At 47.4% G+C, this 1,153,433-nt stretch overlaps 1 protein-coding gene across 3 annotated transcripts; it reads right to left on the bottom strand.

Moving 5' to 3' along the window:
* Positions 1 to 280,471: 280,471 nt before the first annotated feature.
* On the bottom strand, positions 280,472 to 1,152,605 carry MGA (MAX dimerization protein MGA). Of its 3 annotated transcripts, none has more exons than XM_069638800.1 (25): positions 1,152,470 to 1,152,605; positions 1,031,798 to 1,032,960; positions 944,002 to 945,169; positions 913,035 to 913,125; positions 882,642 to 882,737; positions 859,212 to 859,328; positions 829,539 to 829,643; positions 824,008 to 824,657; positions 788,455 to 788,809; positions 772,623 to 772,822; positions 763,351 to 763,503; positions 756,591 to 756,660; positions 731,420 to 731,931; positions 730,700 to 730,970; positions 696,915 to 697,595; positions 688,401 to 688,703; positions 667,947 to 669,580; positions 644,353 to 644,480; positions 617,060 to 617,123; positions 532,615 to 532,794; positions 453,721 to 453,832; positions 422,799 to 423,038; positions 384,303 to 384,482; positions 347,031 to 347,183; positions 280,472 to 283,065 (listed from the first exon to the last, which is right to left on the bottom strand). In XM_069638800.1, exons 2-25 carry the CDS (start codon positions 1,032,910 to 1,032,912, stop codon positions 281,843 to 281,845), a joined length of 9,801 nt encoding a protein of 3,266 aa, XP_069494901.1. In that variant the 5' UTR covers positions 1,032,913 to 1,032,960; positions 1,152,470 to 1,152,605; the 3' UTR covers positions 280,472 to 281,842. The 3 variants fall into 3 exon arrangements, with proteins under 3 accessions (XP_069494901.1, XP_069494899.1, XP_069494900.1); XM_069638798.1 differs by lacking the exon at positions 1,152,470 to 1,152,605 and adding an exon at positions 1,036,193 to 1,036,727; XM_069638799.1 differs by lacking the exon at positions 1,152,470 to 1,152,605 and adding an exon at positions 1,036,226 to 1,036,727.
* Between the last annotated feature and the right edge of the window lie 828 nt (positions 1,152,606 to 1,153,433).

Genomic DNA, 1,153,433 nt, shown 5'->3' with positions numbered 1-1,153,433 from the left:
CTTGCTCTGATCCGATTAGGGCATTTCTAAAACAGTCTTGGAGTTGATACTTGTCTTTGAGTTGCTTGTAGCCCACTATAAAGTGTATGAGTTCTTACCTGTGAATTGCTGAATGTCATTCTGAAAAGTATAATAGGTTCCTTACTTACCTTGAAATACAATGTAGCTTTCTTAAAGTGTATAATTGATATGATATGCTATTTTATTTATATCGCGCTCATACACAAGTGTTTCAGAGTGCGACAAGGCAAGGGAGGGGAACAGGGGACAAGAAAACAACAATCTTACTAGGCCCAGTGACATTGAGAATGTGCAAGGGCATGGGAAAGGAGAAAGGGCAAACGGCAAAGGAGAAGTGGACAGTGCAGAACAGAGGAGAAACATATAAATAATAATAAATGAAATAAATATATAAATAAAGCGATAAAAGGTGTTAGTGCAGCCAGCAAGTGTTGGGTTTAGCCAACCGGGTATAACTGATAAATGCAGAAGAAAAGCAGGGTGGGGGACTGTATGGTTACAGATACAGACCCTAGTGCAAGGGGTGGCCTGGAGGCAGTGCAGGAGGGTGGCAGGGTGAGCAGGTACCTGGGCCCAGGGGACAGAGGGTGGCAAGGTGTACAGTGCCAAGAGAGAAAACAGATCAGCACGGGAGAATGGGGCAAAGTGGAAGGTCTTGAGGTGCTTGGGTTTTTCTTTCCCCGAACTGCTATAGAGCATTTCTAAAATAGTCGTAAAGATGTTACTTACCTTAAAAACTGTATTATACACTTCTGAAAAGTATACTGGGTACAACTAACTATTAGGTAGCGGATAGTTATGTACTAACAGGTTCATTACTTACCTGGAAATACATTGTGTCTTTCTTAAACTGTAATTGGGTTTTGCTTTCCCAGAATTGCTTAGTGTCTTCTAAAATAGTTATTGAGTGTTCATACTTATCATTGAGTAGCCTAAGGCCCCTCTAGAAAGTATATGAGTTACTTTACTAACTCTGAACTGTGTTCTTAAAAGTAATATTGGGGGTGCAACTTTATCCATTCAGGAAAAAAGAAAGTCATACATGTTGCAAGATAGAATTGTAGCAGGGTTGGTTTATTAAGTGATCCTGTAATTGAATAACACTGTATGATCTGACCAAAAGGGCCTGCTACCCTTGAATTACCTATTGTAATCTAAACATAACTAACCTGGTTGTATTCCCAAGAAAAGCAGATTGCTAGATTTGACTCACGTTGACTTGCTTAATGCGCCACTAAATAAGTTTATACATTGGTTTGTATACCATAGGTATTTTGTTGGTTTTTATCTGTGTGTTTATATGATATGTAAATAGTACTTACTTCCCCAACCATTATTTGTACAATACTTAGTGTGTCATTGTTTTTTTTTAACCATATGTATGCTACAATTTCTTTGTACCTACCTACAGCCCTCTCTCCCTCCTAAAATGAGCCTGGCTGATCTGCCCATGCTACCCCCATCTCAGGTGGTACAGCCTTATACTAAGAGTTGGAGATTATGTATTGCCTAAGTTGTATGGTTTTATGAAGTTGGACTTTAGAAAAACTGTCCGAACAGCAGCGCTTCACAAAAGGTGGGGGGCAGCATTGATTTTGGCATTTTACACAGTACTTTTATTTGTTGGGCAGGTATTGTTGAAAGAGCCATGTTTTACTGTTTTGCAAAACTGGAGGATGGTGGGGGCATTTCAAGCATCTGTCGGGATTGAGTTCCAAATGGTTGGGGCATGGCAGGTGAGGGACTGCTTGAGAGTCTTCTCTTTATAGGTTACTTTACATTTTGATAGTTTTGCTATGTGAGGATTGATATTCTACAGGGATGTGAAGTCCAGCCACCAAATATGTTGGTGTTCTGTTCAAAACTGCTTTGTACGTGATACATTCAGTTTTTAATATAATCCTGGCTGGGCAGCAGACAGGGACGTCATTTCACCAAAATGCTAGGGGTAGCGGAAGTGTCATCACATGACCTTTGACCTCTGATGACATCACAGGAAGTGCTGTCCTTTGACCCCCCACCCCGAAGTGACAACACAGGAAGCAATAGAACACGACCTTTCACCCCTTGACAAAACAGGACGTGGCATCACATAGCATTGTGTACACTACGAAACATGGTTACGATATAACTATAATGTTATATACATTTCATGCAAGAATGAATCACCATATGTATTGTTAATATCAGTTTGTATAGGCCCATATGACCAAATTACTGTGAATGCAAGCAGATGTCCAAGGACAAATGATAATGATGTGTTATCACATAACACATACGCTTAAGTGCTTTATATAGCACAAATATACATACACTATCACCCAACCTGTGTGGGTACTCATTTATCGACCTCAGAAGGATGAAAGGCTGAGTTGAGGTGTTTAAGAAAAGACTAAATCGGTGACTCACCCCCTGCAGTGTGCCTGAAATAAACCTTTAATGAGTGTAGCAATTATTGTTTAGAATTCCAGAAAGACAAATTATTTGTTATTCCTATTCTTTCCACATGATTCTGTCATGCCCAGGAGCTTACATTTAAAAGAAAAAAACATATTTTTTTAGGGGTAGCAAGGGAGACCACAGGGGTAGCAAGGGAGACCTCAGAGGTCATAGCAGCAACCCCCAAATTACATCCCTGGTGGCGCAGCCGGCCAAGCTCACGCAGCGTTGGAGAGGTATGGAGGACATTGCGGACACTTGCAGTGAGGCAAACTGTGGCGTAGTGGGCTGCCTTTAGGGGAGCCAGGTGCATGGCTGGAAGCCCAGTAAGGAGGGCATTTCCACTGTCGATGGGTGTGATCATGAGGGCTTGGACCACTGTGCGGAAGTCATGCAGAGGGATGAAGGGTGTGATTTTGCAGAGTGCGATTGTCAGAGTGGCACTACTGCTGCTGGTCCTTTAGAAATCAACTGAGCTGCGTCAGTGGCGATCCCGCAGCGTTCCTAGATGGCAGGAATTGGTTTGCTGTGGAACGAAGAAAACAGACGAGAGGGAGAGCAGGAGTTTGTTTCCAAGGGTGCCACAGACCATGGTCAGACAGCAGTACCATTGCCGGACCCTCCACCACTCCCAGTCAGATTCTGTGAGCTGTTCCCAACACACATACACCGGAAGAAAGAAATCAAAAGGCGGATCGGTCTGCGCGTCGCAACTAACCAAGTGCAAACACGTGGGGCTTCACCGCCCCACTCCATAATGCTCTGCCGGACCCAGGGGCAGGAGGTTGGGGAGGGGACGAGAGATGTGTATGTGCAGGAGGAGGTATGGAAAGATCTAATGGTGCAGGGAAGTGAAGGAGGGGAAAAGAGTAGATAAGGGTAGGAGTAGAAAGATCTGGCAAACATGAGCTGGAGGAGTGGAAGAGAAAGCTGAGGAGGAGTGGGGAGGATTGAAGGAGTAAGGGAAGAGGAAGTGTGGCGATGAGTGAAGGAGGAGTATGTGTGGAGAGATCTGAAGGTGTGTAGAGTGTGGTGGAGGTGCAGAAAGAACTAAGCGATTCGGGGGAGATGGAGGACTGACAAGACTGGAGCGGTCAAATGGAGGCTGACTGTCTAAATGAGCTGAGGCGGCAGGAGAGGAGAGTGAGGATGGTCAAGGAGGAGGAAGAGACACTGACAATGAAGGAGTAGTACAACAAGGACAGGAGAAAGGTTGGAGGAAAGAAGGAGGATCGAAAACAGAAAGGGGATGGAGAATCCGTTGAGGGTAAAATGGCAAACCGAGCCAAACAGTGGTTCAATGTTCAACTACTGTTTGTCTCGGGGGATTGAGAGGAGGAACGAGTGGAAAACGGCAAGGAGTAAGCCCGCACAGCAGCTCAACGAGACAAAGCTAAGGGTTTTAGGCAGGTCCCCAGGTATGAGTGAGCGGAAAGTCAGCGAGGAAGAGAGTAAATTGGGCTTGGGTGATCAGACTCCAGAGACAGGGAGAGCTGTAGCACAAAGACCACCATCGAAAAACCCCTCAGCCTTACTCACCTCTGGGAGATGCTTTGAGGCCCACTGAGACAAAACTGGGAACTTCAACAAGAGTGCAGGTTACACCTAAAGAATGTCTACAGGAGAAAACATGCCAGCAGCCATAGACAGGTGGCAACCACAATGAGCTATAAAAGACTGAGTGGTGCTGATGAAAGGCCCAGGGAGATTTTTCTTTGAGACACATCTTCTGCAAGAAGACTTTCTTTCTTTTTTGTGCTATCCAGGTCCCCGGTTTGAGTTGCTCATCTTCTCAAATGAACCTAACTTATGAGTAGTTGCGTCCTCTGCTGTATAAATGATTGTGATTGCAAGGGGCGGGTGGTTCAAAGTTCTACTCTTTATCATAGTGACCAGAACGCCATAGTGCATGAACGGGACCCCATGGCCCATGTCACATGCACTCATTGGCTTCCTAGTTCTGTAGAGGAAGTGAAAGGTCTCAGCCCCTCCACCCGAGGGGAAGAAGGGTTTAGATCCATCTATGTAGCACTGACATTCTTTTTACATTTTTAAATGGCTGCTCTTTTGCTGATTCATAATGAGCTTAGTCTTATTGTGACCTTAAGGCATTATGTATGTCTGATCATGGCTTGCTTGAATATTGCACACGAGATGAATTGTTTGATGATATTGTTGTTTTATGTATGTATGTTTATGTCAAGTTCTTAATTGAACTAATCACAATAAAGAATTATTATTATACAGCTCTGAAATTCTGGATCTTGGAGCAACCACTGCCCTCTAGATGTCTAGATGAGTCTGAACCCCCCCATAGTACAGAACCACCAGATAATTTCACCCTTCATTTGAGTCCCAACATTGCAGCAGTCTAGAGGCATGACCCCTCCATTTGGTCCACCTTTGAAGATGTAATTCCCGAGATAGAGAGCCATCAAAAGTCAGACCCCCTACTTTGTTGAATATTGAGAGCTTCATCAGGTGGAGAATAACCCTACTGGGATGGGGTAAACGCGTTACCAACTACTAGTTCCACCTCCCTTTAGAAAGGCAGCCCTGAATCTGGCCCACTCCCACCTGATAGTAGGACACCAGGAGTGCTTCATTTGTAAAGAAATAAGTGGCAGGCCCAAATATTTCAAGCACTCCTGTTGCACATCCAGGCGGGCAGTTCCCAGTCCACTGTGGCAACCACCCACGGCTGCTCCCCATGGTGTCAGCCTGTTTGGAGTCAAAGCCGCAACTATGTCAGGTGATGAATGCAGTAGCAAAGGGATGTGCGCCATTTACAGACTCCAATCAACATGACATAACATGAAATAGCAGAACGTACTAGTTGCGTCTTGAAATAAGAAACATATTTAAGTGCTTCTTTAAACACATCATCTTTACCATTTGGCTCTGATTCTATAGTTAGGAAGTAGAACATTTTGACCATGTTTCAACAGAAAACAGCGCAACATGCTTACCCCCTGTAGTAAATAGATTGAACAATTCAGTAAAAACCATTACTGAACTGGTTAACTTTCCTATCAAGAAGTGCAGCAAGACTTTTTTGCATCAATGCATCAATGAAGACGCCCAAGAGTGGACGAATTGGTACTGTGGGCTCTCTTCTCCATGTGGAAAACACCCCAAGATTCTCCAGGATTCGCCCCATTTTATCTGATATGCGGGCGGGAATCATGGGACATCTTGCTCATTCTGCAGGAGGATTGGGAGACCAACAAGACTTTTGGACATAGCGGTCTTGCTTCGTACAGGACCTGCAAACTCGCGGAACTCTAGAGCAAGACAACACTTGCAAGAAAGCCAGAAGCAGCAGAAGAGAATTTGCGAGCGACATAGGCAGCAGTGTCAAGTGGGAGACAAAGGGGGTCATTACGAGTTTGGAGGTAGCCATGGTGCTATTAGCGCCATGGCTGCCTCCAAAGTCGTGTCCAGGTGCGGGTTCCTTGAATGGGGACTTACCGGGTCATTCCAACCTTGGAGGACCCAGTAAGTCCCCATTCAAAATACCCATCCCCATTCCCATTCAAACCCCCATAGGGCTCAATGGGAATGGGGAGGCAGCTAATAACGGGCACGTTAATAACGGGCCCGTTATTAGCTCCCTGGTCCCTTAGTGGCTCCCGCTAAGGACGGCTGGTTTTACCAGCCGGCCTTAGTGGGACCCGCTAAGGCACCTCGTAATACGGCGGTAAGGGGTAACGGCACCGGCATCCTTACCGGCGCCGTTAACCCCTTACCGCCAGCCTCGTAATGAGGCCCTAAGTCTTGCTCCTACTGGTTACAACTGAAATCAAGCTACTGGCTAAGTGGCATCAACCATACACAATTGAAAGCGTACTTGTAGAGCTCAATTATCAACTTGGACCAAACGACAGCCAAAACTCTACTCGGGTCTATCAAATAAGCTGGTTCAATGTTGTCGTAGACTTTAAAAAGCCTGCCGCAACCCATCTACTTTATTTGTATTTTATTTTTTCATTTGTTATACGCCCAAACCCTAAGGTATCACGGCGTAGGTTACACGATGCTTAAGTATCTGGTTACAGAGAGAACGTCAATACAGATAATACAGCAGACAGTCTAGGCCTACTTACATAGTTACATAAGAGATTCTCAGGTTACAGCGGAGAATCCGAAAATACTAGAGTTGCCTTCAGAAATCCGACAGCCACATACACCTTTCACTCTCACCAGGGGTCATCAGCACAGTGTAAAGGACATCTTTGTGGTTTAAGCCACATACACCTTTCACTCTCACCAGGGGTCATCAGCACAGTGTAAAGGACATCTTTGTGGTTTAAGCCACATACACCTTTCACTCTCACCAGGGGTCATCAGCACAGTGTAAAGGACATCTTTGTGGTTTAAGCCACATACACCTTTCACTCTCACCAGGGGTCATCAGCACAGTGTAAAGGACATCTTTGTGGTTTAAGCCACATACACCTTTCACTCTCACCAGGGGTCATCAGCACAGTGTAAAGGACATCTTTGTGGTTTAAGCCACATACACCTTTCACTCTCACCAGGGGTCATCAGCACAGTGTAAAGGACTTCTTTGTGGTTTAAGCCACATACACCTTTCACTCTCACCAGGGGTCATCAGCACAGTGTAAAGGACATCTTTGTGGTTTAAGCCACATACACCTTTCACTCTCACCAGGGGTCATCAGCACAGTGTAAAGGACATCTTTGTGGTTTAAGCCACATAGACCTTTCACTCTCACCAGGGGTCATCAGCACAGTGTAAAGGACATCTTTGTGGTTTAAGCCACATACACCTTTCACTCTCACCAGGGGTCATCAGCACAGTGTAAAGGACATCTTTGTGGTTTAAGCCACATACACCTTTCACTCTCACCAGGGGTCATCAGCACAGTGTAAAGGACTTCTTTGTGGTTTAAGCCACATACACCTTTCACTCTCACCAGGGGTCATCAGCACAGTGTAAAGGACATCTTTGTGGTTTAAGCCACATACACCTTTCACTCTCACCAGGGGTCATCAGCACAGTGTAAAGGACATCTTTGTGGTTTAAGCCACATACACCTTTCACTCTCACCAGGGGTCATCAGCACAGTGTAAAGGACTTCTTTGTGGTTTAAGCCACATAGACCTTTCACTCTCACCAGGGGTCATCAGCACAGTGTAAAGGACATCTTTGTGGTTTAAGCCACATACACCTTTCACTCTCACCAGGGGTCATCAGCACAGTGTAAAGGACATCTTTGTGGTTTAAGCCACATACACCTTTCACTCTCACCAGGGGTCATCAGCACAGTGTAAAGGACATCTTTGTGGTTTAAGCCACATAGACCTTTCACTCTCACCAGGGGTCATCAGCACAGTGTAAAGGACATCTTTGTGGTTTAAGCCACATACACCTTTCACTCTCACCAGGGGTCATCAGCACAGTGTAAAGGACATCTTTGTGGTTTAAGCCACATACACCTTTCACTCTCACCAGGGGTCATCAGCACAGTGTAAAGGACATCTTTGTGGTTTAAGCCACATACACCTGTCACTCTCACCAGGGGTCATCAGCACAGTGTAAAGGACATCTTTGTGGTTTAAGCCACATAGACCTTTCACTCTCACCAGGGGTCATCAGCACAGTGTAAAGGACATCTTTGTGGTTTAAGCCACATACACCTGTCACTCTCACCAGGGGTCATCAGCACAGTGTAAAGGACATCTTTGTGGTTTAAGCATAGACAAAGGCAATGTTCTGGAGGACTAAGCATGATTTTAATGATCATTTGCATACCGGCATTGCTCAGGGGCTCTGGACTAGAGCGATTGATTCAAGGCATGTGTGACTTTGCAGAATTTGCCTTGCATGGTTTGCCATCTGGATCTTTATTACATCTGATCAGTTGCATCCTCTGTGGACTCCACTTGGCTTTGTGACACTTTCAGACTTATTTCTCCGGCCACTCCACTGAACACCTCTTTCCTCCCAAGAGAACGCTGGAAGCAGCCTCCCCTGCAGTGTCGGAATACATGTGCACATTTCACATCTCCTTCTCCTTTGGCAACCAAATGCACACTCCATTGTATCCTTTTAAAAACGTTCCCACATTTTGAGGTCTTCCCGGACCCTGGCCGCGATCCTCAGCGGGTGATGTGGCACGATTGCCCCTTTCATTGTAAACGCTCTGTTCTCTGAAACTCGCTTTCCGGAGCCACCAATTAGAATGCAGCATTGAGATGTCCCAGCAAACGCTTTATCGAGTTCACCTTATGTGTTTCCAACATCTCTTGGATCACTGCCCCGTGCCCACTGTTTTGTCCAATGGTAGTCTTCACTTCATGGCCCCTGGGTCCAGTTCAGTCCCTAGAAAAATTGAACAAATTATGAGACCCTCAGACTTTTGGGAGGTAGCAGCGCACTAAACTCTTCTGTCATCCTTACATGGCCATGCTAATCCACATGGCTGTTTCCACACACTCCCTTACCCTCCCCACCCAAAACACATCTCCCTGGCATCCCTTGGAGCTGGCTTTATCAAGCCTTACCATCAAACTTTGTGCTTGAAGTGCCTTCCAGTGTTTTTTCAAAGCAGTCTTCTGAGAGATATTGACTTAATTTGAGCTGTAAATGTGCTACAGGTGTATACAAAATGCCTTTACTGGGTCTAGCTTTAGGCGCTTGATTAATAAGCACTGTGTGTCCTTCACTGAAGTTCTGTTAAAAACAAGCATTGGCAAAACCAACAGTTGTGGCTTGTGTATAAGTATTAGGCATTTGCCAGGCATTGCTACTAGATGCCCAGGTACTCGCACCATTTTTCAGCTGCTACCATCGATGGCCAGTTAATACCACTACGGCAGTGGCTGGCAAGTGCCTTTCCCATGCCTACAGACAAGCTAAACCTGTTAGCATTGCCAATGCGTGTTTGTACTGTATTGCAGATCAATGTGATGGCATCCTTTCATTACTTTCTGAGGAAGAAATAAAGGTAAATGTCCCCATGAACTGGAAATTAATGATTTTTTTTTTACTGAAACTAGGTTTTTGCAACTTAAAAGATTAATCTATTATTGTTGTAGCGAATCTAACGGAGATACTTTGAAGATGGTGAGCTCTTTACAACAACTTCCCATCGACGAAGTAGGTAACAATACCATTAAGTGATTGACCTCTGCAAACATTGCTTTATATACAAAAGGCTGGGTTCAAAATTGCTGGCAACTATTTAGCTCTTGCTTCTATTCTAAGAGAGTTTGGTTAGCTAAAAACGAACAGCTGCCAGGGGCTACTTTTGGCTCCCCTGCCCAACCGGTGCCCTTCAAACATGCACTTGTGACATTAACTTTGAGTGTTTGAGAATGTGCATAAAGAAGAATTAGGACACATCTAGGACACACATGTAAAGTTAGAATTGCAGGGCACTATGTACTCGCCCCTGGCTCGCCCGGCGTTCGCTCCTGCCTACTGGGTGACGTCTGACACCGAGGCTCTAGTTTTAGCTCCTGCTCCTCGAATCTTAATTATGAACCCCGAAAAGGATAGGGGGGTCATGTTTAGTTTTGGCCTGTTTTTCAGAATGTCTTCATATCCTTGTTGCCCTAAGGACGACGCGGCTGGCGATTACATTTAGACCAGTTACTCATTGAAACTAGTATACCTCTAACATAAAAAATATTTACTCAACTTGTGACAACGATAAATAAGTGTTGCACCCACCGCTCAATTGATGTTACAACTAATGTGCTTAAGTTGTATCAATTGAGTAGCACACGTGTATGTCATTTAGTGTATGCTAGTCCTGCATCAATTGAGTGGCAACATTCATGTGAGTTAATGGATGCTAGTTGGCACTGTGATTGCACTTTTGGCACTGTGATTGCATTTCTTTGCACTCACTGTACTGTCTATGTTATCCAGCACTGTTAAAACACTTTGCTTGTGTTGCAAATTGTTTTATTTTGACCGAGTATGGTATTTGTCCATGTTCTAACATGTTGACATTGGTACATAATGTGATGTGTTTGTATTGTATAAATTAGTCCTTTTAACATATGTTCTCATTTGTGTAATTGGGGTTGTCTAGTCAAATGGTCGACAGACAAATGGTCGACAGAAAAATGGTCGACACAATTTGGTCGACAGGTCAAATGGTCAATTGTTTTTAAAATGTATATATATATATATATATATATATATATATATATATATATATATATATATATATATATATATATATATTTTTTTTTTTTTTTTTTTTTTTTTTTAGGTTTTCGTTTAGGGAAAAAAATGGGTTTTTAGCAATAAAAAGGGGATTGGAGGGGTACCACCCCAGAAAAAATGTGAAAAAACAAAAAAAAAAAATTCGACCATTTGACCTGTCGACCTTTTGGTGTCGACCATTTGTCCTGTCGACCATTTATATTCGACCAAATGACCTAGAACCGTAATTGGGATGATGCATTTGCACTTTATGGGTCAGTTTTCATTAAACGCGATTAAAAGATACACATGATTATTTTCCAATGGGTGTAATTGGGGATAGCCCCCTCCAAGCTTTTTTCTGTGCATGTTTGCAGATTAAGATGTTTGACTCAGTTAATAGGGGAAGTACTGGAGAAACTTAATTGCTGTGTGGTGAACTTCCAATAGAGGACTTCACAGCTTAAATAAAAGAAGCCACTTCACAGCTTAAAGACAGGGAAGATCCCAGACCCAGTTGGTTTGCAGGTAACATTTTATAAATTGATGCCCGAGAGTGTCTACTCACTAATGTTGCACATGTATAGAATATCCCTTAGATCAGGTTTTCTTCCTGCAGCTACTCGCCATGCACATATATCGGCCGGTCATGCTGAGGAAGGACAAGGATCCTTATCTACCAGTTTACTATAGACCCATCAGCCTGATAAATACGGATGGTAGGTTGAAAAGTTTATTTCGGAAATACACAACATGCCCTTAAAAACATCAACAATAAAAACATAATTACAGATCAGTACATATAAATGAGTTCCAACAGCATGACAACCATAAAAACCTTAAAAAATAAAAAATCAACATTTCAAACAGTTTTCAATAAATGTTTTCTAACAGCTAACGCATTCTTTAAAAATGACAATTGAGCCCTTCCCATACATAGGGCAGGTTCATAGTGAAGAAATCCATGGGCCCGCAGAAGTGGTTTAAGTGTACGATCCCTAATAGGCGAGAAGGCTGGGAAATATAATGCAAAATGGGCCATGTCCTCCATGGGTGCATCACAGAAAATACACGATTTGTTCTCATCCCCGTTAGACCAGGCCGCCACCACTGCTCTCAAAGGAATGCAATTAAATACGGATGGTAAGGTGCTGGCCCAGCTGCTAGCCCGACACTTGGAGACCATCCTTCTTAGATTCATCAACCCAAACCAAACTGGTTTTGGGAAGGACAGGAACTCTTCAATCAATATGAGACGGATATTATTAACTTTACAAGAAAGAGCCAAGTTGAGAACCAATCTGGTGGCCCTCTCTTTGGACGCAGAGAAGGCATTTGATTGGATTGATTGGATCAACCTCATTGAAGCATTGCGCAGGTTTGGTATGGGTGATACATTCATTGGCTGGGTTAAACTGTTATCCAATAAAGCGGTAGTGATTACCAGTGGTTATGTCTCAGATTCCTTTGTGATGAACAGATGGAATGGACAAGGTTGTCCTCTGTCACCCCTTCTTTTTGTTCTGGCAATGGAACCCCTTGTCACAGCCTTAAGAGAAGAACGAAGTATCAAAAGCATTAACTATGGTGAGACTGTACAGAAAGTATGGCTGTATGCGGATGATCTGCTATTGGTGGTGCAAGACATTCCTGCCTCGCTTCCGACAGTCGCAGATGCATCCGACCGATTTTGGAAGGCATCAGTATGTAAGGTGAATTGGAAGAAATCTGAGGCCTTACCGATTACATCACTCTGTTTCAGTACATGCTTATTTGAAGAAGGTCTCTAATGGTGCCCGACTAAAATGAAGTACTTGGGAATTCGGATCACAAAAGATGTAGATAGTATAATGTGTGTGAACATGTCATGGGCACAGGAACATTTGGAAGGAGATGTGGTAAGATGATCGGAGCTTGATTTGAGTCTCTGCAGGAAGGTGAATGCAATCAAAATGACTGCAGCTCCAAGGATCAATTATATCTTTGAATTGCTCCAGCTCCATGTTAACAAAAGGCATTTGGACTAGAGTGGATAGGATTTTGCAGAGCTACCTTTGGGGGAATAATCCTAGGATGAAATTGTGGAAATTGCAGCTAACGCTGAAAAAGGGTGGCATGAATGTACCCAACTTTGCAGTTTATCAGCCTGCATTTGCAGCGCGACATATGGTGTCCTTCTTGGAAAGGGAACCTGATGATTGGACTAGATCCGAAGCAAGTATGGTGGGCCCGCTGGAATTAATAGCTGTCCTGACCCCCAAAACACACCTTCAGATGTCTGCTTCAACGCTTACAGACTTCCTCTCGTTGGTTTTAGTTTTCTAGCATTTTAGGACTGAATACACTGCATATATCAAGTGCTTCGATCTGGTTGAACCTCAGGGTGACACTTAATGAGGGAACTCCATTTTGGCCGACATGGTTTTTGGGCGGTGAGCGATGGTTGGGGGACCTAATGGAGGATGGGGAATGGATTACTTTGTTGAAACTGAAGGCAAACTATAACTTGGTCAGTGTTCTGACTGGGGATTACCACAAACTAAGGCAGGTGCTAGGTGCTGCCAGTTGTATTACTGAGAGCAACCTTTGCGACACGATTGGAGAACTAGACAGACAGGAACAAGTGTCTTCTTTGGTCTATAATCTTTAACTGCAGGCCAGAGAAGGGGACTCCAAATTGACCAGGATGTGGTCCCAAAATCTTGTCGCTGGTGTGGATGTCACTAAGTGGGAGAGGATATGCAGTAATGTTCCTCTTGTATTGCTGAATGGAGGAGAGCGTGCAAGACAAATTAAGATCCTAAATAGAATATACTGGTTGCCTGCTCGAATGTGTGACTTGGGTATGTTTGATTCAAAGCTCTGTTGGGGATGTGGAAACGTCAATGGGACATTGGAGTATATGATTTGGGACTGCATTAGAGTGAAGACCTTTTGGGGTGAGGTGTGCAGGATATTGAGCCTGGTGCTGAGGCAGGATTGGGTGTTTGACATCGAAACCCTGGTATGGGGGCGATGATACTCTTTTGGAGGATCTGACCAATCCACAGAAGAAATGGCTGTTTAGGGCTGCAATTGCAGCAAAAATGCAGATTCCAAAGGGTTGGAAATCTATGCAACCTCTGGTGTTGGATGTTTGGATTAATGAACTGTACAGGCTATCTATAATTGAAAAGGTTTTGTATTCTTGCCAAAAAAGATAACATCTGTATGAGAAGATCTGGGACAGATTTATGGATCTCTAAACAGGGAATTTAGTGTAAACTATTAAATAGACAAGGACATTTCTCTCTATCATTGTTTCTTTCCAATTTGTATCGATTTACAAATCATACTGTTCACACTGTCTGTTGATGTATACTGTAAATAGCTGTAAATATACAAAACAAAAAATAGATAGTTGTATTATTACTTGAGCAGGTGTGGTCACTCTCAGTGCACACAAAGAAATGTGTGTTGTTTAGTTAGAGTCTCTTGAACATTGTATATGAGAGTGAGCAGCTCATCAGCATTGCATTGTCCACAGAAACCTAACATTCAAATTGTATATCTAGCAAATAGAAATTTGAAAGGTGTACCACCAGAAGTCAAAAAACCAATATGAAATCACACTTGTCCACCTCTTCACCTTTTACAAGCTTTTCTTTAAATCAGTATTGTCATTTTGGAGTAAATTCCACTGCACTTCCCCATGCCAACAGAATCATTCGCTGATTTTCTTTCTGGCCAATATTACCCTGGTTCAATTTTCTGGGACAATATCTAATTGGGCTATCAAAAGTCTTTCAAAAGAGGCCACTCAAAAAAGGCCAGCAATTTGACTACCCAAATTCTCCTTTACATGGCTTCATATCATTGCCTCTGGTCTATTCTTAACCGCAGCCAAATTCTCTGTCCAGAAAAGACATTTGCTGTCACCAGTAATGTCTTTCTGTCTTGGATCTCTATAGCAAAGGCTACATCTCACCTAATTTAACCGATGGAGGTGATTTTTCCAATAGGTCAATTTGTTCCACTAATTTTCTTTGTCTGTTCACTACTACTTGCTTTTCTTTCTTGCCCATAGTACAGTAGCACTGGGTGCTTGCCGAAACTTACAAATTTGCCTTGTGTTCAATCCCTTATTGTAGGAGAATCTAGCCCCAAAATCCTGCATTTGAGTTCTAAACCATGGCCCCACCTCGTCCTGGTTAGGACAGCATTAAAGGTGGCAAAAGGCATTGGGTAATGTGGCGGGTCAGAAGAAGGACACAGACTCTGATTTTCCATCTCACTGATAATTAATTATTAACTAAAAGAAACAAATGCCTATATGTCCCTACGCTAAAGACTTCCCAACCTAACAAAACAAACTAAGGTGCTTGTCAGTTGTCAGTGAGAGTCTAAATCAGGATCAGTCCACTGTCCAAACTAACCTACTCTAACCTTGCCACTATTATAACAACAAAAGCCAGGAGAATTACTCTTTTCCTGTGAGTTAGTTGTTTAACAAGTTCTATTCAATAGAGTATTTATAGGTAGTTCCTGGTAACTACTTTTATTAAGTCACAACAGTTAGAACTTAAATCTTCACTTTGAGTCCTTGATCTTTATTTCACAGTCTTTGGGTTTGCCTTGGCCTTGACCCTTGTTTTATATTTCAACCTTTTTGTTCGAGTTGTCTCTCTCACAGTTCCTCCTATTTGGTACTATGTCAGGTTGTCTCCTTGATGTCCAGGATTATAAACCTTCCAGTAAGGATTATAATTCCACATTAGTGTCTTAACTTGACTGGGGCGAGTATGAGTGCTCCAGTAATAATTCCCTTTTCCCTCTTTCACTCTTGGTGCTTTGTCCTGACTGAGACGAGCATGAACGTTACAGTAATGATTCTCTTTCTCTTCCTGTAATATCAATATCTGATCTTGACTGGGATGAGTATGAGTGGGTCAGTAATGATTCTCCTCCTCTTCACTCAATCTCAATATCTGATCTGGACTGGGACGAGTTTGAGCGTGCCACAAATGATTCTCTTTCTCTTCACTCAGTGCGAATATCTTATCTTGACTAGGACGAGTATGAGTGTACCAGTAAATGTTCTTTTTCTGTCCACTCAATATCCTGACTGGGATAAGCATGAGCATGCCGGTAATGATTCCCTTGAGTCCCCCTCCGGTTCTCCCTTTTTCCTGTTACCTCTTGTGCTCAAGGACGTCATCACCAGAACTTTCGATGGGTTGTGACTTTCTTCTGCATTTGTCAGGTTGGCCTCTTGTAGTTCTTGCAGTGTCACACATGGTCTCTGCGTTCTCTGATTCACGTTTTGTTTCTTCCTCCATTAAACAAAGTGGTGTTGGCCGTGTTCACGGATCTGCAGGTCCACCTCTGCTCAACTCCCGCAAACAGCACCACTTAACTCTTATTCTGTGCTAGGACGCCTCACCTTCACTTCAGCTTTTCTCTTCCTTTCTCTTTTCCAAAGCCACTTGTTGGAGACTTCAGCTGTTATCCACATTTGCACAGTACACCGCACCTGCAGCTTTCCTTCAGGATACTTCTCAGCACAAGTTTGCAACTCGTAGGTTCTCTCACTCTATTCCCAGTCTCTGCCTACTTCCTTCATTACTTCATCCACCCCCTCCTCTGGCTGACTCACCATGACACAGTCCTCTCCACGCTCCACTCTTCTATATCTGATACTCTTGATATCCTTGCCCCTGTCATGAGAATCCGCCTGAAGCCCAAAGCCAAATGTAACTCCTGGTATGACTCAGACCTTGTCACCCTAAAACGCAGGTGTAGGGTGGCCGAGAGGAAATGGTGTGCTTCAAGTTCATCCTCTGACAAACTGCTGCAAAGGCAATACCGGCTCTCTGTCCTCACCAAGAAGAGAGCTCATATCCAAGCCTGTGTCTCTGCGGCATCTAACAACTCGGCTGAACTCTTTAAAATCTGCAAGGAACTGGCCAATCCTGCTGCAGTCTCTACCTCTCCTGTCCCTTCCCAGGCCCTCTGCACGGCACTGGCTTCTCACTTCACTTCTAAAACTCAGGACATCCTGTCCTCACTCTCCTCCTTTCGCCCCCCCCCCTATCCTTGCTCTTCCTCTGGCCCTTCCTCAGCCACCCCTCCTCCCTCCTTCTCTGCCTTTCCCCTTTTCTCTGCAGACAAGGTTTCTAGACAAGTCCAATCTATGAAAGTCTTGTCGAAACAGGTTCACCCCTGCTCCTCCAAAACTATCAAGGACCACATCGACTCCCTGGCTCCTGGCCTGGCTGATTTCTGCAACCACTGCTTCGCCACTGGAGTCTTCCCTTCCCCCCTGAAGCACTCCCTTGTGCACCCTCTTCTAATAAACCTCTGCAGACCCCTCCTGCCCGGCTAACTATCGCCCAATCTCCATCACTCCCTTCCTGGGCAAGCTCCTGGAGAAACTGGCCATCTCCCAGCTTAATCTCCACACTGAATCTGTTGGTTGTCTTCATGACTATCAGTCCGGCTTCAGAGCTGCCAGAAGCACGGAAACTGCTCTCCTGTACATCCGTGAAGACCTGCTCACCAACCTCAACTCTAATACCCTGTGCGTTCTCATCTTGCTTGACCTCTCCTCTGCCTTTGACACTGTCAACCACGCCATCCTGCTCAACCGTCTCCATGAGAACCTGGGTATCACTGGTCAGGCTCTGGCATGGCTGACTTCTTTCCTCCTCTCCAACCGACCCTCCCAGGTCCAACTGGGGTCCTTCCTCTCCGACATCTTTTTCTCTACCTGTGGTGTCCCCCAGGGATCTAACCTCTCTCCCTGGCTTTTCAATCAATACCTGGCACTCCTGGCCCACCGCATCGCCACTCTCTGTCCCAACTTTCAGTGCTATGCGGATGATACCCAGCTCATTTTCAGGCTACCCTCGGCCTCCTCCTCTCCTTCCCTCATCTCTGACTGTCTGTCTGCCATCCAGGAGTGGTGTGCCACCAACGACCTCTGCCTTAACAGCAGTAAGACTGAGATTCTACTCATCGGCACACCCACTCCCTCCTTCCCTGCTGCTCTCTGGCCGGCCTCCCTTGGCCCTCTTCCTACTCCCACCTGCAAGGCTAAAAACCTCAGGGTCATCTTTGACTCTGCTCTCTCCTTCTCCCCTCACATCTCCGACGTCTCTAAGAAGTCACACTACCAGCTGCACCTCCTTAGAGGTATTCTTCCTTTCCTCTCCTTCCCCCAGAAGCTCACTGTCTCCAGAGCCCTGGTCCTCTCTAAACTGGACTATCGTAACAGCCTCTATCTAAATCTGCCTGCCTCTACTCTCCGCCCTCTTCAACTTATCCAGAACAGGACTGCGAGTCTTGTCCTTGGCCTCAAGCCCAGGGATCGTATCTCTCCAGGACTGAAAGCTAACTGGCTCCCAGTGGCTGCGAGGATTAAGTTCAAAACCCTCTGCATTGTACACAAGGCCTTCTGGGGTCTGGGGCCACAATCTCTCTTCCTGAATATCTTCCTTCTCGAGCTCTTCGCTCATCCGCCTCCAACTCCCTCAGTGTCAGTCGCTGCTCTAAGCGACGAGTTGGTGGCAGACTACTCTCTTCGGCTGGGGCCTCTCTCTGGAACAGCCTTCCTGCCTCCCTGAAACTCGAGGAGAACCATCTCCGGTTGGTTCCGGAAGCACCTCAAAACCTTCCTCTTTGCCTGATTTTCCTGACTGAAACTGCTCGGGTTACCCGGCCACCCTTTTTGATCGCTGGCCCAGGCCCCATCAATAGCTCACCTGCACTGCCTCCCTGGCAATCCCTGCACCTGGGGACCGTTGTTCTGTATCCCTACAGTCCCCTTACCAGCACTTGTCTGCACTTCCTTGCACTTGCCACCAGCTGGCCATTTATTTATTTTCTTATTTATTCCACTTTTTCCAATGTCCTGCACTTTCCCCTTCCCCTGCGCACTTTTCCTATCTCCCCCTTCCCATGCACTTGCGCGATCTGAATGACACTTGGCCTAGTAGGAGCGTTGTCTGTCCTCTTTTGGTTCCCCCACCCTTGCCTCGTCGCGCCTTGAAACACTTGTATATAGGCGCATTATAAATGCCATATCATATCATTACACTTTCCTGGACCTTCCCCAGCGTAATGTCACAGTCCTTTTTCTCTGTTTGCTGTATTATCTTTATTCCTCAACAGGTATTTTCCCTCGTCTCAGTATCATGTAGTTTTTTCCCTAAGAGAAATAATCAATGTATCCTGATGGCAATAACAGATTTTGGTATGTTCTTTATACCTTTCTGCACTGGATGTTTTCAGAGGTATGTTGATGGTGTGTTTCTTAGGGAGTTCCTCATCAGAACGGGAGTCCTTGTCCACAAAGGGGGAGTCTCTCCCTGTGAGGTCCCATGTGGAGGGCCAGTTATCAATGTCTGTAGGCACCCGGGCCTTTGCACCATTCGGGTGCCTTATTTCTTTATGCTGTAGCTTACATATATCAATACATTTTGCCTTTCACACTCAGCATCAGGTGTGCCCCTAGTGGCTTTATGATCCCAATATGGGATAGATATTTTAGCCATTTCCCACTAACATCCTTCTTTCTAGTCTGTCCCCCACACCAAGCCCTCTAGATAAGGGGTGTGTCTCCTACTTTTAATCCCTACAAATAGTCAAATACTTCCCAAAAAAGAAAAATAGGGAGCACAAAGTAGGAAACAAACACAATGGGGTTCATTCTAAGTTTGGTGGTATCCCTCCGGTAAATCCGGTGGCATACCACCAAACGGTAATACCGTTCTCGCCACTTGGTCTGCTGGAATTACCGGCAGATTACAGGTGCCAGCAAGGGCAGATTAATTTCCAGTATTACCAGCACCAGTAAAACCGGTGGCGGTAACACCAGCTGTTTTTTGCTAGTGGGGTGTCTGACTTACCTCCAGCTCTTTGCCGGAGGTAAATCAGGCCAGTGGAGTAAGCCGGTCCAGAAACATGACGGTAAACTGAATTACTGGCATGTTAATTTCAGACCAGCGTACTCATAATGACCCCCAATGTGCGTGTACCCCTGCTTTCACCCACAGAGCTCCATGCATATGAAACTACTATTTCTACCGCCTACTTTCAAGAGGTAAAAACATATCTTAATGTGCATGATTAACTATTTGCAACAAAATATTAATTAGAAAAACATTTATTTTATAAAGTTAAACATATGTTCCCTTGCTTATGAAATACTACCATTAGGAATAGGGCTTACGTTGTGGCTTCCTAAACAATTATTTTACTCCCAACTTTAAAAAACAGGGCGTAAAATACTCCCACTTTAAAATCTTATCTGGAGCACTGCCACGCCCTTCCTCAGTTATTTTGTCTGGTGCGTCTGTGGCCACCACAGTCAATGGCCCTCGTTACAAGTTTCCCTGAACGATGCTGGTGATACCGTCAAGCCAGTAGCACTGTTTCCGGCTACCGTAGTGACAAAATCACGGGCACATTCCGACTGTGCAGGCGCGCGCTCCCTGCCATTCTGGAAACGCTGTTAGCGGTTTTACGCTAACACTGGCAAAAATGGGAAAGGCCAGTGCTACCAGGAGAAAACATGCCGGTAACAGCGGTTACGGCTCCTATGTGACAGAAACACTGGTAGCGCGAAACAGCGGCAACATGAACACCGGCGCCGGAAGCAGCATCATCGCAAGAACTGGAAGTTTGCCAGCTGCCATTTTGGAAAACTCAATCCATTTAAAATCTAGCATTTCCTGTTGCCATCCATCTATGGTAACACCGGCAAGATGTCCGTAAGGTCCAAATCGAGGCTGCCTGAAGTCCGGCTCTGCAAGCCTTTGCTTCTCAGAGGCAGAATTTACCGCCCTAACAGACCACATTGTGGTGAATGTGGAAGCACTGTTTGGCCAGTACAACCGTTGCACAAGCCAACGCCGCAAGTCAGCCATATGGGAGGAGATGGCCTGCAAAGTTACTCTAGTGGGGCCCGTACCCCAAAAGACTGCTACAAAAGGTGAGACGGCCTTCGCCTGCAAGTGTGCAAACTATTGGTAGCCCACCGTCATGAATCCATGGCCACAGGAGGTGGGACGGTCTCTCCCCTAAATCTGATGCCTAGGAAGAACGATGCAGTTCAATCAAGCTTCTGGAGGGGATCGAGGCGTCGGAGCAGCTGAGGCCAGAGAAGGTTCCCAAGGGGACGGCCGTGAGTACAACAAGCAACACCTGAATGCACAGCATCATACACATTGTGAACAAACACAGCAGATCAGGGAAATGTGTCAAAGGAAAGGGCTACTAAGTCTGACATCAACATCAAAAGTCACTGTGCACACATAGATGACAGGGGACAGGATCAAGGTAAGCCATGCAAATGCATCGCTCACCAAAAGCATCCATGCACATGAGCAGTGGCCATGTGCACAATGGCATGACTGGACAAATAGCACATCCCCAATGCACAGACAACAACACGCCACTGTGCCATAAGTTACACGGAAATGGACTCAAACCACACACATATGCATGCACGCATCAGTGCACAAATCACCCCAGACATCTTGTCCAGGCCAGGGAACATACAATGTGATATTTGTGTAATGCAAGTGCATCCATGTGACACACTGGCATCTAACCGCTTCCTCATCTCACCCTAACATGCACATCCACAGACAGCGACAGTGCTGGACCATTCACAGCCCATGCAAGACCTGGCAGGACTGCCTAATGGCCCACCAGTGCCTGCTCCACCAACACAGGCAGCAGCCCCGGCTGAACAGCCAACACCTACAACCCACGCAGTGGCACTGCCAAGGCGTGAATACAATGCGCCCCTGATACATCAGCCCTCCCCCATCACAGCACCACCTCTGATGAGGCTGAGGCAGCGGATGGTATTTATTTATTTATTTAACATTTATAAAGCGCTCACACAGCCCACAGGCATCGAGGCGCTGTTACAGGAATTGTTTGTTTTTCTTAGTTGTGTAATTGTGTTTTTTTTTTTTTGTCTTAGTTACGTATTTATAATAAGCGCGGACCCGGGGATCGAACCTGTTGTTGCTTCGTGTCGCACGCTGCCACTGAGCTATGCCTCACCAGACCGCACCACATATCCCTCCCCACTTCAGTCCCTCAACCCTCCATAGCCCTCCACAACCTCCAATGCCCAGTATACCGGAAACTGACAAACGGATCTGTTTGATGGAGCCTGTCATGATGAAATGGCGGATATAGTACGTCAGCAACTGGCTGAATCCCAGCTGATGCAGGAGTGTGTCCAAGCAAGCAGCTGACGCTGTGCCCGTGCCCTGGGCCACACAACATCAGCCCTCATGCTCCTCGCACAGAGGGTCCAGGAGAGCAACAAGGGGGTCTCTGCTCTTGCAGAGTCGGTTGCTTTCTCCATGCAGGCCAACCAGGAGTGCATGGGAACTCAGGAATAGCCCCCCCTCCAGTGCCAACACCCCTGCTAGCTCGGTCCAGAGCAGTCCTAGGTGCCGCTCACAGCGACTAACGGGCACACCTTCCCATGGCAAGGGCCGTGTCATGAAAAGGCACAGGGAGTGACATTGCGGGCAAACACATAAAACACTTCAGTGTTGGGGTTTGGGGAGGGGGTGGTGGGTGTGTGGGGAGGGGGTGGTGCGTGTGTGGGGAGGGGGAGGTGTTTGTGTGAGGAGTGGGAGGTGGGCACGGGGTGTTATCTGTAGTCTGTAGTTAATTTCTATACATTTCATTTGGCACTTACAACAATGAGTGGGCAGGATTCATTAATGTGTTTGAATTTATTGAGTGAGCACTTCGAATGCAGTGGTGTAGCATGGGTAGTGCACAGTGTGGCGGCCTCTGAAAAAGTTGTCTATGAGTTCTTGTCTGACAATACGCCCATCCCTGGAGTCCCTGTGGACGTGCCTGTGCTTGGCTGGTGTTGCCTCGCCATCATCATCTCCGTCCTCTGGTAGTTGCATGTCCAGGTTTGAGGGAGGGGGTATGTTTTGTCTTATGCAGATGTTATGCAGCATTGGACAGGCCAGGACTATCTGCCCCACCATATCTGGCCTGCACATAGGTGCACCCCCTTACTGGTGTAGGCATCTGAAACGTGCCTTCAACAGTCCAAACGTCTGCTCAATGGTTGCACTGGGTTGCACATGGGCACGATTGTATGTCACCCCCTCCGGCGTCTGCAGATCCCTCAGTGGGGTCATTAGCCAGGGCAGTAGCCGATGTCCGGAATTACCTGCAAGGTGGGGACACAAGATGAGCCATGGCATGCATGTTCCAGGACTGTCGTAGTAATAGCATGTGCTTCATCATGCATCTTGGACCACAGTATGTGTGTCATGCACTGTGCTGCACCCTGTAATGGCCGATGTGTTTCATCCATACTGTGCCTTGTTGTACTCCCTGGGATGGATTGCTGTGGGTGGGACTACACTAGCCACCGACAGGCCCTTCATTCATATCCCGATGGTGTGGTGTGGTAATCGCCATGCCACCGCCCCAACAGTGTCTGCTCACACTACATGGCGCCCGAACTGCGTTCTGGACATTCAATGACATGCATCAACGCAGCATGACGGCTTACATGCACAGTAGGTCAGAATACGTATGACATGTTTGGCATCACAGTAGCTGGCAACGGCACTACATGGACGTTTTGTCCATCTCCCATTCAATCTCACTGACTTACCACCCCTATGCTGGTCAGATTTCAGTCACACTTGAGCACCGAGGATTCACGCAAGTGGCAATAATGCACTTCATGGGGCCCTTTGACGTTCGCATTGACTATGGACATGCATGGCTGATGGTTCATGACACTAGTGTTGCCTGTGACTGAGGGTTCTACACAGTCAGTGTATGCATGCATACATGCACCTCGCAACAGCATGCCCTTATGGGCCTGCGTGGAACAGTTTACTGCTGGACTTCATTTGGTGGAGTGGCAGTATTGCATTCTAGTACCTGTAGTGTGTTGCCTGTTTTCATCTTCATGGTTTAGGTGTGTAATTGCCACCGACTGGCACTACAACAGTCTGGTGATACACCTGTGTATTGTGGACTGACAATTGGGCAAGGGCTGGTTGTTCACGCCAATGCATGATGGTTGTGGGACATCCATTTGTGTCATTCCCCCTCCCTTTGGACTGTGACCCATGTAGCAATGTGTGTGTACTTGGCCAGGTACCCAACATCCAGGTCCTTTGTCCTCTGTGCCGCACCATGTATGCTGGCAGGGTGCTGTTCCGCAGAGCCATGGAGTCCTGGGTTGACCATGGGAACCGGGCGCAGCAGTGCATGATGGTCAGGTTGGCGTTAAAGGTCACTTGTTCATTGAGTGAATGGTACTGCTTCTGGTTCCTGTACACCTCCTCTGTGGTGTGGGAGGGCACCAGCTCAACATGTGTGCAGTCGAATGCACCAAGCATGTTTGGCATGCCTGCAAGCATGTAAAAGAAGGCTTTGGTGGCATTTACCTGTGCCAGGGCAGGTGGGAGGGCAATGTGCTGGCCCACATGGCAGCGGAGGGCCTCCAGTACCTGCACCAGCACTCTGGTGAAGGCAGGCTGCAATATGCCATGCAGCTGGCCGACAGAGTGCTGAAACGTGCCTGTGGGGATGAAGTGCAGAACCGACACCAGCTTCAACAGCTGTAGTATGGCTGTCCGGATGCCGATCCTGCTCCTTATCCCACCCTGGATTAGGTTCAGTAGTTCATGTATTGTCTCCCTGTTTATCTGGTACAATGTATGGATCTGGCCGTCTGTCAGGGCCCAGGGTGTGGGCCTTGTGCACAGCATGACAGCCCGCCTCGGCCTCGCCACTTGCAGCCATCATCCTCCTTCCCTCCTCCTCCTCTCCCTGGCCTCCTGTCACCATTGGTGCTGCACCAGCTCATTCAGCTGCACTGTAGCGTGCAGCGCCTCCATGTCCATTGCTATTACTGAGAGACGTAGCATGGTTGTGTTGGGGAGTGTTCTGGGTGTGGGCCTTTCTACTGTTCCTGATTGTATTGGGTACACCTCGGGGGAATTGGTGCACCTGTGGCCTCATTAGCCCCAACTGGGAACATTTACCAGCTGGTCCGTGGTGCCAGGGTTCCCGGCATGGATCTACGGTACTACCAGCATTTTTCTGCCGATATTACTGGAATATCCATGCTTGTAATATGCCTGTGGTCCCATTATGACAGTGATACTAGCAGGTGTCTGGGGGTGCTGCTACTACCGGTGTCTGTGTTACCGGCACCGGTGGCACAAAGAGTAGTGTTACCGGTGCCAGTGTTTCCGCCACCATGGCTCTGAAATGGCCAGTCCGGTAATAGTGCCGCTACACAGTGCTACCAGCACTTTATTACCGGACCAGAAAAATTGTTATGAGGGCCATATTTACCAACTTGTTCCCTTGTTGCCAGATCAATAATTCTAGCCCACCCTGTAGAGTAAGCTGCCCATACCCATGGATGTCCATTCTCTATTCAAGGACATGCATCCCCTTCCTTTTTCTACTCTGCCCCCTCCGCCCCCCCTCTCCCGGGGTTTCCTACCTACTTGGATTGAAGCCATTCCACCAGCTTCCCCTGTTCAATCCTAACTTCTCCCAGCCTGTCCCTCGCCTTTCTTTCCTTTCCACGTTTTACCCTCTGTCCTTTCTGGGCCTGTCCGTGCATGCTGCCATTGCAGCTGCCACTTCTAGTGAAGCTGCCCATCTTTTAGGACTTCTTTATCCCACCTCCCCCACTGCCGTCTCCACAGCTCCCTTCATTTCTTCTACACATGTTAAGCATGTAAGTTCTCTTCTCCCCAACTCGGGTGGTAACCTAAAGCCTCACTGCCCCATCCCCTCCCATTGCCATATTTGCACCACTTACCACACATCTCCTCTTCCAGCAGCCCTTGTCAGGGCTACCCCTGCCCCCGCTGCACTTCATAAAGTGGCCACCAGGCGCCCTGTGTGCGTCCTAAATCCAGATCTCAAGCTTTCATGGTGTACACCTCGCCCATAATTCACAGTTTAAGAATTGCCTGGCTCGCCTTGTTGTAAGTGGAAAAAGGACAGAGACCCTTTAGGAGGGAAGCCCATGGTGACACCTGCTGCCAATTACAGCCCGGCTGCCTGCATGCGCATAGCCCTCTTCAAACCACTGCCCACGAAGGCCCCGTGGGAGGAGGTGTACCGCCCCTTACCCGGGGCCACTTTCTAGAGAAGAGCAGTGGGAGGCCCCAGAACCCCCCTACCTCAGAGCTGATGCAAGAACTAGGAAACTGGGTGGCTCCCTATGGAGCTGGTTAGCAGGCGATGCCAACAGGGGTGTTACTAGGTCTGGAAAAGATCTGGGGCTATGCTAATGTCGGGACAGTCGGGACAGTCGGGACAGTCGGGACTGTCGGGACTGTCGGGACGTGGGCTAGCTCGCCTTTTGGTTGTAGCTCCTGAGCTTCTATCCAGTGCTACAACCAAAAGACCCGGGGATATAGTCCTCCAAATGCCCCCCACCCCCTGGAGCAACGCCAGAGGGTGCCAAACAGGATTCTCCCAGATTATTGATTTATTTGAATTTTTCTAACGCACCACACACCCACAGGTCTCCAGGCGCACAGTCATGAATTACAAAAGCGGAGTAAACTATTCTGAGCTAAAATGGCTGCCTGAAGCCCTCCTGCAAGCTACAGTGCTCACAGATCTAGAAGTCGCTATCTTGGCAGTGGCTACCTCCTACTCACACTTGTCTCGGGGCTGCATGGCCACATGGTGTGGCTCAAAGGTTAAAAGGTGGACGCCCAGCAGGAAGAAGTCTTGATAGAACAACATGATCAGAACCAGGTGCCTCAGGCCAGGCACTGGCGTAAAGGGGGCCCCGCAGCCCCTGCGGAGCGGGGGGCCCCGCCAGTGCATGTTCTGGGAGGGGGGCCCCACTTGGAGAAAAAAAATCAAAAATATTATTTTTTCAACAAAAAAAGAAAACATTTGTTTTTCTATTTCACTTTGCATTCATAAAGAAATTATTTCTATAACAGAAATAATGTCTTTATGAAGGCAGAGTGACTACAAAAAGAAACTTTCTTTTTGAAGTCTGAGGGATCCCCTCACCCCATGCAATGGAAGACCTTAGGATGGAGGCCTCCATGTCATGGGGTGGGGAAGCCCTATGACTTCAAAAACAAACAGTGGGCCTCATTATGAGTTTGCCGGTCTGGAAACAACAGTACCAGTAACCTTGCCGGTACCGTTGTTTCTGGACCGGCAAACTATGAGTTCTGCGAGCGAGTGCCTTTCAGCCCGTCAGGTCTGACCTAGCGGGCAGAGCGGCACCGGTGCGCAGAACTCTACGGCTGCACCTGCACCATTCATGAATGGTGCCGGCGCATCCAGCCTCCAATGGGACTCAAGTGGGAATGGGGAGTAATATTTTCCTGCGCCCGGGATGGGCAATTAACAGGTCCGCCAAGGCTGTAATGCACTGGTAATTGCCCATTCCCGGGCACCGGAAAATTCATGACTCCGGTGGCAGCCGTGCCGGTATTTACCGGCACGGCTGCCGCCCGGGTCCTATTGACCCCCAGTATCTTTTTTAAGTCAGTCTGCATTAATAAAGAAATTATTTCCGTTATGGTTCAGTCCTAAAAGGAAATCATTTCTTTATGAAGTAATAGGGCTCCCCTTAACCCCATGACAGGTGCGTGTGTGAGTGTGTGGTGAAAGGGTGCACACTTAAATGTATAGGTGGCTGACTGTGCGAGTGTATGGTGAAGGCGTGCACACTTAAATGTATTGGTGGGTGCCTGAGTGTGTGTGCCTGTATGGTGAAAGGATGCACACTTAAATGTACGGGTGGCTGCCTGGGTGTGTCTGTATGGTGAAAGAGTGCACACTTAAATGTATGTATGGCTGGGCGTGCATGTGTGTATATGGTGAATGGTGGGTGTGCTTGTGTTCAGGGGTACAACAGAACCTACATTTCGGGGGAGCTAAGCCTTCAAATGTTAGGAGAGGCGCTAACTTCACAGGCGGTAGGGGAGAGGCAAACTTATTTGTGTGGGGGCATCCGATTTCTTTACACATTTTAATGAGACTATTCTAGTGCAGCTTCAATGTTACAAGCAGTTAACTCTCTCTCCTTTCAGGTTTAAAGCTCCTACATATGGACTGCTGTGAGAATTGAGTGGTCTCCTGTTCCCTCTCTACCCTTCCAATCCATCCGCTGGCATGCAAGTACTAAACCCACATCACAATTTCAATTAGCTAAAACATTTGGCATTTGAATGCAGGTACTAACAGTGAAATGCTTAATGTTATTAATTGCTGGGCTCTTTTTAACAGCAAAACCCTGGTGCCTCTTAGCATTTTTGTCCTGTTCTGTCTGGCAACTGCTCTGAAGGTCAGCCAGGTCGCGTCAACATAGCCCAACATTTCGGGGGGGGAGGAGTGCTGAATCCCAGTCAACTCAATGGTGTTGCACCACTACTTGTGTTTAATGCCTTGATTATTTATTGGTAATTTTCATTACTCCTACCTAGCCCTATTCTTCCTCGCCCCACTACTTGTGTATGAGGCACTCTGTCTCATAAACAAGTACTGGGATGTGGTAGAGGTACATGGAGGTAATGCCTGACTTAGCTACCAGGAATCTTCATTACTCCAAGTCCCACTCTTCCTCTTCCCAGTACATACCTATGAGTGAAGGAGCCTCATATGTAAGCTCTGGGAAAAGGAAGATGGACGTGGAGGTAATTCTGGGCCAGGGAGCTGATTTTGGAGGTTGGGGTAGGGGGTGGGAGAGTGAGGGAATGTTTGTGGTGGGGGGGTGGGATTGTGTGACAAATCATAATGGTTGTCCATGCCAGTCTAAGCAGGCATGATATGTAGTATTAGTGGCTAGAGAGGCATTTTGGTGCACCCAGTTTAGTCATTCCTCAGTTTGGTATGAATCTTTTTTTTTATAACTGGGCATTTCTGATAAAGCAGTCCTGCTAAATGTAATTACCTGGCTAGACTGGCATTTCAGTGCTGCCAGACTAGTCGTTTCTTACTGGGGCATTGTATATTTTTCTTGGAATCTGTGATAAAATTATATGATATAAGTCATTCATAACGTGCCTGTACACAAGTGTTTCTAGGTGTGACAAGACACAGGAGGGAAGATAGAGGGAGGACAAAACAAACAATCTTACTAGGCCTTGTATCATTCAGATCGAGCAGGTGTGAGAACGAGAAGTGCAAGGGGAAAGGGAGGGGGGAAGTGCAAGGGAGAGGGGAATGAAAAACAGGGCAGCAATTCTCTGAGTAAGTGCAGCCAGGGCAGTGCAGCTCTGGGTAGTACAAGGAGAACAAGGGACTGTAGGGTTACAGTTACAGCCCCTAAGTGCGTGGCAGGCCCAGAGACAGTGATGGGGTGACTGATCAAGAAAGAATCTGGACATAGTGAGACTCTGAGCGTAGCCCAGCAACCAGTCAGTACAGCAGACAGGTAGGTCAGGTAGGCCAGGAGGGGAGGGAGAGGGAAAAAGCAGAGGAGAAGATGAACATTTTGAGCTGCTTCCGGATCTTCAGAAGGTCCGGCTCAAGTTTGAGAGGGGCAGGGAGGCCTTTCCAGAGGGAGGTCCCTGCACAGGAGAGAGAGCTATATATATATATATATATATATATATATATATATATATATATATATATATATATATTGTCTAAAGAAAACACAATACAGATCACTGTGTCTTTTCTTGAACATTATTAAAACATTGTAACCCTTAAGACTTGCATTGTACTTATTTAAGAAAAAGCGCAAACCGAGGACATAATTTCTTTCTGCCCCCTCCACTCTCTGTCTGGGGAAGTGTCTAACCCTTAGAGAGTTGGAGGTAGCTGAGCGAAGGTCTTGAGAAGGAAGGTATTTTGGAAGAGAGCGATAGATGTAGTGTGGGCCTGGGCCCAGAAAGCTTTGTGGACAATGCAAAGGGTCTTGAACTTGATCCTTGCAGCAACCGGGCGCCAGTGGAGATTTTTCAGGGTTGGAGAGATATGATCCCTGGGCTTGAGGCCAAGAATAAGTCTTGCTGTCCTGTTCTGGATTAGTTGCAGAGGGCAGAGACTAGAGGAAGGCAGGTTGAGAAAGAGGATGTTGGAGTAGTCCAGCCTAGAGAGAACTAGGGCTCTTGAGACAGTGAGTTTCAGGGGGAAAGTGAGAAAGGGAAGAGTCCCTTTGAGGAGGAGCAGCTGGTAGTGGGGCTTCTTGGCGATGTCCGAGATGTGAGGAGAGAAAGAGAGAGTGGAGTCAAAGATGACAACCAAGTTTTTTGCCTCGAAAGAAGGCGAAAGAAGAGGGCCCAAGGTGGGCGGAGAGAGTGCGAGAGGGAAAGCAGGGGCAGGGGTTCCAATGAGAAAGATTTCCATCTTACTGGCATTAAGGGAGAGATTGGTGGATGCGCTCCAATCCTGAATCGCGGATAGACAGTCAGGAATGCGAGAGAGAGGAGAGGAGTCTGAGGGGAGCCTGATGGAAATCTGAGTGTCATCTGCATAAGAGGAGAAGGTAGAGGTCAGGTGGACCAAAGAGGCCAAGAAGAAGTTGAAAAACCAGGGTGAGAGGATGGAGTCCTGGGGAATGCCACAGGTATAGAGAGATGTGGCAGAGAGAAAGGTACCAAGGTGCACCTGGGAGGGGCAGTCCAAGTGGAAGGAGGTCAGCCACTCAAGGGCCTGATCCGTGATGCCCAGGTTCTCATGGAGTCGATTAATCAGGATGGTGTGGTTGACCCTGTCAAAAGCAGAGGAAATATCAAGGAGGATGAGAACAGAAGGGATTCTGTAATCAAGGTTAGAGAGCAGATCTTCAAAGGTGTTCAGGAGAACAGTTTCCATGCCTCAGGCAGCTCTGAAGCCAGACTGATGGTCATGGAGACAACCAACAGATTCAGTGAGGAGAGTAAGCTGGAAGATGGCCAGTTTTCTTCCAACAGTTTGCCCAGGAAAGGATTGATGGATATTGGGTGATAGTTTTCCAGGCAGGCAGGAAAGGCAGATGGCTTCTTGAGGAGTGGGTGCACAAGAGAGTGCTTAAGGGGAGAGGGGATTCCAGTGGTGAAAGAGTGATTACAGAAATCAGCCAAGGCTGGAGCGAGGGTGTCAATATGGTCCTTGATGGTTCTACAGGAGCAGGGGAGCACCTGTTTGGACAACACTTTCAAAGATCGGACTTGTCTATAAACCTCATCAGGTATTGTCAGAGAGAAAGAGGAGAAAGGAGGAAGAGAAGTAGAGCTGGCCAAGAGAGGAAGAGGGAGAGGAAGAGAAGATGGGGGACTGGATGTCCTGAGTTTTAGCAGAGAAGTGAGATAACAGAGCCATACAGAGGGCCTGGGAGGGAACAGGAGAGGTAAGTGTGAAGGACCGGAGAGGGGTGTCTGTACTTCTGCTCTCTATATGGTAGAAGAGAGGCACAGAGGACCCCAGCCAAGATTCTCTATTATTGGTACGTGGTCGAGCAATCAAGGCCTAGCTTCTCAGGAGGTGATGCAGGCTGGTTCTTAAGTACAGTGTAGTCCACAAGCACCTACAAAGGAATGTCCGCACACTGTATCAGTTAAAACACAGTCTTTATATAATTAATATCAAGGTTATGTACAATATCACAATAACTCACTTTGTACTCGGTTATCTACAATGGCAAATACATACAGTTCTACGTGGTACCACAATTACTATTAGATCTCTTTAAAGTGCATCAACTGTACGGTTAAATGGCACACAAATCAATTCGTAATGGAAACCAGCAATAGAGGTAAGAGGAAAGCAGTTGATAAGAACAACTGGCAGAAATACTGGTCACTACCGTTAAACACAGTTCAGTGTGGCGATCCCCCCACCTGGGCTACCTGTAGAATAAAGATACAAGCCCAGTCCATATATTGTTCACAAGAGACTTCCCAATAGTTCTGCCACCCCAAAGTACCTGGCGTTGTAGGGTTCCTCGTCGGGGAATCGACGGCCCTTCTTGAGGGTCCTCCCTTTCAGGCAGGAGTCGTGGGTCGTCGAACGTCCGACGGAGAACAGGGTGAACTATGGCGGCAAAGTGGCAGCTTTGTTCCTAGCTGTGCTCGTTGACGGGGAAGCGCAAACGTCCTGCAAGGAAGAGTCGTGCGGGGCACCTCGATGTTGATAGTTCTGGACCGCAAAGAGTTTGAAGAACTGTGGCACAGCAAGGGCGCCGAGTCGTCGGCGTCTCTGTGGTCTTTGGGTGGTGGGAAACCCACCGGCGGATGCTCCTCGGCGCGTCGACGGTCAGGCCTTCTCCAGCCGGATACAGCGGCGACGATGCGGACGAGAGCGTCCTTGGATCAAATGAAGTTCTTACGCAACGGGAGCACAGCGGCTCCAGTTGGTGACGGCGGTCAGCGACGGTGGCGGACAACAGTCCGGCCGCTTCTCCTTGGGATTCCGCGGCAGTCCCCGTCTCCCCTGGGTCTTAAAGTCTGCCGCATTCTCAGCGTCTCCACAAGGAGCGGGGCAGGCTACCTAAGGCAGGCACATCCGCTTGTGGCTCCAGCCCCTGCTCCTGCAACACTATAAATGAGGAAATTACTCACCTGACAAGGATCGAAACTCTATATCAGTCAATAGGAGCACACCCAATATAATGGAGCTTCAATTCAATACTTCAATCTCTGTATAATATATATTCCGGGTGCTGGGGAGGAATACAAGCCCTGACACAGAGCTTGTGCAAAACATGAGACAAGAAAAAGTGTCTAATTCTAAAGACACTCCCATCCCCTGCACACCATTCAAGCTGATAAACAATCAGTCAAAACAATATTTAAATTTTCAAAGGCGTATAATTAGTTTAAGGCAATAAAACAGAGGTAAATTCATCCAGTAGTTTCTGGTTAACAGTTCATTATGAACACATAATAACAAAATTCCAAAACGGCCATCATGAACAAACAAAAAGACACAATATTCTTGTGATGACACGAAATTTCAAGCTCTATGCGTTTCGGGGATACACCCCTTCTTCAGGAGCAAGGTAATCTGTAATCACACATATATAAGGAAATCCATCAACTTGTTGTTCGACATAAATGAAATCCATACGTAAATCATTGAGAACATTTTCATAAGACAAACGTCAAAGGGATCACTAATCTTGTTAGGTGCCTATTTAATACATATGTTCACTTTCTCCACCTTCATAGTATAACCTGGTTTACATATGGTGTGACTCCAAAAAGTAGAACTAAAAGAGAAACAAGGGTAGCTAATTAGTGAGATGTACCTGTATATAAAATGAGTTCAATACAATGTGGGTTGTCTGTTTTGCAGAATGTGGAAACAGTGCACCGGCTGTAGATTCAAGGTTTATACGTACACACACCGGAGAAAATTCCATAGATTGTGGCTATTCAATGTAACTCACGTCTGATTGAGTCAAAATATGATCTATGACGAATGATGAATATAATCAGTGTTAGAGGTAATATTCTATATCTTCATTCAAGTTGGTGCAGCCAGGTGGAAAAAAGCTTACCCGGTTTACGTGTGGATACCCAACACGCAGATTAATGTTGCATTCCCTCATGAACCGTAATAGAAAAGGGTCAATAACTGCGCTTGCACACTGTCAATGCTGGTAGAGCACCATGAGTCCACGTCACTATAGCCGAAGTATCTGTTATCAAAACCTATAGAGATTTATGCATGCCACTAATGTGCAAAGTGTAGTATCAACCAAGCACAGACCTTGGAATGCTAAAGGCTTTTGGAAAAAATTACACAGAAAAAACAATTAGTGCCGGCAGTGGCCAAAACTGACAACGGTGTTGCAATCAGTGACCTAACACACGTTATTTACCTAATCAGTTACCAAAGGAGCTCAATCCTCCTTCATCCAATCCAGGTACACCCACGTTGGTGTCCCACTTGCTCTCATGTAGGCACCTATGTATGCACACCGCTGCTGTGCAAAGTGTAATAACCACTCAGTTCTGACTTCAGCGTGCTTAGAAACTTAAAAAAAACACAGCGAAAAGAATTGCATTAGTGCCGGTCACACGTACCCGACCGATATGTCAATGAAACTCAGAAGCTTAATAAAAAAATGATTACCTAGTCTGAGCACTCAGACATTCAGTCCTGTCAGTTCCGCTCGGGAACATCTGTGCCAGTGTCAGATTAACGTGAGTTCAGCGCCCCAGCTAAGGAGACCATCTCAGCTGGGACCAACAGGTGACCAAGTCACATGACGGGAAGACGTTCCCACATTCAACCGAGTGGCACATCTAGACCGTTATTCCGCGGTCTACAATGCGTGTACTATGTGTAGAGATCCAATTAATGGCTACAAAAATGAAAAATAAAAGAAAAATGGGAGGGTATAAACCCAAAGGTGGGCTAATGTAGGACATTCAATACTAATGGAAAAAACCTATAGACACTTACAGATATGTTGATGTTACAATATTACAGATATTGTAGACCGCGGAGTAACGGTCTAGATGTGCCACTCTAACACTGATATATTCATCATTCCTCATTGATCATATTTTGATTCAATCAGACGTGAGTTACATTGAATAGCCGCAATCTATGGAATTTTCTCCGGTGTGTGCACGCATAAACCTTGAATCTACAGCCAGTGTGCTGTTTCCACATTCTGCAAAACAGACAACCCACATTGTGTGGAACTCATTTTATATACAGGTACATCTCACTAATTAGCTATCCTTGTTTCACTTTTAGTTTTACTTTTTGGAGTCACACCATATGTAAACCAGGTTATACTATGAAGGTGGAGAAAGTGCACATATGTATTAAATAGGCACCTAACAAGATTAGTGATCCCTTTGACGTTTGTCTTATGAAAATGTTCTCAATGATTTACGTATGGATTTCATTTATGTTGAACAACAAGTTGAAGGATTTCCTTATATACGTGTGATTACAGATTACCTTGCTCCTGAAGAAGGGGTGTATCGCCGAAACGTGTAGCGCTTGAAATTTCATCTCATCACAAGAATATTGTGTCTTTTTGTATTTTCATGACTGCTGTTTTTGAATTTTGTTATTATGTGTTCATAATTAACTGTTAACAAGAAACTACTGGATGAACTTACCTCTGTTTTATTGCCTTCCACTAATTATACGCCTTTGAAAATTTAAATATTGTTTTGACTGATTGTTTATAAGTTTGAATGGTGTGCAGCGGACGGGAGTGTCTTTAGAATTAGACACTTTTTCTGGATCCAAGATGGCCGCCGGTAGTGGAGGTCACGTCTAGATCGCGCTCCCGCAGGGCCTAAACAAAAAAGCACTTCAAACAAGCTTTTCCGACGATTCCCGCACTGGAATCAGAGCCGCAACACCCAAGAGACAGGGGACACAGTGGCGATCGGAGACAGCCCCGGCAACACAGCCCCCGGTGATCTCGCCGCCGAAAGAAGCAACCGCCCCTCCCCCACCGAGGGAGTTCTCGGCAGCCTAGCGGAGGAGGCCGCGCAGCGGCGGACCCGTGAAAGTACAGAGTCCCGGGGAGAGGGCCGCCTACTATCCCGACACAGAGAAAAGAGGAACGGGACCCGGCCCGGCACCAAGAAGAATCCCTGCACCACCGCCGGGAAGCCTTCCGCATGAGGTGCGGTGGGCTGCACGGCGCAGAAGGGGGGAGAAGAGCACAAGCAGCCGGATCGGCAGCAGCGAGGCACACAGGCACACAGGGATCGACACTCCGGCGGCGAAGAACGAGAGGAGGAGGAGGTACCATCCGGGCACTCACAGACACGGCACGGCGGGCATTGCTGGCATAAGAGAGGAGATCGAGAAACAGAGGTGAGCGCGCCCGCACAAGCGCCCTCCCACCCCTTATACTATCCCCGGCACATAAGGCCACGATCAGGCGGGGGCACATACACAAGACGCCGGCCGGGCCGCGGAGGAGTGCCCCGCCCCATAACAACACTAGAGGGGCAATAAGACCCCAATATAAATCAGGGCACCCCCACACTCAAGGAGGACATAGGGGAGGCGGCAACAATCCCCCCGATAAGAAAACTCCAGCAGCCCTGTGGGGGACCACACCGCCACCAGTCACCCCCTTACAATCAAGGAGGATGTCACGAGCAAAGGGGAAATGGGCCCCCTCTCAACCCACATCGCAATCTCACAAACAGGACACAAGTCTGCTACAAATGTGGTCCTCAGACGCCCAGGCAGTCCTAAGAGACAGGTCAGGAGAAGAACTCCCTTCCGACACGTATCTCCCAAACCAGAGCGCTCTCCCCCCGACAAAGGATGATATGAAGGCCTGGTTTGCGGAGCTCCAGGACAAGTTTATGTCCACAGTCCAGGACCAATTTGCCTCCATGAAAAACGAGATGAAGCAGGCGGTACAGGACTTGAAAATAGAAGTGGCCAAGCTGGAGGAAAGGACAGACACAGTAGAGAGAATCGTACAAAATATAGAAGAGGAAACGAAACAGAACAGCGAAACACAAGAACACTTGATCCGGCTGACCCATAACCTGGAAATCCAGTGTGAAGACCTGGAGAACCGTTCCCGCAGATCCAACATCCGTATAAAGAATGTGCCCAAATCGGTGACGGACAAAGACCTTAAAACAGCGATACAAGAGGTGTTCAGAGATATAATCGAAGAACAAGAATCAGAGAACATTGGGATAGACAGAGTCCACAGGGTGGGTCCGAGAAGAACTGGCGCCCCAGGGGAGAGACCCAGGGACGTATTAGCAGCACTCACTTCTTACCCACAAAAGGAACTGATCCTAAGGAAAGCGAGGCAGCTTGACCACATTAGGATGAATGGAGTGGAAATACAGTTGTACCAAGATCTCGCCTCAGCTACACTCCTAAAAAGAAGGGAAATGGCCCCATTGGTGAAGGAATTGGTGGCGAAAGAAATCAGATACAAATGGACGTTCCCATTCAGCCTAGTATTCGAGTGGGAGGGCAGGCAGAGAAGGGTGACTACTTGCGAGGAGGGGCTCAATATAATGGACAAGCAGATGGAAGAGACGGACACAGGGGATAGCAGGACGAAAAGGGAGACCCACAAAAGGTTGAGAGGATGGGAGGTGGTGAGACAAAAGAAGAAACCAAATGGCTGGGGGAAAACAGGGAAACCAGCAGGAGACCACTAGAGATGATCAAACAGGGCCACCGGCTCGTCCCCCCTTGAAGGGAGAGGGCGGAAGAAGACTAACTAGAAAAACCTTGGATTACCAAGTAGAAGAGGCCCGGCAGGGGAATGGGAGGGAAGTACCCTAGGTAGAGGATGAAGCGGGGTTTAGGACCCCCCGCACAGTTAATCCCGAGCTATGAGAGGGCAGGGAGCGATAGGCGCAACGCACTAGCAACCATAGGTGCCTGGGCCCTCCTCGGGATCGAAGTTGAATTCATGTTAATAGTTGGGGGGGAGTTGGGAAGTTGGGGGGGGAGCAGGGTGGGGGACAATCCGGAAGAGGGAAGGGATCACAGTATACGGGAACAATAATTGTACCAGCAGAGTAGAAGAGATGGGGAAGCTCAGAATTTTCTCACAAAAAGTAAGGGGGCTGAACTCACCGGTGAAAAGGAAAAAAATGGAGGCCCTGCTGAGAAGGGAAAAGGTGGACATTTTGCTCCTCCAGGAGACACACATTAAGGCACAGGACAAAAAGAAAGTACACCTCAGAGGATATACGATCTGGGCGCAGGCGAATGCTGGGGAAAAAAGAGCAGGAGTACTGATTGCTGCGAAAGGGGGTCTGACGGCAAACCTCATAGACACTCGAGTAGACAGGGAAGGGAGGTTCGCATTTGTTAATATCTCCTTAGAAGGATATAGACTCACCCTAGCGGCAATATACTCTCCGAACACTGGGCAGGATGGATTTCTCCGGGATACTCTAGGGAAACTGGAGGAATTTGGGAAGGGAGAGATAATCCTGGGAGGAGACTTGAACTTGGCCTGGCAACCACACATAGATAGGAGTGCGGGCGGAACGCAGGCACATGGGACCCCTTCCAAACGATTAAAGCAAAGGATGGAACAGATGGCACTACGAGACGCTTGGAGGGAAATAAGGGGGCAAGATGCAGGATTCACCTACTACTCGCACGTGCACAACACGATGTCGAGGATTGACTATTTCTGGGTGTCGGTGGGACTGATGGGTAGGATCCAGGATATCGAAAAGGGAGCGATAGCGTTGTCAGATCACGCCCCGCTATGGCTCGATGTACAGGCCCCCGGAAGGGGAAGAGGTCTCTGGAGATGGAGAATGCCGCCCGACATTCTAACGGACCAGGTGCAGGGAGAGGATCTAATGGACAAAATCAGGGAATACTTTGACCTAAACGACAATGGAGAAGTTCCACTGGGAACAGTAAGAGAAGCCTTTAAGGCAGTAATCCTGGGACATGTCATAGCACAAAAGGCAGCCAAAGACAAACAACATCAAGAATGGGAAAAAACGCTCGAAAAGAAACTAACAGACCTACAGGAGGAGCTAACACTCCATCCCACAAGAACTCTCAAGGAAGCAATGAAACACGTGCATGGTCAACTAGAGATGCTCCGCAACCAAAATGCAGAGCGTTCCCTACTATATTTAAAACAACGACACTACATCAAGGCCAACAAAGCGGACAAATATCTAGCAAGACAACTTAGAGAAAATCAGAAAGCAATGACGATCTTGAACATCAAGGATGCGCAAGGCATACCTCATACAAACTCAAAGGACATAGGGGGGGCCTTTAAGGCGTTCTACCAAGATCTATATGCAACGGAACAACCGGACGAAAATAAACAAGACAAGTTCCTGCAATCTATTCCCATTCAGACAATACCAGAAGAAGACAAACAGGCTTTAGAATCAAGGATTACAGAGGAAGAGGTCCACAGGGCAATAGCGGGCCTCCCCATGTCAAAGGCACCAGGCCCGGATGGCTTCACGGCCCAATTTTACAAAAAATATGCGGACACTTTAGTTCCATTCCTGACGAGGCTTCTAAACACATTCAAGGACAGTGGGAATGTCACTTTCTCCATGAATGAGGCAAAACTCCTTGTGTTCCACAAAAAAGGTAAAGATCCCACTCTCCCGGCCTCATACCGCCCGATAGCCCTAATAAACCTAGATGCCAAAATCTACACTAGAGTACTGGCTGCCAGACTATCACCACTCCTCCCGACCCTAATAAACACAGATCAATCAGGCTTCATCCCAGGTAGGCAAACACACGACAATCTAAGAAGAGTCATCCACCTTATAGAAAAAATAGGCATCACCCACACACCAGCAATCCTACTTTCACTAGACGCCGAGAAGGCCTTTGACCGGGTTGAATGGTCCTTCCTCCTTAAAACGTTGAAGCATATGGGGTCTGGAGAGCAGTTTATAAATATGGTTAAGGTCAACTACAACTCCCCATAGATAAGAATAGCAATAAACGGAGAGGTCACTGGGAGGGTTGAGATCACGAGGGGTACGAAACAGGGATGCCCCCTATCACCTCTGCTATATGCCATATTTTTGGAGCCTCTCCTAATCAAGATAAGGGAAACGGTGGGGGTAAGAGGGATCGAGATGGCGGGCAGGCAACATAAAGTTATTGCATACGCAGACGACATGCTATTGGCCCTGGAAGACCCTGTGAACTCCCTGACAAGATCCATAGAAATATTGGAGGAATTTGGGGTAATCTCAGGCCTGAAGATTAACAAGAATAAATCAGAGATTATGCTCCTTGCCGGAGACAAGGAGACAACAGAAACAGTTGCAGGCATGCTAAGTCTAAAAATAGTGGAAGAGGGTATCAAATACCTGGGGGTGACGCTAACACACAGAGTAGACATGATTTATAAGAACAACTACACACATCTCCTGGCTAAAGTCAGGCACGATCTAGAAAGATAGTCCCCGCTTAGGATTTCATGGTGGGGCAGAATTCAAGCAGTAAAAATGAATATACTCCCCAGGGTGCTCTACCACTTCCATGCCCTCCCAGTGACAGTCCCTAACTCCTTCTTCAAAGCACTCTCCAAAGCCATATCCCAATACGTGTGGAATAGGAAACCCCCGAGGATCTCCAGAGCCATTCTCACGGCACCTACCAAGGCAGGCGGAATGTCCCTCCCCCACTTCAAAAAATAGTATCAGGCAGCCCAACTCTGGATCCTCAAGGAATGGTTGGGGGGGGACCAACAGACGATCTGGGCGACACAAGACAGGGCAGTGGCCAGGACCCCCCTGGAGGACCTACTATGGAAACATAAACAACACAGACACCAGAACCTCAGAGTTAGTGAGGTCATGAAAGCCACCCTCATCGCATGGGAGGACCAAACCAGGAAGGGAATCATGACCACCCCACTGGCCCCCTTCACGCCAATCTCCCGAAACCCTCAGTTCCCCCCAGGACAGGAATTCGGCGCCTTTGAGAAATGGGAAACAGCTGGATGCAGGAAAATAGGTGAAATGATCCAGGATAATGAAATACGATCGTTCGAGGAATGCAAAAACATGTGGAAACTAACAGAGACCGACCGCTATAGATACGAGCAATTAAAACACTGGCTAAGTACACCAGAGATCTTCCAGGCGGCCACAAGGGACCTTACACCATTTGAAAAGTACATAATTTCCAACCCAGGAGACAAAAAACTGGTGTCAACCCTATATACCCACATTAACACACAAGGAGAGGAAATAAAATGGGCATACACGAGGAGATGAGAAGCCACGCTGGGGGAAGAAATAACCAGGCAGCAATGGGAAGAACTCTGGGCGGGCATCCCAAAACTCACCAGGGCAGTCTAAACCAGAGAAATGTGGTTGAAAATAACCACACAAGGGCACTACACCCCAGAGAGGCTCAAATCAATGTACCCGGCAACGTCGGATCGCTGCTGGAGGGGGTGCCCGGACGCAGGAACTTGGAGGCATATCTGGTGGGACTGCCAGGGAGTACAGGGCTTCTGGAAGGAAGTGCGACTGGAAATCCAGAAAGTGTTCCCAGAGGCAGACCAAATGGGGGAAAGAGTGTGGTTGTGCGGATTTAAAGACCCACAGGCCAAGAGACTCCACAAAGCACAATGGAGGAGCTTCATGGGTTTAGTCATTGCGGCTTGGGCAACGATAGCCCAAAGTTGGAAGAAAGGAGACCCGCCGCTGGTATTCACCTGGCTGCAAAAGGTGTGGTCCCAAATGACCATGGAAAAGATTACGCACCATCTCCAGGACCAAAACAACACGTTCATGAAGGAATGGGGACAAGTCCTAGAATATTTGAAATCAGACTACATGGATCAATGGTTGTAACGCTCACCTGATTCCCGCAGAGGCGCCGGTCTTGACTGGGTGAATGCCGTATCTTCAAAGGTGATGTGTAACACACGGTTGGCTCTTTGGACTGGACCTCTGTGCACTGTATGTCTGACTCGAAGAGTAAGATGTCTGCAGATAGAAAATATGGGATTAATGAACTGGGGTTATTGGGTGCCTCGCTCCTCTTCCCTTTCTCTTCTCCTGTAGAACGCCAAAGGTTAATGCCCTCACCTTAGGTAAGTGAATGCCGAGCTCTCCATCTGCCTCGGGGCAGGGTGCCGTAACCAGTTTCTTCACTGGATAAGGGTGCAGGCCTCTTGACCTCAGAAGACTGCTGTCCGTCGTTAACTGCACGAACGGTAAGTTCTGGGCACTTCAAATGTCTTAAAAGTCTTTTGTAATGATATCTCTTGTTTTGCAGGGTTCCGGCGATGGCTGATGGTGGGCTGATGAGAGTTGAGGATCGAACCCGCGTGAGGAATAGAAGCGCCTGGAAGCACGTAAGTAAGCACTTGTAGCCTGCTTCACGATGCGCACTAACTGTCCCTTTTATCTTGCAGGTACAAGTTCGGAGCTTTAGAGAAGCTGAAGGGTGCTGGAATACCCACTGGATTCGGCGTGGGAAGGAGTAATGGCACGTGAGTAATAAAGTTGCCCAATGTCTTTAAACGCACCTTCTTTTGTCTTTCAGATGCGGGATGCAGCGCCGAAGGCCTCCGGAGCGTGCGAAGAGCTGGTAAGCTTTTGTCTTTCAGATGCCGGAATGCAGTGCCAAGACCTCCGGAGCATGCGAAGAGTAGGTAAGCCTTTGTCTTTCAGATGCCGGAATGCAGCGCGAGGCGTTGGTGACAGCCGATGGACCAGGTAAGAGATGCGCTGCCACTGAAGACCGTAGTGCTAACCTGTTCTTTCTTTGTCTTTACAGGTGCTGCTGAAGACTGGATTCCAGGATGGTAAGCCTTTGTTCCCTTAGGCCCAGGATCAGAAGCAGAAGACACGATGAGCGTTCTGCTGCAGAGAATGCAGAATAACGCAAAGCAAGATTCATCCATCGGGTGTGGTTTAAATAGCCTCCTGTAGTGCTTAGGTGTCTCCTTCCACAGCCTCGCCTAGGTAAGAAAAGAGTTCCTGCTTTCCAGAAGAGTTCCAGTGTTCTGAACCTAGGGAGTGGCTCCTGCCCCACCCAACAGGAAAAGTAGTCCCAAACAGAAGAGGATCAGGGGCTCAACTGGCAGGTAAGTAAGCAGCATGGTCTGCTGCAGGTAAGTCCACCCAAGCATTATGAGCCCGGCGCTTCCAGCGCTGGGACTGGGCATCTTTATGAGCCTGGTGCCACTGGCGCCAGGACAGGGTCCAAAAGGTCCCAATTGGGACTGGCTGGCACTCGGAACCGGGGTTATAGGTCTGCTTCCAAGGGAGTTGGGCAAGTCCTGATCTTTTGGAAGCAGAGATCATGACAGCACCCCCCCTCAAGGCCCCTCCCAAACCGGGCTTCTTCGGGGGTTTTGGCTTGTTAGGAAATGTTCGATGAAATCTTTTGATTAGACGAGGCGCGTGGACATATTCTGCAGGTTCCCAGGATCTTTCTTGGGGACCGTAGCCTTTCCAGTCAATCAGGTAAAATAGTTTAGATTTGGAGATCTTGGAATCCAGGATGCTTTTGACTTCAAACTCGAGTTCTCCATCAACTAGAATAGGTTTTGGAGATTTAGTTAGTCGGGTTTGAGGTTGCACGGGTTTTAATAGAGAGACGTGGAAGACCGGATGTATCTTCATGTAAGGGGGCAAGTCCAACTTGACCGCTACTGGATTTACTATGGTAGTGATAGAATAGGGACCAAGGTATCTTGGGTTGAATGTGCGTGGTCCTTTTAGAGGTAGATATTTGGTGGATAACCAGACTTGATCTCCTACTTGATATTGGGGGGCTTCCTTCCGATGTTGGTCTGCTCCTTTCTTGTATTGTTCTTTAGCCCTTTGAAGGTGAGAAATGGCTTCCTTAAAGGCTTGGGTGATTGTAGAATGCAGGTGGTCTACTGCTGGTGTTCCAAGATCTTGGAGTGGATCCAACTCTGAGGTTCGAGGGTGACTACCGTATAAAAGAAAAAACGGGGTCTTCCCAGTTCCCGAGTGGACAGAGTTATTGTAGGCATATTCGGCTATCCAAAGGATATCTTTCCAAGTTTTTTCAGTTTGTTGTAGCATGCAGCGCAAATACTGTTCCAGAGTTTGATTGGTACTCTCGGTTTGTCCGTCGGTTTTAGGGTGGTGGCTGGTCGAAAGTCTCACATCAATTTGAGCCGACCGACAGCAACTTCGCCAAAAATGAGAAATAAATTGACTACCTCGATCCGAAATTAGAACTGAAGGAAAACCATGCAGTCGGACGATGTTTTCGAGAAATTCTCGGGCCAGAGTTGCTGCTGTTGGTAAGCCTTTGAGTGGAATGAAATGCGCCATCTTGGAGAATAGGTCCACGATTACTAGGATCGTATTGTATCCGGAGCATGGAGGTAGATCGGTGATGAAGTCCATAGAAAGTGTATGTCAAGGGCGAGGTGGGATGTCAATAGGGCGTAAGAGGCTGGCTGGTTTTTCCTTTTGACTCTTGTTTTGGGCGCATACTCCACAGGCCATTATAAAGTCTCTGATATCTTTTTTCCAAGACGGCCACCAGAAGTAGCGCTTGATCTTTTCCGAGGTTTTGGCCATACCGGGATGTCCTTCCATTAAAGAATCATGATAACAAGAGATTACCTTTTTCTGTAAATCTGTGCTGGGCAGGTATAACCGTTCTTGGAAATATAATAGGTTGTCCTTCATCGTAAAGTCCTTTCCCTGCAGATGCCAATTCTGTATGTCTGCTGGAGTTACCAGTAGCCTGGCTTTATCCTTAATTTCCTCTATGGATTGTGTGGCGATTACACCCAGAATTCTTTGTTCGGGAATGATAGGTACAGGTTTAGGATTGATCAAATGATCTTCCACTCCCATCCGAGAAAGGGCATCAGCTTTACCGTTTTTTGTACCAGGTCGATAGGTAATTATGAAGTCAAACTAGGCAAAGAATAGTGCCCAACAGAGTTGCCTAGAGGATTGAGCTTTTGCGGTTTTCAAATATTGCAGGTTTCGGTGATCTGTAATCACAGTAACGGTGTGTCGGGCCCCCAGAAGATAATGCCGCCAAGCCTTAAAGGCGGACTTGATAGCTAGAAGTTCCTTATCAGTAATAGTGTAATTGATTTCAGGAGGCGAGAATTTGCGGGACCAAAATGCCATGGGATGCAACTGATTGGTTACTGGGTCCTTTTGTGATAGAACTGCCCCCATGGCAAGGCTCGAAGCATCAGTTTCAACGATGTAGGGGAGTTCTGGGCGAGGATGTTTTAAGATCGGTGCAGAGATAAAACTAGTCTTCAAATTCTGGAAAGCTTGTTCCGCCTCGGTAGACCATTCAAAACGTTTGTTTTTCTTTAACAACGCGGTGATGGGCTGGACTATTCGAGAGAATTCGGGGATAAACCTGCGGTAAAAGTTAGCGAAGCCTAACATGCTTTGGACACCTTTTACGGTGGATGGCGATGGCCATTTGAGAATTGCATCGACCTTCTTTGAATCCATACGCACTCCGCTAGGTGATAATATGAATCCCAAGAATTTAACTTCAGTCACGTTGAAAACACATTTTTCCAACTTAGCGAAAAGTTTGTGTTGACGCAATCTCTCGAGGACCATTTTCACGTGTTTCCGATGTTCAGTTTCCAATGAAGAATAAACGAGGATGTCGTCAATGTAAACAACAACACACACATCTATGAGCTCTCTGAGGACATTGTTCATAAAATATTGAAAGGCGGCCGGAGCATTGCAAAGTCCGAAGGGCATGACCTGATATTCAAATAGCCCATACTTAGTGCGGAAGGCCGTCTTCCATTCATCGCCCTCTTTTACTCGTACCAAGTGGTAGGCTCCTCTAAGATCCAGCTTTGTATATATGCATGCTTTTCTGACTTGGTCCAGGAGTTCAGGGATCAAAGGTAACGGATATCTATTCTTAACGGTGATCTGGTTCAGGGCGCGATAATCTATACAAGTTCTAAGGATCCCTTCTTTGTTTGGAACGAAGAACAAAGCTGAGGAAGCAGGGGACTTGGAAGGACGAATAAACCCATTCGCTAGGTATTGATCCAGGTATTGTCGGAGGTGAAGATTCTCAGGCTCTGTGAGGGCATAAATTCTACTACAAGGAGGAGTAGATCCAGGTATCAGGTCTATCTGGCAGTCATAAGACCTATGAGGAGGTAGAGAGTTAGCCTGATCCTTCCGGAAAACATCTTGGAATTCTAGGTATTCGGGAGGTAACTGGGGAGCCTCCGAAGAAATTGCTGCCAGTGCAACAACAGGTCGAGGGTGACAAGTAGAGACACATTCTGGAAACTGAACCGTTCTTGCTCGCCAATCGATCTGAGGATTGTGCTTCTCTAACCAAGGAATTCCTAGAATAATCTGGAACTGAGGGGCCTTGATTACATCGAACACGATCTTCTCATGGTGTCCATCTTGACTTACTAGCGTCACTTCTTGGGTGGTATGCGTTACTGGTCCGGAGGCTATCTCCGTACCATCCACCGTAGTAATGACGTCCTTTACAGCCTTCGGACAAAGAGTCAGATTCATCCTCAAAACCATTTCATGATCCACATAATTGCCGATGGCACCGCTGTCGACGTAAGCTTCAATCGCATGTAATCAATCCGGATGTTCAGGGCTAATGAGGACCATAGGTATCACGAAATGCGAGGTCACAGAACTGGTTTTAACGCTCGGCAAGAGGACCTCTATTCTTGTCGGGCGAGGTCGTTTCCCTGCTCAGAGTTTGTGACCCTGGTAACTTCAGCTCCTACTGCCTTCTTGGCTGGTTTCACCGGGCAGTCTCGAAGAAAGTGCCCCGAGTTTCCGCAATAAAGGCATAATTGCAGCTGTTTTCTCCTTTCCCGCTCCTTTTGTGTTAGTGGTCCTTTCAGGTCCCCTATTTGCATGGGTTCCCCAGAGTCTACTCCTTTGGTAGGAGTTGGTGGTTTGGAAAATACTCGAGCATCAAACTTGGAACGATCGGCCTTCCTGTTCTGCAGTCTGTGGTCTATTTGAACGACTAAGTCAATATAGTCCGAACAGTCTTGCAGGGGATTCACTACTTGGGCTAACACATCTTTGAGCTCTCCACGTAGACCTCTATAAAACAGCGTAATCCTTTTGTCCTCAGGCCATCGAGTTTCCACTATAAGTCTGTTGAAAGACGCAATAAAAGCCAAAAGGTCTTGATTACCCTGTCGCAATGAAAGGAGCTCATTGTCCAAGGCCTGCCCCTGTGAATGTCTTGCAAACAGTTTTTCCATACTGAACTGAAAAGCTTGAAAATCATGGAGAACCGGATCATCTTGATTAACTAGAGGGATCGACCAGTCTGCCGCATTGCCACTAAGGTACGAAAGCACGAAAGCTACCTTAGCTTGATCAGTTGGAAAGGCTGCTGGCCGGCATAAGAAGTGCAACCGGCACTGATTAATAAATACTGCAAACCTCTTTGGGTCACCAGAAAATCGTTCGGGCGGAGCCAGAGGTACATTCCCAGGTAGGTTGATCTGTACTGGGTTCGTAGAGGATGTTGAAGGAAGATTTGCCCCTGATGCGGGTAACGGAGTTTGTCCGGCTTGTGACTGTAGCAATTGTCTAGCGAGATCGTCTGTTCGCTCCTTGGAAATAATCAGTTCCCTTCTTAGAGCATTCGTTTCCTGACGGGCTGCATGCACTTCTGCTCTTAGTTCCCCAAGTAACTGGGCTAGCTGGTCGGTATCCGAGGTTTCCATAGCGCCTGGGTGGGAGTTTTGCGGTTGGCTTTGCGTTCTGTAACGCTCACCTGATTCCCGTAGAGGCGCCGGTCTTGACTGGGTGAATGCCGTATCTTCAAAGGTGATGTGTAACACACGGTTGGCTCTTTGGACTGGACCTCTGTGCACTGTATGTCTGACTCGAAGAGTAAGATGTCTGAAGATAGAAAATATGGGATTAATGAACTGGGGTTATTGGGTGCCTCTCTCCTCTTCCCTTTCTCTTCTCCTGTAGAACCCCAAAGGTTAACGCCCTCACCTTAGGTAAGTGAATGCCGAGCTCTCCATCTGCCTCGGGGAAGGGTGCCGTAACCAGTTTCTTCACTGGATAAGGGTGCAGGCCTCTTGACCTCAGAGGACTGCTGTCCGTCGTTAACTGCACGAACGGTAAGTTCTGGGCACTTCAAATGTCTTAAAAGTCTTTTGTAATGATATCTCTTGTTTTGCAGGGTTCCGGCGATGGCGGATGGCGGGCTGATGAGAGTTGAGGATCGAACCCGCGTGAGGAATAGAAGCGCCTGGAAGCACGTAAGTAAGCGCTTGTAGCCTGCTTCACGATGCGCACTAACTGTCCCTTTTATCTTGCAGGTACAAGTTCGGAGCTTTAGAGAAGCTGAAGGGTGCTGGAATACCCACTGGATTCGGCGTGGGAAGGAGTAATGGCACGTGAGTAATAAAGTTGCCCAATGTCTTTAAACGCACCTTCTTTTGTCTTTCAGATGCGGGATGCAGCGCCGAAGGCCTCCGGAGCGTGCGAAGAGCTGGTAAGCTTTTGTCTTTCAGATGCCGGAATGCAGTGCGAAGACCTCCGGAGCATGCGAAGAGTAGGTAAGCCTTTGTCTTTCAGATGCCGGAATGCAGCGCGAGGCGTTGGTGACAGCCGATGGACCAGGTAAGAGATGCGCTGCCACTGAAGACCGTAGTGCTAACCTGTTCTTTCTTTGTCTTTACAGGTGCTGCTGAAGACTGGATTCCAGGATGGTAAGCCTTTGTTCCCTTAGGCCCAGGATCAGAAGCAGAAGACACGATGAGCGTTCTGCTGCAGAGAATGCAGAATAACGCAAAGCAAGATTCATCCATCGGGTGTGGTTTAAATAGCCTCCTGTAGTGCTTAGGTGTCTCCTTCCACAGCCTCGCCTAGGTAAGAAAAGAGTTCCTGCTTTCCAGAAGAGTTCCAGTGTTCTGAACCTAGGGAGTGGCTCCTGCCCCAACCAACAGGAAAAGTAGTCCCAAACAGAAGAGGATCAGGGGCTCAACTGGCAGGTAAGTAAGCAGCATGGTCTGCTGCAGGTAAGTCCACCCAAGCATTATGAGCCCGGCGCTTCCAGCGCTGGGACTGGGCATCTTTATGAGCCTGGTGCCACTGGCGCCAGGACAGGGTCCAAAAGGTCCCAATTGGGACTGGCTGGCACTCGGAACCGGGGTTATGGGTCTGCTTCGAAGGGATTTGGCAAGTCCTGATCTTTTGGAAGCAGAGATCATGACAATGGTGTCCACATAACATTAAAATATCAGACATGTTCAGTACGTAAATGTTCCAGAACTGAAAACTGATGAGGACCCACTCTTCCGGGGAGAGGGGGAGGGAAGCTGGGAGAAATAATTGTGTTAATGTTTTTTTTTGCATCAGAAAACAATAAAAATATGTTTAAAAATAAAAAATTTTAAAAAAGAATTAGACACTTTTTCTTGTCTCAAGGATCGAAACTCTAACTGCGCACAAACTATTTATACCTCACGAATGCGGCTGCGCGGCCAAACGACTCGGTGAGGTGAGAACTGTCCTAATAGATTACTAGCCGCACTATATATAGAGCGTAATAGGCGCAATATGTATGAGCATTTGCAATGAATATCCAAGTACACAAAGAAACTTATATAACATATAAGAGACAGGTACTTATCTCAAAATGGCAGCAGAAAGAAAGAGGAAGAAGACTAACATGGAGGGTTCTTATACTAAGACCTGCTCTCGGATAGGTGGATCAGGAGAGGTCAGGACTACTAAGCCCCAGAGGGGGGTTGTAGTGCTTCAGGGACAGTGACTGTTGAACTTTAAAACCTCTCATATTTGGTATTTCTTTGCATAAATGAAGAAAAAAAGAGCAAATGTTACGGTTTTAAATATTTTGTTGAAATTGCTGATATGGCAGTATTAAAGAAAGTAAAGCTTAATGCCAGCCTCATGTCTTGTCATAGAATGAGAGATAATAATGGCTTAATCAATTTCAGCTGGTGGTCTATAGATTTGACGGTCTGATTAACATACAAATTGCCGTCCAAACTGGACTGCCAGATGCAGCCAGGATTCTTTACTTTATTAGAGAACTATGTGGGTGTGCCAAATAGAAGTGGGCAAGGAGTGGTTTGGAGCATGTTTGCCACTTTCCGTTTTGTGCCAAAAACATTAACTTCAGTTTTCGATGGGTTCAGCTGGAGTTTGCTATCCAGCATCCAGGTTTTCAATTTTTCTGCACACAGTAGAACTTGATCCAGAGCCATGCTGATTTGAAGGGAAAGCTTGCAGCCACCCTGTACGTGCTGCATTTGTGTGTGAGGAAAGCTTCCACTGGCCTTGGTATGAGAGAAGCGTTCACTAGCTATATCCATAATGTACCTTTTTTTCAGGCAGTGGCCCTGTCTACGCAGGGCTGCTGCAATTATTCTGTTTGTGAGAGAAGACTGTGTTGTTCTTGTCCATGAAGTGACTGTATGGGTGCCTGCAAGGACAGCTGCCGCTGCTAGCCATGCTGTGCCTGCTTGGGTTGCCATGGTAGTTAGCAGAGCTGCTATCCAGGATGCACCTATCCAGTGTGTGATGTCAATGCCGCTTGCTGTGCTGTGCATCTTCTTTGTGTGGGCATCCCATGCACCGATGCTACTCATTTTCCACATTGCCTGTGTGTCAGGCACATTTGAACGTCTGCTGTATGTGTTATGTTTTCTGCGTGTGAATAAAGTGAGCACTATTTATGCCAGGGCTGTGCATTATTAGTGAGTTAAGGAAGCCACTGCATGACTCACATTCATGAAACACAATCCACAACTTTATACAACAAACTGAGTAGTAACAGGGAGTCTTGTTTGAGCACAGTCTGTGGGACATTGTACATTTTAAGAACATCGGGCTAGTGGAATTGGTTAAGACTGTACACTGGAGTCTCTGTTAGGAAGACCTAATGGAAGCAGAGCTTCGCCTTGTCTCTGCTCCACCTTCTTACAGCCAGGTTGGGAAGCAGAGTAATTGCCCCGTTTTCACACCTGGCACCAACAGCAGCTGATTGGTGGTAATCAGTCTGGCAGATGAACTCACCTGCACTGCCACATGATGCTTTGGGTAGCATACCACCTGCTGAGGGCTGGCAGCGGCAGTCGCTCTCCTAACCTCTGCCCAGGCATCTGAGCTAGCAAAGAAAATTCCCTCCGCTCCGCCGGGAAGGCACAGCAGAGGGAAGAGGATTTCGTTGCCATCCACGAGGCCTGGAAGGACGGTGCAAGCAGGAACGTCAATTCACCAAAATGACTGTGGTAGCGGAAGTGACATCACACACCCAATGACATCACAGGAAATGATGTCACATAACCTTTGCCCTCAAGGACATCATATGAAATACCAGCAGATGACGTTTAACCCCAATGGCATCACCTGAAATGACTGACAGGTGCAAACACGTACAAAAGCTTGCATTTAATTAAATACCAAACCGGTGCTCAGCAGTCACGAAGACAGGCGAGCACCCTGAAATGAGGGCGTGCCCGTCGCCTGAAAGGCTGTTAACAGATTATAGAGTGGCAGAGTATAGTACATTCCTTTCCTGTACCACATGCTGTTATACAGCACCACAATGCAGGATTCAGACCTGTCATCTTTTTCCAGATTACAAACATCTCCGCAGCAGGTGCATTTACTGAGCTATGTCTGGGGTTTGAACTTGTGACCTGCAGGTTCACACAAATAACCTGCGCAAACTATTGAACCACACTGGCTTCCTACTATTTGACCCTGTGATGTGCAGTATCCCACTGAGCTGCAATAGCATCAGTATACAAACATGACAGCTACGATAAGAGATAAACTACTTTTTATTTCTACATTGACCTAGGAGAGAAAACATTATCTGATTGGGCAGGCAAACTATGTTTTTTAATGTGGTTATTCATTGGCCTGCAAATGATATGATATGATATGGCATTTATAACGCGCCTATACACAAGTGTTTCAAGGCGCGACAAGACAAGGGAGGGGGAACACAGGGAGGACAGGACAACGATCCTACTAGGCCAGGTGTCATTCAGATTGTGCAAGTGCATGGGAAGGGGGCAGGGACAGTGCAGTACATGGTAAAAGATAACAAGTAAAGTAATGGCCAGCATGTGGCAAGTGCATGGTTAAGTGCGGACAACAGGTGTCGAGGGCTGGTAAGGGGACTGTCGGGATACAGAAACAGTCCCCAAGTGCAGGTGTGTGTCGCTGGCGGGGGAGGACCTGGGCCGAGATCGGAGGGTGTCCAGGTAGCCAGTGCAGTTCCGGTTACAGCCAGGAGGTCAGCAGAGGAGAGGAGGAGAAAAAGCAGAAGCAAAGAGAAAGAAATCACTCCAAATTAAAAGAACAGATCATCGGGTGCGTCCCTGGCTTGTTAGAAGCTGTTCAACAGTAAATTAGTTTGCTGCAAATTACTTTTCTTACTCAAAGAGAGTAGCACACCCATTGTCCAGCAGAGAAGTTGATGGCAATTCATCCATGGAAAAAAACAGCGCCCTTCTCAGCGGATAGGGGGCGACGTGGAGACTAAAGCAAACTGCATCCTGCCCCCCAACTCCCCGTAGATATAAGACTGAATGTGTACATCACCAAAGACGTGTTTAACGTTTCGCCATTTGTTTTACAACCACAACGACAGAGTGACTACAATAATACATTATTTCTTGTTGATGTCCATGCCAAAAGTCACAGGGCTTGAAGGGTCCTACTTTACTTCGGGTTGACACTACTTCTGCGATCCCTGGTCCAGGGGTTGCAGAGGCAGTGCCCAATGTCGAAAGGGAGTCACAGGGTTGCAGCTGCGACCTCTGGCGACCGCCAAATTACGTCCCTGGGTGCAATAGTGAAAAACAGTACCCCCTAAGCTAGTGGTGGCATTAGTCAATATAGCCAGACACCATTATGATATGATATGGTATGTCATTTATAACGCGCCTGTACACAGGTGCTTCTAGGCGCGACAATACAAGGGAGGGAAGTCGCAGGGAGGACAAGACAAACGATCTTACTAGGCCTAGTGCGACAGCACAAAAATGTAGGGGGAAGGGAGTGGGGGAAGTGCTAGGGAAGGAGGAAGTGCAATCAGGGCAGCGCGGCTCTGTGTAAGCGCAAGGAGCCAGGGTACTGTAGGGGGTTACAGTTACATCTCCTAAGTGCGTGGTAGGCCCGGCGGCAGTGCAGGGCGGATGTATCATGGAGAAGCCTGGTACCCAGTGAGACTCTGAGAGTAGCCAAACAACAAATCGGTGCAGCAAACGGTAGGTCAGCAGGGAAGAAGGAGAGAGAGAAAGGTTTTGAGCTGCTTCCGGAACTTCAGGTGGTCCGGCTCAAATTTGAGAGAGGCAGGTAGGCCATTCCAGAGGGAGGCACCTGCAGAGGAGAGAGATCTACCCCCACTCTCTGCCTGGAGAAGCTTCTGATCCTCTGAGAGTTGGAAATGGCCGAGTGAAAGGCTTGAGAAGGAAGGTATTTTGAAAGAGAGAGTTGGATGTAGTGTGGGCCCAGGCCCCCAGAGAGCCTTGTGGACGATGCAGAGTGTCTTCAACTTGATTTTTGCAGCCACCGGGACCCACTGGAGAGATTTCAGGGCTGGAGAGATACAGTCCCTGGACTTCAGGCCAAGGATAAGTCTTGCAGTCCTGTTCTAGATAAGTTGCAGAGGGCGGAGAGTAGAGGAAGGCATATTGAGAAGAGGGTGTTGCAGTAGTCCAGCCTAGAGAGAAGCAGGGCTCTGGAAACAGAGAGCTTCTGGAGGAAAGTGAGAAGAGGAAGAATACCTCTGTGGAGGTGCAGCTATTAGTCGGCCTTCTTTGCAAGGTCTGTGATGTGTGGAGAGAAGGAGAGAGAGTGGATTCAAAGATGATACCAAGGTTTTTTGCCTCGCAGGAAAGACAATGAAGAGGGCCCAAGGAGGGTGGCCAGAGTGAGAGAGGAAAAGCTGGAGCTGGGGTCCCAAAGAGAAGGATCTCTGTCTTAATGGCATTAAGGCAGTGATCGTTGGAGGTGCACCAATCCTGAATCGCGGATAGACAGTCAGAAATAAGCGAGAGAGGAGAGGAGCCTAAGGTGAGCCTGAAAGAGAGCAGAGTCTCATTCGCATAACACTGAAAGTTAGAGGGGAAGGTAAAGATCAGGTGGGCCAAAGGGGCCAAGTAGACATTGAAGAACCAGGGTGAGAGGATAGAGCCCTGGGAAACACCACATGTGGAGAGAGAGAGGTGGTGGAGAGAAAGGACCCAAGTTGGTTATTGGAGGGTCGTTCCAGGAGGAAAGAGGTCAACCACTCCACGGCCTGATCTGTGATGCCCATGTTCTCAAAGAGTCGATTGATCAGGGTGGCATGATTGGCCGTGTCAAAAGCAGAGGAAAGCTCAAGGAGCATGAGGACCGTAGGAAGGCTGGAGTCAAGATTAGAGAGCAGATCTTCACTGGTGTTCAGGAGAACAGTTTCTGTGCCTCTGGCTTCTCTGATGCCAGACTGATGGTCATGGAGGCAACCAACAGATTCAGTGTGGAGAGTAATCTGTGAGATGGCCAGCTTTTCCAAGAGTTTGCCCAGGAAAGGAGTGATAGAGATTGGGCAATAGTTTGCCAGACAGGTAGGATCGGCAGAAGGCTTTTTAAGGAGGGGGTGCCCAAGGGAGTGCCCAAGGGAGTGCATGAGGAGAGAGGGGAAAGATCCAGTGGCAAAAGAGTGATTGCAGAAATCGGCCAAGGCTGGTGTGAGGGTGTCAATGTGGTCCTTGATGGTTCTGAATGAGCAGGGGAGCACCTGTTTGGACGACACTTTCATAGATTGGTCTTTTCTAGAAACATCATCAGCTGAGGGAAGTAGAGGGGGAGCAAGAGGAGAGCGACTACAGGATGTCCTGAGTTTTGGTGGTGAAGTGAGAAGCCAGAGCCGTGCAGAGGGCCTGGGAGGCAACAGGAGAGGTGGATAGTGCAGAAGTATTGGCCAGCTCCTTGCAGATTTTAAAGAGTTTGGCCGTGTTGCTAGAGGCTGCAGAGACGTGGGCTTGGATGTTGACTCTCTTCTTGGACATGACAGAGAGTCTGTATTGCCTTTGAAGGAGGCGGAAGGCCAGTTTGTCAGAGGATGCGCCCAAACTCCTTCACTTCCTCTCTACCACCCTGCAGTTGCGTTTCAGGGTGGCAAGGCCGGAGTCATGACAGGGGCAAGGATGTCCTGAGGGTTGGAGATATAAAGATGCAAGTTAGAGAGGGCTGTGTCAGAGTGTGAGTCAGCCACAGGAGTAGAAGCGGCAGAGAAAGTAGAGGCAAAGTCATCCAATGACACACGGTTCATGGACCGAATGACCGAGAAGGTAGGTGGCAGTGCTGTGGTGGGCTTTGCCTGAGAGACAGAGAGTTTCAAGTGAAAGGAAAGCAGAACGTGGTCAGTCCAAGAGAGAGGAGTAGTTGGTGAGAGGTTTAGAGAGGGGGAAATTCCCACACTGAGCGAAGGGAGGGTTCCTGTACCCATCCGCAGGTCGGCACAACATATTTTACAGCACAATTTGCGCAGGAATGATAAAAACCCATAGGTTTTACAGGAAGGGCTAAGCATCTAACATCTTAGCGACATTCGCCTATCCTGCTGAGCTGTCTTTGCAGCATTCTGCTTTGGGATTTCTCCCTCAACTTTTAAAGAATGTACCTCCTTAAGAGGATCCCTTAAACTGCTAATATCCTTGCATTATAATGTATATGATTTAAAAGCCAACGGCGATCCATTCACATCAACCTTGATCCTGCCCACAGTCTCAAATAGGATGAACAGTTGGATACAACTGACAACTGTTAACATCTCTACAGGGCAAAGTGAGGTTTCAGCCCCCATTGCTAAAGAAGTAAGCAGGCACTTCCCCCGCTGCCCCTGTATACTTGCCACCTATGATGCCAGCGGTTCCCGATTCCTTATGAGCGCTTCTGAAACAAATTAGAAAAGGGCAACACTTGTCAGGTAGGGGGCCTGTTTAGGCACAACGAGCATCCCACTCCTGCCACACTTTTGGCCTGTCCCTCGGGTGGTCCATTGATGACCAGGAGACAGCTGGGGGTTGAGGGGGAGGGGCATGGCGGCCTTGCACTTTGAAGTGAGCTGCGCGTGCTAATTTTGCAAGGTGGTTGCTCACTTCAGGCAGGAGAGGAGCCAGAAGCACTGCTGCGCCCATTGATTTTGAAGAGCAAGGCACTGAACTCGGATATTTTTTTGTTGTATTTGTTTTTTTGTCTCCCGGTACAAATGCTTGCAGAATCGCCACAGGAGCAAACGCTGACCCTCCTGCTCCCGGTGTTCAAGGAGGACAGAGGCAACTGCCCCTTCTTCTGCCCCATGTACTTGGTGCCTATTGAAGGACATGCATGTGAAAAAGTGAAGACCCACTAGGAGGAGGGGATGCGACAGTTTGGGCACCTTGGTTGGTAGTAGGGGTGGCAAAAATATCTTCCGCCTAGAGTAGCACCCGCCCCCTGCCCTAACCCCTTTCTGCCCTTCACCAAACCAGGGAAACCAAAGCAGCATACACTCATTGCAGTGCATTGCAATGCCTTCGCCTAGATGCCTTCGGGCTCGGAGCGCTATATAAAGTACTAAATAAATAAATAAATTCAGGAGTTTAGGGCTTATGACTGTGAGTTGTTTATTGGGAGCGCAACTCCTGTTATTTTTTCTAATAACACCTTGAAAATGCTCTGCAATGCTAACTCTGACAATATCTGTGAGAAGATCCTTAATTTGTACAAACATTTTAAGTTATAGGTTGACCAAGACAAACGGTACCCAGTGATTTCATAGCTGAAAAAAACATCGAGGTGCACTCGATATTTCTCTTAATCCAACACTTTCCCCAAATATTCTAGGACTGGAGTTTGTTTAGATAATTGCACCAGTCCTAAAATATATTGGGATGGGGGTTTAGTGGGTTTTAAAAAAATATCGATTACCCCTCAATGTTTTCTCTCAGCGATTAAATCACATATAGCCAGAAAAACAGATACATTCAGTTGAAATTCGAAATGGTTCTAGATTAGGTTCTATGTCATTTCATCGATGGGTGCAATTTCGATGGATTTTTTTATGAATATGTTTTACCGAAAAAACTCATCGAAATTGATTTATTTTTATTTTTGGGGGGTTCCTCCCCAGACCCCCAACCCTAATCGTTTTTGTTTTTTACCTATTCCCGACCGCCCCCCCCACCCCTTATATATACTTTTCCAACCCCCCTATATATTTTGATGAGTTTTTCGGTAAAATGTACTTGCAAAAAAAAACATCAAAAATGCACCCGTCGATGAATGAACGTTATACCCTAGATTAACTAAGGGTTTTAGTGCTACAGTTTTTTTTTCTGTGTATGTCGAATGTCAAAGCTTAAAATAGATTTATTGGATTGTACGCAATATTTATTTCACTTTAGGGCAGTCAAGATGTCTTTTTGTTTCTTGTGCTGTTCTGTGCTTGGTTACATTTTTAACTAAAGTTTGGGACGTTTTTTGTCAACAGGAATAATTGCACAATTAAATAAAATGTAATCAAATAATACCAATAGCAATTCGCAAGAAAAGAAGCTATAGCTGAGAAGAGAGCAAATTTACATGGAAATTGCGCTAAGAACTTTTGCTAGCGGAATGACCGGTTTTAGACTCAGCATTAAACGTGAGCTATCTAATAATTCAATGACAGGGGCAATGCACGAGAAATAAGTTCAAATGCTAGAGCACACGGAGTCATGTGAAAAAATCAACCCATCTACACAAGTATGTTGTATATATCAATAGTTACCTACACACAGATTTCTAAATTTCCCAAAATAGGTCTTGACCGTGATGCTCTTTAGCACATCAACGGTCGAAGCATATCACATGTTCAATTTCCATCTCGCTCTTTAACCACTTAACCTTTATCTGCCCCTGAGTTACTTAAACATGTCCGAAATGCACACCATGTATCTTTAGACCCTGCTCGAGGAGTAGTGATAGCCCGGAATGTCGCTATCATTTCATTAATGCAGACACTGTTCCTAAGTTCTTCCCCATATGTCGGTGGTGGACATTCCAATGTCACTTATTCCATGTGTCTCCGGGCTAGCAATGTAGCAAATACTGTCAATTTCAAACAAACCTTTTTTTTCAGGTACATTCTGTGACAGGACGCCATTAGTGATGGTGAGATAGCCTACGCTTTTTTGATGTTTAATATTAAAATAATGCAGGTAATGTTTCTTAAAGTAAGATCTACTAATCAGACCCCACTTTCATAATGGTCCATACCAAAAAGCATAATACGCCCATGTGCCCTCCTGTGCCTGTCTTCTGACATCCCCAGCAGCTGCCCTACACGGGAAGCAGAGGCGATTCAAGGTCGCAAGTGCCTTCATTATGGGAAAATGTTCAGGTCAAAATTACACCTTTGTGAATGTGACATATTGAAATGAATACAACATGCAATGAAATGAATAAGGCATACATTGAGGTGACTGTATTATGTATCGAAATGAGTATAACGTGTACTGAAATGAGTATGACATGTATTGAAATGACTATGACATTCATTGAAATTCAATGAATAACACATGCATTGAAATGAATATGACACCCATTGAAATGAATATGAGACCAATTGAAAGGTGTAATATTGACCTCAACGGCTTCCCATACTTCATGAACACAGCTGCTGTAACCCAAAGTTCCAACAGACAGATGCACCTCTAGTTCAAATATCATAATAACTACAGTAACCTGGTAGCAGTTGATAAACAATTCAATATAAGCCATGTCTGAGACTAGACAATTATACACCAACAAGCATTTGATGTCATTTTGTAGTCAGCTTGGTGAACAGTGACTCATTCCTGAAAGGGCCTGGTGTGTATTAAGCTTTGTGGGTTGGTTGATCCCACAGGAACCATGTGGGTCCCACCCAAGCCACCTTCACTTTGATCACCCTGAGAAGCCTTGTTGCATCCACCAGAGAACAGGAACACTCTCTAAGGGTTCATCTGGGAACTGGTACTTGAAAGGCAGCCCTATCATTAGAATGGCCACCTCTCACCTGGGTGCGGATTACTTGAGTCCTTTTGATGTAGGCAGACAGAGGAAGGGGTGGAATTCGAGTAGCGTAGGAGAGGGCTTCAGCAAAGAGCGGGGTGTTGCCATCTTGGATTTTGCTAGTGCTCCCAAATGTCCTGTCCCCCTCCTCACTTCCTGCAGACAAAGCTTGCTATTGACTAATTTGCAGTGACAATTTGCCTATATAAGGGGGGGCCTCCAGTTAGATAATTAATCTTTGGATACTGTTTGAAGAAGGATTCACTTCATCTTGATTGGGAGAACAGTCTACCCGAAAGTCCTCTGTTAGATAGGTGAAGACCAGGAGCTTTACGGAAAAGGAAAGCCAATCTAACCATCCCAGGATCCTAATTGGGAGGGCCAGCTGGTTAGACAATGCCCACCTCAAACGAGACACTGGTACCCAGGACCTGCTCCAGGAGTTGACAGAACCCTGTAGGTGCTCTCACAATATGTTGTGGTTGGAAAGGGCAAAATAAAGAACTCAACATGCCCTTAAGACTCTGGTCTGGGTCTTTCAACAACTGTAAAACCCAGAAAGCAGTCCAGAGCCGTCTACGGCCTTGAGATGCTTTTCGAGCTGGTTCGACCTAGCTTAGCTCACTTTGTGCCGCTACAGGACCTGCAGTGCTGCCTTTGACACTCCAAGTCCGTCAAATACACGTACGTGTCTCTGGTGTCACTTCAACTTTGACTCAACCAAATTGAGGCATTGTCCTGTCTCGACTTCACCGCTGGCTCAACTTTATGAAAGCAACTGGCTTGCCACTTCTCGACTGATGACTCAATTCAACACAAGCATCATCTCGATCGGCTGACAGCTCTGTCTCAAACTGTTCTCAATACCAACTCACCATTTAGACAACAGAATCGGCCGTCTCAGCACTTGCTCAACTGCAGAAAAATGATATACAGCGTTTATATCGAATCCTTTATATTGAATGCCCATATATCGAAATATTTTATAACAAAAACCTTTATAGTGAATGCATTCAGGGGTGGGGTAAAGGGTTAAATATTTTTGGGAAACGGTTGGGGTGGGTTTTTATGGGTGGGACATGGGGGTTTAGGAGACCCCCTCCCCCAAAAAAAGGGCATTCACTATAACATTTTTCGTTATATAATATTCGATATCTGGGCATTCAATATAAAAGTTTTCGGTATAAAGACGTGTAACCCAGACAAATATCTAGAGGCCGTGCTCGATGCTGTTGAGCCCGAAATACTAGGAATAAAAAGTATTTGAAGAGGGCTTGTCCCCCTGGTTTGCCTTGAAGGACACTAGTGACTTGTAAGCCCCCCATTTCTACCTTTTGAGACATACTCAATAACTTTGACATTTTGCTACTGTAATCCTTGCCTGAGCAGCCCTGTCTCACAGCCCTCCTGATGAGTACAGCCTGCCCTCGGCCTGATATGAAGCAGGGCACACTTGCTGGCCTGTGCCTGTTTCACTGCTGGTTTTGGAGTAGTGTAGGAGTTTGCATTCGCTACTCATCCCTGCAGAGCAGCAGTCATTTTGTCCCACATCCTTAAAAAGACCCAAGAGATATGGCAGGCGAGTGAGTGCAATTGTCTGCCCTACTGCAACACACCTAACGTATCTATGCCCTGCCCTATGATATAGGTCTCCTAAGATGTCCTAGCTACTAAGGTTGCCAAGCTGGTGAAAGAGTGGAAAGGGCCGTACAAATGTAATAGAAAGTGGTTGTTGGCAAATCGTTTCCCTTTTCAGTGTTCCCATTCCTCATGGGTCCCCAGCTTATCTGCAGACAGGTTGCGTGACCCTGGACTGATTTTCAGGAGTCAGGCTGTTTTACAAGCTCACTCTCTGGCCTCACTCGCTTTATTTGGGGGCACCCGTGAGTCCTTATGGCTAACAGTGCAGGTGGGCAAAAAAATGTGCGGAGAGGCGGGCACTGCTTAGTTAATTCAATTTGTATATGTTGATCGATTATCCTTAGAAAAGTTGAGGCGTCATCCAATAAATGTGGGGTACACAACGTCACATGGAATCCGCAAAAACAAAATATGCTCAGTGGGACTCCGACTGAGCTTTGGAGGCGCCCTTAGTGTAGTAAATACCACTGCAAAATTAGAAGTACATTGTTTTAAATTCTCAACATTTGTTGTGAGTTCAGTCGGTGAAGGCTGTCAAAGATTTCAGTATTTCTTCAGTTTTTATGCAGTTGTGCTGGAAGGTAACCCATACTTGAATAATCGAACATATGGTGTATGATATGATAAGTACAGTATGATAGAAAACAAATTTCCCAGAAATGTATCAGGTCGGACGGTTGTAATTTGAGCCCAGGGTCTGAGATGCGATTTAGAATGGCCTCTGCCTCCTGAGATGAAAATCCTAGAGTTTCAGCATGTTTGGTTGTAATATTAGCAATATCATTGAATGACATGTTCAGGGCGCGCAGGTGGACCTCTATCGCCCATTGAAATCCCTTTGGTGCTGCGGTAGTAACTCCCGCATAGAGAATACTGCAGCTTTACATTGCTACACTTTCCAGTGAAACACAGGCAGACTGCTGGCAGTGGTGACCTCATTAAAACATGCTGGGTTTCCTCCCATGCCCCATACATTTTTGCCATAAGGTTTTCCATGTTACCACAACAGTAGCTGAACCTGGTGTTTAAAGCCCTGCCTTTGCTGAGCTGTCCTTCTTGGCCTTCTTCCTCCCAGCCCGAGCCAGAAAGGGCCATATATGGTTGTGCATTTTTGCGGGATCCTTGCACGCGGTCTGGGAAATGCACGGTGTAAGGGAAGTAGCTGCATCCGGGTAGGGGGGCTGTCTGGCGCCAGTACACATGGCAGATGGCAGGATGTCACGGCTGCTGGGCAGTTGATGAGAGAGCCAACTGCCCAGGCGTGAACAGCCACCCCCTGTCTGAATGTTGCACGTTGTCTATTGGTGGGCTGGGGTCCGGTAGTTCACATATTAGGGGAAGTCAGTCAACAGTCGACCACTGGGTCCAGGATTCTGAAGAAGAGGCTGATGGGCGACTGCTGCTGGACTGGACTGCTGCGTCGGCCGAGCCATCTACCGTGAAGGCAAACATCTTCTCTTCATGGACAGGGGAGACCTGTCCCAGCAGCCCTCCCACCCTATCCCCCTTTAACCAGCTCAAATCCTTCCTCTGCTGTTTTATGGTGCTTGGCACTGCGCATGTGCCGGATTTGCATCATCAGGACCGGGGATTTTTACATCCATGGACATGTCTTGTTCTGGGGCTGGAAGTTTCACAGGCATCCTAGCTGTTGGGCTGGGGTCTTGCCACCTTGCTGTTGCTGCTCCTCGTCAAGGAGAGTGGCCTTCCTGGAGTCTGATTCTGTGTGTTCTGCTGCCTCAGTTTGGGGGCCGCGTCAGCTGCATTTCCTGTCTGCTGCACCTTCAAGCCCCTGCCACATCGTGGAGGCTGACGCAGAAAGGCTTCCTCGTTGGAATCCAGAAGTCCAGCCTGGTGTTCTACCTAAGGATCTGTGAACCGTAGATTGGCGCCATCACTTAACTCGAAACCAAAAGTATCCCCAGCAGCCTTGACCAACCCAATGGTGAGAACAGATGTCCCAAGCAGCCCACACTTACCTGGGCTCCTGGGGACAACTGTTTCATGATTTAGAGTGTGTTACAGTGTATTGTTTGAAGTGACACTTGAAAAGTGGGGGGGGGGTGTGTGTATATATATATATATATATATATATATGTGTTGCTAAATAAATATAAGAGTTGTGGATCTTAACTGCGAGGACAATACATTGCTTGTCGGGCTCTTGTGTTTGTTAGTTGCACTTTATACTAAATCTCCAAATCTCCTATGTCTCCGCCTATCTGCTTGACTGTGTTACCATGAGGGGGTTAAACCTTCTTTGTAGGCCCACTAAGTTTGGCTTCCCAGAACCCTACACTGGTATTGGTTCTGAAAATCATCTTAACATTGGTGCACAGAGAGCGGGTGCCAGGCAGACCTCTCATTTATTCTAAGCAGAGTTCTACGTGGCATTACGGTGACGGGCATCTCTGCCAAAGTTAATGGGAAAGCAGCAATTAAGAACTTTCTTCCAATTATCACCACTGCCAGAACCTGGCAGTCAAGTCACATCTGGAAGAATCCGTTCATAGACTGTCTGGAGCCGTCGCTCAGGTCCAACATCGTGGAGCCAGATTACTACCAACCTCGAGTCTAGAGTCTAGACATGATGCCTCGGAATGATCCTAAATGATATGGTTTAAACGAGCCCGGGAAGGTCACCATCGTCTTCCAAATAAGGGGCCTCGGCACCATGTGCTTCGTGTATCATTCAGGGTCCACGTCAATCCTAAACTATCCCTAGATCCCTTGTGAACAGCTTTCCCTTTTGGAATCAGGTGCACCCAGGCCTAGGTCCTCCATATGCATCCTCCAGCTGCATGTCCCACCTTCGTGCTGTGCAAAGGCTGCTCTGGGTTTACTCAAGATGTACCAACTTGCCACCCTATAACTTATTTTGCCATAGCAGAGCAGAAGCAGAAGCCTGATTTGCAGAACATTTCAGCTTACATTAATTCTGGCAAATTCTGAAACAGATTCATAAAATCGTCAAATGTATTTGGTGATTCAGCCCGGCATTACGTCCTGTAAAGGTGGGCAGGCGCCAGGCGGCCATTCTTGCATGGCCCTAGACGATGGCCCAATCAACTGAAGAAGCCTGGCCAGGCCCCCCACAGAGGAGCGCTGGATGATTTCTAGCAGAAATGTTTTCTAGCCATAATCCAAAGGTATTTTTCCATGCTGCTGCCAATATCCTGTATTATTTATTCTCAAAAGACCAGGCTGCCGATGGTGGAACCACAACAGGACAGAACCACTTGACACAGAATCTGTCATAGCTCGCCGATGGTAATTGTGGAACTGCTGGAGACGGATCCACGTCTTTGATCCTCTACGTTCCATCAGGGAGATCGAGTAGCGGTCTAGTCGTCTTCCAAGATGGCGTCTGCGTCTTCTACTAAGTTCCTCGAGCCGCGCAGCTCTGGTGATTTGCAACCCTCGCTTCTTTCCAGGTATGACGCTTGTGTACCCTCTTGCTGCGGTTTCTAACCACTATATTGGAATGTATCTATTCCTCTTGTTAACCTCACAGATATTCAAGAACCCTTATCCAGCACTGTTTCTATTGCGGGGTTGTGCCGGACGTGGCTTTTCCCCCTGAGGGTCTTTTCCCTCTGGCATCCGCTCTGTCTAGCCAGTATCCCTTCGGCTGGCATTGTGGCTACGGATAAAAAGAGACCCTATCTCTTCGAAAGTCAATCCATGAGATGACAGAATAAAGGTCAAGTATGCACAAAGGAATTAACAGAAGAGACATTACTGCCCCAAAGGTGAGAAAACAACTGCTAACCTTGAGAGTCTGCAACGCCCAGTACATCCGGTGAAGATGGAACAGATCCAAGAATTGATACAAGTCGTACAGGAACTCACCTTGGAGGTGCAACATTTAAAGGCACAAAATGCCACTTCAGGGAAATACAACGGGTATCACAAACACCTACGTGAATTCCTGGATGTGTGCACTGTTTATTTCACATTTTGAACTACACCTTATATGCTACGGATAGAGCCAAGGTTGGATTCATGGTGTCAAATATGATTGGAAATGCTTTGGCTTGGGTTGCTCCACTAGTAACGTCAGCAAGGCCCATTCTATCTGATTACACAGCTTTTGTTCAAGCTATGAAGGACATGTTCGAGAGACCAGAATTAACATATACCGCCTGTGAATCTATCTTGGATATACAGCAGGGAACCTCTGAAGTCGTTGCATACGTATCCGCCTTTAAGAGAAGGGCTGCAGAAGCCGGTTGCCAGGAAGCAGACCAATACAGTATCTTTCGGAGCGAGCTTAATGAGGACATTAAGGATGAGCTAGCCCGTGTTCTCCATCCCACATCTTTCGCTGATCTGATATCCATGATCCTGCAGTTTGAGTACAGTTTAGCTGAACACAGAAGTGAGAAGAAGACAAACAGAGGGGCTAGCTCTGGCTTTCGCAGCATTCCACCACTATTGATAGAAACCCCAACTACTGAAGAACCTATGCAGATAGGAGCTGCTTGTGGTCCTTTGTCGGCTGCAGAGAAGAAGAAGAGATCACCCCCATTGTCTGTATTGCGGATCGAAAAGCCATTTTCTTAAATTATTCCTTTGCACCTAGTTATTTATACACATTAAAAAAGATACGTGTTTACTTCTTTCAATCAGGCAGCAATAATAGTAGTTTCTTCCTGTGTTAATATGTGCATTACTGGTCCAAACATATCCGTGGAGCTGCGTGGATAAAAGCAGGAGCAGAAGGTTACATGTCTGTTTCCGATTTTTTGTTGGGAGTATTTTTACTCCCTATTTTTACTCATTGGGAGTATTGCCTTTTTTGTGAGTAAATGTGTCCGATACACCTTTATCTGTCAGGCTGTTCTTAGAGACTGCCCTGAGGTTCCACCTAGAAGCAGGGAAATGACAGACCCCTATTCTAGAAGGGATGGTGATTCAGGGTTGCATTTCCAGTTCCACCTCCTTTACTCTACCATTCTCTGAGCCATTCTGTTTCCATCCTACGTTACTTCGTGTACGGCTCAGGATTGAGGACAGACCACTGATTGAAGTATTGGCCCTTCTGGACTGCGGTGCTGCTGGCATTTTTATGGACACTCTTTGGGCATATAAAGAAAACATTCCCAAGAAAGAGAGAAATAATGCTCAACCTGTTGAAGGAGTTGATTGCAGATCGCTTAGTTCATGACCTATTACTCAACAGACTGTCCGATTGTCTATGGCCATAAATAAACATCATGAAATCCTGACTTTTGATTTGATACGTGCTGCACATTTTCCCATTATATAATTTAGTGCAATTCACCTCAAAACATTGTGATACTCATTGCTTCAAAGGTCGATTTATGCAAGAGCTGAATGTGGCTCTTGTTCAGGAGCTATCTCTTTTATCGGCATCAACTGCATAACTTCAGAGTATCAATATTTTTGGGATATTTTTGAGGATAAGAATCCTAAAAACTTGCCTGCTCATCGACCTGAAGATTGTTATATCAATCTTATACAAGACAGCATAGTTCCATTTTGAAGGATGTACATGATATCTATACCTGAGAAACAGGCTCTCAAGGAATACTTGGATAACAATCTTCAGAATTGACTTGTTAAAGAATATAAGTCTCCTGTAGGGGCTTTGCTCTTTTTTTGTACCTAAGATGGACACAAAGGAACTCTTACCATGCATTGACATCAGGGGACTTAACAGAATAACTATAAGGGATAGGTACCCCATGCCTTTGATAATCGACATTCTGGAGCGGTCCAAGGTGCCACCATATTTACTAAACTGCACCTTCACGAAGCGTACCATCTTCTTCGGATCTGTGAAAGTGATGAATGGAAGACCACATCTAGGACACCTTATGGGCATTTTGAATATCAGGTGATGCCTTTTGGTTTGGTTAATGCTCCTGCAGTCTTCCAAAGATTCATAGACAGGATATTCTCTGATATTCTCTTCCATTCTGTGATCAGGCCATGTGGGCGGGACAAAGACTGATATGCAAATGGATATTTCCCATCTGTGAAAGGTACAGTGAGCAAAAAGCGTGTGCTGCAAACTCTGATCTCAGAACAGGTTATCATGCCATGTTCTTTCTGGAGAGGAGGGCCTGCTACCTTTTATGAAATATTTGGATGATATTTTGGTATATACCGCCAACAGAGCACTCTACCAACAACATCTCAGAGAGGTCCTTCTTTGTTTGCATCAGAACAAGCTCTTAGTTAAGCCAGAAAATTTGGTTTTGAGGTTCAGTCTGTTCCCGATCTTGGTTTCATCCTGTCTAATCAAGACATTGAGATTGATCCGTGTAGGACAGCGGCCATACTCCAGTGGTCTTCTCCTTCCTCAGTTAAGGAAGTGCAGCAATTTCTTAGTAAATTTTGACTGTAGGTTCATTGCACATTTTTCAGAGATCGCCCTACCCATAACCACCTTGCTGAAGAAAGAAGTTTGATTCAAATGGGGCACCGAGGCATAGCAGACTTTTCAAACACTGAGGACAGCCTTCTGCTCTGCACCTGTTTTAGTACAACCTGACCAGAGTTCTCCCTTCATTGTAGAGATGGATGCATCACACAGTGCCATTAGAGCCGTAATGAAACAAGTAGGCAAAAATGGACAAGAACATCCGGTGGCGTACTACTCCAGAACTATGACCGTGAGTGAAACCAACTATTCAGTAAATGAAAACGAGTTGTTGACGATCGGTCAGGTTTGTAGTGAATGGCGGCATCTTCTGTTAGGAGCTGTCCACTCCTTTGAAGTCTGAACCGACCATAAGAATCTCAAGGTTCTTCAACAGATGGAGTTTAATAACAGACGTCAGGCCCAATGGGCCTACTTTTTTCCAGTTTGATTTTACTATTACATAAATACCAGGCAAAGCAAAAACAAAGAGGTGATGGCTAGAAGGTTTAGAATGAATCTTAACCTCTGGCATTGCTCTGAGCAAACGTCCAGACCATTGTTCTTTGCCTGCCAAGCCATTACAGAAGGGGAAAGACCATATGCAAATCAGGCTTGGTCCAACCCGAAAAGGGCAGTCAAAATATAATTGCTGATAGTCTGTCTCAAAGTTTTGATAAGTGTACCACCCTCACCCCGATAGCTATCAGGATCCTTTTGGATAAGAAGTTTGTGTATACATTGAATCCCTGCTTAGAGGATGTCCAGAAGGCATCTCTGGATTATACAGTAACTTCAATGAAGCCCTTTGAAAAGGAACTCAAGAACATCAATGTATTATTGTTATTTGGAATTTGCTGGTTATCCCTGATCCCCTGTTACAAAGATGGATGCTATCCTGGTACCATGATTCCAAGGCTGGTGGTCACAAGGGTATGTCTGCTACTCTTGACCTTCTCTATCGATCTTTCTGGTGGCCTACCACCCGAAAGGTTCAGAAGTATGTGTCTTGCTGTCCTGTTTGCTCTTGGAGTAAATATTCAACATCTAAACCTCTAGGTGCTCTTCAACAGGGTCCTACTCCTACGGGTCCCTGGATGCACATATCTACTGACTTTATTGTGGATCTTCCACCATCTCAAGGGTGTACAGCCATCATGGTAACGTTTGACTCATTCGGTAAGATGGCTCATTTTATACCTTTGCCCAGAGTTCCTTCAGCTCCTCAAATGACAAACAACTTCCTGAAGTAGATTTTCCAGTTACACTGACTACCTATGACGATAGTGTCCAACAGGGGTTCACTCTATACCTCAAGATTCTGGACAGTCGTGTATAAGCTGTTACACATCGAGAGAGCACTTTCTTCAGGATACCATCCGCACTCTAATGGGCAGACAGAGAGAGTCAACCATACCATGGAACAGTACCTACAATGCTTTTCATCTGCCACTCAAGAAAACTGGGTTGATCTCTTGTGAACTGCTGAGGTTGCCTAAAATAACCCCATTCAGTCAGCTACTATGATGAGACCTTTCTTTTGAACTAAAGGGGTTCATCCCAGACATCTCCCGTTCTCTACATATCCTCCTTCCATCTTGCCAGCGGTGGACTCCTTTCTGGATTCTAGAGACCGTACTCATCAGTCTTCCTATGACAACTAGAGCAGAGCAAGAAGACTAACAAGGAACAAGCAAACAAACACAGAAGAAGCAATCCAACATGGGATGTCAGGTCCCAAGGTCTTGCTTTCTACAAAGTATTTACCTTGTTTGGTTCATCCTTCCAAATTGTCACCCACTATGTGTGTCCTTTTGTGATCACCTCCAAAATCAATCCAGTAGTTGGAGTTGGAAACGTATTCATCTAGTTTTCCATTCTTCTCTCCTGAAGGTTACCTTCCAGATAAGTATTCCTGAATAGGAGGAAGACATAAGGCACCTTCCTCTGATCAACCTGAGAAATTTGGGGTCTCCAGAATATGTGACTCTCGTTATCATTGTGGTGCTCTGCAGTACCTTGTACACTGAAAAGGTTATTTTCTTGTGGAATTATCTTTGGTGCATTTGTCACAAATATGTGCTGACAACTCGAAAGCTAGAGAAACATGCATGCAACACAAGAATACCCACAATGATATAACAAGTTCTGGTAATGATGGATCCATTGGACATTTAGAGGGAAAGTGCCCTACAAAACGTGTGGAGAATGTGATTGCTATAGATACAGCATGGCACTCAAGCAAACCCGTAATGCGGAAACAAGATGTGATCGAGCAAGGAGTGTGTAACAAACAGGTAAGAGGAACGCCTGCTAGATTAAGTGACAATTTCAGAGAAGCAGATGCGAATGGATTATTATTCAACCTAATCCAATCTAAGGACCAGAAAAACTAACGGGGCATTATTATTATATATTTCCGCGTACAAAAACAAACAAGAGCCCTGGTCAGCTGAATAATAAATTACTGAAACGACCCAGGACGAGAGACCATTGAATTTTGAAAGCTGCAATTGAAAGAACACAAAAACACATGGTGAGCCACGATTGAACTGAATAACAATATTCAAGTAGTCTAGTGTTACATTTGTGTAACCAATCTAAGAGCAAACAACCTGAATAAAGAGATGCCTAGTATTCTAATTCTGTCATTTTTCTCTTAACATAGAGAGAAGACAAGAAATAAATAGACTGATCTCACAACAGCTTGTTTTGAAAACGCTGTATAAACAAACTGAATAAGGAAGTGCAACAATAGACTGCACATGTGGCTGACAAGGCAACAAAATTTAGCTAAAATTTGATGAATGTGAGTAATGATGGATTTTCACAGAAAGCATTTGACAATACGATAATTAATCTCCAGCTGTCAAACAATAAGAGTTGTTGATGCAATTCAAATATAAAAAAGCCCAGTGTAAATTTAAACCAAACTAAATTGTAGTTTCGGGTGATCACAATATTGACGAAACAGATCATAAAATAAAGAACTGTTAGACAATAGAAGCAAAGAAGAGAAAATGAATACAAGAACCCTATAAATTGTTAGAAAATAATAACAAATGTTGAGAGATTAAGGATTTACGGTGGAGTGCATACCCCTGATGAATTTCTGATACAAAGAGTCTGAATAAGTGAAGAGGAATGAAACATGTTGGGCTGAATGGAGTGAATGATGAAAATAGAGACTGTGGGCCTCATTACGAGGTTGGAGGTAGTCATGGTGCTATTAGCGCCATGACTACCTCCAATACCGGTACCGTGTCTGGTCCCGTTCAATGGGGACTTACCGGTCTATTCCGACCTTTGCGGGACCGGTAAGTCCCCATTGAAAAAGCCATTCCCCATTCCCATTTCAGCCCCCATAGGGCTCAATGGGAAAGGGGAAGGTGCTAATAACGGTACGGCAAATTGCGGTACCGTTATTAGCTCTGAAGTCCTTGATGGGTCCCTTCCATAATGCCTGGTAAAACCAGGCATTAAGGAAGGGACCCGCTAAGGGAGCTCGTAGTAGGGCGGTAAGGGATTACCGGCACCGGTGCCCTTGTGCCCTTACCGGTGCCGGTAATCCCTTACCGCCCACCTTGTAATGAGGCCCTGTATGTTTGAACAACTGTTAATTCAATACAAAAAAGTTCTTTATGATGTAATGTTTTTTCAATTAGATGTTTTTATGCAGAAGTTGAGAGGAATTTTTTACTGCAAATGCATTTTAAACCAATAATCAATCTAATCTCGAAAACATAATGTACTAAAATCTATGTATGTTTCTTTAAAATTAAATAAAATATATATTTTTCTACAAAAAAACTAAATTGTGTGGGAGAAAAAAACAAGGTTGCACATGAGTTGTAATGGTTGATACATCTACCCAAACAGATGTTTGTTAACCAATGTAAAGGCTTCTGAGTTTTAGTCAATAAGTGTTAACTCGAAACGACATAGGACCACCCAAACACACTTTTGTTGTACCATAACATATAAACGCTCCACATCTTCTTTGTCTTTTCCTTTCAAGATATCCCAAATATGCCTGGAAACCCGGACCACCACCCCCCGGAGAAGACGGGTGCATACTATCATCGCTCACCGACGGTAATTGTGGAACTGTTGGATATGGGTCCACTTCTGTGATCCACTGCCTTCCATCAAGAAGAGTGTGTAGCGATTTAGGGGATAATTCATAGAAATTCGGGCACAAGTGGCGCACGTGGCTGGCGCACAGTGTGCGCGTGCAAATCTCTGCGCCAGCCGTGTGCGCTAAAATCCATTTCCGCGCACCGTATTCATGGATTTTAGCTACCAAAACCAGCCGTGGTGCACAGTGGCGCAGCGACCCTGCAGCAGCACCAGTTACGCCCCCAAGAACGCCCCTCGCGCAGGGAAAAGCCATCAAAATCCCCAATCCAGCGCAAAAGGCTGTGCTAACCCTGTACCAGCGCGGCAAGCGGGGAACGTGTATTACTGGGGTTTGCGGGAAGTTTCACACGTGATAGGCCCTGTGCAAGTGGGGTACGTGTATTACTGGGGTTCGCGGGAAGTTTCACATGCGATTGGAGCAGGGTACGTGTATTTCGGGGGTGCGCGGGAAGTTTCACACGTGATTGGCCCTGTGCGAGTGGGGTACATGTATTACTGTGGTTCGCGGGAAGTTTCACACGCGATTGGCCCTGTGGGAGTGGGGTACGTGTATTACTGGGGTTCGCGGGAAGTTTCACACGCGATTGGCCCTGTGCGAGTGGGGTACGTTTATTACTGGGGTTCGCGGGAAGTTTCACACGTGAAAGGGCCTGTGCGAGTGGGGTACGTGTATTTCGGGGGTTCGTGGGAAGTCTCACACGCGATTGAAGCCGGGTACGTGTATTCCTGGGGTATGCGGGAAGTTTCACACGCGATTTTGCTGTCAGAGCGGGGTACGTGTATTTTGGGGGTGCACGGGATGTTTCACACGCGATTGGCCCTGTGCGAGTGGGGTACGTTTATTACTGGGGTTCGCGGGAAGTCTCACACGCAATTGGAGCAGGGTACGTGTATTTCGGGGGTGCGCAGGAAGTTTCACATGCGATTGGCCCTGTGCGAGTGGGGTACGTGTATTAATGGGGTTCGCGGGAAGTTTCACATGCGATTGGAGCAGGGTACGTGTATTTCGGGGGGGTGCGGGAAGTTTTACACACAATTGGCCCTGTGCGAGTGTGGTACATGTATAACTGGGGTTCGTGGGAAGTCTCACATGCGATTGGAGCCGGGTAAGTGTATTCCTGGGGTGCGCGGGAAGTTTCACACGCAATTTTGCTGACAGAGCGGGGTATGTGAATTTCGGGGGTGCGCGGGGAGTCTTACACGTGAATTGGCAGTGTGGGTCCTCCCAGGTGTTCACTCTTCACCCTCCACGGCCCCTGCAGGCAGCCCACACCACAGGGGACTACCCTGCACCCCAGGTCATGTCCCGCAGGCAGCCCATCCACCATGGGCATGCCCCCCAGCCAAGCCACATGTCACCTTGCACAACTGATCACCAACTCATGTCCCCTTGGACCCCCACCCCCCAGCACTGAGGGGCACCTGCCAGCAGGCCCCCACTCATGTCCCACTCATGTCCCCCTGCACCCCCACCCCCCAGCACTGAGGGGCACCTGCTAGCAGGCCCCCACTCATGTCCCCCTGTATCCCCACCCCCCAGCACTGAGGGGCACCTACCAGCAGGCCCCCACTCATGTCCCCCTGCACTCCCACCCCCAGCACTGTGGGGCACCTGCCAGCAGGCCCCCACTCATGTCCCCCTGCACCCCTACCCCCCAGCAGTGAAATGCCGATCTCATGACACAGACCAAAAGTCAACTATGTACATCAACACATGTCTGTCACACACATACACTGGTTGGCATTGCTTGTGTAAACCCACTTTTTCACATGCATCAACCCAATGAGCGAATCACACTCTTGCTGGCTCTTGCTGCCTGCACATCCTCCTCCGGCTGGGGTGCAGTTGTTGAGGTGGCCACCCCTGCTGGACATCCGACTCCCGACTGTGGCAGAGATGTGTCCTCCACCAGCCTGGCCGCAGGGTCAGAGGCAGCTCCACAGGGTACCCAGGTGATACATGGGTGGGAAGATGGCATGGAGGATGACTGGCGCGTAGGGGGTTCAGGTGAGGAGGGGGTCGCAAGGAGGTCCAGCACACAGAGGAATCCAGCACTGGTGACCCGTCCCAGCAGGTCAACGCGGTCAAAGAGGCACCCGAGATGACGTGCAGTCTCTTCACGAAAAAACTGCACATCACCTCGCATGCCCCGTTGACGCAACGCTATCCCGGCCAGGACAGGCTCAACACGGTCCCGGATAGCCACGTCCACAGGGAGAGGAAGGCCAGTTGCTGTGCGCTCATCCCCTCCCTGAAAACGGGTCTGGACGTAGGCATCCCTGCTGGTGCCAGATGATGCAGCGACAGGATCAGGGACAGGATTGCACACAGACACCTCCGCGGCGGCCTGTGCTGCCTCCTGTCCCTGGTCCTGCACTGCACCACTAGCACCAGTGGAATCCCCAACTCCAGACCCCGTGTGTGTCCCTTCCACAGCCTCCTCCTCCACCAAACCCCCCACCAACCTGGATGACTCCATGTCATCTTCCTCTGTCGGACCCTGTGGGGTCTCAGCTGCCCCTTCTGCCGCCGAGGAGTCCACCTCCAACCTCTGCCTCTTGGACCTACCCTCGGCAGCTGCGGCCTGGGACGCGGCACCAGACTCCTCACTCCCCGACGAGATGACAATCTGTGGGGGAGCCAGGCCTTGCGTCTCTGGCTTCTTCAGTTGACGCTGCAGACAATGAGAGATAAAACACAGGCATCAGGGTACTGTACAATGGACTGATACACACATGACAGTTGCACATGAGTGGCAATGTTTAACTTCAGACATGGCATCAAACTCCATGACACACATGTCATTTTAACTCACACACATGAACATTCAACAGCAATATTGCACCAGGCAGCACCATCCATACACATACAACAGCATGAACAGCCAAAGGTGAGCCTGACATCACATGAAACACAAGGAGTGCACTAGACATGCACACATGCCACCACACTTACATGCATGTCTACATCTCCTCCAACTGTTGCAGTGATGAGATCGCCATTCATGTCACATCTGCCATTCATTCTTCTACATATCAGTGTCACGTGCATCCATGTTGCATCACAGTTGCGCACTTGTCAGATACACATACATGCACATGTACACAGTGCAGATACATGCATTAGGAACCACCATCCATGCCACAACCATGCCAATGTACATACACAGAAATTCAAACATGTGTGCTCCCACACCTGCATTGCCCAGCATGCTTACCAACATATACACCATCAATGTGTCTCACAACTGAGAGGACTCACATGTGGCAGCCTCACGCCCATGTTCATACACATCCCTACATGGCCCTACATAAACACATGTGCAACCTGCACACTACTGGCACACCACGACACGCACAGCGTACTATCAACATGCATGTACACTTACCGCTCGACTCCAGACGGGTCTGCCTCTCCTGGATCTGGACGTAGAGCGCTGGGCATATGCATTCCAGGACCCTCATTTGATGGTTCGACAGCTGGCCCCTTGTTGAGGGTCCTGGACCTGAAGTCCTCCCAGCGCTTCTTGACATGATGTAAGTCGCGGACTGCCACCCCCTCCGCGTTGATGGCAGTCACAATGTCCATCCAGATCCTGGTCCGTCCTTCATTGTCGGCGCGCGAACTTCCAAAGAGGGCATCCTACTGCCTCAGGACTTGCTCCACCAGGACACCAACTTCGGTGGCAGTGAAGCTGGTGGCCCTCTGCCTCTCTGGCTGGGGGTTGCCAGTGCTGCCAGATGGTGTTGTGCTGGACATGGCAACCCCAGAGGCAGGAGTGGGTGGGCAACTGTGTCCTGGGGCTGGGCTGTGGAGCGATGGAATCCCAGTCGGGAGTCTTCGGTTCCAGCAGGGGTGGTCACAGCAACTACACCACTGGCTGACGTGCAGGCAGCAAATGGCAGAGCACGTGGGCAGCAGGCAGTCAGGCAGCAGCAGATGGCAGGTGGGAGCGTGCTCGGGGCTCTGGGGGGCAGTAATTCAGCCTTCTGGGCAGGAGCGTGGTCTTCCGTGTGTTTTCGCGTGGCCAGCTTGATACGGAGTGATTTGGCACGTGAAAAAATTGCACGTCAGCGTGTAATTCAAGGAAAGGGCCTTAGCGCGTAAGCGCGTCAGCACATGCACGCGATTTCATTGTACCAAAGGCCCTTAGCGCGTAAGCGCGTAAGTTACATTACGCGCACGGGCGTTTCCCTCATAGCACGTGATGACAGAGCACACGTGGAAAAACTGCACGTCTGAGTGTCATCACGTGTAATTGGAGGAAAGCACCCGTATACACGCGTATCTGATGTGTATGTGTGGGCTGGTTTAAAAACTAGAGAAAGAAAGGGTTTGCTCTCAAACTGCGCACACACATAGAATAATAAGCAATTGCAAATTAAATGAGTGGTTTTAATCAGAATTGGTGCAGCCTGACACGTGTTTCGAGCTTCCCGCTCTTCTACTGAGGCTGCTTGTGCAAAATTATAAAACATTGATGTACAACGACAACATTTGTTAAGCATGATTCAATAGCAAAACAAACCAGTCCCCAGACCCAGGGCAAGGAGGCAGTTAGGGTTTGCCAAACCAACACATTGAGTATATGGTTTAAAGTAACAGACAGTTGCAACGAATGCACATATCAAATCAACCCAATTCAAAGAAAGAAAATGAAAACACAAAAAGTGCGTAATTCGGTGGAAAAAACATAACACATTATAAAACAATGAAAAGAGGGAGGAGAGAGAAAAAAGACAAAAGAACAACAAAATTATTCAGTGAGAGAAGATGCTCATGGTAATCAGCCAGAAATACATGTATAAGGCCACTGACTGTTAAAATTGTACCTTAATCTTGGCTAGTGTGTATTTTGAATACTAGAGAAAAATGCAAAATTAAAAAATGTTTTATCAAGTGGCAACTTAATGAATCGAATACGATAAAAAGAGGGGTTGCAAATATGTTGCGTCATAGAAAATTGTTTTAATATTATATATATAGTTTTATCCCACTTACCAAAGGTAGAAGTTGAGTAATCTGACAAAGTTAGGCGTGGGCTCCCTATAAAGCAAAAGACGGGATGGCTATTTATGTAGGAATCTGACTGACTAGATTTCCACCTAGCAGTCATTTGAAAATAAAGAAATGACATACCATTATTTTGCAGTTGCACGAATGAATTTTCAGTAAATTATTATCTTGTTGCAGCACGGGCAGGAAACGAAGAATGCAGGTGCGGCAAGAGCCAAAGAAAACAAAGCAACAAGAGGTCAATTAGCTAATTGAGTGGTTTATCTCTGTGGACATCTGAAGCAGCAAGAATTCTTGCTGGAAGGGTCCGTGTACAAATTGTCAACGTTGACTCACCAGTACTTTCACTGCTATGTGGGGAACTGGAGCCAAACGGGAACCCTCTGTGTGCCGAGTATAACTCGGAGATGTGAGGGAAGCAACAGTGAAAACGCCCGTGCACAGGCGAGTCACCACAGAGTTAATGGGAAAACAAGAGCGCCATGATGGACTAGTGTAGATATCATGTAAAGGAAATCATTAAGGCTACTCCATATAGACAAGGATATGTTTGAGGTGTGCGTATGCCGGAAATAAATTGCGCATGGTAAATGCACAAGTAGAATTGGAATTACAAAAAAATAAATAAAAAATAAATAAATAAATAAATAAATAAATAAAAAAATTTTAAAAAAAAAATTGCGAGACAGAAGGACATAGATCCGGAAGACATTAGTTAATTAATTGGAGTATGAAGTCACTTGAGCTGTCCACGGATGGCAGTAGTGTATTTTAAAACACCTGTGCCTGCATCTATAATAAAGAGTGTTGCATGTGCTGAAAAAGATGCTAAATAAAGGAAGTGCGCCTCGACCTGACTGGATATGCAAGGATTGTGTTAAAACGGTTGCGCCCATGCTAGCAAGTGTATTCATTAAAAAAAAAAAAAAAAAAAAGGGGGGGGGGCGCTGCACCCGGGTAGATAGCATGATAGTTGAGTAATGACATGTAGATAGCGGCTGATTACCATTGACATCCATACAAATAATCGGTACCTATTGGCATGACATGTGCGAAGACCTTAAAAAACACACGTGTACCATAGCTTTTAAACAACATGTAATCACAAAAAGACAGATAGTTCATGGTCTGTGTTCAGGCCAAACTCTACAGTACTACGTGTAGGACGCCATTTCCTTGTACGTGCTTTTCGTGGAGAGCGAGTGGGTGAAATCTGTACTTCTTGTCAGCTCACACGAGATTACTTCACAGCGTTTCTAGTTCGTACTCCCTGTTACCTCTGACAGCTCTTTTCTGAATTTTTGTTGGGCCTGTTTCCTCAAACAGAGTTCACTTCTCCTTTTGTCCTGTCTCCTCAAACAGCGTAAAATTCTTCTTTTGGCGGGGGTGTTGCCAACGCGCACACCCGTGTATTTTTCACGTTCTTTTTCCAGGCAGACGGTGAGTTCCGCACGTACTTAGCAACTGTGCTTGCCCCTTGTGTCGCGTTCCCCTTCAGAGGTCATTGTAGGCTGCGTGTATTACGCGTACGCTTATTTTTGTGTTTCTGGGTGCCACAGCGTAGTGCAGGTTCATTTTTTCACGCACGTGGTCTACGAGGGTTTGCATGCACGTTCGTTTTTGATTTTGGTCTGCCTGTACATTGCGTGACCCGTCATCCTCCCCCAGGGGTCACAAACAGCCTTGTTAGAGCACTAGGGTACGAATTCCATCTAGTATCCTACCCCTTTGACCCCCAATTGCCCAGGACAATATTTTACTGCAACTCCCATACGCACAACAACATCAGTGCCATGGTTGGGAGGTGACCAAGCGGTAAGGGAGGCAAAGGTGGCTGACCTTCAAATGGTGGGTGTGGTGGGCGCGGTAGGGGACGTGGCTGGGATTTGCAGGGTGCCCCTATACCCCCATGTGTGGAGGAACAATCAGGGACACCAATGCCCCCCCATGGTTGAGGGAAACGTGGCTAACACCATCCCAGCTCAGCCCCTGTTGGACCAGCTCATTGTGGCCCCTGACCTGGCACAGGATGACTCCCTGGCTGACTTCCAGGTCAGCAAGTCTAGGCCACGTGTGGCGGTGCAAGTTGTTGTCACCAAGCCATGTGGATCTGTGGCAGCTATGTCATCTGCTGCCCTAAGTATGCAGGGTGGGGAGGCTGCAGGGGCAGCTGCAGATCCATCCGCCCCAGCTCTGACTCTCCCAGCCAGGACAGTGTCAGTCCAGGTCCATCAAACTGACGTTCCCCCTGCCAACATTACCCTGCAACCAATGCCTGCATCAAGACCTATGGTCATTCCCACACTCCTACTACCCAGTCCAGTGGTGATTCTGCCCCTACTGACCAGAGCGGCGTAAGCCACTCTGGCTCTGCTCCACCTTTAAAGAAGAGGAAGAAGGGTGCTCTGGCACGACAGGCTGAGACCCCAGACACGGCTACACACTCCGGGACCTCAAGGAAGCCTTGCTTTAATGAGGCGGAACTTGATGCACTTGTGTCCTATGTGTCGGCACATAGCCACGAAATGCTGATGACTGCAGGGTCCAAGACCACAACTGGTCAACGTAGGGCACACTGGCAGATCATCGTTGACCGCATAAGTGCCCTTGGATTTGTGAGGCGCACAGCTGATGATTGTTACAAGCGGTGGAATGACCTGAAACGCAGAGCAAAGAACAAGCTGGCCTCAAATCATGCCGCTACTCTGGTGACTGGCGGTGGGTCTCCACAAGAGGACAACGAGCTCACTGAACATGAGTCTGTTGCTGGGGCCTTCGTCACAGAGGAACAGATCCCAGGTGTGGGAGAACTACCTGATTATGATGCATTGTCCAGTGAGAGCCCATGCATGTGTGTGTAATGCATGTGTATGTTGTTTGGGTGATGGGTTCTGATTGAGTGCCAGGTGAGGCTGTGTGTGTCTGAGTGGTATGGGTCACCCATGTGCTTCATCCAAAACATTCAGCGGCTTTGGATTTGGCTATGACAGTATCCCTTCTGCCCACAGTAGTAATTTAGCGCAACATTACGGCAGTTGCCCTTGAAGTGGTATCTTGCAACAACATTGTTTGTATTTTTCAGTGTTCGTTCAGGCTGATTGTTTCAATTCGCCCACTTTTGCTACGCATTCCTCAGCCCTATTGTCACATTTGTGACATGCTTCTGTCATTGATGAACCCCACATTGGCCCACATGTGTTACCTTGTTAGGTGAATGATTTGACCATTCAGGCTGATTGAGTATTGGCCTGATCACAAACATTTTTGGGGACTGTTTGAATGTGGAACATGATAGTTGTTTCCTGTCATGTTGAAGTGCACAACCATTGATGTGTACATCGGCCTGCAATCACTGTATTTTTGTACACTGGATGTTTATTTTGCAGTGTTTGGCACATGCCTATTTTGTCACACTATGTAGCATTTTTCATCTCATCATGTCCATCTCACATGGATGGCTGACAGTATTCATTCACTGACATATGGATGTACTTGTGGAATGTACCATGGCTATGGTACATGCCATCTGTGTGATGGCATATGTCATGTATGTGTATTGGACATGCCACTCACAGGCCAATGTGTGATGGCAGTGCTACCCAGCATGCAGTAAATGTGTTGCTCTTCCATCTTGGTGTCATCAGTGTCTGCCTTTTGCCTCCCCTTCCAACTCAGTGACAGTGCATGCATTGGAGGGTTATAGTCATATGGGACATGTGTAAATCATGTACTGGTTCTGTAGCTTGTCCGGCCTATTTGTGTGCTATGGTGCTAATGCCTGTTTCCATTTTTTGTCTTTCATGTTTTTGCAGGGGATGGCACACTTGATGCTGTTGAGGTTGAGGAGATGGTGCAGACCCAGGAGGGATCTCAGGTATGACCGGGCACCAGTGGGGGACGTGGTGTGGTGGTGGGTGACAACCCAATCTTGCTGCAGACCATTCTGTCCAGGGGTGTCTCTGGGTGCACCTCCCCAGACCTCTATTCAGGTGCTGATTCTGATGATGAGACCTATGTGCCGTCGCAGGTAAGTGTTTCTGGCAGGGATTCTGTTCTGTCCAACCCACCTGCACCAGGGGTAGAACCCTCTATGGGGATGTCAGTGTTGGTAAGTCCGCCTTTGGCGGTTACGAATGCAGGGTCACACTCCACAACATCTGATCCTGTTCCTGTGCCAGCAGATCAGAGGGGGAATGCAGTCCTGCAGCCTCAGGCAGTGCCGGCACAGCAAGGCGCAGATCGCCTTGCCCCAAACAGGTGTGGTGCCCGCCAACGCAGTGCCGTACGCCATCCATGTTCAGTATGGCAACCCAACAGGCAGCATCAGTTGAGATGATGGCTCAAGCAATGAAGAGGGTGGCCACTTCCATTGTCCCCCCTGAAAGGCAGATGGAGCAACTACATCAGGCAACAGACTCCATTTGCCAATCACACAGGGAGGACATGTTGGCGTCCAACAGGGACAGACGGGCGGCACTGGAGACTCTACGCCAATCGATATCAATAGAGTCCCAGGGCCACAGGGAAGCCCTGAGGGTAGAACTCCATCACCTCAGGGAGACTCTTGTTGACCTTGAGGCTTCCACTAACTTGAGGACAGAACAGCAGCTGGAGCGGCTCACACGTTCGCTCTCAGCTGAGATGCAGGCAACTCGGGAGGAGATCCCGGCATCACGTCAGGTGGTGCATGGGGATCTCTGCACTATAATCCTCCAGAACAAGACCTTCCACACCCGCATGCTTGCTGCCATGGAGGACCATACCAGGGCTTTGCATGGCCTGCCTCCCATAACACCACCACCTCCTGTGGCAGCAGCAGAGGGTGATGAGAGCGACAGCAGCAGTTCTCCCACATTGGCATAGCCGTGCAGGCCATGAGCTCATGGAGGTGTTTTTTTTTCCCAACATCCACACAGGTGGCTGTTGGTGCGCACCCTGTCCTCGGACCTCCTGGGTGGCCTCCCCCCCTGGCCCCCACATGGCCATTTTTGTTTTTTTTTAACAGTGTGTTGCCTTGTGTGGCTCCCGTGGGCATCCACTGTATTTCGGCTGGGCACATGCAGGCTTGTCTTGAGTTTGGGTTAGATGCTTGGGTTCATGAGACACACACCCCTCCTGCTTCCCGTTTCCATGGGCTTGCAAAGGGTGTGCCCAAGTGACAGTGACTTACACAGTGACGTTGGACTCCCATGAGCTGTGTGGGCAGTCTGTAGTCAATACTGTGTATACATTCCTAGTGGATATTGTTGTTGTATTGTACACTGCATGGTGTATTGATATGTGCTTGTGCATCCATGTCTTCCTCCTAATTTGCAGGTTCATTCCTCATGTCTTCACAAGGCCGTCTACTTTGGAGATGGAGTTCATGTTGTAAGCAGTGCACTTACACATTTGCGTGGCAGCAGCACTGTACAGTTGGAAGTGGTCGATGTGCTGGCATAATCAGATTGTAAGACTACCACTTCTTTAACTTAGTACTGTCATGTTTATGCTATGTTTGAGGGTGTGTAGCTGCATTGTATTGTTGGTAAGTATTTGGTCATGTGTGCTGTTAGTTCTACATTACTGGGAGCATATTGTGTGTGGCCAGTTTCCATTAGGGGCACTGTACTTTGTGACACTTGTGTCATGTTTTGGGGGTTGCTTTGTTTGTTCTCACATAGCATGACATGCCATGGTGTGTTGGGTGGCGGTGCTGGGGAGGGGTTGGGTGACATGGCACTTTTGTCATGTTGTATTTTGCAAGGGGGTAATGAATTTAGCAGCATAGAAGTGTGTCTTTTGATGACACAGCATTGGTGGTGTTTGTCTAGGTAGGGATGCACACAATGTAACACTTCCAGGTGACCAATCTCAGGCTGGTATGGTTGTGACAGTTGACTGTCCCTTATGTCATCATCATTGATTGTCAGATGGTATGTGCCAGGGCTGTGTGCACTCCACAGGTGTGTGATTTTAGGTGAAGTAATTAGCCACCAGCTGCGTACGGGTTGCCTCACCCCGTGCCCTTTCCCCTCCCATGCGCAGCAGCCGTGCATGTGGTTGGGGATGTGGGGGCACCACCATGTCCACGGGCAGGCCCCGGCGTGTTGCAACGTTGTGCAGGACACATGCTGCCACTATGATCCTGCACACTACTGGTGGAGCGTATAACAGCTGCCCCCCATAACGGTCAAGGGAGCGAAAGCGTGACTTGAGCACTCTGAATGTGCGCTCCTCTATGCCCCGGGTTGCAATGTGGGCTGTGTTGTATCTTACCTTGGGTGGCGTGGTGGGGTTCCAAATTGGCGTCATCATGTGGGTGCTCAGAGGGTAGGCACTGTCCCCTGGGGAGATGGTGATGGGTATCATTAGTGGGGTTGTGACATTACTCAGTATCTGACATGCATGCATGTGTTGTGGCATTTATACTCACAGAGCAGCCATGTATCGCCATGCCGCCCAGCTTCTAGGTCCCGATTTAGGGTTGACATTCTGTAAATAAAACTGTCGTGGGTGGACCCTGGATAGTTGGCATATACTGAGGTGATTATTCCCTCGGCATCACATACTACCTGGACGTTGATGGAATGCCAGTGCTTGCGGTTTCTATAGATGTACTCTGATGCCCTGGGGGACGTAGTGCCACATGGGTGCAATCAATGGCACCTAGGACTTTGGGGAATTGGGCCACCCCGTAGAAATCCTGGACAGCAGCCTGCCTTTCTGCAGGTGTTCTGGGCAGGTATATGCGCCTGCGGACTGATGGGCGTGCAGTCATGATGGCCAAGACCTGGTGTAGGCAGCGTGACTGCGTGGCCTTTGACACTATAGCACTTGTCCGCTGAAATGATCCAGTGGCCAAGAAGTGCAGTAGATTGAGGACCTTCTCCAGGGGGCTGAGTGCTTGGGAGCACAGGGTGGGTGATGTGAGGTCATCCTCCCACTCACTCACCAGGTCGTGTATTAAGTGAGGTGGAAACCTGTACCTCCCATACACCTGGTCATCAGGCATCCCAAAAAGGCTGGTTATGGGTGTGAAAATTCTGGGCCTGACTATCCTCTTCCTCCTGCAGTATCCCACGACCACTGCTACTAGGAACGGTATATTCATCCTGGCGTCTGAGCTTGTTTGTTGTTTGCGTGCACTTTTATGCTGCGCAGGTCCACGTAAGCCTACTTCCTGCTGGCGTACGTGTTTCGGGATTAGTGCGTCTTTTTTGGCGCACGCGTTAGCCCCGTTCGAATCCACGAATATGTGTTTTGAACGTGCGTGTGGGCATTCCGCGCATTTGCCTCCTGTACTTCCCCCGTGATGCCCACATTTTCGTGCGTTGTTCCCCATTCCGCATGTCACGCCCTCTGTTCCTCCTACTTTTGTTGTGTGCGCCGTGCTATGTACGATTTCGCTGTGTGCGTAGCGCACGCTGTTTGGAGACGTGTGCGCCAGCGTGCGCCACGCAGAATTTTGGTGCACATCCTGGGATTTACACGCGCATGGACTTCCATGAATCACTGTGCACGGGTTTCGCTGCGATGTTCGCACTGGCACTGCGATTCGCACGCTTTTGCATGCTTTCCCACGCTTGCGCTGAAAATTTCAGCGCACTTTAATTCCATGAATCGGCCTGCTAGTCTTCTTCCAAGATGGTGCCCGCCTCATCTACTAGGTTCCCTGAGCTGCGCAGCTCCAATGCATTGCAAGCCTTGCTACTTCTTTCTGGGTAAAATGCTTGTGTACCCTCTTGCTGTCCTAGGATTCTGCCTTTTGCCATCCTTGAGTTATTTTGGCTTCCCTGTCTGCTCCTTTCGCTTGGCTCGTCTCTGCTCTTTCATTTTTCTGCTTCTACGTTGCCTTCTTCTCTTGGTGGATTCACCAGTCTGCCTTTCTGTTGGTGCTGTATCCTGCTCCTATAATGTTACCAGAGGTGGTTTACTTTGTAACCACTATATTGGAGTTTATCTATTACACGGATATTCAAGAATCCTTATCTAGCATCATTTCTATTGGGGGTTTTGTGCCGGATGTGGCTTTTCCCATTGGGGGTCTTTTCCTTCTGGTGTCCACTTTGTCTAGCCAATATTCCTCCGGCGGCATTGTGGCTACAGACAGGAATAGACCCTATCTATTTGAAGGGCGTAAATCCATGAGATGATGGTAGGAAGGTCACGTACGGACTAAGAAATCAAAAGAGCTGACATTACGTCCCAAAGGTGAGAAAACAACTGCTAACCTTGAGAGAATCCCACCAGACCATTACCATATTCTCCTATAGCTGCCAAATCGATATATAGATGGTTGCATGCTCCATGTGAACTGTGTTGCTTTAGATCACTTAGACTCAATGACAGCTCTATGTTCAAATACAGTCAAAAAAGCATGCTCTGCCATACCAGTGATGTCACTCATGATGCCATAAGTGATGTCATATGTGATATCATCAGTGGTGTCATTTGTGATATCATGAGAGTGCTTATGGGCTGCGCAATGTGGGCCTCATGGTTAAGTTGACGTAGCTTTCAGCATCTGCCAAATAATAGGGGTTTTGTGGCATTAAACGAGCAGCTTACTGTCACTTAACTAAGGTTTTTTCACTCCATTGCAAGGGTTTTCTTGCATCAAATTGGACTGAACTCTCGCAAAAAAATCTTCCTAATCATTTTGTGTTCAGAAGATCTCTGAAGACTTATTGTTTTAGATTGGAGCCTGCCAGCTGATTTCCTCCCTTTCAGCGCCATGATGCCCTCGGGTGACCATGCGCTTTATAAATTATCTTACCATAACTTATTTACCTTAACTGTCTCGTAACTAAGGTTTTTGCACTGAATTTCAAGGGTTTTGTAATACTATACCTCAAAGAACCTGTAATTCTGTCTTTTCTTCTGATAACATACTTGCTGTAATATGATTGTTCATCAATATCTGTTCTTGAGCCACGCAACATTGGGTTCATCACGTTTTTCTTCTTTTTTATGTCCACTAGATAAGCAGGGATCAGTAATGGTGTACTGTGACGAGCAAGAGCGAGTTGGGGTTAGTGAGTCACTGGGATGAGGAAGAGTGAGGTGGGGTAGTTGGGGACTGTGGCGAGGAAGGGTGAGGTGGGGTAGTGAGAGACTGTGACAAGAAAGAATGAGTTGATGGTAGTATGGTACTGCCATGAGGAAGGGTGAGTTGGTGGTACTGGTGTGACTGCAACGAGAAAGAGTGATGTGGTAGTGGGCAGGCTGTGGTGAAGAAGAGTGAGATTGTGGCAGTGTGGAAGAGGAAGAGTAAGGAGGTGGTAGTGTAGTGAGAGACAGTGAAGAGTGACAGTGTAGGGCTGTGAAGAGGAAGTGCATGGTGGGGTTAGTGGGACACTGTGATGAGGAAACCTAAAGTTGTGTAGTTGGAGGACCGTGACCTGGAAGAGTGAGGTGGGGCAGTTTGGAAATGTGACAGTGAACAGTGAGGAGGTGGTAGTTGGTACTGGGACGATGAAGATGAGGTAGTTGGGGACAGTGAGTTGGTGGTAGATGGGGTCTGTAACGAGGAAGAGTGAGGTGGGGTAGTTGGGAACTGTGATGAGGAAGAGTGAGATGGTGGTATTGTGTCATGAGAAATCACTGCCGCACCCTGGCCTGGCAACTGCAAGCGTCCATGTCTCTATGGAGACAGTATATGGGACAACGGCCCATTGCAAGATGGTGGCCATGTCCTGTTCGTTACAAGATTGTGACGTCACAGAGTCAAGATGGCACTGCACAGCCCGAGATCACTACAACAAGGAAGAACACACGGCAAGCGGCGCGTCACAACCTTGCTTGTTTCTCCAGATTGCACAGTGCTTGATAGCAGTCTCTCCTAGCCCTTGTTTTCCTGCTTACTTCCTTATGTCTCCTCTTTTGATCTCATTGTTCATTTCTACCATCTAGGCTCGAGTCTGATCTAGCTTCCCTGTTCCCTATCTTATGGTCAGCTTCCTGGTCTCCTTCCTATTTCTAGTAGCGCTACTTGCTACTGACCTTTTCCTGGTATCATATTGTCACCCTGGATTGTGTCACCACATCCTTGGTCTATTCCTGTCTCCTTGAACTACCTCTATGCAATCCAGCCACAGCATCCATCTTCGGGAGATTTTTTCCCAGCAAAGTTTTTTCCCTCCATAACTGAGACTGCCATCCTTTCAAGTAGCCTCCATACCAATCTATATAGTAATATCAGGCAGCGGCGTGGCTACCAGGGAGACAGGCCTTACCTATACGACCAAAGCCCCACAAACCCTTGAAGGTAAGGCCTGTCACTGACAAATTGCAACACCAAAAACCAGCACAAGAAATGGATCAGTTACAAGCGCTAGTGGCTGCTCCTACCCTGGAGGTACAAAACTTAAAGACAGAGAATGTTGTGTTAAGTAAAGCAGTGGCCCAACAAGACAATTCTCTAGAGTCTTCTCAATATCGAGGTACTTTATTGGAGAAATATCATGGAGACACAAAAAGATAACGTGAGTTTGTGGATGCATGTATGGTGACTTTTGCCTTCCGTCAAAACTTATTTCCTATGGATAGAAGCAAGGTGGGATATACAATCTCCCACCTGATTGGCAGTGGCCTTTCTTGGGCTACACCACTGGTGGTGGCTAATAATCCCATTCTGGACAATTATCAAGGGTTTCTGTCAGCCTTTTTGGGAATGTTCGACAGGCTGGAACTGCCTTATACCAAACAAGACACATTCTTGGACTTAGTCCAAAGAAAGTCAGATCTCTTGTCATACGTCACAAAATGTAAGCATTTGGCTCAGCAGACGGTGTGACCAGAAGAAGCTTGTTTTGCACTTTTTCGCAGGGGCTTAACAGACAACTTAAAGGACGAACTGGCTTGGGTTCCCAGACCTCCTTCATTTGACGAACTAATCCAGATAGTAATACAAATCAATTACTGCTTACAAGAACGTAGGTTGGAAGGCCATCGTGGTTGACCTACTACTTCTAGAACACTGATGCCTACACCTAGTGTTCCTCAAGTAGAGCAAGTGAACCTATGCAAATCTGAGCAACCACAGGACCATTGTCGGAGTAAGAAAGACGCAGCAGAGTCAAGAGACTTTGGGCCTCATCACGAGCTGGGCTGTAGCCCTTAAATGCGGCGGTAACTCTATTACCGCCGCATTTAAGGGTCTGCCAAATCACAGGCTTGGCGGATTTACGCCCAGCTCTGAGCTGGGGGTAAATCCACTGCCATTTTGCTGATTTTCAGTGCTATTAACGCCGACGGTAATAGCGCCAGCGGTAATAGCGTCAGCAGTAATAGCGCTGAACATTCCCCATTGGGCCCAATGGGTAATGGGAAATTCCCGAATGGGCCCAATGGGGACTTACCATTTCACCAAACCCGTGATCCGGCGCCAATAGCACTGGGGGGGTTGGTGGTAGGGCTAATAGCCCCAACGATAACACCGCAGTGGTTAGTGCCCAACTCATGATGAGGCCCTTTGTATGTATTGTGGCTCTTCAAATTATCTGGTTAGGGCATGTCCCTGGGCCCCTACCTGTAAAGTGGGAAAAACACCCGCTTCCGGTCTTAGAAGGGACCCTTGTACGGGAGAGCACTTCTGGTCCTTGCATTTCTAGTACCATGAAAGAGGCATCGAAGGAGCTTCTGTCCCTTTGTCTGGAACATCTTCAGAAGGTAATCCCTTATCCGTGTCCAATTTGGTTCTGTCCAGATACCATGCCTTTATGGACCTCTTTGCTGAGGAATGGGAGAAACAACTCCCACCACATCGTGCTGATGATTGTGCCATAGAACTTGTAGCCGGCTCAACCGTTTCCTTCAGTAGGATGTTTATATTATCACAAACTGAAAAGAAAGCTCTATGAGAATACCTAGATGTGAATCTAAAAAACGGATTTATTAACGAATCCAAATATTCGGGAGGGGCATCTTTATTTTTTATTCTCAAGTAGGACACAACAGAACTAAGACCCTGCATTGATTATAGTGGTCTAAACTGAGTCACAGTACCAGACGAATACCCTCTTCCACCCTTTATTCAGGACTCTCAAACCTAGGTGGGATTTCACCTGTTTTCAAAAGCACTGTCACCGTATTTAAAAAATTGCTCTGTGAAACCTAGGCCTGTCCCCCTCTATTCAGGACTCTCAAACCTAGGTGGGATTTCACCTGTTTTCAAAAGCACTGTCACCATATTTAAAAAAATTGCTCTGTGAAACCTAGGCCTTTCTTCCTCTATTCAGGACTCTCAAACCTAGGTGGGATTTCACCTGTTTTTAAAAAGCACTGTCACCGTATTTAAAAAATTGCTCTGTGAAACCTAGGCCTGTCCCCCTCTATTCAGGACTCTCAAACCTAGGTGGGATTTCACCTGTTTTTAAAAAGCATGGTCACCGTATTTTTTTTAAAAAATTGCTCTGTGAAACCTAGGCCTTTCTCCCTCTATTCAGGACTCTCAAACCTAGGTGGGATTTCACCTGTTTTTAAAAAGCACTGTCACCATATTTAAAAATAAATTGCTCTGTGAAACCTAGGCCTTTCTCCTTCTATTCAGGACTCTCAAACCTAGGTGGGATTTCACCTGTCTTTAGCTACATAAGTCTGAGTGCTGTCATACTGGCACACTGCTCAATGCCCTGCCTCTCACTCCCGGCTTGCCGACTCTAGTGTCCCCTACAATACCTCCACCTCTCTCCTTCCCACCCACTCTATGGTGCTCTCTGTTTCTTCCTTTCTTCTCTAACTGCTTCTCTATTGACTATCCTGCCCTCCTCACCAAATCTGGTAGGAAGAAGTTTAAAAAGGACATCCTGGTCTCCAACCCAGGCCTCCCTATCGCCGACACCTAGACCAGTGCCTCCTCTAAGGAAACTCTCACCGACATCCTCTTTGTCGTTCCTTCGCCAGAACAATGGACCCTTCATATGGTCTCTGTGCTCTCCCCTTTCTCCTCTTCTCCCATTAATGGTGGCACCCGTTGGGACGCCCTTCTGGCCCGCTTCCATTCCTCTAAGGTCATCATTAATGTTTATTTGAATGGGACCGTCTTGGTCCAAGGCCCTCAGGCCAACCTTCACTTCATTGATCGAAGCTTTCCGCGCCTCATCAATTTCCTTTCTTCTCCTGCTGTCCCCTCCTCCCTTTCTGTGGCTACCTCGCCTCCCTCTTCTGCCTCCAGCTTTGCTACCTTGCCTTCACCTTCTCTCTCTGCCCCCTCTCGGGCTCCTTCTACACCTCCGAAGGACGTACCTCTGAGCTGTACCCCTCCTCGGAAGTCCTTCAAAGATGGCAACCTTCTCCATATTGCCACTCTAAACTCTCGCTCTGCTGTCAAACACTCCTCTGATATCTGCGACCTCCTGGAAGAACTTGACCTTGATGTCCTCGATCTCACCGAGACATGGTTTACGGCCAGTTCTGTCACTAGCTTTGACATGCTCCTACCTCATGACTACAAGATCCTCCCTGCGCCTAGGCCCAACCGCCCTGGAGGGGGTGTAGCCCTGATCTTCCCCGAGTGGATTCCTGCCTCTGCACTCCCACGCAGGTCTATTCCTCCTTTGAATGCCTCGTCTGCAGGCTCTCTCTCTCCCCTAGCCATTCCCTTACTGTGGCTACTATCTATCGGCCACCTGGTCAGATCTCCTCCTTCCTCTCTGAGTGGGCGGACCTCTCCTCCTCACTCCTGGCCTCAACCACTCAACTCCTCCCTCCTGTCCACCCTCTGGACTCTTTGGCGACCTTTGCGACTCTCTCTCACTCACTATTCTCCCCTCTGGCCCAACTCATTCTGCAGGACACACTCTGGATGTCCTGATCTCAGACCTTCCCCTCTCTGTCCCTCTCTCCACTCCTCTCTCCTGGATTGATCACTTTCTCCTCTGCTCTCACCTCACCCTCCCTACCCTCCAGGCCAAGCCACCTCCAGCACTGCCACCCACCTTCTCGGTCATCCGACCCATGAAGCGCGTGTCAGTTGAGGCTTTTGCCGCCACCTTCTCACCTCCTCCTCCTCCTTTGGCTGACTCTCACCCTGACACAGCCCTCTCCATGCTCCACTCTGCTATATCTGATACTCTTGATATCCTTGCCCCTGTCATGAGAATCCGCCTGTCCAAAGCCAAGTGCACCTCATGGTACGACTCAGACCTCGTCACCCTAAAACGCAAGTGCAGGGTGGCCGGCAGGAAATGGCGTGCTTCGTGTACATCCTCTGACAAAATGGCCTGTCGCCTGCTCCAAAGACAATACCGGCTCTCTGTCCTAACCAAGAAGAGAGCCCATATCCAAGCCCGCGTCTCTGTGGCATCAAACAACTCGGCCGAACTCTTTAAAATCTGCAAGGAACTGGCCAATCCTGCCGCAGTCTCTACCTCCCCTGTCCCCTCCCAGGCCCTCTGTACGGCACTGGCTTCTCACTTCATCTCTAAAACTCAGGACATCCTGTCCTCTCTCTCCTCCTATCCCCCGCCTCCCCCCACTCTCTGCTCGTCCCCTGGCCTCTCTGCAGCCACCTCACCTCCCTCCTTCTCTGCCTTTCCCCTGTTCTCCGTAGACGAGGTTTCTAGACAAGTCCGATCTATGAAAGTGTCATTGAAACAGGTTCACCCCTGTTCCTCCAAAACTATCAAGGACCACATTGACTCCCTGGCTCCTGCCCTGGCTGATTTCTACAATCACTCCTTCACCACTGGAGTCTTCCCATCCCCCCTGAAGCACTCCCTTGTGCACCCTCTTCTTAAGAAACCCTCTGCCGACCCCTCCTGCCCGGCTAACTATCGCCCAATCTCCATCACCCCCTTCCTGGGGAAGCTCCTGGAGAAACTGGCCATCTCCCAGCTCAATCTCCACACTGAATCTGTTGGTTGTCTTCATGACCATCAGTCTGGCTTCAGAGCTGCCAGAAGCAGGGAAACTGCTCTCCTGAACATCTGTGAAGACCTGCTCTCCAACCTTGACTCTAACACCCCTTGTGTTCTCATATTACTTGATCTCTTCTCTGCCTTTGACACGGTCAACCATCCCATCCTGCTCAACTGTCTACGTGATAACCTGGGTATCACTGGTCAGGCTCTGGCATGGCTGACTTCCTTCCTCTCCGACCGACCCTCCCAGGTCCAACTTGGGCCTTTCCTCTCTGATATCTTTGTCTCTACCTGTGGTGTCCCCCAGGGATCTAACCTCTCTCCCTGGTTGTTCAACCAATACCTGGCACTCCTTGCCCACCGCATTGCCGCTCTCTGCCCCAACTTTCAGTGCTATGCGGACGATACTCAGCTCATTTTCAGGCTACCCTCGGCCTCCGCCTCTCCTTCCCTCATCTCTAACTGTCTGTCTGCCATCCAGGAGTGGTTTGCCTCCAATGACCTCTGCTTTAATGCCAGTAAGACTGAGATTCTGCTCATCGGCACACCCACTCCCTCCTTCCCTGCAGCTCTCTGGCCGGCCTCTCTTGGCCCTATTCCCGCTCCCACCTGCATGGCTAAAAACCTCGGGGTCATCTTTGATTCCACACTCTCCTTCTCTCCTCACATCTCTGATGTCTCTAAGAAGTCACATTACCAGCTGCACCTCCTCAGAGGTATTCTTCCTTTCCTCTCCTTCCCCCAGAAGCTCACTGTCTTCAGAGCCCTGGTTCTCTCTAAGCTGGACTATTGTAACAGCCTCTATCTAAATCTGCCTGCCTCTACTCTCGCCCTCTGCAACTTATCCCGAACAGGACTGCAAGACTTGTCCTCGGCCTCAAGCCCAGGGATCGTATCTCTCCAGGACTGAAATCTCTGCACTGGCTCCCAGTGGCTGCGAGGATTAAGTTCAAAACCCTCTGCATTGTCCACAAGGCCTTCTGTGGCCTGGGGCCGAAATACCTTCAACTCTCTCTTCCTAAATATCTTCCTTCTCGACCTCTCCGCTCTTCCTGCTTCAACTCCCTTAGGGTCAGTCGCTTCTCCAAGCAACGAGTTGGTGGTAGATCTCTCTCTTTGGCAGGGGCCTCCCTCTGGAACAGCCTTCCTGCCTCCCTGAAACTTGAGGAGAACCATCTCCGGTTCCGGAAGCACCTCAAAACCTTCCTCTTTGCTTCTGCTTTCACTCCCCCTCTCCCCTGTTGATTTTCCTGACAGATACTGCACTGGAGACCTGGCCTTCCTTCTGATCTTGGGCCCAGGACTGCCAGTTGCCCACCTGCACTGCCTCCCTGGCAACCCCTGCACTTGGGGACTGTTTTTCTGTATCCTTACAGCCCCCCTATCAGCACTTATGTTCTGCACTTACCATACACTGCCACCTGCTGGCCATTTTATTTATCTTATTTTATTGTACTATCACTTGTACTGCACTTTCCACCTCTACCTCCACCCCCCGCACTTTTCCCTTTCCCCTTCCCATGAACTTGCGCGATCTGAATGTCACCTGGCCTAGTAGGATCGCTGTCTGTCTTCCCTTCGTTCCCCCTCCCTTGCCTCGTCGCGCCTGGAAACACTTGTGTATAGGCGCGTTATAAATACCATATCATATCATATCATATCCCGCAGTTCAATCAGTCCAGATATTCACAAAGCTCGACCTACGAGGTGCGCACCATCTGGTGAGAATAAGAGCTGGGGATGAGTGAAAAACCGCTTTCAGGACTCTTTTTGGTCATTTCCAATAAAGGGTAATGCCCTTCAGATTGGCAAATGCCCCAGCTGTGTTTCAGCCTTTTATGAACCACCTTATTTTTATCTCTTTTTTCACAGTGTGATTGTTTATTTGGACGACTTATTGATATACTCCAAGACACCTAAGGAACACAGCCAGCATGCGAGTCAAGCAAAGTCCTGCAAAGTTTACAACACCATAAACTTAAAGCTAAACCCGAAAAATGCATCTTCGATGCAGTCACTGTTCCTTATTAGGGATTCATCATTTCTAACCATGGTATAACCATGGACCCTCGGAAAGCCAAGGCCATCGTTCAGATGAAACCACCCAGAAATGTAAAGAAACTACAACGGTTCCTTGGGATGTCTAATTTTTATCGCAAATTCATACCTGGATTTTCTACAATTGTGTTACCATTGACAAGTCTTCTAAAGTAGAACGTTATTTTAGAGTTCTTGCTCGGAAATGGTGTTTAACGCCTTTAAGACATCATTCACCATGGCACCCTTGTTAAGGCAACCTATTTACAACCATACATTCATTTTGGAACCAGATGCCTCAGATTTTACAATTGGAGCTGTGTTGAAGAAACAACCACCACAGGAACAAGAAGAACAGCCCATGGCTTATTATTCATGGACTTTATCATCTGCATAGAGGAATTGCTCCATTTTAGAGAAGGAACTGTTGGCTATAAGACTTGCTTGCCAAGAATGGCGACATCTCCTACTAGGTTATTTCCAACTAGTGGAAATAAGAACAGACCACCGAAATGTACTATTGTTGCAAAACTGTGGGCCTTATTACAAGTTTGGCAGTAGCCTTGCCGGTAAAACCGGCAGGCTGCTGCCAAACTTGCGCAATTTTTCAGCACCCGCGAATGGGCAATTACCGGGTCATTACAGCCCTGCCAGACCCGGTAATTGCCCATTCGCGGGTGCCGGAATGAAATGCTCCCCATTCCCCTTTGAGCCCCATAGGGCTCAATGGGAATAGGGAGGTCGGAGGCACCGGCACCATTCAGAATGGTGCCGGTGCATCCGACATGCTCTGCTCGTGGGTTCGCTACGCCCCCCAGGTCAGACATGGTGGGCAGGAAGGAACCCGCAAGCAGAACTCGTAGTTTGCCGGTCCGGTAACTACGATACCAGCAGCTTACCAGTACCGTAGTTACCGGACCGGCAAACTTATAATGAGACCCTATGACTGTCGAAACAGACAAGCTTGGTGGGTGCATTTCTTCTCGCATTACCAATTTCAGATTACTTATATACCCGGGACTAAGAACCTCATCGCTGACACTCTCTTTCGGAATGGTTTCACCCAAGATACAGAACCAACCCTGCCCGGCAAAATGTTGCCTCAAGCGATGTTCGTGCATACAATAGATACGTGAATCCAACAACTTAGAAAAGACACTGAAGAAAACCCACCTGTGGTGTCACGTGCCGGAAGAATCCCGGTTACATGTGAGGGGCGGGGAAAGGAAAATAAAGGAATCACCGGAACTGGCGTGCGAGCGCCAGTCCGGGTTTATGCAGCTCACAGAGTGGACGTGTGTTATTGATGCGCAGCGAAGCGATGCGCCATCAGGCCTTGTCAGGCCCACATCCTGTGCTGGGCCTCCGCAAACACGGAGGGCCCGATATCACACTGGCGACGAGGAAGCGCAAACCCTGCGCTCCCAAACGTTGAACTCCAGCCCATGTGCAGATGCCTCGCGCAGAGGAGAGAGCTTTGCTTTCAGGCCCCCAACACTCTGGAAGGCCTGCCGGAGTTCCATCCAAATTGCATATGAATAAACGCGGAAGCGGGAGCCTCGTTCCGGCACCCCCAATGTTCCCTGGGATTCCCCATGAACAAACGAGGAAGCAGAGCCTCGTTTTCGTGCCCCCAACATTCCATGGGGTTTACCCACACACCGGATACCAGCGCACACAGAGGTTTCTAACGCTCCGCACGGGCAGACATCAACACTCATGCCCTGACATCACCATTCACCCTCATGCCCTGACATCACCATTCACCAATCTCCAACGCCCAGAAGACAACAGACTACAAGCAGGTCAAGCATCCAAGGTCAACAACCATAAGACACCAGTGAGTGACGTCCCAGGGACAGAGACAGGGCCTGGACACTATAGTGACTCTCTCACCCAGGGAGAATAGCCACCCCTGCAACCACCCGTGTAACACCTTCAGGAGCACGCGGTTGCACCTGCATTAGGGTGGAAACCCATTTCCCTCGCATGACCTGCGGCCTGCCCCACAGCGTCAACCATGTCCAGTGCCAACACAAGCCCCTCGAGGGCAAGCGCAAGCCCGTCGGCAAGGAGGAGCGCCAATCCGGAACACCCTGACCCAGCACTCACCACCCTCATGCCGCCTTTTGACCCCTTCACCACAGGAGCATCCATTCGCTGGGAGATCTGGCTGCAACAATTCAAAATGCATCTCGATGCAAGGGAGATCACAGCAGCGAGAATGAAATGCACTTTCCTCCTGCTTTACATTGGAGCAGCGGCGCTACGCCTATTCAACGCCATCCCAGACAACGGAGACGCAGACGACGATGCCGCCAAGAACGCACTCACTAATAACTTCAGGCCTGACCTCAATCCTGACTATGAGCGATTCCATTTCTGCATGGCCAAGCAACGAGAGAGTGAGACGGTGGACAAATTCCATGCCCGCTTACGCGAAATGGCGGTCGGCTGCAAGTTCCCCAACAAAAAGTTTGCCATCCGTCTCCAGATACTAAACGGGATCTCATCAGAAAAACTGAGGAGGGCCATCCTATCGGAGAAGAACATACGATTGGCCCACATTCTTGAAATGGGGCGCCTTCGTGAATGCACAGATGACCAGGTAGCAGTAATTGAAGCCGCAATCCAACGACTTCCACTCGACAACCCCAAAAAAACAGAAGACATTGCAGCCATATCGAGACACCAAAACACCCGAGAACACGGTGAACGAAGAGTGAACCCCTCCAAACCCCACATGCCTCAGGGAAGGGAGAACGCATGCAAATGGTGTGGTGGCCCATGGCACAGAGGGGAAACATGCCCTGCATGGGGGTCAACCTGCCGCAAGTGCAACCGCCTCAACCACTATGAGGCTGTCTGCCTAAATCCACCTAACAGAAACGACCGAGAACAACCACTGCGGCGGACACAAGAACACCGGAAGAAGTTTGCTCCTTGAGAAACCTCTCATTAACCAAGCAGGAAAGGGTGGGCGAGAGCCTTAGATCACACCCAGAGGTGACCAGACACGAATGAAAGCGAAGAAAGTGAAGACAGCGCATCCCCCAACAGACAGGACAAGGAGAGGCGGAGGAAAGCCAGCAAAAGAATACACTGTGTACACCTCATCTCAGCAGTAGAGCCTAAAAGGTCCAAACAATGGAAAAGACCATCATGCACCGTCATTTCCGATGGAAAACCATTAAGAGTGGTCATCGACACAGGCGCAACTGTCAATGTTATGCCAGTAACAACATTAGACAAGGTCCACCCAAGATCAAGACTCCAAGATAGGAAAGTTCGACTGTACGCATAGGGCTGCAAGAAACCCCTGCCAGTGCAAGAGTCACACCAACAATAGACGAGCTTATTGTCAACCTGACGGGGCGACAATTTTCAGCAAGCTCAACCTCAGGTCCGGATACCACCAACTCAAACTGGCCAAGGAGTCGAGATACATCACCACCTTCTCCTCCCACCGCCGACTGAGAAGATACAAGCGTCTAAACTTTGGAATATCATCGGCAGCTGAAGTGTTTCAGCACGAGATCCAGAAGGTCCTCACTGGCCTGGAAGGGACAACAAACATCAGTGACGACATCATTGTGTATGCAACAAACGAAAAAGAACACCTTAAGCGCCTCGCTGCGGTCCTATGCAGACTGGAAGAAGCTGGACTAACCCTGAACATCGAGAAGTGTGAATTTGGGTACATCTTTAACGCAAGAGGAGTGTCGCAAGATCCACCAAAGTTAACGATATCAAAAGCACCAAGGCCCCACAATCCGCCACAGAAGTAAGGAGCTTCATGGGAATGGCAACGTACTGGCAAGATTTATCCCAGATCTCGCCACCATCGCAAGCCCCCTCCGTGAACTAACAAAAAAGGACCACTCACCAACAAGCATTCCAAATAATCAAAGACACACTGTCCGCCTCCACAACAATGGCATTCTTCGACATTGAGAGGCACACTGAACTCCTAGTTGACACCGGCCCGGTCGGCTTAGGGGCCGTGCTCACCCAAACAGACAAGGAAGGGAACATACACCCCATCGCTTTTGCCAGTCGTGCGCTAACCCAAACTGAACAAAATTACGGGCATATAGAGAAAGAAGCCCTCGCAATCCTGTGGGGATGCAGACATTTCAAGGTCTATCTACTAGGCAAACAAGCGAAGGTATTCTCCGACCACAAGCCCCTCATCCTGATATTTAAAGGCTCAGCACCACAACCCCCAGCACGTATCGAGAATTGGATGCTACAACTCTAGCCCTACAACATAGAAGTGGAGTACCGAGCGGGAGCGGATAACCCAGCCGACTACCTGTCCCGCCACCCGCGGCCTGCCACCGATCAGGACGAACGTCACGCGACTGAGATGGACAAACACGTGTGCCACCTGGTGGCATGTGCCCGACCACGGGCTCTGACCCTGCAGGAGATAGCCGACGAGACTGAGGCAGACGCCATCCTGACCCACACCACTCTCGCCATCTAATCTGGAAACTGGAAGAACTTCCTAACCTCCATGGCCCAGCGTACAACATCCGCCCAAGAGAAACTGCAAACACTGTTCGGGATCCACCACAAACTTATCATAGCCCCCGAAGGAGTGATACTCAAAGGACACTGAATCGTGTTACCCACAACACTGGAAGAAAGGGCCCTCAAACTAGCCCACAGCGGGCACCAAGGAATTGTAAAAACCACAGCATACTTGAAGTCCAGGATGTGGATGCCCCACAAGCAACAGCGAGTTATGGATCTTGTGGGGTCCTGTGCAGCCTGCCAAGCCACCAGGAGAGCTGAGAACCCAGAACCCATCATCAGCACCCCGAGGAGCAGCAAACGGTGGGAAGCTGTCAGCATCGATTACTGCAACATCGCAGGAGAAGGCTACCTACTCGTCCTAGTCAATGTATTCAGCCGATATCCTGAAGTCGAGCATGTGGCATCCACCAACGCAGAGTCCATGACTCTAGCCTTACAGAAGATATTCGCAATACATGGAATTCCGTCAAAAATCAAAAGTGACAACGAGCCGCCTTTCATCCAGCCAAGAATTACGCCAATTCTTTCAAGACCTCAGCATACGACACAAGCGGATCACCCCAGGATAGCCACAGGCAAACGGCGACGCCGAACGATTCATGGGCTCGCTCAACAAAGTCATCTGCATCGCAAAAGAACGAGGACACTCCTGGCTGAAGGCAGTATATCGCTTCCTGAGGATCCACCGGCAGACCCCACACTCCTCGACAGGGATCAGCCCCACGGCACTCATGTTCAGGGTACCCATACAAGCTAAACTCCCCATACACCCGAGGTGGGTTGCACCTGACCCTGACATCCCGGCCACAGAAGCAAGGAGAGCCAAACGGAACAAACAAGAGAGCCTCACTCGACGGGCCTGCCACCGGGAACTGATACCAGGGGACACTGTACTGGTCAAGAACCGGGCCAAGACCAAGAAAATGTCCCTGAATTTTGAGTTCCAGCCCTGGACAGTCAGTGCAGCGAATCACAGTATGATCACGGCCACCAGAGGGAGTGAGACAGTGAACATATCGCACTTCTGGAGAGTACCGATGGAATTGTGGGAAGAAAGCCAAAGAACCCCAAGAGAAGAACCCAGATCGCTCCGTTGGCCAAATGACCAGGAGACACCCAGAGCCTACAACATACCCCAAGAGTCAAGGACACCCAACCTGCACGAAGATGAAACCAGGCCAGAAAGCCCTCCAGCGGACGAATCCGAGAGGGGTCATCCCCAAAATCACCAGTGGGAAAAGCCGAGACCATCCTCCCGCCTCCAAGGGTACGTCATAAATGGAATCTACCAGCGTGCGAGCCTGCCAAGGCAAGCTCAGAGAGACTAGAGTAGACTACACCTGTTTTGATATGTTACTGTTGATTATTGAGAAAAGCATTCCAAGTTTGGGAGGAATGTGGTGTCACGTGCCGGAAGAATCCCGGTCACGTGTGAGGGGCGGGGAAAGGAAAATAAAGGAATCACTGGAACTGGCGTGCGAGCGCCAGTCCGGGTTTATGCAGCTCACAGAGTGGACGTGTGTTATTGACGCGCAGCGAAGCGCCGCACCATCAGGCCTTGTCAGGCCCACATCCTGTGCCGGGCCTCCGCAACCACGGAGGGCTCGACATCACACCACCTATAGCCTCTCTGAGCAGAAGAATGGAACGCAAGGATGGATTATACTTGTTCAACAAAAAGATTTACATACCAACAGAGGTGTTGCACAAAAGGGTTTTGTGTCTATGTCACGATTCTGTATTAGCAGGTAACCGTGGAATTGGCATCACTGTGGAATTACTCATGAGATATTTATGGTGGCCCAAATGAACAAAGATGTTAATTAGTATGTCGACGAATGTGCCATCCTCTTCCTCTTTCTTTGCTGGTAGAGCAGCAGATAAGTGATATGTATTATTCTTTGAATTGGCGTGTGTGTGAGTAATGATTGCACTTAGAGTTCGCTGCATTATTAATTTGATAAGAGCAAAGCGTGGTGGAACTTTATCTGCGTTTCCCCAGTTACTGCGGAAGCGCGACAGAGCCTGATGGGTAGGGGGCACAGGCTCCATGGAAGTCCGCAGGCAAGGCGATGAGACCCGCTGTTCCGGCGCTTGCCAGCGCACTTCTGCACACCTTCATGTCTTCACAGGCAACGTTGCCTCTATCCTCCCGCTCTATTGAGATCCTGCAGCGGGACCGCGGAGCACAACGAGCCGTTGTCCCTTGGTAACTGCAGCGAGAGCAGCTGTCGCCTTCAACGATGACACGGCTAGCGCCAGCGCCACCTGGAGGCCAATTTAATAATTGCCGAGCACTGCAGAAACCCAGCCTGCCTCAGCCCCTAACAAGCCTCAGGGCTGGGCTCATTCTGGAGGAGTCCCAGGAACAAACCGTGCAGCTGCCCAGACCTACTGTTCAGGATACGTGTGCATTACTACCCTTATTGTTGTAACATCTTTGACGGTGCAGGCCCAAGTTACTTGTGATGCCCCTTCCCCATTGCTTTCCACAGCACAATGAGCCGGGGAGAGCATACCTCATTTGAGGAGTAGGCTGAGGAGCCGCAGGCTGCACCCCTACACGAGGTGCATTGAGCAGAAGGCCGTTTCAACCGGCTTGTGGCCGCTTGTCAGGAAGCTGAGGATGGGGGAGGACTTTTTAGCCTTTTCACAAGGCATTCAAGAGCTTAAGGACTTGCAGCGTGGGGCACCAGTCAGTAAGCATGGTTGAAGACTGAAAGCCTGCACGCTCTGACAGATGAACCTGTTGCCTCCAGACTCAACAGGCAGCTCCAGCGTTTTAACAGCTGGAGGCCGGATCCGGAAGCCGTAGCGACAGACACCTTCCTGCAAGCGTGGGGTCCGGGCATGGAGTATGCATTTCTGTCGTTTGCAAAGTGAGGAGGCAAAGAGCGAAGCCAGTGCTTGTCACTCCAGATTGGAGAGGGTAAGCCTGGTTTCCCAGCCTGTTAGAGTTGTCATGTCAGTATCCCATTCTGCTGCTGCGGGATCTTGCACGCTGTTGCCTTTTGTACACCAGGGTCCTCGCAATCATCAGGAAGGACAGAAAGGTGCAATTCCTGTGCAAATGCCATTGCTGTCGAAAGACGTCTGTGGCCGCCATCTCCGGATCTGCCCTCCAGCTGAAGAAACGTTCGATCTGGTGGTTCAATCTGGATGCAAAAATGTCCATCTCGCTAGGACCCGTTCTCTGCATCAGCTCACAGAAATTGAGCTGTTCAACTTCTAGTGGCTGGAATGCCTGAGGTCTCTCGAGTTCCAGTCCACCACCTGATTGGTCACTCTTGAAAGATACTCACTGCTGTGACGCTCAGGCCCTTCTCCACTCAGAAAACGCCCAAATCCTTGGGTAATTCCACTAACCACTTGGACTTCATCCCTCCTAGATGGTTGATGTACCGCACTGCCGCGATGTTGTATAATTCAGCAAAAAATAGCATTGCACCTTGTCTTGTGTTAGACACTTGATTGCAATGGAGCCTGCAAGCAGTTCCAGGCAGTTGATGTGAAGCCTGGATTCCTCCATGAACCATTGTCCTCCGGTCGTCAGCTCTCCGCAGCGGGCTACCCAGCTCCTGCAACTGGCATCCAACTCTATCACTAGGCCCGGAGCGGATCCAAACAGGGCCCTTCCGTTCGATGCTTACATGTGCCGGAGCCAACAGGCCAGCTCCGTTCTCACCTCGGGTGACATCGGAACTGTGTGCTCGTAAGACATCCCCTGTCTGAGATACTGGATCTTGAGGCATTGGAGAGCACGGTAATGTAGGGGTCCGGAAAAGATTGCATGCCTAGAGGAGGCCAAGCACCCCACTATCCTTGGAAATTCTCTGAGGGAGATTTGATTTTTGGCCAAAGCTGATCTGATCTCCTTCTTTATATCGTTCACTTGCTTCAGGGGCAGACTTAGCGTTCCAAGCTCAGAGTCTATGATAAACCCCAGGAACTCCATTCTCTGCTGCGGACTGGTCTCGGATTTCTCCCAATTTATGAGAAACCCCAGTCCCTCTAGAAGACCCATCATCACGGCCACCTGCCCTTGCAGTCAACTCAGGTCCTGCACCATGAGACACAAGTCGTCGAGGTGTATGATCAGTCTCACTCCTCCTTCACCCAAACGTACCACTATCAGTCTGAGTAGCTTGGTGAAACACCAAAGTGCCGAAGCTAGGCCGAAGGGGAGGCACGTAAACTGCCACCTCTGGCCTAGTCAGAGGAATTGTAAGAATCGCTGATGCGTCTCGTGAATATGCACTGCCAGGTAGGCGTTTCTCAAATCTATGCGTGCTAGCCAGTCCCCTTTCTGCAAAATATCTCTCAAAAGATGGATCCCCTCCATCTTGAAGTGTCGGAACATGAGGAAGGCATTTCATTGTCTGAGATGGATCACTGGGCTGACCTTTTGCTTCAGTTTCACTAGGAAGGCACTGCTTAGGAAGCCTTGTGCCACCTGCTTGGCCAGCCTTATCACCCTTTTCTTTAGAATCTCTCCTATATTCTTGTCCAAGAGGCCTTGTTCTTCTTACGACATTGCAAACAGCTGTGGTGGTCTCACTTGTATGGGTTCCTGATCAAATTCCAGACAAAACCCCTGCACAGTCTCTAAGAACCAAGAGTCTGTAGTAACCTCCTATCGCAGGGATTTCGTCGCTTGCCGCTGTGCTGAGCAAGTGTGACTGTGCTCTCACCTGTGTTAGTGACTTGCGCCTTGTTGATCGCCTTGCCAACCCTGGTCTCTGACCCTTCCATGGGATGGGAAGAAAGGATTCAGCCTTTAGGGGAAGAAAGGATTCATCCTTCTGTCTTCCTGCTGTCATCAGTTGTCTCTTCCGTAGGGCCTCTGACCTCCTCCATGGCTGGCTGAGTGGCCCTGCCTCTGCCGGCCCTGGCAAAAACCCAGGGCATGCCGACTTTTCTTAAAGATGTCTGTGCTTAGTCCAGAGTGTTAAAGGTACTGACAAATCTGGACATATCTTTGACAAAAGCTTTGCCAAACAAAAGTCCTTTTGCTGCAGCTGCGGCCTCAGAGGGTGCCAACTCAGAGTTTGGGATCGATCTTCACTAAAATAGTTCATCTGCACTCCAGATTGCACAACTGGCGTTGCCTATCAGACAAACTTCCCTTTGTGCCCAACCCACTAAAATCGCCAGATCAATGGGCGTGCCTTCTTTGGCTTCTTCCCCCATTTGAAGTATTTTGATTAAGGGACCCAAGGAGTCCCAGAGCATGTCCTGGCAAGCTTTCCATGAGTGATCAATGCCCTTTTTCAGATCTTTTGTGTATTTCGCCATGAACGTTAGCATGCAGGGGTCCACTTCTGGAGTCTCTGCCACTCTATCCGGCAGAGACGGTCTAGGACATCCTGCTCTCAATTTATTTCTGGCCTCTTTATTTAAGGGTGAGCTCAGGCGCTTGCTCAAGTAACGTGCGACCTTCACAGGGGGCTCCCACTCCCAGGATCTTGGCTGGAAAAGCAAATCAGACTCGATTGTGTCATCCAGAGAAATTTCCCAGCATTTCTTATCGCTTTCCTTGCACTTCTTGCGCAGTTCGATATCATGGGGAGAGTCAGAACTCACAGAGACGTGTAAACTGTCGTCGTAGCTGGATTCCAATTGACCATGGGAGTCTATGCCCTCCTGGTCTTCCTCTGGGCTAGAGGGTATGTCACCTTTCCGCCATTTCCACGTCTTTCCCTTCACACGTTTGCTTTTTGCGTGCACTTTACGCGGTACAGACATCAGTTCGATACAGGCCTTCTGCTCCTCCTGCCACAGTGTCTGTCTTGCGTGACCTGGGCCTAACAGCTATGTGACCTTGTGCAAAGGTAACCCAGTCGTGGAGAAAATACATTTTATGAGATAAAGGCCCTAAGTCGCTATCTGATGTTTCTACTCCCGCGAAGTCCATACTGATTACGTGCAGGAGATGACCCAGGTCTATGCCGTGGAAGGTGACTCCCACGCTTACTTGGGCCCTCTACCCGTACAGTATAGATTTTCTTGGGCTCTCACCCGTAATGCTCTTGCAGGCACGCAATGAGCTTTTGCCCGTGTAGTCGAAGCAGGATTCCCTGGGACTTCCCCGTTATGTGCAGCGAATCTCTCGCTGGAATGACTCTCCTTATCAGAGAAGAAACGATTCCTACTTAAACTTAGGCGTTGCTTATCACGGTCCCTGTACTGTAGTCAGCACTGCCGGCACGATAGTACTTTGCCGCCAACAGGTGGCGTCTCCTCAGTATTAGTGGTGTGCTCTCTGCCTTGGCTCTCTCGCCGAAAGCTCACGCATACGGTCAGCACTTAGTACCGTATTGCTCTTATGAGATGTCATTTGAAGATGAGTGCGGGAAGACGAACTGCGACACCCGGAACTGAACCTAGACAGTTCCGCTAGAATCACTGTTTCGCTTCCCTGCTTGCCGCCACTACACAGCCATGCGCTGCCTTCTGATAAGAGAAAAACTTTCACCATAACGACCATTGCTAATAAAGCCTTACTATGCCAACTATCTCATGCCCCTAGCCAAAGACTCAGATAAGAAATTGCGCTAGTTAATTGAAAGGTACTTATCTGCTGCTCAAGCAGCAAAGAAAGAGGAAGTGGAAAGGAGGACTCATGAGGCGATAGGATCGTGGCGCCATGATTGGTGGACTGAAGCACATGACATGCCTAATAGAGTTATCAAACTGCAAACATTGTAGTTTCCTTGAGTTGTGTTCAATGTTTTTTCTTTGTTTATATTGGTGCTCGAGTTTTAGTAAAGAGGGACTAAACATAATACGAGCCTCCGGTCTTGGCATAGAATTCTGATTTAGGTTAGACTTGTGCCTGAGTCACCCTTTCTCTCCTGCTATAAAGCACCAGTGACTAATTCTAGTAAAACATGTTTGCATTCCAACAGAAAAATAGAGAACCTTCTGTCTACACAGCCACTGTATCTAGAGATGGGGACCTTTATGAGCAGTTAATTAGCCCTGATACTCCCATAACATGCTAAGGTTTGCCAGCATATGCCTGGTGTGGTTTTGCCCCTTTAAGGGCACAAGCACGCAGTGGAGTGACGTTGCACTCCGCCGCGTGCACTATAAATAAAGTAGGCGTTCCCAGCCGTGTCAGTGCGACCGGGGAACCCGAATCAGCAGGACGTGTGTCCGTCTACGGTGGGAGGGGCTCACAGTACTCCATGAGCGGAGACATCTAACAGTGGCAATGAGGCAGGCATCTGTCACCCGGCCCGTATGGTGAGAACGGGGAGGTTATTTTTCTTTGTTTGATGATCGGATTTAACCTCAACATTCCGAATTCCGCAGAGAGGGGGAGAGCCACGGGGTTTGGCCGCCATATGCAAAGCTTGTGATGGTCGCAGCTCTTTATTAAAGTGCCTGTGCCCCATATGGGCTTAATTTTTGGACATCCTATTGCAGGAACAGCTATTTATGCAGATCTGGTGCATTTGAAGTCATTTTCTTCAACATTTACGTCGAGTTTGAGGTGAGGAGCTGGAGGAGGCCTGCAAGTTCCTTTGTTTGTTCCCTTGGCCTTACTATACTCAATTTTTGGAGCCCCTGTAGTGGCTTGTTGGTCTCTCGGCAGCAACATCTGGCCACCCTGCGCACTTGTGTCTATAGTGCATGCCTGGTGCCCCAATTGTTCTTCTTTTTGGACGTTTTGGGGACATTGCCATAGACATAGGCCTGCTGGTTGCTTGGTGGTGGAAGGAGTCATCAGAAGATCACAGGAGCAGGGGTACATCATCGGTGTCACACTCATCCTGTGTGTGCCACATCATCACTGCCTGGCGGACATCGTCACACTCATCCTCTGGGTGCTACGTGGTGAGTTGTGAACCCATCTGATCTGGATGGAGAGCCTGTGCGCTCGCCACCATGCAGGCTGACCAAGCAGCGGCGGTACCTCTGGTGTCCCGGGCTCCGGTGCCAGTGGCACCACCTGGGATGAGACAACAAAGGGCACTATAGTCAATGCCTAAATTCGACATCTCAGGCGCTCCATCCAGTCTGGGGGCCACGCTGGAGGATGTGGATTGACCAGCTGGATATGTACTTTAGGGCCACAAAGGAGACTGATGATGACAGCAAGGTGGCGACGCTGCTATATTCGGCTGGACTTGCGGTGCATGAGGTGTTCCCGTCCCTGCAACCTCTCAATGCTTCCTATGAAGCCACGAAGGCCGCTCTGCAGGAGCACTTTTTGCCACTGGTGAACACAGACTATGAGCGCTTCGTAATGCGCTCTACTCGCCAGAGGGATGATGAGACTTTGGACACCTTCTATGGTAGGCTGCGCCGGTTGGCCCTGCCTTGCGCGTGGGACAATCCAGATGCAATGATCCGGAACCAACTAATCCAGGAGTGTGCGTTAGGCAAGCTGCGCAGTCAAGTGTTGCGTGAGCCAGGCATCACGCTGCCTCGCATTTTGGAGCTAAGAAGGTGTCAAGAAATGTCGGAGATGAGAGCGTCCAGAATGTAGGCGGGTGCACGTTCAGGGAGGTCAGAAGAGGTGTGTGCAGTGGGCCGTGGCCAGGGTGGCAGACGTGCAAGGCATCCCAGTGGGAACCAACGTGACCGGGGCACCAGAACAATGGACTCATGTATGAAATGCGGATATGATATCCCGCACCCCGCAGAGTGCCCTGCGCAAGGGAAATCGTGTGGCCGATGTGGAGCATCGGACCATTACGCTCATATGTGCTAGGCTCCATTCCCGTCGTCCCAAGAGGGCCAGTCAGGGCGGGATTCTTTCGGCAACAACGCGCACCCAACGTTGCCCAAGTTGACCAAGGGGAGGAAGGTGCCCCTGAGGAGGACGATGACGAGGAAGAGGAGGAGAATGTGTTCTTCGTATCAAGCGTGGGCGTGTTACGATCCAATACCAGGAGGCAACCAAGATGCTTGGTGAAGGTGTATGGGTCATATGTTCCAGTGCTGGTAGACACAGGTGCCTCAGTGAACGCCATGGCGTGGGAACATTATGATGCCATGGAATACCCGCAGAGGGTATTGACTCCCAAAGCTCGCGTCTTCACATTTGGTGGGGCACAACCCATCCCACTGGATGGGGCATTCATAGCCAACATGGAACATGGCGAAGCATCGATCAGAATCCGTTTCTATGTGACGGCTGGCAGCAGCAACACCTTGCTGAGCTGAGCTGCGCTGCGGCGGAAGCACTAGGCATTGTCAGCTTTGCCTACTCTGTGTACATGGAGGATGTGCAGGAGCTACTGGCGAAATAGAGCCGCCTGTTCGAGGGCATCGGGCACATGGTGGGTGACCCAGTGAGGCTCCACATCAACGAGTCCATTTAACCCATTGCCCTGAAACATCGCCGAGTCCCATTCCATCTGCGGCACTTGGTTGACAAGGAGTTGGACAATCTTGTCACTTTGGACATCATTGAGAGGGTGGAGGGCCCAACACCATGGGTCTAACCCATTGTCATTGCCCAGAAGCCGAAACAACCTGACTCTGTACGGATATGTGTGGACATGAAGCTTCCAAACAAAGCCATTAAAACGGAACATCATCTGACCCCAACCATAGATGACATCATCACCAAACTGCAAGGAGCCAAGTTCTTCTCCAAACTGGACGTGAGAGCTGGGTACCATCAGGTGGTGCTGCACCCTGAGTCGCGGTACATCACAACGTTCACCACCCACCGGGGCCTCTATCGCTATAAGCATCTAAGTTTTGGCGTATCATCGGCAGCTGAGGTCTTCCAGAACATCATCCGCGGTGCCCTTGCTGACCTGGTCGGGGTACTGAATATTAGTGATGACATCTTAGTGTTCGCCCGGTCGGAGGCGGAGCATCTGGGCAGGCTGGCGAAGACCTTCGAGCGGCTCTAGGCACTTGGTCTGACACTACATAGGGACAAGTGCGAGTTCCTGAAAACGAAAATCGAATTCTTCGGGTTCGTTTTCAAAGAACGGGGTGTGTCACCGGACCCTAGGAAGGTGAAGGACATCATGGAGGTACGTCCTCTGGAGAACATATCTGAAGTTCAAAGCTTTCTGGGAATGGTCACTTACTGCAGCTGGTTCAGCAAGAACCTGCGTCCCGGTCGGAGCTGCTGCGAGCCCTGACCAAGAAAGATATTGCCTGGCAGTGGGGGCAGCTAGAGCAGGCCGCCATTGAGGACATTAAAGGGGCTGAGGACAGCCTGGCCTTCTTTGATCCGTCTCTTCAGTCCAAGATTGTAGTGGACGCCCGTCCGTTTGGTCTGGGTGCTGCCCTCACCCAGATCGATGACAACTTGGAGGTCTGGCCGGTTGCGTATGCCAGCAAGGCACTAACAGAGACTGAGAAGAGGTACTCGCAGATCGAGAGAGAGAAGCCCTTGTGGTCCTGTGGGGCTGTCGCCATTTCCGACTGTATGTCTTGGGGAGGCCCGGGACAGTGGTCACTGATCACAAGCCCCTGTTGCCCAAAATGGTGGGGTCATCCTCGAAACCGCCTGCGAGGATCGAGCGGTGGATGTTGGCCCTGCTGGAATACAGTGTGTCCCTCGTGTACAGGTCCGGCAACAACAATGCGGCCGACTACCTATCCAGGCACCCGAGAGGGGTACCGGTAGAGCTGCCGAATATCAGTGAGGAGGAAGGTGAAGAGCATGTGTGGCTGGTGGTGGAGGTGGCTACGCCAAACTCAGTGCCGATTGGTGAACTGGAACAGGCGGCAGCAGAGGATGAGTGCATCATCCTGAAAGCAGCCCTGCAACAAGGCTTGTGGAGTTCGGTCGTTGACACGCTGGCACTAAAGAAGCAAAGGCGGCGTTGGAACAGCTGTGTAGGGTCAGAAATGAGTTGGCATTCTCCGAGACCGTCAACAAAGGTTGGACCAACGGAACAGGGAATAGCCTCTCAATACATTTATTTATTCATAAATACCAATAAAAGTTCAATTGTCAATTTCTACAAAAACTTTTATTTACATATCAAATTCATATAAAATATTAAAACATTTAAACAAACAAATATCTACAAGTTCCACTCATACTGATTCACTCCTACCATTCATTCTACTTTTTGCGTTTTTGTATCAAATTATTGACATATATATTTTGCCTCATATATGAACGGCCTCCAACTCTATTTACACATTGAACAAAACTCCTCCATCCAATCATCTGATGGTTCCGTCTGTGTGTTCCTAATCACACTGACATTCGTCTACACGTGTTTTGGTTGTCTTTTTTCGGGACGTGAACATTCATCGACCCTTAGTTCATACAACCTTCTTCAGGACAAAATTTAGGGGAGTTTCCTTATTCCCATAAGCATCGAGTAGGGTGAGTATCACCACCTAAAATACAATATACAATATCAGAACACACTAAAATAACTCAATTTAATACATTGGGCCTCATTACAAGTACTCCGGTCCGGAATTAACACTGCCGGTAAAACCATACCGGCACCGTTTGCATGTCCGCGCAATCATGACCCGCGGCCCCGGTAATAGCACCACCCTAAACCGCCACCGCGGAAATAGGGTTCCCCTTAATTCCGCCTGCACGGAAACCCCTCCGTTACCGGCAACACGAAACACCGTGAGCATCACAACTAGCGCGGACACGGAAATACCGGGAAAAAAATGGCGGAAATACCGTGATCACGGTGGCGGAACCGCCGCCACCGCGAACATGGCGTTATACACTGCCGGCTGAACTGAATCAGGGCACAGGTGCACCAAATCAGCCCAGCTGGACCTAGCAGGCCACTGGGAGCCAACAAAAGGGCCACACCCAGCCCAACACAACACAGAACCATGCAGGCAGCAGGGCTAGTAGCACTGGGACTGGGCCTACTCAACCAACAGGCAGTACTGCACATGGTGGCAGCAATGGCGCACAGGAGGAGGCGTAGGCGGAGGAGGCGCAGGCGGCAACCAGCCAACCCTGCAGCTATGGCAAACCCCATTGCCCAGCCAGCCCGACCCCGCCGCCAGCCACCAATACCACGCATCAGGGCCTCACCCTGGAACCTCACCCCAGGACAGATCCACACCCTATACCGGCTGGACCGTGCAACAATCATGCACATCACCGCCATGATTGAGGACAACATCAGCAGCCTAATTGACACCCCCACCGCCATCCCCCCCCTCTTGAAGGTTGTCTCAGTTCTGCATTTCCTTGGCACTGGCACCTATCAACACACGGTTGGTGAGCTGCACGGCATATCACAACCGTGTTTCTCAAAAGTCCTGGTACAGGTACTGGATGCCATGTTGCGCCATGTGTCGGAACACATAGCCCTACCCCGCACCCTCCCCGGGGTCATTGCCACCAAGTTGGCCTTCCATGCCATAGCAGGCATGCCAAATTGCATAGGCGCAGTTGACTGCACCCACGTCGAGCTGACAGTACCACATGCAATTGAGGCGGTGTTCCGCAATAGGAAACAGTATCACTCTTTGAATGTCCAGATGGTTTGTGATGCCATGCAACTGATTACACACTGCTGCGCACGTTTCCCAGGCTCATCACATGACTCAATGGTACTGCGGAATTCCACGTTGCCACGGTACATGGAACGCTATGCCGGACAAAGCACGTGGCTATTGGGTGAGTACAGCTGACGATGCTACAACCCTGTCGGAGTGGTGTGTGTGTGTCCAGGCAATGAGCATTGTGAGTGTGCCGCTGTGACCGCACATGCATCACCCCCCTTCCATCTACCAAATACACAGCGGATGCCAAACATCATGAAGGAAGACATGACAGGGCACCACAATGTGCCCGTGCACACGCTGCCACAGCCAATCCCGTCACTGTCCCATGAACCCTGTGCCACTGCAGACACCCACCCTCAATTGAAACACTGCCCCAAAAAGCACGAGAGGCGTGTAAATGATACGACGAGTATTTACTACTTCCGTACAGTGGAGTCACTCTGCCATGTGTGGACAGCACTGCACCATGACATGCACACAATCAAATGTCACCCGCAGGGCACAGCAAACATGCAAGTTAATGTGTAGGCCCATATGCAGTCAGCGACATTCCTCGTGATGGCCAAAACATACCTCCAGACACTGCATGGTTCATATGCATGAATGAATGATGATACAAGAATGCACAGCAGCAGATGAGGACATGATGCCACAAACACTGACATGTTCCCCCATCTACATCCCATGTAGGTGATGCGGGATATGCACTCACGCCATGGTTGATGACACCTGTACGGAGACCAAGGAACAGGCATGAAGAGGCATACAATAGGGCACATATCCGCACACGTGGAATGATTGAGAGGACATTTGGACTGCTGAAGGCCCGTTTCCGCTGTCTGAGCAGATCTGGCGGATCACTGCTGTACAGCCCAGTGAAGACGGGCAAAATCACGCTGGTATGTGCCATGCTGCACAATATATGCCTGCGCAGGAACATCCCAATGCCACCAGACGCAGATGAGGAAGATGGGGATGGGGATGGAGATGGGGATGGGGATGGGGATGGGCATGGAGATGGGGATGGAGATGGAGATGGGGATGGGATGGCACCGCCTCCCCCTGGGGGTGCACATGATGGCCAGAGAGCACGGGATGCCCTGATTCGCATTTACTTTTGAGTCACAGCACATTCACAGTAATGCACAAACATGGTGACGACAATGAATTAATAGTTGCACTGCAAAATAAATGATCAATGTCCACACATGTATGTCTTGATTTGAAATGGTGATGTATTGATGTAATAACAACAGGGAAGAAGGTGCATTGGTTAGGGAAGCTGTACACCCGGGGCCACCCACCACCCAAACGTGCCCACCCCCACCCAGAGCCCATTGTCCAAACCCCCAAAACTACCTACCCCACCACCCAAACGTGACCACCCCTCTCACACCCTTGTAGTCCACATGTGTCCTGCACTGCCCCACACACATGCCATCACTTCCGTGTGCGCTTCTGTGCAACCTTGCCCAAGGGACCCGTTAGCCTACTCGAGCGCCTCCTTGGACTGGCAGTAGTGGAGCTGGATGGGGTGGTAGTGTTTGATTGGCCAGAATCAGGGATTGAGGGCATCCGTGCCAGATTTGCCTGTTGGCCAACCAACATGGCCTCCACAAGCCTGGAGGTGTGGTCATTGCCCTCCCGCACATGGCGTGCAAGGGTCACTATGGTGCTCGCAAAGCGTCCAATGGACCTCGACAGGCGACGCACTGAGGCGCTGTAGCTCTCCCTCTGCAGCCTGGATTCCTCTAGCTGCCTCTCCACCAGCTGGGTGAGGGTAGCCTGCTGGTCCTCCATCCGCTGCATGCGGGCATTCAGTTCGGCCATGGATGGGGTGGGCGACCTCATGGGACTCCCCAGTGAAGTGGGGCTGAACCCCAGCTCATGGAAGGAGCCCAGGTCTTCCAATGTGGGCATCTCCCCCTGTGGCCCCGTTTTCGAGTGCTCTTGCGGGGCACTGTTATCACTGCAGGCCGCCCCCTCTGCAGTGCTGCTGCCTTCGGTGTTTTGTTGGGTGGCCATGATAGGTTCCTGTGGCACCTGTCTGGACTCAGCCAGTGTGGAGATGGTGGGGATGTTGGTGGTGGTGGTGGTGTGCTGCACATCTGTAGTGGCTGGTAATGTGGCCAGAGGTGCAGAACTGCCGGCAGCATCCTCCTGTGTGGTGGCGGTGGCTAGTGTACTTGCCAATGCTGATTGGCTGGCCTGTTGTGCAGTATCACTGTCACTTGAAACGGCTGTGGGGACACAAAGGGCATGCAATTAGTGTTGTTGTGGTGGCAGATGGGTGCATCACATGCGTCATTAAGATTGTACATTGAATAGTGTTAGTCACATGCATCTGATTGCTGGTGTCTGCATTCAGTGACATTGGTTGCCATACGGATCATAATGGGTCCTTTGGCCCACACATGCACTGCCTGGGGGGGGGGTTGTTAATGGGTCCTTTGGCCCACACATGCACTGCCTGGGGGGGGGGGGTTGTTAATGGGTCCTTTGGCCCAGTACTCACAACTGCATATTTACATGTGGCATTCATGTTTGGGCACTTACCGCCATCTGCAGGTGGGCTCACTCCTGCCTCAGCCTGCCCAATCCCATGGATTCCCTCTAGGTGGAGGACGCTGCTGCAACGCTCCTCCCATGCTTGCAGCCTCAGTGGGGAAGGGGGTCCTCCGCCTGTCCCACTGCTGCGTTGGCGGTGCGTGGAAATGAGGTTGCGTACCCTCAGCCTCAGGTCGTCCCAACGCTTGTGGCAGTCCTTCACGCTCCTCACTGCCACGCCCACAGCGGTGCACTTGCGTGCAGCTTCGGCCCACACCTCCTTCCTCCGCTGCTGTGTGGCACGCCGTTGGTCGGCGCTGAACAGCATCTCAGCATTGTCCACAATGTGCTCCACGAAGACGGTTAGCTCCGCCTCGCTGAAGCGCTGTTTGCGCTGCCTCTGAGCAGGAATCCTGGCAGACATGCTGGTGGTCCCTTTTGGCTTCTCAGAGTCAGGATTGTGCTTGTGCTGGCTCTGGATGGCAATGGATTGTGCTTTTATATGATGGCCGCCTCTCTGTTTCCTGTTTTGGCGATCATGGTATTTCCGGTTCCGTGTCCGTGGCGGCGGAGGCGGAAACGGGTTTTGCGCCACTTGTGGCTTCGTTATTTCCATTTCCGTGGGGTATTCCGTGACGGCGGTAACAACGTTTCCGAGTCCGTGTGGTGCGCGCGACCGACAGCGTGTAATCGTGCGGTTTTTCCGCACCCTTGCGGACACGGAAACGTTTTTACCGCCATCACGGATTTTGCACGGTCCCGGACTGGCAGGTTGTAATGAGGCCCATTGTCTATTACCATAGGCTATTCCCTCTCATTTTTAGCACATTTAATGTGAAGATATGATTCTGAATAGTAATCATTACATCAATGTCTATGAGCAGTAAATTTTAACACCCATTTCCATTGTTAGCTGGATTAATCCTGTCTACATCCCAATGTAGTGGCCACCTCCATCTGCCCACATCCAAGATGCAAACTAACATGTTAAATCACTGTTTTTAGAGCATTATACTTACTCAAATCAATTCTATCTCAATGTTCAATTTTATTGCAGAACGTTCAGACTCTTTCTTCAAGAGGGGTTCTTCACAACTCAATCTCGAGGAACCTGTTGATTCCAAATAGCTCCTAAAAGGAAAAGGTGCACCTTCAATACAGTTGTAAATGCAGGGGAGTCTCTTTTTATATGGACGAGCCGACAAAATACTTACAAACTGCTCAGATTAAATTCTACAGTCTTTTCTTAGTTCCAGAAAAGCCGCCAACAATTGCGGCCGTGATGTTAGTTCTGAATCTCTAGGCCAATAAGGGGACAGAATAAGATCTAACCCTCTAAGTTTGTGTCATTTTACATCAAACTAATCGTTATAACTTTCATTAGATTGCTGTCTCCCTACACGTTCTTCCGTTTTACTTCTGTCTCTTATGTCTGCTCCGCTATTCTTCATATTTAGTGGCCACCCTTCTAGTATATACCCCCTCCTGTGCCTTAGTTCTGGTTACAATCCATTCCATCTAGTAAAAGGCATATTCTCTAATCCGTGCCCATTCCCTTCCCTCTGTTATCTTACAGACAACTGTCCGCATTCACCTGCCATTCAATTCCCTCTGTTATCTTACAAACATCTGTCCCCACTATCCCGCTTACCTTGTTTTTTCTATCCAGAACCCAACTGCATGCCGTCTCGCATTTCGTCTTCCGGCGCTGTTTACATCAACGCAGCGCATGTCTATTTATGCTCACGTATTAGTCGTGGTAGAAAGAGGACTGCTTCAAATATTCCGTTCGTGAACTTAGTGAAAGGACTACTTAACTAGTTTCCCGCATTCCTCAAAAACAGATGAGGACAGAAGCTGCATCTAAGCTTTCATTTATAAAAACAAAGAAAGGACTACTCACCTTGGTGGTTCCTAGTGTTTCTTGATCACACAAATTTGCCCGTGGGCACACCAAGAATGTTTATGTATACTCACAGAGCACTCTCCATTAGTCAAAAGTTTAAGCGAAAAAAATGTATATTAATGACTACAAAATCAAATACTGAAAGTACTCAATCCTCTTGACTCACACAAAGCCGGTGGGTTCGATGTGCATCTGAAATCACCACTATTTTACCTTGTGGGTATGCTAAGAGCACCAGTTTTCCTATCCGCACATACAGAGTGAGAAGGAATTAGTCCCAGTTGCGCTTCACAATCTTTTTAATGTCATTGCTTACCGGATTAAAAGTAGTTACACACACTAGTCTGTCTTGTTTCTTTTTTTCTTTGGGTACAAGGCATTCATCTCTATTCCTTTTCAGTGCCCTTTTTAGATTGTTATTTACCAGTTTTTGAGGATACCCTCTATCTAGTAGCCTTCCTTTCAGATCCTCTGCATGTTTTTTGTATTCATCCTTTTCGGTACAGTTTCTCCATATCCTTAAAAACTGACCATAGGGTAAATTCTGGCGAAGGCCCACAGGGTGAAAACTGGAATAGTGTAGTAGTGTGTTTTTATCGGTTGTCTTGCGAAAAAGGGTAGTGACCAACTGCTGATGCGACTTCTTAATAAGAAGATCTGAAAAGCTTACCTGGTTTTTATGCCATTCCATCGTAAATTTGATATTATTGTCACATGTGTTCAACCACTGATGGAATTGGTTCAGAGTTTCACTAGTTCCCCTCCATATCATAAACACATCGTCGATGTATCTGTACCAGGCCCGAAGGCCTTGACACAGATCACCTTGTTGTTTCAGATGGCTATGTTCGCCTAGGCTATATTTCTCTTCGTATTCGGCCGTGAACAAATTCACCACATCTGGCTCAAATGTTGCCCCTGTGCTGACTCCCTTTCTTTGCTTAAAAAGGGTTTGTTTGAATAGGAAGAAGTTCTTCTTCTCGGAAGAAGTGGACCACTTCAGTCTGAAACAACATAAGGACACTGACCTAAGATGGTTCGTGCTACAGACTATTAAACTATCTAAAGGAATGGGGACATATCTACTATGCTCCACAAGGTAAAATAGTGGTGATTTCAGATGCACATCGAACCCACCGGCTTTGTGTGAGTCAAGAGGATTGAGTACTTTCAGTATTTGATTTTGTAGTCATTAATATACATTTTTTTCGCTTAAACTTTTGACTAATGGAGAGTGCTCTGTGAGTATACATAAACATTCTTGGTGTGCCCACGGGCAAATTTGTGTGATCAAGAAACACTAGGAACCACCAAGGTGAGTAGTCCTTTCTTTGTTTTTATAAATGAAAGCTTAGATGCAGCTTCTGTCCTCATCTGTTTTTGAGGAATGCGGGAAACTAGTTAAGTAGTCCTTTCACTAAGTTCACGAACGGAATATTTGAAGCAGTCCTCTTTCTACCACGACTAATACGTGAGCATAAATAGACATGCGCTGCGTTGATGTAAACAGCGCCGGAAGACGAAATGCGAGACGGCATGCAGTTGGGTTCTGGATAGAAAAAACAAGGTAAGCGGGATAGTGGGGACAGATGTTTGTAAGATAACAGAGGGAATTGAATGGCAGGTGAATGCAGACAGTTGTCTGTAAGATAACAGAGGGAAGGGAATGGGCATGGATTAGAGAATATGCCTTTTACTAGATGTAATGGATTGTAACCAGAACTAAGGCACAGGAGGGGGCATATACTAGAAGGGCGGCCACTAAATATGAAGAATAGCGGAGCAGACATAAGAGACAGAAGTAAAACGGAAGAACGTGTAGGACGACAGCAATCTAATGAAAGTTATAATGATTAGTTTGATATAAAATGACACGAACTTAGAGGGTTAGATCTTATTCTGTCCCCTTATTGGCCTAGAGATTCAGAACTAACATCACGGCCGCAATTGTTGGCGGCTTTTCTGGAACTAAGAAAAGACTGTAGAATTTAATCGGAGCTGTTTGTAAGTATTTTGTTGGCTCGTCCATATAAAAAGAGACTCCCCTGCATTTACACCTGTATTGAAGGTGCACCTTTTCCTTTTAGGAGCTATTTCGAATCAACAGGTTCCCCGAGATAGAGTTGTGAAGAACCCCTCTTGAAGAAAGAGTCTGGAGGTTCTGCAATAAAAATTGAATATTGAGATAGAACTGATTTGAGTAAGTATAATGCTCTAAAAACATTGATTTAACATGTTAGTTTGCATCTTGGATGTGGGCAGATGGAGGTGGCCACTACATTGGGATGTAGACAGGATAAATCCAGCTAACAATGGAAATGGGTGTTAAAATGTATCGCTCATAGACATTGATGTAATGATTACTATTCAGAATCATATCTTCACATTAAATGTGATAAAAATGAGAGGGAATAGCCTATGGTAATAGACAATGGGCCTCATTACGACCCTGGCGGAGTGGGTTTACGCCAGCGTTATTCGCGGCGGACCCGTCCGCCCTACTACGAGATTCCGTAGCGCCATGGAGCGTTTTCCGCCTGGTTTTTCCGGGCGGAGAAATCCATGGCGCTACGGGACCTTGTCGTTAATTACGCCACCGTATTTTGAGGTGGCGTAATTAACGCCTTCCCCACTCCCATTATACCCTATGGGGCGAAAATGGGAATGGGGAAGGGTAAAATGGGGAATGGGGATTTACCGCCCCGCCAAGGTCGGCATGGGGCGGAAAATTCGCCAAGCTCCATGGCGCTATCGGCAGCTTTCCGCCGTGCTCCGCGGTGCTTTTAGCACCGCGATTTCCGCCAGGGTCGTAATGAGGGCCAATGTATTAAATTGAGTTATTTTAGTGTGTTCTGATATTGTATATTGTATTTTAGGTGGTGATACTCACCCTACTCGATGCTTATGGGAATAAGGAAACTCCCCTAAATTTTGTCCCGAAGAAGGTTGTATGAACTAAGGGTCGACGAATGTTGACGTCCCGAAAAAAGACAACCGAAACACGTCTAGACGAATGTCGGTGTGATTAGGAACACACAGACGGAACCATCAGATGATTGGATGGAGGACTTTTGTTAAATGTGTAAATAGAGTTGGAGGCCGTTCATATATGAGGCAAAATATATATGTCAATAATTTGATACAAAAAAGCAAAAAGTAGAATGAATGGTAGGAGTGAATCAGTATGAGTGGAACTTGTAGATATTTGTTTGTTTAAATGTTTTAGTATTTTATATGAATTTGATATGTAAATAAACGTTTTTGTAGAAATTGACAATTGAACATTTACTGGTATTTATGAATAAATAAATGTATTGAGAGGCTATTCCCTGTTCCGTTGGTCCAACCTTTGTTGACTATTATATGACGACTGAAGGACCAGGGACTGTAATCAGGCACCCCTTTGTTTTATAAAATTCTCCGAGACCGGACTGCTGCTTAGGGGTGATCGGATTGTGATCCCGCAAGCGAAGATCGTGAAAGTGATTGAGCTGGCGCACCAAGGACATCAGGGCGCCGCCAAGACGAAGACCCGCCTCTGCCAGAAGGTGTGGTTCCCAGACCTCGAGAGAAGGGTGGATGAGTTTGTGGCATCATGTGTGTGGTACCAGGCGACGTCCCCAGCCCAGAGGGAGCCCGTCATAGAGACCATGCAGCGAGGCACCAAGCCATGGGAAGTGGTTCACGCAGACCTTGGGTCAACAGGTCGGGACACTAATTTTCTTGTCATTGTGGATGAGTGGTCCAGATATCCAGAGGTGGAGTTTGTGGTGTACATGGCTTTTGAAAACGTGGCTGTCGCCGTCGAGAAGATCTTCGCCACCCACAGACTGCCTCAAGTATTGTGCTCGGACAATGGCCCGCCCTTCCAAGGGGAGAGTTTTGCCCACATGATGGAGGAATACGGGGTCCACCACTGAAAGACCATGCCGCTGTGGCACAGGGCGAATGGGGATGCGGAACGTATGATGAGGACCCTGAATAAAATAAGGGTTTTCGCATTGCTCAGGGCCAGGTGCAGAGTCTGTAGAGGGTCCTTTATAAGTTCCTGCGATAGTACCGGGCCACCACACACACATCCACGGGTGTGGCGCCGGCTGAAGCAATGTTCACGGGGTGCTTGATAGGCCTCATTCCGGAAGTGGGTGAACGTGAGCCAACGGTCATAGACAATGAGCAAGTAGAAAGGGAGAGGAAAGTAAGGACTGAGCAGGAGAACATCCGAAGAGGACTTCGCCCTCAGCAGTTGGTCCCGGGCGATGAGGTGCTGGTCAGGAATCGCCATCCACAAGGGAAGCTGTCACTGACCTATGAACCTGGTCCCTTGGACGTGGTTGCCGTGCATGGATCGATGGTAACAGCGTCGGATGAGACTACTTCTGTGACTCATAACGCCAGTTTCTTCAAGAGACTGGAGGAGCCCAGGCCGAAAGCAGCGCAGAGAAGGGACATGACAGAGGTTCCGGATGAGGGCGGTGGCCTGGCATGTCAGCCAAGCTCCCCGGCTCGGGGAGCACAGGTGAGGAGGGCCCGATCCGGAAGGCAGGCAGGAGGTATCCCCAAAGGATCGCGAGGGGGAAGCCTGCCCACCTGAATGACTATATTTTGGACACCTGAACTGGCGGGAACACCCAGTGGACTGGAATTTAAACCCGGGACGGGGTTGGCTTTGATTAAAGGGGTCCGTTGTTGAAGTGTGTTTTGATGTTTTGTAGGTAGCCATCCTTTATTCTGTGTTTTTTATGAAAAAGGAGGAGTGTGGTGCTGCCCCTTTAAGGGCACAAGCACGCGGCAGAGTGACGTTGCACTCTGCCGCGTGCACTATAAATAAAGTAGGCATTCCGGGGAGCAGGACATGTGTCCGTGTGTATCTATCTGCGGTGTGAGGGGCTCACGGTACTCCGTGAGTGGAGGCATCTAACACCTGGGGTACCTGTAGCATCGCTCCATTCTCCCTGATGTGCGCATCCTCTGCCCACCAGTGCACCGCGAGATGACGCAACACAGAGGGAGGGGCGGAGTCACGTCTCTGAGAGATCCAAGAACATACTGAGTGTCAGTGTAAGAAAATATTAACTTAAACTATTTGTAGAATGAAACCGTTATTAGAATAAAGAAGTTCCCTCTGTACTCTACCTATGAACCTCTTTTAATAAGCCTCAGAGTACCCAAGATGTATGCTGTTGTGACTTGAGCCATGCTGGCACGTGCCCAGTCACGTCACAGGGGAAGAAATGATCACAGCATGTCACCCACGTTGACGGCTGTGATCACGTATAACGTGTTAATAAAAGGCGTGCACAGTCGCCCGTGCACCAGACGAATACCATCTGACCCTGCCTCTGTGAGTCTTCCTGCAGTGCTGCGCCAGTACCATACCATCCACCCGCCTGTAAAAGAGTGGGCTGGCATCGGGCACCACTTAACAACTGGCAATGAGGTACTGTTAAGAGGATCTCTGTGTGACCCGGCCACCCCGGAGAGCACTTCCTCAGTCAGAAACATCTCGTTGGTCATACAGACAAGGTCCCGGCCTAGGCGGACACATGCCCTGTAGGTCCACAGGGGTGTGCCAGAAAGAAAAGAGAGGAGTGTAATGCACATGCCCCTGCCTGGGGGAGCAGCAGTGCGGCCAGGACCCCACTGCATCATTACGGCATACATGCCAACCCTCCCGATTTAGGCAGGAGACTCACGATTTTTCAGTGAAAAATTGTACCATCCAGGCTTTCCCAGCCTGACGATAAGCCCACATGGCCTCTCACGTGTACAGCACGCAATAAGAGCCGGACACCAGGAGTATGGATAAAGCACGTCTTTATTCTCCCAAATCTGACCTGGAACTGCCCTCTCCCGCCGCCCGCCCCTCCCCTTCCCGTTGCTCCCACTCCCTCCCCACGTGACATGGGAGGTTTGCTTAAAGTAACAAGAGCACAAAAACATTGCTAGTTTTCACGTTCTCCCACCTAAAATAATTCTCCAAAGCATTCCGATAGGAAAATTGTTTCCTCACGATTTCTCTGATGAATTCTCCCTGCCAGGTGCATCGGAATGTTGGCATGTATGCTGCGCAGTTGAACTCCTGCCGGGTGGAGAAAAGGCCACAGCCATGGGAGGGCCTCACTGCTTCTGTCTGGTGGAGAGAGGCGCGAAGAAAACTGCTGTCACAGTAAGTCAACGCATACTGCCTCATCATGAGTTTGGCGGTAAACCTTAAATGCGGCAGTAACGCTGTTACCGCCGCATTTAAGGGTCCACCAAATCACGGGTTTGGCAGGATTTACCTCCGCTATGAACTAGGGGTAAATCAGCTGCCAATTTGCCGATTTTTGGCACTATTACCGCACGCTAATAACGCTGGTGGTAGTAGCGCCGAGAATTCCACATAAGGCTCAATGGGGAATGGGAAATTCCCGAATGGGCCCAATGGAGAATTACCATTCCACCAAACCCGTGAGGCGGTGCTAATAGCGCAAAGGGGTTTGGCAGTAACGCTAATAGCCCCAGCGGTATCCCAGTGGTATTACTGCTGTGATACTGCCCAACTCGTGATGAGGCTCATAGTGAGCGCCTGTCTATGAGATAAGAAGGACACGGTTCCTATACTTTTATTTAAAAAAAAAAAGTTCCGCAATGGTTTCGTTTTAAAATAAAAGTGTAGGAAGATGTTGAAACTTGCACTTCAGTGCACTGCACTGAACATTCCCCAAAATAGCAGGTGTTTGTTTGGGGGTTTGAATTGCACCTGGGAGGGTGTGCGGTGATGGGTTTTGTGGTGACAGGGGGCCGGTCAGCAGGTTCCATTACTTCTTTTCCTACACTTCGACCACTGTGCAGAGAACCACATTGGACTACTTATCCCAGAATGCAATGAGGCTCACCTTGTGGCCTATATTCCAGCTGACATCCCTCAATAAAGGACTACACTTAACAATACGCACTTTGCCTCACCCAGTTCAATATCCTCCTCCCACCACATACAGGACTACATGTCTAGGAATGTACATTACGCTCCCCTGAATGGAAGTGCCTACAAATGGACTCTCCCTCACACAGTACAGCTACCTCATAAGGACTACCTGCCCCAGAAAGCACATTCTATCACTAGGAACAAATACTCCAAAAGAGAATTCCTTTACAAAAAATACGCTGTCTACCTCCGTTCAGACCTCTCCCCAAAAGAGAATTGAGACATATTGAAAAGTGTTCTGCCTCACTTAGAGCAGGTGCCCCGACAAAACTAGATACAAAAGACCTCCCTGATTTAGAGAACAGAAGGTGTCCATCCAACAGGGCTACTTGTGCCCGGAGGCACACTGCCCAAAAGTTAGGAGTCCCGCCCATGCAGAACAATTCCTCTTAACATTTGAATGACTATCCTACGGGGAACCTTGATTACTATACATCAAGCAAAGTTACCGCTAGAAATTACCATTCATGGAATAGCCATTGGCTTAAAGATCCCCCAGCTGTAGGACTGGACCACAGCTCAATCGTGCAAAGGAATCCACTCCCAAAACCTAAGAAGTCAAAAAAAAAAACGAACCCCGCCACCACCACCACCTCTTCACTCCCATCCCATCCCTACTAACTTCTATCAACTAAAATCCTGCAACCTTATACTCTGCTCACTTCCATGATACGGCCCACCAGGTCTAGAGCACTTAAAAGATTTCTACCTTATCCACCCGCTATCAAAAACCACGTCAATCAATGCCTCCGAAAATGGAGCCGCGCTTACGGGAAACCACCCCCCATCAAAGAACACAGCGCTTTCATATTGACCTGCAGGTAACAGGTGCTTCCAATCTGCACCCAGTGCAGGGGAAACAAGGCTCACACATCAATTTTGTCTGATGACAAACAGATACAGCTTTATTGTTGTCTTGCAAGACAAGAAAACCAGTACCCTATGCCTATCGGCAACTGACTTCTCTAACCTGACCCACGCCTGACCCTCGCCGCCTCCACCGTTATCCACTCAGCTAATTTGACAAACACTCCTTGTAAACCTTCATCCTGCACACATACTCTGGTCCTTTTTATCAGGCTCCCTGACCCATCCGGCTCCTGGCTTCTTTAGGAGCCGCATTATATTCACAATGAACCTCGTATACCTGTTCACGAGGCTAATAACCCAGATTTTCATTTTTAGTACTAGGGGAAAAAATCATCCTTCCACCTAGCATTTAAAGGGAAATGTTTCTAGCTGATTTTGGCAGTATGAGCTCTCAACTTCTACTCCACTGCTCAAAGGTGATCATCCTAGGTTACACAAATGTTTGGTTTGAAACAGTTAGTGGTCATGCAAAATCTATAATAGAGCTCCTGGATAACATTGGACCCGTTGCCGGTGATACACTGGTTTGTATATTTTCTACTTTTTTGGAAGTGGTAGTCTCAAGTCCTCTTCCTCTTCCCTGGTCTGACCAAGTATTAATTACATTTGATATTGTGTTATCCTCCCTGATAGTGAGCAATGATGTAATCTATTTTGATAAATTAGTACGCAAATGGGATAATGTAGTACTGTTTGAATTCCGCTGTGTGTATTCTGTGAGGCAGATGCAAGTCCATATCTGTGGGCATTTCAGGCACCCTGGGAGCTGAAAGCTTTGATGCTGCAACGCTCATAGTCGTGCATTGATGAGGCCGTTGCGCAGTGTGTGACCACATGGTTAGGTGCTTTCCTTTAACCCCTTAGCTGCCATGGGTTTTCCCCACCCAGTGCCAAGGCCTATTTTGGTTATTTCGGTAACTCGCCATTCAATCCCTTGTACATTTTTTGCTACAGAAGATATCTCGGCCAAATTTGGCCCCTTTTTTCCCCACATGTAGGTGGTCGTAACGCCACCAAGGAATTTTAGTTTGCTGCAGGGGGGTGAGAGAAAATAACCAGGAAGAAAATGTTGGGTTTTTTCGGAAAATGCCAATAAAATGATGTACAAAGAAGCCTGTGTTTTTTTCCTTGTAAGTGCTGGGAACAAATGGATTGCTGTTCTGAATTCCCCATTTTCCAGGCTTTCAAGAACAGGTTGAGTGGAAACCAAAACAACATATTTTTATATGCTAACCAGCCATTTTGTGAGAGGTAGGCGATTTTGGCCTTTTTTTCCAATAGGACATGCGTGGACGGAATGGAAGAGAAGGGTAGGAAAGCTGAATGAGAAGACAGAAAGGCATACATTTTTAAAAAGTGGACAAAATTCCAAGTTTAGGAAGGGGTGATTTGCGCAGGTCAGGGAACAACTATGTAGGGAAAAATTCCATTGTTTCTGGAAAAATCGGGAAAATTACAGAAAAAAAGGTATGTGGTGGACATTGTTGGCCTAGTAAGGCAATGGCTTCTGTGAATTTTGAGAAAAACAATGCTCCACTACATTCCCCCGACTCCTCCAGTTAGGAAATCATACATTTTTCGTAATGTTTCACAAAACAAGCAGTACAACAAGCCAAAAACTGAGCCATGGTACACAGGATTTTTATGCTTACGGCCTAAACAGACATACTTGGCATGTGTAAATAAGGAAAACAAATGTGGTGAGGAAAGGCAAGCATACATTTTTTGAGAGAGGACAGGCATACCTTTTGAAGGGTAGGTGACTTGTGCAGGTTACAAAAGTGTATAGTGCCTAAAGCAGCGGGGAAATGAAAGGGTTGTGTGACAAAGTGTTGCAGCAAATGGGTCGAAACGTTATGAAAACCACGCAAACACAACAAATGTCGTACCTTCCCACGATCCCACCAGTGTCCCGATGAAAACGGTACCTCACATGTGTGGGTGCACCTACCTGGGCGCAAAAGACCAAGGCTAAACCACTGGTAACCCCAAGACTTTCGGCAGAGAACATTTTGAGGAATTTTACTCTTGTGGACAACCTACAGATTTGGGCCTGGAGTGTTGCATCCACCAAGGAAAACAGGGAACCCCATGCATTTCCAAAAAGAGACACCCGTGGGAATCAACAGAGTTCTGACTTGCGCGAATTGCCCCAGAAATCATTACCACAATCTCCAACAAAGTCCAAAATGTGGAGAAAAAAAACACAATTTTCAGACATTTCACTCTACCCACCCACCAAAACACGTCACCATTACCACATGCCCTACCTTGCCGCGTTTCCACAGGTGTCCCGACAAAAACGGTACCTCACATGTGTGGGTGCCCCTACCTGGGCGCAAAGGAAAAAGGATAAACCACTGGTAACCCCAAGTCTTTCGGCAGAGCCGATTTTGAGGAATTTACTCTTGTGGACAACCTACAGATTTGGGTCTGGGGTGTCGCAGCCACCAAGGAAAACAGGGAACCCCATGAATTTCCGAAAAGAGAACACCCGGGGGAATCCACAGAGGTCTGACTTGCACGTATCGCCCCAAAATGTATTACCCACAATCCCTGGCAAAGTCCAAAATGTGGCGAAAAACCCAACAATGTTCCAGACATTTCACTCTACCCACCGACCAAAACACGCCACCAACACCACATGTCCTACCTTCCCACGTTCCCACAGGTGTCCCGACTAAAACGGTACCTTGCATGTGTGGGTGCATCTAACTGGGCACAAAGGGAAAAAGGCTAAACCACTGCTATCCCCAAAGGGCTTGGGGAGCCAACCTACAGATTTCGGCCTGGGGTGTCGCAACCACCAAGGAAAACAGGGAACCCTATGCATTCCCTAAAAGAGGACACCCGTGGGAATCCACAGAGGTCTGACTTGCACGTATCGCCCCAAAATGTATTACCCACAATCCCTGGCAAAGTCCAATATGTGGCAAAAAAACCCACAATTTCCAGACATTTCACTCTGCCCACCTACCAAAACACACCACCAACACCACATGTCCTACCTTCCCACGTTCCCACAGGTGTCCCGACTAAAACGGTACCTTGCATGTGTGGGTGCATCTAACTGGGCACAAAGGGAAAAAGGCTAAACCACTGCTATCCCCAAAGGGTTTGGGGAGCCAACCTACAGATTTCGGCCTGGGGTGTCGCAACCACCAAGGAAAACAGGGAACCCTATGCATTCCCTAAAAGAGGACACCCGTGGGAATCCACAGAGGTCTGACTTGCGCGAATCGCCCCAGACTTTATTTACCACAAGCCCCGGCAAAGACCCACATGGGAGACGGTGCCCAAGGCCATGGACCTTACCCCTGACTTTCCTGGACCTCTGGCTGGCCTGTGTTACAGATTTTCCCTCTGGGAAAGGACAGGGACCCTGCCGGGGCTCCCTGCAACTGTCGCTGGGCTTGGGGACGGTCAACCCACTTGGGAGACAGCCGCCCAAGTCCGGGGACATAACCCCCAACCATCCTGAAGCACTGGCTGGGATATGTTACAGAATTTCCCTCGGAGGAGAGAAGGGGACCCTGGTGGGGCTCCCCGCAACTGGCGCAGGACTTGGGGACGGTTGACTCACATAGGAGACAAGGCTCCCAAGGCCGGAGGCATCACCTCTGACCATCCTGGAGTTCTGACTGGCCTGCATTTTAGCTTTTCCCTCTGGGAAAGGACAGGAACCCTGCCGGGGCTCCCTGGAACTGTCGGTGGGCTTCGGGACAGTCAACCCACATATGAGATAGCTGGCCAAGTCTGGGGTTATAGCCCTCGACCATCCTGAAGCGATGGCTGGGCTGCGTTACAGAATTTCTCTCTGGGAAAGTTCGGAGACCCTGCCGGGGCTCCCTGGAACCGCTGCTGGGCTTGGGGACGGTCAAACCACATGGGAGAAAGCCGCCCAAGGCCAGGGACATCACCCCGACCATCCTGGAGCGCTGGCTGGGCTGCGTTACAGAATTTCCCTCGTTGGAGGGAAGGGGACCCTGCCAGGGCTCCCAGGAGCTGGCGTTGTGCGCGTGGACGGTACACCCACATGGGAAATGGATGTCGAAGGCCAGAGGTGGGTCTACAGTCCTCAAGTACAGCAGCCGCCCAGGGAGCCCCAGCAGGGTCCCCTTCCCTCCCTCGAGGGATATTCTGTAATGCAGCCCAGCCAGCGCTCCAGGATGGTCGCAGGTGATGTCCCTGGCCTTGGGCAACTGTCACTCATGTGGTTTGACCATCCTAAGCCCAGCAGCGGTTCCAGGGAGCCCCGGCAGGGTCCCCAACCTTTCCCAGAGGGAAATTCTGTAAACGCAGCCGAGCCACAGTTCTAGGATTTGTCGGGGGTAATGTCCCTGGCCTTGGGCGGCCATCTCCCATGTGGGTGTACCGTCCCGAATCACAACGGTAGTTCCAGAGAGCCCCGACAGAGTCCCCATCTTTCCCAGAGGGGGAAGCTGTTCCGCGGCCCGCCAGATCTCCAGGATAGTGGGGGGGTTTTGTCCCCGGACTTAGGCAACAGTCTTCCATGTGGGTTAAACATCCCCAAGCCCAGCAACAGTTTCAGGGAGCCTCGGAAGTGTCCCTGTCCTTTCCCAGAGGGAAAAGCTGTAACGCAGGCCAGCCAGAACTCCAGGATGGTCGGAGGTGTTGCCTCCGGCCTTCGGTGCCTTCTCTCCCATGTGGGTCAACCGTGCCCATGTCCTGCGGCAGTTGCAGGGAGCCCCGGCAGGGTTCCCTTCCCTCCCCCGCGGGAAATTCTGTAACGCAGCCCAGCCAGCGCTTCAGGATGGTCGGGGTGATGTCCCTGGCCTGGGGCAGCTGTCTCCCATGTGGCCATTCCGGGGAGCCCTGGCAGGATCCCCATTCCTCCCCAGAGGTTACATCTGTAACGCAGCACAGCCAGAGGTGCAGCCTGGGCTTGCGGACAGTCAACCCACATGGGAGACAGCCGCTCCCAGGGAAACACCAATGTTATCCTGGCATGTGGGGCAATTTGTGCCCTGATCCTGCAATCGTGTCCCAGCCCACCAAAATACCTCCCCAGACAGCCCACTCCCACCCACACCACCAACAATGCAGGCCCAGACCCACCCACTTCACTGACAATGGGCCCTAACCATAGAATAATAAAAAACAGTACTCATATAAAGTTGCAACTGCTTGCGTAGAAAAAGCTGTAAACGAAACAAAAAACAATTGTTTTATATAGTCACTGCAGCAAAAACAAATCATAATTACTACTCTCTGATCATGGCACCCCTTTCAAGCCATCTCTGGTGGTCTACTGACCCTCACCCCAGTAAAATCGCATTTGCCCCTCCATGGGGGCAGATTTCTGCTCCAATGTGGCCCCATGGAGGGCTACATGAGAGCCCCCCATCCACCACCATCCATATCTTTTTTTGTTTGTTTTGTGTTTACCTTCCCCCTGAGGGCAGATGGGCAACCATCTGCCCCCGTGGGGCCCAAAACATGTGGCCCCATGCTATGAGGGCTGGGGGGAAGAGGGCCATTACATAGTAAGCAGTCCCTTTCCCCCCCACTTCCGAAATAGATCCCTGGTGGTCTAGGGGGCATTGCTGGGCACAGATCGAGCGCTCTGAGCCCCATCCGCGCCCGGCAATGCTTCAAAAAGACTCCCCTTTCCAACGCCACTTCCCTCGATCTGAACGGCACAATAGTGCCTCAGATCGAGGGAGAAAGCGAAGGAAACTTACCTGCTGTTTTCACTGCGGCAGCAATTTACTTTCAGTTTCACGTCAGCACTCATTACGCGTGCAGATGTGAAACTGAAGGAAATCCAACCCCCGAGCTGCGAGGAGGATCGCACAAAACAGAATGTCAAAAAGGACGAGCTATCTCGTCCTTGGCACTGCAAATGTAATGTCAAGGACAAGATAGCTCTTCCTTGGCATTTAAGAGGTTACCCGCATGGTAGTGTCCTGCATTGCCGGCACAGCCAGGTTAATTCATTCATAAGGAAGCAATAAAACAAGGAGCAACGTTCTTGAAAAGGTCTTGCTTGCTGGCCATCTGGACTTCAGGTTAATTTGAGTTTCAGGTATTTATGTATTAGAGTTAGGTTTCTTACAAGGTCTACTGCCAATATTTCCAGTTCTGGTTTAGGATATCAGGTTCAATGTGGGCAGCGGCTATATCCCAGGTATTACTTCCTTAAGCATTTTTCTTTACGTTGTCAAGACTCTGTTCCTTTACTTAATATTATTTTGCTTTGTCCCTTCTACAGTTTATGTCCTTCAAGTTACCAGAGGGTGTGTCCAATAGCACTGCCACTGTAAGGGAACTTCCCCACAGCATTGCTCCTATCAGTATATGGGTTATTTCCTTTAGGATAGAGGGGAGTATCGTCTTCTTTACTTCCAAGGGTTCCAACGTTCACTCTGAAATCCAGGTTCCGACATATTGCAAGAACCCGTTTCCACCCCGAGTCATGCAGCAATACTAAGGGATTTAGGTTCTGCAGTGCAGAAATTGCAGGTAGAGGTGGCCACATCCCACCAGGAAAATTGTTAGGGAGAATTCTCTCTTTAGGCTGAATTTCCTAACCTATTGAGTCCCCCAGCAGCTTTGCTGGATTTCTGGAGTTTGTTTTTTTCCTCCTGCCAAGAGTGAGACTTTTTTCCTCCCACTCTTGGACATGATTAATGGTATTCCTTTGACTGGTAATGTGTTTTATGGGCTATGGGGTCCTTTACTCCATAGGGTCTCATGTGTTTTTCCTATGTGTGTGTTACACAGCACCCTCCGTGCAGTAACACTGGGGTGTCATAGTGACACCCCACCATAGACTCCATACCCTGGGACTGACTACTGTCTCCCAGGGCATGTAAAGTCACCATTGGCTTTACTAGTCCCAAATTATTAACAGAAACCAGTACAAACCATCATATTGTGGACGTACTGGTCGGGGCAATTCGATTGTTCGAGGCTACCAACTTTAATTATTTAATTCTCATAGCCTCGAACACACCGCCGGTTTATTTAATTAATATTAATTCTCCAGTTGGTATTTTTTGCCAAGACTCGATTCTAAAATGGCGTTTGTATTCTCTTCTGTGACTCCCACCCAAGTCGAGCCCTTTGTTCCACTTTTTTGGCGGGCTTCTCCACAGAAGCCTCCAAAAGCAGTGCCACTCTGTCTGGGTACCACAGGGGGTGTGGGAGGGGGTTTAGGCACCCTGGACCAAGTTACCTTGGTAACTCAGGTCGCACTCTTGTGTGATTTGCCCAAGTGGTGAGCCGGCCGGCTCACCACTTAGCATGTTTGAGTGACAGCTAGGCTGAGTGAATGGGAGTTTTCTGCATAAAAGCAGGGCTTTGGGGACTGGAACTTCAGAAATCGCCACAGGACCTTAGAATCCGAAGAGGGAGAAGCTGAGCCTACCTACCACGACGACACCACCGGTGGAGCCCTGCAGAACCGACTCACCACTTCCCGACGACAGAGAAGATCTCCCGGCTGGAGAGGCTTCTTCCCCTGACTGGTGGGCACAACCAGTTTTCCTTTCTTTCTTCGCACCCAAGCCCGGTTTGTGGTCGAACTGCCCGTGCCAAGCACCCCGGCGGCCGGATAGCCACTCACCACTGAACCGCGAATCACCGGACCGATCCTTGTACCTGAGAAACTCTGCGGCTGGTTTCTTCCCTGGCAGTGCAACGGACCCCTGTCTTCCTCCACGACGAGATCCTCTCTTCCTCCGGATGAAGCACTGACTTGCAACCGCTGCCAGGAACAACTGCCCCCGCTGGAGCGTTCTCACCACTTAAAGGTACCATGTCCGCCAGGCCTCCCTTTCTAAAGATTGCTACAAGGTAATAATAACTCCTTAACCTTCTGGACTGGGCTGGCCGCCTTGACCCTCTAACTGGTCCCTTTCTGTGGTCCAACTCCTTTTTGAACCCGTACAAGACTTTTGTGCACTGCAACCGTGTGACCTTGGACACATTTCGTTTGGATCCTCTTAAAGCGGATCCGGCCTACTAACTCTGAATTCACGGTTTTACTTTGCCTTCCTCTCTTGCTGTGTTCTTGTAAAAGCGTTGGGATCTGTTTCAATTTGTTCTCTGCTTTTCTCTCCCTTTTTAAAAACGAACTATTAGAGTGCCATCTACGTTAAGCGCTCACCGCTGTCTGAAAATAAGTGGGGCTTGACTTAAGACTAATATTCCTTTAAGGGAGTGTATATCTTTTAGTGACGAGTTTTTGAATTGCTTACTATTAGTGCCTGTGTGTTCTTCTAGATGTGCTTTAAAATAAATAATTATATCTCTTTTACACCAAGCCCTGGTCAGTGTTTACTTGTTCCATTGTGTGCTCTTGACCTATTGTGAATACTCTGTATACTGCCTAACTCTTCTTGAGGGAAGTCCGACTGCTCAGCCACAGCTACCAAGTGAATCTGTGTGGTACAGACTGCTACCAAGTGGGTTTACTGCCAAACACCTGTAGTCCTAAATCTTTTGCAGTGGTCCCAGAGGGAACTGCACAGGTTTCTGCCTAACAAAAATGCAGTACTGTTTCAGTCTATGTCTTCCCTACAAGGAACCATAGAGCAAATAGTCAAGAAATAATTTCCTACTAGTAATCCCTGGGGTACTGGGTTGGATCAGGGATCCTCCTTTGGTATTGGTGGTAATGCATCTCGTACGAATGCCCGATCTATCCTTAATCCAGCTACACTATCCAGCCCGGGTGTTCTTTCAATAACCCAAACCCACCCATGACACCAAGTATGATGGAGACCCTAAAGATTTCAAATCTTTTATGATGCGATGTCGCATACACTATATAAACAAACCTCAACTATGCTTCCAATCAGGCCAAGGTATCTCTCTTGGGCAACCCCTCTCAATAACAGTAATAGTCCACTACTGTCCAATTATGACAGATTCCTGGAATTGATGAACAATATGCCGCACTATCAATAAGGAATTCGTTGTTGCAAATTCGACAAGGGAATCGGGATCTGCTTACTGATATAGCACATTTACTGGGATTGGTTTCTGAAACTGATTGTCCCGAGGATGCACAACTATTTTCTATAAAGGTTTAAAAGAAGACATCAAGGATGCCTTATGCCAAGTTGTAGTACCACCAGAAACTCTTACGGAGTATATTTCCCTTGTAGTAAGACTCTATTAACGGTCTAATGATACAAAGAAAGAAAGAAGACAATGTGATCCTCTATGACATGGGAAAAAGAATCCCTAACTACCAGCGATTCAGAACCAGGCAGTTGGGAAGTACCTGAGGTCCTGTTTCTATGGAGGAAAGAGAAAGGACGACGAAACTGAACCTCTGATTTTATTGTGGTGAAACTGGATATTCTGTTCATACTTGCCCAAGAAGACCCTCCCTAAATATGGAAAACAAGACCACTCGTCCTCAATAAGAATCCCCGGAAGAGTGTGAACACAAGGTATTCCCAAAACAGAGTAAGTCAGATTACACCCAGTCATTCTACTCATTTATTCATCTCTGTGGATTTATACTGGGGACATCAGAAATAGATGGGAGTAATCTCTCTGATAAACTGTGGAGTCATATGGATTTTCATAGACATATCTTTTGCACATCAATGACAAATACCGCTCAAGCCTATGGCCAAGAGCAAACCTATCATGTCAGTAGATGGGTCCCCGCGTATCTCTGGTCCCCTCTCATTACAAACCAATGACTGATGATATGTGCTACATACCATCAGGAATACCAGACATTTGACACTTTTACAGCACCCCATTTCCAGGTAATACTAGGCATTCATTGGTTGAAACACCATAACCCTTTGATAGATTGGAAGATGAAAAACTCACCTTCCAAGGGGGTCAATGCCCTTCCTCATGTTCCCAGGTTTTGAGTACTTTAGAACCACAGTTTCAAAACCCACCTCACATCAAAAACCAATAAAGACCATGTCCACAGGCTTTAGTCACACAAGGACAGCTCCCTCCAGAATATCAAGAATATGTTGAAGTATTTGACCCTAGAGAGGCAGATATACTAGTCCCTCACAGAGATTACAACTGCCTTATTGAACCGTACATGGACTCCAAGGTGCCCTACTGTAGGACATATGCTCTTTCTGAAAAAGAGATGCAAGAATGTACTTACCTGTAACTCATGTTCTCCAGCATAGGTATCTTTCATGGATTAAAATGCTCATGAATATTCCCCGTCAGGCTTGGAATCCTTGGTAATATTAAAGCAGTTTAGCTTTAACACCTAAACAACTGCTTGACACTTATATAGCCTATTGCTGCAACATTGGGTTATACTGGCCCAGCCATAGCATTAGCCTTCCCTAACTCCACCCCTGGTGGCCATCTTCAGATTTGGAACACGTAATGTAGCAGTAGGAACCAAGAAGAGCCATAGAGGTGTAGGCGGGAGGCCCAAGAAAGAGGCCCATGCTGGAGAACAGGAGTTACAGGTAAGTGACTTGTTCCTTCTCCAGCATGGGCTCTTTCATGGATTCACATGCTCATGAACACGAATACACAGCAGTCTATGGGCCTCATTACAAGGAAGGCATTAAGGGGTTAACGGGGGACTGTCGGCCCCATTAACCCCCTACCGCCTCATTATGAGGTCCGCTCGCGGGACCCGCTAAGGACGCCTGGTTTTACCAGACGTCCTTAGCAGGTCCCGCGAGCGGTCCAGCATGCTAACAACGGGCCCGTTGTTAGCATGCTCCCCATTCCCATTGAGCCCTATGTGGGCTCAAATGGGAATGGGGATGGACCGGGTCTGGGTTCCTTGAATAGGGAAATACCGGGCCCTCCAAGGTCAGAATGGCCCGGTATTTCCCCATTCAGGGAACCCGGACCCGGTACCCGGAATGGGTGTAGCCATGCCCCAAAAAGCGGCATGGTTACCTCCAGGGTCGTAATGAGGCCCTATATATCACAACCAATCGGAGGTGTTAGAGCTCTACAGAAGCAATGGAATCCAACACTGGAACATCCATCTTAGGTAAATAGGTTGCGAAGCACTGCTTGTCCAACACGGGACTCCTCCCTGGAATCCCTGTCAATGCAGTAGAATCTTGTGAAGGTGTGGGTAGACCTCCACGTAGCAGCAATGAAGATGTCGAGCAAGGGAACACCAGACAGGAACGCTGTAGTAGAGGCCATGGCCCTGGTAGAATGTGCCTTAGATCTAAATTGGCAAAGCTTGTTTGCAAGCAGCTGATGATAATGGGAAATGCAGCCAGATATCCACCTGAAAATGGAAGCCTTCGACAGGGCCTTCCCTTCATCAACAGGTCCAAAAGCCACAAAAAGTAGCAAAGTCTTGCGAAAGTCCTTTGAGCATTCGATATAGAACTTCAATACACGGGCAACGTCCAGTGAATGCAATGCCATCTCTGCCGAATGGGGTGGGAGAGCCAAAGAACACAGGTAGGATCAGAGGTTCGTTGAGATGAAAAGCTGATGGTACCTTTGGCATAAATGAGGGCCACCCTGGATTGATGGAACGTAAAATATGGTGGCTTGCAGCAGAGAGCTTGTAACTCTCCGACACGTCTGGCAGAAGTAATAGCCACTAGAAAGGCAGTCTTCCATGAAAGAAACGTCAGAGGAGCCTGGTGCAGAGGCTCAAAGGCGGGCCCATTAATCTATGTGGAAGGACCACATTCAGCTCCCAAACTGGGGCAGGCCCTTTTACTGGAAAGAAAGTCCAAAACAGGTCCATGAGAAATTCTTTAACCAGTCGATGAGACCAGACAGAAAGCCTGCCCGTTGTGCGAGTGTAACGGGGGATAGCAGCCAGGTGGACGTTTATGGATGCATGTGCTAAGCCTGCCTTTGCTAATGATAGCAGCTATGGCTGAATCTGAAAAGGCTTGATTCAAAGAGGGTCCAGCTGTTACTAATGACACCACATAGCAAAATGCTTCCACTTGTGATTGTAGCATGATAGGGTGGATCGCGCTCTAGCCTTCGCCAGGATGGCACGACATTCCAAAGGAAATTCGAAATGTCCAAACTCTAGGGCTGCAGGAGCAAAGCCATCAATTTGAGTGATGCTGGGTTGTGGTGGAGCACGGATCCTCCTTCTTTGGAGACCAGAGGCCTCATTACGACCCAGGCGTTAAACCAAGGTTGGTGGGGTGGTAATTCCCCATTCACCATTGGCCCTTCCCCATTCCCATTTTTGCCCCTATAGGGCTCAATGGAAATGGGGAAGGCGGTAATTACGGTACCGCAAATTGCGGTACCGTAATTACCTCCAAGGTCCCTTTGCGGGTCCCTTCCTTAACGGCTGGAAAAACCAACCGTTATGGTAGGAACCCGCAAAGGGACCTCGTAATTGGGCGGTAAGGGATTACCGGCACCAGTGCCCTTACCGGTACCGGTAATCCCTTACCGCCCGGGTCGTAATGAGGCCCCAGGTCTGGAAAAGGAGACAGTCGGATGGAAGGTGTTACCGAGAGATGAAGACAGTCTGAGTACCAATTTGGCGTGGCCACGCCAAAGCAATGAGCACCATCTTGCATTGGCTCAGTTTTGAGTGTCCTGATGCCTCATAGAAGGAGCGGGATTGGAAAGAATGTGTAGACAAGCAGACCCTGTCTTGAATTGGAGAAGGCGTCCCCCAGACTCCTCCTTTCAGGATGCCTGCTGGAAAACTGGATGCACTTTGAGTTGGCCGCTTTGGCAAATAGGTCACATCGGAGCAGCTGGCCCCATGTTGAAAAAAGACAGTGAACCTGGTCTTGATGGAGTTCCCATTCATGGCAGAATTGCAGTTCCCTGCTGAGGGGATCCGCAGTGGTGTTGTGGATTCCGGCCAGATGAAACGGAATGAGGAACATATTGTGCGAGATCACCCAGTTCCAAAGCATTTGCAATTCCTTGGAGCGAATGGCAGAGCAGGTCCATCCTTGCTTCTGGATGTAGAACATGGTGGTTGTGTTGTCTGTGCAGATGCAAACCACCTTGACTTGTAGCTGGGGTCTGAATGACTTGAGGACCCAGAACACTGGTAGGGGCCCCAACCCATTGATGTGAAGCAACTTGCCCTCCAAGTGCCAGAGGCCTCTGGTGTGGAATTTTCCTGTGTCCGCTCCCCAACCTTCCAGGGAGGCATCAGTTGTCACTGTGGCCTGATGTGCCAGTAGGTGAAAGGGAGCGCCCTGTGTGAGGTGTTGTCAATGGCCCCACCAATGTAGAGTTTGACAGAACGCCAAGTGAGCTTGATTTTGTCGTACCAGGAGCCTGACACCTGTTTCCACCTGGCGTCTAGGAACTTCTGAAGAGATCTGATATGCAACCTGCAGTGAGGAACCAGAGGAATGCAGGAAGACATCATCCCCAGTAGCGACTTGATGGATCGAACTGTTGTCAGCTGGAGAGAGGACAGCTGCTAGACCTTGTGGAGAATGGCTTGGACTCTTTCCTCTGAGGGGGTCGCTAGACATTGCAGTGTGTCCAGGCATGAGCTGAGAAACAGAGAGTTCTGAGACTGCGATATGCATGACTTTGGAAAGTTGATGGAGAATCCCAGAGAAGTCAGGCATTGGATGATCTCTTCAGTGTGCTGCAGGGCTAGTGGCTTTGAGGGTGCACATATTAGCCAGTCGTCTAGCCAGGGGTAGACATAAATGCCTGTGCATCGGAGATGGGCAGCCACCGGAGCTAGGCATTTTGTGAAGACTCTTGGAGCTGATCTTAGGCAGAACGGTAGAGCTTTGAACTGGTAATGCTTGCCATGCACCATGAAATGAAGGAAGCGTCTGGGCTTGCGATGTATATGAATGTGGAAGTAGACATCCTCCAAGTCCAGAGAGGAGAGGAAGTTTCCCTGTTCCAGCTGCTTGAAAATGTATTGTAGCGTGATCATGCATAACCTTTTCGATTTTAGCAACTTGTTGAGTTGCCTGAGGTAGAGGATGGGTCTCCACCCACCAGACCTTTTTCTCACCAGGAAGTACCTGGAGTACACATCGGAGCCCCAGATGACCGAACCTCTTGTAAAAGGAGGAGCAGATGTTTTTCCTTTTTCTTTAATGGTAGAATGAAAGGGCATTTTCCTAGAAACTAGAGGGTGTGCCCAGTTGAACCTGTAGAGGAGCAGGTAGGCGCTAACCTGCCAGTCCCGTTCCCTCACCACCGTCAAATTGGAACAGTCGGAGAAAAGCTATAGATGGGAACCCCTATATCATTCCGATACCGCATCGAGCGTATGAGAGAAGTTATGCACTCAGACAGCCATACAGAATGTACCCTCGCACTGAAAGTGTGGAAGGATATTGCATGGAAGAAAATTACATGGAAGGATGTTGTTTGCCAAGATGTCAGAATGGTGAATATCGTGGATGGACTTTAAATGAAATCTGACAAGGACAAAGTGATGTCATGAAGAAGATACATGAACCTATGATGAAACGATATGAAAATACTAAGTAATGAAGTAACTGAAGCACTAAGAGTAACATGAACGTGAAGCTAAAGTGATCATGAATTAATCCAAAAGAAGATGAAGTAACTTACTGACCAATAACTGAAAATATGCAGTAACGCAAGGTAGAAAGACAACATATAGAAGCCTGCTATAGAGGAATATAAAATGGCCATATCAGGAAAATGGCCGACGGTTCACATGAATGTAACCAAGCTACCTCAGAAATAGCCTGAGACTATAAGAATCAGGAGATGTGGAAAAACAGCTGCCGTGAGCAGACATGACGATGAGTCAAGGTTGGCCCACAATGAAGATGCTATTTTGAGGGAAAAGCACAGAGAACCAAGGGAGTACGTGGGTAAACTCTGAATGTGATACATTCTTCTTAGATGAAGGAAGAAAAAAACATGAGTGAGATCCAAACTGCTAGTCAATTGAAAGCATACAAAGTTCATATAAGATCGAGTGAGCAAGTCTGTAGAGGCCAGAGGGAGCAACGTCACCCTGTGTAATTAAATCAAATGGCAGTAAAGGGAAGGCTGAAATGGATGAATTTGTGGTCCGCTGACATGTGACTCAGAAGTCAAAAAAACAAAGACTATTCATTAGAGCCTCAAGTTAATATAGTGGTGTGCTCACACTCCCTTGAATGTTCCAGGACATTGAGCAACAACAAGGTCAAACTACAAACGAGACTTTGGCTTGTGACCTACCAATGAGAGATGATGAACTAATTGGGAAAATGGGGCGTAGTCTGATGGAATTCAAACACCTAAGTTTTGTTTCACGTACCTGCTGCTAAGGAGCCGAAAGTCCAAGGTTGGGATAGTATGGCAACCAATCAGTCAAGTTGGGGGACAACCTAACACATAACGTTGCAAGGGCCAATCCCCTGATGTTTTGTCCACTATAATCGGTACTGCATGCATTTAGAGGTAGTTCAAGGTGTGCCCTACAGACAAGAGGTAGCCTATGAAGCACTAATCCATGTATATTTTATAAGTAGACATGTTCCCTTAACCAATCCCTCCCCTCGATAGATTTTATATTTTGCCACGTAAGAAGACGTCATAGATGATGTACATTGGGGTATAAGACTTCCCCAAATCAAACCTAGACGCGACTGTGCATGCATCAGTCCAATATTTGTCAGGTGTCCCTGCTTTATTAAACTGATAAAGTAGTAATTTGCCATATTCCTTGAGTCTGTCCGTTTATTGGATTTGTGACCATTATTGTAATTCCATCTAGTGCAAAATACGCTCGACGGTGCTACAGCACAAACCACTGGACTCTTCTGCAGCCTCTGTGACTTTCTTTCCCTCAGCGGTTCATCCCTCCGGTCCGATGCACTCAGCCGGACATAGCTTGGATGCTCTCATCTCAGCAGACATCCCCATCGCCAACCCTCTCACTACACCTCTCTCCTGGACTGACCATGGTCTCCTGTCCTCTCACCTAGATCTCTTTGGTCCCCTGGTTAAGCCTCTGCCTGCACTGCCAGTCTCCTTCTCCGTCATGCGACCGATGAAGCGAGTTCCAGTTGCTGCTTTTGCCACCACTTTCATTCCACCTTCCACTCCTGCCACAGACTCCCACACTGACTCTGTCTTTGGTAATCTTCACCTCTCTATCACCAACACCCTGGACATCCTTGCCCCCGTCATGAGGATCCGCATGAAGCCTGCCTGCAAGCCTCTGTGAAACGGAAGTGCAGAGCTGCTGAGCAGAAGTGGCGGGCATCAGGTACATCCTCTGACAGACTGGCCTGCCGTCTGCTGCAAAGGCAATACAGACTCTCCATCCACTCGAAGAGAGGGCCCATATCCAATCCCACATCTGTGGGGCCACTGACAATGCGGGTGAACTGTTTCAAATATGTAAGGAACTCCCCAATCCTACTTCAGACTCCACTTCTCCCATGCCATCCCCGACTCTCCGTACTTCACTGGCCTCCCAATTCTTAACCAAAACTCAGAACATCCTGTCCTCAATCTTCTCTACTCCCCTCCCCCGTCCTCCCTCACCAGCTCCCAGGCCTCCCTTGCCCCCCCTCTCCTCTTCTCTCCTACTCTCCTCTTCCTCACCCATAGCACCGGATGAGGATTCTAGACAAGTCCTCTCTATGAAAGTCTCCTCCAAACAGGTGCCCCCCTGCTCCTTCAGAACTATCAAAGACAACATTGCCTCCTTTGTGCCAGCCTTGGACGATTTCTGTAATCACTCCTTTACCACTGGCCCCTTCCTGCTACCCCTCACACACTCCCTTGTGCATCCTCTCCTCAAAAAGCCCTCTGCCGACACCTCCTGCCCAGCTAACTAACACCCTATCTCCGTTACCCCCTTCATGGGCAAACTCCTGGAGAAGCTGGTCATCTCCCAACTGATCCAAAACATTGAATCTGTTGGTTGTCTCCACGACCACCAGTCTGGCTTCAGAGCAGCCAGAGGCACAGAAACTGCTCTACTGAACACCCATGAAGACCTGCTCTCAAATCTTGATTCCAACCCTCCATTCCTTCTTGTCCTTCTGGATCTTTCCTCTGCCTTCGACACGGTCAATCATGTCAGCTTGACATATCAACTCTGTTACACCCTTGCCATCATGGGCCTGGAACTGCACTGGTTGACCTAATTCCTCTCCGACCAATCTTCCAAGTTCAACTTGTCACTTTTCTATCCACTATCACACTCCCCACCTGTGGTGTCCCTCAAGGCTCTATGCTCTCACTGTGGCTCTTCAACACCTACCTTGCCCCTCTGGCCAACCTGATCTCCTCCTTTTCACCTCACTTCCAGTGTTATGCAGACGACACGCAGCTCTCCTTCAAGCTTCCCTCCACTGCCTCCTCTTCCTCCTCTCTCATCCCTGATTGACTGACTGCTATTCAGTGTGCTGCCAATGATCTGTGCCTTAATGCCAGTAAGACTGAGATCCTTCTCATTGGGACCCCAGCTCCCTCCTTCCCTCTGGCCACCCTCCATGGGTCCCCTCCCCTCTCCCTCTTGTGAGGCAAAAACATTGGAGTCATCTTTCACTCCCCTCTCTCCTTCTCTCCTCACATCGCAGATCTTGCCAAGAAGGCCCACTATCAGCTGCACCTCCTCAGAGGCATTCTACCTTTCCTCACCTTCCCCCAGAAACTCAAGGTCTCCAGAGCTCTGGTCCTGTCTAGGCTAGAGAGGCTAGACTGCAACAGCCTCTTCCTCAATCTTCCTTTATCCTCCCTTCGCCCCCATCAACTAATCCAGAATAGGACTGTGGGACGTATCCTTGGCCTCAAGCCCAGGGACCGCATCTCCCCAGCCCTAAAATCTCTCCACTGGCTCCTAGTTGCTGCTAGGATCAAGTTAAAGACCCTCTGCATCATCCACAGGGCTTTCTGGGGCCCGCTACATCCAACTCTCTCTTCATAAATACCTCCCGGCTAGAGCACTTCCTCTTCTAGCTCCAACTCTCTGCAGATCAGATGCTTCTCTAAGCAGAGAGTGGGGAGTAGATCTCTCTCCTCCGCAGGAGCCTCCCTCTGGAATGGTCTCCCTTCCCCTCTCAGGCTTGAGCCAGCTATCTTTAAATTCCAGGAGCTCCTCAAGACCCTTCTTTTCTCTTTTTCCTTCCCTCTTTTCCTGCCCTGCTAACACCTTTCTGCCGCAGTGACGGCTGCCTGGTTCCCTCTGAGTTCTACAGTGCACCAGACCCCGTGCGCAGTCCACCCCCTCCTTGCACTTAGCATGTGGACCTGCACCCCATGCAATCCCTGGCACTTGCCCACCTGGCTTCCCCTTAGCACTCACCTAGCCCCTGTGGCCCTCATCCCCCTCCTCCACCCCTCCCTTTGACTTGCACTCTCTCCTCTTTAGTCTGCACTTCTGGCCCCACCCTAGCATTTCGCCCTTCGCCCTACTGTCACTCCCTCACATCTCCTTCGCACTTCTTGTTACTGCACTTGCACAATACAAATGTCACAAGGCCTAGTAGGACCATTATTGTTATCTTTCACCCTTGTTCCCCCCCTCCTTAGTCTTGTGGCGCCTTGAAACACCATTTCTTATAAATATCCAATGAAATAAATAAAAGAAAAAATAGTGTTGCACACCCACTTGTCGCTGGAGATGTTGCACCACTGATCGACAAACTTCGACAACCAGCCTCCTACTGGGCTGCTGAAGTGGGGGCCCAGGTGCAGGCTTGTTTAGGAGTTTGCATGTGGGAAGAGGATCTGTGTCATCGTTGTGTACCTCTGTATGCTTGTGACCTCCCCCAGTACGCCTCCTGCGAGGTGTGCAAGATGGTTGGAGATATAACGGCCGATAATCCCTGGAGGTTCTGGGAAATCTGCCCTTTGCAGATTGAAAGGGCTGCCTCTGCTGCTGCAGGGTGCCCAGAGAGCGGACAGTGGCATTGTCGGTCTTGATTGCTCCCCGCCGGAATGTGTTTGCGCCGGCAAATAGGGTTTACACGTACTTGGTTCGTGACAGGAGGCAGCCATGGTGGGTCCTGCAGAGACCCCAGGACACTGATAGATGATCCCGGAGACATGTGGAGCCCAGGAGAAGTTGGGCCTTTGGAAGTCCTCCAGTATGGGAGCCTTTGTGGTCCGGGAAACGCAGCTGGAGCTGCGAGCAAGGAAAAAGAAAGTGAACCACTGACAGCATCCGCGGAAGCAGAGTGGAGCTGCCGGCGATCTCAGAGAGTTATCGAAAGTGCAAGCGGGGCTCGCAATCAAAGGCAAGCCGGCAGGCATGCCCATTACATAACACATTAAATTACATTCACATGCTGTGAATATTCCACGTCGTCAGGCTGTAACATAGAGCATTTTAAACTTAAACTGAAAAATGTCAGTCACTTTTGTGCTCAATCATAGTCATTTTGGGGCATACTGCTCATAGCCAATAGGAACACTACCCTTGACTCCTTCCCTGTCGGCCCTCTTCAAATTTGGCAGGGCACGTGAGTGGCAGTAAGAGCCAGAAGACGAGCTATGCGGGGTAGGTCGGAGGGTCGCATGTGAATCTATGAAAGATAGCAATGCTAGAGAACCCGAGTTACAGGTACGTGACTTATTCCTTCTCCAGCATGGGATCTTTCATAAACTCACATGCTATGAATAGATTACAAAGCAGTATTACAACAATACCCATGAGCGGAGGCAAGCTCCCAGCATAATTTCCCACCGGAGACTTACTCAACTCACGCAATAAGTTTCCACAGAACCGACTGCCTGACTCTAGACTGTTCTGCGGAATGTCTGTCGACATAGTAGAACCTGGTGAACGTATGCACCGATCTCCAGGTAGCTGCAGGGCAGATGTCAGGCAGCGGAAATTCCAGATAGGAAAGTAGTGGTTGCAGCTACTGCTCTGGTAGAGCGAGCTCGGGTCCTGCCGGGAAGTGGTCTGCAGGCTTGCTGATGGCAGAATGAGATGCAGGCAGCAATCCATCTTGCAATGGAGGATTATGAAAGGGGCCTTCACAGTGCCAGAAGGTCCAAATGAAACGAACAATTGATCTGTTGTAGGGAATGACTTAGTACGTGCCACATAGTACTTGAGAGCACGCACCACATCCAGCGTGTGCAGAGTTCGCTCTGCTGGAGACTTTGGTGTGCCAAAGAATACAATCAGAACCACCTGCTGATTTAGATGGAAAGGAGATGGCACCTTCGGCACAAATGTCGGGTTGGTACGTAGAACAAACTTGTCCTTGTGAAACGTCAAATAGGGCGGTTTTACGGGAAACGCCTGGATTTCCCCCACTCACATGGCCAAACTTATGGCCACCAAATACGCTATTTTCCAGAAAAGATGTCTAATAGATTCTTGGTGCATGGGCTTAAAGGGTGGCTTCATGAGTCTTGCGAGTAGCACATTGAGCTCTATGCTGGCGGTGGGCGACGGACAGTTGGAAAAGACTGGAACAGCCCACTCAAAAACTTCTTCACTAGCCGGTGAGACCACAGAGATGGCACCCCTGCAGTGCGCTTGAACCTGGAGATCGCTGCTAGTTGCACCTTAATGAAAGAATGCGTTAAACCAGGCTGAGCCAGGGACAACAAATATGGCAATAGATCCTGCGATCGGATGGTCTGAGGTCGCAGCCATTGGTTCTTGCACCATACTTGAAAACGTTTCCACTTGCTCTTGTAGCATTTCAAAGTGGATGGAGCTCTAGCCCTGCCCAGGATCACCTGGCAATCTTGTGCAAGGGACAGAGCCCCGAACTCTAGGAACACAGGAGCCAGACCGTCAGGTTGAGAGAGGCTGGGTCGTGGTGCAGTCCGCACCCTGTTTCCTGGACAGGACCGAATGATATGGGTGCAGCTTGATCAGTATTGCAAGAAGGTCTGAGTACCAAAACTGTCTTGGCCACGCAGGGGCCACTAATATCAGTTTGCACCGATACAGTCTGAAGGTGTATAGGACCTGAGGCACCAGAGGAATCGGGGGTAAATGCATAAAGAAACTTCCCTTCCCATGAAAACGCAATGGGCATCCCTCAAGCTCTCTGGATGGGGAAAGCGGTTGGGAAAGGTCTTGCAGCGACTGTTGTCGTGGGGGGCAAAGAGGTCTATCTCCGTGGTGCCCCACATTTGAAACAACAAGTGAAGCTGGTCGTTGTGCAGTTCCCACTCATGGCAAGAGCAGAACTCACTGCTGAGGGAGTCCACCAGAGTGTTCTGAATCACATGTAGATGAAGGGGAATGAGAAGCATGCCCTGCTGTAGAGGCCAATGCCATAGGGCTTGGGCCTCCCTGGAAAGCTGTGGGGACCTTGTTCCTCCTTGCTTGCAGACATAAAACATCGACATTATGTTGTTGGTGTAAATCCGTACCAAGGAAAGACTTCAGGGCCCAAAACACTGCTTGTAGCTCTAGCAGGTTGATGTGCTGGCTCTTTTCCCCCTCTGACCAAAGGCCCCTAGTGTGTTGGTCTTGACAGTGGGCACCCAAGCCCTCCAGTGAAGCATCCGTCATGATGGTGGTCTGATGGTCCGGCAGCCTGAAGGGGGCACTCTGCACCAGATGTTCCCTCACTGACCACCAGCGAAGGCTCAGTTTGAAAACCGGTGTAAGAGCAATGCAGTCGACCCAGGACCCTGAGGCTTGGATCCAGTGGGCATCCAGGTATTCTTGCACCGGTCTCATGTGCAACTGGCAGTTGGAGATCAATGGGATGCAAGATGACAACATCCCCAGCAGGAATTTGTAGTTGCAGATCGGCGTAACTTCGGCGCCATTGAGACAGCGCACTGTGTGTAGAAGAGCTGCTACCATTTCATCTGAGGGTCTGGCAGTGCAGGTTTGTGTGTTCAGCCTAGGTCCGAGATAGAGTGCTTGCTGAGATGGAACCAGGAACGACTTTGGGAAGTTGATGGAGAAACCCAGTTGCTGTAGACACTGGATGGTGGTGGCAGCGGTGGTGGTTTCTGCCAGTGGATAAGAGGGGGCTCTTACTAACCAGTCGTCTAGATAAGGGTACACCCAAATGCCCCTCCGCCACATGTGAGCCACCACTGGCGCAAGGCATTTGGTGAACACCCGTGGAGCAGACCGCAGGCCGAATGGAAGGGCCTTGAACTGATAATGTACTCCTGCCACCACAATGCGTAGGCAGTGTCGGTGTAAGAGGTGAATAGGGATGTGAAAGTCGGCATCCTCAAGGTCAAGGGATGCCAAGAAATCTCCTAGTTGCAGCTGGGACAACACCTGCTGTAGCATGACCATGTGGAATATTTGTGCCTTTAGGAACCTGTTGAGTACCCACAGATCTAATATGGGCCTCCAACCCCCTGATTTGTTGTGCAGTGACTTTTTACTTACCAGGAAGTAGCGTGAGTATACTCCTATGCCCAACTCGTCCTTGGGAACCTTCTCCACTGCGCCCTACTGCTGCAGAGCTCGCCCTTCCAGAAGTAAGAGGTGCTGCAACTTCTCTGGTTTGTGCGCGTGAGAAATGTCCAGTGGATAGTCCACAAACTCCATTGAGTGGCCCTGCTGGAGGAGGGATAGCATCCCTTTGTCGGTCGTGATGTGTGTCCATTCTTTGATGAACCTTGACAGTCGTCTTCCTACTGGTGTGCTGAAGTGGGAGGACCTGGCCCTGGGCTGGTCATGCTCGTTTGCCAGACTGGCCCGTAGATTAGGATGAGCCATGGTGTCGCTGCGAACTCCTGCAGGACTTGGTCCTTTTCCTGTACTAGTCCCCTCATGAGTATGGGGTCTTGTAGGAGGAGGAAGACTGGTACGTGGTGTGGTTATCCCGCAAACTCCTGCCATAGCACCCTTTACCGGAACTGGCGCCTTTGCTGTAGTGTGCCCAAGGAGCAAGCAGTTTCCGTGTCCATTTTTATGGACTGCAGGCATCATCCACCTTCTTCCCAAAAATGGCAGATCCATCAAAGGGCATATGCACGACCCTGGACTAAACATCAGGTCAAAAATATGTGGCCTTGAACCAAACCTGCCTACGTAGGACTGCCCCATTCCCAAGCTGGCAAAAGCTAGTGTCGGCGATGTCCACAGAGACCGTAATGGCATGGTCTGATGCACACAGACAGAAGTTTTCGGCACTGAGTAATCGCTCGCTAACGCAACAGATGCGCTTAAACCTAATGACAACCTCGTGCAAGGATTCAAGCCCCGCGAACACAATGAATCACAATGATTCCTACACGCCTCCTTCTAACCTTCCTACCAAGATACCCCTAACCCAGCCTTGATAAAGACCTGTTTTATGGTCGAAACACGTATCCGCACTCTCTCGAATTGTTAAACCTTCAATAAATCACAAACAAAATGCAAAAGAAAAATGTGTGGACCACACCTACTATGCACAACTAAGTGAATGAAATGAACATCTTCAACCCAATGCACTAGCGCCACATGAGTAGAAAACCAACAAAGCAACATTTACTGTAATTGCATGGTCTGATGCCAGTGGCCTTCATGGAAGATGTTCAAGGCCTCTTGCTTCTTGTCATCCAGCAGGAACTCCAGCAAGGGACCCACCTTGTACGACAGCTCGCGATCGAAACGTACAAGTATGGCCATTGCATTAGCCACCCTGATAGTCGTGGCTGCAGTGGTAACGATCTTCTTACCGAAGGCATCAAGGCGTTTGCCTTCCTTGTCTGAGGGGACAGAGCAGGTGACGATGGGTTAGCCAACCTTTTTCTGGCAGCCGCCGAAACAACTGAGTCTGGTGTGGATTGGGTGCAGAGGCAGTTGGCAGTGCTCTCTGGTGCTCCGTGCTTTTTGTCAAATGAGTCTTTTTTAACCAGGGCAGTTGCGGGATGCGTCAAGGTGAGCAGGCCATCCTCCCAGACGTCTTCCAGCAGCAGGATAGACATGACATTTCCTGTGCTGCTCTCTGCGCTGGTACAGTACACTCTCCTTCCGTTGCTCCTCCGGCGCAAGGCCGAACATCGTGGCCACCCTGGACATAACCGTGTGAAGGCCCCTACTTCGCAGGGGGGTGAGTCACTGAGTGGAACGTCATCTGGTTCTTCATCAGCTGTGATGAAATCGTCAAATTCATCAGTGTGGGTTGTGTGTGTGGAGACCCTGTTTTCAGAATCTGTGTCTGTCCCAGTATTCGACAGCCTCTGTGATACTGACTGGTGCTTACCCCTTCTGGGGGGACAAGGGATGTCATCCATTTCCCTGGAAGGCCCGGGGACATCTGTGCAAATATAAAGTATGTTACATATAGTTCTAAAAGTACTGTGAAGAAGAAAATTACCGGGAGTCTGAGGATCACTCTAATGAACCAGAGTGAGCGGTCCAGCTTCTCATGGTATGTGATTGGCCCAAAGCAATACAACAATCCAGCGTGAGAGTTGAAAGGCAGTTCAGCTGAGACACTAAAGGAGAGCTGTCCTCTGAGGAGGAGCTGCGGGAGCCGTGCACCAGGCAAGCGGAGGAGAGCTGAAAGGGAATCTGTGAACGGAGGAGAAGGAGCACTTGAATGTGGTCCAACACGGAAGGACTACACAGGCTGCTGCCAAGTCAAACCTCTGCACAACCCAGACACCGTTCAAACGCCTGAGAGAGAGGATGCGCAGCCAGGAAGAGTCAGACGTCTGCAGAGCCGCTGAAAACCCCACCAGTTATCCGAACGCTATCGGAGCCTCGAGAAGGGATGCAGCTGCTTGGGAAATGCTGGTACCTGCACGAAAGAGACAGACAGGTATGCAGGTTATTGGAGAGGTGCTAGAGGTCAGGGGAAGCAACGGGGTGAAAGCAGAAGCTGGAATGAGAGGGTCTTGGTCCTCGAGCAGAGATTGCAAGTCTGGGACCCGTACCCTTATGAAAGTCAAAGAGCATCTGGGTTCCTGAGAATTACCAAGATAGAGAAAGAAAAATCGTATGTTTGGCAGTAGAGTGAACCAAGCACATACGATAATGAATTGTGAGTTTAGGACCCGCATCCATATGAGAAGCCGAGAATAAGAAGGTCTTGGATCTTGATTGTAAAAGAAACAAACAAGGAAGAGTTGTATGCTTGGCAGGGAAATAAACCAAGCAGATACAACGCTACATTGCAAGTCAGGGACCAGCATCCATATGAAAATCATTATCTCTGGGATAAATTGTCCAAATGCGGGCACCCACTTGATATCTTGGAAGCCATTAAAGATCTATATACAGACACAAAGCTGCAGATAAAGGTGGATCACAGGGGTCCACTATCACACTCGATAGTAATACCAAGAGGTCTAAAAAAGTCTGTCTGTTGGCTTTGGCTTTATTTAACTTGTTTTTATCAGACTTACCAGACGCCTTGAGAAAAGTCAGGCGCTTCACCCCCAATATTGGAGTGCCGCTTGACCATTTACTGTACCTGGACGATTTGGTCTTAATTGACCAAACATCTGTGGGCTTACATCGTCAGCTGAACACATTAAACACCTACATACAAGACTATGGTCTAAAAGTTAATGTAGAGAAATCAAGGATTTTATTCCTACTGTCAGCAAAGTGGAGGAAATCGGGCAAAAAAGTGTGATACTTAGATAATCAAAGGCTGATGGGAGTGAATTCAATCATCTATGTAGGGATTTGTATAGACATAGCCTTGAGGGATATCCCTCGGGAAGTTATGTTGAGGAACAAAATAAAAAACATTTGCTACTCAAGGAAGACTGGTCTAAAGAAACAATGGCAAATTCTCCATTGTCCCCGTGAGGACCTTCTATAAAATGAATGTAGTTCCGACAGTGACATTTGGGGCTGAAGCTTTTTTCGGCCTCCCAACAAAAATCTGGGACATTCTGGAAAGTCTGTTTTGGGAAAAGGGGTTGAATCTCCCAAACTGTGTTCCAATCTCAGTGCTGAGACCAGAGCTGGGCCTAATTTATTTGTATGCGCAGGTCACATGGAAAAATATAGCACTGTTTCGAAAGTGCTCATCATCAAAGGCCCCAGCAAGAGGTTCTGGCATATTGAAAGGAGCACTTCACGTCTTGGAAAGTCTAGACATGATAGAAGAACAGTTAATAACTAATCCAGAATCAGTAAAGGTCAAGATTTGGAAACAACGGATTTCGACCCAAGAAAAATCCAGTCAGTTTAAACTTTGCTCACAAGGAGTCCCAGTATGTTGGCCTTACAGCGTACTTCCCAGATATCTGTCAAGGTGTACACGTAGCATCATCAGAATTAAATATATGAGATTCCACCTGAACCTGTACCCTACACTAGAGGTTTTGTCAACAAGGACTAAAGACAGTGAAAGGAGTTTTAGCTGCAGGCTGTGTGAAGTGAAGTCCGAGAAAGAAACCCTCAAACATCTGGTTTTGTTCTGTAAGGTGGTGATGTCACATAGAACTCAGTTATTGGGGGCTTTCTTTGGAAAGATTAAGACAATTACTCCTGATGAATGGTGGATCATTCTTATACAAGGGGAAAGGATATCCTTAATCATCGCTCTTGTCGCTTACCTGGAGAAAGTGTTTGAATGTATTGATGAAGTTTAGGTAACGACAGTGAAAAGTGGAAAGGTCAGTAAAGAAAAGGAAATGTTTTTTCTCTTTTTTTCCTTTTTTCTTTCTTTCTTTCCTCTCTTTTTGTATTAATATGGAAGGTGAAAGACTTAATCCAAGCTAAACCACCTAATAAATAATAAAAAAACAAATATGAAAAACAAAAGCCTAAAGTAACAAAGAATAAGGGGGCCTGGGACCCTGTGTGAGAAAGAGAGGTAGTCCATGAGAGGTGTAAGGAACTCATGGTGGCAACAGTAAAGACAGACACAAGTTATCACAGTTCAAGGGTGTTTATTGAACTTTATAATGGGTGAGATAAATGCCTAATCTAAACCTAAATCTAAGATGGAAGCAAGCTACGACCATCAAATAATAATAAGGCAGTCCTAGTGGCGTCTTGTCAAATAAAAAGGACCTATACTAAAATAAACCTATTGCCATCCTTACTACTAAATTACAAAAAGAGTGTGGGATAATTTTCACCAGAAAAGAAAGAAGTGTTCACAAAATGATATGTCAGGATGGTAAGGCTGGATCTCCCCCACGTTTGAAGCATGGGACAAGGCGAGACTCTCGAGAACAGCACACTCCTTGGCCTTGTCAGCACGAGGTTCACAGTTCAGTTCAACGATATCAAAAACCTTCAGAGACTAAGTCTCCTTCTTACAAATGTATCTTGCCTTAAAAGGCTGGCTGATTCAAAGAATAAAAACGGATAAGCAAAAAGTTACTTAAGTACCTCTCGTACCTTGGGCGATTGCTCTTCGCCCCTTGGATCTACCTCTGCTGGGCACAGACCCTTCCTGCAACTTGGGCCTCCCTCTGTCGGGTTCACTACCGCCTTTCAAATGTTGCCTGTATGAGTCAAATGTCCTTTTAAACAATTCCCCATTGCAGACAACGCTTGACCGGTTTTATTCTTGTCGACACAATGTTCACAGGTGTATGACTCTTGATGTAAAATAATACAATTTTAAAAAGTTCTTTCAGTGATCTTGCACCTTGGGTGATTACCTCTCGGGCTCGGATCCTCTTTGCTTTTTCTCCTAGGATCTCCCTCCGCCGGGCTCGCATCCTGCTTGCAGTTTGGGCCTCCCTCCGTCGGGTACACTACGGCCTTTCTTTAACACAGTTAATGTATTTTAACACAGTTCATGCATTGCTCATTTTCATCAGAAAGCGTGGCTTCTTTCTATTTAACTTTCTTTCGGCATCCCCTCTTCGGGTTCACACTTGCTAATTATCACAGTTCACAATCGTAGTGGAAAGCAGGGTTCCCTTCCCCTAGCTTTCCTTTGGCAACGGATCAGAGACTTTCGATTGTATAAGGGTTTTGGTGTAACCCTCATAGGATCACTGACGCCTTACACCACCCTTTCCTAGGGCCTTCTGGTTGCTGTAGTTTTCAAACAAAACAGGTCCTGGTCACAGCCTTTCGAATGAATGCCCACGTGGCGCCAGACCCCTCTGCACCTGGACCTCAACTGTGCATTATTTAAAGTTCAAACATATATACAAGTTCTTTCTTCTTGCTTTCAAAATGTTGCTACTTGCAACCTTAGGTTTAGAACAGTTCAGTTTGATATCAGCTTCCTCCGACTCACCGGCTGTGCTGAACCCATTGACTTCTTTGTTCTCTGGCGTCAAGGATAGTTCGACGGTAGCCAGCTTGCCTCTCCGCCTGCCTTATCAAAGCGGGAGGCCCCCGTGTACCGTTGACCTCTGTTTCTCCGCACGCCAGCTGTAACTCCTGGTCACTAAATATAAATGCCAAAAACTTAGGGTGCACATATAAGTAAGCGCCATCTTTGTAGCTATGATAGAAACATTCAGCCCTGCATAGCTGCGTGATAAACACAGACCCAACCTAGAAACCTGAATAGACCCACGCTGCTAGCCCTCATAGAAACTTTCCTTTGTTCCATAACTGTTGCTAATGCGTGTTATCCCAAGAAGGAATGTGCCCTGCAAGGCCGCGAGACAGTACCAGGCGCCTCACAGTGCATGTTTATCGCAGCCAGGCCGAAAGCAGACCTCCACCTCCACCCATCCCACCATGAGTTATGACAACCACAACTGTCCCAGTCCAAGACCCCTGAATTACATGATAGTATGTGACCCCAGACCACCAATCATAAAAGCTCTAAAAAGAACACAACCATTCCACATTATTTCATAATGACAAACTTTGTAATACGTATGTACCGGGTGGAATAAATTATAATCCAAACCGAGGGTGGACGCCTTGGGTGCAGATAATGCGATACTGAGTGAGTGAAGAATGTGTGGGTCAGCTCGATCTTAAGCCTCCCCCTGTGCCTGTCCCAGAGCCTCCCAGGCGCACGCCATAATGATAAAGTAGCCTTGTCTCACATAGTAACTATTTGCGAACTCAACCTTGGTTCCCTGGAGATGATGAGCCCAGCAGATCTCACTTGATGGAAGATGGACGGACAGGGCTGGGACCAATAGCAGTGTGATATCCCCTATGGAGCAGGCCAACCATGTATAGGGGCTCACCAACCAGCCACGCGGGTTCTAACTGTATATGTGTGCGTCGTTGATGACCATTTTTTTCCTTGTCACATTCTGCTTGTACAATTTTTCGGCAGAACGTTCTTGAGCAGCAGATTTCTTTGCTGGCATACTTATTTTTGTGTGATTAAAACATGTTATCCTTGTAAGAACCTCTTGGCCTTTTTTCCTTAGTGGGTTGTATTTTTTCTGGCGTGAGCGTTTGTGTGCGTGCCTTAATATGGTGAACCCAACGTGATACCAGGACCCTCCGTACCTGTGCAGGTGCCTCTCTGAAGGGGCCACGGCCACTTACAGCGACCAGTCCCAAAACCACGTATTTCCCAATGGCCATACAGGAGCCGTCTTTGCAGAATTCCTGTCTCCTCTTTGGAGCAGGTCGCAGCTCTGAGGAGAAGTGCAGGCCGGTGTTGTTGGAACCCTGTGATGGAGGACTTCGGGTGAGCATGGGCACATGAGTATAGCCTTGCAAGGGATAACAAAGTAAGGGATAGATGTATGGGAGAATGTGAACACGCGGATATTGAAATTGTAGTTGTGACATGTAGGTGGATTGTTTTGTTTTTTGGTATTATTAATTTTTTTTTGGAGAATATTAAGAAAAGGAAAATGGAATGGTAGGGATCCTCCCCGAGTGAGGGGAGAAGGTGATGCCACTCTTACTGTATAACGCAGGAAAAGGAAATATATTGGAGCCCCGTACAATTAGAGGGCTCAGGAATAGTAGTTGTTATTTTAGCTTGTTATATTGGTATTTTTATTGTGTAGGGTGGGGGTCCAGGTGTGGCATGGTGTGATTTGTGGTATGTTTTGGGTGTGTGGTGTGTGTCTGAGTAACAGTGTGCAGAGACAGAAGGGGGGAGGGGAGGACACTTTCTGAATTTTTTGACCGAAGGGAGGGGGCAAAAAGTGATTGTGTTTTTTGACAAACTATAACATTGTGTGCTGCGCACCAGTACAAACGTAAGGGCAATAAGGGCGCAACCACCACCACGGGAGGAGAAACCTCAATAGTGTATATGTGTAAGGCCCTACCGCTATATTGAGACAGACTATAGAAGTATCATCATAAGCAATTGGTGACAGAGACAAGAGGGGGGGGGTATGCCCCGCTCATGGCCAGAGCAGGACTCCCACAATAAGGGTGTGTTAGAAAATATGACCACATTTCTAACAGCCAAATATAAGGGAAACCAGTTACAAAGAGGGAAAGAGATCTTAGACCTTTGGAAGATGTTCGAGGACACAGAAGAGTGTAAGGGGAAGGACAGACAGGATGGTAGTAAGGGCGATTGCCCAGGACGAGAGGGCAGGGCCGTGACAAAGTGTGGAGGGATATACCTATTGATTGCCCACCCGCAGTAGGTTCTACTTAACCTACTACCCTACATAAGTGTCCACAGCAGCAACAGCCCCACCGCCCCCATATGTGTCCCCTCTGGACGCCCCAGGTCAAGCCGATGTCAACAAAAGAAACTTAGAGGTGACATTAGCATCGGCAAGAACAGAATTAAATGGATTGCGAACAGCACAAAACTAAGTGAAAACTGACAGACAGATAGAGCAGGCATCAGATGGATGGAAATCAGGAGATTTTCTGTTCAGGGTATATAATACACCCATAAAAAACATGCATGTGGAAAAGGAGGTAGAGGGAACTGAACGGGCGAACATCCTAGGATATGACAATGCTGACGGGTGGAGCACATTTGATGAGTTTGAGGATGACAAGGATGAGGAGGCAGAACAGGTACCTGAACGAACCCCTAGGGTCGAATGTTTATGGGATGGGAGGTTAAGGGGAAGACTCGGCTGGATGGCTATAGCAAGGAAGAAGGGAAATGGGAAGAAGACAGAGGGGAACAAAGCTCAACTACAAATGCCCCTCATACATATGGGGACCAGTAGGCCTCATTATGTGCCATGGGCACAGATGGACCAAAACCATCTAATAAAAGTACCTCTGGCCCTTACGGCCAGTGCACAGAAATGGATCTATGCATTTGAAAAAGAGACAGCTGGAGTGCCCCTAGCATTATGAGACATCAAAAGCCTATTGGTAGCTACTATTGGAGATCAGGCTGCGACGTGTGGATAAAACCGGGGTACCGGGGAGTAACTTTGGGAAACGACACACATGACGGAGCGTCCTTTAATAAGATTTGAGCGCAAATATGGCATGCACTGCAACAAGCATTTTGTGACACACCCAACTTGCAGTTGATCATGTAGTGCACTATGTACGACGATGAAGACGCTGCTCAATTCATTCTTAAAGTTCAGGAGAGGTGGGGAGCAGAAACGTGTAATGCACAGGCTCAATCAATACCTTTTTTATAGAAGATACTAGACAAAATTGTGGCGTTGGAAGCAAAGGGCTGGCCTGAAATACAGAGCATAATACTACACCATTGCAGGAGAATAAAGGAGCGTGACAAGGAAACGACTCAGAGGAGACAAGCAGAGGAAGCAAAACTAGTGCAAAATAAATTAGCTATAGTCGCTGTAGAGGCATCAGTATCAACGCCTGCATAGGCAGACATGGCAGGATACCCTCCGAATTCCACGAACACGAGGATAGCAGCAGTGTGGTCAGAAGGAGGACAAGGCCAGTGGGGCATGTCCACACAATACTACTGCCCGCATTGGCAAGGAGGGCAACAGCGAGGAAGAGATGGTTTCCGTCGATCAATGGGAGGGCGATTTGGAGGAGGGTTTGGAGGAATGGGGCCCAGAGGGGGAGGAATTGGGCCATCACAATGTTGGAACGGTGGAAAATGGGGACATTTTTCAAGAGAGTGTAGAAGCAAACCGGGAATTAAATATAGTTACGGCCAACAAAATGATGGCGCACCTGCCCAATGTCAGAGAATTCTTTCTGGGGTGACTCACGGGTCACCCCGGATCCCCCTCAGCCAGGCTCAGATCCCTTTCTTTTGCTCAATTAGTCTCCCTCAGCCGGGCTCAGACCAATTGTGATGTATCTTATATTATCAAAGACTTTTGAATGTGCACAGGGTTTAGCTTGACCCTTTGCATGACCACTTCGATCTCAATATTCCTTTTTCTCACACTTAGCATCAGTTGGATACCTAACAGAGACTTTCGAATGAGCGGCCACGTGGCGCCAGGCCACTCTGTCTATGGTATCTCTCTTGGCCTCCCAAAGTTCAGTCACTCCGATTCACCGGCTGTGCTGTCTTTACTGGTGCCGCTTTATTCAGTAACGTTTTTGGTCAGGCGCAGCTCACCTCCTTTCAAGCTCACAAGGTTCACAATGAAGGCTTCCATTAGCCGGGCTCGAGAGCCCGGTCTCTCATGCAGCACAGTTCACATTGAAAGCTTCCCTCAGCCAGCCTCAAGCCTCCTTTAAAAATTCTCAATTCACATAAAAAATTTCTTGGGACTCTTAGTCCCAGAATGCACTGGGCTAATTTCACTCCCACTTCACAGCTCAGCAAAATTGCATTTTCTGGCATTGGGAGCTGCAGGAGCTAAAAGGGGATGTTGATCTGAGGTCAGGGTCTCTCCACCTGACCCTCAGAGACCTGGGTTTGGCTGCCTGGACCAGGGGAGGAGTCTTGCTGTGGGTACCGCCAGGCAACCCCAGCTGCCCCATGTCTGGCCTTCTGGAGGTACAGCTCCCTCTCCACAGTGCAGGCTCCTCTGAACTCACAGGGCCAGTGTCAGGGCAGTTTTCTAATCCTTCAGGTCTCCCAGGGTCTTTGCAGCTCTTTTGGTTTTCCTCTGGCTTCTTGCACCTTCCAGCATCTCCAACTAGCTCAAAGTGTGCTTTCCTGCTCCGTCTTTTATGCTGCCTGGGAGAGTCTAGTGAAGTCCAGTGTGAGTAATTACAATTAAGTGCCTGACCCTGCCTGGTCTCATTAGCGGTAAAACATGAGGATGGTTGGTGGTAGTCTTTTCTCTGTGTCGTGAGGTGTTTTATACAGGTAATCTTTACTACTTCCAGTAAGAAGGCCAGGGGACAAGGCCTGCACTCCTCTTTGCAGCTCTGCTGCGATTGCCTCAGTCAGATCAGCTTCAACAGCTGATCTCTCAGGATAGCATTTCCTTCGGTGCCTAAACCGCATCGTGCTTCACGCACACGGCAGAGCCCCTCACCATGGAGGGGCTAGCTGCTGCAAGGATCTCCAGCATCAACCCAGCATTTTTGAATCTTCCCGCCGAAATCACCAGCCTTCCCGCGCTCTATGAGCCCGACAGCCCTGCCGGCTCCTCCCCTCCCACTTTAAAGGGAGAGGGAGTGAGCCGCCAGGCAAAGCCGTGAGGAGAAGGCCAGAGGTCAAAAGGCCTGCACTCCTCTTTGCAGCTCCGCTGCGAGTGCCTCAGTCCGATCAGCTTCAACAGCTGATCTCTCAGGATAGCATTTCCTTCGGTGCCCCAGCCGCATCGTGCTTCACGCACACGGCAGAGCCCCTCACCATGGAGGGGCCAGCTGCTGCAAGGATCTCCAGCATCAGCCCAGCATTTTTTAATATTCCTGCCGAAATCACCAGCCTTCCCGCGCTCTATGAGCCCGACAGCCCTGCCGGCTCCTACTCCCCCGCTTTAAAGGGAGAGGGAGTGAGCCGCCAGGTGAAACCGCGAGGAGAAGGCCAGAGGACAAGGCCTGCACTCCTCTTTGCAGCTCTTCACTGCTCGTTTGCCGTTTGCCACAAAGCTATGCCACATCCTGGAGGTAAGGAGCCCGACTATTGCCAACTCAATTCACACCCAGGCCTTGCCACCAGGAGCCTCAGACTATGTGCCCGCACTCTAGAGGCCACCATCAGCTCTCAGCCCCTCCCCATGAGCATCCGCAATGCACGGCTATGCTCCCGTACCATGCAACCCACTTTACGTGCTAACATGGCCAGACTCACCTACCCAACTACAAAGCCCATAGCCATTATAACTACTTCCAATATAGCCAATGATGCACTTTACCCCACCGCCAATTGTACTGCCTCTATACTAAATGTGATTCCACTTGTGCCCACCACTACTGAAAATGAGCCCCCCCAGTGCAAAATCTGTGATGTGCAATTCTTCTACCCCTATTTCGAATGATATTGTGCCAAATGTGATCCGACCTGTGTCCGCCACCACTGAAAATGAGCCCCCCAGTGCAAAATCTGTGATGTGCAATTCTTCTACCCCTATTTTTCGAATGCTATTGTTCCAAATGTGATCTCACCTGTGCCCACCACCAGTGAAAATGAGCCCCCCAGTGCAAAATCTGTGATGTGCAATTCTTAAACCACTATTTTGAATGCTATTGTGCCAAATTTGATCCCACCTGTGTCCACCACCACTGAAACTGAGCCCCCCAGTGCAAAATCTGTGATGTGCAATTCCTCTACCGCCCCCAGCGCGACACCGCCCATGCCCACCACCTCACCCACTCTCCCCATGGACCCCTCCCCAGCCGTTACAGAACCCCACCTCAAATGCACCATGATCCACGCTAGGTCCATCAATTCCCACGCTCTGGATATCCACGACCTCATAACCACCCATGACCTCGATCTGCTCATGATCTCAGAAACCTGGTTACATGAGGCCTCCAGCCCTTCGCTCTCCCTTGCACTGCGCCTTGGCTACTCCATCACTAGACAAGATCGCCTCTCTAAAGGTGGAGGTGTAGCAATCATTGCCAAAGACTGCCTCTCCATTAGAAAGGTAGAGAAATCCTTACACAACAACGACGACTACCTCCAAGTCAAAATCAACCTCTCTCCCCAGTGTACCATTGCTGTTCACATTGTCTATCGCCCTCCAGGCCCAACAGGAGACTTCCAAGCCTCCCTCATCCACCTCCTCTCTGACAACCTTAAAAAACACTCGAAAGCCATTCTCCTTGGGGACGTCAACCTAGGCCTCCTGGACAGCAAAGACCCAGCTACCAAATCCCTTGATTCAGCCCTGAAGGCACTAGGCTACAAGAACACCATCTTTAGCCCAACTCACACCCAGGGCAGGACTCTCGACTGGATCGCACAGCATAACTGTCCACTCATCATCACTGGAAACACTCCCACCCCATGGTCTAACCACCATATCATCACCTTTAGCATCTTCACCACCAACTCCTCAACTCCGTCACCCCAACCCCTACCACTCTGCCTCGCAAGAAGCTCCCGTTAGCTCACTAAGGAAAGATTACTGCCCTTCTTCCAAGGCCCAGCCTTCAGACCACCTTTCTCCACAGACCCAGAAACTCTTGCATCAACTTACGATGTTGCCATCAAAGCAGCTATCAAATCCATTGCCCCACTTAAGCCCCTTAAATCCAAACCCACCACCCACTCCAACTCCTGGTTCGTCCCGGACCTTCCCACACTCCGCAACCAAAAAAAGGCTGCACTCACACAGTGGCAAACGTCCCACTCTGACAAAGACAAGCTGATCTTTAAAGCCCGCTCTACTGATTACAAAAAGGCAATCACCCAAGCAAAGGCCAAATCTTTTGAATCCAGAATCTCGGAAGCCCAATCTAGCACAAAATAAATCTTCGCCATTTTCAGGGAGCTAGAGACTTCCACTCCCGCCCCCCAGAATTTCACCAAAGACAAAGCCTGGTGCGGTGAAATTCAACCGGCAATTGCAAACCAAATTGAGCCTTCTTCAAAACAAAATATTAGCTACTAAACAAGCCCTGCCTAATACGCATATACCTGTCCCACCACTAGCCTTGGACCCCCCCAACCCTTTTCCTTCAAATCCATACAGGAAAAAGAATCATCAATATATTGAGGAATATCAAACCATCTAACTGTAAAGGTGTTACCTGCCCAGCCACTATTATCAAGGACTGTACTGAAGCGCTAGCTCCTTTCTTGACAGCCTTTGTCAATGCCTCCTTTGCCACAGGGAAAGACCCTGCCTCCCTCAAGGAAGCTTGCGTCCGCCCCTCTTACAGAAACCAACTCTCGATCCCACCTCCCCTAACAACTATAGACCCATCACCACTGTCCCATTCCTCCTCAAAACACTGGACAAAGCAGCCTACCTGCAGGTTCAGCACTTCATTGAAGAGAACACACTCCTGGGACTCCGTCCATCTCTCTTCTGCCCCAGACACAGGACTGAAACCGCCCTTCTTGACCTGAAAAACCAGATGGACAATGCCAGAGACATGGGCAAACCAGCACTTCTCCTACTTCTTGACCTATCTGCGGTGTTCGACCTCGTAGATCATGACATCCTATGCCATCACCTCTCCTCCACTGCCAAGTTCTCCCCTGACGCCACAGCATGGATCACCTCCTTCCTACAAGACAGAACCATGCAAGTTTTCTCTGATTTAGCCTCCGCCTCACCCACCATCATACTCTGTGGTGTGCCCAAAGGCTCCTGCCTCTCCCCCACCCTCTACAACATCTTCACACAACCCCTCTTCCTCATCCTCAACGATATGGGTATTTCCTACACCAACTACGCGGACGTTACCATATCCTCCTCACCCTCACTCGCAACTATGACATTGACTTCTTAACCCTTAACAACCTCTACAGCACCATCCAAGCCTGGATGGCAGACAATGGACTATGCCTCAACTCTGACAAGACTGAACTCCTACTGGTAGGTTCCCCCGACACGCTAAAAAATCTAGACTCCCAATTTAATCACTTCACCATCGACACCATCAAAATACCTCAGACTCAGTCAAAACTCTTGGAGTCTATTTGGATTCCAACCTATCCATGGACAGACAAGTCAACGCTATTGCCTCCTCAGTCGCATATCATGCTAAACCGATCAACGCAGTCAGGCCCTTTCTCTCCAAAGAGAACTGCACAAACATAGCCAGAGCCATCACTGGCTCCAGGTTAGACTACTGCAATGTACTCTTTCTAGGAACATCCAATAAAAACCTGGAGAGGCTACAAGTCATCCAGAATAGTGCTCTCCGTGCAGCCCAAGACATTGCCAAAAGGGAACACATCTCGGAGGCCAGAAAACTAGCCCACTGGCTCCCAATAAAGGAAAGAATCGTCTTCAAAGCTCTGACATTGACCCGCAAGTGCATCCACCTCACTGCTCCTGATTACCTTTCACAAAGGATCCACCCGTCTCCGCTACAAGACCAACCAGATCACCATATACCAACATGCTCTGTGTGCCACTAGTAAAAAGAGCCAGAGCGGGCGAAATCAGCTTCCCATATCTCGCACCCACTCACTGGAATGCCCTACCTCCCACTATCCGAGGTGAGGCCTCCCTCTTCGCTTTCCGTAAAGCAATGAAAACCATCTCTTCTCATAAGGTCCCTCATATCAGCATGAATACTAAACATATGACCCACTGGATAAGCTGTAAAGACCAATTGCATAAGCTGTAATGATAACTATGTCTGCATTGATTTATAATGTGCCAACGACTGCTACCACCCCTGTACCTCTGCAACTAAGCTCTTGCAAGTAACAGCGCCTCAATGCCCCTGGGCTGTTTGCGTGCTATATAAATATAAATGAATAAATAATCGCTTCTTCTTCACAGTACTATGTGAAGATGGGAAGGGGAAGATTTTATGTGTTGGAAATGTCCAAAAACGATAGAGCGGTTGTGCGATTGTGGGTAACTGCAAGAAGGGGGATACTGCGTCTCACCATCAGGTGTCTCTGGCCCACTCCTCGAGGACCTCTCACCGAGGTGATCCTCCCGCACTTGTCCACCCCCAGGGTTTGGATCAAAAGGCGATGGCCATGCCCTGGCCACCTGAGCAAAGGATTCCCAGGGTTTGGGCAGTGAAACACCTTCTGTTTTTTCACAAAGGTCTAAGTCTACCCTAACCACACAAAGAGCATCGGCATATGAGATTATCATCTCAAGCCCAGATATTCATGTTGTGCGATGCAAAACAGTAAATCCCACCACGTTCTTAATAGAAGTGTGCACGAACGAGGACCAGCAATGGCACGACTGTGCCACGTATGAAGGGGAGGAAGATGACATCCCCAAAGCAAAAGACAGCCCATTACAAGAAGGGGAAGTCATTTTTGTTGAAGGTTCAGCGACAACTAACCATGACACAGGGCAAAGACATAGGGGCGGGGCAGTGGTGCGCTTTGTGTGTGGAGAATATGAGACACTAGTGATGAAGAGATTGCCCATGCACTTTTCAGCACAGGCAGCAGAGGTTGTGGCGCTTATCGAGGTGCTACATGCATCACAAGGATGCCAGGTGACCATTTATTCTGACTCAGCATACGTCACTACAACAGTGCATGCCGGGTTGTCGGAATGGAAAAGGAGAGGGTTCTGTAGAGCAGACAGTTCCCCAGTGCAACACGCTGCACTACTAGATACACTGATTTCTGCACTGTCACAACCCTCTGTGGTATCGGTCGTTAAATGCAGCGCCCACACCGGCAACACTGCTGAAATTTCATTAGGGAACACCGTGGCTGACGCTGCGGCCAAAATGGCGGCCTATCTCCCAGTAATTTCAGAGTACGTTGCAACTACATCATCACATTATCAACACAATGCACCATACACAGCGTTGCCCATTACACAGCTCATCGAGCTGCAGAGCAAGGCACCAAATGAGGAGAAAGAATAAGGGTCAAAAAGAGGTTGTACAAAGTCCCCTACAGACTTACAGGCCGATTCATGGAATAATTAGCGCGGCGCAAGTGGGCAAAAACGTGCGAATCGCAGTGGTATAGCGAAAATCGCAGTGCAAGTGCGAAAATCGCACGAAAAGCAGCGCACATCGATTCATGGAAGTCCGTGCGCGAGAAAACCAGCGGATGTGCGATAAAAAAGTGCGCGGCGCACGTTGGCGCACAGGCCATCTAACAGCGTGCGCCAGGTCACAGCGAAAATCGCACAGGCCACAGCGAAATTCGCGCATAGCGCGGCGCACGCAACAAAAGTAGGCGGAACACGGGCGTAACACTCGGAATGGGGAACAACTTGCCAATTACGCGGAACGCCCACACGCTCGCCTACAACACGTATTCATGGAATAGAATAGGGCAAAAAAGCGCACGCTCAAACCAGCGCACAGGCACAAACACGACCGCCACAAGAAAGCAGGCGGTAGCGTCTCTGCGGCTGTAAGAAATGTGCACCAAAAGGTGCGCCAACAAATAGCACCTATATACTGCCATGATGAATGTCCTATACTGTGGCCCTCCAGGACAAATGACGTGCAAAGGGGTACCCACAAACACGGACACCCGCTGACAAAAAATACGTGTGCGTGTATACCGGGGTGCGCGGGAAGTCTCACACGCGATTTGGCCGGGTACGTGGATTTCAGGGGTGCGCGGGAAGTTCCACACGCGATTTCAGCAGGGTACGTGTATTTCAGGGGTGCGTGGGAAGTTCCACACGCGATTTCATCAGGGTACGTGTATTTCAGGGGTGCGCGGGAAGTTCCACACGCGATTTCAGCAAGGTATGTGTATTTCAGGGGTGCGCGGGAAGTTCCACACGCGATGGCCCAGTGCGAGCAGGGTACGTGTATTTCAGGGGTGCGCGGGAAGTTCCACACGCGATTTCAGAAAGGTATGTGTATTTCAGGGGTGCGCGGGAAGTTCCACACGCGATTTCAGCAGGGTACGTGTATTTCAGGGGTGCGCGGGAAGTTCCACACGCGATTGGCCCAGTGCGAGCAAGGTATGTGTATTTCAGGGGTGCGCGGGAAGTTCCACACGCGATTTCATCAGGGTACGTGTATTGCAGGGGTGCGCGGGAAGTTCCACACGCGATTGGCCCAGTGCGAGCAAGGTATGTGTATTTCAGGGGTGCGCGGGAAGTTCCACACGCGATTTCATCAGGGTACGTGTATTGCAGGGGTGCGCGGGAAGTTCCACACGCGATTGGCCCAGTGCGAGCAGGGTACGTGTATTTCAGGGGTGCGCGAGAAAGTTCCACACCCGATTTCAGCAAGGTATGTGTATTTCAGGGGTGCGCGGGAAGTTCCACACGCAATTTCAGCAGGGTATGTGTATTTCAGGGGTTCTGGGGAGTACCACACGTGAATTGGCCGTGTGGGCCCTCCCAGGTGTACGCTCCACAACCTCCACGGACCCTGCAGGCAGCCCACACCACGGGGGACTACCCTGCACCCATGCTCATGTCCCGCAGGCAGCCCATCCACCATGGGCATGCCCCCCAGCCAACCCACATGTCACCTTGCACTACTGATCAACAATGCATGTCTACCACCACCCCCACCCCCCTGCCACCATGGGCATCCTCCACCAGGCCCCCCACTCATGTCTACCACCACCGCCACCCCCCTGCCACCATGGGCAGCCTCCACCAGGCCCCCACTCATGTCTAACACCACCCCCACCCCCCAGCATCCAGGGTCACCCTCCACCAGGCCCCCACTCATGTCTCCCACCACCCCCACCCCCCAGCAGTGCAGGGGCAGCCTCCACCAGGCCCCTACTCATGTCTCCCACCACCCCCACCCCCCAGCCACCAGGGGCAGCCTCCACCAGGCCCCCACTCATGTCTCCCACCACCCCCACCCCCCAGCCACCAGGGGCAGCCTCCACCAGGTCCCCACTCATGTCTCCCACCACCCCCACCCCCCAGCAGTGCAGGGGCAGCCTCCACCAGGCCCCCACTCATGTCTACCACCACCCCCACCCCCAGCATCCAGGGTCACCCTCCACCAGGCCCCCACTCATGTCTACCACCACCCCCACCCCTCTGCCACCATGGGCAGCCTCCACCAGGCCCCCACTCATGTCTCCCACCACCCCCACCCCCCTGCCACCATGGGCAGCCTCCACCAGGCCCCCACTCATGTCTCCCACCACCCCCACCCCCCAGCAGTGCAGGGTCACCCTCCACCAGGCCCCCACTCATGTCTCCCACCCTCCCCACCCCCCAGCAGTGCAGGGGCAGCCTCCACCAGGCCCCCACTCATGTCCCCCACCACCCCCACCCCCCAGCAGTGCAGGGGAAGCCTCCACCATGCCCCCACTCATGTCTACCACCACCCACACCCCCCTGCCACCATGGCCACCCTCCACCAGGCCCCCACTCATGTCCCCCTGCACCCCCACCCCCCAGCATCCAGGGTCACCCTCCACCAGGCCCCCACTCATGTCTCCCACCACCCCCACCCCCCAGCATCCAGGGTCACCCTCCACCAGGCCCCCACTCATGTCTCCCACCACCCCACCCCCAGCCACCAGGGGCAGCCTCCACCAGGCCCCCACCCATGTCTCCCACTACCCCCACCCCCCAGCAGTGCAGGGGCAGCCTCCACCAGGCCCCCACTCATGTCTACCACCACCCCCACCCCCCAGCATCCAGGGTCACCCTCCACCAGGCCCCCACTCATGTCTACCACCACCCCCACCCCCCTGCCACCAGGGGCAGCCTCCACCAGGCCCCCACCCATGTCTCCCACCCCCCCAGCCCCCAGCAGTGCAGGGGCAGCCTCCACCAGGCCCCCACTCATGTCTCCCACCACCCCCACCCCCCAGCAGTGCAGGGTCACCCTCCACCAGGCCCCCACTCATGTCTCCCACCACCCGCACCCCCCAGCAGTGCAGGGGCAGCCTCCACCAGGCCCCCACTCATGTCTCCCACCACCCCCTCCCCCCAGCAGTGCAGGGGCAGCCTCCACCAGGCCCCCACTCATGTCTACCACCACCCCCACCCCCCTGCCACCATGGCCACCCTCCACCAGGCCCCCACTCATGTCCCCCTGCACCCCCACCCCCCAGCATCCAGGGCCACCCTCCACCAGGCCCCCACTCATGTCTCCCACCACCCCCACCCCCCAGCATCCAGGGTCACCCTCCACCAGGCCCCCACTCATGTCGACCACCACCCCACCCCCCAGCCACCAGGGGCAGCCTCCACCAGGTCCCCACCCATGTCTCCCACCACCCCCACCCCCCAGCAGTGCAGGGGCAGCCTCCACCAGGCCCCCACTCATGTCTCCCACCACCCCCACCCCCCAGCATCCAGGGTCACCCTCCACCAGGCCCCCACTCATGTCTCCCACCACCCCCACCCCCCAGCAGTGCAGGGGCAGCCTCCACCAGGCCCCCACTCATGTCTCCCACCACCCCCACCCCCAGCATCCAGGGTCACCCTCCACCAGGCACCCACTCATGTCTCCCACCACCCCCACCCCCCAGCCACCAGGGTCAGCCTCCACCAGGCCCCCACCCATGTCTCCCACCCCCCCAGCCCCCAGCAGTGCAGGGGCAGCCTCCACCAGGCCCCCACTCATGTCTCCCACCACCCCCACCCCCCTGCCACCAGGGGCAGCCTCCACCAGGCCCCCACCCATGTCTCCCACCACCCCCACCCCCCTGCCACCAGGGGCACCCTCCACCAGGCCCCCACTCATGTCTCCCACCACCCCCACCCCCCAGCAGTGCAGGGGCAGCCTCCACCAGGCACCCACTCATGTCTCCCACCACCCCCACCCCCCAGCCACCAGGGGCAGCCTCCACCAGGCCCCCACCCATGTCTCCCACCACCCCCACCCCCCAGCAGTGCAGGGGCAGCCTCCACCAGGCCCCCACTCATGTCTCCCACCACCCCCACCCCCCTGCCACCAGGGGCAGCCTCCACCAGGCCCCCACCCATGTCTCCCACCACCCCCACCCCCCTGCCACCAGGGGCACCCTCCACCAGGCCCCCACTCATGTCTCCCACCACCCCCACCCCCCAGCAGTGCAGGGGCAGCCTCCACCAGGCCCCCACTCATGTCTCCCACCACCCCCACCCCCCAGCATCCAGGGTCACCCTCCACCAGGCCCCCACTCATGTCTCCCACCACCCCCACCCCCCAGCAGTGCAGGGGCAGCCTCCACCAGGAACCCACTCATGTCTCCCACCACCCCCACCCCCCAGCCACAAGGGGCAGCCTCCAGCAGGCCCCCACTCATGTCCCCCTGCACCCCCACCCCCCAGCATCCAGGGTCACCCTCCACCAGGCCCCCACTCATGTCTCCCACCACCCCCACCCCCCAGCAGTGCAGGGGCAGCCTCCACCAGGCCCCCACCCATGTCTCCCACCACCCCCACCCCCCAGCCACCAGGGGCAGCCCCCACCAGGCCCCCACCCATGTCTCCCACCACCCCCACCCCCCAGCAGTGCAGGGGCAGCCTCCACCAGGCCCCCACTCATGTCTCCCACCACCCCCACCCCCCAGCATCCAGGGTCACCCTCCACCAGGCCCCCACTCATGTCTCCCACCACTCCCACCCCCCAGCAGTGCAGGGGCAGCCTCCACCAGGCCCCCACTCATGTCTCCCACCACCCCCACCCCCCAGCATCCAGGGTCACCCTCCACCAGGCCCCCACTCATGTCTCCCACCACCCCCACCCCCCAGCAGTGCAGGGTCACCCTCCACCAGGCCCCCACTCATGTCTCCCACCACCCTCACCCCCCTGCCACCATGGACACCCTCCACCAGGCCCCCACTCATGTCTCCCACCACCCCCACCCCCCAGCAGTGCAGGGTCACCCTCCACCAGGCCTCCACTCATGTCTCCCACCACCCCCACCCCCCTGCCACCATGGGCAGCCCCCACCAGGTCCTCACAATCCCCAATCATGTGCGTAATGGTCAGCCTCCACAGCCAAAAAGCCCTACCAAGTAACCCATTCAGCCACATGGAAATGGAAATCACATGTTACACCCCCAATGTTCATGAAGCTAATGAACCCATGTCCGTCACACACAATGGTTGCAATTGAATGGGAAAACACACAACATGACATGCATGAAACCAATGAGATGATACCACACAGTGAAGTATGGAAACAAAATTGTATTGAAAAAAATAAAGAATGCTAAAGAAAGAAAACAAACTACAATGTGAATGAGAAAAAAAAAGCTGCATGTCCGTATAAAAACACAAAACTGCAAATCAGAATCCAAAAAATATTTTGTCCAAAGTCAAATGTAAAAAAATCTCCATGCAATAAAGAACTATGTACAAAACTACCAAGGGTCCATGAGCCCAACTGAACAAAGGAAACCTACTAAAAAACCTACCTAAAAATCAACTATATACAAAAAGTGGAGCAGTGTCCGTCGACTCCAAATCATAATAAGAAAGAAAGGAAACCTAAAACTAAAGAACTATATACAAAGGCGGCGGGCAAGTCCAGCGGCTCACTCTGTGGTGTCCCGGGCCAGGGCATCATCGAACTCCTGTTCGATGTCCCGGAGGCGGTCCAGTTCCATGGCCCCGAGGGTCCGCAGGGACGACGCCGTGTCCTCCTCCAACCCCCTGCGGATTGCCTCGAGGCACTCGGCCCGCCTCAGGGCCCTCCGCATGGAGTTCTCCGCCCTGACCATTGTGAGCCGCGCCTCTTCCGCCTGCCGCCGCTCCGCACCTATGGCGTGGCCCAACCGCTGCCACACGGAAGACACTCTCTGTCCTGGGTCCCCCTGCCCTCCGGCCGATGCCTGCCCCTCCGATGTCGAAAGCCCCGAGCCTTCATGTCTCCCACCATGTTGCTGCTGCTGCTGCTCTGCCTCTGCCCGTGCACTGCCTCCTGCTGCCTGCACATCCTCCGCCGGCTGGGGTGCAGTTGTTGATGTGGCCACCCCTGCTGGACCTCCGACTCCCGACTGTGGCAGGGATGCCTCCTCCACCAGCCTGGCCGCACCGTCAGAGGCAGCTCCACAGGGCACCCAGGTGACTGATGGGTGGGAAGATGGCACAGAGGACGACTGGCGCGTAGGGGGTCCAGTTGAGGAGGGGGTCGGAGCAAGCCCCATCAGACGGAGGAATCCGGCCTGGGTGACCTGTCCCAGCAGGCTGACGTGGTCAACGAGCCATTCGAGATGACGTGCAGTCTCTCCATGAAAAGACTGCAGGTCACCTCGCATGGCCCGTTGACGCAACGCCACACCAGCCAGGACAGGCTCAACCCGGACCTCGATGGCCACGTCCGCAGGCAGAGGAAGGCCAGTTGACGTCAGCTCATCCCCTGCCTGAAAACGGGTCTGGACGTAGGCATCCCTGCTGGTGCAAGATGATGCAGGGACAGGATCGGGGACAGGATTGCACACAGGCACCTCCGCGGCCGCCTGTGCTGCCTCCTGTCCCTGGTCCTGCACTGCACCACTAGCACCAGTGGGATCCCCACCTCCAGACCCCGTCTCTGGTGCTTGCACGGCCTCCTCCTCCACCAAACCCCCCACCAACCTGGATGACTCCGTGCCATCTTCCCCTGTTGGGCCCTGTGGGGTCCCAGCTGCCCCTTCTGCTGCCGAGGAGTCCAACTGCAACCTCCGCCTCTTGGACCTCCCCCCGGCAGCTGCGGCCTGGGACGCGGCACCGGACTCCTCACTCCCCGACGAGATGACAACACGGGAGGGGAGCCGGGCCTTGCGTCTCCGGCTGGCGGTCGGATCCCCGCCGCTGTGCTCCACAGCACCTTCTCCGCCCTCTTCATCAGTTGACGCTGCAGACAGGGAGAAACAAAACACAGGCATCAGGGCACTGTACAATGGACACATACACGCATGACAGTTGCACATGAGTGGCATTGGCAAACCTCAGACATGTCATCACAATCCCCAACACACATGTCACTGCAACTCGCACACATGAGCCATACCACAGCCATATTGCAACTGCCACCACCATCCATACACATACAACAGCATGAGCAGCCAAAGGGGAGCCAGACATCACATGCAACACAGGAAGTGCACCACACATGTACACACACCACCACACTTGCATGCATGTCTACACCTCTGCCAAGTGTCGCACTGTTCAGACGGGCATCCATGTCACATCTGCCAATCAGGCTTCCACATACCGCTGTCACATGCATCCATGTTGCATCACTGTTGCACCCTTGTCAAATACACACACATGCACATGTACACAGTGCTCATACATGCAGCCGAAAACAACATACATGCCTGACATGACGGACATGTCTACTTACATACACATTCATCCAAACATGTGTGCACGCACAACTGCATTTGCCATGCAAGCCCACACACACAAGCACCATCCATGTCTCACACATTACAGCCCTCGCATGTGTCAGCCCCACGGCCCTGTACACCCCCACCCATACTCGACCCCATACAAACAGATGTGCAACCGGCACAATGCCGAATAATCACCACACGCACTGCTCACAATCAGGATGCATGTACACTCACCGCTCGACTCCAGACGGGTCTGCTTCTCTAGGACCTGGACGTGGAGCGCTGGGGATATGCGTTCCAGGACCCCCATCTGTTCTTCCGACAAGTGGCCCCGGCGCCCCTTGGCATCCGCTGCCACCCCCTACGCGTTGATGGCAGTCACGATGTCAGTCCAGATCAGAGTCCGTCCTTCCTTGTCGGCGCGGGAACTTCCGAAGAGGGCATCATACTGCCCCAGGACTTGCTCCACCAGGACACCAACTTCGGTGGCACTGAAGCTGGTGCCCCTCTGCCTCTCTGGCCGGGGGTTGTCAGTGGTCACAGATGGTGTTTGCCCCGACATGACAACCCCAGAGGCAGGAGTGGGTGGGCAACTGGGTCCTGGGGCTGGGCTGTGGAGCGATGGAATTCCAGTCGGGAGTCTTCGGTTCCAGCAGGGGTGGTCACAGCAACAGCACCCCTGGCTGATGTGCAGGCAGCAAATGGCAGTGCACGTGGGCAGCAGGCAGTCAGGCAGCAGCAGATGGCAGGTGGGAGCGTGCTCGGGGCTCTGGGGGGCAGTAGTTCGGCCTTCTGGGCAGGAGCGTGGTCTTCCGTGTGCTTACGCGTGGCCAGCTTGGTACGGAGTGATTTGGCACGTGAAAATCCTGCACGTCAGCGTGAAAACCGAGGAAAGGCCCTTAGCGCGTAAGCGCGTCAGCACGCATACGCGATTCTATTGGACCAAAGGCCCCCAGCGCGTAAGCGCGTCTGTGACGTGACCCGCACGCGTGTTTCCCACACAGCACGTGATGACAGAGCACACGTGGAAAGACTGCACGTCAGAGTGTCATCGCGTGTAATTGGACAGCACGTCAGAGTCTCATCGCGTGTAATTGGACAGCACGTCAGGGTGTCATCGCGTGTAATTGGACAAAAGTGCGTGTACACGCGATTGGCCTATGTACGTGTATATCAGGTGTGCGCGGACACTTACACACGCAAGTACGTCAGCGCACCTGTATCCCGGTGTGCGCGGGAATTTCCACACGCTATTGGACTGGGTACTGGATTTCAGGGGTGCGCGGGTCACACGCTCGCCTACAACACGCGCAACGCATTAATTTGCGCGCTAACAAAATAACAAGCTCAGACCCAGGATGAACATACCGTTCCTAGCAGCAGTGGGCGTGGCCTACCAAAGGAGGAGGAGGAGGAGGATAGTCAGGGCCAGAATATTCACACCCAGAACCAGCCTTTTCGGGATGCCTGATGACCAGGTGCATGGGAGGTACAGGTTTCCACCACACATCATAATGGACCTGGTGAGTGAGTGGGAGGATGACCTCACATCACCCACCCTGTGCTCCCAAGCACTCAGCCACCTGGAGAAGGTCCTCAATGTACTGCACTTCTTAGCCACTGGATCATTTCAGCGGACAAGTGCCATTGTGGGTGGTGTATCACAGGCCACCCAGTCACGCTGCCTACACCAGGTCTTGAACATCATCACTGCACGCCCATCAGTCCGCAGGCACATATACCTGCCCAGAACCCCTGCAGAAAGGCATGCTGCCGCCCTGGATTTCTACGCTGTGGCACGATTCCCCAAAGTGCTAGGTGCCATCGACTGCACCCATGTGGCTCTACGTCCCCCCAGGGCATCTGAGCACATCTATAGGAACCGCAAGCACTGGCATTCCATCAACGTGCAGGTAGTATGTAATGCCAAGGGAATCATCACCTCAGTATATGCCAACTATCCCGGGTCAACCCACGACAGCTTCATTTACCGAATGTCCACCCTAAGCCGGGACCTAGAAGCTGGGCGGCATGGCGATACATGGCTGCTTGGTGAGTAGGAATGCCACTGCACATGCATGCATGTCAGATACTGAGCAAGGTCACAACCCCACCAATGATACCAATCACCACCTCCACAGGGGACAGTGCCTACCCTCTCAGCCCCCACATGATGACGCCAATTCGGAACCCCACCACGCCACCCCAGGTAAGATATAACGCAGCCCACATTACAACCCGGGGCATAGTGGAGCGCACATTCGGAGTGCTGAAGTCACGCTTTCGCTCCCTTGACCGTTCTGGCGGGCAGCTGTTGTACGCTCCCCCAGTAGTGTGCAGGATCATAGTGGCAGCATGTGTCCTGCACAACGTTGCAACACGCCGGGGCCTGGCCGTGGACATGGTGGTGCCCCCCATCCCCAACCACATGCACAGCCGCTGCGCATGGGAGGGGAAAGGGCACGGGGGGAGGCAGCCCGTACACAGCTAGTGGCTAATTACTTCACATAGAAATCACACCCCTGTGGAGTGCACACTGCCCTGGCACATTCCATCTGACAATCAATGATGACTCAACCTGACACTGATCCTGAATGTCTGGAGAAAGAACCGTGAAAACCATATCAGCCTGAGATTGTTCACCTGGAAGTGTCACAATGTGTGCTTCCCTACCCACACAGACACCACCAATGCAGTTTTGTGAAGTTACACATTCAAGCAGCTAAAATGAATACCCACTTGCAAAATGCAACAAGAGGACAGTGCCATGTCAGCCAACCCAACCCCAGCACCGCCACACGACACACCGTGCCATGTCATGCTATTTGCAGGTAAACAAAGTAATCCCCACAACATGACACTAGTGTCACAATGTACAGTGTCCCTATCAGAAACTTGCAACACCTGAAATGCTCACAGTAATGCCGGACCAACAACAAACTTGAGCACGTACTACCATTAACATGACATCACTAATGTTAAATATTAGTAGTCTCACCACCTGGAAATGCCTGCACTCCCACCACTACCAACTGTGCAGTGTTGGCGCCATGTAGAGTTGTAGGTGCACTGCTGCCAACATGGACCACATCTCCAGACTAGAGGTCCTTGTGTAGACATGAGGAAGGGACCCGCAAATTGGGAGGTAGACACAGAAGATGAGTTACACATCAATGCAACATGCAGTGTACAACACAACAGCAATATGCACTAGGAATGTATACACAGTATTGACTACAGACTGCCCACACAGCTCATGGGAGTCCAACGTCACTGTGTAATTCACTGTCACTTGGGCACACCCTTTGCAAGCCCATGGAAACGGGAAGCAGGAGGGGTGTGTGTGACTCAAACCCAAGCATCTGAACCAAATACATTACAAGCCTGCATGTGCCCAGCCACAATGCAGCGTATGCCCACAGGAACCACGGAAGCCAACAAATCGTCCCAAAAAAATTGGGAATAAAATAAATAATAATAAAAATAAAAATAAATAAAAATCAAAAATGGCCATTGAAGGGCCCAGGGGGGTTGGGGAGGCCACCCAGGAGGTCCGAGGACAGGATGCACACCAGAACCCACCTGCGTGGATCCTGGGAAAATAAAACACCTCCATGGGCTCATGGCCCACACGGCTACCCTATTGTGGGAGTATCACTGCTGTCGATATTATCACCCTGTGCAGCTGCATCCGGAGGTGGTTGCACTATGGGAGGCAGCCCACGCAAGGCCCTAGTCTGCTCCTCCATGGCTGCAAGCATGCGGGTGTGGTAGGTCTGGTTCTGGAGGATGAGTGTGCGGAGGTCCCCATGCAACAACTCACGGGATGCCCGGACCTCCGCCCTCGTTGCCTGCATCTCAGCTGAGAGCGTACGGGTGAGACACTCCAGCTGCTGTTCTGTCCTTTGGTATGTTGAAGCCTCAAGCTCAACAAGAGTCGTCCTGAGGTGAAGGAGCTCCTGCCTCAGGGCTTCCCTGTGGCCCTGGGACTCAATGGAGATGGCCTCCTGCAGAGTCGCCAGTGCCGCCCGCCTGTCCCTGTTGGACCCCAACATGTCCTCCCTGTGTGACTGGCAGATGGAGTCGGTTGCCTGCTCTAGTCGCTCCATCAGCCTTTCAGGGGGGACAATGGAAGTGGCCACCCTATCCATGGCCTGAGCCATCATCTCGGATGATGCTGCCTGTTGGGTTGCCATACCGTAAATGGATTGCTCCCATGCGGTATTGCCAGGTGGCGTACGGCCACCACGTCGGCGGGCACCACACCTGTCTGGGGCAAGGCGAACTGCGCCTTGCTGTGCCGGCACTGCCTGAGGCTGCAGGACTGCATTCCCCCCCTGATCTGCTGGCCCAGGAACAGGATCAGATGTCGCGGAGTGTGACCCTGCATCCGTAACCACCAAAGGCGTAGCTGCCAACACTGACATCCCCATTGAGGGTTCTGACCCTGGTGCAGGTGGGTGAGACAGAACAGAATCCCTCCCTGGAACACTCACCTGCGACGGCACGTAGGTCTCATCCGAATCAACACCTGAGTACAGCTCGGGGGAGGTGCAGCCAGAGACACCCCTTGAGAGCACGACCTGCAGCACTTGTGGGTTCTCACCCACCACCACACCACGTCCCTCACTGGTGGTTGGTCGGCCCTCGGACCCCTCCTGGGTCTGCACCATCTCCACAACCCCAGCAGTATCAGGTGCGTCTTCCCCTGCAAAGACATAAAAACAAAGAAATGGAAACAGGCATTAGCACCATGGCACACAATGAGGGCTGAGAAGCAAGAGAACCAGTACTTGTTTGACACATGTCGCACATGACTAAAACCCTCCCATGCATGCACCCTCACTGCGTATGAAGGGCAGGCAAATGGCACACACTGATGACACCAAGATGGAAGATGAACACATTTTCTGCATGCTGCCTGGCAGTGGCATCACACATTGGCCTGTGATTGGCAGGTGAAACACACATGCCATCACACAGATGGCATGTACCATTGCTATTGAGTGAAGATGGAGAGGAGGGCAGCACCTATTCATTCAGTCCAGTTCCCGCATGTATTAGCTTTTCTAATTCAAACAGGTCAGATTCTTCACCTGGAGCTGCCAGTCCGAAATGGTGCAATTGCACAGGGACATGTCTGAACAAATGATATCCAGGTAACAAAGTCACTCCACTTTACCATAGCCATGTCAGACATGTGACTAGAGGACTGCGGCATGCCTAGTAAAAGTGGTGGAATGCAAACAATCTGACTAAATGAACAGTGAAAAATTAAGCAACAATGTTGTGGCAAGGTGACACTTCAAGGGCAACTGGCGTGCAGTTGGGCTAGATGTCTACTGTTGGCAGAAGGGATACTGCTATGGCCAAATGCAGCTGCGCAGGATGTATTGCATGAAGCACATGGCTGACCCATACGACTCAGGCGCACACACTCTCACCTGGCACACAAACAGAAGCCCTCACACACACCATGCACATGGATGACACACACATGCATGTGCACTCACCGGACAATGCCTCGTAATCAGCCAAATCTCCCACGCCTTGGATCTGTTCCTCCGTGACGTAGGTCCCAGCGACTGACTCATGTGGAGTGAGTTCCATGTCTACTACTGGAGACCCACCTCCAGTCACTAGAGTTGCGGCATGACTTGAGGCCAGCTTACTCTTTGCCCTGCGCTTTAGGTCATTCCAGCGCTTATAGCAATCATTGGCTGTGCGCCTCACGATTCCTGGGGCGCTTACGATGTCCGCAACCGTCTGCCAGTGTGCCTGGCGTTGTGCAGGTGTGGTCTTGGAACCTGCAACAATGACCATCTCGTTGTCATGTGCGGACACATACTCGACAAGTGCATTCAGTTCGTCATCCGTGAAGCTGGGCTTCCTGGATGGGCCGGACTGTGTAGCCGTGTCTGGGGCATCAGCCTGTGCCGGACGAGCACTCTTCCTCTTCCGCTTGGAAGGTGGTGGTGATCCTGAGTGTCCTGCGCCGCTCTGGACACTAGGGGCAGGAGCCCTGGTGGACTCTGTATCAGGAGTGTGGGATTGCACACTCAGCATGGGAGTTGGTGCAGGCATTGGCTCTAGTGTGATGGTGTCAGGGGGAATGTCAGCAGCATGGACTAGGACCGACACTGTCCGGGCTGGGTGTGTGAGGGCTGGGGTGGATGGAGCCGCAGCTGCCCCTGCAGCCTCTCCGCCCTGCCTACTTGGTGCAGCAGATGACCTTGCTGCCCCAGATGCACGTGGCATGGTGACATCAACGTGCACCAGCGCACGTGTCATAGGCCTGCTGACCTGGAAGTCAGCCATGGAGTCAGCCAGGTCTGGTGCCACAATGGGCTGGTCCAACAAGGGCTGAGCATGGATGGTGTCAGCCACATCAGCCTCAACGGGGGGGGTGGGGGGATTATGGGTGCCCTTGACTGGTCCTCCACACATGGGGGGACAGGCTCACCTTGCAAGTAACGACCACGTCCCCTACCGGATCCACCACGGCCACCACTTGTGGCTCTTCCACCTTTGCCACCCTTACGGAATCCTCGCCTCCCAGCCATGGCACTGATGTTAATGTGCGTATGGGAGTGGCTGTAAAATATTGTCCTGGGCAATTGGGGGTCAAAGGGGTTGGGTACCAGATGGTAATTGTACCCTAGTGCTCTTGCAAGGCTGATTGTAACCCCTGGGGAAAGATGACGGGTTACGCTACGCACAGGAGCCCCAAAAAAGGGAGATGACGTGCACGCAACCCCTCCTAGACCACGTGTGCAGAAAGAAAAACCTGCACTACGCTGTGGCACCCAGTAACACAAGAATGAACGTATGCGTGTCACACGCAGCCTAGAATGACCTCTGAAGGGGTAGGCTACACACGGGGCAAGCACAGATGTTAGATACGTGCGTGACTCACCGTCTGCCAGGTAAAAGAGCGTGAAAAAGGAGCGCGTTTGGTTGGCAACACCCCCGCCAAAAGAAGATTTGTACGCTGTCTGAGGAGACAGGACAACAGTAGAAGGGAACACTGTTTGAGGGAACACGCCCAGGTAAACCAGTAAAAGTGAAAAAAGAGAAAAAGCTGTCAGAGGTAACAGGGAATACGAACTTGAAACGGCGTGAAGTAAATCGCGTGTGAAACGACAAGAAGTACAGAATTCACCCACTCGCTCTCCACGAAAAGCACGTACAAGGAAATGGTGTTCTACGCGTACCTTTTATACAGGCCCACACGTCCAGCGTCACTTACGCGGCGTGTACGCGCTAGGGCCATTTCCACCAATTACACGCTTTGTCACTTATGCGTGTAGGGCCATTTCCACCAATTACACGCTTTGTCACTTATGCGTGTAGGGCCATTTCACCCAATTACACGCTTTGTCACTTCTGTGTGTAGGGCCATTTCCACCAATCACACGCGATGACACTCTGACGTGCAGTCTTTCCACGTGTGCTCTGTCATCACGTGCTGTGTGGGAAACACCCGTGCGGGTCATGTCACAGGCGCGCTTACACGCTGAGGGCCTTTGGTCCAATAGAATCGCGTATGCGTGCTGACGCTCTTACGCGCTAAGGGCCTTTCCTCGGTTTTCACGCTGACGTGCAGGATTTTCACGTGCCAAATCACTCCGTACCAAGCTGGCCACGCGTAAGCACACGGAAGACCACGCTCCTGCCCAGAAGGCCGAACTACTGCCCCCCAGAGCCCCGAGCACGCTCCCACCTGCCATCTGCTGCTGCCTGACTGCCTGCTGCCCACGTGCACTGCCATTTGCTGCCTGCACATCAGCCAGGGGTGCTGTTGCTGTGACCACCCCTGCTGGAACCGAAGACTCCCGACTGGAATTCCATCGCTCCACAGCCCAGCCCCAGGACCCAGTTGCCCACCCACTCCTGCCTCTGGGGTTGTCATGTCGGGGCAAACACCATCTGTGACCACTGACAACCCCCGGCCAGAGAGGCAGAGGGGCACCAGCTTCAGTGCCACCGAAGTTGGTGTCCTGGTGGGGCAAGTCCTGGGGCAGTATGATGCCCTCTTCGGAAGTTCCCGCGCCGACAAGGAAGGACGGACTCGGATCTGGACTGACATCGTGACTGCCATCAACGCGGAGGGGGTGGCAGTTCGGGACTTACAACATGTCAGGAAGCGCTGGGAGGACTTCAGGTCCAGGACCCTGAACAAGGCCCGGCGCCTCTTGAAGGCAGCGGATGCCAAGGGGCGCCGGGGCCACTTGTCGGAAGAACAGATGGGGGTCCTGGAACGCATATCCCCAGCGCTCCACGTCCAGGTCCTAGAGAAGCAGACCCGTCTGGAGTCGAGCGGTGAGTGTACATGCATCCTGATTGTGAGCAGTGCGTGTGGTGATTATTCGGCATTGTGCCGGTTGCACATCTGTTTGTATGGGGTCGAGTATGGGTGGGGGTGTACAGGGCCGTGGGGCTGACACATGCGAGGGCTGTAATGTGTGAGACATGGATGGTGCTTGTGTGTGTGGGCTTGCATGGCAAATGCAGTTGTGCGTGCACACATGTTTGGATGAATGTGTATGTAAGTAGACATGTCCGTCATGTCAGGCATGTATGTTGTTTTCGGCTGCATGTATGAGCACTGTGTACATGTGCATGTGTGTGTATTTGACAAGGGTGCAACAGTGATGAAACATGGATGCATGTGACAGCGGTATGTGGAAGCCTGATTGGCAGATGTGACATGGATGCCCGTCTGAACAGTGCGACACTTGGCAGAGGTGTAGACATGCATGCAAGTGTGGTGGTGTGTGTACATGTGTGGTGCACTTCCTGTGTTGCATGTGATGTCTGGCTCCCCTTTGGCTGCTCATGCTGTTGTATGTGTATGGATGGTGGTGGCAGTTGCAATATGGCTGTGGTATGGCTCATGTGTGCGAGTTGCAGTGACATGTGTGTTGGGGATTGTGATGACATGTCTGAAGTTTGCCAATGCCACTCATGTGCAACTGTCATGCGTGTATGTGTCCATTGTACAGTGCCCTGATGCCTGTGTTTTGTTTCTCCCTGTCTGCAGCGTCAACTGATGAAGAGGGCGGAGAAGGTGCTGTGGAGCACAGCGGCGGGGATCCGACCGCCAGCCGGAGACGCAAGGCCCGGCTCCCCTCCCGTGTTGTCATCTCGTCGGGGAGTGAGGAGTCCGGTGCCGCGTCCCAAGCCGCAGCTGCCGGGGGGAGGTCCAAGAGGCGGAGGTTGCAGTTGGACTCCTCGGCAGCAGAAGGGGCAGCTGGGACCCCACAGGGCCCAACAGGGGAAGATGGCACGGAGTCATCCAGGTTGGTGGGGGGTTTGGTGGAGGAGGAGGCCGTGCAAGCACCAGAGACGGGGTCTGGAGGTGGGGATCCCACTGGTGCTAGTGGTGCAGTGCAGGACCAGGTACAGGAGGCAGCACAGGCGGCCGCGGAGGTGCCTGTGTGCAATCCTGTCCCCGATCCTGTCCCTGCATCATCTTGCACCAGCAGGGATGCCTACGTCCAGACCCGTTTTCAGGCAGGGGATGAGCTGACGTCAACTGGCCTTCCTCTGCCTGCGGACGTGGCCATCCAGGTCCGGGTTGAGCCTGTCCTGGCTGGTGTGGCGTTGCGTCAACGGGCCATGCGAGGTGACCTGCAGTCTTTTCATGGAGAGACTGCATGTCATCTCGAATGGCTCGTTGACCACGTCAGCCTGCTGGGACAGGTCACCCAGGCCGGATTCCTCCGTCTGATGGGGCTTGCTCCGACCCCCTCCTCAACTGGACCCCCTACGCGCCAGTCGTCCTCTGTGCCATCTTCCCACCCATCAGTCACCTGGGTGCCCTGTGGAGCTGCCTCTGACGGTGCGGCCAGGCTGGTGGAGGAGGCATCCCTGCCACAGTCGGGAGTCGGAGGTCCAGCAGGGGTGGCCACATCAACAACTGCACCCCAGCCAGCGGAGGATGTGCAGGCAGCAGGAGGCAGTGCACGGGCAGAGGCAGAGCAGCAGCAGCAGCAGCAACATGGTGGGAGACATGAAGGCTCGGGGCTTTCGACATCGGAGGGGCAGGCATCGGCCGGAGGGCAGGGGGACCCAGGACAGAGAGTGTCTTCCGTGTGGCAGCGGTTGGGCCACGCCATAGGTGCGGAGCGGCGGCGGGTGGAAGAGGTGCGGCTCACAATGGTCAGGGCGGAGAACTCCATGCGGAGGGCCCTGAGGCGGGCCGAGTGCCTCGAGGCAATCCGCAGGGGGTTGGAGGAGGACACGGCGTCGTCCCTGCGGACCCTCGGGGCCATGGAACTGGACCGCCTCCGGGACATCGAACAGGAGTTCGATGATGCCCTGGCACGGGACACCACGGAGTGAGCCGCTGAACTTGCCCGCCGCCTTTGTATATAGTTCTTTAGTTTTAGGTTTCCTTTCTTTCTTATTATGATTTGGAGTCGACGGACACTGCTCCACCTTTTGTATATAGTTGATTTTTAGGTAGGTTTTGTAGTAGGTTTCCTTTGTTCAGTTGGGCTCATGGACCCTTGGTAGTTTTGTACATAGTTCTTTATTGCATGGAGATTTTTTTACATTTGACTTTGGACAAAATTTTTTTGGATTCTGATTTGCAGTTTTGTGTTTTTATACGGACATGCAGCTTTTTTTTTCTCATTCACATTGTAGTTTGTTTTCTTTCTTTAGCATTCTTTATTTTTTTCAATACAATTTTGTTTCCATACTTCACTGTGTGGTATCATCTCATTGGTTTCATGCATGTCATGTTGTGTGTTTTCCCATTCAATTGCAACCATTGTGTGTGACGGACATGGGTTCATTAGCTTCATGAACATTGGGGGTGTAACATGTGATTTCCATTTCCATGTGGCTGAATGGGTTACTTGGTAGGGCTTTTTGGCTGTGGAGGCTGACCATTACGCACATGATTGGGGATTGTGAGGACCTGGTGGGGGCTGCCCATGGTGGCAGAGGGGTGGGGGTGGTGGGAGACATGAGTGGGGGCCTGGTGGAGGGTGACCCTGCACTGCTGGGGGGCGGGGGTGGTGGGAGACATGAGTGGGGGCCTGGTGGAGGCTGCCCCTGCACTGCTGGGGGGTGGGGGTGGTGGGAGACATGGGTGGGGGCCTGGTGGAGGCTGCCCCTGCACTGCTGGGGGGTGGTGGTGGTGGGAGACATGAGTGGGGGCCTGGTGGAGGGTGACGCTGGATGCTGGGGGGTGGGGGTGGTGGGAGACATGAGTGGGGGCCTGGTGGAGGGTGACCCTGGATGCTGGGGGGTGGGGGTGGTGGGAGACATGAGTGGGTGCCTGGTGGAGGGTGACCCTGGATGCTGGGGGGTGGGGGTGGTGGGAGACATGAGTGGGGGCCTGGTGGAGGCTGCCCCTGCACTGCTGGGGGGTGGGGGTGGTGGGAGACATGAGTGGGGGCCTGGTGGAGGCTGCCCCTGCACTGCTGGGGGGTGGGGGTGGTGGGAGACATGAGTGGGGGCCTGCTGGAGGCTGCCCCTGGTGGCTGGGGGGTGGGGGTGGTGGGAGACATGAGTGGGTGCCTGGTGGAGGCTGCCCCTGCACTGCTGGGGGGTGGGGGTGGTGGGAGACATGAGTGGGGGCCTGGTGGAGGCTGCCCCTGCACTGCTGGGGGGTGGGGGTGGTGGGAGACATGGGTGGGGGCCTGGTGGAGGCTTCCCCTGCACTGCTGGGGGGTGGGGGTGGTGGGAGACATGAGTGGGGGCCTGGTGGAGGCTGCCCCTGCACTGCTGGGGGGTGGGGGTGGTGGGAGACATGAGTGGGGGCCTGGTGGAGGGTGACCCTGCACTGCTGGGGGGTGGGGGTGGTGGGAGACATGAGTGGGGGCCTGGTGGAGTCTGCCCATGGTGGCAGGGGGGTGGGGGTGGTGGGAGACATGAGTGGGGGCCTGGTGGAGGCTGCCCCTGCACTACTGGGGGGTGGGGGTGGTGGGAGACATGGGTGGGGGCCTGGTGGAGGCTGCCCCTGGTGGCTGGGGGTTGGGGGTGGTGGGAGACATGAGTGGGTGCCTGGTGGAGGGTGCCCCTGGATGCTGGGGGGTGGGGGTGGTGGGAGACATGAGTGGGGGCCTGGTGGAGGCTGCCCCTGGTGGCTGGGGGGTGGGGGTGGTTGGAGACATGGGTGGGGGCCTGCTGGCAGGTGCCCCACAGTGCTGGGGGGTGGGGGTGGTGGTAGACATGCATTGTTGATCAGTAGTGCAAGGTGACATGTGGGTTGGCTGGGGGGCATGCCCATGGTGGATGGGCTGCCTGCGGGACATGAGCAGGGGTGCAGGGTAGTCCCCCGTGGTGTGGGCTGCCTGCAGGGGCCGTGGAGGTTGTGGAGCGTACACCTGGGAGGACCCACACGGCCAATTCACGTGTACTACTCCCCAGAACCCCTGAAATACACGTACCCTGATGAAATCGCGTGTGGAACTTCCCGCGCACCCATGGAATACACGTACCCTGATGAAATCGCGTGTGGAACTTCCCGGGCACCCATGGAATACACGTACCCTGCTCGCACTGGCCCATTCGCGTGTGTAACTTCCCGCGCACCCCTGAAATACACGTATCCTGCTGAAATCGCGTGTGGAACTTCCCGCGCACCCATGTAATACACGTACCCTGCTCGCACTGGCCCATTCGCGTGTGGAACTTCCCGCGCACCCCTGAAATGCACGTACCCTGCAGAAATCGCGTGTGGAACTTGCCGCGCACCCCTGAAATACACGTACCCTGCTGAATTCGCGTGTGGAACTTCCCGCGCACCCATGTAATACACGTACCCTGCTCGCACTGGCCCATTCGCGTGTGGAACTTCCCGCGCACCCCTGAAATGCACGTACCCTGCAGAAATCGCGTGTGGAACTTGCCGCGCACCCCTGAAATACACGTACCCTGCTGAAATCGCGTGTGCAACTTCCCGCGCACCCCTGAAATTCACGTACCCTGCTTGCACGGGGCCAGTCGCGTGTGGAACTTCCCGCGCACCCCTGCAATACACGTTCCCCGCTTGGCGTTTGCTGTTTGCCAGCCCGGTGAACTGGTCCAGGGTTAGCGCAGCCCTTTGCGATGATTTAGCGATTTTGATGGCTTTTCCTTGCGCGAGGGCGTTCTTGGGGGCGTTACTGGCGCTGCTGCAGGGTCGCTGCGATTCTCTGCGCCACGGCTGGTTTGGAAGCCTGAAATCCATGAATACGCTGTGCGCGGAAATCGGTTTTAGCGCACGTGCCTGGCGCAGTCAATCGCACGCGGACACTCTGCGCCAGCCGCTTGCGACACTTTTCTGCGAAATTCTATGAATTACCCTGTTACTGTGGAGACAAGAATGCAGCAGACATACATGAAGATTGGTTTATACCAAACCTTCAAGATCACCTCACAAACATGATCATACACTGCATCCCCTGCCAAACTTTCAGCACTGGCATGATGCTCCAAACCATATGAGGAACTATACCTCACCTAATTGGGCAAGCCCATGAGCTACACATAAGGCCTCATTACGGGTTCAGCGGTAACCATGCTGGTGATACCGGCGGGTTGCCGCTGGACCCTTAATGATTTACCAGCACCTGACTTCCAGATAACACCGGGGGATTACAACCCCGGTAGACCAGAAAGTCAGGCGCCAGTAAATTGTAAGTCCCATTCTCATAGAGTCCCATAGGACTCTATGTGTGTGGGGACCATGGAAGCACCGGCACCATTAATAACGGTGCAGGTGCTTCCGTCAAAACACTGCGGGCGAGTGCTGTTCCACCCAGCAGGTCTGACCTGCCAGGCGGGATGGCACCCGCAGAGTTGTAGTGTGCCGGTCCGGTACCAGCACTGTTTCCGGACCGGCACACTTAGAATGAGGCCCATAGAATACGCAGACATGGGAGAAAGATTCAATGGTTACTGATATTTAATAGTTGTAGTATGCCCTTTTTCATGATGGGTTGAAGCTGCACTTTGTGCACATCCGGATGCCAAATGTGCTGCTAAATTTTGAGTGCACAAGGTTTTCCCTCGGTGGTGTGTGTGCAATGTACTAAAATCCGACAAGGGCACCCATTTCTTCAATGAACTCTTCAAAGAGATCACAGCACTACTTGGCATTAAATACCGGATGTGCTCAATTTACCACCCCCAACAAACAGCATTGTTGAGAGGATCAACGGCCTCTTTAAACGCAAACTCTCCAAGCTCTGCACCACCTTAAAAAAGAACTGGGTGCATTGCTTGCCCCTGGCTCTGTTCAGCTTACACAGTCAACCAAGTAGTGATTGATAGGTTATTTATAACACGCTTAATAGACAGAGGTTACTAAGCGCAGACCCGGGGATCGAACCTGTGGTCCTGCGTTTCGTCTTGCTTCCAAGGTGAGCATGTTGCCCCTGAGCTACCATCACCTTTCACTCCATGATATAGTAACTAGTAGACGCATGCCTACTCCAATCTCCCCAATAAGGAGGGCATCAGATGCCCATAGGACTGCAGCGGTTCTGGGTGAAGAATTCAAAGATTACTTAACAAACATAACACATGTGATTAAATATGTCTCCCAACAGATTGCACCACCGCGCCTAGACGATACACAGAGCACTGCAGAGCAACCTGCCACAAACATCATGCCCACCCAACCGCTGCTGCCAGGAGAACTAATATACGTCAAAAGCTGTGTGTCTAAGTGGAACAACCCTAGGTTCCATAGTCCCTATGAACTAGTGTTCTCCACCCCTCTCGCAGTAAAAGTGAAGGGGCTTTGGTACTGGATACACCTCTCTGATGTTCATAGGGCACCCCTAAATACCTCACCAGAACCCTAAGGAAACTACCAATATACCTCAAGATAACTACCTCAAATATAATAACATGACTACATGCCCAGGATAATAAACCTGCATTGCTGCTAAAAGCATACGCACTTTCTAAAAAGCAATCTCTCTCTCTCCTTCCTTCAACCCCCGAACCCTATTTCTGTTTCCTCTACAGGAACGGACGAAATGGAACACTCAACGTCAAATGATTCATTTTATGTTAAGAAAGTAGATGAATGTAATGTAAATTCAAGATGGTTGTATTCCTACACCTATGGCCTACACTTTAGTGCTCTCCTGTTCACTATATTGATGTTTATGTTCGGAATTTACTGGGGTACATCTTTTATCTGGGCAAGCCATCTAAAAGAGGGGTGAAGGGGAACATACAGGGAAATGTACTGCTAAACAGAACCAGAAACACCACAGTACATATGTATAATATTTCCCAGACAAACAATAACCATGTCAATACACAAGTAAATATATTGGCCGAAGGAGTGTGAGCATGAGCAAACTGTTAGAAAACATATTCCCTACCATTTTTAGATTTCTTTTTTGAAACACAAATATTAGTAGCAATGTTAGCAGTAATATACTAACGAAGAGATATATATCACGGCATGATAGAACGAGAAGGCAAGTGCATAGGCCCAAATATGATGCATACCATGCACTAGGCCTGGGAGCTATCGAAGGTATTAGACATCCCGAGCACTCCAACAGCTGGTATACAGACAAGACATGAGTGCGGTGGGCAGACAAACAACCAACGGCAGCTGCTATGTATGCTGATTAATACTGCACGCATCGGGGGCACCCAAGGTTTTAGTACCACAGGAAGTTTCAATTATAGAGTCACAATGCGTGGTTCATCTTGTACCATGTAGGATAAAAGGCATCTTCCAGGCACACAGTGTGTGACTACAGCTTGTGGATCCAGATGCCCTGCAGTACAACAACAACCCAAAAAACCTCAATTGCTTACAACAACCATATTTAGTGATTGATGGACTGAAGTACGTAACAACTCTCAGCTGCCTAGCTGAAGGTCTCCTGGGGTACGAAGAAGAGGTGGTGGTGTTAGTGGAGAGAACCTGTGCATAAATATGGACAGAGCACATCACAAAATTGACATGGATTGCAGCAATGGAAAAGCCAGTGAAGGTGCACCGCGAGGAGAGTTATGAACTAAGCTTCCACAGGGAAGGAACTGTCTTTATCGGCACCAGCGAACGATGAAACAGAACATTATTGATTCCAGATTTTAAAAGGGGGACAGCAGCAGTGATGGATTACTACTAGGTCTGTGGCCAACAAGCGCACTTGCACCTCCCACCATCATGGAGGGGCTACTGTTTGCTGGCCACGCTGCACTCAGTGTTATTAGTAATCCCAGAAGAACACCTGAAAGGGGGGCCGATTACAAATACCGCCCCAACATTCGAAGAACAAAATCCATTATCATCACCAGAATTCTGCATCCTACTTGGAAGGGGGCAGTACAAAAAACTGAAAACAAGAAAGAGGTTGAACTACTTATCAAAAGACTCATCGGCAATGCTCGCCGAAATTCCAGATGAATACCGACTTTTCAGTTCAGCTGAAACATTTTTTGCTTCACTACTGCTACCCGGTGTACATGCAGAAACCAATGCCAAGTGTGTCATGATGCCTACGCCCGGAGCACCAGGCCAGGCCCAGCACCCCCGGGAGCAGGCATCACGCCCCCGGGTAAAAGCCCAGCGGCCCTTTATAGGGGCTCTGTGGACTCTGTCCTGGCGCCGTTGGCGCCAGGCTCATGTTGGACATCAGTCCTGGCGCCATAGGCGCCAGGCTCATAAAGGGAAGTGTTTGGTGCACTTACCTGAAGCAGACCATGGTGCACACTCACCTGATGCAGACCATGCTGCATGAAGAACCAAGCCAAATGAGGCTTAGGAGGGACTATTTTTCTGAAGGAACTATTTTGTTACTTGGGTGGGGCTGTGGAAGAATACTCACCTGGAACTTCTTCCAAGGCTATTTAAGCCACACCCGGACAGCCACACGTGCTTCGCGTTGTTCTGCATCCCAGCAGCTGAACGCTCACCGTGTCTGCTCCTGCACCTGGACTCCAGCCACGCCCGCCTCGAACCTGGAACACCTGTAAGGGAATAAGAGAAGAGAAAGGTGAAAACCAAGAACTATTTCAACCTTCTTACCTGCATCCGGAATCTTCACGCCAGCATTCCTGAAGGAAGACTTCCATTTAAAAGCACTGCGTTGCTCGCTGCAGCGCCGCGCTTCACTCACCTGTTCCCGAGACGCCGCCCGGCTCCATCGCGGCTCTCAGTGCCGGTCGCCACTTCTCTGCACCGCACCTAAGGAGAGAAGAAGAGACAAAAGGTGAGCAAGGGAACACAAGAGGAAAGCCGGATTTTCAGCCATATTACTTACCGGCTATTCCTGGTGAGCCATTCCACATCTCGGGTCGGCGCCACATCTCTGGCAGGTACCGCACTCCGGCCCCTATGGGGAAAGGACAAAAGACATTACTGGGGAATTATAAAGACATTTAGAGGGGTCGCCCTCATCACTGACTCACCTGATTTTACCCCGGCAATTTAACCCTTCAACGCATCGCCTTTGTTCTGCACCTGAAATAAAGGGCAGAAAAAGACAACATAAAAGGAGGCTCACACTTGAACTTTTGCATCTTCATACTTACGGCGTATCGCTCAGTAAAGTCAAGTGGATTTGCCAGCGCCATTCTGAAAACCAGTGAAGTAACTGGACGAACGTGCGCCCCTGCACCAGAAGCAGGATGGAGAGTTCATCCTTCCAAACCATAAGGTGAGCTTAAACCGGGGGTTTTGGAGGAAGTCAGAGGAGAACGAAGGGGGAAAGGGGGGAGCAAGCACATTATTCAGCAGACAGTTAATCCCCTTTCTCATCTGCAGAAGGATATTCCTACGGGCCAGACAAGCAAGATTTGGGGGTCCTGTTCAATCGGTGGTCCGAATTCTGCGCATCACGCTTGAAGAGGCCACAGCAACCCAGACCAGACCAGCGCCTCCGTGGGAGCCAGGTGAGCGTTACAAAGTGGTTGCAAATTGTGTGCTGCGAACTGGTCCAGCTGGCAAATGATAATGAACACTGATTCAACGTCATAAAGGTCGAGCTAAGAACACTATGACTGATGACGATGCAGAACCGCTATGTGCTCGACATTTTGACAGCGATGGAAGGAGGCGTTTGCTGCAAAAATGGGGATTCCTGCTGCACATTCGTACCCGCAGAAGATGCAGAGAACGGGCCACTGGCTCATATCATCGCAGCAGTACATGGACTAGGAGTCTGCATGAAAAAAGGAGGAGGAATACAAGGGGAGGCGGGGGAACTAGTTCGACCTGGCCTTCAACTGGGCCCCTTCCTGGCTAGGAGCAATCGTGAAGACACTGGTACCCGTTATCGTGTTCATCCTGGTAATCTTCTGCACATGCCAAATGGGACTGCGATGTTGTGCCAAAATATGGTCTAATAGCGCAATGATGATGCTTTCAATTGGTGTTTCAAAAGTACCTCATAATACAAAAGAAACTGAAGTACAAACCGATCATGCCATTCCCCAAATGCTCCCTATTTACTATGGAGATTAAGTAGATTGCCTATACCACACCATTATTGTCCCATCCCCTGACCCTGAACATTATAATGAAGTTTGGGTACATTTAGCTGGGGTTGGGGGATGTATTATAGGACGTGCACACCCAAAGAGAATGCACAAGCAGGAGAAAGTTTGCGATCAGTATGCAGAGCTTGGATGCCAATAAAAGGAACTCCACCTTATGAGGCCGCAGAGTGAAGAGAAAATTTGCACAAGTATGCAGAGGAATTTGTTACTGTAGAAGTAACGAAAGGGGGAATGTTGGGAAGGAAATTAACCTCTCCCACCCCCCAGGTGCTTAAGAGTAAGGGGAATCCCATGACTACACTTGCGATGTACCAGGTGGCAGGGGGGCGTGCTAAGAGGCCCTGCACAAACAAAATGCGACCGTCAAAATAAATTGTAAACAAAATATTACACAAAATATAAATGCTTAAGACTTAGGGTGCGCATATAAGTAAGCGCCATCTTTGGAGTTATGATAGAAACATTCAGCCCTGCATGGCTGCGCGATAAACACAGACCCAATGTAGAAAGCTGAATAGGCCCAAGCGCTGATGATAGAGACCCCAACGCTGCTAGCTCCCATAGAAACTTTCCTTTGTTCCGTAACTGTTGCTAATACGTGTTATCCCAAGAAGGAATGTGCCCTTCAAGGCCGTGAGACAGTACCAGGTGCCTCACAGTCCACGTTTATCACAGCCAGGCCGAAAGCAGACCTCCAACCCCGACCCAGCCCACCATGAGTTATGACACCGACAACTGTCCCAGTCCAAGACCCCTGAGTTGCGCAATAGTATTTGCCCCCAGACCCCCAACCATAAACACAATGGTCAGAAAAGATCTACGACCATTCCACCTTATTTCATAATGACAAACTTTGTAATATGAGGTACAGGGTGGAATAAATTATAGTCCAAAGGGAGGGTGGAAGCCATGGGTGAAGATAGTGCAACACTGAGTGAGTGACGAATGTGTGGGTCAGCTCGATCTTAAGCCTCCTCCTGTGCCAGTCCCCAAGCCTCCCAGGTGCACGCCATAATGATGGATTAGCATTGCAAACTCGTCCTTGGTTCCCTGGAGATGAGCCCAGTAGACCCCACGTGATGGAAGACGGAGGGACGGTGCTGGGACCAATAGCAACCTGGTATCCCCTATGGATCAGGCCACCCATGTATAGGGTCTCACCAACCAGCCATGCAGGTTCTTACTGTGTATGTGTGCGCCATTGATGATGATGTTTTTCCTTTTAACATTCTACTTACATTCTACCTATTTTTATGTGATTGAAACTTGCTATCCTTGCAAGAATCTTTTGGCCTTTTTTCCCTAGTGGGTTGTATTTTTTCTGGTGTGAGCGTTTGTGGGCGTGCCTTCATTGGGTATGGTTTGGCAGGCGCGGCTCCAGTCGCTTTTAGCTGTCAGAGGAGCTATTATGCTCTGGGAATGTGGTGGTGCACGGGGATCTGGGGATTGGTTTGTATGACAGTGCTTGGCATCGCCTGGAGCGATAGTGATGTGCTTCCGTATGGGAAGATAATGATTAAGCTCAGTTATGAGTGATGTTGAGCTCTAATTTCCAGGTTGATATATACAGACAGACATCTTCTGGTCGTAGAGTGTGGGGCATGTCTGGTTGGGTGGCAGAGAGCTGGCCTGGTCATAGTATACAATTATAGTGAAGTCAAGTCTTAGGTTTGGAGTCGTGGGCAATGAGATTTGGTACACTTGGGTGGGGGGGCATGGCCATTAGAGGCAAGCCGGGTTGCAGAGAACCCGCAGCTGCCTAGCCCAGAGCCTGCTGGTCTCTTGAGCTGGGTTCCGTGCCACAACTGTTCCTACTTTTCCATGACAATGCCTCATTATCCAGCTTCGATGGCCCAACTGTTCCTACTTTTTGAGATAGTGCCATTCTAAATGATTCTAGCTGAAATCTGGTGTTTGGTGGAGGGCTTGGTGGCCCTAGGTGGTCTGTTTCATAGATTAGGGAAAAGCTAGGTTTTCAATGCTTTACGGAAGGACATGTAGTCTTGGTTGTGTCGAATGTGGGGAGGCAGTGAATTCCACAATGTTGGTGCCAAGGTAGAGTAGGCAGACCATCCAAACCTGGCTGAATTGGAGGCCGGAATCACAAGCAGGAGGGCCGTGCTTGACCTTAGGGTGGGTGTTGGGAGGTAGCGCGTAATTTTCTCTTGAAGGTATGCCAGGTCGGCCTTATGTACTGCTCGGTGGGTGATGCATAGAAATTTTAAAGTGACCCTTCGTTCAATAGGGAGCCAGTGAATGGTGTGGAGAGCAGGCGAGATGTGATACCTTCATCCCAGTGCAAGAAGGAGTCTGGCGGCTGCATTTTGGACTCTTTGGAGTTTGTTAAGGTGGTAGGCTGGTGCACCCAAGTAGATGGAGTTCACAAAGTCCAGACTGGACATGACAATGGACATAGCAGCAGCCAGTCTGTTGGGGTAGGTGCATCACAGAAGCCTGAGAGGGTAGTGGCAGGATTTGGATACATTATTGATCTGGTGGGACAGTGTTAGGCCTGGGTCCACTGTGCAGCCAAGGTTATTGACTGTGTTGGAGGTAGGGGGGAGCACCGAGGGAAAGGGGGCCATGGGAGTGGTTGCAGGAGTAGAGCTGTGTTGCCACGCACCATGATCTCTGTTTTCCCTTGGTTAAGACGGAGTTGGTTTCTTTCATCCATATGTCTATATCTCTGAGGCAAGCTGCTAGGTCGGGTTGTGGATCGGAGCACATTTTGGGGATTCTCAGGACAATTTTGGATATTATCAGCGTAGTTAAAGCAGATGAGGTTGTGCAAGCAGATTATCCCTGGCAGAGGGGTCATGTAGAGTTTGAAAAGGAGAGGTCAGAGGCAAGCATCTTTGAGTACTCTGGTGTTCACAGAGAGAGCAGTGGAGAGAAAAGGGGGGATGCAAGTGATTTGTTTCCTGTTGTTGAGGAATGAGGCAATCCAGTTGAGTGGTGAGTCTCAGATTCCTAGGGAGTGGAGTCGGTCAAGGAGGATTGAGTGGTTAATGGTGTCAAAAGCTGCTGAGAGATCAAGGAGAATCAGAGCAGCGCATCCTCCAGAGTTTGCAGAGACTTTGAGGTCATCCCAGATTGAGATCAGTGTGGTTTCTGTTCCGTGGCGCGGCCTGAAGCCTGATTGGGGGGGTCTAGTAGGTTGTTTGATTCTGCGAAAAGGTTGAGCTGAGAGTAAGCAGAGCAGTCGATGAGTTACACCAAGAATCAGGTGTTGGAGCTGGGCCTGTAATTGATTGGCTGTAGGGGGTTGAGGGGTTTGACATGCGCTACTTTGAAGGGTTCTGGGAAGATGCCAGAGGTGAGGGAGTCATTGAGTATGGACCTCACCTGTTCTCCTGCACAGTTGGACATGAAGATTTCTTTGATAAGAGAGGTGGGACAGGGGTCAAGGGAGGACCCGGCGGGTCTGCTGCTGGACAGTGGTTTGAGGAACTCCTCGCTCGAGATGGGTTTGAAAGATGGTGCTACGGGGCAGGGATGGTGGAATCTCCAGGCACAGTTGTGTTGGGCAGGGGGTGGCCATCCTGTCCAGTGCTGTATTGTGGAAGTGTTGGGAGAGGGAGTTGCAGAGCGTTTGCGAGGAGGTTGTTCTGGCAATGGTACAGAAGGGCTTCACGAATTCCGGGATGATCCTGAGGAGCTCTTTGCTGCTGCAGCAGTAGTTCAGGATTCTTCTACTGTAGTAGGCTTTTTTGGCCTTTCGGATCTCAGATTTGTAGTTACGGTGATGGTGGGCAAACACAGACTTGCTATGAGGGGTTTTGGATGCTTGCCATTTGTGCTTGAGGGAGCAATTATGGGTTTTCGAATTCGTCATGTGGGGAGTGAACCATTTTGGGGTAGATCCTTTGTGGGTGGCAATGGGGCCAGAGAGGGTGCGTGCGAGGAGCGAGTCGTTAAGTCAGGAGTCAAAGGATTCCATAGGTAGGGGTCTACCTGAGGTTGGTAGTGTCCATAGCAGGGCTTCAGCCAGGTCAGATAGTACCTTGACTATGTTCCAGCATTTGTGATCCTGTGGGGGAACAGGGGGCAGGCCATGGGTAGTGGGGGCGGTGTGCGGACAGAGAAAGTTATGGCTGAATGGTCTGTCCAGATAAGGGGTTTGGGAATGGACACAGAAACGAGGTTGGAAGAGCTGAAGATGGCATCAAGGGTTTGTCCTCCAGTGTGGGTGGGGCCTGTGGTATGCCGAGAAAGGTTGAGTGCCTCTAGACTGTCGACGAGGGGTTGGGTCATGGAGTTGTTGGGCACATCAAACCAGATATAAAAGTCCCCCAGTAGTGTGAGTGCTGGGTGGTTGACCAGAGGGGTAGCTAGTGTGTCGCAGAGACTGTTGGCAAAATGTCTGTCATATTCCGGAGACCTGTAGATGTAGATGAGTTGTGTGAGAGAGTGGGCAACAGGGAGAGTCTGACTAGGAGGGATTCGCAGTTAGCTGTACATGGCTACGTTTCGGTGAGTGTGATGGAGATGTGAGGTTTGTGGAGGAGGGCTACTCCGCCATCTCTGGAAGGTTGGTTGTGGGAAATGAGCGAGTAGTCATGTGGGAAAGCCTTGTGCATGACATGTTTGAAATTGCCTGCGAACCATGTTTCAGTGATGAAGATGAGATCTGGATTGTCAGAGGATAGGAGGTCAAAGATGCTGTGTCTGTTTTTGGGACGGGGTGGTTTTCCTGGTGCTTGTGGCCAGATGGACTCGGCAAGACTGAGTGGTTGGTGGGGAGATGTCGGTCACAAGGGTGTTTGGCAGACAGTAGGGCCAGGATTCGGTAGGACTGAGTGACCGGTGGGGAGGTGTCAGTCGCAGGTGGGTGGGTGGTAGTGCCAGCACAGTCCAAGTGACTGAACCCGACTGAGGGGTGGTGGTGCTTCGGATCCAGGATACTGTTTGCAGGGGCAGTGAGTGGGTGAGGTAGGTCGTGAGTGGGTAGTGGCTAGTTTGTGTGAGATGGAAGGAGGTGAATCAGGGGTAGGGAGGTGGGCAGCAAGTGGTGCTGGTGTGGTGTGTGGGTTCTGGCTAGCTGTTGAATGGGGTACGAGTCCAAAGGGAGGTGTAGATGTTGTAGGCAAGAGGTTGTGTTCAAAGAGGGAGTGGCAGGGAGTGGCTAGCACTGAGGTCCTGACAGCTGGGCTGGGATGGTGGGGAGGGAGGACTGATACAGGTGAGGTGAGGCAAGAAGAGTCAAGGGTGAGGGCTGGTCTCTGTTCCCGAGTTTTGTGCGTTTGGCTGCAAGAGGTGTGTCTGAGAGGGTAGGGGGTAAGAGGTGAAAAGGGATGAAGCCATAGTTTTTGAAAGAGCAAGGCATGCCATGCTGAGAGGGGAAAGGGGTGGAAGGGGAATGTCTGGAGATGGCAGGTAAGGGTATGCCGAGGAGGGGCGGCAGGGGCATGTAGTTGGGGAGTGGTCATAGCAGGTGATGAGGACGGGGGGGGGCCTGACTGGGTGGAGTACAGGGTGGATGTGGTGTGAGAGGGGTAAGGGATGCCGGGTGTGATGCTGGAAATACTATTAGGAGGGACAGGGCCCCCAGTCCTTGTCCTACCATTTCTCTGTGTGTGTTTTCTCCAGCCTTGACCTTTGGCAGTGCAGCCCTTCAAGTTTTCCTTTTGGTGAACACCACCAATGGGATACCCTTATGGCACCCATGGGTGGGGGTACACCCTTGTACCCCTTATGTGTGCGTTTTTCCACCTGTGTGCTGCCCACAGAGCAGAGTGGGCTGGTGGCAGCTACATGATGACTCGGCAGTGGCTCCGAGTGTCCTCCATTTTTGGGACACCAAGGCCCTGCCATAGGAATCAGCGGATTCCTGACAGAAGGCAAGATGGCCCCTGTGGTCTCTTGGTTTCTATTGGCTTGCCTTCTATTGCCTTTTACCTTGTTTCCCTTAAGTCCTGTGGAGCCCTGCCTCTGTTCCTTCCCCCTGACTGACTGTTGGGTGTAAATACCACGTATGGTACTGGGACTGCCGGAATGGAACCTTTCCAAGGGCTGTTCGTTGTGGGTGCACTCTAGGGGTGGGACCTTGGTGAATGGAGTATGAAGTGAACTCACATTCTGTGTTATGGGCGTCTGGTTTCTATGTGTGACACAATGACTGAGACAGACCTGACAGAACCTGACATGAATGCAGTGTAGTGTGCTGAAAGGTAGGGTACTTACCCCAATCCCCATTCTTTGTTATGGGTGTCTGGGTGGAGTGAATGGTCTGAATGCCTGTGAGCCTGATTGGCTGCCTGCCTGCATGAATGCCCTTCTGCGTGATTGGCAGACTGAGCCTGGCTCAGCCAGAGTGAATGGGGAACACATGTGTATATCTGGGGAAAGCTCACTTACCAATTGGTTCAGAAGCTGAAGTCGAAGCTGAAGCAAGAAGAAGCTGTTCCCTGAAGCCCAGCTGGAGGAGAAGTCTGCTGCTGCGGTTTCTTCGTGTAATCCATAAGCTGCTATGTTCTTCCAAGGATTGATCCAGAGAGGACCTGCAAAGGAGACGTGTCCCCAAGTTACAAGGGACCATTGTGCAACTTGCTACTCTTCTTCGAAGTATCCTAGAAGACAGTCCTGTGGGCTTGCTGTCTGGAGAAGGGGTCTTTGTGAGTCCTGAAGAGGAGTTCCCGGACATCTCGAGTCAAAGAAGTCCATTGGTGTCACCCAAGGTCCGGAGGCGTGTTTCGTGACTGCTGGAAGCCGTTGATGTCTACAAGCCAGAAGAGGGGGCCTGGCATAGTGCTGCTGGACACCCAGCGAGCTGCGAAAGTTCAAAACTACCTGAGAACATTTGAAAGGACTTCCTTGCCATCATCAATGACCACTTTTTCCCATCGGAGAGAGTCCAGAGTCGCTGGGTGCAGAGAAAGGTCCGCTGGTGGGTTTCCTGCAACCAGAAACGAATGAAGACATCCCGAGGGTCCAGACTTGGTGAGGATCTGGGGTCCTCTCCAGTGGTCGAGTCCATGTTGCCAGAGGTATGTGCTGCTGCTGAAAAGTCAGAAAACAATGATATTCTGACACCCGACACAAAAGTGACCTATGCACCTGTTGCCACCAGAATTAATCGAAGGGTCCCAGGGGTCTTACTCTCATCTGACAAGCCTTTAAGGAGTCCACTGAAAGTTTCATTTTCACAGCACCTCTACAGTCAGAGATATTGTCGATGAGTAAAACTGCTGCACTTCAGAAAGACTTTGGTTCAATTTTTCTCATGGACTCAGCATCCCAGTGGGTCCTTCTTCCAAGAAAGGTCAATCCTCAGAGGGAATAGTAGAGGCAAAGCGAGAAACTCTGCCACTTCGCCTGCCAAGGCACCAAAGGAATTGTGATGAGGAAGAGCATCTTCTAGCCTGAGGAGTCATCCGGGGGTCCTAGATTCATCTTGAATCCTGTTCTCCGGTGGCCTCTCAGGTCCGTTGAAGTGGTAGAACCTTTTAAAAGAAACTATAAGGTTATTGAACATTATTGGACGGGGCTGTAAAAAACAAGATAAGTTACTCCCTTACTTTTCCATTACAGGTTGCTTAGGTGGGGGCGCAGTGGGGGGATCCTCACACAGAATTGTGTATCCAGTCTAAAGAAAGCATTATGCCACTGTTCATAAATAACCTGCCTTTCTTCCCTACTCTATGCTGATACACCACACTCAAGAATCCACATGCCTGTTTAAAACTGTCTGCAGTTAGTGCATCTATTACTGAATTTAAGTATTAAGTTGTGTATATATTTGCCATTCCTTGAATAAGTATTTCCTAGAACAAAGTGTTATTATTTCAATCTATATATATTACTGAACCTTATTTTATATAAAGAAGCTGTGTTATCACCTAACATAATGTGTGAACATTCCTTTGTGGGGCTTGGGGACTGACTCACTGTACTTAAGAACCAGCCTGCATCACCTGCTGAAAGCTTACACCTTGATGGCTCGTCCATTGATACTTATTGCGAGTATTGGCTGGGGTGTTCTGTGCCTTTACCCAACCATATAGAGGGCAGAAGTACAGATACCTCCTCCAGTCTTTACACCAGGTTTTTGTGCGAAGGGGACTGGGGGTGACTTGGGGTGGGTCACAGAGGAAGGGAGGGTATGCATATTGGCGGAGGGACGGGATTAGTGGTGCGACGCGGAGCACCCTACGTATGAGCTTCATATGGTGTGATGTGTGGGCGGGGGCCTTGGGGTTCTGGCTAAGGTGGGGGAGGAATGAGGACAGTGGGCCTGATCTGGGAGGGGAATTTCTGCAAGGTGGTGCAGATGTTATGGTACTGGCGGTGAGGGTGTGTTGTTTGGCGCACCAGAGCGCTCATCTGGCTTGAGAGTTGTATGTTGCGCAGTGTCTAGAAGAGGGGGGTGAGGGTAATTCTCAACAGATGGCCGGGTGGAGAGGGTGGGTGTGAGGGGAGGAAGTGCAGAAGTGTACAAAAGCGGGGCGGGGTAGGGTGATTATTGGTGTGCCAGATAGCTCCTGTGGTCAGAGTTGGAAGGGTGTGGTGAGAGGGGGAAGGGTGTAAAGGGTCAGGGTATAAGAAGATGCTGGTGTCGGGTTTGGCTATAGAGAGGTGTTGTGGCGTGTAGCCGGAGTTCATGAGTGGAGGTGCTACATTGGCAGTGGTGGGCTGGGTGGGGTGCTTATTGGCTTCCCAGAGGGTTTCTTTTGTTTCTGGGTTGGGATGCGTGTGATGAGTGGATGTGTGCGGGAGTGATGCTCTGGGTGAGTGTGGTGTGGATGCATCAGAGTTGTGGGGGTGGAGAGGTGGTCTCTGTTGTCGCTGTGTTCCTGTCGGATTGGGATTGCCACTCATGGTTTTGTGAGGGAGCACTGGGGCAGATGAGATGGGAGATAAAGCCCAAATTTGAGACAGTGGCTGCAGAGGATAAGAAGCTAGGTGTAAGCCGCTTGAAAACGCAGAAAATGTGGCACAACAGTCAATGCAACAGCACCTAGATTTGGGATACCCAAATAGAGCGCAAGAGCACCCAAAACGGTGGCACAACAGCAGATGCAACACCACCTAGACTTGGGATACTCGGAAGAGGAAGAAAACGTGCCCAAAATGGGGTCATAACAGTAAATGCAGTAACACCTAGATTCAGGATACTTGGAAGAGGGAGAAAAGTTCCCGAAATGGGGGGACATCGGTAAATGCAATAACACCTAGATTTGAGACACCTCGATAGAGGGGAAAAGACGCCTAGAATGAGGACCCAACAGTAAATGCAATAGCACCCAGATTTGGGACACTTGGATAGAGGGAGAATGGTCTAGAATGGGGGTACAAGAGTAAATGCACAGCAGTGAATATAGTAACACCTAGATTTGGGACACCTGAGTAGAGGGAGAATGGCCTAAAATGGAGTACAACCGTATAAGCAGTAACACTTAAAAGCTATGGTTTACCAAAGCCATGAGGCTAAAAGCAAGTGTTTCCTAACTAACACAATAACGCTAAATGCGAAACATGGCAAACTAACACAATCAGGCTAAATGCGAGATATGGTTAACTAACACAATCAGGCTAAATGCAAGATATGGCAAACTAACACAATCAGGCTAAATGCGAGATATGCTTAACTAACACAATCAGGCTAAATGCAAGATATGGCTAACTAACACAATCAGGCTAAATGCAAGATATAGATAACTAACACAATCAGGCTAAATGCGAGATATGGCTAACTAACACAATCAGGCTAAATGCGAGATATGGCAAACTAACACATTCAGGCTAAACGTGAGAGAAGAATAATATACAAGCTGAGGGCTGTAAGCATCAGACTATATGCTAAATTGAGACTAAAATGAGATAAGTTTAGTGGGGTAATGGCTGCACCCCCTGCCTGAACCGTGCTTACCTTGTCGATAACTGCTGGTTGATGGCTGCAGACATCACAGGCTAACATGGTTGGAACTACAATGAACACTTTACTTTGGGAAGAGATCACCCTTGCACAGTTGATTTAAGTTATTAGTGTTAAGGACAGAAGTAGGTTTTTGAGACACAACACTGACAGACTTTTTAGTTTTGGACATCCTGACAATTTCAAAAACTTTCTTTAAGGTAGGGAACCCCTTCTTATCTTTAGGGACAGAGAGACCCCCCACCCCCCTTTCTTTATCAATACAAGTTTCTACCCAAAAATATGCCACCATTGTGTCTGAGCCTCACTTCTGCATATGGTGGGATTGGAAATAGTTGATACAAGCTGGGGGACCCAAAGAAATGTCAACTTGGGCCGAACAACCTCAAACCCCGATTTGTACTCTTATACAAAGTCATTGATTCAAAGCCTCTTCTCTATCAGTGAAACGAATGTGCTGAAAAACAAAATTAATTATAGACTATTGCTGGGTGAAGTTAACCCTCCATCAGGAAGTTTGTAGAAACCCTGAGTTTCCATCACCCACAAAGTCTGACACAAACTACAATACGACTTGCCTTCCATCGTTAAACGCCTCAGGCCTTTATTCCTACCCGCAGAGGTGTAGAATGGAATTGTTACCAACGCCTATGCCCTCACAAGCATTGGATCCTGGGAAGAGGTAATAGTCTCCCTGAGCCTTCACATAATTACAACAAAACATTCTATCACATATATAACCCCACCTACAAGAGCTCAGTTGAAGAAGGGTTTAAGAATCCTACCTCTTTTCCCCTGTTGAAATGAAGATCATCATCCTGACTTACACCTCCAGTGATATCTCTATGTAGAGAGGGGATTGGGTTGGTAATTTGGTTTACAAACTCCTCCAGGATAGACAGGCACCATGGGAAACCGGGGACCTGAACCCAGAATGGATTAAGAAAACACCCATTAAGGAAACACCCGGGACATTTATTTGGACCTTCTCCAGAGAAAAGAGGAAATCATCTCCTCAAGACCCCCTGGGCCACTCCCTCTTACCCAAATGCTCCAATACTTCTTTGAGACAAATCTCCTCCTCGGAGCCAGCCTATTGAAATTCACCCTGAAGAGACTGCAGACCAGACCATCGTAGAAACATTAAGGGAGAGGACAGGGACGCCTAGTACTCCAACATCACCTCCCTGAATTGGGAGTTATGAAAGCTCGACACTCCTCAAGTCCTGGTCTCTTCTACCTTATCTCAGAACAAGGACCCTGCAGAACCTGAATTAGGTAGGGGATGCAAATCCCAGAAAAATTTAAAAAGTTTAAAAAACCCCACCTTTCCCAGCCACTCAGCCATTCAACAAGATGGAACCCTGAGAAGATTGAAAGAGGTGGGGAAGCACAAGATACCGTATTGGACCCCAGTGACTCTGAGTTGTCCAATCAGGAAAAGAAAGTAGGAGACCCTTTTCTCCTTGAATCCTCAGACAGACAGAAGATACACCTACCCATGAGAAGAGCGTAGAGGAAAACCCAGAGAAGGGTTCGCAGAGAAACTCTCTTACTATCCTCTGTGCCCAAATAGCACCAATAAAAGATTAGTACTTTGAAGAGAATGAGATAACCTGTTGGGTTTCTCCATGGCAAGGGAAGGTAATGATAACGCAAACCTGACAAAGAGAACCTGGGGAAGAAATCCTTGAGACTAGCATGCATGGGCATTGGGATGACCCAGAAGACCCTTTTTATGTGTGTCCCAAACCCTCTTGGGATGATTATGTTTGTAAAATTTCCAAAGAGGAAAAAGATCCTGATTCTAGGTCTTCCCCTCCTGGTAAACACGAGATCCTCAAGACCCCTCCTTCAGAGATCTGACACCAAGATTGTAGTCAGGGAGAATTGGAAGAGGGAGACCCATCCCCTCCAGAAGCAGTCCTCTGTGATTTACAGGATTTGGGGAATCCGAAAGACCACATTTTCCCTCTGACTAACACGTCTACCCAGATGCAGTTCCACAGGTCACTGGAGAAAGCTTCTGACCTATCTGACAATCAATAGACAGGAGACCCGCCACGACACTTCACATAAAACCTCATCTAGATCTCAGTTCCTAGTGGTACAGAAAGAAACAGAAACCACTCAACAGGTCTCTCTCTCCCATAAGAGACGAACCAGACCCCTCATGCAAAGAATTTGGATTCCCTTTAGGGTGTTGCCTTTTCAAAGACCCAGTCCATATATCTTCCCACTGCAATAATAACCACATAACATCCAAAAGGGCACATGCTAAAGTGTCAGAGTCCTCAGTCCCGTCTGGTAACACAGGGACCCTTGAGGTCGCTATTACAGAGGTCTCAAACCAAGAAACCCAGAATCACCCAATAATTGTCATGTAATGTGCCCAGAGAGCCTCCTTAAAGCCAAAACTAGAAGGCGAGAGAGTACAGATGACTTCAACTCAGGAAACAAAGGTAAAAAGAACAAAGGTCAAAATCAATACTGTTGAGCAGGAAATAACACCCCATATTGAGTCCCCGCCATCCTTCTAGGTAAGCAAATACGGCCCAATCTGGATAGTGGGAGTAAGCAATGAGCCATAAAATCAGAGCTACTTCCACAGGGTTGGAAAAAGTTAAAAGGAGAAGAGTAGGTTGTATTCATGGCCATATAGAAAAACACCCACAGACCCAGATTCCTATTATTATCATATGATAGGTTATGATATGATATGGGATTTATAACGCGCCTATACACAAGTATTTTATGGGAGAAGAAATATGGTTGAAAGTAGCAGTAATTACCCAACCTACCAACACAATTGGTCATAGGCAGTAACGTCCCACACTTTCAACAGTGGATGACCGGAAGCACCAAGATAAAAAAGGGAAGTGGTATCACCCCGACTAGACTAGAGCATTTCCCTGGGAAACATCAAAGATCCCGACATTCCCTTTAGATGGGGAAGCAATCATCATAAGGGAAAAGGGTATGTGATGAATCTGAGTATGTTGTCCTTTCGCCCTTAGGGGGAGACCTTTCTCATGGGGCCAGGGTGATGCATCCACAGTACAATAGTGCACCTGGGGGTGGTGCACTGAGGGAGAATCACATGGGGAAGGAAGCCCCTTATGGGATTGGGGACAACCATTCTCAGAGAACTCAGTATACACCCTCTTCAATACATCCAACCCCTTCTCCAATGCCAAATCCACCTTCCCCCTCTTTAGATAGAGTCAGGGTGTTGATATTTCCAAGTCAGTCAACCTAATATACTTTACAGGACTAAAACAGCAGAGAATAAAAAGTATGTTACATATGGTTCTAAAAGTACTGTGAAGAGGATGATGACCAGGAGCCAGAGGATCACTCTAAAGAACCAGAGTGAGTGGTCAAACTTTTCATAGTATGTGATTGGCCAAAGCAATACAACAATCCAGCATGGGAGTTTAAAGGCAGCTCATCTGAGACGCTAAGGGATAGCTGTCCTCCGAGGACGAGAGCCGAAAGGGAAGCCGTGAATGGAGGAGGAGAACCCGAACATGGTCCAGGATGGAAGGACTACTTAGGCTGCTGCTGAGTCAAACCTCTGGGCAACCCAGGCCCCAGCAAAGTGCCTGAGTGAGTGGACACACAGCTAGGAAGAGCCAGACGTCTGCAGAGCCGCTGCAGACCCGCCAGTTACCCAAATGCTACCCGAGCCTCGAGAAGGGACGCAGCTGATCGGGAAATGCAGGTACCTGCATAAAAGAGACAAACAGGTAAGCGGGTTACCGAGAGGTACTAGTGGTCCAGGGAAGCAAGGGGGATAAGGCAGAAGCTGGAATGAGAGGGTCTGGGACCCTGAGAAGAGATTGCGAGTCTGGGACCCACACCCGTATTAAAGTCAAAGTCTAAGAGGCTCTGGGATCCCAAGAATACTCAGGATAGAGAAAGAAGAATCTTTTTTTTTTTTTTTATTTATTATTGAATATAGTTGAAGTTATATCAACTTTTTCAATTTAAAAAAAATAGAAAAATCCATAAACATCAAATCCAAGTAACACAAGTATTCATTAAGGTTTAAAAGATGCTAAAATATCAACAAGTAAAGAACTCTTAATTTCATTCCATGTTTAGGGCTTTTAAAAAGTTGATGGTTGCAATTCTTATACTCATACATTCAGTGGCTACCATGGCGATCCATCTATTTCTTGGGTCAATTTGTGCAAAGTACGCAAAGTGGTTAGCAAAGTGCAGTTTTCTCAAGGTACATAGCGCAGGACAGTTCAGTAATAAATGTTGTAGAGTTTCAACGATCGTTATATTTTTGCAAAACCTACACCAGTTCAGGTCAGAGGGAATTTGCTTTCTTTTTGTTTTAACCTCCCGAGTGGGCCAGATGTTAAGCCGCAACCGCAGAATGGCCATTCTAGTAGCAGCAGATGGTGCCAAACGTAAATACGCAGCTATATCCTTATAACGCTTGGGACCAAAAATTGCAGGATCAAAGTCTTTGTAGGTTAAGCACTGAGTTCTTGTATCAATCCAGTCTATCATGTATACCTTTTTCTTGGCTTGCTCTGGGTGAAGTACCAGAAGTTCAAGTGATATGTCAGCGTTCACCATAATAGATAATATTTTAGAAGACCAATGTCTCGGAAATTTTTCTGCAGAGCTAAGCAAATAGCTAGAAATAGAAGATAACGTAGAGTTATCACATGGGGCTAATATACATTTACGAAATAGGGCACATAGACGCCAGTTATATATGGCAGTTAGAGAGGTTAATCCCAATTCATAGCGTATCAGCACTCCAGGAATACACTGTGGAAGATGTAAAATTGCACGCCAAAACTTGGCTTCTAATACATTGAGAAAGCCTGAGGGAACAATTAATGTCTCTAAACCATATAGGATAGTTGCCACAACATTCTGATTCCAGTATGTAATGGCAGCTTTGATAGAAAATTTGCCATATTTAGAAACAATTATTCGAGTTTGACAGATTGCCGTGACTAGCTTATGTTTAATTTTATTCAAATGTGAGTCTAGCGTTGGACAACCATCAAAAATTAGGCCCAAGTACACGTAATTTGGTACTATCATTATGGGTATTCCCTCAATTTGCCATTCTAACAAGTGTTTACGTAACCACTTCGGGACGTATGTAACAATTTGTGTTTTTCCAGTGTTTACTACTAATTCATTTTCTTTAAAATATGAGCATAGTGCTGCCAAAAGGTTACGTAAACCACTGGGAGTTTTAGACACTAAAACCAGATCATCTGCATACCATAAGGCACAAATTTTTACACCATTCAGTTTGGGAGCATCAGTTGTTATTTTGCTAAAGATCCAACGTACGTCGTTAATGAAAAAATTAAACAGGGCGGATGCTAAAATGCACCCCTGTTTCAATCCTCTAGATGTTGGAATTGGGGATGAAAGCAAGCCCTCAAAATTCAATCTCACATAGACTTTAGTGTGTGAATGAAGGGCAAAGATAATATCAATAAGAGTTGGAGGACACTCCGCTTTGCGTAATTTATCTATGAGTTTTGGTCTTGAGACCGAGTCAAAAGCGGAGTGAAGATCTATGAACGCAAAATATCTGGCTTGTCTCTTATTAACTGCTTGTTGTCTTATAGCATTTAAAGTAATTAAATTAATGCCAGTACCTAATCCTGCAACAAAACCAGTTTGTGCTGGGTCACGTTGATATGCTTTATTTGACCAAGCATTAAAATCTCTTAATACCAACCTAGAGAATATTTTGCCTGGAACATCCAATAACGTTATTGGACGATAGCTCTTCGGGTCCATGCGATCACCCTTTTTATAGATCGGAATGATCACAGAAGAGCGCCATGAGTCAGGAATATTTTTGGTTTGTATGATGTGATGGAAGGTATTGTTCAAGATTAGTGCCCATTCTGTTATATTTTGTTTGAGCATTAAATTAGTAAGGCCATCCAGACCCGCAGCTCTAGATGAGGAAGATGATTTGATAAAATCTTGAATAATAGATCTTGTGCAGTACAGGGCCCACCCGTTCCCAGAGCTACTGTTGTACCTATAACCATTCATCTTATAATCATCATATAGAGCAGCAAAATGTGTGACCCACACCGATTCAGATACTCCATTGAGTTGTGTATGCCCTTGAGGTGATGTATTACATTTGTTCAACAAATCCCAAACTAGTGCAGAATTTTTGTTACGACAGGCTACCAAGAAGTGTTCGCTGTCTATTTGATACATAGTTGCTCGCCTCAAACGCACCCAATTTCTATATCTCGATGTAGCAACTTTAACTGCCTTAATTTGATCAATCATGGGGAGTTTGCGACATTTCCTGATCTCTCTTCTGTAAGCCTTTTTTCTTTCGCAGAGAGCTATATCAAACCTGTGCACATGACTTTTAGGAGAATTACTATGAGTGGGATAGAGATTCGCAAAGGTGCTTAACATGTCTATATAGGAGCCAGTCTTATGTAGACGGTGGTTGTCTAGTATAGCACCATTCAGGGCTAGTAATTTATTAACCGACCATTTGAAGCGGTTTTTACCTCTATTAACAGATACAGATTGATTATAATAAGATGCAGTTTTTAAATGATTTTCAATTTTGATCGCCCAAAATAGTGCTAAAAGATGGTGATCACTGGATGGCTGTTTTACTATGATAAATTTGGTGGTATTCATGAAAATGCTATTTGACATACAGATGTAGTCAATTATAGATTTTGAGTTGCCTCTCTCCCAGGTGTTCATTGGGGGTATATCACCTATAATTGCACCATTTGCCATCTTTAAATCGTGATCTTCCATATAGGAGATCCATCTTGCACCCTCATGATTCAACTTTCTAGTGTGCGAATCAAAACAAGAAAGGGTCAGATCACCCATAAGTAGGATTCCAGAGATATTTTTTTGTGCGGAAATATACTCGAAGAAAAGGGAAAGCGTATCATAGAAACAGTCATCATTAATTTCTGCCGGATTCCTGTAAAGGTTAATAAGTGCGTATGTGTGTGATTTAAGAGAGATTTTAACCAATTGCATAAATTTGTTTGGAGCTTTCCAAGGAGATATCTTTAAACCTCTACTCACTTTCACCGCAACCAAAAGTCCAGCTGTAGGTCTACCTTTATCAGCTTGAACTGCTGGTAGCAGAATAATCTCATGGTCATCCCATATAGGGGGATTTACTAGCCACGTTTCTTGTAATGCCACTATATCATAAGTGTTTAATTCATTGTTTATAGTCCACTGCAAATGAGAATGGCCTCTAGTATTCCAGCTAGCAAGCGAAAGATCAGTAGTGGGCGTGACTGCTCGTGGTTATGAAGGATAATTACAAGATGCTCTGGGGTCTGATGAAGAGTCTTTAGTGCAGAAATTGCAGACACAAGGTGGTGCAAGGCTGGTACCTACGACAGATTTGTTATCACCAATCTCCTCAGATTGTTTACGTGCAGGATCAAGGGCTAATAAAAAGCCAAGATTGAATAGATCCATTCTGGCGTTCCACAAGGTATTACGGACAAGTCCAGACTTTATCCATAATCTAACAATGGAGAGATTTTTGTCACACAGAAACTCAACTTGATCCACATCAGTGGAAGAGATGGCATCTAACCCCTCAATATCTCCAAATATATTTAGAACACTAGCACGACATAAGTCGTATTTCGGAAAGGAGCCATCACGACACTTCAAAATAAGAGTGTGGAATTGATTAAGTTTCTTTGAAAATGCAATATTCTCTTCATTTATGTAAGGTTTAGTATCATCATTACATACATCAGAGTATCTCTTAATGCTTTGTTTTGCACAAACTTGAGGCCAATTCCTTTTACAATGAGCAGATTTAGAATTCATGCAGGTATCTGATCTACTTAAGAGTAGTGAAGCTTCGGTTTGGATAATTTGAGGGGGGTTATATATTTGAGAGGGTTGATCAGTGGTATGTGAAGCTTCGGGCAACACCTCTGAGATTTTTTTTAGGAGATAGGAGTCTACCGCAGCTCTTAAGGAGCTTAAACGGTCTTCAACTCCCACTGTAGAAGCAACAGAGGGAGGTAACCTTAAACGGTCTTCATCTCCCACTGTAGAAACAACAGAGGGAAGTAACCTACTAGCAGCTGTATTAATGACATTACAATGAGTAGGTAATGATGTTTGTGCAGCAGGAAGGGATTCTTTTATTTGTGTGTTATCAGGCTTAAATGTTAACAGATGTACCAACTCATTCAAGGGATCATACATAGGGGGTGACCTTGAAACTTTCTTTAAAGCAGATTGAGATGTTGGACAATTGTCTAACATAGCTTTAGCAACAGGAAGATTTTCGGCTGTAGTGGCTACTTCGCTATTCGTAACTACATCGCGACTATCCATAGGGGCAGTAACACTGTGAACAGCAGTTTCCTTCACCGCCAAGATTTTTTTATTTCTTTGTGTGGCTTTGAATGAGACAGAATTTGTCTTTTTGTTGTTCACTAGTGAAGACCCAATTTTTCGTAGGTTTTGATTAGCGCCACCCTTTTGTTTACCGGCGGCAAATTGAGCATCACTCTTCACAGGAGAATCCACACTAATCCAAGACTCATTATTTTTTGAGGACACAATTTCCTCCACGCATTCAATTGGGCGGATAATTTTAGAAAATGTTGGCAAAGCTGGGGGAATGGTCAAAGGGTTTTGAATTAAATTTTCTAGATGTGAGAGAAGTTGTGTAATGGGTACCCCAGAGTATTCATTTGAACCTTGATGGGATAATATATGTGATTCTAGATGAAATACTCTTTGTTCCAGGTTTCCTAATGAAAGACTTTTAGCACATTTAAGTGAGGTGTCCTTCATCCAATCACTTATATGGTCTAGTTTAACAGATTGAACAGCTATCTTCTGATCTAAAGAGTTGAAAAGCTTAAATAACGTGGACATAGTAGTGTTAATGGCCCCCAAGGTAATTTCTAATAAGGCAGGATTAGTCGTTGTGGCATAAGATTGTTGATTTCTGTCATATGCCTGACAGCGGCGGGGGGTCGGATGCAAAAAGGACACCTCCTCGTCGAGTCTTATTGAGTCCGTGGCGCCTGGTTGTGCACAATCAGTCATTATAGAAGCTCTTGAGCTTTCTAAATCCCTGCAATCAGGAGAATTTTGACAGGGAGAAGGTGTGGTTTTGTTTGGGCTGGCATATCCCACGTCTTCAATAATTACTGAGGGCAGCGAGACATTCCTGGACAGGATATCACATGCTACATTATGGCTTTCAATTGTCGTGTCTTCTATATGAGAAGTCGACTCTTCTACTACAGTAGCAATGGATTGAACAGCTCTGATAGATTTAATAGGAAAATGAGGAACAGTTAGTATAGTTTGATCCGAAATAGTAGAACTCAACGGGCAAATAGAAGCCTCGTTGTTAATGGAGGGATATTGATTTGGAGGTTCATTACCTGGACAACAATTCAGAGGCTGTGGATTCGTAGCAATCTTAACCAGAGATGCCAAATTAATCGGATCAGACATTGCTATACCACCTGACTTTAAGTCATAGAACTTGCGAATGTCAGGTTGAGTGGGAGTTTTATTAATAGGGGTTAAAACAATATTTTTCTTAGAAATACGAGTTCGACTTTTGGACTTTTCCTGTGATTTTGGGATATTTTGGTTGACTGGAGTCTTGGAAAGCAAGGCTAGATCCGATGAACTAGGCATAGAGCTTGGGGAAGTAACCATAGGATCTCTGGTTATCTCCGATGGCATGCCTGTTTTTAAGGTATACATGTAATGATTTATTACAAAAGCGTTAAAAGCGATGTGATTTTCTCAATTACATGTAAAATAAAACAAGGCACCAACTCAATTAAAAATAAATGCTGATAAGATTCAACCGTACAGCTATTTGGGAAATAACCGATTAATGTAAGTAGGTGCAGCGGCAATACACAGTACCTGGGGCAGGATGGTGTTAAGCCACCATCCGCCAAACAGCCGCACAACAGCTGATGGCCTTTTCACCGTCGGGCTTAACGCTGCAAGGGTGGGTTGGGCGTAGTTTTCTGCTCGCGGCCAGTCACGTGATCACACACGTGGTCCGGGTGACTCCGCCCCGTCCAGGAAGCAGTCCGGGCCAGGCAAGAGTAGCACTCGCAGTGCCTGGATCCTGGCAGATAAAATGCAGATTCAAATGCAGTACTTCGCTGCTCACACGCTCCTTGATCCAACAGAAAGAAGAATCATATGTTTGGCAGGAGAGTTAACCAAGCAGATATGATAATGAATTGCGAGTCTAGGACCCACACCCATATTTGAGCCTCGAGAACGGACGCAGCTGATTGGGAAATGCAGGTACCTGCATAAAAGAGACAAACAGGTAAGCGGGTTACCGAGAGGTACTAGTGGTCCAGGGAAGCAAGGGGGATAAGGCAGAAGCTGGAATGAGAGGGTCTGGGACCCTGAGAAGAGATTGCGAGTCTGGGACCCACACCCAAATTAAAGTCAAAGTCTAAGAGGCTCTGGGATCCCAAGAATACTCAGGATAGAGAAAGAAGAATCATATGTTTGGCAGGAGAGTGAACCAAGCAGATATGATAATGAATTGCGAGTCTAGGACCCACACCCATATTAGAAGCCGAGAATAAGAGGGTCTGGGACTCTGATTGGAAAAGAAACAAACAAGGAACAGTTGTATGCTTGGCAGGGAGTAAACCAAGCAGATACAATGCTACATTGAGAGCCTGGGACCCGCACCCATATGAAAAACAAAAGCCTAAAGTAACAAAGAATAAGAGTCTGGGACCCTGTGAGAGAGAGACAATCCATGAGAGGACAGTTGCTGGGCAGGAGAATAAACCAAGCCGTTCAGAATATAGCGAGTCTGGAAACTGTGCCAAGTTGGTAGGATAAAGATTTTTGAATCTGAGAAGCATACCATTGTGATTAACCCAGTAACATGTACCTAAAATGATGCAGGTTTCAGGAGCCCAAAAGGAAGGAAAGAAGAATCAGAACGAGTCTAGGAAAAAGGAGCACGACCCTAGCCTTGGAGTGTTACATTTGTGAACATTCTTTTTTTCCTCAGTTTTGATAACCCGAGAGACTGGGAACTTTTCTGTTGTTTGGAAATACAATGAACACTTCACTTTGGGAATAGATCATCCTTGCACAGTTGATTATTATTAGTGTTTGGGACAGAGGTAGGCTTTTGAGAGAGGTGTGATGAATCAGAGATGATTCTCCCAGAAAACCTGGCCTGGGACCTTCTCATGTTGCCAGCGAAAGGCAGACACTTCCTGATCCTGGTGGTGTTCTGCGGGAGGATCACATGAGAGTGGAATCAGCTCAAGAGAACTCCTTTAATAACTTCCATAGAGACCCTACAGTTGTAATGGTGTATTGTAGAATTGAAACTTTTAAAGAAAAGGAAATTCAGAACATTGGGTACTTAAAGTCCCACAATGCACAAAGTACTGGGACGAGGAAGAGGGACTCAGAGGCGCTAAACTGCAAGGTGCAGTCTAGTGGTTCTAATGACCCACACCTGAGCGGTTCTTTTGAATATATAGGGCATCCTCAGGTGCAGGCCATTAGAAGCAGAGGGTGGAGTTGCAAAAACCACCTGTCGCAGTTGCAGTGGAAGAAAGAAAACTGAGCCGCCGGAGCTGCTGCTATCTTTGGTTTTGGGAACGGTCCCGAAAGGGTCTCCAATAATGATGGCCTTCATTGCAGAGGATTGCTCAGCAGAAAGCGATGTAGTAGCATGCTTTACCCCTGGAGAGAGAGGCTCTCCTTATTGCATGCAGTGTCCCGGTGGCAGGCGAGCACCGGAGTACACTAGGAGCGAGGAAAACTCCTTTCTCGAATGACACGGGCCGCGTTACCCAAACCAAAGCAGTTTGTCATGCAGGAGACGGCAGCAGAAGCAGAACTAACAGTGGCAGCGGATCGAGCAGACACGTGCTGAAACCAGTGAGTTTACCATTGTCAGGTAATTCCGGTATGCTCCATAATTGACCGCTGGCTACTGATTCTAATTTTGAATACCAAACTGGTAGAAAGAAGTTAAATTGGCTTAAAACAAACTTTGTAAATCTAGAAGAACAGAAGGGTAATCATTATTGCTATGAAGGCAAACACAATTGCCAAAATCAAAAGAGGGCAATACTGAAACAAAATACTCCTAACCACCATTGCCAAAGCCAAGAGAGAGTATTACAGAAACAAGGTAATTATAACCATTATTGCCAGAGTAAGGAAGAGGCAATAGTTGAGGAGAATATGAACAAGGATTGCCTAAACCAGAGAGGGGCAAGATTAATACAGAAACATTGTCAGCGGATGTATGATGTAAAAGTGGGAAAACATAAGTAGCAGGGGAGAAGCCCTCCTGGTAGTAATTATCAAGGAGAGAAGAGCAACCTGCATTGGCTGTGGCAACTACAACAGTGGAACAAAGAGCACCACTGTTACACCTTTCCAACGATGGCAGTCTAGACGGCATTGGTCGTTATACAGATCCGCACTTCGCGGGAATTCCAAGATGGCGGGGAATCGCCGGCACGAGAGGATTAACAGTCTAGTTGCTGCACGTCTTTCATTCATGCGATCAAACGATCACGTGACTGCTTTAAAAGACCAGAAACCTTCCCTTCAGTGCGTCGCTTCTGCTCAGTACGACGCTTCGTAAGTTCGCTATTTGCTTTTCTAAAAGATTCCTGATTATATCCATCGATATTACCTTAATTTCTTTTCTACTTTCATCCTAGTCAGTATTCCAGCGCCTCGCGTCCTTCCCGCAAGAACCCCTTTCCTGAACTTCCGGTCTCAGCATTCTCTTCCCATTCAGGTTTCGCCTTCCCGTGCAGAATCCCTCCTGGGCCAGCCTTCTTTTTTAAGACAGTGAGTTACCTTATCTATAGAACCAGGACTCGTCTATTTCCCCTTCATTTCTATCTATCACTTACCTTTTGCTTCATCCGTAATCTCCAGGTCTTTTCGGAGCCCACTCTCCCGACACCATCTCCCACCTAAAGAATAGATCAGTGAAAAGGTTACACCAGTAAGTGGGGACTACTTCCAATAGAATACAATCCCACTTTATCCACTCTCACACTCACCTTCTCTCCTTTCTTCTGTAGAGAACTCCGCTTCTGCTGCTACAAACCTTGCGCCAAAGAAGAGATCGCTACCCAGAAGCACTCGTCAAGACCACCCAGGGTTTTCTTCCCCAGAGGGTTTCCCTGGGGCTCCTGTCTCTCCCTCTCTGGTATTCAAATTCCCCGAGATTTGGGGAAGGCAGGAGTCTCCGGTGGATTCTCCCTAGCTGCTCCAGGAGTTTGCCATCAGAACAGGTTAGTGACCATATTTGATTGACTGCCTTTAATTTGTGACAACCAATGTGTTTCATGCTTTCTCAGAAGGAGTTGTGAATTTGATGTTGTTGATAGTCAAAGACTTTTCTAAAGGTTTGAAGCAAACCTCACCACCAAGTACTTGTAGTGCAAGGAGCTTTTGTCTTGGCAGGCAAGTATACCAGGATAGGGACCTTTTAGTGGTAGTATGGTAGTTCTGGCAGGCTAGTCGACCACGAAGAAATCATTAAAGTACTGAATTGTGGTGGAATCCTCCTGACAAAACATTGTTGTTGATACAGAATAATAGTTAAGCGTTTCTTTTGTTTCTTAAGAAGAAGAGAAGTGACAAGATCACTAAAGTGTTTCATGAGTTGTGATGAAATCACCCTGTCAAAACATTGTTGAAACAGAAGAATTGTGAATTGTTTCTTTTGTTTCTTAACAAGAAGAAGTTATGTTGAACTCTTTTCAAGACTTGTCGTTTGGTAGAACCGTTGGTTAAAATCCAAGTGGAAGACGTTTGGATTGAGAAGAACTTTATAATCAGACCTTTGTTACAAAACAGAACTTTCTTATTTAAACCTTTGAATGAAAAGCCTGCTTTTAATCTATGGAAGGGGATCCAACCCAGGTTACAAGGATATACAGTTATTAGGTTTTTGTTGAATATAGTTGTTATTTCTGTTATATTTGAATTGCCATATATTATCTTTTGAGTTTGATGTATGTATAAGTGTGAGGGACAGATTCCTTTTACTATAGAGTTTTCCTTTGGTTTATTTTGATAGGCAGGGAAATCCTCTTTAGGTTATGGATAGTGAGGCATTTGTCAAACCCTTATGATTAATAAAATGACTTCTTGGGAAAAACCTTCATCAAGTTGTCCGCCTCACATTTCTGACCCCTCATATATGGTGTCAGTAATGGGATTGGAGTCAATCGATACAAATTGGAGTACCCTTACATTTGAGAAACTTAGTAAAAGAGCCTCTACTCCTACTATTGCTACTGAACAATCTATAAGAATTGAGGTCTATAGTAGCAGAGAAGAATTAATTCAATCTGGAGACAGAGCATTGATTTCCACTGATTTAATCCTTATTCCCCCCAATGGACCTATATCACTCTCGCCTCTAAGTCAGGCCTAGCAGGGCACAATGGCTTAGAAGTATTGGCAGGAGTGATTGATCCTGTCTATAGGGGCAATATCAAAATATAAATATAAAATCATGGGAAGAATGCATATCAAGTTAAAGCTGGAGAAAGAATAGTTTAAGGAATATTGGAAAAGGCTCTGTTTTCAAAACCAAGAGTAGTTAATTATAGTGATCAAACAGAGAGAGGTACTTAGGATTTTGGTAAAGGAGATATAGAGCCTCTGTAGACCCCATAATGAAACCCAATGTTGATGTAGAGGAATAATTATTCCCAATTTGTCTTTTGCTCAAAGAAATGATCCCTTATTAGCAGAACCCTTTTTTCCGGTGATATCCGAGGATGAAGGAAGAGAAAAGACAGGACCCTTTTTTTTCTCTAAAATCCAGACTCTTATATAGAGGAGATGTGGGACCAGCGGGTACACCCAAGTCACAAATTGTAATTCCCAAAAGCTATATAAATATTGTTTTGGAAATGGCTCATTCACATTTAACAGGAGGTTATTTAGTTACTGCAAAAACTCAAGCCAAAATTGTGAATAGATTCTACTGGGCAGGAATTCATGCTGCTATACGGAATTTCGTGAGTACATGTGTTCTATGTCAGAAAACCAGTACTCACATTTCCCCCAGTCCCATTACAACCCTTACCCATTATAGACATTCTCTTTTCAAGGATAGTAGGTCCCTTGGAAACCTCAAAGTTAGGTAACAAATATATATTAGTTATTTTGGATCATGCAACCCGGTAACCTGAGGCCTTTCCGTTAAGAAATAATACATCACAATAGATTTTGCAACAGTTTCTCCCATTCTTTTCTAGAATAGGGGTTCAGAAAGACATTTTCACAGATGAAGGGTCTACCTTTATGAGTAAGCTTATGACGAATTATTATATGAGAGAGAGCCTAGAGGTGTATTGGATATGCTACGTGAAATATGGGAAGAAAGAGAGAGGGCTACTATACCATTATCCCAAACTGCAGAAAGATTGAAAGAACATATGAAGCAGTTTGAAATATAATTCAAACTAATATGGCATGAACGCAAGATCAAAAGGAATATTATAACAAGAAAGCAGTGATGAGATCTTTTTCTGTAAATCAGGAGCTATTGGTTCTCCTTCCCTCCTCTGAAAATAAAATGCTTTCTAGATGGCATGGGCCTTATGAAATCTTAGAACAGATGGGATCTTACAATTATAAAGTCTCTCAACCAGACAGAAACATAAAAACTAAGTTTTAGCATATTAATTTACTTAAAGAATGGAAAGACGACCCTATTAACATACTTCAGTCATATTACCAAGCTTATTGTGTGAAGAAAATGATACCAATACATGAATGTCTCCTGATTTACCAAAAATAAAAAACAAGATCTGATAGACCTCCTACAAAAGTTCTCTGATGTGTTTAGAGCTGAACCAGGGAGAGTAAAAGGGGAACGCCATCATATTAATACTATTGAGCCTTTGAATGAAAAACCTGCTATGAATCTGGGGAAGGGGATCCAACCCAGGTTACAAGGATTGTGAGAAACCTGAAGGTGTCTCCCCCGCTAGTACCCGGAGATCTTTCCTCCAGGTGGCTAGGACACAGCCATCGCTGTTGGATTCAGTTCCAGGGGGTGGACCAGTGGGGAAAGATCACCTGGGTGAGGGGTCTTCGGGGAGTGGAAGTGGGATACCAAGGTTTGAAACACTGTATCCCTTTCTACCCAGTAGGACATATAGAAGCTTCTCCCCCCCTGCCCCTTTTCCTGCACAAACACGTTCTTACACTGTAACAGACAACGGACTGACACCAGAGTTGTTTACCTGACATCTCCCAACACACGGGTCAGGCAGAGTCAGGCAACTGATAATAATCACACACCTGATGGCCCCTTACCATCCTCAGAGGGATAAAAGGCAGAGCACGAAAGCACACTTCGAGCAAGGCCGAACGCACAAGGAGACAGCTACACCAAACCGGCAGTTCAAATGGAGAAGAAAGGCGGTGAGACCTGTAAGGGCGAAGAAGGGGAATTGCCCTTGCCCTTTTCAACTCATGTCCACAAAACCTCCAAAAGGGAAAGCATAAGACGGGGAGTTAGAGCTGGAGTGTGGAGCAGCAGATGTCAATAGTTCATGGGGGCCTCCTGCATTGATAACGCAGGCGGAGAGACAAGCTGGCTACCGTGGTACTATCCTTGACTCCAGAGATCAAGGAAGCCAACGGGTTCAGCACAACTGATGAGTTGAAAGAGACTGATAACAAATTGAACTGTGTTGAGCCCAAGGTTGCAAGTAGAGACATTTTTGAATGCCAGGAATCCATAAGACAAAGAACTTGTGTGTGTGTTGAACTTTAAAGAAAGCTCAGTTAAGGTCCAGGTGCAGAGGGGTCCAGCGCCATGTGGGCGCTCATTCGAAAGGCTCTGATTGGGACCTGTTTTGAAACTACAAGAACCAGAAGGCCCTAGGAAAGGGTGGCGTAAGGCATCAGAGTGGTCCTGGAAGGGTTACGTCAAATCCCTTGTACAATCGAAAGTCTCTCCTTTGTTGCCAAAGGAAAGCTAGGGGAAGGGAACACCACTTTCCAATAAGATTGTGAACTGTGGAATGTGGCAAGTGTGAACCCGACAGAGGGATGTCAAAAGAAAGCTAGGAGAAGAAAAACCTTGCTTTCTGATTCAAATGGCCAATGCATGAACTGTGGTAAAAATACATGAACTGTGTTAAAGAAAGACTGTGGTGAGGCCCAAACTGCGAGGAGGATCTGAGCCCGACGAAGGGAGATCCTGGGGGCGAAGAGCAATCACCCAAGGTGCAAGATCACCAAGAGAACGTTTTGTTTGCTTGTCACTGTGAAACACCACATGCTTTCTAAGGCAAGAGACTTTTGCAAGAAGGAGACTTAGCCTCCAAAGGTTTTTTATATCGTTAAACTGAACTGTGAACCTTGTGCTGACGAGGCCAAGGAGTGTGCTGTGCTCGAGAGTCCCACCTTGTCCCGTGCTTCAAACGTGGGGAAGGGAGACCCAGCCATACCATTCTGACTTATCATTTTGTGAACACTTCTTTCTTTTCTGGTGAACATTATCCCATACTCTAATTGTAATTTAGTAGTAAGAATTGGCAATAGGTTTATTTTAGTATAGGAACTTTTTATTTGACAAGACGTCACTAGAACTGCCTTATTATTATTTGATGGTCGTAGCTTGCTCCCATCTTAGATTTAGGTTTTGATTCTGCGTTTATCTCACCCATTATAAAGTTCATTAGTACCCGGTGAGAGTCAAACAGAATGCAAAACGCATTCTGATTGGCTCTCACCGGGTCGTTACCCAGCCGAGAATCCCTCGATTCTCAGCCGGGATTCCAGCCGCCTTGTCCTTGGCAGGGGACGTGGCAGCCCTTCAGCCAATGAGGAGGCACAAAGTGGGGCCAACCCTGCTCCGAGCCTCCGACGGCTCAGAGGCTGCCTTTGCCCCCCGCTGGGGACTCGGGTAAGGCTTTTTTTTCCTTTTTTTCCCTTTCCTCCCTCCTCCCTGCCCTTCCCACCCCATTTACCTTCTTGCTCCTTCGTCGCCGGTGGGGGACGATGGCAGCCTCCAGTCGTGTAGAGACTCAGACTTTTTTTTAAAAAACTTTTTCTCTTCCACTCCCGCCCCCCCAACCCCACTTACCTTATGCTCCTTTTTTTCGGGAGAGGACGCGCTGGTAACACTTCTGTTCCCAGCACGTCCGCTCCCGATGGCCGCCGTGGAAAGGGAAAACGGACTCCGTTTTCCCTTTCCCGGCGGCCATTTTCTTGGTCGTTTCATTTTTTTTGTTTTCCCGAAACGCTGCAGCGTTTCAGGACAGAAAAAACTGCTTTTAGTGCCCCGGTCACGCATATATTGCGGGCCGGGGTACTAATAGCAATATGACCCTCGCGGCGAGGGCATTACCGTTAACTATGGGTCCGGGGGCATTACCTGAGTCGGTAATGCCCCCGCCGCTCAGGTCATATTGCTTAAATATACACCCTTGAACTGTGATCACTTGTGTCTGTCTCTAATGTTGCCACTATGATTTCCTGACAGGATATACAGTTGTTAGGTTTCTGTTGAATATAACTGTTATTTCTGTTACATTTGAATTTCCATATGTTCCCTTTTTGAGTTTGATGTATGTACACGTGTGATGGACAGATTCCTTTTTATTAGAGTGTTTTCCTTTAGTTTATTTTAGTAGGCAGGGAAATCCTCTTTAGGGTAGGGATAGTGAGGCGTTTATCAAACCCTTATGATTAGCAAAATAGCTTCTTGTGAAAAACCTTTACCAAATTGTCCGCCTCACATTTTTGACCCCTCACACATGATACTGACAGACTTTTTAGTTTTTGACATCCTGACAATTTCACTAGTTATCTTTGAGGCAGGGAAACATCTCTTAGCTTTAGGGACAAAGGCATGTTTCCAACCCTTTCTTGATCAATAAAAGTTTGTACCCAAAAATATGTCACCATTGTGTCCGAGCCATACTTCTGAACCCTTACAGCAGGAATATTTCACTTTGAATCCAGAATGGACTCTGAATCTCTTCACTTCTTCCATCATAATAGGTTGGAAATTGGTGTCTAGCTACATATGTACAGTAGTGCATTGTCTGCATACAGTGAGATCATCTCTGGAGATCCTGACAGTCTTAGGCCTCTTATACCTTGGTTATTAGGCCGCAAGTGGCTCTACACCAGACGATTAGAAGTGGAGAAAGTTGACCACCTTGCTGAGTACCATGGCCTAATGGGATTGGTGAGTACTATGGCCATAGGGACAGTGTACAACAGTATCAAGCATCTCCTGAAGTAGGGTCTGAATTTAAAACATTAAAGCATTGTATGTGTGAAATTCCAAGACACTGGCTAATATGCTCTTTCAGTATCTAAGGTGGTCACCACTGCCTGGGATTTGTGGTCAATTTAAGATAGAATGCAATATAGTCTGCATAGGGTTAATGCAGTTGATCTTTGCAGAATTAACCCAGACTGGTCCAGTTGCACTGTTGTTGGCATGAATGGAAGAAGTCTGGTTGCAATAATTTTTTTTTATTTTTATTTTTTTTATTGATATAGCTGACATTTATCGACTTTTCAATATTGAATTACAAAATTAAATAGAATACAAAACAATACAATATGAAACAATACAAGGCTAAGAGACAGTAATGATGAGCCATAAAAAAGTAAGGAAAAAAGAAAAATGAAGAAAATAGAAAAGAGGAATAAAGGGTGAATATAAAACACAGTACATAAAAAAGATACTTCAGTTTACCAACAGGAACAATTTCTACATTGGTCAGACTTTAATCTAATTCATCATTAATTATATTTCTGATTGTCTGATTAGCGAAGTGTAAATTCTTAGAACGATTTCATTGCCTCATAACATTGTAATCATACAACAAGCTTGGGTTCATCTAGTTTTAACTCATGTAAAAAAGCAATGGCTCTTATAGATACAGGTGTAGAGATACCAGAATAGATTGTTCCCCATAATATGTCGGATGTAGTGACACCAAATGGTTCCAATGTACTTTTGAAATATTTCACTCGATGGATGAGGAGTGCATCACAATCAGTGAACAGATATTTTAGCGTCTCTACTTCCTCTTGTTGGTTGCAAAATTGACAGTTCTTTTGCTCTCGATTAATGAGTCTTCGACGAGCCATCACTTGTCTTGTTGGCCAAACTTTAAATCAGAGTCGGAGCAAATCATTCCGGTATTGCATGGATGGAGACCTGACCAAGTATCGTTCTGGATAGGTGTGATTTTTCACTGTGATCATATCTGGATCAAAGTCACAATAATGTGAGCATTTTACTCTGGTATTTTCCCAGTCCATGGCAAATATTCTAGTTTTTATCTGCATTGGGTTTCGAAAGAGTTTTATTAAAGTTTCTTCTATCGACGCCAGAATATGGATGACTCGATTCCGCCATTTATATATAAATTTGTCTTTAGATGCAAAAATGTAGCCAGCCAAAGTTCCCAACACTGTATCAGAATTCCAGGCTAATAAGCATTTTCTAAACATTGCCACAACCAACCATGTATACCTCATATTGAGGGAAATCAACCCCAGCTCGTAACGAATGAGGGATAACGGGGTAGATGCTGGAAGATGGAGAACTCCCCGCCAATATTTCCCCTCAAGATGGTTCCAAAAGGTCTGTTTCTGAGGAGTATAACAGGACAGCTGATAACTTTTGGTAATAGAATGTTAAAGTTGGTACCAGTGTGAACTTCCCATATTTTCTTTCAATTATTTCGGTTTGATGGATAAAAATGGTTACTTTATCCTGTTGCCTTTGTTTAAATGCAAGGTTTTATTTTTGTGTTAATATTTGGGCTCCCAAATATGTATAGTGTTGTACCACTTGTAAATTCTGGCCTATGAGATTCCACATATAAGATTTTTTTAGTATCTTTTGGGTGACATGGAACATCATGATCTTCATCTTATCAAGATTTATACTCAAATAGTTGCTATTTGGGTAGGCTACCACCGCATCAAGCACCTTTTGTAGGCCCATGGGAGTTTTTGACATGATGACTAGATCGTCAGCATACATTAGGAATGGAATGCCCTTATTTAATAATTTCGGCGGGTCTGTACAGATATTTTTAAACACTTTACCCACGTCTGAAATGAAAAAATTAAATAATGCTGTACAGCCCTGTCTCAATCCCCTAAATGTCTTGACAGATTGAGTCAAATTGTTAATCTTATCTGTACGCTATTATCTGTGTGTAAATCATTAATAAGATGTACAATATATTTCGGCAACCTTGTTGTGTTCGTTTTTTTATCAGTAAATCCCGTGATACAGAGTCAAACGCCGCTCACAGGTCTATATAGGTCATATATAGCAGCTGCTTGATGGCCTTATGATGTTCAATTACCGTTGTTAATGTCAGGAGATTGACACAGGTCACCATCCCGGAGACAAACCCAGTTTGAAGCGGGTCTCTGGCTCCTGATCGTAAAGTCCATTGTGTAAAGTCCCCGAGTATAAATCTCGAAAACAGCTTTCCTGCTAAATCAAGCAATGAAATAGGTCTGTAGTTGCAAGGCAGATTTTTGTCGCCTTTTTTAAATATCGGGATAATTATCGCCGACTTCTGCATAGCTGGTATTGTATTATGTTAGTGGTTATGACCTGCTTGAATATAAGAGTAAGAATCCTGGCCCATTGGACTGGATTTTGTCTAAACACAAAATTACTCATACCACCGAGACCCAGTGTTCGTGAATTGCAGAGTTTGTTTATAAAACATAGCACGTCCTCCTCTTCAACTTTAAGTCCTTCATAATTTGAACAATCTGTAGGCAATGTGATCAACTGGGAGTCTTCCTTCTGGTACATTTTCCTAAAGTATGTAACCCATTCCTTTTCATTGACCCCATTGAGTTGTACTGCTTTTTGAGTGACTTGGTTGCTAATATTAATCAATGCCCATATCTGTCCCATATTTTTATTGAGACTGCATCTCAACATGGACTCACCATCTTTTTGTAGCATGTACATACGATGAGCTCTTAGCCAGTTTTTATATTGGCAGTTTAGTGATTTTAATCTCTTTTATTCGGACAATTTGCCTGCAGAATCAATCTTCTGTTTGTCCTTAATAGTGTTTTTTTTTCTTGTACCAGCTCGTCATATTCATGACATGGTTTAGAAAAATCGAAATTACGCTCCCTGTATGACACCCGATAAAGATGGAGAAAAGATGTATAGTCAGTTGTCTTTTGACCATCATGCATACTGGATTCTATGTTTTTATGGAAGTCAAACAAAGTGTGCATATTCCACTTAAGTCTCGTTCGGGCATTATTTGCTATGAGGGAATGTGAGAAAGTTTCACTCTTTTCTTGGACTACCATATCTGCCAACTGCCATTTCAGGTTCAACATGTTGTGATCACTGTATGGTTGTGGAGAAATGTGTAAGTTCACTGCTCTGTTAAATGTGTCAAGATCAAGGAAGACAATCAATTATTGAAGTGGATGCCCCTCTTGCCCAGGTTGTGTTTGGGGTGATGTCTCCCGGTAGGGAACCATTACACATCACCAATTTCCGATCTTTAACTAGACGCATCCACCTAAAACAGGTTAGATTGAATCTCTTATTATGAGCTGGTAAGAGTTGCAAGTTTATGTCCCCCGCCATGATCACTGTCGTAATCTCCTGCGATTCCATAATAGTATTTGAGCAACTCTAAATCTAGAAAAAAGGCATCATCAGGGATTCCTTTAGGGTTTCTGTATAGATTTAGTATAGCCATTGTACCCCATGGAAATTCCAACTTAACCAGCTGTAAAAAAGGATTAGAAGATAACCAAGGAGAAAGATGCCACCTCTTATGATTTTTGATTGCCACCATTAATCCAGATGATGGTCTACCCCGATTAGCTGATATTGCTGGATTCAGCAGAATAGTGTGATCCTCCCATATTAAACTTTTTAATAGCCAAGTTTCTTGGAGTATTATGATGTTGTGGGAGCCTAAGATTTTTGCACTGGAACCCAACAGATGGGAATGGCCACAGGTGTTCCAGCTAATCAAAGAGATGGCATTTTTCTCTCGTTCCAAGAGTGGATATGACCTAGGGACCCATTCTCTTTCTTGATTCTGTGTATGTAAATGTGTGTGTCCAACAGAATTTCCGCTTGTATTAGCATTGTATTCCAGTCCCTGTTTATCAAAATAACTGTCCTTATTTTCCAACATGATATTTCCTTCTGAGTCCATACACATAGGATCTCTGGCCAGTATGAATCCTAAAGTAGATATCTCCATTCTGGCTTGCCATAAAGTGTTTCTGGTTAAGTTGGATTGGATCCAAAGCCTTACTATGGAGTGATCGTTTTCTTTGAAAAATTCTACCTGCTCAATATCAGTGGTAGATATGTCTTGTAAGGTATCCACTTCCTCACAAATTGCCAATACACTTGTTCGATTCAGTACGTACTCTGGAAACGGTGCTGGGCGACATTTCAAGATTAGTCTATGGTACATATTCCATTTTTTTTTCAGGTTGTTACCGATGGTATTGCCTTGTACAAGCCCTTTGCATTACTCTTAGGTTTTTTGTCTTTGTCTTGTAGTATAGTAGAGATATTTGGCCTATTTTGCTGGAGTTGTACTAGGCCATGATCCACATTTGGATTGTATTTATTCGGTGAAAATAACTTGTTCATGTTGAGTTTAAAATAGTTCTTAATGGCTCTGGCAATTTGATCTTCATTTTCACCAGATTTTGGCTGTTGAGATGTTATGTGCAGAGCACTCTCTTTCTCTTTAGTTTGTTGTTGATTACTGGCACCTCTTAACATTTCAGTATGGTCAAACTTCTCATGGTATGTTTGACTATTGATAATGTTTTGTCTTGATTGCGTGTTCTGTTCATATTTTTTAGATGTATGCGGCTGGTTTTTCTGCAATCGTTGCACTTCCTGATCATACAGTGCTACCTGATCCTTGTTTTTATTTTGAGCTAATATTTTTCGTGTTGCACTTTCTTCATTGTTAGATTGCATTTGTGGAGCTATCGCCAATTCTACAGCAGTGTTTCGATTATGGAGATGGCTTTGAAGTGGCGCTTTAGCAAGTTGTTGGAATTCAAGGTACTTCTTTATTGAATTCTCAATTTGGATTCTTACATCTGCCAATATCCAAAATTCTTCATCGTTTTGTTTCTGCACTTGCTTCTCCATATTGTTACCACTGAGAGTAACTGACTGGTCCACTGATTTTTCCAATAGCTTATTTACATCACTACTGGATTTCACCATTTGTGTCCCCACTGTGTTCGAGCTGCTTGTGTGCAGCCTCTCCCTGCCGTATCTTCATTTGGTCATTAGTGGAGCAAGTTAGTCTGGGCACTACCAGACTCGTATTATTGATTGGGGCTTTTGCTACATCAATTGTCGCAATCAGATCATTTAATGGTGGATAATCATCAACAATTGGTTTGTCGATCTTAGATGCTGTTGTAGACATTTATTTTCCCCTTTTAGTTGTTTTCTTTTGCATTAGACATGGTTTGTTGACGCCTTTTAGTTAAGGCATCAGTCGTTTTATTAAGTGTTTGATATTAGCCCTTGATCGTACAGGAAGGGCCTCTTGATTCTTAGACTTTTTCTTTATTCTATCAGTCGATTTATTCTCTTTGTTCTTGGCTTTTGCCTGGTGAAATAAGTCATACATGATTGGTTTGTCAACAGATTGACCCGCCACCTCCTTTGCCTTGGTCTGCGCCTTGTCCACCTTATCCGGTGTATTCATATCTGCATTTGTATCCAATTCATGTTGTGATATGTGAATAACGTCCAAAGACTCAGATTGATTTCTTGGCACCCTGTCATCAGTGTTTTGCACAGACTTATCAACATCATTAGCGAGAGGGGTGTCCTCAATCACATGACTTATTTCTGGTAAATTCGGATATTCTCTCTCCATCATACAACCTTTAACTGATGCCCTTCCATTGCAATAGTTAATAGAACCTTTCGTTGATGACAATTGATTCATCCATTCCACTATCTGATCAAGTTGTTTTGCCTGTAAAGTTATTTTATGATCTAGTTTCTCAAACAGTTTTGTTAAGGTGACCACAGTCATATGCATAGAGTTCAATGTGATTTCCAGTAATTTGCATTGTGACTGGGTATTTTCCGCTAAGTCTGAGTTCGGGATTGGTACATCACTTTGTCTACGTGACGATTGACCTACCGTCACTAAGCCCGCCAATGACATATGTACAGTGTGGGCAGAATTGCCAAAAAGACTCGGTGATTGATACAAACTGTTGTCCCTTGATGAGATCATAGAGAAAGACGCTATGAACGATAGCTTTTCTAAGTTTATATTTGATCCCTCAATTCGAAGCTCTACATCATGGGTGCACAACATACGGCCCGCGGGCCAGTTGCGGCCCGCCATGCTCTTTTGTCCGGCACGCGAGGCACAAAGACTTTCCTAATGGAGGGCGGCCCGCAAGCAGCATCTGCCGCTCTCCATTAGGAAAGTCTTTGTTGTCTTTCGGGCCGGACAAAACACTGGCCCTCATTGGCTCAGCACACACGCACCACGTCGCTCCTACGAGCCACGTAGTGCGTGTGTGCTGCACCAATGGAGGGCCAGCACTACATCTGGCGTGGTCCATAAGGCTTGATGCCGGAAGGCATTTCAGCCTTGGACCACGCCAGCCGTAGCACGATTCCAGTTACCTCGCCAGCGTTCCAGCTTACCTGCCTTCCAGCACGTCTCTGGTAAGTGGTCTGTTTGTGTTTGTGTGTCGGGGCTGTTTCTCTGTATGTTTGTGTTATGTATGTTGGGGTCGGGGGGTGTCGGGTGTGTATGAATGTTTGGTTTTGAATGTGTTTTTGTGTATGTTGAGATGCGGGGGTGGGGAGGGTGTCGGATTTGTATGAATGTTTGGTTTTGAATGTGTTTTTGTGTATGTTGAGATGCGAGGGTGGGGAGGGTGTCGGATGTGTATGAATGTTTGGTTTTTAATGTTTTTTTTGTGTATGTTGAGATGCGGGGGTGGAGGGTGTCGGATGTGTATGAATGTTTGGTTTTGAATGTGTTTTTGTGTATGTTGAGATGCGGGGGTGGGGCGGTGTCGGATGTGTATGAATGTTTGGTTTTGAATGTTTTTTTTGTGCATGTTGAGATGCGGGGGTGGGGGGGTGTCGGATGTGTATGAATGGTTGGTTTTGAATGTTTGTGTTGTGTATGTTGAGATGTGGGGGTCGAGGGGTGTCGAATGTGTATGAATGTTTCGTTTTGAATGTTTTTTTGTGTATATTGAGATGCGGGGGTGGGGGGGTGTCGGATGTGTATGAATGTTTGGTTTTGAATGTTTGTGTTGTGTATGTTGAGATGCGGGGGTGGGGGGGTGTCTGATGTGTATGAATGTTTGGTTTTGAATGTTTTTTTTGTGCATGTTGAGATGCGGGGGTGGGGGGGTGTCGGATGTGTATGAATGGTTGGTTTTGAATGTTTGTGTTGTGTATGTTGAGATGCGGGGGTCGAGGGGTGTCGAATGTGTATGAATGTTTGGTTTTGAATGTTTTTTTGTGTATATTGAGATGCAGGGGTGGGGGGGTGTCGGATGTGTATGAATGTTTGGTTTTGAATGTTTGTGTTGTGTATGTTGAGATGCGGGGGTGGGGGGGTGTCTGATGTGTATGTTTGGTTTTGAATGTTTTTTTGTGTATGTTGAAATGCGGGGGTGGGGGTGTCAGATTTGTATGAATGTTTGGATGTTCGTGTTGTGTATGTTGAGATGCGGGGGTGGGGTGTCAGATGTGTATGAATGTTTGGTTTTGAATGTTTTTGGGTCTGTATGTTTGCATGTTTGAGAGTGTGCTGATTTGGGAGGTGGGGGTTCGGGTCTGCATGGGTGCATGTTTGAGAGTGTGCTGATTTGGGGGTTGGGGGTTCGGGTTTGTATGGGTGCATGTTTGTGTGTGTGCTGAGTTGGGGGGTGGGGGGTTTGGAGTTGGGGAGGTGGGGGGTTCGGGTCTGTATGGGTGCATGTTTGAGAGTGTGCTGATTTGGGGGGTTGGGGGTTCGGGTCTGTATGGGTGCTTGTTTGAGAGTGTGCTGATTTGGGGGGTGGGGGTTCGGAGTTGGGGGTGGGGGGTTTGGGTCTGTATGGGTGCATGTTTGTGTGTTTGCTGAGTTGGGGGTAGGGGGTTCGGGTCTGTATGGGTGCTTGTTTGAGAGTGTGCTGATTTGGGGGGTGGGGGGTTCGGAGTTGGGGGGTGGGGGGTTTGGGTCTCTATGGGTGCTTGTTTGAGAGTGTGCTGATTTGGGGGGTTCGGGTCTGTATGGGGGCTTGTTTGAGAGTGTGCTGAGTTGGGGGTGGGGGGTTCGGGTCTGTATGGGTGCATGCTTGAGTGTGTGTGCCGAGTTGGGGGGTGGGGGGTTCGGGTCTGTATGGGTGCATGCTTGAGTGTGTGTGCTGAGTTGGGGGGTGGGGGGTTCGGGTCTGTATGGGTGCATGTTTGTGTGTGTGCTGAGTTGGGGGGTTCGGGTCTGTATGGGTGCTTGTTTGTGTGTGTGCTGATTTGGGGGGTGGGGGGTTTGGAGTTGGGGGTGGGGGGTTTGGGTCTGTATGGGTGCTTGTTTGTGTGTGTGCTGATTTGGGGGGTGGGGGGTTTGGAGTTGGGGGTGGGGGGTTTGGGTCTGTATGGGTGCATGTGTGTGTGTGTGCTGAGTTGGGGGGTGGGTGGTTCGGGTCTGTATGGGTGCTTGTTTGAGAGTGTGCTGATTTGGTGGGGGGTTCAGAGTTGGGGGTGGGGGGTTTGGGTCTGTATGGGTGCATGTTTGTGTGTGTGCTGAGTTGGGGGGTGAGGGGTTCAGGTCTGTATGGGTGCTTGTTTGAGAGTGTGCTGATTTGGGGGGTTCGGGTCTGTATGGGTGCTTGTTTGAGAGTGTGCTGAGTTGGGGGTGGGGGGTTCGGGTCTGTATGGGTGCATGCTTGAGTGTGTGTGCTGAGTTGGGGGGTGGGGAGTTCGGGTCTGTATGGGTGCATGTTTGTGTGTGTGCCGAGTTGGGGCATGGGGGGTTCGGGTCTGTATGGGTGCTTGTTTGAGAGACATGGGGCATAGTGTTTGGTTGGGGGTGAGGGGGACATGGGTCATAGTGTTTGGTTGGGGGTGAGGGGCATGGGGCATAGTGTTTGGTTTGGAGCCATGTGGCATAGTGTTTGGTGGGGGTTGGGAGACATGGGGCATAGTGTTTGGTTGGGGGTGAGGAGGCCCTGGGGCATAGTGTTTAGTTGGGGGTGAGGGGGACATGGGGCATAGTGTTTGGTTGGGGGTGAGGGGGCCATGGGGCATAGTATTCGGTTGGGCGTGAGGGGGCCATGGGGCATCGTGTTTGGTTGGGGGTGAGGGACATGGGGCATAGTGTTTGGTTGGAGGTAAGGGGCCCTGGGGCATAGTGTTTGGTTGGGGGTGAGGGGGACATGGGGCATAGTGTTTGGTTGGGGGTGAGGGGGACATGGGGCATAGTGTTTGGTTTGGGGTGAGGGACATGAGGCATAGTGTTTGGTTGGGGGTGAGGGACATGGGGCATAGTGTTTGGTTGGGGGTGTGAGCCATGGGGCATAGTGTTTGGTTGGGGGTAAGGGGACCTGGGGCATAGTGTTTGGTTGGGGGTGCGGGGGACATGGGTCATAGTGTTTGGTTGGGGTGAGGGGGACATGGGTCATAGTGTTTGGTTGGGGGTTAGGGACATGGGGCATAGTGTTTGGATGGGGGTGGGAGCCAGGGGGCATAGTGTTTGGTTGGGGGTGAGGGGGACATTGGGCATAGTGTTTGGTTGTGGGTGAGGGGGCCATGGGGCATAGTGTTTGGTTGGGGGTGGAAGCCATGGGGCATAGTGTTTGGTTGGGGGTTAGGTGGACATGGGGCATAGTGTTTGGTTGGGGTTGAGGGGGCCATGGGGCATAGTGTTTGGTTGGGGTGAGGGGGCCATGGGGCATAGTGTTTGGTTGGGGGTGAGGGGGCCAAGGGGCATAGTGTTTGGTTGGGGGTGAGGGGGACATGGGGCATATTGTTTAGTTGGGGTGAGGGGGCCATGGGGCATAGTGTTTGGTTGGGGGTGAGGGGGCCAAGGGGCATAGTGTTTGGTTGGGGGTGAGGGACATGGGGTATATTGTTTGGTTGGGGGTGGGAGCCATGGGGCATAGTGTTGCACTCCAAGTGTGAACCCAATAATAAAGCTAAAACAGGCACAGTTAGGAGATGTACATCCTTTGCTTTTTGAGGAAACCAGACTCAACAAAGGCCATACTCCTCTTGGGCAACCCAAACAGCAAACTATAGCAGTCCAAAATAACGGAATGTCCAATCTAAGGTCAATAAAATGTATATAATTTAATTAAACAGACGAGATACAATAACTAAATGTAAATAAATGATAACAATGGAAAATGTGAAGTACAAAATGTAAGTTTGAAATGCAAATAAAAATCGTTACCCCTTAAAAACATTCTTTTTCCATGTGTTTAATACAAATTGGGGGTTGAAAAAGCCTCCTACCGCCCCGCCCACATTTACTTTTCAGCCCACTATAGCCCTCATGTAAGGTACTTTCGGCCCTCTGTCAAAATCAGTTGTGCACCCCTGCTCTAGATTAATAGTTACAGAGGAAGACGGTATGTCGTGTACTTCACCAGCAGATTGTTTTAATGCCAGTTCATACTTCGAATCTCCAGCTGGTAAAGTTTGTTCTTTTTCCACATTTTCTAAATTTGTTGTTTCCGCAATTTTTGGACTTGATTGCACCTCTGTTAAGGTTAAGACCTTAGGTTGGGCTTCTGCATTTGTGGCACTGTTCGACTTAGACTGGTTATCAGCTGACAGCAGCTGGGTGTCCGTTATTGAGGTGTTTGTTCCAACAGTTGCACCAGTTGAGGCAACTGTGTCATTCTCTGTACTTTTGACTGTCAGGCCATTGCTAGAAGGCTTTGCTTTGCAAAATTCGCGTATGTCTCCTTCACAAGTCTTTTTGCCGCAATAATCAAGAGATTGATTCAGTATCTTTCTTTTCAGAGTGGAGACTAAGGGAGTTCTAATGGGCGTTGATTTTAATGTCAGTGATGTGCTGGAGGTTTTCAGATTTTTTGCCATCTTTGATCTTAAATAATATCCTCTGTGTAGCATGAATAACACTTTTCACAGTGCGTGTTGTCAGTACCTTCAATAAACTGCTCAGCGGGCTGGTCTCCGCAGTCGAAGCTAACTCAGGTAGGTTATGTTTGGTGTAATACCTCAAGCTGCTCAAAGGGCTTAGCCCCGCAGTCGCAGCTAACTCAGGTGGGTTATATTTGATGTAATTCCTAAAGCTGCTCAAAGGGCTTAGCCCCGCAGTCGCAGCTACCTCAGATGGGTTATATTTGATGTAATTCCTCAAGCTGCTCAAAGGGCTTGGCCCCGCAGTCGCAGCTACCTCAGATGGGTTATATTTGATGTAATTCCTCAAGCTGCTCAAGGGGCTTGGCCCCGCAGTTGCAGCCTCAGCACACACAAAAGTAAAGTCCCTCTCAATCAATATGCAATACCAATATATGGAAATTCATAATGTCACGGCAGCTTGGGACCTTTTCAAAGAAAAACGAAAAGTTGCCAGCTTACTTTAGGATAACATTTGTTTTTTCCCCAATTATTAGATGTCTTTTACACTGCTAGCACATCACGCTGGTTTCTTTGTACTAGTTTGGAGTTCCCAGATATCACCGTTTCATAGTAATTTTTAGCAGGAAGAGAGTTACCGTCAATAGAGGTTCTTCCTATGGGCAGCGTATAAAGAGTATCAGGGACGCACACGCTCCTCCTTCGGCAGCCGCTGAAGATTTCCGCCACGAGACGAAGGACAGTGATTTATGGGATTCACAATGAAATTCAAGTGTCCTTTGAGTCAACCACAGCCAAACAGCGGCTCAACAGCGTAAGAAAAAGTCACTAAGCACTGACCTTGACTCCGCACTCGGGCTTAACCAGGGTTTTAATTTGAAAGGTTGACATGTTTTATGACCAGCCTGCATTGAGGGCCTTTAATTGATCTCCCGATTATGCCCTTTTACCGCTGTCAATTATTCGTTTCTACGTTTATTAGTCAGAGGGGTGGTATGCACTACACATTGTAGGATTTATTTGGTATGAGGATCACCGTGAATTTTGCCTCCAGCAGAGAAACAGGCAATATACCAGATTCCAGTGATTCTTGACATAGTTTAAGGAGGTGTGGAGCTAAAGTTTCTTTGTTATCCTGAAATAATTCTACAGTGAGTCTATCAGGACCTGGTGCTATACCTACAGAGAGGCCATCTATGGCTGCTATTATCTCATCAGTGATAGATTGGGCCACTAGAGCTGTATAGTTTTCCACATTTAGCGTTTGCAATAACGAATTGTAAATGTATGTGGTGTGTTTTTTATTGATGTAACCTTATGATTGGCATATAGGGTGGAGAAGTAGTTAAAGAAAACCATATTTATATCTTTAGAGAGGTGGGCGAGTGACCCATCAGGCATTTGTACCAATTTACTATTTGTTCGGCCCTACTCTCTTCTCAGCAGTGAGGCTAGCTGTCAGCCTCGCCACATTTACACGGTTAGGTGGGTTTGGACAGTAAGCTTACCTTTTATGTTGCCAGCTTTTGGAATTCTTGTAGTTTCCTATTAAAATCACCTTGTATCGCTTGGATGGAGTCAGTATTGTATTGCTGTTGTAATGCACAGGTCTCCCTCTCAACTAAGTTTTACTTTCCCTAATCAATTTGATGGATCGTATGTGGTTGGCAGAACTACACCTCGTATATAGCATTTAAACATTTCCCATATATTTGTGGATGAAGCTTCTACCTCAATACTTATAACATGGGTTTGTAGGCAAATCTCCATAATCCTTTAGTTCTAGAGATCTCTTGGACATTCAGATTGAGGATTATCAGGAATGGTTAGAGTAGAGTTCTGGAAGAATGTCTCAGCGGACCATTTTGTCTCAGTGTGCCACCAACATTAGCTACAGGTCTATGCGGGAGGACATATTGTGCAGAGTAATAGGTGAAGTATTTTTCACTGGGGTTTAGAGTCCTCCAAACATCTGTCATCTCCATAGTTTTCAAAAGTTGGTTAATGATCTTGGCTGCTTGTGAGATCATACGAGCTGTTGTCCCATTGTGGCCAGCAGCAAGGTCTAATGTTGTGTAAAAGTCTTTGCCCCAGAATATGTATTCATTCGCAGTCTTTTGTATGGGTCGGGCTACTGTTCGGTAAAATAAAGAGTTGTCAACTTTCAGCCCCTATGTATTAACACGGCCCAGCCTTTGATCATTCAGTATATAGTCCATTAGCACATATCTACTAAGGGGATCATCAACAGATAGGACAGCTGGACATCAATAGATTGGTGCCTTAAAATCATAACTCATCTGCGTTGCGAGAAATAACTAGTATAGTTCTGTTCTGGACCCCAGATTTTGGAAAAGGATTCTTGCATTAAGACAATTTGGATTGAGTGGCGTTCAAGGTACGTACTAGGTTTTCTAGCTTTGTGTGGATTATTGAAGCCTCTGTTATTCCAGCTGATTAGGCACAAGTCTCTAGCCCCTAAGGTGCCCCAGCACACATAAGGGATTGCATTGTCGTATTGTATTAGTATAGTATGTTGCCATATCAGTGTCTACAGTGCATCTTTAAACCCAGTCAAGCTATTTTGATTCAACATCCCCCCACTCTCCCTGCCCCAGCCTCATTGCCATCCCTAACATCACAGTGAAAAACCTGTAAAAAAAAAAAACACTTGGCATAGTGTGCCGGGAGGAACCTGTGATGTTAGCAACTTCTGAAAACTGTAACTGACCAAAGAACTTTGGGGTCATATTTTATGTCATGGTGAAGGAAAAGCTATGGCCATCTCCTACAAAGTCCATTGGTCACTTATCTTTTTATGTCATGTGGGCTTCAGTGCAAACTCAGGAGCAGGATTTGTTGAAGAATGTTTATTCTTCTTCATATGTTTGTTCTGATGGGACCGTTGGAGAACCAGGCTGCCTAGGCCGCTTGTGGTCTTGCTTCTTGGGGAGGTTGGCTTTGATATATTCATCATCAAAGTTTATTCGGATAAAATCCATACACCGACATTAAAAACAATACTTTGGTACATCAATAAGAATCAACAAACCAAATAATATCACAGTATAAACAAGTTTTAAAAAATAATAGAGAAAACGGTTCAGGTTAAAATACAAATTAAAACTTGCCCTCGAGCATCTTTTTCCTTCAATACCAGGATTTTCTCAAAAGTCCAGGCAGCCCCATGCAACTGGTATTGTTTCTGCACAGAAAAATCAAAGCGGGTTGGGCTTGGGAGAAGCTTGTGGTTTTAAGCAATAGTCCTCTTTCTAATATCATAATAAAGTGGGCAGAATAAAACAAAGTGCAGATTATCTTCTTTTGGAGCGATGCACCCCGGACCGACTATAGAGTGTTCATGGCACAACCCGTTTTTAGTTGTCGCGCTAAGCCATAATAGATTAAAACGAGCCCTAGTCAATGCCCAGCAGTCTATTACTTTGTTGCTGTGGAAAAGATATAGTTGAATGCTGTCTAGGCCTGAAATAAGCAGGTGCTTCCTATTTGATTCCATCATAAGCCCAGTTGATTCCCTATTGTCCACAACAATAGAAAGACACTTCAGCAAAGGTTAAAAGGACAGAGGTACACTGCAGACTTGGGGCATTCAATTGTAGTAGACACTGGGAAATACAATTCAGCCAGGGTATTTTGCGCCAGGATAAACTCTGCATCAAGGTTTTCATAATCAAGTGCGTTAGGTTAGCTCTTGGACTTGGCCAAAGCGCCAACCAATGCAAGAGTGGGGTCATGTATCAATCATCGCCTATATGCGGAATTCCCAGTTCATTGTGTACACCGTGATTCTTTGATGTCTTCCAGACTTGTGAAGAATAAATGTCAATCTTTGTGCTGTATTCATTGCTTAGCCGCGAACATCATTGCATTTGGAATTTGTCTTCGGTGAATGTTTTCTGGACTGTATGGAAAGCAATTGAGAAATCTGGATACAGATATATTCTAGATGATTTGTATCTCAGTTTGCCACATTCACGTGATCGTCTGAGAACCAGTTTCTATTTTTGTAGTTCATGAGTCTGCCGATGACAGGGCATGAAGGGACCCCTATTTTAGGCCTCTGGGCCAATGAGCTCTCTCGACAGTGTACTAAAGCGAGAATGGTGGATACTGCAGTATTTCCTTCAGGAGAGTCTATGAATATTTCTGCGTTGCCTTTGAATGCATTTTCTGGAAGTCCCACCATTCTAATATTGTTGCGGAGGAATTCTAATGTGAGGTCGCTGCATCTGTATAGATCAAAATCATTTCTTGGTGTAGCGCTGCAGTTGCAGAGGTTACTGTAGTAAGATCATCCTCACGTTTGCCTATTGCTGTCTAAGCCTTCATACTTCTGGCAATTTCCCGGTCTAATTTAGCTTTTAGCGAGTGGACTGTTGCTTTCAGGTAATCGAGTTTGATTCTGACTGATGTAAATCCTTCACATACCTCTCAGGACCGGTTTTAGCTGTGACTCCACAACTCATTAGTGTTTGTGCTGATTTTGGGCAGGGGGTTAATAGAGCCTCTCGCTGGTGTTAATGTGTAGTTATCCATCAGCTTCTGCGTCCGTATTTCCTGTGTCATATCAGACACAAGAGCTATGTCCTTTTTATTGCGTATGCTATTATTGCACTGGGTCAACTTTTCGATTCTGGATGTTTCCTGCTTTTTACAGTTGCCCCTATGTCTGTTACCTGCTATCAGATAGGGCTTCTTGGAGTGTACTTGTGGTGAGCACAAGATCTTTAAATGTAATCAGTCTTGTAACTACTGCCAACAGCATGAACGGCTCAGAGATCACTCAACTCAGACAAGGCTGCCACTGCCTTCACAATCAGCACTACACAAATATCCCCGCAAAACGGGGGCGGGCCGTGGAGTAAACCCGAAGGCAAGAAATGTCATCCCCCAAAGGTAAACTGAAAACTGTGACCATGGACTCCTTTACCACAGTCAGGGCCAAACAACAACAGGGAGCAGAGGCAGCAGACGACCCGACGGCCAAAGAGGATGATCCTACAAATATGCAAGTGTTACAAGCAATAGAGGCGCTACGAACGTCCATCGAAACCAGAATTGATGAAATCAAGTCGGACATGCAGCTGATGAGACAGGACGCCCGTAACCTTACTGAAAGGGTGACTACAGCGGAGGCAACACTGCAGGACAATGTCAACAACACAACAGAACTCAAATCTAAGGTCCAAGAACTTGAATTGCAAGTAGCGCGGCTAGAAGCGCGATCAGAAGACGCAGAAGGGTGCGCCCGCCGCGGCAACATTCAAATCCTGGGGGTACCAGAAGATATGGAGGGTCCGGACCCAACTGAATTTGTAGAAATGATGCTACTGCAAGAAATTGGAGCCGGCAAACTGACCCAGGGCTTTTCGATGGAGCGGGCCCACAGGTCACTACAGAAAAGACCTCCCCTGGGCTCCCGACCACGTCCAATAATTGCAAAAGTCTTAAATTTCCGCGACAGAGAGACAATATTGAGATTCTCGAGAGAAGGAGGGAAAATCGAGACACATGGTGCCAAAATAGTCATCTACCCAGACTATACTCCCGCGGTCCAACGGGCACCGAACTCATTTGTACCGGTGAAAGCAAGGCTACGCAAACTTAACCTCAAGTACATGCTAATGTACCCGTCCCACCTCAAGGTACTATACAAAGGGAAAGCTATCTTCCTTGAGACCCCAGCGGCGGCAAATATGTGGCTTGAAGACAACAACCTTGCAGATGATAAGGAAAGAACGACGAAGGAAGTCACAGGCCACTGAATGCAGCAAGCAACAGGAAAGAATCGAGGTTCGCACAACTACCGAATGAACACCGGACCCCTTGAGATTTACAACACCACGATAGCCACAACAGGCAGGAGAGCACCGACCCATGAGTGCAATGACGAAGCCGACACACCCCCCTGGAACACGTGTAGGCCGACTGCCGACACACCACCTGCACCAGGAGGCCTGGAAAGGCCCGGAAGGTTCGGGTGCCCCCGAGCACTGCAAGTTTGAGGTAACTGCTGGGGGCAGTTCTGTGTTGGAAGGTTTGTTGTCTTCATTCACTAGAATGAAGATTGTTAGAGTTAATAAGTCTCCAAGTGATACCGATGGGGGAGGAGGAAGGGAAGGAGGAAAGGAGGTGGTTCGCGCCCCAACCCAAACGCAGGCCGACCCCTGGATAGTAGATCCAAGCCCGGGGGCGGCTGGGGTGGGGAGGCGGGTTGGACAACAAAACCGCTATTGAACCGCTATGGCTGCGACCACCATAAAAATAATGACATGGAATGTAAGGGGTTTGAGGACTTACCTCTGCAGAAACAGAATTAAAACCTACCTGCACAGAAAAGGGGTGATGATAGCATTGTTGCAGGAGACCCACTGTACGGCAGACTCTGTGACCAAACTTCAAACGCAATGGGGAGGGCAGGGATTTGGCACCACTTACTCTAAATACGCAAGGGGGTCTACACCTGCATCCACCCACAGCTCCCGTTCCGGTTGGTCAAATCAGAGATAGACCCGGAAGGTAGGTTTGTCATAATTTGGGGATTTATTGAACAGGAAGCTGAATGCATCATGAACTCCTATCTCCCTAATAATAATATACCGACATACCTGAACACACTGTACCCCCGAGTTGCATAGTATAGGAATGACCTTTTTATTTGGGGGGAGATAAACAGCTGAGAGGCCCATCGACTGCTACGGCAGCTCTGATCGCCATGTTGGGGAGGCTGGACATGGCGGATGTGTGGTGAGAAAAGCCCCCTGAAGCACGCGGACTCATACTACTCATCTCTGCATAAGTTATACACGAGACTAGATTATATACTCATAGACAGGGAACACTTGCCCCGGGTGGAGGGAGCACAATACTTGGGAAGGACCATCTCTGATCACTCCCCACTCCTGGTTACATGGAATCACAAAGGGCCTAGACCCCCGATCCCCATGTGGAAAATGCCTACGGACGCCCTGAAGGACCCAGCCTTCCGGGAGGAATTACGAGACTCTATTGATGCCTACCTAGAGGTTAACATTGGTAGTGTAGCGCACATTAGTACAGTGTGGGAGGCTCTAAAAGTAGTGACCAGGGGGGAAATCATCGCAAAGGCGGGAGGCATCAAGAGGCTGCTCAGGAAAGAACTAGACCAAGTGGAGTGGGAAATTGAGGGGCTGGAAGCTACCCCCGTAGATACCCAACAGAGGGGGGAGGAGCTTGAGAAGCTAAGAGAGAGGAACATAACTGCGTGGAACAGGCTAGAAAAGTTCGACTATACTGCCAGGATGAACAGTGCACATGTTGAGGCGGACAAACCGGGCAGGTTACTGGCCTGGCTCTGTCGAAAGGAACACCGCAAACACTCCACCACTTCACTACAGGATGAAGGAGGGAACACACACTACACACAGCAGGGTATAAATGATACTTTGACACGTTTTTACACACACCTATACTCGCACGAAGAACTGGTCCACCATGAACAGTTGGTAGAAACATTGGAGGAGATAGGGCTCCCTAGGTTGTCCCCTGAACAAGCCGACTCCTTTGAAGCAGAAATCACATCCGAAGATATTACCGAAGCTATTAGATCCTTGGTCACATGTAAGGCACCTGGCACTGATGGGTTACCCACAGAGTTTTATAAAACATACAAGTCCTCCCTGACCCCCCTGCTATACGCTGTATACCAAGAGGCATACGAAGAAGGGATACTACCCGAAAGCATGAGGGAGACGCTTGTGGTCCCGACCCTTAAGCCCAACAAACCGGCAGACCAATGTGACTCATATTGCCCGATTGCAATGCTAAACTATGATATTAAAATCCTGACCACGATTATGGCAAAGCGGCTGTCTATAATAATAAGGGATATAGTACACCCTGATCAGTGCGGCTTCGTATCGGGCCGCAATACCTCCATGAACGTACACAGGCTGCAACATATTATAGCACAAACTGATAAGGGCAAGGACTCATACGCACTGCTGTCTCTGGATGCAGTTAAAGCGTTTGATTCCATCTATTGGGAGTGGCTTGTGGCGGTGCTCAGGGAGTTCGGCTTTGGTCTTGGGTTTAATAGGTGGATTAACATATTGTATGCTAAGCCTAAGGCAAGGGTGAAATCTGGAAAGCACGTGTTGGAGGCATGGGATATATGCAGGGTGACTAGACAAGGCTGTCCACTATCCCCAATGCTTTACATATTGGGACTGGAAACCATAGCTGTTTACTTTAGGAAGCAGTTCTTCGATGCAGGCATAAGTCTGGGGGACATGGACCATGTCATCTCACTCTATGCGGACGATGTTCTTATATACGTCAGGGACCCACAGCTCAATGTGCCAACCATGCTAGAAGTGTTGGACAATTATTCCACGGTCTCTGGGATACGCTTTAGCAAGTTGAAGTCCTGCATGTTCCCCCTGGCGGCCCTGAAAGATGTGGAGTTGGAGGCACTCCCTGCGGTGGGGATCAGGTGGCAGAATACGTCATTCCGCTACCTTGGAGTGCACATACTGCATACCCCCGCGTTAACGCACAAGCGCAACACAAAGGCAGCACTCGCAGCTCTGCGCAAATCAATGACGTTATGGGCGAAACTCCCCCTTTCGGTGATGGGTAGAGCTTCAATAATCAAAATGATCGTCCTCCCACGATTCCTTTATGGGTTCCAAAATGTACACTACTATATACACAAACCCTTCTTCCGACTGCTTGAGACCATAGTGCAAGAGTTCTTATGGGGGAAAGGTAGGCACAGGATAGCGTTGCAGTTGCTGGCCCTACCTTATAGACAAGGCGGAATTCAACTTCAGAATCTAGAAAGATACTATCTAGCAGCACAGCTTAGTTTTGTGACCAAATGGCTAGATGAACCCACATCAGAAACGCCACTGCTGCAGGCCATGTTGCCCCTGTTCCATCTGAGGGGGCTGGTCTGGGCGCCGTCCAAACTGCTGGGAACTTTACCCTTTTTGGCCGACCTAGGGAGGAAAATTTGGCGCAGGGTGAAAACGCTCACCAACTCACGGAACCACTATGCCCCAGAAGTACCATTGATCACAGACGTATGCACGGTACCTTCAGACTTGAAACACATCAGACTATGGGAGAGGGAAGGGGTCTACACCTGGGGAGATTTGTATAATGAGAGCACTTTTAGGGAGTTCACCTCGCTACAGGAGATGGAAGGCATACATACCGGCCAATTTCTATGGTATCAAAGAATCCGTGCTGTGGCCCGACACAAATGGGGCTCATGGCCTGAAGAACCAGTTACGGACCCATTCCTCACTCTGATGTACAACGTAGGAGAGGGCTGTAGACCCATATCTTAAATATATGGCCAACTGATCGGCATGCCTAATCCCCGGAGCATGGAAATGAAAAACCAATGGGAGGTGGACATAGGCCGAGAAATGACTGAGGAGGAATGGAACAGAGCTCTTACATTCCCCAAAGAGGTATCCAGGAATCATAGATTCAGACAGATTCAGCTAAATATACTGCATAGAACTTACCTGACCCCGTGTCGAATAGCTAAATTCAATCACCAGGCACAATCAACCTGCAGCTGGTGCATGGGGGAAAAAGCCGATTTGATCCATATGCTATGGGAATGCCCCAGAACAAGGTCGCTGTGGGATAAAGTACAACAAACCTGTGAAAAAGCTGGCCTGAGCAAATATAACTGGACACCCGATGAGTGCCTCTTAGGGACCTACCCCAGACCAGCCAAGCTCAAACATGCGATAAGACTCATGGACATATTGTGCATACTGGCCAAAAGAACTATCGCAATGGCTTGGAAGAAACCTGCGGGCCCACAGTTCAAGCTATGGTACAAAGAGACTGAACAATGGGTGCTAGCTGAGACCATGGCATGGGAGGATTGTGTTGCCAGATCCACAGATGACTCCAGTATGACACTCGAAGCATGGAAGGAACTTACCAGACACAAGTTTCACCCTTCGGATGACAAGCCCCCCTGAATTAGAACTCAAGCTACGCCCTTTAGTGGCTTACTATAAAGCCAGCTAAAGTTAAAGAGCTGCAGATGATGGAGGCCTTCCGGAAGTCCTCCCCCTCTGAAGTTACCAGATGGTTCCCCTTCGCTCCTACCCTCCCCCGTAGCAGATGACGCTATATGATACAAACTGAACATGGAGACAGTTATGGTTGTTTTGTATTTGTATATTCTTGATGTTAAGTTAAACACATTGGTATTGCTATTTGAGTAAGGCATAACTGCACATAATTTGTTTGATACTAATGAAAATGCCAATAAACAAACTTGAAAAGAAAAATAAACAGCAAGTTTCTGACTTCTTGGCACTGTTGGTCCAACTGGTGTAATCTTTGCATTGCCTAATACGAGCGTTCAGCAGTGGTCTTCAAATTCTTGATGTTTGGGCCCTCTGAGTAAGGGTGTTTGTTGGGTTTTATTTGTTAGACTTTACTACAGGTGCTGGAGAGTACGCCAATAAATATTTCTTGAGTTGTGTAAGGGGAGTACCACAAGTGTAAAACAATGATGAATTATTCATTAATGCTATGTACCTATTGTTAAATTTAACGTTGATGTTAAAAAACTGTAATGAAGACAAATTACCGTGATGACCAACGTTACTGTATTGTAAAAGATGTTAATCAAGCCATTTACAACAATACTGACAAAAATGAATTTGCGTTTTTGTATATATATAAATAAATAAAAAACTTTTTTTAGAAGTACCTGAAGACGATTATTTGAATGTTTACTCAGTGTGAGTTGAAATGTGCCCTTGTTTGCCTCCCGTTGATCATGGGGGACCATTCCTGTTTAGTAAATGACATATTTACCAGTTCAGGTTGGCCATGTTTCTTATCAGTAGTGAGCTTTGTTGTTGGTTGCTGTAGTTGGGCAGTTTGGAACACCTACTGTGTGGCTGCTAATGTGACCGTTAAGGAGTCAGAGTTGAAGACCTGCCTGGTCAAGGGCGCTCCTCCCGATAATGGCCACCACCTTGCTGTCAGGGGACGCAAATCCAGGAGAAAGTCCCTCGGCTAGCTAGATGTCCAGGATGCCCACTCCTGCACTCTGGTAGACAAATCAAGTCAGAGCCACCAAACAAGGAGGCCAGCAGGCACATGGAATATAGACTAGGAGCCCAGGGCTTTGTCAGCGGTTCAAGCGGTGCTGCAACAAAGATATCAAGCAGGCAAGTACCTCTCTCGCCGCCTTCATCTCCTGCCCTGTGTGCACACCAAGGCCTCAGCTCTGACAATAGGAAGTGGAGCAGATGATGCTCCAGGAGTATCCCGGCCAGCAGGCAGTCCAAGGAGCTCAGCTCCATGCTCCTGATAGCAGAGCTGGCGTGAGCTGCTAAGCACAGGGGTCAGCAATTTTGTGGAAGGGGAAGAGGAGCTCACCGTCCGTCTGCGGAAATACCAACTTCCTGTTACTGTGTCACATGATGAGTCCTCCTTGAATGTGTACCACCGAGGAGCGTTCGTACCACTCCAATCATTTTGTCATTTGCGCTTTCTGAGTGACCCTTTGTCCGTACTGGACCTAGCCCGTTAATAGTCACGTAGGCATAAAAGTGCTTCGCTGGAGTTTCTGTAAAACAGCACTTTTCCAGCCCTTCTTTATACACATGCTCTGGAGTCAACAAGAGAGACAGGCAAAGGCCATACCAACCATAATAAAACTTGGAGCATTACAAAGTCTGCTAGAAGTAAAGAAATGTCATAAGGGCTTAACTGATGCAATGTCACTGGGATGTGTACCAAAATTGTGTTTCTTTATGTATTCAACGCTATCCCACACTCATCAACCCGCCCCTTCTCCCTCCGCCGCCCTTTTGCATTACAGTGCAACACACTATAATCATAGGAAAACATCAGCACTTTATTTGAGGTTTGAACTAGTGCCTTGTCCTGTAACAATAGTGCAGGTGTCATGGGAACCAGGGTTATGCCGACCGCCCTTCAATTCTCCCCTAAATTACAATCCAAATTTCAATGCTCATCATGGCATCAATCTTTTTTTATTGCATCTTGTTCATTAAGTACATCATTAAACCGTATGTCAGAATAGAACAATTGATTATCTGCAACTTGTGGGGGTCTGGAGGCTATCAATTTTTGGTCGTCCCCACTATTTCTACACTTGAAGCAATGTAACAAAATACCTGCCAAAAGAACATAGAACACTATCAAACTCAAGACAGTGGTGACTATGACACTTTCTGTGAAAATGCATTATATGTTTGAGGGGGTGCACAAGGTGTCATACAGGTGTGCTATCTGAAATGCGTGTTTCTCTTCATCAGATACAACCTCTAATACATGCAATTCCTTTTTCACCTCTTCAATTTTCTTTACCTCTGGTAGCAATTCTAGAATGTTCTCAAACCTATGTGGATTCAGAATGTAAGTTTTCCATTTGAGTCCTTTTGACTGGCTAGAAGACATTATTGGGCCTCATTATAAGTTTGCCGGTCCGGAAACAAGGGTGCCGGTAAGCTCACTGGCACCCTTGTTTCCAGATCGGCAAACTACGAGTCTACCTGCCGTGGCCGCTGTGCCCGACAGGTCTATCCCTGCCGAGGCGCAGCAGCAATGGTAGGCAGACTCTTCACGGGAGCACCGGCACCATAAATTGCTAATAGTGCCGGTCGCCCCGTGTCCCCACTACCATAGGACTGAATGGGAATGGGGATTGACAAATATACCGGCGGCTGACCTCCAGGCTGCTGGACTCGTATTGAGCTGGTGGCACCGGGAAGTCAGGCGCCGGTAAATTATTACAGGTCCGGCGGCAATGCTCCGGTAGCAACGGCATGGTTACCCCCAGACCCGTAATGAGGCCCATTGTGTGTCCTGGTGCTGGTTTGGGGTAGGAAATGATCAACTGAGTACAATACAACCATTTGTATGCAGCTATGAATTCCCTGCAACAAAACTATCCCTCTGCAAATCCCTCCAAACAATTTTGATTTCCCACTATCGGAACCTGACCTCTAGCTAACCTGCTAATACATTTCAGCTGTGGAGGCAGATGGGGGGCCATAATAACCAATTAGTGCCTAATCATAGCCACACATCAGGCGTTTGTTCCTGGGGTAGGAGCCAGATATGGAGTGAGACCTCCGCAGAGTTTCACCTCCCATACTTCACGAGTCAGTCCCAGTCTGCTCATGTATCTTGTCCAATCTGTCTTGTTGGGTCACACAAGCAATCAATTGGACCCTCGGCCTAAAAATGCACAGCAGTCCTCTGAATGTCCTGCTGCTACACTTCCACATCTTCCTCCATGGTCAAATAACTGCTGGATGCCAGAATCATTGCCAACTTTCCATAGCCAGGTTTGATGCTGCATATCTTCCTTTGATGCTTATCGTTTAACTGTTTGGAAAGCCATCTACCTCGACAAAGGCAAAGTCCATCCAATCGTAGCGCACTTCCTGAAGCTGTGATGTTCGAAACAAGCAGTTTCAGAACTTCTCTAGTAATTGAGCTGAGGGTGGAAATTATGCAGAGGTCACCTAACTTTGCATCTGTTTGTGAGTTGAGCCTCAGTTATAAACTGCGTGGCTTATAAGGAACAAGTTACTTACCTGTAACTGTTGTTCTCCAGCATGGGTCTGGCATGGATTCACATGCTCATGAATATTCCCCGTCAGGCCGGGAATCCTCAGTACTGAAAAAAATCAGTATCAGTTTCGTTTCTGATCTGTCTTTCTTAGTAGTAACCAATCACTGGTCTCTGGTTCATACTGCCCCCAGCCAATGACTGCCCTCTCCCTAAGCCCCGCCTCTGGCAGCCATCCTCAGATTTGGTAGCACGTAAAGTGGCAGTATGACCAAGTGAAGAGCCGCAGAGGGGTAGGCGGAAGGGTTCGCATGTGAATCCATGGCAGACCCATGCTGGAGAACAACAGTTACAGGTAAGTAACTTATTCATTCTCCAGCATGGGGTCTGGCATGGATTCACATGCTCATGAATAAGAGAATACATAGCAGTATACACATGCACAACCACGGGAGGTGGCAACAGCCCCAACATTAAGCAATACAACAACTCAACATTAAGCATCTCTTACCTCCTCACCAGGCTCACCTTAAGCAAACAGGTTGCGCAGCACTGCTTGGCCGACCCTGGAGTCCCGATCGACGCAGTAGAATCTTGTGAAGGTGTGCGTCGACCTCCATGTCGCAGCCCTGCAGATGTCCAGCAGGGGCACACCAGACAGGAACGCCGTGGTAGCAGCGATCGCTCTGGTCGAATTGGCTCTCGGACGGCCGGGCAGCGGTCGGTTTGCCAACCGGTGACAGTGCATGATGCAGCCGGAGAGCCATCTGGAAATGGAAGTCTTCGAGAGAGCCTTCCCTTGATTCACAGTCCCAAAGTTCACAAACAGCTGTGATGTCTTCCGAAAACTCTTCGTGCGGTCCACGTAGAACTTCAGCGCTCTAGCTACGTCCAGCGAGTGCAGAGTCCTTCCAGCCGGCGATGAAGGAGACGGGAAGAAAACTGGCAACACCAAGGGTTCGTTGAGGTGGAAGTCCGATGGCACCTTGGGCATGAAGGAGGGGTGCGTCCTCAGCACCACCCTTGTGTCCTGAAACGTCAAGTATGGCGGCTTGCAAGATAGGGCCTGGATCTCTCCCACTCGTCGTGCGGAGGTGATGGCCACGACAGAAACTTCAACAGTGCCGAATGCATAGGCTCAAATGGGGGCCCCATGAGCCTGGTCAGCACCACGTTGAGCTCCCATGCCGGGGCAGGGGCCTTCACCGGCGGGAATGATTTGAACAATCCTTTCATAAATTCCTTCACCAGTCGATGAGACCACAAGGACGCCCGTCCCGTAGTTCTGGTGTATCGTGAGATGGCGGCCAGATGTATCTTGATGGAAGCGTGAGCTAGTCCAGCCTTGGCCAATGACAGTAGGTACGGCAATACTTGGGAGGCCGTAATCCGCAGAGGGTTAATCTTCTGTGCACAGCACCAGACAGAGAACCTCTTCCATTTATGTCCGTAGCACTTAAGAGTTGAGGACGCCCTGGCCTTTGCAAGAACCTCTCTGCAGTCGGCCGGGATGTCGTACCCTCCAAACTCTAGTGCTGCAGGAGCCAGGCCTGCAAGTTCAGCGACTCCGGTTTGTGGTGAAGAATGGCGCCTCCTTCTCTGGAGAGAAGGTCTGCGTCCGTCGGCAGCTTGACTGGTGTGGACGCTGACAAGTCCAGAAGGTCCGGGAACCAGATCTGTCTCGGCCACGCCGGTGCAACGAGGATCATCCTGCACCGGGACCTCTTGAGCTGGTTGATGAGCCGGAGCAGCAACGGCAGCGGAGGGAACGCATAAAGAAATAGGCCGTCCCAGGGGAACGAGAAAGCATCGCCCATGCTCCTCGGCTGGGGGAACCTGCTGGCGAACCTCCGGCACTTGGAATTCGTCGCCGTCGCGAAGAGATTGATTTGGGGTTCGCCCCATCGACGGAAGAGTCGATCCACTTGATCCTGGCGTAGTTCCCACTCGTGGCACGAGCGCAGCTCTCTGCTGAGTGAGTCGGCGATTGTGTTTTTTATTCCTGCCAGATGAAGAGGCACCAGAAACATCCCTTGGGAGACGGCCCAATGCCACAGATCCTGGGCTTCCTTGGATAGGGCCGGGGATCTGGTTCTGCCCTGCTTCCGGATGTAGAACATTGTGGTGGTGTTGTCGGTGAAGATCCTCACCACCATACCCTTGAGGGACGGAAGAAAGGACCTGAGGGCCCAGAACACTGCGCGGAGCTCCAAGATGTTGATGTGGAGTGACTTCTCCTCCGGGAGCCAAAAGCCTCACGCATGAAGATCTCCAGAGTTCGCTCCCCAACCTTACAGGGAGGCGTCCGTCGTCACCGTCACCTGGTGAGCTGGGGTCTGAAAGTCCGTGCCCGCCGACAGATGAGAGCGGGTACCCCACCACCGGATCGCCTGACGGAACGTCTTGTTGAGAGGGATCCTGTCCTCGAAGCTGCCTGTCGACTGGACCCAGTGGGCGTCGAGGAACTCTTGTAAGGGGTGCATCCGAAGCCTGCAAAGGCGCACCAGATAAATGCAGGAGGACATCATCCCGAGGAGGGACTTGATAAATTGTACCCTGGCCATGTCCATGGCCAGCAGACGCTGCACCTTGCCCAGAATGGTCCTTGTCCTTTCCTCCGACGGCGAGGCCAGCCACGCCACTGTGTTGAGCTTGGCTCCCAGAAACAGGGCGACTTGCGACGGAACCAGGTGGGATTTTGGAAAGTTGATGGAGAATCCCAGGTCCGTGAGCAGCTGGATGGTCTTCGCAGTGTGCTCCACGGCGAGCTCCCTTGTCCTTGCCCGGATGAGCCAGTCATCCAGGCAGGGGTAGACGTGGATCCCCTGTAGGCGCAGCCGCGCCGCCACCGGTGCGAGGCACTTGGTGAACACCCTGGGTGCCGACTTCAATCCAAATGGGAGGGCCTTGAACTGGTAGTGCCGCCCTTGGACCACGAACCTGAGGAACTTTCGGTGTCTTTTTAGAATGGCGATGTGGAAGTACGCATCCTCCAAGTCCAACGACGACAGGAAATCGCCCTCCTCCAGCTGTCCCAGCACGTACTGGAGGGTGACCATCCGGAAATTCTGTGCCTTGATGTACTTGTTCAGTCGTCGCAGGTCCAGGGTGGGGCGCCATCCTCCTGTCTTCTTTTTCATGAGGAAGTACCTCGAGTAAACTCCGGAGCCCCGAAGCCTCTTTGGGACGAGCTCGATGGCACCCTTCTTGAGCATCGCCCTTACTTCCAACAGTAGTTGAGGGACGTGATTTTCCTTCGTGGCCACGGGTGGAACGCGAGGGCACTTCTTCTGAAACTTGAGGGCGTGCCCTTGGGCCAGGGCGTCCAGCACCCAACGGTCGGTGGAGATGGACTCCCACACGTTGACGAACCTCGCCAGCCGGCCTCCCACCGGGGTGCTTCGGCGGGGGCCCGACCCCACAGTCGGTTCAATCTTGTTTGGAGGCCGCCTTGCCTCCTTGACCTCCCTGTCGACGACGACGGACACCACCTGACTTGCCGCGTCCCCTGTAGGCTTCCTGGGAAGAAGATCTTGCCTCTTGGCGGTACGTAGAGGAGCCACTGCCGGATCCCTTGGAGGCACCTTGTCTGCCTCTGGAGCTCCGAAAGGACGGCCGTCGTTGTTGGAGCACTCCCAGTGCCCGGGCAGTCTCTGTGTCTGTCTTGATGGCCTGAAGTGACTCATCAACCGCCTTCCCAAACAGGTTGTTGCCGTTGAAGGGCATGTCCAAAACCTTGGTTTGTACGTCCTGGCGGAAATCCGTCGCCTTGAGCCATCCTCGTCGTCTCAGGCAAACGCTGTTGCCCAACTGACGGAAACCGGTGTCGGCGATGTCCGTTGCCACTGTGATGCCGTGGTCCGAAGCAATCTCACCTTCCTGTAGGATTTCAAGGGCCTCAGCCCTTTTGGCGTCCGGAAGGAAGTCCAACAGAGGGGCGATTTTGAACCACAACTCCCTGTCATAGCGGGCTACGATAGCTAGGGCGTTGGCCGCCTTGATAGTCGTCGCTGCGGATGAGATGACCTGTCGTCCCATCGTGTCCAGCTTCCTGCCCTCGCTGTCCGGCGGGGAAGTTGATGTCGAGGCCGATGCCCCCCCAGCTTTCTTCTTTGCCGCCGCCGAGACGACCGAATCTGGGGTAGGTTGCGCCCGAAGGCACAAGGGGGCAGCGTCAGGGACCCGGCACTTCTTCTCGTATCGGTCCCTCTTTGCCAGCGCCATGGCAGGGTTCTTGAGGAGGGCGAGCCCCTCATCCCAGATGTCATCAAGAAGTGGTACGGCGAGGACCGTCTTCCTTTTAGCCTCGCGCCGTTGGTAAAGGAACCCTTCTTTCTTCTTCTCTTCTGGGCAGAGCTGGAAGAGCTCGGATGCCCTGGAAATCATGGTATGAAAGGATCCAATCTCGTCGGGCGGGGACGCCCGAGCAGGGGGCGACGGGGGACACGTCCCGTCGTCATCTGTACCTGTCGTAGCCGTGTCCGTGCCTGTATCATCCCCGTGGGTAGTAGACTGGGGGGAAGACAGAGCAGGCCGCAGAGGAGGGAGAGGTGGCGTAGGATGCGTCCTCCTCTTATGCGGTGGACTTTCCGAAGGTCCTGGCTCCGGTTCCCCCATCGGGTCTGGCTCAGGTACCTCCGTCGGGGGAGGGGCAACCTTGTCCTTATCTCCGAGCATAAGGACTGAATCGCTGACAAAATGGCCACCGAAGTGTCCGGCGGCGCCGGAAACGACGGGCGCGAGGGCTCTTGAGGAGCCTCATCGGCGACACCGTCGCTCTCATCGTCGCCCTCGTCAGGATCCCTCCCGATGGGCGGGCCTCTTCCACGACTTCGATGAGCTCTTCTTCAGAGGTCGTGTCCGTATCCACAATGGCCACCTGCCCCTTCCCCACCTTTTCCAACGAGGACTTCGTGGGGGTCTTCTCAATGGGCCTGAAAGACGACTCCCTCCGCGGTGGCAGGGAGACTCTGGGTCCTGAGGTCGCCTACACTGGCGTAGCCTCCACAGGCTGCGCCAGGGCCGCTGCGACATCCTCAATCGAGGTCTTAGCAGGGTGAATTAAGGCCATCGTCACCTTCTGTACGCCTGGGGCCTTCACCTTGGGGGGAGGGTCCGAGCCTCGCTCCCCCTCTGCTGGAATCTTCGAGATCGACCAGGGCCTCTCCAGAAGCTTTGCTGGGTTCTCGGACTGCCTCTTACCCGAGCCAGAGCGTTGGCTCGTGGTTGATGGCACAGGGGAGGATGCGCCCTGCCTGGCAGCCAAGGAGTCCGACCGTTCGGCGCTCCCGGTGCCCGCCGACTCGCAGTGCTTGGCCTTTTGTTGGGCCCCCGTCGCCGGGGCGCCCTCACAGGACTTAGAAGACTGCTCTGACATCATTTTCTTCTTCTCGCCTGACAGGCTCTTCCCTTCCAGCCAGTTGGCGAGACGGAGGTAGTGATCCTTCATGGTCCGCTCCGACATGTTCCCACAAAACGCACAGTCCTTTTCCGTGTGCGTCTTGTCCTCATGGAGACAGTAGAGGCATTGAAAACATTCTGAAGCTGGCATCCAGGGCAGGTCCTGAACAGCTTCCCGGGCGTCGAGCTTCCTTTCTCCTGGGCCATGTCCGGGGTAGGCCTTGGAACTTCTGGAATCCTCCAAAAGCTTAACTCGACGAAATCTTCACCCTTGAGGGGCGTAGAAAACTCCGAAACGGATCCCCGTTGATCGAATGTAGAAACAGTGGAGCTTGAGGCTCTAATTAACCGAAAAATGAGAAAAATCTCCTAAAAAAGCGCGAAAACGCAGCAAAAGCTCGAGAGCTACAGCACGAGGACTCCCAACACTTGAACGTGCGGTAAAAATCTGAGGATGGCTGCCAGAGGTGGGGCTTAGGGAGAGGGCAGTCATTGGCTGAGGGCAGTATGACCCAGAGACCAGTGATTGGTTACTACTAAGAAAGACAGATCAGAAACGAAACCGATACTGATTTTTTTCTATACCGAGGATTCCCGGCCTGACGACGGGGAATATTCATGAGCATGTGAATCCATGCTAGACCCCATGCTGGAGAACTGAGGCTGCTGCGCTAATCGGATCGCTGCTCCTCTTGAGCGGTTTGGCAACTGGGGTGTCACTTGGAAGGCAGACAGAGGAATTGAGATGGTAACAGAACCCAACAATACATTTACAGTGGTATACTTATACCCTGACCTATCTTACTAACCCTATTGTAGCAGATGGGTTGAGAAGTTATTCTAATCACACTTTGAAATTCAGACACATGCATTATGTGGGATATTGATGACTGGACAATAGAACAGGTGTAAACTCCCTTACCAACTGAATGAAGACATAGTCAAAAGGACTCATGTCAGGACCCATCTGCGGCGCGGTCCTGCTCCTGGTGGGGGTTGGAGGCTGCTGTGGCGCCTGGTGCAGAGGGTAGCCCAGGCCCACCATCCTCGTGGTGTCCCCATTTCTCCCATGTCAGTGTCGCGCTTCTGATGCACCAGCGCCATCCCATTCACTCTTTGCCCTCTTGGCTGTGTTATTTGTCATGTGACAGGGGTGTTTCTATGACGTACTAAGTCATGTGGACTTCTCTCCTATTTTAACTGTTCCTCAACTGTGTTACTGCTTGCCGTTAGAAGTGCTGTGATTCCTGTTTTATTCGCCAGTTCTTCTGACCTCGGCTCTGTGTTTTTTGGCTTGGTGTTTTTTATGTTTTTTTGGGGAGGATTCCCTGTATTGAACTCCATACTCATCACTGGATTGCTTTGTGGATTTCCCTGCCTACTGGGACACCTTGGAACTCGTATTTCATTTGGACTCGGTTCTGGTTGTGGTTTTTTTTTTTATTGACCATGGATTTATTGGAACTGTGCTATATTTGGTAGCTGAATGACATTGGCCCTTGGAGCCTCGAGTTCATTTCTTCATTTAAATTTCCTGGATTTTGTTTTCCTTTCCCTTAGTTGCCATCCTCGTGCCCTTCGTTGGGTGTGCATCTATGACCTATGGACATTACAGCTGGCAGGAACTCTTCATAGCTGTATCCACCTGTTGACATCTATAATCAGGTAGGGGTTGTACAAGGGGAGGCGGAAGTAGTAGATTAACCTCAGGGTTTGCATTCAGGAAGGTACCATAACCAATGTCCTTGTTTTCTCTTTTCCTTGTAGCGACTGCTGGTTCCTGATCTATTCCTGCCTTTTCACCTGAGCCCCCGGCCTTGCATTATTATTATATCCTTCCAGGCGGTGTTCTCAGGAGAAAGGTTCCCCCAAGTTGGGGACCATTGCTTTGTATTGTCTGGTGAGAAAGGGCAAAGGTGCTTGCTGAGGTGCTGTAAGGCGTGACAACTCATTTGCACAGTAGGTTCATTAGCATCATGTTCTTGCAATTAATATAGGTTACCAAGAATAATTGTCATTAAAGTAGTTTTCCCACCAGCTTCTATCTCTTGCCTGCCTGCCAGCCTTAATTGCAAATTCCAGTTGCCGTCACCATGTCCATCCCCTCTGGGAAATCTACCCTTCAACAGGTCATTCGGCTTCCTGATCAGTGTGACATCATGTCCCACACATATACTTGCACCATGCCATTTGTGAACCAAGACAGTTCTCTTTACCAATGCCGAACATCGACAAAATACACATTAGACCGCAGAAGAGCAAATTAGCAGGTTTGAAGGTTTAGGACATGTCTCCTCATTCAGCGTGGTCGGGACAGATATAGTGAGTCACTGTTTTGATTTGGGCAGCAGGGACTGGGGTCAGTGGCTGTTCATTGTCCGTTAGTGGTCTTGCATAATCCACGTCACGTTGGGGAGGGAGTGACAAGGAAAGACAAAATACCTGGTTGACATTGAGCTGGTATTGGTGGGAGAATGATGATCCTCCAAGTTTTTTTCTTGTGTATGGTTTTGGTTCAAGGCAGATGTCATTGCTTGATCTGAGAGTTCTTGTCGGTAGGTAGATGGTTGTTTTCTTTTGTAGGAATTGTGCCCCTTCCCCATGAATTGCTCTGTGCGTAATGCACATCGTTTTGAATGTAATTTGCTGTTTGATTGGCAGCCACTGCAACATTTTTAGAGCTGGGGTGATATGGTCCCTTTGTGATAGTTTTAGGAGAAGTGAAACTGCTGCATTATGGATACGTTGCCGTTTCTTCAGCAGGTGTTCCGGCATTTCGAGCTAAAGGCTGTTGGCATGGTCTATTCTGGACATGAGTGCGATGGTCAGTGTTTAATGGGTTAAGGAGAGGAATGGTGGGATTATTTTTATCGTGTAAAGGAGGAAGAAGCATTTCTTGATTATTGCGTTAAGAAGGCTCCTTACGCCGAAACGTCACGGGACACCACACCTTCTGGGCAAGCCACCCCTGTCCCCCCACACCATCTGATCTACATCTAGACGTAGACCAAAGACTTGGTTACCTCCCAAATATCCAGCACACCTTGGAAACAACTACTAGGATGTATTTGTGAAGACTAGCTCCGGTTCACTGTTTACATTTTCGCTCTTTAAGTGTTATGTGACCATAATTGTTGGTGAATTGCCCTGCACTTATGTACATGTATTGGCAAACCTATAGCCATGTGTGAATAATCAAAATTGAGTCTTTTGTTTGCCTTTCTGTTCTTTTATTTCTCAATCTGTCTGCCAAATATTAGGCATGTGTTGTTCAAAAAAACAAAAAACTATTAAATATCATAGGAAACTGAACCTATGCCTTTTTGACATCAGCTAAATAAATAAGTCACTACTGACACTCTTTTGCATACTTTCGTTAAATATAAGTATACAGTTTCTTTGATACTTGGCATGTTAAACGACATAATCTTTGCAGTAAATGCAAATGCAGAGGAATATTCATTTGAATTTTTGTGGCAGGACGCCATCTCTGTGTTCCAATAGTTTGTAGCTCTAAAGTCCTTCCACACCTTTTGAGCAGTCACTTCTGTTACATAGTCCATCTGCCCTATGGCAGACGATCTCCACAAAGGTAGTTGAATTACCTCCATCTAAAGGCTGTACTGCTATTATGCTATCGATTCTTTTCACTACACTGGCCCATTTCTCTCAGCTACCTTCAGTTCATATGGCCCCTGGGGTGGCAAAAGTGTTTTGAGGGATAAAGTCCAACTACATGGACTCATCTCAATGATTATTTTGGATAGAGGCTTCCAATATACCTCCAGGTTCTGGTCTACACTTTGTAAACATTTCAACATACACAGAACGCCTAAATCAATCTATGGAGGACTATCTAAGATGCTTTAACATCAACAACACAAGATGATTGGATGGATTTGCTTTCGACAGCTGAATTCACCTGCAATACCTTACACACTTCTACTTAGATGAGTCCTTTCCTTTCGGATTCTCCCTTGCATCCTACAGATATCTATACCCCACACAGAAAAGCATGCCCTCGGTTGACACCTTGCTTGAATCCACACAGCATGGAAAGAACGACGACTCAGAAGTCATGACCACGAACACCAAGAAACTCCTGGAACAGCCACAGTTGCCCCTATAGGCGATACTTTGACATAGCAGCAAGCCTACATGCAATGAACAGCTGTGACGAGTTCCAGAAGGGCTTGGTTCACTCCACAAAATCAAGTGAGCAGAAAACGGGTTCAGTAGGCATGACTCTGGTGGAATGGGCGTTCTCGCCGGCCTGGAAGAGGTCTGTTGACCTTGCACCCTGATTGAGGTGTAGGCTCGGCCAGCCTTGGCCAGCAAAAGCAGGTACAGAGGTAGCTGCGGAGCTGCAATCCGCAGAGGCATGATGTTCTGAGTCCTGCCCCACACTGAAGCGCTTGCATTTGTGGCTGTAACAAGACAGCATAGATGAAGCTCTGGCCAGGATCTTCTTGCATTCCAATGGCAGGGAATAATGCCCAAACTGTAGGGCTGCAGGAGACAGGCCATGAGGCTCAGCGACGCTGGGTCGTGGTATAGGACTGTTCCGTGTTCTCTGGCGAGAAGGCCGGAAAGTGGGGGCAGCCGGATGGATGGAGCAGGTCCGGGTACCAGATCTGTCATGGCCACGCCTGAGCAATGAGGATCACCCTTCAATTGTACTGTCTCAGTGTGTTGATCACACGTAGCAGGAGCGGAATTGTCCCATGGTAACGAGAAAACATCGCCCAGGCTCCTCAGTTGAAGATACCTGCTGGCGAACCTCTGGTACTTGGAGATGGCAGCTGTCGTGAAGAGGTCGATCTGGGGTTGACCCCACTTGCAGAAGAGAAGGGATACTTGCGCCTGCAGAAGTTCCCACTCGTGGCAGGACCACAGCTCCCTGCTAAGCAAGTCTGCAATGGTGTTCTTGTCACCTGCCAGTTGAAAAAGGCAGAGGAACATGTCTTGAAGAATGGCCCAGCGCCACAGGGACTGAGCTTTCAGGGAGAGCATGGGAGCGTGTCCCGTCCTGCTTCCAGATGTAGAACATGATGGTGGTATTGTCTGTGAATACCCGCACCACCTTCCCCCGTAGCTGAGGTTGGAAGACTTGAGAGTCCAGAAGACTGCCTGGAGCTCTAGAATGTTGATGTGGAGATCCTTCTCCTCTGGGAGCCAGAGACTGTCCTGTGTGGGCCCCCCAACCTTCCACCAGGAAGGCACCTGTGGTGACAATGGCCTGGTACAGAGGGGTTAGAAAGGGAGCTCCTTGAATAAGATGTGGGCACATTCCCCACCATTGCAGAGCTTGCCGGAACCCCTGGGTGCCATGATCCCAGTGAGAACACAAGGCACATTCATAAGGAGACAAGGCACACCCTCATCTGTTAGCATAGGAAGAGACTGGACGTGCAGGATGGTTGGCTGGCTTAGGCATTTATTAGGAGCTGATCTGACCCACACCAACATGGCCGCCAAGATAGGACCTGCTGTGGAACTCAAGATGGCCCCCGGCAGACCCAAAGGGCTGCCATTCCTGGTGGTCCAGTGTTACAGGGTGCAGCCCAAGGCTATAAAAGTATGCTCCGGGCCACCCCCTGTGCTTAGCGTTTCTTTTGTTACCTGCAAGAGCAGTGTGATGCTTACCGTTCCTGTTTCCAAGTGCACAGACTTTAACTTACCGGTGCTCACCCGAGCTCATCTGTGTTTGTAATCTGCGTTTGTATCCATACTTACCTGAAGATTTCACCACCCGAGCTCCGTAGTAGCCTCAGTTCTTGATACTTACTTGTAATCTTCACCGATCGGGTCCCGCAGCAACTGCAGCTACTGCAACAGAGAAACTACAGTAAGAGTCTGAAGTTTAATGACAATGTCCACCCGAATTCCCCATTGAGAATGTACTTAACAGAACAAGCGGTCAGCTGGCTGGAATCTTACTTGGTTGACGCTCCAATCATTCTTTGTGCAGCGGCCCGATCCAGAACAGCTTTTCACGAGATCCAAACCTGCAGAAAGAAAAAGAGAAAGACTTGTTAAAGCGCACCGTGCCACCAGACAAGAACGAACAATACAAAACAAGCGGCGCTTCGCACTGCAAGCTGCCAAACCTCTAGAAAGAACACAAAGCAGCGCTATACAAAGACTTATCTCAGCATCCTCAGCATCTTGTGTGTCGTCGCTGGCCTGGACCACTACCCCTAGTGAAGCAACTGGAGTCAGATGCTTTCCTGGCACCTTCAGCCTTCCTTCTTCTTTTAAACATGGTAAGCACAACCACCTGCGCGCCAGCCATCATACCTAAGGGATACATAAGAGGGAGGTGGGGGGAAAGGTTGAGACACATATACCGAATACCTGTACTTACTTGTCCTTGGGTCTCCATCCAGATCCCCTTGCACAATTTACAAGAGGCTCATAATCCTACCGGGCCCCTCCAAACCACACTGTTCACTGGGTTACAACTCTTCAGTGGGTCAGTGGGGGAAGGAGTGGTCTGGGTTCCCATCATAACCAGTCTATCGAGTGGGGGCAACGCTTTGGAACAGTCCAGACCAGGCACTCCTGCAGGGCACCAGAGGTAAGCGTTACAGAACGCTAAACCCACGTTTCAAGCCCTGCCCGAGTGTCATGGAGTGCCCTGCCCGAGTGTCAAGGAGATGGAGGTAGATCATTTGGCAGCACCTTTGGGGGAATTGCGAGCAGAGGTTCACGCAGCCCACTCTGAGACTAATGCCATGAGAAAAGAATTAATGGCGAACCGGGAAAGGAGGACCTCGCAAAACGCCTAACCATAACATAAGCAGTCGGATTCCTTTGCCTGGCCCACCAGAGGGTGCTGTAGCAGGGCCACCCCAACATCCAGGTAACAACCCCTGTCACAGTTTGCCTGGCTTTTCCTGAATGATTTTTAGGGGATCCACAGAGGTATGCCATCTTCATGAATCAGTGCAGGTTACAATTTTTGTGTCAGCCTGGGGCCTTCCCTACTGATTAGACCAAGCTCGCCTTTGTGTTATCATATTTGGGGGGTGAGGGGGATCATGCAGCCAGTTGGCCAGTTGACTAATGGTACTGACCATCTTATATAATTTTGCTGGCTTTCAGCGCAAACTGGATAAGCTCTTCGCACGCCGGGATCAGGGATAGGCTTTGGACGGAGAGTTATTGGCCCTCCGGCAGGGTTCACAGGACCTGTTGGTGTACATCACTGCCTTTAATCGACTTGTAGCTGAGATGAATTGGCCTGAGGAAAAGAGGACTACCCTGTGTTACTGAGGCCTTCGTAACCAATTTAAGGATGTTCTAGGTCAAGTGGTCAACCCGCCTGAATGCTGCTCGGAATACATAGATCTGGTGGTGCAACTAGACCATCGATTACAGGAAAGGAATATGGATCGATACCGTTCAGAAGGGCAGACCTTAAGTATGCCCACGAGAGGCACAGTTGCGCTTCTTGGAGACTGCCAGAACCAATGCAGCTGGGTAGTGTGAGTGGTGTTGACCAAGGAGGAAAGGGAGAGGCGCCTTCAACAACAGCTTTGCCTGTATTGCAGCAAGACAGGCCAATTCCTGAAGGACTATCCCAGTAAGTCATCTAGAAAGCCCTTAGGAGTAGTCAATGTTAATTCAATGGATCCAAAGCAGCTTTCGGAAAACTTCATGACTCGACAAGAATAGGGATCGGCTTGTCGAGGAAGGAGAAGACACCAACGGCCTCACACCTTACAATACCAGTAATCCTCATCAACCCAGGGCAACCACAGAGGATGTACGCCATGGAAGCCTATATTGACTGTGGAGCAATCGGAAACGACATGGACCAGACAGTGGCCCAGCGGATTGGCGTACCTGTACAAAAGAGGGACAAGGTAGACAACATAGTCTCGGTGGAAAGTTTGCGGTTATCATCTGAACCCGTAACTCAGTGTACTGAAGAGGTTGTACCGGAAGCGCATAGTATTTAACCTGATTAATGCACCCCAGTTCCAGCTCATACTTGGCATGCCTTGGTTGGAGTACCACAATCCGGTCATGAACTGCCAAACACACACAATGGTCTTCCCTTTCGGAGTGCCTTCCCATCGGTTACCCATTTTCGCCTCCCATGGTCGAGTTGCCGACGTCACGTACTTCGAATCAGGGAAAAGCCGTGCTGCTTGGCCTGCTTGGCCTGACCAGACAGTTCACTGCAGTGTATGAAGACTATCAAGATGTGTTCCAGAAGGAGCAGGCTAATACCTTACCCTCACATAGACCATACGAATGCCAGATAGACTCAATAAAGGGATCTCAGGTTCCATGCAGCCGCATTTATGCTCTCACCGAGAAAGAAAATCAACATTTATGTGAATACCTGGACCAATACTTAGCGAATGGGCTCATCCGACCCTCAAAGTCCCCAGCCTCCTTAGCTCTCTTCTTCGTGCCGAAGAAGGAAGGGGACCTCACGACCTGCATTGATTATAGAGGGCTCAACAAAATCACCATAAAGAACAGGTACCCCCTAGCGTTGATTCCAGTACTTCTGGACCAAGTGAAGGATGCGAAAATATACACCAAATTAGATCTCCGCGGGGCATACCACTTTGTACGCGTAAAAGAAGGCGACGAGTGGAAAACAGCCTTCTGCACCAAGTTTGGGTTATTCGAGTATACCATCATGCCCTTTGGCCTGTGTAATGCACCAGCGGCCTTCCAGTTCTTTGTGAACAACGTCCTGCGAGAACTCTTGGATGTCTGCGCTATGGTCTCCATAGATATGATATTTTATTTATATTGCGCTCATACGAAAGTGCTTCAGAGTGCAACCAAGCGAAGGGAGGGATACAAGGGAGAAACAAAATAAACAACCATTTTACTAGGCCCAGTGACATTAAGTACGCGCAAGTGCATGGAAAAGGGGGGAAAGTGCGTGGAAGGGGGAGAAGTGGAAAGTGCGGAATAGACGAGAGAACAGAAAAAATAATAAGTGCAGTATATAAATAAAGGCAGTGAAAAGTGGTAGTGCAGCCAGCAAGTGGCAAGTGCATGATTAGTCAGATAGTGTATATCTGATAAGTGCAGAAGAAGAGTGGGGGACCGTATGGGTACAGATGCAGATCCCAGTGCAAGGGGTGGCCGGAGGCAGTGCTGGAGGTAGGCAGGGTGAGCAAGTACATGAGCCCGAAGGACAGAGGGTGTCCAGGTGCACGGTGCAGAGAGAGAAAATCAGATCAGCAGGGGAGAAGAGGGGCAAAGGCAGAAGCGAAGAGGAAGGTCTTGAGGTGCTTCTGGAAGCGGAGATGGTTTTCCTCAAGTTTCAGGGTGGCCGGGAGGCTGTTCCAAAGGGAGGCCCCAGCCGAAGACAGAGATCTTCCCCCAGCTAGTTTCTTTGAAAAACGACTGACCCTGAGGTAGTTAGAATAAGAGCGAAGGTCTTGAGAGGGGAGGTATTTGCAGAGGGATAGTTGAAGGTATTTTGAAAACAGGCCCCAGAATGCCTTGTGGACAATGCAGAGGGTTTTAAATGTAATCCTTGCATTTTAGAGCTGGAGAGATACGATCCCAGGGCTTGGGGCCAAGGACAAGCCTTGCAGTCCTGTTCTGGATTAGTTGTAGAGGGCAGAGAGTGGAGGCAGGTAGATTTAGAAAGAGGCTATTACAGTAGTCTAGCCTAGAGAGAAGCAGAGCTTGGGAGACCGTGAGCTTCCGAGGGAAGGAGAAGAAAGGCAGAGTACCTCTAAGGATGTGCAGTAAGAAGTTTGACTTTTTAGAGACGTCAGAGACGTGTGCAGAGAAGGAAAGTGTGGAGTCAAGGATGACCCTGAGATTCTTAGCCTCGCAGGTAGGGGTAGGAGGAGGGCCAAGGGAGGCCGGCCGGCCAGAGAGTGAGGGGAAAGGATGGTGAAGGTGTACCAATGAGGAGGATATCGGTCTTGTTGGAATTTAGACAGATCGTTGGTGGCACACCAATTTTGGATGGTTTTTAGGCAATCAGAGATGAGGGAAGGTGAGGATGTGGCTGAAGGAAGCCTGAAAATTAATTGGGTGTCGTCGGCATAGCACTGGAAGTTTGAGCAGAAGATGGAAATGCAATAGGCGAGAGCTGCCAGGTATTGGTTGAAAAGCCAGGGCGACAGGTTAGACCCCTGAGGAACACCAAAGGTGGAGAGGGAGATAGAGGATAGGAAGGACCCAAGTGATGACATTTTGATCTACTCAACTACTCTGGAAGAACATGTACGCCACGTAAGGGCTGTCTTGGACAAGTTACAACACCGGTTATATACGAAGTTGGAGAAATGTTACTTTCATGTGACCAAAGTGGAATTCTTGGGCTTTATCTTGACCAGCAAGGAATCCAAATGGACAACCGAAAGGTGGAAGCAATCCTGCAATGGCCCTCACCTACATCCGTGAAAGCAGTACAGAGTTTCCTGGGGTTCGCAAATTTTTACAGACGATTCATACCAAACATCACACATCCGGGTACCTCACTGCTCAGGAAAAAGAAGACCTTCCCGTGGACCGCAGAAGCTGAACAGGCATTCAACCAGCTTAAGAGTGGGTTTACCTCTGCACCAGTACTAAAGCACCCGGACCCCAATCTCGCGTTCCTGGTAGAAACCGACGTATCTAGTGTGGAAATGGGTGCTGTGCTGTCCCAACGAGACCCTGTAACCAACCAATGGCATCCAGTTGCATTCTGGTCTAAGAAATGTTCTCCGGCTGAGCTGATCTACGCAATAACAGATAAAGAGCTACTCACCATCAAAGCCGCTTTTAAGGAGTGGCGTCAACACCTTCTGGGGGCACATAACACCATCACAGTATACATGGACCATCACAAACTACAATACTTACGGACGGCCCAAGTGCAATCGCTGCGCCAACTAAGGTTGGCCCAATTCTTCACAGAATATGACTTTACGTTAACATTCCGCCCACGAGTAAAAAAACGGAAAAGCTGACGCTTTGTCCCGCATAGGATGGGACGTAGAAGGGAAAGATGTGTATGCAGCCCCAGAACCAATAATACCCAAGGACAAACTGCTGGGATTGACAAGTTCCACCCAACCACAGTTAGACCAATTATGGAACGAAGTCAGACAATCCTTGAAACCAGAACATTTGCAGGCCTGGGTATACCAGGATCCCCAACAAACCGAAGAGCACGGCTTACCCCACTATCAAAAACGTTTGTATTTATCAGATTTGCTTATGCAGCGCAAGTCCTGCACACCAACCATGATACAATGACAGCTGGCCACCCGGGGATCATCAAAACTATGGCAAACGTCTGACAGCACTTCTGGTGACCTACTTGGCGAACAGACGTTGTGCAATACATAAAGACCTGTGATGTGTGCGCCCGTAATAAGGTACCAAAATCGAAACCACCGGTACTACTTCCCCCGTTGTCCATACAACCCTGCCCCAAGGCATACAATATCCTTGGATTTTATCACAGAGTTTCCTCCCTGTAATGGGTACAATTCCATTCTGGTAGTTGACCTTTTAACGAAGATGGCACACTTTATCGCCCTAAAAGGCTTACCAAACGCAGGAGCTCTCGCCAAACATCCTTGACGAACATCGTACGACTACATGGATTACCATCAGTAATCATCTCGGACCGAGGAAGCCAGTTTGTATCCAAGTTCTGGAAGAGTTGCTGTGATAAAGCCCAAATCGAAATCAGGTTATCCACCAGTCACCATCCACAGACCGACGGCCAGACCGAAAGGACCAACCAAACCCTAGAGCAATACCTGTGTTGCATGTTTGTACAGGCAGACAGCTGGGTCGACCGCTTTTGGGCAGCAGGATATGCTTATAACAACAGTGTCCGCAGTTCCACAGGTTCCTTGCCCTTCTTTTTCTTACATGGGTGGGATCCATGTACGACAGCCCTACATCCACCTATGCCATTGGAAATGTCTGCTATAACAATGCTGCACACCAGCATCCAAGAAACCCTAAAGAATGCTATCAAAACTTTGCAAGACACCAAAACCGCTCACAAGCGCTTATCTGATAAGAGAAGAAGTTACGCACCCGCATATCAAGTAGTGGAAAAGGTCTGGTTATCAACAAAGCACATCCAATTGAAGGGTCCAAAAAGGTTCCATCCAAAATACATTGGCCCTTATCCTGTTGTTTCCATTATTAATCCTGTGGCAATTAAGTTAGGACTGCCCACATCTCTAAAAGGTACACCCTGTTTTCTGCTTAGCTGTAATAAAACCCGGGCACAGGAAACTCCATTCACGAACCTCTTCCAGTAGAAACTGTAGATGGGGAGAAAGAATATGGGGTGCGAAACATCCTAGATTCCAAAATCATTAGGAAGAGGTTACATTATCTTGGTGATTAGAAGGGCTACAGCGTGTTGGATAGGACATGGGAACCAGCAGAAAACATCCATGCACCGCGCCTACTAGCTCGTTATCACCACAATCACCCAACCCGGCCAGGACAAGGATTGGCTATCATTAGGGGGGAGGGGGCTTTCGAGGGGAATGCTGTCATGATCGTAGTGAGAACACAAGGCACATTCATAAGGACAAAAGGCACACCCTCATCTGTTAGTGTAGGAAGAGATTGGACGTGTAGGATGTCTGGCTGCCGCAGGCGTTTATTAGGATCTGCTCTGACCCACACCAACATGGCTGCCAATATAGGACCTGCTGTGGAACTCAAGATGGCCCCCGTCAGACCCGAAGGCCTGACATCCCTGGTGGTCTAGTGTTACAGGGTGCGGCCCGAGGCTATAAAACCACACCTCGGGCCACACCCTGTGCTTAGCGTTTCTTCTGCTACCTGCAAGAGCAGTGTGATGCTTACTGCTCCTGTTTCCACATGCAAAGAGACTTTAACTTACCGATGCTCATCTGTGTTTGGAATCTGTCTTGGTATCCATACTTACCTGAAGACTTCACCGCCTGAGCTCCGTAGTACCCTCAGTTCTTGATACTTACTTGGAATCTTCACTGATCGGGCCCCGCAGCAACTGCAGCTCCTGAAACAGAGTCTTATGTTTAATGACAATGCCCACCCGAATTCCCCAATGTACTTACCAGAACAAGCTGTCAGCCAGCTGGAATTCTGTTTGGTTTGGTTGCTGCTCCAATAATTCTTCGGGCAGCGGCCCGATCTGGAACAGCAAGGGAAAGAGACTTGTTAAACGCACCGCGCCACCAGACAAGAACAAACAATACAAAACAAGCAGCGCTTCGTGCCGCAAGCTGCCAGAACTCTAGACAGAACACAAAGCAGTGCTATACAAAGACTTACCTCAGCATCTTGTGTGTCGCAGCTGGCCTGGACCACTACTCCTAGTGAAGCAACTGGAGTTGGATGCTTACCTGGCACCTTCAGCCTTCCTCCTTCTTTTAAACACGGTCAGCACAACGACCTGTGTGCCAGCCAGCATTCCTAAGGGATACATAAGGGGAGATGGGGGGAAAGACGAGAGACACATACTGAATACCTGCACTTACTTGTCCTTAGGTCTCCAACCAGATCTCCTCACCCATTTTACAAGAGGCTCAGAATCCTACCTGGCCCCTCCCAACCACACTGTTCACTGGGCTACAGCTCTTCAGTGGGGGAAGGTGTGGTCTGGGTTCCCATCATAACCTGTCTATCCAGTGGGGGCAACGCTTCGGAACAGTCCGGACCAGGCACTCCTGCAGGGCACCAGAGGTAAGCGTTGCACTGGGTGAGGGCAATCTTGTTTGTCCAAGCGCTTGGACCTGCAGCCACCCGCATCAAGAAACTCCTGGGGAGGCCTCATCTGGAGCCTGCAAAAGGGATGGATGGATGTAAGAAGACATCATGCCCAATGGCGACTTGATGGAGCTTACTGGTGCGATGGGCACTGCTGACAGCCAATGAACCGTCCCCAGGATGGCCTTCACCCTCTCCTCTGAGGGGATTGCTAGGCATGCAACGGTGTTGAGGCAGGCACCCAGGAAGAGAGCATTCTGTGATGGCACGACGCAGGATTTCGGATAATTGATGGAGAATCTGGGAGCCATCAGAAGGCGCATGGTCTCTGTTGTGTGCTGATTCGCCAGGGCACGCATCAGGGTGTGAATGAGCACGTCATCCTGATAAGGGTATACCTGGATGCCCTTTGCAGTGTAGTTGCACATCCACCAGGACCAAGCACTTCGTGAACACTCTTGGAGCCGATTTCAGGCCAAAGGACAGATCCCTGAACTGCTAGTGCCTACCCTGGAGCACAAACCACAGGAACTTCCGATGTATTTGGTGAATGGGGATGTGAAAGTATGCGTCCTCCATGTCCAAAGTCACCAGAAAACTCCCTTCCTCCAGCTGATCGAGCACGTGCTGCAACGTGACCATCCTGAACGTACTTGTTGAGGCGTCTTAAGTCTAGGATTGGCTGCCACCCTCTCGAATTCTTCAGAGCCAGAAAGTATCTGGAGTACACACTCCAGAGCCCTGGAGTTGCTGAGGGACAGGATGGTCTTCCTGCAACAGTTGAGCCATGTGCAATTCTTGACGCGCCACAGGAGGAATGCGAGGGCACCCATGTTGAAACTATAAGGCGTGCCCTTGCTGAAGAACATCCAGCACCCATTTGTCTGTGGTGATGTTTTTCCACTGTTCGACAGAGTTCGATTGCCGGCCTCCCAATGGGGTGAGAAAGTGGATGCACGAATCCGTGGCAGGTTGAGGCCTGCTTTGGCATCTGCATCCTGGCCTGTGGGCGATGGTGACGCTGGCCTCCACCGCCATAGTCCTTGGAGCGGCCCCTCCAGGCTTCTTGGGTGGTGGAGCAGGAGGGCTGATGATAGGGAGTGGGGGGGAAAAGAGTACCCCTTGGAGGACCTTCCCTCAAGGAACGAAAGGACAACCTCCTCTACTGCAGGGTCCCTAGAGAGCATGCGGTCTCTGTATCAGTCTTGATAGCCTCGAGCATCTCATCTACTGCCTTCCCGAACCAGTTGTCCCCATCAAAAGGCATGTTCACCACATTGGACTGGACATCTGCCTGAAAATGTGTGGCCTTCAGCCAACCCTGGTGTCGAAGGGCCACACGGTTGCCCATCTGGGAGAACCCGGAGTCTGCAATGTCAAGCGCCACTGTGATCACAGGCCACCTCGCCCTCCTGAAACAGGGCTAGGGCTTCGGCCTTCTCGTCATCCGGCAGGAAATTCAATATCGGCCCAAGCTTGTACCAAAGCTCCCTGTCGTAACGCAACAGGACGGCGAGGGCATTGGCGGCCTTGACAGTGGAAGCATGGTGTAAATGATGTGTTTGCCCACCACTCCCAGCTTCATGCTCTCGTGGTCCAGTGGCACCATGGAAGAGGACAAAGGATTGGATGAGCGTTCTTGGTGGTGGCTGACACCACAGAGTCTGGTGAGTGCTGCAACCTCAGGCACCTGGGAGCCGTGTCCGGGGCCCTGTGCTTCTTCAGGCGGTCCATCTTGAAGGAAGTAGTACTTTGTGTCTTCATAAGGGCCAATCCTTCCTCCCAGACATCGTCCAACAATGGGTCGACATGACGGTCTTTCTCAGGGACTTGCAGCTTTGGAAGAGAAATCCCTCCTCCTCCGGCACCAGACTGAAAAGTTTGGACGCCTGTGAGACCATGGCATGAAAGGCAGGCTTGTTGGTACCGAATTGCTCCCAGTCAGCAGGGACATAATCAAACTTGTCTGTATGAGTGGCTGTGGTATCCGTGTCTGCACGTGGTGGTTCCTCCTCCTCCACTGGTGTCAAGGCCCTATGGGGCAGTGTCGGCTGACGCTTTGGCCCGTGAGGGGTTGGTATACACTGTGGCCTGGGAGGACATGGCCTGGATGGACTCCTGGGGAGACTGCAGGCTGGAGCCATAGGACAGCCTCCCTTGAATTTTAGCCGTTAAAGTGTGCAGGGCGGTGAGAATGTCCAGCGACATGTCCCTGGGTGCTGATCTGGGTGCAAACAGCGCAACTGTGAATGGATCAGGGCTGAAACCTCTTGAAGGAGCAAAAGGCAGTTAGGGATCCTTGTGTGGAGAACCTTCCTGGGATATGAGCCCTTGGCCCCCCCTTATGGTCTGCGTAAAAAGAGAGAGGAACAGTTTGGGGGATAGAACAAGGAGAGGAACAACAGTGTGTGGCAGGTGTGACGAATCAGAGGATGTCATCCCTTCTTCTCTAGGGGGAGACTTTTCCCATGAGTCCAGGGAAGTGTGTCCACAGTGCAACAGTCCCTCTGGGATAGGATCACATGAGAAAGGAAGACCCTTATGGGACTAGGGACGACAATTCTCACAGAACACGATATACTCCTGCTTCAATACACCCAACCTCATCTCCAATACCAAATCCTCCCCCTCCCTCTTTAGATAGGGCCAATGTGTTCTATTGTCAAGTCACTCAACCTAATATACTTGATAGGACTAAAACATCAGAGAATACAAAGTATGTAGCATATGATTCTAAAAGTACTGTGAAGAAGATGATGACTGGGAGTCCGAGGATCACTCTAAAGAACCAGAGGGAGCGGTCTAGCTTCTCACAGTGATTGGCCGAAAGCAATACAACAGTCCAGCAGGGGAGTTTAAAGGCAGCTCAGCTGAGATGCTAGGGAAGAGCTGTCCTCCGAGGAGGAACTGCGGGAGTCGTGGATCAGAGAGCCGAAAGGGAAGCCGTGAAAAGAGGAGAACCCGAACGTGGTCCAGGACGGAAGGACTACTCGGGCTGCTGCCGAGTAAACCTCTGGGCAACCCAGTCCCCAGCAAAGCGCCTGAGAGGACATGCAGCCGGGACGAGTCAGATGTCTGCAGAGCCACTGCAGACCCCACCGGTTACCCGAATGCTACCGGAGCCTCGAGAAGGGATGCAGCTGCTCGGGAAACGCAGGTACCTGCCCGAAAGAGACAAACAGGTGCGCGGTTGCCCAGGAATAAAGTGGGTGAAGGCAGAAGCTGGAATGAGAGAGTCTGGCACCCTGAGAAGAGATTGCGAGTCTGGAACCTGCACCCATATGGAAGTCAAAGTATAAGAGGGTCTGGGATCCTGAGAATAACCAAGATAGAGAAAGAAGAATCGTATGATTGGCAGGAGAGTTAACCAAGCAGATACAACGCTACATTACGAGTCTGGGACCCACACCCATAAAAAAACAAAAGCCTAAAGTAGGGAAGAATAATAGGGTCAAGGACCCTGGAAGTGAAAATGACTAAATAGAAGGAATCCTATGCTTGGTAGGGTAGTGTGCCAAGTTGGTGGGATAAAGAACTGTGAATCTGAGACGCATATCTGTGTGAATTACCGAGTGACATTTATCTTAAACAATACAGGGCGCAGAAAACCAAAAGAAATGAAAGTAGAACAAGGAGTCTAGGGGAAAGGAGCACAACGGTAGCCTTGGCGATTTACATTTGTGAACATTGTTTATTTCATCAGTTTTGATAATCCGAGAGACTGGGAACTGTTCTGTAGGTTGGAACTACAATGAACACTTTACTTTGGGAAGAGATCCTCTTTGCACAGTTGATTTAAATGATTTTAAATTCCATCTTGGGTAATCTTAGAGCGGGGGGCTTTCAGATTGTTCCCAGAGGGATTCTAGATAGAAATTCTGTTAGCCTTAAAGCCATCACCTGGAGGCTGGTAGGGGTTACCGATCTCTAGTGACCTTCCCAGGGTTCAAGAAGGCCTGGTTTAGAGAGGGAACACCAATCTTTAGTGATGGATATCAGAGAGCCCCTTGATCACGACAATAAAAATCCTTGAACTGTCTTTGAGAGTTAGTGTGTTGTTGAGTCCATCTGTGACAGGACATAAGTCAACCGGAGTTAAAAGACCAGTTGGAACAGCAGAGCAAGCACTTGTGATGCTTAGGGACAAGATGCAAAAATGGCATGGATTATATAGGGAGGTAAAAAATCCACTCCAGCTGCAGTGTCCAACAGCACTCCTAAAGCGGAGAATAATTTATCGAGTTTGACTGACAGGCCTAGTAAACAAATCAACTCCAGGGTCATTTAAAGACGTCAGGAAAGGAAGCCATCACTGGATTCAATATCAGTATGAGCCAGCTATTAAGGTACAGGTAAAGGTGGACCCGCTCTGGGAGCAGAGTGAATGCCAAAGGGTAACTACTGGCTCATCGTGGTGAACCTTAGGAATTCTCAATGGGATGGCCAAAATGGTATATGCATACGTACGTTATGCCAATTTATTGCAAATAAACATCTCCCTCCTTGAAGATCTGAGTCCAATTGATATTTTTAAATCCCTCTATATGCATGACAAACCCCCACTTTTCACCCTTCAGAATCACCAAGAATTAATACATTACTCAGAGTAATTTGTCTGAAGGACGGCTTCATTTGTGTTCAATTGAAGCAGTCTGGATATTGCCACATTCAAATTTGTTAGGTGAATGAGGAGGAAGGCGGAAGTGGGAGCCCAAAGCCCCTTCCAAATATCAAGAGGGTGCAAGGGTTGGGGGTTATAAGCTTTGCAGCAGGTAAATGTAAAGATATCCTGTCTGCCCCATAAAGTGGTGCTTTCCTGCGACTTGAGATTGCCATTTGTTAGACTACTACAGAGGATGTTATGGTGCAGTGGTAAAAAAGCCTTTTGTGGCACTTTGTTGTATTTTGGGGTGCAAGCTCACTGGCTCATGACAATTTCTCCTCTTCTGTGCTTTTGAGTGAAGCAAGGCCATCAAAGGGCAGCTTCTGAAACTCCAAAATGCCCTTCGTGCTCTTCTGCCATGCTGGCGCCGGATGTCTAGACTGGAGCTCATACCTTTACCCAGTGTATCAACATGACATGCGCAACTTGTTTGTTATCAGAAATCTCTGCCAAGAACTGCCTTTTTTGATCTGTTGTACGATCTAGGGCAAAGCCTGCTATCCATTTATAGAAGCAAACTACATACCACCAATATCATATCCTGCTGCCACATAGCCGAGTATCCATGAGAGGTAAGCATCAGAAAATGGGGCTAAAGCAAGTGTAGGTTCATTTGAATAAATTAAGCTGCGCCCAACTAAATAAAGTAAAACAAAAACAAGCAGGATGGCTTCTCTGTAGGTTCCTATAATGTACATTCTATGGGAGCAATAAATGTAAGTCTCTCAGCCCTAGTTTCCCTTAGCGACAGTAGTTGGCAATTCTCAATTACTCTCTGTCTGGGAGTTTGTGCCCTCACACTTCATGATTCTGAGTGCATTTTGCTTCTTCTGCAACGATTGGGGTCTTGGGTGCACACCAATGGTTCTTATGAGACGAATTATGAGAAATACACATATTAATACTCTATTAATAGAGGTTGGAGGTGCAGGGGAGGAAAAAAGGCCTGGTATTTTGCTTCTTGTCCTTGACTTGTGGAGTCCTCTTTCATTAGTTTCTCTAGCTGTTGCGCTTACAGGCAGCAGCAAAAAGTATGTTAGGAGCCACCAAGGCAGGAGTTTCCATATGGGGTAAGGTCACTAGGATTGGTCAGCAGACTGGTTGGAGTGTTGTGCTCTCATTCTCAGAGACCCAACATTGGTTTTCAAAACACAAGGTACCCTCCTACTCTTACCACTTAGTTCTTCACATGGCTCTCCTGATGCCTCTTTCACATACCTTCTTCTCCCTTTGCGATCTGTTTTTTTTCAGATATTCCGTTCTTTCTTTTATGAGCCCTGCTTGGCTGCCTCCAATCTCTACCTTTTCTCTCCTGAGGTCTCCCTCTACTTCCTTCACTTTATCATCCTCTCCCATTCTTTTCCACTCCCTGGTCCATCACCAGCTCTTGGTCTTTCCTCCCCCTCCTTAAGGTTCACCTATGCCTTATCCTCCTCCTTCTCAGTTACTTTCTATTGAAGAACACCACCTCCTGAATTTCATCAATCATCTCTGGTCTCAAATTTCACCACTTCCATTTTCCAGCATTCCTCTCTAATCTTCTTCTGCTCCTCCACTCCCCGCACTCCCGAACCTCTCCAAACATTATGGCTTCTTATATAAATGTCTGGACACACCTGCAGGCAAAGCCCTCCTTCCACTATGTTAAGGTGTGGGAACATTTTGGTTTTGTAATTGCATTGACTAAATGTTTTCCAGATTGCGGCTTTCAAGTTCTCTTCTGTGGACCAAGCCTTTATGAAGACTGGCTGTTATCTTCACAACACACGTGCACAGCAAAGTACTACAGCAGTGGAGCTGAAAGTTCTATACCTCTACCATTTGTAGAATCCAACAAATCAAATCATCTCTGTGCACGGAGGCTCATACATATTTGCCCTCACTCTGCCTTTTTGCTCTTAGGCATCTATGCATAATAGAGTTCCCAAAACACATCACAACTTTTATCAAGAGTTAACATCCTTTCGGTACTCTGCACTCCTATCACCTGATGGCTGATTTGGGGAGCACCTTCCCAAAAGAAGTTGGAATATTTAGCAGAAACATTCTAGACAAGATGTCCCCGTCAAAGGGAAATGGACAGGGATGTGTGTTCACCCTTGGCGATGAGCTTGTGCCATGCAGTCAGGGTGTGATGGGATGAACCAGGGGAATTCTCCCAACACAGGCACACTGACCCAGCATCACCCCAAGAGACAGCCTGGGAATCCCGTCACCCTGTACTGCCCTATGTGAGAAACCTGAAGTTGTCTCACCCACTAGTTCCCTGTGGATCTGTCATCCAGGTGGCCAGGACACGGCCATCGCTATTGGATCCAGTTCCTAGGGGTGGACCAGTGGGGGAGCATCACCTGGATAGGGGGGTCCTCGGGGAGTGGCGTTGGGACACCGAAGGGTGAGACGCGGTATCCTTTCTTTTTGCACATTTTCCTTATCCTGTCCAGTAGGATACTTAGAAACTCTACGACCCCCCCCCCTTCTGACACAAACACTTTCTCACAACGTGAACCACAATGGACCAATACCCGAGCCGTTTACCCGACATGTCCCAACACAAGGGTCAGGCAGAGACGTGCAATTACCAACAACTACACACACCCGACTACCCTTTCCCTTCTCCATCGGCATAAGAGGCGGGGCACACTCCGAGCATGGGCGAAGCAGCGGCTATTCCAGGACAGCAGTTCAAACGCAAGACAAAGGCGGCGGGACCTGAAAGGACGTCAAGGAGGGAGTTGCCCATCCCCTTTTCAACCCAGACCTGTGAAGCCTTCGATGAAAGAAACTTGCGGGAAACGTGAACCTGACTGAGGGACGATTGCTAATTGGAGTAAATAGTGAGATACCAGTAAATATTGCGATGACAAGCATGAACCCAACTGAGGGATGTCCCCAGTGAAGTGATGGTCTGAACCCGATCGAGGGAGGCTATCGTAAAAGAAAGGATCAGAACCCGGCTGAGGAGGATCCAAGGGTGAAGAGCAATCGTCCATCGTAAAGAGGAATCAAAGGAATGTTTGTCATTTTGGCGTATCAGGCCCTCTGAAGCAAGAGACTTTACATGAGAAGAGACTTAAGCACAGAAGGCCCCGATACTGGAAAAGGAACTGTAAGCTTGTGCCAGAGAAGCCCAGGAGTGTGCTGTGCTCAAGACTCCTGCCTTGTCACATGCTAAAAACGTTGGCAAAGGAGACCCCGACCATAACATATGGACTTATTATTTTGTGAACACTTCTTTCTTTTCTTGTGAACATTATCCCACACTATTTTATAACATAGCGGTAAGGATTGTCAATAGATTTCTTAGCATAGGCTCTTTTTAGTTGACTAGACTCCACTTGGACAGTATTATATGATGGTCGTAGCTTGCTCCCATCTTAGATTTAGGCTTAGATTAGGCGTTTATCTCACCCATTTTGCAGTTTAATAAACACCCTTGAACTGTGATCACTTGTGTCTGACTTGCTTTGATACCATGCCTTCCTTACACCTAGTAGAGGTGGGTCACACTGTAAAAGTTTACTTTGCCACTGCAGCATTTATAGCCTTTTCCTGCGCGGCCTGATGGAGCCAGCAATGATTGATGATTGAAAGGATTCTGAAGAGGAAGGCCAAATCATCAGCAACCATTGTGAACTGAGGTGGCGGTCTGTGGCTAGAAATTTTATCTTCATATAAGGAACCAACAGTTGGTTTGGGTACAGAACGTGAGGTATCCCAGATCATCTATATTGCCTGATGCAATCAGGTTCCAATAGGATTACAGTTTTGTTTGATTCCTTATGAGAACTTAAGCTGACACGCCTACCTCGGCTGTGGGAGCTATCAGGATCACACACTAGGGTTTCCATTTATGTAATTTATGAAGGATAAATTACACAGTGGGACCAACATAATAAAAAGGACTTGTGTCAAAAGGGGGAATTGTTCCAGTAGTCCTGCAATCTTTTAAGTGGCGTAACTAAATATTCCACAGACTCTGGTTTGACCCTCAGTATTAGGCCTAGGTAGGGGCTTGCAGGCTGCCCCAAACCCCATTTTCATGTTGCAGGCCCGCTGGGAAAACTGTTCCAGTAAAGGGTGTGGTTACCATTTCTCTACCCTTCAGGGTTGGCTAGGACTCGCCCCATCCGATAGTCCTTCTGTCAAACCGGATATTAAATTATGCCTCTTATTACAAACGATTTGTATCTACATTGGCCTACGCCAAGTTGCTTGAAAAATTGTGCGCGAATAACTCTCTGCGGCAAGGTCTTGACCTTAGAAATTGATGTAAATCGCCATCTTGAATCAAGTCTCCATTTTAGGTTAGAAACCGCCATTTTGGGGTTTTATACAAAGTCACCCTGTAATCTAAAATGGATGTTTCGTGCGTCCTTGTTCTTGCCTTAACCTCTCCAACCTTTGTAGGGAAGTTAATGTCCAACCTGCCTTCAGGCTACATGTTAGGGTCATGTAGACCTTGTCCTTTGTTGACCTTGGAGCAGAGGATTACTTGAATTAGCAATGTTAAACTACAATTATATAAGAACAGTAATGCTATCCGAATATAATATGCAAAACATTGTTTGGTCTGTATTAAAGCAATATATAAAGAGTGTAAATGTTAAATTGAAGAATAATGGAGTGTGTTAGTAAATGTATCAAAAAGTAAACTGCATGGCCAAGATATGTAAATTATGAAAGTGAACCTGGCGCGACCCTAGCCCAGTGCATGATTAACCTGTAAGGGGGCTGGACATCATTTTACAAATTGTATAAAAGCACCGATGTCCAGCTAGGAAATTCCCTCACTGCTCATATTGGACCTGCTGGTGGTCTCTGTGATGTATTGACGGCCAAATATCTATTTGTGTACTTCGTTGAATACTGTTCAGTTTCGTAATAAAGATTCTGGGAATCTTTATAAGCCTGTGTCGGTGTATTTTCCTTTGCTCGGTGTAACAGCCATAAAATTGTATTTTTTTATGATTCCATAGATGGCGCCCGAATAGGGACCCTCAAGATTGACTTCGTCTCGTTGAAGGTTGGCTCAGCTATCGGACCGGGATCGGACGGTGTCAACAGAACCGGCCACTCTAAGACGAGAAGCGAATTCCTCAACGAAACTGCACGATCCGATCCCTGGACGGTGAGCTATAGCCCGAGACGACGTCTTGACGAGGGTCCATATATTTGAGGTGGGTAAATTTGCCGAAAATCACCAGACACGTGGGTCCTTTGCATTGTCCTTAGTAACCCGATCGGGCCTCCCAGTCCTTTGGTCAGGTGAATCGTGTCCCGATTCTTAATTTAACCCTGACAAATTTGAATTTGGAGCATTGTACTCGCGAGCACAATTATTTAACCAGGTAACACCAGAACTTTGATATGCCTGGGAAATTGTCTGCCTGCTTTAGGGCATTTTTTCACAGTGACAGACAATCGTTGGAAGATAACCGTCCCGCACCACAGGAGGGGTCGCCGGCATGTACTATGTACTGTAAGAAAGGCTTTGGTAGTATAGCATTTAATGACATTTGGCACAGACAAACCAGACATAATTCTAATCTTCGGTGGCCGACCAATAGTAGTTTTGAAATCCCTCGTATAGAATATTTAGCGTCTGTATTAGTAAAGAAGAAGGCTAGGCCTGCAGCATTCGACGCGTTGCATAGTTGGAAAATAGAAGCTTTGCAGCAACAAAAGAGTAGAGAGAAACATATGCGTCGACATATGACAAGTGTCGAAAAGGCACGGCTATATGATCAAAATAAGCAAGTCAGTTAGAAACACGGACAGGGCATTTCAATTAGGCATTCAGAAAATCTACCCTTCAAAAGATTTTCATACGTCAGACGAATTGATTAATAAACTTTTGCATGAACGAAGGCCTGATTAGGGACTCATTTAAGTATAATGTGGAATAGACTAGATGATGTAGATTTCCCACAAGGGTTACGGGATTCGAACGCCTTAGCGTTGTCCAGAGATACTGCGGAGAAGGTATATGAGCATGTTGAGAGGATTTTTGAGTATAGGAAGGAGTTGGAAGAGTTACAGAACGAGGAAGTAGATGGTGATAGTTTAGGTATTATGTACTTACAGAAACGGTTTTCTCCTCGTCGAGAATTAAAAGGTGAGGAAGTACGAATTTGTACAAAGGACGCGATAAGATGGATTTCAGATGTTGATAACTCCAGAAGAAGAATATGACACGTACAGTCAATATACGTTAGAAATGCAAAAGAAAGTGATACAGGTGATGGTAGAGCACCTGCAGAATGAGTGTGTAAGAAGAAAGATTTGTTGTCCCGCAGAATTGCTGAGTGTTTATAAGAGCTTTTTCGATTGATACTTCTTCGACTGCCTTAGCGCTTGACTTGGCTCTGTTGCTTAGTAAGCGTTCAGAGCTGCCTACTTCTCAGTTGCCTATGAGAGGGGTCCCTCCGACATTTGTCCCAAAAGTTGAGATTGCAGCTGATGCTGCACGAGGTATATTAGCCAGAGAAATTCCTGCACATTACATTTCACAGTTTGTTCCCGTCCCGTTTTCAAGACAGGAAGTGAACACCATAAAGCAATCTATTCCCGATATACGAAAAAATCCGACCGGATTCTATAAAGAAATAGAGTCGGTCTTACAGTCGTCGGTATTCACTTTAAGTGATATTGACCTATTATTTCCTGTACTCCTGCCAGTGGATTTGTGGAAGCAGATTAGGACTATAGATGACATACCTGGCTTGGGAGATACATGGGATAACATGACTATGGCGAACGACCACCTCAAGTGATATTAACCTTGCCTGATTGAATTATTGTAAAATTGAAAACTATGGTCCCAGAAAAAAGAATCATATGGGACAAGCTTACGGCCTGTTTCCAAGGAAGGTCTGAGGGTGCTACCGATTTTTTCAATCGGTTCGAGCAGGTATTCTCGGATTTCAGTGGACAAGATTTGGGCACAGAGTCAGGGAAAAGGTTGTTTGTCGACAAATTTGTACGTGGATTGCTGCCTGACATCCAGTTACAGATTATGTCCTCCGAAAGCGCTTGGCAGGCGAAGTCCCAATCAGAAGTATTGCATATGGCTCAGTATTATGAAAATCGTGTAAACATTGAAAAAGAGAAGCTTGAGAAGAAAAAGGGTAACTTGAAAACTAAAGTTTTATTGCAGCAGATCGTTAGAAACTCTAGAGGGGGTAATCAATTTAGAGGTCAGTACATCCCACAGGGAAGTGCGCCCTTGGCTCCGGTAACCATTAACCAGCAGGAAGTAATGCCCAACCTTACAGCAAAGGTCATATGGGAACATGGGTAGAGGATCCAGAGGTCGCCCAGGTGCAGGGGGCCCTGGCAGAGGTCAGTTTGCACCAGAATCACAGCAATCTCCTTCACAAGATAAGCAAGTTTCGAATGTGGATAACAGAAACATTTTTTATCACACTTCTGCCGCGTATCTCTCTGAAGTACTTCCTTTTGATAATATTTTGTTCCGCTAGGATTGCCCGAAGCAGGATTTGGAACCTACACCTATTCCCGTTCATCAGAAAGGCCCCTACATTGAGATGACGGTGGGAAATAGGAAGCATCTATTTTTAGTAGATACGGGAGCACAGAAATGTTACATTGACCATTCACGGGTTCCAAATATTCCCCTGTCAGGGCAATCCAACGTTTCCATAAGGTTTTCAGGCACACCTGTAGTTTGTCCAGTCTCTTTGCCGGTACCGATAACACTGGGTCCCTTCACGGAACAGTGTCCATTTTTACTTACCACAAACTGTGGGGAGAACTTGCTGGGGCTAAATTTGTTGAAAGCATTGCATGCAGTAATTCATTGTTCTCCGGATGGGATTCGGCTAACAATTTCACCCCAGCAATCACTCGCCTCTCAGTTTTTGACTCGACCTTTACCGCCAGAATTTGGTAATGTTCCAGAATGCTTATGGGCAATCGATGATAATGATGTGGGCATCCTCCAAATTGAACCTGTTAAAATGATTTTGAAACATGGAGTAAAATTGCCTCGCATCCCGCAATGTAAGATCTCAGTTGAAGGCGAACAGGCTTTGAAATGTTTAGTTTCTGATTTTGTACATCGTGGAGTAATTGAGGAGATTACGGGTAGCATATGTAACAGCCCATTTTGCCAGTATACAAAAAGGGTGATAATGCGATTCCCTTTCGTTTTATAATTGATTTACGCGCTATTAACAAAATTGTGGCTCCTCAATTTCCCATTGTACCTGATGTTACAACGATATTAACCATGATTCCGGCTTCTGCCGCTCACTTTAGCGTTGTTGATCTTAAAAATGCGTTTTTCAGTATTCCTATACACAAGGATAGTAGGTATTTGTTTGTGTTTACCCTAGGTGGACGCTCGTTTACATTCACTCGTGCACCACAAGGGTACACTGAGAGTCCAAGTATTTATAGTAGGGCATTGAAAGGGCAGCTTGATACCCTTGAGTTGCCTACTACTTGCACGTTACTACAGTACGTAGATGACCTCCTCTCTTGGCCGCTGATTCTGAGAGTGCCTGTAAAGAAGGCACCGTGTTGTTGCTTTGTCATCTAGCAAAACATGGCCACAAAGCTTCACTTAAGAAATTCCAATATTGTTGCCAGGAGGTCGCCTATTTAGGCTATCTCCTGTCAAAGGAGGGAAGACAGTTGACACCTGAACGAATAAAGACCATTTCTGGTATGTCTGTCCCAAATACGCAAAAGGAAGTTAGAGCCTTGATAGGTATGGCTTCTTATTGTAGATTGTGGATCCTGAATTTTTCGTTAACGATGAAACCAATGTTGGCTTTGACAAAGAAGGGCATTTCTTTGCCATTACCATGGACTTTGGAACACCAGACAGCATTCGATTTGCTCAAATCCGCGCTGTGTTCGGCGCCGGTTTTAGGAACTCTGAATTATGATAAGGCCTTTGTATTGTTTGTGCATAAACGTGATGGATGTGCTTTGGCTGTGTTAACCCAGGAACATGGAGGGAAAAATAGGCCGTGCGGCTACTATTCCTCCGCCCTTGATCCTGTAGCATGCGCTTTGCCAAGATGTTTGTGAGCTGTTGCTGCTGCGTCTGTAAAACAGAGTGAGGGAATGGTCCTGGGTCATGCGTTAACCCTAATGGTACCTCACTCTGTAGATATTCTATTGAATAGAACTCAAACGCAACACCTCACTTCTGCACAATTGATAAGATATGAACTGATCTTGTTTGCTCCCCACATTCAAATTCAGAGGTGTTGCGTATTAAATCCGGCTGAACTTTTACCTGTCTTACAAAATATTGTTGATGATGACGATACGTCACACGATTGCCTTTATATGACAGAACAAGAGACTAAAGCAGAATCGATTTGAAAGACACACCTTTGAATAGCCCTCAAGGAGAGCTATTTTGTGATGGCTCTTGTTTTAAACTTCCAGACGGTACATCCACGGCTGCTTATGCTGTCACTACTTTAAGCACGGTTGTGGAAACCAAAAGAATTATGCATAACTCTGCGCAGGCCGCAGAAATTATAGCGTTAACTCGGGCTTGTGAGCTTTCTGAAGGGCGTACAGTGAATATATATACTGACAGTCAGTGTGCCTTTGGGGTGGCCCACAATTTCGGTAGACTTTGGAAAGAACGAGGTTTCTTGACCTCGCACGGAACGAAAATCCAGCACGGCACTTTAATAGTGGTATTGCTTTCAGCACTTGCACTCCCTGTTTAGTTAGCTATCATAAAATGTTCAGCACATCAAAAAGTTACAGATGATGTAGGAAAAGGGAATGCCTTCGCCGATCGGATAGCTAAACAGACTACCACTGATTTCAGTACAGGAATGTACGCTGTAAAAGAAGTTGTAAATGTTTGCACTTTGGGAGAAAGTATTGATGTTGTAAAAGATATTCAAGCAGATGCTACTATAGAGGAAACTAAGAGATGGATTGAGGGTGCAGGAAGATTGGATGATGATGGGTGTTGGGTAGTCAATGTTGAAGGGAAATGGTTACTCCCTGACGCCTACATTACAATGATGGTTATTATGGCTCATGGTCCGACATGTGTATGCGAGGAAACTAACGAAAATGCTGCACAGTGTATGGGCCAATGATAAGATTTTCAAAATTGCGGAGCGTTTTGTCCAGAACTGCATGGTTTGCTTGCAGCACAATGTAGGGAAAGGTACCTCGACTCCTAGAGGAAGTTTCGCTCCACCTTCTTTCCCGTTTGAGGTTATTAACTTTGATTTTATTGAAATGGAACGGTGTAACAATCTTAAATATGTATTGGTTGTTATTTGCGCATTTAGTAAGTGGGTTGAAGCCTACCCGGTTAAAGATGCAACGGCCATAACCACGGCAAAAACTCTGTTGAAAGAGTTTTTTCCTAGGTTCGGGCTGCCGAGAGTCATCTGGTCTGATAATGGGCCACACTTTATTGCCACTGTAGTCCTGCAAATTTGCAAAGGACTACAGATTGACAAACGGTTCCATTCAGCTAGACATGCCCACAGTGCCGGATTAGTGGAAAGGCACAATGGCAATATAAAGAACAAACTCGCTAAGACGTGTGCTGGCACCAAGCTAAAATGGCCAGATGCCTTACCGATCGTGTTACTATCGATGAGAACGACCCCTCAAACTAAGACTGGGCTCTCTCCCTTTGAGGTGGTAATGGGGAGACCTGCTAATATTTGTCGTATGCCAAAAAGTCGCTCACTACGGGATATGGAAAATGTGCTTCTTTCAGACTACTGTAACCAGTTGACTAAAAATCTGTTTTCAATTTATCACCAGGTGCGGGAGGCATTACCTGTACACTACGAGGGCCCTGGTCACAGTCTACGACCGGGGGACTGGATCCTCACGAAGGTTTGTGAGAGATCGTCTTGCCTTGCACCTCGGTGGAGGGGTCCCTACCGAGTCCTGCTAGTCACCCAGACTGCCGTGCGGGTAGCGGGTCGAAAACACTGGATCCATGCGACGCACACCACACGGATCCCACAGCCCGTGCCATACGATACAGAAGACACAGAATCTCTTCCCACTGCTGTAACTCGCGTGCCTGAAACAGCAACAACCAACAAGGGAGAATCGGAGACCGCTTCAGAATCCGCAAGGCCGGACAAAATGGCCATCTTGTCTCCGCACTCCCCAACAGTGGAACTTCCGGATCAATCCTTTCTGGATGCCATTTCCGTCCGTTCACCACTTCCAGGAGGAAGTGACACTTTGTTCTCACCAGAAACGGCAAAATATAATTTGCGCCCAAGGAAATAAATGTATAGCAGGGTCTGACACTGCGACTGGAAAAAAAAATCATTTGAGGGCTTGTCTTTTTGGCCCAATTGTACAGAAAGATTCCGTCGGCTAAGGGTTGTGGGAAAGACATTAAGAAGACGCGCAACTGGAGTCGCCAGCAAATGAACAATTGGTGTTTTTTCGATTGAAGACTATGATGCCTGCACCCGCTTCCGCTCGTACTGAACTTTTAGATAAAAATATGACAAGCAGAGACAATGATCAAGTATGTAAGGGGACCCCCAAAGTGTATTGTTGCCTTCTCGTACTAATTACTGGATTTGTAATGACTTTTGGGTTTGGGTTATGGTATCTGGAAGAAGCATATCCGTTAGAGGTCTTTTTACCTATTGAGAATGTATCTGTGATTCCCACTCCTGTGCAATTACATACTTTGTCGCCTAGAGATTATTTGCATAGACGGAATTATCAGAATACCCTTTTATTAATCATGAATGCCACTCATGCAATTTTTAATAAGACCAATTGCTGGATCTGTACACATTTACCGCAACATGGGGATAAAGGGCTTGGTTGGTACATTTACCCTTTGCCTCTGACAACTGCCTGTTATGCTTCCCTTAGAGCACTATTTTTTGGTCGATGGAATGACAGCATTTCAGGGAACTTTGATGGTAAAAATTTAAATAGTTTTGAAAAGAATGTTTTGATGCCCCTGGGATGCTCGATTATTGCAAATAGAAGCAAGCCAAACTTTGCTTCTGTTAGGCCCTCTGATAGATTGTCCCATCCTTTTCAGTCTTTAATCTCGTTCAAAATGGCTCCTATAGGCAATAAGGATACCTCGCCTCCATCTTATTCTGTTAATCACAGCCCCGATTCAGTATCCTTCTGCATACAGAGGAATGGAACACGGTCAATGGGTAATTTTAGAAAGTGCGCCAACGTTGCGAATTCGACTAGTGAAAACAGACCTCTGTACGTAGGCGAACCTGTCTATTTTGTTTGCGGTAATGTGGCATTTCCGTGGTTGCCCAGGGATTGGCAAGGAACCTGTTATTTGGGGATTCTATTACCTGGGGTATTTATTGCCAGTACTACAGAAAGTTCAAAGATTCGTCCACGACGAGGTGTAAAAGGGGATACTCCGGCGCAAACTTTAGGAGATATTATGAAATCTTTTGTACCATTTTTTTGGGCAAATTACGAATTCAGAAGATATTAGGGGACTAGCGAGAGTATTGGAGAGAACCATCAATCGGACCACTGACATACTCTATAATATGACGCTAAAGCAGAGAGCGATAAGATTAGTGGCTCTTCAGAACCGGATGGCATTAGATGTCATCCTGGAAGAGCGAGGAGGAGTATGTAAATTAGTGGGGTCCGCTTGCTGCGTTTACGTTCCAGACTCCTCTCCAACGATCTTTAGGGCGATCCAAAATCTACATGTCCTTAGTTCAGAGGTACATGTTCCGGAGGGAAATTGGGAACTTGGTACATGGTTTTGGGACCTCCTACGGTCATGGGGATGGAAGTTGTTCTCGGCCCTACTGATTATCTTGGGAGGTTTTCTGTTTCTTTGTTGTTGTATACAGTGTCTCCCTGGTATATGCTCAGTATTAGGGGGATGTTGTGCGCAAGCAACATGCGTATTGGGGAATAAAATATACGCCCCAAAGGAGCTCTCCAAAGAGTATGTGTTGAAGGAAACTCTGGTATTAGACCTAATGGCAATAGATATGTCCGACAATGATTCGGGGTGTCTGGACGATGACGCATGGAGTTACTTGCAATCAAATCGGAAATAGTATTAGCACTTGGCATAGGCCAAAAGGAGGGTTTGTGAAACCGGATATTAAATTATGCCTCTTATTACAAACGATTTGTATGTACATTGGCCTACGCCAAGTTGCTTGAAAAATTGTACGCGAATAACTCTGCAGCAAGGTCTTGACCTTAGAAATTGATGTAAGCCGCCATCTTGAATCCAGCCTCCATTTTAGGTTAGAAACCGCCATTTTGGGGTTTTATACAAAGTCACCCTGTAATCTAAAATGGCCGTTTCGGGTGTCCTTGTTGTTGCCTTAACCTCTCCAACCTTTGTAGGGAAGTTAATGTCCAACCTGCCTTCAGGCTACATGTTAGGGTCATGTAGACCTTGTCCTTTGTTGACCTCGGAGCAGGGGATTACTTGAATTAGCAATGTTAAACTACAAGTATATAAGAACAGTAATGCTATCCGAATATAATATGCGAAACATTGTTTGGTCTGTATTAAAGCAATATATAAAGAGTGTAAATGTTAAATTGAAGAATAATGGAGTGTGTTAGTAAATGTATCAAAAAGTAAACCGCATGGCCAAGATATGTAAATTAGGAAAGTGAACCTGGCGCGACCCTAGCCCAGTGCATGATTAACCTGTAAGGGGGCTGGACATCATTTTACAAATCGTATAAAAGCACCGATGTCCAGCTAGGAAATTCCCTCACTGCTCATATTGGACCTGCTGGTGGTCTCTGTGATGTATTGACGGCCAAATATCTATTTGTGTACTTCGTTGAATACTGTTCAGTTTTGTAATAAAGATTCTGGGAACCTTTATAAGCCTGTGTCGGTGTATTTTCCTTTGCTCGGTGTAACAGCCGTAATATTGTATTTTTTTATATTCCACACTTCCTTCGCCGGAATGGTCATTGCAAGTCTCAGCTGGTAGAGGTCTCTGGTTCAGCAGAGTGCAGGTAGGGTGGCTACCAGGCACAACTCAAAGAATCCTGCCCCAAATAACTAGGCACTAGCCTTCCCTCTCATCACCAGGTCACAGGTTTGTACCTTGTACCACTGTGGGTCCAACCCCTTCCAATTAGGGTGTTATGACTGTTTCTACTTTTCAAGTATCTCTTTAGCACACCTCCATCTGCCTCCTGTCAATTAACCTCCTGATCTTGTCTCTCTTCCTGCTTACTCAGTCTCCTTGCTTAACTACACCTCCTACTTCTTGATGCTCCCTTAACTTCATCACATTCTTCCAGCTTCTCACCACCCTCCTCCAACAATCTTACTAATATTTCCAAACTCTTCGAACAACATGCTCAGCTACTCAAGCTCGGATATCCTCCAACAATCATCCACCTTAACTTTACTGATCCCTCCCTCCAACAACTCTCCAGGCTACCCTTTAACTATCTTCCAATAACTCTTCACCAACCTCCTCAAACTCCACCTGGCATACAGTTCCAAGCTCACTTTTAGGGATGCCAAACTTACTCGCCTCCTCCCCCTCCAAAATCACACCAACACTCTGACTCACCATGTTCCTCCACTATTCCACTCCTTCTCCCTAGCCCTCTTCAAATACCATTGAGTCCACGTGTTTGCTCTTCTCGAAATAAGCAGGGCTCTGGCTCTTTTTACAGTGTTTTAATCCTCCCCCTGGGCTGGCTCTCAGGTAATGAGTTGCAGCTATGGATCCAGGGGAGGCCTACACTGGGATGGGCTGAAACCACATCTTTTCTGCAAGTCCCCTGTGGGTGGGCCCGAGAGAAGCTATGAGAGGGAAAACAGCCGTTTTGGATTTCATTAGTGTACCCATGTCTCTGTGCTGCTCCCACTCCCTAGCTGTTGGTGGAAGGTTCTCTCCCATGGATGCTATATTTGGTGTTTTCCTGTTCTTCACAGGTTAGTGTAAAAAATATCAGCTCCTTGGGATATGGAGAGATGCTGGAATTTCTCCTCTGCTTTGTGAAGAAGGGGAGGTGATGCAATGTCCCCTCCAATATGGGTAAGGGTTGTGGGATCCACTGGGGTTTGAAAAGTCTATGTGGTTTGGCCCATCCTTCCGTCCAGTTTGCCTGGACCTAAAATGGTGAATGAACCACTGCCAGTGCTCTGCAAAAACCTTAGAAGTCTTGTTTGGATGGGCTCACCTGGTGCTCTATTGGCTTCTTGGGGCTTATTTGGGCATTGACCAATTTGGTCTCTCTGTGGCATCCTTACCTGCCTCATCTGGATCTAGTTCAGATTTTGAATTGGATCCAATGAGGAATTCTGGGAGTGGAAGTGTTTTCTAACATTCTTTCACTACTGACCTGGCTAATTTGGAATGGGGTTCTCCCATGTCAAGCTGTGGCTATACCGAGACCCATGCAACTGTCCTCTGCTATGAAGCCAGGGTGCTGTGGAGGGGACACAGAAGGTTTTAGGGTCACCCCTGAATCCAAGCTGGAGACCTTGCCACATAGGTTCTGAAATTTGTAAAAGTAAAATATTAGATCTTCTATTGGAAGGTTTGAAGAGCTAGCAGACGTTTATTGTACTGGTTCAGAAGTATTCCAAGGAGTGCCCATTATATACAAGGGTACTTAATTCCTGTGGGCTGCAGCGCAGCTTCTGCATCCACTTGTGAGGGTGGAGGAGATGGCAGTTTCGGCAGAGAAGATGCTCTCGATGCAGATTGGGTATGCTCTCATTGCAGGCATGATCAGGAAACAGTGGAACATGCTGAATAGATAGTCCTCCTGCCCAGCATCATGGTGGTGAGAAGGCTGGCCGGGAGGGTAACCCACACCGACAGGACAGTACCCGAAAGAAGTGCCTGAATATATACCGGCCATCCTGGTCTGGTCTTTGCCAGGTAGTATTCTGGAAGCCAGTACAGAAAGCTGAAACAGCTACTGAAGAGGAAGAGTTGGTCAAATGTGGTTTGAAACCATGGATGCATTGGCAGTAGGAAACAAGAACTGCCCTTGCCCTGGACATTCCTGGAAGAAAGATAATCATAGGATGCTCCGTGACAGAGTCGGCTGTCTTATTAGTCGTATTATCCAACAGTGCAAAGAAAGAAGTATAGCTTGCTACCTGTCCAGGTGCTGAAAGCTGGGTGCCCGTCCCCTAGCTGTGGCTCTGAAGACGTTTTCCAGAACCTGGGATTCAAGGGTTTTTTCTTGTGTGGTTGCACGATCTCACAAGCATAATATGACAGTTTCGAGGTGCAGTGCACACTGCAGGCCGCAAGGGGTGACCCACTGATTAATATAATTTTACTAAGGAAGTTTTTGTCACCAGCCGCCCTCCCTGGGGAGCCTAATGAGCCTGTAACGCCTTGAGATTGCTGCCCGGCAAGGATGTAGAGGGTTTATATATAGGCTCTGGAAGACATATGCAGTACCCTGGCCTTGCAGCCAGTATTAGTACATCAATACTTTACCTCAGGGTGAGTTCTGGTGTAAGGTCTTGATGCCAGATCACTGTAAGCAACAGTGTGGGGTCCCTGACGAACCTTGAGTGAGATCAAGTGATGAGCTGAGTGAGGTTCAGTGAAGAGCGGAAAAGAGCCTTTCCTGACTAAGTAACTTATGGTGATCTAGTCACCTGGCTGGGGTGGTAGTGGAAAAATTGATTTGTCCTCACCTTTGTATGAGTGAGGAAATTCCAAAAGTTGGCAGTTTCAGGTACATGACAGATGTTCATCCCACCATCTCTGGCGCATCAGGAAAGGAAACATCACAATTCTTATAGGAAAATGTGTCTTTGGCACCGAAAATGCATATCAGTGCTAAAATAAAGCCTGCCACAGGAGCAACAGTGGCAGCACCCAGAATTACATGAGGCACAGAGAGAATACTGAAAAAAAAAACCACAGGAATTGCAGATGCAATGCTTTTTCCCGTCTTGCACAGATAAAAGGTCTGGAGGATGGAGTCAGGAACATGAGCGAGGGAAGTCCCATGAAGGGGCTTGGTCAAGCTTCAACACTATTTAAATCAAATGCTGTTGCGCAACATGCTCCAGTCCTGTTCTCTTCCTGGTGATGACATTCCATTATCATGCAGAAAAAGAGGACGGTCTACATTGGTATTAGGATATATAGAAACCATTGTGTCAAACCAGTGTCCAAAGTTTTATAAGGATCAGTAAAGAGAAGCACATTGAGATAGGTTTCTGTAAAATACATTTTATTCAAGTTTGTCAGAGTGAGATTGTGATTTTAATTAAGAACAAGGAGGTTCCTCGTGCAAACAAAACTAAAAATATTAGAAAAATTATTAGTTTCGATCAGAAGACCTGTACCATGTTCAAAGCAGCAATTTACACCTGCTGGGAGAATCTGAGAAGTAAATTCAAAACACCGATGTAAGGTAGGAAAAGTATAATTTACACAATCACTTTACTCTTCCCATGATGTTGAAACCCAACATTAAAGGATATTACGAAAATGAAATCTGTGTACAAAAGGATTGAAAAAATATAAATATCTTTACAGTCTGTCAGCATTTTCTTCAAACATGGTTAGTGTGAGAAGTATATACAAGCTGATAAATAAAGTTGTTTGGGAAGTAGTAAAAAATACATCTTGGGATGAGGCTTTCATCTCTTGCTGCATGTTTGGTACAAACAAAGTCCTGCAAAAAGCCAGAATGCTTTTACACAGGTGATCCAATCATGCTTTCTGATGATGTGAGGCTACATATTTTCCTAAATGTATATATACAAATGATACCATTTTATTTCAGATTGCAACCTTACCTGGAAATGCCACATTTACAATATGAACTGTACAACACTTGCCATCATAGAGACAAGCATGACAAAAATGGTGTAAGCTTTACTAATTAGAAAAACGTTCCTTCCATTATTTGAACCACCTGTAAACTGTTCTGTTATCACAGGTGTTTCTCACCCTTAGAATTCATTAGGATGATTTTTTTCTGGGGTGAAAAATCAATGCAGTGCACCAATCACTCAAACACACCCAGTGCACATTTCACGTCCAGGCTCTCCAATAGATCGTTTACTTCCCCATCCTTATATCAGATTACAGTGTATATAGAAGAATGCTGGTCTCCTTTTCACACGATCCTTTGACTGCATTCAGTGCACAATACAGAAAAACAGGACGTACGTGTTCCCGTTGCTGCATAGATTCAGTTCATAAAGTTACTGTGTAAGCAATTGCATCATCTCTACAAGATGGGAGTATCACAGACAAATGATTAGGGGAGGGCGGACGGGATCAACACATCTTACAAGATTAAGTAGTGCTCATCACATGATCCCCTAAATCACAGAATACTGATTGGTCTGAAACTTAGTCCCAAAGTAGCAAACTGTTCTTAGGAGGTGCAAAAAGACAACATGATTCCATATTTCCATTGATTTTACTCCAGTTTACCCTCCGTTTGGAAGTCCACCGAACAACACTTTCACGCCACAAAATTCCTAGTGCACAGACTTGGACCTGCAGCCGCTATTCACCAATCCATAAGTATAGCTTCAACGCATCAAGTACCACAGGCTTAGAATGTTCACTGGTCTGTAGTTCTTGTGGGCAAGGCATTATCACTGTTCTGTTTTGCAACAACTGACAACAGTGTTGGCATAGCCTTATTAACCTGTCCTTGTTCAGTTGCCGGTACTGCAGCTTTTATCCAAAGTGGTCCCAATTTTGTAGTTACAGGCGCCAAAGGAGGCATCACCTTGTTGCCCTGTCCTTCCTGATCTGCAGACAAGTGAGAGACCTTTAATCCAAGAGGTGCTAGTTTTGGCATAGGTCTCCACAAAGCATCTGTGCTGCCCGATTCTTGTTTCGTATTCTTTTGCAGTGTGGGTGGTGGAGATACACTTGCGGTATTTGTTTCAAACCCTGACAAATTATTATTTTCATTGCTATTCAGCTGCAAAGAATCTTTTGGACTGACCACATTTGATGTGCATTGTTCCGTGTGAAGATCCCCTTGCTCCAGATGGAGTAAAAGTGGGCTTATAGGACGTTTATTCTCACTTACTTCAAACAATTCATTAAAGCTACCAAACCTAACAGAAGATGCAACCCTAGCAGGTACTTCATCTCCCCTATGAGATTCAGAGTCTCCCACAGATAACTCTGGGGTAACTGATGAATTAGGAGTATCATTATTTAATTGTTGGTTAAGAAAGGCAATTTCATTTAGAAGTGACGTAAGAGTTTCGTCTGTCTCATCATGTTCAATGCTGCTCATTAACTCACTCTGGTTTAGAACACCTTCCCCCACAGTAGAGGCCACTTGCTTCAGCTCCATAACCATCTTTGAGTCTTTTATATCCTTGCTGAGCAGTTTGAGAAATGAAGCATCTTTTACTTTTAACTGTACACTTTCCGCATTATTTTCCTTCCGGTGTCCTTCAAAGATTCCAAGATTATTTCTTTCGAGAAAGCTATGCTCTTCAGCATTCTTTGAATAGTCAACATTCAGCATTTGAGCAGAACTGGGTTTTCGGCTATTCATAGAAACCTGCGTTTGTTGTATTTCAGTGGTGAAACTTCCATTTCCTATGTGTTCCGCCACACTTCTTCCTGACACAGGAACTGCTTTTCCAAGTACGTTATTTTCACCAATTTTAGCTTCACTCCTCAGGGGTTTGTCAGGAGCCTTGATAAAAGCGCTTGTAGTCAAAGATGGTTTTGCCACTCTCGGATTTACACTCATTCCAGGGTCACTAGCTAGAGAAGTCACGTTCACAATCTTCGGCATCAAAAACGTCTCATTTTCTGTAACAAAAACAAAAATGCAAGGTTGTCAGTTACTAGCCAAAGCATCTTAGAATAAACAAAAACTTCACTGTTGCTGAGATTACCATGATTGAGAACAATTTTGGGACACACTGAGTGAAAAACATTTAGTTACATTTATTGTTTAGAACCATGCAGGTTCATTGACAGTAAATAAAGGTTAAAAGCAAGCTGGAAGGAGCGGATTAAGCTTCACGACTCGTTTTACCACTGGTATCCTCAGGTCTCTCTGCTCTACGTCCAAATATAATATTGGGCTGGAGGAGATGAGGGAGATCATAGACTATTTGAGTGCCACATTTCCCCCAGGTTAGGGTTAAAATCGAAATATTTACCTATCTGTAACAGAATTATTGCAGCTTGCATTTGTCCCCATCATATTGTTGGCCCAGAGAATTACACTTGGCTTACTAAAACTTTAATTTAGGCATCAACAAGGCAGATCTGTAATGGGATGCATTTAGGATATGTAGGCGCCACCCACAATGCTCCCTCTAATTGACACCCTCTTTGAGAATGCATGTTTTGGCCCATTTATAAAATCTTAACTCAAAGTAGAACTGAGTGTATATAATAATCTGAACTGAAATCTAGTTATACATTTCATTCTTTAACTCAACAAAGAGATGCTTCACTTCAAATAAGGTAAACGTTACTAACCAATAATTGTCTTCCAGGTCTGTTTATCAGTTTTAGAGTCACTTGCATAAGTCTCATCTACAAATTGGTCTGCAATAGTATAACTTGTTTATGGAAACGGGGCGTTCCGCTACCATTATCCCTATATTATCTGTAAATACTACCCACAAGGCTCCCATAAGTGACAGCCTCAGACTGTTTATTTTTCATGTCTGTGAAGTGTCAGATAAGGTGTGTTTATATGAGTGTCTAAATAATCCACAACTACAACGCTACAATACTGCAAAGCACACAAAAAACATCAAAATCATAATTGACAGCTAAAAGCACCAAACAGACTGCCACTGGTAAGTTAAATGTGTCTTCTGTGGCTACAATCTGTTTTCGATTCACATGCTATGCAGAGATTAGCAAGCAGTGTCAAAGTACAGTATTCAATACATTTCTCAGTACTGCTTTTTCCACTTGCAAGTTGGTTCTTTACTGTGCATCTATGCATCAGTGTTTTGTGAAATTGCGTCCTAACCTCTATGCTGTAACCTTCCATATGCTGTATTTGGGTACATTAGTAAGAAAGGTGAGAAACCCCTGTTTCCATTGTTGAATGAGCTTTTGGCTTCGAAAGTAGTTGCCTGCTGGCAAGCTTATGGGTTTCTTAGATGCACTGTACTATCCATCTTACAACCTTTGCCCAGCTGATAAGGCATCTCCTATGTACAACCCCATAATCCCAGAAGCATCAATTTACCCTTCTATTGAGTTCTGTTTTATCCATGTAGAACATGACCACTTCACAAAAAAGTTATTTTCCGTTTTGGATTGTGGATCTCTCAAGACCACTGGTAATACAATTGTCTAGTTTACATGAAGGAATTGTCTAGTTCACATGAAGGTTATATATGAACATAGGTGAGAACCCTGCATTTGTTCTAAAGATTCTTTATTATATTGCTATGAAAGGTTCTTTCATTAGCAGGGCCGGCAACTCACAAACTCTCCATACGGAACTGAGTGGTACGAAGACAAAAACAGTCCAGTGGAGCAGAAAATATTTCTTCATACGCCTCTTGAGTGTTTTTATATAACAGGGAGCGCATAAGAGTCTATGGCCACTGCTACATCCATGGAAGTGGCCCCATGGTTAGAACTAATCATTCCACTGTAAAGCAAATAGTTGTGATACAGAATTCCTATATCTAACAATTTAGATGTAAAAGTCAAAATTTCACAGAAAATGCTTCCGTCCTGTCATGACTTTGTGTCAGGTTTTCCAACCAGATGGCTTCTTTTGGGTGAGGATGACCTTTCATCCAGGCTATGATGACACATCTACAGGCTAGCAGGAAAATGAGACCAGCTAGCCACCTGGAGTGGTCCAAGGTATCTTCAGTAGTAAAACCCAGCATCCCAAATTAAAAAGATCAGGCAGCTGCATTGAGAAAGAGGAATTAAAAAACATTACTAATCCTAAAGTAAGGCGAAATGTCCAAAGCAGATGTGCCGCCAAACCAGTTATACCTACTTAAGGAGAAGAAACAGTTCGCAAGAGAATAGCTCTGTGAACACTTACAGATGGAACATTTCCATAGTTTTGACAAAAAGCCCCTCAATAGGTTATTTTTAAACAATTTTTATTTTGTTGCTCACTTCAATAACTTACAAACATTACAGTATGAATTACATGATATTACAGCATACAACGTATCTGTTTTTCCCCCTTCCTCCCAACTCCCCGCCCTTACCCCAGCCTACATTGCACCGCTCACTTCTACAATCCCCTGTTTACTCTCCCCCTCCCGCATTGATCACTGCTCCTAGTTATACGGGGCTACCTTCCAAATCTCGTTTGTCCAATGTGGACGTGGTCAGCTCCGTGATCAACTGTCTCCAGGCCACCCCCCCTAGTTCGAGTTCCTGCTTATTGCTTCTTGCCATACCACTGTTTCAGCATTGGCCCATTTCAGCAGGTCTTTCCACCATATCTGCACCAGAGGTCTTGATTGTGCCTTCCATCTCATCGCTATCCTGCATTTCGCTAGATCCCTTAATTTACTCACATGTTTAGCTCTTTTGGGCTTTGTAAAGCCCCCAGTAAACAGGCCATTGGGGATCAGATTGCCAAGGTAATATCTGCCTTTGCTAGTGTTTGAGCCACCTCCTCCCAGAATCTGCCAATTTCCCTGCAGGCCCAGAACATATGGACCAGGTTTGCTTCAACCTCCCGGCACTTCGGACACAATTGTATCACTGTTTGACAAAGCCCCTCAATTGTTATGTCAATTCAAGCACTACTAGTGAGAGGCATTAGAGAGGGGAAAAACGAGTCAAAACCAGGACGCCAATATTTTCCATGCTATGCACGGATTGGCTACATTTATCACTTCCTTCGCACAAGAAATTCCATGTAACACGACTGTGCTAAATAGGAAGGTGCAGCAATCACCCTCCCCACACCGACATGCTGCTTATCTCATTGAAGAGTAGGCCAGCAGGATAATAATGGGGTCTGAACCACTAAATAATATTCTTCCAAATCTGGCACGGTAAGGCCACCTGACACAAAGGATGCTATCAAAGTCTGAAATCCTATTCTTGCATGCCTACCAGCCAAAATAAATTCCAGTAAAAGCCTTGTAATTGAATAAAAAGATTTAAACAAGTAAAGCAGTGCATTCTCAAACCGTTATAGAAGTTCAGGCAAAATAACCGTTTTAATTAAGGCGATTGCCATTTGACGATTTGTGCCCTTAGTTGTTCCATACCTATCCAAAAATGGAGAGTAAAAAAAAAAAAAAAAAAAGTTGGAGCGATCTTTCATAATGTATAAAACACGTAGCCATTTAAAAACAGCCAGCCCCCCCCCCCCTAATCTCTGGCTGAGGTTATAATTGGGAAAGGCTCAGATTGTTTGTGGTTCATCTTTAAGCCTGAAAAAGCACCACATCGGTAGACACAAGATATGGGGGCGATTTTCATGTGGGTATTTGTCATACAGCATCATATCATCCGTGTATTGGGAAAGGACCAATTTATTAAACTAGAGCAACAACCCTTGGTGTATGTGTTTTTCACAAACAAGGGTAAAGTGTGTTGTATTCATAGTAGAATTAATGGAAAGACCCACACTTGCCTAACGAAAAGCTCGAACGGCCCACAAATTCGACCAAATGTCCCACTCACTGTCATTATAGTGAACAAGCAGAGCGGGGGCTGCAGGGGTGTCCCCCGCACCCTTGTTCACAATAATGTAAGCGAAGGTTGCAGGGGTGTCTCCCGCACCCAGTTGCATAAAGTAAAAAAAAAATTGTTTTAAAAAATACAAATAAAAAATAAAGAAAGAAAAAAGGACCCTGCGGCGCCAGTTCCCGAACACGGAAGCAAATGGGAACAGGCATTGCAGGGATATGGCAGCAAACATTGGAGTTTGCTGCTGACGGGTAAGTAAGGGGGTGGGTGGGATCAGGTCATCCAAAATGGTTGCAGGAGGAAATACAAAATGTTATTTTCGCACAAATAACGGTCAGTTCGGATACAACCAAGTCACCCAAGTTCGAATTAACTGTTACAAGATGGTGCTTTGCTTACCGAAGATAAAAACTTCCAGTTTGGGACACAAAGAAACAAACATGTAAAAAGGACAAGGACTAAGGAATATCGCCAAGCAAGGCTTGTATTGCAGACGGCTTGTTTAAGTGTTCGTCACACGCTGGCGCCCATCCACATGGCCCCTTCTTTCCCTCAGTTTGTGGGTCTTCTCTTGGTCAGGGACACAACTCTGGCGCCTACCTGGTCTCCACTCTTAAAACACCTTGCTCTGCCTCCCTCGCTATCTAAAGCCAGTTTCATCCGATCACTAGTACCAGGACCTGCGCTCCCATCAGCAAACTCCCAGGTCACACTGCGGTCCTGCCCTAGCACGGAATGGCTGTTGGGGTAGGAGGCTCTTGGAACCCACAGGATTTGTGTCAGGGCCAACACGGTTTGCCAGTTGGTATAGCTGTGATATGCCATACTGCCAAGGTATAAAGAAGGGGGGCGGGGGGGAGGGGGCAACCCCGGCAGGTACCACGTTCAATCGAGTTTTAATCAGAAAGTCTGCTGTTGACCCATTCAGGCAGTGGAGACGTTACATATAGGTGTTTAATCATACAGACAAATCTAAAACCATATCCCCAACCCACCAGGTGCAGTAAATAGAAAAGGTCAGTCAATCGAATCCAACACTTTTTCTGCATCCATCATGATTGCAATGGCCAATAGCTCCGATTTGATGGGAGGAAGTTGATCAAAGACATCAGAGATTATAAGACAACCACCTAGGAAGACGTCCTGACTGATCATAAAAGACACTTTGGCATTAATGGGAGAAGCTGCTTTGCAAGGACCATGGCAAGAATCATGTTGTACACTTTTGAGAGGAAAAAAAGACAATACAGTGCAGATTGTAGCATTCTTATTGAATTTCAGCTTAGGTACAATCAGGGCTTCTGTAATAGTTTTGTGAAGTTACTCTTCAAACAAGTGCTTCCTCATAAACTTTCAATAAACGTGGGGCCAGCAAGGTAGAAAAGGCTTTGTAGAAATCAGCAGGGAGGCCACTGGGCCCAGGAGCCATTTCACAAGTCATGCTGCCAATGGCTTTTCAAATGTCTGCCTCTGTGAACTCATTAAGAGCCTGTCTGAAATGATGGTCCTCAAAAACAAAAAAACAAAAAAAGACTCACCTGGTTTAAAAAGGTATTAGTTTGGGCCTCAGTTTTCTCAAGATTGGACGCATATAAATTAGTGCAAAATAGAAAAATAGGTCTGCCACCATAAAGTATTAGAGCAGTTATTAATGATCTGGGTAATGTCCAAATTCTGCCTCTTGCCTGAAACAACCAGGGCAGAGTTCTACAAATCCACTGTCCTTCCCCCATATCGTCTGACAATGGTCCATCCATTCAAAAAGAGAGCTTTGCCCCATCTTCAGCTTCACAAAATGAGACTGGCAATTTTGAATTTCTGCCAATTTAGCTTAGTCTGTGTTTACTTGATACATGGTTTCAAACTCCCCAAGTTTCTCCATAAGTTTGTGTAGATCTGCCTTTATGGTTTATGACAACCCAAATTCATTGAACATACACATCCCATTTAAATGATTTGCGCTAATTTCATAAGAGTCCAATGTTTGTATAAAAAATATAAATTGCACGATGTATAGCTAATTAATTATGGCTTGTACTTCAAGCCACGAGCTATAACTAGCCTTAAAGTACTAAATACTTAGCCAAAGTGATCCAAAGACATTTGTGGTAGGGGCATACATTACTGTAACCAATGAGAATCCTGTCTGTGCACAAGGGAATAATCGATGCAGGACGCAGCATCAGATGAGTAAAAATGTATATTGTCTGGTGTTATATGGAACCTCAACAAATGTCAATAAGCCCAACTTTACAAAGTATTGCTCTGGCTAATTTGGAATAAATCACATGCCTCTGCGCTAGTCCACTCCATGTTGATATTCAAAAGTGTTAAAATCCCATCCCCTCCCATTAATTTGGAGTCCAGAGACCCCAACAAGCCATTATCAGTACCTTCATAAAATTCTGGCTAATGTGTTGGGAGCCTAAATATTTCCTAAGGAAATCAATCATTCTTGACACGGAATCGAGGCTCTAAGGACATTGGGGGTCATTCCGAGTATGGTGGTAGCCATGGAGCAATTGGCTCCATGGCTGCCTCCCATACCAACTCCGGTGTTGTTCAATGGGAACTTACCGGTCCATTCCGGCCCTGGAGAGACCGGTAAATCCCCATTGAACAAACCATTCCCCATTCCCATTTGAGCCCCCATAGGGCTCAATGGGAATGGGGAGGGCGCAAATAACGGACTCGCAAATGGCAAGCCCGTTATTTGCACACTGGTCCCTTAGCGGGACCCGTAAAGGACGTGTGGTAAAGTATAGAAAAAGTAATTTGCTTCTTCTGCAGAGTAAGGAACAAGTTACTTACCTGTAACTGTTGTTCTCCAGCATGGGTCTGGCATGGATTCACATGCTCATGAATATTCCCCGTCGTCAGGCTGGGAATCCTCGGTAAAGAAAAAAACCAGCATCAGTTTCGTTTCTGATCTGTCTTTCGTAGTAATAACCAATCACTGGTCTCTGCGTCATACTGACCACAGCCAATGACTGCCCTCTACCTAAGCACCGCCTCTGGCAGCCATCTTCAGATTTGGAAGCACGTGAAGTGGCAGTATGACCAAGTGAAGAGCCGCAGAGGGGTAGGCGGGAGGGTTCGCATGTGAATCCATGCCAGACCCATGCTGGAGAACAACAGTTACAGGTAAGTAACTTGTTCCTTCTCCAGCATGGGGTCTGGCATGGATTCACATGCTCATGAATAAAGAATACATAGCAGTAACACACATGCACAACCACGGGAGGTGGCAAAGGCTCAACATTAAGCAGTACATCAAACTCAACATTAAGCATCTTACCTCCTCACCAGGCTCACCTCAGGCGAACAGGTTGCGCAGCACTGCTTGGCCGACCCTGGACTCCTCCCTGGAATCCCGATCGACGCAGTAGAATTTCGTGAAGGTGTGCGTCGACCTCCACGTAGCAGCCCTGCATATGTCCAGCAGGGGCACACCAGAAAGGAACGCCGTGGTAGCTGCGATCGCTCTGGTGGAATGGGCTCTCGGACGGCCAGGCAGCGGTTGGTTTGCCAACCGATGACAGTACATGATACAGCCGGAGAGCCATCTGGAAATGGAAGCCTTCGAGAGAGCCTTCCCCTGATTGACAGGTCCAAAGTTCACAAAGAGTTGTGACGTCTTCCGAAAACACTTCGTGCGGTCCACGTAGAACTTCAGCGCTCTAGCCACATCCAGCGAGTGCAAAGTCCTCTCAGCCGGCGACGAAGGCGACGGGAAGAACACAGGCAACACCAAGGGTTCGTTGAGATGGAAGTCCGACGGTACCTTGGGCATGAAGGAGGGGTGCGTCCTGAGCACTACCCTCGTGTCGTGAAAAGTCAAGTACGGGGCCTTGCAGGAAAGGGCCTGGATCTCTCCCACCCGTCGTGCGGAGGTGATGGCCACAAGAAACGCTGTTTTCCACGACAGAAACTTCAACGGGGCCGAGTGCAGAGGCTCGAACGGAGGTCCCATGAGCTTGGTCAGCACCACGTTGAGCTCCCACGCCGGGGCCGGAGCCTTCACCGGCGGGAACGATCTGAACAGTCCCTTCATGAACTCTTTCACCAGACGATGAGACCACAAGGACGTCCGGCCCGTGGTTCTGGTGTATCGGGAGATCGCAGCAAGATGAATCTTGATGGACGCGTGTGCCAGTCCAGCTTTGGCCAGCGTCAGCAGGTACGGCAGTACCTGGGGAGCCGTAATCCGTAGAGGGTTAATCTTCTGTGCGTGACACCAGACAGAGAACCTCTTCCATTTGTGTCCGTAGCATTTAAGAGTCGAGGACGCCCTGGCCTTTGCAAGAACCTCTCTGCAGTCGGCCGGTATGTCGTATCCTCCAAACTCTAGCGCTGCAGGAGCCAGGCCTGCAAGTTCAGCGATTTCGGGTCGTGGTGGAGGATGGCGCCTCCTTCCCTGGAGAGTAGATCCGCGTCCACCGGCAGCTTGATTGGCGGGGACGCTGACAAGTCCAGAAGGTCCGGCAACCATATCTGCCTCGGCCACACAGGTGCGACGAGGATCATCCTGCACCGTGACCTCTTGAGCTGGTTGACGAGCCGGATTAGCAGTGGCAAAGGAGGGAACGCATAGAGGAACAGGCCCTCCCAGGGGAACGAGAAAGCATCGCCCATGCTCCTCGCCTGGGGAAACCTGCTGGCGAACCTCCGGCACTTGGAGTTCGTCGCCGTCGCGAACAGGTCGATCTGGGGTGTGCCCCACCGTCGGAAGAGGCGATCCACTAGATCCTGCCGTAGTTCCCACTCGTGGCACGAGCGCAGCTCCCTGTTGAGTGAGTCAGCGATGGTGTTTTTTATCCCTGCCAGATGAAACGGCACCAGAAACATCCTTTGGGCGACGGCCCAATGCCACAGGTCCTGCGCCTCCTTGGACAGTGCTGGGGACCTGGTTCCGCCCTGTTTCCTGATGTAAAACATGGTGGTGGTGTTGTCGGTGAAGATCCTCACCACCTTGCCCTTGAGGGACGGAAGGAAGGACCTGAGGGCCCAGAACACTGCACGGAGCTCCAGGACGTTGATATGGAGGGACTTCTCCGTCGGGAGCCAAAGGCCTCTCGCGTGCAGATTTTCGGTGTGCGCTCCCCACCCTTCCAGGGAGGCATCCGTGGTCACTGTCTCCTGGTGGTCTGGGCTCTGGAAGTCCATGCCCGCCGTCAGATGCGCGCGGTTGCCCCACCACCGGACCGCTTGGCGGAAACTCTCGTCGAGTGTGATCCTCTCCTCGAAGCCGCCCGTCGTTTGGATCCAGCGCGCATCCAGGAACTCCTGCAACGGGCGCATCCGGAGCCTGCACATGGGAATGAGGTAGATGCAAGAAGACATCATTCCGAGGAGGGACTTGATGGACCTCACCTTGGCCGCGTCGGAACCCAACATCCGCTGTACCTTGCCCAGGATGGACCTGGTCCTTTCCTCCGAAGGGGAGGCCAGAAGGGACACTGTGTCGAGCTTCGCTCCCAGAAACAGTGCGTTTTGCGCGGGTACCAGGTGGGACTTGGCGTAGTTCACGGAGAATCCCAGGTCCGTGAGAAGTTGGACGGTCCTTGCCGTGTGCTCCACGGCGAGCTCCCTCGTCTTGGCTCGGATGAGCCAGTCGTCAAGGTAGGGGTAGACGTGGATCCCCTCGCGGCGCAGCAGCGCCGCCACCGGTGCAAGGCACTTGGTGAATACCCTGGGTGCCGACCGTAGTCCGAAGGGGAGGGCTTTGAACTGGTAGTGACGCCCTTGGACCACAAACCTGAGGAATTTTCGGTGCCCCTTTAGGATGGGAATATGGAAGTAGGCATCCTCCAAATCCAACGACGACAGGAAGTCTCCTTCCTCCAGCTGACCCAGGACGTGCTGGTGGGTGACCATCCGGAACTTCTGCGCCTTGATGAACTTGTTCAGACGTCGCAGGTCTAGGATGGGGCGCCATCCTCCCGTCTTCTTCTTCATGAGGAAGTATCTCGAGTAAACTCCGGAGCCCCGAAGCCTCTTTGGGACGAGTTCGATGGCGCCCTTCCTGAGCATCGCCTTTACCTCCAGGAGAAGCTGAGGGACGTGAAGCTCTTTCCTGGCCACGGGGGAGACGCGCGGGCACCTTCTTTGAAACTCGAGCGCGTGGCCCCGGGCTAAGGCGTCCAGCACCCAACGGTCGGTGGAGATGGACTCCCACACGCTGACGAAGCTCGCCAGCCGGCCTCCCACCGGGGTGCTTCGGTGGGGGCCCGACCCCACGGCCGGTTCAATCCTGTTTCGACGAGGCTTTGCCGCCTTGACCTCCTTGGCGACGACTGCGGGGTCCGCCAGACTTGCCTCGTCCTCTGTAGGCCTCCTGAGACGACGAGCGGGCCGCTTGACGGTAGGTGGAGAAACCGCCGCCGGAACCTTTGGAGGCGCCCTTGCCTCTGCTGCTCCGAAAGGGCGTCCGTCGTTGCTGCAGAACCCCAAGGGCCCGGGCCGTCTCAGTGTCCGCTTTAATAGCCTGAAGGGAATCGTCCACTGTTTTCCCAAACAGGTTGTTCCCATCGAACGGCATGTCCAGGACTCTGGTCTGTACGTCTTGACGGAAGTCCGTAGCCTTGAGCCATCCACGCCGCCTAAGGCACACGCCGTTGCCCAACTGGCGAAACCCAGTGTCGGCGATGTCCGTCGCAATAGTGATGGCGTGGTCCGACGCCACCTAACCTTCCTGTAGGATCTCCAGGGCATCCGCCCTCTTGTCGTCCGGTAGGAAGTCCAGCAGGGGAGCCAGTTTGTACCATAGTTCCCTGTCGTAGCGGGCCACGATAGCCAAGGCGTTGGCCGCTTTAATCGTCGTCGCTGCAGACGAGATGACCCTGCGTCCCATAGCGTCCAATTTCTTTCCCTCGCCGTCCGGTGGGGAAGTCGATGTGTAGGCCGCACCCCCCCCCCCGCTTTCTTCTTCTCGTACCGGTCTCTTCTAGCTGGCGTCGTGGAAGGGTTCTTGAGGAGGGCGAGGCCCTCATCCCAAATGTCGTCCAGTAGAGGCACCGCGAGGACCGTCTTCCTCTTGGCCTCGCGCCGTTGATAAAGGAATCCTTCCTTTTTCTTCTCCTCAGGGCAGAGTTGGAAAAGCTCGGATGCCCTGGCGATCATGGAGTGGAACGATCCAATCTCGTCGGGCGGAGAAGCCCTGGTGGGAGGTGAAGACGGTAGATCCTCGTCGTATACCTCGTCGTCCGTACCCGTTGCTGCCGTGTCAGTCCCCGTATCATCCCCTCGGGTGGACGGGGAGGAGGGCTGGACGGGGCGCGACGGATGAAAAGGAGGTGGAGGGTGAATCCTTCTTTTCTTGGGCGGGGGAACACCAGAAGGTCCCGGTTCAGGATCCCCCGACGGGAGAGGTTCCTCCGTCGGCAACGGTAGTCTCGTCCTTATCTCTGAACATAAGGACTGTATAGCCAACAAAATGGCGCTGGCAGAGGGGAATCCGACGGGCGATCAGGGGCCCCGTCGGCACCCTCGACGATGTCGTCACCTGCGCCGGGATCCATCCCGACGGGCCGGTCTTCTTCCACGCCAAGGCCGTGGCTTAAGACCTCAATCAGCTCTTCCTCCGAAGTTGAGGCCGAATCTACGACGACGCCCTGCCCCCCCTTTTTCTTCCCCGCCGGGGATTTCACGGGGGTCCTATCGATGGGCACAAAAGAGGACTCCCTCCGAGGTGGCAGGGAGACTCTGAGCCCCGAGGTCGCCACCACTGGTGTAGCCTCCACAGGCTGAGCCAGGGCCGCCGCGACAGTATCGATAGAGGGCTTGGCCGGATGGATTAAGGCCTTCACCACCTTAGGTGCGCTCACTGCCTTATCCTTGAGGGGGGGGGACACTGCCTCCTTCGAGCTCGACCGGGGCCTCTCCAGGACCTTCGCCGGGTGCTCGCCCTGCCTGGCGCCCGTAGAGCCCGACCGTTCGGCGCTCCCGGTGCCAACGGACTCGCGGTGCTTGGCCTTGTGTTGGACCCCCGTCGCCGGGGCGTCCTCAAAGGTCTTAGAAGACCGCTCGGATTTCTTCCTCTTCTTCTCGCCTGACGGGCTCTTCCCTTCCAGCCAGTTGGCGAGACGTTGATGGCGGTCCTTCATGGTCCGCTCCGACATATTGCCGCAAAACGCACAGTCCTTCTCCACGTGCGTCTTGTCCTCATGTAAGCAGTAGAGACAAAAGGAGTGTTCGTCCTCCTTAAAGACGTTCTGCAGCTGGCATCCAGGGCAGATCCTGAACAGCTTTCCGGGCGTCGAGCTTCCCTTCTCCTGGGCCATGTCCGGGCCTGAGAAGCTTCTAGAGTCCTCCAAAAGCGTAGTTTGACGAAATCTTCACCCTTGAGGGACGCAGACGAATCCGACACGGGTCCCCGTTGATCGGATGGAGAGTCGGTGGAGCTTGAGGCTCTTTTGACTGAAAAAACGTGAAAAAAATAGCACTAACGCTCGAGAGCAATAGCACGAGGATCCCAACACATGAACGTGCGGTAAAAATCTGAAGATGGCTGCCAGAGGCGGTGCTTAGGTAGAGGGCAGTCATTGGCTGTGGTCAGTATGACGCAGAGACCAGTGATTGGTTATTACTACGAAAGACAGATCAGAAACGAAACTGATACTGTTTTTTTTCTTTACTGAGGATTCCCAGCCTGACGACGGGGAATATTCATGAGCATGTGAATCCATGCCAGACCCCATGCTGGAGAAATAAAGAGTCTTGCCGTCATGAGCAACACAAAGCTTAACTGGATAGAGCACTGTAGGGGAGGAATGGGACGACACTGACACAATAGGTACAATTTGTAAAATATTTATTGAGGTTTCTGGGGCTGGAAAAAACTCCTGCTTTGCACTACAACTAAGAAGGGAGTAGTCTGGACCATCAAACAAAACAAAACAGTCCTAGTGGAGTCCTTCAAATCAAAATGGTCTATGCTAACAAAACCTAATGCCTGCCCTATTTCTTGTACAATAAAGTAGAAATGTATGTAAAGGAAAAATCAGTGTTCAAATGAAAACATTTAGCTGAATCAGCTCCCCCCTCCGCCCCCCAATCATACAACATGGAGTAAGGCGGTCCCTGTAGGCAGGAAGACACTCTGGCTCGGCTTTTCAACACAATAAACCAGTCCAGAACATGGGTCGAGGCCCGCCTGGCCCTCCAAGTTAAAGTCTCTCTTTCCAGACTTCCAAATAATGTTTCAACAAAAAGTTAATGTAGGCCCCCCTTTGTCGGGATCAGACCTTTTACAACAAGGTTCCCATAGGTCCCCCTCTGTCGGCTCGGACCTCACCAGAACACAGTTCAACAAGATTTGCAAGGGGTTCCCTTCCCCAAGCTTATTACACTTCAGGTCTCCCTTAATTGGGCTCAGACCGCTTCCGGATGTCGAAGACTTTTGCATGTGCGTGGCTTTCTTTACAGAACTCCGCAGGACCACTTCGACTAAAAGTTCAAGATTAAACTTTCACTCTCCCATTCTCTAGGAGTTCATTTGCCTTACTTTTCTTTTGCAGTTCATTTGCTGTATCGTTACAAAACAATGCACCTTTTACTGAGACCTTCGACTGGGCTACTTCCTTTCGCAGGACCACTCTGTTAGTCAGTATCCAGTATCGCTGATTTCACCGCTGTCCTTACTTCAAAGTTCATTCACAGGTCTGCCCTTTTCACGTCTCATCCACACGTTGCAGCCTTCACTTGCGATATAATGTTGCCACTTTTTCGGAAAACGCTGTTCGACAAGGGCTGTCAGTGGCTGCACCTCCGACTTTGTGGGACTTTCAGGATTCAGCGAGCGATTTCCGGTTCCATTGGATTCACGAGGAAAGACTGCTGGACCCGCCCCCTCTTACCCAAAAAGCACTATAAACTTTGCAGGACTCGCGCTTTTGCGCACGCGCTTTTTCGGAAAGCGCTGTTCGACAAGGGCTGTCAGTGGCTGCACCTCCGACTTTGCGGGACTTTCAGGATTCAGCGAGCGATTTCCGGTTCCATTGGATTCACGGTATGCATCCTGCCCCAAGCTTTGAAAAGCGAACTTGAGAAAAGACTGTCAAAACTTTTGCAATCTTTTGCAGTCCTGACGGACTTTTGTCTCCCTTTTTCCCAATTATTAGAGGAAAGACTGCTGGACCCGCCCCCTCTTACCCACAAAGCACTATAAACTTTGCAGGACTCGCGCTTTTGCGCGCGCGCTTTTTCGGAAAGCGCTGTTCGACAAGGGCTTTCAGTGGTCTGCTGGTGTAGAGGGGTGAAAGCAAACTTGCATGTGATAACTCCCTATAATTTTTAAGCCATAAGTACAGAAGCCTAATCGATATCACCGAGTGAGAGAGGGTACAATTTTATCATCATTCTTTGCATTTTGTCCAAATCAAGTGTCTTGTTTGTATTTAGATTATTTATCCATATTAACTTATTTTGTTTAATTATACTATTGAAGTGATTGATTGCTATTGTTCCACGCCTTGTACAGCTACATTTAGAATGTACAGCTACATTTAGAAAAAAAACATGACATCAAAAAAGTTTACACTTAAATTTGGCATGCCAGGGACGGCGACTGTCGCGCTGCTGCAGTACAAACCACAACTTACTACAATGAAGCGCTCCCAGGCAAAGTCTGCACTGCCAAGAGCGGGGGCGGGGAGTTCCCTTCTCCGCCGTACACACTCGCTATCTGCGGACATTCGCTCCTTTTACGATATGGAAATCCAAACTGGAACATGTATGGGCCACGAGACAAACAGAATCAAAAATCCAATAGAAACACTTATGACGGAGCAACAACTAGAGGAAACAACCTCACAAGTAAAGAGCCGAGATAGGAAGGATGAGAACCCTCAAAGCAACGGACAACTAGCGCCTGAACACGCCAGTAACAAATTATTTAATCCATCATTAGTTGATCATTCTAATTACAATTTGCAATTACCAGTCATCTTGCCAATCTCATCTAAGACAATGTCCAGTCAGATTGCCGTTGAATTTAACGAACCAGTAACTCTGCAAGACTTACCGAATGTCAACACTGAAGTGATTGCACCTGAAAATGAATCATCCATTGACAAAATGGAGCATGAGGCAATAGCGCAAAAAGAAAAAGACTTTCGGTGAACAAGAAAGATTACAATCCTTGTCCTACCAGGCATCCAACCAGGACTATCAAAATGAGTTCACGGACACAACACTAGAACTGGCAGTAACATCAGGAGATCTTATGAAAGAAACACACAAGTATTGCACCTACAGAAGAAATAACAAAAGAGTGTGCATTCAAAGAAGCAAAACAAAGCGAGATGGCTACTAATAAGCCAATGCCGACACCTCTCCAACCAATGGAGCCTATTATATGCTCAATCGAAGCCCAAGTGAAATTGCGCAAGGCATATTGAGCACTTAACCTTGACGGGGGAAATTGATCAGGACGTGCTCGATTTCATGAATGCCTCTTTGAGTTCGGACAACCCGGAAGCCGATGTTCTATACATCTGCTCAAACACTGGAGATCTCATACAGCTCCAAGAGAGTCACACACGGAGCTTGTTCGACAAACCAGATATATCAACGACTAACCCACAGGGGTGTGCTTCCAATGCCATTGATGATGCTCATTCTCCTCAGCCTAACACCTCACCTGTCATGCCTTCGGGTCGTTCCTCCGGCCGTGTCCCGTCACCCAGTCTTGTAACCTGTCCCTCCCATTCACCTGTCTCCCGGGGCTCACGCAGGCAACCCAGTTTGGCTCGCGCGCTAGCAAGACAAACGCCATACACCCTGCGGTTGCGGCCGTTTCTCCATTGGCAGTTGCCATGGAGATTAGGCCACCGCTCGAGCAGTAACACACTCGCTCGCATCGTTGTGGCCCGATCACGTGACTCGAGGAGACGGTCACGTGCCCCAGGTTCGCGGTCACGTGACTCCGTTTAGTGTCATGTGACCAGGAAGTAGACGGTATTTAAGCAGTGCAGTGCCGGTACACCACGCTTCACAGCTGGTTTACCTGGAAACTCTGTTTGGCTTACTTACCCATGTTGCTTACCTGGCTTCCTTGGACCTGGCTTTTGTTTTCTGGACTCCTTGTGGATCACGCTGGGCTATTGCTACATCGGCTCTTCTGCTCATTACGGCTCCTGACCTCGGACTGAACTACGGACTTCCTCTGGATCACGTTTTTGTTCTTCCATTTGGTTCGGACGGCTCTTCCTGGCTTCAGACCTTTTTCTGCAACGGACCTCTCTTGGGCCTCCCTGATTGCACCTCTGCACGGGTAATCTCACTTTCCAGTTGGTGGCTGCCATCTGATTACCTGGGGCCCTTCTACAGTACAGACACTCTCCAGGTGGAGACTGGCGAAAACCATCCAGACCTATCCCGTAGGGTGGGTCCTTTGCCTACGTGAGTCCCGGAACCATCCTCCCGTTCAGGTGCACCATCCTTTTTATCAGATCCCCGGTAAGACTCTGATTGTCTTCTGGCTAATGCATGTAGTATCCTGTCTGCTTGGTATGTAATCATTGCCTTTTTTCACAGCTGCCTTGGGGTTCCTAATACTTCGGTTCCGGCTCCGGATTTTCTCCACCTGTGGCCTCAAAGGTTGCACAGGGAGTGAATAAGTGATTCTCCCTGTGCGGCACTTGGGGACGGAGGTCTCCTATATCTTCACGACTCTCAACACAAGACATCACCTCAATCAGATGCTCAAATGGTAAATGAATCTCCTTCATTCATTGCTCCCACTCCAAGGCGGACAAGATTCCTTGATGAACCACGGGAATCTGATTATTTCATTCAAAATGCGCACACAAAACGTTTTTCATTCCCGGAGGCTCCGGCGCTTAACAACACGCTTAGCGCAATGAACACGGCTCTTCTGGCGATAGCGAAATTGTATGAAACGCTAGATAGTAAAATGACAAATGAAACGTCCTTACTCGAAAAACTGCTAAAAAAGAGTGTCATCACTGAATCAAGTCCGGAGAAATTAAGAAACTCAGGAGCATTACGAAATCATGCAGAAAAACCATTGGATACTAAGAGAAAACCAGAGTGTTTACCTCTTGCATGCAATTATGGGCCTTTGAAAGAATTAGGAACGGCTGAAAACAATTTATTATTACTGAAAGATTCAGAAAAATCGATAGTAGAAATCATCGAACCTTCGATATTACAAGTCGAAACAAACTTGCGAGAACTGGATGTTCAACCACACCCGAATCAACATACTGGGAAAGAACCAATTGCAGTCGTAAATTCCTTATTGGAAGCAAGCAGTCAACCGCAATCAAGTAAAAATATATTCGATGTATTTGAATCGAGTAACAAAGGCCAAATAATCCACGCCAGTAGGCATAAGCCGACTGAGTCTGGAAATCAAATACAGGATTAAGCCAATCCTCAAGCTGGCTCTAAAAAGACGACAATGAAGATGCGCAAGTATGTAAGATTACAACACAAAAACCCGAAGCAAATGAAGCTTCCACAGACAACAATTGCATCAGTACAAAGAACAGTGCCGTATGAACCTCTAGACTCATTAGTGGCTCTAAACAAGCAATTAACTCAAGCAAGCGGAGAGATAGCCTTTCGAGATATAAATAAGTTAATCACTCCTGCAATAAATACAACTATGTTCAAAGAAAAGATTCCAGCAATAGTGATGGAATCATGTCCTATCGCTAGTGCCAATGAGCTGCACCGGCTCACGACGATTGAAGCTTTAAGAGAGGAAATCAGAGAATCTATTAAAGCATATCAGAATCATCAAACTGAGAACACCCAGAAGAGTGACCCTTTCGTAACTCAGGTAGCTAAATCCAATAATGTACCCATACTTACAAAAGCTCCTGACTTTCTGAAGACCACAGCATATTTTGTTCAGAATCCAGAAGGATTGAGAGAGCAAGCACGGGGACACATTGGAAAAGTACTGGAGAACTCGAGCTTAGCAGTTAATTCACAGTGCCAAACACAAGCCAATCTTGACGTTTGCAAAATTCAACCAACTACTGTAAACAATCTTTTGCCTAACATCTCATCCCAGCAAGATCTTCGTGAGTTGATCAAAGCGTCTATTGAATCATACATAAGTGACACAGGCCATCATATATCCATGTCATCGAAGCAGTCTAATGGAGCCTTTCCAGAAGTTGGGCAGTTACTACAAGGCCCGGGGCAGATCCAATGAGCAAGAACTAAGTGTGCCTTCAAAATCACTTACTCAGACCCAGCTATCCTTACAAGCGTTGGCGAACCCAAACTGGCAAAATCCGAACAAAAGGCGAGAGGTCCGCTGCCTGAACTTGAAATGTCGAGAACATCCCTTTCAAACATATGTGCTTAATCGCACAAGCATATTAAATATATGCACGGAAGTTGAAATTTTGAAAGAATTAACATCGTCTGATCTCGACTTGATTGAATTTGTCAGTCAAGATAACACATCCGAAGCCAACTTCTATATTAAATCCGCCCTAATATACAATCTAATATGGCAGGCCAGAATGGACTTATTTGATATGGGATTTGCGCTAACACAAGTAAACTGTGCTTCTAATGATCTGGCAGTTAAACCACATGTAAATATCTATCAACCAAGCAATGACAGACGAAACCCGGCAATGCTACCAGTGAATAATGGAAAGAGATCATAACAACTCATCGCTCAAACTTCCATCAAATTAATATCATGGAACACAAGAGGCAATAGACATTTCATAAATTCTAAATTAAGTACGCTTGAAGACTATGATGTCATAGCATTGCAAGAAACGTGGTTAATGGAATCTCCAGCGTGGGAAACTCATATCATCTTTAACACTTCAGCGCTCAAAAAGTCAAAAGGTAGGCCATCAGGAGGTCTTTTACTAGCAATCAAAAAGTCATGTGGTTTCATCGGGAAAATGCACCATCCCCGTACTTCAAGTTGTTAGTCTCTCTGCGACAAATTTTAATCTAACCATCATGAATATATACTGGAGTAAATTGAATCTTACGCCAGACATTTTTTTTACCACCCTCTTGTGGCATCTTGATAATATTGCAGCAGATGCGAATTCTGGGGTAGTCTTCGTAATGGGAGATTTAAATCTGCACTTACTATCAACTCAAAAGACCCTATGGACGAGCAATGAAAATATGTGGAATAAAATTATGAAGGAAAGAGGTCTAATTATGCTCAACAATGCCTGTAACGGAAACAACTCTCCGTGTAACACATGGCAAAGGGGCACCGTCGGTGCTATTCTGGATTACATCTATGTAAGCAAAGAATTCCTGCCACAAATTCAATCAATGGTTGTTGTGCCAGCGACTGAAAGTGACCACAACAAATTAGCCTGAACTTTTTCGACCCCAGTTCCATGGTATATGGAGGAGATCAACGAAAAAGTTGCGGGTATTGCTATTAACAATCAAGGCAATCGTCTTAGATGGAATCCTCAAAATCTCTGGCACTTTGAGAAAACACTTCATGAGATGTACAATGACAATCTAACTAATACCCAGAATTGCTATGTGACCAAAATGCAATTGTTCAAACAATCTAGTTCCTCGAAATCTATAACCAGGATTGGCCATCGACATCCATTTAACATGCAAATCCAACAAGCCAAAATCAATCTAAAAAGAGACATAAGAGCTTTAATACACCATCCAGTTAATTTAAGAAATGTGATGCGAAATCAACTTAAGAAAGCCTATGCCCAATGGCTGAAGGGGCTGAAAATTCAGCGGTATCAGCAGAATAGTGAGCAAATGCTCATCCAACTGGTAAAGAAATCGACCAGTGGCATTTGGGCGTGCATGAACAGTGTATCTACAAGCCCACAAATAGCGCATCTGAGTAATTCAGTACAGAAAGAAGATTGGAAAAGGCACTTTGAATATCTTTATCAATCACCCTTTAAGAATTTAGACAAAGAGTTTCATCTGCATTCCATACCATGCACTTTCCAAATTAGACCGAGTGACATCTTAACATGCATCAAAGGCTTGAGCAACTCCAGAGCCAGTGGACCTGATGGTCTACATAATGGCATGTTTAAAGCGTATCCGTATGAATGGGCCTGCATTCTTATGCAAATATTTCAAAATACACTAACCATGCAAATACCACCTACCTGGAAACAATCCGTAATAGTGGCAATATTCAAAAAAGGCAATAGAGCGGATCCGAAAGCCTATAGGCCCATAGTTCTCTTAGATTGTCCTGGTAAAATCTTTGGAATATTAGTTCTTACTAAATTTAATAAATGGCTGGATAGCGGTTACTTGCGTGATACCTTCCAAACAGGTTTTATACCGGAAGTAGGTACAGGAATAAACATGATCACCTTAAATAGTATCATTTATCGAGCACAAGAGAAGAAGGAACCGCTATATATCGCCTTTATTGACTTTCGAACGGCGTTTGACACTGTCCCCCGAGAACTGCTGTATTTAAAACTAATGAATAAAGGTTGCCCATGGTCAATCCTTAAATGGATAATTGAATTTCACACAAACACCTCAATTCAAATCAGATTGAACAGTACAGGTGACTTATCAGAGCCAATTAAGACCATTCGTGGATTGAAACAAGGATGCCTTCTAGCATCGGCTTTGTTTAATTTTTTCATTGCAGATATTAAAGCACAATTTGATTTGATCGTGACAGATTCTCCGAAAATAGATAATGTTCATGTTAAGCACTTATTGTATGCAGATGATATGGTGTTGCTCTCTAAAACACCGAATAGTTTACGTGTTTTATTAAATGCCTTGGGGATTTATTGTGAACAAAACCATATTTCTATAAATGTTTCAAAGACCAAAGTTATTCAATTTGGCACTCCCAGACAGAGACTTGATCATCATCAATGGCCTTTACAATCAGAAAAATTAGAGTCAGTAGATGCTTATGTCTATCTGGGAACACTAATTACCCACCATCCGAGTCCCCTGAGTTATGAAGACCATATAAAGAAAAAAGCAATCATGACCCTATCCCAGGCACGAGTAATTAAGGCTAAGTTTTGTAAGTATTCTCTGAAACCTATCATAATATATTACAAGCAAAAATTTGTGCCGGTTGTCACATATGGCAGTGAATTGTCTAAGATTAAAACCTATGAGTACTGGACCACCTTGGAGAGTACCTTTTGGAAACGTATTTTGAATCTGCCAATGTCGATTCCTATAGTGTTATTAAGACATGAACTAGGACTATTGTCATTATATGCAATTTACAAATGGAAACTGCGCAATGTACAGAAAATGTTTGATAGCAAGTGCTCGAACATATAAAGGATTGATGTACATCGTAGCGAATTACTTGCTAAAATCAAAAGATAGTTTCCCTATATTATGGCGGACGAAAGCACTGACAACTCTAAAACAACTAAACATCTCTGACGCTACGTTAATTAAGAGGCCCAATGCGGTCAAAAAACAATTATTGTTGAAAAAATCAAGTATTTTTATACTTGATTAAAACAACAATAAAGAAATAAAAAAATAAAATAATTTTGCCACTTCAAACTTTAACACGCACCGGTCTCAGGTTGCTTGCCAACTCACCGGCTGTGTGCGTTTCTTTCTTGGTTTTACGATTTATAATTCACAAGTTAAGGTTAATACCACAGGCTTAGCCTCGCCTCCCCAACTCTGCCGTTCACCCGGGAGGGTCGCTGGCGTCCTTGGAACACAATGCAGCCTTCTGATGTGGGATCTGGCCTTCTCCACGTGTCTTTCACAGCCTGTCAGAGGCAACAACCTCCAGTGGCGAACTCTTGGGGTTTTCGACCAGCTTCCTTCGTCCCTTGGTCCGTCACTCTGCAGCAGTAGGTTTGCCTTCACCCCGGACGTGCTGCTCATACTCGTGTTCCACCTTGCTCAGAGTGCATCTATAGGCTCTGCCTTTTATCCGTGTGAGGAAAGCTAATTGGTATCAGGTGTATGCAGTTAAAGTTAAGTGCCTGACCCGATTAACTGGACATGTCCAGTATGATGTATGAGAGCTAGTCTTGTTACTCTCAGTCACCCTCTCTCCCCAGTGTTTGTGTAAAAAGGGGGATGGGGGAGTTGGGACCTCAGAGAATCCTAAAAAATAGGAAGGGTTAGATTAACAAAAAAGGGGGGAATACCGCACCTCACCATTGGCTGCCTCACTCCCACTCCCCGAAGACCCCTCACCCAGGTGATCCTCCTGCACTGGTCCATCCCCAGGAACTGGATCCAAAAGCGATGGCCGTGTCCTGTCCCCCTGGATGACAAGTCCCCGAGGACTAGCGGGTAAGAAACCCTTTGGTTTCACACAGTACTGATAGATTCTCGGCTTACTCTTGAGCACCACAAATATCTGCTTAGAAGACTGCACTGCTGTAGAAAAATCAGGACCCATTTGTGATCTTTAAAGTGAAGTACCCACCACCCCCATTTCCTTTGATAGTCGCTAGTATCCCGGTCCCTGAAATTGATGAGACTGGCATCGCAACGGCAGAGCAGAGCCCTGAATATAGGCTTAGGGCCAAGGAATCTATGTGTACATTCAACCATAAGCATGTATGAGAGTTTGGTGGCATCAAACAAATATTTCAGAATAAAAGTCTTTGTGGAATCCACATTGTTCGACTCATTCACACGTGTAATCCTGATGTTCCTGCTGGAATGAAACTCTAAACCCTCAGATTTCCCGGCTCAAAATAGCCTACATGTCCTTAATGTCTGCAGCCAATGCAAAAAAAAAAAAAAAAAACACGGCAAATGAAATCCGCTTTGTCACTGAATCCAGTTGATTGCCATGTTTGACCAAAAATGCCTGTAGGTGGTCTGCTTTGATGGTGAAAGTTGCATCTAATGAGGTGATTTAAGCTTGAGAAAAACAGATTTGACATCCAAATCCACACCCATATTTGTAATTCTCTTGGGTAGATGTCCATCAGTCTTGCCCATGGCGGCACACAATGTCCATCAAAACACAGAAGGGAGTTTAATCCAGCTAGGAGCGACTTTTCAGGCCATAGTCATGCATCAAGAATCAAACCCAACACTGCTGGCTGTAATTAGAAGCCGATAAGAACCTCTTGTGTCCTCTAGGCGATGCACGGTGGGGCCCACTGAAACACACTCACCATCAAAGCATTGCAGAATGATTGGCTGCAGATTCTTCATGCTAGGACAGCTGTAACCAACTCTGCTGTTAAGGTGAGCTCCACAACTGCACAGGGCACTTCTGCAGGGATATGGTATGCCCGTTCAGACCTCAGTAAGGAGTGCCGTAGCCCAATAGGGGTCTACACATCCTTCAGCACTCAACAATGCCCCCTCCGAACTGCCATAAGGGCCAAGCTGTCATTCCTCGTATCTCTGCATCTCCACCAGTGTAGCCCGTGAATAGCACTGGGCTGTACCACATGGGGAGATCAGAGGAATTGTCAGCCAATCCCGAACTGTGCAACAGCTCTGTACAATGGCTCCACCTCCCCTGGGGATCCCGCCACTGCCAAAATTACTTTGCTATTGTTAAAAGATGCCAGCCCAAATTCCGGCTACCTGCATTCTGTACATCGCTCCGCTGCTCTCAGCCTAGGTTCGCGATTTAAACAATAAAATAAAGATTAGGGTCAAATCAGCATGATAGTGTTGGGGAGTGTTACACAAGAACTTAGAAAAGCCCACCTTAGAAGTACAGGGTCTAAGGGTGTCCCTAATTACGCTCACACCAGAATCAATACACCCCTCTAGGGAAATAAGTCAAAAAGGCGATATTTTAAGTATAACAAGTTTAATCTTACAAATGCAGATGGTAGCAAAGGACTCTGCTGCCTGGACGGTCTTCTCCGGTCCCTCTTCCCATTCCATCCTGCCAAAGCGGTTTAAAGCAGGGGTTTATATAGGTCCTGGCATGTCATGATGATGTCACTGCAGCTGGATCATGACTTCAGGCAAATCTGTCCTTTTTCCATAATAGGGATGCTCCAAAGCCTTCTTTCTTCGTTGTCAGCGGTTTTGTCAGGGCATGCTGTTATACATTTTGCTAGCTATGCAAAAACACACTGCAGCTCTGCAGACTTTTACAAACCTTGAGGCCAAGCCCAAAGAAAACTAAACATCGTTATCTATTTACAAACATTTTTTCATTAATTCTACCCATATTTCATTCATCCTGCTCATGTTATCTGGGTCCTGTAGTTTCCTCCACAATTTAGACTTATGTTTATCTCTAAATGCACTGTGCCACACAAAACATGCAAGTCCTATTTTTAAGATGCATGGACCCTTGACGGACAGTGGACACCCGGTAAGTTAGTTTGTGTTGGCCATAGTGATGAACACCGCACACTAAGCCCATGGTCTATTTAGATCCCACCCGCCGCATTCCTTCTGGGAAGGAGTGGGAGTTAAACTCCTCTACAGCACTAACTAAGCTTTTACAATGCTTAGGATCTGACATTGCACATCTATCCAATTGTTAATTGTGCCTTATATTAGACCAGAACTACCTCCTTCAGTGCTCGTCTATGTGTATGTGATTTATGCTTGCATGAGAGAGCCTTCCCAGTGCCCCTCCTCCTCTCCCCCAAAGTCCATTATAGTGCCTTAAAGATGCCTTGCCCAACTCTAAAGTGCTTGGGGGCTCAGGAGGACCCTGGTTCCTTCCCAACAAAGGTTCCAGCTCCTAGGTTTCGCCTGAACCACACAAAGTTTTGGTGGAATGGCTGAGCACCCATGCTTTAGTCTAGGAGGGGCAGAGGGCTGTAGGAAGGTAAAAAGAACTCTGAGCATACACTTATTGAAGAAAACACTAATACACTTAGTTATATAAAAATAGTGATTTAATATATACAATAAAGCACCACACTGTTAAACATTTGCAAGGTAATTAAGTACTAGAATACAGTAACACATTCAGAACACAATTGCAAGTTCCTTAAGTAATAGACCATAGGTATAGTAACTTAAAGCATATCTTGTGCATGGCCTTGACTCCGCCCACTGGCGACACTCCTCAGTCCCCATTGACACGTCGACAATTATAGGCATGGTCTAATGACACCAGTATTATTAGGGGGGAGGATGGTGGGACGTATGGACGATTACAACTGAGTGTAGCCCCAGGGTGGAGAGGAGACCCTGCTTAAGAAAACAGGTTTCTTAGAACCGCCTGCCAGAATGCCCAGTCTGACCTAGAGGCAGCGTCCAAACAGTAGTGTTTACAGAAAGCCGAAGGGGTGGCCCAGGTAGCCGCCCTGCTGATGACCTGCCACGGCACATGTCGTTGGAATGCGATGGCCGTGGCCTTGGCTCTGACCGCATGGGCATGTAAGTTAACTGCACTGGTTTGTGCTGCCCCTCATAGGCCTCCTTAATGGCCGCAACCATCCACCTTGCTATGTTAATATTAATGTTAAAGGACATTTGTACTGCACACTATCACCACCGGAGTGGTCCCCTGGCGGCTCTGAAAGAGGTGGGGGAGGTTGGGTTAGTGGGAGGAAGCAGGAAAAGTGCAAGAGAGCAGTGATGTCCTGTTGGCAGCCTTAGCCCGGTGGGTCCGTTGGCTGGGCCTGGGGTGTTTGCGGCCGGTAGTCGCCGTGTACTGTTGTGCGAGTCTATGTGCATTTTTGTTTTTTTGTGTTGTTGCAGTGTAGTGAAGTTTGTGCGGTTTGTTATGCTGTAGGTTTTGGTTGTGTTGGTTTGGAACGTGAGAGGTGTATGCAGAGGGGTAATTGTTAGTGGAGTTGGTTAGTTAGCATCTCTATCCTGAATTGAGGCGCTGGGCTTGTGTGTCTCCCTTGATGCGCCTGTCCTGATTTGGGTCCCTCTGAGTCTCAAGGTTCCTTACTCCTCTTGTCCCCGCCTCTATCAGGCTCTCTCATAGCCCCATCTGTCCTCCCTTCATACTCCTGTGGCCAGTGCACCTGTCAATGTCAATAAGTCAGGTTGTGTGCTAATTTGCCAATGTCTCAGCAATTCCACAACACTGTGGTACCTGGTGGTAATTAAGGGACGGATAGGGTAGTTGACTCGGTCTCCGTGCGTGTCGCCTGAGTTCCAGTCTATCCGGTGTCACCCGTCCAGGTGCAGTGGGAGCTTCCCCGTTATTTCTGGGGATGTCCGTGTCCTTTTCAGTTTAGTCATCCTTTTCTCCGTTTCGGTTTTCAGCTTGGGTCAGTGGTGTTGAAGAGCCAGGTTTTAAGTGATTTTCTGAATTTTAGGTGATCTTCTGTGTTTCTTATTTCTTTTGGGATGTTGTTCCAAGTTTTTGCGGCTAAGCGGTAGAAGGAGGTGCCTCCAAGTTTTTTCTTAAGGTATGGTTCGATTTCCAGGCAGACTCGTTGCTTGATCGGAGGGTTCTTGTCGGTTTGTAGATTGTTATTTTCTTTTGTAGGAATTCTGCTCCTTGTCCACTGATTGCCCTGTGCGTTATGCACAAGGTGATGCGATGTTTAACTGGGATCCAGTGTAGTGTTTTTAGGGCTGGGGGTGTGGTCTCTTCTGGATAGTTTGAGGAATTGTCTTGCTGCTGCATTTTGGATCCGTTGCAGTTTCTTCAAGAGGTGTTAAGGTATTCCGAGGTAGAGGCTGTTTGCATAGTCGATTGACATGATTAGGGCGACGATAGTGAGTGTTTTGTGCATGAAGGAGAGGAAAGGTAGAATTCTTCTTGCCGTGTGGAGGAGGAAAAAACATTTCTTCACTGTTGCATTTATTTGTGATTCTAAGGTTAGGGTGTTGTCCATTAGGACTCCCAGATTTTTTACTACCTTCGATGGTGTTGGTGCATTTCCCATTTCCGTAGGCCACGGGATGGTGGTTTTGTTTTCTTGGTCTTTGGATACGATCATGATTTCTGACTTTCCTGGGTTGATTTTCCGGTTTTTGGCATTCATCCAAATGAAGACTTCTTTCAGGCAGTCGATTAGGGTTGAATGATCGGCATCAGTGTCTGATTTTGTAGATGATTTGAGTATCATCTGCGTAGTTGTAGCATGTAATGTTGTATTTTTTGAAGATTCTGATGACCGGAGTCTGGTAGATGTTGAAATATAGTGGAGATAGTGAGGATCCTTGTGGCACGCCACAGTCGTTAACTCGTGGAGTGGATTTGAATGGTTTAATCCATACGGTTTCTGTTCTTTCTGCTAGGAATGATTTGGTCCCGAGTAAGGCTGTGTCTGTTAAGCCTATGTCTTCTAGTCCTTTAGTCATGGTGTCGTGGCTAACTGTGTCAAAGGCTGCGGAGAGGTCGAGCAGAATAAGGGCTGAGGTAGTGTTTGAGTCTGCGTTAGTTTTGAGGTCGTCCCAGATGGATAGTAGTGCTGTTTCCGTTCCTCTTGCTGGTCTGAAACCGACTTGAGCTTGGTCTAGCCGGTGGTGTTTTTCTACGTGTTCTTGGGTTAGTTTATATACGTAGGTTTCTAGAAGTTTTGCCGGGTGTTGGATGTTAGATATCGGCCTGTAGTTGGAGAGGTCGTCTACGTCGCCACTTGTGTTTTTCAGGAGTGGCTTGATATATGCTGATTTGAAGATCCTCAGTACAGTCCCTGTTGCTAGTGATGGATTTAGAAGGTTTCTGTAGTGTTCTGCTGGCGTTCCTTGTGCGAGGATTGATTTGTAGATGTCTGGGGGACATGGGTCCATGGGCGATCCAGCTTTCTTGCTTCGTTTTACCAGCATAGTGAATGCCTCTGCTGATATTTCAGGAAAGCTTTGTGATGTGGTTCCGTGTTAGGTTCGTTAGGTTGTATGTTGTGGCTGGTTGGTCTCTTTTGTATGGTTTGTCGGATGTCATCGATTTTTTTTGTTTAAGTGGTCTGCCAGGTCGTTGCATAGTTTTTCTGAGGGGATTGGGGTGTTATCGTAGCCTGGTGGGTTTCTCATTTCTTTAATGATGCTAAACATTTCTTTTTGTGTGTTGGCGGCATTGGTGATTCTGTCATCGTAATGTCTTCTCTTGGCCTTTTGAATTTCCTTCTTGTATGCGCAGATTTGTTTCTGGAACAGTGTTTTTTTTTGGGGTTATATTCTTTCCTCCATTCCAGTTCCATCTTTTGGTTTTCCTTTTTCATGGCGCTTAATAGTGGGGTGAACCATTTTGCCATTGCTCTTTTCTTTGATGGAGTCCTCGGAGGCCTGATAACTGGGCCTTGACCAACCGGAATTGACAAACAAGGAGTCCGACTTGCGGAAGTCCTTGGTTCTGCCCAGATAGTATTTCAGCACGCGTCTAACATCCAGACGATGCAAGACCCTCTGAGGCTCGTCCTTGGGGTTGGCGTTGAAAGTGGGTAAGACTATTTCCTCGTTGAGATGGAAGGAGGTCACCTTGGGTAGGAAAGCAGGGTGCGTCCGCAGGACGACCATGTCCCTGTGAAAAGTAATTACCAGGTTACTCACCGTAGTGACCACCTTACTCCTAGTCCATAGTCCCCTTTCCTCCATACTTATGGGACATCTCTCCGTCCTGTGGGACGGGACCGGAGCACTTTGTAAAAAGCATCCACATTTTTTTCAAAAATGTGTCCATCCTCTCTTTTCTGCGCGGGGCCCGGCACGCGGCCGTAACCCCGCCCACCTTGGCTCCGCCCCGCGCATCGCCCATCAGTCCTTTTCTATCGCAGGGTCAAGACCCATTAGCAATAACAGAGGAACCTTGTTAGAGGGGACGGCGGGCGGGCGTATGGAGGAAAGGGGACTATGGACTAGGAGTAAGGTGGTCACTACGGTGAGTAACCTGGTAATACTCCTACGTCCTGTCCCCTTTCCTCCATACTTATTGGAGATTCCCAAGCACTCCTTACAGGAACTATGGGTGGATGGAAATACCCCTTACTGAAACAGGTTCTTCAGCACAGCCTGGCCGAACTGAGCGTCAGCTCTAGAGCTCATGTCGAGGCAGTAATGCTTACAGAAAGCAGATGGGGAGGCCCAAGTAGCCGCTTTAGCAATGGACTCCCAGGGAACATACTTCTGAAAAGCAACCGCGGCTGCCTTGCCTCGCACCTGATGTGCATGGATACCTTTAGGAGGTTTCAGCTTTTGGACGGTGAGAGATTCCGTGATACAGGCAGCAATCCATCTGGAAATGGATGCCTTAGACGCCGGCCTGCCCTGGGGTTTACCGAAGGTCACAAACAGTTGGGAAGAGCTCCGAAGCTCAGAAGTACTGTCCAGGTCGAACTTAAGAGCTCTTCGGACATCCAGGAAGTGTAGAACCCTTTCCGCCTACGAGGCAGGGTTCGGAAAAAAGACCAGAAGGGAAATCGACTGATTCATATGGAATTCGGTCACTAGCTTTGGTAGGAAAGCTGGGTTCGTCCGAAGGACTACCTTGTCCTTGTGAAAGACCAAGAAAGGATGCTCCACCGACAATGCTTGGAGCTCACTCACTCTCCTCGCTGACGTAACGGCTACCAGAAAGGACACGTACTTGAGGTCAACCGTAGCCATTGGCTCAAAGGGCTTATGGCACAGCGCCTTCAGGACTACATTTAGGTCCCAAGGCGGGTGCAGACTACAAACCGGAGGGTAGATGCGTGTCAAGCCAGCAAAATGTCTCTTCACCACCGGGTTAGTTAACAAATAAGAACACCGGTCTGTAGAGAGGTAGGCGGAAATCGCCGAGAGATAAATCCTGCAGGAAGAGACATGAACCCCTGACTCTGCTAGGGAGGATACGAAGGACAGCACTGTGTCAATCGTTGCCACCCTCGGGTCCAATTCTTTCTCCAAACACCAATGACAGAACCTGAGCCATTTACTCTTGTATTGGGATCTGGTCGAGGGTTTCCTTGCTGCCTGGATAATGCGCATGTTATCCGCAGACAAACCCAAATGCTCTAGAGCCGTGAACTCAGACACCATGCCTCCAAGTTGAGCGATTGTGGGGATGGGTGCCACATCTGCTATTCCCCTTGGTGAAGAAGATCGGGAGTTACTGGTAACCTGATCGACGGAAACACCGACAGGTGTTGAAGTTCTGAGAACCAAAACCTGGCCGGCCACCACAGAGCTATCAGTAGAAGAGAACAGTTCACAGAGTTCTTCAACTTCCAAATTGCTCGATGAACTAGGGGAAGAGGCGGGAAGGCTTAAGCTCTCATGTTGTGCCATGGGATCTCAAGTGCGTCCCCCAGAGAGGAGGCTCCCAGCCCCCCTCTCGAGGCGTACTGAGGAAGCTTACTGTTTACCGCCACGGCGAAGAGGTCCACCTCCGGTGTGCCCCAACGCGAGAAAATCCATGAGAGGATCTCCGCCTTCAACTCCCACTCGTAGCTGACCACTGTCTGCCGGCTGAGGGCATCCGCGGTGACATTCAGCCGGCCCGGGATGTGCACTGCAAGCAGCCAGACCCCATGAAGCACGGCCCACTCCCAAATCTGGATGGACAGATCCACGAGAGGGGGAGACTTCGTTCCCCCTTGCTTGTTTATGTAGTACATTGACACCGCATTGTCCGTTCTTATGCGGACCACCTTGTTGACAATGAGAGGTCTGAACGCCTTGAGCGCCAGAAAAATCGCCAGAAGCTCCAATTGGTTTATGTGCAGGAGCTTGTCCTGAGGTGACCAGAGGTCCGAGACCTGAAGAAAATCTAACGTTGCACCCCACCCGAAAAGGGAGGAGTCTGTCGTGATCGTCACCATGGGGGCTGGGTCCTGGAACCCAGCGCCCAGTGACAGGTTGCTGAGAGATGACCACCAGTCCAGGTCCACTCTCATGGAATCCGGAATCATTATCCGCTTGGAATCCGGGTCTACAGCCTGACGCCAGGAACTCCGAAGAGCCATCTGGGTCTGTCATTTTGAGACGAGCAAGAGGAAGAACCAGTGCACATCACGTGGCCAACAGATCCGCCATTCTGTCCCCGGTCAGATACACTCGGCAGTCTATCGTGTTCCAACGAAAACCCAGGAAAGTCCTGTGAGACAGTCATGGAGGATTTCCGCCAGTTCACTGACAGCCCAAGATGGAACAGGAGCTGAAGGAGAGACTGGAGGTTGCCCGCTGCTGCCAACGGACAAGGGCTGCATAGGAGCAAGTCGTCCACATAGGGATACACATGGATACCCTGGAGACGAAGAAAGGCCGCAATCACCGACATCTTCATGAAGACACGTGGCGCCGAACTGAGGCCAAAAGGAAGCACCCGAAACTGGAAGTGCTCCTCTCCAAAAGAGAAACGGAGGTATCTCCTGTGTGGATTCCAAATCAGGATATGCATGTACGCATCCTCAAGATCCACCACGCTGAGCCAACCCCCCGTCTGCAACGAGGAGAAAATCTGGCCGGGCGTGATCATCTTGAATTTCTCTTGGGGTAGGGAAAGATTGGAATGGGAAAGGTCTAGGATGGTGCGCAGGCCAGCCTGGTTGGGTTTGGGCACTGTAAACAGCCGGGAGTAGAAGCCCTCCCCTCGCTCCCAAAGGGGAACGGGTTCCACAGCTCTGAGGAGCAGAAGTTTCAGAGCCTCGGCCTTGAGGGAGGGTGAGCCCGACAGCTGAAAAGGAGGGTTGAGGGGTGGGGTAGGGGGTAAAGGTAAGCGGAAGCCCGCTCGAGCGACTGACAAGACCCATCCGTCTCGTGCGAGCGCAGAAAACCCTCATTTGGCAGGTTTATCGGTGGCGGTGCCACCTGAACCTGATGAGGAGGCTGAGGAGCGGGAGAAATACCGCATACGCTGTTGTCTACGGCGGTTATTCCCTGCAGGAGTATCCACTCTGCGAGATTTGCGGTCGAGGAAGCCCCTAAAACCAGAGGAAGGTTGACCTTGCGACAACGGCCTTTGAGCCTTGAAGGGAACTTTAACCAGAACAGACAATGATTTGGCCGTCTGAGTGCTGTCTTTGGTTTTGGTGAGCTCTACATCAGTAGAAGAGTGAAAAAGCTCCTTACCATCAAATGGAAGGTCCAGAACCTGGTCTTGCACCTCCTTCGAGAACTTAGTGGCATGTAGCCACGCTTGCCGCGAGGTATCAACCCCAAGCATCAGACCCCGAGCCGAGGTGTCTACGTGATGAGCCGCAACCTCCAGGAGATCCTGGGCCAAGACCCTGGCATCGGAAAGGCCTCCTCTGAAATCCTCCAACTTCTCGACCGGAATGTGCTCCTCAAACTCCAACAGACCTCTCCACATCCGCATGTTAGCTCCCGCCAAAATCAATTTTGCATTGGCCTGCCTGAGCTGCAAGGCCGAATTGGCAAAGATTTTCATCCCTAGGGAGTCCAGGAGCTTGTCCTCCTTTCCCAAGACCTGAGTAGCCGTCTCGGAGGAGGATGCTGCAGGTCTGGATTGCAACGTAGCCGCAGCCACCACTGTGGAGGAGGGAGGCGGACAAGGCCACTTCTTCCAAAGAATGTAGCCTGTACCTCGTGTCAATCTTTTTATTGACAAAAAGTCCCGAGTGTGGCTTTTCCCAAACTCTTCGGACCTCGGCCAGAACGTCCTTCTGCAAGAACAGGCCGGTACGCTCCAAAGGAGACAAGGTGAACGCCCCAGAAAGCACGCCCTCCTGCGGAGCAGGTGCCTCGGGCACCGGAACATCTAAGAAACTCATCATGTCCAGTACCCTGTCATGGAAAGCTCTGATAGAGCGGGGAAGGTCCTCGTTGTCCTGATCGCCTTGAGGGTCATCTGACAGGTCAGGATCCTGCTGAGCCGTGTCAGGCACTGCCTTGTCCACTGGGGACAATGGTGGCACAGGCGGAAGCGCAGGGGGAGGCACCACGGGCAAGGGAGGCGCCGGCAGAACCACCGTCGGAACGGGTGGAGCCGGAGGCGCGGGTGGACATATCTCCTTGAAAAGCCCTTTGAAATATTCCCTCATGGGGTTGGTACGCATAAGCGCTTGAAATTTACCGAAAAAGGCGTCCTCAGGAGATTGTTTCGGAACCTGAGGAGGCCTCTCATGAGGTGGACAAATCCAGGGACGTAACGGGGAAGGGTGCCACACCGGCCCCTCCGCCGACATATCCACATAAATCAAAGGAGCCGCCCCCGCGGGCAACGAAACATTGTGCGGAAGAGGCATCCGGGCGTTCCAATCAAACCGGCCGGTAAGGATGCGCACAAGGGACCTTAGGTTCACCCGAAGGACCGAACCCTACACCAGGGGCGGTTGGTGTAGTTGTAGGGGTAGTACCTAAAATGGCCGCCGTGGTCGTGGCGGGAACGGCCGCCATTTTGTCCTCATCTGAGGGGAACTGCGGCACGTGAGGAAGTGAGGCAGGGGTCTCCGTCGATGGGTCAGGGGGTCTTAATTTTAGCCTTAACGTAAGGAACCTTGACAGCGCCGGTACTATGAGGCCTGGAATGTTTCTGCGACATACCAACCGCCAACAGAGCCTTCGAAGGAAGAGCCTCGGCACTGCAGGTAAAAGAAGAAACTTTCTTCTTTGCCCCCTCAACAGTTCTGGTGTCACCACAAGAGCAGGAACGGTGCGCTGTCACCGACAGGGCCTTGCCCGGCCCCTCAGAACTGTTGGTATCCTTAGCCTCTGTACGAGGGACCTCGTACCTAGGACCGGTAGAAGCCTTATCGGCACGGGCCTCGAACATCCGTTCGGTAACCTCAAGCCCAGTCAAGACCTCGGGCGCACCCCGGTTTTGTTTTTGAGGGAAGCCGAAAGAGCGGCCTCAGAGCAAGCTCTGGTACCCCACGACTCAGTAGAACTGGGTCTACAAACAGCCCCCACAGGAGGGGCCTCTGAGCGTACTCCGGTGTTCACAGGCCCCTTACGGAGACCCTCAGAGAAAACTCCAGTAGAATTATTAGGCCCGACAGGCACCTCAGGGAGAACCCCGGTAACAGAGCGATCCACGCCCCTCCCGGCTCGAGAGGAACCCGGGAAGGTATCCCCCGGCCGGGGTGCTCTGAAAATTAAAGAACTTACCAGGCATTTTTTCTTCTCGTCGATGAACGCCTGAAAATGCGAAGGAGGAGTCCCACCGCTCCAACCGACGTTGAAGACCTCGGACCGAAAGGGAGTCACAGTAAAAACAGGAGACCCAACGGTGTTCCGGACCCAAACACTCTAAACAAAGAGGATGGGGATCCGCCCTCGCGAAGCGACGGTGACACGATGAACAGTCTGGAAAATCTAGTTTAAAAGACAGACAGACTAGTAAACGAACGCTAGCGAGAGCCAGAGAGGGGAAAAAGGGAAGAAAATCTTCTGAGGATGCAAGTGCGTCCGGCCCCGATCGTGCAGAGAAAAGGACTGATGGGCGATGTGCGGGGCGGAGCCAAGGTGGGCGAGGTTACGGCCGCGTGCCACGAACCGCGCAGGAAAAAGGAGGGACACATTTATGAAAAAAATGTGGATGCTTTTTACAAAGTGCTCCGGTCCCGCCCCACAGGACGGAGAGATGTCCCATAAGTATGGAGGAAAGGGGACGGGACGTAGGAGTATGTAGGTTTCTGTTGCCACCAGAGCCTGGATCTCGCTGACTCTGCGAGCTGAGGCCCACGAGCAGAGCTGTCTTTATGGTGACCAGCCTGATGTCCGCGGCCATAGGCTCAAAAGGTTTGTGCGCCAAGGCGCCCAACACACCACTAAGGTCCCACACTGGGTGTAGCTTCTTTATAGGCGGGTAAAGCCTATGGAGGCCTGCTAGATGTCGCTTGACCACCAGGTTGGAGGAGAAGAGGCCCTCCTCTGAGCTCTGTAAGCCTCTATGGCTGCCAGATAGGTGCGGCATGTAGCCACCTGTACACCGGAGTGGGCGAGGTGTGCTGAAAAGGAGAGCATGTCGTCCAAGGTGCACTTGAGGGTCAATCTCCCTAGAGTCGGCCCAATGACAGAATCTAGACCATTTACTCTTATATTGCTTCCTAGTAGCCTTGCCACTAGCGCCCTGGATGATCTTTAGGTTAGCCTGATAGGCTTAACTGTTTCAGCGTGATACAATTAGGACTACAGGTGTAAGCAAAACCAACCTTTGGTATAAGTTTGTACTACACAGTTTTTGGTAGCGAGCTGAGCAGTCAGGCTTATCTCAAGAGGGAATGTGAGCAGTAAAAGATGTTACACAGAGGTTTTACAATAACAGTGGTTCAAGTAGACACTAACACTCAAGGTTTCTTGGTAAAACTCATTAATTTATTACACAGTCATTTAGAAAACATTCACTAGAAGGAGGCAACTTAATACCATACACAAACACACTTCAATACCAAACCAATAAGTTTGAGTAAATTAGGCTTCCCTGAAATTGGAGCAAAATGGCATTTCAGTCACTTTAAATAGGGTTACAAAGGTACAAGTTACTAAAATAGATCACAAATACTTTCTCAGGCAGTGAAAATAGTTTTAGTTCACGAGGACTCAATTCAGTTCAATATTCCTAGGCCAAAGTCAATGGGCTAGTGTCTTGGATAGGAAAGAGCAGTTCTTGTAGTAAACGGTAAGGTCTTTGCCAAAGTTCTCAGAAGTAGTTTGTACGAAAAAGAATCATATGTTGGGTCAAAAGCTGATTAGACCTGCAAGTTGGGAATGTTTCACGAACTTTCACTGCGAGAGGCAAGTTCTCTCAATCGGGTTGGTACAGTACCTTAATATGAAGAAAAGATGCAGCTGAAGACGTTGGTTGCTGGCAGTTCTTGCAGATCTCACTGTTCCTGAGCCTCAGTCGTGGGGACAAGAGAGAGGACGTCGAGGCACTGCATCGGGACTGGTCAAACAAGCTGGCAAATGGAAGTTCTTCGGTTCGAGTAGCTGTAGTCAAGCACACAAGCTGGTGTCCTTCTCCCTGGTTAAACCTAACCACCTCCGAGAATGGTATCCAGGTGGCTTACAAGTTGATTGGTCCCACCAACTCAAAGGAAGAAGTCGTCCTTGAAGGGGCTTCTCTGTCGAGATGAACTTGACAATTCGGACCTGAAACAGGGCTTCACTCGGCAAACCAACGGTCCAGGAGTTGCAGCAGCCGTCCTCTTCCAGCTCGTCTTCGGTTCTTTCGTTCCATTGGTCGACTCTGCCTTCCAAGCCAAGAGACTTGCGCCTTTTAAACAGTTTTCTCCCTTTCATTGCAGCCTAGCTGTCACTCACCCAGCATGGTGGCTGTCCTTGCCGGACAGTCAGCCAGCCAGTCACGGAAGAGTGCATTTGGGTCTCCTAGGAGACGAAGCCCAGGGAGTTTCGGGCACCTCCCTCACTTCCTGCCCACCCCAGACACTCAGGCGCCAGAGGCAGTCTTCAGCCCTGAAGCCCACCAAAGGCGTAAGAACAAAGGGACAAAACCTGGTTTGGCACGCAGAGACAAACTCTAGAAGGACCTTTCCAAAAAAGAAATGACGAAAAAATAAGACAGGGACAGGTTTAAAGAAAGGTGCTTAAGACGCCATCTTGAAAAACATGGCTCCCGCGATTTTTAGCTACCGGTGTTCGCAATCGGGAAAAATCATGGTAGTTGGTTGTAAAACCACTGCCAGGAGCCATTTCGATAGGAAAGGGTAGCATTTGACTGCTACATGAGTTTCTAAAGACAGGGGATACTAGGTAACCCCTACAGCACTCTATAGGAGGATAGTGTGTGCTGGGTGTAGGAATTTAAAAAGACTAGTAAAGTCAATTTAACTTTACATTCTCTGGGACACAGTAGTTGATCCCAGAGAAGGTATTTAAAGTTTTTGGATGTCTAAAAAGACATCCCTGTGTCACTGCAATGTGGGTGCTGTGTAACACACATGAAAAGATGATGCCTACGGAGTTATCTAAAACTCCATAATCAAAGAACACAAGAGTAAAACATACATAAAAATACACGACAGAGTGGGAAAAAAAGCTCACACTCTTTCCAGGTAAAAAAATCAAGTCCTCAAAATCCAGCAAAGTTGCTGGGGGTCTCTAGGGTGAAGGGAATTAGCACATATATGAGAATTCTCCCTAAAACTGCTCAGGAACCACGTTGCAAGGGCTAGCTTGTGAGGAGCAGGGTGGAGTACCCTGCCCCCAGACTGGGCCAGGAGAGGAGGTGGGCGCAGCGGTAGGTGAATAGGTGGTTTGTCTGAAAGGCTGAGGAGCTCGGAGAACCACGGTCTGGCCGGCCACCAAGGAGCTATCAAAATGATGCTGAGGTGCCGGGATTCCTCTTGCAGATCACCCTGTGGACTAGGGGTGTGGGCGGGAAGGCATATGCCGTCATGTCGTTCCATTGGATCTGGAATACGTCGCCCAGGGAGCCAGAGCCCTGCCCCGAGGCGAACTGTTGCAATTCCTGTTGTCCGGGGAGGCAAAAAAATCCACCTGGTGATGCCCCCACCTGACGAAGATCTCCTTCAGTACCAAGTCGTTCAATTGCCACTCGTAATTGTCCACCCCCAATCTGCTGAGCTTGTCCGCTTCCAGGTTGGATTCCCCCAGGAGGTGGACAGCCATATGGTAAATGTCGTTCTCCAGAGCCCATTTCCACATGCCGACTGCTAGGTTGCACAGCAGAGGGGATCTGGTTCTTGTTGACATAGTACATGCTGGTGGAGTTGTCTGTCTGGATAAGAACTGTCTTGCCCTTGATAAGGGGGAAAAAGGCCTTGAGAGCCAACCATATGGCCTTCAATTCCAGACAATTGATGTGGGACTCCTGCCGAGTCCAGAGTCCATGGATGCTGTGGCTGTCCAGGGTGGCTCCCCAGCCCTCTATGGAAGAGTACGTAGTAACTGAACTGAGGGGCCGGCTGCCGGAAGAGCTTGCCCTGCCTCAGGTTGAAGTCTGCGGACCACCAGTGGAGTTCCGAGAGGAGAAAGGGAGGAATGTTGACTGGCTCCTCTTGGGAGCCCTTCTCCTGATTCCATGAGGCTGCCTAGTGCAGCTGTAATCTCTGCATCCTGAGTCTTGTGTGGGGCATACCCAAAGGACCACTGCCAAAAGCCGCAGTAGGTGTTGGTACCACCAGGCCTGGAGAGGAAGTGAGCAGTAGCTCGGTTGATGGCTGCAATGTTTATCAGTGCGGAGGCAGTAAACTGAACCGCTTCTCTGAGAAGGGCTGCCACTGCATTCATCAACCTGGTAAATACCCTGGGAGCCGGGTTGAGGCCGAAGGGTAGCCCCTTGTATTGGAAATGGAAGCCCATGATCCTGAAGGGCAGTAAGGAACGATGCGGCTGCCAAATTGGGACGTGTAGGTAAGCGTCCTTCAGATCCAGGGAGCACATGCAGTCTCCCCTGTCCAGTGTTTCTGCAATAAGAGCTGGCGTAACCATCTTGAATTTTTGCAGAGGGAGGGAGAGATTGAGGATGGAAAGGTCCAACACGACTCTCAGGCCAGAATGGTTCTTCTTCTGTATGATGAAAATCCTGGAAAAAAAGCCCAAGCCTCGCTGGGAGGTTGGGACTTCTTCTACGGCCTGGCTCTCGACGAGCGGCAGGATCTACGCCAGCAGAGTTGCTGTCCCAATCTGTGGGAGACGAGGGGAGGAGGGAGGAGAGGAAGGTACCGGTAGGCGGTACCCCGTGGAGACTACAGAGAGTATCCAGGGATCCAAAACATTCTGGTGCCAAAATTGCATGTGAAAGGCAAGCCTGCCCCCCACCGGAGACACGTGGACCCGAAGGGGCATATCATGCCTTTTTTCCCTCTGAGGCTTTTGGGGATGACAGGGATTGGAAATACCCCTTGCCCCTCACACCCCTTTTTGTTGTTTCCTCCGATGCTGACTCGGAGAACGGTCCGGTTGTCTGGACCTCTGTTCTTGGAAGTCTCGGAACCCGCCAAACGCCCACCCCTTGTCGGAGTATTGCTGCAACTGGGTGTAGGCCTTGGGTGTGTGTTAGGAGTGTGCATCTTGTTTTATATCAGCTTTATTGTTACTAAGTAATGGAATGCCTGTATGTCATCAAACCACTGTTGCTATGTGTATCTTAGATCATAGCTTGGGGCTTCCAGAACATGAGAGGGTCCAGGGTTCCAGGCCTGCGCACAGTTGGAGCTGTTACCTGGCAGGGGGTTTCAGCCCTTATATCTTAATAAAGAACCTGTGCCTGTGATACTAAGATTGTCTTACTCCTTCTTCTTAACATTGGCGACGAGGAGTCACATTGGACAACCCCCGGCGGCGCTTCAGTGGTCTAAGGAGCGTAAGAGTGGAGGAAGGGGACGGCGCGCATCGCTTCTGGCAGCGACGAAATTGGCTGGAGGCAGAGCGAAGGAGGTGGAGACAGTACCAAATTGGATATTCAACGAGATATTTATGTTAAGCTGTTGATCACATCTTCGGTATATCGAGTTTGTTATGAGGCGGCATTTCGGTGAGTGAAAGGAACAAAGTGGAACTATTGAGCACTGTTTAGCCAGCGATTTTTCACCCAGATGAATTGTGTGCATCGTGGATTGTTAACAATGTACTTGGTGAGCAACATTGTCAGAGGTACAAATACAATAGTGATTTTTTAGCGGGCCTCACCAGGGCTCTGCTCAGTGACTGGAGTGGTGAGCAAGTTTGGGTGGTGGACTCTGGGGTGTGTGCCGGAACACAGAGTTAATTGGGTAGGTGCCATGGCAAACATACCGGCCCCAGTATTTCTTTTTTTGTGAATGTTGGGGAGGTCAGAGTGAGGTGGGCGGAATGGAAGGAAGGTTTCATCAAGTATGCTCTTGTCATGTTTGGTGCCAACTACTCCAACGAAAGAAAAGAAGCTTTGCTCTTTCACCGTCTAGGCCCTGCGGGTCAAGATGTTTTGAGGAAGTTGCCTGACCCTACAGACTTGAGGGAGGTTGGTCCCTATGAGAGGACTTTGGCTAAACTGGATAGACACTACCAAGTTGAAGAGAATATCATCTTGGAGAGATATAAATTTGCCACCCGGAACAAAAAAGCAGGCAAGAGTATTGAAGATTTTGTTACATCTCTCAGAGGTCTTGCTGTTAAGTGCAGGTTTAAGTACTGTCAGGGACCAGCTCATGATAAAAAATGTTCTAACGACAACATTAGAAAAGAACTGTGGAAGGAGCGCAATCCCACGCTAGACAGAGCAAGAGAGATAGCCAAGACTGTGGAACATACAGAAAGGTGCATCAAAACGCTTCAGGTCAACAAGTCGAGTGAACAGCATTTAGACAAAGTGAGGTTAGAAGAAGGGACAATTCATAAGGTGGCCAAGGCTCCGTACAGACAGTCGTCAAGTGGGCCAATGAAAAGGTCTGACAAAAGGTCGGATGATCACAATGACAACAGTTTTTGTTATCAAGGGGGCGGGCCGACAGTGGACTCTGTTGAAGGATGTCAGGCCTCCTCAGAGAGACTTTGGATCCATGAGAGACAATCGTGGGTCACATGTCCGAAGATGCTACAGTTGTGGGAGTTCATCACATCTAGCTTTTGATAAGGACTGTTTGGCCATTCATGTTGTGTGCAGAGAGTGTGGTAGGAAGGGACATCTTGCGAGGTGTTGCAGCAATTTTGGTGGTGTTGGGTCACAGGCTAATGAAGTCAGTGCCAGTTATAATTACAATGACTATCGTGAGGTTGAGAGGGAGGTTGTGAATTCGGTATATATTGCTGTGGCTGGGAAGAGAAAGAAAGCGAAACCGTATGCACAGATTTTAATTAAAGGGATTCCTGTGTCAATGCTAATTGATAGTGGAGCGGATTATACATTGATTAGTGTGCGGCCATGGAAGGAAAAATGTCAATGCTGCACTTTGAGAGAGGATGATGTTAGAGCAAATGCATATGGGAATGTGCCCATAGACATTTTGGGAGGTTTTGAAGGTTAGTTACAATGTAAAGGTAGGAAGTCCATGGGTAGCATATATGTGGCAAATAGGGGAGGGGAACTGCTCTCCTGGGATGACCAGGCTGCATTGAAAATCAGATTGGAGGCAGGTCATCCCGATCAAGTATAGGCTGTGCAGAAGGTTGAAGCTACGGTGAATGACAAGCTTGGGTGCCTGAAAGGTTTTGTGCATAAAATTCATTTGAAGAAAGGCTTTGAACCCAAGATAGCGAAGTTACGTACAGTGCCTTTGGCTTTAAGGAAGGAGGTGGAAAGTGAGTTGTTGAAGATGGAGAGTGATGGGGTAATTGAGAGGATACAAGCTTCAGAGTGGGTTAGTCCCATCGTGATTGTTAGGAAGCCTAATGGTAAGATTAGGTTATGTACTGATTTGCAGCATCTCAATAGCATGATTATAGCAGAAACATTTCTGCTGCCTCGAATAGATTTGCTAGCTGGGGTGGCGGGCACCAAGGTGTTCTCCATTTTAGATTTAAAGTCAGCATATCATCAAATTGAATTACATGAAGAGTCAAAGGATCTTACAGCTTTTATCACACCCATTGGATTGTTTCGCTGCAGGAGGATGCCTTTTGGGTTGGTGTCCGCCGCAAGTGTGTTTCAAAGTATCATGCATAAGTTGTTGGGTGGAGAGAGTGGTTTGATGTTTTATCAGGACCATATTCTGGTGTGTGGACGCACCGAATGTGAGCATGATGAGAGGTTGAAGAGGGTAATGATGATTTTGCGTGAGTCAGGTTTGACTGTAGCAATGGCGAACTGTACATTTAAAGCAGACAGTACATTTAAATTCAACTAAAACAACACGCCACTTGTCTGTCAGAAAACGTTATTTACGCAATCAAATGCAAATGTGCTAAGTATTAAGTCGGGGAGACTGCACAGAAAATACGTGTACGCATTAATGAAAACAAATCCTGCATCAGAATGAATAACCAAACATCAGTATTGGCAAGACACTTCTATCAAAATGGTCACACAGTGGCACAACTACGATTTGCAATGCTGGAAGTGATTTCCACCAAGGGACAGAGCATGAACATGAAAATATTGAGAGCCCAAAAAGAAGCGCTATGGATTGAAAGAATAGGGTCCATAGCACCTGAAGGGATGAATGAAGAATTCGATTTAAGTTGCTTCTTATGAAAGATTCATATGATTTGTATATTTTGTTTTTGATTGAATTTTTTTACCATATATTTTTTTTGGTTTTGTTTACTAGAATTGCATGTTTTGTTTACAGATTCATTTTTCATCACCCATTTCACTATACGTTTTTTAACAGGCCAAGATAGATGATTCAGGTCTACCCACATTACGGCGCACGCTTGGCCACGTATGCATTTCGGTTCCCTAGGCAACCATCAACAATTTAGCAAGCTTAACACCGCACGCGAGTTTCTGCAGCGTTCGGCTGCTTCTCGGAGCAGCTCGATTTTCACATAGGTAAGAGGCTTTTTCTACATGGCCACTGTCTCGCCAGTTCTTCTATGACAGCAACACATGACACCGTACAATTTATTTTACAGATTTGAGATAATGATTACACGACTAGACACGGACACGATTGTCTCAGTTTCACGAGGCTTTAAATTGAGTTTCATACATGCGATCAGCAGGTCAGTATCCTGACCCTCTCTCCTTTGCCATATGATCAAGAATTGTTTAATATTGTTGGTAATCAACATTCTCATACCTGAACACACGTTTATTATTTTTTTCATTTATCAAATTTTTCCTTTTCTTCTGAATTACCTTAATCGATGAATCTCTTGATGATGACCTGCTCAATTATCACTCTCATGACATGCAATTGGTAACGTATATATGATTTTCATTCATGCCAAATTGTCCATGCACATAGTTTGATGATTTCCTTTCCTGCATACTATGAATGGTATTTTATTGCTTTACTGTGGAAACTGTTTTTTCTTGTTAATTGCTGAAAATACATTACCAATGCAAACAGATTTGACCATAAGGCAGATTGAATATACATGTTCACAGGCCCTGGGGAAGGGTTCTTAAACCCGAAATGCATAGGCCTCTAATGTGACATTTCAGCCGCACAATTTGAATACCCCCAGAGGGATTATAGTCTATGAAACTAATAGCAAAAAATAAAGCATATTTGTTTTATAACTACAACAAACACTTGTTGAATCATTAGCGCCACAAAGTGTCACTGGAGTTTCTCCATTTGAGGTTTTGCGAGGCAGGAGGCCGAATTCTCATCTTTGTCCTGGGTGGATGGGGAAATCCAGAATGGTGGAGGTGGATGTTGGAGGTATGAGAGAGAAGGCGAGAAAAAGAGGTATCAAAGCTAAGGAACGTTATGACAAGTATTGCTGTAGAGACTTTTGGGTAAGAGAAGGTGATTGGGTATAAGTGAGGTTGCCCACTAGGGTACGTAAAGGTTCTTTAGTGTATTCTGAGGCCAAAGAGGTGGTGAAAGATTTAGGGTCTTCTATTTTGGTCAAGGGTGCTGGTGTGTGGAATAAGGAGAGAGTTGCTGTGCTTCAGTCCGGTGCGTCACACTTTAGTGTGGGGTCAGCCGGTTACGGGAATCTCTTGTTCATTTGTCTTTAAGCCACACATATATTTTTATTTTTTATTTGTTCTTTTTTTTTGCCTTGTTTTTTGTTGAGGGCAAGAGGGAAGGGAGGTGTTCAGTGTGTGCATCTTGTTTTATATCAGCTTTATTGTTAATAAGTAATGGAATGCCTGTATGTCATCAAATCACTGTTGCCATGTGTATCTTATATCATAGCTTGCGGCTTCCAGAACGTGAGAGGGTCCAGGGTTCCAGGCCTGAGCCCAGTTGGAGCTGTTCCCTGGCCGGGGGTTGTCAGCCCTTATATCTTAATAAAGAACCTGTGTTTGTGATACTGAGATTGCCTTACTCCTTCATAACAGTGTGGCCTTTGTAAGAATAGATAAAGACTTTGTGGTTTGCAAGCTGTTTTTCTTTTTATCCAATTCCTCATCCGTGGTGGAGTGGAAGAGGTCACTGCCCTCGAAGGGAAGGTCCAATATGCGTTAGTAGCCCGGAACCAGGCCGTCCTTCTCATGTCCGTGGCAATGCAGATGGCCCTAGCAGCTTCGAGGACAAGGTTGCCGAGGACGACCGAGGCTTGGAATAGAGTGACGCCGCAGCTATCACAGAAGAGTGCAGTTGAGGATGCCCTGAAAGCAAAAGTGTGTCCCACTCCATCTGCCTGTACTTGGCGTTGAGACGCCGATTGACAGGCTGGGCCGAGTGCAGATTGAGCCACCCCTTCTTGGCCAGGGCAATTACGTCTTTCTGCATCGGGATCCCCGTTTTGGTAGATGTTGGGGTGAGGACTTCTACTAAGACCCCATCCTCGGGCTGCTCTACCTCAGGCTGAGGAAGGCCCAAATACTCTGCCAAATCTGGAAGGCGTTTGTGGAAGTCCCTGGCTCAAGATGGCGTGTCGGGGTTCTCCTCCTCGTCCGTGTCCGCCAGGCTCGGGGGGTCTGGAGCTGGTGAAGGAGTGCTGGGCGCCGTGGGCTGCGGAGTGGAGACCAGAACCGGTGGCTGCTGCGGAGGCTGGTGTGGAATGGCGTGTACTGTGGAAGGCAGGGAAGCCGGAATAGGAGGAGCCGGCTGGGGCAGCAGCGTCTGCGCTGGGGCCTCTGGCACCAGAGCCATCGGAGGAATTACTATGAGTGCCGGTGGGGTGGGTGACCTGAGGGAGCATGTCACTGATGGCATCCCAGTGGATGGCACCCATCTGGGGAGTTCGCATAAGCCCTAGGAAACTTTTGAAGAACCTGTCTTCGGAGGCTGTAGAGGTGGCAGGTGATATTCACAGAGTGGCCAAGGGCAGCTGGGGCCGGGGCACACTGCCTGGGGTGCAGGGGAAACCTGCCCTGCGCTGCGCTGCGCTGCTGATGGATAAACTGTAGGCCACGCACCTGGTTGACACCAGTCCCACCTTGTGACTATTTCCTCCACCTGCACCACAAGCAGGGGTATTGAATCAGCGGCCATCTTGTCTGGTGCGGTGGCCATTTTGTCGTGGTGCCTGGCTCGCTGCAACCAGCACCGCCCAAGATGTTTGGTGTTGGAACGAAAGGCCTATCCCGCACCACAGGCCGTGACCTGGAAGGTGTATAGCCCTCAGCAGAGCTGCCGGTAGTGCTGTATGAAAGCGCCCCCTCTGATATGATGCTGGTACTAGGGTGTTGCCCCTCTGGAGTAACCCCGGTAAAATAACCTTCCGGTCTTTCAGCACTGACACCGGAAGGATCCGGAGACCCCTCGGCTGTGAGGCCGGTAGCTGGATTAGCCTTGGTACAGGTGTTGGTACTAGAACCCAACAGGTTCCTCCCGGTCGGGCGCTTTCTTGGGAAGACGTCACCCTTACGAGGTGCGATAGTGAATAGAGGCCTTTCCTTTGGCCTCGAGCGATGTTTGACGAAGCCCTTTAGGTCCTCCAGAGTAACTACTGGAAGAGCTCCCTCCACCTAGCTAGCCTGTTCTTCAGTATCCGTGGAGTCAATGCGTTGCACGCCTAACAACCTTCCCAGCCGTGGTCGGGACCAAGGCAGCGGAGGCAAAGGGCATGGGGGTCAGTTGTAGGGAAGAGCCCCTCACAGGCTGGACACCTGCTGAAGCCCGCTGAAGTCGACATGCGCCAGGGAGGAGCGTGGCATCGGAGGACCATGTACCTATTGAAAAGAAAAAGACAAAGATAGAATATCCGGGGAAAAGCATGTGGCATTACATGGCCGAAGCCAAACCCAGGAGTGTTGGTGAATTCGGCCGTTCCAGCCGACGCGGAAAAGGCATCTTAGGAGTGGAGCCGGTGGGCAGAATCTTGCGAGCGCATGCTCCCAGGGATGCACCCAGAGCGCCTCTAAATTTAAAGGGGAAGAAGATCTTTTTCTGGTGAAAAAGGTTCCGTCTCCCGTCCTTCACGAGGGACGCCCATACAGTATGGAGGAAAGGGGACGGGACGTAAGAGTAAGACTGATACCAAGAGGTGGGGATCTACAACCTAATGGGATAGTTTGATAAAGTCTACCTCCAAAGTGGTCTTTACGAGAAAAAAAAAGTAACACGGTTTAACAGTATCAGTTCTTGCAGTTGTCTCCAAGCTTCTCTCAGAGTATTCACCAACGTAACACAATCCTTCCTTCTTTCTCTGAGGGTGATTACTCTCACGGCTTCTTTCAGCTACCACACTTTGTTCACACTTAGACGAATTACTGAGACAAGGGCAATTACTCCTGATGACTTGCCCAATGTTCTTGCTCTTAGAGCAAGTACTGAGATGAGGGCGATTACTCCAGAGTGTTTCTTCTCTTTTGACTTCTCTTATTGCTACTACTGTGACGAGGGAGATTACTCCAGAGAGTGCCTTCATTTAGGATTACCACTTTGACGAGGGAGACTACTACTGTACTTCTTGTGAGTTTCAAAGGGGTCACGACTGTGACGAGGGTGTGCAACCTTGATTTGTTTATATCCTGGCCCCCTCCTGGGTCTCCCGCTATGCCCGTTACCATCCGTCTTGAGGGCAAGCATCACTGGGTCTTCCTTTGGGGTACTGGGACGCTTCTCTACTTCTGCGGCTCGGTCGACGCCTTCCCTAAAGGAAATGGAGTCCTTATCCAGCGGAAGGGAGCGTCTCCCTATGAGGTCCTCCTGCTTATTAACACCCCGAGAGGGACTATTGGGTAGCGGCCTCACCTCCCTAGCCTCATAGGTAAGGGATCTCCACTGGGGAGAAGTGACGAGAACCTGTGAATCGTCACAGTGGTCGAGGCTATTCTCAGGAGAGTGCGAGTGGGGTCATGGGACCACAATGAGTCCACACAGTGAAGCACACAATAATTCAATTTAGACAGAAAGTAGAAAAATACTGTCTTTATTATATGTCCAAAACACACACTAAGAAATGAAGTAAGCAGGTGATAATATCTATGGTGACAAAGAATGAGGCGTCTGACCAGGTAGATTGAGCTTGTGGCTATAGACTTTTTTTTTTAAAGTTCTGTCACAATCCTATCTTTCCCTATCACTAGAGGTGGGATCTCTACCTCAACAATAGATAACTTGCATCCGTCAGCAAGTCAGTCAGTAGAAACCAAAAATACTCTGTCCTGGTCGACTACTATTCTTTCACTATCACTAGAACATAACAAATAAACTAAAAGTGCTCTGGAGGTGTGGCTGTTGGGCTGGGTGGACTGCATCTCCTGCTTCGTGTGGAATTCGTGCTGAATTCGCGTGTCCTTTGCTTTCTGACACAGCGTCGGCAAGGTGAAGCCGCTACTGCCGTTCATTTGCACGTAACGCGCTGACTCCGGACTGCCTCCTAACAAGCCTTGTGTCACTCACTCCAGCCCTGCCGTCCCTCCTCCGCCTCCCACCTGCTCCCCACCAACAGCCTCTTCCTTATCAGCACTGGTGCACGCGCATCCGAAGTGCTCCGGAAGTGTGGCTGTTGGGCTAGGTGGACTGTGTCTCCTGCTTCCTGTGCAATTCGTGCTGAATTTGCGTGTCCTTTGCTTTCTGACAAGGCGTCGGCAAGGTGAAGCCGCTACTGCCGTTCATTTGCGCGTAACGCGCTGACTCCGGACTCTGGACTGCCTCCTAACAAGCCTTGTGTCACTCACTCCAGGTGAACTCTTGACTTGTCTTGCGCCTCTTGCCGCATACTTAGTTTCCCTGTTGGGCGGAGAGTTCAACTCACTCTCTGATTCTTTCTTGCAGCCCCGCCCTCCCTGCTCGGCCTCCCGCCTGCTCCCCACCCACAGCCTCTTCCTTATCAGCACTGGTGCACGCGCATCCCGCGCGCGCATCCGAAGTGCTCCGGAAGTGTGGCTGTTGGGCTGGCGGTGGTCGGGGGTTGAGTTACTAAACATTATGTGGTATTGACATTGCTATTGTTTTTGTGCCCTTTGAGCAAATATACCTTTATTTCTATTTACTACGCTGTTCTTTTTCACATCTACAAGATGAGGAAAAACAAAATGTTGGGCATGAAAAATGATGTTAGAGCTGATTTTTTTGCTGCTGTCAGCACTCGACGAGCGAGTTTAGCCCGAGCTGCTGCCCTCCCTCTATCTGATATTAACGATGATGAGGAAGCACTATTGCAATGTGCCCAAGACTGCTCTATTGTAGGTAAAAATACAGAGGATTTAATAGACCCATCCCAACCCCTCTTTTTGGAACCTGAGTCTCCTGATGATACCCAATTTACAAAGAAACTGGCTCTGCACAAAGATAAGGTTACTAGTGTAAAGGACCCATGTATAGCTAGCGATTTTGATTATGATCATTTCAATGAACCCCCATCCTCTTTTCCCTTAGGAACAGAGGATTTTGTTGCCCCTGGTACGGGGAATTTTGCTACTGTGGGTATGGGGGAGTTGGTTGAATCTAGTCACTCTGCTAACACGGATTTTATGGCAATGATGGGTATTTTCAATCGTCTGATATTGTCTGAACTTAGAAAACAGACAGCTGTCATAACCAATCTGGCATCCGAAATAGGAAACTTACCCAAGAATCTGGGCGAGTCCCTTGCTACGGTACTTCCGCCTATTTTGGGGAAGGAGCTGAGGGAGGTTTCTGGTGCCAAAATTCCTAATGTTAAGACCATTTCTTTACCTGCAGACGAAATAATTATACTACCTCCCACCCAGGAAGAAGGTAGTGTCGACCTGCCCTAGGGCAAAGGGACTAAAGGTAATAAGTCCTCGACTGAAAAAGAATTATCCGATTCAGTTGAGGACTTTGAAGTAAAAATATCCAAACGGCAAGGGAAAAAACTGGCCAAAATTAAGAAAAAAAACTGCAACGAAGCCCTCAAAAAATCTTCTTGCAAATTTATGAGGGCGCCCGAACTCAAACATGCCCTACTTGATGATGTGGATGTAATTTCTGTCCCCGAGAAAAAATGCGAAAATCAAAACAAAAACTTAAAACATACAACGCAACCACGAAGTCGTACCAGTAGAGAATGCCCATGGTTCTCAAGGCTTTTTTTCAGAGGGGGATTTGGCTCTGTGATGCTTTAAAAAAGAAAAGGGAAGCCATGTATGAGATCTTTAAAGCGACTCCTTCTCTTGAAAATCTTACTGAGCGTTCGAACCATAATCTGGCCTGGGGTCAGAATGTTCAAGCTGATCCGATTGGTAACAATGTCACGCTAGACATGAAATATGATGGTCATGTCACCAATTCTGGATTGATGACAAAATCAGGAAAGAAGTGTGTTACCACTGAAAACACTGGTACGACCACCAATGGTTTGACTGTACCTACAGTTCCTACTCAACCAATCTTGTCTAGTGAACATAATCCTGTCAATATTGTGCGTGTTACCCATGAGCCAACAATGACTCCCAATGCTGTGGGGAAAGGGCCTGTGGGGTCCACCTACAACAAAAAGGAGGATGAAATTCAACATATCATTTTGAAGATACTTGGAGACAATATGTTACTCCAACCAGAGTCCAAATTGCCCGTTCCTATTGCTCCAATTAAGACCATAGAATCTTTATGTGTTAGCAACATAGGGAATGATCCTGGTAGGACTAGGGGCTTTGAAGAGCAATGGTATCCGAATGAACCCATGGAAGAATATGAACACACCCTATCTTCTGTTGTGCTACTTGACCCCGATTTAAGACAACCAGCTTGGCCCGAACTCCCTGGCTTAATCCTTAAAACGCTTTTTAAGGACAATGGTAATGTCCCTTTAAATAGACCATACATTTTATCTTTGCTGCCATACCTGAACTCAATCTCATATCATCCATGGATATCTATTTGGTTGACTTTATACACAAATACAGGTATGTTTATGTTCTTTTGATTATCCCCTCACCCCTGGTGAGATCGCTTCTCTTGAAGGAGGCGGAACAACTGCAATCCAGAGGTTTCGATATATACGAACATAAGGTCACCTTACTTAAGGGCCCCAATTTGCCACCTAAGCAAGTGAAACATGAAATTGGCCATCTACGGCCAAACCTAGATAGGGTGAACTCTAAACCCAATTCGGAATTAGACAAGCAAGAGTGGAGGTGGTTAGTCCTGTCCCTGCGTGAGTCGATTGACTCGCTAAAGCGGCTGGGAAAACCACTCTAGCTCTGAACGTGCTCTAAATTTTGTGAGTTGGAATACGAGAGGTAGTTTCAACCTCTTGCAGAATGAGGACCTCATGTGTTCCCTTGCCAATTTTGATTTTATCCTACTTCAAGAAACCTGGCGTAGAACTGAATTATGCTGGGATGATTTTATGGTGATTTCTAACTGTGCTCATCGCGGGAATAAGGGCCGTCCCAAAGGGGGACTCATTATAGCAGCCAAGATAACTACCGACATAGTAAAAACTGGGGAATGGCGTTGTTCACCTCACTTTCGCGTTGTGTCCTTTTTGCTGGGGGCAACCCAGGATTGTTTAGCCATTCTTATGGTTAGTGTGTACTGGAACCCAAACAAACTATCTGACTTGCAACTTGCCAATGAACTCACCAAGTTGGGATCCATCATTGAACAGTGGCTGGTCAACAATAAAGGGGGTCAACTGGTTATTGCTGGGATCTTAATGCCGACTGTTATAGTGAATGCATGTCTGGTGATATCATTTTAGCCAACACTTGTGATTCAGTCAAAATAGGTTGTAATCCTAAGCTGAGGGGTAGGATGTGGACTCACTTTGCGGAACTGTGGGCTGTGGATATACTGTACAATGACCACTTTACATGGAAAGCTCGGGGTTTTACCTCTATTATTGACTATATCTTTCTTTCCAGCGACTTGTCAACTGGTATGAGTAAATTCGAGGTCAGTGAAACTAGCTGTAGTGACCATTGTTTCTTGATGTTTGAAACTACTGTAAATTGCCATAGTACGAGTGTATTTGAGTACAAACATGAGTTATCCTCCAGTCCAAAAGGCAATAGAATTAAGTGGACCTTTAGGAAAAATGCAAAATTCACCTCGACTATGGTGACTGATTTTGAGGGCATGCTTCTGCATCAACGGGTGGACTGCTATTCTGCGGTCAATTTCAGTGCATACATTTATTATACCATCAATAACTTAGAGAAACAATCACTGAAAAATCCTAAAGTAAAAAAAAACAACATAAGCACTGCACTGATAGCAAAATTCACGAACGTAGAATTCTCTATAGGAAACAATTAAGATGTCTACGTAAATCCGATCTTACTCAACCTGATGTTGTGCATAAGATAAAGTTAATCAAACAAAGTTACAAAAATTGGTTGATCCATCATAAAGGCCAACTTTTGCAACAGGATGGTGAAGCCATGCTACGAGCCTTAAGAGGCACCAATTGTTCCAACTTTTGGTCTCTAATTAATGAATCTGAAAGACCCCAAAAGTTAGCTAACATGCACTCTATTAGCGAAGACTCTTGGTTGGGTCATTTTGCAAATCTGTACCCTCCGACCAACTGCACTGAATCGATAGAGCTAATTCGGAGTCCGAATTGGACTCTAGAATTTACTTAAAGAAGACATCTCGAACCTTATAGTTAAATCTAAGAATTCGGGTGCTCCTGGTCCTAACAATCTTACCAACAAATTGCTTAAAGTTGATTCAGATCATTGGGCCCTTATTCTGCTATTGCTGTTTGAAAATGTTTTAAGAAGCAAACACATTCCTGTATCTTGGGAGGGACTCTATTGTAATTCCGGTATTTAAAAAGGGCTCTAGGCTGGATCCCGCCAGTTACAGACCGATAGCAATAGCTGACCCGGAATCCAAGCTTTTTGCCTCGTCGGTCTTATGGGATCTGGAAAAAAGGATCACAGATAACCATATTCTTGATCCCAAACAGATTGGCTTAAAAAAAAATATTGGCACCGACTGTGGAGGTTTAATACTCAAATCCCTCACGTCTAGATCCACAAAGGCTGCCAAACCATCTATCTTTGTGGCATCTATGGATCTAAGCTCTGCTTTCGATCTTGTAGATAGGAAAATATTATGGCAAATACTAAAAGATCTTGACATTCCTAGCCATCTGCTCGCAATTATTATGGCTCTCTATTCTGACACTAGGATTAGAGTAAGACTTAATTCGGAAGGTCTACTTTCTAAGGAACAGATTATCCCCAACGGCCTTCGACAAGACTGCATGCTAGCCCCCACTATTTTTAATCTTTATGTTAGTGGTGCCAATAAAGCTTTGGATAACAAGGGTTTGGTCTGTCCCAAATTGAATAATACTTCCTTGGTGTGGATGGCATACACCGATGACTTTCTTCTTATTGATTCCACAAAGGTTGGCATGCAGCGACTGCTTAAGGCCTTTGAGAGGTTCATTTTGGACCTACGGCTTAAAATCAATCCATCTAAGACTGTTATTGTGCGCTTTGGCAGACCCAATAAAAAGGAAAACGCTTTCACCTGGCTTTGTGGTAATAAAATCATCAAGGCCCAACCAGCCTTTAAATATTTGGGCTTTTATTTCTCCGGAACGGGGACGAATAATCTAATCAAAAGCCAGTTGAAACTAAAAGCCGAGATTGCAATCAGGCAACTGCGGGCAATCAAAACAAAATTTGGGAAGTTTTCGCGACTCCGCTTAGAGAGTTCTATATTAAAAAAGTCATACCTCGTCTCACTTATGGCCTGGACCTGTTTTAGAAGACCTACATGCATATTTGACATACATTGAAGGCTATATTTGGAGGCCTGTACTTTTCTTCCTACCTAAATGTTTGCCATTGGCATTGATCAAATATGAATTTGGTTTAACATCTCTAGCCACAATTGTTACTTGGAAACGTATGCGTAAATGCCACAGATCAGGGGAGGATACACTATATGCTTGTGCTGCTAGGGATCCTGCAAATCCTTTTTTCAATATACTACATAATGAGACGATGCAATGTCTAGTTAGAATCGGTATGTCTGCAGTCTCACTTCGCAATAAACCCAAGAAAGTTAAAATGAGTCTCAAGGGTTTTGACTAGCAAACAACCAAAAGAACAAGTTACTTTCTTACCTGGTAACGTTCTTTCGATGGGATGGTCCGACGACGTATTCCATATCTATGACAGGTAATCACCACAGCTGTGCTGCTTCGGAAACTTTTTTCGGCGTCTGCGTCGATGCGCCGCCGCCGAGGACCTCCTCCGACGTCATCCGATGTGATAAGTAGGACCCACGATGCCCGTAGCCTCAGTTGTAGTTTTTCCCCCCAGAACGTGTGACATTAGTCTACTGCCAGTCAGACACAAAGCCTTGCGGAACGTAAGCTGCAATCGCATAAGAAATTCTGCAGCGGGGAAGGTAGGGAGGGAGCGATATGGAATACGTCGTCGGACCATCCCATCGAAAGAACGTTACCAGGTAAGAAAGTAACTTGTTCTTCGAGGGGATTGGGTCCTCCGACGTATTCCATATCTATGACAGACTCCCAAAGCAGTACCAGAGCAAGAAGGAGGGAAAGAATTTAGAATTAAAATTTAGAATTGCCAATCAAATATCAGAGCAAAGGACCGCCTTGCCAAAGGCCAGATCCTGTCCTCGGATGGAATCGAGGGAATAGTGACGTACAAATGTATGTACTGAAGCCCAGGTGGCTGCATCACAGATGTTGCGAATAGGAACACCCCTCTGCAGGGCAGTAGATGCAGCCATACCCCTGGTAGAATGGGCCCGCAAGCCAGCCGATGGGTCCTTACCCGCCAAGCGGTAACACTCCGAGATGGCCAAAATAATCCAGCGAGACAAAGTCTGTTTCGTCACAGCTTGTCCCAAACGCTTTTCAGCGTAACCAATAAAGAGTTGATCGTCCACTCTGACCCTGGACATGCGTGAAACATAAAAGCTTAAAGCTCTCCTAGGTTCAAGCCTATGGACCCTCTCCTCTTCCTTACCAGGATGCGGAGGAGAATAGAATGCCGGAAGAACAACCTTCTGGGCCAAATGAAATTCCGAAACACCTTTGGAAGAAAAGAAGGACGAACTCTAAGGACAACCCTGTCCTTGTGAAATACAGTGAAGGGTGGCTTAACTGAAAGTGCCTGTAACTCACTTACTCTGCGAGCGGAAGTAACCGCAACTAAAAAACACAGTTTTCAGAGTTAACAGCCTCAAAGGGCAAGAATGTAAAGGCTCAAACGGAGCACCCATAAGAAACGTAAGAACAAGGTTTAAATCCCAACCGGGCACCAGGAAAGGTGACGGAGGGAACACATTAGTGAGCCCTTTCAGAAACTGTGAAATTAAAGGGATTTTAAAGTAGGAACACTCTTCAGACGAGCGCTTAAAGATGGACAGCGCCGCCAGGTAACCTTTAATGGTACCCACTTGCAAGCCCCTGTGGGCCAAAGAAAGTAAAAAGGACAGAACCATGGGGATGTCACATGCAAAAGGATCCACATTCTGAACTCTGCACCAGTCGCAGAACTTACGCCAACGGTACAGAGACTTTGTCGCTGGCCGTCGGGCCGAGAGCAACACCTCCATCACGTCTTCAGGGAGGTCCCAATCCTTATACCTCAACCTTTCAGAAGCCAAGCGTGAAGGTTGAGGGATCTGAACTCTGGATGGAGAACCTGACCCCCCCTCCCGTGAGAGCAGATCGTCTCGGTAGGGAAGACGACGTGGAGGGCAGATGGACGAGTCAAGAAGGTCCGGGTACCACGTCCTCCGAGCCCACGCCGGAGCAATGAGGATGATCCGGGAACCGAACTTCCGTAACCTCCGCAGCACTTGCGGGATGACGGGGACTGGAGGAAACGCGTACAGCAGCGGGAATGACCACTCCACCACAAACGCGTCTCCTAAGGCTCCTTTTGGAGGAAATTCCCGCGAGCAGAACCTCTCGCACTTCCGGTTGACACTGGAGGCGAAGAGATCCACTTGAGGGGTCCCCCAAAGGGCGAAGATCTCCAGGAGAATCTCCTGAGCCAACTCCCACTCGTGAGAGATCGTGCTCTGCCTGCTCAGAGCGTCCGCCGTCACGTTTTCATCTCCGGCCAGATGAACTGCCGAGATCAAAACTTCCTGCTGGATGGCCCAGAACGCGAGCTGCATCGCCTCCCTGCACAGAGGAAGTGACCCTGCCCCCCCCCCTTTTTGTTGAGGTAGTGCATGGCCACTGTATTGTCCGTCAGAATCAGGACATTCTTTCCTCGCACAGTCGGCAGAAAAGCCTTTAGGGCTAGCCTGATGGCCCTCAGCTCCAAAAGATTGATATGGAGTGTGGACTCCGACAGAGACCAACGACCGCTGACTGTCAACTCGTTGGCATGAGCTCCCCATCCCGCGAGGGATGCATCCGTCACGATCGTCACCTCCGGCCAGGGAAGCCAAAATGGAGCCCCCTTCATCAAGTTGCCTTCGACGGCCCACCATAGAAGGTCCCGGGCGACCGAGGGCGGCACCTGAACCAGGTCCGACATCCTGCCGGAGGACTGCGACCATTGCATCTTGAGTGCCCACTGCAAAGATCTCATCCGCAGGCGAGCCTCTGGCACCAGAAGAATGCAGGATGCCATGAGGCCGAACAACCTCAAGAACTCGAACGCTGGGAGCGTCTGGGCATGCTGAAACTTGTGCACCATCTGCTGAATGTGAAGAGCCCTCACCTGGGGAGGAAAACACTGCCCCAGGGAAGTGTTGAGCACTGCTCCGATGTACTGGAGCCGCTGTGTTGGCGTCAAATGGGACTTCATTAAATTGAGGGAGAAGCCCAGCCTGTGAAGGGAGTGGCAGGTGACGGACAGATGATCCAGGACTTGCTCGGGAGAGCTCCCCCTGATCAACCAATCGTCCAGGTAGGGGTAGACGTGAATCCCCACTTGCCTGAAATGCACTGCCACCACCACCATGAGCTTGGTGAAAACCCTCGGGGCGGAGGTCAATCCGAACGGCAGGACCCGAAACTGAAAGTGCGAGTCGCCAACCGCGAACCTCAGGTACTTCTTGTGCTTGGGATGGATCGGCATATGGAAGTAAGCATCCTTGAGGTCGAGAGACACCAACCAGTCCTGAAGCTGAAGGGCCTGGAGGACTTGAGAGAGAGTAACCATCTTGAACTTGTCCTTCCTGAGGAGTTTGTTCAAACCGCGCAAGTCCATGATGGGTCTTAATCCCCCGTCTTTCTTTGAAACCAAAAAATAAGGGGAATACCATCCCTTGTTCCTCTCCGCTACAGGCACCAGTTCTATGGCGCCTTTCTCCAGCAGGGCTTGAATTTCCTGCGCAAGGAGCGGATCCGGACTCTGCAAAAAGAGGTTCCCCGGTGGACTGTCGTGAGGCCTCTGCCGAAAGGGAAGACAGTAGCCATGGGTTATGATCTCCAGAACCCACACATCTGAAGTAATGGCACGCCACTCTACAAGATGCTGCGCCAGCCTTCCCCCAACCGGCGAACCATGGGACATGGCCTCATGACAGAGGTAGCGGCTGCGGCGTTACCTGAGGGCAAAGAGGCAACTGCCCGAGCGGCCTTGGCACCACGGGTACCCTGTCGTCCACCTCTGGTACCCCTGAGTTGGCCTCTTTGACTGCCAGCTCCTCTCGCTTTACTGAAGGACGAGTAATAGCGAAAGGAACCACCCCTCCATTGCTGTCCCCTAGGACGAAAAGGCGGAGGTTGGCGAACTGCAGCGCCCAACGACTTCGCTGCAGCTTTGGAGGTCTGCAACCTCTCAAGGCTCTCGTCAGCCTTGCTGCCAAAAAGGTGTTCACCGTCAAAGGGCATGTTGAGGAGCCGGGACTGCACATCAGGAGCAAACCCCGACTTCCGCAACCACGCAAACCTGCGCATCACGGTGCTCGCCGCCATGGACCTGCTGACGCATTCAGCCATGTCGAAACCCGACTGAACGGACTCACACATGGCATCCTTACCATCCTGGACCATAGTAAGGAAACCATCCCGTTCGTCCCCTTCGGGAATATGTTCAGCCGCTAACGCAACACAGTTCCACAGAGTGTGTGTGAAACGAGACAATGCACAAATGGAGTTGGCCGCCTGAAGCGCCATACCACCTGAAGAAAACACTTTCTTCGCCCAGCCATCAAAACGTTTGTCGTCCCCATCAGGAGGGATGGTAGGGTACGACGCCTGCTTTGCCGGGGCCGTGGGGTGCCTGGTCAAGTAGCAGGGGTCGCTACTGGCTGGACGGTATTTTCGCGACAAGGACCTGCCCACCGCATGGAGACTCTCCGGAGCAGTCCAAGCCGCCGCCACCCTTCTCTGTAGAGCCATATGAAACGGCAGTACCGGGTCAGTTGGGGGATCAACATCAAGGATGTCCGTGAGATCATCCTGCACAAACTCCCCTGGGGGAGCAGACCATCCCAAGTACTCAGAGACCCTAGCCTTAAGGCGCCGGTACGAGGAATCGGCATGAGAGCCAGACTCAGGCCTACAAAAGTCTACCTCCGGAGAGGTGTCCAGTCCACTGGCATCATGCAGTGACTGCCTCAAATCGTCAAATTGGCTATGGCCCGAGACCATCTCATCTGGAACCTGACCAGGAACCAGGCCATCAGAATCCTCATCCACATCCGAAATATATTCCAGGTGGTGAAAAGAAGGCACCCGAGAGTGCTTGCTCTTAACCAGAGCCTTCCTAGGGGGTTCCCCCGTGCCACGGGGTACCTCTGTCACCCCGGCCTCGAAAGGCGGCGAGGGCGTCGAGTGAATCGGTGCCGGCGTCGAGAGAACAGGCATCGAGTAAATCGGCGTCGACGTCAGATGCAGCGCCGCCAGCATCGACGGCGTCGACACAGTCCTCGAAGCCGGAGCTCCGAGCGTGTCCTTCGACGACCTGAGCGTCAACGGCTTCGACGACTTCCTCGGAGCCGGAGCCTCGAGAAAGCCGGTCAACGCCCTCGACGCCTCAGGCGTCGATGTCTTCCTCGAAGACATCACAGGTGCACACGGCCTCGAACGTGTCGAGGACCGGGACCTGGAACGGGTACGTCGAGAACAAGTCCCCTTGTTCGAACGGGACCTCTCCTGTGACTCGTGCCGACCACTCTTGCGAGAGGTCGAGAGACACCGCTCGCGGCCGACCCCACTCAGGGGCGCGGACGGCTTAGTACCCTGCGACTCGAGAATCGCCAGCATTTTCTTCCCGAAGGAAGCCCATTCCTCCGGCGTCGCACGGCTGGTGGGGTAAGCGACGTGCCGGGCAGAGTCCTCAGAAGAGGACCTGGAAGACGACCGCTGTCGGCGCTTCCGAGAATGCCTCGAAGAGGCCGAGGAGTGGCGAGACCGAGTCCTAGAAGGAGAACCACGAAACTTCCGACGACGACGTGGAGAGTTACCTCTCGAATCATCCGTCGAAAGCCCCGCAGACTTCGACTTCCGGAGCTTGGACACCCGACCTACCGACAACTTCTTCTTACGTTCCCGTAAGGCTTTGGACATGAGCGACTGGCAGTCGATACAGTCATCCGTGTCGTGGGCCTCCCCGAGGCACCAGAGGCAGGCGTCGTGCGAGTCCGTCACCGACATCTTGGACCCACACTCCCCGCACTTCTTGAAGCCCGGACGCGGGGTCGAAGACGAAGTAGAAGACATCTTCACACGAAGGATTTTCTCACAAAAACGAACAGGTTCGAAGAACCGAGAAGAACCGAACTCCATAGAGTCGAGGCGTAACCGAGATTCACGAAGCAACACGTTTGCGGAAAAAACTGAACTGAGGCTACGGGCGTCGTGCGTCCTATTTATCACATCAGATGACGTCGGTGGAGGTCCTCGGCGACGGCGCATCGACGCAAAAAAAAGTTTCCGAAGCAGCACAGCTGTGGTGATTACCTGTCATAGATATGGAATACGTCGGAGGACCCAATCCCCTCCAAGTAAAATTACCGAAACCAAACTGTACAAACATGCATGTTCCATCTGGAAATGGGTCCTGGCTATGGAATGCTATCTTAAGAAATACCCAAGCAAACAAATGCGGAATGACTTCATGCGCTTCAGATTCAATGTCATTCAAACTAATCAAATTAATTGTATTAGAAACTGTATATTTGGGGACTGGAAATGGTGTCGTTTTTGTAATAAGGAAGGAGTGGTAGAAACACTACAACATATTTTGTTGGTGTGTCCCGGACTCTTATCTTACAGGAAACTTTACTTTTCACAATTTGTACATTCAACCCATGAGGTAAACAGAGAATTCATATGGCACAGAATGCTACATGAGAACTTACCAACTCTGAACATTCGGGTCACTTCCTTTTTGAGAAATGTATGTGAACTTTGCTAGTCGGATGCAAAATTTGTTGTCTTTCCTTATTCTCTGACGGAAAGCACTTTGATGCTAAGGAATACATTCCTTTTGTAACCTCTAACCATTACTGTGGTGTTTCTTCATCCTCCCTACTGATTTTATTCATAATGAATGTCCTTTTTTTAGGTAAACAAATTATTGTCTTATTGTTTGCTTTTTTAAATTTTGTTTCTCTCTTTTCTACTTTTAAATAGAATCAATTATGTACTTAATGTATTGTTTTGGATTTTCTTATTTCCTATATTCTGTAAAAAATTTGTAACCAACCGATTCTGTAACTCTGTAATTCCGTTCATTGATTCTTGCTTTTTTCTTAACTTTTTGTAAAGGTTTATTATAAACCAAAACAAATAAAAAAAAACTAGAAGGAAAACAAAAAGGCTCTTCTTGAGACCCAGAAGAATGACCACCTTCTCCTGGGTGCGAGTCCTTCCACTGCCATGCGTCTATTTGGGGGGTGGGGGATATTTGGGTATGCAAAGCACAGTTCGCTTTAAGCCAGATTATTCCTCAAACAAAAAGCAAATAATGTCTCTGGAATAGGAGAATGCCTCCCGCCTCCTATTCGAAGCCACTCCTGTATACAACGTTAGGGTTTCTATATGAAAGTTTTCCCCCTTTTTGTTACAAAGAAATCTCTTTGCTTTACAAAGGAAGCAAGGGGGTGGAATGGATTCTTGGCTGATCCGGTGTCAACAGGAAAATTACCAGGACTAATCCCCAGGGGGTGTTGGTTTTCCATACTCTGGGGTTCCCCATGGTAATTTCTTTTGAAGGGAGTGTTCCTTTGTGGCTTCACAAACTTCCAAAGGATGCTGCTCTCTGCTTAAGGGGGGGTGGGGTCATTTTCCCACTTCGTCTGAATTATTTGCAGTCAGGTTTGTCCCGCTTTATTGGTGTGGACTGAAGTGTCCCTCGAGTAACGACTTTCCTACATTGCCACGATTCTTGACGGATTTGGTTTGAGCACTTCTGCAGGGGAGATCTCTCCTGGTAATTCATTAACTTTTATAAAGGTCTTTTAAAGCTTCCAGGACCCCCTCAGGTTTGACACGGAGCGGGTTACATGTGTTCTGGGATTGTATTTTAAGTTCCCTTTGGAGCCATGGCTTCACTTCTTTATCAACATCAATATTGTGCTCGAGTCGAGTCTGCTTGCTCTTATAGCGACTTGTTGCTGGCAGTTTGGGTGCAAGTTTCAGGTCACACGATCCACCCGTCACAGCTTTGGCCACCACCACTGTCTGATTCACTGGCTGCATGTTTGTTTACGCGGCAGGCTCTGCTTGGCGGTCACTGTGTAGTTGTCGGACGCACAGTCCACCCACTACAGGTCACCCAACCACCACACTGGTTCCACCTCTTCTCTGCGTTGGCTTCTGGCCGGCATGTGAGATTCTATGCACCTCTCGGTTTCTCTTTCTCCTCTAAAACTGCCTCGATGTGGCCTTGCACTGTCCAATTTCGGATTCCCGGACGGGTCTGGCTTTTGACCGATTTTTCCTTCTCTCAATCGTCCCACCAACCTCCATTTTACTGTTTTGTCTTCTGCGACTAGTTTGGTCCTCTTCTCCTGCTTTCTCTCCGCTACTTCTCCAACTCTCAGATCTGACGCCCTCTAGCCAATAAGACCTTCCAGTACAATCGTCTTAGCTACACCTTCCTTCGTCTTCGGATACTGAGATCTTTCTACCTTCTCTGGATATCGAGTTCACTGTCCTTCCTTGCGCAGAGTCAGTTACCATTGGCCACAGTTGGTCGGACATTCCTCATGCTTGACCACAGTGTTCTTGGATTCTTCTTCGTCCCAGTACTTGTTAAAGAAAGACTGTCTGACACACTACTGTAACACATAGTCTCATACTTTATCATCGGCAACTAAGTCTTGGGTGCTGTTATTACCCTGTGGGGTTGGGAGTTATAGGGGCTGTGTCTCAGACTCATGTCCTTGTCCCCAGGAGGGGAGTTCCTCTCCATGAGATCCTCCTGCATGTTACCACCCCTAGGGGGACTATCGGTTAGCGGCCCCACCACCCTAGCCTCATAGAAAGAGGCTCCCCCTCTGGGGATTAGTGACGCCATCTGGGGAATTGTCACATATCACACAACATTCAGTTATAAAACATATTTAAAGTCACCTTTAGGTTCCTAGAAATTAAATCAATAACATTGACAACGAAATAAAAGTAAATAGTGATGAAGTAGAATATAACCAACGCACAAGAATGATACCCTAACTTTAGAAGTCCAGTCCCTATGATGTATGGGGCCTTGTGTCCAAACCTCACAGAGCTTCTTAGGAGAATGGGCTGGTGAAAGAAGAGTGCTTGTAGTGGTGAAATGTTCCAGAAGAAATTCAACAATATTGCAGGCAGGTGCAATTATATTGCTCTCTTTCAGATACAAGCTTTTAGATCCGATTAAAAAGCGATGGAATAACCAAAGTTTATTTTAAGTTTTTTTTTCTAAGGATAACAGGGGGAGGTGAATGAGTTTCAGTTACTTACACCCCCAGTCTGATTTTCCCAGATAACTAGGTCGGTCGGTGGATGTAGGTTTTCCCCGCTGTTTGTTCTGGTGCAGGATATCTGTGGGCTAGAAAATTGCTGGTCGTGCAGGATGCAACCCCTGGCGAAGAAGGCAAGCAGGATTCACTGATGCATGACTCCTCTTGTTGACACAACACAGGACACAGCAAGCGACTTCCACTGAAGGTCACCACACAGTGACGATTGCAGGCATCTCTCTCTGGAGTCGTGATCGAAGAAGACCATCTACAGGAGGGTTCTTTGAAGCTGGGAGGCTGAAACTCAGGAGGAAGGTGATTTGTGGGACGAGCTGGCGACCACTGAAGTTCTGGCGACGAACACAGATATACGATGATTGTACCGAGATAGCCCCCCCAGAGAGCTGGTTCGTCCACTGGGTTGTCCAGGGACACTTTCTAAGGCTCAGGATGGCTGGATCTGCGTGAATTCATCAAGACTGCTTTGTCACACCAATCCAAGGGTTGAAGCACCATTGAGGGCTTTCGCAGATCTTTTATTCCAGCAGGGCTTCACCGGGCTATACGCAGGAAGGGGATGCCGGGCCACTTCAAAAGTCATCCACTGATCTTCAGTCAGCTTCTCTTATGCACAGGATACCTGGCTCCAAAGTTGATCTGAAGAAATGGCTGCAGCATTCTTATCTTAAAAGTTGGCTGGAAGCAAGTCCAAGCCCACCAACGGAAAGGCTCTGCACCATTCAAACAGCCAGCAGTGGTCCAAACAGGGACCACTGTGGGTTTCACTCATGCCCCACACCTAGACTTCCAGGTGCCCCAGATATGTAGTGGGACCAGACAGTCCTGCCCACATCATAGGTCCACACACACCAGGCCATTGCATTCACCAGGAAAGCATCAGCTTTCCTGGTGAATGCATGACCATATGTTATGTTATATTGCACTTGTATATAAGGGATTTCCTGACCCCGCAATGGCAGGAAGAATGGCAAACAATATGGCCAAAGCAAGAAAAAATCTCATGGCACGGCCATTTTAGGGCACCAAACATGTGTAGTTGCCAGACGCGGTAAACGCAAAGGTTGCACAATAAAAATAATACAGCAATGGTAAAAATGCATCTGCTACCACTAGCTTGTCTTTAGGCACATATAAAAGTAATCAAAAATCCAAAGTATAAAAGACTACAGTGATACAAAAGTATGCCCACTGCACTGCATTATAAGATGCTGTGTGCACTGTCAAAAAGTTACCAAAAAGACAAAAGGACAAAAGGGAAAAATAGTTTCCCAGTACTGATGGACCCTTTTTTTTTTTTTTTTTTTAACTGATAGCCTGAAGGACTGATCATTTTCCATATAACAAAATGAGCAAAAAGGCCACAGGAGGGAAGCTGGAGGCTTCAGTTCCCTGTAAAAAGTCAGGACAGGTTAAAATAAAAAATATCAAAGCAAAAGGTTTGGAGGTCTACAGAAGATGGTGGGAATGTTGCTAAAATAGAAATCTTTTCCTAACCACACCCATGAACCATAAGCCATTTCTGCCGCAAACACTTCCTCTAGTATGAGTACCCAGGTCCTTGGACCGCAATCTAGATGCTGGTCTGTACTCCTGAGGCCCCTGGCTCCAGATTCATAGTGGTGGTCTTGATGCCCCCCTGGACCACGGCTGTATAAAGGTTGTGGACTTCAGGCTTATACAGCATCCCCCCTCCCACCTTCAGGGACACCAACTGTGGCTGGAACTCTTCTGGGGGGCACCTCAAGATACACAGCAGTATGGTTGCAGTTTATCCAGCAACTATAGGTGGTAAATACAAAATACCTACCTTTATCCTATACCTGTGGAAGAACTATTTGGTATTGGGTGTGTCCAACTGTTTCCCGAAAGAACTTAGGCAACTTTGCTTAAGGGACCAAAACTGGTACTTAGTGAACTCTGCCACTTTCCTTGGTCTCCTTTGATTTGATTCCATGGAATTCCATGTACAATAGTTATATTTTTACAGTGTACCAGTGATTTGATATCCTTTTTAGAAGCATACATCACTGCTTTCAAACAGTACTGAAGTTTCTTCACTTACTTACCAGGGTGGTGTCTCTTTCTGCCTTTCCCAATTGCTGAACCCCTTTTCCCCCTTCTGTGTTAGCCTATGGAGTGGGTAGCACTTCGCTGTTTAGGTGTCTTTTTCATTAGGGTTAGAGGTAATGGGGAACACAAACACTGTTTTTGTATGCTTACTGTGTTTATTAGTGTATTATATTATAGTACTTATTTGAAAGTGGATTTTAACTTCATCAAATACATACATAGTTTGTATATGTAGGTATTCTGTATGCTGTTTGATGTGCTTTTGAGTTGTACCTGCTTATTGTGATATGGTTTAAAAATAGTATATTTTAATATTTCTATGTGAAACTATTACTTGACTATCTTCAAGTGTGGTGAACTGCAATTACACCCCCCAAAGTCTGCCTTGCTGCTCTGCCTACAAAGTGCAGAGAAGCGTGTTCACCAATGAGGCTAGACTCTGGCTGCCACATGGCTGGTTCTGAAAATCCATTGTAACAGCAAGGGAGAGACAAATACAGCAACACGTACCAGTTGAGTGTTGTGCAGCTGCTGCCATGGATGGTTCAATGGTAGATTTGGCAGATGTAGACAGTGTTAGCGGAACAGAGGAGCTGCTGAGGAGACCCTTCACTTGGATGGGCACAGAAGATCCCGGAAGCTGGATCATCATGGAAGTGATGCCTTCAGAAAAGAAAAGGGAGAAAAAGTGACAATAACAGGAATTTGCAGGACTTAAGCATAATCAACTATAAAAGCCTTCACAGTAGGGGCATATACAGGAAGGAAATATGTCTGTTTTAATGCTTAACTTTTCATCTCTGTTAAAAAATAATTCATTTGGAATTCAAAATAAGAACACCAAATGTGCCACAGCAGATATTTTTCAAATTCTGCTTTATATGTCACATTAACACTCATTAGGTTCCCTCATTGGGAAGGACATTTTTAACACGTTTGGAAAAGGTTTACTTACTTGTAACAATTGCCCTTCATCATGCATATCTTCATTAAATCAATAAACACTGAATAGCTTCAACCCTGGGTAGTGTTAGGTAAGATTTTAACTTTAGTGCTAAATCTAGCTCCCTTGTGAGAACCCCAGAATTTTAATGCTGAACTGGTAGATTATTTTTCCCTAAATCTCAGTGAGTAGGAACCCTTTTCCACACTCACAGATCGGTTTACTCTTTGTATGGGTGTCCTTTTAAGACTCTCCGTAGTGTCCTTTTAATTTTATCCTCTTTGGTATATACCTTTTTATTGTTACAGGGTTGCCCTTTGGGCTCCCCTTTCACTTCCTCTGGCTAACCTTGTGAGAACTACAGTTCCCAAGGGTAGAAGGGATATTTCTATCCCTTCTACATAGTGTTAGGTGAAACCAGCACACCACACCTTATGTGGAGTGCTGCAGAGATACAATGTATCCCCTTTCTCACTAGCACTGTAAAGATTCCGTTACAGGGTAAGCTTACCTTAAATGGCTGGTGACAGTGAACCTTTTTACAAATTCGTAGCACCTTTACTGTGGGCTGTTTTCACAGCAGTGGTAAAAGGCCCATTTTACCAAAATGGCCTGTCTTATTTTCTTGCCTTTTTTTTACGCTTTTTATCCGTTCTTGGTCCTTTGTGCGATTTCCATCTTCGGCGGGAGTCCTCGGTCAAGCCCGCCCAGACGCCAGAGTGTCTTTGAAGGCAGGAAGCGAGGAAGGAGTTCAAAACTCTGCAGCCCCTTGACTTCCAGCCTGCTTGCGATAATCAAGTTCAAACTGGGAGGCTGGCTGTCCTAAAAGGACGCCCAACCCTCCAGGTTTGAATGTTGAACGCCTGTTTGATTGGCTGGGTTCCTGCATTAAAGTCTGATCCTGGAAGCTGAAGAGATAGTCAACCACTGGAACCAAATCCGAAGAGAAAGATGAATAAAACGCGGCTGAGACAATTTACAATGACCGGAGAGCCCGCTCTGTAACCAGAGCCTGCTGTTACCCTTCCTTCCAAGTGTCCTGGGGACTCCGAAAACGATAACCCTGACCCAGAGCCTGGTGAGATCCACTAGACTCGAGAAGAGCTGCATTTTGAGGCATCCCATGTCATGCTGCGACCTTGCAGGGCTGCAATACCCCAATACCCTGAGACCTCGAGCCAATGTGCTGTGTACGGTCTTCCGAATTTGAGTTGAAACTTGGTGGCATCCTGCTGCACCTCCAGAGGTGTGATTCCAGTTCTTGAAGTACCCTCACCAGAGTGCTGGACCAGATTAGCGACGCAAATCCAACCTGCGATATTAAGTCTTCTTCTGGCTCCTGAAAAAGGGTGCCAAAACCACAGGGCCGCATCCAGCCACAAAGATACTCTTGCCTGGAGCCTTCCCCATTGATCTTCGCTTCAAAATCCCTTCCGGAGTCCTGTCTTCCGTTTTTCTGACAAAGGAATCCATCAACTGGGTTTTTGGCTGCAGATACTGAAGTTTTCTTGCTGAAACTCTTCTTCCGTGCTAAGGTACTGTGTTGGCTGGGGTATTTACTGACCTTAAGCCTTTGTGATTTCTGTAAAGATTTGGGGTGTTGCAATTGGGAGTCTTCTCATCCAGTTCACCCAGGCCCACTGCTGGAATCCTCCAAGGGTGTCTTCTCAGAAGTCCCTGGACCCCAAACTAACTCTAAAGTGAAATACTTACTTGTTTGACCAGTCTTCCTTAGGAACTCTGACTTTTGCTACTTCTGTGCCTTCCTGAACAATCTGTCGGATCTAGTGCCCCACTTCTGCCATTGAGAATACTCATGCTCCAAGAATAAGGGAAATACTTTCTATGGATAGGGCCTGTTGTCTAGAAAAGAGAACAAGTGTTAAGTTTACTTACTTGTACATGAGTTAGTTGGTAACTAAGAGTGGACAGTTACAAAGGTTCTTACACACCTTGAATGTGTGTTGTACCATTCTTAAAAGTATATAGAAGGTTAATCTACTCGCCTGTGCGCCTTCCCCATAGGTAGTAGGATATAAATGAATGAGTGCCCCAATTGGGTCTTGCTTCCCCTGACTTGCTGTTAGCATGTCTAGAATAAGTCTGTTTTAGGTTATACTTACCTTTTAAGTTGCTGATAGCTCCTTTAAAAATGATATAGTTTTTACTTACCTTGAGTTAGCTGTGTGCCATCCTAAAATAAGTGAAAGCGTTACTGCTTATCTCAGTCTGTGTTCCACTGATCTGAAAACCAACTGTAATAGTGTATTACAACATTAGGTGTATCATTCTTGATAAGTGTTCTTTAGGTGTAGGCGACCTTGGTCTGCCTGGTGCACCCTAAATTAGTGTAAAGAGTTCTTGCTTATCTTAGCCTGTGTTCCACTGAGCTGAAAAGAAACAAATGTATATTACACCAACAGGTCTTACCTATTATACTGTTATCATAACTGTAGTTATAGGTATATACTGTTCCTTGAATCTGTGTTCCACTATTCAGAAAAGTATCCTGCTAACAGGATTGGTTGATTATGTGATTTCTTTGCTGAGTGTCACTGCATAACTGACACGGTCTACTACCCTTGAATTACAGAAAGTCATCTAAAAATAACTAATGATTTTAATTCCCCATGAATAGGTGTGGCCTATACTAAATGTGTATAATACGGTCTGACTTCCCTAGAATTACTGTTGGGTATTCTGAAGGTTTTATACTTCGGTCTGTGTACCTTCAAGCATTGTGGTGTGTTTTTATAAACGCGTTCATGACTCTATGACCAGTATTTACCCCAAGACTTAACTTGGTCTACTCTTATTTATAATAAACCTTTATTTTTTTCATAATACATTTGGCTGTAAGTGTTTCGATTGACTCCTTGGTATACTACAGGTTCTATGTACTTTCCTAAGATGAGCATGGCTGCTCTGTCTACGCTACCATATACTCAGGTGGTACAGCCTTATACTAAGAATGGAGTCTTATGCTGTCTCAGTTGAATGGGTTTACTAAGCTCTTAGTTGGACTTCAGAAAAATTGTCCTAAAACACAGAAGGGCCACCATTTTTCTAAAATGGTGGGCTCCTTTATGGTGGGCTCCTTTTTTCTCCATTTCTTGTTTGCTTGTGGTTTCGGAGGTCTTCCCCTACGATTCTAGGCAGGGACGAACTCAGTGGGAGTTTGTCTTTGGCGGGAATCCTTTGTATTCCATGCCCAGGCTCCAGAGTGTCTGAGAAGGCAGGAAGCAAGGGAGGAGTCTGAAACTCTGCAGCCCTTTTTCTTCCACTGTGCCTGAAAGGAACAGTCTAAATGGGGTCTGGCTATCCTGATTGGACAGCTAGACCGCCCCTTTCTGTAAACTGCAGGGAGAGATTGCAGAAGTTGTGCTGTAGCTCGAGATAAATACTCTCAACCTGGAAGCTGACAAGTCGACCACTGGAGATGAAACCAAAGAGGAAGATGAAGACAAGACGGCTGTAACGATTTCCAGCAACCGGAGAGCCTGCTGCGTAACCAGAGCCTGTTGTCATCCTACCTTCCATTCGACCTGGGAGTCGCAAACATGACTCCTTCCCAGAGGCTGGTGAGATCCACTAGTCTTAAAAAGACCTGCATTTTGAGCCATCCTATGACGTGATGCAACGTTGTTGGGCTGCAATACCGCAATACCCTGGGACCTCGAACCATTGTGCGGTGCATGGCCTTCCGAATTCCAAATCCATCTGAAACTTTGGTGGCCTCCTTCTGGCTCTCCAGAGCCACGATTCAAATCCCTGAAGTCCCCTCAACAGAGTGCAGGCCCGAGAGAGTGAAGAGAATCCGACCGGCGATATTCGTTCATCTGGCTGCTGTAAAAAAGGTGCCAAAACCACAGAGCCGTGAGAATCCGTGAAGTATCCATTGCTGGAGGCCTCCTCTGACGACCTCAAGTTCCCATCCAGTGTCCAGTTCTTTTGTCACCAGACCAAGAATCCAGGGACCAGGATCCTGTGCTGTTGCACCTTGAAGGTTCCCACTCTGAAGCTCTCGTTTTCTCCTAATGTACTATGTGGGCTTGTGTAGTACTTACCTTAAGTCTGGTGTGCATCCTGAGAGGCTGAGTGGGTTATTCGTGTGGTTTGGGTTTTGCCCAGGCCTATTGCTGGAACACATGGAACAAGTTACTTACCTGTAACTGTTCTCCAGCATGGGTCTGGCATGGATTCACATGCTCATGAATATTCCCAGTCGTCAGGCCGGGAATCCTCGGTAAAAGAAAAAACAGTTTCACTTTCATTTATAAACTGTCTTGCTCCTCTAAACCAATCACAGAGCTCAGGGTAATATTTCCCCCGGCCAATGACTGCCCTCTCCCTAAGCCCCTTCTCTGGCAGCCATCTTTAGATTTGGTAGCACGTAAAGTAGCAGTATGACCAAGAAGAGCCAGGAGGGAGGGTTTGCATGTGAATCCATGCCAGACCCATGCTGGAAAACAGCAGTTACATTAACAGTAACTCCAGCATGGGGTCTGGCATGGATGGATTCACATGCTCATGAATAAAGAATACATAGCACTACATACATACACAACCACAGGAGGTGGCAAGGCTCAACAGAAGCAATTACTCTTACTTCCTCACCAGGCTCGCCTTCAAGTGAACAGGTTGCGCAGCACTGCTTGGCCGACCCTGGCCTCCTCTTTGGAACCCCTGTCGATGCAGTAGAATCTCGTGAAGGTGTGCGTAGACCTCCATGTAGCAGGCCTGCAGATATCCAACAAGGGCACACCAGACAGGAATGCCATCGTTGCTGCGATCACTCTGGTCGAATGGGCTCTCGGACAGCCAGGCAGCGGTACATAGAACTTTAGAGCATGCACCACATCCAGCGAGTGCAGAGACCTTTCAGGCGGCGACGAAGGCATCGGGAAAAAAAACAGGCAACACCAAAGGTTCGTTGAGATGGAATTCCGACGGGACCTTCAGCATGAAGGAGGGGTGCGTCCACAGCACCACCCTCGTATCGTGAAAGTCAAATAAGGCTGCTTGCAGGTTAAGGCCTGGATCTCACCTACCCTGCTGGCAGAGGTGATAGCCATGAGGAAAGCCGTCTTCCACGATAGGTACTAGAGAGGGGGGCTTGATGCATAGGCTCGAAGGCCCCCCCCCCCCATGAGCCGTGTCAGGCCAACATTGATTCCCATGCCAGGGCGGGTGCCTTCACCGGCGGTGACTGACGGAACAGTCCTTTAAGGAACTCCTTTACCAGATGGTGAGGCCTAAGTGTAGACCGTCTCGGAGACCTGGTGTAGCGGGAAATAGCCGCCAGATGCACTTTGATGGAGGTGTGAGCCAATCCTACCTTGGCCAAGGACAAGAAGTATGGAAGGACCTGCAGGGCTGTGACCCTCAAAGGGTTGATCTTTTGTGTCCGGCACCGCGCTGTGAAGCGCTTCCACTTGTGCCCGTAGCACTGAAGATTTGACGACGATCTGGCCCTGGCAAGGACCTCTGCAGTCCACAGGAAGCGTGCACCCACCGAACTCTAATGCTGTAGGAGCCAAGCCTTCAGGTTCAGCGAGCCTGTGTCGTGATGTAGGATTGCGCCTCCTTCTCTGGTGAGCAGGTCCGCAACCACTGGCAGCTTGACTGGTGGTGACGGCGACAGGCTGAGAAGGTCCGGGTATCAAATCTGCCTCAGCCACGATGGGGCGACGAGGATCATCTTGCACCTGCACCGCTTGAGTCGATTGACGACTTGCAGCAGCAGGGACAACGGAGGAAATGCATACAGGAACAGGCCTTCTCACGGAAAGGAGAACGCGTCCCCCATGCTGGGGTCTGCCCCACTTGAGGAAGACACTGTCCACTTGATCCTGCCGAAGCTCCCATTCGTGACAAGAGCGTAGTTCCCTGCTGAGGGAGTCGGCGATGGTGTTCTTGACACCCGCCTGGCTGAAAGGGATGAGGAACATCCCCTGGGCGACGGCCCAGTGCCACAAATCCTGCACCTCTTTGGAGAGCGCTGGGGACTTGGTGCCCCCCGGCTTCCAGATGTAGAGCATTGTGGTAGTATTGTCTGTGAAGACCCTCACCACCTTGCCCTTGAGGGACGGGAGGAACAACTTGAGGGCCCAGGATACTGCCCACAGCTCCAGGACATTGATGTGGAGGTCCCTCTCCTCTGGCAGCCCCAGGCTTCTTGCATGGAGACTACCAGTGTGAGCTGCAAAGCCCTCCAGGGAAGCGTCCGTGGTGATCGTCTCCTTGTAAGGGGGGACCAAGAGGGGGGGGGTAGGTTTGGAAGTTCGTGCCTTCTGTGGTATTAAAGCGCACGCCCCACCACCTTATCTCTCGACGGAACTTCCCGTCGAGGTCAATCTTGACAGCAAAGCTTCCGGACACCTGAATCCAACAAGCGTCCAGGAACTCCTGAAGGGGCCGCATCCGCAACATACAGAGTCTGATCGGGTAGATACATGACGACATGCCGAGCAGCAACTTGATGGTCCTCACCGTGGCGATCTTCAGTGCCAAAAGCCGTCGCACCTTGCTCAGAATGGATGCTATCCTGCCTTCCGAGTGAGCTGCCAGGAAGGAGACTGCTGAGCCTGGATCCCAGGAACAGAGCGTCTTGCGATGCAATCACGCAGGACCCCAGATCCGTTAGCAGCCGGACGGTCCTCTCTGTGTGATCGACGGCGGTCTCCCTTGACTCGAGGTATGGGTACACATGTATTCCTTGCTGGCACAGATGTGCTGCCACTGGTACCAGGCACTTCGTAAAGACTCTGGGCGCCAACTTCAGTCCGAAGAGCAGGGGCCTTGAACTGCCCCAGCAAGCCACACAGGGTCGAGGCCTTGGCGTTGAGCCACGCAACCAGTCTGATGTGCCGTTCCTTGATGGAGCGCTTGGTAAAGCCACGACAGATCTTGCAATTCTGCTCTTTGTGCCTCGGGTGAAGACAAAAGCACTGGGAATGCTTGTCCTCCACGAACACATTCCTTAAACCGCAGCTGGTGCACAGCTTGAAGAGGGAACCCCCATCCTTCTCCGACGTTGTCTGGCGTAGGCCCGATGGCCTTCTGGAATCGGCAAGAAAATAAAAAACCTCAATTATTCTGTCCTCCATAGAGCACACGGGCTCGTTCAAACAAAAATAGGAATTTTCTAGCAAAAAAGCACAAAAATGCAGAAAAGCTCTAAGAGCGAAACACGAGGACTCCCAACTCTTGCACGTGCAGTAAAAATCGGAAGATGGCTGCCAGAGGAGGGACTTAGGGAGAGGGCAGTCATTGGCTGGGGGCAGTATGGCCCAGAGCTCTGTGATTGGTTTAGAGGAGAAAGACAGTTTATAAGTGAAAGTGAAACTGTTTTCTTTTACCGAGGATTCCCGGCCTGACTACAGGGAATATTCATGAGCATGTGAATCCATGCCAGACCCCATGCTGGAGAATATCGCTTGTCAAAATGTGCATCGATGGTCAGCCGAAAGACGCGAGAAAGTTAACAATTAACTTAATTAACAATATTAAAGCAACAAAAGCTACAGACTCCGAAGAGTGACCAACCAAAACTGAGGAAAAAACTATCAGAGGACCTCGACGTGTGAAGGATGGGTACAGTACACATCACACTAGGGATAGTATTACAAACACGCACAGTTGACGTCCACTTTCAAACTTCAAAACCAAGTCATGCAATACTCTGCACCTACTTTAGCATTTATTGCAAATGTTCCTTTAGACACAATTTGCGAGGCAGCTACTTGGAGCACCATACATTTACTCAGCATGACTGCATGGACACACACACTCTAAAGCAGATTCACAGGTGGTGCAAGCGGTGCTAAAACATCCATTTGCCGCTGTACCTTCTAACAACCCACCTCCTTCTCAAGGTACTGCTAGCTAATCTATGCATAGCATGCGGTCTAAGCCTTGGAAGGCATTCATTACTCACCGTAATCATATTTCTGATGCTTGTATCGGCTTAGATTAACATGTGCCCCCCTTCCGCCCATCCAAGAGTCAAAGGTGCATAGATGTTTCTCTATGTACCTTTCTGCGTACCTATTGCTGTACTCACGCTACACTTCATGCAACCTCAGGTCAGAAACAAAAATCTGAGGGACCTCAACGTGTGAAGGACCATGGATACAGTACACGTCACACTAGGGATAATATTACAAACACGCCCAGTCGATGTCCCTTTTCGAACTTCGAAAACAAGTCATGCAATACTGGCCTAAGCAAAGCATGTGATTCTAAGCAGATCCACAAGCCTCAGAAAACGTGTGTTATATGGTTGTGTGTGTTAGGGAGAATTCTCATTTTTGTGCTAATTCCCTTTAACCTTAGAGACCACCAGCTATTTTGCTGTACTTCAGGACTTTTTAAATTTTAAACCTGGAGCGAGGGAGACTCTTTCTCACTCATGTATTTTTTTATTTGATTTGGACTCTGTTTCTTTGTTTCTCGAGTCTGACAAACTCCATAGGCATCTACTTTTTGTATGGTGACGCACACAGCACCTTCAGTGCAGTGTCAGAGAAATACTTAAGATTTCTCTTAATGTTTAAATACCTTCTCTTGGGTAAACTACTTTTCTCAGGAGTAACGTGAAATCGACTTTACTTTACCTTTTCCTTTGTAGGACCAGCACACACAATCTTATGTGGAGTGCTGGGGGGGAGGGAGTACTTAGTATCTTGCTTGTGAGGTCTTTCTTGGGTTTTACTCTGCGCGCAAAACCAGGTTTAACCCTTTTATTTGTTTTGCCTTTGGTGAGCTTCAGTACTGAAACCCGCCTCTGGCTCCAGTGGGTCTGGCAGGGCAGGAAGTGAGGGAGGTGCCCGAAACTCCTTGTCCTTAGTCTCCTTTGCTACCTGAATGCACCCAGTGCTGATTGGCTGGCTGGCTGTCTGTCCTTGCAGGACGGCCACTCTGCTGTGTGAGTGACAGCTAGGCTGTGCAGGAATGGGAGAAACCTGCATAAAAGGCGAGGTTTCTAAGACTGAAGGCAGAGTCGACCACTGGAAACATCCAAAGGAATCTTGAAGAGAAGCTTGCTGCACCCCTCCTGGACTGTTGGAACTGCCTGGTGAAGCCCTGCTGCATTACTGAAGCTCCAATTCCGAAATCAACTAGAGAAGTCCGGAACAGACGACTTCTTCCCTAGCTAACCCCAAGATGAACTTTACGGGAAGACCATCCCCAACTGGCTGTACTTCTTTGCTGCTGCTGGAACCGAGTGCCAGGGGTTGAGAAATCCATAGTTGAGTGCATCATCTTTAAGCCAGACCAGAGATCCAAGAAGATCCTGAGGACCATCCTGAAACAGGACGACCCAAACCCGAGTCACCTCACCAGAGTGCTGGACTCCAGAAGGAAGGGAAGCCCATCAAGTGTCCAAGATCTGCAGTGGTACTATTTGCCAGTAGCTGAAACTGCAAGTGCCGCTGACGTGAAAAGAGCCCGTAGCTGCCGCCGACCTTCAAACCACAGTGCAGGAGTCCTCCAGACGTCCTCCCTCTTTCCTGTCCGCACGACTGAGGCCCAAGAACAGAGGATCTGCACGACTGAAACCAGAACAGAAGCCAGCTGAATAAGTGCCTCAGCTCCATAGACACTGCTCAAATAAATTGACCTTTGGCTGTCCTGGCCCTCTGCATACTCTTCTGACCCATTCACTTTGATTCTAACTGTCCCTCATAGGTGGTGCATATGTTTAACTTGCATTGCTGGGAAAGACCTAATTTAGACTTCATTGGGAGATTGAAAATTATTCACATGCTCAGAGAACCTGTTAAGCTTTTTCCTTCCCTAAGCATTTCCTTTTTCACAACCTCAGAAGTTTACCAAGTACATAAAGTGATATATAAATGCCAATAATGTCCTCACAATTGAAGTCACCTCAGGGTGTAGGAAGTGTGTATAAAGCATCTCTAACTAATACCCACTTGCTTATCTTGATTCTAAGAAAGTGTTATGAAGTGTATTTTTATCGTTGCATATTGCCCTTTTTAAAGAAGGCGTATGTAAAACTGACTGTTAAATAAATAAATCATGATTTTACTAGAAAACCTTGAGTGTAAGTCTTATTTGTATACTTGTATTTGTGGATTTCAATGCTAAAGCTCCACAGCTCACATTTACCCCTCTTGAGATAAGTCTGGCTGCTCAGTCACTCTACCAACTTGTGTAGTACAGACCTATACCAATAGGTGGGTTACCTAATACTAAGTGGACAAGACTGGTACTGCATACAATCTTGCCTAACAGTGTGTGAATAATGTTCTCCTCGTGTTGCTCAGATTCTGAGAGGCACTTCTTCCTTTAAGGGCATCTAAAAAAGCACCCTGAGCCCTCAATGTGGCTAGCCTTATGATGTGTTCTCTGTGTTCCTTTTTTGATCAGCGCTGAAAAGGACAGTTTTGTGACCTGGGCTGATTTTGGAACTTGCGACGAGTGCAAGTCACTCAAGGCCGAGTGCTTTGGTTCCGATTTTTGTTTTGGGCAGGTGCCGGAACGGGCATAATTTTGCTTGAGTCACTTTGCTTAATTTTACTCAGCATCGATAACAACCGCTGATTTCGACTGGCCCTCATGTAGGTGTTTTAGAAGTACATCCTTTTTGTCGACAGGCACAGTCTCCATAGCTGGGCCGGACGCCTGCCTTTCAGAGCTGGAGAACGGCCTCTGAGAATTGCCATGTTCCCAACAGTGTTCTCCTCGGTTTCACTTTCGAAACTGACACTGTCCTGGTCGCCCTCATTATTTTAAGCAACTGCAGAAGGCTCAACGGATTCCGCAGCCTGCATCGCGTAGGGCTCCCAGCGCTTCAGCTGTCTATCTTAGAGCGGCTTTGTTTTAAACAGGTTACAGGCTCAACACCACTCCTGATGATCCCATGGTAGGCAGTAACTGCACACTGTCTACCGTTCTAGGGAAACTTTTGAAGGGCAAACAGGAAGGGCAAAATTAAAATGGAGTATTTTCTATTGTCGAAGGCGGAGCGCTGGGAGATTATTTTAAATAGAGGGAAAATATAAGAAGACACTTTACAATAGTGTAGAATGGATTTCCTGACTCTCCCTACTAATACCTAAATAGGTCTGGAGACGTCAACAGTCGGCCGCCAAACTCCCAAATTCAAGAGACCGGATGCCTGAGAAATCTTGCCGGGCGTAGATACTTCGCGGAGCGTTCTTTGGCGTTGGGAATATAATAATAGAAAACAATACCAATCTTACTCGATCTCAAGCACAACAATAATAACTTTACAAGAATTCCGCTTCATGAGACAAACCCAATGGTGGAGATAAAAAACAGGATCTCCACGATGGATTATGGGTACTGTGCATGTAACAGCAGGGATATATTTACGGGAACATCCTGTTGACGGCCTGTTTTGGACTTCGAAAAGAAATAATGTGATACTCTGCACCAACCACTAGATATCGGCCTATGCAAAGCATGTGATTCTAAGCAGATCCACAAGCCTCAAATATAAATATTTAATTAAAGAAAAGGAGAAGAGGTTAATTCCCAGTGTTTTTTGTGTAGACGGTGTTATTGAAGCAAAGCCGTAACTAGGCAGATAATAATTTTAGATCCTATCATTTAAAATGGAACCAAAAAAAAATATGACAATGCATTACTTACCGTAAAAGCATTTCTGATGGTTGTATCTGCTTAGATTCACATGCTGTGCATAGGTCCGACATCCAGTGGTCACTGCGGAGTATTGCATTTTGTTTTTCGTAGTCGAAAAGGGGACGTCGACAAGGCGTGTCTGTAACACTATCCCTATAGTGACGTGCGTTGTACCCACAATCCCTCACGCGTCGAGGTCCCTCTGTTTGTATTTTTCTGCCCTGAGGGAGCCTTTTAGCCGTGAGTGAGTACAGAAAAGAGAGAAATATATATAAAAGGATGTCTATGTTCCTTTCATCCGAGCGGGGAGGAAGGGTGGGCGCATGTGAATCTAAGCAGATACAACCATCAGAAATGCTTTTACGGTAAGTAATGCATTGTCTTCTGATGTTTGTTAATCTGCTTAGAATCACATGCTGTGCATAGACTAGCGAGCAGTACCCGGAGTTGGCGGTGGGTTATGAGAAGAAACAGTAGAGAAAAGATGTCTTAATACTGCCTGCCCAACCTGGGAATCAGATCTAGAGTGTGCATCTAGACAGTAGTGTTTTGTAAATGTGTGCACAGAACTCCAGGTTGCCGCTTTGCAGATGGACTCAAGGGGAACATTTGCAATGAATGCTATGGAAGCCCCCGTGCCTCGAGTGGAATGTGCTCTTGGCTTGAAGGGTAGTTCTCTCTTAGCAAGAGTGTAACAGAGAGTGATGCATTGAACAATCCATCTAGATATAGTGGATTTTGAGACCGCATCTCCTTCTCTTCCTGCTGCCACCGAGACAAAGAACTGATTAGTCTTTCTCAGTGGTCTGGTTCTTTCCATGTAGAACATGACAGCTCTGCGTACATCTAGTGTATGCAGACTTTTTTCTCCCGAGTTGGAAGGGTTTTGAAAGAACGTTGGTAGTTCTATAGTTTGGTTTACATGAAATTTCGAGATGAATTTAGGTGCAAACCTTGGGTGTGTGCGTAGAACCACCTTATCTTTGTGAACTGTTACGAAGGGGTCTAGTACAGAAAGAGCCTGTAGTTCACTTACTCTCCTAATGGAGGTGATAGCTATTAGGAAAGCAGTCTTAAGGGTGATATCTTTAAGAGTTGCCTTGTGCATGGGTTCGAAGGGAGGGCCCATGAGTCTGGAAAGTACCACATTTAAGTCCCATCCGGGAGCTGGGTTAGCTATCGGAGGGTGTATCCTCTTTACCCCCTCCATGAAGGCTTTGATAACTGGTATCTTCCACCACGACACTTTAAGTTGGGAAGTGGTGTATGCAGAAAGTGCCGCTAGGTGGACTTTAATGGAATTGAACACTAAACCTGAATCCAGTAAATGGGTCAAGTATAGAATAATGTCAGTAGGAGAGCAGTCAACTGGGTTGATGCTAGTACCTCTACACCAGATAACGAATCTTTTCCATTTGCTAGAATAGCAGTGTCTAGTATTAGGTTTTCTGGCTTCCCTGAGGATGTCCATACATCTCTGTGGGAGTTGTAAATGTCCAAATTCTATGATCTCAGGAGCCAGGCTGCTAAGTTCATGGTCTGAGGGCATGGATGCAGTGTTCTGCCCTTGTCTTGTGACAGCATGTTGTACGGGCAGGGAAGTTTCACTGGGGGAGATAGGGACATCTCCATCAAGTGAGCGAACCATGGCTGCCGGGCCCACATTGGGGCCACTAGTATCATTGTAACCTGCTCCTGATGCATCTTGTGCACCACTTTGTTGAGAAGGGGAGTCGGGGGAAAGGCGTAAACAAATTTCCCTGACCATAGAATCGACAGACCGTTCCCCTTGGACTGGTTCTGGGGGTACCTGGAGGCGTAACTTTGGCATTGTGAGTTTTCCAGAGTTGCGAACAGGTCCATTTCCGGGAAACCCCATTGAGTGAAGACGTCTAAGACGATGTCTTTGTGTAATTGCCATTCGTACTCTCCGGGCAGGGGGAAGTCTCTGCTGAGTTTGTCTGCTAGAAGATTGAGTTCCCCTGGTACATGTTGTGACAGTAGGAACATGTTGTGTCTGAGAGCCCACTTCCATATATTCTGGGACAGTTTGGACAGTCCTGGAGAGTGAGTGCCTCCTTGCTTGTTGAGGTAGTACATGGCTGTGGTGCTGTCTGTGAGGACCATCACTGTCTTTTCTTGTAGCTGTTTTTGAAAGGCTTTCAGTGCTTTGAACACCGCTAGTAGTTCCAGCAGGTTTATATGCTTGGATGCTAAGCTCGGAGTCCAAACTCCGTGGGCCGTCTGATGGGATAGGTGAGCCCCCCATCCTGTAAGGGATGCGTCTGTGGTTAGAGTGGCTTCCACTGCGGGTGTGGCAAATGTTTTCCCTAATAACAGGTTTTCTTTTGTCCACCACCATAGCGAGAGAACCAAGGCCTGCGAGACCACCACTAGATCGTCCCATTGTCCGCTGGCCTGACACCACTGGCTGTAGAGCCACTCTTGCATTGGGCGCATGCGCAGACGCGCGTGAGGTACCAAATAAATACATGACGCCATCATCCCTAGCAAGCGCATTGCTTTGCGTACCGTCACCTCTCGGCCTGCTACATAATGGGGAATTTGAAACAGCATGTTTTGGACCCTCTCGTTGGAGGGGAATACGAGGCCGTCCTTTGTTCGAATTAGAGCCCCTAGGAATTGTTTGGTTTGGCTGGGGTCTAAGCTGGACTTCTTTTCGATGGAGAAGCCCAGTTGGGACAAAAGGTCTACGGTCTTTTGGGTATTGGAGAAGCATGTTTCGTAAGAATCCCGTGTTATGAGCCAGTCGTCGAGGTAAGGGTATACCGGGATGGATAATCTGCGCAAGTGGGCCGCTGCCACTGCCAGTACTTTCGTGAATACCCTTGGTGCAGATGCTATCCCGAAGGGTAGTACTCTGAACTGGTAGTGTTTGTCCTCTATTTTGAACCTGAGGTATTTTCTGTGCGATGTCAACATTAAAATATGAAAGTATGCATCTTTCATGTCCAGTGTTGTCATGTAATCCCCTTGTGATAACAGTGGGATTACCTCCTGTAAGGTCACCATACAAAACTTTTGGGGTTTGACAAATATGTTCGCTGGGCGCAGATCTAATACAGGGCGCATGGTTAAGTCCTTTTTGGGTACAAGGAAGTACACTGAATAAATACCTTCTGTTACCTGTGATAGGGGGACGGGCTCTATAGCTTCTTTCTTCAGTAGTTCTTCCACCTCTTGAAGAAGAATGGAGAGGTGTTGCGGTGTCATGCGTCGGTTCCGTGGGGGTTTGTACTTCGGGGAACCGTTGAACTCGATGCAGTATCCGTGGGCTATGGTGGATAATACCCAACGGTCTGACGTGATTCCCTCCCATGCTGAAAGGAACGATGTTAGCCGGCCCCCGACCGGTGATGCATGGGAGGGGACCCGAATTTTCGGGTCATTTGCTGGTATTGGGCGTGGAACCTCTGGGGCTGGAGCCACGACCTCTTCCTTTGCCACGGCGTTGGCCTCTTTGACTGAACTGGGTGTTACCCTGGTTAGTGGGCCAGTTGGAGCCAGAGTAATATTGTTGTTGTTGGTTCTGCTGCTGTCTTTGGCCACGAAAGGAGCATTTATTACCATAGCCTCGCCTGTTAGGGGGCCTAGAAATTTGATCAAGAGTCTTGATGGTATCAAACTCTTTTTTAGCATGTTCTAGGGCCTCATCTACTGCTTTCCCAAACAGATGCGTCTGTTCAATGGGTTTATTTATGAGGGAGGCTTGGGTTTCGGGCTTAAAACCTGAATTGCGTAGCCAAACGTGGCGCTTGAAAAGTATCCCCTGCACTAGGGAGCGGCCAGCCGTCTCAGCGGCATCTAGGGAGTTTTTAACGATGCCCTGGTTTACCAGTGTGCCCTCTGATATTATAGCTAGCAGGCGAGAACGCAGAGGTTCAGGTGCTTCCTCTGCTTCGCTGCGCAGCTTGTTCCACTGTGCATCTGCGTAGCTAGCTAAAAGTGAGTTGTTATTAGCAATTCTAGTAGAGAAGGCGGCAGAGGTCGTGATTCTCTTCCCCAGTGCGTAGAGTTTTTTGCCTTCTTTGTCTGGAGGTGCTTCACTAGTGGATAGTGGCACCCCTGCTCTTTTTCTTGTGTTGGTAACCACAAGGGAGTCCGGAATAGAGTGTCCTCTGATGTATAAAGGGTCAGAGGATGAAGGGCTGAAGAGCTTTTCTATTCTAGGGTTGACCCCTCTTACTAAAGCTGGGTTAGTAAGGGAAGGAGAAATTCTTCTTTTAATAGAAGCCAGAAGTGGAATAGATTGGCTAACAGGGGCTTTTTCTTTGATGACTTTTTCTACAAAGTCAATGTCTGGAAGAGTTTCCCCTGTATCAATCTCAAAATGCGCTGCTGCCTTGCGCAATAGTGCATTGAGGGAAGGTTGGTCATCTATGGGAGAGGAGTTCCCATGTGAATCCTTGAGAGGAGAAGGGAGAAAGGCATCAGGGTCTGAATGTACTGATGGGGATTGCCAAGGCTGCACTGACGGTGAATGCCAGGGCTGCGAGGTAGCTGTATCCTCTTCAAACCCTGTAGCAGTGGTGTAAGGATCTTCTTCGAACCCCTCTTCCTCAAGTTCTACCTCTTCTTCTCCACCCAAACACTCCTCATCTTCTTGGAGGTATTGCTCCTCCTCAGTGAGGTCAACCAGCCTAGGAATCTTGACTCTAGGGTCATCCTGTGGCCATTCTCTTTGTCTTTTGTGAGTGGGTGGGTCTTGGTTTCCTAGAAACCTTTCCATTTTCTCCATGCAAGAATGGAGTCTTTCAAGGGTCTCATGGGGTACACCTGAATAGTCTAGAGGGGGGAAATTAGTGTTTTCGCCTTCGAATCGTTTCGAACGCTCCCACAACGTCGACGAGAGGTTCCCGTCTCCTTCTGAAAAGCCTTCAGGTAGTTCGGAAGCGTCCTTTGGAGAAAGGGGGAGTTCCTGGCTACTTTTATGTTTTTTCGACGCGGTATTCGACGTTTGTTTCGTCGTCCGCGTACGTTTGTCTTCGGCGACAATTCTCGCTAGGCTCTCGCCCACGATTTTGTCCGTCGAGGGCTCTGGTGTCGACGTTGTGTGCGTTGCGCGTTGTACCTCGACGGTCGCTCTATGGAGCGTTGCGTCGGATGTTTTTGGGGTAGCGCCCGTGTTAGATGGAAGCCCAATCGCTGGTCGCGGTTGCGGGTGGGGCTTGTGACCTTTACGGTCTGCGGTAGACGCCGGAGTGCCCTGCGTCCCCTTCGGCGCTGATGGATACTTCGTTCTCGACGAAGAAGAGCCGTGGGTAGTGTGTTTAGCCTTATGAGGTTTGTGTGCGTCCTTGTCGCCGGGGTGTTCATCCCCATAAGCAGGGCGTGAGCCGAGCCCGTCGGGGCCGGGGACGGACGACGAGGAGCGGGAGCGCTCCTTCTGGGGGTTCATGACTTCCGTAACGGACGTCGAGTTATCGCACTCCTCGTCACTTTCAGTAACAGCGGCAGCGGGTGAGGAAACTGACTTCGACATCGCGTAGTCCGCCCACCTCTTAACCCTACGTTCTTTAAGAGTCCTGGGTTTTAAGAGCTTGCAGGCTGCGCAGCTGTTCTCTATGTGATCGAGGGGTAAGCAACGATTACAGAGCTTGTGCTTATCTTTCCAAGTATATTTGCCCCTGCAGCGTGGGCAAAACTTAAATGGTGTCCTCTCCATAGCTGAGGCAATAATAGCTGGCGATAACAACCCCAAGGGAAAGAAAGGGGAGAAAGAAAGACATCCTCAAAGAGAAGAGACAAAGTTTTAACCCCCACTCTCCCTACTGTAAGTTGGCCGTCGAGGCCAGGCCACGTGTTCGGCAGCGCCGAAGGATCTCCTCCGCTCTTCCTCTCCGTCGAAAATCAGTTCGGCGGAGAAACAGCTTTACAGCTAACGTCGAGGGGGAGGGATCGTTATCGTATATTAAGTTATGACAAAAGGACCGAGGTCCGTGGCAAGTATAGCAATGTCTCTCTAGGAGCTCCGCGAAAGGCGACCAGAAACTGGGCGGAAAAAAACAATCTGAGGGACCTCGACGCGTGAGGGATTGTGGGTACAACGCACGTCACTATAGGGATAGTGTTACAGACACGCCTTGTCGACGTCCCCTTTTCGACTACGAAAAACAAAATGCAATACTCCGCAGTGACCACTGGATGTCGGACCTATGCACAGCATGTGATTCTAAGCAGATTAACAAACATCAGAAATATGGTTTTGGGAAAGGCAAAAACACCTATTTGTGGAAACTAAACCGTGCGAAAATTGAGGTAGTTGATGCCTATTTCTACTTGGGATTGTTTGCACAAAAAAAAAAAAAAACAGGCAATGGTTAAAACAAAGAAATATGGTAGCAGAGAAGAACAAATTACCAAATTACTTACCTATCTGTAATGTTTTTTCTGATGATGTTCCAGGCACGGATTCCTCATCTATGATATCAATAACTTCGCACAGCTGTTCTCCGGAAACCTTTTAGCAGCAAGGGTACGACGTGCGGCTCTGCATCAGGTCCATCAGACACTCCTATGCACCAGCAATGACATCAGGGCCAGTATAAGTAGCAGCGTCATGCCCCATGACCTCAGTTCTACCATTTTGCTTTAGCACTCAGGGCAGGTAGGGAGGGCGATGAGGAATCCGTAGCTGGAACATCCAGCAGAAGACATGCATTACTTACCGCAATAGCATTTCTGATGATTGTATCTGCTTAGATTCACATGCTGTGCATATGGTCCAACATCCAGTGGTAAGCGCGGAGTATTGCATCTTGTCTTTCGGGGACCGAAAGGGGACGTCAGCATAGTAATGCATGTCTTCTGATGCTTGTTAATCTGCTTAGAATCACATGCTGTGCATAGACTAGCGAGCAGTACCCGGAGTTGGAGGTGGGTTGTGAGAACAAACAGTAGAGAAAAGATGTCTTAGTACTGCTTATCCCACCTGAGAATCAGACCTAGAATGAGTGTCTAGGCAATAGTGTTTTGTAAAGGTGTGTACAGAACTCCAGGTTGCCGCTTTGCAAATGGACTAGAGGAACATTTGCAATGAATGCTATGGATGCCCCAGTGCCTCGAGTAGAATGTGTTCTAGGTTTGAAGGGCAGTTCTCTCTTCGCAAGAGTATAACATAGTGTGATGCATTTGACAATCCACCTTGAGATACCCGATTTAGAGACAGGGACCCCTTGTCTACCAGCTGCCACTGAAACGAAGAATTGTTTAGTCTTTCTTAGTGGTTTAGTTTTCTCCAGGTAAAACATGACTGCCCTGCGCACGTCTAGTGTGTGAAGGCTTCTTTCAGCCATGTTAGTAGGGTTCTTGAAGAAAGTGGGTAGTTCGATTGACTGGTTCACATGGAACTTCGAGATAAATTTAGGCGCAAACCTGGGATGTGTGCGCAGAACTACCTTATCTTTGTGGACTGTAACAAAGGGGTCTAAAACAGAAAGAGCCTGTAGTTCGCTAACCCTTCTGATAGAAGTGATAGCCAAAAGGGAGGCTGTCTTAGAAGTCAGCTCTTTCAGACTTGCTTTATGCATAGGCTCAAAGGGAGCTCCCATAAGGCTGGTTAAAACCACATTCAGATCCCATCCAGGGGCTGGGTGAGAGATGGGAGGATAAATCCTCTCAACTCCTTCCATGAAGGCTTTAATCACCTGTATCTTCCACCATGATACCTTTTGCTGTGATGTGGTGTAGGCTGACAAAGCAGCCAGATGAACCTTTAGGGAATTAAAGACTAAACTAGAGTCCAACAGGTGGGTTAGATACAACACATTGTGTGAGGGTGAGCAATCGATAGGATTGACACCCTTGGAATTGCACCAGATGACGAAACGTTTCCACTTGCTAGCATAGCAATAACGTGTATTAGGTTTCCTCGCTTCCCTGAGTATGTCCATGCACCTCTGAGGGAGTTGCAAGTGTCCAAACTCTATGATCTCAGGTGCCAGGCAGCTAAGTTCATGGTTTGGGGGCACGGGTGTAGGGTTCCCCCCTGTCCTGAGACAACATGATGTACGGGTAGGGCAGCTTGACTGGTGTGGAGAGGGACATTTCCATCAGGTGAGCGAACCAGGGTTGGCGGGCCCACAAGTATCATGGTAACTGGTTCCTGGTGCATCTTGTGCACTATCTTGTTGAGAAGGGGAGTTGGGGGGGGGGGGGGGGGGTGAGGGGGAGGAAAGCGTAGACAAATTTCCCGACCAAGTTATCCAGAGACCGTTTCCCTTGGACCGGTTCTGGGGTACCTGGAGGAGTAGTCTTGGGATTGGGCGTTCTCCTGAGTAGCGAACAGGACGATTTCTGGGAACCCCCATTCTGCGAAGACGCTGGATACATTGTCTTCGTGCAGTCGCCATTCGCATTCTTCTGGCAGAGGAAAATCTCTGCCGAGTACATCTACTAGAAGATTGAGTTCCCCTGGAACATGTTGGGTCAACAAAAACATCTTGTGTTTGAGAGCCCATATCCAAATGTTTTGGGACAGCTTGGATAGCCCTGGAGAGTGAGTGTCCCCCTGTTTGTTCAGGTAATACATTGCTGTAGTGCTGTCTGTTAAGATCAGCACTGTCTTCCCTTCCCATTGTACCTGAAAGGCTTTCAATGCTTTGAACACTGCTAATCGCTCCAGTAAGTTTATATGATTGGACGCTACTTGAGGGGACCACACTCTGTGTGCTGTCTGCTGAAGCAGGTGAGCCCCTCACCCCGTGAGAGATGCGTCTGTCGGGAGAGTGGTTTCCACTGGGGGTGGTGAAGGTTTTCCCCTTCAGGAGGTTTTCCCTCGACCACCACAGCGGAGAGAGAACGAGGGCTGGCGAGACAACTACCAGATCCTCCCATTGTCCGCTGGCCTGACACCACTGGCTGTTGAGCCACTCTTGCATGAGACACATGCGCAGCCGCGCGTGGCGAACCAAGTATATACATGGCGCCATCATCCCTAGCAACCGCATGGCTTTGCGTACCGTCACCTCTCGACTGGCTACATATTGAGGAATCTGATAGAGCATGTTCTGAACCCTCTCGCTGGAGGGAAAGACAAGACCGTCTTCCGTCCAAATTAGTGCCCCCAGAATTTGTTTTACTTGGCTGGGGACTAGGCTGGACTTCTTTTCGTTGATTGAAAAGCCCTGGCTGAAGAGGAGATCTACTGTTCTTTGGGTGTTCGAAAAACAAGCGTCAAACGAGTACCCCGTAATGAGCCAGTCGTTGAGGTAAGGGTAAACTGGGACTGATGGTCTGTGCAGGTGTGCTGCCGCCACTGCCAGGACTTTAGTAAACACCCTTGGCGCAGAGGCTTTGAACTGGTAGTGTTTGTCCTGGATCATGAACCTTAGGTATTTTCGGTGCGCTGGCAACATTGAAATATGAAAGTATGCATCTTTCATATCCAATGTTGCCATGAAGTCCCCCCGTTTCAGCAATGGGATCACTTCTTGTAGTGTTACCATGCGAAACTTCTGGGGTTTTATGAACTTGTACCCTGGGCGCAGATCTAGAACAGGACACATGCTGAGATCCTTTTTGGGTACAAGGAAGTACACTGAATAAATACCCTTGTTATCTGAAGAATATGGACGGCTTCTATGGTGTCCTTTCCCAGCAGTGCTTCCACCTCTTGAATCAGGATGTTTAGATGGTCCGGTGAAAGGCACCATGAGCGTGGCGGTCAGAACTGTGGAGGTCGGGAGAATTCCACGCAATAACCGTGGGCGACTGTCTTTAAGACCCACTGGTTGGAAGTTATCGCCTCCCATGCCTTGAGGAAAGATGTTAATCACCCCCCGACCGGGGAGGCATGGGAGGGGACCTGGACTCGGTGGTCATTTCTGACCCCAGGCCGTGGCTCCTCTGGGATTGGGTCCTCTGCCTCTACCCTTGCCACGTTTCTGACCCCTTGAGGGATAGTAAGCGGGGCTTCCAGATGTTTGGTTACTGTTGAAGCTGCCCGTGCCGTAGTTGTTTTGACCGGCACAAGCTTGTCCTCGAAAGGACCGCCGAGGGTTATTACCCCTCTGGGTTATTACCCCTCTTGTGTAATTTGTTGCTGAGACTTTAAGGTCTCATGCTGCTTCTTGGCTGTTTCCAACGCTTCATCAACTGCTTTCCCCAAAGAGGTTAGACTCTTCGATGGGCATATTAATGACAGAGGCCTGAGTTTCAGGTCTAAACCCCGATGTACGCAGCCATGCGTGTCTCTTCAGAGGAGTCCCTTGGACAATGGATCTGTCAGATGTTTCCGCAGTATCCAGGATGTTTTTAACCACATTCTGGTTAACCAGGTTTCCTTCCGCAACAATGGCGAGAAGCTTGGTTCTGGCCGGTTCCGGGACCTCCTGAAGGCCTTCTTGGAGCAGGTTCCATTGGGCATCGGCATACCTTGCTAATAGCGTAGTATTATTAGCAACCCGAATGGTATATGCAGCTGCTGACATGACACGTTTGCCTAGGGCATACAATCTTTTAGACTCCTTGTCCGGAGGTGATTTTCCAGTGGCAAGGGGTACCCCTGCCCTCTTACGAGTAGTGGTCACCACCAGTGAGTCTGGGATGGCATGCCCCTTGATATATAGAGGGTCGGAAGGAGAAGGCCGAAATAATTTTTCGACTCTCGGGTTCACAGCCCTTGTCTGGGCAGGTGTGACGAAAGATGGAGCTATCCGCCTCTTAACAGATTTAAGGAGGGGAAGGGATTGACTTGCCGGAGGTTTTTCCTTAATAATATCCTCCACAAAATCCTGCTCAGGCAAAGCCTCTTGAGTGGCAATTTTGAAGAATTCTGCTGCTTTTTTCAACATGGCTTTGAAAGCCATTTGGTCATCCACAGGGGAGGCCTGGCGAGCCGGAGTGGAAGGAGGAGAATTGATGCACAAAATATCAGAGTCCTGATCTTGATGTGACCAAGGGTCCTGTCCTTCTTGCTGGGTTTCCTCCCAGTTCTCCGTCATCTCTTGTTGATCTTCTCCATAATTTTCAAGAAAAGAAGATTCCTCTTCTTCAGTATAGATGTCCCTGTATGTGTCCATGTAGGCCACGTCTTCCTGTTGGAAAACCTGAGGCTGAACATCTTGTGTTTGAAGGTTAGGGTCTACCCGAGCCTTTTTCGGCGGAGGCTGGTCAGCAGAACGGATAATCTGCTCCAGCCGATCCATACATCCCTCAAACTTTTCAGTAGTCCATTTCGAGACCTAAAAGGGCCTAGGTGGGGAGAAACAACTTTCTCCGCCATTTGGCGTCAAGAGGAACTTCTCAGGGTTTCTGAGAGAGGCTCTTGGCTATCCACGTAAGAGTCATCAGAATCGCGGGTCAAGTCCGTCGAAAATTTTTTCCGCGGTCTGTCCCATAACTTTCTGCAGGACCGGGATAAGGCCCACCGCTGCTGCGATCCTACCGATGCTCTTCCGGATAGTAACCGAATCGTCGTGAGAAAAAACCTGTGATGATGTAGCGGTAACCGAAAAGCCATCCGCGGCACCAGAAGGCCCAGCGGTCGGAGTGCCGGGTAGAGGCCTAGTCGTAACTTTCGGGCCTATTGAGGCCTTGGTAATCGTCGAAGTTTCGGACTCCAAAACTTCGACGCGTGCAGATTGGGGAGTAGCGCCCTTATTAATTTCCGTTTGCCTAGTCGTCATGCGCTGTTGCGGAAGCGGGGAAGGCTTTGGATCTACACGATCCGAGGGAACCGTCGAAATTTTCGACTGACCCATTGGCGCTTTCGCCTTTTTCGATGAAGGCGTCGAAGATGGCGTAGGGGTTGTGTGTTTAGTGCAATGTTTATGTACGCCCTTGTCGCCGGGTGTAGTCCCTGTAGCAAGACCCGAGTCGAGCCTGGAAGGGTCGGGGACGGGCGTGGTGGACCTAGAAGTGTCCACCTCAAGGTCTATAACATCCGCATTGGACGTTTGGTCATCCGAATGAACCCCCGTCACTTTCAGCTGGTGTTGCAGTAGGGGAGGGAGGCTCCACGCGTGACATACCATACGCGGCCCACCGCTTTACACGGCGATCCTTAAGGGTTTTTGGCTTAAGGAACTTGCACGCCGAACACCGCTTTTCGCCGTGCTCTAGGGGGAGACAGACGTTACACGTCCTGTGCTCGTCCTTCCAAGGATATCTGACCCTACACTTAGGGCAGAATCTAAAAGGAGTCCTTTCCATAGCAAAAGGGAAGGATGACCAGACCGAAAGGGAAAGAAGTGGAAAGGAGGAAAGACATAATAACAATATGGCCACCCCGAACCCACTCTCCCTACTGTATAGGTCGGCCAGATGGCCCGACCATGTGGAAATCCGGCCGCCGGATCTTAGGCGCTAAGACCACAACTGTAGACGATTCCTCCGTAGTCTTCGTCGAAGATGTTCTTATTAGGCGAAGTGACTTAACGGGGCATTAAACCGAAATTCAGTAAAGATAAACAATGTCTCTAGTAAGAGCTCCGCTGTAGGGCGACCAGTTATCTGGGCGGAAAAAAACTATCTGAGGGACCTCGGTGCGAAAGGGATTTTGGGTACTACACACGTCATGATAGGGATAGTGTTACAGACACACCTATGCTGACGTCCCCTTTTGTTCCCCGAAAGACAAGATGCAATATCTGCGGTTACCACTGGATGTCGGACCATATGCACAGCATGTGATTCTAAGCAGATTAACAAGCATCAGAAGACAATGCATTACTTACCGTAAAAGCATTTCTGATGGTTGTATCTGCTTAGATTCACATGCTGTGCATAGGTCCGACATCCAGTGGTCACTGCGGAGTATTGCATTTTGTTTTTCGTAGTCGAAAAGGGACGTCGACAAGGCGTGTCTGAAATACTATCCCTATAGTGACGTGCGTTGTACCCACAATCCCTCATGCGTCGAGGTCCCTCTGTTTGTATTTTTCTGCCCTGAGGGAGCCTTCTAGACGTGAGTGAGTACAGAAAAGAGAGCTATAAAAGGAAGTCTATGTTCCTTCCATCCGAGCGGGGAGGAAGGGTGGGCGCATGTGAATCTAAGCAGATACAACCATTAGAAATGCTTTTACGGTAAGTAATGCATTGTCTTCTGATGTTTGTTAATCTGCTTAGAATCACATGCTGTGCATAGACTAGCGAGCAGTACCCGGAGTTGGCGGTGGGTTATGAGAAGGAACAGTAGAGAAAAGATGTCTTAATACTGCCTGTCCCACCTGGGAGTCCGATCTCGAGTGTGCATCTAGACAGTAGTGTTTTGTAAAGGTGTGCACAGAACTCCAGGTAGCCGCTTTGCAGATGGACTCAAGGGGAACATTTGCAATGAATGCTATGGACGCCCCCGTGCCTCGAGTAGAGTGTGCTCTTGGCTTAAAGGGCAGTTCTCTCTTAGCAAGAGTATAGCAGAGAGTGATGCATTGAACAATCCATCTAGAAAAAGTGGACTTTGAAACTGCATCCCCTTCTCTTCCTGCTGCCACCGAGACGAAGAACTGATTAGTCTTCCTCAGTGGTCTGGTTCTTTCCATGTAGAACATGACCGCTCTGCGCACATCTAGTGTGTGCAGAGTTTTTTCTCCCAAGTTGGAAGGATTTTGAAAGAACGTTGGCAGTTCTATAGACTGGTTTACATGGAATTTCGAGATGAATTTCGGAGCAAACCTTGGGTGCGTGCATAGAACCACCTTATCTCTATGAACTGTAACGAAGGGGTCTAGAACAGAAAGAGCGTGTAGTTCACTTACTCTCCTGATGGAGGTGATAGCTATTAGAAAAGCAGTCTTAAGAGTGAGGTGTTTAAGAGATGCTTTGTGCATGGGTTCGAATGGTGAGCCCATGAGTCTGGTAAGTACCACGTTAAGGTCCCATCCGGGAGCTGGGTCAGCTATCGGGGGGTGTATTCTCTTTACTCCCTCCATGAAGGCCTTTATAACAGGGATCTTCCACCACGACACTTTGAGTTGGGAAGTGGTGTATGCAGAAAGTGCCGCTAGGTGGACTTTAATGGAATTGAACACTAGACCTGAATCCAATAAGTGGGTCAGGTATAGAACAATATGTGTGGGAGAGCAGTCAATCGGGTTGATGCTTTTTCCTCTGCACCAGATGACAAATCTCTTCCACTTGCTAGAATAGCAGTGGCGAGTGTTAGGTTTTCTGGCTTCCCTGAGGATGTCCATGTATCTCTGCGGGAGCTGTAGATGTCCGAATTCTATGATCTCAGGAGCCAAGCTGCTAAATTCATGTTCTGGGGCATGGATGCAGAGTCCTGCCCTTGTCTTGTGACAGCATGTTGTACGGGCAGGGGAGTTTCACTGGGGGAGATAGAGACATCTCCATCAAGTGAGCGAACCATGGCTATCGGGCCCACATTGGGGCCACCAGTATCGTGGTCACTTGTTCCTGGTGCATCTTGTGCACCACCTTGTTGAGAAGGGGAGTCGGGGGGGAAAAGTGTAAACAAATTTCCCTGACCATTGCATCGACAGACCGTTCCCCTTGGATTGGTTTCGGGGGTACCTGGAGGCGTAACTTTGGCATTGTGAGTTCTCCAGGGTTGCGAACAGGTCTTTTTCTGGGAATCCCCATTGTGTGAAGACGTCGAAGACAATGTCTTCGTGCAGTCGCCATTCGTACTCTTCGGGCAGGGGGAAATCTCTGCTGAGTTTGTCTGCCAGCAGATTGAGTTCCCCTGGTACATGTTGTGACAGTAGGAACATGTTTTGTTTGAGAGCCCACTTCCATATATTTTGGGCCAGTTTGGACAGTCCTGGAGAGTGGGTGCCCCCCTGCTTGTTGATGTAGTACATGGCTGTGGTGCTGTCTGTAAGGACCAACACAGTCTTGCCTTGTAGGTGTTCCTGGAAGGCTTTTAGCGCCTTGAACATAGCTAGTAGCTCCAGTAGATTTATGTGTTTGGATGCTACGTTCGGAGTCCACACTCCGTGAGCAGTCTGATGGGATAGGTGAGCCCCCCATCCTGTGAGGGATGCGTCTGTGGTTAGAGTGGCTTCCGCCGCGGGTGTGGCAAAGGGTTTCCCTCTTTCCAGGTTTTCCTTTGTTCACCACCGTAGCGAGAGAACCAAGGCCTGCGAGACCACCACTAGATCGTCCCATAGTCCGCTGGCCTGACACCACTGGCTGTTGAGCCACTCTTGCATAGGGCGCATGCGCGCGTGAGGTACCAAATAAATACACGACGCCATCATGCCTAGCAAGCGCATTGCTTTGCGTACCGTCACCTCTCGACCGGTCACATATTGAGGGATCTGAAACAGCATGTTTTGGACCCTCTCGTTGGAGGGGAAGACGAGGCCGTCCTTTGTTTGAATTAGAGCCCCTAGGAATTGTTTGATTTGGCTGGGGTCTAGGCTGGACTTCTTTTCGTTGATGGAGAAGCCCAACTGGAACAAAAGGTCTACAGTCTTTTGGGTATTGGAGAAGCATGTTTCGTAAGAATCCCCTGTTATGAGCCAGTCGTCGAGGTAAGGGTAAACTGGGATGGGCAACCTGCGCAGGTGGGCCGCTGCCACTGCCAGTACTTTCGTGAATACCCTTGGTGCCGATGCTATGCCGAAGGGTAGCACTCTGAACCGGTAGTGTTTGCCCTCTATCATGAACCTGAGGTATCTTCTGTGCGCTGGCAACATTAAAATATGAAAGTATGCATCTTTCATGTCCAATGTTGTCATGTAATCTCCCTGTGATAGCAGTAGGATCACTTCCTGTAAGGTCACCATACGAAACTTCTGGGGTTTGATAAACTTGTTCGCTGGGCGCAGATCTAATACAGGGCGCATGGTTAGATCCTTTTTGGGTACAAGGAAGTACACTGAATAAATACCTTCCATTACCTGAGATAGATGCACGACCTCTATGGCTCCTTTTTCCAGCAGTTGTTGTACTTCTTGGAGAAGGATGGCAAGGTGTTCTGGTGTCATGCGTCGTCCCCTCGGGGGTCTGTATGTTGGGGAACCGTTGAATTCGATGCAGTATCCGTGGGCTACGGTGGAAAGTACCCAGCGTTCTGACGTTATTCCCTCCCATGCTGGAAGAAAGGATGTTATCCGGCCCCCGACCGGTGTTGCATGGGAGGGGACGCGAATCTTCGCGTCACTTGGTGTTGTTGGGGGCTTGGGAGCCTCTGGGGGTGGACCCCAGACCTCTCCCTTTGCCACAGCGCTGGCCTCTTTGGCTGTACTGCCCACTATTGGTCTGGTAATTGGTGGCAGGGTACTGTTGCTGCTGATTCTGCTGTTGGCGTTGGCCACGAAAAAAGCGTTTGTTGCCATAGCCGCGTCTGGTAGTGGGTTTAGAGATCTGGTCAAGAGTTTTGATAGTATCGAACTCTTTTTTAGCCATCTCCAGAGCCTCATCCACCGCTTTCCCGAAGAGGTTTGAGTCTTCAACAGGTTTATTTATTAAAGACGCCTGTGTCTCCGGTTTGAACCCTGAGTTGCGCAGCCATACATGGCGTTTTAGGAGTATTCCCTGAACCAGGGAACGTCCCGCTGTCTCTGCAGCATCCAGAGAGTTCTTTACAATACTCTGGTTGACCTGGGTTCCTTCGCCAATAGTTGATAGCAGGCGTGTACGTAGTGGTTCCGGCGCTTCTTCGGCGTCTTTGCGCAGTTTGGCCCACTGCGCGTCCACATAGCTAGCTAGCAAAGAATTGTTGTTCGCAATTCTTGCCGAAAAGGCAGCCGAGGATGTGACTCTCTTTGCAAGGGCATATAACCTCTTGCCCTCCTTGTCAGGTGGTGCCTCGCTGGTGGACAGCGGCACCCCTGCCCTCTTCCTTGTATTAGTTACTACAAGGGAATCCGGAATGGAATGTCCCCTGATGTACAGCGGGTCTGAGAGTGAAGGAGTGAAAAGTTTTTCAATTCTTGGATTCACTCCTCTGATTAGTGCAGGTGTGGATAGCGAAGGGATGATTCTTCTCTTCACTGGAGCGAGGAGGGGAATGGTCTGGCTGACCGGGGGTTTCTCCTTAATTACTCTTTCCACAAAGTCTATTTCAGGAGAGATCTCCCCAGTGTCCAGTTCGAAATGTGCTGCTGCTCTGCGCAACAGGGCATTGAATGTGGGCTGATCGTCAATGGGAGACGTGTTTCTAACAGGTGAATTGTCAGGAGGATTTAGGTTCAGGACATCAGTGTCCAAATATACTGATGGAGATTGCCAGGGATGAGAAGGTCCTTCTGGATTTTCTCCGAAGCCTTCTCCTACCATGTCTGGGCTGTCTTCCAGACCTTCCCCCTGGTTCTGTCCCTCTTCATCGTCCACAAATTCATCCTCCTCTTCCAAGTATTGTTCCTCACCAGTGAGGTCATACACATTATGGAAATCTGAGGCTGTGTCCTGCTGGGGATTGAATAGTCTCGGATATTTGGCCCTGGGGTCCTCCTGAGGCCCTTCTCTTGTTCTCTTGGGAGTGGGAGGGTTCTGGGTCTTCATAAACCTCTCCATTCTCTCCATGCAGAGACGGAGCCTTTCCATGGTTTCATGGGGTACCCCTGAGCGGTCTAGCGGGGGAAAATTAGTATCATCTAGCTGAAAACGACTCGACTTCTCCCATAACGTCGAGGAAAGTGTCCCGTCGCCTTCCGAAAAGCCTTCCGGTGTGCTGGGGGTCCCCCCGACTGAAGGGGGTAGTCCCTGTCTTTCTTCGGGCTTTTTCGGCGTGTCTTTCGACCTTTGCGTAGCGCTTAACGTGTCTTTCGGCGTATGCTTCTGGGCGTCGGCTACAACGATCCTCGCCAAGCTCTCTGCGACTCGTTTGTCAGCGCAGGGATGTGGTTTCGGCGTTACGGGTGTCGATCGTTCTACGGCGGCGTGCGCTCTCTGCTGGTGCGCGCCGGCCGATGGTTTGGGGGCGGCGCCCTTATTTGCCGAAAGCCCAGTCGCTGGTCGCAGCTGCGAGAGGGGCTTCGAACCTGAACGGTCCGAGGAGGCCGCCGGTGGAACCTGCGTCTCCTTGGGCGCTGATGCTTTCTTCGTCTTCGACAAAGAGCCATGGATTGTGTGCTTATGTGTGGTATCGTGTGCGTCAGTGTCGCCGGGGTGTTCATCCCCATAAGCAGGGCGTGAGCCGAGCCCGTCGGGGCCGGGGACAGACGACGAAGAGCGCGAGCGCTCTTTAGAGGGGTCTACGACTTCCGTAGCGGAGGTCATGTTATCACGTTCCTCGTCACTGTCGGCGGTAGCAGCGGCGGGTGAAGAATCGGCCTTCGACATAGCGTAGGCCGCCCACCTCTTGACCCTACGGTCTTTTAGAGTCTTTGGCTTAAGAAGCCGACAAGCCGTGCAACCCTCCTTTTTGTGATCGAGGGGCAAGCAGCGGTTACACCGTGAATGCTTGTCCTTCCAGTAAACTTGCCCTTGCAACGCGGGCAAAACCTAAAGGGTGTCCTCTCCATAGCCGAGGCAATAAATTGTGATAACGACCCCAAGGGAAAGGAAGGGGAAAAGGAAAGGCATTCTCAGAAAAGAACCAGAGATGTCCCACGACCCCACTCTCCCTACTGTATTTGGCCTGCGAGGCCAGGCCACGTGTTCGGCAACGCCGAAGGATCTCCTCCGCTCGTCCCCTCCGTCAAAGATCTTGCTCGGCGGAGACAGCTTCACAACTGCGTCGAGGGAGGGATCGATGTGTTATATATTAACATAGGAAAACGACCAAAGGTCGAGGAGATGAAATCTGCAATGTTTCTCGAGGAGCTCCGCGTAAAGGCGACCAGTAGCTGGGCGGAAAAAAACAATCTGAGGGACCTCGACGCGTGAGGGATTGTGGGTACAACGCACGTCACTATAGGGACAGTATTTCAGACACGCCTTGACGACGTCCCTTTTCGACTACGAAAAACAAAATGCAATACTCTGCAGTGACCACTGGATGTCGGACCTATGCACAGCATGTGATTCTAAGCAGATTAACAAACATCAGAAATAATATTACTGAGAGGTAAGTAATTTGTTCTTCTAATGTATTCCTTTCTGCACAGATTCCTCATCCATGATAGACTCCCAAAGCAGTAGGTAATCTGGAGGAAGGAGGAAAGCAAGGACATCACCTAAATGAGAAAACTCTGATGGATTGTCCTACCAAAATGGGTATCCTAGCCCGCAGGGGAATCCAAGCAGTAATGCTTAGCGAACATGTGCAGAGATGCCCACGTTGCCATCTGGCAAATGTCCAGGACAGGGACCCCCCACCCACCTCTCTGCAGGTGGCAGCCACTCTGTTGGGGGAGTTTTCCTGAAATCCTACTTGGAGGTATGACTTTAATAAGCTTTCGCAGTGGTTTGTAGATCCCCCAACTCTTAGTATAAGTCTGTACTAAGAGACCTTGGTAGAGTGGCAGAGCAGTTAGACATATATTAAGAGGAAGATGTGAGCTGTAGTTAAGTACACTGAACCTAGCTAGTCATGCACATCAAAGAAACACTTGCACACACATTTATATTAAAATAAAGATTTATTACATTTACACAAGAGTCACTGTTGAATACTTACGCATATAATTGTTAATGGAGTTTGACAGGTCTACCGTACTATCAGTAATAATGTGCACCCACAAAGTATGATAGTAATTGCATTTAGGCAGCATACACATATAAGAGTGATTTTTGGGAAGGAAAACAGTTGGTTAGTGTTATGCTAGCAGAGCTTCAGGTTCTAGAGGCAGTTTCCCTGCACAGCAAGTCTTTTGAAGTCCAAAACGACAACCATAGCTAAAAGGCAGTTTGGAGAGGCTTAAAGTCTTGAAGAGCTGCTGAAGTTCCAGTGGATACGTTCTAGTCTCTAGGAAAGAAGATACAAGAAGACTGAACCAACGTTGGAGACCCTCTTAAAGGACTTGCTAAAGGGACACAAGCAGCCGCTTGAGTCAGAGGTAAGAGGGGGTTGCCCTGGAAACCTCTATGTGCACTCCAACGCTCTGGAGCGACTTGCTGGAATAAGGTAAGCAATACCTTTATCCCCACAGTACCTTAGGTTTGAAGAAATCGTTTGTGGTGAATGCTCTGTGATGTTGCAGCTCTAGACCCGACCGCCGGATTCCTTGGTCTGATGCCGAAAGGCAGGACAATGGACGTGATCTCTGAGCAGCAGTCTCGAGAGAGGACCTCTGGCATGGCTTTCATCGACTTCTTTGTTAACTGTGGTTTTGGCACCTTTTCTGCAGCACCAACAAAGGACTGTCATGCCTGCCGGACATACATCTGGACCAGGAACAACTTCTCCATACAAGATGAGTTAGGCCCATAGAACCAGTAGACCTTTTTACTCAAAATGGAGGTTGCTCGATACATTGCCCGGAAAACGACGTCTGCATTTTTCACGTCGTTAATTTCCACGTGACTTAGGTTTGTCACGTGTATTACGGCAGTGCGTACATAAGCAGCGTGGAAACTCCATTCGCTGCTTCTGATTAAGTCAATTTTGGCGTTTGTAGCTGAACTCCAGACCTGCGATCTCGCATTCCTTTCAGCAAACTTCTTTGGCCTAATTTGAGCTTGTTTTCCTCCACACGCTAATTCCTAGGTTGCGTGTATCCTGTTCGCGTGCCAAATCTCCACGCGGACACTGTCTGCAAGCGCGGCTGTCCTGAGCCGCGTTAATCCAGTTCGCGTGCCAAATCTCCACGCGGACGCTGTCTGCTAGCGCGGCTGTCCTGAGCTGCGTGAATCCAGTTCGCGTGCCAAATCTCCACGCGGACGCTGTCTGCAAGCGCGGCTGTCCTGAGCTGCGTGAATCCTGTTTGCGTGCCAAATCTCCACGCGGACGCTGTCTGCAAGCGCGGCTGTCCTGAGCTGCGTGAATCCAGTTCGCGTGCCAAATCTCCACGCGGACGCTGTCTGCTAGCGCAGCTGTCCTGAGCTGCGTGAATCCAGTTCGCGTGCCAAATCTCCACGCGGGCGCTGTCTGCAAGCGCGGCTGTCCAGGGCTGCGTGAATCCTGTTCGCGTGTCTTTATCTTCACGCGGAAACGCTGTCTACAAGCGATGCTGGCTTGGCTGCGTGTATGCTGTCGCGTGCAATCCTGCACGTGTTTTTCTGAACTACTTCGAACTTTTGGTACCTGTGACAGTCAACGGGTGAGATTCTTATTTTGTTCTTTGTGGGAAAGGAAGTATTTCAAGAACTATTGGAAGGTGAATGTGCACAGTACATTGGACGCTAATCTGTGGTGCACCAACCCGGTATCTAGCGAGAGCCTCATGCCGTTCGGGATAAGTCTCCCTTACTAATCTTCCCTTCCTTTGTCGTTTGTTCAACTCTTGGGACTCTTCAAGAAACTGCCCTGGAATTCTTCAGTTTAGCCTTAAGGTCAGTGTCTGAATTTATCCCAATTCTGTGTTTCTTAGTATTTAACTTAGGACAGTGTCTTATGATACTTATCTATTCTAGGCATACTTCCTGTACAATTCCCACGCCCTTTCCAGTGATCCAACTCTCTGCCTGTTTTATTCAGTCAGAGAGTTGTATCATTTGGAAGGTCTAATTTGACCTGCCTACAATCAAGTCGTGTGAAGATAGGATCCGGAAAAGCCCTACCAAATTGTATCCTTTTTGGTTACTGTATCCTTTTCAGTTGATACTTTGGTGATTTATGACAAGGACGCACTTTGCTGGGCAATCTTAATCGGTTCCTGCAGTCCCATGCTCTGATGAGGGGGTCTGGACGAGTTGGATTGTGCCTCTGGAGTGTTCTTGAGGGCTCAGCAAAGACTTGGATGAATTTGGACTTTCAACGACTATGCACTCGAAATGGGCAGCATGCATCCTGACAATGGGGTTCCTTCGCTCTGGAAACTCACAGGACCTCGGAAGTTGGCTCAAATCAAAGTTAGTCTTGGGACTGGTTGTACCCACCAGTAAAAGGGAAGGAGGAGTCCTCTTCAGAGTTCCTCTGTCACACAGAAAATGAGGTCAGGACAGCAGCGGTTGCTTCCCAGTGTTGCAAAGGGTCTGCAGGCGTCCCTGGTCGTCTTCTTCAGTTTCCAGTGGTCGACCTGCCTTTCACCTCACCTTATATACAGTTCCAGCACACACTCCTCTGCAATCTCTCTCAGCAATTTACAGCCAGGGGCAGGTGGCTGTTTAATTAGGACAGCCAGACAAAGGGCAGGGGAGTGCAGGCAGGCAGGCAGGCAGGCAGGCAGGCAGGCAGGCAGGCAGGCAGGCAGGCAGGCAGGCAGGCAGGCAGGCAGGCAGGCAGGCAGGCAGGCAGGCAGGCAGGCAGGCAGGCAGGCAGGCAGGCAGGCAGGCAGGCAGGCACACACACACACACACACACACACACACACACACACACACACACACACACACACACACACCTCCCCCTCCCCTGATGGTAGAAGGGCTGACAAATAATCACGCTAGTAATGGCAAAAAAAGAAAGGAGCCACCAAGTAAACACTTGGGTGACCCTATTGTGTATAGCCAGGGCTATGGACATAGCCTGCGATAGAACATTCACACAACAGTTGGTAGAGCACATCCACTGCCAACAGCCATAAGTAGGAGGTTGTCTATGTGGCATAAAAGTCACAGGAGCAGAGAGAGGGGGATACTAAGTATCCCCTTGGCACTCCACAGAAGGTGGTGTGTGCCAATCTTTGAGACTATAAAGTTTTAGGGGAGATAATAAACATATATAAGAACTGTCGTTCCTCCAGGATCTAAAAAAGAATCTCAAAAGGAGGACCCAAGGGTCCCCAGCAACACTGCCCATAAGGAGGTGTGTGCTGCAATAGTAAAATAGACATGCCTTAAAAAGAGATTTGGAGGAAAGTAGACTACATAGGATAGTAAAACAAAAAAGAACAGAGTTCCAAAAGACAACAGTCCATAGGAATGAGTGGGAAAAGGCTCCACTCATTCAGGATTAAAGAAAAAGGTCCAGAAGTCCAGCAAAAAGTGCTGGGGTCTCACTAGGAGAGGGGATGAAGCATACAAACGATAAACCTCCCTAACAGGGACATCAAAGCTAAAGCTGAATGGCATTCCTTTGCGGCCGAAAAGGCTTCCGTTTACCAGGAAGAAAACATTCAAGACGAGGAATTCGTGGGAGGACACAATCCATTTGAAATTGACATTTTTGGTCCAGAGCTTACTGGACTCCTTGAGGGCCCAGGAACAATTTCCAGGGGCAGATACGAACCTGGGAGTCAATTTCAGGAGAGTTTCAGAGTAAGTTCACAGTTCCTTAGGAATTATGAGAAAAGCTAAAAGGGCCATTCACTTCTACTCCATGTGACCGGCAACCCCGAGAAGGCCAAAGGAGACCCCAAGGTTGTGTTCGAGGACGGCAGATGGACCATGAACCCCAGCAGAAAAAGAAATTGCAGAACAGGACTCCTCCAAGCCCCCAACAGGAGTCTATGGGAATTGGGGTAAATATTGACCTCCATGTAATGCCTACCACAGACAAGTGGGACACTTGAGATGGAGTATCCCGAATAATCGTCCACCACAGGACACCAACATAAGTACTCACATTAGTGGATTGGTGAAAACAGCTCCAGGAATGCAAATAAACACAGTGAATAAAGGGCTCTTTTCAACGCCAAGTTACAGGTACAAGAAAGCAAGAGTGCAACATTGGCAGGACAAAATCCAAATACCCAGGCACAAAGGGGCTGGCCAAAGGTCAGTCCACCAATAACTAAAAGGACCTGGGCACAAAGGGTCAGATGGCCAGTCATATTAGTTGGTTAGTGGAATGGCCACTAAGCCTTAGCTACCCCCACAGGAAGTGAGATGATCCAGGGGCCTATAATGTTCTAAACCAGACAACCAATACAGAGGCTGGCATGATGGGTTCACAAAGAACGCACATTGTCTAAACAGCCATTTTAGGTCTACCCCATGGTCAACTAGACAAAGGAAAGCCCTGAAACACAAAATGGCTGACGGCAGAATTAAAAAGAAAATATACATATATGTATCCCAATAGCTACCAAAAAGGTACATTGGGCTACCAATGCAGTAAAATGGCTTACAACCCTTGTGAACCCAAAACTAAAGTAGAACTACCGTCACCCTACTCAATCAAACCTGTGCAGTGTTATGAAATCAAAGAAGACTGGGTTTGATCTCACACTGCGCACACAATATCAAATAGAAAGCACAATTTGCTGATTATATTGAGTGATTTTAATCAACAACGTTGCAGCCTGACACGTGTTTCGAGCTTCATGCTCTTCTACTGAGGCTTAATCTTGGCCAATCTGCAAATCTCGTGCAGGTATTGAACCTTAAATAGAATTGAAAAGTAATACGTGGGCTCCCAATAACTTGCAGTTGCACGGAGAACGTATTAGGTCAATCAGAGCAATGCAGCGCGTCCGCTGCTAAATGAAATGAATGGGCTCCATTTCAGTGTGAGAGCAAACCCAGTCTTCTTTTATCTTTTACTCTGTGGGTAATTTGGCAGGTTCCCACTATCGCTCTCATCCGCAGCCCACCAGCAAGCACCCAAACTTGCCATCCATGCGCTGCACCCTTTAGGGTCCTTTCTCTGCCAATTTTCTTGTGTTATAAAATCAACTTATGGTGAAAATGGGGCGCCTGAGAGGCACACCTGGTACTGAGCACCTTAGGGGCGACCCAATACCATATACCTTAAGTAAGGTATAAAGGGTGGTAATGGCAGGGGGACCTCAGGATAAGTCCCACTAGCTACCAAAAAGAGATTAAGGAACCAAAAAAGACATGGAGAAAAAAGCAAAAAGTTGAGTGGCCCCAAAAAGAGGTCATAGAAACCCAAAGTAGTAATCCTGGCATATCAGTGCTTTGTCTCCTACCTTCCCCAAAATTACCTATACACCCAATATTGAACAACAAAAAGAGCTAATAGCAGCAAACAGCTCTAGGTTAACTGAGATGCCATAAATATGCTTTTGTCAAATGATAATTGCAATTTCTTTCTTCAAGTATAAGGTATTACTCTAATGCCAAGATATTATTTCGAATTATTACGGTTTCATCTCAAACACATATCTAAATATGCTCACATCATTATTTAGACGTGACTTGGACAAGCACAGACTTTTGGGGGTTTATTTCAAACACTACAATAAAAGGTTTCACTTTTGCACACCAGTGCTCATTCATGAATGAATTAGTTTCCCCTTCCCTTCGAATTAAAAGATATGTTTATGCAGGCTGAACAATATAGTTTTCTTAATCCGATTAATATAATAATCAACAGATTATATTACCTTGTTGTGTTTTTAATGGTTTGCAGGTAGCTTGGGAACTCATATCCGCTTGGAAAATGGTGGAGGGAACAGAGGTTACATGCGCAGGCATGTGCGAGTTCTTTAGGGAGAAAACCTGTCCCTGAGGGGTTACCATCACACTCGCAGCATTTAAATTGATTCTGGATGTCGCAGGTTCCTCTGTATGACAAAGGAAATCAACACATTATTTTAATCAAATCATTCTTCTCCATGATCAATTAAAAAATGTTTTTATTGAGTTCATAAGAACAAAGATGCTTTATCACGGTCTACATATTTTCATGTTTCAGATTGCACAACTAACACAAGTACTAAGGAGTGGTGTGTGTATTGTAATTACTACTGGGGGGAAAAAGATCTCACAACAGTAAAAGTAACACTTGCCTACTAAATTGTAATAGGAGCTCCACAAAGAAGCACTTATCCAGTAAGTAGAGGGCCTTTGTGGTCTGTGTTTTCTTATGGGCCCCTAGGACTCCAGCCAAGTCCTATGGTGCTCTAAATCCTGTTTGGTGCACTTTAATTGATTTGTTGATTTTCTTTCCTGAGCTCTGAAACACACTGCAGTGCCTCAAAGCTCTAGGAAGTGAATGCAAGGCAGCACGTTAGCCATGAATATAACACACATCCAAGAACAACAAAGAAAGAACAAAATAAATACAATAAGAAACTATGTATGCTATGCACCAGTTGTTTCAGAGAATGAGCCACCACTGTCTCACCAAAAAGAACCCAAATGTTCCTTCCTCTGGCCAGGCGAGATAACGCGTCTTAATTAAAGGAATACCTGCAGCTCTTGATGAAAGGAAACAGTTATTTGCCCCAGGGCAGAGTGAAAGATGGGTGGAGTCACCCTGCCGTTCAGACCCAGCACCTTGGCCTACATAAGAGCATGCAGTCAACCCAAAGTGCAGCAGCTGCATACTTCAAATCCAGAAATGGTTAGTCTGGGGCAGGAAGGATTAGGAGTCCTTCTGCCTTGCGAATCATGACATTCCCACAAAAGGAAATATAAAAATATTAGGAGTGATATTTGATCAGACATTAAGCATGTCTGCTCAATTCAACAGTCTTGTCTCAGCATCGTCTTATTATATTTGGCTTCTCTCACATATTCGCCCATTTCTGTCCCAAAAGGGATGTGAAACGATTGCCCGAGCCATCATCTCATCGAAAATTGATTATTGTGGCTCTCTTCTCGCAGGGGTGAGAAAAACAGAACTCGCTAAACTTCAAGTTATAGAAAATAGCACTATTAGAGCGATCATGGGGATGTGAAAGTATGCACATGTGTCAGAGGTGCTTAGAAGACTGCACTAGCTACCCGTTGCCGAGAGGATAGATTTTAGGATTCTTACCATTAGCTACAAATCTCTGACACAGCTTTTCCATGCCTACATTGCCTGCAGATTTAAAAACAAACCGGTAGTACGCTCCCTTCGCTCAAACAGTGCGAAATTGCTGCAAATACTGAAAGCTTCACTTCAATTGGTAAGAAAGGGGGCTTTCTGGGTGGCTGCACCTGCTAAATGAAACACACTGCCAATTGAGTTAAGAAACTGCCAGTCTTTGGAGGGATTTAAGAAACAACTTAAAAAGCATCTGTTTAGATAATCTGTGGTGGCAAGTACCTCAGCCCTCCCCCAGATCTTTTCTACCTTCTACTTTCGGCGCCCGTATGCCTCCGGGCCACTTTGGTAGCACCCTACAAATAATTTAAAAGTAAAAAAAAGGAATAAGTTATTTACCTGTAACTATTGTTCTACAGCATTGGGTCTGGCATGGATTCACATGCTCATGGAAATTCCCCGTCATCAGCCTGGGAATCCTCAGTAACAGAAAAAAACAGTTTCAGTTTGTTTACAAACTGTTTCTCTCCTACTGTCTTTCTCCTATAAACCAATCACTGAGCTCTGGGTCATACTGCCCCAGCCAATGACTGCCCTCTACCTCTACCTAAGCCCATCTCTGACAGTCATCTTCAGATTTGCTATCACGTAAAGTGGCAGTAAGACCAAGAGAAGAGCCGCAGAGGGGCAGGCAGGAGGGTTCGCATGTGAATCCATGCCAGACCCATGCTGGAGAAAAACAGTTAAAAGTAAGTAACTTGTTCCTTCTCCAGCATGGGATCTGGCATGGATTCACATGCTCATGAATAAAGAATAAATAGCAGTACACACATGCACAACCACGGGAGGCGGCAAGGCTCGACAGAAGCAATTTCTTACCTCCTTACCAGGCTCACCTTCAAGCGAACAGGTTGCGCAGCACTGCTTGGCCGACTCTGGACTCCTCCCTGGAATCCCTGTCGACGCAGTAGAATCTCGTGAAGGTGTGAGTCGACCTCCACGTAGCAGCCATGCAGATGTCCAGCAGGGGCACACCAGACAGGAACGCCGTTGTAGCAGCGATCGCTCCGCTAGAATGGGCTCACAGACGGCCAGGCAGTGGTCGGTTTGCCAACCAGTGACAGTGAGTGATACAGCCGGAGAGCCACCTGGAAATGGAAGCCTTGGAGAGGGTCTTCACTTGGTTCACAGGGCCAAAGTTCACAAACAGTTGTGACGTGTTCCGAAAACTGTTTGTGCGGCACACGTAGAACTTCAGCGCTCTTGCACATCCAGCGAGTGCAAAGTCCTCGCAGCCGGCGACAAAGGCGTCAGGAAGAATACAGGTAACACCAAGGGCTCGTTTAGATGAAAGTCCGACGGCACCTTGGGCATGAAGGAGGGGTGCATCCGTAGCACCACCCTCGTCTTGTGGAATGTAAGTAAGGTGGCTTACAAGAGGGCCTGGATCTCTCCCACTCATCGTGCGGAGGTGATGGCCATAGGAAACGCTGTTTTCCACGACAATTGCAGTGGCGCAGAAAGCATAGGCTCGAAAGGTGGACTCATGGGCCTAGTCAGCAGCACATTGAGCTCCCATGCCAGGGCCGGAGCCTTCACCGGCGGGAACAAACAGAAAAGTCCTTTGACAAACTCCTTGACCAGGCGGTGTGACAATAGCGATGACTGTCCCTGAGTTCTGGTTTAACGGGAGATAGCCGCCAGATGAACCTTGATGGAAGCATGCGCCAGCCCCGCTTCGGCCAGCGACAGCAAATACGGCAGCACCTGTGGAGCCGAAATCTGTAGAGGGTCGATCTTCTGTGCACGGCACCAGACTGCGAACCTCTGCCACTTATGTCCGTAGCATTTCAGTGTAGACGAAGCCCCGGACTTGGCAAGCACCCCCTTGCAGTCCGCCGGGATATCGTATCCTCCAAACTCCAGCACTGCAGGAGCCAAGCCTGCAAGTTCAGCGACCCTGGGTCGTGATGCAGGATCGCGCCTCTTTCTCTGGCAAGAAGATCTGCAACCACCGGAAGCTTGATCGGAGGGGACGCTGACAAGTCAAGAAGGCCCGTGAACCATATCTGTCTCGGCCACGCCGGTGCGACGAGGATCATCCTGCACTGGGACCGTCTGAGTTGATTGACTAGTCGCAGAAGCAATGGCAACGGAGGGAACGCATACAGAAACAGGCCGTCGCAGGGGAATGAGAATGCGTCCCCAATGCTCCCGGGCTGGGGAAACCTGCTGGTGAACCTCCGGCACTTGGTGTTCGTCGCCGTTGCAAACAGATCGATGTGGGGATTGCCCCATCGTTGGAACAGAATATCCATTTGGTCCTGCCAAAGCTCCCACTCGTGGCAAGAGCGCAGCTACCTGCTGAGGGAATCGGCGATGGTGTTCTTCACTCCTGCCAGATGAAACGGGACGAGAAACATCCCCAGAGCAACGGCCCAGTGCCATAGCTCCTGCGCCTCTCTGGAGAGTGCTGGGGATCTGGTGCCCCCCTGCTTCCGGATGTAGAACATTGTGGTGGTGTTGTCTGTAAAGACCCGTATGACCTTGCCCTTGAGGGATGGAAGGAAAGACTTGAGGGCCCAAAACACTGCCCGCAGTTCCAGCACTTTGATATGACATGCATTACTTACCGTAAAAGCATTTCTGATGGTTGTATCTGCTTAGATTCACATGCTGTGCATAGTCCGACATCCAGTGGTCACTGCGGAGTATTGCATTTTGTTTTTCATAGTCGAAAAGGGGACGTCGACATAGGCGTGTTTGTAATACTATCCCTATAGTGACGTGTAGTGTACCCACAATCCCTCACGCGTCGAGGTCCCTCTGTATTATTTCTGCCCTTAGGGAGCCTTGTTAGTACGCGAGTACAGAAAAGAGAAAGTAATAAGACGTCTATGTTCCTTCCATCCGAGCAGGGAGGAAGGGTGGGCACATGTGAATCTAAGCAGATACAACCATCAAAAAAGCTTTTACGGTAAGTAATGCATGTCTTCTGATGTTTGTTAATCTGCTTAGAATCACATGCTGTGCATAGACTAGCGAGCAGTACCCGGAGTTGGAGGTGGGTTGTGAGAAGGAACAGTAGAGAAAAGATGTCTTAGTACTGCTTGTCCCACCTGGGAATCAGATCTAGAATGGGCATCTAGACAGTAGTGTTTTGTAAAGGTGTGTACAGAACTCCAGTTTGCCGCTTTGCAAATGAACTCAAGGGGAACATTTGCAATGAAATTTATGGAAGCCCCAGTGCCTCGAGTAGAGTGTGCTCTTGGCTTGAAGGGCAGTTCTCTCTTAGCAAGAGTATAACAGAGAGTGATGCACTGGACAATCCATCTAGATATAGTGGGTTTGGAAACGGCATCTCCTTCTCTTCCTGCCGCCACCGAGACAAAGAATTGATTAGTCTTTCTCAGTGGTCTAGTTCTTTCTATATAAAACATGATCGCTCTGCGCACATCAGTGTGTGCAGGCTCTTTTCTCCCAAGTTTGATGGGTTTTGAAAGAACGTTGGTAGTTCTATAGACTGGTTGACATGGAATTTAGAAATGAATTTCGGTGCAAACCTAGGGTGCGTGCGTAGAACCACCTTATTTTTGTGAACTGTTACAAAGGGATCTAGTATAGAGAGCGCTTGTAGTTCACTCACTCTCCTAATGGAGGTGATAGCTATTAAGAATGCAGTTTTAAGAGTGAGATTCTTAAGGGTTGCTTTGTGCATGGGTTCGAAGGGGGAGCCCATTAGCCTGGTTAGTACAACATTCAGGTCCCATCCGGGAGCTGGGTTAGATATAGGAGGGTGAATTCTCTTCACTCCCTCCATGAAGGCTTTAATAACTGCAACTTTCCACCATGACACTTTATTTTGAGACGAGGTGTATGCGGGAGTGCAGCTAGGTGAACTTTAATAGAATTAAAGACTAATCCTGAGTCTAACAAGTGAGTAAGTTCTAGAACAATTTGTGTGGGAGAGCAGTCAACGGGGTTGATGCTTTTAGCCCTAGACCAGATGACGAACCATTTCCACTTCCTAGAATAGCAGTAACGAGTGTTTGGTTTTCTGGCCTCCCTAAGAATGTCCATGCATCTCTAAGGGAGCTGCAAATGTCCAAATTCTATGACATCAGGAGCCAAGCTGCTAAGTTCACGGTCTGTGGGCATGGATTTAGTGTTCTGCCCCTGTCCTGTGATAGCATGCTGTACGGGCGGGGTAGTTTCACCGGTGGAGACAGTGACATCTCCATTAGGTGAGTGAACCAGGGTTGCCGGGCCCACATTGGGGCCAATAGTATCATGGTAACTGGTTCCTGGTGCATCTTGTGCACTATCATGTTGAGAAGGGGAGTTGGGGGAAAAGAGTAAACAAATTTCCCTGACCATGTCATCCAGAGACCGTTCCCCTTGGAGCGGTTCTGGGGGTACCCGGAGGCGTAATCTTGGAATTGGGTGTTCTCCGGAGTTGCGAACAGATCTATTTATGGGAATCTCCATTCTGCAAAAACGTTGGAGACGATGTCTTCTTGTAATCGGCATTCGTACTCTGCGGGCAGAGTGAAGTCTCTGCTGAGTTCTGCCAGAAGATTGAGTTCCCCTGGTACATGTTGAGATAACAGGAACATGTTGTGTCTGAGAGCCCACTTCCAAATGTTCTGGGGTTCTGGGACAGCTTGGACAGTCCTGGAGAGTGAGTGCCCCCTTGCTTGTTCAGGTAGTACATTGCTGTGGTGCTGTCTGTGAGGACCAGCACTGTCTTCCCTTGAAGATCTGTCTGGAAAGCCTTCAGTGCCTTGAAGACGGCCAGTAGTTCCAGCAAGTTTATGTGTTTGGACGCTACCGCCGGAGTCCAAACTGTGTGCAGTCTGATGGGATAGGTAAGCGCCCCATCCTGTGAGGGATGCGTCTGTGGTTAGAGTGGCTTCCACTGCGGGGGTGGCGAATGGTTTCCCTATTTACAAGGTTTTCCTTTGACCACCACCGCAGCGAGAGAACCAGGGCCTGCAAGACCACCACTAGATCGTCCCATTGTCCGCTGGCCTGACACCACTGGCTGTTGAGCCACTCTTGCATTGGACGCATGCGCAGCCGCGCGTGAGGTACCAAATAAATACATGACGCCATCATTCCTAGCAATCACATGGCTTTGCGTACCGTCACCTCTCGACCGGCTACATATTGAGGGATCTGAAACAGCATATTTTGGACCCTCTCGCTGGAAAGAAAGACAAGACTGTCCTTTGTTCGAATTAGAGGCCCTAGGAATTGCTTGACTTGACTGGGGTCTAGGCTGGACTTCTTCTCGTTGATGGAGAAGCCCAGCTGGAACAAAAGGTCCACAGTCTTTTGGGTATTTGAGAAGCATGTCTCGTAAGAATCCCCTATTATGAGCCAATCGTCAAGATAAGGGTATACTGGAACAGACAACCTGCGCAGGTGGCCCGCTGCCACTACTTTCGTGAAAACCCTCGGCGCTGACGCTATGCCGAAGGGTAACACTTAGAACTGGTAGTGTTTGCCCTCTATCATAAACCTGAGGTATTTTCTGTGCGCTGGCAACATTGAAATATGAAAGTATGCATCTTTCATGTCCAGTGTTGCCATGCAATCCCCCTGTGAGAGCAGGGGAATTACTTCCTGTAATTTTTGAGGTTTTACAAATTTGTTCGATGGGCGAAGATCTAGTACAGGGCGCATGGTTAAATCCTTTTTGGGTACAAGGAAGTACACTGAATAAATACCCTCCTTTACCTGTGATAGAGGCACAACCTCTATTGCTCCTTTTTCTAGTAGCAGTTCGACTTCTTGAAGAAGGATGGCGAGGTGCTCCGGGTATATGAGTCCTCCCCTCGGGGGCCTGAATGTAGGGGACCGATTGAACTCGATGCAGTATCCGTGGGCTATGGATGACAGTACCCAGCGGTCTGTGGTTATTCCCTCCCATGCTGGTAGAAATGATGTTAACCGGCCCCCGACCGGAGATGCATGGGAGGGGACCCGAATCTTCGGGTCATTTGGTGTTGGTAGCTGGGGAGCCTCTAGGAGTGGGGCCGCAACCTCTTGCCACAACGTTGTCCTCTCTGAGCATATTGTCCCCTGGTTCCTTGAGTGGAGGACCGGTTGCCTGCTGAGGAGTACTGTTGTTGGTGGTTTTGTCGTTGGCCACGAAAAAAGCGTCTGTTGCAGTAAGCTGGCTTATTAGGAGGTCTTGTGATTTGATCTAGAGCTTTTAGGGTATCATATTCCTTCTTAGCTGTCTCCAGTGCGTCGTCCACCGCCTTGCCAAAGAGGTTTGAGTCCTCAATTGATTTGTTGATGAGGGACGCCTGGGTCTCTGGCTTAAAACCAGAGTTTCTGAGCCAGATATGACGCTTGAGAAGTATTCCCTGGACTAAAGACCGGCCAGCTGTCTCTGCAGCATGTAGCGTGTTTTTGATGATGTTCTGGTTTACCAGAGTACCTTCTGTCACAGTGGCTAACAAACAGGTTTGTAAGGGTTCAGGGTCTTCTTCGAGGCCTTCGCGTAACTTTCTCCATTGGGCATCCGTGTAGCTTGCCAGTAAGGAATTGTTATTGGTAATTCTGGTGGAGAAAGCTGCTGAGGATGTAATCCTTTTTCCCAAGAGGTAAAGCTTCTTTCCCTCCTTGTCTGGGGGTGCCTCGCTAGTAGATAGCGGAACCCCTGCCCTCCTCCTTGTGGTGGTTACTGCCAAGGAGTCAGGTATTGAGTGACCCCTAATATATAAAGGGTCTGACGGTGAGGGACTGAAAAGTTTCTGAATCCTTGGGTTGACCCCTCTAACCAAAGCAGGTGTTGAAAAAAAAGATGGAAGAGCCGTCTTTTGACTGAGGCGAGAAGGGGAATGGCCTGACTAGTAAGAGGTTTCTCCTTAATTATTTTCTGCACAAAGTCTATCTCTGGAGAAATTTCCCCTGTATCAATTTCAAAATGTGCTGCTGCCTTACGTAGCAGTGCATTAAAAGTGGGCTGTCCATCTACTGGTGAAGGGTTTCTGACCGGTGTAGTTTGAGGAGAGTTCAGATCCAGGACGTCAGGGTCTGTTGACGCCCCTGGGGACTGCCAAGGCTGTGAGCCACTTATGTCAGGGTCTTCTTCGAAGTCCTTTCCCCCCATGTCTGGGTATTCTTCAAAGCCCTCTACAGGGTCTTGTAGTTCCTCATTATTTATAAACTCATCATCCTCTTGAAACTGAGAGTCCTCTTCAGTGAGGTCATATGCATGAATATCCTCTTGAAGTGGGTCAAAGAGTCTAGGATATTTGGCCCTAGGGTCTTCATGAAGTATCTCCCTTGGCCTCTTGTGTGTAACGTGTTCAGGAGTGGACATGAACCCATTTAGTTTGTCGATACACGATTGGAATCTTTCTAAAGTCCACTGGGGTAACCCAGAACGGTCTGGAGTCGGAAAGGGGTGCTCTTCCGCCTGTAGCCGTCGAGATCTCTCCCACAGCGTGGAGGAAATACTCCCGTCGCCCTCTGAGAACCCTTCTCGTGGGTGCGACACTGGGGGTGTATCTCTAGGTTTTTCTTTCGACTGAGAGGTGCGTTCCGGCATACCTTCTGTCTGTTTTCGGCGTCTCCCTGGCCTTGTGAACGGGATTCAGCGATTCCTTCGCCCGTCTTTGAGCGTCAGTGGAGACTATTCTAGCTAGGATTTCGACGACTAAACTGTCCGTCAAGGGCTGATCATGCACGGATTTCGACGATGCCGGAACACTTTCACCGACGGTCGCTCTCTTACGAGGCGTGTCGTCTGGCATTTTGGTGGTAGCGCCCTTATTTGTGGAGGGCCCAGTCGGTAGTTGCACATGCGGCTGCGGGGAGGGCTTGCGACCCTTAGGGTCGGCGGAGGCTGCCGGTAGACCCGGCGTCTCTGTTGGCGCTAGGGCTTTCTTCGACTTAGTCAAAGGAGGGCAATGGGTTGTGTGTTTAGTCTTATGTTTTCCATGTGCGTTGGCGGGGTATACATCCCCATAAGTAGGGCATGAGCCGAACCGGTCGGGGCCGGGGACAGACGCAGAGGAGCGGAACGCTCCTTAGAGAGGTCATCAACCTCCGATACAGAGGTAGTGTTATCACTGTCCCCCTCGTCACATTCAGCGGCGGCGGGTGAGGAATCAGCCTTAGACATAGGAAGGCTGTCCACCTCTTAACCCTGTGGTCCTTTAAAGTTTTTGGGCGAAGGAGTTTACAGGCCGCACAGCCGTCCTCGTTGTGGTCGAGAGGTAAGCAGCGGTTACACCACTTATGCTTATCCTTCCACGTGAATTTGCTGTCACAACGAGGGCAAAATCTAAAAGGAGTCCTTTCCATAGCTGAGGATACAAGAGTAAGTGATAACGACCCCGAAGGAAAGGGGGGTGAAAGAGAAAGGCATTCTAAAAGGAAACAGAAATATCCACACAACCCCCGCTCTCCCTACTGTGTAGGCCAGCGAGGCCGGGCCACGTGTTCAGCAGCGCCGAAAGGATCGCCTCCTCGAAACCACCTCCAAAGATCTTGACTCAGCGGGGAAGTAGCTTAGCCGTCGAAGGAGGGCTGGGGGCGTACGTATTTAGCGATAACGGACAAAAAAACGACCAAGGGTCGAATAATGGTAATGGCAATGTCTCTTACGAGCTGCGCATAAGGCAACCAGTATTCTGGGCAGAAAAAAACAATCTGAGAGACCTCGACAAGTGAGGGATTGTGGGTACACTACACGTCACTATAGGGATAGTATTACAAACACGCCTATGTCGACGTCCCCTTTTCGACTACGAAAAACAAAATGCAATACTCTGCAGTGACCACTGGATGTTGGACTATGCACAGCATGTGATTCTGAGCAGATTAACAAACATCAGAAGCAATGACTTCTCCTCTGGTAGCCACATGCCTCTTGCGTGGAGACTTCTGGTGTGCCTACCCCATCCTTCCAGGGAGGCGTGCGTCCTGACCGTCTCCTGATGAGGTGGGGTCTAGAAATCTGCGTCCGTCGACAGATGCACGCGGACTCCCCACCACAGTATCGCTCGACGTAAACCCCTCATCGAAAGATATCTTGTCCTCGAAGCTTCCCGACACCTGAATCCAAGGGCGTCGCATAGTTCGAGAATCCCATCTCAGTCAGCAGCTGGACGGTTTCCGCTGTGTGTGCGACGGCGATCTACCTCGATTTTGCTCGGATGAGCCAGTCGTCCAGGTAGGGGTAAACGTGGACCCCTCGTAGACACAGCCGCAAAGCCACTGGCGCCAGGAACTTGGTTGAAACCCTTGGCGCAGACTTCAATTCAAAGGGAAGGGCCTTGAACCACGAAGCGCAGAAACTGTGTCCCTTTTGAATGGGGATGTGAAAGTAGGCAGCCTCCAAGTCCAGCGACGACAAGAAGTCCCCTTCTTCCAGCTGTCCTAGCAAGTGCTGAAGGGTGACCATCCGAAACTTCTGGGATCTGTTATACTTGTTCAGGTGGCGGAGGTCCAGGATGGGCCTCCAACCGCCCGTCTTCTTCTTGGAGAGGGAGTACCGAGAGTAAACTCCAGAGCCTCTTTGGGACGAGCTCTATTGCGCCCTTCTTCAGCATAGCCCACACCTCCAGCAGAAGCTGAGGGACATGGTTTTCCTCCCTGGCCACAGGTGGTATGCAAGGACACTTTTGTTGGAATTCCAGAGTGTGTCCGTGGGACAGAGCGGCCAGCACCCAACGGTCGGTGGAGATGGACTTCCACACGGGGTGCACGGGGGGGGCCCCCCGACGTCACGGCGCGGAGGCGCTGCCTGGGGACCTTGGCGATGACGGCGACCTCCTCTGGACTTGCTGCGGCCCCTGTAGGCCTCCTGGGCCAAAGTGCGGGACGGTTGACGGTAGGACGATGAGCTTCCGCCAAAGCCCTTGAAGGTACCTTGGGATTTGCCTCTGGAAGTCCGAAAGGATGGCCGCCGCTGTTGTAGCGTGCCCAAGGCACGAGCCGTCTCGGTATCCGCCTTGATGCCCAGAAAGGACTCGTCCACGGTCTTTCCGAACAAATTATCCCTGTCGAAGGGCATGCCCAATACCCTCGACTGCACCTCCTGGCGTAAATTGGTGGCCTTCCACCATCCTCGCTGACGAAGGTAAACGCTGTTGCCCATTTGGCGTAATCCAGTGTCGGCAATGTCCGTAGCCACTGGAACGTCATGATCCGATGTGACCTAGCCCTCCTACAGGATCTCCAACGCTTCTGCTATCTTGTCATCGGGAAGGAAGTCTAGGAGGGGAGCGATCTTAAACCAAAGATCTCCCTGTCGTAGCGCACCACGATGGCGAGGGTGTTGGCCGCCTTGATGGTCGTCGCTGCTGACGTGATGACCCGTCATCCCATGGCGTCTAGCTTCTTCCCCTCGCTGTCCGGTGAGGGGGAGGTCGTTGACATGGAAGAGCCAGAAGATTTCTTCCTCGCTGCAGCCGAGAACACCAAATCTGGGGAAGGCTGGGACCTCAAGCACTTGGGTGCAGAGTCCGGCACCCTGTACTTCTTTTCGTACCGGTCCTGCTTCGCTGGGGCTGAGGACGGGTTCTTCATGAGGGACAGTCCCTCGTCCCGGATGTCGTCCAACAGAGGGATTGACAGCACGGTTCCTCGCCGCCTCGCGGCGCTGGCACAAGAAACCCTCTTTCTCATTTTCCTCTGGAGTCAGTTGAGAGATCTGAGGCCCTCGAGATCATGGCATGGAACGAGCCTATGGTGTTGGGCGGTGAGGCTCTGGGTGGCGGAGATGGGGTGTCCCCTAATCCACCGTCGTCGTCGTACCCGTCGTCGCTGTGTTTGGCTCTGTATCCTCCCTCGGTGGAGGGTAAGGGGGGGGGGGTGAAAAGTCGTTGGAGGATGAACTCTCCTCTTCTTGGTAGGGGGCGCGCTTGATGGCCCTGGTGCCGCGGGATCCTCCGGTGCCACGGGGTCTTCCGTTGCAGAGGGTACTGCTTACAAACGTTGCCTAACAGGCAGATGAGAGAAAAACTCGAGAGGGAAGATATTTAGGAAGAGAGAGTTGAATATTGAGGTCCCAGGCCGCAGAAGGCCTTGTGGACAATGCAGAGGGTTTTGAACTTGATCCTCGCCGCTACTGGGAGCCAGTGCAGAGATTTCAGTCCCGGAAAGATACGATCCCTGGGCTTGAGGCCAAGGACAAGTCTCGCAGTCCTGTTTAGGATGAGTTGCAGAGGGTGGAGAGTAGAGGCAGGCAGATTTAGAAAGAGGCTGTTGCAGTAGTCCAGCCTAGAGAAAACCAGAGCTCTGCAGACAGTGAGCTTCGGGGGGAAGGAAAGGAAGAATACCTCGGAGGAGGTGCAGCTGGTAGTGACTTCTTCTTAGAGACGTCAGAGATGGAACAAGTTACTTACCTGTAACTGTTGTTCTCCGGCATGGGTCTGGCATGGATTCACATGCTCATGAATATTCCCCGTCGTCAGGCTGGGAATCCTCGGTAAAGAAAAAACCAGTATCAGTTTCGTTTCTGATCTGTCTTTCGTAGTAATAACCAATCACTGGTCTCTGCGTCATACTGACCACAGCCAATGACTGCCCTCTACCTAAGCACCGCCTCTGGCAGCCATCTTCAGATTTGGAAGCACGTGAAGTGGCAGTATGACCAAGTGAAGAGCCGCAGAGGGGTAGGCGGGAGGGTTCGCATGTGAATCCATGCCAGACCCATGCCGGAGAACAACAGTTACAGGTAAGTAACTTGTTCCTTCTCCAGCATGGGGTCTGGCATGGATTCACATGCTCATGAATAAAGAATACATAGCAGTACCCACATGCACAACCACGGGAGGTGGCAACGGCTCAACATTAAGCAGTACATCAAACTCAACATTAAGCATCTTACCTCCTCACCAGGCTCACCTCAGGCGAACAGGTTGCGCAGCACTGCTTGGCCGACCCTGGACTCCTCCATGGAATCCCGATCGACGCAGTAGAATTTCGTGAAGGTGTGCGTCGACCTCCACGTAGCAGCCCTGCATATGTCCAGCAGGGGCACACCAGAAAGGAACGCCGTGGTAGCTGCGATCGCTCTGGTGGAATGGGCTCTCGGACGGCCAGGCAGCGGTCGGTTTGCCAACCGATGACAGTACATGATACAGCCGGAGAGCCATCTGGAAATGGAAGCCTTCGAGAGAGCCTTCCCCTGATTGACAGGTCCAAAGTTCACAAAGAGTTGTGACGTCTTCCGAAAACACTTCGTGCGGTCCACGTAGAACTTCAGCGCTCTAGCCACATCCTGCGAGTGCAAAGTCCTCTCAGCCGGCGACAAAGGCGACGGGAAGAACACAGGCAACACCAAGGGTTCGTTGAGATGGAAGTCCGACGGTACCTTGGGTATGAAGGAGGGGTGCGTCCTGAGCACTACCCTCGTGTCGTGAAAAGTCAAGTACGGGACCTTGCATGAAAGGGCCTGGATCTCTCCCACCCATCGTGCGGAGGTGATGGCCACAAGAAACGCTGTTTTCCACGACAGAAACTTCAACGGGGCCGAGTGCAGAGGCTCGAACGGAGGTCCCATGAGCTTGGTCAGCACCACGTTGAGCTCCCACGCCGGGGCCGGAGCCTTCACCGGCGGGAACGATCTGAACAGTCCCTTCATGAACTCTTTCACCAGACGATGAGACCACAAGGACGTCCGGCCCGTGGTTCTGGTGTATCGGGAGATCGCAGCAAGATGAATCTTGATGGACGCGTGTGCCAGTCCAGCTTTGGCCAGCGTCAGCGGGTACGGCAGTACCTGGGGAGCCGTAATCCGTAGAGGGTTAATCTTCTGTGCGTGGCACCAGACAGAGAACCTCTTCCATTTGTGTCCGTAGCATTTAAGAGTCGAGGACGCCCTGGCCTTTGCAAGAACCTCTCTGCAGTCGGCCGGTATGTCGTATCCTCCAAACTCTAGCGCTGCAGGAGCCAGGCCTGCAAGTTCAGCGATTTCGGGTCGTGGTGGAGGATGGCGCCTCCTTCCCTGGAGAGTAGATCCGCGTCCACCGGCAGCTTGATTGGCGGGGACGCTGACAAGTCCAGAAGGTCCGGGAACCATATCTGCCTCGGCCACGCAGGTGCGACGAGGATCATCCTGCACCGTGACCTCTTGAGCTGGTTGACGAGCCGGATTAGCAGTGGCAAAGGAGGGAACGCGTAGAGGAACAGGCCCTCCCAGGGGAACGAGAAGGCATCGCCCATGCTCCTCGCCTGGGGAAACCTGCTGGCGAACCTCCGGCACTTGGAGTTCGTCGCCGTCGCGAACAGGTCGATCTGGGGTGTGCCCCGCCGTCGGAAGAGGCGATCCACTAGATCCTGCCGTAGATCCCACTCGTGGCACGAGCGCAGCTCCCTGCTGAGTGAGTCGGCGATGGTGTTTTTTATCCCTGCCAGATGAAACGGCACCAGAAACATCCTTTGGGCAACGGCCCAATGCCACAGGTCCTGCGCCTCCTTGGACAGTGCTGGGGACCTGGTTCCGCCCTGTTTCCTGATGTAAAACATGGTGGTGGTGTTGTCGGTGAAGATCCTCACCACCTTGCCCTTGAGGGACGGGAGGAAGGACCTGAGGGCCCAGAACACTGCACGGAGCTCCAGGACGTTGATATGGAGGGACTTCTCCGTCGGGAGCCAAAGGCCTCTCGCGTGCAGATTTTCGGTGTGCGCTCCCCACCCTTCCAGGGAGGCATCGGTGGTCACCGTCTCCTGGTGGTCTGGGGTCTGGAAGTCCATGCCCGCCGTCAGATGCGTGCGGTTGCCCCACCACCGGACCGCTTGGCGGAAACTCTAGTCGAGTGTGATCCTCTCCTCGAAGCTGCCCGTCGTTTGGATCCAGCGCGCGTCCAGGAACTCCTGCAACGGGCGCATCCGGAGCCTGCACATGGGAATGAGGTAGATGCAGGAAGACATCATTCCGAGGAGGGACTTGATGGACCTCACCTTGGTCGCGTCGGAAACCAACATCCGCTGTACCTTGCCCAGGATGGACCTGGTCCTTTCCTCCGACGGGGAGGCCAGAAGAGACACTGTGTCGAGCTTCGCTCCCAGAAACAGTGCGTTTTGCGCAGGTACCAGGTGAGACTTGGCGTAGTTCACGGAGAATCCCAGGTCCGTGAGAAGTCGGACGGTCCTTGCCGTGTGATCCACGGCGAGCTCCCTCGTCTTGGCTCGGATGAGCCAGTCGTCCAGGTAGGGGTAGACGTGGATCCCCTCGCGGCGCAGCTGCGCCGCCACCGGTGCAAGGCACTTGGTGAATACCCTGGGTGCCGACCGTAGTCCGAAGGGAGGGCTTTGAACTGGTAGTGACGCCCTTGGACCACAAACCTGAGGAATTTTCAGTGCCCCTTTAGGATGGGAATATGGAAGTAGGCATCCTCCAAATCCAACGACGACAGGAAGTCTCCTTCCTCCAGCTGACCCAGGACGTGCTGGTGGGTGACCATCCGGAACTTCTGCGCCTTGATGAACTTGTTCAGACGTCGCAGGTCCAGGATGGGGCGCCATCCCCCCGTCTTCTTCTTCACGAGGAAGTATCTCGAGTAAACTCCGGAGCCCTGAAGCCTCTTTGGGACGAGTTAGATGGCGCCCTTCCTGAGCATCGCCTTTACCTCCAGGAGAAGTTGAGGGACGTGAAGTTCTTTCCTGGCCACGGGGGGGACGCGCGGACACCTTCTTTGAAACTCGAGCGCGTGGCCCCGGGCCAAGGCGTCCAGCACCCAACGGTCGGTGGAGATGGACTCCCACACGCTGACGAAGCTCGCCAGCCGGCCTCCCACCGGGGTGCTTCGGTGGGGGCCCGACCCCACGGTCGGTTCAATCCTGCTTCGACGAGGCTTTGCCGCCTTGACCTCCTTGGCGACGACGGCGGGGTCCGCCAGACTTGCCTCGTCCTCTGTGGGCCTCCTGAGCCGACGAGCGGGCCGCTTGACGGTAGGTGGAGAAACCGCCGCCGGAACTTTTGGAGGCGCCCTTGCCTCCGCTGCTCCGAAAGGGCGTCCGTCGTTGTTGCAGAACTCCAAGGGCCCGGGCCGTCTCGGTGTCCGCTTTAATGGCCTGAAGGGAATCGTCCACTGTTTTCCCAAACAGGTTGTTCCCATCGAAGGGCATGTCCAGGACTCTGGTCTGAACGTCTTGACGGAAGTCCGTAGCCTTGAGCCATCCACGCCGCCTAAGGCAAACGCCGTTGCCCAACTGGCGGAACCCAGTGTCGGCGATGTCCGTCGCAACGGTAATGGCGTGGTCCGAAGCCACCTCACCTTCCTGCAGGATCTCCAGGGCCTCTGCCCTCTTGTCGTCCGGCAAGAAGTCCAGTAGGGGAGCCAGTTTGTGCCAGAGCTCCCTGTCGTAGCGGGCCACGATAGCCAAGGCGTTGGCCGCTTTAATCGTCGTCGCCGCAGACGAGATGACTCTGCGTCCCTGTGAGGAGGTGAGGGTGGACGGGGAGGAGCGGGACGCACGGCTGAGGGAGCCCGCTATGCCGCGGGCGTGTGCGACGCTGGGGGCGGCCGCCGGGGAGGCGTCCCTGTTGAAGGGAGAGCCTTGTGGGCGGCCCGCGACAGTGCCGGCGTGGCGGCCGCGGCGCCGCGGGTCCCCGCAGCCGCAGCGCCGCGTGTGTCCACGAGGACCTGGTACACTGGCGCTGCGGCTGGGAGACCCGCGAACCCGACAGGACTCGGCGGCCTCCGGCGGCGAGGCTCGGGAATTGGAGAGCCCGGCGTGTGCCGACCGCTCGGCGTCGGAGGTGCGCCAGACAGCTGGACAGGAGCACAACAAGGGGAACAGAATAGAGCCCCCTCCTTACCTCAAGCAGGGCAGACCCCTAACAGCAACCTGGGGCCTCGAACAGTACGGGCCTCCGGGAGGCATGCCTCAGGGGAGACGCCATGGGGAGGGGGCGGGGCCAAAGGAGAGGGCGTGGCTGACAAAGGGGAGGGGGAGCCGGAACCAGGCAGCCAGAGTAAGGGAGGAGGAGGAGAGGAGGAGGCAGCTCTATTTATAGAGGGTGGGTGCCTAGAGTCCCCACCAATCGGAAAGGGGGGGGAGGGCAGTTGTCCCTGATTGGCCCTTTTTCCCTCCAAGCACCAGGTATAAAAGGGACTGGCCTAATGGCGTTTTGGTTGCTTTTTGCAGGGAGAAGGAGAGGAGAGTGAGAGCAACTGGTGGGCCTATCCGGGTCCGGGAAAATAGGAGACACTACCAGAGAAGAGGAACTCCTGGTGCCTTTTACTCACAGTGAAGTAATTGTGGGGTCAATCCTGGAGTTCAACTACCGTGGTTAAGACATTACATTTAACCAGTGTGTAATAAAGGTCTACAAAACTCCACATCGGCTACTGTCCTGATTTCTACAACTGGCGTAGTCGGCAGGGTTAAGAGAACGCAATGGAGAAAATAATACAGACATTGTCCGAGGGGCAACAACAGTTACAGCAGCTCTTCCAACTTCAGGCCCAGCAGGCGGCCGCTGATCGCCAAGCCTTTCAGCAGGCAATACAATTACAGGGTAACCTGCAGTCCACCTCTCAGGACCAACTTCAAGAGACGATAAAACACCTGACGGATGCTGTCACCGGCACCCGGAACCAGCCCATGGTCCCTTCCGCAGTGTTGCAGAAGTTCAAGGAAGGCGAAGACCCGGCTTTCTTTTTTACCACATTCGAGAGGATCGCCCGAAACGCTCAGTGGCCGGTGGACCGCTGGGGGCAGTATGTTGCTCCCCTTTTGTCTGGCATCATGCAAGGTGCCTACCAGGCCGTTAACCCAAACGGAACCACGCCTTACGCTGAAATCAAAAAGGCTGTATTGGACCGGTTGGGACTTGATGAAGAGGCCTACAGAATGAGGCTGCGCGACACTAAACTCAGACCAGGGGAGAACCCACGACAACTCTTCTACCGGGTTAAGGACCTCACCGAGAAGTGGTTACAAGTACCGGGAACAGGCCTCCCAGAAGTCTTAGAAAAGGTCACCCTCGAGCAATTCATTGAGGCCCTACCGCCTCCGATGCAAAGATGGGTCCGACAACATCACAGGCCCACCTTATCTGAGGCTGTCGACATCGCGTCAGCCTACCAAAAGGCAGGGGGAACTGGTAAAACTTTTGGAGTCGGATCTCCCATTCGCAACCCGATACCACCATTGGAACCCCTCACAACCAAGAGCCTGCGAGTAGGGCCTTCCAAATGGAGAGCCATGGAAGGACGCCCTTCTGGATCCGAGGAGAAGAGGAGCGGACCCGACCCACGGTCCACCCCGTTGTCCACAGGGTACCGGCAACCGCAATGTTATGACTGTGGTGAGTGGGGCCATATAGCCCGGTTCTGTCCCCGGAAGAGAGGCACCGAGCCGATGGAGATCGGATTTATGCGGACCGAGCAAGGACCACGATGCCAAGGTCTCTACGAGATGGACGTCCGGGTAGACGGGAACCAAGACAGGGCCCTACTCGACAGTGGAAGCAGGCAAACAGCGGTGCTACCAACCGTAAGTGATTCTCCTTATCTCACCAATGTTAGTATCCCAATTCGATGTATACACGGGGATGTGAGAACCTACCCCATGAAATCCATAACAGTAGAGGTGGGCCCTAACATTACAGAGATGAGAGCTGCCGTCCTCCCCTCCTTACCCGCCCCAGTGGTGATTGGGACCGATCTGCCCCACTTCCACCAGACCATCAAAGCCCTAGACCAGGGATGGTGGGAAGAAGCACCCTTTGCCAGGGAGCCCATCCCCCCGAACACCCAGAGACGAGAGAAACCCGCCAGAAAAAGAAGGGAAGCTCGCCTTGCTCAATGCGCCTCCATGTATGCCACCCAACGGATAGCCTGGAACCCGGAGGACCATGAGGATTCCATCCGGGGAGAAACCTTGACGGACCCTACCTTAACATTGGCCCGCGAAAGAGCCATCACAAATGGGGACCCCGACCTGACCAAGGGAGCTGGTTTTACATCTAGACAGGGCCTGCTCTATCGGGTCTACCAAGAGGAGGGAGGAGCACGGAGGGAACAACTACTCCTCCCCAAAACACACAGGGGCATCGTCCTCCAGTTGGCACATAACCACCCGTGTGGCGGCCACATGGCCTCCCTAAAGACACAGCAAAACATTCTAAAACGTTTCTACTGGCCAGGGGTCTATGGGGAGGTGGCGAAATTCTGTAAGGAATGCAAAATCTGTCAGTTGACGAGTGGGGAAAAGCCAGCCAAGGCGCCTCTTCAGCGGATGCCCTTGATCACCATACCCTTTCAAAGGATAGGTATAGACCTGGTAGGCCCGCTCGAGCCAGTCAGTCGTGGATATCGATACCTGCTAGTCATTGTGGATTATGCCACCCGGTACCCCGAGGCCTTTCCCCTAAAGGGGACGTCGGCTAACCAAATATGTGACCAACTCATCCCCTACTTCGCACGGGTAGGCCTACCCACCGAAATCCTCACCGATCAGGGTACAAACTTCATGTCGGCGGTTATGCGACAAGTCTGTGAAAGACTACAAATCAGACGGCTGCGTACCTCCGTCTACCACCCCCAAACGGATGGGTTGGTGGAGAGGTACAACCAAACGATAAAGAAAATGATGAAGAGGGTAACAGGTCCGGAGGGGAAGGACTGGGACCGAGTCATACCCCTGATCCTGATGGTATTAAGGGACACCCCCCAGTCAACGACAGGATTCTCCCCATTCGAGCTGCTGTTTGGAAGACAGCCCAGAACAATCCTAGATCTGGTTAAGGAGGACTGGGAAAACACTAAGGAAACGTCTCTCACCGAGTACGCTGAGGACCTTAAGAACCATCTGTCTACTTTGAGGGGACTAGCAGAATCCCATCTAAATATAGCCCAAGACCGTCAGGAGAAGACATACAACAAGGGCTGTCGCCTAAGAAAACTAGAAACCGGGGATAAGGTACTGGTGTTACTACCCACCAGTACGAACAAAATGTTGGCTCGGTGGAGAGGTCCTTATGTAGTGAAGGACGTGGTGGGGCCAGTGAATTACCGGATACACCAACCTGACCGGAGCCCATCACATAAGGTCTACCACATAAACCTGCTGAAGAAATGGACTGAGCCTGCCCCGGTCGATATTCTAGCCACCCAGGATACGGGGTTGATCCACGCAACCGGCCAATTGGATGCGGTACAATGGGGTGAAACGCTCACTGAACACATGAAGAACGAGATCCTGGAGACCCTCAAACCACATAGCAACACCTTTTCCCATTTACCTGGAAGGACCGGCCTAATGGAGCATCGTATCGAAACCCTAAACGGACAGACAGTCCGGCTGAGACCCTACAGGATCCCAGAGGCCCGAAGGTCGATCATTAAGAAGGAGATCGAAGAAATGATTAGGTTGGATATTATTGAACCATCAACCAGTGCGTGGTGTTCTCCGATCGTACTCGTACCCAAGCCAGACGGGGCTGTACGATTTTGTATGGACTTTAGGCAGCTCAACATGATATCCCACTACGAAGCCTATCCCATGGCCAGGATGGATGAACTACTGGAAAGGCTGGGTGCTGCCCGGTACCTCAGTACCTTGGACCTCACCAAGGGATACTGGCAGATCCCCCTACGGGAAGCTGACAAAGAAAAAACCGCATTTGCTACACCCCAGGGGCTCTTTCAGTATAAAGTACTACCATTCGGGTTGCATGGGGCTCCGGCCACCTTTCAGAGGCTGATGGACGTCCTCCTACAGCCCCACGACCAGTAAGCTGCAGCCTACCTGGACGACATCGTGATATACAGCGCATCATGGAATGACCACCTGACCCATCTACGCGAGGTGGTCGGCACCCTGACCCGGGCCGGACTCCACATCAACCCCGTGAAATCGGTGCTAGGGACCCAGGAAACCAAGTACCTCGGTCATATAGTCGGTGGCGGCGTGATTCGGCCACAGGTGTCCAAAATCGATGCTATTCAGGGGATCCCAGTACCAACTAACAGAAAACAAATCAGGGCCTTCTTGGGGTTTATAGGGTACTATAGGCGCTTTATTCCTGGTTTTTCTTCCCTGGCTGCGCCACTGACCGAGGCATTGAAAATCGGGGGTTCCCCGGACCTGTCAACCAATCACGCAGCCATACTGGCCGTCGAAGGGTTGAAGCGCAGTATATCGTCCCACCCGGTGTTGGTATGCCCGGACTTCCGGAAGCACTTCTTCCTGCAGACGGATGCCTCTGGCATGGGGTTGGGGGGGTCCTGACGCAGGAGGTAGACGGGTTCCTAAGACCGATCTGTTTTGTGAGTCGGAAGCTCCTTCCACATGAGTTAGCGTATTCCACTATTGAAAAGGAATGTCTCGCCATTAAATGGGCGGTGGACTCTTTGCGATACTACCTACTGGGGAGGAAGTTTACGTTGTATACCGACCATGCACCACTGCAATGGTTGGCGAGACACAAGGACTCCAACCAACGAGTTCTGCGATGGTTCCTGTCCCTCCAGCCCTTCGACTTCGTTACCTTGCATAGACCTGCCAGCTTCCAGCTGGTGGCGGATTACTTATCCAGGAGTTCGATCCGGCCCGACCGGCCTGGATCCGTGGTGGGGGTATGTGAGGAGGTGAGGGTGGACGGGGAGGAGCGGGATGCACGGCTGAGGGAGCCCGCTATGCCGCGGGCGTGTGCGACGCTGGGGGCGGCCGCCGGGGAGGCGTCCCTGTTGAAGGGAGAGCCTTGTGGGCGGCCCGCGACAGTGCCGGCGTGGCGGCCGCGGCGCCGCGGGTCCCCGCAGCCGCAGCGCCGCGTGTGTCCACGAGGACCTGGTACACTGGCGCTGCGGCTGGGAGACCCGCGAACCCGACAGGACTCGGCGGCCTCCGGCGGCGAGGCTCGGGAATTGGAGAGCCCGGCGTGTGCCGACCGCTCGGCGTCGGAGGTGCGCCAGACAGCTGGACAGGAGCACAACAAGGGGAACAGAATAGAGCCCCCTCCTTACCTCAAGCAGGGCAGACCCCTAACAGCAACCTGGGGCCTCGAACAGTACGGGCCTCCGGGAGGCATGCCTCAGGGGAGACGCCATGGGGAGGGGGCGGGGCCAAAGGAGAGGGCGTGGCTGACAAAGGGGAGGGGGAGCCGGAACCAGGCAGCCAGAGTAAGGGAGGAGGAGGAGAGGAGGAGGAGGCAGCTCTATTTATAGAGGGTGGGTGCCTAGAGTCCCCACCAATCGGAAAGGGGGGGAGGGCAGTTGTCCCTGATTGGCCCTTTTTCCCTCCAAGCACCAGGTATAAAGGGGACTGGCCTAATGGCGTTTTGGTTGCTTTTTGCAGGGAGAAGGAGAGGAGAGTGAGAGCAACTGGTGGGCCTATCCGGGTCCGGGAAAATAGGAGACACTACCAGAGAAGAGGAACTCCTGGTGCCTTTTACTCACAGTGAAGTAAATGTGGGGTCAATCCTGGAGTTCAACTACCGTGGTTAAGACATTACATTTAACCAGTGTGTAATAAAGGTCTACAAAACACCACATCGCCTACTGTCCTGATTTCTACAGTCCCATAGCGTCCAATTTCTTTCCCTCGCCGTCCGGTGGGGAAGTCGTTGTGGAGGCCGCACCCCCCCCGCTTTTTTCCTGGCTGCCGCGGAGACGACGGAGTCCGGGGTAGGCTGCGCCCGGAGGCACAGGGGGGCCGTGTCCGGGACCCGGTACTTCTTCTCGTACCGGTCTCTTCTAGCTGGCGTCGTGGAAGGGTTCTTGAGGAGGGTGAGGCCCTCATCCCAAATGTCGTCCAATAGAGGCACTGAGAGGACCGTCTTCCTCTTGGCCTCGCGCCGCTGATAAAGGAAACCTTCCTTCTTCTTCTCCTCAGGGCAGAGTTGGAAAAGCTCGGATGCCCTGGTGATCATGGAGTGGAACGATCCAATCTCGTCGGGCGGAGAAGCCCTGGTGGGAGGCGACGACGGTACATCCTCGTCATATACCTCGTCGTCCGTACCCGTCGCTGCCGTGTCAGTCCCCGTATCATCCCCTCGGGTGGACGGGGAGGAGGGCTGGAAGAGGCGCGACGGCTGAAAAGGAGGCGGAGGGTGGATCCTTCTTTTCTTGGTAGGGGGAACACCAGAAGGTCCCGGTTCTGGGTCCCCCGACGGGAGAGGTTCCGTCGGCAACGGTAGTCTCGTCCTTATCTCTGAGCATAAGGACTGTATAGCCAACAAAATGGCCGCCGAGTTGTCTCGCGGCGCTGGCAGAGGGGAATCCGACGGGCGATCAGGGGCCCCGTCGGTACCCTCGACGATGTCGTCGTCACCTGCGTCGGGATCCATCCCGACGGGCCGGTCTTCTTCCACGCCGAGGCCGTGGCTTAAGACTTCGACCAGCTCCTCCTCCGAGGTTGAGGCCGAATCTACGACGACGCCCTGCCCCCCCTTTTTCTTCCCCACGGGGGATTTCACGGGGGTCCTATCGATGGGCACAAAAGAGGACTCCCTCCGAGGTGGCAGGGAGACTCTGAGCCCCGAGGTCGCCACCACTGGTGTAGCCTCCACAGGCTGAGCCAGGGCCGCCGCGACAGTTTCGATAGAGGGCTTCGCTGGATGGATTAAGGCCTTCACCACCCTAGGTGCGCTCACCGCCTTATCCTTGTGGGGGGGGGACACTGCCTCGCTCCCCCTCCGCCTTCGAGCTCAACCGGGGCCTCTCCAGGAGCTTTGCCGGGTGCTCGGCCTTCCTCTTACCCGACCCAGAGCGTTGGCTCGTGGTTGATGGTGCCGGGGAGGGTGCGCCCTGCCTGGCGCCCGTAGAGCCCGACCGTTCGGCGCTCCCGGTGCCAGCGGACTCGCGGTGCTTGGCCTTATGTTGGACCCCCGTCGCCGGGGCGTCCTCAAAGGTCTTAGAAGACCGCTCGGCTTTCTTCCTCTTCTTCTCGCCGGACGGGCTCTTCCCTTCCAGCCAGTTGGCGAGACGTTGATGGCTGTCCTTCATGGTCCGCTCCGACATGTTGCCGCAACACGCACAGTCCTTCTCCACGTGCGTCTTGTCCTCATGTAGGCAGTAAAGACAAAAAGAGTGTTCGTCCTCCTTGAAGACGTTCTGCAGCTGACATCCAGGGCAGACCCTGAACAGCTTTCCGGGCGTCGAGCTCCCCTTCTCCTGGGCCATGACCGGGCCTGAGAAACTTCTGGAGTCCTCCAAAAGCGTAGCTCGACGAAATCTTCACCCTTGAGGGGCGCAGGCGAATCCGACACGGGTCCCCGTTGATCGGATGGAGAATCGGTGGAGCTTGAGGCTCTTCTGACCGAAAAAACGAAGTTTTTGAGAAAAAACGTGAAAAAATAGCACTAACGCTCGAGAGCAATAGCACGAGGATCCCAACACATGAACGTGCGGTAAAAATCTGAAGATGGCTGCCAGAGGCGGTGCTTAGGTAGAGGGCAGTCATTGGCTGTGGTCAGTATGACGCAGAGACCAGTGATTGGTTATTACTACGAAAGACAGATCAGAAACGAAACTGATACTGGTTTTTTCTTTACCGAGGATTCCCAGCCTGACGACGGGGAATATTCATGAGCATGTGAATCCATGCCAGACCCCATGCTGGAGAAGTGAGGAGAGAAGGTAAGTGTGGAGTCGAAGAGGACACCAAGGTTTTTAGCCTTGCAGGTGGGAACAGGAAGAGGGCCAAGAGAGGCTGGCCAGAGAGTGACAGGAAAGGAGGGAGCAGGTGTGCCGATGAGGAGAATCTCAGTCTTACTGGCATTAAGGCAGAGATCATTGGCCTCACACCACTCCTGGATGGCGGACAGTCAGAGATGAGAGAAGGAGAAGAGGTGGCTGTAGGGAGCCTGAAAATGAGCAGAGTGTCACACGCATAGCACTGAAAGTTGGGGCAGAGAGCTGCAATGCGGTGGGCGGGAAGTGCCAGGTATTGGTTGAACAGCCAGGGAGAGATTCGACCCCTGGGGAACACCACAGGTAGAGATAGAGGATGGACCCAAGTTGGACACGGGAGGGTCGATCAGAGAGGAAGGAGGTCAGCCAAGCCAGGGCCTGATCAGCGATACCCAGGTTATCACAGAGATGGATGAGCGGGATGGCATGGTTGACTGTGTCAAAGGCAGAAGAGAGATCAAGTAAGAGGAGGACATAGGGGGTGTTGGAATCAAGTTTGGAGAGCAGGTCTTCACGGATGTTCAAGAGAGCAGTTTCCGTGCTTCTGGCAGCTCTGAAGCCAGATTGATGGTCATGGAGACAACCAACAGATTCTGAGTGAAGATTAAGCTGGGAGATGGCCAGCTTTTCCAGGTGTTTGCTCAGGAAAGGAGTGATGGAGAGTGGACGAGAGTAAGCCGGGCATGAAGGGTCAGCAGAGGGTTTCTTAAGAAGAGTGTGCACAAGGGAATGCTTCAGGGGCAAGGGGACTCCAGTGGTGAAGGAGGGGTTGCAGAAATCAGCCAGAGCAGGAGCCAGGGTGTCAATGTGGTCCTTGATGGTTTTGAAGGAACAGGGGTGAACCTGTTTTGACGAGACATTCATAGATCGTACTTGTCTAGAAACCTTGCCTGGGGAGAACAGGGGAAAGGCAGAGAAGGAGGGAGGAGAGGTAGCCGAAGAAGGGCAAAAGCAGGGAGTAGAGGGAGAGGAAGAGAAAGAGAGGGGACAGGATGTCTGGAGTTTTTGAGCTGAAATGCGAAGCCAGGGCTGTGCAGAGGGCCTGGGAGGGGACTGGAGAGGAAGAGACTGCGGCAGGATTGGCCAGCTCCTTGCAGATTTTAAAGAGTTCGGCCGAGTTGGTCGATGCCGCAGAGAAGCATGCTTGGATGTGGGGTCTCTTCTTGGTGCGGACAGAGAGCCAGTATTGCCTTTGGAGCAGGCGGCAGGCCAGTCTGTCAGAGGATGTACCGGAAGCCACTATTAATGGGAGAGGAAGAGGAGGGAGAGAGCACAGAGACCATACGTAGAGTCAAAAGGCCCTACAAGGAAGCTGCAGAGAGTGATGAAACCCACACAAGGACAGCTAGAAATGATCTGCACAAAGCGCGCTGAAAAAGCCCTCTTTTTCACCAAATAGCTTTACTATGTTGAAGCTAATTAAGCGGAGAAGCTATTGGCCAGACAATTGAAAGAAAAACTCTGAAACCAGACAATCCTGAAGTTAGCAAATAATACAGGGGAGCACGAGACCATCAATGAGTGGATCATGGGGACATTCCAGGACTTCTTTGCACATTTGTATGCCTCCGACGATCCAGCGGTAGATTAAGAGGGGGTGTGACAAATGTGATTTGATCGCTACCCAGTAACAAGGCGCCGGGTCCCGACAAATACACTGCACATTTTTATAAACAATTCCAGGACACCCTGGCGCCATGCCTCACTAGGCTCTTTAACTCCTTTAGGTCAAAGGGATAGATATACTCAATGAACAAGGCCAAAATAGTAGTCTTTACCAAAGCGGCAAAGGACCCGCAGCTCCCTGTATAATATAGACCTATAGCGCTGATAAATACAGACGCTAAACTGTACGACATGCATTGCTTACCGTAATAGCATTTCTGATGATTGTATCCGCTTAGATTCACATGCTGTGCATATGGTCCGACGTCCAGTGGTAACCGCGGAGTATTGCATCTTGTCTTTCGGGGACCGAAAGGGGACGTCGACATAGGCATGTCTGTAACACTACCCCTATCGTGACGTTTAGTGTACCCGAAATCCCTCATGCGCCGAGGTCCCTCCGATTGTATTTTTTCTGCCATGAGGGAGCACAATGCTATTGTGAGTGAGTACATGATGAAGAGAGAAGTAGTAAGACGTCTATGTTCCTTCCACCCCGAGCGGGGAGTTAGGGAGGGCGCATGTGAATCTAAGCTGATACAATCATCAAAAATGCTTTTACGGTAAGTAATGCATGTCTTCTGATGCTTGTTAATCTGCTTAGAATCACATGCTGTGCATAGACTAGCGAGCAGTACCCAGAGTTGGAGGTGGGTTGTGAGAAGGAACAGTAGAGTAAAGATGTCTTAGTACTGCTTGTCCCACATGAGAATCAGACCTAGAATGAGTGTCTAGGCAGTAGTGTTTTGTAAAGGTGTGTACAGAACTCCAGGTTGCCGCTTTGCAAAAGGACTCAAGGGGAACATTTGCAATTAATACTATGGATGCCCCAGTGCCACGAGTAGAATGTGCTCTAAGCTTGAAGGGCAGTTCTCTCTTAGAAAGAGAGAAACATAATGTGATGCATTTGACAATCCACCTTGAGATAGCTGATTTAGAGACAGGATCGCCTTCTCTACCAGCAGCCACTGAAATGAAAAATTGGTTTGTTTTCCTCAGCGGTTTAGTTCTTTCCAGGTAGAACATGACTGCCCTGCGCTCTAGTGTGTGTAGGCTTCTTTCGGCTATGCTAGTGGGATTCTGGAAAAAGGAAGGTAGATCAATCGATTGGTTCACATGGAACTTCGAGATGAATTTAGGTGCGAATCTGGGATGCATTCGCAGAACTACCTTATCCCTGTGGACTGTAACAAAGGGGTCTAGAACCGAAAGGGCCTGTGGTTCACTAACCCTTCTGATAGAAGTGAAAGCCACTAGGAAGGCCGTTTTATAAGTAAGGTCTTTTAGACGTGCTTTATGCATTGGCTCAAAGGGAGATCCCATGAGCCTGGTTAAAACCACATTTAGGTCCCATCCAGGAGCTGGGTGAGAAATGCGAGGATAAATCCTCTTAACTACTTCCATAAAGGCCTTAATCACTGGCATCTTCCACCACAACACCTTTTGTTGTGATGTGGTGTAGGCTGAAAGAGCAGCCAGATGAACCTTTAGGGAATTGAAGACCAACCCAGTGTCTAACAGATGGGTTAGGTACAGCACAATGTGTGTGCGTGAGCAATCGATGGGATTGAAGCCCTTAGAATTACACCAGATGACAAAACGTTTCCATTTGCTGGCATAGCAATAATGTGTGTTAGGTTTCCTAGTTTCCCCGAGTATGTCCATGCACCTCTGAGGGGGCTGCAGGTGTCCAAACTCTATGACCTCAGGAGGCAAGCTGCAAAGTTCCGAGTTTGTGGGCATGGGTGTAGGGTCTCCCCCATGTCCGGAGACAACATGTTGTACGGGCAGGGTAGTTTTACTAGAGGGGAGAGGGACATTTCCATTAGATGAGCGAACCAGGTTTGGCGGGCCCACATGGGGGCCACCAGTATCATGGTAACTGGTTTCTGGTGCATCTTGTGTATTATCTTGTTGAGAAGGGGAGTCGGGGGGGGGGGGGGGGGGGGGGGAAGCGTAGACAAATTTCCCTGACCGTGTTATCCAGAGACTATTCCCCTTTGAGCGGTTCTGGGCGTACCTGGAGGCATAGTCTTGGCATTGGGCGTTCTCCTGAGTTGCGAACAGGTCGATCTCTGGGAAGCCCCATTCTGTGCAGATGTTGGACACGATGTCTTCATGCAGACGCCATTCGTATTCTTCGGGCAGAGGAAAATCTCTGCTGAGCACGTCTGCCAGAAGATGGAGTTCCCCTGGAACATGTTGGGACAACAGAAACATCTTGTGTCTTAGAGTCCATATCCAAATGTTTTGGGACAGCTTGGACAGCCCTGGAGATTGAGTGCCCCCCCTGCTTGTTCAGGTAATACATGGCTGTAGTGCTGTCAGAATTAGCAATGTCTTCCCTTGTAGTTGCATCTAAAAGGCCTTGAACACTGCTAATAGCTCCAGTAAATTTATGTGGTTGGACGCTACTTGAGGGGACCACACATGTGCTGTCTGCTGAAGCAGGTGAGCCCCCCACCTTGTGAGAGATGCGTCTGTTGTGAGAGTGGCTTCCACTGCAGGGGTGGTGAAGGTCTTCCCCTTCAAGAGGTTCTCTTGACCACCACTGCAGAGAGAGAACGAGGGCTGGCGAGACAACTACCAGATCTTCCCATTGTCCGCTGGCCCGACAACACTGGCTGTTGAGCCACTCTTGCATGGGACGCATGCGCAGCCGCGGGTGGGGAACCAAGTATATGCACAACGCCATCATTCCTAGCAAACGCATGGCTTTGCGCACAGTCACCTCCCGACTGGCTACATATTGAGGGATCTGAAAAAGTATGTTCTGAACCCTCTTGTTGGAGGGGAAGAAGAGGCGTCTTTCGTCCGGATTAGAGCTCCCAGAAATTATTTTATTTGACTGGGGACTAGACTGCATTTCTTCTTGTTGATAGAGAACCCCAGACTGAACAGAAGTTCTGTGGTCTTTTGGGTGTTCAAAAAAACATGTGTCGTCCGAATCCCCCGTTATGAGCCTGTCGTCGAGGTAAGGGTAAAGGGACGGAGAACCTGCGCAGGTGTGCTGCAGCTACTTCCAGGACCTTCGTAAACACCCTTGGCGCGGAGGCGATGCCGAAGGGGAGTACCGTGAATTGGTAATGCCTGTCCTCTATCATGAACCTTAGATATTACCTGTGCGCTGGCAACATTGAAATATGAAAGTATGCATCTTTCATGTCCAATGTTGCTATGTAGCCCCCCTGTATCAACAGTGGGATCACTTCCTGTAGGGTTACCATGTGAAACTTCTGAGGTTTTATGAACTTGTTCGCTGGGCGCAGGTCTAGAACAGGGCACATGGTGAGGTCCTTTTTGGGTACAAGGAAGTACACTGAATAAATTCCCTTGTTTACCTGAAGAATAGGGACGGCGTCTATGGCGTCCTTTCCCAGCAGCGCTTCCACCTCTTGATTCAGGATCTCCAGATGGTCTGGTGAAAGGCGCTGTGAGCGCGGTGGTCTGAAATGTGGAGGTCAGACGAATTCCACGCAGTACCCGTGGGCGACCGTCTTTATGACTCCACTGGTCTGAAGTTATCCCCTCCCATGCCGTGAGGAAAGATGTTAAGCGCCCCCGACCGGGGTGACATGGAAGGGGACCTGGATCTGATGATCATTTCTGACCGGAGGCTGCGGCTCCTCTAGCATTGGGGTCTCTACCTCTGGCTTTGCCACGTCGCTGACCCCTTGGTGGGTAGTATGCGGGGCTTCCTGATGTTTGTCCAGTATTAAAGTTTCCCATGCCATAGTTGTTCTGACTTGCACGGGTCTGCCCTCGAAAGGACCGTCGAGAATTACTTCCTCTCTGGGGGGAAGGTCTTTGAGTGATTTGCTGCAGGGATTTAAGAGTCTCATGCTCTTTTTTGGCTGTTTCTAGGGCCTCATCGACTGCCTTTCCGAAGTGGTTAGCTTCTTTTATTTGTTTATTGATGAAAGAGGCCTGTGCTTCAGGCTTAAACCCTGAGTTACGAAGCCAAGCGTGCCTTTTAAGTAAGGTTCCTTGGGCCAGAGACCTGCCTGCTGTTTCAGCCGTGTTCAGAGTGTTCTTTATTACATTCTGGTTCACTTGCCTGCCTTTGGCCACAATAGTGAGAAGCTTGGACCTGATGGGCTCTGGGACCTCTTGGAGACCTTACTGTACTAAGTTCCATTGAGCGTCAGCATAACTCACCAGTAGCGTAGTGTTATTCACTATGCGCGTGGTATATGCGGCAGCCGAGGTAACCCGTTTACCTAGGGCAAACAACCTCTTGGATTCTCTATTTGGAGGTGCCTCCCCTGTAGCAGGGGGTACTCCGGCCCGTTTCCGGGTGGTAGTCACAACAAGGGAATCAGGGGTGGCGTGCCCTTTAATGTATTGAGGGTCCGAAGGAGCTGGCCGAAATAAATGTTCAACTCTCGGGTTCACTGCCCGGGTTTGAGCTGGTGCCACCATGGAGGGAGCCAATCTTCTCTTAACAGAATTAAGGAGTGGAATGTCCTGGCTAGAGGGAGGCTTTCCCTTAAGAATATCTTCTACAAAGTCCTGCTCAGGCATGTCTCTTGAGTAGATATTTGAAAATGCTGAGCTGCCTGTTTTAGCATGGTATTGAAGGCCATTTTGTTGTCTACAGGCGAGGCCTGGCGAGCCGGGGTGGACGGAGGGGAATCCAGGCACAATACATCAGTGTCCTGATCTTGATGGGGAAGCGTCCATGGGTCCGTCCCCACTTGCTGGGGTTCTTCCCAATTGTCCGTGGCATCCGCCTGGTCCTCATCGCAATTCTGTAGGAAGGAAGGTTCTTCATCTTCACTGTAAATGTCCCGATAAGTATCCATCTGGACGAGGTCTTCATGATAGATGGGGACAGAAGGCTTATCTTCTTGGAAATGTGAAGCAGATTGAAGATTAGGCTCTCCACAAGATCTTTTTGGGGAAGGATGCTCAGAAAAACTGATAATTCTTTCAAGACGGTCCATACATCCTTCAAATTTCTCTCTAGTCCATTTAGAGGACCCAGAAGGGCCTACGGGTGGAAAAGCGTCGTCTTCCGCCCTTTGGCGCCAGAAATTGTCTCTCAGGGTGTTGGAAAGAGGCTCTTGACTGTCCTCATAGGTATCGTGAGAATCGGGGCACCAGGGCGCATCTAAAAATGTGTCCGCGGCCTGCCCCATGTTTTTCGGCGGAACAGGAATAAGCCCAACCACCGAAGTAATTCTCGTGATGCTGTGTTCGATTACCGCCGAATCGGCGCGAGTTAGTGGGTTCGAAAGTCTATTGGTAGACTTACTGGCTTCCGCAGCGTTAGAGGGCCTAGCGGTCGGTTTTTCGCCTTGAGGCCCAGTCGTGATTTTTGGGCCTACCCCGGCCTTCGGGACCGTCGTAGCATCGGATTTCCGCGCTTTGACGTGTAAACCTGATTTAGGGGTAGCGCCCTTGTTTGTTTTGGATTGCCCAGTCGCAAGACGCTGCTGTGGATGCAGGAAAGGCTTTGGATCTGAACGATCTGAGGAATCCGCCGAAATGTTCCACGGCCCTGCTGGCACTTTCACCTTTTTCAACGTACCCGTCAAAATAGGTATAGGGGTTTGTGTTTAATGTAATGCGCTTGTATGCCCATGTCGCTGGGTGTTGTCCCTGAAGCGAGACCAGAGTCAGGCCTTAAAGGGTCGGGGACGTGCATGGCGGACCTAGAAGTGTCCGCCTCGAGGTCTATCACATCCGCAACGGATGTTTGGTCATCGGAGGTGTCCCCATCACTTTCGGCGGGTGTGGCGGTGGGGGTTCCACCCGCAACATGCTGCCCGCTGCTTTACACAGCGCTCCTTAAGGGTCTTAGGCCGAAGGAGTTTACAAGCCGCACACCGCTTCTCGTTGTGATATAAGGGGAGACAGGAGTTGCACGTCCTGTGTTCGTTCTTCCACGGGTATCTGACCCTACACTTACGGCAGAACCTAAAAGGAGTGCTTTCCATAGCAAAAGGGGAAGATGACCAGACCTAGAGGGTAAAGAGGGGGAAAGAGGAAAGACATACCGGAAATATGGCCACCCCGATCCCACTCTCCCTACTGTAAAGGCCAGCCAGAAGGCCCGTCCACGTGGATGCCTCAGCCGCCGGATCGTAGGTGCCCGAAATCCACTGCTGTAGACAAGTCCCCTGCAGTCTTCGTCAAAGTTGTTCTTGGCGTCAAAATGACTTAAGGGGGGAAAAACCGACAAGTCGGTTTAGGATAAACAATGGGCCTCATTACGAGGCTGGCGGCTGCAGAATGAATGGTGCCGGTAAGGGACTGGGCCGCCACATTATGAGGTCTGCAGCATGTCCCGCTCTGGAAGCCTGGCCAGACCAGACGTGCAGATCGGGACCCGCTAGCAGTACAGGATGCTATCGGGGCTCAAATGGGAATGGGGACGTACCGGGTACTGCGAAAAGGAATTACCAGGCCCTCCAAGGTCGGAATGGCCCGGTAAGCCCCTTTTGCGGTACCCGGACCAGAGTTTAGGGGAAGCCATGCCGCTAAAAACGGCATTGCTACCTCCAAACTCGTAATGAGGCCCAATGTCTCTTATGTTAGAGCTTCGCTATAGGGTGACCAGTTATCTGGGCGGAAACAAACAATCTGAGGGACCTCGGCGCGTGAGGGATTTTGGGTACACTACACGTCACGATAGGGATAGTGTTACAGACATGCCTGTGCCGACGTCCCCTTTCGGTCCCCGAAAGACAAGATGCAATACTGCGGTTACCACTGCATGTCAGACTATATGCACAGCATGTGATTCTAAGCAGATTAACAAGCATCAGAAAAAAATATTTTGGAAAATCGACTCTCAGATCAGTCAGCGTTTATCCCTCAGAGACAGACTCATAATAATCTACGAATGGACTGTCACCTATTGGAGATGACGACCATAACGCAAACGCTGGTGCTCCTGGTCTCGTTGGACGCAGAGAAGGCGTTCAACAGAGTCAAGTGGTCTTTTCTGTTTCGGACGATGGAACAGATGGGGCAGGGTACAGGGTTTGTCCCGATGGTTCGGGCCAATTATAAATGCCCCACGGTTAGGTTGGCAATCAACAGGACACTATCCAGCAGAATATCCATGAACCGATGCACCAAACATGGTTGCCCCCTATCCTCCCTATTGTATGCCATTTATCTAGAAAAACCTTGCTGGCATGTTTTCAGGAATCAGACCAGATTAAAGCTATAGGCATGGCTGGTATAGAACATACAGCAATAGCGTTCGCGGACGACATGCAGACAATTTTGGGGCAGTTTCAGAGTTAAAAATCAATATATCAAAATTGAAAATGTTGAACCTATCGGTAGACCCCCTACTCAATTGACAATGGTCAATTTAATTAAGGGCATTAAATATTTAGGAGTTGTCATAACAAAGTCCCCAGAACAGCTCTATGGAGCGAACTTTCCTCAATTACTCACTAAGGTGAAAGCAGATCTGCACACATGGAATCCCTTAGCGACTTCTTGGCTGGGAAGGATGACAATAGTAAAAATGGTGATTTTACCTAGGATCCTTTACTACTTTCAAGCATTTCCACACAGCATACCTAAATACTTTTTTTTAGCAACTTTAACAAATTGAAAGAAAGCTGTGATTCTCCCTAGGATAGAAGTTCTGTTTGAAATTCTGGACAGGCCTATGGGTGGAGTTAATATTTCAAACATGTTCAATTAATAATTATAAGTTACTCACCGTAGTTACTAACGTAGTCCATAGTCCCCTTTCCTCCATACTGTATGGGAGTCCCTTCCAAGGGATGGGAGACGGAAGCTTTTTCACCAGAAAAACCTTCTTCCCCCTTTAACTGTAGACGCGTGCAGGGGCGCGGCCCAAAGAGCATGCGCTGCCCTAACTCCGCCCTCCGGCGCCACACCTCAGTCCCCATTGACGCATCGACAATAGATTTAACAATTCCTAATGACTTCAGTATTATTAGGGGGGTGGTTGGTGGGACGTATGGAGGAAAGGGGACTATGGACTAAGAGTATGTTAGTCACTACAGTGAGTAACTTATTACTCTTACGTCCCGTCCCCTTTCCTCCATACAGTATGGGCGATTACAACTGATTGTAGCCTGAGGGTGGAGAGGAGACCCTCCTTAAGCAAATAGGTTCCTGAGAACCGCCTGTCCGAAAAGCGGCATCAGATCTAGAGCCGGCGTCCAAACAGTAATGCTGGCAGAAAGCAGAGGTAGAGGCCCAAATGGCCGCCCTGCTTATGACTTGCCAAGGAACATGGCGTTGGAATGCGATGGCTGTTGCCTTGGCCCCGACTGTGTGGGCATGCATGTTGGTCGGGAGCGGCTTGTGCTGACCCTCATACGCCTCCTTGTTGGCCGAGACCATCCAGTGGGATATGGAAGCCTTCGAGGCCGGATAGCCTGGCATCGACCCGCCAAACCTGATGAACAGGGCGTCTGACTTGCGGAAGCCCTTGGTCCTGTCCAAGTAGAATTTTAGGGCACGCCCGACAAGATCTTCTCTTCCTTGCCTAGCAGCACCACAGACCACTGAGGCTTGGAGTAAAGTGATGCTGCAGCGATCACTGAGGAGTGTGGCTGAGGATGGGTCAAGAGCAAGAGTGTGTCTCCCTCCATCTGCCTGTACTTGGCGTCCAGGCATCGGTTGACCGGCTGGATTGAGTGGGGCTTGAGCCAACCCTTCTTGGCCAAGGAGACTACATCGGTTTGCAGTGGAATCCCTGTGTTGGCTGAGGGGCGCCTTGTGAGGACTTCAGCCAAACCCCCTCTGCCGGCTGTTCAACCTTGGGCTGAGGGAGGCCCAGGTACTCCGCCAAGCCAGCAAGAGGTTCATGGAAGGCCCTAGCTGAGGATGGCGTGTCCGGATCTTCCTCCTCGTCCGTGTCCTGCGGATCCGGAGGATCTTGTGGAGGAGGAAGGGTAGATGGAGCCAGAGGCTGGGGTACCGTGACCGCAGCCGGAGGCTGAGGATGCGGCAGAGTTGGCTGTGGAGCCAGAGGAGGCAGCTGCACCGGGGTCAGCGAGCCCGATGGAGGAGACTGTGGTGCCGTTAGCATGGCGGGGAGGACTTCCATGACTGCATCCTTGATGATAGCCCCCATCTGCAAAGACCTCATGAGGCCGAGGAATTTGTCGAAAAGCACCTCCTCACTGGCTGAAGAGGTGGTAGGGGGTACTGACAGGGTAGCGGGGGACTGCTGGAGCCGCTGTGTACCCAGTCTGTATGGACGCATGGGAAAGTTGCCCTGCGCATATGAAGAGAAAGTGTAGGCCACGTACCTGGTTGCGACCAGTCCCACCTGGACACTCGTTCTTCGCTGAATTTGTGGAATGGCGTCGGACGGGTGTTCCTGTTTGGCGCAGAGGCCATTTTGTCGAGCTGCCTGCCACGTGCCTGCGACGTGATGTACAGCCCGCTGGGTCTGGCCTCGTCCAAGACTCTTGCGTGTAGATCACTGGGCCTAACCTGCTCCTCGGGTCTCGGCCCGGTAGGTGTGACACCCTCGACCCGGGGGTCGGTAGAGCTACGTTTAGGCACCCCCTTGGATGTATTGTCAGTATTAGGGCATAACCCCTCACATGTGTTGCCGATGTTAGGACGTAGGTGTAAGCCTGCAACAAGAACCTTCCGGTCGCTCGACACTGCGTCGGCGAGGACCCCTCGACCTGAGGGCCGGTAGCTGTAGCAGCCTCGGTGCACGTGCCGGTGGAAGGACCTGGCCGGTCCCTAACACGCAGGAGAGTCCCTGGGAAGGAGTGCACTGGAAAATATCCAGCCCTACCTTGGACCTGGGACGATGCTTCACAAAGTACTTGAGATCCTGTGGAGGCGACATCTGGAAGAGCTCCCTCCACCTGGCTAGTCTGTTCTTCAGTGCCTTCGAGGACAGCGAGTCACACGCCGAACATGATTGCCATCCGTGGTCTGGGCCAAGGCAACGAAGGCAGAGGGCTTGGGGGTCTGAAGTTGGGAAGTGCCCGTTGCAGGATAGACATCTGCTGAATCCTGTAGAAGTCGACATGCGCAGGGGAGGAGCATGACGCCCGAGGACCGAGTACCTGAATGATAGAGAAGACAAAGAAGAAGTATCTGCACGTGGAATGACATGGCTGAAGCCAAACCCAGGAGCGCTGGTGAATTTGGTGTAAGGCTCACCTGATTCTCGCAGAGGCGCCGGTCTTGACTGGGCGACTACCGTATCTTCAAAGGTGATGTGTAGCACCCGGTTGGCTCTTTGGGCTGGACCTCTGTGCACTGTATGCCTGACGTGTAGAGTAAGATGTCTTAGGTAAGTGAATGCCGAGCTCTCCATCTGCCTCGGGGCAGGGTGCTGTAACCAGTTTCTTCACTGGATAGGTGGCGCAGACCTCTTGACTTCAGAGGACTGCTGTCCGTCGTTTACTGCACGAACGGTAAGTTTCGAGTCATTCAAATGTCTTTAAAGTCTTTAGTAATGATGTCTCTTGTTTTGCAGGGTTCCGGCGATGGCGGATGACGGGCTGAAGTGAGTTGAAGATGGAGCCCGTGTGATGAATAGAAGCGCCTGGAAGCACGTAAGTAAGCGCTTGTTGCCTGCTTCACTATGCGCTCTGTCTTTTTATTTTGCAGGTACGAGTTCGGAGCGGCTGCAGGGTGCCGGAATACCCACTGGATTAGATGTGGAAAGGAGTAATGGCACGTGAGTATTAAAGTTCCCCAATGTCTTTAAACGCACCTTGTTTTGTCTTTCAGATGCGGGATGCAGCGCCGAAGGTCTCCGGAGCGTGCGAAGAGTTGGTAAACTTTTGTCTTTCAGATGCCGGAATGCAGTGTGAAGACCTCCGGAGCGCACGAAGAGTAGGTAAGCCTTTGCCTTTCAGATGCCGGAATGCTAACCTGTTCTTTCTTGTCTTTATAGGTGTTGCTGAAGACTGGATTCAGGATGGTAAGCCTTTGCCTTTCAGATGCCGGAAAGCTAACCTGTTCTTTCTTGTCTTTATAGGTGTTGCTGAAGACTGGATTCAGGATGGTAAGCCTTTTTCCTTAGGCCCAGGACCGGATGCAGAAGACACGATGAGCGTTCTGCTGCAGAGGTTGCAGAATAACGCAAAGCAAGATTCATCCACCGGGTGTGGTTTAAATAGCCTCCTGTAGTGCTTAGGTGTCTCCTTCCACAGCCACGCCTAAGTAAGAAAAGAGTTCCTGGTAAGAAAAGAGTTCCTGCCTTCCAGAAGAGTTCCAGTGTTCTGAATCTAGGGAGTGGCTCCAGCCCCACCCAACAGGAAAAGTAGTTCCAAACAGAAGAGGATCAGAGGCTCAACTGGCAGGCAAGTAAGCAGCATGGTCTGCTGAAGGTAAGTCCACCCAAGCATTATGAGCCCGGCGCTTCCAGCGCTGGGACTGGGCATATTTATGAGCCTGGTGCCACTGGCGCCAGGACTGGGTCCAAAAGGTCCCAATTGGGACTGGTTGGCACTCGGAACCTGGGTTATGGATCTGCTTCCAAGGGAGTTGGGAAAACCCTGACCTTTTGGAAGCAGAGATCATGACATTTGGCCTGTTCCCGTCGACGCGGAAAAGGGGACTGGGGTGTGGCGCCGCAGGGCGGAGTCAGGGCAGCGCATGCTCCATGGGCCACGCCCCGTCCGCCTCTAAATTTAAAGGGGAAGGTTTTTCTGGTGAAAAAGGTTCCGTCTCCCGTCCCTTCGAAGGGACGCCCTTACAGTATGCAGGAAAGGGGACGGGACATAAGAGTATGCTCTTCAACACCAGTGAACATTTCTGGCACATGTTTGAACCAAAACAAGGCAATAACATCAATTTTATTTGGTTCGCTGGAATGCCAATTTCAACTTTCAGAAAATAATTGTCCCAAACCACACACTTACCCGCATGCATGGGTTTTCTGCTAAGTATCAAAGGTTTCCCTGGCTTGTGGCTGGCCAAAGTCAACTGCTCCACGTGTCTAAAGGTCTCCAATGAAATGTCCTGCTTAAGCAACCTGCTTGGCCTCAACTGCTGAGCAAGCTCTTCCTCTCCCAACTGTCTTTTCTTCCTTTCGGCATCCAACGCCTTTTGTTTAGCATAAATATATTCCAGCTTCTTTAAGATTACCTCTTCAGTTTTCCCTGCATGAGCAAAAAAAAAAATGTAAGCCACAAATATCTTGTAGCAATCACACTGACATAATAAGTAAACAAGAAAACATTTTTCAGTGAGGGGAATTAAGTATGAACAATATTACATTAATTCAGACCTGTTGTCAAGTCAAGACTTGTGATGTAGCTAAGCGGGCTATAGTTGGGTCCACAAAACTATCCACCTGCATGCAAAGCTAAAATAAAGCAATTATTTAGGCATAGCCTAAATTCCATTAAGCAAAGTAAAACATTTCTTGGCAAAAAATAAATAAGAAAAATTAAATGAATAGTATACAACTACATCAGCAAGACCAATGTAAATTGGAGGTTGCACTTTAGTTATAGAAACTTTAAAACTTTGCAAACATTTTAGGGTGCTATTCAGATGAATTTCTAAAATCTAAGCTGGTGGGCAGATTTCAGGAGGCCACCCTAGTTATAGTGAACAGGGGAACTGTCTGAGGATAGCCAAACCCAATCAAGAAAAGCGTGGAGGGTAGTCAAGGCTTACTTTCAGTAGTGAGTGTGGTTAGGGGTCAACAAGGAGTCCATACAGTGAAGCAAACAATAATTCCACTTAGACAGTTAAGTTAAAAAATATTCTATTATAGGGCCTAAACAGACTAGAAAAATGGAACAAGCAAGTAGTATTATCACAAAACACTCGGTTATCAAACATATATACAGTCATCTTTGGTTTGTAGAAATACATATAATAACGTATACACCTGAAAGGAAGGTAAGTAATGATGCCTAAAGGAAAGCCAGTTCACAAGAATAATAACCTAACTTTTTAAGTCCAATCCTTATGTTGCCCACAAGTCAAAAAGCTTCTTCTACGAGAGGGGACATATGTAGGAAGAGATCTTGTGGTGGTGAAAAATGTTCCAGAAAATTTGTCAACAATATTACAGGTTAGTAACATTATATTCCTATCCCCTAGAACAGCTTTTGGAACAAACGTTCGAAAAGCGATGGAATGGAATAAACCAAAGTTTATTCTAAGGTTTATTTTAGGGGAGACGGAGGAGGCTGTTTGTATTGCATTTTCCCAAGTGACTAGGCAGGTTGACTGGGAGTCTGTTGGAAAGGAGCTAGCGCCTTCCTTCATTTCCAAGCGCTTTAGAATTAGGCAAGACTTTGGTAAATTGGTTTTGGGCAAGTTATTTAAATAAAAGATGCATTCGCTGAATGAATTTGTAAATGTAAAAAATTCTGCAGTTCTTAGCACAAGTCAAAAAATACTCCTGCTCCCTTCCCGAAAAAGAATGCAGCCTGTGCTCAAAATAGACTACAGGCATTGCTGTGGTGCACCGCTAGTGCTGGCAGGCCAGCACGTACCTTGGCAGGTGTTTTGTGTCCATCAAACAACACAGGCAGGCTGGGGCTCAAACACAATGCAGAATTATGTTAAAACAAAGTTTTAAGGGGGATTACTGGACCAGATACAATATGACATGCATTACTTACCGTAAAAGTATTTCTGATGATTCTATCTGCTTAGATTCACATGCTGTGCAAAAAGTCCGACATCCAGTGGTCACCTCAGAGTATTTCATCTTGTCTTTGGGGGACCAAAAGGGGACGTCGGCATAGGCGTGTATGTAACACTCTCCCTATAGTGACATGCAGTGTACCCAAAATCCCTCACGCGCCGAGGTCCCTCCGATTGTATTTTCTCTGCCATGAGGGAGCCTTATGACTAACGTGAGTGAGTACAGAAAAGAGAAAAGTAATAGGACGTCTATGTTCCTTCAATCCGAGCGAGGAGGAAGGGTGGGCTCATGTTAATCTAAGCAAATACAATCATCAGAAATGCTTTTACGGTAAGTAATGCATGTCTTCTGATGTTTGTTAATCTGCTTAGAATCACATGCTGTGCATAGACTAGCAAGCAGTACCCAGAGTTGGAGGTGGGTTGTGAGAAGGAACAGTAGAAAAAAGATGTCTTAGTACTGCTTGTCCCACCTGGGAATCCGACCTAGAATGAGTGTCTAGGCAATAGTGTTTTGTAAAGGTGTGTACAGAACTCCGTTAGGGGAGACGGAGGAGGCTGTTTGTATTGCATTTTCCCAAGTGACTAGGCAGGTTGACTGGGAGTCTGTTGGAAAGGAGCTAGCGCCTTCCTTCATTTCCAAGCGCTTTAGAATTAGGCAAGACTTTGGTAAATTGGTTTTGGGCAAAACCTCTGCTACCATTTCTAGGCACCACAAAAGACCAGGGGGTGCGGCAAGGGGCATTAATAGAAGGAAGTTATTTAAATAAAAGGTGCATTTGCTGAATGAATTTGTAAATGTAAAAAATTCTGCAGTTCCTAGCACGAGTCAAAAAATACTCCCGCTCCCTTCCCGAAAAAGAATGCAGCCTGTGCCCATTGCAGCTTGTGTCCATTTGCAAAGGTTGGCGCTTTGCAAATGGACTCAAGGGGAACATTTGCAATGAATGCTATGGATGCCCCGGTGCCTCGAGTAGAATGTGCTCTAGGCTTGAAGGGCAGTTCTCTTAGCAAGAGTGTAACAGAGAGTGATGCACTGGACAATCCACCTAGATATAGTGGACTTGGAAACTGCATCTCCTTCTCTTCCTGCCGCCACTGAGACAAAGAACTGATTAGTCTTTCTTAGTGGTCGAGTTCTTTCCATATAAAACATGACCGCCCTGCGCACATCAAGTGTGTGCAGGCTCTTCTGTCCCAAGTTTGATGGGTTTTGAAAGAACGTTGGTAGTTCTATTGACTGGTTGACATGGAACTTTGAAATTAATTTAGGTGCAAACCTAGCGTGTGTGCGTAGAACCACCTTATCTTTGTGAACTGTTACAAAGGGGTCCAGGTGGGAGGGGAAGCGTAGACACATTTTCCTGACCATGTTATCCAGAGTCCGTTTCCCTGGGAGCAGTTCTGGGGGTACCTGGAGGCATAATCTTGGCATTGGGCGTTCTCCAGAGTTGCAAACAAGTCGATCTCTGGGAAGCCCCATTCTGCGAAAAAGTTGGAGACGATGTCTTTGTGTAATTGCCATTCATACTCTGCAGGTAGAGAGAAGTATCTGCTGAGTCCGTCTGCCAGCATATTGAGTTCCCCTGGTACATGTTGTGATAACAGGAACATGTGTTTGAGAGCCCACTTCCAGATTTTCTGTGACAGCTTGGACAGACCTGGAGAGCGAGTGCTCCCCCCCTCCCCCTGCTTGTTCAGGTAATACATGGCCGTGGTGCTGTCCGTGAGGATCAGCACTGGCTTTCCTTGTAGATGTGTCTGGAAGGCCTTCAGTGCTTTGAAGACCGCCAACAATTCCAGAAGGTTTATATGGTTGGGCGCCACACTTGAAGTCCAAACTCCGTGCGCAGTCTGATGGGAAAGGTGAGTCCCCCATCCTGTGAGGGATGCATCTGTGGTTAGAGTGGCTTCCACTGCGGGGGTGGTGAAGGAGTTGCCCTTCACGAGGTTCTCCCTCGACCACCACCGCAGCGAGAGAATCAGGGCTTGCGAGACAACCACTAGATCGTTCCATTGTCCGCTGGCCTGACGCCACTGGCTGTTGAGCCACTCTTGCATTGGGCGCATGAGGAGGCATGCGTGAGGAACCAAGAAAATACATGACACCATCATTCCCAGCAATCACATGGCTTTGCGTACCGCCACCTCTCGACCGGCAACATATGGAGGGATCTAAAACAGCACGCTTTGGACCCTCTCGTTCGAGAAGATGAGGCCGTCCTTTGTTCAAATTAGAGCCCTTAGTAATTGCTTGACCTGGCTGGGATCTAGAAAGGACTTCTTCTCGTTGATGGAGAAGCCCAGGTGGACCAAGAGGTCTATGGTCTTTTGGGTATTCGAGAAGCATGTTTCGAAAGAATCCCCTGTAATGAGCCAGTCGTTGAGGTAAGGATAAACCGGAATGGACAACCTGCGCAGATGAGCCGCTGCCACTGCCAGTACTTTCGTGAATACCTTTGGCGCTGAGGCTATGCCGAAGGGTAGCACCCTGAAATGATAGTGTCTGCCTTCTATCATGAACCTGAGGTATTTCCTGTGCGCTGGCAACATTGAAATATGAAAGTATGCATCTTTCATGTCCAGTGTTGCCATGTAATCCTCCTGTGTGAGCAGGGGGATAACTTCCTGCAGAGTCACCATACGAAATTTTTGAGGTTTTACAAATTTGCTGGGCGCAGATCTAATACAGGGCGCACGGCTAGGTCCTTTTTGGGTACAAGGAAGTACACTGAATTAATACCCTCCTTTACCTGTGACAGAGGCACGACCTCTATGGCTCCTTTTTCCAGCAGCGATTTTACTTCCTGAAGAAGGATGAGAAGGTGTTCTGGTGTGAGACGTCTTCCCTTTGGAGGTCTGAATGTCGGGGACCGGCTGAACTCGATACAGTAGCCGTGGGCTATTGTTGACAGTACCCAATGGTCTGTGGTAATTCCCTCCCATGCCTGGAGAAAGGATGTTACCCGGCCCCCGACTGGGGAGGCATGGGAAGGGACCCAGATCTTCAGGTCATTTAGTGGCGGCGGCCTGGGATCCTCTGGGAGTAGGGCTCCGACCCCTTCCTTTGCCACGATGTTGGCCTCTCTGGGCATACTGCGTGTTGTAGTGACTGGTTCCTTGAGGGGAGGACCAGTTGCTGCCTGAGGCATACTGCTGCTGAGGTTGGCGTTGCCCACGAAAAAGGCGTCTATTGCCAGGTCCGCGCCTGTTGGAGGGCTTAGTGATCTGGTCCAAAGTCTTTAAGGTCTCATGTTCCTTCTTTGCTGTTTCCAGGGCGTCATCCACTGCCTTCCCAAACAAGCTGGAGTCCTCCGGGGGTTTATTGATGAGGGACGCCTGAGTCTCTGGCTTGAAACCGGAGTTTCTAAGCCATGCATGTCTTCTGAGGAGTACTCCTTGGACTAATGAACGCCCAGCCGTTTCCGCAGCATCTAAGGTGTTCTTAATGATGCTTTGGTTCACTAGGGTGTCTTCGGCAATTGTGGCCAAAAGACAGGTGCAAAGTGGTTCAGGAACTTCCTGTAGGCCTACGTGTAACAGGGCCCACTGGGCATCAGCGTAACTGGCCAACAAGGTTGTATTGTTGGCAATACGCGTAGCGAAAGCCGCCGAGGCCGTAACCCTCTTCCCAAGTGCATAGAGCCTCTTCCCTTCCTTATCAGGGTGTGCTTCTCTGGTGGATAGAGGAACCCCCACCCTCTTCCTCGTTGTGGTCACCACCAGAGAGTCTGGGATGGAGTGACCTCTAATATATAGAGGATCAGAGGGGGAGGGGCTGAAGAGTTTCGCAATCCATGGATTAACACCCCTGACCAAGGCTGGTGTAGACAAAGAGGGCATGAGGCGCCTTTTGATGGAGGAGAGGAATGGCCTGGCTAGTTGGTGGCTTTTCTTTAATGATTTTTTCCCCCCAAAATCGATCTCGGGGGTAGTCTCCCCCGTATCGATCTCAAAATGTGTTGCAGCCTTGCGTAGTATGGCATTAAAAGTGGGTTGGTCGTCCACAGGCGAAGGCTCCCTAACAGGAGTAGTCTGTGGGGAGGCCAAATCCACAGTATTAAGGTCAGGTGACAGAGGAGACTGCCATGGCTGTGGTTCACATGCATCGGGGTCTACCCCCCCCCCCACAGCCCGCAACAGGATCTTGCAAGTTGCCAGGGTCCATGAATTTGTCTTCCTGGGTTTCCACATAATGGTCATCTTCAGTGAGGTCATATGTGTAGATGTCCTCATCCTGGGGGTCGAAAAGTCTTGGGAACTTGGCTTGAGGGCCCTGAGGATCTTCATCCCTTGGCCTTCTAGGTGTGGTCAGGTCAGAACAGGACACAAGGAACAAGTTACTTACCTGTAACTGTTGTTCTCCAGCATGAATCTGGCATGGATTCACATGCTCATGAATATTCCCAGTCGTCATGCTGGGAATCCTCGGTAAAGAAAAAAAATCAGTTTCAGTTTCGTTTCTGAACTGTTTTTCTCCTAATAACCAATCACTGGTCTCTGTGTCATACTGCCCCCAGCCAAGGACTGCCCTTTACCTAAGCCCCTCCTCGGGCAGCCATCTTTAGATTTGGTAGCACGTAAAGTGGCAGTAGGACCAAGAGAAGAGACGCAGAGGGGTAGGAGGGAGGGTTCACATGTGAATCCATGCCAGACCCATGTTGGAGAACAACAGTTACAGGTAAGTAACTTGTTCCTTCTCCAGGATGGGGTCTGGCATGGATTCACATGCTCATGAATACAAGAATACATAGTACACACATGCACAACCACGGAAGGTGGCAAGGCTCAACATTAAGCATTACATCAACTCAACATTAAGCATCTCTTACCTCCTCACCAGGCCCACCTTCAGGCGAACAGGTTGGGCAACACTGCCTGGCCAACGCTGGACTCCTCCATGGAAAACCGGTCGATGCAGTAGATCTCGTGAAGGTGTGCGTAGACCTCCACGTAGCAGCCCTGCAGATGTCCAGCAAGGACACACCAGACTAGAACCGTGTGGTAACAGCGATCGCTCTAGTTGAATGGGCTATCGGATGGCCGGGCAACGGTCGGTTTGCTAACCGGTGACAGTGCATGATGCAGCCGGAGAGCCATCTGGAAATGGAAGCCTTCAAGAGGGCCTTCCCTTGGTTCACAGGTCCAAAGTTCATAAACAGCTGACACGTCTCCCGAAGGGTCTTCATGCGGTCCACATAGAACTTCAGCGCTCTAGCTACATCCAGCGAGTGCAAAGTCCTCTCTGCCGGCGACGAAGGCGACAGAAAGAAAACAGGTAACACCAAGGGCTCGTTGAGATGCAAGTCCGACGGCACCTTGGGCATGAAGGAGGGGTGCGTCCTCAGCACTACCCTCATCTTGTGGAACGTCAGGTCTGGAGGTTTACAGGAGAGGGCCTGGATCTCTCCCACTCGTCGTGCGGAGGTGATGGCCACAAGAAACATGGTCTTCCACAATAGGAACTTCAACAGTGCCGAGTGTAACAGCTCGAGTGGCGGCCCCATGAGCCTGCTCAGCACCACGTTGAGTTCCCACGCTGGGGCTGGAGCCTTCACCGGCGGGAATGACCGGAACAGTCCTTTCATGAATTCCTTCACCAGGCGGTGGGACCATAGAGATAATCACCTGGAGTTCTGGTGTTGCGGGAAATTGCTGCTAGATGGATCTTGATGGTGGCATGAGCTAGCCCCGCCTTGGCCAGCGACAATAGGTATGGCAGCACTTGAGGGGCTGTAATCTGCAGAGGGTTAATCTTCTGTGCACGGCACCAGAGAACCTCGTCCATTTGTGTCCATAACACTTGACAGTCGAGGACGCACTGGCCTTTGCAAGCACCTCCTTGCAGTCCGCCGGAATATCGCACCCTCCAAACTCTAGCGGTGCAGGAGCCAGACATGCAAGTTCAGCGACCCCGGGTCGTGGAGGAGGGTGGCGCCCCCTTCTCTGGCGAGAAGATCCACGTCCGTGGGCAGTTTGATTGGGGGGGATGCTGACATGTCCAGAAGGTCTGGGAACCAGATCTGCCTCGGCCACGCCGGTGCAACTAGGATCATCCTGCACCGGGAAAGTCTGAGCCGATTGATGAGTCGCAGCAGCAATGGCAACGGTGGGAACGCATACAGGAACAGGCCGTCCCAGGGGAATGAGAAAGATTCGCCCATGCTCCCCAGCTGGGGAAACCTGCTGGCGAACCTCCGGCACTTGGTGTCCGTCGCAAATAGGTCGAACTGGGGATTGCCCCATCGTCGTAATAGGAGATCCACTTGATCCTGCCGCAGTTCTCACTCGTGGCATGAGCGCAGCTCCTTGCTGAGTGAGTCGGTGATGGTGTTCTTTATTCCTGCCAGATGGAAGGGTACCAGAAACATCCCCTGGGCGACGGCCCAGTGCCACAGATCCTGGGCCTCCTTGGATAGGCCTGGGGATCTGGTGCCTCCCCCGTTTCCGGATGTAGAACATCGTGGTGGTGTTGTCGGTTAAGATCCTTACCACCTTGCCCCTGAGGGACGGAAGGAACGACCTGAGTGTCCAGAACACGGCTCGGAGCTCCAGGACATTGATGTGCCGTGACTTCTCCTCTAGGAGCCAAAGGCCTCTTGCGTGGAGATATCCGGTGTGCGCTCCCCATCCCTCCAGGGAGGCGTCCGTCGTCACCGTCTCCTGATGCACCGGGGTCTGGAAGTCCATGCCCGCCGCCAGATGCGCGCGGGTGCCCCACCACCGGATCGCTTGGAACTTTCGATGTCCTTTTAGAATGGGGATGTGAAAGTATGCATCCTCCAAGTCCAGCGACGATAGGAATTCGCCTTCCTCCAGCTGTCCCAGCACGTGCTGGAGGGTGACCATCCAGAACTTCTGGGACTTGATGTACTTGTTTAGACGACGAAGGTCCAGGATGGGTCGCCATCCGCCGGTCTTTTTCCTTATGAGACAGTAGTGTGAATATATTCTGGAGCCCCGGAGCCTCTTTGGGAGGAGTTCGATGGCTCCCTTTTTTTTTTTTTTAGCATCGCTCGTACCTCCAGTAGCAGTTTAGGGACGTGGTTTTCCTTCCTTGCCACAGGTGGAATACGGGGGCACTTCCTTAGAAATTCCAGAGTGTGCCCGCAGGCCAGGGCATCCAGCACCCAACGGTCGGTGGAGATGGACTCCCACACGCTGACGAATCTCACCAGCCGGCCTCCCACCGGGGTGCTCAGGTGGGGGCCTGATGCTAAGGCCGGTTCAGTCTTGCTTGGCCGCGGCCTTGCCGCCGAGATCCTCCTGTCTTGCCGCGTCCTCTGTAGGCTCCTGTGACGAGGAGCGGGCCGCCTGGTGGTACGACGAGGAGCCGCCGCCCAATCCTTTGGAGGCATCTTGCTTGCCTCCGGTGCTCCGAAAGGACGGCCGTCGGTGTTGAAGGACACCCAAGGCCCGAGCAGTCTCCGTGTCTGCCTTGATGGCCTGCAGTGAATCATCCACTGTCTTGCCGAACAGGTTGTTCCCCGTCGAAGGGCATGTCCAGAACCCTGGTCTGAACGTCCTAATGGAAATCAGTCGCCTTGAGCCAGCCGCGCCGACGGAGGCAAACGCTGTTGCCCATCTAGCGAAAACTAGTGTCAGCAATGTCCGTGGCCACCGTAATGGCGTGGTCCGAGGCCACTTCACCTTCCTGTAGGATCTCAAGGGCCTCAGCCCTCTTGTCGTCAGGGAGGAAGTCCAGCAGGGGAGCGATCTTAAACCACAGCTCCCTGTCGTAGCGTGCCACAATCGCGAGGGCGTTGGACGCTTTAATCATCGTCGCCACAGACTAGATGACCCGCTGTCCCATGGGGTCCATTTTCTTGCCCTCGCCGTCTGGCGGGGAAGTCGAAGTTGAAGCCGTCGCCCCCGCCGCTTTCTTCTTGGCTGCCGCCGAGACGACCAAATCTGGGGACGGCTGAGCCCTAAGGCACGTGGGGGCGGAATCCGGGACCTGGTACTTCTTCTCGTACGGGTCTCCCTTAGCAGGAGCCGTGGATGGGTTCTTCAGGAGCGTCAGCCCCTCGTCCCAGATGTCGTCCAGTAATGGAACAGAGAGGACCGTCTTCCTCTTGGCCTCACGCCGTTGGTAGAGGAACCCTTCTTTCTTCTGCTCTTCGGGGCAGAGCTGGAAAAGCTCGGATGCCCTGGCGATCATGGCGTGGAAGGAGCCAATTTTGTCGGGTGGGGAGGCCCGAGGGGGTGGTGAAGGAAGGTCCATTCCGTCGTCACCACCGTCGTCAACAGTCCCCACCGTCGCAGTCTCCGTTCCTGTCTCATCCCTCGGAACAGGGGAAGGAGATGCAGGCTGTGAAGGCCGGGAGGGAGAGGGGGATGAATTCTCCTCTGCTTGCTTGGTGGACTTTCCGACGGTCCAGGCTCCGCTGCATCGTCCGTCGGGGGTAAGGGCAAACTTGTCCTTATCTCCGTACACAAGGCCTGAATCGCCATCAAGATCGCCCCCGAATTGTCTTGTGGCATAGGTACCGGCTGCGACGGGAGCGACGGCTGGGGAGCAGGTTCCGTCCCCTCCATGGCTCTCGGTTCCTCGTCGGCACCGCCGTCGCTTTCTTCGTTCGCTTCATCAGGATCCCTCCCGTATGACCGGGCCTCATCGAACTTCTTGTTCAGGATCTCTGCGACGCCTGCAAGCTCCTCATCAGAGGCTGAATCTGTGTCCGTAATGGCCACTGCCCCCCCCACCCCTATTTTTGCGCCTGGGGTTTCACGGGGGTCTTGTCGATGGGCTGAAAAGAGGATTCACTCTGTGGTGGCAGAGAAACTCTAATCTCCAAGGTCGCCTCCACTGGGGTAGCCTCTGCAGGCTTCACCAGGGCTGCCGCGACTCCCTCGATTGAGGCCTTGACCGGGTGAATCAGGTCCTTCACGACCTTAGGCGCGCCTGAGGCCTTCAACTTGGGGGCAGGGTCACCGCCTCGCTCCCCCTCGGTTGTCTCGTCGGGATCGACCGGGACTTCTCCCAAAGCTTACCCGGGTTATCCGACTTTCTCTTGCCCGAGCCAGAGCGTTGGCTCGTGGTAGATGGCGTCAGTGATAATGCGCCCTGCCTGGCAGCCGAGGAGCCTGACCGATCGGCGCTCCCGGTGCCCGCGGACTCGCAGTGCTTTGCCTTCTGTTGGGCCCCCATCGCCAGGGCGGCCTCAGGTTTTAGAAGACTGCTCTGACTTCTTCTCACCTGCTGCTGGGCTTATCCCCTCCAGCCAGTTGGTGAGGCGGGGACGACGATCCCTCATAGTCCGTTCGGACATGTTCTTGCAAAACGCATAGTCCTATTCCACGTGCGTTTTGTCTTCGTGAAGGCAGTAGAGACATCGGGAATGCTCATCCTCCTTGAAGACATTCTGTAATCCGCATCCAGGGCAGCTTCTGAACAGCTTGGATCCGGGCATCGTGTTTCCTTTATCCTGGGCCATGTCCACGCGGGGTCGGCCTCAAAGATCTTCCAGAAGCCTTCAAGAAGTAAAACTCAACGAAAATTTCACCCTTGAGGGGTGTAGAAAATTCCAAAACGGGACCCCGTTGATCGGAAGTAGAAACGGTGGAGCTTGAGGCTCGATTTACCGAAAAAATTAAAAAATAAATAAATAAATTTTAAAAAAAATCGCTAAAACGCAGTAAAAGCCGAAGAGCTATAGCACGAGGACTCCCAACACTTGAACGTGTGGTAAAAATCTGAAGATGGCTGCCAGAGGAGGGGCTTAGGTAGAGGGCAGTCATTGGCTGGGGGCAGTATGACCCAGAGACCAGTGATTGGTTATTAGGAGAAAGACAGTTCAGAAACAAAACTGAATTTTTCTTTACCGAGGATTCCCAGCCTGACGACGGGGAATATTCATGAGCATGTGAATCCATGCCAGACCCCATGCTGGAGAAACCCATCTATCCTGTCCATACAGGTCTCAAATCTCTCCCTGGTCCAATGGGAGGACCCAGAAGGGTCTAGGGGTGGAAAAACGTGTTCTTCCTCCTCTAAACGTCGAGATTTCTCCCACAAAGTGGAGGAAATTCCCCCGTCGCCCTCCAAGAAACCATCTTGTGGGCCTAACAGTGGAGGAGTGTTTCTGAGTTTCTCCTTCGACCTAGGGGAGGGTTACGATGCTCCTGTCGCACCTTAGCAAGTTTTCGGCATCTCCCTGTCCTTCTCAGTAGGCTTCAGAGAGTCCTTCGCCCGCCGTTTGAGTGTCATCGGAGACGATTCTCGCTTTGCTCTCGACGACCAGCCTCCCAGCCGGGAGTTGATCGTGTGGAGTCTTCGGCGGAGGCGGAACCTTACCGTCGACGGATGCCTTCTTTCGATGCGTCTCCCCGGCGCCTGATACTTTGGGGGTAGCGCCCTTACTGGTTATAGGCCCCGTCGTTAGGCTGGGCCGGTGTCCCCGTTGGCGCAGAGGCCTTCTTCGACTTCGTCGAGGAATGGCCGGGGGTTGTGCATTTTGTGACGTGTAATTGTCCGTCAGCATCGCCGGGGTGTACATCCCCCAAAGCAGGGCCAGAGCCGTGCCTATCGGGGCCGGGGACAGATGCCGCGGAGAGAGAGCGCTCCGTCGAGAGGTCTACAACCTCCATTGCGGAGGTTGTGTCGTCACTGTCACCCTCGTCACACTCAGCGGTCGCAGCGGCGGGCGAGGGATCAGCCTTCGACATCGCGTAGGCTGCCCACCTTTTGACCTTGCGCGCCTTCAGAGTTTTCGGGCGGAGGAACTTGCAGGCCGCGCAACCAACCTCGTCGTGCTCAAGCGATAAGCAGCGGTTCCACCGCTTATGTCTATCTTTCCGTGGGAACTTGCCTTTACAACCCAGGCAACATTTAAATGAGTCCTCTCCATAGCTGAGGACGTTACCAGTGACGACGACCGAAAAGGAAAGTTAGGGGAAAGGCATTCTCAGTATGAGACAGAAATGTCCACCCGACCCCACTCTCCCTACTGTGTAGCCCTCGAAGGCCTGGCCACGTGGTCGGCAGCGCCGATGGGATCACCGGCCGTCGAAAGTCTTGTCTCGCCGGAGGTCTGGAACGGCTGTCGAAGAGAGGGCCGGTAGGAGGTTTTATAAGACAATATTTAAACAAATCGACCAAGGGTCGAAGGGACAAAGGCAATGTCCCTTTACGAGCTCCGCTTAAGGCGACCAGTATTCTGGGCTGGAAAAAAAAAAACAATCTGAGGGACTTCGGCACGTGATGGATTTTGGGTACACTGCACGTCACTACAGGGATAGTGTTACAGACACGGCTATGCCGACGTCCCCTTTCGGTCCCCGAAAGACGAGATGCAATACTCTGCGGTGACCACTGGATGTCAGACTATATGCACAGCATGTGATTCTAAGGAGATTAACAAATATCAGAAACTTATGTTGAGTGGAGTGTGGAGTGTGGAGAGTATGGCTGCAGCATCGCTTGTAAGGAAGAAAGACAGTGTTGGATGAGCAATGCAAGTATCCAAGTTGAACAGTATATATATGCCAGTATTCACGTTGAACAGTATATAAAGGCGCCTGCTTGGCATCAGTCTGAAGGAGCCAGTCACGGAAGACAGAATACTGGTCGGGGAGCAGAGTCCTTTGCCCCCCACCCCCATCCTCATCTTTGTACAGCTTAAAGTTTGTTATCCTTGCAAAATGACTCTTGGCCTTAATTCCACAGAGGGGTGAATTATTAATCTGGTGTGAGCGGGACTAGGGGTACCTGTATATTTAAGGGGGTACCCCTGTAAATTGGGGTGCCTTTCAAGTCGCTGGAGGCGCTTTTCCCGCCGTTGGATGCAGTAGAAGATGCCCAGGAGCTGCAGGTGCAGAGGTAATTCTGGTTGGGTTGAAGAGCTGATGCAGGCCTCTTCAAAACACTACGAGACGGAGGAAAGCTGGTTCCAGCAAGAGTCACCACACACGGGTGACAGCTGGCATCTCTACAGTTGCAGTTGAAGAAGACCTTCCAGCACAAGGGCCTTTGTGCTGGGAAACTAAAGCTTTGCAGGAAGGCGACTTGTGGCACAAGCTGGCGACTACCAAAGTTATGGGCAAAAACGCAGAACAGCAACGCTTCTGTCGAGGTAGTACACTGGAGAGCTGGTCGGTCGACCAGGTGGTCCAAGGACAATTCCGAGGACACAGAACGGCTGGAACTCGAGAAGGCGAAGAGATTGGTTGGTTCCACCAGTCCAAGGGTTGAACCACTGCAGACGGCCTTCACAGATCAGGTAGTCCAGCAGGGCTTCAACAGGCCAAACACAGGAAGGGATGCCAGGCCCCTTCAGGTGTAGTCCACGGATCTTCAGTCGTCTGCTCTTCTACACAGGATACTTGGCTCTAACGCTGATCTGAAGAAATGGCTGCAGGTTTCTTATCCTAAATCCTGGCTGGAAGCAAGTCCAAGCTGTGAGGAAACCATGGTATCACAAGTAAGGAAACAATACAAAGATGCAAGTTTCAAGGGTGTTTATTGAACTTCAAATAAGTTGGTTGAACGATTAAACCTAAATCTAAGGATGAGAGCAATCTACGACCATAAAATAATGTATAACTCATGTCAAAATAAAAGGGCCTATATAGTAATAAACCTATTGCCAATCCTTACTTCTAAATACAAATGGTGTGGGATAACAAAGTATGCAAAAAGTAAGTGTTCAAGAAAGAATATGTCAGGATGGTTGAGAAGTTGGTTTCCCTTCACCACGCTTTCAGCACGGGACAAGGCTGCACGGGTAAGCTTTGCACACACTCTGGCTCCGACCACTGATCCCCCTTGTTCAGGCTCAGATCCCTTGATATCAGAATTTAAGCCTTTCAAATGTGCAATGGGTTTTGCTTGAACCGTATCAGGACCACTTCGATTCACTTCATACAATTGTTCTCATCAATCTTCTACTTTCATTTCTCTTGGCAGGATACCTTACAGGGACTTTTGATTGAGCACATTCAGGGTGCCGGGCCAGTCGGTCAGTTTCCTTCTAAAGTTCAAACATTCATCAGCAGTTTAGCTCAGGCTTCCCATCACATCTCCCCTTTTTTGGGAGTCTCCCTTCACATTTATCAGACTTTCGATAAGGCTACTTTATCTTCGCCAGACCACTCTGTTACTTCATAACACTTCATACACTGGATTCTTTCTCCGTCACCGTTTCCTAGAACTAGAGGTTCCACAATGCAACAGTCACTTGTTACGATAACTGCTTTAAATGTCCCAAACCGGGCTCTCCCCCATTGTACATGAGAACTCCCCGGTTGTCTTGACCTTCCTGCTTATCAATCTTTGCCTTTGCTTTATGCCGTGGTCTCCAGGCCCGGCCTTGCTCCTCCCCAACTCCGCCGTTCAACCGTGAGAGCTCTGGGCAGCCTACAGTTCAATGTAGGAGATAGGGAGGGGCTTCACACTCAGCCTCCACATCTTCTGGGAGCTCCTGCTCTGCTCCACACCCGTCCCTCCACCAGTCAGTCCTGGGCTGAAAAGGATCTGGGGTTCTGCTCTCTGCGCCTTCTCCTAGCTCGCAAACTGTCAACACAGTTTGTGTGAGTGTCTTTCCCTGCTTCCCGTCGGTGGAGGTTGTGCCTTCTAGCATCCGCGCACTCCACTTAACCTCCCGACTCCTTGCTTCTACATGGACCCAGAAAACATGCAAAGATGGCTGCCGCTGCGTGGCTACTCATTGCCTGGACCTTCCCTGACTGACTGGAGGCACTGCAATGTCTGCCGCACTCTCATTGACTGAGGCCCATAACAAATGGCAGGCCTGCTTGAAGCCAGCAGGCGGAGCCGGCCTTCGTCCCAAGGCCTGCGTCTCAAGGCACAGGGTCTGTCTTTCCCTGCTTCCCGGGATGCGGATGCCGTCCCAGTCCCCTGGTCCCGATGCCACCTACCCCGAACTACAATACGTATTACTAGGCTGACCATGCCACAGGTATCGTGAGGTTAACCTAATCGGAATTTACCAACACGCAGCTCTAACATAGACGGCTGTTATGTCAATGTTTCACAACTCCTTAATGTTGCTGCATTAAGATGTACGCCCTCTGCTAATCCATAATGATGCATCATAACGTACAGAGATGCCCGTATGCCTGTCTTGCCTCCACCCGCCCCCTTGGTCGCCAGTATGTGTGTGTACTCTCCCCCACCCACTTGGTCGCCAGCATGTGTGTGTACTCTTCCCCCATCCCCTTGGTCGCCCGTATGCCTGTCTTGCCTCCCACACCCGCTTGGTCGCCAGTATGTGCGTGTAGTCTCCCCTAAACCCCTTGGTCGCCAGTATGTGTGTGTAGTCTCCCCCCCAACTCTTTGGTCGCCAGTATGTGTGTGTACTCTCCCCACAGCCCCTTGGTCGTCTGTATGCCTGTCTTGCCTCCCCGCGTTAGGGAGAATTCTCATAAATGTGCTAATTCCCTTCACCTTAGAGACCCCCAGCAACTTTGCTGGATTTTGAGGACTTGTTTTTTTACCTGGAAAGAGTGAGTGCCTTTTTTCCCCACTCCTTCATGTATTTTGATGTGGGTTTTACTCATGTGTTCTTTGGATTATGGAGTTTAAGATAACTCCACAGGCATCATCTTTTCATGTGTGTTACACAGCACCTTCAGTGCAGTGACACAGATGTCTTTTTGACTTCCCAAAGGTTTAAATACCTTCTCTGGGATAAACTACTGTTTCCCAGAGAATGCAAGGTTAAAATTGACTTTACTAGTCTTTTTAAAATTCCTAGACCCAGCACACACTATCTCCGTATAGAGTACTGTAGGGGTTACCTAGTATCCCCTTTGTCTAGAAACTCATGTAGCAGTCAAATGCTACCCTTTTCTATCAAAATAGCTGGTGGCAGTGGTTTTACAATGAACTAGCATGATTTTTCCCGACCGCAAACACCGGTAGCTAAAAATCACAGGAGCCATGTTTTTCAAGATGGCGCCTTAAGCCCCTTTGTTTAAACGGGTCCAGGTCTTCTTTTTTCACCATTTCTTTTTGGAAAGGTCCTTCTAGTGTTTCTCTCTATGCGCCCTTTGTTTGTATGCCTTTGAAGGGCTTCAGGACTGAAGACCGCCTCTGGCGCCTGAGTGTCTGGGGTGGGCACGAAGTGAGGGAGGTGCCCGAAACTCCCTGTGCTTAATCTCCTAAGAGACCCAAATGCACTCTGACGTGATTGGTTGGCTGACTGTCCGGCAAGGACAGCCACCCTGCTGGGTGAGTGGCAGCTAGGCTGGAATGAAAGGGAGAAAACTGTTTAAAAGGCGAGTCTCGTGGACTGGAAAGCAGAGTCGACCACTGGAACGAAAGAACCGAAGACGAGCTGGAACAGGACGGCTGCTCCAACCACTGGACTGTTGGTTTGCCTGGTGAAGCCCGGCTGCAGGTCCGAATTGCCAAGTTCATCTCGACTGAGAAGCCCCTTCAAGGACGACTTCTTCCTTGGAGTTGGTGGGACCAATCAACTCGTAAGCCACCTGGATACCATTTCTCAAGGCTGGTTAGGATTAACCAGGGTCAGAGACACCAGATTGTGTGCTTGAATTACAGCTACTGGAACTGAAGTGACTCCATTTTGTCAGCGTTTTCCGACAATCCCGTGCAGTGCAGGAGTCCGACGTCCTCCCTCTTGTCCCCACGACTGAGGCGTAGGAGCAGTGAGATCTGCAAGAACTGCCAGGAACCAACGTCTTCAGCTGCATCTTGTTCTTCATTTTAAGGTACTGTGCCAACCCGATTGGGAGAACTTGCAGGCCTAATCAGCTTGTAACCCATCAAATGATTCTATTTCGTACAAACTACTTCTGAGAACTTTGGCAAAGACTTTACCGTTTACTACAAGAACTACTCTTTCCTATCCAAGACACTAGCCCATTGACTTTGGCCTAAGCCTATTGAGTCATCTAGTGAACTGAAACTATTTGCACTGCCTAAGAAAGTATTTGTGATCTAGTCTATTAACTTGTGCCTTTGCCTTCCCATTCAAAGCGACTGAAATGCTCTTTGGCTCCTATTTCAGGGGAGCTTAAATTGGACAGAAACTTACTGTTTTTGTATTGAAGTATATTTGTGTGTAATATTAAGTTGCCTACCTCTAGTGAATGTTTTCTAAACAATTGTGTAATAAATGTATAAGTGTTTTACCAAGAAACCTTGAGTATAAGTGTCTACTTGAACCACTATGATTGTAAGAACTCTGTGTAACTTGATTTACTGCTCACATTCCCTCTTGAGATAAGCTTGGCTGCTCAGCTCGCTACCACAAACTGTGTAATACAGACTTATACCAAAGGTTGGGTTTGCTTACACCTGCAGTCCAATTGTATGTAGTAGTCCCAGAGGGTACTGCATGCAATTCTGCCTAACATCCCCCCTACCCCCTTGGTCGCCAGTATGCGTGTGTAGTCTCTCCCCACCACCTGGTCGCCAGTATGTGTGTGTAGTCTCCCCACACCCCCTTAGTCGCCAGTATGTGTTTAGTCTCCCCCCACCCACCTGGTCGCCAGTATGCGTGTGTAGTCTCTCCCCACCCCCTTGGTCAGCAGTATGTGTGTGTAGTCTCCCTCTCACCCCCTTGGTCACCAGTATGCATGGTGTAGTCTCTCCCAACCCCCTGGTCGCCCGTATGATGCACCAGCTCGCCACCTACACTGCGCTCTCCCACTGCTCCTCCCCCTTCCTATCCCTTCCTAGCCACACTCGTCTAAAATGTCTCAATGCTTACCTGAACTCTGCATTTATATTCTGCTGCCACCCCACAAGAAGGGTTAGGCAACTTGTCTTTGCCTCCGATTCTGACCTTGCGTTTGCATGCTGCTGCCGCCGCCATGCAACATGGGGGTGGCAACATGTCTATGCCACCTAATCGCACTTTAGCATTTGCATGCTGCTGCTGCTGACCTGCAAAATGGGTTACGCAAACTGTATGTTTTTGCAAGCACTATGTAACGAAATAAGCCGCACCCTGTTACATGAGGCTATGTAACATGTATGTATGGATGTCTTCACAAGCACCTATGTAACCAAGTAAGTCTTCTTGAATAGCGCTGCGATGTCTGAGGGCAGTTGTGTGCTCTATAAATGCAAATAAATAAAATAAACACTTAGGGATCCCCTACTGGTCTCAGCCATGCAGCCTACCAGTGCTGGGTCTTGTCCACTGCTTTCTCCGAGTGCTTGGGCTTCAGGAACGGATCCTCTGCCAGGCTCAGCCTTGCAGCCTCCCTCCTGGTGTCCCAATAGCAACTGACTCTTCTTAATCAGCATCCTTCCTTTATACACCTAAGAGATGTTAATAGGCTGCATGTGTAGGGTCTGCCTGACCTTGCCCGACTCCATTAGTGGGACAATTTACTGTTAGGGTGTGATAGTCTGTTTTCTGTTTCCCAAGGGGTTAATCCTCATACTCTTAGCTCCTCTTCCTCATCTCAGTCATTGGGTATTTCAATAGGGGAATGGGATTATGGGAGTTGTAGTTTCCTATAGAAGAGGAATAAATAGGGTGTAGACTTCAGAAGAGGGGGTATGAATGTAAGGTCACTGAAAAAAGGGTTTTAAGGAAGGGGCGATAAAGACTGCACTGGTGTTTAGAGATTGCCTTAGTCTTCTTTTCTGTAAGGGAAAGGTGACAGGACTGAGGACAATATCCCGCACATATAGAGGGGATGTCAAGTAGGGATGTGTTGAAAGGAAGAGTAAACCAAGGGTGAACCATGTCTCGACCGAGGGCGTCCTCCCCTTCCCCCGCAATACACAAGGACCCCTGCCCAGGGGATCCTCCCTCACTTGTCCGCCCCCATGGTTGGGGATCCAAGTGTGATGGCCCTTCGCTGGCCACCTGAACAAAGGATCCCAGGGACTTTCTAGTGAGAACACCCTTGAGTTTCTCACAAAGCCCACCAATGGTAAGGATCTGCACCATTCAAACATTCAGCAGTGGCCCAATCATGGACCACTGTGGGTTTCCCTCATGCACCCCCCCACACTCTCGAGCATCACAGATGTGAAGTGGGACCAGACAGTCCCACCCACTTCCTGGGTCCCTCCCCAAATGGCAAGCACCAGCCCACTAAAAAACAGCAGCTTTCCCGGTAGAATGCATGACCATATCAGGGATTTCCTGACCTGAGAAGGCATGAAGGGCAAGCAACAATATGGCCAAAGGACAAGCAGAAAATCTTATGGCACAGCCATTTTAGGGAACTAGCCACCTTTAGTAGTCACGACACGGTAAACGCAAATATGCACACAAAAAATACTGCCAAAATGGTAAAAAGTTAATTGCTGCCCCAGATAGTCCATAAGCACATATAAAAGTAACCAAAATTCCCCAGTGTAAAAGATTAGGGCGATACAAAAGTATCCCCACTGCACTGTATTATAAGATGCTGTGTGCACTGTGAAAAAGCTACCCAAACAGGTAAAAAGTAAAAGAGAAAAGGGAAATAATTTCCCAGTACTGATAGTCTGAAGGACTGATCAGTTGTAACGCTCACCTGATTCTCGCAGAGGCGCCGGTCTTGACTGGGCGACTACCGTATCTTCAAAGGTGATGTGTAGCACCCGGTTGGCTCTTTGGGCTGGACCTCTGTGCACTGTATGCCTGACTTCAAGAGTAAGATGTCTGCAGACAGAAAATATGGGATTAATGAACTGGGGTTATTGGGGTGTCCCTATCTTTTCCCTTTTTTGCTCTCCTGTAGACCCCCAAAGGTTAACGCTCTCACCTTAGGTAAGTGAATGCCGAGCTCTCCATCTGCCTCGGGGCAGGGTGCTGTAACCAGTTTCTTCACTGGATCGGTAGCGCAGGCCTCTTGACTTCAGAGGACTGCTGTCCGTCGTTTACTGCACGAACGGTAAGTTTCGAGTAATTCTATTGTCTTTAAAGTCTTTAGCAATGATGTCTCTTGTTTTGCAGGTTCCGGCGATGGCGGATGACGGGCTGAAGTGAGTTGAAGATGGAGTCCGTGTGATGAATAGAAGCGCTTGGAAGCACGTAAGTAAGCGCTTGTTGCCTGCTTCACGATGGGCTGTAACTGTCTTTTATTTTGCAGGTACGAGTTCGGAGCGGCTGCAGGGGGCCGGAATACCCACTGGGGTTGATGTGGAAAGGAGTAATGGCACGTGAGTATCAAAGTTCCCCAATGTCTTTAAACGCACCTTGTTTTGTCTTTCAGATGCAGGATGCAGCGCCGAAGGCCTCCGGAGCGTGCGAAGAGTCGGTAAGCTTTTGTCTTTCAGATGCCGGAATGCAGTGTGAAGACCTCCGGAGCGCACGAAGAGTAGGTAAGCCTTTGTCTTTCAGATGCCGGAATGCTAACCTGTTCTTTCTTGTCTTTATAGGTGTTGCTGAAGACTGGATTCAGGATGGTAGGCCTTTTTCCTTAGGCCCAGGATCCGATGCAGAAGACACGATGAGCGTTCTGCTGCAGAGGATGCAGAATAACGCAAAGCAAGATTCATCCACCGGGTGTGGTTTAAATAGCCTCCTGTAGTGCTTAGGTGTCTCCTTCCACAGCCACGCCTAGGTAAGAAAAGAGTTCCTGCTTTCCAGAAGAGTTCCAGTGTTCTGAATCTAGGGAGTGGCTCCTGCCCCACCCAACAGGAAAAGTAGTTCCAAACAGAAGAGGATCAGAGGCTCAGCTGGCAGGCAAGTAAGCAGCATGGTCTGCTGCAGGTAAGTCCACCCAAGCATCATGAGCCCGGCGCTTCCAGCGCTGGGACTGGGCACATTTATGAGCCTGGTGCCACTGGCGCCAGGACTGGGTCCAAAAGGTCCCAATTGGGACTGGTTGGCCCTCGGAACCTGGGTTATGGATCTGCTTCCAAGGGAGTTGGGAAAACCCTGACCTTTTGGAAGCAGAGATCATGACATCAGTTTACCGTTGACAAATGAGCAAAAGGAAAGGGAAGTAAAGCTGAAGGCTTCACTTCTCTGTATAAAGTCAGGACAGGCTAAAAAACAAAAGCAAAAAGTTTGGGGATTCATAGAATATAGAGGGAAAGTTGCCTAAAAAAGAATTCTTTCCTAACGGGCGCTCCCGTCACACCCTATGTGACATGGTCAAATGAGCATCAATGCAGGTGTAGAGGAGCAGGTGGATGCGATTTCCCTAGCTCCTGCCCCCTCACTTGCTTCCTTCTTGGAGGTCCTGGCCTTCCCTCACTGGCGGAAGATGTAAGGCCGACTGTACCTTCAGCCAAGGTACAATGCAGAGTTCTTCTTTCCTGCTTCTGGTGAAGCCTTCAGATGATCTGCTCAAAAGAGGGGCTCATCCCTCTTTTAAAGCCAAAAGGAGCACAGGGAATGGTGTAGGCTAAGCATACCTTAATGTACCAATCATAGGTCCCCACCAACCCCACTTGGATATAAGTTTGTTAAGCTATCCCAGTGGTTTGTAGATCCCCAACTCTTGGTATCAGTCTGCACAAGTCAGGACCTTGGTAGTGTGGCAGAGCAGTCGGGCTTATCTTGAGAGGAAGATGTGAGCTGTATATAAGTACACTGAACCTAGTTAGTAAAACACATCAATGAAACACTTACACATACATTTATATTAAAATATACATTATATTTACACAAGAGTCACTGTTAAATACTAAACCAACACGCATAGATATAATTTTCAATACTTTCAAAAGGCCACTTAGTTGGTAGTTGCTGAGCGCTTACAATTGTTACAGAAGTTCGACAGGTCTACCGTATTATCAGTAAAAATGCGCACCCACAAAGTAATATGGTAATTGCATTAAGTCAGCATACACATATAAGAGTGATTTATAGGAAGGAAAACAGTTTGTTAGTGTTATCCTAGTAGAGCTTCAGGTTCTAGAAACAGTTTCTATGCACACCAAGTGTTAGGGAGAATTCTCAGAAATGTGCTAATTCCTTTCCACGTTAGAGACCCCAGTTCTTTTGCTGGACTTTAGGACTTTTAATTGTTACCCTGACGAGAGTAAGACCTTTTTTTCACTCTCTCGTGTTTTTCTTTAATTTGAACACCGTTTCTTTTGGTTTTGGAGTCTGACAAACTCCATAGGCATCATCTTTTTACAATGTGACACATAGCACCTTCAGTGCAGTGGCACAAGGAAGTCATTCAGATTTCCCAAAGGTTTAAATACCTTCTCTTGGTTAAACTGACTGTTTCCAAGAGAAGTGTAGTGAAATTGACTTTAGTTACATTTGTAACTATCTAGACCAGCACACACTATCTTACAATTGGGTGCTGGAGGGCTTACTTCATATCCCTGTCTAGTTGCTCATGAAACATTTTTTTGTTACCCTTTCTACAATTAATGGCTAGTGGCAGTGGTTTACTTTTTCCTACCATTGAGTATTTTTACCACTGGCTGCAATTGCAGCTGCAGTAAAGCACTCATGGGTGCCCATTTTGTCAAAATGGTCCTGTACTACTTTTTTCACCATTTCTTGTTGGAAAGGTCCTTCTTGAAATTTACTCTGCGTGCCAAACCAGGTTTGGTCCCTTTGTTTGTTTTGTCTTTGGCGGGATTCACTGGTGAAGCCAGCCTCTGGCTCCAGCGTGTCTGGCAGGGCAGGAAGCGAGGGAGGTTCCCGAAACTCCCTGTGCTTAGTCTCCTTGGTTGCAGGAATGCACCCAAAAGGTGGTTGGCTGGCTGGCTGTCCTTTGAGGACAGCCGCCCTGCTGTGTGATTGACAGCTAGGCTGCGAATGAATGGGAGAAAACTGCATAAAAGATGAGGTCTTTTAGACAGAAGGCAGAGTAGACCACTGGAGGAAGGAATCCAAAGAAGAACTTGGAAGAGAAGTTTTCTGGAACTCCTGGAACATTGGTTTGCCCAGTGAAGCCCTGCTGCAGTCCTGAAGCTCCAGATTCGCCTCGACTAGAGAACCCTGCAAAGGACAACTTCTCCCCTTGGGTTGGTGGGACCAATCGACCCCAAGACGAACTCATCTGGAAATCCTCTCGAAGCAGGAAGCAGGACTTATCGAGCCTGAGCCCCCTCAACAGAGTGCGGGACCCGAGAAGCAAGGAAAGTCCATCTCGACAGCCAGAAACTGCAGTGTTGCTATTTGCGGTAGTCGCAAGGAGCTGAAACCCAGAAGTGCCACTTGTTGGAAAGATTGCCGGTTGCGAGTGGTGACCGTCCCATTGCAGTGCAGGAGACCCCAGAAATCCTCTCTCTTGTCCCCACGACTGAGGCCCAATAACAGTGTGATCTGCAGAGCTGCACAGGAACAGAAGTCATCTGCTGCACTTTTTCTTCAATACAAAAGGTACTGTAAAGTCTGAGAGAGCTTACCTCTCATTGTACAGTTGCTTGCCTCTTCTACTACTCACAAGCCTAAACAGCTTGCGGCCCTACTTTGATTCTTCTTTTCCTCAAAGACTTCTAAAACATTGTGCAAAGACTTTTCTTACTTACCTACCAGAAGTGCTTTAGCCCATATAAGACTTTTGCCCATTGACTTTAGCTTAACCTGTTATACTGAATAACTCTGCTTAGGGGATCCAAAAAGTATTTGCCTGCTTAATAATATTTGTGATCTCTTGTTTGTTCTAATAACCTTTTCCTTTGACCAAGTTCTAAGAGTGTTCTAAATGCAACAGTAAGATATTAATGCACCCAGCACCCAAGCTATTGATGTTACCTGCGGGTGTAGGTTGTGACTGTTGGCCATCACAAAAGGGTCTTTACTGATTTAGAAACTTAGAGGGTGTAGTTTTGGAGCGTATTTGTGCGTTGCTTTTATATTGCTCCCTTCTGAAGAAGGCTTATTCTAGCTGGCTGTTAGGGAGAATTCTCAGAAATGTGCTAATTCCCTTCATCTTAGAGACCCCCAGCAACTTTGCTGGATTTTGAGGACTTGTTTTTTTTTACCTGGAGAGAGTGTGACACTTTTTCTCACTCTCTCATGTATTTTGATGTGCGTTTTACTCTTGTGTTTCCTTTGGTTATGGAGTCTAACCGACTCCATAAAGGCATCATCTTTTCATTTGTGTCACACAGCACCCTCAGTGCAGTGGCACAGTGAAGCCTTTCAGGCTTTCCCAAGGTTTAAATACCTTCTGTGGGATAAACTACTGTTTCCCAGAGTAAGTAAAGTGAAATTGACATTATTAGTCTTTTAAATTCCTAGACCCAGCACACCCTATAGAGTGCTGGAGGGGTTACTTAGTATCTCCTGCGTCTAGATACTCATGTAGCAGTCAAATGCTACCCTTTCCTCTTAGGATGGCTGGTGGCAGTGGTTTTACAACAAACTACCATGATTTTTCCTGACCGCAAACTATTTGTAGCTCCGGTAATGTTAAATCGCGAGAGCCATGTTTAAGATGGCGTCTGATTCCCCTCTGTTTAAACAGGTCCCGGTCTTCTTTTTTCGCCATTTCTTTTTGGAAAGGTTCTTCGAGTGTTTGCATGCCAAACCAGGTTTGATCTCTTTGTTTGCCTTTGGCGGGCTTCAGGAGTGAAGACCGCCTCTGGCGCCCGAGTGTCTGGGGTGGGCAGGAAGTGAGGGAGGTGCCCGAAACTCCCTGTGCTCAGTCTCCTAGGAGACCCAAATGCACTCTATGTGATTGGCTGGCTGTCTGTCAGGCAAGGACAGCCACCCAGCTGGGTGAGTGACAGCTAGGCTGGAATGAATGGGAGAGAACTGTCTCTCGGCTTGGAAGGCAGAGTCGACCACTGGACGAAGGAATCAAAGAAAAGCTTGAAGAGGATGCCTGCTGCAACTCCTCGACCGTTGGTTTGCCCGGTGAAGCCCTGCTGCAGGTCCTTCTCACCAAGTTCTAATCGACAGAGAAGCCCCTGCAAGGACGACGTCTCCCTTTGAGTTGCTGGGACCAATCAACTCAACAGTAAGCCACCTGGACACCTATCTCGGAGCTGGTTGAATTTCCTCAGAGTGCTGCAGGAAACTGTATAACCAGGGAGAGGGACACCAGTTTGCGTGCTTTGCTTACAGCCACTGAAATCGAAGTTTGCCAGTTGCGAGCCTTTGATGACTGTCCCAGTGTAGGAGTCCCTCGACGTCCTCCCTCTTGTCCCCACGACTAGGCCCAGGAACCGCGAGATCTGCAGGAACAGAAGTCATCAGCTGCCTCTTTTTCTTAATTTGTAAGGTACTGTAACACAAGACAGAGTACTCGCCTCTCGCGGTGAAAGTACTTGAAACTTTCGCAACTCACAGGCCTAATCAGCTTGTGACCCAACATGATTCTTCTTGCTACAAACTACTTCTAAGAACTTTGGCAAAGAGTTTTCCGTTTACTTACCAGAACTGCTTTATCCTATCCAAGAATTTAGCCCATTGACTTTGGCCTAGCCTATTGAATTGAATTGACTCTTCTGGTGAACTCAAAATATTTGCACTGTCTAAGAATAATTATAACCTTTCTTGTTCTACTAACCTTTGCCCTTTACTCCACTGGAAAAGTATTCTAAATGCTTCAGTAAGATATCCATGTCCCCTGCACCCTCATTACTAAAAGTTACCTGTGATTGTAGGTTGCGTTTGTGGGCCATTGCAATGGGGTCTTATCTGATTCAGAAACTTAGAGTGTACAGTATTGAAGTATATTTGTGTGTGTTATTTCCTCCTATTGAATGTTTTATGACTGACTGGTTAATAAATTAATAAGTGTTTAACCAAGAAACCTTGAGTGTAAGAGTTTATTTGAACACCTGTAATTGTAGACCTCTGTGTAAAATCGTTACAGCTCACATTCCCTCTTGAGATAAGCTTGGCTGCTCAACACGCTACCAAAATTGTGTAGTATAGACTTCTACCAAAGGTTGGTTTTGCTTACACCGGTAGTCATAGTTGGTTGTAGTGTTCCCAGTGAGTTCTGCATTCAAACTTTGCCTAACACTGACTGATAAATTAATAACGGTTTATTCAAGAAACCTTGTGTGTAAGTGTTTATTTGAATACTTGTCACTGTGAATCTCTGTGTAACTCCCCTACAGCTCACATTGACCCCTCTTGAGATAAGCCTGGCTGATCAACATGCTACCAACCTGTGTAGTACAAGCTTATACCAAAGGTTGGGTTCCTATTGCCAGGAGGTCAGGGTTGTTGTAGTGCACCCAAAGGGTACTGGATACAATTGTGCCTAACACTGGGCACGAATTCAGTGAATAATACCTACACCTCTTGATGGTGCAAACACGTGTGGCGTTCGGTGATGCACACCAGCCCTTGCATCCAAAGAGATAGGTTTATTTTTGTTGAAGTGGAGCTGTGATGAGACTGCTATGTGGGTTGCTTTTCTTCAGTGCTCCTTTATGATTCATGAGAAGGGCTTGCTGCAGACAATAAAATGGCAGTAGTAAGGTTTTCTATGGAGAAACTCCCTCTGCTCTATGCTCTTTGATGTTCTTTATACCCAGGTGATAAACTATTAGAGGGCTTACCAGATTCACCTCTGTAGGTGCAAGCAACCAATTCAAAAGGAGTAGGAGGTTGCAATAAGGTCCCTTTGTTCACTTCTGTATTATCTGTAAAGGACAATTCTGGTCATTTTTTTCTCTTGGCATATCCAGAATATAGTCTGGTTATAAGGTTTTGATACATTAGACAGTTTTTTACTGTGTTGATCCATATCTCTGTGATTTTAAAACAAGTATTTTCTTTCTTTACAGGCTTGGAATGGAAGATGTAGGATGAGGACTCAAGAAACCAACCAGGTAAGTATACCAAATATTACTAGTGTCTTAGCTTCACGGAGTGATTGCTTGTGTAGTTTCATTAACGAGTGGTGCTGCTGCGCAAGGCAAGTAATCCGTTGGTTTCACAGAATACCTTTGATTAAAGACATCACTCGGCAACATGTTAGCTCCACAGGACGCTTGCTGTGCACGGCTTTAATGCGCTGAGTAAAAGAAGACCCGTTAACTTCACGATATCAGCGAGCGTATTAAGCCCTGTGCGCTCCTTCTGTATGTTTCTTATTTAGTGTTCACAGTCTTTCGGATCATAAAGTACCATGCGCTCCTTGCGTGTGCTTTCAATTTTATATTTACAGCTCTTTTAAGTCACAATACAAGCTCCGAATACCGAGTCTGAGTTAGGAAGGAAATTAAGTCCTTTGATTTTATGCAGGTTGACAACAAGGACGCAAGAGCACCAATAGTTTAATGGTGTCGTCTTTCGTTTTTTTCCACAGATACAGACAGGAGGATAACAGGGAACCGAAGATCTGGACAGACTTCAAAGGTCACGTAATCGCTGTGACAAACTGTTGAAAACTTACAGGAAACGCTAAGCACGGCTCCTTGTTGGGTGGGGTTTTCATAGGCTAAAATTATGCAACACTGCACTGCTCTCCGTGCCTTGCAGTCAATGGTCTAAACAGTGGCCCTCTTAGTAGCCTTCTTGCTGATAGTCCGGCGGCAATCTTAGAGTGATCCTCATGACCTAGATTTGCCCATGTTGTCAGTTGTTTGGGCAACAGAATACTATTTGGTGTTTGCAAAAGTGTCTTAGACAATGGACTCCTGATACCACTACTAATCTCCCCACTACTACTTCACTACAACCTATCACTATCTGCCCCAACTCTACATCACTTATACTCACTGTGACACCCTCTTTTAAATCCCCTACACTTTCCCCCCTTTCTATTACACAACTTTTGCACTCCTACCACTCTTCTACACACAATACCTTACCTGCACACTCTTAACACTGCCAACAACAGTCCACTCCACCGTCTGCCCTCCACCTGATCTCTTGATACAACACCACTCCACCTGATCAAACCCGCTTTTATAGCCCCTCCCTTCTCCCATTAATCAAATACTCCCCCTGGCCAATCTCTGGCTAAGCAAAGTTTCAAAAAGGCATTTAGCTCTGCCCCTTTTTCGATCTCCATTTGCAGGGTAGCAGCTATGTGCTCAGTGCATTGTGGTTTTCTTCATGTGCTGCTGAGTTTGGCTTTCAATTTGTTTTGGCAAGGACTTCTGTGTCTTTCCGGGTTCACTGCAGTCACTTCTCACTGTTAGTTCACTTTATGTTGCCTCACCATTACCCTGAGGTCATTCTGAGGCTAGTAGGCGGAGTGTTGGGTGTTTCATTTCTGTTTAATAGGAGAAATACCAGTCTATTCCATTTCTGTTCTCGATTCCATTCCCTTGGTTCTAATTTTTGTTTTCTTGATTGCACCCAGGTGCATTTTGTGAGTTGCAGTCCTGAAAAACACTTTCTGGCCAGAAAAGATGCTGACCGGCCTTGTTAAGGGGACAGTGGTACCAACTGACATACACAATGCACATTCAGGGGAAGGGACTGCCCCCCTGCCCCCAATCTCCCTGACCCCTCTTCTGGGAGTGGTCCCTGTTCCTCCTGGGTCCGGACCCTAACCTTGTCACTCCGTCCTGGACACATCATGCAATTAACAGAATTTGTCTTAAAACAAAAGCTAAGGGGATGCAACGTATCTCTACCACACCTCACTTTAAGGTGATGTGTGCAGCTTAAAACAACGAAGGAATTGTATATGGGAAACAGTCCCCAGGCACTCTACAGATGAGCTCAGCATGTACGTAAAGCAAAAAAGGCTTTACTTACCTTCAAAAGTCGCAATTTCAAACAGAAAAAGACGGGGGTTCCATAGATGTCCAAGGAGGGAAAGCAGCAAAAGGAAAGTCTTTGCTAACCTACCCCTTCCATTAAATGTTTGACCACTGGTACATCCCTCCAACACATCTTGTGTTACAAGATAGTGTATATTCCAAGGCTGCCAAATGCACCTTATATACAAACCCTAAATCCAAAAGGAATAGGAGATATGTAATAATGTTTGCTGCACAACAATTCATTAGATTGATCACTTTCTTTGTGCACCATAATGTCAATAGCTTCCTGTTATTGAAACAGCAGTGTCCTGTAGCATGGCCCTTCATCATCCGAGTCAGTTTGCAATGATCAAACTCAGACCTCAGAACCTCGGCATCAAAGTTCATAGTTACTAGATTGGGGTGGTTTATTTGCTGATTTTGTTTGGTCAACAGGTTGTGTACCGGGTGAAATTTGATTGGTGGTTGAAGCGACAAGTGTACAAGGTGAGGATAACACACTTGTCATGCCGAAGTTGGAGAAATTAGGGTTTTGGCCAAACTCTCCTTGAGTAATTTGTGAATTACTTCTCGTGGGAGGGGGAATAGGGGGAAATGTAAGCACATTTCCCAGATCAATTTATCCATAGTCTGTTGCAGAGCTATCTTGATTGTGGCTATGAGGGCTCGAAAAACTAGGCATTTTGTTTTTGTACTTGTCACAAATCGTTCTCTCTGCAAGTACATTCATTAGAAATTGTACTCATGTCATGAATTAGTGGACATAATAAAAGGTTCATCAGGGTCTCATATTCTCCACAAATGCATTAGCAGTCTGGTCCCCCCCACATCACCATTGGACCATTTCTGGATTACTGCCCTATGTGGGAGTGTATTAAACCTGGCCTTAGAAAAAGGGATAAATGTAGGTGTGGGCACCTGCAATAAATATGCTGCAGTGGAATGTGGGAGCATATTAAACCTGGCCTTAGAAGGGATCAATGTAGGTGTGGGCACCTGCAATAAATATGCTGCAGTGGAGCTAGACACTATTCTGGTTTTCTTTAAGTGATTGCCAGATTAGGGTTGAGCACTTTTTCAAAAGATCAAAATCCATCAGCTGCATCTTCCAATGTTTGATAAGTATTTTATTAGCTTCTTAAATATCATACTGAATTGATAAATCAAGACTTTATTATTTTGATCTATCTTTATTCATTTTTGGTTGTTCATTATTGCAATATTTTGACTTTTGTTATTTTATTCTAAGTCATTCCTATTTGAAATGGCAATCTGTTCTTCAATAAATACAAAAACTTCAACACTTCTCAAATAATTTTCTGTTGACTTCGTTGCTATACTGATATCGTTCGAAGGTGTACTGATTTGGAGAGAATGCCTTGTTTCCCAGATGTTTCGATTCACTTTTAAACATGTTTATTTCATTTTTCATTTGTCCCAAATGCATTGAATAAGCTGCTAGCTGGCAAGGGATGACAAAACCCAACCTTCAGGGCACTTGATTCTGAAACAGCAGTTCCAGTATCAAAATTGGGTTTTCTGAATATCTTCCACTGAAATTAACAAACACACACAGTCTTAAGCCACCTTTCAAAAATATCCTCAGACTTCTTCCTCTCTTCCCGGAATCTTACCTGAGAGGGCAGACACCTTACGAATCAAAAGCTCTTGTTTGCGAGTTAGCAGAGTCTTCTGGCCAATTAGCTTGTCTGCCTGGTCGGTTAAACCCTGAATCTCTTCATAAGCCTAGAGTAGAGGAAAAGTAAAAGTCACAACTCCAACCAAATAGTTTTAACCACAAACGCATAAATGTTCTGTTAGCGCTTGACATCCATTTGATCAGTCGATTACAAACAAACAATTGACTGTTCCGCTGTGCTGACATGAGCTAGAACACACCAGGAGCCCATAGTTTAATTAGCCCTTTGTGATGACGAAAAAAGTTAACAATGCAATTTGACAAGCATATTTCAAAATGTTCTAGACAGTGGTGACCTTCATCACAATTCTTTTTACTTAATGCCAAAATGTTAGGCTTAACCCAAAAAACACTCAAATTAGATCAATGTTACTTAACAGTAATATTCTTTTTTTTATAGCTTGTATCTGTTTTAGCATCACATTCTACGCATAGTCCTTCATCTAGTCACTGGTCTGGAGTATTACAACTTGTTTATAAAATAAAGTTAGTCAGAGAAGTGTGTTCCTGTAACAGTGCGTCACTTGTATATGCAACTAGCATTGTTTCAGCCAATCGACTCCCTCTGCAGATTGATATGCGTTAGACTGAATTTCTAAACGCTGGCCTCGTGGACAGATGTTTAGAAGGCCACCCTAGTTGTAGTGAACAGGGAAACTCTGGGAGCTGTGGCCAAACCAATCAAGGTAGCATGGAGTGGTCAAGGCTAAGTCCCAGGAGAAAGTGAGTGGGGTCAGTGGTCCACAATTAGTCAACACAATGAGAAATCAAGGATTACACTTCGACAAGCAAGTATAAAAATACTATAGCATTGATATATGGACAAGAACACACTATGACAATGAATAAGAACAGGTAATATCACCCAACACTAATGAAATGTAATTGTCATTTGTATAGTGCCTTTTCCCATTGGTAGGATCTCAAAGTACTGTAGGGAACACCTTTGGGCACGGAAGTCCAGGTATGGTAAATTTGTCAGAGGAGTCTGGAATGTGTGTGTGCATTTTAGCCAATACGAAGGTGGGTAGCGGTGGCCAAGTCCCTGCTAGCAACCCATGTCAAGCATGTGGATGGGTGCTGTGAGGTAGTCATGAGAGTATGCGAGCGCAGGAGACCAGCTAGACCAACATTTTGTCATGGGTGATAGCACCTCTGCCATAAGAATACAGCTATGTGATGTTAATTAGAGTAGTGTATGATAGCAGATGGGAGTGTGATATGTACCCGTGTGTACTGGACGGTTTCTGGGTTTCGTAGATATAAAGACTGGAGGTGGGTATCTGTACTTCTGCCCCCTATATGGTAGGGTAAATACACAGAATACCCGAGCCAGGGTTCTCCAAGTGGTAGCTATGGACGAGCAAACAAGGCTTAAGCACTCAGGAGGTGATGCAGACAGGTTCTTAGGTAGAATGAGTCCCCAAGCCCCACAAAGGAATGTCCACACACTATGTTAGGTGATAACACAGCTTCTTTATATAAAAGAAGGTTGCTACCAATATATACACATAAATAATACACTTTGTACTCTGCCAAGACTATTCAAAGATTGGCAAATATATACTCTATGTGGTCCAACAAAATACTTAAAATTCAGTAATAAATGATATGATATGATATGGCATTTGTAACGCGCCTATACACAAGTGTTTCAAATGCACCAACTGCAGAAAGTTTTAAATAGGCATGTGAATTCTTCAGTGAAGTGTTAACCGCATAGATTGGGGAAGAAAGGCAGGTTAGGCATGAACTGTGGCAGAATTCTTTCTTTAGACTAGATCAATAATTCTGTGCTAGAATCAACCACCCCCCTCCCCCCTCCCCCCCACCAGGGCAACCTGTAATGAAAACGTTAGGGAGTAACTTATCTTGTCTTTTACAGCCCAGTCCAAAAATTATCAATAACCCTCTACTTTCTTCTTAAAGGTTCTACCACCCCATAGTACATGAGAGGCTACAGGAGAACAGGATCCAAGACGAATCTGGGACCCGTCACAGTACCTTTGGTGCCTTGGCTGTCGAAGTGGCAGAGTTTCTCGGTTTCAGTCGACGATTCCCCTGGAGGATGGACTCCCTTGGAAGAAGGAGCCACTTGGATGCTGAGTCCACAAAGAAAAATGGAACCAAAGTCCTTCTTAAGTGCAGCAGTTTTGCTCTTCGCAGGGCTCTCTGTTGGTCAACGATTTCTCTGACTGTAGAAGTCCTGGGAAGATTAAACTTGCTGTGGGCTCATTAAAGGCTTGGCAGATGAGAATAAAATGCATGGGACACTCAACTTCTGGCTGCAACAGGTGCCTAGGTAATTTTTGGAGTCAGGTTTCAGAATATTGCAGTTTTCCACCTCTCGGTTCTTCGGTGCTGCAGCACAGACCTTTGGACGGCTTCTGGCGACCTGGACTCGGCCACTGGTGTGGACCACAGACCCTCACCAGGTCTGGACCCTCGGGACGTCTTTGTTGGATTCTGGTGGCGGAAACCCACCGGCGGACCTTCCTCTGCACTCGGCGACCCTGGACCTTCTCCAGCTGGAAAAAGTGGCCAGTGATGATGGCAAGGATGTCCCTTGAAGTATTCTTAGGCAGTTTGAAACCTTCACAGCTCTGGGTGTTCAGCAGCACTATGCCAGTGTGCCACCTCTCTGGGCGGTAGATCGTAACAGGCTTCCAGCAGTCACGAACGATCCTCCGGACCCTGGGTGATACCAATGGATTTTGACTCAAGATATCCAGGCATTCCTCTTTAGGACTCACGAAGACCTCTTCTCTGGACGGCAGGCACACAGGAGTGGCTTCTAGGGCTTTTCAGATGAAGAGTAGCAGGTTGCACAATGGTCCCTCGTAGCTCAGGGAGAGGTCTCCTAAACAGGTCCTCTCTGGATCAGTCCTTGGAAGACAGCCGCTTTTGGATTACATGAAGAAAATGCAGCAGCAGACTTCTCCTCCAGCTGGGCTTCAAGGAACAGCTTCTTGCTTCAGAGAGGTCCCCGGTTATACAAATTTGGTCCCCATTCACTCAGGCTGAGCCGGGTTCAGTCAACCAATCACGCAGAAGGGCATTCATGCAGGCAAGTAGCCAATCAGGCTCACAGGCATTCAGGCCCTTCACTCCACCCAGGCACCCATAACAAAGAATGTGGATTGGGGTAAGCACTCAGCCTTTCAGCACACTACGCTACATACATGTCAGTTTCAGTCAGGGCTGTCTCAGGCATTGTGTAACACACAGAGCACACACCCATAACACAGAATGTGAGTTCACTTCAGACTCCATTCACACTGGTGCCACCCCAAGGGTGTACCCACAACGCACAGCCCCTGGGAAGGCTCCCATCAGTCTGACAGGAGGGAGCCCCAGAGCCATATTTGATATTTCCACCCAAAAGCCAGTTAGGAGGAAGGGACAGAGTGAGGGCTTCCCAGGACTTCGGGAAACAAGGTCAAAGGCAATAGAAACCAAGTGGCCATCTTGCCTTCCTGCAGGAATCCATTGATTCCTATGGCAGGGCCTCTGTGCCCCAAAAGTGGAGGACACTCATAGCCACTAACAAGTCAGCATGTAGCTGCCACCAGCCCATACCCTGCTCTGTGGACAACACACAGGTGCCCAAAACACTCAAGGGGTACAGGGGTGTACTCCCACCCATGGGTGCCATAAGGGTAACCCATGGGTGTTCACCAAAAGGAAAACATGAAGAGCTGCACTGCCAGAGGTCCAGGCTGGACCTCAGTGGCAGAAAACATAGAAAAAACACACAAGGACTAGGAAACAGATCTCCCACAAGATTGTTTCCCTCATCCAAACAGTCAACATACCTTCTGACCTTCTAGCTAGAAAGGCCATCTGCATTGTCAGGACTCTTCCCTGGCCTATGAACAATGAAGTCTAGCCCTTGCAGGCTAATGGACCACCTGAACAGTTTGGGGGTTTCACCCTTCGTCTGCATAAGTCACCTTAAGGGCTTATTCTCAGTTTAGACCTTAAAGGCAGACCCTATAAAGTAAGGTCTAAAATGCGTAAGTGCCCAAATTATACTAAAACACCCCTTTTCAAGAGTGGCCCACCTAAATTCCCTACCCTCGAGTTGCCTACTGATGACAATTATGGGGGGTTATCTCCCTTTGTCGCCTGAGACAAGACAGCTCCAATTCCAGTGTCACAGGCATCAGTTTGCACAATAAAGAATTTGCTGTAGTCAGGGGCACACAACACAGGTTCCCTGCACAGACTCTCTTTCAAACCTTCAAAGGTCCTTTGACAGTCAAACCGTCTTAGGCTGTTTGGGTGATGTCAGAGCTGTCAGAGGTGCAGCTATGGTGCCATAGTCCGGCATGAGTTTTATGTAATACCCAGTGAAGCCCAGAAAATCTGACCTGGGTTCGAGTGGAGGGAGTCTACCAGTCCTGTACAGCTTGTACTTTACTAGGGAGAGGTTGGATTTGATCCCCTCCTACCTCATGACCAAGGTAGGGAACCTTCCCCTGTGCTATCTGGTACTTGGTTGCCTGGATAGTGAGGTTGTCCCTTTTCATGGCTTGCAACACCGTATCCAAGTGTGTCAAATGCCGTCCCAGGTAGAACTGTAGACAGCAATGTTGTCCAGGTAGGCCACACAAAAGGCCTCCAGTCCATTGAGAGCATGATTGACTAACCTTTCGGAGGTGGCAGGAGCATTCTTCAACCCAAAAGGCATAACCCTAAACTAGTAAAGTCCTTCTGGTGTTGAGAAAGTCTTTTTCTCCCTGGCCGGTCAGTGTTAGGACTTATTTTCTATACTGTGGCCTGGTGGACAGATGTATAGAAGGCCAACCTATATTGTAACCGGGACGACTCTGGGAATTGTAGCTAAACCAGTTCAAGGTAGTAAGGCGGGTGGTCTAGGCTAAGTCTCCAGAGGTGGTGAGCTTGTATGGGGTCCACAATGAGCACACACAGTGAAGCAGTCAAGGAACACACTTAGACAAACAGGTATAAAAATACTTCTTTACTTATGGCCAAATAACAGTGAGAAATGCCTACTAACAGCTAATATTATCACTCGATACTAAAAATTAGATACATATGACATGCATTACTCACCGTAATAGCATTTCTGATGATTGTATCTGCTTAGATTCACATGCTGTGCATATAGTCCGACACCGAGTGGTAATCGCGGAGTACTGCATCTTTCATTCGACGTCGACATGGGCGTGACTAACACTATCCCTAACGTGATGTGTAGTGTACCAAAAATCCCTCATGCGTCAACGTCCCACTGGTTGTGTTTTTTCTGCCGTGAGGGAGCATTATAGTCAGCGTGAGTACAGAAGAGAGAAGATGTAAGATATACATGTTCTTTCTACTCCACGAGGGAAGAAGGGTGGGCGCATGTGACTCTAAGCAGCTACAGTAATCAGAAATGCTATTATGGTGAGTAATGCATGTCTCCTGATGCTTGTGAATCTGCTTAGAATCGCATGCTGTGCATAGACTAGCAAGCCATACCCTGAGATGGTGGTGCGATGTGTGAAGGAACAGTAGCAAAGAGATGGCTTAACACAGCTTGTTCCACCTGAGAATCAGACCTAGAATGAGCGTCTAGGCAATAGTGTTTTGTAAAGGTGTGTACAGAACTCCAGGTTGCCGCTTTGCAAATGGATTCTAGGGGAACATTTGCAATAAATGCTATGGAAGCCCTAGTGTCTAGAGCAGAATGTGCTGTAGGCTTGAAGGGCAGTTCTCTCTTACCAAAAGAGAAACAGGGTGTGATCCAATTGGCAATCCACCTTGAGTTGGTGGATTTAGAGAAAGGGTCCCTGCCACTGAAACAAAGAACTGGTTTGTTTTTCTTAGTGGCTTTGTCTTTTCTAGATAATAGATAACTGCTCTTCAAACATCTAGTGTGTGGAGGCTTCCTTCTGCCAAGTTAGTGGGGTTCTGGAAGAGGGTGGGCCAGTTCTAAGGATTGTTTACATGGAACTTTGAGATAAATGTAGGCGCAAAGCGTGGGTGAGTGCGCAGGACCACCTGAACTTTGTGAATCATATCAAATGGGTCCTGAACTGAAAGGGCCTGCAGTTCACGAATTCTCCTTATTGAGGTGATCGCCACCACGAAGGCGGTCTTGTAGTTGAGTGCTTTATGACTAGCCTTGTGCATTGGTTCAAAGAGAGGCCCCGGTTATTTAGTCTGGTATGTACAACATTCAGGTTCCACCCGGGAGCTGGGTTGGAAATAGGGAATGAAGCCTTTTTACCCCTCCCATAAATGCTTTAATTACTGGAATCTTCCATCACGAAACCTTGTTTTGGGGCATTGTGTATGCTGAAAGCGCAGCTAAGTGGACCTTTAGAGAATTGAAAACCAGACCTGAATCTAACAGGTGAGCTAGGTACAGGACAATATGTCTTGGTGTGCATTCAGTAGGATTGATGCCCTTGCCATTACACCAGATGACAAAGCGCTTGCATTTGCTGGAGTAGCAATGCCTGGTGTTAAGTTTCTGTGCTTCTCTTGAGTATGTCCATACATCTTTAAGGGAGTTGGAGGTGCCCAAACTCTATGACTTCAGGAGCCAGGATGAGATTTTGGGTGCATGGATGTATTGTCTCCGTCTGGTCTTGAGACAGCATGTTGTAAGGGCATGGCAGCTTCCTGGGAGGAAGAACCAAGGTTGACGGGCCTACATTGGGGCCACCAGAATCATCCCGACTGGCTCTTGATGCATCTTGTGCACTATGTTATCCAGAGACCATTCCCCCTGGAGCAGTTCTGAGGGTGCCCAGAAGCGTAATCTGGGCATTGTGCGTTCTCCAGAGTTGTGAACAAGTTGACCTCTGGGAAGCCCCAATCTGCGAAGACGTTTAGTACAAGGTCCTCATGCAGTTGCCACGGGTGCTCTACGTGTAGAGGGAAGTCTCTGCGGAGTTAGTTCGTGAAAAGATTGAGTACCACTGGAACATGTTGTGATAGGAGAAACATCTTGTGTTTGAGAGCCCATTTCCATATGTTCTGGGACAGTTTGGACAGCCCTAGAGAGCGAGTGCCCCCTTGTTTGTTTAAATAATACATGGCCGTAAAACTGTACGTGAGGACTAGCACTGTCTTCCCCTGGAGGTGTGTTTGGAATGCCTTCAGAGCCTTGAACACCGCTAGCAGTTCCAACAAGTTTATGTGATTGGATGCTACGGCTGGGGACCACACGCCGTGCACCGTCTGATGGAGGTGAGACCCCACCCCGTCAGAGATGCGTCTGTGGTGAAAGTGGCTTCTACTGCGGGGGGGGGGGGGGGGGTGAAAGTTTTCCCTTGACCACTACTGGAGAGCCTGAATGAGGGCTGCCGATAAAACCACTAGATCTTCCCATTGTCCGCTGGCCTGACACCATTGGCTCGAGAGACACTCTTGCACTGGGCGCATGCACAGGCGAGCATGTGGAACTAGGTAGATGCAGGAGGCCATCATTCCCAACAGTCGCATTGCTTTGCGTACAGTCACCTCGTAACTGGCTACACAGTGAGGGATCTGGAACAGCATGTCTTAGACCCTCTCGGAGGCAAAGATGAGGTTGTCTTTGGTCCGAACTAGAGCCCCCAGAAACGGTTTGACTTGGCTGGGGTTTAGACTGGACTTTTTCTCTTTGATCAAGAACCCTAGGCTGAAGAGGAGATCTACCATCTTCTGGGTATTTGTTAGGCATGTTCCGTACGAATCCCCTGTTATGAGCCATTCCTCGAGGTAAGGATAGACTGGAATGGACAGCCTGCGGAGGTGAGCAGCTACTACTGCTAGTACCTTTGTGAACACCTGTGGAGCTGAAGCAATGTCGAGGGAATAACCTTGAACAGATAGTAGCAACAGTTGGATTATCTCTTGCAGTGTTGTCATTCTGAATTTTTGCGGTTTGACATTTGTTCGCTGGCCGCAGGTCTAGCACAGGGCGCATGGTGAGATCCTTTTTGGGTACAAGGAAGTACACTGAATAAATACCCTTGTTTAACTGGTGAATTGGCGCGACTTCTGCAGTGCCATTTTCCAGAAGGATCTGCACCTCTTCCAGCAGGATGTATAGGTGTGCTAGCAATAGGTGTCTACTCTTCGGTGGGTGGTATCGAGGTGGCCGGTGAAACTCGAAGTAGCCGTGGGTAACGGTCTTTAACACCCACTGGTCTGAAGTGATCCCCTCCCAGGCGTGAGTGAATGAATGAATGATGACAAACGACCCCTGACCGGGGAGGCTTGGGAGAGGACCCAAACCGGCAAGTCATTGAGGTGGAGGCAGGGAAGCCTCTTGGAATAGAGTTCCTGCCTCTACGATGACCTCTCTGCTGATACTGGCTGTTACCAGATGAGCCTTGGCCGGAGGACCAGGGGGTACCTCCAGAGCCATGTTGTCCATGGGGAGACCGGGAGAAAGATTGTCCACGAAAGGAACAGCGAGAGTTTGAGCCTCCCCGCTGTTGGAAGGTGTAGAGGAGGTCCCAAATAAAGCCTGCACTCCAGTCGCCCATTTTGAAGTACCAGGAACGTTCACACCGAGATATACGACGTATGATGAGCAAATAAACCAGCAGAGAGCCACAGTGGGGCTCTGCCCACTACCTATCAGTACAGCAACGCCTATTGATACCCAGAAACCATGTACAGTAAGGTATCCATTATGAAAAGCCTACCAGCAAATGAGACGAAATGAAGATTGCCCAAGTACAGTCCCGGAAGAAACCAAAAAGGTCTTAATGGAAGACGAATGGTGACATCACGAGCACTTGGACGGATTCACAGAAAAGAAATGACGACCCGAGAATGACACAGAGACGAAACGCCTACCTCAAACGAAGCACAGTATTATAAGTGCAATTCCACTTTGCAAACGAAGCAGAACCAACCCAGGTTACTAAAGGCCGAATGATCAGAGATTCATATTCTAGCAAAACGAGAAGAGATGGCTGAATCGAAACTCGGCAGATGTAACTCGTGCCAGGAGAGCCAAGGTCATACCAATATAAGGAACGAACAGTAGCTGCATATAATTGAAACTTAAGAACAGAATATCCTTTCTCTGAAAGGTCGAGATAAGGAGGCGCAGGCAGGTGGCAAGCTAAATAAGAATCAAATGCACAAATTGAGAGAAACTAGACAAATTCACGGTGTAGGAAACACATGATCACCCGAGCGAGAAGAAACACCGGTTCACACCTAAGCTTGGCATCCGCCCAGGCAAAGATATAATAACTTTTCCAGACAGATGATGCAGTTTCGAGGCCAACCACGGTAAAATAATTGACACATAGTTGCTGAAGCGATGATTGATTGTAACCTTTATTGGAGAAAGGCCGGGTAGCTGAGGGGCACCCTGCACCTGGCTGACCGTGCTGCTAAGCAAAGTGGAAATGTGTGCATGGGGTTGGTGCCAACCTAATTACAAAGGACCAAATAATCTAGGGTCCTATGGTTAGTAGAACCAATGGGACGTCGTACTTTTAGTGACGTCTACAGTAGTCATTTTTGAAGGAAGGGCTTATACGGCCACCTGACAGTGTTTACCCAATCCCCTCACTCCATTACATATACAGATATAGTACCTATATTAAAGTTACCTTTTCCTAACTAATAGAATTGCATATTAACTTTTGAGTGTTACACGTCAGCTATGATGAGTTTTCAGTATAAATGCTATGATTTTTATGACGTTCGGTGGAGTTGAAGTGAGGAGGATGATCGCATCACTGCTGATTTCCACGACTCCCTGTTTTTTGTACTCGTCATTAAACGGACTCCCTTTGCCAAACCATTGAGTTGTCCTTATTGATTGGTGTTGGAGTAATAAATCTGCACCCCCATCCATCTCAAGGGTGCAGCTATCTCATCTTAAAGTACTTCGGAGCAAACCTCGGCTCTATGGGCTGGCCGGGGGTCTCCGGAGTACACTTGGTAGCAGAGGATGGTTTATCGATTATCGATTAGAATAAAACACCCATTGACCGTCGACATAAAGTAACTCTAGGTCTTTGGCAATATCACAAGTCCTTTGACATTCGGCTGAGTAGACCGTGAAGCTCCCCATAGACAGAGGTAGTTTAAGAAAACTGCAGACCAGGGCCTGAAGAGACCCGTGTTCCCAACGCTATACCTTCCCATTCCTATGGGCAGCTGAGTGGGCGAAAAGCTGAAGAAGGCGGTAACAAAGGCGGTGATCCAGAGGGTCCAGAGAAGAAATATGAGAACGATGAGTAAAAAAGATTTAATGTTTTGGCAAAAGTGCATGCCTTAGAACAAGTAAAGGGAAAAGGTAACGGAGGGAGGTGGAAAAACAAAATATAGTTAGAAGTAGAGAAGAATGTGTATATATATATATATATATATATATATATATATATATATATATATATAATACATTACTCACCGTAATCGTATTTCTGATGCTTGTATCTGTTTAGATTCACATGCTGTGCATAGGCCGACATCTAGTGGAAGCTGCGGAGTATTACAGTTTATTTTTCGAAACTCGAAAATGGGCGTCGACACAGGGCGTGACAGTAATACTATCCCTAGTGTGACGTCCACTGTACCCAAGATCCCTCACGCGTCTAGGATCCTCAGATTATATTTTTTCTGACATGAGGTAGCATGAGGAGTAGCATGAGTACAGATAATCCAAGCAGATAGATAGAAAGGTAAGACTACAAGCAACCATGCGCCTTCTCTCAGAGGGGAGGAAGGGTGGGTCGCATGTGAATCTAAGCAGATACAAGCATCAGAAATACGATTACGGTGAGTAATGTATCCCTTCTGAGGCTTGTGGAATCTGCTTAGATCACATGCTGTGCATAGATTAGCGAGCAGTACCTGAAGGAGGTGGGATGTGAGAAGGGTCATGAGCAAATTAAGTGTCTTAGAACCACTTGTCCCACTTGTGTATCTGCTTTGGAATGGGCGTCAATGCAGTAATGCTGAGTAAAAGTGTGAATAGAGCTCCAAGTAGCTGCTTTGCAAATGGTGTCAAGGGGTACATTTGCAATGAAAGCCAGAGTGGCCCCAATGCCTCTAGTAGAGTGGGCTCTTGGCGTGAAAGGCAGAGTTCTTTCAGAGAGTGAGTAACACAGCTGGATACAGTTAATAATCCACTTCGAGATGGCACCTTTAGAGACGCGATCCCCCTCTCTGCCTGTAGCTACGGAGACAAACAGTTGATCTGTTTTCCTTAGCGGTCTGGTTTTTTTTACATAGTAGAAGACCGCCCTACGCACATCTAGGGTGTGTAGTTTCACCTCAGCCGAGCTTTGAGGGTCCTGGAAGAAAGCCGGAAGCTCGATGGACTGGTTTACGTGGAATTTAGATATAAATTTAGGTGAAAACCTAGTGTGTGTGCGTAAAACCAGTTTGTCTTTATGGACAGTAAAGAAGGGATCCTGCACTGACAGACCTGAATTTCACTGACCCTTCTTATAGAAGTAATAGCTACTAGGAAGGCTGTCTTCTAAGTCAGGTGTTTGAGACTGCTTTTATGCATGGGTTCGAATGGGGGGCCCATGAGTTTAGACAGCACCACATTAAGGTCCCACCCTGGTGGTGGGTTCGAAATAGGAGGGTAAAGTCTCTTTACTCCTTCCATGAAGGCTTTAACTACTGGTACTTTCCACCACGAGACCTTGTTATGGGAAGTGGTGTATGCCGACAGGGCTGCCAGGTGTACTTTCAGTGAGTTAAAAACCAATCCTGCATCTAGCAGGTGGAGCATGTATGTAACAATAGTGGAAGGAGTGCAATCAACTGGGTTGATTTGTCTACTCTGGCACCAGATACCGAATCTCTTCCACTTGTCAAAGTAACAGAGCCTTGTGTTTGGTTTCCTAGATTCCTTTAGGATGTCCATACACCTCTGTGGTAAATTGAGATGTCCAAACTCTATGACCTCAGGGGCCATGCTGCCAGGTTCATTGAGTTGGGTTGGTGATGCACTGTTTGACCTCGGTGCTGGGACAGTAGGTTGTACCAGGCTGGAAGTTTGATGGGCTCGCACACCGCCATCCTGCGTAGGTGTGGGAACCATGGTTGTCTTGCCCACATGGAGCAACTAGGACGAGCGTCATCGACTCTCTGTTCATCTTGTTCACCACCTTCCTGATGAGTTGGTGGAAAAGCATACACAAACATCCCTGACCAGTTCATCCACAGGGCGTTCCCCTGGGAGTCTGGTTGGGGGAACCTGGATGCAAATCCTGGGCATTGTCTGTTTTCGCTTGTGGCTAATAAGTCTATAGTGGGGAAACCCCACTGAGAGAAGATATCTTCTACGACCTCTCTGTGTAGAACCCATTCGTGTTCCTCTGGGAGGGAGTCTCTGCTCAGAGCATCCGCTAGGGAATTGAGCTCCCCTGGAACATGTTGTGATGAGTGCCCATATCCAGATTTTCTGGGCAAGCTTGGACAGATTTGGCGAACGAGTCCCTCCTTGCTTGTTCAGGTAGAACATGGCTGTTGTGCTGTCCGTCCGGATTTGCACTGACAGGTTTAGTAGGTGGGGCTCGAACGCTTGAAGCGCTCTGAATACTGCCAGAAGCTCTAGCAGGTTGATGTGGTTCTTGGCCACTGAGGGAGACCAGAGACCCTGAGCTGTGTGGTGGAGATGGTGAGCTCCCCACCCCGTCAGAAATGCATCGGTAGAGACTACTGCCTGTACTTCGGGATCGTAAAAGGGTTTTCCCTGTGCAAGATTCTCGCTTGTCCACCAGTGAATGCTTTGTACTAGTTTTGGCGAAACGACCACTAGATCGTCCCACTGACCACTTGCCTGAGACCACTGTTTCGCCAACCATTCCTGCATGGGACGCATGCGCAGGCGCGCGTGGGGGACCAGGTAAATACATGACGCCATCATGCCCAGTAAACGCATTGCTTTGCGTACCGTTATTTGGTGACCGGACTGATATTGCGGAATTTGCAGTAGTATATTCCGAATTCTTTCCTATGAAGGAAAGGTCAACCCCTCTTGAGTATCTAGGATTGCTCCTAGGAACTATTTGGAGGTGTTCGGCACCAGGCTGGACTTATTCTCGTTGATTGAGAAGCCTAATTCGTGGAGGAGGTCGATAGTCCTTTGAATGTTTGTCCTGCAAATTACTGGGGTTTCCCCCGTTATGAGCCAGTCGTCCAGATAAGGGTAGACCGGGATTGCCTCCCTGCGTAGGTGTGCAGCCGCCACCGCCAGTACCTTGGTGAATACCCTTGGTGCCGAAGCTATCCCGAAGGGCAGTACCTTGAATTGGTAGTGCCGACTGTCCACCTTGAAGCGCAAGTACCTTCTGTGCGCTGGGAACATGGAAATATGAAAATAGGCATCTTTCATATCCAAGGTTGCCATGTAATCCTCCTTTTTTAGGAGGGGGATTACCTCTTGTAGCGTAGTCATACGAAACTTTTGGGGCTTGACATACTTGTTGGCAGGCCGTAAGTCCAATACTGGGCGCATTGTCAAGTCTTTCTTTGGCACAAGGAAGTAAGTTGAATAAATACCCTTGTTTACCTGGTGTCCCGGGACGAGTTCTATCGCGTCCTTTGCTAGCAGAATGGCGATCTCCTCGAGGAGAATCTTCTGATGTTCTAAAGACTGTACTCTTTGTCGTGGAGGATGGTTCCGGGGACGCTGCAGTAGTTCTATACAGTACCCTGTGGATACTGTTGACAGCACCCATCTGTCTGATGTGATCCCTTCCCAAGCCTGGGTGAAGTTGGAAATGCGTCCCCCTACTGGGGGGTTGCGTGAGAAGGGACCCTGAACTGAGCGTCACAGCTTTGGTGGAGGCGTGCCGCCTCCTTTGCTGGGGCTGCCTCTGCCTTTACCACATCCTCTCCTATTACCCCTGCCGTAACCCTGGGTAGACTGTTGGCTGTTGTTCCACTGTGTACCCTGCCCCTGGGAATAGTTAGATCCTCTCTGGGAATTTTGGCTGCGTGGGCGACGGAAATTACTATTCCCTCTCTGGTTAGGGGATTTATTGGTTAACTGGCCAAGGGACTGGAGTGTCTCGTATTCGTCCTTGGCATTCTTCAGTGCGTCCTCGACCGCCTTACGAAACAACAGATCGGCTTCCACCGGTTTGTCCAACAATGATGCCTGGGTTTCTGCCTTAAAACCAGACTGCCGTAACCACGCATGTCTCTTGATAACAGTACCTTCTGCTATCAATCTGCCTGCGTTGTCCGCAGCGTCAAAGGTTGCTTTTAAAATGCAACCAGACACGGCTCTACCCTCTGCGGCAATCCGTGCTAACTGGCCCTTTAAGGGTTCTGGTGCAGAGGCTATGAGTGCCGCAACTTCTTCCCACTGATGGCAGTTGTAGCTGGCCAACAGGGTGGTGGAGTTTGCAATCCTTGCCTGATAGGCGGACGTTGAGGCTACTTTCCTGCCGAAACCATATCGTTTTTTGCTCTCCTTGTCTGGCGGAGCTTCGGACGATGACAAGGGTGTTCCAGCCCTCTTACGAGTGTTAGTGACAACTAGAGAGTCTGGCTTCAGATGTCCTCTTATATAGAGAGGGTCAGACTGGGCTGCCCTGAAAAGTTTTTCAACTCTGGGATTGACTGCTCTGGTGAGGTTCGGGTTCACCAGGGACGGGTCTATTCTTCGCTGAATAGATTTAAGGATAGGGATGGTCTGGGCAACATGCCTCCTTTCTCCCACTAACTCCTCGGCAAAGTCCCTCTCCTCCTGGACACCGTGGGTGTCGATATGGAAATGTTCTGCTGCACGTGCGAGAACCTCGTTTAGGAGGGGTTGGTTATCGAAAGGGGAGTCGGTAACTGGGGCATCCTTTTCTACCGGGGAATCTACTCTGTAGGTTTCAGGGTCTTCCTCTTCCTGGTCCTCATCGTCCCCATAGTATCCCGTCCCGGTTTGCTCTTCTACCATGCCAAAATCTTGGTCCTCACCAAAGGAAGTCTCTCCTTGATACAGTGAGTATGGCCGCGAGTATGGTTGTACCTCGAAGGGGTCTGTAGACCTCATCGGTGTCTCAAACCGGGGCTTCTTACTCGGGGGGATAGGATCACTAGAGCCTGAGGGTGTACCCCCTTGTGGATCATATTAAAGGAAATGGTCTGGATTTTTATCGTAAAAGTCTGCCAAAGAAGACATCCCTGACATAACCCTATCTAAGTCATAACTGGACCATTTATTTGGAACTGGGAATGACTCTCTCAGAAAGTCTTGGAGATTTATCTTGAGTAGATTTGCTGGTTTTTGAAATATCAGCAGACCTGGTCTTGTCTGCCTGTTTAGGAGGAGTGGAGTGTTTCACAGGTGTAGAAGAGTGCAGAGGCTGCTTCTTCTGCTATTTCCCCCCTCCCCGTGAGTGGAAAAGTGTTTTCCCTGTCCCTTTGTGGCTCCGGAGGTTTTCGACGCCTGGCGTCGAGGATCGGGGGTAGAGTCCCTGTCCTTCGAACGTGGGGCCGCGCTGATCTTGTCTGCGGGCTCCGACTCCTGGAGTGCAGCCTGGGGGTGGAAGTCGTCTTCGTCTTCCGACGATGGAACTTCTGTTAGCCTAGGGAGCGAGGCTCTCTTGGCAAGAGTGGATGATTGCCTGGAGTCATGCGGCGATCTCGAACGCCCAGAGGACACCGATTCGGAACGTTCTGTTTGTGCCTCTTTCCGAGCTCTCAACGTCGTCGAGTCTCGGTTGGACTTCGTGTGTTTAGTGTGGGTGGTGTGTGAAGTGCCTGTGTCGCCGGGGGTCTACTGGCAGGGCCGAGGCCAGAGGCCTTCCAAGGCCCGGGCCGAGGCCAGAGGCCTTCCAAGGCCCAAATCCGTCTTGCAGCAGCCGACGGTCGATTTCTTCTCCAGCCGGCGTCGAGTGTCAAAGTTCGATGTTGGGATGGGGAAGGATGTCAATGAATCAATATTTTAGAAAAAGTATGGCTAAGGCCAAGGGACTCCGCAGAATGCTTCCGACCAGTATGGCGGAAAAAAACAATCTGAGGATCCTAGACGCGTGAGGGATCTTGGGTACAGTGGACGTCACACTAGGGATAGTATTACTGGCACGCCCTGTGTCGACGCCCATTTTCAAGTTTCGAAAAACAAACTGTAATACTCCCCAGCTTCCACTAGATGTCGGCCTATGCACAGCATGTGATCTAAGCAGATTCCACAAGCCTCAGAAATATATATATGGATAATGACTCGATAATAATTAAGTAAATAATGGTTACCGGGGAGGACACCAGCGAAGAGAGAGGGTACCGGGGAAGACACCCGAGAAGTGAGAGGATTCGCCTTATTCCTACGCTTTTAATGCAAGCGGCTAGAAGAAACGTGTACCCAGAGTCCCAGCTAAAGGGGGAAAGATCAGACTACCACGGCGATCAAAGACGTCGTGAAAGGGGGACATTTAAACTCCATGAAGGGGTAATGATTAGAGGCAGAGATACCTGTGACCAGCTGGTGTTCGTCTAGTCTGTCAAGCGTCTGTCTTACATGTTTTTTGTTGTGACGTCATACATCGACAAATTTCTTGGAGAAAACTGATTTAAATTTTACGCGATTGAATAGCTGAGATAATATTGCATACGAATTGATGTTTTTTTGAGTAAAATAGAAGGTATAACATTTTGTGACAATTCGGGATTGGAGCTTGTAGTGTTTGGTGCTCGCTCATATTGTTGGAACTGTTTAAGCCACACAAAAGTGTTGGCAAGTGTTATATAAGAGGAAAGGGAACATATTTGAGCATGGAGGACATAATTCCATTGACACACTTATGCAAACAGTTGCCGAAACACGCACCCAAACTGAATAAATACAGTAGAGTGGGTTAAAGGAACCGCCCACAAAATGTTCATGCCATGGCCACAGGGTGGGTCCTTATCTAAAGCCGTCTTGCAACATATGATGACATATTTGCATGCCACATACACATGCACATGCAAAAAGCTAGACAAGGAACAAGTTACCTACCTGTAACTGTTGTTCTCCAGCATGGGTCTGGCACGGATTCACATGCTCATGAATATTCCCCGTCGTCAGGCTGGGAATCCTCGGTATAGAAAAAAATCAGTATCAGTTTCGTTTCTGATCTGTCTTTCTTAGTAGTAACCAATCACTGGTCTCTGGGTCATACTGCCCCCAGCCAATGACTGCCCTCTCCCTAAGCCCCGCCTCCGGCAGCCATCCTCAGATTAAAGTGGCAGTATGACCAAGTGAAGAGCAGCAGAGGGGTAGGCGGGAGGGTTCGCATGTGAATCCATGCCAGACCCATGCTGGAGAACAACAGTTACAGGTAAGTAACTTGTTTCTTCTCCAGCATGGGGTCTGGCATGGATTCACATGCTCATGAATAAGAGAATACATAGCAGTACACACATGCACAACCACAGGAGGTGGCAACAGGCTCAACATTAATCAATACAACAACTCAACATTAAGCAACTCTTACCTCCTCACCAGGCTCACCTTAGGCTAACAAGTTGCGCAGCACTGCTTGGCCGACCCTGGACTCCTCCCTGGAGTCCCGATCGACGCAGTAGAATCTTGTGAAGGTGTGCGTCGACCTCCACGTCGCAGCCCTGCAGATGTCCAGCAGGGGCACACCAGACAGGAACACCGTGGTAGCAGCGATCGCTCTGGTCGAATGGGCTCTCGGACGGCCGGGCAGCTGTCGGTTTGCCAACCGGTGACAGTGCATGATGCAGCCGGAGAGCCATCTGGAAATGGAAGTCTTCGAGAGAGCCTTTCCTTGATTCACAGTCCCAAAGTTCACAAACAGTTGTGACGTCTTCCGAAAACTCTTCGTGCGGTCCACGTAGAACTTCAGCGCTCTAGCTACATCCAGCGAGTGCAAAGTCTTCTCAGCCGGCGACGAAGGCGACGGGAAGAAAACTGGCAACACCAAGGGCTTGTTGAGGTGAAAGTCCGACGGCACCTTGGGCATAAAGGATGGGTGTGTCCTCAGCACCACCCTCGTCTCATGAAAAGTCAAGTATGGAGGCTTGTAAAATAGGGCCTGGATCTCTCCCACTCGTCGTGCGGAGGTGATGGCCACGAGGAAAGCCGTCTTCCATGACAGGAACTTCAAAGGCGCCGAATGCATAGGCTCGAATGGGGCCCCCATGAGCTTGGTCAGCACCACATTAAGCTCCCACGCCGGGGCAGGAGCCTTCACCGGCGGTAAAGATCGGAATAGTCCCTTCATGAATTCTTTCACCAGGCGATGAGACCACAAGGACGCCCGTCCCGTCGTCCTGGTATATTGGGAGATTGCAGCCAGATGTATTTTGATGGAGGCGTGAGCCAGTACAGCTTTGGTCAGCGACAGTAGATACGGCAGTACTTGAGGGGCCGTAATCCGCAGAGGGTTAATCTTCTGTGGACGGCACCAGACAGAGAACCTCATCCATTTATGTCCGTAGCACTTGAGAGTTGAGGACGCCCTGTCCTTTGCAAGAATCTCTCTGCAGTCGGCCGGGATGTCGTACCCTCCAAACTCTAGTGCTGCAGGAGCCAGGCCTGCAAGTTCAGAGACTCCGGGTCGTGGTGAAGAATGGCGCCTCCTTCTCTGGAGAGAAGGTCGGCGTCCGTCGGCAGCTTGACTGGTGGGGACGTTGATAAGTCCAAAAGGTCTGGGAACCAGATCTGCCTCAGCCACGCCGGTGCGACGAGGATCATCCTGCACCGGGACCTCTTGAGCTGGTTGATGAGCCGGAGCAGCAACGGCAGCGGAGGGAACGCATAAAGAAATAGGCCGTCCCAGGGGAACGAGAAAGCATCGCCCATGCTCCTCGGCTGGGGGAACCTGCTGGCGAACCTCCGGCACTTGGAATTCGTCGCCGTCGCGAAGAGATCGGTTTGGGGTTCGCCCCATCATCGGAAGAGTCGATCCACTTGATCCTGGCGTAGTTCCCACTCGTGGCACGAGCGCAGCTCCCTGCTGAGTGAGTCGGCGATCGTGTTTTTTATTCCTGCCAGATGAAGAGGCACCAGAAACATCCCTTGGGCGACGGCCCAATGCCACAGATCCTGGGCTTCCTTGGACTTGGTTCCTCCCTGCTTCCGGATGTAGAACATCGTGGTGGTGTTGTCGGTGAAGATCCTCACCACCTTGACCTTGAGGGACGGAAGAAAGGACCTGAGGGCCCAGAACACCGCGCGGAGCTCCAAGATGTTGATGTGGAGAGACTTCTCCTCCGGGAGCCAAAGGCCTCTCGCGTGAAGGTCTCCGGAGTGTGCTCCCCAACCTTCCAGGGAGGCGTCCGTCGTCACCGTCACCTGGTGAGCTGGGGTCTGAAATTCCGTGCCCGCCGACATATGGGAGCGGGTACCCCACCACCGGATCGCCTGACGGAACGTCTCGTTGAGAGGGATCCTGTCCTCGAAGCTGCCCGTCGACTGGATCCAGCGGGTGTCGAGGAACTCCTGTAACGGTCTCATCCGAAGCCTGCAAAGGCGCACCAGATAAATGCAGGAGGACATCATCCCGAGGAGGGACTTGATAGATCTTACCCTGGCCATGTCCGTGGCCAGCAGACGCTGCACCTTTCCCAGAATGGTCCTGGTCCTTTCCTCCGACGGCGAGGCCAGCCGCGCCACTGTGTCGAGCTTGGCTCCCAGAAACAGGGCGACTTGCGACGGAACCAGGTGGGATTTTGGAAAGTTGATGGAGAATCCCAGGTCCGTGAGCAGCTGGACGGTCTTCGCAGTGTGCTCCACGGCGAACTCCCTTGTCCTTGCCCGGATGAGCCAGTCATCCAGGTAGGGGTAGACGTGGATCCCCTGTAGGCGCAGTCGCGCCGCCACCGGTGCGAGGCACTTGGTGAACACCCTGGGTGCCGACTTCAATCCGAATGGGAGGGCCTTGAACTGGTAGTGCCGCCCTTGGACCACGAACCTGAGGAACATTCGGTGTCTTTTTAGAATGGGGATGTGGGAGTACGCATCCTCCAAGTCCAACGACGACAGGAAATCGCCCTCCTCCAGCTGTCCCAGCACATGCTGGATGGTGACCATACGGAACTTCTGTGCCTTGATGTACTTGTTCAGTCGTCCTAGGTCCAGGATGGGGCGCCATCCTCCTGTCTCCTTTTTTACGAGGAAGTACCTTGAGTAAACTCCGGAGCCCCAAAGCCTCTTTAGGACGAGCTCGATGGCACCCTTCTTGAGCATCGCCCTTACTTCCAACAGTAGTTGAGGGACGTGATTTTCCTTCCTGGCCACGGGTGGAACGCGAGGGCACTTCTTCTGAAACTCGAGGGCGTGCCCTTGGGCCAGGGCATCCAGCACCCAAAGGTCGGTGGAGATGGACTCCCACACGCTGACGAACCTCGCCAGCTGGCCTCCCACCGGGGTGCTTCAGCGGGGGCCCGACCCCACGGTCGGTTCAATCTTGTTTGGAGGCCGCCTTGCCTCCTTGACCTCCTTGTCGATGACGGGCACCACCTGACTTGCCGCGTCCCCTGTAGGCTTCCTGGGACGAAGATCTTGCCGATTGGCGGTAAGTAGAGGAGCCACTGCCGGATCCTTTGGAGGCACCTTGTCTGCCTCCGGAGCGCCGAAAAGGACGGCCGTCGTCGTTGGAGCACTCCGAGTGCCTGGGCAGTATCTGTGTCTGTCTTGATGGCCTGAAGGGACTCATCGACCGCCTTTCCAAACAGGTTGTTCCCGTCAAAGGGCATGTCCAAAACCTTGGTTTGTACGTCCTGGCGGAAGTCCGTGGCCTTGAGCCATCCTCGTCGTCTCAAGCAAACGCCGTTGCCCAACTGACGGAAACCGGTGTCGGCGATGTCCGTTGCCACCGTGATGGCGTGGTCCGAAGCAATCTCCCCCTCCTGTAGGATTTCAAGGGCCTCAGCCCTTTTGGCGTCCGGAAGGAAGTCTAACAGAGGGGCCATTTTGAACCACAACTCCCTGTCGTAGCGGGCTACGATAGGAAGGGCGTTGGCCGCCTTGATAGTCATCGCTGCGGATGAGATGATCCGTCGTCCCATCGTGTCCAACTTCCTGCCCTCGCCGTCCGGCGGGGAAGTTGATGTCGAGGCCGATGTCCCCCCCAGCTTTCTTCTTTGCCGCCGCCGAGACGACCGAATCCGGGGTAGGTTGTGCCCGAAGGCACAAGGGGGCAGCGTCGGGGACCCGGTACTACTTCTCGTACCGGTCCCTCTTTGCCGGCGCCGTGGCAGGGTTCTTATGGAGGGCGAGCCCCTCATCCCAGATGTCATCAAGAAGCGGTACGGCGAGGACCGTCTTCCTTTTAGCCTTGCGCCGTTGGTAAAGGAACCCTTCTTTCTTCTTTTCTTCTGGGCAGAGCTGAAAAAGCTCGGATGCCCTGGAAATCATGGCATGAAAGGATCCAATCTCGTCAGGCGGGGACGCCCGAGCAGGGGGCGACGGGGGACACGTCCCGCCGTCGCCTCCGTCGTCATCTGTACCTGTCGTAGCCGTGTCCGTGCCTGTATCATCCCCGTGGGTAGTAAACCGGGGGGGAAGGCAGAGCAGGCCGCAGAGGTGGGAGAGGTGGCGTAGGATGCGTCCTCCTCCTCTTATGCAGTGGACTCTCCGAAGGTCCTGGCTCCAGTTCCCCCGTCGGGTCTGGCTCAGGTACCTCCGTCGGGGGAAGGGGCAACCTTGTCCTTATCTCCGAGCATAAGGACTGAATCCCTGACAAAATGGCAACCGAGGTGTCCTGCGGCGCCGGAAACGACGGGCGCGAGGGCTCTTGAGGAGCCTTGTCGGCGACACCGTCGGTCTCGTCGTCGCCCTCGTCGGGATCCCTCCCGATGGGCTGGGCCTCTTCCACGACTTCGATGAGCTCTTCTTCAGAGGTCGTGTCCGCATCCACGATGGCCACCAGCCCCTCCCCCACCTTTTTCAACGCGGACTTCGTGGGGGTCTTCTCAATGGGCCTGAAAGACGACTCCCTCTGCGGTGGCAGGGAGAATCTGGGTCCTGAGGGTGCCTCCACTGGTGTAGCCTCCACAGGCTGAGCCAGGGCTGCGGCGACATCCTCAATTGAGGTCTTAGCAGGGTGAATTAAGGCCATCGTCACCTTCTGGACGCCTGGGGTCTTCACCTTGGGGGGAGGGTCCGTGCCTCGCTCCCCCTCTGCCGGAATCTTCGAGATCGACCGGGGCCTCTCCAGAAGCTTCGCTGGGTTCTCGGACTTCCTCTTACCCGAGCCAGAGCGTTGGCTCGTGGTCGATGGCGCCGGGGAGGATGCACCCTGCCTGGCAGCCAAGGAGCCCGACCGTTCGGCGCTCCCGTTGCCCGCGGACTCGCGGTGCTTAGCCTTTTGTTGGGCCCCCGTCGTCGGGGCACCCTCACAGGACTTAGAAGACCGCTCTGACTTCTTTTTCTTCTTCTCGCCTGACGGGCTCTTCCCTTCCAGCCAGTTGGCGAGACGGAGGTGGCGATCCTTCATGGTCCGCTCCGACATGTTCCCACAAAACGCACAGTCCTTCTCCTTGTGCGTCTTGTCCTCATGGAGACAGTAGAGGCATAACAAATGCTCGTCCTCCTTGAAAACATTCTGAAGCTAGCATCCAGGGCAGGTCCTGAACAGCTTCCCGGGCGTCGAGCTGCCTTTCTCCTGGGCCATGTCCGGGGTAGGCCTCAGAACTTCTGGAATCCTCCAAAAGCGTAACTCGACGAAATCTTCACCCTTGAGGGGCATAGAAAACTCTGAAACGGATCCCCGTTGATCGGATGTAGAAACGGTGGAGCTTGAGGCTCTATTTAACCGAAAAATTAGAAAAATCTCCTGAAAAAGCACGAAAACGCAGCAAAAGCTCGAGAGCTACAGCACGAGGACTCCCAACACTTGAACGTGCGGTAAAAATCTGAGGATGGCTGCCGGAGGCGGGGCTTAGGGAGAGGGCAGTCATTGGCTGGGGGCAGTATGACCCAGAGACCAGTGATTGGTTACTACCAAGAAAGACAGATCAGAAACAAAACTGATACTGATTTTTTTCTATACCGAGGATTCCCGGCCTGACGACGGGGAATATTCATGAGCATGTGAATCCATGCCAAACCCCATGCTGGAGAAACTAACTATTTTAGAACTTTGGAAAATGTATGAACAAGAGACGGGAGAGGAGTCGCCAATAGATTGGATACTTAATATATGCTCAGAGGGGGGTGAGACGCCTATCGCGCCACCCACCCCCATCCAAAACAAAGGGTGAAGAAAGTAAGGACGGGGGATTATACCCGCTGAGAGAGCTTACAGCAGCTCCGGGGTACAGCAACTCGGCATCCGAGTCACCTACGCATAGAAGTGACAAAAATCAAGGGAATAAATAAGGATAAGGATACCACCTCCACAGTCCCGAGGGACAAGGAGAGACGCAATGACGAAAGAAGGGATCAGGCACAGACAAGTGCATCTCTCGACAAAGAGAGAGAAGGGAAGAGATGGAAGGGAAACGAAGATGGAACTGATGAGATAGCATTCACAAAAATCGAATGGATGGGTGGACACATTTTATTGAAACTTGATGGTGTTAGGGAGAATTCTCATTTATGGCTAATTTCCCTCACCTAGTGAGTCCCTCAGCAGCTTTGCTGGATTTCTGGGGTTTATTTTTTTCCACCTGGTAAGATTGTGAGCCTTTTTCACACTTGTACATGTGTTTTGCCATGTGTATTTCTACTTTGTGTGCTCTTGGGCTCTGGAGCCACACCACTCCATGAGCCCCACTTTTTTGTGTGTTACACAGCACCTTCAGTGCAGTGACACTGGGTTGTCTTTTGAGACTTCCCATAGACTAAATTTTTCTGAGGCTGACTACTGTCCCCAAGAAACCTGCAAAGTTGCAATTAACTTTATGTAGTCTCTTCAAAAACTACAGACGCAGTACACCCCATCTTACATGGAGAATTGGAAAGGGTTAATTCCAACCCCTTTTTGTCTGTGCCTCTTGGAGCTTTGTTTCGCTCTCTTAACATTAAGACTTGGCTGTTGGCAGTGGTACCTACCCTAACTTTTCTACTGCGATTATAGTATATAAACGTGGTACTGTTTTTGGCTATTATATAAGCCTCAAACAAAAACCTGCTTGACCAAATACTTTTTATTTTGGCTCTGCTCGGATTTAGTCGCCATTTCTTTTTGTTTAAGGTCTTCTTGCGTTTTACTTTTCGCGCCAAACCAGGTTTGCCTTCTTTGTTTGCCGACCTTTGGCAGGCTTCTGTCCAGAAGCCTTCCTTTGCCATCTGGGTGTCTAGGTGGGCTGAATGTGAGGGAGGGGTTTAGTCACCCCCTGCACAGGGTCTCCTTGGAGACCCAAGTCGCACTTTGTGTCGATTGGCCGGACAAACCCCATGCTGAGTGATTGACAGCCAGGCTGTGTGAAAGGGGTATTTTGGCATAAAAGGCAGGACTTTTGGGCTGGAAGTCTGAGTCGCTAGTGGAACTGCAAGAAACAAAGAGAAGCGGAGAAGAAGACAGCTGCTGCAACTCCCGAGTCCCAGTGAAGCCCTGCTGCAGTCCTGAGCCATCTACCCTAACGACAGAGAAGATCCAGTCCGGAGTCTTCTTCCCTTGAGCCTGGTGGGATCAACCAGCTGTTACGCTCACCAAGTATCCACAGGGACGCCACCCAGCCCTGGTTGGACGATTTGCACTCTCAAACCCTCTCCCGGTCCCTTGGTAAGGCCTCTGGTTAAAGATGGGTCTGCAATATAGGAGAGCTGGATTCAAAACCAGATGGTCTTTGTTTTCCCACCTCCCTTGGCCTCAACTCCTTCCTCCCCCTTGGGCCTGCTCCTCACCTTAATATTGTAAAAGGTGGATTCTCTGTCCTGCTCCTCGTGGCAGGGGCGCGTAGATGTGGGGGGATGGAGGGGGAGGCAAGCAGCAACCAAGTTACTTCACTGGTGGGAATCCAGGCCTGCTGCGACTCTGTAGGTGTGCTGCTTTACAGTCTTTATATGCAGTTCTTATGTTCCTCTTAGTTCGAATAATAATGTCTTGCTTCTTTCCTTTTAGGTATGGAAAGGTATTTTGGTGTTGTCATGCAGTTTGAAGATGAGCATGGGCCGGTAGGTGAAAGCGTGGTGTGCGCAATGCTGTCCGGTGAATAATGCGCGATGCGCGGCGCTATTTCGCCTTTTATTTTGCTAACCTGTGTCTTTTCTCTCCTTGCAGGTTGCGATGTTCCTCGCCGAGCGCCGTAGTGTTCCAGCAATGATACTGACCAGGAGATGACTAACCAGGTAAGAACTGTGTGGCTTTCTTCATTCGGGAGAAAACGTGAGTAAACACTTGTTAATGCTGTCTTTCTTTCTCCTCTTTCCAGCTTATGGTATTCCAGGATGTATGCGGTGCCGGATGATTGAGTTTGTACCTTCAGGTGAGTGGAACTGAAGTCGGCGATGGATTGAAGCCAGGATACTGTTCCAGGTAAGTTTCATAGTGTTCTTTCTCTCATTGCAGGTCCTTGGTTTCAGGTAAGCTGGCATCAAAGAACTGGACACGGTGATCGTTACGCTGCCCACAGCAAAATAACGCAAAGCATGTTCTGCTGTTTGGGTGCGGTTTAAATAGTCGCAGGTAAAGTAGTCCAGGTAAAATAGTCCCAGGCCTGCCACACCCAAAGTAGTCCAGGTAAAGTAGTCCCAGGCCTGCCACACCCAAAAGACTAGACCGCATAGCTCAGTTCCTTGTAACTGGGCTATGTGTGTGCCTCCATGTTGGCTGAACCCCCCCCCCCCCCCCCAAGTTAAATAATCCCAAGTAAATAGTCCCATTCTAATGTTGGTCTTCATGATGGTTATGAGCCTGGCGCCAAAGGTCTGACTCCTAGAGAATCTTGGATGAGGTTTTAAGGCCTTTGACCTGGCCCTAACTGGATGGCTGACTTGCCAGTGAGGGCCAGGGGCAAGGGTCATGACACCAGCTCACCTTCCACAGCCAGAGGATCCTTTTCTTGGTCGAAATCGCTGCACACAGCTGTAGTGGTCCGGATAGCCATCTGAAGAGCCTCTCCTGTTTTAAAGGAGCACACCTTTTATTCACCGTTGCTTCGCTGCTGCTGGCCTCATCCCTGGGTAGTGCAGATCGCTCCAGACGCCTTCCTTCTTGTCCCCACGACTGAAGCTCTAGGAACTGTGAGTCTGCAGGAACTACCAGGAGCAAGTGCTGTGGCACTAGCTTGCTTCAATCGAATAAGGTACTGTGTCCGACTTCGAGGAATTAGGGTGAACCCTTCTTCCTCACCAAAGGCTTGTCCTTTTCTTCCTTCCCTCTTGTAACATTTGCTTCCCTTTTGACAATATCTAAGAGTTCCTGGCAATCTCGAATCGTGAACTGTTCTAACCGTGTGATCCTCGACAACAGGACTCCTGTTCCATTTGACACTGGCGCAGGCCTATTGACTTTTATCTACTTTTTAGAAAGTGTACTCTGATTCTATCTGCCTTGACAAAAGTATTGCCTATGATTTTTATCCCCTATTCTCTTGTGTTAATTCATGTGCTAAGTGTGTTTGACTTCGGTTACATTTCTTCCCGCGGGTACGCTTTTCTTTCGTAAGACCGAACTGTCATTACTGTCAAAAAGTGATCACGTATTAACCCACGGTAACGTCTTTTGTTTCACAACACCCGTTTGTCAAAACCCAATGTACTTACCTTGAATTGACCTGCATAAAGGGAATTGGTTATGTGTAGTATACTTGGAGTGTGGTTTTATTTAAATAGAAGTGAAGTGTTTTGTGAACAGATTGTTTAAAAATAAATGTACTTATTTTTTAACCAGAAACCTTGAGTCAGTGTTTGCTTGAGTCACAGTAATTGTAGTCCTTTGTGTAATCTCTAATACTGCTCATTTGCTCTTGAGATAAGTCTGGCTGCTCAGCCATTGCTACCACTCATTCTGTGTAGTACAGGCTTGTACCAAAGGTGAAATTGTATTACCACTTGTAGTCTTAATTGTGTGCAGTGGTCCCTAATGGTACTGCATATGATTCTGCCTAACAGTTGGCAAAGGCATTGATGAAGCGAAACAAAAGGAAAGGAAAGAGTATGTACAGAGAAAGGGAAAAGAGAAGGCGTTGAGAGACGAAAGAATAAGAAAGAAAGACAGACAAAGGCGAGAACAGTTATATCGCGAAGAGCAAGAAAGACTGCTCGATCGCAAACAAAGATCAGCAAATGATCATGACAGACAGGAACAGCAAAGGTCAGAGGAAGAACAAAGTACGACAGAAAAGAATAAAGAGACAAAGAGATGAGGAAATACAAAGGACAGATGAACGTAGAAATGAAAAGAAAAAGGAAGAAGAAAGAGTAAGAGAAGAGGTGAGGAAGCACAGAGAATTCGATGATGACATAGAAAGTAAGCGGAGACAGAGAGCACACAATCTTGAATATCAGGAGAGAGAGGTTAGAAAACCAGCTCAAGTAGTAGATTGGGAAGACATAGAAGAATTCTTTCCTGCATACGATTCATTACCAAGCACATATAGGGCAAATATAGAAGATGACTTCGACACCAGAAGCATCAGAGAAACAATCGATAAAATATATGATGAAATGGGGCTGCAACAAACACCCCAAGGGGAGGGGGAAGACGAGTGCTTGGAGAGCACCCAGCTCTACGACACTAAGGATGTCACCCGAAGTAGTGGGAATAGGTAACTATCCCTGGATAGATTAGCAATCAGTAGAAACAATGAAGATACAAGAAGTTGCATGAATTGGGGACAGACAATGTCCGACTCGGAAAGGGAGGAGCACAAGGAAAATGAGGAAGGGAGACGAAGAGAAAGACTCCCCCCAAGAGAAAAAGGAATAAGATGGTTAGACACTAGTGAGTCTGTACCAAGGGCATCAGAATCAGCCACACAGTTAGACCGGCATGAAGAACTATCACACGGTCAGAGGGGGGTGTCTTCACCGCCCTATGTGAACACTTAGGTCCCTACCAGGCAGGCGACGATGCAGGAATATTACCCCTGCTATAGATAGAAGAACCATGAGGAAAGAGAGAGAGAGAGAGCTATACATCACAATTTCCGTTGCTCGAGAAAGGGGGAGTAAGACCACAATATATTCCATGGCCACACATGGATCGAGAAAATTTGAAAAACAAGCTTCCAATGCTGACATCGGGAGCCGGAAAGGGGATACATCAGTTAGAAAAAGTGACAGGAGGGAACATGTTAGCTATAGGGGATATCAAAGGTCTCTTAATCGCCATACTTGGTGAGCGAGCAGACGAAGTGTGGGCACAAGCAGGCTACCCTGGTGTAACTACAATTAATACCTTGCATGACGGAGCTCCATTTAACAATTGTAGAGCCGCAGTATAGAAAGCGCTACTAGTGCTATACTCAGATACTTCCGATATGGGAGCTATAACGACACGAAAAATGAATGAGTCTGAGAATCTGTTAATTTATACACAGAATTTTCAAGACGCATGGGTGCTCGAGACTCATGAATCTTGGACGAAATCTATACCTGTGTCCTACCATATATTGTGCCAAGGGTTGCCAGAGCCGGTGCAGAAACAGCTCAAGAAATCGGTGGGACTTGAGGCCAAGCCTTGGGCTGAAATACAGCTGACCATCGCACACTATTGCAAACTGCTGCAAGAAAAGAATCACAAGAAGGAAGCTGCACGTAAGGGTGAGGAAGCGAAATTGGTGCAGAAGAAATGGTCAAAATATGCTCTTGGGGGAGCCATGATAACTAGCACAGCTGAATCAAGCATGCAACAGGTGACTAATCCACAGCAGAATAATCAGGTCAAAACGGGGTTTTACCGCAGGGGAAGAGGATGGCAGAGTAATCGGGGGGGTTTCCAAAATAATCAAGGTGGTTTTCAAAATATGCAAAATGGTACTCAAGCTATGTCAAACGGGCAAATGATCCGACCACCACCAGTATGTTGGTTGTGTGGAATGAGAGGGCACTTAGCTCGCACATGCAGAAACCAAGGCATGATGCAGAACCGCAAAGGGACAGGAGCAGGCATGGCGAATCCACCTGCAGTTTTACAGCAGGGTATTGCACAGAATCACACGGTGCAACAAGCGCCAGGAGCGCAACAAGGCGTGCAACCTCAGAACATGGGGAATTTTCCACAAGGACAATTCCAACAGGCACCGTTGCAACTATCGCAGACTATTACCACAGGGCAGACCACGAACCCTGGAATGGGAAGTAACAATGGGAATGGGGGAAATCCACTAGCACGCAGTGGGACAAATTTGTATATGACTAGGACAGCTCACTGGGAGCCCTGATGTGTTCTATCCTATCAGTGACACCAGACCCGCTCAGGGAACCTAGGGTGAATGTCGTTATAGGGGATAAAGAATATTCCTTCCTAGTTGACATGGGTGCAACACGCTCGTGCATACGTGAAGGCAAGTTTTCCTTGTCTGGCAAGGCCATCGATACTCAGAGGTTTACAGGAGCTACAAGTCATGTTCCCTTCACAAAAACACTTCCAGTCTCCATAGGAGAATATGAAATTAATGTGTCTTTACTATACTCACGTCAAACCCCAGTAAACATTTTGGGTCGAGATTTAATGACAAAGTTAAACATGACAATCTCGTTCACGGAGGAGGGCATAATATGTTTAACTCCAGGAATGCACCATTCAAATGTATGCGAAATGATCAGAGCATACGCAGGTCACACAGCCATGAGGGCTATACCATTAGAGCCAGAAATATTTGCATATGGTATGCCTGTGCTTATGGCAGGATTGCCAGGCCTTGCAGACAGAATCATGAGAACCCCTGATGAATTCCTGTTCAGGCTAAGAATACCGATGCAGGAGGAAAAGGGACAAGTATTTCCCTTGATGATACACACAGCTGCATTGCGAGGGAGGATGCCCTTGATTGACGGTTATGATGACGAGGGCCGACAATGGTGCAAACTAATTGCCACTGAACAAGGATATCGATTGACGTCACCGATGACAATATGTTTGAAGAACAAGCAGATATGGGAGAGACAATGGAAGTGAGTCCCACCTTTTGGGTAAAAATGATCAAAAGAGAAGTACCTCAGAGAATGATGTTGGCACGAAACCGTCCTGAATATTTTGATGACGATGTGGCCCAAGTGCCTGTCTCAGTATGGACTACAGGACCCTATGACGTAGGCCTCTTGAAGGGGGTTAAAGAAGTGAAGATGAAGATTAAACTCAAACCAGGAGCAATTCTACCAAAAGCCCGACAATATCCCATGTCCAGAGAGGCAGATGAGGGGATTTTTAAGACAATTTCTGCAATGATGTAACAGGGCATTTTAGTGACGTCAGAGTCGTCATGCAATACTGCGATTTATCTGACCAAAAAATCAAAGGGAGGGGCTAATTCAAGATCTAAGGCCAATAAATGATATTGTTGAGGCCGAGTTCCCTCTAGTCCCTAACCCGTCTACAATTCTATGTAATATAACCGTTGAGGCAAAATATTTCACAGTGATTGACTTGAAAAATGCATTTTTCTCAATCCCGTTGCATCGTGACTCACAAGATCTGACGTCATTCACTTTCAGACAGATGCGTCTGAAAAGCACAAGACTACCCGACGGGTATTGTGAATCTCCGTCTATTTTTAACAGAAGGACTTGAGCAATACTGCACTAAAAAGTGTCGTCCTGCAATACGTGGATGACATTTTAATTTGCAGCACAACAAAATAGCAATGCAGGTACGATTCTGTTAAGCTATTGACTATAGGATTTAAGGTTGACAAGGAAAAGCTACAATATTGTCAACAAGAAGTGCTGTACATAGGCCAGCTGATCTCACATGAAGGAAAGAGGGTGACCCCAGAAAGGGCTGAAGCCATACTGAACACGCCTAAACCACACACGATAAAACAGATGCAGAGCTTTCTAGGCCTATGCAACTATGTTAGGGCATGGGTCTTCAACTACAGCTCTTACACTAAGCCTTTACTTCAGGCCCTAAAGAAGGCCCAAGTGACGAAAGAAAAGATTGAATGGTCTGAGACCATGGAGAAAGGATTTACTGAACTCAAAAAGAGCCATTTGCACAGCACCAGTTCTAGGGATCCCCAATTATGCAGAGGAATTTTACCTGTTTTCACACACTAATGGCAGCATTATGACGGCATTACTCACACAGAGAACCACGTTGGGGTACAAGCCCCTGGCATACTACAGTGGGAATTTGGACCCAGTAATGAGAGGTCATTTTCCTTGCGAACAAAGTTTAGTTGCCACAGTGTTCGCCATAGAGAAGGCTACAACCATTGTGATGAGATGCTCCATGACGTTGTACGTCGAGCACTCATTATTTGCCATTCTAGAGAAACCAAAGGGCACACTTATATCTCAGAGAGCTTCTGCTTATGAAGTGATCATATCAAAACCATCAATTAAAGTACTCTGATGTAAGATAGTGAACCCAGCTGGGTTTATAGCAAAGCCAGTCACTGAGGGAGAACCAATACATGACTGTGCAAATTATGAAGAATATTATGATGAATTCCCAGGGTGAAAGAAAATGCCTTGGCAGAAGGAGAGATCATCTTCATTGACGGGTCTTCGAGGATCGATCTAAGTGACGGACAAAGATATACTGGCATATCAGCAAATGGAGAATTTTGAGTTTTTGAGTACTTATTAGTGCGCAAATACCATATCATTACTCAGCACAGGCTGCAGAATTATTGGCGTCGATACTAGCCATTGAGAATCACGCAGACCAGGAAGTAATGGTGTACAGTGACTCCGCCTATGTGACGTCAACAGTGCACGCAGGTTTAGCGCGCTGGAAAAGGAGGGGCTAACTCCGAGCGGACGGCACGTCAGTGCAGCACGCAGCCTTAATGGACAGACTCATTAAGGCACTAAAGCTCCCAGTGGGCATAGCGGTCGTGAAATGCGCCTACCACATGAAGGGGACAGATTTTATCTCACGCGGAAATCAAGTAGCAGACACGAAAGCCAAGCGTATGGCCTCCAAAAGTGAAACGATCATGGAAGTGGAAGTTATCCATGCCAACGAGCGAATGATGGTTACACAAACTGCACCTGAAAGTTACAGTAATTTGGAAACCTCAAGGGTGTTCTTTAAAACCCCCTGACAGCTTGTGGCGACAAGACAGCACTGGTAAACCAGTGCTACTGTATGACTGTAGCCCTATTAAAAATAGCGCTGGAGCAGTTACATTAACCGGCACATATGACAAAAGAGAATCTAGCAGCAACACTCACAGAAGACTGGTTCATACTGAATTTAACCAAGCACGTTGCATTCTGTATAGTGAACTGTATAATATGCCAGCAATTCACGGCTGGGCACACATTAAAAGTAATGAGGAGTCATCCCAAGGCCAAATGGGCCTTTTCAGTACTTGCATGTCGATTACGTCGACATGATTCAAGTATGTAACGGGTACAGATACTTAATTTTTGTGGTATGTCCATTCTCTAGATGGATTGAGGCAGGTCCATGTACACACCCAGACTCTACCTGTGCGGTCACATTTTTAGTGATGGAGGTGTTACCCAGGTAGGGGGTGTGTGAAGGAACAAGTTACTTACCTGTAACTGTTGTTCTCCAGCATGGGTCTGGCATGGATTCACATGCTCATGAATATTCCCCGTCGTCAGGCTGGGAATCCTCGGTAAAGAAAAAACCAGTATCAGTTTCGTTTCTGATCTGTCTTTCGTAGTAATAACCAATCACTGGTCTCTGCGTCATACTGACCACAGCCAATGACTGCCCTCTACCTAAGCACCGCCTCTGGCAGCCATCTTCAGATTTGGAAGCACGTGAAGTGGCAGTATGACCAAGTGAAGAGCCGCAGAGGGGTAGGCGGGAGGGTTCGCATGTGAATCCATGCCAGACCCATGCTGGAGAACAACAGTTACAGGTAAGTAACTTGTTCCTTCTCCAGCATGGGGTCTGGCATGGATTCACATGCTCATGAATAAAGAATACATAGCAGTACACACATGCACAACCACGGGAGGTGGCAAAGGCTCAACATTAAGCATCACATCAACTCAACATTAAGCATCTTACCTCCTCACCAGGCTCACCTCAGGCGAACAGGTTGCGCAGCACTGCTTGGCCGACCCTGGACTCCTCCCTGGAATCCCGGTCGACGCAGTAGAATTTCGTGAAGGTGTGCGTCGACCTCCACGTAGCAGCCCTGCATATGTCCAGCAGGGGCACACCAGATAGGAACGCCGTGGTAGCTGCGATCGCTCTGGTGGAATGGGCTCTCGGACGGCCAGGCAGCGGTCGGTTTGCCAACCGGTGACAGTACATGATACAGCCGGAGAGCCATCTGGAGATGGAAGCCTTCGAGAGAGCCTTCCCCTGATTGACAGGTCCAAAGTTCACAAAGAGTTGTGATGTCTTCCGAAAACCTTTCGTGCGGTCCACGTAGAACTTCAGCGCTCTAGCTACATCCAGCGAGTGCAAAGTCCTCTCAGCCGGCGACGAAGGCGACGGGAAGAACACAGGTAACACCAAGGGTTCGTTGAGATGAAAGTCCGACGGTACCTTGGGCATGAAGGAGGGGTGCGTCTTGAGCACTACCCTCGTGTCGTGGAAAGTCAAGTACGGGGCCTTGCAGGAAAGGGCCTGGATCTCTCCCACTCGTCGTGCGGAGGTGATGGCCACGAGAAAAGCTGTTTTCCACGATAGAAACTTCAACGGGGCCGAGTGCAGAGGCTCGAACGGAGGTCCCATGAGTTTGGTCAGCACCACGTTGAGCTCCCACGCCGGGGCCGGAGCCTTCACCGGCGGGAACGATCTGAACAGTCCCTTCATGAACTCTTTCACCAGACGATGAGACCACAAGGACGTCCGGCCCGTGGTTCTGGTGTATCGGGAGATCGCAGCAAGATGAATCTTGATGGACGCGTGTGCCAGACCAGCTTTGGCCAGCGTCAGCAGGTACGGCAGCACTTGGGGAGCCGTAATCCGTAGAGGGTTAATCTTCTGTGCGTAGCACCAGACAGAGAACCTCTTCCATTTGTGTCCGTAGCATTTAAGAGTCGAGGACGCCCTGGCCTTTGCAAGAACCTCTCTGCAATCGGCCGGTATGTCGTATCCTCCAAACTCTAGCGCTGCAGGAGCCAGGCCTGCAAGTTCAGCGACTTCGGGTCGTGGTGGAGGATGGCGCCTCCTTCCCTGGAGAGTAGATCCGCGTCCGCCGGCAGCTTGATTGGCGGGGACGCCAACAAGTCCAGAAGGTCCGGGAACCATATCTGCCTCGGCCACGCAGGTGCGACGAGGATCATCCTGCACCGTGACCTCTTGAGCTGGTTGACGAGCCGGATTAGCAGAGGCAAGGGAGGGAACGCGTAGAGGAACAGGCCCTCCCAGGGGAACGAGAAAGCATCGCCCATGCTCCTCGTCTGGGGAAACCTGCTGGCGAACCTCCGGCACTTGGTGTTCGTCGCCGTCGCGAACAGGTCGATCTGGGGTGTGCCCCACCGTCGGAAGAGGCGATCCACCAGATCCTGCCGTAGTTCCCACTCGTGGCACGAGCGCAGCTCCCTGCTGAGTGAGTCGGCGATGGTGTTTTTTATCCCTGCCAGATGAAACGGCACCAGAAGAATCCCTTGGGCGACGGCCCAATGCCACAGGTCCTGCGCCTCCTTGGACAGCGCTGGGGACCTGGTTCCGCCCTGTTTCCTGATGTAAAACATGGTGGTGGTGTTGTCGGTGAAGATCCTCACCACCTTGCCCTTGAGGGACGGAAGGAAGGACCTGAGGGCCCAAAACACTGCACGGAGCTCCAGGACGTTGATATGCAGGGACTTCTCCGTCGGGAGCCAGAGTCCCCTTGCGTGCAGATTTTCGGTGTGCGCTCCCCACCCTTCTAGGGAGGCATCCGTGGTCACAGTCACCTGGTGGGCTGGGGTCTGGAAGTCCATGCCCGCCGTCAGATGCGCGCGGGTGCCCCACCACCGTATCGCTCGTCGGAAACTCTCGTCGAGCTTGATCCTTTCCTCGAAGCTGCCCGTCGTCTGGATCCAGCGCGCATCCAGGAACTCTTGCAACGGGCGCATCCGGAGCCTGCACATGGGAATGAGGTAGATGCAGGAAGACATCATCCCGAGGAGGGACTTGATGGACCTCACCTTGGCCGCGTCGGCCACCAACATCCGTTGCACCTTGCCCAAGATGGTCCTGGTCCTCTCCTCCGACGGGGAGGCCAGAAGGGACACTGTGTCGAGCCTCGCTCCCAGAAACAGTGCGACTTGCGCGGGCACCAGGTGGGATTTGGCAGAGTTCACGGAGAATCCCAGGTCCGTGAGGAGTTGGACGGTCCTTGCCGTGTGGACCACGGCGAGCTCCCTCGTCTTGGCGCGGATGAGCCAGTCGTCCAGGTAGGGGTAGACGTGAATCCCCTCGCGGCGCAGCTGCGCCGCCACCGGTGCGAGGCACTTGGTGAAAACCCTGGGTGCCGACCGCAGTCCGAAGGGAAGGGCTTTGAACTGGTAATGACGCCCTTGGACCACGAATCTGAGGAATTTTCGGTGCCCCTTTAGGATGGGAATGTGGAAGTAGGCATCCTCCAAATCCAACGACGATAGGAAGTCTCCTTCCTCCAGCTGACCCAGGACGTGCTGGAGGGTGACCATCCGGAACTTCTGCGCCTTGATGAACTTGTTCAGGCGTCGCAGGTCCAGGATGGGGCGCCATCCTCCCGTCTTCTTCTTCACGAGGAAGTAACGCGAGTAGACTCCGGAGCCCCGAAGCCTCTTTGGGACGAGTTCGATGGCGCCCTTTCTGAGCATCGCCTTTACCTCCAGGAGAAGTTGAGGGACGTGAAGTTCTTTCCTGGCCACGGGGGGGACGCGCGGGCACCTTCTTTGAAACTCGAGCGCGTGGCCCCGGGCTAGGGCGTCCAGCACCCAACGGTCGGTGGAGATGGACTCCCACACGCTGACGAAGCCCGCCAGCCGGCCTCCCACCGGGGTGCTTCGGTGGGGGCCCGACCCCACGGCCGGTTCAATCCTGCTTGGACGCGGCCTTGCCGCCTTGGCCTCCTTGGCGACGACGGCGGGGGCCGCCAGACTTGCCTCGTCCTCTGTAGGCCTCTTGCGACGACGAGCGGGCCGCTTGACGGTAGGAAGCGAAACCGCCGCCGGAACCTTTGGAGGCGCCCTTGCCTCCGCCGCTCCGAAAGGGCGTCCGCCGTTGCTGCAGTACTCCAAGGGCCCGGGCCGTCTCAGTATCCGCCTTGATGGCCTGAAGGGAATCGTCCACTGTCTTCCCAAACAGGTTGTTCCCGTCGAAGGGCATGTCCAGGACCCTGGTCTGGACGTCCTGCCGAAAGTCCGTAGCCTTGAGCCATCCGCGACGTCGAAGGCAAACGCCGTTGCCCATCTGGCGGAACCCAGTGTCGGCGATGTCCGTCGCCACGGTGATGGCGTGGTCCGAGGCCACCTCACCTTCCTGCAGGATCTCAAGGGCCTCCGCCCTCTTGTCGTCCGGCAGAAAATCCAGCAGGGGAGCTATCTTGTACCAGAGTTCCCTGTCGTAGCGGGCCACGATAGCCAAGGCGTTGGCCGCTTTAATCGTCGTCGCCGCCGACGAGATGACTCTGCGTCCCATGGCATCCAATTTCTTTCCCTCGCCGTCCGGCGGGGAAGTCGACGTGGAGGCCGCACCCCCCCCCGCTTTCTTCCTGGCTGCCGCAGAGACGACGGAGTCCGGGGTAGGCTGCGCCCGGAGGCATAGGGGGGCCGAGTCCGGGACCCGGTACTTTTTCTCGTACCGGTCTCTTTTCGCTGGCGTCGTGGAAGGGTTCTTGAGGAGGGAAAGGCCCTCATCCCAAATGTCGTCCAACAGAGGCACTGCGAGGACCGTCTTCCTCTTGGTCTCGCGCCGTTGGTAAAGGAAGCCTTCCTTTTTCTTCTCCTCAGGGCAGAGTTGGAAAAGCTCGGATGCCCTGGCGATCATTGAGTGGAACGATCCAATCTCGTCGGGCGGAGAAGCCCTGGTGGGAGGCGACGACGGAAAATCCTCGTCGTATGCCTCGTCGTCCGTACCCGTCGCTGCCGTGTCAGTCCCCGTATCATCCCCTCGGGTGGACGGGGAGGAGGGCTGGACGGGGCGCGACGGTTGAAAAGGAGGCGGTGGATGGATCCTTCTTTTCTTGGTAGGGGGAACACCAGAAGGTCCCGGTTCTGGATCCCCCGACGGGAGAGGTTCCTCCGTCGGTAACGGTAGTCTCGTCCTTATCTCGGAGCATAAGGACTGTATAGCCAACAAAATGGCCGCTGAGTTGTCTTGCGGCGCTGGCAGAGGGGAATCCGACGGGCGAGCAGGGGCCCCGTCGGTATCCTCGACGATGTCGTCGTCGTCACCTGCGTCGGGGCCCATTCCGACGGGCTGGTCTTGTTCCACGCCTAGGCCGTGGCTTAAGACCTCGATCAGTTCCTCTTCTGAGGTTGAGGCCGAATCTACGACGACGCCCTGCCCCCCCTTCTTCCCCACGGAGGGTTTCACGGGGGTCCTATCGATGGGCACGAAAGAAGACTCCCTCCGAGGAGGCAGGGAGATTCTGGGCCCCGAGGCCGCCACCACTGGTGCAGCCTCCACAGGCTGGGCCAGGGCCGCCGCGACCGTTTCGATAGAGGGCTTGGTCGAATGGATCAAGGCCTTCACCACCTTAGGTGCGCTCACCGCCTTATCCTTGAGGGAGGGGGCACTGCCACGCTCCTCCTCTGCCTTAGAGCTCGACCGGGGTCTCTCCAGGAGCTTCGCCGGGTGCTCGGCCTTCCTCTTACCCGACCCAGAGCGTTGGCTCGTGGTTGATGGTGCCGGGGAGGGTGCGCCCTGCCTGGCGCCCGTAGAGCCCGACCGTTCGGCGCTCCCGGTGCCAGCGGACTCGCGGTGCTTGGCCTTATGTTGGGCCCCCGTCGCCGGGGCGCCCTCAAAGGTCTTAGAAGACCGCTCAGATTTCTTCTTCTTCTCGCCAGACGGGCTCTTACCCTCCAGCCAGCTGGCGAGACGTTGATGGCGGTCCTTCATGGTCCGTTCCGACATGTTGCCGCAAAACGCACAGTCCTTCTCCACGTGCGTCTTGTCCCCATGAAGGCAGTAAAGGCAGAAAGAGTGTTCGTCCTCCTTGAAGACGTTCTGCAGCTGGCATCCAGGGCAGGCCCTGAACAGCTTTCCGGGCGTCGAGCTTCCCTTCTCCTGGGCCATCTCCGAGACCGGGCCTGAGAAGCTTCTGGAGTCCTCCGAAGTGTAGCTCGACGAAATCTTCACCCTTGAGGGGCACAGATGAATCCGACACGGGTCCCCGTTGATCGGATGTAGGATCGGTGGAGCTTGAGGCTCTTTTGACCGAAAGAATCGAAGTTTTTGTGAAAAAGCGCGAAAAAATAGCACTAACGCTCGAGAGCAATAGCACGAGGATCCCAACACATGAACGTGCGGTAAAAATCTGAAGATGGCTGCCAGAGGCGGTGCTTAGGTAGAGGGCAGTCATTGGCTGTGGTCAGTATGACGCAGAGACCAGTGATTGGTTATTACTACGAAAGACAGATCAGAAACGAAACTGATACTGGTTTTTTCTTTACCGAGGATTCCCAGCCTGACGACGGGGAATATTCATGAGCATGTGAATCCATGCCAGACCCCATGCTGGAGAAGTCATGAGATCAGATAACGAAGCTCATTTTGTAAACGAGACATTGAACAGATTAGCTTGCTGCTTTGTATGAAGCACAAGTTCTCATCGGGGTAGTATCCGCAAAGTAACGGTGTCTGTGAGAAGCTCAACGGCTTGTTAAAGGAAAGGCTAGCCAAGTTGAAGCTGCCTAAGAAAAGGATGGTTGCACTGCCTTCCTTTGGCCCTGTATGCACTTCGGAACCAACCTGTTTCTGACCATCATGTTACGCCACACGAGATAGCCACAGTAAGAAGAATGAGAACTCCCTTGACACCCCAAGATAGAGCTAGATGTGATGCCCAGTCAAAAGGAGAAATTTTAGGGTCTGAAATGCAAAACTATCTGAACTGCATGACATCTTGCCTTACTGTAATTTCAGACCAGCTGCAGCAACGACAAAAAGGGTGCAGGGCAGCACAGAACACAGAAGGAGATACTACAACAGACCAAGTTCAGGGTTTACGTGTTCCATAAGTCTTCCCTGGAGACACCGCCCTTGTGAGAAACCATACAAGGAAAAAGTGGAACGAGCCAAGATTTAACGGTCCCTTCACAGTGGAGGACTGCACTCCATCCACAGTGAAACTACAAGGCAGGAGAGCTTGGATTTTTCTCGGTGATATTAAACCCTACATCGGAGAAGGCCCCCTGCCTACACCCCAACGAGAGGAATCGACGAGCGACAGGGAAGAACCACAGCACATTCAGACGAGATCCATGACGAGGAAGAAGGGCGCATGACCAGCCAGACAAAGACAAAGAACTTTTTGCAAGTTGTGGCTTAAATTGGACACTTCCTCTAAGCAAAAAAGGGGATAAGGACATAAAAAATGGACACTCTGTGCATCCTAGTTGCACAGTGAAGAAAAATTGCACATATAAGCCACAACACGGAATGTTGACTTTGAACTTTGGCTGAGGCACACTTAAGCCTTGATGAGATAAGAATATGCCAAATTCTGACCGAGGACACTTATACATTGGAAGCAAATACAGTATCCCGACTCAATCCACACCGAGACCCTATTCGGAATCACTACTGGTGTCCTGCAGTAGCGACGTCGCCAAGGATGTGGTCACCTATTTTGATCTAGTGGTAATATCATACCCGTCATTGGTAGGGAGGCTCACCAATGTCACTGACTCTTCAAGATCCTGAAAATGAAGACAATAAGAAGACTGCTTACTGTCATTGCCGAACAATTTCTCCTACTCCCCTAGTACAGCGAGAAAGAACCAAATGTGCCAAACACAGACGGAAATAAATGAGCCTATCAACACATTGTTCTTTTGCATAATCGAAGATTGTCCAACTCCTGTCAGAAGAACAACAGGCACACTCACGTTTCTTCGAGATCCAGCAAATACAGAACATTTAAGCCAACTTTTAAATAAAACTGTGATCTTAGTCGCACTACACGCGACCGGACTGTGCAGACATTGTTTACATTAAGGAGTTAACATATAATCCTGAACCTCAGCAAGACAGGACTGATGTCCCTGTCACCAGAAGACGGTAGGTTGGCCCACAACGTTCTCTTTCGTCTAGCCACTAACTTTTCAGAGCTAGTGGGGAGACCTATCGATGTTGACGTCCTCACCTTCATCAGAGATCCAGCTAACGTTGCACAGATGGGCATGCTCTTGCACGGAATTTTGCTCCAAGTGGAACTCTCTAACTATCAGCAGAGCTATATGAGGAGATTCTAAAAGCCTTCCGCCGAGGGACAGATCAAGGAAGCAGTGTCAAGGACTTCACTTATTGTGTTTGTTGTTATTTTTCCCCTATTTCTTCATACTGATCAGCATACAATATGTCCTCAGGACTGAAGCAAATCTGAGGCGTGGACTGGGAGCTTGCTTACTTCGAACATGCATAGTAAAAGGACTTCCTGAAGTGTTATTTAATTTGATTTTTCCTATAGTCTAGCAAAGGAACTGTATCCTGGGATAAGAGACTATTTGTCACCCGCAAGAGGGGGGACACTTGTGGAACACCTGAAACCCTTAACCACTGAGTCTGAAAGACAATATTGTGTAAAGGAAAACAATAAAACATTGACATTTGGTGAATGATCGAGATGGGGATTCAGAACAGCAATCTGGTCCTCCCGCAGGAGGAGAGACAGCCATGCTTCTCTGGAAGTAAATGCTGCCGCCTGACATACAGGGGCATAATGTATTTGTGTATCATATTCATCATTGTTTTACTGTCATTAACGATCAGAACTGCATTTTTTTGGTGCACAAGGCATTCCAATTCCAGTGCACCCACCTAATGACGCACGCATGAAACCCACAAAAGCACTCAGAGCTTACATAGTCATTCCAGTCCCTAGAGATCTGATGGATGAATGAACTTGAAATGGATGTGATTAGCAATGACACACACACACACACTTGTGGTAACAAACAAACAGAAAAGCCGAAGACAGGGTCGGCACGTAATGAATGAAGAAAGGTCACTGACAACTACACGCATGCAAACACTGAATGTACACAGAACACGTCTAGTGTCAATGACTGCAGAACCACAAACCAAAACAGTAGAGACGAAAAGACTGCCTGCCATAAGAAACTCCACAGCAGATGTGAAAAAACAAGCAGAGTTAGGAAGAAAGCCAACAGAAGCAGTCCATATCAGAAATCAAGAGCCAACTCAGAGAAACTCTCTGCACGAACACAACTGATTGTACACTCATTATGGCCGTTCGTAGCCATAGCAAGGAAAAGACAAGATCTGAAGAATAAAAACACAGACTGTAATGCCAAGCACATATGTTCCAACACAGGGGACAAGTACCAGTTCTACAGTACAGCCATACACCGGACCAATGTCGGGGTGGTTGAAATGGATATTTATAATCAACAGGAAAAAGATGCATGAAGACCAGGAACGAGCTGCCAGACTCTTGTTCACTCAAATGGCGCAGATGAGGAGATCTGCACCATGGACCGGGATAGCTGAGAATCCTCCAGCAATTAGGAGCCACACAGATGCATTCAGGGATGTAGTCATAGCAAATTACATGAAAACCTTAAGAACCAAAATAAGCGTGCATGGAGATGACAATGAACTTAACGACTACCTGGACAGCACAGCACATCTGGGAAACAACATTTGGTACCAGCACATGAAGGAAGTTGGAAGACGAAATTCAGAAGGGGAATGCTTTGTTTGTGCCCTCCTACCATATAGCATGGGGAAATCCAAGATCTTCGTAGATGTATAAATTGATGTCCAGACAGCACACTGTCTTTCACACGTAGCCATGTGCAAAACTAGAGGCCAGTTTATGGGAAGTGACGCTTCCCTAATATGGGCAACTGAAACAGCCTATCCCGGTGAAGATGATGGAGTCCAAGACTTAAAGACAAGAAATAGAGCTCAAACTAGAAATCTTGTGATAAGGTACGAGAAGCCTGGAGTTAAAGGAGCAGAAAGAAGAAGAGAAGCAAATCAGAATCTAAATATCCAAGGAAAAACTCCAGAAGAGGCTTGAAATAAGAAGAACAGAGGGCAAATGCAAATCTGGGTAACAGTGCTTTCACCAGATGAATGGGAGAAAGGAGTAGTGATCTGCAGAGCATGGATGGTCGCTGGAGCCTGCAAGGAGGCAGTTGAAAATTCACAAAGGATATGCAAGCCATTATGGCCAAAACTTGCAAAACTACTGACATGGGTCGAAGACAGAGGAGGACACTTACAGATAGTGCCACTAGAAAGCCCAAAACTATGTTTCAGAACTAACGGCACAAGAAAGATGGGAGAGAATCAGAACTGTGGATGAGTTTTTGATGCTCCAGGATTGGTTCATGGAACTGCAGTAATTATAGATCATTATTAGGCATGCGGATCCAAAGCATACATCAAACTGCCGAAAAACTGGGGAGGCATATGCACAATAGTGAACGTCCACGTTCCACCATTAGTGATCCTGAAAAGTGACCTGAATATTGACAGTTTCCCAAAAGCAGATGCTCACCTGAGGAAGAAGAGATCTGTGGAACTGCTGAATCGAATGAAGAGAGAAAATTATTTCTCTGCTAAATCAGAAGCAGCATTTCATGCAATCCCATATGAACATAGGCTGTTCAGCCTCACCTCATCAGTGTTCAGAATGATTTTTATGCCAAGAATCCAAGTTGGAGTAAATACTAAACGGTTGCAGATAACCAGATGGGAGTTACTGCAGACGATCAACACAACCATAAAAGGATTCAATCAATCAAGGAAGAGCTAAGAGCCATCCGACTGATGACTCTTCAGAACAGATATGTCCTTGACATGATCACAGCCATGGATGGAGGAGTTTGTGCAAAAATCGGAGAATCATGTTGCACATTTATACCATCTCACGATGAGGAGAATGGAACGTTAACAGAGGCCATAGGTATGCTGACAAACCTGCAGAACCAGATGATCAATGAAACTGACGAAGTTGATGATGACAGCTGATTTGGATCACTGTTCTCATGGGTTCCACAATGGATGACAGATACATTCAAGTTTTTGGGAGCCCTGTTAGTGATGATATTGCTAGGATTCTGCATTATCAAGATAATAATCTCTCAGTGCCAGAAGACTGCGAAGAAAGGCATAGGGATGAAGATCATGATTGATGTCAAGCCAGGATGGAAGCCCAAAGATCTGATGAAGAAATAAGAGACTTTGTGAAGACCAGTATTCATGCACCAGAAGGAACAAAGTTTCTCTATCCCAGGATGCACAGAAATTATGTGGGAAGATGGGTTTACTGTAGCCCAAATGGACAATGTCAACTAATGACATAGAATAAAGACGAACATGTAAGGACAGCAGGAAGCCTCAAAGGAGTAATAAAAATATGGACTCCAAAGAGACACTTCTACAAACCATCATGTATAGACCCAGAAGATGAAGACGGAATGAACCCAGGTGATGGAGTGAAGATAAATATAGAAGAATCGAGTGAAATGAATCCAAAGACGGAGGTGATGGTCGATGAATCGCCCAGAGGGGAGAGTGTAGAGGAGGACCCAAATAAAGCCTGCCCTCCAGTCGTCCATTTTGAAGTTCCAGGAACGTTCACACCAAGATATGGGACGTACGATGAGCAAATAAACCAGCAGAGAGCCGCAGTGGGCCTCTGCCCAGTACCTATCAGTAGAGCAACGCCTATTGAATTACTGATACCCAAAAAACCATGGACAGTATGGTATCCACTAAAAAAACCCTACCAGCAAATGAGACGAAATGAAGATTGCCTAAGTACAGTCCCGGAAGAAACCAAAAAGGTCTTAATGGAAGACGAATGGTGACGTCACGAGGACCCGGACGGATTCACAGATAGAAGAAATGACGACCCGAGAATGACACAGACGAAACACCATGAGAAAAGAGATTGTGAACCTAAAGTGAAAGAATGCTATCAAAAATACAAGCGAGTTAAGCTGTAAGCAAAATGAATACAGTCGATCAGTTTACACCTGTACATATGCTTGGAACCGCAAGAAAGCTAAGAAAACAGTACGGCTTGCAATGCTAAGTAGAAGAATAGTGCGGCAAGCGCCATTATACATACATCTACCTCAAACGAAGCACAGTATTATAAGTGCAATTCCATTTTGCAAACAAAGCAGAATCAACCCAGGTTACTAAAGGCCGAATGATCAGAGATTCATAATCTAGCAAAACGAGAAGAGACGGCTGAATCGAAACTCGGCAGATGTAACTCGTGCCAGGAGAGCCAAGGTCTTACCAATAGAAGGAACGAACAGTAGCTACATATAATTGAAGCTTAAGAACAGAATATCCTGTCTCTGAAAGGTCGAGATAAGGAGGCATAGGCAGGTGGCAAGCTAAATAAGAATGAAATGCACAAATTGAGAGAAACTAGACAAATTCACGATGTGGTAAGTACGTGACCAGCCGAGCGAGAAGCAGCAAGGGTTCACACCTAAGCTTGGCATCCGCACAGGCAGAGATATCAGAACCTTTCCAGACAGAAGATGCAGTTTCGAGGCCAACCACAGTAAAATAATGGACACATTGGCCCTCATTCCGAGGTTGGTGGTAGTCATTGCGCTATTTGCGCCATGACTGCCACCAATAACGGGTCCGGCACCGGTACAATTCAATGGGGACTTACCCGTGTAGTCCGACCTTTGCGGGATCGGTAAGTCCCCATTGAAAATGCCACTCCCCAATCCCATTTGAGGCCCCACAGGGCTGAATGGGGAGGGCGCAAATAACGGGCTCATGAATGTCAAGCCCGTTATTTGCACCCTGGTCCCTTAACGGGTCCCGTCCATAACAGCTGGTCAGACCAACCGTTACTGGCAGGACCCGCTAAGGGACCTTGTAGTAGGGCGGTAAGGGGCTATCGGCACCGGTCTCCTTACCGGTGCCTGGTATCCCTTACCGGCCACCTTGGAATGACCCCCATAGTTGCTGAAGCGATGATTGATTGTAACCTTAATTGGAGAAAGGCTGGGTAGCTGAGGGGCACCCTGCACCTGGCTGACCGCTCTGCGTGCTGCTAAGCAAAGTGGAAATTTATGCATGGGGTTGGTGACAATCCAATCACAATGGACCAAATAATCTAGGGTCCTATATTTAGTAGAATCAATGCAACGTCATACTTTTAGTGACGCCTACAGTAGTAATTTTTGAAGGAAGGGCGTAGACGCCCACCTGACAGTGTTTACCGAATCCCCTCACTCCGTTACCATATACAGAAATAGTACCTATATTAAAGTTACCTTTTCCTAACCAATAGAATTGCATATTAACTTTTGAGTGTTATACGTCAACTATGACAAGTTTTCAGTACAAATGCGATGATTTTTATGAAGTTCGTTGGAGTTGAAGCAAGGAGGACGATCGCATCACTGCTGATTTCCAAGACTCTCCGTTTTTTGTACTCGTCATTAAACTGACTCCCTTTGCCAAACCATTGAGTTGTCCTTATTGATTGGTGTTGGATTAATACATTTCCACCCCCATCCATCTCGAGGGTGCAGCTATCTCGTCTTAAAGTACTTCGGAGCAAACCTCGGCTCTATAAGCCGGCCGGGGGTCTCCGGAGTACAAAAGGCTTGGCTGTGATCTGGCTGAGTGATTTGAGAGTTTTGTCCTTCTCTTTGGCAGTCTCCAGGGCATCCTCGACTGTTTTACTAAAGAGGTTGAAGTCTTCAACTGGTTTATTAATAAAAGAGGCCTGAGTTTCTGGTTTACGACCGGAGTTCTTCAGTCAGGCGTGTCTCTTTTAGAGTCCTGGGCTAGAGTGTATCCAGCAGTCTCAGCAGCATCCAGAGTGTTTTTTTATATATTGTGGGTCACCTGTCTGCCCTCAGTCACAACCACCAGCTTGCGTGATTGCATGGGCTCTGGGACCTCTTGAAGGCCTTCCTGGAGTAGGCCCCATTGGATGTCGCTGTAGCTAGCCACCAGAGGCTTATTGTTAGCGATCCTGGTTGAATAGGCCGCAGAGTTAATAATATGTTTCCCGAAGGCTGAACGTTTCTTGCCATCATTATCCGGAGGGGCATCTGCCGTGGACAGTGGAACCCCCGCCCATTTTCTAGTGGTTGTAACAACTAGGGAGTATATACATTTTGTCAGATGGAGAGGGGCGGAATAATTTTTCAAATCGAGGGTTGACTGCGCTTGTGAGGGACGGTGACAATAAAGAAGGTACTAGGCGTTTCTTTATTGAATTGAGTATTGGGATAGCCCGACTAGTGGGAGGCTTTGCTTTGAGAAAATTTTCAACAAAGTCAGAGCCAGGTACTGCCTCATGAGTAGCAATCTCGAAATGATCGTCCGCTCTCTTTAGAATGGCGTTAAATAACATTTGGTCATCCACAGGTGACGACTGCCTTTGTTGAGGTGAAGGTGGATATAGACAAATGATGTCCAAGTCAGGGGAGTGTGTGGGTGAAAGCCAAAGCCCCTGATTTGCTAACTGATCCTGATCCCAGTATGATTCCTGGTCAGCTGTGTCCTGATCAAATGGATTTTCCTCATATGTAGCCTCCTCTTTTGAGAAATCGAAGACCTCCTCTTGGTGGACTGGTCTAGAAAATTCTAAGTTACTCACTGTAGTGACTAACGTGTCCTTAGTCCCCTTGTCTCTATACTGCATGGGCGTCCCTTCCTAGGGACGGGAGACAGAAACCTTTTTCACCAGAAAAAACCTTCCCCGGAATAGAGGTGAGCGGGTGTGCGGCCCTGGGTGCATGCGCTGCCGACTCCGCCCTCTGGCGCCACACCTTAGTCCCCATAGACGCACCGACAATAGATTAACATAGCCTAATGACACCAGTTTTATTAGGGGGGAGGCTGGTGGGACGTATGGAGGAAAGGGGACCCGTTAGTCACTACGGTGAGTAACTTATAATTACACTTACGTCTGTCGCCTTTCCTCCATACTTCATGGGTGATTCCAACTGAGTGTAGCCCCAGGGTAGAGAGGAGACCCTCCTTAAGCAAACAGGTTTCTAAGACGCACCTGTCCGAAGGTCACGTGTGATCTAGAGCCGGTGTCCACACAGTAATGCTTGCAGAAAGCCGAAGGAGTGGCCCATGTGGACGCCCTGCTTATAACCTGCCTGGGGACATGCCGCTGGAAAGCGATGGCCCGTTGTCTTGGCTCTGACCGCGTGGGCGTACATGTTGGCCGGTGTTAGGCAAAGTTTGCATGCAGTACCCTTTGGGACCACTACACAGAACTATGACTACAGGTATAAGCAAAACCAACCTTTGGTAGAAGTCTGAACTACACAGTTTTTGGTAGCGGAGCTGAGCAGCTAGGCTTATCTCAAGAGGGAATGTGAGCTGGTAATGGTGTTACACAGAGGTCTACAATCACAAGTATTCAAATAGACTCTTACTCTCAAGGTTTCTTGGCAAAACACTTACTAATTTATTTTACAGTCAGTTATAAAGAATTCAATAGACAGAGGCAATATATATCACACAAAAATATACTTCAGTACTTTACACTACCAGTTTCTGAGGCATTTAGACTACTTTGAAGGAGGAGCAAAATGGCATTCAGAATACTTTGAAGTAGGAGCAAAAAGGCATAGGTTAATAAAAAGAAGATTACAGTTCTTAGACAGTGCAGATACGTTGAGTTCACCAGAAGAGTCAATACAATTCAATAGGCTTGGCCAAAGTCAATGGGCTAAAGTCATGGATAGGTAAAAACGGTTCTGGCAAGTAAACGGTAAAGTCTCTGTTAAAGTTCTCAGAAGTAGTTTGTAAATGAAAGAATCATGTGTTGGGTCACAAGCTGATTATGCCTGCAAGTTGGGACATTTTCAAGCACTTTCACAGCGAGAGGCAAGTACTCTCAGTCTTGTTTCAAAGTAACTTGCAAATGAAGAAAAAGATGCAGCTGCAGACTTCTGTTCCTGCAGATGTCGCTGTTCCTGTGACTCAGTCGTGGGGACAAAAGGGAGGATGTCGGGGGACTCCTGCACTGCACGGGGACTGTTCAAAAAGCCGACACTGGCAAATCTTCAAATCCATTAGCTGTAGTAACTGGTGTCCCTCTCCCTGGTTATTCGGTTTCCTGCAGCACTCTGAGGAAAATACAACCAGCTCCGAGAATGGTATCCAGGTGGCCTAGTGTCGAGTTGATTGGTCCCACCAACTCAAAGGGAGAAGTCGTCCTTGCAGAGCTTCTCTGCTGAGATGAACTTAGCGATTCGAACCTGCAGCAGGGCTTAACCGGAAAATCAATGGTCCAGGAGTTGCAGCAGCCGTCCTCTTCAAGCTCGTCTTCGGTTCTTTTGCTCCAGTGGTCGACTCTGCCTTCCAAGACAAGAGACTTGCCTTTTATCCAGTTTCCTCCCATTCATTCCAGCCGAGCTGCCACACACCCAGCAGGGTGGCTGTCCTTGCCGGACAGTCAGCCAGCCAATCACGCCAGAGTGCATTTGGGTCTCCTAGGAAACTAAGCACAGGGAGTTTCGGGCACCTCCCTCACTTCCTGCCGACCCCAGACACTCGGGCGCCAGAGGCGGTCTTCAGTCCTGAAGCCCGCCAAAGGCGATGCAACAAAGGGACCAAACCTGGTTTGGCGTGCAGAGACAAACTCTAGAAGGACCTTTCCAAAAAGAAATGGCGAAAAAAGAAGACCGGGACCTGTTTAAACAAAGGGGGCTTAGACGCCATCTTGAAAAACATGGCTCCCGCGATTTAACGCTACCGGTGTTCGCTGTCGGGAAAAGTCATGGTAGTTCGTTGTAAAACCACGGCCACCAGCCATTTCGAGAGGAAAGGGTAGCATTTGACTGCTACATGAGTATCTAGACATAAGGGATAATAGGTAAGCCCTCCAGCACTCTATTGTAAGATAGAGTGTGTTGGATCTAGGAAGTTAAAAAGACTAGTAAAGTCAATTTCACTTTACTTTCTCTGGGAAACAGTAGTTTATCCCAGAGAAGGTATTTAAACCTTGGGACAGCCTGAAAGGCTTCCCTGTGCCTCTGCACTGAGGGTGCTGTGTGACACACATTAAAAGATTATGCCTATGGAGTTATCTAAAACTCCATAATCAAAGAACACAAGAGTAAAACACATCAAAATACATGAGAGAGTGGGAAAAAAAGTTTCTCCAGGTAAAGAAATCAAGTCCTCAAAATCCAGCAAAGTTCCTGGGGGTCTCAAAGGTGAAGGGAATTAGCACATTTTTGAGAATTCTCCCTAACAGCTGGCAGTGGCTTATGCTGTCCCTCTTAAGTTTCTTTGATGGCTGAGACCATCCAACAGGCTATGGAGACCTTGGAGGCCCGATACCCGGTCTTAATCCGTGAGGTAGATTTAGTTCTATAGGGCCCATTCCCACATGCTGACTGCCAGTCTGCACAGTGGGGGTGCGGGGGAATCTGATACCTCCCTGCTTCTTGACATAGAACATGCTGGTCGAGTTGTCCATCTGAATGAGGACGACCTTGCCCACGATAACCGGAAGATGGCCTTCAGTTCCAGCCAACTGATGTGGTACTCCTGTTCCTGCCGGGTCCAGGTGCTATCGACGCAATGGTAGTCCAGGGTGGCCCCCCAACCCTCGAGAGAGGAGTCAGTGGTGATGGTGACCTGTGGGGTAGGTTGCCAGAAAAGTTTGGCCGTCTGCAGGTTGCACTCCCTAGACAACCATGAGAGGTCCGGGTGAAGTGACACAGGAATGTTCATAATCTCTAAATGGGAACCTCGCTCCTGGTTCCAAGATGCCGCAAAGTGTAGCTATATCCTCCTCACCCTGAGCCTTGTGTGGGGGACGACTAAAAGGACTGCTGCCATGAGACCCAGTAGGTGTTGGTACCAGACAGAATCTTCCTTTGCTACATTCAAGAGACTACTAAACCCGCAACTGCCCCCGCCTTGGTACGATATCGGGCGGATGTCAGAAATATCTGGCATAGTGGCCATTTTGTTGAGCTGCCTTCCATGTGCCTGTGTCGTGTTGCTCGGCTCTCTGGGCCCTGCCTCGTCCAGGACTCTTGAGTGTGGATCATGGGGCCTACCCTGTTCCTCAGGCCGAGGTCTGATAAGCGATTCTCCCACGGCAGATATGCCGGTAGAACTGCATATAGGCACCCCCTCTCACATGTTGCCCAGTAAAAGAACCTTCCGGTCCCTCAGCACTGTCACCAGGAGGATCCACAGACCCCTTGGCCTGTAGCTGATGTAGCCCCAGTACGCATGCTGGCATGAGGACCTGAGCACTTCCTCCCGCGCAGGCGAGTGCTTGGAAAGGAGTCTCCCTGGTGGGGTGCGCTGGAAAAGAGCAGCCCTATCTTGGGCTTGGATCGATGACAGACAAAGACCTTTAGGTCCTTTGGATGCGATCTCTGGAAGAGCTCCCTCCAACTGGCTAGTCTGTTCTTCAGAGACCTCGAGGAGAGCGCGTCACACGTGGTACAAGCTTGCCAGCCGTGGTCTGGGCCAAGGCAACTTAGGCAGAGGGCATGGGGGTCTTTAGTTGGAAAGAGCCCGTTGCAGGATGGACAGCTGCTGAACCCTGTAGAAGTAGACATGCGCCGGGGAGGAGCGTGACGCCTTAGGACCGAGTACCTGAATGATAAAAAGACAACACAGACAGAAGAGAATAAGTCAAACCCAGGAACGCTGGTGAATTCGGCCCGTTCCCGTCAACGCAGAAAAGGGGTCTGAGGTGTGGCACCAGACGGCGGAGTCACGGCAGTGCATGCTCCCAGAGCCGCACCCCACGCGCCTCCAAATTTAAAGGCAAAGAATGTTTTTTTCTGGTGAAAAAGGGTTCTATCTCCCGTCCCTAGGAAGGGATGCCCATGCAGTATGGAGAGAAGCGGACAGGAGTATGGGAAGCTTCCGTAATTTTTGTGGAATGGGGCAGGAGTCCGCTTCCCTAGGTCTCTTGGGAGTGATATATTTATCTGAGAAATCTATAAATTGACCCATTTTGTCCATACAATTCTCAAATCTCTGCCTAGTCCACAGGGAAGATGAATGGTCTGGAGGTGGAAAAGATTGGTCAGAAGGGGAAGATGCTCCTGATAGTGATTTCGAGAGAGGCTGGAGGGGAATGGGGGGGGTTCAGAATACTACACTCGATGAGAGGGGGTGGCCCTGTGTTCTCCTGTTGCTGAAATAGCTGCATGACTCTTGTATTTTCGGCGGCTGAATGCTAGGTCTCGATGCGCCTGCTGGCGCCGTTGACGACTCCACCAAAGCCTTAGGTGCTTGCGCCCCCTTAGGCAGAGTGTCAGCGACTGTGTGCCTTTTTGGGGGAACGCCCTTGGTAGAGGAAAGCCCAGATGCATGCTGAGTAGACAGTTGCATGGAGGGTGCCGAACCGTGAAGTACGGAAGGTGCTGACAAAGTTTTTGGCGGGCCTGTTGGAGTTACGCGCTTCTTCGACGTCTCCGTCAAGGAGGTCTTAGGGGTTGTGTGTTTGGGCTTTAGTGGTGCGTGTGTGCTTTTGTCGCCGGGGTGTGAACTTCCCGTAACAGAGCTGGTGGCTTGTCTGTCGGGACGGGGTTCTGGGAACCTGAGGGTTCCACTGAAAGGTCGATGGCTTCCAGTTCGGAGACATGGCTGCCGATGGATTCCTCGTCATCCGAAGTGGCAGTGCCAACGGGGGAATTACTTTCGGCCTGCTCTGCATAGGTCGGCCACCGTTTAGTCTGCCTGTCCTTTAATGTCAGGATTTACAAGAACGCTTGTCATGGTCTCGAGGTAGACACTGATTGCGACGGCAATGGGTGTCTTTCCAAGGGAATTTGCTGTTTCACGACGGACAACATTTAAAGGGCATCCTCTCCATAGCAGAGGGTGATGGCAGCCAGACAAGATGGGGAAAGAGAAGGGAAAAAGAATAAACCCAGGGCCTCACTCTCCATACTGTAAGGGCCTGGCCAGAGAGCCGAGGCCATGTGGTCGACAGAGCAGTTGGATGTGCTTTGGCGGCAGGAAGCCCACAAGGCTGTCGTCGAAAAAAAGTAGTCGGGAGACTAGACGACCGCAGATCGTGGGACAAAGCAATCGATATTAAGCAATATTAACCCTTGCGAGCTCTGCATAAGGCGACCAACTAGCTGGGTGGAAAAAAACAATCTGAGGGACCTCGACGCGTGAGGGATTCTGGGTAAGCTACACGTCACGTTGGGGATAGTATCACAGTCACGCCCATGTCGACGTGCCCTTTCGATCTTCGAAAGAAAGATGCAATACTCTGCGATTACCACTCGATGTCAGACTATATCCACAGCATAAGATGCTAAGCAGATTCACAAGCATTAGAAATGCAATTGCTGGTGTAGGGCAAAATACATATCAAACCCTTGGAAAAAAACATACAGATGAGTATTTGCACTAATAGTCCACAGAGATTCAATACTAACTTCCGAAGTCCAGCCCTAAGATGTATGGGGCCTTGTGCCCAAAAGTTCAACAAAGTTTCATACAGTTTGTGAAGCTGGAAAAATGAAGGTAGGGTCTCTGGGGTCCAGTGAACGGTTGCAAGTGGCAGGGGACCAATTAAACTAGCTAACAAACCCCAACATTTGGAGTGCTTGTGTGAACAAGCAATGGCAAAGTCAAAGTAATCTACAAGTTACCAAACTTTTAAAAAGTTATCGGAGCAGTCCCCCTTTCTCATTATGCCACCCCGGAGGGACTGTTTTTCCATCAAAGGTCACCTCTGGAACTCACTCCTTACTGAGTTACGAACATTCCTTGCCTTGCGGTCTTCCATTCTAAGCTGAAAATGTTCCTCCTCAAATTAATTGGGAATCCAGTGATTACATTTTAAAAGTGGGCCAGCAGAATAACATCTGCGCCTAGATGCAGGATCTCTGCTTGGTTTCGGAAGAATCAATTAAGTAAGTAAGTATCGCTATAACTATAACCACAACAAGGACCATCCTGGAGATCTGGTGTAGCGGGAGATAGCCGCTAGATGAACCTTGATGGAGGCGTGAGCCAGCCCGCTTTGGCCAAAAACAGCCAATATGGCAGTACGTGACTCTCAGAGGGTCGATCTTCTGTGAACTGCACCAAATTGGAAATCTCTTCCATTTGTGTCCGTAGCATTTTAAAGTAGACGATGCCCTGGCCTTGGCAAACACCTCCTTGCAGTCCCGCGGGAGATCGTAACACCCAAACCTTAGTACTGTAGGAGCCAGGCCTTCAGGATCAGCGATCCTGGGTCGTGGTGCAGTATTGCGCCTCCTTCCCTGGGGAGAAGATCCGCGACCACTGGCAGCTTGACTGGTGGTGCCGCTGACATGCTGAGAAGGTCTGGGTACCAGATCTGCCTCGGCGACGCTGGTGCGACGAGGATCATCCTGCACCGGCACTGTCTTGAGTTGATTGATGACTCGAAGAAGCAACGGCAACGGAGAGAACGCATACAGAAACAGGCTGTCCAAGGGGAATGAGAATGCGTCCCCCATGCTCCCCGGCTGGAGAAACCTGCTGGCGAACCTCGGGCACTTGGTGTTCGTCGCTGTCGCAAATAGATCGATTTGGGGATTGCCCCATCTGCAGAACAGGTGGTCCACTTGGTCCTGCCTAAGCTCCCAAGAGTGTAGCTCCCTGCTGAGAGAGTCGGCAACAGTGTTCTTTACTCCTGTCAGATTAAACGGAATGAGGAACATCCCCTGGGCGACGGCCCAGTGCTTTAAGTCCTGCGCTTCTTTAGAAAGCACTGGGGATCTGGTGCCCCCGTTTCCGGATGTAAAACAATGTGGGACAATTGTCCATGAAGACCCGCACCACCTTGCCCTTGAGGGACATCAGGAACGACTTGAGGGACCAAAACACCGCCCCTAAATCCAGAACATTGATTTGCAACGTCTTCTCCTCCAGCAGCCACAGGCCTCTGGCGTGAAGACTTCCGGTGTGGGCTCCCCATCCTTCCAGGGAGGCGTCCTTTGTGACCGTCTCCTGGTGCAGCGGGGCCTGGAAATCCACGCCTCCGGACAGATGAGACCGCACGCCCCACCACCTTATCGCTCGACGGAAACACTTCTCGAGTGCGATCCTGTCTTGGAAACTTCTAGACACTTGGATCGAATGGGCGTCGAGGAACACCTGCATCGGACGCATCCGCAACCGGCAGAGTCGGATGTGGTAAATGCATGACAACATCATGCCGAGCAGAGACTTGATGGCCTTCACCGTGGCGACTTCAGTGCTAGCAGCCGCTGCACCTTGCCCAGGATGGCCGTTATCCTCTCTTCCGACGGTGACACCAGGAATGACACTGTTGAGTCGGGATCCCAGGAACAGGACGTCCTGTGATGGAGTCAAGCAGGACTTTGCATAGTTCACTGAGAACCCCAGATCTGTCAGAAGGCAAACAGTCCTCACTGTGTGGTCGACAGCAACTTCTCATGATCTGGCCCGGATGAGCCAATCGTCCAATTAAGGGCAGACATGAATCCCTTGCAGTCGTAGATGGGACGCCACCAGCGCCAGGCACTTGAAGACTAGGGGTGCCGACTTCACTACAAAGGGAAGGGTCTTGAACTGGTAATGCTTCCCCTGAATGCTGAACGGCGAAGTGTAGAAACATGCGGTGTCCTCTGTGAATGGGGATGTGGAAGGATGCATCTTCCAGATCCAACAACGGGAGGACGTGTTGAGTGACCATTCAGAACCTCTGGGACTTTATGTATTTGTTCAGTCGTCCCAAGTCAGGGATGGTCTTCTTTTGCACAAGGAAGTACCTTGACTAAACTCCAGAGCTGGTTTGGGGCCAGCTCTATCACCCCTTTCTTTAACATGGCCCGAACTTCCAGCAGCAGCTGAGGGACATGGTTTTCCTGCCAGCCACCGCTGGTATTAGGGGACACTTTTGATGGAACTCTAGAGTGTGTCCGTGGGTGAGAGAGTCCAGCACCCAACTGTCGGTGGAGATGGTCTTCCACACGCTGACTAAGTTCGCCAGCCGACCTGTGTTAGGGAGAATTCTCATAAATGTGCCAATTCCCTTCACCGTAGAGACCCCCAGCAACTTTGCTGGATTTTTGAGGACTTGATTGTTTACCTGGAGAGAGTGTGACCCTTTTTTCCCCACTCTCATGTATTTTTATGTGTGTTTTACTCTTGTGTTATTTGATTATAGGGTTTTAAGATAACTCCATAGGCATCATCTTTTCATCTGTGTCACAGAGCACCCTCGGTGCAGTGACACAGCAAAGCCTTTTAGGCTGTCCCAAGGTTTAAATACCTTCTCTGGAATAAATTACTGTTTTCTAGAGAAAGTAAAGTTGAATTGACTCTAGAAGTCTTTTTAAATTCCTAGACCCAGTACACACTATTTTGCAATAGAGTGCTAAAGGGGTTCCTTAGTATCCCCTCTGTCTAGAAACTCATGTAGCAGTCAAATGCTACCCTTTCCTCTCGAAATGGCTGGTGGCAGTGGTTTTACAACAAACTACCATGCTTTTACCCGGCCATGAACACCGGTAGCGTTAAATCAAGATGGCGCTGAGCCTTCTTTGTTTAAACGGGTCCCGGTTTTCTTTTTTCGCCATTTCGTTTTGGAAAGGTCCTTCTAGAGTTTGTCTATGCGCGCCAAAGTAGGTTTGGTCCCTTTGTTCCTACGCCTTTGGCGGGCTTCAGGAATGAAAACCGCCTCTGGCGCTCGAGTGTCTGGGGTGGGCAGGAAGTGAGGGAGGTGCCCGAAACTCCCTGTGCTTAGTCTCCTAGGAGACCCAAATGCACTCTGGTGTTATTGGCTGGCTGACTGTCCGGCAAGGACAGACACTCTGATGGGTGAGTGGCAGCTAGGCTGAAATTAATGGGAGAAAACGAAATAAAAGGCAAGTCTCCTGGCTTGGAAGAAGAGTCGACCACTGTAACAAAAGAACCGTAGACGAGCTGGAAGAGGACAGCTGCGGCAACTCCTGGTCCGTTGGTTTGTCCGGTGAAACTCTGCTGCAGGTCCGAATCGCCAAGTTAATCTCGACAGAGAAGCCCTGCAAGGACGACTTCTCCTTTGAGTTGGTGGGACCAATCAACTTGTAAGCCACCTGGACACCATTCTCAGAGCTGGTTGTATTTTCCTCAGAGTGCTGCAAAAAACCGAATAACCAGGGAGAAGGACACCAGTTTGTGTGCTTGACTACAGCTACCGGAATCGAAGATTTGCCAGCTTGCCAGCTTTGTGACCAGTCCCTGTGCAGTGCAGGAGTCCCCCAACGTCCTCCATCTTGTCCTGACGACTAAGGATCAGGAACAGCGAGATCTGCAGGAACTGCCAGGAACAGAATCTTCAGCTGCATCTTTTTCTTCAATATAAGATACTGTGAAAACCCACCCCCTTATCTGCCAAAGCTCGAGGAGGCCAATCCACTTGTGAGGCCTTAAGGGCATGCCAGTACTTGTTCATTTCTTGGCTTGCCCTAAGGTTGCTTTTGCCTTGCACATCATCTGTGCCATCCTCCTTCTGAGGCTTAACACAGACCCCCACTTGCTTGGCAGGACCTGGAGGGGTGGATTATCGTACTAAAGAAAGGGGCTCCTCACTGGATGTTCAACGAGGAGCTCAAAGGGGCTGAAACCAACACTGTTGAGGCACCCCTCTATAGGCAAATAGCAGGCATGGTAGGACGAGATCCCATTTCCTCCTTTGGGGCTCTCCTAAAGCACCCAACTTGCCCTTGGGCATCTTGTTAAATCTCTTAACCCAGACCATTGGTCTGAGAATGGTAGGACGTCACACCACATTCCTTCCACATAGCGTGTATGTAACTAGACATGAAGTTGGTTCCTGTCAGATATCACCTCTTTAGGGAATGCCCAGGAGAGCTCTTATGATCCCAAAGAGGGTGTAGCCTCAGGGTACCTAATGGCATGATCTGCTAGGATCAGAATGAACCTGTGGCCACCTGACGGAGGGTCTATGGGACCAACAATGTTGATGCCCACCCTCTCAAATGGTGTGCCAACCAGTGGCAAAGGCTGCAGTGGGGCAATGACACTGCCTCCAGTCTTGCCAAACAACTGACAAGTGGAACAGGTCTTTCAGCGAACTTCCACTTATATTCCCATCCTAGGTCAATAGAAGTGAGCCGAGAGCCTTTGCTTGGTCTTCTTAGTGCCAAGGTGACCAGCTAAGGGTACCTCATGTGCCAAATGCAAAAGGAAAGGCCTTTATACCTTGGGTACAACCAACCTTTGACTGCACCAGGTTCAGGATGAGTGGGCTCACTGTAAAGGAGCTCACCCTTCCAACAAATCTTAAAAGATCTAGGCACTTCGCCTAGTGCTTTGGCCTGTTTTCTTATACCCTCAAGAGAGTAGCACTCTCGCTGACCCTTACAGAAAACCACCCTAGAGGGCCCACCTTCAGCCAACAAGCACTGGAGATCTGGGTGATCCTCAGATGAGTACCTCTCCCTGAGGAGGTACCTCTGGCACATCTCCCTCAGGAGTTGAGTCTAGGGTCCCCAGTGAAATGAGTCCCTCAGGAGCTGGGATCAAAGTGGGTGCTACTGAAACAGCTGGAAGAGAAGGAGCCCCCTTCACAGGTGTAGTCTTCTACGCTTCCTCTTAGCAGGGGGTTTGCCCTTTGGCTTGGGTAACTGTCAGTCAGACCCTGTGGGACCTGTGACCTAGTGACTGCAGCAGCAGTCAGGGGTAACCCATCAGAAATTAACACCATCTCCAGTAAGTTATTCCCCAACAAAATGGTGGCAGGTACATTGTCCTGAACCAGGACAGGAAGCTTTGCTGTCTTGTCATCAACCTGACTAGTGACTGGGGCTACAGCAGAAAATTTGGGAGGCCCACCCGCTAACCTGGTGGTTCCCAGAGGAGCACCTACATAGTCCTCTAGCCTGAGCAGGGTCCTGTCCACTAGTCATGCTAGCCCCAGTGTCTCTCAAACCAGTGGAAGGCTGACTATTTATGAGGACACTTCTCAAAAGTCTACGTGTATTCTGTGGGACAGTAGACAGTACTTCGGAGTACTGGTCACAGACACTAAGGAAATCTCTAAAGGGACACCGAATGTTATTCCTCAAGAGGAGGGAGGACAGTGGCCTCCACCTCAGACAGAGGGTAAGGGTAGGTCAGGCTGACAGCCTGGACACCAAGTGCCTTACTTTACACTTGGGGTCACCCTTTCGGTTGTACAAGGCCCCACAGTCCCAACAGGTGCCAGCAATGCGAGGGACTGAACTGGATCCACTGCGAGTCTGCTTTGCAGCAGGAGTACCACTACCCTTACTCCCTCCCCCATGAGACTGATCCCCACTAGATCGTTGGACCTTAGAGGGAGAATGTTTAGGTTTATTCGGATGTGGCTGCTTCTTGGACTCCTCAGCCTTCTGAGGGGTTCCTTTTTCTTTGTCCTTGTCCTTCACACTGGGATGCTTAGGGGATACCCTGTGGGAGACCCACTTGTCAGACAAAATAAATGAAAAGGAATGTTGCTAAGATAGCGCTGTGACCCCTGATAGGTTATCTAGCACAACTAATTTTAGTCCATGAATAATTTGAATAGTATCATAAACAAGAATTGTTCTTTATATCTTGATTTATTCTCAAGATCAACACAGACACAGCCGACACGTGTTTCGACCTGGCCGTCATCCTCAAGGCAAATTCTTCCAATTCACGAGATTCCTGGCAGAATATAGTCTGTGGGAGTCCCCAGAAAAGATAGTTCTAGCATCAAGAAACCCAAAATCCTGTGGTTAAAAAGATTCTCCTGATGCGGTAAGTATGTAACTGGGAAAGGTCCCAGTTAGTGGTTCTATAATACGCAATGAATCTATGCGGTAAGGCAGCAAATGTCTTCTTAAATTGTTATGTTGGCCCCAACGTCATTAATAGGCAAGATGCAGCGATCGCAAAATTGCGACTTTATATCCTGGTACAAATAAATGTTACAATTGTCATAAATGCGAGTTAGATCCCGCAGTGTCTGCTCTGGCGTGTCTGCAACGCCTGCAAAACATTCCATGACATTACAGATGCACATACACAGACAGACCATAGGGAAGGAAAGCAGGATACAACGCACCTCCTTTCTTTATCAACACAGATGATGACATCTACACAAAGCAAGCAGGTAAGAACACAGGGAGGAACACAATACAGCACACAATACAACACCCCTTCTTTCCTTTGACAAAACACAAAGCAGATACAATCCATGCCAGGCAACACCCGTTCTTTCCATAAAAGACCAAAGATGATAACAGGCACAACACAAACTTCCGCTCTTTTCTCAGAGTCGCAAAAGCATCCAGCTGCTATGTGCATGGAACACAAAACAAAACGCTGGTAAATGACATACTAGGGCACATTATAAGTTTGCTGGTCCGGAAGTAACGGTGCCAGTAAGCTACCAGCGCCGTTACTACCGGACCAGCAAACTACGAGTTGTGCGCGTGGGTGCCTTTCTGCCCACCAGGTCTCACCTGGCGGGCAGAGCAGCACCCTCGAGCACAACTCGTCGGATGCACTGGCACCATTCATAAATGGTGCCGGTGCATCCAACTTCCCCATTCCCATTGAGATCTATGGGGCTCAAATGGGGAGTAATGAATACCAGCACCCGGCAATGAGGACGGACAGGGTCCGCCGGGGTCGGAATGCCCCCGTACGTCCCCATTGCCGGGTGCCAGTAATTTCACGAGTGTGGCAAATCCGTAATGAGGCTTACTGTCTGTATGTGAACCTGTAATGTCATGGAATGTATTGCAGGGCTGATGCACGAGCCCAGAATTTTGTGGTTTGGATTCCGCCCAAGACAGTTAATTGAGAGATGTAGCCTGGGCAGTGGGAGCCAGTGGGCTCTTCAGGTGTTATCCATGATCCTGTCATCTATCTCCTGTACTTGATGTCTTAAATGTATCCTGTAAGCGTGCAACGTAATAAAGAAACCTAAGGGCTTACCATGATGCCTCCTGAACTTTCTTTCTAACACTGGCGACAAGTTGGTCTTCATGCGAACCCAGGAGTAGATCAGGTACCTGTCATTAGAAACTGAGAGGTAGAGGCGACTGCTGCTGGGGGGTGCAGTGTGCAGGATTAAGCAACAGAGGAGAGGGAGACACACTGCCCCCGCAAGGAGACGATCCTACCACCCAGGGTGTTCCCCCCAGGAGAAGGAAAATCTGTCTGGATTAGGAGTGAATGAAATGGGAAATGGAGGATCCTTCCTCTATAAACTGAAGTGTTTGAGATGTGGGATGCCTCCCTGGAGAAGTAAGGAAAGGAAGAATATTGACTTACTGGCCACAGCATGAGAAATCATCTGCCATGTCAGCAGACCGTATGGTATGATTAAAGCTCTCTTTTGTCAAAGTAAAGCTGCCCACTTGCCAGCTAGAGAGCAAGGAGCACAGTGAGGTCCTAGTGTGCATAAAAGCTTAAGAAAAGGAGACAGAGTTCCTGTCAAGTGCTACGGGGAGCATGGCAGAAGTGAAAAGTACTTTATTGTTCTTATCGGCATGTGAGGAGGTAACACTGGAGCCGGTTTCTGTTCTTGCATGTTGCTCTGGATTGGTGCCTTGAGCAGGAGAACACGGCTGGCCTTTGCGGCGGTTGTACCAGGAGAGCTCTCATCCGCACTGTTTCTTGCTGGAAATGGTGACATCACATGACCTTGTGTAGGGGATGGTGATCAAGTAGAACTTGGAACTGTGATGGCACCGAGGCTCGGCGCAGGGCACGGTCAGTTGATCTATGAAGATGCCAGAGGTTTTGAATAAAGGACCCCTTGCGTTTATAACAATGTAATGTGGTCACGTTGTTCCTCACTTGTCTCTTTGAAGAGACACTGGGGAAGGAGCAGTAGAAGATGCGGAATGGATGGAATAACTGGACGGCTTGGATTCACCAGAGGGCTCTCCAGGTGTTAACCATGATCCTGTCATCTATCTCCTGTACCTGATGTCCTAGATGTATCCTGTAAGTGTGCAACATGATAAAGAAACCTAACGACTTACCATGATGCCTCCTGAACCTTCTTTGTAACAGGCATCTGCGTTTTGCTTGGTGACACCCAACACCCTCTGTGCAGTATCACTGAGGAGTCCCTTGGAATTCTCTTTATGTTTAAATACATTCTCTTGTGTGAACTACAGTTCCCAAGAGTAGTAAGATAACGTATCTTACTTACCATTTCTTTTGTAGGTCCAGCATACACCACCTTATGTGGGGTGCTGGTGGGTTACCTTGTAATTCCTTTTCCCACACATGTAACTTTTTGTTGTTACACTGACTAAACCTAAATGGCTGGTGGGTAATTTGTACTGCCTTTTGTGCAGATTACTAGCAAGACAGTTATCAGCTGCAGTACAGCACCCATGGGTGACAATTGGCATCAGCCTTCTTTCTTCACCATTTTTAGTTTGTTAGCTCCTTTTGGGCTTTTATTCTATTAATCCATGTAGATTTGAGTCCTTTGTGAGTTTTGCCTTTGGCGATCTTCAACCCTGAAGCCTGCCAATGCTCCAGTGTGTCTGGGAAGGTAGGAAGTGAGGGAAGGTCCCGAAACCTCACTGTCCCTTGTCTGTAGATGTGCCTGTCTGAAACTAGTTCTAACTGGGTGGTTGGCTGTCCTGCAGAGAGAAGTTCTGATATTGACCTCACTCTCTGTGCTGTATATGTAAAGCATAGGAAAAGTTACTCAACTGCATTCTTGTTCCTTCTATAATTTGATTCCATTTCTAATTCAATGTTATTGTTAGTTGCTGCATTTTAGATTTGCTGTGTGCCTTGTGTACATATAAATACATGTTAATATAACGTTAAGTGAGTAAGTGTTTTCTTGGGTCCTTCTATGAACGGATTTCTTTGTACTGCTCTACAGCTCCCTCCTAAAATAAGCCTAGCTGCTCAGTCACACTACCAACTTGTGTAGGACAGGCCTATATTAAGAGTTTGGTCCCTATGGGGAGTGTTAGGGAGAATTCTCAGAAATGTGCTAATTACACTCTACCTTAGAGACCCCCAGCTCTTCTGCACTCTTTTTGGACTCTAGAACTTTCATATTTTGCCTGGACAAAGTGAGACCCTTTTTCCCCCCTTCTCTAATGTATTTTAATGTGATTTTGAACTCTGTTTCTCTTTTGGTTATGGAGCCTGACAAACTCCATAGGCATCATCTTATTACACTGTGCCACACAGCACCTTCAGTGCAGTGGCCCAGAGAAGTCTTAGATTTCCCAAGGTTTAAATACCTTCTCTTGGATAAACTACTGTTTTCAAGAGCAGTGACATGAAATTGATTTTACTTACATTGTAAGCTTACTAGAGCCAGCACACACTATCTTACAATAGGGTGCTGGAGGGGTTACTTAGTATCCCTTTTGTCTAGCTTCTCATGTAACATTTCTATGTTACCCTTTCCTTGAAGAATGGCTTGTGGCAGTGGTTTACTTTTAACTACTGTGGTGTGCATTTACCGCGGGCTACATTCGCAGCTGCAGTAAAGCACCCAAGGCTGCTATTTTTGTCAAAATGGCCCGGTCTTCTTTATTCACCATTTCTTTGTGGAAAGGTCCTTCTTGAGATTTACTCTGTGCGCCAAACCAGGTTTGGTCCCTTTGTTCGTTTTGCCTTTGGCGGCCTTCATGGGCTGCCTCTGGCTCCAGGGTGTCTGGCGGGGGCAGGAAGCAAGGGAGGTGCTCCAAACTCCCTGTGCTTAGTCTCATAGGAGACAGAAATGCACTCTTAGGGGATTGGCCGGCTGGCTGTCCGGCAAGGACAGCCACCCTGCTAGGTGACTGACAGCTAGCCTGGAATGAATGGGAGAAACCTGCATAAAAGGCAAGGCTTTTTGGCTTGGAAGGTAGAGTCGACCACTGGACGAAAGAATCCGTAGAAGAACTTGAAGAGGACGTCTGCTGCAACTCCTAGACCGCTGGTTTGCCCAGTGAAGCCCTGCTGCTGTGCTTAAACTCCAATTTCGTTTCAACTAGAGAAGCCCTGCAAGGGCGACTTCTCTTGAGTTGGTGGGACTAATCAACTCCAAAGTAAGCCACCTGGACATCCTCTCAGAGCTGGTTGAAATTCCACTACAGTTGCTGCTGGAACCGAATAGCCAGGGAGAGGAACACCAGATTGTGTGCGTTGCTTTTAAGCTTGCCAAGAGCTCCAGGAAGATCCTCCAGACTCCCAGGAAGCAGGACTGACCGAGCCTGAGCCACCTGTTAGGTAAGATTTTCACAGAACTGGTAAATCTTCCTGACCTGGGTCAACCCCAGAATTTTGTTGCTTTACTAGTGGGATTTTTCCTTAATATCTCAGTGAGTGGGAACCTTTTCCTTTTAATGGGTGTCATTTTTAAGACTCCCCATAGTATCTTTTTAAAGTTATCCTCTTTAACAACTCATTGGCAATAAGTGCCTGTTGTTGCTGGATTGCCCTAGGGGCTGCCCTTTTAACTTTCTCTTGCTAACCTTGGGTGAACGTTCCAAAGGGTAGAAAGGCTCTTTGGATTACTTTTACATTTTATTCTGTGAAACCAGCACACTCCACCTTATGTGGAGTGCTGGGGAGATGCAATGTATCCCCTTTCACATTAAAACTGTAACAATTCTGTTACAGTGACAAGCTTACATTTCAAAGAAGGTAGCAGGCGCTCCTTTTCCAGAAAGAACCTGGCATGATAACCTATTCTGAGATGAGAGTTTGCAGCACACGCTTTTCCCTCACTGTACCTTTCACAGATGGGAAATATCCATTTGCATATCAGTCTTTGTCCCGCCCACATGGGCAGTCCAGCACCGAAATGCTATGGCAATTCCTCTCTGAACAAGAGTACCAAAAGCAACCCCATACACGTGTTTCAGCCTTGTTGGGCCTCATCAGTGAGGTGAAGCTTTGTCTCTCTGAGCACAGTGAGCAGGGAGTCCACGTCTGGTTGCCCCCGGGTAACTCAGGGTGACCAACCCCAAGTTCCTTGCAAACATTTCAAAGAAGGTAGCAGGCGCTCCTCTCCAGAAAGAACCTGGCATGATAACCTGTTCTGAGATGAGAGTTTGCAGCACAGTGACAAGCTTACCTTCAATGGCTGGTGGCAGTGATACCTTGTATTAATTTGGTGCACTTTTACCGCGGGCTGTGTTCACAGCTGCAGTAAAGGCACCCAAGAGTGCTCATTTTACCAAAATGGCCTTGGTCTTCTTTTTTCACCATTATAGTGTTTCTTGTTCCTTCCCCTGACATCCAGGGCGGGAAATTCCTTTGTGTGATTTTTATTTTCGGTGGGAGTCCCCTGGACTCCACGCCCAGGCTCCGGTCTGTCGTGAGGGCAGGAAGTGAGGGAGGAGTCCAAAACTCCCCAGCCCTTTGTCTTATGCCTTGCTTGAATGGGGACAAATCCCAGTGGAGGGTTGGCTGTCCTGATTGGACAACCAGACCTCCCCTTCTTGTAAAATGCAGGGAGAGAATGCAGAGGTTGTGCTGTAGTTCCTGATAAATACTGCAAACCTGGGAGCTGAAGAAAAATCAACTACTGTAACCGCAACCCAAGAGGTTGATGGAGAAGCAGCTGAAACGATTTACAGCGACCGGAGAGCCTGCTGTGTAACCGGAGCCTGCTGTAGTCCTTCCTTCCAATCGACCTGGGGACTCCGAAAATGACGACCACAAACCAGACCCTGGTGAGGCCCACTAGACCCAAGAAGACCTGCATTTTGAGCCATCCCATGCATTGCTGTGACCTTGAGTTGCCGCAATACCTCAATACACTGGGACCTTGAGCCACTGTGCAGTGCACGGTCTTCCGAATTCTGAACCTCGCTGAAACTTCGTGGGCATCCTGTTGGATCTCCAGAGACACGAATCGAGTCTGAAAAGTCCTCTTACCAGAGTGCTGGACCTTTAAAACGACGAGAATGCACCCAGTCCCACTGCTAGAATCCTGCTAGGGTGTCTTCTGCGAAGCCCCTGGACCCTCTTCTAACTCTGAAGTGAAGTACTCACCTATTTGCCCAGTTTTCCTAAGGTACTCTGACTTGTGCTACTAAAGAACCTATTCTGACACTGCCTGTTGGTCACTCGTCCTAGTGACCCCCCCACCCTTCTGCCACTGAGAACACTCATGCTCAAAGAATAACGGAAAGACTTTTATTGGAATGGGCCTTTTCCCTAGAAAAGAAAATAAGTGTTTAAAAGTTACTTACTTGTAAAGAGTTGGTTGGTAACCGTAACTTTTAGAGTGAACAGTTACAAAAGTTCTTACTTATCTTGAATGTGTGATGCGCTATTCTCAAAAATATGGTTAACATCTTTTCTTCCTTAGAACCTGTTTTGCCATTCTAATAGAAAGTAGATGGGAAGGTATTTTACTCTCCCGTGATTAGGTTGTGCCTCTTCCCAAAAGTAAAGTGTTGGTTTTACCAGATTATTCCTGCAGGGTAATTGTATGAGTGTCCTCCAACTGTTGGTATCACCAGATTAGTCCTTTGAAGATAATTGTATGAGTGTTCCCCAACTGGGTCTTGCTTCCCCTGACTTGCTGCTAGCCTGTCCAGAATAAGTCTGTATTAGGTTGTTGCCTGGTTAGAATAACTTTGAGTCATTCAGTAAAGTATAACATTGGGTTTTACTTTCCCCTTCATTGTGTGGTTAAACAAAGTTGTGTGGGTTTTACTTACCTTGAGTTAGCTGTGTACCTTCCCAACGATAGGTTACAAGAGTTATTGCTAAGCTCTATCTGTGGTTCACTGATCTCAAAAGCACCAGTAACCAATGGTTACTTTCACAATTACACTCAGTAATGCAAGGGCAGCAGACCCTACCTGTTATACACTGACTCTTAGTACAAACCACTTAATCAGTCAACTGGACTATATACTTTTTGTGAACAGTGGAACACTTATTCCAGGTGCCGTAAAAACCTTTAACTACTTTTGTGATAACGCACAGTTATACTAGGTGGGTAAAACCTAAGTATGTAATATACAATGTTTACTCCACAATAATAGGCTCGACATATACTGAATGTGTATGAAAAGGTTTTGACTTCCCTAGAACTACTGTCAGGGGTTGCAAATAAGGTTTATACTTGGTTCTGTGTACGTTCAAGTATAGTGTTGTGTTTTTATATTGTGATTTCATATAATGTGTTAGTGCTTACTTACCCCTAGATTTATCTGGGCCTACCTGTATTTAACTAAATCCTTTATTTTTACAATACAAAGTGTTTCTTTGGACCATTTATATTATAATTTGATTTGTAATGATTCTACAGCACTCTCTCTCTTGAGATACACCTGGCTGCTGTGTCTACGGTACCATGAACTCAGGTGGTAGAGCTTTATACTAAGAGTGGAGTCTTGTACTGCCTCAGTTGAATGGTTTTACTAAGCCCTTAGCTGAACTTCAGAAAAACTGTCCTCATACCACCTCAACCGAGTGCTGGACCCCAGATGCAAGGAAAGCCAGGAACCACGGTGTTGCTATTTGCAGTAGACGCGAGGAGCAGAAACACCGAAGTGCCACTTGTTTGGAGATTGTCGGTTGCGGTCGGTGACGTCCCATTGCAGTGCAGGAGTCCCCAGACGTCCTCCCTCAGGTCCCCATAACTGAGGCCCAGGAACACCAGGATCTGCAGAGCTGCACAGGAATAGATGCCATCTGCTGCACTTTTCTTCAACCTAAAGGTACTGTACAGTCTTAAGAAAACTTACCTCTTGTTGTGTAACTGCAATTGTTCTCGGTTGGTGAGACTTGTTGTGGTTGCTCTGTAAAGTTGCTGGTAGCTTCTTTACTTGCTTTGAATTCTTCTTTTTTACAAATACTTCTAAAAAATTGTGCAAGACTTTTACTAACCTGCATGAAGTGCTTCAGCTCACCTAGACTTTTGCCCAATTGACATCGGCCTAGCCTGGCTCCCTGAATAACTTCTTCCCTCTGATATTGTGTTTTGTCTTCCTTGCAGGAAGGGGTTAACTAACTTTGCATTGTGGGTTATCAAAAGTACTTACCTGCTTCAGAATATTTGTGTGATCTCTCGTTCTGTTTTAATAACCTTTTTCCTTTGACTCAATCCTAGTTCTGATTCTAAATGCAAACAGTGGTAGATTAATGTCCACAGTGTCCAAGTTACTAAAGTCACCTGAGGCTGTAGGAAGTGTCTTTGTGCCATCCCAAAAGGTTTACTACTTATTTAGAAATATTAAGAGTGTGGATTTTGGAGTGCATTTGCGTGTTACTATTATATTGTCTCCTTCTGAAGGAGGCTTACACTGACTTAAATAAAGGCATGACTCAAAGGCACACACACAAAAGAAAAATCCTGATAATGCAGGAAATAGAAGGCCTGTAGAATTGAGAACAGTGGGGGCACGAGGGAGTAAAAGATCAGTCCACTCAGCCATACCAACCTCCGAAAAGGCGAGACAGCCACAAGTGGGAGACTGAATAACTTGTTGTCGATAATGACCTGGAATATACGGGGCCTCACCAATCAGAAGAAATCCAGGTTAATTGCAAACTACAGCAGGAACCATAAGGTAAATATATTATACATACAGGAAACACATCTAGCCTGTGATGCCCCCCATTCCCAGTCTGCCTGGATTGGGCATACACAGGTATGGCTCCTCCTCCTATACTACACACTCCAGAGGTGTGGCAACTTGTATTCACAGTTCCCTGGAGTTCAGATCACATGAGAGAATAGGGGACGAAGATGGGAGATAAGTGATCCTAGCTGGGCAGATGCAAGGGTCAAAATTACTAATAATGAACATCTACGCACCAAATAACGACTGTTTTTCCATACATGTGCCAAACATATTGAAAGGTTTTCAGGTTACGATGTCATTTGGGTCGAGGACTTTAATATGGCCCTCACTCTCGATCTAGACAGGTCCACATCGGCACAGAATTCCTTACCACGAGCCGCCCAGGCGTGGTCAGGGATAGCAGAATATTGCGACCTACATGACGCATGGTGGGGTATATATCCGTAGAACAGGGAGTACACCTTCTTTTCAAGTGTCCATGGCAGCTCGTCCCGAATCGACTATATTATGACAAACTCCACCATGGCTAGAAGTAAAGTCGAAGCAGAGATTCTCCCTTGTACCCCCTCAGACCACTCACCGTTCCTGGCCCGCTTCTCTGGCCCGGCAGCCAACCCCCCCCCGCCCCCCAAGACAATTGCGCTTGAGGTTTAGAGCCACTGCCTTAGAGTACAGACCTTTCAGAGAAGAAATTAGCCAAGACATTCAGACTTACTTCACCACTAACAGACTCCGGCCCGACCCAAGTATAATCTGGGAGGCCTTCAAAGTATATATAAGGGGATGCTGTATGTCCAAAGAAGGAGGGGTACTGAAATCCCTACGTAGAACCATGAGCAAGCTGGAAAACGCCATTAAAGTTTTGGAAAATAAACAAGGAGCTGGGGACACTGAAGACACACAAGGAACACTAAGCAAACTGAGAGAAGACCTTCGACAATTGGCACTCAGAGGAAAGATTCAAGGGGACCCATATAGCTGCAGCACGGTACGGGGAGGGAGACCCTCCCAGTAAAACATTAGCATGGGCCATAAAACAAGAGCGACAACTTACCCCCATATTGGCGGTCGATGATCAATCTGGACAGCTTGTCAAAGATCTGGAAGGGATTAATGGGATTTTCCGGGAATATTACGAGCTATTATACTCGTCCTGTGTTAGTGCGGGACAAGACACAATGAGGCAATGTCTCGACAAAGTGGCCCTGGGTTGGTTAGACCTGGAGCAAGCAGGTGAACTAAACGCTTGCATAACGGATGAGGAAATTCGAAAGGTTATCCTCTCCCTTCCGAATGGCAAGGCCCCAGGAATTGACGCCATAGTAGCGGAATTTTATAAAACCTACCTAGACCTCATAATATCCAACCTACGAGATGTACAAAAACGCATTAAGTACTGGAATCCTTGAGAACTGCACTAGTCACTGTGCTCCTCAAGCCAGAGAAAACACCCCAAAATGCACATAATATCGGTCATTATCATTAGTTAATATTGATAAAATCTTCGCAGAAAATCAGAAAGACTACTCCCTCATATGACTACAACGGTCCTCCCGGACCAGACCAGACATAGACCAGACCACAACTCTGCTAACCAAAGTAATTCCAACCACCCTTGACCAGAACCTAGATAACATCTAATGTATTTCTCTAATTCTTGGTTCACTCTCTCAGTTTGACCGTTACCCTCAGGATGATAACTGGTTGTTAAATTGACCTCAATCTTCAACTCTTTGCAAAATGCCTGCCAAAATTTCGAGACAAATTGCGAACCTCGATCTGAAATTACATGACTAGGTAACCCATGTAATTTGACTATATTTTGCAAAAATGCCTGAGCCAAAGAAGTTGCTGTAGCTGCTCCTTTGATGGGAATAAAATGTGCTGCTTTGGATCTACCACCACCAGAATAGTTTTATAACCTTCATCAGGTGGGAAATCTACTATATAATCCATAGACACTGTATGCCACGGACGAGGTGGAATAGGGAGTGGAACCAACAACCCTGCCGCCTTTTGATGATCTGATTTGGAACGAATGCAAACTTCACAGGTTTAACATACTCCTCACATCCTCAGTATCTTCTCGCATTCTTTCCCACGAAAACTCTCTTTGCAATAAGTCAAATGTTTTCTTGATTCCAGGATGCCCAGCCAAAGGTGAATCGTGACAATCTTTCAATGCTTTCATCCTCAATTCTTCAGATGGTAAATACAACCGTGTCCCTACAAAAGGTAAACCTTCTTTTATCTGACGTTCTGAATCTTCTGACACCCATTTCAAAACTTCTTCTTCCGTCCATAATGACAGAATAGATTCACGAAAATCTTGAATTTTCTCAGTTCCTGCAATAACAAAATTTTTCTCTGAAAGTAAAGACGTTGGTGCACAAGGGTCATTCTTCAAACTACCTGGAATACATCGCGATAGAGCATCTGCTTTCCAATTTTGACATCCAGGTTTAAATAAGATGACAAAATCATATTCAGCAAAAAACAATGAGCAACGTAATTGTCTTGGAGTTAGAGTTCTTGCAGAGCGAAGAAATGTTAAATTCCTGTGGTCCGTCAAAACAGTAACTCGATGTCTGGCACCCAAGAGATAGTGTCTCCACTCTATAAAAGCAGCCTTAATCGCCAACAGTTCTCGATCAGAAATTGTATAATTTCTTTCAGCATAAGAAAAACTTTTAGAAAAAAATGCTACAGGATGAAGTTGTCCAGTTACTCGATGTCGTTGTGATAACACAGCCCCTATAGCACAATCTGAGGCGTCCGCTTCCAGAAAAAATGGTTGCTCCACATCAGGGTGTAATAGGATTAGACCTGTCACAAACTTGTCTTTTAGGAATTGAAACGCCTCTTCAGCTTCTATAGTCCATTCAAACTTTACTCCTTTTTTTAGTAATCTAGTTATCGGGGAAATAATTTGAGAAAAATCTTGTATGAATCTGCGATAAAAATTTGCAAATCCGATAAAACTTTGTAAATCTTTCACTGAGTTAGGCTGAGGCCAATCTCTAACAGCTTTTACCTTAGCAGAATCCATTTCCAATCCTTCAGGAGATAAAACAAATCCTAAAAATTCTACTCTTTCAGTGGGAAATTGACTTTTCTCTAGTTTTGCGAACAATTGATTTTCTCTTAATTTAATTAATACTTTACTAACATGTTCTTTGTGTTCCTTTAAGTCTTTGGAAAATATCAGAATATCATCTATGTATACCACTACAAACACATCTAGAAACTCTCGAAGAACTTGATTGATAAAGAATTGAAATGCAGCAGGAGCATTACAAAGACCAAATGGCATGACTTGATACTCAAATAGACCGTAACGGGTTCTAAATGCTGTTTTCCATTCATCCCCTTCTCTTATTCTTACTAAGTGATATGCTCCTCTAAGATCCAATTTAGTAAAGATTTTTGCACCTTGAATCCTATCCAGCATCACTGAGCTCAATAGTAAGGGATATCTATTTTTAATAGTGATCTTATTTAGCGCTCTATAATCAATGCATGCCCTTAAGGTTTTGTCTTTTTTAGGAACAAAAAATAATGGTGATGCAGCTGGGGACTGAGAATGTCTAATAAAACCTTTGGCTAAATTCTCATCCAAATATTCTTTCAAATATTCATTCTCTCTCTCCGTCAATGCATAAACACGTCCACACGGAATGGGCGCACCATCTTCTAAATCAATCTTACAATCAAATGAACGATGTGGTGGTAATTCACTAGCTACTTGTGCATCAAAAACATCTTTGAACTCCTGATAACAATCTGGTAAATTTCCTGAAACAGCGCCTATCAAATGTTCCTGCACTACACCTGCAGCTAAACAAATTCCCTGAACCATTGATTTTTCCTCTTGAATCTGATCCTGAAATATCAAACATTGTTCTCTACAAAATTCGGACTTAAATTCAACTGTTCTTCTTCCCCAATCAATATTTGGATTGTGTAATGTTAACCAGGGCATACCTAAGATTATTTGTAACTGTGGTGCATCAATTAATTCAAATACTATGTCCTCATCATGTTTCTCACCAATTTTCATTCTTATAATATCTGTCATTTGTGTAATCAAACCAGATGTTAATTGAGTACTTGTTCAGGAATTCCTTTAGAAACTAGAGGCACTCCTAATCTTTTTGCTAAAGCCAAATCCATGAATTTCCCAGTGGCCCCACAGTCAATCACACACGGACCGCCACACCTTATCTTACCTTCCCAAAATAAGGATACATTTAAAGTGATATGTGGAACTGCTGATTGGATGGTATTCGCCACGACTTGTCCTTTTCCTGTGTTGGTTGAAAAATGTTTTGGAGCGCGTGGACATCTTCCTACAAAATGTGTTCCATCTCCACAATATAAACACAATTTCTCCCTACGTCGTCTCTCCTTTTCTTCTTAAGTTAAAGGACCTCTGACCTTATTTTCAATTACCTGTCCTTTAACTTCCTTTCCTGAATTCTGTTCTATCTTGAGACGATCACTTCTATTCCAAACTCTACCTTCAGAATTCTTTTTTTCGTTTTTCAGATCGCCTCTCAAATAACCTTTGGTCTAATTGAATCACTAAAGAAATTAAATCCTCACAAACTTTTGGTCTCTCTACTATTGTAGTCAACGCATCCTTTAATTCTTCTCTTAGACCTCTATAAAAAATGGAAGCCCTTTTCTCTTCTGGCCACTCACTCTCCTGTACAAGTGATCTAAATTGAGTTATATAAGTTACCAATTCTCTGTTACCCTGTCGTAACTCCAATAACTCACTATCAACACACAAGGATGAGGTTCTTCTATCGAACATTTTGCTGAATTCTTCCTTAAACATTTTCCAATCACTTATTTCACTAGCTCCTTTTTCTACTAAAGGCACTGACCAAGCTGAAGCCTCCCCAGTCAAATAAGAAATTAAGAAAGCCACCTTAGCTGTTCCAGTAGGAAAAGCTTCTGGTCTACACAAAAAGTGTAGCTCGCATTGCATTAAAAACGTTTTCAACTTTCTATGATCTCCACCAAATCTTTCTGGGGGTGCTAATGGAGTAGAAACCAATGAAATTCCGGGAGTTAAATGTATATTTTTTCTCTCTTCTCTGTCAACTATTTGCATTTTTTCTTCTAACTAAGGATACAGGACTGGGGGTTCTCGATCTATGTTCTGGCTAATCTTTGATGGTCCTGGCATTTCTGATCTATGCACCAAACTACTTAATTCTTCCATTCTAAGACCCAAGGTTAAGGTCTCACTTTTGGCTAACTTTAAGTCTTCGTTGATTTCCATTAACATCTTTCCTATTGCTCCCAAACTAAACTGACTCAGTGGCCATCACCACTCAGGCAGGATTTAATTACGTGGGCCTTTCATTCTGTCAGGTCCAATCTCGAATCTTCCTGCAGGAATGATGCTGGCCCACCAGACCCCCCCAAGTATGCCTGCCCAATAGTCTCTAAGAAGATAAAACTACCAAGCTGGCAAACCCAAGGGGAAAGGGGAATTGGAGAACAAAACAAAGACAGATCTTCACTGGATGACACTGATGTCTGATGCTCTCTGGTACTGGATTATTCTCTCTTCAGTGTCTGTGAAATCTAAGGGAAAAAACAATAGCATATATATATAGATTATGTATAACTGATCAATAATTCTATCTCTCTCTCTCTCTCTCTCTCTCTCTCTCTCTCTCTCTCTCTCTCTCTATTATTTACTTTTTTATGAAATACCTGTTGCCTATGCTTGTGTGCTTATAGGCATTCTTTTCTGAAGATGTTGAAACAATTCTGTTTTTCTTGGAATGTCATTAAGTGTAAACTTTCTTGGATTTCCTAAACTTCAGACAAATCTTCTTTTTAATAGTATCAATAGAATGTCATTACTGCTAAACTCTCTCTCTCAAATATTTTTTCTGAGAACAGTCTTTATCATTGGAGAATTTGTAACTTTAGCATTGCGCAAAAATAAATGTTGTTTAATTTAATGCTTCAGAAGATACTGCGCATCTCTCCGACATCTGCAATGTTTAACGAACCGCGCATCCATCCTACGCCAAACGAACCGCGCATGCAACCGACGCCAAACGAACCACGCACTTACCGACGCTTCGTTACCTTGACAAAGAGCTACACAGGAACCGACACTAAGTTCTTGAAGTACGAGCCGCTCCGAGTTCAAGTTTCCGGAGTTGAGATGACGCGTACACGTAGTACGTAAAAAACGTAAGGTTCTTATCTCTAACCTTAATACTAACGATGAGCGCGAGGCAAAAGATACGCTCGCGCTCGTGGCTAAAATAACTAGAGTTGGATAAAAAATATTACTCAACTCTATAAATATATTAAATAGTTCTAGAACAAACCGCGCGTTAGTAATTAGATAAGCATCGCACGTAAATCAAAACTAACAAAAAATAACTTGCGATTGCAGAATATAACAGCAGGTTGTAACGAATAACTTCTTAATAAATACAGTTCTTTCTTGACTATGAACATTGTTTTTTTCTTTTAAAAAGACAACGAATTTTCACTCCATGTAATATATCTTCAATATTTGAATAACTTAGCGTGCTTCTTCTGTAACTTCTTGTCTTCTAAGAATCCTTGAATATAAGTCTTTCTTTTCTGAAGTCTGGAACTGATAATTCTTTTAAATATAAGTAAATTATAGATTTTTCTTAAATCTTCTCTCAGAGCTAAAGAGACTGCAACCTGCCACAAAGGCAACTAAAATGAAAGGCAGTTTAGAACTCTGTTCAAAATTCCAAACTACCTCATCAATGTTTTCCTCCAATCACTGTTGCTGTACTAACCCTCCATCTTGCCTTGGGGAAAGAAGTGATTCCTGAAAACTTATTAAGGAAGTTTTTGTACAATTCTTTTAATTAATAATAAAAAATAACTTGATCATACTTCTAAATTGAATTACATCCAACATTTTTATTGTTAAATGATGATTTCTAAATCAAGTATGTAAGTAATTGATGTCTATGAGATTGGTATGATAACAGTGTGTCTTTTAAGATTGTGAACCTTCGAAACTCTAGAAATATACCATGGAATCCTGACAGGCTTCATCGCCGGCAGATACACACAACACAACCTAAGATGATTATTCAAACTCATGCATAACGTAGATCCCGAAATCCCCATAGCGACAGCCACATTAGACGCTGAAAAGGCCTTCGACTCCGTTGAGTGACCCTTCCTATTCGGGGTGCTCCGCCGATCAGGGCTAGGTCTAAAGTTTATAAGTTGGATCTGTCTCTTATAAACGGCACCCAAGGCCGTGGTGTACACAAACAGGATTGCGTCAGATATCTGAGTGTTAGGGAGAATTCTCTCTTTAGGCTGAATTTCCTAACCTAGTGAGTCCCCCAGCAGCTTTGCTGGATTTCTGGAGTTTGTTTTTTTTCTCCTGACAAGAGTGAGACTCTTTTTCTCCCACTCTTGGACATGATTTATGGTGTTCCTTTGACTGTTAATGTGTTTTATGGGCTATGGGGTCCTTTACTCCATAGGGTCTCATGTGTTTTTACTATGTGTGTTACACAGTACCCTCCGTGCAGTAACACAGGGCTGTCATAGTGACACCCCACCATAAACTCCATACCCAGGGACTGACTACTGTCTCCCAGGGCATGTAAAGTCACCATTGGCTTTACTAGTCCCAAATTATTAACAGAAACCAGTACAAACCATCATCTTGTGGACGTACTGGTTGGGGCAATTCGACTGCCCCGGGGTCTGTTAGTCGAGGGGGCACGTCTCCGTCCCCCCTGATCGAGTTTGCCTGGTGGCAGTGGAAACTATTTTTTATATTCGACCGCGAATATTTCCCCATGGGATTTTCCCATTGTTCGAGGCTACCAACTTTAATTATTTAATTCTCATAGCCTCGAACATACCGCAGGTTTATTTAATTAATATTAATTCGCCGTTTGGTAATTTTTGCCAGGACTCTATTCTAAAATGGCGTTTGTGTTCTCTTCTGTGACTCCAACCCAAGTCGAGCCCTTTGTTCCACTTTTTGGCGGGCTTCTCCACAGAAGCCTCCAAAAGTGGTGCCACTCTGTCTGGGTACCACGGGGTGCGGGAGGGGGTTTAGGCACCCTGGACTGAGTTACCTTGGTAACTCAAGTCACACTCTTGTGCGATTGGCCCAAGTGGTGAGCCGGCCGGCTCACCACTTAGCATGTTTGATTGACGGCTAGGCTGAGTGAATGGGGGTATGCTGCATAAAAGCAGGGCTTTGGGGACTGGAACTTCAGAAGTCGCCACAGGACCTGAGAATCCGACGAGGGAGAAGCTGAGCCGACCTACCACGATGACACCACCGGTGGAGCCCTGCAGAACCGACTCACCACTTCCCGACGACAGAGAAGATCTCCCGGCTGGAGAGGCTTCTTCCCCTGACTGGTGGGCACAACCAGTTTACCTTCTCCTCTTCGCACCCCAGACCGGCTTGTGGTCGAATTGCCCGTGCCAAGCACCCCGACAACCGGATAACCACTTACCAATGGACCGCGAATTACAGGACCGCTCCTTTTACCTGAGAAACTCTGCGGCTGGTTTCTTCCCTGGCAGTGCAACGGACTCCTGTCTTCCTCCCCGACGAGATCTTCTCTTCCCCCGGACGAAGCACCGACTTGCATCCGCTGCCAGGAACAACTACCCCCGCTGGAGTATTCTCACCACTTTAAGGTATCGTTTCCCCCAGGCCTCCCTTTCTAAAGATTGCAACAAGGTAATAACCCCTTAACCTTCTGGACTAGGCAGGCCGCCTTGACCCTCTAACTGGTCCCTTTCTTTGGTCCAACTCCTTTTTGAACCGTTACAAGACTTTTGTGCACTGCAACCGTGTGACCTTGGACACCTTTCGTTTTGATCCTCTTAAAGTGGATCCAGCCTATTGAACTCTAACTTCTCGGTTTTACTTTGCCTTCCTCTCTTGTTGTGTTCTTGTAAAAGTGTTGGGACCTGTTTCAATTTATTCTGTTTTACTCTCCCTTTTAAAAACGAATTATTAGAGTGCCATCTACGTTAAGCGCTCACCGCTGTCTGAAAATAAGTGGGGCTTTACTTAAGACTTGTCTAAAATTCTTTTAAGGGAGTGTATATCTTTTAGTGACCGTGTTTGTGAATTGCTTACTATTAGTGCCTGTGTGTTTTTCTCGATGTGGTTTTAAATAAATAATTATATCTCTTTTACACCAAGCCCTGGTCAGTGTTTACTTGTTCTATTGTGTTCTCTTGACCTACTGTGAATACTCTGTATACTGCCTAACTCTTCTTGAGGGAAGTCTGACTGCTCAGCCACAGCTACCAAGTGAATCTGTGTGGTACAGACTGCTACCAAGTGGGTTTACTGCCAAACACCTGTAGTCCTAAAACTTTTGCAGTGGTCCCAGAGGGAACTGCACAGGTTTCTGCCTAACACTATCCAACGAGGGGCATGTGGCAGGGATGCCCATTCTCACTGATTTTGTTCGCTCTAGAGATTGAACCGCTGGCCTGTCACATCAGAGAAATGCAAAGTAGGAATACAGTCATACCTTAACATCATTTAATTATACGCGGACAACAACTGCTCTATGTCAAACATCCTAGAGAAAACCTTCCCCCTCTGACTCAGAAGAGAGGCAAATCCGGGGAACTCTCAGGATTACAAATTAACTGGAGTAAATCCAAAGTCCTCCCATTGACCCCTATAGTACAACCGTCTGACATTTTCAAACAAAATGACAAATTCAACCCTCCTGGAGTAGATCGAGGAAGCTATGTCCGTGATGTTGTCGACAAAATAGGATTATTCACAAAAGCTATGGTTCTTAGCGCTGGCCGTTGAGGGTCCACAAGGAGAAAGGAAGCTACTGGGGATGGCTTCAACTACAGCAAGATATCTTCTGGCTAGATCATGGGCGAAGCGCACTGCTCCAGTGTTTACAAGTTGGCTGGAGTTCATGAACACATGTGAATCAAAGAGAGAACAGATATGCACAGTCCCTGCCTGCCAGCAGCCATCCAATCGATACTGGCCACCTTTCTGACAATATTACTCAGATTGGACAAGAGGTACCATGGCAGCTGGGGAAGGCTCACCATAAACAGGTCCTGAAATGGGGGAGGAGGTGCTCCCTCACCGAATAAGTATGGGCACGACACGCAAAGGGTTGAAGGAGTCTGCGTGAACCCACCGGGTCCGAGTCCATTTTGCTATGCAGTGTGCTTGTGCGGCGGACCAGAACAAATACGATGTCCCTCGGAGGCCTTGCAAAATGTAACGAAGTAGATGAATATGATAATATCCAGATTATACAATATGTGTACTGTGCCAATGTGCTGGGGTGTGTTGGGAGGGATAGGGGTGGGGGATATAGGCTGGGGCATGTTGTGTGATATCTATTGTTGCACTGTTATTAAAACCAGTAAAGAAAGTTTAAAAAAAAAAAAAAGAAAAAAAAAAGTTTGGTCCCTAATACCAGGAGCTAAGTCTTATGAAGTCTAACTCCAGTTGGACTTAAGAAAAACTTACCCAAAACACACCACTGTCACAATTCATTATTTTAAAGTCTTTATACCCTACTGGTTTTAGTTTAAAATGTCTTCGAGCCAATCACAAACATTTGTCACAGTCCCTTGGCAAACACACATAAAAAGATTCCATCCAAGTGAAGCAGTGATAAAATGGAGTGCTACGAATTAAAAACTGCCTAAAAGATTTACAGTCATTGCCATAATACCGGTCCATTGCCTACGGTTGGTAAAAACGAGCCAGGTTTTTGTTGTCTTCAACAAGTCTTTCAAACCAAAATCAATGCGCTCCAATGACAGTTGTCACTACGTGTCACTTATGGAGTCATAACATTTGTTTTCTTCTGCATGCCTCTTTCTGTGACCAACCATGGTGGTGGGAAAAGGACTGTAAGGAGTGTTGGGGGAGGTTGGTCAGGGTCAGAGCCATTCGATTAAAGATCAGCCTGTGTAAATGCCCATTTTTAAACCAAATGAAAAAAACAAGTGAAATACCTAGAGCCAGTCACTAGATAGCAGCAAATGCACAACACATTCACCTAGAGCTAGATCTGCAATGTAAAAAATATTAGATACAAAAAAGGTATAGCTACCACACATTTCGTGCCAGAAAGGGTTAAATCACTAACGTGGATGGCAACTTCAGTTAATGCTACTTGCTCAGAACCAATGGGAGAAAGAAGTACTGACCTGGCCTAGAATAAAGCACTTGGAGACCTTTGGAAGATTGAGCCCAAGAATCTTCTGGAGGTTTTCAAAGAGCGTCCTCATCTCATGACGTCTTCGTCTCTCATTTGCAGTATGCGACTCCCGATAACCTGCAAACGGAACTGCTTCAATTCGAGGCTTTTTCTTCCAGTTGGAAAGTTTCTGTTAAATTAAGCACATAACCAAGATTAACTTTATTCCCAATAAGGTTTCTTTTTTCAGAACTACTTTAAATTTTAATAAATGTTGTGCTCTGTATATCTATAGAATTGAGTTGGTGAGTGACTATTTTATGGCTGGTGTGTGGGAGCGAGGGGCCAATGGGCACCTCTCTACCATCACTTCTCAGTACAAAACTTGGACCAAGTGCCTCTAGTGGTGGGTACGCCCCTCGCCCTTATGCGATACTAAATTGTGGTTATATTTGCATAGATGGGACCATCGAGCAGGACACAGGGCATCCATTTTTTGTACCCCCTTTCGACTCCAGCTTGGTAACCAGGCTTCACTGCGGTAGTACAAAACGCATCTCTCCCTTTTGCCCGCCACTGTAGCTCGGAGCACATGGCCCCCACCCTCGTCCCCACTCCCAACTGGAAAACTCTGCAGCTCCATTCTCACGCTGAGGCCGGAGCTGCTTGCAACAAATGATAAATGTAACACATCCCTTTTCCTCTGAGATCATTGTCCCGCATGTGAACCAACATGAGCCAAGCACATAGCTCGTTCATCTCCACGAAAGTGTCCTTGCCCTCTTAGCCTCACCAGTTGAAACTTATTGCCATTCTAACCCTGTGTCCTTGCGAGGCATCCCTTTCATGTGCCAGACTGCCAACCATACTATGAAACCCACCCAGCAGACCCCCAACTAACATTAGATCCCTGTGCAGTATATCGTGCCCAATACCAACAAGTTTGCAAAGGTAGCGGGCGCCCCTCTCTCGACAGAACAAGGCCTGATAACCTGTTCAGTGGTTACTAACCACTTGTGAGTTCGCAGCCACTGCTTTTACTCACTGTGCCTTTCACAGATGGGAAATATCCATTTGCATATCAGTCTTTGTCCTGCCCAGGGGCAGTCCAGCACCGAAATGCAATGGCAATTCCAACCTGAACGAGAGTACCACCAGCAACCCCATCCACGTGTTTCACCCTTGTTGGGGATCATCAGTGAGGTGAAGCTGATGCCTCTCTTGGATTGGTAACCCTAGGTCTCCTGGGGGCAACCAGACGTGGTCTCCCTCTCACTGTGCTTAGAGAGGCATCAGCTTCACCTCACTGATGAACCCCAACAAGGGTGAAACACGTGTATGGGGTTGCTGGTGGTACTCTCGTTCAGGTTGGAATTGCCATTGCATTTCGGTGCTGGACTGCCCCTGGGCAGGACAAAGACTGATATGCAAATGGATATTTCCCACCTGTGAAAGGCACAGTGAGTAAAAGCAGTGGCTGCGAACTCTCAAGTGGTTAATAACCACTGAACAGGTTATCAGGCCTTGTTCTGTCGAGAGAGGGGCGCCCGCTACCTTTGCAAACTAAATTTCAAGGAACCTGGGATTGGTAACCCTAGGTCTCCTGGGGGCAACCAGACGTGGTCTCCCTCTCACTGTGCTTAGAGAGGCATCAGCTTCACCTCACTGATGATCCCCAACAAGGGTGAAACACGTGTATGGGGTTGCTGGTGGTACTCTCGTTCAGGTTGGAATTGCCATTGCATTTCGGTGCTGGACTGCCCCTGGGCAGGACAAAGACTGATATGCAAATGGATATTTCCCATCTGTGAAAGGCACAGTGAGTAAAAGCAGTGGCTGCGAACTCTCAAGAGGTTAATAACCACTGAACAGGTTATCAGGCCTTGTTCTGTCGAGAGAGGGGCGCCCGCTACCTTTGCAAACTAAATTTCAAGGAACCTGGGATTGGTAACCCTAGGTCTCCTGGGGGCAACCAGACGTGGTCTTCCTCTCACTGTGATATGATATGATATGATATGGTATTTGTAACGCGCCTATACACAGGTGTTTCAAGGCGCGACGAGGCAGGGAGGGGAGGGACAAGGGGAGACAGACAACGATCCTACTAGGCCAGGTGTCATTCAGATCGCGCAAGTGCAGGGGTGGGGGAGGGGGAAAAGTGCAAGGGGAAGGGGAGAAGTGCAGTACAAGGTAAGTGGCGTAAAGTAATAAATAAATAAATAGAGCCAGCTGGTGGCAAGTGCGAGGTAAGTGCAGAGCAAGTGCTGGGGAAAGGGGGGGGGGGCTGTAGGGATACAGAGACAGTCCCGCAGTGCAAGGGGGTTCCAGGGCATCAGTGCAAGAGGAGAGTGGCTGGGCCCAGGACCGAGGCCGTTTAGAGTGGTCCAGTTGCAGGATAAGTGCAGTTTCAGTGAAGAATTAATTAGCTGTTCAGCAGGGGAGAGGGAGAGAGAAAGCAGAAGCAAAGAGGAAGGTTTTGAGGTGCTTAGAGAGGCATCAGCTTCACCTCACTGATGATCCCCAACAAGGGTGAAACACGTGTATGGGGTTGCTGGTGGTACTCTCGTTCAGGTTGGAATTGCCATTGCATTTCGGTGCTGGACTGCCCCTGGGCAGGACAAAGACTGATATGCAAATGGATATTTCCCATCTGTGAAAGGCACAGTGAGTAAAAGCAGTGGCTGCGAACTCTCAAGTGGTTAATAACCACTGAACAGGTTATCAGGCCTTGTTCTGTCGAGAGAGGGGCGCCCGCTACCTTTGCAAACCAATACCAACAAGTGCCACATACTTGAGATTCTTGTGAGACTAACCCTATAGTTCAATGACAGTATTATAGTGGTCAAGGCCCTTAAACCTGTGACCTGTATAAGCCAAATGTGTAGATGGTATAAACCCTTGAGTGATTTGTATAACAACATGATACACTACTAAGAGTCCTTTGATCAGCTATTATTTAGTGCATGCATTACTCAGAATGTATTTTCTTAGCTTAGATAGTGACCACCGTGTTTCACAGCGACCTGACCTTCACCCATCCGGAGCACAGATGTCTGACGTCAATCCTCCCACCAACCAAGCAACCAACCCGGAGGAAGAGATGATGCCCACACCTAAGTCGCCACCATGGCTGACCAATCCTGGTCCAACGTAGCATCATATGTTAAAAATGTAGATGTACTATATAAATGTGTTGTAACCTTGATGTAGTCAGAGCGCTCTCAGAGATCTAGATAAACTTTTCCTTGAAACTCTCGCAGGCTGCTCTTTTGTGCCTTATTCCCTGTCCAGGGAGTGTTTGTTTTATTCATTTCACACGTGTGAGTCAGGGTGGGCACAAACACTGGTTAGTAGCTTGCAACTTGAAATGTTTGCCCTCTGATAAAAGCAATATTAAATTAAGTGCATTCTATGTTCTCAATATTCAAGTGGGCTTTTAACCGCAGTCAGTTATAAAATACAGTAATTTATTTTAGGCCTTTAGAACACACAAAAAATGAACTAGCAGGTAGTAATATCATACAATACAAATATATATAATCACTGTTATTTGCTGTATATTAAGTGAACCTAACAATCAAGCAATGCAGGTAAGTAATGCAGATGATGCAAGAACGTGATGGGAACCAATCACAAGAACTATATACTAACTTGTTAAGTCCAAACCCTAAGATGAATGAGGTCTTGTGGTCAAAAGTCACAGGGTCCATGTTAGGCAGAATTGCAGGCAGTACCCTTTGGGACCACTACACACAATTATGACTACAGGTGTTAGCCAAACCAACCTTTGGTATAAAAGTCTGTACTACAGTTTTTGGTAGCGAGCTGAGCAGCCAGGCGTATCTCAAGAGTGAATGTGAGCAGTACAAGTAGTTACACAGAGGACTTTCAATCACAGTGGTTCAACTAGACACTTATATTAAAGGTTACTTGGTAGAAACACTTGGTAATTCATAACACAATCATTTAGAAAAGATTTCACTAGAAGAAGGCAACTTAATATTATATACCAACACTTCAATACAAAACTGCAAGCTTTTGAGACAGTTTGAGCTCTGCTGAAATAGGAGCCAAATGGCAGTTCAGTTACTTAGCAGTGAGCAAAAAGGACAAAAGTAAGTAGGCAGTGCAAATAGTTTCAGTTCACCAGAAGAGTTAAATTCCAAGTCAATAGGCCAGGCCAAAGTCAATGGGCTAGTGTTCTCGATAGCAAAGAGCAGTTCTGGTATCAAACGGTAAAGTCTTTGCAAATGTTCTCAGAAGTAGTTTAGACGAAAAAGGATCATTTGTCAGGTCACAATCTGATTAGGCCCACAAGTTGGGAAAGTTTCATGAACTTTGACTGCAAGAGTGGCATTCTCTCAATTAGGTTGGCACAGTACCTTTCTATGAAGAAACAAATGTTCCCGAACTCATGGTTCCTGGCAGGTCCTGCAGATCTTGCTGTTCCTGAGCCTCAGTCGTGGGGACAAGAGGGAGGACGTCAGGGGAATCCTGCAATGCACAGGATCGTTGAAGAAAGCAAACAAGATCGAGTCACTTCAGTTCCAGTAGCTGTAGATTCAAAAACACAAACTGGTGTCCCTCTCCCTGGTTTAACCTAACCAGCCTTGAGAATGGTGTCCAGGTGTTTTATGAGTTGATTGGTCCCACCAACTCAAAGGAAGAAGCCGTCCTTGAAGGAGCTTCTCTGTTGAATGGAGTTTGGACCTGCAGCAGCCGTCCTCTTTCAGCTCGTCTTCGGTTCTTTCGTTCCAGTGGTCGACTCTGCTTTCCAGTCCAAGAGACTTAATTTTCAAAAGTTTTCTCCCTTTCATTCCAGCCTAGCTGTCACTCACTCAGCAGGGTGGCTGCCCTTGCCGGACAGTCAGCCAGCCAATCACAGCAAAGTGCATTTGGGTCTCCTAGGAGACTAAGCACAGGGAGTTTTGGGCACCTCCCCCACTTCCTGCCCACCTCAGACACTCGGACGCGGTCTTAAGTCCTGAAGCCCGCCAAAGGCACACGAACAAAGGTACCAAACCTGGTTTGGCGCACAGAGACAAAGACTAGAACGACCTTTTCAAAAAGAAATGGCAAAAAAAGACCAGGACCCGTTTAAACGAAGGGGGTTAAGGCGCCATCTTGAAAAATATGGCTCCCCAGATTTTTAGCTACTGGTGTTCGCGGTCGGGAAAAATCATGGTAGTTTGTTGTAAAACCACTACCACCAACCAGCCTTTTCAAAAGGAAAGGGTAGCATTTGACGAGTGTTTAGACAGGGGATACTAGGTAACCCCTCCAGCACTCCATTGTAAGATGGTGTGTGCTGGGTCTATGAATTTGGAAAGACTAGTAAAGTCAATTTCACTTTACATTCTCTGGGATAAACTACTGTTTCCCAGAGTAGGTATTTAAACCTTTGGGAAGTCTAAAAAAACATCCTGGTGTCACTGCACTGAAGGTGCTGTGTAACACATGAAAAGATGATGCCTATGGAGTGATCAAAAACCCCATAATCAAAGAACACAAATGTAAAACACACATCAAAATACACGAAAGAGTGGGGAAAAAAGGCTCACACTCTTTCCAGGTAAAAAATTCAAGTCCTCAAAATCCAGCAAAGTTGCTGGGGGTCTCTAAGGTGAAGGGAATTAGCACTTTTATGAGAATTCTCCTTAACAGTCCAACACAATGTTTCTCACAGGTATTAGCTCTCTATAAAAAAGGATGCAACGGGAGACCACCAGGGAGCGCAGACAAAATGGCTGCTTAGGCTTTTCGTCTTCCTCGCCGAGGAGAGACAATGGAGGCTTTACACGCATAATCAGCGACGTCTGCCCGCAGCAAGCATTAGTGTCGGAAGCTCTCCAGCATGCAGGGTTCCAGGTAGGAGCCTGCCCGCAGCCGCAATCTCTCAGAAAACCCGAACGAGATAGGGCCCTGCCGGCCGTTGTAAAACAAGAGGACGCCGTGGAGGCAACGCTGGTAAAACCCGGCCCACACAAGGTTGAGTTGGCAGCAAAGTGCCGGGGCTCCCTGCCGCCTGGAAACAAGACTCACGCCAGAGGCAACAGCGCATCTGGACCCGTAGCGTCTATTGCAGCGAGCAGGGCTGTGTCAATCGAAACGCGGCATAGACACTGAGTAGATGGAGGCCGGGTGTGCTAGAGCCGCGGAACGAAGTGGGGTCCCGCTATAATACCGGCACTGATCCCAAGAAGAGTCACAGGCATCGCAGGGCCAGGGCGGTGAGTGGCAGTGCGCAGGGCAGGCAGCGGGAGTGTCGGCCCATGTGGACACACAGCACAGACGGCACTGCGTTAAAGGCCTCCCACACCTGCGTACTACATCAGACAAAGACAAACAAAAACGCTATGGCCCAGCATAACTTCCCTCCAAGTAGCAGGCCTGGGGAAGCAACTGAGCCTCAGAAAGGTGACGTTGAGGGGAACCCGGGGAAAACCCGGCAACCGGATGACATCAGTGTTGGGGAGAATTCTCATTTCTGTGCTTATTCCCTTCTACCTTAGAGACCCCCAGCTCCTTTGCTTTACTTTAGGACATTTTTCATTTTTATCTTCAGTGAGTGAGACCATTTTCTCACTCTCTCAAGTATTTCTATTTGATTTGAACTCTGTTTCTTTTGGTTTTGGAGTCTGACAAACTCCATAGGCATAATTTGTTTGTTTTAGGACACACAGCACCTTCAGTGCAGTGTCACAGAGAAGTCCTTTGGATTTCTCTTAAGGTTTAAATACCTTCTCTTGGATAAACTACTGTTTCCAAGAGTAGTGAAGTGATATTGACTTTACTTACCTTTTTCTCCTTGTAGACACAGCACTCACCATCTTACATGGAGTGCTGCGGCAATACTTAGTATGCCCTTTTGTCTAGTTTCTCATGTAACATTTTTATGTTACCCTTAGTACAATTAATGGCTGGTGGCAGTGGTTTAATTTTTCCTACCATTGTGCGCTTTTACCGCAGGCTGCATACGTAGGTGCAGTGTTGAACCCATGGGTGCCCATTTAGTCAAAATGGTCCCATTTAGTCAAAATGGTCCCGGTCTTCTTTTTTCACCATATTTTGTTTGTAAAGTACTTCTTAAGATTTACTTTGTGCGCCAAACCAGGATTGGTCCCTTTGTCCGTTTTGTCTTTGGTGGGATTCAAGGGTGAAGCCCACCTGTGGCTCGAGCGTGTCTGCCAGGGCAGGCAGCAAGGGAGGTCCCCGAAACTCCCTGTGCTTAGTCTCCTTGGTTACAGGAATGCACCCAAAGGTGATTGGCCTTGGAGGACAGCAATCCTGCTGTGTGAGTGACAGCTAGGCTGCGAATGAATGGGAACGACTTGCATAAAAGGCGAGGTCTTTTGCAAGGAAGGCAGAGTCGACCACTGGACGAAGAAACCAAAGAAGAAACTGGAAGAGAAGCTTGCTGCACCCTGCTGGACCGTTGGTTTGCCTGGTGAAGCCCTGCTGCAGTGCTGAAGCTCCATATTTCGAATCGACGGAACGCCCGGAAAGGACGACTTCTTCCCTTGGGTTGGTGGGACCAACTGACCCCAAGACGAATTTGACTCGAACCCCTCTCCTGCTGGTTGTACTTCTTCGCTGCTGCTGGAACAGAGTGCCAGGGGACAGGAACACCAGAATCGAGTATCGTTTTTAAGCCGGACCCGAGCTCCAGGAAGATCCTCCGGACTCCCTCGAAAGCAGGACTAAGTGTGAGCCACAACAGAGTGCTGGATCCCAAAAGCAAGGAAAGTCCACAAGGTGTCCGAGAACCACGGTGGTGCTATTTACGAGTAATTGAAACTGAAGTGCTACTGATCTGAATTGTGCTCCTTGCTGCCGCCGACCTTCAAACCGTAGTGCAGAAGTCCGCAGACGTCCCTCCCTCTTGTCCCCACGTCTGTGGCCCAGGAACAACAGGATCTGCAGGACTACAACAGGAACAGAGGCCAGTTGGAACCTTTTCTTCAGACTCAAGGTACTGTGCAACTAGGGGTACGTACCCCTTGTTGTGTGTAGCTTGCTTGCTCTCACTGGAGACTTGCATTTGCTGCCCTTTGCAGAGTTGCTTGCATCTATGCTTTTCACAAGCCTCCCAGCTCTTAGCCAAACAGTGATTCTTTTACTACAAAAGCTCTCTAACATTGTGCAAGACTTTTGTGCCACCTTCAAGAAGTGCCTCAGCTCCCCTAGACTTTGCTCAATTGACATTGGGTGTCCTGGCTCCCTGGAGACTATTCTTAACCTTTGTCTTTGTGTTTACCTGTCCCTCCAAAAGTCATACATACCTTACTTGTATAGCTGGGAAAGGGTTAACCTATAAAGTCATTGGGGGGACTGTGAAGTACCTACCTGCTTGGAGAAACTTGTTAACCTTTGTTTCCGTCCCTAACCTTTGCACCATAACTTCAGTAGTGCATTTTAAGTGTAAAAAGTGATATATTGATGTCCACAGTGTCCTAGCAATTGAAGTCACCTCAGGGTGTAGGAAGTGTGCGTGTGACATCCCAAAAGGGTATCTACTCACTTAACTAAAGGAGTGTACTTTTGAAATATATTTAAGTGTTGCATATTGCCCACTTCTAAAGAAGGCTTATTTTAAAACTGACTGTTAAATGAATAAATCATTATTTTAATCAATAAACCTTGAGTATACGTGTTATTTGAATACCTGTAACTGTGAATCTCTATGTTACAACCCTACAGCTCATATTGACCCCTATTGCGATAAGCCTGGCTTCTCAGTCACTCTACCAACTTGTGTAGTACAGGCCTGTACCAAAGGTTAATTTACCTATTGCCAAGAGGACAAGGCTGGTGTAGCCTCCCACAGGTTACTACATACAATCTTGCCTAACACAGAGTAACAGCCTGGGCTGGAAGGTGAGTTGGTGTACCCTCACAGCTGTGGGCAGCCATTCCAACATTAGATCTAGTGCCAAGCACAATCCACCAAGCACCTTCTTTGTGGAGCAGCTATTAGAAAATCCAATCAGTGAGTGACGTGGGACCGCCAAGGTCTTATTATATTATAATTGTTTTTTTACAACACACTTAATACCGAAGAGGTTTCTAAGCACGGACCCAGGATTAGAACCTTTGTTGCTGTGCATCGTCTTGCTTCCAAGACAAGCACATTGCCACTGAGCTATGCTACCCTTAGCCTGCATACAATCTGCGGGGCACCAAAAAGATTTTAGGCAGGCACCCAAAGTGCCCAACCAAGCTGAGCGACAGCCCTCAAGCGCGAGTACTTTCGCAAACCATAAACAGGGGCAGTGGAACCCCCCCCCGGTTATTTGTTAGCCAAGCAGGGAAGTGCTCACTGAGGGAGGACCGCGCTGATCCATTGTAACTGTCACCACACACCTCTTCCCATACTGGACCTGCACCCAAGAGCCAGGTTGCATAGCTTTCGCCATACACGATGGAGCAGGAGAACACCACCACAGCATCAGAAATACCGGGAGCTGACCATGATAGCTCATCCAAGGCGGACATTTGTTTGCTATTGGGAGAAACCAGATCCATCAAGTCCAGCGAAAAAAGTAACAGTGACTGACAAGCAAGAATCGTCAAGGTGGAGGACAAGGTGGAAGCACTAGTAAATTACCAGCTGTCAGGCTACCTCAATGCAATAAACGGAAAGCCGATTTTAGGACATGGAGCAAAAAGAAACATATGTACAAATGACTCGGAGTCAGAGGCTTCCTTATCCTGTGTTCAAGCAAAGAGAAACATACCTGGCTCGGAAAATGTGACTATCTGGAAAACTGCGAGAGGCGGGCGAACATCCGCATAATGGGTCTGAAAGAGGAACTTGAAGAAACTTCGCCCTCTCTGGAAAAGCAAGTCAAAGCACTAATTGGGTAACTTTTTGATACGTCTGTGGCAACCGACATTGAATTCGACAGGATCCACAAAGCGGGTGGCCCACCAAACGGCCAGAGGTCTGTAATGGCCAAGTGTCATTAGCTCAGGCAAAAAATTGACACTTCAAAAGGTGGGAACAGAGGTGTCCATTGAATTTGAGGGGTCACACGTCAGATAATTTCAAGATCTGTCAGCAATGACTCTCCAAGCGGAAAAGCTGTCGCCCGCTCACAACCTGGCTGCAGGAACAAGATATCCGGTTTCAGCTGGGGTTGCCCTACTCTCTGAATTTTGAACACCAAGGAGAAGCCAATGGGCCCTTGGAGAACCTACAATCAGGAACCCGTGGTGACGGCCTGGAGGGATTGCAGGTCCCTCAGGGAGGTCGAAGTCCTCGGCACCTCGAAGAGGCCACGCTCAAGGTTCTTCAGAAGTTAAAGTGTTTAACACACAGTGAGGATGCAGACATTGGAAGATGATTTTTGGCAAGATTATTTCTGGTGTACATTTTGAGGCATGGGGAGGCCGAGTACTGTGCACTCGAAGGACACTCGCCGGGTAGCCTGAGATATAGTTTTATTCGGCCCGGACTCCAGGCTGGGGAATTTCTAGGTGTTCACTCTTCCCCGCTTGTAAGTCTCCAGACCAGCAAACTGGTGCACTACCAGGGAAGTGGGGGTGAATTCAGTTCTTCAGCTTTGATGCGTGTACAGTTTGTATGTTTAGATATGCTTCAGCGAGGGGCCTCATCAGAGTGGCACTATACTGCTCTTTTGGGGCGTCTCCATTAAAGGGGGCGATACAAGTTTTTTTTTTTGCTGGCAGAAAGGCTTGGATCTAGGGGCGGGGGGGAAGGGATTTTTTTCAAATCCACAACACGTTGCAACCTTGTAAACTGCCTGCTGCACGGAAGGAAGGAGGGTGAGTATACACTTTGTGTCCCAAGTGCAATTGTTAGGCAGAGTTTGCATGCAGTACCCTCTGGGACCACTACACACAACTATGACTACAAGTGTAAGCAAAACCAACCTTTGGTATACCACACACTTTTTGGTAGCGAGGCGAGCAGCCAGGCTTATCTCAAGAGGGAATGTGAGCTTGTAATGAGGTTACACAGAGGTCTACAATTACGAGTATTCAAATAGACTCTCACACTCAAGGTTTCTTGGTAACCACTTATTAATTTATTACACAGTCAATTAGAAAACATTCACTAAAAGGAGGCCATCAATATCACACATAAATATACTACAATACTTCACACTAACCGGTTCTGAGACATTTAAACTACTTTGAAGGAGGGAAATGGCATTCAGACCATTTGAAGTAGGAGCAAAAAAGGCATAAGTTAACAAAACGAATAGTCGAGTTAATCTTAAACAGTGCAAATAGTTTGAGTTCACCAGAGGAGTTGGTCCAATGCAATAGGTAGGCCAAAGTCAATGGGCTAGAGTCTTGTATAGGTAAAAACGGTTCTGGTAGTTAAACGGAAAAGTCTTTGCCACGGTTCTCAGAAGTAGTTCATAGAAAAAAGATTCCCATGTCGGGTCACAAGCTGACTAGGCCTGTAAATTGCCAGAGTTTCATGCACTTTCGCAGTGAGAGGTAAGTTCTCTCGGTCGGATTTTCACAGTACCTTATATTGAAGAAAAAGATGCAGCTGAAGACTTCTGTTCCTGGCAGTTCCTGCAGATCTCGCTGTTCCTGAGTCGTGGGGAAAAGAGGGAGGACGTCGGGGGACTCCTGCACTGCACGTGGGCTGGTCACAAAGCTGGCAAACTGGCAATTCTTCGATTCCAGTAGCGGTCTTCAAGTACACTGGTGTCCTTCTCCCTGGTTATTCGGTTTTCTGCAGCACTCTGAGGAAAATACAACCCGCAGCACTCTGAGGAAAATACAACCCGCTCTGAGAATGGTGTCCAGGTGGCTTACGAGTTGATTGGTCCCACCAACTCAAAGGGAGAAGTCGTCCTTGAAGGGCTTCTCTGTCGAGATGATCTTGGCGATTCGGACCTGCAGCAGGGCTTCACCGGGCAAACCAACGGTCCAGGAGTTGCAGCAGCCGACCTCTTCCAGCTCGTCTTCGGGTTCTTTCGTTCCAGTGGTCGACTCTGCCTTCCAAGCCAAGAGACTCACCTTTTAAAAACAGTTTTCTCCCATTCATTCCAGCCTAGCTCCCACTCACCCATCAGGGTGGCTGTCCTTCCTGGACAGTGAGCCAGCCAGCCAATCACGCCAGAGTGCATTTGGGTCTCCTAGGAGACAAAGCACATGGAGTTTCGGGCACCTCCCTCATTTCCTGCCCACCCCAGACACTCGGGCGCCAGAGGCAGTCTTCAGTCCTGAAGCCCACCAAAGGCATAGGAACAAAGGGACCAAACCTAGTTTGGCACGCAGAGACAAACTCTAGAAGGACCTTTCCAAAAAGAAATATTGAAAAAAGAAGACCGGGTCCTGTTTTTACAGAGGAGGCTTGGACGCCATCTTGAAAAACATGGCTCCTGCGATTTAACGCTACCGTTGTTGGGAGTTGGGAAAAATCATGGTAGTTCGTTATAAAACCATTTGGATAGGAAAGGGTAGCATTTGACTGCTATATGAGTTTCTAGACACAGGGGATACTAGGTAACCCCTCCAGCACTCTATTGTAAGATAAATTGTAAGATAGTGTGTGCTGGGTCTAGGAATTAAATTTACTTTCTCTGGGAAACAGTAGTTTATCCCAGAGAAGGTAAACCTTGGGACAGCCTAAAAGGCTTCCCTGTGCCACTGCACTGAGGGTGCTGTGTGACAACCATGAAAAGATGATGCCTATGGAGTTATCTAAAACCCCATAATCAGAACACAAGAGTAAAACACACATCAAAATACATGCGAGCGTGGGGAAAAAAGGCTCACACTCTATCAAGGTAAAAGAATTAAGCCCTCAAAATCCAGCAAAGTTGCTGGGGGTCTCTAAGGTGAAGGGAATTACTGCTTTTATGAGAATTCTCCCTAACAGCAATAATGGCTCCATGTCTTAAAGACATGCATGGACAGGCCACCCAGGGCCATACTGAAATCGAAAATAAACCATCATGACACAGGTTGAAGCTATACAGTTTGGGTTACTAAATGTAAAATCCTTAAATTCACCACAGAAGCGTTCCATGTAAATGAGAGAATTTAAGCTTGCTGGGTGAGACGTGCTGTTCCTCCAGGAATGGAAATTTAAGAAGGGTTCTGAACTTCGGCTGTTAGGAAGAGGATTTGGGGGTATGATCTGGGCATCGGGCAAACATAAAAAGTCGGGAGTAAGCATATTATACAGGGCCTCCCCAGGGTTGCAAATTACACACACAAACACGAATGAGAAAGGTAGGTTCATAGCAGTCAGGGGCATTATCCGGTCGCAAGAAGTTACCCTTTTCTCTGCTTATGCCCCCATTCAGAATCAACTCACCTTCGGCGCAGAGCTTTTCATGTTCTTGGACGGCTGGAAGACAGGCACTTTAATATGTGGGGTGGACTTTAATGTCATCTCAGATCCCACATTAGACTGGGATTCCATGAGGCAAGACACGCTCCCGCCACAATGCTCAGAAGGTGATAATTATCCACGCTCTTAATAACATATTACCCGACAGACACATGGAGGACCTCACACGCGCAAAGCTGCGCATTCACCTTCTACCCCCCTCCACACTTAACTTGCACCTGAATTGATTATATGCTCATAGATGCTGCACAGGAACATGCAATTCTTGAAGCAGGGATCAATGTGGTAGAGTGGTCAGATCACAATATGTGTTTATTGGAATTATACATGAGCTCGCCCATCCCGATAGATCACAGGTGGATAAGCAACAACACCCTTTATAAGGATGTGTTGCTCTTGAGCACCTTGCGCAGGGGAATTAAAAACGTTTTTGTGAATAACACAGGGGAAAGTTCTGAACACGGTTTGGGAAGCCGCCAAGGTCACAATTTGCAGAGTGCTAATTGCTGAGGGAGGCTTTAGAAAAAGAACCCGGCTATTAAAAGAATCGTAGACATTAGTTAACTGCAGGAGCCATCTTTTTCAAAATGGTGTCCAGCCATTCTTGCTAAAATGGTCCCCGGTTTTTGTTTTTCACCATGTCTTTGTGGAAAGGTCCTTTTAGAGTTTTTCTCTGCCTGCCAAACCAGATTTGGTCTCTTTGTTCATTCGCCTTTGGCGGGCTTCAGGAGTGAAACCTGCTTCTGGCTCCAGAGTGTCTGGGGTAGGCAGGAAGTGGGGGAGGTGCCTGAAACTCCCCGTGTTTAGTCTTCTAGGAGACCCAAATGCACTCTGTGGTGATTGGCTGGCTGACTGTCTGGCAAGGACAACCACCCTGCTGGGTGAGTGACAGCTAGGCTGGAATGGATGGGAGAGAACTGAATAAAAGGCGAGTCTTTTGATTTGGAAGGCAGAGTTGACCACTGGACAAAGGAACCAAAAAAGAGCTTGAAGAGGACGCCTGCTGCAACTCCTGGAACGTTGATTTGCCCGGTGAAGCCCTGCTGCAGTGACTACTTGCCAAGTTCTCATCGACAGAGTAGCCCCTGCAAGGACGACTTCTCCCTTTGAGTTGGGGGGACCAATCAACTCCAAAGTAAGCCACCTGAACACCCATCTCGGAGCTGGTTGAATTTCCTCAGAGTTGCTGCAGGAACCAAATGGCCAGGGAGATGGACACCAGATTGTGTGTGTGTTACTTTTAAGCTGGCCTAAAGCTTTTGGAAGATCCTCTGGACTCCCACGAAGCAGGACTGACCAAGCCTGAGCCCCATCAGCAGAGTGAGGGACTCCAGAAGTGAGGACAGTCCACTTTGACAGCCAGGAACCGCGCTTATTGCTATTTGCTGTACCGCAAGGAGCTGAAACGTGAAACAGCCACTGAAAGTAAAGTTTGCCGGTTGGCAGTTTTGACCGTGCCAGAACAGTGCAGGAGTCCCCTGACGTCCTCCCGCGTATCCCCACGACCGAGGCCCAGGAACAGTGAGATCTGCAGAGCTGCACAGTGACAGAAGTCATCAGCTGCATCTTTTCTTCTTTACCAAGGGACTGTAAAACAAGTCAAAGAGAACTTACCTCTTACTGTAGAAGTGCTTGTAACTTCCACAACTCACAAGTCTAATCAGCTTGTGGCCCTACATTTGATTCTTCTTTTCTTCAAAGACTCTTAAGAACTAGTGCATAGACTTTTCCATTAATTACCAGAAGTGCTTTATCCTATCCAAGACTTTTGCCCATTGACTTTGGTTTAGCCTATTGAAGTGAATGACTCTTCTAGTGAACTCTAAAAATATCTGCACTGCTTAGGAATATTTGTGGTCTCTTGTGTTCTAATAACCTTTGTCTTTTACCAACTTTTAAAGAGTATTCTGAATGCCAACAGTAAGGTATTAATGTCCCCAGCACCCTATTTACTGAAGTCACCTGTGGGTGTAAAATGTGTCTGTGGGCCACCCCAAAAGGGCCTTGTCTGATTCAGAAACTCAAAGTGTACAGTATTGTAGAATATTTGCGTGTTACTATTTTATTGCTCCCTTCTGAAGAAGGCTTTATAACTGACTGATGAATAAATTAATTGTTTATGCAAGAAACCTTGAGTGTAAGAGTTTATTTGAATACCTGTAACTGTGAATCTTTGTGTAACTCCACTACAGCTCACATTTCCCCTCTTGAGATAAGCCTGGCTGCTCAACACGCTATCAAAACTGTGTAGTACAAGCTTATACCAAAGGTTGGGTTGCCTATACCTGTAGTCATAGTTGTTTGTAGTGTTCCCAGAGGGTACTGCATTCAAACTTTGCCTAACACTCCTACCGGCTCATCTCACTAATAAACATTGACCCAAAAGTCTATGCGAGCGTCTTAGCCGGTAGGCTGTCCAAAGTACTCCTGCAACTTGTCCACTCGGAACAGGTTGGATATGTGAAGGACAGGCAGGGGGCAGACGATATCCTCAAGACCCTGGATCTGAGAGCCGCGGTCAACGACCAAGATGACAATCCAACCCTAGTTTCGATCGACACAGAAAAAGCGCTCGACAGGGTGGAGTGGCCATTCTTGGGTGCAGTGATAAAATGGGCCTGGTTGGGAGCACACTGGATGACTGGTGCCCAAGCATTATACCAGAACACGAGGTCAAAGGTGGTAGTAAATGGTATGGCACCCAGAACTTTCTCCCTGACTCAAGGCACTTGCCAAGTGTTCCCCCTGTCACCACTTTTATTCGCTCTTGTTCTGGAGCCCGTTGCACAGATGATACACGCTAGGGCCCACATACATGGTCTTGTGATGTTTGGGCAGGGGTACAAATTGGCCCTGTTCACCGATGATATCCTAGCGTACATTACCCAGCACGCCTTATCCATTCCGACTCTCTTCACTACCATCACAGAATATGGCTCCTAGTCAGGGTTTCTGGTGAACCTGAAAAAACAGTTCCACTCTCACTGAAGCATAAGTAACAAGTTACTTACCTGTAACTGTTGTTCTCCAGCATGGGTCTGGCATGCTCATGAATATTCCCCGTTGTCAGGCTGGGAACCCTCTGTAAAAGAAACAATCTGTTTCATTTCTGAACTGTCTTTTTCCTAACAACCAATCACTGAGCTCTGGGTCATACTTCCCCCAGCCAATGACTGCCTTCTACCTAACATCTTCTGGCAGCCATCTTCAGTTTTGGTAGCACGTAAAGTGGCAGTAGGACCAAGAGAAGAGCCGCAGAGGGGTAGGCGGGAGGGTTCGCCTGTGAATCCATGCCAGACCCATGCTGGAGAACAACAGTTATAGGTAAGTAACTTGTTCCTTCTCCAGCATGGGGTCTGGCATAGATTCACATGCTCATGTATAAAGAATACATAGCAGTACACGCATGCACAACCACAGGAGGTGGCAAGGCCCAATATAAGCATCTCTTACCTCCTCACCAAGCTCACCTTCAAGCGAACAGGTTGCGCAGCACTGCTTGGCCGACTCTAAACTCCTCCTTACGACAAGTACTCGTAAGTACTGTCGGCTGATCAGCGGGTCCTGCTGCTCCTCCTGCCTTCGCCCTGCTCACTGGATTGGCCTTACTGGACTTACTTTGGGTACAAATATATACCCCCAACTTATACCAACTGGACCTATGTGGACCTATATGGACTTATAATATGCTTACATTGCGTCTAATAACTAATTTCCCTTTATTTTTCTGTGTTTAGCTATAGCCACGCCCCCTGCCTGACGTGCCTTCAAATTCAAGCCGCCGCGCGCACGCACCACCGCAAGTACTCTTAAGTACTGTCCCTTGTCCGCTGTGCCGCAGTTTGCTGTGGCACTCTGCTCTTCTTTTTCACTTGTAACTCCCCTGTGTGTCGTTATATTTACTCAGTCACTGGTGACTCCCTGGCAACGTGCTGACCCTATTGTTGTGGTGACATTCACCTTACAACTTTCCGGCTCCTTGCTCTGCCCCCTCCCCCTGCGCTCTGGAGCATTGCGCCTCATTATCCTGCGGCTTTCTCGTCGCTCTGAAACCGCTTTGATGCCGTTTGGCTGCTCGTATCACATCGAGCCCTTTGACTTCCTGATCTACTGGCTCATTGCTGATCCTTCTCTCTCTCGGGGCAGGAGTCGCGAGCCTTGCGGTGCCGCGGCTCTCTGCTGATCTAAAGTGACCTGTTGTACCAACAAAAACTTTTTTCCCCCTTAAATAAAGAGGCTCATCATAACTTGTGTTTCTTTCCTGCAAAAGCTTAGCTGATAACTCTGTATCCCGCGAACGGTTGCTAAACAATGTAAACAAATTGAACATGCTCTTATTCATCTATCTGCACTCACTATTACAAATATCTTCAGGTTAACCTCGGGAATGCCTCATCCCCTCCTTGCTATGCCCCCCGTTTTCCTGTACACATACGCCCTGGCTTCCAAATTTCTACAATTGCTGGATGTCCTCTGGTCCAGGGTCTAGCAAACACAAGTCTCTGTCCTACATCCTTGACCCCTCTCATTCAAGAGACTACAAATGTAAACACTACTCACTTGCAAAAAGCAGTCGAGAATCCTTCTGCGAACTGCCTGTCTGACAGAACTATGCAAGACTGTTATGAGATCCAACCCTCCCCTTTTGATGAACGAGCTTTTCATACTCCATGCTTTGTTCCCGAGTCATCACTTAAACCATAACATGAACCAAAATCACTACCTCATCTACCTCTTTATTCAGAGGTTCTAAATGGGTTAAATAGCGGATTTCTAACCTCTGCCTTTTATAATACTGAGTCAGCTGAACAAAATAAAAGGAAGGACAAAAACCAAAAAAAATGGATAAAATAACTCCTAGTCCCTCTTCTAATTTTCCAATTGCTCAATCAATGTTAAATCCCCCCTCTGTAAATTGTGTTGCTTCTTTCCCGCTAGCAAAAAAAGTCACAGTTAATGAACTCGCTGAATCGAGGCTGTCTAACTCACCTGAAATGTTTCAGACTGATTGCCCCAATTACATCATTTCCTCCCCGGATTCTGCACTATCAACCAACTCAGAAGTTCCATCATTTGTCAAACCTACCCCTTGTCCTTTTGGTTTTCCTACATTCCCTAACCTTGCTGTGGAATCTGCCCTTAAAGCCATAAACACTTTGATATTTTCACTTACCAAACATTTTGAACTCCTAGATTCCCGTGCTTGCTCCCAGGAACTATTACTAAACAACTTAATTAGCAAAATTGATTGGCTGGCAATACATTTTCCGGCATTTTTGAAAGCTGAACTCAGCACTAAAAGTGTTTTTCTTTCCCCCGCGAGTGACATCACGCCTGAAGTTCCGGCACCTGAAAATGAGACTCAAATCCCAATCCCTTTGATCTCTAGTTCCCCTGAGACACTACCTGCCCCGGAGATGGAAATATCTCCTGAACCTCAACCAATGCTCACACCTCCCCCAGAAAATAGTCCAGTGTATGAGATCTTTAATCGCCCTTCACAGAACAAGAGACGAAAACGCAAAAAACATGTCGAAATTATCCCAAACTTCGAATACTATTGCAGATCCGTTATCGGAGCATCTGCAACCAAAAAAAACAAAGAATCAAGCTCTGACAAAAAAAATAAACTAGCTGCCTCTAAAGCTAAAAGGTTTGTAGATATTATCTCCTTACCTCCTCAGCAAATTGTTCCTTCTATTGTCCCTTCAGTACAAGAGATCTCTGCTCATTCTTCGAAAGATCTCATTCTCATTCTTCGAAAGATCTCATTCCGGGCCCTGAGCTGCCATCGGCAGGCGTGATGTCTCTCAAAGATAAGAAGCTTGTTTCAATATCACCTTGCATTGAGCCTGTATTACCTTTAAGTGCTGTTGAAATTACAAAATGATATACCAAGTGACGATATGAATTTATCGGTTTATTCGAACAACATCATAACTGTCTTGGAAACGGTTCATCAAAGACTCCACCAAGATCGTGCAAGGACAACATCCCGAAATCCAACGTTCTGCATTGTACTAGATCATGACTCAAATCCGTTCATGACCCTTCAACAAAAAAGAAAAAACTGGTGAAGAGAGCTCCTTTTCCTAAAGACTCTCCCATGAGAGCCCAGGACCCTACAGTTCCTAATAAATCCTTCCCTTTACTACCCTCCTCAGAAATTGTAAATTCTGAAGTTCCCCCCAACCTACCACCTCCTTGTGGCATGTCTGATTCCACTTCCCCAGATGAAGAAGTCTTACAAGAGGAAGAATGGCTTCCTAAAGTTCTATCAAATGAAATATTGAGGCTCACTATGATCGACAGAGGATATTGTGCCAGAGGATATTCATGGTGTTTCCTATCCTATCCCAGCCCATCAAGATATTGTTGACGTTAAAATACCATCTCTAATCGTAAAAAATTATGTCTGGGATCAACGACAGTTATTTGAAAAGGGTATTTTACTTGAACCTATATCCCCCGATCCCTAATCCTGACCATCATCAATTTCCAGGATCAAAAAACCAATTGCCTTCTCAGTCTTTTCCGAATGCCTCATGTACCAACTGTAATCCAGGCACCAAAATCCAACCGCCTCTGCAACAATCTAAATGGGCGTGGGTATCCAGTGCTAGATCCCTTCAAAAGGAAAATAGCTAGCAAAATAAGGCACCTCAACAACAATGCATGCTCATTTCTTGGAATACTCGTGGGTTCTCCCATCTACTTAATACTAAATCACTCTTACTTAATAATGATGATGTCATTTTGTTAAAAGAAACATGGATGCCCAGCCCCCCTCTTTGGCCTGATCATCAACTTGTAGCAATTAATGCTTCCAGACCAGCAAAGGGCAGACCAGCAGCTGGCCTCCTTATAGCAGTAAGAACTGACTCTCAGCTATCTATTACCATATGGGAAAGCCCAGACTCTGGTATCCAACCAGTCTTAATTAGGACTGCCAACAAAGATCATCCTTTTTTCCCCTAAGACTGCAATCATAAATATATATTGGAACCCACCATCTGTGACTTCTCCCAAATTCGCTGACAATATTGAGTCAATTCTTGATCAGATTCTTCTTGAACCAGATATAACCAACACAGTAATTGCCAGCGATTTTAACATGAATCTGATACAGTCTTCTGAAAAATCAAGACACAGTAATTGGTTATCCCTAATGAAAACCAGAAATTTACAATATTAAAAATGGTACTTTCCCCAACGATGTACCCCCAAGACCAACTTGGTCAAGAAGTAATCTTCAGTCTATTCTAGACTATGTTTTTATCTCTAATAATTCAATTAAAACAATAATGAACTTCCAAATTATCCAAACTACATTGAGTGATCACAATTTGGTGGTAACATCTTGGAGACCACATTCTAAACCAAATTCTGAATATTACAAGGTCCCAATTGAAATACACAACGCAAGGACACCCTTTCGTATAAACTATTTATGACAACTCTTGCATCAAAAACAAGAGGAGATGGACAATATACATTATAATGATCTAATTCAGATCATTGTTCAATCAAGTACACAATATGGCAAACCGAGTTTTGCTCACAAACATAGATGGAACCCAGATATAGCCAAACTCGGAGCAAAATTAAGGCGCGATTTAAGACTACTACCTTTATACAATTATAAAATTCTAAAACAAAAAATAAAAAATATAGAAATCAAATTAAGCAAATAATAGCGACAACAAAACAAAACAATGCTGAATCAATGCTAAAAACCCTTCTCTCCCAAAAAGCGGGAGAAATATGGAAAATAATAAATAGATCAGAAACAGCTGAAAAATCGATTTTATTAAATTGCATTGACCAACTGACATGGGCAACACACTATGAGAATCTTTTATTTAAACCGCAAGAAGCTCTTGTCGCTAAGAATCAAAGTGGTCTTGACACCAAATCGTTAGAGTTTGACGCCCTGGATATAATTATCATAATCAAGAAATTGAACAATTTGCGTGCGCCTGGTCCTGACATGATAACAAATGCCATTTTAAAGGAATAACCCGGAAGCCTGGGCTGATGTTTTATACTTGATTTTTAAAAATTTGATAAATCAAAATAAATTTCCTCCATCATGGCAGGAGGCAATTATAATCCCCATTTAAAATTTGGAGATAGATCTTCCCGAACTAACTATCGCCCTATATCGCTTTTAGACGTGCCAGGAAAAATCTTAGCAAGACTTGTGGTTCGAGACTTCACAAAATGGCTCCATGAGCAGGATTTAATGGATCCCTATCAATCTGGTTTTGTGCCAGGTATAGCTACATCATTAAATCTAATTATTATTGCCATACTCAAAGCCCAAGCCATTCGAATGAAACCACCAATCTACCTTGCCCTAGTCGATTTCAAACAAGTGTCGGACTATCTCTCGCTCCTTGCTATGGGAAAAACTTTTAAATGCCAATTGCCCTGCTTATATTTTTAACCTGATTTTATTGTTTTACTCAAGCACGAGTATAAGAGTTAAACTTACAACCGACGGTCTCCTGTCAAACACAATAAGAATAAATACTGGGTTAAAACAGGGATGTCCGTTCGCCTCAATTCTTTTAAACTTTTAAATTAGTGACTTTTTTTAAAGAATTGACGGTAGTGCAGTCTTTCTCGCCACGTCTAGGATCCCTAACTATACCTTATCTATTATATGCAGATGATATGGTTCTTTTTGATAAAACTCCTATAGGTCTCCAAAGGAAATTGGGTGCGTTATCGCAATATGCAGAACTAAACAAACTCGAAATCAACATCAAAAAAACAAAAATTTTAATCGTTCAGCCCTCGCAAAAAAAATAAACAAAATCAGATTTAACTGGTTTGTTACCAACTATCCACTTGACATAATACATCAGTATAAATACCTTGGAATCAACATCAATTCGACTATAGCGGACATCTCTTACAAAGACGAAATCACCAATAGAATGAAACTTTTATCAATTGAAGCAAAAGCCCTACAAAGGAAGTATGGTCGGTTTTCTTTAATACCTGCACGCATGTTCTATTTACAGAAAGCTGTTCCCATAATAACATATGGAAGTCATACCAAAATTATGAACAAACAAGTAAACTGGGATTACATTGAAGGATTATATTGGAAAGCAATACTGCCGGTCCCTCTAAGTTACCCAATAGCCATAATTCGCTATGAACTTGGGTTGTCTTCTTTATCCGTGGTGGTCACTTGGGCAATGTTAGCATTATATCGGAAAACCCTTCTTACTACAGATAATGCTAAAAATGTATTTCCGGGTGTAAGAGACATGATGAAATCCACAAGTAAAAATCCAATTTGCTCTTGGGTCGAAGAGTGTAAAAAGGCTCTTTTGGAGGCAGATATCTCTAATGATCTCGCTCAATTTCCAGACAAAGCCAAACTCAAGTTGTTTAGATATGACTGGATTGTTACAAGGGAAAAATGTCTCCAATATTCAGCCTTTAAAGTGGGTCCTTTTATTGTGAAAGCACTGAATGACATTCCGAAATATATCTCAGCATTCCCAGACAGATCGTATGCGGACATCTTTTTACGTTTTAGGCTAAATCTATTGCCAACCAATATCAAACTTGCACAATATGCTAAAGACCCAACGCTAAGTCTTCCCTGTAGATTCTGTAAAATATCTGTGAATGAAGAATCCATCTTTCATTTAATCTCGGAATGTCCTTCTCTGCTCGAATTAAGGACAAAACATTTTTTTAAGTTTTTCCAATATGGAGTATTACTTAGCAAAGAACAAGTATGGTATGAGATATTCAACACATCAAAAGTTTCACTAATTATAGCTACTGTTCACTATCTTAATGAACTGAATCTAGCGAAAAATGAATACGGTCATAATTCAAACTGAAATGAAGATCTCTTAATCTAGGCACTTTTAATTTTCTTTCATCAAATTAGGGTTTTATGATGATTTATGAGGTTTTAAATCTAAATGTGTTGAATCTACGAAAATGTGTTATAATAAAAATGTATGTTTTAATGTACTTGATAAAGTAAAAAATAAAATGTAACTTTGATGTGAGAGATTGAAAAAGTTGAATGTCAACTAAACCAATTTCAATTAAAAAAAAAATAATAAAAAAAAGGAATCCCTGTTGACCTCCACATAGCAGCCCTGCAGATGTCCAGCAGAGGCACACCAGACGGGAACGCCGTAGTTGCAGCGATTGCTCTGGTCGGATGGGCCCCTGGTCAGCCAGGCAACGGTCTGTTTGCCAACCGGTGACTATGGGTGATGCAGCCGGAGAGCCACCTGGAAATGGAAGCCTTGGAGAAGGCCTTCCCATGGTTCACAGGACCCAAGTTCACAAAAAGTTGCGACGTCTTTCGGAATCTCTTTGTGCGGTCCACGTAGAACTTAAGAGCTCTAGCGACATCTAGCAAGTGCAAAGTCCTCTCAGCCAGCGACGAAGGCGTCGGAAAAAATATAGGCAACACCATGAGCTTGTTTAGATCAAAGTCCGACGGCACCTTGAAGGAGGGGTGTGTCCTCAGCACCACCCTTGTGTCGTGAAAAGTCAAATAAGGTGGCTTACAGGACAGGGCCTGCATCTCACCCACTTGTCGTGCAGAGGTGCTGGCCACGAGGAACACGGTCTTCCACGACAAGAACTTCAATTGCACTGTCTGCATATGTTCGAAAGGAGGCCCCATGAGCCTAGTCAGTACCAGATTGAATTCCCAGGCCATGGCTGGAGCCTTCACCGGCAGGAACGAACGGAACAGTCCTTTGACAAACTCCTTGACCAGACGGTGTGACCGTAAAGATGACCGTCCCAGAGATCTGGTGTAGCAGGAGATAGCCGCCAGATGAACTTTGATGGAGGAATGGGCCAGTCCTGCTTTGGCCAACGACAGCAAATACGGTAGCACCTGCGGAGCCGTGACTCTATCTTCTGTGTACGGCACCAAACAGCAAACCTCTTCCATTTATGTCCGTAGCATTTAAGAGTAGACGATGCTCTAACCTTGGCAGGTACCGATTTGCAGTCCGCTGGGAGATCATAACCCCCCAAACTCTAATGCTGCAGGACCCACGCCTTCAGGTTCAGCGATCCTGGTTCGTGCTGCAGAATTGCGCCCCCTTCCCTGGCGAGAAGATCTGCGACCACCGGAAGCTTGACTGGAGGGGACGCTGACATGTCGAGAAGGTCCAGGTACCACATCTGCCTCGGCCACGCTGGTGCGACGAGGATCATGCTGCACTGGGACCGTCTGAGTTGGACTATTCAAATAAGCAATGGAGGAAACGCATACAGAAACAGGCCTTTCAGGGGAATGAGAATGTGTCCCCCATGCTCCCTGGCTGGGGAAACCTGCTGGCGAACCTCCGGCACTTGGTGTTCGTCGCTGTCGCAAATAGATTGATGTGGGGATTGCCCCATCTTCGGAACAGGTGATTCACTTGGTCCTGCCGAAGAGTCCCACTCGTGGCAAGAGCGCAGCTCCCTGCTGAGAGAGTCGGCGATGGTGTTCTTCACTCCTGCCAGATGAAACGGGATGAGGAACATCCCCTGGATGATGGCCCAGTGCCATAGGTCCTGCGCTTCCGTGGAGAGCGCCGGGGATCTGGTGCCCCATTGCTTCCTGATGTAAAACATTGTTGTGGTGTTGTTGAAGACCCGCACCACCTTGCCCTTGAGGGACAGAAGGAAAGACTTGAGGGCCCAAAACACAGCTCACAGCTCCAACACGATGTGCAGCGATTTCTCCTCTGGCAGCCACAGGCCTCTTGTGTGAAGACTTCCTGTGTGGGCTCCCCATCCCTCCAGGGAGGCGTCCGTCGTGACCGTTTCCTGGTGCGGTGGGGTCTGGAAATTCACGTCTCCGGACAGATGTGCACGCACTCCCCACCACTGTATCGCTCAACGGAAGCTCTCATCAAGAGTGATCTTGTTGTAGACGCTTCCCGACACTTGTATCCAGCGGGCGTCGAGGAACTCCTGCAGTGGGCTCATCCGTAGCCTGTATAGTCGGATGCGGTGGATGCATGACGGCATCATGCCGAGCAGTGACTTGATGGACCTCACCGTGGAGACCCTCCAGGGCCAACAGCCGTTGTACCTTGCCCAAGATGGCCACTATCCTTTCCTCCGACGGAGACGCCAGGCACGACACTGTGTTGAGTCGCGATCCCAGAAACAGCGCGTCCTGAGATGGAGTCAAGCAGGACTTTGCATAGTTCACCAAGAACCCCAGATTTGTTAGTAGGCGAATGGTACTCGCCGTGTGGTCGACAGCGATGTCCTTCGAACGGGCCCGGATGAGCCAGTCGTCCAGATAAGGGTAGACGTGGATCCCCCGCAGACGCAGCTGCACCGCTACTAGAGCCAGACACTTGGTGAAAACCCTTGGCGCCGACTTCAATCCGAAGGGAAGGGCCTGGAATTGGCAGTGTTTCCTTTGAACCACGAAGCGCAGAAACATGCAATGTCCCTTGTGAATGGGGATGTGGAAGTATGCATCCTCCAAGTCCAGCGACGACAGGAAGCCCCACCTCTTCCAGCTGTCCGAGCACGTGTTGAAGCGTGACCATCCGTAATTTTTGGGACTTGATGTATTTGTTTAGTCCACGGAGATCGAGGATGGGCCTCCAACCCCGGTCTTCTTTTTCATGAGGAAGTACCTTGAGTACACTCTGGAGCCCCGGAGCCTCTTTGGGGCGAGCTCTATTGCGCCTTTTCTTAACAAGGCCCGCACCTCCAGCAGCAGCTGAGGGATGTGGTTTTCCTGCCGGGCCACCAGTGGTATCCGGGGACACTTCTGTTGAAATTCCAGGGTGTGTCCGTGGGCGAGAGCCCCCAGCACCCAACGGTCAGTGGAGATGGTCTCCCACATGCCGACGAGATTTGCCAGCCGGCCTCCCACCGGGGTTCACAGGTGAGAGGCCAGCTGTCGGTTCAATCCTGCTTGGACATCGAGGGGATGCCTTGGGGACCCTGGCGACTACGACGTCCTCCTATGAAGGCCTTGGAACGGCCCCTGTTGGTTTCCTGTGCCGAAGAGAGGGAGGGTTGGCGGCAACTCGAGGAACCCCCACCGAAACCCTTGGAGGAGTCATAGGACTTGCTGCCTGAGGGCAGAAAGGAAGGTCTCTGTTGCTGAAGGGTGCCCAAGGCCTGCTCCGTCTCCGTGTCCATCTTGATGGCTTGTAGAGACTCATCTACAGCCTTCACGAACAAATTGTCCCAGTCGAAGGGCATGTCCAACACCTTTGACTGAAAGTCCTGACGAAAGTTGGTGGCCTTGAGCCAGCCACGATGACGAAGGCAAACGCTGTTGCCCATTTAGCGGAATCCTGCATCGCAATGTCCGTGGCCACCGTGATGGTGTGGTCCGATGCCACCTTCCTGCAGAATTTCCAGCGCTTCCGACCTCTTGTCGGGGAGAAAGTCCAGGATGGGAGAGATCTTGAACCACAGCTCCTGGTCGTATCGCGCCATGATGGTGAGGGTGGCCTTGATGGTCGTCACCTCAGAATTGAGGACCCATCGTCCCATGGCATCTAACTGCTTGCCCTTGCTGTCCGGAGGGTGGAGGCTGCCGAGGAAGCAGCACCCAAGGACTTCTTCTTGGCCGCAGAGTCCGGCACCCTGTACTTCCTCTCAAGGTGATCCTTCTTCGCTGGGGCCATAGAAGGGTTTTTCATGAGGGACAAGCCTTCGTCCCAGTTGTCATCCAGGAGCGGGACCGAGGATGGTCTTTCTCTTTGCCTCGCTGATATAAGAAGCCCTCCTCTTCTGGAGCGAGTTGGAAAAGTTCAAACGCTCTGGAGATCATCGATTGGAACAAGCCTATCTCGTCCGGCGGGGAAGATCTAGGGGGCAGAGACAGGAGGTCCCCTAACCCGCCGTCATCATCCGTGCCCGCCGTGTCCGGTTCAGTCTCATCCCTCGGGTGGGGCGGAGAGGGGGGCGACAGGGGTGAAGGTTGGCAAGGAGGTGGAGGGTGAACTCTTCTTGGCGGAGGTTCCCCTGTAGCCAGGGGGTCGGCCGTTGCTGTGGGTGGGGCGTCAGGCACAATAGGCATCCTTGTCTGTATTTCAGAGACCAGCGTATGCAGTGCTGACAGAATGTCCACAGAGGTCTCTATGGGGTAGCTGAGGTGTAGTCGGAATAGGCTGCTGGGGCACAGGCTGGGAGCCCGGGCCCTCGTCGCCTTGCTGCTCTTCCTCAACGGTGTCCTCGCCGTTGTCACCTTCATCAGCGTGCTCTTCGTAGGGCCTGCTTCCCACTTTTTCCTCCTCGATTGTTTGCAGGCCCGTGAGCTCCTCCTCAGAGGAGATATCCGTGCCCTGGAGGGCCACTGCCCCCCCGCCATTCTTCACCTCCAGAGGGGAAGATCTCGGGGAGATGACAGGCATCTTCTCCAGGGTTTTCTCTATGGGCCGCAACGCAGCATCCCTCCTGGGAGTAAGCGCCACCCTCGTTTTCAGGGTTGCGCTTTGAAAAGCTGACTCAGCGGCCATTGCAAACAACAGTGTCACACCCTCGATGGAAGGCTCAGCCTTGGCCGGGTGTACCTGGGCCTTCACGGTCAGGGCCGGAGCCTTGTCCTGGTGGGCCTTCTCCTTAGGGGGAGGGTCCACGCCCCTTTCTCCCTTGGCTTTCTCCGGCAGAACAGACTTGGGTTTCTCCTTGAGCTTGCCAGGATGATCCGACTTCCTCTTGGCTGATTAGGCCGGAGACGTTGATCGCGCCCTGGCCGCCGAGGAGCCTGTCGCAATGGCGCTCCCGGTGGCAGTGGACTTGCGGTGCTTAGCCTTTTGTTGGAACCCCACATTAGGGGCGCCCTCAAAAGGTCTTAGAAGCCTGCTCAGATTTCTTGGAGCTGGGAGAGGCATGCTGCTGGGACCCACCCAGGGCAGGTGCCTTGGCCTGTAGCCACTTTTTCAGCCGCATGTGCTGATCCTTCATCGTGCGAAGGGCCATCTCCTGGCAAAACGCACAATTCTCCTCCGTGTGCATGGGGTACAGGCAGTAAAGACACTCTAATGCTTTTCGTCCGAGAAGAAATTCCGTGAGCCGCAGCTGCAGCACATCCTGAACATGGGAGTCAATTCCTTCTTCTCCGACATGGTCCATGCGCCGTAGGCCTGAAGAATCTTCTGGAAGCCTCCACAAAGAGAATTGACATAATTGGCCCTTGAGGGGCGCTGAAGAAGCCGAAAACGGATCCCCGTTAATCGGAAGGTTGATCAATGGAGCACAAGGCTCAATTGACCGAAAAATAGAGTCAAAACTCTTCCAAAAAGCGCAAAACACAATAAAAGATCGAGAGCTAAACACAAGGACTCCCAACACTTGAACGTGCAGTAAAAATCTGAAGATGGCTGCAAGAAGAGGGGCTTAGGTAGAGGGCAGTCATTGGCTGGGGACAGTATGACCCAGAGATCAGTGATTGGTTGTTAGGAGAAGACAGTTCAGAAATGAAACAAACAGATTTTTCTTTTACCAAGGACTCCCAGCCCGACGATGGGGAATATTCATGAGCATGTGAATCCATGCCAGACCCCATGCTGGAGAAACAGAGGGCATCACATGGTTGGGGGTAGTTGTGTTGAGGAATATAATGGACGTGTACCGTCTAAATTATTTCCCCTTATGGAGCAGAATCAAAATAGACCTGCAGAGGTGGGCTAAGATTGCACTCGTGGGCCGCAAGGTTTACAGCAATCAAGATAAATATATTGCTGAGGCTATTTTTCTTCTTTCATTCCCTTCCCATTGAGGTGCTCAATACCTTCTTTAATAGGAAAGCGAAGTGAGCGCTTTTAGCCTTTCCCTGGGCAGATAAAAGACCATGGGTAGCATACAGAACGATACTGCCCAAACGTGAGGGGCCCTAAGTTATCCAGACCTCTGATTACTACAGGGCGTCACAACTGAACATACTCCCGGACCACCTGAGAAACAATAATGACAAACAGTGGGTGGGCCTAAGAAAACTGCCTCTTCGCCCCGGTAACTCTCTCCCAGGCAGGATCTGCACGCATCTTGTGCTGGTAGTCTTGTTGTCCATTTGGCGGTCATCACCCGACATGAAAGGCGTTACATTGTGGCCTTTGCCACCTTGTTGTATCTGGGCTCCTCCAAAAAGACCTTCTGGTAGACCCTATCTGCTTTCAATCCCATTATGAGAGCGGCCCAATTAGAGGGGCAGTTGCGGAACGAGGGGATTTTTCTAAAAAAAAAATTAAAAAAATAAAAAAACGAACTGGCACTGCAAAATACTATACAGCCACTGCAGTATATGCAGCTACAGAGCGCAATGACAGATTTCCGTTGGGGTGATTCCCTGCGACGCCCACCTCCTCTTTTAAGCACATTTTAAATGAGCAGCAAGGATCGAAGGGGGCGCGGTGGCGGCATTGTACGCTTCCTTAATAGGTAGGGGCCACTTGGCAACACCACACACAATCCAGGTGATTACAAATGTATTTGAGCTTAGCAGGCGACAAGGGGGTATGGGCAAATATTTACAGGGCGGTATGGTCCTCATCAAAGCAGTACAAGTTGCATCTCCAGAGGTTTGCAAAAATGTACCGGGGGGTAAGCACACACTCCTGGAGGGGTTGCTCAGAAACAAGGGATTATTGGCAACAATGGTGGGGCTGCCCAAGAGTTCAGGCTTATTGGAAAGATTTTAGGCTAGATACATCTCATCAATGGGCTACACATAGGGATTTGACCCCCCCCCTCCCCGTAAGTGTTGTTTGGGGTTGAAGCAACTTCAGAGGGAATTATACAGTGTGGGCACATATGCCCATAAATGTGCTGTTAGCAGCCAGTCTGCCTCACAATGTTACGTGTTAGGCAAGATTGTATGTAGTAACCCTGTGGGAGATTACACCAGCCATGTCCTCTTGACAATAGGTAACCCGACCTTTGGTATAAGTCTGTAATACACAAGTTGGTAGAGTGACTGAGCAGCCAGGCTTATCTAAAGAGGGGTCAATGTGAGCTGTAGGGTTGTAACACAGAGATTCAGAGTGACATGTATTCAAATAACACTTATACTCAAGGTTTCTCGATTAAATAATTATTTATTAATTTAACAGTCAGTTTTAAAATAAGCCTTCTTTAGAAGGGAGCAATATGCAACAATAAAAATACACTTCAAAATACACGTCTCCAGTTCAGTAAAGTAAGCAGATACCCTTTTAATATATCACTTATTACCCTTAACTGTTATACTGAAGTTGTGGCAAAAAGGAAAAGGTTAGGGTGTTTGGGAGAATTCTCTGTAAGGCTAATTTCCCAAACCTAGTGAGTCCCCCAGCAGCTTTGCTGGATTTTTTGGGGTTATTTTTTTCTCTCCTGCTAAGAGTGAGATTCTTTTGCTCCCACTCTTAGACGTGATTTGAGGTGTTCCTTTAACTTTCCATGTGTTTTATGGGCTATGGGGTCTTTTACTCCATAGGGTCTCGTGTTTTTTTTGAGGTGGGTTAAACAGCACCCTCCGTGCCGTAACCCAACCCAGGGGTGTTGTAGCGACCCCCCAACATAGACTCCATACCCTGGGACTAACTACTGTCTCCCAGGGCATGTAAAGTCACCATTGGCTTTGCTAGTCCCAAATTATGAACAGAAAACCAGGACAAACCATCATATTGTGGATGTACTGGTCGGGGCAATTCAATTGCCCCGGGGTCTGTTGTTCGAGGGGGCACGTCTCCGTCCCCCTTGATCGAGTTTTGGCTGGTGGCAGTGGATACTACTTTTTATAATCGACCGCGAATATATCTCTATGGGATTTTCCCATTGTTCGAGGCCACCAACTTTAATTATTTAATTCTTATAGCCTCGAACATACCGCCGGTTTATTTATTTAATATTAATTTGCCGGTTGGTATTTTTTTGCCAGAACTCGATTCTACAATGGCGTTTGTGTTCTCTTCTGTGACTCCAACCCAAGTCGAGCCCTTTGTTCCACTTTTTGGCGGGCTTCTCCACAGAAGCCTCCAAAAGTGGTGCCACTCTGTCTGGGTACCTTGGTAACTCAAGTCGCACTCTTGTGTGATTGGCCCAAGTGGTGAGCCAGCCGGCTCACCACTTAGCATGTTTGATTGACAGCTAGGCTGAGTGAATGGGGGTGTGCGGCATAAAAGCAGGACTTTGGGGACTGGAACTTCAGAAGTCGCCACAGGACCTAAGAATCCGAGGAGGGAGAAGCTGAGCCGGCCTGCAACGACGACACCACCGGTGGAGCCCTGCTGAACCGTCTCACCACTTTTCCCAACGACAGAGGAGATCTCCAGCCCGGAGAGTCTTCTTCCTTCGACTGGTGGGGATAACCAGTCTACCTTCTTTTCGCCTTCCTGGAGCATCTATCTCGTGGCCGCCTTGCCTGTGCCAAGCACCCTGGCAACCGGGATACCACTTTTTCACCACTACCGCGAACCGAAGAGTAGTACCTTTGTACCGGAGAACTCAGCGGCTGGTTTCTTCCCTGGCAGTGCAAAGACCTTCATCCTTCCTCCACGACGAGATCTTCCCTTCCTCTGGACGACGCTGCGACGTGCACCCGCTGCCAGGAACAACTGCCCCCGCTGGAGGATCCTCTCCATTTAAGGTACTGTGTTCCGCCTGGCTTCCCTTGCAACCGTTTGAATGGGGTGTATTAAATCCTCATCTCTCGAACATGGGTTAGCCTGGGACACCTTAGCTAACTTTCCTGCACTGAACTAAACCTTTTTCGAACTACCTCCACAAACTTTGAAGACTCTGTGTAACTGTCTGATCTTGGGCATCTTCCGCCTGGCTCCCTTGAAAGTGGGCCTGGTACCTAAACTTCCTTGCTCACCAGTAGACTGCGCCTTCCTAACTGGCTGTGGTTCTTTAAAAAAGTGTTTAGTGTGTATGCTTCCATAATTCTGCTTTTCCCTCCCTTTTTATTTAACTTGTTGGAGTGCCATCGAACATTAAGCGCTCATCTCTGTCTGGAAATAAGTGGTGTTAACTAAGACTTGTCCAACAAGTAATCAGGGATGTACATATGATAATAGTGATTGTGTTTTGAACTTATCTTACCAATTTAGTGCTAGTGTGTTTTATAAGTGTGTGTTAAATAAATAATGATATACTTTTACACCCAAGCTCTGGTCAGCGTTTGCTTGTACTACTGTATTTCTGTACCTAGTTTGTATGCTCTGTATACTGCCTAACTCTTCTTGAGGGAAGTCTGACTGCTCAGCCACAGCTTCCAAGTGAATCTGTGTGTTACAGACTGCTACCAAGTGGGTTTACTGCCAAACACCTGTAGTCTTAAATCTTTTGCAGTGGTCCCTAAGGGAACTGCACATGTTTCTGCCTAACATAGGGAAGGAAACAATGGTTGACAAGTTTCTCCAACAGGTAAGCACGTTTGAACCCCTCAATGCAATGTAGGTTAACCCTTTCCCAGCTATACAAGTAAGGTATGCATGACTTTTTGGAGGGCTAGTTAAAACACAAAGTCAGAGGTTAGAAGAGTCTTCAGGACAAGCCAATGTCAATTGAGCAAAGTCTAGGGGAGTTGAGGCACTTCTTGAAGGTAGGTAAAAGTCTTGCACAATGTTAAAAGTGTTTGTTGTAAAAGTCATCACTGTTGGGCCACAAGCTGGGAGGCTTGTGAAAGGGCAAATATGCAAGCAACTCTACACAGGGCAGCCAATGCAGGTCTCAACTGAGAGCAAGCAAGCTACACAGACAAGAGGTAAGCACCCCTTAGTTCACAGTACCTTAGGTCTGAAGAAATAGTTCCAGCTGGTTTCTGTTCCTGTTGTAGGTCCTGCAGATCCTGTGTTCATGGGCCTCAGTCGTAGGGAGGACGTCTGGGGACTTGTGCACTACGATTTGAAGGTCGGCGGAAGCAATGGGCACAAATCAGATCAGCAGCACTTTGCTGTTTCAGCTTCTTGCGAATAGCACCATCGCGGTTCTTGGACACCTTATGGACTTTCCTTGCTTCTGGGGTCCAGCACTCTGTTGAGGTTGCTCAGGCTTGGTTAGTCCTGCTTCGAGGGGGTCCGGAGGATCTTCCTGGAGCTTGGGTCCGACTTAAAAACTATACTCTATTCTGGGGTTCCTGTCCCCTGGCACTCGGTTCCTGCAGCAGCAATGGAAGTAGAGCCAGCAGAGAGAGGGGTTCCAGTCGAGTTTGTCTTGGGGTCGATTGGTCCCACCAAACCAAGGGGAAAAGTCGTCCATGCAGTGCTTCTCTAACCGAGGCGAATTCAGAGCTTCAGCACTGCTGCAGGGCTTCACCGGGAAAACCAAGGGTCCAGGACTTGCAGCAAGCTTCTCTTCCAAGTTCTTCTTCGGATTCCTTCATCCAGTGGACGACTCAGCCTTCCTTGCAAAAGACCTCGCCTTTTATACAATTCTCTCCCATTCATTCGGCGGCCGAGCTGTCACTCACACAGCAGGGTGGCTGTCTTCTAAGGACAGCCAGCCAGTCAATCACCTTTGGGTGCATTCCTGTGACCAAGGGAATTAAGCACAGGGAGTTTCGGGCACCTCCCTCACTTCCTGCCCCTGCCAATCACATTGGAGCCAGAGGCGGGATTCACTCGTGAATCCCGCCAAAGACAAAACTAACAAAGGGACCAAACCTGGTTTGGCGCAGAGAGTTAATCTCAAGAAGGACCTTTCCAACAAGAAATGGCGAGAAAAAAAAAGAAAAGAAGATACACAAAGGAGATACTAAGCAACCTCTCCAGCACCCGATTGGAAGATAGTGTGTGCTGGGTCTATAAAGATCAAAATGTAAGTAAAGTCAATTTCACTTTACTACTCTTGGAAACAGTTATCCAAGAGAAGGTATTTAAACCTTGGTTGAAATCCAAAGGACTTCTCTGTGACACTGCACGGAGGGTGCTGTGTATCGCAATGTAAAAAGATGATGCCTATGGAGTTTGTCAGACTCCAAAACCAAAAGTAACAGTGCTCAAGAGAGTGAGAAACAGGTTTTACTCTCTCCAGAATAAAAATTAAAAGTCCCTTAGTCCAGAAAAAGAGCTTGGGGTCTCTAATGTAGAAGGGATTTCGCATATTTCTGAGAATTCTCCCCAACACTACGCACGAAACAGGAAGTTCATGAGATCTACACAATGGAGAGCCACACAGCAGCCATACTGGAAACACACTCGCACATAAGACACGATATGGCTCCCCTTCCTGGAGTTCTATGCTAATGTTCGGTAAGAATTGGTGCAGTCACACTGTGTGAGACTACACAACACTTATCTGCTTGGTATTAGGTAACCCACCTTTTGGTATAGGTCTGTACTACACAAGTTGGTAGTGTGACTGAGCAGCCAGGTCCATCCAAGAGGGGTAAATGTGAGCTGTACAAATGAAATCCGTAAATACAAGTAGCCAAGTAACATTTACACTCAAGGTTTCAGTTATAAATAGTTATTCATTTAAAGTCAGTTTTAAATGAGCATACTTTAAAAAGCTAAAAGGTTGAAACCATGCTAATAAACTTTGAAATTACTTTTCAGAATCAAACAAGCCAGTGAATAATCTTTGTATATGCTTCATAAACTTCTCCTACACCCGGAGGTGACTTCAATCACAAGGATAGTATTTGCATTTATATATTACAATGTTATACTTTGCAGATTCAGAGTTACAGAAAGGAAAAGTTAAAGGAAGTAAAAAGGTTAGAACAGATTCTCGGAATGTGTGAGGACAACTAAATCCTCCAATGAGGTCTAGATAAGGCCTTTGCCCAGAAATAACAGTATTAACAAGCTACAACCTATGCAGGGACAAGCAGTATCAAAGTCAGTGTATTAAGAGGAACGCCTTCAGGGAGCCAGGACAGCCAAAGTCATTTGGACACAGTCTAAGGATCTGCTGCACTTCTTGGATAAAACGTCTTGCACAAAGTTAGAGTTCAGGAAAGACGCTGTTAAACTTGTGAGAAAGGAGATTACATCAACTCGAAAAGGTAAGCCAATGCAATTCCCAAGTGAGAAGAGTGCGGCTAAAGGCAATAAGGTAAGTAGCCTAAACAGTATCTCTGGTTAGAAGAGGAGTGGTCCAGCTGGATTCTGTCTTGCTACAGCAGTGCAAACCTTGGTTCCTGAGCCTCAGTCGTGGGCACAAGAGGGAGGATGTCTGGAGGGCTCCTGCGGCGGTACTTGGGAGGTGGTCAGCAGCTACGGGCTCTTTTCGGTTCAGCGGCACTTTGCGGTTTTAGCGCTTAGCAAACAGCACCGATGCGGAATTCTGACACCAGTTGGACTTTTTGCTCCCTCGGTCCTGCACTCTGTTGAGGGGGCTCTGGATCTGGAGGGCCTTAGGAGTCTTCTGGAGCTTCTAGCTAGATTCGTTCCACAGCAGACGCTGCAATGAACTACGGACACTCAACCCCCAGCATTGGACTCTCGCAGCAACAGAGAAGCACAGCAACTCAGGGATGGTGGTCCAGTGGAGCTAGTCTCAGGATTAGTTGGTCCCACTAACCCAAGGGGAGAAGTCCTTCAGTCCGGAGCTTCTCTGTCAAAGTGAAAAAGGAGGTCAGCACAGCAGCAGGGCTTCACCGGGCCATTGAAAGGTCCAAGAGGTTGCAGCAAGCTTTGTTAATGGTTTCTTCGTTGGGTGTTTCTCCTAGTGGTCAACTCTGCCTGTAGTCCTAAAACCCTCGCCTTTTACGCAGACTTCTCCATTCATACACAGCCTAGGCTGTCAATCACACAGCAGGTTGGCCACCCTGAAAGCACAGCCAGCCAGTTAATCAGGACTAGTTGCATTCAGGCATTCCTAGAGACAAAGGACAGGGCAGTTTCGGGACCCTTCCTCACATCCTGTCCTTCCAGACACACTTGAGCGCCAAAGGAAAGACAAAGAAAGGGCTCAAACCTGTCTCAACGCACAAAGTAAAAGCCAAGAAAGACCACACAAACAGAAAATGGAAATAAAAGAAGACGGGCCATTTTGTCAAAATGGTCACCCCTGGGTGCTGTACTGCAGCTGAGGGTTCAGCCTGCAGTAGAAAAGCACAAAGGTAGGGAAAAGTAAACCATTGCCATCAGGCATTTAAAGTAGTGAGGGTAACAAACATGTTACATGCGAAAGTAGGATAATGGGCTACTAAGTAACCCCCAAGCACTCCACATAAGACAGTGTGTGCTGAACCTACAAAGAGAAAAGGTAATTAAAGTCAATTTCACTTCACGATTCCTGGGAACTTTAGTTCACACAAGAAAAGGTATTTAAACCTTATGAGAAATCTAAAGGATTTCTCTGTATCACTGCACAGATGTCAATGGAGTTTGTCAGACTCCAAAAACAGTGAAAACACAAAATCCAAAATCAGGTAAAAGCACATGGTAAAGTGAAAAAAAAGTCTCACTCACTCAAGGGTTAAAATTAAAAAGTCTCAAATCCAGCAAAAAAGCTAGGGGCCTCTAAGGTGGGAGGATTTTTGCACAGCAAAGAAAATTCTCCCCAACAGCTGAACAGAGAGATTCTACTCCACACTTGTTGACCTGAACCGGACTGCGCAGCCTGGCAATACGATGCGAGTTTGTCAATAGATGGTAATACAATGCCCTGAGTGGGAACTATACCACTCAATGGTTTTCATGTGGTGGTGCAGAGCCTTAGAGCGGGGACTAACAGACAATGTACTCCTGACCTAGTGGCAAATCGGACTAGGAATGTACAGTGTGAAAGCAATGTTCAGCCTTGTGGTGGTATTCATGGATGGGGAGGGATGGGTGGGAGGCGGGTCCCTTTGTTAATTCGCTTTTACTTTTTCTGTTGTTCGGAGGAATGCTCAGTTGTGTCCCCTTACCAATCGCTGCTTTAAAGGAATGGGGGCTGTTCAGATTCTGATTCAGTAGCAAGGGCCATTCTGGTAGACTCTTGATCCCACGTTGTATTGTCTAATTTGTATTACCTTATGGCTATATATAATGCTTTATTATTTGTTTTAAGCTTTGATAAAAACTTTTATTTTTTTAAAAGGATGTAATGGGCTTGTGGTGGTGATTAGTTTCTAATGAAAAGTTCTACAACAATTTACCCAAGCATAGGTAAATTCTCTCCTTTCTTCCAGAGCCATGAAGACAGGACTATGGAAAGGATTTGTATCAATGGGGAAGGCTCAGGCAAGAGTTTCTTCACGGCTGGATGCGGCTCTGTGGTTTTGGCGCTCCTTTCAGGAGGCAGAAGATGACAGAATGTCGCTGATAGGATTTGCATTGTTAATCTTCTCCAGAACTCTGGTGAGGGGACTTCAAGGACTGGAATCACATCTCTAGAGGTCTAACAGGATGCCACCCAAGTTTCAGCTCCATTCAGAATACTATGACGGCACAACGGTTTGAGGTATTGGGGTATTGCAGCCCCGCAAGGTTTTAGCACGACATGGGGTGGCTCAAAATGCAGGTCCTCCTGAGTTTAGTGGATCTCACCTGGCTCTGGGCCGGGGCCATTGTTTTCAGAGTCCCAAGGTCACTTGTATGGGTGGGAACCGCAGGCTCCAGTTACAGAGCAGGATCGCGTGTGGCTGGAAATCGTCTCAGCTGCGTTTTCTTCATCTTCCTCTTCGGATTCAGGTCCAGTGGTCCACTACTTTTTCAGCTTCCAGCATCCGATTTTATGCAAGAACCCAGCCAATCAAGCAGATGTGCAACATTCAAACCTGGAGGGGGGTTGGGGGGGGGGGGGGGTTGGGGGTTGGGTTGGTAGTCCTTTCTGGACAGCCAGATGCCTAGTTTGAACTGGAATCTCGGAGGCAGGCGGTAAGACAAGGCTGCAGAATTTTGGACTCCTCCCTCACTTCCTGCCTTCACAAACACTCTGGTGCCTGGGCAGGCTTGACCAAGGTCTCCCGCCGAAGATAAAAATCACACAAAGGACTTTTCCGTCCTGGAGGGCAGGGAAAAGACCAAGAAGGGACAACCAGCGCGAACATAGCAAAAAAGAAGACAGGGCCACTTTGGTAAAATGGGCACCCATGGGTGCCTTTACTGCAGCCTCGAAAACAGGCCACTGTAACAGTGCACCACATTTGTAGAAAGGTTCACTGCCACCAGCCACGTAAGGTAAGCTTGTCCCTGTAACAGAATTGTTACAGTGCTAGTGAGAAAAGGGATGACATGCATTACCAACCGTAATAGCATTTCTGATGATTGTATCCGCTTAGATTCACATGCTGTGCATATAGTCCGATATCCAGTGGTAACCGCGGAGTACTGCATCTTGTCTTTCGAGGATCGAAAGGGGACGTCGACATGGGCGTGCCATTAACACTATCCCTAACGTGATGTGTAGCGTACCCAAAATCCCTCACACGATGTCCCTCCGATTGTATTTTTTCTGCCATGAGGGAGCCTAATGACTATCGTGAATGAGTACATAAAAGAGAAAGCAGTAAAACATCTATGTTCCTTCCACCCGAGCGGGAAGGAAGAGTGGGCGCATGTGAATCTAAGCAGATACAATCATCAGAAATGCTATAACAGGGAGTAATGCATGTCTTCTGATGCTTGTTAATCTGCTTAGAATCACATGCTGTGCATAGACTAGCGAGCAATACCCGAGTTGGAGGTGGGTTGTGAGAAGGAACAGTAGTGAAAAGATGTCTTAGTACTGCTTGTCCCACCTGAGAATCAGACCTAGAATGAATGTCTAGGCAATAGTGTTTTGTAAAGGTGTGTACAGAACTCCAGGTTGCCGCTTTGCAAATGGATTCTAGGGGGATCATTTGCAATAAATCCTATGGAAGCCTCAGTGCCTCGTGTAGAATGTGCTCTAGGCTTGAAGGGCAGTTCTCTATTAGCAAGAGTAACAGAGTGTGATGAAATTGACAATCCACCTTGAGTTGGCAGATTTAGAGACCGGATCCCCTTCTCTACCAGCTGCCACTGAAACAAAAAATTGATTTGTTTTTCTCAGTGGTCTAGTTCTTTCCAGGTAAAACATGACCGCCCTGCGCGCATCTAATGTGTGTAGGCTTCTTTCGGCCATGTTAGTGAGGTTTTGGAAGAAAGTAGGCAGCTCTATCGATTGGTTCACATGGAACTTGGAAATAAATGTAGGTGCAAATCGAGGATGAGTGCGCAGAACCACCTTAGCTCTGTGGACTGTAATGAAAGGGTCTAAGACTGAAAGGACCTGTAGTGTATTAACTCTTCTTATAAGAAGTGATAGCCACTAGGAAGGCTGTCTTATATGTAAGATCCTTGAGACTTGCTTTATGCATAGGCTCAAAGGGAGACCGCCCCCCCCCCCCCCCCCCCCAAGTCTAGTCAATACCACATTTAGGTCCCATCCGGGAGCCGGGTTAGAAATGGGGGAATTCATTCTTTTAACCCCTTCCATGAAAGCCTTAATAACTGGTACTTTCCACCACAACACCTTCTGTTGTGATGTGGTGTAGGCCGAGAGGGCAGCCAGATGAACTTTCAGGGAATTAAAAACTAGACCTGAGTCTAGTGAGTGAGACAAGCAAAACACCACGTGTAGGAGAGCAGTCAATGGGATTGATGCCCTTGGAGTTGCAACAGATGAAGCGCTTCCATTTACTGGAGTAGCAATATCGGGTGTTAGGTTTCCTCACCTCCGTAAGTATGTCCATGCATTTTTGAGGTAGTTGTAGGTGCCCGAACTCTGTGACCTCAGGAGCCAGGCCGCTAAATAAAGGGTTTGCGGGCATGGGTGAAGTGTTTCTTCCTTATCCTGAGCTAACATGTTGTACGGACAAGGCAGTTTCATTGGAGGAGATAGGTACATCTCCATCAGATGAGAGAACCATGGTTGGCGCGCCCACATAGGGGCCGCCAATATCATGGTGACTGGTTCCTGGTGCATCTTGTGCATGATCTTGTTGAGTAGGGGAGTCGGGGGTTGGGGGGGAGCGTAAACAAATTTCCCTGACCATGCAATCCAGAGACCATTCCCCTTGGATCGGTTCTGGGGGTACCTGGAGGCGTAATCTTGGCATTGAGCATTCTCCAGAGTTGTGAACAAGTCGATCTCTGGGAAGCCCCATAGCGCAAAAACGTTGGAGACAATCGAATCACATTCGTACTCTACGGGCAGTGGGAAGTCTCTGCTGAGCACGTCCGACAGAAGATTGAGCTCCCCTGGAACGTGTTGAGACAACAGGAACATCCTGTGTTTGATAGCCCATTTCCAAATGTTTTGCGACAGCTTGGACAGCTCTTGAGAGTGTGTGCCCCCTTGCTTGTTCAGGTAGTACATGGCCGTGGTTCTGTCTGTCAGGATCAGGACTGTCTTCTGCTGTAACTGTCTGAAAGGCTTTCAGTGCTTTGAATACAGCTAATAGCTCCAACAGATTTATGTGGTTGGATGCTACTTCTGGGGACCACACACTGTGCGCCGTCTGTTGAAGCAGGTGAGCTCCCCACCACAAGAGAGATGCGGATGTCGTGAGAGTAGCTTCTACTGCAGAGGTGGTGAAGGCTTTCCCCTTCAAGAGGTTTTTCCATGACAACCACTGCAGAGAGAACGAGGGCTGGCGAGACAACTACCAAATCTTCCCAATGTCCACTGGCCTGACACCACTGGCTGTTGAGCCACTCTTGCATGGGACGCATGCGCAGACACGCGTGAGGAACTAAGTAAATGAAGGACACCATCATTACTAACAGTCGCATGGCCTTGCGTACCGTCACCTCTCCTCTGGCTACATACTGAGGGATCTGAAACAGCATGTTCTGAACCCTCTCGGAGGGGAAGTCGAGGCCATCTTCTGTCCGAATTAGAGCCCCGAGAAACTTTTTGAATTGACTGCGGTCTAGGCTGGATTTCTTCTCGATGGAGAATCCCAGGCTGAATAAGTAGTCTATCGTCTTTTTTGAGTGTTCAACAGGCATGTTCCCTAGGACTCCCCTGTTATGAGCCAGTCGTCGAGGTAAGGGTAAACCGGGGCGTATTCTCTGTGCAGGTGGGCTGCTGCCACTGCCAGTACCATCGCAAACACCCTTGGTGCTGAGGCAATGCCGAAGGGGAGTACTTTGAACTGATAGTGCTTGTCCTCGATCGTGAACCTTAGGTATTTTCTGTGGCCTGCAACATTGAAATCTGAAAGTATTCATCTTTCATATCCAATGTTGCCATGTAATCCCCGTGTCAGCAGCAGGATTACTTCCTGTAATGTGACCATATAAAACTTTTGAGGTTTGACAAATTTGTTCACTGGGCACAAGTCTAGCACAGGGCGCATGGTGAGATCCTTTTTGGGTACAAGGAAGTACACTGAATAAATACCTTGTTTACCTGTAGAATAGGGACGACTTCTATGGCACCCTTTCCTGCAAGATCTCGACCTCTTGCAGTGGGACGTGTAGGTGTTCTGGCATCAAGCGTCTTGATTTTGGCGGTCTGAATTGAGGTGGTCGTCAAAATTCTATCCAGTACCCATGGGCGACCGTCTTGAGTACCCACTGGTCTGTTATCCCCTCCCATGCATGAAGGATTGATGTCAAGACACCCCCCGACTGGGGTGGCATGGGAGGGCACCCTGATCTGAGGGTTATACCTGAGGCCGGGGAGCCTCTGGGGGTGGAACTCCGGCCTTTACCCTTTCCACGCTGCTGGCCTCTAGGTGGATACATGGTGGTGGGGTGGTGTTAGATCCTTGTCCCGAATTCCAGTTGTTTCCCGAACCATACTGGTTTTGAGGGGAGCGAGATTGCCCACAAAAGGAACGAGAGCCGCCCCCTCTCTGTTAAGGCTTCGGGGTAATCTGTTGCAGGGACCTGAGTCTCATGTTCTTTTTTGGCTGTCTCAAGTGATTCGTCCAATGCCTTGCTGAACAAGTTGGTTTCCTCAACGGGCTTGTTTATCAAGGCTGTCTAGGTCTCCGGCTTAAACCCGGAGTTCCTCAGCCAGGTGTGTCGCTTAAGTAAGGTACCCTGTGCAAAGGTACTTACCGCTGTTTCAGCAGTCTAAAGTGCTCTTTAGCACATTCTGATTCACTTGCTTGCCTTCCGATACAATTGCGAGCAACTTAGCCTGCATTGGTTCAGGTACCACCTGAAGGCCTCCTTGGAGCAGATTCCACTGGATGTCTGCATAGCTAGCCAACAGAGTGTGTTATTGGCTATTTGGGTGGAGAACGCAGCAGCAGTCGTGACCCTCTTCCCCAGTGCATACAACCTCTTGGATTCTTTATCAGGTGGTGCTTCACCTGTAGACAGGGGTACACCTGCCCTTTTTCTAGTGGTGGTAACTACCAGTGAATCCGGAGTGGCATGGCCCTTGATGTAAGCAGGGTTGGTAGGAGAAGGGCGAAACGATTTCTAAGCCCTGGTCTGAGCCAGGTCTGAGTTGGTGTCAACAATGAAGGAGTCAGTCTCCTCTTGATAGAATTCAACCAAGGAATGGCCTGGCTGGCAGGAGGCTTTTCTTTCAGCATGTCCTCTACAAAATCCGAAGCCGGCAAAGCCTCCTGTGCGACGATCTGAAAATGCTCAGCTGCCTTTTTCAAGATAGTGTTAGACGCCATCTGAACATCCACAGGTGAGGCTTGGCGGACTGGAGGGGCTGGGGGGGATGGGGTGGGGGGTTGGTGGGAGGTTCCATACCCAGGGCGTTAGGGTCCGGGGTAGGAGGAGGGGACACCCAAGGTTGACAATCAACCCGATGGCTGTCTTCCCAATTCTCCCGTGGATAAGCAGGATCATCAATATTGTCCCCAAAGGGGGCATCATCTTGTACATATCTTCATCAGTGTGGTCATAATTATATTCCTCATGATGATCATCAAAGGTACTCTGAAACTTGGCCATAGGTGTAAAAGGAAGGTCCTCACGAGACCTTTTGGGAGCAAACCTCTCAGAAAAAGACACATTTCTCTAGTCTGTCCATACAGCCTCCAAACTTCTCCCTGGTCCATGAAGATGAACCAGAGGAGTCCTGGGGAGGAAAGGGATCATTTCCACCCACTTCTTATGTAGTGCGTCGGGATTTGTCTCCTAAAGCACTGGACAAAGGCAACGGCCTCTCGGAGTAGTCCTTTCGAGGTTCCGGATGTTGTGACATGTCTCTTGGTGCGCCTCAAGGCCGTTCCTTTTGTTTTGCCATCTCTTTCGACCGTTCCTTATGTTTAACTGCCGAGGCGATCCTTGGGATACTATCACTGATGCTTGGGGTAGTAGGGAGAAGTGCCGGTTAAACCGGTGGCTGTGCGGTGGATTTCGGCAACACCAGGCTAATATGCAGTGTTGGCACTATCTTCTGTAGTGTCTCGACGGCCACGTGTGTTTTGGTGCTAGCGCCATTTACTTTAGATTGCCCAGACGCATTCCACTGCTGCGGTTGCAGGGAAAGCTGCCGATCATGAAGATCAGTGGATCCGGTTGAAGTACCCGACTAGCCTGTTGGCACTTTGGAAAGCTTCGACTGTACTGCCGAAGCAGAACCTTGGGTTGTGTGTTTAGTGTGGGAATCTTGTGCGTCCCTGTCGCTGGGTGTTTTCCCCATAGCATGACTCGTGGAGTGTCTATCAGGGTCGGGGACGGACGCTGCGGAACGAGAACTGTCCACCGTCAGATCAATGGCCTCCGAAACAAAGCCTTGGTCATCGTTAGTCCCTTCATCACACTCAGCGGCTGTGACGGCGGGGGTAATTACCTTTGGCCTGCAACATACTGTAGGCGCTCCTTAAGCGTCTTTGGAAGCAGGAGTTTACAGAGCGCCTCATTGTGGTTGAGGGGGGAGACAAATATTACACCGACAGTGCTAGTCTTTCCACGGATATTTGGCCTTACACGAAGGACAAAATCTAAATGGAGTCCTGTCCATAGCTAAGGATTGATATAGCAACGACAAAACCTAGGGAACAAAGAGAGGGGAAAAGGAAAGGCATTCTTGAAAGAATATGAACACCCATACCCACTCTCCGTGTTGTACAGGCCAGCCAGAAGGCTCGGCCACGTGGTCGGCAGCTTGTTCCTACTTACATACCATCTATTGTCTTTTATGTCTCCTGTAGCTACAGTAAATAAAATGCTCTGCAGTTGGAGGATTTTACCAGTGGAGGTTAATCACACTACCTGAATCACCATTCTCGATCTTTTCTGCACCTTGAGTTTGGAATACACTGCCTTTGTTGGTAATTAGACTTTTCCATAACTATCCCTCACTGTCCTTATTGTGGGCTATATGGATCTTTAGGACAGACACACTTACCTTGAAACTCTTCTACTCACTGGGTGTTCATGTTGCTTGTCTGTCATATCGTTGTCTTGAGCGAATCCCCATTGTGGACATAAATAGATTAACGCTATAAAATTTAACCAGCACCACTTAACCTTGAATCATGAGTCAATGTGCCCACCCCGTACAGGGTAAACTAAATTGATGTTCTTTTGTCTAATATATGACATACAAAAATGACAGATATGTTAACTGATGACACTTGAATGTACAGCACATGCATTATAGTCTATGTTAAGGTAACAATGACAATTTTGTACAAATGTCCCTTTTTTTCTTTTTGCATTAAGAATTCAATGTTGGCCTTCTGGAGAAGAGGAAAGTATCCTCGAAACGCGTCCCCACTTGAATTGGATTTGTAAGGATATTTGGCGTGTTCCAGTACACAGTACAGCAATACTGCACAAGTAGCACAATTTTTTTTGCAGCACCACCACCACTAGGGTGCGGTGCATTGCTATATGGGTTAGCAGATTAACAAGGAAAGACAGGCTATTCAGTCAAAAACGATTTTAACATATAAGATGCAAAGCTATTTTTACAGTTAAAAGCACACGTGTTCATTTAAAAATGCACACTATTTTTCACCTGAAATGCCTATATTGCTAGAGACACATTTGAAAATTAACAGCTAACCTATTAACCATTAACCTGACTAATAAAACCTTATTTTAATATAACCCACTAATAAAATGTGTTCTCTACTGTAGAATTAGGCATACTCTGAAAACCATTTAAATGAGTGTGCAGATTTTTTTTTCTTCTCTTCTCTGCCTGATTATCCGTGTTGTTGTGCACAGTAACTGCAGGAAGGAGGAAGTCAGATTTGCAACAATTGCAAATGTATAAGCGAAGCTATTGTTGAAGAGTAGGAGGATGAGAGATGATGAATTTCATTGGGACACGTCATAAAGAGGGCTGAGAGGAAAGTTTTAGTGGGCAGTAGCAGGGAAAAAGACAGGCAGACATCTTTCTGCACTACTGGGGAGAAGACCTGGCTGTGGGGTCCTGACTGAATGCAAATTCCGGTGTCCTGCTGCAGTCGAGACTGGGGAAAGCTGAAAGAAAAACCTTTCCACTGGCAGAGGCATTCCTATCTGAAAAAGCTGAGAATTCCAGGCAATGACCCCGGCTTGAGAAGGCAAGCGTTCCTTTTTGCTGGAGTTAATCCAAGAGAGCCACATTCACAAAGAGAACAACTAAAGAGATAAGGTAATGAGAAGTGTGGGAGCTGAGTGTGTACGGTGATATGCAGTCAGTGTAGGATTCCTGTGCGTGTCTTAATCAAATACCAATGTTGCAAGTTGAATTCTGTTCTCCGCCACGCTCTTTGCAGTGTGTCATAGAAAATGCTTTTACTGTACCATTTTATTTATTTCTGTAAAGAATGAGATCATGTCTAAATGCAACTTTTATAATACAGAAAATATTTGAAAACAGACGGGTGGTTTATTTTCTATTTACCATTACAATGCCAATGATGTGGGGAGATTTTTAAACAGTGCAATGGTCATTTTAAGACAGATGTGTGCATGTCAGAATCAGTATGAATAATTGTGAGTGACTGTAGTATAACTTGTTGGAGGTACATGAGCCAACGGGAAGAGAGACTCTCTGAACATAGCTCCCTACCGTATATAAGGTAGTGGAAATTACCACAAAACTACCACATATAGCTCTCTGTCGTAAATAAGTCAGTGAGTTTGCCCATGGTGGCGCACCAACACTATCACTGGAAAATGTGGTATCCCTAGAATGCAGGTCTGAGGTCTCTCTAGTGATCACACGAAAAATCTAAGCGAAGATAAGGGATTCTGGACATTGGGGCCACAAATAAAACAAGGGAATTATGCTCACCAAAATACCACCAACCACGTATACCAAATATGCAGGTCTGGGTGCTGAAATAATGCATGTCCATTGTATTATTGTTGCACATGGCCAAATCTGAATACAAAGAGTGATTATTGCTAAGTTATTTTTCGGCGGTAATAAAATACCGTCAGGCCCCAAATCTCCACAAAATACCCTACATATTTATGGTGCGTTGCAGGCCGGGAAAGTGATCATAGAGTACCTACTGGGCGTGGCAAGCGTGTCTCACACTGCCATTTGCACATTAAAGGGAACCCATTTTATAATAGCAGTGTGCCACTAAAAACGAATTTCAGAATGTCACAAAGGGAAACCACATTCTCAGATCTAGTGCAATATTTAGAGGCAAAGTTATTTGCACATGGGAATTGGTCTTCGAACAGTACCTTAGAATGGAGTAACCGCATTCAGGGTGAGGTGCAGAAAGAAAAACTAGACAATATTTTTGCAGAAGGCAGCATAATTCAGGTCTGCCTTACAAGATTATTGAATGCAGCCGATAAAAGTGCAGAGAAAGACTGTTTAATACGGCTATGCGGCAAAATATGGTTTATTTTAAACAAGTCACTGCGAATGCAAGAGAATGATACTCAGCTAATTAACAGGTTAAAGACTGAATTAGATGGGGCAAGTAAAAATCAGGAAATGTTGAGAGCAGAATTGGATGTATGCCAAAAAGACATGCAATTAAAATGCAGAGACTTTGATACTCAGTTATCCAAAAGCAAGAAACAATTTGAAGATAGTGAGCAAGAATTGACACACTTAAAAGCCTTAGTGGATCACATTAGGCAGGATAAAGATGAGATTGTTTCAGAAATGCAGATTTTACAAAAAGAACATTGCGAAAAAGAAGGTGATCTCCAGGGTGTAGAACAAGAAATGATTAAAATGATTCAAGAAAGAGACAAAAGAAATAAAGAGTTCAATGAATGCCAAATGCAAATGTGTGACATGCAGGAGGCGATTAATAAAATGAGCGATGAAAATAATTATTTACAGAATGAAGCAACCAGACTCCTTAAAAAGTGTAAGGACTTAGAACAGCAAATGTGCATTCCCAGGTCCCAGGAGAGGCGGCAGGGTACCACATTCAATGGAGTGGAGGTGAATTCTAGCTCTGCCCAAAGAGCTAGTGCCCCAGTGACTGGGCCGGTGACTGAACTTGGTTGCAGCGCCTTTGGGGGATTTGATACTCCCATTGGGGGCAGCCACCAATCTCATACACCTGAAAACAGGATTGAATCACAAAATAGTGCAATTCCATGCATTGCAACAAGTAGCCCCATAAAAATAATGAAATCCATTAAAGCCCTGATCAAACCATTTAAAAAGGGAGGTGAATGCTGCATTGAGGATCACTTAGAAGCGGTGCATGACATTTTTAAAGCACTCCAGATACCTAAGGAACAGTACAGACAATATTTTCATTTAACTTTAGATGCCCCGACGGCCAGCATCATTAGGGGATTAAATGAACAGCAGAATATGACATGGCTGGAGTTTGAAAAAGAAATTAGGCGTCATTTTTCTCCTTTTCAGTCATTGCAGGAGGCAAAGAAAGTCGCGTACACTATTACTGCTGGACCTAATACATCCCCTCGCCAATTTTTACAAGACTTAAAAAGAGCATTCTCTCGCTTTGATGTATCTTTTGACTCAAATTCCAATGAGTTTAAAACCGCATACTTCTATGGGCTACAGAAAGACATCATATCCCAATTGGTCCGTGAATTTGACCGTGACAAGTCCCTTGAATGGATTGTACATCAAAGCACAAAGCTATATGAGGTACTCTATTGTCAGGGTAGAGAAAGTGATAAAATGAAAGATACTAGGCCTAAATCTAAAGAACCCTCAGCCACAGTAATGGAAATCAGGTCAGCCAAAATGTCCCTTGAGTCTGCTCAAAGCCAAGGTAAAAATAATGTGACACCTGAACAAAGGGGTAATCAACAAAGATCGCCATTTCCTGTACCAATGTTCCAATCACATGATCCTAGTAATAGAGAGAGCTACATCAGCCCTAGATATTTAGGAGATAGACCCCGGGTAAGATACCGGTCTGATATGGCAGGTATGAACAATAACCAGAGACAAAATCAAGATCAAAGAAACGATGGTCCCTACCAGTCATTGGGGACACAGAGTAGGTTTGATCCCAACACCATGATATTTGGTAATCAGGATAGGCCCCGATATGTGGATCGATTTACTGATAATGGAAATCAACATAGGGGCCAGTACCCACAATCTGAGAGACAGGACATGAGGCAAAACGTGAACTACAGTCCACGCCAGTACAATGATTCCCCACCAAGGGACTATAATCAAAGGATGGGTGCAACCCGCTCCCCTCCACAAATGAATCAAGAGTTCAGAAACCATCCCAACCGGTATCAATCACCTGAGAGGTATCAGAATAGATCCAATCAGGGGGAAAACAACCAATATCGACCTAGGCCACAGAAAGAGGATCCTAGAGAGGTGGAAAGGTTCCAATGCCTTGAGGCCCAAGTGAAAATGTTAGCTGAGCAAATAGGAAAGCTCTATACAGCGCAAAAACAACCTTCCAAAGAGGGGGCTGATGGCCATAGCAATGACCGGGGGGCTTCCGAAAAGTGACTAAGTACTCATGATAACTGCAGTGCCAAAATGACAGATTGCTCTGATATAACTTTGCATAACGACTCTGAGATGACTAATGGATTAAAAATGAAAGTACCAGTAAATGAAATTGTGATGGAAAGTGTAAATACTTCTAAAAAAGAGGTACGGTTTAACTTAGAGCTAAATAAAACAGTAAAGATTTGCACAAATGAAAAAGAAACATTAGGAATTCCAAAAGAACAAAGGGACAGATTTAAGAAAAATGACTCATGCATGGGGAATACCAGTGAACAGGGAGTAAGTGGGGATGCCATAGCTCCTTCCCTGGGCAAGCAAAACAATGACCAAACACAGACAGAAAAAGGAAATACTCACAAGGAGGGTACAAGTCAATCACCTGAAAAATTCTTTGAGCCACATATTTTTGAAGAGGCTGAAAGGGCTGGTATTACACTAAATGATCACAAATGCACAGAATTAAAAAATGACAAATTGCTGAATGATGTTGTTACACATGTTCAGTTGGGAGGTTGTAATGTGGTCTCTGATGTTACCCAGATGGATGGGCGAACAGTGGCCACACTCCAAAAAACCTCTGAACATGGAGAAATGAATAAAATATCTCGCACAGAAATGGGTAAAAAGGAGGGAAAAATGTCTTTTCATTTACCAATGTGCTTAGCCAAAAGTGAAAAAGACCTGAGAAAGGTGAGCCCTGAAATCAGTAAGAATTCACATTTCTTATGTGTATTAGAGGAAGTTGAGGACAGATATTATGCACCCATCACTGTAGAAGAAAAATGCCACACCTTCGCTATGATTGACACTGGCGCACAGGCCACAATTATGTCCAAGGAGCTGGTAAAGAGTATCAATGAAGGGAGGCCTCCACAGAGTCAGATCACAGTGAAGGCAAATCGAGGCCCAGTGCATAACTTTAATGGGGAGGAGGTGCCCATCATAGGTGTAACTGAGGTTGACATAAAAATAGGAAAGCACAGAATGAAACAAGAGGTATTGGTCACATCTATTTGTGAAATTCCATTTCTGATGGGGACAGATTGCCTGAAAAGATTGTCTCCTCTCATAGATGGGGTGAATGGAGTGCTGTGGTCCTTAACAAAAAAACCATTGAGGCCTAAGAAACTAAAATCACAAAACAGCAATATAAAAGAATGTCACACCGTTGCCAAAACAAATGATGCTGTGGAGGTATATCTCCAGAATAGCTGCATACCTAGTGTCACTGTTATATTAATGTGTCAAGACAAAGATCAGAGCGACAATGAAAAACTACCTGTACAAATATACTTGGACCCAAGGAAAGATTGGCAGACTGCTATAGATGAGCACACATTACGTTTTTACTTAAAAGAGAATACATGCAAACAGAATATTGTTCCTAAAACAGATTCAGAGAAACGCATTACCACTCTGGCAGAGATACACATAGAAGATGAGCAACCATGGGTTCACGTTGGTATAAATGATTATCTTAAAACAATAAAAGCCACTTTAGCGCTTGAACATGAAAGGAGTTTCATTAATGAGAAATTGTTGCAAAAAATTATGGAGGGGGAAGAAATCCCGAAATTTAGGATTAAAAATCAATATGTTTCTGGGTTGGACAGTCCAGACTTTGAAAACCGAATTACAGGCAGATGCATGCTTAAAATTAGCATTGGGCAGAAAACAATTTACCATAATGTATGGATAGTGAGTGGAGCACAAAATGAATTTTACATGGGCAATGACATCATGCACAGAATGTGTATGGTGTTAGATTTCCTTAATCAAAAAATATGGTCACGCCTAGGTGGGCCGGCGCCTGAATTTGAAGACAAAAGAAGGGCTTATCATTGTGCACAACTAGTTCCTTATGCAGTCGAATTACAGATGAGGAAAAATACTATTGTTCCTGCATTTACAAAACAGTTTGCAATAACACTGAAATGCAAAAATGGACAGCAGATGAAAGGCTCTGATGCATTTGTATGCCTGAATGAATCCATAAAACAGCAAGGCCTGGATTATGAATACATTCCATTGGTAGATATTGGTGAAGGATCTGTAAAAATCATGGTAAATAATAAAGGTTGTCAGGACATTCATTTAGAGGAAAACTCCCCATTAGGAATGGCCATACAAAAATCACATTATACGGCAGATTTAAATAACATGGTGATTGGGAATATTCCTGAAAAATATGTAGATGCCAAGGGTGAGTTGCCAGAACACCTGGACTCTCAGCCCAAAGGAATATTTAAAATTCATTCTGTGTATCCTTATGATTCAAATGAGACAGTGTGCTGCCATCAAGAGGATTGCATAATATTTAATTTAAATGAAAATGAAACAGGAAATCAGCCCATTGAAGTGGAAGCTGATCTGCCGAAATATTTGAAAGTGGCAGCTCTACAAAAAGACACAGCCACACAGTTAGAGGAAAGCGCTGAGATTCCTTTACCAGAAGAGTTTCCAGAATTTTCCAGAATGGTAGAAGAGCAGATCTCCTTAGCGGATGCATGTGACAGCGATGAGGATCGACGCAATCTGAGGGAAATATTTATGGAGTTTAAGGATGTATTTGCAAAAGATGCTTATGATTGTGGTTTAACTGATTTACATGTGGCCACACTACCAGAAGGTTGTAGCAGAAATCCAGTGTTTGTACGCCAGTATAGACTACCGCTGGCATGTTTAGAATCATTGGCAGAGATTATTAAAAATTTGGAATCACGGGGAATAATTAGGCCCATTCATAGCACATCCAATACGCCTATTTTAGGTGTGTTAAAGCCAAATGGTCAATGGCGGCTGTGTGCAGACTTAAGAGAGTTAAATAAAAGAGTACCAGTATCTAGATGGCCACTACCATTCATTGATCAGGGCCTAGCTCAGATACATGGTTCAAATGTATTTACCACGTTAGATCTCACATCTGGATATTGGTGTGTGCCATTGGCAGAGGAGATACAACACCTATTTTCCTTTACATTTGACAGGACTCAATATGCCTGGCTTAGAGCTCCGTTCGGGTACATCAATAGTGGGAGTGAATTTGGCATATTTTTGAAAAAGGCCATGCCAGATGCAGCGGAAAGAGGAACAATAGTTTATGTGGATGATGTCTTGATAAAAAATGAAAACCTTAAAAGCCATTTTGATGAAATAAGACATGTGCTTGGCCAATTGCAGAAAGCAGGCGCCAAAGTATCTTTGCAAAAAGCACAATGGTGCAAGAAAAAAGTGAACTTTCTAGGGCATGAAGTGACTGAACATGGGCTAAATCCACAAAGGAAGAAAATAGAGGCCATACAAAGATTAAAAGATCCTAAAAATGTGAAAGGAGTAAAAAGTTTATTAGGGATGACAGGCTATAACAGAAAGTTCATTGAGAATTATGCAGAAATCACTCAACCATTGACTAAACTGCTTAAACTAAATACTCCCTGGAGATGGGAAAGAGAGCAGTCTGATGCAATGGCTAGATTGAAGGAATGTCTTGTAAAGGCACCATGTTTAGCATACCCCATAAAGGACAGGGATTTCTTTATAGAAATAGGCTTTTCTGAACATTGTATGTCAGCAGTGTTATCACAAAAACACGATTTGAATCACAAAACCATTGCATATGCAAGTAAGGCATTTTCCCAAGTTGAAATGAAATTTAATGAATGTGAGAAGGCCCTATTAACCACTGTGTGGGCGCTACAACATTTTCGCCCCATTGTTCAGGGAGAAAAGGTGATTATTGAAACAAATCATCAACCTTTGCAATTTTTAGAGAGTAAAAGAATTAGATCAGGCAATCTAGCGCAATCCAGAATCACTTCATGGACGCTGGCATTACAAGGTTTTCCCGTAGAAGTAAGATATGGACAAAATAAAAAGAGCCCAATTGCTCAAGGGTTAGCTGACTTACATGACTGCGCAGCTGAACAAATAACAAATGAAATGGATGTGGAAGCTAGTTTACAGGAATTTGAACAATCACCACACAAAGCTTTTGATGAAAAAACATGCAAGGATTTGCCAACTGTATATGTGGATGGTTGTGCTTTTCACATTGAAAATGACAGTAATAAACAATTAGTGGCAGGAATAGGAAATGTCTGGTTGAAATGTGAAGGCGTTCCTAGTATAGGGATGAGGATTGGAGATAAGAGCAGTCAGGTGGCGGAATTGGCAGCCATCTATAAAGCAATTGCTACTGCAGTTGATAAAAAGTTCAGTGAAATTGTCCTGGTGACTGATTCTGACTATGCACGGAATAGCTTTGTGGAGTATTTGCCTGGTTGGAAAGCAAGAGGCATGGTTACATACAACAAAAAGCCACTTAAATATGGAAAAATGATACAAGCCATAGACAAATTGGTGTCAGAAAATAATTTAACAATATACTGGAGAAAAATTCGTGGGCATTTAAAAACACCAGGAGAGGATAAGGAGGGAAATGATAAGGCAGACCATCTGGCTAAGATTGGGGCTGTGATGGGAGAATTGCTACCTATTGATTATTTAATGGGTGAAATACAAATTAATGCAGTCACACGTTCTAAAGCACCAAAGGAGGTAGATCAACCGGTGGTGCAGTGGAGTCATGACACGCCAGACCAAGATTTGATTGAGGCACAAAAGAATGATCAAATTTTGGGAATCTATTATAATCATTTGATAGATCCTGAACAAAATCTGTTAACAGAAAATGATTGCATGGGAAAAGAAGAATTGAGGGTGTTATTAAAGAACAAAACACGAATTAGATTACAGGATGGACTCATGATTAGAGAGTCCATAACAGGGCAAATACAGTGGGTAGTACCCCTTTCATTCAGAGGACTAATGCTACACCATGCACATGATGCCATAACGGCAGGCCATAGAGGTTCACAAAAGACATTAGAAATACTAAAAGATTATGCTTACTGGCCACATATGTCCCAAGATGTGGAATTATATACTAGAGGATGTCTAGTATGCGCCCAATTTAAACCTGCTTCACCAATGCATAGAGCACCATTGATGAAAAGAGGCCTAACTCTCCCATGGTCAGATTTGCAAATAGACTATGTAGGTCCTTTAAAAAGGTCGAGCAGGGGACACCGCTATATTTTGAGTGTGGTATGTTTGATGTCAAAGTGGATTGAGTGCATTCCCGCACCAGATTGTAGTGCGCAAACCCCAGCCACATTGCTGGTGAACCATGTGTTCTCAAGGTTTGGGTTGCCACAAAGAATTGAGTCAGACAGAGGAAGTCATTTCACAAGTACTCTAATGAGTAAGGTATGGCAAATACTAGGTGTGAAAAGGAAACTACATATCGCATATCGGGCGGCGTCTTCAGGTACAGTTGAAAGAAGCAATAGGTCTGTTGTGGATATTTTAAAGAAATTTGTGGCAGAAGCAGGTTCCAGCTGGGATTTACGTTTACCGTTGGTTCTGATGGCAATCAGGTCGACTCCTGCCAAAGCAACAGGTGTTAGCCCCCATGAGGTCTTAACAGGTAGGAAAATGGTGTTACCACAACACCTACTATACAGAACACATGAGCAAACTCTAGTGAGTGCATCCACAGTTCATGAATATATTGATGAACTGAGGAGGCATTTGCAACATGCATTTGCTTTTGTGCAGAGAAATCTGGAAAGAGCTGCTGACAGTGCTAAGTCATATTATGACAAAAAGACATCAGTAAAGGAATACAATGTAGGGGATCAGGTGTACAAGTTTCATTTTGGAAAAAGTAAACAGAAAAATTCTAAATTTCTGGCAGCCTGGCAGGGGCCATTTCGAATTATAGATAAAGTCTCTCCTGTAGTGTATAAAATTTTGAAAAATGAAGGTGAAACAGCAATAGAGCAGTTTGTCCATGTAAATCAAATCAAACCATGCCATCCCAGACATGAGATCAGGCAGCTTGAGCATGTGGAAACGGATAGAGTCCCTTGAGAAAATAAATGGGTGTGATCAGGAGGCAGTGACAAAGAAGTTAAAAAAAAGTTGATTGTTATGATGGCACATAAACACTGTAATATATGTGAAAATATATAATATAAATAAATAAATAAATAAATAAATAAATAAATGCACATATAACGGAAGCTCGTGGTTGGTGTGCAGAGAGAAAGTGTGTTAAATATTGAATGCTGTTTTATATGTGTTTGTTTTCTTTTAACTTGTGTTTAATTTCAGAAAAAAGAAAAAAAAAAACGAAGTATTTTTACCAAGCATGTTTTATTTTTGGCAAAAGGATGAAGTTAGTATTGTGCTATGTACTTAATCTGTTTATTTTCTATTTTGATTTAGACAATTAACATTATTTGGTCGGAGGTTCCGGGATCAGAGGCCACGGGAGACGATGGAGTCCTGGAGTCCCCTGGATGAAGACCAAAAGATGCCTGCCTCCAGGTGGAGGTGAAGACAAAATAACCGGAATGCCAAAAGAGATGAATACTGTGGATTCAAGATTGCCAAGATGAAAGAGTACTCGAATGAACCGAATAACATCGCTGGTCGGGACATACCAAAAGAGACAAAGCAAAAGTTCCGGCATATGAAGTTCCACGTATTTATTATTTTAATTATTTATTTTAACTTGTTATATTACTTATTTGTTTTAGTTAGTTGTTTTATTTCATTGTTTTTAATTGACTTGGAAAATTTAAACTTAAAGTAATGCCACTTCCACTGAGAAGGCAAATGTAGAACATTTTATGAACTGATGGACTCAGGTGAAATGTTGATTGCAAATTTTCATTGATGCACATGAATATTCATTTTGTTGGATTGCTATATTGTAAAAAAAAAAAATAGAACAAGTTGTTTTTAGGAATTGGCTTGGATTATAGCCAAGTTCTAAAAACAAAAGGAGGGTATATGTAAGGATATTTGGCGTGTTACAGTACACAGTACAGCAATACTGCACAAGTAGCACAATTTTTTTTGCAGCACCACCACCACAAGGGTGCGGTGCATTGCTATATGGGTTAGCAGATTAACAAGGAAAGACAGGCTATTCAGTCAAAAACGATTTTAACATATAAGATGCAAAGCTATTTTTACAGTTAAAAGCACACGTGTTCATTTAAAAATGCACACTATTTTTCACCTGAAATGCCTATATTGCTAGAGACACATTTGAAAATTAACAGCTAACCTATTAACCATTAACCTGACTAATAAAACCTTATTTTAATATAACCCACTAATAAAATGTGTTCTCTACTGTAGAATTAGGCATACTCTGAAAACCATTTAAATGAGTGTGCAGATTTTTTTTTCTTCTCTTCTCTGCCTGATTATCCGTGTTGTTGTGCACAGTAACTGCAGGAAGGAGGAAGTCAGATTTGCAACAATTGCAAATGTATAAGCGAAGCTATTGTTGAAGAGTAGGAGGATGAGAGATGATGAATTTCATTGGGACACGTCATAAAGAGGGCTGAGAGGAAAGTTTTAGTGGGCAGTAGCAGGGAAAAAGACAGGCAGACATCTTTCTGCACTACTGGGGAGAAGACCTGGCTGTGGGGTCCTGACTGAATGCAAATTCCGGTGTCCTGCTGCAGTCGAGACTGGGGAAAGCTGAAAGAAAAACCTTTCCACTGGCAGAGGCATTCCTATCTGAAAAAGCTGAGAATTCCAGGCAATGACCCCGGCTTGAGAAGGCAAGCGTTCCTTTTTGCTGGAGTTAATCCAAGAGAGCCACATTCACAAAGAGAACAACTAAAGAGATAAGGTAATGAGAAGTGTGGGAGCTGAGTGTGTACGGTGATATGCAGTCAGTGTAGGATTCCTGTGCGTGTCTTAATCAAATACCAATGTTGCAAGTTGAATTCTGTTCTCCGCCACGCTCTTTGCAGTGTGTCATAGAAAATGCTTTTACTGTACCATTTTATTTATTTCTGTAAAGAATGAGATCATGTCTAAATGCAACTTTTATAATACAGAAAATATTTGAAAACAGACGGGTGGTTTATTTTCTATTTACCATTACAATGCCAATGATGTGGGGAGATTTTTAAACAGTGCAATGGTCATTTTAAGACAGATGTGTGCATGTCAGAATCAGTATGAATAATTGTGAGTGACTGTAGTATAACTTGTTGGAGGTACATGAGCCAACGGGAAGAGAGACTCTCTGAACATAGCTCCCTACCGTATATAAGGTAGTGGAAATTACCACAAAACTACCACATATAGCTCTCTGTCGTAAATAAGTCAGTGAGTTTGCCCATGGTGGCGCACCAACACTATCACTGGAAAATGTGGTATCCCTAGAATGCAGGTCTGAGGTCTCTCTAGTGATCACACGAAAAATCTAAGCGAAGATAAGGGATTCTGGACATTGGGGCCACAAATAAAACAAGGGAATTATGCTCACCAAAATACCACCAACCACGTATACCAAATATGCAGGTCTGGGTGCTGAAATAATGCATGTCCATTGTATTATTGTTGCACATGGCCAAATCTGAATACAAAGAGTGATTATTGCTAAGTTATTTTTCGGCGGTAATAAAATACCGTCAGGCCCCAAATCTCCACAAAATACCCTACATATTCCACCATTTCTTCAAATTTGCTGTGACCTACTGATGCACTTTGCTTCTTTACTTTATGTTTCTTTGTGAATGAACATTGACTATATATTTATGATATAAATTCTCACTTTATCTTACAGAACTGGATCCTCTGGTTTATATTCTTTCTTGATATTAATACCTAAATTTAGTAGTGGACCCAGTCCACACATTTGAAAGTGTGCAGGGGACAGCAGGGTTCCTAGACTGAATCCTCTGCTTTTTTGCCTTTTAATGTTGGGGTTTTGTGCCATGGCCCCAGTTCCTCCCCCGCACTTAAAACAATTTTCAAATTATATTATAATCTTCATTGAATTTGAGGTGTGCACCCGTAATCAACCTTTTCGCAAAGAGGATAAAATTAAAAGGACACTATAGAGAGTCTTAAAAATGACACCCATAAAAGGAGTAAAAAGATCTGAGTGTGGAAAAAGATTCCAACTCACTGAGGTAAACAGAAAAATAATCTGCCAGTCCATCAAAATGTATAAGTGAGGTACATTTAGCACTAAAGTTAAAATCTTACCCAACATCGGGCCCACAGGGGTGCCATGAGGATCATTTTAACTGGTTCCTGGTGCATCTTGTGCACTATCCGGTTGAGAAGGGGAATCGAGGCAAAAGCGTAGGCAAATCTCCCGGACCATGTTATCCGGAGACCGTTCCCTTTGGAGCACTACTGAGGGCACCTGGAGGCAGAATCTGGGCATTGGGCATTCACCACAGTAGCAAACAGGTCGATATCTGGAAAACCCCACTCTGCAAAGACGTTGAGTAGAATGTGCTCTTGCAAGCACCACTCGTGCTCTACGGGTAGGTTGAAGTCTCCGCTGAGCAAGTCTGCCAGAATATTGTGTTCCCCTGGAACATGTTGCGATATAAGGAACATGTCGTGTTTGAGTGCCCTTTTCCAGATGTTCTGGGATAGCTTGGAAAGCCCTAGAGAATGAGTGCCCCCCTGTTTGTTCAGGTAGTACATGGCTGTGATGCTGTCTGTAAGGACGAGAACGGTTTTCCCCTGAAGGTGAGCCTTGAAGGCTATCAGTGCTTTGAACACTGCAATCAGTTCCAACAGTGATGTGATTGAAAGCCACTGATGGGACCATACGCAGTGTGCTGTCTGTTGAAGGAGCCCCCGCCCACCCTGACAGAGATTCGTATGTGGTGAGAGTGGCCTCTACTGTGGGGGTAGTGAAGACTTTCCCCTGCAGTAGTTTTCCCTTGACCACCACTGCAGAGACTGAACAAAGGCTGCCGAGACAACCACTAGATTGTGCCGCTGGCCTGACACCATTGGCTCAAGAGCGACTCCTACATGGGGCGCGTGCGCAAATGGGTGTAAGGAACTAGGAAGATGCAGGAAGCCATCATCCCCAGTAGCCGCATGGCCTTGTGAACGGTTATAAAGTGACTGGCTACATAATGAGGGATCTGGAACAGCATGTTTTGAACCTTCTCGTCAGAGGGGAAGACAAGCCTGTATTCTGTCTGAATCAAGACCCCCAGAAACTGTTTGACTTGGCTGGGGACCAGACTTGACTTCTCGTTGATAGAGAATCCTAGCTTGAATAGGTGATCTACTGTCTTCTGGGTATTTCCCAGGCGAGTTCCGTACAAGTCACTGGTTATGAGCCAGCCGTCGAGGTAAGGGTACACAGGGATGGACTGCCTGCGCAGGTGAGCCGCTGCTACCACTAGTACCTCGGTAAACACCCTTGGGGCTGAGGCAATGCTGAAGAGAACCTTGAACTGATAGGGTGTATCCTCTATCCTGAACCAGCTGTGCTTTCTTTGCACTGGCAACATTGAAATATGAAAGTATGCATCGTTCATGTCCAATGTGGCCATGTAATCCCCCTGCTGTAGCAACAGGATTACTTCCTGAAGAGATACCAACCTGAATTTGAGGTTTGACATAACTTGTTCGCAGGACGTAGATCTCAAACAGGGCGCATGGTTAGCTCCTTTTGGGTACCTTGGTTTACCTGGAGATGAGGGACGATTTTGAATGCGCCCTTTTCCAGCAGGACCTGGACCTTGTCCAACAGGATGGCAGATGGTCTGATGACCGCTGTCTGCTCACGGGTGGATGGTAGCGCGGTGGATGGAGGAATTCAATGTAGTACCCATGGGCGACGGTCTTAAGTACTGAATCTAAGGAACAAGTTACTTACCTGTAACTGTTGTTCTCCAGCATGGGTCTGGCATGGATTCACATGCTCATGAATATTCCCCGTCAGGCTGGGAATCCTCGGTAAAGAAAAAATCAGTTTCAGTTTCGTTTCTGAACTGTCTTTTCACTAATAACCAATCACTGGTCTCTGGGTCATGCTGCCCCAGCCAATGACTGCCCTCTACCTAAGCCCCTCCTCTGGCAGCCATCTTCAGATTTGGTAGTACGTAAAGTGGCCGTATGACCAAGTGAAGAGCCGCAGAGGGTTAGGAGGGAGGGTTCGCATGTGAATCCATGCCAGACCCATGCTGGAGAACAACAGTTACAGGTAAGTAACTTGTTCCTTCTCCAGCATGGGGTCTGGAATGGATTCACATGCTCATGAATGACAATGCATTACTTACCGTAAAAGCATTTCTGATGGTTGTATCTGCTTAGATTCACATGCTGTGCATAGGTCCGACATCCAGTGGTCACTGCGGAGTATTGCATTTTGTTTTTCGTAGTCGAAAAAGGGACGTCGACAAGGCGTGTCTGTAACACTATCCCTATAGTGACGTGCGTTGTACCCACAATCCCTCACGCGTCGAGGTCCCTCTGTTTGTATTTTTCTGCCCTGAGGGAGCCTTATAGACGTGAGTGAGTACAGAAAAGAGAGATATAAAGGAAGTCTATGTTCCTTCCATCCGAGCGGGGAGGAAGGGTGGGCGCATGTGAATCTAAGCAGATACAACCATCAGAAATGCTTTTACGGTAAGTAATGCATTGTCTTCTGATGTTTGTTAATCTGCTTAGAATCACATGCTGTGCATAGACTAGCGAGCAGTACCCGGAGTTGGCGGTGGGTTATGAGAAGGAACAGTAGAGAAAAGATGTCTTAATACTGCCTGTCCCACCTGGGAGTCAGATCTAGAGTGTGCATCTAGACAGTAGTGTTTTGTAAAGGTGTGCACAGAACTCCAGGTAGCCGCTTTGCAGATGGACTCAAGGGGAACATTTGCAATGAATGCTATGGAAGCCCCAGTGCCTCGAGTGGAATGTGCTCTTGGCTTGAAGGGTAGTTCTCTCTTAGCAAGAGTGTAACAGAGAGTGATGCATTGAACAATCCATCTAGATATAGTGGATTTTGAGACCGCATCTCCTTCTCTTCCTGCTGCCACCGAGACAAAGAACTGATTAGTCTTTCTCAGTGGTCTGGTTCTTTCCATGTAGAACATGACAGCTCTGCGTACATCTAGTGTATGCAGACTTTTTTCTCCCGAGCTGGAAGGGTTTTGAAAGAACGTTGGTAGTTCTATAGTTTGGTTTACATGAAATTTCGAGATGAATTTAGGTGCAAACCTTGGGTGTGTGCGTAGAACCACTTTATTTTTGTGAACTGTTACGAAGGGGTCTAGTACAGAAAGAGCCTGTAGTTCACTTACTCTCCTAATGGAGGTGATAGCTATTAGGAAAGCAGTCTTAAGGGTGATATCTTTAAGAGTTGCCTTGTGCATGGGTTCGAAGGGAGGGCCCATGAGTCTGGAAAGTACCACATTTAAGTCCCATCCGGGAGCTGGGTTAGCTATCGGAGGGTGTATCCTCTTTACCCCCTCCATGAAGGCTTTGATAACTGGTATCTTCCACCACGACACTTTAAGTTGGGAAGTGGTGTATGCAGAAAGTGCCGCTAGGTGGACTTTAATGGAATTGAACACTAAACCTGAATCCAGTAAATGGGTCAAGTATAGAATAATGTCAGTAGGAGAGCAGTCAACTGGGTTGATGCTAGTACCTCTACACCAGATAACGAATCTTTTCCATTTGCTAGAATAGCAGTGTCGAGTATTAGGTTTTCTGGCTTCCCTGAGGATGTCCATACATCTCTGTGGGAGTTGTAAATGTCCAAATTCTATGATCTCAGGAGCCAGGCTGCTAAGTTCATGGTCTGAGGGCATGGATGCAGTGTCCTGCCCTTGTCTTGTGACAGCATGTTGTACGGGCAGGGAAGTTTCACTGGGGGAGATAGGGACATCTCCATCAAGTGAGCGAACCAAGGTTGCCGTGCCCACATTGGGGCCACTAGTATCATGGTAACCTGCTCCTGGTGCATCTTGTGCACCACTTTGTTGAGAAGGGGAGTCGGGGGAAAGGCGTAAACAAATTTCCCTGACCATTGAATCGACAGACCGTTCCCCTTGGACTGGTTCTGGGGGTACCTGGAGGCGTAACTTTGGCATTGTGAGTTCTCCAGGGTTGCGAACAGGTCTATATCCGGGAATCCCCATTGCGTGAAGATGTCTAAGACGATGTCTTCGTGCAATTGCCATTCGTACTCTTCGGGCAGGGGGAAGTCTCTGCTGAGTTTGTCTGCTAGCAGATTGAGTTCCCCTGGTACATGTTGTGCTAGTAGGAACATGTTGTGTTTGAGAGCCCACTTCCATATATTCTGGGACAGCTTGGACAGTCCTGGAGAGTGAGTGCCCCCTTGCTTGTTGAGGTAGTACATGGCTGTGGTGCTGTCTGTGAGGACCATCACTGTCTTTCCTTGTAAGTGTTCCTGAAAGGCTTTCAGTGCTTTGAACACCGCTAGTAGTTCCAGCAGGTTTATATGCTTGGATGCTAAACTCGGAGTCCACACTCCGTGTGCCGTTTGATGGGATAGGTGAGCCCCCCCATCCTGTAAGGGATGAGTCTGTGGTTAGAGTGGCTTCCACTGCGGGTGTGGCAAAAGTTTTCCCTAATAACAGGTTTTCTTTTGTCCACCACCGTAGCGAGAGAACCAAGGCCTGCGAGACCACCACTAGATCGTCCCATTGTCCGCTGGCCTGACACCACTGGCTGTAGAGCCACTCTTGCATTGGGCGCATGCGCAGGCGCGCGTGAGGTACCAAATAAATACATGACGCCATCATCCCTAGCAAGCGCATTGCTTTGCGTACCGTCACCTCTCGGCCTGCTACATAATGGGGAATTTGAAACAGCATGTTTTGGACCCTCTCGTTGGAGGGGAATACGAGGCCGTCCCTTGTTCGAATTAGAGCCCCTAGGAATTGTTTGGTTTGGCTGGGGTCTAAGCTGGACTTCTTTTCGTTGATGGAGAAGCCCAGTTGGGACAAAAGGTCTACGGTCTTTTGGGTATTGGAGAAGCATGTTTCGTAAGAATCCCCTGTTATGAGCCAGTCGTCGAGGTAAGGGTATACCGGGATGGATAATCTGCGCAGGTGGGCCGCTGCCACTGCCAGTACTTTCGTGAATACCCTTGGTGCAGATGCTATCCCGAAGGGTAGTACTCTGAACTGGTAGTGTTTGTCCTCTATTTTGAACCTGAGGTATTTTCTGTGCGATGTCAACATTAAAATATGAAAGTATGCATCTTTCATGTCCAGTGTTGTCATGTAATCCCCTTGTGATAACAGTGGGATTACCTCCTGTAAGGTCACCATACGAAACTTTTGGGGTTTGACAAAAATGTTCGCTGGGCGCAGATCTAATACAGGGCGCATGGTTAAGTCCTTTTTGGGTACAAGGAAGTACACTGAATAAATACCTTCTGTTACCTGTGATAGGGGGACGGGCTCTATAGCTTCTTTCTTCAGTAGTTCTTCCACCTCTTGAAGAAGAATGGAGAGGTGTTGCGGTGTCTTGCGCCGGTTCCGTGGGGGTTTGTACTTCGGGGAACCGTTGAACTCGATGCAGTATCCGTGGGCTATGGTGGATAATACCCAACGGTCTGACGTGATTCCCTCCCATGCTGAAAGGAACGATGTTAGCCGGCCCCCGACCGGTGATGCATGGGAGGGGACCCGAATTTTCGGGTCATTTGCTGGTATTGGGCGTGGAACCTCTGGGGCTGGAGCCACGACCTCTTCCTTTGCCACGGCGTTGGCCTCTTTGACTGAACTGGGTGTTACCCTGGTTGGTGGGCCAGTTGGAGCCAGAGTAATATTGTTGTTGTTGGTTCTGCTGCTGTCTTTGGCCACGAAAGGAGCGTTTATTACCATAGCCTCGCCTGTTAGGGGGCCTAGAAATTTGATCAAGAGTCTTGATGGTATCAAACTCTTTTTTAGCATGTTCTAGGGCCTCATCTACTGCTTTTCCAAACAGATGCGTCTGTTCAATAGGTTTATTTATGAGGGAGGCTTGGGTTTCGGGCTTAAAACCTGAATTGCGTAGCCAAACGTGGCGCTTGAGAAGTATTCCCTGCACTAGGGAGCGGCCAGCCGTCTCAGCGGCATCTAGGGAGTTTTTAACGATGCCCTGGTTTACCAGTGTGCCCTCTGATATTATAGCTAGCAGGCGAGAACGCAGAGGTTCAGGTGCTTCCTCTGCTTCGCTGCGCAGCTTGTTCCACTGTGCATCTGCGTAGCTAGCTAAAAGTGAGTTGTTATTAGCAATTCTAGTAGAGAAGGCGGCGGAGGTCGTGATTCTCTTCCCCAGTGCGTAGAGTTTTTTGCCTTCTTTGTCTGGAGGTGCTTCACTAGTGGATAGTGGCACCCCTGCTCTTTTTCTTGTGTTGGTAACCACAAGGGAGTCCGGAATAGAGTGTCCTCTGATGTATAAAGGGTCAGAGGATGAAGGGCTGAAGAGCTTTTCTATTCTAGGGTTGACCCCTCTTACTAAAGCTGGGTTAGTAAGGGAAGGAGAAATTCTTCTTTTAATAGAAGCCAGGAGTGGAATAGATTGGCTAACAGGGGCTTTTTCTTTGATGACTTTTTCTACAAAGTCAATGTCTGGAAGAGTTTCCCCTGTATCAATCTCAAAATGCGCTGCTGCCTTGCGCAATAGTGCATTGAGGGAAGGTTGGTCATCTATGGGAGAGGAGTTCCCATGTGAATCCTTGAGAGGAGAAGGGAGAAAGGCATCAGGGTCTGACTGTACTGATGGGGATTGCCAAGGCTGCACTGACGGTGAATGCCAGGGCTGCGAGGTAGCTGTATCATCTTCAAACCCTGTAGGAGTGGTGTAAGGATCTTCTTCGAACCCCTCTTCCTCAAGTTCTACCTCTTCTTCTCCACCCAAACACTCCTCATCTTCTTGGAGGTATTGCTCCTCCTCAGTGAGGTCAACCAGCCTAGGAATCTTGACTCTAGGGTCATCCTGTGGCCATTCTCTTTGTCTTTTGTGAGTGGGTGGGTCTTGGTTTCCTAGAAACCTTTCCATTTTCTCCATGCAAGAATGGAGTCTTTCAAGGGTCTCATGGGGTACCCCTGAATAGTCTAGAGGGGGGAAGGAACAAGTTACTTACCTGTAACTGTTGTTCTCCAGCATGGGTCTGGCATGGATTCACATGCTCATGAATATTCCCCGTCGTCAGGCTGGGAATCCTCGGTAAAGAAAAAACCAGTATCAGTTTCGTTTCTGATCTGTCTTTCGTAGTAATAACCAATCACTGGTCTCTGCGTCATACTGACCACAGCCAATGACTGCCCTCTACCTAAGCACCGCCTCTGGCAGCCATCTTCAGATTTGGAAGCACGTGAAGTGGCAGTATGACCAAGTGAAGAGCCGCAGAGGGGTAGGCGGGAGGGTTCGCATGTGAATCCATGCCAGACCCATGCTGGAGAACAACAGTTACAGGTAAGTAACTTGTTCCTTCTCCAGCATGGGGTCTGGCATGGATTCACATGCTCATGAATAAAGAATACATAGCAGTACACACATGCACAACCACGGGAGGTGGCAAAGGCTCAACATTAAGCATCACATCAACTCAACATTAAGCATCTTACCTCCTCACCAGGCTCACCTCAGGCGAACAGGTTGCGCAGCACTGCTTGGCCGACCCTGGACTCCTCCCTGGAATCCCGGTCGACGCAGTAGAATTTCGTGAAGGTGTGCGTCGACCTCCACGTAGCAGCCCTGCATATGTCCAGCAGGGGCACACCAGATAGGAACGCCGTGGTAGCTGCGATCGCTCTGGTGGAATGGGCTCTCGGACGGCCAGGCAGCGGTCGGTTTGCCAACCGGTGACAGTACATGATACAGCCGGAGAGCCATCTGGAGATGGAAGCCTTCGAGAGAGCCTTCCCCTGATTGACAGGTCCAAAGTTCACAAAGAGTTGTGACGTCTTCCGAAAACCTTTCGTGCGGTCCACGTAGAACTTCAGCGCTCTAGCTACATCCAGCGAGTGCAAAGTCCTCTCAGCCGGCGACGAAGGCGACGGGAAGAACACAGGTAACACCAAGGGTTCGTTGAGATGAAAGTCCGACGGTACCTTGGGCATGAAGGAGGGGTGCGTCCTGAGCACTACCCTCGTGTCGTGGAAAGTCAAGTACGGGGCCTTGCAGGAAAGGGCCTGGATCTCTCCCACTCGTCGTGCGGAGGTGATGGCCACGAGAAAAGCTGTTTTCCACGATAGAAACTTCAACGGGGCCGAGTGCAGAGGCTCGAACGGAGGTCCCATGAGTTTGGTCAGCACCACGTTGAGCTCCCACGCCGGGGCCGGAGCCTTCACCGGCGGGAACGATCTGAACAGCCCCTTCATGAACTCTTTCACCAGACGATGAGACCACAAGGACGTCCGGCCCGTGGTTCTGGTGTATCGGGAGATCGCAGCAAGATGAATCTTGATGGACGCGTGTGCCAGACCAGCTTTGGCCAGCGTCAGCAGGTACGGCAGCACTTGGGGAGCCGTAATCCGTAGAGGGTTAATCTTCTGTGCGTAGCACCAGACAGAGAACCTCTTCCATTTGTGTCCGTAGCATTTAAGAGTCGAGGACGCCCTGGCCTTTGCAAGAACCTCTCTGCAATCGGCCGGTATGTCGTATCCTCCAAACTCTAGCGCTGCAGGAGCCAGGCCTGCAAGTTCAGCGACTTCGGGTCGTGGTGGAGGATGGCGCCTCCTTCCCTGGAGAGTAGATCCGCGTCCGCCGGCAGCTTGATTGGCGGGGACGCCGACAAGTCCAGAAGGTCCGGGAACCATATCTGCCTCGGCCACGCAGGTGCGACGAGGATCATCCTGCACCGTGACCTCTTGAGCTGGTTGACGAGCCGGATTAGCAGAGGCAAGGGAGGGAACGCGTAGAGGAACAGGCCCTCCCAGGGGAACGAGAAAGCATCGCCCATGCTCCTCGTCTGGGGAAACCTGCTGGCGAACCTCCGGCACTTGGTGTTCGTCGCCGTCGCGAACAGGTCGATCTGGGGTGTGCCCCACCGTCGGAAGAGGCGATCCACCAGATCCTGCCGTAGTTCCCACTCGTGGCACGAGCGCAGCTCCCTGCTGAGTGAGTCGGCGATGGTGTTTTTTATCCCTGCCAGATGAAACGGCACCAGAAGAATCCCTTGGGCGACGGCCCAATGCCACAGGTCCTGCGCCTCCTTGGACAGCGCTGGGGACCTGGTTCCGCCCTGTTTCCTGATGTAAAACATGGTGGTGGTGTTGTCGGTGAAGATCCTCACCACCTTGCCCTTGAGGGACGGAAGGAAGGACCTGAGGGCCCAAAACACTGCACGGAGCTCCAGGACGTTGATATGCAGGGACTTCTCCGTCGGGAGCCAGAGTCCCCTTGCGTGCAGATTTTCGGTGTGCGCTCCCCACCCTTCTAGGGAGGCATCCGTGGTCACAGTCACCTGGTGGGCTGGGGTCTGGAAGTCCATGCCCGCCGTCAGATGCGCGCGGGTGCCCCACCACCGTATCGCTCGTCGGAAACTCTCGTCGAGCTTGATCCTTTCCTCGAAGCTGCCCGTCGTCTGGATCCAGCGCGCATCCAGGAACTCTTGCAACGGGCGCATCCGGAGCCTGCACATGGGAATGAGGTAGATGCAGGAAGACATCATCCCGAGGAGGGACTTGATGGACCTCACCTTGGCCGCGTCGGCCACCAACATCCGTTGCACCTTGCCCAAGATGGTCCTGGTCCTCTCCTCCGACGGGGAGGCCAGAAGGGACACTGTGTCGAGCCTCGCTCCCAGAAACAGTGCGACTTGCGCGGGCACCAGGTGGGATTTGGCAGAGTTCACGGAGAATCCCAGGTCCGTGAGGAGTTGGACGGTCCTTGCCGTGTGGACCACGGCGAGCTCCCTCGTCTTGGCGCGGATGAGCCAGTCGTCCAGGTAGGGGTAGACGTGAATCCCCTCGCGGCGCAGCTGCGCCGCCACCGGTGCGAGGCACTTGGTGAAAACCCTGGGTGCCGACCGCAGTCCGAAGGGAAGGGCTTTGAACTGGTAATGACGCCCTTGGACCACGAATCTGAGGAATTTTCGGTGCCCCTTTAGGATGGGAATGTGGAAGTAGGCATCCTCCAAATCCAACGACGATAGGAAGTCTCCTTCCTCCAGCTGACCCAGGACGTGCTGGAGGGTGACCATCCGGAACTTCTGCGCCTTGATGAACTTGTTCAGGCGTCGCAGGTCCAGGATGGGGCGCCATCCTCCCGTCTTCTTCTTCACGAGGAAGTAACGCGAGTAGACTCCGGAGCCCCGAAGCCTCTTTGGGACGAGTTCGATGGCGCCCTTTCTGAGCATCGCCTTTACCTCCAGGAGAAGTTGAGGGACGTGAAGTTCTTTCCTGGCCACGGGGGGGACGCGCGGGCACCTTCTTTGAAACTCGAGCGCGTGGCCCCGGGCTAGGGCGTCCAGCACCCAACGGTCGGTGGAGATGGACTCCCACACGCTGACGAAGCCCGCCAGCCGGCCTCCCACCGGGGTGCTTCGGTGGGGGCCCGACCCCACGGCCGGTTCAATCCTGCTTGGACGCGGCCTTGCCGCCTTGGCCTCCTTGGCGACGACGGCGGGGGCCGCCAGACTTGCCTCGTCCTCTGTAGGCCTCTTGCGACGACGAGCGGGCCGCTTGACGGTAGGAAGCGAAACCGCCGCCGGAACCTTTGGAGGCGCCCTTGCCTCCGCCGCTCCGAAAGGGCGTCCGCCGTTGCTGCAGTACTCCAAGGGCCCGGGCCGTCTCAGTATCCGCCTTGATGGCCTGAAGGGAATCGTCCACTGTCTTCCCAAACAGGTTGTTCCCGTCGAAGGGCATGTCCAGGACCCTGGTCTGGACGTCCTGCCGAAAGTCCGTAGCCTTGAGCCATCCGCGACGTCGAAGGCAAACGCCGTTGCCCATCTGGCGGAACCCAGTGTCGGCGATGTCCGTCGCCACGGTGATGGCGTGGTCCGAGGCCACCTCACCTTCCTGCAGGATCTCAAGGGCCTCCGCCCTCTTGTCGTCCGGCAGAAAATCCAGCAGGGGAGCTATCTTGTACCAGAGTTCCCTGTCGTAGCGGGCCACGATAGCCAAGGCGTTGGCCGCTTTAATCGTCGTCGCCGCCGACGAGATGACTCTGCGTCCCATGGCATCCAATTTCTTTCCCTCGCCGTCCGGCGGGGAAGTCGACGTGGAGGCCGCACCCCCCCCCGCTTTCTTCCTGGCTGCCGCAGAGACGACGGAGTCCGGGGTAGGCTGCGCCCGGAGGCATAGGGGGGCCGAGTCCGGGACCCGGTACTTTTTCTCGTACCGGTCTCTTTTCGCTGGCGTCGTGGAAGGGTTCTTGAGGAGGGAAAGGCCCTCATCCCAAATGTCGTCCAACAGAGGCACTGCGAGGACCGTCTTCCTCTTGGTCTCGCGCCGTTGGTAAAGGAAGCCTTCCTTTTTCTTCTCCTCAGGGCAGAGTTGGAAAAGCTCGGATGCCCTGGCGATCATTGAGTGGAACGATCCAATCTCGTCGGGCGGAGAAGCCCTGGTGGGAGGCGACGACGGAAAATCCTCGTCGTATGCCTCGTCGTCCGTACCCGTCGCTGCCGTGTCAGTCCCCGTATCATCCCCTCGGGTGGACGGGGAGGAGGGCTGGACGGGGCGCGACGGTTGAAAAGGAGGCGGTGGATGGATCCTTCTTTTCTTGGTAGGGGGAACACCAGAAGGTCCCGGTTCTGGATCCCCCGACGGGAGAGGTTCCTCCGTCGGTAACGGTAGTCTCGTCCTTATCTCGGAGCATAAGGACTGTATAGCCAACAAAATGGCCGCTGAGTTGTCTTGCGGCGCTGGCAGAGGGGAATCCGACGGGCGAGCAGGGGCCCCGTCGGTATCCTCGACGATGTCGTCGTCGTCACCTGCGTCGGGGCCCATTCCGACGGGCTGGTCTTGTTCCACGCCTAGGCCGTGGCTTAAGACCTCGATCAGTTCCTCTTCTGAGGTTGAGGCCGAATCTACGACGACGCCCTGCCCCCCCTTCTTCCCCACGGAGGGTTTCACGGGGGTCCTATCGATGGGCACGAAAGAAGACTCCCTCCGAGGAGGCAGGGAGATTCTGGGCCCCGAGGCCGCCACCACTGGTGCAGCCTCCACAGGCTGGGCCAGGGCCGCCGCGACCGTTTCGATAGAGGGCTTGGTCGAATGGATCAAGGCCTTCACCACCTTAGGTGCGCTCACCGCCTTATCCTTGAGGGAGGGGGCACTGCCACGCTCCTCCTCTGCCTTAGAGCTCGACCGGGGTCTCTCCAGGAGCTTCGCCGGGTGCTCGGCCTTCCTCTTACCCGACCCAGAGCGTTGGCTCGTGGTTGATGGTGCCGGGGAGGGTGCGCCCTGCCTGGCGCCCGTAGAGCCCGACCGTTCGGCGCTCCCGGTGCCAGCGGACTCGCGGTGCTTGGCCTTATGTTGGGCCCCCGTCGCCGGGGCGCCCTCAAAGGTCTTAGAAGACCGCTCAGATTTCTTCTTCTTCTCGCCAGACGGGCTCTTACCCTCCAGCCAGCTGGCGAGACGTTGATGGCGGTCCTTCATGGTCCGTTCCGACATGTTGCCGCAAAACGCACAGTCCTTCTCCACGTGCGTCTTGTCCCCATGAAGGCAGTAAAGGCAGAAAGAGTGTTCGTCCTCCTTGAAGACGTTCTGCAGCTGGCATCCAGGGCAGGCCCTGAACAGCTTTCCGGGCGTCGAGCTTCCCTTCTCCTGGGCCATCTCCGAGACCGGGCCTGAGAAGCTTCTGGAGTCCTCCGAAGTGTAGCTCGACGAAATCTTCACCCTTGAGGGGCACAGATGAATCCGACACGGGTCCCCGTTGATCGGATGTAGGATCGGTGGAGCTTGAGGCTCTTTTGACCGAAAGAATCGAAGTTTTTGTGAAAAAGCGCGAAAAAATAGCACTAACGCTCGAGAGCAATAGCACGAGGATCCCAACACATGAACGTGCGGTAAAAATCTGAAGATGGCTGCCAGAGGCGGTGCTTAGGTAGAGGGCAGTCATTGGCTGTGGTCAGTATGACGCAGAGACCAGTGATTGGTTATTACTACGAAAGACAGATCAGAAACGAAACTGATACTGGTTTTTTCTTTACCGAGGATTCCCAGCCTGACGACGGGGAATATTCATGAGCATGTGAATCCATGCCAGACCCCATGCTGGAGAAATTAGTGTTTTCGCCTTCGAATCGTTTCGAACGCTCCCACAACGTCGACGAGAGGTTCCCGTCTCCTTCTGAAAAGCCTTCAGGTAGTTCGGAAGCGTCCTTTGGAGAAAGGGGCAGATCCTGGCTACTTTTGTGTTTTTTCGACGCGGTATTCGACGTTTGTTTCGTCGTCCGCGTACGTTCGTCTTCGGCGACAATTCTCGCTAGGCTCTCGGCCACGATTTTGTCCGTCGAGGGCTTTGGTGTCGACGTTGTGTGCGTTGCGCGTTGTACCTCGACGGTCGCTCTATGGAGCGTTGCGTCGGATGTTTTTGGGGTAGCGCCCGTGTTAGATGGAAGCCCAATCGCTGGTCGCGGCTGCGTTTGCGGGTGGGGCTTGTGACCTTTACGGTCTGCGGTAGACGCCGGAGTGCCCTGCGTCCCCTTCGGCGCTGATGGATCCTTCGTTCTCGACGAAGAAGAGCCATGGGTAGTGTGTTTAGCCTTATGGGGTTTGTGTGCGTCCTTGTCGCCGGGGTGTTCATCCCCATAAGCAGGGCGTGAGCCGAGCCCGTCGGGGCCGGGGACGGACGACGAGGAGCGTGAGCGCTCCTTCTGGGGGTTCATGACTTCCGTAACGGACGTCGAGTTATCGCACTCCTCGTCACTTTCAGTAACAGCGGCAGCGGGTGAGAAAACTGACTTCGACATCGCGTAGTCCGCCCACCTCTTAACCCTACGTTCTTTAAGAGTCCTGGGTTTTAAGAGCTTGCAGGCTGCGCAGCTGTTCTCTATGTGATCGAGGGGTAAGCAACGATTACAGAGCTTGTGCTTATCTTTCCAAGTATATTTGCCCCTGCAGCGTGGGCAAAACTTAAATGGTGTCCTCTCCATAGCTGAGGCAATAATAGCTGGCGATAACAACCCCAAGGGAAAGAAAAAGGGAGAAAGAAAGACATTCTCAAAGAGAAGAGACAAAGTTCTAACCCCCACTCTCCCTACTGTAAGTTGGCCGTCGAGGCCAGGCCACGTGTTCGGCAGCGCCGAAGGATCTCCTCCGCTCTTCCTCTCCGTCGAAAATAGTTTGGCGGAGAAACAGCTTCACAGCTAACGTCGAGGGGGAGGGATCGTTACCAGTATATTAAGTTATGACAAAAGGACCGAGGTCCGTGGTAAGTATAGCAATGTCTCTCTAGGAGCTCCGCGAAAGGCGACCAGAAACTGGGTGGAAAAAAACAATCTGAGGGACCTCGACGCGTGAGGGATTGTGGGTACAACGCACGTCACTATAGGGATAGTGTTACAGACACGCCTTGTCGACGTCCCCTTTTCGACTACGAAAAACAAAATGCAATACTCCGCAGTGACCACTGGATGTCGGACCTATGCACAGCATGTGATTCTAAGCAGATTAACAAACATCAGAAATAAGAATACATAGCAGTACACACATGCACAACAACGTGAGGTGGCAAAAGGCTCAACATTAAGCATTACATAAACTCAACATTAAGCAACTCTTACCTCCTCACCAGGCCCACCTTCAAGCAAACAGGTTGCGCAGCACTGCTTGGCCGACTCTGGACTCCTCCCTGGAATCCCGGTCGACGCAGTAGAATCTCGTGAACGTGTGCGTCGACCTCCACGTAGCAGCCCTGCAGAAGTCCAGCAGGAGCACACCATACAAGAACGCTGTAGTAGCAGCAATCGCTCTGGTCGAATGGGCTCTCGGACGGCAGGGCAACGGTCGGTTGGCCAACCGATGACAGTGCATGATGCAGCCGGAGAGCCATCTGGAAATGGAAGCCTTCGAGAGAGCCTTCCCTTGGTTCACAGGTCGAAAGTTCACAAACAGCTGTGATGTCTTCCGAAAACTCTTCGTTCGGTCCACGTACAACTTAAGCGCTCTAGCTACATCCAGCAAGTGCAAAGTCCTCTCGGCCGGCGACGAAGGCGACGGAAAGAAAACTGGCAACACCAAGGGCTTGTTAAGATCGAAGTCCGACGGCACCTTGGGCATGAAAGAGGGGTGCGTCCTCAGCACCACCCTCATATCGTGAAAAGTCAAGTATGGAGGCTTGCAGGATAGGGCCCCGAATCTCTCCCACGCGTCGTGCGGAGGTGATGGCCACAAGGAACGCTGTCTTCCACGACAGGAACTTCAACGGAACCGAATGCAAGGGCTCGAATGGCGGTCCCATGAGCCTGGTTAGCACCACGTTGAGCTCCCACGCCGGGGCTGGAGCATTCATCGGCGGGAACGACGGAACAGTCCCTTCATTAATTACTTCACCAGTCGATGAGACCACAAGGACGGTCGTCCTGTAGTTCTGGTGTATCGGGAGATCACTGCCAGATGTATCTTGATGGAAGCATGAGCTAGTCCAGCTTTGGCCAGCGACGGTAGGTACGGTAGCACTTGAGGTTCCCGTAATCCGTAGAGGGTTGATCTTCTGTGCACGGCACCAGACAGAGATCCACTTATGTCCGTAGCACTTGAGAGTTGAGGACGCCCGGGCCTTTGCAAGAACCTCTCTGCAGTCAGCCGGGAAATCGTACCCTCCAAACTCTAGTGCTGCAGGAGCCAGGCCTGCAAGTTCAGCGACTCCGGGTCGTGATGAAGAAAGGCGCCTCCCTCTCTGGAGAGAAGATCCGCGTCCGTCGATAGCTTGACTGGTGGGGACGCTAAGAGGTCCAGAAGGTCCGAGAACCATATCGGTCTCGGCCACGCCACGCCGGTGCGATGAGGATCCTCCTGCACTGGGACCTCTTGAGCTGGCTGATGAGTCGAAACAGCAGCGGCAACGGAGGAAACGTATACTGGCCCATGCCGTCCCAGGGGAACGAGAAAGCGTCGCCCATGCTCCTCGGCTGAGGAAACCTGCTGGCGAACCTCTGGCACTTGGAGTTCGTCGCCGTCGCGAACAGGTCGATCTGGGGTTTGCCCCATCGTTGGAAGAGCCGATCCACTTGATCCTGGCGTAGTTCCCACTCGTGACACAAGTGCAGCTCCCTGCTGAGTGAGTCGCCGATGGTGTTTTTTTATTCCTGCCAGATGGAAGGGAACCAGAAACATCCCCTGGGCGACGGCCCAGTGCCACAGATCCTGGGCCTCCTTGGATAGGGCTGGGGATCTGGTGCAACCCTGCTTCCGGATGTAGAACATCGTGGTGGTGTTGTCGGTGAAGATCCTCACGACCTTGCCATTAGAGCGCGAGGAACGACTTGAGCGCCCAGAACACGGCACAGAGCTCCAAGATGTTGATGTGGAGAGACCTCTCTTCCGGGAGCCAAAGGCCTCTTGCGTGGAGATCTCCGGTGTGCGCACCCCATCCCTCCAGGTATGAGTTTGTCGTCACCGTATCCTGATGTGCAGGGGTCTGGAAGTCCGTGCCCGCCGTGAGGTGCGCACGGGTGCCCCACCACTGAATCGCCCAACGGAAAACCTTGTTGAGCGGAATCTTGTCTTCGAAGCTGCCCGCTGCTTGCATCCAGCGGGTGTCGACGAACTCCTGTAGAGGACGCATCCGTAGCCTGCACAGGCGCACTAGGTAGATGCATGAGGACATCATTCCAAGGAGGGACTTGATGGATCTCACCCTGGCCACGTCCGTGGCTAGCAGGCGCTGCACTTTGCCTAAGATGGCCTTCGTCCTTTCCTCCGACGGAGACGCCAATCGTTCCACTGCATCGAGCTTCGCTCCCAGAAACAGTGCCGCCTGCGATGGAACCAGATGGGATTTCGGGTGGTTGATGGAGAAACCGAGCTCCGTGAGTAAGCGGATGGTTTTCGCCGTGTGCTCGACGGCGATTTCTCTTGTCCTTGCACGGATGAGCCAGTCGTCCAGGTAGGGGTGGACGTGGATCCCCTGCAGGCGCAGCCACACCGCCACTGGTGCTAGGCACTTGGTGAACACCCTGGGTGCCAACTTCAATCCGAATGGCAGAGCTCTGAATTGGTAGTGACGTCCTTGAACTACGAATCTGAGGAACTTTCGGTGCCCTTTTAGGATGGGGATGTGGAAGTAAGCATCCTCCAAGTCCAACGACGATAGGAAGTCGCCCTCCTCCAGCGGTCCCAGAACGTGCTGGAGAGTGACCATCCTGAACTTCTGTGCCTTGATGTATTTGTTCAACTGACGTAGGTCCAGGATGGGGCGCCAACCGCCTGACTACTTTCTGATGAGGAAGTATCTTGAGTGAGCCTCTTGGGGACGAGCTCAATGGCGCCTTTCTTGAGCATCGCTGTTACCTCCAACAGCAGTTGAGGGACGTGAATTTCCTTCCTGGCCACGGGAAGTATGCGGGAACACTTCTTTTGGAATTCGAGAGTGTGCCTGTGGGCCAGGGCATCCAGCACCCAACTGTCGGTGGAGATGGACTCCCACACGCTGACGAACTTCGCCAGCCGGCCTCCCACCGGAGTGCTTGGGTGGGGGCCCGACGCTACGGTCGGTTCAATCTTGCTTGGAGGCGGCCATGGCGCCTTGGCCTCCTTGGTGACTTCGACGAGATCCATCTTGTTTGCCGCGACCTCTGTAGGCCTCCTGGGACGAGGAGCGGGCCGCCTGGCGGTACATAGAGTAACCACCGCCTGATCATTTGGAGGCCCCCAGTCTGCCTCCGGCTTTTCGAACGGGCCGTCGTTGCTGAAGGACTCCCAGGGCTCGGGCCATCATCTCTGTGTCGGCCTTGATGGCCTGCAGCGACTCATCCACCGTTTTCTCAAACAGGTTGTTGCCGTCGAACGGCATGTCCAACACCCTGGTCTGCACGTCCTGACGGAAGTCTGTCGCCTTGAGCCAGCCTCGTCGTCGAAGGCAAACACTGTTGCCTAACTGGCGAAACCCGGTGTCGGCGATATCCTTTGCCCCCGTTATGGCGTGGTCTGACGCCACCTCACCTTCCTGCAGAATCTCTAGGGCCTTCGCCCTCTTGTAGGAAGTCCAGTAGGGGAGCTATCTTATACCATAGCTCACTGTCGTAACGGGCCACAATTGCTAAGGCGTTGGCCGCTTTAATTGTCGTCGCCGCCGATGAGATGACCCGTCGCCCCATGGCGTCCAATTTCTTTCCCTCGCCGTCAGGTGGGGAAGTGGAGGTTGAAGCTGTCGCCCCCGCCGCCTTCTTGGCCGCCGCTGAGATGACCGAATCCGGCGTCGGCTGAGCCCTGAGGCACAAGGGGGCGGCGTCCAGGACCCGATGCTTCTTCTCGTACGGTTCCCTCTTGGCATGCATCGTGGACGGGTTCTTCAGGACCGCAAGTCCCTCATCCCAGATATCGTCGAGTAACGGTACAGCGAGGACCGTCTTTCTCTTGGCCTCTCGCCGTTGATAGAGGAAACCTTCCTTCTTCTATTCATCGGGGCAGAGCTGGAAGAGCTCGGACGTCCTGGTGATCATGGCGTGAAAGGAGCCAATTTCATCGGGCGGGGAAGACCGAGGGGGTGGTGATGGAAGGTCCATCCCGTCGTCACCACCGTCGTCATCTGTCCCTGTCGTCGTGTCCGTCGCCGTGTCATTCCTGGGATCTGGAGAGGGGGGGGGGGAGGGATGAAGGCTCCACGGGCCGCGAGGGCATGAAGGGCGGGGGGGATGAACTCTCCTTCGCTTGTTCGGAGGGCTTCCAGACGGGCCCGGTTCTGGATCGTCCGCTGGGGTTCGTGGTAATCTCATCCTCATCTCCGTGCATAAGGTTTGGATCGCCATCAAAATGGCCGCCGAGTTGTCCTGAGGCTCGGGCAATGGCTGCGACGGGAGGGCTGGCCGCTCCTCCACAGGGGCCTCGTCGGCGCCACCGTCGCTATCATCGACCACCTCTTTGGGATCTCTCCTGTGGGATCGTACCTTCTCAAACCTCTTGTTGAGGCTCTTTACGGCCTCCACCAGGTCTTCCTCAGAGGCTGAATCTGTGTCTGTAATGGCCACCGCCCCGCCCCACCCTCTTTTACTAGTAGAGTCTTCACGGGGGTCTTGTCGATGAGCTGGAAAGAGGATTCCCTCCGCGGTGGCAGGGAAACTCTGGGCCCCGAGGTTGCCTCCACTGGTGTAGCCTCCACAGGCTTCGCCAGGGTCGCCGCGACTCCCTCGATAGAGGCCTTAGCCGGGTGAATCAAGGCCTTCACCACCTTGGCCGCGCTTGAAGCCTTCACCTTGGGGTGAGGGTCACTGCCTCGCTCCCCCTCAGCTGAATCCTTCAAGATCGACCGGGGCCTCTCCAGAAGCTTACCCGGTTTCTCGGATTTCCTCTTCCCCGAAGCAGAGCGTTGGCTCGTGGTTGATGGCGCTGGGGAAGGTGCGCCCTGCCTGGCAGGCGAAGAGCCCGACCGTGAGACGCTCCCGGTGCCCACAGACTCGCGGTGCTTAGCCTTCTGTTGGGCCCCCGTCGTCCCACAGGTGTCCCGACGAAAAAGGTACCTCACATGTGTGGGTGCAACTACCGGGGGCGCAAAAGGAAAAGGGTAACCCGCTGGTAACTTCAAGCCTTTTGCCACAGCACAATTTGTTCATGTGGGCAACCTACAGATTTGGGCCTGGAGTATCGAAGCCAGCAAGGAAAACAGGGAACCCCATGCATTTCCCAAAAGAGGACACCCGTGCGAATGCACAGAGGTCTGACTTGCGCGAAGCGGTCCAGAATTTATTACCCAGAACCCCAGACAAAGTGAACATTGTGTTTTTCCCCACCAAATATCACACTTTGTCGGGGATTGTGGCTAATAAAAACTGAGGCAATTTGTGCAAGGCAGACCTCTGTGGATTTCCACGGGTGTCCTCTTTTGGAAAATGCATGGGGGTCCCTGTTTCCTTGCTGGCTTCGACACCCTAGGCCCGAATCTGTAGGTTGCCCACATGAACAAAATGGGCAGTGGTGAAAGGCTTGGGGTTACGAGTGGGTTACCCTTTTCCTTTTGCGCCCCCGGTAGGTGCACCCACACTTGAGGTACCGTTTTCACCGGGACACCTGTGGGAACGCGGGACGTTAGGCCATGTGTTGTTGGGGGCGTGTTTTTCGATGGGTGAGCCGAGCGAAATGTGCGGAAATGCATTTTTTTCCCCACATTTCGGACTTTGCGGGGGTGTCTGGGTAATAAATTCTGGGGCGATGTGCCTAAATCATACCTCTGCGGATTCCCACGGGTGTCCTCTTTTCGGAAATGCATGGGGTACCCCGTTTTCCTTGGTGGCTTGGACACCCGAGGCCCATATCTGTATGTTGTGCAGGTCGGCAGAGCGTCTGAAATTCCGGTCTGAAAACAGACTTGGGGTTACTTGTGTTTTAGGCTTTCCACTTGGCAGCCATGTAGGTGCACCCACACATGTGAGGTACCGTTTTCATCGGTACACCTGTGGGAACGCGGGACGGTAGGCCAAGTGTTGTTGGGGGCGTGTTTCGATGGGTGAGCCGAGCGAAATGTGCGGAAAATGCATTTTTTTCCCCACATTTCAGACTTTGCGGGGGTGTCTGGGTAATAAATTCTGGGGCAATGTGGGCAAATCATACCTCTGCGGATTCCTACGGGTGTCCTCTTTTCGGAAATGCATGGGGTTCCCTGTTTTCCCTGGTGGCTTGGAGACCCGAGGCCCATATCTGTATGTTGTGCCGGTCGGCAGAGCGTCTGAAATTCCGGTCTGAAAACAGACTTGGGGTTACTTGTGTTTTAGGCTTTCCCCTTGGCGGCCAGGTAGGTGCACCCACACATGCGAGGTACTGTTTTCATCGGGACACCTGTGGGAACGCGGGACGGTAGGCCATGTGTTGTGTGGTTTTCATAACGTTTTGACCCATTTGCTGGTGCCCTTTGTCACAAAACCCTTTCATTTCCCAAATGTGACCTACATTTAGTCGCTGCTTTAGGCACCATACTCTTTTGTAACCTGCACAAGTCACCTACCCTTGAAAAGGTCCGTCTGTGCTCTTTCAAAAAATGTATGCTTGCCGTTCCTCACCACACTGTTTTTCCGATTTACACATGCTAAGTGCGTCTGTTCAGGCCGTGAGCGTAAAACTCCTGTGTACCATGGCTCAGTGTTTGGCTTGTGGTATTGCTTGTTTTGTAAAACACTACAAAAAATGTGTGCTCTCCTAACTGCAAGGGAGGCGGGGGAACGTAGCAGAGCATTGCTTTTCTCAAAATTCATAGAAGCCATTGCCGTACCAAGCCAACCACGTCCAACACAACTTTTTTTTTTGGTCATTTTCCCAGCTTTTCCCCCAATCTATGGCAGTTTCCCCTACCTAGTGGTTGCCTGACCTACGCAAATCACCCCTTCCTAAACTTGGAATTTTGTCTACTTTTCAGAAATATATGCCTTTCCGTCCTCCAAATAGGCTTTCCTACCCTTTTCTTCCATTCCGTCCATGCATGTCCAATTGGCAAAAATGGCCAAAATCGCCTGCCTCTCACAAAACGGTTAATAGCCACATCAAAATAATTTCTTTCCGTTTCCACTCAACCTGTTCTTGAAAGCCAGGAAATTGGGGAATTCAGCACAGCAAACCATTTGTTCCTAGCTCTTACAAGGAAATAATCACAGGCTACTTTGTGCATCAGTTTATTGCCATTTTTTGAAAAAACCCAAAATGTTCCCCCTTTTTGGTTATTTTCTCTCACCCCCCTACAGCAACCTAGGATTCCTACATGTGGGAATAAAAGAGCCAAATTTGGCCGGGATAGCTCATGTAACAAAAAAGTTACAAGCCATTGAATGGCCACATACCGAAATCACCAAAAAAGGCCCTGGCACTGGGGAGAAATACCCATGGCACTTAAAGGGTTAAAGTTCTACAATTCTCTCCAGTCAAAGTGAATAACTATACAATGTAGGCAATTTTGGTAACTGGGACACAATTTTTCCTGAGAGTCAATTGCATTGGTTAAGTGTTGCTTAAGTCTATTCTGAGTTGTGGAGGCATTGTGTGTATTGTGTGTATTGTATTTGGTCATTTATATAGCGCTCTTTCCCCATTTGTATGGCCTCAATTCGCTTTGTGGTTGGAAAACCCTTGGTGACCCCAGTGAATGTGCTGGAAAATTCTAAGGAGTTTAGATTAGGAAATGCATGAGTGCATTTTCGCCGGTCTAGGACTTGGGTGGTTGGCAAGGCTTATCTAAGCAGCCCAAAAGAGGTCAGGCACCTGCATGGGCGCTGTTGGTGGTTTGCAATTAAGTGCTATTGTTGGGAGAGTCGACATGTGGTCAGCTACACCGAATTCCTTTTGTTGGTAGTCGCTGTATGGTAGTGATAGCAGTGTGGAGGTACGTCCGGTATTTTCGTGTGGACGGCTAAGTGTGCTGCTAGACCAGAAAGCATAGCCATAGCTGCATTATACGGTGCATGGATGGTTGGCCGTGACTGCGGCCTGTGTCCACAAATGTGGTGTAAGGTATACGTACTGTAGTCTTCGGAGTTATTCGGCTGGAGCGATCTTTGTCCAGTGTGGATGGCGTGGTCTCATTGTTCAAGGTCTCTCTAGTGTGGGGGTCTGAGAAGGTGGTGAGCGTGGGTGAGATAGTTGTGTGCCTCTGCAAGGGCTTGCTGGCTTCCATGGTCTATTTGTCTCATTATTCGTGGTCTCTCTTGTTCGAGGGTCTGGGGGGCGGTACGTGCAGCTAGGTTTATTGTGGTGTGCCACAGAAAAGTTTTCTGGCTTCAATGGTGTGTTTGTCAGGTAGGAATGTTGTTGTGCATGGGATGCAAGTGTGTCGGGTGAGCCGCTGCGAAAGCTACGGGCCACTGTGTTGTAGTTGGTGTAAGGGGATGTTGGGTTCGGCAATATAGTTTCGAGGAGCGAGGATTTAGGGGGATATTTTGGGAATGTCAGTTTTTCTTTTTTCCTTTTTATTTTTGTGCCTTCCAAGTTTGATGGTTTTTCAGTGTTGCGAAAGCATGGGGATATGAAGTGCCAGATTATTGGCGCTCCGTCAGATAAGGTCTCACAGGTTCGAGGGCATGAGCGTGGGTGGGAGGGGGAGTTTATTATTGTGTGCTCCAGCGAAGGCTGCTGGCTTCCCTGGTGTATTTGTTAGGTAATCCATGTTGTTGTGTAAGGGGGACAGTATGGCAGGTGAGCCGCTGCGAATGCTGCTGGCCTCCGTGTTGTAATTGGTGTAAGGGTGTCCAGTCGAAATCGGCAGGTCTGACTGGGTTCGGCGTTGTGGTTTCGAGGGAGGGGGCGGGGGGGGTGGTATTATGGGAAGAGCCAGGATTTTAGGGCCTTTCTGAATTTCAGATGGTTTTCAGTGTTACAAATGTGTAGGGGTAGGGAGTTCCAGATGATTGGCGCTTGGACAGAGAAGGAGGATCCGCCCAGCCTCGAGGAGTTGCGAGTTGGGACAACTAGGTGAAATGCTGTGCGAAATTGAGATTCCTTGAGGGCTGGTAGGGTATGAATTGGTCTCGAAAGAAATGCTGTCTGGACTTGAGGACGGCTCGGTGGGTGATGCACATGGCTTTAAAGGCAGTGCGTCGACCAATTGGGAGCCAGTGGAGGACCTTTAGTGTGGGGCTGATGTGTAATTTGGCTGTTAGGTTAATGAGCAAGCATGCTGCCATGTTTTGGATTCTTTGGAGTTTCCTTAGTTGAGATGTCGGGGCGCTTCAGTAGAGGCTGTGTGTAGAAATTGTTTTCCATCCTCTAGCATTCGTATTAATTATCAAATGCACATTTGTATTATTCAGATACTACAACCTAGAGGGGCAGAATTAACGTGGCGTGTTGGTTTTGTACTTCAAGACTTTTCTGCTGGTTAAAATGTCTGGTTCTCCTTTCGGCCTACACCTTGTCTATACGCGTTGGGTGTGGACCACCTGCTCTAGGACATGCCATATACAACAGCAGTGGGTTTTTTCTTCAGGACGGTGTGTTTAAATGTGCAGTCCCATAGGGGATTGTACCTGATTTGCTAGGTTGTGTGGTTCCCCTGTTCTCCCCTCTCTGTTCTTTTAAGCTTGGTGTTTATCTTAGATAGTGGGTCCAGATAAAAGTATTGGGATGTGGAGATTCATTAAGATTTACTGTTTGTATAGGTTAAGTTACTGTGCATTCTTTTATGCTATGTATCATGTCCTAAGTACATATTTGACCCGATAGAGGTCTATTTGTGTAACTTAATAAAAGTATACACTTCCTGAAGGTATTGCTCCTCCTCAGTGAGGTCATATACATCTGTGGAAGGGGGAACCAGCCTAGGAATCTTGACTCTAGGGTCATCCTGGGGCCATTCTCTTTGTCTTTTGTGAGTGGGTGGGTCTTGGTTTCCTAGAAACCTTTCCATTTTCTCCATGCAAGAATGGAGTCTTTCAAGGGTCTCATGGGGTACCCCTGAATAGTCTAGAGGGGGGAAATCTGTGTTTTCACCTTCGAACTGATTCGAACGCTCCCACAACGTCGACGAGAGGTTACCGTCTCCTTCTGAAAAGCCCTCCGGTAGTTCAGAAGCGTCCTTAGATGAAAGGGGCAGTTCTTGGCTACCTTTGTGCTTTTTCGTCGCGGTATTCGACGTTTGTTTCGTCGTCCGCGCACGTTTGTCTTCGGAGACAATTCTCGCTAGGCTCTCGACAACGAGTTTGTCAGTCGAGGGCTCTGGTGTCGACGTTGTGTGCGTTGCGCGTTGTACCTCGACGGCCGCTCTATGGAGCGTTACGTCGGATGTTTTTGGGGTAGCGCCCGTGTTAGATGAAAGCCCAATCGCTGGTCGCGGCTGCGTTTGCGGGTGGGGCTTGAGACCTTTACGGTCTGCGGTAGACGCCGGAGTGCCCTGCGTCCCCTTCGGCGCTGATGGATCCTTCGTTCATCGACGAAGAAGAGCCGTGGGTTGTATGTTTAGCCTTATGGGGTTTATGTGCGTCCTTGTCGCCGGGGTGTTCATCCCCATAAGCAGGGCGTGAGCCGAGCCCGTCGGGGCCGGGGACGGACGTCGAGGAGCGGGAACGCTCCTTCTGGGGGTTCATGACTTCCGTAACGGACGTCGAGTTATCGCCCTCCTCGTCACTTTCAGTAACAGCGGCAGCGGGTGAGGAAACTGACTTCGACATCGCGTAGTCCGCCCACCTTTTAACTTTTCGTTCCTTAAGGTTCTAGGTTTCAAGAGCTTGCAGGCTGCGCAGCTGTCCTCTTTGTGATCGAGGGGCAAGCAACGATTACAGAGCTTGTGCTTATCCTTCCAAGTATATTTGCCCCTGCAGCGTGGGCAGAACTTAAAAGGTGTCCTCTCCATAGCTGAGGCAATAATAGCTGGCGATAACAACCCCAAGGGAAAGAAAGGGGAGAAAGAAAGACATTCTCAAAGAGAAGATAAAAGTTCGAACCCCCACTCTCCCTACTGTATGTTGGCCGTCGAGGCCAGGCCACGTGTTCGGCAGCGCCGAAGGATCTCCTCCGCTCTTCCTCTCCGTCGAAAATCTGTTCGGCGGAGAAACAGCTTCACAGCTAACGTCGAGGGGAGGGATCGTTAATAATATATTAAGTATAACAAAGGACCGAGGTCCGTGGCAAGTATTAGCAATGTCTCTCTAGGAGCTCCGCGAAAGGCGACCAGAAACTGGGCGGAAAAAAACAATCTGAGGGACCTCGACGCATGAGGGATTGTGGGTACAATGCACGTCACTATAGGGATAGTGTTTACAGACACGCCTTGTCGACGTCCCCTTTTCGACTACGAAAAACAAAATGCAATACTCCGCAGTGACCACTGGATGTCGGACCTATGCACAGCATGTGATTCTAAGCAGATTAACAAACATCAGAAACATATTTTCTAGTATGTAAGTGTGGTGTATTTTCTAGAAATAAGTGTCTGGACTAATTGTACCTTTGTGCCAGCCTGCTTATCCCTACCTGAGAGTTAAGCTCAGTCACTATCAACATTACCTACCTTTAAGAGACGTTTGGCTTCCCTTTCTTGTCAGCCACCATTAAGTTAAGTGGTTGTATATCCTTGAGTGGGTTGTACAAAAGCTGCCTTAACGACCCCCAAAAGGCATGTCGCCATTTCACAAACAGGTATTGCATAGCACCTAGAAAATGAAGGCGTCAGCTGGGCACTGCGCACACAAACACAACTGCATCTTTCATCCCTCAATCCATATAAAATAATGACCCCTTAAAAGGCATTAAACCATTTCACAAGGCACTGCATAGTGTCTAGAAAATGGGGGAATAGATCCAGTATGCTATGTAACAGGACAGGTGTCTTTCATCACTCAATCAATTTAAAGCTATTATCCATTCAAAAGTGTATGCCACCATTTTCCGTAGTGCCTAAAAAATGTAGGAGTCAAACAGCATGTGCATCAGAACACACGTTCCTAACTGCACAGAAGATGGTTTCAATAATTCAAACAGGAGCACAAGTAAAAGCTCACCTTGTCATCTTTTTCGGCATCTTTTTCGGCAACTTTTTCTATAGGTGGAATATGAATGTTGCATCTGAAAGAAAAAGGAAGACGTAAATAGTGGTTCTACTTAGCCACAGTTAATATCAGAAGTTCCATTTCCAGCCATTAAACACAAAACTCTCAGCCTGCAATCTACACTTAAGCTTTTCAATTATTGAAGAATGTTTTCCTGTTGGTCCATTTAATATTAGAAAGCTGAAGTGGCAGGCATCACTTACTTGCTTGCCTGACTCCATTAATAGGTAAGCTAATCTCAAGCAACAGGATGCCAAGAATTGTGAGTTGTGAGCTGTGTGCAAACAACCAACAGGGTTATTCATAAGGCATGCCTAGCATCGTATTAAGAATCTCAAAAATAAAGGAAAGGAACTGCAATTAATAAAATGATAACATCAGATATGTTGACCAAAACGTTTGGTCCGACTAAAAGTTGGGGAACATGTTGGCGGGAAGTTCAACTGTCCCTTTGGAAGTGGAGTTCCTAATTAGGCAGTCATCAGGTCACTGGATGAAGTTGTCCCCTTGGACCTCAAGGCTGAAGAAACTGAAGTATTCACATTGTATAAAATAGGAGGACAAAACCTTTTAATGCTAAATAACTTCCCATATGATGTATCTCATGGATTATATGGAAATTGCATGCTTGAGACTGACGGCACAGATATAGTCCTTTTTTCTGCAGAATGAGGACTATGTGCCCGAGAGACACCATCTCAAAGTACTCCGGTTCCAGAAGAGTAGGATGAAATGATGTGGATGCAAAAACAGATTATTCTCACAAAGTCATGTGTCCTTTTAAACGAAATGCATTACACATTTCTTTGAATGAGGTCATGTTAGCCCCATTATACGTCCCCATCCCCAGCCACCCCCCCCCCCCCCCCCGGTGTAGCATTTTGTTTTGTTTAAAATGGACCCAAAGTCGTACATAAAATAAACATCGAAATACCATATAAGGAACAAGTTCCTTACCTGTAACTCCTGTGCTCGAGCACAGGTCTGGCAAGCATTCATATGCTCATGAAAATTCCCCGTCAGGCTGGGAATCCTCAGTAAAAAGTAAAGCAGTTTCACGTTAGCCTGAAAAGGAACAAGTTACTTACCTGTAACTGTTGTTCTCCAGCATGAATATTCACTCATCGTCTGGCTGATAATCCTCGGTAAAGAAAAGATCAGTCTCAGTTTCGTTTCTGAACTGTCTTTCTACTAATAACCAATTACTGGTCTTTGGGTCATACTGCCCCCAGCCAATGACTGCCCGCTACCTAATCCCCTCCTCTGGCAGCCATCTTCAGATTTGGTAGCACGTAAAGTGGCAGTAGGACCAAGAGAAGAGCCGCAGAGGGTTAGGAGGGAGGGTTCGCATGTGAATCCATGCCAGACCCATGCTGGAGAACAACAGTTACAGGTAAGTAACTTGTTCCTTCTCCAGCATGGGGTCTGGCATGGATTCACATGCTCATGAATATAAGAATACATAGCAGTACACACATGCACAACCACGTGAGGTGGCAAAAGGCTCAACATTAAGCATTACATAAACTCAACATTAAGCAACTCTTACCTCCTCACCAGGCCCACCTTCAAGCAAACAGGTTGCACAGCACTGCTTGGCCGACTCTGGACTCCTCCCTGGAATCCTGGTCGACGCAGTAAATCTCGTGAACGTGTGCGTCGACCTCCACGTAGCAGCCCTGCAGATGTCCAGCAGGGGCACACCAGACAGGAACGCCGTGGTAGCAGCGATCGCTCTGGTCGAATGGGCTCTCGGACAGCCGGGCAAGGGTCGGTTTGCCAACCGGTGAGTGCATAATGCAGCCGGAGAGCCATCTGGAAATGGAAGCCTTCGAGAGGGCCTTCCCTTGATTCACATGTCCAAAGTTCACAAACAGCTGTGATGTCTTCTGCAGGCTCTTCGTGCGGTCCACGCAGAACTTAAGCGCTCTAGCCACATCTAGAGTGTGCAAAGTCCTCTCAGCCGGCGACGAAGGCAAGAAAACAGGGTAACACCAAGGGCTCGTTGAGATGCAAGTCCGACGGCACCTTGGGCATGAAGGAGGGGTGCGTCCTCAGCACCACCCTCGTCTCGTGGAATGGCAGGTATGAAGGTTTACAGGAAAGGGCCTGGATCTCTCCTACTCGTCATGCAGAGGTGATGGCCACAAGAAACGCTGTCTTCCACGACAGGAACTTCAACGGTGCCGAATGCAGCGGCTCAAATGGCGGCCCCATGAGCCTGGTCAGCACCACATTGAATTCCCACGCCGGGGCCGTCACCGGCAGGAATTATCGAAACAGTCCTTTCATGAACTCCTTCACCAGGTGATGGGACCACAGAGATGATCGCCACGGAGTTCTGGTGTAGTGGGAGATAGCCGCCAGATGGATCTTGATGGAGGCATGAGCCAGCCCCGCCTTGGCCAGCGATAGCAGTATGGCAGCACTTGAGGGGCCGTAATCAGCAAAGGGTTAATCTTGTGTGCACGGCACCAAAGAACCTCTTCCATTTGTGTCCATAGCACGAGAGTCGAGGACGCCCTGGCCTTTGCAAGCACCTCCTTGCAGTCCGCCGGGATATCGTACCCTCCAAACTCTAGTGCTGCAGGAGCCAGGCCTGCAGGTTCAGCGACCCCAGGTCGTGGTGGAGGATGGCACCTCCTTCTCTGGCGAGAAGATCCGCGTCAGTCGCCAGTTTGACTAGGGGGGGGCAGGCGGGGTTGACATGTCCAGAAGGTACGGGAACCATATCTGCCTTGGCCACGCCGGTGCGACGACGATCATCCTGCACCGGGACCGTCTGAGTTGACTGATGAGTCACAGTAGCAACGGCAACGGTGGGAACACATACAGGAACAGGCCGTCCCAGGGGAATGAGAAGGCATCGCCCATGCTCCCCGGCTGGGGGTACCTGCTGGCGAACCTCGGGCACTTCGCGTTTGTCGCCGTTGCGAATAGGTCGATCTGGGGATTGCCCCATCGTCGGAATAGGAGATCCACTTGATCCTGCCGCAGCTCCCACTCGTGGCAAGAGCGCAGCTCCCTGCTGAGTGAGTCGGCAATGGTGTTCTTTATTCCTGCCAGATGGAAGGATACCAGAAACATCCCTTGGACGATGGCCCACTGCCACAGATCCTGCGCTTCCTTGGATAGGGCTGGGGATCTGGTGCCCCCCTGCTTCCGGATGTAGAACATCCTGGTGGTGTTGTTGGTGAAGACCCTCACCACCTTGCACTTGAGGGACGGAAGGAACAACCCGAGGGCCCAGAACACGGCTCGGTGCTCCAGGACATTGATGTGTAGTGACCTCTCCTCTGGGAGCCAAAGGCCTCTTGCGTGGAGATCTCTGGTGTGCGCTCCCCATCCCTCCAGGGAGGTGTCCGTCGTCACCGTTTCCTGATGTGCCGGAGTCTGGAAGTCCATACACGCCGCAAGATGCACGCGGGTGCCCCACCACCGGATCGCTTGGTGGAAAGTCTCATTGAGTGAGATACTGTCTTCGAAGCTGCCCGCCGCTTGCATCCAACAGCCGTCGAGGAACTCTTGCAGTGGTCGCATCCGCAGCCTGCATAGGCGCACGAGGTAGATGCACGAGGACATCATGCCGAGTAGGAACTTGATGGACTTCACCCTAGCCGCGTCGATGGTCAACAGCCATTGTACCTTGCCCAGGATGGTCTTCGTCCTTTCCTCCGACGGTGAAGCCAATCGCGCCACTGTGTCGAGTCTGGCTCCCAGCAACAGGGCGACTTGTGACGGTACTAAGTGGGATTTCGCAAAGTGGATCGAGAATCCCAGATCCGTGAGCAGTTGGACGGTCTTCGCTGTGTGATCGACGGCGAGTTCCCTTGACTTTGCTCGGATGAGCCAATCGTCCAGCTAGGGGTAGACATGGATCCCCTGCAGGCGCAGCCGTGCCACCACAGGTGCCAGGCACTTGGTGAACACCCTGGGCGCCGACTTCAATCCGAAGGGAAGGGCCTTGGACTGATAGTGCCGCCCATGGACCACGAATAAAAGGAATTTGCGATGTCCCTTTAGAATGGGGATGTGGAAGTAGGCATCCTCCAAGTCCAGCGACGATAGGAAATCGCCTTCCTCCAGCTATCTCAGCACGTGCTGGAGGGTGACCATCCTGAATTTTGGAGACTTGATGTACTTGTTTAGAAGACGAAGGTCCAGGATGGGTCACCAACCGCCGGTCTTCTTCCGGACGAGGAAGTACTGCGAGTACACTCCGGAGCCCCTGAGCCTTTTTGGGACGAGTTCTATGGCTTCCTTTCTTAGCATCGCTTGTACCTCCAGAATGAGTTATGGGATGTGATTTTCCTTCCTGGCCACGGGTGGTATACGGGGGCACCTTCTCTGAAATTCCAGAGTGTGCCGCAGGCCAGGGCGTCCAGCACCCAACGGTCGGTGAAGATGGACTGCCACACGCTGATGAATTTCGCCAGCCGGCCTCCCACCGGGGTGCTCGGGTGGGGGCCCGACGCCACAGCGGTTCAGTCCTGTTTCGTCACAGCCTAGGCGCCTTGGCCTCCTTGGCGACGACGACGCGATCCTCCGGTCTTGCCGCGTCCTATGTAGGCTTCCTGTGACGAGGAGCGAGCCGGTTGGCGGTATGACGAGGAACCGCCGCCGAATCCTTAGTAGGCACCTTGCTTGACTCCGGATTTCCAAAAGGACGGCCGTCGTTGTTGAAGAAAACCCAAGGCCCGAGCCACCTCGGTGTCCGCCTTGATGACCTGCAGTGACTCGTCCACTGTCTTGCCAAACAGGTGTCGAAGGGCATGTCCAGAACCCTGGTCTGCACGTCCTGGCAGAAGTCAGTGGCCAACCGCACCGGCAAACGCTGTGTCCCATCCGACGAAAGCCGGTGTCAGTGATGTCAGTGGCCACCGTAATGGCGTGGTCCGAAGACACCTCACCTTCCTGTAGGATTTCCAGGGCCTCAGCCCTCTTGTCATCCGGGAGGAAGTCCAGCAGGGGAGCGATCTTGAACCACAGCTCCCTGTCATAGCGTGCCACGATCGCAAGGGCGTTGGCCACTTTAATAGTCATCGCCACCGACGAGATGACCCGTCGTCCCATGGCGTCCAGCTTCTTCCCCTCACCGTCCGGCGGGGATGTTGAAGTTGAAGCCGTCGCCCCCGCCGCTTTCTTCTTGGCCGCCGCAGAGACCACTGAATCCGGGTACGGCACATAGGGGCGGAGTCCGGGACCTGGTACTTCTTCTCGTACCGGTCTCTTAGCAGGAGCCTTGGACGGGTTCTTCAGGAGTACTAGGCCCTCGTCCCAGATGTCAGCCAGTAACGGGACTGCGACGACAGTCTACCTCTTGGCCTCCCACCGTTGGTATAGGAAGCCCACCTTCTGTTCTTCGGGGCAGAGCTCGAAGAGCTCAGATGCCCTGACGATCATGGCATGGAAGGAGCCAATTTCGTCGGGGGGGGGTTGGGGCCGAGCGGGAGGTGATGGGAGGTCCATTTCGTCGTCACCACCATCGTCGTCTCCGTCTCATCCCTCGGTGGAGGTGAAGGCTGAGAAGGTTGTGAAGGCTGGAAAGGAGGAAGGGGATTGATTCGCCTCCGCTTGCTCGGTGGGCTTCCCGACGGTCCAGGCTCTGCTAGATCGTCCGCTGGGGGTAAGGGCATCCTTGTCCTTATCTTTGTACACAAGGCCTGAATAGCCATCAAGATCGCTCCTGAGTTGTCTTGTGGCACAGGCAGCCGTTGCGACGGGAGCGACGGTTGGGGAGTAAGATCCTCCGTCTCCTCCACGGCCTGCGGCTCCTCGTCGGCACCACCGTCACTTTCTTCGACTGCCTCGTCGGGATCCCTCCCGTAGGACCGGTCCTCCTCAAACTTCTTGTCCAGGATCTTTGCGATGCCAGCCAGCTCATCTTCAGAGGTGGTATCTGTGTCCGTAATGGCTACCGGCCCCCCCCCTCTTTCTCCGCCCGGGGTTTCACAGGGGTTTTATCGATAGGCTGAAAAGAGAATTCCCTCCGTGGTGGCTGGGAAACTCTAGGCCCGGAGGTCGCCTTCACTGGGATAGCCCCCGCAGGCTTCGACAGGGCCGCTGCGACTCCCTCGCTTGAGGCCTTAGCCGGGAGAATCAGGGCCTTCACGACCTTGGGCGCCCTGGGGCCTTCACCTTGGGGGGAGGGTCGCTGCCTCGCTACCCCTCGGCTGCCGCCGTGGGGATCGACCGGGATTTCTCCCGAAGCTTACCCGGTTTCTCCGACTTCTTTTCCCCCCGAGCCAGAGCGTTGGCTCATGGTTGATGGCGTCAGTGACATCGCGCCCTGCCTGGCAGCCAAAGAGCCCAACCCATGGGTGCTCCCGGTGCACGCGGACTCGCAGTGCTTTGCCTTCTGTTGGGCCCCCGTCGCCGGAGCGCCCTCAAAGGTCTTAGAAGACCGCTCGGACTTCTTCTTCTCACCTGCTGCTGGGCTCTTCCCCTCCAGGCAGTTGGCGAGTCGAGTACGATGATCCTTCATTGTCCGTTCCGACATATTCTTACAAAACGCACAGTCCTTCGCCACGTGCGTTTTGTCAACATGAAGGCAGTAGAGACACCGAGAGTGCTCATCTTCCTTGAAGACATTTGTAATCCGTATCCAGGGCAGCTCCTGAAAAGCTTGGATCCGGACGTCGCGTTTCCTTTGTCCTGGGCTATGTCCACGCGGGGTAGGCCTCAAAGATCTTCCGGAATCCTCCAAGAAGCGAAACTCGAGGAAAACTAGCCCTTGAGGGGCGCAGAAAATTCCCAACGGGTCCCCGTTGATCGGAAGTAGAATCGGTGCAGCTTGAGGCTCGATTGACTGAAAAATAGGAGTAAACTCTTTGTAAAATCGCAAAACGCAGTAAAAGCTCGAGAGCTATAGCACAAGGACTCCCAACACTTGAACGTGCAGTAAAAATCTGAAGATGGCTGCCAGAGGAGGGGCATAGGTAGAGGGCAGTCATTGGCTGTGGGCAGTATGACCCAGAGACCAGTGATTGGTTATTAGGAAAAACACAATTCAGAAACAAAACTGAAACTGATTTTTTCTTTACCGAGGATTCCCAGACGGACGACGGGGGATATTCATGAGCATGTGAATCCATGCCAGACCCCATGCTGGAGAACTAGCTGTGCTACGCAGCAGTAAACGCCAAGCTCTAGCCAAGTGGCAATCCACGCCTAATCAATCCTCTCTAAATTCAAAGAGATCTCATCCTCGTATAAAAAAGCCATAATCCTAGCTAAATCTGAATCATTCAACCACAGAATTTCTAAAGCGAACTCAAAATCAAGGGAAATGTTCTCAATCTTCAAAGATCTCATCACCCCGCCACTAGTCTTGACGAAATCAAGGACGGAGCCTGGTGTTCCACCATTCAGGCTGCTCTAATCAACAAAGTCAAGATGCCCCAAGAGAAAATTATGGCACAGCGCAAAGCCCTTCCCAATCAAGACCGTTCACCCCTGCCCTCCCCACCTAATCCTCTCAGTCAAACACCTCTCTTCGTCTTCAGAGACGGAAGTTACTGACCTCCTCAAACACATCAAACCCTCCACATGTAAAGGGGACATCTGTCTCCCGACCATCATCAAAGAATGCACAGACTCACTGATCCCCATCATCACAGCATTCATTAATGCCTCATTATCCTCTGGAATTGTACCTCAAGAAGCCTGGGTTGGCCCACTCTTAAAAAATAAAACACCCTAGACCCCGCCTGCCCCAACAACTACTGCCACATCACCAATGTCCCCCTTCTCCTTAAAATTCTAGACAAAGCCGCCCACAACCAAATCCAACATTACCTGGAATCTAATGCCATCCTAGGCAGAAGACATCAGGATTCCTCAAAGGCCATGGCACAGAAACCGCCCTCTTAGATTTAAAGAACAAAGTCACCAAAATAATGGATAATGGCAAACCTGCACTCCTGCTCCTCCTTGATCTCTCAGCCGCGTTTGATCTTGTTGACCATGACATCGTCACCTCCCATCTTTCAAACGCAGCCCACTTCTCTAATAAAGCCACCAAGTGGATAACCTCTTTCCTAGAAGGAAGGGCTATGAAGGTGTACTCTGACCAGGCCAATGCAGCCCCCACCATCATCAACTGTGGAGTCGCCCAGGGATCTTGTACTGCACCTACCCTCTACAACCTGTTCACCAAACCACTTTTTTGACATGTTAGACACGCTCGGCATAGCATACACGAACTATGCCGACGATACCAAAGTCCTCCTCCCCCTCACTGGAGATTATGACCAAGACGCAAAGGGTCTCCTCTAGATTTATGCCACCATCCAAACCTGGATGGCAATCAATGGTCTCTGCCTAAATGGGGATAAAACTGAGATCATCATCTTGGGCCCCAAGAAAATCCTATCCAAACTCAATCAAAAATACACCCATTCACCATCGACAACACTAACATATCAGTCTCCACTTCAGTAAAAACCCTGCGGTTCTACTTAGAACCTACACTCTCAATGACAACACAGGGTAGCGCCATCTCCTCTGCCCTCACCACCCTTTCCAACCACTCAAAACTGTCTATCCATCGCCAGAGTTACAACAGGAGCTAAACTTGATTACTGCAATGCCCTTCTTGCAGGCACTTCAACACAAAACATCAACAGGCTCCAAACAGTACAAAATAACATGCTCCGCGCCGCCTTACACATTCCCAAAAGCGACCATATATCTCAGGCCAGACGTGACGCCAACTGGCTCCCAGTCAAAGAAAGGATCAACTTCAAAATCCTCACCGTTACACACACATGTATCAATCTCTCTGCCCCATCCTACCAATCGGAAACCATATCCAAAAACATCTCTGCCCGCCCCAAAAGGAGCCACCATGCTAACCAACTCTGCGTACCACCCATAATAAGAGCCAACGTCAGCAGCATTGGCTTCCTCTACAAAGCACCCACACTCTGGAATGCCCTTCCCAATGCCCTCAGAGCAGAACCCTCACAGACCTCCTTTCGCAAATCCCTCAAAACCACACTATTCACATAGCCACACACAACACCTTCGGCCTCCTAACTCTCCACGTCCTCGAAACAAGCTGAATTGAAAAATGCAATCTCGATGTAACCATAAGATGAACCCTAAATGCAAATTTCTGTGTAACTACTAAACCTTCCTCCCTATGTAACCAGAAATATATCTAACAGCGACACGATGCCCACGGGCTGATGTGCGCTTTAAAAAAACAAATAAATAAATAAGGTCCGGGTACCAGATCTGCCTTGGCCATGCTGGTGCGAGGATAATCCTGCACTGGTACTGTCTGAGTTCACTGATGACTCGTAGTAGCAGCCGCAAAGGAGGGAACGCGTACAAGAACAGGCCATCCCAAGGGAAGGAGAATGAGCCCCCCCATGCTCCCTGGCTGGGGGAACCTGCTGGCGAACCTCCGGCACTTGGTGTTCATCACCGTCGCAAACGGATAGATCTGGGGATTGCCCCACTTTAGGAACAAGCTGTCCACTTGATCCTGCCAAAGCTCCCACTCGTGGCAAGAGCGTAGCTTCCTGCTGAGAGAGTCGACAACAATGTTCTTTACTCCCGCCAGGTGGAACTTGCAATGCTTTGCGTGTTTGGGGACATGGAAGTAAGCGTCCTCCAGATCCAATGACGACAAAGTCTCCCTGCTCCAGCTGGCCGAGCACGTGCTGTAGAGGGACCATCAGGAACCTCTGGGACTTGATGTGTTGAATCGCCGTAGGTCAAGAATGGGCCTCCAGCCCCCAGTCTTCTTTATTACAAAAAAGTATGTGGAGTAAAATCCAGAGCCCCGGGGTCACCATGGGACCAGCTCGATCGCCCCTTTCTGTAACATGGCCCGGACTGCCGGGCCAACAGTGGTATCCGAGGACACTCATTGAAATTCCAGAGTGTGTCCGTGGGCAAGAGCATCCAGCACCCAATGGTCAGTGGAGATGGTCTCCCACATGCCGCTGAAGTTCGCCAGCCGACCTCCCAATGCATGGGTGGGGGCCCGACGTCCCGGCCGGTTCAGTCTTGCTTGGAGGTCGAAAGCCCGCCTAGTGGACCTTGAGGACGATGGCGTCTGCCCCCGAAGGCCTTGGAGCGACCCCTTTTGACTTTTTGGGTCGAGGAACGGGAGGGTTGGAGGTAAGAGGATGAGACCCTGACAAAATCCTTTGAAGACCTAAAAGACTTCCCTCCTGAGGAACCAAAGGACAGTCGACGTTGCTGCAGGGTACCTGTTAGGGATTATCATTCTATGGCTAATTTCCCTTACCTATAGAGTCCCCCAGCAGCTTTGCTGGATTTGAAGGGTTTGTTTCTTTTTTCCTGCTAAGAGTGAGACTCTTTTTCCCACTCTTAGGCACTTTTGCTATGTGTGTTCTAGACTATTTTTGTGTTTAATGTCTATGGGATTTTCTCAACCCCATAGGAACCATCTTTATTCACATGTGCAGTGACACAGGGGTGTCGTAGCGACCCCCAAACAGACTCCATACCCTGGGACTGACTACTGTCTCCCAGGGCATGCAAAGTCCCAATTGACTTTACTAGTCAATTTCTATGAACTAAACCAGTACAACCCATCTCAGTATGGAGGTACTGGAAAGGGTTAATAGGTTTTCATTTTAAGTATTGCCTATACTGATGCACTGTCTTGCTGAACTGGTTCACAAACTGATGGGAAGTGTTGCTAGGGTGTATAAGAAACTATTTCTAAATAACTTGTGCTTTCCAACCCTTGTGAGGAATTGTTAGAGGATTCCATCTGTGTAGTTGTCACTGTGCCGTTTTGCTCAGTTTTCACTCTGGTTCACTTGGTCTACAATGGAACTTGGGAGTGTGTATATTTTTCCTTTGACTTAATTTAACTTGCTTGGGGACTGTGATACATGTGTTTTATTAGAAGTATATAAAATAAATATATAACTACTTTTTAATACAAAGCTTTGGTCAGCGTTTCCTTGTGCCATAGTACTGTAGGCCTATTGTGTAAACCCTGAATACTGCTCATCTCCCTCTTGAGAAGCCTGACTGCTCAGCCACAGCTACCAACTAAATCTTTGTGGTGCAGACTGATATCAAAGGGGATTTATTGCTCTCACCCGTAGTCTTAATCTTCTGTAGTGCTCCCTAAGGGAACTGCACAGGATTCTGCCTAACAATACCCAGGGCACGTGCCATCTCGGTGTCCGTCTTGATGGCCTGGGGGTCTCCCATTCCACCGTTGTCGCGGTGTCCGCCTCCACCTCCCTCTGGGGAGAGGGTGGCGATGGGTGGCATGGAGTGGGGTTTGCCTCCTCCTCTTCTTGGTCGGCAGTTCCCCCGGTGTCAATGGGGTGGCCGCAGCCAGTGCCGCGGGTGGAGGGCCAGTCGACATCCTCCTCTGCATCTCCGACATAAGCGTGTGGAGGGTCGAAAGGATGTTCAGTGAAAGATCCTTTGGGGGCACCTCTGGTGCAGGCGTGCTGGGTCCAGGGGCCCGTCGTCTCGAAGAATAGGGACGGCGGGATCAGGGGCATCGTCGTCGTCTCCATGGACGGTATCCGCATCGTCGCCTCCGGAGGGCGATTCCCTGACGTTCCCTTCATCAGCCTTGTCACTACGGACAGTATGGATGGAAGTGATCTCATCCTCGTCAGGCGAAGAAATGTCTGTTCCTAGGAGACCTTCACGGCTCCCGCCCCCTACCCTTTTTTGGGTCACGAGGGGGCGGTCTTGGGCTGAGGGCCGGCATCCTCTTCTCCGGAGTCTTCTCAACAGGCTTGCTCGAAGCCACCCTCTGGGGAGGAAGAGCCACCCTGGCCGTCGCCGGGGGGTTCCCTGGGCCGGGGGACGCCCCTATGGCCTTAGAGAGTGACGCCACCACCTCGATGAAGGACGATAATTTGGCCTGGTGTACCTGGGCCTTCACGGAGAGGCTGGCTCCCTTTTCCCTGACCTTCTCCTTCGGGGCCTGATCGGACCCCTTGTCTGGCCTACCCTTCTCCTTCGCAGGTAGGCCGGACACCGTACCCTGCTTGGCCTTCTCTGGAGTCTCTCAAAGTTTCCCCGGGGTAGCTGACTTCCTCTTGGACAAAGAGCCAGAGTGATGGCTGGAGACCGATGCAGACGGTGATGATGATCGCTCCCTGACCGTCGCAGGACCCGCACCAGCGGCGACCCCGACGGAAGCGGACTTGCAGTGCTTGGTATTGTATTGGGCCCCCATGGGTGGGGTGCCCGCAAAGGACTTAGAAGCCCACTCAGGTTTACTGGATCCAGGCGAGGCCTGTCCCTGGGGGGTAGAGGCCTTGGCCTTCAGCCATGTCTCCAACCTTCGGTGCTGATCCATCATCGTGCGCTTATTGAAGCCACAGCAAATCACGCAATTCTCTTCCTTGTGCGTGGGGTGGAGACAATACAGGCACTGGGAATGCTTGTCGTCCGAGAACACATTCCGCAAACTGCAGCCAGAGCAAAGCTTGAAGAGGAAAGCGCCATCCTCCTCCTCACCCGACATGATCCACGCGGTATAGGCCTGAAGAACTTCTGGAAGCTTCCAAGAACACTCGCAAAATCCACCCTTCAGGGGCGCTGAAAAAAACTGAAAACGGGTCCTCGTTAACCGGTAGGATATTAGATGGAGCACACAGGCTGCCAGAGGAGGGGCTTAGGTGGGGGGCAGTCATTGGCTGGGGGCAGTATGACCCAGAGCTCAGCAATGGGTTTATGGGAGAAATTAATAGTTACTCACCGTAGTGATTAACGTACTCTTAGTCCATAGTCCCCTTTCCTCCATACTGTATGGGCGTCCCTTGCTCTGGACACCAGAAAAATCTTATTCCCTTTAAATTTAGAGGCACGCGGGAGCGTGGCTCTGGGAGCATGCACTCATTCGAGTCTGCCCACCGGCGCCACTCCTCAGTCCCCATTGACGCGTCGACAATATTTAGCATTGGCTAATGGCACCAGTATTATTAGGGGGGAGGATGGTGGGACGTATGGAGGAAAGGAGACTATGAGTACGTTAGTCAAAAAAATATTAATTACGCTTACGTCCCGTCCCCTTTCCTCCATACTGTATGGGAGATTACAACTGAATGTAGCCCCAGGGTGGAGAGAGACCCTCCTTAAGCAAACAGGATTCTTAGAACCGCCTGCCCAAACGCTGCGTCTGATCTGGTGGCGGCGTCCAAGCAGTAGTGCTTACAGAAAGCCAAAGGAGTGGCCCAGGTAGCCACCCAGCTGATGACCTGCATGGCACATGCTGTTGAAACGCGATGGCCATGGCCTTGGTTCTGACCGCATGGGCATGCAAATTGGCCGGCACTGGTTTGTGCTGCCCCTCATGCCTCCTCGATGGCCGTGACCATCCACCTTGCTATGGAGGCCTTTGAAACCTGATAACCGGGCCTTGAACCGCCAAAGGTGATAAAGAGGGCCTCCGACTTGCAGAAGTCCTTGGTCCTGTCAAGGTAGTATTTTAGCATGAGTCTGACATCCAGACAGTCCAAGACCCTCTAAAGCTCATCCTTTGGGTCGGCGAAGGTGGGTAAGAATATTTCGGCGTTCAGATGGAAGGAGGAGGTCACCTTGGGTAGGAACGCAGGGTGCGTCCAGAGGACCACCTTGTCCTTGTGAAAGATAGTGTAGGGCTCTGATGCCACGAGAGCCTGGATTTCGCGGACTCTACGAGCAGAGGTGAGGCCTACGAGCAGCTCTGTCTTTAGGGTGACCAGCCTGATGTCCGAGGATGCCATTGGCTGGAAGGTTTTGTGTGCCAAGGCCCCTAGGACAACACTAAGATCCCACACAGGGTGTGGCTCCTTTATAGGCGGGTAGAGCCTGCGGAGGCCCGCCAGATGCCATTTGACCACCGGGTTAGCGGAGGAGAAGAGGCCCTCCTCCGAATTTCTGTAGGCTCCTATGGCTGCCAGATAGGTGTGGCATAGATCCACCTGAAATCTGGAGTGGGCGAGGTGTGCCGAGAAGGAGAGTATGTCGTCCAATGTGCACTTAAGGGGGTCGATCTCCTTAGGGTCACCCCAATGACAGAAACTGGACCATTTGCTCTTATATTGGCTCTTGGTAGCTTTGCTTCCGGCACCTTGGATGATCTCCAGGTTAGCCTGAGATAGGCTCAACTGTTTCAGTGTGACCTGCTCAGGAACCACGCTGCAAGGGCTAGCTTGTGAGGAGCGGGCTGCAGTACCCTGCCCCCCTGCAGGGTCAGGAGAGGAGCTGGACCCAGCGGTAGGTGAATGGGGTGCCAGTCCGATAGGCTGAGCAACTCCGAGAAACAGTCTCGCCAGCCACCAGGGAGCTATAAGAATGATGCTGAGATGACAAGATTACTTTATCCTGCTGATCACCCTGTGTACCAGGGGTGTGGGAGGGAAGGTGTATGCCGTCATGTAGTTCCACTGTATATGGAATGCATCGACCAGGGAGCCCGAGCTCTATCCTGCCAAGAGGCGAACTGCTGGCATTTCCTGTTGTACCGGGAGACAAACAGATCCACTTGAGGTTCCCTCCACCTGAGGAAGATCTCCTTCAGGACCAGGTTGTTCAATTGCCACTCGTAATTGCCTGCCCCCAGTCTGCTGAGCCTGTCCGCCTGCAGGTTGGACTCCCCCGGGAGGTGGACAGCGGTGAGGTAGATGTTGTTCTCCAGAGCCCATTCCCAAATGGTGACAGCTAGGTTGCACAGCGGAGGGGATCTGGTAACCCCCTGCTCGTGCGAGTACATGCTGGTTGAGGTGTCCGTCTGGAAAGGTACTGTCTTGCCCTCTATCAGAGGGAGAAAGGCCTTGAGGGCCAGCCATATGGCCTTCAATTCTAGCCAGTTGATGTGGGACTCCTGTTCCTGCCGAGGCCAGACTGCATGGATGCTGTGACTGCCCAGCGTGGCTCCCCACCCTTCTAGGGAGGAGTCCGTAGTGGCGGTGACCTGCGGTAGAGGGTGCCGGAAGGGCTTGCCGCAGGTTGCAATCCACAGACAATCGCGTGAGGTCAGAGTGGAAAGATAAAGGAATGTCGACAGGCTCCGCTTGGGAGCACCTCTTCCGATTCCATGAGGCTGCGAAGTGCAGCTGTAATCTCCTCATCTTGAGTCTTGTGTGGGGTACGGCCAACAGGACCACCGCCATAATACCCTGCACCTGCAAGGTCACTGTCCTGGAGAAGAAGGGATTAGTGGCTCTCTTGATAGCCGTGATCTTGTCCTCCGAGGGAAAGACTCTCTCGGAGCCGGTGTCCCAGATGAGGCCCAGGAAGGTCAGGCTCTGCTTGGGTTGCAGATGGGACTTCTTGAGATTGATCGTAAACCCCAGGTCGTGGAGTGTGCTCATAAGTGCGGAGGAGGGGTGGAGAACGCCCTCCTGAGTTTAAGCCTGGACGAGCCAGTTGTCCAGGTATGGGTACACGTGGTGGCCCTGAGGAGGGCTGCCACTGCATTGATTAACCTGGTAAATACCCTGGGGGCCGAGTTGAGACCAAAGGGTAGCACCTTGTATTGGAAATGGCAGCCCATGATCCTGAACCATAGAAAGGACCGATGTGGCTGCCAATTCGGGAAGTGTAGATACGCGTCCTTCAGATATAGGGAGCACATCCAGTCTCCCCTGTTCAGTGTCTCTGCAATGAGTGCTGGCTTAACCATCTTGAATTTTTGTAGAGGAAGGGGGAGGTTGCGGGTGTAAAGGTCCAACACAACACTCAGCCAGCCTGGTTCTTCTTCTGTATAGTGAAAATCCTGGAATGGAAGCCCAAACCTCGTTGGGATGCTGGGACTTTCTCCACTGCCTAGCTCTCGACGAGCAGGAGGGAATCTCCACCAATAGAGTTGCTGTCCCAATCTGAGGGAGGAGAGGAAGTGACCGGCAGGCGGTAGCCCGTGGATACTACCGAGAGGATCCAGGGGTCTGAAAACTTTTGGTGCCAAAATTGCACGTGCAAGGCAAGCCTGTCCCCCACTGGAGACACGTGGACCCGAAGGGGCGTGTCATGCCTTCTTTCCCTCTGAGGCTGTTGCAGGGGAGGGGTATTGGAAAAAGCCCTTGTACCCCCCCCCCCCACCCGACCTCCTTTGTTGTTCCCTCCGGTGCTGACTCAGGGAACGGTCAGGTTGTCTGGACCTCCGTTCTTGGAAGCCCCGGAACTCTCCAGTCAACGCCCCTTGTCGGAGCGTTGATGTGACTGGGTGTACACCTTAGGCATGGCCTTCGTAAGAACAGATAAAGACTTTGCGAGCTGTTCTTTTTATCTAATTCTTCATTGGAGGAGTGGAAGAGGTCACTACCCTCGAATGGAAGGTCCAATATGCGTTCCTGGACGTCGGGGTTAAACTTAGTAGCCCAGAGCCAGGCCGTCCTCATGTCCGTGGCGATGCAGATGGCCCGGCCAGAGGTGTCGATATGGGCCACTGTGGACTCCATAATGTCCTGCGCTACCAGCCTGGCTTCTCCTAATCCCGCCTTAAAGCGAGCTTGGCTCTGTGCCGGATGTTCTGGGAGGAAGTCCGCAATTTCCCGCCAGAGCCTTTGGTTAACGCCCGCCAGCATGGCATCAGCATTGGCTTGGAGGCGTAAGGAGGCGTTGGAGTACAGCTTTTTCCTGTACGCCTCCAAGGTCTTCTCCTTCTTGCCTAGCAGTGTTGAGGACAAGGAAACCGACGACTGAGGCTTAGAGTAGAGCGACGCCGCAGAAATCACTAAAGAGTGTGGTTGCGCCGAAAGCAAGAGTGCATCCCTTCAATCTGCCTGTACTTGGTGTCAAGGAGCCGATTGACAGGCTGGGCCGAGTGCGGCTTGAGCCACCCCTTTTTGGCCAGGGCAACTACGTCCTTCTGCATCGCAATCCTGTCTTGGTTAGAGGTCTCAGGGTGAGGACTTCTGCCAAGACCCCCTCCTCGGGCTGTTTGACCTCGGGCTGAGGAAGGCAAAAATACTATGCCAGCGCTGCCAGACGTTCGTGGAAGGCTTTGGCTGAAGATGGCGTGTCGGGGGTCCTCCTAATCTGTGTCCACCTGAGTGTTTGGAAGATCCGGATCAGGCGGAGGGGTACTGGGCGCCGTGGGCTGCGGTGTGGAGACCGCAGCTGTTGGCTGCTGCAGGGGCTGTTGTGGAACTGCCTGCGGAGGTGCCGGAATCGGAGGAGCTGGCAAGGGTAGCACAGGGCATGAGGCACCATAGCCAATGTAGGAATGACTATGGGTGCCGGTGTGAGGGCCGGAGGGAGCATGTCCCTGATAGTATCCCGAAGGATGGCCCCCATCTGGTGGGTTTGCATCAGCGCTAGGAGCCTTTCGAAGAATAGGTCTTCGGAGGCTGAAGAGGTGGCAGGTGATCTTGACGGAATGGCTGCGGGCTGCTAGAGCCGGGGCACGCTCTGTCTAGGGTGCAGGGGAAACCTGCCCTGCGCTGCTGCTGGATAAACTGTAGGCCACATACCTGGTTGACACCAGTCCCACCTTGTGACTTGTTCTTCCACCCGCTCTGCTAGAGGAGGTATCAGACAAGCGGCCATCTTGTCTGGAGTGGCAGCCATGTTGTCGAGCTGCGTGCCGAAGTCGTGGTGCCTTGCTCATCGGACCCAGCCCCGTCCAAGACGCTTGATGTTGGAACATAAGGCCTATCCCGCACCTCAGGTCTAGAATTGGAAGGCGTGTTGCCGTGGGCAGAACCACCGGTAGTGCTACGGGAAGGCGCCCCCTAGGACTTGATGCCGGTAATAGGGTGTTGTCCCTCGGGAGTAACCCCGATAAAAGAACCTTGCGGTCCCTCAGCTCTGGTACTGGAAGGATCCCGAGACCCCTAGGCTGTAATCCTGGTAGCTGGACTAGCTTTGGTACGTGTGCTGGTAAGAAAACCCGAGAGGTAACTTACAGGGTGCAATGGTAAATAGAGGCCTTGCCTTTGGCCTCGAGCAGTGTTTGACGAAGTCCTTCAGGTACTCTGGACGGGATTTCTGGAAGAGCTCCGTCCACCTAGCTAGCCTGTTCTTCAGTGCACGTGGAGTCAGTGTGTCACACGCGGAACAACCTTCCCAGCCGTAGTCGGGCCAGGGCAGCGGAGGCAAAGGGGCGTGGGGGTCAGACGTGGTAGAGGCCCTTGTAGGCTGGTCACCTGCTGAAGCCCTCTAAAGTCGATATGCTCTGGGGAGGAGCGTGGCATCGGAGGAACAAGTACCTATTGAAAAGAAAAAGACAAAGATAGAAGAATATCTGGGGAAGAGCGCGTGGTATTACATGGCCGAAGCCAAACCCAGGAGCGCTGGTGAATTCGGCCCGTTCCCGTCGACGCAGAAAAGGGGACTGAGGAGTGGTGCTGGTGGGCTGAGTCAGGCGAGCACATGCTCCCAGGGCTGTGCCGCCGCACGCCTCTAAATTTAAAGGGGAAGAAGATTTTTCTAGTGAAAAAGGTTCCGTCTCCCGTCCCTCGCAATGGACGCCCATACAGTATGGAGGAAAGGGGACGGGACATAAGAGTAAGACAGTTCAGAAAGGAAACAAACCGATTTTTGTTTTACCGAGGATTCCCAGCCTGACAGGGAATATTCATGAGAATCCATGCCAGACCCCATGCTGGAGAACTGCATTTCTCCTCTAAACAAATCAATGTCCTTTGGATCATACTGCAACCATCAAATGACAGTTGTCTCCCTAAGTTCCCTTAACATGGCTTGAACATCCTGCAGCATCCGTGCCATGTGAAGCTCTTGACGAGCCACAGGAGGAATTCGAGGACACTTGTGATGGAATTCCAAGGTGTGCCGCTGACGGAGAACGTCCAGCACCCATTTGTCCGTGGTGATGGTCTTCCACTTGCTTACAAAATTTGCTAGTTGGCCCGCACTTGAGCACCCCAGTGAGAGGCCCAGGTCCACGGTCGGTACAGGCGTACTTGGGCATCCACGTCCTGGCCTGCTGGCAACGATGCTGCCCTCCGCTGCTATAGGTCTGCGAGCGGCCTCTGTAGGACTCCTGAGTCGGGGAACAGGAGGGTTGATGATAGGGTGTGTTATACCTCTTAGAGGATATGCTGGATTTCCCACTCGAGGAATGAAAGGACGAAGACCTTCGCTGTTGCAATGTTCCCAGCGAGCGTGACCTATGCCTTGACCTGGACGGGCTCCTCAGTGGTCTTGAGGGACTGCAGGCCGGAGCCGGGGCAGGTGTAGCCGGCAGTCTTTGCTGTATCTCTGATACCAGCATGTGCAGTGTTATAGAGGTGTCCAACTACATGTCCCTGGGAGCCGGCTGAGGAGTAGGGGGAACAGTCAGCAATGGCACTGCACTGACACGCCTTCTTAGGCTAGATGGAGGTCTGGGTTCATCCCGTGGAGATCCCTCTATGGACACAGTTAGGGAGAATTCTCAGAAATGTGCCAATTCCCTCCACCTTAGAGACACCCAGCAACTTTGCTGCATTTTGAGGACTTGATTTTTTTTTTAACCTGGAGAGAGTGAGACCCTTTTGTGTTTCTTTTGGTTATGTAGCCTGAAACTCAACAGGCATCATCTTTACATTGTGTCACACAGCACCTTCAGTGCAGTGGCACAGGGAAGTCTTTCAGATTTCCCAAAGGTCTAAATACCTTCTATGGGATAAACTACTGTTTCCCCAGAGCAGTAAAGTGAAATTGACTTTACTTACATTTCTAACTTTCTAGACCAAGCACACACCATCTTACAATAGGGTGCTGGACAAGTTACCTGGTATCCCCTTTTGTCTAACTTCTCATGTAACATTTTTATGTTACCCTTTCCTCACTGAATGGCTGGTGGCAGTGGTTTTGTTTTAACTACAGTGATGTGCATTTACTGTGGGCTGCGTTCGCAGCTGCAATGAAGCACCCAAGGGTGCCATTTTTGTCAAAATGGCCCCGGTCTTTTTTTTTTTTTCGCCATTTCTTTGTGGAAAGGTCCTTCTTGAGATTTACTCTGTGCGCCAAACCAGGTTTGGTCCGTTTGTTCGCTTTTGGCGGGATTCACAAGTGAAACCCGCCTCTGGCTCCAGGGTGTCTGGGGTGGGCAGGAAGTGAAGGAGGTGCCTGAAACTACCTGTGCCTAGTCTCCTAGGAGACCCAAATGCACTCTTTGGTGATTAGCAGGCGACTTCCCGGCAAGGACAGCCACCCTGCTGGGTGACTAACAGCTAGGCTGGAATGAATGGGAGAGAACTGAATAACAGGTTCGGCTTTTGGCTTGGAAAGCAGAGTCGACCACTGGACGAAGGAACCGAAGAAGAACTTGAAGAGTATGCCTGCTGCAACTCCTGGACCGTTGGTTTGCCCGGTGAAGCCCTGCTGCTGTGCTGAAACTCCAAATTCCGATCGACAGAGTAGCCCCTGCAAGAACGACTTCTGCCCTTGAGTTGGTGGGACCAATCAACTCCAAAGTAAGCCACCTGAACATCCTTCTCGGAGCTGTTTGCTTTTCCACAGAGTTGCTGCTGGAAACCGAATAGCCAGGGAGAGGAACACCAGATTGTGTGCGTTGCTTTTAAGTTGGCCAAGAGCTCCAAGAAGATCCTCCAGACTCGCAGGAAGCAGGACTGACCGAGCCTGAGCCCCCTCAACAGAGCGCAGGACCCCAGAAGAAAAAAAAGTCCATCTTGAAAGCCAGGAACCACGGTGTTGCTATTTGCGGTAGTTGCGGGGAGCTGAAACACTGAAGTGCCACTTGTTGGAAAGATTGCTGGTTGCGAGCGGTGACCGTCCCATTGCAGTGCAGGAATCCCCAGATGTCCTCCCTCTTGGCCCCACAACTGAGGCTCAGGAACAGAGAGATCGGCAGAGCTGCACAGGAACAGAAGTGAAGTGATCTGCTGCACTTTCTTCAATACAAAGGTACTGTAAAGTCTGAGAGAACTTACCTCTTATTGTAGAGTTTCTTGCATCTTCTACTACTCACAAGTCTAATCAGCTTGTGGCCCCACATTTGATTCTTCTTTCCTTCAAAGACTTCTAAAACATTGTGCGAAGACTTTTCTACTCACCTACCAGAGGTGCTTCATCCTATATATGATTTTCTCCCATTTACTTTAGCCTTGCCTGTTCTACTGAATGACTCTGATTAGGGGATCCAAAGGTATTTGCCTGCTTAAGAGTACTTGTGGTCTCTTGTTCTAATAACATTTTTCCTTTTACCAACTTCTGACAGTATTCTAAATGCAAACAGTAAGATAGTAATGTCCCCAGCACCCTAGCTATTGCAGTCTCCTGAGGGAGTAGGTTGTGTCTGTGGGCCATCCCAAAAGTGTCTTCACTGATTTTAGAATATTGAGTGTGGGTTTTGAAGTGTATTTGAGTGTTACTTTTATGTTGCTCCCTTCTGAAGAAGGCTTGCTCTAACTGACTGATATATAAATTAATTATTGTTTATTCAAGAAACCTTGTGTGTAAGTGTTTATTTGAATACTTGTCACTGTGACTCTCTCTGTAACTCTCCTACAGCTCACACTGACCCCTCTTGAGATAAGCGTAGCTGCTCAACACGCTACCAAACTGTGTAGTACAAGTTTATACCAAAGGTTGGGTTTCCCATTACCTGTAGTCACAGTTGTTGGTGGGCTTGCCGCCATTGTGACCGTAGAGACCACCTTTGTGTCTCCAGGCCCCCTTTTAACGAAGTCGTAATGGTCGAAGTGGATGCCGCAGCTTTCGTCGAGTGGATCATGACTGTTCACAAGGTCATGGTCTTTGACAAAGTGGATGTTTTTGATGTCAAAGCGGTCGTCGACAAAGTCCTTGTCTTAGCCGCCGATGATATTGTCGACGGGGCACAGAAGAGCCACCCGAGGACCTCTCCTTTGCAGTCTTACCCAGAGAAAGACAAAGCTTCGTAGAGGTCAAAGACTTCCTCTAGGAGGGAGTGCCCTTCACTGGCAGGCTCGCCATGGATGTAGACAGCAACGGTGATCGTGTCCTTCCCGAACTGGGACCCGCAGTTGAGGTGAGCCCATTGGGATACACAGCGTGGAGCTTCGCCTTCTTTTGGACCCCCGTGGACGAGGTGTCCTCAAATGACCTCAACCTGTTCTCAGAGGGAGTTCGCTCATTGGACTTGCAGGTCCTGGATGAGGCCTGACCGTGCACGGAGGCAGCGTGAGGCCTTCCCCAACTTGAGCCACGCTGCCAACCTGCTGTACTGGTCCTTTTTCGTCTTCTTTGAAAATCCCCATCGCATCTCACATCTGTTCTCATCGTGGTCTGGATGCAGGAAATACAAACATTTATGATGCGTATCTTCCACATGCACATTTTTCAGTCCACATTTCGTGCATAATTTGAAGAGGCTCCTCTTCTCTTCAGACATGTTGGAGTAGGCCCAAGCCTGGGCCTATCGAAACTTCAAAGAGAAGATCAGTGATGAAAGATGATCATCGCCGGCTGCAAGTAGCCGACCTGCAGGTGAACGATGGTAGAAAATTGGTTAAAAAAAACACTATTTTAATTGAAAAAACATTATCAAAAAGGGTTGAAGAGCAAGAAGAGAGGACTCCCAACAATGAAACGTGCAGTCAAAATCTGAAGATGGCCACCAGGGGTGGAGATTAGGGAGACGACGGTCATTGGATGGGGGGAAGTATCAACCAAAAGACAGTGATTGGTTTAGAGGAGAAAGGCAGTTTTTAGGCTAAAGAGAGACTGCTTTTCTTTTTACTGAGGATTCCCAGCCTGACGACTGGGACTATTCATGAGCATGCAAATCCATGCCAGATCGCATGCTGGAGAAATAAATGTACGGGAAGAGGAAGGAACGAGGAAATTAACATACAAAAATAAATGTTAGTTGAAAACTTTGTAATGTTATGGAAAAAAAATCATTGTAAATTGTAAGCACTGTCATGTTAAAAATCAAATCTATAAAAGATATTTTAAGAAAACTGAAGTACAATCATCACAGGAGAGAAGAGCCGACTAAAACATATGGCAAAGGATACTGTGAGGGAGACAGTCATTACTGCACCTCTAGGGAAGGGACTTGGTCACCTTTTCTTTAAGGACTTTCTTACTCCACGTTTACCCCAGGTGAGGCTATATATGACACATCAACAAGGATGTAAAGTCTGTAAAGATGTGGCCCTGACCCTTTGGCGACTTGGGGAGGTTATGCTAGGCAGAATTGCATGCAGTACCCTCTGGGACCACCACATACAATTAGGACTACAGGTGTAAGCAAAAACCAACCTTCGGTATAAGTCTGTACTACACAGTTTGTGGTAGCGAGCTCAGCAGCCAGGCTCATCTCAAGAGGGAATGTGAGCAGTACAAAGATGTTACACAGAGGTATTACAATCACAGTGGTTCAAGTAGACACTTACACTCAAATGTATTACCCAATCATTTAGAAAACATTCACTAGAAGGAGGCAACTTAATACTATACACAAACCCACTTCAATACCAAACCAATACGTTTCTGAACAAATTAGGCTCCCCTGAAATAGGAGTAAAACGGCATTTTAGTTACTTTCAATGGGAGGAAAAAGGCACAAGTTAGCAGAATAGAACACACATAATTTCTTAGGCAGTGGAAATGGTTTTAGTTCACCAAAGGACTCGATTCAGTTCAATAGGCCTAGGCCAACGTCAATGGACTAGTGTCTTGGATAGGAAAGAGCAGTTCTTGAAGAAAACAGTAAAGTCTTTGCCAACGTTCTCAGAAGTAGTTTGTACGAAAAAAAAGAATCATATGTTGGGTCACAAGCAGATTAGGCCTGCAAGTTGGGAAAGTTCTGCAAACTTTCACTGCAAGAGTAAGTTCTCTCAATCGGGTTGGCACAGTACCTTAATATGAAGAACAAGATACAGCAGAAGACTTTGGTTCTTGGCAGTTCCTGCAGATCTCACTGTTTCTGAGCCTCAGTCGTGGGGACCATAGGGATGACGCCGGGGGACTCCTGCACTGCACGGGATCGTCGAAAAAACGCGGACAAAATTGAATCACTTCAGTTCGAGAAGCTGTAATGCAAGCACACAAACTGGTGTCCTTCTCCCTGGTTAATCCTAACCAGCTCTGAGAATGGTATCCAGGTGGCTTACGAGTTGATTGGTCCCACCAACTCAAAGGAACAAGTTGTCCTTGAAGGGGCTTCTGTCGAGATGAACTTCGCAATTCGAACCTGCAGCAGGGCTTCACCGTGCAAACCAATGGTCCAGGAGTTGCAGCAGCCGCCCTCTTCCAGTTCTTCTTCGGTTCTTTCGTTCCAGTGGTCGACTCTGCTTTCCAGTCCAAGAGACTCGCCTTTTAAACAGTTTTCTCCTTTTCATTCCAGCTTAGCTGCCACTCACCCAGCAGGGTGGCTGTCCTTGCCGGACAGTCAGCCAGCTAATCACGCCAGAGTGCATTTGTGTCTCCTAGGAGACAAAGCACAGGGAGTTGCGGGCAACTCCCTAACTTCCTGCCCACCCCAGACACTCAGGCGCCAGAGGCAATCTTCAACACTGAAGCCTGCCAAAAGTCACAGAAACAAAGGGACCAAACCTGGTTTGGCGCGCAGAGACAAACACTAGAAAGACCTTTCCAAAAAGAAATGGCGAAACAAGAAGACCGGGACTTGTTTAAACAAATGGGCTTAAGACGCCATCTTGAAAAACATGGCTCCCGCGATTTTAAGCTAACAGTGTTCGCGGGAAAAATCATGGTAGTTTGTTCTAAAACCACTGCCACCACCCATTTCGATAGAAAAGGGTAGCATTTGACTGCTACATGAGTTTCTAGACACAGGGGATACTAGGTAACCCCTCCAGCACTCTATATGAGATAGTTTGTGCTGGGTCAAGGAATTTAAAAAGACTAGTAAAGTCAATTTAACCTTACATTCTCTGTGACACAGTAGTTTATTCCAGAGAAGGTAGTTAAATCTTTGGGAAGTGTAAAAAGACATCCCTGTGTCACTGCACTGAGGGTGCTGTGTAACACACATGAAAATATGCATATGGAGTTATCTTAAAACTCCACAATCAAAGAACACGAGTAAAATACACATCAAAATACATGAAAGAGTGGGAAAATAGGCTCACACTCTTTCCAGGTTAAAAAAACCAAGTCCTCAAAATCCAGCAAAGTTGCTGGGGATCTCTAAGGTGAAGGGAATTAGCACATGTATGAGAATTCTCCCTAAGAGGTTACACCTAATACCATGATCTAGTTCAGTGTGGCTAGTGTCAAACTACTTTGTTTTTAAGTGCATGCATGTTTGAGGGCAGACGTTTGGGGGACAGGTTGCAACCCTTCTGCTTTCAATAAAGTCTTTAAACAAAAACATGGCAAACTTGTGTCCTGGTTTCATTCGTGACTCTTCACAGTACTGACTGGAAGGATCATTATGATTAGCACCTTGTTGGGGAAAGTTTTGCACAACCCTCTGGTGAGGACTGTGTAATCATCTAACCTAATGGTGGAGCAGTGTGTCACCCAAAAGGAAAGACCAGTCTCTCCAATGTTCGCTGTAGCTGGGCAGTCCGGCTTAACTTTGAAAGGTTGGCAGGGAGGAACAATTAGTCACAAGAAAAACTAAACAAGAACTGCCCACACTGGTATACTGTACTAAAATACACTTATTATAAAGTCACATATAAAATATTTATGATGGGAGAAAATCCTTGGGCTACTGTGGTGAATCCTGCAGAGTCCTCACAGAATCCCTGCCTAAGGTCTCCTCCCGGGGGGCCAGGGAAACGTAGGCGCTTTCTCATCCTAACACTTGGTGTGGTGTTAGCCAGGTGGATCACCTGTGAGAAGGCCCCCAAGGGAGGGCTCCGCAAGGAGACACACAGTATTCATCCTCTTTCGAGGGTGACACTTCCAGAGTGCCAGAATACTTGATGGTATGCTGTCAAAGTCCCCTTTCTAAAAACACCAAACATTTTAAGGAAAATCCTTGTTGTCAATCCAGAAATTGAATATATCAGGATCAGACCTTCAATACAACTGATATATATGATCCCCCCTTTTATGAACTCTGAAATTAAGAATCAAACAATTACTTTAAGGCCCTTTTCTATAAACACATTCCATAAACAAAGTGAGTTTGATAAGGTTGAAACTAGGATCTTTAAAAGAAGTCCAAACATTAGGGACTTCAAGTCAGATAATACCCTAGGTACTGGGACGAGGAAAAGGGGTTTGGAGACACAGAACTGCAATGTGGAAGTGGGGTGGCCTGCCGAGGGCCAGAAACTAGTCTAAACCAGTTCAAACTACTATGGATGCTACCATATTGGGCAAACAAAGAGCCCATGTGGCAAAATGGCCATTTTAAGGCCTGGCTCGTGGTTACCCTGAACAAAGGAAGCTCCCTAAACAAAATGGCAGAGAGTAGGACTAAAAACAAAACATTAGTACCACATTGGCGAACATAAAGGAACAATGGCTACTAATGCAGTAATTAGGCTTGTACCCCTAGTGAAGCCAAAACTAAATATGAGCCGGCACCATCCTATGCCCTAAAACCAATGTAGGGTGACAAAATACCCCTAGGGCAGAGAAACGGGGTGCCTAAGAGGCACCCATGGGACTAGGCACCTTATGGGCTACCCAATACCATATACCTCAAGTATAGAAAAAAGGGATGTTGTGGCAGGGGCGACTTCAGCAGAAGTCCCTCCGACCACCAAAATAAATTAAAAACCTCAAAGAATATAGGGATGGGGGGAGTAAAAAGAGTAGAGGTCCCATAAAAGGAGACTGCAGAACCCCAAAAATTGAATTCTGCCCTAACACACAAATCAAGTAATGCCCTAGTCAATGTCTACATTTTTCTCCAGTTGGGAGGAGAAGTTGTTACACTCCACACCAACGACTCAATTGCCTAGTGTGTGAATCTAAAACAGAAAGACGAACCGCAAAATGTATATTTCTATAGCTTGTCGAGACATCTTTACATAGAAGACTAGTGCGTCACATTCACAATTGTAGACATGGGCAACCATTTCTTTCATTAAACTGAATTAGAAAAAAATACTTCGATTACGATGTAGGTGCTCCGTGATCTATGTGACCTAATGGAATTAACCATTCCTTTTTACAAAAAACACCCATCCTTTCAGAATATTTATGCCATTTCAATAACATTTGGTAAAGTGTTTTGTTCATGAACATGGTTCTACTTGAGGGTAAACTGGGGGCTGCATGCACCCAAACAGAGCATGAACCATAGCCGACCGGATATAATGAATAATCACTTGCACCTTTCACCCCATATTGTTTATCAAGGTTGTTTTTTCACTATTTTAGAGCTTTGCACACAGTATGAAACAGATTCTTACCGATGCTTGAAAGTGCTGATATGAGTAGCTGTTGCCTTGAGACGTGCAATATTAATTTTATCAGAAAGTTCCTCCACTGTTTCAATGTCCACCTGTTCCTCATCATCCTTACTGATTAACTGTTCATCCTGAAGCAAAAATAGAAACCACAAAAATATATCAGAAGAGGTCATGAAACTTCACATCGTTAATTAAGTCTGGAGACAACAAAGTGATTAAAGTTTTATATTGATTTTATATTTATTATAGTTTTAGATAAAGCACGAATATGGGACTAACACAGAATAAAATGTAAAAAATAGGAAGCAATGTATATTATTTAGCAAGTATTCCAGCAATCGCCCTAAAAATTGACAGCTACTGTGAATCTGTCTCTACTTGTGTAGCTACACAATTGTGCCGTGTGAAGGAAGACAGAGGTTAGCCAAACCCAGTCAGGGTGAAGTAGCAGACCTGCAAGGCTTAGCCTCAGTAAGGGTGTGAAAAGTGCTCTAAGGATACGATGAGTACACAAAGAGCAACACCATGTATCCAAGTTGGACAGCAAGTATGGGATACATTACTCACCGTAATCGTATTTCTGATGCATGTATCTGCTTAGATTCACATGCTGTGCATAGGCTGATATCTAGTGGAAGCTGCATAGTATTACAGTTGTTATTTTGGAAACTCGAAAAGGGATGTCAAATAGGGCGTACCAGTAATACTATCCCTAGTGTGACGCCCCCTCAACCCATGATCTCTCACACGTGTAGGTCCCTAATATTGTTTTTTTCCACCATACTAGTCGGACGCATGTGTGGGGAGTTCCTTTCGGCATAAAGCCTTATCTATATTTCAATTACCGCTAGAACTCTTCCTATCCTTTGTTCACTGGACTCCGAATAACGATGCCGATTAGCCTTCAGTTTACACACTAGGCAGATCAGAGGTAAATATTGTCAAACCCTTACAAAATATGAGATACATTACTCACCGTAATCATATTACTGATGCTTGTAGCTGCTTAGATTCACATGCTGTGCACAGGCCGACATCTAGTGGAAGTTGCGGAGTATAACAGTTTGTTTTTCGAAACTCGAAAATGGGCGTCGACACAGGGCGTGCCAGTAATACTATCCCTAGTGTGACGTCCACTGTACCCATGATCCCTCACGCGTCTAGGACCCTCAGATTGTGTTTTTCTTTGTGACATGAGGTAGCATGAGGAGTAGCGCGAGTACAGATAATCCAAGCAGATAGATAGAAGATAAGACTACAAGCATCCATGCTCCTTCTCTCAGAGGGGAGGAAGGGTGGGTCGCATGTGAATCTAAGCAGATACATTACTCACCGTAATCATATTTCTGATGCTTGTATCTCTTCTGAGGCTTGTGGAATCTGCTTAGATCACATGCTGTGCATAGATTAGCGAGCAGTGTTAGAATAAGGAGGTGGGATATGAGGAGGCTCATGAGCAAATAAATGTCTTAGAACCCCGCTTGTCCCACTTGAGTATCTGTCTTGGAATGGGTGTCAATGCAGTAGTGCTGAGTAAAAGTGTGAATAGAGCTCCAAGTAGCTGCTTTGCAAATGGTGTCTAGGGGACATTTGCAATGAAAGCCAGAGAGGCCCTGATGCCTCTTGTATGGGCTCTTGGCGTGAAATGCAGAGTTTTCTCAGAAAGGGAGTAACACAGCTGGATACAGTTAACAATCCACTTAGAGATGGCACTTTTAGAGACGCGATCCCCCTCTCTGCCTGTAGCTACGGAGACAAACAGCTGGTCTGTTTTCCTTAGCGGTCTGGTCTTGTTTACATAGTAGAGGACCACCCTACGCACATCTAGGGTGTGTAGTTTCACCTCAGCCGAGCTTTGTGGGTTTTGGAAGAAAGCCGGAAGCTCGATGGACTGGTTCACGTGGAATTTGGAAATAAACTTAGGTGAGAACCTAGGGTGTGTACGCAAAACCAGTTTATCCTTGTGGACTGCAAAGAAAGGATCCTGCACTGACTGACAGAGCCTGACTATCACTAAGCCTTCTTATGGATGTAATAGCTACTAGGAAGGCTGTCTTCTAAGTCTGGTGTTTGAGACTGCTTTTATGCATGGGTTCGAATGGGGGGCCCATGAGTTTAGACAGCACCACATTAAGGTCCCACCCTGGTGGTGGGTTTGAAATAGGAGGGTGAAGTCTCTTTACTCCTTCCATGAAGGCTTTAACCACTGGAACTTTCCACCACAACACCTTGTTATGGGAGGTGGTGTATGCTGACAGAGCTGCCAGATGCACCTTCAGTGAGTTAAAAACCAGTCCTGCATCCAGCAGGTGGAGCATGTATGTAACAATAGTTGAAGGAGTGCAATCAACTGGGTTGATTTGTCTATTCTGGCACCAGATAACGAATCTCTTCCACTTGTCAAAAGTAGCAGTGCCTCGTGTTAGGCTTCCTAGATTCTTTTAGGATGTCCATACATCTTTGAGGTAAATTGAGATGTCCAAACTCTATGACCTCAGGAGCCATGCTGCTAGGTTCATTGAGTTGGGTAGAGGATGTACTGTTTGACCTTGATGCTGGGACAGTAGGTTGTACCAGCCAGGGAGTTTGATGGGTTCGCACATCGCTAGTCTGCGTAAGTGTGGGAACCACGGTTGTCTCGCCCACATGGGAGCAACTAGGACGAGCGTCATCGATTCCCTGTTCATCTTGTTCACCACCTTCCTGATGAGGAGTTGGTGGAAAAGCGTATGCAAACATTCCTGACCAGTTCATCCACAGGGCGTTCCCCTGGGAGCCTGGTTGTGGGAATCTGGACGCAAATCTTGGGCATTGTCTGTTTTCGCTTGTGACGAATAGGTCTATGGTGGGGGAACCCCACTGAGAGAAGAGATCTTCTACGATTTCTCTGTGTAGACACCATTCGTGCTCCTCTGGGAGGGGATCTCTGCTTAGTGCATCTGCTAGAGAATTGAGATCCCCTGGAATATGTTGCGATGTGTAGGGGAGGAGTGGTCCAAAAGACCCCCCCTTGCCTGCACCTCCACCCCAGGTGAGGGCCATGGCTCATCGGGCGTCCCCTCCTTACCACCAGGGCCCAGGTGGTGGATGGCTCACCTGCTGTAGACATTGCCCGCACGTATTGAATTTAGTTAGGCCTCAGAAACCATTTTCGCAACTAAAGATGGTGTGAGCTCAGCGCACTGTAGCGCGGCCCCCACCTTCGGGAAGTTTGTTATCCCTGTGGTCGCGGCACCCTGGCAGATCCGCTGCGAGCCCGTTCCCACGAACAAGACGGACATGAGCTAGCGTAATACACTAATATTGTAACAGTTCACCTTCCGCAGTGTATCATCGGTCCCAGCATGACCCGGCCAGCAGGCCTGGGCAATGAAAATAACAGTAAAATGGTCCTCAGATGGCAGAAAGTCTCTACATATTAGTGCCAAGACCACTTGCAAAGTATGCTTTTCTCCACAAAATCTTATATTACAAAAGCCCGTAAAATGTATGAACATAAGAAAACATGCTTCCATGATATAAGCAATGGCGAGCCCACATCACTGCAGTTGGGTGCTAATAACAAAGGAGCGTTCCAGGGATCTATTTGTTACGTGTATCACTGGGAAACCTACACTCCATGGTTTTGCGCCATAACCAAACTAATGCTGCTAGAGTACACGAGAAGACGAATGTAACCATACTGTGGACTCATGTGAAGGATGCGCGAGAATGCACTTGTCATATGTGTATGTCTAAGCCCCTTATGTGCCACCACCGTCACGTACAGTGGCGGGTCATTTTCTATGTACTCCACCAACCCGACTACTACCTCACTTACTGCAAATGTATATGCATGTAACTAAATACTGTAGTTGTTAAAACATAGTGTACGAATACGGTGCTCAGACTGGGTATAATCAAGACACATCCAGCAAAGTTTAAATGCATGTTCTAAAGTGATTTGAATAAGTATTATAGAGTGTTCAAATGTTTGTGATGTTTTTACCTAAAATCGGCAACACACGAGGGAGATACCTTTGTGAATACGTGCAAGGCTATTCCCCCTCCCACCCTGCGAATGCTGCCAAGACATGAGAGCAGAGGCCCGCGCTGCGCTTCCCCACCTCCCCCAACCAGACTGGAGCCGCTTCAAAGATTTGTAGCCCCCTCTGCAGCACCCAAGGCCGCGGCCCGCCACCTGCATTATTTACAGCACAGCAGTAAACCTCCGCCTGAACACACACTTCCAAAGGCGCCCCCTCGTAAACCCCACAACCCACCGGATCATCTTAGACTTATGGCCCTGTGCAATCAGGACACCCAATACTTTGACAACACACAGCGGCACATCCATAACAACTTCTAACAAGGCAGGAAGACCTGTACCGCCCGTCCCAGGCCCTGAAGCTTAGCACCTCGACCTATGGCCCCGGTCAACAGGACACTGGTAACCATGTCCTGACGTATTACCATCAGACCCTTCATAAGGTGCATTCCTCCTGTGTTGCATTAACCTGTAGAATAACCTATTGGAAGATTTACTAAAGGAGATAATATTGCAATGACTGAATGACTGCGGTGTGCATGGCCTAGGGCAAATAAGTCAGGAAAAGACATTCATCTCTGACACTGGCCGCGATGGCACAACGACACCGCCCGGATGAACTCAGCCAACCCGCCAGGCTGACCAGTGACGTCGTCCAGCCAAGGCCAACCACCTCGCAGCAGCACCTATAGCTAGTCATCGCCACCCAATCCCATTGAACTTGTGCCCCCTATAGTATGTAGGTTCTTATGACGAATTTTGTAAATATATACGCCTGTCTTTGCTATTGTCAGACAGAGCGCTCTCGGAGTTTGCAGAGTTCTTTGCATGCCCTATTCTGATTGATAAACTCCCATTTAAGCTCACCCGCACTCTGTCTTGGCTTTATTCCCGACTTGGGAGAGTCCTTTACTGTCTCTCATTGCAGGGAGGATCGTGCTGGTTGGGGACGCTTGCCTTCAGATGACAGGAAGATGTTCCGTTTGAGTGCCCATATCCAAATTCTCGGGGCAAGTTTGGACAGATTTGGCGAACAAGTCCCTCCCTGCTTATTTATGTAAAACATGGCTGTAGTGCTGTCCGTCCGGATTTGCACTCAAAGATTCAGCAGGTAGGGCTCGAACGCTTGAAGTGCTCTGAATACTGCCAGAAGCTCTAGCAGGTTGATGTGATTCTTTGCCACTGAGTGAGACCAGAGACCCTGAGCTGTGTGGTGGAGGAGGTGAGCTCCTCACCCTGTCAGGCATGCATCGGTTGTGACTACCGCCTGTATCTCGGGATCATAAAAGGGTTTCCCCTTGGACAAATTTTCTCTTGTCCACCAGTGAAGGCTTTGTACCAGTGTTGGCGAAACGACCACTAGATCATCCCACTGACCACTTGCCTGAGACCATTGTTTCGCCAACCATTCCTGCATGGGACGCAGGCGCGCGTGGGGGACCAGGTAAATGCATGACGCCATCATGCCTAGCAAACGCGTTGCTTTGCATACCGTTATCGGACGACCGGCCTGATAGAGGAATTTGCAGTAGTATATTCCGAATTCTCTCCTCCGAGGGAAAGGTCAACCCCTCTTGTGTGTCTAGGATAGCTCCTAGGAACTGTTTGGAGGTGCTTGGCACCAGACTTGACTTTTTCTCGTTTATTGAGAAACCCAATTCAAAGAGGTCGATTGTTCTTTGAATTTTTGTTCTGCAAATCGCTGGGGTTTCCCCCGTGATGAGCCAGTCGTCTAGGTAAGGGTACACCGGGATTGCCTCCCTGCGTAGGTGTGCTGCCGCCACAGCAGGTACCTTGGTGAATACCCTTGGAGCTGAAGCTATCCCGAAGGGCAGTACTTTGAACTGGTAGTGTATACTGTCCACCTTGAACCTCAAGTACTTTCTGTGCGCTGGGAACATGGAAATATGAAACTAGGCATCTTTCATGTCCAATGTTGCCATGTAGTCCCCCTTTTTTAGGAGGGGGATTACATCTTGGAGAGTTGTCATGCAAAACTTTTGGGGCTTGACATATTTGTTTGCAGGCCGTAAATCTAATACTGGGCGCATTGTTAAATCTTTATTTGGTACAAGGAAGTAGGTTGAATAAATACCCTTGTTTACCTGGTGTCCCGGGACGAGTTCGATAGCGTCCTTTGCTAGCAGATTGACGATTTCCTCGAGGAGGATTCTTTGGTGGTCCAAAGAACGTGTTCTTTGTCGTGGAGGGTGGTTTCGGGGACGCTCTAACAGTTCTATGCAGTATCCTGCGGACACTGTGGACAGCACCCATCTGTCTGATGTGATCCCTTCCCAAGCTTGGGTGAAGTTGGAAATGTGTCGTCCTACTGGGGATGCGTGAGAAGGGACCCTGAGCGGAGCGTCAGTTTTAGTGGAGGCGTGCTGCCGCCTCTACTGGGGCTGCCTCTACCTTTACCTCGTCCTCTCTTATTCCCCCTGCTATAACCTTGGGTAGACTGTTGGTTATTGTTCCACTGCGTGCCCTGGGAATAGCTTGACCCACTTTGGGAATTTTGTCCGCGTGTGCGGCGAAAATTGCCATTACCCCTTTGATTTGAGGGCTTAGTGGTTAGTTGACCTAGGGACTTGAGTGTTTCATACTCATCCTTGGCCTTTTTCAGCGCGTCCTCGACCGCCTTACCGATCAATAGATCTGGCTCCACCGGTTTGTCTAAGAATGATGCATGGGTTTCGGCCTTGAATCCAGACTGCTGTAACCTAGCATGTATCTTGATAACAGTACCCTCTGCTATCAATCTCCCGGCGTTATCTGCGGCATCAAAGGTTGCCTTTAAAATGCAACCGGATACGGCTCTACCTTCCGCTGAGACTCGTGCCAATTGGCTCTTTAGGGGTTCTGGGGCGGAATCTATGAGTGCCGCGACTTCCTCCCATTGGTGGCAGTTATAACTCGCCAGCAGGGTGGTGGAGTTGGCGATTCTTGTTTGGTAGGTGGAAGTGGAGGCAACCTTTCTGCCGAACCCATACATTTTCTTGCTCTCGTCGGGAGGAGCTTCTGATGATGACAAGGGTGTTCCTGCCCTCTTGCGGGTATTTGTAACGACTAGGGAGTCCGGTTTCAGATGCCCTCTTATATACAGTGGGTCTGATTGGGCTGCCCTGAAAAGCTTCTCAATCCTGGGGTTGACTGCCCTGGCGAGGTTGGGGTTTACCAGTGAAGGGTCTATTCTTCTTTGGATCGACCTAAGGATAGGGATGGCCTGCGCAACAGGTCTCCTTTCTCCCACCAACTCTTCGGCAAAATCTCTTTCCTCTTGAGCACCCTGGGTGTCAAAGTGGAAGTGGTTTGCTGCTCGAGATAGGACTTCATTTAGGAGGGGCTGGTTGTCGACAGGGGAGTCGGTAACCGGTGGTTCCTTATCTACCGGGTAATCTAACTTGTATGTTTCTGGGTCGTCCTCTTCCTCCTCTTGTTCCTCATCGTCCCCATAGTAGCCTGTCCCAGTCTGTTCTTCCAACATGCCCAAATCTGTATCCTCACAAAGGGAAGGATCTTCTTCTTGAGAATAAGGGTGAATGTGGAAGGGATCTGAAAACCGTGGTGTTTCAAACCAGGATTTTTTACTTGGGGGGATTGGATATTTGGAACCTGAGGGTGCTGACCCGTCGGGGTTATAAGTGAGAAAATGTTCAGGGTTTTTGGAATAGAAATCTGGCAATGATGACATTCTTGACATGACTATCTATGTCCTCACTAGACCACTCTTGAACTGGGAATGACTCTGCCTGTGGGGAGTTTCCCTGTCTCATCTATAATCGAGATGTGAGACCTGTCTGTGTGGAGTGGAATGGTTCTGCGGTGTGGAAGTAGGCTGAGACTGCTTCCTCTGTTTTCCCCCCTCCCCATGGCTGGAAGAGTGTTTACCCTGCTTCTTTGGGCCTTCTGAGCTTTTCGACGCCTGGCGTCAAGCATCGGTAGTGGTAGTACTATCCTTCGACAGTGTAGGTTGGGATTCGGGAATAGGCGTTACTTGGGCTGTAGACACCGACTCCTGAAGTGCAGTCTGGGGATAGAGGTCGGCTTCGTCTTCCGACGATCGAACCTCGGTTACCTTGGGGAGCGAGGCACTCTTGGCAATATTGGATGATTGTCTGGAGTCATGCGGCGATCTAGATCGAGAACGCCCAGAGGACGCTGATTCGGACCGTTCCCCATGTGCCTCTTTCCGAGAGCTCGACGTGCGCGTCGAGTCTCGATGGGACTTTGTGTGTTTGGAAGTGCTGTGGGTTGCGCTTACGTCGCTGGGGGTCTTCCCCATAGCCGCCCTGCCGGACGACCTTCCGAGATCGGGGACCTGCGCCTGGCTATCTTTCGACGCCGTGTTGCCCTCGCCGTCCGAAAGTACGGCGTCGCTGCCGTCGCTGAAGGCACCCTCCGCGGCCATGGTCTCTTGACGCCTGGCGTGGTGGGCCCAACGCTTGGTGGAACGGTCTTTTAGTGTTTTAGGTTTGAACCTACTACACGCTCTGCAATTTGCCTCGGGGTGATCCCTTGGCAAGCAGAGATTGCACGTGGGGTGTCTGTCAACCAAAGGATACTTGCGGTTGCACTTTGGGCAAAATTGGAAAGGGGTACCCTCCATACGCACCTTGAAGCAGCTGGCTGGTAAGTGTAGGAATATATAAGAAAGTATATAAGAGTGTAGAGTATGTTCACCCCGCACTCTCCCTACTTGTAGGGCTGAGGCCAGAGGCCTTCCGAGGCCCGGGCCGAGGCCAGAGGCCTTCCTAGGCCCACTCTGTCGTGAAGCTCTCGACGGTCGCTTTCTTCTCCGGTTCGGCGTAGTGTCGAATTTCGGTGACTCGACGTTAGGGTGGAGAAAAAGGTGAAATAACAATATTTTTCAAATTATGGCTAATGCCAGGGAACTCCGCTGAATGCTTCCGACCAGTATGGAGCAAAAAAAATAATCTGAGGGTCCTAGACACGTGATGGATCATGGGTACAGTGGACGTCACACTAGGGATAGTATTACTAGCACGCCCTGTGTTGACGCCCATTTTCGAGTTTCGAAAAACAAACTGTAATACTCTGCAACTTCCACTAGATGTCGGCCTATGCACAGCATGTGATCTAAGCAGATTCCACAAGCCTCAGAAAATACGTTACTCACCGTAATTGTATTTCTGATGCTTGTATCTGCTTACATTCACATGCTGTGCATATGCCGCCATCTAAAAGTATGTGCAGAGTATTGCATGACTTGTTTTCGAAAGGCGAAAAGGGACGTCAACTGGGTGTGTTTGTAACACTATCCCTACTGTGAGACCTGTAGTACCCATGGTCCTTCACTTGTCAAAGTCCCTCAGATTGTTTTGTTTCTGACATGAGGGAGCATGAAGTGTTGGGTAAGATTTTCATAGCAATGATAAATCTTCCTGACTTGTGTCAACCCCAGAACTTTTTTTCCTTATACCTGTGTGTAGGAACCTTTTTCCAGACTCACAGAATCGTTACTGTGCATAGCATCTTTTTAATTGTATCCTCTTTGACAACTTATGGTATATATCTTTTTATTGCTGCAGGATTGCCCTTGGGGCTCCCCTTTAACTTTCTCTTTCTAACCTTGTGATTACTACAGGTCCCAAGGGTAGATCTGATCTTTGTATCCCTTTTACATGTTAGGTGAAACCAGCACACACCACCTTATGTGGCGATACAATGTATCCCCTTTAACCTAACAGACAAGCTTACCTTTAATGGCTGGTGGCAGTGAACCTTTTTCCTAATTCGGTGCATCTTTACCGCAAGCTGAAGAGGTAGTCGACCACTGGAATCAAACCCTAAGAGGAAGATGAAGAAACCGCAGCAGAGATGATTTCCGGCAACCAGAGAGCATGCTGTGTAACCAGAGCCTGTTACCTTCCTTCCAAGCGACCTAGCATCTCCGAAAACATCGACCCTGAGCCTGGTGGGATCCACTAGACTCAAGAAGACCTGCATTTTGAGCCATCCCACGGTGTGCTGTGACCTTGCGGGGCTGCAATACCCCAATACCATGGGACCTTGAGCCAGTGTGCGTTGCACAGTATTCCGAATTCCTAATCTTGCTGAAGCTTTGAGGGCATCCTGCTGGACCTGGAGTACGAACAGTCCCCTCACCAGAGTGCTGGACCTTGCAAACCACGGGAATCCAATCAGTGATATTTAGTCTTCTTCTGGCTCCTGAAAAGGGCGCCAAAACAACAAAGCCGGATCCAGCCTCGAAGAAACTCTTGATCTCTGTTGGTCCCTGCTGCACAAGCCCTTCCAGTGTCCCATCTTCAGTCTTCATGACAAGGAATTCAGCGACCAGGATTTTGGCTGCAGATCCTGAAGTCTCCTTGTTGCAACCCCTTCTGTGCTGAGTAAACCACATAAAGATCCTATACCCCGTAATCCCTGCTGCAAAAGTTCTTCCAGTGTCCTGTCTTATTCAACGACTCGGTTGTTGGCTGCAGATCCTTAAGTCTTCTTGCTGGAACTCTTCTTCTGTGCTAAGGTACTGTACTGGCTGGGATATTTACTTACCTTAAATGTTTGTGATTTCTGTAAAGCTTTGGGGTGTTCTTGTGATTGGGATTTCTCTCATCCAGTTCACCCAGGCCCACTGCTGGAATCCTCCTAGGGTATGTTTTCAGAAGTCCCTGGAACCTAATCTACTTCTAAAGTGAAATACTGACTCGTTTGACAAGTCTTCCTTATGAACTCGGACGTTTGCTACTTCTGTGCCTTCCTAAACTGTTTGTTGGATCTTGTGCCCTCCTTTCTTCCACTGAGAACACTCATGCTCCAAGAATGAGAGAAAGACTTTCTAAGGATTGGGTCTGTGCCTAGAAAAGAGAGCACATTCTTAAAAGTTGACTTACTAGTACATGAGTTAGTTAGTAACTAACTCTGAGAATAGACAGTTCCAAAAGTTCTTACTTACCTTGAATGTTTGTTGTGCCATTGTGAAAAGTATACGTAAGGTTAATTTACTCACCTGTGACTTGGTTGTGCCTCTTCCCCAAAAGTAATGCTGTTGACTTCACTTTACTATTCCTGTCAGGATATACATGTATGAGTGCCCTAATTGGGTCTTGCTTCCCCTGACTTTCTGTTAGCATGTCCAGAATAAGTCTGACTTAGGTTACACTTAACTTTTAAGTTGCTGGAAGCTCCTTTAAAAAGTATATAGGTTTTACCTACCTTGAATAGCTGTGTGCCATCCTAAAATAAGTTAGAGAGTTATTGCTTACCTCAATCTGTGTTCCACTGATCTAAAAAGCAACTGAAAATAGTATATTACAATATTATGTGTTACCTGCCTAGAATAGCTGTGTGCCATTCTGAAAGTGTTTTATAGGTCTAGCTGACCTTGGTCTGCCTGGAGCAATACTAAATTAGTTTAAAGAGTTCATGCTTACCTTTCACTAAGGTAAAAAGCAACTGTAATTGTATATTACACCAACAAGTCTTACTTACCTAGTATACCTGTGTTATCCTCAAAGTAGTTATATGTTTATACTATTCCTTGAATCAGTGTTCTACTATTCAGAAAAGTATCCTGGGTTGGTTGATTATGTGATTTCTTTGCTGAGTGTCACTGCCAAACTGACAAGGTCTACTTACCCTCCACCTACTAAAAGTAACTGGTCTTTAACCCCCCCGCCCCAATACTAAATTTGTATGTTAATGTCCGACTTCCCTAGAATTACTGTTTGGTATTCTAAAGAAAGTTTTATGCGTTGGTCTGTGTACCTTACAGCATTGTGGTGTTTTTATAAAGGTGTGTATGGCTATGACCAGTACTTACCCCAAGACCTAACTTGCCCTACTTGTACTTAAAATAAACCTTTATTTTTTATAATACTTCTGGTTGTCAATCTTTCTATTGAATCCTTCGTATACTACATGTTCAGTTTACTCTCCTGCAGCCCTCTCTCCCTCCTAAAATGAGTCTGACTGCTCTGTCTAAGCTACCATATACTCAGATGCTATAGCCTTATACGAAGAGTGGAGTTTTGTACAAGCCTCAAGCCCTTAATTGGTCTTCAGAAAAACTGTCCTAACAGCCTGTCCTTTGTTTGCTGGCTTTGCTGACTGTTATTAAAGACGTTCACCAGTCCACCTGAAGTGTCTGTGGTTGAATTTTCCACAACAGTATAAATGGTAAAGTTCTCTGTGCTAAAGAACAGTACAATTTGATACAATTAACACACCATTTTGAAATAGTGGCATTCGGTATGGGATCGCCTCATGAGCCCACTGTGAATGAAAAAGTATTTACTTGTATTTCTCATTTGTTTAGTTCTATTAGGCAGAACATTATGGCTCTATGTACATCGAGTGTATGTAACGCTTGTTATCCTCTACTCTGTACATTAAGAAAGAATCAAGGTAGTTCGATGGATTGATTGACATGAAATTCTGAAATATATTTTGGTGACATTCTTGTGTTATTAAGACCACTTTGTGTTTATGTATGGATACACAGATCTGTAATCTTCCAATAGACCTGACTATTAGAAAAGCCTTTTTACAGAATATCTTAACCCCTTAAGTGCCAAGGACGAATATGCTCGTCCTTTTTGCATAGACTTGCATAATAGCCTGGCACAAAGAGTGTTGAGAAAGATTTCGCTTTACTGCACCTTTCCTTCCATTTCTATGGACCCACAAACTTGTTGCTTTTATTTTTGTATCTGACCTGCTCTTTTTGCAGTGCAGTGACTACAATGGCTTTTGCTCATCTGTCATGGGGAAAGTGACATGTCTCTCAGGCTGTCAGTACTGGGAAACATTAGTACCCTCAGTGTCGTTTCTTTGTTACTACTTTTGGTAACTTGTTATCACTTTGGTAACTTTTTATCATTATACAATGCATCTTACAATGGAGTAAAATGGGGTAGACTTTTTGCCCTAGACTAATACTTAGAGGATTTTTGGTTACTCTGTGTGCTAAACGGACAAGCTGGTGGCAGCAGCAACTTTTTGCTATTTTTTGGTGCATTTTATTTTAGCCTTACCACGTTTGGTAACGAACTGTGGCTAGTGGTAAAACATGGCCATGTCACAAGGTTTTTCACTTATCCTTTGGCCATCTTGTCTCAAACCCTTCTTCCTGGCCTCTGAGGCTAGAACATTCCTTATATGGACTTCCAGTGTCCAGGAAAGCAGAGGCTTTTGGCCGACTACTGGAGGGCTATGGGTGTTTGCGGTCAAGAAATGGGTTGGGACTGTCTGGTCCCAATCCACAAACTGGTTTCAGTGTGTCCGACTGGTGCGCATGAGTTTTTGCCACCAGTGGTCCTGATTGGACCACTGCTGGGGTATGTGTGGGTCAGCTCTGACATTGGTTTGTAGGAGTTTCAGCTCTTACATGGCATGCAGGATAAGAAAAGGACCCCTGCTCCCACCCTGGAGAGATCCAGGAAGAAACCAAAGGACCCAAGAATTCTGTCCAGCGGCACGACCCGCAAGGAGACCCAAGACCTGTTGGATGAAGGCCAGGCGACCAACTGCTGCTGCTGTCCTGGTAGAGCCCCCGTCTTGTGGAAGATCTACCTGTCTCCAGGCCATCCAATCTTGGATGTTGGCTCATTTTCTGACTCTTAATGCGGCTAAAACGGAGGTACATTTCCTCCCAGCTAACACTTTTGCACCTCCTCTTTCCCCTTCATTTGTTTCATTTCCTCCTTCCCAATTATCTATTTCTCTTACAGCTGGTAACCTAGGACTTTAGTTCAACTAAGCTTTCCTTTAAGCATCACATCTCCTTATCTGCACGTGCCTGTCGCTTTCATCTATATAATATTCGGAAAGCTTGTCCATTCCTAAACTTTGATACCACCAAGCTCTTGATATCTTCTCTAATCTTTTCTTGCTTTTTTACTGTTCCTAGGTCCTTTTTGGTTTCTTGCACCTCTTAGATCTATTTTCAATGCCTCTATCCGCTTACTTTTTCTTCTAGCCCCACGTGCTTCTATTTCCTCTTCAATTTCTACTCTCAGCTGGCTCTCTTTTTAGTCTCATCTCAAATTTTACTTTATATGTCTAGTCTTTAAATCGCTCTATGGTCTTGTGCTTCATATCTCTTTTCTCTGGTTTCATTCTATATTCCCACTCGCATGCTTCGTTCTTGTTCTCAATTTCATCTGGTTGTCCTCCATGCCCCCTGTGCGCAATCACGATTTCGTTCTTTTTCTTTGCTGGCCCCCTGCATTGGAATGCCATTCCCCTTTCCCTTTGTGCTATCATAGCGTATTCTTTGTTTCATGATTCTCTGAAGTCTTACCTACTTCACTCTGGTTAATATGGTAGTTTACTGTGGTTAAGTCTTACCTATTGTACCGTTTGATTCTATGTACAGCGCTTATGTGTAAAGTGCTATATAAAACTCAAATAAAATACAAGTCTTCAGCAGTCCTGCGAAGGACCGCCAACCCTTGGAGTGGAGAGAAATGAGCACAACAAGTGAATCCCTTTGCGTCACTGTGCATCATTTGCCGTCACCCGACACTGCTTATCTGTGTCCAGTCATTTCCTGAGAGGGGCCCTGCTGTAAGACCTTGCACCAACATTAGTCACCGACCAGAAAAGTGCTTGAACCCGCAACCCCTGGGGATCAAGGGCTGAGGCTGACGGCGGGAAAAGTGACCTTGGACCCTTTTCAGCAGACCTGCCGAGTCCTACGAGGGGAGAGTTGTAGCGATACTTACCTGAACCCCATAACTCCCTCTTAAAAGTTCTGATAATTTGTATAATGTTTGTAACAGTTTGGCTTTGCCATTGCTTGTTTACACAATCACTCCAAAAATTGGGGACACGTTTGTTAGCTAGATTAACTTGTCCCCTAACACTTGGAACTGTTCATTGGACCCCAGAGAACCTATCTTCACAAAACTATATGGAACTTTGATGAACCTTGGGGCATAAAGCCCCATACATTTTAGGGATGGACATCAATCTAGGATTATATCTATGTGGACCTGCAAAGCTAATTACTCATCTGTACCTTCCTTTTTAGTGGTTTGATATGTATTTTGCCCTACACCAGTGGTTGTGTATATATAGTGTTGTGTGATAGAATTACCTGCAATTAGTCATTTTTCACTGTGTTATTTGGCTATAGGTAAATACAGGTTTGCAAATTGTGTGCCTTGACTGATTCACTGTGTGGGCTCATTGTGGACCCCTTACAAGTTCACCACCTCTTGAGACTTCGCCTACACGACTCGCTTTGGTACCTTGAACTGGTTTGGTTACAGCTCCCAGAGTTATCGCTGTCACAATACATCTGTCACGAGGCTGGAGTATAGAACATCAGTCCTTACAAAGACACTTTATGTATGGGGTCAAAGGGAGCTCCCATGAGCCTTTGTAGGAAGGTCCCACCTTGGAGGTGGGTGTGCTTCAGGTGTATGGAATTGTTTAACCCCCATTAATGCTTTAATCACTGGTACACTCCACCATGTTTGTTGTGATGTAGTATAGGTTGCTATTGCTGCTAGATACACTTTAAGAGTTAAAGACCAACACTGAATCTAACAAACGTAATAGACATATAATAATATCTGTAGATATGCAATTTATGGGATTAACTCCTTTTTCCTTACAGCAAATTATGTTATTTCAATTTATAAAGCGCACGGTCGCCCAAAAGCATCTTGGCGCTGAGAGGAAAAGCCACTAAACCAGAGGACACAGCAAAACTGAATAAAAATAAACAGCTCAGAAAAGGTAAGTCTTTAATGACTTCCAAAAAGAAAGGCGATTAGAGAGCAATTGCAAAGCTGGGGAGAGATAATTTCACAGTTGAGCAGCTATGATTGAGAAAGCACACCATCCAAGCGAGATCGGCGGAAGGCAGGCACACGCAGCAGCCCTGCAGAGGCAGACCGCAGTGAGCAGTTGGGAACATAGAGTTCAAATTTGACACGCAGGTACTCTGCAACCTGATCATGAGGAGCGCAATGCACAATGCAGATTGCCTTGAACTGGATACGCTGTGCCACTGGAAGCCAGTGAAGAGAGCGCAATAAAGGGGATATATGGGACCCATACAGGGACCTGTTGCCACCCTAGCTGCCAGATTCTGAAGGCGCTCTAGCCAGCCTATCAGCCCTAAGGGCTGAGATACGTACAAGGAATTACACTAGTCCAGCCTACTCACAATCATGGCTGCTACCACTGAATGACGTAGCATAGCTGGGATCCGATGGAGCACCTTCCTTAAGATTTTCAACTGAATGTACCCCATCTGGCATACTGCAGATACTTGGGCTGACAGATAGATTGGCCGACATAATAACTCCAAGGTTTATTTTGACCTTCAGAGAAGGAACCGGAAGCGGACCGAGAGACGAAGGCCAGAAAGAGAAAAGCCATAGTTAGGGGTTGGGAGGGGAACCTACCACCAGCACCTCCGTTTTGTCCCCATTCAATTTTAGCCAGTTGTATCCCATCCACTCGGCTGCGGCAGTCAGGCACATACGTAGGCACGGCGACACCTCAGCCTGATCTAGATCTAAACGGATCAGTAACTGGGTATCGTCAGCGTACGAATAGCACCTGATGCCGAAGGAGCGGATGAGACGGACCAGCAGAAAAATATATATGTTAAAAAGAATAGGGGACAAAGTAGAACTCAACTTTAGTGATAAAGAATTTTGATAAGGAATCACATAGCTCCTCAGTAGGTCACCTATTTGCTGAAGGAGGACAAGGACTTAATCACGGAGAAGAGGGTCTTCGGTTGGTTTAGTGCAGTTTTAATTTTCTCAGCAAAGTAGATTTTTATTTTCTGCGAGGATGAACTGTTTCCAATTGTTGAAGTAACAGTGTCTTGTGTTTGGTTTTCTAGCCTCCTTTAGACTCTCCATACATCTCTACAGGAGTTTTATAGCCAACCTGACAAGTTCAATGTATGAAGGCATGTATGTGCCAATTGGCCGCGCTGTTGTGTCCTTAAGTTGTGTTCGACCTCAATCTTGATTGGTGGTTGAGTTGACATCCTCAATGCGGATACCACGTTTGACGTGACCACATTGGGCTACACTAAAGTTGTTGATTTGCCAATGAGGGAGAGATCTTGCCCCGGTCATCCGGGGATATACAAAACTAACCCCAATTAGCTACTCTAATCAAGAAATAAAGCTTTGATGTGACTCAATAGTTACCATTTAGGTAAATCGCCCAACCATTACACTATTGGGAGACTTCAATATCTGGTTCGATATGCCCAACAACCCTATCACCCAACCTCTGGGCGACAGTCTTGATGCACTCAATCTCTCCCGACATACCACTGGTCCAACTCATTCAGGTGGGCACAACCTTGACGCGATCTTCAGCTCCTATGACAACCTCTCTATATCTAGTCCCAAACCACTTATCTGGACAGACCACTCTGCCATCCCTTTCTCTATACACATATCTGCCCTCCTCCTACAGCTCCCCCCACCCCCATTTTCGATCACAAATGCTGGAACAAAGTCAAGGTACTCCCCGACCTAGCCGAAGCCCTGCTACTCTATCTCCCAACAACGCTGTCCTGTGGTAGACCCTTAACCACTTAACCATTGAATCCTTTGACTCATGGCTTAAAGAATCACTAATTCCTCTCACCCCCCGCAGCCTCACGCAAAGGACCGTCCCCCAAATGGTACACGCCCCATTTGAAGACACTCACAAATCAAAACAACTCTTGAATGCAAATGGCAAGCTTCTAAAACCGACCTCCACAGATCCATGTTTGCCCTCCACCACCGTAATTACAAATCCGAGATCCGAACAGCCAAAAAGGCCTATTAAATAAAAGAATTCTGAACTGTGGCAGCAGCAGCATGGAACTCTACAAGATCATCGCATGAAACTCCACAAGATCATCTCTGAATTCGTGAAAAAACTACTTGCACCTCTGCCCAAACCACTCCCTCACAAACACCATGCGACTCCAACTCGCTATATTTCTTTAACACAGCACTTGACAGTATGGAAACCCAAATTCTCCACTCTCTACCCCTGCCCTGCATCTACCCCTCCTGATCCTGTTGCCCAGACAACCTCTATGCCAACCTTCGACTCTTTCCAACCTGTCTCGAGAGCCGAATTCCTAGACCTACTATCGAGCAGCAGACCCACCGGATCGCCCCTACACCCCTGCCCTGCCTCCATTCTGAAAGAAATATTCTCCTCTACTTGCGCAGGAGAACATGCAAGATCCATACTAAACTGACTCCCTCGCCTCTAGCACCTTTCCAGAAGCCTTTAAAATGGCGCATGTCAAACCACTTCTAAAAAACGCATCTCTCAACCCCCTTGACTGTAAGAATTACAAGCCGATCTCCCAACACCAGATTTCCCGCAAAACTCCTTGACCGAAACGCATACTCCCAGATCAGCTGCTTCGTAGAATCCAACAAACTATTCAAACCCGCACAATCAGGCTTCAGACCGCACCATGGAACAGAAACTGCTCTCATCTCGATCTGAGATGATCTCAAGGTTGCGGCAGACTCTGAAGCTTGTGCAGCGCTGATTCTCCTTCATCTGTCAGCAACTTTTGACACAGTTAACCATTCAATCCTCCTTGACCGCCGCCACTCCCTAAGAATCCGTGGCTCGGCACTCAAATGGATCGCCTCATTCCTCAGGAAACAAATCACTCTCCTCTCCCATTTTGTCTCTACTGCTCGCTCTGTAAACACTGGAGTACCCCAAGGCGCCTCCCTCTCTGCTCTCCATTTTAACCTCTATCTAACCACCCTACCAGGAATCATCCACAAGCGCAACCTTACCTGCTACAACTACGCCTATGATACTCAAAATTATCCTAAGAATCCCCAAAACAAGCACCAACCCACGTCCCGACCTTGAAGCTTGTCTCAGTGATATTGACCATTGGATGACAAGTAACCACCTCCATTTGAACCCTGATAAAACTGGAATCATGGTGTGCAGCAATACTGCCCTCCTCCCGCAACTGCTCCCATGGCCCCCTCCTCCCTTGGCCTCTCGCCGCTCCCTCCAAAATAGTCAAAAACCTTGGCTGCACTATGGACTCTGGCCTAAACCTCTCCCGTCAAATCATTAATGTATCAAAATCCTGTCACTACCATATCAAACTCCGTAGACGCATTTTCCCTTACCTGACCCATCCCAATGGACTCACAGCTGTTCGGTCTATTGTTATGTCGAGACATGACCATACCAACTCCTTATAACTGGGAGCACCGGCATACCAACTTCACAAACTACAAAGAGCCCAAAACGCTATCGCCAAACTCCTTCTCGCCCTGGGACACAGACCACATCTCCCACGCTCTCCGCACCCTCCACTAGCTCCCTGTCAGATGTAGGGCCACCTTCAAAACCCTGTGTATTACCCACCGAGCAGTACACAAGACGGGCCCAACGTACCTACAAGAGAAGATAAAACCCTACCTCCCATCATACACCCCAAGATCAAGCACTGCCCTCTTACTAGTAATTCCATCCTCCAATTCTGCCAGGATTGGAGGATCTGCCTTCTCAACCTTGGCCCCAACTCTGTGGAACTCAATTACCCACACATTCGACACACCCAAGACTACATGCCCTTCCGAAAAGTTCTCAAAACCTGGCTCTTTCCATAATGCCGATTAAGACCTTTGAATGCCCTACAACCTGCAGACTAATGTACAATAAAATACCGAGCAGTGACACCACTGAATGTGACTATTATGTCACTAATAAAGCTCCTCTAAATGCAGCAATTGCAAAATGCATAATGAAATCCAGAACACTGGGCTTGTAAGAATAAAACCTCCACTCCATACACTTGCCTCTCCTATCACTATGCTCACTCTCTACACCAACACACAATAGAGCGCAGCTACACCCCTCGATCAATTTCGGCCTAGCTGCTCATATCCGAACTTCAACCCATGAGCACCTCAACATCCTTCTAAAGCTCAGCTATACCCCACGGAAAATCGGCCTAGCTGCACACATAAGAGTCCTACACAGGCCTAACGCAGCCAGAATCCAATCTCTGAGACCAACCTCCAGACTGCACACATTCAACGGATCTCAATTCCTAATACCATCAGGCAATCGCATCAGCTGCACACAAAATGCGTGCACCCAAGCACCCTATGAACCCTACTCTATCGACTCACCTGGACTACGGTCCACAAGGGGCGTTCAACCCACAAGTGCTTTGAGATCATACCAATGACATATAAAGCGCTATATAAATGTCAAATAACATAACAAGAGTATGAAAGATGTCTTAGACTCTTAAAATTAATGAACATAACAGGAGAGGAATTAAGGCAAGCCATTTAAATTCTCTAATCCATTGGGTGAACAGCCTGCCACCTAGAGCAGAGCAGCTTTTATGGAAGTTGGAGCCTACTTTTGAAGTTAGGTGAGTGAACTGTGTTTCCATGGTTAAAATAATACCAATTCGGATTTGGTGGGATTTACATTTTAGAAAGACAGGTTTTTAGTTCTCAATCACTGAATTTACTATTCAACCGGTGAACGGCATCTAACAAGAAGGGGTCATTTTAAATGCAGTGGAGTGCAAAAGTAAGGCGTGAAAACAAGGGGTTAGCCATTTGCGCCTTACATTTGCACAGTTAGGAATATTTATCAGTTTTATGCTTAATTGCCTCTCCTAGTGAGACCCCCAGCACGTTTTGTTGGACTTCTGGACCTTGTTCTTGTTCTCCTGAATGAGGGGAGCCCTTTTCCCCTCATTAATTCTTATTTGCTCTAACCATGGGAACTCTGTTCTTTACGTTTTATTTTATTTTATGGAGTCTTGTTTTCCTCAACATCTCTTAAAGTCATCTCCGTTACACTTTTGCAGCACACAGCACCCTACTACTGTTCTTAGATAAAGAGGGATACTTTGCATCCTTCCTAAAAACGAACTTATGAGAGATTAGCTCACCCCACCTTATGTGGAGTGCTAAGCGGATGACTAGTATCCCTTCGCTCTACCTTTTGGTTACAGCGACAACCCTATAGTTACGGCTGGTGGCAGTGGACGTGTTCTACCGACTTTTGCAAATTTTTCTATCGCAGGCTGTATTCACAGCTGCAGGTATGCACAGGAGGGTGACCTATGTTTTAACATTGTGGCTCCTTTCTTTTTTCGCCATTTCTTGTGTGGTTGACCTTTGTTAGCCCTTCTACCATTCTGGTAGTGGGAGGTCTCAATTTGAGTTTTGCCTTTGGCAAGAACCCTTTGTGTGCCCGCCTAGGTTCCAGTGTGTCTCTGAGGAGTTAGAAACTCCCCTTTCTTTTGTCTAAGGAAGTGCCTGAATGGAAACAGCTCAGACTGGGGAACTGGCTGTCGTAATTGTACCGCCACCCACCCCTTTCTGTAAACTGCAGGGAGAATTTGCAGAGGAATTAATGGGAAATCCTAATAAAAGGTGAGGTCCCTGGGGTAGAAGGCAAGTCAACCACTGGAACAGAAGATCTGAAGCAGAAGATGACCAGAGACGCCAGCAGACCCTTCCATTAACCGCAGAGACCACTGCTGTCTTGACCATGTTTTGTTAACAAAAGAGGCGCTCCAAAGAGGATGACTCCTTCCCTTTGGCTGATGTGAGCAACTAGCCATAAGATGAACTGCAGAACGAGCCATTCCCTGATGTGCTGTGACCTTCCAGGGCTGCAAACCGCGAACTCCAGGGGACCTCTGACCCAACTGTAGCGCATTGTCTTCCACTGCACAAATACTCCCAGAACTTTGGTTAGCTCCAGTTGAAACTCAGAGACACAATCCCACTTTTACAAAGTTCCCTCGCCGGATTGCAGAACTGCAGAATCGAGGTGGAGCGACCGGGCGGTAACCATTCATTATTGAAGCTTGTAAAACGGTGCCAAAACCGCAGACCAATGTGGGAGACCAAAGAATTCTTTGCTGGGGGTCCTCTCTCGCGACTGCTGCAGCAACATCCCTTCCAGAGTCACTCCTTTCGTCACCAGACCAGAAAACGGGAGACCGGGTCCATCGCTACTGCACCGGAAATAATGCAGCTGCATTTTCTTCAATCATCATTAGGTACTGTGGGGCTCAAGGCAGTACTTACTTCAAGCCGAATAGCCATTCCAATTAGACTGGAGTGCGAAAGCAGGTGTCTAGGTGGTAGCCCATACCCATTGCCCAGTCTTAACAGCTTTTGCTCCTCTAGGGAGTCCTTTGCAAGGTCCCTACTAACTTTTGTAAAGAAATAACTTTTCCTTTTCGGCTGCTGCATACGACTTTGCAGCCCTCCTCAACTGCTTTGATGGACTCTTGACTAGTTAGGGATTGGACTGCTAAATCATTAGAAGCCTTGAAGTGTTTCCAAGAAGTAGATTGCTGTTGCTAGTGCTGAATAACCCTTTTCCCTTCTAACAGACCATTGTCTGAGTGACTTTACTAATGAATGAAACTGTCATTTTACTGTGCCAAATGTTGGTGCAAGCCACTACTATTTTAACAGTGGAGCAGACATTACTCTCATTTTACTGAGCTCATTGCGGGCGGGAGCCACTACTATTGAAGCAGTCACCAGAAATATGTGTAGCGTATATAAAATAAATGTATATTTTTTAAAATAAATTTCACTGTGTAAGAGTTTCTTTGGACTAATGTTTTCACTGGGTTCATTGTACTGATCTACAGCTCACATCCTTCTCATAAGATAAGCCTGACTGCTCTGCCATTCTACCAAACCTCCGGGTAGTACAAACTTATACCAAGAGTTGGGGCATGTACACCAATCGATAGTTTTATAGAGTCTCACCTCCAGGTAGACTTTAGAAAAACTCCCCTAGCACACACCAGAGCATTTCCGTGCCCTCCCAAGGCGTAGGAGGGGAACAAAGCAGAGTTTGCATCTCTGCTTTGCGCTCCCGCTTCGTCTTTGAAGAGTGCTAGGTTTTATGCCTGCATGAGATTTTCATGCATTTGTAAAGCAAATGGATTTTAGGGTATCCACTTTGCTTTTGCCCCTTCTAAAGAACAGGCTTATTCCAAAGGAATCGATTATACAATACTGCCGGTACAGCTTGATCTGTAGCGCAATAGTGAAGAGTAAAGGAGATTTTTAAAGGTTTTACACAACCCTTTGTAAATGTTGAAAACTGCATGCAAGGGAGCCAATGTGCAAGTGCCAACGCTGACAGACCCCTGCATGCAATTTGCATTTCATTTAAACCGACCCCTTATATTTCATCGCCATTTTGAAAAAGGGATGCTACTCCTGGCCACAAGCTGTCTCAGTAGCTCTATATAAAACATAAATAGCATTGGGGGAAGGATCTGGGATAAGCATGCATCATAGGCAAGGGGGTCAAGAGGGCAGAAAATGCACAATTTGCACCAAAAGCACTACAAGCGGACCGTCATTCCATGACATTACCCTTCAGCAATGATACATGGGGACCGTTTTAAAGCATGCAGAAAAATGCAGGTGCACAAGCAGCGAGACAACTCACATCCAAAATACAGAAGTAAACTACTATGATAATCGAAACGTGACGCAAGCAAGAAAATTAAAGACTAACAAAAATATTACAGCTACACACTTACTGTATCCACATCCACATTCACATCCTCTTCGTCACTAGAGGAATCCTCCATTGGGTCATCAGCAGATTCATCACTTTTATCATCTTCCTCATCTTCATCATCTTCCTTTTCGTCATCAATATTTATTAGGACTAAGGTTTTCTTCAATTCACTGGACTCCTTTTCCTTAGCTGGGGCAAACATCTGGGTGGAAGAGTTACCAACTTCTACTTGCTTGTTTGCCATTTCTTTCTTCTCATTTGTCACAGTTTCTGACACCAAAGAAAGGCTGTTTTGTAAATCGATACTCGCAGCACGGCCTCTTTCAGAAACTCGGCTTTCTGCATGATTGCCATCAAAACATTCTTGTGCAATATGATTATGTTTTGCTTCCACGACATGTGGAGTTCCTGTAACCAGAGGACCCAAGCCACACGTCTCATCCACCTTCTTTGACATGTGCACAGCTTCCCTCGAACTGCCTCCAGATCTATTATCGTCCTGAACTAGACACAATGCCTGGTCAGCGTTCACCTGATTCCCTCGGTGCCCTGGATTTAAAGTATATGCGACCTCCGGGTCTTGCGTTTCAGCAGCTTTCTCACTTTCACCATCAGGCATGAGCTCATTCTGCTTCTCTGCCAGAAGTGTACTTATGTTTTTATTCTGGGTAAGGGGATGTACAGTGTCTTTGTTTTCTTTGACATGTGTTGATTCAGAGCTGTTAAGTTGTCCAGAGCTCCCAGTTTCTTCTGAGCCTTCCTTATCAAGAGAAGACTGATGATCCCCAGCGTTGCTACTCGCCAGAGGGCTGCTGGATTCAGGAGTGTCCTTTAGCTCACTAAAACATTCAGGGTCCTTTTTATGGATATGCTCTCGATTATCTTTCTGCATTTCAGATCTGTGTAGGTCCAAGAGACACTCCTTTTCCCCAGAGTCATCCAACAGTGCAGTTTCAATTGGAACCTTTGACTGTACATTATTTTCAGGGAACATCACTGTATGATCCAATACCCCAGGAACAGTATTGTGGTTCATTCGTGGTACAGAAGGAGGAAGCTCCTCTTGCATATCAGTTTCTACATTTGTGGGATCACAAACTACAGTTTTTTCACTTTCACTTTCTGGCAATAGGTCTTTCAGTTCTGTGGCTACCATTTCTGGCGAGGTCTTCAGTTCTGATTGAATGCTAAGGTCTGGCTGTTCTTTCTGACTGGCTGTCTGCGTATCTTTCAGTAACTGCAAAGTAGCAGCATGATTAAGAATTGAACTTGGGACAGTTTTGTGACCCGGGAGCTGCAGCAAAGCAAAGCTTCCAGATTGAAGGGGTATGAGACTGGCTGAGCCCATAGGTTGACCAGCTGAGCTGTATGTTATGATTTTAGAATTTGGGCTGGTTTGTCCAAGCGCAAGGCTGCTTGTTGTAGGCGGAGAGATCCTCAAAGTAAGTGTTCCAGCCTGTGATACAAAACTTGGTACTGAAGAGATGGAGGTTGTGGGCTGGGTAACAGGACTACATGTAGAGGGCACCAAGTTTGCCACTGGCGCACTGACAGGGGGAGTTGCTAAAACAAATGATGAGGCAGAAGTTGTAAGTGGTTTAGATGCATCAGCAACCTTGGTAGGCAATGGTAACTGGATACCCATGACAGAACCTAAGGAGAAAAGGGATGCAATTATATTAAAACAGCATTTTGAAAATATCAATTACTACAGCTGCATACCAAGGCAATATACTTATTCACATTGGAAATACAGAGGTCAGTCATCATGTGACGCAAAAAGATCACCAGCAGAAGGCAGTCCCACAAAGAAGACTACTAGGGGGCAAACCAAAAGGGCACAGACTACCAGATGACAAGCTACTGGGGCCCAGTACCAATCAAGGTAAGGAAGCAGAGAAGCAAAGGCTTAGTCTCAGGAAGTGTGTGATGAACGCTACAATGAGTGCTGAGATATTGGCATCATGGAAGGAGACAGACAACAGATTCAATGGGCCTCATTCTAAGTGTGCCTGCCCGGAAACAACGGTGCCAGTAAGCTTACCGGCACTGTTTCCAGACCGGCACACTACAACTCTGCGGGCGGGTGTTGTCCCACCCGGCAGGTCAGACCTGCAGGCGGGACAGCCCCCCCCCACCCCCTGAGTTTTCAGGTAAGCACCAGCATCGTTAACAACGATGCCGGTGCTTCCATGGTCCCCATTCCCATAGAGTCCCTTAGGACTCTATGGTAGTAAGGACTTACAATTTGCCTGACTTTCCAGTCTGCCAGGCTTGTAATCCGTGGTGTTACCGGCAAGACAGGCACCAATAAATATTTACGAGTCCGTCGGCAACCCGATATGAGGCCCAATGTATAACAAAGGTTTTTACTGAAGAAAATATCCGGAAGGAGTCTTGCCTAACTTGTCCTACGCTATGGTGGGATTCCCCTACCTAAAGAAACTAAGGAAAGTCTGTGTCAATAGGTTCAACTGAAAAGTCTGTCTGGGTCCAGAACCTATACTTGCTCTCAGTACTAAATCAAAACAAAGTGCCTCATTACAAAAACAAAACAATGGGCCTCATTACGAGTCCGGCGGGTGGTCGCCGGACTCATAATATTTTAACGGCGCCTGACTACCGGTGCCACCGGGCTATTACAAGTCCGGCGGCCCGGGAAGTCAGGCGCCAGTAAAAATGTAAGTCCCCATTCCCATAGGACTCAATGGGGGTGTGGACTCCGAAGCACTGGCATGCGAACGTACTGCCTACCATGGCTGCAGCGCCCGGCAGGGTCAGACCTGTCGGGCACAGAAGCCACGGCAGGCAGAGACGTTTCCAGACCAACAAACTTATAATGAGGCCCAATGTTTCAAAAGTAAAGTTCAGAGCTATTTCCAGATCGGACTTACTCTTCAGTTTCTTTTCCCCAAAAGTCAATAAGTTCATTATAATGTTAAATTTTCCTTCTTTTGGACTTAAAGCAATAAAGTTCCACAGTTCTGTAAAGGTCAGGATGCCCTCACCAAGTTCAATATAGTTTTGGAGCAGCACTTCTCAGGGTTTCCTTCCCCAAGTTCAATATCAAAAGATGACACAAAAAGAAGTATCTTGAAGCTTGGTTTTTAAACTGTATTTCAACAATTCTTTACAACTCAGGGATCCCTTCCCAAAGTCTGGTATGCACCAATGGTTTTTGTCCTTTTTACACAAGAGCAAACTTCCTTGTTAGCATATATGGGTCCTCTGGCCTTGGCGCAGTTTTAGCCCACACGGACCACTTGTATTCACTTTGTATGGGAGGACAGGTCTGAGAGATCCCCCTCCAAGACAAGCCCCACCTATGTGAGGTTCGTGGCTCATCAGGGGCCCCCTGTCGCCATGGCCCAGGTGATGGGGTGGCTGCTGATGGACACACAGGACTGATCATGCCGTACTGTAACAGACCATGGACATAATTTTGAAAAAGTTTCAGGACTCCATTTTAGACACAGGCAACCTGAATCCCAACGAGACAGCCTGCCTACGAATGCTGCAGCTTGGCCCCCACTCACAGAGAGCCATGCCCTTCCCCCGGCGCCTCAGCTCCATGGCAGATCCGCTGAAGGCCCGGTCTCACGAGCAACCAGACACAAACAAGTATCAGAACAAACACTATCATTTACCTTCCGCAGTACATCACTGTCCCCGAAGTGACCGGACTCGCGGTTCAAGTCTGGAAAATCACAGAAAACCATCCTAACAGAACAGGCCTCGACCCTGCGCTTAACGCGTAACATGTAAAATATATGATGTGAATACCCTCTTGTATGAACCCTTATCAATGTCCCACCACACTCCGATGCCTGACGGTTTACAAAGGTTGTCATATTAAATATAAACCTCCATGTTTAAGAAAGAGATAAGAATTCATAAATATTGGTAAAGCGAGTATGGCTTCAGCTTATACGCAGTACCATGTGTAGCAAAAAGAAATTGATACTGATCGCCTAGGGCCAAATAACAAATGCTGCTAAGTACAAAGGACGGCAAACGGAGCATTACTGCAAGTATCTGTGTGTATATATGTGCATAGAGGGACACGTTGGAATACACAAGCCAGAATGAAAATGTATTATCGTCTTTGAATGTATTGCTTCCTTGCCCCTGAGTACACCATCAAACCTAATGCTACCTGTGTTATTCAGTTACTACCGTGTGAAATAGTTAAAATATAGTCATCCAAATGTTTAATGATGGATGAAGTATTGTCAAGTATTGTAGACAAACATGAAATAATGTGTGAATGTATAGACAAGTAGAAATGTGTGATCGTTTTAATATTACCAACTTATTAATCATGTCCTTGTTGTACATAGTGTGTAGCCCATGCACAGAGAATTGCTCACAGAAACACCCAAGGCCATCTCCCCTCCCCTCCCACCAAGGCACGCCAGAACAAGCCGGTGTGCGAGCAACACAGCCTCACCTCCCCCTATTCTGCTGGACACGCTTCAAGCATTCGCTCCCCCCCCCCCCCCCCCATGTTCCAGACCGCCATGGTCGGCCAAATGAATTATTTACAACCCGGTCCTAAAACCCCACCACCCCAAGGGGTCAGAGGTATATCCTCACTGATCTAGTGGTATTCCAGTTCACCCCAAGTTAATGGGCCTCGGAGAGCAGATATTTAACCTTGTACTAACACATCATAAAGTAATCCCTCACTACATCTAACGAGACCAGAATGACAACGCAGCTCACCTCATGCCCTCAGACCAGACCTCAAGGTTTACGACACCCAAGTCGGTTTACGAGAATGCCTTCTTCTCCATCCCATTGGCAGACGAGTGCAGGTATTTAACAGCCTTTACACTGGGGGGAAAGAGGTACGAACATTGTAGGTTGCCCCAAGGGTACTGCGAGAGCCCCAGTATATTCAATCGCATCCTGCATGAAGATATAGGAAACATGACAGCTGAGAGCACGATTATCCAATATGTAGATGATTTGCTCATCTGCACATAGAATGAGGAAGAGTGCAGGAAAGATTCCGTCGCTCTATTGACACTGTTGGCCCACAAAGGATACAAGGTTGACAGAGGAAAACTACAATACTGCCAACCAGAAGTTCTTTCCCTTGGACAGTTAATATCTAAGGATAGCAAGAAGATAATACCAGACAGAGTAGACACCATTACGGCAGTAAGAAAACCAAGCACAGTCAAGGACATGCAAACATTTCTGGGAATGTGTAACCATTGTCAAGCATGGATATTAGATTATGCAGAATACACAAGACCACTACTGCAGGCACTCAAAGAGGCTCAGCGGGAGAACAGAGAAATCAACTGGTCAGCAGAAATGAGTGACTCATTTACCTCACTCAAGGAATTGATCTCAAGTGCACCGGTATTTGCTAACCCAGATTATGACTGCAAGTTTTACCTGTTCTCCCACTGTAAGGGGATCCTCATGACAGCAGTGCTGACACAAAAAACATCCCTGGGACACAAGCCACTTGCTTATTACAGTGGCACACTAGACGCAGTGATGCAAGGACACTTCGCTTGCAAGCAATCTCTCGCAGCCGCAGCGTTCGCCATCAAAAAAAGTGCAACAATAGTGATGGGATGCTCTGTGACACTATTTGTGGAACACTCCCAATTCGCTATATTAGAAAGATCAAAAAGCACACTGACGACACAAAGAGCAACTGCTTACGAAATAACACTGTCCAGTGCAAACATACACATAGTTAGATGCAAAACAGTAAACCCGGCAACGTTCATTACAGAGCCATGCACCTTAGAAGACATGCAGGAACACGATTGTGCTACTTATGCAGGAGAGGAGGGGGAAGGAACGGTGGTAAGTGAAAATGCCCTAAATGAAGGAGAGGTTTACTTCATAGATGGGTCAGCATCAATCGACACAGACAGGGGAAAAGCATGTGGGGGTGGCAGTTGTGAGATTGGAAGAAGGTGAGTACGAAGTGATAGTACAGCATTGCCTGCCCTCCCATTACTCGGCACAAGCAGCAGAGCTTATAGCCCTTATTGAAGCATTACATGCAGCAAAAGGATGCACAGTGAATATTTATACAGATTCAGCATACATGACAACTACAGTACATGGATTGGCAAGATGGGGGCGGAGGGGGTTTCGCAGAGCAGATGCGTCACCTGTACAACATGCAGAGCTCCTGAAAGAACTTATTGAGGCGTTGAAGGAACCCACTATGGTAGCAATAGTGAAATGCCAAGCCAATACATCCAATACAGACGCTATCTCTCTGGGAAACACTGCAGCGGACGCCGCAGCCAAGGAAGCTTCATATTTGGTAAAAGAAATATCAGGTGAGTACTTAGTACAACACCAGGCAGTGGAGGCGCTTCCGGAGGGATACAACACCATGCCCGTGTCACAAATACTAGAGTTACAGGAAGGAGCAAGTGAGGAAGAGAAAGGGCTGTGGGAAAAGAGAGGGTGCAGTCAATCAGCAACAGATCTTTTGTGGCGTCAGAGTAATACAGGGAAGGTAGTAATGCCCCTCAGACTCCTAGAAATAGCATTTCAGCAACTACACTTCCCTGCCCACAATGCTAAACAACACACAGCAGCAGAAATACAAGAGGACTGGTTTGTGCCAGGCCTCCAGGGACATATCTCAAAACTAGCAATGGAGTGTACAACATGTCAAATATACAATTCAGGAATGACACGGAGGACACTCAGAGGAACAATACCCAAACCAGTAGGGCCCTTCAGAGAGCTGCAATTAGATTATGCAGATATGGGGGAAAGGTGTAGTGGGGCACGGTATATGATAGTGGTTGTCTGTCCCTTCTCGAGATGGGTTGAAGCAGGGCCGTGTGTGCGACCTGATGCCAAATGCGCTGCAAAGTTCTTAGTAAGGGAAGTATTCCCGCGCTGGGGAATTTGCGATGTAATTCGCTCAGACAACGGCACTCATTTTGTTAACCAACTGTTTAAGGCGGTAGCAGCTTTGTTAGGAAGTTATGCTCGATTTATCATCCGCAAAGCAATGGCGTGGTTGAGAAGATCAATGGTCTCCTAAAAAGCAGGTTGTCAAAATTGTGTTTCTCCCTAAAAAAGAACTGGGTGTATTGCCTGCCTCTGGCCTTGTTTGAGCTGAGAAATCAGCCAAGCAAGGACCACCATTTGTCACCGCACGAGATCGTGACGGGACGGCGCATGCATACAGCACACTCTCCACTGCGCAGACATTCAGATGCACATAAAAGTGCCACGATACTAGGAGAGGAGTTTAATGATTATCTGACAAAACTCACGAGAGCAGCCCGCATGATATCAAGGCAGATGGCACCACCATTCACACGAGAAGAAGGGAACGAAGCAGTAACATTCGTCGAACAAAGCCTGCAAAAGCCGTTGATGCCAGGGAACCAGATTTATGTTAGAAATTTTGTACGAAGGTGGAATGCTCCAAGATTTCATGGCCCTTATGAAGTGATATTTTGCACCCCGACTGCGGTGAAAGTAAAGGGCTTAAGATATTGGATACATTTAACCGACGTACGTAGAGCATATAATAGTGTCCAAGAGGAACGAGAAGAGGAAGCGCAGACAACAGCAGATAATAAACAATACAGAGGAAAGCAAAACGATGTACATGAAACAAATACAGAATAAAAGGTTGAAAATAAGGGAAAAAGTGAAATGCCAAAGTATTGTGGTGATAAATGAAAACTAACAATGAAAAAACAAATAATGCTGAATTGTAAATATAAAGCTCTCTCTCTCTCTGAAGAAATGAAAATGTCAATTGTTCAAATATGCTTAATGCGCTTTTATGTTTTAACATATAGGAGTGACCATGGCAACGAACGGGCAGCCCGCAACGAATAGTGTTAGGGCAGTTAGAAATGTAAATAATGTATTCAATTGATGTAGATAAAGGTATGAATGTGGTTTGTTTGAGTGTGCTGTTATATTTTTTGCAATGATGTTTGGTCTTGTTACGTACTGGTTCATTTCATTCATCTCTATCGAGATGAATGAGGGGGAGGGGGAACGAAACTAACACGAAGAATGCAACTAAAGTGGTCAAAGAGGGTGATTACTTAATATGGGATGGATTTCAGCTTGTATGGGGCTATGGTACAATCCCACCCAAGGCACAGCTCTCAACTAATTTACATAGCAGCTCAAGTATAAACCCAACCTCACTCCCATATGTCTCGGAATATAATGTGTACAGTTTAAATGACCGCAACCCTTCTGTCATGTCATGGCTATACGATACTACTGCCACATCGCTCTCATTAGAAGCTACTCCCACAACAGAGATTACAGTACCTATAGGAGGAAAGGAAGAGAATGAAGAAACGGCAGAGAAGTTTATGTCTCTATATGATGAATGGAAAAAGGGAGGTGCGGGGAAAGGGGGGGCAATATTACACATAGCCCGAGAAGCAAGGGTCTACCTTAGAAGCAATAGGAGGAAGAGGGAGGTGGGGAGGAGAAAATATGACGAGTACTATGGTCTGAGTCTAGACACAATAGAAGACCTGAGACAGCCACACGAGTCAAACAAATAGTATGCGGACATGAGTTCTACCGCAAAACAGACAACCAACGAAAGTTGTTATGTCTGTTCCCTTATCCCCCCATGCCTCATGCACACCTAAAGTTCTGTTGCCAAAAGAATTGCCTCTTGCAGATGCCCAATGTCTCCTTCATCTCACCTTGTGCAGAATTAAGAACACCTTTCAGGCCCACGAAGTATCCTTCGAAATGCTACAGAATAAGAAAACCTGCTACTCGAGAGTGAAAGGAGTGATATGTCTGAAAGAACCTTTTTTCGTGATCAAAGGAACATTGTTTTTGGACAGGCGAACTGAGGGCACTTCTTGTTGTGCCAGGTGGCAACGGGATCCACCGGGGGGGGGGACCCCATCTGCTGAAGATCTCCTGAATAACGAGGTTGTTTAACTGCTACTCGTAATTGCCTGCTCCCAACCTGCTGAGCCTGTCCGCCTACAGGTTGGCTTCCCCCAGGAGGTGGACTGCCGGGAGGTAGATGTCGTTTTCCAGGACCCATTCCCACATGTTGATTACCAGTCTGCACAGTGGAGGGGATCTGGTGCCTCCCTGCTTGTTGACATAGTACATGCTGGTCGAGTTGTCCGTCTGGATGAGGACAAACTTGCCCGTGAGAAGTGGAAGGAATGCTTTGAGCGCTAGCCAGATGGAGTTTAGCTCCAACCAATTGATGTGGTATTCCTGCTCCTGTCGAGTCCAGGTGCGTGGACCGAGAGACTGTCCAGGGTGGCCCCCCAGCACTCGAGTGAGGAGTCTGTGGTGATGGTGACCTGTGGGGTGGGGTGGGAGGCCAGAATGGCTTGCCCGTCCGTAGGTTGCAATCCCTGGACCACCATGTTAGGTCCAGGCCAAGAGACGGAGTAACAGTGAGCATCTCTGAGAGCCCCTCTCCTGGTTCCATGAAGCCGCAAAGTGCAGCCTCCTCATCCTGAGTCTTGTGTGTGGGATGGGTAATAGGACCTCTGCCAAGAGACCCAGGACATGCTGGTACCACCAGGCCGAGGTCACTTCTCTGCAGAGGAAGTGCGTGGTGGCCCTCTTGATGACCGAGATCTTGTCCTCCGACGGAAATACCTTCTCAGAGCACGTGTCCCAGATGAGGCCCAAGAATCGAGTCTGCGTGGGCTTCAGCTGCGACTTCTTGAGATTGAGCGAGAAGCCCAGATCGTGCAGTGTGTTCATAAGGGCATGGGAAGAGTGGTGAACCACTTCCGGAGATGTAGCCCCGACGAGCCAGTCGTCGAGGTATGGGTAGATGTGGAGGCCCTGTGCTCTGAGCAGGCCAGCCACTACATTCATGAGTCTGGTGAGTTGAGGCCAAAAGGAAGGACCTTGTATTGGAAATGGTAGCCCATGATTCTGAACCGAAGGAAAGAACGAAGGGGCTGCCAAATCGGGATGTTTAGAATGCGTCCTTCAGATCCAGGGAGCACATCTAGTCTCCCTTGCACAATATCTCCGCTATAAAAGCTGGCGTAACCATCTGGAATTTTTGAAGAGGTAAGGAGAGGTTGAGCGTGGAAAGCGCCAGCACAACTCTCAGGCCCGCCTGGTTCTTTTTCTGAATGGTGAAAATCTTCGAGTAAAAGCCCAAGCCTCGCTGGGAGGCTGGGACTTCCTCCATGGCCTGGCTCTCTACGAGTGACCGGATCTCCGTCAGAAGAGTTGCTGTTCCAACTTGAGGGCGTGGAGGGGATGAGGGAGTAGAGGCTGGGATGGGTAGGCGGTACCCTGTGGTTACTACAGAGGTCCGCGAAATTCTGGCAACAGAACTGTGCATGGAGAACAAGCTTGCCCCCCACTGGAGACACATGGACCCAGAGTGGCGTGTCATGCTTTCTTTCCCTCAGAGGCTGTTGCGGAGAAGAGGGACTGGAAAAAGCCATTACCCATCCGCCCCGCCCCCATTTGTTGCTTGCACCGATTTGGAGTAGGCGAGCGGTCGGGCTGCCTGGACCTGCATTCCTGGAAGCCACGGAACCCTCCGTATGTACGTCCCTTGTCGGAGCGCTGCTGTGACTGGGTGTACAATTTGGCCGTGGTCTTTGTCATGATGGATAAAGACTTGGCCGTTTATCTTCTTATCTAGCTCCTCGTCCGTGGTGGAGTGCAAGAGGACCCCCACACCCTCGAACTGCAGGTCTAATATGAGTTCCTGGACATCCTGCTTGAATTTCGTGGCATGGAGCCAGGCTGCCCTTCTCATGTCCGTGGCGATACAGATGGCACAGCCAGAGTTGTCACGATGGGCCACGGTGTATTCCATGAGGTCCTGCGCCAGCAGCTTGTCCTCAGCCAATCCCGCCTTGAAACACGATTGGCTCTGCGTGGTGAATTCCAGGAGGACGTCCGCAATTTCCCGCCATAACCTTTGGTTAGCGGCAGTCAGCATGGCATTGGTGTTGGCCTGACGAAGATGCAAGGACACATTGGAATGCAGCTGCTTCCTGTAAGCCTCCAAGATCTTCTCCTCCTTGCCTAGCAGCGTCACAGTGGAGGAGGCAAAGGACGACAGCGGCTTCGAGTCTAGTGATTCCGCAGCGATCACCGAGAAGAGTGGCTGAGGATGGGCCGATAGCAAGAGTGTATCCCCCTCCAACTGCCTGTACTTGGCGTCAAGGCGTTGATTGACGGGCTGGGTCGAGTGGGGCTTGAGCCAACCCTTTTTCGCCAGGGAGACTACATTGGTCTGCTGTGGCATTCCCGTTTTGGCAGAGGGGCGTCGCGTGAGGACTTCTGCAAGGACCCCTTCTGCCGGTTGCTCCTCTTCGGGTTTAGGTAGGCCCAGGTAATCCGTTAGACCTGCAAGACGTTTGTGGAATGCCATGGCTGATAAGGGTGCATCAGGGTCCTCCTCCTCATCAGTATCTTGTGGGTCAGGTGGAACCTGCATTGGTGGAGGAGTAGCAGGAGCCGGGGGCTGGGTACGGGGAACAGAGCCGGAGACTGCGCAGGAGGCTAGTACGGAACCGCATGAGGAATCGGACGGGGGCGCCGGCAGAGGAGCCTGAGGTGCTTGAAGCATGGTGCTGGAAGCATTGGAGTGAGCACGTCCCTGATGGCATAACTGAGGATAACCCCCATCCGAGGGGACTTCAAAAGGCTGAGGAACCTCTCAAAGAACCGGTCTTCACAGGCCAGAGGAGTGCTAGGGGATATAGACGGGGGGCAACAGGAGGCTGCTGGAACCGCTGCATACCCTGCCCATACGGACGCAGCGGGTATCTGCCCTGCGCAAATGAATGATAGGCTATAGGTCACGTACCTGGTTGAGGCCAGTCCCACCTTGACACTCGTTCCTCGACGAACTCGTGGAATGGCGCCGGACGGGTGCTGATGTCGGGCACAGCAGCCATTTTGTCGAGCTGCCTGCCACGTGCCTGTGCGGTGTTGCTCAGCTCGCTGGGCCCAGCCTCCTACAGGACTCTTCAGTGTGGATTGCGAGGCCTGCCCTGCTACTTGGGCCGAGACCCGGTATATGTATCACCCTGGAACCGCGAGTCGGTAGAGCTGCGTTTAGGCGCCCCCTCTGATGCATTGCCGGTAGTAGGGCGTAGCCCCTCGGACATAATGCCCGTACAAGGGAGGAGCCCATCGGATGAAGATCCGGTACAAGAACCTTCTGGGCCCGCAGCACTGTCACTGGGAGGATCCAAGGAACCCTCGGCCTGTAGGCTGGTAGCTGAAGCAGCCTTGGGCACATGCTGGTACAAGAACCTGAGAGGTCCCTCCCGTGCGGGTGAGTCCCTGGGAAGGAGTGCAATGGAAAATAGAGGCCCTACCTTGGGCCTGAATCAATGTTTGACAAAGTCCTTGAGGTCCTCTGGAGGCGACTTCTGGAAGAGCTCCCTCCACCTGGCCAGTCTGTTCTTCAGAGAGCTCGATGACAGGGCGTTGCACGCTGTACAAGCTTGCCAACCATGGTCTGGGCCAAGGCAACGTAGGCAGAGAGCGTGGGGGTCATAAGTTGGGAAGAGCCTGTTGCAGGATGGACACCTGCTGAACCCTGTGGAAGTCGACATGCGCCGGGGAGGAGCGTGACGTCTGAGGACCGAGTACCTGAATGATAAAAAGAAAAAAGACAAAAAGAGAGGAAGTATCCGCGCATGGAATTACATGGCCGAAGCCAAACCCAGGAGCGCTGGTGAATTCAGCCCGTTCCGTCGATGCAGAAAAGGGGACTGAAGTGTGGCGTTGGATGGCGGAGTCAGGGCAGCGCAGCCGCACCCCCCGCACGCCTCTAAATTTGAAGGGGAAGAAGGTTTTTTCTGGTGAAAAAGGTTCCGTCGCCCGTCACTTGGAAGGGAAGACCATGCAGTATGGAGGAAAGGGGATAGGACGTAAGAGTACAACAGTTCCAGTTAAGTAACTTGTTCCTTCTCCGGCATGGGGTCTGGCATGGATTCACATGCTCATGAAGGAACACGTTTCTTACATGTAACTGTTGTTCTCCAGCATGGGTCTGGCATGGATTCACATGCTCATGAATAAAGAATACATAGCAGTACACACACATGCACATCCACAGGAGGTGGCAAGGCTCAACATTAAGCATTTCAACATTTCAACACTGGTTGTAGGACAAATGATCGAATCTAAATGGTCGACAGGACAAATGGTCGACACCAAAAGGTTGACAGGTCAAATGATTGAATGTTTTTTTTTCTTTTCACATTTGGGGGGGGGGGGGAACCCCCTTTTTTTTTTGCTTAAAACCACTTTTTTCCCTAAACGAAAAAACCTAAAAAAATATATATAGCAAAAAAAAATTCGATCATTTGACCTGTCGACCAAATTGTGTCGACCTTTTGACTGTCGACCATTTGTCTGTCGACCATTTGACTAGACGCCCTCAACACTAACCATCTCTTCCCTTCTCACCAGGCTCACCTTCAAGCGAACAGGTTGCGCAGCACTGCTTGGCCAACTCTGGACTCCTCTCTGGAAACCCGGTTGACACAGTAGAATCTTGTGAAGGTGTGCGTCAACCTCCATGTAGCAGCCCTGCAGGTGTCCAGCAGGGGCACACCAGAAAGGAACGCCGTAGTTTCAGCAATCGCTCTGGTCAAATATGCTCTTGGACGACCAGGCAACAGTCGGTTTGCCAACTGGTGACAATGGGTGATGCAGCCGGAGAGCCACCTGAAAATGGAAGCCTTAGAGAGGGCCTTCCCTTGGTTCACAGGGCCAAAGTTCACAAAACACCTGTGAAGTCTTCCGAAAACACTTTGTGCGGTCCACGTAGAACTTCAGCGATCTAGCCACATCCAGGGAGTGCAAAGTCCTCTCAGCCGGCGATGAAGGCAACGGGAAGAAAACAGGTAACACCAAGGGCTCGTTGAGATGGAAGTCCGACGGTACCTTGGGCATGCAGGAGGGGTGTGTCCGCAGCACCACCCTCGTCTCGTGGAATGTCAAGTAAGGCGGTTTACAAGAGAGGGCCTGGATCTCTCCCACTCGTTGTGCGGAGGGGATGGCCACAAGAAACGCTGTCTTCCACGATAAGAACTTCAGCGGTGTCGACTGCATAGGCTCGAACAGAGGACCCATGAGCCTAGTCAGCACCACGTTGAGCTCCGGGGCCGGAGCCGGAGCCGGAACCAGCAGGAACAAACGGAAAAGTCCTTTTATGAACTCCTTGACCAGGTGGTGCGACCAAAACGATGACCGTCCCGGAGTTCTGGTGTAGGGGGAGATAGCTGCCAGATGAACCTTGATGGAGGCCTGCCTTGGCCAGCAATAGCAAGTACAGCAGCACCTGTGGAGCCGTAATCCGCGGAGGGTCTAGTTTTGGTGCTCACCAGACTGCAAACCACTTCCATTTATGCCTGTAGCATTTCAGTGTCGATGAAGCCCTGGCCTTGGCGAGCACTTCCTTGCAGTCCGGCGGGATATTGTATCCTCCAAACTCTAGCGCTGCAGGAGCCAAGCCTGCAGGTTCAGAGTCCCTGGGTCGTGGTGGAGAATCACGCCCCCTTCTATAGCGAGAAGATCTGCGTGCGCCGGAAGCTAGACTGGAGGGGACGTCGACATATCCAGAAGGTCCAGGTACCATATCTGCCTCGGCCACGCTGGTGCGACGAGGATCATCATGCACCGGGACCGTCCAAGTTGATTGATGAGTCACAGTAGCAACAGCAACGGCGGGAAAACAGAGGAACAGACGTCCCACGGGAAGGAGAATGCATCCCCCATGCTTCCCAGCTGGGGAAACCTGCTGGCGAACCTCCGACACTTGGTGTTCGTCCATGCCGCAAATAGGTCGATCTGGGGATTTCCCCAACGTCGAAACCGTAGGTCCACCTGATCCTGCCGAAGCTCCCACTCGTGGCAAGAGAGCGGCTACCTGCTGATTGAGTCGGCAACAGTGTTCTTCACTAATGCCCAATGAGAGGGTACGAGGAACATCCTCTAGGCGACGGCCCATTGTCATAGGTCCTGCGCTTCCTTGGAGAGGGCCGGGGATCTGGTGCTCCCCTGTTTCCAGATGTAGAACATCGTGGTGGTGTTGTCTGTGAAGCACTTGAGGGACAGCAGGAATGACTTGAGGGCCCAAAACACTGCCCGAAGTTCCAGGACGTTTATGTGCAACTTTTCCTCCGGTAGCCAAAGGCCTCTTGCGTGGAGATTTCTGGTGTGCGTGCCCCATCCGTCCAGGGAGGCGTCCGTCATCACGGTCTCCTTATGTGCTGGGCTCTGGAAGTCTGTGCCCGCCGCTAGATGCGCACGGATGCCCCACCACCGAATCGCTCGACAGAATGTCTCGTTGAGGGCGATCTTGTCCTCAAAGCTTCCCGATACTTGGATCCAACGGACGTCGAGGAATGCTTGCAGCGGCTGCATCCGCAGCCTGCACAGCCAAACGAGGTAGATGCCTGACGATGCTGAGCAGGGACTTGATGGACCTCACCCTGGCAATTTCCATGGTCAACAGCCACTGTACCTTGCCCAGGATGGCGTTTATCCTGTCCTCCGACAGCGAAGCCAGGCACGTCACCGTGTTGAGCATGGACCCCAGAAACTGAGCGTCCTGCGATGGCACCAAGCAGGACTTCGCATAGTTTATCGAGAACCCCAGTTCTGTGAGAAGGCAGACGGTCCTCGCTGTGTGCTCGACAGCGATTTCCCTTGACTTCGCTCAGATGAGCCAATCGTTCAGGTAGGGGTAGATGTGGACCCCCTGCAGGCGCAGCAGCGCCGTCACCGGCGCTAGACACTTAAAGACCCTTGGCGCCGACTTCAAACTAAAGGGAAGGGCCTTGAATTAATAGTGCTGCCCCTGGACCATGAAGCGTAGAAACTTTTGATGTCCCTTGTGGATGGGGATGTGAAAATAAGCATCCTCCAGGCCCAGTGACGATAGGAAATCCCCTTCCTCTAGCTGTCCCAGGACGTGCTGAAGGGTGACCATCCGAAACTTCTGGGACTTGATGCATTTGTTGAGGCGGCAGAGAGCCAGGATGGGCTGCCAACCGCCTCTCTTCTTCCTGATGAGCAAGTACTGCGAGTACGCCCCAGAGCCTCTTCGGGACGATCTCTATCGCGCCCTTTTTCAGCATCACTCGTAGCTCTAAAAGAAGTTGTGGGATGTGGTTTTCTTGCTTGGCTAGTGGTGGAATGCGGGGACATTTCCTTTAGAATTCCAGGGTGTGTCCGTGGGCCAGGGCATCCAGCACCCAATGGTCGGTGGAGATGGACTTCCACACGCTGAAAAGTTTGCCAGCCGGCCTCCCACTGGGGTGCTCGCGTGGGGACCCGATGTTACGGCCGGTTCAGTCCTGCTTCGCAGTGGACGTGCCACCTTGGGAGCCTTGGCTACGATGACGACGATGTCCTCTGGGCTTGTTGCGGCCCCTCTAGGCTTCCTGGGCCGAAGAACGGGGTGGTTGATGGTAAGAAGATAAGTTGCCACTAAATCCTTTGAAGGCACTATGGGACTTGCCTCCGGAGGTCCGAAAGGACGAGTGTGCCCAAGGCACGTGCCGTCTCGGTATCCACCATGATGGCTTTCAGAGACTCGTCCATCGTTTTGCCTAACAAGTTGTCCCTGTCAAAGGGCATGTCCAATACCCGTGCCTGGACATCCTGACATAAATTGGTGGCCTTCAACCAACCTCGCTGACGCAGGCAAACGCTGTTGCCCATCTGGTGGAAGCCAGTGTCGGCGTTGTCTGTGGCCACCGTGATGGCATGGTCCGATGCCACTGCGCTTTCTTGGAGGATTTCAAGGTCCTCCGCTCTCTTGTCGCCTGGAAAGAAATCCAGGAGAGGGGCGATCTTAAACCAAAGCTCCCTGTCGTAGCGGGCCACGATGGTGAGAGCGTTGGCCGCCTTAATGGTCGTTGCCGCCGACGAGATGACCTGCCATTCCAGGGCATCCAGCTTCTTTACCTCGCCGTCCTGTGGGGAAGTGGAAGTCGATGCTGCGGACCCTGCAGATTTCTTCCTGGCCGCCGCCGAGACCACCAAGTCCGGGGAAGGCAGAGATCTGAGACACTTCGGTGCAGAGTCTGGCGCCCTGTATTTCTTCTCATACCAGTCTCTTTTTGCCAGGTCCTTCGTCCCAAATGTCGTCCAACAGCAGGAACGAGAGCACGGACTTCCTCTTGGCCTCTCAGCGCTGATAAAGAAATCCCTCCTTTTCCTCAGGGTTCAGTTGAAATAGTTCCGAGGCCCTGGAGATCATGGCATGGAAAGAACCAATCTCGTTGGGGGGAGAAGCCCTGGGTACTGGCGATGGGAGGTCCGTTCTGTCGTCGCCGTCGTCCGTACCCGTCGACGCCATGTCCGGCTCCGCCTCATCCCTCGGCGGTGGGGATGGAGGTGAAGGATGGTAGGGTGGAGGCGGATGGGCTCTTCGCCTCTTAGGCTGCGGGTCCCCTGATGGTCCAGGCGCTGAGGGATCGCCCGTTGGAGGCACGGGCATCCTTGTCCTCATCTCTGAGCACAGGGTGTGCAGAGCTTGTGGTATGTCTGCTGACATGTTCGTCGGTGGTGGCGGCGGTTGTGACGGGAGCGTTGGCAGTGGCATGGCGTCCTCCGTTTCCTCACCACGTTGCCGCCCCTCTTCGGTTCCCCCGTCGCTTTCCACGCCCACCTTGTCGGGGTCCTACCCGTAGGACCTGCCCTCGACAAACTTCTTGTCAAGCACCGTCTTCAGGCCAGAAAGCTCCTCCTCGGAAGAGATATCTGAGTCCTGCTGGACTACTGTGCCCCCACCACTCTTCTTGCCCAGGGGCGACAGTCTCGGGCAGATGATCGGCATCATCTTCACAGGAGTCTTCTTAATGGGCAGGAAAGACGATTCCTTCCGAGCAGGGAGGGAAACTCGTCTTGGGTGTCGTCTCCACTGGGCCCGCATCCGCGTCCTTCGCCAAGGAAGCCACCACTTCCTAAATAGACGTCTTCGCCTGGTGAACCTGGGCCTTCACGACCTTGGGCGTGTCTGAGGCCTTCACCGTGGGGGGAGGGTCATAGCCCCGCTCCTCCTTGGCTTTCTCCATCGGAGTCGACCGGGCCTTCTACAGAAGCTGATCCGGGTGGTCTGACTTCCTTTTCTTCGCTGAGCCGGAGCGTTGGCTCGTGGTTGACGGCGTCGGCGATGCTGCGCCCAGCCTGGCTGCCGCAGAGCCCGTACCAACGGCGCTCCCGGTGACCGCGGACTCGCGGTGCTTTGCCTTATGTTGGGCCCCCGTCGCCAGAGCACCCTCAAAAGTCTTAGAAGACTGCTCAGATTTCCTCTTGGGAGGAGCATGCTGCCGGGGCTCACCTGCCCCGGGTCTTCGTCTGCAGCCACTCGGCAAGCCGCTTGCAACGGTGCTTCATGGTGTGTGGCACCATGTCCTTGCAGAACGCAAAGGCCTCTTCCATGTGCGTTCGGTCTGAATGTAGGCAATAAAGGCACAGGGAGTGCCCATCGTCCCGAAAACTTTTCTGCATTCCACACCCTGGGCAGATCCTGAACTAAGTCGTCGAGTCTCCTTTACCTTCGGCCATGTCCATGCGGTGTAGGCCTAAAGAATCTTCTGGAATCCTCCAAGAAGGGAACTTCGATGAAAAAAAAACGCCCTTGAGGGGCGTAGAAGGTTCCGTAAACAGGTCTGTTAGTCGGATGATGAATCGATGGAACTTGAGGCTCGATTGACCGCATTTTTTTTAGAGTAAACTGTTTGAAGGAAAAATAAATAAATACATGAGGAAAAAACTGCAAAATGCAGTAAAGCTCAAGAGCTAAAGCACAAAGACTCTCACCACTCAAATGTGCGGTAAAAATCTGAAAATGGCTGCCAGAGGAGGGGCTTAGGTAGAGGGCAGTCATTGGCTGGAGGCAGTATGACCCAGAGACCAGTGATTGGTTGTTAGGAGAAAGACAGTTCAGAAGTGAAACAAACTGATTTTTTTTCTTTACCGAAGATTCCCAGCCTGACGACGGGGAATATTCATCAGCATGTGAATCCATGCCAGACCCCATGCTGGAGAATCTTAGGGCCCTTGACGCGCGAAGGACCATGGGTACAAGGGACGTCACACTAGCAATAGTATTACTGGTACGCCCTGTCGACGCACTTTTTCGAGTTTCGAAAACAAATAATGTAATACTCAACAGCTACCACTAGAAGTCGGCCTATGCATAGTATGTGGGTTACCAGTCATTTGGTCGAAAACCAAATGATCGAATGCCATTTGGTCGAATGCCAAATGGTCGATTTTTTTTTTATGGGGGGTTCCTCCGCCAACCCCCCTTTTTCTTTATTATTTTTTTTTGTTACCAACCGAAACAAAAAAATATATAAATAAATAAAAATCGACCTTTTTTTTCGACTAATTGGTATTCGACCAAATGGTCATTCGATCTTTTATTTTCGACGAAATGACTGGACACCAGTATGTGATCTAACATTTCCTAACCTTTAGTGTCTTTATTTAATGCATATGTTTTGTTAGATGTAAATATGTTTGTACTTCCTTTTTCGGACAATCTACTGCTTGTCAAACGTTTGTTAACTATATTTGACACTAAACCTCACATTTCCCCAAATCTGAACCTAACTGCTAGTCCTCTTTACCAAGAGAGTTAAGACTTGTGTAAAATTTGTGCAGGTACTAAAGAGTTGGGTTCCCAGGATCCTACACCAATAGTGGTTCTGAAAAGCTTCATAACAGGAATCATTCATGAAGGTACACAGCATGATTAGTAACTCAAAAACTTAAGACATAGGGAAGCCTCAAACACATTTTCCACATTTCAATACATGCTTGTATGCCAGTCATTTTGCGACAATTTGCAACTTAAAGATTTGCATAAATAACTTCATAATTCTGACCTTGCTGTACTGAGGGGATTTTAAGAAAGCCGTACAATAGGACTTGTGGTTACAGGATGCCCCATTCATAATGGGAAACCATACACAAAGAGTTGTGCTGCACTTCACCAGTACCAGACTATCACCTGCCATGTCATACTTTCAAACCTCTATTTTTTCCATACTAAGGGTTGTTCAGATCAAATATCTGCACGCTGACTTGTACTACTATGGATTATATGCTTTTATGTAGATTTTCGAAATAAAGCTTTTTATTAACTTGAACTGGACTACTTTTGCATATTGCAAGATAGCTGCTGTCTATCAGTAAACCAGTATCATCAAGCAAGTTATTTAAAGTAAGAAAGTATCAGAAAGGGTACTATAAGATAAGCACCGTTTCCCTACCTCAAAAGCTAAGAATGACCTTGAATACCAATGAAATGTAGCAATTAATGGCAGAAGTAGGAACATTACAATGCATTTTGATAGTGGTGTACAATTAGAAATGTATTTTCATTGCTGCAGGCTACTTATATTTAGAGACTAACATTGCCTCTGACAGTACGAGGACACATTAAGGTGAAGAAAAAAAACAAAGAGGGAAGACACATCTTTACCTGGATTGCGCAACAATAAAGGCTTCAATTTAGGTTGGGCACCTGCGGCACGCACTTGCTGTAATGGCACAAGTTGTACAATCTGCCCATTTGGGTGGCGAAATAAATTAACCCCACCAGGGTTTCTAAATGGCTGCAAAATAGTCTTCTGTCCTTGAGCAGCCTGGGCATTCTGTGCATGACGCAAGGTTTGCGTGCCAGCAGGAACAGGTATCAAGAGGAGACGGGGTCCCATAAGCCTGTCTGATCCAGGAGATAATACGGACGCACTGGAAACTGCAACAGCAGCTTGAGAAACGATTCCTGCATGACAAAAACAAGAGATAAGAAATTGGACTTTGAGGAGACACATATCAATAACATGCCATTATTGGTCAAAATAATTAAAATGGGCAGTTCATTAGAAAGGCTGATTTGTAATCTCAACTGCAACACAGCTTCTCCGTTGATAAATTCCCGCTTTAGATAGCACCAATATAAAGTGTTCAATCAAGTACAACCAATTTACTATTGTACGTTATTAAACGTTTTGCGAGCGTTACCCGTCATTATTACACGCTGGGATGAATATTTCAATGTGACCATGAAAGGTTCCCAGCACAATAAACTCACAATAACATCGGATGTTTTCAAATATTCAGCCCTTTCACTTTTCCATCCTACACATGGGATATCCTCGGCAACAAGGATTGGACCTGAAACACCCAATCTGAGGGAAATATTTCTTAGCCTATATTTCTAAGGCTCAGCTAGATCACTCCGCTGGCAGAGGGGGCGTTTCCTATGAGTTCCTGACTTTTATAAGTGTTAGACTGGATACAGCAGTAGAGTCAACCCTACAGAGGGTTTAAATGTAAAGTAATACTTTTGATTATTTTACAAAAATCTATAGCTGTATAATATATATTCCAACTATCACTCCTGCTGTAGATGCTCTACTGCATGAAGAAAGCCCTCAAACAACACAAATCTCACCTGCTGCTCCTTGACCGGAGTGAACTTCGCTGCAATGTCTCTGCTGTGTCCTGGAGGTCTCCTCCGGTCGTGGCACATGCTGGGCTGTTGTCCTTAGGTTCCTTAGGAAGACTGACTGCTAGAACAACTATCTAGCCCATACAAATCCCGGAATCTAATTCAGTCACTGCACCTGGACCTTCATCGATGGAACCAACAGCAGACATACGTCTCCAGAGCAATTCTGAGTGACATACGGGTGGGTCACTCTGAGAATCAGAGTAAGTGGTATGAGTTACGTTACCTGCTTCCCTCTCCATCTGCCTCAGGGATGCTAGGACTCCCTAACTCTCCCTTATTTGGTCATGATTAATTGCTTTCTAGCCACAATCCGCTGCAGGATTACCCCTAGTATGGTGGTAATGGGAGAGTACCCCAAACTCTTTACTTACCGTTGACACTCTGTTAGGGAGACTTCTCAAAAAATTGCTAATTCCCTCCACCTTAGAGAGCCCGAGCAACTTTGCAGGATTTTGAGGACTTGATTTTTTTTAACCTGGAGGGTATGTGACCCTTTTCCCCACTCTCTCGTGTATTTTAATGTGACTTTTACCTCTGTGTTTCTTTTGGTTATGGAGTCTGACAAACTCCATATGCATCATCTTTTACATTGTGTCACACAGCACCTACAGTGCAGTGGCACAGGGAAGTCCTTCAGATTTCCCAAGGTTTAAATACCTTCTCTGAGATAAACTACTGTTTCCCAGAGCAGTTACGTGAAATTGATTTTACTTACAGTTGTAACTTTCCAGACCCAGCACACACTATCTCACAATAGAGTGCTGAAGGGGTTACTTAGTATCCGCTGTGTCTAGATCCTCATGTAACATTTTTATGTTACCCTTTCCTCACTGAATGGCTGGTGGCAATGGTTTCGTTGAACTACCATGGTTTGCATTTACCGCGGGCAGCGTTCACGGCTAAAGTAAAGCAACCGCAGGAGCCATCTTTTTCAAAATGGCGCAGAGCCATCTTTGACAAAATGGTCCCTGGTCTTCTTTTTTCGCCATGTCTTTGTGGAAAGGTCCTTCTAGAGATTTTCTTTGAGCACCAAACCAGGTTTGGTCTCTTTGTTCATTTCGCCTTTGGCGGGATTCAGGAGTGAAGCGCACATCTGGCTCCAGAGTGTCTGGGTTAGGCAGGAAATGAGGGAAGTGCCCGAAACGCCCTGTGCTTAGTCTCCTAGGAGACCCAAATGCACTCTGAGGTGATTGGCTGGCTGACTGTCCAGCAAGGACAGCCACCCTACTGGGTGAGCTGACAGCTAGGCTGGAATGAATGGGAGAGAACTGAATAAAAGGCGAGTCTTTTGCCTTGGAAGGCAGAGTCGACCACTGGGCGAAGGAACCGAAGAAGAGCTTGAAGAGGACTCCTGCTGCAACTCCTGGATCGTTGGTTTGCCCGGTGAAACCCTGCTGCAGTGCCAAAACGCCAAGTTCGCATCAACAGAGAAGCCCCTGCAAGGATGACTTCTCCCCTTGAGTTGGTGGGATCAATCAACTCCAAAGTAAGCCACCTGGACATCCATCTCGGAGCTGGTTGAATTTCCACAGAGTTGCTGCTGGAAACCTTATAGCCAGGTAGAAGACGTCCAGATTGTGTGGTTGCTTTTAAGCTGGCCTAAAGCTTTTGGAAGATCCTCCGGACTCCCAGGAAGCAAGACTGACCAAGCCTGAGCCACCTCAACAGAGTGCAGGACACCAGAAGCAAGGACAGTCCATCTTGACAGCCGGGAATCACGTTGCTGCTATTTGTGGTAGCCGAGAGAAGATGAAACGCGAGACAGCCACTGAAAGTGAAGTTTGCCGGTTGCCAGTCTTGACAGTCGCAGTGTTGGGGAGAATACTCATAAATGTGCTAATTCCCTTCACCTTAAGAGACCACCAGCAAATTTGCTGGATTTTTGAGATCTTGATTTTTTTTACCTGAAAATAGTGTGAGCCTTTTTTCCCCACTCTTTCATGTGTTTTGATGTGTGTTTTACATTTGTGTTATTTGGTTATGGAGTTTTAGATAACTATTTAGGCATCATCTTTTCATGTGTGTTACACAGCACCCTCAGTGCAGTGACACAGGGATGTCTTTTAGACTTCCCAAAGGTTTAAGTACCTTCTCTGGGATAAACTACTGTTTCCCAGAGAATGTAAAGTGAAATTGACTTTAGTCGTCTTTTCCAAATTCCTAGACCCAGCACACACCATCTTACAATGGAGTGCTGGAGGGGTTATACAGTATCCAGTTTCTAAACACTCATGTAGCAGTCAAATGCTACCCTTTCCTATTGAAAAGGCTGGTGGCAGTGGTTTTACAACAAACTAGCACGCTTTTTCCCGACCGCAAACACCGGTAGCTAAAAATCACGGGATCCATGTTTTTCAAGATGGCACCTTAAGACCCTTTGGTTAAACAGGTCCCGGTCTTCTTTTTCCGTGGTTTCTTTTTGGAAAGGTCCTTATAGTGTGTGTCTCTGCGCGCCAAACCAGGTTTGGTCCCTTTGTTAGTGTGCCTTTAGCGGGCTTCAGGACTGAAGTCCGCACTTGGCGTCTGAGTGTCTGGGGTGGGCAGGAACTGAGGGAGGTGCCCGAAACTCCCTATGCTTAGTCTCCTAGGAGACCCAAATGCACTCTGGTGTGATTGGCTGGCTGACTGTCCGGCAAGGACAGCCATCATGCTGGGTGAGTGACAAGTAGACTTGAATGAAAGGGAGAGAACTGTTTAAAAGGCGAGTCTGGGGGACTGGAAGGCAGAGTCGACCACTGGAATGAAAGAACCAAAGACGAGCTGGAAGAGGACGGCTGCTGCAACCACTGGACCGTTGGTTTGCCCGGTGAAGCCCTCCAGCAGGTCCGAATTGCCAAACTCCATTCAACAGAGAAGCTCCTTCAAGGATGGCTTCTTCCTTTGAGTTGGTGGGACCAATCAACTCGTAAGACACCTGGATACCATTCTCAAGGCTGGTTAGGTTTAACCAGGGAGAGGGACACCAGTTTGTTTTCTTGAATCTACAGCTACTGGAACTAAAGTGACTCCCTTTTGTTTGCTTTCTTCAACGATCCTGTGCAGTGCAGGAGTCCCGACGTACTCCTTGTCCCCACGACTGAGGCTCAGGAACAGCGAGATCTGCAGGAACTGCCAGGAACCACAACTTCAGCAACATTTGTTTTCTTCATACAAAGGTACTGTGCCAATCCGATTGAGAGAACGCCACTCTCGCGGTGAACGTTCGTGAAACTTTCCCAACTCGCAGGCCTAATCAGCTTGTGACCACACAAATTATTCTTTTTCGTCCAAACTACTTCTGAGAACTTTTGCAAAGACTTTACCATTTGATACCAGAAGCGCTCTTTCCTATCTGGAAAACTAGCCAATTTATTTTGGCCTGGCCTATTGACTTGAATTGAACTATTCTGGGGAACTGAAACTATTTGCACTGCCTAGAAAAACTTTTGTCCTTTTTGCTCACTGCTAAGTAACTGAACTGCCATTCGGCTCCTTTTTCAGGGGAGCACAAACTGTCTCCAAAGCTTAGAGTTTTGTATTGAAGTGTATTGTTACATAATATTAAGTTGTCTTCTTCTAGTGAAATGTTTTATAAATGACTGTGTAATAAATTAATAAGTGTTTTACCAAGAAACCTTGAGTATAAGTGTCTACTTGAACCACTGTGATTGGAAGTCCTCTGTAACTACTTGTACTGCTCACATTCACTCTTGAGAGATAAGCCTGGCTGCTCACCTCGCTACCAACAAACTGTGTGGTACAGACTTATACCAAAGGTTGGTCTTGCTAACACCTGTAGTCCTAATTGTGTGTGGTGGTCCCAGAGTGTACAGAATGCAATTCTGCCTAATACCCAGTGCAATGCAGGAGTCCCCCGACATCCTCCCTCTTGTCCCCACTACTGAGGACCAGGAACCGTGAGATCTGCAGAGCTGCACAGGAACAGAAGTCATCAGCTGCTTCTTTTCTTCTTTGCTAGGGTACTGTAAAACAAGTCTAAGAACTTACCTCTTACTGTAGAAGTGCTTGTAACTTCCACAACTCACAAGTCTAATCAGCTTGTGGCCTTACATTTGATTCTTCTTTTCACCAGACTCCCAAGAACTTGTGCAAAGACCTTTCCGTTTACTTACCAGAAGTGCTTCATCATATACAAGACTTTTGCCAATTGACATTGGCTTAGGCCTATTGAATTGTATGACTCTTCTAAGAGGATCTAAAAATGTTTTGCCCTGCTTAAGAATATTTGTGGTCTCTTGTTGTTCTAATAACCTTTGCCTTTTACCAACTTTTAAGAGTATTCTGAATGCCAACAAAATTATTAATGTCCCCAGCACCCTTGTTATTGAAGACACCTGAGGGTGTAGGTTGTGTCTGTGGGCCATCCAAAAGGGTCTTGTCTGATCCAGAAACTCAGAGTGTACAGTAATGAAGTGTATTTGTGTGTTACTATTATATTGCTCCCTTCTAAAGAAGGCTTTATAACTGACTGATAAATACATTAATAATTGTTTATGCAAGAAACCTTGAGTGTAAGGGTTTATTTGAATACCTGTAACTGTGAACCTTTGTGTAACTCCACTACTGCTCACATTTTCCCTCTTGAGATAAGCCTGTCTGCTCAACATGCTACCAAAACTGTGCAATACAAGCTTATACCAAAGGTTGGGTTGGCTATACCTGTAGTCAGAGTTGCTTGTAGTGTTCCCAAAGGGTACTGCATTCAAACTTTGCCTAACACACTCCCAATGGACTTTAATCTGGAACATTGGGCTTTATTCTGGAACATTATCCAGCCTGCTGGTTTTTGCAAAGATTGTTCAGAGACTGAAGACTTCCTGCTCCCAACACAGGCACTTACTAGGAACTTTGACTCTGTCGGGGCAATAAGTCTACTTAGCTGGTAGGGAAGGACAGCTGTAGGCGGTCTATGGGGACTGTTTAAATGCAGTCTTCTCACAGCAGTGCTTACAGTTTTCCCTACTTTATTGATTTGAACTGTTCAGATCACTGTGTTGGAGTTCTGCGTTTATAATGTGCTTCAGGGATAGCTACTTCAGGTTTACTTTACGTAGATTTTAATGGCCTAAGAAATTAGTGTATTTTTGTACTCCTGTTTTTCTTTTTTTATTGGAGTGCTCTGTGTGTGGTTAACTGTCCTTTTATTTTATTGTGCTTCGATTTACATCAACCTTTCACAATTCACATAATTAAATAATAAAGTAAATAAGGGCAAAACCATACAAATTCATCCTTCTTTCAACTTGAATCACTCTACATAATCAAATTATGTATCCTATTATACCAATAATACAAAGAGTTATTAGAAGCCCATAATTCATGTTGCAAAACAAACAGTAGCCAATATTAAAAGACATTGTGTTCCCATTAAAATACGCAATCAAATGTCAGTATCAAATGTAGCCCTTTGGTCATGCACAAAAGGTGGAAGCGTCTCAATTGCACCAACTCCACATAATCTGCAATAAATCTCCTTAGATATTTTACTACACATTCCTACTATCTGATGCGTAGTAAACAAGTTGAGACGTATCCACATAAAACACTGCCTCAAAAGTGCACCCAGGAATTTACAAAGGTACACTGGAACGGTTCCCAATCGTTTTTCCTCCTTATCCAACTGATCAAGTAATTTATAGTGTGATAGTGAGTCTCTAGTCGCACACCAGCCAGTTTGCCATAGTTTGCTTCACCACCTTGTGGTTTGTCATTTGTACCCTACGGGACACATGAACTTTAATCAGAACATTATCACATCTAGCCACACAAACATTACAATCTTTTGAACAGTTTATTAGCCCCTGTCCATGTTAATGTACACCTACAGTGAATTTTTCGGAAGAGCAAGGACCTTAGAATACAATGTCAACAGTCTCCATTTAAATATAGGCCCTAGGGACAGAAGCCCCAATTCAAATCTCATCACCAATACCGGAACACAATTGGGTAATCCCAACACCTGTCTCCACAAAAGACCTTATAGCTTATCCTGGATCTGTTAATCCTCCAAGTAAAGAATCTCTAATCCATATGCTAGAGATGGAACCAAATTTACCTTGTAGCATTTGATGACTGGAAGAAACGTGAAACAGCCATATTTAGCATTTACTCTTCATCTGGGGGGAAAAGGATATAACCTTCGCTACCCTTCTTTGTAATGCAAGTGCATTCTTCGGTCTCCTAAAAACTAGAAACCAGAAATAAGTTAATTGATACACCACCTCAAAATGTATGTTGAGGCTCCCCGGAAAACAGACAGGCTTTATAGCTAACTTTACTATTATATCACACACATAGCCCCTGAAGTTTGCCTTACAGCTCAGTCTAAGCTTATCTTGATAGTTTGGCTATGCCCAAGTGCAATCAAGGGTATCATCAACTAGAGTGGCATCCTAGAACCATCTCACAGGGCTGGTTCTGTGAACCCCTCTTAACATTATTTGTCTAGCTCCCATACAGAGGAATATGAATGAACCCCCGCGCGCTTTAAAGAGGCTTGCCTGTCAATCAACCTGATGCCATGACTATCCTTCAGACATCTTTATAGAAGATTTGGTCTTTGTTTCACCTGCTTCTGCTCTTCCAGGGCAGGACAAAACTATACCAACAGATGGCTTAATCAGTTTCCATTCACACAAACGTAATAAAGTTTACCCGAGGTTCTCCCCCTTTATACCTGAATTAAGGGTACCCTCAAGGACATTCATCGGGTTACAGCAAGCTGAATCTCAGGAAGTGTCTAGAACAACCAATGGAGCATACTGCTAATAGCACAAGGTTAACTCTTGCACAGGGAACAGTGCCTTTGGCCATCCAAACATGGGAGGCCAAGGGTCTAAGGGATCACATCACAGAGTCACGTCCTATATAAGGCCATGGGTGTGGATTTATCTGGGAAAGGTTTGGTAAATTCATCAGGAAAAAGCAAAATGTTTCTCCCTTAGGTGCAGTTTAGGACTCGTGTTTGTGCAATCTCACAATTTCAATCTTAAACCATATCTACTAAATAAGGAAAAAAATGTTCTCTGTCAATTTAGACCTTCCCATTCACTAATAAACGTCTTCACATTTTAATTATATTTGTATAGGGTTTTTATGTTCTATGTCTATGTATTGTTAACAATATAAAAGACATTGTGAAAAAAGGAGAAATAGGAACTCAATCAACCCAACCTGGTTACGAGCCTGGGATCCTCCAGAACGTTAGGCAGCACTAAGGGGAACGACATCCATCAGATTTGCAAGGTAAGATGGGCTCTTCAATTTCTCGGTCATTGCAGGTCGTCAAAAAGGTTATGGGTTCTATTCATGCATCTTTTGTTTCGTTTTTAGAAATTCCAATTAGCAAATGGGTAATGGTGAAAGGACATCACAAACACATGCATTACTGTGAAGCTAATGAATCAGAACCACACGTAATATAAAAAGCAGAGTTAGAAATATTTTTCCAGAGATTAAAGTGTTTTTGCTCGAGCTTACCTTGTTTATGACCGAGGGAACTCATTCCAGAAAGCAAAATAGGCACAGACCCTATAGTGGATCCTGATGTGGTTACAACGGTTGCAGCTTTTGCTGGGGACAACAAGGAAGGGGAGGCAGTTGTGGTAACTGGGAGTGGAATGGTTGATGCGCTTATTAGAGTTCTTGCGAAGGAAAGGGGAGTTAGAGGTGTAATCGGAGCGGTGGGTAGCTTCACCACAGTTGCTTTTGTTGTGGTTCCAGTAGGTGAGAGAATCGTTTTTGGGGAAGTTGTACTTAATGTTGGAGATGCCAATGTCACGCCAAAGCCAATAGGAGATTGTATAAAGCTAGGTGACGAGAGTGTAATTTCTTTAAGTGCTGGATTAATAGGGAGGGTAACAGGAGACACTGCTTCATTGGCGTTTTCTTTCGAAACTTGAGTGGCCGCTGTCAAGACAGCTGAAGGCGAAGATGACGGCATAGTTAAAGTTGATAATTTAGTTGAAGGAGTGGTTGTGAAAACTTGGCATGAGCGGGATGAGGCCACAGGAGTAACGACCATAAATGATGTTGGATTGGCATTCAATTTCTTTGACCCAGATGTAGTTTGTGGGGTTCCAACAATAGGTATCGTATGTGGCAGTGTTCCAACTTTATTCATCATAAACTGTTTGAATACATTGATAGAAGGTCGGGCAGCTGCAAAAAACACAAAAGAAGGAATTGTTGAAGTCAAATGTGCTGTAAAATGAATCCAAAAGGGAATCTGATAGCAAGGTTTAAGGTTTTTGTGAATGAAAGGGTATGAAAGGTTTTTGCAGACAAAAGCAGAGGTGAAAAGTGACACTTGAAAGAAACTACATGTTTACACTTGACGCCCACATGCACATTTTTAAATCATATTCCTTGTTTCAATCACCCGCATCTACTTACTTTGTAGCTTTCATCACTTCCAATAGAGCAGCAATGCTTTCCTCCTATGGTATATGTAACTTTCATGTCAAACACTACAGCAAGATCTTCTGCAGGTTGGCATTCAGGACAGGTACTCTTTGGCAATGGCCTTTCACTAGCATTGCCCCTGCATTGGTTCTTCTGGCTGTCCTGCGGTTGCCAACCCACCCTTCTGTGGCACGGCTGCCGGTTACTACAGAAGCAGAACTGCACCAATGATGTAGAGCAGAGATCAGGCATGGCCAGCACAAGTATCCAGCATTGTTACATTCCAAGTCATTCTATGTCGAGACAGGAGGCGAGCATTCTGCTCATCTTTCTTTATTACTGCTCACACGACAATTTCAACTTCAAACATTTTTTAAACTTTTAAACACTTTCCGAACTTTATATCTGCACCTTGCTTGCAGGTTTGAAACTAAAAGGGGGTGTTGGTTGTCCTCTATTAAAAATGTTTCTCGGGAACTACGAACTCCCAGAACTCTCTGCTTTCTTGTAGTCCCACTTTGTCCTTCATGTCCAATCAGGGTCTGTACATGCCTATATGTAGCCCCTCTGACTGTGCCCTTCCTCTTTCTTTGTTGCTGCCATACAGAGATAAGTACCTCACTTATTCCCATGCATTTATAGCACGATTAAGGAGTGACCTGGTGTAGAATTAGTGGCTGGTGTGATGCGAGCAAAGCTAATACAGCTAATTTATTGAATGCATATCGGTTTACACAGAATTGGCACATGTAGCAGGGAGCGCGAGTTACCGTTTCGGATTTCTTCACAGACTCATTTATTTAGCGTTAGAGGTGGGGGCCGGAACAGCGGGCAAACACGCCCGCGTTAGGCAGCCAGCCCCGCCTCCTCCATAGCCCATTACCGTTCTCGTCCAGAGGCCTTTAGGACCCCGCGGGCGCCGGCGAGCAGGGAGGTTTTCTCCCGACTCGCACCTCGTGTAACAAATCTCTTCAGAGAGATTTCGTACGCGCCTTGCAAGCTGCTGGAAATACACCGGACTTCGTATCAGTACAACGCTGAGGTTTATAAAAATTAAAAAGGGAGTCAATAAAATGCTCCGTGTATCTGAGCAGTCGAGTTCCCTCCAGCAGCACGTTACAGCTACCAGTGAGAAATGGCACGCTTTAAGGAGCGTACAGTCTCCCAGAGTACACCTCCAGAATGGAGCTCAGAGGAATGGGGAGACCAGCCTGCAGCAGAAGAGGGTCTCTCTCTCAGCTTAAAGAGGGTTTTAGGAGATTCCTTGTCACAGGCAGTGACCGAGGGAATGATGCCCCTAGCCCAAAGACTGGACCACCTTGAAGCCATGCTGAATAAGCAGAAGGCGGAGGGTGAGAAGGACAGGAGAAAGAGGGTGCTGAGCCTGGGGGAGGGAACATCGACAAGACACCCCGATTCTGGGGTTGACCAAGGCTGTAAGAAGTCTTGGAAGAGGACTGCCTCTTTGATGCCCCTGTGCACCATGGAAGGGGTAGAACTAACGTCCCAAGAGCCAGACGACCCGGTGAGTAGGCTGAAGAAAGCCTTTTTGATGAGGGCAGCAGTTCCGGGCTCTTGACCCCCTGCCCCAGGGGGGAATAATGAGGGGGAGGAAGAGGATGCGGGCTACTCGCCAGACGAAGGCGAAGAGGAGACGGAGATGCCTCAGCCCAAGAATATAAGTAAGCCTCATGAGGACAATGACAAAAGCCTTCTAGACATGTTTGACCCTGAGGCAATATTGTATCCCAAGTCCTCAGAATGGGTGCCATCGCCAAGATGGCACAACACCTACGAAGACCACTGGACAAGGAAGTCAGAGCTAAGATGAGGGCAGAATGCCCCAGGCCACTGCTGCCAGGGAAAGTCACAGATACCCCAGAATTTGACCTGGAAATGGTGACATTTGTCACAAAGGAGTCGAAAGATATCAGGAAAGGGGTTGACAGAGCATGGCGTGGGTGTCAGGACAGAGTCCTGGTAGGCCTGCTCGCAAAGATAATGGACCTGGCGGAAAAGACCACTGATGCGGGCAAGCCAGTAGACGTGGTAGCTCTAGTGAGCTGGGCCCAATGAACAGTGTGTCTATTAGGAAATGCCAACTGCGCCCTCTCAGCTGAGAGGAGGCGCGGGGTATTGCTAAAGATTGATAACAAGTTGAGCGACCTGGCCTCTTATGAGGCAGGCAGAGAAGCAAAGGGCCTGTTATTTTTATAGACACCTTTGCCAAGGAAATGTCTCAATTTGTTGGGACATATTCAGCACTTGAGAAAGCGCAATCATCCATCTGAAGAATTTAGCCAGGACAGGTTTTTGCGGGGACCGGACGCCAGAGAGGTCGGGCGTCCGCCGCTTTGGTCAGTACAGAAGACCTCAAGGACACAGAGCCCAATACTGGGCGAGTCGGCAGCAAGACAATTTCTTTCGGACCAGGATCCGCTTCCCCAGGAATCGCAGAGGGAGAGGAGCCTACAGACAGGCAACCACACAAGGCGGTGTACCAGGGGAGCAGCCCCTCCGAAAATAGGAGGAAAAACTTGTTGGTTCTTGAATGCATGGCGAGAATTGTCCATCGATGCATGGGTATTGCAAGCAGTTTCAGGCATGCAGCTAGAATTTGTAGGCAACCCCTCAAAAGCACGAGAACCAGCAGCGATGCACATGCCCCTAGAAGAGCAGCAGATCCTATACAGCGAAATGCGCGGTCTAGCAGACAAAGGAGAGAGAGAGAGAGAGAGACACTGAAAGGCAAAGGTTTCCTCAGCAACATGTTTTTGGTGCACCGGGGAGAAAAGATCAGACCAGTGATCAACTTGAAGAGTTTGAAGCGATAGGTAGTATACCGGCATTTCAAAATGGAAGGCATACACCTTCTGCGAGGCCTGCTCAGGACAGGAGACTGGTTAGTCTGATTAGACCTCAAAGACGCCTATCTTACCATTCTGATAGCAGCATCGAAGGTCTCTGCGGTTTCGATGGGGGATGGAAATATGGAGGTTCACTTGTCTCCCTTTCGGGCTAGCTTCTGCAGCGTGGGCGTTTACAAAGATTATACGCCCAGTTGCGGCAGCCATTCGAGAAAGGTGGATCAGGATTATCCTATCTCTAGACTATATCCTCATCATAGGGCAGAGCGCTGCAAGCCTACAAGATCAAGCTACTTGGGTGTTCGAGCTCATACCTCCCCAGCTTCATCGTAAACGGAGAGAAATCCGACCTACGCCAGTCTCAGAGGATAGAGTTTCTGGTGTTTGTGGTAGATACCAAGAAAGCCTCACTAGTGCTCCCGCCAGCAAAGGTAAAGGCCATAAAGATAGAACTGAGGGCAGTAGTAGCAAAGAAGGTTGTTACGCTTTGCAGTCTAGCGCGAATAGTTGGCCTGCTAGCGGCCTCCATACAAGCTATATTTCCCGGCCTGCTGCACTACAGAGCCCTCCAGACACTGAAGATAAGACACCTCAGAGGAGGACTAGGATATCATCAATTAGTAACCTTAGACCAAGAAGCCATCACAGAACTTTACTGGTGGCAGCAAAACATGGAAGCCTGGAATGGCACGGCCATTTTCGGGGACACCCCGGACGTCGCAAGCAGGACCTGCTGGGGAGCCCAATGCGGGGGAAAGTGGTGTGAGGAGGAGTTCGCTCTCCACATAAACTGCCTAGAACTCCTAGCGGGCTCTTTCGCTGTTCGAGCCTTCACCAAGGACCGAGCCAAGTGTTGCATCCTGCTCAGGATGACATTTCGGCAGTCCAATATATCAACAAGCTAGGAGGGACCTCCTCCAAGATGTTGGCCTAACTGGCAAAGGATTGTTGGCATCACTGTCTGCAGCAACAAATACCAGTGTCAGCAGAATACTTGCCAGGGGTTCAGCAGTAGCGGATTGGAATTTGCGATATTTGGTAGACTCCAGCGACTGGATGCTCTGATCGGACGTCTTCGATCGATTGCAGGAGACGTGGAGCCCTCTAGACACCGACCTATTTGCATCCAGACTGAACACACAGATCCCCAAGTTTTTCAGCTGGAGAATAGACCCCGCGGCAGCAGGTACGGATGCGTTTCTACAGCAGTGGAAGGGCGCAGTCCACTCCGCCTTTCCCCCGTTCGTCCTGCTGACAAGGGTTCTAGCGAACGTCCGTAGAGAGCAGGCAGAGTTAGTGCTTGTAGTTTTGATATGGCAGTCCCAGCCGTGGTTTCCAGTAGTGATGGAACTTTCTACGGATTCTACGGATTTCCCGAGAGTGATTCCTCACAGGGTCTACATTCTTCAGGGCCCGAACGGACAGCTCCATCCCCTAGTAGTGGGAGGCACACTGCACCTGATGGCATGCAGAGTTTCGGGCAAAGATGGCAGCTGCCAGGCATTTCTCAGCCGAGTGTATTAGAGACTCCTGGTTGCCGTCTACCATCAGGAGCTATGGTGCCGCGTGGAAGCGCTGGAGCGCATACTGCACAAGAGTCGGTGTTGATCCCGTTTCAGCTTCTGTAGTACAAATATTGAACTTCTTAACAGAAAGATTCGCAGAGGGCAGCGCCTACAGGACAATAGGCGTGTACAGGTCCGATATTTCAACGGGTCACGAGAAGGTAGACAATCGGCCAGTAGGGGAGCATCCAGCCATATTGCGTCTACTGAAAAGTATTAATATGTGAAAGCCCCTGGAACCCAAATATTCCACCTTTGGGACGTTCAGACGGTCTTTCGACTGTTCGCATCTTTTAATAGGACGAAGACAGATTCTACAATCATCTCTTACCCATATTTTCCCAATAATAGCGAGTTATGCGTAGCGCAATGCATCAAAGACTACGAGACAGCAACAGCAGTGGTTATATCGAGAGGAGTCACACAGCTTTTGATTGTGCGTAGGAAGCCTTTTCACGCTGTGGCAACGGCCACAATAGCCAGATGGGTTAGAGTGGTAATGCACTGAGCTGGCATTGATTTATCAGTGTTTGGGACGCATTCCATAAGGGGCGCAATGGCTTCTAGAGCATTTTCCACAAGTGTTCCATTGCAAGACATCATGAAAGCTGCTGATTGATCGAATTAATGCACATTCAAAACCTTTTATTTTAAACCTATGTCCCAGATTGCGAATAGAGTGATTGACAGCTTTGAACAAGCATAATGCTCGCCTCCTGTCTCGACATAGAATGAAGATTGCCCATGCTTAGAGCGCTGGATATTCTTGATTCTATTAAAGACAATGAGGCGAGCATTATATCCCGCCCAGGGATATGTTGAAATCATATGTTAAAATGATACTGTAAACTGTTCTGTCGCAAGTATATTTGTAGAACCCGCCCTTATGATTGTATCTCCATCCTTTTAGGGGAAGAGCAGAAAGCAACTTGAGCGAGGAGAGTCAGCAAGCCCATTGATACAGTTCGAGGACCGAGTGAGCGTTAAGGTTCTGGAGGAGAGTGTTCCAGTGGCCATTGTTGAAAAGTTGATAGTTGATGTTTATAGTTATATGGACATTCGCTTTCAAAGAAAGAGGATCGGCATCGTCAGAGGGGCTACATATAGGCATGGACAGAGCTTGATTGGACATGAAGGACAAACTGGGACTACAAGAAAGCAGAGAGTTGTGGGAGTTGGTAGTTCCTGAGAAACATTTTTAAGAGAGGAGAACTAACACCCCCTTTTAGTTTGAAACCTGCAAGGAAGGTACAGATGTAAACAAAAACGTGTTGCTAAGTTTGGAAAGTGTTTAAAAGTTTTAAAAATGTTTGAAGTTGAAATTGCCGTGTAAGAAGTAATAAAGAAAAGTAAGCATAATGCTCGCCTCTTTGTCTGTAATAGAATCAAGACTGTCCAGTGCTCTCAGCATGGGCAATCTTCATTGCTATTCATGAGAATGGATGCCTAGCACTGCTGAATCAGCGTGGGTCATCAGCTGCATGGATTACAACTTGCTGGTCCAGGATGCAGATACATGGCTAGTGAACACTGTTTGTTGTGTGACTATTATTGACTAACAGTTAAAAAAATAAGATCGCCAAACATCACTTTATTATAAAATCGAGTCTGAGACAATAAGTGCCAGGGTTCAAAAATAAGTGCCAGGGCAAACCCCACCACAAATTAAGCACTGATTCTAAGAGGAAATTGTTCACAAATGTGAGTGCGATACCAATAATTTCGAAATAGTGTCAGATGCAAAAAATCTCGACTTTCTCAAAACTCCAGGGACCCAAAAGGGACAGAGGAAAAACACTTAAATGCATGTCAGTCCTTTCAAAGAGTTTCAGGTAATTTCAAAACTTCTCTAATGAAATCAACAATACGAAGTCGGTAGGCAAAGTGGCAGAAATGGGGTGAAGGAAAGGTAATTGCCAGTTCTACACCTGACCCCAGGGGACATCAGAAAAAAATCTCTTGAAGAATGGTAGGGAGATTTCCTAAAGTCCACCTAAGGTCCACCTAAGGTAGGACTATAGAAAACTCCTTTGAGTTTACAGGGCTCCAACTTTTAGTATAGGCCTGAACTAACCAAAAGATTTGGTAGCTATGTTATGTTATTTTGCCTTATGTACCAATGGTATGATCTCAAGGCACTGGTAGGTTGAATGCCCTTGGGAACCGAAGTTCAAGTCAGTAGAGAGAGAGAGTCATAAGGTGCGTGTGAGCACCGGATATGTGTGCAGCTATGGGTGAGCAGCCAGCTTATCTTAGGCGAGCGAAGGGATGTAGTAGAGTACAAAGACCTTTGAGCACACAAACAGTCCAGAAGACACTTACACACTTGTAGTTCTATATAAATACAATTATTTATTAAATATACTAGGCAGTGTTAAGTTCACTTTGCAATTAAGGTAAGACAAATGTTTATACACATATACAGTAGGACTTTTGCAGGATAACTCAATTCAAATGTTAAACCTTAAATTGGAATGCAGGTAAGTGATAGTTTTTTAATGTTAGCAAAAGTATTCATGAACCAACAATCAATGAATGATATCACTGGTAACTAAAATAACGTGTTGCACACTTGCAGAATGGTTGGAAGCAATTCAAGTTAAGTAAAGCACTTGGCAGATAATACTTTTAAATTATTGGTGTAATGAAGAACGAATGAATCAAGACAACACAGACCAGGCAAGACTTGCATTTAAATTCATAGAGGCCTTAGGCTTTAGAAGTCTTTCCCTATCGAAGTATGAGAGTCTCAGATTCAGATTGGACGGCACAATGGATAAGCCACAAACTGTAGAATGTCAAGAGTTCCAGAAGAAGACTAGTTACAAGTACAGTTCTTTGTTTAGAAATAGTGTTCAGGGACTTTGTAGAAGGCTCCCTGTAGGTGCACACGCATTTAGGCCTGACCAAAAGTGTATGGGCAAACACCCAAACATTCGAATCGGTAGTCCCACAACACAGCAGCAACTAAAGTTCTACCAAGAGTCTCACACTACCTTAAGCATGAAGAAGCATCAGCGTGAAGCTTCCACAATGCAGCAGCAGTAAAACCGGCCACCAGATTCTTGGTCAGGCAGACTGAAGAAGGGACTCTTGATGGATCTTCGGAGCAGCAAACAAGTGGAGAGGCTTCAGACAAAGGACTCTTCGCTGTTCTGTGGTTTTGGCACCCTTTTCATAGCACCAGTGAAGGACGGTTACAATCAGGTCAACTCAGCTTGCTCTCTCGGCCCAGGCTTCAGATGAGGGGACTTCAAGGAGCATAATCTGGTTTCTGGAGGTCTGGAAGGAGACCACAAAACGTTTTGGGAGGATTTGTTCTTCGGAAGGTGATGCACTGCACACAGGTCCCACAATATTGGCGGTTTGCCGCACGTGAAGGTCATGCTCGTTGTGGGATGGCTTAAATTGCAGGTCATCTTCAGACTGGTTGGTCCCACTAGCCTAAGGGAGTGAGCCGTCTAGATCGGAGCTTCCCGGTCGCTTGGAAAAGAGGGCTGGAGCAGCAGCGGTCACTCAGATGGCTCTGGCATACCCTGGAGGTAGCTGCAGACGTCATTCTCTTCGGAATGGATGATCCAGTGGCTGACCCTGGCTTCAGCATGAGGACCCTCACCTTTAATGCAGGAGCCCAGCCATTCAACATGCATGATGTCAGTCAAGCTTTGGGTGGGGGATGTCCTTTTAGGACAGTCAGCCTCCCAGTTAGAACTGAATATAGCAAGCACACTGGAGGGGGGTGCTGGGCTTACAAGAAAAATATAGGCAGGATAAAAAGTATCCCCCTATCCTTGGGAACAGTAGTTCAAACAAGGAATACAAATAAAACCAAAGAGGGAAGTTTAAGGAGCTTCCAGTAACACTGCACATAAGGTGCAGCGAACTACAATAGGAAATTACACATGCCGCAGAAAAAGATGGACGAAAGTGACTCCAATAAAATAAATCCAAAATGAGGTGCACAGAGTACAAAAATGAGAATGGGCGAGTGGGGAAAAAGATTTCCACTCACTCAGAAAAACCCAATAGTGCAGCAAAAAGTGCTTGGGGACTCACCAGGTGAGGAAAATATCACACGTTAGAAATTCTACCAAAAAAAAAAAAGAGACCAAGTAACCTTAGGTAGAAGAGAAGCAAAACAGGATTGTTACAAGTATAAGTCTACGGAGAAACTCAGTAGAAAGGGATGCAAAGAAACCTTTGACTGAGGACCTGTGAAGGAAGGCATCTTGAATAAACCACCAACACAGGGCACAGAGGGAAGCACTCGTGATGAAGGTTTCCCCCCCAAAAAAGTGAGTCAAGTAATCTTCAATGACGGGGCAGTTTCCAGACTTCGGTCACCTATGGACTTGAACCCTAGAACAACAACGATCCAAACAACCAAAAATAACACTAATAAGCCTTTCGTGGCGTGGGACCAGCCAGTCATGAGAGAACGCAATGACAAAGATGGCTCTGTGAAGACTGAGAAATCCGACCAGGTAAATTCCAAATGAAAAAGAAACAAAGTAGATTGATTTTTTAATGAATAAAAATAACCAAATGTTTTTTTTGGGGGGGGCAAGTCCCCCCGCCAACGCCCGTTTCTCTATGTTTTTAACTGCACCTCAGCCCCCCCCACCACCCGCAGATGGGATACATTACTCACCATAATCGTATTTCTGATGCTTGTATCTGCTTAGATTCACATGCTATGCATAGGCCAACATCTAGTGGAAGCTGCAGAGTATAAGTTTTTGTTTTCAAAACTCGAAAAGGGACATTGAGAGGGCGTGCCAGTAATACTATCCCTAGTGTGACATCTACTGTACCCATATGCGTCACGTGTCTAGGTTCATCAGATTGTTTTTTTTCCGCCATCATAGTCTGACGCATATAGCAGAGTTCCTTCTTCGCTATCGCCATTGCTTAATCAAAACACATTTTCAGTAAAATCCCAGGATACCGTAAAGAGGAGCGGGCAGACAGCCCAAAACTGCCCCAAAAACGGAAACCCATCAAAGGGACCAAAAATAGCCGAAACTGGAGCGGTGTGGTATAGGGCTCCCAATAACCACCTGAATGACAGCAGCTTCCTACCCCAGATGCACAAGCAAGGTGGTGGTCAGGAAGATTTTCATTTTGTAAATCTTACCCGCTCTCCTCTGGGCCTCTCAGCATTACTGCTGGACTCACTGGGATTTCTTCCTTTGGCTTTGAAGGTGAGGGAGACCTATCTCACTCACCTCCTGCATGTATGTGTATTGGGGACACTGGATCCTTTTCCTAAGGTTCTAGTGAAGGGAGACCGCTCCCCACTGTTTCGGCATCCATGATTTTCCCGTGGCTGCAGCTCCCCAACTTCCCAACTGCAGCTCCCCAACTGCCTGTTGGACACCAGAGACCTAGTGACCCTGCCCTTCTGCCACTGAGAACTCTCATGCCACAAGAATAAGGGAAAGACTTTAAGGATTGGGGCGGTTTCCTAGAAAAGAGAACAAGCGTTTAAAAGTGTACTCACTTATAAATGATTTGGTTGGTAACTAATTCTGAGAGTGAGCAGTTACCTTGAATGTGTGTTGTGCCACTCTGAAAAGTATATGCAAGGTTGGTTTACTCGCTTGTGAATTGGTTGGTCCTCTTCCCAAAAGTTATGCTGTAGGTTTCACTTAACTATTTCTTTCAGAATATTAGTGTGCGAGTTCACCAACTGGGCTTCGCTTTCCCTGGTCGGTTTTATACAGATTCTAAAACAGTCTTAAATTTATACCTACTGTGAGAAACCAGAAGGTGTCTCACCCACTAGTGCCTAGGTATCTGTCATCCAGGTGGCCAGGACACGGCCCTCACTTTTGGATCCAGTTCCTGTGGGTGGACCAGTGCGGGAGGATCACCTGGGAGAGGGGTCTTTGGGGAGTGGGACACCAGATGGTGAGATGTGGTATCCTCTTCCCTATAACACCTTTACCCCATCCTACAAGGTAGGATATTTAGGAACTCTCCCCCCCAGGCCCGGTTTTACAACACAAACACTTTCACACAGACAGCACACTATGAGGGAAAAAAGACTAACACCCAAGCCGTATACCTGACGTGTCCCAATACAATGGTCAGGCCAGGTCAGGCAATTACTGACCATCACACACATACCCGACTTCCATTAAGCTTTCCCATATGGATAAAAGGCAGAGCACAAGAAAACACTCTGAGCAAGGCACATGAGAAAACAGCCGTTTCGAACCGGCAGCTGAACGAGAGAAGAAAGGTGGCAAAACAGAAGGGGATCGCAAGCAGGGAAGTTCCCTTGACCTTTTTACTTTCCAGAAACCTTGAGAATAGAAGGCGTAAGGCCGGGAAACCAGGCTGATGAATCCTGCATTGTGTGTCGGAGATTCCCGGGGCATTCCCGCGTCAATAGTCAAGGTGGGGAGAAGCACCAGCCGCAAGGGTACCGTCCTTGGCTCCAAGAACAAAACAGCGTCAGTGAAATTAACACAGCCAGTGAGTTGAGGAGACCGATACAAGACTGGTCTGTGTTGAAGCCAAGGTTGCAAGCAGCAACATTGTATGGCGAGTGCTGGAACGAACATTGTTTAAACGCGTGTGATAAGAGACGCAAGTAAAGTTGAACTGAGTGATTGAACTTTAAAAGCAAGATCCAACACCTTTTACAGAGTGGTCCAGCACCGCTTGGGTGCTCAATCGAAGGTCTGGTCTCTGTAAGGTATCCAGCTGAGAAAAGGCAAAAGTGAAAATAAGAAAAAGGTATCAAGAATAGAATGAGTAATTGTGAATCCAAGTGGTCCTGCAATGGGTCGAGCAAAATCCTGCTCACAGTCGAAAGTCTTCGATTTTTATGAAGTAGATACATTTTGTCCGAGCCTGACAGAGGAAGACCGATTGAAGGTTTTGTGTTAAAGTGGGTCTGAGCCCGGCAGAAGGGGACCCGGGGTGAACAGTAAATCACCCAAGAAGTTGTGTATGTGAAATCCTAAGAAGAAAGAAACTTTGATGTTTTACTTGTTGCATCAGGCCCTCTGAAATAAGAGACTTTGAATGGCAAAGAGACTTTGGCACAGAAGGCCCTGATGTTGAGGCTTTGAACTGCAGCTTGGTGCTAGAGAAGCCAGTGTGTGTTCTAAGCATGAGTGTGCCACCTTGTCCTGTGCTGAAAATGCGGGGAAGGGAAGCCAACGGCTTTAATATCCTAACATATCATTTCTCAAACACCTTCCTTTTGCAGAACATTGTATCCCACACTATTTGTATTTAGAAGTAAGGATTGGCAATAGGTTTGTTAGTAAAGACTTGTCTAGATCTCATTGGAAGATTTATACTGAGAACCTGTAGGTTTCAGTTATAAATAATTATTTAACATCAATTTTAAGTAAGCATTTGTTAAAAAGGCAATTTATGTACAAGGTAAATATACTTTAAAATACTTTTCAGGATCAGCACAAGTTTAGTGGATACTCTTTAGAGATGCCATTTATACACTTCCTACTCCCTGAGGTGACTTCATTCACAAGGACGGTAATGGCATTTATATATCACACTGAATACACTTTGTAGATTGAGGTTGCAGAAAGGAAAGGTTTAAGGAAGGGAAAAGGTTAAACAGGTTCTCAGTATAGGTGAGGACACTTAAATCTTGCAATGAGATCTAGACAAGTCTTTCCCAGCAATAACAGCCTAAAACAATTTACCACCTATGAGGGACAGAAATATCAAAGTCAATGGACTAGAAGAGTCTGCAGGGAGCCAGGACAGCCAAAGTCAACTGAAGCACAGTCTAAGGAACTGAGGCACTTAGATAAACAGTCTTGCACAAAGTTAGAGAGTTTGTCGAAATCACTTGTAGGGTCACAAGCTGTGAATCCTGTGAAAAACAGAGTTGGAATCAACTCTAACGTAAACCAATGCAATTCCCAACTGAGAAGAACACATCTAAAAAGACACTGAGGTAAGTACCCCAAGTCTAAACAGTACCTCTGGTTAGAAGAGTGGTCCAGCTGGCTTCTGTCATGTTGCAGCAGTGCAGACCCTGGGTTCCTGAGCCTCAGTCATGGGGACAAGAGGGAGGATGCGTGGAGGGTTCCTGCAGCAGCAATTTGGAAGTTGCCAGCAGCTACGGGCTCTTTTAGATTCCGCAGCACTTCGCAGTTTCAGCACTCGTTAAATAGCACAGTCGCGGATTTCGGATACCGGTTGGGCTTCCTTCACTTCTTGGGCCCTCCACTCTGGTTTGGGGACTCTAGCTCTAGGGACTCTAGGTCGTCCTGCTTCTGGAGGGTCCTTGGGCGACTCCTGGAGCTTCTGGCTGGATTTCAGACGTTGCACTCAACTACGGATTTCTCGGCCCCTGGCACTCGGTTCTTGCAGCAGTGAAGAACTACAGCCAATCAGCGAAGGTGGTCCAGTGGAGTTTCTCTGTGTTAGTTGGTCCCACTAACCCAAGGGAAGAAATCATCCCTTCCCGGAGCTTCTCCGTCGAATTGAAAAAGTAGTTCAGCACAGCAGCAGGGCTTCACCAGGCAATTCAAAGGTCTAGGAGGATGCAGCAAGCTTCGTTCACGGTGTCATCGTCGGATGTTTCTCCTAGTGGTCGACTCTGCCTCTAGTCCCAAAACCCTCGCCTTTTAAGCAAGATTCTCCCATTCATGCACAGCCTAGGCTGTCAATCACACAGTAGAGTGGCTGTCCTGAAAGCCCGGCAGCCAATCAGGACTGGTTGCATTCATGCACTCCAAGAGACAAAGGGCAGGGGAGTTTTGGGAACATTCCTCACATCCTGCCTTTTCAGACACACTTGAGCCAGAGGCAGGCTTCAGGGCTGAAGTCCGCCAAAAGCAAAACGAAGGAAGGGCTCAAACCTGGCTCAACACAGAGTAAAACCCAAGAAAGACCTCACAAACAAAAAATGGTGAAAAAGACGACAGGGGCCATTTTGACAGAAATGGTCACCCATAGGTGCTGTACAGCAGCTGAGGATTCAGTCTGCGGTAGAAAAGCACAATGGTAGGAATATTAAACCCCTGCCAGTAGCCATTTAAAGTAGTGAGGGTAATATAAGAATGTTACATGAGAATGTAGGATAAGGGGCTACTAGGTAAACCCCCCAACACTCCACATTAGATGGGGTGTGCTGGACCTAAAAAGAGAAAAGCTAAGTAAAGTCAATTTCACTTTACTATTCTTGGGAACAGTAGTTCAAATAAAAAAGTTTTGAAAATCTTATGAGAAACGTAAAAGGATTTCTCTGTGACACTGCACTGAAGGTGCTGTGGGTCACCATACATAAAGTAGATGCCTATGGTGTTTGTCAGACTCCAAAAACAGAGGAAACACAATCCAAATCAGGCCAAAAACACATGAGAGTGAGAAAAAGGTCTCACTCACTCCAGGGTAAAAAATGTAAAAAGTCCTAAAGTCCAGCAAAAGAGCTGGGAGTCTCTAAGGTTGAAGGGAATTAGCACAGAAATTAGAAATCTCCCTAACAGTGCGTACGTGGCCCTGGAAGTGAGTGGGACTGTCTGGTCCCACTTCACATCTGTGGTGCCAGAGAGTCTAGCTGTGTGAATGAAACCAATAGGTGTCCCTGATTGGACAACTACTGGCTGTTTGAATGGTGCAGCTCCTTGCCATTGGTGGGCCTGGACTTGCTTCCAGGATGGATTTTGGTTAAGAAGACTCCTGCCGCCATTTCTTCAGATCAGCGTTGAAGCCAAGAATTCCTCATTGAAGAGCAGCGGACTGAAAAAGACTCCTGAAGAGGCCTAGCGTCCCTTCCTGCATCGGGCCCAGTGAAGTCCTGTTGGACTACCTGATTTGCAGAGGTCCTGTGTAGTGCTTCAACCGCTGGACTGGTGAGACCAACCAGTCTGTGTTCTCAAGGATCCAGCCATCCTGAGCCTTCAGAAGTGTATCTGGACCACTCAGCAGACTGTCCAGCTCTCCAATGAGTCCAGCTCTCCAATGAGTCTTGCATTTCGCCATCACATAAAGTAGATGCCTATGGTGTTTGTCAGACTCCAAAAACAGAGGAAACACAATCCAAATCAGGCCAAAAACACATGAGAGTGAGAAAAAGGTCTCACTCACTCCAGGGCAAAAAATGTAAAAAGTCCTAAAGTCCAGCAAAAGAGCTGGGAGTCTCTAAGGTTGAAGGGAATTAGCACAGAAATTAGAAATCTCCCTAACAGTGCGTACGTGGCCCTGGAAGTGAGTGGGACTGTCTGGTCCCACTTCACATCTGTGGTGCCAGAGAGTCTAGCTGTGTGAATGAAACCAATAGGTGTCCCTGATTGGACAACTACTGGCTGTTTGAATGGTGCAGCTCCTTGCCATTGGTGGGCCTGGACTTGCTTCCAGGATGGATTTTGGTTAAGAAGACTCCTGCCGCCATTTCTTCAGATCAGCGTTGAAGCCAAGAATTCCTCATTGAAGAGCAGCGGACTGAAAAAGACTCCTGAAGAGGCCTAGCGTCCCTTCCTGCATCAGGCCCAGTGAAGTCCTGTTGGACTACCTGATTTGCAGAGGTCCTGTGTAGTGCTTCAACCGCTGGACTGGTGAGACCAACCAGTCTGTGTGTTCTCAAGGATCCAGCCATCCTGAGCCTTCAGAAGTGTATCTGGACCACTCAGCAGACTGTCCAGCTCTCCAGTGGGGTCCAGCTCTCCAGTTGGCTACCTCACCAGGACTGTCACCATACCACATTTGAACTGTGACCTTTGGTGGTCGCCAGCTTGAGGTACAAGTCGCCTTCCTGCTGAATTTCAACAGCTCAGCCTCAAGGGATCCTGTTCTGGTAGGACTTCTGCAACCGAGACCGGAAGGACGCCTGCCTTTGTCTGTGTACGGTGGCCGGAGCTGGAACTCGCCTTTTGCTGTCTTGTGAAGTGTCCTGGAGATGGCTGCATCAATGAGTCTTGCATTTCGCCATCACTCAGGGTTGCACTCTGCTCCTGGACCCGACCGTAAGAATGCTTGCACCCGCAGCTCCTGGGCACTGCTCATCGGAACCAATGGCAGGAAATCCAACCTCCAGTGCCCCCAGTCAATCCTTCAATTCATCTGTGAAAATCGGCATCAGGGGGGGGTAAGTAAACAAAAAGCATTTGTCTTCCCCTGTCCACCATAGGATAACATTGAGAACCAGTTTCTTTGTATCCCACCATTCCATTCCACTGCCTTTTGCCTGTCGAACCTGGGCAGTACCACCACAAAGATAAGCATATTTTACCTGCCCAGTAACTTTGTTGCATCTCTTCTTTGGAACAATCACCAACACAAGCAACTTACCTTCTACACATACATTCTATGGAGAATCAGTACAAATCCTCTGACTTTTGGCCACAAAGCCACATTCTTCTTAGGGGTTGGACTGCTGAAGTTCAGGCATATCACTTGTGACTTAGTTACATCATTACTGCATCATTTTACTTACCCCATCAAGTGCTGATTAAGTCATTGAATGCATTTGAGGAACCTATGGCAAAGTATATATTTTTATCATTGAGTATTGTGCGATAGTATCACTTGCTTGTTTCATTTTGTGTGTGTGTTTAAGGCATATAATAAATATTGGTATATTTAAACATTCCTGTCTAAATTGAATTATTTTGTGCTTGACTGTGTTGACTCATTGTGGACCCCTGACCCCACTCACACACTCCTGAGAATAGCCTTGACTGCTCTCCACATTTACCTTAATTGGGTTTTGGCTAACCTCTCAGAGTTCCTTGTTCACTATAAGTAGGGTGGCCTCCTGAAGTCTGTCCACCAGGCCAGATTCTACAAATCCATCTTAACACACATCATAGCAGCCAGGGCCGGCCCTAAGATTTGCGGTGCGAAGCGCAGCAAATTAAGCGTGGGGCCCTTAATTTGCACGTGATAACATCACAGGAAGTGACATCACAAGATAATGACCATCATGTATGTAGGCAGCAGCGAAAACATGGTAATCTGAGAGGAACATTTCCAATAACTACACTAGCAAAGTATAAAAGGTGCTTTTAAGCCCAACAATTTATAATGAAATAGTCCAAAGAAAACAAGATCCAAATATAAGACGTGAGTTTTAATGGCACTTTTATGTGTTCTTGTGGGTAAGCGCCTGAATTGGAAACATGACAACCTGGTGTGAAATCCTAGTAGCTGAACACTTGAGCAAGCAATTTTTTTTAATGCTGGCCTCAAAAACACGGAATTGGGGTTGCGTCTACCCGTTGAAAAGTGGGCGGACTCTGTCCACCCACATGTATTCACTTTTTCCCTGAAAATCAGAACAGGGCCAGAAACAGAGAAAATATCCCCTCTAGTCTCCAGGATGACAACCTCTCTTGTCACATCCTTGGTAAATATTCATGGCTCACTTGCATGCTTCGTATATAATGTGAGGAAAATGAACATTTAACGTTTTGGCTTGCAAAACAAACATGTGGAAATAAGGCAAATAGCTAAAACGGTTTTGTGCTATATGTCTAATTGTGCTGGAGGAAGGCACAGATTTTAGACACCTAACTGCTGCTTTGCATATGCTTTCAAAATAAAAATGCCCCTTTACCGTTCTTAGCAAAGGTCTCTTAAATAGCCCATCAATATTAGATTGCACCCACTTTAAACGCTGTGCTTTAAGAAAGTGATCAGCAGTGCTTCTGAGGCCTGTAGCGCCTATTGGGCCGCTAGGAGCGTTGGGGAGGTTAGGCGGCGGTGTTCTCTCTGCAGAGTCACAGGAGGTCGACAGGTTGGTTGCCAAGAAGAAACAAAAGGGAGCCAATCCTCAAGGGACAGCAGCCGCTTTTGAAAAAGATATTCCAGCAAGCTTCCAAGTCATTATGCATGCTGCAGCGTGTGCCCGCCTGTGTGCTCAGAGTGGACTGCAGCAAGCTTAGGGACTCTGAGCACACGGCCCACGCTGCAGCCTGCACAAGGGAGTCAAGGGCTCCCTCAGTGTAAGGCCCTAGCAGGCGGGGGCCAAGTGCAGCCGCACATGCTGCACACGCCTAGCGCCGGCCATGGTACCAGCCTCCCCATTGGTCCTAACTGGTTTAGGTCAGTGTAGGTACCTGGACCTTACCATTCACTTCCTCTGGGGATCCCTTTTGGCTGGTCAAAGTATGGTTGGTCAACTGAACCTCACCCCCCAGTCCCTTTTAGGGACTGGCAGGTTGTCCTTTGGCCAGCCCCTTTGTGCAAGTGTATTAAGGCTTTGTCTTGACCATGTTGCCCTCTTGGTTCCCTGATCTGAAACAGGGAGGAAGCAGGTCTGCAGACCTGAAGGAGATTTTTGTTGCAATTCCTGGAGGTTGACATTTTTAACCCATACCGGACTAGGATAGGTACAGTGGTTTGGGGCTATCCCGGCTTGGGTTTTTTCCCTCTGGAGGACCAGTCTTGGCCCCATGAAGTCATCTGCTGTCTCCCTACTTCTGCTGGGTCGAGCCCTCCGTGCCAGAACAGTTTCTGGGCATTCCCCCCCCCCCCACCATCGCCTTTTAGCGCCAGTATCTTCCGATTGGCTGTGGGAAGCAGCAGAAGTTCAGAAGGTGGTTGAAGACGCACCCACCAGATCTTCAGAGTGGGATGCCCAGGGGTGCCAACAGCCCTCGTCTCCATCCTGAGACTGTTTGCTGCCTTACTCCTGCATACTTCTATTCATTGTAGGGGAGGGTTGGTCCAAGAGACCCCCCTTGCCTACATCCCTTCCCCAGGTGAGGGCCATGGCTCATTGGGCGTCCCCTCATACCACCAGGGCCCAGGTGGTGGAGGGCTCACCTGCTGAAGACATTGCCCACACATATTGAATTTAGCTAGGCCTCAGAAACCATTTTGTCTAACAAAGATGGTGTGAGCTCAGCGCACTGTAGCGCGGCCCCCACCCTCGGAGAGTTTCAATTATCCCTGTTGCCGCAGCACCCTGGCAGATCCGCTGTGAGCCCGTTCCCACGAACAAGACGGACATGAGCTAGCGTAAGATACTAACACTAACATTTCACCTTCCGCAGTGTATCACTGCTCCCAGCATGACCCGGCCAGCGAGGCCTGGGTGATGGAGAGAACTGTAAAATGGTCATCGGATGAAAGCAGAAAAGTCCCCAAATACTAATGCCAAAACTACTTGTAATACGCGCATTCTCTTCACAAAACTTCTTCTATTAAAGAAACCTGTAAAAATGTGTAATTATGGTAAAACGCATGTTCACATGACACCAGCAATGAAGGACCCGCACCCCTGCAGTTGTGTGCAAATAATAAAAAGCGTTCCGGGGGACTATTCGTTATATGTATCATTGAAAAGCTTACACTCCACGGTCCCGCGCCATAACCGAATTAATGCTGCTAGAGTACAAGGGAAGACAAGTGTAATCATACAGAGGGCTCATGTGAAGGACGCGCGAGAATGCACCCGTCATGTGTGTATGTCTAAGCCCTTATGTGCCACTACCGCCACGCACGGTGGCGGGTCTCTTTCTTTGTGCTCCACCAACCACACTACTACCTCACTTACTGCAAATGTATATGCATATAACTAAATGCTGTAGTTGTTAAAACATAGTGTACAAATAAGGTGCTCAGACTGGCTATATTTGAGAGACATTTAGCAAAGTTGAAATGTATGCTTTCGAGTAATCCAAACGAGTATTATAGAGTGTTCAAATGTTTGTGATGTTTTCACCTAAAGTCGGCAACACACGAGGAAAATACCTTTATGAATATGTGCAAGGCCATTCCCCCTCCCACTCTGCGAAGACTGCCAAACAAGAGAGCAGAGGCCCGCGCAGCGCTGCTCCACCTCCCCCAAGCAGGCTGGAGCCGCTTCAAAGATTTGTAGTCCCCTCTGCAGCACCCAAGGCCACGGCCCGCCACCTGCATTATTTAAAGCACAGCAGTAAACCACTGCCTGAATACACAAATCCAAAGGCGCCCCCTCTTAAACCCCGCAACCCACCTGATCACCTTAGACGTATGGCCCTGTGCAATTAGGATACCCAATACTGTGGCAACATACAGCAGCCCATTCATAACGACTTCTAACAAGACAGAGAGGCATGTACCGCCCCGTCCCATGCCCTGAGACTGAGCCCCTCGACCTATGGTACCGGTCAACAAGACACTGGTAACCATGCACTGATGAATGACCATCAGACCCCTCACAAGGTGCATTCCTCCTGTGTCGCATTAACCTGTAGAATAACCTATTGAAAGATTTACTAAAGAAGATAACATTGCAATAACTGAATGACTGCGGTGTGCATGGCCTAGGGCAAATAAGTCAGGAAAAGACATTCATCTCTGACACTGGCCACAATGGCACAACAACACCGCCCGGATGAACTCAGCTGACCCGCCAGGCCCAGCCCAACCCACGAGGCTGACCAGTGACGTCCTCCAGCCAAAGACAACCACATCGCAGCAGCACCTATAGCTAGTCATCACCACCCAATCCCATTGAACTTGTGCCCCTTATAGTATGTAGGTTCTGATGACGTGTTTTGTAAATATATACGCCTGTCTTTGCTATTGTCAGACAGAGCGCTCTCAGAGTTTGCAGAGTTCTTTGCATGCCCTATTCTGATTGATAAACTCCCATTTAAGCTCACCCGCACTCTGTCTTGGCCTTATTCCCATCCTGGGAGAGTCCTTCATTGTCTCTCAGTGCGGGGAGGATCGTGCTGGTTGGGGACGCTTGCCTTCAGTGGTGACCCCGACGTGATTATTATTATTTTTTCATAAAATATCACTACCGTCCCCTTTTGGCACGAAAATCTCTGGTCGAAAAGGGATACGCACGGTGCGCCGGCTCCGGGAGGCTGCCCGCCAACGGCGACCGGTACGCTCAGAAGTGCGCACTCAGAGAGAGGGTACGGGATCCCGGTTGAAAAATCCCCTTTGAGTACCGCTCGCCGGAGCCGGGGCTGACTGTTGAGCGGACGGCAACACTGCCTGGACGGTCCCAGTTTCGGAGACTATCGGTTCAAGACGGGCACGTGAGTATTGAGTGCGAGCGATCATAAAGGGAGTGGAAAAGGAAATTTAGGACAGGGAACGAGGAGGGGTAGAAAAGGGGGCACGTAGGTCTACTAAGGACCATCTTAGACTTTCTTTGCTTTTTTCTTTGCATATGGCCATTAGGATTAAGAGGTGAATAAGAGACAAAAGTGACGGGAACCTAGCTCCGAGAGGGGGTGGAAGGCGGCGCCGCATAGTGCTATCTTGACCAGTACTGGGAATATATGAAGAAGTGGATAATAAGATAAAAGTGTCTGGCAAAGGGGGACACAGAGAATATATTAGTGACTGCTATTCTTTCTATTCTTTTCTTTAGGGTTGGGGGAAAAATAAAAGTGAGATTAGTACAAAACCATAGAGATAAAGTAAGAGACAGAGAGTTCTACTGTAAGAGTGAAGATCAAACCTATAAATATATATATGTGCATACATATATCTGAATAAGACGGACAGGGACAGCCGGCCAGGGAGGAAAGGGAGGGCAAATTGAATTGTGAGTAGAGTGTTATAGAGAGGTGTGTGCACATCATATGCGTCAGGAGATAATTTGGTGTGGTGGGTGTGTAAAAATGGCCATAAATGTATAGCCATTGAGTGGTCATGGTAAGTGTGGCCGGACAAAGCTTCATAAAGACAAGAATAATAAGGTGAAGTGAGTGTGTACCTTTTTGATTTCTGGGTTAACATTGTCGATATCACTGATGGTTTGGTCTTGTATGTGCCCCCCAAAGAGAATAGAGACTGCGTACAGCCATTCTTATTGTGTGCAGGCAGGGGGAGGAACACAAAGGCGCCCATTATTGAATAAAACATAGAATACGAGGATTCACATGGTGATACGTTTACATTGTAATTTTGAGATACATAGAGACACACAAGTACCAGGAGGGCACAAAGTATGGGGGCAGAAACACCCTTATCACATATTTGTAAGAACCTACCGGGGTACGCGGAGCGAATTAAGAAATATCATGACCAATGGATCACAGAGTTGAAGGGAGAGGGGTTGCCCCAGATGTGGCCCGAGGGGGGGTCATTTGACAAAAGTGTCCTGGATATGGTAGCCACATGCATTTGTTTGAAATACAAGGGGAAGCAGTTGCATAATAGGAGAGAAATATTAGATCTCTGGAGGTTGTTTGAAGAGATACCACCGCCTAAAGCACCAGAATTAAATCCTGACCTACCATCTACTACTGACAATCCACTAATGATACAGAGAGATGCTAAAGAATTGCCAAATGTAGAGCCACCAATAGAGGTAATAAGTTTGTACCCGATACTAAACAAGCCTGTGCCCGCAGAGGGGTACAGTGACCCCACTTATGTGCCTCCCCCGACTACTACACCCCAAAGGCCAACGGCATCCCCGCCATACGAGAGTACTAGGGAGCGAGCCCAGGTAAGTACACAAAGGGTGGACATAGAAAAACTAACAGACGATTTAGAGTCAAGACTCTCGATAGCCAAAGATGAGCTCTTGAGGATAAAAGGCATATGTGAGCGAACAGCACTTAATGCAGCGAGATCAGAGCACACGTCTAGAGCGCCGAGTGAGAATAGAACACTTGAAGACGGGTGGAAAAAAGGTGAGATACTGTTCAGAATTCAGGAAGAACCAACACGAATAATTGAACTAGGGACAAGAGAGGGATGTACTGACAATGAAGAAAGGCTTATAGGGGACAGGGAAGAACTACTATGTGATATAAGGGACGATTTGGAGGAAAGCAACAGGTTGAGCATGGCAATGGGAGGGGGAAGCGAAGGGTTGGATGGTGCATGTTCAATGAGAACACTGGATGATGAGTGAACGGGGCGATTAAGGAACATGGTGGGGAAAATGGCATCATTGGGAACATCAGGAGTGAAGACGGGTATAGATACCACGATGAAAGGAAAGTTACAGCTCCCGCTGATACATAGGGGAGGAGGGAGGCCGAATTACATCCCATGGGCTCGGATGGACAAGGCCAATTTATTAAAGTTATTGCCCCCGTTATCGGGAGGGGCAAGTAAGTAGATATACGCCTTTGAGAAACACGCTGCCGGGGTACCCCTAGCAATAGGAGATGTGAAGAGCTTGCTTGCATCAGCAGTGGGGGATCAAGCTGATAGAGTATGGGTAAAGGCTGGTTTCCCAGGAGTAACATTAGACTGCGACCGCCATGATGGGGCCTCCTTTAACACAGTGCGTGCGAGGGTGTGGGATGCCTTGCGGGAAACTTTTCGAGATACACCAGACTTACAGTCAGTAATGCAGTATACAATGAATGACGGGGAAGATGCTATGGATTACATTTTTCGGGTCCAAGAGATGTGGAGAGCAGAAACGGGTACGCCCTGGTATCAATCGACATCTTTATTTTACTTCATTATAAAAAAGAGGGCTCCCAAAAGAGGTGCAAAAGGCGCTCGACAAGATAGCAGGTATTGAAGCGAAAGGATGGCCTGAGATTCAAAGCATAATAGTGCACCACTGTAAGAGAATAAAAGAAAGGGAGAAGGAGGTGGCGCAGAAAAGATTGGCAGACGAAGCGAAACTAGTGCAGACAAAGTTGGTGAAGGTCGCAGCAGCAGTAGCCGCGCTCCCACACAGCAGGGAGGGAGATGAGGAGGAGGAGGGGCTGGTAGCAATACAAGGAAGGATGGCAACTAATTGGGCTGGAGCAGGACAGCGGCAGTGGAACGAGCAGGAGCAAGGCGGAGGTCCGCAGTGGCAAGAGTGGGCCCCTCGAGGGGGACGAGGTGGGTACAGGGGCCGAAGAGGAGGTGGACCAGGGTACGGGGGAATGGGAGGAAATGGATGGCAGGGTCCTAGAGGTGCACAAGGGAGTTGTTGGAACTGCGGGAGATGGGGACATTACTCTAGGGAGTGCAGAAGCAGACCCAACAACAGGTTCCAAGAGGCAGAACATTATGGCCATCCCCATCCGGGGAGCCCATATGGTCTCCCAATGGGACAACAACAACAAAGAAACCCAGGCCAGGGACACAATGAGCAACAACAGGGGCATCAGTATAGAACACAGAACCACCCACAAAACAATGACAATATTCAGTACACGCCAGGCAACCCTTTTGCGACAACAGCAAATGGGGCCCCCGCACCAGCCCCCTATAGTGGCGTGTCAGTGGTTTCAGGGAGTGTCTTCAATCAGGGGGGGGCAATGAGACACCCCGCATAGGACAGCCCACAGAGAACACTTGCGTGTCCAGTTCTATCTACCACCTACGATGCATCAGAGGAACCATTGGAAGGGGCGCAGATAGGAGACAAGCAGTTCATATTCATGGTGGATTCAGGAGCGGAGAAATCATGTATTAGAGAGGGCCGGTTCCCGTTATCTAACTGGAAGTTAGAGACGCAGGGGTTCTCTGGGACTGTAATTGAAGTTCCTTACACAGAAGCATTGGATGTAACAGTGGGGGGCAAAACTGTAAAGACACCCTTACTGTATTATGAACACTAACCAATAAATTTACTAGGGAGGGATCTCCTTAGCAAACTCAACATGACCATATCCTTCACTGAGAGAGGTATAGTGTGTTCAACGCCCGGAATATGCCCATTACGTGTAATTTTGGTAGTACATGCCCACACAACCACACAAGAAATACGAGGTTTGCCAGAAAACAAAGAAAAGTTTATTGAAGGGCTAAAGACACTGGCCCTCATAATTCCAGAGCTGAGAAGAATGGATTGGAGGATTCCAGCGGAGTTCCTCTTCCGCCCAATAGTGTGCCCTGACACAGCACCAGGATCACTGGTATCGTTAGATTTGCACGCCGTACAGATATCTGCGAAAAGGATTTCTGTGATTGGAATAGAAGGATGTGAGTGGCGTACAGTACTGTGTACAAATGCCAATATCGCCCTAAGAGACTTAACGGATGAGGATCTCTTCTCAGATGCAGAGGGGGATGGTGAAATAGTAATGGAAAAAGCGATGCCCTGTGACATTTCGATTCAAGCCAGGGAAATCCCCGTTCAGCTGATGGCAGTGGTAGGAGCACCGCCATCATTCTTCGATGATGACATGAGGCTCGTACCAAATAATTTGTGGACAACAGGCCCCCATGATGTAGGGTTGTTGCATGGAGTACAACCTGTGATAATAAAATTAAAGCCAGGAGCAATTCTACCCAGAGTGAAACAGTATCCATTGTCCCGTGAAGCTGAAGAAGGGATAAAAGAGACAATAAATGCACTACTAGCACAAGGGATTATAGTGCCTTCAAACTCACCATGTAACACATGCATTTATCCAATCAAAAAAGCGAAGGGAGGGTCTTGGAGAATGATACAGGATTTACGCCCCCTAAATAATGTAATTCAGAAAGAGTTCCCTTTGGTCCCGAACCCTGCATCAATACTATGCAGCATTCCAAAAACGGCATCACATTTCACGGTGGTCGACTTGAAAAACGCATTTTTCTCCATCCCCCTGGCTGAAGAGAGTAGATACCTGACAGCATTTACACTAGGGGGTAAGAGATATGAACATTGCAGATTACCGCAGGGATACTGCGAGAGCCCGAGCATATTCAACCGCATATTGCATGAAGACTTAGGAAACCTATCAGTTGAGAGTACAATCATTCAGTACGTAGACGATTAACTCGTCTGTGCACAAGACGAAGAAGCATGCAGAAAAGATTCAATAACACTCCTGACTCTATTGGCCAATAAGGGGTACAAAGTAGACAAGGGAAAGCTACAGTACTGTTTGGCAGAGGTTCTATACTTGGGACAGCTAATATCAAAAGATGGAAAAAGAATAATCCCCGATAGGGTAGAAGCAATAAGATCAGTAGGAGAACCCACAACAGTGAAAGACATGCAGAAATTCCTGGGAATGTGCAACTATTGCCGAGCATGGAAATTAGATTATGCAGCATACACCAGACCCTTACTACAAGCGCTCAAGGAGGCACAACAGGAGAACAAAAAAATAGAATGGTCAGAAGAAATGAGCGCCTCCTTTAAATCATTAAAAGAGTTAATTTCAAGCGCTCCAGTACTCGCAAATCCTGACTATGGACGCGAGTTTTACCTGTTCTCACACTGCAAGGGAACACTCATGACAGCTGTACTGACACAGAAGACGTCCCTAGGACACAAACCTTTGGCTTACTATAGTGGCACTTTAGATGCTGTGATGCAAGGACATTTCGCGTGCGAGCAATCACTCGCTGCAACCGCGTTCGCAATTGAGAAAAGTGCCACAATAGTTGTGGGATGCCCTGTGACATTGTTTGTGGAACATTCATTATTTGCAATACTTGAGAGGTCAAAGAGCACACTGACAACACAACGGGCAACCGCCTATGAGATAATATTGTCCAGCGCTAATATCCATGTGGTGCGATGCAGGACAGTGAACCCAGCAACATTCATTACAGAAGCATGCACACTAGAGGACATGCAGGAACACGATTGTGCAACTTACACAGGAGAAAGAGGGGAGGACACAGTGGTGTGTGAGAATGCTCTGAGCGAGGGGGAAGTGTACTTCGTAGATGGGTCAGCATCAATTGACGTGAACACGGGAGAGAAACATGTGGGTATTGCAGTGGTGAGATTAGAAGACGGTGAGTATGAAACACTAGTGCAGTACCGCCTCCCATCACATTACTCTGCACAAGCAGCAGAACTGATTGCACTCATAGAAGCACTACATGCAGCTAAGGGTTGTGCAGTGACAATATACACAGACTCAGCTTACATGACGACAACAGTACATGGGGGTCTAGCAAGATGGGGGCGGAGGGGGTTTCGACGGGCAGATGGAACCTCAGTACAGCATGCATAATTGCTGAAGGAGTTAATTGAGGCCCTACAAGATCCCACAGCGGTAGCAATAGTGAAGTGCCAAGCACATACATCCAACACAGATGTTGTGTCTTTTGGAAACGCGGCAGCAGACGCGGCCGCCAAGGAAGCTTCCTACTTTCAGAAATATGAAGCAGGTGAGTACATGCTGCAGCACAAGATAAACGAAGAGCTCCCAGAAGGTTACAATATGATGCCTATATCACAAATACTAGAATTACAGGAAGGAGCAAGTGCAGATGAAAAATTGATGTGGGCGAAACGAGGGTGCAGCAAATCGGCGACAGATTTACTGTGGCGACAAAATAACTCAGGAAAAGTGGTGATGCCATTAAAGTTATTGGAAATTGCGTTCCAACAACTACACTTCCCAGCACACAATACGAAACACATTGCAGCAGAGATACAGGAGGAATGGTTCGTGCCCTGTCTGCAGGAGCACATTTCTCGGTTAACACTGGAATGCACAACATGTCAGATATACAATTCAGGAATGACATTACGTACGCTCCGGGGAACAATTCCTAAACCAATTGGGCCATTCAGAGAGCTACATATCGACTACGCGGACATGGGAGAAAGGTGTAATGGGGCACGTTACATGATCATGGTTGTATGCCCATTCTCAAGGTGGGTAGAAGCAGGCCCATGTGCACGACCTGATGCTAAAAGCGCTGCAAAGTTCCTAGTGAGGGAAGTGTTCCCGCGCTGGGGAATTTGTGACGTGATTCGCTCGGACAACGGCACTCACTTTGTAAACAAGCTCTTCAAGGAAGTAACTGCATTGTTGGGAATAAAGCATAAATTGTGCTCGATTTATCATCCTCAAAGTAATGGCGTAGTGGAAAAGATGAACCGACTGTTAAAAGGGAGGCTATCAAAACTATGCTTTTCATTAAAAAAGAACTGGATTTACTGTTTGCCCCTTGCACTATTTGAGCTGAGAAATCAGCCAAGCAAAGACCACCACTTCTCCCCGCACGAGATCGTGACTGGGAGACGAATGCACACAGCACACTCCCCACTGCGCGAACACTCAGATGCACACAGGAGCGCCGCGATATTGGGAGACGAGTTCACAGACTATTTGAAGAAACTGACAAGGGCAGCGCGCGCAATATCAAAGCAGCTCTCTCCACCCTTCATGCGAGAGGAAGGAAACACAACAGGGTCTGTTACTGAGTCTGAACCCCAGCTACAGCTGATGCCGGGTGAATTCATATATGTCAGGAGTTTTGTGCGTCGGTGGAATGCACCACGGTTCCATGGCCCATACGAAGTAGTGTTTTGCAAGCCCACAGCAGTTAAAGTAAAGGGCCTGAAGTGCTGGGTGCATTTGACAGACGTACGAAAAGCATATAACAATGTACAGGAAGAGGTGGATGAGGAGGCACAAACAACAGCAAACAATGCTAATGAGCAGAATAGCTGAATATGAACTTGTGTGTGTGTGACAGTAACACCGATGAATGAAAAAATGGCTGACAAGTATACTTGTATTTTTTATATTACAAAAAAAAAAAAAATGTTTTCCAATTGTGAACGTATATGTAATTAATGATATGATAAAATTATGAAGTGTTTACACCCTTGTCTGTGCATCCCCGTCCCTACAACCCCACCCGCTTCCATTCCCTTTCAATATATATTGGCACTGGTAGTGCCAAGAAAATGTTTACATTCATGCACTTAATGCACTTTTATATCTCAAACAGGAGCTACCATGGCATCTAACGGGCAGCCTGCAACGGATAGATTTACTAGATTTAGAGAGTGGTTAACTGAGAGATGCAGATATTCGTATGAGTGTGGATTATCTGTGTGTATTACATTGTTTTTTACAATAATGTTTGGCCTGGTTACATATTGGTTCATAGCGTTCATCTCTATCGAGATGAACGAGGGGGTAGGGATTAACAGCACTACTGTAATTAATGCAACCACGAGTGTAAATACTAAGGAAGGTGACTTTTTGGTATGGGACGGAACTAAACTTGTATGGGGTTATTATACCACACCATCCAATGCCGTCATCTCAAAAAATGAAGGGCTACAGGGTGAAATGCAAAATAACACACAGTGTCTCCTCCAAAGATATCTAATTACAATGCTCGCAGCTTAAATGACCGAAACCCGTCTGCCATATCGTGGTTGTATAACACCCCCACCAGCCAACCTGCCCCCATAGTAAAAAACACACTGACAGATAACGTCAAGGAAGAAAAGGAAAGGATGAGAGCAACACACAAAGTATTATATGATGACTGGGCAAGGGGGGGCGGGAATGAGAAAGGGGGGCCCATTTTGTCCATCGCCCAGGAGGCTGGGAAGTACATGAGGAACAAGAATAACAGACGAAAAAGGGAAGTAGGGAGGAGGAAATATGATGAGTACTATGGGTTAGGACTAGATAAAATGGAAGACGGAACCAGTTTCGGAGACTATCGGTTCAAGACGGGCACGTGAGTATTGAGTGCGAGCGATCATAAAGGGAGTGGAAGAGGAAATTTAGGACAGGGAACGAGGAAGGGTAGAAAAGGGGGCACGTAGGTCTACTAAGGACCATCTTAGACTTTCTTTGCTTTTTTCTTTGCATATGGCCATTAGGATTAAGAGGTCAATAAGAGACAAAAGTGACGGGAACCTAGCTCCGAGAGGGGGTGGAAGGCGGCGCCGCATAGTGCTATCTTGACTAGTACTGGGAATATATGAAGAAGTGGATAATAAGATAAAAGTGTCTGGCAAAGGGGGACACAGAGAATATATTAGTGACTGCTATTCTTTCTATTCTTTTCTTTAGGGTTGGGGGAAAAATAAAAGTGAGATTAGTACAAAACTATAGAGATAAAGTAAGAGACAGAGAGTTCTACTGTAAGAGTGAAGATCAAACATATAAATATATATATGTGCATACATATATCTGAATAAGACGGACAGGGACAGTCGGCCAGGGAGGAAAGGGAGGGCAAATTGAATTGTGAGTAGAGTGTTATAGAGAGGTGTGTGCACATCGTATGCGTCAGGAGATAATTTGGTGTGGTGGGTGTGTAAAAATGGCCATAAATGTATAGCCATTGAGTGGTCATGGTAAGTGTGGCCGGACAAAGCTTCATAAAGACAAGAATAATAAGGTGAAGTGAGTGTGTACCTTTTTGATTTCTGGGTTAACATTGTCGATATCACTGATGGTTTGCTCTTGTATGTGCCCCCCAAAGAGAATAGAATAGAGACTGCCACTCACATCCTTCTATATCTATTCCAATCACAGAAATCCTTTTCGCAGATATCTGTACAGCGTGCAAATCTAACGATACCACTGATCCTGGTGCTGTGTCAGGGCACACTATTGGGCGGAAGAGGAACTCCGCTGGAATCCTCCAATCCATTCTTCTCAGCTCTTTAATTATGAGGGCCAGTGTCTTTAGCCCTTCAATAAACATGTCTTCGTTTTCTGGCAAACCTCGTACTTCTTGTGTGGTTGTGTGAGCATGTACTACCAACATTACACGTAATGGGCATATTCCGGGCGTTGAACACACTATACCTCTCTCAGTGAAGGATATGGTCATGTTGAGTTTGCTAAGGAGATCCCTCCCTAGTAAATTTATTGGCGAGTGTTCATAATACAGTAAGGGTGTCTTTACAGTTTTGCCCCCCCACTGTTACATCCAATGCTTCTGTGTAAGGAACTTCAATTACAGCCCCAGAGAACCCCTGCGTCTCTAACTTCCGGTTAGATAACGGGAACCGGCCCTCTCTAATACATGATTTCTCCGCTCCCGAATCCACCATGAATATGAACTGCTTGTCTCCTATCTGCGCCCCTACCAATGGTTCCTCTGATGCATCGTAGGTGGTAGATAGAACTGGACATGCAAGTGTTCTCTGTGGGCTGTCCTATGCAGGGTGTCTCATTGCCCCCCCCTGATTGAAGACACTCCCTGAAACCACTGACACGCCACTATAGGGGGCTGGTGCGGGGGTCCCATTTGCTGTTGGCTATCCCGGCTTGGGTTTTTTCCCTCTGGAGGACCAGTCTTGGCCCCATGAAGTCATCTGCTGTCTCCCTACTTCTGCTGGGTCGAGCCCTCCGTGCCAGAACAGTTTCTGGGCATTTCCCCCCCCACCATCGCCTTTTAGCGCCAGTATCTTCCGATTGGCTGTGGGAAGCAGCAGAAGTTCAGAAGATGGTTGAAGACGCACCCACCAGATCTTCAGAGTGGGATACCCAGGGGTGCCAACAGCCCTCGTCTCCATCCTGAGACTGTTTGCTGCCTTACTCCTGCATACTTCTATTCATCCTGCTGCTGGGAGCCATTTCCTCTGCTTCCTCATCCTTCCTGAAGTCTCCCTCGCCAGATTCTTCACCTCTAGCTTGACGGTACAGATCCTGGCAATAGTCTTTGTTTCTTTCCTGGGTTGCTGGTAATTTAGTTTTCCCAGGGTTCAAGTTCTAGAGAACCAAATTCTGCAAATTGCACCTGTGGAAACAGTAATTTACTCACTGGGTTGATTCCACTGCTGGGGCCGTTTTTGCAGAAACTACTGACATGAGTACCTGTCTACTTGTGGGTCCTTGGGTGAGTGATTATTGAAGCTACTCATCCCCAGGTATTCCCCTTGCCCATGACAGAGATTCCTTGGCTACAAGTCATTACCACATTTTCCTTAGAGCATTAATGGAGGACTTGCTGTTCTGCAGCTTTTTCTTCTAGGGCCTGGCTCCATCTTCCGACCTCTGGAACACTTCTTCGGGGTGTCCTGTGCCCTACCCTGGAGTTGCCAGTCACAGAATCCACACACGTGGGGTCCAAACAGACTTCACTCCACTAAAGAAGACCGCCCTTTAACTTGCTCCCATTCATTTCAACGGGTCTGTGAACTTACCTGGAATTCTCCTAAATTTGACTCTGGAGTACCCATGTGCATTTCTACTGGATCACCTAGGGGTGCAATGAGCTGTGGACCAAGTTCAGTAGGTTGGGTACTTACCAGTGATGTTTAATTTATTATTACACTTTCCATATACATTACATGAGATCCTAAGTGTAACATTGTGACTATATCTAGTGACTCTGTAACTAGGTTCCCCTTCAAAAATATGAATCGGGGAACTTTTGCAAAAATGTATTTCTAATACTTGTAAGATTTTGGCTAGGGTTTACAATTGCTCCATTATCTCTAGGCCAATAATATAGGTGTCTGTGCATTAATAATTCCAAATGTGGCATAGTTACTGGTTAGGACCCTCCGGACATTACTGGCTACATGGCATTTGGACACTCCACCCCTTGCCCTGATTTCAGCCCCTTAATACATGAGAAGTTTGCCTGAAAACGTTTAATCAATGTGGTCGTAGAAGGACCGGATAAAGTTCATTTTAAGCATCTCGAAGTGATGAACAAATCTAGACGGTCCCAACAGGAACCTCAAAAACCATGTTTCCAGGCCCTAGCATGCACCGCTTACGACACATTTGCAACGTAGTGCATTGCACACATTTGAATTTTGTGTAATTTCTATGCTTTTCTCTTTCCAGATGCCTCCCAAAAAGCGAAAATCTATTGGACAAACGAATACAAAAATCAGAGAAAGTGAGATTAACAGGCGGTCTACCGAACGAACCTGTCCAGAGTTCAGGTACTTTTTGCTAGTTACATATATTTACTGTTTGGTAAAATTGTGCTTCCCTTCTTTTCTCCTACCCTACCGATATGTGTCAGATGTTGACCACTAGGTCTAGGGCTTTCCAGACATACCATGGCTGGAATGTGTATATAGGACACTGTAGTGTGTGGTGCAAGCCCATGGAGGACTTCCTCGATTGTTAGGTCTGATGGTTCCTTGGTTATTCGGTTAGGAGTCTTTGTATCGACTTATTTTTATTATACTATGCTATTATCTTAATACTGTGTATTAATAGCCCAAATACTTCTTTAACTTGAAATTATGTTGTTTCTTAAATAAAGTATATACTGGTCAATATATCAGAGAAGCGTATTTCCTAGTGTGTGTGTGGACTAATCGTGCCTCTATGTCGACATACTATCCCCTACATGAGAGTCAGGACTTGTCGCCGACTACGTTATCTACACTAAGAACGTTTGGCATCCCTTTGTCAGATGTGTTTTCCCCCTAGGGTTTGTGGTTTTAGCATCCTCAAAGGGTAGCACATAAATGCCTTAACAACGGTGAATAGAAGAAGCATTGTAGAAAGTATGTACACATCATACATGAAAGCCATTACAGATCAGCCCTGTTGATACTTCAAGTTTAGAAAAGTTGCTCCGGACTAACAACTAGATGGCACAATTAGCATAGATTCACAAACTGCAGAAACACAGCAATGTACTTTGTCCTGAGCTTCAATGTCATGATTATGATAAACAGCTATGTTACAAAGTGGGTAATGCACCTAAAACAAGGAAACATGGACAGATGACATAAGAAGAAAAAGAAGCACTTTCCCATGGTAGGTAAGCCAAAAGTAAATTATGTGACTTTTGACAGAAACATGATGCATAGATACAGATAAAGTTGTAAGATTTAATTTAACACACTAAAATCCCCTGTGCGTTGCTTAAGTAACTTTCAGACCTGCTATGGTGAAGGCCGAAGAACTGCTTGCAGTAGTGGAAGCAGTAGAAAGGGTCACAGATGGTTTGGATATAGATGTTGTAGTCAATGTTGTCGCAGTTGTGCAAGTCTTCGAGGTTGTCACCTTTGAAATTACAGTACTGAGAGTGGACAAGTCCAACACAGTGGGACGCAGTCTGCCCGTGATGTAGGCTGCCAATCTGTTGGCTGGATGCAGTGCCCCCATCTGTCCCAACAACAACTTAGCTTGTGGGTAACTTTTGCCATTAACCTGTAAAAGTAGAAATGCAGTAGGAGTAAAAAAGATAAAAAGGACTGCTCCAAAAGGTACACTCTAGGTCAATGAAGTCTTCCTGTTTTCAAAAGTTGAACGTTATATTCAGATACAGACCATCCGATCACCCATAAAGAATTCAGCACATAACTACCAATAAAACCACTGCTATTTTATTACAAATAAATTGTGGTATTACAGCTTAATGCTACAAACCTATGCATTAAAAAAAAAAGGAAGTGCGTTTCCTTAGGGTGCCAAAGACGGCCACTTCACAATTTTCTCAAAACACCATTACATAGCTCCCTAACATATGAAGTCCTTTCATATAGTAATTAGTTAAATATCCAACTGGGAAGAATAGAAAATTGTAAAATGTAAAAATATGAATAAAGATTGGACCAAAGGTCAAATTTAGGGACTAAAGTTCAGGCACCTTTACTGACCTGAATAAGCTCTGACGGATTTAAATCTGCTTCATGTTTATTGGCAATTAACTTGCCAGCAGGAGAGAGTCCTGTGTAGAAAGGCAGTCCTTTGCAGCTATTTGACTTCTCCTGTAGCTTGTACGAAGGGTCATCTTCAAGTAGTGTTGTACTTCCCACTTTGTCACGTGATGAAATGGAACTAAAATGGGCAATTTCGGAGGCAGAGATTTCACCGTCCTCATCCTGAGACGAAGGCATGGAGATTTTCACTCTGGATGAGACAAATGGGGGATTCTTCTCATCACGGCTCCTGTTCTCCGATCCTAGTTCAACAATGAAGTTCCCGATCTTTAGAGATCGGGGCATGTTACTGTTGATTTTCTGTGAAAGGATGTTCAAGATGTTGTCACGATCCTCTTCCCAGTTGCAATCTGATATTATCTCTATAAGCTTAGTTGGTCCGCCCGATGTGATTTTATGGACACGTGAGGTAGTAGTCCCAGGCTTGCTCCGGGCCAATTTATAGCGATCTACAAAAAAGAAAAAGGGATTTTTGCTAGGACCAGACAAACAATATCACAGACATATGAGGGGAAATGTTAACTGATCTATTGAAATGTAAACATAAGGTAACTGATTTCCAGTAACTTCATTCAGTTCATGTAACACAAATAAGACCGACATTAAGTCTTGAAGGCTAGCACTCACCAGAGACACTTGCCACAGTGTTCATATGTAGCAATGCACCCCTAATTTGAGCTTCTAAGTTCTAATCTGTTGTGAAATATCCAGTTTCCATCAATGCCAGTCCTCTGACAATCTCTATGCAGCAGTACATGGATTGAAAGAAGCACTGTAGACAGAGGCATGGAAGGAGAAGAACAAATTGCTTAGCCCTTGGTTATGTACTGATTGATGTTCCTCCCACGGATTCCACATTTATGATGGACATCTCCAGCACAGCTGCTCTTCAGAAACCTTTCTGCTACTAATGGATGAAATGCTGCGCTGCGTCAGTTCCGCTTGATGCCTCTACATTGGGGTGAAGGGACCGCAGAAACAATAAGGTGCACTAACTATCCGCCAAGTGTGGCAGGTTAGGAGGGTGATGAGGAATCCGTGGGAGGAACATCCATCAGAAATAAAATGTTGTTCACCGTAGTGACTATAACACTCCTAATCCTAACTCCCCTTTCCTCATCCTGTATGGGCCAGTACCGGAAACTTTTACCAGCAAAAAAAGTTGAGCTTCCCCTTAAATCTAATATTCATAGCCCCCGCCACGTCACCTAAGTCCATTTGCAGTTCGGACAAAGTTACGGTTCAGAACTTTAATATATGGGAGAAAGAGGGTGGGTCACATGGTGGAAAGAGGATTTAGGACTACGAATATTACAGTCACTAAGGTGAGTAACATGTTATTACTCCTACGTCCTGTCCCCTTTCCTCCATCGTGTATGGGCGATTGCAACGTACCCCTGAGATTGGGAGGAGGACATGTAACACATAGGATGTGGCGAAAAGGTTCCTTAACACTGTCTGTCCGAATTCAGAATCTGCTCTTGAGCTGGTATCCAAAGACTAGTGCTTGCAGAAAGCTGAACGGGTAGCCCAGGTGGCTGCCTTGCTGATGATATCCAGGAAGCGTGTGTTAGGACTGATTTTCTATACTCTGGCGTGGTGGGCAAATGTATAGAAGGCCAACCTAGTTTAGTGACGGGGCAACTCTGGGAGCTGTAGCCAAACCAGTTCAAGGTAGGTGGACAAGTGGTCTGGGTTAAATCTCAAGAGGTGGTGAGCTTGTAAGGGGTCCTAATGAGCACACAGTGAAAAGTCACAGAACACACTTAGAAAAATGACTACTAGCATGTAATTTCACACAACACTAAGATACATATTTACAAACACTGGAAAAGGCCAAACAATCCCTGCAAAGAAATTAAGCATTAGTATGCAGCACTACAGGTCCACAGAGATACAACCCTAACTTTAGAAGTCCATCCCTAAGATTTATGGGGCCTTGTGCCCAAAGGTTCACCAAAGTTTCACACAATTTGGTGAGATGGGGAAAAAAATAGTGTAGGGTTTCTGGGGTCCAAAGAAGAATTCCACGTGGTAGAGGACAAGTTATTCTAACAAACGTGTACCCAACATTTATAGTGCTTGCACAAGCAAGCACTGGCAAAGCCCAACTGTTGTAAAAGTTTCTTAAAGTTACCAAACATTTAGAAAGGGAGTTAGGAGTTCAAGTAAGTATTGTTACAACTCACCCCCCACACCCCCACGATTCTTTGTATGACTTGGCAGGTCTTCTGAAGAAGGTCTGAGGTCGCTTTTTCCTCCTTCAGCTGCCGTCTCTGATGCCATGGGGTGGCAGGTTCGAGCACTTCTCCAGTAGGCACCAATTGCTGGCACAAGGTCTTCAGGTTAGAGAATGCAGAAGAAATCTTTGCAGGGCTCCTCAACACAGGATTGGATGCAAGAAAGCGGTTTCCGACGACCGCTACCGATGCAGGCAACACAATTGCCACGGTGAGACTTTGCCTACTATCTCAGGTCCACTTCATGCTGCAAACATGACATTTGGCAGAGGTGAATCTTGTAATACATGTTATTAGGGAAGTTTTCCTCAAGTCCTCTTGAGGTAAGACTTCATAAAACTGTCCCTTGTCATACAGGTCCCCAACTCTTAGTATAAGTCTGTACTACTCAAGGAACCTTGGTAGAGTGGCAGAGCAGTCAGGCTGATCATAGGAAGATGTGACCTGTAGGTATGTACACTGAACCCCGTAAATACAATAGCCCAAAGAAACACAAATAAAATGTTATATTAAAATATACATTTATTAGATTTAGACAAGAAGGGTAAAAACTCATTTCTCTTAACCAAAACATAGGAATTCTTAATACTTTTCAAAGGCCATTGCTTCAATGGAAGTTGCTTGCGGTACTACAACTGTTACAGAGTTTGACACTAATGACAGTTCTACCGTATTATTGGTTCTACTGAACACTCGCATTCATTCAAAGATATACGGTAATTGTAATTAGTTAGCAAAACTACATAGGATAAAGTCTTTTAGAAAGGAAAATGGTTGGTTAATCACACAGCAGCAGAGCTTAACATTCTAGAGACTTTTAGGGCAAACAAACGCTTTAAAAGTCCAATCCCTAAATATATGAAAAGGTCAGTGTAGGAGTGGATCTAAAGTAGCAGAACAGCAAAGGTTTCTTGGGATACTTTCAGTCTCTATGAAAAGTCACTTAGCAATTTCACACGAGGGGGACCCTGCAAAAGGACTCCCTAAAGGGACACGTGCTAGAAAGCTAGGGTCAGAGGTAGAGTGGACATCCTGGACACCTCTTCACACACTCCAGTCACTCTGGAGCAACTTCTTGATTCACAGCAAATTATAACTTTCCCCATACAGTACCTTGAGTTAGAAGAAATGCTCAAAGCTGGATCCTCCTCTGTGCAGCAGCAACGGAACCGGTCTCCTTGCGATTGCTCAGTTTGGCGACGAAAGGAAGGACTCTAAATGGGATGTCTCAGCAGCAGTCTCGATAGAGGACACTTGGCACGGATTTCTTCAGTCGCCTTGGTCGATCTGCAGTTTTGCCACCTTTTTCTCAGCACTAACCAAGGACGGTATTCGCCCAGTCGATTTTTGCTTCCGAAGTCCTGCACTCTGTTGAGGGGACTTAGTTGAGTCGGATTGTGCCTCTGGAGGCCCAACTGGAGCTTAACGTTCTGGACGGATTCAGCCTTGCAAAGACACTGCACTGTAAATGGGTTGGAAGTTTCCTGGTATTCGTGGTTTGCAGCTCTGGAAAGGCACAGCTCCTTTGGAGATGGCTCAATTTGTAGTCTGTCTCAGGGCTGGTAGGTCCCACCAGCCAAAGCGAAGGAGTCGTCGTCCTCTTTGGAGCTCCTCTGTAGAGTAGAAAAGGGGTCAGGACACCAGTGGTCGCTTCACAGTGATTGGAAGGATCTGCAGACGTCTCTGGTCTTCTTCAGCTTTAGTTACTTCTGTTGCAGTGGTCGACTTGCCTTTCACCTCAGCAACCTCACCTTGAATTCAGTTTTCTCACACACTCCTCTGCAAACTCTCTCAGCAGTTTACAGAAAGAGGCGGGTGACTGTCCAATCCCCCTCCCCCTGGTTCCATTTAGGCATCTCGCAGACAAAGGGCAGGGGAGTGAATAACTTCCTGCCTGCCCAGACACAATGGAGCTTAGGCGGGTACACCCAAGGGTTCCCGCCAAAGGCAAAACACAGACAGACCTTCCCCGCCCAGAATGGTAGAAGAAGGGCTAACAAAGAACAACCACAACAGAAATGGTGAAAAGGGAAATGAGCCACTATGTTAGAACATAGGTGACAATATTGTGCATTACTGAGATTGGGAATACAGTCTGAGGTAGAAAATAGCCCAAAAGTTGTTAGAACATGTCCACTGCCACCAACCATAACCATAGGGTTGTCTATGCGAGTAAAAAGTCACAGGAGCAGAGAGAATGGGGATCCAAGGTATCCCCTTAACACTCCACATAAGGTGGTGTGCGTTAATCTCTCATAGTATCAAGTTTTCAGAAGGATACAAAGTATCCCTCTATCCTTAATAACTGTAGTTAGTAAAGATAAGAAAATAATCTCAAAAGAGAACCCCAAGGGTTCCCAGCAACACTGTACATAAGGTGATGTGTGCTGCAAAAGTTAAACACGGATGCCTTTAAAGGGATATGGAGGAAAGCAGACTCCACAGTAAAGGTGAAACACAGAGAACAGAGTTCAAGAGGTCGTAGCAAATAAGAATGAAAGAGGGGGGAAAAAGCTCCCCACATTCAGGATAGAAAGAAAAAGCTCCAGAAGTCCAACAAAGTGCTGGGGGTCTCACTAGGATAGGGGATGAGGCATAAAAATGAGAAATCTCCTTAACGGCTGTCCATCCCCAGAAAGCACACGAGGTGATGAGCGCACACACACACGCACACACGAGCGCACACAAACACGCGCGCGCACACACCTCATGAATACCATTTACACACACTGAAACCAGTTTGTGGATTGGGACCAGACAGACCCAACCCATTTCCCGACAGCAAGCACACATGGCCCTGTGTTAGGACTGATACAATCTCTGGAGTAGGGCAAACTACACATACAAACCCTGTAAGGAAGTTAAGTATTAGTATACAGAACTACAGGTCCACAGAGATGCAACACTAACTTTAGAAGTTCATCCCTAAGATGTATGGGGCTTTGTTCCCAAAAGTTCACCAAAGTTCCACACAGTTTTGTGAGATGGGAAATTAGTGTAAGGGTTCTGAGGTCCAATGAAGAGTTCCAAGTGTACAAGTTGTTCTAACTACCAAAAGTGTCCCCAAAGTTTGGAGTGCAAGCCAAACTATTATAAATGTGTCTTAAAGTTACCAAACTTTTAAAAGGGGAAATAGGGGTTCAGTTAAGTATCGTTACAACTGACCCCCGTAATCTGATTCTTCTTAGGACTTGGCAGGACGTCTGAAAAGGTTGCTTTTCCCACCTTCAGCTCCGGTTCCCGATTCCCAGGGGTTGCAGGTTTGAGCACTTCCCTGGTCGGCGATAAGCAGGTTGGAGAATGCAGAAGTACTCTGTGCAGGGCTCCTCTCAGCACAGGACTGGATACAGGAGAGCTGTTATCGACGACAAACACTGATGCACGATGACGCAGGGGGACACAGTTACTGTGGTCAGACTTCGCCTCCTATATCGGGTCCCATTGATTCTGGAACCACAAAATTTGGCAGCATAAACTGATGACCCCCCCCCCCCCCCCCCCCAAGTTCCAGGCCTCAACTCGGAACAGCAAAGTTTGCAGCATGGTAGGCCAAACTCTGAGCTGGCCAGCAACTGGGTGGTCCAGGGGAACTTTCGATGGCTCTTCTTTGCAGGACTCAGAGCAACGTTGACAATAGATGTTCTCTCCACTCTAAGGGTTGCACCTACTTTGCAGGACTGCTGAAGATCACCTACAAGACATGGCTCTTCCAGGACAGCAGCATAAGTTGCTCGTCAGGCCTTCCTCCAATGGGTCCACAGTCTTCTTGCAAGCTGGACAGGATAAGTGGCTCCTTCGGTTTTGTCCAGGATCCCTCTGGAGTGGCTGCAGGGGTCCTCTTATCCAAAAAGGCAGGTAAGAGCTGAACCTCCCACTAGCCAATAAAAGATCTGGCCCACAAACACACACACACACCCAGCAGTGGTCCAATCAGGACCACTGGAGGCACAACTCATGAACATCACAGACACACCGAAAACTGTTTATGGATTTGGACCAGACAGCACCAACCCACTCCCTGGCAGCAAACACACATGGCCCTGCAGTAGCCTGCAAAAAGCCTCTGCTTCCATGGGCACTGCAAGTCCATATAAGGATATTCCTGGCCTCATAGGAGAGCCCCACTGAATGTGACAAAGAGGACCTCTGTTTTCCCCGATTTCATTTGTGTGGTAGAGGTAGAATTTGAGGACCCTGCGGAGGTCCAAAAGATGCCGTGCCTTTTCCAGCTTCAGATTGAGGGTTTGGTAAAAACACTGTTAAGCATACTTCCTGGTTCAGTGGAAGTTGTTGTGCGTCCTAAAGACTACCTTGTCTTTGTGAAATATTGTGAAGGGTTCAGACGTTGAGTGCCTGGATCTCGCTAACCAATGCAAGGGCTACAAAGAGGTTAGCTTTGGATGTAACCCATTTGATCTGCGCCAACACTACTAGCACTATATTGAGGTTTTGAACTGGATGGAAGAGCCTTGAGAACCCCTTTAGATGACTTTTTACCACTGGATTCTCTGCGTTAAAGTCTGAAGAGTTTTTGTAGATCCTTATAGCTGCCATTTAGATGCGATAGGGGTCTACCTGCACCCCAGTGTGTTAGATTTGCCACAAAAGATACAACGTACTCTAGATTGCATGTGAGAGGATCTTTTTGTTTGTCCTTCGTCCAGAAGCAAAATCTGGTCCATTTGCTTTGGTATTGGGTCCTGGTCGAGTTTTGGCAAACGGCCTGAATAATGCAGAGGCTGTCTTAAGATAAATTGCAGTGCTGCAGCTTCAATTGATCAGGAGCCAGACTGATCGGGCTTGCCCCTTCAGATCCAGGTGGACTACCGCTCGCTCCTGCAGAGAGAGGAACCTGGAGGAGTCGATTGGTCCCAGAGCTGCCAGATGCAACAGGTCTGAGAACCACACCCTCGACAGCCACCTTGCGGCCATCAGTATCAACAAACAGTTGGTAGAGATCCTGAACGTTCGAATTAATCTCTGCACTAAAGGTGTCAGAGGGAAGAAATAGGCTCGTAGGTGATCCCAGCTAATCTGGAAAGCTTCCCCCAGGGAGTTGAGACCCTGCCCCTGCCATGACACATACCGAGGGGCACTTACAGTTGAGTTTCAATGCAAAGAGGGCCACCTGAGGGAACCCCTACTGCTGACAAATGAGAGAGCGCCTGCCTCGGCAATTCCCACTCATAAGTGTTCCTGCTCAGCCTGTCCGCTTCCCAGTTGCTATCTCCCGGCAGGTGAACCACCAGCAGGCGCATGTCATGGGTGTGAGCCCATTCCAAAATCTCCACTGCCATGAGGCAGAGTAAGAACAAGGACATGGAGCCGTCTGTCCTCACCAGAACCGTCCTGCCCTGCAGTTGAGTCCCCACCACTCTCAGTGCAAGACTGATTGCTTTGAGCTCCAGGACATTTAGGTGTAGATGTACATCCTGGCCACTCCAGACTCCATGACTGAAGTTGTCGTATGAAGTCGCTCCCGCAGCCACAAGGGTGCTCCCACAAATACTTTGCTCGGTTGGAGCCACCACCGGAGATCCTGTTGGAGGGAAGCAGCTATGGGTAGCTGACCTGCTTTTGTCCCAGATGGAAGCCGGGTGCAGTTGGATTCTTCTCATTTTTAGCCTGGCATTGGGAACTGTTAGAATGCAAGATGCAAGCAACCCCAGGAGATGTTGAAACCACCAAGAAGATGTTTCATGCCTGGAGTGCAAATGAAGAGCTGCCTTCCGTATGTCCGCAATTCTCTCCACAGTGGGAAAGACCCGATGAGCTACCGTGTCCCACCTAGCCCCAGGAATATAATAACTTGCGTGGGGGAGGGCTGTAATTTCCTCTGGTTGATCGAGAAGCCGAGCTGGTGCAGCAAGTCCGCCAGTCTATGACATGAGGCTCGGGCTCTCTCTGGCGAGCTGCCCCTGACTAACGCATCGTCCAGGTTAGTGTAAAGGTGGTGCCCCTCGACCTTGAGGAGCGCCGCCACTGTGTTCATGAACTTCATAAAAACCCAGGGAGCCAAGTTTAGGCCAAAAGGCAGCACTCTGTATTGAAAATTCTGCCCCATCAAAGTGAATCAAAGGATTTCCTGTGCAGGTGAAAAAAAGGGATGTGAAGGTAGGCATCCTTGAGGTTCAGGGAGCATATCCATCTGCCTTGCATATAGCCTCTGCAATATGGGCTGGGGCTGGCATCACCATACAGAAACGTTCTGGGGAGGGTGGGGGGAGCGGGGTTGAGGGGAAAAAAAGGTCCAGCATCACCCTCAGGTCAGCCTGGTTCCTTTTAGGTACTGCAAACACCCTGAGGCAGATTTCCAGCCACAGCTTCTGATTGGCAGCAGCAAGAATGGCGTCAGCATTTGCTGGTTTTAGATGCAGCCCTGTATTTAAGTAGACCCTTCCAGCAGCTTGTCTTCCTTGGAGAGACAGGCGTTGGATAAGGATGCAGATTTTGTGGCTGCCTGCTCCGAATATGTTGCCGCTGCCACAACTGAGGAACGTGGTTGCAGGTGTGCGGCTAGCAACATTGGGTCTTCCGACAGGTGCCTGAAGCGAGCATCTAAACTCTTGTTGGACTGATCGTTAGAATGCAGTCTCTCTGCCACAGCTTTTTAGCATGCGCTGTTACGTCCTTTTGAAGTGGGACAGGAGACTTGCTTGATGTCCTTAGAGACAGCACTTCCACCAGTAGTCCCGGCTCCTGTTGGGTATGTTCTGGCACTGGGACTCCAAGGAATTCTGCTAGGTCATGCATCCGGTCGTTAAACGACCTAGTCGACGAGGTGCTATCGTCATCATCAGTTCCCCCCTCGGGGTCCTGCCCCTGCGGGTGATGGGTTGTATCACCCCGCTGTTCACCGAGCGTTGGTCCCACCGGGGGTGGTGGAGTGGGGGCACTGGGCATGGGGAAGGTGGAGTTAAAGGAGGTGCTGGGACTTACCCACCACTGGAGGCCAGTGAAGCAGCCAGAATGGGTGCCGGGAGAGGCTGCTGTTGAGGCAACATTTGGGGCATCACCTCCATAAGGAGCCCTTTGAGAATCTCTTACACCTGGTCAGATTTCATTAGCTGAATGAACCGGTTGAAGAAGCTCCCCTTGCAGGCCGCTTGTGAGGGCCGATGACCAGAGGCTTGTCGCTGCGGGGTGTCTTGATAGCCCTGGGCCTCAGTGGAGCGAACTGTTCTCCTTGGCGCTGAGTGGTATAGGGGTATGATTGACCCCGATGAGTGTACCCTGTGCAGTGCGGGGGCCAGGAGTCTCTATAAGAGGAGCCTGTGGCCACCGGAGTCAGGGAAAATGGCGTGCTATCCACTTGTACTGCCCACTCCCAAGGTGAAGACAAGTACGGGGTGCGAGGACCAGAATTCGAGGCCTCAGTGGTGGCTATATGCCCCGGCGCCATTTGAGGTGCCAACAACCCCGTGCTGCTTGCCGTGTGACTGGTGGCCATTTTGATTGCTTGCTGCGGTGCCTCGGGAATGACAGGAAGGCTGTGTTCAGCACAGAGTCCCTTGAGGTTGCCCTCAGTGAGGAATCTTGCCAAGAGTGGGCCTCTGATGACTTTCCAGATGGATGAGATCCCTCAGACTGACAGCTGGAAGCCTGGCTCATGCTGCGTAGAGGCGTCCCCTCAGGCTGCGGCCCGGCACAATGGCCCGAGAACAACGGTGTGGTGGAAGAGCTTTTGCACCCCTCGGCGCTAGGCCCGATAGTGCCCTTGGGCCCCTCTGTGGGTGCCCCGGTAGCTGTTATAGCCTCAGGCCTGGCACCGGTTGAAGACCCGGAGCGGCCCCTCTCAGCAGAAGAGGCTTCCGGAAAGGCATCTCCCTATTGGGGTGCTTTATTAACAATGGACCTACCTTATCCTTGATGTGTTGCGGCAGTGACCGACTGAATAATATTTCTTGCCAGTGCGAAAGCCTATTTAGGGTCCTCAACGTCAGCACGCTCCAGGTGACACAGGCGGCACATGGGTCCCACCGGTAATCTAATACCAGAGCGCATGTTGATCGTAAACCAGGAAGGAGCGGTAACATGAGGCACAGCACGAAAACCCTTCCGCGACCGAAATGCACCTGGAAGGTGAGAAACCAGAGGTCAGAGAGTAAAGAATGAAAAATGCGAAGGGAAGCTACTGCAAATTGGAAGGTCTGTTCATGTCCACGTGGAAAAGGGGACAGAGGTGAGACGGCTCCCATACAGGATGCAGGAAAAGGAATGGTCCATAGGATTAAGAACATTACGAAGAGGCAGGTAATTTATTTTTCTACTCTATTCCTTTCTCTTACGTAGAGAGAAGTAATTTATTTTTCTACTCTATTCCTTTCTCCTAAGGATTCCGCATCTATGGTAGCCTCTCAAAGCAGTATGTAAATCTGGGGGAGGAATAAGAGCAAGGACACCACCTATAAGAGAAAGCTCTGGAGGCAGACATACCGATATGAGCATCCTGCCCAGATTGGAGATCCAAGCAGCAATGTTTGGTGAACGCGTGAAGCAAGGCCTGCGTACCTGCCTGGCAAATGTCCAGAACAGGAATGCCTCTCTGCAGGCCAAAGGTGGCAGCCAGTCCTCTGTTAGAATGAGCCATGACACCTCGAGGCACATCCTTGCCAGAAAGACTGTAGCATTCCGAAATGCAGAGGAGGATCCTCTTTCACAGGGTCTATTTGGTCACAGTTCTGTCTGCATGGGCAAAAGCATATTAACACAAAAAGCTGGTTATCTTTCTTGCAATCTCTGGCCCATGAGACATAGTAGATGAGAGCCAGCACTGTGTCCAGGCGATGGAATCGCTGCTATGCTTTTTAAAGTAGAGGGAAAGAAAAGACAGGAAGATGTACCTTTTAAGAGATAGAAATATAACAGTACCTTCTGGTGGAGGATGGTCTCACTCTCAGCATCACTGTCAGAGATGTTCTATACTCTGGTCTGGTGGACAGACATATAGAAACCCAACCTATCTTGTGGCAGGGACAACTCTGGGGTGCTGTAGCCAAACCAGTTCAAGGTAGCAAGGCGAGTGGTCAAGGCTAAGTCTCAAGAGGTGGTGAGCTTGTATGGGATTCACAATGAGCGCACACAGCAAAGCAGTCAAGGAACAAATTTAGACAAACGGGTATAAAAATACTTCTTTACTTATGTTAATGTTAAAGGATATTTGTACCGTGCACTATCGCCACCAGAGTGGTCGCCTGGCGCTCTGGCGGCTCTGAAAGAGGGAGGGGCTGAGTTAGTGGGAATGAGCTGGAAAAGTGCAAGATAGCAGTGATGTGCTGTTAGCAGCCTCAGCCCGGTGGGTCCATTGGCTTGGCTTGGGGTGTTATACGGTCGATAGTCATTGTGTGCTGTTGTGCAAGTCTATGTGCGGTTTGTCTTGTTGTTGCAGTGTAGTGAAGTTTGTGCTGTTTGTTGCGTTTTAGGCTTGTGGTTGTGTTTGGTTAGAGTTTGAGAGGAGTATGCAGAGGGATGTAATTATTAGTGGATTGGTTAGTTGGAATTGCTGTCCTTGCAATTATGTCTAGGTGTGATGCCTGCTATCATTCACTATTACATCAGAGTGTGGTGCTTGCTAATTTTCAATATTTTGTCTAGATGTGAGGCAGGCTAGTGATCATGATTCCATTCTAGTGTTGCAGTTTCATTTAAGTGTTCTAACATTCACATTTTTGTCTAGATGCGACAGAGGCTAAGGCTAAGAATTCCATCTAAGTGTGGCACATGCTAACATTCTTAATCCTGTCTAGATGTGATTGGTGCAAGCTAAGGCTAAGAATTCCATCTGTGTGGCAATTGCTAACATTCACATTTCTATCTAGATGTGACGCAAGCTAAGGCTAAGAATTCCATCTAAGTGTGGCACATGCTAACATTCTTAATCCTGTCTAGATGTGACACAAGCTAAGGCTAAGAATTCCATCTAAGTGTGGCACATGCTAACATTATTGCACCTGTCTAAAGGTGACGCAGGCTAATCTTGACCGCTCTCTATAGGTATAGCACAAGTTAGCATTAGCTAGTATGTTAGTGCGTTTTGCAATGCAACATTAACAGTCTAGCCAAGAGTGGATTTGGACTGGTGGTCACTTATCTCTCTGGCAGTCTACGTTGTGGAGAGGTAAGATAGAGTGGCGAGGGCTTTCTGGAGTAGGGTAATTGCTCTACACCCCACCCATGCCACACACAGTTTCGTTGATACCTGTTGGCTGCTGGCTTCATTTGCTTCCCCTGTGGACACCTGCAGACATCTTGGAGCCGCCAATGTCAGAGCCGCACTTAGCCTTGGGGCCCTTACCCGGAGGGGCTGCCGGGCAGGGGGATGCCCTGGGAGGATTCTAGGGGCCAATCGGGAAGTGCGCTAGATGTGCCTTCATTTAGCAATAATTACCAAATATAGGCCCAAAAGGGGCTTTCTAAAGCCCTAGCCTTGGAGTGCAGCGCAACTCACCCTGGCAGCATGGCGGTGGTCCCAAATGGTGCCGATGAGGACGCTGCGCACCTAGTGGTTCAAAGGAGCGGGTGGGGGGGGATTCTTCAATTAGAAGCGTATGGCTTCACTGCACTGTAAAAAGAACAGGTGAGATAGAAAAACAAAAGCAAAACGTTTGGGGGTCCATAGAAATGGAAGGAAAGGTGCAGTAAAGAGTAATCTTTCCAAACCTTTCCACGCAGAAACCGAGCACCTCATCCAAAGACGGATGGCGTAGCCAGCCTGGTCCAATGTCCGAGGCACAAGGCTGCCTGAAGAGCTCTCTGCAGCTTCCCGCAATGGCCGCATGAATCCTCGAATCCATCAGAAGGTAAGCCTAAGGTAAACCGTGTTACATATGGCCTCACCACGCCTGTACAGTGCTTTTTTGTTCTGAGCTATACAAACTTTTCAAGCCTCCCCACACCAACCCCGTTCCTCTCCCTTGACCTTCCCACAGCACCCTCCTCACCCTCATCCCCCCTCCCCCCTCCCCGAGTAATTGCATGCTTGAAGGACGAACCTCACAAAATCCACCCGCTGCCCGCCTTAACCCATATTGGACAGTAACACGCCACCAGACCTCTTCATCCAATTTACTGCCACTCCCAGGCACATACCATCGAAGCCGACCAGGACTCGCCTAACCGCAGCACAGTCCTTCCACCCAACCCTGTAACTGCCAAGAACACCAATACAGTCCGCGTGGTTATAATCAGCCCCCATCCTGTTACCTGTCAACACCCTATCCACACCCTGCAACTCCATACTCACACAGCCACCCCCAAACCAACCGCTTCACCCCACGCCAGACCCCCACAGCAAACGACAAGCTGGCCAGAACAACCTCGGTCAACCCCCATTACGAAACATACTACACCCCGGTCCAGCACACTCGGCAACGCACACTCTGCAACACATACACACCCCCTACGCCCCCCCATCCCCAGCCCCCTACCTCGATCAGGAACTCAAGATTAGCCTCGAGACTCAGGCCATCCATCCTTTGCCGCCTAACCTCCGCCGTTACCAGAAATGCTCGCTTAGGCAATAGAACTCGCCAGACACCCACCCTAATCCCATCCGTATATTTTCGAACCGCAAACCTGCTCACACCCAACCCACAAGACTCTCCAAAAGCATCCCATCACCTGCTAGCCAACTCTTATCCACCTTTGGGTGTCTAGCACCCAGTAAGCACCACCACAACACCACAATAACAGCCGCCACATCCTCCAAAAACTCCTAAGATAACTCTTCGCCCAGCTGCTAAGCCAGTACTACCACGCCCTCAAACCCCACACCCTCCAGTTACCACACCCCCACCCTAAAAGGAACCCTCATCAATGCCAGATCACTCCCCGCCAAAGCCCTTCACATTCATTACTGTAGCACTGCCCAGGACCTAAACCTATTAGCCATAACAGAAACGTGGCTACACAAAGCCTCGGGGACCGCTCCATCTCTGGCACTACCCGAAGCATACACCATATATAGACAGGAAAGACAGGACTCCAGAGGCGTTGCACTCATCTGTACAGAGTCTCTTAACATCCGATTCGCAGAAAGCCCAATCGAGACAAACTTTGAACTCCTCTCAGTCAAACTCACCACCTGCCCGGCTGTCAACTGTAAACATTCATATCTACTGGCCACCCGGCAAATCTGCCCAAATGCTAGGGAACAACCTCAACCCAATACCAGATATTTAATTCTTGGAGACCTAAACTCAGGCCTCAACAACCCTTCCGACAGATATGCAACAGCAGCAGCTAACACCTTATCCAACCTCGATTTCCTCCAACTGTGACACATCTCCCCACCCATAACAAAGGCAGTACCGTGGACTGGATAGCTTACCTGAACAACCAGCTCACTATCGCCTCCATATACCCTGCTCCTGATCAGATCACCACATTGTGACGTTCAGCTTCCCAACGCTGAAACATTTGCATACCCCCCAGCCCTGCCCCCCCCCCCCCACGCTGCACACGCAAAATACCCAAGGACTCAATCTGACCTCATCACCCCACTCCACCCTGTAAATCCCTCCTCTACTGACCCACACTTCCTAGCAGATATTTACACACACCCCCCCTAACCAAAGCAGTAAACCTGGTAGCCCCTCTAATACCAAGGAAAGCCGAAACCAGTTGCTCACCTCAACCTATGGTTCACCCCTGAGCTTAAAGCCTTACGCCAGAAGAAAAGACAAGCAGAAAAATGCTGGAAAAGAACCCCTTCGACCAGTTAAAAATGCACTTAACCACTATTATCAATGAATACAAACGGGCCCTCATCAAATCCTCCGCCTATAACTCCAGATCACTAATGCCAGCTCGAACTCCCAAGAAATCCTCAATATCCTCAGAGCTAGAAACTCCATCCTCGCCCCCCCTCCACCAAAGACGAAACATGACGCATAGGCATAAAAAAAGCCATGCGTGCAAAAATAAACCTCCCTCCAACAGAAAATGAACACTAAACAAACCCTCATTATCCTCCCCAACTCCCGCCCCCCCTTCCAGCCATTCACCACCCCACTCCTCCCTTCCACTTTAGGGAAGTGTCGGAAGCAGAAACAACCAAGATTCTCAGTAACCTCAAACCATCCAAATGCAAAGGAGACATCTGCCCCCAAACATCATCAAAGACTGCCCAGCAGTCTTTGAGGACGTTTGATATGATAGGTTATAAATAACCTATCATATCAAACGTCCTCAAAGACTGCTCAGAAGCCCCAGTCCCGCTCCTTAGCAAATTCATAAATGCCACTCTCAGCCAACCAGGTCCCAGAGAGCCTTAAAGAATCGTGGGTGCTCCCCCTACTAAAGAAACCCTTCCTCGACCTACTATCTCCGAAAAACTACCGCCCCATTACAACAGTACCATTCCTATTAAGAATTCTAGAGAGAGCGGCCTACAAACAAATCCAAGCCTTCCTCGAATCCAACCACATCCTTGGGATGCGATAATCAGGTTTCCGGCCTGGACACGGAAACTAATTGCCGTTATTAGACCTAAAAAAATAGCTTGACTCCTTCAAAGATGAAGGCAAATCAGCCCTCCTACTCTTACTAGATAGATCTGTCTGCCGCCTAAGATCTGGTGGACCACAAAACCCTATGCCACCACCTCCTAGCAGTGTCCAACTTCTCCCAAGAGGCCACAAAACTGGGTAGCCTTGCTCCTAGAAGTTCGAACCATGAGAGTTTTTCAAGACCTTGCCAGCGCCCCCTATCCCATCCCATACAGAGTCCCCCAATGGTCCTGCATTTCCCCTTCCTCCTACAACATATTCACCAAACCCCTCTTCGACCTCCTAGACTTCATCGGCATAGCATACACAAACTATGCTGACGACACCCAAATCCTTCTTCCCCTCTCTGGCTGTTATGACACCGAATCCACAGCCATCAACAAAATATACGCAACCATCCAAGCCTGGATGACTCAGAATCACCTTTGCCTCAACGACAAAACTGAGATCCTCCTTGCAGGATCCCAAACTCTACTCAGAAAACGTAGCACCCCGTTACACAGCCTTCTCCATAGATGGAAATGGAATCCCCATCTCAGCCTCGGTAAAAACCTTGGGTATCTACCTGGGCGCCTCCCTCACCCTCTCCAGACAAGTTAATGCCATTGCCTCCTCCGTGGCCTATACAGCCAAGCACATCAACGGAGCCAGACATTTCCTCGCACCTACCAGCTGCCTCACCATCGCCAGAGCTATCACAGGAGCAAGACTTGACTATTGCAATGTCCTCTTCGCATGAACCTCCAAACAGAACATCAACAGGTTGTAGGTGATCCAAAACAATGCCCTGCGGGCAGCCCTCAGCTTCCCAAGACATGACCACATCCCAGCAGCTAGTAAGAAAGCGCATTGGCTCCCAATTCGGGATAGAAGACTCCTCAAAACGCTCACCAGCACCCACAAGTGCCTTGCCAACACTGCCCCCAAATACACCTCACAAGAATTTGCGAGATAAAAATCCACCAGACCAATAAGGTCTCTCCATGCCCACCGCTTCATGCCCTCCCCCCCCCCGCATCATCAAGAAAGCCAGAGGAGAAGGCTCCAGCTTCCCAGCAGTGGCAGCACACCAATGGAATTTGATGGCCCCTACCCCAAGGGCAGAGGAGTCCTACTGGCTCTTCCGCAAAGGCTTAAAGTCCTGGCTCTTTGCCTAATCAACAGTGCAAATGAATCAACCTTTCACCCTCACTATTTTTCCTTAATCTACTGTTTATCGATGGGGTGCACTCCTGCCCCTGGTTCCTGCAAGTTTAAAATGTAACTGCTTCTGTGATCAGCGCCTTGATGATGCCCTCGGGTTGAGGCGCCTTTCAAATTCAAAAAGTAAACAGTCACCTTCTCATTGGAAAAAACAAAAAGGGAGGTATAACAGACAATGCCTGTATTTACTGGTCTTGCAGAAGTGATGGCAACCATGAAAATAGTTCAAGTACCTGAAGGTTGAGCAACCTTAAAGAAAAAGAATGCAAAGGCTCAAATGAAGCGGCCAGAAAAAATGTCAACACTAAATTTAAATCCCATGCACTAACAACCAACTGGCGTGGAGGAAACAGCTTGCACAATCGCTGCAAAAAAATGCTTGTGAAGCACGAGTCCGGCTTAGGGGTTCTTTTGAAAACTAATAGTGGTAAGGTAATCCTTCACAGTGCCAATCTGCAGTCCTGTATGTGCCAAACAAAGCAGAAGCTCCAGAAGAGAGGAGGTGGAACAAGTAAACTGGTCCAGATCACTCTCGCAGCACCACACTTTGTGCCACCTGCAGGCATAAATGGACTTGGTGGCAGGCTTCCAAGCTGAGAGGAGCATGTCCAGGACGTCCTCCGACAAATCCCACTCCTACCACAGCCGCCAAGCATGAAGCTTCAGGCTGCTGTGGTTTATATCAAGCACCCGTCACTCCAAATGGGAGAGCAGATACACCCTCAGCAGAAGGTGCCAGGGAGGGCAGATGGACATGTCCAGCAATTCTGGGTACCATGTACTCTAGGTCCAGTCGAGTGGTCAGAAACAACGTTGACCCAAACAGGTGTAGCATCCTAAAAAGCAGCAGAATGACAGGGATCGGCAGGAACAGAAAGAGTAGGTTTAAAGTCCCACTTGTCCATCAATTATCCCCTAGAGCGCCATGTAGAGGAAATTACCTGGAACAGATCTACTTGTTCTACCTGTTCACACTGGAAGACAAGCAGTCTCCTTGAATCCTAAGCGGGACAATAATCTCCTCCAGAACTTCCTGTCAAGAGTCTGAATTTTGTCTGTTCAAGGCATCTGCAATGATGTTTGCTGCTAAAATGGATTTCCAAAACCAAAGGGGTAGGGGAGATTTTGGGGCCATTTTGGGGATTATGGTGAACAGGGAAGACGCGTAGGTAGCAAAGCGGCTAGCCTTACTCCCAGGAAGAAAGGGTGTGAGAGGGGTCTAAGGCTACAAAGTGTCACCAAAGAGCAACATCAATAATTCCAATTAGACAGGCAAGTATACAAATATACAATAGTTTATTAGGCCTTTAAAATACATACTAGGCAAGTATAGTTCTAGTCAAATATTGTCACACCATAAAATAGCATTTGATTCAATGACCAGTGAAACTCAGATACATTAGAAAAATAAAGAAAACTTAAGGATAATCACAGAACAGCTACGCTAGCTCTTATAAAGTCCAACTCTAATATGGGTTGGGCCTTGCACCCAAAAGTCACCAGTTCTAAAGTTCCTACTTTGCAGGTAGGTTTTTAAAGAGATTGGTAATGTCAGTGGTTATGATTAAGAGTCAAAAAGTTAGATAAAGTTCTGGTAAGTGTACTCACTCAATCCCAGTCCTTGGGATAGTCCTAGAAAGGAATCATTGACCACGCCTCCACTGACCAAAGTAAGGAAAGTGTGTTTTAGAGACCAGGATTTACCTCATATAACTCCAGAGGGAACAGAAACGTAGCCCCCGACACAGATTTCTCTCAAGACCACTGCTAGTGCTCGGGAATCCGTTGGGGGCAATGTTCTGTGCTTCGTCCCGTCGAGGAAGTTCCAGTCACGGGTGCAGAGGTTCCTTTCGGTCACAGCGCTTAGAATTCGGTTCCAGGCAGCTTCCAGAAGAACACCAAAATGAAGAAAGATGAAGACTTATGTGGGGCAGACCACCTCAGGACACCTCCAAAATTTGAAGGAGTGTTCCAACAGGAGTAACCACTGTCAGCCTGCGACAGGCAATCCTTAATGTATGAATAAAGGGAGCACGCCTGGCGCGGCTTCCGTTAATTTAAGAAGGCTGAAAATGCAGAGGTCTTTTCTCCAATGAGGATCTGTCGAATGGGTGCAAGAGAGCTCCTTTCATCTAAGATTTGGGCTGGGAGCACGCCTAAGCCCACCAATGGTAATATCAGATATGATATGGCATTTATAAAGCGCCTGTACACAAGAGTGTCTAAATGCAAAATCGAAGGTTCTGACCTATTCAAACAGGTAGTGGCAATCCAACTATGGATCGCCACCGGCCACACAATCTGCCCAGACACAGACACTCTTGGTTAGGGATGTGGACTATGACCAGAGAGTCTTAGCCCCCACATCCGGCCACACACACAGGCTGACACTTTACTTGGGCAAGCACAAGCTTTTCCAGCAAATGGGCATGCCATATATGAAAATTACAAAAGTGCACTAGTAAAAAGTGCAAAACAGGTTAACAAAATATTTACTGCCACCCATCTTGGAGACACTGCATTTGTAGACAAAGGACACAAAAGAAAAAGGTAAGGATACAAAGTATCCTATCCTCATTACACTTTAGGGTCATCTGGGCAGCTTTAGCAATACAAGAAATCCACTAAGGAAGGCAGTCTCCCAGGACCGATTGTCTTTTTGCTAATTCGTAATGGGAAACTGATCAGTCCCTAAGACTAAGTAAGTAAAGCAGGCAGCTTTACATGCCTCCAATAAGTCAGGTCAGCAGCCAAAACAGAGCAAAAGAAAAGTGTGTCCCATAGAAGTCTATGGGAGGAAAGCAACAAAAAGAACATCTTTCATAACACTCCCCAAACATGAATGTTTAGGATAGTCGCTATGTGACATCACCTACCTTAGGCTTTTATTGCTTAGAGTGTATTCCAAAGGCCGAGTAAATGCATGCATGTTTGTACATCTTCTTTCTGACTTAATTATTGGAGTGCTCTTTGTGTGTCAAATAAATTGTAACCCTAGATGATTGAGTTTACCAAGAATTCAGTGTCTTTTCTAATTCAACATAATAGGGTAGCATCTCAAAATGCACGCACAGGGTTAAGTCTGAAAATCCATCTATACACCTTTATTCAGAGCAACACTTTTTCTGCACTTGTCTTCTCAGCTCCCCTCCTAAGAAATGTCATTGACTGCGTAATGTGAGGGGTCAGAAATGTGAGGCGGACAACTTTAAGATGATTTCTCAAAACATGCAATTCTATTAAATCATACGTTTTGTCAAAAGCCTCACTATCCCTACTCCGCCAGAGGATTTCCATGCCTATCAAAACTGAAGAAAAACACCAACACAAGATATCTGGCCCTCACACTTAATCAAATACTTAAAGAAATATATGGCAATTCATAGTAACATCAACAATGATATTCACAGTCTTTCTTGGTAACCCAGGTTTATAATAAAGTCTCAATTCAGTTCTTGGCTCCTTCAATGTCAAAATAAGGTTCTGTTAACCAACTATCAAACAACAAAACAGCTTCTCTTCTTGATGAAAACAAAGACTTCCCACTTCATCAAAAAAGCATCAATGTCATTTCCAGCCAAGATGCTTTGCCACAACATTGTTGTCAAAGAATAAATACCACAGTTTTTTGTTAGGTTAAGGTACAGCTTCTTAAAATGTTAATGAAACACAGTTCTTGGTTAACACTTAGTACGTCTTTCTTTATAAGATTACGCCTCACAGTTTGTATCTTTGTCAGGATGACTTCACAGCACTTCTACTTTAATCTTGGCAACTCTCAACTTTCAACTTCGAGTAACTCCAGCAATATTTTACCTTGAGAGTCTTCTCCTCTGCCTCATGGTATTCCACCTTGAAATGTGCTACTGAAGTATCAGATCTACTTATAACCAAATACACCACCACAACTTCAGTACTCTGCGACTTTAAACAATGCTCAGATATGACAAGATTCATTTTAGGGTACCTGACCTTCCTCAAGTAAGACACTCTTCCTCTGAATATTTCCTTTTCCAGAGGGACAGCCTCTTTGCCACTCTTGTCTGTCTGCAACAATGACAACCCAAAATTACCTTTAGGACCCACTTCTCTCTTCTTCCTATTGGCTTTAGCAATAGAGGTTGTTTTAACTTCAAAGTACAGTTACAAATAGCAAGTTTCTCTTCCACAACCATGCCTTTATCCCTCGGCATACTGTTAGACAGGATAATTATCCAGAGGCTTTGTTGCCACTCTCTTGGCTTCAGGTAATGCTTGCACACTCTTGATTTAGGAAATGCGGGTGTTCTACTTGGCTCACAGTACTGGTTACACAATTCTTTGACAATGGGACAGGCTGGTTTCACTCCTAATTGGGGAAAAGCTTTGTTCACTCTTGGCTTGGGCGATGCTTGATCTTTCCAAATTGTAATGACAATGTTTAAACACGTAACTTTGATTGTTAGAATGGTTTGCCTTATTCAGTAAAAATTCAGTCACTCTCCCTCCTGGAATGTTTAACCGGCACACACAACCACTCCTTTTAGTGTTTTCACAAAATTAAAGTTCACCAATAAAGCTTAACTGCGTTTCTTCCTTACGCGAGTGCAAGAGAATGCCTGCTTGTACGCGAGGGCTACAATTCAAGTGTTCTATTGTTAAACAATTAACGGTCAGCTTAGCATCATTTTTGCTCATACGCGAATGATTGCATTTCTGGATACTGTTGCCGGCAGTGTTCGCGCAATAAATCAGTATGCTCGGCCAGACTCACCAGCTTCTGTAATCCTTGCTTCACCGGCTGCAGGACTTCTGTTCAGACCCACACCCTTTCTCGATGAAGCAGTCTCCGGTCCAGCCATGCAAGTAAGGAGCCCCTCTCGCTTCCGAGACCCCCGGCTTCACAACAACTTCTGGCCACGTTCTGCGACACGCACTCTCTGCAATTAGGTTCACATGGGCAAAGGCAGTCTTCATTCACGCCTTCCGCTGCATAACCTCTGCACATCAGAGTTTGGGGGAGCAGGACCCTCACTTCCTCCTGCTTCTACTACTGTTGCATGCACTCCAGCCACAGTTCCAGCTCCTTCTAATGGCCTGCACCTGAAGGGGTCTTTTAAACCGCTCAGCTTCCCTCAGGTGTGGGCTATAAGGCTTAAATGCCTGACAACTGCTGCAACATTGCTTTTCAGCCCTCTTCCTCATCCCAGTACCTAAAGGATTGTGGGACTTGTAGTCCCCCAACAACAAAACTAGGTATTTTTGTCAACTCCTTATTTTTAAGGGTATATTTATTTCCCTTGAAGGTATTTAGGGATGAATCATCAGAATGCATTAGTAAGGAGGAAGACAGTTTATTAAAGGCAATATTTATAGACTTTCTTTTGTTGTACCTTTGGGAGTAAGGGATATTTTTTATCCTTAGGTGCCTCGAATAGTCTTTCCTTTTTTAGGGTTTGTTTAGCTTTTATGTCAAATGTGCCCATAGCCAGAGATTTTAGGTGTGGTTCCAACACAACGACAACAGGCCATTACATGCTTTGGCAGCTTTAAAAGGTTCTCACTTTTGAAGGATAAACATGGTCTCATCGCACAGTATCTCCTCACCACCCTGGTTGAGGTCTACTCCCAGGTCATCCTCCCACAGTACACCACCCCCAAGGTCAGAATCGGGAAGCATCTGCCTTTTCCTGGCCACCTCAGAAGAAACCTTAGGCAGGGGTTTAGTGAGGGATCCGTAGAATAAATCACAGCAACCACAGCAACACTAGGTGACCTAAGGAAAGCTTAAGAATTGCCTGTTGCCTAGGATTCGAAAGGTAACCACAACCCCATACATAGGGCTGGGCCACTCCATCTAACACAGGGTCTTCACCTTAAAGGCCTGTGACAAATCTGACAACTTTGTCACTGATTCCCTGAAGGAAGTCTCTCTTAGGTGGCCAGAGAAAGGCAGAAGCTACTTGACTCTGATCCTGGGGGTGGCTTTCTGCGGGGGGACCACAGGGGAAGAGGATAAGCTCCAGGGAGACAGAAAGAGACTAAGTCAAGATAACCATTCAGTTAAAACTTTCAGTGACAACCATGTACCTTTGCAACATTCATACATGGCCTGTTTTAATATATTTCTGATTTCCCAGGTTTTTCCAGCCCAAAGCCTCATTCCCCCCCCCCCCCCACCCCTTCCTTTTTGGGAATTGAAATGAGAAAGAGAGATGGAGTAATGAGGAAGACTGGACACAGTAAACCCACGCCGCGCTCTAGTCATTGGAGATTGCAAAGAAAGACCGGGACATTTAAAAGCAACACAGGTGAACTGAATTCAACAGACCAAGAACCAGAAACTAGAGAAGCACCTGACTTGTGCTGACACTGGAGGACGCCGAATGAAAGTAGGCTGCATAGCGCAGTGCAGAGGCCAACGGGCACTGTGTGCAGAGGAGCTTTTTGACAACAGGCAGCCAGAGCTGCCAAACTCAGAGGAAGGTGAAGCAGGAAGCTAACAGCCCGCCGAACACAAGACCAGTCAATGTACCGGGAGCGAAGAAGCTGGGGGGAAACGAGGAGCGCTGTAGACGACATCCACAACCGTTCAGCCGAGAGAGAGTGGGCGGGTTCTCAGGGAGTGGCTAAGTGAATGCTGTGTACCGCGTTCTATACTAGAGAGCCCAACAGTGAATATTACTGATACGAACATTGTTGAAGGAACAAGCCTAAGTGAAGGCAATGCAAGAATTACCAATACGAACATTGGTGAGAGAAAGAACCTGAGCGGAGACAGTGAAATCATTGCAAGTACGAACAGTATTAAAGGCAAAAACCCAGACAAAGGCGATGGAAGTTAGAAAGGGTCGCTGACCCGAAATTGGAACACTGTTATAATTTGGATAACAGAGAAGGAGAAGTCCTGGCAGGTTAGTGAACCAGGCAACCAGTGAGTCTGGGACTCGCGCCCAAGCAAGAAAGTGACGACCCCCTGGCAGGCAAGTAAACCAGGGGTGACAAGGATAAAAGGATAAAAAGGGAGGGTTCATCCCGGATTTTCAAGAACAAGGAACCCTGGAAGAAGAGTATACCAGGGAAAGGTAGGATTGAGAGAGCTCAATTGGGCAGCAGCCCTATACGTCTAAGTGTGTATCAAATAAGGGAACACTTATGCCCCTTGAAGGATTCAATAGAATTATGCGAGAACTGTGAAAAAACATTATCAAGATCACTAGATGAAATCTAGGGGAAGGGAAGCCCCTTTCATGTTGGAACTTTTTTTTCCTTTGTTTATGAGCTTAGAACTTTGTTTGGAACTTATGCTTACAGCTCAAAGAAATTTCCATTTCACCTTGTATTTAGTTTAGAATGTAAGGGTCAGTTTAGGGTTCTGAACACAGGACTAAATATTATTTTTGTTTAACATCCGGACACAGACGTTCCTTAGTTTTGTTGAGGTATGGAAACCCCTCAGAGTGAGGGATAACTAGGATTCCCCAGCCCCTCTTATTATTTTGATAATAAAAGTGTATAACCAAATCGTAAGATGCCACTGTGTCTGAATCTTACTACTGACCCCTTACAGACTTGTTACCTGCATAAATGACGATCTGGCACTAGACAATGCATGCACAAGTTATGACTCATTATCAAACTCTTTTGCTGAGAACGCACCAGAGTTCTCCCATCATGCTTTTAGACGAACACCCTAGCAGCATGAAAATAATAGGTATGTGTACATGTTTTGAATCTCAGCATTGGTAACACTTGTGGTGTTTTCAGATTAAGTAAATTAAAAAGAAGTTGAAAAAGTTTTCGCTTAAAAGTCTAGGGAAATAAACTCACCACAAAGTGACCAAATAACTGCCAATGAAAAAGCAGAAGTGCCCAATGATCATCTTGACATGTAGAGAAAAGGAGCCGAAGATAGCGATTAGGATTTATATAGACTGTTTTGTCAATAGGATGGTATAATATTTACGACCCAATTCAGAGAACATTCCAACCTCGCTACGATGCAGCAACATTTGAAAAACATATTTGGCACCTGAGAAATTGTTCCTCCTGCTCTCACACCAACTGCACCTCACCCTGCACAAGCATCTCTTATGTACATAAAACGCAATTCTGGGGAGCTTTTTAGTTCAACATTATGTCTCTTTCTGAAAGCCAGCAGCATAATTGCTCACTTACCGATTGGCTTCACCATAGACTTTTCAATCTTAATTGATTTAGTTTTTGGCCCAAGTAGAGGATCATGTACCTGAGAAAAATGAAACAGATATTAGCAAAGGCAACAGTTTGGACATTTCTGCCAGCGTGCATGTCTCTGCATTCATATTTATAAAATTGAAACTTTTATATTTATTACACATTTCTACAAATCATTTAATAAAATTAGTAACATGTCACTACTAGTCTTTACATTTTCTATACAAAACGACAAAATAGACAAGTTAAGTATTTAACAGGACTGAGTGCTATTGCTCAGAAATCAACTGGTAGAGACCATTTAGTTAAAAATGCGTATTAAATAAGGAAATGCTTTATGGAATTAACCTATGAAGTTACAGACAGTTGTTTTACAGATAAGAATTGCTGTTTACAGCACATTAATCTGACACACTTAGATTAGGGACTGAGCAGACATAAAAAGTGATCAAAAGCAAGGTAAGTAATGCTGAGGGCTTTACTTGCCTCAAAAAAAATCAGGCCCTGAATGCAGACAATAGGAAAAAGATAGAGTGCCCCATTGAAGTGTATGGGAGGAAAGCAGCAACACAATACATGTTTCCTCACATCAACTATTGCCATTACATGCTCACATTATTGGCCAGGTATTCTGAAGTTACAGTGGGAAACATGTCCTCAATAGCTGCAATACCACTTTACTGTAACAGCACAATGTTTTTTCTCCAAGCAATGGGGAGCGGTCACGACACTGCACTATTCGATATGGCAGAGGCGTAGATGGCTACACGCAACAGTGCCAGCACGTTCAGGAATCGAGTGTCTGCAGCGCTCTAGTCTTCCTTCAAGATGGCGGACAGTACTTTAGGCTACAAGCCCCAGCACTCCCTGAGTTGCAACCCAGCTGCTTTCCACGGGTACCAACGCTAGCGTAAGTTGCTTCCCACTTCTACCAGGGGTCTTTCTTCCACCATTGCTCCCCCGCAAGATACTGTTCCTCTTTGTTCTTACTCCCCCATCTATGCAGCCAGCTTCATCACCTCCTTTTATATCTTCCCGCTCCGTTATGCTTTCGGTTCAGCTTCCGAACGCTATTACTGCCTCACACTGCAAAATGATCTGCATTGCAACACCATTGGATTAATTCAAAACACAGGATCCGAAATACCTGCACAGTCCAGATTCCACATCTCTGCTTGGGGTTTTTCCGGCATTCGCCTTTTCTCAAAGTTAGGGACGTTCCTTTCTGTAGCCACCGGTGCACGCTGGTAACAGAGGGCTGGCGCAATGGCTGTGGAAAGGGGGTGCCCATTTTTTTTCGTCAAGGAGAACTCACTCACCAGGAAGAAGAGTAACAAAAAGAACTGACTCTGCTTCTACAGATCCTGAAGACACTGATCAACAGCCAGGTGAGATCAGGAATAAAGCATGTCAGAACAGATTGCAATGCAAAAAAAGAGGAAAAAATGATGGAACAGCTCCAGGAGTTAATGCAGGATGTGCAGGGCCTGCCAGTAGAGGTACAACAATTGCTGGCTCAGAATGCCTATCTTAGACAGATAGATACTGACAGAAGTACAGCCTGTTGATCCACCAGTTAGGAGGTTTACAGAACAAGTTTGACAGATCTCCTAAACATGTAAAGGGTTTTGGGATGCATGCCTGATCCACTTCACCTTTCACACAGTAGCCTTTGTCACAGATAGAGCCAAAGTAGGCTTCATGATTTCAAATATGGTGGGGAATGCTTTAGCCTGAGCAACTCCTTTGGCATCCATGACCAATCCACTCCTGACTGACTATGGGGCTTTTGTTCAGGCATTCAAAGAAACCTTTGAGAGACCTTAGATGGTGTTTTCCGCTTATGATGTTGGATCTTCGGCATGGTTCTTTGAACATTCTGGACTATGTATCAGCTTTCAAGAAAACCGCAGCACAGGCAGGATAGCCTGATGCAGCGCAGTACACCATATTCCTTCGAGGAGTCTCAGGGGGGATTAAGGACGAATTGGTTAGAGTGCCAATGCCAGCTACCTTTTCCGACCTAGCCTACATAGTCTTACAGATTGATTTCTGCATTGCTAAAAGACGGATTGAGAGAAGAAAGCACAAAAGGACTTTCAGTGCTTCCTCATTCCGCACCCATGGTGTCTACTCCAGAACCCTGCTCACTTGATGAAACCATGCAAATCAGTCTTACCAGAGGACCGCTTACTTCGGAGGAAAGAAGGACGACTAGACCAAGGATTGTGTCTACTGTGGATCCAAAGGACACTTGTTAAGAGATTGTCCGGAAGGTCCCCCTGGGAGGTCCGGAAACTACAAACCCTGCTCCTAGATGGGAAAACGGGTAGGCGTATTATCAGTAGTTCCGCGATAGTCTCCATCAGAACCAATGATTTAGATAACCGTCTTATGGTGGTATTGGTAACCATACAGCTATCCCAAAGAGGACCTCTAGGAGGTACTGGCCTTATTGGATTGCGGCGCAGCTGGCAATTTCGTGGATACTGTATGGCCGGACAAGAACAAGTTGCCTTATGAGACCAAAGAAGAAGCTCTACCTGTGGAAGGGGTGGATGGTAGACCACTGTGTTCAGGTTCTATTGATCGCAGCACAGTTCCATTGATTTTAAACATCCATTAAACACACTTAATGGCTGTCTTTTGACTATATCAGAGCAGCACATTTTCCCATCATTCTAGGATTTCCTTGACTGTCAGCACAACCGAGTGATAAACTGGTCGGCCAATACCATCTGTGTTAGCATTCCTGTTTTATAAAGTCTAACCCTCAGAAGGAAACTGAAGTTTCGCTTAGCCCAGCAACGACTTCAGGAAGAATTCATCATATTCCACGCGTCGACCAGAACTACGCAAAGGTATTTGAGGAATGAATTTCCAGGGCTCTTCCAACGCATCACACACAGGATTGCAGAATCGATCTTGAGCCGGATTCTCTGGTCCCTTCTGGGTGAATGTATACATTGACATTACCTCAGAAGGAAGCTTTGGAGTCTCATTTAGACACCAACCTTGCGCATTGTCTCATTAGGGTATCTTAGTCTGCGGCCGGAGCCTCACTGTTCTTTATACCCATTAAGGACACCAAGGAGCTCTGGCCCCATATAGATTACAGAGGACTTAACAGAATAACCATCAGGGATCGCTACCCGATTCCCCTCATTAAGGAGATTTTAGAAACTGCAGCAAGGATCTCACATCTTTACCAAACTAGACTTATGAGGGGCATATAATTTGTTACGCATCCGCAAGGGGGATGAATGGAAGACAGCTTTCCTAATACCGTTTGGGCATTTAGAATACTGTGTCAAGCCTTTCAGACTTGTTAATGCCCCGGCCGTCTTCCAACGGTTTATAGACCAAGTCTTTGTAGAGCTACTTGTTCATACCGTCATAGTCTACTTAGACAATAGTCTAATCTACTCCAAAAGGATTGAGGACCATCCCACTCAGTATTAGAGAGACTCCATGAAAACCATCCTTCAGTAAAACCCCCAAAAAAATTGGACGTTTCCTCCGTGGCTTGCCTAGGCTTCATCCTTTCAGAAGAAGCTATCGAGATGGGCTCTAGAAAGGTCTCTCCACGCTCAGTTAAAGAAATACATGGATTCCTGGGATTAGCACATTTTTATAGTCGCTTCATCGCAGAACTTTCCAACAATGTTCTGTTGATTACTTACTCAAAAAAATAATCTCTTTTGATTGGGGTGAGACACAGGAATTAGCATTTGATGGTCTGAAAAGAAGGTTCTGCTCAGACCCTATTCTTCAGCAGCCGGACCAATCCCACCCTTTCCTTTTAGAAATGGATGCATTGTCTTTTGCTTTAGGGGCCGTACTCAAACGGACAGGCGCAGAAGAACACCGTACTGCTTACTTCTCTAGGACTTCGTCGTCCAGTGAATGCAACTACTCTGTCCTTGAAAACGAATTATTGGCTATCCGACAGTCCTGTATCGAATGGAGACATCTGCTTCTGGGCACAGCTAATCCTTTTGAAGTGCAAACTGACCATAAAAATCTAAAAGGGTACTACAACAAATGGAATGCAACAACAGCAGACATGCCCGATGGGCGAACTTCTTCCTCCAATATGACTTCTTTCTTACCTCCGTCCCTAAGGAATCCAACGGATTGGCAGATGGCCCGTCTAGAAGTCAAAGGGAGAACGAAGAACACAAAGAAAAAGAACACATGCATTCAGGAAAAAGATTCCTTTATTCTGTGAATACCTTTCTTCAAGAAGTACAATGAATGACAGCAGACTTTTCTTTATGACCGCTACCAACAGACCAGGGGCCGGCAACAAGAAAGGAGGGACTCTTTTTAGGATCCAATTTGATTGTTCCAGAACCAGTAATCCAGAGACAAATCCTTACCTGGTGTCATGACAATAAGACAGCCGGACACAAACACAAGGGGATTGGTCAAACTTCCGAACTAATTGCTCGTTCATTCTGATGGCCTTCCTAGAATACTGACGTGAGGTCCTATGTTATTTCTTGTCCTGTTTGCACCAAGGGGAAATGTTACTCAGCCAAACCCTTGGCTACATTGCATCAGGGTCCCATGGCCACTCGTCCTTGGTCTCATATCCACTGACTTTATTGTTGACTTGCCTCCTTCCAACCAATATACAACTATCATGGATAACATAGACTGTTTAACTAAGATGGCACACTTCACTCCAATGAGAAAGCAACCTTCAGCCCCGCAAATGGACCAAATATTTATACAGGAAATCTTTTGATTACATGTACTCCCTCTAGTCATAACAGACAGAGGTACACAGTATACTTCACACTTTTGGTCAGCATTGTGCAAGAAATTGGAGATCAAATCATAATACCATCCCCAAGCTAATGGTCAGACGGAAAGGGTAAACTATACCTTAGAGCAATATCTCTGCTACTTTGTGCCAGCCAACCAAGAAGATTGGATGGACCTCCTTCCAACTGCAGAGTTTGCATATAGCAACACAATTCACTCTTTGACTGGCACGAGTCCTTTCTTTGCTTCTTTCGGTATACATCCACGTGTGCTTCCGATGGGCAATCTTACATTGTCTAAACTTCCCTCTCAGGATCACCATCTTCAACTCATAGCAGAAAATCATTGGCTGGCCTACTGTAATTTAAAAAGTAGCAGGAAGAAGACCAAAGAGTATGTGGATCTACATCGTCAACTGGATCCAGCCTGGGATTGAGGGGGTAAGGTTTGGCAGTCCACCAGAGATCTTTCTAGGTGGATTCAACCTTCGAAGTTGGCTCTACGTTATCTGGGACCTTTTGCCATTAAGAAGATCAATCCTGTTGCCTGTAGACCCAAACTACCAAGAGCCTAGAAGTGGATTCACTGTGTGTTCCACTCATCACTTTTGAGACCTTACCTTCCTGATCCCTTCACCAGACTCTCTCGCCAGCCACCTCAGACAAGGCCACAGGAGCAAGAGGAATATGAAGTATCCAAGATGTGTGGCTCACACTACATTGGAGGTGGGTTACAATATCTCATTCACTGGAAGGGCTATACGATTGCTGAACGCTCTTGGGAACCTGCTAAAGTGTTTGCTTCCAGCCTTGTGCAGCTTTTCCATAGGGGTTGTCTGAGTAAACCTAGCCCAGAACCACAAAAAAAAGAGTCATACTTCCATGACACTACGCTATTCGTTATGGCAGAGGTGTAGATGGCTACACTGAACAGTGCCAACACGTTCAGGAATCGTGCGTTTGCAGCGCTCTAGTCTTCCTTCAAGCCCCAGCACTCCCTGCGTTGCAACCCAACTGCTTTCCACAGTTGCCAACGCTAGTATTAGTTGCTTCCCTCTTCTGTTACGGCCCTTTCTTCTACCATTGCTCCCCCTACAGCTAATGTTCCACTTTTAGTTCTCTTCCTCCCCTATGTTTGCGGCCAGCGTCATCGCCTCCTTTTATATCTTACCACTCTGTCCTGCTTTCGCTTCAGCATCTGAACGATATTACTGCCTCACACCGCAGAATTATAAACATTGCAACACCATTGGATTCATTGAAAACACTGGATACGAAATACCAGCACAGTCTGGATTCCACATCTTCGCCTTTGCCCCAAGTTAGACGTTCCTTTCTGCAGCCACTGGTGCACACTGGTAACGCTGGCTGCAGAGAGGACGTGCCCATTTTTCGTCAAGGAGAGCCCACTTGCCAGGAGGAAGAGCAAGAAAAAGGACCATGACTCTGCTTCAACAGATACTGAAGGCCCTGATCAAGAACCAGGTGAGATCAGTAGTAAAGCATGCAAGAACAGAAGCATGCACATCATAGCATTCTGTGCTGTATGACGTTGTTTCCAAAAAAAACTATTTGCCAAGGCATGCAAGGTATGATAAGCAGTACTTAATTCAGCCCGAAACAGTTGCCAACTGTTAATCGCCAACCCCCCAAAACTAAAATCTTAGAGGGCTCTACAAATAACATTCATTATACACACAAAGGGATTGAGGTGAGGACGCACAGCAGTACATTCTAAGGTAGAGGATAGGGCATGACCACAAAACTTGCCTGCTTTAATACATGCATTTGGGCCTCGATTGTATAGGTTTTCAGTCAAGTAATTATTGAACTGGAGAATGGACATCCTAACAGTAGAACAGTGTAGGGTTGACCATAAGCCAACTTCCCAGAAAGTTTATTGTAAAGTAAGCAGCTTAGCAAAGATCAAATAATTGACAAACAGCAGAGAGTTAGAAAAATGTGCTTACCTTTGCAGTGCACTGATTTGACCTGCATGTACACTGCATTGGAATCTCTTCTTGCTTGTGCACAATAGTTTTGCGTTTGTAAGTTCGGACTCTAGCACAAGTCATCATATTTTCAAAGTACAAATAGACTGGATCCTTATCTTCATCACGTATCTAAGTTACATGTACAAAAACATCAAGAGTGGTGAGAAAATGAGTACCATGAACAACTCACTTTATCCAAGTCACATGAAAAGAGCATCACTGTATCATTTAAGATTTTAAAAGTTTGTGGAAATCTGGACATTTTAAGACGGGAAAATGAAGCCTGCTGGGGTCAGCTGGTGCTGGCATGGCCTTGATTAATTGAAAAGACAACCTAAAATACAGCTGGAAAGGCTGACCTATCAACATTTTTATTTTTCTGTGAATATTTTATTGAGAGTTACATAGTGCTTTGGCCAGGCCAAGACACTGAACAAATTAGGAATAAACAGTCCAATAAAAATGAAACAATAATTGGGATGAAAAAAAAATAAAAGCTAAATCATGAATCAGAAAGAAGAGAGAGAAAATGATCTTTACGGCCAGAAAGGGATATGTGGAGGGACGTGGAAGTGCAAATTGATAGAGGCAGGGTTACGAGCAAGAGGAGAAAAAGAGCAGAAGGGCGACAGAGAGCTCGGCAGTTTAGGGATTGAAAGAAAGTGTACGGATTGAAAGCAGAGAGGACAGGAAGGAAAGCAAGATGAAATCAGTGAAGAAAGAAAAATACAATGTTGTTCTCCGTTCCAGCTGATTGAGCTGCTTCAAACACTATTCTCTGGTGACCAAAACAGCAGTCACATTGCTTCTCTGCACAGGGGCAGCGATGCCACATCACCGTTTGTTAAAGTAGTGCATGGCCCAGGTCTGGTAGGACTAAAACCGTGTTGCCTTGTACCGAAGGAAAGCGACCAGGGCCAGCCAGATCTCCCTCAAATCTAGTAAATTGATGAGTTCTCTGCATTCTAAGGGAGACCACAGGTCACCCATCAGGTCATGGAGGTGAGCCCCCCAGGCTCTCAAGGACTTGTCGGTAACTAGCATCGAATGGGACCAGGGTTGTTGAAACAATGCCCCTTTCAGTAGGTTGTCTCTCTAGGACCACCGTTCCGGGTCTCTGGATTCTTTTGCGGAGAGCTGAAGAAGGTCTAAAGTATGTCCTTGAAACTGAGACCACTCAAAACTGAGCAGGTAGTAGTGACCTCATGCACAGTCGGGTCTCCAGTTCTGCAAGAATGCATCAGGCTTTAGGACCCAGCAAGGGCAGGAAGGCAGAGTCCGGAGGCGTCTCCTGTGATTGAAGGACATGGACCATCTTGGAGATGTTCACCACTTGATCCTCTGGTGTTAAGGCCCTGCTCAGGCAAGGGTCCAAGAACTCCCCAATAAAACGGTGGCACTGGGAGGGAGAAACCAGAGACTTCTTGAAGTTCAGGAAGAAGCCCAAGTTGTGCAACAGGCTGCATGTTCGATACAAGTGTGCTGACACCTAGTCTGGGGAGAGGGCTTGGGTGAGCCAGTCATCCAGAGGGGAAAATACATGAATGCCTTCCCTTCTGAGGCAGGCCGCTACCACTGCCAGCAGATTGGTGAAGACCCTAGGTGCCGAAGATAGGCCAAATGGTAGGACCTTGAATTGGCAGTGGCAATGTCCAGCTGTGAAGATCGGGCACGTCCTGTGCTTTCAGTAGTTAGGGACATGGAAGTAGGCATTTTATAGATCTAACAAGACTAGCAAGTCCTTCAGGTTGAGAGCTTGAACAATCTGACCGTGGGAAACCATCTTGAACTCATGCTAACACAGATACAGGTTCAAGAGCAGCAGATCTAGTACGGAAACAAACCCCCAACCTTCTTCAGCACCAGAAAACAGGTTGAGTACCAACCGATGCCTTGTTCTGAGTGGGGCACTGGACACAGCCCCACGCCAAAATAAGTTAGTAAAACCTAGTGTGCAATGATTAAAAAGTACTGAAGGTAAATAAATAAGACCATGGCTGCCATAGGCAGCTTCTCCAGAGGCATGCAGCAATTGCTACTCACACACATACACAGCAGGGACCACAGAATGGAGGGAACATTCAAGGGGGTGTTTCAGGACAGGGGAGGGAGTCACTACAGTGCTGGATCTGCGGGCATTTAGGACATGTTTCAAGAACCTGTCATTTTGGGGGAACAAAATAAAATGGGGGGGAAATTAGGAACAACAATAGTATGCAGGCGCACAGGGAAATTATTATGCCATGGGCCAGCAGCAGCAACGACAGATACAGGGATCATTTCAGCAGACACCACAAGCACCAACGCAGGCACTGTCACCACTACATGTACAGACACAAATGACAGCACCACCACCCCCAGGACTTACAAGCATCATAACCCAGGGGCATTGCACAGCAGCCAGCGCCCATACAGAACACTGACACAATAGCAACAGTACCGCTTACATGACCGGGCTGGGTCATATTGGTGGGGAACAACCCTTTTAAAGGAAATAGATTGACATTATACTCCTAATAAGACAGCCCCAGACCAACTTGATTTGTATCACTCTGCCACACACTCTCACGCACACTCAATACTGCAGAGGACAATTGCATAGGGGTGTTGATAGCTAACAAAAGATTTTCCTTTGTGGGTGACAGTAGGGCGACTAGGCCATCCATTAGGGAAGGGGCATTTGTGACATCACGAGTAGACTGGATATGACCATTTTATTCACAGACAAAGCCATAACTTGTTCAACACCAGGCATACACATTCTGAATGTAAGGAAGATTGTTTAGGTATGTTGGGGGTGCACGGTACAGAGTGGGGTGCGTAAAGATAGTGTGTTGAAAGAGAGTAAATTGGGCTACATCATGAGCACACATCTTTCAGCGAGGAAACTGGGCTCATGCATAAACAAATAAAACAGAGCAATTAAATGAGACACCCAAGGTGGAGGAAGGTGCCCTTGAGGGGGGAGGCGTTCATTTCATTGACAGTTCACCACGGGAGGAGAGAAATAGGGGTAAAAGGGTGGATGATCCATGTTCCCAACAGACACCATTTGGAGACAAAATAACACAGTGCAAGTAGTAATGCCAGTAGCGCTTCTGAACACAGCACTGGCACAAATGCATTAGCCAACACAAATAGGGAAAGAGGTCATTGCTGCACGAATTGGAGAATAATGGTTGTATTAAAATTTGGGAGTAGATAATGGGGGGAATATATTGTTCAAATTTAACAGTAATGGAAGTAGTGGAATAATACAATGCTAGGCTGAAATACATGAGTAGTTAATAGACTGGGGTTTAACAAGTGGAAACGTAGTGGGATACAGGACATGTGACGGTTGCAATCGAAAGAAAGAGAGGAAATAAATAAATAAAGGGGGGGTAGCGAATAATTGGTAGCAAATTTAATATAATACCAGCTTTAAGTGCCTGCAGTTCACCGCGGGGCACGCCCTGAGGAGTTGTGAGAGGAGCCATAGAAGAAAGATTTAAAAACCCTGCAATTATCTTAACAGCCACCCTATATGACAGATTTACCACCCCGAAGCTTCCCTGTTTAGCTTGTCAGCGCCTAATGCCCCGGGACAAAGGCGCCCAATATAAATAGATTAAAGTTAAGTACAGTAAATACAAGACTCAAAGGCCCAATTGCACACCACCACCTAAATTACGTGTATATGATCAAAGTGTGTCATGTGTATCTTCACCTAAATTAAGTGCCTACCCATTTTCCGGGTACATTTCGAATTGTGCAACAAGTTACGGTCAGAACGCCACCAGGTGGTAACAGGATGGTACATAAATTGGCTCCTCCCACTACGACACTGAATAGTGCAAGAGTAATGCAGAGAGGTTAGGTCAAGAAATTGAAGAATATGTAAATTCTCAGGTCTCAAGCGCTTCTTTTTCATTTCTCGCCAGATACAAAGGACCCAGGGCAGGCCTGACGACAACGGACAACTAAAACTGAATGGCTAGGGACTAGAGTGGGACATTTTGCCCTCCTGACAGACTTTGTTAGATGTGTAAGGCATCATGCCCTACAAAGCGGTGGCCACCCTGGCAACGAGGGAGCAACGATCAACAGGGCCAACGCAACATATTTTCATGAACTGCAAAACAGCACAAACACTCCCGAGTTAGGGAAACATGCCCATCCTATGGTCCAACGCACACTAGCAACTAGAATAGGGACCGACACACCCATGTCCAAAGTTTAATTGAGTTTCAGATTATATTTTGTTCACCTACAGCTGTAAGTAACACTGTTTTGTTCTTTCTCTTTTCCTCGCACATGCAGGTTGTTGCGTATGTATGCTGTTAGAATTGTGTAGGAAATTTCCTTAATGTTATCTCCCATTAGTCACCCTGAGGCCTACTCATTGAACCATTCTGAAGAGTTTCCCACTCAATTTAGCCACTATGTCAGAAAACTCAGACCCCTTAGAGCATGTTTCCCTGAAGTATATTTCCTTGCTTACATTGAATACAAAGCCCAAACTTTTCCCCAACTTGAATACAGTGCATATACTGTCCAACCAACATTGAGAAACCAGTGTCCGGGGGGAGGTTTAATTTTTGCCCTTAGTGATTGTTTAGTTTGCGGAGCGTGAGGTTACTAACAAGTACTAACGTATTAACGCCTTTCTTGCGATTTTCAGGCGGGCAACTTTATCATCTCATCAGCTGCAAGGACCCAGCAGCGTAAGTGGTTATGGGCAAGCCAATAAGGACTATTATCTTCATGATGGGACTGTTAATGATGAACGAAATAATGGGGGGTGGTCATTTAAAAATTATGTGTAGTAGTGAGCATTACCGCTGTATCCCCTACTAACATTCCCTAACCCAAGCAGGAAGACTTACGGTGTCAGTGGGTGAGGAAAAAGCTGCTGCGAAGTAAGGCGAGGTAAGCGCAGACACAGAGGGAGTAAACCATACACATCACACACATAGCAGAAGTAACAAACAACATGCACACATGTACAAAACTGGTAGGGACACCACTGGGGAGAGCTGCCCTGACTGCTCTTTAATAACTTATGCCTTGAGAGAATTGATTACAACAGAAATTACTACAGCAGAGCACGACGCCCATGTATCTCAAAGTGTTCCAAACGTGAAGAAGATTGCAAGGGAAGACAGCAACATTGAGATTGATGGGAAAAAAAGGCAATCCCCTATGAAAGAAGATTACTTAAAGACACTAACAATGATGAAAAACTACTGGCAGCTCATTGAAGAATAACTGAATGTAGCAAGTGGCTAGAGAAGAAAAAAAAATCTAGCAAATGCACCAGTGAGCAAGCTGTAAGCAAAAAAAAACAAGAAAGAAAAAACAAAAGAGAGAAGAAAAAATAAAGAGAGAAAAATATGATAAGTGCCTAACAGTGGGACAAGAGAGCGAAGATGGTGACTTGGGTGGAGAATGAAGAAGGAGCTATACTGTGAAGGCACCAGCCTTAATATTACCAGCACAACAGTGAAAAGAAGTGGACGATGCAAGAAGGTTGAGGAAAGTAGGGAGATGAGAGCAGCAACATCAGTGCTTATGGACAACTATTGAGCATATGGATCTAAAGCTCAAGAGAAACTACCACAGAATTGACAAGGGGACTGTTTGTTGGTGCGCATCAGCATGCCCTTGTTGGTGATGCCCAAGGATGATGTGAAGGATGACACATTCCCCAAGATGGACAACAACGGAAGGAAGAGGAGGTGACTGAACAAATAACCAAAAGCACAAACAACGGAAGAAGAGAAACAGACAGAGGAGTGAAAAGAGGGGGAAATTACTTCGAGCGAGACAGAAGCAACATTGGATGAAGTACCAGCACACTAAAGACTGTTCAGCAGAAAACACATGTGAAAAGAGAAAGACAAGAACTGGCTAGAGTTTCCACGGTAATGGATGCCATCATGACTGGCTAGTCGATTGAAGGTCATAATCGAAGCACTAGTACCGAGCGCAGCATCATTGTGCAAGATCAAGATACATTGCAAGATGCGAGAGAACAGCAGAAGATGAGATCGGAAGCAAATAAGAGACATGGTGAAAGGAAGAGCCGGACTAAGGGAGAAGATAGTGGTGTGCGACATGGTTCCAGTAGTAATAAAGGTGGAAACTCCCTGTGATCCGAGGAAGTACAAAGGGAAGTGAGCGTGGTGGAACGCAGAAGGAGAACACTCCTACATGTACTGTTCATCGACAACAATGTGAACAATTATGGACACTTCAAAGAATTGACAAAGATATGCAGACCGGAAGGAGGTGAATGTTGCTTGGTGGTGTGGTCGACAAAGTCGACCAGAGGGGGGACTGAAGAGGGAAAATCGAGATCAAACTCCTGCCCCTCACCCCAGGCACATCGACAGACAGGACAGCAGGAAGAATAAGGAGCGCACTTATCATTTGAACCAGGCCCCAGCGCACCCATGGGTGACAAATATGCTGAAAGACACCCACTTCACCAACATTGCAACTTCCATGCTACACTAGCCAATGCAGCAATACCAGAATCTACAAAACACAAGAATCCCTGTTTAAAGGCTTGCAGATGCCTATATGAATTAACCTGATCTAATTGCACAGTGTAAAGCCATGTTTCAGGAAGATCACAGCCAAGTGCATTCGTCTCACTGAACACCAGCAGCAGTGGGGATTCGTGCTGATTTCAGCAATGCTCCTCGCAAACCCAGGAGCAGCCAAGGTCGCACAGTAAGATAAGATTACTTTCTTTGAACGACAATGAACCCTGGCAGACAAACATTTTTAATTCTTCACAAATATGAGTAAGCCACGGCAGAACATCCAGAGCCCAGTGTTTTTCCCTGGGAACAAAAGAAGACCCACACATCATTTGAAACATAATTGTAACAAGAATGGCACAGCTCTGGCCAATGAACGCTGAGGGCCCAGGGGCGAAAAGCCTGTTTCAGCTAAAACTGATGGGAACAGATTCATACTGCAACAATTTTAGAATTAGGTAATGGGGGTGGCGCAGCTAAACCAACCCACTGCCGCAAAAGTCCTAATGTCCAATTATCAGGCTTCCTATAAGGGCTACATAGGTAACCTATCACTTAGCAGCCAATAGCAGGATGAGATAGGTTTCTGAGAGCTGGTCCAATTCTGTGAGGTCAGCTTGCAGTGTGTTACAAAGCTGGCTTGCAAGCCAACCCCGGGGGAGACGGTGCTGGGACTTTCGCTGTGCACGAAGCTCTCTGTGTGTTTTTTTTGCTGCCCAGAAATAAACGCAGTTTGGAACATGTTGCTGCCTGCTTGGGACTCTGCTACATTTCTTTGGGCAAAATGGGAGGTGTTGGGGTCTCCCACAGCTCAGACTCCCAGAAGCCCGGGTGGGGGTCCAACTTCTCCCCAACAAACCCCCAACTAAAAGTTTAATAAACTAAGTGTACTAATCCAGACAAACCATTAGATGATCAACTATACAAAGCATGGACACAGAAAACAAATGCACAAGCAGCAAAAGTCAAATGTACTTTAAATTCTGTGGTAGGTAGGTAGGTAGGTAAGGAGAGATGTACAAAAGCAGTCAGGTAAAATATGTTTTAAAAGAAAGTGTAACAAATACTTAGATGGGACTGTTTTCTAGTTCCTACTGTTGGGAAGGGTCAATCAGAATGTACAAGTTCAACCCGGGTCTGGGTTTTTTGCAATTTCCAACAATGTCCAGTCAGCACTCTGGTCCGGAAAAGGTCCGAGCTCAGTGCCCCGGTTTCCTGGTATTCCTGTGTTAGTGGTGTAGCAGCTGTTCTGAGGATTTTCAGGCAAACAGGACTGCTATGGGGATGAAGGAGATTTGCAGTTTGGGATAGACTGCCCTTTTGGAGTGGGACCAATCCTAATTTCATACAATCTTTGCTCTTTTTGTACTTGTATTTGGGGTTTTCAAAACCCAAACCCAGGTAGGACACAAAAGGGCACAGATGGTGATGGTAAGGTAAGGAGGGGGCACAAGGGCTCAATTTTGCTTTATCACATGCACAACTAATTGTGCCAATGTAATGTTCTTAACATTCCCCAAGTCTCATCATTTACTGTCTGTTGCTAGTTGATCTAATGATTGCAGGCACAGAAGACCATAAAACGGAATCCCGTGGAGCTCAGAGGCTTAACCTCTGCCCACTCAGAGCAGCCCAGATGAGGAGAGATGGTAAGTGTGTGTGTTTTGTGTGGTGTGAGAAGTGGGGCCCGAAAGTAAATGCTGGCAAAGCATGGAGGTTTGGGGGATAAGCGCCCCAAAATGCCCTTTTTCGCATCTGTTGAAGGCTGTACGAAATCGGCCCAATAAACACAGCCTTTTTGGTATGTGGCCATAAGACATAGATCCCTTCTAATTCGGTCACTAGTGCTTCTTAATCACCAGTCCAACTGAATGGTCTTGCTTTTTCTGTATGTTCACCACATGACATTAAAAAACATTTTTCAGTCACTTTTCCTATTTAGCACATTACAGCGTCACAAGCAATGGTGACAAGAGGGACTTTAAAAACAGTAGGTACCATAACGGAACACACACACACAAGAGAAAGCACATGAATGGAACATTATAAGGAAACTGGCTGTTGTATGCTCTAGCTGATCCCATTTAGATCACTACCATGGCCCTATGCTGTTTGTAAGACAATGGAATACAAACTGGGTTAACCACATAAATTACCAGGATGTGACAGTCCACGTCCTGGGCTAGCCTCCTCTCCTGTCAAGGATAACATGTTTGTCAAAAGCCTCACAGGATTCTGTTTCAAAGCAGTCGTGGCACTACAAAAACAAATACCACTACACTAAAGATGTTTAAAAAAACACTATATGGAACATGTTTTAGCTCACAAGCGGTGGTATCTGCTATCAGTTTATTCATATTAAAAAGTTATAGTATTACTGTACATCTAATCTGTATTTAATCGACTTCCATTAACATGTACTTTAAAGTGGGCTTTACAAATGATCTGAGAAGTTAGTTATCTGTGGCACCTTCATGACAAAAAGATCACAGTTAACACCTGATGCAAACGTGGAATGAGTGCAGTACACAGAGTATTTGTTTTAAAAAGAATTCAATTTAGAGCAGATGCCAGATTATCTTCTAGTTCCTTTTGACAAGTTTTCTGGTATGTGATATTTAAGGTGCTGGAAACCACATTGTGCCTGGGCTACCATATTCATATAATGCTGAACTCTGAAGAGGTCCACAGAAAAAAATAAAGGTCTAGTTTTCTTACCACTGGATTTGGTTTTGGGGTGTACACACGCCCATGTTTGTTCTTAAGGGAGGGCATACTTTCAGATGCACCAGACTTTACAGGTTCAATGACAGATGGTGTTGGGATGTAAATTGGTTCTGGATCTTCATCAATCTCTCCCTTTTCCCAAATGGAGAAACTTCTTCTGACGGGTTCCTCAGTGTCAGCATCACATATGGCTAATGCAAGAAAGATAGAGACAGATGATGGAATAAAAGATTTTGGCAGAGTACATCTTTTTTCATTTTGCTGAAAGTTAAGACCACTCAGTGGATTGAGCACCGTCTGTGGAGATCAATGGATAGTCTGCAAATTAGATTTGAATCCTCAGTGGGCAGATTCATTCAGAGGTCCATATATTGAGTAGCATGGCATAGTGAATAAGACCACTTATTAAACCTTAAAGAATAAAGTAACTTTCAAAACAGGAATTCAATAAATGGCTTTTATGCAGAGTATTATTATCCCAAAGAGAACATAGCAATTTAATTAACAATCATCAATTGCGCAACTGGAATTTTCAAACCTAAAACCCAAACCTTGAAGGAAACATGCTTATTTTATGTATTGGGTATTTATAATGTGCCCGTACACAATCGGCCTCATTATGAGTCAGCCGGTCCGGAAAGAACGGTGGTGGTAAAACCACCACCACAGTTCTTTCCGGACCGGCTGATTCCTAGTCCTGCAGGTGGGAGGTGTCACTTCCGCCAGGTCTGACCTAGCGGGTTTAACACCACCCACCGGCAGGCGGAAATGGAAACACCGGCTCCGTCATAGACAGAACCGGTGTTTCCATTGTCCCCATCCCCATGGAGTCCTATAGGACTCCATGGGAATGGGGACTTACACAATTCCACCTCTGGAATTCCCGGGTCACCGGGGTCGTAATGCCCCGGTCATTCCGGGAATCACGGAGGCGGAATGGTAATACGAGTCCGGCGGTAACCTGCCGGTTTTTCCCGCTCGGTTAGCGCCGGACTCGTAATGAGGCCCAATGTGTTTCAAGACAGGGAGGGGGAAAGGGGGGGAAGCAGAGATGACAAAAACGGTTCGACTAGGCCTTGTGACATTCCGATTGTGCAAGTGCAGTAACAAGAAGTGAGGGGGAGGGTCAGGTCAGGGCGGAAAGGCCCGTGGAATAAGCGAGTTATAGGGGAGGCCAGGTGGACAGAACCATGGGAATGCAAAGATGACAGGGGGAAAAAAGGTCCACGTGCTAAGTGCAAGGAAAGGAGCTGGAGGGGCTCAAGGGGTGCATGCCCAGGCAAGATAGTGCAAAGGGGGGTTCCCCGAAGGGCAAGTGCAGGTTGAAGGGGGGGAAGGAGAGGGTCATGGGAGACCAAGTGCAGGGGGGTAGACTAGACGAGAAGGGCCTGGTGCTCTGTAAGAATCTGATGGAACCAGGCAGCCAGTCAAGCAGCAGACTGGGACATTAAATGGGGAGGGGGAAGGAGGAAGAGAAAAGGAATTCTTGAGAAGCTTCTGGAACTTAAGGAGGTACGGCTCAAGTCTGAGGGTTAGGGAGGCCATTACAGGGGGAGACACCTGCGGAGAAGAGAGATTTACCTCCCACTCTATGCTTGAAAAGCGTCTGATGGGCAGAGAGTTGGAGGTAGAAGTCTGAATGGCTCTAGCAGGAAGGTATATTTAGGTGGAGAGAGTTGGATGTAACGGGGTCCCAGAAAGCCTTGTGGATGATGCAGATGTCTTGCAGTCCTATTCTGGATTAGTTGAAGGGGGTAAAGAGAGAAGATAGGCAGACTGAGGAAGAGGCCGTTGCAGTAGTCCTGCCTGGAGAGGACCAGAGCTCTGGAGACATTACGTTTCTGGGGGAAGGTTGAGGAAAGGGCGAATGCCTCTGATGGGGTGTAAAGACTGGAGGGGGGTGTCTGTACTCCTGCTCTCTATATGGCAGAGGAGAGCCACAGAGGACCCCAGCCAAAATTTGCTATTATTGTTAACGTAGTCGAGCAATCAAGGCCTACCTTCTCAGGAGGTGATGCAGGCTGGTTCTTAAGTGCAGTGAAGTCCCCAAGCACCCACAAAGGAATGTCCACACACTGTATTAGTTAAAACACAGTCTTTATATAATTAAGGTTCAAGGTTATGTACACAATCACAATAACTCACTTTGTGCTTAGTTAATCTACAATGGCAAATATATACAGTTCTAAGTGGTACCACAATTATTATCAGATTTCATTAAAGTTCATCAAATGTACTCTGGTCAAATGTCACACAAATCAGTTAATAAAGGTAACCAACAATAGATATAGGAGGAAAGCAGTTGGTTAGAACATAATACTGGCCCCTACTACTAGACACAGTTCTGTGTGGAGATCCCCCCACCTAGGCAACCTGCAAAATAAAGATACTAGAAGCCCAGTCCATATATTGTTCAATTAGTCTTATTTCGTTCTACAATGTTTCTACCACCCCAATGTACCTGGAATAGCAGAGTTCGATGGCGAGTCGTCGACGGATCCTTCTTAAGCGGCTCCCTTTAAAGCAGGAGCCACGGTTCGCTGAGCTCCCTCGAAGAAAGTGAACTCGGCGTTGAGGCGGCAGCTTTGGTCCCAGCGGTGCTCGTCAATGACAGAGCAGAGACGTCCTGCAAGGAAGAGGCGTGCGGGGCACCTCGATGTCGATAGTTCAGGACCGCAAAGAGTTTGTGAAGAACTGTGGCCCAGCAAGGGTGTCGAGTCGTCCGGCTTCTCTACGGTCTTTGTGTGGCGGGAAACCCACCGGCGGATGCTCCTCGGCATGTCGACGGCCTGGCCTTCTCTGGCAGGATAAGGCGGTCGGCGGTGCGGATGAGCGCATCCGGGAATCACAATGTCTTAATCAATGGAGCGTTGCGGCTCCGGGCATCGATGGCACGGCGTCGAGCGGTCCCCGCTTTTGGGCAACAAGGCTTCGACGGGCCTCCTGCGGTTATAGCAAATCTGCGAACCCTGGTTCGACGACGGTGGACGGAATGTCCGATGCTCAACTTCGTTCTCCTCGGCGGTCCCAGTCTCCGGTCGGCAGCCTGTCGAGGGTCTGACTTCCAGGGAGCTTCGGCCAAGGTTAGCGGTGCTCGATGGTCCCTCGGAGCACGGGAAGAGGGCGCCTTACCAGGTCCTCTCTTAGATCAGTCTCGACGTCACGGCGGCTTTCAGAATATGGTGAATGTAACAGCAGTCAACCTTCTTCGGGTTCGGCTTCGAGATTCAGCTTCAATGTCAGTTTCTACTTCAGCTTCTGAACGAATTCTAGCAGTGAGAGGCCCCCAGATATACTAGTTGATCTCCCATTCATTCTGCAGGGCCACACTCAAGTCAGCCAATCAGGCATACAGTACATTCAGGTCATTCTCCTCCCTCTCAGACACTCACAACAAGGAATGTGTATTGGGACAAGTACCCAGCCATTCAACACTACACATTGCATTCATACCAGTTTCGGCAGGGCTGTCTCAGTCATTGTGTTTCATACTAGAAACCAGACACCCACAACATGAAGTGCATATTGGTCACGCACCATTCACCCAGGTCCCACCCACAGGGTGTACCCACAACATACCGTCACTGGGAAGGCTCCAGCAAGTCTGGACTGGACTTCACTACGATACCATATATGGAACACCCACCCAACAGCCAGTCAGGGGAAAGGGACAGAGTCAGGGCTTCCCAGGTCTTTGGGAAAACAAGGTAACATGCAATAGAAAGCAAGAGGCCACAGGGGTCATCTTGTTTCCTATCAGGAATCAACTGATTCCAATGGCAGGGCCTGGATATTCCAAAATGGAGGATACTCAGAGCACCTGTCAAATTCAGCATGGAGCTGCCACCAGCCCATACCCTGATCTGTCGGCCACACACAGGTGCCCAAAAACATACACTAGGGGCACAGGGTTGTACCCCCGCCCATGGGTGCCATAAGGGTGTCCCATGGGTCTGTACACCAAACCAAAAACAGGAAGAAGACTCCCACATGGACTCCTGGGCAGAAAACAATACAAATGAAAAAGGACTACAGAACAAGGACAGGGAGGCCCTGTCCCTCCAATGCATTTCCAGCATCACAGGGGGTGCAGCTGAAAGTGGGCCTTCTTGGCAAGGTCTGTGATATGAGGAGAGAAAGAGAGAGGAGTTGAAGATGACATCAAGGTTTTCTGCCTCACAGGAGGGTGAGGGGAGGGGGAGCAGGGGGTCCCAATTAGAAGCATCTCTGTCTTACTGGCATTAAGGCAGAGATCTTTAGCAGTGCACCATGCCTGTTAGCAGTGTACCATGCCTGAATAGCAGATAGGCAGTGAGGAATGAAATAGGAATAGGAGGTAGAGGAGGGATGCTTGAAGGAAAGAGAGATGTGCATCATCTGCGTAGTACTGGAAGTTAGGAGAGAAGGTGGAGATCAAATGGGCTAGAGGGGCTAGGCAGATGTTGAAAGACTAAGGCGAGAAGATAGAGCCCTGAGGGACGCCGTAGGTGGAGAGAGATGTAGGAGAGAAAAAGTCCCAGTGGAACCTGGGAAGGTCAGTGAGAAAGGAAGTAGGTCAACCAGTCCACAGCCAGGTCCGTGATGTGTTTATTCAGCATTGCTCATAATCTTTAGATTCACACACTTCCAAATACCTGACCAACAGGGAGCAGCTTGGCACAAGTTTATTTTTTGAAAAGTTGAACCTTGGAATGCTTCCATTAAGCCATAAAAAAGAAGCTCGGCATAATTAAAAGTTCAGAACTCTCCCAAGAGACTGCGAAAATATGATGTACCATAAGAGACCACTAGGTTTATTACAATAACCTGCTGGTGACTGCCACCAAAATGTTTAAGCAAAAAGCACTAGACCAGCTGGGTGTTTGTTCACAGAGGAGGGCTTGTTAGAATGGCACAAGCTCGGTTTCCTGCGTACATCAGCCTTTAAAGCCAACAAGGTGCAGGAGAATTCAAAGTGTACCCCTCCACTGCCCCACCTCAAGGTTAAAGCTAAAATACAATTCCTATTCCATATCCAGGTCAACACTTCACTGATCTCTGCAGTCGACCCTTACATTTTTTTTACCATCTCTACCATAGGTGACTCAATCCACAGCACATTCAGGGTCTATGCTGCAGGTATAAACAATTACTTAACTTTAAATCTATAGGCCCAGTACTGGCATCCTTATAGAACATCATGCACTCCACACAGCCTTCCCTTGGGAGGACCAAGTTTGTTTACATTCATACAAGAGTTAGGCAAGGGGGTCTTGGATATCTCTCACTATCATGTTAATGCCCAAACGTAGACCCTTAGAAGCGGAAGTTAGCAAATAACTCCATGATAATGATGAAGCATGTTTTTTATTTTACTTGATTTAATTGTAGAATTTTTTTTTACAAGTGTACAAAAACAAAAGGATTCCCAAGTACATAAATCCTTGTCCGGTTTGAGCGACTGGTGAGCCTAATCCACCATCCCACTCGATTGTTGCATGTTTGTGAAGAAACCAAACAGGATGTACAAGATTCTAAAAAGATGTCCTTACTTAAGTAAGATATCATAGGAAGGTAAAATATTCTTGTGCATTTTGGAACGTTGAGGTTTTCCTGTTCATGGGAACCTAAACTTTATTTTTAGGATCTCAAACTTGCTTTTGGGGTCAGAGGCACTTCTAATTAAGTCCATCAGCAACCCTTTTAACACCAAGACTGTTATGGCAAGGGTACTATTTAAGCATCTCAGTGTGGTTCTATGCGATTATAATCACCCTACATAGGCTTTAGGGTGTAGGCTGGTGGCAACTGTTATTTAGTTTTAGCTTCAACTTGGGTGCAAGCCATTTGACCACATTAGTTACCCATTGTACCTTACTGATATTCACAGGGATACATATGTACTTATTCAAGTCCTGCCCTCTGGCATTTTTGCTTTGGGGGCTCTGGTAGGTCCGAAGAAGGGCGGCAGACACAAAAAGTGCCATTTTGTCTATAGACTTATTTTTGGTAACAAAAACCAAAACCTAGCTTTCCCTAGCTCCCAGAGGAAGTCCCTACCTGAAGTATAAATAACCGGGTGCTTGTCATTTCATGTAAGTAAAGTAACAAGCTTAGCCATCCCTGCGTTATAATTTCCCATCATAGGCAAATACCCCCTCCCATCGCACCTCCACCTACCAATCATATTGCTGCATTGAAACAAGCATTGCGTCTGCCAAACATTTCAACTTCACCAGCATAACGCCGCCTCCACCGCCCACCCTCAGTCTACCCCAACCAGACAGTGTCACCCCCCCCCAACCAGCCCCATTGTACATTCAAGGAGAGCAATGCAAGCAGCAACTCCACAAAACATAAAAGTGCTCCCTGGTAGTATATCAAGTTACATTCTTAAGCCCTTGAACAGCGGTGGAGCAGAAACTTCAGTAGCCTGATTTACAAAGGTCAAACCGCAGCAGTGAGATGTGGCCAGCAACGAGTTGGTGAACAGTCACGTATTGTTTGAAGCCTGCCGGAGAGGAATTGACGCCACTATGTATTGCAGAGCTTCAAAAGGACAGTCCAAGAAATGCGCTCTGCCCCATGCTCTATGCGCAACCTGAATGGAAAGAGGATGGCATACTGTATTTGTCGCTCTCGGAGCAGGCGCTTCACTAGGTGCGCAGAGAATTGAACGTTTTCAAATAAAGATTTCAGGAGATCCTCCACAAATTGTTCCAAAAGACCCTTCAACGCATTCTCCGATATCCCAACAGTGCGAACATTACTGCAACGGGACTGCAATTCCACAGTCTCACATTTTGCACGGACGGCAGTAAGGTCCTTTTGGACCCCCCTCAGCAGCTGATCATGGGATTCCACCTTGTCCTCCGGGCTGCCAACCATGTCTCAGACTCCGTAATGTGCCCACTCTCAGTGTCCAGACTTGAATGAAGAGAGCGGATGTTAGCAACAATATTGTCTAACTAGGTATTCACAGAGGGAAAGCCAGACTGCATCGCTGCCATCAGGGGTTCCATACCAGCGGCAGCTGGCGGACCGCACACAGGAGTAACTTCAGCAACAGAGACAATGGCTGAATCCCTAACGGGGGTGCAGGCAAAAGGAGTCCATCGGTCCACACTTCTTACCGGCACCCTTTGTCGTCCCAGCAGAAGACTGAAGCCGGTAGCTATATCGCAGGACCCACGGAACCAGTGACAGAAAATAAAAGCCCAGCACAGCCAACTGTGAAATATACACCAGTTGTCAAGGCCTCGCAGCCAGGCACAACACTGATGTTTAAATGCACCACAACAAACGAACACAAAACCAAAGATTCAAGCAGCCCGTCTAAGCCCACCACCAGCCCCACACTCTCAAGAGCGTTATTATTAGCAGGACTATTTGACGATTGGGACAGAGCTGCAATCCTCCTCCCAGCAGCATCGAAGTGAAAAGGGCAAAAGGAACTGTGGGCCGGATCACCACAGACCTGAGACCTCAGGATAATCCAATGCAGAAGCATAGTAAACTAACAGGCACAGAAGGCCGCACCCTGCCAGATCACCAGGGTCCATCTGTACAGTCACCAGCCAACTACAATGAGAGCAAGGGAAAAGGAACGTTGGCCCTGGAGACCTGCCAAACAGCCCCTCACGGTCAGAAATATCTGTATCCCTGTGAGCTCTAGAGCAAGTCTTGAACCCCGGCCCTGCGGGGCTCCAAAAAGGTCCCTTCCACACTGCTCACATATAATGTAGGGCAAGTGGGAGCATTAATCAGCCCCGGACTCCCAGCCTACGCTATCGGTCACACAGACCTGCAAGGATCTCTGCAAGCCCTCCCTCCTTACTACGCTTGTCTCCTGCAGGCCCTGTCGAGCCAGGAGGTGAAGTTATGGTCGCCCGGGGAAGGCAGCTGCCTCGCTCAGGCACACACCATGTGCACTACCCGCTGGGAGTTAGCAGGATGTCAGATATCCTCCCCGGCCACCGATCAGCTTGATTTACAGCCTGCACCCACTCAGCAAAATCAGCTAGCTGCGGCAGACACCGGCAGCAAAGTTGTGGGCAAAAGACAGGAGTTATTGTGACAGGATAGTCTCTGGGTGCAGAGCTTATGAGGACCAAATCTTGTAATGCGCACCTAGAGAAGCCTATATTTAGCCAGGTTGTTTTGCTGCGCTGGAACGTTTGTCGAAACTACAGGCGTGAATACTTACCACCGGGCCCCATGTTGGGCTATTATTACAAATAGTTACACTTGGGGTCCCCTAGGTCTGAGCTGGTTACTCTTTAGAGGTGTGTTGCAATCACATTTTCCCAAGACGTACAAGGAGAGTCCTCTTGCTCTGCTGCATCTATCTCTGGGTCTTCTGATTCAACCTCTGGATCTCTTCAGTGGATCTCCTCTGGTCCATCGTTGGGGAGAATTCTCAGAAATGTGCTAATTCCCATCTACCTTAGAGACCCCCAACTCTTTCTGGACTTTAGGACTTTTAATTTTTATCCTGCAGAGATTTAGACCTTTTTCCCACTCTCTCATGCATTTTTATTTGAACACAGCGTTTCTTTTGGTCTTGGAGTCTGACAAACTCCATAGGAATCATCTTTTTTACATTGGAGCACAGCACCATGTGCAGTGTCACAGAGAGATCCTTTGGCTCTCTGCTAAGGTTAACATACCTTTTCTTGGATAACTACTGTTTCCAAGAGTAGTCAAGTGAAATTGACTTTACTTACATTTTCCTCCATATAGACCCACCACACACTATCTTACAATAGGGTGCTGGAGGGGTTACTTAGTGTCCCTTTTGTCTATATTCTCATGTAAGATGTTTATGTTACCCTTTCTACAATTAATGGCTGGTGGCAGTGATTTTTTTTCCTACCATTGTGTGTTTTTACCGCAGGCTGAATTGTCAGCTGCAGTACTGCACCCATGGGCGCCCATTTTGTCAAAATGGCCCTGGTCTTTTTTGGCAATTTTTTGTTGGAAAGGTCCTTCTTGAGATTTACTCTGCGCGCCAAACCAGGTTTGGTCACTTAGTTCATTTTGTCTTTGGCGCGATTCACCAGTGAAGCCTGCCTCTGGCTCCAGCGTTGTCTGGCAGGGCAGGAAGTGAGGGAGGTTCCCAAATTCCCTGTGCTTAGTCTCCTTTGTTACAGGACTGCACCCAAAGGTGATTGGCCTGCTGGCTGTCCTTGGAGGACAGCCACCCTGCTATGTGAGCGAAAGCTAGGCTGCGAATGAATGGGAAACGACTTGCCTAAAAGGCGAGGTCTTTTGCAAGGAAGGCAGTGTCAACCACTGGACGAAGGAACCGGAGAAAAAACTGGAAGAGACGCTTGCTGCAACTCCTGGACTGTTGGTTTGCCCGGTGAAGCCCTGTTGCAGTGCTGAAGCTCCTATTTCGAAATTGACTAGAGAAGCCCGGAAAGGACAACTTCTCCCCTTGGGTTGGTGGGACCAATCGACCCGAAGACGAACTCGACTGAAACCCCTCTCACTGCTGGCTGTACTTCCATTGCTGCTGCAGGAACCGAGTGCCAGGGAACACGAACATCAGAATTAAGTGCATTGTTTATGCCGGACCTGAGCTCCAGGAAGATCCTCCGGACTCCCTCGAAGCAGGGCTGACCAAGCCTGAGCCACCTCAACAGAGCGCTGGACCCCAGAAGCAAGGAAATTCCACAAGGTGTCCAAGAATCGCAGTGGTGCTATTAGCGAGAAGCTGAAACAGCGAAGTGCCGCCCATTGCTGCCGTCAACCTTCAAATCGTAGTGCAGGAGGCCCCAGACATCCTCCCTCTTGTCCCCACGACTGAGGCCCAGGAACAACAGGATCTGCAGGTACTACAAGAAGAACAGAAGCCAGCTGGAACCATTTCTTCAGACCTAAGGTCCTGTAAACTAAGGGGTACTTACCTCTCGTGTGTGTAGCCTGCCTGTTCTCACAGGAGACTTGCAGAGTTGTTTGCAGAGTTACTTGTAGCTTTGCCATTCACAAGTTTCACAGCTTGTGGCCCAACAATGATTTCTTTTAGAACAAAACTCTTTAATGTTGTGCAAGACGTTTACCTACCTTCAAGAAGGGCCTCAGCTCCCCTAGACTTTGCTCAGGTGACATTGTCTGTCCTGGCCGCCTGAAAGGCTGTTCGTATCCTCCGAGTATGTGTTTAGCTATCCCTCAAAATGTCATACATACCTTACATGTATAGTTGGGAACGGGTTAACCTACAATGCTTTGGGGGTTGGGGGGGGGGGGGGGGGGGGGTTCAAAAAGGCTTACCTGTTTGAGAAACGTGTTAACCATTGTTTCCTTCCCTAACCTTTTCCTTTTTGCCACAAGTTCAGTATTACCATTTAAGTGTGAAAAGCGATATATTAATGTCCACAGTGTCTTAACTATTGAATCAGTAAACAATTAAGTTCCCAATGTGGGAACTCCTGTCCCCTGCACACTATCAACAGCTCAAAACCTTTTCAGTCCAGGTAATTTGGTGATACTTTGTGTATTTGTTTCAATATACTCTCCCATCTTTTTACTCGCATCAATAAGCAATTTTTTATATAATTAAATGCATATCAGACTGACGCAATCAATTTTCTTGTAAAACAGATGATTTATTTGTGGCCCAACGCATTGAGAGTAATCTCTTCTTCAGGGGCGTATAAACACATTTCAAACAATATCTAGAAAGACATTTTAAATGATATACATTAGTACAAGGTATCGGCAAAAAATCAATAGTAAAGCATTTCAGACGCTATTCACGGTATTAGTACTTGAGACAACATTTTCACATTTATAGGTTTTATCAAACAGATAGTATGTGTACACATTTTCTTTTATTCCTTTTTTTTCCTTTTTTTTTTTTACAACAGTGACTCATTGCGGTACCTAATGTTTCCTGGATTCGCAGAATTTATATGATAGGATGCATCTAACTCCAGTATAGACAATTAGTCTATCTCGAGTCTCCCAAAGCAGTAGGTTGTGTGGCAATAACTACTGAAGTCAACTCAGGGTGTAGGAAGTATCTGTGTGCCATCCCAAAAGGGTATCTACTTTACTTGATTGAAGTGAAGGAGTGTATTTTGACGTGTATTTTGTATCGTTGCCAATGGCTCCCTTCTTAAGGCGGCTTATTTTAAAACTGGCTGTTAAATTCATAAATCATTATTTTGATCAAGAAACGTTGAGTATAAGTGTTATTTGAATACTTGTCAGTGTGAAACTATGTTGCAACCCTACAGCTCACATTGACCCCTCTTGAGATAAGCCTGGCTGATCAGTCCCTCTAACAACTTGTGTAGTATAGATTTATACCAAAGGTTTGGTTACCTATTGCCAAGAGGACAAGGCTGGTGTAGTCTCGCACAGGGTTACTACATACAATGTTGCCTAACATCCACTCTGGAGTTTTGCTGCATAATTCACACCCATGGAGTAGAACAGACCTACTTCTATTAAAGCAGATGGCACATTGATTTGTATCCCATGGATTCATTTAGAATTGTGTACCTTTCTTGGAACTCACCTTAAGTGACTCTGGGGGTACGTTCCTGCCCCTCAACGTTTTTCCTATACCCACTAGGAGTCAGTAAGCCCTGGACCAAGAACTAGAATTTTATAACTTGCGACTGATTTTTTTAAATGTATTTTATTAAGTCATGCTCTGCACTCTCCTCTTTGTGAAGGCATTATTACACTGAAGATAATTATGGCGACTGTAAATATTTTATCATGAAGTGTATTTCTAAAATGTTATTAATTCTTGAAGGCCGTTGGCTATTATTTTGAAATGTTTCCTAACTGCTATAACTATATTTCATTACCATGTGTGCATTTGTATTATTTTTAGAACTTTGCTCTAGAGGGTCAAATAGAATGTGGTGTCCGTTGGACTGAGGGATTTATAGACTATTTTACTGGTTGGTTAACAGGTCTCCTTCCCTTTTCCGTTCTAACCCTTGCCTATATGTGCTGCGCCCTGACCCCTGGTACAGGACTACCATTTGCAACAGGGGTGGGTTGTGTCGTTAGAACACTGTACTTAATAATGTAGGCCTAAAGGCAACTTCACATGCTTGCTCCCTTGCACGATTCCAACTCCATTGATTTATGGTGGGTGCCTCTTTCTGTTTGGCCATCATCTTGCCATCTCAGGTTGGGAATGGTCATATAAAGGTAAGAACTTTATCAGAATCTAGCTTGGATTCCCGGCAAAAGTGAAAGCAAGTGTAATCTAGCTGAATGTGGTGGATGGGGAGGTCTTGTTCGAATCCACATTACAGCCAGAGTGTGTCTTTTGCCGAGCAGATCTGAGGCCATAAACTGTCCAGGATTAAACAGGCCAGTTTGAATGGTGCGGATGTGCTGGGGCAGCCCCCAGCCTGAATCTTGGATAATAGCTGGGGTCCTACAGCAGTTTATCCGGAGATGGCGAGAAACACCATTCCGAAGACTACTTCGTAGGGTGGCCACCCTTACCAAAGCCAAGTCCAAGTAAAGCCATGTCCGTCTTGCAATGATCCTGGAAAACGCTTGTCTGTGCTTTGACACTTAGTGGGACCAGCAAGTATGGACACCAGCATGAGGAACATCCTGTGGGCTGACCATCTTTGCAAGAGGCCTATCCAGTGTTTCAGTTGGTGTCTGTCCTAGCTCAGAGCTTGGGACTCTGCAGGTCATCGACTCCTGGCCTCAGACCACCCCATCCTGTTCTAGCTGCACTATTCATGAAGAAGGGCCTTCGTAAATCGGATTCTTTTTTGTCACCAAATGTCTCGCCTGCCACCCCCTGATCAGGGAGAGCTTTACTGCTGCACATCTATGGCATGTCCTGAAGGTCTCATCATCATGGGACCTGCTATGGCAGCCGTCCTTAGATGCATTGTCTGTCCTGCTGGAAGACCTCCAAAACCATCCTTTTGCAGCATTAAACCAAAATCCCAAAGCGCACTTCAGACACTCGACCCACAGCACCTGGACCCACTGTAACCAGACCAATCGCAGAAGTGGGCCCAGTCATTTTGAGTACCCAAGGTGTTATCATTCGGGATCGTGGAGCAAGCCTGCATACCTGTGTTCTCGCCCCTCTCACACAATGGGCTATGGGCATTCAGTCCATACTGTAAATGTCCCTTACTGGGTTGGGACCGGTGGCGCTCTGGCCAGGATCTCCCTCCATCTTTTTCTCAAGGTTACCCCTAGTGTTAAATTGGGTGTCGCCCTAAAATCTTACAACCTGTTTTAACTTGAACAAAAAAGCTTGTTCTAAGGAGACTTAAGACTTCCTGCTTCCTACACAGATACTTGCACCTGGAACACTGACCATTTAAGCACTAGGCCTACTTACCAGGTAGAGAAGGACTGCTTAAGCCATAGAGGCCTTGCGAATGACAAAGCAAGGTATATGGTTACTGTTTCTAATATGCCGACAGATTTTCTGGTTCGTTGACATGAAATGTTTTACTGTGTTTCAGTATAAAGCGTGGCAGTGATCTCTTTTGAGATCACCGACTGTGTACATATATGTGTAGACGTTATGACTCACTTACTTTACCTGCTTAGAGTTCAGACCTAATAAATACATATGTTTTTGTGCTCCTGTGCCGTTTGATATGAATGCTTATGTTGCATTTTATTTATTCATTTCTAAGGCGCTGGCAGCCCGCATGCATCGGGCGCTCACAAACTCTAAGGACCATACAAAAGAACGAGACACAGATTTTAAATGAATACAACAAGGCAGGAGACACCTATTTGTAAAGTTGAGTTTTCAGCACACTGCGAAAAGACATCAAGTTTACTTCCAGTCTTAAACCAGATGGATGGGAGTTCCAAATCCTAGAAGCACTGATGGGGAAGGATCTTTCCAAGCCTCTGGTGTGTTTAAATCCAGGGAAGCGGGCCTGAGCGAGGTTGGAAGAAAGCAAAGATCTGGCTGGCGTGCAGAGAAATATTGAAGAATTTAAGTCGGAGGGGGTGATACCGCAAATACAACAGTTAACCAAAGTACAAGCTTTAAAATGAAAACGTTCTTTTATGGGTAGCTAGTGGAGAACTCTTCTGTGCTTCGAGATGTGATCGTTTTTGAAATATTCTTAATGATCTGCACTACATCGTTTTGAATAAGTTGACATTTCTTTAAGGTAGGGTTGTTAGCCGCGAGAAACAGGACATTACAGTAATCTAGCATTGCACCGGCAATGGTGATGCAATTTTCCTCTGTTAGAAACGGCTGAATGGTTCCTAAAAGACGATGATAATAACAATTTATGGTAAACAAGTTGACATGTTAGTCTACATTAAGGGAGGGTTCAAGAATAATGCCTAACGTTTTGACCTTGCTCTTCACTGGGATGACACTGTCATTAATAAGAAAGCTTTCATATTCAATGTTCAAATCCAGTCTGGCTTGAGACGAGCCACAAATCAGGAGCTCGGTCTTTCCTCCATTCAAGCCTTGCTGCTCAGTCCACATTATCTTGATTAGGTGGCTTGACCCATGTTGCCCAGGTCATCAACTTTATGGACTCTCAGAAACCTTGCCCAGGATGGCTCTGAAAATCCAATTCAACAATATCAAACTGGTCAGTAGGGATTTCTTAAGCCATAAAATCACCACCAATGCAGATAAGCTTTAAATTCCTTCATGTGCCGTGCAGCTCACCTGAAAAAGTGGTGTTCCAAGTAGCCAGGGCACACGTCTCAGGAGGGGAATGAGACAACAGAAATACTGTGCAAATATCTGGTGAGGGCAAAGGTCTTTCGGTGTAATCAGGAGCTAGCCCAGGCATCACCAACTTTGAACTGACAACACCATGTCGGCTTTTGGCACTTGGCAATGTATTTGCGTCCAACCTTAAGGATATGCTTCATTCTTTCTGAAGGGGTAATGTTTACTCATGGAAACTGTTAGGTAAGATTGTCATTTCAGTGATAAATCTTTCTGACCTTGCCAACCCCAGAACTTTTTGCTTGGACTTGGTAATTATTTTACCTTGTCCCTATTTGAGTTGGAATTTTTTTCCCCTAGTCGTTTACTCTTTTTATGGGTGACCTTTTTATGTCTTTCCATCGTGTGTGATTCGAGTTATAGTTTCCTATAACTTTGGACTGACTAATGTAGTATGGCAGCACACAACATTTTAAATGCAGTGCCTTCCTTTTCAATTCTCTTATGTCTTGGGTGAACTACTAGTCCCAAGAAGTAAAGTGGGATTCACATCCCCTTTACTTAGATTTAAGTGAGCCAACAAACCCACCTTACTTACCTGGTCAAATTTGTGTTACAATTGCAAGGTTACATGAAAAACATGACTACCACATCACTGAGGTGTAGCTTAGTTTCTTATGAAGCAGCAACAAAGGGGCCCAAGTCTGCACATAAATACTCTCACAAAGCAGCACCTAAACAAAGAAGGCCAAAGCCAGACCCGGGTTGCTTATGCTCCCTATCACATTTTTATCTACATATTATCAGCTTTCACCGTTACAATGAAGTTGCAAATGGACATATTAAAAAAAACACACAACAAAAAGAAAAAAAATCTTAGAGGTTGTGCCTTGCAGCATTGACATTTCTGGAATACAGCTGGTAGTATTCCAAAATTACTAATTGATTGCTGTTAGTATTTATACAACAATCTGCCAAACTCGTAATAGACCCCCCCAAGATTTAAATTGTTGCCAACCTCAGTGGTTTAAAGAGAACATTTAAGACTACTGTGCTGATCAGCAAAGAGAAAAGAGAACAGTACATGAAGAATCACGGGGAGTAGCAGGACTTTTATAAAAGCATATTATAGCAAGGAAACATATTTCAAACATCAACAAATTCAGTACTTACTATATTCCAATTTGCCATTTTTGATCTCATCGTCCATGTTAATGTTCTCTTCTTCACTTTCGTCTCCATTTTTCCTATCAGAGGATTGATCTTTATCTAAATCAGGTTCACACTGCAGGTCGACCTCGCCCTCATTTTTAATGTTTTTTATGTCCTTCAGTCCACCTTTCACCAGCAGCATTTTTCTCTTTAGGCAGGTGCAGCCGAACATGCACTCTGGTCGTCTGCAGTGTGTGGGTTGGCGTTTCTCCTGAGAAAGGCTAAAACAGACACATCCTAGGCGGCAGAATTCATTATTACACGCAGGGGCACGCCTCCGAATTATTTTCCGCACAGGTCTATTTTTCAGCGATACCTACATTAAAACAAAAGAGCTCCACATGAGTAAAAACAAGATTGTATCAATAAAACATACATTAAGAAGCTGTCCAAGACGGATTTCCAAAATTAATCCTGGTGGGGGATTTTGGAAAGCCAACCTATTATGTGAATAAAAAAAGACAGTGAAGTCTAGCCAAACCCAAACAAGGTACGTAGTACAGAGGCAATGCTTAAGACTCAGGAGGGATGAGAGTGGTCTAGAGCTACAATGAGACACTCGGAGCACTCCAATAATTCCCGTTAGACAGAAAAGTACAAAAATATACAATTATTTATCAGGGTTTTAAAATGCACACTAGGCAATACAACCTCTAGGTAAGTATCGTCACACAACTATCAAATATTTATACATTTTGTGGCGAGTCCAGGCATTTCTTACCTTCTCCTCAAGGGGGAGCCACCCACTTTGGGAGAAGGGAGGTGAGCCTGCTACGTGATACTCTCCGTAGGGTTCAGGGCAACTGGGATCCCAATGCGGGTGACCTTACTCTGGGGACAAGGAATGCCCAAGTCAGGATTCCATTCCACTTCCAAGACCTCAATGTTGATGGTTATTTGAATATTGAACAAGGTGATCATTCAAAGTGGATGGCTTGGTTTCTGACCAGTACTCGTTACCGCCTCTTGGTGAAACCGATGGCCAATGTAATCTTCTCCTCCATTCTAGCTAGGAACAAAAATTCAGCAGTTAGTCAGCCGAAAAGGAGGGAATCGGCCAGAGAGTGAGAATACCGGCTTGCACAGATGTGCAAAAGAGGCAGTTGCTCCTCCGTGGGAGGAGCCGAGAGCCACGCAGTCGAGGTGAATGATTGAGACCCAAGGCAACCCGCGGAACTCTGCTGTTTCGAAGGCGGGGACCCTGACGAGCCTGGGGCCGCTGGGGAAGGAAGCGGAAAAAAGACAGAAGCCATACTTGTGGTTTTCCTGTCATGCTGTCGTTGAAGCCCTGAGAAGGGAGACAATGAGGAACAACCAGCCATGCAGACCAGAGCCAATTCGAGAGCACGGATTGCATGGCCGGAGAGAGCGCCTTCAGCAGCGAGCAACGCCACTGGAGAAAAGGTACTATGCAGCCTACAGGGAGGTGCTGGAGGGATGTGAGGCCACAGATAAACCCATGCAGGGGTAAGATTACGAGTACCCAGGAAGGGGTGAGATAAGTGGGAAACAAACCCTGGCAGAGCAGACCCAAGACCACACAGGGCTAACAATTCTTATACCCAAGGAGGGGACGAGAGAAGCAACAGAGCAAGAAACACTTGTCTACAGGCACGTTATAAATGCCATATCATAGCCGTACTTAACAAGCCGAACCCCACATGGGGGTGAGAAGATTAATACCCCAGGAGGGGTTGAGAGAAACCAGAACCAAAACCGGGCAGAACAGACCCAGATACCATACAGGGATAACAACCTGAATACCCCAGGCAGGGGGGTAAGAGAAAAGACAGACTAAGTAGGCTTGAGCAGGCCCATAGTCCATGACAGGCTGAGAAAACAAATACCCCAGGAGGGGGTGAACGAAGAAACAAACATGTCCGAGTAGGCCCATAGCCCACCCGAAAGACTGGATATCCCATAGGGGATGAGAGAAGTGATAGTAATAATAATAATCATTTTTTATATAGCATTGCAAACCCATGGGTCTCAAAGCACTGAAATAACAGAGAAGATTATTATTCCACAGGGTGGTACTCAAGTATTAAACCAAGTAGGCCTGAGCAGGTCAGCCCACACAGGGATAACAACCTGAATACCCCAGGACGGGCTAAGAGAAAGAGTCCAAGTAGGCATGAGCAGGCCCGTAGCTCACGACGTGCAAATACCCCACATGGGGGTGAAAGAAGAGATAAGCCAAGCAGGGCGGAGAAGGCCTGCAGCCTACACAAGGCTAAGACAGTGAACAATGCAAGAGGGACAAGGAGCAGAGGCGTAGACAGGATAGGACCTGGGCGGGCAAGGCCCACCCAAAATCTGTAAATACCCACTCAGAAGCGCTGTGTGGGCATTTACAGATGTTAATGTCACTGCATTGGGCCGAACTACATTTGCTTCAGAGGCCCCACTTGTTAAACAATCCTGGCTACGCCTCTGACTAGGAACAAACTTTGTTTTTTGTTGTTGTGCATACCAGCCTACCGAGATCAGGAAAACAAACCCCAGGAGAAGGGATACATTGGAAACTGTTCAGACTGCCTGACAAGGACATTGTATTAACTGAAGCAGAGAGACATTTCTTTTGTCGATTTGGATTTGGGACCCGTCTACGAAACCAAGAGCTGGACGAGACTGTGGGAACTCTTTGTTAGTGGTCAGAAAAACAGCCACCACTAGTTTACCCAGGTGGGAGTAACCATAAGCTAAGATGAAGCTTAGTTTCTCTTTCTTTTCATAGAGTTAGGGCAGAAATATGTTAGCATAGTTTCAAAGAGGACAGTTTTATTTTTGTCCGATATCCTGACGAGCACCAGTTTGTTTTCAAGCGTAGGGCATTCATCATAGAAACAGGGCCCAGAGTAGGTGATCTTTCATTCTTCGGCAAAACATCTTGTTCAAACATGCCTTCTTGTCTATCTTCTATGTCTGACTTAACACAATTAACTCTTTGTAAAAAGATAGAAACCTATTTGATTCAAAACCACTGTAATACGGGTAAGTAATGAAATGGATAAACAAATTAGAAACAGAAGAGCAATACTAGAATAGTTCCTCAACACTAAGTAAGTCCAGCCAGGAGATGGAACATTAACAGGTGCAGCAGATATACTTTTCAGGTAGGTTTACTATTGGATAGGACGATGCCAGTTGTTGTGATTCAAATGTTTCAAAAGTTAGGAAAAGTTCAGGTAAGTAGCTCTCTCTGTCCCACTACACAAGGAAGGCTTAGTCCAAGACGAGTCAGGCAAGAGAGATAGGGACAGAACTTTACACCAATGCAACCTTATGGAGAACGTGGGAGGGGCGGTGGGGGGGGGCTGAGAATATGCATTTTAACTTACCCCCCGACCCCTCCTCTTTACTCTGCTTCCTTCAGGGAAAACTTCAGAGGTTCTGGATTCTATTGGGGGCAGCTTCTTCTGTGCTTTGTCCGAGGGAGGCCTATGTGTCACGCGTGCAGAGGTCGCTTTCAGATGAAGGATTTAGTTTCACTCGCAGTACCTGTGTATTATGGTTCTAGGCACTGTCCATTTGGAGAGTCTTGCAATGAAATTATGACTTCAGCAGAGCAGGCGTCATCAGGAGGCCTCCAGGGAGCAAGAAAGACCGGTTGCAACGGGAGTCGCCATGATCAGCCAGTGACAGGCAATCTTTGATTGGGGCTGGGGGGAACAAAGGAACAGGCCCTGCATGGCTTCTGTTGGAACTAGAAGGCTGAAAATGCTGGAGCAGGTGTCTTGCAGCACAAGTTGAAGATCCTCCAGGTTCCAAGGATGCACACTGAATGGGAGAGAGCTGGCCAGGCCACCAGTTAGTCCATGTGCAATTCAAATGCTCAAAAGTCATGGGTCCTCGAGCAGGGGTCGAGACTGGTTGTTCCCACTGGTACTCGGTCGAAGCACCAACAAGAGCCTTCTTGAGAGAAGGACAGAGAAGCAGGGCTGGAGGCAATGCTGGTCAGCTGCAATGGTCGTCTTGTGGTCGTCAGTGGGCTGCATTTCTTTGTAGGGGTCTTTGCTCCAATGATGATCTATTGAATGGCTGCAGGAGGAGTCCTTTTATCCAAGATCTGGACTGGAAGCTCGCCACGTTCCATCAATGTGAAGGATCTACATCATTCAAACTGCCATTGGCAATCTAATCATGGATGGCCCTTGTCACTGGCCACACAATCTGCCCAGAACCAGACATTCAGGCATGTGGACTGCCAGACAGTCCTAGCTGCCACATCCAGGCTTACACACAAATCCTTACCCGGGAAAGCAGCAGCTTTTCCAAGCAAAGTGCTTCCCATATATGGCAATTCCAGACCCAAAAGTCCAAAAAACAATATGGCCAAAGGACAGGCGAAAATCTTGTGTAGCTGCCATCTTAAAAGTGCAAGCCACTCTTCGTAGTCTGGATGTATTTTGGCCTGGTTGCCTTGCGCTTGAGAAAAGTAAGGAGTCTTGATATTATTGTGTAGTGATTTATTAAGTTTAGGTGGACACCGAAAGGAGAGCATCCAAGAACACAACCAGATCTGCCAAACCAAGGGCCTACTCACGGGCAAGGACAGGAATCTGAGCTCCAGCATACCTGCATATGCAGGTATACTACACAGTCGAAACACGTGTCAGCTGACAAACAATAATAATGATATTAAAACTTAACTAACCAATGTAAAACACAATATTAAGATTCATTACTGCTCAAGTGCAAGGTAATCAGGAGAAAACACATCCAGACCCTAACACGAGGTATGGGCAACACCTCAACCACCGGCAACCTCGCAGCTCAACTAAACCCTCACAACCCAAGAAAATTCCAAGAGCAGCGCAAGTCGAGTCGAGGGTCTAGTGCCCAACCTACCTGTAATCACACTTAGTAGTCAAGTGCATGAGTAAAAAGTTCAAAACATGGCAGAAAAATAACCGCTGCCACCAGCCCATACTGGATACATGTATTCGTAACCACAATGTTACAAAAGAAAAAGATTTAATGCTACAAAGTATCCCAAGTGCACTTCACTGTAAGGAGATGTGTGCCGCTTTAAAAATACAAGATATCCCTAAGGAGACAAGTCTTCACAGCACTGGGTCTTATGGACTGATCAGTTTCCAGTGAAAATGAACACAAGGCAAAAGAAGAAAACCAGAAGGCTTTACTTCCCTCCAAAAGTCAGGTCAGGAGTCAATACCAAACAGAAAGATAGGTTGTCCCATAAGTATATGGGAGGAAAACAGCAAAAAGAAAATCTATCCAACACAAAGCATTTACCATAAAAAAGTAACCACTTTGACAAACGGTTGCATGAGGGGAAAAAAAAAGGAGGGTCGTACTTAAGCATGTCTTGGAGAGGATCCAAGATGGCCAAAAACATCACAGCGCTCTCATACCAGATGTTTTTTAATGGCATAGCCTCAATGTGTTGGGGAGTCTAGCCCTGTCACCACGGGTGCTCCACAGGTGGAAAGCATTGCAGACCAGATTCAGGCTGAGGCTGTGAGAGTGCAAGACGGCATTCTAGACAAGGAGACATGGAGGGCCTGCATTCTCTGGCAGACTGCTTATTACTTTAAAGAGCCTGCACAACCAGGACCATTCCCTACTGAATACGTGGGGAGGGGGTTTGGGGGCTGTGTCTGTAGCCAGTCTCCTGATGCCCGGTTTGCTGTTTTGTAATAGTTTGGAGGGAGATGGACTGAAGCCTGGACACATCAGTGGTAGAATGCTTAAAGAATTGAAGGCAGAGGCCAGAGAGGTTTGCTTTAAAAGGAGGATGGACATGCTGTAGGTGGAATTGCCCCCCTCATCTATTAAATTGGGGCAGTATGGGCAGGGGGCGAACCCAGCTACCCATATTCACCATATGAGAGGGCTCTCACAGACTAAAAAAGGCATAATGTGGGCAGGTGGTCCTGTATTGATCATCCAATACGTAATTTGAGGTTGGCCTGGGGGATGCCTAGCAGTGGAGAAGGCATGCAAGATCTCAAGAAGGTGCTGAGGTTTCCTGGAGTCACCACTTCAACAATAACATCCCTGCTAAGAATAAAACAACACGTTTGTTGTTAATGTGTTGGGTGGTAGGTTGATGTTGGATTGGCAAGCTTGTTTCGTTCCTCAACTGAGTGTTGTCTGTAATTGGGGTTTTGTAATCCTAAACACATCCACATTGCCAGTGGTGTGACATGGTGTATCAGTAAAGTTATGGGATCTAGAGTTTACAAATTCAGCCTCCAGGGCAACCCCTATAGGATTATTGCCATCAAGCTCAGTTTCACATGTGTTCTCTTAATTAGTGGATAACTCAACTGCAGAGCTCATATCATGAAACTCAGGAGTTCTGGGTCTCTAACTCTATGCAACCTATTCTAATGGCTGACTTTGCTTCCAACCTTGTGTACCCAATCGCATGTAAGCCAAAGGAGGGACAACTGAATCAGCCTTCTGGAGGAGCGTCCAGAAAGAAGCAATCATGGGAGACTAAGCAGGCCCCGCAGAATTTAACCACGTCAAGGAGGTCAAGGTTTGGTCGGTGAGGGAAGGGGAACGCCAGTTTTGGCGTGCAGGACTGCAATGCACACCAGTAGAGTGCAGCGTGACGCAGCTGACTGCCAGCCAGAGCAGCTTCAAGACGCTGCGAGAACAAAGATCCTCGGAGGGCCGACGCAGAGCCCAGCTGAAATGTTGCTTGAGTGACTGCACAGACCGTGCAGCAAGACCGAGGGAGAAGAGTCTCAGAGGGCCGACAGCCCAGCTGAAAAGTCACATAATTAACTCTGCACCGACCACGAAGCTGCAAAAACGAGGAAGAGATGCGAGAGAAAGATGTGGAGCCCAGCTAAAAAATCAGATACCAGCTCAGCAATGACAGGAGAGCTGAGCAGACTCCACGCCCCTTCAAAGGAACCCCACTTGAGGCAGTCAAGTACACTGGGGCTGCAGTGGAAACAGGAGGCCGAAACCGAGAAAAAAGAGGACAAATATCCCAGAGGGGGGAAGAAAAATTACTCACAGTAGTGACTAATGTACTACTGGTGCAGCGGGAAATTGTAGCCCTAGAGGCCTCTCTTCCTTTTTTAGCATTTCCGAATGTTAGAAAGAGATGGAAAGATGTCCTAAAGTTCTTTGACCTATTCAGATAGAACTTAAGAGCCCTCCTCAAATCTAGATTGTTTAAGACCTGTTATGCGTCTGAAGGAGAGCCTGGAAAAAAACACAGGCACAGTAATGGATTGATTAGATCATACCAATGATACATAAGGCGCTATATAAATGCAAAGTAACATAATTGTGGAAGGATGTATACGAAGAACCAGATTTCCATATGGGAAGACAAATGGTTCTTTGATGCACAGAGCTTGTAGTTCGCCAAATCATCTTGCTGAAGTGATGGCTGCCAAAAAGGCCACTTTCCAGGTGAGGAAATTAAGATCCACATTCGCCAGAAGGATTGAACGGCTTATGAAAAAGAACGTTGAGCACCAAATTAAGGTCCCATTTTGCCTGAAGAGGCTTGACAGGAGGGAAAAGATGCAGCAGGCCCTCGAAGTGTCATTTTATCACTGGAATTGTGAGGTTAAATGAAGAAGAATCTGTGTTTAGGTATGCGCCAATAGCAGACAGGTACGTACAGTGAGTGGATGCAAGGTCCTAGAAAAAGGAAAGGTCACTATCCGCTGATGCCTTTCGAGGGGCGATCCTATTGTTTATACACCAGTCACAGAAGCAAAGTCATTTGCTCTTGTACTGTGTGCACATAGAAGCGCTGCCTGTATAATATGCATATTAAACTGCATTAGCGACCAGATCTTAGGAACCAGGGCGCTAAATTGAGATATTGTGGGGACGGATGCCACCCTTGTTGATTTTGGGAATCTCCAGCAACTGAATTGGCAGAGAGATTTGACAGTCTTTAGTTCTGAAAACCAGAACCTGGCTGGCCACCAAGGTGCTATAAACACCACTGTGCATTTTTTTGCTTCCTGCAGTTTCAGTAAAGCACAATTAATCAAAGGGAGGGGTGGTAAATCCAATGCTGACACTCAATCCCAGGGGATCTGTACAGCATCTCCCAGGGAGCCTGAGCCGAGACCCTCTTTGGAAGCATACAGTGGAGGTTTCTTGTTGCTATGGGTCGTAAACAGATCTGTATTCAGGGTCTCCCACACGCTGAAGAGACAGGAGAGAACTTATTGTTTGATTCCCATTTGCAGTTTGTGAAAGATCGGCTGCTGAGGGAGTCGCATGCTGTATTCTCTTGGCCAGGGATGTGCACCGCTTGAAGCCGTATCCCTTTCTGTATGGCCCATTGCCACATCTGTAGGCATAGCTGAATTTGGGGAAAGAGATTGGTCCTCCTTGCTTCTTTACATAAAACATTGAAACTGAGTTGTCTGTCCTGATGCAGACTACAGTGTTGGCGATTCCGGACTGGAAGACTTTTAGGGCCAGAAAACGTCTAACAACTCGAGCTAATTGATTTGGTGTTCCGTGTCCCAAGGAGACCACAGGTCGAACACCTCCAGGTGACTTAACTTAGCCCCCCATCCCAGTAGAGGAAGCTGTTGTCTATGTCACATAAGCTTGACGGTTCCGAAAATGGGCCCCTTTTAAGAGGTTGGATTAGTCTGACCACCACTTGGGGACGGGTATCATTTCTGGAGTCATTAGCATCAATTGAGAGTCTGGATCCTGTGTCTGAGACCAGGCCGGTCTCAGGGCTTACTGTGTATGGCTTATTCTTAACTTGGTTAGGGGAAGAGCTAAGAAGTCATCAAGCCCAGAAGCCTCTAGAACCACCATGCAGTCTTGTGGCTGGAATTCAGAAAAAGGCTACATGTTCAATTAGATCCTTTATTCTATTATGTTTAAAAAAACCTTGGCTGTCGTTGTGTTGCAGCGGAAACCTAAAAAAATCCGATCTCAAGTGACCATCACGCAAGACTTCCTCCAGTGCACTGGATCCCATGTTGAAAAAGAGCTGTAACAACATCTGCATTTGGGAGGCTGCTTTCAATGACAGCGACATCCGAGGAGCAAGCCATCCAAATATGGATAGACATGGACTCCTCCTAGCCTGAGAAATATTGCTGTTACAGCCATCAACTTGGTAAAGACTCTTGGCGCCAAGCTCAGTGCGAAAGGAAGGACTTGGCACTGGATATGTTTGCTCCCTATCAAAAACCTAAGGTATTTGCGGTGCTGGGTCCATATTGGGATGTAAAGGTACGCATCCTGAAGATCCACTACACCGAGCCAATCGTCTTTTACTTGAGACGAACAGATCTGTGCAGGCGTGATCATCTTGAATCTTTCCTGGGGAATGTGGAGATTAAAGGACTGCTTCTATTGCCTTTATGCCCAATAGTTTTTGAATTTCCAAAACGGACAGAAGGAGATCCTGTCTGCGTCAGTGGAGGACAGTAAGGGGGAACCGGTGGGAGAGGGAGACGGAAACCCGACCAAGTGACCGACAGGACCCAAGGATCCTTTGTGATGGTCTGCCAAGCCTCCAGGTGTAGAGAAATGCGTCCCTCTACAGGAGTCACATGGGACCATTCCAAACCATCATTTGGGGTTTTTATCCAAAAGGGTGAGAGAGAAATCCCTGATCATGCGTTCTCTGCTGTTTGCGGCGAGGGTCGCTAGGGGAGTGGTCTGGCGGCTGTGACCTCTGGTCCTGAAAATCACGAAAACCTGCGAAGGTCGGGAACGAAAATCTGACTTATGGGGGTAAAAAGACTTCACCGCCAGTGCTTTTGTGAAGACAGACAACGATCTTGTCATCAAAGTATTCACCTAGGTTTTGGCGAGCTCATCACTCGAGCTGTGGAAAAGCTCTTTACCCACAAAGTCCATAACCTTCTCTTGGACTTCCTTTGTAAACGTTGTCGCATGGAGCCAAGCTTCACAGGTGACATCAACGCTGATCATTAGACAACACGCCAAAGTATCCATATGATGGGCTGAGGCTTCTAATAAATCTTGAGCCAGAAGCCGGACGTCCGTTAGACCAGTCTTGAAATGGTCGAGTTTTTCCTGGAGAATAAAATGTTTGAACTCTGGGAGCTCCTTCCACAGTTTTAGGTTGCCCGCAACCAGGACTGCTTCTGTATTTGCTTGACATAGTTGGAGGGCTGCATTTGCAAACCCTTTCTTTCTAATACCTTTCTTTCTAATACCCTTCTTAGGCAAGTTTTTCTAAAGTCCAACTGGAGTTAGACTTCATAAGACTTATCTCTTGGTATTAGGGACCCAACTCTTAATATAGGCCTGTACTAGACAAGTTGGTAGTGGGACTGAGCAGCCAGGCTTATTTTAGGAGGTTGTAATGTGCGCTGCAGAGCAGTACATAAAAAAACAGTTCTTACAAGGGTTCAAGAAAACACTTTCTCACTTAAAGTTGTATTAAAATATATTTATTTATATACACACACAAGCAAATCTAAAATACAGCAACTAACATAGCATTACAAAAAAGGAATATGATTATAGAAGAAACAGTAATGCAGGTGAGTAACTTTTGATATACTTTTCTTATCCAGAACACACAGCCACTTTAGTTGAGGTCAGAACCGTATTTATATGTGTCACCTTTGCAAAACTCAGTTTAGGAGGGAAGTGAAGGTTAGACAGAACAAAGCTAGCAACTGGTAAGTAACAGTTTAAACTCTTCCAGAGGGATCCAGGAAGTCTGTTTCCGAGCTAAAAAAGTATTAACAATTACATTTTATGGAGGAGCCAGCACTGGCAAAGCCAGTAGTATCAAAAAGATGGACCTTTGAGAAACCAGCAAAGTCACAGTAAAGTGGAACTGCACCAGTTCTGATGAAGATCGTCAGAGAAAAGTTAAACGCCCAGTCAGTGTTGCTTGTAAAGAACATAGGAGCTCAAGAGGAGATTTCCTGATAGCACACAGGCTGCAAGGTCTGCACAGTGGAATTGAGGTCAATTCCTGATTGAAGCAAACAGCACTCCCCCCCCAAGCAAAGGAGCACCGAAAATGGCCCATGTTAAGTACAACCCAAGCCCCACAGTACCTTAAGATTGAAGATGAAAATCTAGCTTGTCGCCTTCTAGGTGCAATGATGCAGATCCCGATTCCTGCTCCTTGGTCGTGGTGACGAAAGGGGGGACCTGTGACGGGCTTCTCCGGCAGCACTCGGGCGAAGAGGTTGGCAGCAAAGTATTCAGCTCACTCCAGCGGCTCTTTGTGTTTTGGCACCTTTTTCTTAGCGCCAAGAATAAACTAATGTCGCCAGTTGGATTCTCTTTTATTACTCGGTCCGGAACTCTGGTGAGGGGACGTTTGGTGCCTCTGAAGGTCCACACAGATGCCTGCAAACGTTCAGCCCGATTCAATCTTCAGAAGACGAGGCACTCGATAATGGTCCAGGTACGCCATATATTGATGTTCTGCAGCCCAGGAAAGTTGCAGGACGTCGGGGGGGGGGGGTTGAATGAAGTTCTTGACGCTAGCTGATCCCACCAGCCTAAGGGAGGAAGTCGTCCTTGGCGGGTCTTCGCTGTCGAGATGAAAATGGGGTCAGCACAGCTGCAGGCCTTCACCAGGATCTCTGCGGCTGTTGAAGGTGCTGCTGGCATCTCTGCTTGTCTTCTGCTTCATTTTCCTTATTCCAGTGGTCAACTCTGCGTGTAGTTCAAAAATCCACGCCTTACATGCTGGAACCCATTCATTCACTCCTATGTTTGTTTATTTATTTATAGTGTGCACCCAACCCAGAGGTATCTGGGCGCGTTACAAGGATATGCATGTTCATAGTTACAGAATGGGCAGTACACAGTAAATTCAATACAAAAAAAGGAATAGTATATACATTTGATACATAGCATTACCCAGAGAGTGATATATACAAGTAGATGTTCAGTGGGTAATACAAAAGGAAATAAGTAAAATATATATGAAAAAGGGAATACTTTGTAAAAGGAATACATACAGTACATTGCACAAGGGGAATGCACAGTCAGTCTGTGCAGTAGAGTAGATGGGTGTAGCCAAGGAAGGTGTTACTGAACATGGTTAGAGTTTTTGGGGGTCTACTGAAAATGCGTCTTTGGAGATGAGCCAAAGTTTGGTGTCTTTTCTGAACTTGTAGAAGGACTGGTCTGTTCGTAATGTCATGGGGTAGGGAGTTCCATAATTGGGCTGCCATAACTGGGAAGCTGCTACCCCCGGCTTTTTTCAGTTTGTACCTGGGCACCCTTAGGCAGCCAGAATTGGACGTCCTGGTGGGTCAAATGGGGTTGTGTTTGGTGAATTTTTCAGAGAGGTATTGACGGGCTACATTATTGAGGCATTTATTTGTCGGGGAGGCTGTTTTAAGCTGAATTCTCTCTTTAATAGAAAGCCACTTGTTATTGTGCCTAGTTGCTGAAATGTGCTGCCGTCTGGAAATAACCAGGGCAGTCCTAAGGGCATTATTCTGCAAGATCTGGAGTGTGTTGGTGATGTATTTACTAGCACCTAGTTATAGTTCATTGCAGTAGTACATTTTAGATAATACTAGCGCTCGAGCTAGGGTGGTGCAACTTTCCGTAGAGAGAAAGGGTTTGCAAGAGTGAATCAGCTTGCAGGTGTATGCTGTCGCCAAGGCTGTTGCACTGACCTGTTTGCGCAGATTCAGGGAAGAGTCTAGGTAAAAACCCAAAGTTTTTACTTCATTAGCCACTTTATGTCATTTCCATCAATGATGGATAGGTATTGGTTACTTAGTTTTTTCATGTTGGTAGGAGAGGCTAGAAGGAGCAGCTCAGTCTTCTCATCATTCAGGCACAGACCGTGAGTGGCTATCCAGGCCTGAATGATGAGATCAGATAAGATATTGATAAGAGCAAGGTCCTTGTAGTCTCCCGTCAAGAGTAAGAGGATCTGGGTGTCATCTGAATAGTTGGTGTAGGACCCGTCAATCACCTGGTCGATGGCTGTCCTGCAGGACAGCCAGCCGCCCGGTTAGAACTGGTTTCAGCCAGGCACACCTACAGACAGAGGACATTGAAGTTTCGGGACCCTCACTTTAGGGCCGAATCTCACCAAAGGTAAAACTCAGAAAAGGACTCAAATGTACATGGATTGATAAAAGAACAGTCCAGAAGGAGCTGACAAACTAAAAATAAAAACAACGGGGGCCATTTTGAGAAAATTGTCACCCATGGGTGCTGTACTGTAGCTGAGAAATCAGCTTGCTAGTAACCTGCACAAAAGGTAGTAAACATGAACCACTGCCACCAGCCATTAATGTTTAGTCAGTGTAACAAAACGTTTCATGAGGAGTGGGAAAAGGAGTTACAAAGTTACACCCCAGAACCTCACATAAGGTGTTGTGTGCTGAACTCACAAAAGAAAGCTAAGATAAAAGTTATCTTACTACTCTTGGTAACTGTAGTCCAAGTGACAGTGCACAGAGGGTGCTGGGTGTCACATAGCAAAAAGCAGAAGCCTGTATTAAACATATGGAGTTTCCCAGACTCCATACAACAGTAAAAATAAAAATACCAGTCAAAAAAATAATTAGCGAGTCCAGCAGAAGTTCAGGGGATCTCTCAGGTTAAAGTAAATTAGCATTGAAACTGAAAATTCTCCCCAAGAACCCTCTAAAATCTCGTCTGTCTTTGATAATACTTAAGATGCAGAAGAGGAAGATGTCAAAGACTGAGTGGAAGGTAGCTGCTGCCACCACCGTAGAAGAAGGCAGGGGGCATTTCCTCGGACGCCTGTAGCGATCCTCTTCTTTTTGTTCATGTGTTGGAATGAGGGCAGTTTTCGCCACTTTTCTTGCCCCAGCTAAAATATCCTTCTGGAGGAAAAGACCTGACCGATCTGATGCTTTTAAAGTAAAAGCACCTGACAAAACTCCCACCTGTGAGGTTGGGATGTCCAAAGAAGCCATTAGATCAATCAGCCGGTCATGAAATGGCCTGATTGACGACAGCTCCTCCTCTTGCTTGTGTGCATCCGCTGCATCTTTATTGGCAGGACTTTCAGCAAGAGGCTGCAAGGATATGGCTCTAGTTCCTTTGGCTCAGGAGGTCACTCCACCAATGGATGAGGAGGCAGTACTTCCGCTGGCCTTGGAGTTTCCTATGGCCAGGGAAAAACTTCCATAAAGAGGTCTTTGAAGTAGGTCTTCATCAGGTCTGAATGCATCAGATTTTGGAAATTGCTTAAAAATACATCCTCGGAGGACTGCTTTGGCTGTGGAGTTTGAACCTGCCTGCCAAACTGATTCTGTGTGCATGATTCAGTGGACACTGGCTGCCAATAGTATCCCCCCCCCAACCACATATCCACTTAGTGTATCAGTGCCAGGGTAGGAGGAATAGAGACTGTCAGTGGTAGTGGCATTCTCATATGCAGAGTCCAATCCACTCTTGGACTGTAAGAGACTATTCCCAAAAATGCAGACGGCAAAGACCTGACATCAGAACTTGTCATAGCTGAAGGCGCTGAACAAATATTACCGATATTGTCGACACCAGAGGAGCTGCCATTTTTTGGGAAATTGTGTGAAAAAATTGTGTGAGGAGGAGCCTTTAAATTCTCACTGCCACGGAGTCAGCAGAGTGTTTGCGTTTCCCTGGGTTTCCTTGGTTACAGAGGGAAAGAACCTGACTATGGCTCTTTCACAGAAAATCTCGTCTCCTTCGACCTGTCGTAGAACATGGAGGGCAGCCCACGCATCTACAGGCGAGACTACAACATCAGCGATGTAATTCTGCGCTGCTCCCAGTTGACGTCAAGGAAACGATGCACAGACCGACCAGAAGGACAACAAGTAAGCAAAACATCTGAAATGACTATTGCACGTGTCCTAACTGACCATAATCTCTCAATCACTAGTCTGAAGGGCACTGAAAAACTCTTGGTTACTCACCCGCCTGGCTCGACATGCACACTCCCCTGCCCCTCCATGATACAAACGCCATATACAAGCTCATATAGAACAATGCATTGTGAGGGAATGGAAAATGTAGCCACAAACCTCGCGAATCTAACAACGCTAAATTCAGCTGCCGCTTGGGGCGGACACACAGATAGTGTAACAGCTGCTCCGGATGTGCCCCAGCTGCGTGTTTTACCCTTGAGTGCAGCAGAGGCTGAGGCCCCAGGAGAGAGCTCATAGAACTCAATGTTTGCAACAGTGAGCCGCTCGGGCTGGCGGTCAAATCCAACAAATTCCTGTGGTGTGAACACGCTGCCATTACATCAAACTACAGCACCAATGATTATGCAGGGGATCGAAATGCAGCCTACTGCCCCATTTTGTGCACACGTTGTTTTGGACAAGTCTGCAACCACATCAGCTGATCCTGCACGCTACACTACAGGAAACATGAAACAAATAAAACAAGTGGTTATGCATAAATACAATGCATTAAAGACCACTCGAGCTTCTTCAAATTCTGATGTATGCCCAATTATACATAATCCTGTTGTGGTCCTTGACCAAGCAGGTGGCACAACGTCTTTGACATGAATACAACAGGATACTCTGGATGAAGTCTTTTAAACTGCACAATCTTGTCTTCTCCAACAATCACTGATGGAAAACAAGGAGGATGACCACAACCAAGAAGCACTCAGCCCAAAACATCGGCATAACTCCTTAGCCGTAGCGGACGAACTCCTTCGAGATTTTACGCACCTAAATGACAAGATCAACTATAACAAACTGTGTGATGGTGAATCCAACGAGCCAGTTTCGTGCACTCTCCTGTTTGCTGCCGAGAATAGTCAGGAAGGTGTTCCAAGCACTCGCTGCAGCATCAACATGGGCAATCATCCTCAATAACGGGAGTTGACTCTAGCACCTCACCTACAATTGTATGCTCCCAATCAAGAGTACAAACTTCCACGAAAGATGGCGTATCACGATGCAGCCCTTCAAACAACCAGAGAGAAAATAAGAATAAAACTCAGTCATGCATGGAAGAATCTGTGGATTCTAGTGATGACTCATCCACCGATTCATCATTCATTGATCGTGAAAACCCAAACATTAGGGAACTCATAGGCCGTCAAATTCAATGATCAACATAAAAGATTGTTGAAAAAGTGATCCTAAGACGATTCCAAGATGGCCGCCGGGGTGCTGAGCCGCGTCTAAACCGCGCTCTCCCCGGGCCGCCAAAATAAGCACCTCAAAGCAGCGGAACGTGGGAAATCCACAGAGAGGATCACTTCCCCCTCACCCCCTGAAGCCTCCGACTCGAAAACTGGGCCGAAACGGAGCAGGGGAAGCTGGGGAACCGACGGCGATCCCCCATCGGGAAACCACGCCAGCCGAGCCGGCATCAGCATGGGCGACGAGCCGAGGCCTCGCAGCACACGCAAGCGAGGAGGAGGAGGAGGCGCTGCGGCAGGGACGGGCACCCTCCCCCAGGCGGGCCGCCGGGGCTCTCTTCCACCGGGGACAGAAACAGAACGAGGCAGCTGCAGAGGACCGTGCAGCGGGCGCATCGGCCCCTCCCCCAATCCCGGGGGAGCCACCAGGTACCGGGCACGCAAGCAGCATATGTGGAGGCATCCACATCCAGCGGGGGAAGTGCGCACTCGGCACAGAGGAGGCCGGAGAAGGGAATGCAGGCGGGGAATCTCCCCGAAGGCGAACGCAGCGCCTGATGGAATGAGGCCCGGGAACTCCTCGGTGCCAGCCGGAGACCAATTGCCTCACAAAGCAGGGGGCGCCGAACCGGAAACCCGCAGAAGAGCATAGGGGAACATTATCTCCCCATAGAAGACACCCGGCACCGGACACTCGGAGCGCGGGCCCCCTAACAATACTCGAGGCGGCACAAGGGATACGGCGCCCAAAGAGTGGGGAGCAGCAGACACATAAGCAGCCACCGGGGACAGCGCGCACACAGCGCTGAAAGAAAGTGGAGGCCCACCCCAGAGGCCTGAGAGGTGTGCGCCGGTCGGAGAGAGTCCCTGGGGGGAGGTAGACCTTGGGGAGCGAGGTCTCCCTCTGAACCCCACAGCACACAAGCGGAACAGCAACCGACTCACAAGAAGGGGCGCAGAATCGGCGGCCCGCGGAGGGGCCTGGAGGAACGAACCCGGCGGCAGTAAGAAAGGCGCTAAAGAGGATAAGGCCCAGAGACTGGGGGGACACAACAACAGGGAGGAGAGAGACCCAACCAAATCTGTGAGACCTGCACGGAGCCCCTTGGCTGTCGCGACGGGAACGAAGGGAGTAACACACATAGGGGTAAGGCCTCTCCAAGCAGGCCCCACCAGACGCTAATTCCACCGGCAGGAGAGATCGAGAATCACCAGCAGCACAGCAGAGTGAGGGCCTCAGAGGGAACATATTACAGATCGCAGGGGCAATTCAGGTGCCCAAGCCTGCCCAGGCAAGCTAACGGAACATGTCAAGGGCAAAAAACAAGAACATTGCCTGCCAACAGACCCCACAGTCCGCAAGGCAAGAAGCTAACATATTACAATTATGGTCAACGGATTCTACGCCACAAGCTAAAGGGAAGCCGCAGGACAATCAACAAGGCGAAGCCATGGCGCAGACGAACCCACACCACCCACCTTCAAAGGATGACATGCAAGCATGGTTCCAGGATCTGCAAGAAAAATTCATGTCGACAGTTCAGGAACAATTCACGACGATGAAAAACGACATGAAACAGGCGGTTCAGGACCTCAGGGTGGATGTGGCGAAATTGGAGGAGAGAACAGACATATTGGAGAGAACGGTCCAGGGAGTAGAAGAGGAAACGCAGCAGGCAAGCGAAACTCAGGAACACCTGGTGAGACTTACCCATAACCTGGAGATACAATGCGAGGACTTCGATAACCGCTCCAGGCGATCCAACATCCGCATCAAAAATATGGCAGAATCAGTGCTGGACAAAGATCTAAAGACTGCGGTGACGGAGGTGTTTAGAGACATTCTGGATGCCCCGGATACAGATATAATCGGAGTGGACAGGGTCCACAGGGTAGGACCAAAAAGATCCGGAGCACCGGGGGAAAGACCGTGAGACGTCTTGGTGGCACTATCCTCATACCCACAAAAAGAGCTGATACTGAGGAAGGCCAGAGAAATGGATCACATCAGGATGAATGGACAAGAAATTCTACTTTACCAGGACCTGGCCCTGATTACACTGCAAAAAAGAAGAGCGATGGCCCAACTCGTCAAGGCTCTGGTGGCAAAGGAAATCCGGTACAAGTGGACCTTCCCATTTGGGCTGATCCTCACTTGGGAGGGGAAACAGCGAAGAGTAACCTCCTGGGAAGAGGGCTTCAACATAATGGGGCTCCAGGACGAGGGGGAGGAGGCGGAACAAGCAAGGTCCAGCGGGGAGCAAAGGAGAAGACCTAAAGGATGGGAAACGATCAAACAAAAAAGGCCAAACACGGGAAGAGAAGGCCTTAGGAAAATGTTGTGATCGGAGACAGAAGAGGAATGCCGGGGACCTCCATGAGGCACCCACGGAAGACAACAGCGAGGGGGAAGGTGAGAATAAGGACTGCTACATAAGAGGCAGAGTCGGCGGCCCGGGACGGGCCACCATGCTTGGAATTCGGTAAGAACAATCGGTAATGTGGGGTTTAGGATCCCCCACCAAAATTTCCCCCGAGAGGTTGAAGGGCAGGAAGCACTGGGCGCAACGCCCTCGCTACACTAGGGACCCTCGCCCTGCTCGGGGGCATTCTCTTTGGTTTATGGTTAATTGTTGGGGGGAGGGGGAGTTCAGGGGAAAGGGACAAGGAGAAGGGGGACACAAAATCAGCATAGTGGCAAAGATAGGGAAGTCAAGCACAATGAACATATGCCTTACTGAATGGGGAAAATTCGCATAGTAACTTATAACATAAGGGGGATGAACCACCCCACGAAAAGGGTAAAGTTGGAGAAAATCCTCAAAAGGGAAGGGGCGGACCTCCTGCTCCTACAGGAAACCCACATAAGAACAAAGGACAAACAGAAAATCCATATAAGGGGATATAAAATTTGGGCCCAGGCCAACACGACTGAAAAAAGATCGGGGGTCCTTATAGCAGGGAGGGATGGAAGGGACGCTAAACTGGAGGACACTATGGTAAATAAGGAGGGAAGGTTTGTGTTTGCTAACGTGGTATTGGAGGGGCAGCGGCTCACTCTCGCGTCAGTATACGCGCCCAATGTGGGACAAGATGGTTTTTTGAGAGACACTCTGGGAAAACTGGAATCCTTCGCAAGGGGGGAGGTGATACTGGGGGGCGACCTGAATATGACATGGGACCCACAACTGGACAGGAGCACGGGTTGTGCACACGGTCACGGGGCACCGTCGAAACGTCTCAAACAGATGGACCAACTTGCCCTGAATGATGTGTGGAGGGAATTGAAGGGGGAGCAAAGAGGGTTTACATTCTTTTCACATGTACACAACACTATGTCAAGAATTGACTATTTTTGGGTTTCAGTTGGGCTTATGGGCAAGATCCAGGGGCTGGAAAAGGGGACAATTGCACTTTCAGACCATGCACCCCTGTGGCTTGAGGTGAAATGCCCGGGGAAACCTCAAGGGCTGTGGAAATGGAGGTTACCGGAGGACATCATCCGGGATCCGGTTACGGGGGAATCCATAAGGGTAATGATTGAAGAATATTTCACTCAGAATGACACGGGGAGGTCTCTATGAGTATGGTCTGGGAGGCGTTTAAAGCGGTGATCCGCGGGAAGATAATGGCACTGAAAATCACAAAGGAGAAGCAGAGGGCTATGTGGGAAAAGGAACTGGAAAGATCAATAACAGAACTACAAGGGAAAATCGTGGCACACCCCTCTAGAGACCTGAAGAAGACGCTTAGACATACCCAAGGTCAACTTGAGATGCTACGCACAAAAGGTGCGGGAAGGAGCCTACTTTACCTAAGACAAAGGTACTACATAAAAGCAAACAAAGCAGATAGGTTGCTAGCGAGACAACTCCGCGCAAAACAGAAAGACACCACGATCAAATGCATCACAGCCACGACAGGGGAACTTCACACGCGCACACAAGACATAGGGGAAGTGTTCAGAGAATACTATCAGGATCTCTATTCCACAGACCACCCTCAGGCAGACGCACAGGACATCTGAAATCCCTTGCCTTCCCACAAATCTCAGAAGCAGACAGGCAGACCTTGGAGGACCGAATTAAAGAAGAGGAAGTCAAAAAAGCAATAAATAACCTCCCAATGAATAAAGCCCCAGGCCCGGATGGCTTCACGGCCCCCTTTTATAAAAAATATGCGAATCTCCTGATTCCAGTCCTGACCAAGCTCCTAAGCTCATTTAAAGATAGTGGCACAGTGACCCCCACAATGAACGAGGCGAAGGTCCTAGTATTTCACAAACCAGGGAAGGACCCTATATATCCGGCTTCATACAGACCTATCTCCCTAATAAGCATCGATGCAAAAATCTACACAAATATTTTAGCCACCAGGCTCTCCCCTCTACTCCCGAAGCTAATACATCTGGACCAGTCGGGCTTTATCCCAAGAAGACAAACTCACGACAATCTGAGAAGGATAATTCATTTGGTTGAAAAAATTGGTATAAAGCAGACCCCGGCTATTCTACTCACAGTAGATGCGGAAAAAGCCTTTGATCGGGTGGAGTGGTCCATGCTCTTTAAGACACTCCACTCCATGGGATTTGGGGAGAACTTCATTGCAAGAATAAGAGCGAACTATATCGCTCCAACTTGCAGAGTGGCCGTTAATGGGGAGGTAACGGAAACGGTACACATAGCCCGTGGAACAAAGCAGGGATGCCCGCTCTCCCCGTTGTTATACGCTATCTTTTTAGAACCCCTACTTCTGAAATTAAGAGAAGCTACACATATTAAAGGGATAGACATGGCAGGCATACAACACAAGGTAACCGCATATGCAGATGATATGCTGCTTGCATTAGAAGAACCGGGCCGAACATTGGCGGCAGCTGTGGGGGAGCTAGAAGTATTTGGGACCATCTCAGGCTTAAAAATTAATAGAAATAAATCGGAAATTCTAATTTTGGCGGGAGACAGGGGGGAGATTGTCAGAGAAGCTAACACACTAAATCTCAAGATAGCAGAGGATGGCATCAAATATCTGGGAATTACACTTACACACAGGGTGGAACAGCTCTATGGTAAAAACTTCCCGCAGCTCCTCACGAGCATTCGTAGGTATATGGAGAGATGGAACCCTTTGCTGATATCGTGGTGGGGCAGGATCCAAGCGGTAAAGATGACCATCCTACCAAAACTTCTCTATTATTTCCAGGCCCTCCCGGTAGGGGTACCCAGATTATTCTTTAAAACACTGTCCCGGGTAATCTCAGCCTTTGTGTGGAAGGGGAAAACGCCAAGACTGGCTAGAGCGGTCATGTCCACACCAACCAGGGAGGGGGGCCTGGCGCTCCCTCACTTCCAGAAATACTATCAAGCGGCACAGTTAAAGGTACTACGGGAGTGGCTAGGCGATGATCCAAAACCGATTTGGGCAGCACAGGACAGAGCAGTGGCAAGAACCCCATTAGTGGAACTACTCTGGAAACAGAAACAGCACAGACACCCCAACATAGGGATAAGCGAAATAATGAAAACAACGATGGAGGCGTGGGACACGCAAACTCGAAGGGGCATAATGACCACCACGCTAGGCCCATTCACCCCCATTTGTAGAAACCCGCAGTTCCCTCTGGGGATGGAGCAAGGGACATACGATTGTTGGGAGGAGGAAGGAATAACGAAAATTGGGGAAATGTTCATCAACAATGAAATTAGGTCATATGAATCCTGCCTCCCACTCGCAGCACGCTCCACTCGGGAGAAATACAGACACGAACAACTCAAACATTGGTTGAGATCCCCGGATATAACGAAGGCAGCAACGAGAACTCTCACCCCATTTGAGAAATATGTTACGACGAGCTCAGGGGCAAAGAAATGGGTTTTATTCCTTTATGAATACACAGGATGAAGAAATTAAGTGGTCATATATGATTAAATGGAACAGCACTATGGGGTGGGAACCAACAAGGAAACAATGGGAGGACCTCTGGACTCTAATTCCAAAAATGACCAGACCTGCTCAAACAAGAGAAATGTGGATAAAAATAGTAACACAGTGGCACTACACCCCAGAGAGAGTCCACACTATGTTCCCGAAAACATCAATCTTATGCTGGAGGGAATGCGGAGAGGTGGGAACCTGGAAACACATCTGGTGGACTTGCAAAGGAATAAGGCCTTTCTGGGAAGAAGTTAAGGGAGAAATGGGCAAAATATTTCCAGATGTGGGACAATTAGGAGAGGGTGTCTGGTTGTGTGGAATAAGAGACGACATGGCAAGAAGATATAATAAATCACAATGGAGAAGTCTTATGGGTCTCCTTATAGCGGCATGGACAACAATTGCCCATAGTTGGAAAAAAAAAAAGACACCCCGCTGATTTTTTCGCATGGCTCCAAAGAGTCTGGGCCCAGATGGCAATGGAAAAAAATCACACACACAATCCAGGGAACGAGAGACAGGTTTGCAAAGGAATGGGGCGGAGTCCTGGAGTATCTCCAATCAGACTATATGGAACAGTGGTGCCCACACAACATCAAGATCTCAGATATCTTTAATGCATAATGTAATCCCTGTACTAAAGCACACGTGTCCCCAGGGAGGGAGGGGGGGGGAGTTAAGGGGGGGATGTTGAAGTTATGTTGCTTAATTGTTGTTTATCGAAAATAATAAAGACAATTTATAAAAAAAAAAAAAAAGTGATCCTAGAAAAAAATCCCAATATAATGTGTGCACTGACAAGTGCGGTTGCTCCATTCCTAAAAATGTATGAGAAATTAATTTAACTTTAAAGATCAGAGCACGCTGATCGCAATGATGAATTTGAAACTCATTAACATTGAAATGGAAATACATGTAACCAAAACACAAGCAGCTAATGAAAATGAAAAATCTGACGAGCTAAAAAAAGATAAAAGGCTTCTTGCAGAAGTAGCGAGAGCAGCTCTGGCCTTATTAAAACGAAATCAAGGTGCAGGCAGCCCAAAAGCGATACGAGAAGTTCATGACTCAACTCGCCATAAGGAATATCTTCAAACAGAGACTCAATGTGATATACCAACTAATGACGAGAACAACAGACTGTCAAAATCATTATCAGGGAAAAAAACATTAATGCTCACATCTGAAACTCAAGTAGTCAAGGGGCTCAATCGTGGTAACTCCTCAAATCCAGTGAGTATAAGTGATAAGGCACTGGGACCTCTAAGACAAAACACAGGCAACACAATCGAGGCTGATGGACCATTCACCAGACCATCGACCTCGGCGGATGCAGAGGGACAAATTGGCAATCCTGCAAGCCCTCAAAGGGAAGTGCAGGATGCCGGCAATAAATGAAGGAAATTATGCGATTTTTTGCCCTAACAAGTCTCTCTCCAGCAAAGCATGAGTAGGAAACTCACTACAAGGGAAAAAGACCAAAAATCAGACAAAAGGCAAGTGCCATAATGCCAACAACTCATGGAAATTTCTTCATAACATAGTCCTTGAATGTTAGATTTCAGTCCTATGTCACACCACAAACATCTCTGCCTTCAGTAAAATCGAAGATGTCAAATGTGCCTCTACTTCTATAAAAACAGCAGGATTAAAAAAAAAAACAAACACAACACAGGTCATAATTATAGACAACCAGAATTCCAAGGACATGGAACTCATGACTGAGCTTTTAAATCTGTCTACATATGAAACAGATGATGAAGCGGAGGAGGAGGAATTTGACCATGAGATGAGAAATGGCATTTGCATGGATTCTGAAGAGGAACTGGACCAAGCATCCAGTGAATCTATGCCTGAGCATAATGAGGATCACACACACAGTATGCAAAATCATTCCATTGCCTGAAATCAGGCCAAGACCTGATGCTAAATCGAGAAGCTGTACCTCGGATACATCCTGTTTCTGCACTATTGCTGAAAAGAGGCCAATACTAGAAGCGCAAAATCTCTTAAAAGAGCGGATACCAGAACAAGGTCGAACCCTGCAACATAGAAGTGATGAACATGAACTCAATCTGCAACCTGAAAATAAGGCACACAGCGAGAAGATCCCTCAGAGGAGTGGGCCGTCGAACCCAGAGACCAAAAATAACAGCATAGATGAGGGATGTGATGATAAAAGAAAATCGCATCACTTATTTTCTGCAATTCAAGGAAAACAAAAACCCGGCTCAAATTACTGCTTATTATTAGAGCGCATTTTACCAGCCAAAGATGGCCTTATCTTGAATAAGAAAAACGTGCTTTGTTTATCACATCATGTGCCCATTCTGAGAACGATTGTTTCGGAGGACATCAGAACGGTTGAATTTATTGAAGAAACATTGCATGATCGGGCATTCTTACATATTCAATTAAGAATGATACGTGATCACCTGCGTCTCCCCGAAATTGCGGAGGAACTGGAAAAGAAGACAACAGAATATTTTGAAAACGAAGGATCAGTGGATTGCCCGATCTCGCTCTGGGAGGCGTATAAGACTGTCCTCCGCAGGGAAGTTATCTCGGAAGTTTCGGCCTACCAAAGACGACAAGTCCAAAAGATCAAAGAGGCAGAAGCGCGTGTCCTGGAGTGCGAACGGCGAACCCTAGAACACTGCACCCAAGAAGCGAAGGAGGATCTGGTTACAACACAAGAGGCCCTTAGCAACCTGGCTCTAGACAATGCACGAATAGCCCATCAGTTAGTCCGGAGCCAAATCTATGATCGAGGCGACAAGGCGAATAAGACACTGGCCTGGTTGGAACGGCGCGAACAGACCAAGGGACATGTGCGGGCAATTGTATCTCCAGACGGAACGCTCCTCACAGACGACTCAGACATTGTTGCGGCATTCGCCGCCTACTATGAGAAACTCTACACTCCACCGGCCGAGAGCCTGCCTTCCGAACCCGCATGTTACCTTGACCAGATCGAGATCCCGAAGCTCTCTCAGCGCCAAACAGACCTCCTGAACGCCGAAATCACTGTCACCGAGGTGCAAGAGGCGCTCGCACAGCTCCAACCTGGGAAGACCCCGGGTCCTAATGGGTTCCCTACAGAAACATGGAAATGCCTCGGCGGCTCACTGCCCTCCCACATGCACCGTATGTTTCTACGCAGCAAAGAGCTGGGGGCACTCCCCCCGGACCTCAGGAAGGCATGCATAATCGTCATACATAAGCCCGGGAAACCCCCGGAGGAATGTGCCTCCTATCGCCCAATATCCTTGATCAACGGCGAAGCCAAGGTCCTCGCAAGAACACTAGCCAACAGACTGCTGCAAGTTATAGAGACCCTGGTCCACCCCGACCAATGCGGATTCATGCCCAACAAATCCACCTGCATGAACCTGCGTAGAGTTCAGCTGGCGCTAAGCAGAGCCAAGGAAATACCAGCCCCACTGGCCCTCCTGGCAGTGGACTTTGAAAAAGCATTTGACTCTGTATAATGGGAGGCTTTGTGGGCAATCATGGCTCGGATGAACCTGGGGCAAACGTTTATATCGTGGGTTAAACTCCTGTATGCACACCCGGAGGCCACAGTAAGGGTGAACGGCAGGTCTTCTCGATCATTTCCCCTGGGTCGCGGTACGAGACAGGGGTGCCCCCTCTCCCCGCTGCTTTTTCTCTTGGCCATAGAACCTCTCGCAATTGAGCTTAGGACTAACACTAATTGGTCAGGGTTCGCCTGGCAGGGGGGGGAGAGGACCGACTGTCCCTCTACGCGGACGACCTCCTCATATACCTCAGTAACCCACGCACTTCCTGCCCGATTGTCTCCCGCATCCTTAGAGAATACCAGCGCTTTGCAGGCCTTAAGGTAAACGAAACCAAAACCATTTACTTCCCGGTCCAGGGAGACGAGTCTGCGATCCCTGAAACCTGCCCATATCATGTCTCCATTAGAGAACTCAAATACCTGGGCATAAGACTCGACCCGACACTGGGTGGGTTCCTACAACTCAACTTACAACCAATAATTGACCGGTTCAATAGGGACACCTCCCACTGGCAATCACTCCCACTATCACTAATGGGCAAAGCGGCGCTATTCAAAATGTTGACCCTCCCCAGACTGTTGTATGTACTCCAAAACGCCCCCATTGCCATCCCCCGAGACACCTTCGCACTCATAGACAGACGCCTTCGCACACTGCTGTGGGGAGGGAAACCACCCAGGATCGCCCTCGAAACGCTACAGCGATCAGTGTGGGAGGGAGGCATCGGTCTACCATGCATACGCACCTATTACCTTGCAGCCCAGATTGGGGTGGTAAACGACTGGATACACGCAGATCCCACACTCCCCCACATCCGCCTTGAAACAGAGAGCATGACCCCACTAACCCCACTACAGACCCTGTACGCCACCCACGACCAACCCCCGTTGTTGCCCAAAATGACACGCCACATTTGCCGGGCATGGCGGGACGCGCACAAACTAATAGGCTGGAAAGGTAAACCAACACTATCTCAACCCCTATGGCACAACGCACTCCTCCCGGAAATAGTAAAGATGGGCCCCTTCGATCACTGGTGCGTGAAAGGGATACACACACTAGCGCATGTGATACAAGACGGCCACCTCCTTGACTTTGAGACCATGCAAGAGCGATTCGACCTCGCACCCATGGACCGGTTTCGACATGCGCAACTGGCCCACGCCATTCGCACCCAATTCCCTGATACGACAACCATACCCCCCTGTACTCCCATTGAGACCAACATCCTTTCGCAATACATTGACACCAAGGTCACTTCCACGCTCTATCAAGCACTTAACTCCTTTGGGGCGACGCAGCTAGATGGGCTCAAAGAAAAATGGGAAAAGGACATAGGTCAAATGGAACCAGAAGACTGGGTAGAGGCAGTGATGTTCCCTAGAGAAATAGGTATAGACTCCAAGCTCAGGCTTATACAACTGAAGATCCTCCACCGCACATACTATTCACGCACTGCCATGGCCAGATGGGGGGGACTGGAAGACGGGACATGCCTCGGGTGCAAAACAGAACCTGCCACGTTTTACCATATGTTATGGGATTGTCGAGTCTTACAGGTCTTCTGGGAGAACTGTATCAACAAGATCGCAGCCACCCTGGCGACACCAATCCCCAGGGATCCCAAAATGATACTGCTGGGAATCCGAGGTGAAGTGGATCTCTCGAAATATGAAAAAATATTTCTGGCACTGGCATTTGGGGCAGGCAAAAGATTGATCGCGGCTAGCTGGGGCTCTGCCGACCCTCTATCCGTGAACCGCTGGTGCAATGAGCTGGACAGATGCGCGGCCTCGGAGCGCCGGATTTATAATGCACGGGGTTGCCCCCGCAAATTCGAAAAAATATGGGGTAAATGGCTGGACGCTAACTGAAAAGTGCCGTTGAAAATAGACACGTACTGTTGTTAACATTGGTTACCTGCCTTATCCCACAAATGCCTGACGGCTCTCGGCCCGACTGGGTTCCTTTTGCTTTTTTGAAAACTGCCTTGCTACCATGATCTGATGTATGCCTTTGATTCATGTTTGTTTTGGTTGTTGTGTTACAAAACGTAATAAACAGAATTATAAAAAAAAAAAAAAGAATGATACGTGACATGTTACTCAGCAGGTGTGCGCCGTCAACCCCTTGGGGTTTCACATTTTGGAAGTCAATTTGGACTATACAATGGCTGAAACCCGGGACACCCAAAAACGCTGTGATGATCAAGATCGTTCTGCCAAATCCAATATGGTGACTTAGTTAAAGAATAGTGCGCCTACAAGCAGACCTGGGAAGCAGAGCCCCATCCATTCTGAGAAAATATAGGCCAAAAGTCCTCGAGCTCCCTCCGACTTTATACCCCCCCGTATGAACGAATGAGGGGGGTAGCAAAAAATGTAACCGAGGATCGAGCTAATACAGGAGACAAAAATGACGATTGGAACTGTATTGCTGGTGCCCTGGGTGGTTCTAACTACAGCTAATGCTAGACAACAAAAAAAATAAAAAATCTATTTCATATTGGCACATGGAACACTAGGGCTTCTCGCATCTGTTGAACAAAACATGGTACAAATTGAGATCTCTGAACATATGTTTGCAAGAAACTTGGCTCTCTTTGGTGCCTATAGTGGAGGGATATGAGATAACCTTAAATCCAGCAATAAAAAGAAAAATAGGACAACGCCCAATGGCCGGAATGATCACGTTGATCAAAAAAACGAGTGGATGCAGAGTAATCAGTACACATCGATGAACGAAGAGACAGGCCCTGATGCACACCAAGCAACCAATGGAAAAACCATAAGGAAAATATACCACGACATACCAAACGACCTACCATGAGACAGCCATAATAGGACCAAAGACCAACTACATAGCAAGACAAAGGACAGAACCACCCAGACGACTCATCAATAGGACCATGACCCTAAACTATAACCACCCACAACAGACCTAATCACGGCAGATAGCAAGGGAACATGAAACCCTGTACCATTAGCACCAATCCAGAGAGTGAGAAACAGAATAAGCCACCCACACTACACAATGTCCACCAAGATACAGCGGGAAGCACAATGCGCCATCACACAGTAACTACAACTAAACAATAGCCCAAGGAAGTCACCCCATGGAAACCAAAGAACCAACTTAAAGATAGTCATGGCAGGAGGAAACGAACGATTGAATACACAGGCTGACCTAGACAGATACACTAGGATGCCCCATCAACAGCACTCCGACCCTGAACCATTCAAAGCCTCAACCGACTAGGGTCACATTAGACAAGAGAATAGATAGTACCAACCCAGTTCCACACCCGAAGAAAAGGTTCAGACACACCTATAGATCCATGGTAGGAGATGGTAGGCACTCCATACGGATCTATGTGATTATTGCGACGGCCGAAAATGCCGACATTTACTTTTGTAACCCTTTACACCACATATATATGCGGGGGGGGGGGGGGGGAGACCCCCTGAATCCCCCCATATTAATATTATACTCTAAACACCCCCCACATATATATATATGTGGTGTAAGGGGGGTTAAAGCTGGATCAGCGCAGCACCACCACAGCAAGACGGCCCATAAGGAACCAGCAACAACCTCACCCACAGGGATACAGCCCGAACAGAACCAGAAGTACCTGACAACAAACCTGACGTCAGGATACAGACCCCACAAACCCAACCCTCGATTTTCTGCATACTTAACCCACACAAAAGTCACAACTATTTCTCTCCCAGCAATCCGCACGCACTTTACCACACCACAGCAAAAACACAAACAGCACCCACAGCACACAAGGTCTCGCCCGATCCGATACTTGCACCAAACCCCAGCACTCTGTGTATACCGAGCTGATGTTGCCAACAGCCCACCATTTCTCCCACTCTCTTACTCCCCTCCTCCCGACTAACCTTACCTGCTCTCCTTCCCATTTACAGATCCGCCCGGGCGCCTGGGAACCAATTACGGTAACGGTGCACTATATAAATACCTTTAACATAACATAACACATAATCATTCCCCTTACATACAACTGACCATAATTGAACTACCGGTTCAACTGAAGGATCTTGAGAAGAAAATGTACATCCTAAATGTGTACTGTCAGCACCAAGTAGCTGGCACACTCATTTATCAGATATCTGAGATAATTGACACCATTAAGTCTACGGAACTATGCCAAAACATCATACTTTGTGGCAATCTCAACATTGAGTGTGTTAACTCGATGCCTGTCGAAAAGCATAAAATAGGAAAGGCCAAAGGTACCAATCTATTGGCGTCTAGATGGATGCAAGAAATGGAGGCCAGGGATTTGTCATTACTAAATGGAAACATTGCAGGTGATATTCCTCCACGGGCCACCTGGAGAAGAAACCTACAAGAATCTATTCTTGATTACTTCTTCGCCTCTGAACAAATTGCCCGAAGAACCATCACTTTACATGTTATCGCTATGAAGAGTGATCATAATCTTGTAGAAATAACACTCCCTGGATAACCGAAGTTTCCCTCATCTACAGGGAACCCTTCAATAACTGTAGAACCTAGCAGAAATAGACTGAGGATGGATGCTAATAAGGCAAACAACATCACAAGAGAATTTCAAGAAGAATGGCGATAAAATTGAGTATTGACCTCTAATAGAACAATACACAGAGATCATCCAAGGTTCATGCAACATGATGTCAGAAAGCGACATGCGTATGATATTGAGATCCTAGTAATGAAAAGAGCTCTGGAGAAAAATCCGATCTATTATGAAGTGATGAGAAACGTCTAATGAAAAGGAAAGGCCAAACAAAAGTATAAAAACTGGCTAATCTCACATAGATATATTGTGGAACAGCGCAACGCAGAGGCCATGATGAGTATCCTCTCATATAAAAACTCAAGGGACTTCTGCCACAAAAGAAGTCATCATGAGTAATATGGTCTCAGAGATACAGTGGGTACATCACTGTGAGTTGTTTATGAAGAAGGGATCCACAGAAGAGCCAAGAAATCGGTGGGATATTTGCATGGATAAAGAGGACATCCTGAAGAACATCACTCAAATCAGCTCCTCTAGAGCCGCAGGTCCCGATGACCTCACAAAAAAAGGCTAAAGGAAAACCCCAATGAGTGGGACAATTTTTGCACTTTATTGTTTAAAACCATAATGACTGAATGTGCAATACCAGCGTTGTGGAAGTGTGCAATCGTAGTACCCGTATTTAAGAAAGGTCTAAGATCAGAACTAAATAACTATCGTCCAATTGCCCTCCTCGATGCGGTTGAAATGTTTTTGCCACTCAAGTTCAACATCTGACAGCTTGGATCAAAGCCACCTTTTCATATGATCCAAGGCAGACAGGGTTTGTTAAGGGTGTGGGGTGTGGGCTAAACCTTTTGGTGATCAATCTTCTGGAAATGGAGGCAATTCGGTAAGGAAGAAAGATCTATCTTGCATTCATCGATCTGGTTCAAGCCTTTGACAGCATGGACAGGGAACAGCTATGGACAAAACTGAAACAATGGAATTGTCCAACAAGCCGGATCTTGGCGATGAAAGAATTGCATTCCTGAATGGAAATAAGAATCCGCCTTGATCGCGCAGCAACCCTGTCCGCCACTATAAAGACCTACAGAGGCGTTAAACAGGGGTGCCCATTGGCCTCCATTTTGTTCAACTTATTCATCTCAGATATTGAGGTAACTTTGGGAGGGGTGTCTGCGTTTCCACCAAAGATTAACGGAAACCATCTGGGTTGGGTGCTATACGCAGACGACTTGGTCCTCTGGATTTCACTCCATCAGACTCCAACGGAAACTGTCTGCACTGGAAAAGTATGTTGACGCAAATGGTCTCAAGATAAATGCTGCTAATCTGAAATTCTCATCCTACAAAATCTTAGAGGAAGAAAATGTGTTTAAAAAAAAAGCTGCAGTGGTATCTTGGGAAAGAAGCCTTAAAGTGCGTAAACCATACTCGATATCTAGGTATGTTGCTTAACAGCAACATCAATGATGCTCCCTGGGTTGAAAAGGTAAAAGCAAAATGTAAATAGCTTGCTGCCCAATGAGCAATAATAATTCTTGTTAAAGCCAACTGTTGACTTTTATAGAGTAAAAAGCGCGCCAACCTTAATTCACGGAGCAGAATGCGCTTTGGGTAGCTTTATTTAATATGGGCATTACTCGAAAACACCTTTTGGTGAACAGTGCTGTGGCTACCGAAAGGAGTTCCGACCGCTTGCATTAGATATGAGTTGGGGCTCACATCAATAAATGTGAGAGTGATCTGGAACATGCTTTCGCTGTATAGGAAAATGATTGCTGAAGATCGGCTGCCCGAATTTAACATACTGCACAATCCAAAACGCAGCAAGAACGAAACACTGTGCCAATGGGTTGAACAATGCTAATAAACTACTATCAGGTAATATTGTCCCCATAAATAATGTTGCAATACATATAATCGCCGGGAAACGGCATTATTTATGGGGACAATAGGAGCGGGGGTTGCAGGGGTGTCCCCTGCAGGTTCCATATGATAATGTCGCCGCAAATAAATGTCACCATTCTTGAGGGGACATTAACACATGGAACCAAAAAACTCTAGGCGAGTTAAACACCAACAACAACACCTTACAAGTGAACCTGAACTTAGTTTGCAGATGGAAACAACAAAAAACTAATGAAAGAGAAAGAGAGAAAGAGAGAAAGAGAGAAAGAGAGAAAGAGAGAAAGAGAGAAAGAGAGAAAGAGAGAAAGAGAGAAAGAGAGAAAGAGAGAAAGAGAGAAAGAGAGAAAGAGAGAAAGAGAGAAAGAGAGAAAGAGAGAAAGAGAACGAGAGAACGAGAGAGGTCCGAATATCCAACAAGAAGTAAGGTTTAGAATACCCCTTGGGAGAGTGAGAAGGTGAAGGAAACAGAATCGCAACAGACTGGGAGGACTCAGAGTGGAGAAGAAAGACTGAAGGAAAAAAGAGAAGGAATTCCAGAGTGGGGAGTTGTGGGGGAGTGGGATATAAAAGGGAGAGAGAATATGAAAAATGTTTAGGTTACAATAGGGTTTCGGACAGAGGACTGTACTAGAACTTTTGTAGACCTCCTGACGAGCACCCTTTTGACCTTCTTCTTTTATAGAATAGGGCTTCGATTTATACATACATGGAAAGGGTATTTTCGACTTCCAAAGAAAGAAATTACTCTTGAACAATGCCTCGTTGTCAGAGTCCTGATTCTGACATACCACGTTGCGGAGGAAAGAGGGTGGGAAGCAACCTAGGATTACATTTCTTTATACTCTGTAAATATATTAGCAAGGGAGTTCTTTCTAGGGCTTCCTCTCCCGATGGGTGGATTTCTAGGGCTTCCTCTCTCGATGGGGAAAACAATCAGAAGAGAGAGTGGTTTGTTTGGAATACTTGGTTTGTCGGTTTGGAATACTCCTAGGCACCACAATTTGGCCGACCTAGGCAGGCTGAAGGGCATGAATTCTTACATGGGTAGTAACCCATTTAAATAGTTTAAGAAGGCCTCAAAAGGTGGACTACTACTAGACATTGGTGAGTGATAATCGACTCTTTGCAAGTAAGTGTATGCATGTGCGTGCTCGCGAGAGTATGCACAGAGCAAATGACAAGTCGCTCACAAGTTTACATTTCTAGCCCTGATTTAAGGGTATTTATATTATATTTAATTTTCCAAGGTTCACAGCCTGAAGAAGGAACATTCAAAATAATTGAATTTATAAAAGGAACAATTACTTGATGTTGGATGCTCTATAGTGGGGTACATCAAAGCGAATGTTGACAACTTGATATCCCCATCTACCACTAGGAGAGCATAATTTCTGAATGTTATCAACCTAGTTACATTAAATCCAAAACCCTATATTTGAGAGCAGTACAAGTACACACTTTGATATGATGTTAAGCCAGTGAAAACCATATGAGACACAGGATCCTTTGCTATCAGCATGCAAAATAAGACAAATATTTTCAATGCACATAATTAACATTGTAATTTTTTCACAGCAGAGTATTATATGCTTTACTCAATTAAAAGAAATAACATATGAACCAAGTTACATCAGTTTATATTCTACACTTCTTTATGAACTTCTAACACAACTTAGTAAAATGTGAATCCAACGTAGCATATTCATTTATGTTTATCACACTGTTACAATGCAGCTCTTTTTTGTAGTCACAGCATAACCTCCCTCACAAGCGTACGTCAAAAAAAGTCAGCAATCCACGCACACAGATGTTTTGTATAGTTATCAGATTGAAGCTCATTTGTAACATGCATGAGACAGTAATGGCGGCACATAATAGAATCTTAAGCCAGGGTCAGTGAGACCCAATGAAGGATCCAAGGTATTCTTTCATGATGCAATTTATTACATAGATAATTTCCCCTCTCTATTCTAAAATAATTTGTAATCAATCTTGTATTAGGATATGATGGAATTCTAGATTTGTATTTTGAAGACACTCGCAATAGAATGCTTTGTCATTGTAAACCTCAATGCTGCACTTTGGTTAAATCTTCTGAAATCACCCAGGTTAGTGCTTCTTCCTTTAGTGGGATACATTCATAGAAATAACTGCTTTACAGTCATATCAATAAACATATCTACTGGTTATCCGATGAGGAACCATGTCATTAGGGTTTTTCATAAATAACAAAACTGTGTGAATTTGGACTTTTTTGTGAAATATGTATGCACAGTAGCCATTCTCCAATATTAATCACAAACTAGAGGTAAACCGTTTTCTAAAGTAATTCTCAATTGTGTTTTTACATTCAATTACAGAATACTCTCAGACTAAAGTAAGCAGCAAAGCATGTGTTGAGGCTATGAGGTTATTGAATGAAGTCAATTATTAAAATGGTTGATAAACAAAGGAATCTTTGCAAAGGAAATATTGATTGAATGATGTTCATAAATTAGAATTCAACAACTCAATTACCAAGGAATTAAATCACCCAACGGTCACATTACAATCAGAAATCCATCCAGAGATAAAAATGGATATTGGAGATCTTGCTATACGAATTACCAAGAACAATGTTATTAATAATGACAGTAAACCGAACAAGAGTAAATTGTTCAGTAAAAACAAAAAGATGTCTAGGTTCTATTTGAAAGAACGTTCTGCACAACTACAAGCCAGATAATGTTTTTAGCTTATATCAAACAAAGGCTGCCAGCAACCATTGGAACTACACAACAAATAGTACAAGGAAAGTCATACACACACACAAAAAAGGAAGGTCTCCCTTGTAGGGGTGGGGTTGGGGGTTAGGGACCATAACCCTGAGGGACTTTGGATCTCATCAACAACGAAACAAACCACACATAGCCTCACACAACAGCACATGACAACTACTGACTGAAAAAAAAAATGAAGAAAAATAAAAAATTCACAAGTACACTCAGCTAACGCTAACGGTGTTAACCGAACTGAAGCTGCCAACGGCACATCACAGCTCTCCTGAACTTTCCCCCACTCAGTCCTACTAGCTTACCCTACCTTCTTGCTTTTCAGACCTGCCAGAGCACCATGGGACCACTCCGGTGGCGATAGTGCGAGGTATAAACATCCATTGATATAACATCAGCAGCACAATTGCGCCCCGATTATGCCTTAAAATATGGCTCATTAGGGGAAGTAGAATAAACCAGGTCTGGACTTAATAATACTCATAGATTTTGCCACAGACGCATAGAATGCAACTTCCAGACTCACACTGAGCGCTTCTGAGAAACAGATTATAATCCACACCAATTGGCAGAAATTAAAGATATGGTGCGGAAGGGGCTTGGTCATGCCCACTAGGTGGCAGATTTAATGGTTAGTTGATAATAGAACAGGAGTAGAACATAGGAGTAGGTCTGCAGGTAACTGACATGTGGTTGATCAATGAATATTGCAAAACAATTAGATTTGATTGCAAATGGGGGCCTGTGACTTACCTGAGCGGTGAGTAAAGTAGCCAGCGATATATCGGCTCGTTCCTCAGTGATGTAAGTACGAGATTTTCCATCCCAAACAGCACATTCCTCAAGGTCAAACAACTTAAGATATGATTTGGATATTCCAGGTGGTCGTGCAGAATTTAGTTGCTGCTGTTGTGCCTGAGCAAGGTTAATTTGCCTGGGAAACAAGCTATCCTCCACAATTGGCAACAAAAACATGTTCTCTTGCCTTGCTTGAAGATGAACCGGCTGATGTTTGGGAGTTTTCACTGGCATATTAGGCATACTGGTCTTTTCCTTCAATACAGGAGAGGGAAGTATGCGTCTATACGCACGTTTTGCTTTGGTGCTTGCCGATGCTGGTTTATTTCGTGGTCGAGGCCTCTTCGGACCAGAAAGTGAAGAAAGGGGCTTTAAAGTGAAAGTGCCGGATGGGGCAGGGGTTGGCTGCTTCTTCAGGACACTATCCAGTGTTCGAACATAGCTAGTGCTTTTAATTGGTAGCTGGTAGCTGACTACAGGGGCATCCACACTTGAGACAAGGTCCAAATCTGTATCCATTAACTTTGCTTCATTTTCCAAGTACTCATCTAGTTTGTCACTGCAGAAAGCTGAACGGTTTTTCATAGGACCCCCTGAGGTACTTCCTATTGTAGAGACAGAGCATTGACATATTAAAATAGCACAGGCAGACAATACAAATATGTGCCTTTATTAAATGCACATCTACCAACAGCGACAAGCAAATTTAGCAAAAGTATTCTTTTATGAAGTTGGCAAAAATTAAAAGAACAAAGCTACAAATGGAAACACACTGCACAGTGAGAACATACTTGAAGGATGAAACGGGAAAAATTTACTTCTGTAATTTCACTCAATATCCAAAATGTATTTGAACAGTTGGTAGTTTTAAACTGCCCATTTACTAGACCAAAATATATGTACATGTTCAACAAACTAGAGCCATTCCTACACATGATTCAAATAGAAGTTACCCAATCGGTTGGTGTACTTTCGCTATTCTAACAGCAACTGCAAGGTTTGGAAGGAAAGTCCATCTCTCGTCCTTAGGTATGGTAAACAACCTCATTCAAAAATTCATTGAAAATTCTGGGAATGATCAAGCCAACAAAGCGAATGGCAGTATGAGGAGTTTTTGGTTCATATTGTTCTAAACCAGCTTTTTAAAAATATTCTAGCACCCCAGGACAGTGAAATTAAAGTTTCACAATGTAATCACCAATATCAAAAAGAGCCAATCCCAATTGACAAAGGCACAATAAGAAAAGCATACAAAAAAAGAAACATGCGATGGGTTCCCACCAGGCTGACTATTTAAAAATCTTTTTGGGTACATTACTAGATTTCAAGTCTCCTTCTGTTAAGAATTTGTAAAAAAACAAACACAAAAAATATATGGCTAAAGCGTGATTGAGATGCATGCAGGTACAACTTTGTTAAAATGTCTGGGTGCAGACTATTTTATTGAATATTTTACGACGGATGTGTGTTTAACGTTTGTGAGTTACGCTTTCCAGAACAAGGATGACAGGGTAATTTATAGGTTGATAAGGGAACTATTGAAGCACTAGTGGCATAATATTCTAATGCAGTATTTTTTATGTGCTCAATTTATCTCTCAAAAATAGATTGTAGCAACATATTTTGTCCACATTTTCAAGAGGTGAACTGCCCAAAAATATTGTACACAAGATACTTCTTGGACAATCCTGGGAATTAATCTTAGTAATAGACAGCTAAATTAGAACACTATATGCAACACCATTTCGAAACACTGCCAGTTTGTTCTTAGGTTGGATGGGTACAATCCAAAATTAACATTGGGCTCCAGTAAATCTAATTTCTTTAGGGACTCTGGGTAATGCCTTGCTGTTGTACCAAAGGAAAGGAGGTGGAATGTCCAGCACAACTGTATATTGGTGATGAAGGGGCAGCACAGTGATTCGCCCTTTGTTATGCTGGTTTTCATTTGAACGACAAGTAATGTTTTAAACCTTGTCCAGAAATACCTAGTAAATGGTCATTTGAAAACTACAAAGGTAACTTCAAAAAAAATGTCCCGAATTTGGTTTATGGAGCTGAAAATTCCCCACTACTGATGGTGTAGAATTTTGTGCAAGAAATAATAGGATTGCCTGTGTCCAGCATCTTGGGTCTATAAAGCTGAAATTGTGGCCAAGAAGCAAATATTTAAAATCTGACAATCCAGGGACACTCCATTAGTAGAGAACCATAAACAAAATAGGCAGCCTCACAAAATACAAGCAAACTATACGATCTGCAATGATTTATATATTCAATTGTAGGGTCGCATTGCCCTTTCCTGTATGCAAGCTATTGTGGTGCACAGCTGTCTTTTGTTCAATATACCCATGGGTAGTTTATGGTACAAAACGGAGTCAGCAAATAAAACTAGGAATGTTTCATGTGTGTTTGGATATTTAGTGACAGTACTGGGAATACATTATTTATTATATTATTATCCAATGTTGAAACAACTACGAGTCATTAATGTTGGATAGAAAACCCCAATCACGAGTGTGTTAGTGGGTTATGGCCATTAAAAAGCATGGAAATGTGGGGGCTAGAAATACAGATTAAAAACAAGGGGCTCCAGTGGACGTGTCCATTTGTGTCCATTTGTGCAATTACAAAACAAAAAGCCAAGTGTGCCATCTGTGTCCATGTTTCTATAATGGCTACATTATTGTTTTAATTCCGGATCTATTATTTCCTTTAACCTTTTAACTTCCATGGGTTTCCCCCCCCCAGGGCCAAGGCCTTTTTTGGCGATTTCGGTATTTCACCATGCAAAGCCTTCTAACATTTTCTCCTTCATTAACCCCTTAAGTGCCAAGGAAGAGCTATCTCGTCCTTGGCACTGGGGAGGTAATCCCAAGGACGAGATAGCTCGTCCTTGGCACTTAAAGTTAGTTGTTGGAACACCTTGCTGGCCAGTCGAAAAAGTGCAGTGCATATTTTTGCTTCTTTTAAATCAAAAGAAAAGCAAGCTCTTGCTATTCTAACTCACACTTTTGGCTGCTAGCTTTCCATTATGTAATTGAACTGCAGCTAGAAGCCATAAGTAGGAGTTAGCCTAATATTTATTTCTTGGCGATTTAAAATGTACCACATGCACTAAGCATCACCTACAAGGAACTTGCCATTGCTACCGTTGCAGTCCCCTACTTCCTCCCAGGCCCTCTGCTCTGGTCACCCACATCTCCTCCAAAACTCTGACATCCTGTCCTCTGCTCGCCCACCTCCCCCTTCTTTTGCCTCTCTTGGCCCCCTTCTCCACACCCATAGATCTCTGGAGTTGTGCGCTCTATGAAAATCTCCTCTAAACAGGTGCTCCCGTGCTCCTCCAGAACCATCAAAGACAACCATTGCCTCTCTCGCCCCAGCCTTGGCTGACCTTAGCAACCACTCATGTGCCACGCCACTGCTCCTTCCCATAACCCCTGAAGCGCCACCTTGTGACCCTCTCCTAAAAAAAAGGCCATCAGCTCACCCTTCTTGCCCGGCTAACTATCGCTGTATCTCTTATCACCCCTTTTTGGGGCAAACTCAGGGAGAAGCTGGTCATCCCCCAGCTGACACTCCACACTGAAGAGGCTGGCTGCCTCCATGACCACAAGTCTGGTTTCAGGGCATCCAGGGACATGGAAACTGCTCTCCTGAACACCTGTGAGGATCTACTCTCCAATATGGTCTCTAACACTCCCTCTGTTCTATTCCTCCTCGATCTTTCTTCTGCCTTGGACACAGTCAACCCTTCCATCCTCAAACCGTCTCCATATCATCCTAGGCATCACTGAAATGGCTCTGGCGTGGATTACCTCCTTCCTTTCTAGCACACCATCCGAAGTGGAAATTGTTTTTTTTCTCTCATTTACCTCACTCTTTACCTGTGGCGTCCCTCAGATCTCTATCCTATTGCTATGGCTCTTCAACATCTACCTGACTCCTCTGGCCCACCAGATCTCTACCTTTTCCCCTCATTTCCAGTGTTATGCAGACTACACACAGCTCTCCTTCAAGCTGCCATCCTCTACCCCCTCTGCCTACTCCCTGACTGCTATTCAGGCTTGATGCACTGCCAATGATCTCTGCCTTAATGCCAGTAAGACAGAGATCCTTCTCATGGGGACTCCTGTCCCTTGCTTCCTCCCCCACTCTCTGGCCTGACTCCCTGGGTCCCCTGCCCTCACCCGCCTGAGAGAGGAAAAAACCTTGGGATCATCACCTTCGACTCCTCTCTCTTTATCTCCACACATCACGGACCTTGAGAATTAGTGCAACTTTCAGCTGCACCTCCTCAGGGGCATCCTACCTTTCCTCACCTTCCCCCAAGGAATCAAAGTCTCCAGAGCCCTGGTTCTCTCTAGGCTGGACTACTGTAACAGCCTCTTCCTCAATCTTCCTCTTTCCTCCCTTCACCCCTTCAACTAATCCAGAATAGGACTGCAAGACTTATGCTTGGCCTCAAGCCCAGGGACCGCATCTCTCCAGCCCCAAAATCTCTCCACTGGCTCCCAGTGATCGCAAGGATCAAATTCAAGATGCTTTTGCATCATCCACAAGGCTGTCTGGGACCTCTTCATCCAGTTCTCACTCCCAGCAAGAGTCCTTTGATCTTCTTGCTCCAACTCTCTGCACGTCAAACGTTTCTCCAAGCAGAGAGTGGGAGGTAGATCCCTCTGCTCGGCTGGTTCCTCTATCTAGAACTGCCTCCCTGACCCCCTCAGACTCAAGCCTGATCGTTTTAAGTACTGGACATTTCTCAAGACCTTCCTTTTCTCCTCTTCCTTCCCTCTCCCCCTCCTGTGCTAACTCTCCCTCTGCGACTAGGGCTTGGTCCCTTCAGAGTCATACAGGGGTCAGACCACCCCCTACAAATCCTCCTAGCACTTGCCTTTGGGCTCCCTTACCTGTACTAGCCCAACCTGGTCCTTACTGTCCACCACACTCATTCTCCCTTCTCCCCTTTTCCCCAGGCACTTGGATTGTCACATGGCCAATATAACAGTTTATTTTTCTTTGGTTCGCTTGCCCCACGCCTTCCCCCCCCAGCCCTTGTCTTGTGGCGCCTGGAAACACTTATGTATATGTGCCATACAAATGTCCAATAAGTGGGCGAATGAAGAATAATATTTGCCTGACCTTGTGTTTACAATTATTTTTTAAAAATTACATTAAAAAGAAAAGTGATTAATGATCCTCCAGCTTGATGCAGCAGAATAATCTGAAGACCATGAATTCGTTAGGGTTTACGAGGAGGAGAGTTGGGTGACAGAGTATGTAACAGACCAGTTCCTTTCTAATTTTTATCCACAGCAGGACCAGTTAACACTGTAAAATAGGCTACATTCTGCAATACAGAATTAGTGAGAACTAAGAAGCAAGATGGCTCAATAAAATAGGCCATTTAACTACAGAAAGTAAATTACAACAGCATGTACAGAGCAAAGAGGAAGCAATTTAAGAAACATTAGGTCATTTACCTTCACTTTTGGGGGGCGTATTTGTTGAAAACTTGTCCCTCCAGCCTTTGATCTTTGTAAAGTCATTGGTTTTCCCAGTCCTCGAAATAAAGGGGTGTTCAGTATCTAAAGAAGGAAAAACACAGTTACTGATCATTAAGAGTAAAAGGTATCCTCCTGCAGCAGTTAATCACAGAAGTAGTCTCCTTCCAGATATAATCACTATATACATGAAATCATAAAACTCATGGCATGTGGAAGAACCAGATTGATTGATTAGTAGGTTATTTATAATGCGCCTATACACAAGTGCTTCAAGGCGCAACCAGGCACGGAGGGGGAAAACAGGGGAGAACAAGACAAACGTTCTAACTACACCTAGTATCATTTAGATTGTACAAGTGCGCAGACAAGAAGAGCAGGGGACAGAAAGGGGGAGAAGTGCCCCCAGTGGAACAGTGCCCTAGGTTAAGTGCAATTCAGTGTAGAGGGTTATCTGTGAGATAGCCAATTTATCCAGGAGTTTGCCCATGAAAGGAGTAATAGAAATTAGGCGATAGTTTGCCGGGATGGAAGGGTTGGCAGAAGGATTTTTGAGAAGTGGGTGCACAAGGGAGTGCTTGAGAGGAGAGCGGAAAACTCCAGTGGCAAAGGAGTGGTTGCAGAGATCAGCCAAGGCTGAAGCGAGAGAGTCAATGTTGTCCTTAATGGTTCTGGGGGGGAGGGAGGGCCAGGGAGACCTGGTTTGGAAGAGACTTTATAGACCGGACTTGTCTGGAAACCTCATCAGGTGTGACAGGAGAGCGTGAGGCGAGGAGGAGGGGAGAAGGGGCGGCCAAGGAAGACCTGAGAGAGGTGGAGGGAGGGTGGGGAGAAGAGGACAGGATGTCCTGAGTTTTAGTGGTGAATTGAGAGGCCAGGGGGGTAGCAGAGGGCCTTGGTGGGTGTGGTAGAGGAAGATACTGCAGCAGTGTTGGCCAGCTCCTTGTAGATTTTAAAATGTTTAGATGCCGCAGAGATGCAGGATTGAATGTAGACTCTTTTAGAGAGGATGGAGAGTCTATATTGCCTTTGAAGTAGGTGGCAGGCCAGTTTGTCAGAGGGTGAACCTGAAGCTCCCCCATTTCCATTCAGCTGCTCTGCACTTCCATTTCAGGGCAGCCAGGTCGGAGTCGTACCAGGAATTGCACTTTTTGGCATGCTTCAGGCGGATCCTCCTCACAGGGGAAAGGATATCAAGAGTGTTAGAGATGAAAAGGTGAAAGTTGGAGAGGGCTGTGTCTGGATGTGAGTCAGCCGCAGGAGTAGATGGAGGAGAGTAGGTGGAGGCAAAGGCTGTCACTGACACACTCTTCATGGGTCCAATGACCATGAAGGATGGTGGCAGGGCTGGCCGGGAGATTACCAGGGGAACTGGAAGCTTCAAGTGAGAAGAGCGAAGCAAGTGGTCAGTCCAGGAGAGAGAAGTAGTGAGAACGTTAGAGAGAGGAATTTCAGAGGAGATGAGAGCACAAGGTATGTCCGGCAGAGTTGGCCGGACCAGAGGGTAGAATGGAAAAGGAGAGAGAGTCGCTGAGGTTGCGGAAAATCCCTGAGGAGTCAGGAGAGTCCAGGTGGATGTTGAGATCCCCAAGGAAGAGACGCTGAGAAGCAGAGGAGAGAAAAAGTGATGTCAGCCCGTTCAGAGAGGAAGAGGGTGCCCTGTAGAAGGTGATCATGGTCAGAGAGGAGCCAGGAGAAACAGAGCCTGAAGGCCAGGCATTCAAAGGAGGAGTAGTCTTGAGTGGGAAGGATGAGACAGGAATCCACTCGGGAAAGATCAGGGCCACTTGGCCTTCGGGCCTGTTCTCATATGGAGGATCTTGTAGCCCACAGGGAGACGTGTGTAAAAACTTGATGGAGCTGGCATTAAAGCATGTCTCGGTATGAGCGAGAACATTAGAGCCAGCAGTTCAAGGGGGTCGCAGATGTCAGAGAAGTGTTTGACAGGAGAGCAACAGGTTAGAGTAGCAGTGTGGAGCAGGTTGCCACTTTTGAAAGACTTCCGGGGAGGGGGACAGGGGACCCCACCGGAAGTGGCAGAGGAGACTGGGAGGTAGAGAGAGGAGGAGGCAGAATACCAAAGGAAGACGTGGATGCCAGGTGGGTAAGAGAGGTGACGGCCAAGGGAGGGGAGATAGCCAGGAGAGAGGCATCTGGCAAGGGAACCAGAGAGGCAGAGGATGAGGGAGGCAAGGGAGACATGAGAGCCAGAGCTGGCAAGGGAGCCAAAGTAGTGGAGTTAGGGGGTGGCAAGGAAGCCAAGGAGGTAGATGGCAAGAGAGCCAAAGTAGCAGAGTGAGGGGTGGCAAGGGAGCCATGGAGGTGGGTGGAAAGGGAGCCAGAGTAGCAGAGGGGGGAAGAGGGAGCCATGGAAGATGATAGCAAAGGAGCCAGGGTGGTGGACGTAGGTGGCCGAGGGGCAAGCAGAGGGGTAGCCGGAGTGGCAGAAGGAAGAAAGTTGATGAGGCAAGGGAGGTATGTCCTTCTTAAGCTTCTTCCTACCAGACTTAGTGAAAGGAGATGGATAGGAGATGGAGAAACAGTTTAAGAAGATGGGAGAAATCGAGAGTGCCATAATAGGTGTGGGAGGGAGGAGGAGCGGAGACACTTGGCAAGGCTGAGCAACTGGGGTGCAAGGGAGGGGTACAATGGGAAGGGGAGGGAGAAGAGAGAAGATAAAGATACACAAGTACAGGTAACCGGCTAAAAACAGTATGTTACAGAAGGGTAACAACTTCTACAACAGAGTACAGAGAACAACAGAACAGTCACAGGATAGGAGTACCAACAGTGGGAGCCGGCTCAGAGCACACTCGGGGGAGAGCTGGAAGCCAGAGTGGGGGAACTTAGAGAAGAGGAGAAAGGCCTATTGGAAAAAGCAAATCATGAGAACAGAGCCGTAACCCAATCCAGACTGTAGGGGAAAGTAGTTGCAGGGGCCCACAAGCGTTCACTAAAAAGGAAAAAGCAGGAGATGCGAGAGGAGTGCAAGAAAACAGTAGTAGTAGTAGTAGTGAAGAAACAGTAAGGCTACCCTGGAAGAAAGGGGCAGCCTAGTGGATGTAAGGGACACAGTGCAAGGTAAGGAAGAAGACGCATTGGAATGGAAAATATGCGCAAGGTAAGGCAGTTTAGTAGGATGCACTAATGGCTGCGCCCTCCCATCTGCACCTTTCCTACCTTGCGTTTTCTGCTGATCGACGGCTGCGCTGCATGGTCGCACTCTTCGGTCCGACATCCCGCTCAGACCCATGCGCCGCTCAACACCTGTGCTGCTCAACAACATGGCTTTGTCCTGAGAGGGCTTTGCTGCAGAGGTGTCTCACCCACTAGTCCCCGGGGATCTGTCATCCGGATGGCCAGGACACGGCCATCGCTTTTGGATCCAGTTCCTGGGGGTGAACCAGTGCGGGAGGATCACCTGGGTGAGGGGTCTTCGGGGAGTGGCATTGGGACACCGGATGGTAAGAGGCAGCATCCCCTTAGCTGCAACACCTTTACCCCATCCTACCGTAGGATATTTAGGAACTCAGCCCCCCTCCCCACTTTTACAACATGAACACTTTCTCACAGACAGGCCGCTATGAGAGAAAACGGAGCAACACCCGAGCCGTATACCGGACGTGTCCCAATACAATGGTCAGGAAAGGTCAGGCAATTTCTGACCATCACACACACCCGATTTCCATTGCACTTCTCCACATGGATAAAAGGCGGAGCACGAAAGCACACTTGGAGCGAGGCAAAGCACACAAGTAAACAGCAGCTGCAAGATGGCAGTTTACAAGAGGAGAAAGACGACGAACCAGAAGGGGGAGGGTCGCAAGGAGGGTAGTTCCCTTGACCTTTTCCACAAGGAACCGTTACTTTTCACAAAGCCTCTGGAATAGAAAGCACAAGACCAGGAAACCAGGCTGAGGAATCCTACACTGTGTGACGGAGGTACCCAGGGCCCTCCCACGTCGATAATCAAGGCAGGGAGAAGCGCCAGCTGCGTGGTACTGTCCTTGGCTCCAAAAACAAAGCAGCGTCAATGAAATCAACACGTTGGGGAGACCAATACAAGACCGGTCTGTGTTGAAGCCAAGGTTGCAAACGGCAAGATTGAATGGCCAGCGCTGGAATGAACATTACATGAAACACGTGCGATAACCAACTTGAGTTCAGTTGAACTGCAAATGAGCGATTGAACTTGGAAACCAAGATACAGTATCTTTGACAGAGTGGTCCGGCACCGCGTGTGTGCTCAATCGAAGGTCTCTGTAAGGTATCCAGCTGCGAGTTGACAAAAGTGTAAGAGTGACAAAGGATTGTGAATCGAAGTAATCCTGCGACGGGTCAAGCAAAATCCTGTGCACAATTGAAAGCCTTCGATGTTGATACAGTAAAGAACTTTTTATGTTATAAGAGATACAATGGTCCCAGCTCGGCAGAGGGAGACTGATTAAAGATTTTGTGTTAAAGCGGATCCGAGCCCAGCAGAGGGGACAATTTTGTTTATGTGAAATACAAAAAGAGAAAGAAACTTTGTTGCATCAGATCCTCTGAAAGAAGAGACTGAATGGCAAAGAGACTTTGGCACACAAGGCCATGATGTTGAGGTTTTGAACTGCACCCTCATGCTAGAGAAGTCCGAGACTGTGCTGAGCTTGAGTGTGCCGCCTTGTCCCGTGTTGAAAATGTGTGGAAAGGACGCCAAAGGCTTGAATATCCTGACATATTTCTTGAACACTTCATTTGCATAACATTGTTTCCCCCACTATTTGTATTTAGAGTTAAGGATTGCCAATAGTAGTATTTTTTTTTTTTTTAAAGTATAGGCCCTTTTATTTTGACAAGACACCACTAGGACTGCATTATTATTTGAAGGTCGTAGCTTGCTCCCATCTTTAGATTGAGGATGAGATATATGTTTTTCAAGGCTAATTGAAGTTCAATAAACACCCTTGAACTGTGGTCATTTGTATCCGCCTTACTGTTGATACCATGATTTCCTTACAGTCCGATCCTTGTTTCTTAAGGGATCGGAAGCGTGGAAGTTGTGTTGCTTGCTACGTATCGCCGGGCAGCGTCTCCTGCGTACCTGTGTCGCTCAACACTGCGGCCTCGTCCTGCGAGGGCTTTGCCGCAGATGGTCGGTTTCTTGGTCCTTTAAGGTTCGGAAGCGTGGAAGTTGCGTTGCTTGCTACGTATCACCAGGCAGCATCTCCTGCGTACCTCTGTGGCTCAACACCACGACCTTGTCCTGCAAGGACTTTAAAACACTTAAAGATGCTTTGCCTGAAAGATGGCCACATTTTTCTATGCTCCCATCAGAGCCCCAACTAACGCACTCCCAACAGCAGAATGGAGGTACAATGCCTACACCTGTAGAAAATTAAGCAAGCAGACGACTGCTATCGGACATTCTGCATCTTCCCAACACACCAGACTCAAACCAAGATGATTGTCTCTGTACCAGGTGCCCTAGAAATCAGTCTATGGCCAAGTGGCAGTCTGAGAAGCTGTAGCCCTAACAGTACAATTAGAGAGGATCCTCCAAGTCCTTTGTTCAGAGAGTGAGTCAAACCTACCTCCTTAAGTGCTCACCGGCTACTTTAGAGTAGCAGTGGTCAAGCATTCATGATCAACCTTTAGGAGGTGACTGTGGGTGGTTAAAATGCAGAGCAAAAAACTCAATAAATTGATGTTCAAACAGATGTGGAGAAAGTATACTTTCACTTCTGTAAATGGTAGGTAATATGTTTGTGCAGGACAGGTCGACCAAAAACATGCCGAGGAAGTTATTACCCCAGGGCTGTTCATAGACCTTTATTCGTTCAACCAGGAGTAGGTCTCATAAAAACCAAGGGGAGAAATGGACTGGCTTCTGATCGGCAGAGCAGGATGGGACTCTAGAATATTAAGTATACTGCCCAAGACAGATAAACCGAAAGTTAAGGATAGCACCTGACTTGCAAGTTCAGGAATCCTTGCTATCATGGACCGTTAGATGTTTGCCAAATAGGTGCTTTGTGACCTTGCAAGATTAAAGGGCAATGATGTCAATGCATATCGTCAGTGGCATGGTGACAAAGAACTTCAAGCAAGTTGTGCAGGTGTAGAGCTATTGTGCCAGAGAAGAGAAGAAATGTTGGAGCTGGAGTATGGTACATCTGTCATACTCGCTGACGTTACATGTCTGATACGAGCAATCAATGTAGGAAGCCAGGAAAAGGGTTGCCAACTCAGACTCCCAATGTTACTTTTAGCTTGTTTCTTTGCAGTTGTTTTTTCTTTTCATTCAGGTTATTACAATCTGTCAGTGACAAGTGTTTGCTGTGTCATAGTTTCCACATATTTAAGCAACGTCCTTGCAGCTGGAATAGGGCAGCAAAGTTTCCTTGGTAGCAGGCGTTCTATATGGCTTTCAAGCAGATGGTGCCTGCCAGGTTACGTGAGGGGATTGCTGGTTCCTCGATTCCCTCTAGTCGGACAAAATTCAGTGTCTGCCGATACCATAAAGCTGCGTCATCTGATTGAGTCTTGAAGAGTGCAATGATGAGCATCTCCAGGTTCATGATAACTGTTTGGGCTGGTTTCTTCTTTGCTTCAGTACTCATCCCCCGATTAAGATGGTATAGATGTAGGCTTAACGTACAACGTTTAGGGGCTAATAGTTAAGGAGATTGTACTTTAGACCTGTGGTCAGCGCCTTTAGTGACTTCTTGCCTTAGCTACCAGAGATTTTCTTAGGTTTCACCAAGGTCTCTTAAGTTATAGTATGGCAGAGCAGCCCAGGCTTAATTTAGGCGGTGATGGCAGTCGTTAACAGGTACAGTACACACTTTATCAAATGATTGACCACACTGTAAGGACAAAAGATAAAACACTAAGCTATGTCTAGGGTGCTACCCGGAAATCATATCCCTTTATGTGGATGACAAATTGATTGTCCGGGACCCTGGGGAGAATATTGAGGCAATTGTGCAGGAGGTTGTCACGTTATTACAAGATTCTAAGAGAACTGGTTTACCACTAAGTGTTTACCCCACAATAACAACGAAACAAAGTAGAGTCCTACATGGTCTTCGGAAAGGACGTGCAGCGATGGAGACTTTACCTACTTCACCCTCTCCTTGCCTCCGACACGGCAAACAGAGGATGTCGCAGAGAAACCCTCGTAAGGGGAAAAAACCCTGTGTGGCTTGTGAGCATGGATCGGGAGTCTGTCGTAAGAGCTGATATTGCCGTTGTTTCGCTGTAGTAGCACTTCCGGATAGCGGAAGAAGTTGTATCGGGAATCCGGAGATGAGAACCGGGGTAGATTTTGGTAGATATTCCGCTGACAGATGGGAAAAAGGAGCCGGCAACTATGGTGGTCTCTGACAGAAAGACGACTCCATTAAGTACCTAGGTATCTGTTTTCCGCTCCCACGCATACTGAGTAGCAGAATTATGGAACATATACAGAGCATTTAAAGACCAAGTTAGCGTGCTGGGGCAAATTCCCTAGGTCTCTTCTGGCTCCAAAAGATGCCTGTCCTCCCAAAGTTGCTTTATATGTTCCAATATATTCTAGTGTGGCTGGCCGCAACTTCTGAGAGTTAACCAGTATGTGCATTGAATTTATCTACAAGGCTGGCAAAGCCACAATGAAATGGGCAAGGTTAGCGCTACAATATAATGCCGGGGGAAATGTGGCTCAGAACTTTGAATTGTACCATTTAGTGGGCGAAGCCCAATTTGCAGCACACTGGTTCGGATTTGTGGAGTCCTCGCCTCACGTCAAACTGGAATGGGCGGTCGCAGGCAAATCTACAATGGGATCAATGGTGTTGGTGGGTCAGTACTGCCCAGCTAGCCCCTTAGACCTGATAGGGTCCACACTAGCAGCATAAAAAGGACAAGTTGCTTACCCATGATCACGTTCTTTCAACTGGATGTTCCTCCCACGTTTCCAAATTTGTTTTGCAAGCGTGGACAGATTTGGAGAATGCGTGCCCCCCTATTGGTTGATGTAAATAATTGCGGTAGTGCTGTCGGTGAGGACTTGCACTGACTCGTTTACTAAGTATCTCGAAAGCCTGAAGGGCCTTTAACACCGTCAGTAGTTAGAGCAGATTGATGTGGTTCTTCCCCGTAGCATGAGTCCACAGACCTTGTGCTGTAAGATGAAGGCGATGAGCCCCCTCACCCAGCGAGTGACGCACCTGTCGTAACAATCGCCTACACCTCTGGATCGTGGAAGGGCTTTTCTTTCAACAGATATTTCTCTTGTCCACCAGGGTTTGTACTAGTGTTAGCGAAACGACCACTAGATCGTCCCACTCCGCACCTGTGGTACCAGGTAAATCCAAGATGCCATCATGCCTAGCAAACACATAGCTTTGCGTACGTTTATCTGGCAGTGGGCCTGATAATGAGGTATTTGCAGTAACATATTTTGGACTCTTTCGTCTGATGGAAAGACTAATCCCTCCTTCGAGTCTATTACAGCTCCTGGTTGCGTTCGGCACTAGGCTTTATTTTTTCTTGTTTATGTAGTATCCCAATTGAAAGAGAAGGCTGATAGTTCTTTGAATTTTTTGCCTGCAAATCTGGGGAGTCTCCGCTGGAATCAGCCAGTCGTCCAGGTAAGGGTACACTGGGATTGCCTCCCTGCGCTGTCACCATCGCCAGTACCTTTATCAATACCCTTGGTGCGGATGAAATATGAAAATGAGCATCTTTCATATCCAATGTTGCCATGTAATCCCCCCGTTTTAACAGAGGGATTACTTCTCGTAGCGCAGTCATGCAGAATTTCTGTGGCTTGACATAGGTGTTTGCAGGGCGTGGGTCTAATACTGGGCGCATTGTTAAGATATTTCTTTGGCACAAGGAAGTAGGTTAAATAAATACGCTTGTTTACCTGGTTCGTCAGGACGATTTCTATGGCGTCCTTTTGGAGCAGCGTTACGATTTCCTCGAGAAGGATGCGTTGTTCTTCCTTCGAGTGAGTCTTTTGGCGCAGGGATGTGTCCGGGGTCGCTCGATTAGCTCCACAAAATAACCGCCAGCTATGGTGGATAGCACCCATTTGTCTGAGGTGATTCCCTCCCATGCTTGGGTGACGTTTGAAATACACCTACCTACTAGAGAGGCATGGGAGGGCACCTGAAGCAGATAGTCACTGTTTTGGAGGTGTGGCTCCACCTCTAGACGAGAAGGACCTCCCCCGGCCGCGGGAACGGCACTGCCCCTTTGGTAACCTTGCGAGTCTTGTCCTTGATTGTTACCCCAGGATGCTCCTTGATTTTGACTGTAGCCTGAACACCTTTGTGAATTTGGTCTGTGTGAGCGACGAAAATCACTATTATTGTCTCTTTGACCAGTGGGTTTAAGTAGTTAGTTGGCCCAGGGACTTCAGTGTGTCGTATTAATCTTTAGCAGTCTTTAAGGCATCTTCAGCGGCTTTGCCAAAGAGGACGTTGGGCTCAATCGGCATATTAGGAAGCGTAGCCTGCGTCTCTTGCTTGAAGCTGAATTGGAGTAGCCAAGCATGACGCTTAATAATTGTACCCTATGCAATAATCCTGGCCGCACTGTCAGTGGCATCCAGATTACTTAAGAATGCAGCTTGAAACTGCCCTGCCTTCTTCAGCCACCAGGCCCAATTGTGTCTTAAGGGGTTCAGGAGCTGACGATCATAAAGCCGACACCTCATCCCACTTATGGCAGTTATAACTTGCTTAAAGTGTGGTATTATTAGCGATTCTCGCCTGAAAGGCAGCTGAAGTGGCCACTTTCCGTCCCTTTGTGTACAGTTTCTTACTCCTCGTTCAGAGGTGCCTCAGAAGAGGCTAGGGGTGTTCCTGCTCTTTTCCTTGTTACTCCAAGAGTCAGGTTTGAGCGGTGCCCTGATATAGAGAGGTATCTGATGGAGCAGGTTGAAAGAGCTTCTCTATGCGGGGATTAACTGCCTGCGTCTGGTTAGGTGTTTCCAGAGAGGGCTGCATCTTAAACTGGATAGACTGCAGCATGGGAATGAGCTTTGCAACAGCCTTCTTATCCCCTAAAATGTCATCAACAAAGCCTTTGTCTTGTTGCGTTTCTTGCGTCTTTATCTAGAAGTGCTCATCTGCCTTGATGAGCATGTCATTCTGTAGTGGCTGGTTATCTATAGGCAAATCTGCCACTGGAGGATCCTGGGTGATGGGAGAGTCCATGTCATACATGTCCGGCTCTTCATCATCACCATAATATGGATCTGCGGCCTCCTGAGTTATATAGAGGTCCTCAGTGTCTGAAAGACGTTGGAGATGAGATTTGTATTCTAGGGCAGTGGGAAATCTCTGCTGAGCACATCTGCCAGAAGATTAAGTTCCCCTGGAACGTGTTGGGACAACAGAAACATCTTGTGTCTGAGAGCCCACATCCAAATGTTTTGGGACAGCTTGGATAGCCCTGGAGAGTGTGTGCCCCCTTGTTTGTTTAGGTAATACATGGCTGTGGTGCCGTCTGTCAGAACCAGAACTGTCTTCCCTTGTAGTTGAGTCTGAAAAGCTTTCAGTGCTTTGAACACTGCTAATAGCTCTAGCGATTTGTATGGTTGGATGCTACTTGTAGGGACCACACTCCATGCGCTGTCTGCTGAAGCAGGTGAGACCCCCCCCTCCCCGTGAGAGATGCGTCTGTCATTAGAGTGGCTTCCACTGCGGGGGTGGTGAAGGACTTCCCCCTTCAAGAGGTTTTCCCTCGACCACCACTGCAGAGAGAACGAGGGCTGGCGAGACAACTACCAGATCTTCCCATTGTCCGCTGGCCTGACACCACTGGCTGTTGAGCCACTATTGCATGGGACGCATGCGCAGCCACGCGTGGGGAACTAAGTAAATGCATGGCGCCATCATACCTAGCAAGCGCATGGCCTTGCGTACCGTCACCTCCCGACTGGCTACATATTGAGGGATCTGAAAAAGCATGTTCTAAACCTTATCGTTGGGAGGGGAAGACGAGGCCGTCCTTCTTCCGGATTAGAGCCCCCAGAAATTGTTTTACTTGACTGGGGACTAGACTGGACTTCTTCTCGTTGACAGAGAATCCCAGACTGAACAGGTCTATGGTCTTCTGGGTGTTCAAAAAGCATGTGTCGTAAGAGTCCTGTGTTACAAGCCAGTCATCGAGGTAAGGGTAAACCGGGACGGATAGTCTGCGCAGGTGTGCTGCCACTACTTCCAGGACCTTTGTAAACACCCTTGGCGCCGAGGCAATGCCGAAGGGGAGCATCTTCAATTGGTAATGCCTGTCCTCCATCATGAACCTTAGATATTTCCTGTGCGCTGGCAACATTGAAATATGAAAGTATGCATCTTTCATGTCCAATGTTGTCATGTGATTCCCCTGTTTCAACAGTGAGAACACTTCCTGTAGTGTTATCATACGAAACTTTTGAGGTTTTATAAATTTGTTTGCTGGGCGCAGGTCTAGAACAGGGCGCATGGTGAGGTCCTTTTTGGGTACAAGGAAGTACACTGAATAAATACCCTTGTTTACCTGAAGAATAGGGACGGCTTCTATGACGTCCTTTCCCAGAAGCGCTTCCACCTCTTGATTCAGGATCCTGTTGGCGCCTTCACCTTTTTTCGATTGAACCATCGAAATCGGTGTTGGGGTTGTGTGCTTAGTGTTTTGTGGTTTCTGTACGTCCGCCTCAATGTCGATGACATCCGACATGGATGTCTGGTCATCATCAGTGCCCCTGTCACTTTCAGCGGGTGTGGCAGTGGGGGAAGAGGGTTCAGCCCGCGACATACCATACGCGGCCCACCACCTTACACAGCGCTCCTTAAGGGTCTTAGGCCGAAGGAGCTTACAAGCTGCACACCGCTTTTCGTCGTGATCTAGGGGTAGATGAGAATTACACGTTCTGTGCTCGTCTTTCCACGGGTACCTGACCTTACACTTAGGGCAGAACCTAAATGGTGTCCTTTCCATAGCGAAAGATATAAAGAAAGAGGACCAGACCTAGAGAGCAAAGAGGAGGAAAGGTGAGAGACATAACATAAGATATGGCCACCCCAAACCCACTCTTTCTACTGTGTAGGCGGCCAGAGGGCCCAGCCACGTGGATGGCTCAGCCACTGGATCTTAGGCGCCGAAATCCACCGCCGTCGAAACTTTGCAGTCTTCGCCAAAGTTGCTTGAATCAGTGTCGAAGTGATTTAAGGGGAAATAACCCTTAAAGTCGGTATAAAGATAAACAATGTCTCTTATGAAGAGCTACGCTATAGGGCGACCAGTTATCTGGGTGGAAAAAAACTATCTGAGGGACCTCTGCGTGTGAGGGATTTTGGGTACACTACACGTCACGATAGGGATAGTGTTACAGACACGCCTATGCCGACGTCCACTTTCGGTCCCCGAAAGACAAGAAGCAATACTCTGCGGTCCACTGGATGTCGGAGCATATGCACAGCATGTGATTCTAAGCAAATTAACAAGCATCAGAAATAAAGGATAGGAAGAGAGGATAGGAAGAGAAACTAATCTCTAATTTGTATAAATCAATGGTGTTATGCCGAAAGGAGAACTCTGCGAAACAGCGTCCATCTACGATAGCGTAAACAAACTATCGGAGGGACGTCGACGTGTGAAGGACCATGGTACAGTGGATGTCACACTAGGGATAGTATTACTGGCACGCCCTGTCAACGTCCCTTTTTGAAAACAACTGTAATACTATGCAGCTTCCACTAGAAGTCGGCCTATGCACAGCATGTGATCTAAGCAGATTCCCCAAGCCTCAGAAATATATATGTATGGGATACATTACTCACCGTAATCGTGTTTCTGATGCTTGTATCTGCTTAGATTCACATGCTGTGCATAGGCCGACATCTAGTGGAAGCTGCAGAATATTACAGTTGTTTTCGAAACTCAAAAAGTGACGTCGACAGGGCGTGCCAGTAATACTATCCTAGTGTGACGTCCACTGTACCCATGATCCCTCGCGCGTCGATTGTTATCTTTCTGCCATGAGGTGTAGAGTGAGTATAGTTGCATCCAAGCAGATGCATATCACACAAGCTCATAAGCATCCATGCGCCGTCTCTCCGAGGGGAGGAAGGGTGGGCGCATGTGACTCTAGGCAGATACAAGCATGAGAAATACGATTACTGTGAGTAATGTATCCCTTCTGAGTCTTGTGGAATCTGCTTAGATCACATGCTGTGCACAGAGTAGCGAGCACTGTTAGAAGAAGGTGGTGGGATGTGAGACGGTACATGGGCGAACAGTGGTCTTAGAACCGCTTGTCCCACTTCTTTATCTGTCTTGGAATGAGTGTAGCGTAAGCAAATTTCCCTGACCAGTTCATCCATAGGGCCTTCCCCTTGGAGCCTGGTTGGGGGAACCTGGACGCAAAGTCTGGCCATTGCCCGTTTTCACTTGTAGCAAACAAGTCTATTGTGGGGAAATCCCATTGAGAGAAGAGGTGTTCTACGACCCCCAGCTTGTAGTTGCCACTCGTATTCTTCTGGTAAAGGATCTTTGCTCAATGAGTGAGAGAGTTGAGTTCCCCTGGAACGTGCTGTCACGATAGCAATATTTTCTGTTTGAGTGCCCATTTCCAAATTTGTTTGCGCAAGCCTGAACAGATTTGGTGAAAGTGTGACCCAGTTTGTAGATGTAAAACATTGCTGTAGTGCAGTCTGCCAGGATTTGCACAGATTGGTTCGCTAGGTAAGATTCGAACACCTGAAGGGCTTTGAACACTGCCAGTAGTTCTAGCAGATCGATGTGGTTCTGTGCTGCCACGCGAGACCACAGACCCTGAGCTGTGTCGTGAAGGTAGTGAGCCCCCCCCACCCAGCGAGCGAGGCGTCCGTTGTGATCGCTAGGTGAGATTCGAACACCTGAAGGGCTTTGAACACTGCCAGTAGTTCTAGCAGATTGATGTGGTTCTGTGCTGCTGCGTGAGACCACAGACCCTGAGCTGTGTCGTGAAGGTAGTGAGCACCCCTACCCAGCGAGCGAGGGGTCCGTCGTGACAATCGCTTGTACTTGAGGATCTTAGAAGGCTTTCCCCCTTTAGCAGATTTTCCCTTCTCCACCAGTGAAGAATTTGTACTAGTGTTGGCGAAACGACTACTAGATCGTCCCACTGACCACTCGCCCGAGACCACTGCTTCGCCAACCGTTCCTGCATGGGTCGCATGCACAGTCGCATGTGAGGAACCAGGTAAATGCAATATGCAAATCCGAAGGGTAGTACTTTGAATTGGTAGTGCTGGTTCGCTATCTTGAAACGCAAGAATCTTCTGTGCGCTGGGAACATTGAAATATGAAAATAGGCATCTTTCATATCCAGTGTTGTCATGTAATCCCCTTTTTCAGTAGAGGGATTACCTCTTGTAGCGTAGTCATGCAGAACTTTTGTGCCCTCACATATTTGTTTGCAGGGCACAAATCTAATACTGGGCGCATAGTTAGATCTTTCTTTGGCACAAAGAAGTAAGTTGAATAAATACCCTTGTTAACCTGGTTGCCCGGGACAACTTCGGTGGCGTCCTTTAGTAGAAGCGTGGCGACTTCCTCGAGGATACGCTGGTGTTCCTTGGAATGGGTCTGTTGTCGTGGGGGTGGTTCTGGGGTTGCTCAAACAGCTCTATACAATATCCGCCTGTTACAGTGGACAGCACCCATCCGTCTGTGGTGATTGGCTCCCATGCATGGGTGAAGGTGGATATGCGCCCTCCTACTGGAGAGGCATGGGAGGGCAACTGGAGCAGATAGTCGCACTGAGGTGGAGTGCCACCCTGGGAGGGGCTGCCTCTACAGCGTCCGCAGGATCTGCGCGCTCCTCTTGGGTAATTCTGGGAGGACTGACCCCGATTGTTTCCCTAGGTAGTACCTTGGCTTTGGGTATAAGTGGAACCCCTCTGTGAATTATGGCCGCGCGAGCGATGAAAAAATTCCCGTTCCCCCTCTGGCCAGTAGGTTTATTGGTCAGTTGGCCCAATGACTTGAGAGTATTGTATTCTTCTTTGGCCGTCTTTAAGGCGTCCTCGACAGCCTTGCCAAAGAGCACATTGGGTTCAACGGGCATGATAAGGGTAGCTTGCGTCTCTGGTTTAAAACCCGATTGGCGCAACCAAGCGTGATGTTTGATAATAGTCCCTTCTGCTATTATCCTGCCTGCGGTGTCCGCAGCGTCAATATTGGTTTTTAATAGGCAGCTTGACACTGCTCTGCCTTCTGCGGCCACCTGGGCAAGCTGAGACTTAAGTGGTTCTGGGGCTGAAGACAGTAAGGCTGAGACCTCATCCCATTTGTGGCAGTTGTAACTGGCCAACAGGGTAGAATTGTTAGCAATCCTAGTCTGGAATGCCGCGGAGGAGGCTACCTTTCTGCCCATCGTGCAAAGTCTCTTGCTTTCCTTGTCAGGCGGGGCCTCAGAGGTAGCTAGGGGAGTACCAGACCTCTTCCTTGTTGTAGTGACAACTAATGAATCGGGCTTCAGTCGCCCTGTGATCTACAGAGAGTCAGAAGGGGCAGGTCTAAACAGTTTCTCTATGCGGCGGTTCACTGCCGTGTAAGATTAGGGGTCTCCAGTGATGGCTGTATTTTTCGCTGAATAGACTTGAGGAGAGGGATAAACCGCGTAACAGCCTTCTTATCTCCTAGGATTTGTTCTACAAAATCCTTATCTTGTTGTACTTCCTGAGTCTCTTATCTGAAAATGCTCTGCCACCTTGACGCCACTTCATTTAGTAGGGGTTGGTTATCAATGGGTGAGTCCATGACCGGGGAATTCTGATCAACAGGTGAGTCTATGGGATACATATTTGCCTCATGGTCAAACTCGGGGTCTTCATCATCCCCCTAATAAGGGTCTGCTGCATCTTGAATAGAGAGGTCTTCACGGTCAGAGTCCGGGTCATAGAGGTCAATGACTGTGCCTTGCACTGGATTCTCGGGGCGAGACCTCTTACCAGGGGGTTGAGCAGGACCCGCAGGGTGCTGTAGTGGGGGGAGTTGAGTGGAAACTTTTGAAATGGGCAGGGCCCTTTTCATAGAAGTTGGCCATGAAGGACATCCTCCTCGTGACCCCGTCTATATTCTTTGCCGACCACTGTGCAGAAGAACAAGTTACCTACCAACTGTAACGTTCTTTTGACTGGATGTTCCTCCGATGTATTCCTTATCCAGTTTGCTTGGGCTGACTCACCAGCTCTGTGAAGTGTCTTTGATCCTGTTCACTCTTCTGCGGCAAAGCTTTGCAGCTTGATTTCCATTGTGGACTGCTTCCATGTTCTGGTTTCTCTTGCGGCTGCGCTCCAGCACGCCTGCCTTCCTTCAGGTCCCGGTAGGTGAAACATTGCTTTCTACGTTTGACGCACGTCCTGCTTGTGCAACGTTCCTCCGCCTCCTTGCTGGCTAGCCTCTTTGCTTTGCCACACCGGTATGTGCTTCCAGGGTCCACATGGCTCATGGACGGGTATGGGGCCTTCTCCCAAACCGCAGCCCTTCTAGGGTTTGTTTTTCATTGGTAAAGGTCCAGCGCACAGGTGCCTGAGACTGCGCAAGCCGAGCGCCTGAATTCAGGATAGAGACGCAAACTAACCAACTCTACTAACAATTTCCCTTTCTACATACACCTCTCAAACTCCAAACCAAAACCAAAATCTACAGCACAACAAACCACACAAACTTCACTACATTGCAACAACAAAACAAAAACACATATAGTCTTGCACAACATTACACGACGACTACCGGCCGCAAACACCCCAGGCCCAGCCAACGGACCCATCGGGCTGAGGCCGCCAACAGCACATCACTGCTCTCTTGCACTTTTCCTGCCTCCTCCCACTAACTCAACCTCCCCTCCTCTTTCAGAGCCGCCAGAGCGCCAGGGGACCACTCCGGTGGTGATAGTGCGCGGTACAAATGTCCTTTAACATTAACATCTTGTGATAATTCGTTATCGCCAGCTTCACTGCTTTGGAAACATTTTTCCGGCAGAGGGCGCTGTGCTTGAGGTCGTGGCGTCGACTGTCCCTCGGCGGGCTCTGTACCGTGTCGATGTCACTGATGGTATAAGTAGCTTAAGACGCGCCAGTTGGCTTCAGTTCTGTTTTTTCGAGGAAATACTCGTGGAACATCCAGGCTTATGCTGTGACTGATAGGCCCATCGTGAGAGGAAATTGTAAGAAAAGACAAACTGTACTGTGGGTTAGGCTGGGAGGGTCGATGAGGAATACGTGGGAGGAACATCCAGTTGAAAGAACGTTACAGTTGATAAGTAACTTGTTCTTCGTATCGATTGTGTCCTCCCACGTATTCCCCATCTTGTAATAGACTCCCATAGCAGTGATCAATTTGGAGGTGGGAGTGCTAGTTTTTGTTTTCATGAACAGAGTGAAGAACCGCTTGGGCAAATAGTCCCTCATTGGAGGAGGCATCTAAGCAGTATTGCTTGATAAAAGTATGAATTGATGCCCATGTTGCAGCGAAGCAAATATCTTTTGCAGGGACTCCCCTCTTCAAAGCCGCAGAAGTAGCCATTCCCCTAGTGGAGTGAGCACGTAGCCCATCCGGTGGGTCTTTTACTGCTAATCTGTAGCATTCCAATATAGCTAGAATGATCCAGCGAGATATAGTTTGTTTTGTCACTGCTAACCCCAATTTACGACCTGTGTAACCCACAAAGAGTTGGCCGTCTTGACATAATTTTGTCATTCTTGAAATGTAAAAGCTGAGGTCGCTCTTGGGGTCCAGCCTATGTAATCTCTCCTCTTCTTTTACCAAATGAGGAGGATAGAATGTTGGTAAAACAATTTTCTGCGACAGATGGAAGTCGGAGACTACTTTCGGTAAGAAAGATGGTTTAACTTTCAGAACTACCTTGTCCTTGTAAAATATGGTGTATGGAGGTTTACATGAGAGAGCTTGTAGTTCACTAACCCTGCGGGCTGATGTTAATGCCACAAGAAGAACAGTAGTGTTAAAAGCCTCAATGGACATGAGTGCAGAGGCTCAAATGGTATACATGTTAGGAATTTAAGAACTAAATTTAAATCCCAAGTTGGAACATGAAATGGTATTGGTGGATATACATTTGTAAGTCCTTTTAGGAACTGTATTATTAATGGTATTTTAAAGTAAGAAACCTCTTCCGTGGAGCGCTTAAAAATGGACAGCGCAGCAAGATATCCTTTGATTGTTCTGAACTGGAGCCCCAGATTTGCTAGATGTAATAGAAAAGAAAGCACCATTGGTGTGCTACATTGAAAAGGGTCCACATCCCTATCTTTGCACCAGTTACTGAACTTATTCCAACGACACCGGTACAAGGATTTTGTTGCTGGCCTCCTGGCCGAAAGCAAAATCTCCATTACATCATCCGGAAGATCCCAATCCTTGTATCTCAACCTCTAAGAAACCATGCATGAAGGTTGAGTGTGTTGACCTCTGGATGGAGAACACGACCTTCCTCTTGAGAGAGAAGATCCTCTCTTTGTGGAAGACGTACCGGAGGGCAGATGGTCATGTCCAAAAGGTCCGGGTACCACGTCCTCCTGGCCCAGTCCGGGGCAATCAGGATCATGGTTTTCCTGAACTTTCTCAACCTCCCAATTACTTGAGGAATCACGGGGACTGGAGGAAACGCGTACAGCAGGGTAAAATCCCAATCCACTACGAATGCGTCTCCTAGAGCTCCTCTCGGGGGAAATTCCCTTGAGCAATACTGATCACACTTCCGGTTTACCGTGGTTGTGAACAGATCCACTTGAGGGGTTCCCCAGAGGGCGAAGATCTCCAGAAGGAATTCCTGAGCTAACTCCCACTCGTGGAGACTGTGCTCTGCGTGCTCAGAGTGTCTGCCGCCATGTTCTGCTCTCTGGCTAGGTGAACTGCCGATAGAGAGATTCCTTCTTGTATTGCCCAGAACCAGAGCTGCATTGCCTCTCTGCAGAGAGGAAGTGATCCTACGCCTCCTCTTTTGTTGAGGTAGTACATGGCCACTGTGTTGTCTGTCATTATCAGGAGGGCAGGAAGGCCTTGAGCGCTAGTCTGATTGCCCTCAGCTCCAATAGGTTGATGTGTAGTTTGGACTCCGATGGAGACCAATGTCCGCCGATTGTCAGATCGTTGGTGTGAGCTCCCCACCCTGTGAGTGAGGCATCCATCCCTACTGTTATCTCCGGCCATGGTTGCCAAAAAGATTCTCCCTTGAGGATGTTGTCGTTGCAAGCCCACCATGATAGATCCTGAGCAACTGCGCTCGGGACTTGCAGAAGATATGATATATTCCCCGAGAATTGGGACCACTGAGTTCTGAGTGCCCATTGGAGGGATCTCATTCTCAGTCTGGCCTCTGGCACCAGAAAAATGCAGGATGCCATGAGGCCGAGCAACCTCAGGAAATCGAAGGCCGGCAGATGCTGGGCTTTCTGGAATTTTGTTACCATCTGTTGGATGTGGAGAGCTCTCACCTCGGGCAGCGAGGCTTTGCCCGATCAAGTGTCCAAGACTGCTCCGATAAACTGGAGTTGTTGGGATGGTATCATGTGGGACTTCTTGAAATTGAGGGAGAAGCCCAGGTTGTAGAGGAAGTGGCAGGTGAGTTCCTGAGCCTGTTCTGGAAGACGTGTTCCGGTTAGCCAGTCGTCCAGATAGGGGTAGACGTGAATCCCCCCTCTCCTGAGACTCGCTGCCACTACCGCCATCAGTTTGGTGAAAACCCTCGGAGCGGAGGTCAGCCTGAATGGCAGAACTCGAAACTGATAGTGAGAACCGCCAACTGCGAACCTCAGGTATTTTCTATGCTTGGGATGGATTGGCACATGAACATAAGCATCCTTAAGGTCCAATGATATCAACCAGTCTTGGAGTTGGAGAGCCTGAAGGATCTGAGAAAGGGTTACCATCTTGAACTTGTCCTTTCTGAGGAATTTGTTTAATTTTCTCAAGTCCAAGATGGGTCTCAATCCTCTGTCCTTTTTGGGGATGAGAAAATAGGGGGAATACCAGCCGTTGTTCCTCTCTGCTACAGGTACACGTTCTATTGCACCTTTCTCTAGCAGGGTTATAATTTCCTGACAAAGGAGCGTATCTGGAATTTTGGTAGAGCTGGCTCCTGGTGGATGATCGTGAGGTCTTTTTAGGAAGGGAAGGCAGTAACCTTGGGCTACTGTTTCCAGTGCCCAAGCATCTGAAGTAATGCCCCACCATTCTTTCAGATGCTGAGAGATTCTGCCTCCCACTGGTGTTTTGTATGATAAGACCTCAGAGAGATTTGTAGGCGGCTGCAGGAGCGGCTAAGGGCATAGATGCCGTTCCTGAAGATGGCTTTGTAGTCTTTCCTCGTCCACCACGAGTGACATTCCTCTTGCCCCTTTGAAAAGCCTGTCCTTTTCCTCTACCAACAGAGGAGTAGTATCGAAAAGGACGGCCCCTCCAGGAAAATGAGCCCAAATAGGGTTTCTGAGGCTGTCGCATGGAGGCACTAAGGGATTTAGCTGCCGCTTTCGAAGTCTGTAGTTTTTCTAGGCTCTCAGCCTTACTACCAAATAGCCTCGAGCCATCAAAGGGCATGTTGAGAAGTCTGGTCTGCACATCTGGTGCAAACCCCGACTTTCTCAACCACGCAAATCTGCGTAGCACTGCCATGGATCTGCTAATACTATCAGCAGTATCCAGTCCAGACTGGAGACATTCCCCCATTGCCTCCTTCCCGTCATTGACTATATTCAGGAAGCCTTCCCTTTCCTCGCCTTCCGGAATATATTCAGCAGCCGCCGCCGAAATGCATTCCCACACAGTATGTGTGAACCTGGCCAGGGTACAGGTGACATTGGTCGATTTCAAGGCCATGCTACCCGAAGTAAACACTTTACGAGCCCAGGCATCAACCTTTTTGTCCTCCCTGTCCAGAGGTATGGTTGGGTATGCTGTCTGCCTGGAAGTAGTAGCGGCCTGAATAACCAGACTTTCTGGCGTAGGGTGTCTATTCAGGTATTCTGGATCAGAAGTAGAAGTTCTGTACTTCTTTGGAAGATTGCTGTCTACTGCAGCAATGCTATCAGGTTTTTCCCAGTTCCTTTGAACTGTCCTTTGGAGTGCCCTATGGAAAGGGAGAACTGGGTCTTTCCGGGGTCCCCAGACTATAATGTCCGTCATATCGTCTTGCTCAAACGTAGGGGAGGCTCTTCCCCCAACCCATATATTCAATCACCCTACTCAAATTCCTATACCCTGAGTCTGCATGTTCTGCAGGATCAGGTGCAGCAAACTCCAATTCAGGTGATGTGTCCACACTACTAGCAGAATGCAGAGTTTCACATAGTTCTCTCATTTTTGTTTCAGGGTTTATAAGTTCCTTTGGAAGATGTCTAGTGCCATATTTTACTCCAAAAGGAGTGACATCTTCATCCTCTGGGCCAGATTCTTCAAAAATTGAAGACATGGACCTAAAAAAGTCTGATTTTGGTGAAGGGTAAACCTTCTCTCTTCCTCCTGATTTTTCGTCAAAGGAATACGTGTTTTCTTCGAAGGGAAGGGGTCGAAGGAACCTTCGACACACTTGACAAAGCCTTTGATAAAGGCGTTGAGGATAATATCGGCTTCGTTGTCGAAGCTGTCGGCGCAGATGGCGTCGACGAAGTTGCTCTCGACTTCGACAATTTCTGCCTTTTATGAGGTATCGGAGATGCACTCGATCCTCGAGGATCTCTCGACAATTTGTCGACTCGAGTTTTATGGCTACTACTGGGCTTTACTGCCGTAGTTCCCGACTTCCCTGCGTCGTCTTGTGGACCGACTGCGGTCTGGCTTTTCTGAGGTTTCTTTGAGGAGGTTGTGGCCGCGTTCTCAAAGACCTGCATCATTTTTCTGCTAAAGCTCTCTCATTTTGAAGGGGAATCCGATCTTGTTGGACATCGAACCAATTCCGTCGATGTATCGGATGGTGACGATGGAGATCTGTCTCCTTTTGAGCTTCTTAGAAGACGACGACGAAGATCGTCTCGACCTGCTACGAGATCAGGATCTCTTCGAATGTTTATGATGTTCCGATTCTTTTGAATCGGTTCGATAGTCTGAGCCCAGACACCAAAGACAGATACGGTGAGGACCGGTGCTAGACATCTTCGACCCGCAGTCGATACACTTCTTAAACCCAGTTTTGGGAGTCAAAGCGGTCGATGAAGACATTTTCTTGACAGAAAATCTCGAAGCGCGTCGTTCATGAGAGCGAAGCAATCGGTAAAACGGAACTGAAGCCAACGGGCACGGCTCGAGCTACTTATACCATCAGTGACGTCGACACGGTACGGAGCCCATCGAGGGACAGTCGACGCCACGACCTTGAGCACAGCGCCCTCTGCCAAAATAAATTCCGAAGCAGCGAAGCTGGCGATAACGAATGATCACAAGATGAGGAACACGTGGGAGGACACAATCCATTCGAACTAGGTATTACCAATGGTTGAGAAGGGAGCTCTAAATCTTCATCTGTTGGAGGAAGTAATACAGGTTCTTTGGGCCTAGCCTCTTGAGATTTCTCCCTATGAGGGGGTCTTATCCCTATGAGGGGTTTAGAGGACTTCTGAATCGTGTTTCCCCGACTGTTTGGGGCTAGTACCTGACTTGAAGTAGAACGTCAAATTTCGGGTGCGGGCTGAACCGAGGCCTCGTCTGCGGACGGTCGGCCTTCGTGGGAATTTTTCACGAGACGTCTGTGCCGTCCTTCACCGGCCAGAACCTGTCATGCGGCGATCTCGAACAAGAGTGCCCAGAGGATAGAGATTCCACAGACCTTTCCCTGGACGTTGTGCGTTGCCATACGATTGACACTTGTGTCGAGTCTCGGCTTTGGGTTGTGTGCTTAGTGGTGGATGAAGTGATAGCGCTTCCGCTGCCGGGTGTCATTTCCATAACAAGGCTGCCGGCCTGTGTTCCGGGGTCGGGGGCCTGCGCTTGGGTAACCAAAGCCACCCAGTCGCCTTCGCCGTCAGAAACCCCGGCGTTGCTGCCGTCGCTGAAAACCCCTTCTACTTCCATGGCCTAGAGTTGCCTGGTGTACTGGGCCCAGCGTTTATTAGATCGGTCCTTCAAAGTCTTGGGCTTGGAGAGTCTACACGCTCGACAAGAGCCCTCAACATGGTCTCTCAGGAGACACAGGTTACAGACTAGGTGTTTATCGACCCACAGAAATCTCCTATTGCACTTAGGGCAAAATTTAAAGGGGGTCTTGTCCATAATGGAAAGTTACGGCAGCTAGGTGAATGTAGTGTAAGAAAAGGGGCATATACATTCTAAAATTACCTCCCCCTGTCTCCCTACTGTGTGGTCCGAAGCCCGGAGCGGCCTTCCAAGGCCAAAACAGATCTGTTGTGGGAGTCTTCCGACTGTCGTTTTTCTTGTCTTCACCGGCGTCTGATGTTTCGATAGTCAGTGATATAAAGGATAGTAAGAATAAACTATTGGTAATTGAAAAATAGTAAATGGCTATAAGCCGAAAGAGGAATTCTGCTATAAGCGTCCGTCTAGAATTGCGGAAAAAAACAATCTGAGCGACCTTGGCGCGTTGGGGATCATGGGTACAGTGGACTTCACACTTGGGATAGTATTACTGGCAAGCCCTGTCGATGTCCCTTTTCAAGTTTCGAAAACAACAACTGTATTACTCTGCAGCTTCCACTAGATGTCGGCCTATGCACAGCATGTGATCTAAGCAGATTCCACAAGCCTCAGAAATATATATATCCATAAAAACTAAGAAATGTAGGTTTACAAGAAACTAAGGCTAGAAGGTTTGCCCTTAACATATATCCTGGCAACCTTATATATACAGTGTTCGCACCGCTCCACTTAATAATAGCGCTTGTGAACAATAAACAAATTACCTGTGTCCCACGAAGATGTGCACGCAAGCCACGAGATACATAGTATCCCAGGCACGAAAGTCAAGTCAAATGACATGGCCAAATGAGTAAATAAAGATTAAACATTAGGCACGCGAGATCATAAACCTGTCAAGAAGTGGGAGCCCTGGTAAGACTCTGCTGCCACAAAATTCAGTTTCTATTACCTCACAAGCATGTTAGGCATGCGAAAAACTGCGAAAAAACTGAGATCAATGATGTCGAGAGGTTAATCTTAAGGGAATAACCGTGACTTTGCTGCCACCAAAACCCCAAAAACATTTTAATGCATCACAAGCAGATTGGGCACATAAGAAAACTGAGATCCTCAATACAGAGAGATCAGACAAGGTGCTTTGTAACGTGAAGGGAAAGGCAATGCGCGAATAACTGAGAATATGGCAGGGAGATTGCAAATGATTTGTAACTGTAAAAGTCAATTTGTTAAGAGGCAAGACATATGAATAGTGAACATACCAGGCACTATAAGAAATGCATCGGGTAAGAGTGATATAAGTATGACAACCTCAGGGTAAACAATCTGATAAATGTTGCCATAACTTTTCTCCAATATAAAAGACCCATTACTCATACTAGACATTGTTCCCAGGGGGACAACAAAAGCGGACAACTGTCAAGAGCATGAATAAATGAGCTACATTACCAGCCTAGGACGGTTAAGATAATCATCACGTGTCGTTTGTAAAAAGGCAAAAGTAGTACTACACTGATCAAACAGTTATATTGTGAAACTGTATATCAAGGACCCCCACCCCCTTGTGGTATTCTCATTGAGGGCTACACCGGCCAAGAAAAGGCACGGGCTGCCTGGACGAGCACCATTTGATTTTTCATGGTGAGTAAAGATTGAAATATTGAAAGATCAGTCCTAGATGAGAACTCCAGAGGTGATGGGTGGACTGAAAAGCATATTGCAGTGTATAGCTCCCACTGCAGGTTGTACACAAGAGTGAACAAATGAAAATCAGCCCGAGTAAAAGAATTACGAAAAAACTGATAACCCTATTGGCCTTTAAAATCCTTCAACACCAAGTTGCTTGCTTAACTATTGGGTCCTGAAGAAAGCGATTTGATCATGGGTGTTCAGGGTGTCACGCTGGACCCTTGGGACATTCACATACTAAGTAAATGCCAGCGAAAGAATATAATATTTTATTAATCAGAGAGATGTCTATGGTTTTAATCACACACATACAAATAAGAGGAGGAAATGAAGTTAAAGACAAACTCCCCCAATGTTGTTTTTTAAGCCTTGTCAAATAGTGCGAAAAGGCTTGTTAACTATAACACCCAAGAAATCTACAGATAGGGTTCAGTTCAGTAAAGGAACACACCACTGTTTAGCAAATTGGTTAGCTAAACTAGGGATAGTCTCTTCTCTATCCCCTTTAACTAGATAGGCGGTGAACCAGCGCTACCTAGGGTAAGATCAAACTTTGGAAAGGAATAGGAAGACTTTCCATGAGAGAGAGACAGCAAGCTGAAGGCGCTTTCAAAAAAGTTATCAATGGAATCTTAATACTTCCATCTTTTTTGTGTGAAAAATCAATGGAGTGAAGGATGGATGTTGAAGCTTATATAAGCCCTCTGTGTGGTTTGTTAGGGTAATGTCTGACCCAGTCATGATTTATTTGTATATTGTTAAGTGTGACAGCCACGGTTTGATGATCAAAGCATTTCCGAAAGCAGTGCAAATGAAATAAGCACATTCTCTGACCACTTTCATTTACACTGCTTTTTGAGAATCTGGCCCAATGCCATCAATATTTTTCTTCAACTTTTGGTGACATTTTGGAGACATCCCATTTGATTGCCCAATATTCAATACTTTCACAAATTCCCTACTCTGGTCTTTATCTTGCATAAAAGGACGTATTACGTGTATGATTTTCGTCAGTCTACGAAACATATCTAGACGTTGTGTATCAAAATAGATCAAAGGCATGAATGTTTATGTCATTACAGTGTTACACACCATCAAAAGACTGTTTTCCCTGCTTCACGGATATCACAGCCAGACAGTTTATTTCTACTGGAAACCACTGAGGCAACCTCAGAATTAACTAATAACAAAGACCCTAGCTACAGCATGTCTAGTGTGGAGGAAATCACCATCACCTTTGAATCTGAAGACACTCAATTGCCAGACAAATGGCTTTTGTACCATTAAAGTGCATAAAAAAACTTTTAAAAAAAATGCTACACCAAAAGGTAAATAATCTTTACAAAAAACTATGCAACACTGCAGCAGGGAAGCAGCATTCTTTCATAGAGGCAACAATGTATTTACAGGCAAGTATTAGGAAGAATTATTTGTAACCCCCAAAGTCTTTGAAGCAAACAGACTACCTACAATTCTTTTTTTTTCTTTTTTTTTTTAAATGGTTCAGTGGGTCAAAATGGACCACAGCCAGGTTAAATGGTTTCGACGAGGTGGATAAAAAATTACACAAAATAAAGATGCACCACTAGCTTAGTCGCATGACTAACAGAAAAGGGGTACCCTCTCTGTGAGACTATGGGGCGTCTTTGGGGTAGCCTGCGTTAGGGGACATAAGGGCTCTTAAGGCAGAAAATAAGAAACCGGACCACTCTCTTAGTCAGGCTATGGAATAATCCTGGCAGGGATAGGAAAATACAGTATAAAACGTAGAAAAGCTGCAAAACAAAGGGGGCTACCACGAGGTAAAAATTCGGCTTACAAAAACCAACAAGTGCATTTAGCACTAGGGTTGTCAATGTATAACGTTATTTATGCTGTGAAGATCTTGTTATTCTAACAATAACCTTAATTTACTTTATACCGGTTTACCGTCTGTTATCTCTTTTTGCTGTCAAAGGACAGTGATCACTCAGGAAGCTTTTAAAATTATTTTAATCTGTATGGCTACTCATTGTTGTTGTGATGCAACTGTTTTGTTTCTTAACTGTTGTATATTTTGAATTATTTGAATAAACAAGATTTATTGATTTGCTGTAACGTAATAAAGCCAAAACATCATTGCTAATGCACTGTAGGAATGTTAACAAAATGTGTTCACTAGAAAATAAACATTGCTGGTCCTTCTCTAAACAGTGAGCTTGTAATAAATCTGGGTAAATTGCTACTGGTAATTGCACTTTTTGAAAATGCAGAAGAAAGCACATATTGGTACTTTTTAATTTGGATTTAAAGTGTGCTTCCTGGATTACCCATTTACAAAAGTGTTAGTAATAGCATCTAACAGAAAACTTTAGTGAATCACAGGACATTTTTTGCATCCATTGTAAAATAAGTTTACTAAATGATTTATTGTAGCCACAATGTCTGGACAACAGGGATTATTTATGGTATTTTGTTTTGTTCTATTCTACTGTTTGATAATTAGGGCAAGCCAAATAATCTGAGGTAGGCCACAAATTGGAGCATAACCACATTTGTGGCATGGAACCTTATCAAAATAATTATAAATATATACAAAACTTTAAAACCTATGTAACTTCTGATTTTGTAATTATAAACGGGCAATAATTAAAGTTGCAAGCTACTAGACAGCCATAAAAAGTCACTCGCCACCTCAATGCTATACATACCATTTCCTATTTGCCAAGAGTTAAATATCACTAGCTAACAGCTAGTGGTGAGTGCTCATTTTGCACCCTGAATGATACCTTTGACACAAGTTTGACATGGAGCATGACAACGGTCAAGTAAACATACAATGCAAAGTACAACAATGCTCCCTTAATTTAAGAAACCTACAAAAATATGTATACTTTAGTTGATCGAGGCAGGAGTACAACACCCCTCAGGCCTCAACTTTGAGCTTCTTACAAAATGTGTTACTTGCATTGTATTTTATAAGTGATACAATGGTGCCAGCATTTTTCTTAACTGCAACAATTAGCATATTTTGCGTCTGTCTTGGACACACACTATATTCTTGGCTCTTATGTTTATGAGGAGGAAGGCAATACAAACTGAGTAAGAGTCACTGTGGTGCAGCCTTGTCAGGCTTTCCTTCAGAAACATGTCGCCTGATGTCCCTCGAAAGAGATCATATATGCCCTCCAGAGTTTATGCAAAGAAAATAACTTGTTTAAGGAACGCCATTTGTCTGTGCCCTTCCTTTTCTGGACTGTCCCTTGCACAAGGTTAGTTTTCAGTTGATTATAGGAACATCTGATATTTATAGAGCAACAGAGCTGTAGTACAAGGCCAGGGAAAAGAAATTACACCAATAATTTTTCAGGAGGGTGTTCAAACAGGACTGTTAGAGAGCCATTTTAATTGACACTTGTTTATCAATTGTAATGAGTAAATACTTGCTACAGTTAACACTGATGTAAAAGGTGTAGCCCTAAAAATGGACTGGTGCCTGAACAGGAATCCAGTGAAACATTTACCATATAGTTGGATTTTATATTTGCAACCCCAAAATAAATTTCTTTTCGTCTGTAACAGGCCTTATCCATTATAGTTAAAAGCAAAATAAAGTAAACCTAGACTGAATAGGACCCAACATTATCTTGGTGGTCTGTGTTTCTAACAGAATTACTGACATTGCAGAGCTGTTTTTACGAAAATGCTGCTACCTCAAGGGGAATTTTAAATACTTGAGGAATACTGTGAAAACCATGGTATACTGTCACATTACTAGCAGGTTATCATACCACTGAAATATCAATACCAAGATATCCCTACTTAGCAGCTAGCACATGAGTGCTCCGATTCAAATATTTGGCAGCCAGCAAAGCACTGGAGGCCCCCACATTCAACTTTGAAACGTTTTAGCTTTCTTTCATATGTAGATTCAGGTTTGAACCCAGACACCATTTCCAAAATAAGTTATAGCTGGTTCTGGCGACTGTATCCTACGTCTCCAAAGTAAATAGTGGTCATGACCGTACATGGAAACCTCTGTATACCACCCACTCTCTTGTAAGAAACAATGTCTAGCTGCGGGGATCCTGAAATTATGTACTCTGGGATTCCACATAGGGACAGCAGGCCCACCAGAAAGCAGAGGCAAGGCAGCCAGCCGTGCAAGGCAACTCAGGCAGGGAGGCAGGGAACAGAGTGCCTCTGGGGTTTTTGCGTCCACAATGAGGCCTTCAACAAGTCCTCATCATGTAATAAGTCAATGAACAAGTCAGGAAAAAGTAAAACACACAATGGCCTCGCACCAGAGGTACAGATTAAGACCTTTTGACTGCAGAGGGGCAGATGAAAAGCATGCAGGACAATACAATTCATCTTCAATGGGCTACTAATACCTAATAAGCTATGAAAGTGGTTAGGACCCCCACCTCCCCCAGAAAATAGATTGTCTTTAGATACCGATATTTAGAATTTATTGATTTGCCATTACCAAAGTTGGTAGTATTTTCGCATTCAGACAATCTCTCGTTTTGACTGGGGAAGCCAAACTGAAAAGAGAGACACATGCATTTTGGGTCTCTGGAGTGAATTTGTCCTGAATTCAGATATACAAATGTTTTGAATTCGGTAACCTGATAAAGTTACAACTAGGACAATACTTCTCCTCTAGTCTGACATTACTCATGCAAGGTATGAATTAGCATCTTAAATGTACCCCTGGTGTCAGGTGGAACTCCAGGCACTTTGAAGTGTGTGGATTCAGACGCTTGACCTATGCCCCTCCCTCCCACCCTTCAATGTGCGATTATCATGTCTGTAGAAAAAAAATCAAACTACAACACAGGATTTAGCAACATTTTTCAGCAATATACTTACCAGGTAAACCTTTGTTCTCTGGACCGTAACCACTGAAGTAGGCAAGAGGCAGCTGCACACCCAAGTACCGTAGGTCAATGCTGACAGATGGGTCTACAACACCCAATTTTAACCCCACTGAAAGAAAAAAATTATGAATTTACTGCCAAGGCAACAGTTACTAATTCACCTTGTCCTGCAAATCGTACAAAACAAGTCAAAGACGTGCCTGTCTATTGTGAAACACAAGGTTTGCCTGAGAAGATTAAAGACTGAAAGTAACACAGATATGATGTACATACATTTCTCATGACTGGTGAGACAGTCAGTACCCCGACTCTGTCCAAAGGCCTGAGGAGACACTGCAGCCCAGGAAAGGCAGCCTACCTGGGTTGTGTTACAAACAAAACGTTTGGTTCCCGTTGGATTAGAGTAAAACAGAAATGATATTCATTATTCAAGTATCACAGTTATTTTGCACATGTAAGGTAACATTTTCTCTTATCTATTTAACAAATCTTATTTATTGTGAGAATGTTTTACAATTTATTCAAAAAAGAATAAGTTGATTCACAATTACCAAAATTCATAGAAGTTCAATGAAGAGCATTTTAACACAAAAAAGGCAAGAAATTTAAGTGTTTCATAAACACATTAAATCAAGACTAGACATAAATGCACATAGATGAAACAAAAATCAAATGTCAGAGCGCATAGAACAAAGAAATAAAAGCAAGGTGAAAAACCGTCTATTTAGACAATTCTTGAGTGACATATACCAAGAGATAATAGTATAGGGTGGACACAGTCGCCTATTCTGCCCCTACCATTAGGTCCAGTGTAAAAAGGAAAAGAGCAAGAAAATGTACATTTACTTAGTCTAATACCCATAGGTCAACTAGATGAGGGCCCCAATGCAACAAATCCAGGGAATGTGTCCCTTTTCTCCAAAGGGGAGCCATCCAGTTTAGGACTAGAGCGATGAGTCCTCTATGCAATAACCTCCCTAGGGGTCATGATAGGTGGGGTGACCCCGCCCCCCACCCACCAACCCCTCTGCGGACAAGGCATGGCCAAGTCTGCGGTCCACCTCAACTCCCTTCTATGTTCAAGACCCCAATGTTTGTAGGCTATATGGGATGTGAACATATTACTTATGTACAGGGCCCCCTTAAATTGGATGGCTTGATTGACCTGTACTCGTCATCACCTCCTGGAGAAACAGTTGACCAATCCTGCCAAAACAAAAGGAGAGCATCCAGCAGAGAAGGCAGAATGGCAGCCTGTGCCAAGTAAAAAGGCGGCCCCTCCGACAAACGACAAAGCCATGCAGGGGACGTGGGTGGAGGAGACAGAGCTCTGTGAGGAACGCTGCCAAAACTACAAAGGAGGGCAACCCAACGCAGAAGGGGCCGCTGAGGTAGGAAGTGCACAGAGAGACGCATAAGTACTGGCATCCTGACGCACACACACCGAATGCCGAACGGGAGGAAACCAAACTTAGGCTGCAGACCGAACAAAGTAATCAAGGGCGCGGATCCGCAGGAGTTGGAGAACTCGACTCCAGTACATAGCCCCTCCACTGGAAAAAAGGTACGCGGCTGCAAAGGGAGACTGGTTGCAGGGCAGGGAGGCCAACATTGAGTAGAGCCGACAGAGTCCATAGCGAATCTGTGGCTGAGCAAGCAAAGACCTTGCAAAGGGGGAAGAGAAACATATGGAGTCAGGTTGACCCAGCTCATAGCCCACCGGAGGCTGAGAAACAGGGAATCCTATCAAGGGGAAAAGAAACCACACCACATAGGTTTCAGCAAACACATGGCCCAACTGGGGCTATGATATCAGGGACCCCATGAAGGGGAGAGAAAGAGACAATAAAGGAGATACTTGAACAATACAAAAACATTAACCAGTGAACTTTCTTGGTTTTGTTATGAACATAAACCTACCCAGGTCAGGGGGAAATATCCCCTTTGAGGGATAAATTGAACAGTTTGTAGAATCTGTGACAAGGACATTTTTTGTTTCTAAAGCCGAGAGACATTCCTTTTGTTTTCCTGGATTTGATGTTGGTCGCCAGTCTACGAAACCAGGGACTGGAAAAGACTAAGAACATCATGGTGACTGATCCCATCACGGTTTCAAAAGGGGAAGTAACCTGTATTAAGACTTAGCCTTTCTTTCTTTCTTTGTGATAGGTTAGTATAGATTTGACAGATGGCAGAGTTATTTTGTAAGACGTCCTGATGGGCACCTGTTTCTTTAGCTTAAGGAATCTTGCATAGAACTAGGGAATTAGAGTAGGTTTTTCTTTAAGTTGAAATAAAGTACACTGTTCAAATAGGCCTTCTTTTGCCGTATGTCTGACATACCACAGCCACTAGCCCTTATATGCAGTTATAATCTGGGAATATCCACGCTGTTGGTTTGTTTTTCACAAATGGATTTTCCACATCGTTAATTATTTGGTAGTAAGTGCAAAAAGAGATTTTATTCATCAATTTGTTTGAAGCGTGGGCTTACCCACCGAGGACGCATAGACGTCGCCATTATTCCTAATTTAGGGCCCAACGAGGAGCCCAGCAGTCATTGACAAGACTGACCATCCAACTCATCCAGGACCCCATAGGGGGCACTAACCTTTCGCAAATAGCCTTGATAAAGACCCACGGGTCGAAACACACGTCGGCTGACCACTACTGGGAACATGAGCCCACACTTCAAGCAAATTGATGAATAAAATCTCTTTTTACATTTACAAGCAAATAATTAACGGTGTGGAAAATCCATTTGTGAAAAACAAACCAACAGCAAGGTATCCAGGATATTCCCTGATTATACTACAAAGGAGGTGCGGACTTCACCTCAAAAAACACATCCTGTGACCTTGCACCAGGACAACAAGTAACAGAGCTTAGCAAGGAAGGTTCCATACCTAGGGCCCCAATACCGAATTGTATATGCAGTTAAACTGGTGATGAAATCTTACTTCCTGTGTCACACATGCTGACCGTCCAACAACTGATAAACCTACATACTACTCAAATATTCACAAAATGTCTGGAAGAAAACAAATGTTATTCTACTAACACACGCAAGGCTGATGCATATTTAAGTACACAATTAACGAAAAATAGGATGATCTCGCGACTAGAGCAATTACAACTATTGACTAATGCATGGTGTGAGAAACCTGAAGGTGTCTCCCTAGGTAGTCCCAGGGGATCTGTCATCCAGGAGCCAGGAAACTGCCATCGCTATTGGATCCAGTTCTTGGGGGTGGACCAGTGAGGGAGAAGCACCTGAATGGGGGGTCCTCTAGAAGTGGGACACCGGCGGGTGAGACGCAGTATCCCCCTTCCTTTAACACCTGTTTTCGAAGGATGTTCCAAACCACTGCCCCCTTCCCCCTTTCCAACACAAGCACTTTCACACAACACAAAGGACAACGGACACCAGAGCCGGTTACCTGACATGTCCCAATACAAGGGTCTGGCAATTGATCAGAATCGCACACACCTGACGGCCCTTTCCCTTCCCCACGGGGATAAAAGGTGGAGCCAGAGAGCACAGTGTTAGGCAGAAACCTGTGCAGTTCCCTCTGGGACCACTGCAAAAGATTTAAGACTACAGGTGTTTGGCAGTAAACCCACTTGGTAGCAGTCTGTACCAGACAGATTCACTTGGTAGCTGTGGCTGAGCAGTCAGACTTCCCTCAAGAAGAGTTAGGCAGTATACAGAGTATTCACAATAGGTCAAGAGAACGCAAAAGAACAAGTAAACACTGACCAGGGCTTGGTGTAAAAGAGATATAATTATTTCTTTAAAACCACATCTAGAAAAACACACAGGCACTAATAGTAAGCAATTCAAAAACATGGTCACTAAAAGATATACACTCCCTTAAAAGAATATTAGACAAGTCTTAAGTAAAGCCCCACTTATTTTCAGACAGCGGTGAGCGCTTAACGTAGATGGCACTCTAATAGTTTGTTTTAAAAGGGAGAGAAAAGCAGAGAACAAATTGAAACAGATCCCAACACTTTTACAAGAGCATAGCAAGCGAGGAGGCAAAGTAAAACCGTGAATTCAGAGTCAGTAGGCTGGATCCGCTTTAAGGGGATCGTGTCCAAGGTCACACGGTTGCAGTGCACAAAAGTCTTGTAATGGTTCAAAAAGGAGTTGGATCAGAGAAAGGGACCAGTTAGAGGGTCAAGGCGGCCAGCCCAGTCTAGAAGGTTAAGGAGTTATTATTACCTTGCTGCAATCTTTAGAAAGGGAGGCCTGGCGGACACGGTACCTTAAAGTGGTGAGAATGCTCCAGCGGGGGCAGTTGTTCCTGGCAGCGGGTGCAAGTCGGTGCTTCGTCCGGGGGAAGAGGATCTCGTCGTGGAGGAAGACAGGAGTCTGTTGCACTGCCAGGGAAGAGACTAGCCGCAGAGTTTCTCAGGTACAAGGAGCGGTCCGTTGATTCGCGGTTCAGGGTGAGTGGCTATCCGGCCGCCGGGTTGCTTGGCACGGACAGTTCGACCACAAACCGGTCTGGGGTGCGAAGAAAAAGAAGGTAAACTGGTTGTGCCCACCAGTCAGGGGAAGAAGCCTCTCCAGCCGGGAGATCTTCTCTGTCGTCGGGAAGTGGTGAGTCGGTTCTGCAGGGCACCACGGGTGGTGTCATCGTGGTAGGTCGGCTCAGCTTCTCCCTCATCGGATTCTCAGGTCCTGTGGCAACTTCTGAAGTTCCAGTCCCCAAAGCCCTGCTTTTATGCAGCAAACTCCCATTCACTCAGCCTAGCTGTCACTCAAACATGCTAAGTGGTGAGCCGGCCGTTACCAAGGTAACTCAGTCCAGGGTGCCTAAACCCCCTCCCACACCCCCTGTGCTACCCAGACAGAGTGGCACCACTTTTGGAGGCTTCTGTGGAGAAGCCCGCCAAAAAGTGGAACAAAGGGCTCGACTTGGGTTGGAGTCACAGAAGAGAACACAAACGAAATTTTGGAATCGAGTCATGGCAAAAAATACCAACCGGAGAATTAATATTATTTGAATAAACCGGCGGTATGTTCGAGGCTATGAGAATTAAATAATTAAAGTTGGTAGCCTCGAACAATGGGAAAATCCCATAGGAAAATATTTGCGATCGAATATAAAAAGTAGTTTCCACTGCCACCAGCCAAAACTCGATCCGGGGGGACGGAGACGTGCCCCCTCGACTAACAGACCCCGGGGCAATCGAATTGCCCTGACCAGTACGTCCACAATATGATGGTGTGTACTGGTTTCTGTTAATAATTTGGGACTAGTAAAGCCAATGGTCACTTTACATGCTCTGGGAGACAGTAGTCAGTCCCATGGTATGGAGTCTATGGTGGGGTGTCACTATGACACCCCTGTGTTACTGCACGGAGGGTGCTGTGTAACATACATAGTAAAAACACATGAGACCCTACAGAGTAAAGGACCCCATAGCCCATAAAACACATAAGCAGTCAAAGGAACACCATAAATCATGTCCAACAGTGGGAGAAAGAGAGTCTCACTCTTGGCAGGAGGAAAAAAACTCCAGAAATCCAGCAAAGCTGCTGGGGGACTCACTAGGTTAGGAAATTCAGCCTAAAGAGAGAATTCTCCCTAACATACAGTACGAGCAGGCCGAGCACGGCAGACAGCACAACGAGACAGCTAACACACAGCCATTCAAGAGAAGGAGAAAGGAGAAAGGTGTCAGGAATCGAGGGGGTGGCGAGGAGAGAAGTGACCTTGCCCTTTTCGTCCCAGACCGGCAGAGCCTTCGTGGAAGAGAGCCTACAACCGCAAACAATAGCACAAGTGTCCTGCAGCTGATGTCAGCGGGACAAGGGGCAAACCTATGCCGTTAATCAGGAGCGAGGGAAGCTCCCGCACCCGTGGTACCGGCCTTCATTCAAGAGAGGCAAAATCCAAGCGGTTCATCACAGCTGGTGAGTCAAGGGGAGAATCGATAAGAACTGGGCTGTGCTGAATGAGAAGTGGCAAATTTGAACCAAGTTTAACAAACTTTGAATGAACTGAAAAAAGGTGAAAGGGGAGACCAGCTGTAAAGGGAAACCAGCACCACGGAGGTGCTAATTCAAGAGAATCTGCTCGAGTCCCATTTGAGAGAAACAAAATACCAGAAGGCCGTAAGAGGGCCAGCGAAATAGGTCAAAGTGGTCAAACAGAGGGTCAAGCAAAATCCCTGTACAATCGAAAGACTTTAATCTACAAGCACTTGGAAAGCAAGGGACGTGAATCCCACATTGAGAGAAAGGAAGGAAAGTGAATCCCACATCGAGGCAAAGCAAGGGAAGTGAATCCCGCAACACTTGAGAGTAAAGTGAGTATGAAGTCAAGAATGGTCCGCGCCCCGAAGAGGGGACACGGGTGAATCTATGACCCAGTGAATATTGGAAACAAACTTAATTGTTAAAGGAACTTTTTGTTTTGTTAACTGAACACTTAAGGCCCTGAAGGCAAGAGGCTTTTCTAAGGAAACAGTCGCCTCGGGCTGAGTCGGCCCGAGACTGTACTGTGCTGTGCTCCAAGCTCCCATCTTTCCCTGTGTCCAAAAAGTGGGGAAGGGAGACCCAGGATACCGCATCTTGACATATTATAACACTTCTTTCTTTTCTTGAGAACTATCCCACACCCTTTTTTGTATTAGTTGTGAGGTTGGCAATAGGTTTCTTAGTATAGACTCTTCTTATTTTGACGCCGCCGCTAGGACTGCCTTATTTTACATTTGATGGTCAACGCTTGCTCCCATCTTAGATTTAGGTCTAGAAAAGGCATTTTTCCACCTTGCATAAGGAATTCATTGCTCAATAAACACCCTTGAACTGTGATCACTTGTGTCTATCTTACTTGTTGTCACCATGAGTTTCTCACATCGGTCAAGAGCACTGCTGTTCACTGTGATAAGTCATCAATACCACTCTCAGACCAAGATAGCAGTTTTAAGTGTCTTTAAGATGCCAGTAAGATAGCTCAGCAGGTCAATTGCTCACGGTTGCAATCTGCGTGTGATCTGAAGGATGCAGGTTCAAATCCTGGTGGTGTTTCATTTGGGCCCAATTTAATTTCCCTACATTTATGTCTATGAAAACGATCAGTTTTCCCCACCATATGTAGTAAACCATGTTTAATATCATTGAAAGAAGTTGTCCCAAGAGAGTTGAGAGTCTGGTAGAATGTATGTAACTCTCCACGTAACAAAGGTGCGAGGAAACAGGTTTCGATTTCCTCACTCCAATGGAACTGCCTAACTAATCTTTCAAAATGTAAGAAAAAATGTCCACGATCCGCTCCCTCTTGGTCAGGCTGTAGGATACCATCTGAAGTACGGGTCTCTGTTGGGCAAACCCATTTTTTTCTAGACCCTCTTGATGTCTTAGGTCTGACAGGGCTTCTGTACGATTCATATTTTCTATGTGGATTGTTTAGTAGATACCCTCTTCTCTTTCAGACTCAGAGTCCCTAGATGCTTTGGAAGAAGTCTCTTCCCAATCCGAGTGTCCCTCGTCTTCAGGATCACGCTCTGACCCATCTGAGGTTTCACTGGGAGTTTTGTGGCAATGACTAGTAAAGTTACTCACCGTAGTGACTACCTTACTCTTATTCCATAGTCCCCTTTCCTCCAAACTTGTGGGGCAGTGCATCCTTTGGGACAGGAACGGAGCACTTTTGTTAAAAAGCATCAAAACTTCTATTTTTGTCCTGCTTTTATTTTTACACAGGGCCAACACACGTAGCCGTAACCCCTCTCTCCTAAGCTCCGCCCCGTGCAGCGACCTTCAGTCCTTTTCTATTGCGCGGTCTGAGACCATTTAAGCAATAATAGAGGATACTTATTAGAAGGGATGGCGGGTAGGCGTATGGAGGAAAGGGGACTATGGACTAGGAGTAAGATAGTTACTACGGTGAGTAACTTTGTTATACTCCTACGTCCCGTCCCCTTTTCTCCATACTAGTGGGAGATTCCCAAGCACACACCATAGGTAGTACGGGTGGATGGAAAAAACCTTACTCTGAAGAACAGCCTGGCCAAATTGGGCATCAGCCCTGGAGCTCAGGTAAAGCCGATGGGGAGGCCCACAAAGCCATGTACTCCCAAGGGACATACTTTGGAAGGCAACAGCAGTCACTTTGCCACAGACTAGATGTGCATGGATGCTCTTCGGTGGTTGAAGGCCTTGAATGCTATAGGCTTCTGAAAAACCTGAGGCACTCCAGCAGGGAATAGTTGCTTTGGAAGCTAGTTTCCCCTTCGGGTCTCTGAATGTGAGAAAGAGTTGTGAGGAGCTTCTGAGTTCACTCGTTCTATCGAGGTAAAACTTAAGGGCTCGCCTGCATCCAAGTTGTGTAAAACTCTCTCGGCATCAGACGCCAGGTTAGGAAAGAACACAGGCAAGGAGATTGAATGGTTAAAATGAATATCGGTAACCACCTTAGGCAGGAAGGAAAGATGAGTGCGAAGCACAACCTTATCCCTGTGGAAAGTGAGGGACGGATGTTCCCAGGAAAGAGCTTGGAGCTCACTTACTCGCCTCCCTGATGTTATTGCGATCAGAAAAGCAACCTTCCAAGAAAGGTACTTAAGATCGGTAGTAGCCATGGGTTCAAATGGCTTATGGCATAACGCGGCGAGGACCACACTGAAATCCCATTTTGGATGAGGGGTGCAACTCGACGGGAAGAGATAAAGAGACCCGCAAAATGGCTTTTGATGACTGCATTAGTCAATGAAAAGGAACAGCTAGCTGTCCATGGACAGGTAGGCCGCAATAGCGGATAAGTAAGTTCTGCATAACAGAACATGGATGCCAGAAGCAGCCAGATGAGACGCAAAAGATTGAACAGTGTCGACCGAAGCTTGCCTGGGATTAGGCTGTTTAGCTAAACACCAGTGGCAAAACCGGAGCCATTTGCTCCTGTACTGAGCCCTCGTAGAAGGGTTCCTGGCCGCTTTGATAATGCACACATTGTCTTCGGACAGATCGAACTGTGTTAACGATCTGAACTCGGCCACCAGGCCGCCAAGCTGAACGATTGTGGGGAGGGTTGCCACATCTGGTGAATGCTCTGGTGAAGCAGGTCGGGAATCTGTGGCAATCTGAACAGGTGAAATTCTGACAGATGCTGTAGTTACGAAAACCAGAATCCTGCTGGCCACCAAGGAGACTTGAACAGGAGAGTGCAGTTCAATGTGCTCCTGCAGAGCAACCAATGGATCAGAGGCAATGAAGGAAAAGCATAAGCTTTCATGTTGTCCCACGAGATCACAAGGGCGTCCTCCCAGGAGGATGCTCCGAGCTCGGCTCTGAACGCCTAAAGAAGCAATTTCTTGTTCGAAGAAGTTGCAAAGAGGTCCACCCTGGAGTGCCCCATTGATGGAAAATGATGGAGACGACATTGCTGTTCATCTCCGACTCGTACTGCTGCCGGCTGCCGACTGAGTGAATCTGCGGCCACATTGATGTGACCCGGGATGTTTACAGCCTGGAGCCAAACATTGTGCTGGATGGCCCAGTCCCAAATTTGTATGTCAAGATCCACAAAGAGGGGACTTGGTTTCGCCCTGCTTGTTGATGTAAAATATCGTCACTGAATTGTCCGTGCGTACACGAACTACACTGCTGCTGTAAGGGAGGTAATCAAAATGGCTGCTGTGTTCCACAGAGTTTGGGCTGCCATTTTGTCTACGCCTGGGGCGAACTGCGTCACAGGAGCAAGTGAGGCAATAATCTCCTCATGGGAGTCAGGGGCCTTGTGTGCCATCTTAGCTTTGAAATAAGGGACCTCGGTAGAGGCGGTACTGGCAGATCTAGGGTGTTCACTCGACACGTAAGGGACTGCCCCAGAATTAGCCTCTAGTGGAGGATCCTCAGCAGAGCCGGTACTGGATGGCCTATGGTGCGTGACCGCCTTCTTTTGCCCCCTCAAGAGAACTGGTATCACCACAGCCATGCGCGTGGAAAGGCTGAGGGATAGAATTTACAGCCAAGACCCTCGATGAGGGGCCCTCAATTCTGTTGGTGTCTGATTTAGCCCCAAGAAGAGGAACCTCAGGTTAAACCCTGGTACATCTAGACACCTCGAGAGGGGCCTTGAGCCGAGACTCGGTACAGTTAGCTCCAGATGCGGAAGTCTCAGGGCGAACCCTGGTATCCAAAGCCACAGAAGAACTGGGCTCAACCTTAGCCCCCAAACGGGGAACCTTGGAAGATCTGGTTTTAGCAGACCCGCTGCGGGGGCCCTCGGAGGAGTCTCTGGTGCGCCTCGTCGAGCTGAGAGCAAAAGGGAGTACTTGAAATTGAAAGTGTTCCGCTCACACGGAGAACCACAGATATTTCCGATGCGGGCTCCAAATCAGAATGTACATGCAAGCCTCCTGGAGGTCCACCACACAGTCCATCGCCCTTCCGAAGAGGACTTTATTTGGCAGGGCTTGATCATTTTGAATTTCTCTTCGTGAAGAGATTGAACTGGGAAAGATGGAGGATAGTGCGCAGGCCAGCCTGGTTGGGTTTGGGCACTGAAAAGACGGGAGTAGTAGCCCTCCTCTTGCTCCCTGAGGGGAACAGGTTCTACCGCTCTGAGGTCTAGAAGTTTCTGTACCTCGGCTCTGAGTGAGGGCGACCCAGTCTGCTGCAAGGAAGGGTTGTAGGGTAGGGCGGAGGAGCAAACGAAAGCCCGCCCAAGCGATGGACAAAACCCACCGGTCTTCGGTGATGCCACACCTCCAGATGAGACAAGATTCGTCCTTCCACCGGAGTCTCATGCGACCGACAAAAATATCATTTTGAGGATTTGTCTGCAGGGAGACTACCTGTCCCTGGAGAGGAGGCTGACAGCTGAGAGGAAAACCAACCACCTTGCCGTTGTTGTTTTCGGGGGGGCCCGCCAACCGGAGCTTCAGTTCGGCACGCACAGCGATCCTGAAACCCCCTGAATCCAGAGAAGGAGTTTGGGACCCTGACCTCTGTGTAAAAGGGGCCTTAGCTGGAGCTTTCACCAGGACCGATAAAGATTTGGCGGTTTGGGTACTCGCTTTCCTCTTTGGAAGTTCCTCGTCTGTAGAAGAATCGAACAATTCCTTGCCATCAAAAGGAAGGTGCAGTACTTTGTCTTGCACTTCCTTTGAGAACTTTGTCACGTGGAGCCACGCCGGGCGGGAGATGTCAATCCCGACCATAAGACCTCGAGCCGAGGTATCCACGTGGTGTGCCGCAGCTTCCAGTAGATCCTGTGCCAACACTTTGGCGTCCGATAAACCGGCTTTAAAGTCATCTAGCCTATCCGCAGGAATACACTCCTGGAAATCGGCTAGCTCTTTCCACAGCCTCAGATTTGCTGCTGCCAGGATGAGCTTGGTGTTAGCTTGATGAAGTTGGAGCGCCGAATTGTCAAAGACTTTCTTGCCCAAGGCATCCAGAAGCTTATCCTCTTTGGAAAGGATTTGGGCTGCTGCCGTGGAAGATGCAGAGGCTGGCTTCGACTGGAGGGTGGCTGCTGACACCACCGTTGAGGAAGGGAGCAAACACGCAGATAAGGCCATCTCCTCAGAGGCGTGAAGCTTGTATCAAGCATCAATCCTCTTGTTGAGGTGGAGCCGGTATGGGGTTTATCCCAGACCTTACGGGCCTCGGCCAAGACGTCCTTCTGGAGGAACATGCCGGTGCACTCCTGAGGTGATAGGGTAAAGGCTCCAGAAAGCACCCCCTCCTGTGGAGTGGGGGCCTTAGGTACTGGAATATCAAGGAGGGCCATCATATCCAGGACTGGGTCATGGAATGCTCTTACAGAGCGGGGCTGCTCATCGCTATCCTGATCCGCTTGAGGCTCATCCAGCAAAGCAGGAACAGCAGACTGGTCCACCAGGCGAACCGCCTCAGGTTTTAAGGTGTTATCCTCTTCTGCTGGTGTCTTCTCTATAGGAGACAGCAGGAGTGGTGGAGGAGGTTCAATAGGAAGCGGTGGAGGAGGTTGCACCACCGGAACCTGCGTAGGAACAGCTGGGGTAGAAGGTGGAACAGGAGGGTTCAGGACACATTTCCCTGAAAAGACCTTTGAAATACGCCCTCATGGGGTCAGAGTGCATGAGCATCTGAAACTTCCCAAAAAACGCATCCTCAGCCAAAGGTTTTGGCGCTGGAACAGGCAGAGGCCGCTTGTGAGGGGCATACCCCCATGAACGCAAGGAGGATGGATGCCTGGAGGGCCCACCAGCGGCCAGATCCATATAGATCAGTGGTGGGGAAACAGGAGGGAGGAAGACTGTATGAGGCATAGGTGCCCCAGCACGCCAGTCAAATGAAGGGCGGTACAGGTTTCTGTTTTCCACATAACATGGAAAAGGCTGCTCAGCCCCAAAAGAAATGCTCCCAGCACCAGGCGTCTTGAACTTTGGTGTAAGAGAGGTATCGAAAATGGCCGCCATGGACCATGGAGGTTGGGCCGCCATTTTGTCGACACCTGAGAAGAACTGCGTCACATGCAGAGATGAGGCAATTGTCTCCTCATGGGAGACAAGGGACTTGAGTAACGCTTTAGCCTTCACACAAGGATCCTCGGCTAAGCCGGTGCTGGCAGGTCTCGGATGTTTACTGGACATCTTAGAAACTGCCCCAGAATTAGCCTCCAGTGGAGGAACCTCGGCAGAGCCAGTACTGGAAGACCTGTGGTCCGTGACTGACCTCTTTGCCCGCCTCGACAGAACCGGTACCACCAAGACCGTGAGCGTTGGACGGCTGAGGAACATACCTCACCAACAAGACCTTCAGAAAGGATCTCTCGATTCTGTTGGTGCTGGAATTAGCAGAGGAACCTTGGGTTTCAACCCAAGACAATAGCTCCCACACAAGGAGCGAGTCGTGACTTGGTGTGGAAAGCTCCAGAAATGGAGACCGCAGGGCGTACCCCGCTATCCGTGTGGAAAGCTCTAGAACTAGACACCTAAGAGCAAACTCCGTTATCCAGAGCCGCAGAAGAACTGGGCTGAAGTTTACCACTTAAACGGTGAACCTCTAAACCGTGTTTGATTTTGGCAGGTCTGTTGCTGGAACCCTCGGAGACCACTCTGGTGCACCTATTAGGCCCCTTGTGAGGCACCTCAGGGGAATCTCTGATGACAGAGCTACTCGAGCCCCTCCCGGTCTTGGAAGACCCCGGGAAGAAGTCCCCTGGCCGCGGCACCCTAAAAAGTAAAGAACTTACTAGGCGTTTCTTCTTTTCATCGATGAAAAGAAGAAAATGAGGTGGAGGAACATGCTGAAACACTTCCTCCCACCGAAGAAGACAACATTGGAGTGCCCGGATGGAGAGGGAATTGCAATAAAAGCATGAATCCCCGCAACACTCCAAGCAAAGAGGGTGGGGATCCACCCTCGCGAAACGACATTTGCATGAAGAATCGGACACGAATCCCAGACGCTCCGGCATAGACGGAGGACTAGATGACCGTGGAACCGGAGCAGGAAGGAAGGACAAAAGGGAATAAAAATAAAAATTCCCTATGATGCAAATGCATCTAGCGACGACCGTGTGTTACGTTATGTTATTTTGCATTTATATAGCGCCTTATGTACCATTGGTATGATCTCAAGGCGCTGTTAGGTTGAACGCTCTCGGGAACCGAAGAGAGAGAAAGAGAGAGAGAAAGAGAGAGAGAGAGAGAGAGAGAGAAAGAGAGAAAGAGAAAGTCCATACCCCAACCAGTGGCCCGAGCTCAGGAGCCCATATTTTTGCACGACGTAGCCCCCCGAGGGCCCCTTTCCTTTCCACAGCTATTGCAAAATAGCGACTCCATCCCGCACTCTCAACCTGCCTCTGCCCCCAAGTGGAGGTCCTGCTTGAATAGTGGGGACTTGCTCTTCATCGACCTTATCCACCTTCCTGAGCTGCTAGTGACCCTTGAAGAGACCCTATTTTGTCCATTGGCACAAGCGCGTGCATGTACTATTGAGCATAAGGCTCCTCTCTTCGTAGGGCTTGCACTGCCTCTAAGTTAGGTGTATTCTTGATGTGGAACTGGGTCTAAAGATTACTTGCACTGCCTGTTTTCCTACCCATATAGGTGGGCTACATATTTTGTGCTTCTTAATCCGTTAGACCCCTCTGGTCTTGTATATATATCGTGTTGATTGTGATGTGTTGGTTTACTTTAGTATTATTGTGATTCTTTGCTATGGTCTATATTACAAAGGCCTTGTAATATATGTGTCTATATTTTTAATATAACACCCGTCTGGAGTAATTTGTAAGTGTCCTTGCTTTGTGTGCTCATTGAGGTCTTTCAGTCACCCTCACCCCTCTTGAGACTTGGGGCCTCATTACGACCCGGGCGTTAACCATGGCGCTATTAGCGCCATGGTTGACGCCGATACCTTACCGATTCCGCCATGGTGAATGGCGGAATAACCGCCCCATTCCAAGGTTGGCGGGGCGGTAATTCCCAATTCACCATTGGCCCTTCCCCATTCCCATTTTTGCCCCCATAAGGCTCAATGGAAATGGGGAAGGCGGTAATTACTGTACCGCAAATTGCGGTATCGTAATTACCTCCAAGGTCCCTTTGCGGGTCCCGTCCTTCACGGCTGGTAAAACCAGCCGTTAAGGGAGGACCCGCAAAGGGACCTCGGAATTGGGCGGTAAGGGATTACCGGCACCAGTGCCCTTAGTACCGGTAATCCCTTACCGCCCGGGTCGTAATGAGGCCCTTAGTCTTGACCGCCTGCCATAGCTACCCTGATTGGTCTGGCTTGTCCAGAGGTTACCCTGTTCCAAGAAACTAGGTTGGCCTTCTGAACCTCTGCCTCTCCAGGTCAGAGTTCAGAAATCCCTCTTAACAACACTCTACACCCGCTCAGACCCTACATCTGCTCAACACCCTACATCTGCTCAACACCCTACATCTGCTCAACACCCTACATCCGCTCCACGCTATCATCCGCATTACACCCTACATCCGCTCTACGCTCTCATCTGCTCCACAATCTCATTCATTCTGCACTCATCCGCTTTACGCTCTCATCCGCTCTATGCACTTCATCCGCTCCACCGACATCATTTGCTCCACTCTCTTCATACATTCATCATGCATTATCGGTTCAACTCATGTCACTTGTCGCATGCACTCGATCCGTCCCATGTTCTCCATCTGTCCTATGCACTATGCCGGTCTCATGCACTTGAATCGTCTATTCTATTAGTTCCATTTATGTCATGCACCCTTACATTCCATGCCATCTATCTGTTTCATGCACTCTACCAGTTCCGTGTACTCTGTGCACTCATCCGTATCATGTATTCATCTTTCCATCCTCTCCACTTTATTCCTTTCCTCCATTTTGTTCTTCTCGTCCATTACATCTATTTCATCCATTACATTAATTTCATCCACTTTACTGCATTCTTACAATGTATTCTTTTTATCCACTTCACTGCTTTGATCCACTTTACTCATTCTATTCGGTTTGTCCTTTTTAGTTTACATTAGTGGTTATTAGTTTCGATTTCTCGCGTGGATCTTGATGTTAAAGTGTTATTTATGTTATTGTTATTTATGATCTGGTAGTTTGGGCTAGTTGAATTGCTGTTATCCACTTTATTCCTCTCGTCCACTTTGATCCTCATGTCCATTACATTTATTTCATCGATTTCATTAATTTCAACCACTTTACTGCTCTCATATAACTTATTCATTTTATCCACTTCACTGCTTTGATCCTTTTTACTCATTCTATTTTGTTTGTCCATTTTAGTTTACCATAGAGGTTATTATTTTTTTATTTCTTGATCGGATAATGATGCTGGATTGTTATTTATGATCTAGCATTTTGGGCTAATGTCATTGAGTTGCTGTTATCTAGTTTGAGTTAGGGGTCGGTTTTAGGGGAAGAGCCATGTTTTCAGTAATTTGCGGAAAGACATGAGGTCCTCAGTGAGTCGGATATGGGGTGGGAGTGCGTTCCAAAGAGTGGGGGCCAAAGCGGAGAATGATGATCCACCTAACCTGACTGAGTTTGTTTTTGGTATGACTAGGAGGCCGGCTGAGCTTGATCTTAGAGTGCGTGCAGGGTGACAGGGTTTTAGTTTGTCTTGCAGATATTGAGGTCCGGTTTTATGCAGTGCTCGGTGAGAAATGCATAAGGTTTAAGGTCACCCTTCGGGCAACCGGAAGCCAGCGCAGAGTTTTGAGGGCTGGGGAGATGTGGTCTCTTGGGCCAAGTGCTAGTAGCAGTTTGGCAGCAGCGTTTTGTGCTCTTTGTAGTTTAGTTAGTTGGTATGCATGCACTCCGAGGTAGAGGGGGTTAGCATAGTCCAGTCTTGAGATACCAATTGATTGGACCGCAGAGAGTCTGCTGGGAAAGGAGAGGTATGGAAAAATGTGCCTAAGAGTTTTAAGGTGGTAGTGGCAGGACTTTGAGACGTTGTTGACTCAGCGCGAGAGGGTTAGGTCTGAGTCTAGGGTGCATCCAAGGTTTTTTACTGAATTAGAGGGTGTCGGCGAGTTGTCCATGGTAGATGGCCAGAGTAGTGGGTGTGGAAGAAGTTCAGTGTTGCCACATATCATGATTTCGGTTTTGGAGGGGTTTAGCAAGAGGTGCTTTGTGGTCATCCAGAGATCTATGTCGAGGAGGCAGGAAGCGAGGTCAGGTCGGCTGTTGGGTTTTGAGTTCAGGTGTTTTAGAATTAGATGAGTGTCATTGGCGAAGTTGTAGCACAGGATGTTGTGCGAACAAATTATTTGTAGGAGGGTGGCCATGAAGAGGTTAAACAGGAAGGCTGATAGGCATGCTCCTTGTGGAACTCAAGTGTCGACAGGTCGGGCTTGGGAGGAGTAGCTGGAGAGTAGGGTTATTTGGTTCCTATTATTGAGGAAGGATGCTATCCACTTGCGAGCGGTTCCACGAATTCCCAGGGAGTATGGAGTGGTTGATTGTGTCGAAGGCGGTGGATAGGTCAAGGAGGATTAATGCGGCGCATCCCGCAGAATCTGCCGTGTTTTTAAGGTCATCCCAGATTGAGGTTAGGGTGCTTTCGGTTCCATGTCGTGCTCTGAAACCTGATTGAGCGGGGTCTAGGAGATTGTTGGCTTCGACAGAGGTATTTAGTTGGGAGTAGGCGGTTCGATCAATGAGTTCAGCAAGGAATCTGGTGTTTGAGATTGGGCAGTAGTTTTTGGGCTCGAGAGGGTCGAGGGAAGCTTTTTTTATAAGCGGTTTGACATGAACCATTGTGAATGCGTCGGGAAAAATTCCTGAGGAAAGGGAGTCATTTATGATTGTTCTTGCATGTTCTCCTGCGCAGGTAGATGTGAACATTTCTTTGAGGGTTGTGGCTGGGCAAGGGTCCAGCGGAGAGCCGGATGGTTTGCTGGCAGAGAGAACTTTTAGAAATTGGTCAGGTGATATTGGACTGAATGAGTCGAATGTTGGTTGGATAGTGGTCGCAGGCGGTGGGTTGGCTGGTATGGAGGGTGGATTGCCTGGTGGATGTAAGAGAGCTAGTTTGTTGGTTAGAGCATTTGTTCTTTCGAGGGCTGTGGTGTAAAAGTTGAGAGAGAGTGAGTCGCACAGCGATTGTGAGGGGGGTCGGAGGGTGGTGATGCATGATGATTTGGTGAATTCGGTGATGATTTTGTGAAGTTCTTTGCTGGGGTTTTTACAGTTTAGGATTCGGGAGTTATAATGGGCTTTTTTTGCTTTCCGGATTTCAGCCTTGTACTGATGAAAGTCAATCTGCTCAGGAAGGTTTTGTCTTTCCGCCATTTGCATTCTAGGGATTTATATAGTTATTTAGTGGTCTTCAGTTCAGGTGTGTACCATCTAGGGAATAGGCCATGGCGGGCTGATGGTTTGCAAGAGGGTGTGAGCCGCATTAGTGAGGTGTTGAGCCATGCGTCAAAGGCGTTGGGGGATAGTTGTTTATTGATTAGGCTGGTAGGGGGAGGAGACTGAAGGAGTGCGTCGGCTAGGTCAGGAAGGATTATTAGTTTCTTCCAGCATTTGCGTAGATTCAGAGGTTTAGGTAAGGGGAGCGGGTTGGGTGAGCGAATGGCGGAAGAAACAATGACGTGATCGGCCCAGATGTAGGGGTGGGGGTTTAGATGTATCGGGTTGTGGGAGCTGAAAATGGCATCAAGTGTGTTTCTTTTATAGTGAGTCGTGCCGTTTATGTGGGGTTGGAGGTTAATCGCGTCTAGGCCGTCAACCAGAGAGTGTGTCATAGGGTTGGTGAGAATGTCAAGCCATATGTTGAAATCTCCTAGAAGGGTGAGGTTGGGATGGTTTAGTTTGAGGGTGGCAATAGAGTCGCAGAAGTTGTTTGAGAATTGTCTATCGTAGCCAGGGGGTCTGTAGATTATTAGGAAGCTGTGGGAGAACGAAGGGGGGGGAGGGAGAGTTTTACGAGTAGTGATTCGCAGGAAGGAATGGAGGGCTGGTTGTCGATGATTGAGGCGTAGAAGTGAGACTTGAAGGCGATTGCTATTCCTCCTCCTCTAGAGGGACGGTTCAGTGGGATGAGGGAGTAGTCTGGGGGGAAGGCTTTGTTGGCGATCGGGGCGAAGTTGTCTGAGAACCAGGTTTCCGTGATAAAGACCAGGTCCGGTTTGTCAGTTTGTCAGAATAGTCTCACATTGTAGTATAGGTGAATTGAGAAATTGTAAATAATCCGACCCTGTGGTATAGTCGAATTAGAAACTGAATAATCTCACCATATAGTATAGTTGAATCTAAAACTGTGACTAATCTCACACTATGGTATAGCTGAACTTAGAAAGGTGAATAATATCACCCTATGGTATAGTTGAGCTTAGAATGTGTGCATGGGCCATGTGCGGTGGCCCAGCATAAAAATAAAAGGACAAAAAAACAATGTTTGATACTTTTTGGCAAAAGTGCTCCGGTCCCGTCCCGAAGGATGGAACGTCCCACAAGTATAGAGGAAAGGGGACGGGACGTAGGAGTAAAGGGGGCATTGTTTTTTCTCCCAGTGTCAATTCTTCTCCCTCTTGAAAAAGGTCTGACCGAGTAGGAGAATGTTTTAGGGTCTTTGTCTACAAGTTCATCCGCATTCCCTGGGACCGATTTTTCAGCCCCTTCCCGAGCTTCCAAACCTAACAGAGGGAAGATTACGTTTTTGGGTCCAGAATCTCGAGAGGTTCTTGATGTGGTCTCCCACCCTTCTGGGTCATAAGACTCTCCCTCGTCTCATGCCTCTAGATATTCAGAGGTGTCTGACCCAATGGAAGTAGAGTAGGCACCCTCTAAGGAAGGGGATTCTGGTGTTGGCTTTTGAATCTCTTCTGACCTCTTGTCATTCCCAGAGCTTTCTGGCAAGGAGAAGTTAAAAGGGGTTTTATCAGCCAAGCGATCAAAAGGTCAGGGTCAAGTTATTTTCAGCCAATACTAAATTAGGAAATGCTTCCTTGGAGGAAGTGTTCATAACATGGGGTATCTTAGTTTGTGTCACCTATGTCAGATCCCACTCCTAAACACCATATGTAAGTGTGCAGAAGGAGGAGACTGACACAGGCGGTGGAATGCTGATTGCTATCAACTTATATATGATAAAAATAAAGAGACAATCTACCTTTCCTTAGATCTATGAAGGGTTTTCCTGCCTCAACTAAAGTGTTAATGGATTTGTCAGGATGTTGTTGCAACTAAAAAGAGTCCACTGTCCTATCTCAAACATCTGCCGCTCTGTCCCTTACACATATAACTAAATTAAAGTTGTTCCAATGTTCTTGGTCCAGGAGAATGACTCCCTCCTTCTGGACTGGATGGCACAATTCTATTTGCAAGTCTCACCAGGGGGAAGGACTCCCTTCCCCCGACTTCAGTACTTCAAAACAAAGGATTGCTGGCTTTGCATCAAAAGTTCATTATTTCCTCCCTCCATGGGGAATGGCTCCCTTCCCCTGGATCACTGGTTGGTTTGATCCTCCTTGTAAACTCATTACCAGGAGACTGGCTCCCTTCCTCTGATTTTGTCTCTCAGTGTTTTTCCCCACACAACACCAGGGGGAATGCCTCTTTCCCTGGCCTTCCTTTACTATGTTCTCACGCTGTCTGGGCTTTCACTTTCACAACACCAGGGGGATGACTCCCTTTGCCTTCTTGGATTTACTGCACAGTTCACAATGTCAGGGGGAATGTCTACTTTTCCCTGGCCTCTCTCATATATAAACTTGTTGGTGAGACCCGGGATTCTTTAGGGCTTCGTCTGGGCAGACCTGGTTCACTCGCCTGTTCGGTATTATAATATGGGCAATTATTAAAGTTATTCTCTCTATGTATATCTGTGTCCCAGAGGTTTCTCTTGCCCCTCTTCTCAATCCAGACAGCCCATGTTTCTTCTCTGTCAGTTGCGTGCTCCTCCGGCATCTTGTTCGGCTTCTCACGTTCTTGTGCTGCGCCCGCTGTGTCTGCAGCGTCTCTGCAGAGCTTCTCTCTGGGCAGATTAAGCATCTTGCCACAACCGCCCGGTTGGGTTACTGCTTGCATCTGGACCTCTGCTTTTCCAGTTCCTTGGTCTGCCCAGGTATGGTGGACCAGATGGGGGACACCTCTGCTTCTTCGCACACACACCGGTCAGCAGAAACCTCTGTCATAGGACAGGGCTGCCGATGGTCTTTGTGGAAGCGCTGGAAGCATGTTGCTGTGCTATCTCGTCCCCCCACCCCCCCAAGATAGCAGTTAGCAGTGTGAGACTTGCTTCAGTCTTCCAGGCTCACTGTGTGCATTGGACTCTGACTCCTGGAGCAGCCAGTACTCAAACAGAGCCACTAGCAGTAGCTCTTCGCGTAGCTACTCCGATTGGAATGCGCTTCATCCTGCCTGATATCTCACACAGCTCACGTGCTTCCCAGCAACTCTCTGTAGACTTCATAGTTCTGGCAACTCTCTGGTGTCGTCTCACCTTCCGCTCGGAGCATTGAAAGCCCTCCCTCACTCACAGCACAGACAGCATTGCCTTTATCCCGATTCAACCCTTACCGCACAGAACGGCTCTCTTTAACATTACAGTGTTCCGCAGCAACTGCCCTGCAGAAAGTTGCCAATCCTCTACGTGCTGAATCTTGCCCTCACCCTTTAGCTAACATTGAAGTAATTACTACAGGAACCTCCACTCTCTCCAAAAGGAATTCAAGGTAATCTTATATCTAACTGGCTCATGCCTAGGAAGGGACTCCTGTAACCCACGTTCTTCTTGTTACAGTTTCCGGACTCCCTCTGCCCATTGAAGACATCATCTAGACAGACGCGGCCCTTCAAGCATCGGCTGACCAAGACGTCTGAATCATTGAGATTCCAGTGCCAGAGGTTTCGCAGGGTTTTATTACCCAGAGGGTTTCCCTGGAAATCCTGTCCCTTCCTAGCTATACTTAGCGGGACGGTGCAGGGCGACCAGGAGGATTCTCAACTCATCTCTTGCTGCATCTGTCCAGGTTAGTGCTATAACCTTTAATTATCACCCCTCACCCCTCATTTCGCACCTCTCTAAAATCCTACCTCTTCCATTCACTCCCCCCCCCCCCCCCGCTCAGCATCTTCCAGCTTCCTCTTTCTCCACGGAATCCTCCTCCTCGTCCTTCACCTTCTAACCCTCCTCACTCACTTCAGTCCCCCTCCATATGCACTGAACCTCACCAATAATGTAAATTGTTCCCTATACTGTTTTCTGGTTTGATTCAATGTTATGTATTGCTTGTTGTAATTGCTTGTTCCGCATGTAAAGTGCTTTGGCTTAAAGCACTATATGAATCTAAATAAATACAAAATACAAATTATTAGAGTTTACAGCAGTCATAGTAATAAAACCTCTCTCTTCCAGGCTGAACATCCTCCAGACTCGAGGATCCCCCCGGCAGGGTCGGACAACCGGTTAAGTCCTTTTCTTTTTACAATGAATGGGTAACAACAACTAGCCTGCCCATTTAAGTTCTCCTGAGGACTCTTGGTCGCGCTGCACTTCCTCCTCCTTGTCATCCCAGTACTTGCTAAGGAAGCTTCCATCAGGGCATCCCTACTCTTCCTCGTCTCAATAGGTGTGTAGCTCTCAGACATACATGGACGTGTGTAACGTGGAGGCGCGAGATAAGGAATATGAGGATGCATGGGAGATGGGATATAAGGGATAGGAGGATGCATGGGAGGTGGGATATAAGGGATAGGAGGATGCATGCGAGGTGGGTGTGGGGTCAGAATACCACGCTCACCCGAGATGTTCTTCTTGATCCCCAGAGAGGGAGATTCTCCCGATGAAATCCTTCCGCAGAGTACCACCCCCGGGGGAACTATCAGGTAGCGACCTCACCTCCCTTGGGTCATGGAAAGGGGCGTCCAATGACGCCCCTCTGGGAGAAGCGACGACATCTCGGGATTCATCACAGTTCTCCACTCTGCACTTCTACTGTGTAGCTCTCTGCTGGTTCAAGCTCCAGCGGCACTGTTCGCTTATGGCCAAGATTGGGGACCCTTTGGCAAGTGTTTGGTCTCCCATTTGGTTTCTTAATGGGTGTGAAATGTCCACTAAACATCAGAGCAACCATTGAGCCCCTTCTAGTCTGGGACAGGTTTAGGCCATTCGACGCAGGTGCTTTGCAGTACATGTAGTCCTTTCCTATTCAAGGTTTATCCTCTCCTGCTGCTTACAGTGGCATAATCGTAACCTCTGTTGGGACCCAAAGTCTTCAGCCCTTACTTTTGGTCTATGGAAGGTGCAGATTCATGTGTTTTCATGGCTGCAATTTTCGCTGCGGCTGTTTTCACCATTGTGTTATCAACCCAGCCGTTTATTTTTATTTTTTTAATGCTGGGTGTGGCGAGTGAATGCATTCCCCCTGCCAACCTCCCAACTATAGCCCACCACCAAAACCCCTACACAAACACTACACCGATTTGTAAAAAAAAAAAAATGTCCACCGCCAAAGCGGCTGTGGTGAAAACACGAGAGTGAAAACAGCTGCGTCAAAATTACTGCAATGGAAACACTCTAGCCGGAAAGTGCTGCTCCCAGGGGTTGACACGTATCAGGAGTATGCTGCATGATGGTAGCTGTAGTCTCTGGGTCTAGCATCGGGAGAACGGGCTGCTCTGATCCCCATGGTTCTGTGGGACAATCTAAAACATTTGAGAGATATGGCTAAGGTAAACAGTACTTTTCACAAGGACAGAGACAGTGGTAATAATCAGCAAACATGACATCAAACCTGCTGGGGGGGGTCAGTAACTGGCGTTCCTCTGAACTCCTCAGCACCCCTTGGGTAGGTCTGGCTCTGGCTATGCTATGGGTAGGCCCTCACCCCAGGTTGAGAGGGGTCGCTGTGCCAATGTAACTGGTCAGTCCCATGACCTTGTCACAACACTGAAATATAGGACACAAACTTATCACAGAATAACAGACATTTACAGTTCGCATCTTACCTTCCTGCAGAGCAGGGTGGATCACCTGTTTGTGCCGGAGAGACATTAGATCTTCTAAAAGCTCCTCCTCCAATTGTTTGATTTTCCTCGCATTGTCTGCCAATTAAATAGCAACAGGAAAGCAAACCAAAGTAAATGCCAACAAACATGCTACCCGGCATGCATCACAGAAAGTTATAAGTAATCAAAATACATTAAACCATTATAACTTAATTTGTTCATATACTGCAAAGGACAGAGAGAAAGGACATTCAAGTAAGAATGAAAACTCAGTTAGGAGATAATCTATCATGTACAAAAAAGGACCTGAATTAAATAGTCTGCCAAGTAGGTTAAAGCATCACTTAAGCTATGTATGTATTCAAACCTATAGTTTCTAGACACACCAGAGCCAACTCAAAATGTCAGTCTTGTTAGGGCAGTTGAAAAGGAGAAAGGTTTCAAATGAGTATTAACAATGAATTGCAATGTAAAGAATAACAGATTTAATTCCAGTACATAAATGGATGGCAATTAAATTATAACCACACTGAACATTTGCTAAAAATAACAGTTTCATTGTAAATCCTCAATGACTACCGTGAGGAACCTGAGGGCATCCTCACTTTTCCCCCAGAATCCTCCTCTCAGGTGGGCAGGGAAAGGCCATCACTTTTGGATCCTGACCCAGCAGGGGGGTGGGGGGTTTCAAGGGAGGATTACTTGGGTGGAGGGAAATTTGGGAGTGGGACGTCTTTAGTTGCGACAACAAACCTTCTATCCGTCATGCCTTCATAAGCTAAAGTCAGCCCTTTCCCTTCTCTTCCTTCCGACATGTCCCCCAAAACTATCACCTCGACGCTGGGACAAGTAAGAGACCAACTAGGAGGACACATCCTAATTTAGGTGAGAGAAACCCATATTCACTGTATGATGTTAATGCAGACACACATCAGCCAAGTACCAAGACTAGTAGAAGACAGAGCCGACTAATGCACACTTCCTTTTCAAGCCTCCCCAAACACTACTTTGGTACTGAGACGAAGAAGAGGGTCATGGAAGGGAATAGTTTCTTACCTGTAACTCCATTTCTCCAGCATTGGTATCTTTCATGGATTCACATGCTTAGAATATTCCCCGTCGACAGACTGGGAACCCTCGGTAAGCTTATAAAGCCTTTTCCCGTTGGAAAACGTTCGACACTTTTGTGTCCTATCTACGTCGTTTTGGGCCGCGCACGCACACCCCACTAGGACCTAGTGGTATAAATACCCTGCCCCCGCGGCTCCCTTCAGATTTCGACCCCTCCAAAGTGGAACGGGGTTAAACACAAATTACAAGATGATTGCATTTTGGGGAGGCCGGAGGGCGCATGTGAATCCATGAAAGATACCAATTCTGGAGAAATGGAGTTACAGGTAAGAAACTATTCCCTTCTCCAGCATTGGACCTTTCATGGATTTACATGCTTAGAATAGAATGCACAGCAGTGAACTTGAAACAATGGAGGAGGTGTAAATGCAATCCAGCACCCACCCCATCCTGCAAAAGGCGAATCATAATCACATAAGATTCAAAACTAACAACATGCGACAGTACTGCACAGTAGTGGCGGGTGAATGTATGGGGCACTGACCATGCTGCCGCCCTGCAAATGTCTGTCAGTGGAACCCCGCCCACAAATCCGTCGACGACGAAGTCGCCCTGGTCGAGTGAGCTCTTGGACGTCCTTGTAGCGGTTTTCCCGCTTTTGAGTGACAGAAGGCAATCGTCGACGAGACCCATCGGGCCAGTCCTTGTTTTGAAATTGCCTTCCCTTTTGCCAAAGGCCCATATGCAACGAAGAGTTGCTGCGTAGATCGAAGTTGTTGAGTTCGATGAAGGTAAAATTTTAGAGCTCTCCTGACATCCAGGGTATGCAAGACCTTTTCCGCAGCTGATGAGGGAGTCGCGAAGAAGGTGGGCAGGACAATGGATGAATGTTTATGATAAGTCGTAGGAACTTTCGGGATGAAACGAGGACTCGTTGACAAGATCACTTTGTCTTTGAAAAATCTGAGATATGGAGGATCTATGACCAATGCCTGTAACTCTGAGATCCGTCTAGCCGATGTTATGGCCATTAGAAAAGCCACTTTACATGATAAAAACTTCATCGACGACGTGGCCATCGGCTCAAAGGGTGGTTTCATTAACCCTGCAAGTACCATGTTAAGGCTCCACGTCGGTGGAAACTGCTTAACCGGGGGAAACGTCCGGAATAAACCTCTCATGAAGTGTTTCACTAACCTGTCACTAAACAAGGGCGTTGATTTCCTCCCACTTGTGAACCTAGAGATGGCCGCCAGGTGAACCTTTAGTGATGAAAAAGACAAACCACTCTTCACCAAATGTAGTAGATACGGGAGAAGCTGTTCCGGAGTAACCCTCAGAGGTTCCACTCCTGCCTGTCCTTGGCACCACGTACAGAATCTCCTCCACTTACACCTGTAAAACTTGTTGGTGGACGGGGCCCGTGCAGCCTGTAACATCTTCCGACAGTCCGAGGGAATGTTCAAGGCAACAAATTCTAAAAAGTCAGGTGCCAAGCTGTGAGGTTGAGGCTGCTCGGGTTGTGGTCCCACACCGTTCCTTCGTCCCGGGACAAGAGGTTGGACACCTTCGGGAACGTTATCGGGCGATCCGCTGACAGATGAAGCAGGTCGGAAAACCATGGTTGCCTCAGCCAACACGGCGATATCAAGATGACTCGGCACCTGTATCTGCGTATCCAATGCAGAGTTCTACGTATCAGGGGGAACGGAGGGAAGGCGTAGAGGAACTTGCCCGTCCACGGGAAGGAAAACGCTTCTCCCACCAAATCTTCCTGTGGCCACCTGCTGGCGTACATCCCGCACTTCTTGTTCGCCTTTGTGGCGAAGAGATCCAGCTGAGGTCGCCCCCATTTTTCGAAGACCTTCGACAATTGATCGGTGTCCATTTCCCACTCGTGAATCTTGTCCATATTTCTGCTCAGCGAGTCCGCCTGCTCGTTCATCACTCCTGGCAGGTGATGAGCTACGATGGATTAGAGCCCAGTGCCACACTTTGAGCCTCGATGGAGGGTTCTGGATCACGTGCCGCCTTGCTTCCTTAAGTAAAACATTGCTGTGGTGTTGCCCGTCAGAACTCTCACTGTGGATCCCTTGATGTGAGGCAGGAACGCCCTAAGGGCCCAGCGGACCACTCTCAATTCCAGAACGTTGATGTGCAGGAGAGATTCCTCCTGAGACAAACGGCCTTATGTCTGCAGGGTGCCCATGTGCGCTCCCCAGCCAGTTAGGGACGCGTCCGTCACCACGGTGAATCGGAACTCCGGCTCCTGTAGGGGTACCCCTTTGGAAATATTCTGAACTCTCTTCCACCACCGAAGAGTTGATAGGAGCTCGTCGTCGTCGACGATCAGCCTGTCTGACCAGAGGCCCTGAGCCTGCGTCCAACGGTCCGCCAAAAACTGTTGCACTGGCCTCATGAAAAGGCGGCAGTTGGGCACCAGAGGAATGCAGGATGCCATAGCTCCAGGATTGATGTATATTTTCTCACCGACAGCCTGGAATTGATTTTCAACTGACTTGCCAATCGACTGAGCCTGGTGATCCTGTCGAGGGATGGTCTGACTAACCCCAACTGGGTCTCGAACTGTGCACCCAGAAACACCAAGCTTTTGGACGGCCTTAGCGAGGATTTTTCGAAGTTCATCACAAACCCCAATCGTTGCAAGAGGCTCATGGTGTCCTGTAGACTCCTGTGCGTCGACGCCGGGGAGGACCCCCTCACCAACCAGTCGTCGAGATACAGGTATACATGGTGGCCTTGCCTTCTCAGCCAGGCTGCCACCGGAGCCAGGCATTTCGTGAACGTTCTGGGGGAAGATTTCAGTCCAAAGGGAAGAACTGTGAACTGGTAGTGAGTCCGTCCTACCACAAACCGTAGGTACTTCTTGTGTCGCCGACACATTGGTATGTGGAAGTACGCGTCCTGCAGGTCCAGAGACGCCAGAAAATCCCCTTCTTGAACTGACCTGATCACCTCCTGGAGCGTGAGCATCTTGAACATTACGTTTTTCAGCGACTTGTTCAGTTCACGCAGGTCTAGGATGGGACACCACTTTCCATTTGGCTTTTTCACCACAAAGTATCAGGAATAAACCCCTTGACCCCTTTGTGACGACGGGACCAGTTCTATAGCCCCTTTTTGTAGCAGAAGTGCTACTTCCTGCAGCAACACGCTCAGATGGGAGTGAGCTACACACGCCGGTGGAATATGCAGAGGGTTGCTCTTGAATTGCAGGAAATGACCGTATTTTACAGTGTCCAACACCCATTGATCTGTTATTAGCTCCCATTTGTTGATGTAACATGATACTCTGCCCCCCAGAACGTTCCGATGCCCATCATTGCTGGTCCTTACTCTGTTTATCCCTCGTCGACGAGTAACCTGCTCTCTTCTTGGGTGCTTGGTAGTCCCGGCGACGTTTAGCCGCTTGCGAAGCTCGTATGTATCCCTGAGAGGAATATTCTGGCCTACCGAAGGGTCTGTCCCTCGATGCTGAAAATCTGGAATTCCCCGATGCTCCTCTGAAGGGATGAAAAGACTGGAAACTCCGACCACTCTGGAGGGCCCCCAAGAAACGCGCCGTGTCCGAGTCCTCCTTCATGCCCTTCAGGGCTTCGTCGACCTTCTCGCCGAAGAGGAGGTCTCCTTCAAAAGGCATATCCAGTACCTTGTACTGCACCTCCGGTCGGAAGTTGGTGCATTTTAGTCATGCCTGTGGTCGGAGAACTACGCCGTTGTTCACCTGCTTAAACCCCGACTCCGCAAGGTCTACCGCGATGTTAATGGCGTGATTTGAAGCCTCCTCACCTTCCCTGACCAGCAACATAGCTGCTTTTCGATGTTCATCCGGAAGGTGTTCGAGTATGGGCACCAACCGATGCCACATCTCCCTGTCATATCTAGCAACTATGGCGAGAGAATTGGCCGCCTTCACTGTGGTAGCACCTAGCGACAGGACTTTTTTGCCGAACGCATCCTGGCGTCTAGCATCACTTTCGGGGGGGGGGGGGTCGTACACTTGTGTTGAGCCCTTGCCTTTCTCGCTGCCGCCGCCGATACCACAGAGTCAGGTGTTGGTTGTGAGGAAAGGCACTTGGGAGTAGAGTCCGGGGCTTTGAATTTTTTATCTAGGCGACCCTTCATCGCTGGCTCTGAGAAAGGGTGACGCATGGACCTTCCTTCCACACATGATCCAGGATGGGCACGGAAAACACCGACCTCCTCCTTTTACCCATGTGGGCGAAAAGAAAACAGTCCTTCTTTTCTTCTTCTTGGGCCAGGCCAAATTCTTGGCAAGCCCTGGCCATCATGTTGTGGAATGACCCGATATCGTCTGGGGGAGACGGCTGAGCCGGGCTCCTCAGGGTTTCCAATTCTGCATCGGACTCCCAGGTCAGATCCCTGGAGGGGGAAAGGGAGACCACCGATGACGCTCTGCTGCCCGTTTCCGAATCCAACAGTTCCCATTCCTCGCGGCGTGGGGCCGGGAGATTTGCCTCCGGAGGCTCTGCCGCAGAGGTTGAAGGTGGAGGGCGGCGAGACGGGCCCGGGTCGTCGACGACCAACCTGGCCGGAGTTGTTTGTGGCAGTCTGTCATCCAGTGTCTTCGGCAGCATTTGCAGCGTGGACAAAACCTCCAATGATAAAAACGATTGCGGATTGAGCAGGGGGGTAGAACCCGGAATGCTCCCGGGGAAAGGTGTGGTAATTTGTAACCCCAGGTCTGCAGGGGCAGCTATCCTTTCACCCTCGTCTCCCGAGGACACCGACAAGGCCTCCTGCTGTAGAAGAGTGTCCGGCAAAATTGGGTCGTAGACCTCTGGATGCCAAGCCTCTTGCGGGATATCCGTCGACGAAGCAATAGTCGGCCCCGTCGTCGACGCCTGCAATCCAGGAACGGTTGATGTCAACTGCGTCAGCGGCAGAGAAGTAGTTGACGACTGCCCAACCGTCGACGACGGTGGTGGTCGCGCAGGCTTGTGCGTTGCTCCCGCCTTTTCTGAACTCGATCTGCATTTCTCGGTCTCTCGACTCAAGGTCGATCTATGACGATCGCCCAAGGAGGATTTAGATTTATCTTTGTCTTTCCTCGCTGAAGATGAGGACGAAGAGGCCTTCTTCGAAGAAGAGTCTCTGGAATGGCCTACCGACGATTCCTTGTCCACCGGTCGCGATTTCTTTACCGGGGGTTCCGATGACTTGAGCGGCGCGGGGCCCCTGAAGATTTTGACACCGAGGCCGCGCTGCGTGTGGAGCCCACTTCCGAAGGCAGGTATGCCCCCACTCTGTCGTTCAACCATGCAACAAGTGTGCGACTCCGATCCTTAAGAATCTTCTGGGAGAAGCCCTTACATATGTCGCACTTGTCAGCCGAGTGATGAGGGTGCAGACAGTAAATGCAGTCCATATGTCCATCCCCCTCGTAGACCACCTTTAGACCGCACGTAGCGCACGGGCGGAACAGTGCTTTCCCCAACATTAGGAGAAAAAACCGCAACAGCACAACCTAACCAAGTAGAAAATACACAAGGTGTTCCCACTTTGGAGACGGTTGAAATCTGAAGGGAGCCGCGGGGGCGGGGCATTTATACCACTACGTCCTAGTGGGGCGTGCGTGCGCGGCCCAAAACGACAGATAGGACACAAAAGTGTCAAATGTTTTCCTACGGGAAAAGGCTTTATAAGCTTACTGAGGGTTCCCAGTCTGTCGACGGGGAATATTCTAAGCATGTGAATCCATGAAAGATCCAATGCTGGAGAAGTATACCGCTGGAATAACCAGACATGTCCAGTTAATAAGTTTCATGAAGGTCAGGCAATTGAACTAAATGACCCACACCTGTGGTTCTTTGACAATGTCAATAGGTATAAGAAGCCTGGCTTCACAGCAAGAGAGCACACAGAAAGGAACGCAGAGACGGGTAGCCGACACGAGCCGGAGAGAAGCTGGCTGGAGAGCTAGAGGAGTGGGAGCAGAGAGCAGTGTCGGGCACGATAGAGGGACAGTGTGGAAGAGGCCTACCACAAGGCCCGACAACCCTCCCCGCTGGTTGCACACAGTAGGAGCTGTGGGCACCAAAACACTGCAGCGGACACAGAACACCAAGAAAGCCAGCAGTGCTCTTTTCGGTCTGTGTGGTGAAAGAGCGGGGACACGAGAAGCAAGACCGCAGTGCGAGGAGCAGACGAAAAGCCAAAAGGGAGCTGTCGTACGCATCCGGTGAGTGATACAAGGGAAACACTCATACCGGGGCTTGAAATATGCACTCTTAGATACCAAAAGACTGGAAAATTTTTAAAAGTACATGAAACAGATGGAGTGCACGGAAGAGATGAGTGCATGCAACGGACGGAGTGCATGGAACACAGCGAGTGCATGGAAGAGATCGAGTGCATGGAACGGATAGAGTGCATGGAACGGATAGAGTGCATGGAACGGATAGAGTGCATGGAACGGATAGAGCGCATGGAACGGATAGAGCGCATAGAATGATAGGAACAAATGGAGTGGATAGTACGGATGGAGCGGATAGAACGGATGTAGCAGATAGAACGGATGGAGCAGATGTTATGGATAGAACTGATGGGAGTGCATAAAATGGAGGGAGATCATGGAACGGATGGAATGCATGAAACGGATAACGTGCATGGAAATGATGAGTACATAGAACCAATGGAGTGCATGTGACGGATGAAGTGCATGGGACAGATGGAATGCCTGGGTCGGATGGAGTGCATGGAACGGATGGAGTGCATGGAACGGATGGAGTGCATGGAACGGATAGAGTGGGCAGAACGGATAGAGTGGGCAGAACGGATAGAGTGGGCAGAACGGATAGAGTGGGCAGAACGGATAGAGTGGGCAGAACCGGATGAAGATGGCCAAACAGTTTATATAGATGAACGATCGAATGATAGAATGAATGGAATGACTAATAAGCCAAATAAAGAACCAGGCGAAATGTGTGAACAGACGAAGCCGACTGAACAGACTGAGTGAATAAAACAGATAGAATAAATGGTTCAGATGTGCATTTGATCTCAAGCACCTACTGAAAACCACCATATCACATCACTACGCTTACTCTCTTCTATACACCATCACTCAACTAGAACACAGCGATACTACAACACATTCGGTATAGCTGTTCTCATACCAACACCTGCCACATACTCCCCCATCATCCTAACTAAACACAACGGGCTGTACACCCGCCAGCCTAGGCGTTCTCCTCAGGCCTAACGCAGCCAGAATCAGTTTGGGTATCACCCTGCCAGAACGAACACATACTCCTGATCTCCCAACCACCACACCTACCGCTAAGAAGCAGCTATCATACGAGTGCCACACCTGCTGCACACATATCCGGTGCTCACACGCACCTTATGACTCTCTCTCTACTGACTTGAACTGCGGTTCCAGAGGGCGTTCAACCTACCAACGCCTTGAGATCATACCAATGGTACATAAGGCGCTATATAAATGAAAAGTAACATAACATAAGCACTTTTGGAATGTAGAAACCAGTGCTTTTGGAAAAGCAAACAAACTGAAGGTGAAAGCCAATTTGAATGCTGCATAAAACAGAAGCAAGTTATGTATACTTATGAATGGAAATAAGGTGGTGTAAGAGATACCACTGAGTGAATTGTTTAAGACAAGTGTTGGCAAAGCCAAGGAAAACCCAAGAAGGGTAGGAGAGGAGAAGCCAAGTGTTGGGCAAAGTTAAAATAGTTCAAGGAACTGTAGGCTAAGGGACAACCTGTATTGGCCAGAGCTAGTGGACTACACAAGGGGTAACAAAGTGCATGGTGGCAAACCAGGCCACAGTAAAGTGTTGGAAGAATAACACTGATAAAAGGAACAAGTCTAAATGTTCAAGGAAAGCAATGGACAATTGTTGGTGGAAAGCAGATGAGGGGTATCTGTTGCGTGACCTGTAATGGAAGGACAGTGTGGTCCAACAACTGCACCTAGACCGAGGGCCCTTTATCAACAGCTGCTTTCATGATTTTGAAGTAAAGGAACAGACTTGAACCAGGGAAGAGTACTAATGACAAGAGAGTTGGGAAGTGTGCCAAGGAACTGTATTGTTTTGAAAAGCTGGAAGATTTGAACACTTGGGAAAGGGCACCACAGGCTTTTGTGAACTGGTCTTGAACTTGGGGAAGGGGGAGCTGATCATAAGCCAAGAGCCAGAGGTAAACTACACTTATTTTTTTAACACTATTCATTTTGAAGCCGACATCCCTACACATTGTATACCGTTAGTTGTGAGTGCAAGTACAGTTTTGACACAGTCACACGATTAGGACATCCTGACGCAGACTATCCTTAGTTTTCTTTAGGTAGGAAAACCACACCTTAGCATTGTGCAAGTTAGGCCTTACTCCACTGACTTAAGTTAAATAAAACCTGTGAGTACAAATTTGAATCTGTTGTCTTTGTCTTGCTTCATGATGCCTTCACACTACCACGGTCTTGGTTTGACTGTTCTTACAAATTTGTCTTTTTAGACAATTTGGACTGACTAGAGGAACAGAAAGCACCGGCACTCACTTACCATACAGATTCTTCAGATAGTCAAATGTTCGGGATAATTTAGTTGGTGAGAATTTTAGTTATTTATTGTGCATTTTTTTTAGGCACTTATACAGTAAGTCAATTCGGTTTCAAAGTGCCCAAGACATGAAATAGTTAAAACGACTTAAAAAAAAAATAGCCCAGGGGATGTGCTCTGCATAACTTTCTTTATTTGTTCTAATTAAAGTCCACTGGCTTGAAGAAACAAATCAGTCAAAGTCCTTGGTCATTAAAATGGCGGGGGCACAAGTAGTGGAGTTACTGTTGTAAGAAACATTTATCGCTATATGGCACCTGAAATCCCTGCCTCTTTGTAAATCTGAGTACCAAGCACGCAAGTTAAGTGGAACGACTCAAGCAAGTTATTAACATGAGGAAAAGAATCAAATTTATTTGGCATAGTGGCTTGTGTAATGGTAGCCCTTACTCTCCCTTTCTCCAGACTCATGGGCCGATATAGCTTCAGCACAGTGTAAGGAAGGCTGGTATCAAACAGTGAAGACAGACAAAAGTGATCAAGGGTGTTTACTGAACTTCAATGGGTTGGTAAAACGCCTATATAAACCTAAATCTAAAGATGGGAGCAAGCGAAGACCATCAAATAATAATAACACAGTCCTAGGGCCTATACTAATAAACTAATTGCCAATCCTCACTTCTAAATACAAAATGGTGTGGGATAACAATGTACGCAAAAGAAAAAAGTGTTCCAGAAATGATATGCAAAGATAGTTGAGCAGTTAGCTTCCCTTCCCCACGTTTTCAGCACGGTGCAAGGCAGCACGTGCGGGTTTCGCACACTTTAGCTTCTTGTCCGCGACAGTTAAACACATAGGCAATCAGGGCCTTCCGCCAATGTCTCTCTCACAATGACAGTCTCTTAATGCAGAGGACCTGATGCAGCAAACAAAACAAAAGCTACTTTCCGTTGTCACGGTTTTATTTTTACAAGTTCAAGACTGGTCTCCCTCCTTCGGCTCGGACCATGGATACCCCTAATCTGGGCTCAGATACCCTTTTGATACCAGAATCAAAGACTTTCGAATGTCCAATGGGTTTTGTTAGAATCGTCGCATGACCACTTCGATTCACTTCAGACAATTTACACTTCACATCGATCTTCTGATTTTGTTTCCTTTTGTCACAATACCGTACAGAGACTTCAATTGTGCACATTCACACTGCCGGACCAGTCTGTCAATGGTATCGTATCTTTTCTTCCAATGTTCAAATATTCACCAGCAATTTAGCTTCACTCGCCTCTTTCATCACATGCGTTTAACAAGGTACCTTCCAACACTCACTTTACAATGTTGCTGCTTGCAACCTTTACTTCAAAACAGAACGGTCTCCCTAACTCATCGGCTGTGTTGTTCTCTGTCGCTTCTTTGGTCTTGGAGCCAAGGACGATACCACAGCGTCTGCTGCTCCTCCCCGCCTTGGTCAGTTACACGTGAGGCCCCTCGATATCTGACACACGATGCAGGATTCTTTAGCCTGGTTTCCTGGTCTTATGTTTTCTGCCTGGAAAGTTTCTTGAAAGCTAAGGCTTCCTGTCAAGGAGGTCAAGGGCGTTTACCCTCTCATGGACCTCTCGAACCTGGCCTTCTTTGTTCCCTCGTTCAACTGGCAAGTCGAAACTGATGTACCTTCGTGTGCTTTGCACTCGTGCTCCGCCTTGTATCCGTGTGTGAAAGTGTAATGGGAGTCAAGTGTGAGCGATTGTTGATAATTGCCTAACCTCACCTGACCATAGTATTGGGACGGGTCATGTACACGGCTCGGGTGGGTGTCCAGTTAAAGTATCGAAATCAAAAGGATCAATTGCAAAAGGTGAGAATACATTTGTTCGAAATACAATAGGCTCAAATAGTCATTTTTGAGAAACATTTTCGATCAATTTCGAACATAACATGTATTAATAATAATGACTTGCTCTGTATTTTGTTTTTCAATAATGAGTTTATTATGGTTTGTATATGTTTTGCACGCATATTTAAATACAGTATAATATATTTTGTATATTTAATAATTTAAAGTCATTTAAAAGTGAATATTGCATTAAATATATAAATATATTGAAATTGTGCATTTGTTAAATAAATATATTGAACGTTTGTAAACTTTGTAAAGCATGTATTACTTTTTCAACAGTAGTTACTTTTTGTATTTAAAAGTTTTGTTTATGTATTCTATAGCGTTTAACGTATGACGTCCCATGTTACGTAAGTTTAGGTGGTCGCCATTTTATGAGTTCTTTCTTCCTGGACCGGTCGCTTTTCGTACGTGCTCCTTTTTTTAAATGGATTTGCTTTTTTTTTCCAAATGGAAACTTTTTTGGGGATAATTCTTTTTTCTTGCGTGGATTATTTCTACCCTGGATTGCTGTTCAGGATCAGAGCCTTTCTTCCTGGATTTTATGTTCGTATGTTTTTTTTCCTTGGATTGATGTTTTTTTACTTTCCCACAGAGTTCGGAATTGGATTTTCGTTTATTTTCGTATGGTTTTTTCCCCTTGGATTGGTGTTTTTTAAAACTTTTTTAATGGAATTTCGACTTGGATTATCTTTTGTACCTCTTTCGGATGTGTGTTTCATCGTTGTCCTGTTTTTGGTGACATCGTTTGGACTACAGATATGGCAGTTTTTGGTGAGTTTCTCTTCATTTATTCTAGCATTTTAAGTTGTACTCAATGGCTTCTAAGTACTGCATAGCTTCCATTGTTTCAAAACTGTTTACTATGCTGGTTATTCTTTCCTCCTAATCCCGGTAATTCTTTTTGTCTTTAGGGGTGTTTTCCATTGAAATTGATTGTGCTATTTTTATTTCTTGTGTGGTGTCTTCTGTTTTAAGGTGATTTATGAAGTGCCATAAATTCGTATGGTTTACATTGAATTCTTTGTTTATTTTGCTATGCCATCCTTCTTGGATGTTTGTTCTTGGCCAGCTTTCTTTTACTGATTTGTGGCAATTCCATATTTTAATTTGGTATTTTGCTCTTCTTCTTGTGCCTTGTCGCGTTAGCTGGCCAATCCATGTATTTTCCAAATAGTCCATTAAAGCAGATAATTCTTCCTCATGAATGGTGAAATACTGTGTTGAAATCAATGTCTCATAATACATTATTACACTGTCCTCTTGCACAAATGCCAATGCATATATTTTCTTGATTTGATGTTGAAATTCACTGTCCTCTATGTATTTTGTTCTCAGCCCTATTTTCTGTATTTATTTCCATATTGACTGTCCGAAATGAAAAAAACAGCCTTGTATGTGAGTTTCCGGGTATGTTTTTTCAAAAGCTTTCATTTGTCCTTGCTCAAAAGCCATGATTATTGTTTTTGGTGATTTGTCTGGCAATGATTCCTTGATTTTTGCATATACACATCTATATGTGTGCATAGCTCCCACACTCCATAATCTATTCACTAGGCCCCTATTCAAAATTCTTGACGCACTGAGCATCTCACACTAATTATGCTGACGACACCCAGGTGCTGATCCCCCTCTCTGGTGACTATATATCTGACCTCAAAACCCTCAATGCCATTTATTCCACAATCCAATCCTGGATGGCCAGAAACTGGCTTTGCCTCAATAGCGAGAAAACAGAACTCCTGCTGATTGGGGCCCCCTCCACCTTGGGGAAACTAGATGAATACCAATCCTTCACAGTAGATAACATCCCTATCGCTGTTTCCAAATTCATCAAGACGCTGGGCGTATACATTGAATCGGACCTATCCATGAATAGGCAGTTCAACGCAATTGCCTCCTCTGCAGCGTACCAATCTAAACTCCTCAATGCAACCAGACCTCAACTTTCCCAACCAAACTGCCTCACCATAGCTAGGGCAATAATTGGGTCGAGGCTGGACTACTGCAATGCCCTCTTGGTATGCACCTCCCAAAAAAACCTGGCCAAATTACCACTAGCTCAGAATAATGCCCTCAGGGCTGCAACAGGCATCTCAAGACGTGACCACATCTCCGAGGTCAGGAGGTAGGTCCACTGGCTCCCCGTCAAGGAGAGAATTACCTTCAAAACACTCGCCCTGGCGCAACAAGTGCCTGCACGGTCGTGCTCCACCTTACCTAGCTCAAAGGATCAGCCTGCACACTCCCATTAGGCCCACCAGAGCGGCCTATACCAACAGAATCCTTGTACCGTCCACCCGCAGAGTCAAAGCGGGCGGTACAAGTTTCCCTAACATGGCGGCCACGCTGTGGAACTCCCTTCCCCTTCCATCAGTGGGACTGACTCCCATGCAACCTTCAGGAAGGCCATCCAAACTATACTCTTTGTCTAACAACCTACGTTATGTATACTGTAACATGATTTTGACAATGTACTGCTTTTTTGCCCAACTGTTTTGAAACTGTCATGAAAATGTCCATTGTTAACCGTAAATAGTTTCTGTCTTCAAGTTTTCTGCTGGGGCCGCATTCATGTAACCCTGAATTAAGCCTCCCTAAGCCTTCTCATAGCGCCTCAATGCCTAAGGGCTGCAGTGCGCTTTACAAATGCAAAAAATAAATATATAGTTCCTGTTTTCCGTGGCATTAAAACATAAATTAAAGGTGTTACTGTTCGATTGATTGTTCCGTGAATACTATAAAATTGATGAAATGGCGCTGGACAGGATTTGAAAGTTGCATCTCCGTGCCATATTGATGAATCACCTAGTTGTAATAAATTTGTCAAAGTAGCAAAAATCAACATTTCCTCATTTTTTACATCCAATGTTGTCCACAGAAACTGTTCCACTTTGTCCGATTTTTGTAAAGTTTCTGGCACATGCATGTCTATATGTTTGTGGTGCCATCGGCAGGTTTTCCTTTTGTTGTTTCTGTCCATTTACATTTCTTTCATCAGCTTTGTGTCTGGCATTTGCAGTGGCATTTTTTCATATGTTTTGTTTACTAGCGAGCTGGTCGCTTCATTTTTATTTTCCTCTACATTTTTCTTAAGTTCACCTATCGATTTTTTAATTAATACAGTTTTAGTGTCAGGCACATGATTATGTTCCCCTGTACACCTTATATTTCCATTTTCAGTTATTGCTCTTCCCGTATACTGTAATTTTTTATATTCCGTACCCTTCCAGTAACTGATTTCTTTATGTGTCGATTCTCTATTGTAGATGTATCCTTCAAATACTAGCTGTGATCCTCCCGTTTGTGATTTTATGTACTTCATGTCTGTATCAATACGTATCTGAAATAGCCAATTTCATCTTTAATTATCGGTTGCTGACTAACGTGCTAATTTTATAAATATTTCATCAATTTCATGTGTTTTACTTACCAGATGATTTCAGTCAGGAAATAAATAAGTTATCGTCTCTTTCTTTCGCGTCAGCTGGTGTTTCCTTGTCACCTTCCCTCACACACTGACAGTTTGTGTCCAACCGTCATCTGTGCATATGCTTTCTACACAAGGTTCTTTACTCTTCGTTCAGATCTAGTGTTTTAACCCTTTATCGATAGAATTTTCACTTAATATGTTGTTCAATCTTCAATCCTTTTGTTTCGAAACAAATCACCTTTTACATGCTTTTTACCTGATGTCGGACCTTTGACTTTCGATCCTTTTGATTCGATACTTTTGTTTTTCGGTCCTTTGTTTTCGGTAATATTACCTATAACCGCTCGGGTGTGAATGTTTTCTCCCAGAGCAGGCTGTCCGTGAGAAAGTGTTCGTGCAGGAAAATGAGGGTGCATGGGCCTGTGGGGTGGTGGGGTTGAGCTTCTAAATATCCCATCGGGTAGGAAGGGACAAAGGTGTTACAGGGAAGAGAGGGATACCGCATCTCACCATCCGGTGTCCCACTCCCCGAGGAACCCTAACCCCAGTTATCCTCCTGGTCTGGTCCACCCCCAGGGTTTGGATCCAAAGGCAATGGCTGTGCTCTGGCCACCTGAGAGAGATCCGCAGGGACTAGCGGGTGAGACACCTTTGGGTTTCTCACAACAGCAAACCACAATGTTCCTTGCTGACCTAGATCCCTTTATTAAGTGGATTCCTGAATAGTTAGGCAAGATTTCGCTTACTGCACTTGTCCTTCCATTTTAATGTACCCCCAAACGTTTTGCTTTTATTTTTGATCCTGACCTGTACTTTTTACAGTGCAGTGAAGCCTTAAGCTCCACTACACTGTCTTTTGCTGATCTGTTCTGGGTAAAACTGACATGTCCTTCAGTCCTGTTACTTGGTTACTACTTTTAGTAACTGGTTAATAGTTGTGGTAACTTTGCATCATTGTACACTTCATCTTAATACAGTACAATGGGGTACACTTTTGTTTGTGCCTCGGACTAACACTCAGAGGATTTTTGGTAACTCCAGGTGTATTAAGTGGTCAAGCTGGTGGCAGCAGGGGCGCAAGTCATCATCCCATTCGACTGGATCTCTAGTGCGTCCCACAGAGAGCCCATTCCTTGCCCCTGCACCCTGCCTCAAGGCATAGGAAGGGCAGGGACCGTTCAGGCTGGAGGCAAAAAGATCCACCTGGGGAAAACCCCATCGGTGGAACAATTGCCTAACCATCTCAGGATGTAGCTGCCACTCCTGGTCGGCTTCCGCAACCCGGCTTAGTTGGTCTGCTTCCACAATGAATGCCCCTGGGAGAGGGACTGCCTGGAGCCACACCTTGTGTGCGCCCGCTCATTCCCACAATTCCAGGGCTAGATATATGAGGGGGAGAGATCTCGTGCCCCCCTGCTTGTTGGCGTAGGACATTGAGACAGCATTGTCCGTCCATATGGACACAATTGTGCCCTGAATGTTGGGTAAAAAAGCCTTTAAAGCCAGAAAGAGGCCTTTGAGTTCAAAATAACTGATGTGACAGGAAAGGTCCACAGCCGTCCACAGGTCGGATACTAATAAAGTTATTCACCGTAGTGACTACCTTACTCCTAGTCCATAGTCCATAGTCCATAGTCCATAGTCCATAGTCCATAGTCCACTTTCCTCCATACTTATGGGAGATTCCTCCGTCCTGTGGGACGGGACCGGAGCACATTGTAAAAAGCATCACAGCCGTAACCCCGCCCTCCTTAGCTCAGCCCAGCGCATCGCCCATCAGTTCTTTTATATCGCCAGGTCTATGACCTTTAAGCAATAACAGGGGAACCTTTATAGAGAGGACGGCAGGCGGGCGTATGGAGGAAAGGGGACTATGGTCTAGGAGTAAGGTAGTCACTACGGTGAGTAACTTTATTATACACCTACGTCCCGTCCCCTTTCCTCCATACTTATGGGAGATTCCCAAGCACTCCTCACAGGAATTACGGGTGGATGGAAAATCCTTACTGAAACAGGTTCTTAAGCACACCTTGACCGAACTGAGCATCAGCCCTGGAGCGCAGGTCCAGACAGTAATGCTTACAAAAAACTGATGGGGAGGCCTACGTAGCCGCTTTCACGATGGTCTCCCAGGGAACATATTTTGGAAGGCAACGGCAGCCGCCTTGCCCCTCACAAGATGAGCATGAATTCCTTTTGGGGCCCGAAGACCCTGAATGGTATACGGCTCACAAATACAGGCAACGACACACCGGGAGATGGTCGCTTTCGAGGCTGGCTTTCCTTGCGGATTTACAAAGGTCACAAAAAGCTGCTATGAGTTCCTGAGATCAGATGTTCTGTCCAGATAGAACTTAAGGGCTCTTCTAACGTCCAGGCAGTGCAGAACCCTTTCGGCATCTGAGGCCGGATCTGGGAAGAATGCAGGCAATGAAATTGACTGATTCAGATGAAAATCTGAAACAACCTATGGAAGAAAGGCGGGATTCGTTCACAGGACAACCTTATCTTTATGGAAAGTAAGGAATGGATGCTCAACCAGCAAGGCCTGAAGCTCACTTACACGCCTTGCCAAAGTCAAGGCAATCAAAAAGGACACTTTCCAGCAAAGGTACTTAAAATCGACTCAAAAGGCTTATGACACAAGTGTGAAGACCGGAGGGGGGGGGGTCTGTACTTCCGCTCTCTATATGGTAGAGGGGAGACACAGAGACCCCTGCCAAGATTCTCTAGTATTGGTAGACGTAGTCGAGCAACCAAGGCCTAGCTTTTCAAGAGGTGATGCGAGCTGGTTCTTAAGTACACTGTAGTCCCCAAGCACCCACAAAGGAATATCCAGACACTATCGGTTAAAACACAGTCTTTATATAATCAATATTTAGGGTGGTGTACACGATCACGATAACTCACTTTGTACGCAGAAATCAACAATGGCAAATACATAAACAATTCTACAGTGGTACCACTAACGTTATTAGATCTTATTAAAGTGCATACGGTCAGAATGAGACACAGATCAAAATAAAGATGAAACCAGCAGTAGAGAGAGGAAGGAAAGCAAGATGGTTGAGCAATAGGCGGAATACTGGTAACTACCGTTAAACACAGCTCCGTGTGGAGATCCCCCCCCCCACCTGGGCAACCTATAGAAGAAAGATACAAGCCCAGTCCATATATTGTTCGCACTAGACTTTCCAATAGTTCTGCAACCCCAAAGTTCCTGGCATTGTAGCGTTCCACGTCGGGGAAATCGACAACCCTTCTTGAGTGCCCTCCCTTTGAGGCAGGAGTCACGGGTCGTCGAATGTCTGACAGAGAACAGGTCGATCTACGACAGTGAAGTAGCCGCGTCGTTCCTAGCGGTGCTCGTTGACGGGGAAGTGTAAATGTCCTGCAAGGAAGAGGCGTGCGGGGCACCTCGGTGTCAATAGTTCTGGACTGCAAAGAGTTGAAGAACTTTGGCCCAGCAAGGGCTTCGAGTCGTCGGCATCTCTGCGGTCCTTGGGTGGCGGGAAACCCACCGGTGGATGCTCGCGTTGACGGTCAGGCCTTCTCCGGCAGGATACAGAGGCGACGATGCCGACGAGAGCATCCTTGGATCAATGAAGTTTTTAGGCAACGGGAGTACAGCGGCTCCAGTCGGCGATGGCGGTCGGCGACAGTGGTGGACAACAGTCCAGGCGCTTCTCCTTGGAGTTCCGCAGCAATCCCTTTATCGGGTCGGCAGCCTGTCGAAGGTCTGTCTACCAGGGAGCCTAGGCAAAGATCAGCTGTGCACGATGGTCCCTCATAGCTCGGGAAGAGGGCGCCTAACCAGGTCCTCTCTGTGTCGGTTCTTGAAACACAACAGCTTTCAGATTGCGAAGGAGAGCAACAGCAATTCTTCTCGTCCAGCAGGGCTCACGGTTAAGCTTCAGTTACTCCAGTTACTCATCGTAGTGGACTTCAGCTTCCAAACACAATTCCTAGCAGTGAGAGGTCCCCAGATATACTGTTGATCTCCCATTCATTCCGCTGGGTCATACTCAAGCATCCAATCACGACTACGGGCATTCATGCAGGCAGGCAGCCAATCAGGCACACAAGGTATTCAGGCCATTCACTTCTCTCCAGACACTCACAACAAGTTGTGTGTATTGGGGGAGTACCGAGCCATGCAACACTCCAAGCTGCATTCATACCGGTTTCGGGCAGGGCTGTCTCAACCATTGTGTCAACCACCAGATACTAGACAGCCACAACCTAGAATGTATATTTGTCACACACTCCATTCACCCAGGTCTCACCCAGAGGCGTACCCACAACATACGGTCGTTGAGAAAGCTCCAGCCAGTCTGGTCGGCACTTCCCCACACTACCATATACGGAACTTCCACCCAACAGCCAGTCAGGGGGAAGGGACAGAGGCAAGGCTTGATGGAAGGCAAGAGGCCATGGGGGCCATTTTGTCTCCATCAGGAATCTACCGATTCCAATGACAGGGCCTGGGCATCCCAAAATGGAGGACGCTCAGGGCACCAGTCATTTCAGCACGGAGCTGCCACCAGCCCGTAGCCCGCTCTGTGGGTCACACACAGGTCCCAAAAACCATACACTAGGGGCACAGGGTGTTACCCCTACCCATGGGTGCCATAAGGGTATCCCACGGGCCTGTTCACCAAACCAAAAGAGAGCTGCACCGCCAGGAGTCCCACATGAACTCCTGCGCGGAAAACACGACAGAACACACGATAAAAAGCAGCAAAGGACAAGGATACGGAGGCCCTGTCCCTCCGATGCATTTCCAGCATCACAACATGGCCGTAAGGACCACATTCAAATGCCACCTTGGATGCAGATTGCGAACAGGAGGATAAAGATGCATCAGGCCCGCAAAGTGTCTTTTTATGACTGGATTAGACAGTGAAAAGGAACACTGGTCAGTGGACAAATAAGCAGCAACAGCCGATAAATATGTCCTGCAGGACAAGACATGGATGCCAGACTCTGCCAAATGTGAGACAAAAGATAGGACTGTGTCGATAGTAGCCTCCCTGGGGTCTAGCTGCGTCGCCAAACCAGTGACAGAAGCGTAGCCATTTACCTTTATACTGAGATCGTGTTGAGGACTTCCTGGACGCTTGAATAATGCGCATGTTATCCGCGGACAAGTTGAAACGCTGTAAAGATCTGAACTCAGGCACCAAGCCGCCAAGCTGAACGATTGTGGGGAGGGGTGCCACAGTTGTTGATCACTCTGGTGAAGCAGGTCGGGAACCTGTGGAAATTTGAGCGGCAGGCACACAGATGCTGAAGCTCCGAAAACCAGAACCTAGCTGGCCACCAAGGGGCTATGAACAGCAGGCAGCAATTCACTGTGTTCCTCAGCTTGCAAACCGCCCGATGGATCAGAGGAGGAGGAAAGGCGTAGGCCTTCATATTGTGCCATGGGATTTCGAGAACATCCCCGAGTGAGGAGGCTCTGAGCCCGTTCCTGAAGGCATACAGGGGAAGCTATGTGTCTATAGATGTCGCAAAGAGGTCCACTTCTGGAGTGCCCCAACAGCAAAAATGTCAGAGAGGATCTCTGTGTTCAGTTCCCACTCGTAGCTGACAATTATTCGTCGGCTGAGGGCATCCGCAGTGACATTCAGCTGGCCCGGGATGTGAACCGCTACCAGTCAGGTACCATGCTGAATGGTCCTTTCCCAGATATGAATGGCAAGATCCACAAGAGGAGGAGACCTGGTACCCCCCTGCTTGTTGATATACAACATGGACACAGCATTGTCCGTGCGGACACGGACAACCCTGTTGACAATACCTGGTTTGAACGCTTTCAGCGCCATGAATGTAGCCAGAAGCTCCAGATAATTTATATGAAGCCGTCTGTCCTATGGTGACCGGAGATCTGAAACTTGAAGATGATCCAGCGTCGCCCCCCCCCCCCAACCCAGATGGTAGGAGTTTGTTGCTAATCAAGGTGGGTACATCTGATTATAAGGCTTTTCAACTCATTCACTTTAGAAATTAAAACAACGCTACCTGCTATTACTTTTTAGACATGTGGACCACAATTAAAAGCTAGTAAAATAACTTCTATAAGGAGCAACAAACAATTTAAAAAGGTACATTTTAACTTTTAGACACTTTGTAACTTGTTCTATTGCAGAAATGCAGAAACTACACCAACTCACTTACAAGTAAGTACTTTTACACTTGTTATTTCCAGACAAAAAGCCTGATCATCAAAGTCCTTCTGTAGTCTATTACATGAGTTTTCTCAGAGGAGGGAGCCTAGTGGTCTAGGAGCCAGCTATAGGCAGGTCAGGATAGGGTTCAAATGCAGGAAGAGTTCCAGAGGATATATCTTGTTCAACAAGTATCATTAGCTTCAGAGTTATTTAACAGAGAGTTCAGGGACTTCATAGAAGGCTCCCTATATGCGTTCCAGCATTAGGCCTATGCGAATTGTATGGGCAAACTCCCAAACACTCTAATCACCCACTTAGACTCACAGGATTCACACAAAACCTAAGGTACGTATTACCCAAGCTAACACATTACCTCCGCAGAAAAGAAGAGCTTCTGGGTTGATGCCTTCAGGATACAGAAGTACAGGATTCGGTCCTTGGGTTCTTGGTCTGGAGACTGAAGAAATGAACAATAAAAGGAAAATTGGCGGCTGTCATTGACGGGGGGGCTTCCAACAAAGGATTCTTTGCAGCTTCTTGCGGCTCTGTGGATTTGGCGCCCTTTTACAGGTACCCAGTGAAGAACGAATATCGCTGGTAGGATTCTCTTCGCACACTTGGTCCTGCACTCCGGTGAGGTGCCCTCAGGGATTCGAATTGTCTCTCTGGAGGTCCACCAGAAGTCAAACAAAGTTTCAGACGAAATCGGACTTCAAAAGACCATGCACTGCACTCAGTTTCGAGGTCCCCTGGTATTGGCGTTTTGCAGCGGAGAAAGGTCACAGCACGTTGAGGGATGGCTCGTTTTGCAGGTCTTCTTGAAACTAGTAAAGCTTCTGGGCAGGAGTCGTCACATTCGGGACCCACAGGTCGCTTGGAAGGAAGAGTTACATCAGGCTCCGTTTACACAGCAGGCTCTCCAGTCGCTGGAAATTGTTACAGCTGTTTCTTCATCTCTTCAGATTTGGTTCCAGTGGTCAACTTGTCAGCAGCTTCCAGGATCAGAGTATGTATCAGGAAATACGGCACAACTTCTGAAAACTCTCCATGCAGTTTACAGAAAGGGGCAGTCCAGCTGTTCAATCGGGACAGCCAGCTCCGTAGCAGGAAGTGGCTCCTTTCAGGCAAGGTGAAAGTCAAAGGACTGCAGAGTTTTGGATTCCTCCCTCGCTTGCTGCCTTCTCAAGACACTGTGGAGCCTCGGTGAGGAATATAAAGGATCCACTCCAAAAGACAAAACTTCAACCAAGGTCTTTCTCACCTAGAATGGCAGAAGACGACCTAAGAAACAACAGGCAAATGAGAAATGACGAAAAAAGGAGCCCACCATTAAAGCATAATGGTGGCCTTCCTGTGCATTAACGCGGCTGATTTAACAGCCCGCGAGTAATAATGACTAAAAGTCATAAGGAACAAGTTACTTACCTGTAAACTAATGTTCTCCAGCATGGGTCTGGCATGGATTCACATGCTCATGAATATTTCCCGTGGTCAAGCTGGGAATCCTTGGTAAAAGAAAAAAACTGTTTCAATTTCACTTCCAAAACTCTATTTCTACCAATCACTGTCCTCATGGTCATACTGCCCCCAAGCAATGGCAGTCCTCACCCTAAGCCCCTCCCCCCTGTCCCTCGCCTGGCAGCCATCTTCAGATTTGGTAAGCACATAAAGTGGCAGTATGACCAAGAAGATCCACAGAGGGGAAGGAGGGAGGGTTTGCATGTGAATCCATGCCAGACCCATGCTGGAGAAAAATAGTTACAGGTAAGTAACTTGTTCCTTCTCCAGCATGGGGTCTGCCATGGATTCACATGCTCATGAATAACGAATACAAAGTAAAACATTAGACAACAACGGGAGGTGGCAAAGCTCAACAGAAGCAATTCACTCTTACTTCTGGAACAGGCGCACCTCAAGTGAACAGGTGGCGCAGCACTGCTTGGCCGACTCTGGACTCCTCCCTGGAATCCCTGTCGACGCAGTAGAACTTCGTGAAGGTGTGCATGGACCTCCATGTAGCAGCCCTGCAGATGTCCAGCAAGGGCACACCAGCCAGGAACGCTGTTGTCGCAGCAATCGCTCCGGTGGAATGTGCTCTCGCACGGCCGGGCAGCGGTCGGTTTATCAACCGATGACCGTGCATGATGCAGCCGGAGAGAGCCACCTTGAGATGGAAACCTTGGACAAAGCCTTCCCATGGTTCACAGGACCAAAGTTCATGAACAGCTGTGAAGTCTTTCGAAAACTCTTTGTGCTTGCCACGTAGAATTTCAGGGCACGAGCAACGTCCAGTGAGTGCAAGGCTCTCTCAGCCAGAGACTAAGGTTTCTTAAAAAGAAAAAACAGGTAACAAAGGCTTGTTGAGGTGGAATTCCGACAGAACCTTTGGCATGAAAGAGGGGTGCGTCTGCAGCACCACCCTCAATTCATTTGTAAAAAGTCAGGTATGGCTGTTTGCAGGATAGGGCCTGTATCTCACCCACCCTCCTGGCAGAGGTGATGGCCACAAGGAAAGCAGTTTTCCACAAGAGGAACTTGAGAGGAGCCTGAGGCATAGGCTCGAAGGGCCCCCCCCCCCCATGAGCCTTGTCAGAACCACGTTGAGTTCCCACGCCGGGGCAGGCGCCTTCACCAGCAGGAAAGATCGAGACAAAGTCTTTTGAGGAACTCCTTGACGAGCGGATGAGACCAAAGTGAAGACCTTCCTGCAGACCTGGTGTAGAGGGAGATAGCCACCAGATGTACTTTGATTAAGGCGTGTGCCAGTCCAGCCATGGTCAAGGATAGCAAGTACGGAAGAATCTGCAGGCTGTGATTCTCAGGAGTCATCTTCTGCGACCAGTACCATGTAGCGAAATTCTTACACTTGTGACCGTAGCACTTCACGGTTGACGATGCCCTGGCCTTGGCGAGGACCTCACTGCAGTCCGCCGGCACCTCATATACTCCAGACTCTAGGGCTACAAGAGCCACGCCCTCAGGTTGAGCGATCCTGGGTCGGGATGCAGGATTGCACCTCCTTCTCTGGTGAGAAGATCCGGGACCACTAGTAGCTTGACCGATGGCAACACTGACAGGCTGAGAAGGTCCGGCTACCAAATCTTCCTCAGCCAAGCCGGGGCGATGAGTATCATCCTGCACAGACACTGGGTGAGTGTGTTGATGACGCGTAGCAGGAGAGGCAACGGAGGAAACACGTACAGAAACATCCCTTTCCATGGAAAGGAAAACACCTACCCCAGGCTCCTCGGCTGATGGAATCTGCTGGCGAACTTCTGGCATTTGGAGTTCGCCGCTGTCGCAAACAGGTCGATCTGGGGACTGCCCCACTTGATGAAGATGTGGTCCACCTGATCCTACCGAAGTTCCCACTCGCGGCAGGAGTGCAAGTCCTTGCTGAGGGAGTCTGTGATGGTGTTCTTGACTCCCGTTAGGTGAAGGGGGACGAGGAACATTTCTTGTCCGACAACTCAGCGCCAGTTTCGGCGCTTCTTTGGAGAGCGCGGGGAAGTGAATGCCCCCTGGTTTCCTGATGTAGAACATCGTGTGGTGGTGTTGCCCGTGAAGGTCCCCACCCCCTTGCCCTTCAGAGATGGACAGAACGACTTGAGGGCCCAGAACTCTGCCAGTAGCTCCAGGATGTTGATATGGAGATCCTTCTCCTCCGGCAGCAATAGGCCTCTGGTGTGAAGGATGGGCTCCCCAGCCTTCCCGGGAAGCGTCTGTCGTGACCGTGTCCTGGAATGGAGGGTTCTGAAACCGTGCCACAAGCAATGTTAGAGCGGTCGCCCCACCAGGTTATCACCCGACAGAATTTGTAGTCCAGAGCGATCTTGTCTGCAGTGTTTCCCTGACACATGCACCCAGCAAGCGTCTAGGAACTCCTGAAGAGGTTGCATCTGTAACCTGCAGAGTCGGATGAGGTTGATGCAGGACATCATGCGGAGCAATGACTTGATGGTCCGCACCGTGGCCATATTCATCAGCAGCAGCCGCTGCACTTTCCCCTAAATGGCCGCGACCCTCTCCTGCGAGGGCGATGCTATTGATATTCATATTTTATTTCTATCGCGCTCGTACACAAGTGTTTCAGAGCGCGACTAGATACTAGGCAGGACGCTGCATCGAGCCTGGCTCCCAGAAACAGCATGTTCTGCGATGGTGTCAGCAGGACTTTGGATAATTGATGCAGAATCCCAGATTCCTCTGCAGCTTGATAGCTGGCTCTGTGTGCCCGATGTCAACTACGCGTGCCCGGATGAGCAGGTCGTCGAGGTACCGGTATAAGTGAATCCCTCGTAGATGCAGATGGGCCAACACCGGTGCCAGGCACTTCGTAAACACTCTGGGGACTGATTTTAAGCCAAAGGGCAGGGCCTTGAACTGGTAGTACTGTCCCTGCACTACGAAGTGTAGAAACATGCGGTGTTTCCTGTGAATGGGGACATGGAAGAAGGCGTTCTCCAGGTCCAGCGACGTCAAGACATCCCCCCCTTTCCAGTTGGCCGAGCATGTGCTGCAACGTGACCATCCTGAATTTCTGCGACTTGAGGTAGTACCTTCCTTCCACACGTCGCCCAGGAGGGGTACCGCCATGATTGTCTTCCTCTTGGCCTCACGTCTCTGGTACAGGAAACCCTTCTTCCTGGTCTCCTCGGGCATGAGCTGGAACAGCTCGAAGGCTTTGACGATCTTGGAATGTAACAATCCCACCTTGTCCTATCGTCGTCGTGGCCGTATCCTTCCTCCTTTCCAGGAATGCTGGGAGAGATGGAACCCGACGCGAGTGAGGAGGCTGAAAAGGGGAAGCATCATGTCCCTTTCTTTTTTTGTCAGCTGTTGATGGGGGTCCTGGGGGACCGTTGGAAAAGGCCCTTGTGACAGCCTCTTCTGGATCTTCAACACCAAGGTGTGGAGGTTTGATAGCATGTCCAGAGACGCATCCCTCGGCAGAACTGGCATGATTGGAACACTAGGCGTGTATAGGGACTTTTTATCCTCGTCCACCGTGGATGAAATTTCCATGGCTTGGGCCACTGCCTGAGACTGATCCGGGTCCTCCTTGCCCACCCCCCCTTTTCCACACAGAGGGGCTGTAACCGGGTTCTGAGGCAGTGCCCCTCATCTCCAGAGTGCCGGCAGACCTCGTCAAAGTCACCAAGGAAGCTTCTCGCCTCGGAGGGAGGGATACCTTTGGCGCTGTGGTGGCTACCCTCTCAGGGTCAGCCCCTTTAGCATTCGACAGAGCAGCCGCCACAAGCTCCATCGTTGACGAAGACCTCTTCTGTGCCGCCTGGGCCTTCTTGGGCAGCTCTGCCTTCTCCTCTCTCAGCGGCTTCTCTGGCTTCTCCGGCACCTTAGCAGATTTTCTCTTCTAGGAGGAGCTTGACTGCCGGCTGGCAATGAAGGCGGAGGGTGATGTCGATGGTGCCCAGTCTGCCGTGGGACCCGCTTCCCCAGCAACTGCGATGGAGCCGGACTTGCGTGCTTGGCCTTATCTTGGGCCCCGCGGATGAGGCGCCCTCACAGGACTTAGAAGCCCACTCCTCGGACCGACCGGCCTTGGCTGAGGCATGCCCCTGCTCGGGGCACGGGGCAGAGGCCTTGGCATTCAGCAATGGCGCCAGTCTACTATGCCTGTCCATTGTCTTCTTCGGGAATCCGCAGCATATCTCACAATCTACATTCTTGTGGTCCAGATGCAGGTAGTAGAGGCATTGTAGGTGCTTGTCCTCCACAAACACATTTCAGAGCCCGCACTTGGTGCAGGGCTTGAAGAGGGATCTTCCTTCTTTCTTCTGCTCCTTCATAGTCGGAGGGTGCGAAGTAGGCCCGATGGCCTTCTGGAAACTTTGATGATCTTCGCCCTTGAAGGGCGCTGAACTTCACAGACAACGGATCCCCGCTGTCGGCAGATGGAGAGAACAGCACACAGGCTCTTTACGAACAAATATAGAACTTTTTTCCGCTAAAAAATCTAGGTAGCTCACAGAGCAAAACTCGAAGACTCCCAACACTGAAGCGTGCGGTAAAAATCGGAAGATGGCTGCCAGGGGAGGGGCTTAGGAAGAGGACTGTCATTGGCTAGGGGCAGTATGACCCAGAGGACAATGATTGGGAGAAATATAGTTTTTTAAGTGAAACTGTTTTTCTTTTACCGAGGATTCCCAGCCTGACGACGGGGAATATTCATGAGCATGTGAATTCATGCCAGACCGAATGTTAGAGAAAAAGTAGTTTCACTGCCACCAGCCATTCAAGTTAACTTGTAATCTTAACATCTATTTTACCAGGTAAGTGAAAAAGGGGATACAGTGTATCTCCCCAGCACTCCACTTGGTGGGGTGTGCCGACTCACTATATGAAACGTGAAGGGGATGGGAATCCCACTTTACCTCTTGGGAACAGTATTTCACGCAAGATATAACAAGATCAATTATTAATGGAAAGCCCAGCCTAAGCCCAAAGCTATAGGAAATTATAACTCCAATCACACACTACAGAGACAAGAAAAGGTCACCCATAAAAAGAGTAAGAGACTAGGTGAGTGGGGGAAACAAAAGATTCTCACTCACCTAGGGACAAGGAAAAATAATTACCAAGTCCAAGCAAACAGTTCTGGGGTTGACACAGGGCAGGAAGATTATTCACATTTATGAAAAGGTTAGCCAAAAGGGACCCATCCTGCTTCAATGGGGAATGGAAAGGGGGCTGGTGGGGTGAGGGGAGGAGTCTGACCCACCCTGCTGTCAACAGACACCACCCATGAGTCCTTGGTTATGGCCCTGCCGGCCTCCCAGTGGAAGGAGATCCTTCCTCCACACTGAAGTCCTGCGGGACCGAACAAGGCAATCATTTGGGTTGGTTTGTCATTGGAGGAGCTGGTTGATGCAGCTTGTTGAGAGAGAAAAACCCTGGTAGTAGTTTTCTGCTGCTCTTTCCGCTGCATGCTGAGTGATCTGTCCTACAGTCCCGCCTTTCGCTCCTGGAATCCCCCGAATCTAGAAAAAGACATGGACCGCACCTCTGATCGGAACTAAGGTGCTTGTTTGGAGGGGGGCTGACTTTGTCAGCACCGACAACTACTTTGTTGTTAGGGTAGTGGCTTTCTTTTTAGCCAGCTCATCATTTCCTGAGTTGTGGAATAGATCCACACCCTCAAACGGAAGGTCAAGCACCTTATCCTGCAACTTCTTTGTGAATTTTGTAGCATGCAGCTACACCTGTCTGCACGCATCTGCGCCCAACGCTACACCCCTAGCCAATGTGTCGACATGGTGTGCAGCCGCTTCCAAGTGGTCCTGCACGACCATTCTAGCGTCTGCCAGACCACCCTTGAACTTGTCCAATCGGTACTGAGGAATGAACTTCTCAAACTCCGATTTTTCCATAGCTGTCGATTCATGGCTGCAAAACCGCTGTGGCATTGGCTTGCCTGAGCTGCAAAGCGTAGTTTGTTAACACCGTCTTGGCCAGGACCTCAAGGATACAATCCGCCTTGCTGAGCACCGGAAGCGCAGAAGAGGACACCACTGTTGTGGCTTTGAAAACATTGCGCTGCTCCGACAACTGAAGAAGACAGTTGCGGGAAGGACCATTGCAGACCACAGCCTATAACGAAAGTCAATCTTTATTTGTGGGAGTGACCAAATGTGGCTTACTCCAGATTCACTTTGCCTCTGCTAGCACGTCCTTGTGCAGGACAATCCCCATTGTGTCAGACTTCTTGATTGACTGTGCCGCCGCCAACACCCCCTCCTCCAAAGGTGGTGCGTCTGGGATTGGGATTTCAGGAAAGCCCATAAGGTCCATGAGCCTGTCATGAAAAAACATCGCTGACAATGGGATTTCTTCCCCAGCCTCGGTGAGGTCCAGATCTGCTGTGACTGCAAGTCTTTTCCTGAATCGAGGGAGCGGCAGGAGGTGCAGGATCACAAGGGAGTAGTGGCAGAGGTTGGGGTTCCACGGTCTCGGATCCGGGATCCTTGGAGGGGTTTGCATTATCTCTCTAAAGATGCCTTTGAAATACTCCTTCACGGCATCCAAATGCATCAGTGTCTGAGGAATAGGCCTCTAGTTGGAGAAGAGCATGACCATCACGTAAGTGAGGAGGTGACCGGCATAGACAGAGTAGTGGGCAGAGACGTTCTAGTCGGAGTCAACCACTGTACCTGGGGGGGGGGGCATTCTCCCCTAAAGCCCTCGGAACCGACTCCGAAAGATCCTGTCCCAATGACTCACTAGGAGTGGATTTGGGTTGCTCCACCAAAGTCCCTGACGTAGTTCCAAGTCCCAGAAGATGGAACTTGTGAAGAGGTGGAGTCCATTTTGACCTGCGACAGCACTGCCTGGTTTTTGGCAAACCCCTTTTGTCCCGGCATGAGCAGGTTAAAAAAATAAATAAAAATAAAATAAAAACAAAACAACACTGGAGACGAGAAGGAAGAATATTGACAAAAGAAAGGGCGGGAACAATCACCCACTGGTGATGAACATCCGGCCCGACCAAACAGAGAAAAGGACTGAGGTGCAAGGCCTGGATGCATGGCTTGAGGAGGCAAAGTCTGTGGCCAAGCATGCCCTCGTCCTGGAATACCCACAAGTATAGAGGAAAGGGGCGGGACGTAAGAGTACAACAATTACATTCAGCCTCCTTTTCTGCTTTTAACGTTGTGACTAGTGGCCATTTCATTTTTTAGGGACTATAGAAACGTTCCCACTAATTCACTCAAACAAACCCTGCATGGTTTTCAACTTTTCTGAGGAGTCCCTATTATTTCCAGATCTGCACATAAAGTCCAGGCACAGGTGGTGGCACCTTGTGTTTCAAATCCTATCAGGCAACATGGGAGCGGGATTGGATGAATGTAAGTGGGTGGTGCAAAAAGTGAAACCCAAAGATTCCTCAGTAAAACATTGATCTACAGAAAAAAAGATTGTAGCTGCACCTTACCTTGGGAGTTGCAATACAAATTATGGCTATGCTCCAATCTGCCCCACTCAAACAAAATGTAAAACCTCAAACAAAAGAGAATTTGAAATAAAAAAGAAAAGCCAGAGTGCCACAAAATCACAAATCATGTAAAGAATGCAACATTGTGCAAATGCTGTCTATTTGATGCCAAGCTGCAGAGTGCAAGAACCCACAAATCGTCTGAAAATGGTGCTTGCTTCTCAGTCATTCGATTCTCTGCATCAAACTCCTTCCTCACCTGTGAACAGGCAACTTCAGTTATGTAAAACATCAGACCTACCTGTATCTTCGACACCTGGTAAAGGTGTTGGTGAGTTCTGGAGTCCTTTTCGTCCCACAGGTTTATCCACAGTGTGAATATCAAGGGCTTCCTAAAGAAAGGTTTACACAAGAGTAAGATGCTTGAATATTTGATTGGGCCACAATTGAGAAAACATACAGAATATAAGAAGGCTGCAGAGTTTGTCTCTTCTTTCTAGGATGCAGAGTGTCTTCCCATGCTAAGGAACAGCACTAAAAGTATGAGGCGATTTGGGGTGAGTAACGATTTCTATGCTTCGCTGCCCCCACCCTTGTTATTAGAAACCCCTTTTTTTCTTTCTTTCCTTTCGTAAATATGATTGCTAAGATCAATTAATGTATATTTTGCACTTCTGTATTGAGATGGAGCTGTTCGTGTATTGCTTCTCTGTGTTATCTTCAAAACAATAAATTCAATTTAGAATTTTTAAAAAAAGGAGATCTGTTATTTAATCCCAAATCAACAAGTGTGAGTCACAGGGTCCTCCTATTTTAACAAACTGTTGTTGATTATTGGAAGGTTTTCAATTAAGCATTACCACTATAACTGGTAACAAACCATTGTCATTCTGACAGCGGTGTACTAGAACTTTTACAGTGACCTGTGAGGAGTGTATACCATGCCTGCATTGTACTGCTTGTCAGTGCTAGCTGAGGCATCTATTTTTGATGAGGGGAGAGGTTAGTGAAAATGAGACCTGCTAGAAAAATGGTGAAAGAAAATGTGGAAGACTAGTCGTGGTTAGCTTGTGCACTAGCTTCGAAAGACAGAAGGGAAAAGTCTGTACTCTAGGTGGGGGAAATGAAAGGTCTTAACTGTTGTCTTGGAATAGCCAGGGTTACAATAGTGGTATAAATTCTGTAAAGGACGCCCCCAGCCTGCCAGAAATTGATATAGTGGCTCTCCGGGAGGTCTTGTTAACCGAAATTCATAAAATGGATGGCTACACAATGGTCCTTAGAGAGGCAGTTAAGGGGGCTGTGGGTCACCCTAGTGGGGGACTTATTCGGAATTAAAAATTCCTTCTGTCCCGTGATAGAGGAAATACCTATAGATTTGAAAGATCTCCTAGAGATTAAATTATCTTGGAATGATACAAAGCGTGGACAGGCCTTCGAAGCGTTCTGAATAAATATGTATTGGAACCCGACAAAGACGGAAGATGACGAGTTGTTTGAAACCATAAATGCCTTGCTGACTGACCTTGCATTGTAGACATTCTCTTCCAGGGGCAGTTGTTACGGGTGACCTAAATTGTAAGGTAGAGGAAAAGTAACTAAAGTTAACTAAAATAAACCAGAAAAGGGGGTGGGGGGGTGGGATGGAATTAGAGAAAAACAATAAAAACTTCACCTCGAGAGGTAGAAAGTGGGCTGGACACGTGACTACTTGGAATTTGCATAAGCTAACTAGGAACACCACTGGTGATTTGACTGGGGAAGAGACATGGAGGAGGGGGGGGGGGGCAAGTACATCCACATTGGACTATATATCCGTTTCTGAAAAGGTCTTGGGGGTGAGGGGGGGGAAGGGGTGTTAGGCTAGTGATCCTGCATACCTCTCGGTTTCTCTATTCCTGGGGGGCTATAGAGCAGAGTCGAGTATGGGTCTTGCGAATTTAGAAACAAACGCTAAAATAAAAATAGAATCAGGTGGTCCAATTGGATGAAAATCCTCCAAGACTTTCAGGCCATAGTGTTGCATGAAATATCTAAATTGAAACAGAATGGCTTTATTGGAAGAAAGGGATATGATCAAACAGTACAAGACGAGTCTTGAGGAGCGCAATGCGCAAGGGCCCCAAATACAACTAATAGCTACCAACAGGTTGACATATCGATAAAGAAGCTCAAACAACATTTCAGAAACTGAATGAAGTTCTATAGAATACATCAGGCAATTGAGTTGGCACAAGAAATGTTGGGCTTCGATATGAAGTTCAATACAGCAAAGTTCTGGGCCGCAATTAATAGCCTGGATGTGAAAAAACAAAGGATTCAAGAGGGTACAGCTAACATCTCGGAGGGGATTTGGAATGAATATTTGGGGCAAGTTTCATAAACCGGTGACATGTCTTAACTTCAAACTCTGCCTGTTGCCAAAATGGTCAGGAACAAGGTACCAGTATGACCTGGAGAGACTGATTAAAAAATCTAAAGCAGGCAGAGTATCAGATCCAGACGGGGTACTAAACCTAGTAGACCAGTCTAATTTAAATCTATGGGCTTTTATACTGGGATAGGAGTTTAAATCCATCAGTGACACAAGCCGAATATCAGATTCTTGGAGAAAGGCTGATGTTGTTCCCAGATTTAAAAAAGGTGAATGCGAAAAGCCCAGGCAATTACAGATCAATTGCAATATTAAATTCTTCATCTAAATTAGTTGCAGGATTACTGTTGGAAGAATTAACATCTTGAGCCAACAGTATCGGCAAGCCAAATAGAAAAGAGACAGGCTTTCAGAAGAACTGTGGAACATTAAATGGCCTCATGATTAAGTCGTTTATGGAAAAGGCTAAGAAAAAAAGATTCCCCTCCTTTGCACATTGCCACTATTGATCTGGCCTGTGCATTTGATACAGTAGACGGGGCCAGATTATGGAATAAACTCCATGATTGGAGGATACGGAGTGGACTATTGAACCATCTCATAGACCTACATACAGGAATATTCATACAGGCTCGTCTTGACTCAAAGGGTAAACTGTGATCCCCAGTCATTACCAATGTAGGACTTAGGCAGGGGTGCGTATTGGCCCCCTGCTTAGTTAACGTAGACCTTTCTGACATCATACAAGAGTTGGAATCAACAAGCTGGAATTGGTGAATGTAGTTTGGTTAAAATGGGAACGTCTAGAAAGTACTTACTGGAAAAGCTTATTGAACTTTCCTTTGTGAGATCTGTATGTTCTAATTCGTCATGAGTTGGTTTGGACACATGGAAGAGGCTCATTCAAATTTCGAAAATAAGGGTATATGTTAAGATCTTGGCTCCTCCTAATAACTCTTTGTATGAGAACATCAAAATAGCTTTGGAAAGGAAAAATTTCATTACTGTCGTATTTAATGGGTGAGTGTGATCAAATCCTGGAAAACCCAGGAATGAATAAGGCTATATATAGTAACCCAATGAAGGTCTATAGAAAGAGCAAAATTGACCTATGAGCGAAGATCAGGACTCACTCGCTAAATATAGGCTGCACTCCTTACTGGAAAAACATAGGCCCTATAGGAAGTTGCCAGAATATGTTGAGAAATTTCTTGACCACAAATGTAGACATGTGTATATGAGATTTAGTTTCAATCTATTGGGTACCCTAGATAGATGGGTAAGAATAAGTGTACCAGCACCCAACGTCTATGTGGGCTATGTAAACAAAGAAAATGTGTTAGAGACTTTAAATCATTGGGTGTCTCATTGCACAAAGATTAAATTTTTGAAGGTACAATATATGAGGTAGATTTGTGGCAACAGAAGAGAGCTAGGGTGCAGAATGGTTCTGGAACGAGAATGGAGGGGAGAAGGGTACTCTTGATCTGGTTAGATTTTTAAGAGCCAACTATTCTTTGGTAGAAGAACATTTTATAAATGAGAAGTTAAATTGATCTTAGGATAATATGTGATACATTGATGAATTTTAAATAATGAGTGGAAAAATGTATTTATGAATGAGACGCTATTTTTAAAATATTATGAATTGAAAGAGGATGAATTTGAGATGTGTTTGTGAATGAGAACATTCTTAAATTTGTATGTGTTGATATTTTTGCAAACTACTGACACAAATCAATACATTTTAAAAAAGAATTAAAAGGAATAAATGTTTTCATGATTAGCTGCTGAAGCTCCTGGGTATTCAGAGTGTTCCGGTAGATCTCGATAGCAAAACGCAGAGGTTTCTATGCCTTAGGCTTAGCATCAAGGTGTGAAAGCTCCACATTTTTTTCTGATGCAGAAGCAAACTCATACAATTCTAAAGGGATGTGGCATTCAAATACAAGTTGCACTTTAAAATAAAAAAGCCCAAGTATTTGCATGAAAAGTGTTAGGGAGAATTCTCAGAAATGTACTAATTCCCTCCACCTTCGAAACCCCCAGCAACTTTGCTGGATTTTTAGGACTACTTTTTAACCTGGAGAGAGTGAGATCCTTTTTTTCCCACTCTCTCTCGTGTATTTTAATGTGATTTCTGAGCTTTGTGTTTCTTTTGGTTATGGAGCCTTGACAAACTCCATAGGCATCATCTTTTACATTGTGTCACACAGCACCTTCAGTGCAGTGGCACAGGGAAGTCTTTCATATTTCCCAAAGGTTTAAATACCTTCTCTCTGGGATAAACTACTGTTTCCCAGAGCAGTAAATTGAAATTAGGATTACTTACAATTGTAACTTTCTAGACCCAGCACACACTATCTTACAATAGGGTGCTGGAGGGGTTACCTAATATCCCCTTTGTCTAGCTTCTCATGTAACATTTTTATGTTACCCTTTCCTCACTGAATGGCTGGTGGCAGTGGTTTCGTTTTAACTACTGTGGTGTGCATTTACCACAAGCTGCGTTCGCAGCTGCAGTAAAGCACCCAACCATTTTTGTCAAAACGGCCCTGATCATCTTTTTTCGCTATTTCTTTGTGGAAATGTCCTTCTTGAGATTTACTCTGCGCGCCAAACCAGGTTTGGTCCCATTGTTCGCTTTGCTTTTGGCAGGTTTCACGAGTGAAGCCTGCCTCTGGCTCCAGGGTGTCTGGGGTAGGCAGGAAGTGAGGGAGGTGCCTGAAACTCCCTGTGCTTAGTCTCCTAGGAGTCCCTAATGCACTCTGTAGTGATTGGCCGGGCTGACTGTCCGGCAAGGACAGCCACCCTGCTGGGTGAATGACAGCTAGGCTGGAATTTATGGGAGAGAACAGAATAAAAGGCGAGGCTTTTGGCTTGGAAGGCAGAGTCGACCACTCGACGAAGGAACCGAAGAACTTGAAGAGGACGCCTGCTGCAACTCGTGGACCGTTGGTTTGCCCGGTGAAGCCCTGCTGCTGTGCTGAAACTCGAAATTTGTATCGACAGAGAAGCCCCTGCAAGGACGACTTCTCCCTTTGAGTTGGTGGGACCAATCAACTCCAAAGTAAGCCACCTGGACATCCTTCTCGGAGCTGGTTGAATTTCCACAGAGTTGCTGCTGGAAACCGTCTAGCCAGGGAGAGGAACACCAGATTCTGTCCGTTGCTTTTAAGCTGGCCTAGAGCTCCAGGAAGATCCTCCGGACTCCCAAGAAGCAGGACTGACTGAGCCTGAGCCCCCTCAACACAGTGCGGGACCCCAGAAGCAAGGAAAGCCCATCTTGACAGCCAGGAACCGCTGTGTTGCCATTTGCGGTAGACACGAGGAGCTGAAACACTGAACAGCCACTGATTTGAAGATTGCCGGTTGCGAGCGGTGACCGTCCCATTGCAGTGCAGGAGTCCCCAGAAGTCCTCCCTCTTGTCCCCACGACTGAGGCCCAGGAACAGTGAGATCTGCACAGAAACAGAAGTCATCTGCTACACTTTTTCTTCAGTTCAAAGTAACTGTACAAAGTCTGAGAGAACTTACTTCTTGCTGCAGAGTTGCTTGCATCTTCTACCACTCACATGTCTAACGGCTTGTGGCCCTACATTTGATTTTTCTTTTCTTCAAAGACTTCTAAAACATTGTGCAAAGACTTTTTTACTTAACTACCAGAAGTGCTTCATTCTATATAAGACTTTTGCCCATTGACTTTGGCCTTGCCAGTTATACTGTATGACTCTGCTGTAGGGATCCAAAAGTATTTGCCTGCTTAAGAATATTTGTGGTCTGTTGTTCTAATAATCTTTTCCTTTTACCAATTTATAACAGTACTCTAAATGCAAACAGTAAGATTTTAATGTCCCCTACACCCTAGCCATTGAAGTCACCCGAGGGTGTAGGTTGTGTCTGTGGCCATCCCAAAAGGGTCTTTACTGATTTAGAAACTAAGAGTGTACAGTATTGAAGTGTATTTGTGTGTTATTATATTGCTTCTTTTGAAGAAGGCTTATTCTAACGGACTGATAAATTAATAATTGTTTATTCACTAAACCTTGAGTGTAAGAGTTTATTTGAATACTTGTCACTGTGAATCTCTGTGTAACTCCCGTACAGCTCACACTGATCCCTCTTGAGATAAGCCTGGCTGCTCAACACGCTACCAAAAATGTGTAGTACAAGCTTATACCAAAGGTTGTGTTTCCTATACCGGTAGCCAGAGTTGTTGGTAGTGTTCCAAGAAGGTACTGCATACAAACTTTGCCTAACACAGTAAAAATAAAATATGGCTGCAAAATGAAATCCATAATACATAGGAACCCACAGAATGTGGCAAAAGGTTCATGCCCTTGAGGTTATACAACTACAGCAGAATCAGAGTATTTCTTTTCCAGGTGCTGGTGACTGTGCATGTGGTGACGAAGGAGCCAACTATCACTCCACTTGCTGCATGGGGAGGATCCCCTATTCACCCTACCTTGGTTCCAGTAACATCAGGAGAAAATCAGTGGCCCAACAAAGCTCCGTGTTGGGGTATTGAACTCCTCTGATACCTCTAGTTTAGCAGGGGAGACTATTCTTGAAAGCCTGAGCCATGCCCAAACACCTGGGAAGTACCTGCAGAGCAATAATTGTGCAACCCTGTCAAAGGGGAATGGGGGGGCCATAGGAACCCCTCTCCGTCCTAGGGCAGGAGGCCTACCGGGGTGATTGCCACTGCCAGTTGTGGGCATGAGGAGCAGTGATGGAGTTGGAAGTGGCCAGGTATCTGTCACCTCAAAAGGTGCCTGATCAAGACAAATTACCACTCTTAATTACCCCATACCTACCTTGAATTCTGTTGGCTAGTGTGCTCTTCTTTCTTCCAGAACTATGGGATCGAGCATTCAAAACTGCGACCAGCAAAACACCTGACCCACAAGAGAGCTAGAGAAACCAATCATTGACACGCAATACAGAGATTGCACTGGCAGAGACGATGCTTCCCAGTCATAGGAGGTCAACGAGGTGGACCGCCATGTCTCCACCAGACCACCGAAAAGAGGCCGCACACACACACACACACACAGGAAAGGGGGGCAGGGTGTAGAAGCCCATTTCAAATATTTGACATGGGAAGCCTGCTCTGAATGGGAAGACAGGAGAAGATTGGCCCTGGAAACCGGATGAACACAGTGACAAATGGGAGGGAGATGAGGCAGCGCGAGAACAGTGCAAAAGGCCTTATAAAAAGGACCATGCAGGAGTGAGAACTATGGGTTGTTTGGATAAGGTCAAGGGGCAAGGAAGAGGACCAAGAGACAAGGAGGCAGAAGGACGCTGGAACGGAGTGTGTAGGGCACTAAAACACCTTTCTAAAGGTGATGTGTTGGTTGGAGAGAGAACGTGGTACTTGAGTAAAGGTGCCTCCTATGGACTGTGAGAAGAGTGAGTGAGACTAAGTACAAGGGTATGGGAGTGAATCAGAGGTGGGTGACTGGGAGAGTGAAAGGAGGGTAAATTTAAGAAAAGGAGGGGGTGGAGCATAATGTAGAGGAGAGGTGTGGAGAGTAGTGGAGATTTGAGGGGGCGGAGAAGGGAAGAAGAGGTGCCAGACTTGATAACATCAGAGGGACAAAAGAGAGACAGAAGGTAGAGAAAGTACAGCAGGGGGGAGATGAAGAGTGCAGAAAGGGAGAGGAAGCTCAGGCTATCATGGCTAGAAATACAAGTGCACAATAGATGAAAGACTGGGTAAAACCGGAGCAGTTGGAAGGCACCATTTCTCATTGTAAAATGTAACAGCTTTGGGGAGTCAGGCTTGGTTGCACCAAGAAAATCACTAATGGAGAAAACGAGCGATAAGGCTGCAGACTTTAGACCCTCAGCGTACTAAGCATGTTAGACAGTAGAGGTTACTGATCGCTAGTGGCCTACATCCGAGACAGGGTAGCCTGGGCTAGCAAGGTGGGAAGCCCACGTAAGACAACAGAGGGACAGCCATTACCGTGTCCGGCTTAGTCCTGGCTAGCAACTGAAATCTGCTCAAATTGCTACTTGTAAAACAAAGACCCTTTAACTATCCTTCAAATTATTGGTGTTCGTAAGGCCATGTGCGACATCCATGCGCGACAGATCCTAAGGCTCCCTCTTCCAGAGCCAAAGATCTAATTGGCAAATGGACAACTTTCCCTTCACTGAACAATGGCACTAAGTATTCCATACAGACAGCTTCGCCTAGTTCAAAGTAGTCATCCTAAAACATTAGCAGGATGCCACCTGTCAGCCATTTGTCAAACGCTAAACATTCAGCTCGGGAAGAAGCAAAGTTATAGAAGCATTGTTTCCCATCAAGAGATCCTCACACCGAGGATATAAGTTTTCAATCTCCTGTGAGGGATCAGAAATGTGAGGCAGACAACTTTGTGAAGGTTTTTCATGAGACACCATTTTAGTATTTCAACAAGGTTGGATAAACGCTCACTATCCTTACTCTTAACAAGGATTTCCCTGCCTGTCAAAATAACTAAAGGAAACACTAGCAAAAGGATTCTGTTCCTCACACTTGTACATACAACAAACCCAACAAGGTAATAAATGGGAATTCAAATATAACAAAATGTACATTAATCTTCTAAACCTGTTAACTGTTTCTCCTTGTAAATGGGGCGAGTTCCCCTTCCCCAGATCCAAACAGGATTTCAATTCACAGTTCAAAAGAATACATTTCCAATTAAGTTCTTCTTGCTCCGTAAGTCTTACTTGGACTTCACCAACAGTTCAAAATATGTATCACCCCACTTGTGATAGAGAGTTCTACACAACTGCTTCTCAGAAAATATACTGCCACAGTATCAACAAAGAGGCTTCGGTCAGGATAATTCTGCAACAGTTCACAAAATTTAACTAGCCATTCACATTGTGCTTTTGTGGTCTTGCCACTTCAACATGTTAACCACATCACAATACTTCAATGACTTCTACCTGATCCACTCACCTGCCAGGCCTACAACTACAAAATCCCTTGCCGTGGTGTACTCTCCTGCCAGAAGTAATGAAACTACTACTACAAGTACTTCTGTAGTACAATTTTACTTCATATAACTCAAAGTCTTTTGACTTTCCACAACGTCAATTTTGACTACTACTTCTGGGAAAACATGACACATTGGTGCGGTTTGTTCCACACTTTTGATTGCCACTTGCAATGCAGCTTCTGTCAGAAGGGCAGCCTTTCTGCAACTCTCGTTTTACCAATCGTGAATTCACAAAATGCTGATAATTGTTTCCTCTCACTCCTTCTCTGCTTATGTAATGCTTGTTTAGGTCAGTTCCCTCTTTTGATTCCTTCTCCCTCCGACAATAGGGTATATACACAACTTGGTTCTCAATTGCCTTCTCTTGGCTTTGACAATGATGGTTCTCTTTAACTTGCTTTTCTTTTGCCCTCTTGTGCGGTTGGCAATTAATCTGACCTTCCAAAACACATTGATACTTTGCTGGCCGAGGATGTTGAAAGCTTAACATTCATATGCTGGAAAAAAAATCACCAGAAAAACTACCATTTAAGATGTCGGACAGGCCAGTTTCTTGAACCCAAAGCAGCTCTAGGTGGATTCAGAGACCAAAACCAATCACACCCTGCACATAATTACAAGTCACAGGTACAGACAGTAGGTAAAAGTCAGGGGAAGTATGGAACAAAGTACTGTGACAAAATGACTACTGTTATGGAGGTGTACGGGGATGAGTAGTGTTCACTCCAGCTCATCCCTACTAGTAAACCCACAGCAATGCCAGACAAAGGTGAAACAGGTACAACCAGACAGGGATACCTCCTTTAGTAATGTGGCCAGATGGCAAAATATACTCTTCATAAGGTGTACTAGTGGACACAGCTGTATACACAAACAATTGTACGGTGGTTCCAAAAAGAAAGAATGCCCAACCAAGATTCTAGAAAAATAGGAACTTTTTAAACTAACAATGCACACAGTTAATCGAAAACACTACTCTGCTATAAAAGGTAATACAAAGAACAGACTGAGAATAAAGGGGCACTCTGGATAAAAACTGGGGGTGTAGGCAATCGATTTGAGCAGCATATGTTCAAGGAGAGGTATTTTATAAGGCAAAGAAAAGGGAAGTTTTTTTAAATGGACGCAGCCTCTTCAATTAGCTTTGATTTCTTATCTTTGGGGCTCAACTGCATGTATATTTCATGTTTCACACAATCAACACTGCAATTCAGATTGCACCGGGGCCATTGTTCACATGGCCTACCCAGACCCAGCGTCTCCAGGTTCCACTGAAGCAGACCGCGCCCCTGCAATCGTCACAAGTGTGTCTCTCCCTTCAGCAGCGTTGGAGCCCTTTTCTGCACACCTCTTGCCCATCCATCCACCCTCCACTATCAACGGCAGTTCGCACCTGTGGATGTGCCCTGCCAAGGGGGCTGGCAGGGATGGTAACGGCCAAGGTGCCGAACGCCATGTACACTTCAAAAGGTATCTTCAGCACAGTAGCCATTGTTCACATGGCATACCCAGACCCAGTGTCTCCAGGCTCCCCTGAAGCAGACCGTGCCATGTACACTTCAAAAGGTATCTTCAGCACAAAGGTCATTGTTCACATGGCCTACTCACACCCAGTGTCTCCAGGCTCCCATCAAGCAGATCGCGCCCCTGCAATCCACATAAGTGTGTCTCCCTTCAGCAATGTTCCAGCCTTTTCTGCACGCCTCTTGCCCATACATCCCCGCTCTATTATCAATGGCAGTTCGCACTTGTGGATGTGCGCTGCCAAGAGGGCTGGCAGGGATAGGAACGTGCAAGGTGTCAAACGCCATGTACACTTCAAAAGGTATCTTCAGCACAGTAGCCATTGTTCACATGGCCTACCCAGACCCAGTGTCTCCAGGCTCCCCTGAAGCAGACCGCGCCATGTACACTTCAAAAGGTATCTTCAGCACAGAGGTCATTGTTCACATGGCCTACCCACACCCAGTGTCTCCAGGCTCCCCTGAAGCAGACCACGCCATGTACACTTCAAAAGGTACTTTCAGCACAGAGGTCATTGTTCACATGGCCTACCCACACCCAGTGTCTCCAGGCTCCCATCAAGCAGATCGCGCCCCTGCAATCCACATAAGTGTGTCTCCCTTCAGCATTGTTCCAGCCCTTTTCTGCATGCCTCTTGCCCATACATCCCCCCTCTATTATCAATGGCAGTTCGCACTTGTGGATGTGCGCTGCCAAGAGGTCTGGCAGGGATGGGAACGTGCAAGGTGTCAAACACCATGTACACTTCAAAGGCATCTTCCGCACAGGGGCCATTGTTCACATGGCCTACCCAGACCCAGTGTCTTCAGGCTCCCCTGAAGCAGACCGCGCCAGAAACAGGTCACATTCACATACACCCACGTTTCTAATCCTTTATAAACACCTTGATATTTATCCGGCGAACATCTGTGAGCACTGGAAGTCAACTCTTGATGATGCTACGTGTTCTACTACTACGAACGCCCCTGCTTACTGATTTTAATTGTGTGTTAGTCAAGGTAAGGGCAGGTCAACTAGTAACTTCACTATATTCATCTCTTTCTGATCTCAAAATTTCTATCTATTTCGACCGAATGTATCCAGTAGTGTAATGTTTATTCATCTCAATTACTTTACCATTGTTTAATGTTTCAAGTGTTCTGATCTCAATATATAGCAAATGTCATCATTGTCAATTGTAATAGAATGGCATCTTTCTCCGACCCCTATAAGCAGGTTTCCTTTTGATGCACAAGTACATTCAACAGACGAGTAACACGTTACGATTTGTGTCATTTCAATCCATTCTGTATGTATTTAGTATTCGACTACGCTACACAGGTTTTGCTTCTTTGACCAAAACAAACATTGCATAGAAAACTGTGATATAATTCCATCAATCTTATGCATTCAGTACAATTGTTTTGTAATTATTTGTACTTTAATACAGATCCCAAGGCATAAAATAAGCAGTGTCGCGGAGCAATTTGCTATGCAATTCTGTAGGTTTGCTAATTAAATTGGCATTTGTGTAGCAAAGTTAGCTATTTAAGTTACCCTGTTCAATGAAAGCACAGCTCACCCTGCATTCTTCTCTTGCCTTCAGAGCTCTCTCCACCCTCTTTTCTCTGTTCACTGGAAGTTCAAAGGGGCGAATGCAGAAAGAGTGCAGCAGTAATCATCCCCTTCACTCATGTGCCAAAAGGCCTGTGTGGGAGTGCTACGCATATTTTATTTTTCAAATCATTGCAAACCAGAAATAATTGGGATAATACTATTAAGCTAACTATATCCTGTCTGCCAAAGACCATTATGTGTTAGTTATTTTTTTTAAAAGACTTTCAATTCCTTTTTTCTAAAAATGTAATAGGTTACATAATGCATAATTACAGTATTGCTACTGTAAAACACTGCATTGTCTCCATGCTTTACAGTGAAGTGTATATAAATCTCAGTGCCAACTAGATTTAATTTTGTTGGGGAAGATGTATCATATTGACGAGTGGACCCTTTTGAAAATGTACATGACCACACAGCCAAATGCTTTGATGGCTAACCTAGTCCTGTCGCCTGCTAGTTACATACAGCTTGCAACTGGTAATCATACTCCTTGGCATTCTATCCTGCCATGTTGGCTTATACCCGCTACCCTGAAAGTGAGATGGCTGCAAACTATAATATTCTGCCTAGTTTGCCCAGTTCTCTGCCTGCTATGCCATCCACTATGCTTAGTATTTTAAATAATGAATACACAAAGCTAACTTGATATTTACGTAAAGTAGCGATCAATAGTTTCATCCAGTCTGTGCATCTACCTACTGCAAAACTGTACACTGTAGTTGGCCTCCAGAGCTCACTTTGCTCTATGATTATGATTGCATTATATATTTGCACCTGCAGTAGAGAGAGCTGGCCAAACATTTTTAGGAGCCTTTCTATAATATCTATTTATTTCTGTCCATTCATGCAGCTAATCTTTTTACAGACACTCATCCAGGGCTCGCAAATTATTTTCACCCACTCGTATAGTAGAGTAGATTTTAAGAAGGGCCAGTACCATTTGCAGGGGATATTGGAAACTTTTATTTAAACTTTACTTTGTTTGCAGTAAATGTCAGTTAAAGGTTTCACTGTGCATGGCTGGCCTCTGGGTGGCAACAATGTGCCAAACTAAAGTCGGTCTGTGGTGACATGCACCATTTTTCAGAAACAATTTGCAAGGCCTGACTTATCTCATTAATGTCTTACTTCAACGGTATACAAAACTGCGTATTGTTACCCATTTTATATCTTGGGTACAAGTATCTTCTGGTGGCATTAAAAACATTAGTACACAATTGCTACACAATTGCTAATCAAATGGGTTTGTTTGCTAATCAAGAAAAATGTTATTAGCAAACTCTGCTAATCAATTTTTGAAAACTAATTTATGCCTTGAGATCCTTTTGATTTTTCAAGAAAGCCTGCTTGTATGGTTTTGGGTTTCTGTTCTAGGAGCCATGTCAAAAGTCAGGGCACAATCCTGCATACATTCCTAAAGGATATTGATTTAATAAGAAAATGGGTTGGACATTGTGGTTTTGCGGTGGACGAGATTGAAAGTAGAGCCCATGCTGTCTAGGGAGACTTGAGGGACAATCGATTCCGCATCTGCAGCCTGCACTTTACCCAGGATATGTAAAACCAATCGACAAACACAAAAAAGGGTTGATCTAGAATGTTTTGTAAATTGCTTCCAAATGCAATTCCAACTTTATTGATGCACACGCTGCCTCTGGTGAGTCCCGGATGATGAATTGGCTGTAGGCGGTGGGGTACTGATCAGGTACCTCCATGAATGGATTGGTGTTTTCGGTGTAAATGTGTCTAACTAAAGTTTGCATATTTACCAGATTGTATTACATTTTAACTATAGCACATTTTACTACACATCTGTCCCTGGTTTATTGAGACTGAAATGAAGTAATTATGAGCGTGGAAAATAATGCCATAGTGCCCTTCACAAGAAGCATAATGTTTTCGTAATCGGTTGCTTGACTTGTCCATTCTTTTAGGAATGCATACTGACGGAAGCACAGACCCTTACAAGTGACAAAACCACAGACACATCCAGTATACCAATGATGAGCACTACAGACTTGCAGAAGTTTATATTCTCGACAGTTGCATTTTCCAACATATCTATTGCAAATCTAATTTTCCCTTTTTCCACTTCATGACAATGCACTGAAAATGAAGGCGCAAGATTGTGCATCCATTTATTTTCACGAGTCAACAACAACTTCAAGCGCCTATCAGGTAATTTTATTTCACTTTTCAAGTAGGATAATGTATTTTGTTTGGAATTTGAAATAATATGAATACTGTTTATATATCCTGTCGGTTGTTTACACTAGGTGTCATTTTGGAGATTTCTCTTTATATGTACTGTTGTCTGCATCCCATTGTCTCGGTTCCGTTTAGCTGTTTTCAACCGTGCGAAAACAGGTATTGTGTTACAGGGGGATGCTGGTACTTCGACTACAATTACATCATCCTTTGAATGAAATAAAGTAAATCCTACATAGGATACTATTAGACAGTGACATTCATATAAACTGTTCCGATTTCAGTTGTAATGTTACGCTCCCTCCCTAATGCAGAATACATTGCAAAATGCTTGAGGGCAACATTCAGTATGTTTTGCACGGTGATCTCTATCAAGTACACTTGCCATCAATCAGGTGAAATTTGAAATGTTTTTTTTTTTTTATATTTATTTCATTTAGTTTGTACAAAACTTTTTGAAAAGAGATTTCCCATGCCCAACCCACAGTGTGGGGAGAAGTTCCGTGGTGTCAGCAGGCGACAAAGAGCGGCTGGTCTTTGGGTCTAATTCGCCTCACAAATTCTCCGGTACACCATCGTCTTGGGGCCCACTGTTTGTCGCCTTTCTTATCCAACTTTGAGTAATATTTCTAGTTTTTGTAGAAAGTTTGTTAACCCAAGGATTTCTTTTTCTCTTGGATTGTGGAATTTGCGCCATAAGTCCTCTCCACATAATGTGTCATACTGTAGTACCAGGCTTCCTAAGTGAACAGATCTAAGGTCTTTTAGACTTTCACAATACAGTGTGAGGTGTTTGAGAGTCTCATTTTGTTTATTGCAAAAGCGACATTTAAGCATTGCTGTTGCTTTTCGTGCTCTTGTCGCTTGACTCACTCTTGTGTTGAATAGATTTAAACGAAATTTCATGTAGATCATTCTGTGTCGAGCATTGGGTGTCTTTATCAAGTATTGCAGCATCCGTTTACGGTCTTTGGCTTCAGTGGGTGCATCATCAAACAGTTTATGACAATTTCGCGCATCCACTGTTAGACACCAGTCCTGTTCCCATAGTTTTTTCTTAACATGGGTTGGGTTGTTTAGCAGTGTGAGTTGGTCCGTGCCAAGTTGCGTTAGCTGATTTTTACAGCCAGCTGCCCATCTGCACAGCACGGTTTCGGAATTGCCTTTGAGCGCTTCCTGTAAGATCTTAAACTGCGGAGTACAGTCTTCTATGATTATTTTCCGATAGATGGATAGCATGTTCCATAACACTCGTGCCTGCAGCGAGATAAGGTTTAATTCATATCTGACGCACGCACTCGAGATTCCTTTCTGTATTTGCAGGACTCGTCTCCAGTATTGGTTTTCCAACTGTGGCCACAGGGTAGCAGGGGCTCCTAGGGCGCTTTCCGCGCCATAAATGAGTGTTGGGGTGACTTTTTGGTTATAGTGAGCTAACACTGGTAGTAAGGAAAATTTTCCGAACTTTTTGTTTATGATGACCCCTTGGCATGCTAGTTGTTTGCATTTTTGTATGATGCTCTCCGTACAGGGGGCATCATTTATGTTACTGTTAAACCAGACTCCTAAGTATTTGGCCTTTTTATACATCTCAAGTTGTCGTTACACAGCCTCCATTTCGGTGTAGTTTTGGGATTCCGTTTGTTGTTTCTTGTAAGGTCTTGGAGGATTATTATTTCCGACTTTGCAGGATTGATTTTCAATTTGTTTTCTTTTACGTAACCTTCTAGTGCAGCCAGCTTCCTAGATAGCCCAATTGGGGTTTGGTCCAGTATGATATGATATGATATGATATGGTATTTGTAACGCGCCTATACACAAGTGTTTCAAGGCGCGACGAGGCAGGGAGGGAGGGAAACAAGGGGAAAACAGACAAACGATCCTACTAGGCCAGGTGTCATTCAGATCGCGCAAGTGCAGAGGTAAGGGGAAAAGGAGGAAGTGCAGGGGGGAGGAGGTGGGGGGGGAAGTGCAGTACAAGGTAAGTAGCGTAAAAAAAAAATAATAATAATAATAATAAATAATAAATAGAAAGGGCCAGCTGGTGGCAAGTGCGAGGTAAGTGCAGAGCAAGTGCTGGGAAAGGGGCTGTAGGGATACAGTGACAGTCCCACAGTGCAGGGGGAGCCGGGGAGGCAGTGCAGGTGGAGAGTGGCTGGGCCCTGGACCGAGGTTGCTGAGAGTGGCCCAGATGCAGGTTTGAGCTGAGTTCAGTGGGGAGTTAAGCAGGATTAGCAGGGGAGAGGGAGAGAGAAGGCAGAAGCGAAGAGGAAGGTTTTGAGGTGCTTCCGGAACCGGAGATGGTTCTCCTCAAGTTTCAGGGAGGCAGGAAGGCTGTTCCAGAGGGAGGCCCCTGCTGCGGAGAGAGATCTACCCCCAGCTCGTTGCTTCGAGAAACGGCTGACCATGAGGGAGTTGGAGACGGATGAGCGAAGGGCTCGTGAAGGAAGATATTTAGGAAGAGAGAGTTGGAGGTATTTTGGTCCCAGGCCCCAGAAGGCCTTGTGGACAATGCAGAGGGTTTTGAACTTGATCCTCGCGGCCACTGGGAGCCAGTGAAGAGATTTCAGTCCTGGAGAGATACGGTCCCTGGGCTTGAGGCCAAGGACAAGTCTCGCAGTTCTGTTCTGGATAAGTTGCAGAGGGCGGAGAGTGGAGGCAGGCAGATTAAGATAGAGGCTGTTACAGTAGTCCAGCCTTGAGAGAACCAGGGCTCGAGAGACAGTGAGCTTCTGGGGGAAGGAGAGGAAGGGAAGAATACCTCTGAGGAGGTGCAGCTGGTAGTGTGACTTCTTAGAGACGTCAGATATATGAGGAGAGAAGGAGAGTGTGGAGTCGAAGATGACCCCGAGGTTTTTAGCCTTGCAGGTAGGGGCAGGAAGGGGGCCAAGGGAGGCCGGCCAGAGAGCTGCAGGGAAGGAGGGAGTGGGTGTGCCGATGAGTAGAATCTCAGTCTTACTGGCGTTGAGGCAGAGGTCATGGGCGGCGCACCATTCATGGATAGCAGACAGACAGTCGGAGATGAGGGAAGGAGAGGAGGAGGCTGAGGGTAGCCTGAAGATGAGCTGGGTATCGTCTGCATAGCACTGGAAGTAGGGGCAGAGAGCGGCGATGCGGTGGGCAAGGAGTGCCAGATACTGGTTGAAAAGCCATGCAATATCATCTGCATATAACAGCCAGCTTACAGGCATACCATTAATTTTTGGGGGAAATGATGTGACAGCTTCAAAGCTTTCTCCAATGTCAGACAGGAATAGGCCGAACAGTGTGGCTGCCAACGGGCAGCCTTGTTTCACACCTTGATTTGTTTTTATGGGCTGACTCAGTGTTCCACGAGAGTCCAGCCTTACTTTGAATTCTGTGTTAGAGTGCAATTCTTTTATTGGTTGTAGTAGGTTTTCCGGGCAAAGCCATTTTTTCAACTTTGTCCATAACAACTCTCGATCGATAGTGTCGAACGCGCTAGACAGATCAATGAATGCAACATATATCTTCCTGTTTTGGCGAATAGCTTCCATCTTCAGGAAGTTCAGGATGGTCAAGTTCAGCCCACAACCAACTCCTTTTACAAATCCTGTTTGACGGGGGTCGTATCTTTTAGCGTCTTTAATCCATTTGAGTAGTTCCCAATAACGTCAAGCAGGGCTATCGGCCTATAGTTCTTGGGGTCTGTTCGGTCGCCCTTTTTGAAGATCGGTACCACAATGGCACTCCTCCAAGACGCAGGTATAGTTCGCGACTGTAGTATTGATCTGAACAGGGAGTAACAAAATTCTGCCCATAAGTCTGGATATTGTTTCAAGTGTTGATTGGTTAGGCCGTCTGGGCCAGGTGCTCCTGAGGTACTCAGTCGGACAATGTTGTTGTATATGTCATCTTTCTTTATTACAACTGACCATTCGTGCTCTTGACATGGGGCTGTTATGGTCTTTATTGAGTTGTTATTGAAGGCCCCTGCATAGTGGCTTACCCATGTTTCTTCTGGGATCATGGATTTTGTGATTGCACCCTGAGGGGTTGAGATATTATTCAAGTAGCTCCAAAAGTCGCTTGTGTTCCTATTTGCGAGCGCTTTCATCATGTGTTCGGCATCTCTTTGCACCATTATGTGTTTATGACCGATTAGCCAATTCTTGTAAGTCTGTTTCAGTTGTTTTGCCTTGTCTAGGTTGCTGCTGACTGTTATTTTTGAGCAGTCTTAAGGATTTTCGCAGATTTTTTTTCTTTAGATTAAGCTCTGCATCCCATGCATGTACCTGTTTGAAGTCTGCTTTAACATTGCCGGAGCACTTTTCTCTGTAGGTCTCTAGTAGAGTTGTGTATTCAATTTGTTCTTTCTCTGTTTTTTCTCCCAGTGCTTTGCACAGTGAGCTCACTTTGTTCGCATTGAGTCTCAGACGATTACGTCCCGGTCCAACTTCAAGAGGATATTTTGACAAGGCGGTTTCATGTTCGCTTTTGTATGACTTCAGGTATAGCTTTAGTATGCAGTGATCACTGAACTCCATTTCAGTAATGGTTAGATGGGATACTTCACGTCTCAGTGAATCGTCGGCAAACATATAGTCAATTATCGATCTAGAGTGGATTCTTCGCCAAGTTGGTTGGGCGGGAATGTCTCCTTTTGTTTGCCCATTCAGCATGTGGAGGTTCCACGCCTTCATTTCCGACAGCCAGCGCGCAGCGGCTAATTGGACATTTGTTTCCTTCTTGTCATGCGCAGTATCGGTTTTATCAATCATACAGTTTATGTTAAGATCTCCACATATAATGATGTGCGTATCTTTATCATTTCTTTTGTTGTTACAAATGAGTTCTGAGATGGTTTCTAGAAATCGATCAAGGTCTATAGCTAAGTGTTGCCAATATATGTTTATCAACATAAGTAGATTTGCTTTCATCGTTGGTCTCACAGGTAGTTGTATTTTGCATACCTGTAGGTACGCAGACACATTGGTTGCAGACAGTATGCGAACTCCACTTTCAATTTTTGCAAAAATTGCCATTCCTGACATGGGGCGTCCTTTGGTTCCTTTAATGGCTGTGTTGAAGGCAATCTCAAAGCCATCTGCAATGGGAGGTTCCGTTAGCCAAGTCTCCTGAAGACACAGTAAATCTATGTCTTTCAGGGCGTTTGGGATTTCTTCAAACAAATGTGTATGCCCACGTGTGTTCCATGACGCTATACATAAGTTGCCATACACGTTTGACTTTTGGCGTTAACTATTTTTGGAATTGTTTATGGTGAAATTTGAAATGTATATTTTCACTAAATGACATACACAGTTTGCGAGGGTATGTGTGTAAGCGGTGTGTGTGAGGAAAGATTTTTATTTCCAATACGATTTACTTTTTTTAATGAGTATTCTGTTCAAGGAATGTACACAAGCTGTGGAATTAGACGAGGCGGCACATGGATCAGAGGTGGTGGATCAGCTTGGTCATTCGGAGACAATCAAGAAAACAAGGGTAACTAACAAACAATTTAGTTACTTGCTGGTAAAGCAAACCCAGGAGAACAGAGTCATTTCTCCTGGTCTTTAGTTATTTAGGATAAGTGGTAGGGTCAGTGAGGATTAGCTTTTGGATAGAGGACACACTTACTTTGGACCTGCAGGGGGTAATAGGCTGATTCAGAGCCTATTTGGCATGTTAGAGGACAGACAATTCAAACCTTACCAGCTGCTACACTAGCCAGAGCCTGTCATGTCATCAGTCGAAGCTTACATACATCCCAAATCCAACAAAAAGCCAAAGAAATGTAGGACATGCAGAGTCTCATTGCACTCCTGCAAGACAACATATATAGCGTAGACTGTGAATGGTCCCCTTTTCTAATGAGATGTCAACCAGCGGGAGGCAAAACAAATGTAGGTCAGTCCCTGGACACTACAAAGAAGACACCAATAGGAGACTGGAACAAGCCTCCTTATCCCCATCTTTTGAGAGTAGAGCGAAAAGTCACTGCTTCGTATCAGTTATATTGGTTGCATTACTGTTATTCTATAACTTGGTCGTAAATTGGCATGTGGGGAGGGGGATCTTAAAGGGGGGAGTGGAGTAAGGATCAGTCCATAATGAAGGCACAATGGCAGATGGGGAAATTCATAACATGTGTTTGCGATTAGCAATCAAATACTAGTCCAATATAAAAGGTTGTTATAGACAAGGCACAATTGGAGATGAACCCACTGTTGTAAGATGGAGACGCAGTCTGGAAAGTCATCCGTTTGTTGTAACGGAAACATATTATAAAAAAAAACAAATACATACAAAAATGAATACATTGTAATACGCCTGCTAACAAACTCACATCAATCATCTTGATACACAGAGCATCATTTTATCATGGTACCTACTCAGGAACCATAGTGTGTATAAAAGGGCATTCCAAATTGATCCTCTAACCAACAAGGAGAAGAGTTTGCAAAAATGTAAAACACACTGTGAGCCACCAAAATTCAATCTTCCCACACCTAGCAAACGCAACCACATTTGACTAAGACTATCAGCCTCATTAGGGTTTCGGTGGTGGGGTAAAAAAGGGTAAAAAAAAGTGGGAGCAATTCCATTGCTGCCACTTTTTTTGGTGACATCGTTTGGAGGTAAAATGGAGAATTCGCCTACAGCCAAATATGAAGTTTAACCCCTCACTTTATCGAACATCAGCAGTTGTATTGCCCCAACTCTCCCTTCTGCACATCTCGGAATGCTTCTGCTCTGAACTTCGGCGCCCATGCGTAGAAAATGTTTCCACTGGCACACATTTTCTTTCCCCCGCCATCAGTTGGCAGCAATCTGGGGACAAAGACACATGAGGGATAATGTGTACCTGTAGGACAGGGAAAGTGTGATAGGAACACCCCTGTCGATGCCCTATTTTTCGAAACTGAAAAATATGTTATACTCAGAGTCAACCACGAGACGGCGGATTGAACAACACGTGAATCTAAGTAGATTCACAAGTCCAAGAAACATGCCACTAAAAATGAGGAAATCAGTGGGTGGAAAAAATAAAACCAAAATTTAAAGTTAAGATTGCTACCTATTAATATCAAAATACACTTCTTCCCTGGGCTGGAGCCCTGCAACATCAAGCAGCCGCTGCGCTGCCTGCCCGTGAAGTCTGCACGCTGCAGGAGCAGCTAGGCTTCGCCACCATATCCAGCCGTGCCCGCCACACACATCAGACCAGCTGATCCTGCCAGATATTGCCTGCCACACAGACCATTGTGGCACACTGAGAAGGCCCTCAACCCGATCTACAAGGTACGGAGTGCTCATTGCCCAGTTACCTCCACGAGGGGCCGTTGGTCCGTGTTCCAAAGATGGTCGCCGCATGGCACAATCACCTGTTTATAATGGTTGCCTAGGAACTGTCCTCGCTATGTGCCCATAGGCTGCAAGGTGAGCAGGAAGCCGGCCCACTGAGTCCAAGGCCCCTACCTGTCTGCACCTGTCGCACCCGTCGCACCGGCAGCACGGCGCGGGACACTGCTCTTCTATCATTGCTTCTCTTTTGTGCCAGACCCCTTCCTTGGCTCACACTGGACTTCCTCACTCTATGCAGATACTCTACGATCACTCGAGGACTGCCGAACTACCTCCTCCTATCAAACCCACTCCACGAGGCAGCCCAGGCTAACGGGCTCTGATACTACCTCCACCTGCCACGAGCGCAAACTGGTATTGACCTGTGCTCAGTCATAAAGACTCACTGCCCTAGTGGCATCATCCATATAGTACACAAAATACCCAGTTAGTCCTTTATCTCTGCATAGACTTCTCCTCTGCATATTTGAACTAATAACGTACTATTGCATACCTTAATCGCGGCCGCCGTGTACTATACCCATTTGAATACGCTTTATACCGCTATATTGCCGTTCTCTTTACCGAATACCTGGAATAGATCCCTGCCTAGCCTCCATAGCTACGTCTGTTAACGACTAGGTCTCTACTAACTAGCCATGCCATGATAGCACTTTTTGCATAGCCTATGCCATTACTGCACTACTGCCTGCATGCACGTGCTCGCTCTTTGCCAAACTGCTTACCAATTTGAATGTATCCCCATATGTATGCTATGCCTAAACATTACTAATTGCTATAGAACCACTGTTACTCGCCTATTGCTATATTCGACCAGAAGCCTACTTTATCCCTCCAAGCTTGACATCCCCATGTAAACTTTGTCTCTACATCAGAACACATGGTACACACGCATAGCAAATAACCCTGATACTCGCTTATCTCACCTAATATCAGCACTGTCTTCTTGCATCAACAACACAACCACCTCAGGTTGCACGTGAATTCTCATTTACCCGCTGCTCTGACGCCCCCGACAACCTGCCCCATGATCCCACTGCCTACCTACTCAGTCAGGATAGTACCCTGCCTGATAACTTACTATGTACTACCTTACCTAAGCGCATACAATCATCCCTCAAACACTATGGATTATCAAGCCTACAGCAGCCCACTAATGAATCAAGCCAAAGACACTTGCCTGTCTAGGGAGACAGAATGCAGCCGTACCCAGTCTATGGCTACTACATTGCCTTGCTCAGCCAACATCAAACCCACCGACTTCCTACCAGACTTCGAACAAACTAGTATAAAACCCACAACCAGTACCTCTCGCCAATGCCTCACACCAGAACAATGGATTAACCTCTTTGCCCGGAAACCCACACCTAACATACCTTGCCCCAATACAACTAGAAACTCAAGACTGGGACACAGATTCCTTAAAAGACATCTTAAGTCATCTTCCAACCTCTCCCTGATGCATCTCAATAACGCAGACCAAAATAAGGCTAACATGTCAAGCAAACTACATCCCATACCCAATACTCCACCCAAAAACCACAGCCACCAATTACCACCAACAAACATTACTTCTACCTTGAAAGGAGGCCTCATTAACGCCAGGCCACTAACAGCCCACGCGCTTGACATCAATGACTTCATATTATCCAAAGACTTAGACCTTCTAGCCATCACAGAGACGTGGCTCCACCCTGCCTCAGGTCCCCTCCTATCACTAGCTATCCCAGACCTTTACACTATTATCAGACAAGACAGATCATCCTCCAAAGGTGGCGGCGTCGCCATTATCGCCAAATCCTCCCTAGGCCTCAGACAGGTTCCTAGCCAAACACTCCCATCCGCAAAACACCTATCAAAATCAAACTGCCTTCATCCCCTTCGCAAACCATCACAGCCCATTTGATTTACAGACCCCCTGGCCCACTCTCTTCCTTTGAAGAAGACTTATCACTACTGCTGACCAACAATCCTAAACCAAGCTCACAAACCCTCCTTCTGGGAGACTTTAACCTTCGGCTATACGATACCAGCGACAAGACTAGCAATACAAGAATGTACTAGCAATTAGCAACAGGTCTAATTAACTAATGAACTAGGCCTCACTCAACGACTCACACAATCCACGCACTCCAAAGGGAGACAATTAGAATGGATTGCGGACTGCAACTGTAACACCACTATCACCTCTAACCATCTGCTCGGCTGGACCGACCATCATGCCATCCTCTTCTCCCTTCCGAGAAACACCACTAATCACAAGAAAACATTACCCCCCCCCCCCATCCACCCAGATTAGCTAGAAATACACGGAACATAACAGCCCTCAAGCTACTCCCACTCCTGGGACCGCTCCTACAGGTGGATACTGCCACCGATCGGAACAAGGACCCTACTCATCTGGCGAGTCTCTACAATACTACCCTCCTAAATGCTATCGACAATATAGCACTGCAAAAGCTTCGCAAAGCCAAACCCCTTGCCCACCTAAATTCCTGGTTTACCCCACAACTCAACACTGCGAAAAAACAAAAGAGCAGCCGAAACTAGCTGGAAAAACTTCCCATCTGCTCTTAACAAAGAAAACTTTCTATCAGCCTCAGCTACATACAAATCTGCCATCTTCGTAGCCAAATCTAACTCCTATAACGACCGTATCCACCATGCCAAATCCAACACCAAGGAACTATTTATCATACTCAGAGAGTTAGAATCACCAATACCCCCTCATACCTGCACCAAGGACTCCACCTGGTGTCAGAACATCCAAAAAGCGTTGCCATACAAAATTGAGCTTCTACAAAGAAATATTGAGACCAAAAAAACGAAGCTAACTAACTACCTCCCCTCACCTACAATACCCACACCTCTTTCTGACCAATTCGACTTATTCAAATACTCCCCACTCAGCGTCAAAGAAATAGAGGAAATTATCCTTAGCCTAAATCCTTCCAGATGTATGGGTGACATTTGCCCCGCACCTATCATAAAAGAAACAGCGAAGGAGATCGCTCAGTTCATCCACTCTCTAATCAACGCCACCTTCAAGTCCAACACAATCCCTGCTAACCTTAAGGATGCCTGGGTTATCCCACTTCTCAAGAAACCATCCCTCGACCCCAATAATCCTTCAAATTACAGACCAATTACCACGGTACCTTTCCTTCTGAAGATCGATAAAGCAGCCTATCTGCAGATCCAGCACCGCTTGGAAAGCAATAACTTGCTAGGGCTACGACAATCCAGATTCCGACCAAGGCACGGCACCGAAATAGTCCCGATAGATCCAGTAACTCAAATTGAGAATATTAAAGACTCCCTCCTTCTCTTACTAGATTTATCAGCGGCGTTTGACCTGAACCACCATAAAACCCTCTAACAATCTTTCTTCAGCAGCACGTTTCTCTAATGATGCAATTGCTTGGATACAATCATTTCTAAACAACAGAACTAGAGTGTTTGCACCAACTGCTTCTGCATCGACTGTCACATGTGGGGTACCACCGGGCTCTTGTGTCTCCCCCACTCTCTAACATATTGACAAAGCCTCTATTTGACAAACGACCATCTGGGCATTTCTTACATTAATTACGCCAACGACACACACATTCTCATACACATCACAGGCAACCACGACATAGGGCCTCATTATACGGTAGGCGGTAACCATGGCGCTATTAGCGCCATGGTTGCCGCCGGTATTTTACTGTGTCCGCCTTGGTGGATGGCGGAATTACCGCCCTACTCAAGGTGAGCGGGGGCGGTTATTCCCCATTCACCAAGGCCCTTCCCCAATCCCATTTTTGCCCCCATAGGGCATAATGGGAATGGGGAAGGCGCTAATTACGGTACCGCAAGTTGCGGTACCGTAATTAGCACCAAGGTCCCTTTGCGGGTTGGTTTTTTAACACCTGCTAAAAGCAGGCGTTAAAGTACCAACCTGCAAAGGGACCTCGTAATAAGGCAGTAAGGGTTAACGGTCACCGGTACCCTTACCGGTGGCCGTTAACCCTTACCGCCTACCGTGTAATGAGGCCCATAGACTCACTGACATTTACCTTATCATCCAAGCATGGATGGCACAACGCAGTCTTTGCCTTAACGACGACAAGCCTGAGCTTCTCCTAGTGGAGTCAATAGTGGAGCCAGAGTCAATAAACTTGACAACAAATTTAACACCTTCGTCATTGACGGCAATAACATCAAAGTTTCAAAAGACATCAAAATGTTAGCTATGCTCATCGACTCCACCCTCTCGCTAGGAAGGCAAATCAATGCCACAGCATCTACTACTGCTTACACATGCAAGCTCATTAACGCTTGTAGACCTTTCCTGACACCTGCTAATTGTATCACTCAAGCCAGGGCGCTTGTACTAACCAAGCTTGACTACTGCAATGCACTATACCTGGGCACTAGTCAACACAATCTACGCAAACTTCAGATCTATCAAAACAACGCACTCAGAGCAGCAACTTATTTCCCCAGAAAACTGCACATCTCAGAGATGAGGCGCAGTGTTCGCTGGCTCTCAATTAACTAAAGAATCAAACTCAAGACTTTCTCCCTCACATACAAATGCATACATTGATACCTCTGTGATAAACACTCTTCAACATCACAGATTCAAACTGAAAAAGTAAACTACCAAACGGGAAACGCAAAGGAAAAGATGACAAACCTCAGACGACACTGACAACATCTAGAACCGAATAAAGAAACCCTTACTACAACAAGAGAGACGCCGCTAAAACGAATAGGGCACAAGCAACACCCATAAGGACAGGAATCAACAACCCCAGCCAACTTCCAGCTAACAACCTCACCCGCTCCATAATCGCTACTAAAGATCATACTTGTATAGAGTTGTGTGAACGTTAGCACTTGTCACACTCGAACAAAGGTATGGATACTGGCAGGGGCATTGACCAAAGGGAGTTGTGAATGAAGGCAGATGCCGCCCCTGGACATAATTGCAAGCGTCGGCATATGCCACACTCCGAAGGGGCGGGGAGTGGTAGAATGCATAAGCAACTGAATAAGATGATGAATGCTGAGCAGCCACCATATATGGATGGAGTGACACTGGCTGACCGATGCAGCGCACCAATTCGATTGGGAACGCTCTCTGGGCCAGATTTGAAGGGACGCACAAACGCCTGCCTTCCCTGCACATAAACAGGTGCCACGTAGGTGGCCAGTAACTTGGGCAAAGTTATGAATGTGAGTGGATGCCAGGTGGGAAAGGGACCGAGTGTCGGATAGCCCCAGATCTGGACGGAGACGCAGAGAGGCTCACGCACCCGACCTGAAGAGAATACAGGGGTTTAGCGCCTTGCTCCCAGACAGCAAGGCCAATTAACCAACCCACTAACAATTTCACCTCTCTGCATACACCTCTCAAACTCTAAACAAACACAACCATAAGCCTACAAGACAACAATCCGTACAAACTTCACTACACTGCAACAACAAAACAAACCACACAGACCCGCACAACAGCACACGGTGGCTACGAACCACAAAACACCTCAAGCCTAGCCAATGGACTTCCGGGCAGAGGTCGCCAACAGCACATCACTGCTCTTGCACTTTTTCAGCTTATCCCCACTAACTCATCTCCCATCCCTCCTTTTTTCAGAGCCGCCAGAGCGCCAGGGGACCACTCCGGTGGTGATAGTGCGCGGTACAAATATCCTTTAACATCAACATAAATTCACACTTAACACCTCAGTCAGACAACTATATCTTCTCATTCCAACTACCTCATCATACCTAGGTTCAAACTGCAAAAAGCAGGGGGTAAAAGCTTCCCAGTCCTCGCAGCCAAAACCTGGAATGCTCTACCTCCTAACATCAGACTAGAACATTCCTTCCACAAATTCCGGAAAGAGGCCAAAACCTGGCTCATTCTGAATGAAAACTAACCCTCCAGTTCTTGTACACATCTAACTCCCTTGTGAATATTCACTCTTCCAACTAGCTCTGTTGTGTAAATATACTGTGTCTTGTGTAAACGGGGTAAATACCCGGCCTGTAAATTGTGTAAACGGATATTCCTGTAACTGTAAATAATGTATCTCCATATGTACCCAAGAAATGTGCCCAGTTGCCTTAGGGCTTGGCACGCTATATAAATAAATACAATAGCGAAATAAACAGACATTGTTGAAACCTTAAGTCACTCTCACAAATGATTACCATAAACATCAGGACATTGATAATCTTTACAGCATACACCAACAGCAAACCAACATGCATCGCAAACATATAGTACATTTTAAAAACACAAAGCATTAATATTTAAATCACCAATACTATACACCTTAAAGTCACTTACCTGTAAACAGAGATACTAACTGACATTAATAGCTCACAACATCATACTTCCACCAATTTTAGAACACATTTGAAACTGTGAGAGGTGTGTGCCCCAATCATTTGGGAGGGGTTGGGGGAGAAGGGTTGGAGTGGAAACAGAACTACCAGGTTATATGCCAGAGTCAGTCCTACCCCAGAGGAGGGGCGAGGGAGATGGGGAGCCCTGGTCCAACACCCAATGCCATGCACCCTCAATTCTGGTCAGCGTTCTCTTTGTGACCTTACAGAACTACGTGAGCCAGCATTCCTTGCCGGACCAAATAAACCCAGCGGCCGCCGGAGGAAACAGACAACTTCCATACAGACTTTAACAAGGCCCTGTCAAAGAAAGGAAGCAGTACTCACTGCAGCCTAAAACAAGCAGAACACTGATCCGACATCCAGTGGGGACTCAAACTGAAACTGTTCAAACTGATGTGACTAGATGGGGGTGGGGTTAAGAGAGGGTGTTATAACATTTCACTGCATCAATCCTCGCAAGTGGGAAAAGACAGCCCCAGAATCAGATAGAAAACACAACCAATTGAGGAACTGAAGGGGGTGGGGATTAAAAGGCGGGAAGGAACAGGTATAAAAAGCATCTGGGAACCCCAGAGTGTGGGATGTGCGGGTGAGGTTAGGCGGTGTGGAAGTACACCAAGAGACTAGGACGTCGGAAGGTGGAGCGGGGTGTTCAAAAGTCTGTGGAGATGTTTGATAGGGGTACAGGTGAGGTATTGTGTGTATGAGAGAGTTGTAACCAGGGATAGAGTGCAGCTGTGATTGTGTGTGTGTGTGTGTGTGTGTGTGAGAGTGTGTGTGTGTGTGTGTGTGTGTGTGTGTGTGTGTGTGTGAGTGTGAGTGTGAGTGTGCGTGAGTGTGCGTGAGTGTGTGTGAGAGTTGTAGTGGAGTGGTGTATAAGAAGTACGTGAGGGAAGGAACAGTGTATATAGAGAGAGTAGAGTGGGCGCTAGAGAGAAGAGTGGCAGGAATTGTTCAGGGTAAGGTAGGAGGGAGGTCAGAGTAACTGAGATGGGAGGAAGAGATGTGCGAGAAGGAAGAGGTACAGAGGAGGAGAGAGGCTGCACGAGAGAGAAAAGGTGAGAGCGAGTAAAAGGAAATGGGGTGAGAAGCTAGGAGGGAGGTGCAAGTAGAAGGTAGGAGAATATGTGAGAGGAAGTAGGAGTAGAAATGGTAACAAGAATGAAGAGACATACGATCAGGGAAGGGAGGGACTGAACGAACCAAAGAGTGAGGAAACCCAGGCATCATCTTGAAACTTTAGAGCCATCATTATGGGAAAAGGGCATCCTTAGAAAGCACCGGAGGAAGTGAGATACATAAGGCCTTGATCTTGCCCTTTAGGCTTTCCCTGGTATCCTCATTAAGGCACATAACCCTACTTCGAGCAAACACTATTACATGGGATGGACAAGGAAATGTGGAGCACGCAGCAAGTCCAAAGTTCTCACTGCTTCCAGGGACTTGTTCCGTGAACTACTAAGCAAGCATCTGAAGGTCAGTATTGGCCAGTAACACAACTAGAGGGAAAACTAGAGTTTGCAAGTGCAGTGGGAGAAAAAGAGGCTGTGCATGGAGTGCAAGAAAAATATGTAACAGCAAATACCCACACTTACGGACAGGAAGCCAGAGTGGGGTAACATGCCTCAGTCAAAAATGCCAAAGCATGCTTTTTAGCCCTCAAGATAATTAAAGACCCGAAGCACGTCATCAAAGAGAGAGGAAACACCTGAGGGAGGTGGGCTAACAAGACTTCAGGCAAGACCATTACCTCAAAACGGGGAACGAAAAGGTATAAACAATCACACTCATTTTAGATATTTCTCATAGTACTAAAGAATGCTGAAAGACTGGTGTGAGAATTGGAAAAGTGTTCCAGAGATCTGATGTAGAAGCAGTAGGATCATTAAGCGAAGACAGCAGCAGGAGGCTAAGCCAATAATCTCAAAACAAAGTTTAGGAAGAAAGGTGCCAGGAGCCCAATTGGGCCTTTGAAACAAAGCCTGGGAGGAACCAGGAGCTGTTGGGGTAGACTGTTTAGGCCCCATACACGGGAAAGATGTTTACACTACGTATATTGTACTAGGCCATGGTGCGACTGGGTTTGATGCGATGTTGCAACTAAATATGTGTTCAATATAGTTAGAAGAATTGAAATGAGTGTTATTAAGTTGATACGTTTTAGAATCACAGTAGGCAGCAATAGGAGTAGCAGTACCATGGATACAACATATTGTTCAATGTACAATTTGTAGCACTGAGACGCATGTAGTGGGCCGCTTTTCGTTTGCTTGAGAGAGACAAGTTAATTGAAGGGAAAACTAACATGTGGGAATTCAACAATGGGTTTAGGTTGCAGACACATTTAGGGCACTGCGAAATATGGGTTTATTGTGGATACATGAAGACATTGCAGAATGCAGGTTTCACCTACTTCGGAGTCTTAGTGGTCCGGGCAGTCCCTGGATTCGCAGGAATGTTTTTTTTCCTGGTGTGGAGAGCTGGATGGCCTCGGTCACGAAAGGGGGTCGAAAGCTAACCACATGTGTGCACTTGTGATAACATTACAAAGGGCTGAAGGCGAGAACATAATGGAAAGCCATTTTGTTTGATTTTTATGGCCGCATTGGGTTCATAGATGTAATTGCCTGGGAGCATGAAGGCTTGTTTTTTGAGAACTAGAAAGGTCCGGTTACACAGAGTTAAATTGAGAGCTGATGCTTTATGGGCTTTCAGGGAAATGTTTGCCGAAGGCTCTGGCAGCCGCAAATATGAATTGCTCTGTGACATTCCCACTAGTAACACCGTAACAATGTGTGAAAGATGCATTGCAACAGACTTACCTTTGATACAAAGGAAACAAAGAGCACTCCATCAACATCCTCAAGATCCAGATTAACATTTGCAAAGGGACTACAGTTTGCCAATATGCTATCCTTGCTTGCTTGAAAGAATCTTCCAAAGCTTTTCTTTGTTTGAGGGCTAACTTTGTTCATTTTGTTCACTTTTGATTTTCGAGGTCTTCCCCTTCTGACCGGAGATGCAGGTGGGGTAATTTCAATGTCTGCAGGGTCTATCAGAGTTGTATAATCTTTTAGAGCCGAAGAGGATTTCCTTTTTCTAGCATCCCTGGATAATACCAGGCTATCCTGAGTCTCTCTGGTAATAAGGTTGCTTTTTCTAGGCCTGCCAAATGTTTGCGTAGGCTCACTATTCTTAACCTCTGCCTCTTTGGGTGTGGAGAATTTCAGCTGCTTTTTATCATTAGAAACTGTATTTTTCATTCCTCTAGTTTCCCTCACATTTTTTATGCTCGTTATCGAACTCTCTTCTACAGACAGAGACAAAGATGTCTGCATTTCATTATCAGCCGATTGCTGTTGCCCGTCTTGTGATACAGGGGATTGGTATTGCTCATCTGGAGACAAAGGCGGTTGGTGGTGCTCATCTAGAGACAAAGGCGGTTGGTGGTGCTCATCTGGAGACAAAGGCGGTTGGTGCTGCTCATCTGGAGACAAAGGCGGTTGGTGCTGCTCATCTGGAGACAAAGGCGGTTGGTGCTGCTCATCTGGAGACAAAGGCTGTGGGTGTTGATTGTCTGGAGACACAATGTTCAATTCTGAGGAGTTTACAATTCCTGTGCTATTCGAGCAGGGGCCCGTGAATACAACTGGCAACTTATCAGTGTTTAACTTTGACATTTTAGCCTTGACAACCCCAGAGGGACTGCTCATGGGTCGTTTCTTGGGTCCATAGAGAGATGCTTGGTCCATTGCAGATTGCTTCATAAGCTGTCTCTCTAATATTGGATAGTCATCATCACTATTCGAATACACATCTGTATCTTCTTCCTCCGAATCCTCCTGCTTCACAACAACCCCATCTGTGCTCACACTCCTTTCATAGTCAAAGTCGTCCACTGGTTCCTCTTTGATTACCACACTGGCTGGTACGCTTGGGCCAAGAGGAGATGCAACAAGAGAGCCCCCTTCAAAACTGCTAGGCACAGAGCTGCAGACAAAAACACAAGAGAAGCATTTAAGATTAATCAGTTAAAACAATGTCTTCCTTTCCTGTTTTTATTTAATACGATTGTTCTTAGTAAGCAAACAGGCTGAAACTTTAATTTTTTCATTTTTAATACAGTTTATTTAAATACGTAGGGAGAGCAATTAAATGAGTGACCCGGCTATCATAGTCAAACTTCCTATGCATGAAATGTCGCGGCTGAGGGACCGACAGGCAACTGCTAGTACATAGGATAACGTTTAAACAGATTTCTTTTACAAAGTAAGTTTGCCAAGGATTTGATGTAGATAAAAAATAAGGTTATAGGGCACTTAGGAAAAAAATCGACGACTAGAACGTGTCTAACGACCTTGGTCCTACGGTCTATTCCCCCTCTCATTTGGCTCCCACACTGGAAGTAAAGTAAATTCACTCTCAGTCTGAAATTTTAAGTGTCAGAACAATTCTTTCTTAGCTGTTGAGTGGACATTCCTTCAAAGTACTCGTCAAGATGCACTCGCCTTGGCAGCAATTGCCACAACCTTCAATTTGTAGTGTACCTGGATCGTTGGCCAAATCTCCATGGCTTTTAAAAGTGCTGGTACAGACCTCTCTAGGCCAGGAAACAGCAAAGTCCAGCTCCTCTGGTTCCTTTGACGGACTCCGTCATAATCTCTGCCAGCATTGGGCAAGCACCCACCAGTTAGCTACTGCTCATCTCAGGCAAGTCCTTTTTCTCCCCCCTCTTTATTTTCCTCCACAAGGCCTGCAACGTTCAGGCTTTCTTAGCTTTCTCCATCACCTTTTTGTAGCCTCTCTGGTTATCTTTGTTGTATCGATACTCCTACACACTACTTTCCACCTCATCTCCAACACGGTTGTGTCATCATGTTCTTTCTCCACCTCTTGGGCTATGCTCTTATCCATGTTCCCCTATTGCTCCTTCAGCACCCAACCTCACCCTCCTCTTAGTTCTGCTCCACCACTGCCTGATATTTCCTAACTTGTTCTGTTCTTTCTCACCACGTTCTCTGCTACACCTCCTGATGTTTCCAACCACCTGCACACCCTCTATCCTCTTGCTTTCCTTCCTTCCCTTAATTCTATTCCACCACCTTCTCTCACTTCCTCGCTCCGCCACCTCCTCGCCACACAAATCTGCCACCTCTCTTTTGAACTCCAACCTCTAACTCCCACACCCCCATTGCACTTTAGTAGCTCTTAAACCTTTGAGGGGGCCCCTAACGAAAGAACTGCTTTCAAATGTTTTCTTTCTTTAAATGTACTTAAGTATTGGTTCCCGCATTTAAATTTGCCACTTCAGTATTTAGTTCAGATACTGTGTGGAGCCATAGACTATGCCTGCCATTGTCAGGACTATTCGCCAGTGTGGTTCTTCTTCCCGTAAAATCATCGCTGCAGGCCTGTCCTTTGTTTCCTGGAGTGCCAGTAGAAAGAGTGCTTTGTGGGAGTTTGCTGTTGACATCCGAGATCCATCACTACTCCGGGCTTGTGGCCACAGGTGTGCACAGCTTCTGTCACCTGACAGTTCCACACATAAAACACAGAATATGAATTTTTGCTAGTCCTTTGCACCCTACATTTGTTGCTCCATGCGCTGGTTCCACTACAAAGATGCCTCTCGAAAGTCCTTTGCGCTGTTCTAAGTCTCAGGGATAACAATTACATTACACTGGGCAACGGGGTAGAGCATTCCTATTGTAATATACATTGGAAACTTCACCACTGTAACTTTGGGAAAATAAGCAAATGCCTGGTTAAGATTGGTGAAAGACTGTGGATCATGGAGCTTCATTTAACTCCTCTAAGGCCTGCAGCAGAGAGCAGGTGGTGGCACCCGGCCACATTTGTCATTCCAGTGCCCTCATACAGCCCATGTCGTGGGAATTGTTCTCAATATTAAATAGGCATTGAAAACGTATGCTTCTTAAGGTCATTAAAAGGTGTATAATGTCTTTTCCATAACATTGTGCAACATAGTTTATCTAAGGTGATATCAGCACATTGTCATAGTATCACTGATCATAAAATCAAAGGAGTACAATAGCCAAAGGCTGGATCTTTTCCCACACCAGCATCCACCTTTATTGTTGTGGTTAGAAGCCCTTTACAAAATAGGACTGGCTTTTCCAATTTATCGATATTCTGTGATAATTAGCCTCAACAATGATCCTTGACATTTAAATCAAATATGATGCTCATCTCTATTTTTGAAAACCTGCTTCCGTCTGCAGTGCTACCAATGCATAAATATGGTTTTCTTTTCGGGTTACTGGCGCTACAATTAGATATAAAATTAGATGCACTTTTTTCCTCACACAGAGACTCATTTAAGGCAACACAACTAGATTGATAGTCCATTTTTTTCTACATTATTGTAATATGGATGATCATGGAAAGTCGACAACCTACAGAAATTTCAAACCTACTCTACGTAATAATGTATGCGCCGGACTACACTGAACCCTTCCGGTTCAGCAGCTTTCTAGATATTTTTGTAGTCTAAAAATGTTCAAATACTTCCTAGAGAATATGGAGTAAAAATATCCCAACAAAGGAAAAAATGTGAGTTAAAATAGTTTTTACTTGCCCAAAATCCTTTTTTGCTCACAAAAAGAAAAAAAGTTACCATAGTGACTACTGTACGCCTAGACCTATGGTGAGCAATTGTTTCTTACTCGTAGCATAGACAACACAGAGGCGGCGGGAATCTCCTTATGAACCAGAAAAAAAAAAAGGTTCGACCAAACCTAGCATCTACCCTGCTGATGTCAAGACTGTAGTGTTTAAAAATACCTGACTGGGTAAACGACATTGCTCCCTTGCTAATCACATCGAATGGAAAATTGACGGCCCGTCGGTAGCCTTGCCTCCACACTCCCGCCACCATTTGCATGTAATGTAACCCCTTTCGAGGGAACTTATCAATGAGCTTAGCAATGATTAGGACCCGGGCGAGGGAAGCCAGCCAATTAGATGGCTGGTACGCAGGCTTGAACCGCCGGTAAAAGCCTGCGTTCCATGCCGCTTGATGGCCGGCTCCCCCGCCGCCATCTTCCCACCCCACCTCGGTCGCTTTTTTTTTTCTCTTCCTCCCACCCCCCTACTTTATTTTGGCGGCAGCTGCAAGTGCCACCGCCACATCCACTCCTTCCCCTCGCCTCCCGCTAGCAGCCATGGAAAGCAATGAGGGAATCCGTACGGAGCCCCGCCTTCCCTTTCCAGGTCGGACATCTTGGAAAAGTATTTTCCTTCCTACAACAGGACATGCACGACATCCCGTTGTTTTTAAGCACCCCTGGTTAACGCTTGGTCAACCCGGGTTGCTATTTGTTTGGGCCGATAACCTGGGCTCCCGTGCAGTTATCCCGTTCCAGGCAACGGAACGGAGGATGAATGCCATATTATTTACCCAACAATGGTTCCTTTACTTTAAAAAGCTTGAAGGCTTGGATTCTGACTGCAAAGGATAACAAAGTGTCATACTTTCGGAACGGCTTGGTTCAGTGGGTTCCTCTGACATCAAGACAATGAAGAACAGACCAGGGACTGAGGATCTGGGAAAAATGTTAGAAGTGTTAATATAAAAAGGAGGAACCCACCTCATGCAGAAAGGTTGGGCAGTTTCTTAGAACCTTTCCCTCTGGAAAATGGAATAGTATGGGTTGGAGGTGGGAAAAACCTCTAGCTCACTGACCCTTCTTGTCGATGCAAGGTCAACCAAAAGGGCAACAATGCAGATAAGAAGATTCAATTCTGACTAACAAAAGGCTTGCGGTTGAAGGCAGATAAAACTATTTTAAGTCCCATATGGGGTGTGGTCACGTAACAGGAGAGTAGAGACTTAGAAAACCTGCAAAATGCCAATGCATGAGAGGGTTTTAGGAAGAAAACGAAGATTAATTAGTGTGACAAAAAAGCTACAAATCACTGCTAAATAAGAGGCAGGATTCTACCAAAAGGCCAGATGAAGCCAAAATGGAAATGAAAGAACATAGGTCGGTGTGTAAGACATTATGTGATTCTGCAGGGACCAGTGGCAGATTCTAACCCATTTGTTTCTGTACTGGGAACAGGTAGAATGCTTTCTTGCAGCTTGAATAACCAGCATATTCTCGAAGCACAAACCAAGGTGCCCCAGGGTTAGCTCCTCTGGAACCAAGTGGCTAAGTTCATCAAGCGAGGGCATGGGTGGAGACCTTTGCCCCCTTGCTTCTGAAGGAGGTCATGACAGTCCCGCAGGGGAAAAGGACCCTCTAACTGAAATTTCATCAAGTTGGAGTGTCAGTAGCATGCTGGCCAATGAGTGACTATTGAACAGAGAATTGCCTTCTTGGTGCCAAAAAGCATAAATGAACGCCAAGCCCCATTGAATTATCAGTGCGCCTCCAGTGACTTTGCTCCAATCCCAAAACAGGTGTTAAGAGTTGGCCTTACTGGAGGGTTCTTGTACTTAGACTTGATGAAAAAGGGGCCAGCCAGTAGACTGGGTACCATCGACCAGTTTGCCCCAAAGAATGTAACCAGTCTGCAGAAGGGAAAAAAATGGCGGCTGTGGAAGGTTTTTTTATACTCAAAATGAAGGAATTCACATGCTCTGGGCTTCTGTTCGGAGAGGAGGGATAAGGCTAGCAAACTTGTGGGTTAGAGTAGAAACCCAGTTGGAATTAATGAAAGCGAGGCCAGTAGAAAAGGTAGTAGAGAGCAAACGTTTTAGCAAGGAGGATGCCGAGAATCAGCCAACAAAGAAATGCAGAGAAAATCCAGGAACAAAAAAGAAAAACAAATAAGCAGGCATGCAGAAAAGGCAAAGTGGGTTACATGTTTGAAATGAGGAGAAAAAGGGAATAGACACAGCCTGCTAAACCTGCTCCTTAAAGAGTATATTGATGATGCTTAGCTCTGTCTTTAAAGCCTCACTTCTAGACAGCTGCTCTGCCATTCCTGACACAAAAACCCTCCATATTAGCAGAATAGGGTGGATTTGGCAAGACGCCGTCTTGGAAGGGGCAATGATGGCCCTTAACTACTTGCTTCAAGAATAGGTGACGACTAATGAAGATCTCTGAGGAGGAGGCAAATTGTCAGTATTGGTACCCACCAAGGCGATTCTTGCCAACAGATGGTGAAGAGGGGACATTTGCAGTTCCGAGGAGTTGCAAACGGATCTAAGGTCTGCGTATCACAGCGTTGAAAAACAGGCAGACAAACAGACTGCTTGATCTCCCATTTATGTTTTGAATGATTCAATCTGCTGAGGAAATTGGCTTCAGAGAAATGAATTGCCTTGGGATTATCTGAGGGCTCAAAACCCTATCCCAAACAGAAACTGCCAGGTAACAAAGAGAAGGAGATGTGGTGCCCCGTTTGCTTATTTAGAAAATGGTGGTATATCAGTCCTTTTGTATCAGCACACATTTCCCTTGAAGACCTGGTAGAAACTGCTGAAGAGCATTGAAAACTAAGTGCAGAAAACTGGCATGCTGGGTCTTCTAATGGACTGACCGCTGCCCATGCAACTTCAATCCTTTCAGGGTGGCTCACCACCCAACAATAGAAGAGTCCTGGGTTATTCATTCCTCGTCGCAGAACTCATGGAAGGGAAACCCCGGAGTCAGGTTCAGAGAGCTGGACAAACACCCTAGATCTTGCACTGTTGACTGGGGAATTTGAATACGAGACTGCTCCCAAAATAAATGTATCCAAATGCCTATGGTACTACCCCTTCAGTCTGCTTTCCCCGACGCCTCCTCCCCCCCCCCCCGATATGCCAATTCAGTAAATATAAAAACGTGTGGGTGCAGTTTTGGATTTTCTTAAAAGGATTTCCTTTGGGGAATATGTTTCAATATGCTCAGATTCTGGGTTTAAGCCAGGTGTGGGCAATGTTTTCGGGGAGGTATTCAAGTATACCAACTGCCCCTTCCAGCAGTTATCTACAGCAATTTACATCGCTCCATTTGTTTCGGGTTTGCCTACTTGCAGTCATGATGGACAGCATTCGATCCACTGCCAGAAGCCCGGAATGAAACACTGCAGCCCTAAAGGTTCAACTGCTCATCCGTTTCATAATCAAATACCTAGCACTGAAACCTTAAGAGAAAAATCTGTTAAGCTGGAAAGACTGTCTTAAAGGGAAAGCTCTAAATATTGGGAGATGCGTTTCCCTCAAACAAGATCGAAAACATAAAGTGAATACTTTTGAGGTTTGCAAATATTGTTGTTCCCCCAACTTCGATGAAGACGATGATGATTAATATCATATGGGAGGATTACTTGATACAGGCCTCTTACCATGATTAAATTGCTTATTTCAAAAAGTGCACAATAGGACAGAACAGCAAATCTCTATGATATGATGTGAAATTGATGCAATCAATTCTCCAGATATCATTAAGAAAAAATATGCCATAATGAATTCTATGCTAAAGTCATTTCAGGATGAAATTCAATTTAAGAAAATCAAACAAATTCTTTAAGAATCAAAGAGATTATGATCAGGACAGAGTATGAACATATCAAGCAATGTATGACAACGTAGACCATAAATTTGGTTCTAGAGAAAGTACACCAGTTATTTCACAGATTAGTTTGGAACCAGAAAGTGTAGAAAGTCGGGAAGGTATAGCTATTTGCAGTGAGGATTTAACCACCAAACCAGTCAGAAAAAAGCAGTTCATCAGAACTAAAGAGATACATAAGAGCAGACAAAAAGCAGTATTAAACAAAGAAAGTTACATTTCAGGAAGAATTAGAAATAAATAACAGACAGGGCGATCTAAGAATAGACCAAGGGGGTCAAGAGGAGGCAAGCGCAAACTATAATAGATCAGATACAGGAATGATCGAGATAAAGGACCAGGGCATACAGGAAGACTCATTAAGTAAGTGAATAGTGAAACTGGCCAACAAAACATTAACATCAGATGAAATTAAGATTAAGATTTAGTTCTGCTCCCAGTATTGTAATTAGTCACATGGATCATGTGAATCTTTATAAATGTTGTTGAAAGGTTAAACTAAAAATAACCTCAAGAAACATTTCACTAGAGAAGATACTAGGTTGGCGTCAGAAGAGCCTCAGCTTACAACAGCGGACACCAAAAATATAGACTAATTGTTATCTTTAGAAGAACAGATAGGCCAACAAAAGGAAATACTAGAAGAATTCAACAAAAAAAAAATCTTATTTCACCCCCACTCTTCCATCAGGGAACATCATCAATAACTTTTTTTTTAATCTGGTTACGGAAGAAATTCATAAACAAAGATACATTCACCTTAAAAGAAGGATGTACCACCAAAACTGAACATATAAAGAACAAAGGGCATTACTTAATTTGGAAAATGATAAACTCTATGAACAATAAACTATCACACAAAGGGGGTAGTATTGTTATAATGAATACAATCGACTACATAGAATCAGCATCAAATTATTTGAACACACCAGGATGGTGTAAAAAAAGTGAATGCAAATGTAATTCAGACTTTAAGGAAACATACGTAAAATGTTTACAAGATTGGTTACTTAGAGGAATGATCACGTGGGAAGAAAATCTGTTCCTGTCGTTAACACATTCAATTATTCCCACAATATATTTCTTACCAATGGTGCACAAGGAATTTGAAAAAGTCCCTCCTATGAGACCCATAGTTTGTGGAATCCATTCCATGACTGAACCTTTGTCGGAATGTATGGATTCCATTCCAAATCTAGTTTTTAAGAAACTGCGTTCATATATAAAAGGGACTCACTGCATGTTCTCCAAAAATTAGAAGACATTTCACGGAATCCAAATTATTGGTTAGTAACTCTAGACGTGATGGCTCTGCATACAGCAACAGAGCATCAACTAGCTATTCAAACTATTGAGTACCATTACAACAACTTATCAGCCTTGTATTGTAATGAAAAATATATGATTTGGGGCATGCTTGACTTTGTTCTCAATAACAAAAATTTTCTGTTTGATGGACAACTATTTCAACAAAACTTAGAGTTGCCATGGGCTCGAAGTTTGCGCCATCACTGGCAAATCTTTTCATGGCTCAAGTGAAACAGTCCCATGCTTTACTTATGACACTACCGGCATCCTAAAATGGATGATAAATATAGACAACATACTTCTGATATGGAATGGTGACATAGCCAAACCGTAATCATTTTGGAATTAAAAATACAGTCAAAATCATTAAAAATAGGTTTCTCCAACGAGGTTCCAAAATACAATATTTTATACTAAGCAGAAGCCAATCTCAAACCCCTTGCCTGATGTAACTACTGTATACTCTTTGCCTATGTAACCACTGTATGTAACCTGTGCAACTGCGCCCGGATACCTTTGGGTTTGGAGCACCATACAAATAAAATAAAACAAATGAAAAATCTAGAACTAAATTATTGCTATTGCGAGCAAGAAGAGATTGCGAAAATGCACGACTAATCTGGTTCTTCGTGAAGTATCATTTGAAAGTAAACTTGCATACAAATGGTTGCGCAAACAATGGCACAGCTTGAGATTGGAGGAGTAAAGTTAGAGAACTTAGGTGACAATCCACTTATTACTTTTAGGAAGGCTACCTTAAGAAATACACTTTCTCCGAGTCATTTTTTCAAAGAGAGAGCTTACAGCAAGGCTTCATGGCACACACACAAAAAATAGGGAAAGGTTTTTATACAAACAGGCAACCGTAACAATTGTCAATATACCATGGATTAAATCTTTTTATTTTTTTGGTTTAAATACAAAACCTTTAAAATATGACAACACATACAAAAGGGAAACCTCCCATCTCTGCCCATTAGATTCCAACTTTCTAAAGTCCTTCCTTAGTTTACACTGTTTTTTCTTTTGAGTCCGGTATGACTGAATTCAGTAGATTTTCAATCACTGCTAACAGAGACGTCAGTGGCAATATCAATTTCATATCGATGCCATTAAACATTTCCTGCCACCATTCGTCGGCATGCAAAGATAAATGACTTTCACTCCACGGACCAAATCACAAATTACAGGGTTATTGACCATAATAAAACCAAACAATTTATCAATTTCAATACAACATTTGGAATTTTTGTCACTCGTACATGTAGCAAAATATATGTTGAATTATAGAACACATCAGCATCATGATAATGAAAGATGATAGATTACCTATGGATCTGCTTTGGAAGGTGAAACATCAATGTGAGGACATAACAAGAATAAGATTTTTGGTCTGGAGAAAATTTTTTAAGTGAGCAGTGGCGAGAAAGAGAAAGGAATGAGACTAGAAGCAAGGAAGATTTTGGAGCAATAATATAAAACAATGGGATTGAATAAAAAAAGAAGGAGTAAATGTATGCCGTATAGACAAACATTTTTGTAATGTCATAAGATTGCATTTAATGGAGTTGTGAACTACTGAAACTTGATCTAGGAAAGACTAAGAATCAGACCTTAAAATATTACTGCGGGTTAACATCATGGCAGCAACCTGTGCACATTATAAATTGGGTTTGTGTTAAAGTTTGGCGTTTCCTGCATTCTTAATTAGTTTAGGAATTAGTGTTACAGGAAATAAAAATGTGTGTCTAATGAAACATTGGATGGATCATTTTGGATCATCATTTTGTAAAAAAGAAAAGAAAAAAGTTAACAAAAATGATCGGATACACAGTTACGCCACATGCACTTTTTAAGATGGCCAATTTAAGGGAGAAGTGTTGATGCCTAAATGAGTTTTCTATAAAGTGAAATCCAAAATTGCGCTGCAGTAAAACAACCACATGAACACCTCTGGCTATTGAAAGAGGGGAGAGTCCAACAGGACAGGTAAGAAGAAACACAATTAGTATTATTTCATAATTCCAGGAGAGTTTCTTCATTTCACCTTTAAGAATGAATAGGTTTTATGGACACTTGGTTGGACACATGGTACAGAAGCACTAAATTGCACAATAATTCTATTACAGTAGAATAATGTTTTGAAGAAAATAAATATTTGAACCAAAGAAAATATTTGAAGCTATTTTAGGAATCGTGGAAAAAAGGTGCTATATCATTGGTATTTTTAGTTAGAGCAGTTACCTATACATTGTTAATATGATCATATAGTTTTCCTTACACAGATCATGTTGCCTGCCATATATGAACATTTATACTTCAATGATAAATATTACATGAGAAAAGATTACATGAGAAAAGACTTCTCCCAATTGAAGAAATTTGAGTTAAAACCATATTAGCAGATAAGCATTAATTCTGATTAATGAATTCTAATATTCCGTTTTCTTTCCTTTTATTACATTTGTTTGAAAAATACTGCTTATTGTCAAAATGTCATGATGTTTAAATGGGAATATGTACAGTTAATACACAAGGTGAATTATAGACAAATAAGGTGGCTCTGAAGAAGCACACAAGCAGCTTACTTGGGCTGCAAATATGTAACTGGCCGACACGTGTTTTGCACAAGTCACCAAATAAGTACATTTAGACGATGGAATTTCTTCATGAATAACACAAGTGGTGTTCATGTCAAATTGGTATAAACAAATATTAAAATTTGAAATTTGTGATCTAAGGACAAAGCTGTTATTTTGGAACCAGCTGATCAAGACGCGATTATTAAGTATGAAAATATAATTGTATAAAGAGCAATGTGTGTAAAAAGTCAAATATTAATATTGGATGAACAGTATATTGTTTTTATTCAGCGCACTCAAATTATCTTAAAAGGTTGCTATTCTGGCCTCCATATTCTAAATCTAATTCTAAGGTGCAAAAGGTGTTGGTTTTGGATTTTTTTATAATATATACAACATATCAGCAACCAGCAATATTACAGAAACAGAATGTACAAACAAAACAAAAATTAAAAACAAAAAAAGTAGTCATTAAACACGTTCCAGATCTTCTCATATGAAGACATTTTACATTTAAATTTGTAAATCAATTTTTCTGTCTGTGACAGGCAATGCATTTCCTAGATCCACTCCTCGAAAGGAGGGACCCGCCCTTTCCACCCACGGAGAATCAGCCTCTTGGCCACAATGAATGCACGAGAAATCCACTTCTTGTGGGCGGAGCTGACATCATCCAACCCAGAATCATCACCCAGGATTACCGTCCTAAAATCAAGGACCGGCCCTCCTCCAGCAATCCTGACACACACATCACAAACTTCACTCCAAAAATCTCTGACCCTCACACAACTCCACAACATGTGTTCCAATGACCCAACATGTGTTCCAATGACCCAACTGCCTGAACGCACCCCCAACAGTCTGTACTGTTGGACATGCCTCTTTTATGAAGTGTTTCAGGACACCAATATACACGATTCAGGATCTTGATTTGTCGAGACCGTTCACCAAGATTCAGCGAACACAAAGAGACATTACCACACATATTCTGCCAATCATCCATATCAATCTCTGATCCTATTCTCTCACTCCCAACTCTCCATAAATTGTCATTATTCCGATAATGTGGCACAATTAGCTTGGAAAGCCTACTAGCCAGACCACCACTCTTCCCACTGGAATCCGTCAGAAAAGCGCTCACATCCAAGGTTTCAGACCAGTCCACCTCACCAACAGCCCTCTTTAGTAGTCTATAAGCAGAGTCTGATAAACCATCAAAATTCCATCTCTCTCTCAGCTCAGCTGCAGTCAACCACCGATCATCATTCCCCAAATCAGAGACCTGTTTAATATCCATCAAAAACCATTCAGGCTAAAAAACTGTCCTTGAATTATCCCTAATCCTAGGATTCAGCCAGATAGAGGCACTCCTGCACTTAAATGTGTCCCGACCTAGCAATGACAAGTCTGCAATCCATGAATTGCGCAAAAATGACGTTGCCTACAAATTACCACCTGGAACTTTTGTATTAGTGGTCAACAAGGCTTCCGGGCCCAGCGGCCCAAAGGCACTCGACTCCGCCACCGCCCAGCTGTCCAATTCACCTGTCAAAAATGGAACAAAAGATTGAGCAGAAAAGGCCAAATGGTAGGCCCGAAAATTTGGTACCCCTAAACCACCTAAATGGACTGGAAGCTGCAACTTCCATGGACTAAGCCTTGGAGGTTTTTTGTCCCATAAAAATTCCTGTACTAGACGGTCCAAATCATTCCAATAACAACTCTTAATTTTCAATGGAAGCATGCTAGATACAAAGTTAATCCTGGGTGTTGTATTCATTTTTAGGGCATTAACTTTACCCCATAGGGAAAGATTAAGCAAGGACCACCTTTCCAAATCCATCCTACAATCTCGAATAACCACACTCATGTTCTCTTCAACCATCCTGGAAAGAGGACACGTCAACCATACCCCCAAATAACGCAAGCGTATTTCACACCAAGTAAACCCCAGTCCCGTAACCAGAACCTTATCACATCTATTCGACAGAGGCAACACTTCTGACTTCAAACAGTTAATTTTGTAGCCTGAGCAATCATGAAAATCAGACAAAATCTGCATCAAACTGGTCAAGGATACCTGCAAATCCTTCAGCACCAATAGAAGGTCGTCCGCATAAAGCCAAGCCTTCTGAGCAACGCCCCAACAACCAACCCCATGCAAATCTCGTTCATTTTTGATGCTAACTGCAAGAGGCTCAATTGCTAGAGGAGAAAAAGGACAACCTTGACGCGTGCCGCGCTCCAAACAAAAAAGTTCCGGAATTACTCCATTAGACTTAACGGCAGCCGTCGGTCTGGAATATAGAAGAGCAACCCAAGAAATGAAATCCTCACCCAGATTCATCCTCCTCAGTACTGAATACAAGTAATCCCAACTAACCTTGTCGAAAGCTTTCTCCACATCAAGCGAAAGGACAGCGGCGTCACAGCCCATCCTATCCGCCATTTCCATAGTAAGTAATAACCTCCTGATGTTACTGGACGTATGCTGATTTTTCATGAATCCAGATTGTTCCTCATCAAAGTAGGCAAGAACTGTACCAGGCGCATAGCAAGGACCTTGGCAAGAATCTTATTATCGGTATTGATAAGGCTGATTGGACGATAACTAGCCGGGTGGTTACAGTCCTTGCCTTTTTTTTTTAAAAAGACCGAAATAGACGCATGGTTAGTACTTTTAGGCAACGTCCCGTTCAGTTTGCTAGAAATAAACATATCTCTCAAGAGCTCTAAGGCCGAGTTCGGGAGGATCCTATAAAACTCACAAGGGAGGCAGTCTGGGCCCGGGGATTTTCCCACATTCAGCCCTGAAATCGCACTTTTGATCTCATCCACAGTTATCATATCACCAAGAAGATCACGTTCAGTATCCAGAACCCTTGGCAAGTCTTCACCCCTACTGTAATACCAGCCTCATTGCTACACAGATTCTCGTAGAAGTCACGAAAAATCAAGTTAATTTTATTGGGATCAAATGTAATTCTACCCTCCCTGTCAACCATAGAAGCAATTGCTGACTCTGAAATAATTTTCTTCAATCGGTATGCCAGCCATCTGTCACAACGTTATCCCTTTTCGAAATAAGTACATTTAGAATAGAACAAGCCACGTTCAGCCCTCAGCGACAAAAAGTCTTCCATTTCTTTTTAAAGTTTTTCATAGTTGCCAATTTTACAGAGTCAGTTGGATCAAGCATAAGATCCCGAGAGATCTCACCAATACGTAGATCAAGATCACGCCTCTTACTCTCCTCCTTTTTCCGTTTACCACTAGACAGCCATAAACAAACACCACGCATACAGCATTTAAAGGCTTCCCACGTGTTCGCCACACTGATCTCTTCCGAGCGTTTTTCCATAACAAAGTAATTTGCTTCCGAAACAATCCACTCTAAAATGTCATCATACAATAAGATAGAGGTGTTCATCTTCCATGAGAAACCTCTTTTACACTGAAATTTAAGTCTCAAATGCATCTCAACGGGGATATGATCACTCAATAAAATATTACCAATACCACTAGAGAATACTTTCCGACATATTCCCACCAGTAAAAATCATGTCCAGTCTAGAAAACACACCATGCGCACTAGAAAAGAAACTGTACTGACTTTTGTCCAGGTTCTCCAGACGCCATGTATCTTTCAAATTGTGCTCCTCCAAGAGTGATCTAAGTGCCTGATGATGATAATAATCACAACGCAATACACGCCTGACCTGACTTCTATCCAGTTCAGGATCAACCACCGTATTGAAGTCCCCACCAAGTAGTGAAGTCCCCACCAAGTAGAATATTAGGATTATTCAAATCTAAAAGAGTCTGTGCCACCGTTCTGAAAAAGGAGCCATTGTCCACTGAAGGAGCATACACATTGCAGAGAGTTAATAACTCCCCCTGAATCTCAACCAACAATGCAATCATCCTACCATCCTTAATCCGCACATTCCTTCAAAACTTTAACAGGTAGTTTCTTACGAAACAAAATTGCCACACCCCTCGACCTTGCTGAAAAGGAGGATCCATATGCAGAACCCACCCACTCCTTTTCCAACCTAGAAATTATCATCCGCTAAAATATGAGTCTCCTGTAAAAAACAGATGTCAGCATGCATGTCCTGTAACATGTGAAACACTTTCTTTTTCTTTAACAAATTATTGACCCCATTCACATTCCAGGAGACAACACACAGGTCATTAACAGTCCCACCTGTGTAAGAAGTCGCCATTATAACATGAAGGTCTGGAACATCAAAAGCAAAAATAGAACCAAAAAAACTGAAAGAAAGACACACATAAATATGAACAAAAAACAGAATAAAAAACAAAAAGAATAGATGAGACAGCAAAGTCTTTTCAGCCCAAACAATAATTGAAACAACATTCTGAACCATTCCCAGGACCCCTCCCAAGTCACAATAGAAAAACAACAATGCATCGAAGTTACCCTTTCCAATAAAAACTAGAAAGAGTGCATAAGTGAAATCCACAAAAATAACCCACAAGAACCCCCATCCCCTCACCACCAATGACAATAAACTATATATGCTAGAAGAAACTAAGAACCTGACTAAAACTAGAAAATCAGAGATAAGGCATAATCAACCAACCCCCCAGAAGTGTAAGTAATTCACAACCACGTAACCATCAATGTACCACCTTCAAAACAGTAATGCAGAACTGTGAAAGGAATAAATTAAGGCCATGGTATGCAGCATACAGGAGGGACAAAAATAATTCCAGACATTTCACCAGCCATAAGGCACAATGCAGAATGTGTGTCCGTTGCCAGAACTAATAGTCATTGCCCCATCCAGTGAAAATATCCAACAATATAACCAGAATGAGAACATGTAAATGAACCATTAAAATGACCTGGCAATCCGTCATGACACACTCTCTTGTAAGCGATGTAATATTAAGTGACATTCCCACCGTTTTGGCACTACCATGAAACATCAGCCCAGATAAATAAATAACTTATGGGTCTAAGCCTGAAGGTGAATAATGAGGGCCAGGACCCATAACATCCAGTGTGTCTATGATCATGGTGGCTGTACTGCGGTATGGACCCCGCGGTCGGGCCTTGGGCGACCCTTAGGGACCGACTCATGGACTGGCTGACAATGTGCTTGCAAACAATTGTCCGCATCAAACCTGGGACCACAAGCATCCAATGTCCGTGTGCCCGAAAGACTTCTGGTGCAAACAGCTGAACTTCAAAATGCGTAGTAGGTCCTTGCAGGCCGCCTCTCTGTTTACACGTGCAGGTGGGGCCCAGCTGCGCTAATGTGAGTGCAACCAGACTTAACAGGGCGAAATGCAGAAGGCGCGCACTGAACCGTTCCGGTCCCACTGGGCCCAAGATTGATATCTCTTGCGCACACTATCAACTCCCAGCCGATCACTGCACCAACTCCGACTGCAGTACATACCTCACGACCTTTTAATTCCGCTCCAGTCCCTGATCCAGCTGATGCAGACAACAACCCCCAAGCAGTTCCACATGGTTGTTTCCACCGTCGGCCGTAACCGTGTAATGGGCTTAAGTGCATTCCGCCCCCTTCCGTTCCAAGAACGAAACGCTGCCCGATCAGCTGACTGCACGTCTTGCACGTTGCACGCCACACTCTGACTGGTTCCTTCCTCTAACCACGGCTGCGGCACTGTGGAGCACGGACCGAAGCCGCGAAAACAACAATAAGAATCCACAGTAAGTCACACAGTTCTTGCATCACAACAAAAGCCTGAAGGAGTTCCAAAGCATTTTTAAAATGTTAACTGCCATGTCCAATCGGCGCCATCTTTATGTATGTTCAAACATATCATACATTGTAAAAAACGAGAAAGAGAAATTAAATCTGAAAGTCATGGTGGGGGGTGGAAAGGTAACCAAGATCATTCACTGGCAAAAGCAGGCATAGGAAGACCCCTTTTAAAATGTATCCAACCAATCAAGTGCCTGAGCAGGATCAGATGTGCACTTCTCTCCATCAGGAAACACAACAGTAAGGAGACTATTTCTACTGAGAAAGGACCTTAAAGAGAGCTGTTTAGCCAAGTCTTTAGCTCCCTCAAATGACCTCCTCAAGAGTAAGACTTCCTTAGGATAGTCTGGGTAAACAAAGACTGATTTACCTTTGAAGGAGGCATTTCCAACCAATCTGGCAGCTTTCATCAAGCGTTCCTTTGATCTTAGATTCATAAAGGAAACCAAAACATGCCTTGCCTTGTCCCCCAGGTGTTTACCAATCCTAAATATATTATCAATGTCTTCAATCTTGATTGCATTACAATGATTGAAAAACCAGGGATGGCAGGTCCTCATCATCACCAGAGTCCTCTACTCCAACCAATCTGATGTTTCTTGCTCTAATCCTCAACTCCAATTACAGGGGTTGTTCTTTTTCTTTTTTCAAATGAGACCTCAGATTCTTGTAAGCTTGAAAGCTGCCTGCTATCTCAGAGCTCATAGATGAGTAAGATTTCTCCAACTCAGTGACCCTGCCATCCAATTGTCCAGTTTTCAAATTTAGCTCAGCCATAGTCAGTTTAATATCACTAACATCTCGAGCCACCTGAAGAATGGTCTTGTATACATCTCCAAGGCTTGGGGTTTCTTCCATCTCAGGAACCTGTTTGGATTTCTTTGAGGCAGGGTTTTCTGCTTCACCAATCTTCTTCTTGGAACTCATTACAATTTCTTTGTATATGTCTTCAGGGAGAGGTCCAGAGCAGTTGAGTTAAGCTGCTACTCTGCTGCCAGCCATTCTAGAATCGTTGGTTTTGGATTTCAAGGTGCACAGATGTTCGACTTCAACACAAAGATGAAAAATCCAACCAAAGAGTTCCAATTGGGCAATGTTCACAGTTCCAAAGGATGGCTCACTTCCCCAGGTTTCACACCAACTAAAAGTTCCAACAAAGAATAATCAAACTCTCTCGCAGTCCTGGGGGAATAACTCCCTTTCCCGGGTTTCTCCTTATGTTTCAAACAGTTCAAAATCTTGGTTCATGACTTCCTATGGATTCTCTTGTTTACAGTATTTAAACTTGGCTGAGAGTCCCAGGCTTGCAGGTCACCTGGTATATTCTCCTGCCAGGCTCTCTCTCACACTTCCAACACTCCACAATCTCAAAATCATGGATCTTCCTTAAGATGGTCGTCCTTTTACACACCCTGGATTGTGCCTGGTATACTCTCCTGCCAGGACTTTCACAGAGGCAACTTTTCTTTACCTGGTGTACTCTCATGCCAGGACTTATGTACAGACTTTTCTTTCACCCATGAAACGATATTTGCCCCATATTGTTGTATTGTTCCCTGCTTAACAATGTCTGTTTCTTTAATAGTCCTCTCCTTCATAAAACCAGCTTTAGGTTAGGCTCTTCACGTGACTCTCGTCTCGCTTCCACGAAGCGGTTCACACTTTCAGGCCACTTGGTAACCTTTCCAACTTCCTTGGGTTTACCGGGTGCTTGTAGCATTCTTTGCGCTTCTCTGCTTTGACTGCCTTCTGGTTGCTGGCTCGGTGTGCGTCCTGTCAATTGATTCACCTTCTCTGTGTCTTCCTGTTCCTTCTGCCATTCGTTCTCAGGCGGCAAGCCTTCTGCATTCTGGTTTGCTCTTCTGTCACCTGGATCAGCTGGGACACCGTCTACCGTCCCTCTCACCGTACTAGTCGGTATCTGAGTCTGCCGCTGTGCAGCCCCTGAGTCTGCAGCTCACTTCCCTTTCTGTCAGCTGTGCTGCTTTTAAGGTTCCCGGCAAGACTGAATAACTTCCAATGACTAAACCATTGTGTAAGCTTACTGCTCTTAGTGATCTTTAGTAGTTGATGTCTTAAGCTTTGTGTTAGGTTTGGGGAATACTAAGCGTAGATCTGGCAAGGGCTTAAGGGAGAGTCTTACGGTATGCTATTAAGGCATGCAGTATGGAGGGAACATCTGCGAAGGTGAATGGAGGGTATGTGACATTCCCTAGTCATGTCATGTCATTCCCCAGAGGGTTGCCTCCCCCCCAGGTGGTCCTCCCTCATATAGCCACCCACAGGGTAAGGATCGGGTAGCGGCTGCTGTCCTCTGGCCACAGAGGCTACCTCAGGAAAAGGAGGGATGACATCAGATTCATCACAGTGCCAAGTTTAATAAATGTAGGTAACAGAGTGACAGTTTAGGACACACAGTGACAAGTAGATTTCTTCAAAATCTTGTCCCTGGGGCAAATAATTAAAAACAGAATATTCCACAACTCAGGCAAAGGGTTTTGCTATTAAGAATGGGTCCTATGCAGGCTTCAAAATGTGCACTTGGCACGGTCTAGTGATATTTGACTCTTGGCGAGTAAGAAATGGTGTGTAATGTGTATGTATAGAACTGATGTGGCAAGTGACTTTCTTATCTTTCAACTTGAAATGTTGCCCCCAAGTTTATATCAATATTATTTTTCAATAAACAGAAGGCTCAATTGTGTTTTCAATCTCATAAAGCAAGAAAATGTACACTTTAGATGGGAAAGTCAATACCAATTCAGAAAATGCATTGATCCTCAATTACCTCCCAGGTTTCTCTGCTGATTATATAGCAGACCTGGTTTGCCAGGTACTGCTAGTGACCATTACCTTTTATACTTTCTTATATTTAACCAGGGATCCCAGACCGTTACCTCCGGCTGCAATTATTTGTTCAAAGTCTCTTTCCCAGACTCTCCTCTCGGCCTGGATGTCTAGGATACTTCTTCCCTTAATTATAGGGCCTGAGGCAAGCCCCTACATTCAGGGAGCATCCATTCGAGCTTCGGCCGGTTCCAGGACTCGATCTCTTCGGTCACACACTCTCCGCATGGTCCGCTCCAGCTAAAGCATCTCTGTAGCTGCTGCACCCTGCTGGACTGCCTTTCCGACATGGAATGCGTGGTTCCTGCTCTTCCATCGGTATCGGCAGCCAGCTTCCAGTCGGGAGAAGGGTCTTTTCTCTTCCAATCCTTTTCAAAGGCTTCAACTTCTCACTTTGCGTCTCGGTTTCCCAGGCTTCCCTTCGCAATACCACCAACCTGTTTGTGACTCCTTGAGGGAGGGCTGAACACCTTAAGTCTTTCTTCCCTTTTTATGTTCCACTTGTTCACATATTGTCCATATTGACTTGAATGCTGGCTTTGGTTCCGCAGAGCGTTCATTGCTTCACACCTCTTCTTTGTCTGATGTTATCATTCTCAACTGGGTTACTTGGATTTTTCTTCATCCCAGTTTCCACATAGGTAGTCCCTGCTCTTCTTTGTCTCAGTAATTTTGCAGCGAGGTCGAGTTATCTTCCCTACACAAGTACATGTAAATGGGGGGGGAACAAAAAGGTACCCTGCATAGGGTAGGAGGATGAGGGAGGTTGTGGTAGTCTGGACATACCACATTCTCCCCGGATAGTCGTCCCTAATCCCATTGGGAGGATCCCTCCTCATAAAGATCCACCCACTGAGTACCACCGCCGGGGGACTATTGGGTAGCAGTCTCACCTCCCTGGCCTCATGGGAAGTGACTCGCCCCAAGGGGAGAAGGGAACACATCCAAGGATACATCACAGATTATATGTAATTAATACAAAGTGATAGCTTGTTCCTGCCTACAGGGTAATTCCTGAGGCCGAGAGGCAGCGTTTAGCTCCTGCTCATCAAATAATTATTTGAACCCCCTCCCTCAGATTACCATCAATTTAAACACATTACAACAGTACATCTGCTTCTTAGAGACAATAAGTAACTCATTAATATACATAAAACATACGATTATTCATTTCAATGAAGCAAGAATCGAAATTGTTGGGAGCCATTTAGCGATTGTCTGTTAACTTGCCAATAACACTAATAGGAGCCACTTTTATTTTACTCCACAGCCAATTACTGTCATAGAAATATACGTGTCACATTAAATAGATGTGCATTAGGAAAACTCTAGATAACATTCAATGCCCAACATATCATATGCAATGAGCAAAAGGTTATAATTTGCAGCAAGCCGTGTACTAGCTCCTTGTCCCATAGTGGTAGTTCCTGCTTACTGGGGGATGCCGGATACCCAGAAGCTAATCTCAGCTCCTGGTCGTAATTATCTTTATTTCAATCCTTGCTAAAGTAACATTTACTACCAAATATTCAGGCATAAACGTGGGAATAGAACCCATCAATAAAATAATGATCAATGACTAAACACAAGAGCCTTCCTTGACTTGTATGTATTGGAAAGGGTTTTGTTAAATCCCTGAGTGCAAAAGGACCCGAACGTCCATGCCCTTGACTTTCTCAGTGCAATGCGAGTTGTAGTGATATTTCAAGCTGTTAGCCATTCATTACCTCAATCAGTATTGCAGCACACATTTTTATAGCACCGAGGAGGTAAGTGTCAGCAACTTGATGATTCTATAAAGATGGTAAAGTGTCAAAAGAAGACAATAAAACAGCCAACCACTTTTTGTAACCTGCCCACAATATTCTCACTGTGCCCATTCAAGACAGAGGAAGAAAGCACAGCGCATATACAAATTGTGCTGTGTGCCCTGCCAATGCCATGGACAGGGAGGCAAATGGGCGTATGCGTTCTTTTACGCCTCCATTTAACGCACGACCATTTACAAAATGGCCTTGTTACATTACCAATTGGTGTTACTTTAAATCTACAAAATTTCAAATAATTTTCTTCGGTGAAGACTGCACCAGTACGGATTAAAACACATTATGAAAACAGTATAAAAAGAAAAGAAAACAGCAAATGATTTCATTAGAACAATCAGATGGCATTGCAAATATAAGGAGTATCATTAGTAATAGCAGGGTACAAAAATTCAAGTTACATAAAAGTCACTTGCCACCTCAATTTAATACATACACACAGGGTACCATTTCTTACTAGCCATTGGCTAATTAACGGCTACTGCACATTTTGCACCCAGGTAATATAATAGCAAGGAGAGAGGGGGGGAAGCATTTCTTTAAAAAAGGGCAACTATAACGAAAATCAGACCACAAAATGTGCACTCAACACTAGCCATTGCTAAGGAAGCATTTTCTTTTGGCGCGCAAGACATGTAGAGTTGTGTGCATGTGGAGGACTGACATTCAACTTAAACCTAGCTTGTAAGCTTACATTTTTTCACCATGATGAAATAACAAAAGTGTTCTAGGTAGGTTTGCACTATTCCACTGGAAGAGAGCCGTTATCCCAATTTCAGCCATTATCACAATGTTAAAGCATTTGGAGTATGTTGCAATAGGGTTCAATAATCAGCTTTGTATGGAAACAAAAAAAGATCAAGAAAAGCAGTCTACACAGGACAAAGTCTTTTGATTTCAGGAGAAGAATTCTATCAAACCTCTGCATAGACGGGAGAAAATATTTTTAAAAAAATAAATAATGATCCAATATGGTTGGGCAACAGGGGTAAGCATTCATTTACATCTATACCTCTCCACTTGCATAGCGTGGTTTCTGTGAGAAAGACATTGAATGCAAATCACCTCTTTTGTTTTGCTTTAGACACGAGTGGGATGGGTATGACCAGACAAGTGTCCCATGCCTGCTGGGCCCAGCGATCCAAGATATACCACGCCGATTGTGCCCAGTTAGGCAACATGCCTGGGATTGCATGTAATCTCGGGCAGATAGGATGTAAGCAAACATTCGGGTTGGACTGTCCCTTAGTTGAATGGCTGTGGCTGCGGTGGTGTCCTGGAGGTAGGATACAGAGTTCTTGAAGAAAGCGGTCAAGATATTTACCTCCCGGTTCCAACACTGATCCACACACGGAAACAATGGGACGTCCTGTGTATCCAGTTGATTGTTTGGGAAATTTGGGTAGGGTGTATGTATCACGGGGAACCTGACCGCCAGGGGGGCGAGGAACATGGCTTCTTTTTGGGGACAAGAAACCGCTGTCGCAGCCTTCCATGCATAGCTGCTAGAAGCGCCTCATTATAGAATCTTTGGGGTAAACGCTGATGCAGGTATAATGTTCGCTATTAGAGATCAAATTCATAACCATGAGTTTATACTGGGCTACATTCATGATAATTCCTCTGCCTCTGTCAGCTGAAATTATTTTGTTGTAGTACAGAGTACCACAGACTCCCTAGTTATATTTTATGTATGACGGTCAGAAAATAGTTGGGGTAAATCACCAAGAACCATGTTCTCAAAAGTTATGGGAATGTCATGCAAACACTTGTCTGTTTTTAGTTTGCGAGTTTCCAATTGTATTGGATACATTACTCACCGTAATCGTATTTCTGATGCTTACATCTGCTTAGATTCACATGCTGTGCATAGGTTGACATCTAGTAAACTCAAAAAGGGACATTGACAGGGCGTGGCAGTAATACTATCCCTAGTGTGACGTCCACTGTACCCATGATCCCTCACGCGTCGAGGTCCCTCAGATTGTTATTTTTCTGACATGAGGTAGCATGAGGTGTAGAGTGAGTACAGTTGTATCCAAGCAGATACGTATCAGACAAGCTCATAAGCATTCATGCGCCTTCTCTCCGATGGGAGGAAGGGTGGTGCATGGGAATCTAAGCAGATACAAGCATCAGAAATACGGCTAGGCAAATGTAGTGTAAGAAAAGGGGCATATCCATTCTAAAATGACCACCCCCCTCTCTCCCTACTGTGTGGGACGAAGCCCGTAGCGGCCTTCCAAGGCCGAAAATGATCCATCGCTGGAGTCTTTCGACAGTCGTTTTTCTAGTCCTTCACCGGCATCTGTTGTTTCGATAGTCAGTGATATAAAGGATAGAAAGAAGAAACTATCGTTAATTTGATAATAGTAAATGGCTATAAGCTGAAAGAGGAACTCCGCTATAAGCGTCCGTCTAGAATGCTGAAAAAAACAATCTGAGGGACCTCGACGCACGAGGGATCATGAGTACAGTGGACGTCTCACTAGGGATAGTATTACTGGCACTTCCGGTCAACGTCTCTTTTCGAGTTTATAGTCTGCAGCTTCCACTAGATATCAGCCTCTACACAGCATGTAATCTAAGCAGATTCCACAAGCCTCAGAAATATTATTTCCTTTACAGTTTGTTAAACCATCACCATCTCATTAAGAACGTCATTCGCCGGGGGGCGTGGCTTGGAGCCGACGCGATGCAGTCGCTCCTCTAAAGCCACCCGTGGACGGCCCGCTGCTTCAGCTAAAATTGCACGGTTCCTGTGGCCTATATGATCCACCGACGCCAGCTATGTGGATCGGAACCGATGGGGCACTAGCGGCTCAAAGATGAAAGCTGGGAGAGGGAGCACTATGTCCGTACTCGTTGCCTGAATCCCGGTCCCCCCCTCTGCGGCTTGGAGAATCCAAGATGGTGGGCGCACGTATGATGGCGGCCACAGTCAGGAGTCGGAGGCGATCTTCCCCGTAACACTCGAGCCGGAGGGGACGGACGGTCATCCGGATATCCAGACAGACGGGGACTATTTCCATCGGCCGGCGAGGGGCCCCCCCTGGAACCGGCAAGGAGCCCCGCATCCATCGGCCCCGTTTTGTGCACTCTCTCCCTTTACCTACTGGGGCACCCCGGCCCACGCTGCCCTACACACTTCCAGCGGATGGAGATCTACGCGGCTGCGTTAGTGGCCCACATGGGTGCTCGGTGGGGCCTACCTACCGGCTCATGGACACATCGGCCCTAGAGGCGATTCAATTCCTGGAGCGAAGATGAGAGACCCTCCCCCCAACTGTTGGCGGCGGGAGCCTTCAGCGGGAGCCCCTTGAAAGATTTAAGGTATGCTTAACTCGCATGCGCTTCTCCCTGAGCGCTTCCTGGGGCGCCCCGGCCCACGGTCCGGCTCCTCTTCACCACTACATCGCTCCCGGCGGCCATTGTCCTGCCTCTAACAACTAGCGCAATGTCCAAGCAACAAAAGACCACCAAGTCTTCGGACATAGCAACTCTGCTGCCCGCTTCCGACAAAGCTAAAAAACAAGATTCCTGCTCCTCTATCCCACGGGAATCCCTAGATAACAAGGGACCTTTAGCGACCAAAGAAGATATTTGTGAATTCATGGCAGATATCAAGTCAAAATTCCGCTCTTGTATGGCAGAACTCACAACTAAACTGGAAAGCACAGACAAAAAGGTCTCGGAGGCTGAACAAAGAGTAGGAGTTGTTGAGGATCATATCGAAGACCATGCCTCCGCGCTAACAGAGGTCCAACGCTCAATCGGACTACTGCGACATCCTGGAATACAAGCAAGAAGACCTCGAAAATAGGGCCCGGCGCAACAACCTCCGCATTCGGGGGGTTCCCACCTCGATCCCAGACAAGGGGTTAGCTGAATATGTGGGCCTCTTTTTCCAATCTCTTCTCCCCGACCTCGAAGATTCACTGCTTCTCCTGGATAGCACCCAAAGGCTGAACCCCCCCGACGCGGAGTGGAATCGGATGGCCCCCCCGACGTCATTACTAGGGTGCACTTCTTTACTACGAAGGAAGCCATCTCGGCAATAAGCCGCTCCAAAGACGAAATTACATTCCAAGGGACTTCTCTCCAGATCTTCCAGGACCTTTCTCTGCTTACTCTTCAAAAGAGGCGAGCCCTTTGCCCTTTAACCGCCCTTCTTCAGGCTCAAGAAATCCGCTACAGATGGCTCTTTCCCACAGCTTTGCAATTTTCCTACAAGGGCTCGCTCAGGAAAATTAGCCACCTGGAAGATGCTACCGACATCCTACGTCCAGATGCTTCCAATCCCTCGTCTCTCCCGCCCTCCGAAGCAGCGGCTGATTCAAACCTGGTGGCCTCCCCTAATCCCACACAAAACTCTTGGTCGAGGGTTCCCAGATTCCGGAAGAGGAAATAGCCAGATGCGACCCCATGATGGAGCTTCCACCTCGATCCCGGCTCGCAGTCCGGCTCCATGATCCGATCTACACCCTCAGGAACACAGATAAGCTTTATTCTTTAAGCAGCGGGCATTATTCCACGGCCCTTGCCCGGTTCTAAGGCACAATCCATCTACGAGTCCTTGGAACAAACCACTAAGATTACTCATAAGGTTAGCCATGTTGGCTACACACTGTTCGATGGCCCCGTTGGCCAAGGGAGGCATTAGACCCGCAAAAGGTCAGCCACCCTCAGTTAAAACTCGGTCCTCCCGTTGGCGGCCCGAGAAAAAACCCCACAGGCAGGTTGGGGAGTGGCTACACCCTCCGCGACATGATGGCTGATTCCTCTACATCTACCCCTCTCCCCCAAGACTCGTCAACCTCCCCGGACCTGGCCCCGGAACATCGAACTTTAAGGTTTGTCTCCCTGAATGTCAAGGGACTAAATTCACCCGCCAAACGCAAGTCTATCCTACAGAAGCTTCAGAACGACGGTGCAGCTGTGGCTATGCTACAAGAAACCCATCTGCTGCCGGCAGACCACAGCCGCTTGCGCTCCCGAGACTTTCCGAATCAACTCTTCACGTCTGGGAACTCCAAGAAGGGTGGCACAGCTATCCTATTCGGGAGGGGCCTGAACCCTCAGATTCTGGACTCTATAAGCTGCCCAGAGGGGCAGTAAATGGCGGTGAAATGCCTATTACTAGGACAACCCTATTCTATAATCTCTGTATACGCACCCAACTCAGGCCAGGCGCAGTTCTATGAATCCCTGTGTACAACCCTCTCCCCGTTTTTGGAAGGCCAGATAGTGATTGGAGGGGACTTCAATGGGGTCCCGGACCCCTCGAAAGACAAGTCACACCAGCCTAGCACTGGAGACCTCACCACAGCCCCGGCTCTCCTACAACTATTTAGAACCTTGGGGGTGGTGGATTCATGTAGATTACTCCACCCATCCGAAAGAAACTTTTCCTTTTATTCCTACGTCCACCGGACCTTCTCCAGGATAGATCTTCTAGTGTCCCCACAAATCTTTATGTTTACGAACAATGTGACAATTGGCTCCAGAATCTTGCCTCATCATGCTCCGGTGACCCTGGAAATCCGAGTGCAGGAACCAGCTAAACCCCAACAGCGCAGATGGACCCTATGTGATCCGATTCTCAAAGAGATGCCACTCAGGGACACAATCGCAATCACGATCACCAACTTCTTTAAGGAGAACCCCAGTGAGGACACCTCTACCGCCAACACTTGGGACACAATGAAGGCAGTAGTGCGGGGTGAACTGATTGCGCAAGGAGCGGCCTATCATAGACACAAGTGTCAAACTCGCCAGGGCCTTGAGGAAGATCTTAAAAATGCAGAAAGGACCCATAAGGAGAAGGGCTGGACCCCTAAAACTCAGCGAGCCATCCGGATAGCACAGAAAAAGATTGAGGCCCACTATGCTGAACACACTGCCCACCAAATGGCAAAAGCAAAACAGTTTTATTATGCTAAAAACAAGCAAATAAGCTACTAGTGGCCAAACTTGCCAAAGCGAAGAAGAACAATACAATTGTGGGCCTGCGGGACCAACAAGGCAAGGTCCATTACGCTGACCAGGACAAACTGCAGCTCGCTGCGGCCCACCTAACTCAGGTGATGACAGCTCCAGCGCGGTACATGGAGGAACAGAAGGAATACTTACAGGGTGCGGCACTTCCCCGGATAAAAAGAACAGCCCGTGACTCTCTGGAGGCGCTGATCACTGACGAAGAAGTGGACGAGGCAATAAAAGCTCTAAAATCCCGAGCCCCTGGCCCTGATGGCTATACAACCAGGTTCTACAAGATTTTCAAACCCCAGCTATTAGCACCTTTGGTACAGTTGTTTAACTCGTTCAGGACCACGGGCACTTTAACCCCGTCCATGAAGGAGTCAATTACGGTCTTACTACCTAAACCTGGGGGCGATCCGAAGAACCCTGCATCATATAGACCCATTGCCCTGCTCAACATAGATGCCAATATTTACTCTAAAATCCTGGCGTCTCGTCTGTCTCGATTCTTGCCGGAGATAATCAGTGCGGATCAGAGTGGCTTCCTCAGACACCGCTCCACGGCCGACAACATTCGAAAGAGCCTTGGATCTGGTGGAGCTCGCTTCCCGAGAGTTGGTGCTCTTGGCCCTGGACGCGACCAAGGCGTTTGACAAAGTGGATTGGACTTTCATGAGGCTCACCCTGGAGGCTTTTGGATTTGGCCCGGAGTTCTGCACCATGACGCTGGCAAATTACAAAGCCCCCAAAACCCTTCTTAGAGTTAACGGCACCCTCTCCTCCCCCATCAACCTAACTTGCGGAACCCGACAGGGATGCCCGCTGTCGCCACTTCTCTTCGCTTTAATTATGGAACCGTTTGCCCAGCGGATCAGGTTGAATCCTGCAGTCGAAGGCTTTCAATCAGGCCCAGCGCACCACAAACTGGCCCTCTATGCAGATGATGTCCTCCTGACTATCACGAAACCCCGCTCCTCCCTCCCTCAAGCCCTGGCTGAGATAACGAGCTATGGCAGGGTCACAGGCTTCACAGTTAACTACCGGAAATCAGTCGCCATGGAAGTGGGCTTGACCCGAGAAGCCCGAGAAGCCCTAGTTCCGCTGTGCCCAATACATTGGTCGACCAAAGAACTTAGCTACTTGGGAGTTCAGATCCCGGCCAGTCCAAGCGAGACTTATCGGGCTAATTTTCCCCCATTATTTACAAACTTGGAGGCAGATTTGCGATGCTGGGCGACACAGGAGATATCGCTGATGGGCCGTATTACAGCCTGTAAAATGAACTTACTATCGGGATTTCTGTATGTATGCTCCACACTTCCAGTGCCGGTCCCGGCGCCAGCCCTTCAACGCTTACAGAAGAAAATGCTGCAGTTTATTTGGAGGGGGAAAAAGCCAAGGATCCCTAAATCCACGATGCTGGGCAACGTGAAATTGGGCGGGCTCGGGGTCCCTGACTTGCAGAAATACCAAATGGCGGCTCACCTGTCTTGTATCCAATCATGGCAAGTGCTTACCAACCGCCCTAGATGGGTAGACCTCGAACAAGCGCAGCTGCCCCTCCCACTATGCTGTCTCCCACATGTCCCCCCTCCGTAACGGCGACAGTGGCCGGAATCTCCTGGCATCCACCAAACACACCATTTCGGTGTGGGACAAGGCGTTGAAAAAGAAGAGAATCCCGACGGGGCTCAGCCCCCTCTCCCCAGTGTTCATGAACCCGACCTTCTCTCCTGGTCTGTCACCCCGGAATTTTAAGGCCTGGATTGCAGGAGGCTTAGAGACCCTGGGTCAACTTTTTGAAGGGGGCCAACCCTGCACCTTTGAGCGATGCAAAGAACTCGAAGGGATCCAGGAACGAGATAGGTTCACATATACCCAGCTATGCCACTGGTGCACCCATCCACAGACTTGCCAGGCGGCTACTCGTCCCCCCACAGCCATCGAATTGACCCTTAAGGAGCTTCCGCCCCGAGGAAGAATCTCCACTCTGTACAAGCGCCTCCAAACGGACTTCCTAACCTCCAAGACCCGGTATATGGCCCTATGGGAGGCGGACCTGGGCCATCCGATTGAAGACCAACAGTGGGTTGACATCTGGTCCCGGGCTCACACCTCCTCATCATGCATCACGAATAGAGAGTGCGCCTACAAGATCCTCCTCCGGTGGTACTACTCTCCCCTAAGACTCCACCACATGAACTCCACGATCAACCCTCAATGCTGGAGGCAGTGTGGCCAAATAGGCTCCTTCTTCAACATGTGGTGGTCCTGCCCCAAGGCCCAAGCCATTTGGAAACAATGCCTGGCGACGATAGCGGACATAACTCAGGTGCGACTGACCTTGGCCCCCGAGCCTATCCTCCTTGGAGCACCGATCCCCAGGATCTACCCCAGGTCTGGCCCCAAGGCCAAACTATTGTCACAATGCCTACTTGCGGGTAGGAAGGTGATAGCCCGCACCTGGAAAACAGCGGAAGGCCCTCTCATGCCTTTCTGGTGGATGAAAGTCTGGGACATCCTGATCGTCGAGAAGGTGACGGCTGCCGGAGCAGGCACCTTGCATCGCTTTCGCAACATCTGGGGCCCGGTATTGGAGTTTGACCAAAGCCCTGACTTTCAAGCCCCAACTGGCCAGGATAACTATTCGGGATGGAGACCCCCTACAGGGAAGTGAAGAAGGAACTTGAGCCCGAGGGGTGGGGTGGGAGGAGCGTCAAATGGTATTACTGTATGCTACATGTCGCAAGTGATTAAGCTTTGTATTGCCATAACCTGCCTGTTTAAAATAAACACGTTTAAAAAAAAAAAAAAAAAGAAGATCATCATTCGCCCTGATGAAGGCCTTGAACATCACTTTGGCCAATGTGAGAAACCCATTGGGTATTCTCACTCCTACTCCCCTTGGATCCCATACGTAGGTGGCCAGGGAAAAAGCCATCACTATTGGCTTGGCCAGGGAAAAAGCCATCACTATTGGATCCTGAGCCTGGGGGCGGAGAAGTGAGGGAGGATCACATGGGTGCAGGGTCTATGAGGACTGGGAGCAGGGTTCCCTTAGGCCAGATATGGTATCCCCCTTTCCCTAGTGACAACCAACATAACCCTCTACCAACCTTTATTGCCCATTATAAGCCAGTCCCCTCAATCTTCCACATGTAATATTTGACAGTGCTGGGACAAAGTAGAGGCCAGCTAAAGCAGTGAGGATTACCTCTTTTCACCACTTTCGTACTGGGACGAGGAAGATACCAACTGTGACACAGGCATGGTATCAAGAGATGACACAGACAACAGAATGTGAATTCACCAATATGAATTTAATTATCAGGATGGAGGTAATGCCTAACTTGCCCTATAGCTATGGTGGAAATTTCCCTACCTAAAGAAACTAAAGAAAGTCCATGTTCATAAGTCCAAATCAATAGCCTGTCTGTGTCAAAACCTATGCTTGCCCTCACATTTAAGACAAAAATGTAGTGCAGGGTTGTTCTAACTCAAATAGTGTTCAACAAAGTCAGGAGCGGTCTCTCGCTCCCTTCCCCAAGTTCAGGATACAGTTCCAACAATTTTTTTTTTTTTTATTTTTTTTATTTTTTGTTGGTTTGTTACAAACCTTTAAAATAACGAGAGAAAAAGAAAATAGAAAGAGAATAAGAGAGGGAAAAAAAAGAAAAGAAAGAAAATCTCAAAGTGCATTAGAAAATTCATTCTTGAAAAAGACAGATTTACAGAAGGAGCTCCAATCGAAAGATAAGGGCAAAGATGGTCAAAGAGGCAAGTGGAAGACATGTGCGAGAGCATAAGGCTAAATAGTAAGCATTGCAGTCCAAAACACTCTTAGATTTCCGATGATCAAGCTGAAGTTATAACGACTTTGATGTCGTTTTCATATTTTTCCAGCTTTTCGATCATCTTTTCAAGAAGGAAAGTCAGTTCGATTGTTAGGCTGCGTTCCATGTCTTGATGCATCATGTCCCACCAATCCTCAGCAGACAGAGTTGGCCTTGCCTCGATATATTTTTTCAGATGATTAGATCGTTCCTGTCGCAATTGTGTGCAATACAAAATAAGATGTTTCAATGTTTCATTTTCTTCCCCGCATAAGCGACAGGTCAATATTGGAGCTCCACCTTTGTGACGAATTGCCAGTATTTCTCTTGTAGGGAATTGATTCAAGCGGAATTTCATATAAAGGAGTCTACGGGCGGTGTCTGGGAACTTAAGCAAGTAGGATTGAGGATCATTTAGTTTTCTTGCTTCGGCCGGACATATTTTCATGATTCTATGGGTTCCTCTTGTGTCCCCTGTGTCAATCCAATCTTGCTGCCATAGTAGTGATTTTACTTTGACAGGATTCATATGGAGTAGCTCTCTGTTGGTGGATAAGTCACTGAGGATGGAGTCACAGCGTGTTATCCATTGGGACAAGATACAGTTTGTCGGACCTGTGTCTGTGCTGGTTAAGATTTTGTATTGAGGAGCAGTTGAATCGGAGGTTATTTTTCTAAATTCATTTAGAGTGGTCCACGTTATTATTGCATTAATTGACAAGAGACTTAGCTCGTATCTTATGCAAGCTGTTGGGACCCCTATTGGAAGGCGCAAAACTTTTGACCAGAAGTGATGTTCAAGCGATGACCATAGAGTGTCTGGACATCCCAGAGCACTATTGGCTCCATGTGTAATTGCCGGAATGAATTTCATTTTATAAAAGTCCATTACAGGTTTTAATGAATGTTTACCGAACTTCTTATTAAGTATGCAGGCCTGTGCTGTTAGTTGTTTGCATTTATCCTTTGTTTTCGCAACCCAAGGAAACTCGTTGATACTTGAGCTAATGCACATGCCAAGGTACATGGTCTGGTCAACGTGTTGTAAGACCTCCTTCCCGATTCTCCATTTAAATTTTTTCAGCCAGTCTCTCTTTTTGTTTTTTTGAAGATCTTGCAAGGTTAAGATTACAGATTTTTTTAGAATTCACAATTAATCCGTTTTGCGTAACGTATTGATCTAGAATCTGTAATTTCCGTTGCAGTCCTATAGGGGTTAAATCCAGTAGGACTAGGTCATCCGCATACAGGAGCCAATTTACTTCGTTTCCGTTTATTTTTGGGGCAAAGGCGTTGATATTTTCAAAGGCAGCCCCCAGGTCTGAGATGAACAGATTAAATATTATGGCAGCAAGTGGACAACCCTGTTTAACTCCTCTATAAGTATTTATTGGCTCAGAGAGGAGTCCTTGTTGATTCAGTCTCACCCTTATCACTGTGTCGGTGTGAAGTGCTTTAATGGCCAAGAGTAGACTGAGCGGACAATTCCAGGTCGCCATTTTCCTCCATAATAATTCCCGGTCAATGCTGTCGAATGCCTGGGATAAGTCCACGAATGCAAGATAGATTTTCTTGTTTGATCTTGTTTGATCTTATAGCATCCATTTTCAAAATGTTCAACAGTAGCAGATTTAAGCCGTAACCAACACCTGGGACAAAGCCAGTTTGACGGAGGTCCAGATGTTTTTGTGTGTTCAATCCATTTCATTAATTGATTTTGTAGTTGGGTAGCAAAGATTTTTCCTAAGACATCTAATAATGCTATGGGCCTATAGTTTTTCGGATCTGCTCTGTTTCCATTCTTGAAAATGGGAATTATAATAGCTGATTTCCAGCTAGATGGTATAGTGGCTTCTTCCGTGATCTGTGTGAACAGTAGCATAAGGAACTCAGACCAATCCTCTGGGTTTTGTTTTATCAAGTGGTTGGTTAGTCCATCAGGACCCGGTGCTCTTGAGGAGGAAGCTCGTAGGATGCTCTGTGCTATGCTTTCCTTGTCAAACCTTAAATCCCACTTGGTGAGCTTCGGAAATTTAGGTTCAATTGTTGAGCTGTTTTTTCTGTAGACCGAAGCGAAATGAGTGACCCATTCCGCTTGTGGGACCATATTTGTTTGAATTGCGCTTTGTTGACAGTTCATGTTGTTGATCAGATTCCAAAAGTCGGCTGAGTTCTTATTACTAAGCACCGCTAACATGGCTTCGCTATCCTGTTGGTATTGGATAGTTTTATGCGAAATTAGCCAGTTTTTGTATTTCTGCATAGAGGCTTTTTTTGCGAGCTGTCGCTGATCAATATCGAGTTGTGCGTGATGTCTTAGCTCTTTCCTTAGTTGCCTCTTTCTTACTGCAGTTTCATGATTATAGCAGTGTTTAGGAACAAAATCTGGTCTTTTTGAACCATTATGAATAGTCATAAACTGTTCCAATACAACAGTATATTCAAGACTAGCGTCTGTAGAATTTGTTATGAGGTTATAGTATAAGTCTGTAATACGTTTCACCTCAGATGGCTTTATTTTCAGGCGAATTCTGTTGGATTTTTTAGCTTGCTGTGGTCGCTGTTCAGGTCTTCTAGTATCGTTAGTTCCACTGCTCGTTGGCTTAGATTGTCTGAGATAAAGAAATAGTCTATAGTGGAAGATGCCTTTCCACTTTTCCATGTTGTTTGTGCTGGAATGTCTCCAGTAGTGTTCCCATTTGCCATTGTTATGTTTCTTTCTTGTAGGGCGGAGCACCATTTTGCTGCCAACTTTTGCGTTGTGGTTGGTGCTGCATAGTCTTGCACGTCCCTAAAGCATGACAGATTGAAATCACCACAGCAAATTACGTTGGGCACTTGTTGCTCGCTATTGATCGCGTCAATTAGATCCAGTACTGTGTTCAAAAATGTATATGTGCCAGCTTCTTTGTGATGCCAGTATAAGTTAATTATATTGAGCTGAATTTTTTTCTCGGAGTTTATTGAATTAGCCTCTGCAATTGTATGTAAGATGTATGGAGTGTAATTGCAGGCACTTTTCACTGCCCAACCTGAGTTTTTTTTCACCATTGTTATTAAACCCGCAGATGGGCGGCCTTTTTTTCTCGCTATGGCTGGGTTCATAACTATTTCATACTCATCTGATAATGGGCACACACAGTCAGCCACGTTTCCTGCAGACAGATCACTGTTTGATTCAATGGATTTATTTTTTGATTCATTAAATAGATGCATGAATCCTCGTGTGTTCCATGAGAGTACGTTCATGTGGGGACTACCGCGTCCCTGATGGCATTAGCTAGATTGCTCCCCCAGGATGCCAGCTAGCCAATTCCAATTTTTTGACGTGGTGTTATCATCCAAAGTTTGTGAGTCGATGTTTTGCTCACTTACAACTACAGAATTTGTTCCAGAAATTGTGATTTTGATGTTTTCTCCCAAGTTGCAAAAATGTTTTTCTTGTGGGAGGCTAATTAATTCCTTGTTGATTTCTGACTTGTTGTTCGGTGTCTTAATGACAGCTTTGGTAGAAGGATTTAGTTTAGCATTGTTTCCAAAAGTAACCTTGTGGGTTAAGGGTGAATTGTTATCTAATGCTACCGTTGCCTTTGTGGAACAAGGATCTGCAGTATTATTTTGGAAGACCTCATGGATGTCAAAGCCTAAAGATAGCAGGAACGAGACTGCATTTAGGAGTGAATCACAAACAATTCTGGAATTTATATGCAATGCAACTTTGTCATTCTGGTGATCGTTGATGAAGGCCACTGTTTGGATGTCATTGGATTCAATTGACCGGAGTCCAGGAACATGATGTAAAAGTCTAAGGACGTTGTTTCGATTCAAAATTAGGCCATCATTAGTGTCCAATATTCTTTCGAGTATTAGCATATACTTCGCAGTATTTGCCAATTTATCTTTATTTTCGAAAAGATTTTGTTCCGATCTTTGTTGGTTTTTATTAGCTACAATTGATGTTCTGAGTGTTTTGGGATCCTTCAGGATAGGCTGAATTGTAATAGCCATGTCTGTCATGTTAAATTTTGGTTTGTCAATTTCTTTGATCTGCATTTTGCTATGATCATTCCAGCAAACTAAGCTATTTTCAGTTCCAGAGTTTGGGGCTTCTTTCCGAGCACCCAGGCGGCTTCTTTTTTCCGCCATAGTTTCAAATTTGTTGGAGTTTTCGGTGGGAGCCAACGGGATCGCTTCTGTTGGCGGGGGTATTAATTCGCAAACTCGCCTATTGCTGGCTCGGGGTGCCCCATTCAAAGAGTTTAACCGGTCAATTTTTGCCAAGGCCTCAGGACTTATGATTTTGTGTGCCATCTCTTCATCGTCTATTTCAGCGTTTATCTCATCTTCATAGACTGATAGGTTTAAGAGCTCTTGTTCAACAATTTCGATGCTTTCATCTATCGCAGTTGTCGATTCAGGATCGTCAGGGCACTTTTGCAAGACCTCTATATTGGTGTTTTTAGATAGTTAGTTTGCTTTTTCTGTATTAACAAATACATTGACTGATTTTAGGTTTCTTAGAAATTTCCTTGATCCCATGTTATTGCCTTTTCGTTTACATTTTTGGTTCTTTGGTTTTTTTTCCTGCAGTTTACTTGCATCGGCAATATGTGCTTTCTGGAATATTTCATAAATTTTATCTTTTATATCGGGACAGCGGCTTGCTTCATGTTCTAAGGGTCTAGTAATTCCTTCAGAATTAGCAGACGTAGACGGCACAGCGATACTTACATCCAATAAGTTGTTTTCAGGTTGAGTAGATAGAGTACCTGAGGGAGGTTTCATTGGGGTTTCTGATTGCTCAATATGAGATGATATGATGTTTACGTCTGGCGGACGAATAACGACATCCGCAACCCGAATGGTCGGTGGTATCTTCTGTGACGAATCTGAGTGAGACACATCCGGGGGATCAGCTCCCTCGCTCATAGATCTTTCAACCCCCAGGGGAACGCTCTGGGGAATACTCACATTCAGGTGCGTTATTTGAGGCCTAAAAGTATTTGCCTCTTCTCGTCCATTCGTTGTTGGGGATGGTGCAATTATCCTCAATGACTGTTCTGGATCATTTTTGCGAAAGGCACCGCCTTCCCGCACAGTTGATAAGGTGTCTGTCATTAGTGTATCCAAGTCAGGCTCCCGAGAAGCTAGTTGGAACTCGTCGTACATTCTTCTTTGTGGTTGAGCCTGTTTCAGCAGACTTAACGCTTCTAATGTTATTTCAGACATTAGGCGTTTCTCATCAACGTTTGAGCGTTTCTGGTCCGCAAGATCCTTAGTTATGGTCTCAAATCTTTGGATAAAATCTTGTATTTTAATATTACCTCCATTATGCGATAATTCTGCTGTTGCAAGTTTGGAGTTTGTCGATGCTGCAAGTGTGGTTAGGTCTTTAACATTGTCATTCAGTTGCTCGTACAATTTGAGCATTGGAGCCATGGCTATGGTCAGTGAAGACAAAACAAACGGTCTAAGATCATTTAGAGCTTCTTTCACCATCTTCTGCAGCTTGAGATCTTTCAGTGTGTGGGAAGCCGATTTTCTGTAGTTAAATGATTTCCCTTTAAGAGGCTGAAGTCTAATAGGGGAGTCATTCAGCGATTCATCCAGAGATGAGAAGTCAGACAACTCCTCATTACATGAAGATGTAGATATCCTTTTGATGGTTTTCATGTAACCTCTAGGTGTCGCTGGAGAGGTTTGAGACAGAGAAATTCCTTTCCGTTGGTTTCTGTTTTGGGAGCATGGTATGGGGGGAGATACGCTGGAAGACATTCTTCTTCTTTTTCTAAGGCCCGTTGGCCATTCGCTACTCGGTCGTGCATTAACCTCCGGGTCATTTGCCATCGAACAGGATTCAAAGGTGGACAGTCCACTATTTGGATCGATATCATTTGATGTTGATTTGGCATTCAATGAGCTGTTCATTTTTGTCAGATCCAAGAGGAGTTTATTCGCTATGGCCAAGGAGTTAGTTTTTTCGTTGTAATGAATTTTCAAGACATTAGGGTTGGTACAATTAGGAGAGGGATAATTGTATTTAACTTCTCTGGCGCCTCGTTCCTCTAGTTCTGTCACAGTTTCAGCCAAGTTGTTTATCGGTACTCTGTTGATGTGGACGCTTTCCTCCATGTTGGAGGAAGTTTTATTGGGAGACGAGGGGCTAATGGCATCTGACAGTGGTTGAGTGAGACAAGGCTTGGGGGACAGTGAGGAACTCCCCATATGGGAAGTCATAGATGTCATGGTTGTCAGGAGAGTAGTGTCAGAAGTACATTCAAGCCATGAGCCAGTAGCTTCCGAGGTTAGCCGTTGCGGTTTGCGGATTGTTAAACCCCGTTTATCACCAGCCTGCACTACATCTCCCGGTAAGCATTCAGGCCCAGCCAAGTCAGCAGATTGTATACATGGGAGTTGGGCTCCATCAGAGCTGACAACATCATCTACAAATGAGGGCTCTCTCAGCGCTTGTGCACCACTCTCAGGAAGATACCTTACACTCGTGTTCATATTAGTTAGTGGAGTACCATTACCTTCTCTCCGTACTTTAATGACACGAGGCTCCCCTTCATTCTCTCTGCAGGCAGAGTCAATAGAAACATTTCCTGTTATTTTTAAGCTCAATAGGCTTTCGGGAGAAGGACAACAGTCTGGCTCACTGTGTAAACGATTTGCACAGGAATCAACATCGTGCGTAGTTCGCACGTCGCTAGCACAAGCGCTCGTGTCTTCCGTTGACATTGACACGCGCGGCAGTGATATTATGCGTGCGGATGGGGAAGAGTCGGATTTAGATTTCCTTACTCGATTGCTCCCCGCTGTAGTAGTAGACGCGACAAAGCGGTTCCAGGACACAGGTAAAGTTCCGTCAGATCCTTCTTCTGCGCGCTTCGACTGCAGACGGGTAAAAGGGTGGTGTGTGATTCTTGACGGCTCTTTAGATGTTACTCCTCGATCCATGAGGGTTGTGTGGACTCACGAGACTCTACACGGAGTACAGGGGATTATGAGCACACCTTTCTCAGATAATAGGGATAGGGATAGGGATAGAAAGAGGGCTGCGAAGTTCCAACAGCAGTCCAGCAAGCAAAGCAGACTCACGAGACTCTGCGCCAACTCCGCCGTTATTTTTGTTATTTTCGTGAGCCCCACAGTCACGGCTGAGTCTAAAGGAAGTGCGTTGTTTCCGTGAAAAAGCCGTTCAAAGGGCCGAGCCCCACTGTCACGGCTGAGTCCAAAGGAAGTGCGTTGTTTCCGTGAAAAAGCCGTTCAAAGGGCCGAGCCCCGCAGTCACGGCTAAGGCTTCAGGAAGGTTAGTATAGTACTTAAGGAATGCTTTAGTGTTTTTAAAAGTTACACGCGATCACTCGTATTTACATAATAATTAATGTTTGCTAGTAGCAATCCGGCAGGCCTATAGAGATCTTACCTACACAAGGTTGAAGTTTTTCGCTGTGTTTTCCAATAACAGGAATCAATGAACGGGTCTTGACCTCACCTCACCTCGTCCTGCCGCTCCCCAAGCAACATAAATAACACACTCGCCGCACTCCGCGACGCTCCGCGTGTGTCCGGGGTTTTTGTAATTAGAGGTCCGCCTCCAAAAACAAAGAACAGTGTAGAAAGACTGGTCGCTGCAGCTCCTCCGTGGTACAAACACAAATAACACACTCGCCGCACTCCAACTGTTCTTTCAGGATTTGAGTGCATCTTCCCCCAAAGCACAGTTGGTTTCAATATAGCAAAGTTCAAAGCTTAGGGTTCCTTTCCCAAAGCTTTAAGTACTGGTTCACCAAAACCGTATCCCAAAATATCTCAGGGATCCCATCCCTAAGCTTCAAGCACAGAAGCAGCAAAAGTTCAAAAACACACTTCTTCTTAAGTCCCGGGAGGATAGCTCTGCGGCAACATGCTCGCCTTGGAAACAAGACAATATTAAGCAACACCGGTTTGATCCCCGGGTCTGCGCATAGAAACCTCTAGGTAAGCGTGTTATAAATATGCAACTAAGACATATTCCTGTAACAGTGCCTCGATGCAGCGGGCTGTGTGAGCGCTTTAAAAATGCAAATAAATTAAATAAATTAATTAAGTTTTCTTCTGCAACTTCCATACACTTGGTTGGGGCTCTTCTGGCTAGGCACAGTTGTCAGACCGCACGGTCCACCCATTACAGGTCACGCAGCCAGGGGCCCTTGGCGTTATGGTTTGGGTTGAAACCTTGTCCAAGCATCCTCTTGGCCTTACTTGACTCTTTGTACTTTCATTTGTTAACTTTATCTTCAGTCTGTCTCTTCCTCCAACGGGGTTTGCAGCCTTTGGGTTCTCTTTTGCTCCACCTTCTGCTGTTCACCCAACCGTTTTTAACCACTTTCTCTTTACTCGTAGTGCTTTAAATACCGTTTATTCATCCTCAGATGCAGAGACTTTCGAAACTGTGCCTATTGGTTGATACAGACCACTCGGATATCCAGTTTCAAGATCTTCGTCTTACCAACATGTCATTGTTTCTCCGTTACCCGAAAGCCTTTCAAAACCTTGCAAATCTACACGCAATCACTCAAATACACAGTAACTTCAGTCTCGTAATCATAACATTTTGATTGTTCATAAAGTTCAGAAGCACTCACAAGTTTATTGGGTCCCCCTCTGCCACAATGCATCTTTTTTTCCTTTCGCTCACACACCTGGTTTCTTTACACACAGAAACTCACTGGTCGTTTGACTTGATGCTACGGCTTCTCACGAATGGAGGTCAGGGTCTTACCACCTGGCCCTCAGACTCTCCTGGGCCGGCTCCACCGTCCAGGGGAACAAGCACTTGCAGAACCAAACGGGAAGGGCCAATGCTGCATATGGTTTCTTCCTCCGACCTCACCGGCTCCCCGGAGACATGACTCCCTCGCCACGCTTCCACAGAGCACCCTGCTCTGCAACTTTCCAGTGTTCTCGCTTTCCGCTCTCCACTGGTTCCCAATGGTCCATCTGGGCTTTGCTGTTGCTCTCTCTCTCTGCTGCTCTCCTCTTCCCTGCTGCTTTCTTCTTCCCCCTTGTTGCTGCCACACCACCCTTTTATACACCTGTATCCAATCAAGGGTGCTCAGGTGTGCTTCTCTTGTCTGTTTTGCCCGATTCCAATTAGACAAATTACTGGGATATGCCTGACCTTCAGCTCTGTAGTTTTCAGGCTCCCGGTTCTTCATCCCAGTACTATAGTGGTGTTTCCAATAGGAAGTGTGCATTACTCTTAGTTGCCTCTTCCTCGTCTCAGTAATTGATGTGAGATTACAGGGAAAAGCTGGAAAGTACTGACAATATCCCATAAATATTAAGGGAGGGTCAGATAGGTTAGTGAAAGGGGGGGGGGGGGAATACCATGTTTTGTCTCGCCTGCAGGCATCCACTCTCCAATCCCCAAGGACCCTGCAGCCAGGTGATCCTCCTCCTTCGCTAGTCCACCCCCAAAGTTGGGATCCAAAAGCGATGGCCCTTCCCTGGCCACCTGAACAGAAGATTCCTGGGGAGTAGATGTGAGTACCTTCAGGTTTCTCACACTAAGAGTTGTGAGGGTCAAGCATGTGCCTCCGATTGTGGTCAGGCAAGGCTAATTGGTCAGCCACACCTGCACCCTGTCAAGGGGCTGCAGTGTATAAATCGAGATCAGACAGAGCAGGAGAGAGGGAGCGCTAGACGGGGGAGCAACGTGCGAGGGAGCAGCCATGGCGAGACTGGAGCAGCACAAGCCAGGATGCCGGCAAGACACCCAGTAGATTTGGGGGACCCAATGCAGCTGGGCCTTGTGTCTTCGTCAAGCCTGGGAGCTCCCACACCCCTTGCCATGCAACAGGAGCTGCCGTCGCACTGGGGCAAAGAGGACGCTGCCCACATGCCGACCGAGTCACAGAAGCTGTCGGTGTGCAGAGACGCACAAGGCAGGCAGGCGGGGCTCGCAGCGCTAAAGCACAGAAGGATGGTGTGTGTCGGGAGGGCAGAGGCGCTCCGGGCTCTGCAACAAGACCGTAAGGGAATACCAGTCTGCAATATGGAAACAACTATGTGTTTTTTCCACTAAAGAGAAACATAAAGCTCATTGAACCTTGAATACTGAACAAAAGGGACACAAACATTGGAGCAAAACAAAAAAGGTGCACATTGAATCTTGAACTGAACAGAAATTTAAATCTGAATAAAAGTGCTCACCTGAACAATGAACCGAATTGTCTCTCCCCCACCCTGTACAACATCTTCACACGACCCCTCTTCCTCATCCTCGACGATATGGGCATCTCATACACCAACTACGCCGACGACACCCAGATCCTCCTCATTCTCACAGGTAACTATGACACCGACTCCCTGACCCTCAACAACCTCTACAACACCATCCAAGCCTGGATGGCTGACAACGGACTATGCCTCAACTCTGACAAGACGGAACTCCTCCTGGTAGGTTCCCCGACACGCTAAAAAACCTAGATGCCCAATTCAGCCACTTCACCATTGGCTCCATTAAAATCCCAGTCTCCGATTCTGACAAAACTCGGAGTCTACCTGGACTCCAGCCTATCCATGGATAGACAAGTCAACGCAATAGCATCCGCAGCTGCATATCATGCTAAACTCATGAAAGCAATCAGGCCCTTTCTATCCAAAGAGAACTGCACCAACATAGCCAGAGCCATCACCGGCTCCAGGCTAGACTACTGCAATGTACTCTTTCTAGGAACCTCCAACAAAAACATAGAGACTACAAGTAATACAGAACAATGCTCTCCGGGCAGCCCAAGGCATTGCTAAAAGAGAACACATCTCTGAAGCCAGAAAACTAGCCCACTGGCTCCCAATAAAGGAAAGGATCGTATTCAAAGCCCTGACACTGACCCACAAGTGCATTCACTTCACTGCTCCTGCATACCTTTCTCGAAGGATCCACCCTGTCTCCACTACCCGGCCAACCAGATCCCCGTACACCTACATGCTCTCTGTGCCACTAGTAAAAAGAGTAAAAGCGGGTGGATCCAGCTTCCCCTATCTCGCGCCCACCCACTGGAATGCCCTACCTCCCACTATCCGTGGCGAGGACTCCCTCACCACCTTCCGGAAAACACTGAAAACTACCCTCTTCACATAAGGACCGACACATCAGCACGAACACTTATCATATATGATGTAATACACGACCAAATGTAATACTTGTAACAACAGTATGATTTCTTGTACTATTCATAATGTGTCAACAATCGCTATCATATGTACCATGTAACTAAGTTATTGCAAGTAACAGCGCCTCAATGCCCCTAGGCTGCTTGCGCGCTATAGAAATATAAATAAACATGTGGCACAATGATCTAATTCTAAGATCAAAGACAAGAGTGAATGCAGTGTGACAAGACCACCGCTAGGCAGGAGGTGGGGAACACATGGTGACAGCACCACAAGGCTAATAAGGAGAAGCTAAGGCAGTGCAAGAACACCCACATGGTCAAGAGGCCAATAAAATGAGCCAAGTGAAGGTTATTTGTTGCACGGGAACAAGTGGGGGGGGGGCGGGAAGTGGGCCAGAAAGAAGCACGGTTGACCTGGTGTTTTGTGAAGACTCTTTTCTTTGGAAAGACTATAACAAGTAAAGGCAGCAGTATTCAAGTCTTGGGGAAGGGAACATTTGCTGACTTGAGGGCAGACTCAAGATCCTTTTCACTTTTGAAATTTGGGGAAGGGAACCCCAAGGATTGGTTCAGAACTGTATCGCCTTAACTGGGAAAAGGTCAACTTTGAGACTTTTTTCATGTAACCTTCTTGTACTTAGGGAAGGGGAGCTAAAAGAAGGCTGTGAGCTGGAATAAGCTGTTTAACACAATTTCCTTTGACTGCGACATCCCTAGAAATTGGTTGTGAGGGCAAGGAGAGCTTTTTGGACACAGAAAGACTTAAGTTGAACTATTTGGCTCACACTTTCCTTAGTTTGGTTCAGGTAGGGAAATCCCACCTTAAGCATAGGGCAAGCCTTCAACCATCCTGACATTTAAGTCAATGACATGCATTACATACCGTAAAAGCATTTCTGATGGTTGTATCTGGTTAGATTCACATGTTGTGCATAGTCCGACATCCAGTGGTCACTGCAGAGTATTGCATCTTGTTTTTCGAAAGTCGAAAAGGGGACGTCGACATAGGCGTGTCTGTAACACTATCCCTATAGTGACGCGTAGAGTACCCAAAATCCCTCACGCGTCGAGGTCCCTCGGTTTGTATTTTGTCTGCCATGAGGGAGCCTTATGACTAATGTGAGTGAGTACAGAAAAGAGAGAAGTAATAAGGCGTCTATGTTCCTTCCATCCAAGCGGGAGGAAGGGTGGGCGCATGTGAATCTAAGCAGATACAACTATCAGAAATGCTTTTACGGTAAGTAATGCATGTCTCCTGATGTTTGTTAATCTGCTTAGAATCACATGCTGTGCATAGACTAGAGAGCAGTACCCGGAGTTGGAGGTGGTTTGTGAGAAGGAACAGTAGAGAAAAGATGTCTTAGTACTGCTTGTCCCACCTGTGAATCAGACCTAGAATGAGTGTCTAGGCAATAGTGTTTTGTAAAGGTGTGTACAGAACTCCAGGTTGCCGCTTTGCAAATGGACTCTAGAGGAACATTTGCAATGAATGCTATGGATGCCCCAGTGCCTCGAGTAGAGTGTGCTCTAGGCTTGAAGGGTAGTTCTCTCTTAGCAAGAGTGTAACAGAGTGATGCACTGGACAATCCATCTAGAGATAGTGGATTTGGAGACTGCATCCCCCTCACTTCCTGCCGCCACTGAGACAAAGAACTGATTAGTCTTCCTTAGTGGTCCTTATTGAGGGATTTGAAACAGCATGTTTTGGACCCTCTCGTTGGAGGGGAAGACGGCTGTCCTTTGTTCGAATTCGAGCCCCTAGGAATTGCTTGACCTGGCTGGGTTCTAGACTGGACTTCTTCTCGCTGATGGAGAAGCCAAGGTGGAACAAGAGGTCTATAGTCTTTTGGGTATTTGAGAAGGGAATAGTTTCTTAACTGTAACTCCATTTCTCCAGCATTGGTATCTTTCATGGATTCACATGCTTAGAATATTCCCCGTCGTCAGACTGGGAACCCTCGGTACACATATATAGCCTTTTCCTATAGGAAAACTTCCAACACTTTTGTGTCCTATCTACGTCCTTTTTAGGACCTGCCTACGCATGCTCCGTAGGCCGACCCAGTATAAGAGGCACGCCCCCGCGGCTCCCATTCAGATTTCGGCCTCTCCAAAGTAGGAAGGGTTAAACTTATCAATCAAATACATTGCATTCCAGGGAGGTTGGCGGGCGCATGTGAATCCATGAAAGATACCAATGCTGGAGAAATGGAGTTACAGGTAAGAAACTATTCCCTTCTCCAGCATTGGATCTTTCATGGATTCACATGCTTAGAATAGATTGTATAGCAGTAACACTTGAGACGGCGGTGAGAATGTAATGTAATATACCCTCACCATACTACACAATGCATATGTACAGTAGGAATAAGTTAACTCATATAACCTTACCCACATAAAGTATACTGTCATCAAAAAGGTAGAAAACAGATTCTCCACAGCGTGGAGTTTACCTCATTGAAACAGATGGCGCAGGACAGCTCTTCCCATCTGTACCTCGTCCGCGTGCTGCCTTTCCAGGCAGTAATGGCGTGTAAACGTGTGTGGGACAGACCATGCCGCCGCCTGGCAGATGTCTGTCAGAGGAATTCCTGCCCATAGAGCCGCGGAGGAGGCTGTCGATCTCGTGGAATGGGTTCTAGGGCGTCCTTGTAGGGGTCTCCCAGCCTTGGAGTGACTAAAAGTAATTGCCGAAGAGACCCAACGAGCCAGGCCTTGCTTGGAGATTGCCCTTCCTCTCGTGGACGGACCGTAGGCAATGAACAACTGTCTGGTAGTTCTGATATCTTGCGCCCTTTGCAGGTAAAATTTTAACGCCCTTTTGACGTCCAGAGTATGAAGGGCTTTTTCCGCCGTCGACGACGGGGACGCAAAGAAAGTAGGAAGGACCAGGGTCGAGTGCTTGTGATAGACTGTCGGTACTTTCGGGATGAAAGTAGGGTTAGTTGATAAAATTACTTTGTCCTTAAAGAATCTCATATATGGAGGATCTATGACCAATGCCTGTAATTCCGACATTCTTCTAGCCGATGTAATGGCAATTAAGAAAGCCAGTTTCCAAGATAGGAGCTGCATGGATGAAGAGGACATTGGCTCAAATGGAGGCTTCATTAAGGCAGCCAACACCACATTTAAACTCCACGACGGTGGGAACCGTTTCGTAGGGGGGAACGTTCTAAAGAGACCCCTCATGAAATGTTTCACCAGTCTGTCACTGAATAATGGTGAAGACTGTCTCCTCCTCGTAAACCTTGAAATGGCCGCCAAGTGCACTTTGATGGACGATGGTGACAGCCCACTCTCAGCTAGGTGAAGAAGATACAGAAGAATTTGTTCAGGGGTTACTTCTAAAGGCTGAATTTCGTGCTGTGTTTGACACCACGTACAGAACCTTCGCCATTTGCATATGTATGATTTGTTAGTCGAAGGGGCCCTAGCCGCCTGCAGAATTCTCCGGCAATCCGACGAGACTTTCAAGCTGCCAAACTCTGAAAAGTCAGGAGCCATGCTGTTAAGTTGAGGCTGTCCGGATTGTGGTGCCACACCGTTCCCTTGTCCCTGGACAGTAGGTTCGGCACTTTCTGGAGAGTTATAGGCTGTTCCAACGACAGATGTAGGAGGTCGGAAAACCATGGTTGTCTCGGCCAATACGGTGCCACTAGAATGACCAGGCATTTGTACCTGCAAATCCCCTGGATTGTCCTCCGTATAAGGGGGAACGGAGGGAAAGCGTACAGGAATTTGTCCGTCCATTTTGAGGCCATCTGCTCGCGAACTGTTCGCATTTCCTGTTTTCTTTCGTTGCGAAGAGGTCGATTGAGAAGGTCCCCCACCTTTCGAAGATTATTTGTAGCTGACCGGTGTCCAGCTCCCACTCGTGTATTTGAGCCATTGTCCTGCTCAGGGAATCCGCTTGCACATTCTTCACACCCGGGAGATGGTAAGCCACTAAGGATATGTTGTGTTTCAACGCCCAGTGCCAGATCTTTTGAGCTTCCGCCGAAAGGGTCCTGGATCTGGTGCCGCCTTGCTTTATCAAGTAAAACATGGCTGTCGTGTTGTCTGTCAGCACTCTTAATTTTGATCCTTTGATATGTGGAAGGAATGATTTCAAGGCCCATCTCACTGCCCTCAGTTCCAGCACGTTGATGTGTAGGTGCGATTCGGTCGAAGACCATCTGCCCTGGGTTTGATGATCGTTCATGTGTGCTCCCCAGCCCGTCAGGGAGGCGTCCGTGATGATGGTGTTCTGAAATTCCGGCTCTTGTAGAGGAACCCCTCTGTCCAGGTTGTGAAAGATTTTCCACCATTGGAGGGATCTAATGACACCCTCGTCGTCGACGGTTATCCTGTCTGACCACCGGCCCGTGGCCTGCTTCCATCTGTCCGACAGGAACTCCTGTAGAGGCCTCATGAACAATCGGCAGTTTGCTACTAGGTGGATGCACGAAGCCATGGAACCCAGGACTGCCACATATTTTCTCACGGAAAATGTGCTCTGTAGGCGAAGTTGACTCGTCAGTTGTTCGATCTTCAATATTCTGTCTAGGGACGGTTTCACTATTCCCGAGTGGGTTTCGAATTGAGCTCCCAAGAACTTCAAGCTCCTTGAGGGCTTTAGAGAAGACTTTTCAAAGTTCACTGCGAACCCCAGTCGTTGCAGAAGTTGTAAGGTGGCTTGTACGTTGTCGTTGGTCGACGCTGGGGAGGATCCCCTCACAAGCCAGTCGTCGAGGTACGGGTATACATGATGCCCTCCCTTTCGCAGCCAGGCTGCCACAGGTGCCAAACATTTTGTAAACGTTCTTGGGGAGGACTTTAGACCAAATGGGAGCACTGCAAATTGGTAGTGTGCCTGACCTACCATGAACCTCAGAAACCTCCTGTGTTTTTGACACACCGGAATGTGGAAGTACGCGTCCTGTAGATCTAGTGACGCCAAAAAATCGTCCCTTTGGACGGATCTGATCACCTCCTGCAGTGTAAGCATTTTGAATTTTTGACTCTGTAGGGTCTTGTTCAGGTCTCGCAGGTCGAGAATAGGGCGCCATTTTCCGTTTGGCTTCTTTACCACAAAACACCATGAGTATACCCCTAGGCCTTTCTGCGATGCAGGGACTAATTCGATGGCGCCTTTCTGTAATATGAGTGTTACTTCCTGCCGCAAGTTGTTTAGATGTGGCTGGGATAGGTGTATTGGTGGACATTTTGGAGGTTTGCATTTGAATAGTAAGGAATGTCCGTACCTCACAGTGTCCAAAACCCACTGATCTGTTGTGATGGTCTCCCATTCCTCGATGCAGCTTGACACTCTTCCTCCCAGAACGGTACGCTTCCCGTCATTGCTGGTCTTTCTGTTTGCTCGTCGACGACGAATAAGTTGGTCGTCTCTTGGAAGACTGGAAGTTTCTGCGCCGGCTTGAGGTCTGAGAGGCGCGTCCATATCCTTGGGAAGGATACGCTGATCTACCAAAAGATCTATCCCTGGTTGCTGAGAATCTTGAGTTTCCAGATGCTCCTCTAAAGGGACGAAAAGAACGAAAGGGCTTACCACTCTGGAGAGAACCCAACGAGCGTGCTGTATCTGAGTCCTCCTTCATGCCCTTCAAGGCCTCGTCCACCTTTTCTCCGAAAAGAAGATCACCTTCGAAGGGCATGTCCACAACTTTATACTGTACTTCGGGTCTGAAGTTGGTGCACTTAAGCCAAGCCTGGCGTCTTAGAACAACTCCGTTATTTATTTGTTTAAAACCCGAATCTGCCAGGTCCACCGCTATGTTAATAGCATGATTCGATGCCTCTTCGCCTTCTCGAACCAGGGACATCGCCGTTCTTCTATATTCTTCCGGGAGGTGGTCCAGGATAGGTGCCAGTCTGTGCCACATCTCCCTGTCATATCTGGCCACAATCGCCAGGGAGTTAGCTGCTTTCACCGTTGAGGCCCCCACAGAAAGAACCTTCTTACCAAACACGTCTTGGCGCCTCGCCTCATTATCTGGAGGGGTAGAGCATTTATGTTGGGCCTTTGCTTTTCTCGTCGCCGCCGACGACACCACCGAGTACGGTGTAGGTTGAGCCGAAAGACACTTCGGTGTAGAGTCTGGTACTTTAAATTTCTTTTCAATGCGGCCTTTGACAGCTGGCTCAGAAAATGGGTGACGCATGGTTTGAACACCTTCTTTCCAGACATGGTCTAAAATGGGTATTGAGAATATTGAGCGTCTACTCTTGCCCATATGGTCAAAAAGAAAACAGTCCTTTTTCTCCTTCTGTTGGACCAGGCCAAACTCCTTGCACGCTTTTTCCATCATAGAATGAAAGGCACCTATATCGTCCTGTGATGACGGGTGAGTGGGACTCTTTGGTGTTTCCATTTCCACATCCGACACCCAGGATGGATCCCTAGATGGTGAGAGGGATATATCTGACGCTGACCCGTGGTCAGATAGGGAGTCCGAAAGCTCACCTTCCTCCTGGACTGCTGGAGTAGTTGGAACCCCGATCGATCTGGTCGGGCTGTGTGAAGGGCCGGGCTCGTCGACGGGGGGTGTCGACGGTACAGGTGGAAGCCTTTCGTCCAGCGATTTCAGCAGGGAGTGTAAGGAGGACAGAACCTCCATGGACAGGGTCGCCTGAGAGCTTGGAGGTTGGGTAAACACCTGAGAGCAGGTTGCTCCTGATGGAAACCTGGCTCGTAGACCGAGGTCCTCCGGGCTCACAATTCTGAAGCCGTCCTCTTCTTTCGAGGCAATTGACGCTGCCTGTTCCTGTAGCAATGTGTCAGGCAACCCCATATCAAATACTTTTGGCCTGGAGACCAGAACTTCCGTCGACGAGGACATTGTCGCCGAGGTCGTCGCTGGGTTGATGACGGGTGAAATCGACTGCGTCAGCAGCAGTGAGGACACCGACTGGTTCGTCGTCGTCGACGTTGGGCCTGCAGGTGGTTTAGGCGGTCCCGCCTTCACAGCGCTCTCCCTGCGTTTATCCGAATCTCTACTCGTGGCTGTCTGTGTTGATCGCCCGAGGAGGATTTAGGCCTCTCCTTTCCTTTCTTCGACGAAGTTGTCTTTCTTGCAGAGTCTTTAGAAGAGTCCTTAGAAGAGTGACTTCGTGGAACGTCCTTTTCCGCAGGTCGTGACTTCTTAGCCGGAGGTTCCGACGAAGTTGAGCGTCGAGGGGCTCCTGATGATTTCGCAGAGGCCACGCTGCGCACAGAGCCCAACTCTGACTGAGGGTACGCTCCCGCACCGTCATTTAACCAGGATACCAGCCGTCGATTTCGATCCTTCAGGGTTTTCTGGGAAAAACCTTTACATATTTCACACTGGTCTGCCGAGTGGTGAGGGTGGAGGCAATAAATACAGTCTAAATGGCCGTCCCCCTCGTAAACCTTCTTCAATCCGCACGTGGCACACGGGCGAAATAGAGGTTTTCCCGACATTCCGATAAAATTAACAAACTCACAGGAGTTCGACAATTCGACAAAATCTAGCAGTAGAGACTACGCGAGGAGATCCCCCTATCTTTGGAGACGGTTGAAATCTGAATGGGAGCCGCGGGGGCGGGCCTCTTATACTGGGACGGCCTACGGAGCATGCGTAGGCAGGTCCTAAAAAGGACGTAGATAGGACACAAAAGTGTCGGAAGTTTTCCTATAGGAAAAGGCTATATATGTGTACCGAGGGTTCCCAGTCTGACGACGGGGAATATTCTAAGCATGTGAATCCATGAAAGATCCAATGCTGGAGAAGCATGTTTCGTAAGAATCCCGTTATGAGCCAGTCGTCGAGGTAAGGATAGACCGGAATGGACAACCTGCGCAGATGACCCGCTGCCACTGCTTTCCATATAAAACATGACCGCCTTGCGCACATCTAGTGTGTGTAAGCTCTTCTCCCGCAAGTTTGAAGGATTTTTAAAGAAGGTTGGTAGTTCTACAGACTGGTTGACATGAAACTTCGAAATGAATTTCGGTGCAAACCTAGGGTGCGTACGTAGAACCACCTTATCTTTGTGAACTGTTACAAAGGGATCTAAAATAGAGAGCGCTTGTAGTTCACTAATTCCCCTAATGGAGGTGATAGCTAACAAGAAAGCAGTCTTAAGAGTGAGGTCCTTAAGGCTTGCTCTATGCATGGGCTCGAAGGGGGAGCCCATTAGCCTGGTTAACACGACATTCAGGTCCCATCCGGGAGCTGCGTTAGATATAGGAGGGTAATTCTTTTCACTCCCTCCATGAAAGCTTTAATAACTGGAACCTTCCACCATGACACCTTATGTTGTGACGTAGTGTAGGTGGAGAGTGCAGCTAGACGAACTTTAATAGAGTTAAAGATTAAACCTGAGTCGAGCAAGTGAGTCAGGTATAGAACAATGCGTGTGGAAGAGCAGTCAATGGGGTTGATGCTGTTTGAGCTACACCAGATGGCGAATCGTTTCCACTTATTAGAGTAGCAGTAACGAGTGTGAGGTTTCCTAGCCTCCCTGAGAATGTCCATGCATCTCTGAGGGAGCTGCAAATTTCCAAATTCTATGATCTCAGGAGCCAGGCTGCTAAGTTCAGGGTCTGTGGGCATGGATGCAGCGTTTGTCCCCTGTCCTGAGACAACATGTGGTATGGGCAGGGCAGTTTGGCAGTTTCAGTGGAGGAGACAGCGACATCTCCATCAGATGAGCGAACCAGGGTTGACGGCCCACATGGGGGCCACCAGTATCATCGTAACTGGTTCCTGGTGCATCTTGTGCACAATCTTGTTGAGAAGGGGAGTCGGGGGGAGGGGCGGACCGTAGACAAATTTCCCTACCATGTTATCCAGAGTCCGTTCACCTTGGAGCTGTTCTGGGGGTACCTTGAGGCGTAATCTTGGCATTGGGTGTTCTCCAGAGTTGCGAACAGGTCTATCTCTGGGAAACCCCATTCAGCAAAAACGTTGTAGACGATGTCTTTGTGTAATCGCCATTCGTATTCTGCGGGTAGAGGGAAGTCTCTGCTGAGACCGTCTTCCAGAAGATTGAGTTCCCCTGGTACATGTTGTGATAACAGGAACATGTTGTGTCTGAGAGTCCACTTCCAGATGTTCTGGGACAGCTTGGACAGTCCTGGAGAGTGACTACCCCCTTGCTTGCTCAGGTAGTACATGGCCGTGGTGCTGTCTGTGAGGACTAGCACTGTCTTTCCTTGAAGGTGTGTCTGGAAGGCCTTCAGTGCATTGAAGACCGCCAGCAGTTCCAGCATGTTTATGTGTTTGGATGCCACATTCGGAGTCCAAATTCCGTGTGCAGTCTGATGGGATAGGTGAGCCCCCCATCCTGTGAGGGATGAGTCTGTGGTTAGAGTGGCGTCCACTGCGGGGGTGGTGAAGGGTTTCCCCAACACGAGGATTTCCTTCGACCACCATCGCAGCGAGAGAACCAACGCCTGCGAGACCACCACTAGATCGTCCCATTGACCGCTGGCCTGACACCACTGGCTGTTGAGCCACTCTTGCATTGGGCGCATGCGCAGGCGCGCATGAGGTACCAAATAAATACACAACGCCATCATTCCTAGCAATCGCATGGCTTTGCGTACCGTCACCTCTAATCCAGCTACATATTGAGGGATCTGAAACAGCATGTTTTGGACCCACTCGTTGTAGGGGAAGACGGCCGTCCTTTGTTCGAATTAGAGCCCATAGGAATTGCTTGACCTGGCTGGGTTCTAGACTGGACTTCTTCTCGTTGATGGAGAAGCCCAGGTGGAACAAGAGGTCTATAGCCTTTTGGGTATTTGAGAAGCATGTTTCGTAAGAATCCTGTTATGAGCCAGTCGTCGAGGTAAGGATAGACCAGAATGGACAACCTACGCAGATGAGCCGCTCCCACTACTTTCATGAATACCCTTGGCGCTGAGGCTATGCCGAAGGGTAGCACTTTGAACTGATAGTGTCTGCCTTCTATCATGAATCTGAGGGATTTCCTGTGCGCTGGCAACATTGAAATATGAAAGTATGCATCTTTCATGTCCAGTGTTGCCATGTAGTCCTCCTGTGTGACGCCCTGGACTAAAGAACGGCCAGCCGTTTCCGCAACATATAGAGTATTCTTGATTATGCTTTGGTTGACTTGAGTGCCTTCTGTGACGGTGGCCAATAAGCGAGTACGAAAGGGCTCAGGGACTTCTTGTAAACCTTCGCGCAATAGCGTAACTAGCCAACAGAGTGGTATTGTTGGCAATACGCGTGGCGAAAGCTGCAGAGGATGTAATCCTTTTCCCTAGAGCATAGAGCTTTTTCCCCTCCTTATTGGGAGATGCCTCACTGGTGGACAGTGGAACCCCCGCCCGCTTTCTCGTGGTGGTCACCACCAGTGAATCTGGTATGGAATGACCCCTGATGTATAAGGAGGGGCTAAAAAAGCTTCTAAATCCGTGGGTTCACACCTCTAACTAAGGCAGGTGTAGATAAAGAGGGAACGAGGCGTCTCTTAATGGAGGCGAGGAGAGGTATGGCTTGGCTAGCAGTTGGCTTCTCTTTGATCATTCTTTCAACAAAATCGACCTCTGGGGTAGCCTCACCAGTATCGATTTGACAGTGTGCTACCGCTTTGCGTAACATGGCATTGAATGTGGTTGATCATCCACAGGTGAGGGTTCTCTGACAGGTGTAGTCTGTGGAGAGCCCAGATCCAAAGCATCAGGGTCTGTTGACGCCCCTGGGGACTGCCAAGGCTCGCCCATGTCGGGGTCTTCTTCAAAGTCCCTTGCAGGGTCTTCTATATCTTCAGTATTTATAAACTCATCCTCTTCCTGAAAGTGTGGATCCTCTTCAGTGAGGTCTTATGTGTCTAACTCTTCCTCCTGTGGGTCGAAGAGTCTTGGGAATTTGGCTCTAGGGTCTACAGGTAATACCTCCCTTGGACTTTTAGGTGTCAAGTGTTCAGAAGTGGACACAAACCTATCCAGCCCGTTCATGCAGGATTCAAATCTTTCTAGTCCATTGGGATGATCCAGAACGGTCTAGTGGCGGGAAGGACTGCTCCTCTGCCTCTAGGCGTCGAGATCTCTCCCATAAAGTGGCGGAGATACCCCCGTGGCCCTCTGAGAAACCTTCTCGTGGGGCTGCCGTCTTTTGACATAGGGGGGGGTTCCGGCATACCTTCAATAAGTTCGACATGTCCCTGACCTTCTGACCGGCTTCGGTGACTCCTTCCCCAGCCGTTTCTGAGAGTCCTGGGAGATTATCCTTGCTAAGCTATCCCCGACCATCCTCTCTTTGAGGGGCTGGTCGTGAGTATTTTTCGACGGAGCCGGAACCTTGCCGTCGATGGACGCTTTCTTCCGAGGCTTCTCAACGCATGATGTTTCGGTGGTAGCGCCCCTGGTACTAGACTGCCCAGTCGCTTGACGTGCATGTGACTGCGGGGTGGGCTGCCGACCCTTACCATCGGTTGAGGCAGCCGGTTTTGTTGGCGTCTCCGTTGGCGCTGAGGCCTTCTTCAATTTACTAGACGAATGGCTGTGGATTGTGTGCTTAGTGACTTTTTTGTGTCCGTCAGCATCGCCGAGGTGTACATCCCCATAAGCAGGGCCAGAGCCGAGCTTTTCGGGGCTGGGCAAAGACGCGACGGAGCAAGAGCGCTCCGTTGAGAGGTCAACAACCTCCATCACTATCCCCCTCGTCGCACTCGGTGGTGGCGGCAGCAGGCGAGGAATCAGCCTTCAACATCCCATAGGCTGCCCACCTTTTGACCCTGTGATCCTTCAAAGTTTTTGGTCGAAGGAGCTTACAGGCCGCGCAACCGGCCTCGTTGTGTTCGAGGGGTAAGCAGCGGTTGCACCACTTATGCTTGTCCTTCCACAGAAATTTGCCCTTACAATGTGGGCAAAATCTAAAAGGAGTCCTCTCCATGCTCCATAGCTGAGGACGTAACGAGTGATAACAACCCAGAAGGAAAGGTGGGAGAAAAGGAAAGGCATTCTAGAAGAAACAGAAATGTCCACCCCGACCCCCACTCTCCCTACTGTGTAGGCCGGCGAGGCCGGGCCACGTGTTCGGCAGGGCCGAAAGGATCACTGTCCGTCGAAAACCACCGCCGAAGACGACATTGTACCGGCGGGGAAGTGGAATGGCTGTCGAAAGTGGGCGGGAGGTGATATAAGTTAACAATCAATAACAAAAAACGACCAAAGGTCGAGTTAATGGCAATGTCTCTTACGAGCTCCGCTTAAGGCGACCAGCATTCTGGGCGGAAAAAAACAATCTGAGGGACCTCGACGCATGAGGGATTTTGGGTCCTCTACACGTCACTATAGGGATAGTGTTACAGGCACGCCTATGTCGATGTCCCCTTTTCCACTTTCGAAAAACAAGATGCAATACTCTATGCACAGCATGTGATTCTAAGCAGATTAACAAACATCAGAAATATATATCTTGTTTGAATTTTGTTTCTGTTGTCTGTCTCTTACTTCATGCCTTCACACCAATCATAGACGAAACTCGAGTAGGCAAGACAAGAAAGTTTCCTAGACCCCTTTGTAGTGTCTGTGGTTTAGTAACAGCCCAGGGATAAAAGCAGATTCAGTTGCCTCATCTACCCTTGACGTGTTTAATAACAATTACGTGTACTCTATTGCAAGAATTGACATGTCAACGCAGCCCTAGTTGTAAGACCCACCGGGTCTTGGGGCCCAGTGCAAGCAATCTGTTATTTCTACATGCTCTAATACGGTTTACATGTCACATGGTCTTGATGATGGTAGCACCTCTGTCGTTGGTAGTTGAGGTGGTTTGTTGGCGTTTAAGAATTCCAGGATCCAACCAGGGGTTTGATCTATCCCAAATAGTGTCTAGCAGGTTTAGTTTGTATTTGGTGTTACCCAATATCGGAAATTGTGTTCTAGTTACCCTTGATGTCGTATTGCTGAGTTTTGTCCAAAGTCAATTTTGAGTTGATTCTATTAAATTATTCCCTTTGGAAAAAACAAATTCGGTTTCACATCTCTTTGATTAAGTTATAAATATTGACAGGAATCCTTTTTTTCTAATGTGTTATAGTTTATTAAACTTTTCACATACAAATCAACCTTTCGGGATGTAATAAATAAGAACACAGTAAAATGTGTGGAGGCTAGACACATGAATGCATCTCGTCTGCCTCACAGTTGATCCCCGCAATTTAGAATTTAAGAAATCCTAGCAATTTCCCTCCATAGGAGGGTGGGAAAGATAACGCAAGCACGATTGTTGCCGCTCATGAACTCCTTCCATAGCAAGGACCCAGGTAATGTTGCCATCAACCCGGCTGAGCATAACGCACCCACCCGTCGAGATGATAGTGAAGCACAATCGCATAACAGGTTGCCCTACAGTTTCCAGTTCCCTCTCACCGCAAATACATTCCTTTCTGGCTCTTGGTACCTGGTGCACCAGGCCCCCTAAATTTCCCTTGTTCTAGTGGTATTGAATTTTAGTTTTAGATAATCCCAAACCAAATAATGACTTACAAATTGTTGAATATATGTGGGAGTGTCTTTCCTTATGATGTAGGCCACATACTCTGCAACAGAATTGTTAGTACTTAAGTTCACTAGAGACTGTTCTTGGCCATAGCGAACCAAAACGGCTTTCGTGGTTTTCTTAAAGTGATCAAGAGGTGAACCTAGTAAATTCCCCAGGGTCAATTTTAGCCATCCCTTAGCCGTTATACAGCTTTTGACCAAATTACTAGATGGCATCAAGATGGCTCTAGTCTTATAGACATCAAATATCAAGGCCAAAGGGGAATCAGCCAGAGCCTTAGTAAACTCCCACAGCAATGTTAGGCAACTCAAGTGAATTTTGCACTGAATGGTCATCACACTGTACTCCAGCAGAACCATCTCGATTGCAGTTTGTTGGGGAAGGCGTAGGTTGCTCTTCCACAAAATACCTTTCTAATTTGCCCATCTCATCTAGAATGGAGTGTAACCAAATTTCGGCACCATATAATGCAAGAGATGCCAGTTTGGCCTGGTACAACTGGACCAATATGCCGGAGGAGAATACCCCGCCCTTCTGGGCAAAGGAACTAATGCGTCCCAAGGTCGCATTAGTCCTTGCCACTTAGCTTACTTTTGAGATACAAACCCAGAATCCTTGTTTCTGTTTGTTGGTTGGAGTCCACTTTGGGTTCCTGCAAATCATTGTGGCCCTCCTCTCTGAAGTGTGTCAAATCAAGTCACACCGATGGAGGTCAATACAAACAACAGTGCAATTTCAGGTGACTGCATCTAGGGCCACTAACAGAGGTGCAGGCAGGAGGGTTATCCCAATTCTGTACCATAACTAGGCCGTGCCTCCTTTATATAGCGCAAACTAATCACTTACAAGGAACTCCAGTTTGTGCAGCCAAGTCAAAATGAGATCAAACCATCTGCCCAGTAGGGTTGTGGAATTCCTGTAACCCCACTCACAGGGCAGGTTCTTTGCTGTCAGGGACAAGAAGATTTCATAAACATATTGTCCCCTGGGCAAGCAGACAGTAGATGAAGACTGTATAGGTTTTGTGGACATCAAAAACATCTTTGAACTATTGTGTACCTGGCAGTATCGTGGCGGCAAAGTGTGCTGGTGACTTGGCTGCGCGGCTCCAGAAACTGTGTGCTGGTTGCATTGTGGTTGGAGAATTGTATTGCCGGTTGTGAATGTGATGGCGAAGTGACCACATTGACTTTGGCACACTGACCTGGTATGGTATTCCCAGATCCACAACAACAGCTGGCTGTGTAAAACCAGAAAAAACGACATGCCCCATAATTCCCCTCTTGAACAAACCAAAACCCCGACAGGATCCTGGAAGGTGGAATTTTGCATCTGGGAGGAGATGGACCGTACAGAAGACCCAGCCAGGTCACTTAGGCTAGGAAGAAGAATGGAAAATATGTCTCTGGACCAGGAGGCCTGAACCATGTTAACAGAACAATAAGAGACTACCTCTCCCATCACCCTCTTTCTCAGAGGAAGGTCTGGGCGGGACTAGCAAAATACACTTACAGATTTGGGATCAGAAAGATAATGGGGAAGACCGGGTACTCTCCGGGAGGGTTTTCCACCACCCCACCCCCAAAAACAGTACAGCGGCGTAGAAGCAGGGCTGCGGCGGGACCAGCAGGCTTGCCCTGGAGGTCTTGCTGTCCCGGCGTGCACCGGCAAGTTAGCCCAGCATACATGCCTGGCTCCTGCGGTTGGTAAACACAAACCTAAGTCGCAGCACAAAGCCCAGTCCTCAACCATATGGTTAACGGACACACAAATTCTCACTTTCTTCACTCCCACCACTGGAAAGGTAGAGAGATCATGTCTGCCTCACAATTGCCAATACAAGAGAGAAAGAATCGCCTGCACCTCCATTAAAACCAAGGGGAAGGATATCTGCACTGCAACAAAGAAGCATATTTTTTCCAACCCCCAAACCCACAGGAGTAATGAGGAGTAAATACCCTGACTTGTTTGGACACAAAACAAAATTCAAACAGGGAAAGACACCAGCAGCTCCTTCCCAGCCAGCAACAAAACACAGACTGAAGTGGGTTCCAATATGGCAGCTTCCGCATTTAAAGACTTCACCTATGACCTCAGGACTACAAAGCAGCCCAGCCATGGAGCATGGCCAGAGCAGGCATGTGACCCATCTGGCCGTGAAACACTTGTGTATAGGCGCGTTACAAATGCCATATCATATCAATCAACGGGAAGCAAGTCAGTTCAGGCACTATATAAGGACCAGCACCCCTGACAAGAGTTGAGGGTGTTTTGTGGAATAGAGAAACCGAGCTGTGGAGTTAAAGCGGAAGATAATTGCTGGAGCAGAGAGGAAAGTTAAACTGTTATTAGCGCCAAGATGCCCCTTCGGGGGTGAACGTGCGCTTTACAAATACACCCGTTATGTTAAAGTTGCTGGGCAGGCTAGTAAAACTGCGGTGGAAGAACAGCATGCAAGACCCAGAGAGCAGGGGCAGATTTTCTGACTTGGGGTGGAGGGGCGATTGCAAAACCTGAAGAATGAAAGCTGGAAAGCAGAAATAGAAAAAAGGACGAAGATTGAAGTGGAAACTAAAAGGCAGATGAAGAGAGACCTGGCCAAAGCCATAGTCACGAAAATGACAGAGGAAGCAAAAGTGGAGGCCTTTGATGAGGGAAAGACACGGAAGGTTAAGACAAAGGCTCTGACCAACAGGAAGGAAGAGAGCCAGACGAGAGAACGAAAGAGCAGGGGCACTGAACAGTGAGAAGGAACAAGTGTTGTTATTGTATGTTACTTGGCATTTATATAGCGCTCTAAATATCATTGGCATGACCTCAAAGCGCTGGTAGGTTGAACGCCCTCGGAACCGTAGTTCTGGTCAGTAGAGAGATAGTGACATAGGGTGCATGGGTGCACCAGATGTGTGCAGCTGATGCGATTGCCGGATGGTAGCTGCATCCTAGCGTTAGGTGTGGTGCTGAAGATATCAGTTGGATGAGTGCAGTCTGGTGGGTCGACACCCAGACTGGGCCCTGGCTGCGTTAGGCCTGAAGGACGCATATGTGAGCAACAAGACTGGAATGTGCCGTTCATGGGGTCGTGTTCGTATGTGAACAGCTAGACCGAATTAATCAGGGGTATAGCTGTGGTCTAGTTGAATGATGGTGCATAGTTGAGAGTAAGCATAGTGATGTGATATGATGGTTATCTTTAAAGCGCTCTAGACCAGGCACGTGAACAGGATGGCAAGGAACAGAGCGACACAGACAGGGGGCTGGGCTTACAGCGACAGTAGGAGGGATACAGATATATATCAACAGCATGGGGAACAGGAAAGCAGGGTACACAGTGATGCACGTGTGGGGCATGTTAGCATTTACATTCACATTTCTATCCAGATGTGATTCAGGCTAATGTTCACAGCTCCATCCAAGTGTAGGTCAAGCCAAGATTTGCACTTCTATCTAGAAGCGACTCAGGCTAACGTTCACAATCCTGTCAGGGTCTGGTGCAGACTAATGTTAACAATTCTAAAGTGCTGCATTGCCAAAATTCAAAATCCTGTCCGGGTCCAGCGCAGGCTAGTGTTAACAATTCTAAGTGTAGTATTGCTAACATTCACAATCTAGTATGGGTCTGGGGCAGGCTAACGTTCACAATTCTAACAAAGTGCAGAAGTGGCATTGCCAACATTCAGAATCCCGTCTGGGTCAAGTGCAGGCCAATGTTCACAACTCTACTAAGTGCAGCATTGCTAGTATTCACAATCCTATCTAGAAGTGACACAGGATACTGTTTACAAATCTAACTAGGTGTGACATTGCTAACATTCACCATCTAGTTATGGGTCTGGGCAGGCTAATGTTCACAAATTTAATTAAGTGCGGAAGTGTGGCATTGCTAACATTCACAATCCTGTCTGGGTCTGGTGTGGGCTAATGCTCACAATTCTAACTAAGTGCGGCATTGCTAACAATCACATGTCTAGGATTGGCATCTAAGTGTGGCACATGCTACCATTCGCAATTCCATCTAAGAGTGGCACATGAAAGGAAGGATAGAGACCCTGGCCCAAGATACAGAAAAGTTGATGAGAAGGCAAAGAAAATAAAAAGGTTTCCTGCTGAAAAATCCAAGTAAAAGTCTCCCTGTGAAGCGTTGAGGGAACACTATAACATACCCGAACCATCAAGACAAAAGTAAATGAAAAAGCACAAACTACTGGAATATCCTTGCTGAGCATTTGTTAAAATGTGTGACATATTGTCAAAGTATTCAATTTTTTCAAATTTGCAAATTGTGTTCTTTAACAGTTGCCCATTAAAATGCAAAGGACGGTGGGGTGCTGTTGAGCAGCCGGCGCATAGAGGCTTAAGTCTCTCAAGCTCAGCCGGGGCCGCCAATATGCCGCTGCAAACATCCTGATAATTCAAAGCAATCCTTCGGATTGCAGCAGTGAACGGTGGTGGATTGCATCAGCTATATCCTGCCCACTTCCTGGGTGAAATTGATGCCGGGAAGAGCCGCTCCGACATGCCTGAAATCAGCACGGGGCGCAGATGCCATTTTGTGGCAGCAGCGGACCAAGGGACAGGAGGCCGCAGGGCTTGGCGGGCTCTGAATTTGGAAGATGCCAAGGGTGGTGCTGCGCGGGACGAGGGGCATAAACACCAGCAGGGCCCCTGCATCAGGCGAGCGCCCGCGGAGACGCAGTGCCCAAACACAGTACAACGGTGGAGTGCAGGGCTGTGGCGGGACTGGCAGGCTTGCCCTGGAGGGCTTGCTGTCCCGGCGTGGACCAGGAAGTTAGCAAAGCATACATTCTTGGCTCCTGCGGGGTCGGCGAGGGGTGCAAGAGTGAGCCACTGCACAGCAGTGCATCAGAAGCCTGCAACGCACCACAGCAAGTGAGGAGGAAGAGCACCAGGAAGAGAGCAGAGGACACATGAAGATGGTAGCCCAGTAAAGGAGGGGCAGTGACCCAAACACAGGAGCCAAACATTACCAGGACTCATGGCCGCTACCCTTGCCCTGGGGTGGTGGGCTCGTCATACAGTTGAGAGTATCCTGAGCACACCCCTCCATGGCTTTGGAGTGCATCTGGGGGAATGAAGGACCTCAGGTAGGCAGAATACAAGCATAGATGGATGCTCTGACAGGGGAGGGTGCTGCATCCCGGTGCACAAAGTGTGTGTGGGCTGAGGTGTGGGAAAGCTGTAAACCCAGAGGACAGACCTGCACAGAATGAGGGACCGAGTAGAGGAAACAAACTAAAGGGCCTGTAGGGCTCGACTCCTGAACCTCTCTGTCGTCCCAATTAAATGTGAAAACACTGAAGAGCAACTCTACTTGAATGGGATAAAGCTAACAAATCGCTATCTATCCCTGCAAAGACTGGTGAGCTGCTTATCTAGTGAAAGGACAGGAAGATGTTTTCCCTGTCTGGTTACTTCTAAAAACACCATTGGTTCACAACTGGTCACTTCTCATGTTTTATTCTGTACCGTTGTGTCAATTTTTAATACAAACTCGGCACAAAAATTGCTTCTTGTATTCATGAAAGTAAAGAAAAAAAAATTAATGAAGGATAATGAAATGGAGAGAGTGAGAGTGAGAGTGAGAGTGAGAGAGTGAGAGAGTGAGAGAGTGAGAGAGTGAGAGAGTGAGAGAGTGAGAGAGTGAGAGAGTGAGAGAGTGAGAGAGTGAGAGAGAGAGAGAGAGAGAGAGAGACCTGCAGTGACGGGGAGCATGGTCTCATCACCAACCACAGCTACCCAGGATCGTGGGCTGGCATCACACCAACAGCAATATGTGCATGCTGAAGGGGGGCCACTAAGCATCATATCCTGTTAGGTGCACATGGGGAAGGTGCACAGAAGTCCCCGGGAGACAACCGAATCACTCAGTGTAATTAGTAGGCTTGCGGGAAAAGCAGCCGCCGGCAAAGGCTACTCAGCCACGAGTGGCACAGACACACGCGGGCTAAAAACAACCCCTGGAGAGCAGAGCGGAGGATAGTGAAGGTTGATCGCAGCGTAACAACCTCTGTATTCTAGGGCTACTGGAGAAAGAGGAAGGGCCCAGCATGGACATTTTTCTGGAGCAATGGCCGACGACTTCTCTATAGAATGGACCCACCTTGTCGTCCTGTTCCCGGTGCACCTCCGCACACAATAATTGCACAACTTTAACTATAGAGACCGCAATACCCTCTTAGACATGGCAAGAGCTACAGGTCCGATTACATATAACGGGACCGCATTGTGTTCTTTCCGGATTATACGAATGAAGAGCAGCGATGCCCGCCAATCCTTTGACTCAGTAAAGGAGAAACTGCTATCTCTCGGTATCCAATATGCCCTCTTTTTCCCCACGCTGCTTAAGTTGTACCACAAGGGGACAGTCCACCTTTTTCATACTCCTATGGAAATGTGGGGCTGGATGGAAACACATTCTGTCTGCAGCGGTGACCAGAACACCCAAGAAATAGTCGTGATCACAAGGTGGTTGCGAGTCCTCTTCCACCTGGTTCGATACGCAGGGCTCCAACTTAAAATACTCCACAGGGTCTATAATTCTTATACAGCATTGTTTAGGTGGGGCTGCATGGCCCAGGTGTGGGGGGGGGGTGGAGGTTACCTTTTTTTCATATTATTTGGGAATGACCCCAGGTTTGCTGCTTCTGGCAGAAATATCTTGAAAATATACTCAATGTTTTGGGCTGGTGGTACCGGAAGACCCACGGCTGTTGCTTCTTGGGGTGTGGTGTGCAACTGCTTTCAATAGATATGAGAAACTGTTCACATCCAATGCTGTTGGGCTGATGAAGCAAACTATTGCATCAATGTGGGGTGGTGGTGGTATGTCCTCGATTGACTAGGTGGATTTCTGACAGGGGCATGGCGCTTTGGGGAAAAGAAAAATAAAAGTGTACAATACACAGGGCTGCCTGGAGAAATGGTTGAAATTATGGGGGAAGTGGGAGGGGTTAAAAATGCCAGAAGTCAGAGGTAGGCTCCACTTGTGGTTATTGGAAGAGTTCACTCTTTGCTTCAAGATTCATTCAATTTTCGCAGAGCAACCAGTCTGTGAGGGTCCTTGTGACACCCGGACCTCAAAGTGTCTAGTCAGAGGAAGAAAAGCTGGATAAACCATCCAGCAAAGATTGGTGCTCACGCTTATGCTCAGTGCTCCAAGTTCTTCTATTGAAAGTTAGATTTGTTTATTCAATAATGATTCATCCAGACGTTTATAGTAAATTGTTACTTCACAATTTATTTTTGTTATGATATATATATATATATACATATATACACAGACACACACACACACACACACACCCCAATTGATACCATTCATGTATTCATCTGCGTGTTAAGTGAACAAAAGACCATCCTAGTCGACTGTAAAAGGGTTGCGGTTGTATATGCCTATGCATTTCGGAGTCTAGCTCCTTCCTCAGGGCCTAAACCACATTCTATTTGTTAAATTCAAGCATCAAACAACAGTTGTAATCCAGATTTAGAAACAGGGTGAAAATGTGAGTAAATAATCAATATTGAAAGCAATACATACCACATAGCACGTGCAGATTTGTGATGGAGAGGGAACAGAAAGCAACAAATACAAGATTCAATAAATCATTAACTTAGTCTAAAGTGTCAAAGAGTAATAATACCAAAAATAGAAATTACACGAACACTGTACCTGCCAGTCAACAATCTTAGATCTAAAATAAAAATAGCAAAAAATAAATGTGTGTGAAAATGTATATATGGATCTGCATGTGAAAAGCATCAATGCAGAGTGGGTGTTTTACATTGTACGCAAATTTAAAGATGGAGTAAGAAAAACTCCAAGTAATCTGGATGGCAGGGATACAAAAAGAATTGGAAAGAGTAAAAATTCTATAATGTTGTGGGTTCTGTATGAGCTACTAAATCAATGAGGCCTTACGGACTGTAGAGAGTCCCTTACCGTTTGTCAAAGTTACTTGCTGATATGCGAAACCTTGCGGATCCATCCGCCCCAATGGCGGCTACTGCCTTGTTATGGTGGTTGCCATGGTGAACCCCACGTGGCGTTGCGAAACGTCGGCAGGTGTGCCGACGCTGCAACGCCTCGCGTCCCGCATTCACTAGGTTACAGGGGAACGGGAATGGGGAACAACATGACCAGTTTGCAATACACTATGATGTCAATAGGAGCCGAGCGCTCTGTACAAGGTAGCGATAGTTTGTAAAGTCTGTCAGCTACGTGTTGTGTCTATGCGGCATGCAATTAAAGTTGAAAAATGTTGATGGTATGGTAGTGACTGCGTGGATTATATATAAATTAAATCAAAGAAAACCTAAAATTGTTAACTGCTCAGCGCATTGTTTAAAATGGACCTAAAGCGGTAACTGCAAGATACGGAAGTACAATGTATAGATACGTCCGAAGAAGTAGATAGGTGTAAAACACCTACGTAGTGCACGCAAATAATAAACCAACGATGAGCGAGGCGGCATGATAGTTGCTCCTTCAGGAAAGAAAAATATTGATATCTCATCATGGGCTATCATAGCGTAAATAGATGAGTGAATCTCCAATGGGGACCATAATGTTAAATTAAGATATGATAAGTGTCTAGCGCTTACAGCTATTATGGGCGTCTGTGAACCACATTATGTGTATTATCACTAGTGTCATGCCCCAGTATGGCACATCCAGCACTCATTGGTTACATATAAATGTTCATAATATATGTTGTTGATGGAGGGGCATCAAACTATATGCATTCTCATTGGTGCCATGTTTCAATAAAACACATACAGTATTTGCAGGTAACATATAAGTGTTCATAAGAAATGTATATTGTTGATGAAAGTAATACTAAAAATAACAAGCCCAACTGATCTCTTCATCAAGTCCTCTCGGGGCAAGAGTTCCTAGTCTGTCTATCCAAAAGAACTCCCTTCTGTCAAGTCTCTGTTGTAGGTTTTCATGAGGCTCTTGTTTGTGGATGACTTCCAGTATCAACAAGCGTATCTGTGCCAAATTGTGCCCCTTTTCCATCCAATGTTTGGCCACTGATGCGTTTGTGTTCTTGTTGCGTATACATGAGTGGTGGTCATTCCAGCGCAATTTTGCTTTTCTTTTTGACTGTCCCACGTAATACAGCCCACATGGGATATTTGATTGCGTAGACGATTTTCGCTATTTCGCATGTCGCATAATCCTTTATTGGCAATTTTTCGCCAGTATGTGGGCGATTGATGCTTTGTCCTTTCTGTATGTAGCCGCAATTGCTACATTGTAGGCACGGGAGTGTTCCTTTACGTTTAGTCTCTAGTTTCGTCCGTGATGGACGTGTTTGTACTAGGTGGTCTCTAAAGTTTTTACTCCGCTCGTATGTAATGTCTTTGAATAGATGCTCAATTTTTTTATCGCATGATAGTATTTGCCAGTGTTTGATGATTGACTTAATTCGGTTACTCTGCATGGAATATCTGGTCACAAATACAAGCAGTGAGTCTGATTTAGCTTTCCTTGGTTTGGTGAGTAGGTCATCTCTATTGATAGCTTCTATTCTAGTTTTTGCTTCAACAATTTCAGATTCTTTGTATCCTCTCTTGGTGAATTTCTCCCCCATTTTCTGTAGTTCGATGGTGTAGTCAGAAGGGTCACTGATGATCAGTTTAACGCGTAACAATGACTGTACGGGAGGTTTTGTATAAGGCTTGGTTGGTGAAAGCTTAATCTATGCAGCAAATTGTTGTGATCAGTAGGTTTGCTATAGATGTTAGTTTTGTACCCCTCTTCTGTGGATTTCATTTCAACATCCAGGACATGACTACTGTCTTTAGAGTACTCATGGGTAAATTGAATCCTTTCGTCAATGATGTTGAGGTCTCTAAAAAAGGTTAGCAAACTTTCTTCACCGTGGGTCCATATACCAAAAATATCAATGTAGCGGATCCAGATCCATAGATGGAATTTCCATATTGAGTGGTTAAGGATATGGTCTATCTCGAATTTATACATGAAGGTATTTGCATATGTGGGTGCCATGGTGGCACCCATAGATGTTCCGGCAATCTCCAAGTAATATTGCTTTTGATATTTAAAGTATGAGTTCTTGGAGATAAATTCTAGTAGGATAATCAGAAACTCCTTGTTTGCTTCCATTTCGCCAGTATTCAACTGCCCGTATTCCTAAGTCATGCGGAATTGATGTATACAAGTTCTTTACATCCAAGGTGAACAGTATGTGTGTAGGTACGTAAGGTATTGCCCTCAGTTGTTGTAGGAAATTGGTGGTGTCTTTTATGTAGGTGGAAGTACTCTGAATAAGTGGTTGGAGAAATAAATCGATATATTTCCCAATTTGCTGTAGTACACTATTGATTCCTGCCACTATTGGTCTTCCAGGTGGTTCTTGCAGATTCTTATGAATTTTAGGTTAGGTATAAAAGTTTGGGATACGTGGGTTTGAATTCTGTAGATATTTGTGTGGATGTTGGTTAATCCAAGCATTCTCTTCAGCATCATCTAGTATTCTTTCCAGGTCGTGCATGAAGTGGGAGGGGGGCCTGATTTCCAGATAGGATTACAGTTGCCTCGTTTCCCTTTTCTCTGTTGTGATTCTCCTGATCTTTTTATGCACCCTGCAACATCACCCAATCATGTTAAGTTCCTTCTTGCTTTGTTTTGTAGTCTGTTTCACTTACTAAATAATAAAAATGAGTTTGACTACGACCATTTGGACATCCTTATCCTAATAAAAAATTGAGTTAATCCCGAGCGCTGGGTCCAGATGGTCTTTCAAATGCCATATTAAAGGCCCACCCGGAAGATTGGGCTAAGAACTTATATGAAATTTTCCAAAATGTGACAACTTTACTAATTCCAGATACATGGAGACAGCCCATATTGATTCTTTTATTCAAGAAGGGAAATTGGAGCCTACCAACTATCGCCCACTTGCCCTTCTTTATATACCGGGAAACATTTTCACCGGACTGATATTGAAAAAATCTAACTGCATGGCTCAAGATTGAAAAACTGAGGGGCCCAAATGAATCTGGCTTTGTTGCAGGACCCGAAACAGCTGTTAACCACCTTTTTCTTTTTTGCAATCACTTTGTCATTTTAAATGTAATACAATATAGACATATTGATAACATCCGTGGATTACACTTCAATTTCTAAATTCTCACAGCATCAATTAACCAAATTATTAAACCAACCATATTACCATTTTATAATCTTATTAATTTAACTAATCCATTGTTTCAGTACAACACTCCCACATAAATAACAAAACTAGACAACACATAATGAACATAGACAAACAACAAAACATAATCCCTTATAATTTCCTTATCCGTTCGCGCCCTACCAACCCTTACTTGCATCAACTGTACAGCTTATCTAACGGTCCCCATGTCTCAAAGTATTTTCTTTCTTGTTCCTGCTTTTTTAGCATAACTCTCTCATAACTAGCCAACCTTCGTAGATCCGATAACCAACCCTCCTCCTCTGGCTTTTTCCTCGATTTCCATACCCTCAGAATTTCCTTAGCAGCCACCATCAGTACTCTATTAATCCATCCACTGTGCTCACGAGCTACCATAAATCTCCCAGGATTTGAGAGAAGAATTGTTGAGGATGACGTTCTTGGCAATTCTACTCCCAGTATTATGTCCAGCCTGTTCAAAACGTCACCCCAACATCCCACCACTCTTGTACAATCCCATAGCATGTGTAATAGACTACCCCCTTTTTGGCCACATGCCAAGCATGAGTCATCATTAGCCATACCTAAATTAAACATCCGTGCTGGGATTCAGTACAGATGACACAAGATTCTTTGACGCATATATCGCAAATTTAAATCCATGCCAACTCTTACCAAGCTCTCCCAATCTTTTATAGCTATGTCCTTGCCCAGCTCCTTCACTCATGCTTGCCGTGGATTCTCCAATGAAGTCGCACATGAACTCTCCATTGGCATCAGCATCAGATAGGTCAAAATCATACATGTAGATGAATGAAATATACAGCAGGCTGTCGGCCTTCCTTTCATAGGACTGTTCAACATCTCCTGTCTTTGCGCAAGAATAGATTCCAATTGTGTTTAACGCCTAGGCTCCTTTCCCCCCCGCCCCCTAGACCAAAATTTCTTCTGAGCGATTAAAAAGTGACCATTTGACCATCCTTCCACACATCATGCACCCTTATAATACCCCTTTACCCAGCTCCGTTCAGCGCAAGGTCTGGTTTCCAATCTGCAGCGCTAAGATGTGCCACAATGATGCTTCATAGTGAATCCATATATTTTCTCCTCCACTAGCCATAAAATACCTCAATGCATCTCCAGTTGTTCCAATTGTGGTCAATTTGGCTATCAGATTAGGCATTTTTCCCCATTGTATATACATTATGCAAAGAGTATGGCAGACATTCCTCTCTCTATAATCATCCATAAAGGCATACAAATATCCCTCCCATTGAAGTATAATGCTGATTTCTTCAATAAAACTCCCCTTCAATAATCCTCTAAATTGGGATACCCAAATGCTCCCTCTCGCACTGCCCGCATAAGAAAATATTGTGGAATTCTAGGTCTCTTGCCTTCGCCCCAAAGACAATTCTGAAAAACGTTGTCAATGCGCCCAATGACCTTTGTAAATTTAAGTGGAATAGACTGAATAATATAAAGAACCTTGGCCAAGCTCACATCTTTATCGCATTAACCTTAGCCCAAACCAAGCCATTTTGGCTACATTAAATTCCACCATCCTCTTAAGATCTCGAACCAGATGAATCCCCAAATACTTCCCACTTTCCGTAGCCCACTGACAATTCCATGAACTCAAATCACTGCGTGGGTGAGTAACAACCAAAGGAAAAAAACGGACCCCTCCCAATTGATTTTATGACCCGGCAGACGACTCATCTCTTCAAACATACTCTTAAGTCTATCCCCAGCCTCCTTTGGGTTGGCTAACATTGTCACATCATCCACGTAACATGTTCCTGTCTGATGTAAGCTATCATGGGTTCTAATGCCAAATTAAAGAGAATAGACGATAACGGGCACCCCTGACTGGTACCCCTAGACAAGGGAAAAGTAGAGAGCTCCGTTTACCCATATTCTTGCACTGATTGAGGAGTGCAAAGATTTAATAGCTCTCAAAGTATTCCCAAATCCCATTTGCTTGGGCGTGTAGTCTAAAAAGCCACAATTGACTCGAAAGCTTTTTCAGCATCAATAAAGATCAACAGAATGTTCTCTACCTCATCTTTAGGAAGCCCCAATAAATCTATGATAGTTCTAATATGATCATGGCCATGCCTCCCACATATAAACCCCACTTGGGAATGCTCAATCAGTCCACCAATGTACATATCCAACCAGTGTCAGTATCCTGGTAAATATTTTTGCATTCACATTTAGCAATGGTATCAGCCTATAATTCTCACACTTAGTATGATTCCCTACCCGGTTTTGGAATTACAGTAATACCCGCTTCCTGCATTGTTGGACATAAAACCCGCTCCATCATAAAAATAATGCCCTTGTCTCCCTGTTCCCAGTATTTCTGTTTCATATAAAAGAAAGACCTTTCTCGCTTTGCATGTCCATTTATTCAGAGATTTGCGTGCTCTATCCATCTCCACCTTATCTTCACTACTTCTTGACAAGTCACATTTATTCTGCAACTTTCTTAACTTATTCTCCAGACGTTTTAATTCCATCATTCCTGATTTCCTTGTAAGTGATGTAATATTCATTAATTCCCCTCCAATAGCCACCATAAGGCTATCCCAGACCACTAATTCATCAGCTGATCCTTCAATTATTTCGTAGGACTTTATAAATGATTTTAAAGATTTCAATGTATCTTGATCCCATAATACATGTTTTTGAACGCCAACTTGATGCAGTCGACCTTAGACCACCTAGTTCGAACTTCAGCTTAATCATAGAATGATCCGACAACCCTCGTTCCATCATCTCCACTCTATCAGTCTTAACAATGAGTCTATCAGAGATCCAAAAAATAGATCAATTCTAGAGTACGAATCATGAACTGGTGAAAAAAAAAAAGAATACTCTCTCTCTCTCCAGGATGCAAAGTTCTCCAAATGTCATCTAAATCAAAACTATGCAGAAGTGCTCCAAATGCTCTACTTGTATTCTCTGCCGTGTATCGGCAATGTGCAGAGCAATCCAATTTATGATTAAGGACACAGTTAAAATCACTCCCTAATATAACGTGCTCTCCACACATTCTGCAACACAGTTATCACTTTTGTGAAAAAGTTGTTCCCCATAGTAAAGGGACCATAAATGGATCCTATTTTAATTCCCTTCGTATTTTACATCAACCAAAATCACTCTCCCTTCATCACCCATAGTTACCCTCTCAACATTCATACCTAATCCCCTGAGAAATAGTATTCCCACTCCTCTTGACTTGGACACAACAATTTAACAATACCTTATTATACCTTGTATTGGTCATTAAACTTTTTGATCCTTCCAATAAATGGGTTTCTTGTAAAAGGACAATATCTGCATTTTCCCTCTTCAACCTTAGTATTACTTTTTTCGGGGATCATTTAGACCTTTAATGTTCCATGAACAAAATATCAACTCACTCATCTATCCATCTGCTTTACCCTTTGCTTCTCCCTTCTTTCCTTCTATTTCCCCATTTATGGGTTTAGTATATATAACTCCTGGAGGCTTCTTGATGGCCCTAATATTGCGCAATTTTAATTATGATATCGGTACCACCTCCTCGGTCTGTGACTTTACTTGTTAGCACAGTGAATTTAGTACCTGCCCTCACTCCCATTTCAATTCACTACATATTCTATTTAACTCTGTTCCACCCAGTCTTGCATCTTTGAACAGACAACTGGTTCACTATAAGCTTTGAAACACATTGGGCCTCATTACACGGAAGGCGGTAAGGGTTTACCGGTACCGGTAAGGGCACCGGTACCGGTAAACCCTTACCGCCTTACTACGAGGTCCCTTTGCGGGTCCTCCCTTAACGCCTGGTTTTTACAGGCGTTAAGTACGGGACCCGCAAAGGGACCTTGGTGCTAATTACGGTACCGCAATTTGCGGTACCGTAATTAGCACCTTCACCATTAACATGGAGCCCTACGGGGCTGACTGGCAATGGTGAAGGGGCAATGGTGGATGGCGGAATTAGCGCCCCCACACACCTTGGAATATGGCGCTAATTCCGCCATCCACCAAGGCGGACCCGGTAAGGTACCGGCGGCAGCCATGGCGCTAATAGCGCCATGGCTTACCGCCTTCCGTGTAATGAGGCCCATTGTGTATAGGCCCTATATAAATAAACTATCATATCATATGTTATCCTCAAACAGCAATACACCATTCCTTAAATTAACATTTTCATACTCCATTAGCATTTCATTATCATCTAGAAATTAGCCACAAAAGTGAACTTTCCAAACCATGGAGGCTATTGCTCTTCCTCGCGGTGATCTCATAGTAGTGCAATATTGTCTGCAAATACCTTCCCTCTCGTGGCCAATGAACTACGCATTACCCATGTTCCTTCAAATCAGTTACTTCCACCATCTCCCTTGAATTTGCCTGTTAAATCTCCCAACTTCCATTTACTGCCAGCAATTCCACATTGCTACACGGGTCCATGTGTTAAAATCACGTCAAAAATGGATGTGGACAAAAAATAAGGCTGTGGTTTTGATGCCGCAATCCATGTAAAGGATGCGGGGGATACCCCCGCAAACCCTGGACCTATTATACCATTTAAGGGGAGCGGAACACACCCCTGCAACCCCCGCTCCTCTTAAATGGTGTAATGGGGTACACCTTTAACGGGTCAAACCACAGCATTTTTGCCGCGATTTTTTGTACTGGCGACATTTTTGCCGCGATTTTATCACTGCATACCTGCTACACATCAGAGATTGATACAAGATGCTCAACTTTTGTCTACTTAAAGCATTGTTTCCTAATCGACATCAATCATCACATTCTATCCACATTAAGCCGCCTCTACCCCATCATGTTCTACATCCAAGCAATATTCTGAAGTTTAGGGATGTACAGCTTTCTTTTAAATTTCACGCTGCTGCTGCCACAAATTCAGTTACAAAGCACCATTATACAATACATGTTAACTCATACAAGCAACAATCAACAATCAACATTTGCATTGCAAAGTAGCCATAGAGACCAAACACGCCTTCAAAGTTGAACCCCTCCTGCGGTCGCTAGTTCGGGAGTAACCATTAACCCCAGTCGGCCGTACTTCCTCCTCTGTTCCTTTCCCCTCTGTATTCTACGGCCAAGTTAGTCTGTCATTTTTGGATTATACATGACAGAGTGCTAGTACACCGGGACAATGAAGATCTGCAGTATGTTTCTACAGCTTCTCCAACGTAGCAGTGATCACCCATTCTTCCCAATTTCATTCAGCTTTAACCCTGTACCTCAGTCGGGCAAAGGTCTATCCGCGCAATGCCTTTCATCCATTTGTTAGCTCTTCCTCATCCGATTATATATTCTATGGAATGCTTCGCGCTGCGCCTTATTGCAGTGGGCCTGCACGTTTAATCGTATGCGGCACAGCATGAGACCATATAAAGTAAATATAAATAAAGCTGTGCCCACCTCCTCTCTTACGGTCCAGTTTACAGCAATCTCTGCACTGCAGTTCAGGCTCCATTCTTACGTGCCTCCTGAACGCGTGCGTGTGACGAGCAGACGCTGCAGCAGCAAGGTACTTTCCTCTAACTGGTATGAGTATACGGTGCAAAATAAAACTCGGGACCGTTTTTAACGGATACAGGGACCAAACGCATCACGGTATCAAACCTTTTTACAATTGTGTTTGAAGAGAAAAAAAAATATATGAAAATTAAAAAGACAATGCTCAACTAAAAAATCCACTGTAAAACCAAAAGGCCAAACTGTTGCCTCTCAAGATATTCTTATCTTTTCTTCTTTAACGGCAAAATCCTTTGCGAAGTGCTGGCTGCTTCCATGGGCTCCTGCTTCCTCTGTAGATCACTTAGAAATGCTTCAGCACTCTTGCAGTCAGTAAAGGAGAATAACTGCCCATCCATAACCACACGAAATATAGCTTGACACACCATATAGTACTTGAGGTCTTTGCTCCTCGCCTGCTCCTTTGCCATGTTGAATTCCTTCTTTTTATCTAACACATCTCGGCTCAAGTCTCCAAATATCATGACTCTGTGACCAACCCCCCCATGAGAGATCACCCAGCTCACATGCTTTCTTTAAGATGATCTCCTTAAGTGGGAATCTCAAAAATCTGACTACAAGGTGCCTCGTCTCTGACCAAGCGCAGGCTTTGGTCCCAGGCTCCTGTGCGCCCCTTCCATCTCCAATCTTATTTTTGGATCTAACTTGAGCAGAGTAATCAGAGTTCTCTCTAAATAAATCCATAGGTTTGCCCCGCTCAATGTTTTCCGTAAAACCAGAGATTCTGACATTATTTCTTCTTGAGAAGTTTTCTTGTTCAGAGATCGTTAAGGTTAACTTATCATTCTTGGATTGCAAATCTCTTATCTGATCCGCCATCCGGAAAACCTTCACATCCACTTCAGTTAGGTGTGTTTCAACCCTTTTGATGTTGGAGGTCAGCTCAACATCTCTCCTCAGCTTTGGATACCTTTTCCTTGATCTCAGCGACATCCAAGGTCACCTTAGTTAAGAGCACCAATAGCTTGGCTTCTCTTTCTCTTTCCTCCCTCCACCTCCTTTCTGTCTTTTCACTGGTTGGCTCAGATGTATTTAGATCAGCCATTGATTCAATATCGAGGAACATTCTATGGAAAAAACTAATAGAAGCAGGATGTCCAAATCACATATTCCAAGCAGTATACCAGCTTTATTCAAATACATCAGTCCAAGTAAAATTAACACAGGAAGGTACATTATCAAGGCGGATCCATACTGCTAAAGGCCTGAAAAAAAAGTTGTATTTTGGCGGCTACGCTATTTAACTTCCACATTAGAGATATTTATAAGTACCCCCAAACCAATCGAGGATTTCCTCTGAAACTCTGCAACTATCCAATTACGCATTTACTATATGCCGATGAGCTTGTCCTTCTGGACCACATGCCAATAGGGCTGCAGAGACAATTGCCAGGCTTAAGAAATGTTGCTGGAGAAAATATGCTAGCTGTAAAACTAACCAAATCAAAGATATTAATACTAAGGCCAAATGTACAACAGTAAAAGCTTCCACATTCAATTGGACAGCAGGCTCGCAAAAACCCGAAATAATCAGGATTATAAATATTTGGGTATTAGTGTAAATGTTAGTAAACCCGATATTCTTTATAAAAACGCCTTGAAATATAAGACACAATCCTTGTGCTCACAGGCAAGACTTGTTCATAAAAAATATGGGAAATTGTCTTTTGTGCTGATAATAAAATTCTATAAAGAGAAGGTAATCCCTACGATAACATATGGTGCACATACCAAGCTTCCAGAAATCATGGACTACTTGGAAGGGGTCTTTTGGAAGAATATCTTACCAATACCCAAAAGCTTCCCAATCCAAATAGTTAGACATGAACTTGGGACTGATATCAATGAAATTAATTGTAGCATGGAATGACATAATATTGTACAATAAATGTATTAATGAAAGGTTTAGCGATACCCTTATAACACCAATTGCTTACTTAATAGGAAACAACAAACAGCATGCCCCAACTACTTGGAAACAATACTTTACATCAAACATAAGCAGACAATGACCTAACCCTTATAGAGGAAAATCCGAACAGAGCGAAACAGAAATGTTGGTTTTCAGAATGGAATGCAAATTGGTATGATTGTAACAAACATAAGAACTTTACCAATGGACATTTCATATTAAAAAGGCCAAATCAGATTGCGAGATATTTGGCTAAATTTCCCAATCAAACATACCGCACATCTCTTATGCAGTTAAGGTTAATCTATGGTCTACAAATGCAGTACTTGCAACAAGAAGCCATGATAAAACTAGCGATAGCTGTCGTTTTTGTAAACTGACGACTCAGTCGGAGACTCTAGAACATCTTCTAGTTGAATGTGTAAAGCTAATTGAGGTAAGACGAGAATATATTCATGAATTTTTCTTCAAATATTGTTTTTTGACACCGCATCAAATCAGATATGGAAAATAATTTTTTATGTAAACCATATATCTCCAAATATGGATACAATTAAGTTTTTAACGAAACTAGAGGTCAAAGTATAGTTATCTTGATTAAGTGTGCGTGACAAACTGTATCCATAGCAAATGTTTGGTTAAAATGTGTCACGCTGCGCGCACGCTCACCACTTACCTGTTCTGGGGTCCCGGTTCTTCGGCCACGGAGGTCTCCCTCATGGAGACTGTATCCGCGCTGGTGTCTTTCCTCGCGACGTCCCGCGGTCCGGGCCGGCTCCATGGGCACGGCCATCTTGAATGTGCTGCGCATGCGCGGATCGTCAGTATCCGACGTTCTGCGCATGCGCAGTAGCGGGAGCTTGCGTTCCAGGCCTCGCATTGGCCCCGGACTATAAGGAGGCTCTGCACACACGGAAATATGCGTCTCTACGTGGTTTTTCCGTGTGTGCGCTGCTGGAGCCCTGCTTGTCTCTGCCTCCAGTTCCCTTCCTGTTTTCTGCTTGCCAGTCCTCGCCTGCTTACTTGCTTCCTCCCTTGGGTCCCAGTCCCAGTCCTTCCTGCCCTCTGCCCTGCTCCTTAGCCCTCGCCTGCCCCCTGATTCGGTTGCTGGGTTTTTGCTGGCCAGCCTGGGCTATTATCTTACCCTGCTCTTACTTCTTGGAGTGCTCCTTCCCTGGGTGGGCTGCTCCTCCCTCCTACTCTCTTCTCCTGTGTTGTGCCCTGCCGGTACCCTGCCTCCTCCTGCTTGTGTTGTGCCCTGCCGGTACCAGTGCCAATAATCACCGTGGGAGCACTGAAGACCCGTTTCTGGAACATCATACTGGACTCAGCTTGGCCTTCTCTGTCAGTGGTTACACTGTCCCAACGTCACGCTAATACAGAGAAGAGCCCCTCGTGGCGTTGGGAGCTGATTCAGTCCCATCCTGTCGTTTATTGTCAGGAGAGGGTTGGGTCGGTTCCTAGCGTTGCACTTTCCTCGGCTGTGATTCATCGACATACTGGCAGCCTCAACTCAGCGCTCTCCAGGAAAGAAAGGTAACTCAAGCTCTCGTGACGCCTCGTATAACAGATTGAGACGCCTATGCACCAGTCTCGACATGGATGACCTGCGGGAAGTACGTGATGAAATGCGAGCCATGCGCCTTGAGATGTCTGCCCTTCGCCAGGAGAACGACACCCTCCGTCAGGCGATGGAGCGGGGTGTGAATGTACCTCCACAACCCGAGAATTCCATGGCCTACACAACCCCCATGAAGTTCGATGGTGATCCACGTCAAGTAGCGGAGTTTTGTACCCATTGTAGGATCCATTTTCAGTTTCGATCGAGTCATTTCAACCTAGACAAGGCAAAGATTGGTTACATTCTTGGAAATCTGACTGGCAATGCTCTTGCCTGGGCCGCTCCCCTGGTTTCCTCCAACAGTCCCTTGTTAGGGGATTTTGCTGCCTTTGAGAAGGCCTTCCTGGATGTCTTTAAGCCGCCAAATTTGGCAGCCATGGCCCAGAATCAGCTAATGGACATTAAACAGGGATCTGGAGACATCATACACTACATTAGTCGGTTCCGACAGCTAGCAACTGACTCCCAATGGCCTGAAATCACTCAGAAAACGTTGTTCCGCCGTGGATTGCGAGATGAGTACAAGGACGAATTGCTACATATTCCTGAGCCAGAAACATTACCCGCATTGTTGGAACAGGTCCTCCGCATTGATCACAGGTTGGCCGAAAGACGAAGTGAACGCCGCCGAACAGACCGATACCACCCGGGGCCCTCGGTACATCCTCCAGGATCGACTACCGCTACCGACGTGGGACCCGAACCTATGCAACTGGGAGCCATTCGTGGACCATTGTCTGAAGCGGAAAGGATGAGAAGACGCCGGCAAAACCTGTGTTTGTACTGTGGAGGTTCCGGCCATTATTTAAGCACCTGTCCGCTACGTCCTTTGAAGAAACAGGAAAACTAGCGGGCCCGCTGTATGGTGAGAAGGCAGCGGCGGGCCATCCTTTTGGATCAGACCTTCCTCCGATGCATTCAGTGCCTTTATTGGTCTTAGAAGTAGGTATCGCCTGGCAAGGGAAATGCATGAAGACCCGGGCCCTTTTGGATTGTGGTGCATCGGGTAATTACATCGATGCCTCGTTTGCAGCATCTAACGGGATCCAGTTGCACCGCAAGGAACAGCCTGCGGTGGTAGAGGTGATCGATGGTACCCTCCTGTCTTCTGGCCCGGTGTGCCAACATTCCGATCCACTATGGCTATCAGTGGAAGGGCATCTAGAACGGATCTCATTTGACGTCATCAAGTCTCCCTCTTTTCCGGTGGTACTCGGTCTACCATGGCTGCTCTATCACGACCCTCAGGTCAATTGGACTTCCAGAACCCTGGTCTTTTCCACTTCCCGTTGTCCTCGGGAATGTCGTCTTCTTGAAACCTTTCCAACTGCTTTGGGGTCAGTGGGGTCTCCAGCCCTTATGACCACCTTTGATTGTCTATGTGTCACTCAGTCTGTACTGCAGGAATATGCTGGATTCCTTAAAGTGTTTACTAAACCAGAGAGCATTCCACTACCGCCACACAGGCATTTCGACTGCTCCATTGACATTCTACCAGATGCAGTAATTCCCCATGGCAAGGTATACTCCTTGACGCAAACAGAAAAGGGGGTCCTACATGAATACATTCAGGAGTGCCTTGGTAAGGGCTACATTGTACCGTCTAAATCCCCTGCGGGTTTTCCGCTGTTCTTTGTCAAGAAGAAGGAGGGTACTTTGCGCCCTTGTATCGATTACCGGCAATTGAATGAGATCACGTGCAAGGACAGGTACCCCCTACCACTCATCCGGAACATCATTGAGTCTCTAAAGTCTGCCCGGATCTTCACCAAGTTGGATTTAAGAGGAGCTTACCACTTGGTGCGGATAAAAGAGGGCGATGAGTGGAAGACAGCCTTCAAGACTCCTTTTGGACACTACGAGTATAGGGTAATGCCCTTTGGACTTTGCAACGCCCCGGCCGTCTTCCAGCGATTCATGGATGTTGTCTTTTCGGACCTTGTTGGAGTTTCAGTGTGGGTATATCTGGACGATATACTGGTTTTTTCCTCTACTCGCATGGATCACGTCACACACGTTCAGGAAGTGCTACGAAGATTAGCCGCCAACCATCTGTACGCCAAGGTTGAAAAGTGTCAGTTTCATCAGGAAAGCTTAGAGTTTCTGGGCTATGTTATCAACAGCACGGGAGTACGGATGGACCCCACGAAGCTACGAGCCATACAGGAATGGAAGCAGCCCCATGACATAAAGTCACTTCAACGATTCCTGGGCTTCGCAAACTTCTATCGACGCTTCATATCTAATTTCTCTCACCTTACCACCATGCTAACTCGCCTGACTAGCAATAAGGTTCCCTTTTTCTGGGATTCTCTGGCTGAAGCGGCTTTTCAAGATTTGAAGAAATCCTTCACTACGGCTCCAATTCTGAAACACCCGGATGATGAAAGGCCGTTTGTAGTCGAAACCGATGCTTCAGACTTTGCAATAGGTGCGGTCCTATTACAGCATGATTCGGACACAGAGACTGAACATCCTGTGGCATACTTCTCACGGAAGCTAACACCCAGCGAAAGAAACTACGCTGTCATCGAGAAGGAACTTCTAGCAATAAAAGCAGCCTTCGAGGAATGGCGCCATCACTTGCTGGGAGGTAGATATTCGGTGGAAGTACGCACGGATCACCGTAACCTTCAATTCTAACGTTCCTTGCAATGCAGAACCTCCCAGCATGCTCGTTGGGCCTTTTTCTTCTCAGTTTGATTTCGTGGTGACATACATACCTTGTTCACCGAATATAAAGGCCGACGCCCTGTCTCGTTCTTTGGGGAATGACATTGAAAGAGCCAAGAGCCCGGAACCCTTGATTGCCTCGAAGCATTTTCTGTCGATGTTGACTCCTTGGCTTCATCAACTACTAGATGCCACTCAGATGGATCCCTCCAGGTCTCAAATACTGCAACGTACTGATGTCAGTGAACGAAACGGTTGCTTGTTCTTTAAGGATCGCCTGTACGTTCCCACATGGGACCTTCAGAGGATTGTCCTACAAAATAATCACGACTCCGTTGTTTGTGGTCATCGTGGGGTCAAAACCACTCAAGAACTGGTTGCACGGCAATTCTGGTGGCCCGGATGGGCCAAGCAGGTTAAACAATACGTGGATTCCTGCCCGGTATGCGCTCAAACCAAGATACCTCGCAAGAAACCTCTCGGCCTTCTGCAGCCCACACCTGCACCACCATACCCATGGCATACTATTGCCACGGACTTTATAGTCGAACTACCGCTCTCGGGTGGGCATACTTGCATCATGGTGGTGGTAGACTGTTTCTCCAAGTTGGCTCATTTCGTTCCCTTTCCTAAACTACCCACTGCCTCTCAGATGGCGCAACGTTTCCTCCATGAAATATACCGTCTTCACGGCCTCCCTGAGAAGATATTGTCGGATCGTGGGTCTCAGTATATTTCTTCTTTTTGGGATCAACTGTGTCGTCATTTGGATATCCAGCGAGCTTTGAGTTCTGGTTATCATCCCCAAACCAACGGGCAAACCGAGCGTACCAATCAAACCCTTGAGCAGTACCTACGATGTTACGCAAATGCCACTCAAGACAACTGGTCAGGTTGGTTGGACACCGCTGAAGTGGCTTACAACAATGCTGTCCATTCTGCTACAGGACTCAGCCCTTTTTTTTGTTCTGTCGGCTTGCACCCCAAGTTGCTACCTGTTCGTCCTACGCCTCCCAGTGCAGTTCCGTCGGCTGATGCCATGGTATCTCTTATCCAGGACCAGCATCGTCTAGCGGCCAGTACCCTGGCAGTGGCACAAGCACGCATGAAGGACCAGGCCGATAAACGGCGGAGGCCTGAGCCCGACCTTCGGGTGGGTGATAGGGTATGGCTCTCCTCCAAGAACTTACCAGTTCGCAATCTGCCTGTGAAACTGGCTCCCCGCTTTTTTGGCCCATTTCGCATCATTGGGCGGATTTCTCCTGTTGCCTTTCGTCTGTCCCTGCCGCCTTCTTGGCGGATTCATCCTGTCTTTCATGTCTCGCTTCTGAAACCCTGTGTACCTGATGTTTTGGGGCGTCCCTGTTCCCGTCCTGCCCCGGTCTTGGTTAAGGGTGTTCCTGAGTTTGAGGTGCAGGAGATTTGTGATTCCCGGATCAGGCGCGGGGTGCTGCAATTTCTGGTCGGTTGGAAGGGCTATCCGGCTTGTGACCGCACTTGGGAGCCTCGTTCCTCTGTGCATGCCCCTCGCTTGGTTCGGGACTTCTACCTCTGTTATCCCTGGAAGCCTGGTGCCCCTGGGTTGTCCGGGAGGGGGTATGGTGTCACGCTGCGCGCACGCGCACCACTTACCTGTTCTGGGGTCCCGGTTCTTCGGCCACGGAGGTCTCCCTCATGGAGACTGCATCCGCGCTGGCGTCTTTCCTCGCGACGTCCCGCGGTCCGGGCCGGCTCGTTTTTGTAAACTGACGACTCAGTCGGAGACTCTAGAACATCTTCTAGTTGAATGTGTAAAGCTGATTGAGGTAAGACGAGAATATATTCATGAATTTTTCTTCAAATATTGTTTTTTGACACCGCATCAAATCAGATATGGAAAATAATTTTTTATGTAAACCATATATCTCCAAATATGGATACAATTAAGTTTTTAACGAAACTAGAGGTCAAAGTATAGTTATCTTGATTAAGTGTGCGTGACAAACTGTATCCATAGCAAATGTTTGGTTAAAATGTGTCACGCTGCGCGCACGCTCACCACTTACCTGTTCTGGGGTCCCGGTTCTTCGGCCACGGAGGTCTCCCTCATGGAGACTGTATCCGCGCTGGTGTCTTTCCTCGCGACGTCCCGCGGTCCGGGCCGGCTCCATGGGCACGGCCATCTTGAATGTGCTGCGCATGCGCGGATCGTCAGTATCCGACGTTCTGCGCATGCGCAGTAGCAGGAGCTTGCGTTCCAGGCCTCGCATTGGCCCCGGACTATAAGGAGGCTCTGCACACACGGAAACATGCGTCTCAACGTGGTGTGCGCTGCTGGAGCCCTGCTTGTCTCTGCCTCCAGTTCCCTTCCTGTTTTCTGCTTGCCAGTCCTCGCCTGCTTACTTGCTTCCTCCCTTGGGTTCCAGTCCCAGTCCTTCCTGCCCTGCTCCTTAGCCCTCGCCTGCCCCCTGATTCGGTTGCTGGGTTTTTGCTGGCCAGCCTGGGCTATTATCTTACCCTGCTCTTACTTCTTGGAGTGCTCCTTCCCTGGGTGGGCTGCTCCTCCCTCCTACTCTCTTCTCCTGTGTTGTGCCCTGCCGGTACCCTGCCTCCTCCTGCTTGTGTTGTGCCCTGCCGGTACCAGTGCCAATAATCACCGTGGGAGCACTGAAGACCCGTTTCTGGAACATCATACTGGACTCAGCTTGGCCTTCTCTGTCAGTGGTTACACTGTCCCAACGTCACGCTAATACAGAGAAGAGCCCCTCGTGGCGTTGGGAGCTGATTCAGTCCCATCCTGTCGTTTATTGTCAGGAGAGGGTTGGGTCGGTTCCTAGCGTTGCACTTTCCTCGGCTGTGATTCATCGACATACTGGCAGCCTCAACTCAGCGCTCTCCAGGAAAGAAAGGTAACTCAAGCTCTCGTGACGCCTCGTATAACAAAATGTAGTTTGTGTTTTTAAAAAAAAAGGAAAAAAAAGTCTATTATTTCTTTTTTTCCCCCTTTGTTCTTCCTTTCTCCCTTTGGTTTTAATTTGTTTCATATTTAATTGTAGTGTGAAAGGTGGTAGACAGTGTATATAATGTATATGTCTGATTCTGAGGCGTTTGTAACAAATTGTAAACTAAAACAAAGAATGTTTTCAAAAAAGGAGAGGAAAGGAAGGATACCTCTGAGGAGGTGTAGCTGTTAGTGTGACTTCTTAGAGACGTCAGATATGTGAGGAGAGAAGGAGAGTGTGGAGTCGAAGATGACCCAGAGGTTTTTTGCCTTGCAGGTAGGAGCAGGAAGAGGACCAAGAGAGGCCGGCCAGAGAGCTGCAGGGAAGGAGGGAGTGGGTGTGCCGATGAGTAGAATCTCAGTCTTACTGGCATTAAGGCAGAGGTCATTGGCAGCACACCATTCCTGGATAGCAGAAAGACAGTCAGAGATGAGGGAAGGAGAAGAGGAGGCCAAGGGTAGTCTGAAAATGAGCTGGGTGTCATCCGCATAGCACTGAAAATTGGGGCAGAGAGCGGCGATGCGGTGGCCAAGAAGTGCCAGGTACTGGTTAAACAGCCAGGGAGAGAGGTTAGATCCCTGGGGGACACCACAGGTAGAGAAAAAGATGTCGGGAGAGGAAGGACACCAGTTGGACCTGGGAGGGTCGATTGGAGGGGAAAGAGGTCAGCCACGCCAGAGCCTGACCAGTGATACCCAGGTTATCACAGAGACGGTTGAGCGGTATGATAGGGTTACATACCCAGCAGGAGGTGATTGGCTCTAGCGTTCGCCACCCTTGCCAACCGCGCACACCCATTGGTTGACAGATAGCCTATGTTAACGCTTATACACCCGGAAGCAGGTCCACCTCCCACAGCAACCATTGTGAGCTGAGGACCCCGAGGGAACGCGAGCACCGGACGCACTGCGGTAAGTTTTTCACATCAGGGACCGTGGCTTTCGTATTTACCTATGATTCATCTATTCTACTTTGTAGTTACCACCACGCACCTTTACAAACGCGTACGTCCTTTTAGTAGATAATTAGCCGTGTTAGGCACTTTCACTGAACCGTCTTTCTGTACTTAAGAGCTTTAGACCCAAAAGGCTTGTAGTTAGACTGCTAGACACCACAGCATTTTGGTGACTAACCCACCTCCACCACGAGCTTGTTCACACTCTGCAAAAACTGTTTCAACCCACGTGCCCGCGTTTGTAGACGATGTACGGAGCAATGCACCACAGCACCGCTTTGCAGATTCGTTAAACTCGCGAGCACCATGTACAGTCAATAGACAATGGACAGCACTGCCTCATCTGTGCGCTACCTCTCACAACATTTGCAACTATGGACTTCGCACAGCTCTGCACAGCTGCAGTTTTCCATTTGTGGTTATTTGCAACACAGCGCTTGATCGGACCTGGATTCACACCACCCTGAGGGGCTAGCTCACTCGACTTGCCTCCATGGACACCACCACGGTCCAAACCTTGGTATCTTGCCACTTTCTCACGCAGCCATACCACCAAAATCCACTCACTCAACAGGCCTCCATTGATTACCACCACAGATAATGGGGGTAACAGACCCCAGATGGTTTTTCTACAACGGAATCCACCACAAATAGACCACCATCACCCAATTGGATCATGCTTCATGATCCACCCTTGTTTTCGCTCAGATATGGGACCCAATCTGGCTCATTCCACCTCGCGGGACCCTGAGAGACGTCGGCCTTCAGGAAACTATGGCCCACTCCAAGTGCTTTTCGCACCAGCAATCCAGCAACTCCTTGAGGACTGTCCACAGCATCCCACTGCTATTGCAGCAGCAGGTAAGCTGTACTCCGATGCACCACGTGATGTATCATCACGGCACCACTCAGCCTATATTAAGTATTTTCGTGAATTAGTCAACTACCTCCCTAGATCCTTACAGCTTCTTCTAATCCACAGATTCTACGGACCACACCGCAATTGGTGTCCATCCTGATGAAGGCCAGCATATAAACTGGCTCCAATTGAGCCCTACTTGGCCGAAACACACCTGTGTCGATCCCCCGTGACACAACTGTACCATCCCCCTCTCGTGTATGTTTTGTAAAAACTGTTGTGTACACTTTGTGTGAACCACGCCTGGGACCACTTTCAGTCTCGGGCGCACCCTCTTTCAATTGTAGGTCCTCCCTACCTCATTGTTGGGAATGTGCCTCTATGTGGAGTTTTGACCTCAATATTTCTACCTGTGCTACCACTGTTTACAATCACTCTTGTCTGTTTGCCTCAAAATTTCGTGCTTATCGAAAGTACTGTAAAGTAACTATCAAGTCACCAAAAATGTTCTGTGTCATTTTGAAATAAATACAAACATTCAGAACCACACAACCGCTTGTAGGATCTTCCATCCTGATTATTTTACATACGTATACACTGATTTACCTTTAAAGCCTTGGTACCAAGATTGGGTTTCAAAAAGGATCAAATTAAGTCTTGCAGACCTTTTAAACAATGGCCTATCCAGTCAACTGTCGTTACCATTTCTATTTCACTCAGAGCTACTGGAGACCCTTGGTACAGACTGTTCAACAGGTAAATAGCTATATGTACCAAGGAAGTAATGTCGAACTTCAAAAATTGTTCTCATAAGGGACACACTTGTTAATACCAAGACTGGTGGAACTGTTTTGGATAGGAGCTCAATATATAATTTTTTTAATTTATCTACCTAATTTTACTATTCCCCTGAACAAACCATGACTTTTACAGGGATCAGGGTCCAAGATGTTTTTGTTTCTATCTAGAGGCAGAGGTAGAAATTAAGGATTACACCCAGTAGATACGATAGTGTTGGAGGGTCATGGCCATCGGTATTTGTGATTTGTTTTCTACTTTGATTTTTACATTTGGGTTGGTTTATTGCATTCGACAATGAGACAGAACTTTGACCAAGATTCTTAAAGGAAAATATTTTCTGTGGGAAAGTTAAAGAATACCCTTGTAATTGTGGTGGAATGTGGCATGGATGAGTTAGATTCTGCAGATGGTCGGTAATGATCCCTCTGCAATGGTTTCCAGAGTCCCAGTTCTCTCGACCAAGTTTGGACAAGGATTCGATCAAAGCAAATTAATGAAGTTCTTTTTTTATTTCAAAAGTGTGTTGGCTTGATACAAAACCTTTATACTTTACAACACTTCAATCGCATAGAATTAGAATTGTTCTTTTATAACGTGCTTGATACCGGGGACCAGTTTCTCAGCGCAAGACCGGAATTCAAACCTGTGTTGCTATGCGTTGTCTTGCTTCCAAGATAAACACGTTGCCCTTGAGCTATTCTCCCGGTATATATCATCTTCAATTAAAGAAAGAATCAAGTTCTGCCCTGAGTAGCGATTGGGGCTGGCTCAGAAAAGCAAATGACAGACTCTTGCTAGAGATTAGCAAACTTTAGAGAACAGCAGCTGCACATGTTCTTGCTAATTGCTAGCGTTTTATATCCCTATATGAAACAATAACCATGTTTGCCATTATGTAGTCTGCTAGTTTATCATCAAGCATGTTTTCCCCTTTCCTATATACAAGGTGCATAATTTGCACTCACTAGGTGCTAGTGATATTGTACTCTTGGCAAGCAAGAAATGGTGTACTGTGCGCATGAATAGAATTGAGGTGGGAGTGACTTGTGGCTGGCTAGAAGCTTACAACTTGAACTTTTGCCCCTATACTTAGCTGCAACGTGCAGAGCAAAACAGATGTTATCCATATCAATTGCAATGTTTCTCAATAGGTTTTTATTTTGTTTTAATAAAAAGGTGGGATAACTATCCCAAAGTAGAATTCGGAACACAAAGGAAAATGCTAGGCGAGACGAAATTGAATCTGCAATTAAAAGAATCTTCTTTTGTTCTGAACATTAAAATGCAAAGAACTAGACGTGTCCATTAGTGGGGGAAATATAAATTGGGTAAGTAAGAGAGTACATTTTTCCATACTATGGTGTAGATTAGGTTCTGACTCAATGATGTGGATGTCAAGAGAACAGGCCACATTTTGGTATTAGGCATGAGCATTTTCTGTTGTCTGCATTAGGTCCAATAGGAGAGTTGATACAGCTTTGTGTTTCATGATACACATGTTGTAAATGGATAGAACAGAGACTATTTCATCACAAACAAGCACCACCTCTCACAAAAGCCCAGGAGGAAAAAGCAGTGGAAGTGGAGATTTAATACCACCTCATATGGTAGCATCCAAAGTCATTAGCAGAAAGGGAAGAGGCAATGAAAAGCGCTGTGGAAGTTGTGAGCAAAGCTTGGTAGACTGATAAAAAATGTACAGGGAGATTAGGATTCTAAAATGTAGCAGGCTTTGGCAAAGTCCAGTGCAGAGGTGAGGGCAGCAATGGAATTTTGCAGGGAAGGAAGGAGTAGGTTGGAGGTCTGATTTGCACCAGCATCGCAGTCATGAGCCAAAACATGAGGCTCTGCGCGTTTGTTTTTAGGGTCTGGATCTCACGAGATGATCCAGGTCAGAGGATGAGCTGAAAGGTTAAAATGTGTGCAAGATGGTATTGATCAAAGGGAGTCATAAATTAGGCATGGACAATGGAAGAGGCTTGAATAGCGGAGAAAGACAGGAGACGGGTTCACATATCATCAAGTTCAGGGGCAAGAGTCTGGTTTCAATGTTCTCTTGGTCATTGAAGTACGAACAGAACTAGAGTGTGGAGCGACCAAGGTGATAAAATGACCAGTTGAGTGATGAGAGGAGAGCAAAGTAGAGAGAAAAAGAAGGTCAAGCGATTTCCCATCAGAGAGGGTATGCTGGTCGTGGAGGCGGTAAGGGAGTGGTCAGAGAGGATATTTTCAAGAATGTAAGAATTTAGAGTTGAGATTTAAGTTTGCCATATCAATAAGGAAATCCAAAATGATGAAAATATTAAGGCAGTCCATTTGTACCCATTAGTGTCACAGATGATTCCGCTCCACCCTTGGATTTGTGCCGTTTACTGTTTTACTAGTAGTTGGCAACATGGGTAGCCCTTTAAATGAGATGCTATTCCTTCAACACCTCATCGTATTTTCAGAATTTCAGAACAAGTGCTACTGTGAGAGACCAGACAACTATAAATGTATCGCTCAGCATATATAAAAGCATTAATTTATTTTCCTTCCTTGAACTAATATATGCAGGGTAGATTTCCTATGGAAAGGTGGACAGAGGTGAAGGCATGTTTGGGAGGAACAACCTTGAAACAAGTAGCAATACAGTAGAAATTCTTATATTTCCCACCTTCCTGCCTGAGGAGTAAAGCAGAATTAATTTGCATGCTTACCTGTGCAAAGCCTCATGCTTCAACGTTGTCCTTGCTCCAGCTGGCAAATCTGTATCGAGTAAATCCAAGCAATCGCGCTCTGCATTACATGATTCTTTATCAACATCACTATCCAGCTGATCCTGAGACTCACTCAAAGATACAGGAGCCTTCTTCAAATTATCTAGCCATTCATTATTCACAAGTCCACGAGGGCCAGGTGAACTGGAAGTACCAGTACTTTCCAGGTCAGACCTACCCTTTGCAACTATTTCTTTTAAAGGTCTAGAAACAAATGCATCTTCCCTGAACCCTTTGGCAAAAGGGTTATAGTCTATCTTAAGTTGCGTGATCTGAAAATTTTGGTATGCTGTAACAGCAAAAAACTCAGTCTGGGGGAAAGTAAAGGTATGGACGTCTGGACCATTCAGCTGAATTACTTCAGTGGCACGGTCTGCTGGCACCAAATGAAGCCGGGGCAGGTAGCGATGCATGGAATGCAGGATGATGTGACCTTCCTGGTCAAGATAGTTGTTAGTGAGTTTTAGCTTATAGAATGAGACTGGCTGATGCATCCAATACTGTCCCGTAGAAGGGGATTCTGGATGAATAAAAACCCTTCCCAAAACATGAGGCTCTGCTTTTCCACTTGATTCCCACCAGCGACCATTCCACTTATAACGATGATTATCCACAGGGGCAATGTCCATGACAAGAATGTACTTTAAATTTGGGTCCAGCCCACTTATCCAGTATCGGCAGTATGGAAACATACGCCTACCCTGCTTGGTGAGAATCATCTCCGTCCTGCGGCGATAGAACTCATTCCACATAGTGTTGTTATCCAGGACAACAGTGATGTCTGCAATCTTACAATCAGCAGCAAGGCTGGACTTGTCTTTTGATTTCATTGTGGATGGAACGCTGGCTGTCCCACTAGCCGGTGAACTGGAAGAAAGAGGATCTACACCTTGTTCAGATACTAGAATGCCTTCTTCAGATTTGTCACTTGCCTGTGGTTGTGGTACAAGGACAAAAAAAGAAGGCGCTTCTCTGGATGCAGAGACATTATCCGGTTTTGCCAAAGCAGGCTGTGAATTTTCCATGGTAGTGGGCAGCAACTGTTTCTCTGTCATTTTATTGGCAAACTAGCTGCTTGGGCAGCACCCTTGACATTCACCATTCTACAAAAAAAGAAACAAAACATGAACAGCAAGCACTTGTAAACAACTTAATCACTGTTTTTAAATGGTAAATTCTTACAGAGAAAAATCTTCCAGTCGCTACATTAGAATTCAATTAACAAAACAACTCAATCCATCTTGATTGAACTCCAGTCCATTTTTAAAAGACTTCATTCAAGAGGTTTCATGTAGGCGGGGGTTCATATACAAAACTAAACCCATAATAAACATCAAAAAGGAATTCAACATGCGAAAACAGCAATTAAGTCCTGCATTAGACAAACGTGCTTGATTGCAACAACTGCCCTTTCCGCCTCCCCTGCAGCACATCTTATCACCAACTATGGTCGGTGATAAGATGTATTACTATATAAAACTCAAATTAATTAATAGAGCATCTAGTTGGCTTTCCTAAAGAAGAAACCATCACACGGAGATCAGCTGATGTACGCAAGCTCAAGCCGGCTTAAATAGTCACATTTTAAGGAGGGTCTCCGAAACTGTAGGCTACATTCCATCCTAATTTGAGGAGGAGTGTAAGCGAAAGAAGAGCACACCTCTGGCCAAAAGGACAGCCACAAGAAAGGAATCATTCAAAAGATCAAAGAAATGCTGTTTGGGAAGAAGCAGTGACGTTGTAAGTCTCTCCAAGAGATTTACTGTGAAGACACTAATAATGGCAAGAAAAAACAGCTCCAGTGTCACTTTTGTTGAAAAAAAAATTCAATTGGAAACGGATAGAGGAATATGTGCATCTTTTGACGATTCAGAAAAACAAGGAGTAAAAAGGAACAACTTGTATAAATCAAACCATAAAATGTACACTCGCACCTAGCCAATGACAGCTTGTGGCGAGTAAGAAATGGCGTGTTATGTGCATGTGGTGAACTGCTATTCACAAACAAGGGCTGGTGGTTTTTATGCCAGGCTAGGTAGCTGATAACTTGACAGATTACATAAAGACATCTGTACCACTGTGGAACAATGATTAGGAGAGCAGTCATCAAGAAATTCAGGAGATTTGATGAGGGTAAAATCCATTCAGGCGAGAAGAGGACTGGCAGCGGTGAAATCAGCCCAACTAGACCTTTGAAAAAGCTTGCCTTTCGGCCAATCACACAAAAGAAACCAGGAACGATGCTACTGTATGATGTGGGGGTATATTTGGTTCATGGATGATCTAAAACTGTTCCAGGTCGAATATGCCAACTTGTTAACTGGGGTTTTCAAAGCTTATTATTTTTGGGGATATTCTGGTGTGTCTTGCCATGCGTAATTGAGAACATTAACATAGTACACCAAACCGCGAGAGATGTCAGGATTCTCGTAATCACACTGTTAATGGGGAAAAGTGTGTGTTTTGAACCGTTTCCTAAAAGAGGAAAGACTGGGTAAAAAGTTTCCAGTCAAGCAGTAAAGTGTTTGTGGACAACAAGCGAGTGTCCATTTCCGAGAAGCAAACTGGTCATTTGCCTGAAAAAGCATGCCACAGTCTCATGTAAAACTAGTATGTTTGTGGCCACTGTAGTAGGTATGTGTGCTAACATTTTTCAACGTCTGCATTTATTTACAATGGTCCCAAACCAATTTAAATTGATTCCAACTATCCTTCACAGGGCAGAGGTTTTGACTTATTTAGATAGAGTTAGGCCTGCTAGATTGGAAGCCAAAAAACATACAGGTGTTTAGGATTCGCTCAGTCAACTCTATTTGACGGTATGTCCTTGTGGAAAAGTGTCGCAAAAAGGGCGGCTCGGAATTTAGCTTCTAAAATTTTGAATACTCCATATTTGCTGAGCCTAATTCAAAAGCAAATTATCGGTTTGACACCATACGTATTTCTGTATGAAGATTAAGGGCCATTGATATGCACGGACTAAAAAAAAATACTGGTGAGGGAAAGTGAGCAGTATCCTGGACAACCATCAAAAGAGACTTCAAAAAGCCTAGGAGAACCTGGGACTGGCTAAATATACTTGAGACTCACTCTAACCCCAGTACAGAGGAATATGACAAAATCACTACTCAACCATACCGCATCATTTTCGGCCAGCACACATCTAACATGCTCTTTTATTTTAGTCAATGAGGTATTATGGAAGTTTTGGGTGCGTGTACACATAACACATGGTCCCAGGACTTGCTGGCTCTGTATAGGGACGGAAACTGAGACACATAAACATCTATGCATATTCAGACTAATTATACCAGAGATCACAAATAGGTAGAGTGGTTGGTATAACATTGAAATTCAGACAGTATACACCTTGGAGATGCATGGTCGAAGGGCAGGGTAATATGCCGATTTTGGACGTTGTGCATTTATCTCTTCTTAAGATAAGTAACTGGTAACATGATATGATGAAATTGTGTACAATTATATCCATGTTTTAGAACATAAAGAACGTATTTCACATGTTTATAAATGTGCTGGAAACAGTGTTACAAACAACATAACATAATATAAATGTGTGGTTATTGTTGGACAAAACACTCAATTCTCACTTTTTGACAAAGAAACAAATAAAAAGGGAATAATTAGAAGCATTCCTAGGAAAATTAAATACAGGTACAGAGGTTCAAATTGGAGGGAATGCTGGTTGGGTGATACTCACTAAGATAATACAAAAAGCTATAAGTAAAAGCCTGAAATTTACTCGTGGCCACCCTTGTTTGGACTCTCACAGCATGACCAACAATAAAAAGTCAACTAATGGAGACTGTCATCCACAAGTCATTTTCTGTATTCACGCATACAAGGCCAATTCTGGACAAATGCCTGCAATGTCCAATGCTGCATCATCTCCACCCGCAAGATTTGGTGTGCTCTCCATCACATCAACATGGCTATCGTTGGGTCAGCATAGTCAAGTGGCTTTCTTGCATGCCGTTAACCCAATGGGTCATCACCAAGCTCTTGCCTGCACACTCGCTGACCAGCATGCCTAACACTCAATACCGAGCCAGGTCTGCACTCCTTTGTCAGCAGTCGAATTACTAGGCCTGGGCGGGTAATTACTGACGTCTATGACTGGCACTGATCATTACTGAAGGTAGCAAGACTACCATTACATTCAACATGTTTTGACAGCTGGTCAATTGCTTACAGTAGCATTGCTAACACCGAGTCATTTCCAAGTTCCTAAACTGGTGGTCTGATAATGTCTAATTGTTTCATGCAATATGTCAATACTTGGACAAGGCCTGCAAAAACATTTGACAGTGTCATTACCTGACACTAGTACTCCTAAAACTGGGTCATTACCAGGCTCCAGGTGTGCAATGCCTCACATATTCGAATGTGCTTCCTGGCACCAACATTGCTGGTTCTGGGTCTTTACCAGACCCTGGCTTGAATCATCTCACACTCGTGACGTCTGTCCTCGTGCTGCTCCTCTTCGTTCTCAAGGTTGCGTGCGGAGCATCACTGCTGGGCTAGGCCGACTTAATCGCCCGAGCCACACCGCGTGCCTCGGGTTCCAAACCCCTACGCACCTAGTGACACCCTTGGTTCACGCCTCTTCCGGTGCAGAGGGGCGGGAGGCGCGAAGTCCGCGCCCATTGTATCGCGCACGAGTCCCGGCCCATGGCAGAGGTGGCTTTCTGGAAGGTACTGCAAATACTGAGTGATAAAGAGGCGCGTCTCACGCAAAGCAGTGCACGGTTGTCCCGCCACACGCGGTCCGCTCAGTTTCCGCGTCTATCACCTTTCCGTTCCCAGGGTGGAGCGTGTGCAGAGCAGCCGAGAAAAACATGCGTGCGCACTGGCGCTACGTCACGTGCGCATGCGCAGAGGGAAGGCAGGTTGCATGTGACGCAGTACAGCCCACCCCGTTTGTGGGTAGAACCTGCGGGTCACGTGCCATATCTCGCCGGCCGAGACAGTAGATACGGCCGATCCTCGCCGAAAAGGGTGACGATAGGGGTCCCTGCGGACTGTACGCGCGCTGTCTGCTGTGGGCCGGTAGACCAAGGGGCGGGCAGTTTCCTGGGTGCCGAAACGGAGCACTGGGCTAGAAGATCGCGTGGCTCTTGTCGTGAGGAGCTGAAGCTATGAAAAGCCTCGTACATTCTAGAAACCTCAAGCTAGCGCACCACCATATCGCCAGGGGAGCACGAGACACGCAGCTGAACGCTCGGGTGTGACGCGCAGAACCGTGCTGCGTGCCACAGGCTTCTAGGCCCGACACCGCGCGGCCCAACTGAAAGAGGGGAGGGTGGGTAGACTCTGGGATATGATCAGTCCGTAGGTTTTCGACTGTGCCGATAGGAGACCAGTCTGCTCAAACAGATTTTATTGGCGCTACAACCCGCAAACACGCACAAACTATCATTGAGCTTTAGGGAATAAACCAAAGCCTTCGTGTTAACCATCCTCTTACAAATGTAAAATGCAAATAGACGGGCGCATTGTCTAAAGATCCGGAATGAAGCATTATGCCGTTTAGGACACAACGGAGCTGCCGAGTCTTATTATCTAATTTAATAAGTGTATCAACAGAGGCAGGGCTCTGATAATTTGCACGAGAATGCAGTGATGAGATGCAATGCAACTGCAAAAATCAACGATGTCGGAATTCCTTCCAGTAGCGCAAGCCCAGTGCAATCGATAGGTTGAGGTTCGTGGATGTATTTTACGGCTAATGCTTCAGAAGCTGTCAACTCATTCCACGTGGGAAGCTTGCAAGGCTTCCTTGAGCGCTGCTCTTATAGACAAAGTATCCAAACTAAAGAAATTAGGGGCTTCTGTACCTGGAAAATCGAACATTAAAATCGTGTTTTGGAGAGAACTGATCAAGAAAAGATTTTTCAGTTGCAGTCGGTCGTATCAACTATATTTGATGAGCTATAACAGGCCTTGGTGCACCCTGAAATTGGCTGGCCAAGGGTACTGTGAATGGGGCAAAATAGGGTGAGAAAACCTTTGGCATTCAAACTGAAGGCCAAAGTAGCATTGCAATATATAAAACCTTTGTCTCATAAGTGAAAGCTTAACTAACCAGCCAGACCAAAGTTAAGAGTTTTGTTAGGGCTATAGTAATGTTCAGAAGGTTGGATGAAAGTAGTAAAGTCTGTCCTTGGAGGTCGTCCCTCTTCTAAAGCTACCCATGCGCTCTCTTCCCTTTGGTCTGTAGTTGCAGACTTCCAGCACCCTTGTTGGTATAGAACTGGAGCCAGCTGGATGGATCCCCTCACAATTATAATGGGCTATAACAGGCCTGGGTGCACCCTGAAATTGGCTGGCCAAGGGTACTGTGAATGGGGCAAAATAGGGTGAGAAAACCTTTGGCATTCAAACTGAAGGCCAAAGTAGCATTGCAATATATAAAACCTTTGTCTCATAAGTGAAAGCTTAACTAACCAGCCAGACCAAAGTTAAGAGTTTTGTTAGGGCTATAGTAATGTTCAGAAGGTTGGATGAAAGTAGTAAAGTCTGTCCTTGGAGGTCGTCCCTCTTCTAAAGCTACCCATGCGCTCTCTTCCCTTTGGTCTGTAGTTGCAGACTTCCAGCACCCTTGTTGGTATAGAACTGGAGCCAGCTGGATGGATCCCCTCACAATTATAATGGTGCTGACAAGAGTGCCCTATCCCCTCCCTGTTTCTTCCGCCGTCCTCACCTCTGCACCCATCATACTCGTCCTTCAAGCCACATCTTCTTGTTCTTCCACCCATTTAAATACTTGCCGAGGACCAGGTAGGCTGTGCAAAGCCTTCCTATGCTGACCTTGCTCTTCTCTTGGTGTTCTACAAACTACTTCTCGCTGTCTTCTACCACCTCTTTCTGATCTTCTACAAACTTCTCAATCACTCTTAACACTTCTTGTTTACCAAACTGCTTTTCCATGTCCCCAACAACCGCATTGTGACATTCTTCAAATATCTGTGCAACCTCTCCCATTATACCGTCTTGATACGCATCAAACCTCTTTTCACTCACTCCTAATACTTCCTCCTGTTGTTTTACCAAACTCCTTAATCGTTCCTACATCCTCCTGTTTTCAAAACTGCTTCTTCACCCTCAAATATTCCTCATCCTCTCCTCAAATGTTTACCAACCTCCTCATTCAATCTCATCACGTTTCCCCTTGAAGCAGCCTCCCTCTCCTTACATATACCTAGTGCCTCCTCCAGTTCTCTAACAACCTCATGAAGCTTAACAATACCCTCCCACTGATGCTCTTAAGCTTTTGAGTCATAAAAACATTTTTCAAAAGATGGTACCTGCTCACCTCTAACTCATTAATGCCTCCTCAAAATCCTTACGACATTCCTCCTTATTCTCGCAGAACAACTCTTTCAAATGGACACCTGCTGCCTCAGATCATAAATGCCTTACTTGAAATATTTACCAACCTCTTTGTGCAGACTAACCACTTCCTTAAACACACCTGGAACATGGGCCTCCCTAACGCCAATCAGCTCTATTAACTCACCATACCTTTTTAGGGCCATCTTCCCTTTTGCCCGCCAAGTTCCCCACTTCTTGTTCCTGTTCCGAACTCTAGGTGCCAGCTCCAACAGAGTCTTCCTTCTTTTGAACGACGTCCACATCAATTTACTCAGTCTTTGGCCCCGCCTTCCAACCTCTTCCTGCTGTACGCAAATGTGGCAGCTGAGACGCCAATTGGCTGTCGGGCTACACCCCTAGGGATATCTTAAAGCCATGGTATGGGACTTGGGATTGGCTCGTCTCTCCAGTAAGGTGCCCTTTCTGCCTTGTGTACCTTGACCCTACCTCTCACTGGGGTAAGTAAATCGGGTGTGCAAGCTTGGTGTAGGGAACTTGGAAGTACTAGCTCTCTCAACCTAGGATGGTGTCAAGTGTATAATGGACCACAACTTCAAGGACGGTACCCTCCATCTTCCAGTTCTGTCATCATTTGACAACTCCCTTGTCAGGTCACTCCTATAGAGACTGGCTTATAGATCCCATAACCGTGGAGGACAGGCAGTTCTGAGGTGGGACTTAGGCATCATGAACTGTCTTCCTCAATCCCAAGGCTAACATTTCTCTGCTCTTTCTCTTGATAGATTTAAGAGCAGTTTCTGACCCTCTTTCAGTTGCTGGGATAGGGACTGGCCAATTGGTCACACCCCAAAGATGGATTTCAGTTGTGAGGTGGTGCTTGTTGGTTGACTGCCGCCTGGATTGCCTGGCCTGTCTCGCATCCATCTCTTTTCTTGGTAAATTGAAGAGCGGTGTCTACGCCTGTGTAGGTGGAGCAGAGCATGCCTGCAAGATTGATGAGGGGTGGCCCTATCCCTAATGTAGGCGTTTAAGGGCCACTGCTTTGTCCTGGGGTCCTTTGACTGTCCCCTGCCATGCTCAACGGGTAGTGGACTTCATCACACGCTTCAGGAGGGAGGATGTATCAACTACATAACAAGAATCCGACGATGTGGCTCTATCTAAGAATTACTCCTGCTGCGTATGCTGCTAAAAATAGATAGAAACAGCATTTTTGAATTTTATTTAGACCGATGTGTCTTTCGATACTTATATCCCAGCGGCAAGAACATTTTAGAGGGAGGCATACTAAGGACAACATTATACTAGCAATGAAATTCTGAAGTAAAGAAGACTGTTGGCCCTTCTGGTTTCCTGTCTCAGTTTTAGGAGACTTTTCCCACCTAGCAGCTCTTGTTCGATGAGGCAGTTATAAGTTCAATGAGCAAAAGAGGCATCTTAATATTGCATAAACTGGGGCATAACGCTGCTTTATGTAGGTCTTTTCGCCCGAGAGCCCTATTGAATACAAATGCTAAGCTATATGCCAACATTCTGGTAAAGGAACCGGAAAGAATGTGGATTTGTTGAGGGAAGACAAGCATCAGGCAGCATACAACATGTGGTAAACTTGCTAGACCTTGCACATAGGACCTACCCCCCCACTACATTAATAGCCCTGGGCACAGAAAAGCTGTGGTTCTTCTTGAGTGGCCTTTATCTCAACATAAGTTCGAGGAAGATGAGATTCGGTGATAATTATCCTAGGGCTTTTTTTTCTATCCCATGGCTCAAGTGTCAGTGGATGAGTGTGTTTCATATCCTTACTCCCTGAAGAGAGACACGAGGCAGGTGTTCTTTACTCCCCTAGTTTCTCCCTTGTGGGTTGAATCACTAGCAGCAAAAATACGCCAAGCAGATTCTATGTACGGTATCACTTACAGTGGATTGGAACATAACACTCTGCAGATGAGTCTTAACTTTAAATGAGCCCCTCATTTCAGTCCCAGCTTTGCTTAAGCTCCTAAAGTAGCATCATACTGCGGCTTAGACGAGCACATTTTTAAAATATAAATCCATCTGACGACTGACAGATGAACATACACAGGACCGGGCACTTTTGTTGGAAATAATGAAATACTTAGGATTCTAGTATGACAACAAAGATGTCAGATCTGCAAGCAGCCAATTTCTACTCGCTTTTCTATAAGATTAGGGACAATCTGAATTCCCATTGTGCTGTCCCGAAAATGTTACATCTCTGCCTACACGTAGAGGTTAACCTTACAGACTAGTCTGATGAATCCTGCGAAATCATCACTGGAACCCCGGTAGCGGTCTCCTCCCATATGGCCAGGGAAAGACAGCCGCTACCTGATCCTGGCCCTGTGGGCGGTATCATGAGGGAGGACCATATGGAAGGAGACATATCAGGGTGAAGTGGTAACTCCATTAACAGACACCAGATTCTTCCAGCCCCCCACCCCCTAAACCCAAATTGTTAAAACAATAATGGCTTATTGTAAATGGAGCCAAGTGTTGTGATGGGTAATTCACATAATGTACATAGAACCTCTGCTGCCTCTGACAATCTCTATTCCAACAAGTGTTTAAAGCATTATCGTTGAGTCAGCCTGAGAGAAAAGGGGCCTGGGACATGCAGAGACAGAGTATATGAAAATTACTTTTGCATATCGACCAAATGAAATTATAAAGAGAAGGCAAACATGGTAAAAGTCTCCTGACGTGAGATGTCAGTTGGAGGAAACCTGGAACCAGCATTGCCAGAAGCCAAAAGACTTTGGGAGTGAAATAAAGAGGCAAACATGGCAGAGTTCTGACATGGGATGTCTGTAGGGGGAGGCCTGGAGAACACATTGCCATAAACCAAAAGACATTGTAAGAGAAATACAAAGGCAAGAGTTGTGCAGTTCTCCTGACATGAGATATCAGTTGGGGGAAATCTGGAACAAGCATTGCCAAGAGAGATTGAAAGGAAGATTGCAGAAAGACCCGATGAGAGTATCGGGTAATGATGCTTTTTGGAAAGTGATACTTGGCAGGAGAGTATACCAGGGAGATCTATACAAGTGAAAGAGGAGATGTTTCTGGCAGGAGAGTAAACCAGGATATCAAAAGTATTTCAGTTAAAGTTGTTGAAAAATTCCTGGCTGGGGAGTACACAAGGAAAGGTACAATTGTGTAAAGCAGAAAAGTGTTCTTTGAAAGACGTTTGATTTTGCCATTCTAAGAAAAGACATTTTGGAGAAGATAAGTATTTAGCTATTCTGAAAACAGTATTCTGTGGATGAGACAGTTTGCTTTACCATGAAAGATGCTTTTATGTGGAAAATACATTTTTCGTTCATTTGATAAGAACATTATCAGAACCACATATTCCCACAGACTTCTTGAATTTGTTCAGGGGAAGGGAGCCAACTCCTGAATACAAGGATTGCCTTATTGGAATTACACATTTTGAACTTTCACATTATCATTTGTTGGGTTGGAATCGGAGACAATTACCTTGCATATTTTTGTATATGTTAATGTGAGGGTCAAATAAAAGTTCAACTTGTTTTAGTTTCACAGCTATGGACATTCTCGTTAAAATAGGGATAGATGGGCCCTCATCATACCCTTTTTGTTTAATAAAACCTGGTGAATGTTGAGAACCCTACAACTTTGTGTCAGTTTCTCATTTCTGACACTTCACACTAGCCAAAAAGACTTTGTATCGTTTTAGAGAGGAGGAGGGTCTGGGTTGTGCTAACATAGTTTAGTCCCAACAGGCAGCACAATTGAACACTCTATGTGACTAGCTAAACCAGTCTTCTGACAAGATCTGGAAAACAATGGAAGATCTAGTAGAACATGAACTGCTTCATTATATGATCTCGCCTTGTAAAGTAGATAGACCACTGGTGTTACACCTTTTCGTCATCGCTGCTTTGTACACTTACATAGGTGGAAAATGTGCAGTTCCGCGCTTTGTTGTGCAGATGCGCGATCTATTTCTGTCAATACCACCAGTTCTAGCGGTACTGTGGTTCCACGTCATCAGTGCACGTCAAGGACAGGTCACATGATTCTTCCACGCAACCAGCTGACTATTACGACATGTCATGTGACGCTATATCAGAACCGAAGGCTTTCGCCTTCGCGCGTCGCTTCTGTATTTCAGGACGCTCCGTAAGTTCGAACTCTAGGCTCTCCCTATTCTAGTGTATTCAATCTTGCATGGTATCTACCATTCCTTTTTCTCTCTTACCTTATAGTGTGCCCTTCCAGCGCTTCCTTCCAACCATCTCTACCTTTCACTCCGAGAACCCTCCACCTCTCAGCAACAACTAGATTCCTCCAAATCCATCCGTAAGAAACCCCTCTCTTCTCCCAATCGATTCTATTATTCCGCTGTCCTCCTATATTCACCTGTTGTTTTCTCCCGTTAGAACCTGTGATACAGCCATCAAATCGGGAGGTCTGCGCCTTGGATAAACCACCTGTCTGCAAGGATCTCCGACAACACACCTAGGGTTTTTTCCCCCTTGAGGGTTTCCCTGGGGGTCCTGCCTCTTCCTGTTGAAGTTTCTTTCTTCCCTTCCAGCAGAGTAGGGGTCTCAGGACTCTCAGGGAGGCTTTTCAATTCCGCCGCTGCTGTCCCGGTTCCGGCGTTCCGACCAGGTTAGTGGAGTTTTATATCTCATTCTGGACTATCAGATTAGAGTGTTACAGTAAGCGACGCCTTAAAAAGAAACTCTCTAGCTTGGTCGGAGCGGCGGTGCAGGGATGGAACAACAAATGCAGCAGCTAATGGCTGCTATGCAGTCTATGTCTATTGAAATGCAGAGTCTTAAACAAGACAATGCACAATTAAAACAACAGTTGACTCGGGCCTTTTCTGAAACCCCTCCCGTTACTCTCTCCTTGGGCAAGTATGATGGTGACCCACATAAGTTGAAAGAATTTCTTGGATAGTTGCATCATTCAGTTTACGTTCAAATCTCGATTCTTTCCCACGGATAAGGACAAGGTAGGATTTCTCATTTCACACCTAACGGGTCCTGCCCTTGCTTGGGCTACTCCGTTAGTCACTTCCGGAAACGCTGTATTGGATTCCTATCCAGCGTTCTCCAACAGTCTCAGGTCCATGTTTGGTCGACAAGAGATTTCGGTAGCCACGCAGGAAAGGCTTCTTGATCTCAGGCAAGGTCAGAAGGACCTTATGTCCTATATTACTCGATTTAAACAGTTATCTTCAGAAACCGGTTGGCCTGATGACGGACTACTCACTCTCTTTCGACGAGGACTTGCGGAGGATTTGAAGGATGAGGTGTCCAAGATCCCACGGCCAGCGAATCTGGCGGAGATGATATCTTTGACTATGCAAATAGACTACCGCCTTCAAGAGCGTTCTATCGAAAGGAAGAAAGGGAAAGGTCCTCGTCTCAACCCTGATATCTTGGCCCTACAACATAAGACCACTCCTTCTGAGGAACCCATGCAGATAGGATCTGTTAGAGGTCCTATTTCAGCCATAGAGAGAGAACGACGGAAGGCCTTGAACCTGTGTATGTATTGTGGGTCTTCTTCCCATTTGTTACGAGATTGTCCTGTTGTCCCTCCTCGCAGATCCAGACCTTTGCCGTCGGGAAACGCCAAGCCCCTACCGTAAGGGGAACCACGGTAGGAGTACAACTTCAGGGTTCCCCGATAGAAGAAGAGTCCACTTTTGAACCATTGGCTAATAACCCCTCCATGGTTGTACTTTCATTGACCATCTTGTTGCCTGACCGTAACTTGATGGACATACCAGCTCTGCTCGACTGCGGAGCCGCTGGAAACTTCATTGATGATAAATGGGCAGCTAAGAACGGGATAGACAGAACTCCTAAACCCTTTTCTACACCTATCTTAGGAGTCGATGGTAGTCCATTAAGCTCGGGACCTATACGAGAACAGACCAAACAGCTAACTTGTTTGATCGCCTCTCATAAAGAGTCATTGGTGTTCGATTTAATCAGAGCGGCTCACTTCCCCATTATTCTTGGTCTGCCTTGGTTGCGATTACACAACCCCTACATAAATTGGAAGGCAGGAACACTTTTTTTGGGCTCGGAGTACTGTGTCACACATTGTCTTTCACGCAATTCGGTAGGCCTATATATTCCATCAGAGTCTCCTCCTACCACCGAATTGCCTTCCATCGGTCATTTGAGTATGATTCCCAAATGTCATCAACACTTTCTCAGGGTGTTCTCAACTCCCCAGTTTCCAACACTTCCGCCTCATCGAAGGGATGATTGTCATATAGACCTGCTTCCAGATCAACCGGTTCCGTTTGGACGAATGTATGTTTTGTCCCAACGGGAGAAGAGTGCCCTTCGAGAGTATCTCCATGCTAATATTCAGAACGGTCTCATTACCGAATCTAAATCTCCCGCTGGAGCTTCCTTATTTTTTATTCCAAAGAAAGATACAGAAGAATTGAGACCGTGCATAGATTATAGAGGGCTCAATAAGATCACTATTCCTGACAAGTATCCCATGCCATTGATTAAAGACATTCTTGAAGCCGTCCGTGGAGCTACTCTCTACACTAAATTAGATCTCAGGGGAGCCTATCATCTCATCAGAATCGCTCCGAATGACGAATGGAAAACGGCCTTTCGAACCCCTTTTGGACACTTCCAGTACCAAGTAATGCCCTTTGGCCTGGTTAATGCGCCGGCTGTGTTTCAACGGTTTATGGATCACCTTTTCGCCGATTTGCTGCTTCATTGTGTCGTCATTTACCTCGATGACATTTTGATATTCTCAGACACTCTTGAAGACCACATCCAACATGTTAATCTAGTTCTGAGTCGTTTGCAGACGAACCATTTGTATTGTAAGGCAGAGAAGTGTGAGTTCCATCAAGCTCAGATAACCTATCTTGGATTTGTCATCTCTGCAAATGGGATCTCTATGGATCCCAGAAAAGTTTCTGCCGTGCTAGATTGGCCAGCTCCTTCCACCGTCAAGGAGGTTCAGCGATTTCTCGGATTCGCAAATTTCTATCGGAAGTTCATTCCTTGTTATTCTGAGACTATTCTACCCATTACTCGACTACTCAAGAAGGGGATCGTCTTCTCTTGGAATCCTTCTGCCCAACAAGCCTTTGAGACCTTAAAGGGTTTATTCATCTCCGCCAGGGTCTTACTCAACCCGGATCAATCCCGCCAATTCATCCTTGAGACAGACGCTTCTCATCACGCTCTAGGAGCTGTCCTTCTACAAACAACTGATTCGGGGGAGGAGAGACCGGTGGCCTATCTGTCAAAGACGTTTACCTCCTCAGAACTACACTACTCTGTTCTTGAAAAAGAGTTATTGGCCATAAAGAAGGCTTTCGAAGAATGGAGACATCTTCTACTAGGATCTCCCCATACCATTGTGGTCCGTACAGACCATCAGAACTTGAAAGTACTACAGCAGGCTCAAACCACCAATAGTAGACAAGCACGGTGGGCGTATTTCTTTCTGCCTTACCGAATCGAATTCACCTTTCTCCCAGGAAGCCAGAATCTCAGAGCCGATGCCTTATCTCGAAAGAAACCACAGGTTTCGCAATTCAGCTCAGAGAAGATGTTTCCTCAAGCAAGATTTGTGGCAGTCATTTCCGACTTTCTTCAGCTACTAAAGCTGGATACCATTAAGAATCAATCTGAATGTGAGAATCTTCTTTATACCCACCATCTTACAAAGGATCAAGGATTGTATTTCCACGCAACACAGGTCCTAATTCCTTCTAGTGTTCTTCAATCTGAGGTTCTTCGGATGTGCCATGACTCCCGAGCTGCAGGTCACCGGGGAATACAGACTACTCTGGATTTGATACAACGTTATTTCTGGTGGCCAAACCTTCAGGTCGATGTTCAAGATTATGTAAATTCCTGTACAACATGTATCCAGTCTAAGGCTTCACGAGCTCCTCCCTTTGGCTTACTTTCCCGCATGCCGATTCCCGAGAAACCTTGGCAAATCATCTCCACTGATTTTATAGTGGATCTTCCCCCTTCCTCAGGTTACACGACAATAATGGTCACCATTGACTACTTGACCAAGATGGCCCAATTCATTCCCTTAGTCAAATTGCCAGGGGCAGCCCAAATGGCTAGGATCTTCATTTCTGAAGTGTTTTCCAGACACGGCCTACCTGAAGTCATAGTCTCTGACAGAGGGCCACAATACACTTCTCAATATTGGAAAGGAGTCTGTCACTTCCTAGGCATTAAGAGGGCACTCAGTTCGGGTTACCATCCCCAGACCAACGGGCAGACGGAGCGTCTTAACCAAACTCTAGAAGGATACCTCCGCTGTTACGTCTCAGCAGCTCAGGATAATTGGTCTGAACTGTTGTCAATCGCAGAATTTGCTTACAACAATGCCAAGCACACTGCCCTTAAGACTAGCCCCTTCTTCTGTTCATACGGGTTTCACCCTTCTTTTGTCCCTACCATTACTCCCTCCCCCTCTAAATTACCAGGGGTGGACTGTTTGATAGACATCATCCAGTCTGGCCAAAAGAAGGCTCGGTTGGCCCTTCAAGAAGCTCAGGATCGAGCCAAGCGATATGCAGACCAACATCGACGCAAATTTCCAGAACTACAAGTAGGGGACAAGGTTTGGTTGGCCTCTCGGTTTCTTCCTTAGTCCCTTCTAAATTATCTCCTAGGTTCTTTGGTCCTTTCAAGTTGGTATCTAAAGTAGGCTCGGCAGCAGTTCGACTGGCTCTCCCGGCGGCCTGGTTTCGCATTCATCCTGTTTTTCATCTATCTCAAGTGAAACCAACTGTAGCTGATCGTTTCCAACGCTCCACAAAGACCATTCCACCTCCGGTGATCACTGATACCGGGACAGAATATGAGGTGGCCGGTATATGTGACTCCCGCTACCACAGGGGTCAACTACAATTTCTTATTGACTGGAAGGGGTATTCTCCGGCTGAAAGAACGTGGGAACCTGCTTCTGGTGTTCACTCTCCCCTTTTGATTCAACGTTTCTTTAGTTTACACCCGGGGAAGCCCGGATCGCCCCCCAGGAAGAGAGGGCATACTGTTACACCTTTTCGTCATCGCTGCTTTGTACACTTACATAGGTGGAAAATGTGCAGTTCCGCGCTTTGTTGTGCAGATGCGCGATCTATTTCTGTCAATACCACCAGTTCTAGCGGTACTGTGGTTCCACGTCATCAGTGCACGTCAAGGACAGGTCACATGATTCTTCCACGCAACCAGCTGACTATTACGACATGTCATGTGACGCTATATCAGAACCGAAGGCTTTCGCCTTCGCGCGTCGCTTCTGTATTTCAGGACGCTCCGTAAGTTCGAACTCTAGGCTCTCCCTATTCTAGTGTATTCAATCTTGCATGGTATCTACCATTCCTTTTTCTCTCTTACCTTATAGTGTGCCCTTCCAGCGCTTCCTTCCAACCATCTCTACCTTTCACTCCGAGAACCCTCCACCTCTCAGCAACAACTAGATTCCTCCAAATCCATCCGTAAGAAACCCCTCTCTTCTCCCAATCGATTCTATTATTCCGCTGTCCTCCTATATTCACCTGTTGTTTTCTCCCGTTAGAACCTGTGATACAGCCATCAAATCGGGAGGTCTGCGCCTTGGATAAACCACCTGTCTGCAAGGATCTCCGACAACACACCTAGGGTTTTTTCCCCCTTGAGGGTTTCCCTGGGGGTCCTGCCTCTTCCTGTTGAAGTTTCTTTCTTCCCTTCCAGCAGAGTAGGGGTCTCAGGACTCTCAGGGAGGCTTTTCAATTCCGCCGCTGCTGTCCCGGTTCCGGCGTTCCGACCAGGTTAGTGGAGTTTTATATCTCATTCTGGACTATCAGATTAGAGTGTTACAACTGGCCATATAGGAGCTTCCCTCAAAATCTACTACTATTAGAACATCAGATAAAGTCACACATGGACTCATCAGATTTCTTTACCGCACAAGTCCTTTTCGAGGACTGCAAAACAGTTTTGGGGTGGGAGAACGTGTATGTATGAATAAGTAAGTACTGCGTTATTGGGCTTTAAGCAATTAAAGAAGGGGTGAGCTGGTTTGCTTCATTTATAAAGTTTCTCTTCTCCCTAGAGTCAAAAGGGCAGATCTCTACTGTGTATAGAACTCATACTATGTGTAGAACTAATTTCCCAAAAGAAATCCAGACACCAGAAGACATCTGACATTTTAGAAACCCTTAAAAACCTTGCTATCCAAAACCCCAGGATAGAGACCTATTTGCACCCCCAATAAAGGAAACGGATTACAAGTCTGCCACCATTGCACAAACTTTCTCAACAAATGACATAAAAATCTGCACAACACTTTAAGGAACAGCATAACAAACCTTCAAAAACAAAGGAACATCACCAAGCAGTACTTGCTTCCCCAGGCTAACACATTTTTCTTGGTCTTCCTCCCGAGCCACTACTGCCACACAATGTGGGATTTAAACGCAGAACGAAGCAACAACCAGAAGAACAAGTTACTTCTTACCTTGTAACCTTCTTTCGATGGGATGTTCCTCCAACGTATTCCTTATCTTAGATATCTCCTTCCAGCTCTGCTGGCCTTGGAAAATTTTTCTCTAGAGGGCGCTGCGCGTCGACGTCCACCGAGTCGATGTCCTTCGACAGCCGCCGTATCGACGTCATCCTGCCTATAAAGGCCGCGCGCAGCGTCCGTTGCTCAATTCCGTTTTGTAGCCCACAGTATTTCTGTCTGGACTAGACTAATCACCCTGAAGGAGCGTAAGCTGCAACAACAAGGGAAGTAGAGCTGCGGGGATGGATGGGAGGGTCGATAAGGAATACATCGGAGGAACATCCCATCGAAAGAACGTTACAAGGTAAGAAGTAACTTGTTCTTCGAAGGGATTGTGTCCTCCGACGTATTCCTTATCTTAGATAGGCTCCCATAGCAGTATTCTATTATTGGAGGTGGGAGTACTGACTTCATGCTGCCTTCTATTGATGAATAGAGTGCAATACTGCCCTTCCAAACCTAGTCTCTTGACTGGAGGAGGAATCCAAGTTGTAAAATCGTGTAAAGGTATGGACGGACGACCATGTGGCGGCCGCACAAATGTCTTTAACCGGCACTCTTCTTTTCAGGGCCGATGAAGCTGCAATACCTCTGGTCGAATGAGCCCTAAGGTTTTGAGGGGGCTCTTTTCCTGCCAGTTTATAACATTCCAAAATGGCTAGAATGATCCATCTGGAAATGGTCTGCTTAGTTATCGGTAACCCCAGCTTGTGACCTGTGTAGCCTACAAACAGCTGGTCTGCTTGTCTTATCCTGGCCAGTCTACTGATGTAAAAACTTAAAGCCCTTCTAGGGTCCAGCCTGTGTAACCTCTCTTCCTCTTTCCCCGGATGAGGAGGAGGATAGAAAGATGGCAGGGTAATCTTCTGAGTGATATGGAATTCAGAAACCACCTTTGGGAGGAAATTAGGCTTCACTTGCAGGACAACTTTGTCTTTGTGAAAGATTGTATGAGGGGGTTTACAAGAAAGAGCTTGTAACTCGCTCACCCTTCTAGCTGATGTAAGTGCTATTAATAAAACAGTTTTACGGGTAAGAAATCTTAACGAACAAGAATGGAGTGGTTCGAAAGGTGTGCCCATCAGGAAAGTTAAGACTAGGTTTAAATCCCATAGGGGAACCTGGAATGGTCTTGGGGGATAAACGTTGGTTAACCCCTTTAGAAACTGTATTACCAAGGGTAACTTGAAATAGGATGGTTCTTCCGCAGTGCGCTTAAAGATGGATAGCGCTGCGAGATAGCCCTTAATGGTGCCAACTTGAAGGCCTGAATTCGCCAAATAGAGTAGGAAGGACAAAACCATTGGTGTACCACATGAAAAAGGGTCAATATTCTTTTCTCTACACCAGCTGCAAAATCTGTTCCAACGTCAGCGGTATAAAGACTTTGTTGCTGGCCTCCTTGCCGAAAGCAACACCTCCATAACATCATCAGGGAGGTCCCAATCCTTGTACCTCAGCCTTTCAGAAGCCAAGCGTGAAGGTTGAGGGTTTTGATGTCTGGATGGAGAACCTGACCTCCCTTCTGTGAGAGTAGGTTCTCTGAGTGGAAGTCGAATTGGAGGGCAGATGGACAAGTCTAGAAGGTCCGGGTACCATGTTCTCCTGGCCCAATCCGGGGCAATTAGGATCATGGTTTTCCGGAATCTTCTCAACCTCCTGATCATTTGAGGAATGACAGGGACCGGTGGGAACGCGTACATAAGTGGAAACTCCCAGTCCACTATGAACGCGTCTCCCAGAGCTCCTCTCGGGGGAAATTCCCTGGAGCAGAACAGGTCGCACTTCCTGTTGACACTGGTGGCGAACAGATCCCCCTGAGGGGTTCCCCAAAGGGCGAAGATCTCTTGAAGGACTTCCTGAGCTAGTTCCCACTCGTGGGAGACTGTGCTCTGCCTGCTCAGAGAGATAGAGAGATTCCTTCTTGGATTGCCCAAAACCAGAGCCGCATCGCCTCTCTGCACAGAGGTAGTGATCCTACGCCTCCTTTTTTGTTGAGGTAATGCATGGCCACTGTGTTGTCCGTCATTATCAGGACATTCTTTCCTTGTACATATGGCAGAAAAGCCTTCAGCGCAAGTCTGATGGCCCTCAGCTCTAACAGGTTGATGTGTAGTCTGGACTCCGATGGAGACCAACGACCGCTGATGGTCAAGTCGTTGGCGTGGGCTCCCCACCCCGTGAGTGAGGCATCCGTGACTACTGTTATCTCCGGCCAGAGTTGCCAAAACTGCTCTCCTTTCAGAATTTTCTCCTGACAGGCCCACCACTGAAGGTCTCGAGCCACCCTGTCGGGAACCTGAAGAAGATCTGTCATTCTTCCTGAGAATTGTGACCACTGAGTCCTCAGTGCCCACTGGAGAGATCTCATTCTCAGGCAAGCCTCTGGCACTAGGAAAATGCAGGATGCCATGAGGCCTAGCAACCTCAAAAAGTCGAAGGCTGGGAGACCTTGGGCATTTTAGAACTTGGTAACCATCTGTAGAATATCTTGAGCCCTCACCTCTGGTGGCGAGGCTTTTCCCAGGGAAGTGATGGTATCATTTGTGACTTCTTTAAATTGAGGGAGAAGCCCAGTCTGTGAAGGGAGTGGCAAACGTGATTTAGCTGGATCTGAGCTTGTTCCGAAGATACAGCCCTGATCAACCAATCGTCCAGGTAGGGGTAGACGTGAATCCCTTCCCTCCTTAGACTTGCCGCCACTACCGACATTAACTTGGTGAAGACCCTTGGGCGGAGGTCAGCCCAAATGGCAGTACCCGAAATTGATAATGAGAGTTGCCAATTGCGAACCTCAGGTATTTCCTGTGTTTGAGATGGATAGGCACATGGAAATAAGCCTCCTGGAGGTCCAGAGATACCAACCAGTCCTGGAACTGAAGGGCCTGAAGGATCTGAGAAAGAGTTACCATCTTGAATTTGTCTTTCCTGAGGAATTTTTTCAATTCTCGCAAGTCCAAGATGGGTCTCAGTCCTCCGTCTTTCTTTGGAATGAGAAAGTAAGGGGAGTACCAGCCCTTGTTCCTCTCCGCTACAGGTACCGGTTCTATGGCACCTTTCTCTAGCAGGTCTAAAATTTCCTGCAAGAGGAGCGGATCTGGAGCTTTCTGAGAGCTGATCCCCGGTGGATGACTGAGGTATGCGTAGGAGAGGCAGGCAGTAACCTTTGGCAACTGTTTCCAATGCCCAAGCATCTGACGTGATAGCCTGCCATTCCACCAGATGTTGAGTTAACCTGCCTCCTACAGGTGTCCTGTGAGGGAAGTCCTCAGAGTGGTTTTGGGGTGGCTGATGCAGATGCCGATGGTAAAGAGGCACCTGCTGTTGCTGCGGCTTTTGAATATCTACCCCGTCCACCTCGGCTAGTTCTTCTTTGTCCCCTTTGAGCCGGTCGTCCTCTACCTCTTCCGAATGCGGAGTAGAAGCGAAAGGACTTGCCCCTCGCAGAGGTTCCTGTGGGACGAAAAGGTGTCTGACGGATTGCAGCGCCTAGGGAGTTTGCTGCTGCTTTTGATGTCTGCAGTTTTTCTAAACGGTCATCCGCCTTTTTCCCCAAACAAAGAAGAGCCATCGAATGGCATGTTCAAGAGCCTGGCTTGCACATCTGGGGCAAAACCAGACTTTCTCAACCAAGCGAATCTCCTGGTTGTTGTACTTGCCGCCATTGCTCTGCTGTTACTGTGAGCCGAATCAATGCCCGTCTGGAGGGATTCGCACATAGCGTCTTTACCATCCTGTATGATATTTAGGAACACCTCCCTTTCTTCTCCCTCTGGGATGCAGTCAGCCGCTGTAGAAGCACACTCCCAAAGTGTATGGCTGAATCTAGCAAGGGTGCAAGTAGCATTACCAGATTTTAACGCCATGCTGCATGCCGAAAAAACTTTCTTTGCCATAGCATCATATTTCTTATCGTCCCTGTCCTGTGGGACGGTAGGGTAAGCAGTCTTGACGTCAGTAGAAGATGCTGCCTGTACCACCAGACTTTCTGGGGATGGGTGTTTTGACAAAAACTCTGGGTCTGCAGAAGATACCCTGTATTTTGTAGACAGCTTTTTATTTACTGCCGGGACGACATCTGGGGTTTCCCAGTTCGTCATAATCTTCCTCTGAAGAGCTTTATGAAAGGGCACTACAGGATCCTCCTGTGGACCTTTGTCAAGAATATCCGTGAGGTCATCTTGTTGGAAAGCCTGTGAAGGTGTTGACCACCCCATAAATTCTGTGATCCTGGCCATTAAGGCTCTATAGGGGTTTCAGCATGCTCCCCCGGGTCTGGCCTAGCAAACTCCACCTCAGGGGAAGTGTCTAACCCACTTGCCTCATGTAAGAAATCATGAAGATCCTTTAACCTGCGTTCTTCTGAGGATAACTCCTCTCTAACTGGGGTTGCAGGTCCCTGCAACTCAAACGTGTCTTCCTGTTCAGATAGTTCTCCCTCTTCCAAAATTGAGGACATAGTTCCCAATTGTTCTGAACTCACAAAGGGTGTAAAACCCATCTCCAAGGCAGAGGGTGCCAAACTTGTCATAATCGGCCTCAAAAATGTCGATGTCGTTGACGCCGACGTCGAAGGCTTCGGGCGTGGTGTCGAAAACAAAGGTGGAGGCCTCGAGGTCCTCGATAGAATTGGGATTCTGCTCGAGGAAGTCGACAATCGATGCCATGGTCATCGAGGACCTGGGGATAGTCACTGGGTGCGTCGTAACCGTGACTTTCCTTGGCGTCGACGCCGGTGTCGAAGATGGCGTCGAGTCGACAGACCCGTGTGTCGAAGGTCCCTTCGACAACGGCGTCGAAAACACCGACCTCGGCGTCGACGGAACCTTCGAAGAAGGTTTCGAGGTCATAGCTTTACTCGAGGGTTTGTGACGCGCTCGAGAAGCTTCCTTCGCCGGGTACTGCGACTCGCGGCGTTTTTGACCTTCGGGTCTTTCGACCAGAGCATCGCTCTCAGCAGTCTTCGAGGGGGTCGAGGCCGCTTTCTCGAAGACGCTCATCATATTTTTGCAGAATTCCTCCCATTCAGCCCGGGAACTATGTTTCATGGGGCAAGGGATTCTCTTAGGAGAAACAGAGGAAGAGGAGGACGGAGAAGGGGATCTTTGACGTCTCCTCTTCGAGTGCTTCGATCTCGAGGAGTGATGGGACCCACTCTGAGACCTGGAGCGCGAATGGTGACGAGGAAACGAATGTCTCGACTTCGTCGAGGAAGAAGAAGCTTTTGAAGTCTTACCTTTCTCCAGCTTCCCCCTACGCTCCTTCAGGGCCTTAGCTGTCATGGACATACAGTCCTCGCACTCCGAACAATGGTGTTCAGCTCCCAAACACCACAGACAAACTCTGTGAGGGTCAGTCAGCGACATCTTTTTCCCACAATCTTGGCATTTTTTGAAGCCGGACCGAGGGGTCGTCGGTTCCGACGAGGAAGCCATTGAGTACGGATCGAATATCTCGAGGTAAATAGGATAAATTGTCTACGAAACTGAGCAACGGTATTCCGAGGCACTGAGTAAGCGCGGAAAAACGGAACTGAGCAACGGACGCTGCGTGCGGCCTTTATAGGCAGGATGACGGCGACGTCGATACGGCGGCTGTCGAGGGACATCGACTCGGCGGACGTCGACGCACAGCGCCCTCTAGAGAAAAATTTTCCGAGGCCAGCAGAGCTGGAAGGAGATATCTAAGATAAGGAATACGTCGGAGGACACAATCCCTTCGAAACAAATTTACAAGAAAATGTAAACCACACCAACAAAACCTAATTCTGCAGATGTGTCCAAAGAATCCAACTGACCAGCACCCTCACTTCTCAAACACTTCACTCAACACAGGCTCACCAACTCACTAACATGAATACCACTAAAACAAATACCACGGCCCATCACAACTTGGTCAAAACACTCCACCTATCTAACCAACTGGTAAAACTGCACACAATGCACTGATCCCCTGCAATCTCAGATCTACCGTCTGGAAATAGCCCTCTGTGGGTGAGTTCTCCAGATGTTTTGTGGTGTTTCACCACAGACGCCAGCTGCTCCTAGGCTCTAGGTTGAGCATCACACCTATTCTTTTCTCTCTACCTACTCCCTGCCTCCTTTTTTCTCTTTGAGAGCACATGGGGACCATGAAAAAAAATGGCAGCGGTGTACTGTACAAATCCATATAATATATACATCGTTACTGTCACTACAGAGAGCAACAATTAAAGTTGCAACCAGCCAGCCATAAAAAGTCCCTTTACACCTCAATTCTATGCATTCACACAGCACACCATTCTTTCTTGCCAGGAGTCAAATATCACTAGCCAATGACTAGGTCACACTTTGCACTCTTGTCACTATAGAACTCGGCTTACTGTGGCAGGTCAGAATAAGGACTCATATCAGAGGACATGTTCGTAAAGGGTTTTATTTAACTTACAGAAAAGGCCATTTTGACCCTGTTGCTAGAAGGGGATGCCCCTTCCTAACTAACTATGCTAAAGGTGCTGAACATTGTCAAAATAACAATTACAGTCCTGCGTCCAAACTCCTAACCACTAAATTATCCCTACCACTTAGAAAAACATAACAGAAAGTTGGGTAGTATGTCCTGCCTTCAAAGTTGTTCACACAGACCTTTCATAGGGTTTCTAGGAATCCCTCCTTGTTTTAGGTCCAAGGCTTACATGGTTTAAAAGTTCCAAAAGTCTCTAGGGTTTATAAGTAAAGTCTCGAGTTCCAAAAAATATCCACTCCCCAGTTGTCGCACTTGGAGGGATATCCCCTTAATCCCTATCCACCACTTAAATGGGTTTTTTGCAACAAGGTTCAAGTCTTGCCTATTTCTTGGTTCTACTTGGATTTGTTCCTCACTTGTCTTATTGGACCCCTCAGGCGCTCTTGGTTTACTCCGGCCAGTGTCTCACTTATCCATCTCCCAGGGGTATTAGTGCCCCCTCTTTATACATGCCTCTTGTGGGTCCTTCTCTCCCTCTCTGGGCCTGGATACCCCTGTAGGGATTTAGGATATTCTTCCCCCGCATTCATCTTGGTATCTCTGCCCCCTTCCACTGTGAAGGCCCTTTGAGAAACCTAACCCCCCATGACTTACAAAGCTTGATTGCACATCCACTATAGACAAGTTCATTTGACTGCTCTGGGCGGGCAGTGCACATAAAGACTGGATGTAAAACCTGGGTTTGGACTTTGTTCTCCTTTGTGCTCCAGACTGGTTGGAATTGAGGTGCTTCACTGAACAACCCTGAAGCTGCGACCATACTTGCTGAGACTCGCCAGGGTGGCTCCGTGGACAGCTGATGCAGGGTTCGAAATTGAGTTTCGATGAGCAGGAGCTAAAACCAGCTCCTGGGTGTCAGGCACCACCCTGTAAGCAGGAGCTACCGCAGGGGAACCAGGAGCTACCAGAAATGCCCCTTTCACTTTTTGTCCATTTTGTATGAACCATTGTGTTAAAATGTATATTAGATGTGACATTCTCAAATACTCAAAGTTAATGTCACATTTGCATGTTTGGAAGGCACCAGTTGGCCCTAGGAGTCAAAAAGGTAGCTCCTGGGAGCTGTTGGTTTCAAGCGAACCAGGCTCTACTATGCTAGAAGCAGGAGCTAAATAGCTCCCAGCTCCCCTCAATTTCGAATCCCTTGATGTGAAACCCTGTTGCTCATACACATGTGCATTTAAATTCTAGCTGGGAGGCCCAGCACTGTCATACCACACGTGTACCACATAGCCTGCCGCCTTTGCATCTCCTACAGAAGGGTGTGTGGCCCTAATCTCACTGGGACTCCACCATGTCAGAGTGAGCCATGATGAAGGGTTCCGGAAAGAAACAGTGCTCCATGAACATGTATACTTAAGCTGCTCCCAAAGCCCTTGGTACAGCTAATAGTGCTGAACCACCAAACGAGACGCCAGAGTCTGCTGGACCCACCGAAATGCAACAAAGGATGGCGTGCATTCAGCAGGAGTTCTCTGCCATTGATAGCAAATTGGATGACATGAATGGCACAATCAGTTCTATTAAAACGCGCCTGGAAAAAGCAGACCTGTGTATGACCGAAGCTAAGACCAGAGTGGGCGTTGCTGAGGATGACGTTGCATTATTGAAGACCAAGGTTACCACATTGTCCAACAGATTACCAGGAAAAACGATGAGTTGGAATCTAGGTCACAGAGCAACAACATACGTTTGATTGCAGTCCCTGAAGACAACATGGAGGGGGCAATGAAAGACTTCTTAGAACGTACCATGTCTCTACTGGATAACCTCAAGCTGTCACCCCAATTTGCAGTCAAAACAGCTCCAAAGCCTAAACCTGGCACCCGCTGCACCCAATAATTACCTGAATATTGAATTACTGCGACAGAGACGCAAACCTACGAACAGCCCGGGAAAACGGCGAACTCCTTATGGTATCCAACAGGATTCATATTTACCCTGACTTCTCAGTGGCTGTGCAACAGTAACAGAAAACGTTCCTAGCTGTGAATAAACAGCTTTGCGACCTGGGCATGAAATATGCCATGCTGTATCCGGCCAAATTACGGATTGAAATTAGAGGCAAAACATTCTTTTTCACTCTCCCGGAGGAAGCTATGAAGTTCCAGGATGAACACTCTCTCCAAACTTGAGCCCAGGTATCCCATCTCCACTTCGGCCTGATCGAGGAGTGGTGCTCACATGGTATGTCCCCGCTTGACCTGCGGAACTAGACCCTACTTTTCTGTTGAAAGGTCTACTGTACCCTTGCTTGGACTTGCACAGTGCCTACCCTGTGTCGGCTCAGTGTTCCACACTTTGTCCTTTCGTAGGAGCCTTGGTGGCGCGCCTTTGCTGGTTAGTTACTTAAGTTTGCATCATTAAGTTCTGTCACCTCAGGAGTATTATTACTGTTTTACACAGAATACTTCAATGTCTCTAGCAACGCCGGGTCGCACCCGAGCGCCGATCTCCCCATGCAATGTTGCAAAGTTTAGGTGGTTGTTTGGATTTGGGGTTCCACGTCTGCGATTGGGGCGGGAGGTGAGGTTGGGGGGAAGGAGGGTGATTAGTTGTGGTTAAAAATGCACTTGTTCAAACTGTGACAGTATTACAGATTGATGGAATAAGAGGTGTCCGGTCAAAGGGTCGAAAATAAAAGATCGAATGACCATTTGATCGAAAATCAAATGGTGGAAAAAAAAATGGTCGAATTTTTTTATTTATATATATTTTTAGTTTTGTTTGGTAAAAAAAAAATTAATATAGAAAAAAGGGGGTTGGGCGGGAACCCCCCCATTAAAAAAAAAAAAAAAAAATTCGACCATTTTTTCGACCATTTGACTCTTGATCAAATGGCATTCGATCATTTGGTTTTCGACCAAATGACCTACAACCGGAATAAGATTATGGGATGCACGATATACCTCTGTTACATCGAGGAATTGTGGGTTAGCTGACAGTATTTTCCTACACAAGGGGTATGGGTGAGCTTACTTGTATGAGCTAGAACGTCAGGGATTTGAGGAATCCTGTCAAGAGGAGGACGCACCTACTTTATGTGGAACGTCATAATGTTAAACTTTTGTTCTTACAAGAAACATTCCCTAGATGCTAGTTTTGAGGGGTTTGCTAAACATTGGATAAGAATAGATTCTATACTACGTACTCCACACAGTCTAGGGGTGCCATGATCCTGCTGCACAATACCATCCTGTTTCAACATAAGAAAGCTCGCATCAACCCACTTGGGAGATACGTTTTGGTTTACGAGACACTGGCTGGTAGGGAGATCGTTCTCTTCAATGTATATGGCCCCAACATAGATGACCCCAATTTATATACCAAACTCTTGAATGAACGGCCTCTATATCGTATGATACCTGTGCTGTGTGGTGGAGATATTAACGCGATCCTGAATGTAAACCTAGATAGGTCTGGACACAACCCGAGGACACTCACTAGAGCTACCCGTGCGATAACTGGTACTAACGAGCTGGGCATAGTGGATGCGTGGAGAGCCCTCAATCCATACTCCTGTGCATATTCTTTCTACTCTGTCCACAATTCCTTCTCTCATATCGATGTGTGGTTGGTGTCTGAAACACGCCTAGGAGGCATTATGAATGTGAAGATTTGACCCAGAACATCAGACCACTCCCCCATATTAGTCACTATCCAACTTGATGAACTTCCAAAACCGCGCTCCAACTGGCGTTTCAAATCAGAGGCGTTGCTGGACATAGATTTTGCAACTGCCCTCCGGAGTCATGTTCAGACATATTTCCACATAAACGAGGGCTCTGTGTCCTCTGTGGGCACACTATGGGAGGCCTTCAAAGCAAATATTTGTGGTATGGCCATAGCCACTAAATGCAGTGTCCTCTGAACTATCAAGTGGAATAATGAGAGTAGTGATAGCTCTCTCTGGCAGCTTGAACAACTGCACTGTGCTCAGGCACCCACTGGCTTTGCTTGCGCAGGTCAACGAATCACTGGAGCTTTTCAGACGTCACCATCCCTAAACCCCAATGCGAATTTGGACTCTCCTTCCATGAAACCCATTTCTCAGCAACCTTGCATTAAAACCCCCCTTTTCTTACAAAAATGTATTTCCCTTTCAAAAGACATTACAACTCCCATAATCCCATTCTTCTACTAGACTACCAAAAGACAGACGAGGAAGAAAGGGACTAAGAGTATGAAGATTACAAAAGGAAAAAACACCAAAAGGAAAACACACTAAGACAAAGAGGATAGACTCCTCCATTCGGACAGCTGGCTGCCCGGTTAACGAGGACAGGCAAGGTCCCGCAGACCCAACCTTGACAACACCTGCAGACAATTCACATCTCACAGATGCATAAAAAGGAGACTGCAGGGGAAGAGAAGGCAGTTGCTCTTGGGAAGCCAGCAGGGAGGCTAAAAAAGCAGAGTCCGGCAGAGGATCCCTGCCTAAGTACCAAGCACTCAGAGAACGAGATGGCGATGCTGTACGGTACCTGGAAGACAGAGCAGAGAGAGCTGCTCAGAGCAGGAAATTTCCAGGCCAGTGCCCATTCCTGGGTGAGTCAAAGAGAGAGAGGAACCCAGTGGAATATGTGTGGCTGAAGCACAATGGAAAGTAATGAACTGAGTCCAATTGCATTATGGGACTGGTAGTTTTTTCAGCAAAAGATTAGAACCCTGAAATTGAGCAGCAGAGTGGTCCGGCTGAATTGAGAGAGCCTTTTCAAAAGTCTCTGCGAACTGAATAGGTCAAAGTGGCCATGTTGAGGTACATGTCAAATCCACGCACATTCGAAAGTCTTTGACAGGAAAACCAAAGCAAGGAAGAAGGCTTGAGCTCGATTGAGGGGAGCCCACAGCAAACTGTGATTTGTTGGATGTGAACTGTAAAGCAGGCTTGAGCCCGGCTGAGGGGAGCCTACCGTGAACTTTTCTGCTTGTGCTGTGAAACTACCCAGGACTAGACTCACTGGGGCAAATACCATAAGTGTCACGCTCACCCGAGTCTCCGCAGGAGCGATGAAGCCCTCTGGTCCCAGTTCGGATTTCTACTCCACTCGGGGTAATGGGGAGGCTACCTGTAAAGAGAGTGATAGGGTTGAGGGTAATGCCGGAAAAGCCCTGGAATTCCGCCACCCCCCTTCACCCCCTAAATACTGGATGCTGTGATGGTGCTAGGAAATAATGGCTCACCTTTAAGTTTAGTATGGTGGGCTCTCCATCCTGCATCTGCAGGGGCGCTCTGGTCCCACTTTCACTCTGTGCGGGGTTAGCTTGCTGTCACTGCTGCACTGCCGTAAATGGGCTGATGTCGGGTTACAGCAAATTGCCCGCTGTACTGTCACTCTCCAGTTAAGTGTCCGGCAACCAGTTCCTGCACTGGTTCCACTGAGCTGCGGGAGAGGCGGTGAACACAGTTGAAATCACTAAATTCGAATACAGCCAAGTGCAGATTCCCTGAGACCTCTCAGTAGCCTCACTGGGTTTGGGTGTGCAGGTAGCTCATGGATGGGGTTGGAGCAGGAGATACGTGTCCAAATTCTAACCTGTTTGCTCTGTTTTTTCCCCTTTTATGCAGGTCTCCAGGAGTTGCAGTGGAGCCAAATGGCGATTAGAGTCTGAAGAAAGGCGTAGCGGGAGCGACCAGAAAAGTCTGCGCATCAGGTAGAATCAGCTGGAGTCTTGCGGAGTGGTTTTACCGCACAGTCGCTGGAGATGAAAGTAGGAAAGCACGGCGCTTCAGCAGCGATCGGACTTCTTCTTTCAAGTGCTTAGAATCTTCAGGAGAGCGCCCGGTACGGGCGTGGAGCCGCGAAAACGCTGGTCGATGAATCAGGAGTCCGGAACAGGTAAGCGTGTGCACTAGGCTACAGAATGCACATGAAGCATGGTTCGTTCTCTGGGTGTGGCTTATATAGGCGGCCATGCCCAGAGACTAGAGCGTGCAGCACAAATCTGAAATGGCACTAAAGAACCCATGTTGGTGGAAACAGGAAGTGTCATTCTACCTTATGGGCGCTGGGATTCCCATGGGGTGAAATTAATAATGATTTGTTCCTGGCTTCCAGGCCCTCACCCCCAAAGCTCCCGCTTGCCCTTCCCTTCTACCACCATGAATTAAGAATGGAAGTAACTTGGATGTGTGATTCAAGCCTGTACCCATGACAATAAGGAAGAGCTGAAGTGAAAGTCGAAGTGGTCCTGCAGAGATTTGTGGAAAAATCTTGCACATTGTAAAGTCTTCGACATCAATGAAAGCTACGAGCCCGACTGAGGAAGACCTAGAACATGAAAGAAGCTTGGGAAAGGGAGCCCCTGCAAGTGGTGTGATTGCGAGGTCCGAGCCTGGCTGAGGGAGATCTACGTTGAATCAGGTACTTTTCTTGAGCGGTCCGAGCCCGACTGGCGAAGGCCTACGTGAACTACTAAAGCCTTGTGAGGTCCGAGCCCGGCTGAGGGAAAGCTATGTGAATTTTGTTGAACTGTGAAAATATCTTTCGGGTGAATTCAAGAAACTTTAACGTGGAAGGCCAAGTGGGCCAGGACCCACGTTTTGAACTGCCTTTTTAAAAAATAACCTCCGTCATCCTGTCTACAGAGGCCGCCTTACTCTATGCTGTCCAACGTGCAGAGGAGAGCTGACTCGGCCATCTTGATCCTTTATGTTATAACACTGACTTTCCTTAGCATTCACATTCCACATTACACACTTTTTATATAAGAGATGGGGCATGCATTTATTTCTTTTTTAGTACAGACCATCTTGATTTGACATAGACTGATTAAGACGGTTTCTTTCCTTATTTCAATGGTCGAGATTACTCCCATTCTAGCATTAGGGCAAGTTAGGAGTTTTTCCAAACCCCTTGAAAACTGTTCAATAAACACCCTTGAGCATGCTCTTTAATTTGCATTCGTACTTTTGATACCATGGGTTCCTTACAGAACTTAAGTTTCTCGATACCCGGGTGACTGCGAGACGCTATGGGGAGGGTGAGTGACCTGGTAAATTACTGGCTTGTGTGGTCCGACAGACACATCAGAGCAACTGTATACCGCCTTTGAGGGATGCTCGGGGAAATCTGGTTGCCTGCCGAGATTAACAAAACATTTGAAAATGTTTATACTGATTTATATGCTAATAGAGACGGAGTTCCTCGGCTGCTGTAGAAGATTTTCTTGACAATCTCCCACTCTTGCAACTATCCCCGGAGGCTGCTGCTCAGTTGGAACTCCCAATTTCACCAGAGGAGATTGCTAGTGCAATCGATGCACTGCCAACTGGGAAGGCCCCAGGCGCAGATGGCCCTATGGGCGAATTTTATACATTTTTTAAATCTCTCCTTGTACCCTACCTTCACAGGCTGTGAACTGAGGCTCTTGTGGCTCAGGTTTATCCTGCCACTATGAGAGAAGCAAATTATTAATATCCTTCTGAAACCGGACAAAACCGCAGAAGATTGCGGCTCTTACCGCCCCCTTTCACTAATAAATTCGGATATAAATACGTTTTCCAAAATACTGGCTATAAGTCTTACACCATATATGTCTTGCATCACACACCCAGACCAATCTGGCTTTATACCTGGGTGATCAACCGCACTTAATCTATGCAGATTGTTTAATATACTTGCGCAGATAGACCCTGGAGCACAGGCGGTGGCTGTCACCCTTGACATTCAAAAGGCATTTGATTCGGTGTCATGGAAATGTATGTATAGTATCCTTCAGAAATGCAAATTTGGCCCTAACTTTATATCAAATATAAGTTTATTATATACGCTGCCACATGCTAGTGTGTGCTCGAACGGGCTACTTTCTGCCCCGATACCGATCTCCAGAGGCACGCGGCAGGGTTGCCCTGTCGCCGTTGCTTTTTGCCATAATCATTGAACCATTAACAGACCTCATTAGGCAGAAACTTATGCATAGAGGCATCCGCCTGGCTGACACACCAGAGATCATATCGCTATACGCAGATAATGCAATAATATACATAAAGAGACCAACAGAATAACCTGGCCCCGATATTGCATGATGTTACATTTGGCGACTATTCTGTTCTACGGGTCAACTGTACCAAATCTGAAATCTTCCCTTTAACGGATGTAGCGATCCAGCCACAAAATGTACTGAGCTTCTCTTGTTCCCCTGATGAGATACGACACCTGGGGATTGTGGTGACTGGTCATCATGCCACTTTAGTATGCCGTAATTACACTGCATATATGTCACATTTTACCCCAAGACTGCAGGCGTGGACACAACTACCACTTTCCATTGCAGCCAAAATAGCATTACTTAAAATGATGGTTCTCCCCAAACTTATATTTCTTCCAAAACATCCGGCTGTGGGCCGGAGAAGAGTTTTTAAAGCCCTTGAAGTCACTGTTAATGCTTTTGTTTGGCACTCTGGGGCTCTATGGCTTAAATGGCATACTCTGACATTACCATATGAACGTGGCGGATTTGGTGCCCCTGACTTCTGGCTGTATTGGCTGGTCACGCAGGCACAATTTGCTATTTATTGGTTTTCAAAAGACTCCCTTCTTCCACATGTTAAAATTGAACAGCATGCTGTGTGAACCCGTGACATTAAATCCCTGGTACCCCCCCTCAGCCCCCTTGGTTGGCTGACCCATGCACTTTCGACCCCACTAAAGTATCCATACTGGCGTGGAAGAAACTATGGAGGATATTGGGGGTGGGTCAGTCATATTGTAAGGACCTTCCGCTATGGAATTGCATACCAACTTTCCCCTGAATGAGCACTGCAGTTGTGAGACAATAGGCGCTGAGTGGGTATGACTCCTTTGGCAGCATGTACCGGGACGGGAACATTTTGACTGCTGTGGACATTCTAGGCACTGCGTAGCGTGGGTTCTCTCACTGGCTCCAGTACATGGGGCTCGGCAGAGCATCCAAGGAACGATGGACGAGCTTCCCAGTGGCACGCACAGACTTGTCTCCACCCTCTACAAGATAATACAGGAGCGTACTCCAACATCTATGGACACGCTTCATGCTATGTGGTCACGAGACTTGGAGACAAACATAACTGATGAAATGTGGGGGAGACATGTGCATGCAGACCCGCACTGTATCCTTCAGTTCCCGTCTCTGCCTTATACAGCTCAAAGTACTACATAGCTACAACTATACCCTGGCTCGACTACGTTTATTTTCTCCATCCAATGCTGGCAGGTGCCCCAGATGTGCTGAGGATGATGCTGGGTACTTCCACATGGTGTGAAGCTGCTCCGCAATGAGCGTATACTGGGGCGAGGTGTGTGCTGATCTGGCTGATATAGTTGATATTAGGCTGGAACTAAACCCTATGAATTGCTTGTTCCGTGTGTTTGAGGAGCCCCTGGGATCTACACGTAAACTCAATATTTGTTTGTTGCTTGCTTTGAGATGTATACTATTACACTGGCTGAAACCTACGGTCCTGTCAGTCAAACAATGGCTACATGCTGTGGTCTGAGCTAACGATTGCTAGGATCAATGGGCATCCCTACAACCGTTGAGTAGTCGCCCTAGAAACATATGTAATCCCTTCCAGGCTTATCTGCACGCAAACCTCTGAGCAAAACACTTGTATGGCCATTATTCTCCGGTCCTCATGTGGTACACTTGAATTTATACACCTGTTCTTTCTTGACCAGCACCTTCAGATTGTCTACTCCAATGCTCAGTACATCGTACTCTCAATGTTAAACGGATGATATCTGCTCCTATGATAATACTGCTCACTGTTACGCTACTACTCTTACACTATGTTTGTAATCTGTGCTATCAAGTGCTTCATAAAAAAAGGTCACTCTCCATATAGCCAACAAACACATGGAATGCTTTAGATGAGGGAGGTTGACAAAAATCCCTTCTTGGGCATTCCTTGTCCCCAAAGGGGGCGGTGACCCCCAGTGGGATTCCGCTTGCCCTGTCCCCTAGATGGTGTTAAGCATAGCATGCTCGCCTCCATATTCTCAAAGGGGTTGGCTCCCCCTTGGGAAGAAGGCCAAATTCCCTGGATTCATCACATCACACAGCACATTACATTTTACTTGTTGAAAGCACCATATCGCTAACCAAAGGCTAGTGCAAATTTTGCACCATAACCAAAATGATTATCATCCCTAAGATTGTGTATTTGTTCCAAAATATCTTGAACGGCCCAGGGAGAGAGCTCTCACAAAGTGTACATTTCTGATAGATAACTGGTATAGGCAGCAAAAAGTACTGAGAGTGATAATGAATACAATTATTATGAGGCCTGACGATAGAAGGTTACAAGTACCAGATTTGTGCAATTATTTTAAAGCAGCGCAGCTACAATATGCAATCAGCTGGGTAGACCATCAAGCTAATGCTGGGCAGTTAAAAGCAGAAGTAAGAGAATGCTGGTGTTGTTGGAACTCTGTTGGATTGGCTGGGCATTGGCAGCAGGCATTCCAAACCCATATGGTGCCCACTTATGCATCAGAGAAAGCATAAAAGCATGGGGTAATGAATGGAAACACTGGTGAGTGGATTGGATATCATGCGAGTTTGAATGTGTGGGGTATCGCTTCTGACCGAAGCAATGTTTTCCACTGAGTAAAAAGCTAGCGGAGGAAATAGATATAATGAAGAATGTCCTGAGATAAACAGGACTTAGGTTTGCAATTAGACACCAGTGACAGGGATTTCCAGACTAACCAATAGAAGATGAGTTATTGACATTTTACAAGCTGGGGGTTCATCAATAAAAAGGTCTCACACACACACAGACACACTGAAATGTGAAATGATAATAATCCATTTGAGCCACGTCCCACTTTCCACAACCCTACCAAGTAGCCATCGCTGCAAGTTCGCCTCCAGTTCCGAGCACCATCAGCAAGGCATTGTGGGTATGCAAATTAGCCCAAAATGCAATGACTTTTCCTCCAGGAAATTGTCTTGGTCTTAGAGGGCAGTGCTACTTTATACATAGCCTAATCAACCCAAGATAGTGATTTTGCAGGGCTGCCAGGACAACTACATACCTGGTTTCACCCTTATTATGAATCATCAGTGCAGTATAGTCCTGATAGCCTTGTGGTTGGAGCATTGGGCCATGTTTTGAAAACACCAAGAAAGCTATGGTGGGTTTAAAAAGGCTTGGACAAAAAACCTGGACTATTCTACTTTCACATTTTAGGTGAAAGGGTTTGATGTTTCTCCTACTGCAATTATTGTTCCGCATTTTAAGCGGCCTAAAAAATGTGCAAGTGACATGTTTTAGGAATTTAAGATGGTAGAGGTTAATTTCCTTTTTCTACAGTTATAGTTTCTATATGTTTTCTTTTAGTATTTGTTTTTTGTGCTGTAAAACTACAGTAGGAGTGTATTTCTTATTTTAATTTATTCGAAAATAAATGCTCATTTTTATTTTGCATATGTACTAACATTGCTGATTGTCATACAATATTTCTGAGGGCTACCTCGTTTTTATCATTTTGATTTGCAGATTACATTTTGCACATCCTCTGGGGCAGCAGTTTAAAAGTAGTCCCAAATCCAAGATCTTAATTTGCCAAATGGAATTGTTCCAGAGTTGGTTATATTGTTGGGATGTTGCTTTTTGTTTTTACTAGTAGTAGAGTTATATTTTGACTACTGTCAATACTAACAAATATTTACCTTTGATATGTGTTCAGATGTTGGAAGTTTGTGGTGTAGAAGTTAAAGTAGTAGTAATTAATAGGTACATTATCACTTATTTCTGTGGTTTCTTTAAAATATTTTAAAGAACTTGTGGATACAGATGGTGAGATTTGAACCAGTGCAATGCATGTTGCTGCTTGTTTGTAAATTTGTTCTTTTAAAATCACATTTTCGACTACATCTTGTGCAATATTACCAATAGTTGGTATATTTGTAATGTCTTCAGTGGGAATGTTTATTTGAGCATGCTGTTGGTTAGTTATGTGTGCTTTTATGGGGTTTTTGTTCTTTTTTTGAGCAATGCTTGGTCTTTTCCTTTATGGTTTTCTTTTTCTTTTACAGTTTTCTTTTCATGGCTGTGTTTTGTTGCTGCAATAAAATAACAATGGATAAATAGATTATTATAAGAGTTTTAAAATGTATTTTTACATTTTTAGGTTTCATATACAATTGTGATTATGTTGTTTGTGAAAAACATCCATTTTGTGAATGTTATATTTACAAGATGTATGATTATCATTTTGTACTTTTGTCTTCATATCTTCTTTTAATGTTGATGTTTCCCCTATACAAAAGAAATTACATCTAGGCTAGTGTGATGTATAGAACGCTAGTGCCTACTGTCGTATTGACATTTTGTATATGGTTCTATTAACAGTACACTAGTGGCTTTTGATATGATGTGTTCATTTATATAGGCACTTCACACATGATCTACTGGATTTCATGAATTTATTCGGAATAAGCCCCCGGAGCGGCAGCCACCAGGGAAAACAGAAAAACACTGAATGGTTCTGGAGTACGTGTGTATTCCAGAACCATTCGAGCACTACGTAAACAGTGGAATCTCAGAAAGATTCTCTATATAACAGCTTATGCATATTAAAATGTATTTAGCATTAGAAACATGTGAACGTTGTATACAGATTTATTGAACCAGTGTAGCATAAGAAGAGCATTGACTTATCCAACTGTTTACTGTACACACCTGTATGTTATAATTGTAAGGAGATTAGATGCTAATGCTTACATTTGTACAAACATTTTTTATTTAGTACCATTTATAGCATGCTAGTGCCTACATTAGTATTTACTTTTGTCATCTTTGCTTAATGTTGATGTTTCACCTGTAGTAAAGAAGACATATTACAATATAAAATATTGTACTGTTTACAGCTATATGTACAAGATTTGGGGACATTTAATACTACTGCTTACATTCATATCAACATGTTGTATATATTGGTATGCAAAGTATGCTAGTACTTAGTGTGTTTAACATATTGGGTATAGGTTTTTTGTTACTTTTTTGTAGCATTAAAAACATTGTATGTACCTTTCTCATCTTCTCAATGTTGATGTTTCAGCTACAGAAAAGAAGACATGTTGCAATATAATTTACTGTATACACCTGCTCTCTGAACACTCGTGAAGGCTTTCTCTCCAATCTGGACTCCAACCTTCCTGCTGTCCTCATTCTCCTTGATCTATCCTCTGCTTTCGACATGGTCAACCATGCCATCCTGCTCAATCGTCTGTGACAACCTGGGTATCTCTAGTCAAGCGCTTGCCCGGTTGACTTCCTTTCCCACTGATCGACCCTCCCAGGTCCAACTTGGGTATTTATTCTCTTCTATCTCTCTCTCTACTTGTGGTGTTCCCCAGCGGTCTAAATTCTCTTCTTGGCTCTTTAACTACTACCTGGCTTCTCTGGCCCACTGCATCTCTACCTTCTGCCCTAACTTTCAGTGTTATGCGGATGTCACCTAGCTCTCCTTCAGGCTCCCCTCAGCCTCTTCTGCTCCTTCTCTCATACCTAACTGTTTGTTCGCAATTCAGGAATGGTGTGCCACCAACAATCTCTGCCTTAATGCCAGTAAGACTGAGATCCTCCTCATTGGGACACCTGCTCCTGCCTTCCCTCTCACTCTGGCCACCCATCCTGGGCCCTCTACCTGCTCCCTCCTGTGAGGCTAAGAACCATGGGGTCATCTTCGACTCCCTCATCTCCTTCTCTCCTCACATCTCTAACGTCTCTAAGAAGTCACACTATCAGCTGCACCTCCTCACAGGTATTCCTCCTTTTGTCACTTTCCACCAGAAGCTCACAATGTCTCCAGAGCCCTGGTCCTCTCTAGGCTGGACGACTGCAACAGCCTCTTTCTAAGTCTGCCTGCTTCTACTCTTTGCCCTTTACATCTTATCCAGAACATGACTGCGAGACTTGTCCTTGGCCCCAAGGCCAGGGATCATCTCTCTCCAGGCCTGAAATCTCTCCACTGGCTCCCTGTGGCTGCGAGAATCATGTTCATGAACCTCTGCATCATCCACAAGACTTTCTGGGACCAGGGACCACACTATCTCCAACTTTCTCTTCCTAAGCATCTTCCTTCTCGAGCCCTCTGCTCATCCACCTCTAACTCTCTAAAGGTCAGACGCTTCTCCAGGCAGAGAGTTGGAAGTAGATCTCTGTCCTCGGTTGGGGCCCCCCTCTGGAACAGCCTCCCGCCCTCTCTCAAATTTGCGCAGGACCACCTAAGGTTCCGGAAGGAACTCAAGACCTTCCTTCTTGCTTCCGCTTTCTCTCTCCCTTGCCGATGTCCCTGCCTGCTGCGCATACCGTTTACCTGGCCACCCACTGAACCTACGGGACAAGGCTCCTGCACAACCAGTTGCCCTTGCACGGCCTCCGGGCCTCCCAACCACTTAAGGGACTGTATCTGCAACCCTACAATCCCCTGACTCTCTGCACTTATGAGCCACCTCCCGGCATCACTTACGAGTTACTTTGCACTCTCACCTCCCCCCTGGCACTTCTTGTCCCTCCCCCCGCACTTGCGTGATGTGAATGAGACAGGGCCTAGTAAGATCGTTGTTTTGTCCTCCTTCTGTCCTCTCTTCCTTGTCTTGTCGCGCCTAGAAACACTTGTGTACAGGCACGTTATAAATGACTTCTCATATATCACCTATATGTTTTACTTGGGAGGACATTTAATACTACTGCTTACATTCATATTGGCATTTTCTATATATTGGTATGTATAGTAGGCTAGTGCCTAAAGTGGTATTTACATATTACGCATAGTGCTATCAATGATACGCTATTAGCTACCAGCGTATTATTATTTATTAAATATTGCTGTTAATACTACGCTACTGCCTACATTTGTAATGACAAAGGAATAATGGACATGAAAGACCCAAAGGAATAAAACAGAGAAACTGATGTTCGGGCGAGGTAATAAGGTGGGGAGGTGGGCCGAGAGACCAGGAGGAGGACAGCAGGTGGAGCGGTGTGCTGAAGAATACGTGGAGGAGTTGGATAGGAGTGAAGGTGAGGTATTGTGTGTGAGAGAGTGGTACCCAGTGGAGAGAGGGAAGCTGTGAGACTAAGTAGTAGTAGTAGTAGTAGAGTGTGATAGAAGAGGGGTAGACGGAGAGTGCAGAGGATGAAGAAGAGTGAGAGTCATGAATTGTAACAAGAGAATGTTATTGAATGGTAGAGAGAATGGAGAGGTAAGATTTATAGGGGGAAAGGTTGCAGGGCGGGGAGAGTAGTTGGTGGAAGAGGGAAGTGAGAGATAGGAAGGAGAGGAGTGTGAGTAGATCTAAAAGGGTTGGGCAAAAGAGAAGAGAGATGGGGAGAGGGGCAGAGAAAGAGAGAGGGGCCATCACTAAGACTGGAGATAGTAGGAAATGAGAATAGAAGGGGGAGATAGAAGTGGAAGACTGGTGTGACTAAGAAGGGAGAGGAGGAGGTGGGACAGCAGGAGGGAGGATGAGAGGCAGTAGGAGGGGAAACAAGAGTAAAAAGTAAGGAGGAAGACTGGAGTGACTAAGAAAGGAGAGGAGGAGGTGGGAGAGAAGCAGGAAGGAGGAGAGGCAGTAGGATGGGCAAACAAGTGTAAAAGGTAAGGAGGCAAAAGACCAGGGAGAGACGGAGTCAGAGGTACAGAGAAAGGGAGAGTGTTTAAAGAAACATGCCCCAACCCAAAGAACATTAAGATCATCATTTGGGGGACTTAGTGTACCTTTCTGAAGTCCCAGATGGAGTTGGATAGATAAGGCTGTGGCCCTCCCATGGTAGAGAGGCAGCCTTTGACAGTAAGAGTTACCAATATTTAGTGTTCATGCTGACATCAGCGCTGCACCATTCTTTGATCACTACTAATCTCCACTGATATTATTTGTTTCTATCCTATCTTGCTGTACCCCCGACTTATTTCACTCCCGAATGTATTATTTTCCAACACCTAACCGTATTTATAAGTAGCCTACTTGCCTCTTTCAACTAAAGTTTACTGCTCGATGCTAAGTGGCACTTTGTGTATTCTTGCTTTATAAACTGCTTTACATTTTCTAACGCTTTATATGACATTTGACACCCTTTAGCTCTTTCCCTGAAAGATTATTCAATTCTAAGAAGGTATCTACTTAGAATAAACATCATTTTTCCATGACATTAGGCTCTGATTTTGGTGCAGGCTTGGGAATCCCGGGTTGGACTATATTATGGCTTTGGTGCTTGGGGACACATTCTGCGCTTGTCTACTGCACAAAGGGATGTTTTCCATCCTTGCTATTCATTTTGTCAACAGTCTTGATCTGTCGGTTTGGTGTTCTGTATACTGAGGATAAGCCTCTTCACTCCAATTTCTCTGCTGGAATTGTGCAACAGCCTTTCTGATTTGCTTCTTGACCTTCAGGTAACCACCTAAGTCTACTTGATATATTATGGTGGATTTCCCAACATAGGTCCTCCCTCTGGATTACCCTCTACCTTAGGGACCCTGACATACCTCTGTTTCACCCTCCTAGTCATAACATACCACTTGCCCATACGGCTGGTACATGATTGCATCTCTCCTCCTTCAGTTCTTTTCACTCTGCCTTTAGCACATGTGCTCTTTCCACTTGTGCCTATTTCCCTGGCCTATGTTAGTAAGTGCCATGTCTAATGTCGTCTCCAGCTAGACTAAGCATCACAGACCCTTCTTAGCTTGCCTATCTTTCTACCAGTTAACTGCTGTGACTCGCTAAAAGCTCATACTACACTTAAATTGATGTTTTGTTTTTACTTTATATGGTTATTGCCCTGTGGCCTACCAGTGATACAGTGATATAGCTCACACAGCCAAAGGAGCACAGTCCATCCCATGTAATTATCTACTGCACCCGCCAGAACTCGGCACATTACAACACCTTTCACCATATTAAATGGTTCCCCCTATAGCATAGGATAAGGTCAGGCCTTTCTGTTACATAATGGTGTGCACTCTCATTCTCTCCCTGCCACAGGATGCTATCAGAGTATGGCTCCAGGTGAAGGCGATTGGTTTGTTATTTCGCCCTTGTGTGTCCGCCAACTTGTCTTTTCAGCACAGAGCCAACACTTGGCTCCGACGCTTCGGTCAACTCGCTCAGTTGCACCAGGTTTCTCAAAGACTCCTCATAAGGGATACAATAAGAATATCTGGGCTATAAGCAGACCTCCAGAAACTTGAGTAAATCTCAAGGCCATCACACCTATTTAAAATGAAACCTACAACACATTGCACTCTTTAGCTGACACAATAATAGATTTGCCTCTGTACGGCCAGCTCGTGACGTATTTCATGACCGCTTGGTCTAAACCTATACTACCGACCATGCATCCCAGCTTACTCCACCACACAATCCTCATGTTATCTTCCCATCTCCTTGTCACCTTTGTCCTCTGATCTCTCACCCACTTTTTTTTCCTGGCTGTTGCCAATTCCCTCTTACCTTTACCCTAACTTCCTTCTCACCCCACAGACTACGGTCTCGTTTGCACCCTGGGTGGGGTTACATGTCACCCACACGGCCAATGTTGCGGCGCTGTAAGACCACTACGGTGGTGAGGTGTGCAGTATAAAAGCTAAATAACATTACATTTTGTATATCGTGCTATCATCAGTATGCAGGTGGCTACATTTGTATCAATGACATTACATGCTACTGCTTACATCTAAATTAAGGTGTTCTATCTAGTAACATTTATAGTACAGTAGTGACTATATTTGTATTTACATTTTGTACATAGTGGTGTTAATACTATGCTAGTGCCTACATTTCTATTAACATTTTGTATATTGTGCCATCATTAGTACACCAATGGTTACATTCATATTGATGACATTAGATGATACTGCTTACACATTTGTATTATTTTCCATCTAATCCTATTTATATTACATTAGTGGCAACATTCGTATTGGCGTTTTGTATATAGTGCTATTAATACTACGCTAGTGGCTACATTTGTATTAACATTTTGTATATCGTCCTATCATCAGTACGCAAGTAGCTACATTCGTATTGATGACATTAGATTCTATTGCTTACATTTGTATTAACATTTTCTATGTAGTACTATTTATAAAACGCAAGTGGCTACATTTGTATTGATGGCAATAGATGCTCAATATAAGGGCTCCTGGTAATGATTAGTAGAATTTTTTGGGGATGGATTTGGGTGCAACTTCTGTCTGCGACCTTATTTATTTTATGCCTTTCAGCCGTGTCGCGGCCGTGTGGTGATTTTAGGAGGAACCAATCCCCTACCTCCTTGGTTTGTAAAGACAAGAGTGGTTTGCCACACATTGACTGCACCACACACAAGTTCGAAAAAAGAAACTTTTTTATATTTTTGGTTTGATCAAAAGAAAATAAATGAAAAAAAACATGCAGTTTTCCATTTGTAATCACAATGCATCTCCTCCATAAACGTTACTCGCGTCGGCTCTGCACTGTAATGGAGGCGATACAAGGGATTTACCCGGGACTTCATTTTGAGAAAGATATTGGAACATGAACATGAATATGAATGATCTTTTGAATTGCCCAACTTGTTTGTTTTGAAAAAGGCTCTTGAGCAGCCAAAACACGTGTAAACTAGAGGGCATTGTGATTACAAATGGAAAACTGCACGTTTTTTTCCATTTGTTTTCTTTTGATCAAACCAAAAATATAAAAGAGTTTCTTTTTTCGAGCTTGTGTGTGGCGCGGTCAATGTGTGTCAAACCGCTCTCTCGGCTCCTGGTAATGACCCTATTCTGCCCAGGAACGCTACATTATCCTCAGATACAATTGAACGGGTCAATGAACAAGCACGACCCCCTGTAGCACATCTGAAAACGCAGATCATATGAATAACATCTGGTCTCTCACCTTGGTTGTTTCAACAAATTTCATTTTGATTCGAAGCATATATACATATTTACTCGGTGGGACATTGACTTTTTAGTCACAGTGTTATAATAGTTTCACGGTCTGTATAATTTTGTTCACTATATGTAACCACTGTATCTGTTTATATAACATGACCCCTGTTGTGCTTGACCTCGACAGTAGGAATTGTATTGTGTTGACTATATGCACTTAACCGCAAGGAATGCAACTTGCTGATGTATGTGTTGCAATCTATATTGCTCCATGTGTTTAAAATTGGCTTTAGATGCTACTGCTTACATTTGTATTAACATTTTCTATCTAGTACTTTTTATAGAACAGTAGTGCCTATATTCGTATTGTACATTTGTAGATGGTGATATTAATTATATGCTAGTGCCATTTATTATATTGCATTATGAAATACATAAGTAAAAGTGCAGGCTTTATTATTGACAGTGTTCATCGCATTTAAACAATAGTTGCATTCAGTATTGAAAGCCAAATGTATTTATTTTTTATTTACTAACCTGGTTCAGTTGAATGCTCGAAAAGAGTGGTTGTTGACATTTTCAAATATGCTACAATGAAATAGTTAAACATGAAAGTATACAATTATAAAATGACAAGTTTAACATTATTTAATAACTAGATACATTTGTAAAGGGCACTTCCATTGTATCCGCACTGGTTACTATCTTTAATTGAAGTGATTTATATTCTTAATAGGCATGGTCGAATAAGTTGCATGTTTGGGGAAAATGGCACTTAGTTTGTTGTAACTTAAGTACAGCGGAGTGTTTCTGTAGGGTGATTGGTTGATGTACATTACGCAATGCGCAATAGTAAGGTATTATTTGCACATCCTGTTTGTTAAAAAAGAAGTTGGGTTTTTATTGAAGAATTTCACTGTGCATTTTTTTGAAAATGGAACCCCAGGTAAGTTAGTAAGAAAAGGTGTTGTGCATGATTTTGTCAATGTTGTATTTTGAAAATTTGGTACGTAAATATTTGTTAACATCTGCAATGTAAGTATCTTTTGCATTATGCATGCGTGCGTATTGTTAAGGTGCATTTCTGAACTCTGACCTGGTGGGCAGAGGTTCAGAAGGCCATCTAGTTTCCTGGAACAGGGTAACCTTCTGGACAAGCCAGACCAATCAAGGTAGCATTGTTGACAGTCAAGACGGTGGGGCTGATTCATGGAATTATGTGCGCCGAAAAACTGGCTTTGTGCGCCATTCTGCTCGCAAATTCCCATTTGTGAAACAGGCATTTGCGGGCAGAATGGCGCACAAAGCCCGTTTCTCGGCGCACATAATTCCATGAATCAAGTAATAAGTCTCAGGAGGGGTGAGAGTGATAGAAAGCTAACAATGAGCACACACAGTAAACGGCACTACAAATTACTCAGTCAGGTGTATATATCAAAAATACATATACATTTATTAAAAGTCTTTTAAATCAAACACAAAGCAAATATCAGCAGTAATAACTAAACCAAACAGAGCACTATTATTAAACATATATACAGTTACCAATGGCCTTAAAGGAATAGTGCACTGTAAGGGTCCACAACCTGTGAAGAAAGTGAGCAAACAGTGCAAATATTTGTGCAAATATTATTTAGGCAGTTCTTCAATTATCAAACCCTAACTAAGAGGCAGTCCAGTGCCTACGATGAGTGGAGCCTTGTGCTCAAAAGTACTTTCGGTGCTGAGTGGGCCAAAACAGGGTCTCTTGCAGGGGCTGTAGCAGCTCAGAAAGGCAGGTGAGGCAGTGAAGAATATGTTCCCACTGTTTGAGGAGGGTCTCCCCAAGAGGGCAGAACAGGATCCAAGAGTTGGTAATAGCTTGGTAGCACAGACTACCTCGATAAAGAAGAGTGGCCCTCCGGGGAAACTGATGCGTAAAAATGGATGGACGCGCCAGGGGCCACCGGTTAAGGGTTGCAAGCACTCACCGACCCTCGGTGCACTCCGGACCAAACTTAGGCAGTCGAGTCCACTTTGTTTGCGGGTTCGAATCCTGCAGTTCTGCGGCTTTCAGAGGCAGCATTCCAGGGATGATTCTGTGGCTGGACAGTGGCAATTTCTCCACTCTTGATGAAAGGATCAGGCCAATTCCACTGCAGCAGGTCTGAGGGCACAGGGGGCACAGCAGCAAGGCACCCACAAAGTTTGTCACCACAGCTGGGCGACACAGTGACCGCATATGATCGGGTTCAGGCGTACTCTCCTAATTCCAGACATGGGAATGCTAGGTGTACGAAACTCGGCAGGAGAAGGCCTTATACCCAAAGCTTTCAGTCTCCAAATGCTCAAGTGTCAACTCCAGACGGCGGCGCTGCCAGGGCAAAGGTCCCATGCAAGCTGGTCAGTTCACTGGGCGGTCCAAGAACACTTCCGAAAAGTCTTGCTTACAGGTTAAGTTGGAGGTACCAAGAATAGTTAGTCCCACTATGCCAATGGGTCGAAGCGCCTTTGCAGACCTAAGTTTGATCAGAAACAGGGGGTCCAACGGGACGACAGCGGGCTCAGGGTGACAAACCTTCCAGCGGGTCACCAGCGGTTCCTCGGCTCTGCTTCTTGGTTTCAGGATACAGGATACTTGGATCCTATCCTAAATTCAGTGGGAACTCAAGATATGGGTATGGGTGTAAGGGGCCTTCTCTTATCCAGAATCTCCTTCGCGCCAAAATGAAGAGGACCCAATGCGAGATCTGCTCACATACAGCCATGCCAGATGTGGACCCATCACGGACCACGGTGGTCCCAGTCATTCCTGGCACACCAGACATCCTGGCGCCCAGGATGTGTATTGGAACTATACAGTCCAGCCCCTGGAGGCGCGCACACACACAAACACACACACACACACACACACACACAAGGCATGCAGAAGCCAGGAAAAGCTTCGGTTTGCACAGGGATCTGAATGACCAACCCTTATTTGGTCATTCTGCTCAACCTGGGGAAGGCAAAGGGACCAGATGGCCAAAGGACAGAAAAAAGGACCTTGTGGAATGGCCATTTTGGGGCCAAGCCACTGTCCTGGGCCAAATGCGGTAAATGAGTTATGGACCAAACGAAAGGGTTACAAATATATGAAAAATAACAGCTGCCACCAGCTCTGTCCATGGCACTTCTACCGAAAAAATCCCTTGAGGGTGTCTAGGACCTCATAAATGAAAGGATGACCCCAGCGCACTGTACTGTAAGGTACTTTGTGCACTGGTAACATGTTGCTAAAAACTAGCAACCAAGTGAAAGACTAAGGGAAACAAAGTCTCCCAGTACGGACTGTCTTTAAGGTCATGACAGTTTCCCCATAACAAAGTGAGTGAAAACCCAACAGAGTACAGCAAAAGGCTGGGCTCCACTGGCAAAAGTGAGGCTAGGATGTTCAGACAACAGAAAATCATTCAGGGGTTCACAACTGGAGGGAAAATTACACATAAATGGAAATGTTTCCTAACACGTATTTGTTGTGTGGCTGCGTTATTCAAGTTTGGTGCAGCGTTAATACAGTGTACATATGCACAAGGTTTATAGCTGAAATTGTGTGTATTGTACATTAGGCATGTGTGCACATATGTTGCTTTGTATACAAGGCAAATAATTTTAGTAGCATGCATGTATGCATATTTTTACGCACGTGATTATTTCTGTATTATGTATGCGTTTTATATGTATTTTTAACGTATGTATGGTTATTAAAGAATAATAATAAATGTAGGTAAAAACTGTTAATTGTTGGAGATTCCTGGGTCCATTGGCTGGAGCGTTACATTTGGTGAGTGCCACCTGGTTCACCATTTGGTGATATCAACGTGGAATGGCTAGCTTTGCCACCTAATTTGTTTGAATCATGCTGCTAGTAACGATCTTGGCTACAAAAGAGGAACTGAAATTTGTTTTAATGTTAAAAGGGATCTGCTACGTACAGCAGGATTATTTCCAGCAACATAAATAAAGTTTTTTTGTTTGGCAGCACAGAAAGTGTGGATGCAGGGAAGTGCTAATCACCAAAAAGGAATCATGCTTGCGCAACTGTAAACAGTTGAACATGGACTACATTTTAATTTTCACAAAAACATTAAGAGTCAAATTGACACTATTTTTCAGGTGGATGGAATACATTTGACAGATTAGGGGAATAATTATTTAGCTAATATTCTTGAATACTCTGATTCTGTTGGTTGTCTCCACGATCATCAGTCTGGCTTTAGAGCTGCCAGAAGCACAGAAACTGCTCTACTGGACATCCGTGAAGATCTGCTCTCCAACCTTGACTATAACATCCCCTCTGTCCTCATCCTATTCGATCTCTCTTCTGCCTTCGACATGGTCAACCATACCATCCTGCTCAACCGTCTCCGTGACAACCTGGGTATGGCTCATCAGGCTCTGGCCTGGCTGACCTCTTTCCTCTCTGTTCGACCCTCCCAGGTCCAACTTGAGTCCTTCCTTTCCTCTATCTCCCTCTCTACCTGCAGTGTTCCCCATGGGTCTAACCTCTCACCCTGGCATTTCAATACCTGGCAACTCTTGCCCATCACATTGCCTTTTTATGCTCACATTTTCAGTGCTATGCTGATGACACTCAACTCATCTTCAGGCTTCCCTTGGCCACCTCTTCTTCTCTCATCTCCGATTGCCTGTCTGCTATTCAGGAGTGGTGTGCCGCCAATGATCTTTGCCTGAATGCCAGCAAGACAGAGATCCTCCTCATCGGCACACCTTCTCCCTCCTTTCCTGTCACTCTCTGGCTGGCCTCCTTTTGCCCTCCGCCTACCCCCACCTGCGGGGCTAAGAACCTCATGGTCATCTTCGACTCCACGCTTTCCTTTTCTGCCCACATCTCTGATGTCTCTAAAAAGTAAAACTTTCAACTGCACCTCCTCAGAGGTATTCTGCCTTTCCTCTCTTCCCCCAGAAGCTCACTGTCTCTCGAGCCCTTGTTCTCTCTAGGTTGGATTATTGCAACAGCCTCTTTCTTATTCTACCTGCTTCTACTCTCTGCCCTTCGCAACTCATCCAGAACAGGACTGCAAGACTTGTCGTTGGCCTCAAGCCCTGGGATCGTAGCTCTCCAGCCCTGAAATCTCTTCATTGGCTCCCAGTGGCTGTGAGGATTAAATTCAAGACCCTTTGCATTGTCCACAAGGCTTTCTGGGGCTTGCGTCCAAAATACCTTCAACTCTCTGAACTTGTGCATCCAATACAAGCCCTTTAAGATGAGGTAACAATACTTTGAGATAATAATTAATAATAATAATACTAATAATCCCCATAAAATGGATGGGGATGCAGAATATACTAAACATCAATAATCAAACTGACTCAGAAAGTTGGCAAAGTACATCTGTTTTAATATCAATTATCTAAAACAGGGAGTATAACGAACATCAACCAACATGCTCGATCTTCTCACTCAATGCATTTCATAAAAAACTTAGCTTATATACTAATAACTCATCATTGACGTCAATCTAAATCAAGCAAGTGGAGCCTGTCCCTCAGGATGTCCACCTCACTACCACAACATGACACTATAGCACCTACAACATCCCTGCCACCACCCAATACCTGGGGATCCACTTCAACCAGCACAAACATTATATGCAACCTCCCCCAAAGGACACAGAACCGCCACACGACCGGCACCTAACAATCCTTGCACTACAACAATCAGTAACCTTAGACTAGGATCCAGACTCCGCAGACTCAGCCACCACCCCCATCACCGAGATCTATGGCACACACTAAACCCATTTGTAATAAGCCCAAAGTATCTAAATCCCCCCGCGCCATACCTACTTCTGACACCACCAACCTTAACAATTCCACAGCATCTTCCAGCGAACTGAAAAATCTTCCCCCCATTAAGGGAGCTCTAATAAATGCAAGGTCCTTGATAGCACATGCCTTGGGCATTGCAGACCTCATCATATCCAATGACCTAGACCTACTAGCCATTACCGAGACTTGGCTACACGCTGCCGCGGGTCCCTCTCTCTCGTTAGCAAACCCAGATAACTATTCGATTACCAGACTAGAAAGAGAATCAGCCAAAGGGGGAGGAGTTGCTGTTATCGCCAAGAATCCCTTTGACCTTAGAGCCTTACCTAAACGAAACTTACCTTCAGTTGAACTTCTCTCAATGAAACTCGCCCTCTCTGCCACAAGTACGTTAAAAATCAATTTGGTGTACAGAACCCCAGGTCCACTATCCACATTAGATGAGGACATCTCATAACTCTTGTCCGCAGATACCAAACCCAGCTCTCAAATACTATGTCTGGGTTACTTCAACCCCGGCTTTCATGACACCACTGACACAGATGCCACGTTAGTAACCAACTCCATCTCAGAACTTGGCTTCTCACACCGGAATACCATGCCTACACACAACAAAGGTAGAATCCTTGATTGGATTGCGGACTTGTACTACCAGACCTCAATACTCACCAACACACCGTGTGCCTGGTCTGACCATCACATTGTCTCATTCAACCTCCAGGCTAGCACACCATCTAACCCCACCAGAACACTGGCACCACCGGCTCTTTCCAGAAACACCAGAAATATCACATTAAATAAATGACTACCCCTAATAAAACCCATCCTGAACTTCACTAACGCTACTGCCGACCCATCTTCTCTAGTTGAATTATAAAACTCAACTCTCAAACGCGCCATTGACACAATGGCACCACTGAAGACGTGCAAAGCCAAACCCCGGCCTCATCCCAATTTGTGGTTCACCCCTAGCCAAAAATCACTACGCGATACTAAAAGACTAGGAGAAACTGCATGGAAAAACAACCCCACAACTTCTAACAAAGGCGCCATCCAAAAAATTACCAGCAACTACAAACTAGCCATCCTCCAAGCCAAAACGGAGACATATAACAACAGAATCTACAACACTAAGTCTAGCACCAGGGAACTCTTCACCATTCTTATAGAGCTTAAATCTCCTGTGCTACCCATTGAAACCTGCCCTAAAGACAAATCATGGTGCACTGAAATCCAAAATGCCCTCATCAACAAGATATCGACGCTCCAAACCACAATAGAAACCAAAAAATTGACTATCTGTACTGAACCCCTGCCAAACAAAACTCAGCCTGCCGTGGCTGTACCCTGTAGCAAATTCAAATTCACACCACTCTCGATATCAGAGGTTGAAAAGCTAATCACCAGTCTCAAACATTCCAAATGCAAAGGAGACATCTGCCCACCAAATATTATTCAAGAGGCAGCTAAAGACCTGGCTCTGTTTATAAACTTCCTTCATAAACAACTCGTTCTGGACCGGCGCTGTCCCACCCAAACTCAAGCATGCATGGGTACTCCCACTACTGAAAAAACCCAACCTCGACCAAAGTATACCCACTAACTACTGTCCCATCACAACAGTACCCTTCCTGCTGAAAATTCTTGGCCGGGCCTCATATCTTCAGATCCAGGTTCACTTAGAAAGTCATAAACTGCTTAGCCTACGACAATCAGGGTTCAGGCCAAGACATGGTACAGAAACGACCTTAAGACACAAATTGATGACCAAATTGATAAAGGCAACCTATCCATCCTGCTATTACTAGACTTATCTGCCACTTTCGACCAGGTCAAACATGATGTACTTTGAACTCACCTGTCAACCGCTACCCATTTCTCCCACAAAGCCATCACTTGGATCCAATCATTCCTGAATCAGAGGACAATGAGGGTCTTTTCACCCAACGCATCTGCAGACCCAGCTGAGGTGACCTGTAGAGTTCTTCAAGGCTCATGTGCATCACCAACGCTTTAAAATATATTTACTTAGCCTTTGTTTGACGACCTTAACCATTTGGGTGTCACCTACACTAATTACGCAGATGACACCCAAATACTCATTCCCATTACCGGGAACTATGACCTAGACTCTAAACTGTTGAACAAAATCTATCTTGTCATCCAGGCATGGATGGCCACACATGGCCTCTGCCTCAATGATGACAAGACAGAACTCATGGGCTCCCAAATCAAACTCAATAAACTGGACAACAACTTCAAAGCCTTCAACATTGACAGTAATATCATACAGGTTTCCAAAGAAGTCAAAACCTTGGGATTCTACCTGGACTCCTCCTTAACATTGAACAGACGGGTTAACGCGACTGCCTCGGCCACTGCTTACACATGTAAATTAATAAACTTCTACAGACCTTTCTTGACATCTGCCAACTGACTGACTCTGGCTAGAGCCCTCATTCTCTCGAAACTTGATAATGTACTCTATTTAGGAACTTCCAAAAAGAATCTAACTAAACTGCAAACACTACAAAAATAACGCCCTCTGTTCGGCCCTCAACATTCCTAGCTCGCACCACATCTCAGCCACCAGAAGTAACCTCCAATGGCTGTCCATCAAGAGCAGAATCTCTGGCAAAATACTAGGCCTCACACATAAATGCCTGGCTAACCTAGCCCCCCAATACCCGACATGTAAATTCTCAAAAAACACTTCTGCCCGCCCCACTAGAGTGACCCAACAGGACTGTCTAAGAGTACCAAGATTCAACCTACAGAAATCGGGGGGCAGCAGCTTCCCAGTATTATCCCCTAAACTATGGAACTCAATACCTACACACCTCAGAGATGTACCCTCCTTCTTCCGTTTCAGAAAGAAGATAAAAAAACTGGCTCCTCTCTCAAGAGTAGACAAAGTTTACCTAGGGATGTCACTATGTTCTCTCCTGTACATACCCGTACTCATGCCTTCTACTTTACCACCAACAATACGTTAACTATCTGCACTGTATCACTGTACTTCTCCAGCATTGGATCTTTCATGGATTCACATGCTGTGAATATTCCCCGTCGTCAGGCTGGAAACCTCGGTCATTTTTTAACTTAGCGTTTTCCATATGTGTGAGAATAAAAATAGTTCTTCAGAATAATTAGGAATCCCTAAAACTGCAGCTGTACAAATTGACTTTTTTTTTAACTCATCAAACCCTTTCTCCATTTCCTCAGTCCATAAAATCTTTTCCTGATTCACTTGAGCCTTTTTCAGGGCCTGCAACAATGGCCTTGTGTATAAACTATAATCAAATACCCATGCTCTTAGCTAATTGCACATTCCCAGAAATTGCTGCATGTGCTTTATCGTGTGCGGTTTCGCTGTAATTGCCTTAGCCCTTTCAGGTGTAACTTTCTTTCCTTTTTGCAAATTTAACTGACTTATGTATAACACCTCTTCTTGGCAATACTGTAATTTTTATTTGACCACTTTGTATCCTTTCTCGGCTAAAATAATCATTAGCTGAACTGTGTCAAGTCTGCTCTCTTCCTTTTGACATGCTGCAGACCAAAATATCATCTACATATTACAGCATGACACTTGGCAAATCAATATTGCTTAAGTCCATCTACAGGACTCTATTGACAATCGATGGAGACTCACAATACCCTTGAGGTAATCTTATGCTTTTTAACTTCTGACAAAGCGTAAATGACGTCGGATCTTGAGAATTTTTATGCAACGGGAGTGAGAAAAATGCATTTTTCAAGTCAATCACAGTGAAATATCGCGCCTCAACAGGGATACTACATAATATCGTTGCCGCATTAGGAACTAGAGGAAACTCGGCCTCTACAATCCGATTAATTGGGTGCATGTCTTGCACTTAACGCCACAACCCCCCCTTCGATTTCTTGACCAGATACACTGCAGTATTGCATGGTGACTCTGATGTCACTAAAATGCCTTGATCCATCATGGCTGATATCGTCTTAAAAATACCTTTGTCTGCCTCTCGAGACATGGGATACTGTCGTGCTCGAGGTAAAATTGCTCCTGGCTTCAGTTTAATCTTAACTTCTCCAACCCCTTTTAAAAGGCCTACGTCATAAGGGCCCGTAGTCCATAATGAAATGGGCATTTTCGCCATGTCTTCATCCAAAGAATGCAGGACGCTGTCGCACTATCATCATTCTCTATGGAACCTTGCGTATTTTTGCCATAACCCAATATGTAATGCTCATTTCAAATACTACCTCATCATCCGATGGGCCATCTTTACATGTGTCCTCGTCAGTGACATCAGTTCATCTGTAACCCTCTCCAATAGCAATTACTGTGCGCCATGATCTGCCATTATCAAATCCTATGAGCATGGCCAAGACCCCTCGCACTACAGCTGCTTGTAACTCTAAGGGAAAAATCTGTCCCCCCTCTACGTCCATGGGAATCTCTGGCCTAAAGAGAAATTCACCAGGTATTCTCAAGGTCTTACCTACTAAACTAGGCAGCCATGTTAACAAAATGTGCACCCCGTAATGAAATACTTCTGGTTCTAACGCTACCTCTTGTATGGCTATTTGCTCTGATGAATTTGTTTACATTTAAGACAAGGCTCTATGCTTGAGGCTGAACAAACCTTCCTCTTTGCCTTGCGACCGTGCATCGTCAAATCAATCGTTTTTTCCCTTATTTTTTAATTCACTTTTGGTCCTCATTTCATGATGAACCTTACTGATTTTCTATCCAATGCTTCTCATATCAAAATTATCCTCTAGATCAGCTCTAGACGGTCCTGGCATTGGTTCATGTGTAGGGATTAGGTTCCATTAATTCTTTCTCTATGCAATCAATGTCGCGTGCCCTTTGCCTTCTCTTGAGTTCCATTTCCTCATCAAACTCTCTTAATTTCTTTGCTTCCTCCCTAACCCTTTCCTCTTCATGTCTTTTCACCTCTTCCCTTGTTTGCCTTACACACTTCTTCATCTCTGCGTCTTTGTATTCTTTTATCTCTTAATTCCTGTTCTTCCTTTTCTTCTCTTTCCTAGCCTATCTCGTTCTTCGATTACACTTTGCCTGTTATCATACTTCCTTTGCTCTTTCCTGTTTTTGTAACTGTTCATCTTGATACAGCTGTTCCCGCCTTTGTCTGTCTACTCCTTCTGTTGGCCTCATCTGCTTTCAATTGTATCTCTCTTTCTTCATCTCTTTTGCCTTACTTTCTCAATGCTCTTTCCATCAAGTTTGAGCAATATCTGACCGCCCATTCATTCGTTCTGTATGAGCGCTACCTCGTCAGTTTTGTCTTTCTCTCGTTTCCATCTCTTTATTTCTCGCTCTATATCTAGAGACATACCTGGTCTATCATTTCTCTCCTTGTCCTGTGGGACTTTAGGGATCACATCTTTTTCTGGAGTCTTTTCGGGACTTTCGTCGCTGCTACACGCAGGCGACTTATATGTCAGGTTGCTATACCCTGTCACTGCCTTAAGCTCTCTTAAAGGATATAATCTTTCATCTTTCGTACTATCGCCATTTACTTCAGGCATGGTAGGTGGAGCGGAAGGCTCAACACCCCCCTCTTTACACTAGTTAAGCATCCAATCTTCAGGAGGAAGGTCTTCCCTTTCCTCCTGATGCATCTTCCAAAGCTCTAAGCTAGCTAACCTCTTTTTTTAGCTTTTTTCCCTGTGTATGCTGCATGCAAGTATGTCGTCATAAGTTGCAAAACAACTTTGGACAGTGATACCCCTTGTGGCCACGGCATGAACATTTTATCTGCCATGGCTTAACCCATTCTGCACTGTACTGCTTGAGCTTGGGTTCATGTTTTGGCAAGTGTCTGCACAAGTGTTTAAGCAGAGTAATATCCTCCATCGTGACTTAGTCACAATCGACTGTCACTACTTACTGTTATTTTACACAGATAAATGCTTTCCAGAAAAATAATACAATATGAGCGTGCACCAATCGTCGCAGCTCCAAGCCTCTATGTCACGTTTTACTTCAATCTACCTATCCAATGAACATCATCGGTCACAAATAAATACATTTCAAATCTCAATGTTTCCACCACAGTCTATTTCTTCCTAATTTTTTCAATATTTCATTTCTTTACCACATACACCATATACAATATACAGACAGACAGACAAACTGACAGACCCAAATATACTTCCGTCAATGCTCCTCGTGACTATTCCTGCCCCTAATAATGACTCAGATCGGAGTATGAATTGTCCTCTTTAACGATCCTTGATCGTTCGTAGCCTAGACATGTCCACTTGGACTCTAGGACAATATCTTCTTAACGTCCTTGATGTAGGATTTCAGTCTTATCAAATAAATCGCTCCTCGTCTATAAACCTTAAACTATGAAGCTCTTCATCCTTAAACCAAAAAGAAATATCCCAACCAACCCTCTGTTACTATTTCCCCATCATCACTCTTCCCTACTCAGTGCTCATTCAGTTTGCCACCTCACTCAGCCTACTCGCCATTCGCGTTTTCGACTTCCGACCCTCCGGATCGCCTCCTCATCAACCAGCCGCTTGAGCCTTCAGTCCGCTCAGCTTCCTGAAGAAGTCGTGAGGGGATTCTGCTTGAAAACAAGGGATCCGTCCCACCTGTACTTGCCTGTTTTTTTAACTAGTGGCCGCTATCCACAGGGAGCTTCACGTTCTGCCAGCTAAATGGCGGAGGACATCTGATATTTCCGGGGCCCCAAAGCTTACTATGTCGATGGATTTTTAACCATCATCTCTCTGCTACCATGTGAACTTGTGTGTCCAACACACGCCCTTTAAGACGAGGTAACAATACTTTGAGATGGATAGGAATGCAGAATATACTCAACCATCAATAATGAAAAGGACTCAGGAAGTTGGCTAAGTATGTCTGTTTTATTATCAATTATCTAAAACAGGGAGTAGAATGAACATCAACGAACATCTTCAATCTTCTCACTCAATGCATTTCATAAAAAATGTAGCTTATATACTAATAACTCGTCATCACTGACGTCAATCTACGTGACAAACTACAAAAACCTACTTGGGAAAGTGATAGGCTTATAGGGAACATCTAGGTATACCTTCCATACTTGTTACGGAAGGTGATTAGGTCTCTAACATCAGGTGGGGTAACTAAGCCCTCCTCTAGTGCAGGTCACTACGAAAGTCAAATACACAACGTCCCATTGGTTATACAAACTAGAGGGCTCTCCATTACGTGTCCCTCTATTATTGGTTGGCACCCTTGTACCCTTCTGTAATATTCCACACACCCAAGCAGCACGCAGGCTGGCATCCAGGTGCTGGTGGGCTGTCATGACCATAGCTTCCCACCAATTAGCCTACCATCTATCATCACGCTTGCCTTCTGCCAGTCAATTAAGGCTTTGAACTTGGCCTTGGAAATTTTCTCTGTGCTAGAGAATAAGTGGGAGCATAGGCATACTCTGTCTTTTGGTTTCGATACAGTTCATCCCAGTATCTATTTTCATCCAACCACGTGACTGCAGACCATGTTTTAGAGTCTTTCTGCATTTAAAATACTATTTAAATAATGAACCTCTGACACCTTCAATGTTCTCGCTCCTCACCTAAGACAGGAGTTTTGTTCTTTTCACACGTTCTGTAACTACTGTATGAACATTCAGGCTCACAGTGGCCTTGACTTCCTGGTGCTGGGCCAGCCAAGCCTTTCTTCGATTCACCTGTAATTCAATTGCTTTCCAACTGCAACACACTGAAAAGCCTTTCTGCTCACGGGGTCCAGCTCTGCTAAATTGTGTGGTGGAATCAATCATAGTCTATACATTCCTATGCATATATGTTGGCGCATCACCGCAATCTGTTCACTACATAGCCAGCCTTTAAGAATACTTTGTCTATTTGTGTTACTGCATCTGTACCATTGTAAAATGACTTGATATCTTCTTCTATTATTTCTGTAGCATGAGCATCTTCATCTCGAGCCTGAAATGTTGCTCATCTTTAACACCTCCTCTTTAGAACCTACAGAATGTCCATAGTTTTCCGCCTCTTCTTCCCTAGGTGCGTCGGCTGTGCTTTTCATGACATCACCGATCTTCTCTTTTGCTCAGTTTTTTTACACTGCAGGATTTCATTCAAATGGCCATCATATTGTCAAGAATGCATGTATGGCTTCCTCAATAGGAACCTTACTTCCAAGATTCTTTTCGGTATAGGTATTTTCACTGGTACTGCACGTGTCTCACACTCTGGCTCCCAACATATAGGCAGCATGGGGGAGGAGCTTTGAGTGGGGTTACTTGGCTTAACCTCTACATCTCCCTCTGTAAATACCTTCCCCTCTCAAGCTCTTCGCTCTTCCACCTCCAACTCCCTCAGAGTCAGTTGTTTCAAAAATGTACATCAAACGTTATCAGGTTTTTCTAAAAACGCACAGTCCCACTGACTATGGGATGTGCTCAAAACCCATGCTTTCTGGGTTTTGAGTGTAATTTCGTGTGGTATCCCCTGTTGATCTTGGGGATATCGTAAAAAGTTGTGGTGGAGCCACAACAGGTCAGGTCGACCGGTTTCGATGGTGTGTTAGTGGTTATCGACCATCTTCTTCAGGACAAACTCAAACTTCATGTGCTAGCTAATAGTGACTGTCCTCTTAGTAGAGCAGCGGTGGCAGGCTGCGTAGGGATCCTGGAGCGGGAGACACAAAAACACATTGCAAAGAGGGCATGAGTGAACCTCTAATCGCAATGTTGCAACATAGGTGCATCCAGAAAACAGCTCGAGATCCTGTTACAAAGCTAGTAAATGCTGTCTAAAGGGTGCTCACTTACTGGGTTGGAGCAACAGCCACTGCAATGGTGGCTAAAACGTAGACAAGTAACCCCAAGCGTGGGGGAGGGCGAGGGTGAAGAGAGAGGAGAAAGGAGGGATAAGAGTACAACAAACTCGGTGGCAGGGCCTAGGGTAGGCAGGGTTGGGTGCATGATGAGAGGATATTCATGTGGGGGGGGGTGGGGAGTTTAATTAAAAGGGTGCTCAGGGAGAACAGAGTGCCATGCTAAATGCAAAAGCCTACCTGGATGGGGTGGCTGCACAGTGTGTGGGGCATTTTTGGGCAACCACCCATCTGCAAAAGAACTCTTGAGTCACCAGGGTGAATAAATCATAAGGAAATCCCGATGCCTCCATTTTTTGCACTGTCATCACCAGCCCCTTAGGCTTTGACCACGAGATTTAATCCCTCTCTCGTACTTTTTTCTTAACATCACTGGTTGCCCCACCCTTGTCCCCCTTTCTCCCTCTTGACAGGCTGTTGGTTACCTTGCCACTCACGCTAGCAAGATTACCACAGACACATAGTGGAACTCAGTCACCCCCCTGCCCTCCAGACAGGCACTAGATCCATCACCACCTGTGATTAGACTACCCACTAGATACCACCCCCCACCCCTCGGTTCCCCACCGGTGGGGTCCGGGTGTCTCAACAGAGGGCCAGATTAGCTTCCTATCCTGTGTCCAACGACTAGGACCACCTCCTAAACACCACTATCATTTGTTCCGCCTAACCTTGCAAACTGACAAACTTTTTCCCGAGTGAGAATGAGGTGCAGAGGTCATGGAAGTATCATACATTAAGGCTCAAAATCTTTTCTAACAGCCTTAAAGATTGCACTGACCAGATATGAAACCAATTGTCCTTTGTAATATTGACCAGCCTAGATACCAAGGCTGAGCACTTCTCCCCTGCACCTTAAACTATATTTAGCTAATAATTAACCACCATTAGTCAAACCAGAGGTACCTGAAACAAAATTGTGAATAAGGTGTGCAGTGTGTTACATAGCTTGTTCCTGATCAGATATGATGCCAGTAGGAAAATAAGGATTCCAAGGAAACCCTCTGGGGAAAAAAACCCTGGCGTGCAGGTCGCTGAGTGGGTCTTGTACGTTGAGGTAGTTCGGTAGCACGGTCATGCCAAAACAGGCAGAAGAATCAGTTGTTGCAGTTGCCGTGCTAGTGGAAAGGAAAAAGGATAGGTAAGAATGTGTTCTATGGATGATTGTGGGGATTAGGCGAAGGGAAAGGAAATGAACGTACTGGGAAGATTCTCCGATGGCTGGCAGGCACGGGCTGAAATCCAGAACTGTCCGGAAGAGCTGGAGTTTGGGTTGTTATGCTGTAGGAAAACATGGAGAGCGGGTGAAAAGTTTATTTGAAAACTTTGCTGGATGCCAGCGAAGTATTCATAATTGCCTGGACTTGCCTACAAGCAGAGGCGCTGCAATTATAAATACAACTTTGTTTTATTTATGATTGATGTGGTTAGAAAACCACGGAAATCATAAATACAACATTGTTGTATTTATGATTGCGGTGGCTTCAGCTTTGAGTCTCCTGGGCTCCCTCCGAGCCGGGGGAGCCCAGGAAACTTGGAAAGAAAACCACTGCAATTATAAATACAACCACGTTGTTGTAACGCTTACCTGGACTCCACAAGAGCATAATGATCCCAGAGCCTGTTGATCTGCTATACTGATGCTTAAAGGGGTTTTTCCTGTCAGGAAAGATAAGTAATAAGAAAGGAGGTGCTGTAATTGATGCATATGGTGAATACTACTAGAACTCTATGTCCATCTTTCACCCAGAAAATTACACCCTCTATTTCTAAGACCCACCCTCTTCTCACCTGTGTTTTGTGTTTAGGGAGCTCTAAATCCTGCTATCATACAGGGGCGCATTGGTGTCGAGGTTCTGAAGAATAAGATGATGTTGAACTGAGGAAGGCTCTGTAGGCAAGTGTCTTCAAATGTAAATGAGTCTCTTGACAGAACCAAGGAGAAAAACCGGATGTCTCTGATGAATAAACATCTTTCTAAGTTGGAGAGATCTCTCTTATTGACTAATTATTTCTCCTTTCTTTTTTTGCAGATTCTCAGAGGAAAAGGCTTTAACAAAAGAGTTTGGAGTTTCAAGAAAAAGAATATGAAAGCCTTTTCTTGTGGTAAATTGGCGTGCTTGCTATGAATGAAGCGAGCAAAACATGAACAGGTCTTAGGTATCCTGAAGGTGTTTTGAGACTGAGGTAAGTATGCGTGTGTATTTAGGAAGAGAAAACGCTGCACAACGTATGTTCGTGTTGTCTGAGAAAGCTACAACCTTCAACTGTGAAGCGCGGTAAACAACTGTGAGGAAAAAAACTCTATGAAGCTTCAGGTACGTATACGCGTAGGAATTTATCTTCACTCTTAATTCTGTAATGTTTGTGTTTTTTAACTAAGGTACCTTTGTATTGCAGGTCTTCGGATACGGAGAACAAACCTCGGAAAGGTGCTGCGGCTGCAAACGAAGACTGATGACTAAAGAGGAACTGTGAAAGGAGAAAATTCTTCTACAGGAAGACTGCGGCAGTAGAAAACTTTGGTCAGGTAATTCTTGTCTGTAGTCAATATATATTCTGTGAGCTATTCAACTATTAATATCTTTTTTCTTTGATTTTGCAGGTTCTGTGAACAGAAGCGCGGTAGCGTTTCACAGCTGTCAGCGGACCAAACGCAAAGCGCGCGTTACTGCAGAGGCGGGGCTTAAGTAGCTCTCAATGTTCAAAGTCTACTTCTCTGCTGAAAGTTGTCCATGACCCACTGGGTGGCCATTTTATGGGTATTGAAAAGCTATTGAATCCCTATGGAAGTCTATGGTTATTTAATGCTGTGAATTGTGAGAATGCCAAGTGTGCCAAGCTAACACCCACCTAAAACCTACTGATCTATACAAAGAATCCCACCTGGCCTGAACTCCTGAATCTAGGCTATGAACCCTGGATGTGATCATGACAGTTGTATTTATAATAGCTGTGGTTTTCTTTCTAGGTTTCCCGGGCTCCTCCGGCCCGGGGGACTCCGGGAAACTTGGAAAGAAAACCACGGCAATCATAAATACAACCCAGTTGTATTTATAATTGCAGTGATTTGGTAACAAGAAAAATAAATAAGCACTTACCCGCATGCAGCCTTCATGCCTGCATTCTCTGCTCTCCAGCAATAATGAAGCAAAAGCCATCTACTGGTAGATTTTGTTTATTACAGCTGGCTGGCTTTTGCTTCATTAGTGCCGCAAGGGCAAAGCTGAACAGAAGCACAGGAGGCTCATCCATTTCACAAAATGGATGCCTGCTTGGAATGTTCGCGTTTGAGTCTCAATTTTCTAGACACTTTACATAGGAACTTTGTTTAAAAATATTTTTTATATGTATTTTTGATTATGGGCCATCTTTTTAGCCAATAAAATTTTTGAGTGAACTATCCCTTTAATCTCAGAAAAGGATGCTGTACCAGCAAGATTTAGGAGCTGGTAAGATGTTTGAAGTTCGCCCTTTAGAAGGGGTCCTAAATAGCAGAGCTTCAAATCATCATCCCATTGAAATTGGGCGGCTAACTGCTCAAAATTCAAAAATAAAATTCATATGTCTTCACCTTCTTTATAAGGCTGTAGGACACCTTGGGGAATGCTAGGTTTAGTTAACACTGCTATTCGTTTTTCAAGTCCTGCTTGCAAACGGTTCTCTGCCTCAATCTGATGCTCCACTAAGCAGGCTAGTACTTCCTCAATGGATGCCATGGTTATAGGGGTTATGATAGTTTTGTCTGACTTCCCTCCCAATTCGAAGTCTGAAAACAATTCGGAGCTGGTATCAGACCCCTGCTCCGAATACGTTGGGCTTCTGGGAAGTTGTTTCGGACGATGGAAGGCAGGCTTAGTCGAGACAGTTGGTAAACCTACTGTGGGTAACCCCTTTCCTGCAGGCGCTACTCCCAACCCGCTGGGTCTGATATATGTGTGGGGGTATCCAATATTCACAATTAGGCAGTCCCATTGCTTTAAATGGTATGTAGACAGAGGAAGGGTATCAGGAAGAACCTGGTTGTGAAAAAAACAAGTCCTGAGGTTTAATATGAATGTTGGTTTTGCCCAGGATATTTTGCTTCACCATTAAGACTCTATCCTGGTCTTCTGCCTGTATATAATGATCTTTTCCCCACTGGGCTTAAACACTATGAGCAACATAAGGGTTTCAACGTTTATCAGCGAAATGTGAGACAGGCATTGTATCAAGAGAGACACAGACTCAAAAGTAACAGTTGAAAACCATATTGTAAAACTTTGTGGGGTTGGTGTTATGCCTGCCTTGCCCCAACTGTAAGGGAGGTGATCCCTCAACTGATGCTTCTAAGGGCCGTTGATGTCCGGAAGTACAAAACCAAAGTTAGTCTGTATCCAGACCTGTGCTTGCCCTCACTCTTAGACCAAATGTGACAGGGGGTTTTCTTAAAGGAAAAATGGTGGCTCAAAAAAATATATATATAAACCACAGCTGGTTTAAGGTATCCTTACCAATAGGTGTAGTTCTGCCAGTTTCAAAAATACTTCAGCTCAAAAAGGGTTGCCCTCGGAAGCTTGCACATAGGGCTTTAATAAAGTTCACAATGGGCCTCATTAGAGGTTTGCCGGTCCGGAAAAGGGTGCCGGTAAGCTCACCGGCACCCTTGTTTCCGGACTGGCAAACTACGAAGCTGCCTGCCGGAGCTGCTGTGCCCGACATGTCTGACCCTGCTGGCCGCAGCGGCCACAGTAGTGTAAAGGTGGAGCCAAGTTCCCCACTCAAAGCTCCTCCCCCATCCTGCCTATGTCGGGAGCCAGAGTGTGAGACACGTGCAGTACCAGTGAAAATACCTATACCAAAAAGAATCTTGGAAGTAAGGTTCCCATTGAGGAAGCCATACATGCATTCACGACAATATGATGGTCATTTGAATGAAATCCCTGAGGAAGTGTGAAAACTGAGAAAAAGAGAAGATCGGTGACATCATGAAAAGCAGAGCCAACGCACCTAGGGAAGAAGAGGCTGAAGACTATGAACATTCTGTAGGCTCTAAATAGGAGGTGTTAAAGATGAGCAACATTTCGGGCTCAAGATGAAGAAGCTCATGCTACAGAAATAATGAAGAAGATACAAACTAATTTTACAATTGTACAGATGCAGTAACACAAGTAGACAGTATTCTTAAAGGCTAGCTATGTAGTGAATAGATTGCAGTGATGCGCAAACGTATATGTATTGGAATGTATGGACTATGGATGATTTCACAACGCACTTTAGCAGAGCTGAACCGCGTGAACAGAAAGCCTTTACAGTGCGTCGCAGTTGGAAAGCAATTGAATTACAGAGGTGAATCAAAAAAAGGCTTGGCTGGCCCAGCACCAGGAAGTCAAGGCCACCGTGAGCCTGAATGTTCACACAGTAGTTACAGAACATGTGAAAAAAACAAAAATCCTGTCTTAGGTGAGGAGCGAGAACATTGAAGACATCAGAGGTTTATCATTTAATAGTATTTTAACTGCAGAAAGACTCTAAAACATGGTATGCAGTCAAGTGGTCGGATGAAAATAGACACTGGAATGAGCTGTATCAAAACCAAAAGACAGAGTAAGCCTATAATCCATCTTATTCCTAAGCACAGAGAACATTTCCAAGGCCAAGTTCAAAGCCTTAATTGACTGGCAGAAGGCAAGAGCGTTGAAAGATGGCAGGCTAATTGGTGGGAAGCTATGGTTATGACCAGCTCACCGGCACCTAGATGCCAGCCTGCGTGCTGCTTGCGTATGTGGGATATTACAAAGGGGCACAAGGGTGCCAACCAATGATAGAGGAACACGTAATAGAGAGCCCTATTGTTTGTATAACCAATGGGATGTTGTATATTTGATGACGTTCGTAGTGACCTGCACTAGAGGAGGGCTTAGTTGCCCCACCTGATGTTAGAGCCCAATCACCTTCCCTGACAAGTATGGAGCGTATACCTATATGTTCCCTGTAAACCTATCACTTTCACAAGTAGGTTTTTGTAGTTTGACACATAGATTGATGTCAATGATGAGTTATTAGTATATGAGCTACATTTTTTATGAAATGCATTGAGTGAGAAGATCGAGCGTGTTCGCTGATGTTCGTTATACTCCCTGTTTTAGATAACTGCTATTAAAACAGACTCACTTTGCCAACTTCCCAAGTCAGTTTGATTATTGATGTTTGAGTAAATTCTGCATCCCCATCCATCTCAAAGTATTGTTATCTTGTATTAAAGGGCTTGTGTTGGGCACACAAGTACACGTGGTAGCAGAGAGAAGATGGTTCAAACATTGACATAGTAAACTTTGGGGTTCTGGAAATATTGGACGTCCTCCGCCATTTAGCTGGAGGAACGTGAAGCTCCCTGCGGATAGCGGCCACTAGTTAAAAAAACGTGCAAGTACAGGTGGGACGGGTCCCTCGTTTTCAAGCGAAATCCCGTCCCGACTTCTGCAGGAAGCTGAGCGGACCGAAGGCTGAAGCCGAAAACACGAATGGTGAGTAGGCTGAGAGAGGTGGCAAACTGAATGAGCACTGAGTGGGGAAGCGTGATAACAGGGAAAGAGTAACGGAGGCTTGGTTGGGGTATTTATTTTTAGTTTAAGGTTGAAGAGCATCATAGTTTAAGGTTTATAGACGAGGAGCGATTTATACGATAAGCCTGAAATCCTACGTCAAGGACATTAAGAAGCAATTGTCCTAGAGTCCAAGTGGACATGCCTAGGCTACGAACGATCAAGAATCGTTAAAGAGGACAATTTATACTCCGATCAGAGTCATTATTAGGGGCAGGAATAGTCACGAGGAGCGTTGACGGAAGTATATGTGGGCCGGCCAGTCTGTCAGTTTGTCTGTCTGTCTGTATATTGTACATGTAAAGAAATGAAATATTGAAAAAAAACAAGGAAGAAATAGACTGTGGTAGAAACATTGAGATTTTAAATGTAATTATTTATTTATTAGTGACAGATGATGTTCATTGAATAGGTAGATTGAAGTAAAACATGACAGAGGCTTGGAGCTGTGACGATTGTGCACGCTCATATTGTATTATTTTTCTGGAAAGCATTTGTCTGTGTAAAATAACGGTAAGCAGTGACAGTCGATTGTGACTAAGTCATGATGGAGGATATTACTCTGCTCAAGCAGTACAGTGCAGAATGGGTTAAGGGCACGACAGATAAAATGTTCATGCCATGGCCACAAGGGGAACCGCTGTCCAAAGCAGTTGTGCAACATATGACGAGATACTTGCACATATGACGAGATACTTTAATGCATCATACACAGGAAAAAAGCTAGAAAAGAAGTTAGCTAGCTTAGAGCTTTGAAAGATGTATCAGGAGAAAAGGAAAGACCTGCCTCCTGAAGAGTGGATGATTAACCAGTGTAAAGAGGGGGGTGTTGTGCCTTCTGCTCCCCCTATCACACCTGAAGTAAATGGCAATAGTACGAAAGATGAAGGATTATATCCTTTAAGAGAGCTTAAGGCAGCGATAGTTTATAGCAACCCGATGTATAAGTCGCCTGCGTGTAGCAGCGACGAATGTCCCGAAAAGAAATATGTGATCCCTGTCTCTAGATTTCGACAATAAACAGATGGAAAGGAGAGAAAGACAAAAATGGCGAGGTAGCGCTCATACAGAACAAATGGATGGGCAGTCAGATATTGCTCAAACTTGATGGAAAGAGCATCAAGGAAGTAAGACAAAAGGAAGGAAGATCAGGACGAACAAGATGAAAAAGATAAAGAAAGAGAAAAACAATTGAAAGAAGACAAGGCCAAAAGTAAGAGTAACAAAGGCGGGAACAGCTGTATCAAGATGAACAGTTGAAAAAACAGGAAAGAGCAGAGGAGCAAAGGAAGTATGATAACAGGCAAAGAGCAATCGAAGAACAAGATAAGCTAGAAAAGAGAAGAGGAGGAACTGAAATTAAGAGATAAAAGAATGCAAAGACACACAGATGAAGAAGTGTGTAGGGCAAACGAGAGAAGAGATATGAAAAGACAGGAAGAGGAAAGAAGACTAAGGGAGGAAGCAAAGAAACAAAGAGTTTGACGAGGAAATGGAACTCAAGAGAAGGCAAAGGGCACACGACATTGATCGCATAGAGAAAGAATTAATGGAACCTAATCCAGTAGTAGCATGGGAGGACATAGAAGAATTCTTCCCAACACATGAACCAATGCCAGGACCGTCTAGAGCAGATCTAGAGGATGATTTTGATATAAGAATCATTGGAGAGAAAATCAATAAGGTTCATCATGAAATGAGGACCAAAAGTTAATAAATAAATAAGGGAAATAACGATTGATTTGAAGGTGCATGGTCGCAAGACAAAGAGGGAGGTTTGTTCAGACTTGTGCATAGAGCCTTGTCTTTGGACAGGCTGACTCTGAATAGAGATGAGAAAGAGGGAAGACACACTAGTTGGAGACAAGATATGTCAGACGAAGACAGAGAAACCTTCCGTGGGGAGGAGGGCGCTAACGCATGTGGTCCTGAGGGGTGTTCGCCGACAAATAGGGAAGTAAGATGGTCAGATCTGGACCTACCTAAATCAAGGACGCCAGAGCCCCTGGCACGGCCAGATCGGCGTAAAGGGAGATCCCATAGTGTGAGGGGGGACTCGGCACCGTATGTGAGCAAGCTAAGGTCATAACCAGGAAGAAGACGGTGCAGAACCATTGTCCCTGCTATGGACAGGCAGACTATGGGGGATGAATGCGATTTTGGGATCTCACAGTTCCTGTTAGAGAAAGGAGGGGCCAGACCAGAGTATATACCATGGCCCCAAATGGATAAGGATAATTTAAGGTGTAAACTCCCGAGTCTGACATCGGGTGCTGGAAAATGGATAGATGAACTAGAGAAAATGACAGGAGGAAATATGTTTGCTATAGGGGACATTTAAGGGTCTTCTAGCAGCTATACTTGGGGAGAGAGCTGATGACATTTGGTTGAGAGCAGAATACGCAGGTGTCACTTACCAGAACACAGCTCATGATGGAGCACTGTTTAATAATTGTAGAGCGGCAGTCTGGAAAGCGCTTAGAGTACAATATCCTGATATGTCGGATATGGGTACTATAATGGCACGTAAGATGCAGGAAGGGGAGGATCTGCATATTTATATTCAGAATTTCCAAGAGCAATGGAGCTTGGAAACGCGTGAGCCGTGGGGAAAATCTATACCTGTATTCTATCATATATTATATCAAGGGCTACCAGACAAGGTACAGAGACAGCTCAAGAAGTTGGTGGGTATGGAGGCAAAACCATGGCCAGAAATACAGCTGACCATAGCACATCATTGCCGATTGTTACAGGAGAAAAATCAAAAGAGAGACAATGGTAGGAAGCTTGAGGAGGCTAAGTTAGTACAGAAAAAGCTATTGAAGTATGCTATAGAAGGGGCAATGTTAACTAGTGGAGAAGGGTCAGGATCACAGCAAGCAGCAGGTATGCAACAGGTGAATAACCAACAGCAGTTCCATCAAGGAGGGAATGGATTTAGACCACGAGGTAGGGGACATTTCCACAGAAGAGGAGGTTTTCAGAATAATCAAGGGAATTTCCAGAGTAACCAAGGTGGGTTTCAGAACATGCAGAATGATAATCAAGGAATGCAGAGAGGGCAAATTAGAAGACTCTCTCCTGTGTGTTGGAAATGTGGAATGACAGGGCACGTAGCACGAACATGTGGGAGCCAAGGGTATGTGCAGAATGGGCAGTTCTCAAGAGGGGGGGATCCGCTTATCCGCTTGCATATAGCTCACAAAGTAGAGACAAGTTTTCCCAAGATCAAACAGTGTAGCGCCAAGAATGCAACATGCTTTGCAGCCACAGCAAGCACCATTGAATCCGCCACAAGGACAGTCACAGCACGCACCCATGCAGATACAAGAGAGTGCAAACACGGGCCAGTTATTAACTCCTAGGATAGAAGGTGTCACTATCGAGGGTGGAAATCCTTTTACGGGCACTGGAATAAGCATGTACCCACAATAGGACAGCTCACTGGGTGACTTGATGTGTTCAGTACTATCAGTAACGCCAAATCCTCAAGAGGAACCAAGGGTTGACATCACGATAGGAGGCAAATCCTTTTCTTTTTTTGGTAGACACAGGTGGAAATCTCTCACGTCTACGGGAGGGAACATTTTTACTATCAGGTAATGCATTGAATGCTCAAGGTTTCACAGGAGCTACAAGTAGACTTTCTTTTACTGAAAAATTGCCAGTCCCTATAGGAGAATGTAATAGGTCTGTCCCATTGTTATATTCAAAACAGACACCAGTTAATATACTGGGTTGAGATTTAATGACGAAACAAAAAATGATGATTTCTTTTACATTTACAGGACAAATAGCCATACCAAGGGTACCGTTAGAACCAGAAGCATTTCATTATGGGGTATTCATTTTGTTAACATGGCTGCCTGGTTTAGTGGGTAAGACCATGCGAACACCTGATGAATTTCTCTTTAGGCCAGAGATTCCCATGGACGAAGAGGGGGGTGGGGAGTTACAAGCAGCTGTAGTACGAGGGGTCTTGGCCATGCTCATAGAATTTGATGATAACGGCAAATCATGGAGCACAGTAATTGCTATTGGAGAGGGTTACAGATTAACTGATATCACTGATGATTACATATTTAAAAGATGACCCATCGGATGATGAGGTAGTATTCGAAATGAGCATTACGTATTGGGTTATGGCAGAAAGTCACGAGGTTCCACAGAGAATGATGATAGTGCGACAGCGTCCTGCATTTTTTTATGAAATAGCAAAAGTGCCAGTTTCATTAGGGACTACGGGCCCTTATGACGTAGGCCTATTAAAATGGGTTGGAGAAGTTAAGGTTAAACTGAAGCCAGGAGCAATTTGACCTCGAGCATGGCAGTATCCCATGTCTCGAGAGGCAGACAAGGGTATTTTTAAGACGATATCCGCCATGATGGATCAAGGCATTTTAGTGAGGTCAGTCTCACCATGCAATACCACAGTGTATGCAGTCAAGAAATCAAACTGGGGGGTTGTGGCGTTTAGTGCAAGACATGCGCCCAATTAATCAGATTGTAGAGCCGGAGCTTCCTCTAGTTCCTAATCCGGCTGCAATATTATGTAGTATCCCTGTTGAGGCGCAATATTTCACTGTGATTGACTTGAAAAATGCATTTTTCTCAATCTCGTTGCATAAAGATTCTCAAGATCTGACGTCATTTACGTTTCGTCACACCAAGTTAAAAAGCACAAGATTACCTCAAGGGTATTGTGAGTCTCCATCGATTGTCAATAGAGTCCTGCAGATGGACTTAAGCAATATTGATTTGCCAAGTGTGGTGCTGTAATATGTAGTATGTAGATGATATTTTGGTCTGCACCATGTCAGAGGAAGAGAGCAGACTTGACACAGTTCAGCTAATGATTATTTTAGCCGAGAAGGGATACAAAGTGGTCAAAGAAAAATTACAGTATTGCCAAGAAGAGGTGTTATACATAAGTCAGTTAAATTCGCATGAAGGAAAGAAAGTCAAACATGAAAGGGCTTATGCAATTTTAAAACAGCGAAACCGCACACGATAAAGCATATGCCGCAATTTCTGGGAATGTGCAATTAGGTAAGAGCATGGGTATTTGATTATAGTTCATACACAAGGCCATTGTTGCAGGCCCTGAAAAAGGCTCAAGTGAAACAGGAAAAGATTGTATGGCCTGAGGAAATGGAGGGAGGGTTTGATGAGTTAAAAAAAAGGCAATTTCTACAGCTCCAGTTTTATGGCTTCCTAATTATTCTGAAGAATTCTTTTTATTCTCACACACAAATGGAGCAGTTATGACGGAAATACTCACGCAGAGAACTACGTTGGGGTATAAGCCTCTAGCATATTATAGTGGGATTTTGGACCCTGTAATGAGGGGTCACTTCCCTTGTGAACAATCTTTGGCAGCAGCTGCGTTTGCTATTCAGAAGTCTGCCAGCATAGTAACGGGGTGTTCCATGACGTTGTTTGTTGCACATGCATTATTTGCTGGTTTGGAAAAACCTAAAGGAACACTGACATCTCAAAGAGCTTCTGCTTATGATGTGGTTACATCGAATCCAGTGATTAAAACAGTAAGATGTAAAACAGTGAACCCTGCCCCGTGTGTAGCTGAACCACTGGCAGAAGACGAGCATGCACACAATTGCTCAAACTATGAGCAATTCTATGATGAGATCCCAAGGGTGAAAGAAAATGCTTTGGGAGCTGGGGAGATTCTCTTTATTGATGGTTCTTCAAGGATCGATCAAACTGATGGGCAAAGACATTCAGGTGCTGCTGTGATAAGGCAATTCGAAGTAATGACAAGTGCAAGACTACGTCTCACTTTTCAGCACAAGCTGCAGAATTAGTTGCGCTGATTGACGCGCTCAAGAAACACGCCGAACAGGAAGTAACTGTGTACAGTGACGCAGGACGAGCACGTTGGAAAAGGAGGGGCTACCTCCGAGCGGACGGCATTCCAGTGCAGCACGCCGTTTTATTGGACAGACTCATTAAAGAACTACAGCTCCCCATAGCCATCGCGATAGTTAAGTGCGCAGTTCACACTAAGGGGGCAGACTTTATTTCACGCGGAAACCAAGCCGCAGACGAAAAAGCAAAAAGAGTTGCATTCTGAATGGACATAATGAGTTTTGCTACGCCAGATGTGAATGAAAGAATGGTGGTGATGATGATTGTAAATGAAAGCTTTAATAATTTCTCAAAGACACAATTGATGGAAGTTCAAGGTGGAGCACCACAGGATGAGACAGACCTATGGACACGGAGGGCGTGTTCTTTATCCCCTTCCAAGGCATTATGGCGACAGGACAGCACTGGTTAACCGGTGATGCCTGTAGCCTTATTAAGGGTGGCGTTGGAACAGCTACACTACCCTGCGCATGTCACTAGGGAAAGCCTTGCAGCAACTATTGCGGAGGATTGGTTCCAACCAAACCTGTTAGAACACGTTGCTTTTTATGTAGTAAATTGCATCGTATGCCAAAAGTTTACTGCTGGGCACACGCTGTGAACAGTCAGAGAAGTTACACTTTGGCCGAATGGTCCTTTTGAGCATTTACATATTGACTATGTGGACATGCTGCAAGTTTGTAATGGTTATAGATCTCGGATAGTGGTGGTGTGCACCTTTTGTAGGTGGGTCGAGGCTGGCCCATGCACACACCCAGACGCCACTTGCGCTGCAAAGTTTTTAGTTCGGGGAATATTTTCTAGATGGGGAATATGTGAGTAGTTGAGATCAGATAATGGCCCACATTTTGTAAATGAAGTGTTTGAGCAAATTAGCTTATTGCTGAGTATAAAGCATAGGTTTTCCTCTGCTCATCACCCGCAAGCGAACAGGATATGTGAGAAACTCCACAGTCTGCTCAAGGAATGAATAGCCAAGCTAAAGCCAACGCTGAAAAAAGGATGGCTGCATTGCCTGCATCTTGCATTATATGCACTAAGGAATCAACCAGGCTCTGACCATCACCTCACGCCCCATGAACTAGTAATGGGGAGGCGAATGAGAACGCCTCTCACTCCTCCATCGAGGACTAGAAGAGATGCCCAGACAATAGCAGAATTGTTAGATGAGCTACGTGTCTACTTAACATGTATGACAACAAGTATCTCTGTCATTTCAGACAGAGTCAAGTGGACGGGGTGCCTGGTCTCAGAACACAGGTGAAGACCATACAGCAAACGGACCAAAGGACCTATTATTACCATAACTATTTCCCGGAGATCAAATTTTGATCAGGAACTTTACCCATATATGGCACAAGCCCAGATTTAACAGTCCTTTCATAGTAGAGGACGTAACTCCATCGGCAGTGAAGGTCCTAGGGAGACGAACTTGGTTGCACCAGGGAGACGTGAAAGTATACGCTGGAGAGACCACTGCACCCCCACCCCATTCGGAAGCAAGCCACCGAGAAGAAGTTCAGCATGTGCAGACTAAATCGATGACGAAGAAGAAGGGTGCAGAGTCTGTACAGTAGACAGATAAAAAGTACATTGGACTGAGGTTCACTCGAGACACTCTTTGTAGCTGCTAAGCAAGCAGTGAAAAAAGCTATTGTTCTTGAGCCACAGGAGTTGCTAACATTGGCCTGAGACGTATTGAAGTTTTGAAGGGAAAAGAAATGCCAGACCTCGAGTTCATCTTTGATGACTGGAAAAGGGAGCAGTTCCCCCCCGATTCCTTTCTTACCGAGTTTCTCTTTGGAGGCGCCCATGGTGGTGTCTGATGGCAACACTTATCGGATTATTCTTGCTGTTTTCCTCTTCATTCTCCGTGCATATCCTGCTCTAGTTGGGAGAACTACTAACGTTCAGCTTTTTCTGTGAGATCCTAAAAATGGTCCAATCGTGAGGAGACTGCTCGCAGCCATAATTGACCAAATCCTCCAGTTACCAGAGTATAGTACGGAAAGTACAGATGGTCATATCTGACAAAGACGATCACAAACTGCTTGGAATGGTCTTTTATTTCTTGCTTGAAGAGCATCCTTATCTTGTCGGACGACAAACCAATACTTGTGCATTTCTGAGGGATCCTAGGAATCGATCTGTGATAAATTGGCTGATACATGAAATTTGTAAGCAGATTTGTTTACTGCTTGACACATCGCTTTGAAAGCATGAATGGGTCTATCGAGTGATGACATTCACAATTTACTGGCCTTGATCTTTTACTATTTGCTTGAAACTCATCCTCATCTTGTTTGGCGCAAGAATAACACTTTTGTATTTATGCGGAATCCTGTCAATCGTCCTGCAATCAGCCAGTTGCTTGTGGAGCAGATTCAACAGATGCCAGAATATTTAATGAGATTGCCTGATTAAAATGGTTTTTTCCTTCCTTAAAAGTAATCACAGGCAATATGGGCAACATTGATAGCAACAATAATGTGGCAAACAATGACAGAGTACCACGACGTGCAAGAAGCTATAAAATGGACATACTAGTACATAATATATACACATATCATGTTCATTGTTATTCTTCTCTCCCTCATGATATGCACTGTTTATTATATTGATCCAAAAAGACCTGCTGACAGCTGCAAAAATCTCAATAGCAAGACTGGGGAAACACCCGAAGGCCCGGCGACCCCCATGTGGTGGGCAAAGTGCTAGGATATCGCAGCAGCTGAAAAGATCACTGCCATCCGTTTTGGGAACAGGAGTATGTTTCACAGCATCTGGGACCCTTTCTTAGACTATGCTCAACAGTTCCCCAGAGTAGCCAGGCAGCCACCATCCCTCCGCTGGATGGCAAAAGCAGCTTAAAACCATCTGTGCCCCCGCCAGGGAAGCCGAGGTAGCCCTCTACAACGCCACTATTGGCCAAAGCAACGCACCGCCTGTAATAGTAGCCCCTCACTGGGGTCTGAACCACAGGCGCCCAACCCATCAAGGCTCCTAAGGACAGCTCCCAATGTTCCCCAACCTTAGACTGAAGCAGCCATCCCTCCCTTGATCCCCGAACATTTCCCCCGATACTGGTTACCTCCTCGGAGGTCAGGTTTTGTATTTTGTTTGTTATAACCTTAACGCACCATAACTTGAAGAATGTACACAGCAATTTATTTGTTTGCAAAATGCCAATAAAAAGTCTTGTTGAAAAAAAAAAAAGAATAAATATGTTTTGGACATGATAACAGCTATGGATGGAGGTGTTTGTGCCAAAATTGGAGAATCATGTTGCACATTCATACCTTCTCATGATGACAAGAATGGAACCTTGACAGATGCCATAACGATGCTGACAAAGTTGCACGTCCAGATGATAGACAAGGTGGAAGACATTGTTGATGACAGTTGGTTTGGATCAATCTTTACGCGGGTTCAACAATGGATGGCAGATATGTTGAAGTTCCTTGGAGCCCTGATAGTGATGGTATTGCTTGGAATTTGTGTGATCAGGATAATAATCAGTACAGTGCAAGAAGATTGCAAAGAAAGCTGTAGGAATTAAAATTATGATTGATGTTGAATCAAGATGGAAAACTAAAAAGCTGACAGTTGAAGAAATTAGAGACTACGTGAAGGCAGGAATCATGCAGATGAAGGAACGAAGTTCCTGTACACAAAGAACCAAAAGAAGTATGTGGGGAAATGGATCTACTGCAGTCCAAGTGGACAATGCATACTTATGTCCAGGATGAGCTTGTGAAGTCAGCAGGATGCCTGAAAGGAGTCATAAAGACAGGGGTCCCTAAGAAGCATTTCTTCAGACGAGCATGTCTAGATGTGAAGGTTGATGAGAGAGTGGTCGATGAATCACCCAGATGGGAGGGGGGGGTGAGTGTAGAGGTGGAGCCAAGTACCCCCCTCAAAGCTCCTCCCCCATGTTGCCTATATTTTGGGAGCCAGAGTGTAAGACACATGTAGTACCAGTGAAAATACCTATACCGAAAAGAATATTGGAAGTAAGGTTCCCAATGAGGAAGCCATACATGCATTCACAACAATATGATGGCCATTTGAATGAAATCCCGGAGGATGTGGGAAAACTGAGCAAAAGAGAAGACCAGTGACGTCATGAAAAGCAGAGCCGACGCACCTAGGGAAGAAGTATGGACATTCTATGGGCTCTAAAGAGGAGGTGTTAAAGATGAGCAACATTTCGGGCTTGAGATGAAGAAGCTCATGCTACAGAAATAATGAAGAAGATATCAAGTCGTTTTACAATAGTACAGATGCAGTAACACAAGTAGTTAAAGTATACTTAAAGGCTGGCTATGTAGTGAATCGATTGCGGCGATGCGCCAATGTACATGTATAGAAATGTATGGACTATGGATGATTCCACAACGCACTTCAGCAGAGCTGGACCCTGTGAGCAGAAATGCTTTTCAGTGTGTCCAGTTGGAAAGCAATTGAATTACAGAGGTGAATCAAAGAAAGGCTTGGCTGGCCCAGCATCAGGAAGTCAAGGCCACCATGAGCCTGAATGTTCATACAGTATTTACAGAACGTGTGAAAAGAACAAAACTCCTGTCTTAGGTGAGGAGCGAGAACATTGAAGACGTCAGAGGTTCATCATTCAATAGTATTTCAACTGTAGAAAGACTCTAAAACATGGTCTGCAGTCACGTGGTCGGATAAAAAAAGACACTGGGATGAGCTGTATCGAAACCAAAAGACAGAGTATGCCTATACTCCCTCTTATTCTCAAGCACAGAGAACGTTTCCGAGGTCAAGTTCAAAGCCTTAATTAATTGGCAGAAGGCAAGAGCGATGATAGATGGCAGGCTAATTGGTGGGAAGCTATGGTTATGACCAGCCCACCAGCACCTGGATGCCAGCCTGCGTGCTGCTTGCGTATGTGCAATATTACAGAGGGGTTCAAGGGTGCCAACCAATGATATAGGAACACGTAATAGAGAGCCCTATAGTTTGTATAACCAATGGGACGTCGTGTATTTGATGACGTTCGAAGAGACCTGCACTAGGAGGGCTTAGTTGCCCCACCTGATGTTAGAGGCCCCATCACCTTCCCTGACAAGTATGGAACGTATACCTAGATGTTCCCTGTAAACCTATCACTTTCCCAAGTAGGTTTTTGTAGTTTGCCACGTAGATTGACGTCAATGATGAGTTATTAGTATATTAACTACATTTTTTATGAAATGCATTGAGTGAAAAGATCGAGCGTGTTTGTTGATGTTCGTTATACTCCCTGTTTTAGATAATTGATATTGAAACAGACGCACTTTGCCAACTTCCTGAGTCCGTTTCATTATTGATGTTCGAGTACATTCTGCATCCCCATCTATCTCAAAGTATTGTTACCTCGTCTTAAAGGGCTTGTGTTGGGCACACGGGTTCAGTAGGCAGACTCTTCACGGGACCACTGGCACTGTTGCTAACGATGACTGTGTCCCCACTCCCATAGAGTCCGATAGGGCTCTATGGGAATGGGGATTAACAAATATACCGGCACCTGACTTCGCAGCCGCCAGACTCGTAATGAGCCACTGGCACTGGGAGGTCAGGCGCCAGTTTATTACGGGTCCGGCGGCTACCCGCCGTTAGCACCGGCAAGGTTACCGCCAGACCTGTAATGAGGCCCAATGTCTCTGGGTCACTTGGGGTTCCCTTCCCCAAGATTCGATTCTTCCAGTTTCAAACCAAAAGACACGGTTCTTGATAGGCCTCTCAGGGTTCCCTTCCCCAAGCCTAGGCCTTTCCTGTAAAGTTCACAATGTCTCTGCGGACCTCTCAGGGTTCCTTTCCCCAAGTTTAGGCCCCTTTTATTCAAAATGAAAAGATAGTCTCTTTGAGGCCTCTCGGGGCTCCCTTCCTCAAGGTCTAGACCTCTCTGATCTTTATAACAGTGTTCTTTACAATTCCCTTTGGGCCTCTCAGGGTTCCTTTACCACAAGTGTAGACCCCTTTTGGCCTTTAAACAAAAATGTTCTCCTGGTCAGGATGTACCTTTCAATATATAGTTCTTTCAGGGGAGGTACTATAAGAGACTTTCAAGAACGCTGGGCTCTTTGCTCCTCCCAGGCACAACTACTCTAACTTCTAGCCCTTCTCCTTATTCTCTGCACCTTTCTTCTGGCACCTTTTCCCCTCTGTGCCTCTTTCACTCTGTCCCTTTGCACTTCACTGTGCTTCCTATTAGGGATGTAACGGTATAACAGTATACCGTTAAAGATACCGTGCACCACTTAATTGAACAATAATAACCGTCACATTGTTTATACCGTTATACCGTTCATACCGTTAAGTGTGCTTTTCAATCTGATTTGGAAAGGCTGCAGTAAGCAATTGCTGCACAGTCTTGGTTTTGCACTGTTGGATGTGCCGTCTGCCAAGTAGTTTCAGTTGGAGCAGTTTTTAATGCCATTCCATAAACCACACGTGCCTTACACAAAATCAATATGTTAGCAATAGGAAGAATAGATACAGTGCCAAGAAGGAAAAGGGTTTACTTTGGGGTGGCGGCTTTGGGGTTTATATATTTATAATGGATAATGTTCTGCAACATGTTCATCTTCACCAGTAGCCAGTGGGGAAGCAAAAAGCCTAAATGACCACTTAAGAAAAGCTTTTCAGTTTGCTTTGCCAGTTGCAGCAGGCCTCCACCCCACCCCCTCCTCTCCACACGTGTGTTTGTGTTTGGTGGAAGCAAGGCATTTCAGTGGAAAGTATGTTGAAAAGCCCAATTCTAGCCCTGGGTGCCTGGTTTTGTTTGTGATGATAAATCTGTCAATTTATGACCTTTAAGAAAATATTTGTTAAGATCAGTTAACTCCACCTGCTATACCGCGATAACCATGATATACCGTCATTTGGAAAGAAGGTTATCGTACCATCATAAAACGAATACCGTGACACCCCTACTTCCTATACACCTTTTCTTTCATGCACTCTTGCACCCTCTTTTCACCTTGATGTGCCTCTTGTACACTTCTCTTTACTGTTCTTGCATCTAAAATTCCATTCCCGTTCTTGCATACACCGTTTCGGTTTCGGGTTGCTCATACCCTTTTTTCCCCATTTTTGGGCCCTTGAACCCTCTCTTTGTACTTTCCTTTTTCTTTCTGTTTCCTTCTGTCTTTTCTGTTTCGGATCGCTTGCACCCTTTTACCCGCTTTTGGGTCATTCGAACCCGCTCTTTGCTTTTGGTTCACTTTCTTTCTATTTCTTAGGCTTCCTTGCCGCTAGCACATTTTCTCTTGCTCTTTCTGTCTTTTTGGTTTCTGCGCTGCCAGCACACTTTCTCTAGCTTTGCTTTACTTTCTCTTGCTTTCTATCATCAGGCCGCTTGCCAGCTTCCACTGTTTCTGCTACCGCTCCAGCCACTCGCACGCTACTGAGTTTCTCTCTGTAATTCTGGAAACTCACCAAAGTAGCGCAGGGTCTTGGATTGAGGTCAGGGTCTTACCACCTGCCCCTCAGATAACCCTGGGACCGGCACAAGTCCCAGGTGAACAAGCACTGGCCTGGACACGGCCAACCGCCTGCAATTCATCAAGCTCTGGCTCCTCTGAGACACGGCTCCCTCACCACGCTGCAGCCCCTCTGGCACACTGGGCCAGTGTCTCAGTGCACCGCACTCCACTTGATTTTCCGGGCTCCTCCTTCTGTAGTCTTCTGCTCCTTAGCCTCCATGTTCCATCCAGCAACAATAGCTCACTCATTGCTTCTGGCAGACCACACCTTTTATAGTGTATTGGAGAGTCAAGTGGAGTCAGGTGTGCACAGTTGTAGAAAGTGCCTGACATGGCCTGACTATTAGTGGGATAGCCTAATGGTGCTATGTAGTAGGCCTCTCTTTGCCTCTCTACGCTGTTCCTATGGGTAATCCCCAGTCCCAGTACTTGTTGGAAACGGGGCCTGGGAGATGGGGGTGGGATTGGAAATGCCCTAGACAGACTGAGGGAGTTTGAGCTTGTCTCATCCTCTTTCAGTGTGTCACACCCCCGGGTGTGGGGACTTGTTGCGGTCAATTAAGATGAGCGAGTGACGTTAAATCCCTTTGTTTATTGAAGGAGGATAACTAAAAGGAAAAGGGTGGGTTCCCAGCATATTCTCTGGGTTTTGAGGAAAGAGACAATGTTAGTGTCAAGAGTTGTGAAAGGGTTTGTTCTCCCTAGATATTTTATCTTCCCTTTTTGTGAGGGCAGGTCAAGGGGTAGGACAGGACTTGGGTGACAATAACTCAATTAACAATGAGGATGGATTGGGGCAAGGAATGGGGGAATACCATGTTTCGCCTTTGGACGCCCTCCCCACAGTCCCCAAGAACCCAATGCCCAGGTGATCCTCCATCGCTTGTCCGCCCACAGGGTTGGAATCCAAGAGCAGAGGCCCTTCACAGGCCACCTGAGCAATAGATCCCCGGGGACTACTTGTGAGAACACCATCAGGTTTCTCACACAACCCTATTGCATATATTACTACTCCCTGCTGCCGTAGCCATCAGTCAATACAAGGGACATGAACCCTTTCAGTCCTTAATGCTCTAGCGTACTATGCATCTCGGTCGGAGGCCAAAAACTGACCCCTGGCTCGAAATGAACCTCTTGTTTGTGTTGCAGTCCAACAGTCACCGATTGCCTCCCTTTCCCGCCTGGCCATACTTCAGGACCAAGCCCCTGAAGCATAAATGTCGGTTGGGGGTTGACTCCCTGTGGCGTTCACCATACAGCCGCCTGGTGGCACCCAAGCTACTACTTCCCTACCTGGGTCGCGAGGCACATGGCATTGCTCACTTAGTTAAAAATGTGATGATCATTACTTTAAGTCGAGCCCGGATTGCTCCTGGTCTCACCACATTAGCACGAAGCTACTGTGAAAGGTGTTCCATATGTTTAACTCACAATGTTGGGAGAGCGGTGCAAACATAACTGTCTGCATGTCCAGTACCAAAGGCTCCCTTCTTAAACGTGCTAAGACCTTTCACCGCCGGGCATGGCAGTTGCAAACATCCACGTCTCAAAGCTACATGGGACGTCGGCCCATTCCAAGATGGTACCGACGTCCCATACAAAACTACGCCATGACGACCGAGCGGCAAGATGGCGCAGTGCATTCAGCACCGGGTACAAGTAAGGAACGATCACGGTAAGGGAAGCGTTGCAATCTAGCCACTTCTCTGATTGCTACAACGCTAGTTCATTTCCTTGCCCCATTCTTTTGTTTCCTGCTTTCAGCTAGTCGCTAGCTCCTTGTTCCTGTTTCCTTGCTTTCTTGATCTTCTTGCTCGATCATCTGGCTCCTGATCCTTTCTCCCTCCAAGCCTCAATATTCACTCAACTCCTCATGGGACTCTCATTTCAAATTCTGCAATAGGGATTTAATGAAGACCTACCTGTTGTAGTTCTGCACCCACTAGAGGTTTTTTCCCTGTTTTGGGGTTTTCCCTCCACAACTGAGACATGCCCTCTCTGGGTAGCCCCGTGGCTGTTCTGTGACACTAACAGCCACAAAAGACATCTATGGTAGGGCCTGTCGCTGACAAATTACGAGGCCAAAAACCCACAAAAGAAATGGAGCCGAAACAGGAATTGGTAGCTGCTGTACAGGGGCTACAGTAGAAGTGCAGAAATGCAGTACTCAGACAGGCAATGGCTCAGCAAGATGTTATGCTGGAAGCTACACAATACCAAGGTACCTCAGTTGACAAGTACCATGGGGATCTGAAGAAACAGAGTTGATGGATGCCTGCACTGTGGCCTTTGCATTTCATCAGGCTTCGTTTCCAACCGACAGAACCAAAGTCAGTTTTATGATATTCCATTTGGTGGGCCGCGCTCTCTTGTGCCACACCTCTGGTGGTAGCCAATAATACAATACTGAATGACTACAGAGGTTTACTAACGGCCCTTGCAGGAATGTTTGACAGACCCAAACTGTCTTAGACCAAACAGTACACTTCCTTGGATATAGTACAAGGTAACTCAGATCTACTTAGCTATGTTACCAAGTTCAAATATTTGGCCCTACAGACGGCCTGGGCTGAAAAAGCCTGTTTTATCCTTTTTCCCAGGGGACTGTCAGACGACTTAAAAGATTAATTAGCCTGCATCCCACGGCCCCCATCAGTTGATGAACTAGTGAAGTTAGTAATACAAATGGACCATCGGCTCCAGGAACATAGGACATAACGATGAAGGACTTGTTCCAATTCCAACTGACCTTTTATGCCTACACCAACAACACTCTCAAAGATAATACCAGAGGCAAACCCATGCAGGTAGGGCCAGCTAGGGGTCCACTCTCTGAGGAAGAGAGACAACGTCGCTGAAGTAAGGGACTGTATATATTGTGGTTCATCCGGTCATCTGGTACAAGTACATTCACTGGCCCCTCCTCGTAAGGCGGGAAACGCTAGCTCCCGCACATAGAAGGGACTGTCCTGGAGAAGAGTGTTAGTCACTGTCTATATGGCTCTTTGTTTGTTTGTTTATTTTATTTATAACGCGCTCCGGACCCAGGGGCATATGGGCGCTCAAGAAGATGGTTACATGGCAGGTGTATAATTTAAGCAGTTTACAAGTATACAATACAATAGATACAGAGCAGTCAAAAGTGAGCATTTCGCAATACATATGAAGTGAGTACATGGGGGACGGGGTTATAGAGGCTGTGTCAAAGGGCGTGCAGTGATGGTGAGTGCATACTGGTGTGTATGTGGGGTGTCCCAAGGACCTAGGGTGGTATAGGTTATTTATTCAGTAGCCAGGTGATGACCTGGGTTCTAAATGGTTGAAAGGTAGGGATGGATTGGATGTCCAGTGGAAGTGTGTTCCACAGTTGGGCGGCTAAGACCGGGAAGCTAGATCCACCGGCTCTTATACGGGAGAATTTGGGCACCACCAGGCTTAGTGTGTTGGTGGATCTAGTGATTCTGGTGGTGGGTTTCAAGGTAAATTTGTCAGTCAGATAGGGCGGGGCAAGGTGGTCGAGGGCTTTGTAAGTGAGGCAGATAGTTTTTAGATCGACTTTTTGTTGGATGGAGAGCCATTTACAAGATTTTCTAGTAGCCGAGATGTGTTCTCTCCTAGGAATATTAAGAGCAGCTCGGAGTGCGTTATTTTGGAGGACTTGTAGTTTATTGATTACAGATTTGTTAGCACCTACATATAAGCCATTGCAATAGTCAAGTTTGGACTGAATAAGTGCTCTGGCTAATGTGAGGCAGCTATTGGTGGATAGCAGTGGTCTGCAGGCCCTGATCAGCTTACCTGTGTAGGCGGTAGCTGAGGCGGTCATATTGATGTGTTTGGATAAGTTGGTATTGGTATCTAGATAGAAACCTAGGGTTTTTACACTTATAGCGATTGGAATAGTATTATCATCAATGGTAAAGTTGGTGTAGCTGGGACTAAGTTTCTGGATGGTTTTCGGGGATCCGACAAGGAGCAATTCAGTCTTGTCATCATTCAGGCAGAGGCCAGGTGTGGCCATCCATGCCTGAATGATGGAGAAGACTTCGTTGATCCGGCTAATGTCTGTATTGTAGTTACCGGATAGAGTTAGGAGTATCTGGGTGTCATCTGCATAGTTGGTGTAGGTGACACCCAGATGGTCCAGCTTGTCGAATAACGGCTTTGTAAAAATGTTGTACAAAGTGGGCGAAACACATGAGCCTTGTGGGACACCACAAGTGATGGGAATCGGGTCAGCTGCTGCTAGTGGAGAGAAGACGCACATGGTCCTGTTATCGAGGAAAGATTGGATCCATGTGATTGCCGACTGGGAGAAGTGTGCTGCCTTTGACAGGTGGTTACAAAGGATTTTGTGGTCAACCAGGTCAAAAGCAGCAGAGAGATCTAAGAGAAGGAGGATGGCATCCTTACCTTTATCTTTAAGTTCGTTGATCTGACTTTTGAGATCAACAAAGGCCATTTCTGTCCCGTCTTGAGGGCGAAAGCCCGATTGACGGATTCCTAGTAGTTGCTTGGTTTCTAAGTATTCTTGAATTTGTATGTAGGCCAGTCTGTCTAGAATTTTTAGTAAGAAAGGGACAGTGGTGATAGGTCTATAGTTGGTAGGTATAGACGGGTCAAGTGTTGTTTTTTTTTTAACAGTGGTGGAACCCATGATTGTTTCCAGTTACTTGGGATAGAGTTGCTCATGAATGATAGGTTTATTAATTTGGTGATGAAAGGGGATAGATCCCTGGCTGCGTCTTTTATGATCTGGGCAGGGTAACTGTCCCCTTTACAGTTAGAAGGTTTCAAGGAGGCAATCATATTTTGTACTTCGGGTATAGTTACCTTTTTGAAGGTAAAGCCTGAGTTGATAACAGTGAGTGATGATGGTGGGGTTGGAGTAGGTGTTGAGCTTGAGGTAAGTTGTTGTCTTTTATATTTAATTTTAGTTTGAAGCCCCGTGATTTTGTTGGCAAGGGCATTCTGGATGCCTGTGCACCAGGGTTTGTCCTTAGTGCATGTATCTAAAGGTGGATTGGGGTTTTCAAGTTCCTTCAATATATTAAATAGTTCTCTCATGCTGGAGCCTGCCTGGGTTATCCTAGAGTTGTAGGATTCTTTTTTAGCACATATTATTTTATTTTTGTAGAGAGCGGCGATAATAGTAAGCTTAGTTCTGTTATCTGGGGTAGGAGTGGTTTTCCATAATTTTTCTAGTTTACTTTTTTGTTGTCTGAGAAGTTTGTTCAGGAGTATACCAAGAGTTTAGGTGAGCTCTTGGTTTACCTTTGCGCATTTTTAGCGGGGCAATGATGTCGATAGCTTTAGCCATGGATTCATTGTAGGTGTTGACTAACAGGTTTAAGTCATCTGCGTCTGGTAGAGCGTTCAGACTGGGAACTACCAGAGGTATTAGGGCTTCAGCTGTGATGTTGCTCTTATTCCTAGTTGGGCAGGCCGGTACAATAAGTGTTTGTTTGGGCACTAGGTTATTGATATTGATATCTAGCGAGAGGAGATGGTGGTCCGTCCAGACAAGAGGTAGAGGTTCCTTGATGGTGATGTTGCAGTTAAGGGTAGCTACCCAATCGAGAGTCCTACCTTTCATGTCGGTAGGTTTGGAGCAGAGTTGCGTGAGGCCATGCTCTGATAGTGCAATAGCCAGGGATGTAGCGTGGGTGTCAAGAGGGTCGTTAAACCCAAGATTGAAGTCCCCAAGGATAATAATTTGAGCTGAGGATTTAGAGCTTTCGGCTCTTTGAATCAACTAATAGGAAGAAGAACATCTTTGTTGGTAATAAAAGTTCTATTTACTTTATCACTATGAGTTGACATCGAAACAGTAGGAATGGTGGATTCTGGAGCAGCCGGAGTGTTTATGGACAAAGCATGTACCCAGAAGATGGGAATCCCCACAGAAAGGAAGGTACAAGCCGATTTCCACTGATGGGTTTTCACCAAGATCCAGTCACCAGGCGGTAGAGGACAGCGTGGGCCCAAGTATGAAGAGAGAAAACAGTTTTAACCAACATGCAACAGCAAATCCTCTAGATGGAGGTTATGGAGGAGCAGAGCTGCAGGGGGAGCAGTTCCAACTTGCATAGTGCTACCTGTGAGTATCTTGGGTCCCGACAGTTTATGCTTATGTTGCAGATTATTACACCTGGCAAACAGAGCTAAAGGCAGTGCTTGTGGCAAGTTCAGCCTGGTTTCTTGACACACTTTAGACAGGCGAAGCTTGAGGTCTCGTTTCTGCATTGTACGAGAGAGCTTGACTGGGGGTAGTTGGTGCAATGGAACTGCTGATCGCATCTGCCCTCCTACACGTATCGGCTTCCACCCACCCTGAGAATACATCCACTATCACGAGGCAGCATGACAATAGCATGCAAGTGGGGAGCTGCATAAAATCTGTTCGCTTGTGTCAGTGACAGGCCTTTCCTTAGATGTCTTGTGTGGCTTTGTGTCGAAGAAGTAAGGCCTGTCTCATGCCATGTTTTTTTCTGGAGAGGGGCGCCTGCTACCTTTTTTTAAAAAAATGTTTTGCAAGGAACTTGGGGTTGGTCACCCCGAGTTACCTGGGGGAACCCAGACGTGGACTCCCTGCTCACTGTGTTCAGCGAGGCACAGCTCCACCACACTGATAAGGCCCAACAAGGCTGAAACACGTGTATGGGGTTGCTGCTGGTACTCTTGTTCAGAAGGGAATTGCCACAGCATTTCAGTGCTGGACTGCGGGACAAAGACTGATATGCAAATTGATAATTTCCCATCTGTGAAAGGTACAGTGAGCAAAAAGCAGATGGCTGTGAACTCTCAAAGTGGGAAAAAACCACAGAACAGGTTATCATGCCATGGTCTTTATGGAGAGGGGCGGCTGCTACCTTTTTTGAAACTGTCTCCTCAGGTAGCCACTCTGTCGCCTGTTAGTGCCACAGAACAGCCAGGGGGCTACCCACAGAGGGAAAGTGTATCTGCAATGAGATTCTTTGTACCTGGTATTTAGGTTATTTTAAATTGATTGAGAGAAAAAATAGTCATAGTTTTGTAGCAGCGGCAGATTCCAGTGATCAGTTCTGATTTTGACTGGTTTAGTAGCACCGAGGAGCAAATGCCTCCACTCCTGGCAAGCCAGCTTGATAGCTAATAGCTCTTTCTCCAAAACAGAATAGTTCCTCTCTGCAGGTGTTCATGTTATATAAAATAAACCAAAGGATGTTTGTTCTTGTCTTCCTGTTGTTTGAAGACCGCTCCAACTGCAGAATCTGAGGTGTCTGATTTAAGAATGAACACCTGATCGTACATTGGTTGCCGCAAGAGCGGGGGCTGTAGTGAATGCTGTTTTGAGGTTACTGAAAGCTGCTTCTGTGTCAGAAGTCTATTGATAAGGGACATTCTTTTTTAAGAGGTTTGTTAATGGTAGTACAACCTGGGAGACATTTTGAATTTCCGGTTAAAATTGATCATACCGAGAAACCTCTGTAATGCCTTCATAGTGCCATTCCAGCCATGGAATGCCCCAAATAACTGGGGAATAGGCTGTGCTAATCAGGTCGAAGGAAATTAGTTCTCTGTGTTGTTGAATGGACATTGTCATGTTCACTGTGTTTTCAACAACTGGTCTTCAACTCAACAGTAAGCCAAATCCCCCTTCAACAGGTAAGGCTTGTACCTTCCTTTCTGTGGGGATTCCCATCTTCTGGGTACATGCTTTGTCCATAAACACTCCGGCTGCTCCGGAATCCACCAATCCTACTGTTTCGATGTCAACTCCTTGTGGTAAAATAAATAGAACTTTAATTACCAACAAAGACGTTCTTCTTCCTGTTGGTTGATTCAAAGAGCCATATAGACAGTGACTGACACTGTTCTCCTGGACAGTAGTACCTTCTATATGCGGGAGCTGGCGTTTCCCGCCTTACAAGGCGGGGCCAGTGGATGAACTTGTACTAGATGACCGGATGAACCACAGTACATACAGTCCCTTGCTTCAGCGACTTTGTCTCTCTTCCTCAGAGAGTGGACACCTCGCCGCCCCATATGCATGGGTTCGCCTGCAGTATTATCTTTGAGAGTGTTGCTGGTGTAGGCATAAAAGGTCAGTTGGAATTGGAACAAGTCCTCCATCGTTATGTCTTACGTTCCTGGAGCTGATGGTCCATTTGTATTACTAACTTCACTAGTTAATCAACTGATGGGGCCATGGGACGCAGGCTAATTCATCTTTTAAGTCGTCCAACAGTCCCCTTTGAAAAAGGGTAAAACAGGCTTTCTCAGCCCAGGCCATCTGTTGGGCCAAATATTTGAACTTGGTAACATAGGTAAGTAGATCTGAGTTACCTTGTACTAGATCCAAGAAAGTGTCCTGTTTGGTGTAAGACAGTTGGGTCTGTCAAACATTCCTGCAAAGGTCGTTAGGAAGCCTGCATAGTCATCCAGTATTGTATTATTGGCTACCACCAGAGGTGTGGCCGAAGAGAGAGTGCTGCCAGCCAAATGGAATATCATAAAACCGCCTTTGGTTCTGTCGGTTGGATACGAAGCCTGATGAAATGCAAAGGCCACAGTGCAGGCATCCATCAACTTTGGATCCGCATGGTGCTTGTCATCTGAGGTACCTCGGTATTGAGTAGCTTGCAGCGTAACATCCTGCTGAGCCATTGCCTGTCCGAGTACTGCATTTCTGCTTTTAGGTTCTGCACTTCTACTGTAGCCCCTGCACAGCAGCTACAAATTCCTGTATCTGCTCCAATTCTTTTGTGGATTTTTTGCCTCGCAATTTGTCAGCGACAGGCCCTACAATAGAGGTCTTGTGTGGCTTTGAGTCGAAGAGGGAAGGCCCGTCTCCCCAGGCAGCCACACCACCGTCTGTTAGTGCCACAGAACAGCCACAGGGGTACCCAGAGAGGGCAAGTCTCAGTTGTGGAGGGAAAACCCCAAAACAGGGGGAAGAAAACTCCAGTGGGAGCAGAACTGCAACAGGTAGGTCATCAATAACCAGGCATAGTTCCCTGCCCCTAGATTTGTAGTAGGATAGCCAAAGTGTCTCTTTTAAACAACATCCTTGAGGTCACCAAAAAGCGTCTCTCTTGAATCACCAGTTTCTTAATGCTTTTATCCTGGATTAGGAAAGTTCTTGTTCACACAATGGGCCTCATTCCAAGTGTGGCTGTCCAGAAACAAGGGTGCCAGTAAGCTTACCAGCACCCTTGTTTCCGGACTGCCACACTACGAGTCTGCCTGCAGGGGCTGTTGCACCCGGCAGGGTCAGACCTGCCGGGCACAATGGCCCCTACAGGCAGACTTTTCATGGAAGCACCAGCACCGTTAGCAACAGTGCTTCCATCTCCCCACTACCATGTAGTCCTATGGGACTCCAGGAATGGGGCGTTACCAAACCCACGTGAATGGGGAGTTACCAAACCCACCGCCTGACTTCCCGTGCCTTCGGGACTTGTAATGTCCCAGTGGCACCGGGATGTCAGGCAGCGGGTTCAGTGTTTCTGGGTCAGCAGCAACCTGGTAGTGGCACCGGCAGATTGCCGCCGACCTCGGTATGAGGACCAATATCTTTTAAAACAACCATCAATGCCTTTGTAGAAAAAAAAGTGTCTTTCTTAAACAATTATGTCTTTGTATTGGCTTCACAAAGTTCTCGTTTAGTAAACTTGAAAATTTAGCTGGTGTACTTTCCAGACTCCCTGGTAATCGTCCTTGCCAGATATTTGGTATCACTATTAAGCTTTTCATTATAACTTCTTTTGGATTACCTAGCATACTCCTCTGCCAGGAATCCTCTCATGGTTTCTTCAGATCCCCTGGTATACTTACCTGCTGGGTACCTTCCCACAATTCTCAAAATGCCTGATCATTTTAACTGCAATTACCTTATGTGCATCTCTTCTTTAGAGCACTACCAGTGTACACCTTTGCCAGAAATCCGCTTTTGGGGCTCTTCAGATTCCCTGGTATACTTCCCTGCCAGGCATCTTCCCCAAGTGATAAAGTTCTTTATACAGTTTTCAAAGGCCTGGTGTATTTGACTGCCAGGACCTTTCTTTATGGCCTTCTTAGACGTCCGGTACACTGCTATGTCAGGTATCCTGACATAATGTTCAATATCTTCACAACTTCAATGGATTGTAGGTATACATCCGTGCCAGAAATTCTTTCACAATGGCACTCTCTTTTCATTGGAGGTTTACAGATCCTGTGGTATACTCCCCTGCCAGGTACCTTTCCCCCAAATGTCAACCGGCTGGTGTCTTCTCTTTACCAGGACTTCTCTATTAGCTTTACTGTTACATTAGCATCTGGTTTTGTTCTGTCCAAAATATATACTTAGGCTAACACTTGCTTCAGCTCTCCCACTCATTGACATTTCACACATATGTAATTATTCAGATTTCGTTGCTGCACTTTTTCTTGTCGGTATTCAAATCTTCTTATTCTTAAACCTTGATCTAATATTAGGTTTGGCCTTTGTTTGAATTGGTTTTGAATATTGTCCAAAATGTCAATCTAACATATTTCACTCAATTGTTTTCTGGTTCGTTGGTACGCCCTGAGGTGCCCAATGGCTCTGGGCCGACACACTGGTGGTTTGGGCATCCCCAATTCAGAGCGTGCCTCTCTGGTGAAGCTTCCTCCCTGGATTGGCTTCCCAAGCTTTGTGGTTGGGTCTTCAGCGTTCCCTGTGGCTCTGTGCCTACTCACCGGCTTCCTTCTGCATTCAGGACCGGAGAACGTCACCTCCTGACTCGACCGTACCTCCAAGAGCTCTGTCGTGCTTCTCTGTGCTCCTGCGGTCCTTCTGGTAAACTGGCAGCAACTCTCTTCTCTGGGTCTGTAGCTTGTGTTCATGAGCTGCCGCAGACAGGTGCCCATCTTCGCCTATACAGTTCTCTCCCATACTGTCTCTGTGTATGCCACAGTTATCATTTTTAAATGCCCCAGGCAATCAAAGATGAATAAAACAGCTTGTAGGCACGTTGGTCTTTCGACTTAGCCTAATCTGCATTAACTCTTCCTTCCTCTTCTTCGTCTCAGTACTTGAGGCTTTATGGTAACTGAAGTCCATAGATGTAATTGGATTTCCAACATGATGATGTTGAAAAACTTCACATGCAGAACTGTCAGAAACAGGAGGTGTTTTCTGTGTGTTGTGAATGTTGGGAGTATGCATGGAGGTTTGGTTAGAGTGACTTAAGGGAAGGGGTTTTCCAAGACAGGGGGAAATTGTTTGGTGACAACAAGCCCTCAAGAACTTAGATTTTATATGGTCTTTGTTAGGAAAAAGGGTAAAATACTGCATCCAATCTAATGGAATCATTCCTTCTCCTTGGTAGTTGTCCCCTCCCCTGTGATTCTCCCTCATATAACCACCCCCAGGGTCAGGATCAGGCAGCGACTGCCGTCCCCTGGCCACATGGAAGGAGGTCACCACTGGGGAATTGGTGATGAGTCCATCAGACTCATCCCAGTATGTGCCTACCTACATAATGTATCCTTCAAGTTTCCCATACCCCCATTCCCTTCCAATGGGGCAATGTCTGCATAGTCCTCCAGCTGGTTACCCAGTCGCCAGGCCTGCAGTGATACCCATTCCGATCAATGCAATCCGTGAGAAACCTGAGGGTATTCACACTCTTACTCCCCTGGGATCCTCTACGCAGGTGGCCAGGGAAAGGCCATTGCTTTTGGATCCTGACCCTGGGGATGGACATGCGAGGGAGGATCACCTTGTTGGAGGATCCTTGGGGGATTGAGACTGGAATGCCTTCAGATGAGGTTTCCCCTTATCCTAATGTAAACCAATCTAGCCATCCCCGACCTTTATGGGTTATTGTAGGTTAACTCCCCTTCTTTCCTCTCTTGGGACACACTCTCCCCACTCTGGTACTGAGACGAGAAAGAAGCAACTAATAGTAATGAACACCATTAACATTCACCACTCAGGTACTGGGATGAAAAAGATGCATGAAAGATATGAAGATCAGGCAGGGTCTCTTAATCAGAGTCAGGCAAAATGGACTGATGGAATACACCTGCAGCCCATTGAAATACCACAGGTGTATTAAAGGCCAAGACATGCAGACGTAAGAGAGCGAGACCCGGGGAAATTGGATGGAGATTATTGTGAAACCCAGGGAATCCGGAGGCAGCCATGGTGGTACCCAAGACGAGACGCCGGCAGACATCCCCAAACTAAGGGAAACCTCCTTTATGAAGAAGGAATCCTCCCACATGAAGTGGGAGCAAAAGGAGCTCCAGCGAGGCACAAACGCCTAAGAGCGCTACACCCGGCATCGCAGAGGCACTTAGCTCGCAGATGCCGACCAAACACCTGTCCCTACGCGAGCGGGACTCGCAGAAGCTGAAGCAATGGCCAGAGAGGACTGCCGGAGGAAGATGCTTGCAACCCGCGAGTGCTGGGGAAGCTACCCAGAGACCGTGGCGCTCGCAGGCTACAGAGGCTGCAAACAGCACAGAGGGAATAAATACTGGCATTACAAGTGGAACAGTGAAGTTAAATGAAGGAGCGAAAGGCAACAGGTGCGAAACAGCATAAACTGCGAATATTGAATACCGAATTGAATGAAAATGCATAAACTGATAATATTGAATACCGAATTTAATGAAACCAGCAAGCTTGCTAATACTGAATACGGGACATGAATGAAAACATCATAACTGCTATTATTCAATACCGTACTGAATGAAAACAGGAAAACTGTTAATATTGAATTGAATGAAATTAGCAAATCTGCTAATCTTATAGAACGAACAGAATGAAAAAGCAAACCTACTAATATTAAGCTGATGTTTAATCATGCACTGAAAGGAAATATGAAACTAAAAGTGAATGAAGTATTCAAACTGCAAAGTTGAAAGCAAGTCTGAGAAACTGTTTAGCTTTGAAGCTTCCTTTGAAAAACCACTGTTTCTTGAATATTTGAACTGCTCAGGGTGGACTCAAGATTCCCGGTTGTGTGACCTGTAATGGGTGGATTGTGTGATCCAATAACTGTGCCAAGACCAGATAACCCCTAATTGACCTGCTTCAATGAGAACTCAAGGCTCAAGGTTGCGTGACATGTAATGGGTGGACCGTGAGGTCTGACAACTGCGCCAAGACCAGACAAACCCTATATACTAACAAGGAAATCTGCTATTGTGTCCAAAGGAAGACTAGTATTGATGCATATAAGGCTTGGGGAAGGGAGCCCAGAGCTGTGAAGAATTGTTAGAACTGAGCTCAAAGACAAAGCTTTAAAATACTGCTTTTTGTGACATCTTTTGACTTTGAACTTGTGGAAGGGAACCCCGAGACTTCCTACCAAGAAACTGTATTGAACTTGGGGATGGGTATCCTGACATTTGAAAAGTTGTGGAACTGTATAACCTTAAAATCAAGAGAAGGTGAATTGAACATTGTGGTGAATGTTTTGATATTTAAGGAGAAGAAGCTGAAGACTAAGCTTGAGCTGGAAATAGCTCAGAACTTTATTTTTGGAACACTGTTTAATTTATGGTTGACATCCCTACACATTGTTTTGATGTTAGCTGTGAGGGCAAGCATAGTTTTTGGACACAGAGACTTTTAAGTTGAACTTACTGACACAGACTATCCTTAGTTTTGTTAGGTAGGAACTCCCACCTTAGCATAGGGCAAATTAGGCCTTATACCATCCTGACATTTAATTTAATAAAAGTATTTTTCATTACTTTGAATCTGTTGTACATGTGTCTCCTTGCATGATGCCAACCTCACAAATCCAATAGCTTTATTTCGGTTGCAACAAATAAAAGCATTGCAACATCAACAATTAAAACAATAAAAAACAAATAAAACAAGGATATAATACATATAAATTCCTCTCCAATAGTTCATAGTTGGTCAAACATTATATAAAATGTAACCATAGTTTTCATGTGCTGGTATAAAGACCTGATTAAACATTAAAACAGCACAATCAAGTTAAGGGTAGTTATAAGATTAAAATTCATAAGCTTTAAGCATTATCTATGTGCAACAATCAGTCTGTACTATTTATGAAATATAAAATACCATTTATGGTGCTGCACTAACCACACAGGATCTCCTGTTGCATGCTCTATACACATACGTCGTGTGATGAATCCTTCAATGTCGCTCCTTTTCCCCATGGGTGAGAACCCTTCTCATGGCATCAGGGTGGTGCAGCCACAGTCCAATAATCCCCCGGGGGTGGTGCACCGCGGGAAATAACATGGGGATGGAAAACTCTCATGGGATGAGGGATGACACCTTAGGAGAGATGTGGTACACTTCTGCCAACATCCCAGCTCCCTCGGCCTCTTACCCTCTCCATGGTGCAAGACTCCTCAATACTTCTATGTATGCAAACAAGGTAGAGGTTTGTCCTACTTTCAATTATACTGAGACGAAGAAGAGTAGTCATGACATCCTGGAAAATAGTACTGCAAAAAAGAAGATGCGTGGAGTACATAAGAGCAGCCCACGAAGCCGCAATGAGCAGACCAGAATATTCAATTTGGTCAAACCTGACTAACAAGTAAAAAGCAAGGAAGGAGTTCAAACTGAGACTAGTCCTGCCTGCAGGAGCTGCAAGGAAGAGGACCGTGTTTGCTGCATCTGGGAAAGAAGCCAGAATGCCCAGGGCGAGGTTGAGAGCTCCGGAGCTGGTCCAATAATACTGGCTTGGATGGCAGGCTAGCGGACATAGACGGCAAGGGATCCGGAGGGGAAGGCCGGTGTTGCGGAGCTGCAACAGACCAAACAGAGCCTTCGCAAGCAGCACAAGTCCCGCGGCTGACAGAGGAAGCTGGGAGAAAGTGCACTCCCTGGCGAGCCTAACCCACAGGTACGCCAAGGGGTAGGGAATTGCTGGGAAGCAGAAGTTGTGGCAAGAGAAAAGGGGGAAGAATACCACGTACCGGTTGTAGATGAAAGGGTCGAAATACAAAGGATGAAATGCCTTTTTTTCGACACCAAAAGTGCCGGAAAAAAAAGTTCGAATGCTTTTTTAAAATGTGATTTTATTTTTTTTAAACTTTTTTTATGTGTACTAAACTAAAAAAAAAATCATTTGAATTTTTTTTTTCCGGTCCTTTTCTTTTCGAAGAAAAGGCATTTGGTCCTTTTTTTTTCTTCAAACAAATGACTGGACACCCCACGTACCTAATGTGAGAAAGGCATGGTATCAACAGTAAGACAGACACAACTGACCACAGTTCAAGTGTGTTAATTGAACTTCAACAAGCGCATGATAAACGCCCATCTAAACCTAAATCTACAGATGGGAGCAAGCTACGACCATCAAATAATAATAACGCAGTCCTAGTGGTGTCTTGTAAAAATAAAAGGGCCTATACTAAAAACAACTTTTGCCAATCCTTACCTCTAAATACAAACAGCGTGGGGAATGATGTTACAGAAAGAAAGAAGTGTTCAAAATGATATGTCAGGAGGTTCAGGCTGTTGGCCTCCCTTCCCCACGTTCTTAGCAGTGGACAAGGCGGTTCACTCGAGCGTAGCACAGTCTCTGGCTTTTTTAGCACGAGGATACAGTTCAATCATAACATCAGGGCGTTCTGTATGCAAGTCTCTTTACTCCTCAAAGTCTCTTCATTCAGAGGGCCTGATCCAACCAAACAAAAACGAAAAGTTATTTTCCTCTTTGGATTTCTACAAGTATTCACTTTAGGTGATTTACTATTCACCCAGTTCCCCATCAGTCAGGCTCAAATATCTTTAGTACAATGTTTGTTCCCTTTTGATCCCCCTCAGTCGTGCTCAGATCTCTTTAGTACAATGTTCGCAGGATAGTCTTTCGGGTGACTCACGGTTTACCCCCGATCCCCAACAGCTGGGCTCAGATGCCCTTTTAAACACAATTAGTCTCCCTCAGCTGGGCTCGGACCAATTTCTCTCAAGTATCGAAGACTTTCGAATGTGCACAAGGTTTAACTTCACCAGTTGCAGTACCCCTTCGATTTTGCAATTCCTTCTCTTTACATTTGTCCCCTTTGGGTTTGGATACCTAACAGACTTTTGAATGAGCATGCACATGGTGCCGGACCACTCTATTTACGGTATCTATCTTCGCTTCAAAGTTCAGTCACTCATTTAGTGCATTAATTATGTACGCATCCCTTGCCAAATACGCTTTGTGCACTGCCTCTTCAAATTCCTTCATGCAATGTTGCTGCTTGCAACCTTGGGTTCCAGACAGCCCAGATTGGAATCAGTCTCCCCAACTCACCGGCTGTGCTTCCTTCACTTGCTTTTATTTGTTGTAGTAGCCAAAGACAGTACCACAGCGGGAACAGCTTCTCCCTGCCTTGACTATCGACGCAGGAGAGCCCGGGTACCTCCAAATCACAATGCAGGAGTCTTCAGCTTTGATTCCAGGTCTTATGTTTTCTATTCTCGAAGACTCATAAAAGTTACAGTCTTTCTGTAAAACGGTCAAGGACCCATCTTTCGTATTCCTTTACGGTCTTGCCGTCTTTCACCTCGTATTAAACTGCCATCTTAGTATATATTATGATAAGTCGTTGCGGCATGTGTTATGTAGATATTGATTCTATGGATTCTATGTGTATACATACCCACCTATATGTATGTTTATTTTTTCTTCGGTTGTTATTTTATATAAAAATAATAAATAAAGTGGGAGGAAAAAAAATGCTGCTTCCTCGTGTGCTTTTCCTCGCTCCGAGTGTGCTCCCGTGCTCCGCCTTTTATCCGTGTGGGGAAGTGTGATGGAAGTCAGGTGTATGTAATGATCAGCAATTGCCTGACCATCATGTTGGGACATGTCAGGTATATAGCTCGGCTGTTAGTCTGTTTTCCCTCACAGTGAGTTGTCCGAAAAGGGATAGGGGGTTGAATCCCTAAGTATCCTGATAGGATGGGGTCAAGTGTTATAGGGAAGGGGATACCGATACCGCGTTCTCACTGTCATGAACCGACGCATGCGCCCATTGTGGAGTTCGTGGTCCCTGACCCATAGAGGACTGAATTCCGTGATCCGTCCAACATGCCCATTTGGTGCAGGACACAGCTTGCCAGTCTTTACGCGCTATATTCAACATTCTACAAAGCAGACACACTCCCGCGGCTCTGCACGTCTCAACGCTACCGCTCGGAGCAGTCTGACGTGTGTTGCCGAAGTTCGCCCGGAACTTCCTTCTGAGTCCTGTTTCCCCGATTCCTTGAATCTACTTCCTCCCATTCCTTTCCTCGAACTTACCTTACGTTTCTACCGGGATCCTTGCCTGCGCTAGAGTCACGGCGTTCCGTGCCTCCGAGCTCTGACTTTGTCTCCTTCCTGGTTCCTGGTCCTGGACATCCGACCGCCTCCTGGAGTAGGACCACTATCCCCACGCTGGAACCCGACGACCAGCACACGGGTCTCTACAAATCCCGGACCGTGCGAAAGAAATCATCAAAGAAGGTCGCAAGCAAGGAAAGACAGGTGAGAAGGGGAGAGACTTGTGACAGATTGAGACGCCTAAAAAACGATACGAATACAGAGATGGAAGCCACGGTTCAAGACCTCATGCGAGGTATGCAGGAATTAACCACTGAAGTCCAGAACCTTAAGGCAGAGAACGCTGCTTTAAAGCAGCTAGTCTTGCCTCATGACTCTGCTACTAAAGAAAGTGTCTTATTGGGAGGAGTGGTGGACAAATATGATGGCTCTTCGTGCCTTCCTTGATTCATGTTTGGTGCATTTCACATTCAAGCCCTACTACTTTTCCACCCCAAGAGCCAAGGTGGGGTTTATGATCTCACACCTCACTGGTAACGCCTTAACATGGGCAACCTCCCTAGTCAATTCGGGCGACGCCCTCCTGGATGATTATGATGGTTTCGTGGAAGCCATAAAAGCCATGTTTGATCGCCCAGAGCTTGTTTACAGCGCTCAGGAACGACTACTTGAACTTTAACAAGGATCCCAGGATATGCTTACTTATGTGACCTGCTTTAAACAACTTGTAAAAGAGGCTGATTGGTCCCATGAAGCCAGCTTCACCCTCTTTCGAAGAGGCCTAAATGAAAAAATAAATGACGAGCTAGCAAGGGTAGCTCACCCAAGCTCCTTCCAGGCACTCATGGACCTCTCCCTACAAATCGACTTTCGTATCCAGGAAAGAAAGGCAGAGAAAAGAAAGTCTAAGTCAACATCTCAAAAGGCTGCCACAGACCATTCATACAGACCAGAGCCCACAGCTTCTCCAACCTCGGATCCAGAACCCATGCAACTGGGGGCTTTGCGTGGACCCATTACCCCACAAGAAAGGATGCGCTGGATTCACACTGGACTGTGCATGTACTGCGCCTCCGATAAACACCTTGTGAGAGAGTGTCCTATCGCTCCACCACGGCGTTCGGGAAACGCCAGCTCCCGATCCTAGATGGGGCACAGTTTCGGGAGAAAGGCGTCTGCTCCTCATCAATTCCTTCCTTGAACTCTCCTGGACAAAACAATCTTGTGATTCTACAGGCATTCCTATCGCCTTCCAAGAAAGAATCCTACCCCATCTTGGCATTAGTGGATTGCGGAGCCATGGGCATATTCATAGATCATGATTGGGTCACTAGTCACAACATCCCCCACGAAACACGAGAAACTATGCAACCTGTTGAAGCTATTGATGGGAGACCCTTATCTTCAGGACCCATAACCCTTCAAACCAAAGAGCTTCTTCTTTCTATAAATCACCAAGAAAGGATTACATTTGATATCATAAGATCTGCCCACTATCCTATGGTTCTAGGCATGCCCTGGTTACAGAAGCATAACCCCTATTTCAACTGGGCAGCATGCTCCTTATTTCATGGTTCAGAACATTGTATGTCCAACTGTTTGTCCCCAATCACTTTACCAAGTTCCTCTGAAGACTCTCGAAACTCAGCAAATTACAGTCACCGTCTCTAACATTATCCGGATTCCCAGGGCCTACCAGGCATACGCAGATGTATTCTCAACAGCAATTTATCAAGCTCTGCCACCCCACAGACCAGAGGATTGTGCCATTGACACTGAATCTTCAGCCGTGATCCCTTTCGGAAGAATGTTTATTCTGTCAGAACCAGAAAAAAGGGCCCTCCGGGAATACCTGGACACCAACTTGGAAAATGGAACTATTCGACCATCCAAGTCCCCAGCGGGCGCTTCCCTTTTCTTCGTCCCTAAGAAGGATTCCAAGGAACTCAGGCCGTGTTTGGATTACCCTGGCCTTAACCAATGCACTCTCAAGGATCGTTACCCATTGCCTCTCATCTCGGATATCCTGGAAGCAGTGAGAGCTGCAGCAGGGGCGTTGTTAGGGGGGGCTAAGGGGGCTATAGCCCCTGATCTTTTGGTTGTAGCCCCGGATAGAATCTCAGGAGCTACAGCCAAAAGACTAGCTAGCCCCCAGTCCCAACAGTTCCGACATAGGCATAGCCCCGGGTCTCTTCCAGACCTAGCAACTCCCCTGAGCTGCAGTCATCTTCACAAAACTAGATCTCAAGGGTGCCTACCATCTTATTCGTAAAAAAGAAGGTGATGAATGGAAAACAGCCTTTAGAACACCCTTCGGCCATTTTGAATACTTGGTCATGCCCTTTGGACTTGCTAATGCCCCTGCAATTTTCCAACGTTTCATGGATCGGGTCTTTTCTGATATGTTGTTCCTCTTCGTCATTGTATACTTAGATGACATACTGATCTACTCCAAGGACCATCTGAAACACAAAGAGCACGTAAGGGCAGTCTTACAACGTTTACGAGAACACAAGCTCCTGGCCAAACCCGAGAAATGTCTTTTCCATGTATCAACTGTTCACTATCTCGGATTCGTTCTTAGCCCAAAGGGGATTGGGATGGATTCTTCCAAGGTTGACTCCATTCTATCTTGGCCTGTTCCGACCACTATAAAACAAATTCAATCCTTCCTGGGGCTTGCTAATTTCTACAGGAAATGTATACCCGCTTTCTCTGAGATTGTTCATCCCATTGTCACACTATTAAAGAAAGATATCCCCTTTCAGTGGACTTCAGCCCAAGATTCGTCATTTCAACGGTTGAAGTCGGAGTTCACACAAGCTCCCATCCTAGCTCAACCCGACACTGACCGACCCTTCCTTGTTGAAACTGATGCCTCCAACTACGGCATCGGGGCAGTCCTGAAACAGGAACTTGGCGACAAGTTGGAACACAATGTGGTTGTTCCTAGAGATTTAGGAACTCCCGTTCCCTGCACACTATCTAGTATCTGTGGAGCAGATCAGTAATTCAGTGTTATTTATATATAATTTCACATTAACAATTTGATGCATAAAATGCAGTCCATAGTTCAGTCGGTGGGGCAGTAAGAGTAAATACCCAGCTTTAAACATTTCCAAATCAGATATAACATATCTCCACAAGGTGACCTAATGTTAACAATTTTTGTCAAAACAATAATAACCTCCACCATCTTAGGTGTAATTTGTAAAACATTTGCAAGTGCATATTACACAGGGATTTGGTCATAGCAAAGGGAATGTAATCCTAAACAACATCATCCACCAAATGAGGTGTATTTTGTAAAACATATGCAAGTGAGTTTAACACTGAAATTTCACCATAGCAAAGGGTAATGTAATCCTAATGAGTGATAATGGGAACTTGTGGTAAAATGGAATATTCATCACAGGTAGGGTCCTAGATAGTAGTCCTCATTCATACCAAGGGGAGTGAGTGAGTCTAGGCAATGTATCTAAAAAAGTTCTCTCTGTGAAAGCAGTCTTTGTAATTGTTAACATTAGGTCACCCTGTGGTGATATGTTATATCTGATTTGGAAATGTTTAAAATGTTACCACATATGGTGGAATATATATGTGAAGGTGTCATTTGTGTTTTGCATGTCAGATAAGTGTTAATTATGCAAACAGACCTCTGTTACTCTAAAGCAAATGTACACCTAGAGGACTGGTAGTTTCTACGGACTAGACTTCACCATATCTCCTCTCACGCAAGCTTTCTTCACATCCATATGAGTATGGGTTACTTATTCTCGCCTTTACTATCCTTTTAAGTATGCACGCTCACTTGACGTTCCTCGTTATATTTCGCGCATGAGCGGTGATTTTGTATACATAAATTCAGACGCCAGTCTTCCTGTGTCGTCAGATTCATGACGTATCTCTATTATCACTCATATTTTTATGCTGATTTACATGCATCTTCTCCCATTGTTTAAAAATAAGTTTTTTCACTTGCCTTACTCGAAATTCAGTCTATTCTCCATCCCGCACATGCGCGGTTGTTTTGTTGTCATAGAATTCTGACGCTGACTTTGCCGTGTCGTCAGATCCATGACGTGGCCCAATCATTAAGTCTTGGTGATACGCATGCGCGTAGAGACGGTTCCCTACGCGCATGTTTTTTTGCATACGTCATTCAAGTATCAGGTATTTAAGAAGGCGCTCATTGAGTGTATCGCATCCTCCTCCGGTGGGACGAGGCGCACCATGATCGCTTGCACGGTTTCTCTGAACAGTATCAAGTAAGTGCAATGACTGATTCTGTCAGTCTTACCAGTACGCTCTCTTCACCTTAATAAGCTTTTGCTTATCCTTTTCTCCCCCTTTAGATGACTTTACTCATTTGAAGTACCGCCTTCGGAGTGTTATCTTTTGAAAGATCCCTCTTTATCTTACATGGATCCGTCCTTCAGGTCTTTTTCTGAACTTGTTGTAAGTAGAGACGTTTCTTCTCTCTCCTTAGCGTTACTCCTCTCACTACTTGGGTTTACATATGTTTCATTTCTTTAGCGTTGAGACGAATGATCACTCCAGAGCTTCTACTTTATGTTCCATTGGATACATCTTTTCAACTATGTGACCACCATAGTTGGTAAATTACATTGTTCAATCTTTCCTCCATTTTGTCAAAATGCTCTTTCTGCCTTCCTAGGACCACTCTTTTTACAGACTAGATTTGTTAGAAGCCATGTCTATGACCCTCTTACAAGTAATTCTACTGCAGTTAGAAATAGCTGACTGTATCTCACTAGCTTTACCATACTTGTTGAATACACCTGACATTTAATTAGTTGTTGTTTTGTATCGAATAATTAATGATCGAAATGAAATTGTAATGCACACTACATATGCAGCTATACTAAGATGCACTTTTCTCTATCTTTTTCTAGAATTTTGTGAAATATGATTCTGCCCTGAAGAAGAGTTTATACTCGAAACGCGTTGGGCCTAAAAACACTGTATAAATATATGTATGAATTGTTTTTTACATGAAATCTTGTGAGCTGGGTATTTACTCTTACTGCCCCACCAACTGAACTATGGACTGCATTTTATGCATCAAATTGTTAATGTGAAATTATATATAAATAACACTGAATTACTGATCTGCTCCACAGATACTAGATAGTGTGCAGGGGACGGGAGTTCCTAAATCTCTAGGAACAACCACATTTTGTCCTCTCATTTATCCAACCTAGTTGCCAAGGTTGGGTTTTGCTCCCCCGCACCGCAAACAAACCTTAATCTCTAAAAGGTTACCATAAACCCATCTTGTTAAAATATTTTTTTTTCCAAAACATAGGTGTGCCCCGGTGTTTGTGCTTATTTGCTTTTCAACAAGTTAGAACACCCCATCGCCTATCTCTCCTGCACCTTGACTCCCAGTGAAACTCATTATTCCGTCCTGGAGAAGGAATTGTTAGCCATTCGTCAAGCCTTCACTGAATGGCGTCATCTCCTTCTGGGAGCCAAACACCCGGTACAAGTCCGCACGGACCATCGGAATCTTCAAGTCCTACAATCCCTGGAATGTATAAACAGTCGCCAAGCCCATTGGGCCTCCTTTTTTGCCCAATACCAATTTCAAATCCATCATTTTCTTGGAACACATAACATTATTGCCGATGCCTTATCCAGACGTCCTGATTACGAAACCCCTGAGGACCGGACCTTTCCTAAAATGTTTCCCAACTCAATATTTGTTGCTCAAGCAATTACTCTCCTGGAGGATATTCAAGCCCAAACTCAGTCCTCCGAACCCTGGAAGGAGTTTAGGAAAAACAATCGGTGGAATCTCAAAACAAAAGACGGGTATCTCTTCAAGGACAATCGACTGGTCATCCCTTCTCCTGGATTGAGACAAAAGATCACAAGCCTATGCCATGATACTCTCCATTCAGGACAGCGTGGCATAACCAACACCCTCCATCTCATACAAAGACAGTTTTCTTGACCAAGGATGAAGGATCACATCAAGATCCATGTCCAGACTTGTGCAGTCTGTAAACAGAACAAACATGACAATAAAAGACCAGCAGGTCTCCTACACCAACCAGCACTACCAACAAGACCCTGTGAAATCATTGCCACAGACTTTATTGTAGAACTATCTTCTTCCAGAGGCTACAAGACTATAATGGTTACCAATGATTTGTTCACACATATGGCTCATTTTACGCCTCTATACAAACTACCATCCTCATCTGAACTCGCTGGGATTTTTCTGGAACACATATTCCGGCTTCATGAATTACCTTCCAAAATCATTTCCGACAGATGACCCCAGTACATATCCCAGTTCTGGAAACAGCTATGTCGTATATTGGGAATTCAACGTGCATTGTCTTCGGGTTATCACCCACAGACCAATGGTGCTACCGAAAGAGTAAACCAGACCCTGGAACAGTATCTTCGTTGTTTCGCCACCAAAGTCCAGGATGATTGGTCACTCTTAAAACCTGTGGCCGAGTTCGCATACAAGAATTCGGATCATTCTGCTATCAAGACCAGTCCTTTCTTCTGCAGTCAAGGATTTCATCCTTCAGTCCTACCATGCGTTCTCCCACATCCTACCCCAGTTCCGGCGGTCGATTCCTGGATTGAAACACTAATCAATGTGCACAAAGAAGCAAAGGAACACCTAGAAAAGGCCCGAAGAGACGTGAAACAATATGCAGCCTGGGCCTTCCTATTCAATTGGCAATAAGGTCTGGTTATCCTCAAAACTCCTTCCTCGGCAACTACAACCAAATAAATTGGCTCCCAGGTATTACGGACCCTTTTCTATAAAGGAAATTGTTAATCCAGTGGCCTTTCGACTCTGACTACCAGAGTCATGGAAAATGATTCATCCAGTCTCCCATACTTCTTTGTTAAAACCATATGTTCAGCCCTCTCGAACTGCTCCAAGATCCACCCCAGTGATCATCAATGACCAACTCGAATATGAGGTCTCCAGAATTTGTGACTCTAGGTACCGACGTGGTCAACTACAGTATTTGGTCGAGTGGAAAGGGTATCCTCCCAGTGAGCGCACCTGGGAACCCGTGTCAAACATGAATGCCACCCGGCTGATACGAAGCTACCATCTCATCCATCCAGGCAAACCCAGAGGAGCTGGGTTTCGGAGGAGGCATACTGTCATGAACCAACGCCTGCGCCCATTCTGGACTTCGTGGTCCCCGACCCATAGAGGACTGAATTCTGTGATCCTTCCAACATGGCCGTTTGGTGCGGAACGCAGCTTGCCAGTCTTTGCGCGCTACGTTCAACATTCTACAAAGACACACCCCCACGGCTCTGCGCATCTCAACGCTACCGCTCGGAGCAGTCTGACATATGTTGCCGAAGTTCACCCGGAACTTCCTTCCAAATCCTGTTACCCGATTCCTTGAATCTACTTCCTCCCTTTCCTTCCCTCAAACTTACCTTACGTTTCTTCCGGGATCCTCGCCTGCACTCGTCACAGTGTTCTGTGCCTCCGAGCTCGGACTTTGTCTCCTTCCTGGTTCCTGGTCCTGGACATCCGACCGCCTCCTGGAGTAGGACCGCTATACCGACGCTGGAACCCGACGACCAGCACATGGGTCTCTACAAATTCCGGACCGTGCGAAAGAAAACATCAAAGAAGTTTGCAAGCAAGGAAAGACAGGTGAAAAGGGGAGAGACTTGTGCACTCGCAGTCCGGTGTCCCACTTCCACTCCCTGAAGACCCCCCCTATCCAGGTGATCTTCCCGCACTGGCCCACCCCCAGGAACAAAAGCGATGGCCGTGTCCTGGCCACCTGGATCCCAGGGTCTAGCGGGTGAGACACCTTCAGGTTTCTCACACTTAGGTCTGAGACCCTGATAAGCAGAAGAAGTTATGGCAAGCCAAAAGGGGAAAAGAATACCCCGAACCTAGGGTCTGGAACCCGGATAAGAAGGAGAGTTGGTGGCAAGTGAGGAAGGGAGAAAAATACCCCGAACCTAGGGTCTGGAACCCTGAAAGGGATAGCGAAGAAGCTGTTACATCTTTGGTTGTATATGGTAGCGCTTGGCAGGAGAGTAAACCAAGCTTACCCAGAAGGAGGAAGACAGAAGGGAATACCACAGTGGCTCCTCTTCATAGTCAATTTCTGGAAGAAAGGTGAACCAGGTTGGATGTAGTCCTTATAAAGCGCTTTTTGCCCATAGGCCTCAAAGCGCTACAAAAAGACATGATTCACAAATATACAACATACATAACAACAACCATTAAATGCAGAAACAAATAGCAAGTAAAATGGACCAACTTGGACCCTTACAACCCAATGATTTACAGAGGATAAGTCCAACTCAAACTACAAGTGCAAGTTTTGAAGAGCCCCTAGGCAAGTATTTACACTGTCTCAAGTAAATAGGTAAAGTACTGACTCTGCACCCAACCAGTATGCAGTGCCTGTTCCCATGGGCACACCAGTCATCCAGTTCTATCCTGCGCAGGAACTTCAAGTCTCAGCATTGAACAACCCTAGGCCCGGATCTTGCGCGAATCCAAGCGAGAACTTTGTTTCGCAGAGCTTCTTTTGGTTCTTTCTGAGCAGGTTTCAGGACATTCGTGATGATGAAGTTACAGTTGTCCAAGACCAGAGCTTTGATAGATGCATCTTTGGGAATTAAAATGTTAGATTTCCTTGAGCGCAAACTCTGTAGGTTAGCCAATTTAGGGTTCATGGATTCACAAGGACCATCCGGGGGGATTTTCTCAGGGGCAACAAAGTAGTGATTCTGGAGTTGTTTATTATTTGGGTGGGGAGACGGTGACGATACTTCCTTCATGGGTAGCAGACACTCGTCTACTCGTCTCCGTCTACCTGGAAGGAGAACTGTTAAAGCCAAGCGAGCTTGGGGTTGCACCCATCTAAAGAAGGACAGTTGTGGCAGAAGGTAGTTTTTGGTAGGAGAGTATAACACGTCTAACTGGGAAGAGAATTGTCTTTATTTTTGACATCCTGACAGACCCATTTAAGATTTATGTTGAGGCAGGAAAACCCCTCTTAGTGTTAGAGCTAGCAAGGCCTTTCCCCAACCGTATTTATACTTTAATAAAAGTCTGTAGCAACAACAATGCCACCTGTGTGTCGATCTCTCACTACTGCACCCTCACAGTAGCCACTGCAAGAATAGTAGAGCTGTCAGGTGTTCTTTTCAAGAATGTCATGCCTTCTTCCACTGTTCTTATCCCTGCTGTGTGCAGGGGTTGTCTCAGATATAACATTCTAAGCTCTATAATCTAACACTAGAGGACATGTCAGCATAAAATGAGCAGCGGATCCCACTCTAAATGGACAATGAACAAATATCCCAGTTATGCAAGGTTTGGGCCAGGGGTAATATCCCAAACCTCAGTTTTGTAAATAGTGAACACTTTACTTTGGGGCTTAATTTGTCCAAGTAGGGCTCAAAGCCCAACAATGGCTTCACTTCCTTATACATCATCAAAAAAAGCGAGGAATCTTACCTTGCATTTCTCTGTTACACAGATCCTGATATTTAATCATGATCTCTGTTAAGTGTGGTGTGATTCTCATTGGATCTGTCCAGATCTCTTCACACCACAAGCTTCTTAACAGTCCACTAACATGTGAAACCCACGGAAGTGACCCACCTCCTTCCTGGTCGAGTATGTCGGACAGACCTTCCCTGTATTTCCTCAACTCTGTTACCAACCTAAATTTAAGCCAATACGACAGCTGTCCAATTGCGACCATATGCTTTCGATATAAGAGTCCCAGTTCCTCGTGAATTAATACAGTTGAGGTACTATTTATTTGGAAGGGCGAGGAGTTTTTTGAGAAACCTATATTCAGTGGTGCACAGGGTTTTTGTACAATTAATAAAACCCCAAATTTCTACAGCATAGAGAGCTGATTGTCTTGCTTGCACTTGGTATGCTATTATTCCTGGGCTTGGGGCTCCATTTCCCTTTTTAGTGTACTCAGCTATAGTCACTTGAATATCTTGATAGGGAGATGCCCGCTTTTTCCCTCTGGCTGTCCCACATTCCCGTACTTGAGAACCTTAGACCTAAGAACTCAAACGTACAAACGTGTTCGACTTCGAAGGAATCAATTATAATGTTAAGCGTCCTGTTTGTGGAAAATACCACTGATTTCTTTATCACTGTGTTTATAATAAGGCCAATTGTGTCGCAGAATTCTTTAAAAAGCTGGGTTTGAGCCCGGAGGACTGATGGTGTGATAGCAACACAGCGTCATCTGCGAAGAGGAGCACAGGACATTTCTCACCTGCCAATTTAGTGGCATCTGTGGGAGAGTACAGGAGTTTGCAAATGACATCAATATATAGTCAAACATGGGATGGTGCTAAAACACACCCCTGACATACTCCTTTTTCTACCCCAAAACAGACAGTAACATCTCCACCTGTACCCCATCTGACTGCTGCCTCATTATTAGTGTATAGCAACTTAATTCCACACAGCAAGTCTAGCGGGATGCCCTGATCCTGCAAGCTGGACCACAATTTTACATGTGGTATTAAATCTATGAACAATGCATATACGTTGATTTTCCTTAGTTTAATATACTTACATATAAGCAATTAAAACCTAAAGCATTGTCCGACTGTACTTGTCTTGGCCCTAAAACCAACTTGTAGGTGGTTTGGTACAGCATTACTTTCCATCCATAGCTTGAGCCTCCCTCCCCCTCAGCAAGAGTGCTCCAACAATTTTTTTAGAACACATCAAATAAGGAGACGGGCGATAATTTGACGGACACTCATACCGCCCACCCCCTTTCTTATACAATAAAACAACCATGGCCCTTGTCTATGATCTGGGATGGTTTTTGCCGCTGTTATAGCATTGCGTTGTTTCAAGAAATACGAAGCTCATATTTTTCTTGTTTTTGAAAAAATATACTGGTATTTTATTAGGGCCTGCAGCCTTATTGTTTTTTGTGCAGCTATTGGATGATCTACTTCGGCCATGGTAACAACAACTACCGCCTGACAATCTGCAGAATTTTCACTTGTGCCTGCTGTCTCCTCATTAATGTCTCTTGTCTCTTTATAGAGTTGGCTAAAGTGTTCATACCACGTGTCCTCTGTTATATCCCTCTCCACCAACCCCCCCCCCCGTCATCTGCCATTGGGGACATTAGCCTTCAGAACTTAGCCTGGTTTCCATTTACTATTGCCTCTAGGATTTCAGCCCATTTTACAGCCTCAAATGGTTTCTTTTTTACCTTAATGGTTTCCTTGAAGTGATGCCTAGCTGAGCTAAGCTCATCTCTCCCTAGTAACTCCACATTTTTGGCACACCAAATCAGATGTGTTTTAGGATGGTAGCGTACTTGTCATACCGGCTAACTCAACGTGTTGACATTTTAACTAATGAGCAAAGCTTTGTTACATATGGTCCAACTACTTCCACCAGTGCCCGGTGCATCTCAAGTATCATATAATTTGGTTGTGCCGACGTGCTTAAAACCTTTTCCTGGAGATGAAGGATATCCTTAAAGACCAATGGTAGTGTCTCATCTATATTAATAGCTGTCCATTTAATGCAGAGCTGTGCTTGTCCACTAAGGCCCAAGTCAGAACTTCTCTCACTTATTACAATTTGTGGGAGGGAGCTAAGGGCAAACATAATAAAAGTCTTCAGGGGGACTATGCTGTTTTTCCACTCTCTGCCCCACTTCGAAATCCTTCATTCGTGCCCATATCCTTACGTCTAATATAACACTCTACATGGCTCTTACAGGGACCTATCACAAATGTGCGGTTTGCTGGTTTATCGGCTTTATTTCTACCATTGCTGGCCCTGAGGTAAAAAGCCATGTTCTTGCAAACTCAAGGGCGTCTCGTGCTTTCTTTTTGGGGGTGGAGTTGATAGATTGGTATATACCATGGCAGGCCTTCCTCTTCAGTCAATCCCCTTAGCGCCGCCATAAACTTAAATTGCATGTTGAAGTCTGCAACAATCACTAGAAACGGATCATTATGTGAGAACATCCTCCAGACTTCTATAAGGTCCTGCACAACCCTTGCTCTACTTACGCTCTTGCCAAGGTTTACTCTGTTATACACATTAATCACCAAGAGGTTAAATATATTTCCGTAGTTCCATGTGTAATCCTTGTATTTCTTGGTTATCGCATTCGAGGTGGACACATTTTGCATTCAGTGGTGCATCCTCCCAAACTGCTAGGTCACCACTTGGTCTGCCCAGACTACCTTTCCTAGCTGGGACCTTGAAACAGGTATAACCTTCGAAGTGATTTGTTCGACTGCCCATGTTTCCTGGAAACAAATAAGGTTATATTCCCTTATGAATTCACACCACCCCATATCACTTGTGTTCCTTGCAAGTCCAGTTATATTGCAGGATAACAACTGCATTTCATGTGGCCTAATGGTTTCCCCGGTGTTACCTGGCTCACTGATATCCCGATGCAAGAAGCACATAGCCTGTTAATCGACTTCAAGTCCACTTATCTCAGCATTAAGTTGGGTCTGAGCCGTTGGTTCCTTTGTCATAATGTTCCTGGTTGCTCGGGCAACGGTCCCATGCCTGACTTTTAGATGTAACACTACAGCCGCTACATTTACTGAATCTGTGGCTAAGCGACTCCTTGGTTGGAGGGGTCTCGGTTCTATGTTTACTCCTAACGGGAGCAGTGTTCTATGTTCCAGGGCACATAAACCAATGTTGAAAATCCTACCTTTAAACTGAAGGTTAATGAAGTATTTGTCATGGTCCCTTTGTGAGGGTAGTCTTAGACAGGACAATATATCTTCTCTCACAACCAAACAGCATCCTCTGAGATGCCTAATCCAGTGTATGGCTTTGTTTAACAGGGTTTCCTTTGATTCCACTGTATTTGTAGCAAGTTTAGGTATATCTACCATGTAAATAAAGTGCCTTGGTGTATCAGGCTCGGTGTTGGGCATGCTCCTGTTTTGCTTGGGCAGTGTTTGTCCGCCCTGGTTAATAGGGTATTTTGAGCCCTTTACATTTTGTTTTTGGCCACCAGCCCTTGAATTCTTACTGCCATGTATCTCGAGGATAGGAGAGCAATATTCATATTGTGCTCTGTAAATGTCATATGGACAATTAATTATGGAAGGATTATCTACTACTCGGCCATTTCAGTTTTTGCCATTAGTGCATGGTGGTGCCTTTTGTCTTACATCTTTTGGCATGTCTACAAGAACTTTTTTGTGTCCACCATTATTATATCACTGGCCGTTGTTACCCATTCCCAATTAGGGTTTACTGGTCCTCTGAATGTTCCCACTCCAAACCAGGTGCTCAAGAAGCCAGCCGCCCTTCATCTCTTAGCTCAGGCTACTGGCCTTGTATGCCATGTCAACTGGGGTCCACTTTTCATGAGAAACAGCAAGTGCCAGTACTACCTGTCTACCAATACTAGTGTGATCCATAATACTGTTACCTTTGCTTTTGATCCCGATATCTCCTTCGCCCAATCCGGCTACGCCACTTATTCCAGGACCTATTTTATCTGTGGGGAAAAGACTTACCCCTGGCTGCCCATCAATTGGAGTTGGAGTTGTCACATGGGATATGTCCTGCCCGCCGTATGCCATAATTGATCCTTCCCGGCTCAGTCGCATCCTGAAAGCAGCTCAACCAGGGAGGCATTTGCGCAATCATGAAGAATAAATACTGGACTTTCATATCCAGCTATGCCAGCAACATCACTGGCCTCATCTCACACATCCATCACACCGTCCACCTCCTCCACACCAGTCTGTAGCCACCCGGACGTTCAGGTCATTAATCTTGGATCTCCTGGGACCCCTGGGTGCATTCATCGGGCAGGTTCTGCTCATAATCTTGCTTCCAATCATAAATCAGTCCTGTCTAATAATGAGCTGTAAATGTGTCCATTATCGATTGTGCAACCACTGCTCGGAGGTTCCCGGGAACACTATTGTGATTTACTGCCACACAAGTGAATAAACCCAATGTTGTGACATGCCCGATTGTGATGTCTGCTACCCCAAAGATATAATGGATGAGACTGGAGTGAAGGTCTCATAGGAGGGAATTGTTGGGGGACACCAGAGGTTGAAAATGTGAATACACTGACCCTGGCTGCATTATAATACTGTGCTGCTAATGCAAACTACCATGTATAACAAGTGTGCTTTAATGCCTTTGTGGGGTGAGCCCTACGTTCTTTTGCGCATGTGTTAACCTCAACAGCTGCATCACCTAGTGGGCAGCAGCGCTGGCCGCCTTCAAAGTATCTCCTTGTTGGAATATGTAGGCATGTTTTAGGCTGCCGCTTTCCTAGGCAAGGGGGCTTTAGCAAACGGTAAGTAGGCTTGCCTACCTCAACTGTGTGAGAACTGTAGAAATAGCTTACTGTGAGGACCCAGGAATGAGACCCGGAACAGGAGACATATTTTTCATTATAAACTTTTATTGAAATAATTGGGGTTGGAAAATGCCTCACTAACCCTATTCTAGGAGGGATTTCGCTACCTCAAACCAAAACTACAGAGTCTGTCCAGTGTCAAGATGTCCAAACAAAAGATCTGTCTTGTGTCTGTAATCCTATTCTGGCCCTAACACTCTAAATAAACTCAAACAATGTAAATGGGATTGTGTTTTGACTTTTTCAAGTTCGCAAACGTACAAGTTCAACACAAAAGTTCCCATTCAACAAAAAAGCTTTTCTCATGAACAATGGTCTTCTTCCCAGCGATTAGCTTTCTTCCCTAGGCTCCTTAGAACAAGTTTCACCAGCTCCACAAAAGATTAATCAACTTTCAAGGGGGTTTCTCTCTGCCCTCTGTATCCTCACTTCTTTTGGGGAATTGGCTCCCTTCCCCAAGCTTTCTCTTCCTTTAATATGTTAGTTCTTTAGGGATATGTCTTTTCCTAAGGACGTTCCTCTTTCCTCTTCTCTTTATAGTTTGCCAACAGTTTATTAATTCAAGGACCTTTCCTTAAAAATCTTTACAGTAGTCTTTATATTTCTCTCTACCTGGGTATACTTCTGCCAGGTCGTGTTGCACAATTGTTTTACCTTCACCTGTTGTGCTTTCTACCAGGACTTCATTACTTAAACATTAACCTTCACTTGGTAGGTTCTCCTGCCAGGACCTTTATTTCACAAACACCTTGTTGCACAGATACTTAACTTCACATGATATACTGTCTTGCCAGGACTTTGTTACTTTAACACTTTATTGTATGGATACTCAACTTCAACTGGTACACTCTTTGTCCAGGACTTTATTACACAAACACTACATTGCTCAAATACTTAACTTCACCCAGTGTATTTGCTTTCCAGGACTTATAGATCACTCTACTATCACAACCGTCACCTAGTATATTTCCTTGTTAGGTCTTTGTCATATGGGTTACTCTTTCCTCCCCAGTTGGGGTTCAATAACCCATTGGTAGCTTGCGTTATAAACACTCTTGCTTCTCGAATGACTTTGCCACTTCCTACTCATGGCGTTCTCAAGAAGCATTACCCTTTATTTAGCCATCCGGTAACCCATTTACTTCTTCTGAGTTCACTGGTTATTTCTGTTGCTGATGCACAGCAGCCTTTATTCGCTGGCAACCCGGTAACCCTATTCCTTTCCCAGGGTTTAGTGGTGGTCTCCAGCGTCTCTTCGTTCCCCTCCGCCTTGCTGTACTGCCTTTGCGTGCAGTTCATCCAGAGCTGCAGTCTCGTGGTGTCGCTTTTCGTGGTGCGCGGTTCCCACGGCTTTTTCTCTCTTAGCGTTGGACCACCTGCACACTGGCTTCTCCATCCCCTCATCGGGTCTGCCTCTCCGACTTCTGCCACAGCATCCCTGCTTTCAATGCAGTGCTCAGCAAGCTTACGGTTTGTGAGGCGAGTCGGTGTCTGCAGCTTTCCTCTCTCCTCCCTCCGTCAACTGCGACTGCCCCGTATTTAAACTTCCCGGTCTGCTTACTCATTTTCCAACAACTATACTGCAGCGTTCGCTGCCCCGTCCTTGTGATCATCATTACTCAGTCACTCTTCCTCGTGTCAGTTGTTCTGCAATTGGTTTCTAAATGACTTGGGGGAAGTGTATACTGAGCTTTCCGGGGAGTGATCTTCACTACTCCCTGCCTCTTCCTCTTCCCAGCTAGCAATATATTCTCCCTAGTGGGTGTTTGGGGTTTAGACACACTAGCCTGACACAGAGGTGGGGGATGGGGGTAACAATATGCCATTAAGGCATGAGGAACTTGGGAAACATCCCTGAAGGGGAAAGGAGGGCATGTGTTTTCCTCCAACAATGTCATTGAGTCTCCCTGAGAGTCACCTCCCCCCAGGTGGGTCCTCCCTCATATAGCCACCCCCACGGTCAGGTAGTGGCTGCTGTCCCCTGGCTACATGGGGAGAGGTTACCTTAGGGAAAGGAGTGGTGACGTCATTAGATTCATCACATTGCCTTGCATGAATTACTGTATCATTATATGTCTTCCAGTCTGATTGTATTGGCCGGACCATGAGAACGCAGCCACTGCCTGAGACTTGTACGTTGAGACACTGTCCTTCCTCCTGCAACATTGTTTCTGTCTCATGTCCACCCCCGCTCCATTGATATTCATGTGTACCTTCCAGTATATAACCCAGCGCATTGAGTGGAGTGGGGGTTGCTTGCGCAGAATCTCGCACTGACGTTGGTTCATTGTTGTCCTGTGCCTTTACTATTACTATTATTATTACTAATAAAACCGTTCCCCAATCCAACTGAATACTTTGAGGTTACTTTTCCACGACAGACTAAGGATTCTAGATGCTCCCAAACAATGTCCTGGTTAGATATTTAGCTTGCTGCTTGGTTTAAGGTATAAAAAAGTGAGACTGAACAGGCACTTAGAAAACGAACTTGCTGAAAAACACATCATAAACGTTCTGTAATCAACAGTCACTTAATCAGCAGGGAGTTCAGAAAAATGTTGGAGATAATAACTACATGAAGTAATAGCAGCATTCATGTGTCCAACCACGGAAATAGTTGTGCCTAACTTGACTCCAAGGGATTTAGCTTTGCGCAAGGTCTTGATGGAACAATAATCAACAATGAAAGAATTGGACTTCCTCAAATAGTTTTGCCCTGGTAGCAGATGCAAGTAGAAGTAATTTCGTTTTTCCACTGTTGAGACACATGCCATTGGAATTCATACACATCAATCAGCACCTTCGAATAAATCTGATTCCGTGCTGCAGAGTCAGTTTGATAATTACCTGAGAATTCCAGTAGGATCTAAGTGTCATTAGCATAATTCTCAAAAGCTAAGTCATGATCCAGAAGAAGATCATGTAGTGGCTTCATGATAAAGAGCAGTGGTGCTGTAGTAGAGCCCTGAGGAATGCCACAATCAAGATGAAGATCAGGAGAAGAGAACCTTCCCAATACTATTGGATGTTCTATCCTTAAAAAAAGAAATTGTCCATCTAGCAGGTTCAGAACTAAATCTAGCGACCTTAATCAATCTGTCACCCATGATCTCAAAGTCCACAAGGTCAAAAGCAGCTGACAGATCAAGAAAAACAAGAATACCTGTCTTACCACGATCAAACAACTGAAGAATGGCTGACTGAAAATCAAGCATAGCCGTTTCGGTTCCATTTAACCTCAGATCGCCCAACTAGTGTAACCCAAGAAAAGCATTTCCATCGATATAGCCCTGCATTTGTTTATATGTGAGAAAAACCAAGTAAGTAAGGAAAAGCAAATCCTGGTTTTCTCCAGAACTGAAAAAACTCAAGTCTTCAACTCTCAAACTGTTTTATCTCTGGAAGTCGAATCCCCTACCTGGAGCATTGAGAGTTTGGAAAGTTGCTGCTAAATCATACAAATTGGCGATTATTGAGGTGAAAAAAACCTGTTTTAATTCTAGAATCCTGAATGCAAAATCCAAAGTTAAAGAACTGTTTACTATACTGAGAGAACAAGAAACTACCAATGAGCCTACTACTAGTTTATTAAGAATGCAGCCAGTTACCAGGAAATTCAGAATGCCATGCAAAATCAACTGAATGGCATAAGAACAGCTATAGTTCATAAAAAAAGATGAGCTTCTCCTGCATCCTACTAAGACTAGGGAAGAATTGTTTGTTAGATGTCTGTCTATTCCCCAATTCAATTTCTCCCCATTACGGTGGAAGAGTTGTCAATAGTAGTGGATCAGTTGAAGGACACTAGATGTAAAGGTGACCGTTGCTCTTCGATGATAATCAAATCTTGCCCTCCAATTTTGTTGGATGCCATATGTAAGTTCGTGAATTCCTCTCTTATGGAGAGCCTTGTTCCTGCTGACCTTAAAAAGGCTTGGGTCACGCCTGTCCTAAAAAAAACCTGGACTAGCAGTTGAGATGCCGCTCAATTATAGGCATATAACTAACACACCATTTCTATTGAAATTTTTGGGTCGTGTTGCCTATAGTCAGATCTCAACACCTAAATAATCATCCCATTCTTAACAGCCACCAATGGGGCTTTAGACAGGGTTTTGGAACTGAGACGGCACTTCCAGAGTTAAAATCGAGGCTCCTGGAACATGTTGACAAGGGTTTATCTTCCATGTTAATGCTTTTAGATTTGTCGGCCACGTTTGATTTGGTCGACCACTCGATCCTGGTCTCTTGATTAGAAGTAGTAGCTAATTTCTCCCCTTTTGCGGTTCGCTGGATCTCCTCATTTTTGGACAATAGAGAGTGTAGAGTCTTTTTTGAGGAGGCCGAGTCTAAGCCCGTTACTGTTAATTTTGGTGTTCCTCAGGGGGCTTGTATGTCTCCCTGCTTATATAATATTTTTATAGTCCCCTTTTTTTTAACTCCTGGAGCCGGCGGGGGTGGTGTTTACCAACTACGTCGACGACACAGTGTGTCGTCCCCATTGTAGGTACTCACTCCCAGGATGAAGATCAACTGAACACAGTCTACACCAAAGTTGAGAATTGGATGGTGTGCAACAACTTGGCACTGAATAGGGATAAAACGGAGTTCCTAATTGTGGGCACGCAACTGATGTTGGCCAAGCTTGACCCGTCCTACAATAGATTTCAACTCGGAGCGTGAACATTACTCCTCAAAAGGAAGTAAAAACCCTGCATGTGGTTTTTGACCAGCAGCTTAGTATGAAAGCTCATGTCGGGAGCCTTGTTTCAGCAGCGGCATACTATATTAAGCTTATGGCTCATATTAAACTGCTATTTCTCAGGCCAATGCTGAGATAATTGCTAGAGCAATAATCTGGTCAACAATTAATTATTGTGGTAGTCTTCTGGTCAGGCTTAGCAAAATGTATACTAAGACTACAGGTGATTCAAAACGGTGCAGTTAGGGTGGTTGTAGGACTATCACGTCGTGACCATTTATCGGCTGCCAGACAAGCCTTGCATTGGCTCCAGGTGGAGGCTTGTGCCCTTTTCCGTCTTCTTGTCATCACCTTCAAATGTAGACAGGGCTTAATGCCCCTGTTATTTGCAAGTTCTCATCTCTGATAAAAATGAACAGCAGATCGCTCAGATCCAGCAACTGGAATTATCTGATGCTTCCAAGATGTAGGACTAAGAACCCTGGAATGGTCTAAATTTTTGTCTGCCCGAAATTCCCTAACAACATCGGCTCAACACGACATATGCAAAAAGGTCCCTTATGAAAAACCTATCATAGTAACTATTGAGCAATTGCTCACCAAAATTAAATCATTAAAATCATCTAGAGCCCCTGGCCCTAATGGCCTTGCGAATGTGGTGCTTAAAAGCAACCCTGATTTCTGGGCCAGTCTGATTAAGATCCAATTCGACAACATATTGGAAACTGGCAACATTCCGATATCATGGCAATCCTCCATATTAATACCAGTCTTTAAGAGAGGAAACAGACTTGAACCAGGAAATTATAGGTTGTTATCCATGTTGGATTGTACAGGGAAGCTATTTGCATCAACGCTTCTTGACAAATTGGAAACTTGGGCAGACAAAACTGGAATTTTCAATCAGTTTCAAAGTGGATTTAGAAAAGGGTACACGACCTCTATGAATTTAATGACCTTCGATTTATTGAGGACTCGAGCAAGGCTCAGTGGAAAACCCCCTCTTTATGCCCTCTTTATAGATTTCCGCACTTTGGGATTACGCCCTCAAGAATGACCTGGCCATTAACACAGAAAAAACCCAGTTAATGGTATTCTCTGCAAAAAAAATTTCCAGACCAAAATTAGTTATCCTGGGGACAGAGATAAAATACACCCCCGCATATAAATATCTAGGGGTTGAGGTCGATGTCATGGGTGAATACACTAACTGCATACGAACGCGCACCACCAGAGCTGCACAACTAACAGCGTTAATACACAGCTTTGCTATAAAAAACTGCAGCTATACTCTGTGGGGTGTGCGCCAGCTTTACCTTCAGATCTTGGTTCCCATGGTCATATATGGCCTGGAGGCATTATTGCATATTAACCTGAGCTGGCTCCAAGTTATAGAAGGTAAATTTTGGAGGCGGATACTGGGTCTTCCCCAATGCATTCCAATGGCCATATTAAGACTGGAACTAGGGCTAACTTCCCTTAAAGCTACGGTACTTAAAAGAAGAGCTGAGATTCATCATAAGATGACTAACCAATCTACGAATCCTCTCTTAAACTTACTAAATCAAGAAATCTCCAAGGAAACAAGTTCTTACCATCTAAAAACAAGCATGGAAAAGTTGCATAAAGAGATAGGTTGGTTCCCTGTATCTAAGGATATACATACCACAACTAAGAAGGCCCTATCTAAACGTATAGACTTATGGGACTGGCTCGAAAATTATGACCATTTAAGTAAACTTACAAAGTACAAATTTGTGCAGTACAGACTTTACATCTACCTGAAACCACAGTTGTACCTAAACCTGAGTCCCTCTAGTAAGCTTAGACGCTTCCTTCTCTTGCTGCGCCTGGATTGTCTTCTGGTATTAGCCAATAAGTGGGTAGAGAAACATATATTACCACACGAAAGATACTGTCGTATGTGCAAGAATTCTTCCATCAACGAAACAGCTATGCATCTTTTAACAGCCTGCCCTACAATGCTCGAAATATACGAACAATGTTATGGGAAAGTGGTCCATAATCCTGCCCACATAGAAGAGCCATGGTTTTGGCATCATAGCTTAAATTCAACGTCTATAAAAACTCAAACAGCGATGTACAGCATATGGCTGAATATCGAGAAATCTTTGGCGATAAGCATTTAGTCCTATAACAGTTAAATTACGCTAATGCGAATAGGACTAGGCAGACCTAAAGTATATATCACAAGTCCTAAAAGACTGCTTCCTTTTATAAGGTCTATGAATTTTTGACTTTTAATCTAATGAAATTAGCTGAAAGTATATACAGCTCTTTAGACCAGGAAAGGGGAGACACTGATTAGTGTAAATCCTAAGTAATATGACTACACGATGACAAATTAACTAGATACATCATTGATAATTTGATCATAAGAACAACTTGTCTTGAACTAGAAACATATGTCTCCCCTTGTTCCGTTTGACTTTGGCTTGTTTATTTTTGTCTATTTTGTTTGATTTTATTTTATTGATGTTATATATCTGTATTTGATTCTTTAATATACATATGTGTAAAGTTTATATTCTAAACTGTATCACATTATTATTAAATTTGGAAATTTGGAATTATCTGATGCTTCCAAGATGTAGGACTAAGAAAGTCGAAAAGGGCGCTTTCTTTATTGCAGCCCCAAATGCTTGGAATAAGCTTCCCCTTGATCTCAGATGTCAGGAAACTATCGAGCCTTTGAAGAAAAAACTGAAAATGTGGATGTTTGCCTGATCCTCCTGGGCTGTCATGGTTGTACGCCCTTCTTTATGATGGTTTCTCCTTTGCCCCTTCGATTTCTGCTGCATGTTTTGTCTGCGCCCTGATGCCCAAGGGTCCATGGTCTGCTCATTATAAGTGTTTAAAGTAAAGATAGTCAAGCTTGAGGAAAATGTTTGCATTAGTGATCAGCCTATAGTTAACTGGATCAGTTACATCTAAAGAAGGCTTTTTCAAGAGTGGAGTTACACAAGTTTCTTTTAGTGAAATAGGAACATAATTGTTCCTAAAAGAAGAGTTAACAAAAGCACAAAGTGCTGGTATGATGAGAGTAGCACATTTCTTCATTTCGATTGCTGTAAAGAAATAATTCTCTAAAATAAAAAGCAGAAGGTCCAGCAGGAACAACTTCCGTTACTTCAGTGAAAGTGGAAGACGACCCATGAAAAGAGGTTTCAACACTGCATTTCACCCATAATGCCTTGATTTTACAGTGAAGTTTGTTTTGAATAGAGGAGCACCACTAAATGCTAGGATCAGGCAGGATACATGGGTGTCTCAAGTGTGACTGGATCTCCATATCATTTCTGAGTTGGCGCTCCATGCCCTTCCTTTTCAGCAGGAACTTAAAGAGAACTTTAAAGACCAATATATAATGGTTCTCACAAAGCCAAGTAGACATTCCCAAACGTCCCCGTCCCAAGGAGGCGACAGATGTCAAAGTCCTCAATGGTAAACTTAGTACTTGGTGCAGTCTCATCTGCTTGGGTATTGAAACTAGAATGGACAGGTAACCTGCAAAGAATGCCAAGGTGATTGCCTGGGCAGCAACACTACTTTTTGTCATTGTTCTCGGCAGAAGGAGGAACAATTAACCCATTCCCCTCGGCACACTGACATTCAGGGGTCACAACATAATGACCTTGCATTTCATATAATTGTTTCTAAGGCTCTTTACCGACAAACGACTGCCCTAGCAGCTCTTTAAAAGCTCTGGCCTGCAAGCTTACTAGACCCCTGCGAGTGCCCGTTCCATGTAAGACTGCCATTTCCTTATCTGATGTAGAAAAACAGTCTCAATATGGTATTTGATCGAAGTCTTTTCACACTAGCCTTAACAAGTCAAAGGCCTAACATAACTCATTGCCCCTCCCGCACCACCTTCCCTACTGGCTTTCTAGAGGCACAAGTCCAACACGTGGATAGCTTTGCTAAGGGATCAGCCTGAGAAATGGCTTCCTCTATTTCAGTCCGACTACCAATACGTTTGTACCTTCAATGAATGTCAGTACTCCACCCCTTCTTTTCCTTTCAGGGAGCAGCGTAACAGTGCTTCATTATCTTACCGCCCTGCATATATTTTGCAGTGCCTCATTTAAATCTTTCAGACTGCAATGTGTGGCGGTAACTTCTGAAGTGCATCGCTCTTTGTGAAGGAGTTACACATCAGAAACACAGACACAGACAAAGAATTGCAGAGGTAAATGCTTCAGCTGTCCTGTTTTTCCAAGAACGCCATTCTTTCTGTTCCTTTTGAAGTGATCTGAGGATAACAAAGGTTTGCAAAAAATATTACTGTAAGCCTAACTAAGGTATCAACCTGCTGTCTTTTTTGCATCCATACTTTTTAAATATATCTGAAACCTAATCTACTTGTGGTCCAATTACCATATAGATATGCTAATATGCTTTGCAATGTTGTGATTTCGGAGTTTGTGGTGTGAACCTGATGCTTATGCTATATCCACTTCTCTTATAATGATGGATTCAATACTTGTGATGTATTCTACAAGATCCACTTCATCGCCCTTCTCAGTTATGTTACTTCCCCTTTCCTTCATGCTATTTCTCAACCAGTTCCTTGAACCTCAACTTCATTGCCACCAAAATCGTCATTATATTCTCCATTGCATGAATTCCATAATACACGACATTAACATTATCATAAGCCAATGGAAAACCTCCACTGTTGACTCTCAACTGTTCACAACTTCTCTTACCAGCTCCCCTGTTGACAACCAGGCAACCAATTTGCCACAAATGGAATACCTACCTTCTTTCTGTTTTGACTTTGCCCATAATCCACCAACTTAACCCCATATACCACAGTGTGCACCAAAAGCATAAACAGGCATCTCACTACTTTACCGCAAATCATTAACCTTATAAATGTGCCACTAATAAATTACTTTCCTTGAATCACTGTCAGATTATGGTATATGTTGCCAGCATTTTAAATGGCGGCAGCTTGCTCCTCCAGTCTTTGCCTCCCATTCCCCATATTTTCCAAAAGTTGAATTAGTTAGCTTTAACCTAGACACAACTGTGGGTAAGTGATTGTGCATATTGGACACTGTGAAAACTACCAATAAAATTAAATATTAAACATCTTTAAGGAAGACAGTTTTAAAAATGTAATAACTTGGCAGGGATCGAAATTGAGCCGGGTTAACTTGACATCAACAGCAATCATGAGCTCTGTTTGGCTCCCTAGGCCAATTGATGCAAAACAAACGCATTTGTGTGAATTTAATTCTGTGCGTTTGGGACCATCTATAAACATTAGGACACAGCTGTACAACACTTAGAGCAAAAGGGGTCATAAATAATAGACACAATTATATTTGTGTATCTTGAGTTATGGAAAACGATGTGCCTGCTCCTTCTTCTGCCATGGTAGCTCCTGGTCACTGGTTAATGCTGGATTCCCAGTAGATGCTTTTTGATCCTGCTTTTCCAATCTTAATTTTTATCCCGACTTAGACTGCTGTAGGTAATGACACAAAACTTATTTACACCGGGATATTGTCTGCGGAATTCACCGATAACAAACATATAAAATTGGGTTAGTTATTGGAACAGATTTACAAAAAGGGCGTTTCTATTATTTTGCTATTTCTATACTGTAAAATGCCTAGATGGAAAAGCATTGCTGCTCCACTCATTAGAGCCTTTGATGTCAACCGTAACGCACGCAGATGCATGCAGCAACCTGTGAAATACGCGCGCTCAGACGGTCTGCAACAAGGTCAGGTGACTTGAAGTCCCCTTCTCACGTGACTTCCCCTCAATAAGGTAGCTCGCGCTGGTTTTCGGTGGCCATTTTAGTAACCCGAAGGAAACGGGGAAAAAAAATACCCTTGGACACTAGCAAAAAAACAAACCTAGCGCGGAATAATGTAAACGGGCTGCACGTTCATTATCTCATCAGAACACAGCCTTTTGTTAATTTGTATTACAAGAGAAGTAGACACGAAGGATAGTGGTTGGATCAGCAGGTTGCTGTGCTAGAGTCACGTGACAAGGACCATGCGTTTACGCATACCACAATCGATTCAAATTGATTATTTTTGGGGAAAAGAGCGAGCACTATCACACTGTGTGTTAAAGTTTCGTTAATATGTTCCTGCCGGAAAATAAAATGGTATTTTGACATATACTGTCTAACATAGCAAAAAACGAATGTTCCGCTGCGCGTTCGACAGTCGGGCACCCCTGGTGCCCATTGGAACTCTGCCCTGACTCACGTACTCTTTCTCGAATGTTCCTCTGAAACGTGGTTCCTCCTTGCGTGTTCGTGTCGAGCGCAGCTCGTTTGTGAAGGAACCCCACGCGCCATCCTGTTGCTCACGAAATCCTCGCGTAGCTGCAGAGCCCGGCCTTTGATTGGCTAATGGGGCTCGTGTCGCATGATCGCAGCTGAACTCACGAGTTCCCCGGCCCCGCCTTTACAGTGGAGCTCTGTGAGAAAAGACGAGATCGCACGCTGAAGCACAGTTCTGCTATGCTTGCTAGGTTGCGAATCGTGAAGTGGAGTCGGTGGGATATACTGGTTGTATGTTTTTTCTAGCCACAAATTCCCATTTGATATAAACACCACGACGAAGGCTTGTTCTTCCGATGTTAGTCAGACGTAGCAAACCCATCTGGTTTATCCGAGCATATCGAGTGCCCTGGTTGGGTCTACAATATTCCAGCGCCTGGACTCTGGAATTTAGTTATTTAAAAACATTTGCCGTTGCTGCGTTTCAGAACGTTTAAGAGTGGGGCGTTGACATCAGACGAATTGAAAATGTAATTTGGCATAACACTTTTTTGTGAAGAAGGTTCATTCTGAATCTACTGACGGGATGTAAATTACTTAAATTATTGAAACCAAATCTATATGCCTAATTGTATCGTTCCTTTGAATGCACCACAACTAAAACAGGGATCTACTAATCCCCCTTATGTTTAAGGTGGAGTCACATTCATTTGATCCAGATTTCTACACCTAGAATTTGCCCGGATCAGTATATTCAAGTTTTTTGCTCTTCAAAATTCAACAGTGTAGCATGGAACCTAAAGGTCATTAAGTCAAAGTATCCCAGTGTTTAAATTAAATACTTAATAATATCTCCTGGTGTCCTGTTCTTCCCACACGACCCAGTCTTCGGGCACAGCTTAGGAACAAACGTCTTTATTTCAAGGTGTTCCAACGCCACAATGCTCCTCA

The sequence above is a fragment of the Ambystoma mexicanum genome, chromosome 14 (genome assembly GCF_040938575.1).
Source record: "Ambystoma mexicanum isolate Mex_15411 chromosome 14, UKY_AmexF1_1, whole genome shotgun sequence".
NCBI lineage: Eukaryota > Metazoa > Chordata > Amphibia > Caudata > Ambystomatidae > Ambystoma > Ambystoma mexicanum.
This window is presented reverse-complemented; position numbering and strand designations above follow the sequence as displayed.

Excerpts from the sequence above, each read along its gene's own strand:
- MGA (XM_069638800.1), bottom strand. The coding sequence starts at position 1,032,912 with ATGACAGAGAAACAGTTGCTGCCCACTACCATGGAAAATTCACAGCCT. Across the intron at positions 453,833-532,614 it reads AGTGCTTTATTCTAGGCCAG|GCTTATGAAGAGATTCAGGG; the intron begins GTCAGTACTTCT and ends CCTCTACTCTAG. Across the intron at positions 283,066-347,030 it reads AGCTGCACAACACTCAACTG|AAAATGAGACGTTTTTGATG; the intron begins GTACGTGTTGCT and ends TTTTTGTTACAG.